Consider the following 930327-nt stretch of genomic DNA (forward strand, 5'->3'; position numbering starts at 1 on the left):
GGATGAATGACTGAATACCTACTTCCTATCGTTAACTATGATAGTTATTTCAGATGGTGTTTGTAGAGCGTCTGATATAATGCCTAAGATACAGTAAAGTCTCGAAGTGTATCCACCACGCAACTTCAGCCACTGAAACACCTACGTGAGTCTCAAAGTTACATGGTGACTCTGAAGCAGTGCTCTGAAACTCAGGGCTACTGAGTTGCTAGATTTTAGAAATTATAGCAAGGATCTTATATTTAGCTACCTTAAACAGCATATACTAGGAAACTCAGGGGTATTTATTTTGTGCTAGAGTAAATCCAACTCAGGGTGGTATTGTTGCAGCCCTGATCGTCTCATGCTGCTCCAACATGCTGATTGGTCTACTTAATTAGAAGTGGGAAATTAATGAATTAGGGATAATCAGTGCTGTTTGTTTAATAAACACAGTCTTTGAAAACTTGGTGAATGAGCCAGGTAGAAGAGAATGAGCAATGTCTGTGGTGGCTGAGGTCAGGTCAGTGCAAAATCACCAAGTCCCACACCAGGTTTGCCTGGAAGGTCCCCGAGTTGCTTGGAAGCGAATGAGCAGGGGCTGTTCTGAGTAAGAAATAGTTTAGGGAGAAAAACTTAGCCAAAGAATTTTTTTGTGCAGTAACCCAGTGAATGGTAAGTGAATCTTCATCTTATGTGAAAATTCCCACTGTGGTCCACGTGTGTCTTTGGGCAGGAGGTCCATGAAAGGAGCGGGTGAGTGTAGCTGCACCTGGCACAGCTGGTTCTTTCCTGTTTCCCAGGAGAAGTTCGAAACTACTCTTGACTCTTTTGTTTTATGGGAAAAAAGTAGACAAGAAGAAAAAATAAAAAAATAATAAAGTAAATGCTGTTAAAACTACAATCGTGTTGGGGCATTATGACTTCAGTTGTGAACATGCATTGCTTCTCAGCGGGAGAGCAGGTAAATTCCCCTTCAGGAAACAAAAAGCTCAGAAATTCATAGCTGGGAAAGTTGAATCTTTTCCTTTCACAGCTGTGGGGGAGTACATAAACCATGGCAAATTGCTTATTTGATGCTGGATTTTCCCTCTGTTACGAAAAGCATAGCTATAATGCCACAGTTAGGAAATTCATATTGCAAAGTTAATCCTTAGGTGGGAATCCACATTAGTGATAATAATTCTCATTTTCCCTATCAAAAACAAACTGTGAAGCATGATCATATTTAAATATAATGCTGTTCAAGGTGCGTTTTGTTTTGTTTTTTGTGTAACATGGTTGGCACTGTTTGATAAGGGCTCAAATATTCCATAATAATCAAAGACACTTAGGCAGTTTTTCTTCCTGTAAGTAATTTTGGCTAAGAAAATCAACCAGAGTTAAGTACGTATTTGGGTAGGAAAATAAGGTACTTTAGGATTTATTTATTATATGCTAATATCCCAGGGAGAAACATACTTTCAGGCAGAGAACAAAGAAACAATAGATGTTCGTGAAAATGTAATTTCTCAGCAGTGTTTTACAATTCAAAAGTTTCAGATTCTTTTCATGTGTTGTTGGTAACAGAAGAATCTTTTTAAAAAATGTGTACAAAAGTACTTGCTTCTTTTAATCTTCAGTTTTAAAAGTAGATATTGAGTGGTACTACAAATGTCCTAAGACAAGATGAAAGATATGATGGCTATGGATCATGACCTCCTCTGTGATTGTACTGTCTTACTGGGCAGACAGGAGGGCTATGAAAGAAGCAAACAGAATAGGAGGAGGCACAGGAATAATACAGTTGACCATATAATTCTTTTCTGAGAGAAGATATACAGGATTAAGTATGTAGGTATAGTTTTTCTGCTGTATGTATAGGGCCTTCTGCCTATAGTTTCTTAGAATATTCTTTGATGGTTCTGATACATCTTTCAGTGTCAGAAATGTGACCTGTGGCCTGAACTCTTTCCCAAACTCTATGTCTCTCTTTCTTTTAATGTTCTCTTTATATCACACAAAATTAATTAAAAGGATCACATCTTACATGAAATATATATTCTCTTGAAAATCTTTGGAAAAGACTTTTTACATGGAAATTGAACAACATGCTCCTGAGCAACCAATGGATCACAGAGGAAATTAAAGAAGAAATCAGACAGTTTCTACAAGTAAATGACAATGCCAATATTATTTTTGTTTTAAAAATGATCTATCTACTTGTTATCCAATCTACTAGTGTTTACAATTATAGTATTTGGCAATTATTGCAAAAACTCTTGAGTGAGTGTTCGTGTGTATACATTGAGAAAAATTTAATCAAAATGGTGTTTTTAAATAGAATGATAAATTCTTAATGAAATTAAATCTACTTATCCAAGAGTTGGCATAATGTTAGATTTTGTAGATATTCAATTAGTCATTAAATTCAACTTTGCAGTTATTTTTCTTGTATCTTTAAGCAATTTTTTCCCCAGCCCTCAAACATTTTATATAGACAATGAAATATTCCTGGTTATAAGGGCCTTGCAGGACTCCAAACACCCTGGAGTAAGTTTAGAGAGAAAAGAAGCTGTCTTCCTTGGTCTGTAATAAATGAGGCCAAAGTAAGAGATGTTTTGTTGCCACCAAAGTAACAAGAAACAGGAAGCTTAGGGGCCTTTACTCTTTGCCCACTTTAGTCTTTGGACTAAGTTCCAAATGACTTACATCTCTCTCTCCTTTCTTGGTAGCAATTGGGTTCATGGTTTCTAGCAAGGAGGAGGTGAATAGCTTCTTTGCTAGTTGAACAGAACATTTTCTTCAGTGGCTAAATGAATATACTTAACTCTTATTACATGTCCTAAAAAGCCATATAGCCAGTGGCCCTCAAGTAGTAATCTAAAATCTATTGCCTACTTACTAAATTCTAGATTTCATACTAGGAAATAGATTATATATATATATATATATATATATATATATATATATATCCCCCACAAATATGTGAGCTCAACATTTTAAAAATTGTTTTACACATAGGGCAAATGGGAATTGAAGATATTAGTGTTGTTTCCAAGGGCCCAGAACTAGGAAAATGGAAAATGGAAAATGGGGCATTGGGTATCACACCCACACATTGTACAGGTATTTATGTGCTTGTAGTTATCTTCCTTCTTTTCTCTTTAGATTTGGTTGTTCTGGTACAAAAGACTGTCCTCAATTCTGATGATTTTTAATTATTTCTCTCTTTGATTTTCTTTGGTGATGGTCATGTTCACAGTAGATTATGATAGTTATGTCAACTTCTTTCCAATCTCTGTACTCTTTTTCCTGTGTTTATTATTTTAGTTAAATTCTATAAAACAATGTGAAATAGAATGCATTATAATGGTTATCCATCTATGTTTCCTAACTTTAATGAGAATACTCTTAAAATTTCACCATTAAGTAATGCTATTTGATATAGGATTTTTGGAGATTAGCTTTGTTACTTCTAAGAAGATTCCATCTATTTCAAGTTAGCTAGGATTCTTTTCTAAATATATGTCAGTGTGGAGTTTTATGAGTGCTTCTTATGATTTCCCCCATGTATCTGTTTTTCAGTGTGTGCTATAGAAATATAGTCTCTAAAGTGTGAAGACACTGATCATCCTCAAGGCCTTTTGCAGTTCTAATTAGAGATGGACAATTGTAATTTGGGGTTCCCAGTGAGGATGCTTATTAACACATAAAACCATTTGTTTAAGTACATGTTTTTTGTTACCTTGTTAGAGTGACATAATGGAGAAAAGGACTCAAAGCTTTTGTGGAACTTCGTTCTGAGTGCTACATGGTGTTACATAACATTTTACCTTCGTGTAAGCAGGCCTTATTTATTTTTATATGTCCACTTGGTAAAAATGAAAGCAGAAAAATAAACTTTTCCCCTCTTTGTTTTAGTAGAAGCAGTATTACACTTAAGATGAAATGAGACCATGTTCTGCTTGTGTTTCCTAGGACACTCCCAGTCTTGCAAAAGCCCCCATGCAGGCTGTAGACCACTGAGCTCAGAAGCCAGTCACAGACTTCACATGTGGAAGTACATGTCTCTGCACCTATCACCTCCAATGCTGGGAGCAGGGTCCACCTGTCTGAAAAATCAGGCTTTTTAGAAGTTTCAAAGAAAAAGGTTTCATTATCCCAGTGTGCCAAAGCACAAATACCTTTTTATGGGAGTTGTTCATATTTCACACTTGAGCTCAGTGGGAAATAATTTCCCCTCCACATGGCTCTGGGTGAAAGATCCTTTAGGTCTGGTCTGGGCTGTGTCACTTCATTCCTCCAGAAAGAACTCTGTAGTAGAAATCAATTGACCCCTGTGAGATACGACACCTGTCCTCTAGTTCCAGGAGTCATAGGGTTCTTAGAGCTTTTGCCTTTCTGCCTGCCTTCTCTATAGGCCTACTTTCATCACTCCAAGCATGTCTAAGTGCAAGCCCAACCTCTTATCTGATGTAAAAGATCAAGGTGTAGCAGTTAAATTGGATTGTCAACTTGATTGTCTTGAGAGCTGCCTACATAGGAGATTAGTAAAGCACACTTCTGGTGTGCCTGGTTGGGTCATGGAACCATGACTTTGAGTACTATATCTGGTCTCTGCCCCCTTCCTGTCTGGTGCTGTTCCCCTCCTCTACATCCTAGCTGTCATCAACCAAGCAGATTTGTTCCACCACACCCTCTACAATTGATGTTTCTGCCTTAGATACAATTGCCCATGGACTGAATTCTCTGATATCATGAGTCAGAAAAAACTCTTCTCAAGTTGTGAATATCAGAAATTTTGTTCCAATGACTGGAAATCTGACTAATATAAGGGTACCCTGTACAGGCTGACCTTTACCATGGATACGAGGACAAGGGATGTCATAGCTAGTTTCTCTGCAAGTAAAGTAATACACTTCAAATTGCTTGGGTGAAAGCAGAGTGATTATTGGCTTCTATAAAATCCAGGGGGTATAAAGTCATCATGCATGAGTGGATCCAGGTGTTCAAAGTATGATGTCAGGAATGTCTCTCTCCTGTCATCCCCGCCTTTTGGGTCAGTTCACATTGGCTGCATTGACAGACAGCTTCCATCATGCTGGCTTCAGAATGCTTTATACCCTCAGTAGAAAGAGAGATTTTTCCAGTAATTATTTCTAAAGTCCAGATAGGTTCTCATTATCTTACTTTGTGTCACTTACTTTGTACCAGTAAGGATCCTAACAGGAAACAGTTCACCCAAAATGAATGATTTGAGGAGGCTTTAATTAGGGGACTATTCTGAAATATGTAGAAATGTGTAGAGAAGCCACAGTGAATGGAGGCACTAGAGGCTGTAACGCTAGCTTCTGTGATTACCTCTAGACCTTGAAACAGAAAGAGCTGCACGGCCAGGACTGTCTGATGAACTGTAATCTTTGGTTGAAGGCTGCCGTGGGCATGGTGAATCCATACCTCAATTTTAACCACCATCCTCCCTTAGTTCTAGAGTCAGTGTTTGGCAACATCAGAATCTAACTACTAGCCAGAAGGCATAGGAGCTTACTGATGGAGTCCATACTGGTCAACTTCTTGGGGCACAGATCAGGAGAGAATGAATATAGAGGTTAGATGTCCATTTCACTCTCATTTCTGAATCAGTTCTGGCCAAGAGAATGTAGCATTTGATTGATTAGAGCAAGATCAAATTCATCTCTGGAGCTGAGGATGAAGTCAGGCATGCCTCACCTAAAGGAATCAAGGGGAGAGGAGGAGGGAAAGTGTGTGTGTGTGTGTGTGTGTGTGTGTGTGCATGTGCGTGTGTATTTATGCATGTGTATGCCTCTATACCAAACATCAAGGTGTGTCACCAGGAAAAGGATCTTGGGCTAGATAAAATAGCAGAGAGGATTTTTCTTGCCATGCTTATTCTAACCAATCTTGAAGACCCACCAATATTTTCCCTGGACCTTTTCCTTGCAGATCTGGAGTGAACCCTGACAGGCAGAGGTGGCCCTGTCTGCCGAAGATCAGCCTTCTCACCTTACATGGATTCAATCTTCATCCAGCCAAAGGTCAGTCCCCCTTGCAAAGGTCCCTGGAAAACATGCTGTACATGCTGACAGCCTGACCCAGTGCAATTGACTTTTGATTCCCCACTGGCTGCCACCCTTTCGAGGGCAGTTTGTACGATTCTTCATCAGCAAAATGCCTGTCATTGTTTACATGATACTCCAAGTGTGTACCTGCAATAGTGTCATAAAATATTCCATCTTGGGAGGAAGTGCAAGCACTCTCTGTACTTGTTGTTATGGCAGCTGCATGGTTTTTAATAACTGGAAATATAAGTCATTGGTTTATTGGGTCTTCTGTTTTCAGGACCAGGAGCAATTTATTTTCTTTTCCTAGGATTTTTTTTTCATCATAAGCCTCTTCTGTGCTGCTCTACCTCTTGGTTTGCCTGAAAATAAGATAATCTATCTTGCTTTGTATCCACGAGGAGTTGATTCATATTTATAACCTTGTGATGCTTGGTGGCCTTGGGGAGGTGACCAAATTATTGGCCTCAGGTGCTTTTTTAATGACATGGAGAGAATAACCTCACGTATAGGACAGGTGTAAAGACTGAGACACTGCAAATAAAGTGCAGAGCACCATGCCTGCCGTCCAGAAATGTGCTTTCTTATTATGGAAGGAAAAGATAAGTTAAGGGATTTTCTAATAGGGAGAAGGACTTTCGGTGGGTTAAGTGAGAAGGTCTTTTGAGCTGGACCTGAGAGCCCAGGTGCGTGTAATTGATGCTCCTCTGCCCCATCACTTCTTTTTCTGTGTCCTGATTTGGCCTGGGCTAACTCTTGCGTTGTTGGCTTTTGTGTGCTCTGCTCCTCCGAGCAGGTTTGCAGCAATAGTACCAGAAGCACTAGGGTAAAAGCCTGTGACTGGATTGTTTCTTTGAATCACCCAAGGCACAATGTTTTGCACATAGGGAGAGTCTGGTGGTTAATACCTACAGGGGGGAGAGAACACTCCAAACTGGGAAAACATGATGAACATCGAGTCATGGGAATTTGCATGGAGAACACTGGTCAAAAATTTTCTTCCAGTCCTCTCTGTCTCCTGTTTTCTATTGAAAAGAGTTGAGTTACCAGGAGGCAACTATTTTCACTGTTAGATTTTGTCAACTTGGTCTTAGCAGCCAGGCATCTGAGTCATGGTGCTGTGCTCCATCCGTTCCCCATCAGCCCAGGGAGGGCACTGACCAGGCTCCGGGACATAGGAAAGGGAACCGAGAGGGCACTCAAGGAGTCCAAGGCTGTTCTTTGTCTTTCCTCTTCTTCTGCTTTTTCTTTTTACAAATACAGGTATATTATTTTTACTTGAGGTAGGTGGTATAAAAAAACCACAGTGAGTGTTTAAGTTAAAACAATTTTTTAAAGTAAAAGACACATTGCCATTAATTCTCTTAAAAGTACTCCCCCTCATTTCAAACACACTTATCCCATCATTCTTGCCACTTTCTGAAGCAGTCCTGGAAGTTCTCTTCTATGAGCATCTTTAATTGCAGTCAGGTTTGCCTCGATGTCCTGAATGGGGTCAAGACATTTACCTTTCTCCATCATTTTGACTTTGGGGAAAAGTCAGCAGTTTTTCAGTGCTTGATCTGGTGAATAATGTGGATGAGGACACACTGTAGTTTTTTACAAGCCTGCCTTACTGTTGGACAACACTTGGCAGCAACATTCACCAAATGTTGGTCACATGTCATAGACATCACAGAAGAGCACTTTCGGAACTGCTTCAGAAAGTGGCAAGAACAATGGGATAAGTGTGTTTGGAGCAAAGGGTGGTATTTTTAAGGGGATTAATGGCAATGTGTCTTTTACTGTAATAAAATTTTAAAAAAATGTAAATATTCACTGTATATTTTGATCATACTCATATGCATATGGTCTGCATGTATATATATTGGAGAACTATTCAAGCAAACAGATAAAAAGTATCATCTCTCTCCCAGAAGGTCATTGATGTTATCAGCTTAGTGTGTATATATCCAGATGCTTATATTCATATAAAGGCACATGCACAGAGAAACATATTCATAAAGAAAAATAAGCCTTGATATTTTGTGGCTATTTTATTTAATGAATGAGAACATTTTGTAATTGTTGTCTTCCAACAAATTTTTCTCCTTTGCTGTAAATCTTACATAATATCATTCCATGTTAGTATTCAATCTTTTTACTTGCTACATACAGGATTTCTTAGTATTATTGTTCCATAGTTTACTTATTTAATCCCTTACAAATGGATATTTGATAATTTTTCCTTATTGCAATGCATATTGTAAAACATGAATTGTTATGCCTAGGTAATTGTTTTTCTCTAAATCAAATATCTTACAATGCAATTTTTGTCTTTTTATTAAGTCATATTTTATGCTCTTTGGCAGTTTTATGATTTTTTAAAGTCTTAGAAATTTTTGTGAACTTTACTTTTTAGCAATATTCATACTTTTATTTTTATTATAAAGAAGAGTATATTATTCTATTATATTTTATAATGAGTTAGCTTTGGTATGTAGGAAAACTATTGATTTTTGAGTTCTGGTCTTACTTTTTTTTTTTTTTTTTAGAGGGGAAGGGGTTTATTTAGCTCATAGTTTGTAGAGGTTTCAGTCCATAATTGCCTGGCTCCAAGGCAGAGTGGCACATGGCAGATGGGCATCACAGAGGAGAAACAGTTCATGGTGCCCACACCATAGCAAAAGCAACAAAGTAGCAAGGGAGGGGCTCTCAACGGAGTTTTTCTGCCCCTTTTATCCTATGCAGACTTCTTAGGGTGGATAGCATTCACACCCTTAATCCTAGTGCCCTTGAGCCTAGCCTTGTACCAAAAATCAATTCCAGAAAAAGTCCCACCTGTGACTGCTGAGACTTTAGGGAGACGTCCAAACTAAAGCCATAACATTCTGCACCTAGTCCCCCAAAGAGTCACGCACATCTCTTTATGCAGAAAAGCGTGCAGTCCATCTCTGAGAGTTCCCAAAGCCCTAAGAGTCTCAGCACTGCTGAAAAGCCCAAGTCCCAAGTCTCCTCTGAGATTTAACCCAAACTCTTAGCTGCAGGCCCCTGTACACATGAAAAGAAGGTTAAACTCTTCCAACATTTAACAGCACAAGGCAGACATCACCATTCCAAAAGGTACAAATAGGGGGTACAAAGGAATGGGACCAGAGCAAGTCCAAAACCCAGCAGGGCAAACATTAAGTCCCAGAAGTGCACTTCCAGCATCCCCGGCAATCTGCGGCAAGTTGTGAACTCCAAGGGCCATGGGTGGCCCTGCCCTATGGCACTGCCAGTGGTTGTAGCTCCTATGGCTTCTCTCTTGGGCCAGCTCTTTTCCTTCCTTGCAGTTTTATTCAGATGATCTACATTCCTAACTTCTCCAAACTTCTGAGGTCGCCACTGCACCTTCAGCTTTAGACTCACAGCTTCACACGCTGCCCTCTCAGGGGCACACTGCCTGGCCTCCAAGGCCTGCTGAAATCTGGGTGGAAGCCTTCCTGACCTTGCAACTCTTGCATTCTGCGTGAGCCTAAAACCAGCACCGTGTGGATGATACCAAGGTCTGCTACAGGCTGAAACAGTAGCCAGGCTTCCTTCTCTCTTGGCTGTAGGAGTCTAGTGCCTGGATCACTGAGCACTCTGAACCCAATCCCAAGGAGAAAATTCTCTAGGCTGCTGCCAATCTGGAGCTTCTTCTCAAAGCAAAGTGTTTCACTTTTGCAATTTTGAGGCTGCAAAGGGTGGAGTCCTGCTGCTTCTTGTGATGCCCTCTGGCCATCTTTTCTATTCTCCTGTTCCTTCTCAGCAATCAAGATCTCCTCAGCTCTATCTTTACAGTCCACAGCTTTACTGGAGCTTCCTTTCTGGCCAAACTCAAAATGTTTTAAATCATTCTTCAGGGCTCTTTGCTCTTGATTCTCAACATAGATCTGGCTAAAAATCCCCAGCAGCAGCCATGCCACTGTCTTAACATGAGACTGTCTTGAAATTTCTCCTGCCAGGGCTGGGGATTTAGCTCAGTGGTTTCGCTGCCTGCTGCACAAGCGCAAGGACCCAAGTTTGATCCTCAGCACCAAAAAAAAAAAAGAAAAGAAATTTCTTCTGCCAGATTAATTAGTCTGCTGCCCTTAATCTCAGTCTCAGGCAAACTCTTCAGACACGAGCAAAATGGAGACAAGCTTTCTGCCAAGCCATAACACACACTGACTGGTCTTCTTCCTAGTAGAAACCTCCCAAGACTGGTCTTTACCAGCTTTCTGGCATTCTGAGCTTTGACCAGAATCTCCCATACAGTACAGCCTAAGGCATCCCAGCTCTACTTTTTCAGCAGCATCTCTGAACTATTCCAAACTCTTCCCACAAGCCAGCTCCAAAAGCTCCTAAACCACATGGTCAGGTACAGTCACAGCAACAACTCCAATCCTGGTACCAAATTTCTTAGTTACTTTTCTCTCATTGCTGAGACAAAATACCCTAAGTTAAAGGGGGAAGGGGTTTATTTAGCTCACTGTTTGTAGCAGTTTCAGTCCATAATTGGCTGGCTCCAAGGCAGAGTGGCACATGGCAGAGGGGTGTCACAGAGGAGAAACAGTTCATGGCATCCACACCTAGCAAAAGCAACAAAGGAGCAAGGGAGGGGCCTACTCATTTTACTTTTGACCACTTTTCTGAAACTGCTTATGAATTCTAAAAACTGCTTAGATTTCCTAAATTATTATGTCATCTTCAAATAATGATAATTCATCTTTTCCTTTCTAGTACTTATTCTGCATTTGACTCTCTTATTTTACCACATTTGAAATACTCTGTATTTAAAGCTTTTTCAAATCTTTATACTCTAACTTCAGAGGTGAGAAAATCTTATGAGTGGTCAGGAGCATAGAGATCTACTGCCATTCCATGTTACTTCTAATAAGTAGTTCATTCTGCCATGAAAAACAGTTTGATGATTAGAGAAATAGATTGGTGATTAGAGAAATAGTTTGATGATTAAATGAAGGGGAGGTTCCAAGTGAGACAATGGAAAATAACGTTGAAATGTGTTGGAAATGAAGAGCTATCCAATGGTTACATCAGTAATAGCCGCTAACAAAAGACTTCAGTGCCCTGTATGGAAGTGAAGTAGGGTTTCTAGGTGTGATTGAAACATACACTGAATATTTGAATTAAAAATGTATTACAGTAAAAGACACATTGCCTATTAATCCCCCTCAAAATATTTCCTCTCACTTCAAACACTTATCCCATCATTCTTGCCACTTTCTGAAGCAGTTCTGGAAGTGCTCTTTTGTGAGTGTCTTTAATCATGCTGCCAAGGCTTCCTTGATGTCCTGAAGTGATGTAAAAGGTTTACCTTTCATGGTCATTTTGACTTCAGAGAAGAGCCAGAAATCACACAGTTGGCACTATGAATAAGGTGGATGAGGACACAGTGTGTTCTACAGTTTTCCTTTCCATTGGATGAGACTTGGCATCCAATTCATTGTATGTTTGATCACACCTTGTAAAGACATTCACAAAGGAGGAAGTCCAGAACTGCTTCAGAAGGTGACAAGGATGATGGGATAAGTGTGAAGCAAGAGCGAATATTTTGAGAGGAATTAATAACAATGTGTTTTTTATTGCATTAAATTTTTTTAAACCCCAAACAAACATTCCTCGTATATTTTGATCACCTCGTACGTTTTGTTCTGTAGCACAAGTTGTCTTAGCCTTGTGGTTGGAGGTTTCCAGATGTAATGACAGGCATTCAAAGAATCACACCAGACAGAACCCCACTCAGCTCTAGCATGCATCCTTGTGCAGGTGACAACCTGTCATGCTCCTGATCTACCATCATAAAACACATATTTCTGTAGTATTTTGGATTGGTTCCTTGGCTCCATCCATTGTCTTGGTCACCTCCTATTGTGACCAACAGCCCATATTGCAAAATAATATCATGGGTTGACAATCTTAACAGTGGAACAAAACAAGCTGATTAGATATGGGGCTACTCATAAACTTGTCCCTTTAGCACAAATCTCTGCATTTTGGATTCAACCAAACTAAGGGTATGGGAGTGAGAGTGATGGAAATCAGTGTAATGAAGATCAGTAATTCTCAAGTGAGATGAGTCTGTTTTCATAACAAGTCCCTGGAACAGTGACTATGATACTTCCTTTTATTTCAGTGGTCACCAGTTGTCTTCTACAGAATGCTTCAAATCACAGTTTCCTTTAGAATGTTGAGGTTGCTGTGCCTCAAGAGAAATTGAGCCCTAACATAGTGCTTTAATTTTCATGTCTTCTTAGAGCCTTCCTGCTACTTAAAAAAATATTATTTCAAAAGAGAAACCTACTCTTGAAACTCAGTGATATGAGGAAGTTACCAAACTTTATCTGAAGACCTTAGACTTTAATAAAGCTTTTTCTCATCTGTCTTTTTTTTTTTCCTCCCAAGCAAACTTTAAAGTTTGGAACTCAGAGTAGAATTAAAGGGCATTGAGTAAATATGCATAAAACTGAAATGACTCCGTAGGCAGCTCAGCTCCAGAACAGACAATCCTAATGATATTGCTTTGTGAGTTTTCTCCTCTCTCCTTCATATTCATTTCTTCCTGAGTAATGTTCCAAGCTCAGAGGGAAAGTGTGTGATATTTTTTGGTAGCTGAAATGAGGTTAAAGTAATGAAATTCTGCCAACTAAAATTTAGGAGGAAAGTGCTTAAAAGTTCCTAGGACACAGCAGTGAGGAGTGTGACCAGAGCGGGAACTCAGGGACTTGTGCAGCTGTGGGTGGTTCTCCAGTGTGGGATCTGCACCTTTGGTAGACACTGAGAATGGTCATTCAAAAATGAATTTTTGTTGAACTCTAAGCTTCATGAGGACAGAGCTGGGTTTCTGTTTTGGCCAATGCATCCTGAGTGCCTGAGTCACAAATCTAAGCTTGGAGGCAGGGTCTGAGTCATGCAGCAGGTGCCTCTGATGCCTGCCTGTGCCCCATCCCTCATCTACCTCTGAATCCGTGGTGGCTGCTGGGTACAACTGTGGACTCAGCCTGTGCTGCCAGGTGCTCCTCATGTCACAGGAGTTTGTGTGGTATGCAGTACAGACTAGAAAAGGGACAATATTAACACCTAAGACAACCCTAAGCAAATAAGGGCTAGGAGCTGGCCAATAAATGTTGGTAGAGAAACTCCTGTGTTTAGGTGGACAACTGTGGGAGGTGTCCTGTATGTGCGGAAGTGATTCCTGGTGGCTCCTAGCAGCAGTCTCAGGAATACACTGGTTCTGGCTTTTCTTCCCTCCCTGTTTCATTTCCTTTCTTCTCTTCTGCCTTCTGTGATCATCTGCCCAATGAAATGCTGCACCCTAGCCATGAGCTCTCGCTCTGCTTTGGAGGAGTCTTGATTATTTTCTTGTTGCTGGGACAAAATATTCGATACCCACAAGTTAAAGGAAGAAAGGCTTATTTTGGCTCACAGTCTGTAGTAGCGATTTCAGTCTATAGTCGGCTGGTTTTAAGGCAGGGTGGCATAGCTGAGGGGCATGACAGAGGAGAAACAGCTCATGACCTGATGGCAAGAAGCAGAGTGGGTTCAAGGAAAGAGGAAGAATATGTATCCTTCCAGGCCATGCCCACAGTGACCCTCTTCCCTCCAGGCTTCACCTCCCAGCCTCATACCCAACTACAAACCTTTCAGCGGAATAATTCAGCATCACACACCCATGATCCAGTCACCTCCCAAAGCTCCACCTCTAGGGCTTTGGAGGGACATCTAGATATAAGCCATAGCAGGAGGGAACCCAGAGCAAGGCAGGTATATATGAGGGGGTGCTAGCTTTTGTCTTTCCAAGTCAGTCCCCTCATGATTTCATACTCATTTGTGTTCAACCACGAGCCACATTATTGCCATCCTATTAGGGGTTTAGCATGTAGACCCTGGCTCTGGCTTTCTTAGGTAATTACTTATGAACTGTGCGATCCTGAGTGTGTTGTGTGTATGTGTCTATAAATGTGTGTGCATGTGTGCGTGTATTTATTTTCAGTATATTATGAGGTTTTCTATGGATTTCATTTATTTTTGTACTGAGTAATGAATCTAGAACCTTCATCTGAACTATATCTGCAGGGCTTTTTTACTTTTTATTTTGGGATAGATGTCTTGCTATGTCAGTAATTGTCCTGGCTGGTTTCAAACTTGTGATTCTCCTGCTTCAGCCTCCCAGAGTGCTGGGATTACATGCATGGCCCACCATACCAGTCTTATGATGAGGTTTTAACAATTTGAGAACAAACTTTGCAAACTATGGAGAGATTGCCTATCCTGGGGTTGATCAGTTCTTAGAGACAGTCAAAGGCTCAGCCAAAGGCACACCTTTCCTATACAGCTAACCAGTCCAGAGTCATACCTGCTGGCTGGTGAATCCAGGAGGCCATATTCCTCTACACAAACCATCCCAGGGCCTGGAAACAGGCAACTAGTGCTCACTCATATTGTTTAGAGGCCCTGAAATGATTCAAACTAGCAAATTCTGAAATGTTCACTCTGCTTTCTTTGCCTTTCCTGTCAAACCCCAATAAAGGCACTGGCCCAACCCCTCAGCTCCTGCTCCCCAATTCCTGCTTCTCCTGCCTTCTGCCTCCTGACTACTCCAGTGATTTTCTGGGTGACCCTGCTTTGTGGTCCTTGACCCGGCCTCTAGGATCTGTGAGGATAAAACTTCATTTCTGAGCCTTTTCTCTGTCCCCACTTGTGACCACACCTGATTAACCATCTTCTGATTGAACTGGCTCACGGTTTTAGAGGATCTAGTCCATGTTTGGCTGGCTCCAAGATTTGGATATCATGGCAGAGTGGCATGGTCTAATAAAGCTGGTCACTTCAAGGCAGTTGGGAAACAGAGCACAGAGGAGAGTGCCAGAGAGGAGAGGGGCCAGAGAGCAGCTAGAGCCCCCAAGGTCACACCTGCCCTCGTCCAGACCCACCCAGAAGTGTGCTTTCCTAACCCTTTAGGTATTTCTCAAGCCAACCTAGTTGACAGTTAAGATTAACCAGCACAGCTCCTCTCTGGACACACCCTGCAGCATCAGCTCTGTGATTCTCACAGATCAGGCGTACTACATGTGTATGAATGAAAATGTCCTTGCTATGACTGGCAGTTATTTGAATAGCAACTGCCTGTTCTCAGAACTTGGATGTCTGGACTCACTGTCCCGCCCTTTAGAAATAAATATTGACCTCCCTGGCCATGATGGACTTTTGAGTATATTTTTCAGAAATGCTGTAACTATCAGATTGCATTTGTAATTAGTTTAGAGTTATTGAAATGGGGAATTAATTTTATCATTTGTACCAGTGCCCAATGTTGCCCACTGGAATGTCCATGATCTTGGAAGTGTCCTCTCTGCTGTCCAACACAGTAGGCAGTAGGCACAGGGAAAGAGCAAACACTTGAAATGTGGCCAGTGTGCATTCTAAATTTCATGTCAAATAATTTAAACGTAAAGAGCAACATGGGACTGGTGTGCATGATACTGGACCATGCAGTGCTCTAATTCTAGCACCCAGTCTAGCACCTGGGGCGTGGATGGTATGAATAAAAGTTCACTGAAAGAAAGTAGTGAGTGACTGTTAAATATTGAATATTTTTCTACATATAATTACTTTTCTGTCTTTCAGAACTACTATCCGAGGAATCATAGCAGAGAAATTACATTATAGATGATGATGGTGTTACAGTGTTACTGTGTCTGCTACTACCGTTACTACTAACAGGAACAATACTCACACATGGCAGTTATAGTTATTGAAAGTGTCTTCAGGCATGTGCTAGGTACTTTGGGCAAACTGTCTTGTTTATTTCTCCTAATAACCTGTAAAGTGGTGACTTTTTTTGAGTTGCCCCTGTATTCCTTTGTGAGGGCTATCATAACAAAATGCACAGAGTGGATAGCTTAAAGCATAGCAATTTGTTTTATCAAGTTCTGGAGGCTGAAGTCCAAGAGCAAGGTGTTGGCAGGTGCGGTTCTTCCTGAAGCCGTTGTCATTGCCAAGTTAGTGGCTGTCTTCTCATTGTGAACTTGATCTTTCCTCAGTGCACAGGCACCACTGGTGTTTCTTTGTGTCCAAATTTCTCCTTCTTATAAGGGTGCTAGGAGGGTGGAAATAGGGCTCATCCTAACAGCCACATGTTAATGTTAATGTAATCACCTGTTTAAATACCTTGTTTCCCAATATAGTCACACTTCAAGTCAGGACTTCAACATATGGATTTGGGGAGGACACAGTTTAAGCTAGAAGACTCTGACACAATTGGGTACAGATAGTTCATTTGAGAAGCACAATTGGGCATAGGTTATTCATTTGGGAAGAAAGACATATAGAAAAGCTAGTCAAGAATGTTCTATGGAGTGGGTTACTGGACCTCAGTCCTACTGGGAAACACACATAAGAACTATGTGGCTAGATCCTGGGGAGACAGGGACATTTGTCCATAGGCTCCCACCTTGGGCAACTCTCCCACCCTTTGGGATTGCATCTGCCCCTGGGTGTTCCTCTGTGATGTTAAAGAAAGCCCTCTCTAGTAGAGAACAAAGAGATCCATGTGTATATGGTGGGAGGCTGTCAGCTTCAGCTGGAAACTCAGCTGTGTTCCAGCAAAGGTGAGCTGGGGAATGGGCCAGTGGGAAACCAGAAATACCTGTTACAGGAAGGCAGTGGCATTACCCTCATTTTGCTGATGAGGAAACTGTGACGTGAAGAAGTTGAGTAGCCCATAGAAAATGATGAACTTGAATTTATTGCATAATCCACAGTACCAGTTACCACAGTCATGAAGCTTTCCATTAGAATTGAGTAAACATTTCTTGAGCATCTTTTACGTGCCAGATGCTGGCTTGGTGCTAGGGATATGGTGATGGGCAAGATCTGCTCTCAAGGAGGCTCTGATTCCATGCTGATCTATCCAAGAACTAACCGATGGCAGAGCTGGGGAGATGACCCAGGTACGGACTTCTTCCCTCTCCTGAAACAGCGGTGCAGGTGCAACACTCTTGGCTCATGTCCCTTTCTTCCAGATGCTGTGACAGTGTCATTCTTGGAAATCAGTCCTTTTGCTAGATGAGACAGCTCAGCGCTTCATCTTTGTTCTTGAAAGATGAGATTCCTGGGAGATAAAATAGAAGGGGCACGTGGAGATGAACACTGGGAAGGGTCTTGTATTCCTTCATGCTGTCTTCCTCTCACCACATTCCCGGCTCAAGCTGACTTTGCTAGGCATGGTAGTCTCTGTGCTCCATGTCCTGTGCCATGGTCAAAGTGAACAAGGTGAAGATGCCTAAGAGATGTCTATGAAGGGACCACATGGGGAGACCTAGAAGGGGTGGACCAAATCCAGCATTCTTCATGAATTACTTGGCAGGAAAAGGAAGCTTCTGTCTCTCCCACTGAACTGCTTTTAATCAACTTTATTTACACTGGGGTATCAGAATGTGAGGTCTGTTTTAGAACGAAACTATTTGTATAGCTACTGACTATGTGCATTTTAAAAGACCAATATATTATGCTTGTGTTGATGTTTCTGTCTCTTTAGCTGACAAATCCTTTTTCAGGCTGTCCAAATGGGTGCTCATTTGTAATATCTCATTTGATTCTCAGAAAACAAAGCCTTATGAAGTCGTTAGAACATTGTCCCTATTTGTTACAGTGTGGAAACTGAGGGTAAAAGAAATGAACACTTGCTCTACTTCACAGGATTTGTGGGGGGGGCGTAGATGAAGTTATGGCTGTAAAAGGAAGTTTTCAGAAGGTAAGGCATTATATGGACATCATTGTTTCTCAAGTTATGTATCAACAGACCTGGAATCAAATGGCTTACTTTTTGACTTCTAGGCAGTCCAGTAATGATATGATTCTGCAGCTGTGGAAAAGCAGGTGGGTTGCAAACTGTTGTGCAAAGTTCTTTTGGAACATTAAGGAATCTAATTATCTATGGTTTAATGCTGAAAATCTGGATATTAAGCAAGTCTATGAGTTCCCATTACAAGGTATTCTAGTTACTACTGCTGAAGAACAAATCACTCCAAATTTAGTGGAGTAAAACAACCACCATTTTTATCCAGCTTACAGATTCTGAATTTCAGGAATTCCAGAAGAACACAGAATGGGAATAACTCAGATCTGTTGCATGGCCTCTGAGGCCTCAGCTGGGAAGACTGGAAGGTTAGGAAGGACTCTGCTGCTGGAGGCTGGGATTATCTGAAGGTTTTTCATTTGGGTGTCCAGTGCTTGGATGGGAAGAAGCTCAGGGACTCTGACTGAAGAACATACATGGGGCTTCTCCCTGGGGTTTGGTTTTCCTCCCAGCCTGGCTGCCTCAGGGTAGTTTTTTACACACCAGTGTTTTACTGGACAAATCAAAGCTGAATTTTCTTTTTGTATCTGCCACACTCTGTGTTTTCATGGGAGCCACAAAACCACCCAAGCAGAGAGAGACAGACCCTGCTTCTTCATAGGAGGGGTGTCAAGGTCACATTGAGAAGAGCTGCTAGAGTGGAAGATATTGCTGCCTCTATGAAATACAATTTACTCCCTGGTTTCATACATTTCCTCCTTTATCCTAAAGTTATACAAGCGTATGTGTTTATGTAAAATGCTTCCAAGTTTATTTGAAAAGATATGGAAATATAAAAGATTAAACAAATATGAGCAAGAGAAGAAATAGAAGCATAACATAACATTTTTTTCTGGCTTCATAGAACCCCTGAAGATAAAGTTAACCACTGAATTAAACAATATAAACCATTTCACTTATTGCTGGTAGCAATATTACAAAGTGATTCTCGATCACCTTGCATGTTTCCAGATTGCAGCTGTGAGGTAGAAATAAGTTCAGCTTTATATATGTTAAATACACAAATGCCAGCCCCTCTGCCTAAATAAATAATAAAAGTCAACAACATGCAAAGGAGGTGGGTTGCAAACTATGCTACTGTAGTAGTGATATATAACTCAGTAAGGCAATTGTAGGGAAGATTCTGTGGGCAATGGATGTCTCAGAGCAAGAGGCTACAAGCAGGCAGTATGTGTTTTCATAGCTGGGTCAAATTCTCATCAAACCTGTATTGCTGACATGTATGTGTGTGGGAACGAGAAGTCAGACTTCCTACAAAATCTTTGGAAAGGGGTTTTATATGGGAAAAATCAAAGTAATATAAGGCAATTTTCCAAAGCGAGTTGCTTCAGAGGGAATGCTGAAATGCTTTTGACCACGGCCTTTATGTTCAAATTTCAGAGACACCAGTGAGGTTTAGATCAGCGTGTGCACAAATACATACACGCGCATGACATGCTCAGTACTTGAGTTAGTCAGATTAGATTTATAAGTATAAATTAGGTATGACAGTTTTGGTTCATAGTGTTGTTAGAATCTGAAGATTAGATTATAAAGAATACTTCACAAATGCTTTCTCACTGAAAAAATCTTTCTTAGCAATTATTGGATAGCTACTGCATCAGAGCTCTGGGAGGGACATAAAGACATTGGCGGCTGAAATGAATGTTCTGGCTGGGGAGACCAGGTGTGAACTGTACAGTGTTGTGCTGCTAGCTGGCTGTGTGTTTAAGAGACAAATTGAGAATTGCAAATGCCATTGTTTCCTTTGGGAATGATCTGTACTCCCTGAGGCCGAGGATGTCAGGCAAGTATTCCCAGAAGAGATAAGGCCTGAGCTAAACTTGGTAGGTAGTGTGCAGGCCTTCTGGGCTCAGGCTGAGGGAACGGGGAATGGGGAGTAGGGGAAGATAGAGGTGTGAAGGAAGGGATGTCAGTGTAGCCCCCCAATCCTGGGGAGTATGACAATTGAATGGAAAAAGCAGGTCACAGCCTTTAACAGAAGGCTTCAATGGCAGGTAGCTGGCTCTTTGGCCAGAGGCAGAGGGATCACTGCAAGATGAGTTCAGAGCTCCACAACAGCAGCAGGCGGATCTAAGAGCAGCCCAAGCCTGCAGTGTCAGCTTGTTTCTAAGGTTTGCCTTTGATGTTATGTCCCTACCAAGTGGCAGCTCTGATAAGGAAATTTGGGCTACCAAAGGAATTTCTCAGATCAAATTAAAGCCACCAGTCTCTAGAGCAAGCCCAGCAGAGGCTGGGCCTTCTTCTGTGGTTGAATCAGAGGAACTGAAGCTTCAGTAATGAGTCTGGCTGCTTGAGGGGCTGCTGTGTTCTAGGGACTCAGTGTTCCAGTGTTCCTCTTGTAGCCCACAGAGGAAGGGGATAAAATCACCTCCACCTCCACTGTCTGCTGCCTGGCTACAAGACATCAAGGGATAGGTGTGGAGGAGTCTTTTCATCTAGTGGAACTGGGATGGGGAATGAATACAGGAAATAGTCAGATTGGAGGCCCAGGAGACATTTTACTTGTGTCTCTCCTGCCTCCCTTCTTACTGTGGATGCTCAGGGATGCATGTTAGCTGGTTAGAAAGGCATGGGGGCATTAGCACGTGCTCAGCACCAGCAACTCAAAGACACTAACTTTTCTTCCTTTGAACAAATAGCACAGAAGTGATGGGGAATGAGAAGTATTTTATTATTTTTTTATTAAATTCTTTTATTGGTACATTGTAGGTATACAACACAATTACATTTCTCATTGGGAATTGTACCTTTACATAATGCATCTTGGTTCTTATTTTTTCCCCATTCCTAGCCCTCCCTTCACCCCTCCACTCTTCCCTATTTACGAAGACTTTATTTCCATTTTTTCCATTTCTCATCATTTTTGCTTTCCCTTCTTTCCTTTCCCCTGCCCCTCCTACTACCCCTACCCCTTTGGACCTTTTCTTCCTATTTTGCATTATCGATTATTCATTTTAATCATTAGTACATTTTAGGTATACAATATAATGACATTCATCATTGGAAATTTGCACCTTTACATAGTCTCTCTTGGTTCTTATTTTTCACCCTTGCCCAGCCCTCCCTTCAACCCCTCCAGTCCTGTTTACAAAGATTTTGTTCCTATTTTTCCATTTTCTCATATTAATCCCATTCCCTTCTATCCTTTCCCCTAGCCCTCCCACTTCCTTCCCCTTTGCCCCTTTTCTTCCTATTTCACATTACTTATTATACATTTAGTCCATATTTACACTTTCAGTTTCTCACACCAGAGAAACTATTTGGTATTTATACATATGTGTCCTATTTATTTCACTTAAGAGTATCACCTCAATGTGCATCCACTTAGCTATAAATGTCTCTAATTTCTCATTTTTTATGGCTGAGTAGTACTCCATTTTATAAAAAACCCCACATTTTCTTTATCCAGTCTCCAGTTGATGGGTATTTGGGCTGCTTCCAAATTTTAGCTATTACAAACTGTGCTGCTATGAACATGGGTGCACATATATCACTGTGGTATGATTCTTTTAATTCTTTGGGGAAGATCCCCAGTAATGGAATAGCGGGGTCAAATGGGATTTCCAGTCCTAGTTCTTTGAGGTATCTCCATACTGATTTCCACAGTGCTTGCACCAGTCTACACTCCCACCAGCAGTGGAGCAGGGTTCCTTTTTCCCCACAGCCTCACCAGCATTTGTTATTGGTTGATTTCATGATAGCAGCCATTCTTTCTGGAGTGAAGTGGAATCTCAGCATTGTTTTCATTTGCATCTCTCGAATGACCAGTGATGTTGAACATTTTTTCATGTATTTATTTGCTATTTCTACTTCTTTGTCTGAGAAATGTCTGTTCATTTCAGATGCCCATTTTCGGATTGGGTCTTTAAATGTGGGAGGTCTGATCTTTTTAAGTTCTTTGTAGATTTGAGATAGTAGACCTTTGTCTGAGTAAGAGCAAGTGAAGATGTTTTCCCACATTGTGGGTTGTCTGTTCACACTGCTGGTGATTTCTCTTGTTGTGCAGAAGCCTTTTAATAAGAAGAGATCCCAGTTGTTGTTTGTTTGTGCTAGTTCGCGGGCAACTGAGGTTTTGTTCATAAAATCTTTTCCTACACCGATGTCTTCAAGGGTTCTACCTAACCTCTGTTCCAACTGGTTCAGAGTTTCTATTTTAATGTTTAGATCTTTAATCCATTTTGATTTTAGTTTAGTGCATGGTGAGAGATATAGGTCTAGTTTTAATCTTTGGCAAGTTGAAGCCCAATTTTTCCAGCACCATTTATTAAAGAGACTATCTTTCCTCCAGTGAGGGTGTTTGGCTCCTTTGTCAAAGATGAGGTGGCTGAGTGTGTCTGGCATTGTTTCTGCATCTTCTAATCTGTTCCACTGGCCCTCAGGTCTGTTTCTTTGCCAGGACCATGCTGTTTTTATCACAGTAGCTTTGTAGTAGAGTTGCAGGTTGGGGATTGTGATACCCCCTGCCATGTTTCTGTTGCCTAGAATTGCTTTTGCTATTCTGGGTCTCTTCTTGTTCCAAATGAATTTTTGGATTGTTTCCTCAAGGTCCATGAAGTATGCTGCTGGGATCTCAATTGGAATTGCATTAAATCTATATAGCAGTTTTGGAAGTATGGCCATTTTCACTATATTAATCCTTCCTACCCAGGAGCAGGGGATGTCTGTCCATTTTCTGATATCATCTTCAATCTCTCTTTTCAGAGTGCCATAGTTTTCAGCGAAGAGGTCTTTGATTTCTTTCGTTACGTTGATTCCTAGGTATTTCAGTTTTTTGGATGCTATTGTGAAAGGAATTGTTTGCCCTATTTCTCTCTCAGTGAGTCTGTCATTTGTGTAGAGGAAAGCTATTGATTTTGTGTGTTGACCTTGTAACCAGCTACTTGACTGAATTTGGTTATTAAGTCTAGAAGACTTTTGGTGGAGTTCTTGGGGTCTTCTATATAGAGTATCATGTCATCTGGAAATAATGACAATTTGACTTCTTCATTTCCTATCTTTATTCCTTTTATTTCTTTCTCTTGTCTAATTGCCGTGGCTAATGTTTCCAGAACTATATTGAACAATTGTGGTGACAGTGGACATCCTTGTCTTGTTCCTGATTTGAGTGTGAAGGATTTCAGTTTTTGACCATTTAGTATGATATTGGCTGTTGGTTTTTCATAGATGGCTTCTATCAGTTTGAGGTAGAGACCATCCATTCCAATTTTTTGTAGGGTTTTTATCATAAATGCATGTTGGATTTTGTCAAATGCTTTTTCTGCATCTATGGAGATAATCATATGGTGTTTGTCCTTGGCTCTATTGATATATAGTGTATTACATGGATTGATTTGCGTATATTGAACCATCCCTGCATCCCTGGGATGAATCCCACTTGATCAGGGTGTATGATCTTCTTGATGATCTTCTGCATTCTGTTTGCCATTATCTTATTAAGGATTTTTGCATCTATGTTCATTAGTGAGATTGGCCTATAGTTCTCTTTTTCAGTTGGGTCTTTCTCTGCTTTGGGGATGAAGGTGATGCTTGCTTCCAGGAATGAATTTGGGAGTATTGCTTCCCTTTCAATTTCATTGAAGAGTTTAAACAGTAGTGGCAGCAGTTCCTCTCTAAATGTTTTGTAGAATTCAGCAGTGAAGCCATCAGGGCCCAGGATTTTCTTAGTTCATAAGTTTTTAATTACATTTTCAATTTCATTGGCTGATATTGGGTTGTTCAGAATTTTTAGGTCTTCTTCGTTCAACTTTGGTAATTCATATGTATCTAGGAATCTGTCCATTTCTTCTGTGTTGTCCATCTTATTGGCGTATAGGTTCTGGAAGTAGGTATTGATGATCCTCTGGATTTCTGCTGGGTCTGTTGTAATTTCACCCTTTTCATTCCTAATTGCATGAATTTGGGCCTTTTCTTTCCTTTTTCTGACAAGGTTGGCTAAAGGTTTGTCAATTTTGTTGATTTTTTCGAAGAACCAACTCTTGGCTTCATTGATTTTTTTTTTGTATCATTCTCTTAGTCTCCATTGCATTGATTTCTCCTCTGATCTTTATAATTTCCTCCCTTGTATGAGCTTTGGGGTTGTCCTGTTCTTCTTTTCCTAGAAGCTTGAGGTGCAACATCAGGTTGTTTAATTGGGCTCGTTCTGTTTTCCTAATATGCATAGTCACTGCTATGAATTTCCCTCGTAAGACTGCTTTCATTGTGTCCTATAGATTCCGATATGTTGTATTGTCATTGTCATTTAATTGAAGGAACTGTCTGATTTCTTCTTTAATTTCCTCTGTGATCCATTGGTTATTCAGAAGTGTGTTGTTCAATTTCCACATGTTTATGAAATTTTTCGACTTTCTTTTGCTATGGATCTCCAATTTCATCATATTATGGTCTGATAATATACAAGGGATAATTTCAATTCCTTTGCACTTACTTAAACATGTTCTATGTGTGAGTATGTGGTCTATTTTGGAGAATGACCCATGGGCAGCTGAGAAGAATATGTATTCTGATGTTGTGGGGTGGAAGACTCTGTAAATATCTGTTAAGTTCATTTGTTCAAGAGTTTGATTGAGTTCTAGTATTTCATTACTTATTTTTAGTCTAGTTGATCTATCTATTTGTGACAGTGGGGTGTTGAGGTCCCCCACTACAATTGTATTATAGCATATATGACTTTTCATGTCCATTAATATTTGTTTGATATAGTTGGGCACACTAGTGTTTGGTGCATAGATATTTATGATTGTTATCTCTTCCTCTTGGATTCTTCCCTTTACAAGGATGTAGTGTCCTTCTTCGTTTCTCTTCATCAGTGTTGGCTTGAAATCTACTTGATCTGCAAAGAGGATAGCTACTCCTGCTTTTTTTCAGGTTCCTGTCACATGGAGTATTGTTTTCCACCCTTTAACTTTCAGTCTATGAGTTTCCTTTTGAATTAAGTGTGTTTCTTGTATGCAGAATATTGTTGGATTTTGCTTCTTGCCCCATTCTGCCAGTCTGTTTCTTTTGATTGGTGAATTGAGACCATTAACATTGATGGTTATAACTGAAATGTATTGACTTGTCATTGCCATGACTTTTTCTTTTTGTTGAGTTCTCCCCCTTTACATTTAATTTCTTGTCATGCCAGATGGGTTCATTCTGCTTTGGTTCCTGGGGTTGTGATCCTCAATGTATGTTCCTAGGGTACTGTGTAAAATTCTTTGGAGTGCTGGTTTGGTATTCACGAAGTTCCTAAGGTGCTCTTTGTCATGAAAGTATCTTATTTCTCCATCCATTTTGAAATATAGTTTTGCAGGGTACATCAATCTGGGTTGGAGGCTGTTTTCTTTCAGGGGTAGGAATATGTCACTCCAAGCTCTTCTTGCCTTGGTGGTTTGTGTTGAGAAGTTTGCTCTGATTCTGATGGGCTTTTCTTTGTATGTGATTTGTTTCTTTTCTCTAACTGCTTGTAGAACTTTGTTCTTCTGTTGAGTTTCTAGAATCTTAACAATTATATGCCTATGTGTAGATTTTTTTTGATCAAGGCTATTTGGAGTCCTATATGCCTCACTTATCTGTATGTCAAGCTCTTTTCCCCTGCTTGGGAAGTTTTCTGCCATTATTTCTGTGAAGAGATCTTTTATGTCATCTCTACTCTCTCCTGTTTCTTCATTGACTCCAATCAGTCTTATGTTGTTCTTCTTTGCATCATCTAGCAGCTGCTGGATTGATTTCTCATGTTCCTTTGTAATTTTGAAGCAATTTTTCTTTTCCTGGTCACTAATTGCAATCTTATCTTCTATATCTGAAATTCTGTCCTCACATTGGCTCATTCTGCTGTGTAGACTTTCAATCGAGTTTTTCATGTCCTGGAAATCTATTTGGATCTGTTTTATGGATTCCATCTGTTTCCTATGTTGGGATTCCATCATGTTCCTCAGCTCCTCTCTAGATTTATTAATCATGTCTTGCACTAGGGGCACAATTTTTCCTGTTATCTGAGAAATTATTTCTGATTTCATTTTTTCCAGATCCCCTTTAGTTGCCAGTTCAGTGGGTCCAGGTGGTTGAGTATCAGAGTGTTCCATCTCATTTCCCTTTGGGGTTGCTGTAGGTGATCTGGGAGTCTGGTTTTGAGACTTATTTACATGTTTTCTCATTTCGACTGGGGCGGGGGGCCGTTGGTGCCTGCGCGGATTATCTCCTCTGAGCTGGGAGAGGTGGGACAGGGGCCAGGGGCAGAGGTAGGGAAGGTGGCCCAAAAGCCTTTTCCTGTGGGCTGGGAGCAGCGGGAGGGATGGTGACCGGGAGGGATGGTGACCGGGAAGCCCCTTCCTCTGGTCCAGGAGCAGTGGGATGGTGGCTCAGAAGCCCCTTCCTCTGGGCCAGGAGCGGTGGGACAGAAGGTGGCCCAAAAGCTCTTTCCTTTGGGCTGGGAGCAGTGGGAGGGATGGTGGCCTGGAAGCCCTTCCTCTGGGTCAGGAGTGGCGGGACAGAAGGTGGCCCAAAAGCCCTTTCCTCTGGGCTGGGAGCAGCGAGAGAGAGATGGTGGCCAGGAACCCCCTTCCTCTGGACCAGAAGCAGTGGGATGGTGGCTCAGAAGCCCCTACCTCTGGGCTGGGAGCAGCAGGACTCAGTACCGTGGTCTGGTGGTCCAGTGTCCTCTGCATCTTTGTAGTGTGGAACCAGGTGGCTGTACAGAGGAGCGGGGAGTGGGGGGTCCAGTGGATTGTTGCCGGGGCGCAGGCTGATTTGGCATCTTCCGTGTGACTTGGGACCTGGGCAGGGCGTGCACAGACCTGCCTGTCTGCAGTGGGCTGATTAGGCATCTTCTGCGCGACTCCAGAAGTATGTTATTTTAAAGCAGCAACTATATATTGGTTCCCTTAAAAGGAAAGGATATTATAATTTCTTCTTTGAGCAAATATTTATTCAGCACATGCTCTGTGCCAGGCTTTGGGCTAGGTACCAAGGACACAGTGGGAAAACAGTCAGGAATTGCATCATGGAGCTTTGGTCAAGGTGGGGAATGGAACCATGGAGGAACTAAGCAGGGAACTCAGACTGGCAGGTGAAAAGTAGGTAGGAAAGAAGCTTTGAAAGAGCTTCCTGGAAGATGTGATGTGTAAGCTAAAACTTGAGTATGAGTTCAAGTTAGTCAAGCAAATGCACCAATGGAGGAAAAGATGTGTCAGTAAAGGGAGAACAGCATGAGCAAAGCTTAGAAGAAGACTTAATAGCTTCATGAAACTAATAAGCAAAAGCAAGACAAACTGTGACTGTTAATCTCTGTCAACCTGACGAGACTAAGAGGTACCTGGGAGTCTAGGAACGTACATTTCCGGGGGTGTCAGTGAGGGTGCTTCCAGAGATGATTGGTATGGATTGGACCAGAATTTGACTAATATAGCCCTAATATAGCCTCTATCCTTGTAGCGGCTCTGTCAGCTTATTTCTTCTTTGAGTTGCAAGTAAAGAGTGGGAGAAAATAGGGGCCATTCACTGTCACCCTAAAAAGTGACAGATAAACATGATAATGAATTTGCCATATCTAAAGAGCTTTGGAAAAAAAAGTTTCACTTGCTACTCTGAGAGGGGAGAGAGCAAAATCCTGCTGCAGGACTGACCCATTCTTTGGGTGGGCCAGACCCATGAGGTGGTGTCAGAGTTCTGCTCAGTGGTTGGTACCAGTGTGAGGCCTCTGCCTATTTTTTACCTCCTGTGATAAGCACGGCTTCTTATGCACAGTAAGTCATGAGGCTGTTGCTCTAGTATGGGCAAATTGGCAATAACAGAAGAGCTTATGCCTGCCAGAGTTTTCAGCAATAGGTCATCTTTTTCAATGGAGTCCAGTGCTGCAGGTGACTTCTCTGCAAACTTATCTCTACTCTCCCAGGAAAGAGCACCACAGGCAGTGGGCCAGTGGGTCCTCAGCCAGCTCCTGGGCCGAGCCACTATCACCCAGGTACATGCCGCGCAGAACTGGGCCTGCAGGATCTGGGGTTTCAGGGCTCCCAACAGACTCCATGGTTCTCTGCAAGCACATGTACAGTGCTCTTCCAGCTTGGACAGGTACTAAATAGCAATGTCAGAATGAGCAAGTGGTGTCTTATATGCTGAATGACTGGGAGACCTGCTGAATCTTCCTGTAGTCATTAGGCTTTAAAAACAATTTCTTTTCCATTTGTTCCTGGGAACTTGGTTGTCTACTTGGCAGCCATTTTGTATGCTTATCTAGATACCTGTTCAAAATTGACCTTGATGTTAATAAATGGAGAGGTTAAAATCAATAGAACAGGACTTTTCAAACTGTTACAGGGAAATTTGTTAAGGTACAGAGTTAATTCATACCCGCTGGAGCAGGGCCTGAGTTTCTGAATTTCTAACAAACTCCTCCATGACAGTGCGACTGTTGATTCAGGGGCCACTATTTCAGTACCAAGACTATAAACCAGCCCTTTCCAGAGTTTTCTGTACTTTTAAATTATCTGCAGTTGCCCAGGCTCCTAGGGCAGTGAAGCTCAGCCGGTCCCAGCACCCAGAAGGAAGCTCCCCTGCTGCCATCCCAAGCTCCTAGGGCAGAGAAGGTGAGCCACGTGGGTGCCAGAAGCACCCCCCCCCACCGGGGAAATGAGAAGACGCATAAACAAGCCTCAAAAACAGACTTCCGGATCACCTCCAGCAACCCCAAAGGGAAACGAGATGGAACACTCTGATACTCAACCACCTGGACTCTGAACTGGCAACAAAAGAGGATCTAGGAAAAATGAAATCAGAAATAATTACTCAGATAACAGCAAAGATTTTGCTCATGATGCAAGACATGATTAATAAATCTAGAAAGGAGACAGATAAAAAAAATAGAGGATCTGAGGAACATGATGGAATCCCAACATAGGAAACAAATGGAATCCATAAAACAGATACAAACATTTCCAAGAGATTAAAAACTCCATCGAAAGTCTGCACAGCAGAATGAACCAATGTGAGGATAGAATTTCATATATAGAAGATAAGATTGTAATTAGTGAGGAGGAAAAGAAAAACTGTGAGGGAACACGAGAAATCAATCCAGCGGCTGCTAGACGATACAAAGAAGAATAACATAAGACTGATTGGAGTCAGTGAGGAAAGAGGAGAGAGTGCAGATGACATAAAAAAACTCTTCACAGAGGTGATGGCAGAAAAATTCCTAAGGAGGGGAAAAGTGACATACAGATAAGTGAGGCATATAGGACTCCAGCTAGCCTTGATCAAAAAAAATCTACATGTAGGCATATAATAGTTAGGATTCCAGAAATCCAACAGAAGAACAAAATTCTACAAGCAGTGAGAGAAAAGAAACAAATCACATACAAAGGAAAGCCCATCAGAATCACAGCAGACTTCTCCATGCAAACCCTCAAGGCAAGAAGAGCTTGGAGTGATGTATTTCAAGCCCTAAAGGAAAACAGCCTCCAACCCAGATTGATGGACCCTGCAAAACTATCTTTAAAAATTGACGGAGAAATAAGATACTTTCATGATAAAGAGCACCTCAGGAACTTCATGAATATCAAACCGACACTCCAAAAATTTTTAGAAAATACCCTAGGAAGAGACAATGAGGATCACAACCCCAGGAAACCCAGCAGAATGAATCCATTGGGTGTGACAAATTAAATGTAAAGGGGGAGAATCCAACAAAAAGAAAAAGTCATGACAAGGCTTTTAAAACTTTTGACTTCATCTCCCTAATGAGCGTATAGTTCAATCTTATTATTGTACTGATTAGTATTTTTCTAATTCTAGATTTGCACACCATTCCTTGTGCTATACTGGCTATTTATCATCTTATGTCTACATTTTAATTGGGTTGTCTATTAATGAGCTCTAAGAATTCTTTATATATTCTGCTCATAGGTTATATGCATTGTAAATATGGTCCGTTTAAGGACTATTTTTTATTTTAATGATGTCATTTAAAGTTCTAAATTTTGATGGAATTTCATTTATCAATTTTTTTCTTTTATACATCATGTTTTTTGTATCCTAGGTAGTTCTTGCCTGCCCTGAATTCATAAATATTTTCCCTTATAATTTCTTCTTAAAGTTTTATACTTTTAGGCTTTCTTATTTAGGTTCATAGATCCCTTCAAGTTATTTTCATGTATGGAAAAAAGTGTTGAGATTAATTTTTTATATACAGATACCAGGTGTTCTGGTGCTGCTTGCTGAAGACACTGTCTCTTCCTCGGCTCTTGAATCGAGTTTATATTCTACAAAATGCTAATGTTAAATAATCTTTCAAAACTCAGTGGACCATATATGTGTGGTTCTATTTCTAGATTCTCTGTTTTATTCAAATGACCTATATGTCTTTCCTTACACCAACACTGCCTTGATTACTGTATCTTTAGAAGAAGTCTTAAAATTTGGTGCTAAACATCTTCCAACACTGTTTTTGTTTTTGTTTTTGGCTTTTCTGGGTCCTTTGTACTCCTACATAACTTTTAAATTTCAATATCCAGTTCTTCATTTATAGCAAGTATACACAGACCTGAATTTTTATATATACCTTGTGTTTTCTAATCCTGCTAAATTCAAGTACAAGTTCTAGGGGCTCCTAGAGATTTCTTAGTATTTTCTCTGTAGATGATCATTTCATCTACATATAAAGATTTTGCTTCTGCTGTGCCAATCCTATCCTAGTTGTGTCATTTTATTGCCAGACTATTTTGGTTTAGACCTATGTTTCAAAGTCTAATGGACAGATGAAGAGTAGGCATATATGCCCTTGTTCCTCACTTTAGGGAGAAAGCATTGTATTGTCTCCATTCATAGAAGGAGTTTTTGTTGGAAGTATGGAGTACATGTCTTTGATCTGTTGAGAAGGTTCTGTTCTCTTTCTAGTCTCCTGATAGCTTTTACCATGAACAGCTGTAGAAATTAGTCCAATACTTTTTCTCTAACTAGTGACAGGATCATATGGCTTTCTCCTTTCCTCTGTTAAAATGATGACTTTTGGGGGTGGATCTTCCAATGCTGAACCAACACTGCCATCCCTATAATAAAACCACTTTATACATCCTGCCAGATCTGACTTCTAAGAGTTTGTTTTGTTAAACAAATTTCTATCTATGTTCATACCTTTTTCTTCTATTATCTTTATCCAGTTTTAGGATTAGCACAATGTTGATTTCCTAAAATGAGGGGAGAAGTGTTCCTTCTTTTTTCTGCTTTAAATGTTTGGTATAATTTTTCAGTTAAAATGTTTACGAGCCTGCTGTTGTCATATAGGTAGGTTTTCAAGCTAGGAATATACTTTCTTTAGTAGGTGCTATTCAAATTTTATATTTCCTCCAGAGTTAGTTTCATTAGTTTGTCTTCTAAGTTACTTCTTAGAAGTTCTCAAATTTATTTCAAAAAAGATTTTTGTAATATGCTTTCTATATCCTTTTAAATTCTGTAAAATCTGTGGTAATGTCTCCTAGATCTTGATATTGTAATTTTAAAAATGTATAATTGATATTGTGTAATAGGAAATAAAGGTCTAAAGGAGCAGGGGAAGTGGGACGGGTAGGGGAAAGGAAAGAAGGGAAAAGAAAAAATATGAGAAAAGGAAAAAAATGGAAACAAAGTCTTTGCAAATAGGGAAGGACAGAGGGGGTGAAGGAAGGGCAGTGGAAAAGGAAAAAAAATAAGAGCCAAGATACTCATGTAATAGTACAAGATCCCAATGATGAATGTAACTGTATTTTATACCTAAAATGTACCAATAAAGTTAATGGGGAAAAAATAAATTATCTGCAGTGCTGAAATATTGACATATGTCTCACTCCTCCCACCACTGTGACTTAATTGGAGTGAAGTGTGGCCTAGATTTGGAAACTTGGGGGAGGCATGGTATTGGGGGTTGAATCTAGGGCTTTCACACTGAGGTACATCTTCGGTTCTTTATTTTATTTTTATTTTTGAGGCAGGTCCTTGCTAAGTCACCAAGTTGCCCAGGTTGTGCTCAAACTTGCGAGCCTCCTGCTTCAATCTCCCCAAATACTGGGATTACAGGTGTATGTCCCACCATACCCAGCTTGGAAACTTTTAGGGGAATTCTCATTGCATATAGATGGTGGCTCAGCATTACGGAGGAGCTGATAAGATCTATCAGAATGGGAGCTTGGGTGAGGGACAGTGGTGGCTCCTGTGTGGGACAAGTGAAAGAGCAGGCTTGGCCTGTTTCCTAAAGCTGGGGGGCTGGTGAATGATGTGGAATTCTAGCGCATCATCCCAGATTCACTGGCATTGAATCTCTGAGTCGGAGCCCTGAAATGTGTGTCTTTAGCAAGCTCCCCAGGTGCTTGGAATCAGCCTGCCTAGCACAAGTGGGACCATCTAAGGGGAGCAGTCACTACCCTCAGGGGCTTTTCACAGGGGCCACTTGTTTGCTCTCCATACCACCTACTGCTCTACTACCCTAGATATGTATTCTTTGAAAAGGGGGGCTGCTTTGTTCTCAGATGTCTAATAGAAATTTCCATGTGCTTCTTTTTCTACTACAGCAACTGGTAGCTGGCCAGGGTAAATAGCCCATAAATGGTTTTGGAGCCTGGGACCACCCTATCTGCCTTGGTCTGGTCTCAGGGCTTCTCAGGAGAGGTCATTGCAATCTTGAGAGATGAAACTGTGCTTGAGTCTTGGCTCTGGACTCTACCGTAGGGCGCAGCTCTTAGGGTCCCGTATTTCCTGAAGAGAAGCTCTCCTTGAGTTTCCTTTCCTGGATTTGAGGGACTAAAGCTCTAATCATTTTCTGGATTTGGAGATAAATTTCTACCTGTTTTCTGTTTCTTTTGCTTTTATGTCCCTTCAGAGGCTATCAAGTATTTATTTAGGGTGAATATTCCTGAGCTATGAGGTAGAATTAAGAAAATTTAGGGCTGGGAATGTAGCTCCATGGTTCCACCACCTGCCTCACAAGTCCAAGGTGCTGAGTTTGATCCCCAGTACGAAAAGAAAAAAGAGAAGAGAAGAGAAGAGAAAGAAAATTTAGAGCAGACAAAGCTTTTTAGGCATCACACTTTTTCCAGCACTTTGTTCCAGGCAAGATGACCTCCTTAACCTTTGAGGTTACGGTGGAAGCATTTCCATGGCTGTGATTCTTCCCATTCCCTCCTTCTATCTCTCATTCCTTCCAGAATATGCTTCTGTTTCTATCATCCTGTTCAAATATTCCCAGTCTTTTCATATTATCCCAACTTGTTCTTCCTCTGTGAAACTTGTCAGAGTGAGGAACTGGCAGGATTTAGTATCAGATATGTAAGACAGACCATCAAGTTACTAAGATGCCTGGATCCTTCCCATTAAGCATGGAGGACCAGAGAGTTGGGAAACCTCCTGGTCAGAGATAAGCATGAGATATATTGATAATAAATGCTAAGAAATTGAGACAGATTGGGAGGTTGTTATAAATCCAAATGATAACTACATTTGGAGACCACCTATTAGGGTAAAGAAAAATTCAGAAAATGGTATAAAAATGAATAAAACAAATAATACATCATAAAAGATAAGTAACTATTAGATACATTTAGTTATTGACTCTCCCAGATTCCAGGGAGACACGCCTGAGAAAATGTTTTCATAAACTGGAAAGTACCAGGTAAAAGGAAGATATTGTAGCTCTGTTGCTCATGAATTTACTCAAATCATATAAAAAGAATTAAACTAATGATTTTTGAAAAAGACAGAGGAACACAAAGGCCATGGTATCTATAAGATGACAACAAAATAGTTCAAAAGAAATGTGTTCAAAATATCAATTTAGTTTCTTAGAAATCCACAATTTAAGTCTGAAAATTCTGCTTTAACATGGAAACAGAATGAAAGTTTCTCAAGTGAGTCATCCGGCAGGACAAGCTGTTCTTTCTGGTTGTTCTAGTCAAGCTACTCTCCCATTGCAGAAGTTTAAAAATATGTGTCTTCTGTATCCCAATGGAGTCATCATCTGTGGCTTAGCACAACACTTCGGAGATTGGATTCAAGAAATAACTTGACTCACCTATTTTTCCTTTGTGTGTTTAAGAAAACATTTCTTAACATAAACTTTCAGATTGGTGTCCACGAGCTGTTTCTAATGCAGCTGAGTACTTACTACAGGTTACCATTAAAATCTAATGGATTTTTTTTCTAATGCTGGTACTATACATGTTTTAAGGGAAGGCAATCATGTCCTCATCTTCCTGGGATCCTTCAAAAATCTTGTTCCTTTAGCTGCCTCAGAGTAAGTGATCAGTACATGTTGGTTAAATGAGATGTAATTGCTGCAGGTTAAAAGTATTAGTTCTTGCTAATGAAAGTAATAAGGCATTCTAATTAACATATACCTAAAATACATATGAAAAATACTGTGGGTTTAAAGTTCAGTTGTGGCATCTGATTGAAACTCACAGAAATCCAACACAGAATGACCTAAACTTTTTAGAATTCATTGCTCTTTATAATGGAAAGACCAGCGATATGTTTTTAAATGTTTTGTCATCTTTTAGGTACTCTGGCCTCTTTGTTGGCTTTATTCTCCTTCAGGGAATCTCTTTGTTACAGAATGATAACATCAACAGCTCCACGTCCGCATTTCATGAACATCAATAATGTAGGAGGAAAAAATATTCCTTTCAATTTTTCTAGCAGTAATAGACTGACTTTCCTAGGCTCTAACTGTCCAGATTTGGCTCATTGGTCCATCCCTGAACTGCTCATTGTTACTAGGTAATAATCTCTTTTTCTGAACCTGAGTTATCCCTGAATTTAAGGGGCAGCACTAACTCCACCAGAACCACCTACACCCAGAGTTGAGGGTCGTAGTTTACAAAACCAATCGAGGTGTTATGTCTGGTTGGCTTGGGTCTGGGGTCCCCACACTCACACTGTCCAGGTCTGTCTCTCTCTGGTGCAGAAAGAGGAAGAGGAATCAGGGAAGAGCAGTGCAAAGCTAAAGTAATTTCATCGCAGGCATTGCAAGAAGCGGTACAAAGCCACTCGGGGGAAGAGTGAGGCTGCTCAGAGTGGACACCACTGAATCTGGGGTGATGGTCCCGTTTTCTGGGGTAGGGGTCCGGTCTCCACCGCTCTGAGGGTTAGCACTTGATTGATTGGATATTGGGCTTGTTGCCAGGGGTCCGGTCTCCTGAGCTAATAGGGGAATCTGGGTAGGCATGGCAACCTGCTAGGAAGGACAGTGCTGCCCGCACAGAGGTGGGCGTCACAACCACAACCTGTCAGCTTCCAACTGCAGAGCTGCTTGAAAACTGCTTGCTGCTCATAGTCACACAGAGCCTGCTATTTCCACCCTGTGAAAAGGCCCTGGTTCTGTCCCTCCAAAGTGGCTGGTACTAGGAGGTAGGATAGATTCTGGACAGGCAAAAATAGAGTAGATACTAATTTCAAAATTTGTTACCAATTGGTTGAAGGATCTTTTGGTCAATTTAGATGGAAATCATGAGTCAGCAAAGTATAGCCCTGCTAGTAGTCCTGATGTCATGAGATACAGGTAAGGCCAGACAGTGTTGGATGTCAGTACCTGATATAGCCAGCTGCTGCTCACTGTTGCTGTTGGCTGCCACTGTTCAGCACTGGCTTGTGCCAGATGCCACCAGGAGACTGCCAGGTGCTGGTCTCTGTTGCCGATTTTCATTGGCTGCTGGTCTATGGATCTCTTAAGGGCTCTTAACCCACTTATGCCAAAGGTTGACATTTTTTGAATTTTTGGATGAAATTTATGTATGTTGCCAAGAAAAATTCAAGGAACAAGAATTTGAAGACAAAATTTTTATTATGTTCCATTATTATGTGCCACTCCAAAAATGGAACACTAGACATAAAAGAGCCCCCAGTATTTATTGCTCTTTCTTTTGAGAAAATTGCTCTGTCCACACAACTCAGCATAAAAATCTAGAGTAGATTTATAGGACCTTATGAGTCCACACTACCTGAGAAATAAATCATGAGCAGATTTACAGGGCCACTGGAGTTAAGTCTTTATTTTAACAAGACTGGTGTGTGAGCACAGGACAGGTTAGTATACTAGAGGCACCCCTCCTATAGACTAACCCCAGAAGTATGAAGATAGTGGAGCTTATATAGCAGCTGCAAGCCTGTAATTGGTCCAAATTAGGCCTGAAATTAGTTCAAATTCAGGCCTGTTGATTGGTCCAAGTGAAGGCCTGTGATTGGTCCAAGTGGGGCAAGGGGGTGAGGGAGAGATGTGTCTAGATAGCTGCAGCTGTCATGGCAGCAATTCAGTGGTGGTGGTGGTGGAGTAACAAATTGTCTCTGAGAAAAATGGCAGTGCTGAAACTGGGGAATGCTTGCAAGAGCTAATCATGTCCATTAGAGCTAACTGGTATTTGGAGAGGTTGGGGATGTTATCTATGGGCTCAGATCCTTTACTCCCTGATCTTAGTGATGATAGGGTGCCTCCTCCTTCTTCAAATAGGTAGAAGCACTATCTGAAGTGGTGGGAGCAGGGAAGGGGCACCACAGCTGACAGCCAAGCCACACTCCTGTCAGCGTGGCTTAGAGGGCTGCTAAATAACCAGGGAAAGCACGAGCCAAATTGTCCCATCCATTGGTCCACTGGGGCGTGGATGCAAAGGGAAGTAAGAGACATGAGTGTGACAGCCATTAGCCAATGGCCCCCTCTGGCCCAGGAAAATGGGCATCCACTTCAGATTGACATATACACCTAGAACATTCTGAATGTTTAAGGGGCTTAAAGTCTTGTGCAATACTTAAGGTACTTACAGATTTAACTACAAAATTAACATACTTGTGTCCTACTCACATTTCTAAGTAGAAGTCAGACCTGGAACTCTGGTGCTCCTTATAGCACCCATGAGTTTTCCTGGAGGGGAGGTAAAGTGTTCAGTCTTCAACACTACATACTGCTAAGTCACTGGCTGCAGGCTTCTTCCTTGCCCCTCTGTAGGGGGCTGTTCCATGAGTAACCTCCAAGGCATTTCTGGGGAAAGTGGTTGCTATGGATGAGGATTATTCTTAGGGGGAAGGTGACAGCTGTGAGTCTTTGGAAGCCAACATGCAATTAGAGACTGGAGAGAGGTGAGTGCACTGACATGAAAAGGGACTTGGATAAGTCACCAACAGCTTCTGCTGTCACAATAGTGAATTATAAATGTGTGGGTGTTGGAATCAGTCTGGTAGACAGTTCTCTTATCTCCAGAGTCACATTGGCAGTAAACAAAATTTGAGCTCACAGACACACACACACACACACACACACACACACACACACACCTGTAGTTACTATAATCCTAAAGTAGGAGATTGTACATCTGCCCATCTCGCTACACTAAGTGATTGGCAGCATTGTGTATAAGATGGTATTTCACCAGCAACAATGAATTTCTGCCATAATGCAACAAAACTGTTCCCCCCACCCCCGGAATGCTAGGAAGACATCCCAGTGATTTTCATAATAGCTATGTCTCTCAAAGGAGCATTAGTTGAAACTTATTGTTTCCTGAGTGTTAAGGTTGATGTGACTATAGGAAATGATGGAGAGTATAATCCAGTCTTAGTTCTTGCTCTGTAGTTTGCCACTAACATATCTGGGTAGACAATGCAAAGGAGAAGGGTGGTACATGGTCACCGTCAAAGAAGAGCTCTGCTAAATTACATCATTGTGTAGAAGGGCAACCCCTAAGGAGAACTGATGAAAACACTGCATTTACATCAAAAGATCAAACTGGACCAAGAAGAAAATGTAGCAAAAAAGTGGAAACAGAATGTTTCCTGACAAGGAATTCTAAAGTGGCTCATGCTGAATTTAGGGGCCTTTTTTTTAGCCTTGTCTTGCTCTGTCAGTGGGAAACCTCTTGTAGATTGGACAGGTTTTCATCGAAGTACTCAGCATCTGATTGAGTGCTGGTAGTAGAGTACTGGTGGCAGGACTTGGGGAGGAAGGACCCACCCTGATCCCCTTGCTTTCATCCTAGATCTTGGTAGATGTCTCACAGGATAAGGTTGCTCTCATTTATAATAACTGTGGGGAGGTGACAGGGGGTGGTCTGGACTTTCTAAGTTAGGAAGAAGGATGAGAGACATGGTGAGGGTTTTTGTTTTTCATTCACCATGAGCTGCACCAGAGGATGCTAGTGGGGGTTTCTATATTAGGTGGCAAGGGCTGTTTTTGGAGCAGCTAGGGCATAATTATCTCGTTTATTTGTGTAGGATGAAAATGAAGTAGATGAAAAGTTTATTTTTGTCAAGGCTAAATGTTCCTACCATTCTGAGCATGTAACCTGATTGCTTCATAAGAAAGTCTTTCATGACTGGATCAAGGGGCAAGTCAGGGCTGAAGCTGCCTGAGTGTGATCCCATTTTTTAGCTAAGACTTTGTTGCTCTCTTCCTTTTATGGTTTATATCTAGATGTCCCCCTAAAGCCTCATAGGTGGGACTTTGGGGGAGGTGATTGGATCATGGAGGCATGATTAGTCCACTGATGAGTTTATAGCTAACTGTGATGTTGGGAAGTGAAGCCTTGTTGGAGGAGGTGCATCACAGGGGCATGGCTTGGGAGGGTCTATCTCCCTCCCTCCTCCCTTGATCTTCTTTCTGCTTCCTGATGCCATGCCATGAGCTCTTTCTCCTCTGCCATGCCCCTCTGCCATACTGCCCTGCCTTGGACCCCACTGATGGTGGACTAAAACCTCTACAAAATAAACTTTTCCTTCTTTAATTTGTGGGTGTCAGGTATTGTATCCCAATAGCAAAAAAGTAACCAAGACAGATTTTGGTAGCAGAAGTCGGGTGTTACTTTGTTGGTACCTGACCATGTGGTTCAGAGCCTTTAAAATTGGCTTGTGAAAGGAGTTTGAAAAGGTTTGGAAATGCTGGCTGGAGAAGCATCCTAAAATGGTGTGAGCAGAGTTTGATGATAGATTTTGGTCAATGCTAAGATGACTAAAATGCTGACAATAATGTAGCCAAAAAGGCCAGGCTCAAGAGGTTTCAATTGGGAAGAAAGACTACTGGCAGTTGGACTCCAGAACATTTGTGTTATGGTCTGGTGGCAGGGCAGAGGGGTATGACAGAAGAGAAAGGGCTCATGGCATGGCAGTGGGAAGCAGAAAGAGGGATCAGGAGAGGAGACAGGGATATATATTCTTTTAGGCCATTCCTTCAGTGACCTACTTCCTTTAAGTAGGCTTTACTTCCCAACATCATAATGAGCTATAATCTAGTGATTTATCCACTGATGAGTATCACATCCCTATGATCCAATCACCTCCCCAAAGTCCCACCTATGAGCACAGGAGACTTGGGGGGTGGGCATCTAAATATAAACCATCACATTCTACTCTGACACCCAGAGGACTTATGTTCATCCCTTTTTGCAAAATGTATTTAGTTTATCTCTGAAAGTTGTCAAAATCTTAATAGTTTCAGCATTGCTAAAAAGTCTAAGTCTGGAGTCTCTTTTGAGATTTAAGGCAAACTTTTATCTGTAGAATCTCCGTAAAAATCAAAAGAAAGTTAGACACTGCTGACATATAAAGGCACAGGGTAAACATTTTCATTCCAAAAGGGAGAAATAAGGGGATAGAAAGGAATGGGATCAGAGCAAAACCTAAACCGAGCAGGGCAGACTTTCAATGTTGTAATCGGATGCCCAACACCCTGGACAATCTGTGACAAGATGTGGACTCTAACGGGCTTGGATAGCCCCACTTTGATGACACTGCTGGTGGTTGTAGCCCTCATGACCTCTCTTTTTGCAGTTTTTTAGCAGAGAGTTCATATTCCTGGCTTAAATAAAAAGCGTTTTTGGGTTTTTACTGAACTTTTGACTCTACCCTTACAGCTTTTGCCTTCACAGGAGCACACTGTCTGGCCTTCCAGGAAGTTTGGAAATCTGGATGGAAGCCTTCCTGATGCCACAGCTCTTGCATCCTTCACACACCTAAAACCAGCACCACGTGGTTGACACCAGGTCAGCTGCCAGCTGGAGCAGTAGCTGAGGTCTTTTGCATCTTGCTGGTGGTTGCAGAGACCTCTGAGTATCTGGATGTCTGAGTGCAGTAAACGAATCCTGGGGAATCAATTTCTATTTTTTAGGCTGTGGTCTCTGGCACTCTTTTTAAGGGAAAGTCTTTTACCTTTGCAAATTTGAACCACAAGGGGTGGATCCTGGTGATTTTTAAAAAATACTTTAAGGCATTTTTTTCTATTGTCATGTTTATTTGGCTTTTAAAATTAAAAACAATTTTCCCTTTTTGTTTATAAAAAAATTTATTAGTACATGTTTGCAGTACAGCTTTTTAAAAATGCTACATTTTAGGAAGAAATTTTTCTCTGCACCACCTTTGCAGGCCCTAACTTTACTGGAGCATTCTTTTTGGTCAAAATCAAAACTTTTGAAATGATTTTGCTAGGCTGTCTGGTCTTGATTTATAAAATAGAGCTGACTAAAAGGCCCCATCACCCAAGCCGTAACCTGAATATTTGACTGCCTTGAAATTTTCTTGGGCACATTAATTAATCCTTTTCCCTTAATCTGTCTCCTGCAAAGACTCTGGATATGACCAAAATATCTATCTTAATAACATAAAAGTAAGCAAGACACCTCCTATGAATGCTGAACAGAGCAAATGTGAGGAGACATTGAAGTCAAGTCCCAGTGAAGAGATGAACCAACTCCAGTCAAGCTAGCCTTCAGTTTGCCTGGCAATGATGTTGGAATCGCATTTTCTTTCTCTCTTGCCTCCACCCTGAGAGAAAGTAACTTTACTAAGCTCACACAATAAGTTAATGGGAGGCAGATCCTGGACTTCACTACTCAGTTCTCAAACCCAGTGTCTTCTCTTGTACATGGTTCATGTGTTCAGAGTTGGGGCTTTTGAAAGGTGATTGAGATCATGGAGCACTAATCTGGTCAATGTGGACGAGTTCATACCTCAACACACTGATGAGAGGTAAGGCTTGGTTGAAGGAAGTAGGTCCCTGGGGTGTATCTGCAAGAGTATATTCTTGTTTCTGGCTCCTTGATCTTTCTTTCTGGCTTTTTTATGCTCTCTACTTCCCAGCTGCCATGGATTGAGCAGCTTTTTTCCACTACACTGTTTCTTCTTGGAGCCAGTCCACCATGGATTGAAACCTCTGAAACCATGAACCAAAATAAACCTTTTCTAAGTTATGTATGTCGGATATTTTGTTCCATTGATGAACAGGTGACTAACACACTCATTTACTATCATCAATTTTATGTCCTATACATAATTGTATGTGCTATACTTTTAAACATCTAGCAGTGAAGCAGGTTTATTTAAACTAGCATCACCATAAACATGTGAGTAAGGCATTACGCTATAACTTTGTGACAGATGGAATGTCATTAGGAGACAGGAATTTTTCAACTCCCATTATAATCTTATGCCATATATGATATATAAGTGTAGTAAGAGTAGAAATTTAATCTGACCATGGTATTTGGAAATGAGATGTATAGGAGTATCTTAGTCACACTTTTTCATCACCAGGACAAAATATCTGACACCCACAACTTAAGAGGAAAAGGTTTATTTTGAATTATGTTTCAGTTTATGGTTCTTTGGCTGGCTCCAAGGAATAGCTTGGCAGAGATGCATGGCGGAGGGTAGCTGCTCACTTCATGCTGGCCAGGAAGCAGAGTCAAGGGTGTGATACACTTCCAGTTCACACCCACAGTGACCAGCCTCTTCTGACCAGACATGCCAAACAGTAAGTTAGCTATAATGCCCCCATAATGCAACACCTCCCCAACACATGAAGCTTTGGGGACCATTTTATATCTAAACTATGACAGGGAGGTAATTAAGGCTAAATGGGTCATGAGAGTAGGGCAGGATGATCACATTAGTGGCATTGTAAGATGAGAGAGACCCAAATTAACAAGATTTCTCTGACTTCCGAGGTGGTGCCCTGTGTTATCAGCGACTCTGCAGCAAATCCCCACCAGCAAGAAAGACTTCACCCAACCTTCAGCATTTCCGCCTTCAGAACCATGAGCTGAATAAATCTTTATTCTTTATAAATTCCTCATTCTGTGGTATTCAGTAATGGCAACAGAAAAGGAACTAAATGGGGATTACTCTAACAGATTAAAGACTTAAATGTCAGATCTGAAACTGTAAAACTCATCAAAGAAAACACTGGGAAAAAGCTTCTTGACATTGGTCTTGGTGTTGATTTTTTTTTTTTATATAACACCAAAAGCATAGGCAGCAAAAGCAAAAATTAACAAGCAGGACTATATCAAAAATCTTTTGCACAGCAATGAAAAAAAATCAATAAAATGAAAACACAAGCTATTATGTGGGAGAAAATATTTGTAAATACTTATAAGGGGATAATACCCCAAATTTATAAGGAACTCATGCTGTTTAATAAAAGCAGAATAAAATTAAAAACCCAAATAACTTGATTAAAAATTGACAAAGAAACTTGTGGTTTAGATCTAAAATGCTCCCCCAAATACTCATGTGTTCAGAGGTGAAGCTTTTGGAAGATAATTGGATCATGGGAGTGCAATACTCATCAGTGGATGAATCCATTGATGACTTTATAGCTGAATGTTCCCTTAGGAGATGGGGCCTGGCTGACTGAAGTGGGTCACTGGTGACATGACCTAGAAAGGTGTGTTCATGTCCTTGGTTCTTCCCTTCTCACTTTATTCTTCCTGGCAGCCATAGATTGAGCAGCTTTCCTCCACCGTGCCCTTTTATCATACCATTTTTACTTTGTAGCAAGACAAGCATAGACTGAACCCTCTGAAACCATGAGCCCAAAGAAACTTTCCTCCTTTAAGTTGTGGGTGTCAGGTATTTTTATCTCCACTATGGGAAAGGTAAATAATATAGAAAGTTGATACTAGAAGAATAAGATCATTTGTGTAACTGTACCTGCCCATGTGGTTAAGAAGTCTTAGGAACTGGTTTGTGGGAGGAGTTTGGAAAGGTTTGTAGATGTAGGCTAGAGAATTCCTAGAGCAGTGGTGGTGAACCTATGGAATACATGCTACCACAGGCATGAAGAGACTTCCCGGTCAGCATATGAGCCATGTCACCCCAGCCAAGGTTTTACAAATTATCAGCATCCATACAACAGCAAAGATCACATTAATTGTGCAAAAGCCTGAAAAATGGAAACATTTACCTTTCACAAACAAGCTATTTGTATAGTTGAAAGCTGTGTTATTGTGTTTTTATTTTAAGACAAAAGATGTTAATGTATGAGTTGTTTTTTCTAAACTAAACCCCCAGTATTCAGGTTTAATTGCAGAGTTGGCACTTTGTGAAAAAATAAGTGGGTTTTGGGTTGCAGTTTGGGCACTCAGTCTCTAAAAGGTTCACCATCACTGACCTAGAATGTTGAAAGTAAAGCTCAATGGGCAGTTCTGGCCAGAGCTGAGAAGACCAGAATGCTAATAGGAATGTGGATGGTAAAGGCTAAGATCATCAGGTTTTAGATCGGAATAAGAAAATGGGCTAGAGACCAAGGCTGTTACATTTTGGCAAAGAATTTCATTTTGCCCATGTCCTAAGACTGTATGAGGCTGAATTTAAAGGTGGCAGACTGATCTGGCCAAGGGAATTTCAGAGCAGCCCAATGGCTGTGGCATGGGTATTGCTGGGTGCTTTTAGCCAGATTTACAATGTGAATCAAGAGGAAAAAGCAGAGGCAAAAGATATAAAAATTATACAGCTTTGACAGGAAGGAAGTACCTGTAAAGTTGGGACTGAGGAAAATATGTTTGCTGGAAAGACTAGAAGCATTAAAAAGAAGCCAAATACTTTGCATCAGAAAAGTAGAAAAAATACCTTGAGGAAATCTGAGGAATTGGTCAAACCTCATGATTGCAAGCTTAAGGATGTAAAATGGTAAACTCCTTTGAAAGATTTTGCTTTGGGAAGACAGCCCCAGAGTGGGCTGCCTAAGGAAGTATTTCCTCTGAGTTCAGCAATGCAGGCATTCAGAGGCTATGGTAGTCATCGTCCAATATGTCCCAGCTTGAGTTGGCTGCTGACCCTGGTATCATCCTTGTGGTGCTAGTTTTACCAGCATGTAGAATGCAAGAGTTGTGTGGTCATGGAGACTTCTACTCAGATTTGAAAGGAAGGCCTGGCGAGGGCAGTACCCGAAGATGGAACAGTAAAGCCAAAGGTGTAGTGGAGACTACAGGAAGTTGGAGATGCCAGGAATGTGTAAGGTCTGCAGAGGAAACCTGAGGAATTGTAAATGGCTAGGCTATGAAGGGCCATTTAGAGTTCATATCCCCAACCTGCCCTGGATGCTGGACATGGAGCTATAGGACTTAATATTTGTCCTGTTGGTTCTCAATCTGGGTTTTGTCTGATTTCTTTCTATCCCTTTACTCCATTTTGAAACAGGAATGTTTGCTCTATGCCATGGTATATTAGAATTATTTAACCTTTATCTTAAACAAAGGCTTGTAGCTAAGAGTTTGCCTTGAGTCTCAGAGGAGACTTTGTACATGGACTTTTCAGCACTGCTGAAACTGTTAAGACTTTGGTGGTCCTTAGAGATAGGCTAAATGCATTTTGTATAATGAGATGGGTGTGTGCTTTTTGGGGGTCAGGGGCAACATGTTATAGTTTAGATCTAAAATGTTCCTCTAGAAATCTCATGTGTTTAGAGATGGGGCTTTTAGAAGGTGATTAGTTCATGGGGGGCACTCTACTTGTCAGTGGATTAATCCACTGATGAGTTTATAAGCTGAATGTGCTATTAGATGGTAGAGCCTGGTTGGAGGAGGCAAGTCACTGGGAACTTGGAAGACTGTATTTTTGTTCCTGTATCTTGTTCCTGTATTTTTGTTTCTTCCCTTCTTTCTCTACTTCCTAGCTGCCTGGTTGAGCAGATTTTCTTTGCTATGCCCTTGCATCATGTCTTTCTTCCTTGAAGGCAGCCAATCAGCAGCAAACTGCTTCTTCTGAAACCATAAGTCAAATAAACCTCTCCTCAAATTGTGAGTATCTGGTACTTTGTTTCAACAGTGGGGAGGGGCTAATACAGACCTGAATGTATATTTTTATCAAAGAAGACATAAATTCCTAACATGTTTATGAGAAGGTTCTCAATATCACTAATTATCAGGGAAATGCAAACCAAAATCATAGTGGTATGTCATCTCACACTTGTAGGATAACTACTATCAACAAGATAAGAGATAAGTGATTTTGGTGAGGGCATACATAAAGGAGAATTCTTGTACGCTATTGTTGGGAATGCAAATTGGTATAGCCATTATGGCAGGTTCTCAGAAAATTAAAAACAAAAAAAAGAGAAAAAAAAGAAAATTAAAAACAGAACTACCATATAATCTAGCAATCTCACTTATGGGTATATATCCAAAAGACATAAATCAGTATCTCAAATGGATATCTGGACTCCTCATGTTTGCTGAGAATTATTCACAATAGCAAGACATTGAAACAACCGTATGGCCATCAATGGATGAATGGATGAAAAATATGTACACATATATACAAACATAATGAAATATTGTTCAGTCATAAAAAAGAAAATCCTGCCATTTGTGGCAATAGGAATGAATCTGGAGGATGTTATATTATGTGAAATAAGACACACAGAGAAAGGCCACTGTCATTAAACTCATCTCATATGTGAAATCTAAAAATTCGTATTCATAGAAGCAGAGGTTATAACGGTGGTTGCCAGTGGCTACAGTGTGGAGCACATGGGAAGATATTTATCACAGGGCACAAACTTTTTGTTGTAACATAAATAATTTCTGGGAATCTAATGCACCACATGGTGACATAATTAATAATACTGCATTATTTACTTGAAAATTAAAAAGAAGATTTTAAGTGTCCTTACTATACACAGGGCATATAAGTATTATGGTCATGATAGATGTGCTAATTAATTTGGCTATGGTAATTAGTAAATAATGTATGTATATATATATATATCAAATCATCACACTGAACATATTGAATATTTAAATTTTGTTTGTCAATTAAATATTTTAAAATAAAAAATGGGCAAAGAGGGATTTTCTTGTTTCTTGAGATGCTTTTCATGTTTCATCTGTGCCTTCACCCTCGCTTTTCTTTCTAGTGTTTTTCTACTAATTTTATTCTATCTTGGGTTTATAATGTATCTTGCTAAGCTGCCATATATCTTGTTTGGAACAATATGAGGTACATATGCAACAGCTTTAAGTTTGGGCTGACCACTCCTCCTTCCTTTTCCAGGCTGATTAGAAGTTCACTAGTGTCTTAGTCACTTTTCTCTTCTCTGGGACAAAATACCTGACACCTGCAACATAAAGGAGGAGAGCATTATTTTGTTTCATGTTTCAGTTCATAGTTGGCTCAAGGTAGGAAGGCATGGTGGATGGATCTGGCAGAGGAATGTTGCTCACCTCATGGTGCTCAGGAAGCAGGTAGAGTGAAGTGAGGAGCCACGGAGGGAGATATAACCTTCAAGGTCATGGCCCCAGTGAGCCACCTCTTCTGATAGAATCCACCTCCTCATGGCAAGTCTGCTACAATGGCCCCATAATCCAATGACATTCCAAAAGCCCTTCTGAGTACGTGAGGCTCTTGAGGGAGCACATAAACATAAACCAAAAAAGGTAGAATCCCTTCAAGTTCTGCGATACAGTGGATTTTATGATGAAATTGGAAAGAAATGATAATGCAGTGAACAGCCTGATAACATCACACTGTAGGAATAAAGAGTGTGAGGTGGATTAAAGGTAAGAGACCAATGTAAGGATAAGACTTAGAGAAGATTGGTACCGGAAGGGAATCTGAAGACCTGAGAGTTATTTTACAGAGGAGGAAACTGAGGCCCAGTAAGAAGTGTCTAAATACACGTCATTAGTAGTGGTAGTTCTGGACCCTAATCTAGGTTTGTGTAGAGGGCAGAACAAGTTACTCCCTTTTATCCTCTCTCTAGCCAAAGGAGACAGAGATCTTAGCATAGGAATACATCTAAGTCACACAATGAGAGGTGATCTCTGTTGTTAAGAGACAGTTAGGACACTAATAGTGTACAGATCCCAGACCAAGCTGCACTTGCCAGTGTAGATTCTTTGGGTATCAGTGTGAAACTGTAGCTTGTTGAGTAAAAGTCAAGAAGCAACTGCCTGAAGAAAGGGAGCCATGGATGGGCCTTCCACACAGGAGAAAGCTCCACAAGACTTTGGGAGGAGACTGGTAGGAAAAGAAGTGGAAGAGAAAAGCAGGAGAAGGTCTTTGGGGTACTCTTATGGGAAGGCTTTCCAGTTCTTACCAAACTGATACCTGAAAGGGGCAGAAAAGGAGTACATGTTCACCTTCATTCTTAGGCTTTGTTCTCTATTAGCTATGAGTTAAGAGTAGAGCTCTGTGAAGATGAACTGAGCCTCTTAGCCTTTTGACCGTTGCAGAGCAGCATGGCTGAGATACCCCGAGTGTGTTCCCTTTCCTTCAGAGACTGCTCTGTGTGTGCCCTTTGGTTGGATTTTGCCAGTGTATCCAATCTGTCAATGCCAAATTGAATTCTAGGTCTATCCCCACAGTATAGTAGACCCCATTAGCCGGGGGTCATAGGAACATTTAATGAGTCTAATTTATATTATATTCTACAAAAATAAAGCTCATTATTAGAAAATACTTCACAAGAAGATGAGACTTTTAAGGGGCTGAGTGGAATTGGCAGAATTGATGGAAACAAAACATTTTTAATATAGTGATTACCACCAACCACCATCCAAAAATGGCTTCCTGTAATTATTATATTTGGAGGCCGATTCCTTGGCTCTAGCGACTTTTCAGTAGAAATGTCAACTTTGTCATTTTCTTCCTGATGAGTAGCATCTCTAATTACTAAGTATTTTGGAGCTGAAAATTATAGATGCTCTTTTAGAAATAGAACTTTAAAGATAATTTTGACTAGATTCTGATGATGCTTATCCTACATGACTGGCCTCTTATTTTATAAGCTTTGAGTGGAAACAGAAGCCAGAGGATACAGAGCAGGTTGTGCCAACCCAAGGTCTTCATCAAGCAGCAGCAGGATTTGATGTTGCCAATGCTGAACTTGTCTAGGAGGTCCCTGGAGAGTTTAAGACATTGCTTGCAAACATTCCTCTTTATTCATATTTTTAACATTTTAAAAGTACAAGAAGGCTACTTTTTGGTATAGTTATTTGTGATGTTTGAATATCCCTTCCTAAACTCACAATTAAAGCTTAATTCCCCTGTAACAGTACTAGGAGGTAGGACTTTTAAGAGATGAATAAATCATGAGTGGATTAATGTCACTACCATGGGATGGGTTAGTTAGGTTCCTGATAAAAGGATGGATTCAGCCCGATTCCTCTCTCAAGTCAAATAAACTTGTATTGTTTCTAAGTTCAACAATACAAATTTGGTATTGTTACAGCAGCAAAAAATGGACTAAGACAGTAGTCAAAGACATAACCCACTAGTATTAAGATAGATTGACTAGCTCCAAATGCTGCCGGCTAGTCCCACTGGAGTTTACAGAATAAATGAATTTTTTAAAATCACACAGAAGGGAAAATCTACCCAATCTCAAATTTTTATTTATATGGAGTATCTCTTGTTTTATTTCTTTTTTAAAAAAGAATGTAGGTTTTGTAATGGTGGGGCTTAAACCCAGGGCCAGCCTTTTGCTTGCTGGACAAGCATTCTACCACTGAGCTACATCCCTAGTCTTTGTTTTACTTAATAGGAAAATGTTACTGACATCAATGATATGATAGATTATGTTGGAAAATAGCTGCCTCTGGTTCAAGAAGAGCTACTAAACTTTTACCCAACTGGGGTCTGACTGGTACCCTCTGCAGTGAACAGGTGACTACAGGGAGTGACAGGCTCCAGAAGAGGTCCAGAGAGCTGCTGCAGGAATGGGAAACCTTTGCCTCAGCACACCTGGACAGGTGTATTTGGAAAGCATCTGGGGGATGCCAACTCCTTATGGTTACTTTTAATCCTTCCTGAGCCAGAGAGAAGATTAATGCCATTGGAAATGGAAATGGTTTCCTATGATGGATTTTTGAAGCTTTGCCTTATTAACATTCTGGGTGAACCTTTTAGATAAAATGCTCTTAGTGGGAAAATAGAAAAGCTGTTATTATGCTACCTTTAAACCTTTCTTCCTTTTCTATTTCAATTTAGAGATTTAAAATGCCCTCTTGTTCCCACCCCCTGGGCTTGTTTCACTTTTATCTTGATGAAAGGAACAGCTGTTTAGAAGGTAAGAAATAAATCAATGGGTGATTTCTTTTTCTTGAGCATCTGACAGTTTCCTTAATGTAGATAAGAAATGAATTTTTAAAAAATCTTGAGTGTGATTTTGCTTTGGGGTTTGAGGTAGAAGTATAAGTTAGCTCTGATTTCAACAATAGAGGAGAAAAGTTTTTAGATTGTAGATTCAGAGATGGTCGTAGAAATAATTTAATCAAATTTACTATTTTTATAGATGAGCAGTGTGGGATTGAGAAAGACAAAATGTCTTTTGCAAGGTCAGACATCCAGACGTTAGTGGTGCTGGGCGTACTCCAGACCTTTTGAACATTGGCCGTCAATGTTCCTGATTGTTTGTGGTCATATTCCTTTTCAATTGTGTCCCTATTTTCTTTTTCTTTTGTGGTACTGAATATTGAACCCAGAGCTTTCACATTGAGCAAGCCTTTTTAATTTTTATATTTTGAGACAGGGTCTTGCTAAGTTGCTCAGTTTCCCAGGCTGGGCTCAGACTTGTAATCCTCCTGCCTCAGTCTCCCAGAGTCTGGAATTATAGGAGTGTGCCACCATGCCCAGCTCCACCTTTTATTTGGTTCTCTGATCTCCCTGCCCAGTCCTACACTGTCTTGGATGTTTTATGCTTACCTTGCCTTGTGACTCTCAGCACCTGTGATGTCTCATGTAGGCCTCTCCCACATCAACCCAGCCAAGCATAACTGAAGTCTAACTTTGACCACCCAGGCACCATCCTGGCTGCAGGATTCCTCTCCAGTCCCCTGTTCCTGACATTACCCCCATTTGCTTTGGTTGCAGTACAGTTAATTGGTAACTTCTGAGACTGTCAGCACACAAAAAGCCATTTCTCCTCTCTCCCTCTCTTGTTCTGACATCTTGCATGACTTGTCATTTCTGCTTTGGAAATTTGATGAAAAGGAGCTGTGAGCAGGCCCATCCTGTGAGAAAATCAAGTTAAGAGTTGCTAATGTGTTCATGTGTTAAAATCCTTCCTGCAAATGTGCAAGTTTAAAGACCTTCTGAAAATTCCTTTATCCCAAAGAGTAATGCGGGTGATGAAAATGATCAGGCATTTAGGGAGGCTAGTAAGTAAATATGTCTGGAGCCATCTGGGGCTCCCTCAAATCACAGAGCTTAGCACAGACTTAGGTGTAGTGTTTGGTTAAAGAGCTTGCAATTTGCAGTGAAAAGACCCGGATGTGAGTCCTGCCTCTGCTCCTGGCTCCCTGTGTAGTCTCAGCTGAGTCTCAAATTTTTCCTCAGTGCCCGCTTTCACATTGGTGAAATGGAGACAAGAGGGCTCAATCTAATCCCATCACTAGTTGACCAGTAGGGTTGTGCTTGCACTGCCTCTCTTTTTTCAGGCACTCCTAGTCATTCCTCTTAAGTCTCTTTTTCTGTCTCACATGTGGCATGTCCCAATAATCAATAATCAGTGATCCTCTCCTTTCAGACGTGATCCATCTTTCAGAAGTTAACTCTAGCAAGTGGCCATCTAATCATATATCCAGCCCAAACTTCTCTCCTGAGTTTTATATCTTGACCTTGTGCATGAAGATGTATTATAGGAAGATCACCTACAACATGTCCATAGATGTGCTTTTTGGGTCTTCTACCACCATTTTTCTCATGCCCTTACATGACTTTAATTTTGTCAATTGACTCATTGGATACTAAATCACCCAAACCAGATTGATTTGATTAATATTTATCCAGTGCCTACCAAGTATCCAGTCATAGAGATCATGTTATTATTTTCCTGTACAGTCAATGGGTGAATTATTCTACTTCCTCTCTGTCCTTCAAATTAGTCTTTTCTTCATTCTTTGCTTTTATCCAGATTTATGGCTACTAACTAGACTCTGCATGTAGTTTCTACCCACCCATTCCCAAATACTCTCAATATTGCAATCAAATTAATTTCCCTGAAACAAGGTTCTTCTTATCATTTCTTTGCTTAAAATAATTATATTTGTTTCCTATTCTCTATATAGCCAAGGTCAAATTTTATAGCACGATATTCAAATACCTTCACAAGTCTGCTTCTCCTTTGTGGGTACTCTCAGCCATTCTTTCTACTTCTCTTTCAATATATCTACCTATCCATGGAACCCTTTTAGAAAATCTCTAAAGTAAAAGATGTGATGTGCAGGTAAGTAAGGAGATGCATGGTGGTCAAAGAGGCCATTTCTAAGGAGATGACATTGAACAGGAGGCTGGATCCAGCTGAATGAAGGTCGGGAGCAGTGGTGTGTTCCAGGGGGAGCAAAGACCGAATGTCACGGTGGTGGTGCAGTAACAGCTCGGTACATCTGAAGAACGTCAAAGGGAGTGGAGAATGAAACACAGGAGCGGTGCAGAAAGCTACGAGCAATGTGATAGGAGAGGCAGGCAGCTTGGTCATGGAGAACTTTGGAGGCCAATTAGAAGATGATAAAACTTGGGTTTTCTCATCAGAGTAATGGAAAGGCGCGAGAGGACTGAAGAAGGAAGCTACATGCTGTGATCGAGGTCCTGTAAAGACACTGCCCTCTGTCCGTGCACAGTGACATCTCCCTGATGTTTCAGGTTGATCTGGGAGGGCACATCACAGCTCTCGCTTCCCTCCACTCGACTGCCTGAGAGTATGTTCAGGCCTCTACTGCAGCCTTCACCATGCTGTCTTTTTGAAGTATGTCTGATATTTTCTTATGTGGACTTTTCATTCCTTGAGAGCAGTGAATTTTCATCTTTTTTACCCAGAGTCAAACAAATAGTAGGGCTCAGGAAGTGTTTTCTAGCTGATGATGTCATTCATCTCATAGTGCTTTTTGTAAATCAGCAAGTCTACCCTTCAGTTGGAGACCAAAGGCTGTCAGAGGTGTTTTGTGAATGCAAGCCAGTGGCAGATCCTTTGATGATTTCTGTGAAGACAAAAATCAAGGGTGTGCGTTTGACCATTATTCATTTATCAAACATTTATTTAGCACATGTTACATGTCAGAGTCTCTTCGTGGCAATACAAAGATGAATGAGTAGCAGCCCTGCAATTTATCACCCACTGAATTTCAGGAGCTCTGTCAGTGAAAGCAGCCACATTACAGGTTGCAAATTAAGTTTAAGCAAAATATAATGAAATATATACCAAAATCCAAGTTCTTTAAAATGCCTTATTCCTGCTTTTGAATAATTTGGGGACAAGGGCAAATAAAAATGTATTATGAAATCATGGACCGGGGGGAATTATGACATACTGATAAAGATTTACAACAATGGGCACAAAAGAGATACTGATGCATTTATTTATTGTCCAAAGCAGAAAGATTCTTCATAGCATTCAGACACTGTTTCTTTATATTCAGGCCTGAAATAATTTCTTGATATTCTTTCCTGTCACATGAATCATTTTGGGCTAATTTCACAACTCATGCTGAGGGAAAAAGGTGGCAACTTTGTTGTTACTCACCGGGCTGTGATTCTTTAGAACCTGTTCATATGGCGTCATTGTGAGCTTCCTGCCTGTTATTTCCTATCGCTACTTATTTATTGCTGGCTGTGTCATTACTCACAGCGCTGTATCATCTATCATGCTGCCTTTGACTCCTGGTTTCCAGTGCCTCTGAGGCTGTTTCTGTGTGTTCTTAATGATGATCACACATGCAAGTCTTACCTGGAACATCTGGGTAAGGGTGAGTGATAATTCATTCTCTAGTCATTTAAAACTCACCACTTGGAATATCATGCTGTAAACACAGAATGGCACATCTTCCAGCTCTCTTCTTTTAAACTCTTCAGCTATCTGCATTCCTAGAGTGTGATCTCTTTCACTGTTTAGGCCATCCACACACCTTCCCCAGTGGGGAGAGTAAGCGAGCGACCCACCGATGGACTTGAAGGAGCGGTCCCATTCATACAAGGAGTATCCTTTCTTTGTCTGGCATAACTTCACACTGGTCCGAAAGAGTATGCTGCTACTCCACTGATCAGAGGCAAGGCGATATCAATTGGTGGGGCCCATAGGATTTGTGGAGCCTCAGAAGGGATAGGCACAGCCACACCCCAAAGATTGCCTGTCATAGTCTTCTGAAGAAGATAATCATAGAGAATGCTAAGGATAAAGGATGCCTGCCATCCTATCCCCAATTATATCCTTAGATGCAGTGAGGCAGAGAGGCAGCATTTTGGGATAAGGTTAGTCACTGGATGCCAGGCTCACATACCAAGCTGCAGCCCAAGAGCTAGCAGTGCACAATGGCATTTCCTCATCTTTTGCTTGATGGGAGGCACTCAAATTCAGCACAGCAGTGCATTTTAGTGACCCAGTTACATATTACCTCATGAAAGAAATACTGTGCCAACCAGTGTGAGCGATGGGCTTACTGGTTCTCTCTCCTGGAATGGGAGCCTGGCCCCTAGATCCTGACATTACCATGTAGATATGAGCTTTTAGATATAAAATAGGGCATCCAGCCAACTTCCCAGGAGGGCAGATAATGCAAAGGGGCCTTGAAGGGGGTTACTGTGGTCTGTATAGTTGGGCCTCCCTGCCTAGCCCTACACCAATTCCAGGTATCTGAATGGGGCTCAGATATTTTTGAGGAAGGAATTCCAAAATGTGAACTCCTGGGTAAAGACCTTGCTTGCTGACCAAAGGTGATACCCCAGGGAGAGCTTTCAGCTCTGCATTATTTTACTTTATGTGCAGACTTGTGTTTCTTATCTCAGTTTTCCCATTACTATCACATGGAAAGGCTATTAAAAATAACCTACCCCTAGAAGATTCTGATTTCAATGATCTGAGATTCATACTGGGCATAGAAGTATTATAAAAGGTCTCCAGGTTATTCTCATGTGCAGCTAGGTTTCAAAATTAGTAATATAGACAAGATCTCATTGATGCTTAGAAGAAAAGTTCCTCTACATGGTGGGTAGCACTCCTTGAAGGTATGTGAGGAAGTCCGCTTTCTAGGGGAGGAAGAAGTGCCTCACTCAAGGAAGTACCTTATAAATACTTACTGAAGAAGAGGACACTGAAATATTCACCCAATCTAGCTACGTTTAATATGTAATTATTGCAAATCTCCTATGGAGCAGACATTTTTGTTAGCTGCCGATGACACAAAGATGACAAAGACAAAGGAAGCAGGTACATGGGCAGGCCACTTGGGTGTGATGTACTGAGTGCCCTAACAGAAGTAAGAGTAGGCAAGAGGAGCCCTTGACTGTTTAGGGGCTTGGAGAATGCTGAAGGAGCAATAGGATGTGGTCAGATAATGAAGTGTTGAGCTCTAGGCACGGATTTCGGTACTGGCAAAAATGGGTACCTAGCAAAATATGGTGTGCATCTAATACCTTGACCAGCTTGTAGGAATGGGAGCCCCCACTGAGAGGAAGCAATGGAGAGATGAGGCTGGAGAGCGCTGTGGAGAGCAGGTTGTGGAGGACAGTGACGTCCTCCACAAAACTTGGGTGACTTCACCAGGGGGATTTCTGACAGGAAGTTACTGAACAGTTTTATTGGCTAAGTGCCAAGGCTGGATTTGCTTTTGGGGTGGGGAGAGAATGGGAAGGAAAGGTAGGGAGAAAGGGGCTTGAGGGGAAGAGCTTGGAAATGAAGACCTATTAAAGGCCCCTAAACAGGAGAGGCTTGATGAGGACTTGAGCCAGGGCTGTGTCTGTGGAGGAGGGAGAACCAGGGGAAGAGCTCTGAGGAATTTCTCGGAGGCAATCTCTTCAGGGCTCAGTGGAGGACAGGCGGGAGAGGGTGGAGGATTGCGAAATGCCCAGTGTTTCACCTGGGTGGTGGGCTTTGGGGCATTGCAGGTAGCGCTGCAAAAACTGCTTCTCCAGGGCCATTAGCCTGTGGTTTTGAGGTGCCTGGAGGAATGTCAGTCCATTTCTAAATGGAATTTCAGTCCATTTCTAAAAATGTAGGCTGTGGCCTGTGGGAAAGGGATGGTATTTGGAATTTTAATCCTTTGTCTTTGGTGCCTCTCTCAAACTCAGTAGATGGTGAGGAAATGAAGCATGAGAAATCCATTCCCTGAGAGGATTATTTTTTCCATTAAGTTCCTCAGCACAAGGGGAAAAAATTGTCTTACAGTTCTTTGTAGGCTGTCATCATGTTATGGTAGCTAATCAAAGCCTAAGATTTTTCTTTTACTTCTATCCACCTGTGTGCATCTCCCACCTCCAAATACTATTTAAGGAGGGAGATGTACCTTGGAGGCCAATTTAGTGTCTTATAAGTCTTTAGTGTTTTCATCAGCAAATGGGAAGTGCCACTTTTTGCCAGAGGTAATCAGTTTAAGTTCCTGAAAGCATGACAATTTTACATATTATACCGAGGATGGAATTCTTGATAAAATGCTATTACCCATGCTCCTCTTCTCCCTGATTAAAATGTTATGCATTCGTTCTCGATAGATCACACACAATTCAGTGTGGGAGAGAAGTGAATCACTTTAGGCTGCAGCCACATATCAGGAGAAAAATCATCTTTAATTTAAAGAGATAAATATAAAACAGAACAGTTTTTACCAAAACACATACACAAAAACTGTTTTTGCTTTTCAATAAAATTCTTGAAAAAAAAAAGAATATTTCCTACTTCAGAAGAAGAGATGGAGAAGGTAGAATTTGTTAGAATTAAAAAATTAAAATTAAAACTCAAATAAATAAATACATACCGCAATCAATTTTAGAACATTTTCATCATCACAAAGAAAAATCCTTTACCCATTAGTGGTCACTTCCCATTTCCATCAACTCCCTAACCCCTAGCTCATGAATCTATTTTCTGTCTCTATAAATTGCCTATTCACTCTAGTTAGTATTTTAATCCATCTGAAACTTATTTTTGTATGCATTGTAAAGTCTTAACTTTTTTCTTTCTTACATGGACAAAACAGTCAGTTGCCAATCACTGTCAAACCAAGTGAGCAAATACATTACCACAAAGCCCACAGACTTATGGGCACTCAGGAGCAGGGCACAGGCAGGCACAGGTTAGGTGCAGCGGATGGAGTTTAAAGTGAGTCTTGGTCACCAGTGAGGTCCAGAAAGATGGAAGCCGGAAGAAGAGCGGCAAAGAGAAAGGTGGAGCAAACCCTTCAGGGCTCAGACAAGGCCAAGGAAGCTTGAAGCAGGCCATGCCTCTAAGAAATAAATCACCTGAAAGGCTGGCATAAAAACTCTGGGCCCAGGCTATGGACATTCCTAAACATTAGCCTGAGAATTTTGCACTTCATCTTCATTAGGATTAAAGAGCCACTTGAACTTTTTTTTTTTTTTTTTTTAACAAAGGAGAGAAATAGAGGAACATTAGAGAATATGAGGAAGGAGGAAGGTTTGAAATTTCTCTGTACAAAAGAAGAATGAAGAGCATTCTCTACAAGTTCCCATGCCTCTCCCTGAGTGACACTACCTGGCTGAGAAAGTTTATTTATTCTACCTTTGTTCTTCATTTGCACTGTGGGGAGAGGACGGACGTGATTTGGGGTTCCTGTAATGGTAGGTAAGGGGCATGTTGAGTAGCAGATGCAGGAGACACTGGTAAGAGCTGAGCTTGGTCAAGACCTGATGCTGTCCCAGGTGCAATTCTGAGCACTTCATGTGACTCTACAAAGTCCTGTCTTTCATCATTTCTAAGAAGTAATTGCTTTTTAATTTTTTTTGTCACCCTTGAGATTGAGCCCAAGCCCTTTGCACTGAGCTACATTCCTTGACCCCTGCTACCCACTCCTATCCCCTTTCGAAAATTTTTATTTTGAGTTGAGGTCTCATGAAGTTGCCAGGCTGGGTTTGAACTTGTGTTCCCTGCTTCAGCCTCTTAGAGTGCAGGGATTACAGGTGTGTCCTGCCACTAATATCAGCCTCTTCCATTAATGAGGTGTCATGGCTTGTGTTTAGATGGCCCCCAAACCCTCATGCTTTTTCAGAGGTAGGTGAATCTAGTGTGGGACTGATTCATGGTGGGGCTAGACACAAGGGCACCAGGATTAAGGGTGTGAGTGCTACCGCCCTAAATAGTCGGAATAAGATAAAAGGGGCAGAAAGATGCTGTTAAGATCCCTTGTTACTTTTGGTGTCTTCTGCTGCTATGAACTATTGTCCCTTTGCCACCCTGCCTTGGAACCAGCCAATTATGGTCTGAATCCTCTATGAACTGTAAGCTAAATAAACCTTTCCCCTTTAACTTTGGGTGTCAAGTATTTTGTCTCAGCAATGAGAAAAGTAACTAAGACATGAGAGAACCAAGGTCCAGCAGTTAAGTGACTTGCTCAGAGTCCCACAGGTAGTTAAGGTAGAGTTTGGAAAGAAATCCAGTGGAATTGGCACGAGGGCTCATTCCTTGTCCCTAGGCTAGACTACCTCTTTCACTCTCCGTATGTAGCAACACACATCCATAGAACACATTCAGTTTCCTAAATCATGTCCCTGATGAAGTATATATGGCACCACATGTAGGTGACAGCAAAAACTCTAATGAGTTTTGGTTTCATTCATCATCTCTGCTCTTTTACTAACAGGCAAGTCTCACTAATACAAGTCATAGCTGATACAAGAGATGCTTTGCCATTGCAACTGGGAATAGTCCAGATGGAGGGTACTCTTTCGGCCCTGGAGCTGAAGGAAGAATGACAGCAACCATGAACAGAATGAAGCCAACCCACAATGGACATGGAATGGGACTTGTTTTAAACCACAAAGCTTTCTTGTTTACTTCTTTGTTATTGTAGCATAACTTTACCTTCCCTGACTGATACACTTTCTGAATATTTTGCCTCAACACTGCATAGAACAAACAACTCTGGTGATGTCTGTCTTTCTATTATTTAAGTCATTCAAAAGAAACCTTCTTTCATTGCTTTTAATCTGTTATCTATTTTTCTTGCCAATTGTTGAGGGACCAAGAGTGGATCTGACTCTCTATGTAAGTCAAATACAAAGACTTAATGGAAATTTTTGTGCTTACGGGTCTATTTGGATTTCTAACTAGATTTTGAATGGCTGGTATTGCTAGGAGTCTACCTCCACTGATGTGGCTGATATCTTAACTGATATATTTTGGTTGCTTGAAACAGATCTCCCTATAGCAGAGTCACCAAGAGGGACCCCAGTGATGCCTCCCTCCTGTCATATAGTCTGGGATTTCCGGGATAATGTTATTAAAGACTCTTCCAGAAGATGGAGCCTGCTAAACCATGTAAGAGTGTATAGAAGCAGATTCCCCAGCTCTAGCCAAGTCCTGTGATGGCTGGAGACGCACCAACGGCCCAGCTTGAGTTCAGCCTTGCAAGAGGCCTTGAGTCACAGCTGCTCACAGATGAAATACATGGAGACAATGACTTCCCTCTGTTGTAAAAGGCAGATGCCTTTTGAGAAGTAAATAGTTGTTCTTAATTTATCTGATTGCTAAGTTTGTTTTCCCTCTCAGCATTCATGAAGCAAGAGCACACCTGCAATTTTATGCAACAATTACTATGCTGGGTAATGCTCTAAGGGGATGGTTTCCTGTGGGAAGAACCCACAGGAAGGAAGCTTTTGTGGAAGCTTAAGTTAGCAGAACATGAAGAAGTTGGTTAGTAGAAATTTCCTGTTTGGAAAGAAAAATGATGCCATCATCAGAGTAATGTTATTAGGGTCAGAGATCTGAGCTTGCCCCCTAATTTGTTAAGGGAATAACTTTAGACCTCTCTGAACTTTAGCCTCCTTTTGGTACAATGGACCTCACAAGATATTTTTTTTTTTGTACTGGGGATTGAACTCGGGTCCTTGCGCTTGCTGGGCAGGCAGCGGAACCACTGAGCTAAATCCCCGGCCTTCACAAGATTTTTGTAAGAATTAAATGCATGTGTATTAAATGAATTAAATATGTAAATATGTGTATTGTACCTAGAACTATACCTGACATGTATTAGGACCTTAGTAAAAGCTAAGTCATAATTAGGTTTGATAAGTATTTTTCAGCCAAAAATATATAGGTCTATTTAATAATTCATTGAACACATGGAGAAATGGTAACCATATTCAATGCCTATTATTTTTGCCTTGAGTATTTAGGGCTGGTTTTGAGAAAAATAAGTGAATCATACATTCTAGCTCCAGTGTAATAATTTTGTGACTGTGAAATGGGGGCTGTGGCAGGAACATCTCCTGCAGGCAGAGCATATCCAGGGTCGGAAAGGCTGGCATCAGCCCTGATAGGACTTCAGGACCGTTCATCCTCCTGCTTGTCTAAATGCTAATTCTACCTATTCTGTATGGGACCCTTAAATACCTCCTCTAGCACAATCCCTCTCAGATTCTTCCCAGTTTCAAGTGTGCCAAAGGGAAGTGTTGTTTGAGCGTCATCTCTGGTTTTCTTTGCAGGCAATTGCACGGCAGCAACTATAAAGGTTTAGAAGGCCGCCTGCTATGGTATGGTGAGAAGGTAGGGGGTTTGAAGAAATTTGAATACAGCCTGAGTACATCATAGCTATTAAAATGTGGGCATCGTAGTGAACCTTTGCAACTCAGTGACCTCATCCTTAGAAGGAGGTGTTAATCCCTGTCTACGTAGGCAATTGAGGTGATTGGAAATCATAGTGCTGGTACCTAGAACATGTTCAGTACCTATAGCTGATAGTTTTCATTTTGTTTTATTTACATAGCACTTTACTAGTCAAATATTTATTGAAAGATGACTTGGTCACATTCTAGGCAACATTCTAGACACTAAAGGACTAGACAATAAAAAAAAGTCACTGGTCAGAGAGGGTTTACACCGTAAGTGCTGTGAGAGAGAGCAACCAACTCCATAGCAGGTGGCAATAAGAACAAAGAAGAAAGATAAGACAGCGATGAAGGAGAGAAGGGAGCAGTGGGCTGCCTGTTTCATAAGGAACTCTCTGGGAAGGCGGAGGCCTCTCTGAGGCCACCATCTGAGCCATCACTGGAGTGAATGCAGGAGCGATCAGGAGGTATAAGTTTATACTAGCAACTTTAGGCACAAGGAAACATGAGTGCAAAAACTCTGGAAGGGAAACATGCTTGGGGCTAGAAGAATAGCAAGGGGGATAGTAAGGGTGGGGTGGAGGGAGAGGGCAGATGAGAGAGAGAAAGCAATAGAGTGAGAGAAGGGCCACATCATCCATAGCCCGTCAAATGAAAAGCAAGTCCTAATTTGGTAAGGGGAGATTTCTCCAAGAACCTTATTGCAAGGGCTTCAAAGGGACAATTGCAACAGGGGCGATGCTCAGACGTTAGGCTCTAAAAGTATCTCAAAACATTAAGGCGAAAGGAATTTTCTTTTACGGAGAGGAGTAAAAAAGGTGAGAAAGCGCAGATATGGGGAAGTGAGTTGAAAATATGGAGTAACCGGGCCATAGAGGACAGAACCTTCCACCCTGTGGCCAGCCTGTTCTCAGGAGGGGCTGTGGGCTGATTCAGGCTGAGGTGGGCCAAAGAGCGGGGGCCTGGAGGAAGGCAAGAGAAGCATAACCAGAGTTTGACAGACTCCTGCTAATCGGCGGCGTCAAGCGGCTCGGCTAATCGTTCGTGAGATAAAGCATTGCCTGTGATTTGGGAGGTTCCCCCTGAAAGTCAACAATTCAGTCTACCCCAAGGATGTAGAGCTGCAGCTCAATCTTCATGTCTCTACCTCCTGGCCACTCCTGAATCCCTGCTGCTTGGCTTTTCTTCTTGCCAGTCCATTGCATTGCTTTGTGAAAGGCCTTATTGGTTGTCTGCTGTCACCCAAGCTAATTATCTTTTAGAAAATTTGCATGGTATTCTAACATCTAGGTTTCTTTTTCTTAAATTTTCTTTATGATTGTAAATGAAAGGTATAGTTTTTAAAGAAAATTTGCAGCACATAGATATTTAAAAGAAAAAAGTGCTATGACCATATTTTGCGATATCTTATTTCCATATTTTAAAAGATATTTTTTTTTAAGTTGGCATCATGAAGATGCCATCATGTAAGTTCTTCTATTTTGGTACTTCCTATATTACTAAATATTTCAGGGAAGTAAATTTTAATGATTATATAAAATCCCATGTTATGCGTATGCTAAAGTATTATTTTTTCTAATAATGACATCAAGGCACCCTCGTATTATAATCAGTAACCCCTTTATGGTAAAATTTATCATAAATCTCAGCCCTCATTGGGGTTATTTCTTTACCATAGCTTCCTGGAAATAAAACTAGATGGTCAAATATAGGAATGCTACCAGAACTCTACATATTTACTGCTATCTGGCTTTCCAGAAAGTATGTTTATTCTCCCTTAACCTTTACTTTTTCTTTATCTCCACAATTAGATTTTTAAAAAGATGTCTGACTTTAATTCACATTGATTCAAACTAGTAACAGTGGACATACATTTGTGTGCTAGGAACTCATGTCTATTGCATTCTCTGTAGTATCTTGACTGTGACTTGTTCCTTGACATTTAAAGTCAAGAGTCCAGGGATTCAGGCCTGGCTGGAACATTTGCCATCTGTGTGAATGCAAAGTAGAGGTCATTTTGTGTTTCCAAGCCTCAGATTCCTTATTAGCAAAATGGGGATGATTCAATGTGTGTCACAGTCCTGTTATGATGACTGAGAGTGTCCAGCACCTCATCTGGCCTAAGAACTCTGGCATGGGGATTGTAGTTGTTGAGATGAAATCTGTGTGATCTTGTACCTAGGATTTCTCATGTCTTTATTTGAATTTGAGTGTGAAATTTTATTTTTACTAAGAATGTGAAAGGAACAGAAGAAAAATAAGAAAATAACCATGATTGCAGGCCATAATGAAAATCCCAATATATAGATATGATGGTGCCTTATATATACACACACACACACAACAGCTGTGCTAGGCTCTAGTCAGAGATGAATGGAGGATGCAGCACCCATGAAACTATGGCTGAGGCTCTGGCTAACTTTGGGTCTAAATGCAAGTCTGTCTACCATTTAACCAACTAGCAACAAACAAGTTTACTTCCCTGGTGTATCCTTCCTGTGCTGTTACGTGCACAGGCTGTTGTACATGGACAGAGCTTCCATCCTTTTCTGAATAAGGGAGATTTCTGCAGGAAGGACAGGTCAGCCTTCCTGCTGCCGCCCTCTCTGTTCTTGTTCAAACATCACTGTTGGTCTCTGCCATCGACTCTTGCCATCCTACCTCTCTGTTCCCTTAGTGAAAGAAGCACCTCCTTTATTCTCCAAAGCATCAGTACCACAAAGCTATTGTGTAACAGACATTTATTTGGGGGAAATGGAAAGAGAGATCTTGGTATTTTTAAGCACATAAACAACTTTCTCCCTGGTTGTCTTTAGATTTAATCCCTGACTTTCCTGAATGTTGACAGGTAGTGCTTTCCATCCCTCCACGGCACTGCTGACCTTTTGGGGGCATAGCTTTTTGCAGTGGTGGTGCCCTGAGCACAGAAGGATGATAGCAGTCTGCCTGCCTCTGCCCACTAGATTCTTGAAGCACCGCTCCCCGCACTGGGATGGCCAAACATTCCTCCGGGAGAACACTGTCCCTAGCTAAGAACCACAGCTATAGGATTATCTTCCTCTTTTTGCATTCTTGAGTCCTCTGGTTTTCTCCTACAGCAAAAGAAGACCCAAATTCTTACTGCACTATGTAGAGCAATTTAATTTCAATCCTGATCTCATATTGGACTCAGAGCTGCCTTTCTAAGTCTAAAGGAACTTCACTGAAATGTTTATTTTGACTAGACACAAAACATCACTTGTTGAGCCTCTATCCTTAGCAATGCACAGAACATGTGGGCTTTGAAATTATCTTTTGGTTTTCACTACTGGAGAATGAACCCAGGGCCTTTGCACTCAGCTACATCCCGTGTGTGTGTGTGTGTGTGTGTGTGTGTGTGTGTGTGTGTGCGTGCATTTGTGTGTTTAAGTTGCTAAGTTGTTCAGGTTGGGCTCAAACTAGTGATTCTCCTGCCTCATCCTCCCAGAGGGCTGGGATTACAAGTATGTGCCACTACACCTGGCTGAAATTATGGTTCTTTCTTTATTTTATTCTGGACCTAATTAATAATGAGAGTACTTTACTTCTCCAGTGCTGGTCATGGGGTGTGTGTGTGTGTGTGTCTGTGTGTGCATGTTTCTATTCTTCCCTTTGCATCTGGGTATTAAAGGAAAGGGCTGGCTGAGAGGTTGCTAATGGTCTTTTTAGCAAATCTGTGCCCTACCTGAAATGAAAACTTTGATTGGAGACTTGGTACTTTCAGGAACATGGAAATGTCTGCAATGCATTTTGAAATCTTGCCATTTCTCTTCTGAAAAGTCTGGCTACGTTTGAAATTCCTCAGCTGTAGGCCTCTGTCAGTCCTCTTTCTATGGACCCTACAGCAGAGAATGGCTTTGGAACCGAGAATCCATTTCTTTGTGCACATTTCTTTATTTTGCTAATATAGATTTACTGGCAGAAATAATGAAAAATTTAGTCATGAACTTTGAAAGGTGCATTTTACAGTCAGCTACTTCACAGAAGGGAGAAAAGGCCGAATCAATGACCAAAGCCGCAGGATGCCTGACAACGGGCGTGTGGCCCTCCCCTTGTCCTGCTGAGCTCCGACAGCTGGAGCCGGGCTGCACCTCCAGTTCCCTTGGGAGACCCTGAAGCAACTGAATCAGTGGCAGGTTTGGGGTGACACTTTCCAGTTCACTTGTATTTGTTCCTTTCCTCCATTTCACACCTTTTTCCCACTCACAAAGCTTTCCCTTGTATTGTTATCATATTATGTCTTAGAAAAGCAAGACTGTACATTTTAGACCCAACCCTGCCATCTCATCTTGTACACACTTAAAAGCAATAGGCCCCTTGACAGTCAGGGCAATGCTACCTAAGAGATGCATGCGACATTCCAGGCATCCTCTGTGCTAAAGCATCCCTCCTCACTCCTCCCACAGCTTCTCCTGGGGCCAGAGACACTTCGTTCCCCTTTTCTTTCCTTAAAAATGCGGATGAATGTACTTCCTTTTCTTTGCTGAGTAGTGAGTAGGAGGAAGGTGTTCTTTGTGAAGTCAGAGTGTTGAGGAAAGATGAAATAGCAATGCTTCTTTCATATTACCTTCTTTCATATTACCTTCTTACCATTAATCATGCAGGCTTTCGGGGCCAGGTGCTGTGCTGAGCCCTTATATGCACTGTTTCATTTATCAGTGTGATGCCCTATCAAGTTGGTTCTCTTCCTGTTACCCTTATTTTACAGGTAAGGAAATCGAGGCTGAAGGTGATGCATCCCATAGCCCTACAACAAACCACTGCTCAACAATAAAACGGAACAAACTTTTGACATTTCCCTCAAAACAAGATGCAGAGCAAAAGAAAGCCAGATGTAGGAGACTTCAAGTTGTTTTATTCCATTGACCCAAATGTCCAGAAAATGCAAATTTGCAGACAGAAAAAAGATGGGTTGTCAGTTGTCTGGAGGTGAGGGTGGGAATGAAGATTAGCTGTAAATGGCATGAGGATTCTTACTGAAGAGATGAAAATGTGATAGAATTGATTGATGGTGATAAGTGCAATTCTTGGCAAAGTTACTAAAAATCAGTGATCAATATATTTGAAATGGCTGAATTTTATGATATGTACCCTAGACCTCAATAAAGTTAAAAAGGAAAAATGTAAGAAAAAGTGAGAAAGAGAAGAAAAAGATGAAAGAAAAGAAAAAAATATGAAAGAGAAGAGAAGATAGAAAAGAGAAGAAAAGAAAAATAGAGAGAAAAAGTCTCTTAGAAAGGAGCAGACACCAAATCTCAGTCCAGGCCTGGGTTTCTGGAAGTGCTGATCCTGACTTTGGACTTTGTGATGTCTCCTGGTCTGGCTTCTTCCCTCTTCTAGTCTCCTTTTCTCTCTCCCCCTGCTTCTTATATTTCCTAACCCTAAACGAGTACCACCTTTTGTCCACCCTGCTGGTCCTGAGCACCAGGCCACTGGGGCCTCCTGCAGGGAGGAGTGAGCATCCAGCCCTGCCCGGCCTCCTTGACTCAGGGCCTGAGCCCGTCTTGCTCTGGTTTCAATGAAGGGCTAATTCCCCAGACCCGGAGAGGTGTATTTTAGCTTCCCAGGTTTGTAACTTGGCAATCTCTTAGGTGTGAGGCGCCCTTGTTTCCTGCCACCATGTGCCCTTGGCTACTCTACATGACCACCTGGCTTTCAGAACACAAGTGTGGCCTCAGTAGTCTTGGCTGGTGCCTTGGTGTGGTCCTCCTAGGCCTCCGAGGTGTGGGGCTCTGCATTTGCTACTGCATCCCTGCAGGTAATTCCCACTCCTCCTGTACATTCTCCTTCCTTCAGTAGAGGCTGAACAGATTTTCCCCTCTGGATTATACACACTAATCCAAACAAGTGCAGATTTCTATGTGAGACTGTGAGCCATGAAGTCCATGAACTCTTTTAAAGATCAAATTTCTGTGGTTGAAGTATATTAAGTCTGGTACCATCCTGAGACAGAGAAATGCTAAAATAATGAGCACTCTTCAGAGGCCTTAAGATTCTCCGTTCTGTCTGCTATTATTTAGGAATAATCACCTTATTTTGAGTGACTGGAAAACATGGCTTACTCATGACTGAGCATAGATATTTATTGGCTCACATTTCTGGAAGGCCCAGAAAGATATCTGCTTCAGGAATGGCTACATCCAGGTGCTTGAATGGCATTACCATAGCTGGCTTCTCTCCTTAGCCTGCTTCTACTGATGTTGCCTCCTCCACTCAAAGACAGGAATTTCCTTCCTGATTAAAAAAGAAGTCAGAAACTTGCTACTTAATGAAGGGCACTTTAAAAGAGTTTCAGAATAGTAAGAGGTTGAATCATAAGTATTTTAATGTATATTTCCCTCTCCCTAGGTGGTTTCTAGGCAAATAAACTGAGAACAGAAAAGTATCTTGGGCAACACGGAGTTGAATGCTCTGGTAGCAGAGGAGCAAATGCAGAGAAGGCATAAATTGCTCAGGTAATGGCTCGCAACAGGCTCCATTCCTTTTGTTGATGCTTGCTTCTGACAGCTAACGCCGGCAGCAGATGCTCACAATATTAAAGCAGGGAGAAAGTGCAGCGAGCTCTGACTGAGTCTGGTTTTAGTTCTTTAATCTGCGCTACCACCAAATCAGTGTGTGGGAATCAGAAAAAGGTGTGTGCAGAGATTGCAGCCTGGTATGTGGAACGGAGCCCACTGGTCTGCCAAGGCTCTGGCCTCTGAGAGAGAATCCAGACGTTTTTGGAGACATGAACCCTGCCAGCCTTCAACACGGGGGCTCAGCCTTACAAAGGCTTCCAATTGTGCTGCTGCTGTCACTGTTGCATCCTCATGTTGGAGAGCTTTGGCGGAAAGCACCTGATGTCCTGAGGACGTGTGACATTCCCCAGTGTGACTGAAATTGCTGACTTTTCCCAGGCAATGGAAAAGTCACACTTAATACAGAGAAGGGCAACCCGGGGAACGTGGCATTCGCTCTTAGCACCAGTGAGTAAGCTGTAGTCACAGCACTGGTTTGACAGTGTGTATTAGTATTTTCCTCCCTGAACAATCCTTTGGCAAAGTGAATGGGTGTCCATCCGCCACATCTTCGTTTGTCAAGCTCTTTCCAGGAAATTTAAAAGTTTTTCCCTTTTTGTTTTGATAGTGGGTGAACCCTCATGAATTTTCAGCACAGTTGGATATAGATCTTCAATTTGATACACTAACTTTAATGTTATTTGTCCTAGCGACAGCGTTTACTTTCTCTAGTACTGATATTGCATCTGGACTTAATGTCGGCCTCTGCTGGACAACCACAAGGTTAAATTGAGGAGAGATGAGATGGAAGAGTCTGCTTTTGTTAGCAGAAGTAATATGTATGATGATGACGGTAATTTCCTGACTGGTAAAAAGCAGTACTGCAGGAATGTATCAGGAATGCCTTTTCAAACTCATTTTCCTCTTACAATGTGTGCTGCTGGGACTTGGGGTAAAAGATTCTCCTTTACTCCTGACCCTTTTTAAATGTTACTGGCTGCATCACAGGCAATATATTTTCCCTAAGAAGTCTGTGCACCGATAAAAGTTGAGTTACATTCTTTTTTTTTTTTTCTTTTTTTCCCCACAGGTCCATTTTAGTTACTCCAACTACTGGTTAAGTGATCTAGTGATGCTAGTTTTTACTAAGGCTAAAATAAGGAAGATTTCTGCTACCAGACCCCAATATGCTCCTTCCCCTCCTACCCAAGTGGATTTTCTTTCCTGTGGAATTGTGGCCACTGTTGGCTGCAGTTCCAGAGGCCGATGCATCTGGAAGGTACTTGGTACACTCTGCTGGTGAAATGGACTGTGACTGGCTCAGTCTGGACTTGGATTTACGGACCCTTTAATCAAGCATAGTGGTCTAAACAGGCTGTGCTGGATAAGTCTCTTCGGCACCTTGTGGTAACACGCCACACATACACACAGCTAGAGGGTTCACAAGTTCAGTGGGCCCAGCTTCCCTCTCATAGCTACTGAGGTGTCTCCTTTTTTTCAAGTAGGGCCAAAAGGTGGAAACACCTGTACTGAAAATGTGTCCTTAAAAAATGAAAAGGAAACGACTTGGCTTCCTTTCCATGGTACTTGGAGAAGGAGCGCATGCGTTTTGCTGATGAGTGGTCTTGGCCTTGGCTTGATCCCTTGCTTGGTGACGAGGGAGCCAGAAGTGCAGCCCAGCTGCTCCCACACACAAGATGCTCTTTGGGGGTCTCAGAACCAAAGGAAATAGCTGTGCATAGCCTGTCAGCATGCTAAGCTTCACACTGTTTAACATTCTGCGCTAAAAGGGTGTTCTTTGAAGCTATAACCTTTTAAAATTAATAGTGCTGGCCCCAAGCAGCAATCATTTTCTTAGAAATGTCACTCTTCACCTTTATTTAAATGATACTGCACTTTTGACAATAAAAGGTAAAAGCTATGAAAAAAAAAGAAACCAGAAGCAAGCAAATCTTAAAAAGAACTGACGAGCTTAAAAATAGACTTCCTCATTGAGGCAAAAGCTTTCCCAGGCCTCTGGGGAAGGTTTGATTGGAAAGAAAGCTGAGTTCCTGGCGGGAGCTCCCCATAGAGCAGAGATGGCAAAACTTCTAGAGCTTTCAGTGATACAAACAGCCCGCTGCAGCACGTGCCGTATGTTCCCCACCACTGCCATAGAGTATCAGCATATGCATGGGTTGCCCAGGGCTCCAGGGTAGGAGAAGCTGCACCTAGGCCTGTAGGTTCATGTCAGCCCCGTGTGACTGGCGCCTAAGGACTGGGACAGGGACAGCACCCTGAAGTGCTGCAGAAGGAATTCCATTTGTGTCAACATTCCTCCTGGGTGTCTGTCTCAGGAGCACGTGTGGCTAAGTGTTGGGAGACTGGCTTCTCTGAGCAGATCACGAATTCATTCATTAGTTCTCTCTAAAACGGGTGAGGGAGAGTTCAGAATTGAAAGGTGGACAGCAGTCAGGAGAGTTTTAAAGCCACATCCTTTTTATTTTCTAATCAAAATATCATGAAATATCAATCAGCTCCTACTCTTGCTGTTTCTCCAGTCCTCAGCTGTAAGTGGGTAACTACTGGCCATTAGTTATTTCCGGCATCAGTGTGGACCTAATGAATGATCCATTGTGTCTTAGGAGGTGACAAAAATAGGTTCATGCAAGATCAAGCTCTGTGGACATGACCCGTTGAGGTGACTAACTGTTCTCTTTTATAGTAGATGAACCACAGAGATGGCATGCAGGACCCCAAGAGTTGGCCTTCCCTTCCCTTCCCTTCCCTTCCCTTCCCTTCCCTTCCCTTCCCTTCCCTTCCCCTCCCCTCCCCTCCCCTCCCCTCCCTCCCCTCCCTCCCTTCCTTCCTTCCTTCCTTCCTTCCTTCCTTTTGGATTTCTTAATGTAAAGATCAAGGAGCATTTCATACTTTGGCTACTTGAATGAATATATATATATATATACACACACAAAATGTACAATATACATATATTCTCTTAGTGTTGGAATTACCCCAGTATTGAGTGGTCATATTCTCTGGGAGAGTTTATAGCTTCTTTCTCCAGTTTAGAAAGGAGTTTTACATAGCAATGAACTATCAACTGCTCTCTTGGCTCAATGTCTCTGATGTGGAAGGAACACTTGAAAACTATATGTTTAAACCTTAAAGAAAACATACATTGCAAATGGAAAATGCTTTTAATCAATGAATCCAGTTCTTTTTACACAGCTTAATCTTATGGCTTCTCTTCTGTCTTCAAACTGTGTGTCTTTACTCCTCAGCAATTGTGAAAGGAAGTGCTTTTTATTCCAACATTCTGGTCCTTGCCTGCATGGACTGGCATTTTCCCCTAATTTGCCTGAGTTTTATCTTTGTTCACTGGAAGTTAACATTTTTTTCCTTTAACTTTTCTCCCCCGCCATTAAGTGTATTGGTACATTTTAGGTATAAAATACAGTTATGTACATCATTGGGATCTTGTACCATTACATGAGTATCTTGTTTCTTATCTTTTTTCCCTTTCCCCTGCCCTCCCTTCACCCGCTCTGTCCTTCCCTATTTGCAAAGAATTTGTTTCCATTTTTTTCCTTTTCTCATATTATTTCTTTTCCCTTCTTTCCTTTCCCCTACCCGTCCCACTTCCCCTGCTCCTTTAGACCTTTATTTCCTATTACACAATATCAATTACACATTTTTAAAATTACAATATCAAGATCTAGGAGACATTACCACAGATTTTACAGAATTTAAAATGATATAGAAAGCAAATTACAAAAATCTTTTTTGAAATAAATTTGACAACTTCTAAGAAGTACCTTGGAAGACAAATTAATGACACTAACTCTGGAGGAAATATAAAATTTGAATAGCACCTAATTAAAGAAAGTATATTCCTAGCTTGAAAACCTACCTATATGACAACAACAGGGTCATATACATTTTAACTGATAAATTATATCAAACATTTAAAGCAGAAAAAAAAGGAGCACTTCTCCCCTCATTTTAGGAAATCAACATTGTGCTAATCCTGAAACTGGATAAAGATAATAGAAGAAAAAAGAATGAACATAGAAATTTATTTAACAAAACAAACTATTAGAAGTCAGATCTGGCAGGATGTAGAAAGTGGTTTTGTTATAGGGATGGCAGTGTTGGTTCAGCATTGGAAGATCCACCCCCAAAAGTTATCATTTTAGTGGTGGAAAGGAAAAAGCCATATGATCCTGTCACTAGTTGGAGAAAAAGTATTGGACTAAATTCTACTGCTGTTTATGGTAAAAGCTATCACGAGACTAGAAGTAGAACAGAACCTTCTCAACAGATTAAAGACATATACTCCATACTTCCAGCAAAAATGCCTTATATGAATGGAGAGGATACAATGCTTTCTCCTTAACATGGGGAACAAGGACAGATATGCCTACTCTTCATCTGTCCATTAAACTTTGAAACATAGGCCTAAACCAAAATAGTCTGGCAATAAAATGACACAATTAGGATAGGATTGGCAAAGTAGAAGCAAAATCTTTGTATTTAGATGAAATGATCATCTACAGAGAAAATACTAAGAAATCTCTAGGAGCCCTTAGAAGTTGTATTTGAATTTAGCAGGATTAGAAAACACAAGGTACATATAAAAATTCAGGTCTATGTATACTTGCTATAAATGAAGAATTGGATATTGAAATTTAAAAGTTGTGTAGGAGTACAAAGGACCTAGAAAAGAAAATGAAAAAGAATAAAAATGTTGGAAGATGTTTAATACCTAATTTTAAGACTTCCTCTAAAGCTACAGTAATCAAGGCAGTGTTGGTGTAAGGAAAAACATATAGATCATTGGAATAAAACAGAGAATCTAGAAATAGAACCACACATATATGGTTCACTGAGTTTTGAAAGATTATTTAACATTAATATTTTATAGAGTATAAACTCAATTGAAGAGCCAAGGAAAAGATAGTGTTTTCAGCAAATGGCACTAGAACACCTGGTATCCATATATAAAAAATTAACCTCAACCCTTTATTTCCATACATAAAAATAATTTGAAAGGATCTATGAACCTAAATATTAAAAATATAAAAGTATAAAACTTTAAGAAGAAATTATAAGGGAAAATGTTTATGAATTTAGGAAAGGCAAGAACTTCCTAGCATACAAAATCATGATTTATAAAAGAAAAAAATTGATAAATGAGATTCCATCAAAATTTAGAACTTTAAATGATATCGTTAAAATGAAAAGTAGTCCTTAAACTGACCATATTTATAATGCATATAACCTATGACCAGAATATATAAAGAACTCTTAGAGCTCATTAATAGATAACTCAATTAAAAAGTAGGCACAAGAAGATGATAAATAGCCAGTACAGTACAAGGAAAGTTTTGCAACACTAGAATCAGAAAAATACTAATCAGTACAATAACATGATTGAATTACACACTCATTAGGGAGATGAAGTTAAGAGTTTTGAAAGCCTTTTCATGACTTTTTCTTTTTGTTGGATTCTCTCCCTTTGCATTTAATTTGTCATGCCCAACTGATTCATTCTGCTGGGCTTCCTGGGGCTGTGATCTTCATTGTCTTTTCCTAGGGTATTGTCTAAAAGTTTTTGGAGTGTTGGTTTGGTATTCATGAAGTTCCTAAGGTTCTCTTTATCATGAAAGTATCTTCTTTCTGCATTAATTTTTTTTTTTTTTTTTGTACTGGGGATCAAACTCAGGTCCTTGCGCTTGCACAGCAGGCGGCGAAACCACTGAGCTAAATCTCCGGCCCCTTTCTCCATTAATTTTGAGAGATAGTTTTGCAGGCTACATCAGTCTGGGTTGGACGCTGTTTTCTTTTAGGGCTTCAAATACATCACACCAAGCTCTTCTTGCCTTGAGGGTTTACAATGAGAAGTCTGCTGTGATTCTGATGGACTTTCATTTGTATGTGACTTGTTTCTTTTCTCTCACTGCTTGTAGAATTTTGTTCCTCTGTTCGGTTTCTGGAATCCTAACAATTACATGCCTATGTGTAGATTTTTTTGATCAAGGCTAGTTGGAAGTTCTATATGCCTCACTTATCTGTATGTCAAGTTCTTTTCCCCTGCTTGGGAAGTTTTCTGCCATTACTTCTGTGAAGAGTTTTTTGTCATCTGCACTCTCTCCTGTTTTTTCGTTGACTCCAATCAGTCTTATGTTATTCTTCTTTGTATCATCTAGCAGCTGCTGGATTGCTTTCTCATGGTCCCTTACAATTTTAAAGCAATTTTTCTTTTCCTGGTTACTAATTGCAATCATATCTTCTATATTTGAACTTCTGTCCTCACATGTGCTCATTCTGCTATGTAGACTTTCAATGGAGTTTTTAATCTCCTGTAAATCTGTTTGCATCTGTTTTATGGATTCCATTTGTTTCTTATGTTGGGATTCCATCATGTTCCTCAGATCCTCTATTTTTTTATCTGTGTCCTCTCTAGTCTTATCAATCATGTCTTGCACTATGAGCACAATCTTCACTGTTATCTGAGATATTATTTCTGATTTCATTTTTTCCAGATCCTCTTTTGTTGCCAGTTCAGAGAGTCCAGGTGGTTGAGTATCAGATTGTTCCATCTCATTTCCCTGTGGGGTTGCAGTAGGTGATCTGAAAGTCTGTTTTTGAGGCTTGTTTGCGTGTCTTCTCATTTCCATGGTGGGGGGTGGTGCTGCTGGCGCCCACGCGGCTCACCTCCTCTGCCCTAAGAGCGAGTGGTGGAATGGCAGCGTGGAGCCTCCTTTAACTTTTCTTAAAATAGAGAGCAATTGTTATTTACTTAAGCTATGTCTTGGTCCATTCAGGCTGTTATAAGAAATACCATAGATTGGATGAATTAAAAAGCAAAAATTTCTCAGTTTTGGAGGTTGAAACTCAAAGATCAAAGTTCCAGCGTATTTAGCTTCTATCTGGTGAGAGCCTTCTTTCTGGTTTAAAAGTGATTTCTATCTGTATCCTCACATGGCAGAAGGAATGAGGGGTGTCTCTTGGCCTTCTTTTATAAAAGATTAATTCCATTCGAGGGACTCCATCTCCATAACCAAAGTCCTATCTTCTAATGGTGTTGGGAGACAAAGATTTCTATTTATTAATTTTTAAAAGTTATTATTGATACATGTTTGCAGTATATAGTGATCACATCCCTTGTGGGGAGTTGGTACATATACACAACACATCTTAATTCTTTTTTTTCATCCCCTTTCCCTCCCTCCTTTACATCCCTCTATCTCTTAATCCCCTTTGCATTTGAGAAAGATCTATCTTCCTACTTCCTATTGTCTATCTTTTATTTTGCTCTTTATTTATATTTCAGGTTTTTCATATAAAAGAAACCATGGGATATTTAAGCTTGTATGTTTGATTTATTTCACTTAACATTATGGTCTCAAAATACATCACATTTCCTACAAATGACCCAAGTTTATCTTTATTTATAGCAGAGTAGTATTCCATTTCTTTTTTTCTTTTAACATTGTTTTTTGAAGAGCTAAAGTCTTAAACTTCATTGAAGTCTAATTTACAATTTTATGATGCTTTTGATGTGTCTGAAACCACTCTTCTTAACTCAAACTCAATCAGACTTTCTCCCATGTTTTCTTGTAGAAATTTTATGCTTTTCACTTGTAAGGTTTATAGTGTTAGTGCTATATTTATTTTGATTCAATATCTGTATATGGTGTGAGGTACAGACATCCAAGTGTTTCAGCATCATTTGTGCAACAAGCGATGGTTTCTCCATTGAATTTGTTTTGCATCTTTATTGAAACTCACTTGTCTCTATATGTGTGGGCTTGTTTATAAATTCTACTCTTGTTCCATTATGGTATTTGCTCACCTTTATGCTAATGCCACACTGTCGTGCATGAGAACTTTATTATAAGACTTGAAATTAGGTAATTTCTTCAATTTCTTTCCTTTTCAAAGCCATGTTACCTCTGTGTGAAGCACAGAACTCAGCAGATTGATTGAGGGAACTTCTGCATGCCCTGGGATGCTCTCACTGTACAGCTCTCTCTCCTGTCTTCTGAACTCTAGCAACCTCTGTCTCCCAAGACTCTCAGCTCTGTCTTCTCAACTCAGTGAATGCAGCAGTCTCCAGGCGATTTCCCTTTTCTGTGCCACAACCTGGAAAGGCAGGATGCTGGGTCAGTCCTGTAACTCACCATTTTTCTTGTCTCTCTACACCCTTTGTTACCTGATGTCCAGCATTTTGCTTACATGTTGTATTTGATTTTTGGTTCAACATGAGGGTTGGGTATAACCTGTTATTCTAAGAAGTGAAGGCCACAAATATGGCTATTTTCATACATAATTGACTAGAGCAAGTATCAGAAAAATTGAAGATTTTAATCACTCATTTTTTTCCATGTTGACTTTAATCATTTGTGTTAATGTCCACAATGCCGTTTGGAAATAGTCTTCAGTGATTTGGCCTAGCAGAGGCTGTGTCAAAGAAGAACAAAATTCAGTTGTTCTAATTTGCATGTAGTTAATGGAAGCACAGTGTTTGGCAACTAGTGGGCATATGGTGAGTTCTGATAGAGCAGACATCACAGGATATAGTTCCTAAAGATACTGCTGGTTGAAGCCAGTTAATTCTAAAAATAGAAAGAGGCAATATTGTCTGCTCTGGGAAACTGCAAGTAGTTCAGCACAAAGAAGTGAACTGTGAATGGCAGGGAGCAGGAAAGAGAGGTGAGGGACAGAGGGCTATTTTTTTTTAAATAAGGCTGGAGAACAGTGAATGGTCTGGACCCTGTAGTTTTGCATTCAGTGCTCTGGGATTTGGATTACACTGAAGACAATGGAAAGTTTGATGCATTTAAGGAGTTTAGTTATATTTACACTATAAAATATTTCTCTGGCAGAAGAGCATGGACAGGGCTGGGGTTTGGGTGTAATCAAGTCACATTCAGGAGATTCTTTTGGAGGGTGTGGAATAACCATACTGAGGATGCACGAAGACTTGCAAGCCCTGACTATGAGGTCGGAAAAAAATGAAGTTCAAGAAATAAATAAGGGGTAGAATCAGTAGGAGTTTGCAATTGGATAAACATATCTGAGTAGTTGAAGGAGATGAAAAAGAGGCAAGAATGGGCTGGGGATTTAGCTCAGTGGTTCTGACGCCTGCCTTGCAAACGCAAGGTCCCGAGTTCGATCCCCAGTACCAAAAAAAAAAAAAAAGAGGCAAGAATGATTTCTGGTTTTCTGACACAAGTCAATGGGCAAAATTATGCATACTGAACAAAAGAATATGCATGCGTGCCTATTCAATAGAGCCTTGATGTGATAATTTGCCCCAAGACATTTCTAACTCAATCAGGCCTATTTTGGTTGCCTGGCACATAAATCTAATTTACACCATCTCAAGAAAAAAAATATATAAGTGTATCAGGTCTCATAATTGAAAAATCCATACTATGTTAGCTTCAGGCACAGCTGAATTCAGGGTTCCAGTAATTTGTAAGTATTTGTAAATTGAAAGGAGTGTGTGTACGTGTGTGTGTGTGTGTGTGCATGTGTGTGTAGATTGTAGTAGTATGGCTAATACGGCTTCCATTCTATCAGTCAAATCAACTAAAAGGAAAGGGAATAAATCTTTATTGAATGATTCCATTACGAATGTTGGAAGAAAGTCTTATTGTATCTATCTGACTTGTGCTCCTAATTCTAAATCTACCCCCATGTACAGGAAGATAGCTTATTCTAATTGTTTCATGAGACCTTCCGGCTAAAAACCAGGTGTGGTGTTAGCCACACCAGAGTCTCACAGAATGAGCACGACTTACCTTCTCTCCACTTCCATGGAGCATTGGCGCTCTGCAGCAAGATGGAGTGGAAGCTCAGTGGGTGAAAACAACTCCTATTTCCTAGAAATTACTCTCCATTCGAGAGCAGCAGCTGGGAGCTTGCCTACTTGAATTACTTAACTCTGGCAACTCTTGAGCTCCTGTCTCACATCTGTTCCTCCATTACAGTAGCCTGTTAGCTCGTCACTGGCCATGGTGGCTTCTGCAAGAAGGAAAGATTGATGGCATGCATCATTACCATGCCTTCCTGTAGTGGAGTCAGCGTCAGCTGATTTTCAGCCAAGGAAGGAATCCATATCCCAGATCTGCTTCTACAGGGTGAACTCCGGGTGACTAATAAATGTCTCCTGAATAGCAATGTCATGTTGGTAATTATGTTTATGTGATGTGCATGGAAATGATAGAATTGCACAGTTTCACTGAAACATGGGCTGTCTGAACTGGCAGGAATCTGTCATCTAACCCACCAGTGCCCATGCTCTCTAGGGCCAGTGATAATGTGAAGTTTTTCCTACCCCATAGGAGGGTATTTTATCCAGATAATAGTGCCTGATGCTTGCTTGAATTCAAGAGTCTTTGATGATGGTTTTCTGACAGTTTGTAAACCATCAACCTAGTCCAGCTACCCTCATCTGGACAACTGAGCACATGAAGGGAATTGAGAACAAAGAAAAGTCTCTTGCAAGGTCACAGGACAGAGGTAAAACAAGAATGAGGGTCACCTGGACCTTTGTCTTAATTTTGAGATTTTTCTGCTGTACTGAACTGAACATATTACATGTTCCACTGATAGAGAAGAATTTGAGCTACTCTAAAGTAATTTTGACATTTTGAAAGGAATGACTAGGGTAATTCTCTAGGCAAATTGGATTTTCATATTTTGTTCTTTTCATTCCACTTGTCAAAAGTGGAATTTATCCTTGTCTTTTATGCCTGGTAAGAAAGGAAGCAGACCTATTCAGCACTGATTATAAAATTCTTTAACCCTCATGACAATTCTGTAAAATAGCAGCTATGATTCGCATAGCAGAGATGGGAATCTACACTTTTGTAGATGCTGACAGAGGCTCGGAGAGATGAAGATGAATGCCTGTGTTTACAAAGCCAGTATGGGTGATGTTTACCAATCGTCACAGCTAATACTCTGTCTTCTCTCTAGCGAGTACTTTCTATATGTAAGCAATGGTGCTTCTCAGATGCTGATGGTTATTTCTTTAACAGATTGATGAAGTAGAATGTTACAAATAACAGCCACACAATCCTCAGCACTAAATTCTTAGGTGATGATGAGCACCTAGCATTCCCCTTTCCAAAGAGCATGTGCTGACTTTCTAGGAGTTCCCCAAGCTTTCTAAGAAGATTCCCTTCCCCTTTCAGACATTAACATCCTGTAGCCTGTGGGACAAATTCAGTCAGTGCAGCACTTGTTTTTATAAGTAAATATGCATTGGATCACTGTCATATCCCTTCATTTATATATTGTTCATGCCTGCTTTTGTGCTACAGTAATGAAGTGGAGTAGTTGTGACAGAGATTGTATGGATCGTGAAGCCTAAAAATATTTACTATCTGGCCCTTTGCAGAAAAAGTTTGATGACTCTCTTGCACTGGAATGGTTTCCAGACTATCTCCTCCTGAGATCTATTGAGATGGAACTTGAAAAACTCTTTTATTGGAGTACACATGTCAGTGAACAAGGTTCTTGGGGTCTTAATTTACTTCAAACAGAGAACTTCTGCCTTCATCTCTATTCTATACTGAGTTTCCACAGTTGAATCTGTGTTAGGTCAGAGTGAGTGGGAGACTGGAGCCATGAGGTCAGATTCCTGGAGGGTCTATAAATGTGTAACTGCCGATCCTTGGAGGAAAATCCAGGTACCTGTGAAAAGTAAATTTGAGCATTTGGTGCTTTATTTTCATATGGGAAACAGAAATACTCATACCTATGGCAAAACTGGATTTACTTGATGAGTCATTGAGAAGCTTACATGCAGAATTGTACTGGATATTTTACTTAAGTATATCCTATCATAACTGTAATTTTTGTGGAAGATAAAATCACTTTAGAAAAATAATCTGCCCCAATTAATATCTTGGTTGTGGAGGGTTTGGGTGATGATGAAAAGAGCCCCTGGGGTGTATTAGCTTCTGCAAGGCAGTCCTACTTGCCAGCAAAATATGAACCGTATTTTTGTGTGAGACAGTTCCCAAGTTATTGAAACAACTAACCTTCCTTGAATAGCTAGTTCAAACATGCCCCTCATATCCAAGGTGAGAAAAAGAGAAGCTATTGTTAGATCATTTTTAAAGCCTGTTTTCAATTAGTAAAAAAAGTAACATCTGGTGTGGTACAGTAGCAAATATCAGCTAATGCTTCTGCAGACAATATGTATAAGCTTTTGGACAAACATAAAACAAAAATATTTGTAGTCACTATAGAGTGCCTAAAGTAGGCAGAAATCAAAAGGATTTAATGCCTGAAAGAGAAGAACTGTTACAGATGAAATACACATACATATGGCTTTTCTCTTTGTATCTCCTAGTCCGTGTGTCATGAATAAATAGAACCAAACCAGAAAGGTGCAGTGTCACTGGCCTGGCAAGTTAAAAGACAGAATTCAGAATTGCTAAAGCAGCTGGGATAAGAAGGAGGATATTCGAGAATGGAGAGGGAGGCCCCTAAATATGTATGTTAACTCTCCCCAAACCCTCCACTGATAGTCAACTGCATGTGCAAATTGGGGGGATCCCAAAGGGACTCAGCAGAAAGCTAGAGCTGAAAGGTAGAAAGGCTTAAGGAGAATCGCCAATTCTGCCTACTGATGAGGAGACGGAGTTAAATGGGTTCGTCCTTCTAACGTGGTAAATACCATGAGCTTTCCATTGAAATTTCACTGTATCATTGATCTAAGGGACTTGCCTTTAAATGAAAGGCAACATCGAAACAGATCCACAGCAAAAAGGTAAAACCTAGCCTCTACAAACTAAAAATATTAGTTAGTGGACTGTCTCCTGAAACAAAAATCAAAACTCTTCAGAATAGTAAGACAAAATCTGGCCTCTACAATGTATCATGTATAATAATGTGCTGAAAGAATTATTGGACATGCAGAGAAGTAGGAAAATTTTATCTATAGTCAGGAGAAAAATCAGTAAATAGAAAAAGATGTGTACTGATTCTGATGAAGAAATTAGACAAGCACTACAAAGAAGTTAGTATAAATATGCCCAAGAATGTAAAAAGAGAGTCATAAGTAGATAGGAGATAAGAGATTAAAAGAAAATGAACCTATAAAAAACAGAATCAATAAATGTGATCATTACGTATGTAAAAAATGTGCCAATAAATATTTTTAAAAGCAGAATCAAAAGAAACACTAGAACTGAAAATTAGAAAATGAAACACCTACTGGATATTTAGGGATTTCTGAAATCATCTAAATCTTCCTCATTGGGCCAAATATAGGTCTATTTGGACAAAAAAGCAACTAGATGCATTTTTACTCTTTATTAAAATACTAAATATATTCTTGGGAGGGGGGTACTGGGGACCGAACTCAGGACCTTGCGCTTGAGAGACAGGTGGTAGAACCACTGAGCTAAATCCCCAGCCCTAAATATATTCTTTAATGTATTCTTTTTTTTTTTTTTTTCTGGTACCAGGGATCAAACTCAGGACCTTGTGTTTTCCAGGCAGGTGTGGTGCTGCTGAGCTACATCACCAGCCCTTTAATATATTCTTGTGCAGGTAGGTAAGAGTACCTCTCTGCTGTATTAAGGGAAAGTGTAAAGAAACATGAGGAAATGCTAAGCATCAAGTTCAGAATGTGGCTACCTCTTGGAGGAAGAAGGGTCACCTGGGAGGGAGGAGTACATTGGGGGCTTTAACTGGTGATAGTTCTGAAGCTGCATGGTGGTAAAAAGTTGGGCCTTAAAAGGGCTCCATGCAGGCTGCAGACCCTGAAGATTAACCTTTCTCAGTAGCAACTGGCTGCTGGGTGTTTTGTTTGGGATCACATAATTTTGCACGTTGTAAGACGTTTATTAATATTTACCTCCTCGCCTAGAAAAGGATTCCATATGTAGACAGAATGTGTGGATTTTGTTCCTTATTTCCTTTTTTTCTTTTTGGTACCAGGGATCAAACTCGGGTCCTTGCTCTTGCGAGGCAGGCGGCGGAACCACTGCCACTGAGCTAAATCCCCGGCCCCTTGTTCCTTATTTCATGGTCACAGAGTAGGCACAGTTTGGTGTTTTAAAATTCTAGGCTGAGCTTTGCCTTTTGTTTTCTGCTAGGAAAAACATCTGTCTCAGATTAAGGATATAGCATTCAGAGTTCAGCAGTGAAACTGAAGACATTGAAGTTGTTAAAAAGAGGAAAGTAAATTGAATTGGTTAGTTGGGTGATAGATTGCTGAAAAGTCAAGCAAAACGATTGAAAGCTATTTCTACTCTTAGGGATGGAAAGATAAGGGATGAAGACAGGTCAGTATCGTTCAGCACTCAGGTATCTTACTGAGGCTATGACTGTGTCAGGGCTTCTCTGTGGGAACGAGGCCCTCGAAGGAGGAGCTTTCTGGTAGTTGCTAGGGCAGTGGAGGGGGATCATCCATTTTTTAGAACAATTGCTCAAGGAACAGGAAGAGATGCACTGGTTTCTCCTCTCCTCTTGCTAGTTCGTATTTCACCAGTCCCTTCTCTCTACCTAGAGCCAATTGGCAAGGAAACCTGGGCATGTAGTTTTCTGCAACACAGACTAAAACAGGTTAAAAATTAGAAACAGAAAAAAATTAGGAATAGATCTGAGAGTGAGGGTTTTCAGCACAAAAGATAACATATTTAGAGAGTTTTATGCTCTGAATTGTGTTCCCTTTCTTGCCTCCAAGTTTGTATGTCGAAATCCTAAGCTTCAATATCTCAGAATGTAATGGTATTTGGACACACCATTTTAAAGAGGTAATTATGCTAAAATGGGGTCATTAAGGAAGGCCTAGAGGAAATTTGGACCTCAACATGTACAGAGGGGAGACCATGTGAAGACACAAAGAGAAGACAGAAATTGATAGACTGTGGAGGAAAGCTGCAGAAGGAATTCTAATGACCCTTTGACCTTGGTCTCCCAGCCTTCAGAATCTCCCTAAAATACATTTTTGTTGTTAGGCCACCCAGCCATCATACTTAATCATGGAAACCCTGATAAACTGCTCCTAGGAGACTGCGCACTTTGTGTTCCGTTGTTGCCTGTGGAAATTTTCTCCAGTGCTCCATGATTAACCTCAAGTCTTCCCAGGTTGCTTCCAGGTTTCCATTGCAGATCTAAGCTGGGTCCCTCCTGCAGGGAAATCAAGTTCCTCCTCACTTGATCTTCTGTTCTTCTTTCTATAATTCCAGAAAATCCTTGCTTTCTTCCCTATACAGAGAGGACATTGATTAGTTGTTTAATTAGTGGGCCAGGAAACAAAGAGGTGGTGAAATTTGCTTCTGAAACTGTCCCGTCTTCTCAAAGCAAAACAAAAAGCTCTTTCCGGAGCTGCCACAAATCCTATGTGGCAATGGTTACATAACAAATCATTCCCTCCAGACCAGATGGCAATTTGATGCTGTAGAGGCAAACTGGTACCCTTTCATTTTCTCTTTGCTGCACCACAATTCATGTGGCTCAGGACAACAGGAGCAGGAGGAAGAACATTCTGCACTTTCTCTCCATCTGTTCCTGGGAGGCCAGCATGATAACAATATGGTATTCACTGCAGGATGACAGCACATCCTGCACTCTAGACTTGGACCAACAGAATCCTATTTCATAATAGGAATTTGTACTGTTAGACCCCAGAGGGAAATGTGGCCAATTCCAGGGGCTAAAAACATGATCACTGTGTCCAGTGATGGGAGTAAATAAAGCATGACATTCAGCTAAAAAACACCAGAGCTCAAGGACGTGGGACTTCCCATCTGTATGACCTTGAATGATTCCCCTTCTCATTGTGGACCAGAGCATCTCATCCGTGAAATAGGCCCAATGCCTGCCTTGCAGATACCAGGCCACTGCGATGGTCAAATGAGGTGGTCTATGAAGGTATATTTAACTCTAAATTAGTGCATGATTACAGGCTATAAAAATAACATTTTTTAGGGTCAGAGGATTCCATTTTCTACTCTTTCTTGTTGAATACAGAGAGAGGCAAACATCACCCTTCACCACCCAAGTCAGTGGCTTATTTGTGACTCAATGCTTTGTCTTTATCTCATAGTGGAGGAATTTGGAGGGGTAAAGATAATCTAGAATAATAATTTCCCCCATTAAAAAAAACACATCTAAGCTATTTCTCCTCTCTGAATATAGTGCTATTCATGTAGCAGGATAATTTTTTTCAGCTTTATTGAGGGATAATTTACATATAATAAAATTCACCAGTTTTAAGGACACCATTTTATGAGATTTGACAAATGTATGCAGTATAAAATCACCACCATGCTTGACAGGGTAATCTTTGCTGATAATGACTTATAATTTTCTTCCTTTCCATTTTCCCCAGTGGGCAGTAGGCTCTAGGTTTCTAGCTTAGGCAAGGTTTGTGGTTGGGCAAAGGGTAAGCATACTCATTTCTTCCTGACTTTCATTTCCAGTATCTTTAGCCATGAAAGAGCTTATGGTATTCTGGTGGGGAAGAACAGAAGTGCCTTAGAAATAAGAACAAAAATGATCAAATATCAGATCTTTATCTGGTGGATATATATATATATATATATTTAATTTTCATAACATCCTGTGGAGCAGGTTCTGCTTTTATTCCCATTTTATGGATAAGGAAACTGGGCACTTATCCAAAAGAGGGAGGTGGAAGTTTTTATTCAAGACAATCTGCTTCAAAATTAATAGAGCCAGGGTTGGAAACCATAATATGTTCTAGGGCCTAGTCTGTGAAGATCAGTAAAGGGGCTGTTAGGGTTTGGGTCTAGCTGTCCCCTCCAAAGCCTCATGCAGTCATAGGTGGCTTTTTCAGAGGTGGCTGAATCTAGAGTGTGCAATGCTGGGATTAAGGGTGTGTGATTGCTAAAACAGTTCACTGATTGGTTTGGTACCACCCTAATCCCAGTAGTCTGGATAAAATAAAAGGGGCAGAAAGTTCCTTGTTCCTTCTGCTGACTTCTGCCACCATGAACTGTTGCCCCTCTCCACGTGCCACCCATCTTGGAGCCAGCCGACTGTGGACTGAAGCCTCTACCAACTGTGAGCTAAAGAAATGCTTTCCCTTTTAATTTGGGGTGTTGGGTATTTTGTGTCAGCAATGAGAGGAAAGTAACTAAAACAAGGATATTCCTGAAACTAGAAAAAAAGTCTAGAGTCTGAAAAAGTGAGAAAGGGACCATGGTTTTTACAAGCCAGGTGAAGCAAATCCTTGCTACTTCAGGGAAAAACTGTCTCATTGCAGAAGCCCAGGCTAAGCAAGGATGTTACACATTAGGATGATGGATTTGAGAGGGCTAAACAATGTTCAGGGACGTTTGTGACATGGTGTTGGGTGGGGACTCTGAGTCCTCTGATGCTTGTGAGAGGGTTCTCAAGATGGATGGAGCTTATATATGTAATTAGCTCACTGGAAGAAGGTCTGTAGATAACACTTAATGGACTTAATTTACATATGTTCTTAAAATTCAGTCACTTATAATCAAAAATATAAACTCTCATTTCACAGCATTTTGGAAAGAGAAACTGGTACTCATAATTCAAATTCCTGTGCTGGATTAGTACACTTAAAAGTGGAACTCAATTGCCCCTGAGACTGTCATTTTCATAAAAACATTTGCAGAAATGTTAAGGGAGAAAGAAAGACACCAGCTGTCTTGCTTACTTTCCTAGTCCCTGAGACACAATACCCATCACCCACACCTTAAAGGAGAAGGGGTTCATTTTGACTCCTGGTTATAGCAATGGTTGGCCAGCTCCAAAGCAGAAATTGCATGGCAGAGGGCACAGTGGACAAAAGGCTGCTCACATCATGGTGGTTAGGAAGTGGAAAGAGAAGGGGAGAGATATAACCTTCCAGATCATGCCCCAGTGACCTGCCTCTAACCAGGCCCAACCTTCCCACAGCACACTCAGCTGCGGAACTCCTCAGTGGGGGGATGCAGTGATGAGTACCGTACCACACAACCCAACCACATTCCAAAAGCTCTGCCTCTGAGCGCACGAGAGTTTGGGGGAACATTCCACATCCAAAGCACAACATCAGCTCACATGAGCTCACAGATACACCTTGAAAAGGAGCATCTTAAAAAAAAATAAAACAGGAACATCAGTAGTCCTAACTTCTCATATCATAGCTTCTGGATTAACACAGGGGTTAAAAAACATAAGAACCATTAAAGATGATGTTACTCAGGGTTCACATAAAAAGTAATACAGTACAATATAATGCTTACATTATAACATTAAGTGAACAAAGAGCAATCCTAAAATATAAGGCTGATTATGTAATTTTCCTGGTTAAGGTTATTCTGCCTCTCTCTCATACTCATTGGTCCAGCCTGGAGAAATTCCTGTCACTCTCTCCAGCAGAACCAACAGGAATCAATGGAGCCCTTGTGACACCAGATAAACCAACTGTTATGGCTATGTCTAGATGTCTCCCCAAGCCTCATGCAGTGCTAAGGGGGGGCTGAATCTGGAGTGTGTGATGCTGGGATTAAGGGCATGTGATTACTAAACCACATGAGTGATTGGTTTGGCACGGCCCTAATCCCAGTAGTCTGGAAGGGATGAAAAGGGCAGAAAGATGCCCTTAAGGTCTTTTGTTGCTTTCGCTGTTTTCTGCCACCATGAACTGTTGCCCCTGCCTTAGAGACAGCTGACAAAGAACTGAAATCTCTGCAAACTATGAGCCAAATAAACCCCTTCCCCTTTAACTTTGGGTGTCAGGTGTTTTGTCTCAGCAAGGAGAGCAAAGTAACTAACCCACCAACCAAACCAAACTGAAACACAAAGGCTTTGAAAGTTAAACTTCTATCAAAACCACAGCCCACAAAAATAAGATGCATAGGGCAAGGGATTTAGCTCAGTGGTTCCACTGCCTGCCTTGCAAGTGCAGGGTCGATCCCAGGTACCAAAAAAAGAAAAAAAACAAACAAAAAAAGAGGCATAAGTGAAACAAAACAGTGGGTCATCCTGCTGAATTCGGAGATTTGAATAGGATGAGAGCCTCTTAATACAGTCAACAAATTATATAGGATGCAAGAAGTCATCCATCTACCCAAGAATGTTACTGAACAATTGAATATTCAATTGAAAAAAAAACCAAAACAAAAAATCTTTGCTCTAAACCTCAGAGATTATATAGTAATTCCAGATCATGCATTTACATGTAAAACATAATATTACCAATGATAAAGCTTTTCAAAAACTAAGAAAAATTTTTTAAGATTTAGGGCAAAGTTGATTTGATAGTAAAAACACAATTTACAAAAAGGAAAACCAGCAAATTAGACCTCATCAAAATTAATAACTTCTACTATGAGACAATCCAAGTGAAGAGGGTAAAAAGATAAGCTACACGGGGAATAATATGTGCAAACTACATATCTGACAAAAGACTTGTATCTAGAGTATATACAGAACTCTCAAAGCTCAGAAGTATTTTTTTTCAAAAAAGCAAATAATACAGTTAGAAAATGGGCAAAAGACATGAAGAGAATTTCATTATAAGAATCAGAGAACCAGATATTTGACATTTCACCATCAAGCCACACTGAAACCACAATGAGCTTTCAGAACACTTAAAATTTAAAAATAAGCAAGCAAACAAAAACTTGTAACAACAAATGCTCGCAAAGTTGCAGACAAGTCAAATCAGTCATACCTTGCAATTGGAAATGTAAAATGTTACCATCATTCTGGAAAATTGTCAGCTTCTCATAAAACTAAACACACTGCTACTATATGATCCACTGATTTCCTTCCTGAGCTTATCCCAGATAAATGAACATGAAAATTCATGTTCATACACAAATCTGTATACAAATCATACACATCTTCATTTGTAATGGCCAAAATTATTGGAGTAAGCCCAGGTATCCTTCAAGAGTGGAAAGGTTAAAAACACTGTGGCATATTGTAAAATTCTCAGCATACTGACCCTACTGCTCAGCAAAAGCAAGGAATCAACTATTAATGTTCCCCACTACTTAGATGAACCTCCAAAGAAATTTAAAGGAAAAAAAGTAATATCCAAAAGTACCCATATTACTATAAAATTCCACTTATTTAACATTCTTGGAATAACAATATTATAAACATAGAGAACATATTAGCAGTTGCTAGAAGTTGAGAACAGAGAGAGGGAGTATAGGTTGAATTATACCTCTCCAACATTTATAGGTGGAATTCCTAAGCCCCAATACCCGAGAATATAGTCTTCTTTGGAAATGGTGTCATTGCAAATATAATTAGTTAAGATGAGTTCAAACTGGAGTAGGGTGATTTACTCATCTGATATGACTGGTACACTTCTAGAAAGAGGAAATTTGGAGGCACACATTTATAGGAAGAATACCACGTGGAATACAGAGATCTACAAGTCAAGGAATACCCAAGATGGACAGCAAGCTATTGGAAGCTAGAAGATGAAAACAGAAGGCTCCCTTCAGAAGGAACCAGCCTTACTGACACATGGATCTTGGACTTCAGCCTCCAGAAATGCATGATAATGAATTTCTATGTTTACGCCACCCGGTCAGTTCTTGGAGCTTTGTTATGGCAGTCCAGGCTACCTACCACAGGCTGAGGGCAGGGAAGGAAGTGCACCTGCCTTTAAAGATAGTGCGAGAGAGGGTCTGTGGTGCTGGAAACACTCTGAGTCTTCATTGCATCAATATCCTGATTGGAGATGGTGTTATAGTTTCACAATGTGTTACCGCTGTAGTGACCTTTAGAGAGTACACAAGATCTCTCTTTTCTCATTGCTTACAACTGCATCTAAATCTGTCATTAATTCATGCCTTTTAATTAAAAAGCACATTTGATGCCAAAAAATCTTGTATGATATCCTTGAAATTATACTTCCTACAGCCTTGAACTTGAGATGAAATATTTTAGGCACCTTTTTAAAAAGTACACATTTTTCCAAAATGTGTTATGGTCTATGCTTGCAATGAAGTTGGAAGACACAGTATGGCACCCAGCATTGGTCTAGGGAGCTGGGAGCTGGAGCATGGTTGAGAAAAGTCCCTTGGGAAGAAAGGCAATGATAACAGAGAATAGAAGCTCAGCTTGGGGAGGAAATGTTTAAAACTGGACCAAGAACAAAGACCTACTTCATACTGATTTTTTCCTCATGTCCATTCTGCTGGTATAGGTTCCGAGGTTTCAAGGCAGTGCTCTTTGGGTCTGCTCTTGCTCCCCTCTGCTTGTCCCTCCCACAATGTTCAGAGATTGTTTTCCTTTTCAGCCAAGCACAGGCTATAGAGTTCTCCCCAATATGGAATTGATCTGCTTGTTCATCTACAAATAAAGAGCCAAACCAAGTTAGATGGGGAGGAAGTCTACGTGTGTGGTTTGAAACCCATCATGGGTAGGAAGAGAATGTAGAATGTAGAATGAGAGAATGTAGAACTGTGTCCTTTTCTCCTTTTAAACAAATTCCTTCTCTGTCTTTTACCTTGTTTCTCAAACATAGGCACAATCTCTCTCTCTTATTGTCTGCTGATCAACTTAAACTAAATGAAATAATGCAGCAAAGCAGCTGCCGTGGAAGTAGGCGGAGAGCAGTTTCATCTTCCAACAATGTGATTACTGCAAAGAGCACTGGCTTTGCAGGCTGAAGGGACTGTGTTCAAATCCTCAGCTGTGACACTTAGAAGTTTTGCGAGGTGAGGGATTTTTAGGCTGAGTGTTGGAAGATAAACATAAAGCTTTGTTGGGAAGATTAAATCTGGTAATAAATCTCTAATGTGGGTGGTTAAAATTTTAGTAAGTACTCAATACATGTTTATTTGCTGGCAGTTGGCCTGAGATCTCCCTCAGTTCCTTGCTACAATGGGCTTCTCCAAAAGGGCTGCTCACAGCACAGAGTGGGTTCCATCAGACTACACAGGCGAGAATGAGCAGGACAGAATGAGCACGACATAAGCCAGAGTCTTCTGTAAGCCTTCTGTCATCTTATTCATCAGAAGCAAGTCAGAGGTCAGCCCACAAGGAGAGGGAATTGTAGGAGGGTGGGATTCCAGGGGGTGGGGATCCCTGGGGGAGGTAAGTAGAGGCTGCCTTCCACTTCTGCCTTTTGACTCCAACAATTTGCATCTCTCTTACTTCCCTGCCAAGGCAGCAAATGCTGAATTCCATCACAGCATCCGTTCAAAATCCTGAATATCTTGATCTATGTCATGCTCAAGTGTGGGTCAGGCTCCTTGACTCTGGTCATTAGCTGCTGCTCCTTGAGTGCAGGTCCCCTCAGTATGAGGCTGTGTGAAATCAAGGATATAGTTATCAGCTGTACACGCAGGACAACTCTGGAAGACATTCCTGCTACACCAAGGGAAACTGTGGGCTCCAGAGGCATTCGAAAATCTCATGGGAAGCACCCCAAATGCCATAATTATGCCTTTTGGGACCACACTTCAACAGCTCCCATTTAGACAGCATTTTTATCCTGCCTCAGAGAAGACTGTGGTGCAATGGGGTCAGCAGATGAGGGTTTAAGTGACTGCATCACTCTTATATCACTCAGTGTCTCCAAGTTGTCTGTAAAGTGGAATCAACCCTCGTGGGTTGCTAGGAGGATAAAAAGGAAAGGAGATGTTATATGCAGCGCCTCTGGCGCCTGACTGGACACAGAGGAAACACTCAATAAATGTTAGTTCCCTTTTGCTTTTAGTTAATTAGTGAATGAGTAAAACCATCTGATAGACCAATTTATAATAAGGTCATTGGGATGTTAGCAATTGGCTTTTATAGGCTTAATATAGCTCCAGTTAATGGCTTATAGATTCTTTCGTGGTCAGGCTCCAGTAGAGAAGTCTATTAAAAGTAGAAAAGAAGGAGCAGATGCCAAGCACCTCTCAGCTAGATGGAGGGCCTTCGTGGGCCAGGCTGGGCAGGGAGCACTTTCAAGGCATCGTAGTTCATGGTGGTCTGAAACTTCGAGAGACAAGGGCCCCTCACACAAGAGGTTTCAAAGCTGAACACTAGTGGGCTCTGAGTGTGAAAATGGATTGTTTCTCCTGGTTCCCAGGCTGTCATGTTGAGAGTTAATATGAAATACAGGTTGGGGAGCAGTTTCTGGTACCAGCCATCCCAGGGTTGAGTTTTGCTGCTGTCACCTACTAGTTCTATGACCGTGGACAAGTGCCTTTTTTGGCCTTGTTTTCAAAGCAAAGAAAATAGTGTCTACCTCCCAGGGCTATGGTGAAGATTAAATGAGTTCATTTAAACAAAGCAATTAGAATCAGGCCTGGCACAGAGTAAGCATTATATAAATGCTGATGGTTATTATTATTTTATATGTTGGAGGGCTGCTCAAACAGATATGTCTGCACTCAGCTATCTTGTCACTGAGTACTCATACACAGGACCACGGCAGGAGGCACCTGGGGAATAAACAGTGGCTAATAATACGTAATTATAATAGTTCTAATATATTGGGTATAAATAGTACTAAGTTCTATACTTGGAGTATTATAATCTAAGACTCTAATTAGCAAAAAGAAAAGAAAGGGAACCACTTAAATGCTTGAGAGAGAGGGAAAATAAACCAGAGAATTGACAGTGGAAGAACAAATGAAGCCACCCAGAGAGGGGATATGCCAGGAGTCCATTTCTACCTTGGGCTGGAAAGTCAGCAGGAGTACATGAGGTAACTGGAGGCCACAGGATGAGAGTTACATGATGAAAGCTAGAATCGTGTTGGAACTATTTTGTGGGAGCAAGAACCACGATAGAGAAGCCACTGCAGGGATGCCATCAAGTCATATGGAAAGAGTGGATGCCATGGCTTCTCCCTTCTCCCAATGTCCAGTCTATAGTGGGGTAACCAGGAGTCAGCTGAGAATCACAGCCTACAGGAATCAGCCCCCCCCCGCCCCCCACTGTACAGAGTAGACCAGTGGAAGCATGAGGATAGACCTGAGGAACAGAAGGTTCAGGACTGGCACAGTACATCATTGCCATAGATAGGAGGGGGGTTTTTCTTCCCAATTCACTGGTGTAAGTATTAGGCTGGGGAAGATGAAGTTAATGATGCTGATATTCCTTGCTGGTAAAGTAGCAGAGGCAAGAACAGACTCCAAACTGGCTGACTTTGAAGCCCACGTTTGTCTGTGGCAGTGAAGTACTTGGACTCAGCTGTGCCCATGCATGCTCCATACCCAGAGTTACCTGAATGGGGCCTGGGGTCCCCCCAAAGAACCTCCTGCTGCAATTGATTGGACTCATGGAGATCCTGGGCCATGGTTGTTTGACTTGAAGGGGGCATTGTTTGATGGACAACTCTTCTGGTGTTGGGTGCAGTTTCCAGTCACACTATAGCCCAAGATCTCTGCCACAATGGGAACCAAATTAGGCACAACGGACGCACACTGTGGGAGCTCTGCAAACTTAAATCTCTTTGTTCCTGGAGATCTTGAATCAGAAGAGCTCTGAGGAGCCAGGAATTTAAGGTACGTGTTCTTACAATGTTCTTAATGATTCTCAGTTCTGGCCCTGGCTGATTTCCTCTGGTTTTACCACCTGCTCTGATGGCCTGCATGGATGGTCAGAAATTGTTCAAATTAAGTGGATCATTAAAGGTAATATTAATGTCCAAGGTGTCTCAGCCTCTGGCTTGAACATAGGGGAAGGTCCTGAGATATTTTTAGACACAGAACTTTACAAAGAGCCTCACCAATAGAGACTAGAAGGACTCAGTACACTGTGAAATTGTGTTGGACATGAAAGCAATCAGCACAAGGCTGTCTTTGGAAGAAGAAATTCTCTGCCCTGTTTACACTTTGCTGCTTCTCCTGAATGTATCACATTTTATATTTTCTTTTAAGAATCTAGGAAGTCTCTCCATCAAGAAGGGCTATTAGCACATGAAGATATTGCATGCTAATTCTAGATACTCAAATTTTTTGGGTCAGCCTGCTACTTTCTCTCAAGGCTGAGAATTCAGCTTGGAAGGTAATTCAATGCATGACTGTCTTTAAATAGGAGCTATACCTAGAGATTGATTTGTAAGATAAAGAAATGAATTCCAGATTGAAATTCTACCAGCTTGCTAAAAGTCTCAATTCTGAGTGCACTTTAGAATAAATGTAGCAAGCTTTAAAATATTGATGCAAATTTTCACCCACAGGCACTCTGATTAAATCAGTCTGTAGGACAGGTTTGGGCATTACTGTTGTTTTTTAAGCTTCCCAAGAGATTCTAATGAATTAATGAATGGGAAAGATTCAAACACAATGCCTTCCTACTTCATACTATAATGCTCTTTGAAACCAGGTGAGCCTCGTTGAACATATAAGATCTAATGCTTAATAGCTATGTAACCTTGGTCGTAGTTTTCTGAGCCAGAGACATGCCAAGTATTTATATGGGCTGGGGCGGGATGGACGAGCAGAGAGAGGGGCCCACATTAGATACTGGTGAAAAAAAAGGGTGCAGTATTTCTAGAAAATTTAAAACAATAACAAAAGGAAAGAGAAATCAATCTGCTTTTTGTTTCTATTGTGTACTAGTGATTTAAACCAATGTTATAATACTCCTTCTATCTGAGGTTTCAACTTTCAGTTACTCATGGTCAACTATGGTTTGAAAATGATACATAGAAAACTCCAGAAAGAATCAATTTATAAATTTTAAATTGAGTTCAATTCTGAGGAGCATTATGAAACTTCTCACTGTCCTACTGGGTCCAGCCAGAGATGTGACTATCCCTTTGTCCAGAGTATCCATGCTGTATACATTACCCAGATATCATCACAGAGTAGCCACCTCTGTAATCAGATTGACTTCAGATATCACAATGGTTGTTTTCAAGTAACATTTATTTTACTCAATGGCCCCGAAGTGCGAGACCATGATGCTGGTAATTTTATTCCAGAATGGTTATTCTGGTTGTTCTATATATTTTTTTGTTAACTTTTTACTGAACCAAATTTGTAAGTTAAACTTTATCATAGGTATGTACAAATAGGAAAAGCATGCTATATAGAGAGGGTTCCATAATATCTGCAGTTTCAGCCATCCACTGGAGGTCTTAGAATGGATCCCTGTGCATAAGGATGGCTGCTTTAGTCACAGGAGTCACAGGATACTCTTCCCCTCAGGGTTATTTCCAACCTTACTTCCCACCTACAACTTTGATGTATTACTGAGCTTAAGTCCCTCACCTATAAAGTTGAGTAAAATGGAGATAAAACACATGATGATTTGTAGGGTTGTATTTATAATTTAGAAATGGTACATCTAAACTGTTGATCACTCTCCCATAGTGGCTCTTTGGCCAGATTGCTTGCCTTAGATATCACTTCCATTACTGTAGCCTTGAGCAAGTTACTTAATCGCTCTCTCTTCACTGTTTCACAGCGCTGCCTCATTAATGAGTTAATATATACAAAGCTCATGTAATCTTGCTTGGCATTTCCTAAGCCCCCAATTAATATTAGTTGTTGGTATTGGCACATAATTATTTGCTAGTAATTATTGTTTTACAGCTGATAAGCATTTTCTAAATACCTATATTTCTAATATGTACCATTTATTTTCTTACAGACCTAAATAGAATTTTACCTCTTCCTGACAACTCCCTGAACTTCCTTGGTGCCAAGTTCCTTGTCTAATCTAAAAATCTCAAGCTTTCATCCCTTTCCTCACATTACTGAATCCCTATGCTGGAAATAGATATGACCTCACTGTCAACATTTCAGACAAGTCATGCTGGCCTCAGTCAGTGTATAATCTCAGGACAGGCAGTTGAAATACACATGCAATTTTGGTTAAAAGTAAAATTTTGGTTTATGAGTTGCTATATCACTTGATCTTATTCACTGTAAAAGTATTATTTATAATAACTTACACTATTTAGCACTATGGTGTGATATGGTATAGTATTCACTCAACAAGCATCATTCCATTTAATTTGAATCACAACTCCCTTCTGTATCTGTTCCTGTTCTACAGGCAAGAACACAAAGGCCAGAGAGGATAAATACTTGTCCGATAAGTGGCAGCCTTGAGTCCAGGTCTCGGTCTGGTCTTTAAAGTCTATGTGCTTGATAACTGCCACTGTCAGCACATGCATATACATGTGTTGGTAGCATATGTTGTCTAAAGAGCTGTTAGTTGGTAAGTTCACATTCTGAAAAGTCACATTTGCAATGTAGATATGCAAAGTCAATCCAAGTCCTCACTCCATTTACTGAATTAGTTCTATAAATATAGAACTCTAAATAGAGTTTATTTTAACCAGAATCAGAACCAATACATCCCACTCATGAGGACAGTATTAGGTATAGTCCTACCAACTTTGTTGGGTAGTTTTCAGGTCGTCATTCCATTAGGAGAAGCCTATTCCTGCTATCCTCATACACGAAGCACCTGGGCATCAGCTGGTACCTAGTACATCACACATTCACTCTTGTCATCTGGATTCATCCCAAGCCCCTGGGTGGGAGAATCCTTTCTGGTTGATGCTTTTGTTGGGATCCATTCTTGTCTGGAACAACGCTCTTGTAATTTTCTGTCTCAGCCATATATCCCCTTTCCTTACAGATGCATTTATTTTCTAACTCATTATCACAGTGGCCAGTGCGGTTACAATTGGCTTACTAATTCTTAGTTGCTCTAATCATCGTGGCAATCATGGTTAATTCACAGCAGCTCTTGTTATCATTATCATTCATTTCTTTAGTTTCATTTTTAATATAATTATGGCTTAAGCCAGGGCATCCCAGGCCTCCATGGGGTAAGGACACTTGGCGCAATGTGGTGTAATCAAAATAGCATGGGCCTCCTTATGGCAAAAACAAGACTGTAATAATAAAACAAGTTGAGAGGGAAATAATCCCTCCCAATTTCATCACTCTTACAAAAACTGTTTTAATTTTCCCCATGTTTCTTTTTAAATTAGTAAAATGCCTTTGTACTGTAGTAATTACAGGTTGACTTTGATTTGTGTTTCTTTCAGTTAACACTATACCAAATAAAGTTGTCCCTGTTGTTTTTCCATCCCTGTACATTTCATTTTGGATTAGAATTTGAGTCTCTTGCTGCCTGACTTTCAGCCTATTAACAGCACGGAAGTAGGAGCTATGGTTGGAAACATAGTAATACTGAAATTCTGAGATATAATTCTGAGCTACTCTGGAAACAGTTTATAATGCTTTCCCAGTCTCATGAGGTCTTTATGAGTGGCCAGTGTGTGGGTGAATATGGAAATCCTTAGCAGAGACCCAGAAAAGAGAGGTTTCAATGGATGTTTTCTCTTCTCTATCAACTCTAAAATTTTGACCCCAATGATCTATTGTTGATTAACAGCTCATTCTTTGGGTCTGAAAAGCATGGTAGTAGAAATTCCTTCTAGAATACAGCTATTTCTTAGGATTAAGAAACATTGTAAATGAGTGCTTGCATTTTGTGTGCTACCCCCCACTGGATAAACAGCCCTGGGAGGCCACACTTGGGCATTTGGGTGGACCAACCCAAGCTACCTTAAAGGCAGCTATTGTTCTTCAATCTTCTTGTTCCCAGGCCAAAAGGCCTGATGTCTATGTACTTGTAAAATGTCCATCTACTAATGTTATTTATTGCCAAGAACAATATTAAACTTGAAGATACATTTAAAACTGTAAACATCCTCCATAACTTCACTACATCCATGTGACTGCCTTATTTTAGATAGTAGTAATTGTGATCTATATGAAATTTGGTATTCTGCTTTTTCATGCTGCTCGCAAGGGCCATGACCTTCATTTCTACTACCTGCAATATCGGGTGTTAAGTTAATATCCGGTAATGTACTAGCTCATCCCCCTGAGGCTGGACATTCAAGTTATTTTTTAGTGTTTTGCTATGAATCACAGTATGGCAACAATCAATTTCATTTAGAAACCAGTTTTTGGTTTTAGAACAACACTTCTCGGAACAAATGCCCAGGAGTAGGGTTAGGGAGTCACAGGGAATAAGCTACTCAATCGTGTCCAAAGCATCCCGATACAGCTTTCTAAAAGATTTGTAACACTTTAACACTCATTTCCTTAATATAGCAGATATTTCACTTACATTCAGGGTAGTCAATATCAATTCTCCAAAATCATAGGGAAGTAGATTGAAGGGAATTTTCTCAAATGAAAAAAAGATCAGCGTACTACTCTTTGAGCAAGTAAATAGTCACCCACTGCTTTTCCTTCCCTTCCCCTCTCCACATCTGCCCCCTCCCCTCCCCTTCCTGTCTCTTTGCTTCCTCCTCAGTAGTGTTAGCCATGCTTTCATTTTGTGTTAGGAATCAGAAGTGAAGAAGCAAGGTGAGAGTGACCTAAAGAGGGAGAATAGGAATAACTGATATATTTGATATAATGCATTAGGGTATAGGATAAATAATCCTGACATGGAATGTCACAAGAACCTTCTAAAGGGTAAAGGGCAAATATTCCCATTTTACAGATGACAGAATTGAGACTCAAGAAGATGTCACTTGACCAGGGTCACCTGGCTGGCCAGCTCTTTGGTGGAAATGCTGGCTCCCACTTCTTGATCTTCTGACCCCTTACTCAGTGTTCGTTAGCTGCATCATTTCTGTTTGTCTAAAGGAGCATACTTATGAAGTCTCTCTAGAACAAATCAGGGAAGCAAATAGTTGTGTGCTGATGTCTATGATAAAAAGACATTTACTCAATGTTTCCTGTGCACCCAGAGAATGCATTATAGGGTAGCTCCTATTATCATTATAAGTGAGCAAATGGAATCATAGAGAGCCTGAATAACTTGACCAAGATCACAGAGCTAAGTGACAGAGCAGAGCTTGAAACAGACAAGCCCAACTGTGGAGCTCCTGTTCTTAACACTAACATGTTAAGGACAGTTGGGGCCATGCATGTGGTTTGAGACCTGGGGCCCATTTCTTAGCTTTGCTTTCAGCTAAGTTCCTTCCTGGCCCTGAGAGGAGACCTTCTTCTACCTGCCACTGGCTGAAGAAGTAGCCTTAGGACTCTGCCTGCCATGTCAAGAGCCTTACTGGCCACGCGGAGGAGCAGACCAGGGCTTCTTTGGCACTTCTGAACTTAGGTTGTCTACAGAGTGGCCTGTGGCAAAAAAAGAGCTTCTGAATTCCCTTTGTTGTGCAAAGAGAAACCAAAGTAAAAATAAATAAATAAATAAAAATAAAAACATGCCCTTTGAAGCTGTTTTCTATCTGAAAAAGTAAACAGAGTCTTTGTAGTGAAAGACTCGCACCTTAGAGCAGGATTTTAGCAAAGCTGCCCTGATTGCCAGTGCCCTGGGGACTGCTGCCTGGTAGAAAGAGGGACACAGAGCTGCCCACCAGACCCACTCACTACATTTCTTTATCCCATTAACCAGTTATTCCTCACAATTTCCATTCTTTTAAGGCACATGAATGAGATGCTTTGAGCATCATTTAAATAATAAAAATTCAATTAATATGCTAACTATTAATGAGCTTGAGTCTTTCCTTCTGTTCAGAATGGCTATGGACATGTTTTGAATTGATGGAAAGCACATGAAAGGAGGAAAGGACCTGATCTAGGAGAATGATTTATGCAGCACCTCCTGAGGTTCTCACAGAACTCTGCTCTTCTTGTCCACCCATCCCGACCCCACTGGCACACATGCAGACACACACAGACACACACACACACACTCACTCCTTTGATGGTAAGAGTGGTTTTGGGTGTTATGATTGTTACTGGTTACTCTAAAACAATGCCTACAAAAATAAAATATTCCCGGCCCCAGGACTGATCTTCCCTCTCACACTATGGTCTTTCGGAACATGCAACACATATTCTTCATTCTAATGTCCCTGACTCCCAAGAAAGGAAATGTCTCCTTTCTCCAGGCTTTGACTTGGAGGTGTATGTTTTCCATTCTACAATGAAAAAGAAGACCTTCTTGCAGTGTTTTGTTTGACATACAAAATATCTATAAAATATTAACCCTCACAAGATTGATTTGAGAATTGATGTGCTAACTTTTCTTGGAAAGCTGGGTGGTCTGACAACTGTCAGTGGACTTCCCACTTGACAATTTGCACTGAGCAGGGGAAGCCACACCACTATAGCTTGGGTTTGCAATGCCTGATTTAAAGGTTTCTTAGAGATCTAAACCAAAATGACCTGTCAGATTCTATTTGGACCATGGGCTTGCTGCCTGCTGTTCCTGCCCAGAGGGTGACCACTAGATGACAAAGGCAGGGGCAATGTTGCTGGTGAAGTGAAGGCAGCCCGTCAACCAGTGGTTAGGGCATACCCATGTACTGACAACTCTATTATTGCCCAGCAGTGAGCCATGCCAGAGGAATGTGTGTGTGTGTGTGGAATCCTGGTCAACCGTCTGGGGACCTAACCCTTTCTTGACAGTCCATAGTTGGTTGCTGAAATGGTTTGCTTTGATGACATTATCGTTATATTAGTTGTTAAGGTAAAATGTTTTATCCAGTGTCAACTATTTATCTCACATTTTTCTTTTTTTGTGTAAAACGAGAGCCCCAAACCTGCAGGAAAGCAGATGTTTCATCCTTTTTTCACGCACAGAGACACTTTGCCTCCTGGCCTCCCAAGCCCCAGCCTTTTGTCCCTAGACACTGGGTTTAATGGGAGGGGGATAGACTGTGCGGGGAGTGGCCCTTCTCCTCCTAACCTTCAGGACCACTCAGCCCTTGCTCAGCGCAATTAGCTGTGTCTTTGGGGGTTTTTTTCTTAACATCTGAAAAAATCCCTCTGTCACTCTGATGCACTGCTTAGAGGCAATTGGTCATTTTAGGAAGGGTCCAAGGCCTCTTTTTGATTTGGCATTCTTGCCCAAGTAATAATCCCTATAGCCAAGTGATTCTCTATCAGTAATATTTAAGTAGTCAGAGGGTAGGAGGTATTTCTAATTTTCCCAGAAAATAGAACATGCTATTCCTTTCCTCTGGCAGTGGTTTCCTCAGCATGTGGTTCATTGAGAATTTAACCTCAAACACTTTGATCCAGCATGATCAATGGCTCTGAACCTGCTTAAATGAAAATGAGTTATCAATAGATGATACTATGTTTTGTTACGTTCTTTTCACTAATTACCCCACAAATATCTCAAGCCAGATCTGAGGTGTGATTAAAAAATACAGTGAATGCTTAAATTTTTAAAAATTGTTATAGTGAAAGACACATTGCCATTAACCACCCCTCTCAAAATACTTCCCCTTGCTCTAAACACACTTATTCAATTTTACTTACCACTTTCTTCAAAAGCTCACATTGGAAGTCCTCTTTTGTGTCTTTAGTCGCTCTGTTGTAGCTGCTTTGATGTTCTGAATTGATTAAAAACATTTACTTTTCATGGTCATTTGACTTTGGGAAAGAGCAGAAGTCACATGGTGCCAGATCCAGTGAATAGGATGGACAAGGACATGCTATAATGTTTTTGACAGAAATTGCTGTAAATGTTTTATCAATTAGATGAGATCAAAAATAAGGTGAAAGCATTTACATTAACAAATTTATTACAGTTAAAGACATATTGCCATTTATCCCCCTTAAAAACTTAAGATACTCTTCCTCACTTGAAACATGCTTATTTCATTGTTCTTGGAAATGTGTCTTTTGCTCTAATAACATTTTTTAATGTAAACATTAGCAGTATTTTTCAATTATCCCTTGTAATATTCACTGGTAGCCAGTGTGCTTTTGGAAGATACTCTGAATCAGTATGCAAACATAAAATATGGCAAATAACTGCCTTGAGAGATCCACTGCTAAGATATGGCTTATTTTCTCTAATTCACTTTACAACTTTGACAAAGGAGAAACTATATGACCAGAAGTAACTCTCTTAGACTCCTGGAAATGTATCAGATTGGAAAGGGCTCCAGCACATTTGTCAAAATTGGATCATACCACTGAGAATTTCCTTCAACCTTCTGAAACCAGGAACAGAAAGAAGGAATTAAGAATGCCAGGAAAATGTATTTTCTTCCTAAGTGGTTTAAGAAGACAAGAGGAGTCAATTGTGTATGGAGAGATTGAAGAAACAATTTTATTGTCAGGGCTGGTACCTTTTCTCTACTCACTACTATTGATTAAAACTTGTCAAAGGGCTTCTCTGTTAATGTGCATGACAGTCATATCACAGGCTGTCAGACAAGTGGCAGTATCTTCTAATTCTTGTCCTTTAGAACACTGGGATGCCAGTGAGTGTGGGAGACTGCCCCCATTGATTATACCCAAAGCAGGCTGTAAGCAGTGCTGTCTATAAAGAGTTAACCACACAGTTTGCTTGTTTAAAGAAGTGAGGCTGGCTGAAGCCTACATGCCTCATCAGAGCATTGCAGATGGTGTGCTGGTACGACCCCTCCCCTGCACCAATGGCCATGGCAGAGGCCAGAGAAACGGCTCATGAAGCTATGGGGCCTAATATGATATAACACACGGCTGAGGTCAGAGTGACTCGTACCCAAATTCCGTTCCAAAATTAAAACCTTCTTAACTAAAAAGACAGTGTTATTTTTTTAACCACAACCTATATCTTGTCTGTCTGTTCATAACACAAGAGTGCTTTGTCTCTTCTTTTACAAGCCATGCCTATATCAGCAATGTATCCTTAGCAACCACACATAGCCCCTTTACCTCAACTTAACAATGATTGTGTCTCCAATAAATATCAGCAATTCTGACTGGCCAGGGTGTTTGCTGCTTGTTCAGCACTGGCCATCCCAGTTCCCCATGTCTAATTTTAACTCTGTTTCTGAGTCTTTCTTCTCGCTTTGCATTGTGGCACCAACCAGGATATCTGGATCTGCTGCAGGGGTCTCTGATAACTGAATATGGTGAATTTGTTATATATTGGCTTAATTTGCAGCTCAAACCAAGCAAGATCTGAAAAATTGGTTAGAGATATCACCTAGCAAATAATATTTCAAATCCTAAAAATGTAAACTGTTTTCCAGTGTGTCTCAATTTTGAGTCATTCTCCATTACTGGATGTCATAGGCACACCTGGATTGCATAGACACACCTGAATTTTGGCAGAGCCTCTGTGTGCAGTACATTTCCCTATTTCAGGTTTCAGACTAGCAAGTGTATGTGATGACTCTCTGGACTGATGTGAGTAGTGAAGTTGACTCAATAGTGTGAGCTTGCTATGTGCAGACCATCTTTATGGGTAAAGAGATTAAATAGCATTACATGTTTCTGTGAATTTCACACAGACTCCGTAAGTATTATCTGTTCAAAATAAAACTCATGTTCCCCCATCCCCGCTTCCTCCTGGTGTGCTCCTTTTGAGTGGCTCCATTTTTCATCTACATTGGAAGTAAACATCCCAGTCACTCCACTAGACCCTCCCCATTCTTCCCACACCTAACCTGGCACATGAAAGTTCATTCTGAAAGTTCTCTATGATTTGATTTTTCTTTTTCAATCCCTTTTGTGGGGGCCTTATTTGGGTATTCATGTTCTAGATGATAGCTTCTTGCAATAAATCTCCATCTTTCTCTCCAGTGCTACCAAGTTTACCCTACCTTTGCCACCAGAGTGCTATTCTGAAACCCAGGCCTCTTTATATCACTGTGCTGCTCAGACAACAAAAACAGTTTTACTGGATTCTTGTTATCTTGGGAGATGAAAGTCCCAATGCATAAGAAGGACTCTGCCTTTTATGATGTTGCTGCGATCAACATTTATGGCCAATTTTTCCGTTCTTCCCTACTCCTGTTGTGGGAGTGCCCCTCAACAGACTGTGCTGCATCTTTGCAACAATCTTTGATAGAGTAAAAAGGGGGAACACTCATTTGAAAATGGGGACTGGTATTCTCATCTAGTTTGCTGGGCTGGGATATACAGTTTATTTCTTCTCTCTTGTCATTAGTCTATATTGTTCTGACATTTTGCCTTGCCCAATTCATAAATTAGGCCATCCAGTTCTTGAAGTGGTAGTACAGTCAAAGTTATTTTCTTTCTCTCATATTTACTGGAGGAAAACTTTTAGGATTCTGAGCAATATTCTGTGACGTCAAGATCGGTTTCACTTTGTGATCTTCAATGTGTAGTAGAGTCCTCTGAAGAGTGTCAAAACATGGATTTACAGTCTCCATTCCAAGAATTTCTCATTCAGGAGATTTGGGATATGTTTGAAGAATTTGTATTGCTCAGAGGTTTCTGAGTGATGTTGACGAAGCTAAGCTGTGGACTGCAAATTGAAAAACTACACTTTTCACTCATGTGTATCTAGAACTGAAGGTGAAAGATGAACTCTGGGAAGACAAATTCTTCCTGGGGTAAAACTGGGGGGAAACGGACATTTTGGGGCCATTTGTCCTGTTTATGCTAGTTGACTGGTACAGAGATAGAAGGGAGAATGGTTCCAATATAGCTATGGAAAAGGACTTGTCCCTGTGAATGACCACGATATGGTTTTTACACTTTACTTTGAGTCTAAGTTCAGGTGTCATTTTCATTGTTCCTTCACCAGTAGGAACCTTGAGACCTGTAAGTGTCCTCTAAGGATGGATGATTTCAGAGCTCTCTGCCATTCTTCTGAAAGCCTGGGCCCCCCAGTAATGCTGTGGTTATGTAAGACAAGTTGGGAAGCGTCCTGACATGGTAAGGATTTTCCTTCTGCCTGGACTGTTCAGCAAATTCCCAGACCCTTTTAGGGCAGGTCCAGTATCTTTTCTGCAAATTCTTTCCAATCTTTCTAGGATTATTACTTGCTCCTGTGTCGAAAAAGATCTGTACCATCTAGAGAACCAATTGGAGAATACTGCAATGATTTTGTCTAACAATTTGTCACCTCTATATTAAATTAGTAAGTCCTTGAAAGACAGCATGGGTGTATGTATACACATACATTTCATCTTCTTTCTCAAAGCCACTGGATGCTGGACAAATGAATGAATGAGGCCCCCCTTCCAAGTACTTGGCAACCCTGCTTCAGGTATACAAATGCTGTTCTCCTCTTTGGGCTTCAGACCCCTCCAGGTGGGCAGTGCACATCTGCTTCTTCTGAGTCTTTCTTGGCTCATTTTGTGGCTCCAAACTAGATACATTGTCAGAATTCTAAAAAATGACGATACATTGATTTTTATTTGCTTCTGAGAAATGGGAGGGGACCATCTAGGGGAGCTTCCACTTTCAAGCACCCCTTGCAGAGGCCAAAAAGAAAGGACTGTGTGTTTGGAAGACTAATGGAAGTGCTTGTCCTTGACTGTAAGAGTCTACTCTAATTGAGATGACTATGGCCTTTGAAAGATCAAAGAGTCATTCTTTCTACTTTCTTCAGCAATCATGACTGCTGTTAATAAGCCACACTGACTTTCTCTTGGGTAAAATCAAGGGCTTTCAACTTTATCCTCATCCAGACTGTGGAGCTCTCCATTTTGTCTCGATTTGATGTAATTATAGGTCTTCTGTGAGGGCCTTCATGGACGGGAGTGGGATTAGGTAGGATGTAAACGTCTCTGTGAAGCTGGCAGTGAGGGTTTATTACCCTCTCCATCAGCGGATCTCGGGCTCCTTCCTGCAAGAGCCCAGATAGTAAATATTCTAGGCTTTGTGAACCATATGACCTCTGCCTCAGCTTCTCCACTGTTCCCTCAAGAGGAAGCAGCCATAGGTAATATGAAACAGAGTAAACATGTTTGTGGTTCAATAAAACCATATATTTACAAATAAGATGGCAGGTAGATTTGGCCTTCAGATTGATTTTGTCAAGCTCTGGCCTGGATCCCTTAAAGCTCCTGGTTTGAGTCTGCTGAGGATCCCAAACTTTAGTTGCTTTCTACAATTATCAGAAAATTTAAGACAACTAGAAAAAATAATTACAAGTTTCTGCTTTTATATTAGTTATAAATATAGCTACCTACATGCAAATAGGGAGGAGCAAGTTGGTCCCTGCTTCTTCTCTCCTGCTGTGGTTTGAGTGTGTCCCCCACAGGTTCACGTGTTGAAATTTAATCCTCCTGTGAGATATTGAGAAGGTACAAAGTTAATCCCACCATAACGTTAAGAGATGGGGCTTTTAGGACATAATTTGGATTAGATAAAGTCATCAGGGTGGGATTTCCATGATTGAAATCTGTTGATTTTATAAGAAGGGAGAGCAATCAGAGGATATATATGTACACTTCCTGTCCATGGCCATGTGATGCTCTCTGCACCAGCTGAGGACTCTGCTGACAAGAAGGCTATCACCAGATCATGGCCTTGTACTTCCACAACTGAGAGCTAAAATAAACCTCTTTTGTTTTATAAAGTAGCTTACCTTGGATATTTTGTAATAGTGATCAATAAATTAAAGAGCAAAATAAAAGAGATAATAGGAACAGGGAGATATCTTGCAAATTGGGAAAGGGATCAAGAGATGCAAAGAGGGGTGAAGAAGAGAAAGGGGAAGTAAAAAGAATTAAGATGTGTTAAGTACATTTACCAGCTCCCTATGATGAATGTAATCATTACGTACTGCAAAAGTACTAATAAAAATAAAAATTTTTTTTAAAGATTTCTTAATAGGTCAAAGAAAAAAATGGACTAAGGCGCCTCTCAACTTCTGGCCTCCCTCTAGAGCCCCATACTGGTAAAATAACAGAAAGCCAGAAAACGAAGGAAAGATGTGCTTTGCAGAGTTCAGCCCCACCACCATAGGCAGAGCATAGAAGCTGAGACAGAATAGCTGGTCAACTGGCCAACACCCCTCCAAGGGTATCAATACTGTGAGCATGACATGAGGTTAACAATGAGACCCAAACTAAAGTGCATATTGCTCTCTGAAAGCTAAACTGATAAAACCTACACATTATCACCTTGATTGTCCAGGTGTAGGAGTAAACTGAAATTCCATTGCAAACTGAAAACTTTGAGACACAGAAAACTCCATATAAATCAATCTGAATATATTCTCAAAGAGACAAGACAGACATGTAATTCATCATGTAGAAACCAAATCATATTGCACAGGGTGGGAAAGAGACTATGAGCAGAAGAGAGATAGATTACCCTAGAAAAAGACATCCACAAAAAGTGAATGTAGTCAGGGATTATCACAGACCTGGTGTTCGCAGGCTTTCTAAAATGATCATAATATTAATTGACTTGGCAGAAATTGATTATGCAAGGTAACAAGTCTAATTAATTATAAGGGGGTGTTCTTTTTAATAAGATGCAGTAACCATGAAAGGAAAGTTGTCTGCTAGAAGTGTGCACCATCAGGAAGGTTTTAAGATTTAAAATAATAAGAATGGTTGCTGGAATAAAATATGTAAATATGATTAACTTTGCTCTGCGGCCTCAGGTTCAGGCTCCATCCCAAGAGGCAAGATAAGTTAATAGCCTTAAAAATTCCCCTAAATATAGTTGCTCTTGCTTGGTTGAGATGGAGTCGTCACTTTAGTAACAGCTTGTCAAAGCCAGTTCCATCTGAAGAACCCTAGCTGGTGGGGCCAGTCCCAGGAATCCAAGAGGACCAAATCTACCCTGTCGCACTGACGGCTTTGTACCCATTCAGCCAACACTGGGGAAGGGGTTGTGTGTGTGAAAGCACCTTGGATTGCTATCGAGCTAAATCCTTCCTCACTAGAAGGCTGGAATTTGAGGAAAATGGACACTGGGCACAAAAAGTGAATATGCTTGGGTACTTCTTTTCTTGTTTCATTTAATATAAGGAATAGTTCCTCAGTTGTTTGTTTGACATTTTATTTAGATTAGTCTACAGACAGAGAATGCATTAGTCATATCTGTTTGAGAGTTCTGGTTGATGTGACATTTCTATTTCTCATCATATTAACTAATTGCTTGGTTTATGGCTTTTAAATCATTCTCTCTTACCCTGGGTTAATGTGAGTCACATTATTGGATCCATGATGGCTGTGCTCACAAAACCAGATTCTGAGACTTTAAAGGCAGGTGCCAGAGGTGAGCCATGGTGAGTCTGGGTAAACAACTTCTTTTGGAGTGTCTAAGCAGCTAGCTATGGGGTCTCTTGGATCTTACTGAGCAGTGTACCAATATATTTTAAAATCCTCTTTCAAATAGCCTTCTCTATAAAATAAAATGATGACCTTTCCTGGAGGTTTAGTTTTAGGCCATAAAACTCAAGTCTTTATGACTTTATTGGTACTTCTTTTGGTATACATCACAAAAAGTCATTTTTCTATTAAAAAACAAAACCACAAAATGATAGCGCTCTTTAAAAAAATGAACTCATATGCAGAACAACTTTACATGAAACAGATAAAAGAAGCTTCTCTTTTGAAGCAGGGCTTAGTCCTGTTACTTTGCCTGGTAGAACTTGGTGGACTTCTATTTCAAAATCACTGCTAATCTACTATAAAAGTTGGGGTGATGAGGAAGTAAGGTTTTTATTCAAAACTTCTACTATTCCTAAGCTTTAGATCTTGGTAGAATATGGAGATAGAGCCAGTCTTGTTGCCTTTATTCTGAATTAATGCCACACATCCTGAAAAGTTCACATAATGTTCTATAGCTGGCATTTTAAAATGAGTGATATTTAAGCAAAATGATGAGAATAGTCATAATTCTGCCTTCCTGTGATTCTCCCCCCTCACTGACTGAGGATCTGATCTCAGAGCCCATCTTATTTTCTCTGACCTGGTCTTTTCATTCCTTTTTATCTTTGCTAATAGTCTTATGACTGAAGGCTGAAATTTTTCTCTAGGCAGCACAATGTCATTTCATCATTGTTTTCTATAATTTATATCAAGTACTATTTTCTATGTTGAATAATTTAGCTTTTAAGAATGACAGGTGACAAGTATTACCTTAAAACTGCTATGCAAAGTAAACTATGAAAATAGCACAGTTTATTTCTTTCCTGCAGAGCCGAGACCAAACCAGAATGAATGTCAGGGCCAGGGATTCCAGGACTGCCGGCCCCAGTCTGCTTTCTCAAATCCTGCTGCATTTAAACATATCCCTCAGGCTCAGGAAAAGAGGGAGATATTACAAGTAACTGGGTGGTTTTGCTTTTTAAAAATTTGCTTTTGGGAAGATACAGCAGGAGTAAACCTTATGGTGAAGAATCAATAATCTGAAGACATGTTCTGGTCCTTAAAATGGACTTGTAAGGTAGCTGTTTTCTTAAATGAACACACGCGTGCTTGATTTTTAACAGCAATGAAACACATGTCGTCACTTCTTGAGAAAGGTGGCTTATCCATACAGTCCCTTATATTAAATACTTCTTTTCTAGTTACTCTAACTTGTGTTAAGTTTCCTAGGGCCGCTGTAACAAAGCACCACAAACTGGCTCAAAAAAAGAAAACTTCATTGTCTGAGCTTTCACAGGGTAGGAGTCTGAGATCAAGATGTCAGTAGGTCTATGTGCCTGCTGTGGCTCTGGGGAAGTCTCCTTCCTGGTCTTTCCCACCCTGGAGGTTGATGGCAATTCTCGGCTGTATTGCTGTAATTTCTGTTTCCATCTTCACACAGCCACCTTCCTTGGTATTTCCGTGTGTTCACCTGACCTTCTTACTCACTGCTCTACAGTGGATTATAGAGGATGAACTTATTTTCTCTTAACCAATTACAGCTTCAAAGACTAGTTTTAAGTAAAATCATGTTTTGAGGTCTTTGATGGACATGCATTTTAGGGGGACACTCCAGTCTACAACATTCCTCATAGCTCATCTTGTCTTTGCAGTATCTGTCACCATCTGGGATTATTTAGGTATTGCATATTTACTTTGTCCACACTTTAAGCTTTTCTACCATTCTCCCTGCTATGACATACTAAAATATATTTCATGAGAACTGGGACTTTTCTAATCGTATTCCATGCTTTAAGCCCATCTTGTAGAAGGAAATTGAAAATATTTGTATTCAACAAATTTTACTGACTTAGGCCCTTATTTTAATAGATTCTTCCTGCTACAGTGTGTTCTCCCCTTTGTTGAAATGGTTTTAGAGTTCTTTTATTTATCTGAAAATTTCTAAAATTCATTTTGGGCAGAGGTGACAAAGAAGTTATGAAGAAATAAAAGACTGTTGTTTGGAACCAGAGTGTATTTTCCCTGATAAATATTGAGAAGAGCAATGATTAGACTCTTAGGCCATCTTTTAAAGTTAAGTCTTAAAGTTAAAAGCTTATAAATTTTAAGTGGAGTAGAAATATTCTGCATGAGCGATGAAAAAGAATAAAAGAGAAGAGTATTTTCAGTCAGCTCTCAAGTAGGACTGTAGAGTGCCTGGCATGTGGTAGGAGACCTGCTAATGTCTGCTAAGTGGATTCGAATATAAAAATAGCAGAGGTCATTGATGTACTTGAACACCATAGACCATCATTTGTCCCTAAAGGGAAGATAATAAGGGTGGAGCTGGAGTAGGTTCTGAATTTTGGACTATTTGCTACTTATGGTCCTCTACTATTTCAGATCACCTGGGAAAACACTTAGCATGTCTGCAGGGAGACTTTTAAGTGTGATTGTTTTAACCAGTGTCCCACTTCCTAGTCATGCTTTTACCTGAGCTCCTTGGCATTGTGCTTAGCATGTATCATACAGTTAAGTACCTGGGAGCCATCCTTAAAGAAATGGGCCTGAAGAGTAATACAAAAGTAGCTGATGTTACAGTTGACACACTTATTTAAAAATGAGTCTGAAAGAAAAAGAACCAGGAAAGTGAGAAGGAGAGTGTGAGACAGGGCAACAGGCAGAACATCTGTTGTCTATGTTCTACCCAGTTAGAGACCACAGGAGGGATGTGCGGTAGAAAATAATCTAGAATGGCTATCAGCTTGGTAGCAGCTTCTTTGCTTAATTCCATTCCACTTACATCTCATCTCATATCTTCTTTTTAATGGATTAGGAGCAGTTAGCTATGGAATAGGTGAACTATGAGAGTTACGTAACACTCCAAGCCCCATTGCAAGAGGGTATGTGATTGGTAGGCAGTGCACTGAGTTCAGTGTAGGAGTTCACAAACACTTTTTAAGGGCTTTTGAAAGTTGTTCTGACAGCCATATCACCCTTGACAGGGAAAAGTCATATTGGAAAGTAGCCTTGGAACTTTTGTCTTTATGACTGCTGGCTGAATGCACTGACGTTTACTCTTCACAGCAAAAAGAGGCATGTCCTGTGGGCCTTGTAGCCAATGAAAACCGGAAGTGCGCCTGAGTGCTAGGATAGGGCCTCATCAGAGGAACATAGCAATCTTCACCTGTATTCTTGTTGTCATGTGCAAACAACCACACAAATCCAGTAATTCACCTCATTGCTCAGAATCCTTGCTGATAGCAAGATATGTGTGTGTGTGGGGGGGGATTAAGTTTCTTTCTCAGCATGGTGGTGGCTTATTAAAAGATATCAGTATTCTTTTTGTTGAAGTTATTACTTAAGAGAACATGAGCTATTTTAATGGATAAAACCCGAATTCTTTAGGAATTTAGGACAAAGCTTATTTTTGGTTCCCATCACTGTCCAGTGCATTTGATGTTGGACAGTTGGCCTCCTACTGGTCATTTAAGGACCCTGGTCTTTCCAGCTTGTGGTTCATTTTGTCCAGGCCCTCAGGACCTCCTCCATTCAGAGGATGGATGGAGAGAAAGAATGAAACATCAAATGTGGTTGGATTTTGTGGACCGAGCCTAGAAGTGGCTTACCTCACTATTGCCCACATTCTCTCAACTAAAACTCAATCCCATGCTCACTCTGGAGTCTAGCCAAGTCCCCAGGGAAGAGAGGCAGTGGGTGAGGGAACACTTGGCTCATCTCTGTCACAAAGGTCAAGTTCAGAGGCATTGACTTTCCCACAGCAGGACGACAGAGGAGGTCTGCAGACTTGGCCCTACACTGGGTTGCTGCTGGGCTCAATGTGGAGGTTTAGAGCTGGTGTACAGGCTTTGGCCCATGTATGTGTGCAACATACACCTCTAGAACAATCCAGGGCAATTCTCAATTCCCTGCACATTACTGAATATAATGCCAGCCATTTCTTAGGAAACTGCAAGCCAGAGGAGCAAAGTCTCTACTCCAGACCACATAGCTAATTGTGGCACAGTTTCTAAAAATAGTACTGGTACAATACTGAATTTGCCTCTCTTTGTGTATGTGTATGCACACACACACACACGAGCATATATAGACACACACCTGTGCATGTACACATATACCCATACTTCTGTAATATACACATATATTAAACTAATTTTAGAACCTAAATATCTTAATTATTAAAATTGTCATTTTATATGTCATTGCTTTTTGACATTATAAGAACAGCTGACTCAGGGCACTAATAACATCAGTCTGTTTGGGGCCAGGGATTTAGCTCAGTGGTGCCACCGCCTGCCTCGCAAGCACAAGGTCCTGAGTTTGATCCTTGGTACCAAAAAAAATAAATAAATAAAAATCAGTCTGTTTAGTTGGCCTTTAGAACCAAATAATACAAACCCAATACCAGACTGTTTTTAAAAAGTATATAAAAAATATACTATATAACATTTTATAAAAAGTATATATAATAATGTAATATTTTATAAAAAGTATATATAAAAATATATTTGAAAAATGTATCTCTAAATTATTTATTAACAAACCATCCTATATCATGTGCTGGAAACAAAGAGCCTTAAAATTATTTACTTACTTAATCCCCGTAACAACCCTCAGGGATTATATATGCCATGTTATAGATGAGAAATTGAGGTCAAGAGGGCATTAGTCAACTCACCTGTGGTCACCTAAGTGATTCTCTGGTAGGGTCAGGATGTGAGCTCTGAAAGTAGCTCGTGAGGCAGATCCCCCAGCTAGTGTCCAATGCAGCCTGGTATCAGATCATATGGAGGCAGAGCATGAATCAGAATGGGCTGATTTTGTCTTAGGTGCAGAGGTTCTTTCTACATTTTGTCTCGTCTCTGCTTTACTCTATGGCGTTAAAACAAAGTTGCTACCAACAAGGCTGGGTTTATCCACTTCTTTCTGTGAATCTGATGTAGGGAGAGATTTTCTTTTCTCATTCCTACTCTGCCTCTCCTGAGTATCTTTGGGCCAAACTTGCCCAACCTGCCTCCAACCCCTGAAAAACTTCTGGCGAGGGAATGGCTTAGGACAACTGGCTCGGCTGTGGGTCAGTCATTTGGTGTGAGTGGATGCTAAGGACTGTTACAAGGTCCAGTGTAGATGCCTACAGTTCTAGGCACAGATCTGACCCTGGTACACTGGTTTATACAAATGATGCTTGCCAGTCCATGCTATTGAACCACAACGAAAGGATATCTTAAGATGTTGGAACATATATGTCGTCTCATTTCCCAGTTACTAGGTAGGATGAGTTCTATGATTCCTATTCTTAAATTAAGAAGTAGAGGGGCAGGAAGGATTAGTGCTTTTCAAAGCCACACAACTAGATAGTTCCATAGGCAGGCAGACACTTACCCCTCTTAACTTGTTGTCTAACCATCTATCAACACATTCCCCCACGTTAAATCGGCGTAAAGACGCACGCTAAAGATGTCCTTAGACAGAGCTGGTATCTGGGTCATTTTAGTCTGATTTTATTTATTTTTAAATCTCTATGGCAGGGCTTAAGCATTTTGTATTTGTCTCAATCCTCCTGGGTAATTCCTAACTAGATTTTTGCCTCTTTAGACTCATCCTGAATGTTCTACTTTTTACTGTCCCTAAGGACTTGGGCTGTTAAAAATTCCTAATGCTAAAAGCCTTTTATGCATAAAGAAAAGTTTCAGAGGAGCAGGACAATCACTAAATCTCCAGGACATGATGCACTTCCTCTACAAGGAACTTCTTTGTTTTATAAAAAGTATAAGAACAAGCATTAATTAACAGGAGAATTATTTTAAAATGTATAAAACATATCCTGCTGGTTTCTTGAATCTGACAGTCTTAATTTTTCTTTTCTTTTGCTCTGTATATTATATAAATAGTGTCTAAAACTTAACTAGCATGCCATAAAATTTATTCATTTGGGGGAACTAGCTGTAGTCATAAATGTGGTCAGAGTATGACTTTTAGAATTGTCAAGTTGGGAAGTGCTACTGTTTGTGACTTAATGAAGCAAAGTATGGTGGTGAAAGTCCAGCGTGCTGGTGGCTCTGTTCTGACCCCTGTTAAGTTCTGGACTTTATAGAAACCATAGAAGCTTAGTCTGGAAGTATCTGATAATGCCTGGTACAGTGTGGATATTGTATGAATTTATTGCATAAGTACTGAATAAATGAATCCACAACTTTTTCAAATGATGAAAGTAAAACCCAGAGAGGGGGAAAAGACTCATTTAAGTTCACATGATTTGTTGTATCAGAGCCAAGATCAAGGGTCAACATTCTTAATTCCAAGTCCAGTGCTCATTCTACAAAGTTATGAGTTCATACCAGGACGCAAAGCAAGTTATTTTAAAATCCATTAAGTATCTACTGAATAGATATGGAGACTAATAAGCAACATGCTTTTCACTTGGTTAGGTCTTTTATGAGGATCACAATATGGCTAATTTTAGGATTGGTGAGAGCAGTAAGGTAAAAGTTTCATAAATCCTAACGAGCAAACTATTTGCTGGTCCTTTCTGTTGAATAGTTCTAGGATTTCTTATAACGAACACATTGTTTGCTTGGAAAAGAGTCTGGTAAAAGTCTATCAATAAAGACAGTGGTTTCGTAAAATCATTTTACTGCAGACAGAGTAAGCTGCATGGAGTAGATGTTTTCAGTTCTCAGAAGAAGAAAGAAAACAAGCTGCAATGTTCAAAGTATGGGCAACTTAGAGAGCAGCTCTGGAAAGAGACAACCAGAGATGAAGTGGCACTGACACATCTGGGTGGCTAAGATTCAGAAAACCTAAAGAGAGGAAGGCCCTGCATTTAGTTACTCCCTACTCATGTTTCTCCCTGACTGAAACTTTCTATGGAATTTCTGAGAATTATTTTCATTGGGGAGTTTGGGGTATGTAGAGTTAAAAAATGGCCTTTCATGCTGAGGAAATATGTAACAATTATCAAAACATAATAGACACTAGGTATCTAAAAGACAAGGCCATGGGCTGAAAAATCATTGAATAGCAAATGAAACAAAACTCAACAACAGCAACTCCCTGTACAGCCAAAACAAGGACAGCAAAACATTCTTTCAATTTGAAAAGCATATTTCATGTACAATCTTTAGAAACAACAATTGGTTGAATGATTACTCTAAAATTGTCTTCCAACAATTGATGTGTAGGGCCTATAGTTATCCTTAAAAATCTGCCATTCATAGGCACAATAGTTATTAATGGCTTAAATTTAGTAAATAATCTTATGTCAAAATGACTAACGAATAGAAATGGGTGTAGTTGTAGTATATTTGAGATGCAATAGGTTGGTTGACCCCTTTGTATTAAATGCTCTTGGACCTCTCTTAGTGTTCCTATTGTCCCTGAGAATTACCAGGCTGAAAGTCATAGTAGGATCAATATGTGAAGGTCTAGCAAGAGTTGTAAAAGATTATATTGCGAGGCTTGTCTATTTATAAGTACACATGATGGCTATTCTTTTCTTCTCTTAGCGTTTGTGTCCTTTACTCTTCAAACACAAAATCAATTGTTTGAGTTCCTATCAGACAAGTTTTCTCTGTTTCCTGACCACCTTTGTTTATCTTCCTTGCCCATGATTCTATTATACAAACAATCTGTGGAATGGGAGCTTTCTTCATCTAATACCCAAGAAACCATGTGTTGATGGCTTAGTCCCCAGCCCCGCTGCTATTGGACCTTTAGGAAGTGGGCCTAGTGGAAAGAAGTTATGTTACTGGGAATGTGTCCTAGAAGGGGATAAGAGACCCTGGCCCTTCTTCTTCCTTTCTTTTCACCATGAGGTGAAAACCTTCCTTCACTGCATGCTTCCTGCCAGGATATGCCGCCCCCATCCAGGCCCAGAAGCAATGGAGCTGACCGACCATACACTGATGCCTCCAAAACCATGAACTAAGTGTTTAAGTTGATTGTCTCAGGTATTTTTTTATAGCAACAGAAAGCTGATGGGAAGCGCTATATTTATCCATGAGAAATTGGTCACATTTTGCTCTTTCTATTTCTCTTCTCTTTCCATCATAATTTTCTGCTCTAACATAGATCTTTGAATATCACAAAGTAGGGAATACTTCAATTTTCATGAATGAATTGGTCTCTCACATCATCCCAGGAGGTCCAAGGTGAAACAATCTCCAACCAGCTACCTGGCATAAGAGCCAAATGCAGATTGTCAAAATGTTTAAGCAGGCAAACCCTCCCAATGATAGCTTTCAATGTCCTCATGGGAAGGTACTGAGGCACTTTGTATAGAAAGAAAAATCAATTTGTTCAAGAAAATATGTTGGTTTCTCATTTTCTCAAACATAAATATTAACATTGGCAAAGAAATTCAGTTTTGAGAATATTTTACTACCATTTTGGCTACTCAAAAAAATTGTCACTAGTATATATACTTATCTTCATGATTCATAGCATCTAAAATAACAGCTTGAGTACAGGCTGTGTCTTTCTTCTGAAAATACCAAAACACTTTCAAGTCTTTTATCTCAGTTGGCAGAACCTGGCTCATAGAATGCTCTTTCTAGTGGATCTTCAGAATTAGTAATCAAATATTAATACATTATATACTTATTCACATATTATTGTAAACATAGGTAGCAATTTTTCTCCTCTCTGATGCAACACTTAATGAATTCAAAGAAAAAACACTTGTGAGTAATTGCTTATGACTATATGAAATATCTGAAGGTAAAGAAGATTTTGTGAAAAGTCTGTCTCTGTAACTGATGCAGCACCACAAACCATTCTTGAGATAATACTTCTGCTGCCTGGAACATTGAAAATAGGGGATACATGCTAAATGCATTACATTACAGGATCTAAAGATTAAGTTCGTAAAACCTAAATTTATAACGTTGTCTTGGAGGTCAAAGAGGTGGCAGATATTTAGACTACTGAACCAATCAAAAGCAGTTCAAAACAAGAGAATCTGAGAAAAGGACAAAGAGAAGCTTCTTATTTACTGTAAGCATATACTTTAGGCACACAAGGAGAACAACAAGAGCACGTATATTAACAACAAATACCCCTTCATTAGCAGTGTTTTTCCTGGGGCAGATTCAGTATGGGGTGGTGACCAAGATGAAGATAGGGAAATCATTGTCATCCACCAGGATGATTCCCCCACATCACAAGGGGCATCCAAGTGCTTTTTCCCCTGACCCTTCATCCTCAAATCCTATTTGGTCCAGAGTGGCAGCATATTGCGCTGTTTCGAGGGCTGGCTTCTAAACAGGATGTGCATTTGACCATGTTGAAAGTCATCAAGGCCCAGCACCAAGAGACATTCCAGAAATTCTAGGATTGAGTGTCCCTCAACATAAATACTTTCTTTCCCAGTGTTATCAATAAATACTTAGAAATAACAAAGTTTTTAATAATCACATTTACTTGACACTTGCTTCCAATATTTGCATGTTAATAGGCAGAATTTTCATGTAGACATTGATAACTTCAGTTGTCTTTTGTTGGAGGAATTATGTGAAACCACCAGCTGAGCCCACGAGAAACCTAACTAAGCATTTCATATGAATAGATGACCCCTTGCTGTTTTGTTCTTTAAAGGTGAAGAAAGCAAGAGCCATAATATTAATTAGTCATTTTTTAAAAAAGATTAAAATAGATATAACAGAGGGTCTCCAGTTTCCCTTGCTTTTGACCCTGACCTTTCTCTAATTTCGTTCTTTCCACCTTTTGTTGTTGTTGTTATCTTCCGTGCCCTGAAATATAATTGACTGAAAAACTATAAGGCTCACTAAAGCTGTTCTGGAGAGTAATGTTCTAAAAGAACAACACTGCACCAGTGAGCTGAACTGAGAGACAGAAGGCCAGAACAGTCTCTTACTGTTACACGTGCAACTTTTGCAGCGGTAAAAGACAAAACTGCTACCTGAGCCCAATTACACAGACACATATCCTTCTGTTGTTCTTTCATTTTAACTCTCCCACCCTGCTTTGACTTGAAGAATATCTGGTCTCCTCAGTCTCTGATGTGCATCAACTGAATAATGCCTTTATCTGAGCTATTTCAATTTTTCTTTTGATACCTTAAAATAGGAACCAGCTTAATAGAAATCACCCTAATATATCCTCTTGGAAATCTTCCCTCACCCTAAGGGTTAGATAGATGTCTGCCCTATATTCTCTTCCAACCCATTCAAAAACTCCTTTATTATGACATTTAGCATGGGATAGCACTGGCCTCTTCATTACTTTGAAAAGAACACAAGTTTCTTGAGGACAAAGACTTGTGTCAATGCAAAGGAAACACTGGTCTATTTCCCAAATGAGTGACTTATTGAACTGAGTCACGTAGATACAAAGTGGTGATACCTTCTTATTAAGGTTGCAGGTTTTGAAGTTTAACTGTGCTTCTTATCCTGGCTAGAGATCATCATTAACTGTGTCAAAAGAACTTGCATATAGAGAAATAAGATACCAGAGGGCATACTGATTAGCACCAATATCCCGGGAAGACTCTCCACGTATTATTTCTAGAATTCAGTTGTCACCAGGGATGAGATGCTATTAAACACATTATTTGCTCTTGATCTATTTTAGCAAATTATTGCTGGACATTAAACTTGGTAGTAACATTCTCATCTTATGGTATCTGTCCCATCTTCTTCCTTACAGATTGTGTTGTAGGTTTAACTTTAATGAGTATTTTAATGTTTCTGTACAGACTCATTAGTAGTGACTTGGTAAGTCATGGCTCCTCTAGATGGATAAATGCTGCCATTTCTTAGAGTAAATGTTTCTTTGAAGACCCACATCTCTGAAATGGAACTCAATATCCTTGGGAATAAAGTCTTTTTAAAATTATTCTGCTTCTTATAAACTTTATTAGTGCTTGTTATTTTTATTAGTACCTGTTTGCAGTACATAATAACATTCACTGTAAGGAATTGGTACATATACTTAATACATTTGAATTCATTTCCCCCCTCCCCCCACTCCCCCTTTATTTTTTCAGCATGAGATTCATGAATTTATCTTATAAGACCTTGTGAAATTAATTATCACATATACAGATTGAAAACCAGACTAGTAGGCCAAAGAACATATAAAACAAGATCTATTTTATTAACCTTGGCTAAGAACATGCTTCTCTTTCTTTACTATATGGCGGATTGGCTTACTGAACTCTATGTAGCCAACCTAGAACATAGTAAATGACCTTTCAGTGTTTGCTGAGTGAGGAAACTGGCAATTAAAAATCACAGTTATTGAAATAAATCTTGGTAAAAATGAGAATAGTTTCCAGAAGAGGTGGTCAGAAGACAAGTAGGGTTAAAGTGCTGTATCTTCTTTTCACCATTTTTCTTCTAAACCCTCAAGCTAACAGTGAAAAGAGATCTCAAGATTATTGTCATCAGAATTTGCCATTCTCTAAATCAGGGTTCTCTGAGTGTGGAGCATGAGATTTTAGTTCCACACTCATCACACACAGCGTAGCTGATGTTGTGAGTGGCCACCCAGCTCTTCCTGGCACTCACTGCTCGGGAAAACGGTTGCTGGGTTCTCCTTACAGTTTCCTGGAACTCCCTATCCAAGGTTCGCTCTAGTGACTTCAAGCAATGTGTGGGACATAATAGAGATGTTAAAGGAGTTGGAGGACTTTTAACAGTTAGCTAAGAATGGAAAGAAGCTTATTAAAAAAATCCCATTTTTTTTTGCCCCTGTAAGTGGACCAACTCTGACCTATGTTTTACAGTCACCATTCTTGTCCTCAGAAGAACCCACAGAGGTAACCTGCTAGTTAACACACTTTATATTGGCCTTCTCTATCTTAATAATCTATTTACATTCAAATTCTTATCCTAAGTTTTCTTCTCAGGAAACCAATGGCAAAACATACTTTAGATGGCTGATTTAGTTAAAGAAATTTGGGGAGTATTGGGTTAAAGTGACACAGGGGTCTGTCTCTTGGAGTCTTTAATTTGCTAATATTTATTGTGAATCTCAAAGGGAAGGGTTTGGTGTATGTTATTCCCAAACTTAATTAGAATTTTCTGCCTGCCCCCCAGCATTTTATAAGATTAATTTGGGAACTTTATGTTTGAGACATCCTAACACCAGCAAAATCTCTTTATAAGAAATATTTTGTTGCAAAATGCTTAGCCCCAAAGGATGAGGAATTGTTGTATTAGACTCATTACTTATGGTTAATTTGCATAACCCATCATGACTTTCAAAAGGTGAGAAACTCTGACCCTTTGTAAGTTCCTGCTTTTGCCTCTACCTTGGATGATCAGCCTTGATAAGCAGTTAAGGCAAATGATGGGCAACCATAGCCCCTAAGAACCTGACAAAGAATAATGGCAGTGATAAAGGGAGGAACATATTAAATCTTTTGGCTCTGAGAGAAATACAATACTATGTGATCTGGAGATGTATTTCTATATCAATTATTTCTATATATTTCCTATTATACAATTGATTCCTGTTATATATAAATATATATTAAGCTCACTTAATATATAAATATATATTGAGCTTTAGCTTTAATATATATATATATCTTAGAATATAGGGCCGGGGATTTAGCTCAGTGGTTCTGCCACCTCGCCCCGCAAGCATAAGGACCTGAGTTTGATCCCCAGTACCAAAAAAAACCCCGAATATGTTAGGAAGCTTATGTGAAGTATTCAAAGTCCCATTGCTAATAAGTGACAAGTCCAGGTTTCAAAGTCACATTTTCTACTTCCTTGTAAATTTTGTAATAATCTCATCTATATTTACAAAAACTCATACTGGAATTATGATGGAAGTTGAGCTAAACCTATGTCAACTTAGAGAAAAATCAACATTTTACAATGTATCCTCTTTCAACTCATGATTGTGGTATTTATTTTATTTTTCTTTGTTTTCTATTGTCAGCATTCTATAGTTTTCAACATAGAAATCCAAGATATGTCTTGTTAGATTTACATATAAATATTTCATTTTTTGAGAAATTTTAAATTATTATATCATAGCTTATGGTGTCTGTGTTCATTGATAATGCACAGCAACACAATTGATTTTGAATATTTATCTTGCATTCTGTAACCTTGATCTTTGGGCGCTCAATTCTGGGAGGTACTTTTTGTAGATTTCTTAGGACTTTTAAGTAGAAATTTATATTATCTCCAAATGGGTTTGGTTTTATTTCTTCCTTTCCAATTTTTATGTTTTCTGTTTCCTTTTCTTATCTTGTTGCACTGGCAGGAATTGCCAGTCCCATGTTGAGTAGGTGTGGTGACAGCAGATATTCTTGTCTTGTTCTCAGTCTTCGGAAGAAATTATTCACTTTTTTCACTGTTGAGTGTAAAGCTGTAGTTTTTTATTAGCCGCTCCTTATTGAGTAGAGAAAGTTTCTCTCTGTTCCTACTTTTCTAAGACTTTTTATATAAAAGATTATTAAGTTTTGTCAAATATTTTCTCTATAAATTCATATTTTTCTTCCTTAGTTTGTTAGTATTGTAGATTATGTTTATTGACTTTGGAATATTTTATCCATGAAGTAAACTCTTCTTGGCAGTAGGATATAATTCTTTTTAGTATACTGATGACTTTGCTAAGGCTTTGTTACTATGTTCATGAGAAATATTTATAATTTTTTCTTTCTATAATGTATTGGATAGTATTCCACCCTCCCTTATTTTCTCAAAGAAATTGTGTAGACTTGATGTCAGTTCTTCTTTAGATGTTGAATAGAATTATCTTCTTAAACCATCCGGTTTGGAGATTTCTTCTTTGACTTTTGAAATTACGAACCCAAATTTCTTTAGTAGTTACAATAGTAAGTTTACCAGTTTGTTTTTAAAAAATTTATTCATCCATTTAATCTGCATTATAAAATTTATGTGTGTAAAGTTCTTGGTAGTATATTTCCTGTTTATACAGTTGTTTTTATGTGTACTTCTTTAAAGTTTTAATTTTTCTCTTATTGTTTCTGTTACCATAGTTATATAGTCTGTTACAATGACAGATAATCCCAATAACCTGCTGCTGGGAGATTCAGCAGCAAGTACCTAGAGCAGAATGAATGACTGAGTTTCAGGGTCCATTTAGAATGATAGTTCTCAATCCACTATAGATTTGGATTGATGAAAGAAACTTCTTCTGGAATTACTCATATGGAAACTGTGATTCACATATTACTAAGCAAAATGAAGACTATCCATACTGTTCTGTGGCAGCACATCCATTGCTGAGAAGGAATGGTGTCTGAACCACCAGGAGTAACTGGTTGGGAACACCAAGGTTACAACCACAGATATAGTTTCCCCAACTGATTCCTCTTCTTGGCTAATTAGTTTTAATGCAACCTAATAAAGAGTTTACATTGGTAGATATTGAAACTTTCATTAGAGTAGATATCTCACTTTTGTTTGCCACCATCTTTTCAGTAAGGTAGGATGTAAGCTTGTCTATAGCAGGAAAGGAAGTGAGGATGGGGTGGAAGACTCAGGAGAGTAGAAATGCTCAGAAGCAATTACTGTGAAGATCAAGGGAAAGGAGAAGGGCATGTGATAGCTGAATATCCTGAGAGCTTCTGGCACAGGTAGCAGCATTTCATCCTCTCTCACTGGGTTATGAGCCCACTGAAGGCAAGATTATACTTGAAAAATTCACAAGGTGCTCAAATTAACACCTGTTATAAGGCTCCAAAAGTCCATTTTAAGGGAAGGAGAACAGGGAGACAAAGTTTTGTTTTGACTAATGGTCCAAATTATCCAATTTCTTAGGGACCTAAGGTATTTTCAAATATCTTCATAATACTCCCAATACTTACCTCCCAAATAATTTTATTCTAAGGCAGTGGTTCTCAGCTTGGGCTGCGCTACAGAATCATATAGTTTAATCATTAGTTATATGTGTCAACTTGGCTGGTGCTCAGTTGCCTTGTCAGATCCAGTCTAGTTGTCGAGAGGGTTTTTATAGATGTGAATAAGAAAAGCACTAAAAAAAAGACAAGAAAGACAGATTACCTTTTACAATGCTCTGTTGATGAGAAAAATTTCCTCCCAAGAATCATTGTTTGCTTGATGCATAGCAAAGTTTCATTGAAAGATTAGAGTAGAGAATTAAAATCAGGTTCTATTTCTTGCGTGAGACTATCTTATTTCTTTATTACTAACAAAGAAGTCCTTAAGCTTCAGGAGAGGTTTGTAAGAGCTCCAATATTTGAAGAGAGCTCTAGGGGTTCTAGGTGGCTTTTGTCCCATAGGCTCAAGTTTCTCTGCTGCTTTCCAGTGATGGCACCCACAGAGCCACATTAAGTTCCAGCTCTGATCAGTTGTCCCCTCAGCAGGAGGATGGATTTCAAAACTACAGAGCAAGTATAGGGATTATGAACAAGAAAGAAAAACTAAGTGCTCCCTGAAGAGAACAACAAGAGGGGAAGAAGAATCGGGGACCATCAACAAGATAAGATACCTCCTATCTAAGGTAGGAAAGACAAGAAGCAAATTTTCATTGTTTTAAACTCTTTTTGTAAATTATGCTTTTCAGACGAAGAAGTGTAAAAAGAACTTAATTTTTGCTCTTGTGGAATTGCAAGAGGCTGTTGGCAGAATTTCTTGTATTCTAATATCTGTGAAGGCCAAAGAAAGAAGTATCAGACATGAAACTCCTAATGAGTGCCAGGCAGTGTGTGGCGTGTGAAGGACAACTTAAGGGCAAGAGAAAGTAAAGGCCTTCTTTTGATTAGTTTATTCATCCTACTGAGAGGGAAATGGAATCCTAAAGAGAGAGAACAGAACTCCAAGAAACGTTTCTGTTTCCAACCACAAATTCAGCATCAAGTCTTACCAGTGTCAGTATTGAAAAAAAAAAAAAAGACCCAGTGTTTCATGAGCCCAAGAAGAAGTTTGCTATGGTCCTGGAAAAGTATATCCTGGGGTGCAAAGGAAAACTCCTCTTTCTGTCCTTAATGTTCAACATTTTCATGCACTTTGTTTGGTCTGACGTTAGGTTGGAGAAGAGAATGTTGCTGATGCTCTCATGCTGTTCCGGAGCTGGTCATCAACTGTCACTGCAAGATCTAATGAGGTTTAATGGAACACATGGGACAACACACCTGGAACACTCATTCTGTGCTTGGGCTCTGGACATAATGGGCACCATCCAGCGATAGAAGAAGGGAAAGAACAAAATCTCTTTTTAAGGAACAAAATCTCTTCCTAAGCATTTTTTGATCAAAGCAATATTAGTTTTCTTACAGGAATATTAAGCAATGGTTTAGCTCTTGGTAATGTCTCTGTTGCTCATTAGAAGACAAACCTTCATGGAAAAGAAATATGAGAGGAAGTATAGGATAACAGTGCACTGGTAAAGTGGGTAGGGAGAAGAGATGGGGAATTGTAGTCTTTGCTGATTTCTTTATGATGTAAGTACTTCCACTATGGCATAGGCACCCAGAAAGTTAGTAGCAAAAGTCAGAAATCAAGCCTGGTGTCTCTTATTTCCAGTAGAGGTTTCCCATGGGCTATGAGGCTAAAGACTGGGACAAGTGTGTACCATCGAGGTGTACAACCACCTGGCTGGTCCTCCTGGATAGGAAGGTAGCATTACAATAAACCAGGCCAGCAAGGCTTGTGTGTTATGAAAAGACAGTGCACAGTGTGTTATGGGTAGCAAGTCCCAGTGTGCTTCCTGTTCCCTCCACAAGTGTGTACGGTGGGCAGAGTGAGGCTCATCTTGCCCCTGTTATATGGGGCTGTGAGAGGCCAGCCATCATACCAAAGATGGCTGCTGAAGAAGTTGGAAAGCACAACGCAAATGAAAATATCATTGTCACCTTCCTAGCAATCTCACAGCAAGAGAGGCTAGATAGAGTTGGACCCATTTTAGTTTGAATCCTAGTTCTGTTGCTCACTGGTGGACTGACTCAAGGTGAGTAACCCTATTAGAAGCTCAGTTCTTTTCCAGCTACCCTGTGATAGGGGTGATGATGCTCCCTACCTTATATGGTGGCCATGAGGTTTGAAGGTAGGCATGGCAGCTAGCATCTTGGAAGTGTTCATCAGCTATTGGTCACTGTTGTCATTATTATTCAGTGTTGTGTTTCATTCTGCATGTGATGCTGGTCTTTACTTGCCGATGGTGATTTTGATACAAAGTAGACCCAAAGAGGCACAGAGAGGACACTGCTAGGGCAAACTTACGTCCCTTCCCAACTGTGCACTGAGGAAGCCTCATGTTGAGTGAATAGGCAAGATGGGGTTTTGTTGTGACTGCTGCTACCTATCCACAGCCACAGGGAGCCTACCAAAGGACCCAGGTTATGTCAGATTTTGGTCCTCTTCTGCACAACAGCACCTGTGTTCTGCTAGTATCCACATTTACAGATGAGCAACCTATCTCTTAGACTGAATATTAATCATACCTCCCTGGACACCACTTAGCTGAGCTGGAAGTTAAGCCCAATCTGGAAGATTCCAGAGCCCACTCTGCCTCCTGCCCTTTGGGGCCAATTGTCTAGAGCTCTAGTGTTAAAGGGCGGTTGGATAGTGGGGCCAATTGTCTAGAACTATCGTGTTAAAGTTACTGGCTGGATACCAGTAACAGCAGCAGTTTCATCTTGAAGTCTGTTAGGACTCAACCATAACCTCTGGGGTAAGGATCAGCAGTGTGGGTGGTAACAAGCCCTCCAGGTCTTCTGAAGTGTTCTGAAAACCACTAAATTGAAGAAGACCCCCGGAGTCTCTTTCAGCCTTTACCTCTGCCCTAGATTTCCCAGAACAGCTCTTCTGGTATGAACTTCCTCCACTGTGAGCAATGACACAGCACTGGAGCTGACTTTTGCCATTCAATTTCTCTTTCTAGGGAATTTCCCTGTAGACCTGGGCATTTCTGTAATTAATTCATTAGAGGAAATTAACAGAACTACTTACATTCTTAGCATGCACCTGGTGCCAATATTATCTTTAATTTTCCAGCAATATTTCTCCAAGATGTTCAGAGTAAACAAAACTCTAACACTTATTCTCAACTCAAGTCCTTGACTTTGCAGGCGGAAAAAGAAACCAGGTTTCTGCCTCGTTGCCGTGCAAAGAACTGCTGTTACCTAAAATTGCTGTCAGGTCTCTTCTCATCTGAGCACTGCGACACAGATGCATCTATCTGATGTTAGATGCATGATTTTCTTTCATGAAAGAGATTTAAAAAAAAATGTTGTCAATTTAAGCAATTTGAAAGTTAGGGCAATATGAAATAAGATATGCTATGGAAGACTGAATTTTGTGTCCTACCATGGGGAAAGGTGGGGACTGGGCAAAATCGCTTCCGAAATACTGCTCAGTCATACAGAATTTCTGAATAATTCATACATAATTATCGCTGAAGGGAAGGGGGCTAGGTTTCTAGCACTTACTTCCAAATTTGTTCATCTGGCAGATGATGAGGTGTGTGTGTGTGTGGGGGGGTGTTATCTGTCAGGCAGGCGGCAGGAAATGGTGTTATTTCAACAAAAAAATCATAGTCATGCAAAATTTAAGCATAAAAGAGTGATATGATATTTAAATTCCCTGGCTAAGATCACAGGAGGTGCCTGGGCTCCAGCTGTAGTAAACATTTGAGAAAATGGGTTCATTTCTTCCTGTACTCATCTCCATGGACTTAAGTCCCGTTTTTCATGTATGGGGTGGCCTTAGATGCCTGGTTCACAGATGCCTCACACTCACACCCTCATTCTCAGGAGTTCCAGACAACTTGCAAGCATCTGCCAAGGCTGAACAAAGGAGGCTGAGGAAGGAGAGGAGAGGTACAGGAACCAGACCTCCAGGCAGCAGGTCCACTTCACTCTCGTGCAGATTGGCAAGCATTATTTATTCAGCTTCTGGTGCAGGCCTTCTGGCAAATGGCATCTAAGTGGTGGGAACATGTTGTCTTAGTTACTTTTCTCATTGGTGAGACAAAATGCCCAATGCTCAAAGTTAAGGGAGGAAAAGTTTATTTAGCTCAGATTTTGTAGAGGTTTCAGTCCATAATCTGCTGGCTCCAAGGCAGGATGGCTTGGCAGAGGAGAAACAGTTCATGGCAGACAGAAGGTAGCAAAGCAACAAGGGACGACCACAGCTCTTTCTGTCCCTTATATCTTACCCAGGCTACTTAGGGCAGGTAGTGCTCACAGCGTTAAACCTAGTGCCCTTGGACCTAGCATTGCACCATGAATCAATTCCAGCATTGCACCATGAATCAATTCCAGCATCACACAGTCTAGCTCCATCCACCTCTGAAAAAGTCCCTCGTGACTGCATGAGGCTTTGGGGACATCTAAACACAAGCCTTAATACGTGTGCAGAACAGATCACATGGTGATTCAGCAACCCAGAGAAATTCAGGAGCCAGGCCTACTCTTTTCTTCTAGCAATTTTCTCTTAAGGGATTCAACTGGGATCCCGTGAGAACTGTATGAGTCTTTTCTGAGAGCAGCGGCCTCAATGACTTAACACCCTTCTTCTAGGCCCCACCTCTGAAAGGCTGCACACTCCGCCACCACCACACTGGGAACCAAACTTCCAGTTTATGAGCCTTTCTGGAACACATTCTAGCCATATCCAAACCATAGCATTCAGTGCATTTTCTCAAGATACTGATATCAGTTCCACTGGTCTCATAGAGGCAATGGTGTGAGGATTATGTGAGAACATAAACAGGAGTGTGTTTTGAAGTTTAAAGCCCCATATATATAGATGGGACAAAATGTAATAAAACGTGCATTTCCCAACCTTGCTGAACTCATCACTGCCAGTGAGGAGAGAACCTCATATCTTCTTATTTAGCTGCTTTCTCTCCCCTTTCTCTTTAGGATGATGGAGCTCAGCTTTTGCAGCTTCTTCACAGACTAAAGAGATGAGGAAGGCACTGCAGATTCTGGGGCTTTGGAAGCTTTGGAGGTAGGAGGGGATAGTATGGGATTAAGTCTGAGATGCTGAGGCAGGTCCTGGGATGTGAGAAAGGTTCCAAACAGGGTCGGAAAAACACTAAGGAAATTAAGGGTGTATTGTGAACTCATTTCCCTTTCATGTTCTTTAAGTAATAACTGGAAATACTTTAAAAATATTTATGGTTGCTTCTTTGATTACAACACCATCTCTAGACAAGGCCAGCTGGGGAATTAGCTTGTATTTGGGCACTATTAAAAGTGACATTACTAATTGGGCATCTAAAGAGTGTTAACTCTGGGAAGTAGTTGAAACTCAGAGAAACAAGAGGAGTATTAAACAGATAAAGTACTCCTATTCTCCCTGACCTACATAATGAAATGTGAATAAATATTTTATGTTTATATAAACAGTTGAAGGCCATTGTTTCAGTACAAATGAGATAACCTGCTTCTAAGGAAAAAAAAAAAAAGCCAATTATCATTTCTTCTCAGATTTAACTAGACCCATTGAAGAGTAATTTATTAAATTTAGCAATGACTTTCTGGGGCTAAATGAATGATCAAGTTTAGCTCACTGTTATCTTTTTACCGACCTCTTTCTGACCTTGTTCTAGGATCCCTGCTTGATCAAGGTGGTGTTTGCCCCAGGGTTCCATCTGTTATTCTTTTATTCTCAGTGGATACTGCCATCCCTCCCTGTGGGTTTCATTAGTGACTTTCTACTCCTTAATTCCCTCCCTGAACTTCTAGAAGTCCAGGCATGTCCTTCCGTAGATCTTCTAAACATCTCCGTCTCCTCTTCCCTAGTGAATGCATGACTCTTTCCAATCATGAAAATTAGAAATTAAGAAGTCATTCATTGGCCTTTGGTCTTTCAACCTTTACGTCCATTTCTAATCTATCATGAGTTCCATGAATTCAATCTATTCAACATCTCTTAACTCAGTTCTGCCTTTCTTTCTCCCTCTAGGAATGCTTTTGTCTCATATTTTTAAAAAATAATAACCATGTTTTGGGTTTTTCTGCCTCTGTTATTACCTAATCCATCCTGTCCACCACCATCAGAGAAATTTTTCTAAAATGCAATTTAAATAATTTCAAACTTCTTCAATGGCAGAAGTTACCCATTGGCTCCCCATTACTTAGAATAATGTTCAAATCTTTTTGTGGCATTCAGGATCCTTCAGGATCTTATCTCTGCATATTACTAGCTCCATTTTATCATCTTTCATTATAGCCACTTCATATAGGGTACAATTCCCCAAATGTACATATTCTTTGTACATATTCCTTTCTGTAGGATGCTATTCTTCCCTGACTTCTCCCTTATCCCCACTTTGAATTTTTGCAGGAATTGTACATCCTTCTCTACTAGGAAATATTTTGGTAAATCATTGCTGAAGAACTGATTTTTGAACCTCCCTCATGAGGACTGTATTGTTAAATGGTAGGGCTCTCCTGACATAAAATAGACTACAGTATCATAAACAAATGTTTGTTCAAATTGCAAGAATGGCCAGCAAGGCTGGAGTAGATCTGCAGGAGAACAGAATTCATTCTGGAGGCACACTTCTTTCCTTCAGGCCCTGAACTCTGGCTGCGCTCCACATTCTGGAGAATACTTGACGGGTAATGTTGCCCAAAGAAAAGGGCCGTAAAAGAGGAGTTAAGAAAATCATCTTCTATCTCACCTTTTGATCGTCATTAATCAAGGTTGTGTTACCTTGAGCTAAAAATACTACTCCACTTTTCTTTCAAAGTTGCTTTTAAACAGGGATACATGTTTCAAAGAAATGCAGTTTTCTTTTGATTACACATTTATCTGTGAATATAAGGTTTTCTTGGTTGACTAGGAAGGAATATTTCCAACTCTTCCAACCTCAAATAAGGGAATTTAGATGTTTGGGACTACATGACAGAGTTTAATTTTTCATTCTCTGCAATAATTCTCTAACAATAATGAAGGTTCATAGTTCCATGGTAGAAAACTGGTAGATAGTTAAATGCCTTTATTTTGGAAATGTGTAACACATGTGTTTGTTGTAGCTCATTTACTTCCCTATTTATGTTGAGTACTGGCCACACAAAATGAATATGTGTTTTTTGGACTTGAAGGCAAGGGGTACATGAAGACTTTCAGGAGTGGAAATAGAGCAGGGTAGCCTCAGCAGGAAAAACCATAATGTTTCAAGAGGCAGAAGGAGGTTAATTGTAAAACCTTTTGAAACTTGTTGATTTCAACACCTGACAATTAGCTTGTCAGGCCGCTAGGGCTTCAGAAAGGGATTTGACAGTTTAATAACATCTGGCAACATCAGCACCGTTCAGCCTTGTAGGGAACACCCAATTGTTGCTTGGTAACTGGGACCTTGAGCAGGGAGGGACCCTGTTGGAGTTTCCATTCTTTTGGGAAAGTTGATAATTGAGTCAGGAGGTTTCTGAATGTTCCCCTGGCAGTGGACCTCTGTGGCCTAACTGAAACTCTCTACGCCAGGTGGTTTTGGAGAAAAGTGGCCAGGGAGTTAAGATGCTATCAAATACTGGCATGGCTCAGTGCTGCCATTCTGAGGAGAGCTTAGGTTGAAAGCAGGGTTTGTACTGGACTCTATTATTGTTCGCTAAAAGCTCATGTGTTGAAGAAAGTCCCCAGTGCAGCAGTGTTCAGGGATGGGGCCTTTGGGATGTGGTTGGACTATGAGTGCTCTTCCCACCTCATCAATGGATTAACCCATTATGAATTCATAGCTTAATGGGCTATTGGGAGGTGGTGGAAACTGGTGAGGTGGAGCCTGAGTGGAGGAAGGTCACTGGGGACATGGATTGAAGGGTATATTTTATCCTTGGACCTTTCCTCTCCCGTTATGCTTCCCAGCCACCAGGAGGTAAGCTGCTTTGTTCTACGACGTGATCCCTGACGTGATGTGCTGCCTTACCTCAGGCCAGAAACAACAGAGCCATGTGACCATGGACTGAAACTTCTGGAACTGTGGGCCTAAATAAATCTTTTTTTCTTGAAGTTGATTTTCTCAGGTATTTTGTTGTGTTATAGTAGTTTTCACATTATTAAGGGCTCAGTGGGTGAGTTTAAAAAATTGCCTGGATAGAAATGGGCGGCTGATTGAGTAACTCCAGACAAAAGAACGAAAGTGGATAGAGTAACGTTCTCTAATCATCCCAGATTCTTGGTATTTCTCACATTAATAGCTGTGGGAAAATGACAGACAAAACTATTTTGCCATTCCTGCTGCCTCATGCTCTGATCTGTCAAAGTTACATCATATATTGGAAAGCTCATAGACTTTGGGCTCTGACTTTGTTGTGATTTTCAACCCTGCAACTACCAGCTATGTATCCTTAGGCAAGTCATTTGCTCTCTCGGTGGCCAGCTCTATTCAGAAGACGGCAGTAACACCTTAGCATGCATTCTGTTTGGGAGAGTTAATGAGAAATTGAATGAGATTGCAACAGTATAGCCTCTGACTTCATCACATCCAGACTGACTTCAGTTTCTTCCCCCTATCCTGGCCCTCACCATGATAAAAGAGTGGGCTTTTCTGTCAGTCTGATGTATGCCTAGGGGCTCATGCCATTCACACAGCTGAGATGAAGAGTAGCAGAACAGTGGAGGTGACTTTGGTCACATGGCTTGTAGAGTCATGATACCAGTCTCGTAGAGTGCCTTTGAGGTCAAGAATCATTTTGACAATTCTGATTGATTAGCTCACATGGCACCAGGAAAGTCACCTCATCAGAATACGAGTAGGACTCTAAGCTTCTTTTGCTCTGAGCAGCCTTTCCCACTCTTAAACAAGAGGGCTGGTTCTCTGCTTATAACCCAAATGAGCTTCAGTGAAGCCTGAGATGGCTTATCTTCATGCTAAGACTGGTACTCTGAAATGAGTTTATTGTAATTCTGCAAACACTACAGATTCAGAAGAACGGGTTTCTTAAAAGAGTTAAGGATTTCATTTTAAAATAACTTATTACTCTTTCCTCCGGTGATCTGCCAATTTAAGGACCTTACCTACCCTCCCCTTGACTATTACATCAAAGTACACATTTACTAGGTATAGGGAAATGGAAGGAAGACACTCATTTCCTGGGTCTCCGAACTCTGGCCCTCCCCACACCCAGCCCACACCTCTTCCCCACCAGGCTGATCTCCTAATGCCCTTCTGTCCCTGCTATGCCCACCAAACTGAAGCAGCCTTGTCTTCTCAGTGTTGCAGTCATTCTCTTCCTGCAGCGTTTACCTCAAATTCCATCTCCTCTGAGAGAAATTTTACTGGAGTTTTACCGAAGACATTGCTTTATTTTTGGCAAGCCTCGGAGTTAGATTAGAACAATAATCCTTAATAATTCTCTGAGAAGCGCATGCAGCAAGGTGCTGAAGAATCCTCGTGGGCACCAAGAATTGTCTCTAGACTGAATAAGTAGATGTCTGGCACTTACTTGAAAGGCTATTGTTCGAGTGTATGCAGTGCCTTTTTGATTAATAATTATCTTAAAGGTGTTGCTGAATCCATGGTAGTTTTTGTCATTGTGTGTTTGTTCAGTTGACAGTGTGTACTTGTACACTATTCAGGTAACCTGATATAAATCTGCTGAAACAAAAACAAACCATTTCCTGCTTCTAGTTTATAATGCTTCCTCTGGCCCTAGTGAGTCAAAAGTCAACTTGATCTGTCTTCAGTTAACTGTATGTGATTTCTAGGTAATTCATAGCCCTTCTCAGTGCTTGCAATAAGCATGTATTTATTTTGTCTCAGTATCTACTCATTCTTCTCCTAAGCTAAGAGTAGCTTTGTTCTTCTTTGGTAACTTTCTCCTTATCTCTGGCTCATGGCTTTGGGATGAGAATGTGGTACAGGTCTCGGATTGATAGCCTGACCAGTTGACTGGGGGATACCTGGTTGCCTAACAAGGGGACAGCAGGTGATGAAAGAATAATATACAAAGAACAAGAAATAAAGAATAAAGAATGAACAATAGTGTATTACTTCTGAGGGGCAGGGAATCGATCTTAAGCTCTCTCCTGGCTAAGACACCACCTGATCTTAGCTCTGTCCTGGCTAAGACCATGAGCTCTGGGTTACTCAGTATTTATAATTACACAATATAGCAAGGGGGCATGAAGGCAGATGTAAGGAATAACAAAACTAATGCACTTAATGAGCTAGGCTTGGAAAAAGAGAAGTAACTCTGAATGCTTGTGAAGGACAGGTCACCGTTAACAAGGCACCTGTGCTACCTTGCAGGTAAGAGCTAACGAACCACTTGAATTATATTACCTAATGTTTGATCTTGGAGAATGATGAACAGAGCCATAATTCCTCAGCTGCCATGTTTCCTTGCTATACAGACATCATGGTCTCATCGGTCATTGAGACCTCATTTGTGACCGTTGGGATAGGGAAGTCTATCTCTGAACACCAGCCAGAAGATCAGTTCAATTCACACTGCAATTCACATTTAGGCCTTAGAGTGACTCATAATCTTAATCAATAGCTGAATTTTTAGCCAAATCAATAATATCTAAAGCCTGCTCAGTGTGGTTTCAAGCTGGTCTCCTACCTCTGACAACCAGCACGTGCCCATCACTTCTATGTAGTGAGCACGTGGTGGTATAACAGGTTGGTGAATGAATGTAAGTCCTAAGGCTTTGGCTGGAACTCACAGGCCCTATTTCTGTTGGAGTTCAAGTCTGTTTGGATGTAAGCTGAGATCACACCAGGCATTTTTATTTCTTCAGAGAGAGAATCTGTCTAAGGCAACACAGACAAATAGAATGGGAAATTGAGACAATACCCACTGGATGATACTGCTTTACCACTTTGATGCAGTCACGTTGGCAGCTACTGCTAAAAGCTTTTCAGACCTTGAATAGAAGTGTCCTATTTTTATTTAAGCCAGTTGAGCTGGGAGTTTCTGTCTCTAACATCCTGAATAATAAGAATTTGGACAGGTTACCAAATTGAGAATGCCTAGGATTCTCAAACTGGTTTTCAAAGTTCATTAACAGGGACCTAAATCTGCAATTATTGGGTGAGAGCTGACTATCAAATTCTAGCAAGATAGTTAACTTATGTATTTGGGATTTGTGATAATAACTTTTCTCTCACTGCTGAGAGACAAAATACCTGACACCCAAAGTTAAAAGGGAAGGGGTTTATTTGGCTTACAGTTCATAGAGGTTTCAGTCTATAATCGGCTGGTTCTGAGGCTGGGATGGCAAACAAGCAGTGCAGAGGAGAAACAACATGGCGTACACAAGGCAGCAAGGGTAACAAGAGGTCTTCAGTTCATGGCAGCGGAAGACAGCAAAAGCAACAAGAGACTTAACAGCATCTCCCTGCCCCTTTTATCTTATTCAGACTACTTAGGGCAGGTAGTACTCACACCCTTAATCCTAGTTTCCTTGAGCCTAGCATTGTATCATGAATCAATTCCAGCTTCACATACTCTAGATCCAGCCTATGACCACATGAGGCTTTGGGGGGGGCATCTAGACCCAAACCATAACAGGATTCCATACAGGAACCTGTTGTTGAAACTCATCAGAATGCTCTTTGATGGAAAACATCTTTGAAGAGGCAATTCATTATTTTTACCTTGAAATACAGATGGAGTGAGAATCATCTCCTTTTACATTTTTTTTTCTCCAGACACCCTTTCACTATCCCATCTGCGTCACCATTTAAAAGCAGCCTCCCCAAGCCCCTAACTCTCATCCTGAGTAGAATTTCAGGTCTGGGTGCTCTAGTCTGCAGGTGTGTGTGTGTGGGCTTGCATCTGTACTAATCAGTGTGTATCCAAGCAAAGGGTCTGAACTTTGTTTTTGAAGATTGCTTTTTTGTTGTACTCACCTCTGGAGCCTGTCTGATTAAAAACATAGACTGTTTTCCAAATAAGCTATCTTTTCAAATAAACTATGCTTTTCTGTTCCCTGTTGCAAAACAGATTCCAGGTGGCACAATGGAAATTTCCAAACTTTATTCCAGATAGAATGCAGAAAAATAAGGCAGGGAACTTACTTTTGGAGGGAACTCTCTGCTCCTTCACTCATGCCTAAACTTTCCATCCACAGATTTTATTTACAAAATCTTCATGTAGGCAGTCCTAAAACCTCTACAAGTCTGGAGGAAAACCTTTGTTTTTAATTTTCACTTAGAGAAGGACCTTGATTATCTGGCAGAGAACATTTTCACTGAGAGACTCCTGACTGCTAATCCTCCACAAGAAGGAGGCCCTATGACTCTCACTGCTATGAAGGGACATAATAAAGAGTCTCTGATTTGGGCTTGCATGGCACACATATGATAATCATGGTGCCGATAGAATTCATATCACTTTTGTGCCAAACACTTTCTATTTATGCTCTCATTAAGTGAATTCTCACATTAATCTTGAGAATGTTTAATGTGATACTAGCATCACAGAAAGGGAAATGGCCTTGGAGAAGTTAAGGTCTGAAGTTTGAAATCAGAGGGCTAACATAGATCCCCAAACCAGGATGTTCAACCCTCGGGCTACTCTGCCTTTAGATGGACCCTTCCAGTCATCACCTGTTAAATTATCAGGCAAGTCTTCTCCCCTTTTCATAGTGTTTTATCTTGCAGGAAGCCACCCTTCTTTCTGCTTTCCCCTGGTCAGGTATTATTGACATTAAATAGCATCACAATCACACTTAGGACATAACACTAAAGTGATTATTTACAGAAAGCCAATAGCCTCATAAAAGTCCTTTATGTGACAATACTCACCTGCCATTGTTAAAAGCATCTTGTTATCAAGAACATCTACAGTGGTTTTCCAATATAGAAATGAACACCATTAACTGGTGACCTCTGGGATGGGTAAAAATAAGTTTTTAAGTGAAAGACTTAATCTTACTAATGAGAGCTTTTCCTTTTCTTTCTTACTGACTGTACAATGTGAATTGTAAGACCTACTAAGTAAAGGACGGATATTAAATGTTACCATTGCACCAGTAGATACTGAATAAGATCAGATAGGTTTTCAGGATTCTTTTTCTGTTACTAAAAGCACTCAGAGGCTGCAAGGTAGTAAGCATCATAAATTAGCATTACTGAAGACCTAGAAAGTGCCAAATTTCTGCAATATCTCTTCTCTCTCTTAGGCATAGTTGCCTAACTGGGCCCAGGTGGGGTTTTGACTCATTTTAAAGTAGGAAATCCCACTGGTTATAAAAGTGACTGGAAGGTTTTCTGGATAGATTGTCCTTTTGTCTGAGTCCTTGGATATTTTTATCCCATGCCATCCCAGCCCCAGGAAAAATTCTGAAAGACATTGAAATGAACAAAAGTTTACTTGGAATCCTTTGGGGTTGTTTTCAGAATCATTCCAGGGTTATTTGATTGTAGAGGGTCTAATGCTTCTTATTGTCTTTGGCTGTTTTGTAAATATTTACTATTCTCTGTTCTGTAGCAATAGAAATAATCCTATAGAGACCTGATGGTGATGCAAATGGTTCCTGATCATAGAAATGCAAAATGGGTTTTGTCCAGCAAAGCTGAGTTTGATTTCCTGTGTATGTAAGAGGTCAGTGTGGCAGGTATTAGAAATTTACTTCAACATTCCTGAATGTTTATTATGTGTATATATCTGTTCTTGAGCTTCTCCTTTGAACCAGTTATCTTACTGATTCTTTCATCATTCACTGGACTGAAAACACAATTTTTGATATGCATTCTTTAAAAATTTGTATGTGAGTTATGATTTCACCTTATTGTAAAAATAATGACCTTTTAACGCTCCCATAACCAATCAGTTGGGAATACTAAAAACATATAATTTAGAGTCCCAATTATCAGTACTGAATCCTTACTTTGTCATTTGCTGGTTTAGTTTCTTAGTATTTATAATGTTATTGTTACCAGGTTTTGGTTTGCTGGAATATCCTTCTGGGAGTGGTTTCTAGATTCTCTCTGTCCTGAGGAAAGAATTGGTCAAGAGAAGTACAAATGGTGGCAAAGTTTTATTAAAGACAGGAAAAGAAACAGCCTCTGCAGAATGAGTTTGGGCCAAGTAAAAGTAGGAAAAGAAGTACACCCTACAGCCTGAGGGTGAGCCACCATGCAAGACAACACAGTGGCTAAAAACTCAATGTGGACTGTACTTTCTGTATCACCCACTCCTCAGGCTGACAGCAGCTCTAGGCCATCCTATCAAGAAGTCCACATGAAGGGCTTTGGGAACTGTTCTGCACATGTGCTCTGGGATCTTGCCATGCCTTCTTTGCCAGTCAGTTGTAGCCATGCCCTACCTTCTTGTCTCCCTCGTGTCTTAGTTACTTTTCTCATTGCTGAGATAAAATAACAGACATCCAAAGTTAAGGGGGGGGAAAGGTTTATTTAGTGCACAGTTTGTAGAGGTTTCAGTCCATCATTGGCTGGCTTGTGTGACATCGGAGAGGAGAAGCATCTCAGGGCCAGCAGAAGACAGCAAAAGCAAGTAACCTTAATAGCTCCCTTTTATCCTGTCCAGACTACCTAGGGTGGGTAGGATTCACACCCTTAATCCTAGTGCCCTTGCTCCGAGTTGCACCATGAATCAATTCCAGCATCACATACACTAGATCCAGCCTTCTCAAAAAATCCCCACCTATGACCGCATGAAGCTTTGGGTAGGGGGGATTTAAACACAAGCCATAATGCTATGGCTGAGAATAAGAAGAGCTTCTATCCTTTCCCTACTCCTCCCACTTCCTAGGGAAAGGAAAAAATATGAGAAAGGGAAAAAATGGAAACAGTCTTTGTAAATAGGGAGGGGTTGAAGGGAAGGCAGGGGAATGGGGAAAAAGTAATAACCAAGATATATCATGTAAAGGTACAAGACCCCAATGATGAATGTCATCATATTGTATGCCAAAAATGTACCAATAAACTTAATAAAACAAAAAGAGCTTCTAGAAGCTTTCTGACTGGAATGAAATACTCTAATACATTTGTTTTAGTTTGGAGTTTACTCCTAGCAGTTTTAGGGTAATCTAGAAGAGACTAAGAAATCTGGTAGGTAAGAACTTCAAGCATTTTATTATGCTCATAATATGCTCCATGGAGAAGAGAAATATAGCCGTGAAATTCGTATTGCAGGAGAATATTTTGACCCAGGTGTAGAAAGATCACCGAAACCTGTTGTCTCCGATGTAGTCTTTTTTGAGAATGTCATATATACCCCCCAATCCCTTGTCAAGATTAGAGGGGTATGCCTGTACGGCTGAGCATCATACCCTCTTTTCACCCTTATGTAGCAAACAACAACTCTGGACATTTTCTGACCATTTAAAATCTTTTTTTTACAGTGAAAATCAATAACTCAAATTCAAAGATCTCATTTGTATATATCATCTCTTCCTGTGTTGGGACAAATACTATCTAGAAACTAAGTATAAAATGGAATGCAGAACAGAGAAAGTAGATTCCTTCTGAATATCGTGTCTAGAGGGATATCTAGAAGTCTACTAAGGCCATAAGAAGTAAACATAAGAAGGAAGACCTTGGAAAAAGAGCTGTGCTGATTAAAGAAATGAAAAGCAAATTTCTACACAGATTTCTAGGTTAATAGGATTAATAGGAAATAGGAAAAATTCTAAATTCTCCTTGCCTGCATTGTTTATTCTTTTCTGCTTTATATTTAGCCTTATACCCTTCATTTATTTTCTAAATTTATTCACATTAAAGCTTATTTATTTATTCAACAGATGAATACTAAGAGCATTTTAACACACCAAACTCTGTACTAGCTGCTGGAAATAAAATGCTGGTTCACAAGGTCTTTGCCCTGGATTGGCTCGGAGTCTGATAGATTTATTTGCTGTGCTACCCAGAGAATTCTGTGGTCTTTTTCTGCTTGCCCCAAAGGAATGAACTGATGACTGTGGAATATTCGGTATCAGTTACAGTCCAGGAATGGAGATGTTTAGCATGTGTGGAGTGACGGTGTATGAAAGAGAGAGGGAGGTGTTCTTCCCAGGGTCCCTAAAACCCCCACAGGCAGCAGGCTCTGTTCTACCTCCCAGCAGGCCTGCCCTGCTTTAGGAGGAGCAAGAATAATGTGGCCTAGCAAAAGGAAGGAGACTTGAGAACATTGCAGATCCAGTACAACTTTCAGTAAATTTGTTGATTTCTTCAAATGTCAGAAGCTTCACCTGTACAATGAGCCTACAAATGTCTACTTCACAAAGTTATTGTGAAAGTTAAATCCAGAGCAAGTTCTGTTCCTTGCTCAGCATTGATTAGGAGTTCTTTAGTTATTTCTTTTTTTCTTCATAATAGTCAAAGTTCAGCCTCCAGCCGAGGCTTGGTGTCTCATGTACAGTAAGTCCTCAGATTATGAACATTCAAGTTGTGAACTTTCAAAGATACCAGATATGAATGGATTTTGCATTACGAACATTCATAGATGGAACAAATCATGGAGTAGCTCATGTATCTGCGGGACATTATTCCAGCTGTGCTGCTGTGTGCTTACTGTACAGTGTGACAGTGTACAGTACAGTCAGGAACTTACTGTATTTTTGTGTGCTTGGGTTTTTTTTATCCTTTATATTGTATATTTGTGTCAAAAGTGTAAAACTCATTTTGTTGGGCTTAATGAACAAATCTGACTTACAAACGTTCTCCTGGAATGGAACTCATTCATAAGTAAGTCGGGGACGTACTGTATTTGCTTCAGTGTGTTCATCTATGTTATTCTTGTGTGAGGTGTTCTTGGAAGGGGACACCAGTTATTACAACAGTGTCTCTGATTGGTGTTGGACCCTTCAGCAAGTGACCAATAAGGTTTCACTCATTCTGAAGTAGAAAATGTCTTTATTGGAGACCTTTGGTTGCTGGTTTTATCCTGTCAGCCTATTGGGGGATCAGCACAGACACCCCATGGCCTCCAAAGATCCCTACCTGAAAGCCTTCTTTGGGTGTGGAGAATAACTTGACTACAGGGTAAACTGGATGCTCCAAGGGAGAAGGCAGTTGGGGAGGATGCTGTAGAAGGAACTCTCAGCCAATAAGGAGAGATGGAAGTTTGTTAATAAAGTCTTTCTCTCCCTCACTCATCCACAGGACAACACTAAGTTATCTCTACACCATCACTTGGACAATGTCTGGTAGGATTGAGTACAAGTTGCCCAGGACCATAACCTCTTTATTAACACATTCTGTCTCATTTGATTTCTTCCTTCCCTTTAAGTGATTTCGGACAAGATCTTGGACCCAAGTATTTGACTCAGGATCTGCTTTAGAGGAGCCCAAACTGAAACCAAGCCTAGGGGAGACTGAACTGGGAAAGTGGGAAGAACAGTCTTGAGCTGTAGTCTTGGGAGGAAGGGCTTCATTTATATCTGGAGCACATTCATCCAGACATCATGTCTAAAGGGCGAGGTTGAGGTTGTACACAGGAGAGGTGGTGGTGAATCTGAACCCAGGCAGAAACGAGATTAGCTTTGGTAAGAGATTTGGCTTTTGGAGATTTGGCCTTTCAAGGTCGCCTTTATGCTTGTTGGGCATATGGGTGTATCAGACAGGGTTGAGACAGGCAGTGAGGGGCACTGGCAGAGGGCTTTGAAAGTTGCAGCTGGGTGGTGTGGCTTCCTACTTGGCAACCTTCCTTTTAAGAAGAATGACTTCCATTTTGTCCCAGTGAGACAGAACAGTTGGTTTTTTGTGGTGGTTGCAGAGACAAAAAGGACTTTAATATTTCATTGGCAGATCCCATCTAGAAATGATGAACCCCTTCCCTGGATGAGATTCCATGCAAAACTTGCTAGCTCATGGGTGCTTAGGGACTGCAGGGGATATTGAGATCTCTACAGATAAATTTTTTAACCTTGATAGAGTCAGTGGGAGTTTAATGAGTAACTGAGATTATAGCAAAGGAGATAAATATGTAGGCAACCAGGAAATATAATTATAACATTTCCTTACTTCACTAGACTTGGGAAACTAGATGAATTCAAGAGTGAAACATACTCTAATTCATGGAAACACATGGATGAGAGTGTAATAGCTCTCCCTTTCTTCTCCATTTTCCCTCCTTCATCAAGAAAATAAAAATGAGCATTTTGTGCCGTGATGCAGGAGGAATTTAATTGGGTGCTGATGATTCAATTTAGCTTGTAAATTAGCTGCCAGAGAGACTACAAGTGCCAAAAGTAGCAGCCTGGCTGTCTTTTTTCTTAACTTGTTGACATATTTGACGCAAATTAGATATTGATTTATGTTGCCACAGATGACTGATTTCACAAGGCCACATGGCACGTACCCTGGAGAATGAGTGACCAAACTGCAAGTCAGAAAAGTTTTCCGCTGGTCTCAATGAAGCTGAAGGTTTCTCTTCATTTCAGCCTTTAAAGAATGAATGAGACTGAAATTTTGTTCTGTCCTAAGGAGTAAATGAACCTTTAAAGAAAGTGTGATTTATTTACCTTTGAAAACAGACCTTGCAATCCAGTCATGGTTCCAACAGATGGGGAATATCACCTGATCTTAGCTGAGCTAATGAGGACTCACTCAGCTAGTAGGTTTATGATAATTATTCAATCTCCATGATAACCCTAGATACGATTTTCATTGCCTTCTATACATGGGGAACAGGATTATAAAGCTAACTTGTCCAAGCTCATACTGCCAGTCATGGGAAGAGCAGAAATTAAAAATCTATGAAGTCCAACTAAATATAAGTCAAATGAATACCACTGATCACCCTTGCCTCTCTGTCTACACTGCTTGACATCTTCTGATTCTGTTTAGACTGGGTATCCTGGGAGACATTGTCAGTCAGACAACTCTCCCTGGCCATATCCAAGCTGTTATTTTCCAAAAGACCTTCAGAAATGCAAGCAGATGATTACTCCCTTCACCTCTAATCCTGCACCAAGCCACATCAGCTGAGCAAGCATTTCTCTAATGGATGTAGATCTCTTTCCTCCTGTATTTGAATTTGTTCACATTGCCTGATATTCTGATAAGCACACTAACACTAGACTCCTGAAGTGAGGAAAGGCTGCTGGAATCCTCTTTCAATCTGGCCTCTGAGCTTGAGATGTTCATGGAAAACCTCACTGCCCACCTGTCCTTGTGACCTTTGTGTCCTTTGTGAAATGACTACATCCACACAGGCATGTGCAGCCTTACATAAGTCTACCCTGCTACACCACACAGCGGGGACATGATAGCCAGAGTCCTTGGCTTCCTTACTGTACTTCTACATTGGTACCTTTTCTTCTTTTCTGGTTCAGCAAATTTGGAAAAGAATCATCTCAGTTGCCAATCTGACTTCAAAAATACCTAAGTGAGTCTCACATTTCATTCATTAATGTGGTGACAGAGATCACTGGAGAAAAGTCTGTCCCACTAATGATGCAACTGATGTCATTCATCATTGCCTTTTGCTTTAAATGCATCCACCTAATCAGCCTGTGATCACTAATTTATTTAAAGAACTCATGCCCCTTCTCCTGGGGGTGGAATTAATTATTTACCACCACTTCAAAACATTTGAAATCTGCTTTCTTTGTTGAAGTGCCCATTTAGCTGTCTTACTCCCGGCATGGAAGATTTTTGGGATTCTTACTGGTGCCTCAAGAAATTTCACCTGGTCTCAGGGTTCATAGTTCCTCAATCCCCTGGAGACAGAGCCCCAAGCCTGTTTGATTTTACAAAATGCCTAGGTAGAACATTTTTTCTCCCCATCTTAGAAATACAAAGTTAGAGGGGCCGGGGATTTAGCTCACTGGCGCTGCACCTGCCTTGCAGGCACAAGGTCCTGAATTCGATCCCGGGTACCAAAAAAAAGAAGAAATACAAAATTAGAATTGGGGAAGGGGTTAATTTAAAAATCATCCCTTTGACTCTTCAATTATAGCTTGTGTTTGACCAAATCTGTCCAGTCCAACGCTTCTTCCCTGAACTAGAGTGGATTCATTCTCCATCAAAACATGTAAAAATGTGTTAGTTTTCTCACCAGATCATTTATTCTTTGGTTTGTCTAGTTAAATATTTGGCTAGCACTAGAGTTAATCATTGTTGGGGCATCAAGTATGGATAAGATGGTGCTCATGCTCAAGGTTCAAACACTTAGAAGATCTGCTGTGAATCTTAAGAATCAATCTCATAAAATATCCAGTGTACTCTTCCAGAGATAGGTGCAAGGTTAATTCAGAATTGGCTTTGTTATTTGTATTTGTATAAAGGGCTAAAGGTAAATGAATCATTATGGTTGACTGAATGGCCAGATCCTCTGTATTTCTGACTTTGTTGCTCTGCTCTGCAAGTCTAGGCTTGGGATTCAATCAGCATGTCTCTGAAGTTATACTTCTTGGTCTGCAACACTACATCTCCATCTCGTTTAAGGATCTCTGCTTATAAAGATGGTATATTCTCAGATCATTTGTCATTAGTAGAACATTCCAAAGACTGCTTAAGACAGCCTGGAGCAGAGTGGATTTAGGCAGCTCCCTGGCACATTGGGAAGCCTATACACAGCTCTGTGCTTGCCTTTTCTTGCCTATTTAGCATTCACAGTCAGTCTATTTAAAACTCAAGGCTGCAGTTCTCCCACCAGGTGTGACTAGGTGGGTGTAAATAGGAAGGTCTATCATTCTCTGATCTTCCACCCCATTCAAGACACTGTGCTAGATGCGCCACCTCCCCTGGTTCACTTAGATTTTACAGCCTGTCTATGAGTAGGTCAGTAGGCGCCCCCTTTCACAGACGTGACTGTTCAGGTTCAGAGTAGCTAAGAGGCCAGTAAGTAAGCGGGAGAACTAAAGTAGGAACTCAGATCTATTTGACTCCAAAGACCATGCACTTTCCCACAAAGTGTCACCTCAAGTTCCTATTTACGTGCAACCATGATGTCTACTGCAGATAACTTTGCATGAATATTTATAACAAGAAAAAGCTGAACAGAATTTAGGGCCAGTATTTCAAGCTACAATTTATAGTCACAAATGCAACCTTTTGTCTGAGATGAAATATCTTTACTTTATTAGAGCACCACCTTAAAATTAGAGAAAAGGTACTTTAAATTTCCAAGGATGAGCAAATTATGAATCTGGAATTTCTGGGGACCTGCCTTACCTAATATTTTCACAAAAGAACAGTTCTCCAACTGGCACAGTAATTGTAAACTGACAATTGACTTCTTTTTGCAACAGAATTACCAAAGACCCCCAGTGAGGAATTCGATAAAAGGTATTTTCTGTTCGCAGACATCATTCGAAATGAGTTTTAATTTATGTCCAGGTGCCCTGGACAGACTCTGCTTCAGATTCTGCGGCTCTCTCCTCTTTTCCCTTTCTCCTTAGCCATTCCTTCCACTTGAAAAATCTGCCTCTGCTCTCACTGCTCATCTTTCAGAACCTGCGATTCAGGCCTTAGTACTTCTGCACTATCTTCTCATGTGGCTCAGCTCATAGTCACCTTACCACCTTTCAACACCTCTGGCCCATTTCTGTCCAGTAGAAATGCAAGACAAGCCCTAGCTCTGCACCTCACATGTAGTTTAATATTTTCCAGTAGCCACACAGAAAAACTAAAAAGAAACAAATATGATGGATTTAAAAAATATATTTTGCCCAACTCAATATATTGAAAATATTGCCATTTCATTAAGTAATATAAAAATTATAATTGAAATAGTCTGCACTCTTCTGTTCATACCAAGTCTGCAAAATGTGAACTATAGTTTACACTAGTGTTACACTTTTCAATTTGGACTAAGTACAAAGTGCTCAGAAGCCACATGTGCCTAGGGACCTTCATACTGGACAATACAGCTTGAGCTTCACCTATGGCATGCCTGTGAAATTTACCTTTTACACTGTTAGACATGTCGTTCTTTATGAGGCCTAGGGATTCAAGGAATGGACCTGGGTCTGAGCCCCAGCCCTTTATCAATTTGTTTCCTAATCAGCAAAATGGAAATGTTTTTATACAACCTCTGCCACACTGGGTTTTTATAAGGATTGAATAAGAGAATACTGGTAGCGTTATGAGCACAGAACTTTGTATATAATAAGGTCTTTAATAAACCAATTGGTTAGTAATGGTTGTAATTATAGCAGTAGTATCTTCTTATTCTTTTTTTTATTAAGTTTATTGGTACATTTTAAGTATACAATACAGTTATATTCATCATTGGGATCTTGTACCTTTACATGATGTATCTTGGTTCTTACTTTTTCCCCTTCTCCTGCCCTCCCTTCACCCCCTCCACCCTTTCCTATTTGCAAAGAGTTTGGTTCCATTTTTTTCCTTTTCTCATATTCTTTCTTTCCCTTCTTTCCTTTCCCCTACCCCTCCCACTTCCCCTACTCCTTTAGACCTTTTCTTCCTATTACACAATATCAATTATACATTGTTTTAATTACAATATCAAAATTTAGAGGACATTACCAAAGATTTTACAGAATTTAAAAGGATATTAGAAAAATCTGTCTTGAAATAAATTTGACAACTTCTAAGAAGTACCTTGGAAGACAAATTAATGAAACTGAATCTGGAGGAAATGTAAAGTTTGAATAGCACCTATTAAAGAAAGTATATTCCTAGCTTGAAGACCTACCTATATAACAACAACAGGTTCATATACATTTTAACTGATGAATTATATCAAACATTTAAAGCAGAAAAAGAAGGAACACTTCTCCCCTCATTTTAGGAAATCAACATTGTGCTAATACTAAAACTGGATAAAGATAATAGAAGAAAAATGTATGAACAAAGATAAAAATTTGTTTAACAAAACAAACTATTAGAAGTCAGATCTGGCAGTATGTAGAAAGCAGTTTTATTATAGGGATGGCAGTGTTGGTTCAGCATTGGAAGATCCACTCCCATAAGTCATCATTTTAACAGAGGAAAGGAACAAGTCATATGATCTTGTCATTAATTGCAGAAAAAGTATTAGGACTGAATTCTACATGGTAGAATTAGGACTGAATTCTACATGGTAAAAGCTATCAGGAGACTAGAAGTAGAACAAAACCTTCTCAACAGATCAAAGACATGTACTCCATACTTCCAGCAAAAACATGTTATATGAATGGAAAAGATACAATGCTTTCTCCCTAAGGTGGGGAACAAGGACAGATATGCCTACTCTTGATCTGTCCATTAAATTTTGAAACAGAGGCCCAAACCAAAATAGTCTGGCAATAAAAAGAAACAATTAGCATAGGATTGGCAAGGTAGAAGTAAAATCTTTATATGTAGATGAAACGATCATCTACAGAGAAAATACTAAGAAATCTCTAGAAGCCCCTAGAACCTGTATTTGAATTTAGCAGGATTAGAAAACACAAGGTATATATAAAAATTCAGGTCTGTGTATACTTGCTATAAATGAAGAATTGGATATTGAAATTTAAAAGTTATGTAGGAATACAGAGGACCTAGAAAAGTAAAAAGAAAAAAAAAACAGTGTTGGAAGACATTTAGTACTCAATTTTAAGACTTCCTCTAAATCTACAGTAATCAAGGCAGTGTTGGCATAAGGAAAGACATATAGGCCATTGGAATAAAACAGAGAATCTAGAAATAGAACCACACATATATGGTCCACTGAGTTTTGAAAAATTATTTAACATTAACATTTTATAAACCATAAACTCAACTCAAGTGCAGAGGAAAAGGTAGTGTTTTCAGGGCCAGGGATTTAGCTCAGTGGTTTCAACACCTGCTGCGCAAGCGCAAGGACCCGAGTTCGATCCCCGGTACCAAAAAAAAAAAAAGTGTTTTCAGCAAATGGTACTAGAACACCTGGTGTCCGTATGTAAAATATTAACTTCAACCCTTTATTTCCATTCATAAAATAACTTGAAAGGATCTATGAACCTAAATATGAAAGACTAAAACTATAAAACTTTAAGTAGAAATTATAAGGGAAAATGTTCATGAATTTAAGGTAAGCAAGAATTTCCAAGGATAAAAAAAATGATGTATAAATGAAAAAAATTGATAAATGAGATTCCATCTAAATTTAGAACTTTAAATGACATCATTAAGAAAATGAAAAGTAGTCCTTAAACAGACCATATTTATAATACATATACTCTATGACCAGAATATATAAAGAACACTTACAGCTCATTAGTAGACAACACAAATAAAAAGTAGACACAAGAAGTTGATAAATAGCCAGTACAGCACAAGGAAAAGTGTGCAACACTAGAATCAGAAAAATACTAATCAGTACAATAACAAGATTGAATTATACACTCATTAGGGAGATGAAGTTAAAAGTTTTAAAAGAATAGATGTCAGCTTAGGTGTGAACCAGTTAGAACTTTCTAATACTGCTAATGTGAATGTAAAATGATGAAACCATTTTGGAAAACAATATAGAAATATCTTGTATTACTGTCAAGAACCAATAGTTCTGTTCTTAAGTTTTTACTTAAGAGGAATGAAAACACATGTTCACAATACATTTGTATATACAAGTTGACTATTCCTTACCTGAAATTCTTGGGACCAGAAGTGTTCCAGATTTTGGGTTGAAACCCACTTGATCTGCAAAGAGGATAGCTACTCCTGCTTTTTTTTGGGTTCCTGTCCCATGGAGTATTGTTTTCCACCCTTTAACTTTGAGTCCGTGAGTTTCTTTTTGAATGAAGTGTGTTTCTTATATTTAGCATATTGTTGGATCTTGCTTCTTGACCCATTCTGCCAGTCTATTTCTTTTGATTGGTGAATTGAGACCATTAATATTGATGGTTATAAGTGATACATATTGACTTATCCTTGTCATGAGTTTGTCTTTTTGTTGGATTCTCCCCCTTTGCATTTAATTTCTTGTCATTCTCCCAATGGATTCATTCTGCTGGGCTTCCTGGGGTTGTGATCCTCATTGTCTTTTCCTAGGATATTGTCTAAAATTTTTTGGAGTGCTGGTTTGGTATTCATGAAGTTCCTAAGGTGCTCATTGTCATGAACGTATCTTATTTCACCATCAATTTTGAAAGATAGTTTTGTAGGGTACATCAATCTGAGTTGGAGGCTGTTTTCCTTTAGGGCTTGAAATGTGTCACTCCAAGCTCTTCTTGCCTTGAGGGTTTGCATTGAGAAGTCTGCTGTAGTTCTGATTGGCTTCCTTTGTATGTGATTTGTTTCTTTTCTCTACCTGCTTGTAGAACTTTATTCTTCTGTTGGGTTTCTGGAATCTTAACAATTATATGACTATTTGTAGATTATTTTTTTTTTTGATCAAGGCTAGTTGGAGTCCTATATGCCTCACTTATCTGTATGTCAAGTTCTTTTCTCCTGCTTGGGAAGTTTTCTGCCATCACTTGTGTGAACAGTTTTTTACGTCATCTGCACACTTTCCTGTTTCTTCATTAACTCCAATCAGTCTTATGTTATTCTTCTTTGGATCATCTAACAGCTGCAGGATTCATTTCTTGTGGTCCCTTACAATTTAAAGAAATTTTTCTTTTCCTGGTCACTAATTGCAATCTTATCTTCTGTATCTGAAGTTCTGTCCTCACATTGGCTCATTCTGCTGTGTAGATTTTCAATGGAGTTTTTAATCTCCTGGAAATCTGTATCTGTTTTATGGATTCCATTTGTTTCCTATGTTGGGTTTCCATCATGTTCCTCAGCTCCTCTCTAGATTTATTAATCATGTTTTGCACTATGGGCACAGTCTCTGCTGTTATCTGAGAAATTATTTCTGATTTTATTTTTTCCAGATCCTCTTTTGTTGTTGCCAGTTCAGGGAGTACAGGTGGTTGAGTATAAGTGTTCCATCTCCTTTCCTTTTGGGGTTGCTTTAGGTGATCTAGAAGTCCGGTTTTGAGACTTATTTACATGTCTTCTTGTTTTGACAGGGCGTGGGAAGGGTGGGGGTTGTTGCTGGTACCTACAGGGCTCACCTCCTTTGTGCTGAGGGGGGTGGTACGGCAGCCCAGAAGTCTCCTCCTGGGTGCTGGGAGTGGCTTACCTCCTCTGTGCTGGGGCTCTTATTCTTTATTTTAGCCTTTATTTCCTGTTTAAATTCTCTCTCCTTATGAGGACTTCTCAAAATGTTGAATATTGAGACTGTATTTTAGCTATCGTAGTCAACTCTGGACTTAGTCACTGACATATGAGTAAGTTCTTCCTTCACTCCTATATTAGTCTATGAACTTCTCACAGAAAGAGTTTCTGTTTTATTTTCCTCTCTATCCAAGGTCCTAGGGCATTGTCTACCAATGAATAAAACTTCAGTACATATTTATTGAATAAGTGAATGAAAACTACCTTTTACTGATATTAATTTTTTACATGTGAGTATCTGGCAAAGAGTAAGTAGACAGATTCTAGACCCATCTGATGAATTAATGAACACAAAAATCAAATTATCAGGCTGTACTTATAACTAGCTATGGGAGAATAAAAGATCATGGACAATTTTTGACTTACATAACTATGTTATTGGAGGGATCTTTCACTAGGATAGAAATTATAAAAATTATTAAACATTTGGGGGAAAATATTGGCTAAGTTTTAGATATGTTAGATTCAGGTTTCAGTGGGAAATCAAGGTATCTGTACCCAAGAGGCATTGGATATGGAGATTTGGAGCTCCCCAGAGGACCTGGGAGTAGAGAATAGATTTGGAATAATTCTAAAAATGGTGTCCTTGAAATCATGGGTGAGGACAAGATGGTGGGTTTATGCCTTCAGCTGTCTTCTCTTCTTTTCAAGAGAACAAAGCATACAACAGGCAGCCAGAGAAGAACATGAGATAAAGACAGAAGGAGACGTCGGATGTCTAAGCATGAATAGCACAGAGCAGCCATGGCAGAGGTTCTGCAGAGCAGAGGGCAAGGCCACAGTGCTAGGTCAAAGAGGCTACTATGCTCCCCTCCTGCAGAGAGTTGAACAACAGAGCGGTGGGTGTGAATTTTTTGCTCAACGGGGGCCTTCTTGATGGAACTGGTTTGTTTCATCCTCACCTCTCTAACATACTCCTCCTATGCTTGTAACCAATCACCTTTATTCGGCTTTGCATGTGCTTTCATCTCATGGTTTGAGTTTTGATCCAAGGAGAAAGTTTTGTTGATCATTTTCTTCACTCAATTACCTGAACCTCCCAGAATCTATTTTTATATCTTATTGAAATAAAGGCTGGAAATTGGCAGGGCTCAGTTAGGGCAGAATTGAGATCCATGATGCTAAAGAGGGGAAAATATTACCAAATATATCTAATACTATATGAGACCTCTTGGTTATTTTTAATCAGATTTCTTGGGGAGAGATGATGCTGGCAGAGCAGGACAGAAGAAAGGAGGTGGGCTGGATAAGAGAGGGAGTGCTGGGAGCCTGGGATTGAGAAAGAAACATTCAGGGACATATTTTTACGAATGCCTGGGAAGATCAAGTTATGGGTAAATGGACCATATTCTATCCCATTTTAAAATTTCCAATTTGTTAGTCTCAATTCTGCCTTCTTGGCTGGCTTTCAGGTTCTCGTTGCTTTTTAGTTTCTGATGTTAGCTCTCCCTAATGTAAATCATGGTAGTCTTTTCAGTTAATGAAGAGCTTAGAAAATTTATAAGGTCCCCAAGAAGTGAAAGTTGGCCTTGATTGGTCTAGGTAACGTCTAATAGGTGTACATTATGGTACCTGAGAGGATTTCAATTAATGATAATAAATCCATTTTATCTCCTGTTTATTTGGAAAAACTTTAAAAAAAGAGATGGAGACACACATCAGTTTGGTGCCTACAACATTTGGATCACTGTGATAAGGGCCTTATGTACATCCTTTTATTTGCTTTTACTAATCAACCTGTAGAACCTATTTTATAGATGAGAAAGTAGCACCTTAGAGAAATGGAATAACTTACCTAACTAGTAAAAAGTATAGGCCAGACTTGAACTTGGATCTCTCTGAGTTAAAACTTTGTGTTTTGTCTACTACCCCTGCCCAAAGATGGTGTCATTTTAACCTTGCTAACTTTTCTATAAAAAATAAATTTTTTAGGCCAGATGTCTTTTGATAGAGTATTCAGCCTCTATATAAATGCAAATTTTGACCCCTCCACTGGGATTAGCATGAGCTCTAAATTAACATGAGACCCAAGTGGATATATCCTGTTCATTAAAAGGTATGATGCATTGTTCTTCCCCGAAAGGCATAATTTTCTCAGGAGCACTTTGGATCTGAGTTTACTTCCTTTGAGCTTCTCTTTCCCAACAGGCAGCAATTTTAGCTGTTCCCTGGGATCGATGATTCAGATTTCTGAGGTTACAGCTAAATAAGTGTCAGACTCACAAACTGCAGTATCTTCATTTTTACTTGTCTAAGGGTTTGGAGGAGGCAACAGGAAACAATAATATGAAGCAAAACTTTTACACTGTGGTCAGGTTGACAAATAAGTGTCTTCAAGTGCCTGAGAGTTTGCTCATAGTGCGCAAAAGCTGGTGGGAAATCCACAGGAACAACTTTGCCATTAGCTTCTGCTAATGGTTTCTGCTGCTTCTATATGGGAGGACAAAACCAGGTAAAATCAGAAACCAGATTTGTGCTGGGCCTGCCCTCCCATACTTCTTAGAGTAGTTCTTAATTGATTATATGCTCAAGTTTTGGGGGAAGGGTTAAAAATTCCTGAAGTTCAGACCATTCTCTAAAAAGTTGAACAAAATCTCTGCGGTTCAGGCACCAGTAATTTTTAATGCTCACTGGTGATTTCAGTTTGCAACTAAAGACTGAGACTCACTCAAGTTTTATGTCTATAAAAATGGTTCCCAATTTTGGTTGCACATTGTAATAATCTAGGCAGATACTAAAAATATACACTTCTGGGCTGCATCTCAGACTTAACTAGGCTGTAGTAGGGTTTGGTCATCAATAGTCTTAAAAAACTTGCCAGATAATTCTAACATTAAGGAAGAATGAGATGCACTGTACTTGAATAGAGCACTGAGTATGAGTTTCAGACCATTTCTCAGACCTGAAGAAAACTGTGACTCCTCTGAAGATCTAACTAAAATGCAGATGGAAAAATCTTACCCCAAGAGATACGGACTCAGTCATTCTAGGGTAGATCCCATGATGCTGTATTTCTCTCAAGTAACAGTGCTCATTTCCAGACACTCTGAACATCATGGGCTAAGCATGAACCTTAACATGCATATCCAGTGGATTAGGTAAGCTAGGAACATACTTTCTCCTGTTCTCATACCTGTCAGGCATCTTATATAATCAAGTACATGGACTTGGATGCTCTTGGATTTGTTCTCCATCTTTTCTTCAACATTTTCCTACTGTGGGATATAGGCCAAGGCAAGAAAGGTTATTACCTTCCTTAACTCTAACATAAGGATGATGTCTTAGTTATTTTTCTCATTGCTAAGAACAATACCCAACACTCAAGGTTAAAGGAGGATAGGTTTACTGTAGCTCACAGTTAGTAGAGATTTCAGTTCATAGTTGTCTGGCTCCAGGGAATGGTGCCATGGCAAAGGGGTATCACAGAGGAGAAACAGTTCATGGAAGGCAGAAGGTAGCAAGGTAGTGAAGCAGCAAGCAGCAAGCAACTATTGCACCCTTTTTCTGTCCCTTATATTCTCTCCAGGCTACACTCCCTTTGGACAAGTAGCACTCACACTCAGGGTAGACCTTCCCTTTATCCACACCCAGAACTATGCCAAACCAATTAGTGGACTAATTGAGTAATCACACATCCTTGATCCTAGCATCACTTAATCCCACTTAATCCCAGCATCACACACTCTAGATCCAGCCACCTCTAAAAAGCCCCACCTATGGACTTCAGGAGGCTTTGGGGGGAATACCTAGGCACAACCTATAACAAATGATAGTGGTAACTAGTGCATGAGTTATTGTAAAGGTTAATTGGATAAAAGCTGAAGATAAAGTCATTAGTCCAATGTTTAACATATCACAAGTACTCAATATGTGAAAACCAATGTTAGATGCATATTTGTGACTTCCATGGAATCTTAAATTTTTCGATATATTTTAGTCTGAGGAACCTTTCTTTAAAACTTATGTGGAAGCTTTATATATGCACACTTAATAAGGATGAATCTACTCTGGTCATAAAGATATGTTCATAGCATCTGCAATCCTTCTGCTTCTCCTCTAGCCTTCTACACCCTTAGCCAAAGTGAGACGTTGCCCTTTCCTTTGAACATCCCAAGTCTAGTCTGACCTATTCATTTATTTAACAAACCTGCAAGGCACTTGTCCAAGGTCATGCAGCTACTATAGTCCACTCTAAACCCTTTGGTGGTCATTTTAGTAATTTCTTATTGGTTATTGGTAACAAAATTGGAACTAAGGCTACCAACACTTAGATTCATGTTCCTCTTAATGAAATGGGAGCTTTTTATTAACTAGATTTTAATTTTGTAATCAATACACGGTTTCAGTAAAAAAAAATTAAGCACAAAGGAAAATGTTAATCCCTCTCCCATTCCAACTTTTCAAAGTAAAGTTTCCTGGCTATTTTTCAAAAATTTTCTATGTATATGTAATAACATATGAAGTCTTTATAAATACATGCTCTTTTCTACAAATAGAAATAAACTATACATATTCTTCTGTTGCTAGCTTTTTTGTCTAGAAAATTATTCCATATAATCTATGATCTATCTTATCATTTTTATGATTATAAGATTTTTTAAAAATTTAGCCAGTCCCCCTGGTGAAGGCCAATAGATTGCTTACTCTTTTACCTTTGGCTATGCTTACCTACTTGAACAAGCATTCCTAGATGCCTAGAGTGGAATTTGTGGGGTCAGCACCTCTGCACCTCCAGAGTGCCTTCTATTTTGCCACGCTCCACTACCACTTTCTTCCCTAGGCCTGTTGGTGGATCACTCTTGGAAAACAGGAAGGTACTTCCAGGGCCCAAGTGCCAGACTTATTCGACATTAGCCTTTTCATCTTGGCCCAGCTTGTAGAGGCAGAAAGTTTCAGCGCCAGCTGTGGGTATTTTGTTCTGAGGACTAAATGAAGCAAATGTTCTCTCCTCGATTCCCAGCAGGAAACTGAACAGATATTTACAGGCCAAACTGCTCACGTCTCATTCGCCTCCTCAGTCCCCGTTTACTCCGCCTCTCTCCACTAACCAGCAATCCCAGTGTCTCTTAATAGGTGAAAATGATCTTGCTTTCCATTAATAATCCTTTCTACTCACTCGGAGGGGTTGTTCTGAAAATGGAGGTGTCTGAAACCTGCACCCTGATCTATGAATTTGCTAGTGGACCAAGTTGTTCGGTGATATTTTCTTCAGATGATTCAACTAGAAAGGGAGAAACGGTTTAAAGCTATGATTAATGCTACTGTGTCCCTGGCTGCCTTACTTCCTCAGCCCATCGCTGTAAGTAATTACCTGCCTGATCCCAGACAAGTCCTTCTATTTGGCTCAAGTCAGCTATTGATCATTTATTTAAGAATTGCCTACTCCAGGGAAGGTAAAAAAACTTCCCTGAATTAATTTTTTAAGCCTACTCTGGTCATGAATAAATATCTTTCATTTCAGGCAATTTACATCAGCAACTGCTTAGCTGTGGGAATTTGTTTACCACTTCTGACCTGCTCCTCTGAAAATTGGTTTCCTAACCATACTGTGAACCCTGGTTTTTAGATCAACATATTACATTTTCAAAATTATATTTGACTTATTCTCTCTTGCTTGCAATAGAGCTCAGTGCTTTGACAGGTGCATGCTGGTATTCTGGTTAGAAGACTAGAATACTCACACTGCTTGGCTATTGGGACTACATACATTTCATAGGTTAGAACTCTGGGTAATAGTTTTCTTAACTGGAGGATGCCAACATGTGGTGATGTTGAACAAACATAGCTTGAAAATTAAATAAACAAAAAATGTCCAAGGAGGCCATTTTAGTAACAGTTTATGTTTACTGAAGCTTCCTAAATGTGAATTTTAATGAACATTTAGTACAGTATTTAAATGCATCTCATAATTTAAAAATCATTCCAAATGTGCACTCTAAGTAGGAGAGGTTGCCTTGAGAAAAAGACTGTGTGCGTGCACGTGTGTGTGTGTGTGTGTGTGCTGAGTGTGTACTTACACTCCTACCTGTTCTGTGTTAATGTTAGTGTTGGCATATTCTGTTAATTTGCAAGCATTTTCTTATTATAATTACTCACTGCTAACAACTCCCTGAGGTTTTAAAACAATCCCTTTTGACAAGGGATTTGCTGCTGCTTAGAAACATAATTCTATTCCTCTATTTGATAAGCAGGCAGGTATTTCCCTGTGTGTGCCCCATTCAGATTAGTTCATGCAGGCAGAACCACCGTACCTGAATGTAGTACTCAAATACAATGAAAGTCGTGTTTAACACCAAACGAGGGTCCAGTCTTCTGTAGTTTCTCCTCCTCAAACTTTGGACTCTCCAAGGCCACAGTCGGAACTCCATTAAGATCTTCTTCTATAAGAAAAAACAATAGGGCCAGGGATTTACTCAGTGGTTCTGGTGCCTGCCTCACAAGCGCAAGGTCCTGAGTTAGATCCCTGGTACCGGAAAAAAAAAAAAAGAAAAAACAATATTGAAAATGCAACTGTGGAACTCCTAAGAGCTTGGTATGTGACAAGTCTTGGCAGCTGAGAGGCATCCTTAGTTATGGTACAGGCATAAGAGAAGACTGAACATATCACCATCGCTGCTTCTTTGGGGGTGTTGGTTACCTGGAAGAATTCAAGTTTGCCAATTGTCAAATCTCAAGGATATGATCAAATCCCAACTCCTCTGTAGCTCTGGGAAAGGAGTTTGTGGGCAAGATGGGAAATGATGAGGGTAGAATTTTACCTTAATGTGGACATTAGAAGGACAATTGGTTTCTAAAGCATTCCCCAATAAAGGGAACAAAGGATTCTAAGAGAAATAGCTGATTTTAGTTCTAGGGCAAGAAATATACCAGGTGATCCTGGAACATTTTATAATTCCACAAAGAAATGTTCACAAAACCTCCAAAACAATCAAGGCATGTTAAAGAAACATAGGAAGATCACCAATTCACCAAGTTAGAAAAATTTAAATAATGGAATCAAAAAGTAATATTGGATTATAATAAAATATATAATAAATATCTATGAGTTCATTCTATGTTAATACATTTTTGAATAAAATAATAAGAAAGGAGAGATAAATCTCCTATGAAGAAAATTCCAAATAACTTAGTATACTCCACCCTAAACAGAAGTAGTATAACTCCCCAGTCTTTAAGTGAGGGATGTATATGGTGACTGTCTTCAAAAGAGTAGAGAATATAAAAGGAGGTAAATATAGAGGAACTGTACAGTGAAGAAGTTTGAAAAATTCTACCTAACCCAAGTGATCAAGGTCAATATCAGTAATGCTGTCCTGTTAATAATCTGTACCTTTGATATGATATGATGAAAGCAGAATTTTCTGTGTTCTACCTTCTCAAAACACTTATTTCCAGCCCAATCACAAGAAAAATACCAGATAAACTCAGAGAGGGGCATCCTATAATATGTCTGATGAGTATTACTTAAAATTACTGAAGTAAAACCATCCAAAAAATTGTCACAATCTTGAAGAGCCTAAAGAAGACGTGACAGCCATATGTAATGTGGTATCCTATATGGGATCATGGAAATGAAAAGAGACATTCAGTGAAAACTAATGAGATATGAATAAAATATGTTAGGTGATAATGATATATAAATATTGGTTTATTAATTGTAATAAATGTACTACACTAATACTAGATGTTTACAATAGTGAAAATAGTGCACAGGGTGGTATATGGAAACTCTGTACTGTCTTCTCAATTTTTGTATAAATCTGTTTTATAAGTAGTCCATTAAAATAAAACTCAAATCTTAATGTCTTCAAATAATCAAGTCTAATTTTCATTTCCGTTCCATGTCCATCTCAGTTCATTTTGAGCAGGCTGTATACTGCCTCATTCAAGGACATTGGTTTTTGGAACCCCAAATCTGACTCTAGTTAGTTACCATGGGTAGAAGACAAGGACAGATTATACACTTGTAAAACTTTGTAGAAAGTGACTATGTTATTTCTGCTCACATTTTCATTGACAAAAGTGAGTCACATCTACCTTCAAGGAGGCTGGTATGTTCAATTCCTCATACTCAGAGAAGAGGGAAAATCAAATATATTTGTGAGCAGTATTAATGACCAGCAAACGATTGCATGCTTTTTTGATGCCATTCTGCAATTCCTACTCATTGAAAACAAAGCGTCATTACCCTACTCTTTTAATTTAATGCCCACTCAATGATTTGTGAGATTGAAAAAGAAGACACAGTTTTTGCCCTTGAGGAAACTGCATTTTAGTTGGAAAAAAATGAGATAATCATGCTATGACTCAGAAAATATTCCAAGTCTATTTAAAAACTACATCAACTGATGAGTATGCCTAAATTCTCAGGGAAGAGAGTTCCCTTAAAGCTGGGAAGTGGTAGCTTCTTAACAGACTTCACAAAAGAGGTGACTGATCCATGCCCAGGGAAAGGGTGATGGCTTGAGAAGATGCCAGGAGGCTTACAGTGGGATTGCCGAGTGCTAGGTAGAAAAAGATAGTGAAACTCTACCACTCAAACAAACTGCTCCACTCTCATGAAAGGCCTTTGAAGAGGTTGAACTACATGTCCTTAACCTGCATTTGGACTGCACCTGGGACAAAGGGTGGATTCTCCAAGGACTTCTTTAGTTCGAATGATGTTTGGAGACAATGAGTAAGCCAGGAAATTTTGATATGTATGGGTAAGTTGAACGAGACTGCAGAGTGCCACGGATGCTGGACCAGAAATGTCAACTCCTATCTAGGAGTAAAGAGGATGCTGGTTTTCTACCAATGGAAGAGACTATCATTGATTGAATCTTTGTATAGGGTACACAGTAATACTTTTTAGATATAATGAATGATGTATTACCCCTATCCCTTTTCCTAGGGCCTCACCAATTAACTTCTTTTAATGGGACATGGAATTTATTGAAGTAAGAGTAATTGAAGAGAACATTTGGTAATGGCACTCAAGGTAAAAGAAGAAATGGGAACTTTGGTAAGCATAGTAAGAACCTCCTGATGATGTCCCTGTTTTAATCTATGTAACCTGGAATACATTAGCTTACATGGGAAAGAGAAGCTGAAGTTGCTACTCACCCGTCTTTAAGATAAAGAGATTAGCCAGGTGGGTGTAATGCTATCACAGAGGTCCCTAAAAGTGGAAAAGGGAAGCAGAAGAAGAGATTCAGGCAGATGTCCCTGAGCAAAAATGGTCTGAGAGCCATAATATTGCTAACTTTGAAAATGGAGTGAAGAACCATGGATCATGTGGGGGGCCCCAGAAGTCAGCACCAGACTGGGACACAGATCTTCACCTAAGGGCCTCCAGAAAGTCTAGAAAGCCCCACAATAACTTACTTTCAACCCAGTGAGGCCCATTTTGAACTGATCTACAAACCATGTGGTAAGAAGCATGGTTTTGGCATAAATAACAGAAATATATTGTAACACATGTTTGGCAGGTAGAGGTCTAAGATGAAGGTCAAAGCAGGTTCATTATTTTCAGAGGCTTCATGGCTTCCAGAATGTCACCTTCTTGCTGTGTCCAGACATGGGGTTTCCTCTGTGCACATGTGTTAGTTACTTTTCTTGTCACTGAGACAAACTATCTGACATCCAAAGTTAAAGGAGGAAAGGTTTATTTAGTTCACAGTTCATAGAGGTTTCAGTCCATACTTGTCTGGCTCTAAGGCAGGGTGACATGGCAAACAGGCATCACAGTGGAGAAACAGGATACGGCAGGCAGAAGGTAGGAAAGCAAGCAAGCAAGGGGCCTTAACAGTGTCTTTCTTCCCCTTTGATATTATTTCTAGGCTCCCAGTATTAGGACAGTGCCAAACCAATCAGTGGACTCATTTAGTAATCACACACCCTTAATCCCAGCATCACACACTCTATATTGAGCCACCTCTGAAAAAGCCCCACCTATGACTACATGAGGCTTTGGGGGGACATCTAGACACAGGCTATAACATTCTGCCATGGGCCCAGCAAAGACTCATGTGCATCACTTTATGCCAAAGGCATATAGTCTATCTCCAAGAGTTGCCAAAGTCCTAAGAGTTTTGGCATTGCTGAAAAGTCCACGTCCAAATTCTTCTCTGAGATTTTAAAGCAAACTCCTCGTTTTGACCACCTGTACAAATGAAAAGGAAGGTAAACACTTGCAACATTCAATGGCATAAAATAAACATTACCATTCCAAAGTGTACAAATAGGGGCATAGAAAGGACTGGGATCAAAATCCAGCAGGACAAACATTAAGTCCTGTAGGTCCATGTCTGGCATCCCCGGCAATCTGTGGCAAGATGTGAGCTCCAAAGGGCTTGGCTGGCTCTGCCCCTATGGCACTGCCAGTTGTTGTAGCTCCCATGGCTGCTCTCTTTGGTGGCTCTGCTCTCTCCTTGCAGTTTGCCTCAGATAATCCATGTTCCTGGATTCTCCAAACTTCTGGGGTCTCCACTGCACCTTTGGCTTCACACATCTTCACACACTGCCCTCTCAGGGACAAACTGCCTGGATTCCTAGGCCTTCTTCTGAAATCTGGGCAGAAGTCTTCCTGATCCCACAACTCCTGCTTTCTGCATCCACCTAAAACCACTACCACGTGGATGATGTCAAGGGCTGCACCAGCTGGAGCAGTAGCCAGGCTTCCTTTTCTCTTGGCTGTAGGAGTTGGGTGCCTGTGAACCAAATCCCAAGAAATAACTTCACTAGGCTGCTGCCATCCTGGAACATGGTGTTCTGGGACTCTCTTCTCAGAGCAAAGTCTTTCATCTTTACAACTCTGAGACTAAAAAGAGTGGAGTCCTTCTGTTTTGTGTGTTGTCCTCAGGCCATCTTTTCTGTTGTCCTCTTCTAAAATACTTGGCTTTTACTTGCTAGTCCTTTCAGTGACCAATTTCTCCTCTGTTCCATCTTTGCAGGCCACAACTTTACTGGAGCTTTGTTTCTGGCTAAACTCAAAATGTTTTAGATCATTCTGCTGTTCTCTTTGCTCTTGATTCTCAACATAAATCTAGCTAAAAGCTCCCAACAGTAGCTGTGCCATGGACTCAATATTAAACTGCCTTGAAATTTCTTCTGCAAGATTAACTAATCTACCACCCTTAATCTCAGTCTCAGGCAAAGTCTCTGGGCATGAGCAAAATGCACACAAACTTTCTGCCAATGTATAACACACATTGTCTCGAGTCCAACAGACAGTGCAGTCATTCTTCCCTCCTGAGGGAAAAAAACCTCCGAGCCTGGCCTTTACCAGCAGAATTTCTATCAGCATTCTGTTCTTCTGAGCTCTGACCAGAATCTCCCATCAAGTACAGCCTCCGATGTTCCAGCTCTACTTTTTAGCCGGCATCTCCAAACCTTTCCTCACTCTTCCCCTTCCCACAAGACAGCTCCAAAGGCTCCTAGACCACGTGGTCAGATACAGTCACAGCAAGGGCCCTACTTCTCTGGTACCAAATTCTGTCTTAGTTAGTTTCCTCATTACTGAGACAAAGTTAAAGGAGGAGAAGTTTATTTAGCTCACAGTTTGTAGAGGTTTCAGTCCATAATCGTCTGGCTCCAAGGCAGGGTGGCACATGGAGAGGGGCACTACAGAGGAGAAACAGTACATGGCAGGCAGAAGGTAGAAGAGCAAGGGGCCTTAACAGTGTCTTTCTGCCCCTTTGATTTGTTTCTAAGCTCCCAGGATTAGCACAGTGCCAAACCAATCAGTGGACTGATTTAGTAATCACACACCCTTAATCCCAGCATCACACATTCTGTTCTGAGCCATCTCTGAAAAAGCCCCACCTATGACTGGATGAGGCTTTGGGGGGGACATCTAGACACAAGCCATAACCGCGATACATCCCTTCTGTCTCTCTGTGTGTCCAAATGTTCTCTTCTTGTAAGTACATCAATCACACTAGATTCTGGCTACCCTAACAACTATGGCTGAACTTAATTACCTACTTAAAATTCCTGTCTCCTTATATAATCATATTTTGGGAACAAATTAGCCCATAACACCTCTCAATCTTTTCTAACTTCATGGCAATTGTTTAACCCAGTTCTTAAAAAAAAAATAGTCAATTTTAACTTCTCACTCACCCCACACACCATTCATTAGCAAATCCAGTTGCTTCTACTTTCAGAATGTATCAAAAGGTGCCCAGTTGCCTAATGTCAAGTCCAAGACTGTGGTTCAGCAAGAATTTTCTCTCTGGGAACTTTATTTTTAAATTAATTTTATTGGTACACTTCCATCACAGGGGAAAAGCACGTATTCATTTGAGCCAACAAGCTTATCTTTATTTGTTGCAGCAATGGGAAAATAATATGGAGAATTTCAGTTTTATAACACAATGGAAATGTGCTAAGAGGAGACTCATCACAGCTGTACATGCTGGCCGAATGTCTTGTCAATGGATGTGAGATCTCTTGAGTATTATTTATTTATTTATTTATTTATTTATACTGGTACCATAGATCAAACTCAGGACTTTGCCCTTGCCAGGCAGGCTCTGTGCCGCTGACCTATATCCTCAGCCCTAGATCTCTCGGTATTTTAAAGGGCATCCTAACCCCTAATATTTCCCTCATCTCCACTAACTACTTAAGTGAGGAGCCATGGACCGGAAAGGAGGTAGCAGAGGAATTAGAGGGACATAGGAGACATGAAAAGAAAGTAGAAAATTGAGAAATATTCTAAGAAGGGTGTTACTTGTTAGCAAATAGCTTTATAAAATGGCCACAAAAGCTAAGATTGTGATGTCCCACTATAGCAAGGAGCTAGTGATAACTTGAAAAAAGAAAAGGAGTAACTCCTAGAGCCTGGTTTTTATTTATGTTTTTCTTTTCAGACACTAAATGTTTGGAGGATCAAATTCTAACCTCAAGTACATAATTGATTTGACTTGGAATTCTCAGATATTATTATGCGTAGTTCTTCTAGCAGCTCCATGAAGTCAGCAGTGTTATTCTCATGCTGCAGGTATGGAGACAGGAGCCCTGAGAAGTGGGGTCACTTGACTATGTTCACAGAACTAGAGAGTGGAGGAGCCTCAGATTCCAATCTAGATCTTTCTTTTTGGCCTAAGATCTCCTGTCCAAAATGGTTACTGTGACAATAAGGTGCCATGGCAGTGTGACAGATGAGGTGCTCAGAGCTTGGGCAGGGTGCTGGGATTGAGATGGACTGGAAGGGGTGGAAGTAGAAGGCTTACAAGCAACACTGATTGCGCTTGATGCTGATTGGTGATGGAAAAATAAGAGACTAGGCTCAACATCTACAGTAAGGTATTGTAACACATTTCCAGAGATCATATTTTCTACTGGACATGCAGAGATATGAGAGATCCTTTTAGGAAATAAGCAGCTTGAAAGATGGTTGAAAGCCACAGCACCAAGACATCTGCCTCTGAGAGAGAGGCATCACCAAACCATAGTGAATATTTTCAGTTCCCTCCTCAGTGACGCTCGTTATAGACATAGATATTGGGGGGGGGCTCCTTCTAGTTTCATCGGCAGTTCACAGGAGGTATCCCTTTAAGTTTCAGTGCTTCTAGAAACAGATATTATGATATTATTATTCTAGGGCCCCAGATTAGAGAATGTTCATTCTCCTCTTTCTTCTGACAGGATAAGACTAGCCCATATTTTCTAATTCTTCACAAATAAGAAAAAGAAAGAAAATAATTAGTTTCAAAATGCACTTCAGTATCAAAAGCTGCCATTTATTCTTTCTCATTTCTGTTGAAGTGATTAATATTCAAATTCGTGTTATGAAAAAGATTAAGCTTACTGTGTGTTCTCCAGCCATTTATGCTAATTGTAGTCTCTCATTTATATTGAAAGATTTGTAAAAGTATTAAGAGAAACTTTATGTTGAATTAAAAACTATTGGATTGGGTGTTTCAGGGCTCAGAAAAAGATAATTATTAAAATAAATTCAATTAAATATAAAATAAAATTAAATATATATGTACCTTCAGCAAAAGTACTACTAGGTAAAATGACAACACTTCATCTTACAGTTGGGGCAGCCTGTATTTTATGTGAAGTCGGCAAGGACAGTACAGAGAGAGAGAAAATATGAAAGAGGTGGCTAAAATTCTAGCTTATTCTCTCTCCCCATTTCTTTGTGGAGAAAAATCACATCTAGTCAGAGAAGAAGCCCCCCAAGTATCTAGTATCATCTTAAGCTGGTCAGAGAACTTTCAGAAAATGTCTATCTTTCATTCAGCTGAACAGCCACCTGCTAATACTTGTTCCAAGAAGAAAACGACAGGCCAAAGAGAGAGCCAGAAAAGGGGCTCCAAAAGAAAAGTTCTCAATGGAAAGCAGATCTCCTTGACTCAAATTTCCCTTCTTCTTGGAAATGTGAACCAATTAAGTCTATTCTCCAAAGAATCAAAACTGACCTTGGCTTAAGCCTCCACCTAACCTATAGCTATTCATCACTACAGTTTGAACTCACCCCTGCCCTTTGTTTTCCTGGAGACTTGTTGAATCAAAGCATCTAGTAAGTCCAGAGTCAACTGGCGTGGAGCTTTAGCCTGTTGGTTTTTGAGCATATTAGCTGTGTTCTGCCTGCTGCTTGCTGCTTCCTGGCATAGCTACAGCCTTGTAGAACACACATTACATAAGAATAGAAAATAGCTAGGAGAAAGGAAAAATAGATGGCATTATTTTTAAAACCTCTAAGCAAAAGTTTTGTTTGGTATCTAAATAAAGCAGCCTCCTCTAAGGCACCTGGAAATTTGGCATTTGGATGCATAATATAGTAGCCAATATCTACTGCCTTGGGAGCCTTTCAACTTCTGAGGAATATTTATGCCCCAAGCCAAAGTATCTGGGATGTAATAGTAGATCTTCAGTTAATACTAAACAAAAGCTAGACACTTATCTCTGGAGGAATTCTACTGGTGGCCAGAAGTGACATTGTCTCAAGAGCGAGTAGTTGTGGCTGAAAAGTCCTTGACATGAGAATTTGTGGGGGTGATGTGGACCCTACTGGTTAATTCTCTCAAGAAGCATTAGATCAGAGCATCTTTCTCTCTTGGTTTGGTTATTAAGTGTTGAGCACCCATATTGCTTCAGTTCTATTTTGAACACTGAGAGACCCCTCAACAATCATCTGACTCTGTCCTCAATGATTTCTGAGTTTGTGACCCAAGTATATTCATGAGTAGCATATTGATTGAGACTTTACTGAGCTCAGTTTTTCTGCACTAGGTGAGAACTCCAGCAAGAGGCAAGTACTTACAGATCACTGAGGTTACAAAACAAACACATGAAAAACCAGGGCCAATTTAACACTGATGTATTTGGTATGTTAAAGGAGATCAGCTGTAGGTGCTAGGGAATTTCAGAGCAGGGACAGATGAGGATGCACAAAGAGGAAGGCGGTGAGTCTGGAAAGGCCTTTGGAAGACTTCCTTCCCACTCTGTAAGACTTCTTTCTACTTTTGATTTGTTTGTCATTACCTCACTTTCTCAGGAACCTCAGGCTGTCAGTCTTCCTACTTTCCTGGGTACTTAATTGCTTCCTTTCACCTAGGATTTTCCTATCAACACTTAAACAGACTTAAACTTACCCCATTTTATGGTTTAGATCTAAAATATCCTTAAGAGTCTCATGTGTTTGGAAGGTGATTGAATCACAGGGACATGATACTCAATTCATAGTTGATTGCTGTTAGGAGGTGGGCCTGGTAAGAGGTGGGTTACTGGGCGTGTGATCTGGAAGGGTGAATTATTTCCTATGATCGCTCTCTCTCTGCTTCCTATCTGCCATGAGGTGAACAGCTGTCCTCCTCATACCATTTCTCCTTTGGAGCCAATGAACCATGGACTGAATCCTCTGAAATGTGAGTTGAAATAAACCTCTCCTTCTTTAAATTGTGGGTGTCTAGTCTTTTGTCCCCACAACAGGAAAGTGACTAATAACTTCACAAAGAGAAAAGAAGAAAGGAAGGAGAGAGGAAGGAAGAAATAAAGAAAAGTATCTTCCAACCCCTTTCCAGCACTGTCCTATGTTTCTTCTCTCATCACCCATATTTCTTGAGCAGTGCTTTAGGGTGTCAGCCCCCATTATCCCACAAAGACTATGTTCTCTTTTTAAGGTAACAGTGGCCCCTAGGAATCCTTTATTTCTTATTGTGCTTTAGCTCCCAGGAGCCATTCATAATAAGCACCATTCTTTTTTTTCTCGTGCTTGAAAGCATGACCCCACCATTTGTTCATACTCCTCCCATTGAGAGGCTTGGTCTGTGTGTCTCCATTTTGAATCTGGATAGTCTGGTAGCTGCTTCAGTTAACAGAACACAGCAGAAGTATTACTGTGTGACTTCTAAGACAGTCTAAAAATGGGCTAAGAAGCCTTTGTTTGGTTCTCTGGGGACATTCAGTCTGGGGGAAACCAGCTATCATTTAAGAAGTTCACTTACCTTGAGATCACCACAGGGAGAGGCCCTACACAAGCGCTCAAGTCTCAACAGCAGCTGAGTTCCCAGCTACAGTAGCATTACTGCTAGCCAAGTAAGTGAGCCATCTTAGATGTCTCACCCAAGGGAGTCTCCAAATAATGCAGCCCCAGCAGACATCTGACTGTGACTGCACAAAAACCCTCAGTTGAGAGTTACTGGGCTTTGCAGTACCCTTTGCAAATTCCCATCTCCAAACTCAGGAGCAAAATAAAATGGTTATTTCAAGGTATGACATTTGGGAGATATTTGTTATGCAGCAGTAGTAACTGAAATACCCTGGTTGTTGTGATAACACATTCTCTTAATTTGCCTCCTGAATTTCACTGCATTTTTAGTGTCCCAGTCCCCTGATTCTTGCCCCCCTGTGGTAGCACAGAGGCATCCTGAGCACACCGGTGCTTTCTTCTGACTTTCAGCTCCATAGTTCCAGTCGCTCACTTACATAACGCTCACCACTGCCCTTCTTTTGGTTCCCCGACCTGACCAACCATGTGCCTCCTTCTACGATGCTTCCATGCATGCTGTTTGCTCTCCTAGAATGCCCACTACTTAGGTGATTAACCCCCTCTTACACTTCAGACTTAAGATCATCTCTTGAGAAACGGCACCTCCTCAAAAAAGTCTTTTCTGGGATAAGATTCCTTTGTTTCGTGCTCTCATAGAACACTGAAATCCATTTTAAAGTGTACATTTTTCAGTGCTGTATTTCTTTTCTTATCTAAGGGCTGGCTCACTAGTATATATATAATCCACGGCAGCAGAAATGAAGTCTGAATTCTGCTCACCATTTCTCCCCCAGTGCCTAGCACATTGCCTGGCCCCAAGTGATCACTCAAATATTTATTCAGTTCCTTTTTCCCTGAGATACAGTCCTGTTCTCATCCACTCATTTATTCCTTCATTTGACAAGTATTAATCATGATAAAAACCACCATGAACACGTTCCAGGGCCAAGCTAAGCACTTTGTAAATGCCATATCACTAATTCCCCAGATAACAGGAAAGGGAAGGAGTAGTTATTCTCAGTTTACAGAAGAGAGAACTGAGGCACAGAGAAAGCAAGTGCATTTTCTAAGACTATGCAGTTATTATGTGATAAAGCAGGAATGTGAGCCCAGGTCTACCTGGATTCACATCTCCTGTTCATGAGCGCTGCTCTAAAAGGAGCAGCAAGGGCAAGATCTCCAGATGGAGAAGCATAAAGCTGAAGTCAGTAGTCACCCTCTTTCCTAAACTTTTTGGCAGAAAGCAATATGTGCATCACACCCCCATCCCCATTGATGAATGTAAAGATAGGGGAGACAGGGGAGCAACAGCACCCCATGCCCCAGCTTCTTTCCCCAGCACTCAGCATCAAACAAATCCCGAACCTCTTTCTCATTGCCACTTTGGGTTCCTAGTGAAGCCTCCAGTTATGTTGGGAAAAGGTGGGGTTTGTGTTAAGGCTCCAGCCTGCCTCTACCAGAATCTGGGGATTAGAGGAAGTCTGGGGAATAACAGAACAACTTTGTTGCCAAATATGCCTGCCTGCCCATTATTTCCTGAGCAAAATGACTCCCGCATCTGACTTGTCGACCTGGCTAAGAGTGGGCTGCAGGAAGAGTGCTACAGCAGCCTTTACTGCCTGGTAACCAAGCCAAGCGGAATGTGGATACTTCATTACCTTTCAGTTTTCACATTCATTCTGAACCTAATTATTGTTATTGCCTCCCACTGCTCAGGGTTGAGCAGGCTGACAACTTATTATGTTTGCATCAGCCTCTTTTGTCACCTAAAGATGTGTGTCAGCTGTGGCCTCCTAGAGCTAAAGGGATTAGTAATGAGCAGGAGATGAGTGAGGCTGAGCAGAGGGATAACCTCTAATTATGAAGCTTGATGTGTTAGAAATGCTGTTTTTTGAGTCCAGACTCTGATGCAGTTTCCTGAGATTCTGGACAGTGGATTCTAAACAAATGCAAGAGAAAGAAGGCTTTCACAGGACCGCAGATATGCAACCTCACTGGGCTCAACCCTTCGTGAAGGGTGTATTACTTTATGGATCAGACCTATGTCCTCTCCTGCGGAAATCAGCTCCTTGTTTACACAGCCACCATGCAAGTAGCCCCAGACTGATCATTTATATGAAATTACATAATTTATCTTCCAAACTGGGACACTTTTGGAGGTTGAAAGGGACCACTAAAATAGTCAATGAGCAGGTATTTATAACAGATATAAACTGGGACTCTCCTGGGCAAACTAGGACATAGGATGCAGAGTCAGGCACCACACCGATACCTCGTCTCAACAGAAGGAAATGGAAAGCCCTGGGTAATAGTGTCTGGAGATCGCAGCATTTACCTAGCACCAGATGAGAAGAGAAGGTAGCAGTAGGTAGGAGCTGGGCAGGAATCTGGGCAGAGCTGCATCCCGTCACTGGCAAAAAAGGCCAAGGCAAAGAGAGAGCTGAATGAGAAAGCAGTCCCCAGGTACAAGGGATTCAGTAACAGTACAGGAGAAATGGCTTAGAATTTTTCCCACAGAGGCCAGTCTGCAGTATAAGTTTCTAGATTGCTGCACTGACAGTACAGTTCATATCACTCAAACCTCCAAGTTAAAATTTGAGTGGAGAATTCTAAAAGAAAATAGGGGTCCAGTGAATAGAATAAAGGCAAATGCTCCCAGCTTGTGTAAGAACAAATACTAAGTTTGAAGAAGCAATAGCAAATGTGAAAACAGAAAGATGGAGAGAATTTCTTTTAAAAGGCATGGGAGTAAAGCAAAAGGATGATAATTGTTGACCATTATCATTTCAAATACATTAAGCAAAAGCTGATGAAACACAAAGAGGAAATAACAGAAAAATAAGAAGATGGGAAGTAACTTGGCCATATTATTTTACATTTGACAAACCAAAGAGATAAAAGTAGAGATAGAAATTCTGCAAAGTAAAAATTTAAGGTTAATTTAAGAAGTATGTACAGAACACTACCACACCAAGAATATACCCTTTTTAATTTCAGCTCTAATGAAACATACACAAAAGGAGCATATATGTCAGGGCATAAAGAAAGTTCCAAATCATTCCCCTAAATCAGAAATCGAATCAATAATATCTTCTACACTCAAGGCAACAATTCTCTACCCAAAAGGCAATAACACAAAAAATTAATGACACATATGTACTTTATAAATCTAATTATTTAGAAAATGTAAATATCCCAAACACCCAAAGATAAATGCAGAAATAAAGCATTATAAGTTAATGATAAGAAAGGTAATATACAGCTAAAGCTAAATCGAGAGACACATCCTTAAATGCTTCTACTCTTGAATAGATCAAAAGAAAAAACAATAAGCTCAATATTAAACATAAGGAATTAGATAGGAAAACAATGACTGATAAGAATCAGAAGTAGAAATTAATGTAAATAATGGAAAAAAATTTTTTGATACTGGGAATCAAATTCAGGGCCTCACACTTGCCAGGCAGGTGCTGTGCCTCTGAGCTACATCCCTGGCCTGGAAAAATAAATTTTTACAAGTAATAATTGTTTCAAGCTTCAAGGAAAATGAAGCTTTCATATTGTGTGTCTTGTTACCAAAAATAAACATTTTCCCTGTTTGTATTATGGGTTAAAATCTGATGCTAAAGCCAAAAGTAAGATATATCAATCTAAATAATATATTGGAGATTTGGATCCTACTGTACATTAAAAGAATACTACTGTGATTTATTTCAGAAGTACAAAAATACCTAGTTAGAGTTGATTTAATAAGGTCACAATCATGGAACAGCTAATTTTATATGTCAGTTCAACTGGGTTAAGGGATAGAGGGAGAGCTGGTAAAACATTATTTCTAGGTGTGCACATAAGAATAGTTCCAAAGGAGATTGGCATAAAAATCAGTAGACTGAGTAAATAAAATCTGCTCTCACTAATATGGAAGGGCATCATCTAATTCTATGAGGGCTTGGATAAAACAAAAAGCCAGAGAAAGATTTGTTCTCACCTCTGAAGATAACTGTCTGCCTTTTCCTGCCCCTGGACATCAGAAATTCTGGTTCTCCAGACTTCAAACCCCAAGACCCTGGATTCTCAGGCCTTCTGCCTTGGACTGAGAGTCACACTCTTGGTGGCCCTGCTTCTCAGGCCTTCAGGGTCAGTCTGAATCACACCACCAGCTTTCCTCATTCTACAGCTCCAGGTTGCACATCACGGGACAATCATCTGAGCTAATTACATATATATATATATATATATATATATATATATATATATATATATTTCTTATTGGTTCTCTGGAGAACCTTGACTAATCCATGCATTAATAGATCAAAGAAAAACATGACGTATTAAAGCCTGTAGTTACTATACCTTTCTGTCAAACACGATTAGTAACCTGAATATTTGAATTCCTATTGCCTTTACTGTGGCAAAACTATTCATTAGAAACCCAGAGCTCCCGTACTATTAATGTTGGAGTAGCAGGGATATCCTCACTGAAGTAGGAATGTGGACTATCACATCTATTTAAAAGGAGATCTGGGGAGGAAAATATTTAGAAAAGGAATATTATCCAAAATATACCAAAGCCCCTCTTAAAATCTCAATAATAAGAAAATTAATGACCCATTTTGAAAATGGACAGACACCCCACCAAAGTGATAGTTTTCACATAAACATTTTAAAAGAAGCTCTTCACCACACATCATTAGGGAAATATAAATTAAGATTAATATTAACATATTAATATATCTGGTATACCTACCAGAATGGCTAAAATCTAAAACACTAACAACAAAATGCTGATGAGGATGTTGAGCAACAGAAATTCCCACTATTACTGATAGGGATCCAAAATAGTACAGCCACTTTGGAAGACACTTTAGCACTTTCTTACAAAACTGAACATAATCTTACCATATATTTCAGTAATTAGTACCTCTGGCATTTACTGAAATGAGTTGAAAACATTTCTATGTAAATCCTGTACACAAATGATTATAGAAGCTTCATTCAAAATTCCCCCAAATTAGAATCAAACAAGATAGCCTTCCATAGTTGAATGGATAAATTGTGGTATATCCATACAATGAAATATTATTCAGTGCTCAAAAGAAATAAGCTAACAAACCATAAAAAGACATGCAAGAATTTTAAAGGCATGTTGCTAAGGGGAAGACACCAATCTGGAAAAGTTATATGCTGGATAATTTAAAGTAAATGACATTCTGGGAAAACAGATCTATGGAGATGGTAAAGAGATCAGTAGAGTCTGGAGCTCAGAGGAAGGAGGGTTATGTATGATTGGAACAGGAATTTTAGAACAGTGAAATTCTCTATTCAGTACTATAATGACGGCCACATGATAATTATATAGTTGCAGAGATGCGTAGAATTTAATCAAAATTTAAACCCTAATGTAAAGTATAAACTTTGTTTAATATGGCTAAGCTAATGTTCATTCATAGATTATATCAAATATGCTCCATGGATGCAGGATGCTGACGGTGAACGTGTGTGTGTATATGTGTATATGTGTGTGTTAGTGGGGAATGGAAGTTCACTGGAATTCTCTAACTTCCACTCCATTTTGCTGTGAATCTAAAACTGCTTTTCAAAGTAAATCTAACTTAAAAATGAAAGTGGTCCTAGAAATTCTACTAATTGTAATAAGAAATGAAAACTTAAAAATTCAACATATCATAAAGGGGATTTAAAATTCTCCCTATTTGTAAATGGTGATGGTGCTCCTAAAAAATGCAAAAAGGATCAAATGCATAAAAAAAGATTCTAATATGAGTAGAGAAAGTTGACTGGGTATAATAAATATAAAAATTACACTAGTAAAAACTAGAAAAATTTAGCAATTTTACCAAATTAAAGATCTTATGAACAATGTTCACTAAAAATAGAAAAATATAACCTTATAAAACATATGCACAACCTACATAAATGAAAAATTTTTTAATTTCTAAAAGTCATAGAAACATATTTCAAGAAATTGCATAACATAGTCACTAGATGAAAAGTTTTAAGATTTTGAAGAGTAATAGTTTACATAACTTTAAATTTAAGATAACTAATATCAAAATTCCAATGAGACTTTCAAATATGAAATATAAAACAAGGATAATAAAATTCTTCTGGAAAAACAAAATTTTAAAAATTATATAGCCAGGCCAAGTACATTTTATAAAAAGAAAGGAAGAGAAAGAAGAAAAAAGCAAAAAGAAAAAGAAAAAGGCAAAAAGGAAAGAAGAAAAAAAAAATAGGCCGTAGAATGCCTTGCTTTACAGAAAATTAAATAAGATTTATCAAGTAACAATAAATTAAACAGACCCAAGAATAAACAGGTATCTAGTATATGATATATGTAGCATTGCCAATCATTATCAATATATGTGGATTTTTCAGTAAATAATTTTCAGACAGCTAGTTGACCATCAGAAAAGTAGAAATAACAATTTCCTTGATTTACATGCTAAGTGAACAAAACCAAACAAACAGAAGCCCCCCAAAACAATATTTTTAAAATTAAAAGTGAAAAATGATAAAGAGCAATAACCACAGTTTAAGTAATGTGTTTAAATAGTTTATTGGAGTTAGAAGGAAACTAAAAAATATTCTGAGAATCAATAAATTCCATGTATGTAACTAAAAGAAAACAAAAAAAATAGGAAAATGTTGAAATGGATAACAAAGGATTAGTAAGTGTATTATATAACTCTTACGCTACATTATATAAAGGCAAATCCTACAAGGAAGTGGATTTTTTTAGTCATAAAAAGCATTTCAAAATGTATTAATACTCAGTGTTGAGGTGGGTGTACTGGGGAAATGTATCTTCCATTTCTGCAAGACAATTTGTTAACATGTGTCAAAAATTCTTTAAAATACAAAGCTTTTGACCAAGTAATTTCATTCTATGCACTTCTTATAAAGACATTCTGATTTATAATAATGAAAAATAGGGGAAACTACCCTGTGTCCAACAAGATGAAATTTATTAAATTAATTATGGTACATCAAATCATGGACTTTTGTCGGCTTCTAAAAATCAAAACTCAGAGAATATTTATATTGGAGTAAGCATGTTCACAATGTACTCTTCATTATTTCTAAGAAGAAAACCAAATTAGAAATATTGCAAACATATGAAAAGTTAAATTTCAGTTTTCTGGAGGGGAAAAGGAGGTATATGTATGTATGTATACTTATGCAGTCATTATTCTAGGGAAGGGGTATAGGTGATTTTAATTTTTTTCTCTATGTTTATGTTTTTTTAAAAAACTCTGTACATTTCATAATTTTAAAAAAACACAATAAATATTGCGTTCGACAGGTAAGCTAAGCCAGCAAAGAGCTAGGAATTTCACAACTACGTGGAGGAAGCAGAAGCCATGCTTGACTCAGGACCCAGAGGCAGGGAACGTGCTAGAGCAGAACCTAAGAAGCCAGGCTGCGATGGTAGCAGAATGCCTCGAGTTCTGGATCCCCTTCAGGCTTGCATGGTAGTTGGCAGGAGAGAAATCTAGGCAGTCTGTGGACCAAAATAGTGGCCAGTACCCGATTTCGGCAAGCTAATGAAGAAAATGCTCCTGAGTAACAGGATCACAATATAAGAAGCCATAAATTTGGTACCTGAAACCTGAAGCGAGCATTGAGTGATGTCTATAAAATAGCACTTACTTTTCTTACCTTCTTAAGATGTTGAGTTCTGGAGCCAAATTGTTTTTGTCTTAAGATGGCTTTTATGGAGGAAACTCTGAGCCACACTTCGATGCGCCTCTTTCACCTCTTCTAGAGCTTTTCCTAAATTTTTCTTCTTATCACTGTATCCCTTTATTAGGTATCACCTCTTTCTTTGTCTTGCTAAGGATTCTAATGCAATGGAATGGAATTGTATTAGAATACAATGGTCTTTCTGATTATGAAATATAAATGGACACACACTTGTGCACACTTGCACACCACTTGTGCCTGCTTAGCTCTGCTTCTTACCATTGTTCCTCATAATAGTGGTAGTGCCTTTTGGTCAGTCATCCATTCACTCAACAAATATTTACTTCACACATACTATGTATCAGGACTGTGCTGGTACTGAAGGGAAAATAATGAGATCATTATAGTCCAGCCTATTGGCAGAGATAAACATTAATCAAATTATTGCACTAATGAATCAAAGTTTGCCCTTATTCATGTACTCATCCCCAAAACATTAAGAATGTTCTGTTTTCCTAACAGCTGAGGGCACACGAGGAGGAGACACGTATGGGCATCACCCTTGAGGAACTGAGGAGGACAGTGCAAACACCTGCAATGTACCTCCTGGGGCCCAGAGCCCAGGCCAGAGGACTCGTAGGGGTTGGGCTGCTGAATCTGTATGGTAGTCTCAGAAGGTAGATATTATTGACCCCATTTTAAAGATGAGAAACATCAAGGCTCAGATTGCAGCTGACATGACCAGGATTTGCATTTAGGCCTATCCAATTCAAAACCATGTGCATGTCAAAATTGCAACACTTTTTTTTTTACTCCTGAAACAGTAATAATATAAATAGCTATAATATGGAACAGGACTTAAAGAGATTAAGTAGCTATAATGGTGGTTAGTCACCATGTGCTGAGAATAATGTGGCCATCATTGGAACCCCTTATTGAGTAAGTAGGGGACACACTGTCCCCTGCAGTTGCTTCCTGTCCTGAGCTGGGCTACGGAAGCAGACGAGGCTCCACTGTGCTCATTCACATGCTTTGTTTTCTTCTCAGTCCACACTCACCTGCTACATCTCCAGGTATGGAGATAGTGCTTGGGCAGAGCACATGTTCCATTAGCTTTGCCTAGGCTTGAATGAGCTGAAAATAAGTCAAATTGGTGATGAAAAAGCCAGAGCACAAATAGCACTCTACTGAAGAAAAACAAGGATGCAAATGTGGCCGCCATATGTCAGCAAGCTTAAAGAGAAGAGGCTGACTGTGGTTGGTATCTGTGCATTCCCCTCAAAGAGTCCCATAAAACTCCTTTGGTTTGCAGAATTAAACTGTGGTTTGCATGCAAACAAGACCTTAATGTTTCCTGGAAAATCCCCACCTTTTGTAATAAGAATCTTGAGAACAGAAACCAAACATCAGTGCCTACAAATGCTGTGAATTGTAATTTATATATCTTTAGACATTAAAAATCACCTAGCTTTGTTAGGGCAAAATGCATCCATTAGCATCACTGAATATGCAAGACTGTGTCAAATCACAGACACTGTGTAGGAGGTGGTGTGAACCTGCTGCTTTGAGCACTGAGTCCACATTTATGGGCCAAAAATGGGTTACCCAGAAATGACTTTGTGGAAATGATAGTGAGACCTGTTCTTGGGAAGATATATTGAGCTATATGAAACTCAGAAAAAAATGTTGACATAAAATTATATTTTATTGTTATCATTTACATATGATAAAATGCACAAAGTCAGGACTGTTTAATTTACAAGTGACCAAACCTGCCAAAACCTTAAGTCAGAGTAGTTTAAACACCGCAAGTTTGATCTTTGTGTAGCTGAAAGTAAAGAACTTTAGAGCTTTCAATGATAACAGCCAGCTGCAGCATGTGTCACCACCACTGTTGTAAAGCTTCGGGCAATGGTGCAGAGATTCAGGTGATGTCAGCCAAACAGCTCTGCTTGTATTTTGTTGGTCTCAGCCATCTTCTCTCCTTGGGCCCCTAGTAATTCCACACTTATGTTTTCCCAAGTTTAAGCCCAGATGAAATGAGAACTCTTTTCTTTTTGCAGAGTTGGTGCTCAAACTCAGAGCCCTGTGCATCCTTGCAAATCCTCTACCACTTGAACTACACCCCCAGCCGTGAGATATTCTTTTTCTAATAGTTTCAGCCACATTAGAACATTGCATCTCTTGGCTTGGATTAGGTCACATGCCTTTCCAAGAACCAATTATTGTGGCCTGTCTATGGAACTAGTAATAGAGTCAGTTTTACCTTCATCATATACTTTGGGAAGAGGAAAATTATGAAGCTGGTACTAGAAAAGGGGGAAATAGATATGGGACAAGAAAATCAACAAACATCCACAAAAACACAGAAGCCTGCTTTGTTCTCTTCCTGTGTGAAATGGCGATGTGTTGATAATGTTAGTGCACCTGATAACAACTGTTCATTAAGCAGTTGCTCTCTTCCAAGGGGTCTACTAACAACCCTATCACAACAGTATGAGTTAGGTATTGCTATGTCTACTTTACCATGGCTAGAGCCAAAGCTTACAAAACTAAATGAGTTGCCAAGACTGCATAGCTACTCAAGGGGAAGACTTAACTCAGTTCTGTCTTAGGTCTTAGCTCCTATTTCTCCTTTCTCTAAGTAAGCATTGCTTACTTCTGACTTGTGAACAAGAAAAGGTGTGTGTGTTAGGGATTGAGAGACTGATGGATGAGAAGACAGATTATAAGGAGAAAGAGGATGCTGTTAGAGTGGGCATCCCCAGCTGGGTCAGGATGCCCTGGCACAGCATGTGTTGTGTCATAGGAATAGCCCAGACCATTTGAGTCTGGGAGATCCCAACTGGGGGGAGTGAAGGACTCTGGGAATCTGGCAGTCAGTTTTCCAATATCACATATTCCTATGGCTTTGTTTTCCTTGTCAAGTTCCCAACAGCTGCGGGACTTATTAAGCCTGAATTGTGTTCCATATTCATCAGATGACTTGTTCGTCATCTGCCAAGCCCCTCTGGAGAAAAGGAGTCCAGGAGCTCAAGCAAAGAATAACAGACAGCGTGTCCTTACCCACTCTCTTGAGCAATGTGTTCTTGACAATTACACAAAAGTAGCTTTAAAGCAGAGGGAAGGTTTGCTTTTTTGTGGATATAGGATGCTTCTTTTTATCATCAATTTGTTATCTTCTTGCATTTCCACTGCATAGGTAAAGTAGGAACACTCTGTAGTTTACAGAAAGGAAAACTCAAGCTAAGAGTTTGAATGCTGGAAAACTTCAATACAGGTAACATTAGAAAGGGCCTCCTCACATTCCAATCTGCACCCCCTGTGGTAGAGCTCTTTCATGTGGGCTTTGCTGCCAAGTTACTAATTAAAAGCACATGTGATTCTCTAGGATGCATGGCTTGGATCTCTTCAGTTCACAACAAACCCTGTGTTCCTAGCACAGTGCGTAGGCCATAGAAGAGATTCATAAAAATTTATCGAATGAATGAACCCAAGTTCTGCAGACCTAGAGCAGACACCTTACTTGAAATTCCAATGGCTACAAGCAGTGGTGCCCTTCAGCCCTCCCTGTGCCCCCACTCAAGGCTCTTAATTCCCAGGAGCACAGGCTAAGTGTGTCCCCTCCCATTGAAAGCGCTGCTCTTGGCTTCTCAGTGTGTCCCACAGCGGCTCCCTTAGAATTGGGTCTCCAGTCTGTAATATTTCCTCTCACCCCCTTAAAGATGGGCCCAGCTGTTGTCTTAATTCCTCTCAAGCACAGGTACTGCTAGATAGAGATCTTTCACAATAATTTTCCTTTTCTGTGGAAGGAGTAGGATGAGAATATCAGCTAGTTCATAGTTGTCATCTGGACTACCTGAAATAATGCCTGTGAACTCTCTGGGAGACGAGAGAAACTATGTACACAGGAAGAGTTGGCTCTTGGCATGATCATGGCAAGATAAAAGCACAGGCTCTGAACCAGACTGCTGGGTTCACGTCCTCTGCTGTCTGATAACTGTGATCCTGGGCAACTTACTGAACTTCTTCCTGCCTCAGTTTCCTCATCTATAAAGTGGAAGTAATAATAGAATTGGCTCCACGGGGGTGCTATGACACTTAAATGAATCAGTATCTGTAAAGAAGTCAGGAGAGCTCCTGCAACACTGTAAGTGCCATGAAGGTAGCAGTAGGAGCCACATACAGGAAAATCAGTACCGGGTAGCGGATGTTGCTGCTCCCAGAGTCCCCAGCTCCCTGGGCTGCCACTGTTCTGCTTTCCTCCTAGTTCTCACTGTGCCACCATTTGAGAATTCCTCATTCCTACCCTACCCAAATTTTGAGTCCCCTCTCTCTGGACCTTGCTAGAAAAAGAACAAAAAAGTGTGAGAACTGAGATGAGATTGGTCCTCCATAAGAAGGGCCTGTTGCACTATTGACTGAAAATCTTCAAATGTCTGAAGCATCCACATTTGGATGGATTCCTGGATTCTGGTGTTCCCCACGGGGGGAGTGGCAGGGGGACTGGGAGGAGCACAAGATAAATCCAGCAAACTAGTTCCTCTGTGCAAGGAGAAAAGATTCCACCCTTTTAGGGAAACAAATTCCTACCCTCGCATGTAGAAACTGCTTCTAACACTTAGAATGTTCTTTACCTTTTCAATAACTTCAAGACCCAAGATCTATTTCCAACTGCCAATAAAGCAATTGCTGGTAACTTTACACAGAAGTTTGTCTTAAGAGAAGTATCTTAAATTAGTCGCTCCTGGACCAGCTGCACTAGCATCACTTGGGGATTTGTTATAGATAAAAATTCTCAGGCCACGCTTAGCAATTGTTTGCAGTGCACTCAGGTAATCTTTAGACAACATGTACATCACCTCCAATAGGATTCCTTTGCTACCAGGCTTTGAGAAATCAGCAACCACTTAGCATGTGTACCTCTTCTTGCTTCAGACCCATAATATATGGGAGTTTCTGATGAGAAACTATGTCTGGCACTTTGCTTTTACTTCAGAACCATGAATTTAAGATCACACATTCACTCCTTTAAACAAGGCCTCTCAGTAGACTAATAACTAATCAACCTATGAACACATATAATTGGTGTGTCATGCATTTGATATTTTTTAATTTGGAAGAGGGTGCTATTATCCAAATGGCCTCCAGGCCTTGACATAGTCAAGTAAATTGTAACTGAGCTTAAATTGTGTGTTGTTGGTTTTTTTTCCACAATGAAACCATAAAGTGTTAATCCACACTTCGTGGAAATAAAGACACCTTGTGTACATGTATACACACTCATAATCCCTTTCACTATGGATAAGTAGCTCCACAAACCCCTCCTACCTCCTGACCTGGGGTCATCCTGATACTTGTATGTGTATAAGACTTTTATTCTCTCATACACCTGAACAGGAAGTATTTTTGAATTATCACTAAGGCTCCATATATATGGAACCTTAGTGTAAGTGATATATCTAAATATAATTATAAATTTGTCTAGAACTAAGTTTTAGCCTAACTCCTAATTAACAGATTGTCTAAAATTCAAAACGTGCATTTTATATTAGGTTTTATTGGCTAAAGCTTTTTTCTGCTTCTTAGTAAGTTTACTAAAAAAGCCTGTAATACTGACATGGCCCTTGAGCTTAGCAGTCCCTGAATCAGGAGCTCTGAGTGTGGGTCTAGGAATCTGTTTAACAAGCTCTCCAGATGATCCTAAATGCCCACTCATAACTGAGAACAACTATTTCACATTAGTCTTGATGCAGAATGTATGTGAATATTGGAAGTAAGACGGTACCTGTGTTAAAATAAATAACCTATGGCGATCCCTCTGGTTTTTTTAGTCTTACTTATGACACAATAAACAATAGCTCAGTCATTCTCATGCCTTACCACACGTTAAAATCACCTGGTAGAGGTTAAGATTGACATTCGTGCAGTACTCTGGCAATTAAATCTAACTTTCTGTGGATGGATATCAATTTTTTGTTAACTCGCCAGGTGCTGCCAAGTTTAGGAACTATCACTCTAGATTTCTTTCTAGTCTCTCTGCAAACAGAGCCCATCGTTTGGATGTGAAACATCCCCTATGCCTTAAAGGCTTGGTCACAACCCCACCTCTCCCCCAGCCTTTGGTGCTGTTGCAAAGTGGTGGAACTTTTAGGTGGAGTCAACTGGAAGGAAGTGAGGTCACTGAGGGGCGTGCCCTTTCTCTTTTCACTTCCTAGCCTCCTTCAGATATGTGGCTTCCTCTGGCTTTCTCTACCATATACTCCAACCATGATCTATTGGCTAGCCACAGGCCCCCAAACAATGAACCAGTCGAGCATAGACTGAAGTCTCCAAAACCGTAAGTAAAATTAACTTGCCTTCCAAGTTGAGTATCTCAGGTATTTTAATGAAAAGGTAACATATGGAGTGAATCATGCAGTTTGGTATTGCAGTGGGAAATAGTTTCCTTGTATCAAAAGTTATCTGTCTGGCAAAGGTTTTTTTGCGCATGTCCTGTCAGCCCAGGAGAGTGGCCCGTGGGTTAGGCCTGATTGTTTTCTCTGTCCTAAAGTCAAGAAAAATACATAGCTTGACTTTAGCAGCTGCTAGTTCATGATGAATTAGATGAAAAAGAAAATAGTCTTCAGCTGGTAGAAAAAGCAGCCTAACAGGCACTTTGGAAAGGCTTAAAGCCAAGAACAAGAACTCTGAAGCCAGAATGCATGGGTTTCTGGTTGAAATCTAACTTGTACTGTAAACTGTAAACTGTAACCATCGACAAGTTATCTGGCTTCTCTTGCCCTCAGTTTCTCCACCTGAAAGGAACCCTGTAAGACTTAACTGAGACTAATTATGAGAATTAAATGTAATGACACATGTGAAATACTTAACACAATAATTGGCATGTCAACAAGTGTTACTTACCTCTTATCGTGATTAACCTAGAAACTTGCCTCAGAGTCTAGCTGTAGCCTTGTGTGTCAAGCTGGTACGAACCTGACTTTTCTTTACATCTCAGTTTCTGTGATTGGGGCCCTAACAGCAGCATTGCTTTATCTCATTCTGTGATGCTTCAGTATCTCCCCCCCACACACACCTTTTAATTTTTAATGCTCAATACAATGCCTGACACATACTGTTAAGACTTAATAAATGTTGGAATAAAATAATGAATGAATGAGCTGAACTGAAATAAACTATGCTTTCCTATTCTCTAGTAGTTGTCCCTGAAAGAGTTAGAGAAGGGAAGGTGTGTACTTTAAAGGTAATTCAGATATAGGCAGGAAACAGGTGTGGAAGAAAGCCGCCCCGCCACTTTATTGTGTAACTCATCACAGCATGCCTCATGAAACTCCTGACACTTGCTTCCCGGCAGCCTGACTCACTGTTTCAGATCAATTTTTTCTGGCTGTTAATTTTAATAAACCTTTCCATTCCAGTCTGTGCTAGGTCCCCGTGTCAGCCTCCCTAATTCACTCAGCTATGAAAGCAACGGGCCTAATTATAAGCTAAAGTGGATTCAATCTCAAAAGGAACTCTGTGGCAAGGTCTCCCACTGTCGAAGCAGAGTCATAAGTCAGAAAGGGGGGTCAGATACTCCCTGCTTCTTCAAATGTTTCAACTCAACTGCAGGGCCTGTGGCTGTGCCCTTAGGCCCTTGTCTCTAGGACTCCACAGGCTCTGCTTGGACTAATGGGCTTGTTCCCCTCCAAAAGCAAATATTTACTTGGTGGAGTATCTTTCTCAGGAGCTTGAAAAATCCAGCTTTGATAGCCTGGAAACTGGGAAAATGGAGGGTGGGAGGAGAATTGAAATTAAGAAGACGGCAGGTCACAGTGGCTTTCAGAGAGAAGGCTCAGAAGCCAGATTTACCTGTGTTTAATGCCAGCTCCACTCCCCCACGCAATTCTGTGCACTAGTTCACAGACCACCGCCAGTCCGCGAACGATGTGCTCCCAGGGAGCAAGAAGGTGAGGAGCTTGCGCCAGGATGTAAATGAGCCACATCACTAAGCACACTATTACTTCTGGTGACTTTTTTTCTATGACAAGGCTCTCCGTGAAAGAAGCACCATGTTGATTGGTATTCTACTGCAGGTTTCTTATTCCCTCACTGAGAGCAGTACTCACAGAGTAGGACTTTGGTAGCACTCAGGTCGTTTAACCAGATGAAGTTTTAGTTTCCTCATCTATAAAATAGGGCTCATCATCCTACTACATTACATACTGCTGTGAGAATGGAGTGGGAGATAGCATGCCAACTGCTTCATATGATGCCTGATAACTAGGAAGTACTCGGTGAGAGCTAGCATCAGTTTACTTAACATCTGAATAGTTCCATAGCATGCTAAAACTTATGTAAAACAACAATAATTACTTGTGTTCAGAAAACAAGGGTTCCAGCCTGGGGGGAGGTGCACACCTGTAATTCCAGCACTCCAGGAGGCTGAGGCAGAAAGAGCATAAATTCAAGCCCATCCTGGGCAGCTTAACAACTTAGTGAGACCCTGTCTCAAAATGAAAAATTAAAAAAGGACTGGGAATGTAGCTTAGTATGAAAGCCCTTGGTCTAATCCCCAGTACCACCAAAAATAAAAATTTAAAAAAAATGTTTTTTTAAAAAAAGAAAACAAGGATTCCATAGTCAGCTTATTAAGTTTAATATACTCTTTGTGTTTTGTTTTGGTTTTTTTTTTTTTGGTACCGGGGATCGAACTCAGGTCCTTGCGCTTGCGCAGCAGGCAGCAAAACCACTGAGCTAAATCCCCAGCCCAAGTTTAATATACTCTTAAGAGACAGGAATTTGTCCTACACATATGCCATGTTTCTGACTCTTTGGGACCTAAGCTAATTTATTTTTGAATCTCCAACACCATCAAACACTGCTCAGTAAGTCTATGGATAGCCTGACGGCAGATTCACCTTGGGGCTAGCTGTCCTGGTATCAGTAGACCCAGGACTGTCCCTCTCTTATTTCTCTCGTGTTGGTTCCTGGCCTGGCTTTCCTGAATTGAGTGGTTACATCTTCTGGGTTAACTCTAGCTAGCTGTGGGGCCTCTCTTATACTCTCTATGCCTTTCTTCTTGTATCACTTTTAAGAATCTGTCTACAAGAACATCTTACCTGAAAATATCCTGAGCATCTGAAAGACCTTTGGGTACCATTACTCCACCAAATAATCTTCTAAGGGCCAACTGACCTGGAATAAGGAGCAAGTTCTTTCCTGGAAGTCACAAATTCGCCTTGGGGACAGAGAGACACAGAATAAAGTTTCCCCATGAAATCTCAAAGGAACCACTGGAATATATCTGTTGGTAGAGCTGTGTTGTAAACCAGCAAGTTTCCAGCATTTTCTTCCTACAACTTTCTAACGTGTTTTCTACTACAAAATTGTACTATTTTTCTTTTAGTTAAATCATGATGTACTTGGTTTAGATTTGATCCATAATAATCAGGACTCTTGATTAAGGATAACAGAACCCAACTCAAAGTAGTTTGAGCAGAAAAGAGAATTTGTTTCCAGAACTGGGAGGGACAGAGTAGTTACTAACTTGTGTGACTGAATCCCCAACCCAGACTATATCCTCAGGGCTCCCATCTCTCAGCTCTGCTATTCTTCCCATTTCTCTTTGTTAATTTTATTTTCTCTTTGTGTGGATATCTTCTCAGTAGTTGTAACTGGACTGCCAGTAGCTCCATGGATCACATTCGTATAGCCTATAATCCAGGTGAAAGAATTTCTGTCTCTGAGCATCCACTTAAGAGTAACCAGCCCATCCTGGGTCATATTTTAGTCTATCTGGGTTGCTCTAACAGAATACTTAGACTGGGTAACATGAATGACAGAAATATATTAGTCATAGTTCTGGATGTTGGGAAGTCCAAGATCAAGGACACCAGCTGTCAGTGTTTGCTGAGGGGTCTCTTCCCCATACATGGTGTCTTTTCGCTGGGTCTTCATATAATGGAGGGGCAAACGAGCTCACTTGGGTCTCTCATGTAAAGGAATTAATCTCATTCATAAGGGCTCTTTTCTTATGGCATAATTACCTCCTGAAGGTCCCTGTTCTTAGTACTATTGCATTATGGATCAGGTTTCAACTTGAATTTTGGGGAAACACAAATATTCAAACAACAATAATCAATTTTAATGATCAATCAGTGCTGGGTCATGTGATGCTTCTGCCTTTCTCATCTTCCCATTCTACCTTATAGCCAGGATACTGGGAATAGTTATCTAAAGCCTAACTAGAACTACCTAGATTTGGGGAATGTGCAATTTCTCAAAGGAGACAAGAAGGTGTTAGGATTTAAGGAGGGAAGAAGTGGGACAATTAGCAAAACAAATGTCCATTACAGAGTATTGCTAAGAGAGGGAAGAGCTTTACAAGAGGACTAATAATGGAACTTAAAATGTCAAATGAGGAAGCAAGTGCAGGGGACAGGACTTACTAAGGTCACTGAAATTATTCAATACTAGTAACACCTCATTTGTCTAAGAAATGGCCATTCATGCTAAAAGTACTAACCTCAATCTTAGAGAAAAGCCATATTCCCCATGTTCTCAATTCAAGTATGCATTTTTGTTACTACTGACTTGGCATTGTTTCGCTTCTCTTTGGCATTTCTCTTGCAATGCCTGCCACATTATTTCTGTCATTTTGATTTATATTATTATACGATATCATTAAGTATTTAAAATAGCCTAATGTTATAATTGCATCTGTTTTCAAGCGTGGAAGCTGAAGCTGAGAGACTTGGTGGCTTGCTTAATTAAGACCACACTCAAGTAATTAGTGGAATTCACATTACCAGGATGACTCAAGAGCTCTTGACTCTACCTAACTTATGCAATCTTGAAAAAAGAGAGGAAAAAATGTCTTTCTTGACATAACTCTAGTGCCAACTCCATAGCAGTAAGTCATACTACCTTGGTTTGTTGGCACTGTCTCATCACAATTACGACACATTCTTTATACAACAATCTCTTCTTTAGTTATTAAGACTTTGAGAAGGTGATGCTGTCTTGATATCCTAACTCAATAACCTAAAACAAAATCTCCCACAGACATTTCTTCTCAATACAGTTTAATTTAAGAGGCAGGCTCAAGATTGGGGGTAGTTTTCAGCAGTTTCATTTGGTTCTTTATTGGCAGTTTTTTATTAATCTCCTCCTGGGTCATGGGTAATTTCAGTATTACTAAAGTTCTCATTTCTCTTGTGGTTGCCTTTGCATGTTCATCTTATACCATCTGCCATGACACTTCTCCTTATTTTATGTGAGAGTTTTGAGAGATGCAAGAAGATTAAGGAGAAAAAATAAATACTAAACTATGTCTGGTTAAAGCAGTGACAGTGCTTGGTGGATTTGAAAAGGGGTTTACCACTTGCATTCACTTTCTCTAGTTCATTGTTTGCTTTGAAACCTTTGGTCAGAAAGTTCCATGGGAGCCAGGAATTTTTGTCCTGGGTCTTTTCTTTGAAACTTCATGGCTCCTTTCCTCCTCTCTTACTCTTCTATTCTCCTTCCCTGGCTCCCCCAGCCTCTGTCATTTCTCAGGTTAACATCTGATATATGAAGATAATCCCGCAACAAGGGACAGCTTAACATGTAAAGATGTTTGCCTCACATAGCAAGAAATTCCCACCTTGGTCAGTTGCAGCTTGGTTTATTCAGCAGCTCAAGTTGTTCACTCTTCGGGCTGCTCTCTTAGCTTGGTCCTTGGGTTCATCCTCTCATAAGGTGGCTTCCAGAGTCCCGTGCATCATGGTCAGCTATCAGAGCACATAGGTTCACTAACTGAGATGGACACTTTGGTGTCTAACACTTTTCACCATGAGGGACACCCTCCCAGAAGGCCCTACTCTTCCATTTCCCAATGGCCTGAATTGTGTTCCAAGCTTGTGCCTAAACCTTGCAGGGGATGTGGAATAACCTTCACAGCATTAGCTTAATCAGCACTTATGCACCATGGCTGGGAGACACTTAACCATATAGAATGTGAAGATGAACAAAAATCTGGGTTTTATCCATAAAAGTAAAAATGGAAAATGGACTGAGTCATATTTGCCTCACTATTTCTTACATAAGTAGAATCCTAGTGCATTTTATGGCCTTTGCTATGACCAATAGGGAAGTACATCCCTGTTATGTATATTTAGAAATTAGTCCAAATTTTTTTGAGAATCAAATGATTCTCAATGCTTGGCCCTTTGGTTTATATGTACGAATCTTCCTTTTGGATAACATAGTCAACCAGCTATCTACCACTTGCACATTGCAGAAGCTCTTTCTAGGCAATACCACATGCCTTGTTCATCTGGCCCTCATTTCCAGCCCATACTCAGGCTTGGGAACCTTCCCCAGAGGTTAACTGAATGAACAGTGAGTGTCTCTAATTCTCTGGTGCATGACACAGCATCTGTTAGAGGCCATTATTTTTGTATCGTGTCTTATGTGAGCAGAATCCTTCAGGACACATACACACAAATCCCTGGTTTTCATGATATTGTGTGACTTTAAAAATGACCATACAAGCTGAAACCACAGAAAAATATTACTAATCAATGGAGATTATTTCCATTAGTACTGTGACCTTTAAATATCTCCATTGAAACATTAAAAGTTTTCTTACTGTCCCTTATAAATGTAGAGGGAAATGTAAAAATTAAAGCTTTCTTACTGTCATTTATAATTGTACTGTATAGGGAAATGTTAAAGGGAAACTAAAATTTATTTAGTACAGTGTTATTGAAAATATTAGAAATATTGAGTATTAAAAGGTTTTATTTCTTGTAAAATGTTACGAAGATGACTGTGTTTGAATCACGCCTGCCTCCTTACGGTTGTATAAGTTATGAATGAATGTCATTTTGGTGCCCTACTGGACTGTCATACTTCTTTCTAAGTTTGGATTAGCTTTCAACATTTTGTCCTTTGTACTTACAATGTTGTGAAATAGTTTCCAGAGTTCTTTTAATGTGAAGTTTTTGGATGGTGCCAATTTTTGTTGGAAATTTTCCTCCTTTTCGTTGCAAGTCCTTTCTTCACTTATGCCCAAAGGTTACTTTCACTGAGTTCTGGCTGGGTCTTGTCCCTTACATAGCACAGGGAGTGTGGGGGTCCCATGGTCAGCTATTGTGCTCTCTTTATCCTGGATTTGAATTTCACTTTCAGAGTTTGTTTTGTTTCCTTGTTACACTTTCCTCTTTGGTGGCCCATTCTCTCTTTTTATTATCCATTTTTATAAAATGTCCGTGAACTTATTCCTGGAGGCAAGGAGACCACACAACCACACATCTGGCTGGCAGTGCATAAACTACATAGCAGATGTGCAGTGACTAACCACAGCAGACTGCAAAAGGTGATTTGGTTGGCCTCTGGTCACAGGGCAAAGCTGTCATTTATGTAGTGTCTGTGGACTTAAGACATGGCGGCAAAATTTATACTTTACTCAGTGACAATTGATATACTGTGATAACTGATACTTGAGCTATGCTGTTGGGAGACTGATGGTACTAAACCAAATCACGGGAGCTGGAGTCTGTGTAGGTGAGATCTTTGCAATGTGAAGGCCGCTTGTATGGTAATAGACCTTGAGATGCTTCAGGTACCTGTGCAGTAGGTGAAGTGCAGATGCTCATCGAATGCCTATCCTGGCCAAGCCTGGGCTCTAGCTAATGTTCTTTTGGCATTGAGTCTGTGTAGCAGCAAACTGGAAACCAATGCTAATTAGGGAGCCAAAGTGTAGAATAGCAATGCTAGAGGCAGCAATGCTATCAGCAAATTTCACAGGCCCAGTGATGACCAAGGATCAACCAATGATGGTAAAGAGCACTAAACAGAACTGCATGTTTTCCTCTCTCATTATTATTAGTCCTGAAAATTCACTGTTTTCTGGGATTTAGCCTTCAGATCTGATCCAGTCTAATCTAATAAATGGAACTCAGGGAAAAGGCCAGCCAGCCTGGCACTGCCCTGCTGTGTGGCCTCACACACAATCTCACTCTGTTTTCCTCCCTTGGCTTTCAATTCCTGCACCGGCTACAGGCCCATTGCTGACCCATTTGATATCCTCAGTGGTAAACTTAGTCTTGACTTCCAGGTGGTTTGAAATATTAAGGAAAGTTATAGACCTATGACTTGGAACTCATTACATTCTCAACTAATTTTTCATTTAATCAAAATAGTATGTGTATTTTCTATTTTTTTTTCTTGTGTCAATTTAATTACATGCTTCCTTTTATCTGACAAAGGGAACTATGAGTTTATGAAAGGAGCACAGATTTTTAGAGTGGGACAGGGCTGAGGTGGAAGCTAGTCTGGCCATGACTGCATGGGCTCTTTCATGTCTGCTTTCTGAGCCTCCACTTTTCTTGTTATAAAATGAGTACAATAAATATTTAAATATTTATATGTGTGATGTATTTAGCCCTGGACCTATATAAATCATCTAATATGTTGTGGCTACTAGCGTATGGTATTTTTCTATGGTTCATTAAACAATGTGAAATGTTTTATATTTATCAGCTTATTTGATCCACGTATCAGTTTAGTTCACATAGTAACTGAGTCAATGTAAGTGCTCAAAATGCTATTTTCTTGGTCTCTTTTTTATTTTAGTTTCTAGGATGCACAGAGCTCAGTTGTAATGGTTAAGAATTCCAAGTATTTAGTTTAGTCAATTCTCTGCTCTGTTTAGCTACATGTGTGTGTGGTTTTGATAACTATTTCTTTTTGAGTAGGCTTTGGTATTAGAAATCCACCCAAAGCATTCACACATGCAGATGGGGATACAAAAACACAAGTGAATACATAATAAAATTTTCACTTTGGTCTCCATGGTATGCATATTATTATGCCCACCTTGCCTTTGCCCTGGTCATCTTCTGTGATATGCAGCAGCATGCTTTAACTTGTGGGGAGCATAGTCTTAGAAATGGTTTAATTTGCCTCGAAGGCATTTGTTGATACCAGACACTTGGCGCACAGTCAAAAGGGTTCGATTCTCCAACCCTCCATAGACAGCTTGGAGCAAATTCTGGTGTAATTCAGGGTGGCAGAAAGCATGCAGTACTCTGCATTTCCTAAAGTCTATTTCCTCTATTCTTCCTGGGCACCCAGGAGGAGGATCTTTCCTTTGCAGTTAGGTTGAGCTCATGACTGGCTTCAGGCCAATAGTGTAGAAGTGGAAGTGATGAACTCTATTTCCAGGCCTAGCCAGGAGTCCTTCTGGGAAATCATGATGCTCTGTTCCTATTTCTCAGTGGTTTCCAAGACCATATTTTTTCAACTGGCAGAATGCTAATACAGAAGAGACCTGAATACCTGAGTTATCATATGAAGGAAAACTACTACCAAAAACTAGCTAGATCTGCATTAGATTTTGAAATAAATAAGAAATCAAACTTTGGCTAAGCTTCCAAGATATCAGGGCTTATTTATTACTATATCATAGTCTGTTTGGCACTGACTAAAACACTTCCCCATTTAACTCATGGGACTTTCATGGGAATCAAGACGATACCGAGTTCATGTTAGCAGTTGGCAAGTTGTATGCCCAAGTAATATGTGACTACATCACATTGATATTTGTGGAAAGCTTGTAGTTTTGAAAATCAAGAGACTCAGCTCTGATAGAAATGTCAAATACTTGCATCTTTCCCATCTACAGCCTTGTCATCTCTAAACTAACAGTCCTAACCCTTGTCATGACTACTTCTCAGGTTGTTACAAGATGCAAATGAAATCATAGATGTGTAAGATCTTGGTAAGCTATAAAGTTATGTCAAGTAGAAGGTGCTGTAATTATTTCTTTGGAAGCTCAGATCACTCCCAGGGATACCCCTTCTACATGGAACGGGGATACCTCACTACTGCCCCAAAGTGTGGCTGTTTTCTAGAATGTCAGCCCAGACTTTTGTTCAGCAAAGCATGAGCTCCAGCCCCCTGACTGCAATCTGGATCATTTGGCAGGCATTTCCTGCCTGGAACAGCTGCTTGAAGCTGAAAATAAAGGTGCCTATGATTCTAAACACAGAATGTCTGGAGGGGAGAAAAAATGGAGCTTGCACAGAGTTTCAATCCCTCCTGTAGAGGAGGGTGAAAGATTAGAGGATGGTGTGTGGTCTACGTCTGCTGCAGGAGGGGGAGGAAGGACAAATTTCACTCTGGGAAGGACAGCTACTGGGCCCCAGAAGGAAGGCTGGGGCACAGTCAACTGCAACACACTCGGCTACTTGCAGAGTGTTTAAAACAACACAGAGGCCGCAGTGTTCTGACCCACTCTCTACTTGGGCTCTGAAACTCCCTAAGTAAAACCTTCTTCTCCATAGCTGACAGCTTTGTGTTCTGTTTAAAACCAACCAGCAGACCATCTCATGGGACAGACGGTGCCAAAAGTTAATATTATCTTAAGGAAGCTCTGGGGGAATGAAGAAACTGAAATGGGAGTCTTGGTAGCACAGTGGAGAACACAGCAAAAAATTCACACGTGAAAATGGAGGGATTGAGGTCAACCATAAGTTCGCTTGACCCAGCCTTATATGCAGCAGCTCTGCTTGAGGAGAAGCCGGGGCTTCTGAACCACAGAATACACATCTATCGCTCTTGCTTTCTGTCAGTCACCCTCTTAAGTGCTTCATAAGTGTTAGCTAATTTATTACTTTTAACCCTATTAAGTAGGTATTAAGTAGTTTTCCCCGTTTTACAAATGGGGAAACTGAGGCCCAAGGAAGTTAAACCCTAGGACATGGAGATAAGAGGCAGAGCTAGGACCCACACCCAAGCAGCAGGCTCTGTGCTCAAGGCTCTAAGCATTAAACTCTTCTGCCTCGTCTGGAGCAGACGAAGAGTATGCATGTTCCCTCAGAGGCCTCCAACACCCTGGGACTCTCTGACTCGAACTCATTAGGCGAGAGCCAGCCAATTACAAACAAAATCAACAAGACAGCGCTTCTTGACTAGCTCATGTCATGTGGATATGTGATCATGGCTAACAGAAATAAAATGCAAATCCTGTTTGCCAATTCTGTTCCTGGAAACGGCTTCACTCCCTGGGCTTCTGCAGCAATTTAAATAGTTCCATTAGGGAGCCCCCAGAGCCCATAGCAAGGAAAGCCAGCCCCGGGTGAACTCATTACCTATCACTTGGTTGTTGGCTAAAATGCATAAATAAAAACGAACTGCTTCTGCAGTTAGGTTCTCAGTTTGAGGTGCTAAGATTCATTAGCATGCCTTCATAGAAATGCATATCTGCAGCATATGTTTATTGCTCATCACAATGCTTACACACACCTCATTAATTACCAGTTGCCTTTAGGCATTTACTTGAAGACAGTCAAGTACTATATAATCAAGCAGAGCTAACAAATTACTTTGTGAGGAATCTGGAAATAAACATATGCTGGCTGCTTATCTTAGAATGCATTGGACATCACAGCACAGCTGGGCCTCAGTGAGGCCTCTCTCTGATCTCAGTGTTTCCTTCCCCGAAATGGGTAGTTTTCTACTGTCTTCTCTTCTTCGTACTTCTAAATCAGCACTGTATGTAAGGTACAGACTACCTACATTTGGTTCACTTTTGACGCTTTCTTTACAAAAGGTGCCCCTGGTTCCAGCATAGTCGGCTGACTTGGAATTTCTGCAAGGGAAACCAGGCTGAGCTGACTGTATAAATAGGCTTGGACTGTATCCTTAACTCAGAGTTTCTTTCTTTCTTTCTCAGAAAAGTTCTGGTTTTAATTACATTGTTACACATGCCCCTGGAGAATTGAACGCATGTTAAAGTTAGAGAACACTGTTCTAAGTGTGGCAAGGGCATTGTGAGAGGTAAGACTGTTAGTAACAGTGAATTTGATAGGAAGGAAATCACTCTGTTGTCACTTACAAAAATCACATTCTTACAAATATTTGTTTAGTATAGGATTCTGCAGAGAGAAAAATCAAACCAAGTATGCTTTCTTAAATATTATTATAATATTAACTTCTCTGGCCTCAAATGGTCAGGAAATCTGGCAAACCCAGGTCAAAGGAGAGAAATCCTAGGAAGGCAGGTGGGCCCACACACAAACCCATGGGCATTTTGGGAACACATCCTAGGGAGATGTCGCCATGAAGGGGCTCCTAGGGCTGTCCACAGGCTGCGAAAGTGCAAGCAGAACTCACACACTGACAGTCTCTGAGCCACAGCATCCAATGGGTATGTCCTGTTCTGCACAAACGAATTCGCACATTTTAGGACCTTTTCAGACTTTTAAAACCCAGATTTCATATGAAAATCTTCTGACTTCACTTGAGAAATCAGAGGAGTTGGCAACACGAGGTGTTTCCAGGGGCAGCGGGAGGTGGTAGCTGCCGAATGGCTGCTCCCTTTGGATGGACCTGTTTTCTAAGTCATCATCCTAGGCAGTTGGCTTCACACATCCCCACTGCTCACCTGGCCCTATGGACACTGGTGCTGCTGCCCCTCCTCTCTTACCTGGCAGCTCTGAAACTTGGCTGCATATTAGGATGATCTTGGGAGGAAGAAACACAGAGAGTGATAAATAAGACAAGACTGAGCTTGCCACAGAATGTGGCCACAGGACCTCAGGAGTGGGGCCCAGCCATCTACAGTGTTTTACACTCTCCAAGTGATCCTATGCCAAGACGGGGTTGAGAACTACCAGCTCAGCTCCACCATGATGATCTTTTCAGAAGCTGCCAAGAGAGCAGATGCCAGCATGGGTGGGCTCTTAGGTGCCTGAGGACTCATCTGCAACAGTCTTGTTTAGAATCTCCTACCAACTTTGACCTTGAGGTGCTACTCTTGGAAGTTCTGTGTAGTGGGAGTCTTTAAGACCCAGCAGGCTACTTAGTCAGAGCTCTCCTCTTTCCCTTCCTTATAACAGGTCAGAAAGGTAAGCCCAGGAAAATCAGCCATCCCATATCACAAACAAGGAGAGTCAAAATAATGAGTCCAGGTTGTCTAAGAAAGATGACTAGATATTTACTGCTGAGAAACTGTGTGGCATTTCAAAAGAGTGCTGCTCAAGGCTTCCCCCTCACTCCCCTGTTCTTTCAACCTGACCTCAGTGAGCAGCTGGTCTCTGTAAGATGAGCTGCCACTGTCTCTGACAGGCAAGTTCAAGGGATGCGTCTTGATCAGAGCTAATTCTCTCCTTCTCTGCCCACTCAGTGCCCCTTGGACTTTCAGAGAAGTTGTCCCTATTGTGCTAAAATAGTACAGATGGAAACTTACCAGTGCGGAGACCGTTCAGGATTTTCCTGACTCTGATTCAGTTTGCTCCAGTTGACATTCAGCCCCAGTGAGCATATTCATTGGACAGTTCCTTTCAAAATCCACAAGAAGGTCCAGAAAATGGAGGGTAATGGGAGGGGTTTCAGATCAAGCCACTCATCTAGAAGAAAATGTGAACAACATTTAGTTTCTCTTCCATGAGCCATCTGACAGCACAGCTTTGGGTCATCCTCTCAAGTTACAAGGCCCATCTGCCTCCACATCCCCATTCCTAGGTCTGGCAAAAGAGGCCTCACTGCGTCATTGGCAAAAGGGTGAAGTGTCCCATTCTTGAAAGCTCAGCTTAAGTCCTAATTCCAGGAAGACTTTGCTAATCCACCCACGCCGTGCAGGTTATTCTTTCCTCTCAAATCCTTTTTGCCTGAGAGCAGTCACATGTAACAGCAATGATGGTGATAATGTCATTCATACCATAGGGAGTACATTCTATGCATCAAACATTATGGTAGGGGTTTTAGGTAAGTCACATTAATTCCTTCTCTCAAACACCATTCTGTCCCTTCTGCTGTTCCTTGAGGTTATGAAACATTTTCATGTCAGGGCCATTGCACATGTTGCACCCTCTGCCTGAAAAATTCTCCCCCAGATTGTAGCAAATCTCTCTTCCTCACTTTACTCAGCTCTCTGCCTCAAATATCACCTCCCATTGAGTGGACTACTCCATAAGATAGCACATTCGGTCATCACGGCCTCACTCCGCTTAAAGCACCAGGGTGTTTGAATCTTGATGTCTCCAACACACCATGCTGTTGGCAAATGTGAGACCTGACCACACGGTGGCCCAGGGCAGAGATTCTGGAGTCAAAGTACCTGGGTTGGATTCCAACTCTGACTCTCTCCCCATTAAAATGAGGGTGTCACCTGGAGTGTCTGCAAGTCTCTTTGCCTTAGCTACCCATCTTTAAGGAGGGGACAGTAATAGGGTTAAGAGGGCTGTTATGTGGGTCAGAGTTAATATATGTAAAGTGTGTATCTCTAGTAGTGACATGTAAGAGCCACTTTTCTAAGAACAGGGACTTTGTTACTTTGTCCACTAATATATTCCCATTTTCCTCAACACCTATAGCTGTAACACATGTTAGTACATAATAACACAGATTAGTAAATTAGTCAATGGATAATAGTCTGTCATAAATCATTATGTCGATGACTTCTAGAAGTTGGCTTCTTGAAATGGAAATAAATGAGATAAATTTTTCCAGATAGATCAAATTGAGAAAGTTAATGTCTTTACACAGGGAAGGTTTTCAAATGTTTGGTCTACTTAAACAAGAAATGTTGATGTCTTATGGTGTTTCTCAAAAATCATGCTATGAGAGACTTGTACTTCTGAACCTTATGAGATAGCAAGGACTTATGAAACAGCTAAAAAAACAAAACAAAACAACTCAGGTAATATGCATGAGACACTGGATTTGAAGACATTGGGTGGCTAACAGGCAGTGAGCAATAGCCATCTTAGAGACATGGAAAACAAGCAAGGTGGGTTCCATAATTGCCCAGCTTTGTGGCGGGAGAGTTTCTAGGCCAAGGTATAGAGAGAGGATCACAGTGGAGTCCAGGAGTGTCCATGAGTGTGGAGACAAGGCTAGCAACCTGAAGATGTCAAAGCCAAGGTGTTAGGGCAGAGTGCTAGAGAGGAGAGAAAGAGAACTCCCCACAGAAAGAGGACTCCGGAGATCTGCAGAGGGTTGTTTCAGCTGATTATTGATCAGGGTATGTGTGTGTAAACTATCTGAGACTGAGGAATGAACTCCCCTGTCCTTAGAGCTCACACAAGGCCAGAAGTAGTTCCTATTCGCATGATCCAAGGAGGAAACCTCATAATTTACAGGATCTTGGATCATGCATTCAGAAGGCCTTTGCCTCATTAATGAGGCAAAATTAACCCTAGAAATTAATTTCAACCAAGGAAACTTAAAACTAAGACTTGAGAGAATTGAGTTGTTTCCAAATTACTTTATTGCATCAAAGAATAAGGCATAAGAATCTTTAATAGTGAACTAAAAAATGCATCACACTGTCAATAGCTTTAAAAGTCCTAAGTTTAAAGCAACTATATAAATAAACTTTCAGAAATAATGCAAGTCAAAGAATAACACAACTGTACATAAAATGTGACATATTATTTAACATAAAGAATATTTTTGTTTGTTTGGGTTTTTTTGGTCAAGCAAGACTGGTGAACTTTATTTGCTGGTGGCAAAAGGCCACAACCCTTCAGTACTTCAACCTGCAATCAACAGTGACATATAGGCAGGGTAAACCAAGGGGAGCTACACACAAAAGTAGGAGACCAGGACAAAGGCACTGTGAGCCCACCCCCTGCAGGCTGCAATGTTCCCCAAATCTCAGCAAGGGCAGATAAGCCGAAATTACTCACTGCTTTCCTTATAGACCTGGAACACTCAGTAAGCTTTTCCTCTGAAAGTCTTGTTAATGGTTGATTTAGTTGTATCTAGTGTAATATAGAAGTCAGCCCTTGTACCAAATCACAATTTCTGGTAAGATATGCTGCAAACAATACATTCAGAATCACTGTTTGCTTTTTCTTCATCTCTTTTTCCCCCTGAAGGAGTGGGTGTGGGAGTCTCTGGTGTGTCCTTTACCCTGGACGCAGGCTGTTTGAAGGCTGTTTCGTCATCTTTATCATCATTCATTTCAGCCACTTCAGATTTTCGTTTCTCCAAAAATACCGGTGTACAAACTGCTGTGGCGCTCTGGCTATCCACAGTCTTATCGGGAGGGACAAGTGAGCCTTTTGAAACCCTTTTCTTCTTCTTCTTAGGTATGTCTGAAGCCTTGTTCTTTTTGGCAGAAATCTCTTTTTTGTCTGAAACCTCTTTCTTCTTAGTAGATAAAACCAATGAAGGAAAATTATAATCAATTCCTTTTCCAATTAATTTCTTCCTTAGTAATTTTTCTTTCTTTTTAAATCGATCTTCCATCCACAACTTTTGTAGAAGTGTCTGCTTATGATTATACCATTTCACTGCTGGGTATACTGGATGATGAAATGGAACTTGCCAGCCTTTAAAAAGATCTTTATGTACCTTTTCGGGTGGCATAAAATGACAGACCAGGAGTCTTTCACCAAAGAGGTAGTTGTGCGTCATTTCAGCCTCTATCTTGGCAACATCCTCAGATGCAAACTCCACAAAGGCATAGCCTCTGCTATTTCCAGTCCTTTTGCTTCTGGACAATCTGAATCTTGTAATATTGCCAAATTGGGAGAAATATTCTTTGATCTGGGATTCAAAAAGTACTGGAGGTAGGAGACCCACAAAAATTACTCCAGGTGTATGTTCTTCTTCTTTGTTTTTTTGCTCTTGCTTTTGTTGCGGGGTCATGCAACACTGAACCTGCTCCACCTCCTGAAACTGAGCATCTTCCTGGGGGTTCAGAGACAGAATTGGTGCAGCAGACCCAGAAAACACCGCCATGCTGAGAGCACCCCATCACCCCGGCTCCACGTGGCACTCCCAGAAATGCTCACCCATAAAGAGGATTTTTACAGAAAAGTCAACTAGAAATCCTTAAAGATATTATAGATCTTAATGTATGCCCCACACTATCAAACTACTAGAAAAAAATATAGGAGCAATTCTTTATGACCTTTTAGGTTAGGCAAAGATAACCTAGATATACCACCAACATAAATCTATAAAAGAAAAATCATAACTTGGACTTTTTCCAAATTCAGAATCTCTTCTCTTTGAAAGGCAAGGGGAAATGTTTGAAAATATCACATTTATAAATAACTTACATCCAGAATATGTAAGGATTTCTCTAATCTCATTAAGACAACAAGCAATCTAATTTTTAAAAATAGAAAAGATTTCAGTAAGTATTCTATTTTGAGAGATTAAAAGGTGAAAATAGGCACATATAAATGATTTCAAGATGATTAGGCATTAAGGAATACAAATTAAAATTATGTTGTTTCACCATTATATATGTCTTAGATTGTCCAAAATTAAAAAGACAATATCAAATGTTGGCAAGGTTGTGGAGGAACTGGAACTCTCATACCCAGCAGATGGAAGTTAAAATTGTACGACCACCTCAGCAAAGTTTAGTACTTTTTTTTTTTTTTTTTGGTACCGGGGATGGAACTTGGATCCTTCTGCTTGCAAGGCAGGTGGCGGAACCACTGAGCTAAATCCCCAACCCTCCTTTTAAAAAAAGTACTTTTTAAAAAAAGATTATTCCTACACTATAGGATCCAGCCATGTCACTTTTAGTTATTTAGCCAGGAGGAACAAGAGTATTTGTTCCTAAGAAGGCTTATTTGGGAATGTTTATAGCAGTTTTATTTGTAATAGCTCCAGTCTGGAAACAATCCAAGTATCCATTAACAAATTGACAGAGATTTCAGGCAGGTAATTTGAGGGTTTACACACCCTCCATGATCCAGTGTTCCAATGTCTCCAATTCTTGGTGTTAATTCCTCTGTATTAAATAAATTCCCAGACAGATTTTCTCCTCATAGAATCTGATATGGTGGCAGAACCTTCAGGCTCATATCTAGTTAGGCTTAAGCCCAGAAGGAAGGAATTTTAGTCCTAGCAACATTTAAATCTCGTTGTCTCTGTTGAGTCACTTGCCATATCTTAAATTAATTATGACAGCAGAAACAATTATTTTTCTGGCTTAGTGTGCTTCTTTCCTCTAGAGGTATAGGTAAAGTAAACTCTACCTAAAATACAGCCACTGCATAATTGGAGACAATGAGACTCAGAGGAAAATTGGGGTATGGGGCCAAAAACAAAGCAAGACAAACCAGGAGTTAATTATTCTAATGCAAAATCACTACATATGTATCTTGCTCCCCAGTAATACCCATGAAATATTACCCAACCTAAAAAAAATAAATAAGGTGCCTGGAATTATAGCTACATGGGGAACTTTTAGATAATTCATGTCCCTATATAGAACAATATAAAATATATACTGGATAGTAATCTTTTCATATAATTCACATATATATATATATTTTGTATAGGCAAAAAGAAAGTAAAATTAGGTTTGCTCTTATTACTTCAAACTACTTTTGGAATTCATTTTGACATTTAGCTTACTGAAAGAGAGTAGGAGGAAGTGTGCATAAGAGTGCACACAAATAAGAAAAATGATATTGTGATTTTTTTAAAATGAATTGCTTTCAATAGGCTTGAACACCTATGTTCATTTTTTTCTGCTGGATGGCCTCTCCGATGTGAAGAAAACCTCCCATTCGACTATGACCTGTAACTTGAACAACTTCCATTACTCACAAATCATGTCTGAATATATGTGGTGGTCCACATACATTCACACACCTGCACAGATGGTTATAGATCAATATAAAGTGAATCTAAATCTTCTTGAAGGTGTTGATCTCATTAGAAGGAATAAAAGTGAAATTAAGGCAGCTAAAGATTAAAAAATTGTTTTCAACTCTCCCTTTCCATTTGGCATGGTTAGCAATAAATAGGCTTAACTTATTTTCACATTTGCTTTCTAAAAGTATTTTCTCCTCAAAGCTAAAAAGAAGAAAGCTCTTGGCTGGGCATAAGATTCTATTTCCTGTAGCAGGAGGGTACAACTGTGAAGCCAAGAAATGTTGTTTTTTTTTCCTTCTCCCTTTCCTTAGAGCCTTGGATAAGCTTTTTTCTGTGCTCTTCCTTTTGCAAAGGGAAAGGTGCAAGTCTATTACTTAGAAGCAAGTCACACTGAAGAGTTGGAAATTATAAAGAAACCAAGGTTCTATGAGGACAAAAATTCACATGGCTCAAGTACAAGGATACAATCCACATGCAGAAGGTTGAGTCTAAACCCATTTCTCTCACCATGTGCTAAACTAAAATCAAAATGGATCAAATAGCAAAATGAACACACTTAAGCTATTGGAAGGTAAAATAGGTAAAAATCTTGACATAGGCATAGGCAAGAACTTTTTGAACACAACTCAAATTGCACAAGAAATAACATTAAGAATCAAATGGAATTACATAAAATTAAAAAGCTTCTTCACAGCAAAGGAAACAACCAAAAGAGTGAAGAGACAACCTACAGAATGGGAAAATGTTTTGCCAGCTGTTTCTTGGAGAGAGAACTAATATCTAAGAACTCAAAAATAAATTAGACCCCCCCCATCAAAGACCTCCCAGAAAATGGACAAAAGAAATGAACAGGTACTTCTCAGAAGAAATAAATACGTGAAAAACTGTTCAACATCTCTGGCTATTAGAGAAATGCAAATTAAAACAACTCTGAGATTTCATCTCCAGAAAAAATGGCCATCAGCAAGAAATCAAATAATAAATATTGCCTGGGCTGTGGGGAAAGAGGACACATTCCACATTGTTGGTGGGAATGTAAACTAGTATACCCTTGTGAACATCAGTAGGGAGACTCCTCAAAAGACTAAAAGACTGAAAGGAGGGGCTGGGGATTTAGCTCAGTGGTTTTGCCGCCTGCTGCGCGAGCACAAGGACCCGAGTTCGATCCCCAGTACCAAAAAAAAAAAAAAAATGAAAAGGAGAAATTCCAGTCAACCCAGCTCTTCCCCTTTTAGGTATCTTTCTCAAAGTGTCAGAGGCATCATATTAGAGTGATGTAGGCATACCCATGTTTATAGCAGCACAACTCATAATAGTTAAATCTTGGAAGTATCCTATATGTCCATCAACAGATGAATGGATAAAGAAAATGTGGTATTTATAGGCAATGGAGTACTATTCTGGCATAAAGAAGAAGAAACTTGAGTCATTTGTAGGAAAATTAATCCACTTTGAAACCATAATATTGAGTGAAATAAATCAGACACACAAGCGTAAATATCACATGAGAAATCCTAAATATAGATAAAGAGCAAATTTTAAAGATAATAGGAAATTGGTAGAGCTTTGCAAATGGGAAAGGGTCAAAGAGATGTCAGATGGGAAGGGAATGTACATGTACCAACTCACAAGGAATGTGATCTTATGAACTACAAACATGTACTAATAAAAAATAAAAATTAAAAAAAATTCATATGGCTCTGGGTGGCAGAGAGTGGTGAAAAGATGCCATGTCCTTTTATACCTATCAGTGTCCCACTTTTCATTTGTGTTATGAAAGATAAGGGACAGTGTGACAGTAATGACTATATAACCAGTATATTATAATGTGATAAGCAAAGGCATGCTAACTGCTAAGAAAATGAGTTTTCATCTTTGTTGATCATTGGAAACTTATATTGTAAGACTCATTACACTGGTAAAAAAGTGGACTATTGGGAGAACTCAAAAATTTTTGCAAATAAAGCTTCAACTTCTAGGCATTTGTTTATACCCTTTCTCCTGCCAAGAATACTCAATACCATCTTTATTGTTTTCCTTATTGTGTACCAAGAGGAACACTGGCTACCCCTCCAATTATCCCTGTGGAGAACATAACCCACCAACCTCCTGGGAAGATTTGCCCTCCCTACCACATGACTGTGCAGCTGGGCCGGGGATTTAGCTCAGTGGTTCCACCGCCTGCCTTGCAAGCAGAAGGACCCGAGTTCGATCCCCGGTACCAAAAAAAAAAAAGAACGACTGTGCAGCCCTTGCCACAGCTGATGGTATCCACAGATTGGGTCTTCTGAGAGGAATCTGGTCTAAGGCCCAAAGACCACGGTCAGATGGAAAATACCAAAGCTAAAGGGTCACAACGTGTTGATAAAGCTGGAACGGTAGAGCTCATCCGGTCCCCAGTGAAAAGGAATGTGCTTTTGTCGCTGTTTTTCCTGATTTGGTCCTCCCAAAAGCCCAGTTGCCCTTTGTTGCCCCTTGTTGCCCCTTCATGGATGTCCTAGTCTACTCAGGCTACCGTAATTGAATACCATAAACCGGGTGGATTAAACAATAGACATTTATTTTCTCTTAATTCTTGAGCCTGGAAGTTGACATCAGAGTGCCATTAGAGTTGGTTTTTGGTGAAGACTGTCTTCTGGCCTGTAAGTGGCCACCTTCTCTCCATGTGTTCACATGAAAGGGAGAGAGTAAGCAAGCTCTTTCTTTGTGTGTCCTCCACTTAAAAAGATACTAATTCCATTGCGAGGCCCTCATCTAAACCTGCTTATCACTCACACATCCCTCTCCAAATATCACTTCACTGGGGGCTAGGATTTCAACATATGGCCTTAGGGAGACACAGTCAGGCCATGGCTCTGTCTTCTGGCCTCTTGTGTCCTTTCAGTAAGCTTCTGTTAGTGGGTTCCTGGGCCTTGTAACCCAGAGAGCCCTGACTGACATTGACTACTTCCATAGAGCTGCATTGTGCCTTAGAGTATACAAAGCACTTTCATAAGCATTGAATTTGTTTCTCACAATAAGTCTGAGATATTATTTTGGTGAGAACACCAAACAAAGGATTTACCTTCTTAACACATTTTTAAGTGCACAAGACAGTTTTGTCAACTGCAGGTACAATGTTGTACAGCAGATCTTTAGAACTTACTGATATTGTTATAACTGAAACTCATACTTGTTGAACAGGGGCCTGGGGAAAATAAGTTTTAGGGAGGGGATACAAATTGCCCAAGGTCACACAGGTAGAGAATGGTGGGTCTGGCATTTAAATGGAAGAATTCTGAGAGGATATTGCCATTTCTGGTATACCTGATATTTTGCCTTCATTTTTAACTACACTGAAAGTTTGACTTAAAAGTTAAAAAGAGGATATGGCTTAAATAACGTTTTTTTCCTTATATGTAGCTCCTGAGTAGGAATCTCACTGCTGGCTTGGTTTTGTTCCCTGTGGTTATGCGGAAACTCAGGTTCCTCAGTGTTATTGCTGTACCACCCTAGGGTGTTGGCCTTGCCTCCTGATCCAAAATATCTCACTCCCATGACCATGTTCCAAGAAGCAGGAGGGGAAAATGGGATTGGGGGAAAGCAGCACTACTCTTGTTTTTAAGAGATGTTTCCTTTAAATTGTACATATAATTTCCTACCACTTTGCATTAGCCACAAGATATTTACCTGCACACATGTAACAGCAAGAGAGGCCGGCAGATGGAAACTTCATTCTAAGCTGCCTTGTCCTCAGCTGACGATCAGTGTTATATTGATAGGGGTTCATCATTTCTTAGCACGTAATGGATTGGGGTTGACAGCTAGAAGTCTCTGCCTACCCAACTCAAGTTCTTTCCACTCTGACTTTGGAGGATCTTGTGGGCCACAGTGAGGTTTCCTATTTTTGTCTTTCTTAATGCGTGAAATCCAGAGAAACCCTAGATGTCTTGCCTCTTCTCTTTCCGCAGTGTCAGAATTTCAGGTCATAGCCTAAGGGTGAGGATGACTGACTAAGTTCATCCTCTGTGTGTCACTTCCTCCTTGGGCCAAGCTTAGCATCAAGACCATCATATCCTCCCAGTTTTCTCCTGTAAGTCTCATAATGGAGTGAAGGAATTAGATGATATCACTCCTCAGCTCAAGTACTGGCAGAGGCTGAGACACCACCAGATTAGCCCATCTGAAAGGCCTGTGAACAGACCATTTCAGAGAGAGGTAACAGTAGAACTAGATCTCCTCCTTCCTATGTCCATGCTCTCATTTACACCAGGAATCTTTGTGTTTCCAGCCTCCACCTTACTGTAAGAGTGCTCTTTTCCTGCTTTATAGAGCCAAACCCAAGATAACCAGCAAGCACCTACAAGGCTCCCATGATAAGGTCTTCCCTGAACCATGAAGGGAAGGCTCAGAGGGCACTAGCCTCCTCACCTAGGCTACGGATATGTGTGTGTTTCCTCTGCCACATTTGCTCCAAGGGGGGCCTGATCCTGTTGACCAAGGCAGTAGGGAAACTACATGACACATGAGTCAGGAGTCTGCCTTCAGGCTGCTTCCTGAGGCAGCAAATCTTCCACAGATCTATGACCCTGGAGTAGATTTGAACTAATTGATTAGCTTGGAGGGGCCCCTGCACTGAATTGTACAATTACCAGAAATAAATACCATATGAACTGACATGATTAATGTGGATGCAAATACCAAAGAAAGTAATAAAGATTTGACACTTATTAAAAAGTGTTGCCAGAAAAATATGAGTGATTATTTTAATATAAGCGTGGTATGCGGCTTATCCTCCTGCTTCTCCTTAATTTCCCCACAGGCAGGCCACTGTGCATGCCATACCCTTGTGAGGCAAATGAGAAATTATATTTGGAATTAAATTTTAAAGACCGAATTGCAATCATTTTAATTATAAGTCACCCAATGTGGGTCTCAAGCTAGACAGCCCCCCCCAGGCCCTGATGAATAGTGCCAGCCTTGGCATGGGCCTAAGATCTGAGGCAGGGAACTTGGTTTTGTGACAGACATTGGTGTCTATGCTCGGCTCCCATGGAGAAGAGAATTTTGTTATTATTCATTATTATTAAATGCAAAATCAGATTGAGAGCTTTTTCATGCTGATATCCCCAGGCCCTCTAGCTACACAAATCCTATTAAACCTAATGGGACTCCTCTGCTTAAGGCTCCATCCTCTAAATCCAGAAGACGCACCTTAGTGCACATATTGAAGGAGCCCCTGAAGTCTATTTGGTAAATAATCTATACATTAAATTCCCATTTAGTTATCATTAGAACTCTGAAGGATTCCTCCAGCACATGTACTGAATTTATACCAGGTACTAGGAATTCTGCAATAACTGGTAACCCTTTCTGATTGAGGATAGTAAAAACAACACACTTGTCCTTCCTATCCAACACCTGTTCCTCCTCCTGTGTTTTTAATTTCAGTTATGAGTATCACCCTTCTCGCTGATATTCTTCCCTTCTCCCCATTTTCAGCCAAAGGAGGCAACATTAATCATCCACACTCAATTTCCAGGAATGTGACCTTAGATCACCCCAGCCCACCATTGTCCATACACAGGACTGGTTCTGACAGTGAAACATTCTCCAATTCATCCTATTATCTAGCTCTATCCTCCACATCTCTGGTCACTGAGCTTGTTGAATTCTACTTTCTGTACATCTTCCTCATTGGTTTACTCTCTTCCTATCCTAATTATTGCCAACTACTTAGAGATGCTTCAAAGTTTCCTTATCATCATTTAAATGAGGCCCAAGCTCCTTGTCCTGGAAATATAGATCCCCGCTGATCTGATCTCTCCTAACTGCAACCTCACCTGTCATCAACCCCTGGTCTACACTATCCTTGAAGCCTTTCCCAATTCACTGCAGTTCTTTATTAAATTCAGCAGCTATTTCAAGCCATTATGCTTTTGCTTAGAACATCTTCCCCAGCAACCAGGCTCCTTCCTCCTCAATATTCCAAACTCAGCTCTTCTATGAAGCCTTTCCTGTCCCCGGCCTGGATGGACTTACTCTCTCTCCTGAGTTACTAATGAGTTCAGACTTTAATCATAGCATTGTGGCCCTTAGCCAAGCCCCTCCTTATTGGAGATAGAAGTTTGATTCTCTATTTAAGATGATGGCTGCAGATCTCACCATTGTCCCCTTCCCCCTTTGTAATAGTAACAGATCTTTGGGGAAGCACTTTGCAACTGTGTGACTGTCCTGTTACCAATATTTTACACAGAGGTTTAACAGATATTAATAGTCCTTCCTTAAATCGTTACATTGGAAGTTGAAAAATGCTAATTTTCTATCTTTGTTTTTTCTCACATTTATTAGCCTTTATTGTTCTAAAAAGTACGACTTTTCTATTGCCTGTTTCTATTTCTAAATAACCCAGAAATATTTTCAAAAGCATCCAGCATATTATAATTTTCTATCCTTATATGTATTTCTGATGTTTAAATTGTTTCAAATTTTGCCAATAGAACTGTTCAAGTCAGCTCCTGTGTCCCAATGTGACCCCATTATACTTGAGCATTATCTGACACTATAAGAACTACCAAGATCACCCCACAGGTCTCTGCTACAGACCTGAATCACGTTTCTCTGGTTGCTTTTTGAGTGAATAGCATTTAGGATTCAAGACATGAGGCTACTGGAAACCATTGATTTTAACGCCCTTTCCGTAGGGATCAGGAAATGCATGTTTTAAAAAGATGAGTTTCTATTCAAATTTTCTACTCAAATTTAAGAGCATTGACCCTACATATTTTTATCTTCTTTCATGTTGTTTATGTATACCTTTTCTATTTTAGTAACCATCTTTGTTCTAATGTTAATATATTTACTTTATACTACCTAGTTCATAAAAGAGTTTCTGGAGCACTTTAACCCTTCTATATAAGGTTCCAGGATTGTTTGCAGGGCTTTTTTTTTTATAAGAAATTATTTTGAAGTAATTATAGATTCACAAGAAGTTGAAAAAAATGGTCAGGATACCCTTTGGTATCCTGCATACCAAATGGTCCTGCATACCCTTTACCATAGTTTCCCTGGTTACATATTGCTTAACTTATAGTCCAAAATTAAGACGAGGATATTCACATCAGCGTAATTCACAAATCTAATTCAGATTTCACTAATTCCATATCCACACAGCAGCATGTGGATGTGTGCATTTGTAGCTCTGTACAATTTTATTGCAGGTGCAGACCCTTGTAATCTTCCCCACAATCAAGATTCAGAACTGCTTTCTGGCCACAAGGCTCCCTCCTTTGTAGTTCTTTCTGTCTTAGGATTTATCCCTCCAAATACTCATGATCAGAGCATTGTATGAGTTACTTGAACGAAGTCTTTGTATGCTCATGCCATTGATTTAACACAGTTTCATTTGTTTCTGTTTGTCCTCAGTTTTAAGGTTTGCTTTTTTCTCATTCCTTTGATCAATCTTTCAGAAGCAAAAGCATAGAAAGGAATGTTTGGAGAGTTTCTGCTGCCACCCCTGCCTCCCCCCTGAGCCCATTGCCACCTATCTAGTAGAGGTAACAGCTTTCGATGGTTTATGGTGGATTTTTTTCCTGTAGTTCCTTTTTCAAACATTCTGTGTGTATTTTTCTTATTTTTTTTTCTTGCATGAAAAACACCACAGTGTATATACTTTTTGCTGTAGCAGTGGCTCTCAGACCACCTTCGGTCAGGCCCCAGGTTCCATGTGCTCTCCGGCCTCCTCGACAGAAGTGTTCATATGTGAGAGGGAAAGAGGGGAGGCTAGGAAGGCTGCAGCTTGACCACCTCCCACACCTCCCTTCCACCTGATTTACATGTAGAAATTGTGTGGGATATTTTGTTTGGAATAAAAGATTAAAAGCCACTCATTTAGATTGAAGAAGGAAGAATGATACACAAGTTCCACAAATCCAGGTCAAAACATGACTCTTTCTGCCCTGAGGATACCCCACTCTAACACAGAGGCCATTTACAGTGACGAGGAGCTGGACGGTGGTTATTTTTGGCTCTTCTCCATGTGCCACCCCACCCCTAGCTCTTGTCTTTCTTCTCTGCCTCACCTGTGTCCTGGCCAAGGCTGACCTCCATGGATTGCACCAGAAGGATTTCCTTCCTCTAATTTGTAGCTGGGTCTGGCCAGTAGAAGGCATTGATAGCAGAAGGTGAGAACAGAGAGGTTTAGGGTTGCCACATTGAATTTAATTTAAAATTTAGATATACTGTGAAACAATTTGTAATGCAACTACGTCCCACGAAGTATTTAGGACACACTGATACTACAGAATTATTTGTTATCTATCTGAAATTGCCGCCTTCCCGTGTGCTGTATTTTTGTGGCAATCCTGGAGAGGCTAGGCTAATTCCTCCTTCTCCTGCTGCACCCTTATCAGGGTTTAGATCACGGCTGCATCTCTTTGGCAACAGCTTCTATCAGGGTCCCTTCCATAGCTCCAGCTTTCTCTGGGCTCTGAAAACTGGTTCCATCAAGGCTCCCACAGTTCCCAGTCACTGAGAGCTCCACCCTCTCTAGTTGGTTCACCTAAGCCTGCCTTGGCCTTAGGAAAGAGTCCCTTTATAAAATTTGACTCCAATTTGAAGCCCTTTGGAGTAGGCTCTGCTTCCTGTCCAACACAAGGGTCAGGCCTCAGGATGGGACACCCCAGCTTGGGACCTCATGCTGTGCCCATTCTTCACTCAGGGAGCTTGGTCAAGTGGCCAGTCATCAGCATATCATTGTCCACAGAGACACCTGGCATCAGAATATGCCATGGGTGGAGATGATTTCCTGTGCAGATAATTTAGGCTGGATCCCAACTTGGGTTCCAGAAACATACAAAATGTTAGTATTGCTGTCCATTTGTGTGTGTGTGTGTGTGTGCATGGGTATACATATATTTTCTAATTCTATTCTGAAAGTTCACTTCTTAGAAGAATTTCTGAAGGGGAAATTCTAAGAAAAATTTCTTTTTTTTTTTTTTTTAAAAAGCATAACCCTGGTTTTCTTATGAGATAATGTGCCATATCTGCCATAAAACAATGGTGATACAGTTTAAGGGGGCTGGGTGTGATCCCCAGGGGGAGGAAGAGCCGTGTTTCTATTAGCTTGTGATGTTCAGGGCACTGAAGTACTGTGTGCCATCTATTCAGTGAGCAGTGATTTTTGTTGACTCCCGATTTATAATTTAAGTGTATATTTATTACTATATATTTATATGTATTTATGCATTCATATATATTTATATGCATTTCATATATTTACATATTCTTATATACATGATTTATAATTTCAGCATATCTAGGAGGTAATGTTTTTTCTATTTTTAATAAAATAAAAAGTAGTTGATTTCTTCAAGTTTTTGTTTAATCACAAACTTTTAAATTCACACATGAATCGAAGATAATTTCCATAATTCCTTGCAGCAATTCATTTGCAAGATTGTTTTTTGATGTCTACTTTAATCTAAGCATACATTATCTCTCAAGAGGCCCATGGGTATCCCATCAACATACAATATTGTATAAAGCATAGAACAGACTAGAAAAAGTCCCGACCAAGTGCAGTCTCACTGTCTTAACTATCCAGATGATCTCTGAACTTCGGCCAGTGTTTTCACTGTTTCACTGTTTGAGTGTTTCATCCTAGGCCTCTGGGTTCTTCTTTCTGAGACTGACAGGGATGTATCAGGGAACGTGGATACCTTTTCTACCCTTCCCAATGGCACACATCCTATTCCTCAGGAGTCTGGAGTCCTGGGTGATGCCCTAGCTCACTCTTTTCTAGGTGTTCACTTCAGATAAACTTAGCTTTCCTAATCCTCAGTTCTCCTACATGAAATAGGCATAGTTATACCAGTTCCACTCCTTCAGGGGACTTTGGATGATTCTCAAAGAACTGAAAGACTTGAAGGTCCTTCGAAGTGTTAAAAGCCAATACAAGTCCACTGTAAGGTTAGAGCAAATGGATCACTTTGACAAAACTGAATGGAAACATCAAGGAAATGGGGTTTTTTTTTCATATTTTTCCCCTATGAACAAGTAACAATTTGACCCTACTTGTTATTTTATACTTCTGGGAGAGATTTTCTTTCATTTTAACAAATTTGATCTAAGTACCTGCCATGGATCAGACACAGTGGCAGAAAGGATAAATGAGAGCTTAGTTCATAACCCCTGTGGTTGGGAGCTCATAATCTTAATTTGGAAACTACTAACTAGGAGACAATATGGCAAGAACAATCAATGTATCTTCAAAGAACCCTGGGAGCAGTAGAAGGAACAGTGGATTCTGCCTGGGGAACCAGAATAGTTGTGGGGAGGTTTTGGACTAGATGTTCTTTTGTTCATTCATTAAAAAAAAATCACTTTTAAAGAAGGGAATGGAATATGAGAAAATGGAAAAATAGGAACAAAATCTTTGTAAATAGGGAGGAATGGAGGGGTTGAAGGGAGGGCTGGGCAAGGGTGAAAAATAAGAACCAAGAGAGACTATGTAAAGGTGCAAATTTCCAATGATGAATGTCATTATATTGTATACCTAAAATGTACCAATGATTAGAATGAATAATCGATAATGCAAAATAGGAAGAAAAGGTCCAAAGGGGTAGGGGTAGCGGGAGGGACAGGAGAAAGGAAAGAAGGAAAAGGAAAAATGATGAGAAATGGAAAAAATGGAAATAAAGTCCTTGTAAATAGGAAGGGTGGAGCGGGTAAAGAGAGGGCTAGGAATGGGGAAAAAATAAGAACCAAGATGCATTATATAAAGGTACAATTCCCAATGAGAAATGTAATTGTGTTGTATATCTACAATGTACCAATAAAAGAATTTAAGAAAATAAATAAAATTTTAAAAATCACTTTTGAATCTTAGTTTTGTCATAGGAACTGTGCTCAGTCCTGGGAACATAGCAATGAGCAAGTCAGATGGTTTATGTTTTCCAGGGCTTAACGGGACATGCAAATATTACCTAAGTATTTTATTTGCTATATAAAGCAAATATATCATTATAATCTATGATAAGTGTACACTAAGAGAAGTTCAGGGCACTCTGGCAGAGTCCAACTGACCTGGCATAGTGGTTCAGGAAAGGAAATTAACTTATCATAGTGGATTAGAGAAGGATTTTCCAGGAAATAATAACAAGGTGAGACTCTGAGGATGTTTAGAAATGGAATGAATAGAAGAAAGATGAGCATTGTAAAAACACCAAGGCATGGTAGGAAGATACATTGAGACACAAGATACATGGAGACAAGGAAACATCCTGAAGGTTTACCAATCTTTCTAAAGTTTCAGCTTATTTTCTGCCCTCTTTCTATTATTTCTTCTCAAGTCACCAAGTAAGACAGCAGTGATCACTAGTTTTGAGACATCTTGCATCCTTTCGGCTATGTCTCCTTTTATTGCATTTATCCTGAGTTATTCCCCAGAAAAGGAGAAATGAGTAGAAAGGTTGGGAAGAGCAGGAAGTATGCCTCTCAGGAATAAAAGTTCAAAGACATTTCTATCTTTAAGTTTTCATACAAACATAACTCTGTTTCAGCACTCTGTTTCACAATTACAAAAAGCCTTACAAGTAGAAAGTGTTTGTTTCCTGATTTTACAATTACTATATGAGCAGAAAGGATCAGTTTCTATGGCAGAAGGTAATAATACATAGAGGAAGTGTGCATCATTGGCCAGGCATTGCTCAGAGGGCTTTGGGAATGTTTCTAATTTAATCTCAGAGTAACTCCAAAGTAGATACTAGTATAATCCTCATTCTACATAGGAAAGAGTGGGACATAAAGCAGGTGAGCAGCCTGCCACAATAATAATAGTAAGGGAAAAAGCCAGGCTTTGAACTCAAAAAGTCTGATTATAGATGCTAGCAGCATCAATTCTTGGCCTTTTGGCTAAGATCAAGTGTACAGATGCTAGGATCTTAATCACTATGTTACTTAGGAGTCACCCAGTACAGACATGGTAATGAATCAGTTTCTAGAAAAGAACAGGTTATTATGAGCAAGTTAGACACCTGTAGATGTGTTTACTATATATACCAGCTCTGGTGTTATGGTTGTGTCTAGATGTCCCCCCAGGCTCATGCAGTCATAAGTGGGCTTTTTCATGTGTGGCTGAATCTAGAGTGTGTGATTGATTCATGATGCAATGCTAGGACTAAGGGTAGGTGATTACTAAATTAGCCCACTGCTTAGTTTGGTACCATCCTAATCCCAGTAACCTGAATACAATATAAGGGACAAAAAGAGGTTTGTCTTGCCCCTTGCTTGCTTTGCTACCTTCTACCCACCATGAACTGTTTCTCCTCGGTGATGCCTATCTGCTATGCGCCACCCTGCCTTGGAGCCAGCTGACTATAGATTGAAACCTCTACAATCTGTGAGATAAATAAACCTTTCCTCCTTTAATTTTGGGTGCTGGATATTTTGTCTCAGCAATGATAAAGTAACTAAGACATCTGGCTGAGAAACTTCTTTCTAGTACTTCTACTCAGGTCTTCCTCAGATGTCAGGACCACAGGCCAGAATACATTGCAGAGTTCTAATTGACTGAATTGTGTGCTACCAAAATGCATACAGAGAAATATGCAGAAACTATTACAGGCATACTTTCCTAATTAGGTGTAGATAATTCTCTTGCCACTGAATTTGTAAAATTACAACCAGGAAGGTGCAGGAATTTCAGATGCTTTTCATTTTCCATTCTATAACATCCTCTAGAAGTTGGTGTTTGGCTCCTTCTTCGCAGAATGTAGTTATGTCTTCACTACTTCCCTGTACATTCACCTGCAGAGAACTTTCTTCATTTTGCCTTTAAGTCATGGTGCAGAGAATTTATTACCTCATTAGTTGGAAAGATTTGAGCAGGTCATTTAGGGATAACACCATTTCTAATTATTTTTCTCTCAGAGAAAGACAAGGAAGCAAATAGAATTGCCTACAGTAAAAGAAGGTTCTGAAAGTACTGGAACCTCCTTAGTTTCAAGGGATGTTTCTTCATAGCCAGCAAGAAAGGTTGATAAATGGATGTCACTACCTAGCTCAGAAAATGAAACAACAATACCTTTTCCCTTGGTAACTTGCATTCTCAAGAGGACTTTTGGCCACATAGGAGTAAGCGGGTCCAGCTTATAACCATATTCTACCATCAGAATATTATAATATTGGGAGCAACAGCAGACATGACCTCAGGAGAGAAGAAAAAATAGTCACTGCACGGTAGCAATTCACCATTAGGGAGGCATCCACAAGTCCTTGGAAGAACTTTTATGGGATTGTAAAGTTCACATAATTATAAATGTGGAAGAAGTCAGAGAAACAGACTCCAAACTATTATTTTCACTGTTTTCAAGGGTTACAGAAGCAGCAACTATAACTATCACAATAGAGTTTTGATATAAACAGCATCATGTATGCTAGAAATTCTAGCCACTGCTATCAGGAAAGAAAAAAAACATGGAAGATGTGTAAATTGGACAGGAAGAAGTAAAACTCACTCTTCATAAACAACATAATTGCCCATGTAAAGAAACCCAAGAAATCTAAAAAACAAAACAAGTAAAAAACCTCCAGAATCTAGATGTAAGTTTAACAACATCCTAGCTTACAATGTCAATATACAAAATTGTGTTTCTGTATATGCCAATGAAATGCTGAAAAGCAAATAACAATAAATATTTACATTTATGAGAAAATGCAGATGAAAGAAAATCAGTAATACATGGAAAGATACTGTGTTCATGGACCAAAAAACTCAAAATATATATCAATAGGATTCCTGGTAGATGTAGACAACTGATTTTAAAATTCATATGGAAAGATAAATGAGGTAAAACAAAATTGAAAACAAAAAGTGGGAAAAATCTCATGTGTTTTCAGTGTTTACTATTAAACTATAATAAAGTGTAGGGATAATACATAAATTTGGAAAAATGGAATAAAGACCCCAGAAACCATACAAATATTGCCAATTGATTGTTAATTTTATTTTATTGTCAATTGACACTAATTGTACAAAATTATGGAGTAAATGTGACATTTCAATACATATATACAGAGTCAATTGATTTTTTTCGAAGATGCAAAGTAATAGAGGAAGGATATTCTTTACAACAAATTTCATTAGGACAATTACTTCCAATAAAAATTACCTACACCTTACCTTTTTTACAAATGTTTCTCAAAATGAATAAGATCTAAATGGAAAGTCATAAAATATTTGTGAGAAGTTAGGGAAAGCAGTCTTTAATATGATACCAAAAACATGATGTAGAAAAGAACATAAGAGTAAATTGGACTTTATCAAATTTAAGCTGTCTCCTTGACAGAAATTGTAAAGAGAATGAAATAACCTGGGATAAAATATTTCAAAATCACTTATCTACAAAGGACTTACACCCAAACAATATTAAAACTTATAAACATCAATAATAAGAAAACTCAATTAAAATAGACAAACTACTTGAGCAAACACTTCATCAAAGAGGACACACTGAAAGCCACCAAACAGCTGAATGGATGCTTACCTTCATTAGGTGTTAGGGAAGTGGCAGGTAAACTCATGACATCAACACACTCCTATTAGAATGGGTAAAGTAAAAAGTACTGACACTACCAAGTATTGGAAAACAACTGGGTTTTCTTATAAATTGCTCCTTGGGAGGCAAAATCATATTGCTACTCTACAAAACAGTTTGTCAGTTTTTCATAAAATAAAATATGTACTAAGCATATGATCCCGAAATCCTACTCCTTGGTATTTACTGGAGAGATATGAACAGTGGTATTCCCATAAGAACCTGTACTCAACCCTTCTATAATAGCCAAACCTAGAAACAACCTAAATGTCCTTCGGTAGGTAGATGGTTGAATATAATGTGGTCTATCCTTCAATGGAATACTATTCAGCCATGAAATGGAATGAACGATTCATAGATAAACCAACTTGGGTGAATCCTGGAGTCATTTCAGTGGGAGAAAGCAGCTGGTGTGAAATTTTACACGCAACATTTTTCCATTTATATGGCATTCTCCAAAAGGCAAAATTGTAGAAGTGGAGAACTTCTGAATGGTTGCTGGGGTTTGAGGGTGGGCAGGGTATAACTATAAGGGATAATATGAGGGTGTTTTATTATGTGACAACTGTTTTGTATCCTGATTGCAGTGGGTGTCAAAATGATTCTTAGTCACCTGGATTGTGCTGTCATTTATCAACACTGGCAATATAGAGAAAGAGCTTTCAACTTGGGAAGAAAACTGTTACTCTTGTTTATTTCGTTAACTTATTTATACTGACACAGTTGCTCGATGGCCTTTCTCAGTATTATTGCAAAGTATGCTTTTTCCTACACTGTGCTTGACAAATATACTCAACCTAGATTACGTGTGTAGCTCAAGGATAGAGCGCTTGTCCAGCATGTGTGAGCCCTGGGTTTGATCCCCAGCACAACAAAATAAACAACCATGAAAAGACAAAACACACCCCACTTGTCACTGAGGAATAGCCTTTCTCACTCTGTTCACAGAGCCTCTCTGCTCAGCTTGTGAGTATTCTGAGTCATCTGAGCAGAAGTGACTTTCTCGTATCAGTGCTTGCTGCAGAGTTACAGTAAATTTATACAAGGTTCCAATGATTTGTTAACTAAAGAAGTAATTTTCCAATTTCAGTCTGAAACATAGTCCCTTGTGGGAAACAAAATCATCAATGTGCACTCCAGTAGTGCCAGTACGAAGCGTTCCTTCCTTAATCCATACCATCTTTGCATCATTTTTGTTCACAGTTTTATGTCTGGCATTCTTAAGGCTACAAGTGCAAGCATTCTAAAGGTTTTTCTTCTGGACCAGCAATCTTTGGGGCTTGGGTTTGTTCTTTGCTACCTTCAGTCTGGACTTTTACCATCTTCCAGTACATTTAGGGATCTCCGCCTTAGTTAAAGACAGAATCCCAGTACCCAAATCTCATCCTAGGCTGCATATTTAATTTTGTGTCTACTTCTTGGATTATGTTGTACACTGCAACTCTTTAAGGGACATATATAGTCCTACTAAGAAAATGGGAGGACGTGAAGTCTAGCATAGTTTTAGCAAACCTGTTGAGGATAATTTAAAAGAATCTTGTTTGGCTTTTCTTTCTAAATTCTTCCCTTCCTTTCTTTTCTTTCTCTTGCTTTCCATTCCTTTTTCTCCTTTTTTTACCTTCCTTTCAAAAATGCATCAAAAATGAATACTTCTTTGAATCAACAGTGTTTCTGAGAAATAAGTGTTTTTAACAGAGAGTGCAGTTTCAGGAGTCCTCTTCTCAGTAAGGTAAGCATTTAGGTACATCTAATTTTTTGGTATGTGCTTGGTCTTGGTGCTTTGGAGAACAATTTGAAAACATGGGAGATGGAGAACTCTGCTTTTCTAAGTCTTGGAACTTCAAAAATCTCCAGTGCAAATTTTATCTAGGAAATCTTTATTACAAATTGAAGATTAATATCACTTTGTAAGATGTGAAAGATGAAGGGTAACCCAACCTTGAAAAATGCCCAGGTTACATGGTAGAGTGGTGCTGTGTTCATGCTTTTGGAAGTAGAGAAAGTCTATTTACTCACTTTAATAACTACGGCCACAGTGATGGCATAAATTGTATTCCATGGCCAGAGAACAATTTGGAAGCAATTCCTGAAGGAGGGTGGTGCGTTTCCTTTGGTTGGTGGCCATGCTGAGTCTATGCCCATGTGGGAGGACCGATTTCTCTTTTTTACTTAATGCTTCAGTGTTTAATTGGACTCTAAAGCCATTTTTTTAAGATTTTACTTTCTATTGACTATTAAGTTATTTTATAATCATAAAGGATGTAACCTATGTTATAATAAAAAGATATAATGAACATAGAACTCTATTGAACACAGAAATTTTTTGAAGTATACACTTCCCCTAGATTCTTATTGAACAGATAGCTTTTATAAACACTACAAATATTATGCATTATCAGGTACATATTGTCTTTGTTTATTTCTTTTAAAATGAAAGTCCATTCTTAACTGCAAAAATGTTGTCTACTATTGTGAAAGTATACACAATGCTAAAATGTAGAAAGAAATTACAAAATATAGAAAACTATATTCCACCTTTTCATGAATAGTGTTTCAAAGGTGTGTGTGTGTGTGGCGGGGGGAGACCATCTAGACAGGCTTTGTGAGAACAACTATGCTGTTTATTCACTCAGATGTGAGTGAGCTGAGTTCCAGAAGGGAGTCAGCACAGGGTGGAGGAGAGCAAAGATTTTTTAAGGGGGAGGTGGTTGCTAGGCATCAGCCAAGAGAGTTGCTGCCTTAAGGAGTCTGGGGGCAGAGATAGTGTGGCCTGTGCTCCTTGGACTATGTGGCAATGCAGATGTTTCCTTGCACCCAGGGCAGTGTAACTGTATTTGGACTTCTGGGAACCAAGGGCTAGGGCATGGTACGCTACAATGGCCTTTCCTGCTGAGCGCAACAAATAGTAGACTGCATTAAAAATGCCATCCTTGATTAGGTGTAAGTAAGGGGTGATAGAAGTACTGGAGGCAGAAGAGGAAGAACCAGCAAGAACTACTCATTAAAATTTTCCCCAGTTAAGCCACATGTTTAGAGGAGAAGAGGAGGTAATAGTTTGGGGTGTATGTGTTTGAAGATAGGAGGTACCTTGGAGAAGTTCTGGAAATGGACAAAGGTAGTTAAATCTAGACAGCAAGGTTGATTGGCACACAAGAAGGATGAGCTTGTGAAGAAAGCGTTTCTCTTTGGGGAGGTTCTTAGGCCAGATGCAGTCATTAATGTCCATGTGGCTAATCTCTCAGCAACAATTTGAGCAGTTTTGGACTAAGCTTCCCAATTAATTTTTGTTAAAGTCTTATTTGTTGAAAATTTCAATTCAATGAAAAAGTTCAAAATGGATTTGTCTATGCATCCATACGTGTTGGTATTTGTTTGTGTGTGTGTGTGTGTGTGTGACCCACACATGTCTGAACCAATTGATAGTAATATAGAACTGGTGCTTTGGTCTCAATTATGGAAATGACAAGAGTTCACAAAGTCTGTCAGCTTCAGGCTAGTGTGTGGGATTCACAGAGCCTTCAGTCTCAGCCAAGACTCAGGCATTTCTATTTGGAGTCCAGAGAGAACCCACAGCCTCCTTTCCTGCTAAGCACTGCTCCTGGGTGCAAAACTCATTGGTCAGTGATGGTTTATTGCAATCCATGGAGGCCAAGAAGCTGAAAAGAGTATATCAACTTGGAATAGCAAGTAGGTTTTGTTTGTTTAGCTTCTTTTTTCCCCTCACTTCTCCTGAGGAGGCCTTGGCTGCTAAGTCACAAGAAGCATAATAAACACATCCACATCCTAGATTTAATCAATTTCAGAGTCTCTATTCTGTTTGCTGACTAGTTTGATTGTATTGAATTTCCTCAGGAGGTTGGGAAGAGTAACGGTGGCTTATATCCCAGAATGAATCTAGGGCCCTTGCATGAATGTCTCATCTTTTGTTTGTGACAAATCTAGTAAAGATTAGTTTTGTAACTACAAGAATGGCTCCTTGCCTGCTAGCTGCCCCTAGACAATAGAGTTTTATCACACCAAATTGCCATTATAAGGAACATTGCCAATGTTTTCCCTGGACAAATAGCTGCTGTTTTTTGTTAACTAAGCTTGCCTTTTGGGGTAAATAGTTAAAGGCCTATTTATCTTCAGTCATTAACAAGTTAGTAGATGAATAGTTCTATTCAACATTTTTCTTTGGCTGATATAGACAATGTCTTAGTTACTTTTCCCTTTGCTGAGACAAAATACCTGACACCCAAAGTTAAAAGAGGAAAGGTTTATTTAGCTCACAGTATGTAGAGGCTTCAGTCCATAATTGGCTGGATCCAAGGCAGGGTGGCATGGCAGACAGGCATCCCAGAGGAGAAACAGTCCATGGCATGGCAAGCAGAAGATAGCAAAACATCAAGGAGTCAACCATACCTCCTTCCATCCCTTATATTTTATCCAGGCTACTTTTTATCCATTTTATCCAGGTGGCACTCACACTCTTAATCCTACTGCCCTTGATCCTAGCATCACACACTCTTGATCCAGTCACCTCTGAAAAAGCCCCACCTATGGCTGCATGAGGCACTGGGAGAACATCTAGTCACAGATGTAAGAGGCAGTTATAAATTAACATAAAGGAGGCAGTGTGCATTTGGAGCCCCACTTAATATTTTGTGTTGTTGATGATTGTCAAAATAAAGTCTCTTCTTCCCCTTGGCAAACAGCTGGGCTTGTTAGGCACTCAGAAGGTCAGGTGTTCTTTCCTAGTTACTCTGAAGCCAGGGCTTTAAACTCAGGAGGAAGCAGACTTCATAGGATTGCCTGAGTCCAGAACGAATTCTAACAAAGTCCAGTGTTTAGCTGACTGTGTGTGATGCGTGACTCTCAAAACCAATAACTAAATTTCAATTAGGAAAGAATAAAAATGGTAGAATGTCAGGAGACGAGAAGCTCATAAAAAGGGTGCGGCCTTCCCACGGTGCAATGTGACCAAGTTACGCTGGTAAGTTCGAGAAAAGAGCTATGACCCAGGGTCACTGTGTTGCTGGCCAGAGCGCCACTATAAAGATAGTATGGTAGTTAGGGGCTCTGGGACTACTCTCTCCACTCTTCTGAACCTGGGTGAGGCTTCACAGCCAACTTCCCTGACGTTTGTTCTCAGGCCTACTACCTAGATGCAGAGATAAAAATAACAAAGACTTCTGAAAATTCTAAAATTCCAGGCAGGATGCAGGCATATGTGCTAGCCCTGCTGGCATGACCTACAATGACCTTTCTTCACTTGGAGCTTGGTAAAGGTTTATACCTATGGACTGCATCTCATGCATCCAATTAGAACAGAGTGAATTATGGGAAAGAACATGTACAGGAGGTATAACTAATATGACTCAGCACCCTGTCAATTAAACTGTCAGTCATGCCCTGGGAGACCCAATGGGTGGCGCCCTCGGCCCAGCACACATTTCAAATCCTTATGCCCAACCAGTCCCATGCCTGTGCCATTTTCCTTTCTGCTCATGCCATTTTTCTTTCAGCTCATGCCTTCTCCCTTTAAACTTCACCCTTTAAACTTCATTATACTTAGGTGCTTTTTTCCTTCCCACTGCTTGCAATGTCCAAGTCTTTGTTGCACACAAATACTTGAAAACTTGTCCCCACATTTGACACAGTAACACCATCAGGGCTGAATCTGGGCTCCAGTCTTCTGAGTTTTGGGGTTGTTCACCTGCCCTCAACCAAATATGAGAAGAGCTCATAAAAATAGAAAAATTAGTTTACTCTCAATTTGAGCTAGTTCATCTCTCCTTCAAATGCATAGAAGTACTCCAATTTAAAGAAAGAGTAAAACAAAAGCCAGGAGTTCACCAGATGTAGAGTTAGCCAAGTGTTGATGAAAAAGCTGCACGTGTTGAATCTTTCAGGCCTAGAGATTACAGTTTACATGCTGAGCATTAGGAAGCTTGGGGGAAAGAGTTCATCTTGAAAAACAAAATCTAGTTTTTAAAGATACTTTTACCCTTCAGTTACAGCTTGATTAATCTACGTAGGGGCAAACAAGGGTCTACCCACTAGCTTTCTAGAGCATGTGACCCCCCTCCACCCTCCTATCCTTTTTTTTTTTTTTTGGTACTGGGGATAGAACTCAGGACCTTGCACTTTCAAGGCAGGTGGCAGAACCACTGAGCTAAATCCCCAGCCCAACCCTCCTATCCTTTATGTGTATGAGTTCATTTAAGTTAATCTCCACAAAGAACCTGTTAAAAAGTGAAGTTTCTTTGAGAAAGAGTGAACTGGAATAGCTTGTCCTTCCTCTTAAGCAATTAATTAGGGTTCTTTTACCGGGGGAGTTATCAATGAGAGCTTAGCCAAAATCATAATGTGGAACTTCCATAACTTCTGTTGAAACTAGATGCATCCCAAACCAAAGACCAAGGTTAAGAGAAAGAATCAAACCCTGGGAGCTGTGCCCTGTGGAGAACTCACTTTGCTACAGCAGGTGGTACTTCTGACCTACCCCGTCCTTTTGGGTTGTTTTCCCCTGTGGAACAAAAGCCTCGCTACTTTCCTATTTTTGATTTTTTTTTTTCCTCTTCAAATCAAGGCTTCCTACCGTGGGATCAGTTCTGTTCTAGAAGAGGGACATTCGGCATCTAGCCAGCCTGGTTGACTTTGTCTGGCTTTAATGACTTTCACAGGATGAAGTCCCTCAACCTGTGGATAAAGACAATGAGATAGCTGCACTTCCCCTTTTAAAGTATTCAGTAGGTCCCTAGCGACTAAGGGCTTCCCCTCACTCAGGATTTCCCTCTGTAGGGAATCCTAGGGCTGCAGATCAGGGCAGGCCTGTCCGCTTGGCCCAGTCTGACCACAGCCTGAAAGACAGATGGCTGAGGTGGATAGAGCCAGAAGAGACAAGCAGCTGAGCAGCCAGAAAGTCCCATGCAGGGAGTGAGAAGACAAATTTTAAAATGAAATGTCCTTGGATCTCCATGTCTAGGAAACCCAGAGCACACTCAGCAAATACCAAAGAGAAATGCATCTTTGAAGTCTCTGGTGCACATGGACCCAGAGGTGGTCCTTAACCGAGAGATTCTAGCCATTCTCTCAACTTAGAGGCCAATGACTTACCATGCAGGGAGGGGGGCAGTAGAAAGACCAAGAATGTCTCAAATTAGAGCCACTGGATTGTAGTTTAGCCTTTTTGTATAAATGTCTTTTTTTTTTTTCCTTTGGCACTCCTTGTTTCCAGCTAAGACTTTGAGGCTTCTTGAGATCAGAAAGGCCATCTGTTTGGGGAGGTTATCATTACTATTTGTTTAATGATGAGAACTAAATAGCTCACATTGGCAGAATCCAGAAGTTTGAGTAATTCAAGTGACAATTTCAACTTAGAATGGGCCACCTGAGGACTTTGAAACAAAACAAGCAAAATTGCAGTTACTTCTCAATGACTGCCTGTCAAGGTAGCCTTTTGTATTTGGTGAACGGATAAAACAAATACAAAAAAGGGTTGGAGACTTTGACTCCTAAAAGGCATGAGGATGTGGGGCACAGAGCAGCATTTGGAAACTGTATGTTTTTCCCAGGAGATTTCCCAGGAGATTTTAGTTCTGATGTGGCCTAATTAAAAAAATCAATTTGTTTCCCACATATCAAGAGAAAATAAGTACCTCTGTATTGATGATCTTTTGGCACAATAATGCAATACTGAAAACCATTCCAAGACACAGTGGCTTAAGTAACCATCTATGGGAGAACAATATGACTTTGTAGGACCTCCATGGCAGGCTGTGTGTGGTTGGGTATTTTTTCGTGTTCCAGATAGGCCCACCCCCAAGATAACTCTTGGTTGACTGTATCTGTTGCAGGTTAGTTTCAGCATGGATGGCTAGAGTCACATCACAGGGGCTTCTCCTTATGAGACTCTCATATGCCTACTCTAGACTGCTCAAACATGTTCTCACAATGCTGTAGAGAAGCAAGGGTGAAAAAAAAAGACAGAAATGTGCAAGGGCTTCCACAAATTTCTGCTTGTGTTAAGTTTGCTGCTGTCTCATTGGTTAAAATGATTGACTGGGTCCCACTGAGAGTCCGGTATCAGAAGGCACACCCAAAGTCCCAATACAGGGAAGCTAATTGTGGCCATACGTGCAGTCCTTCTAAAACGCCCTAGGAAAATTCAGTTTGATCAGTGTTATTGCAGATAGGTAAGCTAATTAGATATCTTGTGTGCAGTTAGACAAGACTGCCCTCCAGGAGCCAAAACAGTAAGGAGCTACCATGGAGAACAATTGAGGCACATTCACTGGTTAGCATTATAAAAAGGAAGAGAAGTACTACCTCCCCTAGAGATAGATAGCAGTGATTGATATTCGAAATGGGAAATTCCTTGTATGTGATTTGTCTTCCCATTTGATCCCCATTTAATCAATATTACCTGGGTGACTGTACTTGTAATCTTATTGGTTGGTCATGGTTTTGTCCCACCTCATGCCCACCTTGTAAATTTCCATTGGGTCTTTTAGTTTTGTCTCACTTTGTACCCGCCTCACCACATGGCTTTGCTGTATAAAACATCTTTGAACTGTGGGGTGGGTGGGGAACCCACTTTCCTGTCCCCCTTCTGTCTTACTTAGAAGCCTTTTTTCTCTCAATAAATTTTTCCTACTCTTAACTTCCATTGTTCCTAGAATTCATTCTTTGATTGTAGAGAACAGGAACTCACATTTCAGATATCTAGTAGGTTTGGGAGTTACATCTCCTCCCCCATATCAGTGTCATTGCCAAATTCTTGCTAGCTTTAGGATACTGATGATATTTAGGCAAATTACACGAGTGGGAATCTGGTCTCTACTGCCCTGAGCATTGAGAAGCTGGGTTTCCCAAGGCAGCCTGCTCTTGCCCACTCTATCTTCCGGATCTGACTCTAATTGGCTTTCAGTCCTAACAGCACCCTCTGACTAATGCAGCAGCCACATATAGTCAGAGTTGAAATCCAGAGTCCATCCTCACATTGTTCATCTTTACTGTTCTTTCATGTAGTGTTTGCAGGAGAAGATGAGTATGAATAGAAACCCAGAGGAGGAAGAGAACAATAAATGTATACTGAAATAGTAAGGATAGGATTGCCTTTAAGTTCTCTAGAGATTGAAATGTTTACGGTACAGATTCCAGAGAAGGAGAGAACTGGAGGTCAGACCTGCACTGGTGGTGATCTCTACACCATAACGTATTCGAGGAATCTCACGTTATAGATTTTAGCCATTTAGAGTCTGCTGCTTTTACTTTAGCCCAAATAATATATAAAAGCAAAGCTGAGTGTCCTGAAAAAGAGATGACATTAACAGACTGAATGCATTTATATTTCTCCACAGTGTCAAAATTTATTGAATAACAAATTCATAAACTGTCAATTTCATCAGCCTCGTCTCTCCCAAGTACTCAAGATTTCACTTGATAGCTGTGAATGACTCAGGCAATCACAGGCTCTGTCATTCCAGTCTTAACTACTAGTATCTATAACAGCCAAGCCACAATCACACTGCAGAATGACTAAGAAAGGGTTAAACTAAAGACAAAGGCAGAGGACCCACAGAGGTGAAAAGTCATCACAGGGCCCAAAGAAGCCTACAGACCAGGCAGAGCTGATGGTGATGAGGGGCTTGTGGAGGGCACATTGCTGCTTCAGAGCCCACGTCCTGAAGGCAGGGAGTTCCGGTTGGCCATGCCAGGTAGGAGAGAAACAGTTAACTGGCAGAGGTGGGGTCAGGGTGGGAGGGTATTTGGAGTTCTCCACCTATGGACCCTGTGACACATTCATCTGGTGGTCAGACCAGGGTGCATCACCCCTACACCCCAGTACTGGGTACACCTTCCTTCATATGATCCCAGTAAGGGCTTTCATGGTTTTCAGTCTGGTGTGTCCATTAAGCTCATGGGTCTGGCTTTCTCTTATTAACTTGCATATGTCATGTCCCCATAAGACCCTGATTTAATCTGATAAGTTTATAGTTGGTAAGTTTTTATTAGCATGATTAATTTGCCTGTCAGTTTATGCCTTATGATTGTGCTGTGCAGCTATGAGGAGGAAATTTTTGTTTGTTTTTGTTTTTTGTTTTGTTTTGTTTTGCATTAAGTCTGGTGTGTCCAGCATCTGGTAGTTCACTATTCACATAGCCAAGTTGCTGAGTCATTCTGCCTCAGCATTTGTACCCAAAATGGAGTAAACTGCTGTTATGTAAGATGGAATCACTCAGGGCAAGGCACAGCCTGAACGCTACCATTCTATCCAACAGGGAATGACTCACAGCAGAGGTCACCCTGCTTTACACACTGGGGAAAACCAGCTGGGCAGAGAGTTGCTTATGTAATTTGACTTCTTATCTCTCCTTCCCTTACTCCTAAGGTGCTCGGCACCCTCCTCACAGGGGCAGTTCCTGAAGACCTTTCCCATTCTCTCTTTTCTAGTGCGGATACTGAGTTGGCTCTGTCCCCTTGCCCTAACTTGCTGCTGTACTCTCCTTCCTGCAAAGGCAGAGTATATTCCATCTTTGTTCACCTTCCTCTGTCCTCCTTTTCTGCTCCTTTCTTTCAAGGCATAGACTTCACTTCTTTATTCCCAGAAAATGCACCTCTTGGCTGTTCCCCCCTTAAGGAAGAGTGATACAGTAGTTATATTCTTTGATGAAGTCCTAAGGTAAGAGGATAGAGTAAGAGACAAAAAGAAGGAACAGTATCTGAATAAAGCTACTGAGATTTATGTATTCTATTCCTTTTTGCCTTATGGAAAAGGAACTTTAAATGCAGTAAGGTAAAGGATTCTACACATAGACACATGTCAATTTGTTAGGGACCCCAACTCAAGTCTCCTGACTCCCAACTCTGAGCTGGGAATGGATATCATTATTCAATATGATGATGAATCGTGCCATTTTGCTTCAAAAATGACATGCAGAGGTCATAAAGTTGTCCCAGCTCTGGAAATGTCCAAACAATAATGGAAACACTGCATGAGGGAGAGGTTGGACTAAATGGTTTCTGAGGTCATTTCTAACCCTGAGATTCATATATACTGAGTCTAACTCCTCAATTTAGATAAGGGAGCCAAGTGAAGTTGAAACAATCCCGCATACTCTGGTGGCCTCAGAGCTGGGATTTAAATTCAGGTCTTCCATCCCTAGGCTGGGTTCTGCACTTCCTGTCTTGCAGTGTCTCACCTGATAGCAACTACTGTCTTGGGTGTTTCTTGTCTAAACTAGCTTCTCATTTCCTGGATCTAAGTGCTACAAGACAGGGAAACAAAGTTCTTACCCATTTCATTTGCATTTTCTGGAATCATTTAATTTGATCTAGGGTCTAGGAACTCATTTTTAAATACGTGCTCTGAAGTTGCCCAGAAATATTAAACACCAGTGTTTGGATCATTTCAACTAATTGATTTGTTTTTCATTTTTTTCTTTTGCTCTTTCTTAATTGCCTTTGAACAAATACCAAGAGAAAAATTTTGAAAGGGTCAAACACCTTGCATTCATTCCTCAGGTAATGGCTTTTTCATCTCTAAAGGCCTCATTTCTACCCTAAATCAGTGGTACTGAATTGTCCACAAAATACCCTTAAAAGTTAAGGAGATCAAGTTTATAACCCTGGGGGTCTGTGGACACAACTGGAGGATGTCTTGGTTACCTTGAAATTTCTTTGAGGCCTTTGTCCTAAGAGGAAGTAGGAATTTTACATTTTACTCTCCAACCTATGCATGTTTCTTGTTTGTTTTTTTTTTAATTAAATGTCATTAATTATATTGTGGGAAGAACAAATCTGCTGTCAACTTCTAGAGGGAAGGAATGTAGAGTTAATAAATAATTTTTAAAAATGAAAATTTAAACTTGGCCAGGCATGTATTGTCCCAGCTACTCAGGAGGATGAGGCAGGAGGATCACAAGTTAGAGATAATTTAGTGAGCGCCCCCCCCCTCTTTCTTTAAAGTGTTGGGAATGCAGTGGTAGAGTGCTTTGGGTTCAAACACTAGTGCTGCAAATACATTACAGACGTAAATAAATACAAAGTCCAATTCTATAAGTGCTCTGAAGGAGTATTACAGTATTTAAGCAGTGAACCAAGGGCTGAGGATCCATGAAATCAGAGTTCTGGCCTGAAAGTATTTTCCTGGCCTCAATATGTGGACAGTGGATTAAGAAAAAGGGCAGAAAATAATGGGGAAATTGGTTAAGCAGCTAGTAAAGATGTTTAGGCAAAGTAGTTTACATTAGAATATTAGGCACAGAGATAGACAAATGGGGCTGATTAGACATATACTAGGAAATAAATGTAATATGAATAGATAGATTGATAAGGAAAATAAAGACTGGTTATAGTTTCTGATTTGCATAACTGATTGAATTACAAGCCATTCACTGATATAAGGAACATGATGAAAAGGCCAGGTTGGATAATAAAAATTGTATGTAGAGCATTTTCTAATTTTAAGCATTTTTGAGTCAAAATAAAGGAACTAGCTAGGCAGTCAGATATGTGGACCATCATTTTATAAGAGAAGATGAAATTAGAACCATAAATTTGAATGTTATTGGCATAAAAAAGATAGTTAAAGCCACAGATTGGGAGATTACCTGGGGAGAAAATGGAAAGTAAGGGAAAAGGGTCTAGAATTGAAACTTGAAAACCTCAAATATTTAATAGCCATGCAGATGGGAGACTCACAGGCAGTCAGAAAGTCAGAGATAACTGAGAACACCAGAGTGTATGGAGAACAGCAGAAGAAAATCCTTTAGGAAGGAGGAGTGGTCAGTTGTGAGGGATATTGTTATATGGTCAAGGAAAATAGAGACTGAAAAATAGAAATTAGTGGCACATGTGCAATGGCGACCTTATCAAGAGCTATTGTTTAGGAATAATGGGTATGCATGCCAGACTGGAGAGGATTGAGGAGTATCTGGAAAATGATAAATTAAAGTCTGCAAATATAAACAATTTTTTTTAGAAGCTTGGCTGTAAAGGGCAGATGGGAGACAGCATGGTAGCTGTGAGAACGTTTTCCAGCTTGTCTTAAGCTCCCATTTTTTACCTCTTAGTTCAGACACCTCTTTGCTTTCTCAGCCCAAACTCTTGAGTCTTAGGGGTGGGGGTGTGTGTGAGTGATGATTTTTTTTACTCTTCCTCTGACCCTCAGTGTCCCCATGGTCCCAGGTGACTGCCCATCATGGCCCCTTGCTCACGACCCCTCTCCCCTTGGCCTGGTTACTGAAACATCTCCCAGGCCTGCTGGGACAATAGGGTTGTCTTTATTGCCCTTCACAAACAAAAGTGAAGGTAACCTATCTTGGTACTGGATAGACAGGCTTTATTAAAACAATAATTGTGTGTGTTTGCCTTGAGTGGAGGAAAGGGGTGAGTTAGGTTAATCCCAAACCAAACTTTTGGTCTGTCTCTAATGAGTTGAGTTCATTACCATTCCCCTTGCACAGGTGGAATATATTGGAAATCACAGCTTTGATGGAGAGTAGCATTTACTGAGTGATTCCTACATACCAGGTACTGTGCTAAGTGTTTTACATAGACTTTATCACAATACTAAATTGTATGCTATTATTATCACCCATCTTTTACATAAAAACATCTAAAGGACTTAGAGATGTTAGCAGTCTGCTTGAGGTCCTATAGAACTGAATAGTGGAGCCCATGAGTCCATTCAGTCAAACTCTTAAAATGTACTTGACCTGGTTGTGGTGGACTTGCTCTTGTGTCCTCCCATCTGAGAGCATTTGGATGGACCATCTTCCAGAGAACTGGGGAACTTTAAATGGTTACATTCCTCTGTCCACTCATAAAAGAAAACTAGCACTGCTAAGATTTCTGATTTCTCCTGTTTTCAGTAGACAGAGGGAGCAAACTTTAGTGAGAAAAGTGCTATGCTTAGGAATAAAAGATGTGTTTTCTACTTGGACACCCACTTGCTAGTGTGTGACCCTGGAAAATTCAATTCACCTTTCTGAGCCTGTTTGCCATTGGTAAATTAAAAATAATATCCGATGAGTGCTGAAGATATGCAAGACATTTTTGTAGCCATTACCTGAGCACCTGAGACTCTGAAGGACTCAGAGTGGGAGGTCATCAGGACCTTTGGAAGCTGATGTAATGGACAACTTCCAAGGGCTGGGCAGAGATTCTGTCTTTGCAGGGAAATCCTGTCCCTTCTGCTAATTCCAGGCCATCTCAGTGTGGCCCATGGTTTTATTTGCATCTCTGCTAGGACTCCTATAGAAGGGAAGTGGGGAGGATTCTTAGCACATGCTGATGCTTTCTGCACAGAAAGAGCTCCACACTGCTCCAGAGGCTGGGGGTCTCTAGTGCTCACACAGGGCATCCAGCTGGGGCACTGGCTCCACTCCATGGGCAGAATGAGCCTGAAGGGCACAGTTGTAAGATGCTAACAGCAAATGTGCTGATTAAAAACTCAGTCCCAAGCAAGCATGACTCCCCAGTGACAAGAAAACAGGAGGCTATCTTATTGTGCAGCAATATTTTGACCTGGAAATGCACTATCATGACTATAGGCACCCATCACACTTGAAAAAGTCTACTTGTTTTTCGATATTTGTGTGTTGGTTTTCTTCCTTTTTTTCTTCCAGGCTGAGTGCCTGGATTAGAGCGCTGTCTGGCTCGTGGCGGTGCGGGCCCTTTAGGGAAAGGTCTCAAAATCCAGGAAGGAGGCCTACATTTGTAGCAGCTTCACTGCTCAGCTGCTGTCGACCTCCAGCTACTTCTGCACTGATCGTAGTAACAACTGAGATTGCTCCCCAAGTCCTTTCTAAGATCCTCCAAAACCAACACCAGGAAGAAACATGTTTTGTTTTTTCTCACGTTTTTAATTACATGAATTCTACTTGATAGCATATCTTACCTAAAACCCTAAGGCAACTTTTAAGATTTCTTAGTAAGATTAGAATATGTGTGTGCCTGGTTTGTATCTCTATTCTTATGCTGACAGCAGTGACTTTGAAAAAACCTTCTTTAGGGAGGACTTTCTATATAACTACAAAGAATGTTAAAGTTCACATCAGTGCAAACTATAATATTAGCTTTTTAAAATAATGCAATTTTAACTTTTAAAACGTAAAAATAACCTAAAAGTAGTGATGAGGGTGAAGTGCTATGTTGATTTTTTTATTGTCTAGGACAACTTTCTAGGCATGTACAACTTAATAGGAATCATTATCAAAGATGATATCAGCATTCAAAAAAAAGCACAATCCCACCAACTCATGCACCTCTTGTTGCAGAAGTAATGGTTTGCTTCGAAAGACTTTGTGTGCAGAAATCCAGAAAGTCTCCCAGCCCAGAGGTGGGCACTATAGTCTACTTCCTACAGTACTTTCAGGTATGCTTGCAGGTGGCTTTCTTAGTTTTTGTTTTGTTTTATTTTAGTTTTCAATGTTTTTTTTTTTTTTTTTTTTTTTTTTGGTACCAGGGATCGAACTTGGGTCCTTACGCTTGCGCAGCAGGCAGTGAAACCACTGAGCTAAATCCCCGGCCCTTCAATGTATTTTAGTATATACTTACTTTAACCTTAATTTAGTAGCTTTTCCCCCTTACCTTCCCATTTCTTCTTTTCCTTCCTTGTTTTTTCCTTCCCTCCTTCTTTCCTCCCCTCAATTATTTCTTTCAGAGTCTGAAAAGTTTTACTTTCAATTCGTTTTATAGTACAGGAAATGTCTTAAAAAACTGATGGTTGATTCTGCTAGAAGTTGTTCATTCTGTGTGTGTGCATCTATACTGTACTTAATGTCGTTTTTCCAGTATTTTCCACCACTATTCATGATTCCATCTTTTATCAGTAACACACAGTGTTCTATACAATGACCACAGTATAGTCTGGAATTCTACCCTGATGTTGGCGTAATTCCTTTCAGTAACTATTATTCTTGTTCTTCAGAGCATGTTTCCTGACTTTCTTTCTTGACGTGGAGATATATGGTAAGCTCCCCCACGTTCCTTCTACTGCTCTCCAGTTTTTTATTTTTGCATATTTTTCTTTTCATCTTCTCCCTTCAGTCTGTGGATGCAGACTGAATATGGTAGACTGGGCCACTATGATTGAAGTGATAGAGTATTCATGGACAATTGGTTGAAATCCTCTATGTTGCTAGAAGTAAACCATTTTGTCAACCTAGTGTTCTGTGAACATTTATGCTGACCCATGGAATCCTACAGTCTCCATATCCATCTTGCTGTCCTTTCTGAGCAGTTTTGGGCCCTCGTCATATACACATTTGAAATTTATTCCATAGACAAGAAAAACTTGTCAAGTGGAAAATTCCCCAGGTGCCAGCTGCAAATGTTCACGCTTTGAACAGAGATCTTGGGGACTCCTTTTGCAAACTATGCCTTGTAATTCACAGGAATGATGCCCTTCCTCCTCCTCTCCTCTCTTGTTCTAGTAAAGTGATGGCACTGTACATTTGCACACTGAAAACTCTGAAATTTGGCAGGAAGCCATTGTCTTGTATCCCCCTAGAAGTCATCCCAAGTTTTTCTTGTCCCTCTCTAATGCCACTACTCAAGCAATCCAGCCAGGAAGACACTGATCTGTAGTCTGCCTGGCTCTTTTGTGAAATTCAGATCTCGATTTAAGTATTATTTCTTCAGAGGAGTTTTTCATGCCCTTCCTCTCTTAGGCAGTTTTGCAGGCATTTAGCCATCATGTTGCCCCACTTCGGTTTCCTGTCATGTCATATCTGCTATTTTCTTATTTGCTTGCTACTTTACAATTGTTCTTAGCCAAAAAGAATGATGATGATTCTACAACAGCAGGGACATTTTCTGCCTCATTTGCATTGACTTTCCAGCACTGGCACAGTTAGCTCTCTCTGTGTAACAAACCATTTCTGAAACTTAGTGACTTAGAACAACAAACCACTTGTATATTTGCTCCTGATTCTGTGGGTCAGCTATCTGGAGGATACTCTGCTGAGACAGTTTATCTCTGCTCAGTATGGTATCAGTTGTCTTCACTCATGCATTTGCAGTCAGCCAACAGTTAATGGTCCTACTCAACATGCCTGGGAGTTGGCTAGCTGTCAGCAAGGGTAAGGTAGATAATTGTGTAGATAAAGTAGGTAATTGTGCACTTGTGTTCACTGTTCATCTGGCAGGCTGGCTTAGACTCTGCTGTGATGATGGTCACTCAGTTCCCAAGAGAAACAAGAAAGGGCAAACCCCAATGACATGTCCTTTTTCATGCTTGCTCCTGCTGGCATCACATTTACTAATATCTTCATTAGCAAATCAGGTTGATGAAGTCAAGTCACATGCATGATCAAGCAGGATTAAAGAGATAAAGAAATACAGTTGTGATGGGAGAAACTTCAACACCACATTGCAAAGGAGCAAAAAGTGAATACAGAGATGGTAAGAATTTATGACTATTCCTGCAATGTATGATAAGCATCGAGCACAGCCTCCAATGCACAGTAGGCAATTAATAAATACTTATTGAATGAGAGGAAGGAAGGAAAGAAGGAAGGAGAAAGACAGACGAGTGGGGAGAGAAGAGAAAAGGAAAGAGAAAGAGTTAACTAGGTAGAGTCCTAGGTTCTTCACACCAGTTGTAATGCGTGACACTCTGTATTATGTTTATTAGTTCATGGTTTCTGTCCTAAAAGACTCTGTGTTCTAAAGCAGGGTACAGTTCCACAGAGACTAATAACAACGTCACTCATCCTCTGGGTGGGCGCTGGCTAGAGCTCCTGTACCCACCCTGGTGGATACCCTTCAGTGAGACGCTGTACATGTGACCTGAGGGCCACAACTCTACCAACCTGGTAAATAAAAATGACAGTGAATTTAAAGTCATTTACTAAAGAGGTGGGGTTTTGCAATCAGCTATAAAACTCTGTGTACGTGTGCACACATGTGCACGCATGTGTAAGTACCCACAAAATAGAGATTCAGAGGCAGCAAATCTTCCTATAACAACCTGATGATGTAAGTCATCTCATATTTTACAGATGAAGTTAAGTCAGGTCAGGTTTTAAAACATGCCATACTACCACAGTACAAAGTTTTCAGAAAAGTGAAGAGACAGGGCTTTCACTACTTAGGATTTCAAAAATTTCTGCCTATTCTAATCTTATTTGCCTTTATATACTGAGACTATAATGATACTTGCATCTTCTCCAAGTTCTGATAATAATCCTTAGACCAGCCACATTTATTATTATTTTTTCAGTAGTGAGGATTGAACCCCAAGCCTTCTCACTGAGCTACTTCCCAAACTCTTTTTATTTTGATACAGGGTCTCTCTCTAAGTTGCTAAGTTCCCCAAGGTGGGCTTGAATGTGTGGTCCTCCTGCTTCCGCCTCCAATGGCCCTGAAATGATAAGAACGTGCCACCATGCCTGGCCATGTTTACTTCTTAATTCCACAGATGCATTTTATTTGGAGATTTTAGAGACTCTCTTTCCCTGTCGAATTGAAAGAGAACAAAGGCAAATAGTGCAGAGAAAATAATAATCTCTATTGCTAATAAAGCTATTTTGAAAGCTAAGACTTAGATCTGTAGCAACACAAGCTGACCAACACTGGAACCTCAGGGTTAGACTCCCACCTAATCACAGGCTACACTGCCCAACCACCCTCCTCTCATGGTGACCTATTCCAAAAGTTACACCTTGAAAGAAGCAAACCAGAATTCTGTGTTCCAAGGGGGAAAAAAAGAGAGGCTGACCCAAGAATCCATTGCTGCTTTTCTGCAAATCGTTGCTTCTCTGTTAAGAGAGGAGTCAGGGTCTAGGTGGAAAATCCTGAAAAACAAGCAACAGAGGTGTTTTCATTCCAACATTTTGAACCCACCATCAGTTTTTAAGATTTGCTTTGAAATATTCATGTTTCTTATTCCTGGCTCCCCTGCCCCCCCCCCCCCATATCTGTCCTGCTTGAGTATCCATAGCTACTCCAAACATCCATAGTTTGGCTGAGTATGACTTTCTAGGTTTGGATTTACAAAAAGGTTTAAGGCTCCCTTGTATCATATCTTCTGAATTGCTGCTTTTTATGTTGAGTGAGTCTCCCTTGTGTCAGAATTCAATACAGAATGAAGACATGAACTCCTTGGGTGGTTAACATAATTTTTGGTTGCAGCCATTGAGTATTGCAATTGCTTATTGAGTTAAGAACTGCGTCTCTCTGAAGTCCTTGGCAAGACTGATCAATCAATCCAGGTTTTATTGAGAAGCTCCTTTGGAAAAAGAGCTCATAGAGTGTCACCTAATATGTGTGGACGGCTGGTATCAATGCTGTCTGACTTACAATGGAAGGAGACAGGTACGCCTACTCCTATTTCACTCACTAAACTGTCAAGGAGATAATTTCTAATGTGTGATCAATATTAATATTTTCAAATTCAACTATTATTTTAACTGCATTAGAGAAATCAAAATACTTAAGCAATTTGATAGCCACTATACTTAGTGTAAAGACACACACACAAATTTCTTTAACACTTGGAAATTTTGTGTCAGTTCTTTTTTCTCTTTAAATGTAAATTTCCATTCTACTTCCCACACATAATTTTATTCTAATGTAATGTATTTTATGCATGAAACTATTTGATAGAAAGCTCTATTATGCTTTATGTGCATCAAAATATTATGCATAAATTGATATGTGGCTTTTTATTGCCTGTGAGCTTAAGGCTCTAAGCATTAGCTTTCTTCTGTTAGTTATCATTAATATGTTTACCTTGTATAGTGATCAAAACAAGAAATATGTAGACAACTTTGAAAAATATTTACTAACTAAAAAATAAAATTTTATGGTAAACATATTTCTTAATGAGATGAATAGGCTCTTATTCCACTTAGATTATGTACTTTCTAGTGACTATGACTCTAGGATTCAACATCAATTCTGATTCTGCCTGTTTTTATCTTTAAAATGTTAGGAACCATTTACCACATTAAAGACTTGTTACAACAATGACCCCCACTTCTTGGAATTACTTTTAAGTGACATGCAAAAAGTCATAGTGATGTATCATAAAAAAAATTACTGTTGATGATCTCTTTATTGACAGAAACTGAGTTGCCCTTCAGTTTTTTTGAAAACAAACCAAAAACTGCCTGTCATACAAAAAATTGATTTCTAAGTCATTAGTCTGTCACTTTCTCAGTGTCAATATTGGGCCTTCAAAATGGGCCTTTAGTTAGTCCCCTGGTGGTCTCCATACCCCGGGAAAGTGATTTAAATCAATCTATCCATTTATATATAGATATAAATCTATATAGGTTCATAGGCTTCCGGGAAGGTTGCACGGGGTATGGGAAAAGAGGAATGACTTCTAATGGGTACAGAATTTTTTTCTCAAGTGCTGAAAACATTATAAAAACTAGACGATGATCATTATACAATTCTGTGAATATGATAAAAGGTACAAAATTGTACATGGGTAAGTAGGCAAATTATATAGTATGTAAATTATATCTCAACAAAACTGTTTAAAGGAAGTTGAAGGATAAGAAAATAAAAATTATAAAAGACACAATAAAGGATGCAGCAGTTAGTAGCCCTGGCTCACCAAGGGTCATGATTTGAGAACCCTAGGTAGAAGCCATGCATTGTAACACTAGAACAGTCTGCAGGCTGATCTGAAGCTCTTGAGAAAGGCTTTCTGCCTCTCCCGTGGTGTTGTTTCTGGAGAATTCCATGAGATGCTCAGATGAAACCTGTCTTTGGCATGGAAGTCCAGGAAGTAGATGTGTGAGTTCTTTTTAAATGATAGATAGGACTCTGAAAGTCAGTTTCCTCGAGTTTTACTGCAACATTTGTCATAAGCATAGCTTTAGAACAGTGCTTGCAAAGAAGTTCAAGGAAAGTTTTACACTGGTACCATTCCATGTGTACCTGCGCCCCAGCTGAAAGTGAAGCAGGGATTTTGATGGCTTAAAATTGGGAAATGCCCTGCACCTGCTGTATGTAAATTTGGTTAAATTGTACTAAATTGTATTTGGTCTTATTTAGGCTTTAAATGGCAAGAGTCAATAACAGGATGTAAGCCATTGAAATGCATGGAACTCCCAGTGACCAGCTTGTATGGGAATAGTCTAGGAGCTACTGCTTCAAGGGTACCTAACACCCATGAAAGTCAAGACCAGAGTCATCGGGCATGACAATATACATTCCTGCAATACTTTTATGAGTTTCAGTTTCGTTTGCCATTTATTCTATTTTCACTAGAAACTGAAGACATCAAAAATTTGGTATGGAAAAGCCTTAAAAATTCCTTAATTTACTGCTCCAGCAAAATGGATACCCCTCTCACAAAATCAATATGAGAATATTCAGTAAATGGAAAACAAACCCAAGTTTCTTTGCTGTTGTCAGAGTAGCTGATTTACAGAAAAGAAGAGGCCCTTAGCTAAACAGAAAATAGACATCGGTAAGAACATATTTATAATCATATACAGGGGATGTTAAAAGCCATGTTACCTCAAAATCATATCAAAGCCATTTATCACTTCAAAAAGCACCCTCATATCTGTAGTTAACTAGAAGCCCTGGGAAGTGCTACAACTTCATCAGCTGTACAGGGAAAGGATTGGATTTGAGTCAGCAAGAATAGCTTGTGATTGCATATCTGGTGTGAGAGATTACTGATTGAGTTCCTAAATAGAATTCTTTACAACCAGTTATAAATTCTGGTTTTGTAAATGGGTTTCAAGGAGTTCAAACAAGGTAAGGGAAAACTTCTGAGTAATAGAGTAGCAGTCATGGGCTTCTCTCTCTGGGAGTGGAAGGGATGGGGTGTCGAGTGTGACAATGATTGAAAGAAATATGCATGGGTTAAGAAAGAATTTTATAGGAAGTCGTTCTAGAAGCAGAAAAAGTTCCAGGTATTTTTTAGACATGAGTGATGCCTAAACATGGGCAATCAGGAGGCTACGTGGAAACCCTGAGTTACCTTAGGTCTCTGTTAACTTTGTAGCTGATGCTACTGCACACAAATGAAGTTGGAAAGCATTTGGTACAAGGCAAACTGAGAGGCTTTAAGAAAAGGCAGGTCTTTGTCATCTGTGGTATTGTTGTATTAGAACCCCAAAATTTGCCTCGATGGCTAATGCACAAATAGAAAGATTGATTACAATGAGGAGTCCAGAGCTAGCGTGTTTTCCAGAGACAAAAGGCAGTTTTCAATGGGACTTTCAGGCCAAGAATTCACATGGTTAGCCTTCACTGAATCATTTAGACAGGAAGTCAATTCAGAAACTTAGATAAATGTCTGCTATATTTGATAAAAAACAATATGAATATTTACAGTTTTAAAGATTTGTTATAACGAAAGACACGCTGCATTGATCTCCCTCAAAATATTCCCCTTCACTTCTAACACACTTATCCCATTGCTCTTTCCATTTTCTGAAGGAGTTCTGGAAGTTCTCCTTCATGAGTGTCATTTATTTTGCTATCGTGGCTGCCTCCATGTCCTGAATTGATTCAAGACATGTACATTTCATGGTCATTTTGACTTTGGGAAAGCACCAGAGATTGAGCAGTGCCAGATACAGTGAATAAGGTGGACAAGGGCATACTGTGATGTTTTTATGAGCCTGCCTTTTGGATGACACTTGGTAGCAACATTCATTGTGTTTATCATGCCTCATAAAGACATTCAAGAAAAGATTTCCAGAATTGCTTCTGAAAGTGGCAAGAACAGTGGGATACGTGTGTTCAAAAAGGGTATTGTAAGGGAGATTAATGGCAACATATCTTTTACTGTAATAAATTTTAAAAATTTAAACATTCACCTTGTGTTGATCATTCCTTGTCTGTGACATCAAGGAAACTTTTAAGTTGTATGCTGATGATTTGCTCTGGGATTGCAAAGATATCTTCTAATCTTTGAAAGAGTCTTTCCGTTTTGCATTGTGTCATGGCCTAGTTAGTGTATGTGAATATGACAAAATTGAAAATAACCATTTGAGACTTGTGCCCCTCATATGTAATGCTTTTGGCAAATAGAATTATTTCTGCAAGACTCTTGATTTGTATAATGTAACAGATCATATTATTTAAAAGCAGAGTCCTGTGTGATTTGGATACTTCTAAATCTATGATTAACTAATTTTAAAAAGAAGACAGTATTTTCACTTTTTTTTTTTTGATACCGGGAATCAAACTCGGGTCCTTGCGCTTTCGAGGCAAGTGACAGAACCACTGAGCTAAATCCCTGGCCCGGTAAGACAGTATTTTGTAAACTGTTGGGACAAACTTCTTATAGATTGTTGATTTCCCCAAGTAAATGCAAATAGGTACTGTGAGTTTGCATGGAAGATCTATGCATCTGTGCCGTGAGAAGTATACAGGTGTCCTGGGGATTGACAACATGGCGGCATTAGGGTCTGAGGTTGTAGGAAAGCAAACAGTGCCATCTTGTTAATGACACATATCTCATAAAAGCAGCAACTCACTGGGCTGAATCTGAGGGTCCCCTGACAGAAGGCACCTGTCCCACTCTTGCAGAATAAGTTTGCAGGTTTGCTGACTTCCTCCGTGGAAAAAATAATTTTCAGGATGTGTCAATAAGACACACAGGAAGGGTTTATTAGGCAGAGATTTTAGAATGCACTCAAGAGTGGAGTGCGGATGCTCAGAGAAAAGAGATGCACTGTGCATCCGAGCTGGGTACATTTAATGGAGTGTCTTCAAGATGGGTGACCTAGGATGTGTTTTCCTACTGTCTGTCAGCTTGCAATGCAAGCCATCTACCTGTGTTTCCAGTTGAGGTATGCTACCCACTAACGCTGCTGCTTCCTTGGGGTTGGAGGAAGTGCAATTTACAGGTGGAAAGGACAGGTCCAGAGCTAGGATTTGGATTTACAGGTTTATTGTCTTTAAGGCCTTTAGAAATTTTTTTTTTTTGTAAGTTTCCTGGAAGGGAAAGAGGCTTGAGTAGCTTTTGTGTCCTGAAGCTGCAGTTGAGTACAACTTTAAAAACTTGATTTCCTTGTCTCCTTTCTACCTAGTGTTTATTTCTTCTGTTCTCCCTAATAACTGAGCTCATTTGTTTTTCTGATAGGACATGAGAATTACAAAAGTAGGTATGTAGGATAAGTCCTTTCTGGGGGTCTGAAGTCATGATAGGAGGCAGTCTGTCTGAAGCCCCCCTGTCTCAGTGGGCATGTGGACAGTTTTGCTAAGAGCATTACTGAGTTACTTCAGACCAGAAGGGCTCAGACTCTAGACATGGCTCAAGTCTGGCCTTTCTGATCCTGTGACTCAGAGGCTTTCTGGAACAGATGTAAGATGCTGTTCGTGGGCAATCAGTCTGTGTAATCGTTAAATTACAGGCTAAGGATATTCTCCTGAATGATCCAGAAAGAGGTCATTCATTCATATTTAGTAGTGATACTGCATTTAGAAAGTAGGTCTTGTTCCAGTTGACTCACTAGAGTGGCATCATTAGCCACTTAAGAGTTTATCCCAGCGTCACTCAGGCAGCGCATTTGTTTGTGTACTGACTCTCAGAAGTGTTTGCTCGGGCAGGTGTCATTTCAACCAATCAATTCTTGTATTGAATGAATTTGATAAAATTGTCATTTTTATATTTCCTGCTATCTTATAAAAATTAATGAAAACATGCAATTTTTGGTTAACCTATATTTAAATAATTGGTCTGGTAAGCAACAAACCACCCTGACTGCTGAAAGAGGGCAAAGAAAGAAGACGGGATGAGACACAAGTAGTCTAAGTGACCCTTGAGATACCAACTGTTGGAACGTTTTTGTTATTTTGACTAAAAAGCTGATGGAAAAGTTAGAGAGTTTGTGGTAGAGTCACCTAGAAATGGAAGTTTTTGTTTCTGAAACTGCATAGGAAGTTCCCCTTTTTGTTGTGAAGGGTAATTTGTGGCAGAGTTGTGAGGCTATCTTCTCAGAAGGTTGTCCTTCTGTCAGTTTCGAGATTTTTTTATCCTTCAAGGTAATGCAGGGTAACCGCCGTCCTGGTGTCTCTTTTCCTCATGGTATTGACCAATGTCTTGGTCTGTATCAGACACCGAGATGTCCTAGTTGTAGGACTTTATCTAATAACTTAATGTGAAGAGATATTACTTTAGTATGTGATTTTCTTTCTTCGGAGCCAAAATATTGTAGGCAGCTCTCTTTGGATCCTTGTTCGGAGGCTGCACAGAGGGACAGGAGAAAACAGCAACCAGTGGGGAACCACCAAGTGTATGGTTTATTAGAAAGAACAAAAGCGAAAGCTCCCGCTGTTCCGAGGTGCTCCGAAAGTCAAATACTCCAGGGACTTTTATAGAGTCTTTGGTGCAGGGGAAGTGCAAGAATGCAAGGGCACAATTGTCACTGTTTGTGGCAGTCAGGCTTGGAAAGCAGATTGTCTTGTTTCTTTGTTCTTTGCGTTTCAGCCCTCAGAGGCTTTTTCTAGTTTATTTAGAGACTTGTCCTTTGCATTCTAATTTTCTAGGGCTTATCTCCACTCCCTTAAGGCCTGGCCTTTAGTTTACTTACTTTACTCAGTTAGTTTATTTAGGCCCTTGCCCTGTCTACCTGTCTCCTTCTGTCTCCTGGCCTCTGTATTATGAAAGTGTGGCAATCCCTATTCACTGGGGAGGGGAGCAAAGTTTGCCATCTTATCTTGTTTCCTAATTAAATATGCAATCTTTGGTTTAAGAAAATCAACAGTGATTGTAGATAGAGCAATTGGGAGATTTTTGTCCATATCAAGATGGTAGTAATCCCTTAAGATGATCTTTAAGCAGTTTCTGAAATCAGAGAGTGACTTATTCCTATTCTATTTGTAAGACTGAAATTGTTGACCAATCAATTTTGTGGAAGAGACTTTAAGGAGAGCTGCTAATCATTCTAATATCAATACATCGTGCAGTTTCTTACCAAGTTTCAGTATCTTTGGGTCATACAAGGTAATGAAAAGTGTCTAGTATAGTATGACTTATGACAATTTTAAACTGTCTTCGATCCATGGGTTTGGAGAGCCTTAACTATTATATGAAAGTCTGATCTTGATCAATGTTAAGATGTATAAGAGCAATAAAATTGGTCTTCATCTTCCCGTCCCTTTTTTGAACATCATAAGTGTAGATTTCCCAGTGGGAATGGTGTGAAGAAAAGCAAAGAGTGTCTGGTAAAGGCTCAAGAGTAATGCAAGGGGAGAGCAGAGGCAAGGAGAGGGTTAATGGATACAGAATGACAGGAGGAAGGCAAGCTGGGGTTGGGCCAGGAGAAAAACAAGAGAGTTTGAGTTTAGGTTTTTAGATTCTGTATATTTTTATTATTTTTATCTGAGGAGTCCTTAAGGATAGTAATTTTAGAGCTTTTCTGTCTTTTGCATGCCTCTTTGTACCAACAAAAAAAATATTCATCATCAATTACTCGGAAACTTTGAGCCATTTGAGTCTCAAGTATCATGAAACTGGGTTTTTGTGTACACATCCCAACTTCAGAGGGATCTATAAGGTTACAATTGTCCAAAGTTTGATCCTACCAGAGGTCAGAGAAAGGCTGAACATAAAGATTTGTTTGAAGAAAACAAGCAAAATACAGATAATTAGTCCCTTAGAATCCAACCTCCACTTTTCCAGGAAAGCTTTGAATAGTGAGATAAATCAAGTTAAGACTGAGCCAAAGAAGATACAAAGGAAAAAATGAAGTTAGGTGGGACTTTATTGCACAGAACTAGAGTGCATGGTCATCTGGAGTAGGACTTTTCCAGCTATGGTATTCTGGAGAGGGAAAACATCAAGGGTTTTTTCTACCTGTTTTTGTCAGAGTGGCCCAGGCTGAGCTGCAGAAATGTCAGTCCCGATCTAATTGATGGCACCAAAAGCCTGGAGGAAAAATCAAGCAGAACCCACATGGATACTTTTGTTCAAACCAGTTGAGCATGAAAATGCTCCAGAAAAGCATTGTAACTTAAGAAAAGAGCACATAAGCTTTATTTCCGTTTTTTCATTCTTTTCTCTTATCTTTTTCTTTCCCTTCTCCCCCCCCCCCACTTCCCCTTCCCCTTTGATGTAGAGGGGTGGAAGGAAAGGAAGGAGAATGGGGAAAAACAAGAACTAGCATATATCATGTACTGGTACAAATGCTCAATGGTGGATGTGATCATAATGTGTACCTAAAATGTACCAGTAAAGTTAATTTAAAAGAAAATAGGAAATAGAAGAAAAGAAAAGAGCACACAGATTTTCAAGAGCTTTAGCAAGAGGGATCAGCAAAGTTTAACCTCTTGGGGGAGCAGTTGGTTGAAAAATGGTTCCCAGAAGACATGTAAATAATTGATGTATATTATCCTCAGGCAGTTGAAGTTCATCAAGAGGATTGGAATGTCACTGTTAGGGTTAAAGTCAATGGCAGGATGGAGCAAGGGGAAGCAGCTATGAGCAGTAAGGACCACAGTAACAACCTTTAGGGTCTTTTACACACCGAGCACAGATACCCTGTAATTTGGGATATAAATTTGGTAAAGTGATTCAACCCCCAAATTCAACATTGGATCGTATGATCTCTTAGCCCCAAATTGTACTTAACTCTTTGTTGTAGAGGAAAGCGTAGTTACTCCCATTTCCTTTGGCTTTTCTCCCTTTGTGGTTCTCTACTGGCATGAGTTTGTTTTTCTCTGTGAATCTTCAGTCCTTGAAGAACTCCAAAGTCATCTTTGCCACAGAATAGAGGTCATCCTAACCCACATGAGATTTAAGACCTTTCAGCACAGCATCACCATATAATTGACTGTGGCAGACACCTCTGGTGCCCCAAGACCACCTTTTGGACCACCTTTGATTTTAGCTGCTGCTATGGTGAAGTTCCCTGGGAACTAATTTTCACCTCATGATGACTGTGTCTTGCCTCAAGCCCAAGACATTTGTGTCTTGTCTGTTTGTCTGTGTTTGTCTATCTCTTTCCGTCTCTGTCTCTGTCTCTCTCACCCTCATTCCCTCCCTCCCTCCCTCCCTCCCTCCCTCCCTTTCTCTCACCCTCCACCTCCACCTCCATCTCCCTTTCCTTCCCCCTTTCTTCTTCTATCTTCTCTCCCTCATTGTCAGAGGAGAAATCAGTGCTCCTAGGGACAAACCTCAATCAATGAATGGTTGGAGCCCATCAACAAGTGCCCTAGCCTCCTGTCATTCAGACCTAAGTTTCTGTATGTTTCTTAGTGCACACTGAGTGAATTGGGTGGGAAGTGCATCTCTATACCTTGCAGGTGCAATTTAGAGAATGTATCCTTAGATTGATTGTTCCCTCTATATCCAAGTCATTGACTCAGCTTCTGTTTGGGATGAGGGTGAGGAATCCAAACTAAGGCATCAGCCATGTCTAATATATTCATTCAATAGTCATCACACATTTATTGAGTATATATTAAAAAACAGAGATTGACTAGATTTTAGAGATAGGACCATGAACAAAAAGGAAAATACATCCACATCCCTATGGAACTATGGGAAGAGACATTTACATCTTCATACTTAAAAGTTTAACAAGAAGTTAGACTGCTCCTCTTTTCTGTCTGCATTCTGTATGTACTTTAAAAAATAATATTAAATTTTATTATGATAATAGGAATACATGTGGACTATTAAAAATTTATAAACTATGAAGCACAGAGAAGAAAATAAAAGTAGCTACTTCCACCCAGAGGCATCCATAATTATCATGTTAGTTTAATATCTTTCCAGATATTTAAAACATATTCTAGCTTTAAAATAGTGTATATTTAAATACTAATTTAATACAATTTAAATATCCACATATAAAATCAATCAACCAAGTCCCACTTTGTCATTTGTCTTTTTCAAAGTTTTCATGCTTATTTTAGTATTTTTTCTCTTTCAAATGAACTATAATTATGTTGATAATTCAAAAATAATCACAGGGATTTTGATGAATACGCACTAAAATTCATACATTATTTTGATATATTTGACATAATAATGTGCAATATTTTTTATCAAGGAATGAAGGTACAATTTTCCATGTATGAAATCACCCTTCTATGTCCTTTAGAAAAGATTAATAGTTTCTTTTACATAGGTGCCATGTACGCTGATGAAGTTTATCCCCAGGTATTTTACATTTTATTAAGAACATTTTATGTAATATTTAAAAATTGGTTAAAAAAGCTAGTAGTTTTGTATGTCTGGGTTTTATTAATCAGTTTACTAGGCTCTCTTACTAATACTTCTTCAGTTATTCTCTTGAGTCTTCCAATTAGATAATGGAAGTATAAGAAAGTGAGGTTCCTAGCCTGCTTCTCATACTATAAAAGCTTCTTTCTTCTTGGTCTATGTCCATCTCTTATTTTACTTCTTCCAGAAATTGTGCTAGGCCAATCTGACTGGTCAGAATCCAGGAAAGCTGAATAGGCTATATTTATTACCAAACACAAGAGTCATGGAAATAGACTTTTCTTTTTTTGTGTTACATTTATCAGATTTTAGTTATCATGGCTAGGCTAGTTTCAAAAGGCAAATTGGAAATTTTACAAATTCATGGGAGAGTGAAAACAACATGGGTATTTTCTACTCCTTAAAGGATTCATGTGTTAACGACATCGAACATCATGGGGTTGTTTTAGAAATTAGGGGAGGAAAAAGCTTTCTTGATTTTTGCCCAATTCTTATTTTCTACTTCTTAAGTCAATTTTAATCATTTATAACTTTCAAAGTATTCTAAATTTAATTCAAGTTGTTTAATGGCGTTTAAAAGTAATTTTAATTTTTTTCTGCTTTGTTACTCCTTTTCATTTGTAATGGACGATAATCTTAGCCATCCAATGGCACATTCTCTATTACTCCCTCTTTGCTCCGTAAAATGAATACGTTTCTCTTAGATGTATAGTTATTTTATAGAATTGTCTTTTTGCTTTGTTAACATTTCTTAGTTGCGTTCTAATTCATTTATTTCTGCTTTTATCTTTACTCATCCTTTTCTCCTTCTTAGGCATATTTTGTTAATTTACTAACTTCTTAAATTTAATGATTATTTCTTTTGTATTTATTCCTTACTCTTTAATGAAAGCATTTATGACAGTGCAATTTAATTTGAGCAGTGCTTTCACCACATCTCATACATTTGATATGTAGAATTTTTATAGTAGCTATTCTTTCAAAGTCTATAACTACAGCATTCATTGTTTCTATAATGTAAAGTTTATTTAGAATGACATTTTAGAATTTCTAAAGTTTTAAAATTGCAATGTTCATTATTAAACTTCCATTTTCATTGCTTTGTTCCCCTGTCGTACACTGTAAGAACATATTAGAAAGGTGAAATTGAAGTGTACTTTCTATGATATCTCCAATTATTCAACCTTTGAGGAGTCTTTGCTTCCTCTAACCCCCATTATACTTAACTTTGATCACTTGGTACCATAAATTTTCTTTCTTTTTTTCTTTTTTTGTCTTAAATTCTTTTATTGGTACATTTTAGGTATACAATACATTTACATTTATCATTGGGTGTTTGCACCTGTACATGATGTATCTTGGTTCTTATTTTTTCCCCATTACCTGTGCGCCCTTCACCACCTCCACCCTGCCCTATTTACATAGACTTTGTTTCCATTTTTTTCTTTTCTCATAATTTTCCCTTTCCTTCTTTCCATTCCCCTTCCCCTCCCACTTCCCCTACCCCTTTGGACCTTTTCTTCCAATTTCAAATTATCAATTATTCATTTTAATCATTTCAATCTTTATTTACACTTTCAGTTTCTCACACTAGAGAAACTATTCGTTATTTATACATGTGTGTCCTATTTATTTCACTTGAGTATAGCCTCAATATGTGTCCATTTAGCTATAAATATCTCTAGTTTCTCATTTTTTATGGCTGAGTAGTACTGAATTTTATTAAAAAACCACATCTTCTTTATCCAGTTTCCAGTCGATGGGCACTTGAGCTGTTTCCAAAATTTAGCTATTACAAATTGTGATGCTATGAACATGGGTGCACATATACTGTGGTATGATGCTTTTAATTCTTTGGGGAAGATACTCAGCAGGGAAATAGCTGGGTCAAATGGGACCTCTAGTCCTAGTTCTTTGAGGTATCTCCATACTGATTTCCACAGTGGTTGCACCAGTCTGCACTCCCACCAGCAGTGGAGAAGGGTTTCTGTCTTCCCACACCCCCACCAGCATTTGTTATTGGTTGATTTCTTGACACTAGCCATTCTTTTTGGAGAAACCACCAATAGAGCTAAGAGACAACCTACAATGTGGGGGAAAATTTTCAGCAACTGTACCCCAGACAAAGGACTACTACCTAGAACATATAAAGAACTGAAAAAAATCAGATGCCCCAAATTCAAGACCCAATTCAAAAATAGGCATCTGAAATGAACCAACATTTCTCAGACAAAGAAGTAAAAGCAGCAAATGAACATATAAAAAAATGTTCAACATCACTAGTCATTCGCGAGATGTAGATGAAATTTTCTTTTTTTTATGTCTATCACTACTTCTCTAAATACATAGTAATGTCAACTTGAAGTTGTTACAATGATGTAATTATAATTTTATAATTCTTTGTGTGTCCCTGAAAATTTTAATACCTTACACAAATGAAATGATCAATAAACATATCTGTATTGCTTTCAGCAGGCTCGGAGCTCACAGCCCTTGCTAAGTAATGATGGGACTGGCCATTTGATTGAAATAATTACTCTGCTTCTTCTTTATCCCATTAGGGCACCCTATCCAGACAAGGATCATGGGTATGAGAAATAATATGATTATTAATAGTGGCCATTTGTTGAGCAGACCTCCATTCTAAGCACTGCTTATAACTTTATAAGCCACATGTTACTTCGTAATCCTCCCAGTTGCTCCCTCAGGCAGGTATGACCGTTAGCCTAGATGTGGATCCTGCAGGTTCCTTTCCATTCTGCTCCACATCAGTGTCTGTTTATTTTTCCACTCACTGATTCTCTCTTTTATTTTGTCCCAAATTCATACAACTAAATATTTGCTGATTTATTTGCCAAATACAGTGCTAAAGGACAAGGGAAATAAATGTGAATAAAACACGGTCCCTGGAAAGCTTGTGGTGGCCTTCCAGAGCCCACTGGGGCCTTTTCTTCTGCCTGTGCCAAATGTTACAATGTTAGCAGAATGTGCTAATTGTACCCGGGCTTCCTTGCTGTCCCTTTGCGTCTTTTTCTCTGTTCCCAGTATGTTCAGGTATTCACCTCAGGGTTTGCCCAAACTGATTTGGATGCCAGCTGCCAAATCTGGGGTGAGTGAAGCCCCTGCACGCTCTTTGTTTGTGCAGAAAGAACCCAGGGCTTTAATGACCTTTCTCCACTCACCCTCAACTTTTTCTCCTTCAGGACAAAAGCACAACTTTAAAGCCAAAGTCAATTACAGCAATGTTATTAATTCTTAGGGGGGATAATTGATGTTGCTAACCAGAAATATGTGCCAGAATCTAGAAAAGTACATAGAAATCATCCTTGGAGACAGGGAACACAAACATCAGAAAACCTTTTTACATAAAAGAAAAAATAAAACAATGCTTTTGTTTGCCAAGACTGCTTGGTTATTTAGGCTCAAAGTGATCTTTATCTCGCGATAAGATCATTTCTTTAGCACTCTGGCTCTGAAGCACCCAGCTCAGTCCCACACAAATGGCACAACAACACATGTCTGCCACCAAACAGTACCCACGGTGACAAAAACAACTAAAGAACTCAGGTGTGGCGCCCGCTGGAACCTAGCTCCCTGACTTGAAATCTGTAGATTCCCAAATTAGCTAAAAGATTTCATCTGGTAACAGAATCATCGGCACTTTTGTCATTGTCACTTCCCATGACTCTCAATCCTTCCCCTCTCCTTGCTACCTTAAACTCGGATAATGTAACCAGTTTTCTCTCTGGGCTCTTGTCCTGAGGATAATGAAGGATGAAGTCAATGGACAACAGTGGGGAATTAACTGAGTATAGTTTATTAGAATGAAGAAAAGCTCTCGCTAGCCTAGAGTAACCCCAAGGGAAGACTCCAAGGAGGCGCCAAAGTTCTGGGCTTTATATGCACTCCTGGGCTATTTTGATGGGTGCGAAAATGAAACAATAAAACAAGTCGCTACTTTTAGCTGGGCTTCTGATGTCAGCAGGAGCAGGCTTCTCCTCACCCTTGCCCTCCAGATTCCCTCAGCTTACCTAAGTGAGCCGCTTTCCTTTGTGTTCCAGTTTCCCCAAGGCTTATCTTGCTGTACTCAGGTCCCTATCCTGTTTATTGTTTGTTTATCTTCTGGTTTCAGTAATTATATGAACATCTATTTATACTTTTTCTGTCAACTGAAAACAAGGCAGGTACTTTCTTTTGTGTATCCATAGTACTAAATCCATGTCCAACATTTAGCCAGTCCTTGACATGTTTGTCAAATGATTGAATGAATCATGATAAATCATCATAATGATCCTTATTGTTTTTGTTTTATTTTCCATGTCTACTGTCATCTTCTCCAGCTTCTTTATCATCATAACCAGTGTCTTCACCATTTCTATGCTGGTATCAGCTTTGTCCTCAGTTCGTCAGATTCTTAGATGTCGGTGCTCCTTTACAATTCCCATGGTGCCTTCTCATCATCTCTGCAGTTATTCTCAGCTCCCCTCACCGTTCTGTTCTCAAGTGAGGTGGGCATGTGAGATTATTGTTCTCAATCAATAGATAAGGAAACTGAGCCCTAAAGAAGGTAATAGTACAAGTGAACACATTCAGTTTTTCCATATACAAATGTCCTTGAATCTTTAACACCTAGCCAGGAATGTAAAAACCTTTAAATAAATGTGACTTATTAAATAATAAGAAAAATTACCTGAAAGGATTTCTAATCTCTAACTTAGGGTGCTTAGTGCTTGCTTAGATTCAGACCATTATCTGAGTACTCTTTTTGCTGGATGATATATGTTCCTTAAGTAGAATTCTCTTTCACATGCAGGACATTTCTTCTTTTGTATTTACAAATAAAGGGGCAGTGGCTTCATTGTTCTTCACAACTTTTGCCGGTACCCTTTCTGGTGGGATGATGTGGTGGGTGGTGCTCTCAGCAACATAACATATCAATATGATTTTCTTTTCTCAACTTCTTGTCTAACAAAAGATGACCCAGCACCAAGCCCCAATTTCAGGGATTATGGGCCATTTCCTGGCCCCTCCCCAGGCCAACGTCACATAAATATAATGTGACTAAGGAGGCGGTATTACCCACACAGGATGCCTATTCCAAGACACTTAACCAACTCTCAATACCTCTCACCAATTTTCTCCTAGAGTGTTGCCTAACAAATATTGCTTCTTGCTAAACTCCTAACAACACATAATAACAACAGTTTCCTTGTGTCCATGACACTGCTTGAAAAGCTACAGAATTTAAAACAATGCGTATAGGGTTAATTCCTTTCTGGTTATTCCTGGGAAAATAAAAAAGGCAGAAGAACTTGAATTGAAGAGAATGAATTTACCAGCCTTTGACTTTGCCAATTCCAAATGTGGTCCTGGTCAAAACGTAGGTACAGTGCAAGCAAGATTTCAAACTAAGTATCTGTGGCTTGCAGAGGAAGGTTATTCCTCAGATTGTTCCTTGCCTTTCTCTTCTCTTGTCTCCTTCTGCCACCTATGAGTAAGTGTATCCCTGAGCTACTGAAATGACTTTCTAAATGGATGCCATTACTGAACATCCTGTACCTGATTGCCTAGAACAAACCTAATCAAAAAATATTGTAGGTTACCAACTGTCTGTGAGAAAAAATATCCTAACATTCCTATTTTTTCCTAGACTCACTAATTCCTCAAAACCTCTCTCCCACAGTGCTTTTATCACAAACTGTAACTAGGAGACTGGACCAGCCCTTGTGTCCGAGGGTCCTGTCTCTTTGTATCCATCTATCATTCCTGCCACCCTAATCTCAGTACCCTTTTTCAGAGCCAGTCCCACCCAATGAAACATCCCCTGAACATTCTAACTCTATTGCGTTTTTCTTCTTGTGAATTTGGCCACATTTCTTGTGGCCTTTCATTTGAGAACATATTGATTTATAACCAAATTTTCATGCTATATATATTACTGATTTTCGAACAACGGTGCCTTATTATTCCCTGGAGAGGCACATGCTGGAGTTAGCTGTAACATTGCATTTAAGCAACCCATTACTCTGAATCTCCATTTCCTCAGCTATAAGATGAGAGTAATAATAAAAGAGCTATACTTCTGGGTTATGAAAGTGAGAACCATAACTATATTGTACTCAATAAAATGCTTTGCACATAAAGTGTGATCCATATCATAAGCTATTATAATTGTTAAATAATGTTTGTTTGCTAAATTTGAGTAAGAGTATATTCTAAGAATATCAAGTAAATTGGTTCTTCTGTTTATAAAACCAGTCCTATGGTCTTTATTTTTGCCCTCTTTAGAAGAGTCCAGTTCCCTACATAACAGGTGCCCATAAATTAATAATGACTCCAGTTTTATGGAAAGGACCCAGAGGAACCACGGTGGCTTAGCTTTCATTACTACTCAGCTTTCACCCCTCGCTAGATCACCTCCTTATTTCTGTGTAATTCCACCAAAGTCCAGTGCATGCAGGAAGTGATTAGACATTGCTTCAGGGCTTGGCAACCCATAGGCACTTTTGCTACAGACAGGACCTCTAAGGAGAGCCCAGCAAAAGCTCTGTGAAAGGGCCCCAGGGCCGTTAACCTGCTGAAGACTCCTCACCTCACCTCACCTCACCTCACCTCACAACCTGCCCTGCTCAGAGTGCCTTGCAGAAGGTATCTCCAGGCCACCTCGTTCTTTTCAGTTGTGCCTGTTTTGTTTAGATTAGTCTTTATGCCCAGCCTGGCAGAGGAAGGAATGCGACAATATCAGGAGGGGCTGGCCCTTGTGCAGTTTCCTATTGTTACTAGCAATGACCCACTGAAATCTCCCCAGTGGGTCTGTTCTGTTGAGATTTCTGGCTTCTAAAGGTCAAGAAGGGAGGACTGCAGGGGTAGGGATGAGATTCTGACAAAATTCTGTTAAAGAAATCACAGCCTCTCCAGCTTGGACCCAACCCCCCAGAGTTCCTCCTGTAGGGCAGAGTAAAACTTGTGGACCTTGCAGGATGAAGAGTCTACTACCACATAGTTGGTGCAGAGCACTGACTTGCATAATTAACTCCTCAGGAGTTTTACAGCTTCCACTGCTATGGTCAACAGCAGGTGCTGTATCACCTGAACACCATTGCTCTCCTTGCTAGACAGCTCTAAACAGTGTCTACAACCTCCATTGGGCTATAAGGGGAAGAATAGTTTGCAGTTGCTAAGCACAGTTAGATTATACTTTTACAAGCAGACACCAGAGTTTGGGGTTGTAGGATTTGAGTTATACATTTTTTCTGTTTTCTTCTGGTGGACAGTTGGGTTTTAGGGCAGTTATCATCTTGTGCCCCTGGAATCCTCTGTCTGAACTGAGAAACTTGCTTAAAATATAGCTTTCTGGGACCCCATGACAGAACTCAGAGTGGGCTCTCTAACAGGCTGGTTTCAGAAACTGAATTTGACAAAATCCTCAAAAGTAAAGTGTGAGACCAGCTTAGGCTGGCAGGTGGAGAGAGAGGTCCCTGGCCACCTGGAGCCCTGTTCTGTCCAACCCACGCCATGTGCAATGGCGACCAGCAGGACAGTGAGGACCCCTCACCCCTTGCCACACCCACAGTGGCGACCAGCTTAGCAGCACAGGTGCCTGCAACCCCTGGCTCTATGCCTCTTGCTTCCTGGCTGTGCTGCTACCTGGTTCCACGCTACAAAGGCACAGAGGGGACATAAAAGCCATTATCCTGAGCTCCAGAAGATAAAGCAGAAATGAACAACAGAAAGAGGGCCTCTCTCAGGCTCCTTGATGAAAACTAAAGCCCACTGGAAAAGTGAAGAGAATCTCTTCAATAAAGGCACACCACACCACCATACTTGGTAAGTTGGAGGGATCATCACCTCCCATCGGAACCTGGACTATCATCAGAGGAAGGACAGCTGGAACCTGCAGTAGAACCTTACAGAGTTCAACCCTGCAGGAGGACAGGGAGCTCAACTTGGGAGTTGCAATCAGAAATCTGCCTGAATCTCACGGGTCTGTGACTGGCTTCCTGAGACTTACTGACTTATATCTGCACACTGCTGCCCACGCGCCTATTGTGACATCAGAGACATACCATAAAGGAGGCCTTTCATTTTTATTTTTTATTTGTTATTTTCAAAATTATTACTTTTTTTGCTCTTATTTTTAATTTTTTTCCCTACTCTTTACAAATTTTTATTTTTCTCTTTTTTTTCTTTCTTTTCTCTCTTCTTTCTGTCTCATACTCACTGTCTTGCTGTCCCACATTGTTCTTCATCTCCCTTTTTGTTCCTGTTCTGGCCCTAATTCAGATTTCTTCTTTATTTTTCTTTTCTTCTCTTTTTCCTTCTCTCACCCGTGTCCTCTGGTCTCACTGCTAACCTTTCCCTATCCTTCTACCTGTCTATCCCTCCCTCACCAACTCCTTCTAACACCCCATCCCAAAGGGTAAAGTGGCTGTCTTGAAGAGTTTATTCACTATAAACATATGTTGGGTTGGTCCTTGATTTTAATTTAATTCACACAGTTAAAGGTGATAGATTAATAACTACCACAAATTGTCATTTTCTAAGCTGTGCTTGATGCTATGGTGTTGCTGATTGTATCATTTGGGCTAAGATGTTGTGATTGCCTTCCTGGTATAATGAAAATGAGATAGCCTCAGAGTCATTAGAGACTCAAAACCTAAAGACCAGCTATATCTGGAAGTCACCTCTGAAAAGCAATCATTCCACAAGGGTTCTAAATACAAGCAACAAAGATACTTACAATAAGCAATTTCAAAGTATCAACCTAGGAATTAAACCAAGGACAGTACCAAAAACAAAAATGAGAAGACATTTAAGCAAGGCACAAATTCAGACTTTTACCCCACAAAAGGCAGATTCTGGGGAAAATGAGGTGGAAAAGTCTGATAATCAACCACCTGGACACCCTGAACTGATAGCACAGGAAGTAATAAAACAGATGAATGAGGCCCTAGAAAAATTCAAAGCAGAAATAATTTCCCAGATAACTACAGAGATGGTGAGCAGAGTGAAAGACATGACTAGAGGCTGTAGCAGAGAAACAGATAAAAAATAGATGAGCTCAGAACCATGCTGGAAGCCATGAATGCCTAGCATAAGAAAGAAATGGAAATCATGATTGCCCAACATAAGAAATAGAATCCATGAAACAGATTCAAACAGATATCCAGGAGATTAAAAATATCATTGAAAGTATGCACAGCAGATTAAGGGAATGTGAAGATAGAATATCAGATATAGAAGAAAGGATTGTGGTTAATGACCATGGAAACAGATATTTCCTAAAAATAGTAAGAGAACAGGAGAAATCAATCCAGCAGATGCTAGATGATGCAAAGAGGAATAACATAAGACTGATAGGAGTCCATGAAAAAACAGGAGAAAGTACAATTGACATAAAAATGTTCATAGAAGTAATAGAAAACTTCCCAGACAGAGGTAGAGAATTGGACATACAGATAAGTGAGGCATATAGCCATGATCAAAAAAAATCTACACCTAGACATATAACAATCAAGATCCCAGAAACCCAACAGAAGAACAAAATCCTACAAGCAGATAGAGAAAAGAAACAAATCACCTACAAAGGAAAGCCCATCAGAATCACAGCAGACTTTTCAACACAAATCCTCAAGTCAAGGAGAGCCTGGAGTGAAGTATTTCAAACCCTAAAAGAAAATAATTCCAACCTAGACTGTTGTATCCTGCAAAATTATTTTTCAAAATCGATGGGGAAATTAGTTATTTCCATGGCAAAGAACACCCGAGAAATTTCATGAACACCAAACCAGCACTCCAAACAATTCTAAACAATGTCCTAGAAAAAGACAATTCTAAACAATATTCTAGAAAAAGACAATGAAGGTCATAACTCCATGAGGCCCAACAGAGGGAAGCCACCAGGGAAGGCAAGAAACTAAAGGGAAAGGGGGAAAAATAAAAAATAAAAGAGCCAACAACAGTAAAACATCATGACAAGGATGAGTCAATATTTGTCAATTATAACCATCAATATTAATGGCCTCAATTCACCAATCAAAAGAAATAGATTGGCAGAATGGATTAAGAAACAAAATTCTACAATATGCTTTATACAAGAAACACAAATAACTCAAAAATTCATAGACTGAAAGTAAAAGGATGGAAAACAGTTCTCCACATGACAGTAACCCAGAAAAAAGCAGGGGTAGCAATCTCATTTGCAGACAAAGTAGATTTTAAACCAAAACTAAATAAGAGAGACAAAGATAGTCACTACATCCTTGTGAAGGGAACAATCCAAGAGGAGGAGATGACAATCATAAATATATATGCACTAAATACGAATGCTCCCAACTGTATAAAACAAATATTAATGAACATGAAAAACCAAATGAGCGCTAATATAATCATAGTGGGGGACCTCAATACCCTACTATCACAAATAAACAGATCATCTAGACAAAAAGTCAACAACGAAATTCTAGAACTGAACCAAGCTATTGAACAAATGGACTTAATAGATGTTTACAGTGTTCCACCCCACAAAATTAGAATACACATTCTTTTCAGCTGCGCACAGGTCATTCTCCAAAATAGACCCCATGCTAGCTCATAGGACATGTCTAAGTAAATGTAAAAGAATTGAAGTTATCCCCTGTACATTATCAGACCATAGTGCAATAAAATTGGAGATCAATGACATAAGAAACTGCAAAACTCCCACAAACACATGGAAATTGAATAACACCCTCCTGAACAACCAATGGGTCACAGAGGAAATTAAATAAATTAGACAGTTTCTACAATTTAATGATAATGCCAGTACAACATACAGGAAGGAATCTGTGGGACACGATGAAAGCAGTTCTATGAGGGAAATTCATAGCAGTGAATGCTCATATTAGGAAAGCAGAGAGAACTGAAATTATCAACCATATGCAGAACCTCAAGGTCCTAGAAAAAGGAGAGCATAACAAACCCAAAGCTCATACAAGAGAGGAAATTATAAAGATCAGAGCAGAAATCAATGCAATGGAGACTTAAGAGAATGATACAAAAAAATCAGTGAATCAAAGAGTTGTTTTTTTGAAAGAATAAAATTGATAAACCTTTAGCCAACCTTATCAAAAAAAGGAAAGAAAAGGCTTAAATCCATGCAACTAAGAACAAAAACAGTGAAGTCACAACAGATCCAACAGAAATACAGAGGATCATCAACACCTACTTCGATGACCTGTACTCTAATAAAATGGAAAACACAGAAGAAATGGACAGATTCCTAGATACATATGAATTGCCAAAGTTAAATGAAGAAGATATAGAAATTCTAAACACCCCAATTACAATGAGTAAAATTGAAAATGTAGTAAAAAATTTACCAACAAAGAAAAGCCCAGGTCCTAATGGCTTCACTGCTGAATTCTACAAGATGTCTAAAGAACTATTGCCATTACTCTTTAAACTCATCAATGAAATTGAAAGGGAAACAATACTTTCAAATTCATTCCTGGAAGCAAGTGTTACTTTGATTCCAAAACCAGGCAAAGTCCCAACCCCAAAGGAGAACTATAGGCCAATCTCCCTAATGAACATAGATGCAAAAATTCTCAACAAGATACTGGCAAACAGAATACAGAGGGTCATCAAGAAAATCATACACACTGACCAAGTTGGATTTATCCCAGGGATGCAAGGATGGTTCAACATTCATAAATCAATAAATGTAATGCACCATATTAACAGAGCCAAGGACAAAAACCATATGATCATCTCAATAGATGCACAAAAAGCATTTGACAAAATCCAACACCCATTCATGACAAAAAACCCTACAGAAAATTGAAATAGAAGGACTTTATCTCAACCTGACTAAGGCTATCTATGAAAAACCAACACCCAACATCATACTAAATGGTCAAAAACTGAAAACTTTCATGCTAAAATCAGGAACAAGACAAGGATACCCACTATCACCACTGCTGTTCAATATAGTTCTGGAAACATTAGCCACAGCAATTAGAAAAGAGAAAGAAAGAAAAGGAATAAAGATAGGAAAGGAAGAAATTAAACTGTCATTATTTGCTAACAATATGATACTTAACATAGAAGACCCAAAAAACTCCACCAAAGGACTTCTAGACTTAATTAATAGATTCAGTAGAGTAGCTGGATACAAGGTCAACACTCAAAAAACAGTAGCCTTCTTATACACAAATAGACTCACTGAGAGAGAAATTAGGGAAGTAATTCCTTTTGTAATAGCACCCCAAAACATGAAATATCTAGGAATCAATCTAACAAAGGAAGCAAAAACCTCTACACTGAAAACTACAGCACTATAAAAAAAAGAGATCGAGGAGGCTATAAGAAAATGGAAAGACATCCCTTGCTCCTGGGTAGGAAGAACCAATACAGTGAAAATGGCCATACTTGCAAAACTGCTATATAGATTTAATGCAATGCCAATTGAAATTCCAACAATATACTTCACAGAACTAGAGAAAACAATCCAAAAATTCATTTGGAACAAGAAGAGACCTAGAATATCAAAAGCAATTCTGGGCAACAGCAACATGGCAGGGGGTTATCACAATCCCCAACTTGAAACTATACTACAAAGCTACTGTGATAAAAACAGGATGATACTGGCAAAGAAACAGACCCAAGGATCAGTAGAATAGATTAGATGATGCAGAAACAACTCCAGATATACTCAGCCACCTCATCTTTGACAAAGGAGCCAACCACCCTGATTGGAGGAAAGATAGCCTATTTAATAAATGGTGTTGGAAAAACTGGATTTCAACATGCCAAAGATTAAAACTAGACCCATATCTATCACCATGCACTAAACTAAGATTGAAGTGGATTAAAGATCAAAATATTAAAATGGAAACACTACACTTGCTGGTAGATAAGTTAGGTAGAACTCTTGAAGACATTGACATAGGAAAAGATGTTATGAACAGAACTTCAGTACCATGAGAACTAGCACAAAGAATCAACAACTGGGATGTCATCTTACTTTTTTGTTTGTTTTTTGGAACAGGATATCAAACTTGGGACCTTGTGCTTGCAAGGCAGGTGCTGAAACCACTGAGCTAAATCCCTGGCCCTGGGAACTCATCTTATTAAAAAGCTTCTGCACTGCAAGAGAAACCACCAAAAGAGCTAAGAGACCACCTACAATGTGGGAAAAAAATTTTAGCAGCTGTTCCTCAAAGGACTACTATCTAGAATATATGAAGAGCTGAAAAAAGTCAGACCCCGCCCCCCCAAAATTTAAAGACCCAATCCAAAAATGGGCATCTGAAATGAACAGACATTTCTCAGACGAGGTAAAAGCAGCAAATAAACATATGAAAAAATGTTCAACATTACTGGTCATTTGAGAGATGCAGATGAAAACAGCACTGAGATTCCACGTCACCCCAGGAAGAATGGCTGCTATTAAGAAATCAACCAATAACAAATGCTGGTGGTGCTGTGGGGAGAAAGGAACCCTTCTCCATTGTTGGTGGGAGTGCAGACTGGTGCAACCACTGTGGAAATCAGTATGGAGATACCTCAAAGAACTAGGGCTAGAGGTCCCATTTGACCTAGCTATTCCCCTGCTGGGTAGCTTCCTAAAAGAATTAAAAGAATCATACCACAGTGATATATGTGCACCCATGTTTATAGCAGCATAGTTAATAATAGCTAAAGCTTGGAAACAGCCCAAGTGCCCATCAACTGGAAATTGCATAAAGAAGATGTGTTTTTTTAATAAAATGGAGTACTACTCAGCCATAAAGAATGAGAAATTAGAGACATTTCAGCTAAATGGATGCATGTTGAGGATATACTCTTAAGTGAAATAAATAGGACAAACGTGTAAATACTGAATAGTTTCTCTAGTGTGAGAAACTGAAAGTGTAAATAAGGATTAAAATGATTAAAACAAATAATTGATGATTTGAAATAGGAAAAAAGGGTCCAAAGGGGTAATGGAAGTGGGAGGGAAAGGGAAAAGGAAAGAAGGGAAAGGAAAAATTATGAGAAAGGGAAACAAATGGAAACAAAGTCTTTGTAAATAGGTTAGGGTGGAGGGGGTGAAGGGAGGGCAGGGAATGGGGTAAAAATAAGAACCAAGATACATCATGTACAGATAGAAGCACCCCATGATAAATGTAAATGTATTGTGCACCTAAAATGTATCAATAAAAGAATTTAAGGGGAAAAAAAGTAAAATATGGCTGTAACTGAGGGGCTCCAAGCAGCTGAGGACTGAGTTTTTAAGACTTTCCATGTTGGAAAACTGGATTTGTTTTTCTTCATTATTCAGTAGTTTTAATCTGATTTGAAAGAATATACAAATTTACTAAATTCTCTCACATTTGTATTTATTCTTCAACACATGCATTTATTGAGCAGTTTCTGTATGCCAGGAACAATTCCAGATGCATGGCTATGCCAAGGGCTAGATGTGGTCTCTGAATTCAAGGAACTTCCAATCTCAAGAAAACAAATGTGCACAATTAGATGTTATAAGTGCTCTGAAAGAGCTGTCTAAGGATAAAATGAAAATGAGAGGAGAGCAGCAGATTCTACCCAGGGAAGATGTTGGCATCATGAATATTTTCACATACAGAAAGATGTATAGGTGTTCACCAAGCAGATAGTTTAGAAGAAAGATTTCATTGTAAAATTATGAAGCAAAGACATAAATTCTGAACCCCAATCCAGGTTCTAGGAGCTGAAGGTAGTACAGCATGGCTGGAAGACAAGATGATGGGTAGCAGAGGGAGATAGAATAACAGAATGAGAAGGAGCAAGAGATGTGGACAACAGAAATCATAGATACCCATGGTAAGGAGTTTAACTTTTAGTCTCTAAAATAATTTTTTAAAAATGTAGGCCTCAGAATGTCCACATTAGAATCATCCAACTGAATCAAAATTTCTAGAGTTGAGAAATATAGGCTGTACAATTTTTAAACATCCCTCAAAGATTAGTACACCAAGCTCAGTATCCACTGTTCCATAATGTGGAGCCACTGGAGAGTTTTGTACAGAGGAGAGAAGTGATTAAAAAGACTACTCATCTTGGTGGATGACAGATTAATTGAATTGAGATTGACAGGAAGGACAAGGAGATTATCAAGCCATAGCAATCCTCCGGGGAAATGATGACGAGGGATTCAGCTAAGGTAGTCATGAAGTAGCAAGCACCAAGCGACCACACTAGCCCTATTTCTGTCTCTGTTCCTGTCACATCCAGGGTGGGGCACCCTTAATCCTACCCAGAACTATGCTAAGCCAATCACTGGACAGCTTCAGTAATCACACACCCTGAGCCCCCATCACACACTGTAGATCCAGCCACCTCTGAAAAGCCCCACCTATGAGCACATTAGGTTTTGTGGGGATGTTTGGACACAAATGATAACAGAAGTCATTGTTCTTCTGCTTTGGCAGGCAATTAGCTATCAAATAGCTGGGGAAAGAACCTTGAAGACAGAACAGAGCTCATGGAGGTTCTGAGGTTGGAGGGGTTTGGCAAGCTTAAGGAGAAGAAAGGATCCAGGTGGCTGGCATGAATCCACCAAAGTATAAGCATGTAGGAGATGAGATCAGAGAGCTAAGAAGGCCGGCTTGCATAGGACATCTGAGGCCAGGCAAGAACTTTGAGCCTATTTCTGAGAAAAAGAGATCACTGCAGTGCATGGAGCAGAAGAATGACACTCTCAGATTTATGCTGTAATGGAATCATTTTGGTTTCAAAAGGAACAATATTTTCCATGACAACTGAGAGACCAATAAGAAGCCAGAAGCAGTAATCCTGGAAAGAGGTGGAGGTGGGCCCTCTTCAGGTGACAGCAGAAAAGACGAGGATGGTGAAAACTGGTCATATAGCAAATATATTTCAAAATTAGAACTGATGCACTTTGCTGATGGATCAGATGGGAGGGGCCAGGTTGGGTGGTGGGTAGTTCTCAGTGGGCCCAACCTTTAGTTACAAAGTGTTTTCTCCTAGTGCATTGTGTCATGGAAATTCTGAATGTTGTTCAGCTAGCAAGGAAATGATGAAGGGAGATTTGAGAAGAGGATCCAGATTCTAGAATCTGAGGTCTGTCACTACAGTGTTGACTATGAGCCATGTGGATGTTCTTGACCCAAAGGGCAGTGGACTCCCTGTCTTCAGGAGAAAATAGAAATCTCATTGGCCTTCCCACATGACCATCTATCTGTCATATCTCAGTTATCTCTCTCTCTTTTTCCAGTGCCTCAGATTGAACCCAGAACCTTGAGCTATACCCTATTTAACTTTTTGTTTTTGATTTTGAGAGAGGATCTTGCTATGTCACCTAGACTGGGCTCAAACTTGCCATCCTCCTGCCTCAGCCTCCCAGGGTACTGGGATGACAAGAATGTGCCATCATTTTGCCTTTCTCTTAGACCTAATTCAAACCAAACCTTGTCTAGCAAACTGAAGAAGATTTTTCATCTTCTTACACTGTTGGGGAAGACTGCAGAGAAGAGAAATGAGCCAGAGGTCTTTCCTGATGATGCAAAGCATGATAAACAGGTGTTCCTGTAGCCAGGGTTCTGCAGCAGGAATCCCCATGAGGAAAGTTCTCTGGCAGCTACCTCAGCTGCGATAACTGAAAACTGCCCAGCCTGGAGAATTCGCTTTTTCCGGATGACACTTTGTTCACGGTTCTTTTACCTTTTCCCATCTGTGTCTGCTTTCTGCACCCCAAACTTCATTTTTCTAACAAAAAAGGTTGGGATGTAGGTTGTCTACCCCGAAATGGGGAGAAGCAGTTCTAGATAATGTCCCAGGTTGCATGAGGTTTCCCGTAAGGCCAGGCTCTGCTGAGATTTATTGTAAACTGGGTCTCTGTTCACTCCCTTCTGTCCTAGCTCTGCAGCTGTTGGCTCTTAGACACAATCTCAAGGCTGGTCTCTTTCTGGATGAGTTGTTCTTTCCCCCGCTTATTGAAAGTGCTGCTGCTGCTGCTTTTTTAAACTGAGCAATAATAACTAGTGTTCCTAGAGAACTTTTTGTTCTAACAATAGAAACAAGCAAAAGGATAACTGTTCTAACATGAATGTTCTCCAGACTTAAGTATTATTGTTGCAAACACACAGGATGTCCTTACAGACCCACACTTTGTTGAGTTATGAGTGTTGCCTTCATAAAGGCTGGAAACAGGAATGAAAAGTAAATGAGCTAAGACAAATTCAGTCATCTCTCAGGTGCCTGTGGGGTACTGGTTCTAGGACCACTTTGGATCCCAAAATCTGCTTAAGTTCCTTATATAAAATACTTAACATTTGCATATAGCTGTTGTACACCCTCCTGTGTGCTATACATCATTTCTAGATTACCTAAAATTCCTAATACAATGTAAATGCAATATAAACAGCTGTTATAATGTATTGTTTAGAGAATAATGACAAGAAAACAGTCTATATATGTTCAATACAGACTCATTTGGGGGAGGGTATGTTTGATCTGTGACTGATTGAATCTGCTAAAGCAGAACCTGGAGATATGGACAGGCAGCTGTGTATGTAATTGAGCTAATGCCGGTCCTACCATCCTGAAAAAGTCTGGATCCATCTCTTGGATCAAATTCTCTGTTATTTTTTCCAGCTTCCAGCAGGATTCCTGGCACAGATTCAGTCTTCAATAAGTATATGTAGGTTAAGTGTAGAGTAGGTGGTACTAGAATTGTGAGTGGAATAAAACCTGGCCCAAATTCAAGAGTAATAGTCTCTTCTTTAATTTTTCACTTTGACTGTGGCTGAGATAAGGGTATTGACTGTAGGAGATGAAACTTGAAAGAATCTCTCAGAGATACAGTCCAAGCCCCAAGAAAGCCAGGTCAAATCTCATCTGTGAAGACAATGTCACAGCAGAGTGGCGAAGTGAACCATTTATCTCTTACTGTCTTAGATACAGACCAACCCTATTGACTATTCATAGGTTGTATATTTTTCAATTTTCCAGTTTATAATCGTATGCTTTTGGTGGAAAGACGGACTAGGATATTGGCAGGTGGTTCAGTTAAAATATCATTACTATTACTGGGGAAAAGATGTCAAAGCAGCCATCCCATGATGGTAAAATAAGTTAAAATGGCCATTATTTGGAAATTTTTATGGACTGTCTGACACAAAGAAGTTCTAGGGTAACTGCTCCAAAACTGCACATGTTCATCTCCCCTTTTTTATCTAGAGAAATGGGCTGTCTTGAGAAAAAAGCCTCAGTACTTGGTCCTACCAAACTTGGGACCTCATCCTCGGTGTGGATCCACAAGGCTACACCTCAAAAGCTGTGCCAGGAAGTGATCGGAAATTTTTCTATTTAGGCAAAGTACAACTTTGATTGCGCTCCCCCCTTCTGTCCCAGTAGTGCTGGTTTGAACAAGGAGATTAAGCATCTGATAATAAGTCTTAAATCTCTATTTATTTCATTTCAATTTTACTGCTTATACTTGAACTCTTTATAGGATAAGAACATTAAAGCTGAGAGAGAAGGATAATTTGATATTGATTTTGAATCAGTGGGAAACTATCCTTGAGATTATAATATATATTCTCGACAAGAGCAAAACTCGAGGTAAAATAAAAATAGAGTATTCTTGTTGGACAGAAAAATGCACATTATTTTCTTGTTGCATGTTTTTCATGTCTCAGTTTTTATCAGAGAAAGTTTCAGACTTTTTCACTACTTCTCTGATGTATGCCACCTAATCCCTTCTGAAGATGTAGCCAGATTTATCTTCAGAAATTTATTTACTTTCCTTTAGCAGTTCCCTATCACATGTAGAACAAAATTCCAACTCCTTGTTCCTTAGCTGGGCATTGATGACCCAGTGTCGGGCCCTATTATCATCATTATCTCTAATACCACCACCATCATTATTATCATACATTGAGAATTTAAAACGTACTAAGCACTTTTATGTGTCATTTCACCCTTAATATAGCCCTGGGAAGCATAATTGTTATTACCATTTCATTAGAGAAGTCAAAACTGAGGCTTAGCAAAGTTAGATCCTTTGTTACAGTCGTGCACTTAATAATAATCAAGCTGGAACCAGCACAATCCTTTCTTCCCGTTTCCAGACCTATAGGCCAGATCTATTTCTTCATTGTTCCCTGAATGGGCCACAGCAGCCCTATGACTTTACTTTTGCTATTATCCTTTTCAAAGCTGAATACCTGCACTTTCCTTTTTATTTATATAAATCCTGTTTCTAAAATTACATTTATTAATGCTTCAAATCTAAAAATGTAAAATCATTTTATGACATCATAACTACCTTTATACCAAAAATAGACCAAGAAATTATAAGTAAGAAATATGCAGACTAATAGTCTTCATGAATAGCTATACAAAAGCACTTAGCAGTACAGTCAGAAATCAAACATAACAACTGAAAGGAGATAGTATATCATGAGCCAATATGGCTCACTTGAGGAATGCAAGTTTCACACTTTAAAGTTAATATTAATTTCCATGTCAGCAAACTCAAGAAAAACATTTGATCATCTTAATTAATGTTGAAGAAAAAAACTTTAGTGATGATAACATTTCTGAAAGAGAAGAAAATTTTTAAGATGATGAAAGATGTCTTCAAATTGTGTAATGATGAAATATTGAATACTTTCTCCCTAAGATCTAAAAGAGTCAAAGATGTCCACTTTTCTCATTCCTATTCAACATTGTACTGGAGGTTCCAACACCAGGTAGGCAAGAAAGAAGAGATTTTAGAATACAGAGAGGAAGAAAGAAATCTGTCTCCTCTCATAGAGGACATGATTATGTAGAAAATTCAAGGAAATCTACAAAAGACAATGAACTCATTTGGTAATTCTAATTAAGTTTGAAGACTACAAGGTCAATTGTATGTATATAACAATGAAACATTGAACATTGAAATTTAAAAAGCAGTATTATGTAGCACATCACATACCCATGAACTAAACAGCAAATAAACACAAACTACTCAAGTATAGATTTAACAACATATTTGCAGGAAATGTTGGGTAAAAACATTAAATATTGCTGAAAGTAAAGCAAATATAAACTATGGAGATATATTCTACTGATGGATCCAAATACTAAATTCTGTTAAAACATTAATTTCTTCCCAATTGATCTATAGATTCAATTTAATCATAATCAAAAGTTATATAATTTTTCTAGAAATCAGGCTTATTAAAAACGTATATCAAAAAGCAAAAAATCTGTGATAATCTAAGCAGTTTGCAAATAAAGAACAAAACTGTATATCTTGTAGAACTCAGTATCCGTACATACCATAAAGCTATAATTATCATGACAGTATGGTGTTGACATAAAAATACAAATATATTGGTAAGAAAATTGTAGAGTTGCAGAAACACACCTATACATTCAGGGTTGATTGGTTTTTGCAAAGGAGTCATGATAATTCAATAGGGACAAGGTTAATCTTTTATACGAGTGGTGCTAGAAAACACTGGATAACCAGTATACAAAAACATGAATTTTACAGTTATCTTATACCATATAAAATTACCCTAAAATAGATCATAGATCCAGGTATATTTACTAAAGCTAGAAAACTTAGAAAAATCCCAGGAGAAGATAATTATTAGAGACATTTGGCTTGGTAGAGGTTTCTAAAATAGGACACACACACACACACACACACACACACACACATGCGTGCACACACATACTCCCACAGACTCTTAAGATTTTAAAAAAATCCACAACTTAGAATTAAATACTTCTGCTTTGTGAAAGATACTTATAAGAAAATGGAAAGGTCACATACTGGAACAAAATATTTGAAAATCACATATATGGTAATGTGTTTCTAGAATATATATAAAGAGTACTTGAAATGCAATATGAAGACATAAGATTCAGTGAAAAACTGTGTGAAAATGTTGAAAAGATACTTCCACAAAAATATACTATTGACAGCAAGTTGAGACATGAGAATATGCTCAATATTTGTCAATTAGGAAATGCAAACTAAATCCACAATGTAATAAAACTACACAATAAAGTGGTTAAAATTAAATTGATTGACCATCTTATATGTTGGTAAGATGTGGTAAAAAAATAATATAGAAAGGTATGTGTACTTTGAAAGACATTTGATTATTTCTTAAAACATTAAACATGTTCTAGAAAATGACACTACCATGCCACAACTGCTATCTACCAAAGTGAAATAAAAGCATATGTCTACACAAATACTTATGCATGAATGCATATAGCAATTTTAACTATACTTGCCAAGAAATGGAAACAACTCAACTGTCTATGAGCAGATAAATAGGTAAACAAACCGTGGTGTACATATATAATGAAATCCCATTGGGCTGTTAAACTATTATCAATCTTGAAACAATCATACTAAATATGTGACTTATTCATATATGAGGAGTGATCAAAAATACAGAAAACATTTAAATTTTAAAAATGAATTATAGCAAAAGATACATTGTCATTAATCATGCTCAAAATACCCCTTCACTTTTACCTCATTCTTCTTGCCACTTTCAGAATCAATGTCCTAAATCAATTAAAAATATTTACTTCTCATGGTCATTTTGACTTTGGGGAAGAGCCAGACATTGCACAGTGCCAGATCACAAGAATAAGGTAGATGAGGACACACCGCAATGTTTTTATAAGCCTGCCTTTCCATTGAATGGCACTTGGCAGCAGCGTCCATGTATTTTTGATCACCCTTGTAAATATGTGAGAGTAGACTTATTCAATATTCAAAATTGTAGTTAATATTCAAAATTGAAGTAGAAAATTACAGAAGCTCTGAATGAATAACATAGATCAGAATTATCAAAATTTAGAAAAGATGTAACTAGAGCAAAGGAAATTGGATGGATTATAAAATGCAGAAAATTAAAGGGAAAATTACAATGAAAACAAAGCTAGAAGGAACACATGAATAATGTAAAATATAATTCCTTAAGAAAACTAGAAGATGGAAAAACATTTAAAAAATTTAAAAACAAATAGAAAAAATACATTAAAAGGATTTGTAAAAGTGATAGAAAAAATATGAAGTGGATAAAATATACATATTATTGGAGACATTAAAGGATGAATTCAAAGTTATCAAACCAAATAAATACTAATAAGCATAATTTAAGAAAACTCTAAATTTAAAAAATATATTTCAAATCTCTATATTGAAAGAGTTTAGTGTATTCCTGGGAAAAAGTACTTAGCACTAGATTTACGATAAAAGAGGAGGATGGAGGGAGGAAGACAAAAGAGGGACAAGAAGATAAGCACTAGAAATGAGCACCCCATGTGTCCAAACTGTGGTTTCTACAAATTTTGCGTTCAAGGACCCAGAAGCCTTGGGAGAAGTGACTGTTTCTAGGTTCATGACAAAAGGTGTATTATGTGATCCTGGAATATTATATCATGGAGCAAACAGGGAGGGTATCAAAGTCAACAAGGATCATGACAAAAATCCAGTAGCCAGTTTGAATAAGCTCCTACTGACCAAATAGAAGGAAAATTGTCATCATTCAGAACAATAAGGGTAATGGACTAAAAGGCATTAAATGCTGTATATCTAAATTTATGACATCATTATATTATGACAACAAAATAAGCAAGTTTTTACTTTTATGAGATGTTAGGAAACCATTATTGTGAAAATATTAATTAAAGAATAAGTCAAGATTTATCTTGTATTTCCAGTGACATTTATAAAAGTAACAAAATAGTTAAAAGGAAATTTTCTTGTTTGAAGTATTTCCACTAACAAATGAAGAAATAATGTTAAGATTGTAATATCGTCCTTCTGCACCCCCTATTAAATAAAGGCTCCAGCCATTGAACATCAATGGTTGCTACTGTCCCAAAAGGAAAAATAAATATGTGATGTACTTCCTGATGAAATTTCACATGTAAAGTAATGTTACATCTGCAGACGTAATAAAATCAAATCTTGATTTGGCCTTACTTCAAAATTTAACTACCAATACATAGGAAGCTGTTAATGTTGAAATATATATTATTATTAACTATTATCACCATGCTGTGCTTGTATCTCTGAAACTTATTCTTGTCTAACTGAAAGTTTGTATCTTTGGATAACATCTCCCATTCACGATTCACACCCTTCAACCTTAGCATCTGGGAACCACCACCTGTCATGGTTCAGATTTAAAATGTCCCCAGAAGTCTCATTATGTTCAGAGGTGGGGCTGTTAGGTGATTGGATCACAGGGGCACAATACTCAACAGTGGATACATCCATTGATGACTACATAGCTGAGTGTGCTGTTCGTTGGGTTACTGCGGGTATGACTTGCAAGGGTATATTCTGTCCCAGCTCCTCCTCGCTCTGTTTCCTAACTATTAAGGATTAAGCACCTTTGCTCCATTGTACTATTTCTGCCATAATACCAGCTGACCAGGGACGGACCTCTCTGAAACAAATAAACTTCTCCTTTGATTTGAGGTGTCAAATTCCAGTGACAAGAAGGTGACTGATACATCATTTTACTCTCTAATTCTATGAGTTCAAATTTAATAGATAATATAATTGTTAAAAGAATATAAATGTTCTCCCCACAAAAACAGGCAGTGATAAATATGTTAATTAGCTTGATTTAATTATCACACAATATAAACAGGCATCAAAACTTCACATTGTACTTTATGAATATATGCAATAATTGTCAGTTAAAAATAAAGACAAAACTATTAACAAAAGTAGAATTTTCATATAGTGGACTTTAGTAAAAATTTTTCAGTAAATATTTCTGTAACTGTCAGTGTATTAAAAGGTATATAAGTATGTAAAGAGTAAATTGGTATTTAAATAAACTCGATTTATACCCTCTCTTTAAAAAGGCAGCCTAGAGCAGTGATGGTGAACCTTTTTGAGCCTTCAATCATACACACAGGCTACTTCAGCACACGTGCCATAGGTTCACCACCACTGGCCTAGAGTATTACTACTCAGTGTTGTAATTATATAACTGGTGAATAGCAGAAACCACAGATCTTCTTGTCCTCAAATTTTCCAAAGCATTGCTTCCATCATCTGTGTGTGTGAGTTTGTGTGAGTGTGTGTGTGTGTGTGTGTTTCTGAAGGACAGATATTATTAAATGAGTATACTTTTCTGGTCACTTCAATAAATACTTCATAGATGTTCTATCATTTAATTCTCACAAGAACCTTATAAATTACCTGGTTTTTAATAGCTGGTGCTCTGAGAAGTTAATGGATTAGGGTTAGGTTATGGCTTCCTAAGTCCAAAACCCATGCTCTTACCTGTTACAAGAGGATTATTTCCTTGTCTAAAAGGCTATAGACAGAGTTTGAAAACTGAGATCTCTGGGGTCAACGTGGCAAACAAATATGTTTCACTAGCTTATACATTGTATACTCATATAGGGTTATTATTTTGACATTTAATGTACAAAAATTCAGATTATTGGATTCCTCTAAAAAATTAGATTAGCAAAAGGAGAGGCTGCCTCTTTCAGTAGTATAAGTACTGCATATTTTGGTACAACTTGCACCAATAACAGCCAGCTTTACAATTTCTTTATTTTGTACCAAATTTCCTTGCTATTTATGTTTTAACTCTTGATCTGCCACATAGTGTTTAATAAATTAAAATCACTCAAGTGTCCTGTATGTTGTTTTGTGTCATAGTTATTGATCTACATGTATATATAATTAGACTGTAAGTTTCTAGAAATAGAAATTACATCTCATTACGATTATTTCCCATGCATACGTATTTTAAATGCATTGATTTCTTAAATTTCATGAGTTGATTAATGAAAGTATAGTGACTAATTGTTACTTTAGTTGATTTAAAATTTCTCAACACGAAACAAAATGTCAAGTCTCCCACAGAGAAAAGCAAGTTGCTAAAAATATGATTGAGATTAATTCTATTTAGCTGCAGAATGGTAAAAGTAGACCGAAAATATAGAGTTTTTATCTTTGAAAACTCTTATTCTCAAAATCATCACTCTCTGTGGAATTCAAACTTTACAGCTCAACTATTTGGTTTTGTGGGGTTATTACTCACACTGTCTTTTCTATTGAGAGAAAATCTTTTTTCAGAACACAGGTTCCCAATCTTTCAAAATAAGTTATCTTGGTAGGAAATGAAAATGTGGCTTTAATACATCCAGATGTTACTTTGTAAAAGGAAACTTTGCCAACTGCAGCTACCTACAGGGAGCTTTCATGGTTATTTCTGTAGACTTGCTGCCTACAGGGATGTATAGAACAGACAGAAAATTTGAATGGTCAAGCCTTAAGAAATGATGTCACAAAAGCAAACCAAAACCGCAAACATAGTAAAGAAATCTTCTCACTTTCCTATCTTTCGTCTTTACTTCTTTGTGACATGTGGAAAACATAATTTGTTTTCCTTTTCTAAAAAAATATAAACATTTGAATTCTTTGTAATATACCATGGCTAGAAAAAGATTGGGATTAAAAGCTCAAGGTATCTTCTGCAGAACAATAGTTTAAGGCCTCCTGTAGCAGGGAGTTTGCTAGGTTTGACTTCCGTGGTCAAACTCTGAGATCCAAGTAAAGTAGGAGGCTGAGGGTTACTGTAAATGTCCTTCCACACAGTCAGAAGTATTTTGAAGGGTAGGAAGGGACAGATGAGAGCCATGTCCCTGGGCCAGGATGGAAATGTCATAGTAATGAAACACAGGACTAAGAACCAAGCTCTATATTAGAGTGGCCACAGCTTTGATATAAGCAAGGAGGATCTAATGATTATATCTCCAAATATTTTAGCCTCCTCCATTAGAATCATCTTTATTGGAAGATGGGATCATGATGCCAGGGTACATCAGAAATCGATGAGAAATTTCCCAGGGGGCAGGGGATAACCAGGACATTTGCATATCAAGAGATCTAAAAGGACTTGGCCAATTTTGAGCAGATTTCTTGACTTTTCCTTTCTTCTCCTAATGGATCACACTTTACATGACATTCAGGGCCCTTCATGATCTAATACCTTTCTTCTCCCTGACTTCATGTCACCATCTTCACACCATAAGGCCATACTGCCTCGTAGTTGCTTATTCATGTTTTTGTTTATGCTTCTTCTTTGGGAAGATCCTTCATTTCCATCAAGCACTCCTGGGATTCATCTTTATCCTCTGCATTCATTTTACGTCCAGCTTTGAGAAGCCCAAGATGAGACTGATTTTATGACCTCTATAAAGCCATGCATGTATTTTAAACACAATAAACACTCAAGCAAAGAAGAAAGTTCAGTCAAAACTAGGCTAACTCCATGGAGCACCTTGATTTATGGTCCAAATGGGCTTGCAATGATAATTTTCCCCTTTAATATACTCAGTTCTGAATTTCCTTCTATACTAAATAGGTTCAATCCTTTTACCTTCACACTTTTCTTCAGTTTCTAGTTTCTATGCCCAAAGAGGTTGTTCTTGGTACCACGTCTATCTTGTCACCGATGTATTATCAGGACTTCTCCCATATCCAGTGTTAAAAAATCTGACAAACAGTATGTGAATTCTGCTTCTTCATTCAAATAATGGTTTACAACCTCTTTTCTAAATTTGTGGAACACCTTATTAAAATAATATATATGAAACCAGTATATGTAATAGGCAAAGATGGGGCCTCCATATAAGATTTGCAAAGTATTCTTTTGTAGGACAATGGTAAAACTCAGGTCTCGGTTATTCATGAATTGTAGCTGCTTATCATGAGATTTGAGATATTTTTTTAAAATTTTATTTTAATGACCTAATATAATGACATTCATCAATGGAAATTTTCACTATTGCATAATCTCTCTTGGTTCTTACTTTTTTTCCACTTCCCCTGCCCTCCCTTCAACCACTCCATCCCTCCCTATTTACAAAAACTTTGTTTCCATTTTTTAATTTTCTCATATTAATTCCATTCCCTTCTTTCCTTGCCCCTACCCCTCCCACTTCTCTTTACCCTTTGCCCCTTTAATTCCTATTTCACATTATCTATTATACCTTTTAGTCCTTATTTACACTTTCAGTTTCTCACACTAGAGAAACTATTTGATATTTACACATGTGTGCCCTATTTATTTCACTTAAGAGTATCGCCTCAATGTGCATCCATTTAGCAATAAGTCTCTCTAATTTTTCATTTTGTGGCTGAGTAGTACTCCATTTTATTAAAAACCCCACACTTTCTTTATCCAGTCTCCAGTTGATGGGCATTTGGGCTGTTTCCAAGTTTTAGCTATCACAAACTGTGCTGCTATGAACATGGGTGCACATATATCACTGTCCAATGATTCTTTTAATTCTTTGGGGAAGATACCCAGCAGAGGAAAGCTGGGTCAAATGGGATTTCCAGTCCTAGCACTTTGAGGTATCTCCATACTGATTTCCACAGTAGTTGCACCAGTATACACTCCCACCAGCAGTGGAGCAGGGTTCCTCTTTCCCCACAGCCCCACCAGCATTTGTTATTGGTTGATTTCATGACAGCAGCCATACTTTCTGGAGTGAGGTAGAATCTCAGCCTGGTTTTCATTTGCATCTCTCGAAGGACCAGTGATATTGAACATTTTTTCATATGTTTATTTGCTATTTCTACTTCTTTGTGTGAGAAATGTCTGTTCATTTCAGATGCTTATTTTTGGATTGGGTCTTTAAATTTGGGAGGTCTGACTTTTTTTAAGTTCTTTATAGATTCTAGATAGTAGACCTTCGTCTGAGGGACAACAGCTGAAAATTTTTTCCCACATTATGGGTTGTCTCTTCACACTGTTGTTGGTTTCTCTTGCTGTACAGAAGCTTTTCAATAAGAAGAGATCCCACTTATTGTTTATACTAGTTCATAGGCAACTGAGGTTTTGTTCATAAAATCTTTTCCTACACCAATGTCTTCAAGAGTTCTACCTAACCTCTGTTCCAACTGGTTCAGCGATTCTGTTTTAATTTTTAGGTCTTTAATTCATTTCAATTTGAGTTTAGTGCATGGTGAGAGATATAGGTCTAGTTTTAATCTTTGGCAAATTGAAACCCAATTTTTCCAGCACCATTTATTAAAGAGGCTATCTTACCTCCAGTGAAGGTGTTTGGCTTCTTTGTCAAAGATGAGATGGCTGAGTGTGTCTGGCGTTGTTTCTGCATCTTCTAATCTGTTGCACTGGTCCATGGGTCTGTTTCTTTGCCAGTGCCATGCTGTTTTTATCACAGTAGCTTTGTAGTATAGTTTCAAGTTGGGGGTTGTGATACCCCCTGCCATGTCTCTATTGCCTAGAATTACTTTTGCTATTCTAGGTCTCTTCTTGTTCCAAATGAATTTTTGGATTGTTTTCTCCAGGCCCGTGAAGTATACTGCTGGGATTTTAATTGGGATTGCATTGAATCTATATAGCAGTTTTGGAAGTATGGCCATTTTCACTATGTTTGTTCTTCCTACCCAGGAGCAGGGGATGTCTTTCCATTTTCTGATACCATCTTCAATCTTTCTTTGTAGAGTGCTGTAGTTTTCAGAGAAGAGGTCTTTGTTTTCTTTTGTTAGGTTGATTCCTAGGTATTTCAATTCTTTGGGTGCTATTGTGAAAGAAATTGTTTGCACTATTTCTATCTCAATGAGTCTATTGTTCGTGCACAGAAAAGCTGTTGATTTTTGTGTGTTGACCTTGTAACCAGCTACTTGACTGAATTTGGTTATTAAATCTAGAAGTCTTTTGGTGGCATTCTTGGGGTCTTCTACATAGAGTACCATGTCATCTGCATATAATGACAATTTGACTTCTTCATTTCCTATCTTTATTTCTATTATTTCTTTCTCTTGTCTAATTGCTGTGGCTAATGTTTCTAAGACTGTATTGAACAGGAGTGGTGATAATGGACGTCCTTGTCTTGTTCCTGATTTTAGTGTAAAGGATTTCAGTTTTTGATCATTTAGTATGATGTTGGCTGTTGGTTTTTCATAAATGGCTTTTATGAGATTGAGGTAGAGACCATTTATTTCAATTTTTGTAGAGTTTTTGTCATAAATGCATGCTGGATTTTGTCAAATGCTTTTTCTACATCTATTGAGATGATCATATGGTTTTTGTCCTTGGCTCTATTGATATAGTGTATTATTGATTGATTTGAGTTTGTTGAACCATCCCTGCATCCCTGTGATGAATCCCACTTGATCACAGTGTATGATTTTCTTGATGATCTTCTGCATTCTATTTGCCAATATCTTATTAAGGATTTTTGCATCTATGTTCATCAGTTAGCTTCACCTATAGTTCTCTTTTTTGGTTGGGTCATTCTCTGCTTTGAGGATTAAGGTGATGCTTGCAGGAATGAATTTGGGAGTATTGCTTTCCTTTCATTTTCATTGAAGAGTTTGAACAGTAGTGGCAGGAGTTCCTCTCTAATTATCTTCTAGAGTTCAGTGGTGAAGCCATCAGGACCCAGGATTTTCCTAGTTGGTAAGTTTTTAATTATGTTTTCAGTTTCATTGATTGATATTGGATTGTTCAGAATTTTTAGGTCTTCTTCATTCAACTTTGGTAATTCATATCTATCTAGGAATCTGTCCATTTCTTCTGTGTTTTCCATCTTATTGGCATATAAGTTCTGGAAGTAGGTATTGATGATCCTCTGGATTTCTGCTGGGTCTGTTGTAATTTCACCCTTTTCATTCCTAATTGCATGGATTTGGGCCTTTTCTTTCTTTTTTCGGACAAGGTTGGCTAAGGGTTTGTCAATTTTGTTGATTCTTTCAAAGAACCAACTCTTGGCTTCACTGATTTCTTTGTATCATTCTCTTAGTCTCCATTGCATTGATTTCTCCTCTGATCTTTATAATTTCCTCCATTGTATGAGCTTTGGGGTTGTCCTGCTCTTCTTTTTCTAGAAGCTTGAGGTTCAGCATCAGGTTATTTAATTGGGCTCGTTTTGTTTTCCTAATATGCATATTCACTGCTATGAATTTCCCGCATAAGACTGCTTTCATTGTGTCTCATAGATTCCAATATGTTGTATTGTCATTGTCATTTAATTGAAGGAATTGTCTGATTTCTTCTTTAATTTCCTCTGTGACCCATGGTTATTCAGAAGTGTGTTGTTCAATTTCCACGTGTTTAAGAAATTTTTCCAGTTTCTTTTGCTATGGATCTCTAATTTCATCGCACTATGGTCTGATAATATACAGGAGATAACTTCAATTCCTTTTCACTTACTTAAACATGTTCTATGTGTGAGTATGTGGTCTATTTTAGAGAATGACCCATGTGCAGCTGAGAAGAATGTGTATTCTGATTTTGTGGGGTGGAACACTCTGTAAACATCTGTTAAGTTCATTTGTTCAAGAGTTTGAGTTCTAGTATTTCATTACTTATTTTTTGTCTAGTTGATCTACCTATTTGTGACAGTGGGGTGTTGAGGTCCCCCACTACAATTGTATTAGTGCATATTTGACTTTTCATGTCCATTAGTATTTGTTTTATATAGTTGGGCGCACTAGTGTTTGGTGCATAGATATTTATGATGGTCATCTCTTCCTCTTGGATTGTTCCCTTTACAAGGATGTAGTGTCCTTCTTCGTCTCTCTTAATCAGTGTTGGTTTGAAACCCACTTGATGTGCAAAGAGGATAGCTCTTCTTGCTTTTTTGTGGGTTCCTGTCGCATGGAGTTTTGTTTTCCACCCTTTAACTTTCAGTCTATGGGTTTTTTTTTTAATTAAGTGTGTTTCTTGTATGCAGCATATTCTTGGGTTTTGCTTCTTGACCCATTCTGCCAGTCTATTTCTTTTGATTGGTGAGTTGAGACCATTAACATTGATGGTTATAACTGAAATGTATTGACTTAGCATTGTCATGACTTTTTCTTTTTGTTGGATTCTTCCCCTTTGCATTTGATTTCTTATTGTGCCTGATGGATTCATTCTGCTTTGCTTCCTGGGGTTGTGATCCTTGTTGTCTTTTCTTAGGATATTGTGTAAAATTTTTTGGAGTGCTGGTTTGGTATTCATGAAGTTCCTAAGGTGCTCTTTGTCATGAAAGTATCTTTTTTCTCCATCAATTTTGAAAGATAATTTTGCAGGGTACATCAATCTGGGTTGCAGGATATTTACCTTTAGGGCTTGAAATACATTACTCCAAGCTTTTCTTGCCTTTAGGGTTTGCATTGAGATGTCTGCTGTGATCCTGATGGCCTTTCCTTTGTATGGGTTTTGTTTCTTTTCTTGTAGAACTTTGTTCTTTTGTTGGGCTTCTGGAACCTTAATAATTATATGCCTATTTGTAGATGTTTTATGATCAAGGCTAGTTGGATTCCTATATGCCTTACTTCTCTGTATGTCAAGTTCTTTTCCCCTCTTTGGGACGTTTTCTGGCATTACTTCTGTGAACAGTTTTTTTATGCCATCTGCACTCTCCTGTTTCTTCATTGACTCCAATCAGTCTTATGTTATTCTTCTTTGCATCATCTAGCAGCTGCTGGATTGATTTTTTGTGGTCCCTAACAATTTTAAAGGAATTTTTCTTTTCCTGGTCACTAATTGCAATCTCATCTTCTATATCTGAAATTCTGTCCTCACATTGGCTCATTCTGCTGTGTAGACTTTCTTTGGAGTTTTTATGTCCTGGAAATCTATTTGCATCTGTTTAATGGATTCCATTTGTTTCCTATGTTGGGATTCCATCATGTTCCTCAGCTCCTCTCTAGATTTATTAATCATGTCTTGCACTATGGGCACATTCTCTGCTGTTATCTGAGAAATTATTTCTGATTTCATTTTTTCCAGATCCTCTTTTGTTGCCAGTTCAGGGAGTACAAGTGGTTGAGTATCAGAGTGTTGTATTTCGTTTCCCTTTGGTGTTTCTTTAGGTGATCTGCAAGTCTGGTTTTGAGGCTTGTTTACATGTTTCTCATTTCAATTGGGGTGGGGGGTGGGTGCTGCTGGTGCCTGTGCAGCTCACCTCCTCTGAGCTGGGAGCAGTGGTACATTGGCCCAGAAGCCTCTTCCTCTACACTGGGAGTGGTTTAATGTTGGCCTGGAAGCCTCCTCCTCTGCACTGTGAGTGGTGGCACATCAACCTGGAAGCCTCCTCCTTTGTGCTGGGGGTGGTACATTGGCCCAGAAGACTCCTCCTCTGCTGAGACTTGAGATATTAAGGTGATGGGAGACAACCACAAGATGAGAGAATATACTTAAAAACAACATAGTAAGTACATAGTAAGGGGTTAATGTATAAAGTATACATGGAGCTAAAAACTCAGTAACAAAACAAAAACAAAAAATAACCAGATTTTTAAAATAGGCAAAAGACCTGAATAGATATTTGTCAAAAGAAGACATACAAGCAGAAAATATGTACATTACATAATGTTCAGCATTACTAATCATCAGAGAAATACAAATCAAAATCACAATTAGATGGCATTTCACTTCAGAATACTATTCTCAAAGAGATAAATAACAATAAGTATTAGGATATGGAAAATAGCCAACTCATGTTCTGTTTAAGGATTGTAAGTTAGTGCACCAATTATAGAAAAAAATAAGGAGATTCCTCAAAAACATTAAAAATAAAACTATTACATGTGTCTAAAACCCCACTCATGGTTATACATTTGAAGGAAAGGAAATCAGTATGTTGAAGAGACACCTGCATTCCTATATAGCTAGAAGATGTTGAATGCCTCAGACAAGTAATAAATGTTTAAAGTGACATGCCGATTTCCTTCATTTGATTGTTAGTGTTTATATGTATCAAAATATCACATTGTACTCAGTGATAATGCACCATTATTATGTGCTATTAAAAATCTCTTTAAAAATTGACAGAACAAGCTAATCAGTTTGAATTGCACAAGAAGTTGTTCAACATCAAAGGGAAAATAAACCTTTGTAAAAGTGTGCATCATAACATTGGCACCAGACTTTTCACAGGCTGCTTTTACTTTAGACAAATACTCAGTTTCCTCAACAAATTTCATTTTGCTTAAGTAAGGCAAAGATGTCTTGTGTTTTTGTGGATTGCATCTTAAAAACAATCAAGATGTCCAAGACCCTTGACTGTACATGAATTTTTGCCTGGATCCACTTGGAAATAAATAGAAACAATGAAGAAGGAAGTAATGAAATAAAGAAAACACAGACTTCAGACCTCTATGGATCTGTGTATTGCCTGTAGATTTACCTTTTGAGATATGTGAGTTTAGGCAGTTTAACTTCACTGACCCACAGTTTTAATGAATAGTGTTACCTATTATTCAATAATTATTCAATAATGTGTTACCTATCTTTAAAGAGTGTTTTAGGATTAAAGTGTATAGATTGTATGTGGTGTATGTAAAGAAGTTGTTATTCAGTGAATGTCTCACCTCCCTCTCTCCATATTTTTGATAGGGAATATCAAGAGGACCTGCTAAATCAAAAGCAATATGAGAACTTCTCATTGTGTCTATAGATGTTGACTACAGAATATAAAACTTTACCTTCATATCATGTCATAAACTTAGTTTTTATTGTGGCATATGTTTCAGTTGGTTCAGGCTGCTGTGAAATTCTGAGTACTGGAAAAATCTCAGCAGGGTGTGCTCTATGCAGAGCCTGCGTAGAAGCTTAGAGATCTTCAGGATTGAAATGTTGTAGAGTCTAGGGAAAGCTCAGCCCCAGAACTGTAAGCCTACAGGTAACACAAGACTATTTCTGGTATCTTCATTCCTCATAAGCTAAAGCAAAATTAAGCAACTGGGTGAGACATCTCTGCCACTGAGGCCCAGAGAGATTAAGGAAATACAGGATGCAGGAGCCAGCAGGCACAAAATGTGTTACTTTCCATCTCTAGCTGAATTGTTACCTCAACTTGAGTTATGGAAACCAACAATAAAATAATAACTCAACTATGGGGACTCAGGGGCCAGAAAGGAGGCCAGGTAGAGTAGGTGTCCAGCACTTCAGAGCCACTGGATGACAATGACAACCAAAATGGATTCATTAAGCTACGGATTTCAACAGATAAACTGATGTGCCAAAAATGAATGAAGAAGTAGAAAAATTATATAGACCAATTTCCACAGAGATCAGTAAGGCATGCAAGACTACCACTGAAAACTCACCAAGACCAGATGAATTCAAAAATGTTTTCTAAATTAATTGAGGTAATTCTAAAGAGATTTAAGAGAATGACATTACTTTTTAGAAAAATGTAGACTGTGTCTGCTTCATTTTATGAAATCAACATTATATTCATACCCAGCAAAGGAGCAAACTATGACCAATCTTTTTTTATTCTTAATTTTTTTGGGGGGTTTCAGGAATTGAACTCAGGGCCTCATGCTTGCCAGGCAGGGGCCAACCTGCTGAGGTACATCCCTGGCCCACTGTGGCTAATCTTAATGATGAATTTCAATACTATGATTCTAAATAGGCCATTAGCAAATCCAACTCAGTAATATTACAAAAGAATATTACGAGATGACTAAGAAGATTTAGTTAGGGAACGAGTGAGTAGTTCAGAAAAGTTTCTCAATATAATTCATTACTTCAATTAATAAATGGAAGGCTGGGGATTTAGCTCAGTGGTTTTGCCACCTGCTGTGCAAGCGCAAGGACCTGAGTTCGATCCCCGGTACCAAAAAAAAAATTTTGAATCAATTAATGGGGAATTTATATACATTTATATATATATAAACATATATCCAGATACAGATAAGGCATTTGATAAAATATAAAATATGCATCATTTCTAGAAATTAACAAGTAAAGTAGAAACAATTTAATGAAGCAACTTAAATATAATTTTTACCAAAACCTAATAGTATATAATAGCCTTAGAGTAAATGAGTAAGTCCATAATTATTTCCATGAATAAGTCCATATTTAATAATAGGAAGCAAATAGAATCCCTGCTATCAGGATTTTTTAGTCAACGTTGTCTTGGAAATTTGAGCAAATGCAATAAGATAAGAAAATAATGTAATTGGTATAAACATTGAAAGAGATGGAGCAATCTCTTTTCTTGCTGATAATATGATTGTATATCCAAAAACCTGCAGTGACTGTACAAGATAAAAATGAGAAGTAAAATTAATAAGTACATTTTGTAGATGCTTGGATATAATTAATAATAATAACATAATTTATCTTCCTACACACATCATTATCATCATGTTAATGTCCGTGATGTATCCTACAGAGCAACACTAAGCGACAAACCTTGGAAACTCAGTGGCCTAGTGTAGTTCATTCAATGTTTCCCTCAAATAAAGTTCCATAGGTGGGTGGCATGGAACAAACTTCATTTCATGAAGTCATTCAAAGAAGCTCAAAGTGACAGAGGTTTTACCATCTTTAATTCAAGACTCCCAAGAGATTAATATGGAATGGGTGAATAGATGAGAAAACTTGGCATATTTTTGAGTAAGCCTAACCCTAGTAAACAGTACTGCCACTTCCTGTTGTCCTAAACTCAGTTGCTTGGAGCCATGGAGATGGAAGGGAATCTGAGGAACATAGTTCTTAGGGCTACTGGACAGCCAGTTCCCAGAAGTTGCTCTTCACTGTGGAGAGGTAGAGGGCTCTTGGGTGGATGCTAGTCATCTCTTCCTAAATGCACATTATTAGGGTTACCCATATGACACATAAGAAAACTAAGGAAGAGGAAAGTTAATAACATGACCAAGACCAACTAGATGGTAGTGGTAGTCAGGATTTGAACTGAAGCAATCTTAACCCTAAATCCACGGTCTCAATCATTATGCTATATTACCTCCAAACTCTGCTATATGAATTTCGTTTGTTCTAGAAATAAGCTCCAAAGATGAGGATTTAAAATTATCTGCACTATTGAAATTATTAAGTTAGTAGGCATAGATTTAATAAGAAAGACACAGGACCTATGTGAAGAAAAGTACAAAAGGCTATTAAGGGGTATAAAAATATGAACAAATGAAAATGCACTGCATATTCTCAGATAAGACAACTGCATAAAATGTCAAATTTTCAGGAATTAGTGGCGCAAAAGTTTTTTTAGTTAGAAGTTTATGTGAAATAAAAATTGCTCCATATTACTCCGTAGAAACACAACCGTGGGAGGATTGGCTTAGCAGATATTAGAGCCTACCATAATCAAATCAAAATGAAAATGTCAGAGAAACAGATAGAATGAGGAACCCAGAAAGAAATCCCAGAATAGATTAAAATGGAGTAGATGTTAAAGATGCTATTTTGATTCAACGGGAAAAGGATGAATCATTAAACAAGTGGTGATAGCGTGACTGGTTATTCACAATGAAGAAAATAACATTGGGCCCTCCTAAATCCTCTATAAAGCTAAATCTCAGATGGATGAAAGACTTCAATGTAAATAACAAAAATATAAAATTCTTAGTTAAGAAACAAGGGTATTATATACATATGTGTAATGTAAAGCCAGGAGAAACCTTGTAACACATATAAGGGTTAATAAAAAACATTTAAAAACAAATAAACATACTTGCTTATGTAGACATAATTTTTAAAATGCCTTCTACATAGCAAAAAATTAAACTAAGTTGGGAGGAAATTGCAATTCAGTCAATGAAAAATTATCAACTTTATATATAAAAAGTTCTTGCAGTGGACAAAAAAAAAAAAGAAACCACTGGCCAGAAAAATGGACCAAAATTATAAATAAATAATTCAAAGAAAATTAATTCCAAATGGCTGGTGTAAGTATTTAAAATGTTTCAATCACATTGGTGGTGAAAGAAATGCAAATTAAAATAATAATGAAATGTCACATACTTATCAAACTGACAGCAACTGTAAAAGCCTGCATTACCCTTTCCTGATGGAAAATTTAAGCAAACATTCCTAGATTGCCAGTAGAAATGTGAATTGTCGCACCTTTGGGGGAAAGGAATCTGGCAATATCTGTCTAAAAACACATCTATCATTTGCAAACCAGTAGAAATAAGCAAACCATGTCTTGGGATATAAGCGGTTCAATCCATCAGAAAAACAAAGTGGACTTAGGATCTGTAATACTTTTGAAGAGTACGAATGATCTGTTTGTGTGTCAGGTCTTCTTTCCTCAGTGCATGTGATTTGAGACACCACTGGTTTGGGTTTGAAATGTCAGAACTCATGTACTATCTCTGTGATCCTGTGATTAGTGACCAGTTAAGGATACTTTAGGAAGATCTCTCACGTTTGATCCAATTTCAAGGTGCCTAGATCCCTGGGATCAGGCTGAGATGATAAGAAATGAAGATTTTGACCAGAATGGAAGACTATATATAAGGACTTCCTCTGAAAACTCTCTAGGAAAGGAACATGCGGGAAAGGAATCCGTTCAGAAGGAGAGAACAACGTAAGGATGTAGCATTTGCTGCCTGTGGTACGGGGCTCTAGTCATGCCCCCCAACCCCAACCCCCAGTTTATTCACTTCTCCCTTTGGTTCCCTCTCACACTGGCTCTGCGTTTGGTCATGTGACTGGCTGTAGTCAAGCAGGGAGAGATGGGAAAGTGTACATGTATTGGGCTTCCATTTGCTGGCTGCCCTCGACACCCTGAGACCATTAAGTGTGAGCCAGCTTGGTTTAGCCTACAGAAGGATAAGGACATTTGCCTCAGTTATCCTCATAGCAAGCCAGTTAATTATCAAACTCATTAACCATATCAGTTGACCATTAGCTGATGGGCGATGTCCTAACAAGCTTGGCTAAGATCATAAGAACTTCCCAGTTTGGCCCAGCCCAAGTTGTCCACTCCAAAATCTTGAGCTAATAAATGGCTGTTTATTTAAAGGTGTGATTTGTTACAGAGGTAAAGCCATTAAAGGGTCAAGGGGGAAAAAGTCATAAAACTTTAGAGTCTTTTGAGCACACATACTTTAAAGTAGAAAACTTACATAAATATAATCAAATAGAAATTCATAAAAATGAATATGAATGGAAGTATGGTTTACCAGGAAAGAAAATAAAGAGAAAGACTTACACTGAACATTAGGGATAACTGATAAAGTTAATTCAACCCTTAAAAGAAAACAAATCACTATAAAATATGAGCATTGAAAATTATGGATGCTTAGATTGAATGAATAATGAAGTTTAATTATAAGCAAATCTAGTTTCTCTAATATTAAAGTAGTTATTTCCAGAAACGAAAACAGGAGATTCATGAAAGTGAATCATTTGTAAAAAAAATTCCAAGTAATTCCCAATTAGTTCGGACTAGTGCTTATGACGTACAGCTCAGAAAGAGCTGTTTTAGATATGAGGCACATAGTGAGGAGCAGGAGGATTATGATTAGTGTAGGTCAGTTCGAATAAAATCCACTGTCCTATAAAGCAGAAATTACTACAATATTATGAATTTCTCCCAAGGTTTGTTTTTCATTATCGTCATTAATGAGAAATAATTTCCTTCTCTACCCAACCCCTTGTCTTGCTCCCAAACAATCACTGCAAGGGCTTTGAGTAAATTCAGGCACAGAATTGCAGGTGAGATGATGGTGCAGATGTAGATGTCAGTATATTTTTGTCTCCAAACTATTTCTCAGAGGAAATATCAATGTACATTTTTACATATTAGGCATTTCAAAGCTCTTACAATACATCATCTACTGAAACATCATTACTGTCTTTTTAACAATGAGAAAGTTTAGACGAGGAAGCTTGGCTAGTACCTAAGCTCTTATCCCCGGATGTTAGAGATTCCAGATATAACCAACTGCTTCAGCTAATGTCATGACTAGAAATCTCCTAGTTCACTTTGATTCTCCACTAAAGGATTGCTTTGAAAAGCACAGTGACATCCTTGTAGTGCTGGCAGAAGTCACTCATTGCAGATAGCAGCTTCCAAGTCCCCGAGGAGGGAGGTTTCCCTGTGGCCAGTGCCTTCTCCACAGTGGGTTGCCCTGGCTGCTCCCACTGTGAATTAATGCTGTCTTCCCTTTTCATGAGCTCTTCTGCTCTTGCTCTCTGGTGCTGTACTTCCTAAAGAATCCCATGATAGCTAAGTCATACATGTAATTTCATAAATGTGGAAACAACTATTTTGCCAAATTAATTTGTTCTGCATTTACAAACCTAAAAGTTTCTTTGAAGGCAAACAAAAGAACACAGAGAGTTGGATTTTAACTTTCAGAAACATACACTATGTTCCCCCAGAAACTAATTTTCTAGATTAATGAATCATATCAAATATTGTAAATTAGAAATTAGTTCTACAGCATGGAAAACAATGTGAATAAATTGAAGCCACTTACTGAAAAAGACATCATGGCAGTCCCAAGTCATACACACTTGAACACAGCTTGGTGTTCTCTAGGCTCAGCTGAACTGGCGCTCTGTGGTTAGAAATTTCCCCTCGGGCTTTTACTCAGATCTGTCTCTGAAAGAACTAGAGGTTTCCCCTTTCTCCTGTGTTTCTTTGAACTTGAGGAAGGATCTGAACTTTGAGGAGATGCTGAGCATTCAGTCCAACAACCCATTGAAATGATAACAATGTGAGTTCATATTACAGCATTTCATTGTGTAACAGCATCATTATTACCAAACCACATACACATGTGATTTCACTGGATCCTCACAGATTTCAAAAACAATAATGGTTACTGCTGTGGAACAGGTAGAATCTTGAAATATTTTATGAATATGAGCATTCAGGTGGCTTAGGGGATCTGCCGTGAGGGAATTATGGAGAGAACCCTGTTCTTTCTAATTCAGCTCTCTTCCACAGCCTACGAGTGAAGCGTATCAGAGCAACACTGCAGAAAGATGCCTTTCCTTTGGCACTTGGCAAATTATCGTGGAGAGCTGGGGGCAGGGGAATCAAGGGCAGGATATCGGGCAATCAGATCCCTCCCTTACTCTGCCATGAAGCACTTCTACTCATTTCTTGGACCCGGGAATCTTAAAATGGGAAAAAGAATATTTCCTCCATTCAGTGACTGGCTAAGAAGAAAAAATGAAATAATGGATGGAAAAGCTTTTTGTAAACCATAAATCACTACATAAGTATAAAGATGGGGTCAGGAATTTGAGAGGAAGGGAGCCTATTTTCTCTGAGCCTAATGCCAAATACTGTGCAAGATAATTGAACTATAGTATTTCATTTAAACCTTGCTTAACTCAGAGAGACCTGGATATTATGTTCCCCTTAATTTCTTAATCATTGGAACTTATTTTAATATTTTATAGCATGAAAAAAACACATTCAGAAAATAATACAAGCGTCTCCCTCACGTGAATTTGCCATGGTTTACACTGTAAATTCTCTTCAGATGTCTCTTTTCCTTCAGAAATGAAATGTTACAGACATAGTTAAAGCGCTACTCTGAACTCTCCTCACATTCTTCATGTCCTTGTACTTCATGAGTATTCCTCCTATGAGTAGTTTTGCGGTTTTACTGTGTGTATGTATGTATCCATAAAAATCTATACAGAATGTTTTAAAAATTTGCACAAAGTTGAGCCAATACTTTATGCCTTCTTTCCCATTTTTCATAATTGTTTTTAATTAGCCCCATTGATAAATGGGTTCATGTTTACTCATTTTAACAGGTACATATTATTCTAGTGTTAACACCTGATTAATAGACAAGTGGCTTGTTTCCATTACTTTGCTTTTATATAGGTTGGTACCCACTGGACCCTTGCCATTCATCTGCTCTTCTTAAATAGTAAACAATGTATCCCTGACTCTAAATATAAGATAAGGGAGGTTGGGAAATACACAGAACACATGGATGTTTTTTAGCACTAAATGTCCTCATAATATGGAAACTTTCAAACCAGATAGAATTAGGGTCAAATTCATATTCTATGTCCTACTAGTTTATGACTTTAAACAAATTGTTTAACCTCTCCTCGCCTTAACATTCCACCTGTAATAATTTTCAGCCTGTGTGATTGTAGTGTTTTTCAATTGAGTCGATGGTTGTGATGATGGTGAGGATAATGAAGATGAAGATGATGGAACAGGTAATGTTTGAGAATGCTTGCCATACGCAGGTGGATGCTGTACTGAGATGCTTACCTGACTCATTTAATCCTAAAATCATTCCTGTAATGAATTAAAATCTTCCTATTTTGCAAAGGAGAAACAAAGGCACAGAGTAATGTGCCTAATAGCATATAGCTAGAGCAGCCAGTATTTGAAATCATGACCCTCTGACTTCAAAGACCATGTCTCTTCCACTATGCTTAAAGCGTGATCTCTGAGAGCAAACTCTCATGAACTCTTAAGGATACTAAAGCGTGGCCAACCCTGGACTTTGCAGCAATAATCAGAATATTTTGAAAATAAAGAATGTGGTGAAGTAACTTATCTAAGATCACACAACTAGTAAGTGACCCTTATCAAGGAGTTAGCAAGACAATCCAAACCCTTAATCTGAATATTTTTCATTAATTGAGTTTTTTGGTGTAATAGCTCTTAAAGTATACTCCATGGAAAATTACTTCTGAAAGACATTCATAGGAATCATATAGGAAAAGCAATTCTATGTCAATTATGTTTGAGAATCATCATTAGTTTTGTTCCCCTCCTTACCACCACCTTCTTGGAGAATCATCATTTATAAATATATGCTTTTGGCTTTCAAAAACATTTTACTAGCCAGGTGTAATGGTTCGCACCTGTAATCCCAGAACTCAGGAGGCTGAGGCAGGAGGATTGCCATGAGTTCAAAGTCAGCTTGGGCTGCATAGTCAATTCAAGACCGACCTGAACTACATAGTGAGACCCTGTCTCAAAAACCATATGCAAAAAAATAGTTTTATTGTTGAAACAATTATTTCTTGAATGTATTGCTCATGGAACACTTTGTCTTTCCCTCTGGCACCTGGAGGAGTGAGTTCTTTGAGCTATTGCTGGGGAAATCCCAAGCTAGATTGTCCAAGCCAACCAGTCTTCCCAATACTAAAGGAAAGGACCTGGGGTTTGCTCATCCAAAAGACAACCATACTGTGTGGATCCGTGGGCAGCAAACTGGCTGACACTTTATTCAGGCTGTCTTTCTCACTCTCTGAGCTCAGAGCATTACCTTCCCCTCTTCCTGGATGGCCATATCCAGCCATTCACAGAAAATTCAGTCCATTTTCCTATTTGGCCAAATCCATGAAAGGATGCTGCCTGCCACAGGATGCTGCTAGGAAGAGCTTCCTTGGTCAAATGGAGATGTGGGGCAGATCCTGGCAGGGTGCATCATCTTTCTATGTGGCCTGTGGGGTACACGGAGTACATGGGGCCCTCAGATTCTGTTCTGCAGGAGGATGGGCCCGAGCCACAGTTATTTCCTACTGGGATCGTCAGCTGGGGACAGTAAGCACAAGGAAGAAAAGTCTGCTTAGGGCTTTGATTGACTGGGAGGGGAGGGACTGTGAAATAATAAATGTCCATGCATAATTTATCACTATTACGGCTTGGCACAAACAGTATCATTCCATTGACTTCTCACTTTTAAATGAGCTGGGAAAAGGGCCAGGGTGGTTTTTCAGATTCCCCCCAGGGAATGTGGTGAATCTGTGGCTTTCGTATTTTATTAACTCATAGAGTTTCTCTCTTGTTTCTTCTGGATAACCCACGAGGAAGTTGACCTCTGACTATCTTATTACTGGCAAATCATTAATCATACACTTTCTTTTCGTATAAGAGTTTAAATGCTCCTGAAATAAAAACAATAACAACAACAACAACAACAAAAATCAGAGCAAGAGGAGGACAGAAAACAAAAATGCCACCTTCCCAATATCCCTCGGAAACCAGATCCAATTCCCTTGTTTCTTGGCATAATTTGAGAACAGATAACACTGAGCTCTTCATTTGCAGAACTTCAAGATTATCACTTGACTATATTATGAATAGATAAGATATAGGTTTTGAATAGACACCAGAGATTTTTAGAATATTCACTCTGAGTTCTGATAGCCAGGCTGAAATACTAAAGGAGATCAGTGTAATCCCACTTCACACACACACAGAGACTGGATGCTGACCAGCTACAGGGGACAGGAAAAGCCACAGAGGCAGTGGTCTGTTAGTCTCTGGCTTTCTGACCTGACACAGTGGTCTCCAATCAGTGTGATCAGAATGGCTGTCTCACAGTGCTCCCGGCAGAAGGCCAGAAATAATGTAAGAAATAAATAGCGGGAAGGAATTGGAGGGAGGGTTGCCTGGAAAGAGTGATAATAGATAGAAATGACATGATTCTTTCTTCAAAAAGCTCTATGGTGTTTTTGATTGCTCACCAGTCTCAGGGCATCCTAATTCTCGATAGACTCAGAAGAAATTTTGTGCTCTCACCTTGCTTTTCCACTCCTCACTCTCTGCTTTCAGCAAAGGTGCTAGTGAGAATGTATGAATCCCTCCCACACTGAGGCAGAAGCTGTCTTGGGGGTCTCAAGTGAGGACTGGGCCCCCTAAAGCTCATGCTCCAGCATCTCAGATGGGGTTGCACACTGACCTCCAGCCTTTGCTCTATTCTGACCTCAGTGACAAGTTGGAAATGTGAAGGAAGGTCCAGAAGTGACAACTGGGGAGTGAAAGGAGAGGAGTTTGTTGGAAAGAATAAATGCCCTGATGTTGGCACGATCTTGGTCAAATTCCAGCTTCATCACTTAGGACTAGCAAGCCACCACCTCACCTGAAAATGAGGAGTAACACGAAGTTCTTCACAGGAGGACTGTAAATTCTGAAAAAACCTTCAAGTGTTCAGCACAGTGGGACACTTGTGTTAATTTTTCTCTCCTCTAAAGAGCACATGGCTGAGCCTACAGCCTGGGTCCAGGCATGAGGGCAATTTCCCATCCAGTACCCACAGCATAGCTATAGCCCAGGCCAGGTGCAGGTTGACAGCATGAGCAAAATGCACATTCGTGGTTCTTAGGGAGCCTATGTTCTGGTGAGATAAGCAGGTGATACAGTGCCACCTTCCCAATGTTCCTTGGAAACCAGATCCAATTCCCTTGTTTCTCAGTTTAATTTGAGAACAGAAATATCAATGAGCTCTTTATATCACTCCAAGATTACCATTTGACTATATTATGAATATATACGATGTAGGTTTGGAATATACATAGAGAAAGACACTGTCACCAACAGTGATAAGCACAATGGAGTGGAGTTGGAAGTGAGTATAAAGTGCTCTCATGTCCCAAAGGAATGGCTTCTAGGTGGCCAACGAATGGATATGTAGGCACAGGTGAGGGTCTTGTGCCATGTCTCCTCACCCCAAATTTATTTATTTGTTTTTTAATCAACTCATACTATTAAGATTCCCTTCACAGGAGTGGAGGTCTCTCCTTCCTCAGTCAGCTTGCAAATGCAATTTCTTCCAGGAGAAATGAGACACTGTTTTATAATCTCAACTGACAGAGTTTCCACCTTGTGATCCATAGCAAAGGGACCACATGGGTCGGAGTGCTGGAGAAGAGCGCAAAAAGAAAAAAATCCATTAGAAAGAAACATTGTAACGATTACAAAATACTGTGATGTTTCTTGATAGTCTTTCATTTCAAACATTTATAGGCTGTGTGAAGTCCCATCAGCATGTCAACCAAAGTTCATCCTAGACTAGCTCCAGAGGTCAGCACTGACTGTACGGAGCACATGGAAGGACACACAGGGTGTAAATTGCAATGAGCCCAGTAAGTGTTATAATAGAGGTATATGGGTTACACTCTGGGTTCTGCAGCCTATCTTGAGAAAATATCTAAGTGAAACTAGATTCTGGCCACATTCTCTCATTTTCACTGGAAAGCTTTGGTGAGATAGGTAAGTAAGTCATTCAGAAACTCAGGGTCTTTCAATGTTGTGGTGCCTCCATGCTAAAGTTTATTTTCCAAAGTCACAATGAAAGAAGAAGCGTGAATGGAAGATTGACCTGAAAATAGAAGTAGCTGTCATTCTGAACTCATCTAAGACTTAATCTTATAGTTCCAGCTATCTCAAGAAATCTGGAAAGATCAAGTTAAGCTCTATAATCAGAAGGAAAACACAGTGAATTTTACAAAACCAAAGCAGTATCTGTGACAGTACATTCTCACGTGGGCCTTCAGGGACTGGCTCCCACAATACGGGTGCAGTGCACTGTCCACTTTTGAGAATCCACTTGGTCAGAACCAGCCCGAGCTGGGTTGGAGTCAGAGTCCCACTCTTACTATTTTTTTGTCTTTTTTATTTTTTGGTACCGGGGATCAAACTCTGGTCCTTGTGCTTGTGGGGCAGGCAGCAGAACCACTGAGCTAAATCCCCAGTCCTTCACTCTTACTATTTTTATAAATCCAGACCATGTCCTTGTCAATAAAACAGAAGCAGTAACAATGACTGATTCATAGGACTATTCGGAAGACTGTGCTGATATTTTCTTGACATTGTAGCTCATGTCAATACCTTGAGGTTATGATTTCAAAGTGCAGAAGTTTTGGTATGCCCCCTACCCCATCTACAGCAAATGCTTTCTGAAGGCATGGATCATCACTTTGTGATTTTTATATAATAATGTGGCTTCAAGGTACAGGCTATTTCCTTTCTCATGTGGTTAAGCTCCATTTCCACCCAGAAGCACCTCAAGGCTGTGTTCAAGTGGGCGATCTCCTTTCTTCTGACAGAACCTCTGAAAACTCCATTAAACGTTGGAAATGACAGCTCATTTTTTAAAATTGGAATCTGAATCGCCATCCTGTTAAGCGTATAAAGAAAATCTTGCAAGAGCAATTAGTCAAGAATTAGAGCAGCAAATTTTCTGCTGGCAGAGGACCCTTTGGCTCTCAGAAGATCATGCCATAGAAGAAGACAAGCAGTGGTTGCATCTGCCTCTTCCTTTCTCAGAGAGAAGAGGAGCATCACTGAGTCAACAGTGATCTAGGACCAATTTTGCTGCATGCCTTTCTGTGTTCAGGGAATATAGGTGCAACCAGTGATGACCTGGAGTAGTGTGTGAAGGCTTTCAAGTGTCAACTATAAACAAATCATCTCAAATATCCCTGCAGTGACATAGAACATTTTCTGTTTATGTCATAAATAACTTCTCTTGTAAGCTTCTTATGAAGTTTCTTTTTTTCATTTAATAGTCTGGAATTCCTAATTATGGTACATGAGGCACCATGTTCAGCGACTTGACTTTAGTATCTTGAACTTAGACATGGAGGGAAGTTTTAAATCATAAAAATTGGCGAACACTAAAAATTAAGGCTTCTTCCCATGTGTGTATGTGTTGGAGTTGTTGGGAGAACTAGTTGTTAAATATTCATTTGCACATCGCTGATGCAGCCTCCTCCCAAAGCTGCACACATGCAAAATGGAATGGAGGTGAATCTAACGCTGTCAAAGGGATTTCAAGTCTTTCTGTGAGAACAGGATGATATATCTTTGGGTAATTGGATTTGTTATGTTTGCAAGATCATTTTTATTGTTTTTCTTATTGAAAAATGACATGCTACTTTTATAAAAGGAAAAGAATCAATGTATCCACTACCCAGTGGTAACCTCTGTTAATATTTTAGTTTTCTGCATTTACATATAAATAATAGTATCAAGAAATAACATCATACCCCCTTGTTGCTTTGCTACCATTGGTTCACCATGAACTGTTGCCACTGTGCCACCCTGCATTGGAGCCAGCCTATTATGGACTGAACTGAAACCTCTAGGAACTTGTTTGAACATGGACTTGCTGATGCTATCTCTTGGCATAGTCCTTAACAGTTTGCATACAGTTTTAACAGACCAGCATCAGAATACTTCCCATCGTGATGAGCACAGCAGTCTGCATGTATTTCAGCAACATAATCCTCAGATATTCTGCCATTGAATGTTTTCCTTGCCAGTTTCCCACCTGCGTGGGTATTTAGGGGACTTGAGATCTATCACATCTGATCTTCAACAATGGGTCCAAAAACATACGTTGGAGAAAAGATAACCCCTTTAACAAATGATCCTGGGAAAACTGGTTTTCCACACACAGAAAAATGAATATAGACTCATATCTCTCATCTTGTACTAAAATCAAATCAAAATGAATCAAAGGCCTAGATATAAAAGCATAAACACTGAATCTGCTGGAAGATAAAATAGGCAAACTCTTGAAGACTTAGGCATAGGGAAGAACAGAACAGAACCCCAACTTCACAAGAAACAACACCAAAAATCAAATGGGATTATATCAAATTAAAAACCTTCTGCCCAGTAAGGGAAAACCAAAAGAGTAAAAAGACAACCTAGAGAGTGGAGAAAAAAAAAAAACTTTTGCCAGCTACTTTTGGGCCAGAGAACTAATATCTACAATATTTAAAGAACTCAAAAAATTAGACCTTCCCAAAATAAAAGAACTACTAAAAAAGCAATTGTCTCAGCGGCACAGGCACCCTGCCTTGCTAGCACAAGGTCATGAGTTCAATCCCCGGTACAAAAAAAAAAAAAGGGGGGGGGGATTGGAATGAGTAGATATTTCTCAAAAGAGGTGCAAATGGCTCGTAGGTACATGAAAAAAGTGTTCAGTATTTTTAGCCATTGGAGAGATGCAAATCAAAACAACATTGAGATTCCATCTTCAGAAAAAATGGCTATCATCAAGAACTCAAAACACAAATGCTGGAGAAGTTGTAGGGGAAAAGGAACCCTTCTACACTGTTGGTGGGAAAGTAAACTAGTGTAGCCATTATGGAAATCAATGTAGAGATTCCTCAAAAAACTAAAAATAGAAATTCTATTTGACCCTGCTCTACCTGTTCTCACTGTATTTCTAAAAGAGTTAAAGATATCATATTACAGTGTACAGGTATATTCATGTTTATAGCCACACAGCTCATAACAGCTAAATGTCAGAAGTAACTCACCAACAGATGATTAGATTTTAGAAAATGTGGCCTATGTACACAGTGGAATACTACTCAGCCAAAAAGAATATAATTTTGAGTCACATGTGTAGAAATGTGAAAAAATCAGATACCAAGGTTTAAATACTACATAGTTTCACTTATATGAGGAAACTCAAGGTATAAACAATTTAAAGAGCAAAATAGAAGATAGAAGATAGGAAATAGGGAGATAAACTTTGTAGAAATGGGAAAAGGGGTCTGGTGATAGGGAGAGATGGGGCAGGAGGGGAAGTGAAAGTATAGGATCAAGATGCGATATGTCATGATGTAGCAATTCCCCACAATGAATTTATTTGTTATGTACTTCAAGTATATAATAATAAAACTTTTTAAAATAATGTGAAGCACAAAGGGAATAAGCTTAAGGCATAGCTGCTATTCATTTCTTATAAACTTCTTGAATTGGTCCATCCCTGATGGGTATATGTTTTGTTTAGTGACACGTACTTATCTATACTTATGTTCATATGCTTGTATGCATGCACATTAAAGATTTTTATTTGTCTGAAAAAAAAAGAACATCATACATCATACAGTTTCCCCACTGTACAGTATGTTCTAATCATCTTTCTGGGTAACTAAATATCTTGTCACATCCATTTTAATGATTTCAATATCATCAGGCCATGAATTGATTGCAAAACATTGTACATAATATCATTTATTTCATTAGAAAGTGAGATCTCTCCATTACTATTGAACAGTGGACTTTTGTCATGAGCTTCTTCTTTCTGCATATGGACATGTCAGAGCTACAAGGACAAAGGTGCTATTTCTAGCCAACTAGCCAAGCTCTCTAGTCTTTAGCTGATGATTTCAAGTTTTCTCACTGATTCTTTCGATGTTTTCTGCTCATCACAAGAGAACAAAGGAGAGCACATGGTCCTCTGGGAGGGTTACCTCTGGTCAGAAAAGAGACTTGAATGGCAAATGCATTGAAATAAAGTTGAGCATCCCTGATCACAAATATGTATTATTCCACCAATGAGCTCCCTGCATCTCCGATATGCAACATCAGTTAAAATAATTATTCTTAAATTATCATTTCAATCCACTTTTCACAGAAAACAGCATAAAGCATCTGCACATTTAGCTCAGAGCTAGTATCTCTGAGGTGATATTAATTATGTTGCCAGTTGGGTAAAATTCCCTGGAAACCAAATTAGAACTGTGTTATGACTTATGTCTTGATGTCCCCCTAAAGCCTCTTGCAGTCTTAGGTGGAGCTTTTCTGGAATTTACTCTGGTGCAATGCTAGGCTCAAGGCACTAGGATTAAGGGTGTGAATCCTGCCTGCCCTAAATGATCTGCATAAAATAAAAGGGGCAGAAAGATGCTCTTCAGGGCTCCTCCCCTTTCCCTTGTTCCTTTTGCTGTCTTCTGCCACCATGAACTGTTGCCCCTCTGCCATGTGCTACTGTGCCTTGGAGCCGGCCAATTATGGACTGAAACTTCTTCAAAATGTGAGCTAAATAAACCCTTTCCCCGTTAACTTTGGATGTCAGGTAGTTTGTCTCAGCAATGAGAGAAAAGTAACTAACACACGCTGTCACAGTCTACTCCACCCCTCAGGCTCCCAGTCCCTACACTCTCCCCCCGCCCCCTTTTTATAGCACTTTGATTATTCTTTTGCCTACTATGTAATTTGCTTATCCATACTATTTATTGCGTGTATGACTTTATCTTCTGGATTGCAAGCTCCCTGAATGTCAGGATCTTAGTCTATCTTGTTTCCAAATATAACTCCATATATAAAAGAGTGATTAGCGTATTGTAGATGTTCATTAAATATGCTCTTTAATGAATGAATCTCATGGCCCTGATAAACCTGGAGGCCTTGCATTGTGGCTATTTTTTCCATCTGCACTCCTGTGAACAGCTAGGAATTAGACCTTGACATCAACCAGTAAACACAGAAAGGTAGGAGAATTGGGTTCAAGGCTGTTTTTGCTTCTGTGTGACCAACCATTCCTTTGTGTTCCAGAAACTACTACAGAACCTATCTGCTTTGAAGATTAAAGTCAAGGGAATAGGAGATGATATCAAGGACTTCAAAGAAGTCTGGCTGGGCCTATATATCCCCCTGAAATGGTGTTTAGGTTTGGAAATTTCCCACATACCCTAGCCATCCACTGCATTTTGACATCAAATCAGGACTTGATTATCCTCATAGCTAATGAGCATCAACTGTGAGCCAGGAATTAAACTGGACATTTAATGCATAATAATTATTTCACTTGATTATTGACAAGCCCAAAATACATGTGTTGGTAAGCCCAGTTTGCTGATGAGAACATTGAGGCCAAAAAGTGCTGAGTTGCTCATTCAAAGTGGAACTTGTGAGGATATCTTTGAGCTAAGCCTGAGTTTGTAATCTTCTCACAGGGTCACTCAGGTTTGCTGTAAGACTGTGGCACCTGCTTTCATTCTCCTCAGTTGCCTCATCTGTAAAGTAGAGACAGAACTTTTGTTTGAATGGTTATAGTAAGAAATATATGAGAGGGTGTGTGTAGAATTGCTTATCATAATACCTGACAATCAGCAAGAGAAATTTTCTTTCTGTTTTTCTACTCTGGCAAGTGGAAAAACTAAAATTGAAGAGTGACCAAGGAGCTTAGTAGTGTGTTCTTTACGATGATGAGTGACAACTTAGATCCAGGGTCTCCACACCCTTCATCTGTGTGGCTTCCTGTGCAGTGTATCAGGATCCTCAGAAACCAGAGCTGCCCTTCTCAGCCAGAGGTACTCTGAATTCATCTGGGGCTGTAGACACATTTTCAATGGAAATAAGCTGTCAGATTCATGTTGGGGAGAAAAACACAAAGCACAGTAACAAAACACCTGGAGGAGAAGGAAGGGTGGGGAGAAAAATATAAAACACCCAGTTCATTTTCTAGTGAGGGTTGAAATTAGAAAAGGTAATAGTTACTATCTTTTGAATGCCTGTTCTTGGCAAGGCCTTGTGATAAAGCCTTATAGAAATACAGGTTTTTCATCCTCTTTTATAGGCTTAGAAATAGAGGCATAAGGAGGTTGAGGCAATTGCTTAAGATTACACAACTCGGGAGTGAAAAGTGGGAAACACCCCACATCTGTCTGATTCCGAACACCTTATTTTTAATCTGGTGGCTGAGTTGCTGGTGGGATTTCTTAAATCCTCAAGATATTGATCCTCAGTGACACACTGCCCTCTTACAAGTCTGGCCGTCTCAGTGGGGGAGATAAATATGAGGATCGTCACCTCAACTAAAGTATCAGCTTTGGGAAGACAAGAACTGAGACATATTATCACACAGAGTGCTCATCACACTTAGTGCTAACTTTCATTGTTAGAGTATTGAATTAATGTTTTTGGTTGATCCATCAATAAAAGACCTTGTCTTGAATTCATTGAGAAACATTGACTTGCCAGGACTAACTCCGTAGTTGAAAGACTGCATACTATGAGATGAGTAGAGATGCAAAGCTCTTGGATCACAGGTAAACTATGTTGCCTTTTGGAGTTGATTCTCCCAGCGGAGAATGACAGCCTCTGATTTAGTTCTAGCGCTTCCCCGCTTACTTGCCTTCACTCCTACCAGGGCAACTCCACCACACAGGGAAAGACCCAAACTTTGGTCTTTTGAGTACTTTGGGCTCCAGCCTTCCCAGGAATGTGCTGTGATTCCATTTGTTTCCATGACGTATGTTCCTCTGTTTAGAAAATGACCTGCAGCTTCCACTAGAGATGCATGTATCTTTGTTCTGGACCTTTATCTCATGGCCAATTCTTCTTAATCAAGTTAGGGGAGATAGATGGGGTTTAATCACACTCTTCATCAAAATCAAAACACAATATGCTGAGAAGGATGTGTTATTGCATTGTTGAAAGCAAGTATTCATTCAAATATCTTTAACAACTAGGAGATGCTATTATTTATCCAGTTAAGACATTACTACAAGTATAAATATGCTCTAAATTCTGAATTGAGAATAACAAAATGAGTTCTATTTAGGCTCGAGCCTTTGAAAATGTTCCCAGTTTTGACAGCCAGGGCTTGTATTTTGAGCTCAACCCAGATGGAGAAGTGGACTTACAGCTAGCTGTACATATACCTTCACCCAGTGGCCACTTGTGGTAGGAAATACTGTTTTTCTATAACAACTCATCTTTTTCTTACCTTTGCTATCTTACACAAGATAGAGATTATTAAGGAAATCCTTCTCCTCCACCCCAACCCTGGGTTCTCAATTTCAGTGATTCAATCTTTGGAGGGCCAAGTATTTGCTCTCTTTACTCTTTCCCCAAATCATCAGGCATTATGAAAAAGGAATCTTATACATGTATCCCCCTTAACATGGCTACAGGGGCTTGAGGTCCTACTGAATTCTATAATCATTTCCAGATTATATAGATTTTAAGTAAAGGAACAATTCTAAACAGACTAGTTCTGGAATAACAACCTGGCAGGAAGCCTAGTAATTTCTTGATTATTTTTTTGGTCAGCTTTCTAATTGCTGGGCACAATACTTAACACCCTCAATTTAAAGGAGAAGAGGTTTAATTTGGCTCATGTTTTAAGGGAATTTAGTCCATGGTCAGCTGGCTCCAGGGCAGAAACATGGTGGTAGGGTATGTATGGAATAAAATGTTTAGTTCATGGTTTCCAGGAAGCAGAGCAGTGGAAGACTGTCAAGAGGCAAAGGACCAGACATAGGTCCCAAGGCCATGCCTCCATGACCCACCCAGACACACCAAGAAGTCCACTCCACTAATCACCCAGGCAGATCCCAAAGCCAGTCAAGTTGATGTTCCACCCCAACTGCCACAGATTTTGTGTGGGGGCGAGAGGAGGAGGAGGAAGAGGAGGAGGAGGAGGAGGAGGAGGAGGAGATGACCATTTATAACATTGAAATGTATTAAAGAATTATGATGTCAAAGTTCAAATACTATACAGTATTCCCTGTGTATCCATAGGGGATTGGTTCCAGGATGCCCTCAGATATGGAAGTCTACAAATGCTCCAGTTGCTTAATAAAATGCCATGGTATTTGTAATAACCTGTGTACATCCTCTCATGTACTTTAAATCATCTCTAGATTATTTATGATACCTATGGGTGAAATCTCCTTTCTGGAAACAGATGCCTGAGAGGACTTTTATCCAAAGAGGGGGTCAATTAAATACCAGTTTCAAGACTTTTAAGGACAGGATTGCAGCCTTGCTTGGCAGTAATGTTGTAGTACACAAATTGAAACCTTTTGTCACCTGACACAGTGAGAATGGCAGAGTATTTGAGCATATCAACAAGTGAACACTGTCTATACATTATTGAGCAAGAACAAGTCATGACCCACCGCCTCTGTAAGATGTCCTGTTCAATTGCTATGTCAGCAATATAAAATTACCTTTCAAGATTTTGCACATTGTTGATAATGCTTACATATATCTTTCCTTTACTGATGATCTTCATCCTAATATTGAAATGTTATTTCTTCTTCCAAATGCTGCCTGTCTGATCCAACCAGTGGATCAAGGAGTTACACCAGGCTTTAAGTTTCACTCTCTGAGAAGGACCTTTGGGCAGCCAAGAAAGACAGTGAGAAGACAATGATGCAATTCTGGAAGAACTGCAACATCTGAATGCATCAAGAACCTGCCTTGGCATGGGGAGATGTCACCTTGGGTGCTATGAATGTTATGCAGAAGAAGACATTCAAAGGGTTTGCCCATGACTTCAAAGGATTTGCTAACAATGAAGAGGTTAAAAATTTCAGCAAAGCTGCAGTTGAAATGGCAAATGACTTTAAGATGCATGTAGATCATATTGACATTGAAGAGCTCCTACTGTGGTTCCTGAGGATCTGACTAATAAAGAGATGTTGGAAAAGGAACACAGCTGAAGAAGAGGCGAGACAAAAGGAAACTGCAGAAGGAAAGAACTCCCGAGAAAATACAGAGTAAAGGTTTTAGGAGAAGATTCTTCAAAACAATTTTATTAATGTGTATTAGTTATGGATTAATGATTATTTTGGCAGATTTGTACATGCTTATAACATAGTTGGATCTTTTTCATACCCATATCCATTTGTTCTCCCTTCATAACCCCTTGCCTTTCTCTCTTCCCTCCTTGTTTCTAATAGTCCTACTTCTACTTTCATGTCATCTCTCTCTCATTCCTTTATTTCAATTCCACATATGAAAGAAAACATACAGTACTTTCAGAGTCTGGCTTATTTCACTCACCAATGGATCTCCTTTGCCATCCATTTCCCTGCAAATGACATGATTTTGTTCCTTTTATTGGCTGAATAATATTCCATTGTGTATATATACTACATTTTCTTTATCCATAGTTCTGCTAATCGGGCACCTAGGCTGGCTCCATAGCCAGTATCATCAGTAAAGTCTCTCCCTCCCTTCAAACACACTTATCTAATCATTCTTTCCACTTTCTGAAGCAGTTCTGGAAGCCCACTTTTGTGCCTTTAGTTGTGTTTTTTGTGGCTACCTTGATGTCCTAAATTAATTCAAAATGTTTACCTTTCATAGTCAATTTGAATTTTGAGAAGGACTAATGAAAATTTGTCTTTTATGGTAATAAATTTTTTTAAATTTAAGAATTCACTGTATCTTTATTACATGTTATATATTTTAAGGTGTAAGAATACTTAGAATAATTACATAAATATACCTATACTATAAGCTTTACTTCTGTTTTAATTTTTCATATTTATTTATCATTTATTAGGACATATTTGCAGTTCATAATGTTTACTCGCATTGTGTAGGGAGTAGATATATGCACTTACTATACCCTAATTCTTTTTATACCCCTTCCCCTCCCTTCTCTACCCTCTCCCTCCATCTGTAGATCCCCTTCCCATTTGCAAAAGCTCTGTCTCCATAGTTCCTATTGTCTGACTTTTCTTTTCTTTTAAAAATTATTTATACTTTCTTTCTCTCCATATTTACATACACATAAATACACACATATATATGAGCAGAATTGTACTGGTATAAACATGGATATGATATTATCAACCTAATACAATACCTTTAACTCTTTGGGGAAGATATCTAGAAGGGGAATAGATCGATCAACTGGAATTTGTAGGCTTAGTTTTTTGAGGACTCTCCATAGTGGTTTCCATGTGGTTGTACTAGTTTATACTCCCAACAATGTAGAGGAGGTCTTTTACCCTGCAGACTCACCAGCATTAGTTATTGTTTGATTTTTTGATTACAGCATTATCTCTGGAGTAAGGTGAAATCTCATGTTGTTTTCATTTGCATTTCTCTGATTCCCAGAGATGTTAAGTACCTCATGTATTTATTAGCCATTTGAATTTCTTCTGAGAAGTATCTATGTATTTCAGTTGTCAATTATATAATTGGGTCTTTTATTTTGGAGCACCTGATGTTTTTCAGTTTTTTATATATTTTAGATATTAGTCCTCTGTCAGAGGAGTAGCTGGTAAAAATATTTTTCCCATTCTGAATGTTTTCACTCTATTGATTTTTTCCTTTCCTCTGTGGAAGCTTTCTAATTTAATATAATCCAGTGTGTTGATTCTTACATATTTTAATTTTTTACTCATAAATATTGGTAGTACGTAGTGATTACAGTCCTTGTAGAGAGTTGATCCATAACATGACACATGTTAATTCTTCTTCTCAAGCCCTCTCTTCCCTTCTCTTCCCCTTCCCTCCATGTTTTAGTCCCCTTGTCTTTTGCAAAAGACTTAGCCCCCTATTTTCTATTACCTTTAATTTCGTTTTACTTTAGTTATTTACATTTTGAGTTTCCCATATAAGAGAAACTATGTGATATTTAAGCTTATGCATCTGCTTTATTTCATCTAACATAATGGTTCAAGGTATATCAGTCAATTGTCCTAAAAATGACACAAACTTATCCTTTTTATGACAAAGTAGTACTCCATTGTGTATAAATGCCACATTTTCTTTATTCTTCTGTTGATGGGCATACAGGCTGCTTCCAAGATTTAACTTAAATATGTTGCATTGTTATAAGCATGAATATGCATACTTCACTGTAACACAGTGTCTTTGACTCTTTGGGGAAGATATCTAGAAGAGGAATAGCTGGGTCAAAAGGAATTTCTAGTTTTAGTTCTTTGAGAAATCTCCATACTGATTTTCATAACAGTTGTACTAATGTACATTCCCACTAACAGTGTAAAAGGGTTCCTTTTCCCCCACAGCCTCTGCATTTGCTGTTACTTGATTTCTTGATGATAGCTATTCTTCCTGGCATGAGGCACAATCTCAGTGTTGATTTTATTTGCATTTCTCTAATGGCCAGTGATGTTAAACATTTTTCATGTATTTATTAGACATTTGTACTTCTGAGAGGTGTCTTTATTTCAGTTGCCTAATTTTTAATTGAGTCGTTTATTGGGGGGAAGCTATTTTACTTTTAGTTCTTTATATATTCTAGATATTAGTCCTAAGGCAGAGGAGCAGCTAGTAAAATTTTGTTTTTCATTCTGATGGTTGTTTCTTCACTCTATTGATTGTTTCCTCTTTAGAAGCTTTTCAATTTGATATAATCCTATTTTTGACTTCTGATGGTATGTCTTATGCATTTGGGGTTCTGTTTGAAAAGTCCTTTGCTGTGCCTATGTAATGAAAATTTTACCTACTTTATCTTCCAGCAGATTGCTTCTGTTTCGATCCATTTTCATTTTAGTTTGGTGCCTAATGATAGATACGGGTCTAGATTCAATCTTCTGAATGTGTGTGACCAGTTTTCCAAACACTATTTATTAAAGAGGCTTTTTTACCCCCAGCATATGCTTTTGACCCATTTGTCAAAGATAAAATGACTTAATGTGCCTGGGGTTGTTTCTTCATTTTCTATTCTGTTCCAGTGATCAGTATGTCTGTTTTTGTGCCAGGACCATGCTGTTTTTATCACTGCAGTGCTGTAATAAATTTGAAATCTGGGATTGTGATGCCTTCCTTGTTTTTGTTGCCCAGGATTGCTTTTGCTATTCTGGATCTCTTCTGGTTCTATATAAACTGTAAGATAGTTTTTTTCTATTTTTGTTAGAAATGCTGTTGGTATTTTGACTGGGATTGCTCTATATTAGTTTTGGTAGAATATGCATTTTGACAATACTGGTTCTGCATATCCAGAAACAAGGTATATCTTTCTGTTTCCTGATGTTCTCTTTGCTTTCTTTTTTTTAGAGTACTGTAGTTTTCATCACAGAGGTCTTTTACTTCTTTGGCTAGGTTAACTCCTAAATATTTAATTTTTCTTGTTGCTATTGTGAATGTTACTGTTTTTCTAATTTCTTTCTTGGTGACTTCATTATTATTGAATAGGAACACTGGTGATTTTTTTTATCCTGTTTGCTGAATTTAGTTAATAACTTGAGGAATCTTTTTAGTGGATTTTTTTGGTCTTCTATGTAAAGGATCATGTCACATTCCAATAATGATAATAAGACTTCTTCCTTTCCTATATTTATTCCCTTTATTTCTTTCTTTTGCTCAAATACTATGGCTAATATTTCCAGTACTATATTGAACAGGAGTGGTGATAGTGAACATCCTTGTCTTGTTTCTGATTTTAGAAGGAATGCTTTCAGCTTTTCCCCATTTAGTGTGATTGTGGCAGTGGGTTTGTCAGTAGCTTTGATCAGATTAACATAAGGTCCTTCTATACCCATTTCCTTGAGGGTTTTTTTTAAAATTATGAATAGATGTTGAATTTCGTCAAAGGCTTTTTTCTGCATCTATTAAGACAATCACATGGTTTTTGTCCTTGTTTCTGCCATGCGTTGTATTACGTTTATTGTTTTGTATATGTTAAACCATCCTTGCATCCCTAGGATGAAGCCTACTTGGTCATAATATGTAATATTTTTGATGATTTGTTGCACTCTGTTGGCCAGTGTCTTTTTTAGGATTTTTATGTTTACGTTCATTAAAGAAATTTGTCTTTCATTTTCTCTTTTAACTGGGTCTTTATCTGGCATTGCAATCAGGGTAATGCTAGCTTCCAGGAATGAGTTTAGAAATACTCCTTTCCTTTCAATTTCATTAATGAATATGAGGAATAATTGCATTATATCTTCTCAGATTTTGTTGTAGAATTCAGCAGGGAATCCTTCAGCCCCTAAGACTTTCTCGCTAGGTTTTCCATTGTTACCCCAACTTTATTGTCTGTTATTGGATTGTTCAGGGTTTTTATGCCTGCTTGGTTCAGTTTTGGTAATTCATCTATGTCTAGGAGTCTTTGCATTTCTTCTAGGTTTGCCAGTTTGTTGGAGTAAAAGTTTTCACAGTAGTTACTCATTATCTGGATTTTGGCAATGTTCATTATTTTACCTTTTTCTTTTCTAATTGCTTTTGATGTTAGTCTTTCCTTTTGTTCTTTTGGTAAGTTTGGTTAAGGGTTTTTCTACTTTTTTTATTCTTTGGAAGAAGAAACTCTTTGATTTATTGATTCTCTGTTGTTGTTTGTTTTGTTTATTTTTTGATACCAAGTTCATTAGTTTCCTCTCTGATCCTTAGACTTTGAAGTGCATCACTAGGTTATTTATTTGATCCTCTTCTGTTTTTCTAATGTAAGCATTCACATCAGTAAACATCCCTCTTAGGACTACATTCATTGTGTTCCATAAGTTCTGGTATATTGTACTGGCATTGTTGTTTGATTCTAGAAATTAAGTTCTTTCTTGGTGTCTCTGTAACCCTTTGAGTATTCAGGAGTGTGTTATTTAATGCTCTGGTGTTTATAAAAATTCTGTGGTTTTATTTTTTTTACCATTGATTTCTAGTTTCAGTGCATTGTCATTTAATAGTGTATATGGGATAATTTTGATTCTTTTGTATTTATTTAAGCACCCTATATGGGCTAGTGGGTGGTCTGTCTGGGGAAATATTCCATGTGCTTTTGAGTAGAATGTGTAATCTGTTGTAATAGAGTAGAATGCTCTGTAGATATCTATTAAGTCCATTTATTTGAAAGTGTGGTTCAGCTCTGATATTTCTGTGTTGATTTTTTGTCCAGTTAACCTGTATATTTGTGAAAGTGGGGTATTGTGGTTCCCCACTATGAATGTTTTAATGTTTGTTTTTATTTTCTATCTAGTAGTGTTTGTTGTGAAGTTGAGTTCACTGGTATTTGGTGTGTATATGTTTATGATTGTTATTTTTTCCTGTTGAATTGTTCCATTAACTAATATATAGAGACTTCTTTGCCTCTTATGATCAATTTTAGCTTCAAGTCCATTTTGTCTGAAATTAGACTGCTACCCTTGTTTGCTTTGGGGATTCTGATGCATGGAATATTGTATTTCATCCCTTGTTTTTAATCTATGAATTTCTTTTTAGATAAAATGTGTCTTTTGTATCCAGCAAAACATTAAGATTTGTTTTTTTGATCCAGCTTGCAATCTGTGCCTTTTAATTGGGGGAGTTGAGGCCATTCCACACTGAGAGTTATTACTGAAAGATATTAATTTATTCCTGTATTTGTATTATTTTTTGGTTGTTGATTCCCTTTTTCCTTTTTGTGTAACTGCTCAGCCTTCTTGATGTATTCATCCCATTAGACTTTGTGGCAATGTTGGCTTCATTGTTTCTGTCTATATAGGATATACTTGAGAACTTTTTGGAGTGCTAGATTGGTGGTCATAAATTTCTTAAGATATTCTTTGTCATGTCCATTTTTGCAGAACATATTAGTCTGAGTTGAAAGTTGTTTCCTTTTAGGATTTGATACATTTCATTCCAAGCTCTCTCAGCCTTTAAAGTTTGTGTTGAAAAGTTTACTGTAATCTTAATGGGTTTATCTTTTTTTTTTTTTTTTTCTTTTGGCTGGCAGCCTTTAAGTTTCTGTTCTTGTGCTACACTTCTGGGATTTGCCTTTGATGTGTTATGGATAGTTGCTTCCCTTTTTGTAATTATTTAGAGTTCTGTATGTTTCACTTACCTGCACATTGAGTTCTTTCCCCTTGCTTGGAAAGTTTTCTGCTATGATTTCTGTAAACAGATTTTTTATTTCATGCAGGCTGCCCTCTAATATTTCTCTAACTGCAGTTACTCTTAGGTTAGTCTTCTTAGTGTCATCTACTAGTTATTGGGTCAGTTTTCCTTCTCTCTTGTTTTTAATATATATTTGAGTATATAGTTTAAAGTTTTTGATTTTTCCTTGAGGTCTGACACTCTGCTCATATTGGTGACCTGCTGTTCATATATTCAGAAGTCTTTATCTATAGGATTTCAGCTGGCACCTTTTCATGGACTCCAAATCCTTGGTAAGTTTGTCATTCATGGTGAATGGTTTTGGTTTGCTTTTATAATTTCTTATTTGACTCACCTTTAAACATATTTACCTGTTTGTTCATTCCACTGTTTGGTTACATCATCTTTGAGCTAGCTGAGTTTCTTTACTTTTTCCTTGATCATTTCATGCTAGTCTGCCATTTTGATGTTTGATTTCATCTGTATCAGTGACCCTTGGACCTGCTTTGGATGCATTCATTGCCCTGTTTTGTCATGTTCTTCCTTTGCGGGGGGGGGGGGGTGCACACATGTGTGTATGTGTGCATGTGCACATGCATGCCAGCTCTGAGTGTTGAAGTAAAATAAAGAGATTTTGTTGGTATGAAGATCTCTTTAGTTAGTTCTGTTTTCCAGTGTTGTACTCTTGGCTTTGTTTGTCAAGAGGCAGTGTCTACCACTTCAACCTATTCGGCTTAATTGGGTTAGACCTCATACATGAGTTGTAAGAACAATATTCCTGCTTATTATAACAGCATCCACAGACCCAACTAGACAGAGATCATGAACATTAAAACCTATTTTGAGATTTTTGCCCCATTATTAGTGCCCTTTACAGACTATACTATTCTGCTATTAGCATAATATGAGATATGGAGGGAGAGGGGAAGGAAAAATGAGGAGGATCAGAAAGTCAGTAAGATGTTAAGAAAAGGGGGAGATAAGAGAAATGTTAATAGGTTAAAAAAATAGATAGGCTGTCTGGCTCTGTTGGAATTCCTTAAGAGCTGCAATAAAGTGCTAGTGTTGAGATTTGAGAGAATATTTCTGGAGGTAAAAGGAGGGATAGAGGGAGGGAAGTATCATTAGAGATTGAGGGAAGCTGTGAGGTTGTCGGGGCCTGCTAATATATTTACTTAGTTTTGTTTGAATCTTCTAAGCACAATTCTGTTAAGGGTTATCCCAACCAGGCTATGAATGGTACCATTCAATTTAAAGCAGTGGTACATTTTTATTCCCTTTGTACATATACAGGCACTTACTTTATATATGCCATATAAAAAGTGGAGAAAAAGAGAGGGGGAAAAAAGGGGTAGGGAAAACAAGGGAAAGTAAAAAAAATAGGGAGGAAAGAAAGTAAAAAGAGAAAGAGAGGAAAGAATAAGAGAGTAGAAAAAAACCTAAAAAGTAAAAAAAAAAAAAAAAAAAAAAAATTAATAAAGAAGCAAGAACTGGAGAGGAAAAGGAAAAAGGAAACCCAAAACAAAGAAGCAAGGTATCAAACAAAACCCCCTCACAGTTGTTTTACCATACAACAGAATGTCCACACATCTCCCTGTACGCTGGTAGTCTGTAGTGTGATTGCAGGCAGCCAAGCCAGTTTCCCCTCCATGGAATGCTAATTGCCCATCAGGATGCAGAGAGGGCTGTGTATCTCTGGGCCCGCTTTGTGGCTGAAAGTGTGTTTTGAGAGAGGTTAATTGTAGACCTTTGTCTCTGTCCCAAGATCTGACCACCTCAATTTGGGAAGAAGAGGATAGGGTGTAGTTTGCTGTTTTCATAATTTATTTTATTTATTCAGATGATATAATCATCCAATGTATTTTAATTATTTTCAGCACTAATTATATTTTAGATTTACTAAGAATGAAAAAAATAAAATGTACTTTTTATTTATCCTTTTTCCAAGGCTCCTCTTTTTTATGTAGATTTGATGTTTTGATCTATATTATCTTCCTCCTCCATGAAGGCATTCTCTTCACACGCGTTATAGGACAGAACTGCTGGTAATTAATTTCTTCAATTTCTATTTATCTGATAAAGCCTTTATTTCACCTTTACTTTTTTTTTAAGATAAAATAAGTGATTTTTTAATTGATTATGTTACAAAGGAAATCCAAACATATGATAGTATTAGACTAGAACACTAAGCCACCCAAACTTAGCTTCTTTTTATTTTTTTTATTAAATTCTTTTATTGGTACATTGTAGGTATACAACACAATTACATTTCTCATTGGGAATTGTACCTTTACATAATGCATCTTGGTTCTTATTTTTTCCCCATTCCTAGCCCTCCCTTCACCCCCTCCACCCTTCCCTATTTACAAAGACTTTATTTCCATTTTTTCCATTTCTCATCATTTTTCCTTTCCCTTCTTTCCTTTCCCCTCACCTTTACTTTTGAAGGATAATTTCCCTTGATGCAGAATTCTAGGTTGGTGGAGGATTTTTTTCTTTTTCTTTCAATTCTTTAAATATTTCTTTCTACTTTCCTTTGTTTATATGATTTCTAAAGAAAAGTTTGGTATCATTTATATCCTTGCTCTTCTATAGGTAAGACTTTTCTTTATGATTTTATCTTTGCCTGTGGTTTTCTGCAGTTCAGGTACAATATACTTAGATGCAAATTTCTTTCTTTTCTTTTACTTTTTCTTGGGATTTGTTCTTCTTTTTGTTATCTAGAATTCCTGATCTGTGCTTTGGTGTTTATTAATAACAGTGGAAAAACTTTAGCCATTATTATTTTAAATATTTGTTTTTCCTTTCTCTTTCTCCTGTTTTGATATTCCAATTATGCCCATGTTACAGCTTTTGAAGCTGTTCCAAAGAAAATATAGATTCTGCATTTATTCTCATTTTTTTTCTGTTTTTATTCCAGTGATTAAAACATTCACAATGAGGCTGTAATTTTTGTGTTTTGTTACTGGACAACTCTGATTTGAATTCAATTGTGTGATGTTATATGTTAACCTTGTTACTAATAAGACACTAAAATAAAAAATCATTATTATTTCATGGGTGGATTATTATTAATTGTGGGGATAGTACCATTACCAGATATCAGATTGTATTGGTCTGAAAATAACACTGCATATTATATGCAAATAGTTATTTGAATATACCCCCAGCACAAGAACTTTTACAAAAAGAAATGTATTTTTGCAGCACAGTACAGCCAAATCAAAAATTTTACCAGCAAAGACAAATTTTACAAGCAGACAAATCAAAAATGTGGCAAAAATCATAAACTTTGAAAATGATTCTGGTGTAAAATGTGTTAAATGGAGTGATAAAAGAACCATTTGTATGTTAATGACTTATAAAATCATACATATGCACTGATCAAAGGAAAATCTGGAAACATAAAACCTGGTCTTTTCTTTGATTACAACAAAGCAAAGCAAAGTGTTGACTTAGCAGACCAGATGTCATTATATTACAATTCCTTAAGGAAAGAAGTGTATAAAAGAAGGTAATACAGCTAACTGTGGCACAGCAGTTATAAGTGCATTTTATATACACCAGCAATGGGTACTCATAAGATTTCTGTATTAAAATTTAGAGAATTAATTATTAATAAGCCATTAACCCATGAAGAAATGTGGGTGCAAATTACTTGAAAAGGCATTTGCTTTATAAAAGCTTATTTGGGATCACCAAGAAAGGCATACAAGTGATGTAGAGAATGTTACTAAAAACTATGAAAAAATGGGTGCTGCTGTGGTTGCAAAAAGGAAACATGTTATGATGTTTTGTGCACTTTGCACAAATCAGCTGCCTTAATGCAAAACATGTTTTGAAGAAATTCATGAATATAAGTAAATTTCTTTTAATTCAATGAAATAAAATTTTTGATTATTTTAATAATTTTTTCATTGGTATAATTAAGATTTATATTTGGGCAGTAATTATTCAAATTCAAGCAACTACATTCAGTGCATTTACAGATGTTTTATTTTTATTAGTAAAAAGACCAATAAAAGTGACTAGATCCATAGCATCAGTGGTATAAGCCTCTCCATGACATAGTCATGCATGTACCCCCAGTAGTTTTAGCTGGCAGGGACATATTAAAGTTTGTACTGACATATTGTCATGCTCATTGATTCTTTCTCAAGTATGTCCTGTCAAGTGATGATGCCCTCCAAAGTATTCTTTATTTCTGATACAGTGTTTTTTATATCTGGTATTTCCTTTGATTCTTTCCATCTGCCTACTTACATGATTCATCTGTTCTTGGATATTTACTTTTCACTTTAGAACCCTTAGTATATTAATCATGATTGTCTTAAATTTCCTTTCTGAAGATTCCAAGATGCGTGCTATGTTTGTGTTTGTTTCTGATGCTGCTTTGTATATTCACATTGTTTTCTTGCATCAGCATGCCTTGGGATTTCTTGGTTGAATATGTATTGAATGTAATGTTTTAGGTACTAGGAACTGAGGTAAAGAGACCTTTAGTGTGAGGATTTATATGAAGTTAGAAGTAGTTGTCCTGTGTTTAATGTTGGCTGTTGCTATAGGTGCCAGAGATTTCTGGTTTCTCCGGTGCTCTAGGTTCTAGGCTATGTAGCTCTTTTGCCTGAAATTTACTGTTCTTATATTGAAGTCCTGATGATACTGGTTAAGGAAACATCCTATAATCTCATGCATTTCATAGCTTCCTTCTTCCCTCTTATGTGACTCAGGAAGGTTGGATGGCAGTGGTGTCAGAGGGTAGTAGAAGGTTATCCATCACTCTTCGAACTAAGAAAGGACTTCATTACATAGAATGCTGTGGGTATTTTTCATAATCTTTACTTTCCCTCCCCCTTCTAGGGCATGAGAGAATATATTTTGGCTTCTTCACTATTAGAAGGTTTTCCTGTAGATAATACCCACAAAAAATGTCACCTCATACTTAGGACTTCAACCACAAAAGCTTTTCCTTCTTTTTCTTCTTTTCCTTTTTTTGTGGAACTAAGGATTGAATCCAGGGCCTTTGCACTGAACTACATGTCCACTCTTTTTGAACTGTTTTTATTTTAAGACAGGGTCTTACCAAGTCACTAAATTGCCCTAGGCTGGGCTTAAATTTGAGATCCTCCTGCCTGAGGCTCCCAGAGAACTGGGATTACAGGTGCTTACTACCCGGCCTAGGCCAGAGCTTCTCATTCTTAAACTAATTCACATTTAGCCTCCAGCATTCATCAAGATTACCTTGAAGTGTCCCTACCTGTTTAGTATCTTAGCTGCTTCTGTTTTAAGTAAGCAAATCTCAGTGGTGAGTTTCTGAATTCACCTCTCTCTCCAGATTACAGGATGGCAGTTTGTCCTCTGAATTTACTCCTTTGATACATTGAAAATATAGTTGATTTTCAGTTTGTTTAGCTTTTACTTATTGTCAAGATGGGAACAATGTCTACCAAGGTCATTATATGTGGACGCTAAAGCTGGATATCATTTGTTTTTTCAGCTAATATATACTTTCAAACAGATACACAAAGGAAAAGAATAGTGTAATTATCTTATAAATTCCAGCAGCCATCTTGTCAGTCTGAGGAAAAGGGCCATGTTTCAACAATGGCAGAATGGAAATTTAGAAGGACCTTGGGTCCTTGATAACTTTGTCTAATCACCATAAACCTAGATTTTGTGAGAAAAATTTTAAAACTTTATTTTGTTTAGGTCATATTTTTCAAGTAGATAAAATTGATCTTTAATTGATACCATATCCCTTCTTCAACTCACCTTATTTCTCTTTTGTTCTCATATCATCTATCCTAAAGTTTAAGAATAAACTAAATAACTGTGACTTCCTCTTTCCCTCCCTCCCTCCTTCCCTCTTTCTCCTCCTCCTTCACACCACACTCCTTTATTTGTCCTACCAATTAATTCTACCAATTTCTGATTTTACCTGGCTGATACTAGACAAATATTAGTTGAGTGATTAAATTATTTTAATTATAACTCTAACTATGAGAAGGCTAGGGGTTCACTCACAATCCATTTTCTGCATCTATACCATAACTCAACATGCATATCCTTACCTTACCTCAAAAACAGAAAATTCCAAAGCAAAATCAAGGCTTGAATAATTATCAAAATCATTTGTCAAACTAAGTACTTTAGCCAAATATCCATGCCTCAGCAGGAAATATTTCTGCCCAAATTATGTGGATAATTTATTCAGTCTCCCACTTGGCTTTCTCTGTGGCCTCCTATGGTGTTCATAAGCTCCTGCAGCTGTAGATATGCCAGTGCTTGGCTTCAGGGTAGAATACAGGAAGTGGAGGAGGTAAACATTGAAAATCCAATGCTAAGGGAAACAGATATTTTCTCTGGGCTATTCCTTACCTAGGAATGCCGGGGGAGTGTTGAAAGGGAAGAGAAAAATTGAACTATATATCACATTTTTCTTCTTAGCACTTTTCATAGTCTGAAATTATATCTGTTTTTTCTTAATGTGCTGATTTTCTGTCTTTATTCCTTTCAAATGTGAGCTCTAAATGGAAAAATCTTGTATTGTCTTGTTATTCTCCTAACAGGAAACTTAGCATATAGTGGATACTTAGTAAATAATTCTTGAATGAATGAATGAACACATCAAGGAATGAATGAAGACCCTCTTAGAGCCAGCAAAACTCTCTCCTTCGGCTTAGTGCTAAGATAATTGCCTAAAATCAGATTGCCCAGGTTAGTAGTCTGGAACTGCCCTTTAAGAGCTGTTATGAGTGAGCTTATTTTCTTAGTCACAGTGAAACTTATTCCCATATCCTCAAAATGGGAGTAATAATTATACTCTCCAGTTCACTCAATACACTAATTGTTGTGAGGATTAAGAAGATGGCTAGAGCTTCTCATACAGTATTTTAAATATTAATTATAATTTATTATTTTTGTTTTTCAACTCTAAATTCTATACTCATATAATTTCAAATGTTTCCTTCCATCTCTGATATTCTTTTAAACTATATGTCATAGTTACTTTTTTATTGCTGAGGCAAAATACTGACATGCAAAGTTAAAGGAGGAACGGTTTATGTAGCTCACAAATTACAGAGGCTTCAGTTCATATTCAGCTGGCTCCAAGGAAGGGTGGAATGCCAGACAGGCATCCCACAGGGGAAATAGTTCATGGTGGGCAGAAGGTAGCAAAGCAAGCAAGGGCCAACTACAGCTTTTTCTATCCCTTATATCTTATCCAGGCTACTTAGGATAGGTAGCACTCACACCCTTAATCCTAGTACCCTTGATCCTAGCATTTTACCATGAATTAATCCCAGGGCAACACACTCTCGCCACCTATGACTGCATGAGGCTTTGGGAGGACATTTAGACCTAAGGCATAAGCTTCTGTGCCTGGTCCCAAAAGACTCATGCACATCCCTTTCTACAAAAGGCATTTAGTCCATCTCTAAGAGTTGACAAATTCCTAACGATTTCAGCACTGCTGAAAAGTTGAAGTCCAAAGTCTCCTCTGATAATTAAGGGAAACTCTTAGCTACAAGTCCTTGTACAAATGAAAAGAAAATTAAACACTTCCAATGGTCAATGGCACAAGACAGACATTTCCACTCCAAAAATTACAAATAAGGAGATAGCAAGAAATGAGAACAAAGCTAGATCAAAATCCAGCAGAACAAACATTGAATCACACAGTTCCACTTCCAGCATCTGCACCTATCTGTCACAAGTTTTGAACTCCAAAGGGCTTCCTTGGGTGGCTCAGCCCCTATAGCACTTCTGGTGGTTGTAGCTCCCATGGCTTCTCTCTAGAGTAGGCTCTGCTCTCTCCTTGCAGTTTTCCTCAGTTGATTCATATTTGTGGCTTCTCCAAACTTCTGGGGTCGCCACTCCACCTTCGGCTTCACACTCACAGCTTCACACCCTGCCCTCTCAGGGGCTCCCTGCCTGGCCTCCCAGGCCTTCTTCTGAACTCTGGGTGGAAGCCTTCCTGACCCCTCAACTCTTCCATTCTGCCTGTGCCTAAAACCAGCACCACATGGATAAGGTGGTGGTCTGCTGTCAGCCGGAGCAGTAGCCAGGCTTCCTCCTCTTTTGGGTGTTGAGGTCAAGGGCCTGGGTTGCTGAGAACTCTGAACCCAATCCCGAGGAACAAATTTTCTAGACCACTGCCAGTCTGGACTATGGTGCTCTGGGGCTTTCTTTTAAAATAAAAACTTTCAGTTTTGTAGCTCTCAAGCTGCAGAGGCTGGAGTCCTGCTGGTTCAGGCCATCTTTTTTGTTGTTTTCTTCTAAAATACTTGACTTTTTCTTTCTAGTCTTTTCAGTAACCAATTTCTCCTCTGTTACATCTTTCTAGGCTGCAACTTTACTGGAGCTTCCTTTCTGGCCCAACTCATATTTTGAATCATTCTGCTAGGCTCTTTGCTCTTGATTCTTAACATAAATCTGGCTAAAAGTTTCCAGCACTAGCCATGCCACCACCTCAACGTTAGACTGCCTTGACATTTCTTCTGCAGGATTAATTAGTCTGATGCCCTTAATCTTATCCTGAGGCAGTCTCTGGATGCAAGAAAAATGCACACAAAACTTTCTGCCAAGGAACAGCACATATGGTCTGGAGCCCAACAGCCAATGCAGTCCTCCTTCCCAGCTGAAACCTCCTGAGCCTTCTCTTTTCCAGCAGAATTTCTATCAGCATTCTTTTCTTGTGAACTCTGACCACCTCTTAAAACTTCCAACCTCAACACTGCCATCCTGCAGGCCACGCTTTCAGCATATGAACCTTCAGGAGATACACTCAAACATCCAAACCATCACACCTCCTTTTTAGAATTTTCTCAACAGAATTTTAGAGCAAAAATGTATCAGTATATGGGATTAAATTTTACTTGCCATATCTAGACTAAATGATCTCTTAAAATCATTTAGCTTCAGCATTTCATGACTAGGTCACAAAGTATACAGTTTCAATGGACTTTCATTTTCTCCCCTTGTCCCTTGGGTGGTGTCCTGCTATCCCATTTATTCTGAAAGTAGGGGGTACACATGCAGAGTGCATGGGTTCTCTTTGGGCTAACTTTGAGCAGACTGGGTATAGTGTATCCAAGTAGTCCCTTCAGGGAAAGGCAACAACCCCCCAAAATGTTTACCTCTCTAAGTCAGTATGTGATAGGACTTGAAAGAAGGTCATGCCTCCAGTTTTGTTTTAGGAGAGATGAGGCCTTGCAAGGAGAGTCTGAGAGATTTAATACAGAACAGTCCCAGATTAGCCATCAAGCTTCTCAGAACAAGTTATTGTGTCTGTCTGGCTGGAGACACAGACTAAGAATTTTTCCACAAAAGAAGAGTAAGCAGAAATTTCTCAGAGCACAGTTGTTTTTGCTAGAAGGTGTTCTTTTTAAAATTATTAACACATATTGTTATGACTTGTATCTAGAAGTCCGCCCAAAGCCTAATGGGGTCAGAAGTGGGGCTTTTTCAGAAGTGGCTGGATCTAGAGTGTGTGGCTGATTCATAATGCAATGCTAGGATTCAGTGCTATGCACACCAGATAAAATATAAGGGACAGAAAGAGGTTTGCTGCTAGTCATTCTTGTCAGTTGCTTGCTTGCTTTTGCTGTCTTCTGCCTGCCATGAACTGTTTCTCCTCTGCAGTGCCCCTCTGCCGTGCCACTCTGCCATGTGCCATCCTGCCTTAGAACCTGCCAACTATGAACTGAAACCTCTACAAACTAAGCCAAATAAACCTTTCCTCTTTTAAATTTGGATGTTGAGTATTTTGTCTCAGCAACAAGAAAAAGTAACAAAGATACATATTAATTATAATAATTAATGGATTCCACTGTGGCATTTCCATGCATGCATGTCTTGTGCTTTGATCATATCCCCTCCCTCCCTTCTAGGAGATGTTTAACAGCAGACAATATTCTGCTAAAGCCAAAACAGTGAAATTCAAATGTTTCTTACTCATGTTCACCTAGTAATTACCATAGCAAATGGAAAGACTGTACCCAAAATTACGTGTCTAATATTATTCTTTGAAACATAACTAGCATATTATGAGATATTATTTAGGTGGCCACTCATATTTCTATGCTTCTAGAAAGGGCTCCAGAATCTTAGTTCTATTACTAGCTGTGTGATTTTGGTACCTCATTAAACGAGTGACCCTCTTATAAATCATAATTCCCACCCATAATTCCCATTTTATCTCTCTACCTTATATTAAATTCTACTTTGGCCACTGGGACATAGGCAAATGTGACTCAAGCAGATATTTGATAAGCATTTGTACACTTGAACTAATGTTGCCTTTACCAGTGATGGAGCACTTGAGATCAAAAAACCATAAAGGGAGAAATAAGACCAACTGACCCCCGTTTTCAGTCCATATTTTAGTAACATTCAGCCACATGAGAGAACCATTCTGAGTCCTATTCCAAGTCCATCCTCCAGGGGAATTAGAAAAAAACAAAAACAAAAACAAAAACAACCCATAGAACTGTTAGAAGTAAAACATTGCTTTCAATTACTAGGTCTTGAAACTGTTGGCTCTATATACATAGGTAACTGGTACCATGACCTGGGCTAGTTCTGTAAGTCTTAGAAACCAGGGCTATTCTGTAAAATAGGAATAATGTTTATGTTGTTGGAATAGTCTAAGGAAGGGCTACATGTAATGATGAATTTGATTAGGCCTACATTGTCCATAGTAGCCACTAGGCTTTTAAAAATTCCATCTTTGGTATTATTTTTCCTGCTACTTTATCTGCAGAAGAAAAGGGTATAAATATTTTTTTCTATCATGAAAGTTAGCTGCAAATTTCCCACAAGAACTGCTTTATAGGTCCATCAAGAATGACTAGTAAACATAAACAAAGTTTTCCTTCTCATAGATACTTTTGGAAGTTGTTTCATGTAAAGAAAACATGATTTGTCAGAACAATAACTTTTGCCTCACTAATGTTGATTTGTTTTTAAACAATTCAATAGACCATGCATTTTGACTAACTAGTTACTTTAGGAAGAGAGTCTGTGATGGTACTAGCCTAAAAAGCCATATAAACTCAGAATATAATTGAGAAAAACAGTTTATTCATTTTTAAGGCAGAAACATCACCCACCATATAATGATGCTGACTCAAGGTAGAATATGGCACAAATGATTTGCTGCAAGAGTATATATTTGTAGGAAATGAAATCTAATGGTGTAATTATGGAGAAAATCACAGTCCTGTTTACCAGGCATTCTAAACAAAATTTTTCTAAAGATGTGCAATGGTAAATCAGTATATTTGAAAAGATGATGTGCTTTGAAGTAGCTGAAGGATTGAGTGGTTCAGTCCATTGAAAATAGATTTACTGCTGTGGTGAATATCATTATGCCCAATGGACATTCAAGCTGAAATAAAACAGGAAGAATATAGAATGATGAAATTACTTTAGCCCACTTCAATATATTGTGTAATGGAACTTTCAGGCTGTTGTCAACTAAGTAGATGAAAGCTAGAAAATATATGCAACATTACAAGAGAAATTATCAATACAATATAAAGATACAAAGCAATCCAGAAGCTATTTTGGGTCAGACTTCCAGAGACATGAGGAATGATTTAAACTGTTTTTTATTTGAGATTATTTTGGCTTGTTATGAAAAAATATATAACTTTATATATAACTTTATATTCTAATAGGAAATACTGATGATACTTGGATTATGGATTACACAATAAAATTCAATAGGGACATGACAGACTAGCAAGGATACAGGTATGCCTTGGCCTATAAGACCTTATTTCTAGGTATCATTATGTTACATTGAATAAGTTACCTCTTTGGATCTTGGCTTCTACATTTTTTAAATAAGGGTACTAGATGTTATCTGTAAGATATTTCTATAAGAAATCTTTTAAAATACATTATTTTTATTAATTTTATTATTAAAGTTGGGCAAATATGGTAAACCTAGTTCTCAAAGATAGCAAGGTCCTACTGATGGGAACCTGTAATGTTAATTCATGTGGCAAAGGACACTGCAAATGTGATTGGATTAAGGATCTTGAGAAGGAATGACTATCCTGAATTACCTAAGAAGGCGCTAAATGTAATCAGGAGCATCCTTATAAAAGGCAGTCTGAGGGAGATTTGACAAAAGAAGGAGGAGGAAATGTCCAACAGAAAGAGGAGATTAAAGTGATACAAAGAAAGGGCCATAAGCCAAGGAAGGCAGGCAGCCTGCAGAAGCTGGCAAGGCAAGGAAACAGGTTCTCCTCCAGAATCTCCAGAAGGAACCAGTCCTGTTAATCCCTTGAGTTTAGCTCAGTGAAACCAATTACAGATATCTAGCCCCCTGAATGGTAAGAGTATAAATATTTGGTTTTTTCAACCCACTAAATTCATAGTAAATTGTTACAGTCATCACAGTGAGACCAGAAAATAAAGTAACAAAGCGCAAGGGCCTGACTAAACCAAGTGAGTAAACTGAAGGAACCAAGTAAACTGAAGGCCAGGACCTGGATGAACTAAAGGTAAGCCTCAAAAAACATGGAATACAAAGAACAAAGAAATAAAATCTATAGTTGACAAGCCTACCAAGCAGCTGCATATCTGCATTTTCCCACATCTTCTGCCCCTTTCTCTGCTAAAAAGCTGTATGTAAGTTTCTAGATTCAAGTATATCCTTAGGATCCACCTTGCCTATTTGTTTAGTGAGAGCTTTCTTTGTTCTAAAAACCACGTGTAATTCTGTGCCCCACTGCTTGCTGTTCTGTCTCCCTCATTCTTCTATTGCCCCAAGGACAATAACTCAGGGGTAGAAAATTGGTTACAACAGGAAACAAATACAACAGTCAAACACCGTAGGATCATCTTAGAGATTTAAATACTTAATTCATGGAATAGTATATATGGAGTCAGTCACTTATTAAATCCCCTTTTTTGGACTATGGGATGCATATGAAACCTGATGCTGAGACTGACATACAAGTCAGAGTTGTGTTAGTTAAAATGCATTTGGCCTTGAGTAACAGAAAACCCAGCCACACAAGTTGAAACATTAAAGGGATTTACTAGCTCATGTAACTAAAAAAGGCCCAATCAGGCAGAAGTCAGAAATTTTTACCAGAGTTGCAGATCTATTTCTCTACAGCATGCTCGACTCTGCTCTCATCCACATATTCCTTTCTACTACCTCAAGAGAAAGATGACTGGACAAGAACATCCATGCACACAAGAGATCATCTCTTCTGGGAATTTCTTTCAAGAGTTAGAACATCTCTTTTCCAGCCAATGATCTCTTCTTGTCTCAGTAGCCCAAGATGGATTATGTGACACCTCAACCTGATCCCTATTACCAAGGATTGCCATATTCTAGTCATTTGGGGCCTTAATGTAATTATGAAGATGACCCACACGGGGAAGAATCTGATTATTTTTAGACCTTTTATACCACCTGCAGAATTGGAGTTGGGGTCAGATTCCCCTGAAGCTGTGTGCAGGAGGGATGCATATCTGAATGAAAATCATGTTGTTATTCAAAATAGGGAAATGGATTAAAGAATAGCATCTAGAACTTTACACTGCAGTAGTCTGCACACACATCATGAATGAGTGAGATGGGAAAGTTTCAAAGGTGGCTAAATTAGGGTTTGTGAATGTGAATTAAGGGTGTGATACTTGGATTAAGGGGGTATAAAATGGAAGCTACATCCTGGGTATGGGTGTACCAATCAATAGGCTTGTAGCCTGGATGGAATATAAAGGGACAGGAAGAAGGCAGGCTTGCTGCTGCTGCTCACTGTTTATCCTGCTTCTGCTGTTGCTTGCTGGCTGCTTTCTGCTATTGCCTTCTGCCTGCCATGCCATGAACTATTTCTCCTCTGTGAAGCCCCTCTGCTGTGCCACCTTGTCTTGGAGCCAGAAGACTTCAGACTGAAACCTCTACAAACTGTAAACTGAAATAAACTTTTCCTCCTCTAACTTGAGGGTGTTGAGTACTTTATCTCAGCAATGAGAAAAGTAACTAAGACAATACTGTACTTAAAAATGTGTTCTTTTCAAACATCCAAATAAATCTGAATGTACAGATAGAAGCTTTTCTTTGGATTATTATGCTGGATGTTTAATTCTGTTTGGCAAACAGGATACTTACTCTCTAATAATGCATTTGTTTTCTAAGTAAAGAACAAAATATAGGTTACCATGGTATCTTAGTTACTTTCTCATTGCTGAGACACAATACCCAACACAACTTAAAAGAGAAAAGGTTTATTTTGGTTTACAGTTTGTAGATGTTCAATACATAGTCCGCTGGCTTCAAGGCAGCACAGCATGGCAGAGGGGCATGGCAGAGGAGGTTCATGACATGGTGGTAAAAAGCAGGCCCTTCCAGGCCATGCCCCCAGTGACCCACCTCTTCCATTCAGGCTTCACGTTTAGCTATAAACTCATCCATAGATGAATCCACTGATGAATGTCATGCCCTTATGATCCAATCACCTCCCAAAAGGCCAACCTATGAGTGCATGTGGCTTTAGAGGAATACCTACCATAGATATAAACCATAACATCTGGTACGAGCTTCTTACATCTAAGAGTTTGGCAATGTCAGTGATGATGTATTTGAGGTAATGTACATTTGGGAAGGAGGGGAAGACATTTAGTACTTTACAATATGAAGTAGTGGGTGAGTTTAGCTTTCCTATGTGGTATGTGAATTAGACCACTAGCTTTTCTTGATAGAAACTGGTAGTGTCGTGTAACATTATGGAAAGAAAATTTGAATTCATAAACAAAGATTGGAGTCTCAATTGCCAAGTCAAATGTAAAGTTTTATCATAGCTCTGGGCCTCAGTTACATATTTATGAAAGGAGGATACTGGATTAGATTGTCTCTAATGTTACTCTGGCATTGCTGTCCTAAAAGAAATCAATAATGATGATCAAAGTCATGCTGAACATTTCTTCTCTGTCACTGCTATCATCTTATCATTTTAAATAAATGCCCCTGGAGGATGATGGGACACAATTTAGGAGGAAACTTTCTAGGAAATATTTTAGTTTGCTCCTGAAAGTCAAGCTATGGCCTTAGTGACACCATACCTAGAGGAAAATTGTGTTCTTTCCGGTTGCTGACAAGTGATTTAGACAGCAGTTCCAAAGGATGCATAAATAATCAGATTAGCACCTTACCCAGAGGCAGGGTTAGTGAAGGGTTCTGGCCTTATTTCCATTTTTCTTTCTTCCCTGTCTGTCTACCATAGAGTCATGCTCCCTGCTGCTGTTCCCCTAAGGAAACTTTCCTTGCAACTGAAGTATTTCCTGTGAGCTCTGAAAAAACATAACTTTATCTGTGCCTTTGTAAATTCTTTCTCCTCTTCTAAGTGGTTTCTTTTTAAAATCTGAATTAACAAAATTATACATGCTCATTTTCAAAATTATCAAAATAGTAAGAGTAAAGAAGCAGAAAATGATTAAATCTGTATAACGGTTTTGGGAATGTGGCCATTTTGATAATATTGCTTCTGCCTATTCAGGAGCAGGGAACATCTTTCTCCTTCAGTCTCCCTTTTCAGAATACTGTCTTTTCTTTGTAGAGGTCTTTCACTTCTTTGGTTAGGTTAATTCCTAGGTATTTGATTTTTCTTAAAGCTACTATGAATGGTATTGTTTTCATAATTTCCTTCTCATCCCATTAATTGTTGATGTACACAAATGCTAAAGATTTTTGTGCATTAATCTTGTATCCTGTTACATTGCTAAAGTTTGTTATTCTAAGAGTTTTTTGGTGGAGTTCTTTGGATCTTTTATGTAGAGTATCATGACATCTGCAATTAATGATAATTTGAGTTATTCCTTTCCTATATGTATCAATTTTTCTTTCTCTTTCATGATAGCTCTGGCTAATATTTCAAGTATTATTTTGAATAGAAGAGATGACATAGACATCTTTGTCTTATTCCTCATTTTAGGGGGAAAGTTTTTAGTTTTTCCCCATTTAGTATGATGATGACTATTGATTTGTCACATATAGCTCTTATCATGCTCAGGTATGGTCCTTCTATAACTGTTTTCTTCAGGGTTTCTATCATGAAGGAGTATTGGATTTTATCAAAAGATTTTTCTACATCTATTAAAATAATCATATGGTTTTTAACCTTACTTCTGTCTTTGTGTTGTATTACATTTATTGAGGTACATATGTTGAACCATCCTTGAATCTTTGGGTGAAACTTTACTTGATCATGATGAATTATCTTTTTGATGATAATCAAAAAGATTCTATTTTTAATATTTTATTGAGGATTTTTGGATCTATGTTCATTATGGAGATTGGTTTATAGTTTGCTTTTTAGTTGGGTCTTTATCTGGTTTGGGGATCAGGGTCATATTGTCTTCCATAAGTGAGTTTAGAAACACTCTCTCCCTTTCCATTTCTTGAAGAACTTCATATTTTGTAGAATTCAGCAGCGAATCCATCAGGTCCAGGTTTTTTTTTACTTTGTAAATTCTTTAGTACTGTGTCAATTCCATTGCTTATAATTTGGTTGTTAAGCATATTTATATCTTCATGGATTAGTTTTGGTAGTTTGCATGTGTCTAAGAATCTGTCTATTTCTTCAAAATTTGCTAATTTGTTGTAATATAATTTTTCCAAGTAGTTACTATATTCTGGATTTTCACTGTATCTGTTGTGGTTTCACCTTTTTCATTTCTAGTTACACTGATGTGAGCCTTCTGTCACTTTCTCTTAGTAAGTCTGGCTAGGAGCTTATCTGTTCTTTCAAAGAATCAGCTTTTTGACTCACTGACTTTTGTTTACAGTTGTTTTACTCTCAATTTCACTGATTTATGTTCTCATCTTTACAATTTCCTTTCTTAATTTTGATTTGGGACAGGTTTGTTTTTGTTTCTCAATTATCCTAAAATTCCTCATAAGGCTGTCTCTATTTGAGCTTGCTCATTTTTTTCAAATGTGAGCATTGATAACAATAAATTTTCTTGTTTGAACAGCTTTAATAGTGTTCAAGAGGTTTCAACAAGTTGTACTGGCGCTGTCATTAACTTCCAGAAAATTTTAATTTTTTTCTTTGATTTCTTCTATGACTCATTGGTTATTTAGCAGAATACTGTTTATTTTCCAGGAGGTTTTGCCTCTTCCAAATTTCTTCTGTCATTGATTTTTATTTTCATTGCACAGTGGTCTGATAGCATGCATGAGGTAATTTCAATTCTTTTATATGTATTTAAGCATGCTTTTTGGACTAGTATGTGATCTATTTTGGAAAAAGTACCATATGCTGCTGAAAAGAATGTATACTCTGTTGTAGAGAGGTAGAATACTCTGTGTATATCCATTAAGTCCATATGTTTAAGGCTCTGGGTCAGCTCTGAAATTTTTTTACCAGTTTTTGTTTAATTGATCTATCTCTCAGTGAAAGTGGGGTGTTAAAATCCCCTACTATGGTTGTCTTGGTGTTTATTTGATCTTATAATTTCAGTAGTTTTTGTTTTAGGAAGACAGGTGCTCCAGTATGTGGTGCATATGTGTTTATCAATGTTATCTCTTCTTGTTGGATTGTTCCATTAACTAGAATGTAGTGACCTTCTTTGTCTCTTCTCATCAGTTTTACCTTGAAGTTTACCATGTCTGATACTAGAATTGCTAACCCTGCTTGTTTTGGGATCCTGGTGCATGAAATGTTGTTTTCCATCATTTAACTTTTAGCCTATGAATCCCTTTTTGGATTAGATGAGTCTCTTGAATAAAACAGATTGTTGAATTCTGTTTTTTGATTCAGTGTGCCAGTCAGTGTCTTTTATTTGGAAGGTTGAGGCCAACAACATTGAGATATTACTGAGATGTATTGGTTATATACTATCATTTTCTTTTTTTTTCTGTTGTGTATCCTTTGTTTCTCTTTTCCTGATGTTTTTTGTTGCTGTTTATCCATTGACCTAGTTGCCTCTGTATTTTTATCTCTGTCCAATTCATTGTTTCAAAAATATGCTTAAATATTTTCCTTAGAGCAAGTTTAACACTCATATATCTTCTAAGCTGGACTTTTGCATAGAAATAACTTATTTCTCCATCTATTTTGAAAGATAGCTTTGCTGAGTAAGTTAATCTGGGTTGGAAATTATTTGCTTTTAGGTCTTAAAATATTTCACTCCAACCTCTTCTGGCCTTTAGGGTTTGTGTTGAAAAATCTGCTGTGATTCTAATTGGTTTAGCTTTTTATGTGATTTTTTTTGTTTTTCTCTGGCTGCTTTTAAAATTCTGTATTTTTTTCTGGATATCTGATAATTTAATAAGGATATACCTTGTGAGCTTCTTTTTTTGTCATAATTGGTATCCTATAAGCATCACTTACTTATAAACTCTTTTCTTATATTGGGAAATTTTCTTCCATGATTTCTGTAAGTATGTTAATGAATCTATCTGTGCTATCTTTTAGTTTTTCTCTAACTCTGATTACCCTTAGATCTGGTTGTCATCTAGTAGCTGCTGGAGAGTTTTCTCTTGTTCTCTTCTCTTTTTTTTCTGTCTTTGAACTCTTTATTGTAATTCACTATTTTGTCCTCAATATCAGACATTTGTCTTCATGTTGGTCATTTCTGCAATGTATAAATTCTGTAAGTTTTTTATTTCAGATATTCCTGTCTAGCATCTTTTTGAGGATTCTATATTCTTGTTGAATCTGTCAAATTTTGAGTGGTTATAGTTAACTTTTTTTTCCCCATTTCCCTGAAATTCACTGTGGGTATATTGAGTGAAATTGCTGTGAATTTTTGGTTCATTTCCTCTTTGAATTCATCTAATTTCTTCATCACTTTTTATGAATTTTTCATAGTTGTTTGCTACCTGGTATTTGTCTTATTCTCCCCATTGTGACCGCTTGCTCTGCCTTGGTAGGGGAGGGGCTTGGAGATATACTATTTCCTTGCTTTTCCTTTCTCCTATGTGTATTTGTGTTTGTGTGTGTGTGTGTGTATTTTTAAATTATATATGATTCCCCTCTTTTTCCTTCTCCTTCTTTTGAGGAGTTACTGTAGGTTGTGGACTAGAGAAGTGAGGAGAGTTTGTGGTTTATATGGAGATTTTTAGTAGAATGTTGCCTCCCCATGAATAATTTTCAGCTTTGTATGTCCAGTGATAGTATTTACTCCATTATTTAAGTGTTTTTGACTCTGTCCCCATGTTTTGCCAAGAGAATTATTTCTGGTTATAACAGCATCCACAGGTTCAGTCTCACAACACTTCTATATGGTAGTCCTTGCATTTCACTTCCCCCTTTGTCTATTCTCTATGCACATTATGACAGTTAATTATTTGTGGTTGTTTTGTAATGAGGTAGATGAAGTGGGGTAAGAAGAATGGGAGGAGGTTGAATGAGGAGTGTTAGAGATTAATGGGGAGGTTTGAAATGGGAAATAGTGGTAGATGAGAAGGAAAGTTTGATGTGGAGTCTGATTTTACTGAAGTACTTTTAGTTGAATTAAGGGGCTTGTATTTAGTTTTCAGGGGCAGCAAAAGGTATTGGAGAAAAGGGGTTTACTTTGTGACTGAGGAAAGCTATGTGGTTTTCAGAACTTGCTGATAGAGAGGACAACAAGCTAGGTAAGACATGGAGGAACCAAAGGATTAGGATGGGAAAGATTGAAGAGTAATACTAGAGAAGATAAGAGTGACTGTGAGTATGGGGAATTTAAAAACTTAGGGGAGGAATTTATGTGTTTGGAAAAAGAATAAAGAAATATATTAATAATATTTTCTCAGGGGGTTGAGGTGAAGAAGCTAGATAAAGAGAAGAGCTGAGAGAAGGGAGAGAATCTAGACACCTATTAAGTCAGAGCCCATGAAAGAAGTATTAATTAGCTTTTAATTTGTATGTATTCTGTGTCACTCAATCCTGTTTTCTCCTCTGTCAGTTCCCTCACGGTTCCCAGGTAATTTCATTTGCTTTGATTCCTCTCCCAGCTATTGTTTTCTAGACCCTTTATACTTTGTCCTTGAGAAGCTTAGTTGCTGGCACTCACTGCTCCACCGTTTTGGGGGAAAATGTTATTATCTGCCTCTTCTGATACTTTTGTTTAGTGAGGAACTTTAGCATGAAGTTCGCCATTTTGGTTTGTGTCAGGAGCAATGCTACATAATTTTAGGGAAAAATCATTTGATTAGCCTAGTTCTCCTGCCTACAACCCAGCTATGGAATTCCGAGACATAATTGCATTTTGGCCTCCTGTCACAACTGAGACCTCAATGATCCAGTGATGTTGTCTGTGATTCTCCAGGACAAGAAACATCCTGGGAGTTGAAAACATCCTGAGAGGAACAAACTTCTACTCAGTTCCTCCTTGTTCTTGGATTGTTACATCTTATTTACACAGGATGTACTGAACTCTCTGCAAGTCATTTGTTACACGTTGTTTCTCCTGGTGTACTGAATAAAAGGTACAGTAAACTGGGTGCTTTTGTCTTTGCCACCCAGAGCAGCACTGATCAGACCCAAAGCTCAGCTTCTTCTCAGTCTCATTTTTCTACCTTTCCTGTAATTCACCTTGTGCTGCCTTGGCTCGCAGGAGACTAGGACTTACTGCAGAGGTTCTAGTAACATCCCCTTTCCCTGTTCCCTACAGGTTTGGCTTTTTTAGGCCTCCCAGAGGAGCTCTATCTAAATCAATGACTTCCCATTAATTTTCTTTAACAGAGTTTGACACTGTTTTATCTCTTTTTAGATATGGGTGACTGAAAATGTCTTGGCTTCAAAGTTTTATATCTTTTCAATTTTGTTTTAGCATCATGTAAGCATTTCCTAATCTCATTAAAAATTCCTTAATCAGTTACTCTAATATTGCCACATTGAAGAAGCATAGGATCGCTAAATAGAATGATCTATTCTAGATTGCAGTAATTATTCTAAAGCTAATCTATCCTGAAGCCAATCCAGTGTAGATTATTCCATTAAGGGTCATGTTTTCTTTATCTCCACTGTTCCATTGTTTGACATTTTAATTTTTTTCTTTCTTATTATAAGTAGACCTACCATGAATTCCATTGGAAATAAATCTTTACCTATTTTGCTGATTTTTTACTTTTAGGATATACATCTAGAAAGGCTCAAACTGGATCAAAGAACATGACTTTAAGGTTGATGAAATTGCATTCTAAATTGTATTAATTTTTAAGCCTACCAATATGAGAATGCTTAGTTTCCATAAAGTTGCCTCAATCAGAAGAAATAGCCTCTCTAAAGAAATACCCAAGCATAATATAGTGGCATGTACCCAAGTTTTAAAATTTGAGAACAGAGTTCTAGAAAAAGAATCCTTAAGAAACACATCATTAGTAACCAGCTTGGAGAAGTTCACAGCAGATGTCTACCTCTCTATTTTTATTACACAAATTAAGAGGCAATCATTTTCCCTCATCAGTCTACCAGCTCTATATCAGAAAATATTTGTTGATTTCACTTTAGAAGTTCATTTTCACAAGGTGGAATTTTCCAAAAGCTATCCTATTACCATCTAGCTCTTCATGCTAGGTCAGGAGCAAGTTAAATCCATGAGCAGAATTAGTCAGATGAAACCAAAGGCAGTAAGTGATGGAACTCATAATTCATAAAGCAGGTATTATTCTGATTGGTGGTATCTATAAATTATTCTACCTTCAGTGTCTTTCAGTAATGGGCTTATTGCAAATGAAGGACAGTCCCTTAAGGCTATAGAAGTGCTTAATAAACTTGAAAGAATCTCTGATGATTGCTAAATAGAAACCAGCAAAATGATTCAACCTCAATTTTGCATCAGAGAGGGAGATGGAGACAATTGCCATGGAAAAAAGGAGGTGGAAATCAGCCTTCAGTGATGGTGAGCCTGGGAAATTTGACCAGCTTTTGAATTAAAAAAAAATAGGAGACTTGCATATATTAGGAGAGTTGAAGGGTGATCCATGGAGGACTGGCCCGACGAGGCCCAAAGAAACAAAGGAAGAGATTTGAACTCTGTTGTTTTTGTTGTTTCTAAAACAACCAGCTTTTTCCCCCTTGCTTTTAAGATGGATAACTACTCTGCCATAAAGAGGGAAAGACTAGGGGCATTTTTAGGTAAGTGGGAGCAGAGTCAAGACCATAATCTTAAGTGAAATAAGTCAGATATGCAAGATAAATGCCACATTGTATCCCTTGTGTGAGAAACCTAAAGTATAAATAAGGAGCAAAATAAAGGAAAGATATTAGGAAATAGGAAGAACTTTGTCAAGTGGGAGGCAGAATAATAAATGAGGAGAAGGGAGAAGGCAGGAAAGGGAATTTAAAAAAAAAAGAGTTGAGGAAAAAATGGAATAGAGATTTTGCAAATGAAGGGAAGAAGGGTTGGAAAGAAGGGAGAGGAAGGGATCAAAAAAGAATTAAGATGTGTTATATACAGGTACAAATTTATGATGAATGCCATCACTATTTACTGCAAACATATACTAATAAAATAAGAAATTTTAAAAGTTTTACATTATTCTGTTTATTTGCCCAGGTTTGTAGTACATAATGATTGCCTTCATCTTGGGAAGTCGGTACATGCATACAACACATTTTGATACTGTTTTGTCCCCGACCCTTCCCATCCCTCCCTGTGCCACCTCTCGGTCTCTTTCCCATTTACAAAAGCTCTTTTCACATTTTTTTCTTCGATTCTCTTTTTCCCAATCCCAACTTCTTCCCTTCCCTCACCCCTGCCTCCAGTTATAGCACCCAGTTTTTGTGCAAACTGAGGTCCTGAGCAAACTGCATTAATCCCGCTGAAAGTAGCATTGCCAATGACCACATTGCCTTCCACTAAGTCCTATTTCTCACTATTGCCACACTGGACAAAGCTTCCAGTGTGTTATGGCTTGTGTGTAGATGTCCCCCCCACAGCCTCATGCAGTTATGAGGGAGACATTTTCAGAGGTGGCTGGATCTAGAATGTGGGACACTGGGATTGATTCATGGGGCAATGCTAGGCTCAAGAGCACTAAAATCAAGCGTGTGAATGCTACCTGCCCTAAGTAGCCTGGACAAGACATAGGGGACAGAAAGAGCTGTGGTTGTCCCTTATTGCTTTGCTACCTTCTGGCTACCATGAACTAGTTTTCCTCTTCCGTGCCTATCTGTTCTGCCACCCTGCCTTGGAGCCAGCTGATTATGGACTGCAACCTCTGCAAACTGTGAGCTAAATAAACTTTTCTCTCTTAACTTGTGGGAGTTGGGTATTTTGTCTGAACAACAAGTAACTGAGACACAGTACATGAACCACAGTTGGACAAACCATGTCTAAACCATAGAGTATGCTTGTTAGTTATTATCCACTAATGCAAATAAAAGTTAACAAATATCAAGAGATTAAAAGCAAAATGTTTTAAGAAATAAAGAAATATTTTCTACAATCATGTACAAGATTATAGCCAGAGTAGGGAAAGAACTTTTTTTTTAGCAGTATATGTTTGCAATACATGAAAGGGAATTTTTAGTTGAAAGCTAAAGAACATTTTGTACAGTGGTTAGAAAACTGATGCAAAAGATGGGACTTGGATTGTAACAGGCAGGGCAGAATGAAATTTTAAAATTTGGGTCTTTTTCTTTGGAGACAGCTCCTCCAGATTTCCTCAGACCTAGGGCATAACCTACATGCCCATTCCTCAGCCCAGATGAATGGACAGGATATGCAGAGACAGAATATGCAGATTTTAGCCCCAGGAGGCTTTCATCTCCCCCCCTCCATGGAAGACAGGGAGTGGGAAAGGACAGAGAGGGAATAAGCAATCTTGGAGATGTGAATTATCTCATTGAATTTCTCCTTCCCTCTATTCCTTCCTACAAAAAACCCTTGCACACCTGGACACAGCAAGATGGTAATTTCTAGTAAAATGAGCCCACTCCGTCTCCTCAGAGCTAGCTTCGCAAACAGCCTTTTTCCTGTACACACACACACACACACACATACACACACACACACACAGGCCTCCTGTGGTTTGTTGGGGAGCAGCAAGCACAAGGACCTGACCTATGGACCTAAGTGGCTGGTACCAGCTTGGCTGATGAAGGAGCTGAGATGGATTTAGTAGATGATGAGAGGTGAAGCTTTCTGAGCAAAGGGATGGGGTGATCGATACTATGCTTTCAGAAGAGAATCTGTTTATACCCACATTCCCCCACAACTCCTGTGGGGTGGAATAAATTCACTATTTTCTGTGCTTTCTGGTGCTTTGATAATGGGGAGGCAGCCAGAAAGTAATTCACCATCTTGAAGGAGCTCACAGGCAGAACGATACTGCATAGCTGAAGCTTCTCAGGTTGCGTGTATGCCTGCAAAGAGATGAATTAGGGCAATTATCCCAAAAAATTTGACTAGGTACTCACATTAGATTGAGAAAGTCTAATTGTCAGTGACGTGTGTGTGGTTTTTCATTCTTGAAATTGGTTTGATTTGACATTGTTTGCTTAGGTCATGTTGATAATTGGGGCTTTTCACCCCAACTCTCCCAGTCCCTGTAGTCACAACTGTTATGTGTCGGAGCTCTTAGGGAGCAGGAAATAGCTTCCCTCCCTGGACATGTTAGATGCTCCTTCTCCTCAAGATAGACTCATTTCTCTCTCCTCTCTCCTCTGCCCTATCTCCTCTTCTCTCTGTCCTTTCCCTTCTAACCCTCAACCCTTTCCTTGGGGCGACAGCTCTATTTAGATTGACATTCATCACCTTCTTTTTCACCTCTTTTAGAGAAGTTTTGGAATTATTTTCCTTGGGAGGAGGTAAAAGCTAGCAGAACCCATCTGACTCATAGACAAGGAAGTTACCTCGATAACATGAATATTGTCCTTTTAAAAGATACTTACTGACTAGAATTTAGACACTCAGGATTATTCCTTGAAAAGTCTCTAGGTTTGCTTTCAGGGAAAAAACAGAGGTACTAGGGCATTAGTGACTTCTGCCTTTTCATATGGGTTAGATGCACCATTTATTTATAAAGTGAGTGTGAATTCTCTTCTCAACACTTGCATTTAAAACCCACCATATTATTTCATTTTTCTTAATGAAGTGAAACATAGTTTTGAGCTCCCATGAGTAAAGTATTCAACAGTCTCTCTCTCTCTATTTTGTGTTAGGAAGTTTGTTCTCATTTCCCAGGAGCCACGACAATCCCAGAGAGTGAGATGGTAAGCAGACAGATGCCCTCTTTGTGCCCAAATACCCGTTGTGAGGTCTTCACCCCCTAAGAGTCTGCTCTTGCATTGTTTTTAAGATCTCCCAGTTAAAACTTATTGTCCAGGGCCAGGGATTTAGCTCAGTGGTTCTGTCGCTTGCCACAAGGACCCGAGTTCGATCCCTGGTACCAAAAAAAAAACAAAACGTATTGTCCAAACCATTCCACATTTATCTGGGAAACTGCTGGCCAGGCCTGGTCTCTGCCCTCTGCAGAGGCATTCCAAATTGTCATCGCCTTCAACTCTCTTCCCTGTATGACCCAACACACCTCATGGCAAATTTTCCTCAACACTGGATTTAGTAGGAAGGATGATCAGTCCTTTAGAAATATCATTGTTAATGCTCATGCCTGTGGATGAACAGTAGGATATAGATACAAAAGAGGTTATGTTGTTTATTGGTGAATTCAAAGTAGTTTCCTCTAAATCCCCATAACATTTCTAGTAGGTTTTTGTTGCAAAGGGTTGGGGCAGATGTTTTCACTGGTTCTCCTTAATGCTTACATGTCTTCATTAAAATTACATGTCTTGGGCCGGGGATTTAGCTTAGTGGTTCAGGCACCTGCCTTGTAAGTGCAGGTCTCGAGTTCAATCCCCAATACCAAAAAAATGAAAAATAAAAAATAAAATTACATGTCTTCATTAAAAACAGCAATAAGTAAATAACCAGGGCAAGTGTAAGTGTAGGCACTTAAAGATTCACTTTCTTTTGATTTCTTCCTTGGCTAAATAACCAGTTACTATTTGTTTTGCTATATTCAAGATTTCCAAGTGTTTTGAAGGTATGTCTATTATGGGAAATTTTTTATTACAGATTCAATTTCTTTAAGCAATAAAGGACTATTCAGATTTTGGTTTGTTTTTGCTATTCAGATTTTTAAGTCAGTTTTTCTGAATTATGTCTTTCAAGAATTTTTCCATTTCACAAGTCATTGAATTTATTAGCATATAATTATTCATAACTTCCCATTATTGTTTTTTAATACCTCAAGAATTTTAGTGATATCCTCTTTTTTACTTCTGATATTGGGAATTTGTGTTTTTCTTTTTCTTAACTATTATTACTAGAGGTTCTCAAGTTTTTCAGTTTTAAGGATGAAAGTTTTACTTTGTTAATTGCCTCTACTGTTCACCTATTTTCAACTTTATCAATTGCTGCTCTTATTTTAATTCTTTCTACTTATTTTGCTTTTATTTTACTTTTTTCTAGTTCCTTAATGTAGAAACTTGTATAGTTGATTTAAGCCAGTCTTCTCTTTTAGTTTAGACATTTAAAACTAGAAATATCCCTCAAAGTATTGTGCAATACCATATATACCCTGGTATTTCATTAATCATTCAGTTCGATATATTTTCTAATCTTCTTCCTTTTTGTGTTACTTAGATATATGTAATTCGATTGCTAGACATTTGAGGGTTTTCTTGATAACTGGGACTGGGTCACATTGAAATCTGGGGCCAGGCTGTCTGGGTATCTGAGGTGATTCACCTTCCTGTGATAAAGATGAAAAAAGCCCATAAAAATGGAAAAATGAATTTATTTATAATTTCTCCAAATTGGGAAGGCAACTAATCTGTCCCCCTTCAAATGCACAGAAGCACTGCAAATTATTGAAGGTTAAAACAAAAGCCCGGAAATACCCTCATGTAGATTTAGCCGAGTGTCTCTCCCCAGGACTCAAGTGTTGCAGCCTGGTCAAGCCTGGGAGGGGCGGTGGGATGGGTGGGGTGAGGGGCTCCCTAGTTTACTCTCTTAGCATGAAGACGCTTGAATAAACAGTTATCAGTGACAAAAATCTAGTTTCTAAAGATCCATCGTAACCTCTCAGTTAAAATTGTTGCTTGTTTCCAATTTAATTCTGTTGCAATCAAAGGATCCACAGTCATTTCTAAGTTTTCAATCTTTCAAAATTTAGGGCTTATTTTATTACCCAGACCATGGTCTTGTTACAGTAAATGTTCCATATCCATCTGAAAACATTTTGTGCATATTTATAATTATTTCCTTAGGGTAAATTTCTAAATTTACAATTGTTGGATGATATGTATGAAATAATCTAAGGTTTTTGCGTCTTCTTGAGAAATAGTTCTCTAGAAAGCTATCAGCTATTCCTATTCAAAGAGTATAGGTGTTCATGCTTAGCAATAATGAATATATTAATTTAAAAAGTTGCCACTCTGAAGGATTCAAAATATCTCTGCTACATTAGAAGTTTTTATTACTAATGAGTTTGAATATTTTATATGTATTATCCATTAATATTTTTCTTTAGTAAATTTTATCTCTCACTCATTTTATATTTAGGCATTTCTACTTTTATTAATTTATTTTTATGTTAACATTTTAAAACCATTTATCATATACAATGCAGATATTTCTTTTTAAATATTTTTCTGGCATTTGTTTGGAAAATAGAAAATTTTTTGCTTTAAGTGATCCAATCTATTCCTCTGCTGTGATTTTTATTTTAGTGGTTTTATGCTTGGAAAATTTATTCATGTCTCAAAAGTAGGTTTGATTTATAAATATTTTCTTCAATCTAATTCAGGTAGACAGCTTTTTCTTTTTTGATATACAGGTCTAATTTTGGAAAAATTTGTTAACTCATTTCACCACTACTGAATAATACTTGTTTTCTCCATCATCTTCTGATGCTGTCTTCATAATTTACTAAATCTGATACATTACGAAATATATTCAATTTTCTTTCATTGATTTTTGTCAGTATGTTTTTGTACCAATACAACATGTTTTAATTATTATAAATTTTATTTGAAAGACTTTTTAATATCTATTGAGATTTTCTTCCTTAATTTTTTTCCATTTTCAAAGAAGAATTTGACATTTTTTTCTCAGTTTATATATATTTCATACATATATGTATATATATTCTTAATTGATAAACATTTTATTGAAGAGATCTATAATTATAGCCATGTCTTTTTTAAATACTAAAATTTTAAAGCAAGACTTTACTTGAGTTTCTAGCTTCAATTATATTCCAATGGTCTTTACTCCAGAGGCAATAACTTTTATGAGCTAAATATATGCACATTTATTGCATTTTCAAAGTAATTTGATATACTTGCATATAAGTGTATTACTGGACAGATGTTCTCTGTCTCACCAGATTCCAGGCTGTTGGTATGGACGATAAAGAACTGAGCAGGACACCAGAGTGGTAAGAAGGGCAGAGGTTTTGTTAAAGAGATAGTACACTCTAGTATACTCTGTGGAATGGGCGCTCACCACAGAAAAAGCTCAAGAGCAGGGTTGACTCAGGGTAGGCCCCTCTGCTTTTGGTTTGATGTTTTTACTGGGGCCTTTTCCAGGTCTTGAGGTTTGAGGTGGCATCTAGTGGGACTTTGCCAGTTAATTGTGAGTCTCTACCCTCGTGTTGGGAAGGAAAGTGTCTGAACTTATATGGGCCAAGATGAAATCAGCATGGCAGCCTAAAGCCCATGGGGATAGGGGGAATCAAAATTGCAATTCTGATGATATTGTAATTATTGTGGGGTTATCCTAGATTACTCTAAAGCACTTAGAGCACATGTGCCTTGGGCTCATGCTGGATGTCAAGGAAGTGTGGTTAGAGCCCTGCCATACTTTAAACATCTATTCATTAACACATATCTAAGTCTAAGTCATCTTGATAGCTATACAGTTTTCTGATTAAAAAACATTATTTTTTTCACTCTTTCCATTATTTGCATGCATTTAGGTTTCAATGTGTTTATACTTGCAAACATTGCAGTGAAAGTCCACCTAATCATGCTCAGTTGTTTTTTAAGATATATATCTAGATGTGCATGGTAGAACATAGAGAATTGCATTCTGAATATCATAGACATTGCCAAGTTATCTCCAATGAAATTCTACATACAGAGGACCATTACTCAAATCTTCACAGAATTAACAATAAATATTACCAATCTGATGACTGAAAAATGATATTATTTCTGTAGTTTTCATTTCCCTGGTTAATAGTAAAGCTGAATACTTTTTTAATATGGTTATTGGCTACTCATACTTCCAATACTATGAATTGTCTAGTCCTACTCCTTGCCCACATTTATTTTGTGTTATTTAATTCTTGTTAATTTCTCAGATTTCTCTAGCTAGTTTGAATGTTTTTTTTCTATTTCCTATATACATTAAAAGTTTTTCTACTGCTCTGTTCCTTGACATTTAGCCTGGTTAGAGGTGTACTTTTTATCCTGAGAATTTTAATTTTGAAGTAGTTAATTTTATCATCTTTTATGGCAAATGCTTGGTGTGCTTTCAGAAATATATAACTAATATAAATTCTATACAGTCTATATTGTGTACTATGAGAATTTTAAAGACCTCTTTTTCATGTTATTTAAAAATTACATCCATAAATTTTTTGTGTGATCTAATATAGGACTCTTATTTTTCCTAATAGCCATTTTAGTCTGTCCATTTATTATTAATCTCATTGACTATGACAGTATCTCTCTTATATACTAGTTCCCATAATTTATGTTTATTCCTGAGTTCTCAGTTCTGTTCTGTTCATCTCTCATTTATTTTTGCATCAGAATCACATACTTTTAATTATTATGGACTTTTCTCATATGGCAAAGTCCTCCTCTTCTATATTTTTTCAAGTCAGCCATGGTGACACATACCCATAATCCCAGCACCCTGGGAGGTCCAAGCAGAATGATGGCAAGTTTGACCCCAGCTTGAGCAATTTATCAATTTAATGGGACACTATCTCAAAATACGAAATTTAAAAAAGGGATAGGGCTGTAGCTCAGTGTGAATGCCCTGTGTTCAATCCCTAGCACCCCAAAATTGCTTTAGCTGATTTATTTCTCTAGTCATACCAAGGCTAAAAAATGTCTATCATATTTTATATTATGCATACTTCAAAGACTAAGAATAAAAGATATCATTCAAAAACTGTAAGATTACTAGAGATAAGTTATATAAAAATTTAGAAACTTTATGGAGAATTTATTAAACTTTTAGAAGGACAGGGAAACATCCTGAATAAAATGGGAGATACAATTTATAATCTTTCTAAACTTTTATTTAACTTATCCCTAGTAATCTTATAGTTTTTGAATGATATATTTTCTTATATCACATATTATTAAATTTGGCTACTCCTAGTACAGTGGAATATTGGTAACTTTGGTTCGCTCCATTGTTTTGCATATTAAGATACACTGTCAAAATTATTACATAAATAATAACTCTCTTACTTTCATTAGGATCTTGGACTTTCCAAATTGCGTCTATATCTATTTTAACTAATATACTTGACCCACAAGTCAATTATGGCCAAAAATAACTAAATATTTACTAATATTGTCCTCCAGTCCATGTACCTGGCTGCTTATTTGAAGTAGCATTAACCATTCTGGCTGACAGTGTAGGTGAATTGGTGCAATTGATGTAAGTCATTCTCAGGCCTGACTGCAAAACCACCAACAAGATCCTCCACATTCACTTTATTCTTATTGTGTGAATATAAAGAAGGCCTAAGGGGATGGCAGAGCCACAAGAAGGAAGGAACTTGGTTTCTTTTTTATTTTTTGGAGGAAATTCAACCAAGGAGAGTTGCCTGATTTGACTGAGGTTATAACAACTTTCTCCTATTGAGCTATTCAGATTGGAGCTTGTTTCAGTGACTGGTTAAAAACTATCCTAATTAATATTCTAATCTTTGGCATATAACAACTACTTGAAAGGATTCGGATCCCAGCTCTGTGATTAATAACCCAGACCTGAAGAAGACCCATGAGGCTGAGCATTGAACTTGAGTCTGGACTTTTAGATGAGAATTAGATATGGGGGGATGCTAAGAACAGGAAAGCACTCCAAGCTGTCCAGTCTAGTGGGTTATTATAACAGGGAGAGAAGGAAAATGATCTCTTTTTAAGTAGATCTTTCTCCAACCTTGAGAAACATGATGTGCTCTCTGACCTATCAGAAACCTCTATGCCAAGGAGAAGGAGTACTCTTTACCTATATGTTAATTTATTTATATTACATTCAATGTTTCAGTCAATTTTCTGTTGCTATGAGACAACACTTGAGACTAGGTAATTGATGAAGAAAAGATATTTATTTAGCCCATAGTTTGGGGGCTGAAAGTCCAAGATTGGGTGGCCACTTCTGGTGAGGGCCTCAGGCTGCATCACAACATAGCAGATGGCATCATGTAGCGGGAGTATGTATGAGAACAAGAGGTCATATAGCAATAGAGGGAACAAGAAAATAAGCTTGCTTTGTAACAGCATGCTCCTGCAACAGCCAATCCTACAAGGACTAATGTACTCTCATGAGATGGATATTAGCACTAGTAACAGTGGTATTTCTGTGGCTTAATTGCTTCCTTAAAAGCCCTGAGACTTTGGTACTGTTACATTGGGGAATTAAGCCACCATGTGAGTTTGACGGGGACAAATCACATGTAAACCATATCATTCAGCAAGCACACACTGAGGATCTCTTTTGTATTATGTTCTCTGTACCTTCACACACACACACACCAGAATCACTTTTTCAGAGTCTTAGTTCCTCTTTCTGAAACCTCAGGTAAGATATTCCTAGTGTATGACTTACTCTGAAATTGATTTTCTAGACTCTAAGTTGTATAATAAAGGACACGTCAGGCCCTGGAGATACTTTTGCCTATATCAGTGAGTACCAAAGCTAATTAAAACCCAGAAGAGCCTTTCGTCTTTAGGAAAATATCAACCCATCGGTGCAGATAAGAATAGTGATCTCAGTTAATTGTGTGTGTAAATTCTAGTCACATAAATTCAAGTCGCACATGGAAGTATTTAGCCTTTCATGGTCAAAATTGTTACAGAAACATTAGGAGGATTGTGTTTTTCTCTAACTAAATTCTGTAAATTTAGATTTTGGTAGAAGAAAAATCGAGACTAAAATGCTGCCTTAGCTAAGCAGTTAAGTCATTTCTCTCAAGGTGGTGGAAATGTGCTTTTTCATACTAATTAAACTGCCTTTGAAATTATTACATCACAAAATAAAGACCAAATGAATGTGGTGTCTCACAATATTCTAGGTTGGCGGAAAAGCATAATTTTGGCTCTCAGAACCTTTGAGTGCTTTGGAGTCATCAGGGAACACTGGAGATGTGCATGTTCCTCAGAAGAGAAAGGATACAAGTTGTTAACCATTGGTAAAAGTTTAGATTAAATTTACCACACATACTCACCTATTAGCATATGCTATGTATTGAGCATCTTCTCTGGAAAGTTCTATAGCAGTACATATAGTAAGAGACATTAAACTGTTCAGACCTTGAACATAGCCACATTTTCCTATAGAACAATCCTGAAGAACTTATCTGGAAGCAGAAAAATGTGGATACAATATTATAAACATTAATTCATTTATTTTACACATTTTTGTATGGTGTCTACTTCGTATTAGGCACTGTGCTGATTACTAAGATTCAGTTGTGAACAAGAAAGTGGTTGCCGGCTCTCATCCTGGAAATATGACAGTTACAGAGGATCAAAAACTCATCCTGCAAAGCCCATAGTGATGCCAGATAAAATGAGATTTTAAAAAGACCATTTAAATAAATGGTGAGTTTGGCAGATCAAAAAAATGAATGGAACCATAACTCAGCAGAGATGAGCAAGGCAGTGAGGCTGCAGGCTTCCCTAGGGGTGTGAACCAGCCTACTTGGGGTTTCAATAATGTCATCAGCACGAGGAGGTGAGATTGGGAATTAGTCCAGTGACACTGGGCTTTAGGCCTGGATTCCCTCCTCTGTGAAACTGCCAAAGACATGTGGAGAAAACTAGTTCTAAAATCATGCTCCAGAGAAATAGAAAAAAAAGAGAGAGAGGTCTGTTAGTTTCAGCACTGGCTTTGATTGAAAGTGGAGAAAAAACCTCCCCCATGAGACCCTATGGGCCATTGGAAACTGAATTCCCATGCTTTGATACTGATGAGCCATTACAGAGGCTTCTACTTTAAAATGGACAGAAGTCGTACTATCTCCTAGCATCTGTTGATGAGTATATAGGGTGTTTCCAAGATTTAGCTATTATAAAGTATGTTGCTATAAATATAGGTATGTATGAATCACTGTAATATGATGACTTTAACTCTTCAAGGAATATACATAGAAGAGAAAGAGCTGAGTCAAATGGAACCAGAAGAGACCCAGAAAAGTAAAAGCAATTCTGGATGACAACAGCAAAGCAGGAGGCATCACAATCCCAGATTTGAAGTTATATTACAAAGCTACAGTGATAACAGCAGTATGGTACCAGCACTAAAACAGAAATGAAACAGTAAAAGAAGCAGAAAGAACTACAAACACATTGGACTATTTGATCTTTGACAAAGGGGCCAAAAAATACACTTAAGGAAGGATAGCCTTTTAAAAATAAATGATTCTGGGAAAACTGGCTATCCACATACAGAACATTGAGTCTAGACCCATATATCTCACCAAGTACTAAACTAAAATCAAAATGGATTAAAGCTCTATATGTTAAAACAGAAATACTTAATCTACTAGAAGACAAAACACATAAAACTCTTGAAGACATAGACATAGGCAAGGACTCTCTGAACAGAATCTTGATGCCACAAGAAATAATACTGAAAACCAACAAATGGCGTCATATTAAATTAAAAAGTTTCTGTATATTAAAAGCAACGACCAACAGAGTGAGAGACGACCTGCAGAATGGAAATAAATTTGCCAGCTATTCCTCAGTGTACTGACAACTAGAATATATAAAGAACTCATAAAATTTAGACCCCTCCAAATAAAAGACCGAATCAAAAAGTAGGCAACTGAAATGAATAGACATTTCATTAGAGAAGAAATACAGATGCCCAATAAATACATGAAAAAATGTTCAACATCACTGGCCATTAGAGAAATGCAAATTTAAACAACACTGAGATAGCATCTTACTCCAGAAAGAATGGCTATCATTAAAAAAATCAAATAATAACAAATGCTGGTGAGGCTGTGGGGAAAAAGGAACTCTTCTACATTGTTGATGTGAATGTAAACTAGTACAACTGCCATGGAAATCAGTATGGAGATTCTGTAAAGAACTAAAAATAAAAATTATTTTTAAATGATGGAAGTATGTTGAACAATAGGAAAAAAAGAACTAAATTGAATTTCTAGAAATATATGTCAAATAAAATGTCATTGCCAAGCATCAGATTATACAAAGCTGAAAAGAAAATTAGTCAACTGTAAAGAGATGTGAACATCTCCTAGAACATCCACACATGGAAGAAGACAGAAGGGAAAAGACGAAAGGGAAAAGACAGAGCTCTGTGCCCTCAAATGGCAGAGGAGATGGAAGGCAAAAAGCACCTAGTTAGATTCCGCCTGCCCTTTCATAAGGCGCTGATCCCGCCCATGAGGGAGAAGGCCTTAGGGCCTAACCACCTCCTAAAGGCCCAACCTTTCAAGAAGTTTGTTTTGAGGATTACATTTCACTGTCAACTGTGGGGGGCACACAAACATTTAAAATATTATTCCCAATGATGAATGTATCTGTATTGTATACCTAATATGTACCAATAAAATCAATGGAAAAAAAAATATTCCTGATGAGGATTGAGAAATAAAGTATGGTGAAAGTACTAAAAGGCAGGGTTTAGAATACTGTGTGTGCAAAGGGCTAGAGGTTGAACATTGCATCAGATAGTTTGGGTTCTCCAAGTATTAGCATAGCCTAAGCATAGAATTTCAGGTCAGGAGAGGCAAGCAATGGCTGAGCTGCAACAAATCAGATTGCATCCGTCCATCCGTCCTTCCTTCCTTCCTTCCATCCATCCTCTTTCTGGAACTTTTATCAGTATTATAAAATAAGCAGTAGAAAAAAATCTGAAAATAAATACCCAGACCTTGGAGGATAAAAACAAAATAAGATGTATGGTTGACTATAGAAAAATATCTTTTATATGATCATTATGAAAACTTTGGAGAAAATTGAAAAATCTTCGTGATTTTGGTGAAAATATTTGAATATAGAATCATACTTTACAACTTCCATGGTAATTACGTTTATAAAATATGTATGCATGAAGACAAAGACAGGAGGGCAATATAACAAAGAACATTGTGTTAGGATGTGGAATATGGCTGAGTTTTCTTTTTTTCAGTAATGTTAAATATATCCTCATTTAAAATTTTAAGAAGTATCTGACAGTATGAGAAACTTCTGCAAACACAGAGAATGAGTTTTTGCTCATTATTGAATTTCCAGAGCCTGACAGAAAGTAACTATTGAATAATTATTTATTAAATGAACAGGATTGAGGAGGTAGTTCAGTGGCACCACGCCCACCTGGCAAGTGTGAGGTCCTGAGTTTGATCCCCGGTATGAAAAAAAAAGAACAAAAGTAGGAACACTCTGAAGTGTTCTGGAAGAATGGCTGTGATATCCTACACAGTCTAGTCCTTCAGTGCCAAGGCAGGGACAGATATTACAAGGTGTTTGAACCTGCAGAAGTATTCTCCCTGAGAATTTTCAGGAAGGACTGAGCTTTATTACTTTGTCTCTCCAAGGCAGATCTGCCAGAAAGTGAAGACAACGTTATGCCAAAAGAGAACTAGAAATAAAAGAAGAGTTGGAAATAAGGGTTGTTATCTTTCTTTTGGGACAACGGAAGGGAACGGTGTTATTTAAGTTGTTCATTTTTGAAAAATTTAAACTATCTCATATAAATACAAAATATTTTAAAGAAAATCTCCCCCAAGTCTACAATGGATTTTACTTTTGTGTTCTTGTCCAATTTTTTCCTCAAGTATAATCATAAACTTTGTGTATATACTCTGTTGTATTTTGCTTTCCCCATTTAATATTTCATTTTTAGTATTTTTAAATATAATTTTTATTTATTACATTGAATAATATTCCATCATTCTGATATCCTGCAATTTACTTAACTCTCAGCTCTTTTCTGTTCATGGAAGTTTTACTTATTACTTTGATTTTTCTCTTTGTTAAACAATAAGAATAAATGCCTTCCCTCTCTCTATGCATGTATGTGTATGTGTGTATGTAGGTATGTATGTATATCTTTTTTCTTCTTTGATTTTTTTCATGAGGAAGATTTTTAGGAAAGGAGAATATTTTGGGTCAAAAATTAGAACTGTTGTAATGTGGATAGGTATGATATCCAGATTTCCCTGCAAAATAAATAATAGAAAACATTTTTCCTTATATATCATACTAGGATGGAATGGGCTTCATCATTCAATCAAGATTCTAGGATGAAGTTATCATTCTTAGTTTGAGCTGTATATTTTATAGATAGACTGTAATGAAACTTTAAAAAATGGGCAAAGATAGGCAAAATAATACAAGTAAGAATTCCTCATATTGTTATTTCATTTGATTTTCATGACATGTTTTGATTATATTGTGCTCATTTACTTATGACTCAAAGATGAAAGTCACTCACTTAATGGCAAGCTTCATCTAGCATTTTGGTTCATTTCTAGACCACTATTCCAGGGTAACCATCGGTACAGTTTCTAATAACTATGGTTTTTTATCAGCAGGAAATTAGTGGTTGAGAGAGGAGGTATAAGAACAAATAGAGCCTTACTAATTTCAAGCTGTTTAAGCTTCTTCAAGTCCCAGAAACTTTCTGACCTTCAATTTCTTGAGCTAGAAAATGGGAGTGATAATAGTATTCACTTTATTAGGTTTCTGAGAAGGGCAAATGACATGATGCATGAGAAGGATGATGAACACAGTGCCAGCACAAGAAGCAGCAGCATTTAGTAAGTACTATTAGCAAAACATCTAAGGCCCAGATTCTTTGAAGTTTGGCAAGAAAGTTGAGCCATCATTGATCCTTACTTTCAAGGCAACTGTAGAACCTGAAAAAGAGCTTGGACACTTTGGCACTGTAGCTTTTACATCTAGAGCTTATACATTTCTCATCTCCAACACTGCTCTTCCTTTTGGCAAATTTATTAGAGAGCATGGTTTCTCTTGTGCGGAGCAGTAGTTTTTATGAACTACGTGGGTTTTGCTGTGTTCTTTACCATGCTTTAGCTATTTATTTTAAATCCTGACCGGATTTCATTGCTGCTCCTACTCTTTCATTGTGTCTTGTCTATGTCCTCCAGGACATTTGAGCTGTGAAGTCATTCTGTGACTTGGACTAGGTATGAATCACGAAAGCAAAATTGTATTGGAGCATTCTTTAGCTCTCAGATCTATTGTCCAGTTTTAGACAATGGTATACTTACTTTGTTTAATAGAATTCCAATGAATTATTGTCTAAATGGTTAACATTGCCAAAGTAAACATAATAACAATTATAGCTACATTGTGTCCTTGGGGAGAGCAGTGATTTTAAAATGAAAAGCAACAAACTATTTCTGTGTATGATCTATCTTTGTGTGGCTTTGTACTCAGGATTCAGGAAAATGTTCTAAATAGAAAAGGAATGATTATTTATTAAGCAATATTTTTGTTAACTTTTAAAATATTCAGGAACAGAATGAACTAGATACTAGAGATACTTTCTCTTTTGAGTTTAAAGATTTAGTGTTAAAGCTGTCTTTTTAAAATCACCCACATCATTATTATTGTAATTATTTTATTTTTTAAAAAATTTTTTTGCAGAGTTGGGAATCAAACCCAAGGCCTGGGACCCACACTGAACTATGGCCAGACCTACATTTTCTTCTGCCTTTAGTTGACTGACTACTTTCAAATATCTCATGTTAATTTAGGAATGTGGAAAGAATAAATAACAATTTATTCAACCATTCAACCCTTCTTATTTTCTTCTGACGCACACCAAGTACTTTGTGTTCCAACCACTCTACTTAAGCATGTCAAGATCCAGATCAACAACTTTCTACAGCTTGACGAATTCATAGTCAAGGCTTTGACCTCATCTTTCTAGACCTCTCAGAAATATTTCCCATGGCTAGCTCCTCCCACCATTTGTAAACAATGTTCTCCCTAGATTTCCGGGCACCACTTTACCTGATTTTCTCTCCTTACAATGCCAGTTTTCAGTCTGCTTTGCTGATTACACTGTCTTTCCTGGTACTAGACTTCAAACACTGGTGCTCAGGACCTTGTAGGAACCATCCTCACTGCCTAAAGGATCTTGCCTTGTCTTACAGTTTTAAATGTCATGTGTGTTGTTAATTAAAACCCTATCTCCAATCCAGATCTCTTCTTGTGAGCTCAAGTCTCTCAGATGCACGAGCTTACAGACTTTCTCTATTAAGTACACGCAAATAAAATTTTTGTTGTCTCCTTATCAAATTCATTCCTCTTCCCTACTCAACAAGATTCCTGTGTTGCTGAATGAGTCCACCATGCCTTCGCTCACACACAAACCAGGAACTCAACCTTAATTTATCTCCTTCACTCCCTAGGCCTACATTTATATTTTTGTGATTATTAATATAGTTATCATCTTGCTATTCATTTTCTTTTTGTCACATCCATTTTTGTTCTTTTTGCTTCTCATGTTCTACATATTTTAGGGTAATTGAGTATTTTTATGATTCTGTTTTACCTCTTTGATTGACTTTTCGGCTTATTTCTGTGTTTGATCTGTGTATTTCTTTTTTTATGGTAATGTTTTCATTTGTGTTTATAGTATACATCTTTACCTTCTCATAGTCTACATCCAAGTATTATAAAATTTTATGAATAAAAATTTTACAATACCTTACTTCCATTCCCTTCTTCCTTGCTTTTGCTGGAGTATTGCTACACATTTAAATTCTAATACATTATAAACCTCATGTAATATTTTATGAATTTTAAATAAACTTTATTTTTAAAGAAATTTAATAAGAAAAAAATCTTGGGCCAGGGATTTAGCTCAGTGGTTCTGCCACCTGCCTCGCAAGCATAAGGTCCCGAGTTTGATGCCTGGTACCAAAAAATAAAGAAAAAAATCTTTTATTTACCCATGTAGTTACCATTTCTGGTAGTTTTGTGTTCTTGATTTAAATCCAAATTTTCATCTAGTATTATTTTCTCTCAGCCTAAAGACTTCCCTTAACTTTCTGACAGAGAATATTTGGTGGTAGTGAAGTTTTCCGTCTTTTATGTCTTAAGAAAACTTTACTTTGTCTTTGTTTGTCATAAAAAATTTTACTTTTAATATCAGTTTTGAGTCATAGCAAACTGAACAGAAGGTACCGAGGTTCTCCGTGTACTCCTGCACTTACATATGCACAGCCTCACACATTATCAGCATCCTCCCCAGAGAGTACATTTCTTAAAATTGATGAGCCTACATCAACAGATCATTATCAACCAAATCCAGAGTTTACAGTGGGATCAATCTTCCTGTTGTACACTCTGTGGGTTTGCACATATATATATATAATGGTATGTATCTACCAATATAACATCATATGGAGTTTTTTCATTGCTTCATGCTCTACCTAGAGATTCCTTCTCCTGATCCTCCAGCCCAGTCAACCACTTTTTTTACTCTTTTCTTATTTTACTTTTTCCAGAATGTCATATGGTATATGACCTAAGTTTTCCAGATCAGCTTTCTTCATTTAGTAATATGCATGTAAGTTTCCTCATGTCTGTTCATGACTTGACTGCTCATTCCTTTTGAGCACTAGATAATACTCTACTGTCTGGAAATTCCACGGTTTTATTTATCTATTTGACTATTGAAGGACATCTTGGTTGCATCCAAGTTATGGAAAATAAAGCTTTTTAAAATGTCCACATTTAGATTTTTCTGTAGACATGTCTCCAATTTTTCCTCATTTTTAAATTCCACTCCTAAGTCTACTGTACTTGTTACTTATTCCTTCTTTGATGCTTTTCCTTTGTTTAGGAAGATCTACATTTCTGATCTATATTATCGTTCCCTCTAAAGACCTTCTGTTAACATTTCTTACAAAGAATATCTTTTGGCCAAAAAAAAAATCTCTTCAGATTTTGTTAGTTTGAAAATCATTATTTCTCTTTACCCTTTGAAGGAACTTGTGCAGGGTATAAAATTCTCGGTTCAAGGAATTTATTTTTCTCTCCACACTTTATTTCCTCTCTCTTCTTACATAAATGGTGTTTGAATTTCCTTGAAAATGATATGCCTATATGAAGGATTTCTGTTTGTTTTGCATTTATACGGTGTGATATCTTAGTTTCCTGAAATTGCTTGTTTCAAAAATTATTTTGTTCCTTTTTCTCTTCTCCTCATTTCTCATTGTATTTTTTTTTATATAATTTTGTAGCTTTCTCACAGTCCTTTGGTATTCTTTCCTTTTCTCTGCTTTTTAATAATATGGACAGGGCTTTTGGAAGGTGATTGGGTCATGTAGTCAGTAGAGTATAGTGCCCCCCTGACCCGATCACCTTCCAAAAGCCCTGTCCATGAGAACAGGAGAGTTTGAAGGGAACAGTCTAGATAAAACTATAACATTTCATTCCTGGTCACCAAAAGACTAATGTGAGTTTCTTTATGCAAAATGCATTTAGTCCATCTCTAAAAGTCACCAAACTCTTAACAGTACCAGCAATGCTGAAATGTCTAAGTCCAAAGTCTCCTCTGAGACTGAAGTCAAATTCTTAGCTATGAACCCCTATGAAAATAAAAAAAAGTTAAATATGTCCAGCATACAAAGGCACAGGGTAAACACTGCCATTTTAAAATGAAGACATAAAGGGATAGGAAGGAGTGGGACCAAATTAAGTCTGAAACCCAGCAGGACAAAACATTAAATCCCTTAGCTGCATCTCCAGCACTCAGGGCAAGTTGTGAGATATGAGCTCTAAACAGCTTAGGTGGCCTTGCCCCTATGAGATTACTGATTGGCCCCCATGGCCCCCATGGCCCCCATGGCCTTTCTCTTGTGGTAACTCCACTCACTGTAACTCACTGCTTACCTCAGCAGATGATTCACTTTTCTGTTATTTCCAGCTTTCTGGTGTCTCTGCTGCACTTTCAGCTTCATTCTCACAGCATCACAATCTGCCCTTTCAAGGACATGCTGCTTAGTCTTCCAAGCTTTCAAAACTCTAGGTTGACATCTCCCTGACCCCACAGATCTTGCATTCTGCACACCTATGAAACCTACACCAGAAAAGGACACCAAGGCCTTCTGCCAGCTGATACAGTGGACAGTCCCACTTTCATTATGGCTGCAGATGCCCATGAGTGCCTGAATTAGACTGCTAAACTCTGTGAAACTCTTTTCTAATATGCCCTGGAAGAGCTTAGCTCCCTGGGGCTCACTTCTCAAAGCAGAATTTTTTACTTTTGCATCTTTAAGCCTATAAAGGGTGGGGTCTTGCTGATTCCTGAGGCATCTTTCTTATTGTTCTGATGTAAAATACCTGGCTGTTTTTTAATGTTAGTCTTTTTAGGAATCAAAATCTCCTGAGTATCAAATTTACAGGCCTTGACTTTACAGGAGCTTCCTTTTTGGCTACCAGCAAATTTTTTCAAATTATTCAGCTCTGCTTTTCAGTCCTAATTCTCTTTGTAGATGTGGCCACATCAAGTAGTACCTATACGACAGCCTGAATGTTGGGCCACCTTGAAATTTCCGCTGCCAGATTAATTAATCTACTGTTGTTTCAAAATATCTCTGTCTCATATGGTGCCTTGTTTACTACTTTTCTTTTTCTGGTGCCAGCGATCAAACTCAGGACCATGTGTTTTCCAGGCAGGTATGGTGCCACTGAGCTAAATACCTGGCCCAAATCATATGTTGTCATATGATGCTTAGCTTCCTTGGTCTTTCTGCAGTTATCAGGTCTGTCATCTCCATTTATAGTCTACCAGGTTTTGCCTTTATCTATGCTGCATCTTGGAAATTCTGTTAAAGCAATAAACAGAGGCAGTCATAAACTTACCTGATTTCCTATCTCTTGGAAATTATGCCCTTAATTACCTGATATACAATGTTTTAATGATGCTTATTTTACTACTTTATGGAACAATAAAACAAAATTTCATAAAAGGAATACACTGTATTGTTATCTTCAAAGTGGTTACTCAGACATCAACAGAAAAGATTCTTACAAAGAAGAAATAAACAGATATTAGCAAAAAATTTTCCTGTCAATAAAATGAGAGAAACTAGTAATATACTTACTTTATATATTTTGTCCAGATTGTAAATATTTTTAGGAAGAAATCTGATTTGTGTTATACTGTCTTGGCCAGAAGCAGATATCTATTGATTATCTTCCTTATTTTTAATAGGTCTAAGCATTTTTAAAACCTATATATTTTAATTAGTGTTTTATAATATTTACATTTATGTTGTTTATTAATATTGTCAGGTCTAGGTCTGGCATGTACTTATTTCTTTTTCCTTTTTTTGTAATTCCTCAGTTTATGTTTTCTTGCCTGCCTTTGATTACTTAAACATATTTTAGGATTTCATTATAATTTACTCAAATGCATTAAAATATATTGGTTTGTATGTTTTTTTCAGTTATTGATCTAGGTATTGAAATATTCATACATAGTTTACAGTATCACTGAAAATACAGTGAAGAAATCTCATTTGTACATGTCTCTTTACCATTCTAATTTTATTTTATTTTATTTTTTTCCTAAATTCTTTGATTGGTACATTTTAGGTATACAACACATTTACATTTTTCATTGGGAACTTCTACCTTTACATGATGCATCTTGGTTCTAATTTTTTCCCCATTCCTAGCCCTCCCTTCACCCCCTCCACCCTTCCCTATTTACAAAGACTTTATTTCCATTTTGTCCATTTCTCATCATTTTTCCTTTCCCTTCTTTCCTTTCCCCTGCCCCTCCCACTATCCCTACCCCTTTGGAACTTTTCTTCCTATTTTGCATTATTGATTGTTCATTCTAATCATTGGTACATTTTAGGTATACAATATAATGACATTCATCATTGGAAATTTGCACCTTTACAGAATCTCTCTTGATTCTTATTTTTCACCCTTGCCCAACCCTCCCTTCAACCTCTCCATTCCTCCCTATTTATAAAGATTTTGTTCCTATTTTTCCATTTTCTCATATTAATTCCATTCCCTTCTTTCCTTTCCCCTAGCCCTCCCACTTCCTTCCCCTTTGCCCCTTTTCTTCCTATTTCACATTACCTATTATACATTTTAGTCCTTATTTACACTTTCAGTTTCTCACACCAGAGAAACTATTTGGTATTTGTACATGTGTGTCCTATTTATTTCACTTAAGAGTATTGCCTCAATGTGCATCCACTTAGCTATAAATGTCTCTAATTTCTCATTTTTTATGGCTGAGTAGTACTCCATTTTATTTTAAAAAACCACATTTTCTTGATCTAGTCTCCAGTTGATGGGCATTTGGGCTGTTTCCAAGTTTTAGCTATCACAAGCTGTGCTGCTATGAACATGGGTGCACATATATCACTGTGGTATGATTCTTTTAATTCTTTGGGGAAGATCCCCAGCAGTGGAATAACAGGGTCAAATGGGAGGTCCAGTCCTACTTCTCTGAGGTATCTCCATACTGATTTCCATAGTGGTTGCACCAGTCTGCACTCCCACCAGCAGTGAAACAGGGTTCCTCTTTCCTCACAGCCCTGCCAGCATTTGTTATTGATTGATTTCATGATAGCAGCCATTCTTTCTGGAGTGAGGTAGAATCTCAGCACTGTTTTCATTTGCATATCTTGAATTACCAGTGATGTTGAACATTTTTCCATGTATCTATTTGCTATTTCTACTTCTTTGTCTGAAAAAGAATCATTTCAGATGCCCATTTTTGGATTGGGTCTTTCAATTTGGGAGGTCCGATCTTTTTAAGTTCTTTATAGATTCAAGATAGTAGACCTTTGTCTGAGGAAAAGCAGGTGAAGATTTTTTCTCACATTGTGTGTTATCTCTTCATACTGCTGGTGATTTCTCTTGCTGTGTAGAAGCCTTTTAATAAGAAGAGATCCCACTTGATTGCTTGTGCTAGTTCATGGGCAACTGAAGTTTTGTTCATAAAATCTTTTCCTACACCGATGTCTTCAAGAGTTCTACCTAACTTCCGTTCCAACTGGTTCAGCGTTTCTATTTTAATATTTAGATCTTTAATCCATTTTGATTTTAGTTTAGTGCATGGTGAGAGATATAGGTCTAGTTTTAATCTTTGGCAAGTTGAAACCCAATTTTTCCAGCACCATTTATTAAAGAGGCTATCTTTCCTCCAGTGAGTGTGTTTGGCTTCTTTATTGAAGATGAGATGGCTGAGTGTGTCTGGCATTGTTTCTGCATCTTCTAATCTGTTCCACTGGTCCTCAGGTCTGTTTCTTTGCCAGTACCATGCTGCTTTTATCAAAGTAGCTTTGTAGTATAGTTTCAAGTTGAGGGTCGTGATACCCCCTGCCATGTCTCTGTTACCTAGAATTGCTTTTGGCATTCTGAGTCTCTTCTTCCAAATGAATTTTTGGATTGTTTTCTCAAGGTCCACGAAGTATGCTGCTGGGGTCTCAATTGGAATTGCATTGAATCTATATAGCAGTTTTGGAAGTATGGCCATTTTCACTGTATTAATCTTACTACCCAGGAGCAGGGGATGGCTGTCCATTTTCTGATATCATCTTCAATCTCTCTTTTCAGAGTGCCATAGTTTTCAGAGAAGAGGTCTTTGATTTCTTTCATTAGGTTGATTCCTAGGTATTTCAGTTTTTTGGATGCTATTGTGAAAGGAATTATTTGCCCTATTTCTCTCTCAGTCTGTCATTCGTGTAAAGGAAAGCTATTGATTTTTGTATGTTGACCTTGTAACCAGCTACTTGACTGAATTTGATTATTAAGTGTAGAAGACTTTTGTTGGAGTTCTTGGGGTCTTCTATATAGAGTATCATGTCATCTTCAAATAATGACAATTTGGCTTCTTCATTTCCTATCTTTATTCCTTTTATTTCTTTCTCTTGCCTAATTGCCTTGGCTAATGTTTCCCAAAACTATATTGAACAAGAGTGGTGATAGTGGACATCCTTGTCTTGTTCCTAATTTTAGTGTGAAGGATTTCAGTTTTTGACCATTTAGTATGATACTGGCTATTGGTTTTTCATAGATGGCTTTTAATCAGTTTGAGGTAGAGACCATCTATTCCAATTTTTTGTAGGATTTTTATCCTAAATGCATGTTGGATTTTGTCAAATGCTTTTTCTGCATCTATGGAGATAATCATATGGTTTTTGTCCTTGGCTCTATTGATATAGTGTATTACATTGATTAATTTGTGTATGTTGAACCATCCCTGCATCCCTGGGATGAATCCCACTTGATCAGGGTATATGATCTTCTTGATGATCTTCTGCATTCTATTTGTCAGTATCTTATTAAGGATTTTTGCATCTATGTTCATTAGTGAGGTTGGCCTATAGTTCTGCTTTTTAGTTGGGCCTTTCTCTGCTTTGGGGATCAAGGTGATGCTTGCTTCCAGGAATGAATTTGGGAGTATTGCTTCCCTTTCAATTTCATTGAAGAGTTTAAACAGTAGTGGCAGTAGTTCCTCTCTAAATGTCTTGTAGAATTCAGCAGTGAAGCCATCAGGGCCTGGGCTTTTCTTAGTTGATAAGTTTTTAATTACATTTTCAATTTCATTGATTAATATTGGATTGTTTAGAATTTTTATGCCTTTTTTGTTCAACTTTGGTAATTCATATGTATCTAGGAATGTGTCCATTTCTTCTCTGTTGTCCATCTTATTGGTGTATAGGTTCTGGAAGTAGGTATTGATGATCCTCTGGATTTCTACTGGGTCTATTGTAATTTCACCCTTTTCATTCCTAATTGGATGAATTTGGGCCTTTTCTTTCCTTTTTCTGATAAGGTTGGCTAAGGGTTTGTCAATTTCGTTGATTCTTTCGAAGAACCAACTCTTGGTTTCCTTAATTTTTTGTTTTGTTCTCTGAGTCTCCATTGCATTTATTTCTCCTCTGATCTTTATAATTTCCTCCCTTGTATGAGCTTTGGAATTGTCCTGCTCTTCTTTTTCTAGAAGCTTGAGGTTCAGCATCAGGTTGTTTAATTGGGTTTGTTCTGTTTTCCTAATATGCATATTCACTGCTATGAATTTCTCTCGTTAGACTGCTTTCATTGTGTCCCATAGATTCCGATATGTTGTATTGTCATTGTCGTTTAATTGAAGGAACTGTCTGATTTCTTCTTTAATTTCCTCTGTGATCCATTGGTTATTCAGAAGTGTGTTGTTCAATTTCCACGTGTTTATGAAATTTTTTGAGTTTCTTTTGCTATGGATCTCCAATTTCATCACACTGTGGTCTGATAATATACAGGGGATAACTTCAATTCCTTTTCACTTACTTGAACATGTTCTATGTGTGAGTATGTGGTCTATTTTGGAAAATGACCCATGTGCAGCTGAAAATGTGTATTCTGATTTTGTGGGGTGGAACACTCTGTAAACATGTTAAGTTCATTTGTTCAAGAGTTTGATTGAGTTCTAGTATTTCATTACTTATTTTTTGTCTAGTTGATCTACCTATTTGTGACAGTGGAGTGTTGTGGTCCCCCACTACAATTGTATTAGTGCATATATGACTTTTCATGTCCGTTAGTATTTGTTTTATATAGTTGGGCACACTAGTGTTTGGTGCATAGATATTTATGATTGTCATCTCTTCCTCTTGGATTCTTCCCTTTGCAAGGATGTAGTGTCCTTCTTCATCTCTCTTAATCAGTGTTGGTTTGAAATCTACTTGATCTGCAAAGAAGATAGCTATTCTTGCTTTTTGGGGGGTTCCTATCACATGGAGTATTGTTTTCCACCCTTTAACTTTCAGTCTATGAGTTTCCTTTTGAATTAAGTGTGTTTCTTGTATGCAGAATATTGTTGGATTTTGCTTCTTGACCCATTCTGCCAGTCTGTTTCTTTTGATTGGTGAATTGAGACCATTAACGTTGATGGTTATAACTAAAACATATTGACTTGCCATTGCCATGACTTTTTCTTTTTGTTGGGTTCTCCCCCTTTACATTTAATTTCTTGTCATGCCAGATGAGTTCATTCTGCTTTGGTTCCTGGGGTTGTGATCCTCAATGTCTGTTCCTAGGATATTGTGTAAAATTTTTTGGAGTGCTGGTTTGGTATTCACGAAGTTCCTAAGGTGCTCTTTGTCATGAAAGTATCTTATTTCTCCATCCATTTTGAAAGGTAGTTTTGCAGGGTACATCAATCTGGGTTGGAGGCTGTTTTCTTTTAGGGCTTGGAATATGTCAGTCCAAGCTCTTCTTGCCTTGATGGTTTGTGTTGAGAAGTCTGCTGTGATTTTGATGGGTTTTCCTTTGTATGTGATTTGTTTCTTTTCTCTAACTGCTTGTAGAACTTTGTTCTTCTGTTGAGTTTCTGGAATCTTAACAATTATATGCCTATGTGTAGATTTTTTTGATCAAGGCTATTTGGAGTCCTATCTGCCTCACTTATGCCTCACTTATCTGTATGTCAAGTTCTTTTCCCCTGCTTGGGAAGTTTTCTGCCATTATTTCTGTGAAGAGTTTTTTAATGTCATCTGCATTCTCTCCTGTTTCTTCGTTGACTCCAATCAGTCTTATGTTATTCTTCTTTGCATCGTCTAACAGCTGCTGGATTGATTTCTCATGTTCCCTTATAATTTTGAAGCAGTTTTTCTTTTCCTGGTCATTAATTGCAATCTTATCTTCTATATCTGAAATTCTGTCCTCACATTGGCTCATTCTTCTGTGTAGACTTTCAATGGATTTTTTTCATCTCCTGGAACTCTATTTGCATCTGTTTTATGGATTCCATTTGTTTCCTACATTGGGATTCCATCATGTTCCTCAGCTCCTCTCTAGATTTATCAATCATGTCTTGCACTAGGAGCACAATTTCTCCTGTTATCTGAGAAATTATTTCTGATTTCATTTTTTCCAGATCCCCTTTTGTTGCCAGTTCAGTGGGTCCAGGTGGTTGAATATCAGAGTGTTCCATCTCATTTCCCTTTGGGGTTGCTGTAGGTGATCTGGAAGTCTGGTTTGGGGACTTATTTACTTGTTTCCTCATTTCAACTGGGGGTGGCAGGCGGGGTGCTGTTGGTGCCCACATGGCTCACCTCCTCTGAGCTGGGAGCGGTGGGAGGGATGGTGGCCAGGCAGCCCCTTACTCTGGACCAGGAGCAGTGGGACAGTGGCTCAGAATCCCCTACCTCTTGGCCGGGAGCGGCAGGATGGATGGTGGCTGGGAAGCCCCTTCCTCTGGCCCAGGAGCAGAGGGACAGAAGGCAGCCCAAAAGCCCTTTCCTACCATTCTAATTTTAAAAATGAAATTTATTTGAGTATTTCCTTTACACTTACAGTTCATCATGAGGTAATATTATAATTTTCATTTCAACTTTCAATACAATTTAGAAATCTCATATTAGTAATAAAGAATTTACCCTTATTTATACCTACTCCATTATTTCCCCTTCAATTTTGTACTTCCCAAACTTCTTTTGTTATTATTCCTTCTTATTGGAGAATTTTCTTTAAATATTCTTTGAGTGTAGGTCTGCTGGTGACAAATTACCTTTCTTTCCTTTTTTCAGAATGTCTTCATTTCCCTTTCATTCTTGAAGAATATTTCTCTCTGACATAGAATTAAAGATTGGAAGCTCTTTTGCAGCACTTGAGAAGCACTGTGTCACCCCTTTCTGGTCTCCATCATTGCAGATGCTGGTGTCATTTGAATCGGTTTTCCTCTAGAGATAATGTGCCACTTCTCTTGAGGTGTTTTTCTGTCTAGTTTTCAAGATTTTAACTGCAACATGTATTGGTGTGGACTTCTTTGGATTTATTCTCTTGCATGGTCACTCAACTTCTTAAGCCTGTGGGTTTACATTTCTCATAAAATTTGAGAAATACTAGCCATTAATTCTTCAAATACATTTTCAGTCCAATATTCTGCTCTTTTTTTCTGGAACTCCAATGTCATAAATGTTATGACCGTTGTCTTCTTGGCTTCTTGAGGCAATTTTTCTTCCTTTACTCTTTGCTCGCTCTTTCTTTCTTTCTTTCTTTCTTTCTTTCTTTCTTTCTTTCTTTCTTTCTTTCTTTCTTTCTTTCTTTCCTTCCTTGCTTCCTTTTTGGTACCAGGATCAAACTGGCCAGGCAGGTGCTGTGCCATTGAGCTAAATTCCTGGCCCTACTCTTTGCTATTTTGATTGAATAATGTCTATTATTCTGTTGTATTAGTTTAAAAAGGATTCCATAACAAAATACTATACCACGGGTGGTTTAAACAAGAGAAAAATTGCTTCACAATTCTGGAGCCAGAAGTATTAAATCAAGATATTGGTAGGACTAGCTTCTACTGAGGTCATCGAAGGAAGAATATGTTCTAGGCCCCTCTCTTTGGCTTGGGTATGACCATCTTTATGTACACATGGTATTCTCTTAGTTGATTTCTGTGTCCACATGTTCCCTTTTCATGAAAATATCAGTCATGGAATTTGAATCCACCCTAATAAACTCATTTTTACAATTAATCAATTTAATTATTTCTTGAGAAACATAGACTGATTTATTAGAGTGAAAAATAAGTGAACATAGGGGAAGGACTTTCACTTGAGAAGCTGTAGTAGTCAGAGCTCTGATGGAGAGATTTATTAAACTGGCCCCAAATAAATGCACTACAATTGATAATCTTTATAAAGAAACTATTTTCAAATAATAATCCCATTCTAAGGTGCCAGACACTAGGATTTCAAAATGCAAATTTTAAAAAGACATAATTCAATCTAGAATATCTACCATCAAGTCACTGAATATTTCCTTTGTCATATTCTACTACTGAGCTCTCCAGTGAGTTTTTAGCCTTGGTTCTTATAGTTTCTCGGGTATGTAATTTTCTTCTTTCTTATATCTTCTTTGGTAAGATTTTATATGTTTTATATGTTTTTGTTTCCAAGGGATTTATCTTTCCTTGTTGAATATTTGTTTTGGCTTCTTTAGAATCTTTGTCGGATAATTCCATCACCCAAGCCACCTTAGTGGAGGCATTTTTTGTCCTTTCTCATTTGTGTTGTGATTTTTGTTTTTGGCTGTTGATAAAATAAAACAATTTATATTCTTTTTTTTTGGAAACTTGTGTTTTATTTTCTATCAACCTCATTTCCATACCAATTTATATTCTTTTCTAGAATTGTGTTAGAAGATTCTGGCTCCTACTTAAATATTTTTCTCTTCCAGACCATCACCCTGATCAGAGCAGGACCTACTTTTTGTGCTCTTGGTTCCAGTGAAGGTTTAGTTTTCAGAGATTTTCCAGTCCTATTATGGTTTGCTTTGTATAATTCCATAGGATTTCATAGTAATCCCTGATGGCTACCCCTGCAGGCATGGATAGCACCTGTCTTGTTTCTTTAGATGAAGGAAGATGTCTCCAGCCTTCAGAGAGAGAAAACTTTTTCCTCACGCTTAGCTGTTTGTTTGCTGCAGATTCCTCTCTGATCCAGGGATGAAATATGACTAGTACATCTTTTGCCACTTCATGGTGGGCTGGGAGAGTGTAGACTTAGATCACCTTATGCCACTGGATGGTTTTGTCATGCCTTGGTACAGGGTAGTTGCGTGGTTCTGGTCTTGCTAGGAGTTGCTTGAAAACAAGTATTTGTATCCTTGCATGGTTTTAATTGATATTCCATGCTGTTGTAGGGCACAAGATAGGGGGTGGCTTTCTGATTATTCAGTTGTAAACTATTGAGAAGCTGAAGTGTAGGAAATCATAGATAATGGTCAAAGTTTTTGCAGTTAAATGAATTAAGGATTTCCTGAGAATGAGTAAGATTACAGTACGTCTTCTTTAAATGGGTTTTATTTTCTGCATCTCTTGATGGATCCAGTCAAATAAATTTGCTATTTCACTAATAAAAATGTAAGTTAATATATCTTTTTATTCCCTAGGCATGAAATGCATTAAACATTTTATTAAAATCTTATAGAAATTTTTCTTGATTATTAAGTGTTGGTGGCAAGGCTATTTCTTCTTAGAAATGTTCGATTTTGTTAAACCAACCAGAATTGTTAACAAGCTTCTGTTCACAATAATCAGTGTGAAAAATTTTTTAAAGTCAGCCCTAATTAGGTAAAAATGTCTCACTTGACAGCCACCAATACAAATGACTCTCATTTTTAATTTCAACATCATGAGATTGACTCATCTGTCACTGCTTGGGCTCTCATCATGAAAAAAAGGAACTTCAAGAGTACTTATTAACATCATGCATGAGTTTATAATACTTAGCATAGGTTTCATTTGGAAAATCAGCATATCACTTTCAGACAGGAAACTTTAGCACAAATAAAATTTTATAGAGATCAATTATAAATATGTAAGAGCCTTGTATGTATCATTCTTTCTGACAGTTTGTGGGAAATGTGCATAAGGCAACGTTACATTCCATTGCTCACAGTGTGGTTTTAAAGATTACAAATGCACATGTAAAATGATTGGCTAAACGTTGGGGACCCTGGACATCAGTGAAGAGTGGGTCTAAGGTGGCCAACCTATGGCATGCGTGCCACAGTGGGCAAGCAGAGCCCTCCCTGTAGGTACCTGAGCCCAACTGCCCCAGCAGCCAAGCTGGTTATTCAGGTTAAACTGCAGTGTTGGCACTTTGTAATAAATAAATAGGTTTGGGTTACAGTTTGGGCACTCAGTCTCTAAAAGGTTGACTGTCACTGATGTAAGGATGTGACATCAAGTAAATGTAGATTGGACAAGCTAAGAGGACAAGCTCTTATTTTTAAAAATAGGAGAAATGTGAGCTGGTATTCAAAGAAGATGAGTTTTGGGTTAGCATAAGGGAGGCAAGAACACCTCAAGACAAAGATGACAGACAGACCAGACCCAGGTGGGAGGAAATTTGTGTGGTGTTTCCTATAAAGGAGCATGCTTAGGAAAGTAGAGGAAGTTTAGGCAAGAGAAGTAGGTAGGAAGACAGGTGGAAAACCTCTTCATGTCCTAAAAGAAAGCAATGACCATGTTCATCAGTATGTAAATTTCTTGGAGATGAGAATTTTTTGTCTCTCTGTCCCCAGTGTCTAGCCCTCAAAACTTTTACTAATGAGATGAATAAAAAGCAGTGGAGAAACTAAGCGTAATTACTTCCAGTTTCCTAGAGAGAACTATTACTATTCTCTTCCTCTCCCTTTTTCTTCTCCAAATGTTCTAATTCCTGTTACCTTGAGCCCAGCCTTCCATGCATTTCCCTTGCACTGAATATGCAAATCTACTTTGAACTGAGGGGAGCCTAGTCAAAAATAGCATTTGTTAGGATTATGAGACAGAAACTCCCTTCTGCAATTCTAAAATGTGTTTCTATTTTTCTTTATGACCCATTTCCATAAGGATTTTTACTTAATCTCTCTCTTTTTGTTCAGCAAACATTTGCTCTGAAACCCCAGTCTTACAATAGATTGTTTTTATGGTAAAGTTTTTACTTAGATTTTTAGTGATAGGTAAGTGACATACGGTACCTCCTGAAATATCCTTTCTGAATATCCTTTGTTTTGTATATATATAACAGAAAGTATAAAAAGTTCCCATGTAGCCCCATCTTCTCAGAGTGGCACATTTCTTACAAATGTTGAGCCTACACTAACGTATCATTATTACCCAAAGTCTATATCTTAACGCAAGCTTTTACTCTTGGGATTACGTGTTCTATGCCTTTGGGTAAATGTGTGACATGTAGTATACAAAATGGCTCCACTGCCCTAAAAATCCCTTCCATCCTTCCTTCCCTGCAAATGCAGCACATGTCGAACACTGATATTTTTAGTCAGTTTAAATTGTCTTTTGTATAACGTTACATTTTATGTTGGGACTACACATTATGTAACCTTTTCGGATTAGCTTTTTTGACTTCATGATATGCATTTAATTTCCTTCTATGTCTTTTTTAATTTTTATTTATTTGTTTATTTATTTTTGGTACCTGGAATTGAACTCAGGGCCCTGCACTTGCCAGGCAGGCGCTGTACCGCTCCATGTCTTTTTTTTTTTTTTGGTACCAGGGATTGAACTCAGGTCCTTGCGCTTGCAAGGCAAGCGACGGAACCACTGAGCTAAATCCCCTGCCCTCTCCATGTCCTTTTATGTCTTGATAGTCATTTCTTTTTAGTGCTGGATAATGTTTCATTTTCTAGAAGTAACACAGTTTATCCATTCACCTGAAGAACATCTTTTTTGCCGCCACCTTTTGGTAAATGTGAATAAACCTGCTTTAAATGTCCTCACTGAGGCTTTTTTGTATGGACTTGAGTATCACTTCAGTTGGTAAATGTCAAGGAGCGTGACTACGAAATCATATAGGGAGAATATGTTTACTTTTATAAGAAACTGCCTACCTACCCTCCCAAGTGAATTCTAACGAAAATTGTGGATTTGGGGTGGTACAACGTGTCAACACAAGTTCACAAAATGTTCATGTGATTGAGCTTCTGTACATGCAAGGGCAGGAGTATTATGGGAACTAACTTTCTGTACCTTCCACTCAATTTTGACGTGAACCTAAAACTGCTCTTTAAAAACTAAAATCTATGAAAAAATAAGCCAATCAGAGGTGAGAAAAGAAGGCTTTTCCAAAATAAGCTGTAAAACCCCTACAGCACCTTTAAGACAGGAACATGATTTGTCTTCTGACCCTCCAGCCTGTCAACTGCCAGGTGGCTGTTTGGGGACTGAAGTTCATGCCTTTGATTCTTTTCATTCTGTTTGTATCTTTGCCTCTCTTTCTTCCTTTTTGGTTAGTGCTACGGTACGACTTGATTGACTCAGAATCCAGTGTTCATAAGTCTTGTGGTAGAGGAGCGATTTTTCCCTTTTAAGCTGTTAGCTCATTGCTAATTCTATCTCAAGAAATAATAGATTCACTTAGTTCAGTCAAATACCAATCAAATTAGTCATTCGGATGTTATATGAACAAAACATTGTTTAGATAGCAACAGTTTGATCCAGTTATGTACAGAAACTTAAGTCTAAAAAAAGCACTGAGGCCCCTCCTAGTTGTGAAAATAGCAAAACACTGTGGAATATGTAAGCCACCATCAAACCATTATTATTCCTTACCATTCTTTTGAGGATACACCCTTAGGTTAATTTAGTTTTAATTTGAAATAACTGCTTTAAGCAAGTTTATTTTATACCTAACCACATAGGCTCATCTTGTTTCATCTTCTGTTGCCATAGGAACAAATGAATAAGTTAATGCTATTATTTGGGCATGATGCAAGTAATTAATGTACTGTTTTCCATTTTTCAATGGAACATATTTCAAACTAAAGGGCTAGAATTCTCCTACCAACTTTAAATATCATAATTTTATATCATGTCGAACATTATTTGTAGAAATATCTGGAAATTTTAACTTTGTTTCACTATCATAATGTTAAAACTGAATAGAACATTTATATTTTATTTTCTTTCTCTTGGATCTCATAATAACCAAATTACTGTTCTGTGGTGTCCATTTTTGAAAATTACATGTACAAAAAAAGTGGGGACTTTTTCTCAACAAAATCATGGAAAATCCCCACCACATAACAAATCTTTTCAAATGGCCTTATTAGCATAAATAAATCCCCCTCTAAGGTTTAAGTAAAATTTCAAAATAAAAGCCTGGAAGGATTACTGATACATGTGTTCTGAGAAGGAAAATAGTTTCAAACTGTGATTCCTGCTTTGTGAATCTTGCATTCAAATTCAGTTCCTTTAAGGGAAAACTGACCTAAGGGTATGAAAATCCCAGGTAGCCTTATCCTATCTTTAAAGGCATCGAGTTTGAGAGAGGGGAGGAGGTGCAATGTTAGGGCTATTTTTAATAATTTTTAAAAATCGAAAGGGCTTGTGCTTACTTATAATAACAGTGCATGACCAGCAGCTACAAGTATGCTGGTTAAGAGTGCAGGGTCTGAGGTCACACTGCCTGGGGGGTTTGCAGCCCAATTGCCCCTTTTTAGCAGTGGTATTTTGAATTTAACATTTCCAAATCTCAGTCGAGAGATCTTTAGAAAAGAGGATGTTTCCAAGAGTTTTCGGAGGATTGGATGGTAGTGAAATTCATAGAAAATGTTCGCCATAGTGCCTAGCATATAATGAGAATTCAACTAATATCGGAAATCACGACTGTTATTAAACAGACTGTTAAACTGTGTGCTGTTCACTGGAATTCCATAAGCTTGGGTGAGAAGAATGTTTTTGTCATGATGAGACTCTGACTAGTAATTAAAGATGACTTTAATTAAAATGAGGTCATTAATTCATGTCATTGTGTTTGATGATATATCTAAAAGTAAAATATTCAAAACTAAAAATGAACCCAGCCAGGTGTGATGGCGCAGGCCTATAATCCCAGCACTAGAGGCTGAGGCAGGAGGATCACTGCAAGTTCAAGGCCAGCCTGGGCTCCATAGAGAATTCAAGGCCAATCTGAATTACATAGGGAGACCCTGTCTAAAAAGAAAAAACAAACACCTAAAAATGACAGCAGCAAATTGAAAAAGGGGTGGTCCTGAGTTATGCTAAGGGTAGGGGTTTTCACGCCAAGCCTGAGTGCAGGAGGTGGTCTGAGACCAGGGGAGAGCATTTGGGTAGGCACAGTGGGGCCCCACCACGGCTCCACCCTTCCTTCAGCAGCCTCTGTCCCCCGGTCTCTGCCCTTCAGCCACGCTGGCCTCCTTTAAGTTCTTCTAAAACATTATTTTTATCCACTTTGGGTCTTTGCACTTGCTGTTCGTTCAGCCTGGGACATTCTCAGCAGTCTCTTTATTGGGTTAAACTTTTCACTATCCATTAAAATACTTCTTCCGGAAGTCTTCCTGACATACTGGACTGGGTCAGGCCCCACCGACAAACTCTCTTATAGCCCTGGCACTGGCTCTGTCATCCCATGTCCTTTGATCCACTTGTTCGACATTTGCCTTCTTTGTCAGTTTGGAGGCCGGCTCTGATACCTCTCACTCCGCCACAGATGTATTATCACATTGGTGGAGCTCAGTAACCCCAGGCTGGCTCATTGGGGAGCAAAAGGAGGTCCTTAAGTGTTCTTCACGTCCACTTCTCCCCAGCTCCCTGCGACAACAGTGGTCAGAACAATGCTTCAACAATGTTTGGGAGAAAAGGACAGTTTCTACTTAGCAGATAATGGACAAGATTTTCCTTTCTATTGATCCTCATAGTTCTCAATCCTACTCCTACTACATGCCTATCAATGGCCCCTTGATGACCTATTTTTGGTGCTCAGGATCATAGCACCACAATCCCTTTTGGGTTCCACCAGCTCTGGAAGCTATGGCAGAAAGCAGCTACTGAGGACTTTGGGTTAACCCTTAACGGCAAGAAAGCAGAAACTTGGGGAATCTCTAAGGACATTTACTCATTCAATAACAACAACAACAACAACAACAACAACAACAACTGGAACCTATATGGTGCTTGTGTCATCCCATTCTCATCCCCTTCTCACTGTGAGCCTACAGACCTTACGAAATGGGTATTATTAATATAGTACCCTCTTCTACCAATAAGGAAACAGAGGCACAGTGCACTGAAGCAACTTTGTCTAAGCCACAGGTACAAGAAGTTGTGAGGGCAGGATTTGAACCTGAACTCTTACTAGGGAAGCACTTTTGCATGTCGTGGGTCCTAGTATTGGCAGCTATATGCCAAGCATTGAGATTAGATGCTGAGAATTTCAAAACTACCGAGCCTCAGGCCTTGATCTTGGGGGAGCTTGCAGTTGTGTGGAGAATTCAGGCAAAACCCTAAATAGGCTGTGCTCGTGATTGCACTGGTGGGACAAACAACACGGCAGGGTGCGTGACAAACCACCTGGAAGGACCCGCCACTGGGTAGACATTTTAATCCAGTTTGTACCTGCAGAGCTACAGGCATTCAAATAAGGATTTGTGGTACTTGGACGATTTCTGTTCCTGAGTTAGCAGGAGGAAAATTAATCCTCAGACTCCCTACGGATTTTTTCCTTGGTGTGTGGTCAGGGGTTTTTTGGTTTTTGTTTTTATGACAAAGGGTATGTTGCTTGAACTTAAACGGGGAGAAAATGAAATTGAGCCTTTGAAAGCATGTGGTATAGTTTTAAGTTGTTAGACCATTGTTAATGTGCAGGGGAACACTTCCAAGATGTTCTTCTAGGGCTTTGATTCAAAGAAAAACCATTTTATTAACTTGTTTAGTATTTTCTCTCTAAAAAGTGGCTAATTTGCACTTTTTATGTTTTAACATTTTCATAGACTCTAGAAAAGAGAATACTCATTACCCACTTTGCTAAATACATTTTATGTTTCCTTTTTTATTCCTTGTTTTAGTTCCAGAAATGTTTTCTACATAACCTGGTGGCATGTTTTGGTGGTACTAACAGAAAAACTGTGATAATTTTTCCCTCTTTTAGGACTTAGTAAACACATGTAGGTTGACAGAGCTCTGTGATGTCAGTAGATTTTCTAACTGAAGATACTTAAAAACTTAAAATTGATTGGTTGTTTGTTAACCAAGCAATACAGAATAATTAACAGAGCATGGAAGATACGGTTTTGACCTTTTGACTATTTATTAAGCGGGTAATACGTACCGGACACTGTTCTAAACTCTGGATATACAAACTCTTACAAAACAACATCACCCCTGGCTTTATGGAATTTACATTCCATGATATGGGGAAGAGCTTAACTTTTTGAGGAGCTAAAAATAATCCTTCGAGTGAAAATGTTGGGGAATGGTTCACAATGAAGTCATAGTGAAGCCTGCACTGCAGAATGCATTCAATGTGGCAAAAATGTGCTGTATTTTATACACAGTAGGAAAAAGCCTAAAAAGGATTGTTCCAATTCAGATGTTACTGGTTGTAAGCAACATTCATCCACAGGAAGTAGCTCAAGTAGAGAGGACTTATTATCCGGTAAAAGAAGTACCTTATGGAAATCAAGTTAGAAAAAAATAAAGACTGGATAGGCCTTACTGGAACTGAAACTGGGAAGTCAGAAGAAAGCCATTTCTACTAGGATGTTTTCTTTTCTTATATGCTTCTCCAGCCTTTACAAATTGCCTTTTTCTATTTATCCTTATTGTACCAGTCTTATCATGGGAGCCTCAGTCCAGAGTCTAGGTGACCTATCAGCTCAGCTACTCAGAGCTTAGTGTCTTAGCTCCCAAATCTCATTTCCCTGAAGTGAAACTGAGTGCACTTCAGCTCATCTTCTTTTGGGTAGAGTCCTTTATATAAATCATTGTTATAGGACTTCTAAAATGTTTCCCAGATCAGTTGTCTATCCATTCTTAACCCGGGCTACTGTAGGAGGCATCCCACAATCTCAATATTTGCCCCTCAGTTATTGGGGAAAATAACCCATGGAAGGTTAACTTATTAGAAAGTTTTGTAGATACATAAAACTTTGCCTTGCCATCTTCACGTAATTTAATAAGGATCAAATAACAGAGGTATGAAAATCCATCCAATAGACCTTTTTTGACTCACTGTAAGACCACTCTAAGCAAGAAAATATATCATGTACACAAAAAGTCTTAGAAATAATACATAGAGAAAATTATGCTAACCAGTATCAACTATATTGCCAAATACCAGCTCTCAAGAAAATATATCATAATACACAAAAAGTCTGAAAGATAATAGAGAGAGAGAAAATCACCCCAGCCATTTATTACCCATATCTCTCAAAACCATCTCTCTTGATGGCATAAATACGGATCATTAAAGGGATAATTAATTTTCCAAATTCTAGTTGAAGATAATTTTCAACTGTACAGTATGATCCTTTTAAAACTTGTAACATCAATATGATAAAAGCGTAATAGCTAAAAAACAGCTTAGTATGTAGGATTTGCTCTTTTAAAAGGGAAGAGAAAAAGTTGATATTGTTGAAGGGATGATAAACTTTTTCTTGATGAAAGATCTCACTCCTGACAAGTAGGTGGCTATAGCAATTTTTCTGTCAAGGAAGTTGTTCTACAGGCTGAACTACCTGCTCAATGTGGGGCATCATCACAGGAAAACATCTGGTACAAGAGCATTTCAGTGAGTATTTTTAATGATTTCATAAAAGCAGAGAAATTGGGAGCAGAGTTAGTGCAACATAGAGCTACCCAGATGTTAAGCATTCTTTGGGGAAAATTAATATACAACAAGCCACAGTTTGATTAGGTTACTCATCAAATAGTCTTCTTTGTTCCGTCTATTTCTTTGAGTCACATCTTTTTAATATCCCAACATGATGTGATAGAAGAAACCATGTCCTCAAAAACTGGTTTCAAATCCCTATAGCTTCTTATCTATGGAACCTGGATCAAGTGATTAAACCTTAATCTGTTTCACGTATCTGGCAGAAAGTTAGGTGGCAGTTCCCATTGTCTAGAATTTTGACTGAAGTCGATTAGCTCAGAAACAATATGAAATGCTTATTATATTTTAAAATGAAGCACACACTATGTATATACAACTTGCCAAGGAGTGATTTTAAAAAATGTCATTGTTCCTCAGCTACTTTAAGAAATAAAGTTTCTTTGAAAAAGAAGGTAATGAAGGAGCCTCCCACACACGCACACAGACACACAGGCACACAGCCGCACACACACATGCACACACGCACACGCACACACACACACACTGCCCACACCCCTCTTGTAAAAAGGAATGAGCAAAGCCCTCACCCGACCGAGGGTTTTGGAGCCAGGCTATTAAGATTACTAAGGGACTACTGTTGAATGTGGGGAGAGAGTTTAGATTCAATGTCTGTATCTTCTCCAAGACCTCTTCTCAATACAACCTTTCCTATTACCTAATTACAATGCCCTTTCAGCCAGTTTCATGTCCCTTCCCAGCTTCGTGTTTCTCTAGCATCTATCACTAAGTGATTATTTAGTAAATGTTTCCTCCCAAGAATGTAAATTCTTTCAAAGCAGGCTCCTTGTTTTCTTCATCACTGTAACCCAAGCACTTTGAATAGTACCTGGCAAGTGGTAGGGTTCAGTACCTTCGCAAAGTGAGTTAATTGTAAGGAACTGAATATGTCTTTTTGATCTGGAGAATACAGGGTACCAGACTCTCGGAAAGGGGCAAGCTTGCTAGAGAGGCTTTAAGGACAGGCCCTGAGAATGGGGTGCAGGGACAATCAGATCAAGAATATGGGCCAAGTGTGTAGAAAGAGCCACCTTGCAGTCAGAACAGGGCCCAGGAGGTGCAGCCAGCAGCCTGGAGAAGGGGGATCTAGAACCAGAAAAAATACCACCTGGAGGCAGCAGGGAAGGGCCTCTGAGCCAGTGCTAGACATCTGCCAGTCAGTGGACCCAAAGCCAGGCTAAAATTGCCCCCATCTGGTAAGACTTTCCCACTCTCCCCCTCTTCTGTCTTGCTGCAGTCTCAGAGGAAAGAGCACTAGATTAGTGAGCAGGACGGAGAGGTAGAAGGAGGAGTGAGGGAGCAGTGAGGATGCTGAGCTTGTCCCCACCTTCCTCCCCCTGCAGCTTCCCAAGGCTGAGGCCTGCCAAGCCCAGAGTGGGTTATTTTAAATCTATGAAGAGAGTAAGGTATGATATTAGAAGACATTGGACTTGTAAAAAGCCTCCCCCAGAGAAGACACATATGTAAAAATTACAGGAAACTCCAGGAAATGGATTGGAAGTTTTACTGAAGTTTAATTCTAAAGAACAGGTTTCCAGGGTGTTGCTGGGAAAGGATTCATTTTCTTCCTTCTTGCACCTGAGCAAGTTATCTTTTCCAGTAAGCCCTGTATGTGTAAAATAAGTAAGATAAGTTGTCTAAATGGCCCAGCATCCACTCAGCGCTTGGTAGGCCCTCAGTACATGTTTGTGGTTGATGGTACTGTCAGGCCCTGTGGCCTTGTAGAAACTCCCCAACTGGACCTTCAGTCCTGCCACATGTCCCTACTGGGTTTGAGTATTTCTGTGTTTACCTGTCTCTTCCGCTGGCATTTTCATTAATTTACACAAAGCAGTAACTACAGATTTTTCTACCTTCATATTTTTATGATTTCTAGTGACAATAATGATGATTTACAAGAAAGCCATAATTATCAATGATTTATTAAAATTCTAGGCAACTCCTAAGCACTTTGCATGAGTGCTTTTATTAATCCTCACCACAGTCCTAAGAGGTCATTAAGAGGATGACAATGAGGCTTTCCAGGGTCCCCTCCCTGAGCTGATGTCAGATGTCATGCTGGAATGCAAAGTAAAACACTAAGCCAAAGAAACTAGCTGGGGCTGTCCTTATGTCCTAAGAGGTGAATCACACACACAGTTGGGACTTGCATTCACCCTCTACTGCATGTCTTGCCTGCAGATTCTTTTTCTTTGTGAAATCAGAATAGTTAATGCAGTTCCCCTCACTGTGTTCCTTGCATGGAAGGCAAGGTTTACTCTCATCATATATCTGCAGCCTTTGTGGTTCAGCTGACAAAATTAATGCTTCAAATAAAAAGCCTTGAATCTCAATTATTGAATGTAAAAGTCCAAACACAAACTCTGGTTGTCCAGGCAAAAATATCATCAAGAATCCTTTTGTCCATTTTTAATTAAACCTATCCCCAGATCCTCTGTCTAATTCAGCCCACTTGATTAAATGTTTATGAAATGAACCAGCAGGCAAGATGTGCTTGCTTTTTGTCTTGATTGAAAGGCTCCACCATCAGACCCAGGCCCTGGAACTCCTATAAGTAAACAGATCACAGGGCTTATTCACCTCTGTGTACCTCACGTATTTTGTTATGTGAATCCCTCTTCCTACAACCTCATTGCTGCACCTTCCCAATTAGTACAAGCTGAATTAATGAGGTGCTCTTCAGGTGCATATACTCTCTCAGAGGATGAGAAAGTTATGGGAGAAATATTTCCATGGCTCTAACTATGGTACCAACTTTTTCTTACTGTCAGTGCTGCTTACTACCTAGCTGATAAAAGGATTTCCATTATGATTTGGCCATATGTGGGTATATGGAATTTTATTAGCTTTTCATTTGTAAGTAAACTGCTTCCTTGGAACACAGGTGCACTAATAAATATAGCAGGTACATCCTCGGGGAGAACATGAATTAACAATTCCAATTGTTTTATTTGCTTATTATTTACAGATTCATTGCTCACATTGTTAGGGAGATCCTGGATTACACTCTGATTTGAAACTGCTGTGCCAGTGAATGGGGATTTATATCTCTTCTAATTCTTCCTTCGGCCCAGGGTATGGAATTAGATTTGGTTTCATGAACTACAGAGTCTCATCCCTTCCTGCCTGAAATCAGAATGCTTGTAAGGCAACACAGAGAGGCCTGGCAGTGTATGTCAATAAAAGGGCATGCAAATCTGGGGATGATGTAGACTTGGCCTTCCCTTGGCTTTTGCATACACTGCCATGGTGATTAGGAACAAGATAATTGCTAATCCCCTGGACATGTCCTGTACTATGTTTCCTATCACCCACGTAATTGTGTTCAGAATTCATTTCAGGGAAAATACATGGGGAATTGTTTTCTGGATTTCAGCATACATCATGTCCAGGTCTCTTTGAGAACTCCTTTCAAATCTAGCTGTTCTGAATATTTCATGGTTGTATATATTTAATTAATTTACACTGCCTTTCTGTTATCCTTCTCAGTGTGTTCACGATACTTATTCTGTTAGGCAACCACCAGCTGGTGACATCAGAGGTAGACTCCAGGCATGCTGGAAGGCCCCGGGGGACTTGACTGATAAGGAGAACTATTGTGAGCTGAGCCCCTTCTCCGTGGGAGGCAGAGGTGATCCTCAGGGCTGTTACATCTGTTCCTTCTCACAGCCAGCGCAGGAGTGTGATTGTCCACAATTTGTTCAGAGAGAAACTGTGACTCAGTTTGTACCAATTGCTTTAGCCAACTCACAAACTGGGTTATGGGCAGAGCTAGGACTCTGACCCCAATTTGTGCCCCCCAAAACCCTCCATGGAATTTTCACCTGTTAGAACCTACTAAGAATTCTGAATTTCTGAGCCTCGCTGCTTTTTTCTTCTGTACAATTGGGAACGTAATGGTTGTGCTGTTTATTTTCCTGGGACAATACAGAAAGCAACTGAGACAATACTTGAGAAAATGCTTTGTAAGATTTTTAGTGCTACAAATATAAGACCAAAACAGTGATAAAAACAGACTGAGCACACATAATCTTCAAAGCACAATTTCTGAGGATGGAGAATCTGGAATCTCCGTGGCTCACCAGGGTAGGTAGACTGAAAGGGAGATAAACCTGGCAACTAAACATAATGTCTTCTTCTACATGTAGCCCTGCCTGTATCCTGGCTTGAAATAAATCATTTTCCTTGGGATTAAAAATTTTATGGTTAATGTTGCCAATTACATTCATGACCTTCTAAATGATTCTGTTTAGGTCTCTCTTTCCATATATGTAAACAAAAAGTCTTTTAATAATCCATTTGTACAAAAGGACTACTCTTTGAAACTTTTGTAATAAAAGACTGAAAGTATTATGCAGATCAGAGCTAGTGGCACTTTAAGCCTCCCTCATAAAAAATTAAATCATAGGCAGTGTATGATTTTTGGACTATTATCATTTGGAAGAGCACTGTTCCTGTCCACCCCCCTCTTCTACTCCATCAGAATCTATAAAACATGAGCAAGCTGCATAATTCCCTGCTTAACGACATCACTTCTCTAATCACATTTCTTTTTAACACATTCATCGAGACACAGAGCCAAACTCTAGATATATCTTTTGGCCTTTGATTTGTGCATTAAACTGTCCAGCTTTTGAATTTTTGAAATAAATGGTAGTGCTGGGAAAATGACCAAGAAGGGGAGAAGCAGCATGGCTTCACACAGAGATGACTTGGGTTTCTGTGTCTGTTTGCCGCTATCTACAACCTTCAGAACTGGAAATGCTTTTGAAGAGAACCTAATTTGAGCATGGGCTGGGGTATTTTAGAGAACAGCTTATTCCTTGACAGTGAATAGGACTCACCACTGGAACCACTTCCTTGCTGTAGCAGTCCTGCTACCCCACTTCCTGTGTTGACTGTTGCCACATGGTCACCACAGGGCTCAGTGTGAGGAAACTAAAAGGAACAAATGAGCAAAATGTACCGTGAAGAGAAAGGCTTGATTCTAATATAGGAGAATTTATAGAATACTATTATTGGAGCTATCATGCCAATACATATGAAAACTAAAATTAAGTGAATAATTTCCAAAAAGAAATAGAACACCTGAGTAGACCTTTAAATACTAATCAAATTTTTATGGAGGGTGTCTCCAAAGCTCAACTCAAGAATTTGTATGCACTTTATTCAAAGAGCTTGGGTACAAAAAAACATAAAAGGCTTACCTCCTGTTTCCTAAAACATACTGAAGACATTTGGAGAGAGAGTGGATAGCATAAATATCTTGATATGAGAAGGCAGACATTATTTGGAATAATCTCCATGTGAACCAGGATCAGAGCTTCAGCCTCAGTAATAATTAGAGCAGTACCAACTAGTATGATTGTAATAGGTATCAGTTAATGAGTACTTATTGTCATTCAGACACTATATGCGTTAGTTCATTTATTACAGGCACTAAATAAGCACCAAGAAATAGATAGCATTACTCCTGTTTTATAGATGGGAAACTGATGATGAAAGACATGCTGGAATTTTCCGGAAGTTGTCTTGCTAATGATCAGTACATCTGGGCTTAGGTTTAACCCAACTTAGATTTTTGGGCTGGATGATCTGATTAAGGGCAGTGTTCACTTATAATCATAGGAAAGCAGAATGAATACACCGAATAAAAGCTTCGGGGTGAGGCCACTGAAGAAAAATGCATTTAATCACTTTTTATGACTGAGGTATTTTCTATTTCACTGAGGAGTGTTATGTACTATTGCTATTATATCCCGAATGCAACATCGCTTAAATGTGATTACCTTGACGTTGTGCAGAGGGTACTGAGTAAAACTGTTTCCCCCTCCGGTGTGCACAGACCTTACTGCTTTCTTTTACATTTTTGCCACGAGGCTCTTACAGTACCTCATCGCTTGGATTATAAATTTGAAGGGCTTGAGATGGCTTTTTATCTATTTTGACTGAAAATATTTAATTGATGAATTATTACTGTGTTCAGAGATGCAAGGTCTGTGAACTGTCCATTACTGCTTCTCCAATGCCTGCTGTAAGACCGAGGGCCTTACCAAACGCTCCGAGGAGCTGACTGCAGTGAAGAACACCCGGGAAGGAACACACCGGACAAGTTGGAAAGTAAAACAGACCTTTATTAGTCTGGCCAGATGGCACTCCCAAGGCAAAATAGCTTAGAGAGGCAACTGGCTCAGAGTCCGAGGCTGTTTCTATAGGGGGTTGAGGGGGAAGTTAACATATAGAATTAAAGAAAAGGGGACAAAGGTTAGTGGTCGACTGTCACGTATTGATGGTCAGCAGACATTTGCAGCTTGTTCTATAGATTGTGGTGTCTGGAACATCAGTTCCGGGCAAACAAGGAGTTGAGTAGTTTACTTTGGGACTTTAGGTCTGTTACAGATTTTTATCTAGTGTCCCAAAACTAACAAGCATCTTTATCCATTAACTCATATTTAATCACAATGGGGCTGGAGAAAAGGAACAAAGGTTATGTAGTCCCACACTGCCTCCCAGGACAGCACACGACAACAGGTCACACCAAATATGGACTGATGACTCTAAAAGCCTGCCATTATGCTGAGCTCAATAAGTTTCAGTTGACCTGTCTTCTCAAGACTGAAAAAGACTAAGTCCCAAGCACAAGAGAAACCTGGTTTTTCCCCAAGAGAGAGGGCCATCTGTCTCTCTGTCCATCACCTAGTTTGGTTTCTTCAAATATACAACCACCTACAGAGAGCGAAGACAAGCTCCAGTATGTCTTCGGGAACTTGGGGAATTGGCTGAGAGCATCTCAAAGAGGAAGCGAGGTTCAATGTTGCCTGCAGCATGAATAAAAAGAAAGTGCATAAAGTGTTGTTTTAAGCATTTTAAAAAACATTTCTTTATGTTTTTACATCCCAGTAGAATTCAGAATCCTTAAAGATAGGGATTCTGCAGCTAATTCAACATTTTGCCTTAAAGATGAACTGAATAAATGGATATTCAAATGAAGTGGAAATATTCAACCAATATTTACTGGGCACCCTTGTTGGGCTGGACTGGTTCTCTGACATGTCATTGCTTAGTAAGAAGCTAATTAGCTAAAGTGTATGGGAAATTATTGCAAATATAGAAAGAAATTTTGGATGGAAAGGGAATTTGAACTAAAGTTTTATAAACCAAAGGTGATATGGAAGTTGGCAAATAGGTCAAAGAAGGACTCCAAGTTGACAAACCTCTGGCATTCTGGAATGTAAATCTACCATGCTGAATTTTATGCCCCTACCCCCCTCCAGCTCCTCTCTGATCGTCTTTTGTGTTTTTCCTCCAGGGCTCAATGGGGCCTAATGAGTTGTTAAACATTTTGATTTCTTTAGAAGAAGAATGCTTGCATTTTTAAATGCCTTTCTTTTTAATTCAAAGAGGATGACCAAATTATACACGAGACCATGCAAGCATAAAAATGAGATGGAAAAGTAAAATAAGAATGAGGGATGGAAGGTAGCAGAAATGTAAGACCAAGGGCCTTACCAAATGCTCCGAGGAGCTGACTTTAGTGAAGCACACCCAGGGATCCCAGCGGTGCCTCCAGAATGTAAGGCCAAGGGCCTTACCAAATGCTCCAAGGAGCTGAAGTGGAGCACACCCGGGGATCCCAGCGGTGCCTCCAGAATGTAAGACCAAGGCCTTACCAAATGCTCCAAGGAGCTTACTACAGCGAGGACCACCCGGGAAGGAACACACCGGCCATGTTGGGAAAACAGACCTTTATTAGTCTGGCCAGACGGCACTCCCGAAGCAAAATAGCTCAGAGAGGCAACTGGCTCAGAGTCCGAGGCTGTTTTATGGGGGGGGGGGTTAACATGTAGATTTACAGAAAGAAAAGAACAAAGGTTAGTGGCTCACTGTCACATGCTGATGGTCAGCAGACATCCTGACTAATAGTCACGACCACCCTGTGTGGATAGTCAGCACATTTACAGATTGTCCTATAGATACTGGGCCCCAGGACATTTGGTTTTAGGGCAAACAGATGGCTGAGTAATCTCGCCCTATTACTGATTGTCCATTGTCCCGAGGCAAACACACTCCAACCATCAAATTTACAACAGAACCTAGGGGAGTAATTAACTTTTGAATCACACAGTCCCACAGAAACAAAGTTAGAAGCCATCTGTTTAAGGAAAGGGACATTTTTTTTAGAAAAAAACTGGGGGGATGTAATGAGTATGAAAGACCATATTTTGGTGGGGCTGAGTTACTTCTAGATGAGGAAGTTTATTCTTTTTTCATTCTGAAAAGTACTTGTCCCAAGGCTTTCCTCTTCCTTCTTGAGCTGGTATACACATAAACACACACAAACACACACACACACGCACACACACATACCCCCCCCCACCCAAATCAGGATTAGGTGAAGATCCTTGATGACTCCAAGTACTACAAAAATATTTGTTCATGACCATGTGTTATAGAAAATGAAAACAATAATAATTGACATTATGAAATATAACTTCTCAAAATTTCACTAAATATAAATGCAAGCCATTATTAAAATATCTTTCTAGCCTTCACTAACATTTTCTGCTTCTTATACTCTTACTTTTCTAGTTCTCTGTATTCAGCTTGCCTATTGGATATTCCCCAACTAATGTATTTTGTTCTGCTTTTTTTTAACCCCACTTCTCTACTTTACTTACAGGGTCATTCGTGCAAATTACTCCCTACTTTTATTTACTAAGACATTCATCTCTTTATCCTACATTTTATTTTCCTCTCATGTTTAAAGCAAATTGAACATTACCTTTATTTCAAAAGATTTTGTCCCCTAAGAGTTGGGTCATTCTTTTCATTTAAAGAAAACATCTTATGTCTTTGGGATAAAAACCTTCCAAAATACAAAGATGAATCCTTCTCTTTCAGTCAAAATTTTTTCTCCTTGAATCATCCTTGGAGCACACAAAGAACGAATTTTGTTTTAATTAAGTTGATGTGCATATACGTGCCTGAAACAGATTGGTTTTTGTTAAGCACCATCTTATGAAGCTCTACGTCATCACAAGTAAAAGATAAGCGAGGGCTGTTTCTATGTTAGATTGTCAGATGTAGGAAAAAGCCAAATCCTGTCAGTTGCAGCTAGGTAGGGTTGAAGGAAAACTGTCCAATACTGAGTGAAGGAGATTCTGTTCAGGCAGAGAAATAGCCTTTGTTCTATTGCACCTTCACTGCCCACAAGAGTGCTGGCCTTCTCTGGCCTAAGAGGATAGCTTTTTTGAAGCAAAGTGAAGTAGTTGGTCATTTTCTAAAAGTACCCTTAATTCCTCAATGTACTCAAGGAGTTTATGTGAAGCCAATTGTCTGTCTGCTGAGATGAAAGCTCTTTATTACTTTCCTATTGAAAATGAAAGAATGCTATTATCATTCAGGTCCTCCAAAAAGCAGACCTCAAGGTGGAATTAAATGGGCAAGAATTTTTTAGGAGAAATGTTTGTGTAGAAGTGAGTGACTAAGGAGCTAGAGAAGGTTGAAGAGGCATCAAGGTTGACTCCAACTGAGAGACAGGGGAGAGAGAGGGTTAGATGGAAGGGTATACAACTGCTCTGTATTCTAAGCTATCAAGGAGTCCTTGAACCAAAGTTGATCAACAAAGTCTCCCTTTCTTGCAAGAATGGGTCAGCCACATGTCCACACTGCAATCAGCCTTCAGGATGACCTCAACACAAATGCTGCAATGGATCCCAAAGTATCTGTGGCACTCAGAAATCATATGCCCTGTAGTAAGAGGTCCTTGAGACATATGCACATGACCGCACACCTTGTGCTTCTCCACAGGGGCTCAGGGAGCAATTCCTCCAGGGTTCCATGGGGCTTTCTCTTAAAGGGACTCTCAGATGAAGGAGCTTATTGGAACGATATTGTTGACCTGGGAGCCACAACTGATACTCTTCCCTCTTCTACAATATTCATTCTGAATTTCTCTCCTGTGAACTGCTACTGAGAGGGTCATAGTGGCTTATCTGGTGGCATTATCTAGACCCTTATTCCCGATCTATCTGGAAACTGGATATCCATAACTTCTTAATCTAAGGATGCTGCACATATCTGTACTCAGTTAACAGGCAATGGCAGGAGGTTACCTGTGGATCGCTTGGATTCCTATATATCCTCCCGTCCTTGCCACCATTATGTAAAAGCAGCCCTCCCTCCTTCTGATCAGGCAATTGCTCCTCAATATGAGGATTCCTTTTTCACTTTCTGGTCCCTGGATGTAGGATTAAAAGTGCCCAGGTGGCAGCCATTACTTGTAGTTCAGTGATACCTTTTCTGTGTTCCCTTTGCAGTTTGTCCCCTACAGGACCAGGGCTTCCAGTCCTGAAGAGGCCAGGGTGGCAGAGATAGGAGCTCACTGGGGATAAGATATGGGGACACTCCTGCTTCCATCCCTCATTTCCTGGACCTGTGCAACCTTCTTATTAGAGACAGGGCCATTCTGATTTAGCAATGTACTGCAAACTGAAGGACGTATCCCGCCCTTTCCAAATATTTCTTCAAAGTTGACATTTAGTTGCAAAATTGCCTCATTGAAGGGAAAGGAGCCTAGGACACTTGCCCTCCCTATTCTGAACATTGCTGCTTGTGAATGGCCCCTGAAAGCTTTAACTCCCTCCCATGGCCTTCTATAGGCATAAAGAGCCTCCAAGCAGATTAACACCTGTCCTTGAGATCAGAGGCTATCGATCTCTGGAGTTGTTCACCAAAGATATGGTTGACCTTTAGGGAACTAACAGGTATTGTAGTGGCTTTTGGCATTGCTACTTAGTTTCATGAGAATCTCTGCCAAATTCCCAGAACTTCCCTCCCCGCCCCCCAAAAAATCATGATACGTCTTCAAATGACTTTTAAAAACATTCTTTACTTTCCAGTTGGCAGTCCTCTTGTAGTCAGCTTCCAAATCATTCTAAGCCTCTTCCTCTCTCATCACAACTCTAGAATTGTAGCCCCACAGAACTTTAAGCCCTTTGCAGCGATATTCTCTTTTGTTAGCAAATGTAGCTGACCTAAAATTCCATAACTTGTCCTTTGTCACGGACACCTCCCGTACAAAGGGAAATTAATTTAAATTTTAAAACACACATCTGTAGAGTACAGTCTACTTTTGAAAGAGAACAGCAGAAGGACCATGCAGTGTAGGTTATAGATCATATTGTCTGCCTTGCTCTGGGCATCGAGCTGTAAGTCATTCGGTGTTGATGTCTGATCACAAGAAAATGAAAGAGAGAAAATGAACAGCAGATCAGATCTCCAGTAATTGTAATGCCAGGCGATAAACACTTCTTGCTTAATACACTGTTTAATCCCTGGGATTTCCTCAAATAAGGCAAGGGATGGGCTGTCCCGTGACGCTCAGTGATGTGTCAGGCATAGTAGTCAGGGCTCAGGATTTGGAAGAAAGCACATATCCCTTCAGTGGATTGGAGACAGCGTATATCCTGTGTAAACACAGATACCTCATTGGCTTGGTTTAGCTCTCAGAGGAGTAAAGGGGTAATTTATGTGGTATGGACTTTTTTGTCTTTACATGCACCTGTATTATCAGTGACTTTAGATCCCAAGAGAATTACTATGGAGGGTAGGCTCTGAAGGACCTGTGTTTCAATTTTGTCTCCTTCAAGAAGTCCAGGGACTATTTACTAGATGAAGGCAATAAAAGGAAGGTGCTGTCAGTGTTCAAGTTTAAAGGAATTTGGGGATAAGATTCCCCGTTCTGTTTTTAGGAGTTTTCTTTGTATGTGAAGTGAAGGGGAAAAAATGGACCCTTTTTTCCTAGTCTCTAAAAATTGGATCCACTTTCCTTTAGAAAAATAATTTAGACAAATTATTTCTTAGTCTTTTTTCTTGCTTGAATTAGCAAGCAGAGCTACATGCGTTCAACTCCTAGGTCACCCAGTGACTTAAGAATTGCCATGTAAGATGGGAAATGAAAGAAATGAAGACTCACTGCACTTGTTTTTTATGGTCTAGTCTGCTATTCACATTTTTGCAAGTTAAATGCAGTCTATTGATAGTAATAACAGATTGCATTTATATTGCTTAATAAGAGATAGGTACTCATTTAATTCTCATAGAATCCTATGGGATACTGTTTTGCTATAGTTATTGATGAAAAGCTGAGGCATGGAGTAGTTCAGTAATTTGCCCCAGGTCATAGGACAATTAGGGTGTGCAGCTGGAACCTGATAGTTGAATCCAAGTAATCTGATGTCAGAATCTGTGCTCTTAACCATGCACCACACTGCCTTTTCTCTATTAGAAGACACAAAGCTATATTGCCTATGAGCATCATTTATAATCTACCTATTATCTAGTCAGAGCAGAAATTATCACATCAGATCAGTAAGTCAGAACCAAAATGGCCAAGAGGCTTCATTCTGCTGGTTCACTCCAGCTGAGGGGTAGGGGTGGCCTGCAGGGGCAGGAGAGAACTACTTCTGTACGTGGCAGGAAACAGCATGTGGCTGCTGCAGCAGCACCTTGAGCATGTCCCCTTAGCACTCAGAGGTGCTACGCTCAGCCTCCAGGAGTTCCAACTGCAAACACTTTGCTTAGGTTGCTGAATGCTGGGACATAGTGGTTAGGATGGGTAGAGCAGACAGAAACTCCCCTTCATGCCCCTCAGAATGGGGAAGAACTGACAGAACTGAAGAAGAAACACCTTTGGTCTCATTTCCTATGGAGAAGACCTGCATCATGGCCTGTGTGTTCTTGCAGAGGTCCCAAGGGGGATTTAAGCCACCCTGCCTATAGAGCTAGTCTGCTTATTAATACATGTTTGCTGGCTTCCTGCAACTCCTTAGTTCCTTGCCTTGCTTCCTCATGCCCTTACCATGGTTTACTGGAAGCCAGATCAATTTCTTATACTTGAATTTTCATCTCAAGGTCTAGTCCTGGGGAAACACAACCTAAGACAAATATCATATGTGATTAGTGATGCCTGCTATGGGCACAAGACAGAGAAATAGCAATTTGCCTACCAGGCATTTCATGACTTAGATGCGTGGCTATGGAACATCATGTTGTTATCTGTGAAATTAGGTAAAATAGCTACCTCACATGTTGTAGAAAAGATTTACATGATTCTCATGCATGCTCTTCTCCTTCAACATCAGATTTGTAAGGAAAGTGGCTGATAAATCCGATTGGTACATCTGCCTAAGGATTTGCCTATAGAAAATGATAGCCCCAATTCCTTGATTATTCTGGAAGGATCCAGCCAATCCTGACAGATCCCATTCCTCAGGCTCCCAGGGACAATTCTCCCCATCACAGATGTTTAGAACAAATGGAGATAGGTGAAATTATACCACGAGTGCCAAGTCATTCTGAATGTAAAAGTACTTTTTAAAACTGCAAGCATTTAGTTAGCAAATTATTGGCAAAATATGAAATCCTCTTGCTATTATAGTCCAGTGACGTGTAGTGGGAAAAATGGCTCTGGGAGAGGCAGAGAGGCTTAGAATGAAAAAAAGGGGGAGCTGAGAAAATACCTGGTTATTTAGCCTCACTAAACCTCAGTTTGTCTAACCATAAAAATAGAAAATAATGGGACTCTCAAGTTTGTGATACAGAGTATCAATTCAGTGGCAGACTCACAGTATTCATTCAATGTGTGCACTAGGATTTGAATATGTCTCCCCAAAACTCATGTGTTGGAAATTTGTCCATTGTTTTGCAGTGCTGGGGAATGAACTCGGGGCCTTGTGCATGCTAGCTAGACAAGCTACTCTATCACTGAGCTACACCCCAGCCCTGGCCATGTGTTGGAAATTTAATCTCCAAATTCTTATCCTAATGCTCTTTGGAGATGAGGCTTTGGGGACAGGTGGTTAGGATTACATGAGGTCATAAGGCTAGGACCCTCATGATGGCATTAGTAGCTTTATAAGGACGAGAGTGACCCACACCAGCACACTTGCTGTTTATCCCTATGTGATGCCCTCTGCCATATTAGGATGCAGAAAGACAGCCTTTGCCAGACGCTGAATGTTCTCTTGGACTTCCCAGCCTCCAGAGCCATGAAACAAACTTGTATTCTTTATTATCCAGGGTCAGATATTGTGTTATAGTAACAGAAAATGGACTCAGACATCATGTAAGCTTTAATGTTATTAGTGTTTAGGCTGAACTATGTAAATTAGCCTTATATCATCCTTAAGATTGTACTGTGGCTTACATAATTACATTGTTTTGTTGTTATTGTTGTTGTTCATGGCTTGCTCTTGTGGTTTTACTTATGCCCAGGGGTTCCAGAGCTCAACACGTGGGGTTTGTTGCTCTACAGTACTATTAGTTGTGGTGCAGGATTTGCTGCATAGTAATCCAGTCATGTTTTCCCCAATAAAGGACTGTTGTTAAGTTTATTCATTCCTTAGTCTAGCTACACGACATCTCTGTATGAGGGATATGTGGGGTTCTGTTTTAAAAGAACTTAGCAGCACAATCTCAACCATAAGAGCTCCTGGAAGTCAATGAAATTTGGTGTTCACTGCGGATTTGAAGAATGCCTGTGGTTAAATGGTTGCTTTGGGAAGAAGAAAGAGGTTAATGTTTGTCCCACTGTTTCTTGGAACTTACTGGCTGAGAGTAGTTTTCTTGAAGCAAATAATGTGAAAGAGCCCTGGGAGGAGCCTGGAGTTCTGTGGTCTGTGAAGGTCAACACGGTCACCTTCTCTTTGGGTTGAGGACAGCAGAAGTCAGGAAGTCAAGAAGGAAACGCCTTGCTGCAGGACTATCTGTCACTTGCAGAATCAGCTGCCTCCTGAGAGCCTGGTGTTTGTGTCACAGAGCTGTGACATTGCTCATTATATGGCAATAAGGGGAGCTTCTTGCAGGAAATATTTTGGATGATTTTCAGTTAGTTTCATTTTTATGATATTCCTACAAATATATTCATATTTGTTATGTTTTAAAATACAGTATATTTTTGTCTCTACACAGTCTTCCTATGAAATATAAATGTTTGGAAAATAAGTAAAAACAGTTTATTTTTGCATATTCAGCAGCTATATGAATTATACAAAGTTGCAGTCCTAATTTAACCATCTTTACCCTTTCACAGAACATTTCGTCATAGGAAATTTTCATACATTAACACATGGTCTACTTCTTAGTTTTATTAGCAGCATAATATTCTATGAAGTGGATGTCATTACAGTTTTGTGTACCACTGTACTTGTGTGGGATATTTAAGTTGCTTCCACATTGTTGGTAACTGGCATAGCAGTGGATATTTGTTTCTATGTGACTTTTTCTACCCTTGAGCAAAATCATATCAGATTATAAGAGCAGCATGTATGAGTGTTTGGAGGATACATACAAAGCTGAAAAAGCTATAAAAATGAAACAAACTGTGAAGAAGCAGCCATGAGGGAGGAGGCAGCCTGGGAATGTGGAAGCGCAAGGCTGAGTCATGAACGTTTCAAGGAAGGAGTGGTGATTTGTGTCAACTGTTGCCACAAGATGAAGGAGATGAAGGTAGGGAATGGACCATTGGGAATTCCAGGACTTGTAGTAGGCAGTGACCAATGGAGGCCCCACATAGTCGCGCTTCCTACTGTCCTGGAACTGACTCTCCAGTAGGAGAACCATGGTCCTGTAACCATGCAGTGAGTGTTTCGTTACAATAGGAGACACTGGCTATGATGCAAAGAAAGACAGTTCCGTGAGAACTTATATGATGAAGAGCCTGACCTAGAAAAAGTGACAGCTTTATGGTACACTGGAGACCTGCTGATCAGCAGGCCGAGAGCCAAAGCCATGAGGGTAGAACGGTAGGAGGTGAGATTGGCAGAGCCGGACTGCACATGGCCTCAACAACCATGTTAAGGAGTTCAGCCTTTGGCCTGGGAAGGGACACAATCACACAAGTATTTTGTGTATTTTGAAAAGTCCACAATGGTCAAAGTGTAGAAGGTGAAGTAAAGCTGTGCTTGGGACTCTGGTATTTCAGTAGCAATCTCAGAAGACGAGGTGTTAAGTTGGTGCTCACTGAAACTGCTGTAATGTCTTCCAAAATAGCCCATCACAAAGACCCAGGCTAAGTTGCTGGGATCCAATAATCAACATACAATTAACGTTACTGGGAAGCATGTGAGAAATGTGATTCCTTCATGGAGAAAGTATCACATACACTTAGAATATTACTAGTTTCATCTCAGACTCTGAACTAACAGTTCCAGCTCTTTACCAGCCCTTTGTAGCGTTTAGATTTGAAGACAGACTTTTGTCTTCATCTTAGCTTCCATTTAAGAAATTTGTGAACAGAAACCTTATCTAAACTTTCTCATTGCTGATTTGCTGATTACAAGGAAGTGGTCAGGTTGAAACAACGATGAACCAATGTGAGGAGCAGCTGAGGACATTGGCAGCGATGGTTGACAGCCGTGACGTCACGTTTTCTTATCGCAGTACCTCAGCTAGTGCTTGGTATAAGGAAAGCCCAGCTGAAGTGTTAGTACTTGAGGTGGAATAATGGTCAGAACTGTTGCAAGTGACTCAAATTGACTTAAAAGTGCAAATGAATTTTATTATTGCATAGCAGTGTCCATAAGCAGGTAGACTCTACTTTCAGGTAAATTCAAAATAACAAGTAAATCTATTTGAAGTCCAGGATTCTCACTCCTCTCGGGTTTGTTCTCAGTTGCTCTTGCCATGTAGTGTTTATTATCTGTGTCACACTTGAGTCGTACCAGTTTAGCAACCTGAGTAGAAAGGATGCTTCTTTCCCGGAACTACACCTGAAGTCCTAGAGTGACTCTTGTGCCCCCATGCTATAAACCCATTCATGAGGCACAGAGGCCAGAGAAGAATAAAGTGCTCTTGTGCTGGACCAAGTTCCCAGCAACTGAAAGTGGAGTCAATTTCCTCCAAAACCACAAAATCTGTGAGTGATAAGTATCTCTGAGGACAAAAAGGATGCATTGATGGTAAACATTTAAAACAGACAGACAGATGTTCACTATAGGAGACAACAAAGATCTAATTCCCGCAGACTTATGATTCATAATCAGCAAGAATGTGCTTGAAAGCTTGTCCACATGCTCCTCTTCATCTTTTTTAAAGGAATTCACTCATTAATTTATTAATGCATTCATTCTTTTACACTCTATTTTCCCTTCAGTAAATAATACAGATAGTGTAGAAGCGCATACACTACATGTAAAGTGGTATAAATTTAAAACGGAGCAAAGAATAAAAAAGTTAAGAGAATATCTAATGATACATAAATGTCTTAGAGCTACAAATTTCACTGTGGCTCTTTGGAAGTCTAAGAGGTATAATTTGTCAGTTACCCAATTCACAGAGATCATAATTTTTAAATGATCCCTATGCTGTATGCCATTCCTGGATATTAGGTCAGTGGTGGTGACCAGCCTTCTCAAGGGCAAATGGCAAAGAAGTGACAGGTTTCACGAGACATGTTCGTATAATAACCTTTGGTGCCAATACGCTCATTTGCAAGCGTGATTCAGTTGAAACAATTCTAGAGGGACCGATTTTCTAAGAAAAGTAGATTGTAAGAAAAAGATTGTGCTGGAATAAAGGAGAATTTGACACTTGTTGAAATGATGAAGGCTGCTGGAAGTCAAGATTTAGGGCACTGATAATATTAATGATAATAATGTCAAATAATAGCTGCTATAGTAATACCAATGATAGTAACAGTATATTATAGCCACAATGATAATTCAATGAGCCTTTGCTAAGTGCTTATATATATGGATGATCTCACTGATTTCTCAGGAAAGTGCCATAAGGGCATAGTACTTATTATATCAACAAAGTTTTGCTTTTATGCAAATTTTAAATGGAAAAATATAAAGACTTACTCTATGCATATGATTTGAAATAATGCAAATCTCACTTTACACTGTCCCATGAGAAAATTAGTCAGAAATTATGCAAATTTTAAGTTGTGATAAACCTCCTGAAATTCATCCCTAGCCTAAAATGCTACCCACATATTCTCTTATCATAACTGTGCTTACTTTGGTTTAACAAGCTCTAAGAACTGTCAATTTAAAAAACCCTGGGCTGAAATTTCACCCTAGGCCTCCAGGGCTGCTTTCTTCAGGGTATAAATATGTTTGGGAAGGCCACTGACTAAATTTCTTTTTCATAAACCTAGAGCATCCTAACATTTACTACACAACTGATGAATTTTTAAACAGGGCTGTAAAACAAGTTGCATTGAGATACGCATGTCTCTTTCTTAGAGTCGCTTTCTCATTTCATATGTGACGACAGGTGGAACATGTAAACGTTACTGCATTCCCATAGAAACATTGATCCAGAATTATTTCCAAAGAACAGAGGAGGCTCACTCAGTGAACCCACATCAGATGAGTAAAAGAGATTAGGACCGAGTTTCACCAGCAGCTGACCAACCATGTCTCCCTCAGTGATGATGTAACAGCTTCAGAATGCCTTCTCCCTTTGGAACGGCGTGGAAGGAAAACAAAGCAAAGCCCTCTCTGTTCACTCCAGAAAAAGGGAAATGTCTGCATTGATTGAGAATCTGAACAAAAGAAAAAATTAATCTCTAAAAGAGCAAAAACCAACAAATTCTGTTTTAGATTGAAGAGAAAGAGGCAATGGAATAATTCACTGAATATTCTTAGTTTCTTAGGTGAAACTTTCTCCTTCGTTGCTCATCGTAGATTGCTAATTTTAGGCAAGGGCCTAAAGTAGTGTAGTTTTTGTGTGCTGATTATGAGTGGAATATTTCTTTAGAGCCTTCCAACCCTCACTAAGATGTTAAAATTTCTTAGCTACTTTTCCCAGAAAAATCACAGAGATCTCAAAAAGGAAGTTGATTCTTTCACTGCTCACCACATTAGCCGAGACAGCATTTCTCTAGTTACTACTTAGAGCCTAACAGAAGGAGGTAGAAAATGTCACTGAAATGGGCAGGCCATTTCTTTCTGGGCGTATGTTGCTATTTTGCTTCTTTTGCATGCCTTTGTGACCAGCACAATCATTTTGATCCAATATAGCTCTGCAGCTAACACAATTCATGTTCTGGCAAGTTTGCTGCTCTCCAGCAAGAGAAAAGCATTGAAGGTAATGGAAGAGCTGAGGAATAATGGTGCTTTTGTCATTCCAGGTTGTGTCTGACTTTTCGTGGTAATTTCCTTGGCTGAGCATTTTGCAGTGGGTTGGGGATAAAATTATGCCCCAGCTTCTTCTCATCCATCTTCAGGAACATCTGAAAGAAAGGCCCAGTCGAGGCTTCGGTCAAGAGGTGATTCTGCCATTCTAATACTGTGCATCCTTGCAAGCCAGTTACTTTTTTTTTTTTGGTACTAGGGATTGAACTCGGAACCTTGCGCTGGCGAGGCAGGCAGCAGAACCACTGAGCTAAATCCCCAGCCCCAAGCCAGTTACTTTAGATAAAGTAAGAACTGCTCAAAGCTGGAATAGAAAAGCTGCTCAAAGCTGGAATTGGTCCAAAATTGTCTTTGTGGCCAAACAAATGTGGTCATTGAAGAGCAACAGTTTTGCACCCAATTTCTCTTTTCTTTTGGATCCTTGCCCATTAAACTGATTTAATTAGTGACTGGTCTCCAAATTCCAAGTCTTTTCATTCTGGCAGACCCAAGTCCAAATGCTGAATTGTGTTGTTCCAGAGAGTAGAAGGAAACAACCTCATCCTTTAAAACCAATCTTTACCCAAGATCACAGGTAAGCATGTGTGCAACATTATGAATTTCTTCTTGCAAGCACATATTAGAGAAAAATAGCACTGACTGAATTTTATGGAAAGTAGGATGCTGTGTTTCTAAATTCGTGAGCGTTTTGGCCAGACTGCTCTGGATTCAAATCTCTGGTTTTAGGGGGCTGGCAAGATGACTAAAGATGTCCAATATTTGCCTTCTCCTCCTCAAAGAAAGATCAGATGAACAAACCATAGCTGAATTTCAAGATGAACAGTCAAGGGAAAGTACTGGAACCCAGAAAGGGAGAGTCAGGACATCTGCAAAGCACAGAGAACTGGAGTGGTAGCATAGAGTGGAATTAAAGTATGCCGGCAAGCTTAGCCCCAGTTGTCTGGCTGGAAGGACATCCTATGGCAGGAGAGGTAAATATGAGAGTTCAAGTGTGAAAAGGAGACATCACAACTGACACCACAGAAACTCAAAAGATCATTAGAGATTATTATGAACAACCTAGAAAAGAATAAATTTTTGAATACATAGAAACTACAAAACTGAATCACAAAGACATAGGAAATGGGGACAGACCAATAATGAATAATGAGATTGAATTAATAAAAAAAGTCTCAAAAAAAGACCAACCCATGTCAGAACAGGATTACTGATGAATACTACTAAACTTTTAAAGAAAAACTGACACTAATTCATGAGACTGTTCCAACACAGTGGAAGGGAAAGGCCTCTTCCAAACTTATTCTGTGATGCTAGCATCACTGATACCAAAACCAGACAAGTTCACCACCACCACCACCACCACCACACATACACACAAAAAAACTATAGACCAATACCCGGATGAATATCAGTCCTAACATTATTAACAAAATACTACCAAATAAAATCTAACAGTGCATTGCAAAGACGACTTGCCATGATCGAGTAGAATATATACTAGGGATGTAAGAATGGATCAATACGTACAACTCAATAAACATAAAGCATCATGCCAATAAAGCAAAGAAAGTCATAATCATGTCTATGGATATATGAAGTGCAAGGAGCATTCAGGAAAAGTCAACATTCCTTAATAATAAAACCTAAACAAATTAGATACAGGATTAATATATCTGACCATAATAAAGGCTATCTAAGACAGCCCCCTAGTTACCATCATACTGAGTAGGAACAAGCTTAAAGCATTTACCAAAGATCTGGAACAAGACAGGAATCTCCACTCTCATGACTGTTATTTAATATAGTGCTTGAGTTTTAACTGTAGTAATTGGGCATGGAAATAAATAAAAGGCTTACAAATAGAGAAGAAATCAAACCATGGCTATTTTCAGATGGTATGATTCTACATATAGAGAAGCCCATAGACTCTACCAAAAGACTATTTGAACTTATAAACTAATTCACTTAAGCAGCAGGATACAAAATAAACCTACAAAAATCTTTAATAAATGATGCTAGGCAAACTAAATATCCATAGATAGAAGATTGAAGCCAGAATCCTATCTCACACCCCATGGAAAAATCAACTAAAAATAAAACAAAGACTTAAATGTAAGACCTCAGACTATGAAATTACTAGAAGAAAACAGGGAAAACACTTCAGGGTATTAGTATAGGCAATAAACTTTTAGATATGTTTCTAAAAACATAGACAACAAAAGTAAAAATAGACAAATGAGATTACATCCCACCAAAAGTCTTCTGCACAGCAGAGGAAATAATCAACACAGTGAAAAGACAACCTAGAGAATTGGAAAAATATTTTCAAACTATTCTACTTACAATTAATATCCAGAATATTAATGAACCAAAAAACAACAACAATGACAAAATTTCACAACTAATCCAGTTAAAAATAGGCAAATAATCAATATACATTTCTTCAGAAATGCAAAAGACTGACAAATATACAAAAATTGTTCAATATCACTATCCATCCAGGAAATACAAATCAAATCCACAAGGAGATATTATCTCACCAAATTAGAATGGCTAGAGAAATAAAAATATTGCCATTTGTAGCCAAATGGATGGAACTAAAGGACATTATGTTAAGTAAAAGAAATCAAATACTTAAAGATGAATTCTACATGTTCTCTCTCTGTAATGGAAGCTGAAAACACTTATGTGAATATAGAATAGTAATTGCTAGAGACTGAGGCGCCTAAGGGCCACGGTAGAGGTAGATCGGGTGACAAGTACCCAAACACATTTAGAGAGAAAGAATAAGATATAACATTCCACCACATAGTAGGGTGAACGTAGTTTAAAATAACCTACAATGTATTTTATAAACAACTAGAAAAGAGGAACATGACAGCTCCAAACATAAATAAATAAGATAGAAATGTTCAATACCCTGATTTTTGATCACTACATGCCATATAAATGTATCAAAATACGTTTTTGCCCCATAAATACATACTCTTATTATGTGTTAATAAAAATCAAATGAAATCAGTTCTTAAATGTTTATCAAAATAAAATAATTTTTAAAATTAATGGTTTCCACTCAATATCCAACACTGACGAAGCTACTTGTACAGCTAATGCAAAATCTTGTCGCTATTGCCACTGTTTTTGTTAGACTCCTTGGCACACAAGAGCTGCTTAACAAATGCTAGTTGTTTTTATAGCTCTTATCATTTTATTCATAGAATGCAACTGACTGATGATGCAGTGAAAAATTGTCAAATGGCCCAAGGTAACAGGCACTCTTTTAATAAAGAGAATTTTCTCGGATTATCCCATAGATCTCCCTCAGCTGGAATTTAGAATCTTGGGAATTGACTGACTTCCTCCTTGTGCCTCCAAAGAGCAGGCATAGAAATGGCAATCTGTTCTGCTAGTTTGCCTGGAGCTGTGCTTGCTTTTTTATTTCCTGGAAATTTCTTGACCAATTTAAGAACTTGGCATTCCATCATGCATGCAAGAGAACTCTGAGGAGTCATTGGATTCCCTGGATTCTTCTTTTGATCATTAGACTTAACCCTTCTCAGAATTGCCAGCATCATGTTTTTCCATGTCTCCCTTGGAAACAGAATGGTAGTTTGGATGCTGTTACCTATTGGTTTTTGTTTAAACTGAGAGATAATTGGTTGGATTCTCAGCTCCACAATCCTCAGTTACCAAAACCTAATGATAAATATTGACTAGCGCAATAAGTCATCTGTGATGTGAAGGTGTCTGGCTACATTTTAATCTGCCCAACTGAGAGGACGATGTGGAATGAGAGGTAGAAGACTATGGGTAGCTCTATTTTCTTATTGGTCCCTGACTTTGAGTCTACTTTTGTTTTCATGGAGACTCGATTTTCATATCTCAGAGTCGATGATGATAGTTTCTGGCTCTGTCCTGTCTGATGACTTTGAAATAATTATAAATGCATTAATCTCCTTAAAAACTGTATGATTCTAGCCATTGATGTCTTTCTTGGTAGCTTTTCAGATTCAAATGAAATGCACATAGCATATTTTGGGTTTTCTAAATGCCTCTGTGATTGTCAGTAAATACATGTTGAGTTGAGTTGAAGTCAAATTATGATTCATCAAAACTCAGCCTTCTCATGCATTGTCTTTGATCTACTTCAAACATTTCTTAAAAGTCGTTTTTAACGCATGAACATTTCCTTCTTCTGGGATCCTTTCGGCATTAGGTGCTGGAAGAGAGATTTTTGTGCAATAATGAAAGATAGTGCTCATTGCAGTGGTAATTTCTGTTCATTTCTTTTACATTGCCAATTAGCTGTTGTGCCAAAAGAGTGCTTTTTAGAAATAGCATTAAGTGCTCCTGGCTAGGTTTATAGAGGGCTAAGAACTTCCATGACGTAAAATTTTCTCCAGGGGCCCCATTTAAATGGTGCTTTATTTTTCCCCCCTTTTAGTTTCTTCCTCCCATAGCCTAAAATAATGTAATGAAAGTTTATATTTTCATGCTGTACATTTTGTACATTTTACATTAAGCCAACTCAACGATAGTCAATGAAAATTATTTTGAAGGCTCACAGTGTTTAGAAGCAATCAGTGTGATAAGATACTATCTCTGCCATTTCCTTCCTTTGAAATATTGAGCAAGTGACTCAGTCTCCCTGAAACTAATAATTCTTTCATCTATGCACTCTTGTCAAAAGTAGAAAGCATCAGGCATAGAGTACACAGCATCTTTTAAGTGATCAACTCATGTTAGTTTCTTGAGAAACATTTCTTGGAAAATGTTGAAGGTATTGACTGAATTGATATCTGTAGCTTTGGAGGAGACAGTTAAGGCATGAAGATTAAATGATTGCATTTTTAGGATCAGAATTCTTTCATTCTTTAATTTCATTTTAGCAAGTTTATTTTTTCACTTTTTAAAATTCATCCTTTTTTATTTTGGTTTAGTAAATGCTAGAGCAAGACAGAATTAAGATAGTTGGAAATGATTTGCTCATTTACTTCATAATCTGCTATTGACATGTGTGATATTAAAATAAGTCATCTTGAATTATCCTTGTGGTATTGAAATAGATGAGGAATATTGGAATTATCCAAGTCTAGGTAATAGTAATGTTCATGGCAATATTCTTTTTTTACAGTTTTTATTTTTTATTAGTACATGTTTGCATTATATAATGATTACATTCCTTGTGAGAAGTTGGTATATGTACATAACCCATATTAATTTTTATTTTCACCCCTTATTTCTCCCCTCCCTTGAGCTTCCCTCCATCTGTTGATCCCCCTTAACATTTGAATAAAATCTGTCTTCCTACTTCCTATTATCTATCTTTTATTTTGCTCTTTATTTACATTTTAGGTATCTTATAAGAGAAACCATGTGATATTTAAGCTTGTGTGTCTGATTTATTTCAGTTAACATTATCTCAAGGTGCATCCATTTTCTTGCAAATGACTCAATTTTATTCTCTTCAAGCTCATATATCCTTAGTAATGACTCTGAAAACTTTGTATTGAATTTCCCTTTAAATATAGAAGGGCTTAAACTTTGAAAACAAGAGAATATTATTAAATAACCAATGCACTTAGAAAGTTAGTCAAAACCCCAAATGTTTTGAAACCTAACACAAACCATACCTAGATTTTCTGATATATTTTTAGCTCCAGAAAGAATAGTTTTTTAATCTCTTAATCAAATTTCTTGAAATTTCCATTTCTAAATAAATGAAATGATAATAAATAATGTGCCAAAAATAGAATAGATCCATTTAAGGGGAAAACTGGAAATTTAATAAAAAACAAATGTGAATTTGAATAAAATGGAAATATCACTTATCTTCTTTGATTTTCAGCTCCAAATAAATGAAGCACTGAAGTAGGCACCAATCAAAGTGCCCTTGGTTGATTTAGATCATTGAGCTCTTCATCCATGGTAAGCAGACCACATTCATTGGGGGATTAAGTGAGCTCTGGGGAATTTAAAGTCTGTTAACCAGACCATGACTGCCTATGCTGGCATAGAATTTCCTCCCGAGATCATCTTAATTTATTTCATGCTGCCATTCTTTCTTCCTTACATGGTCTGAGAATGTGTAATTCTGGATAATATATGGAATAATTGATTATGGCCAATTAGTTAGCAGTTGACCAAGAAAAAGCTTAGTGTGTGTCATACCCTGAGTCATATCCAACATGATCTTCAATCTGAAAATAATTGTAATATTGATGCAAAAGAAGTAATTTTTTAATAAGCAGTTCACAGCAGATCACAAAATTTAAATAATGACCACTACAAGGTCATTGAGAAGTTCAGTCCAATGGGCAGAGCATAGAATATCAATAGTAAGAATTAGGCTTTAGTCTGAATTCCACCACTACTTTGCTTTCTAGCTCTGGATAAATTATTCCATTTTGATCCTTAGTCACCTCACCTTAAAAATGGATGGCCAGAGGAAAAAAAGGTCAAGTAAATCCCTAAGATATTGTTATATATATTTACTTATCTATCACTTGTGTAGTTTTTTTTTCTTGATGGAAAAAATCTGTAGTACCCTGAAAGAGTCATTAAAATGGGATTAAGACTCATCAAAGATAGGCTGATAAAAAGGGGAAATTGTGCAAATGCATCTTGCTAAGATAGAGAACAGGTCTTCTAACTTGTCAATTTTGATCCCATTTATGGCAATCAGTAGGCTCATACACGTGGTACAAATGAATTCGAACTGACAGAGTTATGCTTTACTAAGAGGAATACAGTGTGCTCCATTCCGTTTCTCTCAAGGAACTATTAATTGACTCACAAATCTATGAACTTAGAAGGAGCCAGACCCTTTACAGAGAGGTGATGCTATACACACTCTGCGTACCTCAACAGTCTTCACCTTTCTGAGGCAAACAGAACTTTATTCAGAAGGGTCACATGTTACTTTTTAATTACCTATGTATTGAAGTATTACAAATATGTTTAAAGTAAGATGAATACTATGTGTGTATACTTTAATGGGTTTTCATAAAGCAGAAATCCATGCAACCAGCATCTAGATAAAAAAGTAGAACATTACTAGCATGCTGGTCCCACCCAGTCACTAACCTCTACCTACTATCCTAACTACTAAGATCATATTAATTTTGTCTGTTTGGAATATTTGTATTAATAGAATCATAAAGTATGTGCTATCTGTATTTGCTGTCTTACTCTCATTATGCTTGTGAAATTCATGTTGTACTTTTCTTGCTGTGGACATATGTACAAGTTTCTTCTAGGTATATACATTGAAGTAAAATTGATGTGCCATAGGATTAAGCTTTAGTGCCTACTAATCATGACCAGTTTCTCAAAGATGAGTGTTAATACATACATGGAGCAATTAGAAATTTCATATACTAATGATGGGCAGTAAACTAGTCACTTCACATAGATACCAATACTTGTCTTCTTCATTTAAAAAAAATTTTTTTTAATTTTTGGTACAGGGGATCAAACTCAGGACCTTGCACTTGTGAGGCAGGCAGTGGAGCCACTGAGCTAAATCCCCAGCCCTTGTCTTCTTAATTTTAGCCATTCATGGATTTCTGGAAATATTATTTTGTGATGTTAATTTCCATTTCTCTGACAACTAAACAGCTGAGCAATTTTCATGTTTGATTTTTATTATTATCTTTTAGGAGGTATCTACATAATATCTTCTGGACATTTTACCCCATCACACATATTACAGTGTTTTACTGATTTGTGGAGAGTTTTACACGCTCTCCTTTGCTACAGAAAATGCATTGCAGATCTCTTCTCCCACTTCTGTCACTTGCTTCTTTGTACTTTATATGACATCTTTTAGTGAAGAGAACTTCTAAATTTTAATATAATCTAATAGAATTTTCTTCCTTTATGATTAATGTTATTTATGTCCAGTTTAAAAATTCTTTGCCCCATCTATGATTATGACGATATTCTTTCATGATATTTTAAACCTTTCTGTTTAGATTTTCAGTATATCTGAGACTGATTTTTCTTACTGTGCAATACATAACTAAGGGCAGACTGTTTTTTCCTCATGTATATATAATTGATCTATAATTTTAAAAGACCATTCTTCCCCCAGCATAATAGTTTCCCCTCTGCCACAATAGAGTGACTATATATGCATGAGTCTATTCCTAGATTCTCATTCTGATCTTTTGATCTATTTGTCTTTCTTTGCCAATGATACACTCTATTAATTAATGCCATTTTATTATAAACTTGATTTCTGGTCATGTAAGTCTTCTAGATTTGTCATTGGTTGTGATTTTCTTGATTCTCTCCTTTTCCCATGAATTCTAAAATCTCTTTGTTGATATCCTTTAAAAAATGATGTTTTGTTTGGTTTGCATTTTGTTTGCATAGATAAGTTTGAGGGAAATTGACATTTGAATGTAAATCTTCCAATCAATGAACATAGTATATCTATTAGTTTAGTCCTTCTTTTAACTCTCTCAATATACTTTAAATGATTAATATAAGTATAGGAATCTTTCACATGTTTCATTAAATTCAGACCTACTTATATTTGGGGGGGGGGTTGGTACCAGGGATCAAACTCAGGTCCTTGCACTTGGGGGCAGGCAGTGGCACCACTGAGCTAAATCCCCAGCCCTGACCTACTTACATTGATGGTATTATAAATAACAATTTTATCTTTTGTTATTGCTAGTATTCAGAAATTAAATTTTTTTGTATCCACAATATTGCTAAATTTACTATTAATTTAATGTTTAATATAAACTGACAAATGAAGGTGATTCATGTTACTCAAGGAATTCAAAGAAGCTGTATAAAGAGATGCTGATAGTTCAAAAGTGATGTTTTTAAGGGCAGTCAGATTTGATTTTAAACTGTCTTCTGTCTTCTGCGAGGTGGGCAAGTCATCCAATTTTCTCTTCTGAAAAGCAGAGATAAAATGGTACCAACTCTGGCTGTTATTGGAACATACTAAAATAATGTTAAATGTTCAGTACAGGGCCTTGTAGGCTGGACTGTTGACTCTATTAATGTAAGCAATTACATTATTATTTGACTTATTAATGTAGGCAATTGTAATTATTAAAGGTTTTGATATCTAATAATTTTAAGCCTATGCTTCCTGTAGGTCATATTGATTTCCTTAAAACATTTCTGATGTTGTAGAGGCAGTCGAAAAGTAAAATGCTCCTAGGTGATAGAAATGTTGCGCACATCCATTTTCAGACTAGTGTATTTGTATGGGAGACAGGGAAGCCACCCACAGAGCACTATCACCTTCTCCTCTTTATTTCTTGTCCTTTAAGTCTGTGGAGAGAACAGCAAGGTGTTTTTAAATTTGACTTCTGTCTCCTTAGATCTCAGTCCTTGTCTTACCTTGGTTCTATTTCCTGGAGTACAGAACTGATTCTTGACTCTTAATTTCTTGCCTCACTTTTCTAGTTAACTATTCCTAGGATCAAGAGCATTCATCCTTCAATCTTTACTAATCTAGACCTTATAAATGCATAATAAGCAGATCTGAAATTTAAAATATGAGAGCTAAATTGTTTCTGTTACCAAGTACAAGTTTATTGCAAGTTCAGACCTAACATGGGTGTGAAGTGAAGGTGCTGTGTACCCTGTGTGTGTACGTGTGTGTGTGTTGACAAATCAACCTCATTGATTTGAAAATAAACTGTAGTGATGTCATATAATCACTCTCTTTGTCTGCTCAACTCTATTTGGAAAGGTCCAATTTAGTCATGTTTTCTGGGCATTTGCCTAAAGTACAGAGGCATACCCAAGAAGAAATCACAGTATTCACTACTTGAAAAAAATTTTAAGAGGTTTCATAGATTTCTCTTAGCCCTAATGCCTTTATTTTATATGAATATAAAAAGCAATTGTATGGATTATGTAGACAATTCTGTAGTGAAAAGAAGTGACAACCCAAGGTAAATTTCTTTAAGAGACCATTTCCTTTGTATATAGTGAACACAAGGTCTGTTACAGCCTTAACTCATTTTTTACTAAGTTGTAAATGAACTTGATTAACTATAAAGAACTTTATACATAGCACAGAATTAGTGCAGCCATAACTAAAATTTTATTTTTGAAATCTAGGTAAGTGAAAGGGTCATAAATTAATTCTGCTAATGACCAGCCTCTGCTGAGGTTGAGAGAATAAGAAGATTTACTCTTAGAAATAAAGCTTTACTGTTATAAAATTAACCTACCATACAGTTCACTATTTAAAATACACAAATCAGTAGTTTTTAGTATAGTCATAGATATGTGCAACCATCACAACTTTAAAACATTTTCCTCATCAGAAAAGGAAACTCTCTATATCCCCATTTTCCATCTCCTCCCCTCTCCTCCACAGCTACTAATATTTCTGTCTTTATAGATCTCTGTATTCTGGACTTTCGCATGAATAGAATCACACAATATGTGGACTTTGGTAACTGATTTTATTCACATGGCAAAATGTTTTGAAGGTTCATCCATCTTGTAGCATATATCAGTACTTAATTCCTTTTTATTGCCAAACAATAGTCCATTGTATGGATATACCATATTTTGTTTATCCATTTGTCCTTTAATAGACATTTGGGTTGATTCTACCTTTGGTTATTATGAATAAGGCTGCTATAAACAAATGTTTATATTTTGAGTATATTTCTACGAATGGAATTGCTGACTGATATGGTAACTTCATGTTTAATCATTTGAGGACTTTCCAGACTGTTTTCAAAAGCAGCTGCACCATTTTAGACTCCTGACAGGCCTATGTTTTTAAAAAAAGATCTCAGAAAGTACTTGTTTTAAAAACCAAAAAAAAACACATAACCTATATTATAGCTGAAATATGTTTACCATCAGCCAATCATTATAGGGAAAAATAAACTGGGAGATAGTTGATACATGAGCTCCTGAAACACAATGTGTCTCTTAACTGGGGTCTCTTTGGATGTGAGAGAGATTCCCCTAACAGATTCCTCCCCCACCAAAAAATGCTTCTGAGAAAAGCACTCATGGCTTAAATTAGGTTAGAATGTTCCAGAACTAATGAATTAGGACATGAACTCCCCATTTCACATGGGCCTTAAGGGGAAGCTAACATCTTTTTTCAGAGAAATAAACTTTCAAGATGAACTGAGGAAACTTCGGGCAAAATGTTAGCCTGATGTTAAGATTCCACTTAAGCTCAAAGTTTTTTGAACTGTGGTTTGGAAGAATTATTTCTTTTGTGTATAAGGGAAGTAATTAAATTTGTAAAGTGTGCAGTGGAAAGAGGATCTGATAGAGAACATTTACAGCTGGAGGGAACATTTCAGCTCAAACTGAGGCTCCAACCCTTTCAAGAATCCAAGTTCATTATGTTTGACTGGGATGGGAACAGTGTCTTACATTTTTTAAGACATAAAGAAAAGGATTGTTTTGAGATCAAAAGCATTTGCATTGTGCTTGTTTTTCTTACTGCATTTAGAAAAATTAAAATGGTTTGTTCTTGGATACATTCATGTCCTACAAGATGATAAATTAATTATATTCTGTTTTCTTCTATAAATTGCCATCTCATATGGTAAGAAAATTGGTTTCCCTCTTGTTTTATGTTTGGGTGAGAGATGTAAATGCAGCAAATTATTCTAGAGTTTTTTCTTTTGAGTGAAGAGTAAATTATGTTCCCAATGAATGTCTCTTCACTATTAGTTAAAATTGATTAGAAGTGAAATGTGGCAGGAGAGGTACTCTCATTGGTATACAGCATGGACTATAATTTCACTGATCTCTAAAGCAATTGTTCCTGTCATATTTTTTTAAAAAGTATGTTGGAAAATGATGTTATAAAAAAGACGGAAGCCTTTTCAGATGTTTAAAATCAATTTTTTATATGTCTTCTAAAAGACATATTTTAAAAGAATTATTTTCCGGGCCGGAGATTTAGCTCAGTGGTTCTGCCGCCTGCCTCGCCAGTGCAAGGTTCCGAGTTCGATCCCTAGTACCAAAAAAAGAAATATTTTCCTAGCAACTAACACCATTAAGCCATTCAATGCAGAAATCTGCATCTTCATACAGTGCTGTGTTAGCTAAAACTAAATGTTTTTTCTTCTTTGACATTCAAATCTTGTGTTAGTATGATCAGAGTTCTACAAGAGTAAAAGGAAAGTATATTTATTGTTCTCATGCTGCTCAAAGTCAACAGGAAAATTTTGAGGACAATATGAAAATCGACCAGCCTCCCCTTAGGCTTCCTTCCCATTGGGCTGATATAAAGGTTCATGCAGTGGCAAAATCAGGGACCAGAGGGACAGATTCTAAGTGGCATGGGGTAGTCAGAACAAATCCACCTTTTTATTTTAGGTCCTGGGGATTGAACACAGGGGCTTGCCCATGGAAGGCAAGTGCTTGACCATTGAGCTACACTCCAGCCCAACATTCGTTTTCTTTTCTAATTACACATACCTTTTAGAAAGGGTCATATTTACGAAAGAGTTCTTTGATTTTGATGTGATATTTTACTTGAATATTTGCATGTTTATATTTCTTTTTTTCTCTTTTCTTTTCTGGTACCAAGGATCAATCTCAGGACCTTGCACTTGTGAGGCAGGTGCAGTGCTGCTGAGTTAAATCCCTGGCCTGTATGTTTATATTTCTGTACTAAACAATTTGACTTGTTTAAGGAGAGAAAGGGAGAGAGAGAGAGAGTGTGAGTGCATAAAGATGCTTACCTGACCCCGTCTCTGGTGTGCACTTATGTTAGGCTTTGTGTTTTTAAGTAGTGTTGGAAGCATATCGAACAATGAGGCTTCTGGCCTTCAAAGAACTTAGCTTTCATCATATCTTTGGGAACTTTTATAGAATTATAAGTTAATGATAACGATTGCTGAAATTTGTTTAATTTCAGATGTGAGTTAAGCTCTATGTGTATAATCCTATTTATTCATTAAAACACAACTAAGGTGTAAATATCTTTATTCCACTTGTTTGATCCTCATACAGATGACTAGACAGGTCAGGATCTTTGGATAAGGTAAATGGATTTTTCCAGTGATTCTCTCATACTATTATTAGCCACTAAAAAACAAATAATCCAGCTCATTTACTCTATCAAAAAAAGATCATAATCCAAAGTGAGCAAGGAGGTATTTGATGCTCTAGACCGATGTCTTTCCAACTCCCAAATCACTTTATCTTTATTATTTTACAGAGATACTTCCTGTTGAGTTTCTCATTTTAAATCTATAATTACTATGAAGAAAACCATGTCAAAACTTTGAAGGTCTCTTCTTGTTGAGCAGTCAATTCTTATTGCTAAAAATGTTCCTTGGATTTAATCAGGTGAAAGCGGCAGACTGATCTTGAGGGTACCTTGGTATAGGTCCTGGAAGGGAGAGGGTTGAGGCACCTCATCCCCAGCAGGTCCTCAAGCCTGATGATTACTGAGTTCAAGCATCAGAAGGTCTGCCACCTCTTTGCCCAAATTTCCTTAACTGCCTGGTTCTCTTTATTGTCACTTACCAATCTGAGGCTTTCTTTCAGTCTCTGTTACAAAATTTTCTTCACTTGCTTATACTTTAATGTTGCTATTCTTCAGGCTGCTGTACTAGACCTTTCCATCCCAATATCTCACTGTCCCCTATATAATTATACTCATTATGCTTTCTTCCTAACCACACCAACCTGGTTATCTTCATCCAGAGTTCCCTACGTTAGCAAATGTATCCATCATCCAATTGGCCAAGTAATAAAACCAAGAATTCATCCTTTTTTCTTCTCTCTATGCTACATCTCATCAGTACCATATTTTGTGAATCCTCTCTCTTATTTCTCTCCTATAGGTGTGCACGTTTATCTTCTGATGATCTACATTACTCCAGAACCATCTTCTCTTACCTGTAGCTCTTCAGAACCTATCCGTTGGTCTCTCTCAGCATTTCCCCCTTCTTCTGTTTCCTCACCTGTTCTCTTTCCTGCTCCATTATGGAGTTTTCACTATTGTGCTGGAAGAAATGTGGAACTTTTCTTGCCCCTGTTTAAAAATCACCAGTGGGGGCCTGTTGTTGTTCGCATAAAAACTTACATTCTTCAAAGAGTCCTGCAGGGTTATACCCCATCTTCCTCACTCATATTGTCTTTTACAACCCATTCTTGCTTTCACTGCCAGCTCTAGTCAGCAAATGCAGGCACAATTTTGTAAATAAATAGAATGGACCCGTTCCCAATTTAAACACACCAAATGGGTTGAGGAAATATTTTACCTTTTTTTATTAAAACTAATTGTATATTTAAAAAATCATATTCTAATAAAATTTTATTAAAGTATAGAATTTTAAGGGCTAGTTTCCTCAGGCAATGAGATTATGGCAAAGTCATCCTTAACTTGACAATGATTCTCAAAGTTTGGAGTGTGAAAGAATCTACTAAAAATAAATCCTTCTAGTACCCAGCCATTAATATTTTTATTCGATAGAGTTTTAGGTGGGACCGAGGATTCTGCTTTTTGATAAGCCTCCAAAGATCACAGTTTGAGGCAGTGACAAAGGTTGCAATATTGTCCCGTTTTTTTCTGGGGGGTTGTCCAATCCTGACAGCATGGAGATCACTGAAAAATACATTTGCTTTAAGCTTCTTTTTATCCAACCCCTTTCATCTTTCATGTGTGCTGTAACTAGTTTTCCTGGATAAGAGCTACATTCCTTACTGGTTCAGCTCTATTCCTGGCACAGGATGGGCTTAGTTAAGGTTTGCTATTCCTGGAATCGTAGCCTCCTTGTACTGGCACAGAGCCTCTTCCTCATCTTTCCTCAGGACAAAGGTGGTTTTGTGAAATGCACAATACATGTATATGATAATAAACTTACTTTTCAATCATATCTTCAGCATATTCTGAAGTGAGACTTTCCCTTTGTTTCTCTCCCTCTTGGTCATTTATCTCACAAATATTAAAAAAGTCTTTTCTGTGCTCCCAGCTCTGTGATGGACACAGGTGACTCTAATAATAAGTCAAACTGGATCCACTGGTAGAAGAAACCAGGAAATAAAACCATTGCATGACACATTTTTAATTACACTTACGGAAATGCTACAAATAGAAAAACATAGTGTGTTGAGAACAGCAAACACCGTAAATGTAACACACACACAAACACACCCACGCACTGTAAGATTTCTCCTCTTCTTTAGTTTCAGCAGCTTTGTAGGGAAAAAAGGACTGCTTTGACTGAGACACTGCATGATGTTAGATTTGGCAGTTGATCAAGAATAGCATTGGTTTCATGAGGTGTCCTGAGTCTTCAAATGTTCTTTAGTGGTTAAAGAGAAGTTCTAGATGGTGACACTTTCCTCACATTTAATTTAAAAGAAATAACACCAAACACAACTCCTTTTCTGTTATAATAATATTCTGTAAGACAAAATATCTTTGAGGGAGGTTTAAATCTATACTAGCCACCATATGTGCTGTTTTACCAGCTTAGAAAAGAGCATTTGTTATCTGCTATGCTGTGACATCTTCCCCTTCTACTACACAAAGCTGCAAAAAGGCAGATGGACTGTGTGTGTGGTTACACATTCAGGGAAATGTGGCGGATGTTCTGCTCTTATTCCTCTGGCATGGTACCATTTTCAGCCTTCATAGTTCACCATGAGGTCTGCTGGTGTTGACCCCTCTCCCTTCCAAAGAAAAGAGTTGTATTTTGGGGGTGCAGTGACTCAGTATTGTTGGAAACAAATCTGCACAACTAAATAATAATAATAATAATAATAATAATGAGGTAACGTGTCATGTCTAAATACTTCCTTTCATGGACATTTTCACTTTGCTGAGGACTCTGTGTCCTGTACAGGTGTGTGCCTGGCTGAGTGGAGTGGTTGCAGTGGGAGCTGCTGAGACAGCAGGCCAGCACCTGTGCTTGGGACCTTAGTCCACAGCAATGGCTTCCTTGGAAGCTGGCTGGCTGCCAGTCTCAGTGAGTGAGCATGCTGATTTCTAAATTCAATGCTTTGCTGAGCTGGAATCAAAGGTCTCAGAAGCAAAGAGCTCTTTTATCTTTCTTTCTTTCTTTGTATATATTCAGTGAGGAGTCCGCTGGGAATACATGAGCAACAAAAGGCAGATTTAAAACACATACAGAGAGTTTCTGATCTTAATTGTCTAAAGCTGATATGCACTGTTGATTTAAATATTAGTGTTGGGCTGCACATTAGTTTGAATAACTTTCTACCTTACCTGTTGAGTGTATTGTTCTCTTTCTACAGAATTACAAAATTCATATCTGAAACATGATTTGGGGAACTAGAGAAGTCAGATTTTTCTGGGAAATTTGCTAATAATTTATCATAATTATGTGTTAACTATCACAGTGAGGTAGTTCCCTAAAAAATGCAAAGGATTTTTAAAATGGAAGCAGCAATATTTTACTGTTCAAGAATCTGTTGGTCAAAAGAGGTAACAAGCCAAATAATGTGGGCTAAATCAAAAGATACATTTATTCGAAAGTCCAGGAACTGAAAAGTCCATGAGGTATGGCTCAGTCCAAGAGTCCAGGGCCCCGTCTTTCTCTTTTCATATCCTCACTTCCCTTTGTTCTCTGTTGTCTCATTACTGGACACATGGGGACTCCTGCCAGCTGAGGTTGCCATGTCCTTACAGCTATCAGATGCAGCTTTCTGAGTAGCCCTAGGGCTTGACTCTGATTGGCCTGATGTAGGTAACATCACTAGTCTTTTTACCAATTACTGTGGTCAAGCAGATGGAATATGCACATTGTCCAGGCCTGAATGACATGAGGTGAGTGGATCAGTGCCACCTAAATCACATGGACAGCAACTTCAGGATGCATCATTTCCCAAAGGAAAACCATCTTGCCATTTTCAGAGAACAGCAAAATGGATGCTATCTAGACAATAACAGTTAATGTCTGTTAATCATAGAGCACCCAAGAACCTCTTGCAGGGTGTCTTTCCAAGTCTTTCCTTGGCCAACTAGGCCTGAGTCACCATGTCTTCTTTTAGATCCTTGGGTACACTGAGCTTTATCTCACCCAACATCTCCTCACTGGCCCTACATTAGGTAACTCCATATTTCCTGAACTCCCTTTCTTGCCTCTATTCTCTTATTATTTCTCTTCCCTCTTTCTAGTCTATCTTGGGTGTGGATTTCTTCACCCTTCTAAGCTCAACCCATTTGTTACGTCTCTCTCTGCAACCCACACTGATTTCATTGCTCCCTTTTCTGTTTCTCATAGCTCTATTGGAATAGCTGTGAAGTTGTACTCCAGTTAACGATATATAAAGTACATTGGTTTCCCCAGCTAGTCCGCCTGTTCCTTTGAGAGTCTGAGCTGTGTCTTTTGTATTTGTATATAATTAACTGGCAAAATCATACCAAAACAGTTCTTGAAGATATTTTCTTATGGAGATAACTATTTTCAAAATTATCTTAAGAAGTCTTCTTAGAGTAGGTAAGTGAGCAAGTGCTTTACATACATTATTTCATCTGTATCTCACAAAATCCTGTCAAAACTAGTATTTATCATCTTTCCACTCTATATATGAGGAAACTAAGGCTCAGAGATGTTATGCAGCTTTCCCAGGGCTACCCAGTGACAAGTTCCAAAACTGTAATTAGAATCTAGATCTCCTTGACTCCAGAGTCTGAAACGTTAACCACTGTACAAACCGTGTCCTAGCCTGAAACCAAGTTTCTAAGTGGGTAGTTAGTTGTTCACATATCAAAGGATGCCCTTAAAACACTGCTGTTTCCTCACTGTGCTCAATCCCATTCTATCCCCGTCAGGAATAAATCCTGATTTCCGGATATAGAATTTTCCAAAGCAGTAGATTAAGTACAGAAGTATCTACGGTCCCAATTTTTAAAGCACCTTTATTCCTTACGTGTTGTTGATTGGTTCCAGGTCAGCTGATGCATTCATGAGCACCCTGCTCAAACGATAGAGAATTTTTTTCTGTACAAGCCTTCCCTAGAGACTATATTTGCTTTCTTAGGTAAACAAGGCACTTTGACTTGCATCCAGTAGGTGGCACTACACTTTCCCCTCCTGGCTAAGGCTCTCATTGGATATGGATCTGTTTTGTTGCTTAAACTGAGGAAAGGAACTCACAGAACGTTGTTATATGGCTTCCTACAAGCCAAATCATTCTAGATGAAGAAGAGATCCTCCCTAACTTGCACTCAACCTTTTCTCATCTGAGAGCAGAGCCTTATGAATCACATACTGGTGTGGAGGTGCAACCAGACCCAAAGTGGCAGTCTCCATAGACCATGCTCCCAGCTGCTGGCTCTTTGACACTGTGAATTGCTTGAGCCAATGAGAGTGGTGGACAGTAGACCTATACAGATGCATTGCAAGGGCTTAGAAGGAGAAATGCCTCACACTCAAATCTGGATTTGAGTGGTAAACTGGGCTGGGAAATTCTCTTCTCTGCATATTCAGAGCAGCTCTTTGCCTGGATGGAGTACAATAGCAAGCTCTTCCACTAACATTTTATAAATCTCTTCCAATAATCCAAATCATTCCAGAAGCTAAAAAGGATACAAAGATGGAAATAGCATAGTTCTTATATTTCAGGAGTTTACTAGCTACAAATAAGGAACCCATTGATTCAGCCAGTACTGGTTGGGCACCTACTGAGACACTGGGAATAGGGTGCTGGTTCACAAAGGAATGTTTTCTGCCCTGATGGAGCTTGTGGCTTGGTGGAGCACTAAACAAGCAATGAGACGTGACTAGTATGATGCCAATTGTCAGAATAAAATAACATAAATAAATAAAATACCGTGGGACTACGTGGTAAGATGGTTTGCGAGAAGGTGAATTGTATAAAGCCTTCTGAAAGAAATTATTTTAAGAGGAGAGTCAAAGGTGAGTTGTAATTAAGTGGGTACCATGGAGAAAGAGGAGAAGAAAAACATGTAGAGCATGTGATGACCCAGAGGCAGGTTGAGATTAGGTACCTTCGTAGAACTGAAGGAAAAATCTGTGAGGCTGGACCTGGGGCGTATGGGGGCTGACAAGGAGAAAAATGACAGAAGATGGGCTGAAGAGATTGATAGGCAGGGGCAAACAGTCCAGAGCCTTGTACAATTCCTGCAAGGGATTTAAAATGTATTCAAGTGCAAAGAGTACCATGGAGAGAGAGATTTGGGGAAAAATGACATCATAACATCGTGGGCTCATTTGTTTATTCACTATTTTTTGGATGCCTGCTATGTACTAGTGTGTAGGGTGATAGAAACTGTAACAGAGATATAAACTACAAGGAAAAATTTTAAAGTAATTCTGATTTAAAACGGAGGGAGTCAGGAAAGTGGTCTTAGAATGAACAAACAAAAAGTTGTCTGAGGATCTGTTCTAGGCTCCAGAGGTTCATTGGTGGCTTAGACACAGTTGTCATCTCAAGGACTGTTAGGTGTGTTGCTATTGGAGCAAGGCTGAGAGCATTTGGAGATGAGAGGAAGAGGAGTCACAGTCAACTGAAAGACCTGCTCTGGCAGACACGAAAACTGTGGTCCGTGGAAGCAAACATGGACAGATATCCATGTTCTTTATTTTTTTCTTTATTATTATTATTTTTTTTTTTGGTACCGGGATGGAACTCGGGACCTTGCACCTGTGCGGCAGGTGCCAGAACCACTGAGCTAAATCCCCAGCCCCTATCCATGTTCTTTAGTATTTTATTTTCATGTTCATGATCCCATTTAAAAAAAAATCCTGTACCCCAATAAAAGGAACCAAGAGTCCAAGGAGGAATTGCTGATTCCAGGTCTGAGGAGAAAATGTACAAAATGAACATGGGCAAATTTTTCATAGCAGATAGCAAAGACACAGTCAGAGACTGACAGTTTCCTATCCAAAGGACACAGAATCAAGCTGGAAGAGGTTCTCAATGACAGCAGATGGGAAAATTTGAACATCAAAACAAATAAGCTTGGATTAATACAGAAAGCTCAGTGAGTTTATAAATATCTGCAGGTTTATAATAATAATGAAAAAAGATAGCCCTTCCCATTCCCCAGAAAAATCCAAAAAACACACTGATCAATATTGGAAGTAATTTCTCTCTGAAAAAATTAAAGTTAAATAATTAAACCTTTCTTCTTTCTTTCTTGGATTAAACAATATCTCAATGTGACCAAGTAGCTGTAGCTACTAAAGTGTTTATAAAAGAATTTCAGTTAATAAATGAGAAAGAATTGAAGAAATGACAGAACTGAAAAATCACCATTTTTGCAATTTCTAATGAAATAATTTAAGCAAAGATTATTGATGAATAAAGGTACGTTAATAATGTACGGAAAATTTTTCAATGGAGGGATCAGGCTCCTTGTATCTGAATCCTCTGATCAATTTAAGCCAGAATTTTTTCCACTTGAAGCAAAGTGAAATATGTAACACCACCTGTGAGGTATCCTTGATAGAAAGGTCAAACAAGCTTGGACATAATTGAACCCTTAGAGCTAAAACTTTGTTCACAGGGAATATGCATTGTCGAGAAATCAATTAAATTCCATCATGAATAAACAGGCAGAAAAATGTGAAAGAATGTGAAATTTTCTAAACCATTTTCTTCAGCTAGACAATAGATTGAAAAAATAAAATGATGGCAGATCATTGCTCTGTATTCAAGGATTTTAAGGGAGATCACCACACGTGTTGTATAGATCTTGTTTGGATACTGTTTTTAACAAGTCAACCATCAAAAGACACTTTTAATACAATCAGAAAATGTGGATATAATGGATTAAAAAATCAAAGAATCATTGTTACTTTGTTAGGGTTGATAATTGCACTATGATTATAGAAGAAAATATCTACATTTTATAGAAATGCATACAGAAGGATAGAGAAATGGAATGGCATGAAGTCTGAGATTTGCTTGAGAGTAATTAGCCCAACAAGAGAAGAGTTGGTAGTAAACGTAGTGTGGCAATATCCAGTCAACTGCTGAATCTGCGTGCAGGGTACAGGCACTTGTTACATAGTTCTACATTATTTTGTATTTGAAATTCTGCAAGAAAATCCATGCCTTTGAGGTAGAGAAGGCATGAACACACAGGCAATAGAGCTGTTGCTTTATAAGCTCGACTTTTGGTATGAGATCACATAGCTAATAATAATCACAAAGCTATGATTAGAACCCTCAGTCCAAGTCTAGTGCTCTTTCCATAACATCTCCCACTTTGCTTTTCAGGAATGCATTCAGAGCCCACCCTCTTTGTCCCAGAAGGTGGCTCTACTCTTGGGAGTAAGCAGCCACCATTTTTCTTCTTAAATCATGACGATTTCCCTAGAACCAGAAGAGTGCTGTGGTTTAACAATTGGCTCCTAGAAAGAGGCAGTTTCCTACCACTGGTTAGATGAATAATCAAACATTAGCAAGTGATTTGTTCACTGACTAAAAGTTAGACAAGGCCCTGGCTTCTGGCCTTTTTAAAGCCCCCGGCAAGTCCCAGGTGTGCTGGTCACACGCAGCATGTTCCCGCCTCCTCTTGACTCTGCTTTGAGCACAAGTATGAGAATAGGAAATGCTTTAATGAGGGGATTTCAAATGCATACCTGGTCACTTACAAGCAATGCTGTGGACAAAAGTTCCCATTTAGCTGATGTCTATAATTTTCTTTTCCCACACAGTTCTGGGAGGCTTTCTCTGGATCCGCAAAAGGTGGGAGTGCTAACACAGCTGAAACCTAACTAGCTCTGTTTTCAGTAGAATAACACTAACTGGCATTGTTGCCCACTGTGTGGCAGGCACTCAATGGCTTTCCAAAAGTTAACTCATTCAATTCAAAGAAAATTTTAGTTGAATACAAGAGTCTGGAGCACTGATTTCAGAAAACCTAAGGCCTAAGAGAGCATTGAACACCCACTCTTCACTTTTTCTTCTCCAGGACCCCAGGGAGGATGGTTGTAAAGCTACAAGGCACTTGAGATTCTGTAACCATGGATGCAACTGCAAGGCTGGTACTCAATAGAGTTTGCGCATTATGGAGCACAAAAGCGAAATCTGTTTTCTTTGGTTATAAATGTGCCTGTGCCTAAATGGTAATGAAATTTGTTAGATTGTGGCTTTGTAGGCAGTGGATGTTACCAAGAAGAAAAATCACAGGCTGTTTGAAGAAGTTAAAATATGATCACTATAATGTAAGTTCCAGGGGAACTAGGTCTCTCGCTTACCATGGTATGCACAGCACCTTTCCTAGCTCAGAGCAAGTACTTGACAAGTCCTTATACAGTGAACAAAGGAAAGAATGAATGAGAATTAATATGCTTTCCTTAAAAGTGGCCCAAACATTTGCTTATTCTATGCCAACTAAACCAGAATCAGGCAAGCAGTAATATGGAATTCTGTTATTTATGAATTATAAATCATAAAAGGCATAGATTCTTCTGTATGTTATGAATTAATTAGTATTCCTCAAAATTTTGCCAAGTGGCTAAAATGTGAGCATCGTCCCTCTCATTCACCCTGTGAATTCAGTTATTGCTGTAAGATCACCCTTTCCTAGCCCAGAAGCTTACCTGCTAGGTCTGGCCTTTTGAGGTTTATTCCAGTCTTATCACCTTCAAACTTATAGAGTACTCCACACATTACTCTGTATACAGTTGATCTTTTCCCACACAGGCCCACATTTCTTTAAACTCCTTACTAGCTACAGATGACTCAGAAACGCTCAGCCTGGCAGTTTCCGTGAATGGAATCCACTCCCCAAAACCCATCAGTCTTTCTAGTCTGCCCTAAACTGGAATTTCTGCTCTAGCCAGAGAAGGTTTGGTCCTTAGCTCCAGTCCTGGCAGGCTCAGTTAGGAATTAGGCACTCAGTTCCTTCATTTCTCCAAAAGCTTAGGAATCGTGTGTTGCCAGAAACTCCCCTGTGATGAATCATACTTGCACATAGGTTATATATACACGGTTGACAAGTGACATTTCTTTGTGAGTATTTCTATGTGAATTCCAACTATCTGATACGGTATGTGCCTATAAGGAGGATCTGGCTCCTTAGCCTCCTCCTGTCCTCTCCTTGCTCTGCACTTGTATTAGCTGGTACCATGAGGAAATACCACCGACTGGGCGGCCTACACAACAGAAATTTATTCCATATAGTTCTGGAGGCTGCAAGTCTGAGATCAGGGTTGTCGAGAGGCCTTTTTTCCTGGTGGATAGATGGGCACCTTCTCGCTGCATCTGCACATGGCAGAGCTCTTGTCTCTTCCTCTTGGACTAGGGCCCCAGCCTTATGACCTCAGTTAATCTAAATTATCTTCTAAAGGGTCTGTCTCCAAATACAGCCACCTTGGTGGTACAAAGTTCTATTCAAAATATAAATTCTAGGGGACATGCTGTTCCACCCTTAGCACCTCCCAATGGCCACCGATCATTCTGGTTTCTTCTGCCATATTTAAGCCAAAGTTTAAGCTATGAAAATCCCCATGTTTTATTGTAATTGGTCTGAAACCAGAAAACTCAATATTGCAAATTTCTAATGAGTTTGATTTTCAGACAATTTTTATTTGTGCTGTAGCGGGATCAGAGAGATCGGACACTTTATCCAGTTTATAGTAATAATGTCCTACCAGAGCAGCAGCTGAGCCGTGCACTAGGTGCGCCCACCGTGGCATCAGACATGAGCCTGGTCAAAACGTCCAGCCTTAGTCCTCTCGCCAGCATTCCCAGTCTTCCACCGATTTCCTATTGTGCCAAGGGTCTCAAACATACTTTATAATTTATATATACAATAAATCTGTTTTCTTTTTCCTCCTTAGAATGTAACCCAGCAGTGCAAAGATTTTTAACTGTTCTGTTCATTGACATATTCCTCATTATTAAAATAGTGCCTGGCACCCAGTAGGTAAATTTTGATTGAGTGAAAAAAATATTTGCATGAGGGATTTTATGATGCTTAATTTTATACATCAACTTGTCTAGGCCACATGGTGCCCAGACATTGGAGTCAACAAAGTAATTAAAGCAGATTATCCTTTCTATACCATCAGCTGAAAGCCTAACAAAAGAAAGAAAGGAAGATGCTGACCTCTTAAAGGAGAGGGAATTTCCCATCCCTGAATGCCATTACAATAGGATATTCTTTTTTCCCTCCTTTTGGACTTAAACTAAAACTTCAGCTCTCCTGAATCTTAAACCTACCAGCTTTACAACGGAGCCACACCCCCAGCTCTCCTGGTTCTCAGGCCTTTGTAGTTGAGCTGGAACTGTACCATCAGCTCTCCTGGGTCTCTAGGGTGATAACTGCAGATCTTGGGGGATGTTCGTTTCTATAATCATATGAGCCAATACCTTAAATTAAATCAATCAACCAACCTTTCTGTCTCTCTCTCTCTCTCTCTCTCTCTCTCTCTCTCAAACAGTATCATGGGATGAATTCTGTAACCAGAATCATGAAAAGAATTAATTTTATACATATATACTCTTATATATACTCTCATATATGCATGCATGCATGCTCACATATACATATATATGCATGCTCTCATATATACTACATAAATACTCTCATATACACTCATATACATACATACTCATATATACATATATACTCATATATACTACATACTCTCATGTATACTAATATACTCTCATACTATATATATACATATATACTCTCATATATATACTCTCGTATATACTAATACTCTCATATATATTAATGAGTGATTTTTCAGACAATTTTTTATTTGTGTTGAAGCAGGACTCAGAGAGATCTGACACTTGATGCAGTTTATAGTGATAATATTCTACCAGAGCAGCAGCTGAGCTGTCCACTAGGTGTGCCCACTGTAACATAAGATACAAGCCCAGATATATATATATATATACACATTTCACATATATTCTTTTATTGGTTCAGTTTCCCTTGAAAACTCTGACTACTACAGATTTTGGGACTAAGGGTAGTTTTTAGAGAAACAAGTTTTTAAGGATGTTTTGTGAATTGGTTCTAAGGTTCCAAGCATTAGCTCTCTAATCTCATAAGGTTTAAAGATGCTAATGATATTTCCAGTAGTCATGAAAAAGTATACTGATAGTCTTTTATATGATCTAGCAATGGATATATCCAAAGTATCACCATTAGATACTCCTAATCAGCTACTAATAAGACTCAAGAAGCTGGTCCACCGTGTATATGATACTTCTGGATATTTTTCTCAAACTAATGAATATAATGAGATTGGTTTATTGCTCCTAATGTAACTGAACAAAGTGAGGAAAGAAATATATGAGCTCAGAGATTTAAATTCCCAGCTCAAGCACTGTATAAATGACCTGAAAGCATATATGTGTACCTTGAATGAGACTCTATGTCCCAAACCGCAGGTCTGAGAGTGCTGAAAATCAAACACAGAATCTCCCCCCACAGCTGGTCCAATTATAATGCAAGCTGAAGTCTCCATGTCAAAGAATATTTACTATTAAAATGAGGGCACTGATTGGGAACAAATGGAATTCTGAAGGTTGGGATGGGCATGGATGTGAAGATCATGATGAAGCTTGGGACACTGAGCTTGAAGTTTGAATGGCTTCTTTGTCAGCAGAAGAGGCCTCTCCTAGTTGTAGCACACTCCCCACTTCCAGTCCAAGTAGCTTCTCCACTCCCAGCAGAAAGGCTTAACCCTGCATTGCCTGAGGAAAATGTGATGGCCCTCCTGCCTTAGGAGGACAATTCTGAGTCTGCTCATGATGAGCCCGTGCCACCTCTCTTCACTCAAAACTTATAAGAAATTCAAGTGACAGCAGGCTTCTAAAGGTGAGGTGCAACAAAGATGTAGCCTATAAGCAGATATGCTACACTTTAAAATAATTTCTTGAGATAGGTAGATACATACATACATTCATACATACATACATACCTACGAAATTCTAGAAAATAATTGTGGGAGTGAATCTTAAGAGTGTGAGATAATGGTAGAAGGAATATAAAGTTGGAACAGATCAAGTTTATTGATATAAGCCTACTAAGCAGAAATTCTCTATTTCATGTTCAGCTCATGAAGTTAAAAATGGCTGACTGGTTGATTGACTGAAATACGGACCAATTGGTGGCCCACAGTGAGTAAATTAAAAACGCTGATCCTGCCATGGTTTAACAGAGAGGAAACAATTTAAAGGCCTCAGAGCAGTTGGAATGTTAGAAGAGATTTTGTTTTTTTAAGACCTAGGAAGGACCCAAATGACGGCTTTCACCAATATTATGAGAAATGTATTTGTGATCCCCAGCATCTTTGAAGAACTCTGATTGCTCTTCTTTGTAGGCAAGACCTAACAGTGGGAACTGTGGTCACTGAACTGAGAAACCTACATGCAGAAGGGTTCTTTAGATCCCAGGTTAGCAGGGACTAAATGGTGACCCTCAATTCCCAAAGGCAAGATGGGGGTCAGTTCCAGGGTAGCCAGCCAGAGTCAGAATTCAACAGCAATCAGTCAGTCAGACTGGTCCAGGCCCATCTGTTAGCTAGTTGACCATGGTGTTCCTAGAAATAGGTAGAAAGCCATTAAATTCTTAGTTTACATGAATAAGCAAAAATTTTCTAGGTCTAGTGAACAAAATCTAACCCAAATCATAAAAATAAGACAGGCACAGGCTCACAAGCAGTTCCCAACCTGAATCCAGTTTTCAGACCCAAAAATCTTGATGAAGCATAGTGCAAAAATTATACTGTTAATATTTTCCCAGCCTTCTCCATGATAAATATGAATTGAGAAAAAGGAAATAATCAGAACTTTGGGAAACTAATAGGTACTGGCTTAGAACTCTTGTTAGTTTCAAAAGGCCTGAAATTTTTCTTACACTAAGGGCTTGTAGAAGTCAGAAGATCGATGTAGTTTTAGCCCAGATCCATCTCACAGAGGCCCTGGGATACTCATCACTATGCCCTGTGGTTATTTTACCAGTTCTACAATTTGTATTTATAACAGACATACACAGTCACTGGCAGAATCCTCACATTGGTTCCCTAACCGGCAGAGTAAAGGCTATTATGGGAAAAGCCAAATGTAAGCTACTAGAATTGTCCCTACCTAAGAAAATAGTAAACCAAAAGAAACTATTACCACCATTTAAAACTTGTGGAATGCAGTGGTATGATTCCTACCACGTCGTCATTCAGTTCACTTATTTGTCCTATGCAGAAGACAGGTTGATCTAAGAGAATGGCAGTAGATTATCACAAGCTTAGCTAGATGTAAACTCCAACTGTAGCTGCTATACCAGATGTGCTTTTGTTGCTTGAGAAAATTAACGTATCCTCTAGAACCTGATACACCACTATTTATCTGCCAAATGCTTTTTTTCCCCATACTTGTCAATAAGAACAACCAGAATTAGTTTTCTTTCAGGTGGTAAGGCCAGCAATTCACTTTTACTGTCCTACTTCAGTGGTATATCAACTTTCCAACCCCACGTAATAATTTGGTTTACAGGATCTTGATCACATCTCCTGTCCACACCACATCCCACTGGTCCATAGGGTTGATGACATTATGCTGAGTGGTCCTGGGGAGTAAGAAATGGAAACTCCTATAGACTTCTTGGTAAGACATTTTCATGCTAGAAGATGGGAAGTGAATCTGATAAAAGCACAAGAACTACTTAAGTGAGATTTCTAGGGGTCCAGTAGTATACAGCAAGGCCAGGTATCTCTTATGAAATGAAAGGTAAGTGGTTGCATCCAACCCTTCCTACAACCAAGGAAAAGGCACAATGCCTAGTAGGTCTCTTTGAATTTTGGGGGCAAGATGTTTCTCATTCGGGTATGTTACTTGAGCCTATTTAATGAGTGACCCAAAGAACAAGTAGGTTTTTAAAGATTTTTTCCATTTTTAGTTTTTATTGGTTCAGTTCTGCTCTTGTTTGACCCTCTCTCCCGGAGCTGGCTCACTGCATAGGCCAAACAGGCCGCAGGAGCCCTGTGCTTCCCCAGAGCTGCAGCTCCTCAAGGCATCTGTACATGTTTGCTCTCCCGCGCTGCAAGCCCCTCTTTTCTCTCTGTCTGACAGGGGAGGTTTTTAAATAAAGCATAATAGGTGTAGTTTATGCATGCTTGAAGTGTGCAGGTATTAAAAAGCGATGCTCCCTCTGGTTAACTGTCAGATGCTATCTATGACTTTGCAGGAGAATATTTTTGACTGTGCCTTCTTAGAGGAACAGTACAGCACCTTTCTACAATTACCTTGAAATACTGAAGACATTTCTCCTTTACCCATTTGAGAAGCTGGAACAAATGAGCGCCTTTATTTATCTCCATCCAGCACTGAATGGGCTCTGTAAACATTGTATTGGTTTGTGCTCAGGAACTAGTAAAGTGACGAGCAAAATGGGAAAAAACAGTTCCTTGCATACACTTCCTATTTCTCACTGCTTTTTTTAGAACATGCAATACACTCCTCTGCCTTGGGATGTACTCCCTTTGTTCCACATTATTGCTTGGCCACCTGCCTTGAAATGGTCCTTCAAGGATTTTGATAAATCAGTTGCAAAAGTGCCAGGTTTCATTGGAACATCTGTAAGTGCCTTTGCTACCTAGAGAAATTCACCTCAGTGAGTCTTAAGAGAACCTTAAAATCGGCTACAATGTATCAGAAGGAGAGAGAGGAATGATTTTTCTCTCCTAACTTTATTTTCTTTTCGGAAGGGAGCATTTTTTTGTTTGTTTAGTACCGGGGATCGAACTCAGGACCTTGTGCTTGCGAGGCAGGCAGCAGAACCACGGAGCTAAATCCCTGGCCCAGGAAGGGAGCATTTTAACAGTGAGGAAAGCAAGTAATGAGAGGAAAATGGTCATTCTGAGAGTCTCTTCTGTAACTGCCTTTTCCCCCAGGATACTGTGTTGCTAAGTAGTTTAAATATGGCCTTAGGGACCTTGCTTGGCCTTCTTGAGGAGCTGGTCACCTACCAAGACCTTTTTCTTTCCAATTAGACAGGGGAGTGAAGAGGTACTGATGCAGGAACTTACAGATATAGATTCCCCATCCTGCATGGGGATGTGGCATCTGTAAGGTCACCAGTACAACCGGTGGCCACTGGTGAATATGAAAGGAATGAAGGGTGATATCTTAAATTCCTGAGGTCTCGGGGAATAAAAATATGTACGCAGTCTCTAGCCCATCCCAGGCAACCCACAGTGATATGCAACCTTGCAGTGACATGCAAGAGAGATCCATAGAACTTTAGGTGACCGTATTATGTTAAATTGTTGAGAACTTCAGAAATCATACAATCCCCAACTACCCTGTGATTGCCCATTTGAAAATCCATGCGCTATGACTATCTAAATAGGTGGAAGTGCAATTTTCCCAGAAGGTAATAGAAGTCAACTACACTGGGAAGATAGGGACTTGGGGTCACTGAGGTAGGTGATAGGAGACAGATGAAGGAGGGATTCCTTTTTGCTCAGGCAAGGACTTTGAGGTTGGAAGAAGCTTGGCAACACAGACCCAAGCTGAGATTAGAAGTCACCATATCCATTCTGTGTTCAAAACCTTCACTAACTCTTTTTCTTACCAAGTTAAATCTCAACACAGTCACTTCTCAGTAGGTACAGTAGTTATGATCTCTAAAATCACTGTTTTGCTGGCGTAAGAATACTGAAACTTTGCTCCTAGGAGAAATAGAAGGTAAGGTTCCTGAAAGTCTCTGGTCACAGCATTTTTAGTAAGCAATCAGTGTGTACCCTTTTTATGCATTTCTGTGTAAAGACAGCTTATTTAACATATCTTATTGATTTATTAGCAGGAAACTTATAGCCAGCAACACTGTAACTCAGGCCTATGAAGTAGATCTAACCATATATATTTTCCACTTAAGGCTCACCTGAGCCTCTTATACTGAGAACAGTACATGGCGCTTAAGCACTACATTTGGAAATCGCTTTTCAAACTGAAATCTTCAATCAAAGCATGAAATTACAAAATGTGTGGCACTAAATATATCGGGAAAAGGACACTTAATACAGAATGAAAGGCAAAACAAGACCTGTTAATTTGATGTGATAAGGTAGAAATAATTAGAGTAAGCTTTTGAAAAGAAGGCAAAAAAACTGAACTTGTTTGACCTTTGACCTGAGCTGGAAATTTGTACATGAAGGAACTCAAAATGTCATTCTGTACATGTCTGTGAAAATAAGATGAAATTAGAAATATGTTTTAATGGGTACAAGGATTGATTTGTGAATACAGAATCTGTGAATACATATCTCCTGGACTTCATCTTGGATATCAAAGCCTCCAATAAGCTTACTTCCTCATTTTCCAGTGTTTTATCCCCTATTTCCTTATACTTTAACCCTGCTGAAATACTCAGTCTTTCTGAATTCATTTCATATTATCTTGCCTCTGTGCCTTTGCCTATTAGCTGTACAATTAATAGTTTGGTTGCAAGCAACAGAGGCTGACTTAAGAAAAACAAAAGGGTTGGAGGGTATTAGCTAAAGGGTAGCTCACGGGCTCAGAGGAAGAACTGGGTGCCTAGAAGTCATAAAGTTTATGTATCAAGGGAGCTCAGAAATGTAAGAGAAGGAGCTCATGGGCCTTCTTTTTAGTCTGTCTTCAAGATGACTTCACCCCAATTGCCCTCCCATTATCCTCTCCACCCGTGTCTGTCTGTATGTTTCAAATTCTTAGGACACAGTGTGATAGTCCTTGCTTGAACAAGGCACCTTAGAGCCCCAAGGTGCTTAATCCTGGTTACTAAGGTAAGAATGATGATTGACCTGGCCTGGCTCATTTGACAACTATATCTGCTAGTGTGGCAGAGCCTGTTACCAGTGTAAGGCTGCGGCTCATGCTGCCAAGATAAAGATAGTAATCACACCAGGCAAGGTCGTGCATGCCTGTATCTCTAACATTTGGGAGGCTGAGGCAGGAGGATTGTTGCAAGTTCAAAGCCAGCCTGCAGTGCAAAGCAAGACCCTGTCTCAAAAAAAAAAAAAAGAAAGAAAGAAAGAAAAGATAGTAATCGTTGCATTTATTTTCCTTTCTATCTGTGTAGTCCTAGAGTTCTACTCATCTTTTATGTCTCATCTAAGTAGGATTCTTGCTATAGCACCTTTGGGGATTTATCCAGCTAAATGTGGCTTTCCCTTTCTTTAAAAACAAGAGTGGCTAGTATTTATCTTCTCTGACTTTTGAATTCAGCTCTCTGTTATGGTCAATACCTTCCTTATTATTCACTCTTTTATTTAGTAAATGTGCATGGATTACATAGTACATGTAGAGATTGTGGTAAGCCTTTTCTCCACTGAGACTCTTGAAGGCAGGGACAATGGCTCATCCATCAGTTGTAGAGATTAATAATGGACCAGTGGATTCTACATGTAAAACACCCACATTGAAGCAAGTTGTATTTATCCAGGAATAGGTCCACTTGCAAGGGCCACATAGCTGGGTGCAGCTGACTTCCTGGTCAATGTTATAATCAGTGTCCTCAATAAATACATTGATAGTGTTTGTTTTCCTTGAGAATGACCTAGCTAGGACTAAATAAAGCTGAATAAAAATTTTACACACACACATACACACATCAAGTTGTGAACAAGAATTAATATTTAATCTTGGGCTGGGGATTTAGCTTAGTGGTTCCGCCACCTGCCTCAATCCCTGAGTTCAACCCTGGTAAAAAAAAAAAAATTAATCTTAGTTTTAATAGTAAATACTTCCATTTAAAAGAAGAAATAGACATAATATAGCCAGTTGAATGTAGTGAAGCCACAAAAACAAATTAGAACACAATAGATAAAGTGTATAAAATGCAAAGCTGTATTTTGCAGATTTGACTTCAACTGTAATAGAAGTTCTGAATGCGGACAAACACCTCCATGAAATGATGTCCTCCGGTCACATTCTCCTTTGTATCTCTCTGCCCACATTCTCCATTTCTTCATGAACTAGAAGAAAAATGGCCTGGGCTCACAATAAACCTTCTACAAGTTGTCCAGAATACTCAAGTTCTTTTGTCAGAAAAGGAGCCTTCTTTCTCTGGCGAGCCCATGAGGAGGCAGGATGTACTCTGGATGAGGTAGACCTTGACCTCCAGTCCAGCAGCACAACTCGGCCTCTTTCATCACTGGCCATTTACAGCCCACTTTGACTGATAGTCCTGGCCACCGACCACCCTGAGATTTGTTCTTTCTGAAATGGACTGCAACTCAGAACCTCTCAAAGACTTGCTGGAAACAGCTGTAATTTGTGAGAAAGGATCTAATGGACATGTTAAGAAATGACCCTTTTCTTCTAGATTCTGTAAGTGCAGACCCTGTCATAAAGCAAAGTACCGAGATCACAATTCCTTGGCTTCCTACAAAATGCCTTTGTGAGTTTATACTGCTCTTAACTTTTACAGACACTAGCCCAAGAAGCTTTTATTCTTAGCTACATTGCTATCTTCTTCCTTCAAAATTTTACTTGAATGTGATGGCCAGTAGATTCCTGATGCCCTCTTTATAAACATCTATAAGGTAAATTTCTTCCTCTCTTCGTGGAGTTAAAGAAAAGTTTGTCTCTGCAGAGTGATTCTGATGTTCATTTCATTTTTTATCACATAATATACATCATGCAACCACCGTTTCCTTTCCTGCCTTTGTTTCCAGAAAATTCATGAGCAGAATTTAGTTACTGAGTTCATCTACTACACAGTCATTTCCTTCTGAGGGATGAAGAGATTTGTACGCTTTCTCCTTCTTTCTATTGCTCTGTGTTTTGCAGTGTTTAATTTTTGAAGCTATTGCAAATGCTTTTGCAATAATTGAAGGATAAACTTTAAACCAACACCAATCAAATCTGTGATCCTTGCTGCATTAATTCAAACTCCTGTCAAGATCCAAAGTCAGAGGTAATATCTCCATGATTCTTTAACTCCATGAAGAGAGGAAGGAATTTACCTCATAGATGTTTATAAGGAGGGCATTAGGAATCCCGAGGCCATCACATTCAAATGCCACGTAATGCTACAAAAAAACCTGGTGGTGACTGTGATTTACTTTCTTGGAGACTAAGTCAACAAAGATATTTGTCCAAACATCAATAACAATTAGATCTTAATTATAAGAATTTGTTCTAAGTAACATTTTTTGCTCCCAAAGGGTAGGATTGGATAATTCAAGCCACAGATTCATTTTATCATTTGCCATGAAAACCATGTTGAAGTGAATACTAATCTTCAAAGTGATGAGGTGGAGTTATTGATGGCCCTTCATCAATAACTCTTCTTGATTAATGTGAAGCTTATGGAACAGGTTATGTGCTTAATGCTATATTATATTACTCTTACATGTGATTATGTGATCGATCAGTGTAAAATAATAATTTAGTAAGGTTTATCAGCTCTTATAAATCTGATATGTTTGCAAATCCTTTAGGAGCCTCCCTTGGCACCCAGGATAAACCCTGAGCTTCATACAGATATAGGGGGAATACATGTAACTCCAAATCCTGCTAGATATCTGAAACGTGAGTTCCTGTTCTCTAAAATCAAAGAATGAATTCTAGGAACAATGGAGGTTAAGAATAGGAAAATTTTATTGCGAGAAAAATAGTGTCTAAGAGAGAGACAAAAGGGGGACTAGAAAGTGGGTTACCGAAGGACGCTATTTCCCAGGGAGGTTTTATGGGCCAAAGCCACAAGGTGTGGCAGGTTCAAGGTGAGACAAGACTATAGTCAACCAGTAAGATTATAAGAATAATCACTTAGGTAGTATCGGTTCAATAGGAAATCACAAGGTGGACATGAGATGGGACAAAACTATGATGAGCCAATAAGATTACAACAAGTATAGTTGCTTAGGTAGTATTGATTAAAGGGGGATCCAATTGGAAGCCAGTCACATAGCAAGTGTACAAAGAGCGAAGAAGGATTTTCAGGGTTTTGGTAAGGGATGAGTTAAGATCTTGGTCTCCAACTCAGGTGACTGATACCCATTTAGAATATCAATCACCGCTTTTTATCCCAAGGGGAAGTACATGAGTGTAGTAGCTTCTCCCTTTTTAGAATGCTAACCAGTGAATGTGCCTCAAATGTTTTTCTATGCTGAGGTCCCAGCTTTGTCTAACTGTCTTATAATAATTTCTAATTAACTTAGCTATCTGCAGCACTACAGTGGCCAATGTACTAGACATTATGTGGGCCCTGACTACTTCTCCAGCCTCATCTCTTGCCCCTGTCTTCCCTTTCGCTCTGCTCCATTCATTCTGTAGGCCTTTCTGATCCTTTAACTTCATGACCTCTTTCCCACTGTAGGCTCTAATGTATTTGTTCTTCCCTACACCTTTCTGTTTTCTCATGTTTGGCTCATCCAATCTCAGCCAAAACACTACTCCTTCTCAGAAGAAGATGGATCACCATATATTATGACAGTTCCTTATTTTCTCCTCAGCACTTGTCACATCTGCTCTGGCTGATCACCCTACTCCCAGTAGCCTAAGCTTCGTAAAGGCAATACCTTCAGTGCCGTTATATACTTACACTAGCTCAGAGCCTTGTTCTTCTTAGATTATGTTGTGTATTGGTGCAAGAAGATGTCTCCAATTCTCAAATGATGGAATAACCCACAAGTTCACAGCTATAACATTATAACTAGAATATCCCTTTGAGCTAATCTAGTCCTTCATTTCTGTGGGAGAAAACTATAACCCTAGAGTAGTAAAGTAACTGATTTAAGTTCATATAATGGTAATAGTAGACCAAGGATCTAGTCCAGGGTTCTAATCACCTGTCAATAAAAGCCTCATTGCTACATTCTAGTAGTCCTTCAGCAAGTGGTAGGTATTTAACCCTTTTACAATAATTAACTTGTTGTGGTTTGCCCAGAACTCTTCCTGTGTTGGCACTGCAAGGCCTGTGTCCCATCAGACCCCTTAGTCCTGAGCATACCAGATGGTTGGCCACCCTGAGTGCATTAGTGCTCATGTTGACACATCCTCCTCGGCCCAGCATGTGTTTATGCACATAAAAAGAAAGAGTGTGTGCATATTCAGTGGGTGCTGCCTACTGCCACAGGTGAAGCTGGCCTGCCTGTCGCCTTGGAGGGGAAGAGCTGAGTCTGAGACAGGCTCACATTCATTTCTGCTCCCAAGGTCCTTTCCCCTCGGCTCCCTTCTCCGTGATGGGGATGAAGCCTGAGGCACACTCATGCCCGGACAGTGTTGCAGTGCTTTGTCACACTCATCTGGCTGAGACATGCTTTAGAGAAGTGCACCCCAAAATTTCTAGGAATAAAAGTCTTGTGAAGATCTTGTCAGATTGCAGATTCTGATCAGGTCATCTGAAGGTCTGCATTTCTAATGAGCTCCTAAGGTTTACTGATGATCTGACACCATGCTGAGTAGCAAGATTTCAAAAGATACCAACAAACCAGGTGTGGTGGTGCATGGCTGTGATCCCAGCACTTGGAAGGTTTAGCCAGAAGGATCTCGAGTTCAAGGCCATCCTGGGATACATATTGAGTTTAAGGCTATCCTGGCTACATAGGAAGACTTTGCCTTCAAAAGAGGGAGGAGGGCAGAGAGAGAGAGAGACACACACAGAGACAGAAGAGAGACAAACATACTAATAAATTGCCTCAGAAACTCCCCCGTTTGGTTTGTGGAGGCTGAAGGAACCTAATGCTTCAGCACACAGATTTATCTCCAGTAGAGCTGCGAGTGTGGATGCTCTTTGCTCTTTTGCTCCCTCCTGAGATCACCCTGTCAGTGAAGCCTGCTTCTCTTCTGCAGATAACTTCTTCACCCTTTGCCTGCCCCAAACCCTCCCTTCCCAATTCTCCAGGGGAAAGTGCTTTGTGGCATTTACTAGTGATTTACAGGACTTGGACAGGTCTACAGGGGAAAATGTGAAACAGTTAATCCCAAGCAGATCTTGAATTGCTGTTAAGACCCTGTGAGTACCCAAGGGCAAAGCCAACTGCGGAATATCAATTTACTTCTTAAAACTGCTCTGCCCCAAAGAAACCTCACAGCAGCTCTCAGGATCCCTAAACCCTGAAGGCTTATCTGAGCATCATGGGTGTATTTGGACTTAATTTTTAGCTTATTTATTAAAGTAATATATTCATAATTATACTGACACAGAACTCTTGTCTGCTGATCAGTCAAAAATAGTAAGATTAAGGAAAAATATCAAAATTACACTATTTTAATAACTTTCTATGCAAAGCGGTTTCTATGCAAAGAGGTTTATAGAAAAAAAAATACCAAAAAGTAGTCTGCAGACCTTGTTCTATATTTTGATATTGGACTTCAAAAAATCTCTTCTCTGAAGAAGGGGTTAAAATCCCAACCATGATTCTAGCCAGGCTAACATGGAAAATTTGTAAGTTGGGAAGATTTTATCATCTGCACCCTCTATTCCCTCTTCACACCAAAAACCTCTTTAGAATTCCTTCATTCTGCATTTCTCAGCACTATTTACCACTTGCTCACAAGATCATTTATATCTGCACATGAATTTGAGTCCTTGCTATTGTTTTCCATGGGTATGTGTCTAAGGCTTATTTCTAACTATGAAAAGAGCCTGGACACTTGGTAAATTATTTCAGGGAATCCTGAAATCAACTTTGGAAGTAGGAAGGAGCATCGACTTTTATTGGGCATGTGTGCTTAGTGCCTCATGTTAATCTGCTCAGGTTACCATAACAAAATGACACAGACTGGGTGACTTCAACAACAGAAAGGTATTTCTAACAGTTCCAGAGGCTAGAAGTACAAACTCAAGGTGTCAGCAGGTTAGGTTTCCCTGAGGTCCATCTCCTCGGCAGGAAGATGGTCTCCTGCTGTGTTCTCACTTGACTTTGCCTCTGTGCATATCATTCCTGGTTTCACTTCCTCTTCTTAAAAGAACCCTGGTCATATTGAATTAGGTCCTACACTTACGACCTCAGTTGAAATTAATTACCTCCATAAAAGCCCTGTCTGAATTTAATTACAGCCACATTAGGGGTTACAGTTTCCCCCTATGGATGTGGAGGATGGGGATGACTTAATCCTCGCCACTCACATGACTGGCCCAGCTTTCCTGGAGAAAATACCTGAGCCTGATCCCCATGGTACCCTGTAACTCTTTAACGTGTTGGCTGGTGGATTTCTGAACATGTTAGCTGGTAGTTTCTAACCAAGAAAAGTCATCATTGCATAAGCCCCAGCTTCTTTCTGTTTCCTTAGTACAGATCTCTTCTCTTTAGAATAAAGGGAAGGAAACCTAAAAAGAGCAACTTAGACTCTTACGGAGTCAACCTCTGAGTGGTCACTTTTTGAAAGGATCTGATGATGTATCAGCCACTGAGACAGTCTAAGAAGTTGCTAAAACGAGGGTAATTGTGTAGGTCAATGCCTGTTGCCCTCCAATCCATTCCCTGAACTTTTAAAAATGTTTATTTTTGTTATTACATAATTATTACATTATTCCATATTATTACATTATTGTGCTTATAGTGTGTATTACATTCCTCATGGAGAGTTGATACATGTACACAATATGTCTTAATTTTCTTGTGTCACCTTCTTCTCCCCTCCCCGCTCCCTCTATCTCTTGGTCTTCTTCACATTTGCAAAACATGTATCTCTTTATTTCCTGTTATCTCTCTTTAATTTACTCTTTATTTATACTTTCGGTTTCTCATATAAGAGAAACCATCCAATATTTAAGCTTGTGTCTGATTTATTTCACTTAATATTATTGTCTATGTACATCCATTTTCCTACAAATGACTCAAGTTTATCCTTCTTTAAGGTAAAGTATACCCCATTGTATATAAATACCACATTTTTCTTCATCCGTTCATGTGCTGATAGACAGACAAGCCACTTCCAAGATTTAGCTATTATGAGTCGTGCTGCTATAAACATGGATATGCAGGGATCCATGTAATATGATGTCTTTAACTCTTTTGGGAAGATACTTAGGAGGGGAATATCTGGGTCAAATGGAATTTCTATTTTTAGTTTTTTAAGAAATCTCCATACTGATTTCCATAGTAGTTGCACTAGTAGTTTATATTCTTACTAACAATATAGAAGAGTCCTTTATCCTCCTGAAGCCTCACCAGCATTTGTTATTTGATTTCTTTGATGATAGCCATTCTTTCTAGAGTAAGATGGAATCTCAGTGTGGTTTTATTAGCACTTCTTTAATGGTCGGATATTGAACATTTTTTCATGTATTAGCCATGTCAACTTTTTCTGAGAAGTATCTATTCATTTGAGTTGCTCTTTTTTTGATTGAGTCTTTTATGGGGGGCGCTAATTGTTTTGAGTTCTTTCTATATTCTAGATATTAGTCCTTTTTCTGAGGAGTAGCTGGCAAAAATATATCCCATTCTGTAGGTTGTTTCTTCACTCATTTGGCTGTTTCCTTTCCTATGAAGAAGCTTTTTAATTTGATATGATCTCATTTGTTGATTCTTGATATTATTTCTTGTGAAATTGGAGTTCTGTTCAGAAAGTCCTTGCCTATGCCTGTGTCTTTAAGAGTTTTACCTATTTTATCTTCCAACAGCTTGCTTTTTGTTTCTTTAGATCTTCGATCCATGTTTATTTTGGTTTAGTACATGGTAAGAGTTACAGGTCTAGATTGAATGTTCTGTTACGTGTATAGCCAGTTTTCCCAGCACCATTTGTTAAAGCCCTACCTTTCCTCCACTGTATGTTTTTGGCCTCTCTATCAAGGTTCAGATAGCTGAATGTACCTGGCGTTGTTTCTGCATCTTCTATTCTATTCCATTGATTCACCTGTTTTGTTTTGCTTTGTTTTTGTCAGTACTGTGCTATTTTTATCACTGTAGCTTTGTGATATAACTTGAAATCTGGGATTCTCAGATGTATTGGAGTATACAAATTTCAAGTAGTTATTACTAATAATTTTCTGGATTTCAGTAGTGTCTGTTGTGATTTTTTTCTTTTCCATTTCTAATTATATTGATATGGATCTTTTCTTTTCTTTCTTTTTTCTTTTTTTTATCAAAATTGCCTAAGGACGTCTCTATTTGGTTTATTCTTTCAAACAACCAGTTCTTCCAGGCATCGATTTCTTGTGTTTTTTTAAGTTTCCATTTCATTAATTCTCTGATCTTCAGTAATTTCCATCCTCGTACTAGCTTTGGATTTGGATTGTTCATGGTTTTCTAGGACCCTGAGGCACATCGTGAGGTTGTTGACTTGAGCTCACTCCGTTTTTCTGCTGTGGGCATTTAGCTGTGCACTTCCCTCTTAGGACTGCTTTCATTAGGCCCCATGAGTTCTGGTATGTTGGACTGATATTATCCTTTGATTCAAGTAACTGTTTAATTTCTTTCTTGATTTCTTCTGTGGCTCATTGCTTATCCAAGAGTACAATATCTAATCCCCATGTGATTCTATAATTTCTGTGGTTTCCCTTGACATTGATTTCTGCATCCCTTGCACTGTGATCTGATATTATGTATGGGATAATTTCAGTTTTTTTTATATTTAAGCATGTTTTATGGGGTAGTATGTAGTTTATTTTGGAGAAAGTTCCATGTGCTTCTGAGAAGAATGTGCATTCCGTTGTGTTGTCTGAAACATCCTGTAGATACCTATTAAGTTCATTTGTTCAGTGGTGAGGTTCAAGGCTGATATTTCTTTGCTACTTTTTTGTCTAGTTGATCTGCCTATTTGTGATAGTTAGGTATTGACATTCCCCACTATAACTGTGTTGAAGTTTATGTGATCTTTTATATCCAGTAATGTTTGTTTTATTTTGTTGGATGCACTGGTGTTTGGAGCATCTCTATTAAATCATTATCTCTTCCTACTGAATTGTTTCCTTAACTAATACATAATGAACATCTTTGCTTCTTCTAATCAGCTTTGGCTTGAAGTGCACTTTGCCTGAATATAAGACAGCTACTCTAGTCATACTTGTTTTTCAGCTCCCATTTCATGGAATATTGTTTCTATTCTTTAATTTTTAGTCTGTGAATTTCTTTTTAAATTAAATGTGTTTCTTTTATGAAGCATATTGTTCGGTTTTATTTTTTGATCCACCAATCTCTGTCTTTTGATTACAGAGCTGAGACTCTTCACACCGAGAGTCATTAGTGAATGGAATTGATTTATTTCTGCCATTGCATTATTTTTCTGTTGCTGATTAATTTTTTTCCCTTCTGCTTAACTTCTTGCCCTACCTGGCATATTCATTCTATTAGACATTTGGGCAGTGTTGGCTTCGTCATCTCTTTCTAGGATATCCTTGAGAAATATTTGGAGTGCTGGTTTGGTGGTCATGAACTTCTTACAGTGCTCTTTGTCATAGAAAGGTCTTATTTCTCCATCAATTTCAAAGGACAGTTTTTCAGGATATATTAGTCTGGGTTGGACATTGTTTTCTTTTAGGACTTGAAACACTTACTTCAAGATCTCCTTTAAAGTTTGTGTTGAGAAGTCTGCTTTAATTCTAATGTTTACATTTAGAAGTGATTTGTTGCTTTTTCTGAAACAGCTTTTAAGATTCTGTCCTTGTGTTGGACTTCTGGGATTTTGACTGTGATGTGTTTGGGAATTGTTGTGGTTTTTTTTTTCTGATCATGGCTATTTGGGCTTCTACATCCCTCACTTCTCTCTTTGTTAAATTCTTTCCCCATACTTGGAAACTTTTCTCCTGTTATTTCTATAAACAAATTTTTATCCCACTCATGCTGTCTTGTGATTTTTCACGAACTCCAAATAATCTCAAATTAGCCTCCTTTGTCTCATCTAGCAGCTTTTGAATACATGTCCACGTTCTCTTGTTTCTAAGGTACCTTTGAGTATGTGGTCACCCGCGTCAGCCTTACCTTCTAGTTCTGACACTCGGTCCTCAGACTGGTCGTTTCTACCACCTATTCTTTCAATATATTTTAATCTGCTAGATTTCTGTTTGGTACCTTTTCATGGATTCTAATTCTTTGCTAAACTGGTAATTCTCATTTTGTGTCGTTTTGTTTAGATCACTTAGCTTTTTATTAGTGTCCTCTGTAATCACACTGATCATTTTGCTTATTAAGTCTATTACCTGTTTAGTTGTTCATCTCTGAGCTCACCAAGAACCTTATTGATCTGGGGTTCGTTTTGTTTTGTTTTATCTTTTATCATTACGTGTAAATCAGCTATTTGGCTTTTGATTTCCTCCCCACCAATGCCCCACAGATCATCTTTGGGGAAGGTAGGAGTTTTTGGAGGCAATTTGTTGACTTGTCTTCTCACGTTTCTATTTTTCTGTGTGTGTGTGTGTGTGTGTGTGTGTGTGTGTGTGTGTGCGCGCTGAGGTTTGTGAGTCAATTATAGTGGGGAGACTTTGATAGAACGGAGATCACTTAACTTAGTGTTTGCTGTCCAGAGATGTCCTCTAGGCATGGCTACTATAGGCCTTAGCCTCTGTTCCAAAATCTGACCACCTCTTTTAAATGGGGAAGTAGCATCCATTATCCCCTGCTCTGCTCTGTGCTACAGGGCTCCCCGCCCCCTTGCGCCCAGGCTCTGGGAGGTCTGGCCAATGGGATGTGCTGGTGGGAGGCTGCAGGGTGGAAGCTGGAGAGATGCCAGGGTATCTCTCTCACTGTGCCCGCCTTCTCCCCGCATTCTTGGCAATAGAAATATGTATTCCAGGGCTCCACTCGCAAAGGGTAGCCCTCTTCTTGGAGAGACATCACCTCCTTATACCCCATGTGCCTCCCATCCCAAAGGTCACAGCAGCTCCCTGCAGTCATTGGCTTCTGGGTTGCCTCACTGAACCCTTCCTTGCCTTTTCAGATCTCCTACTCTGGTATAACAAATTTCCTAAAATTCCTTATGTTTGATAGTCTCAAGGGTTTTTTATTTCCCAGCCAATACAATAATCATTGTACTACTTCAAACTGTAAGACAGGCAGACAGAGAGAAAGAGAGAGGGAGAGAGAGAGATCAGCATAAAGCCACAAAATATAAACAGTAAAAGAAATTATATAAATAACGAATTGTATCTATAATATGTATTTAGAAATGGAATTATTAGATATACTTCAAAACGTATTCAACAGCATTTCAAACCACCTTTGAAAACTAGCTTCACAGTTCTGACTTCGGCAGTCCTTTCTAGAATGAGAAGACAGCATGGACAGAGCACCAAAGTGAGAGTCCAAATGTATCCCCCGCCCTTCCACCAGGCACTTGCCTCCACTCAGTTCCCACCTCTGTTTCCTGAAGTGGGTCAGCAAGGTACTTTCTAACGCCCCCCTGCTGTTCTAGTAATTTATGGCCCAATAACTGTTGAAACTTAGTTTTCGTTTTTGGAGGATGATGGGAAATAGAATATCCTTTCTCCTTTAAAATAAAACTGCAGTGCCTCTGAACTCTCATATGTCTAGCCTGGGAAAATATTCAGGACTTTTCATTTTTCTGAATTTTCACAACCCCAAAATTTCCAAGGATAGCTGCTGCTCGTGCAAACTTGGTTAAACCGGTTCATGAATTAACCCTAGATAGTACTGGTAGGTACTGGTGAATCAGTAGCAAGGGAAAGAGTGAAAGAGGGGATACTCCATGCAATGGAGAATGCAGAGGTGAGAGTGCAGTACCTTCCCTTCAGATGGGAAGAGCTCAGTTGCTCAACCCAGTGACATAGATGGGTAGAGCAGAAGTTAGGTCCAAATAGGCACCAAAGCATAATAGTTAAGAGTTCTCAAAATAGGTACACTTAGGTTGGTATCTTGGTCCTGTTTCTTATGAGCAGAGAATATTTGGGCTATTAGTTCACTGATTTTATATAAAATCGGCCTAATGCCATGGTTCTCAAATGAGTGGAATAATGAAGCCCCTGCTCTCCAAAGGCGCATGGCATATCTGAAGACATTTTTACTTGTCAAGACTAGGGGAGAGGAAGGCTGCTGGCATCTGTGGCTAGAGGCTCGGGCTGCCACCAAACATCTTACAACACCTAAGCCAGCCCCCACGAATCATCCAAACCCCATAGTGTCAACAGTGCTGAGGCTGAGAATAGAAACTACTCTTTCACGTAGTTTGAAGATCAAATAAAATGCTATACATAACTGCAATATACTCCGGCCCCTGTAGGCCATTTGGTCATATTTGTCTGGATGATGGTTAGTGGTGAAATTTTATCAAGTTTAAGATTGTGAAGAAATGATCAAACATTGAGGATACATGGCAAAGGTGATGATTTGGGAAAATAACCAGAGAGAATGGAATAGAAGCAGGTAGGGGAAGTAAAGAAACAGTTACTGCTCTCTTGGTCTTTCTGCATTTGAGTTTTGGGCATCACGTATAGAGAATTAAAACACTGGAGTATTTAACAATAACTACAGTGTCCCTTGATTTCTCTAAAAGTCTTCTCAGAATTAATTCCCTTAGATGCCCTCAGAATTGAGTTAGAGTGGACTAGGTTCACTAGTGGACCAGGTTTATGTCCTTCTCTAGTGTTGATCAGATACCTATGAATCAGTGTGCTCATGTGCCCATCAACTGTACCATGTTCTCTAGTGTTGGTTTACCCTCCTCTTCTCCTGCTTTCCTCTTACTCAGAAGCAGGCATACAACATTCTACTTCCTGTTATGGGACCTGTTAGTACAACCTGACGGATAGATGTTGCTATTGTATGTGTATTGAAACTAAAAATTGATTTTATGCCCTGGCATGTATTGTTTGAGGAAGGATGCTTTGGGCTCTGTAAACAAAATAGCAAAGGGATTGGCTTTGCTATTGTATAATTATTGTCATTGTGGGGGGTTTTTCTCCTTCTACTCTTCTGTCTACTTTTTCTTCTTTGTCTTCTCCTCCTCCTCCCTTTCTTCTTCTTCCTCTTCCTTCTACAACTCTTTATAAACATAAAAAGTGTCTTAGCTTGTGGGTCATACAAAAACAGATACCCTATAGGCTATCATTGAATCATCTCCAGAATAGCCACTTAAAAATACCTTATAAAACAAAACATTTAATACCCACAAAACAAGAAGGCTAGAAACAAAGTAGATCTTGGGTGCATCTCCAGCTGCACAATAATAATAGCAGTCATAGTGATAACTACAATTGAAAATGAGTAAAGCCTTTAACTTTGTTTACCAGATGTAAGGCACTGTTCCAACATATTTTACATGTAGTTTTTTTTCATTCGTTTGACAAGCATTTATTAAGGACTTACTGATACCCAGCATTGTTCCTGGTGCTTGGGATACACGATTAAATAAAAGTTGAAAGGAAGGGAAGGAGGATGGAAGGAAGGAGAAAGAAGGAAAGAAAAGAAGGAAGAGGGAGGGAGGAGAAAAGATGGGTTGATTCTGTCATGTGGAATTCACATACTAACCAATTCAATCCTTCTCAAAACCTTGGAGATGGGTGGTATTATTTTTAGCCTCATTTTATAGATGAGAAAACCTAGGGACAAAGAGGAGAATGGGCTTCCCAAGGTCATGCACATAATAGCACATAGAAAGAAGGCATTGACCCGGGGAATTTCCTCCAGGGCCTATGTTCTCATAAGCATCCTGCACTGCCTTCTCATCAAGGACCCAGCACATGCATTTTCTACTGCATATATACTGGTTTTGTTGTAGGCTGATCTCCTTTTGATTCCAAGGTGGTTCCACAGTTTCAAGCATTCCAGATACAGCATCTAGCTGAAGATGAATCATTCCTCTTTTTATGCCTTGTTTTAAAATAAACTTTAAATAAAGTTTATAGGCAATAAAATATATATTTGTTCTATGTATATAGCCAAGTAATATACAAACCCATGTAACCACACCACAACCAAGATAAAAAACAGTTCCATTGTCCCATAAAGTTCTCTTGTGACCACATACAGTTAATGCTTTCTTCTATCAGCTGCAGAAAACCAAATTTGTTTCCTGTCGCCATAAATTATATTTCCCTTTTGTATAATTTCATATCTATTCAACCATACACTATGTATTTTCTGTGTATCTACTTTCTTTCATTCAGTATTGTATTCCCTTCTATTAATGCCTGGTATTCTATTTTATGGATGTGATTAGCCATTTTTACTGTCTTTGAAAGAACATGAAATCAAAACAGACCCAGTTTTGAGCTTGGATTACTAGAGGTAGGTGATGTTGGTGGGAAAAGCCAGGTTTTGTTCACGCATTGTTTGTGGACCCTGTCCTTTTTACCCCACTACTCATTGAGTGGTACCTGGAATTTTAAGTACAGTTGAGTCTTTCAAGAACACTCCAAGTTTTCTGGAGGAGACAAAATAGGGCTATCCTGGAGAAATTGGAGAGAATGCGTGGATCATCATTGGTTTTGATCACAGTAAAAGTTCAAACAAGAAATACTATGTAGCAAGAGCCTGTTTATTTATTTTCCCTTGGAGTGCTGATGAACTCTCTAGCCTCTTTCCTTTGTAGTATTTGAATGAAATCTTCATGAAAAGCTAGGAAGAGACTCTTCAACAGTATACAGTATATTCCCCAAGTTTTAAGCCAATTATTTTCAGGGAAAAACAGTTTCTATTTTGCTAGTATATTCTGTATCAATTATCTGATGTCTTCTCCGGTGTAGTTCAGATGACAGTGACAATGTAATAGTATAAAGCAACCATTCCAATCCATGTCACGACATTAAAAATATGAACATAACAGCAAATGATCTCTATTAACCAGAAATTGATCTCAATGTTTATTTATGCAGGTACAAAGGGCTATTTGGATTAGTAATTACATTTTTTTGGCATATCTCAGGGTTTCAATTTACTTACTGAAAATGGCTTGATGAATTCAAATACTGAATTCTAAATTCCTTACTCATCTATAAACCATTGCTCAACATGGTTAATGGAAATGTTGTACCAGTAAGTAACAGCTTGGAATAAAAAGCAGACCATTGGAATTCAGAGTGGTTTTTAGGAGTTTGGTATCAGCTTCTTAAGAAAACGGCAGTGGACTTTCCATGTAACTAAGATGGACATACAAGTTTTAGTTTATTTTTTATGACCATTATTATGGAACTGTTCATTTCTGGGAAATATCTAGCTTGTTTTTCCAAATCTTGCCAAGGATATTTGCCTTATTTAATTTATTGCAGTATGCTACAGTTAAATTTTCTTTTTTGTGTGTGTGTAAATTCTTTTATTGGTATATATTAGATATACAATATGTTTACATTTATCATTGGGTGCTTCTACCTGTACATGATGTATCTTGGTTCTTATTTTTTCCCCATTCCCTGTCCTCCCTTTACCTTGTCCACCCTTCCCTATTTACAAACACTTTATTTCCATTTTTTCCTTTTCTCATAATTTTTCTTTTCCTTCTTACCTTTCCCCTTCCCTTCCCACTGCTCCTACCCCTTGGTACCTTTTCTTCCTATTTTAAATTATCAATTATTCATTTTAATGCTTATTTGCACTTTCAGTTTCTCACACCAGAGAAACTATTCGGTATTTACACACGTGTGCCCTTTTTATTTCACTTAAGAGTATGTCCTCAATATGCATCCATTTAGCTATAAATGTCTCTAGTTTCTTGTTCTTTATGGCTGAGTAGCACTCCATTTTATAAAAGAACCATATCTTCTTTATCCAGTCTCCAGTTGATGGGCCTTTGGGCTGTTTCCAACTTTTAGCTATTACAAACTGTGCCCCTATAAACATGTGTGCACATATATCGCTGTTTTATGATTCTTTTAATTCTTTTGGGACAATACCCAGCAGGGGAATAGCTGGGTCAAATGGGACCTCTAGTCCTAGTTCTTTGAGGTATCCCTATACTGATTTCCACAGTGGTTGCACCAGTCTACACTCCCACCAGCAGTGAAGCAGTGTTCCTGTTTCCCCACAGGCCCACCAACATTTATTATTGGTTGATTTCTTGATAGCAACCATTCTTTCTGGGGTGAAATGGAATCTCAGTGTCGTTTTCATCTGCAGCTCTCAAATGACCAGTGATGTTGAACATTTTTTCATGTTTATTTGCTGCTTTTACTTCTTTGTCTGAGAATTGTCTGTTTATTTCACATGCCCATTTTTGAATTGGGTCTTTGAATTTGGGGGGGTCTGATTTTCTTCAGTTCTTTATATATTCTAGATAGTAGACCTTTGTCTGAGGTACAGTTGCTAAAATTTTTTTCCCACATTGTAGGTTGTCTCTTAGTTCTGTGGGTGGTTTCTCTTGCAGTGCAGAAGCTTTTCTATAAGATGAGATTCCAGTTGTTGATTCTTTGTGCTAGTTCCTGTGCTATTGAGGTTCTTATCTTCCATCAAGCTTAGTGTTTCCATTATATTATTTAGATCTTTAATCCACTTCAATCTTAAATTTAGTGCATGGTGATAGATATGGGTCTAGTTTTAATCTTTAGCAGGTTGAAATCCAGTTTTTCCAATACCATTTATTAAAGAGGCTGTTTTTCCTACAGTGAGGGTGGTTGGCTCATTTGTCAAAAATGAGGTGGCTGAGTATGTCTGGAGTTGTTTCTGCAATTTCTAATCTATTCCAGTGATCCTCAGGTCTTTTTCTTTGCCAGTACCATGCTGTTTTTATCACAGTAGCTTTGTAGTATAGTTTCAAGTTGGGGAATGTGATAACCCCTGTTATGTCTCTATTGCCTAGAATTGCTTTTGGTATTCTAGGTCTCTTCTGGTTCCAAATGAATTTGTAGATTGTTTTCTCTAGTTCTGTGAAATATATTGTTGGAATTTCAATTGCCGTTGCATTAAATCTATATAGCAGTTTTGGAAGTATGGCCATTTTCACTATATTGGTTCTTCCTACCCAGGAACAAGGGATGTGTTTCCATTTTCTGATATCCTCTTCAATCTCTTTTTTCAGAGTGCTATAGTTTTCAATGTAGAGGTTTTTGCTTCTTTTGTTAGATTGATTCCTATATATTTCATTTTTGGGGATGCTATTGTAAAAGGAATTATTTCTCTAATTTCTCAGGAAGTCTATTATTTGTGTACAAGAAGGCTATTATTTTTTGAGTGTATCCAGCTACTCTACTGAATCTATCAATTAAGTCTACAAGTCTTTTGGCAGAGTTTTTTGAGTCTTCTATGTAAAGTATCATATCATCAGCAAATAATGACTGCTTAACTTCTTCCTTTCCTATCTTTATTCCTTTTATTTCTTTCTCTTGTCTATTTCCTGTGGCTAATGTTTCCAGAATTATATTGGACAGGAGTGGTGATAGTGGGCATCCTTATCTTGTTCCTGAGTTTAGCATGAAAGTTTTCAGTTTTTTACCATTTAGTACAATGTTGGCTGTTGGTTTTTCATAGATAGCCTTAATCAGGTTGAGATAAAGTCCTTCTATTTCAATATTCTGTAGGGTTTTTTTCATGAATGGGTGTTGGATTTTGTCAAATGCTTTTTCTGCATCTATTGAGATGATCATATGGTTTTTGTCCTTGGCTCTGTTAATGTAGTGTGTTACATATACTGATTTAGGTATGTTGAACCATCCTTGCATCCCTGGGATAAATCCAACTTGGTCAGTGTGTATGATCTTCTTGTTGACTCTCTGTATTCTGTTTGCCAGTATCTTGTTGAGGATTTTTGCATCTATGTTCATCAGGGAGATTGGCCTGTAGTTCTCCTTTTTGGGTGGGTCTTTCCCTAGTTTTGGAATCAAAGTCACACTTGCTTCCAGGAATGAATTTGGAAGTATTGCTTCCCTTTCAATTTCATTGATGAGTTTAAAGAGTAATGGTGATAGTTCTTCTTTAAATGTCTAGTAAAATTCAGCAGTGAAGCTATCAGGACCTGGGCTTTTCTTTGTTGGTAAATATTTTATTATGTTTTCAATTTCACTCATTGTAATTGGTGTGTTTAGAATTTCTATATCTTCTTCATTTAACTTTGGCAGTTCTAGGAATCTGTCCATTTCTTCTGTGTTTTCCATTTTATTAGAGTACAGGTTCCCTTTTTTTCCCATTAAGTTTATTGGTACATTTTAGGTATAAAATACAGTTACATTCATCATTGGGATCTTGTACCATTACACGAGTATCTTGGTTCTTGTTATTTTCCCCCTTCCCTTGTCCTACCTTCACCCCCTCCACCCTTCCCTATTTGCAAAGACTTTGTTTCCATTTTTTTCTTTTCTCATATTTTTTCTTTTCCCTTTTTTCCTTTCCTCTACCACTCCCACTTCCGCTGCCCCTTTAGACCTTTACTTCCTGTTACACTGTATCAATTATACATCTTATAATTATAATATCAAGATCTAGGAGACATTACCACAGATTTTACAGAATTTAAAAGGATATAGAAAGCATATTACAATAATCTGTTTTGAAATAAATTTGACAACTTCTAAGAAGTACCTTGGAAGACAAATTAATGAAACTAACTCTGGAGGAAATATAAAATTTGAATAGCACCTATTAAAGAAAGTATATTCCTAGCTTGAAAACCTACCTATATGACAACAGCAGGCTCATATACATTTTAACTGATAAATTATATCAAACTATTAAAGCAGAAAAAAGGAACACTTCTCCCCTCATTTTAGGAAATCAACATTGTGCTAATCCTAAAACTGGATAAAGATAATAAAAGAAAAAAGTATGAACAAAGACAGAAATTTGTTTAACAAAACAAACTCTTAGAAGTCAGAGGTGGCAGTATGTAGAAAGTGGTTTTGTTATAGGGATGGCAGTGTTGGTTTGGTTTAGCATTGGAAGATCCACCCCTAAAAGTCATCATTTTAACAGAGGAAAGGAAAAATCCATATGATCCTGTCACTAGTTGGAGAAAAAGAATTGAACTAAATTCTACAGCTGTTCATGGTAAAAGCTAGCAGGAGCCTAGAAGTAGAATAGAAACTTCTCAACAGATTAAAAACATGTACTCCATACTTCCAGCGAGAATGCCTTATATGAATGGAGAAGATGCGATGCTTTTTCCTTAAGGTGGGGAACAAGGGCAGATATGCTTACTCTTTCTCTGTCCATTAAACTTTGAAACGTAGGCCCCACCAAAATAGTCTGGCAATAAAATGAAACAATTAGGATAGGATTGGCAAGGTAGAAGCAAAATCTTTACATGTAGATGAAATGATCATCTACAGAGAAAATACTACGAAATCTCTAGGAGCCCCTAGAACTTGTATTTAAATTTAGCAGGATTAGAAAACACAAGGTATATATAAAAATTCAGGTCTGGTATACTTGCTATAAATGAAGAATTGGATATTGAAATTTAAAAGTTATGTAGGAGTACAAAGGACCTAGAAAAGTTAAAAACAAAAACAAAAACAGTGTTGGAAGACATTTAATACCTAATTTTAAGACTTGTTCTAAAGCTACAGTAATCAAGGCAGTGTTGGTGTAAGGAAAGATACATAGATCATTGGAATAAAACAGAGAATCTAGAAATAGAACCACACATATATGGTCCACTGAGTTTTGAAAGATTATTTAACATTAGCATTTTATAGAATATAAACTCAATTCAAGAGCTGAGGAAGAGATAGTGTGTTCAGCAAATGGCACTAGAACACCTGGTATCTGTATATAAAAAATTAACCTCAACTCTTTATTTCCATACATGAAAATAACTTGAAGGGATCTATGAACCTAAATATGAAAGCCTAAAAGTATAAAACTTTAAGAAGAAATTATAAGGGAAAATGTGTATGAATTCAGGGTAGGTAAGAACTACCTAGGATACAAAAGACATGATGTATAAAAGAAAAAATTGATAAATGAGATTCCATCAAAATTTAGAACTTTAAATGACATTATTAAAATGAAAAGTAGTCCTTAAACAGACCATATTTACAATGCATATAACCTATGACCAGAATGTATAAAGAATTCTAGAGCTCATTAATAGACAATCCAATTAAAAAGTAGACATAAGAAGATGATAAATAGCCAGTACAGCACAAGCAAAGGTGTGCAAATCTAGAATCAGAAAAATACTAATCAATACAATAAAAAGATTGAATTATACACTCATTAGGGAGATGAAGTTCAAAGTTTTAAAAGCCTTGTCATGACTTTTTCTTTTTGTTGGATTCTCCCCCTTTGTGTTTAATTTGTCATGCCCAATGGATTCATTCTGCTGCGTTTCCTGGGGTTGTGATCCTCATTGTCTTTTACTAGGGTATTATCTAAAATTTTCTGGAGTGCCAGTTTGATATTCATGAAGTTCCTGAGGTGCTCTTTATCATGAAAGTATCTTATTTCTCCATCAATTTTGAAAGATAGTTTTGCAGGGTACATCAATCTGGGTTGGAGGCTGTTTTCCTTTAGGGCTTGAAATACATCACTCCAAGCTCTTCTTGCCTTGAGGGTTTGCTTGGAGAAGTCTGCTGTGATTCTGATGGGCTTTCCTTTGTATGTGATTTGTTTCTTTTCTCTCACTGCTTGTAGAATTTTATTCTTCTGTTGGATTTCTGGAATCCTATTATATGCCTATGTGTAGATTTTTTTTTTATTAAGACAAGCTGGAGTCCTATATGCCTCACTTATCTGTATGTCAAGTTCTTTTCTCCTCCTTGGGAAGTTTTCTGGCATCACTTCTGTGAACAGTTTTTTTATGTCATCTGCACCCTCTCCTCTTTCTTCATTGACTCCAATCAGTCTTATGTTATTCTTCTTTGCATCGTCTAGCAGCTGCTGAATTGATTTCTTGTGTTCTTTTAAAATTTTAAAGCAATTTTTCTTTTCCTGGTCATTAATTGCAATCTTTTCTTCTATATGTGAAATTCTATCCTCACATTGGTTCATTCTGCTGTGCAGACTTTCGATGGAGTTTTTAATCTCCTGGAAATCTGTTTGCATCTGTTTTATGGATTGCATTTGTTTCCTATGTTGGGATTCTATCATGTTCCTCAGATCCTCTATTTTTTTATCTGTGTCCTCTCTAGATTTATTAATCATGTCTTGCATCATGAGCAAAATCTTTGCTGTTATCTGAGTAGTTATTTCTGATTTCATTTTTCCCAGATCCTCTTTTGTTGCCAGTTCAGAGGGTCCAGGTTGTTGAGTATCAGATTGTTCCATCTCGTTTCCCTTTTTGGTTGCTGTAGGTGATCCAGAAGTCTGTTTTTGAGGCTTGTTTAAGTGTCTTCTCATTTCCATGGAGGGAGGGTGCTTCTGGTGCCCCGCCCGCATGGCTCAGCTTCTCTGCCCTAGGAGCTTGGGATGTTGACCAGAGTACAGGTTCTCAAAGTAGGTATTGATGATCCACTGAATTTCTGCTGGATCTGTTGTGACTTCACCTTTTTCATTCTTAATTGCATGGATTTGAGCCTTTTCTTTCCCTTTTTTTATAAGGTTGGCTAAAGGTTTATCGATTTTATTTATTCTTTTGAAAAACCAACTCCTTGATTCATTGATTTTTTTTTATCGTTCTCTTAGTCTCCATTGCATTGGCTTCTGCTCTGATCTTTATAATTTCCTCTCTTGTATGAGCTTTGGGTTTGTCTTGCTCTTCTTTTTCTAGGAGCTTAAGGTTCAGCATTAGGTTGTTTATTTGAGCTCTCTCGGATTTCCTAATATGTGCATTCACTGCTATGAATTTCCCTCATAGACCTGCTTTTATTGTGTCCCATAGATTCCTGTATGTTGTACTGGCCTTATCATTTAGTTGTAGAAACTGTCTAATTTTTTCTTTAATTTCCTCTGTGACCCATTGGTTGTTCAGGACAGTGTTATTCAATTTCCATATGTTTGTGGGAGTTTTGCGGTTTCTTATGGTATTGATCTCCAATTTGATTGCAGTTTAGTCTGATAATATACAGGGGGTAACTTCAATTCTTTTACATTTACTAAGACATGTCCTATGAGCTAGCATGTGGTCTATTTTGGAGAATGGCCCTTGTGCAGTCAAAAGAATGTATATTCTGATTTTGTGGGGTGGAACACTCTGTAAACATCTATTAAGTCCATTTGTTCAACAGCTTGGTTCAGTTCTAGAATTCTATTGTTGACTTTTTGTCTAGATGATCTGTCTATTTGTGATAGTGGGGTACAGAGGTCCCCCACTATGATTGTATTAGTGCTTATTTAGTTTTTCATGTCCATCAATTTTTGTTTTGTATGGTTGGGGGCATTTGTATTTGTTGCATATATATTTAGGATTGTCAACTCTTCCTCTTGGATTGTTTCGTTCACAAGGATGTAATGACCATCTTTGTCTCTCTTAATTAGTTTTGGTTTGAAATCTACTTGTCTGCAAATAAGATTGCTACCCTTGCTTTTTTCTGGGTTACTGTCATGTGGAGAACTGTTTTCCATCCTTTTACTTTCAGTGTTTCTTATATACAGTGTATTGTTGAATTTTGCTTCTTAGTCCATTCTGCCAGTCTATTTCTTTTGATTGGTGAATTGAGGACATTAACATTGATGGTTATAATTGACAGATATTGACTCATCCTTTTCATGATGTTTTACTGTTATTGGCTCTTTTATTTTTTATTTTTCCCCCTTTCCCTTTAGTTTCTTGCCTTGCTTAGTGGCTTCCCTCTTTTGGGCCTCATGGAGTTGTGACCTTCATTGTCTTTTTCTAGGATATCGTTTAGAATTGTTTGTAGTGCTGGTTTGGTGTTCATGAAATTTCTCAGGTGTTCTTTGTCGTGGAAGTATCTAATTTCCCCATCGATTTTGAAAGATAATTTTGCAGGATACAATAGTCTAGGTTGGAAGTTATTTTCTTTTAGGTCTTGGAATACTTCACTCCAGGCTTTCCTTGACTTGTGGGTTTGTGTTGAGAAGTCTGCTGTGATCCTGATGGGCTTTCCTTTGTAGGTGATTTGTTTCTTTTCTCTAACTGCTTGTAGGATTTTGTTCTTCTGTTGGGTTTCTGGAATCTTGACTATTATATTTCTTGGTGTAGATTTTTTTTTTTTTTTGACTGTGGCTGGCTGGAGTTCTATATGCCTCACTTATGTGTATACCCAATTCTCTACCTGTCTGGGAAGTTTTGTACTATTACTTCTGTGAACAATTTTTTTATGTCAATTGTACTTTCTCCTGTTTTTTCGTGGACTCCTATCAGTCTTATGTTATTTTTCTTTGCATCATGTAGCAGCTGCTGGATTGATTTCTTGTGGTCACTTGCTATTTTTAAGAAATCTCTGTTTTCATGGTCATTAACCACAATCCTGTCTTCTATATCTGATATTCTATCTTCACATTCCCTTAATCTATTGCGCATACTTTCAATGGAGTTTTTAATCTCCTGGATATCTGTTTGAATCTGTTTCATGGATTCCATTTCTTTCTTATGTTGGGTGATCATGGTTTCCATTTCTTTCTTATGCTGGGCATTCATGGCTTCCAGCGTGGTTCTGAGCTCATCTTTTTTTTTTTTTTTTCTGTTTCTGTTTTAGAGCCTGTAATCATGTCTTTCACTCTGCTCACCATCTCTGTAGTAATCTGGGAAATTATTTCTGTTTTGAATTTTTCTAGAGCCTCATTCATCTGTTTTGTTACTTTCTGTGCTATCAGTTCAGGGTGTCCACATGGTTGATTATTATAATTTTCTACCTCATTTCCCCCAGAATTTGCCTTTTGTGGGGTGGAAGTCTGAGTTTGTGGCTTGCTTAATTGTCCTCTCATTTTTGTTTTTGGTACTGTCCTTGTTTTAATTCCTGAGTTGATACTTAGAAGTTGCTTATTCTAAGTATCTTTTTTGCTTATAATTAGAACCCTTATGGAATGATTGCTTCTCAGAGGTGTCTTCCAGATATAGCTGGTCTTTAGGTTTTGAGTCTCTAATGACTCTGAGGCTATTTAATTTTCATTATATCAAGAAGGCAATCACAACACCTTAGCCCAAGTGATGAAATCAGCAACACCATAGCATTAAGTACATCTTAGAAAATGACAATTTGTGGTGGTTGTTAATCTATCACCTTTAACTGTGTGAGTTAAATCAAAATCGAGGACCAGCCCAACATATGTTTATAGTGAACAATCTCTTCAATATAGCAACTTTACCCTTTGGGATGGGGAGTTAGAAGGCACTGGGGATGGATGGATAGATAGGTGGAAGATTAGGGAAAGGTTAGCAGTGAGGCCAGAGGACACAGGAAGATCACACAGTCTCTAAGAAACTGTTAAAAACAAGAGGAAAAGACAGAATGAAAGAACAAAGACCAGAACAGAATGACCTAACACCAATAGAGAGGCTAGAAACTGTGTTTACTTTCCTTTAAAGCTAATGACAATCAAGAGAAGGAAAAAGAGAAGAAAAGAAAAATAAAGAAGAAATCCAAATTAGGTCCAGAACAGGAATAAAAGGGGAGATGAAGAACAATGTGGGACAGCAAGACAGTGAGTATGAGAGAAAGAGAAAGAAAAGAGAAAAGAACGGAAAAAAAGAAGAAAAAATAAACATTTGAAAAGAGTAGAAAAATAATAAAAGTTAAAAAGAGAAAAAAATTTTTACAAATAATAAAAAATAAAAGTGAAGAGCCTCCTTCAGTGTATGTCTCTGCTGTCACAATAGACAATGCAGAGAGCAGTGTGCAGATATAAGTCAATGAGTCTCAGCAAGCCAGTAGCAGACCTGTGAGATTCTGGCAGATTTCTGCCTGCAAGTCCCAAGTTAAGCTCCCTGTCCTCCTGCAGGGTTGAACTCTATAAGATTCTACTGCAGGTTGCAGCTGCCCTTCCCCTGAAAATAGTTCAGTTTCCAATGGGAGGTGATGATCCCTCTAACTTACCAAGTATGGTGGTCTGGTGTGCCTTTATTGCAGAGATTCTCTTCACCCTTCCAGTGGGCTTCAGTTTTCATCAAGAAGCCTAAGAGAGGCCCTCTTTCTGTTGTTCACTTCTGCTCTATCTTCTGGAGCTCAGGACAATGGCTTTTATGACCCCCTGTGCCTCTGTAGTGTGGAACCAGGTAGCAGTGCAGCCAGGAGGCCTGAGGCGGCGGAGAGGGGTTTGCAGGCACCCTCATGGCTAAGCTGGTCACTGTGGATGGGGCATGGGGATGGAGCAAGGGTTCTATACTGCCATGGTTCTCACCATGCTCTGGCTGGTCACTGTGGATGGGCAAAATTTTCAAGTTTTATTACACATACTACTGAGTGTATGTCTATGTGTGTGTGCAGAGAGAGTTTTTAAATTGCCTCAAGAAGATACTTAACATGCAGCTAGTAATAACATATAAAAACCAATTTCTTAATAAGGGATTAGATAATTATGAGCATAAAAACAGAAATTGAGCTTTCTTTTGTAAAACCTCTTGGGAAATATATGTTCTCAGAGCCAGTGGGAGATTTTACTATCCCTCCTCCTGCATGATTTGCCATAACAGGCTGAGTTGGAGTTGTGGGAGATACTTGGTCCCCAGTTAAGCCCCTATCCTTACCTTTCACTGATGATGATGGGCAGCTTGGGCTCATCACTGTCCTGCTTTTAAAATCTCCTCTGAGGTGTGTGTGTGTGTGTGTGTGTGTGTGTGTGTGTGTGTGTGTGTGTTCAACTGTCTCCTGTCTGTAGCCCATGCCACTTGTTTCTTCCAGTGACAACTGCTTTTATGTTCCTGGGTAAGGTAGTGAAGAGGCTTTTTAACCATAAGAGGGACAGATACAGGCAAAATCTTCACAATGTTGCATTTTTAAATTTTGTCTCTGCCTTCTGCTCCTTCCCTTTTCCAATGATGTGATCACACACACTCCCTGCTTCTCTACTCTACCTTCCTCTTCCATTACTAGTGGCTCAGTCACACAACTGGGAAGTAATTTGATCATCTTCCAAATCCCATTTGAGGCTCCCTGGTTGACTCTAGCAGTAATGCTCCACCCCCTCCCCCACAAAGCACATAGAATGGATGCCACTCACATTAAACACTCTCTAATGAGGATATGAAGGGTTATGGGTAACCCCAAGCTCACCAGGTACACCACCCTTTTCTCTCATATGCATAAAAGAACATCTCAATGGAGGCAAGTAAGAGAAATCTATTTCAAGGATAATGTTGACTCTGCTTTACTTTACAAAAAAAAAAATCTAAGTTTTGTTATGTTAAAATGCATTCAGTGACAAATTAGTTCTATCTGCTTACCACTGCAAGTCCTTGCACTAGCCATTCCCCATCAGTCTTCCCAGAGACTCTCTCTACCCTTCCCCATCCTGCTTTGTCCCCTGGGAGGGGACCCTTTTATCTTTTTCTGCCATCCAGCTTCCTGTTAAATCTGACCAGTAAGAGAGGGTGTGGCTGACAGAAGGAAAGAAACATTGATGTATTTGTTCTCATCTCTTTTTGTGCTGAGTTGGATTCCTTTACCAGAGACTACCAAACCCCAAGTAGGCATCCTTCTTCCATATCAGCAATGTGAATTGCAGCTACCACTCTCTAGAGTATCCATGATGGGGAAAGAGGAATGGAGCAACCTCCCTACTGCTACTGCTAACCTTGGGATACTTAACCAAATCATGTTAGTTCCTCTTCACATTGCCCACACCTTTGAAATAGTCTGAGATTGTGTGTGTCAATGTGTCAACTCTTTCCTCCCAGGACTCTGAGGCTGTTAAGTACATTTTCTAGGAGTTCTGATATTTAATAGGAGACTCTCACTGTTGACATTGAATAAAGGGGAAAATAGCTGAGCAGGCACGCAGGCCCCAGCCAAAGGCCCTCCCAGACACCAGCAGCTTGAGCAGCACAGATCCCAGCCAGAAGGCCGCCTGGACAACAGCCCAGTGTGGGGATTCAGAAGGCCATCTTTCTGAACCCAGGTATTGGTACAGTGGTGAGCAGCAACGAGAAGACCTCTCTGAGGCTTGTTGAGAATTGAAGCCCACTGGGAGAGCAGTCACCTCGATAAAGGTGCAGTAGACTGCAGCAGTTGAAATGAGAAGACATTTAAACAAGCCTCAAAACCAGACTTCCAGATCACCAAAGGCAACCTCAAAGGGCAACAAGATGGAACAGTCTGAAACTCCACCACCTGAATTCCCTGAACTGGCAATGAAAGAGGCTCTGGAAAAAATAAAACTAGAAATAATTTCTCAGATTACAGAGATTTTGTCCATGGTGAAAAACATGATTAATAACTCTACAGCAGACACAGATTAAAAAAGTAGAGGAGCTGAGGAACATGATGGAATTCCAGCATAGGAAACAAATGGAATCCATAAAACAGGTGCAGGAAATTAATCCAGGAGATTAAAAACTCCATTGAAAGTTTACGCAGCAGAATGAGCCAATGTGAGGACAGAATATCAGATATAGAAGACAGGATTGTAATTAGTGACCAGGAAAAGAAAGATGTTTTAAAAATAGCAAGGGACCATGAGAGATTGATCCAGCAGCTGCTAGCTGATGCAAGGAAGAATAACATAAGACTGATTAGAGTTAATGAGGAAATAGGAGATAGTTCAAGTGACATAAAAAAAACTGTTCACAGAAGTAATGGCAGAAAACTTCCCAAGCAGGGGAGAAGAATTTGACATACAGATAAGTGAGGCATATAGGACTCCAACTAGCCATGATGCTGAATAAAGAAAAATATCCTTGATGTCAAGAGGAATTGCTCTCCAAGTTGGACATTTAGGCTTTTGCCATTTGAAGAGGAGCTCTTTAGGTACAAGACACATTCTTCAAGGATGTTGTCTGTGTGACTCTCTTCTTCATGGACTTGCTGGATACACTTTCTGTATTGTTGCTTATTCTCTGTTCTTTACCAGATACTCAGTACATTTTCTTAAGGATCAGACTTACTACCAAGAATTCTTAAAGATACTTTTTTCTTTTTCTTCCTTAAACTCTTCTCCTAGAGTTTACTGTAATCCTCCAGAAAATAGACATACAACAATTACAATTTTCACATTCTAAATATATCACTATTTGCAAGACACTGGACTATGTTGTGGTTCAAGTTCTGATTTTGTGTCTTGCTTAAATGGACATGATACAAAAGTACTTAAAAGCATGCCATTTCCTTTGGTCAGATGGGAACAGGAGGTAGGAGGATTAAATCTGCCATAGGAGCTCATTGCATGTGTATACATTATATGAACTCAGTTTTCTGAAAGATAAGTGATTATAACAATATCACATTATATGAACTCATTTTTCTGAAAGATATGTGGTGATAGCAATATCACATTCCTATGCAATAATTGTGAACTGAATGGGATGTATGTCCTGCTTTTTAAGCATAGTAAATGCTTAATAAGTATTAGCTAAAAAATTACAAAGAACAATTTATATTGTTTCCATTAAGCTCTTTGAAGGGAAAGCCTGTCTTCACATCTTTGCGTTCTTGTTAGAATCCAGTATATATTAAAGATGGGTGTCCACTGCCTGCCCCACAAGTGCAAAGACCCGAGTTTGATTCCTGGTACCCCCCCCCAAAAAAAGGATGGATGGATGAATTCATGGATGGGCCCGGACTCAAATAGAAATTTACTCAGGCTACTTAGAGGCTACTAGGTAATAACCTGGAAAAGATAACATTTTATAAGAACCCACCCAGTGTTTTGGGTCTTACATGTGATTTTTCTTTCTGCTTAATTGATTCAAATCATGGATACACTTTCTTATGTCTATAGGTTCTTTTGAGGGGGGTTCATATTTTACAAAGAATTGAAATACTCTCTTCCATGTTGTTCCAGGTCACACACATTCTAGTACTTTGTGAACTTCACACAGGCATGTATAAATTCTTCTCAAGAATTATTTTCTCATGTTTTTTTAAAAACAAGGGGTACAGTTCCTGCCAAAACTAACAGCAGGGGAGACATCATTTGCTGACTAAATATTTCCGCAACAAAAGTTGGGAAACTTAACCCCAGGGTATTGATATTTCTAACCATTCTCTATGGATCAACAATTAGGCCAAGTTCATCTATCAGTTATGAAACAGCCCATAAAGAATTTAGACTTTCATTTCTGCCAAGCAGCAAAACAAAGTGAACATACCATGCAAAAGCCTAGATTATATATTTTTGTATCTGTTTCTATTTTCCCTTTAGCCAGTAACTAATTATCTAATTCAATTCAGTAGTTCTTTCTTATTACCTGCTATGTGATGGACAGTCTGTACCCAATAAAGAAATTCTTTGAAGTGAGATGTAGTACAATTAAAATGACTGTATGGTATATTTGGAGTGTTTGGGAAAAGCAGATTCATTCCTTTCTGGCCAGAGAGTTCTCACCCATCACTGAGTTTACCAGGAACAATGGCTTCCATCCTTCTGAAGCTGGGAGAGAGTAAAGTCCATGGATTTTGGAGTCACTTTTAATGTTGGCTGCATAGTCACCAGGTAGCTCTGTTGCTGAGCACATTCTTTCATCTGTGTGAGCCTCTTTCCTCCACGAAGAAGTGAGTGAAATGATCTCCACCTCACCATATATTGGAGGGATGAATGCAATGGTACAAGTGCCTGGTAGCACTGGTTTCTCTCTTCACTTTGTGATGAAGCTAGAACTAAGGTACCTAGGACAGAGAAGAACGGGAGTAAATGCTATTAGCTGGGTTTTAGCTTATTTGATGAATACAAGAACAGAACATTGACCTGATTCATTTTGTGAATCACTCATTCTTATTCAAGACACAACTGGGGCATTGATATGAGACAACTGAAAATTATCTTTTGATGGCAGAAAAAAGTCCTTGTCTGGGCTCTTGTATTTATACTTGCCTTGGATCAATAAGCTTGGTGCTGAGGTTCCAAATAATAAAATTCCTAGGCCTTTGTCTTTTCCTCTGACTGAGTAGAAACACTGGTGGCCTCCTGAGGGGAATCCTTTCAGTAAGATGGTAATATGTGCACTAGCCCTGGCCTTATAGGTAAACAATGAGAAGTAGTAGCACATTGCTCAGGGTACTCTGTTGACAAGTGTAAAAACAAAACCAGCATGGTTTAAATGCAACAAGAATTTCTTAGAAAACCATTGGATACCTCAGAATATGGGCATGAGCCTGGAGAACAAAGCTCAGAAAATGGGCACAAACCAAGGGAAATTCGACATCATGATGATTTGTAACAAGAACAATCTCTCTGAACTATTACCACCAGTCTTAGCACCACTGAATATTTGCCAGGGATGGTGACACATACCTGTAATCTCAGTACTCTGGAGGCTGAGGCAGGAGGATCACACATTTGAAACCGGACTGGGCAACTTAGCAACTTTGAGAGACCCCATCTCAAAAAATTAAAAAGGGCTGAAGACATAGCTCAGTGCAAAGGTGCTGGATTCAAACAGAAATATCACACAAAAAAGATGCTATAATACCAAAAGCCATCAACCAAGGTCAGTATCCTGTGCAGGAAGTTCATTTCATTTTTCCCTGTCTTGTCACTTCTCTAGGTTGCTGCAATGGTTAGCCCTCCCCAGTATGAGGCATGAGCCTCCTGTGAGTAGACATACAGACCTGTTCTGTTCAAGAACTGAGGCTGCATTTTGATGGACCTACGCCATCTGGAATGATCTGGATACATCCTGCTTTTACCTAATACTGGCCTTGAATTCTTGTCAGCTCAGAGCAGAGAGTTCTCTGGAGCCTGGCTGCCCCTGAACACTCTAAGAATATAACTTTGGACTCGTAACTTAGCCCCACAAAGCCTCAGTGTCCTCATCTCTAAAAGATGAATATTGGTTGTGAGGATTAAAAAAGATCTATTGAAAGCCCCAGGATGGCTCCATTAATGTTTCATCCTTTCCATTCCCTTGGGCATTTTGTTCACTGAAGCAAGAGCAATCAGCATACTCACCCAATTATACACAGTTGTACACAAAGTCACTAGAAACAATTTGAAGAAAAGTCAGAGGTTAGACATAAATGCTGAAATAAAAGATGAGCATGGAGGAGAAAGGACCCTGAAACCAAGCAAAGAGAAAGCAGAGCTGTGGCATCAGCATAATTCTTATGTCAGCACTAAAGCCATTTAGCATTAAAGTCACCTGAGATGAAGACAAGAGATGAATCCTAAAGAAAAAGAGAAGAAATATTTACAGTGCACTTACTGGGCAACAAAGCTGGTTACTGTGCACACAGTATCACATTTAAACTACGTAACAATCCATGATGGAGGCACAGTACTTCCTTCACTACATACCAGTAGATAATGAAACTGAGGCACTGGGAGCCAGTGGCTGGTGACCAGGGCAGCTTCTTACCTCAGTCCCCATTCTTCCTAGGACAGTAGAAGAAAATCAGCCCCAGAGTTTACATCTCTTCCATGTAAGAAAGAAAAAAGCCTGGGGCAGGAATGGCTTAGTACCGTTCCAAATGTGGCAATCAGGACAAATGTCAAGTGTGAACCCATCAACTGTAAGGAGGGTGGGCAAGGAGATAATGTAGTCCACTTGAGTAAACATAAAAGTTCCACTGTATCCATACAGATGAGCACTGTCTTAGCGAATCCCTAGTCACCTTGAGTGTCATTAAGAAAAATGAAGCAACGATTAGAAATATAGCAGGAGGATAGGTACACGTCCCTTCAATGTCACCCGTAGGCATTCTTTAACTGGCCTACCCAATATTAGTGAATCATCTAGAACAGGACTAGACAAACTCTTGGCAGCCATACGGTTTTGCAAATAAAGTTTTATTGGAACACAATCATGTCCATCCATTTATATATATATTTAAAACTCTTCATGCTACAATGTCAGAGTTGAATCGTTTCAAAAAAGATCACAGGACTTGTAAAGCCATATATATTTACTAAATTGCTCTTGATCCTGACCTAGGAGGATGTGCCTGTGTTTAAATTTTCTACTTACTACTTTGTTAGAGCCCATATACTCTAAAATTATATGTCTTCTGGTAAATTTCTATAAGGTGGAAAACATAGCCAGAAGGCTACAGCTTTATTCCTGATGAGTTATCCAGCTTTATATCCATTAGTAAATTCATTTCAATGCCCCTTTGAGTGAATGATATATAAATTTCTATCGTCTAATCTTCTTTGAATCGCTTTCTTATCCTACTGGTCCCTACATAATTAATAAGTTGAATGGATTTTTAAATTGATATCCTATTTTGTCTGAATCCTACTTTTAGCTTTGGAAAGTTATACTCTGACATCTTCAAGGGAGACTGTAGTAGTTAACTTTGAGTACCAACTTGTTGGACTAATGGATACTTAGAGAACTGGTAAAGTATTATCTCTGGCCATGCTTGCAAGGGTGGTTTCAGGGGAAATGAACTTGTGAATCAGTGAACTCAGTGGAAGGGAGGGATCTGCTCATGTGGCTGAGCCCCTCCAATTGGCCAGGGGGGATAGATGGAATAAAAAGGCAGAGAAAACGTGATGTTTATTCTCTGTTTCCTGGAGCAGCAGCACTTCTCCTGCCATTGGACATCAGAAATCAGGCTCGATGGTCTTTGGATTCTAGGACTTAAATCAGCAGGCTCTCTGGGTCATAGGGGTTTTGGCCTTGGATTGAGAATTGCATGATTGGCTTTCCTGATTCTAGGTCTTCAGAACTCGGGCTGAGCTACACTACCCGCATCCCAGGGTCTCCAGTTTGCAGTCTGCTATGGGACGTCCTGGCTTTCATGATTGCATGATCCAGCTCTCCTAATAAATTCTCTCCCTATTGGTTCTGCATCTCTGGAGAACCATGAGTAATCCAGGCACCACTGAATACAATATGAGTGAGCATGGTGGCAGTTTTCAGGGTAGGTGGAGACCTATGGACCAGCCAATTCCATTGGAGCCAACTATGATATTTCTTTAAGCCAAATAGCCCTGTAGAGTATGTTAACATATAAAATGGGGAAATTACGATAATAGACATACCCACTCATAGAGTGGGCTTGGTGACCAATGAAAGATAAGTGAAATTTTTAGGACAGGAAGCAATGCTCACTAGTAAAATCTAGCTTTCATTATTATTAATGGTGCTATCCTATGAATTAGTTGTTTCTTTGGTTATCAGTAACTGACATTTGACTCCTACCAGCTTTAGCAAAGCAAAGGGAAAAAGAAGGTGGGGGGGATAGTCAGAAAAAGCATCTGAGTCCACAGAAGCAAAGGAAAACCCAAATATTTAATCTAAAAGATCTCTTTTCTCCACATAGGTTAAGATTCAGAGGTGTGAAGGACCCTAAGGTGTCTAAAAATACACGTGACTTGGTTTTGCACCCATACACACTGACTAGGTCAGAGGTTGGGCTCATCTCTTCTATGCAGTGAATCAAAGCAGAGACTATAACTTCCTCCCCACATGCCCAGCATAATGCCTGACACATGCATGCTCATAAAAGTTTATTGACCTCAATTATCAGCCTGTTCATAGGGATAAGTAAATAGGGGGAGCAAAGAAGTCACAATCACCCACAGAGATAATAAGGTATCTTATAGGGTTGCACATCTAGAGGCCGAGTCAAGGCAGGGACCTTGATTGGTAACCTAAAGCGACTTTTCCTCTTCACAGTTATAAAAGAAATAAAGATGGCATTCCAAACACAACTCCAGTGTGCAGAAGTCACTGAAAGTATCCTGTCCTTTTAGTCACTGGAATCTTCCTCTGCTTCTAGGGGAAGCTGGGAGATAAGACCTGTCCCCCTTTACCACCTGGGGGCAGAAAGTAGGCCTGTTTTATTGCATTATAGGAGCTGCCACCTCAATTGCATTGACAAGACGTGGCTGGCTTGTGCATACTTCCTGCTCCCTCTAATCGCTTTACCTCCGTCACCTGGACATTTTATTTGAAATTGATTTTTAAATGTCTGAGTAATTGAGGCACTTGTGTGTGGTTGTCTTTTTGCAACAGAGGTAAGCTGAGGCTGCTTACACCCTCGTTAAAGGTGGATTAGACGTGATTGCATTACTACAGGCCTCAATTTATGCCTAGGGCTCCCAGCACAGAGCAGCTTCTGCCCTTGGCAGACCTGCTCATCTGAAGAACAGGACAGTGGCAGGTTTGCATCTCTTGTGCTGCACCTTCTGTAGATGACCAGCTCTAGCAAGAGGCATTTTCCAGGGCTCCCCATCAGATCCATCTTTGGACATGTATATTTGGACATACAGAAGCCACTAGGCTCTGGTGAAGGAAAAAAAAATGCTTTTCCAGATAGGGGACTCTCGTATGAGTTAATCTTGAAAACGAAGTTTTCAGGTAGGACGTTCTGATGTCTTTCGGTGTGGTTTTATTAACTTGGGCAAGTTCTAGAGCTTCCCTTTTCCTTTTCTTTCCCCCAACATCCCACTCAAGTATGAACCTCAGGACTTGCTCTTTACCAAAACTTCTGGCCTTTAGATTTGATATAGATAAGGCCCACCAGGGGACAAAAGAAACCAAGAGGAAAAGTTGTGATCTGAAAAACATCCTCTGTCCTTCCTGTTCTTAAAAGTAGCTTTACCACTGCCCATGCAGAAAGAATATGCTTTGGAACTTGGAAGTAATGTGGGAACAAAAGCTCTTGTTTTGAAGTCCGAAAGAACTTGGCTTGAATCTCTGCTCAAGTTAGTCAAGGCTGCAGAGTGATAGATAAAATCCTTACTCTCACTTAGGTTTAGTGCCTTCATCTATGAAATGGAGATAACAAAGCCTGCTTCCTAGGATTACATGAAGCTGAGTGGAATAAGGTTTATAAACAGCTGGGCATAAATAAAATAAAAACTCTAGCCTTTTGTTTTGTTTTATTTTGTGCCCTCCACTATGGATCATAACCTCTGAGTTCCATGACAGGAAATAAGCAATATTCTGGAATAAAAAAGAAAGCCAATAAAAGCAGGAATCTGAGAATCAACTTCCTTGCAGTGAATCTACCTGGAGCAGTTCAGTTTTGTCTGTTTTATATATTGTTCTATTTTATATGTCCATTGGAAAAATTTATACTGATTTGAGAAGAAAGATAGCCATTATTACTCTATTAAAAAATTTGCAGGATCCTGAGGTAAAGTAGAACTCTCGTTTCTTATCACACTGCAGTCCCCTCTCAGTACACCAGGTGGCAGAAATTCCTTAACAGGTATATGAATACATTTTACAGACTCTCTGGACTAGTGCATCACTGAAGCTTTTACTACAGAGAAAGCAAGAAGCATATAGATTCAGAAAAGGGCTAAGCCTCTAGGATGTGCCCTAAGTTGTCTCTGACACTGGATTAGTCTCTATTCTAGCACCTTGAGCTTGGCATTGGGTAGGAGTTCAACAAGCACTGGCCATTGACTGGGTCTCCATTCCAAGTAGCTCAGGGTCTGTCCTGATGGCCCATGCCACTTTGCCCAGTCAAGCCTTGACGGTGTATGCCCTGTGTTAAATGTGTGCCCAAAGAACTAGTAGTCAGGAGAAGCTGCTGCAGGACTGAGGTTGCTGGAAGATCCTTGCAGGGGATAGGAACATTGAAATGAGAACCTGGGACAAGCAGAGAAAAAGTGAGGCATTCTTGAGAGAATCCAGAGTAAGAGCAAAAGTGACAGGTAAGAATGTGCAGCGTATGTAAGATGAGAAGAGATGTCCAAGCTGAAGTGAATGAGGTTCAAGGAAATGGTAAAAGCACATCTCCCTGGATGATCCTAGAAAATGCTGAGTCTCTGTCCTTACTTTTCATCAGAGAAATCACGACCACCATTAGGTGCTGCAGAGTCCTCCTCTCCCAGCATTTAACCAGGGATCTTTTCCCCTCTCCCAAAACATAACAGATAAATAGAGCCAAATGGTTGGACCATTGTTTATTGGAACTTAGAATACACCAGAGACATTAATAAACAGTTTGTGAAAACTGGGCTTATTTAGCATAGGTAGCAACTCTATTGACAGATTCACTGTTCTTCATTCAACATGAATTTATTCAGTATTCATTTGTTCTGCACTCTGGAAATATAGCAGAGCATAAAACAACCCAAGTCCCCACACTTGGGGAATTTGTATTTTCAGGGAAGAGGAAGAACAATAAATGAAATAATTAACATTTAATAGGCATTAAGAAATCTGAGATTAAAAAAAAAATCTGAGATAGACTTGTTTGTTTCTTGGAGAAGAAGAGACCTGGATATGGAGCACTTGTGCAAAACGTTCAAGGTTACCAAGAGTCAACAGCAAACCCAGATATGAGTGTCTTCGAATCTTATGATTTTAACTGCTAAGGCTCTGCCCTTCTCATTCTCTTGATAGCCCTGGAAATTTCCCAGCCTTTCCTTTGACTTGTTCCTATTTTTTAATCCACATAACCAGCCAATACCCACTGCACACCTGTGAGGAAAGCCCCAGGCCCTGTGCCTGCCTACAGGATGGCTCTGAGCTGGGCAGATCACACCTCTCCCTGCAGCCCTGAACACCACTTCCCATTTCCTCTTCAGATCAAACCCCGTCACTGCTCCTCCATCTCAGCTCAGCTCCAGGCATTAATTTACAGATTGCTGCTTCTGGGCCAGTATGGTGACTCTGCGACTTAGTGACCCAATTTCATGCAATTTTTTATGCTTCAGTCTCTTATCAGAGCCTTTGAGTATTTCCTCTCTTCTTGCACTTCTTAAAGAAGCATGCCCATATCCCAAAGCAGAAACAAGTGCAGTAGAGCTCACATCTACACAGTGAGGGGCAAAGAGTTCCCACAAAGCAGGCTCAGTCCCAGGAGCTGCTTTCCCAGTTAAGCATCTTTAACAAAAATTCCCCTTGCGGACTTCAGCAGGCAGGAACTAGGGCATGATTCCTCTGAAAGTGAAGAGCCTCCAACCCTGTGATAAAATAAGTGGGGTGTGGTCTGCCTCAAAATTATTCCAAATCATTTATGTAAAGTTTCACTTAGAGAAAAAAGAATTTCATCTCTCTCTTCCTTTCATCTGTAGAAATGCCTCTGAAATAAAATTATTTGGGGGCATACAGGCAGGTGCACATGTATCTATGTGTAGGAAGCAGAGAGTACTTTGTGGTTCCTCTCACTGGTTATCTTCCATTGCTCATTGAAATACGATGTGCATATGGAGGCATCTTCTTCCGCAAGAGAGCCTTCAAAGTGAACAAGAAAGAAAACTCTCTCTCCTCCCTAGCACTCTTCTATGAGGATGGAAGTGGGCTAAGATAGGCAATATTTTTTGGGAAAAAGACTTAGTATGGCCCAATGTACAATAGTCCAAAATCAAATCTCTGCTTTCAAAGACTGATCTCCTGGTAGTAAGAAGCAAGCCTGCAAATTCTGTGGAAAATAACAAAGGCGAGAATTGGGTGAAAAATCTGAAGACAAAAGGGTGTTCACAGGATCTCCCAGAGGACCAGACACACCTGCCTCAGTGTCTGAAGGTGCTCCAAAGATGGACCCAAACTGAACAAATGGTCCCTCAATCCCCTACACACACTTTCAGAGCCATGAAAGTCACCAATTCTGTTTCCTTCAATGACTCTCTGCTACAGATAGAATAAAAGTTCAACTCTGTCTCCCAATCTTCAAAGCTCCCAGGGCAGGATCTGACCTTCCTTCTTCCTTTCTTGACTTCCTTTGCTGAAATGCATCCATTCTCTGTCAGGTAACATGGTCTAAAACTATTTCATGGAGGTCCCAATTCTGTATTCTGTATTACTCACATTTTTATGATTCCTGATATATCTTCTCTCTTCAACTGTCCCCCTTTCCACCTGTGAAAGTTGCACAGGTACACCCTAATCCAACCTCTTCACACCAGCTAGAACCGAAGATGAAATCCTTCCTAATCTACCCTAGTCTGAGGACCCCTGGTTGTGACTCTGCAGCATTTAGCAAAGTCTGCCCTCTGTGGCTGTGGTTGTGTCTGGGTCTCACCTCCAAACTGCTAACTCCCAAAGGACAAGCACATATTTTACTCATCTTAGCATCTCCTGTACTCATAGCTCATTTCTCACTTTAGGGATGCTCAACTGACATTCACTTACATGAATTCCATAGGTCAAGGACAACCCCAAATTGGTAGCAATGCAAGGGAAATAGTGACCAAATGTCCAACAATGAGAGGGTGGATGATAAATAGCCCTATAGTAATGCAGTGGTGAAAATAACAGCTAAAGTTGTATGTAGTGATTTAGATGAATCATATATTAATTTTTTTAAAGCCCCAAAAGATTATGTACAGCCTAGCATCCTTTAATAAATTTAAAATGAATTAAATAAAAGACGTGTTAATGTTTGCATACAGTTTTAATAGAACAAGAAAGAAAGGAAAACAAAATTTAGATTGGAGAAAGCAGGGTTGGTAGGAGACACTGTATGCTTAGATGTCAGTTATTGATGAGGTTCAAGCTTTTATTTTTCACAATAGATTTGTGCGTAATTATTAAAATTTTAAATTAAATACTAAAATAAAGTGAGCCAGGCATTAACCAGTGATGTGAATCTGTCATGATCCACAGATCTAATTAATCTAATTATGTGCACTGGAAATCTATCTAAACAAGAATAATGAAGAAAAAATAAACTCTTGGCATTTACTACACTGTGATCATTTGGAGTGGAAACCCTCCTAGCCATCTGTGGAATATCTTTTCATTTTGTTCTTAGGGACAAGGGAAGAACTGGTGTGGTTCTTTCAAATTTTTCTCCAAAATAATCTTTACTGATACCCCTCATCTTGCATACACATATATCATTCCTTTACTCCAGATGTGCACACTCAATGAGCTGTGTGAGTGAGCACAGGATTCCCAATAAGAGCCATGATATTACCTGAACTATCCAGAACTACACTAATGCATTTATTCATTCAGCAGTCATTTGTACATCAAACATTGTGCTACATACTGCATAGACAGTCATCTTCGAAACTAACATGAATCCTTTCCTTCTAGAGCTCAGAGATCAGTAGAAAAGACAATGCATGTAGAAACACATGTCGTGACTATATAATCATATTCTATGAAAAGCTTAGTGGAGAAGAACAGAGTTGAGTGCCAAGGGTAAACAGCAAGAACACCATCTTTTTTGCTTATCTGAAGTAGTGCTGTTAAGAGGTCTTGTTGCTTGTCTGAAGCAATGCTTTTAAGAGAGGATAAGCATTGCAATGCCAATCTGACATTGCTGGAGAGGCTGCAATTCACCATCCATGCCTGGAATGGATGTACCTGTAGTTTAAGGAGTGTACATCAGTAAAAACTTAGCTGAGGTGTTGTTTGTGATGAGCAGGTAGAGCTCTCTCTCCCTTCAGTCTGGCTCGTGAGCCTGACGTTCTCGATCTCCAACATTCTTATTCTGCTCCATGTAGTTAGGGGCAAGAGAGGAAGGAAGGATAAGATTCTGGGTACAGGGGTGTGTCAGAGGAAGGAGTCTAGATTTATTACTCATTTGGTGGAGGAATTATAACAGGGTTTTAAAGAAGAAAGTTAGGTGTTCTTTACATTCTTAAAATGGTCACCTTGGCTATTGTATGAAAAATAAAGTGAACAGGGGCAGAAGTAAAAGTAGAAAGACCAATTAGGAGCACAGACTCCTTATCAAGGATGAGGACATCTGAGACTACAGTGGAATATGTACTGGGGGAAAGGATGAGGTTGCGGTAGATTTTAGGGACAGAATTAGTAAGACCTTCTGAAAGACTGAAGCTAAGGCTTGAGGGGGAAAAGAGGAATTAAAGGTGTTCCTAATTTATCACCTTAAGAAGCTGGACGATTTATGGTACCATTTACTAAAACTTAAAAGACTTCAATAAAAGCAAGATCATATGGAGAAGGGAAATGGAAAAGTTTTGTTGTACTTTTGAAAAAGTTGAGAGAATCATTAGACATTTAAGTGGAAATTCAGGGAAAAGATAAAAAATTTTACTTGGGAATTTTGGAAGAAACCAGGGATAGAGACACAGATTTGGGAGTTAACTACGCAGGTGGCACTTAAAGTCATGCACCTAAATAAGATTAGCTAAGGAGACAGAGCAGACAGGAAGCCTAAGACAGACATCTCAGGAACACCAGTATTTGGAGGAGAAGGCAGAAAATAATGGAGAAGGAGCCATCCTTGAGGTAAAAGAAAGTATAGGAAAACATAGATCCCAGAAACCCAATGAATAGACAATTTCAAGTAGAGTAGACAATTGTCAAACAATGCTGAGAAATGAGGTGAGGTGAAGAAGGAAATATGCCAATTGGTTGTATTACCACAAACATCATGGGATTGTGTTGTCTTACTTACTTTTCTCATTGCTGAGACAAAATACCGGACAACCAAAGTTAAAGGAAAAAAGTTTTATTTGGCTCACAGTTTGTAGAGGTTTCAGTCCACAGTCAGCTGGCTCAAAGTCAGGGTAGCATGGCAGAGAAGCATCACAGAGGTGAAATAGTCCATGCAAGCAAGCAGGCAGGAGCACATTAGCTCTCTTTCTGTCCCTTATGTTTGTCACTTACCCCCTTAATCCTAGCCAGAATTATGCCAAACCAATCAGTGGACTGATTTAGTAATCACACAGCCTTGATCCCAGGACCACACATTCTACACATTCTAGATCCAGCCACCTGTGAAAAAGCCACCTATGACTGCATGAAGTTTTGGGGGGACATCTAGACACAAGCCATAACATTCCATCCCTGGCCCCTCCCAAAGATTCATGCACACCCCTTTATGCAAAAGGCATTTAGTCCATCTCCAAGAGTTGCCAGAGTCCAGCAGTTTCACCATTGCTGAAAAGTCTGCTCTGAGATTTAAGGCAAACTCTTAGCTGCAAGCCCCTGTACAAACGAAAAGAAAGTTAAACACTTCCAACATTGAATGGCACAAGATAGGCATTTCCATTCCAAAAGGTCCAAACAGGGGGATAGAAAGGAATAGGAACAAAGCAAGTCCAAAATCCAGCAGGACAAACATTAAGTCCTGTAGTTGCATGTCCAGCCATCCCAGGCAATCTGGCAAGATGTGAGCTCCAAAGGGCTTGGGTGGCTCTGCCACTGGGTCACTGCCAGTGGTTGTGGCTCCCATGGCTTCTCTCTGGGGCTGGGGCTGCTCCCTCCTTGTGGTTTTCCTCAGACAGTCCACATTCCTGGCTTATGTAGTGTTCCAGGGTCTCCACTGCACCTTCAGCTTCACACTCACAGCTTCACACACTGGCCTCTCAGGGGCACCTAAAGCCAGCACCGTGTGGATGATGCCAAGTTCTGCTGTTAGCTGGACCAGTAGCCAGGCTTCCTTCTCTTTTGGCACTAGAGGTTGAGTGTCTGGATCACTGAGCACTCTGAACCAAATTGCAAGGAACAAAATCTCTAGGACAATGCCATTTTGGAACATGGTTCTCTGGGGTTCTCTTCTCAAAGCAAAACCTTTGCTGGTCTTATAGTGTCCTCAGGCCATCTCTTCTGTTGTCTTCTTCTGAAATATTTGGCTTTTTCTTAGTAGTCTTTTCAGTGACCAATTTCTTCTCTGTTCCATCTTTGCAAGGAGGAACTTTACTGGAGCTTCTTTTCTGGCCAAACTCCAGCATTTTGAATCTTTGCTCTTGATTCTAACATAAATCTGGCTAAAAGCCCCAACAGTAGCCATCCCACCACCTCAACATTAGGCTGTCTTGAAATTTCTTCTGCAAGATTAGTCTGCTTCCCTTAATCTTAGTCTCAGGAAAAGTCTCTAGACACAAGAAAAATACAGACAAACTTTCTGCCAAGCCATAAAACACATCAATGAGTCTTCTGAGCTCTGAACCAGAACCTCCCATCAAATACAGCCTAAGGCATTCCAGGGCTGCTTTTTCAGCTGGCATCCCTGAACCTTTCCAAAATTTCCCATAAGCCAGTTCCAAAGGCTCCTGAACCACATGGTCAGGCATAGTCACAGCAACAACCCCACTCCTTGTACCAAATTCTGTCTTAATTACTTTTTCCATTGCTGAAGTAAAATACCTGACACCCAAAGTTAAAGAAGGAAAAGTTTATTTGGCTCAGTTTGTAGAGATTTTAGTCCATAGTCAGCTGACTCCAAGGCAGGGTGGCATAGCAGAGCAGCATCACAGAGGAAAAATAATCTGCAGCAAGCAGGCAGGTGAGAGCACATTAGTCCTCTTTCTGTCCCTTATATTTTATACAGGTTACCTGCACGAGGGTAAGTGTAGCATTCACACCCTTAATGCTAGCCAGAACTATGTGAAACCAATCAGTGAACTGATTTAGTAATCACACACCCTTGATCCCAGCACCATACACTTTAGATCAAGCACTTCTGAAAAGCACCCCCCCCATGGCTGCATGAGGCTTTAGGGGACATCTAGACACAAGCCATAACATGTGTTAACATGGGCATCATGGAGTTGTCTACCTGGGATGGGAGCCCCAAGCTGAGGGGATTCAGGATAGAAGAGCCATTGGGAGAGTGGAGCTCTCTTAGGAATTATATAAGGTGGGCCATTTTACAAACTTGTATCTTTAACAAATCCATGACAAAGAAAAACACATAACATGTTCCAGATTAAAAGACACATAAGTTATATAAGCAAGTGCTATATATATGAACATTATATGGATTGTTGATCAACTAACCAATATAAAAAGAAATTTTGGGGATAACTGAATAAATGTGAATCTAAACCAGATAATGATATTAAGGAATTTTTGTTAATTTTGTTAGGTGTGAAAACATTATATGATTATGTAAGAAAATGCACTTATTTTTAAGAGATGAACTAAATATTAGGGAGTAAAATGTCCTAACTAATATTTACATTAAAGTGATAAAGCAAAACCTTTCAAATGATAGAAATATGACCCAAATTAATAATTTTTAAATCTATATGATGAGTCCATGGAGACCCATTGTGCAGTTTCACTTTTACGTGAGTTTGGAAATTTTCATAATAAAAGTTATGAAACAGGTGTACTGTGCAAACGGACAGAGAAATAGGGTAGAAGCTGGAGGAAAATTTAGATTAAAGGAAATTTTAAGTGGGTTTTTAAAAAGAAACTCTAGAACATGTCTATATGACAATGATCCAGGCAAGAGGGAGAAATTATTGACATAGGAAATACAGGGAACAGATATGACTGAAAGCTCCAAAGGAAACCCCAAAGAACTTGATGAAGCCCAAGGCATGAGCTGACGTCTGAGCTTTCGGGGCGGGGTGGGGGGAGAGGGAGAGAGGGAGAGAGGGAGAGGAGAAGAGAGAGAGAGAACACAGGTCAATGAATCAGCAACTGGGTGGTGGGAAAGAAGGTGCAGTCCAGTCCTTCAGGTTGATTCTGCTTTCTTGGTGAAAAGTTACTAGATGAGTGATGGCCTATGATGACTTGGAAAGTGGAAGAGGAAGGCTGTTGTGTGAAACAGGTAACTTAGAAAGGGGGAATGTATGGTTGGATCACCAGGTGGTGTTAAGGGTCTTTTGGGGATGCTGGTTGTGATTTCAAGGGAGATGAGTCAGCACTCTTGGTGGTTTTCTCCAGTAGCATCCCGTTGCTCAGGTAAAAGCATGACACTGGTTGTCGGTTCTAACTAGATTGGAGTTGTGATACATATGTACATGCATATAGAATTGAAATGCTTGAAGGAATAGATTATACCCTATCGTTATTGTTTGTGAAAGGATCAATGAACTGAGAGAGGCTAAGGAACTTGTACACTTCTTCACTGGCTTAGTGCTGACATCTGAAGCCTGGCCATCCGTGTTCAAGCCCACTAAAAATGCAGCCTCATTTCCAGTTCTTGAAGCAAGTATTAAGAGGTGGGTGAGCTATAATGCCAGGAGATGTTGGTCAGAAAATAACATGCTTGGAATAGGGAGAGTAAGAATTTGAACATGAGAAGATGAGGTGGACTAGAGAAACCATCACTTGAGATGATCAGACCAAGTGAATTAGAGGTACAGGAGTTGAATGAAAGATCATGACAGATACTGAGGCCTTCAGGGTGGTGACTAGAATAGGGGAACAGATTTCTTTACTGTAGGATTTCTGAAAGAGCATTACACATGCGAACTTATTTTATAACATGGTAAAAAGGAAACGCATGTGGTGTATTTCCCGTATTTATTCACCACGATATCTCTTCTCAGAATACATATATTCTCAGAATACTATATATATATATATTCATTCTGAGACTCCTAATATATCCCCAGGAATCTGGTCCAAGAAACATTGCAGAGAAACAAGCTCCAGAGCAAAGCCCAAGTCCTGTTCCCTCCCACTCCATTCCTAACACTCATACAATCAACCCTGGCCTCCCTCAAAACTAACCAACAAACACTAATGAAAATATTTGTGCCCCACTGAAGCACAAGCATATGCCATTACAAACACTGAAAGTTTCCATCTTCCTTCAGCCAAACAGCTCCAAATGCACAAATGAACCACCTTTCTGATTGCCAGAAACTTCTCAGCTGCAGACTGCTCTCTCCAAACAAAGAGGTCTGCTTTTGGGGCTTCAGAGTTTGAGATGAGATGAATAATTTTCTAGCTAAATATCTGACCTTTCCTCTTGCTGAAACCAAAATGAATACTTGATTTTTGAAGATTCAGCCACCATCAGTCATTTACAGTTATGGAACTCTGTGCTTCCTTGTGCATAGAGATCTGGGCCCAGTTCAAATAAACAAAAAGGTGACCCTCACTTTCCCCCCTGTAGCCTCTGCTAATGGAAACCTTTTAAGCTGAACTTTTTATTGGCTATTTGTTACTGTCACTTGCCATTGTCTGTCCCTAAGATGATAGGTTTGTCACTAAATCCACTTCTCCTTAAGCCTTGCTGGGAATTGAATTGACATTCAAGTACACAGTATAATTCCAGCCGTGATCCCATGCCCAGATTAACTTCATCATTTCAAAACAATATATGAGTGGTAAAAGTCAAATCCAAAGAAGAGAGGATGAAAATTTGCATTGCTAGGAATCAGAGCATCCCCAACTTGCCTTCCCATTGTCATCCCATCACTTCACCAAGTACGATGTTACCACTTCCACAGTTTCTTGAGACATCAGGTTGGCTATCTTTATATTATATGAATTATATGTTACATTGAAATTTCTACAATATAATTGTTTCTCTCTTATGTTTCCACCAAAAGAGGAGCCATGGAAAAATTCCAATAAAAAACCATTATACTGCATTTCACAGCTTATTGCTACAAATGCTCATTAATAATTTACAGTAACTAAACTCAAAACCACTGATTTCTTCACACTTTTTCTAATGCTATAGAAGAAAATCAGCATTTAAAACATGTAAAAGAAAATCTATGTATCCATCTACCTATCTTGTTAACAGTTACTAAGAGTGTATCCAGAAACTATACTGAACACAGAATTAAGCTCAGTGCTCTTAATGAATTCTGTTATGGTTGTGTTTAGATGTGGCCCCAAAGGTTTGGGAGATTATAGGAAGGGCTTTTTCAGAAGTGGCTGGATCTAGAGTGTGTGACTCTGGGATTGATTCGTGGTGCATTAGGCTCAAGGGCACTAGGATTAAGGCTGTGAGTGCTGCCCGCCTTAAGTAACATGGATAAGATATAAGGGATAGAAAGAGCTGTGGTCATCCCTTATGCTTTTACTATCTTTACTGGCAGTGAACTCTTTTTCTGCTTTGCGATGCCCCTCTACCATGTGCCACTCTGCCTTGGAGCCAATCAACTATGTATGTATGTATGCTTAAACCTCTACAAACTGTAAGGCACATAAACCTTTCCTCCCTTAACTTGTGGTTGTCGGGTATTTTGTCTCAGCAAGGAGAAAAATAACTGAGACAAATTCTGATGTCATTGTGAGATGGACTTAGAATTGTCAAAAAAGATGTGTGGAATGAAGATCTATTTCTGTTCCTCACTAGGGAATTTTCAATTCAGTGAGCTTTGACCATGATTAAGATATAAAACATCTCCGTCATCTTAGAACATTCTTTAGGATTTCTTTCCGGTCAATGCCCACCCTCATTTAAAAGTTCTGCTCTGAATTCTATTATTGTTTTTTTGGCCTGCTATTTTTCCTGTTATTTGCTTTATGAAAAGGAAAGAATACATACTTTCTCTTAGTGTCTTCAGCTCATCATGATTTTTTGGAACTTCATCTGTTTTGTTGTTTAGCTTTTATATTTAAGCCCATCATCCATTTTGAGTTAATCTCTTTATAAACTGCTCTGAATGATTGAAGTTCAACCCTGACACACACACACACACACACACACACACACACACACAAATAAAATCTTCTTTCTATATAGAAATATGGTAGTGCCTTTGTTGAAGGTCGACTGACCGTATGTATTGATTAGTTCTGGACTCTCTTCTATGTCCCACTCATCTTAATGCGTATATTTGCCCAATTATTTATTATTATATTTGGTGTCACACTGCTTTGATTACTATAGATATGTAGCAAGTCTTGAAATCAGGGAATGGAGGCCCTCCAACTTGTTCTTTCTGGAAATCATTTTGGCTTCTCTAGATCTTTTGTAACACCTAACAATTTTTAGAATCAGCTTGCCACTTTACCAAAAAGAGTGAATGAAATTGTTATTGTGATTTTGTTGAATCTAGACGTCAATTTGTAAAGAATTTACAGCTAAACAATATTTTATCACACAATTCATGGACATGATGCATCTCTCCTTTTATTGAGATCTTCTTGAATTTCTCTCAGCAATGTTTAAGTGTTTAATATTTTTATATATATTTGTATATTTTATTATAAATACAATTTTAAAAGTTTTTACTCTTTTGTCAATACATACAATGCAGCTGACTTTTGTGTTTTCTTGTGACTGTATCAAATTCTCTTTTTTACTCACATAGCTGTTTTATCAGATTACTGAGTATTCCCTACTTACACATTTACTTTATCTGTCAGTTAGGGCAGTTTTACTTCTTTCTAATCTCTGCTTTGAGCCATCTAAGATCCCCAATCTAATGTTGAATAGAGGTGGTAAAAGTGAACACCTTTCTCTTATTTCCAGGCTTAGGAAGAAATCATTCAATATTTCACCATTTTTGTATAGTGTTTGTAAACTTTTCATAGATGACCTAAATCAAGTTGATTTTGACCTTTTTTTCTTTTTTCTTCTGTACCAGGGATTGAACTTGGGACCTTGTGCTGATTTTGATCTCTTGATACATTGTATTTTCATTACTATTAAATTTAAAATATTTTCTTCTTAGGACTTTAACACATGGGTTAGTTAGAAGTGGGTCATTTACTTTGCAGGTATTTTTCTAAATATTACATTGTTATAAGTTAACTCTGTTGAGGCGAGATACCATATTTTAAAGGATTTTTATCTTTCAAAAATTATGGAGGCTTAATTTATGCCTGAGTATACGGTCAGTGTGAACATTATATGTGCATTATAAAGATTATGTTTTCTACAGTTGTTGAGTGTAACTATGTAAATCTCTTGAATCAAGTCAGTTTATGCAATTATTTAGAATTCTCTAAATAAATGTACCCTTTATTTTACTTGTTTTATTAACTATGGGAACACTTGTAAGAGGACAGTGTTTAAAATCTCCAAGTGTATATGCTCAGCATGGTGGTGCAAACCTGTAGTTTCAGCAACCCAGTAGGCTGAGGCAGGAGGATGGCAAGTTATCCACATCCTGGACAAATTATCAACCTAGTGAGACCCTATCTCAAATTTTAAAAAATAAAAAAGCCTGGGAATATAGCTTAATGTTAAGGCCCTGGGCTCAATCTCCAGTACTTCAAAGAGAAAAAAAATCTCCAACTATAATATTAAATTCATTTATTTCTCCTTTGAGTTTTACGTCCATGAATTTTGTTGTTCTGTTATTTAAAAATTATTATGTCTTCCTGGTGAATTGGACCTTTAATTATTATGAAGTGTACAGTTTCATCTATTGTTCTATAGTAACTTACTGTCTTGACAGCTACTTGATCAAACCATCATCTAGCCTTGCCTACTGTCTTATATTTACTTTTGGCCCAGTATAGATTTTCTCATTAATTATCTTTCAATTTACCTGTGTATTTATATTTAAAATATGTTTAGAATAACTAGACCTTATTCCGAAAATGTGGTTTGCTAATGTACACTGTAGATCTGGGGTTTGTTTTTTATTTAGCCTACCAATCTCTATGTTTTAATTAAAATCATTACCCCACATGCAATAAGTGCAGTGCTGGATATCATTCTATTAAAATCTTTTAACTAGGTTTTTATCCAATGTGTTTGTTGTTCCTCTGAGTTTATCCTACCATTTTTTTCCTTTATCTAGTATTTTTAATGATCCATTTGGTAGCTATAGTTTTCAAAAACTATTGTATTACCCTTACTACATTGGGGTTTATTTTCATGTTTATTTAGAATTTATACTTTGCCTCCTTATACATCAGACCAGACAGTTCTCATTTTTTTCTTCCCAATTTTCATTTTATATTATAAAATAATATAATCATATTTTTCCCAACTCCACAGTCTTTTTGCTATTTTTATATTATTTTTATTTGTGAATACGTTATGAATCTCAAGTTAGTATCTTCCTTAAAAGAGTCAGACATTTTTTGAGAAAATTCTAAGGAAACTACAGCCATACATTTATCTAATTATTTAATAATTCTAGTGTTCTTTCCTTCTTGCATATCTAAGCGGTATCAAATCCCTTCATCCTGAAGAATATCTTTTAGCATTTCTCACGATTCAGGTCTGGTAGTGATAAATTCTCTCAGCTTTAATTTTTGCCAAAAAAAATTTCATTGTGTTATCTTAGATTATAAGGGATATTTTTACTGAACACAGAATCTAAGATGTCAAGATTTTTTTTCAGTATTTAAAAGTGTAATTTTTCATACATTAGTTTTTCTTATATTAATTTTTTCATTCCTCCTTGGTGCCTTATCCTATAGAACTAGCTTTTAGTTGATCCAATGCTGATCCCTGCCTTCTTTGCCCGGTGGAAAGCTGTGCTGTGCTGGACTCCACCTCTTTAGGTTGAGCTCAGAAAATTGTACCCAGGCAGAAAACTGGATGGCCATGGGGATCAACCTGTAGGGGTCCCTTATCTCAGGGATTATAGTGTTCCCTGCTTGTTGTTCAAGGCCTGAAAATGGTTACCTTATAACTTTGTTCTATTTGGTTCACTTGTTTTTGTAGGAAGACTTATCTGGTATCATAGCCAAGTGGAAGTTCCATCCATCGTGTGTGTGTGTCTGTGTGCGTGTGTGTGTGTGCATGTGTATTAAAGCAGAGTGAGTCTGGAGAAAGTATTCTGAACAAACATAGCTAGGCATTTGCTATCTCCTTCAAATTATTTTGGTATAAATTTAACAAGGCATAAGACAAAAAGGTGAAAGTGTTCTTATCATGGGAATAAATGGAAAATTAAGCATTTTGGGCTTGAACTTTCAGTGAGACATTGTTTCTATATTCATATGCCTCATCATCTGGGGCAAGATTGTCTATAAGTGACTCATTTTCTTCATTATTCAGTCTTCCCTAGAAATTCTAGCATTCTGTCCTTCTAAGCAGGCCAGACACTTGCCATTTCTATAATTTTTCTTCTAGGTTTTCAGTAGCATTTTCTTTCTTTGGTGATTCAGGCTTCTCTTTCTTGAGGTCAGTGTTCCTTCCCAAACTTTAAACCCAGAATGCCGTGGAAGAAAGGATGAGTTCCATTTTTTTTGAACATTTAGTTTGAATAGGAAACAACCAATGTTCTTGAAATGTCTTTTCAGAACATAAGAGAACAGCCAACATTCTTGACTGACAGGAGTTTCTTCTACTGGGTGTGCATGTGTGTGTGTGTGTGCGCGTGCATGCGTGCACAGACTCCCAGAGCATTGTTGCAAATATCTCAGGTCCTTTAGGAAGATTTCAGGTAGGAGCTAACTACACTGACAGCCAACTACTCATCAGCACCCAGTAGAGGGAAAGCCAGCAAAAGACAAGAGGCGCTGGATACATCCATCAGGCCAGATGGTCAAACTGGAACGCTAAGCCACTTGAACACTCTGTGTTATTTTATTGGCCATTAAGCAAAGTGAAATTTTGCAGTAATATTTAACAACATGTTTTTTCTCCCTCATTTGAAACCACCAGGCCTGAAATCTGTCAAGTGAAATTTCAATTCAGAGTGAAGTCTGGGCTCCAGGAAATGTCACTAAGGGTTTTGAGGCAGCTGTCACTGTCACTGCAGTTTTAAGAGAGCAAGATTAGAGAATTCAAGGAGGGTTCCTGGCCTGATCAGATGAGTTAAAATACATGTGAAAGGACTTTTAGTAATTGACTTTTTCTTTTACTTTATCTCCAAAAATGAGACCATGGAAGTTTTCTCGCAACCAGCCGTACCAAAGTTATTTAAATAGAATTCAGTATAAGCCTTCCTACAGCTTAGGACCGAATCAAAGGTAAGAACTCACTCCCACCTCTTGGAGCTGCAACAGCTCACTGCATGCACCAGACTCACAATCCTGGGACCTGAGTTCTATTTCCTGGATCCCCCTAAAGTCTCTCACTTCTCAGCATAGAGAGCACTCGTGGTCTTGTGTTCTTTTCATGTTAATGTTCTCAAAAGGACTGTTCCCAGGAGGATGCCATGAACTGGCTACAAAAGTGCTGGGGAAGGCCAAGAGGCCTCCTAGGATCTGAATATCATTAATACTTTCCATTGCTCCCTGTGCAGCATGTTTTGATCTTTCTTTCCTCCAGCACTGCTGTTTCTCTGCTGCTGCTTCTCCTCTCCAGAAGTGCAGGGGTCTTTAGCTTGCATCTCAGTTGCTTTCTTCATCAAAGCGAATCCTTCATCATCTGTAAGTGGCTTGGGGTCCTAACTTGGGGTGGTTTTCTACTCAGTATGAAAAACTGGTAAATTTTATTTTTCACACTTCTAATGTATTGAGTTGGCAATTTGAAGCTCTACCCTGAGACCAAGAGACTCCAAGTGTCAAATTGTCAAATGAAAGAACTTTTCTTGAAGCTTCGCCTAGTTCTTTCTCAAAAACCATGCAGCATGACTCAGTCAGAATTTGGAGTCTGGCTGGCATCCTACATGGGCACATCACTCTCAGCCTATTCTCTGCCACCTCGTTTTTATCAATAGAATTCTGGATTGAAGAGAGGGTTCAAAAATGAATACCTAACTATAAATTTTAGGTGCCATATTCAAATGAGAAACCTGATTATTCATGCTGTTGCCACTTTCTCTGGCTGCATTAAAGTTTGGGTTAAGTAAGCATTCTAAGGCCAGCTAGCCAGGGACACGAGCCAGGGTCATCAAGCTGGGTGAGATGAGCCACTGCCCGCTGGGAGTCCACACAGAATTCAATGGGGTGGTCCAGTTAGAATCCTCATCTGTTTTTATAGGTCCTTTTGCCTCTGTAAGAATCAAGACTCTTCAGGCAGGAAAGCCCTCTGCTAGACCACGTTCTGTTCATGCTGCCAGGTGCTTCAGACCACCCCAGCTTCTTCCCAGGAGCTCCATGCCTAAACACATCTGCCACATCAGTCTCTCAGGTCTGGGATCATTTGTTCTAATTCCATTTTCAGTACAAAGCAAAATGGAACTTGTCCTTGCCAGCCAATATTCTCCTGGCATGATGCCAAGGGATCACACTATGCGAAAGCAGGAAATTATCTGTGTTCTGTGGACAGAGAAGCCAGCAAAGAATGCTTTGAGTTATCTGAGGATGTTGCAGGCCCTTTGACTAAGGAACAAGATGTATCTTAAGAACTATAGTCTTAGCCAAAAACTAGTGCTAGACATGGATGAATGTGGAAGTGAATTTCTCATGAAGTTCATGAGCCTTAAGCCTCGAGGCTCTCACATCCTGGCTCTGGAAGGGGTCCTAGCAATGTCCCTTGGTCACTCGGTATTCTTCCCTGTCAAATGGGCTACCCAAATTACATGTGAAGAATATTCTTCTGCTTCTACAAACCTAAACTTATATATGTTTAAAAAGAAATCAATAAGAGATAGTCTCTTTCCTTTAGTAGCTTAATTTTGGCAACTGAAAAAAAACCCTCAAAATTCAACAAAACAAAGGGGACCCCAAATATAAGGCATTTTTCCCACTGATACCAATTTTTGGTGAATTTTAATTTATAAATGCTTAGAGATATAGTTAAATTGACAGTATTTGATTTCTTAAGTTAAGCAGACTTTTTAAATTAAATGTTATTTAATAAATTGATCTGGAGGACTGGGGATTTAGTTCATTGGCACTGAGCCTGCCTGGCAAGTGCAAGGTCCTGAGTTCGATCCCCAGTACCCTCCCAAAAAATTGATCTGGAAATATTACTTTTTATACAGTCACATTTCGTGGAACAATTTCATTCAAACTTTTCATATGCAAGTTTGACATCAGTGACTCAGTCATCACTGAACACTTTTTTGAATCTAACAAACTTTCCTTGCACAACGGATTCACTGCTGACTAACTTGTTTCACCTAGAGAAGTTTTTGATTCCGTGCATAATTTTATCAGTGGAAATTTTATTTCCTGCCACCAGAATCTGCTAGCATAATATAAGAATATGGTTTTCAGGCCTAGGATTTAGCTCAGTGGTTCAGCTGCCTGCCTCGCAAATGCAAGGTCCCGAGTTCGATCCCCGGTACCAAAAAATAAAAAAATAAAAAATAAAGAATATGTTTTTCATTTATCCTATAGATCTATATTTGAGATTTTGACAACTTATAATAACTATGTATCTTTTAAAGATGACTTTTTAAAATGTTTATAATGATATCCACCATCTGTAATTTTGAGGTCTTTCCTTTTAGGAATATTCACTAAATCTGTGTTGGATTTCTACCTCTATCAGATGAATTTTATAAATATCTAGCATTGATTAAGAGAGACTTCACAGTATCATCAAGCCTAAGTTCACCCCTCAGAGATTCTAACAGTCTGGTAATACAGCCTGGGCAGTGGAATTTTTTAAAGTTCTTCTCTAGGTGATCCTATGGTGCAGCAAGGTTGAGATCCATTGTCTTTTCCAGTTAATCTTTTATCATTCAAAATAAGACAAGTAGGAGAAGGGTATATATCTTAACACACAAGACGTATGTACATGCATTAAAGATATTACATATATTTAACAAGTATTACTATATGCGTATTATTTATACAACCACTTATTTAATACAAAGAATGTTCCCCACTTTAAAATCTATACTTGCTCATTAGATAAGCTTTAGAAAAGATCAGATTTTCTGTCATATTTGAGAAGTCAAAGGAAAAAGGGACTCCAGTATGACTTCAGGGGAGACCAATATTAGTGAATTCATCTGGATACAGACTAAAGATTCTTACAAGGAGAGGTGTCAGGAGAGGTAGGCGTTCCAGTTGAAGGAAATTATAATGTAACACCCAAAGTCCTTCATAGTGTGGTCCATTTAAGATGCCACTGAGAAGTCCTTTAAAACAATAAATGTTTTCTTATAAATATCGTTATATGTCTGAGTACTGGAGATGATCAGCTCTTCACAATCTTATCTCATGAGATTAGCATAGAAGTTTAAACCAATGGCAAGAATTGATCATAGAATCACCAAGTATGCTATTTACTGCTTTACCCATGACATAAATGCAATTTTCTGTCTGAACAGATCTGAGCTCATGTGTCATGTCTTCCTTCAGCTGTTGGGGTATTTGATATTCTTCTCTTTTTTTCTGCCCTGTTGTTTTGACTTGTAAGACCAGTTGGTAGAAAGTTGATAAAAGCAAGTATTGCTTCTAAATATCTTAGCAGAAAAAAATTACATCAAGCATAGTCACTCCTAATCTGACAGCAGATGTTCCTGGTTGAAATTCATTTTTTTAAAAAGAAAAAAGAAAGAAAACAAATGCTACATAAATGTCCATGTATTGATTTTCTTGATAAGGGGTAGAGACAAGATATGAAATAAGGATAAAAGTGGATATTGGTCATGATGAATCTTGAGTTCCAATCCAGTTGGCTTCATTAGTGAAAAACACAATAAAAGGATCAGGATTCAAACTTCCAAGAGGTGAGAGAAAGCCTGTAACAGAAAAATAATATCTGTAAAGCATTTTTCATTTTTTAAACTCTTTATTCAATCTTACATGATATTTTTGTTTGTGAAACAATCACTCACGTATTATTGTCATTTCTGGGGAAACGTGGAGGTCATAGAAGTTGAATGGCTTTCCCAAAATCATGAAGCAGGAAAAGACCTAATTCTCTCAGTTCTGAATTCTGTGCTTTTCTACTACCCAAAGTAGATCCCTAAAGTTCACATTTTGTATGTACCAGTAGTGCTAATTTAATGGATATCCAGAAAGGTCACCTGTCAGAACAATGAGAAAATGTAGGAAAAGATTATTGTCAATAAAGAGTGGGGGTTTTTTTTCTTTATTTTAAAAAGTATGTATAGTTATAAAAGAAATTTCAAAAATTTTGGAAGACAAAAACTCAAATCACTATGGTTCTATTAACAATATATTCTCCCTCAACTTTTTTGTATATCCATTAATCTTTTATTTTTGATTTACAATTGTTATTCTCTAATGTGGAATGATGAGTGATTTCACTTTTATGATACCTTAAGCCTTTCTCTTTGTTTTTACATAGACTTCATGAGTATTTCATAGATCTCTAATAGCTTTCTTTATGACATGTCCCTCATATTCCAGATATGGTGCTATAGTCTTCACTAGATAACACAAAGACCTTATTAACTGAGAGATTTTATCTGCGTTTTATCATAAAAAAATAAACAGAAGAGAAATGTTCCTGCTGGCCATGTAAATTAGAAGTATAGAGATGTGGAATTCACTCTATGGGGTCTATTAACCAACCTTTTCTTTGCTACATAATTTATATAATCAAGTAGATGTCTCCTACTCTATTCAAACATTCACATAGTTGGCTATTTGTTTTTGATATTGCCTATTACAAATAACAATAAGAAAAAATATTTTAGGACTGTTCATATTTTCCCAGTGTTTTTCTAGTTTAAGTCTCATAAATGTAATTCAAATTCAAACAATTTGGTATGACTTAAATGCTGGTCTCTATCTTCAACCCCCAAAGCATCGTTTTCTTGAAAAAATAATATCCACTTATCTTTTCAGCTGAGTCAGAATACCTACCCCACAGTGCTTTTACCCACAGTAAAGCTTAGGTTAATATTTCCTTACTTTTCACCTTCTGTTAAACTACAAGTGGAAAATACTAAAATTTATTTTAAAAGAAAATAGTCAACCACAGTTTGGAAGATCTAAGTTGTCAGTGCTTGACTTTCCCTCCCACATTAACTTTCATTTCTTATGCTTCAGATTTTTTTTTCTGTGTTTCTCAACACAGCAGACAAAAGTTGTTTACTAGTCTACTATCTGCAAGGCTTTATGATTGATACAATTTGGGGGCAATCAGACATGCTGAGCACCCTCCTAGTCTGTAAAAGCTTCAGGTTTACTTGACACAGAAGAAGAAAACTAACAAAACAATTTTCTGGTGAATTTTTAGTGTTCAGAAAGTGGGGAGATCTGATGATCCTCATTCCCATATTGCTCTCCGCTCTCCTTCTCAAGGACAAATGTTCTCTCCTTCCCTTCCTCCTTCCAAAACACCTCAGATGTTATTTAATAATGAGAAAGCAGGTGTCAAATTTTAACATATACACACATTTTCTTTAATTAGGGGAGGCAGACATCCTTGGAAATTTCTATTCATCATATATGTAAAGATCCTGGAAAACTCTTTAGTATAATAGATGCTATTCACCGTAAGAGGTTATTACAGTAAGTTCAGAAGATTTCCTTAGCGGAATGTAGCCTTTAAGAAGTACAGATTATGCCAAATTCCACTGCAAAGTGTCTATTAGACCACAGGAGAAAAGAGGTTGCTTGCGGGAGGGTTTTCTGACTGTGGTCATTACCAAAAGCAAAGACACTAAGTGGGGCCATTATGGTGATTTAGCAACCCAGGACAGCCTCGGAAAAATAAGCACCTGTGCTTTTGTAAAGGGAAGGTTTCCTGCACCTGAAATGGCAGCTGAAAAAAAGAGGAATTACTTGAATGCAAACTGCTATGCGTGATTTTGCCACCATTTGAATGGTGCTAGGATTGAGAGGAGGCGCAAGCCGCTGAATAAAACAGGGAAGCCAAGGAGAGAGCCCAGGATCTGCAGCTGTACCGCGGGAAGACTGTGTAGAACAGGTTTCAGAGTCAGAGCTGGCGGCGAGACCCGGGGAGGGAAGATGCCTGGGGTTCCAGACCTGGAGAGGAGGAGATGGAGACCAGAGCTGAGAACCGAGAACAGCGGTGCCCAGCACTGTCTGCAAAAGGCTTCTCTCCACCTCATTCCCTAGTCTGCAAGTTTTTACTTATCCTTCAAGCATCACAAACCTTACATCTCTCTTTCTCAAAGAAGCATTTGCTGACCACCACCATGCATGTGGACACGCGGGAGCACACACACACACACACACACACACACACACACACACACACACAAGACAGATTTGCTTCCCTGTGTGTTACTCGGAGGATGCTCTACTTTGACAGCAATCTCAGTACATATTTTTGTTTGTCTGACATCCCCTCTAGACTGCAAGGCCGTGAGGGCCAGAATGTCAGGGGCTGCTTTAGCTCTGGGTTTAACCCCGGGCCTCTCACACAAAGCCCAAAGCCTTCAGAAACTTTAGATAAAAAGCACTTCATTGATGCAGCTCAGTAATTTCCTTTTAACCTGTCTTTGTCATCCCCAGAGTGTGAGCAGCCCGAGGAGAGAGTGCTGGACTCATTCCCACCCCTTCCCCAGGTCTTGGTATTGTACCCAGGGCCTGCCACGTGCTCCATGAAATTTGCTGAACCAAAGTGAACTTGTGGAATCCAGCTTTAGGTACAGGCACAGGGTGGACGATAAAGTCCTGGAGACTTAGGGCTGCACTAGTTCTGGTGAAGCCACAGAAGTGGAATTGGGCAGCAGCCCACCAAGGTGTTTTAGAATAGGCATCTATGTAAGAATAACATGTCCTTCAGCAGCGCTTTGTCATGACTGACTTTGCACAACTTTTTTAGCAGAAAAAAATTGTAATGATGAGCAAAAATAAGTTTTTTGTATATGTCCATTCTAGCTTATTTGTTTTATAAGTCCAATTATTATTCATCATTTCTGGCTAACACCTAGACTTTAGTCAGTGATATGATCAATATTACATAGAAAACACAAGATAATCTGGAGGAAAAACTTGGGTAGGCCAATCAGTTCAGATCAATGCAAAGCCAAAATGTTTAGCACTTTACTTAACAAAGAGGGACCTTCGCATCTTCAAAAAAGTTAATGAGTCAGACCTGAGTTAATGATCTACACATTACCCAAGGGTTAGATGTGAAACACAACATCTGTTATCTCTTAATGTAATTGTATACTTAGAAATGTGCCTAATTAGCTAAAGGATGTGTACTCGGGCATTGATATTTCCAAGGATAAATCACAAAAGAGAAATAAGTTTGCTAGGAAAGAAGAATGTACAATTATATAATAAAGACACTTAGTTCAAACTCCTTTAGGTATAAATCATAATTCTGTGAGCTTGGATTTTTGCTTCAGTTTAATTATTGCTAATAATAAAATTAATCCTTATGTATATTCTTACAGAAATTCAAACAAATAATACTACAAAATGATTCCTTTGTCACATGAATCTCACAGCCTTCCCCAGATATATCAACTCCATGTATTTTGATGTATACACAAAGGGTGATCAAAGAAATAAGCAAATGATTAAATTAGAAAACTTATTACCATAAAAGACACATTGCCAAAAATGATGACATAAGTAGGTTCAAAGCAAGAGGGAGTATTTTGAGTATTATGAAGGAGATTAATGGCAATATGTCTTTTACTGTAATAAATTTTTTAAAATTTATACATCTTTATCACCCCTTGGTGATCAATTGTTTACATCAAATTCTGTCAAATAAAAACATTTCGCTGTGTCCCCTATACCATGTGACTTCTGGCTCTTCCCCAAAAGTCAAAATGACCATGAAAGGTAAATGTTTTGAATTGATGCAGGACATTGAGGCAGCCATGACAGCACAGCTACAGACACTCAGTTGCATTGTCTAGGACCTAAATAATAATGTTGAAAAGTAGCAACAATAATAGCCATATTTCTCTTTTTCCCAATTTTAATAGGAATGCTTCTCGAACTTCAACATTAAGTGATATACAGTGGTACCTCGGTTCACAAACTTAATTCATTCCACAATTCTGGAAAAGATGGCCACATTTATGTTTAGCACCCTTGCAGAGTTCACAAGCAAAAACAAAATTTTGCTGGATGCTTCTGCTTGTGAACCAAGGTATGCTAGATGTAAATTTAATGTAGTTTGTATCCCACAAGTGACAGTAAACTTTTGTGTGTGTATGAAGCAGCTTCAGTCTCACAGTGTTACAAAACAATTTTAGAATGTTTCCCAATCTTAAATTGCATCCTTTGAAGGAGTCCCTGACAGTAATATGTGAAGATAGCCCTAAGTTTAACATATCCTATCACTCTTTAATGTCCCAAACTGTTTTTCTATTAACCCACAAAGACATAAAAATCCTTCACCCTTGATTAAACTAATCCAGAATTGACCTTCCTTGAGTCATTCCATGTATTATTAGTTTAGTTTATTGTTACATGTACATAGTACATAATGTTTACATTCCTTGTGTGGGGTTGGTACATATACATAAAATATCCTGATTCCTTTTTATTTCATCTCCAGCCCCCGCCCTCCCTCCCCTTCCTGATTTCCCTTCTCTTTGAAAAAGATCTCTCTCCCCACTTCCTATTATCTTTTATTTTGCTCTTTACTTTTACTCTGGGTTTCTCATATAACAGAAACCATGTGATATTTAAGGTTGCATGTCTGATTTATTTCACTTAATGTTATGGTCACAAGGTGCATCCATTTTCCTACAAATGACTCAAATTAATCCTTCTTTCTGGCAGAGTAGTTCTCCAGGGTATGTGAATTTTCTGTATCCATTCATCCATTGATAGACATACAGGTTGCTTCCAAGATTTGGTTGTTATCAATTGTGCTGCTATGTGCATGGGTATCTATGTACAGTATCACTGTGATATGATATCTTTAACCTAGAAGGGAAATAGCTGGGTCAAATGGAATATCTAGTTTCAGCTTTTTAAGGTATCTTTATACTGATCTTTACAGTGGCTGTATTAATTTATATACCCACCAACAGTTACCTAACTCAGGAAGGGAAAGAACTCCACAACACGAAGTACAGTACTCTGAAATAGGAAATTGAAGAGGACATTAGAAAATGGAAAACTGTTCCCTGTTCCTCAATAGACAGCACCAATATAATCAAAATGGCCACACTTTCAAAACAGATACATGGATTTAACACAATCTCAATCAAAATTCCAATGGCACTCTTCACAGAATAGAAGCAATCAATCCTAAAATTCATATGGAACCAGGAGAGACCTAGAACAGCAAAAGCAATGCTGGGTAGCAAGAGCAAAGTGGGAAGCATCACAATCCTGGACCTGAAGTTAGGTTATAAAACTACTGTGATAAAAACAGTATGGCACTGGTACAAAAATATGAGGATCAATGGAACAGCCTAGAAGATGCAAAAACAACCCTAGCTACATTCAACTATTTGCTCTTTGACAAAGGGGTCAAAAACATACACTGGAGGAAAGAAAGCCTCTTTAATAAATGGTATCAGGAAAACTGGCTGTCCATATGGAGAAAATAGAATCTAGACTCATATCTCTCACCATGTGCTAAAATAAAAATGTATCAAAGAACTAAATGTTAAAGCAGAAACCTTTAACCTGATGGAGTCATTCCATTTTCTGTTTCAATTCTGTCACCATTCAGCTCTGCTCAACCTGCTCAAAATGTGTGGGGTCTCCAGAGTGTAAGCACCTCTTGCTCCATCACCCCTTGTTACCTTATTGACTTGAGTTTGGACCCTTTTCAAGAATTCTCTTGAAATATGTCCAGGTGGACCTGGTGGCTCTCTCCTTGAGCCTATAGACTTCTACTCTCCATAACTCACTTCTTTGATATGGCTTTGATAGGACCTGTTGTTTCAGAGGTTGTCTCAAGATAATTCACCCTGTGTGCATAGGTGTCAGTCACTTTCCTTGTCACTGGGACAAAATACCCAATACCCACAACAGAAAGGAGGAGAGGTTTATTTTTGCTCCTGTTTCTGAAGTTTTCATCCTTGCATGGTAGAATGTCCTGGGTAGATGAAAGCTTCTCATGCCAGGCACCCAGAAAGCAGAGAAAGGAGGAGCTAGGGAAGTTGATACACCCTTTAGGGTCATAACCCCAGTGACCCACCTCTTTCAACTGGACCCCACCTCTTAACAGCAAGTCAGCCAATCACCCTCCAAGAGCCCTGCCTGTGAGTGCATGAAGCTCTTGGGGGATGTCTAGATATAAACCAAAGCACCATATGGAATCATGTACCATATGCTTGGCACTGTACTAGAATTTTCTGGGCAATAAACACACAAAAGATACTGCCCTATTTCAAAAATTATTCAGGGCTGGGGATTTAGTTCAGTGGCACCGTGCCTGCCTTGCAAGCACAAGGTCCTGTGTTCAATCCCCGGTACCAAAAAATAATTTATAATAATTTCCTTCACAAATATAAGCAAACCTTGTTTCTGTGACTACAAAATTTCCTGGAGGAGGGGCTTTTGTGAATCAAGTCTAAAGGAGACAGATTAGTATAGAAGATGTGGAAATACGTTTCATTTTGGACTAATTCATCAACATTAGTATCTCCATCTCGACTGCAGTCAGAATTGGATATATATACATTACTACATATCATCTCTTGATTTTGAAGCATTCTCTAGAGGCTAGTTCCACATCATCAGATACTAAGTCACTTACCTTCATCTCTTTTGTTCATATTTTGACAGATGCATCTCCACAGAAAGTCCGTAATTACCAACTAAGTGGCATCCACACCTCTAATTTCTTATCTTTACAAATGCTCATACACACAGTTGTGTCTCAATCACATTAAGAAGTTTCAAGCATGCCGACCCAGTCCTTGGAACTTTAATTGTCAACAAATTCAATTCCAAACTTTGACACTGATGTTTAAGATTCTAGGTACCTTTTCCTACTTCTTTACCTAGCAGATGGCTTTCAATAATCCCATCATATGTAGCTATGTATCTAGTAAAATCCTGAGGTTTGCCTACACTGTTTGATCTATGAGATGTATTAGAACAGCCTTCTCCCTTCTTGTTACTCCAATGCCTAACTCCAAAAATTGTCTGCATTATTTCTGTCTCTCATTAATTCTGCCTTATACTGGAGTTTATAGTTCATTTAAACTATGCATGGCAAATAGATTTTATTGTCTTACTTATATGTAGCCATTTTTCTACCCTTCCCAGATAAGACTGTAAACCCTCTGAGGAAGACAGTGTGAACTGCATCACTAGGATACTTTGTTATGGTGACCATAGTGCCTAAACAGAGAAGGGTCTTTGGGAATTCCTTCTTGATTGTGTTGATCACGCAAATAAACTGAAGTCATTCAAGGTCATAAGTGTACATTGGAGAAATTTCTAATAACAGTTTGTGTCTGTGATCCAGAAGAGAACGTATAAGCCCAGATTTAGTAAACCACAATAGCAATCAGGTTTTCCTACAGATATGCCTAGACCTGTCCTTGCCTATTTTCTCTTTCCTAGAATACATATATAACAGTGCCCTACCTGTATCTTTAGGAAATTACACAACTTCCTTCCTTAGAATTCTCATGTTAATTTTACAAAGAAAAGTACTCATTGGGGGAATCCGTTGTATGTCTTTTCCTCTTAAATTTCAACAATATCAGTAAGAGTTTCTAAAAGAAGGTAAGCTTCTTAAACTTACGATGACTACAAAGACCAGGAGTCAGAAAGGCAGCTTGCACCACCTTTCTTTAAATGTTACTCTGGGTGTTCTCCAGAGATAGTAGACAGAGGATGGACAGTGCCTGACCATTACAGGGCTTTTGTTTTCTTTGTTCTAACTTTTCTTCAGCTCTAGTTCCCACAGCCAAAAATCTGTGCTTTTAGATACCAACAAGAGGGAAATGGTTAAAACGGACTTCTGAGTTTATTGCTTTACTTCAAGTATTTATGAACAGAAAGAAAGAAATTCACAGCAGAAGTGCATTTGGAGAAGGCTAAGAGCAGCAGAAAGGCAGATGACACATTCTGGAATGAGAGCAATCAAGGTTCTATTCAGTCCTTTCCCTCTACCCTGTGTATGTGAATATTTTCCCCTTTGAAACTTCTACACAGTTGCACAGGTGTATTGAATTCACACTGATCCACCAAAAAAAAGCAAGAAAAGTATTCATCTGTCAACAACATCCAGAGATTTCAGCAAATTCTTTAAGAAACAAGGATTAAAAATAATCTGCTAAGGATTATCTCCCACTAACAGGAAAATGGTGATGCTTTTCAGCTGCGAACATCTGTTGATTTATCTATAAAATACTTGAGAAAAAAATTATGCCCAGATCTGTGCCACATAATGGGAAGATGTATGCTGAAGCCAAGAGTCAGTAAAATTTCTGTCAAGGGATAGTAAATATTGCAGGTTTTGTAAGAAATATAATCTCTGTTAGAGCTACTCAATTCTGCCTTGTAGCTAGAAAGCAACCATAGACATTACATAAACAAATGGGCAAGTCTGTGTTCCAATAAAACTTTATTAATCAACAGGCAGTCAAGCTGCAGCCATATTCAGACCCTATCAGCAAAGCTGCAGTCAGGTTCCTAAGCAAGCTGAAATAAGAGGGATATGGTGAAAAGGGCACACATCCAGAAAGTCAGGGATGTTTGCTATGGAATTCTCTCTCTAACCAATATAGGACACCTTGTGGGGAACTGTAGCTGGATCATAGGTTGGGACAAGATGAAGACCAATGTATCATTTAGAGTCCCCAAATAAAGCAAATGGACACTGAGAATAATTCAAGAATAGTTTATTTACAAAGGAATTGTTTACAGAGTTGTGGACAGGCTGAAGGAAAATCATAAGGGGACAGCACAATACCCCAAGGAGGGTTAATAAGAATAGAGACATCCCTACGCCAAGAATGGACGGGGAGATGGGTGATATGTGAATGTTGAAAGAGTCAGTTGAAGCAGACCACCCTGTGAGCCACAGTGACTCTGTGTGAAAGACTATCAGTAGCTGGAGGGGACCTCACAAGGGAGGGAAGCGGAGGAAGTAACTCCCCATTATCTTATGCCTCGCTCCCTCTGATTTCCTGCCAGGATCCTCGCTGGCTGAACCAAACCAGAAGGCAGAGACACAGAAAGCCTGTTGGGGCGCTCCTCACGAGTCAGCCCTCAAGGGTAGAGTGCCAGTGGAGATGGTTGGGAGCAGCCTGAATGGACAGACAGAACTGCAGCCCAAAGGACCTCGAAGCTCATTACAGTAAGTCCATCCTCTGTGAGGAATGCTCTGGTACATCACAGTGGCATCAGATTGATCATCCGCACACTCCCGTTTTTCTCCTGAATGAGATTTCACCACTGTCTACAAGGAAATGAATTGAGCAATTTTCTCTTTCCTGCAGTGTAAGGAGGGCTCTTGCCAACCACTCTCATTTAGCAGATGGTAGGTGACATCAGGAGGTCTGTTTGACTCCTCCTACGGTAAACAGCCCGGGACAAAGGTCACTGGGAGTCAGGAGTTCCCAGCCCTGGCTCTGTGCCTGAGAGAAGTTGCTTCTTTGGGGTCTGAGTTTCACTTTTCTCATCTAAAGAATAAAGTCCTTAGTCCTGATGATGTGTGGTCAGGATTTTTAACCTAGAATTATACTGAAATTAGTTAAAACCTTTGAGAAATTTATGTTTGTGCTCAGGTGCATTTTCTAGTCCGAATAATAAGGGCTCCCTCTCATCAAATACTTACTGCCCCAAAGTACTTAGATGCTGTACTTGGCTTGTCCTCTTTCTCCTCTCTTCCCTCTTTCATCCCCTCCTCCTCCTCCTCTCCTCTCATTTTCTCCCTAGAAAAGCTCACTGAATCCTCTCAACAACAGAACCACCAGGAGTCTTCCGCTTTACCACTGAGTGACTTCCCTGAGACACATGGTCAGGAAGTGACAGAGCTGGGATTCTACCCACTCTCATGGGACAGGCCTTAGAGCAGCATAGGAAGGCCATTTCCTGAAAGGAGGGGGTCTAGGAATTTGGGCACTGAGGCCCTCAACGTTGGCTCATAGAGTGGGGCAGTTTAGGGAAGGATAATTCTGGACTGGGGGAGTCAAGTCTACGAGCCCTGGGGACACAGGAGATACCTCATGGAGGAGAACTGAAGACCAAAAATGTTGAAGCAAAGCATTAGCGCATCCTCTCTCACTGAACACATTTTTCCTGTTAGTCTTCTGTAAGCTTAATTGAACCGTCCGATAAAGGAAGCATTCCCCCATCTTTCTGCAGTAGCTGCAGAAAGCTCTGAAGGAGAAGCTCCTCATGCTAAGCAGAGCACCTGTCCAATAGAAGCAACGGGAAGCTGGGGTTTGGATCCCTGTGACCGGGCTCCATACTGGGGCTGTCACTGTTGCTCAGCCACCCTCCAGAGAGCCTTCGCTGTGAGGCCTTCGCTGCTCTTTGAAAGCTGAGCTGCTCTGTTGCTTATTCCAAATTGGGCAAACCTCTAAAGAGCAACTGTATTTATCCATGAAGCTTCCAAAATATTATAAGACCAAGAGTGGCTTTTCTGACTCAGCCTCTGAGCTTTGGGGGGTGAGGGTAGAACGCTCTGAGCTAACTTGTCTCTTGACCACTAACCTGGTCAGTGATTATCACCTACTATGAGACTCCAGGAACACAATTCCAATAAAAGGAAAGGATTTTGGACATCTCCCTGCAAGGACAATGGGGACTTCAGAGCTCCTCAACCCTGCACCTCAGCTAGGATGTATTGCTGCACAGAGCACAGGCAACAAGGCAGCCAGGCTTATTTCTCATTGTTGGCAAGAACCTTACCAACAGGAAACCTTTGCAGCTCTGTTTGAATCAGATCATGGCTGCAAAATGTTCCATATGGCCTGCCAAGCCCCCAAGATCCCACTTTGTTCTGCCAGAGGATCTCTCTCTGTAGCCCATCAATTGGTGTGAACTCTTTCCTAATGCCCGGCTACAGGAATGAGTTTAGCTTAAGTTGTCTCAGAGCTGTCTGAACCCTGCAGCTGGCTACCACTGCTGAACCAGAAATCTCTGCCTCAGATGTGGGGAATGATGGATTCTGGGGTCTGCCATTTAGGCATTGGGTTGGAACCTTGACTTTGTCCGTCTTGGTCTGGAGCCCCACAGTGAGGAATCAGGTTGATGCAGTATATAAATCTGCTCCTGATTGGGCCTCACAGCCTGTACTGACATCAGCCAGAAATACATTCTTCTTTTGCCCCCACCCCCTGTTCACCCTGCTTCCTCCCAATGATCATCACTTTGAGATGCCTACGAGCTTCATTTCCTCTGTAAACTTTGGCACCAGCTCTTTGCTGTGCTTCTATGGATGGGATTCCACAGATGAGGCTGCCATATAGGCACACCAATAAGGCATTCAAGGTTCTGGGACTTGGCAGTGGCAGAGCCGGGAACAGGCAGGACTCTGAGCCTGTTTTACAGTGACTGGTATGAGGCAAGGTGCTGTGTGTCCCCCTAACTCACACCTGAGGGGGACATTGCTCTTCCTTATCACTGCTGCCACTTGGAAGTTCACTTGGTCTCAGCTTTGAAGAGATTTGTAGCCCAATGTTCTTTCACGACACCGCGCTGACTTAGATTCCTTCCATCCGCTTTGAAGAATGACTTCTTTCAGAATCCATCCTCAGAAAGCTTTCTTCTTATTCAGGAATGAAATTTGTGGATGGCTTACCCTTCTATTTTAATTCTTCCTGCCAAGGCCAGTTTTAATAGAAACTTACAAAATTCAACATCAACAAAGTTCCTTCCAGGTTGTCCATTAAACCAACTTCGTTCATCCACTCTGAGAAGCAGCAGCAATTAGCCTCTCAGAGAAGAGGTCTCATCCTGTAGAGAGTCAGAAAATAGGGGAAAAACAACCCAGAAATTCCATTCCTACAAGAACTCTTGCATATGGGAACCTGGAGAGAGACAGTTTCAAGATTGGTCAACTTAAAGTGTGACTGTGATTTTTTAAAATGAAGCGATTCAATATATATCAACAGTAGTATGGACACATAGGACAGGATGGTCCTACGAAGAATCCTATTCAGTAGTGACAACTGGTGAACTCCAAGTCCAGGCATAAGTGGAGCTGAGCCTCCAAACTTAATAGAGAATGAAAGTCACACACAAATGCAGATAATATGTCCATTAATAATGACACTGAAATATGAAAAACTAGATAAAACAGTATGACCCATTAAATTCATAGGTTGTAAAACTATAAGGCAAAACAAGGGCATGATACATACACTCATCAGGATGGTTGTTCCCATGGGTTTAGGGTGTGACTGAGAAGGGACACACAGGGTCCTTCTTGGGGAAAATGCTCTGTCTTCACTTGGGAGCTGGTGCCAGGTGGTCTGTCTTCTTTAAACTCTATGCCTGTTTTGGCAGGTGCTTTTATATGTGTGTATCTGTTTCATCCTCTACAATGTAAGCCTCATGAAGGCAGACTTTGCCTATTTTGTGTATTGCTGGGCTGTCAATATCAGCAAGTGTGTATCGTATACAGCTAACATTCAATACATAGTTTGAATAATTTAATGAATTAATTAGTTGATGGCTACTTTCTAGTAAAATTGTAATAAGTTAGTGTGTAAAATATTGAAACCATAGGCAGGCATCCATTTGCAATGGAGTCAACGTGACGCTAATGAAAGGCATAATCAGAATGTAGTGAAGTCAGAAGGAAGGGTGTTCACTGTGATCGGGGCCAGCTGGGGAGATGTGAGCTAAGCATTGAGAATAGGAAGGACTGTCTGATTTTCACTCTAACTCATTAAGGTAACTGTCATTTTTACTTCCATCTCACAAATGAGCTCGATACCCCACACTTCGGAGTGAGGTCTTTGATTAGTACATCCATGAGTGAGGAGAGGATGTGCAAGGGGCATTCCACGGAGAGTGTGGGAAGTGGCCCCTGCTGGACTGGGCTTCCCAAGTTCAGTTCTGATGCTACTGAAATCACCCAGGCTCCATTGCTGTATGCTTCTAGCTGAAGCCTTCACATCAGCTGAGGTTAATGGGACCACAAACTCAGGTCTCTGTGTAGACACAGCTGTAGAAACACATAATCTTCAAAGAGAACTCTATTGTGTGTTCCAGAGGGAAATCATCATCATCACCACCAATAGTGGCAACAGTTTTCTCAGACTGGACTCTGTGCTAAGTGCTTTGCATGCACTATTGGATTGCCATAAGAGGAGTGTGAGGTACTGGTCTAAGACTCTGAGGGACTTGCCAAAGATGATACAAACTATAGTGGTTATGGAGGATTCAAGTCCAGGTTAATGAGCTATGGAATCCTCATTCTTCACTACTGTTCCCTACTGCCTCTGGGGCAAGACAATGAAATGAAAGGGTCAGGAATTACCTGGGAAAGTATCCAGTTAAGAACTCTGGATATGGACCTAGTTCTGTGTCCTTGGGCCACCTCCCCAAAATCTATCTCTGTGCCTTCATCCTTTCTATCTGTCCCACATCTGTCCCACATGCTTTCCAGAGAATTCAGGAAAATTTGAGTAGAGCCTCTGAAAGTTTATCACATTAGCAGGTACTAGACTTAGGGCTGCGCTTCTCTTTGTAAGATTAACAGAGATGTGTATTAAATTCTCCTTTGTGAATCCACTGTTTCTCTTCTGCATTGAGTTAAAAATCAGTCACACTTTCATCTTTATTTCTCCTTGAGCTTCTGTTGGCAGTGATTCCCACAGCCTTAGATTTCAGTTTCTTGGTTCCCTTTTCTTCCCACCCCTGGAAGACTAGAGCAGGGAGTTAATGCTCTGTACAGACACACGAGGCACCCTGAAGGTGAATTCATGAGTTTAAAAGATCTGTTTTTATATTTGGGATAAAATTAAGAAGGAAACCAATGCTTTCTAATTTTATTTTATTTTGTAAGTTTGGGTTTTCTTAAAACAGGACTCTTCCTTTCTCAGTCAGAAATTCAAGGCTCATTATACAAATCCTAGCCCCTTCCTTGACCATATCTTTTAAGTCTGAAATGCTTCCTTCCATTAAATTGCTTCCAATTTATACATTGGAAATAGAGCCTGGATAGACTCAGTTATAGCCCTTTCCAAATCGAAATTCATCTGACCTCTACCCTGAACTCGGAACACAACGGGTTCCTTAGCACTGTTTCCTTGTCCTCTGGTGGCTTCCCTGATGTGGCTGGAGGCCAGGGCTATGTAGTTTTCACTATAGTTGAGCTCTTTGGGAACCTCGTGCTCCTTGGAGCAGGGGCTACCATTACTCCAGGCACTCTCCATCTGTGCTCATCATTGTTCTCCTGTGCTGTATCTTGGACTCGCTCTGGCTGCAAGAGCACAAGAGAGTCCTGCATAGAGCAGGCCAAGAGCAGTGGCTGTCCACACCAGCTTCCTTGCTTCCTGGGATGAGACAACTCTGAACTGTGCTCTCTGCTACCTGCCAGAGTTCCCCAGTGGTCCGCACAGCTTTCTGCTCATTGACACATCCTTTACTGGCATCTTTCCCTGTCTGTGCCACATCCCTGCTTTCCCATTTGTGTTTCCTGAGATGCCCCAAATCCTAGCATCAGGACCGTCTTCAAAGGGACCCAGCTATAGATAGCTGAGCTCACAAGAGCTCTCCTGCCCAGCACACAATTAGGCCACCTCTTCACCCCATCTTCGTTCCTCGTTACCCAGGAATCACAAGGATGGCCTTCTTGCTTCTGCACAGAGCTTATTACCAAAATACCCAGACTTCCTGTAGCAGGGGCTGGAACTAAATCACCGTCACCAGGCAGCTTACCGGATGTGTGTAAGTACCTTCTACTCTGCCCCTACAGTTCCCACCACCACCACCCTGCCCCCTGCTCAGGGTGGGCTCACACCCTCAGTAACCTTGATGTGCTTCTAAGGAGTCCATTTCCATCCTGTCTCTGAGATAAAGATTGCTAACTTGGAGTTAAAAAAAAAAAAAAAAGCAGATTTCCTGACACAGCAAGGATTTAAGCTAACCAACCTGTTTATGAAATGGCCCACTGACAAGGAGGGCCACCACTGTAGTTTAAAGGTTTTTTGATGGAAGAGAGAGGAGTTGTATTTTCCCCACAAATAGACAATAAGGACGTGGGGAAAGTCTCCCACGCAGCCAGCTGGACTTTTAGCAAAGTATAAAGCAACTCTTTGTGAAGCTGTCAGATATTTCATTGATCCAGTTAGAAATTTTTTGTTGAGCGCCTGCCACATACTCTGGTAAGCATTAATCTAGGTAATGTGGCTAGAGTAGCAAAAACAAATAATTTTTAAAAACCCAAGTGCATGCCCTTGTGAAGCTTATATTCTGTACCACTTATTACTATATGACAAGTGGCACTAAAACTTAATAAATAGAGGGTCTTCCACAGAAGTATAGTTACTCTCCCATCCCCCTGCCCCAACTCGGTGCTTCATTTACTGCCTAGGCTGTGGATACCCTGGAAGAATCCGGCCTGGAATAGAATTTTTAGTTCACACCACACCACCTGTGTCCTTACAAGAGGCAACAGTGTCTGTCACTTGTGGAAGCATCTTAGAAGGTAACAAGGATATGATGTGGCCCAATTCCCAGGGATGGCGAGAAAGAATGGTTCTGGAGTAGACAAATTAAGATTCAGACTGGGAACTCCAAACTCACCAGGGGCTGGCCAAGAAATGAATAAAGGTCCATGTCCCATCTCCAGAAACTATCACTACCGATGCTACTTGCCTCTACTGTTCATGGTAGAAACAAAATCAGCAAGAAGAAAGGTATCATTCCTTTAGAGCTGCCAGCCCCCAACCTCCCCTGCCAGGCTCCCCCATCAGGATCATGAGACCCTGCCTCAGAAGGAAGCAGGAGAGGGAATGTTATTAAAAGGCAGAATACCAGGACCCTCTTCACATCCTCTGATTCTGAATCTATGGGTTTGGGGCCTAAGATTGCTTATTTTCAGTAGGTTTCTCCAGGCAAGGTTGCAAGTTAAAAATCACATTTAGATGAAAACTTAAATGTAATTCTCATCCTTATCAGCCAAGTAAATTTCTCTCTCATCGGACTGGTAGGAAATCCCAGATTCAAAATTATTGTCTAGGACAGTGATGGCAAAACCTTTAGAGCAACAAACAGCCTGCTGCAGCACACATGCCATAGGTTCACCACCACTGGTCTAGGACATGTCACCAAACAACCTCACTTGCCCCAGAGTAGACTGAAAGCGGGCATTTCTCGGAGGAAGCACTTTTAATAAGCTCTGGAAAACAGCTCACTCTGCAGTCTGTAAGGCCTGCAGCAGCCTCCTGGCTCTCCATATAGAACAGGTTCTGACTAAATTGACTGGGGAGACCCACACATACACTCACCACACACATGCACATGAGGCCACTTGCCAGACTTGGGCCTTTCACAGTGACTGAAATCTCAGAGCATAGGTCTGGGAGAGGAGAGAAAGGAGCCCTGACTTGCTGTATTTCTCACAGCTGAGCAGGTTTTACACAAGCTAGTCTTGTTGAAGGCCCGGACTTGGGCCAAATGGTGTGTGATGCTCAGATGGTGACAGGAGGAGGAGGGGCAGGATGGTGGCAGTGCTGTCCGAAGCCCCACTCCATCTCCTGAGCGGTAGACTTACTTCATTTTTTTCTCCCTCTCTTTTTCTGGCCATTTTTCTTTTCTTTCTCTCCTTTCCTTCCCACTCTTCCTTTTGATTCTGTTTCTTTCTTCTGTGATCTCTCTTCCCTTCCACTATATCTCTCCTTTCTTTTCTCTTCCTCTCTCCTTTTCTGTCTTCCCCTTTTTCCTATTTTTTCTTCTCTCTTCTTCCCCTCACTCTTCCCTTTATTGTTGCAACACAGATTTACCAGATGTCCACTCTGTGCCCAGCCAAGAATTGTGGACAACCCAGTGTTGTAGACCACACTGAAAAGAAAGAAAGACAAGCAAGTGGCCTCCAGGAGCTCTCAACTCATGGGGGAAGGCCAGAGAACAGAGAATTGCAGATCAGTCAGGAGTGGTCAGGCAGAGACACCTAGACTCCATTCATGCTGTGGTTCCAGGAAGTAATGTCTAAGCAGACAGCTGAGACAAGTGGGCAGCTGGAGGACGGATCTCAGCCTGTTCTCTAATGTTAATATAAGTGGCAGCCTGAGTAATTTATGAAGAATAAAGGTTAATCTATCTCACCACTTTGGAGGCTGAGAAGTCCCAGACCATCACACTAGATACGCTTGGCATCTAGTGAGGGTCTTCCTGCTGCATCACAACATGGCAGGGGGCATCACATGGTGAGACAGAGCCACACTGGCTTTTATAACCCATGAGCCTATTCATAATAAGTGGATTAATCCATTAATGATGGCAGAAGATCTTTCACAACCGATTGTTTCTTAAAGGTTCTACCTCCAAATAGTATTAGCATGGGAATTTGGGGATTAAGTTTCTCACACAAGAAATTTGGGGGACACATTCAAACATAGCAAAGAGGTCGTGTATTCAGACTGGGATAATTTAAGAGAAAACCTGGTACCCCTGAGGATACCAGAAAATATGCATGTAAAAAATAATGTGGATTTGATATCAGATACTGACTCTGGCAGTTATAGTGTGCTCTTGACCAAAGGTATAACTTCTCCCAGTCTCGCATTCTTCCTGTCTGACATGAGGTAACAAGCTAATAATCTTTGATACGGAGTATCGGTGCATAAATTGAGCAGAGCAGGGAGTGTGCCCAAAAGATAAAAGAGGCTGTTTTCTCTTTTAGGGTACAATTGTTATTAGGGAAAGTGAGCAAAGGAGACTTACACTTCCTGTTTTTCCATCTTCTTTAAACTCTCTAGAATTAAGCTGTTTCCGTTATGAGGCAGAAGGAAGATTGGAAGGAGACTATATTAAGGATGAAAAATGGCCACAATTTTGATTTTTAAAGCAGGCTCGCTAACAGAATGTGAGTGTGTCCTCAGGATAATTACATAAAAAGTGGCTCTGCAGCTACGTCAGCTGTGTCCTACAAGGGCATGAGCCAGCAGCCACCCTGGACATGGCCCTGCCTTCCTTGCACACAGCAAGTCTCCTATATGGACAGGAATATTGCCCTGAAGTCTTCTACTGTAATTTTTATTTCTGGTATGTTGGGACAAGAATAGTAGAGCAGGAACTTAGGTACCAACTATGTTATTATTGTTATTTTGTTGTTCTTTTTCTTCTTCCTCCTCCCTCCCCTTCTTCATTTTTCCTCATTCACAGATCCAATCATATCCTCAGCTTCTGTTCAGACTCAGGCTCACCAGGTCTGGCATCTGGGATCTCTTCCCTAACCCTTTATCCCTACTGGGTGTATCCAGTACCTCTGCCTTTGATTAGCTTCTTTTCCCTGCCCATGCCCATGAATTGGATTAGATTGCATGGAAATGTTTTGTTTCCCAAATTTCCAGCCAACATTTACCTAGTGATGCCTCATTAGTGTTTAGGGAACAGACTTCAGGATGAGTATTGAGCATCATCATTTATCCTCCATTTCAGACAGAGGCAGTCTGATATATTGCATTCTTTTTCAGTTTTTTCCTTGTAGAATCCAAAGGCTCTTTAAAAACATTTGCATACTTTCCTAAGTAATTCAACTCATTTACCTAGTCAGTGGGGTGATTCACAACCATGACAAAGGTGGTTTCAAGATTTCAGCAGACCCATCAGAACTAAAACCACAGGAAAGTGAGGGATTACTCATTGTCTCTTTCTGCCATGGTTGATGCCAACTATTCCTGATTGGAATAGTTGACTGAACCCCTTGCCCATAGAGCTCTTCAAAGGAAAACAGTAGAAATAGGATTCTGAAATATTTAGAAAAATTAATATATATTGTTATCGTTGACATTTTGAAATGAGTGGATTTCATCTTATTTGCATGGAATAGTCTTGTTTGCAAACAGAGTTGATGAGAAAAAGGCTCTCCCAAACTTTAAGATTGGCGCTATCAGCAAAGGGAGGAATGAAAGTGCTTTTACCCTCCAATGATGACAACTGGTGAGCGAAACACAAGCTAATGATTTGTGCTGGCCTGTCTCCAAGTATGGAGCTATGGCTGGAGACTAATATTAAGTCCCAAAGGCTTGGATGAGCTCCATGAGCACAGAGATGAAGTGGTCTGAAGGATTGTCCTGCTCAACCTCTTCTACTAGAGATGATCAAACCACCTCAGCAAAGTGTCTTTCCCGAATGTCACAGCACACAGTGGTGCTGAGATGAGTCCCCAAGAGATGAGGTCTTTGGCAAAGAACTTCCTTCCACACATAATTGACCGAGTCTTTTATTTCACCGATTCTGCTCTCCTTGAATCCAGAAGATGTGGGTGATATAAGTAGGACCCCACCCACAAAGCCTGAAGTAATGTCCTTACTGTATTTGAGCTAGTCCATGGATCTGAGGAAAACCCCTTGGCTGTGTCTAACAAAACACCTTCCTTGTCTACAAAGAAATAAGCTTAATTCACAGCTCCTGTTTCCTGGGCATTCAGTGCGAGCAGCGAGAGACCATGACTTTCAACATAACCGAAGGGAGCTGACTGAGGAGGAAGGTGCTTTCTTCTATCACAGGTCAGAAATAGGAAGCAGTAAACTGCATAGGTGAGCGAAGTGGGGTGTGGGCCTGTGTGTGTACATGTATGTAAATGTTTAGGCAGAAATAGCACATATCTGATACATGCATGTAGAAAACGCATTAATTTTTATATCGGATAGACTTAGAACCAAATATTGACTTTAGTATTTGCAGTGTGAACAAAGAAGTTAACCTCTCTTAGCCTCACTTTATTTGTGTCTAAAATGAGGACAACCAGCTGCCAATCCCTGTCATAGACCCTTGGTGTGTAGGTTGAGCATGAATGTAAAGTCCTGATGCTCAGTGGATAAAAGAGAGGCCATATTCCCTTTGAAGGGAATGATCATTAAAATCTATACTTCCTGTTTTCACATTTTCTTTAAATTCTCTAGAATTAAGATGTCTTCAATTATGCAATAGAAGAGACTTTACTAAGGATGAAAAATGGCTACAGTTTTGATTTTGAAATTAGGCTTGCAGACAGACTATGAGCATGTTCACAGAATAATTAACAGGAAAGCCAGGAGTGGGGAAATTAATTGCTATGGGTGCAACTACTTTCCAGTGACAATCTTGAGGCTGATGCACAATGAAGTCTTGTTTTCTCAATGAGGTCAGGCAAGGCCTGTGTGAACAAGCTGCCTCCTGCCCTGGGAGAGTGACAGCAAATTCTTGAGATGAGAGTGGCCATTTTAAAACTCCTACCCTGTGCTCAACCTGTCCTGGGTGTTTATGCTTATACCTTTATCAATCTTATCAATTTAAATACTTTATCCATCTTAAAATTAGGTCTAACTAATTCTATTTTGCAGAGGATTTGGAAGCTCAGGCCTGAGAATTTCACTTGCCCAAAGAGGCACATTTGGAAGCCGAGAGCATCCATTAGAGCTGGTGCTCTGCCCTTGTCTGTCTCTGTCTGTCTCTCTCTCTCTGAAAACACCTGCCATGGTGTGGTGGGGTTGGCAGAGGGAGACTTGGGACACTAGGGACCAGGGTCTCACTTTGTGCACACTCATCCCATCTATCCTAGGTTTTACAGCCACCCCGCAGTACTGAGTGACTTTGACAAGTTGCTTGTGTGATGTTCAATTTCCACAAGCAAAATCCACCTTCTGGCAGAATGCTGCTAATGCCTAACTTATTAAGTGGGTAGGAGAGAGTGAGTCAGGAGAGAGAATGAGAGTCAGGAAAGAGAGCATAAAACACAAGTACCAAACTATTTACCCCTCAGAGTCAACTAATCCACCTACCTGGATAAGCTCCCATTTCAGTGGCTTAAAGTGGGTGTATAGTCCTGGCTGGCTTCTCTGAGCATGGAAGGAAGGAGTGGAGCTAAAGGGCCCCATGTAGAGAGATGTGAATGGACATAGGTGCCCAAGGAAATCTGTGGGTCACGTTAATGCCCACCAGGCAGTGCCCATCCTGGAAAAGATTGCAACAGCAAAGAAGACAGCATGTTATCAGTTATTCATTTTAATCAGTTTAACCCTTGTTTACACTTTCAGTTTCTCACAGTAGAGAAACTATTCGGTATTTACACATGTGTGTCCTATTTATTTCACTTAAGAGTATGGCCTCAATATGCATCCATTTAGCTATAAATGACTCTAGTTTTTCATTCTTTATGGCTGAGTAGTACTCCATTTTATTAAAAAAACCCACATTTTCTTTATCCAGTCTCCAGTTGATGGGCACCTGGGCTGTTTCCAAGCTTTAGCTATAACAAATTGTGCTGCTATGAACACGGGAGCACATATATCACTGTGGTATGATTCTTTTAATTCTTTTGGGGAAGATAGCCAGCAGGGGAATAGCTGGGTCAAATGGGACTTCCAGTCCTAGTTCTTTGAGGTATCTCCATACTGATTTCCACAGTGGCTGCACGAGTCTACACTCCCACCAACAATGGAGAAGGGTTCCTTTCTCCCCACACCCCCACCAGCATTTGTTATTTGTTGATTTCTTGATAGCAGCCATTCTTTCTGGGGTGAGGTGGAATCTCAGGGTTGTTTTCATCTGCATCTCTCAAATTAAAATGAATAATTGATAATTTGAAATAGGAAAAAAGGTCCAAAGACAAAGGAGTGAAGGGAGGGGAAGGGGAAAGGAAAAGAAGGAAAGGAAAAACTATGAGAAAAGAAAAAAAAAATGGAAACAAAATCTATGTAAATAGGGAAGGGAGGAGGGGCTGAAGGGTACACAGGTAATGGGAAAAAAACAAGAACCAAGATAGATCATGTACAGGTACAAGCACCCAATGATAAATGTAAATGAATTGTATACCTAAAATGTACCAATAAAATGTACCGATAAAATTAATTAAAAAAGAAAGACAGCATGTCTCAGCCTTTGTCTTCAACTGCTAGAAAACTGTCAGGTCAAGCTCATGAACAGAGAAGAGACTGCAAATGGGGTACAGGTCACCCCGTAACTCACTCTCGTGGTGCTTCCTGTGTCTCCTGTACTGCACGTGCCATGACTGTCATTAAACTTCATCCATGTCCCCAGATGGAGTCTGGGGTGGAAGGTTCTTTCCAGAATGATCATTACTTAGTTTTTCTTTATGTAATAGAGAACCTTCATGAAGGGCAACACAATTGCTTTCCAATTCCAATGGGTCCTAAAAGTCTCAGTCTGAAAGTAAAAACAAATATTAATTAGATTCACGATCTTTGTTTAAAAAGTACAGTTTTGCAGCTCGTAGGCGCTGGAATAGTGAATATTCTCCTTCTTATGACTTCAGAATGCTCTGCCTCTAAGAACTAATGATGTCTTCAGAGATGTGGGTATATGCATGCACCCACAAGTACCGTGCTAATTAAGTAGCTGTATCTGCAAATCAGGCTGCCAGGAACACCACGCAGAAAATGTAACCTGCTCCCCCAAACCTGTAAGATCTGCAACCCCAGATTCCTTTCCCCAACACTGCAGTACCAATGAGTATCTCCACTTGTTCTGATAAATTTCTAGGAAACCAGTCCTGGCACAAGGATAGTGATTTGGAAGAGTGTATGATAAAAGGACAAAAGACAAGGAATTGGGCTGCTGATTGCCTCATACTAAGAAAAGTCTGAATCAACTGGAGAGACTGAGAGAAGGGCTCAAGCCCCTTTATAGTAGCATCGCCTTGAAAGCTACTTTTCCAATGAGTTTTTAGAAGTTATATTTAGTACACAGCTTTATGTTTTTTCTTTCCTGTATTATCTTCCTTTTTCTTTAAAGAACACATTTTATTGGAAATAGAGTATATGTATATACATGCTGAAACATGTATACTTAAGTGTAAAACCCAATAGATTTATTTTTTTGAGACAAAATCTCACTGTATAGCCCAGGTTGGCCTCATAATCCCCCTGCCTCAGCCTTTCCAGTGCTGGGATTACAAGCATATGCTACCACACCTGGCTTCCTAAAAGAACGCAGCTCTAACTCCAAAAGATTAAGTCAGAAATCCTCTCTGTCCTAACTGCCAATCTCTTCCTACTACCCATCTTTTCCTTAAAGGTAACCTCTGACCTGGTTCCCTATTAGAATAGAGAAATCTTGTGAGCCAATCTTTCCATGGAAAACAAGAAAAACTTAATGGGCTTCAAAAATCATTTAAAGCATCAGGGAGCTTCAGGAATAAGGAGGGTTAGTAGCTGTGAAATTTCATGAAGGAAGATATTGCGGGGAGCTAGGATTTAACTTCCTCTTGGAGATTTGCTGATTCTGGGCAGGCCAGAGGTTGAGAATTTGGGCTTGGTCCAGACAGGGCATTGATACTGGGGCAAGTGCAAAGAATAGGATGGGACAGAGCTTGTAGCAGACACAGGAACCTAACTCCTTATTGCCCTTGAGGCAGTATTTCAGTACTCAGTATTTTAGTATTCATAGGAACTCACTGGGATGGAAAGACTTAAGTAGGATGGCTTCAAACTAATGATATTTTTCTCTGAAGATGTTTACTGAATTTTGAAGCTGCATAGAGCAGAAGGAAAAAGGGCTGAACGTGAACTCAGAAAAGCACAGTGAGATTTCTCACAGCTTCTCTGTGCTTTGGAGACAAAGAGCCATTAAGAGAAAGCACCCTAAGAACTAGAGATGGGACTCTTCAATATTTGATGGTTTTAATATTAGAAATTCTACTTTAAATTGTATTTTCATACTCACGTCAGCAGCACATATACTAAATCTTATTTTCCATTGCTCTAATGTTACTATGTAAAAGTACTGTAGATTTTTTATATTAACTTTATACCTACTGAATTTGCCAACTTCACTTCCCTATAGATTTTTCTGACATCTCTACTTTGACTTCCAGTTCAATGTTTGATAGACAAGGTACTAGTATCCATTCTTGTCTCATTTCTGATCACAATGTTTGATATTAAAATTTTGGTACTGGTATTTTGATATTTATTTCATAATTAAATATATTTAACATAAGGCCTTTATAAATATATTATCAAATTATAGAACTCCTTTTCCATTCTTTGTATTAATAATCTTTATTATGAACAGGGGTTGATTTTATAAGTGTCTTTATGGAGATTGTGTTTTTTATTCCCCTATTCTGATAATACGGTAAATTACATTGATTGATAAACTTCATTTGCAAACTTTAGTCTTGAAATAAAAGCAATCACCTGTCTGTACACATAACTGTATGCACACATATATATCACTAGTGTTGATTTGCTAATTTTTAGTTCAGATGTTTCATTTATGCTCCTGGGATTTTCTTGTAGCTTTCTTTTCTACTCCTATTTATGTCAGGTTTTGGAAATCAGCTTTATGTTATTCTCATAAAATAAATTTGGAAATATCATTGTTCTTTTCAATGTTTTATAAGCCTTTATGTAGAATTTCTATTTGTTCTCCTTAGAGATTCAAGAGAATGTACAAAAAAAGATACTTGTACCCAGAAGTTTCTTTGTAGAAGAACTCATTGTAGATTCAGTTCCTTTAAATGATATGGGACCATTCTAATTCTCTATTATTTTTCCGGTTTGGGGGATCAAACTCAGGACCTTGGGCTTGTCAGGCAGGTGCAGCACCACTGAGCAATTTTTTAAAATGTATTTTCAAGGAATTGTCTACTATATGTACATTTTCAAATTTGTAGGCATAGAATTCAAAACATTCTCTGTTCTTTTTAAATGTCTATGTGATCCGCAGTGACTCTCCTTTTTGATATATTTTATTCCCTTCCCTTTTTTTCTAAAGTCTTGCTAGAGACTTGGCAAATTTATTAGCCTTTTCAAGGATTCAATTTTTCTCTTTTGAAATTTCATGTTTGCATTTCATCGATTTTTTCCTTTTTTCCCTTCATCTTCTTTTTGGAATCTATTGACTGTTATCCCTTCTTGAGGTTGATGTTGAGATTTTTCAGCCTTTCTTATTAGCATAAGGGTCTTGGACCTAAAAGTGTTCCTTTAGTCACAGATTTCTCACCATCCTCCAAAGGTTCCTCTGATATATTTTCATTTTTATTTTGAAATATTTTATAACTTTGTGATTTCATTTTCAACACAAGGGTTATTTAAAAATATGGGGCTCAATTTTCAAGTTGTTGGATTTTCTAATATTGTTTTGTTATTGATACTTGGCTTGATCCCAGCATAGTCAGAATGACATTGTTCATTTAAAATATATGAACATTTGCTTTATGTTTCTTCTTGACATCAAATTTTGTTTTCTGAAATCTAACAGAGTGTGTTTTCTGGCAAAGCTGCCAGTGCTGTGCCTGTATCAGTTGGATCAGGTCTTTTGAATTATATTTCAGACCATCTATGTCATTATTGAATATTTTCCACCTCTTACTCTAAGTTACTGAATGCTACTTTAATGTGCCCTGCTCTTATTACACTTTTGTCTATTTCTTCTTTTTTCTTGAAAATTGCCTGTCAATTAGTCCTTTTCAATGTACAGAAAATTGAACAGATAATATGGAGAATTCCTATGTAACTCCTCTACTTTTAACGTCTTGATTTAGTATGATACAATTGATGAAGCAATATTATTATTAAAGAAAGTTCATCATTTAGTGTGCACATAGTTATGTAGGTTCCCACAAATGAATGATATCATATGTACACCTCTTCACATGGAATAACTGCACTGCCACATAAATCTCCTGTGCTCCATCACCTCATCTCTCCCCTCCCTCAAAATCCCTGGCAATCACTGTTCATTTTACTATCTCTATACTTTTGTCTTTTCCAGAGCATCATCTATTTGGACTCATACAGTATGTAGATTTTTCAAATTGGCTTCTTTCCACTAGCAGTATGCATTTACGGTGACTCAATGGGTTGTTTTGTTTGTTAACTCATTTTAGCATAGCTAAATATATTCCATTGTACATTTGTTTCTCCATTCATCTACTCAAGAAAATCTTGGTTGCTTCCAGCTTGGGGCAATTATGAATACAAATAATATTGTATGAATAAAGCTGCTATCATGTACAGGTTCTTATGTAGAAGTAAGTTTTCATCTTCTTTGGGTAAATACCTATTAGCACAAATACTGGATTGTATAGTAAACCTATGTTTAGCTTATTTAAAAAATACCAAACTATATTCCAAAATGATTGTATCATTTTTCATTCTCACCAAAAGTGAATGAGAGTTACTTTTGTCCTACATCCTTCCTGGCATTTTGTATCAGTGCTTTGGATTTTAGTCATTCTAATAGGCATGTGGTAGTATCTTGATTTAATTTGCAATTTCCCAGTGAAATATAATATTGAGCATCTTTTTGTATGCTTATTTACAATCTGTATATCCTCTTCAGAAAAGTAATGTGCTCAGATTTTTGCCTATTTTTTAAAATTTAGGTTGTCTTTTGAGTTTCAGCATTATTTATACTTTTCAATGCAAGTCTTATCAGATATGTCCTTTGCAAATATTTTCTCCCAGTCAGTGACTTGCCTTTTAATTCTATAATCTTCTCACACTTTTACCATTTTTGTTTTATATATTTCAAAGTTATACTTTGGGGTGGCTACAAATTTAGAAATTATATATCTTACCTATGGATAGGCCTTTCTATGTATGCCTTATACATATATTTATATGTATATAATTTCTATACTTTTATTTTCATTCTGACTTTATACTCTAGATGTATCTAATCAGCAGCATATAGTTACATCGTATTTTTATCAATCTAACAGTTTTTGTTTTTTCATTGGCCTATTTGTCATTTATATAATGCATTATATCCTATGACATGCATCATTAACATTATACAGTGTAAATACATAATCATATAATTACCGATGCACTTAGATTTATATTTATCATATTTCCTATCAATTTTTTTCTGCTTGTCTTTTTTACATTCTTTATGGTTAACCGAATCTTTGTTTCATAATTTCATTTCCCCCTATATAAGCTTCTGGGTTACGCATTCTTTCATTATTTTTTCCATGGTTATTGTAGAGATTCAAATCACTCTTGGCTTAGTACATTCTAACATAATTACTTTTACCACTTTCTAGATAATGATAGGCCTTTAGAACATTTCTAAATCTCCATGTACTCCCTCCTACTTAATAAGTTACAGTTTTCATCCATATATATGTGTGTGTGTGTATCTATCCACAATATCACTATTGTCAGTCAGCATGTATTTAGATTTGCTTGAGTATTTCTTCTAGAATTTTTAAAAATGATGGAAACAAATATTTATGTTGCTTTTGTTTGTTGAGGTAATGTCCTATTTTCCTGTTCAGTATCTAATCATTTCTTTCCTGGATGTTGAATTCTGGATTGGCAATTTTTTCCCACAATACTTCAGAAAGGTTAGCTTGGTATTCCTAGTTTTTACTGTTTCTATTGAGATGTCAAATGTCATTCTTATTAGTGCTTCTTTAAAGTAACTTTTTTCATAGGCTTTTACTATTTTCACTTTCCTTTAGTTTTCAGCAGTTTTATTGTTTTGTTCCTATATATGTTTTTTATTTAGAGTTAGTGAAGATTCTTGGGCTTATGGTTGGATGTCTTTCATTACTTTCATAAATTCCTTGCCATTCTCTCTTTAAATGTTGCTTTTCTCCCATTTTCTTTTTCCTGCCTTTTTGTGAATCAAATTGTATGAACGTTAGACTCTACAATATGCCCTGTATGTCTTACTCTATTTTTTATACCTTATACTTCATTCTCTCTGCACTTCTGAGTAGAATTTTATTGAAATTCCTTCCAGTTCAGTAATAGAGAATATATTCACCTTAACTTCTTCTCAGATAGCTACAATAGCACCATAATACTTCCAACCAATAAAGGGATTCACTTCAGTAAGGCTCATTTTCAGTCTTTGTAATGCTTGATCGACCTTTGGTTCAACCTCAGTTTTATACTAGAACCCTTGAAGGGTCCCTTGTGAAAATTTTAGGTGCTTTCCAAATCCCTCATCCTTAGACTTGAATTTCAGTTTTTTCTGTCTCTAGAATTAGAACACTGAACGTGCCACTTAAGTGTTCAACCACAATTCTGCTCTGTTCCTTAAGCATAGTTTCAGATTCTCCTCTCCTGTCTTCCTCCCACTCCTTCCCCCTTCCCATTCCTTTTCCCTCCTCTTTCTCCTCTCTCTCTTCCCCATCTCCATTTCCCTTCCCAATCCTAGTTTAAAAATGATAAGTGCCTCAAAGGACTAAGTATCCTAATTTCTGTAAGCTCATCCCTTTAAGTTTTGATAACCTGAGAATCTTCAAATAGACCATATTTTAATAGAATGTGTAATTCTTTCTTGATGTCCACATTGTTTGGCAAAAGTATTATTTCCCAGAGGGCCAGGACAAACTTGTCTTTTGTAGCACCATAATCTGGTGCATGGCATTTGGTTGTACTCAGTAAAAACTGTTATTTAGAAAGAATAAACAAAGGAAAGAAGATAAAACTTTAAAAGTCTCCCCTAGAGAAGCAATAATATAAAAAGAAACTCCAATTATCAAAGATTCTTGAAGCTGAATGTACCTGAGTTGTACATGATTGCCAGACCACCCTGGAGTGGGATCAAGAGTTTCTGAAACTTAACAGTTGCCTCATTTTCCATCCTCCACCTCCTGTATTCCTCTGTCCCCGTGGAAATGTAAATTTTGTATTAGAGGCTCCTGGTCTTATTGGATTCCATGTGGTATTGAGTGAATTGTTAACACAATAATCTAAAGAGGGACTAGGGTGGTGGTTTATGTAAAACAACTATAATATTCAAATTAAAGCTACAAATCAACCATGCAAATGAGCCTGTGCCCAGGGCAGAAATGCAATCAAACAGGCTGCCGAAGGAAACTTAATAAACCCTGCTTTCCTTCTATTACCTTGTGGGTAAGTTTCCTGGGAGTCGGGTCTTATGGGGCACCAAGATAGACAGAAGCTCTAGGCATCCCAGGGCCCTCACAGCAACCACACCAGGACCTGGCAGCATTGTGAAATGCCAGGAAGGGCTGAGCAGTTTGCATCTGTGTATCCATCAGAGGGCATTAAATATGCATCTGATCAAGATAGCAGTTGGGGTTATGAAGCTTCTGTGCAGCTTCTAAATTTGTTTCTATGTACATGCTTTCTGAAATGGCTTCGAGTCTGAAGTCCTCACAAGTGTATTTGTTAGCGAATGGAGACGGCCCAAACAATGACTGTCAACAGCTTAGGTGGAGAATGGGTGCACAGACCAAAGTCAGGATTAGTTACCAGGCAGAACGCAATCCTCCCCAAGAAATTTGATTTATACAATTTGTTAGTGGCCATGGAATCATAGACATCAAGAGACCGTGTGTTGTGATTTGTCCAAGATGGTCTCATTTTAAATCTGTGGTTCCAATATAATTGTTCCTAGCACTCACTTTTATTTTTACAAGTGCCCTGGCTGTGATAACTAATTAATTATATAACCATCCTGCAAAGTAAGCATCATCCAAGTCATTCACCCTTCAGGAAAGTCAAGCACACACTGTGCGGTGCTACAGGATGACTCAGGTCCTCCCCAGATCTATGTTCATTAGTGAGGTCAGTGAGTTTCCTGTATCCGGAATTATTCTGGCAAAGCCCAGATAAGGAGATGAGGTAAAAGAATATTTGGATAGCAGACAGGGGCCCCACTTCATGACTTTGTGGAGTTTCTTCTGTGAGCCTGAAGAAAAACACCCAGAGGGAGAATCACTTCTCAAGTTTCTGCAAGCAGGTGGGCGCTTAGGAAGAACCCAGAGCCCAAGTGGCCTCACTTTCTTTACCGGAGACTAATCAAGGAGAAGCAGCAAGACAGGGGTGAGAACTGGTGCTATGTGCCCATCTCAGCTGAGCCCAGGACCTGGCTTGGGCTCTCATCTGGCCTCCGAGAAGTGGGGGGATTCTTGGCCAATGCAAGAACTCAGGTATATGTCAGCACCTAGAAATTTGTCTTGGGCATGATGGGGTAGGTTTTGATATATTTTCTTTTAAAAGTCAGTGGCTTAAAATAGCAAAGTTTGATCTTCCTGTCTGCCACACGTTCTGACTTTCATCAGCTGGGAGTTCCAGCCCTTGTCATACTGACTCGGGAACTCTATATTTCTTTGGTTATTGAAGCAGCAAAAGTGGAATGTGGTGAATCATGCACTAGTTCTGAAAGTTTCTGCTGGCTATGACACAGGTTATTTCTCTTCACCTTTCACTAGCCACAGAAAGCCACATGGATATGTGTAATTTCTTATAGAAGGAAAGTCATTCCATTGCCATGGAAGGCAGAAGGTGGAAACTATTTGAAAAGTAACACAAATTGTAAGCTTAGGGTAAAGAATATACAAAGCAATCCCAAGGGCCTGGCACACGGAGGACTTCACAGGCAAGAACTTCCTTATCATAGTCTGACCTTGGGCACCTTAGCACGGCAGCAGTGCCCACACAGTTCACATTTATGGGGCACTCACCATGTGCTGGACACTATTCTACATGTCTTGTTATGTGTTCAATCCTTGAAACAAGTATATAAGATCTTGTTATTGGCATCACCTTTTACAGAGGAGAAAACAGAGCCAGAAGTAGTAGAGTGACTTCTCTCTGGTAGATGGTTCATAATTGCCAGAGCTGGGATACACAAGCCAGTAGCTTGCTCTAGGGTGCTGCTCCACTGTTATATGCTGGGCACATTGCTGAAGAATTGAGCTGCCAGCATCCCTTTCAATAGCAGCTAATGCCATAGCATGTTCTTGAATTTTTACCCTCAATTAATGGAAAGCGAAGGGACATTTACATTTATGGCAGGGATATGATTTCATTTTAAAGCACATTTGCTTAAGTAAAATGTGAGCTGATAGGTTAAAACAGAAAATAAGCAGTGTGGGTTGTAGGCAGACAGCCCCAAAACAGTGCCCCTGGTAGGGCAAAGACTGGAATTTGGAAAAGTATTCAGGAAGGGTGAGTTTGTAGGGCAGCGAGCTGGACACACAGTAGATGGTAAGAAGTTCTCCTCTTGTGAACATGCACAACAAGAATACCCTCATCCTCGCCACGACACAGTACCATCTTCCTGGAACCTGAGAAGCTATAAATGTCAGATAAAATGAACCTGGGAGGAAGAGGTGAGGTGAAATAAAGAAGATGTTTGATTAGAGGAGAAGGAAGCTCCGATCAGCGTGCCAAGCTGTGTGACCTGGGTGAATTTTCTAGTGGCCCATTGCCTCTGGGTCATGATCCACAGCGGGAGGCCAGAAGACTTATCTCACAAGCTCTCCAGGTCATTAAGTCATATAAGGGGAAGTATTGCTTGACTCACTTTGCCTTTAAGAAGATCAAGCTTTCTCCCCAAAGATTTTTAAGGAAACTACCATGAGCTGGGTGTTTGGAGGGTGGCCTCAGCTTTTGCCTTGAAACCCTCAATCAAGGAAGAAATTACACCAAGAACAAAACATGCAGCTTGCATTTACTGCCAACTCACCAGAGAGCGGGTGACTCGATTAAGTGTCCTACGTGTAGAATTCCATTTCTTCCACAGTTCTGAGATGATTGTTCATTGTTATTCCCATTTTCCAGGTGAGAATCTTGAGACTTGGATAACAATTTTACATAAGGTTATGGAAAGCATGAATGGCAAAACCAAGACTCAAACTCACACCTGTTTTCTTCTTAGACGTTGTCCAGGTAAATAGAGGTGAGACGGATTTCAGCAAGGAATCTAGAACTGCAATAAAAGCACTTTGGCAGTCAGTCCCATGTCCACCAGGGCACTCTGTGAGCGCTCTCGATTGTGGGCAAAAAGGGAAACTTGTTGAAGCTTATCATTCCTGCTGCCTTATTTCCAAGGTTAAATTTTTCCCATGGGCACTAGAAGTTCTTCAGTACAAGCATAATTAGCACCTTTGGTTGTTTTAGCAAGGCTTCCCAAAGTGTTAATGTGTATAAGAATTACCACAGCAGTCTTGTGAAAATGCAGTTTCCACCTCAGTAAGTCTGAGTGGGGCCCAAGCTGCATTTCTAGTCAGCCTTCATTCTCTCTGCTGCTGTCCACAGACCGAGTTTGAATAACATGGCATTAAAGCCCCTAGGCCCTGCAAGGGTTGAGGGCTTTTCCCCACATCCCTTGCAAAGTGCAGCCTCCTGCAGGAGGAGCAAGCAGGGCTGGAGGCCTCAGGTCAGAGATGAAGAGCCAAATGGGAGCCTGCTGGTTCTTCGGTCTGCACCAGCAATCAGCCACAGGAGAGCTGGTCAAAGGTGCCATTAACATTTACAAGTCACTGCCATAGCCCTCCTTGGGCAATCAAGGCCACAGAAAAGTGGTTGCTATTGAGGCTAATGAAAAGCATGTAAAATGTGCATTTAAACAGCACTTAGTCAGAGGGTGAAAGCTCTTTTAGGGATGGGCAGTCTCTGTTCTTTGGTGGTAGACTTTTTGCTTATTTAGTTGTTTCCTTATCTAGCTGTCCAGGTGCTGGGCTGGGGCACACTGTGCAGGGAAGGGGCATCAGCCCTTCCTTGGGTTATCTCATTTAACCCCTACTCAGACACATAGATGAGGATGCTGAACCTGATCCTCAGACCAGTCAACCAAGGAATGACTCAGATTCAGTTTGGGCCTGTGACTCAAATTCCCATCTGAAAATAAATTTTAGGATCCAGATGGGGCATCTGTGTATTACCTGAAGTTGCATACAAAGCTGTGTTTGTAGATGCCTTTTGGGGAGTCAAGAGAACAATTATCTTTTGTCATTTTCTCAAAGACCCCTGTGATTCTCCCAAAAGATATCAGCTCCTTGGCCAGGTAGCACACGTGAGAGAGAAGTCCCTGAGCCTGTGATTCTCAGTCTGAGGCACAGCAACCAGATTTTAATGTCAAAGTCCCCAAGAGAGTGAGATTTCAGGGTCCACCACCGAAGAAAACAGATAATAATGAAAAGGACTCTTTATTCGGGTCTACTTTCAAATAACCTTGTTTTCTATTCATCATAGCAGCATCTGCTTGCACTTGGTAGATAGGAATGTCTCTGCCGAATATTCATTAGTCTATAGAATGTCTGATATGAAAAAGATTTGAAGAGCCTCTTGCAATAATTAGGAGGGAGAATTCAGGGGTGGATCTAAGTTTGGACAAGTGGAATTGAATAGGACACTTACCTTCTCAGATGTAACAAAAATGGGAAGCAAAGTGAACTGGCCTCAGAGGGGACACGGCTCTCAGCAGGAAGCCACAGTGGATTAGAAACTGTATACTTTCTGCTGGTGTGGAATAAACAAAGCCACGTGCTCCGGGCTTCTGGGACATCCTTAACTTTACATCAGGGGTCCCTCAGTCTCCCTGTATTTTGGTCTGATCTGGACAAAAGCCGGCTATCTCAGCAAAGGCTAAGTTGGAGCAGCAAGACCTACGTCGGGATCAGTGGCATATACTCATGTGTCCAGATAGGACTGGGTTGGCAGAGTTCTCCAGAATCCCAACAGGAGAAACAGTGATGCAGGGTGGACCTTCTACCTCCCACACTTAGAGCATGAAGTGTCCCTGTGATGCGCCTCAATGGCCCTTCCAGGACATGAATTCCGTGGTGAGAGAGGCCTAAAAAGCATCAATCCCTGACCGTCATGACGTCCTCCAAAGCCCCCTTCAAATGTTACCTTCTCCGTGAAGAATGTCTCCACTCTCCCCCATTTTATTCATCCCCTTCAAACATTTACAGAAAGCATAGAGTTCATACCAGCTTTGTATGAAAAATGAGGAAAATAGTCCCATTTCTCCCCAGAAAGTCCCGGGGGCCAAATTAGTGCAGGATAAGACCTTATAGACAACTAGACCTCTCCTTCTGCAATACAGGAAATGGAGGTTGTGACTTTCTAGGAGGCATAGGCAGTGTGTGGCAAGGCTGAGCTCCCAGCCCTTAATCCAAAGCTCAAGCCACAGTGTAGCTTCAGTAAGCAGCTGGAGGACAGAGTTCCTGTCTCCATTATAAAAAATAACTTATGGTTATGATCTAGAACATAAGATCTATGTGGAGCCAGAGACCTGGGTGCAGACTGCAGTAGTGTAACTGTTAGCCAGTCAACTCAGCTTGCCAATCTATATGTGCCTCAGTTTACCAAACTATAACATGGAGACAAGATTACTACTTAGCTCATAAAGAATGCTAATAGATTGTAGAAATGATGGACACTCTATCACTAATTTAGCATTTTCAAGGTGCTGACCTCTTCACATTATCTCATTTAATCTTGAGGTTTTGAATATTTAGGTAGGAGCAGCTGTGATTTGAATGAAGTTAGTCTAGACCTAAACCCCCAGGAAGGTATGCCTGCCACACTGCTTCATTCTGTCCATCTGTGGAAATATACAGGAGAGCCACATAAGTACTTGTTCATTTAAATTGGCCCAAGTCCTAACCCCATACACATATTTGGAAATGAAACAAGATCAGCTGGAGGTCTTCTCTGGGCCTTGGCTTGATGCACACACTGGGGCTGTGGAATAACTTTGTGCTGTTGACAGAAGCAGGGAATAGCGCCTGATCATACAAATGCTGACCCTTGGCAGGTAGATGGCATGGCCATGTTTTCCCTTCTCTATGCTCAGCTGTAAGAGCAGCGATAGCTGCCTTGTCAACCTTTCAGAGCTGACAGTGAGTATCAAGTGACATCACTTATACAACAGTGCCAGGTGCTGCAGTTAAGTGTTTTTCATCATTGATATTACAATCATAGTAACAGGTAGAAAAGCCTCCAAGGTACTCCAAAGCAATTTTATTTTCGAGAAGATGGTACATTTAAAGAGCCAGGGGGAAGGAGGAGCCAGGGCTATGGGACGATTTATTTTCTCCAGTGGAAATTTAAAAGTAACTGACTCCCGGCCTTAAGGCCACTGAGGGGGAAAAAAGCATGGCAGATAAACTTGATGCATTCCTAGGTAAATGGGTACAGCTTGACAACATAATGTTAAGTGAAGTCAGACAAACTCAAATATCACATGGTTTCTCTTTTATGAGAAACTCAAAGAGTGTAAATGCAAGTGAGAAGCAAAATGGAAGATAGATAAATAGGAAGTAGGGAGAAGTTCAGATGGTTCCCCAAATTACCTATTCCATTGTTTAAAAAAATTTTAATCTATATGCTAGTTCATTTATACTACTAGTTTCTCTTAGTTCACTGAAGGGAAAGTTTTGTGCCATTATCTGTTTGTTTCTTTTTGTAAGTCCTTTTTTGTCTATGTTTTGTACTCCATATAACTACTTTTAAGATTATCATACAGTGCATTAACTATTGTTATTCTCTTATTATTTTGCTATAAAATTTTGTTTTATCTTCCCAATAAAATATTTTTAAAAGGCAACCCCCCAAAAAATCACGGCTGGCCCAAAGTCATCTTGTAAAATGATGCAAAGGGGATTTAAAGATGCTGTTTAATAACATTTAACCCCCTCCCCCTGAAAAAAAAAAGTGACCCAGTTTCACAATACAATTTGTAGCCTAGCAGCAGAGGGAAGAGAGAAGCCTCGTTAAACAAATGCAGAAAACCTGTCAAAGGATCTGCATGAACTAGGAAGGCTCCATCAGAAGCCCATTCAGATGCTCTGAATTGGATTTGTACAGCTCGAGGGGTGGAAGAGGTCAGTGAATGATTTACACAATCTATACAACGTGCAGGTCTGCTTTTTCAGGCCAACTGAGCAAGTTGCTCCAAACAGGTCCATCTTTCAAGCTACAAGGATGGGAAGCTGAGTCCACGCCAGCACTGACCTCCCAGGGCACCCCTACGTTCCCTAGATTGGGCAAGCCACCCAGCTTCGGGAAATCATGCTGCAGAGATTGTTAGTCACCCCCTCCCTTGAAAGTCTTCCCCTAAGAATCAAACCACAGTGTCCTTTTGGGGGCTCATTGAGTAAGCAATGACCCATTCTTGATCACTCATTTTCCAAGCCGCACCTATGGATCAGAGCAAGCCAATCTGTATCTTTCTCACATCTCTGTTTCCAAGTGGAGCTCTCACTGGAATTAAAGAAGCTGTAATTAAAGTACCTTGTCTGAGAATGCTGAGATCACTTCCAAGTTGAGTATGCCATCAAATGCAATCCAAATGGAAACACCCAGCCTTTAGGTGCTAATCCCCTGGTGGGTTCTAGGAGCTGAGACCTTCCTGCCTTTCGTAGGACCCTGTCACCCCTGGTGACTCCTGGTGAGGCAGACACTGGCTCCACCCCATGAGGGTAAGCCAGAAGCAATGACACAGACTTCAAGAGACTAAGATAGGTTTCTCCAAGTGGCTATAAGACACTAACAAAGAGGGCAGGAAAACCGTACTGAGAGGGCAAAGGACAGTGTCTTCATCAGCCTGTTGCACAAAAAGCTTCCTTGATTTTGGTAAAATGAATTTCTTCTGCTAGTGGACACTTCATAGTGGTTCTGATCACAAACTCTTTACTACTTGCTTACTGGTGACTTACTGGGTAACTTACTTAACCTCTCTGTGCCTCAGTTTCCCTATCTGTCAAGTGAATGTCATAATAGAACCTACCTACAGGACTATTGAGATTACAGACATACATACAGATATACATACAGACAGAGAGATAATATAGTCCCTGAGTAGTGTCTGACAGAACAGGTCCTATACAGAATATTTTCTCTTTGTTATTACTACATATTTAAAAAGCACTTTATTCTCAACATGAAAAGGTATTAAAGAGATTTTCCCTGATAATTCTGCTTTTTATTGCCCTCATCCATGACTCCTTAGGTTATCAGATGAAATACAAGATGCTCAGTTAAACTTGAAGTTCAGATTAAAAATGAATCATTTTTAGTACAAGTATAGCCCATGGACTTTTGAAGACATACTTATACTAAAAATGTGATTTCTCTGAAATTCAAATATAACTGGTCAGCTTATGTTTTCATTTGCTTGCTAAATCTGGCAACTCAGCCCCTTCATTACCCTGCTAGCAATTCCAGTTAGTGAAAAATGCCTTTGCTACCAACTTGCCTTGACGAATTTTCTAGCAATCACATATTCCTTACTGGAATGTAAGTTCCTGAGAGCTGGGATCATGTTCCTCTTCTTTCTAGCTATATTCCCAGGGGCTAGCAGAGGACCTGGCCCATGGTGGTTGCTTAACACAAAGGAGTTGCTACAAAGTTAGGACAAAGGAGCCTTTGCCTTCCTTTCTCAAAGGCGACTTTGTAAAACCCCTTTCAGCCTTGAAGTCTAGGCAGGTCTGGGTACTCTGCATTTGCATGTTGGGGACCTTGGCCCTCCTCAAAGTTCAGATTTCTCTACCAGAGTAGGGGTGTCAGGGTAGGTTTAGGAAATGTGTGATATTTTTTCTCTGAACTGTGAACAATCAGTTCTCTGCATTCTAATTCTGTCATAACCCTAGGCTTCACCAGCTACAAGAATCGAGCTTGCCTTATGCTAACACTATTTCATTTACCATTATGGAGCTGAATGAGGGGAGACCATTACACTGAGCATTATGTTTTATTAGCTTTTTTTTTTTCCTGAGGTCTATGACTCTGCATAACATGATGAATAAAAATGACCTAAATTTCACTTCCTGAGACATTTTCAGGCTGTACTTGCTCAGCTGCCTGATCCTGGTTGTGACTGTGGTAAAGCACGTCAGACTCCAAGTTTTCCCTTCTAAAGCATCTGTACAGGGATGGCTTTAATTTAATTTCATCTGAATCTCTCCGCAATTGGTAATAAACTCCAATCTCTTATAAAATGAAAAATCAATCAATTCATGATTTGGGGGCTAAAATAACGTAGATATTGAGACCTTGAACCAGAGCCTGCCCTATGGCTGAAATCTTCAGTATTTGCCACAGTGTTAAAAAGTGATGCTCTTCAGCATGGTTGAGATTGTTCATAGTCCCTTCTGATTGGGAGCATCATCTTTAATATGTCAGATGTACCACACTTAGAGAGAAATAGCTCTCTCTCTCTCTCTCTGCTGTGGAATTGATTTTGAAATTGAATGGGTGGTTATCCAAGCAGCACTGTCAAATGGAACCTGGCTTGTGAGGGACAGGAGGCTTGTGTGGCAGAGGAGGTCCTGCTGTCTTGCCTGTTACATTTGGCAATTCAAGTACTTCATTTTCCACATAAATGTTAGCTGTTTAGCCCGCAGGCTTCTACAATATTTTAAAAGAGAAGGAAATAGAACAATAAAAGAAACGGACTTGCCTAGGTGCCACTGGATGAGTTTTCACCAGTTTCTTCAAAGGGGACAGCTGATGTGAACTGTGCCCCATGCCCCCTTGTCTTTGTGTCACAGGAAGGAATTCTGCAGTCCACTTGCAGCCATGTTTAGGAGATGCGAATACTGCTTTGGAGCTCCCAGCAGTTTATTTCAAACTACCCATGGGCTTTTTCCCTTTAAGATTAAATATCTCATCAGGAAGGAAAAAAAAAAGCTATGCACATAAGTATGTTAATTAACATTAGCAATATTAGCAAGAAGATACAGGAAGCAACCCCCCCCCATGTGCAACACTGTGGAAACTATTAAGTAAATTATGGTGAAAGAACTATGATTAAAGATAATATATTCACTAAAATGATAGTTAGGAAGAGTTTGTGGACACATGGAAAGTGAAAAAATTGACATATCAAGTGAGAGAACACTTACCAAATGATGTGTGCATTTTGACCACAACTATATCAGTTTAACTGTGTGGATGGATACAAGCTAGAAGAGGGAAACAAAAGATTAAAATAATAGTTAGAGTTAATTACATTAAAGGCAATTATTATTTAAAATTCGTTTTGAAAAGCTAAAAACTTTTTCTTAAATAATAGTATAAGCTTACATTACAACTTGTAGATTCACTTAAATAGCTCCTTAGAAGCATCAAGTTGAAACTATTCAGAGAGCAACTGCCAAAAGGGAAAAAGAACGTCACCCTATTTGGGGATGAGCAGGCCTCAGATATGACCTGTGATAAGCTCCTTGCCTAGTGACAGGGAGCCAAAGCCCAGAAAAACTGGGGGCACAGGGAGAGCAGCAGGGTTCCCAGTAGGTAAGTCATGGAGATGTCTCTCAGGGATGGGGAATTACCAGGCTCCCTTGTCAGGGCTCATATAGCCAATGAAGAAACCATATAAGGACCTGATCACCACTGGGCTCAGCAGTCCCTTCTTGGAATCATGTGCCTAGATGAGGTCGCATTGCCCTTCCTTTGACTGTGGAGTGGTCCTTTCTCTGCACCATTCCAGGCCAGGTTGCCTATTTGTCAGCCTTCTCTCCACTCAACCTTGACCCATAGCTGAATCCCTGCAACTGTATGATCTGCTCTGTTCCTAGAAAGCCTTCTCTCTTCTCCTTTGTCAGTGCACTGTGCTCATGCCCTGGGCCCCTGATGATACACAATTCCTCTGGGACCACTACATTTTGCTCTCAACGAGGTCTAACCATAATCATACTGGCTACTACACCACCATGAACAGAGCCCAGCGACTACAACAATCCAGACCCAAGGGGCTGTGATACCCTGGAATGGAGCTGACAGATTCCAGCCTCTTTGTGCACAGTGAGCAAAGAATTACAAAGTGTACATACAGTGGTAAAAGAAAAAGGAACTATATTTATTGAAGAATGCAGAAGATGTGTTCAGGGAAAGCCTATGCCAACAAAAATGTGGCATGAAAAGAAAAGTGGTGTCAGGATGACAGGAAAGTAAAAGGCACTGCACACAGATAAACCAGGCTTTCAGATTTTAGAAAACATGCATCCCAGCCTGGGAGCTTCTCACTGGGTCTCTGGGTAAGATTGACAGGGCACTGAGTCATCTCTCAGGCTTTCTAGTGGTGCACAGGACTTTCCCAAGTTTCCTTCTGATTAAATTACATGTATGAGATGTAGTTCATATTCATGAACCTTTAGTAGTTTTTTTTTCTTTCTTTCTTTCTTTTTTTTTTTTTTTTTGGTACCAGGGATCAAACTCAGGACCTTGCACTTGTGAGGCAGGTGCCCGAACCACTGAGCTAAATCCCCAGCCCTCATGAACCTTTAATAAGGTAAGAGTAGGGGAAAGGTTACTGAAGGTCAGGCCAAAAGATCTAATATTCTTGGGCAGGGGATTTAGCTCAGTGGTTTTGCCACCTGCTGTGCAAGCGCAAGGACCTGAGTTCGATCCCTGATACCAAAATTTAAAATATTATAATAATAATAATAATAATAATAATTTTAGGGCTGGAGGTTTGTCTTAGTGGCACCAGCACCTGCCTGGCAAGTGCAAGTCCCCAGTTCCACAAAAAAAAAAAGGTCTGGTCTGGAGTTAGAGATTTTTAAGCTCCTCAGTATTTTATTTGTTTTTCTTAGAACAGTGATGGAAGGAGAAATTACCTAGGGGTGTTGTCCAAATTCAAGTGGATGTAAGGAATTGGTCTTGCAGCCTCCATTGTGCTACCTGTGCTATCATTCCCTGGGAGAACAGATTCCCAAAATCTTTAAGAGTTGCAGAAGGAGGAAGGATTCCATGGCCACTTCTTGCTGGATGGGTGCTCTGGGCCTGCCTATGTGGAGACCAAGGAACCCTCACTCTGTCTGATCTCATGGTTTCGGATGAGCCTTAGTTGTGTAGGCAGGTTTTGATCTTGGGCTTGGGCCATCATTAGTAGCTTAACATCTGTTAAACAAGAAGAAGCAAATTTGACTAGAAGATTAAGTATGTAAGAGCTAAATAGTAAGGTTGTGACAAGCATTAATAAAGGCCATGTCTAAGACAGTAACTAAGATTTCCAATTTTAGATATTTCCCCAGGACATTCATGGCTCAGGTAGCTTTTTGTGGATCTTAGAAGCATGGTCAGCCAGTTTTTGTGCTATATGTCTCACTATTTCAGACTGATTTACATAAGGAGTACATTTTTCTTTTAGAGACAAACATAATCCCCTCTGTTTTAGTGGTTAGGAGAACTAGGCTCCTACAATATTGGATGGCCAGCTCTGTTAATGAACCTATTTGATCTTGAAGGACAGCAATACTCTGGGCAACTTCTTCTAGGCTATTTGTCAAGTTCTTAGGTAGTTATTAATGCTAGGAGAAAGATGTGATTAGCTTTAAGGTTTTATATAAGGAATTAACTGCTCATTATCTCTATTAGAGGTAGTTTTTGAATCATCTAGGAGGATCCCAAAAGAAACAGGAAAAAAACCAAAAGAGGTCATATTGTAACTTGGGGAAAGGACTTCAGGTGTATCAAACAAGACAGCAGTAAGACTAGCCACACAATTTACTTAGAGGGAACAAAGCATTTTACTTACCTGGTTCAACAGGTTGGTTGTTGTTTTCCTTTCCCAAAAGAAACTTGTGGTTGTCCACTGTTTAACGGTTTATGAGATTTGTGGTCTCTTTGCTTTCTGGTGTCTTGGGTAGCTTGGGTTTCATCTTGGAGAGGTGAATATTAACAATTTCCTGTACCTTAATGACTGAAAGAGTGTTTAGAAGGGTTGTATGAGGGTCTTTTCATTTGGGCCATCCTCTTTTGAGATGGCTGTATGCACATGTAAGACCAGAAAGGCATATTTAGAGTCAGTACATATGTCAACACTCTTGCCCAAGGCAAGTTGAAGATCCCAAGTAAAGACAATATATTCTACCTTTTGGGTAGAAGTCCCAGAAGGGAAGATGTCTTCTTGCTTCAGTGACCTGGGTAAGGCTATGGAATAATCTGTCTTCTTAACTCCATCTTTTATGAAATGGTTGCCATCAGTGAAACATGTGCTAGCCATCCCTGTCAATGGTTGATCCTTCAGGTCAGGGCAGGTGCCATAATTTTGTGTAATGGTTTGTTTACATTCTTGTTCTACCTGTTGGTTAGTTGGGCAGGGGGGATGCTGGATTTACAATGGTTTGAAGACTGAAGAGAGATGTCTGGGTTTTTAATAAGGATGGCCTGATATTTAGTGAGCTTTTCTCTAGTCATCTACTAATGTCCCTTGAGTTCTGACCTGATGTTGGGTTAGAACAAAGAGCTTTTGTCCCGGGATTATTTTAGAAGCTTCCTGGACTAAGACTGTCATCGTGTCTAAGACCGTCATAGTGTCATTGCAACAGTTCAGTTTTCCTGGCCTGGACACTGAGTTAGCACTTCCAGGGATACCCCATGTTTTTCAGCTATGGAGAGAGAAAAGGGCTTAGTTAGGTCAGAGATTCTTAAAGCTGGGGACTGCATGAGAGCCCATTTAAAGGTGGCAAAGTCTTCTTGAGTGGCTGCTGTTCATTTCAAGGATTCAGTTTTTGGTCCTCAGGTTGTCTCATATAGGCGTCTGACTGTTACTCTAAAATGGAGTTTCTACTTATACAGCAGAAGCCCACCATTTCCAAGAAAGCTCTTGGCTACTATTTAGATTCTAGAGGACACAGATAGAGTTGCCTGTTCTCCTTGAGAACAGTTGTCTTTGTCCTGGTGTTAAAATGTATTCCAGATATGTCACATTTTGTTGAAAACTCTGGGCCTTATAACCCCTTTTTGTAGGATACCTTGTAACCCCCCCCTTTTTTTAATAAAATTGAGAGTCTTGATAGAGTTTTTATCAGATAACTCCTTAGTGGGGCTATAAATGAAGAGGTAATCTGAATACTGTAGTGGGCTTCTCCTTCTGAACTTTAAACCTCTCTGATCTTGAGCTAAAGCCTGTGCAAACAAGACGGATTATCTCTAAAACTCTGAGGCAAGATAGTCCAAATATACTGTTGGTGAAGTCTTGTTCAGGGATCTTCTCATTCAAAAGCAAACTAGTATTGGGAGTTAGCATCCCCAGGGATAAAAACAGAAGGCAAACTTGAGATCAAGAACAGAGAACCATTTAGTGTCTCCTGGGATCTGTGCTAAAAGGGTGTATGGGTCTGCTACTAATGAGAGAATAGGTGCCAGTGTCTCTTTGATGGCTCTGAGATCTTGCACGAGGTGATACTGTCCTAATGGCTTGACTACTAGTAAAATGGGTGATTTGCATGGAGACTGTCATAGCGCCAGCAACCCTGTAGCCAAAACTTTATCAATAATAGGCTTTAGCTCTTTTCCTTAAATCTGTCTTCTGTGAGGAAATAAATTAGGTCCTTCAGCTAAATGACTACTAGAATGTCCATCACAGCCCTCCCCAAGGTGCCATCATACTATGCTTAGGGTTTAGCTCAATGCAGAGAAATTGGGTTCCATGGGGTTAGGTTGGCTGGGTCCCTAACAACTAGGTCACAGATTCCCAGAGGTTTGAATGACAGAGTGGCTCTGAGCATAAAGAGTATATCTCTTCTAATTATTGGTATAGGGCACTCCAGTATCACCATAAAGGCATCTTGGAAAAGGAAATCTTCCAAATGGCAGTTTAGAGTGGGGTTAAAGAAAGCTGACAAGCTAATTCCTTCAAGGCCCAAACAACTTTGAAATGGGATGAAAGCTCACCCCAGTAAGAAATTAGAATCAAGTAAGATGCCCCAGTATCACAGTGGCTTGCCTGCTACATCTAGGGTCACCCAAGGCTCCTGAAGGTGATGAGGATATCTTTGTGCGGGGGCCATGCAAGCCTCTTCAGGAACCATCATTTGCTATTTGAGCACTTTTCCCTGGCGACTATGGTGATGGCTGATCTCATCCCTCTCTGGGAACAAGGGTAGTCTCTCCTCTAATACCAAGGATCTTTCGTATCCTGATAGGCCCAACAAGGGTTGGACAGCCATAGAGGGCATTCTTTTGTTCAGTGCCCCTGTACCTTGTGTTTAAAGCCCTCTGATTTGCTTTTATCAATCTTTGGATCACTTCAGTTTTCCTTAGGGCTGTGGGCTTTATACTCATTAAGGAGAGCATGGCTTAAGCCTGCTTTTTAAAAAAATTTAACTTTAGTTTCTTAGAATTACTGCAGACCAAATAAGCCAATTGGGCCAGCTGTGGGCCCTCTTGGAGTTTCTGGAGCCTTCTCTTAATATCTGGAACTGACTAATAAAATACTGTCCTAGATAATCTGATCTTCCTTGGACTCTGGATCTATTTACAGAGTGCTTTTTAACCAAAGTTGGAAAGCAGCTGGATTCTTATTGGAGCCTTCACTCATAAACCTGAGCTTATTTTACTGATGTGCAGCAAGCAACCAGGATGAACAGGACATCTCTCCAGGTCAGATCAAAAGCCATTGTGAGGGTACAGAAAACATCAGCAAACTTTTCCAAATCCTCAGAAAATCTACCCAATTTTTTTGTACCACTGAATATCCATCTGAGAAGGCATTTAAACAGGGAGACAGGGCCAGGGATTTAGCTCAGTGGTGCTGCCACCTGCCTCACAAGCACAGGGTCCCAAGTTCGATTCCCAGTACCAAAAAAAAAAGTTTGGAAACAGGGAGACAGATGGGATGGATGGCGTATCCCTCAAAATAGGTTTCCTACACCTCTTCCTGCCCACAAAACCCAACAGGCCTAGCCCTAGGTTCATCCCTGACCCATTTGAGGGGACACTACAGGGAACCTCCTGGTAGGGCACCTCAAGACTTTCAGCCCCAGGGCTGTGACCTGGTGGGGCTGAATTCCCTGTCCAGTTCCAGTTCAGAGTGTCCCCTGATAAAGCTAAACTCCTCGCAGACCAGAAGTATCTGGTCTTATGTGGGTGGCAGCACCACTTTTTTTTTTTTAACTTTATCTCCTTCTATGAACATAACCCATCTTCTGGACATGGAGTCCAGAGCTGGGGTGCTCTCCTGGCTGGGCATCTCAAGCCAATGATAAAGAGACTTGGGATGTCTGTCTAAAGAGAGATAATAGTCCCTCGCCCCTGAGAGACCCCAAAGACACTGACAATTTTTTACATTTCTGCTAGATCAAGCCACAAAATGATATGCATGGGGTGACAAAACTTTACAATGAAAAGCTAGGCACAGTGAAAATTCAGTCATCAAACACAGGTTACAATCCTATCACAACAAAAGCAAAACTGAGTATAATGGAGAGAGAAAACCAGCATTAGAGAAGGAATCCCAGGAGACAGCTATAAATCAGCTGTAAGACCCAGAAGAATTACAGTCTCCACTGCTGTTTTTCACAGCTGCCACTGTAGCCTCTGTTGGTGTGAACACTTAAAACACACAGGTTTTTCTTTTTGTTCCCCACACAAGGAACCATTAGGGTAGTGCTATACTTTTCAACTCTGTTTCCCCTCAGTTGACCAGCATCAAAAAGCCAAAGAATTTGAATTCTCTAATAAACAAAAGCATCAGAAACAAGAAGGGGACTGGAGTTTCCTCATGAGAGAGAAGAAAGGAAAGCAAGCCATAGGAGGGCACCCCACAAAGTTGGTGTTACCAAAGTAGTCACTCAAATCTACATGATCCAGGGCATGCTGCCTACTGTAATCCCTGAAGCAAACTGATAATATCAGGTGGACCCAGACCCATGGGAAACTTCAAGGAAGCCACTGAGAGGACTCTGTTCAGGTTAAAGCATCACAACCCCAGTTCCCCACTGCCCACAAGAGCCATGAACCTTGCCAGCTCCCTCAAGACATGGGAAATCATGGCTACTAGAAGGGAATCTCCATGCTACAAAGACCAACAGCAAAACACAACCCCAATTGATCAGAAGGAATGCTCTTGCCCCCGCAAAGGTCAAAGCCCTTCACTCCACAGTTTAGTCATCTTGTATCCCCGTGTTGACAATAAACACCATTGATCACTTATGAAAAGGAGAAGAAAATCTCCCCAGACAGGGAGTTACCTTCCTTTCTAGCTGGGATTCTGGCTGGGCTTCTGGCTGTTGATGTCTGGTGTTGTCTGTTGTCTCCAAGCTCGCTCAACAAATGATACCATGGAATGGATCCAACAGATAAATTCCAAGCTCTTGTGTACAAAGAATTGTAAAGCATACTCCTAAGAGTAACATACAAAACAGCTACACTTATTGACCATCATGGGAAGCTGTGCTTGGGGAAGTTCTGTGCCAACAAAAATGTGGCATGATGGTTCCACTGCCTGCCTCGCAAGCGCAAGGTCCCAAGTCCCAAGTTCAATCCCCGGCACCAAAAATAAAATTGTGGCACGAAAAGACAAGTGGTGTCAGGATGACCACAAAGGAAAAGGCACTGCACACAGATAAACCAGGCTTTCAGATTTAAAAAGATGTGTACCCCAGCCTGGAGGCTCTAAGACTCTGGGTAGGATTGACAGGGATGATTGACAGGGTGCTGAGTCATCTCAAGGGTTTCCTAGTGGTGCACTGGACTTTCCTAGAGTTCATTGTGATTAAATTCCATGTATGAGATGTGGTCCATATTTATGACTCTTTAATATGCTAGAGACGCTTGCAGTGAGTCTCTAGTCCCCACCCGCCCAGTGTGTGATGCAGGCCCGGGGAAAAAATATACTAAGAGACAGAACTAAGAAAGAGAAAGTGGGATGCCAGGACAACCAATGCCAGTATAACCGACAAAGGTGCTGGTCAGTCCCAGGCACTGACTGTTCTTGGCAATCAACTGGGGTAAAGGCGAGCTACATGCAGTTTCTATGTGAATGAATGTAAACAAGGCTCATAAAGGACAAGACAAAGCATTCTCCAATTAGGAACAGAATAGACAAAATATATGGTTGTAATTAGAACACTGCCCTTCTAGTCAGAAAGTTTTAGATGTGGGAACGGAATTTGGGTGCAAGTTACTCTGACCTTGGCAAGTAGGCTTCAGCCAGACTCACTTCTCAAAATAACCCAATTGAGAGGTTAACTCTTCACAGCCTGCTTAGGGCATAATCAGTATTAGAGTCCTCTGCATTAATAAGGTCAGAGTGGGGGAAAGCTTAAATTTGGCCATGGGATCTAATACATTTGTGCTCTGGCCTGGAGCTGTAGAGATTGCTAGGGTTTTTGCTATTTTATTTCTGTTTTTCTTAGAACAGTGGAAGGAGGAATGACCCTGGGATGTTGTCCAGATTCAGGTGGATGGAAGGGAATGGTCTCCTAGCCCCACTGTGCTATCTGTACTAGTTATGCTTTATTCCATGGAGGCTAGATATCATCACTGATACCTGGTTCCATGCCAAGGCCTAGAACCTCCAGAGCCTAGAAGACCTGGCCTCACTTACCTTTCTGCCTAGCTCTAAACCCAAAGTGTCACTTCTTACACACTGTGCTTGATTCTCTACAGCCCTTAACATGCCATGAAGCCTGCTCAGCTTGACTCTGTAGAAAAGAGAAATTTAGGTTAGCTTAAAGTTTTATATTGTGGTTTACACAGAATGGGGCAACACTGTTACTTATCTGCCCTTGGACAAGAGCAGTTAAGTCACTTAACCTTTAAGCCTCAGCTGTAGCGTCTATAGAGAGAGAGAAAAGTCATAGTAGCCACCTTGCCAGGTCACAGTGACAATGTGATAAGGGACAAAGCCTGGCTCATAGGGCATACTTGTTATCCCTAGCAATCACTATCCATCCTAATTCCATTGTCTGCAAAATAGGAATTCTAGCACCTGCTTTTGCCAACCACCCGTATGGCCATGCTAAGTTGTGTTGTCACTGTGTGACAGCCCTGCCTCGGTGGCATTAGCATCACAGTCTTCTTGTGCTTGTTACCCAGCCACTCATGTCAGCTTCATCAAACCTGTGCAGGGACCCTCGTCCTGCCTGAGGGATGAGGGTAGTGGGCCGGAACGTGAGAGTTACTTGGCCAAGAGGACCAAGATAACGAGGGCTAGAACATAGCTTAAAGCTAGGCTTGCCCAACTCTAACGCTCATATTCTTAATCACTCTTTTGTAGCATCACATTGCTACTAATAAAAAATCAGTTTTGCTACGTATTACATGAAAAAACAGGTCAATTATACTAAATGTACTAAGTGTATTTTAAATTGAGGGTATCTAACAATTCTGTGCAGGGTTTTCATTTTTGTTTTGATTTAATACAGCATAAATGTGTATATACAAGGGGTGATCAAAATATACGGTGAATGTTTAGATTTTTTTTTTTTTTTAAACTTTATTAGAAAGAAAAGACACATTTCTACTAATCCCTCTCGCAATCCCTCACCCCTAGATTTGAACACAGTTATCCCATCATTCTTGCCACTTTCTGAAGCAGTTCTAGAAGTCCTCTTTTGTCAGTGTCTTTATGAGGTTTGATCAAAAATGTAGTGAATGCTGTTGCCAAGTGCCAGCCAGTGGAAAGACAGGCTCGTAACAATATTTCAGTGTGTCCTCATTCACCAGATCTGGCCCCATGCGATTTCTGACTCTTCTTCAGAGTCAAAATAATCATGAAAGGTAGGTGTTTTGAATTGACTTTGGACATCCAGAAAGCCACAAGAGCTCAACTAAGGAAACTCCTGAAAGAGGACCTCTGGAACTTCTTCAGAAAGTGGCAAGAACAACAGGATAAGTGCATTCAAAGTATTTTGAGGGGGGTTAATTGCTATGTGTCTTTTACTGTAATTGTTTTAAAAAGCTTAAATGCATTATATTTTTCAATCATACCTCAATATGACCAGGAAGGGATCTGGGCAGGGTGGAATCACTCCAGATTGCAGAAAACCTTGGTCATTCAGACATTCTGTGGGGCATGATTACTTGCTATAGTCCAGAGTCCAGGGAGGCTATGCCTCTGTGCAACCTAAGAGGAGGGTTTGGTACTAAAACACCTGCTGGACTTCATCATCCTGCCCTTCTCAGGTAGATACCACGATTGACTTTAGACCTTTCTTTTCCTTCTTCCCTTTAGGTTGTTGGAGTGAATTTTTGATCATTCTAAATTGCATTCAGAACCTGTCAGTCATTCCAGAATCATATTTAAACACCCTATTGATGTGATTTTTATTTTAAAAATTGGAATAGAGGGAATAACGTATCCTTGCATTAACAGGAAAGAACATTAGTAATTTTATCTACATGTTATAGCTGGGTCCCAGATTCAGTGAACTCTGAATGACACGGAAAATGTAATAAGCATTACACATGGTTCTAGTTGTAGTGGATGGAAAAACATAAACAAAATAAGGATTGTTATTAAACTTTTCTGAGACTGTTACCTTAAAAATGGCTTATATCTAAAAAAAAAAAACCTGCCAATTGAAATAGGGAATGAACACAGCTTCTAAATTTGAAATTATCAAATTTTAAATCCAATTTTGAAAAAACAAATCCAGATGCTTTAAAATTTATGGGATTAATCTTCTGTCTTACCTCCAATAACAAGTAAATTGAATCTGCAAAATTATGCTCACTATATGATTTTCAACTGTGTAATTATCGTTTAAAGATACATGTGTTCAATTTCTTCTGTTTCCCTTTGAAACTCAAATCCATTTCAAATCTTTTGTTAATATGCAATTTAGTACTTAGAGAATGGTTTCTTAGTGTTGGTAATTAAGTGTTATATTTACACAAAAGAAATAATGAAATACAATCTCATCCAAAAAGAACATTCTAAAACGTTCTGCTGAGCATGAAAACATGACCTTGCCCTATCAACATTTCTTTTGGCAAGACCTACAAAAACTCCTTGAACTATTTTGTAAGAAATAAAAAAGAAAGTTTGGTTCCTCTGAACAATCTGTCCCTTCTAGAAAATACTGAAGCAGCACAATAGTCAACGTGAAGGTAAATCTGTGGTCCCACAGGCTTATTACAGGGCATGTGACAGTAGGTCTTGCCAATAGGACATGAGGTTTCTGCCTAGGCAGCAAATATCTGCAGGGTGAGGTGTTTCCTGCACACTTAATGTAGTTATAGATGTGACTTTTATCTAAGTGAAAGATAAACATTAATCAACAAAAATGGATGGGGTTCCTTGCAATCACATGCCAGGCACTATGTCCAGAGCTGCGGGGATACAAATCTTGAGTAGATGGAGCCCACCCTCAAGAATGCTCAGTTTGTTCAAGGAAATAAGATGAATTAGAATTGTAATAAGCAAAGGAAAGAGGGTAAGCAATTCCAGTGGTAAGCAATGGGGTGACAGGAGAGGGAGGGTATAAAGGGAGAGGGGAAAGGTAAAGCATGTTTAGGAAGGAGGGAGTAATGTAGTATTTGTTATGCAGAGCACAGTGCTAAATGTTTTGCTTGCAATATGTCCCATAGAATAAGCAACTCATCCCAGTTTGCATGGAGCTTTCCGGCTTTAGCACTGAAAGTCCTACATTCCAGGATGTGTCTCAGTCGTGGACAAACTGGGATGGTTGTTCACCCCACATGCATTCCTTACAAATGATTTGAAAGCGCTCATTTTATAGATTAGGAGAGGGACAGTCAGTGCCACAAGGGGACTTGACCTGAGGCTGCGTGGCTACTCATGCATTGAGAGCTGAGATGTGAAATGAAGCGCTCTGACCTACTAGTGCAAGAGATGAATTTTTACATTGAAACAGAGTTTGTATGCCACCGTCCCAAGTGACAACATCATCTAAAAAGGGGGCGGGCACAAAATTATGGTGCAATAAAATGGATACTGGGGGCCACTGAAGATTCCTGAGTAGCAGGACACGGTGGAAGATTTCCTGGTTGACTTGATGATGATGACGCCAATACAGAATTCACCCCTCTCTGGAAATCTGCAGCCTCACCCCTTAAAGGCTACTCTTCTACACCATAAGCAAATGAAGGAAAGCATTTTGAAGATCAAAAAAAGAGCCTCCTATCCCCAATCAATTTCTAGTTCTTATTAGTACTTTCCCCATATTTCTCTCCATAGCAATATTTGAAAGATTGTAATCACATTTACTTAAGTACAGTTCTTACGTAGTCCTGTCATGATTTAGAAAAAATATATAAATTAGAAATATAAAATATATAAAATATAAAAAATATAAATTTAGAAATTTTATATTTCTAAAGCAACAAAAGGTAGAAGAGTCACTGTTCTCAACTTCTCTTTGAGAAACAAGAGCCGAAGTGCACATAACTTGTCATGTGTCATGATTTAGACTGTGCACATGCGTGCATCTTGTGATTTTACCAGTGTGCTGTTTGTCTGCTCACTCTTGTTCATCATCTTTCACTTTGAACTGTTTGTTACATGCCTCATTTGGGGGGAGGTGATGGGAATCTACCCCTCCTTTCCATTGAGCAGTGCACCACTGGAGATCAGTGTAATCCTGTAGTCTGACAGGAGACATCCAGGCAGAGCAGTCTGTTCAGGGAGAAGATGGTCATTTCCATGAAGAGCCTCTCCCTATCTGATTCAAGGGGATACATTATGCAGAAAGTGAATCAGGGAGTCTCTGAGCTGGGAACATTCATTTAATTGCATCCCATAATGTTCTAGCAAAGTCACTGGGCCCATACATTCCCAAACACCTGCTTGTTCAAAATAGAAATCATTTGCGTTGCAGAAACCAACCATCCTTCTCCTTCAAGTCCCATCCGGTTGGTCAGAACTTCCTTCTGGGAGTTTATTTGATGACAAATTATATTAAGAAATTAAACAGAAACTCTATTTGTAATGTTGACAGTATTCTCCACCCACATGAAACATTTAATGAAAATCAGGAGCCAGAGAGCTAAATTTGCACATAAAGAACCTGTGTAAGATGAATGTTTTCTAAATGTAAATTTCTTTTCTAAAGACCTTAGTAAACACCCCAGTGCTGTTCTTTGTTTTGCTTTACTGACAGGCAAACATTTAGTAATCCTGCCTTCTTTGAGCCCACCTGTAATACTGTACCTCATGATACCTACAGGTATTTAAGGAGTCCAAGGACATTCTGAATATGGAAGCAAAATGCTGAAAGCAGCCTCACAGGTTGATACCATCTGCTATGGAGTCAAATATGAATAGCCGGAAGAACACTTACACTTCAATGGATGAGTAGACCTGGTCAAGTTTCAGAATTCTTTCTCCTAAGCAGTAGTATAGGTAGCTGAGGGAATTTGTGAAAATTGGGACAGCTCAGGATCTTACTTGAGATTAAATCAGTTGGACCATCCATATAGGTAAACAAAGGCATTCTAGTTCAGGAAATTCTACCCTAGGTGGGCATCAAAATGAGCTCTTCAATGCCCTGTGTCTCTCCAGAGCAGACCATCAAAATCAACCTTTGGTGGGAGAAGCCAGGCAGCTGTATCATCTGGATACAGTTCCTTTTCAGTGCCTACAGATTCCTATTGAGATATCAATATCAGAAATGGAGAATTTAATTAGAATAACTTTTCTTCTTTCTTTCTCTTCGTGTGTGTGTGTGTGTGGTACTGGACACTGCACTTTTCCTTTGCTTTGCACTGAGCCCTTTTTTATTTTGGGCTAAGGGGTCTCACTAAACTGCCCAGGCTAGCTTCAAATTTTCAGTCCTCCTGACTCAGCCTCCTGAGTAGCTGGGATTACATATATATATATACATATATATTATATATATACATATATATTATATATATACATATATATTACATATGTATGCCATCACACCAAGTTTAAAGTAATTTTTAACCTATTATTGAAGGATGCAGGAAAAAGTTACTACCTCTAACACTAGAGCAAAACAAAAAGAAAGTAGGGCTTATAAATGTCAGACCCCCACCCAGGCAGAAGAGAAAAACTTCCCAGGCAATGCAGTTACACATTCTGCAAGGGGCAAAGGATAACAGGAAGCTAAGGCCTGGGTTCAAGATAAGCAGCCTGCCCCATGCAGCAACATCTGTGGGTCCAGATACCCCTGGAGACCACCAGACTTCCTCCACTTCAGGACAGAGTTTTCCACTCCTCCTGGCACTACCCCTTCCCTACCCAAACTCCCCTATAAAGTTTCCCCTCACCCAAGCCCCCAGAGTCAATGGCTTCGTTGCCCTTGACTAGCCTGCACCCAGGCTGAAAATAAAACCTCACTTGTTGCTTCATTCTTGCCTGCTCTGGTGGTCTTGGTCATGCCTCGGTTTACCCTACCAGTAAACTTAAGCTGGGAAGAGGGCCCTGCAGACTTGAGGTCCAATCTTCTAGGGAAGTGCCACCTGCTCTTGCTAGTTTTGCGATCAGAGGAGGAACTGCACAGGGCTGTAGAGGTCCAGGCTCTAGAGGAGGAGACACACACGGGATAGCTTTTGTATTTCAGATACAGCTGATTCTGGGATTGTAACAAAACCAAGAACTAGAACCAGCTGCTACTATCGGATCCCTAAGGTGAAAAGCCACTGCCAGCCTAACAGTGACAGGAGCAGAAAGAAAATAGAATGAAACAAGGACTCTTTTTCACATCTTTTATGTCTTTTCTAGCGCCCACTATTGGCAGAGCTGGTTTAGAAGGGATGTTGTTGACAGAATCCCAGGGCTAACTGTTCAAAGCCAAACAGAGGGGGAGATTTGAAGTATACACACAACTGCAATAACCAGCTCTGCCCCGTACAACATGGTTCTGTTGGGTAGGCAGGACTGAAATCAGTGGCCATGAAAAGCTACAATCCAGGACACTTAGGCATTTGGCTTTCTTTTGTTTTGTCCCCAACCCAGTTAGTTCAGTCTTCTCATTGTCTGCGGGCTTCTTTGGTCTCTGTGTTTGCTTTGTCCCTACCCTCTGCTGAGTCTCATGGGGTTATGGTGTTAGCTGTAGAGTATACCACTTAAGAAATTCCCAACCAGTTAGATAAGAAGAGAAAAAAGGATAGTCCTTTCTGTCCCGAGGATTTCCCACATACGATGAAACACTGGGACTCTACATTCAAACCATTACAGTAAATCTCCACAGACTTACTGAGCACCTACCAGAATCCAGGCAGATTTCCAGGCACTAGAGAGACAGCAGTGAACACAGAAAAGTAACCTTCTACAAGAGCATAATACCCAAAATGGCAATTAACTATTACTATGGGACACATTACCTCAAAATTTAGCATAGCACCTATAAACCACAAAGATTTATGACTTCATACTGCTGGGAGCAGGAAGTCCAGGAGCAGTGCAGGCCGGCGTTCCTTCCTTACAGTCCTTCTTGAGGCTGTGGGCACGTTACCACCCAGGATTGCAGTCTCATCTGAAGGTCTGTTGGGGCCTGGAGGTCTGCTTCCTAGTTAATCCAGCTGGCATTGTCACAAAGCTTTGTTCATCACCATGTGGTCCTCTCCAGAGAACTGCTTACAGTTTGGCAATTGGCTTTCCACCCTGAATGAATGATCCAAGAGAAAGAAAGAGCAGTCAAGATGGCGGCCACAGTGTGGTTCAGAACCTCCTGTTGGAAATGACATACCATCACTTCTGTCCTAGCCTATGGGTCGTATCACTGACAGCATGTGGAAGAGGGCTACCTGAGGGTCTGGATAGAGAATGAAGGAGCATCAAGCTTTTCTGGCCACTACTGCGGAGGAAACAAACAGGGTGAAGTGATGGGAACAGCAGAGGTTTGGGTAAAGATTTCTCCTGAAACACATGGCCAGGGAAGACTTTGCAGGTACAGACAAAGCTGAAGAAAGTAAGACAGTAGCTTTGTGACCTGCTTTCTAAAGGATTCCACGTACAGATTGCCTTTTCCAGCAGAGTCCCTCAGCTCCGGCCACATCCATCAGCCTAAGGAGCCCTATTGCGCTCTCTCAGGGGCCCTGCACCCCTCAGTGCACCTCTCATCGCTGTCTTTTTTCTCCCTTTTCCACTAGAGGGGGAGTTCTTCAGTAGCACAGCTATTATTGCTTATCTCTGTATCCCCATCAAAAGCATTAGTAACTAATGAAGTAATGAATAAATGAAGTTACTCATTTGCTCTCTCTACAGTCTTTCTAAAGAACGTAGCTTGAACTGCTGTTAAACATTACATTTTAAAAAAGAAGTAAGCATCAATTATCTTTTTCTCATTTACAGAGCTCATTCAAACGCATAAATCTACCTCTTTCTGTGTCAATTGCCTACAAACACTGTTGGTTTATGAAGCACCATATGGAACAAAAATATGTGGCAACTTATTGAATGGGAACATTTTGTGAGAAAAATATTTTTGTTCCCATGCAACAATGTTTCCATTAAATTGTTTCTAAATATGTTTAAAAAAAATTTTCAGGACGGCAATAGAATACCCTAAGGAATCTAGGAAGCATGCAAAACAGCAATATTATTTTGATAATAAAAAACAGATATGAATGATATTTCTTCATACCCTCCTTTTGTGCAATTGTTTTCTTTCTAAATTTACATCCCATGTTCTGATTTAGCCACAGCTCTGTATTAGAGGCAGCCATTCATACAGAAGGACAGTCACTCACTGTCTCCCATTTATCTGGGAAATACACCACCAAAGACCCTCACCATCCCTCTTTCATTTGACTCCAGAGGTCCCATTTGGTACCCAGTTTATTACTGCTTCCAAGGTCATTCCTGAGAACTCAAGATCCACAAGCTCTGGAAATTATAAGGTGAGTAAAAATTATTCACTACATATTTTGTGAAATGTAGGCTCTGGTTCAGGAGGTATAGGCTGGGGCTAAGATTCACTGATTCAGACAAAATCCTGGGTAATTTGTAGAGAGTGGTCCTCATGTCACATGTTGTATACCAAGGTTCAAAGCATCCAGACTGCCTACCTGCCTATATCCACAGGCTGCTTTGATATCTGTTTTCTTTTTAATTAGCCTAACAAGGAGCCCTCCAATAATCAAGAAAAAAGCTTATCCTATTAATTTTAAACTGGTTCAACCATTGATTCTTCCACAAGATAATGTGAACTTCACGTCTCTGATCGTGAAATCTGATCAGTTTGGAAAACATGTTCAGCTATGTGTTTTCATTTGCACCATTACTGGTGCCAAGGAATCTACAATGTAGATTCCAAACCAAACTAAATCCTTGCCTCTTACCTTCACAAAGAATGTTCTGTGCTTGCAGGATTTCCAAGGAAATCCTGGGAAGGAATCCAAGGAAGTGAAAAAAGAGAAATGTATAGTCATTTAAAATAGAATTAAAAAGTTACATTGATCACCCCACACAAAATTATAGGTAGATACCTTCCTTCTGCACTAGCTACATATGAAAAATGAGAGTTTTAACTATGATTTTTATTTTAAAATTTTTGGATACAACCCTGATCTAATTTTAAAGTAGCACAGAGTCAGTGCAGGGTTAATCACTGAGTCTTTGCCTGCGTCTATTCTAATTGTTTTACCAAGATAAGTCAGTATAGCATTGTATCAGCTGGGAGTTCTTGGTTTTCTTCCCCTTTTTTTGAATTAGCACAGTATAAATATGCATCAAAGTAAATAGAAGGTGAGTTGTTTCAGCCCCAACTCCACTTGTCTTGCAGCTCTCAAAGTTCTCACCTTTCACAGATCACAATTCTTGAGTGAATATATAGATGCTTTAAGCTCCCTATACCCTAGTAATCACAGAGTACCACATTACTTCAGTGTGTGCTACATTGCTTGCTGCCTCATTGGGATACTGAGACTCATTTTCTGACTTCTACATAACCAAAAAGGAAATCACAATGGAAACCCAACAGATTCTTTTCTTTCAGTGTTATTATTCCTGTTTTCCTTTTCTACTCACTTTTGGTTATTTTTAGTATTTTTCTTTTTTGTTTTTGGATAGTGTAACCTAGATTTCCAAACACATCAGCACCCCCCTGATCCACAGGAGGTCCTTAATAGATTGACTAATTAGGTACATGAATGAAGACGGCTTCTGTACACATCTTTGACCCAGCCACCTGGAAGCCGGAAGTGGCCACACAATGACAAGTAGCACATACTTGTGAACAGTATCTGTGTACAAAGCTTTCATGAATGCTGGCTCAAATCATCTCCATGGTGACTTTGCCAGGTTGCCAGGGAATAAACCCATTTCACTAACGAGGCTGTTGTGCTTCAGAGATTAAGTGAGTCAAGGCCACATGGGAAGTAAATGGCAGAACTGTGGTTTGTACTTGAGCGCTGTGACTCAAACTCCCATGCTTTTCACACTGTACCACTTTGCCTCAAGTCAAGGTAGGTAGCAGAGTTTTAATTCTCGAATTAATGGGACAGGTCTAAATACATTTCTATATACCACAATTCTGAATCTTAGACTCTTCTTGGTCCAAACATGCAGATTTTAAAATTGGAAAACATACTATCAGGATCTAATCTTGGAACAGAGTACACTACAGTGAAGGTTTCTGGGGACACTAGAAGAGGTACAGAGGAAGGTGAATATGAAAAGCTCCTAACTGCCACTCTTCCCAAGTTACCTCTACCTCTTTTCTATTTTATATGTTGGGAGTCTTAAAAATATACCCAGTCTTGGGCCGAGGATTTAGCTCAGTGGTTCCACTGCCTGCCTTGCAAGCATAAGGTCCTGAGTTCCATCTCTGGTACCAGAAAAAAAAAAAAAAAAATATATATATATATATATATATATATATAGTCTTACAGTGTAAAAAGCATGAAGCTGGGAGTCTCACACTCAAGTCTCACACTAGCTCAGTTACCTCCTGCGCCCTGCTACCCCCAGACCCCGCTCACGTCAGTTTTCTCACTCAGGAAAATGGGGCAGCAGAGCTACAGTGGGGAGCAATCGTGTGAGAGTCAGGGCTCTCTCCAAGTGCGCGGTGTTCTCACACACAGGCCAGGCCCCTGCTGGGGTGGGGGCCAGGGAGTCGGTTCTGGGTGGAGGTTAGGATGGATAAACCAAGGGGAAATGTCAGAAAGATTCCCACGACATTCCTCAGGACCACCCTGCCCTGGGAACGAGTTTGTGTTCCCGCAAACAAGCTGGACTTTTTCCTGTTGGCATCGACAAAGAATCAGACTCTTTGGGGAAGGGAAGTGTGCTTGCTATGTTAATGTTCAGTCCTCCCGCAGCAGGTCCCAGGAGGGGACAATCTCAGGCTCTACCTCATGGGAGATAACGCAGGAACACACAACACATCCACAGTGGCTTACGTGAGTCTACGCCCCGTGGTAAGTGAACCCACAGACTGAGCCTTTTTTTCTTATTGTCAGTGTAATCCCAACCTGAGGAGGCAGCGTGGTGGAGGAGAAAGAAGACACAGTCTGGATATGCACTCTGCTTTATCCCTGCTCTATCATTTACACACGGAGTGACTCAGTTTCCCCAGATGTAACGAGCATTCAGGGAAGGTTGAGCCCATCCACACATCACAACACATCACATCATGCTTTTCTCTACTTTCAAATCAGCAGCAAATTAGAAACAGACATGAGTCAAATCAATGGGGAGGGAGTGCCAGCACCAGTTTAATAGCTGCTATCTGGATTTGGGAATGCAGTTGGATCTACAGGCAAATGTTTTACTATTTTACCTTTCCAAAGACTGAACCAAACTCAAGCGAAATAACTGGAGAATCATGGCTACCTTCCTTCCTGGAAAAGTCATTCTTAGCAACAAAGAAGAGAATAACGCAGATCAGACAGCAGGTCCCTAACCTAGAATGGGGAGCCAAAAGACAACGGAGACTCTGATGCCTTTAGCCACCTAGGGAAAAGCAGTGGGCCGATGCATGTGCAGACCCTCAGCCTCCCACCATCAGACCCAGCAAGCACCTCCTCTCTGGGGAGAGAAGCAAGGGTCAGTGACAGAACCTCTCCTGGAAACAAGGGAATAGAGGAGATGGTCCTACAGTCAGGTACGACTCCCTCTGGTAGAGCTGATGAATAAATTAGATGATCAAGGAAACAGCATCAATCAGCAAGCCAGTGAACATTATCGTCAGTCTGTCTGTCTGCCTGCCTTCCTTCCTTCTCCCCCCCTCCCCCCCACTTTAAGCCAAGTTCCTTGGCAGCTATCCTGAGACTTTCCTGGGGATGACACTGTCTGCTCCATCTGGTATTGCCAGGCTAGGTGGACCGCACATTCTGCTTTGCTGGGGATGGGGTTATTGCTGACTTCTCTCTATCCTGACCAGGTTAGCACTGGCCTAGACAAGAGTCCATCTGGGTAGTGACTTACTCAGGCACCCCTTTTCTAACAGGAAAATTCTAGCCAGGCAGTATAACGACTTCTCTTCCCTTTCCTTCTAAGTCATCATGGTTACTTCTCTCTTTCCATCTGCAGCTTCTTTACTGGATCCTCTGTAATAAAGGCCAGCATTTTCCAGGTGTGATTTCTTTTTTCTCTCATTTCCTTCTGCCTCTGCCCCCTGGAGGATCCCACCTTTCCGTGTCTTCAACTACACAAGCTACATTTGAGCTATGTTCCAACTCGCCCTGTCCTTCCCTGACTTCTCCACTCCCATTCCCAACTGCTCCATCTCTACCTGGATGTCCTGTAAACATCAAAAACAAATTTGCTCCAAATAGTACTCCCTTTCTTGCCCTTCTTTCCTCAAATTGTTTGCCATATTTTCTGGTACTATTTTTTTTACCCACTTTCCCTAACTGAAATTCTTTATTATAAATTTTGGTTTATATTAGTGCATGCATGAAGTACATAATGATTACAGTTATCATGGGCAGTCGAGGATGTTTCTAATCATAGCACCTCTTCATTCTTTTTATGTTCCCTACCTGCTCTCCCCCACCTCTTCCATCTTTAGGTTCCTTTCCAATTTGCAAAAGATCTAGCTCCTTTTCGTTTTTCTTTTTGTCAATTCTTTGATTCCCCTTTTCCTCTTCTATATCCCCTTGCTTCTATCTCTTGCTACCCTTCCCATTTACAAAAGGTCTCCCTACTTCCTACTATCTTTTATTTTGCATTTTATTTTACTTAATATTATAGTCTCGAGGTGCCTCCATTTACCTGTGAATGACTCAAATTGACTCCTTTATAGCAGAGTAGCACACCACTGTATATAAATACATTTTCTTTATTCATCTGTTTATTATCTATAAGCCATTTCCAAGATTTAGCTATTATGAACTGTGCTGCTACACAGTGGGTATGCATTTATCACTGTACTAGGATGTCTTTAATTCTTTTGGGAAGATACCTAGAAGGGGAATAGCTAGTTCAAAATGGGATTACTAGTTACAGATTTTTGAGGAATCTCCATATGGTTTTCCACAGTGGTTGTACTAGTTTACATTCCAACCAACAATGGAGAAATGTTCCTTTTTCCTCACAGCCTTGTCAGCACTTGTTATTATTTGATTCCTTCATGACAGGCATTCTTTATAGAGTAAGATGGATCTCAGTATTGTTTTAATTCACATAATGGCCAGCAATATTGAACATTTTTCATATAATTATTAGCCATTTGTACTTCTCCTGAGAAGTAGCTACTCATTTCACTTACCAACTTTTTTATTGAATCTTCTATTTAGGGGTGGTCTAATTTTTTTTGAGTTCTTTATATGTTCTAGATCTTAGTTTTCTGTCTGAGGAATAGTGGCAAAAACTTTTTCCCATTCTGTAGGTTGTCTCTTCACTCTGTTGGTTGTTTCCACCAAAATTCTTACTCATGCTCCATTTCTGTTTCTTTCTTACTCCCACATTTAGTAGAAGCTCAGTTCTGTTAATGGCTGTCCAGTCTGTCTTCTTCCCTCCATCCTGGCTTTCTAAGATTAGATTTTCATCTTTCACCCAACTCCTTGCAATGCCTCTGAAATGATTCCCCAGCTACATTGTTCACCCTCATCCAAAATCAAGGCTATTTGCAGAATCTATTCCCCTCCTTCTGTGGGTCTGTTTGTTTTAGTCTGGTCAGGCTGCTCTGACAAACTAGTACAACAGTAAACTTACTTCTCACGGTTATGAAGGCTGAGAAGACCAAGATCAAGACACTAGTAGACTCTGCGTCTAATGAGAGCCCATTCCTGGTTCATGGAACACTATATTTTTGCTATCTCCTCACATGACAAAAAATAGAGCCACAGGTGAAGCAAGGTAGCTCTCTAGGTCCTCTTTTATAAGGACGCTGGTCCCTTATCAGGGCTCCATCTTTATAATCTAACCACCTTACATGGGGCCCATCTGTAAATACAGGTTAGGATTTCAATGTGTGTATTTAGGGTGACACAAATATTCAGTCTGTGGTATGTCCCCCCATACACACACAAACATACTCTACAACTTGTAAGCCTATCTTGGTCCCCTTCATCCAGCAGTCGGATTCACACTTCTTAGAATCACCCCGAAGCCCACTCAGGTCTGCCCCACCTTGTCTCCTGTTCATCTGCCCTCCAAGACTTAGCAGCACTGAATTTATATCACCATTTTCAAAAAAGCTCATGCCCTCTGTTTCTGTTTATACCTCAGGCCTCCACTTCAAATGCCCTGCCCCAGAGCACACACCTATTCTTGGCTCATAAAGCCAAGGAATACCTTTCCTGCATGAGCTATCTCAAATGCCTCTGCCCTGGTAAATCCTTCCCTGACATCCCCTTATGTCCTCAATATTGAACTGCAGAAATCAAGATACACATCATCAAAGCGAGTCCATCTGTATTTATGATTCTCCCTTTGCAATGGTAACCACAACTGAGAATGATGTTTCTGCTTCTCTACTTTCAGCAGCGAGTTTTTTACCTCCTTCCAAGTGGAATCTCTATGCCATTTATTCCACACAGATATGAAGGGAGAATGGAGACTAGGTTGTTTGTGGTAGTGAAGTACTCCCATTCACCACAGACCTGAGAATCGGGAAACCATGGTCCCACGCATGACAGCTGCCTCTACTTGGCCTTGTAGATTTAGACAAGTTCCTCTCTCCTCAGGGCTGTGCTTTGGTCCTTCTGTCTGAATAATGAAGAAATCAATAACTAAACAACTTTCTTAGTAGGTAGCAATGGCAACACGGTAACACAATAAATCGTTTGTTTCCAAATACTTTCATACTTAATGTAAAGTTGATATATTTATCACTGTTACTACTGTGAATTTGACTTGCTAAACATTCAAGTGACAATTTGATCTGAAATACTTTCTCATAGATAATTGAAAAAAATGATTCATATGCAGAGTATTTAAAGATTTGCGTATGCAGAACCTAATTTATGGCTTTAAAAAGTTAAGCCATAATTATTGTCAATTAGTTTTTCATAGCATTCTGATTTTATATCTAGACTTGCTTTTTGTTCTTTTCCTAAGTCTTCAGTACTTTGAAATCAAGCCCTTCCCAGGATGTGACTTGAGATCATCGTGGCATCAAAGCATCTTACTAATATTTTGAGAAAATAAAGAAAAATTAAAGATTGTTTACATTGTTATTCTGTTAGCATTCGATCTAAATTAGTCTCTGTCCTAAGAAAATGGTTCTAAATCAGGAACAGCTTAATGTAATGAGAGCTCATCACATATTTTTTTCCACAAGAAGAAAACAATGCAAACAACCAAAATGCCTAACCAGAGAGTAAAGGATAAGTGAATTATAATGTACAGTATTTACGTGATGAGAAACAATGCAGCCATTATGTATACATTATGTTACAAGATTTGGAGCCACTTGAGAAAGTGCTTGTATCATAATGTTATGTAAAATGCCAGGTAAAAATATGCACACAGGATAAATACAAGGATCTATAAAATAAGCCCAGGAAACTGTGAACCATAGTTCTGATGCCCTTTGCTGGTTTCCATTACTCCTCCCTTTGGGAGCTATAAAAAGCACTGTAGGAGAACTATCTTGATGTCAGGAGTGGGAAACTCTACAAAGAACTTTCCATAGTTAGAACTGGCTCTGCCAGTTTCCCTGGTGGGAAAGGATTTCAATACGCTCATGGCCTCAGTCCTACTTCATTTCCCTGAATTTTTAAAAATAAATTAATTTTTTGATTACCAAAGTCACTTATGTTCACTTGAAAATATTCCATGATTTGAAATTTCCCTAACCATGTCTAGCCTGAAGTAAAATTGGAAAACAATAGATCTCTCAGCCACCAAAACTTGGCAGCTTGCCTCCAAATACACCTTAGAATTATGTAACTCTGTCCAGCAAAAAACTCTTCTACAAGAGCCAACTGTTTTCTAGAATCCAACATTTTGAAATAGCATTTAAGCAGATTGTAGGGGATTTGAACACTGAGGTGTCCTGCCGCCAGTTCAGACTGGGGAGGTTCACCTGAGGTTGGGGCAGTCCGGATAAGAGACACAGAGCTGTGGACTGGGTAGACCTCTTGGATTCTCAGCCACCACCATATCTGTCCAGTTGCTCCCAGCCACTTAGCCACGGTTCATCTCTGTGGCTAGCTGCCCAGCAGTTGTCAGCCCCCAAGCCAGCTGTACTCTTCCAACAATCCAGATCCAATAGACCTGTTTGTCAATATCAAATCTTAGAAGGAACGAGTGGTTGCATAAGTTTTGCCCACATACAGAGGTGCGTCTGCCCAGGAGTCTTGCTGTCCCAGTGTCCCCCTGAAATCTCCCTTTCACAGCCTAAACTATAGTGTGGCTACTTGGGCTTTGTAGGTAACTAAAGGACTTCTGCTGTTCTCCCCAAGAGCTGTATTAGTGAATGACTACCAACTAGAGGCGAATAGAAAGAATAGAGCCCATTTAGGAAGAATCTGTGGGCGAAAGAATGGCCATTGTCTCAGGGAGGCAGGCTGATTGTGTGCACCTGTGATCACCAGGCATGCAAGGCTGAGTTCATCCACTTGCACATGTCCAGAGGCCTCGCTGTAGTCCTCACTGGCTCTAAGCAGTCCTCTCTGGGACTAGGTACAGTGAGGCTTTCCGAACAAAATCACCTGGTGTGGGATCTCACCCTAAACCTATGGAACCTATGGAGATGCACTCTCTGGGGAGGGGACTCAGGAATCTGCATCTTAATGAGGTGCTGATAAGCCCCTCCCTCCTGATACGCATGGCTGCTGTGAAGACTGACTGAGCTAGGAATGGGCTGTGTAAGCTGTAGGGCAAGAATGGACCCTGGGAATCATTCTTCCTCACCCTTCTTTCAGAGGGCATCTTTCTGAGGTCTTTAAGGGAAGTAAAGCTATGTGCAAAGTAGAGCAGAGTCTCTGCCAAGTGTATTTCCTGTAAAACTAAGCAAACCATGGTGGTGCACACCTGAAGGGGTGAGGCGGGAGGCGGAAGCGTTCAAGGCTGGTATGCACAACTTAGTGACTCAGTAAGACCCTGTCTCGGAGTTAAAAAGCGCTGCATATATAACTCAATCCAAAGACCCTGGGTCCAATCCCCAGTACCATAAGAAAAATGAAAAGGAAGTGAATACCTATATACTCGTCCATGGGTAAAGAATTCTATAGTCAAAAAGGCCACTGGACCCTCTCTCCCCATCTTAAATTGTCAGAGGACCTTTGTTCCATGAGCCTGCTGAAGGCATCGAGAAATGGCAGCAACAAAACCTACTTAACTCTTCCCATGCCAGAAGTTCTCTGACTTGACAGAAATGCCTTTTCCTCCATGTGTGTGCACGTGTATGCATGTGTGATGCCTTATGCTGAGGAGCTGCTGTTCTAGAAAAGCCACCAGGAAGTTTCTTTAGTTCAGTCCATGTCACAATCAGTAAGCTGTCTGGAAAGACACTGAGCTCGTAGGTGTTAGACTCCTAACACTGGGCAGTATAAGACCTTGGGAAAATCTCTTGTCCTATTTTACCAAAGAGAAAACAAGCCAAGAGGCCTCCTGCCCACTCCAATGGGTTATTTGGAGGGCCACAAATAAAAACCTCTTACAGAATAAACACACCAGTGAAGTCACAGCATCAGTCTCCCGCTCCTCACCCTTACACACTCATCATGTGGGAGGTCATGTCCATCCCCAAACCTAACACTGTCCTTGCCAGAGGGCCCTTGACACATTGATGGCAGGAGCTGGCTGGGATGGAAATATTGCATCTGATGGCAAACTGGCCAGCCCTGGAACCTCTGCAACAGCAGTGTTCCCTGCCGTGTGGGGCAGGCCCTCATAGCATCTTCTGCAGAAGATATCGAAGCAGGGATGGCACCTTCCTCATTAAATTGCATAAATCGTTCGTGTAATTGATTTCCTTCTCTAGAGACATTGGTACTGCTAATATTCTTATTATTAGCATTCCCAGCCTGATGGCAGAGGACAGAAAGTTCCCTTGAGTTTTCCTTGGTCTGCGTTCCAATGGAGTGGCCCTCTGTAGAAATACTCTCCCATTACGACCAGCCCTTCCCTTCTCTAAGGGAGACTTCACTGTAGAAAAAAAAGGGGATGAAGACCAGAAATGGGGGAGGAGCCTCACAGTGGCCACAGGGAAATAACTATTGGTGTGTGTTCTGGCTCTGAAGTGTGACCAGGGACTGCACCCCCTATGAATAAATGAATGGCATCTGTCTTACAACACCCCAGCATAGCTTCTCTGATTGCGTAGGGCTTCCACGAGCCATGAGACCTCTTTCTGCCCTATCACAGGGTTGAAAAGTTAATGCATAAAACTCATTACCACACTCATCAAACCAGAAAGTGGAGACCGAGTGTTGTATAGAGCAACCTTTGTACGCTGGAGGAACTCGAAGTACAACAGAAGTATAGCAGACAACACATATTCCAAGCCATGGCAGTATGGGGATGCATTTTATTTCCCCCAATAGATATTGACCTCCCAGAGGCAGGGGGCGAAATTATCATTGTCGTTGTCATCATCATCATCATCATCATCATCATCATCATCATCATCATCATTTTTTAATCTTATATAAAATACTTGAGGATGAGGAATTTGCTTTCAGTGCCTGATGTATTTCAACTCTATAAAACAGTACTTGACACACAGTAGGTGCTTTATAGGTTTCAGTGAACACTGGATAATCGTTATCAGTGCTAAAACCGCAGGCTTCCTTCTTCCCAGGCATGATGCCGAGCACTTTGCAGTTGTTATTTCAACAATATAAGGAAACTGGGAACCAGAAAGGCAGGTGCAGAAATGTTCTAAGTCAATGGAGCCGGCTTCAGACCTAGGCTCTCTGACTGGAGCAAACCCACTCCTGCCCACTCCTCTCCCCATTACCCACCCCTATCCATTTCTAATGCTTCTCCACGTCCCTCATGGCTCCTTGCCAAACTAACAAGAGCACAGATCCCAGGCCAAATCAATAGCACTAGACTTCTGACCGCACCTGATGCCTCTGAACAAGAAAGATTTAGCGCGTCAACTCTCCAACACTAACCCAGGGTTAATGAAGGCACAGAGACGGGACTGCCAACCTTAAACCCTGCCCAGCCAGGCAGCTAACAAGGTTTTTATTGACAGGAAAATAAAGACATCAGAGAGAAATATGACCCTTTCTGCCCTGTCTTTAAATGAGAAATGAACTGGGTCAGAGACATGGAGGGTAACTTGCCCTTTCCCAGATGCCCCCTCTCGTTTCTCTCCAGTGAGACTAAGGCAGGCACGTGAACAGCAAGGACTCCTGTGCAACTGCCGAGGAGTGAGGACCGGAGATGGGGGCTGCCCTGAGCCACTAGGAGACATCCCCCTGTGTGCCAGAAGCATGCAGAGCACTTTCCACATGAAAAGCAAAGGCACATGGTCACAGGGGAGGGGCAGGGCCATCATGATGCTGCACAATTAGAAAAATATCCTGTTTAATGTTTGTACTTAACTCATTACAACACATACCAACTAGTCACCTACTCCTGCCTAAGCTGGCATTATTATGGTTTTGTATCTGCATTGCCTAGCAAGACTATGTAATAAACACTAACTACTGTGCAGCACTTTTCAGTTTACAATGCACTTCTACCTTCTGTTCATTTTGATTTGGTTCCAAATGACACCATGGAACAGGCATGGCAAGATTCATTATTTACTATGCTTGGTTTACAGTTGAGGAAACCAAGGTTCTCAGAACGGCCACCAACAATGAACACTTATTAAATATTCAAGCCTTTCCCGGCCCATTAATATCCACAACAACCTCACACATACGTACAGTATTATCTGCATGGTACCAATGAGATGAAGGCTTCCAGGGAAGCTGTTTAGTTCCCACACTGGTACATACAGAGGTGAAGTAGTTGACATTTCAACTAAAGAACTTCTGTGGCTTTGTTTTGGAGTTCAAGGCTGTACTGGCACCAGAGGTTAAATAGTCCAAGATCACATGGCTTTCCAGAGACAAAGCTCCACTCACACCCAGGGCTTTCCTCTATCACTGCTGCTTGAGGAAGTTATATTAGAAAAGTCCCTGTTTTAAGGGCATTTGTCATCTGTCACAGGACACAAAACAAATATAATACAGAGCTAATATCAAAGAAAGGCCAAACTTTGGCCTTCAACCTATTAATAAGATCTCCAGTCATGAAATGCTATGTTTGAAATAGAAAACATTTTGGTCCCACATGCCCCTAGGAGCAGATTCTGGAATTAAGTACTGTATGCAGCACTGGTTTGGCTTGCTTTGGGACAGGTAGTTCCTGGCTATGGCTATCTGGATGCTGCTAGTGTCTCCTGGCTCCTTTGCATTTAGGCAGAGCCACGAGATTAGTTTTGGACAATAGCTGTGAGTGGAGGTGACTTGTACTACTTATGAACCAGAACAAGAAAAGTACATGTGAACTTTCTAAGTGCTCTTTTCCTTAGAAATATTCCAGCTAGTAGAACCATTCTCAGTCTGGGCTGCTAACTTTTTCTGAAGAGAAAAGCCTCCTGTGGATCTAGTGTTGATTTATTGTGGGAAAAGCAAACATTTATTTATTGTGTATCAAGCCACTGAAATTTGAAGTACAACGAAGCCTGTCCTCACACAGGGGTGTGATAGCATTCGCAGGCAGAACATACAGCTGGAGGCTGGGATTTAAGTTATGCTTTGATGTGCCTGACAGTGAGGGCTGAGCATGGAACGTTGGAGAGCTAGAAGAGGGAAAAGACTCCCCAGGTGGGCAGGTGTGTGTGGGAAATCAAAGGTGGCCACCACTGGATTGAAGAAGTGGGACTAAGCCCAAAAGAACCCGTAACGCTGCAGATAGAGGTCTGTCGGAGCATAAGGAAGTTGGATATTTAGGGATAAGGATAGTTTGCTCTGTCTCTGTCATACCACCTACACTCACTCCACCTTCAGGTAGAGCCATCGCTGTTGGATGATGTGCAAGACAGTGACAGATCGAAGATCTGCTTTAGGGAAGGCAAGCGGCAGTGGTGTCAGATGGATGACATTTGGAGAAACCAAAGCCAGACTAACAAGATGGGAGAAAATATCTGTGCAGCTCCTAACACTACAAGCTGGGCCTCAGTCACATAGTTAACCAGTAGATACTGGCAGGATTTCTGAGGTGAGAGATGAGTTTGATGCAGGCCACAGGAAATCTATTTCCTAATGCCAGGGAGGGGCTCGTTCCCAAAGGATGGATCCCATCCCTTTTCCATGTATATTGCAGTCAGTCACACCCTGCTGGCCTGGGAAGATGTAGAGAACAGGAAACAAGATTAAAGGGCAGCCCAGTGACTGTTAGCCTTAGAAAGAAGTCATCGCCTAGGGCATACCTGCCTGTCTTCCTTAGGTAGAGTAATGTGGTTCATTTATTTATTAATTTACCAACTATTCAATTTGTGCATCATAGCCAGAAACTATGCTATCTCCCAGGAAAACAATAATGAGAATTCAGACATGATACCTTACACTCCCAACAGATTTTCAGTCTAGTAGAAAGGTACAAAACACATATTTTGTCATTTCTTAATGTCTGACGACAAACTGTCAGAGTGCTGAATAAACCACTCAGGTTCTCTTACAGTCTGTAGGAAGGGGACAAGATCTAATTGTTGGATACAGAAAGGTGTCAGTTCTGAAGAAGTGACATGGAAGATGAAAAGTAAAAGATGATTTGGGGAGTGAGGAGATACGTGCAGTGCAGAAAGACCATGCCATCTTAAACCCTCGAACAGAAAGGCACACATTTGGAGCTCCAAAGGAGAGAATCAGGGAAGACAGAGCTAAAGAAGTGAGTTTCAAATTTCTTGCCATGACTTACCAGGCCACCCAAGAGTACCAGCAAGCCCCTGGATGACTGTGAGTATGGCTTAACGAATGGTCTGTAGATTTAATATCCATCCAGCTGAAGTCTGGGGAACGGTAATCATCCAGCGAATGGATGACAATGGTTTGGTTAGGACAGTGGAAGAAAAAGGGGAAAGAGTAGGATCAATTTGAATGATGAACCTAAAATTCAGAAGACTTGATGGCAGACTGGGATTGGAGAGATGGGACAAGATGCCACTTAGTTTTCTGAGTTGCAGCACTGTGTGGGTAGTGTTAATGTGGAGGGAAGCAGCTGACATAGGGTGGAAGAGCTGGGTGAGGGGAGAGGGGTGGCAAGCAGTGGGATGACCCCAGGATGCTTCTGCCTCCCAGCCCATGGGTAAGGGGACTTGAGGACGCCTTGTTTCTCAGGAGGCGATGGGTCCTGCCCTTGATACCTCCCTGGAGGACTCAGAGTTTTGGAAACGAGTAGTTCCTTCCACTCCCTTCATTGGTGGCGCTGGAACAACTGTGTCACACTCCTCTGTCAGCCCTACTTGCAACACAGCTGATTCCACGCTCAGCACTATAGTACCCAACCCTTCAATCTTCTGTGTTTTACACATTCTAGGCTTATTAAACCCTACTTTAGCAGTTGACCTAAGATCCATAATAAGAACTTTTGTTACAGGAAAATACACAGAGACCGAACAAAATTGGGAACCAGGGCACAGCTAATAGTTTGGAGTTGTCCACTGTTTATGGGAGAATCCCACCAACATCCCAGAGGAACACAGAATTTGAAGGTTCCAGAAAAGGAATAGTTGCTTCTGACAGGACAACAAGGAAGAATTTCCTGGGAAACTTGTAGTTGAGTTGCCTCTTGAAAGATGAGTGGAAAAAGGATGAAGAGTCTGGCCAAAGGAGGCAGCAGCAGTGGGTGCAGTAGGTAGGAAGGTAAGGGGCATGCTTCCTCCACAGGCCTCCTCCAGGATGCCACCTGTCCCGAGCCTGGACCCCTTACCATCCTTACCTGGTGAGAGTGATTCTACTCGAGAAAAGGCTGTCAGCTCAGCAGTCTGGGAAGTGAGCAAACTGGACTCAACTGAAAGGAACCTAAGATAAAGAGGAAAGGGAACTTAGAAAATACATTTTATTCACCAACTACTTTCCTCTCTTCCACATTCACACGTTTTCCATGGCCTAGAATAGCCCACTAGTTATCCCCTAAACACATCCCTGACTTTCCTCTCTCCCTAGCAGTAATTGCGATGTTCCCTCCTCCAACACTTTCTGTCCAAATCTGACATAGCCTCCGTGGTGTGGTTCGAACACAACATCCATCGTTCCCTTCCCTCGTTCCCCAGCCCTTACAGCATCTTTCCTGTGTGCCTCCCTTTTAGTACCCTTCCTGTGTAAGCTGATATTCTCCCTCCTTGGGATCACGCTCCCAGTGCTCCTTGAACCACAGTTATGGCTGATTCCCCCTCAGAGACCCAGAATAGCCTAGCACATAAGCAAAAGCTTCATAAACGGTAACAAATGGGGGACTGAGTCTGAATCTAGAACTCCTGGCTCCTTTTTCAGTTTGGCCTCTAAACTACAAAGCACATAAGAGTAATATAAGGCCAAACATACCCACAAATAATTTCTGTTCCATAGCCTGAAACCACAATGGTGAAACTCTGAACACCTAGCGGGTTTATAGCCACATTTACTTAAGCTTTGCCCGAATTTTACAGCTGTATCTTGGGGGACAAATTGTTTCCTGACAGCATGTTGTTAGTTCCTTTAGGGTACAATGTGCTCTACTGGGTGGTAAAGGATAGAGGATTGTGCAGGCTAAGTCTCGTTTCCCTGTCCACTGGGTTGCTTACAGTGAAGTCCAAATGACACTGTACACTGTGCCTATATACACCCTGTGTAACACATGCGTGGGTGTATGAAGATGTATATGCAACTATAAACATATGCAAACACAAGCATGGGGCCATGGGCCTAAGGCACAGCCTTAGCAGCTCAGTCTCCTACTTAGAAAAATTTTGTTTTTGGCTCATTCACAATCTGAGAGAGCAGAGAGCAGGAGGCACAGAAAGGGAGGAGAGATCTATTCCCCAGTGATAATCATGTTACCAAAAGCCACCAGGAGTCATTGTGTTTATCTTTCTCATTTATCCAAACCCCAAACAGCCCTCTGCAGCAAATCGCATTTCAGCAGGGAAGATTATTCTGTCTGTAGCATAAACTTCTAGCTGTATCTCTCTCAAAAGCATCCTCTCTAGGTAAATAGAAATCTCATTATAATAGTAACATTTGGAGAAGTAATGCTATTTGCCCTGATTTAGACAAAACAACATAGGCTCTGGCAAAGCTGATCTTTTCCTTAGAAATTCATCAAAGGCACATAATTCAGAGGCAAGATGAACTCTCTTCTCACAGTAGAGCACCGGTGTATGGGAGAGGGGGAGAGAGGGGGAGAGAGAGAGAGAGAGAGAGAGAGAGAGAGAGAGAGAGAGAGAGAGAGAGAGAGAGAGAGAGGAGAGATCTGAGAGGGGAGGGAAGGGAAGGGAAATGTGTGTGTTGGTATGTACGTGTATGGAGCAGGCACGGGTCTTGATGAATTACGCCAGCATTTCTAACTCATCCTCCAGGGAGGAGAAGTGGGCTTCCTCTTTTTTATTTCCAGTCATGCAGTTAGTTTCTAGAGACTATTTCACAGGATTCGTATAGAGTTGAGGAAGATCAAATAGCTATTTTTCGCTACACAACTGAGAATCCACCAGTTTTACCCCACAGGCATATGAAAACTCTAATCACTGTTGAGCACTGATCTCTGCAATTAGAGTCTTGGAAGCCAGAACCTGAGAGTGCAGAGAAGGGGCAGGCAGTCCCTGCCCGAAGGAGGAGGGTTTCATGCCTACAGTACTTCAGGAGAAGTAGGGGAGGGCACATGAACGCCCTGCCTGCCTTTCTGAGCCTCCTCCACCTTTGGCCCTGGAGAAAGGGTGGGAGAGGTTGTAATGAATAAATAACACCGCACCCCTGTTCTAAAGCACTACTCAAATCTGGGCAGTAAGGCATCGTATCAAGATCACAAGCTCAGGAATCAGACTTGCTAAATTCAAATCCCTATTCTGTTTCTTACAAACTGAATGATTCCACACTAGTTACTTAGCTCAGTTTTCTCTATGGCTCAGTTTCCTCATTTAAAACCTGAATTGCTAGGATTATTGTGAGAATTAAGTGAGTTACTCCATGAAGAGAACCTAGAGCAGCAGCTGGCCCACTGAGTATTGGTAAATGTGAACTACGATGTTACTGTTATTCTGTGTTGTCAGTGAAGCCCTCCGATGGCCTTTTTCTGGCCCAGAGTCTTATGAAATCACATCACAAGAGAGGCCCAAATGTACAGGTTTATAAACTTCAAGGTCTACTAAAAGCTGCAAAGAGTTCAGGGTAAGAGGGTAGCCAACTAATCCATCTTGCCAGCCATGTTCTCGAATCTCTCTGGATTCAGACAAATGACATGCTGACACATCCTGTTTTCCTTGGGTTGGTTGTATGTCATCAGGTTTTACTTTCTGTTTTCCAGAGCAAAAGTGGGCTTCCAACTACATTTCATATTAAAAGGAGAAAAAGATGGAGAATCAGGTCCAAATCTAACATCAATGAGCTATGTGACTTGCACAAGTCGCTTCTCCTCTGTGGCCTTCGTTTCCCCATCTATACAATGAGAAGTGTTGCACCAATGGCCTCTCAATATTAATCATCCACCTGCAATAGTCCATTTGCCACTATGCTCTTTATGTAGTCTATGTGATAATTAGACTTCAGCGTAAGTAGTTCCTTGGGGATTGCCTCTGGCCCAGGACTCAGGCTGGAGAGGTAAGCAAAGAGTCAATGACATGTTTGGTCATTTGTTTGTATTTCAGTGGAGCCAGCAGAATTATCAAAGCAGGACTCTTCTGCCTGATCCTTTCTGTTGCAGTAGGATATTGAGACTAGATCGATAAAAGACCAACCAAAGAGAAGGAATTAGCTTCCGTGAGTCAGATAGTTCCCCTCAAAAGTCTGACGGTTCTCAGCCTCACTTTCACACACCCTCTCAGAGCTCCTTGGTATCTTGTGTCTCAATTCCACTAACATCTCCTTCCAAAGAACACTAATCATAATGCAAGCCTTACCATCTCCAGCAGCCTTTGCAACTCTGCACTTGGCCTCCTTCTTGTCCCACGGCCATTGTCAAGCCACTCAGAGACAACAGACTCTGGCCCAGCTTCTTCCTGGTTTTCCATCTCGCTAAAAATTCTAGTTTCTACTCCCTAACAAATGCACACCACCACTTGAGAAACTCCATGTTTCAAGTGTAGCAGAATCACTGCTGTCTCATAAGGCAAGAGCCGAGTTTGTTCTCAGCTATACACGAACAGATATTTAATAACTTCTCAAGCAAAGACCAAGCACCGTTATCAGTCACTGTTCCATGGTGCAGGCAAAATATCTGACAGTCACAGCTTAGAGGAGGAGAGGTTTATTCCAGCTCACGTTTTCAGAGATCTCAGTTCATGGTCAGCTGCTCCAAGCTAAAAGCATCATGGCAAAAAGGTGTGGCAGAGGCAACCGGTCAACTCATAGCTTCTGGGAAGCAGAGCATGGAAGAGCCTGAGAGGAAGCGGCCAGGGACAAAATACTGTCCCCAAGGTATTGCTGTGTGGCCCACCCAGACACTCCTAAACGTGTGTCTTTCTAATCTTCTAAGTGTCTCTTCAGTCAATCAAGCTGACAACCAAGATGAAATCAAGATGGCCATCAAGTCGGTTATTAAGATTAACCATCACAAACACCTACCATGTGCTAGTAACAGTGAACTAACCTTCTAGTACTAGTAGAAGACCAGTACTATATTTTGTAGGTGACATTTTACATTTTTAATCCCTTTAATATCTACAATAATGCTATAAGAAATTACTAATACAGTCCACTAGTTTTATTACTGGCGAAACTGAGCCTCAGAGAACTTTAAGAATATGTTAGTAAGTCAGTCACACAACCAGGACTTGACCCAGATATTAGAAGTACAATAGGAAATAGGGAAAAGCAAAAGGATTACTCCCAGCTTCTTAGAGTGAACTTCCTGTTGGAAAAACAGGCTGTGGGCTCCATCTGGCCTTGTCCTGTACTGCTCTTTGATAGAGATTGGGTATTTGTTTTAATACTCAATAATAGCTAAGAAAATACACCATGCAGATGATGGGATGTGAGAATTAGCTCACTGTGGCCCAAAGAAGTGAGAAAAACTTGAATGGGCTTCCATCCAGGCTTTGGAAGATGGGGAGAATCCTACCAATCCAGAGAAGCTAGATTACATGAGAAAAATAACATCAGCAAAGGCCAACCAACTGGAGCATTCAAGATTCTATTTCCTAATAGATATTGGGAAGTGGGAACAAAATGTTCAAATGAGAAGGGGAACAAGAGGAGGGGATAGAAAAGAAGGGGCATGAAAAAAAAAGAATAGAAGGAAAAAGAGAAACGAAGCTTTTGTAAATAAGTAGGAAAAGAAGGGTTAAAGGGAGGGGAGGGGAATGGAAAAAAAGAAGCAAGATATATATCATGTACAGGCACAAATTCCCTATGATGAATGTTATCATTATGTATATCTAAAATGTACCAGTTAATGTTTTGCTTCAAAAAAAGATTCCATTTCCTTCTGATTATCCTGGACTAAAGATGTCAAATTTGAACCATGAAAAAGAACTAATGAAAGTATTGCTTGGGTATTTGGTCACATTGCAGCTGCACTGGTCTGAAGACCTGGAGACTGTCTGCCTGGGAACATGTCCCGGGGATAGGGGACCATGCAATTGTCTTAATGGTCTGTGATGAGGCTGCAGTTGAAGTCCAGTTGGATATTCCTAAGAGACAGCTTCTTAAATATTTGCACCAATTACCCTTAGTAGCAGAAAATACGAAGACATACTCCCACTATGTTTACCTGTTAGATTTTAAAATTTTATCCAGTGATTGTGTCATTCTCAAAAAACACCTGTGTTTGTTTCAGTCCACTTCTTTATTAACCCCACAGCTGTTTTGGGCCCCTGCTCTGTACTGGGAACCATTCTGGGCACTGTGGGAAAAGCAGTGACTAAAATCTGTACATTCCCTATCAGCGAAGTTGCCCTCCAGCGTTTCTTCCCATGGTTCATTGAACCTGGCTCCTTGAAGACGTACAGCCTCCACCCAAGGCTTCTCAGCACACTGCTTGTGGGATTTCCATAGGCCATTGGAGGAGCAAATGCCTATATCTGAGGAGCAGAGTTCTGGGAGAGAATCTATCAGTCAGTACATGGGAACAGGAAAGATCACGACATGAAGGATTTTTCTGCCCAATATGGGGGTGATCTTCCACAGCTGCACATCAATAAGGGTCTTTTTCTCTTCCTTTCCCAATATCAATAGCCACAGTAAGAACCAAACCCTGTCCCTGTAGTGTCTCACTGTTCCTATTTTATGCCTCTACTGATTGGGAAGTGAGGCTGAAAATAATAGGAAGTTCATCCTCATAGGACTCGAACATGAGTTCCACATTCTTGATCTCATCTAGCATAGATTATAGTAGATGGTCTCTACCATACAAGGTAGGTGATCAAGGTCCCTCCCTACCTCCACTAATTGAGTGTCCAAAGAAGCGTCATAAGCCTATACTCTCTCCACATTTCTTGTCCTACTCAGCACAGTAGCTCTTCCTCCAGACCTCTCCTTCAGGCCCTAAGAAGACTACTGCACTCTTAACCGTCACATGGCAAGCCTCAGCGGGAGAGAGGAGGGCCTGCCTTCCTGTAGTGTGAGGCAAACACGATAACCACTATGTCTTCCAGTAGTGTATTTGTTTGGCTGATTTTAGAGCAAGAAACCATTACCCAGAAGTCTCCTCGGTAGACTTCCGTCACATCTCTTTTGTCAGGACCAACTTAAGTGATTTCCTCCAAACCAGTCCTTGTCAAGGCGAATGGGACCATGATTGAGAGCTGTGTGCTTCAAAAGAAGCTGGGACCTTTCTTGTGCTGGAAGATAAATCTTCACCCAAGAAGGATTTGTAAACAATGAAGAAAGGAGAAATGGACAAGGAAGAGTTGGATGGATGAGGAAGAGTATCTGTCACCATGGTTTCCACCCTTGTGACGAGAATCTCCAATGGCACAACTTGATACGGGAAAGAAAAGCCACATATGTTGGCTGCTTCCTTAAAGAAGACACTGCCCTAGGCTCTATTAACTCCAACCCTGAGTTTTAGTCAGAAGCCCTCCCATAACTTGAAATCATTTTGTCTGTTTGTTCTTTCGCCTCCCCAGTGGGAATGAAAGTCCCAAGAGGACAAAAATGGCTTCACATTCCAACCCCTAGCATGGTCCGTGTCACACCATCATACTTGAGGAATATTTTTAAGGAAATAAATAAATGAATTCCTTACAAAGTTCAAGAGTCCCCCTGTTCATCTACAACCATTCTTCCTATTTTATGTTTAGCCAAACTGATTAATAGAGGTTGGGTAACCTGCTGAATGTTGCTCGAGAAGCAGGTGGCAAATTTAAACCTTAAACCTGTCTGCCAGTGTCCAAGTCCTTGCTCTGTCCTCAGTGCTGATTTCTGTCCATGTGTGAAGACAGTCTTTGAATGAGTGAGTGCTTTTCCCCGAGCAGGTCAAGCCTTTTATCCACCACTGTAGCCATGAACCCGGTCACTGCTCCTCCTCGTGTCCTCCCTTGGAACCTCCTCTAACGCTCTGGGCAGAGCCTTCCCTCACGTAACTTTACAAATCCACACCCTGAGTTCAGACCAGTCTTGCTTTCTGACATCATCACCTTCTATTTCTTGCCTCCTTTTTCTGTCCTGTACTCTAACATAACTGCTCTTCTCAGGGAGAGTGAAGCCTCTGCTGTCCTAATACCTTGGGGAACAACATGGAATAAATAGGGTCTAAAGCCTCAGATTCTAGGGCCAGATGATCTGTGTGCAAGCCCCGGTTCTTACGCTTCCTGTGCAATTTGGGCCAAGGTTCTTTACTCCATTGGGCCTCGATTTCCTCATCAGCAAAATGGGAATAACTGTGGTATGTATCTCCTAGGACTGTTACAAAGACAGAGTCAGTACTGTAGAAGATTTAATTCAAAGCACATAGCAAGAGCCATGTTAATGCCCACTATCATTTTTCATTTTCATTCTTTCCTTTCTCCAATAGTACCAGGCACCCAGAGGACAATGAAGAAAGTGCTGATAATTTAAATTCACTGATTCTCTCCCTGCTCCTCAGTAAATGCTTCTCTCCTTCTAGACTGCAAATTCCAAGGACAGGCATTGCTGGTTCTCTTTCCTCTGTACCCTTTCAGGAGCCACCATAATAATAAGAATTAGACAGTTACTTAATAAATACTTACAGAAATAGAGCAAATCTAAAATGCCTTGGGCTTTGGGGAAAATTCTTCTCTGAATTTCTGTGCTTCTTTTTCTCTCTTCTTTAATTGTGCTCCCCTGAAATTACATTAAGTGCCCTCTGAGACTAAGCTGATAGTATTTCAAGTCATTTTGTTAATGGGTGCAAATTGACCACAATCCTTTTGTTTTGTGGCTACTGTCAGTGGGTCAGATAGGTAACCGAGATGAAGGTTTTAATCACACCGAAAATGTGGAATCAGCTTACAAAATGTCAGCCCTTCACCTCACTGCAGTCACTGCTGATGCCATTGCAGCCAACAGAAAAAGCCCCAAGAAATCTTAATTGGCCTTTAGCTAATTTCAGGAAGCAGAACTTCCTTGTAATTTGCTGCAAAACTGGTACAATTCTCCAAAATAAGATCCGTCATGGGGCACTGCAGTGAGACTGTTGGAGAAAATGGCTCCAGGCCAAATCTATGCAGCATGGATTTGTTAAGAATCCCAAGGTCAGAAACAGCCCCCAACATGCTTATTCTTGACAGGACTGACTTCTTATTAGGCACTGACCCTTAAAGGCCACAGAAAAAGGCATTGCCAATAAGATTTCCCAGCAGCCCTTTGATCCTCTTCCCTGTGACCACAGAGAGAAACACTAGTGATAGAGGAAAAACAGGAAAGTGAATTCACTTGGGCAGGAAGCTGTGTCTCAGAAAGGTGGGTCTGAAATTGAAATAAAAGACATGAGAGCATTTTAGCTAAGGCCATCCCAGCTGGCACCTGGGTTTACAGTAGTCTCATTAACTTAGAAGAGGGATGGCAAATGGGTTTTATTTTTTATGAAGCTCCTGATTGATGACAGTGGCTCCTGAGAACCCTGTTCAGAAGGATTCTACTGCATCTCACTGAGGAGGCGTGCTGTGATCATGCAGCAATGCCTGCTGTGGCTGTCCTATAGGAAGTGAAACCGCGTAGCAAATTGTTGGCCACTTGGAATAAAGGGGCCAGGAGGGGAATTTCTGTCTGACATGCTGAGAAATCTATAAATCTCCATTGTATCATTACTTTCATTTCTATTTTCCATTGCAAACAGTAACATAATCATAAGTATACATGTCCAAAGTTTGAGCCCAGCTGCAAAGTTTCCAATTCATAGACTCTTCCATTCGGTTCTCTTGTAGTGAGAACCCACTGGCAGGTTTGTCATGAGGGAGGTGGATCTATATTGAGGATCATTCTAAGGTAATAAAGAAGAAAATCCTAAATTCTCAGTGTCACACATGGCAAACTCCTCCCTGAGTGAAAGTACCTTGAAGTACACCCTACATAGGCACTTCCTTTCTCCACGAGTGAGTTGAAGCAGGGCCTAAAAAAGAGAGATCTTGCTCATTTTCACTATTCACTGGAGGAATCAGCTACTGAGTAACTTACTTGGCTTGCAGAGTTTGAGACCTGTGTCACTGGAGGAGCACGGGAGTTGAGCGGAAATCTCTCACAAAGGCAGCTGGGGCCGCTCTCCTTGTGAGGTGCACTTGGGAAATCCACCCCTCTACCATCCACAATGACAGCTTGAAAGGGGGCTAAAGATATTCTCTGCACAGGAAGAGATAGCCTCTTTGCGTATCTTGTGGGGCTCTGCAGTCTAATGGAAAAGGCACCTTCGATTTGGAAAAAGCTGAACATTTCTGTGCATGTCTGAGCATGGAGTGCCAGAGCCTGGCAGAAGCTCAAGAATGAGAACAGTGCAAAGATTTCTAAAGACAGGCTCTTTTCAAAGCCTGGCCCTAAAGTTTCTATGGAAATCAAGGAATGGTAGAGGAGTTTTCTGTAAAGCAGCTGCCAGGTATTCCAGATTCTGGCAGATTAACTTCCCCTTCTAGCTGACTAAAGCAAGAAGACTTCTTCAGCATCAGCAGGAAAGACATTTGGAAAACGTCAGTTCAGTTGAGTTAGATACTGGATCTGAAAAATCATTGTTCTCTCTCCCTTCACTTTCAGGTATCAACAGCTGCAGAGACATCTTTGATTTCTAATAAACTTCCTGATGAGAATCTAGACAAGTTTCTGTTCTCACAAAGTGGAAAATTCCCACAGTGGGGAAGAAAGGGGACTATAGTCTAGTTGGAAATTAAGTCAAACTCAATTAATTTACTTAAATATATTGGGTTGCTGCTTTGGTATTATAATTAATTCTCAGTTTGTACCATGGAGTTTGTCCCTAAAGACTGTGTCACAGAATGTGCTATGTGAAGTTGCTCTATTCTTGCAGGAAGCACGTCTTCGAGGATACCAGTAGACTAACTGTGAATGCTGAGATCATAGGTAGCTGAGATCAGAGGATCTGTTGGACACACATGTTTTAACTAATAGATATTTATTGACTTATCGAGCATCTACATTGGCTCTCACAAGCATACACAAGGTGCTTGAAAGTGAACACAACAGACAGATGCTTCCCTTTAAACATCTTAGGATCTACCTGGGGAAGACCAATTATAAACAAGTAATCCAGTCAATAAACAACATCTGCTTAGGTAGTGACAAATCTATATTTTACTGAAAAACAAACAACAAACCCCATGGGATAAGAGAGATTCCTTTAGAGTGGAGGATCAGGGAAGAGCTGAGAGCCAAATGACAAGGACTCCACTTTCATTCCTAGCAGAGGGAATGGTGAGCCCAAGGTGGCATAGGTGAGCAGTCTTGGCATGAATTGCATACTCAGAACAGAGGGCCAACTCAACTGGAGCCTGATTCGTGACAGGGAGACAGAAATGAGAGCAGTCTGATGGAGTAGAGAAGGGTATATCATGGCATAGAGCTGGGTTTTATTCTAAGTCCAGTGAGAAGCCGTTAGAAGGTTTTAAGTAAGAGAGTGAGAAGATTTAATTGATATTTTAATAGTTCACTCTGGCTTCTATTTGTAAGATAGATTACAGAGAGTAATAACTATTACATCTCCTACATGTCATCCCATACTGAATCTGGTGGAGAATGCATTGGGTAAGAGTAAAAAAAAAAAAAAAAAAAACAAGAGCTGAATGTATTCATTAGATTCATTAGGTACAAGATAAGCTCCTGTAACAGAGGAGCTCAAGCAAGATAGAGGTTTAGGTCCACAGGTGAGCCAACTAGGATTTGCAGAATTCCCCTGCCCTACCAAGTCAGTAAGCACACAGGCTACCGAGCTGACCCAGTCAGGCTCCAGTGATAACCCTCTCTCTGGATCCCAGCCACGTGTTCTCATTTTGCCATCTCACAGCCATGAAGAAGGGGACAAGGAGAATACTGCAGGATGTGTCTGATCGGTGTCTAATGACTGGCTCTCTGGAGAGAAAAAAACTCTGATTTGTAACATTTGCTAATTTTCATGGTATAAGTGCTTCAATCACAGCTGATTTCAAATCACCAACTTGACCTTGCTGAATTCAGAGGTGGAAGGAGATATTCACAGTGGGAACTGACAGGTCGGTATGAACTGGCTCCAGCCCACTCCTGGCTCCAGGGCAAGACAATCCTTATTGCTATGAGAGCTCCTACTCTGAGCTCTGACCAGGCACAGCACACTCAAGAACACTAAGCCATAGAGTTTTGTGGAATCCACATACTGATTACAGCAACAAAAGAGTCCAAAACATTACTGACAATTTACAGGAAAAAAGTTTTAAATGATAAGGGTAGAGCACAGGGAATATTTGAGTCTGTCAAGGTATTCTGTATGATACTGTGTGGTACTTGCATGTCATTATATATTGGTCAAACCTCCATAGAATGTACAAGACAAAGAGGGCACCTACCCTAATGCAAACTGCAGAATTTATTTAGTAATAATATGCCAGTATTGGCTCATTGAACATAATAAATGCTAGATGTAAATTATGGAGAAAATTGACAGAGACAAGGGAATATATTTGAACTCTGTACTTTTTCAATTTTCTGTAAGCTTAACATTGCTAAAAATAAAAGTATATATATACATATATATGGAAGCACGAGTATGTATGCAAATGTGAATGTGTCTGTGTTTATTTGGGTGTGTGCATGCTTGTGTTTGCGGGGTAGAAGCGATAGGAGGTATTTCATAGATCTGATGGCAAGAGACCTACATGACTGACTGTCTACCCCTGAATCTCAGGTTTAACAGAAGCAGCCCAGAAAGCAATCCTGTGCCCATCTCACTCAGCCAACAATTCACCGATTTGGGGTTTATTCATGTGGCCTGCCTGAAACTGTACTTTCATTGATCAGAGACATGTCCAAATGGAAGTACTTTTTGGGGGGGTTTTGTTGTTGTTTTTTGGTACCGGGGATCAAACTCTGGATCTTGTGGTTGTGAGGCAGGTGGTGGAACCATTGAGCTAAATCCCCAGCCCAGGAAGTACTGTTGATCAGGGCTCCTGTCAGCCTTTCAAGCTTACTTGTAATTCTCCTTTCTGCAATCCTATAGGAAACAATCATCTATGTGTGTTCTAAACTTGGAAGAGAAAGGGCACCACCTAGGAGTGTGAAGAGCCACTCTCTGCTTCTCTCCTTGTCTCTACCCCAAAGACAGATAACCGTAATGGAAAGATCCAATTTCCTTGCCATTGGACTGTGGTGGATGAAATGATGGCTCTCCAAAGACACCCACGGTACAGTCCCAGACCTGTGAACATGCTCTTTATATGGCAGAAAGGACCTTGCAGATGTGATTAAGGACCTTGAGAAGGGATATTATCTTGAGTTATCTAGATAAACTCTATGTAATCATAAGGATCTTTGAGATCCGTAAAAGGCAGTAAAGTTACGGAAGGCTAGAGACAGACTGGAAGATCCTGCTGGCTTTGAAGATTGAGGGTAAGCCAAAGCAGGTTATAGATGCCAGAAAGGGTGAGGAAGCCAATTCTCCCCTAGAATCTCCAGAAACATGTAGTCCCGCCGGCCCATTTTAGGACTTCTGACTTTCAAAGCCATAGAGAAAAAAATTGTGAATAATTTTGGCAGTAATTTGTGACACAATGTTTCCATTGTCTCTTCAGATTGAAATCTCCTCCGAGTGTCCCTTCCCCTGCTTATCTCTTTCTCTTTTGTTTCTTAGTATTCTGTTTGTCACTTATCTATCTTCTACCTCTCATGGAACCACCCAGTCACATAATTTTGGTGGCTCCCAGCTGTAAGTACACAGGGATTCCTGTCTTGCTCTTGACCTGCCCTCCTGATCTAAGCTCCTTATGGAGCTCCTGTTCCCAGGGCTTCCTGCTGGTAACTGGACATCTCTTCTTTTTATGTAGGGAATCGATCTAAACTAAGATCAGATAGGGCGTCCCACACAGCCCTGAAAGATACCGTTCAGTGCTGGGCTCAAAAGAGACTGGCTGTTTCTGGGACACTTAGCACATGGACCTAATAAAGAAAACCTGGGAGCTGGTCTTCGTACAGCCCTGATGGGTTCATGAAGAGGATAACTGCTCCCGAGTCACAGACTGTGCCCCTGCCCCACTCATCCACCTCAAACATACAATGCCCTGGGTCATAAGGGGACTAGGCAGTAAATTACAAGCAGATGAGATCCTAAGATGGAAAAATCTCTCAAAGGTTGTCTTCTCCTGAGGGTGGGTCATAAAGTCTAAAAGCATCACTCCCTCAAAAAACGAGTTGCAAAAAAATTTAGAGACCAACAATTCAACTTCTACTTAGAAGTGGGCAAATTACTTCTCAGGCCTCAACGTTCTTAAAACACATAGACAGTAAATGGCTGCTCCAAGTCTTCGTAGTATGGTACAAGAAGGTGGCACATTTGGGCTTGACTCAGGACACTTCAGAATGCAATGAGTTGACGACATAACCACATCAACTTTCTGAATTTTCATGTTGAATCATTTCACTGTTTGTTCCTTTGCAAATTAGTTGACCTAATTCACTAAGAACACAGAGACACACACACACACAAACTGGGATGAGTACAGCTCCACTGAGATCATAAAAGCTGAGGCAAAAACCCCACTCACATCTCTGACTCTCTTCCATGAAGAGAATACCAGGAAAATAACCAGGTGTCAGATATTTCCATCTATTTAAGGCCCACAAGATGGATCTCGTATTTCTCAGAGAGAGAGAGAGAACACTGAGCCAGAGACTTTGAAAGAAGCTCCATTCATAGGTCCCAGGCTGATTTCCTTCTTTGGGAGCAGAAGGAAGAGGAGGAGGCTGAAGAGGAGGCCAACTAAACTGAACCCCAAGGCCGTGTCCTCTCAGTACAGGCATCTGATGCTCAGGGCCCTCCCCTGTGCTCCTGGCAGAGTGACAGTCCACCTCTCAGAATGACCTCCAGGCTGATGACTCAACAATATGCCAGTCATTCCAAATGAGCCCTCCTTGCCTGCAAACCAACATTTGACATTTCTGTAGGGCTTCATTTAAGACCCTCTGCCACAATCATAAAGAAAATACTTACATCCACTTCAGTAGAAGGAAATGTCCTAAGCTCGAGCATCCTTAATGATGAGTGCAAAGAAAAGGCAGGCGTTTCATGGCTCATTCTACCAGCTTCTGGAAGATAAGCTGCCTACAGCGGCATGCTCACAGCACTCCGCGTTAGTCCTAAACTACAGCCCACAAGAGCACTCGAGAGATAGTGCCCAGGAAAATAAACAACAGCCTTTTAAAAGCCATATGGAAATAATATTGCTTTTTCTTGTAATCAAAGATGTTTAAAGCCAGGCACGATAGCATATGCCTATAATCCCAACTGCTCAAGAGGCTGAGACAAGAGGATTGCAAGTTTGGAGCCAAACAGGACAACTTTGTGAGACCCTGTTGAATGAATGAATGAATGAATCAACCAATCAATCAATGAGGCTGGGATGTAGCTCAATGGTAGAGGACTTGCTTAGCATGTATCAGGCCCTGGACCAACTTCCAAAGGCTCAATCCACAGTACCAATTTGTGTAAAAAGTTCAAGTTTACATAAAAATTAAAAAAAAATTATTTTCTGTGAAATTTGAGGAGAAATGTGTGTTTGTGTGTGGGTGTGTGAAGTATCTATATCCATATACACTCACACATATGCACATACACACACAAATCTCTATTCTGAAGCTAGAAAATAAACACTCTCACAGTGTGCTAGTGACACTCAATTTGTTCAACGATTTTAAGAAGAAAACCAGTCACTTGCCTCAAGAACTTCAAAAGACAACCATTTGAACTAACCGTACCACTTCTGAGAAGATATCTGAGGATGACTACCCACACTAACGGCACAAAATCATCCAACCACTATGTTTACAGTAAAATTATAGAAATAATAAAAGGACACAGCTTAGCTGCTAGATAGCTAAGGTGTACCCTTTAAGTGGTATATAAACAGCATCTTAAAAACACTGCAAAATGCAAATATTGTTATATTAAAGAAAAAGTTAAAAAATATATACAGTATGCTGGCAACTTGCAGAGGGGGGTAGACTTGAGGTAACTCATAATGCAATCAGGCAATAAGATTGTGTATGATGTTATTTTCATTTTCCATTTTTCACAATGAGTATATATACTGATAATCATAAAAATGTGAAATTGAGCTATGTTTTAAAACATAAGTAACACTGAAAGTTAAAAGAAAAGGTAAGTCGTTTATTCTCTACTTTGGGGAATACAAACACATCATGTTTTAATCCATGCACAAATAAAACGCTAATTTTTATATGCAGATATTCGTGAATATGAAGAGTATGGCAGCTGAAACACCTGCTTTGATGTTTGCCAGTGCCTGCAGAGCTATTAAAGAGAGGATTTGTGATAATCTTGTTGACACAACCTGGAGAACCTTACCTATTCCAGAGCTCAACTTGAACACAAAAATGTCATAGAAAGGCAAACAGCATGGGGTAATTTAGCAATTAAAGGAATTGTAGTAAATGGGATGGGAGAAAGACTCATTTATCTCTGATCCCAAAGTTTCAATAGCATATTTCTTTAGAGAAAGAATGGGAATAAAGCTTCGCAAGCTAATATTTGTGTTGAAAAACACAAGCACCTGGAAGGAAGCTCCCCTGCTACCATCCCAGGCTCCTAGGGCCAAGAAGGTGAGCTGGTCCCAGAACCTGGAAGGAAGCTCCCCCACCTCCATCCCGGGCTCCTGGGGCAATGAAGCTCAGCCGGTCCCAGCATCCGGAGGGAGGCTCCCCATCTCCATCCCAGGCTCCTAGGGCAGTGAAGCTCAGCCAGTCCCAGCACCCGGAAGCAAGCTCCCTTGCTGCCATCCCAAGCTCCTAGGGCACAGAAGGTGAGCCACGTGGGCTCCAGAAGCAACCCCCCCCCACCCCGTGGAAATGAGAAGACACATAAACAAGCCTCAAAAACAGACTTCCAGATCACCTACAGCAACCCCAAAGGGAAACAGATGGAACAGTCTGATACTCAACCACCTGGACTCTCTGAACTGGCAAAAAAAGAGGATCTGGGAAAAATGAAATCAGAAATAATTACTCAGAGAACAGCAAAGATTGTGCTCATGGTGCAAGACATGATTAATAAATCTAAAGAGGACACAGATAAAAAAAATAGAGGATCTGAGGAACATGATGGAATCCCAACATAGGAAACAAATGGAATCCATAAAACAGATACAAACAGATTTCCAAGAGATCAAAAATGCCATTGAAAGTCTGTGCAGCAGAATGAACCAATGTGAGGATAGAATTTCACATATAGAAGATAAGATTGCAATTAGTGAGGAGGAAAAGAAAAATTGCTTTAAAATTGTAAGGGAACATGAGAAATCAATCCAGCAGCTGCTAGACGATGCAAAGAAGAATAACATAAGACTGATTGGAGTCAATGAGGAAAGAGGAGAGAGTGCAGATGACATAAAAAAAACTCTTCACAGAAGTGATGGCAGAAAACTTCCCAAGGAGGGGAAAAGAACTTGACATACAGATAAATGAGGCATATAGGACTCCAGCTAACCTTGATCAAAAAAAATCTACACATAGGCATATAATAGTTAGGATTCCCGAAATCCAACAGAAGAATAAAATTCTACAAGCAGTGAGAGAAAAGAAACAAATCACATACAAAGAAAAGGCCATCAGAATCACAGCAGACTTCTCCATGCAAACCCTCAAGGCAAGAAGAGCTTGGAGTGATGTATTTCAAGCCCTAAAGGAAAACAGCCTCCAACCCAGATTGATGTACCCTGCAAAACTATCTTTCAAAATTGATGGAGAAATAAGATACTTTCATGATAAAGAGCACCTCAGGAACTTCATGAATACCAAACTGGCACTCCAAAAAATTTTAGACAATACCCTAGTAAAAGACAATAAGGATCACAACCCCAGGAAACCCAGCAGAATGAATCCATTGGGCGTGACAAATTAAACGCAAAGGGGGAGAATCCAACAAAAAGAAAAAGTCACGACAAGGCTTTTAAAACTTTTGACTTCATCTCCCTGAGTGTGTAATTCAATCTTATTATTGTACTGATTAGTATTTTTCTGATTCTAGATTTGCACACCATTCCTTGTGCTGTACTGGCTATCATCTTATGTCTACATTTTAATTGGGTTGTCTATTAATGAGCTCTAAGAATTCTTTATATATTCTGGTCATAGGTTATATGCATTGTAAATATGGTCTGTTTAAGGACTTTTCATTTTAATGATGTCATTTAAAGTGCTAAATTTTGATGGAATCTCATCAATTTTTTTTTCTTTTATACATCATGGTTTTTGTACCCTAGGTAGTTCTTGCCTACCCTGAATTCATAAATATTTTCCCTTATAATTTCTTCTTAAAGTTTTATACTTTTAGGCTTTCTTATTTAGGTTCATAGATCCCTTCAAGTTATTTTCATGTATGGAAAAAAAGGGTTGAGGTTAATTTTTTATATACGGATACCAGGTGTTCTAGTGCGGTTTGCTGAAGACACTATCTCTTCCTCAGCTCTTGAATCGAGTTTATATTCTATAAAATGCTAATGTTAAATAATCTTTCAAAACTCAGAGGACCATATATGTGTAGTTCTATTTCTAGATTCTCTTTTTTATTCAAATGATCTATATGTCTTTCCTTACACCAACACTGCCTTGATTACTGTAGCTTTAGAAGAAGTCTTAAAATTGGGTGCTAAACGTTTTCCAACACTGTTTTTGTTTTTGGCTTTTCTGGGTCCTTTATACTCCTACATAACTTTAAAATTTCAATATCCAGTTCTTCATTTATAGCAAGTATACACAGACCTGAATTTTTATATATACCTTGTGTTTTCTAATCCTGCTAAATTCAAGTACAAGTTCTAGGGGCTCCTAGAGATTTCTTAGTATTTTCTCTGTAGATGATCATCTCATCTACATATAAAGATTTTGCTTCTGCCGTGCCAATCCTATCCTAATTGTTTCATTTTATTGCCAGACTATTTTGGTGGGGCCTAGGTTTCAGTCTAATGGACAGAGAAAGAGTAAGCATATCTGCCCTTGTTCCTCACTTTAGGGAGAAAGCATTGTATCGTCTCCATTCATAGAAGGGGTTTTTGTTGGAAGTATGGAGTACATGTCTTTGATCTGTTGAGAAGGTTCTGTTCTACTTCTAGTCTCCTGATAGCTTTTACCATGAACAGCTGTAGAATTTAGTCCAATACTCTTTCTCTAACTAGTGACAGGATCATATGGCTTTCTCCTCTCCTCTGTTAAAATGATGACTTTTGGGGGTGGATCTTCCAATGCTGAACCATCCCTATAACAAAACCACTTTCTACATCCTGCCAGATATGACTTCTAAGAGTTTGTTTTGTTAAACAAATTTCTATCTATGTTCATACTTTTTTCTTCTATTATCTTTATCCAGTTTGAGGATTAGCACAATGTTGATTTCCTAAAATGAGGGGAGAAGTGTTCCTTTTTTCTGCTTTAATTGTTTGATATAATTTATCAGTTAAAATGTTTATGAGCCTGCTGTTGTCATGTAGGTAGGTTTTCAAGCTAGGAATATATTTTCTTTACTAGGTGCTATTCAAATTTTATATTTCCTCCAGAGTTAGTTTCATTAATTTGTCTTCTAAGTTACTTCTTAGAAGTTGTCAAATTTATTTCAAAAAAGATTTTTGTAATTTGCTTTCTATATCCTTTTAAATTCTGTAAAATCTCTGGTAATGTCTCCTAGATCTTAATATTATAATTTTAAAAATGTATAACTGATATTGTGTAACAGGAAGAAAAGGTCTAAAAGAGCAGGGGAATTGGGAGGGGTAGGGGAAGGGAAAAAAGGGAAAGGAAAAAATATGAGAAGAGGAAAAAAATGGAAACAAGGTCTTTGCAAATAGGGAAGGGTGGAGGGGGTGAAGGGAAGGCAAGGGAAGGGGAAAAAAAATAAGAACCAAGAGACTCATGTAATGGTACAAGATCCCAATGATGAATGTAACTGTATTGTACACCTAAAATGTACCAATAAAGTTAATGGGGGGAAAAAAAGAAATATGTTCATTTTGAGCCTAAAGTTTATGAAATCATCTGAACCTAACTAAGAAAAAGGAAGAGATGATATAGAGGGGGTTGAAATATGAACTATCAAGGGATTAGTGGAAGGAAACAACCAAGATGATAGTATGGTTATATCAAAGGCACAGTAGAACCAATAAATGTTTCCTACTGTTTTTAAATTTAGAAGCAATTTACTAGTTTGGTAACATCTTGGGATTTGAATGCTACTTTATGGAAGGACTTAATAAGCCACTGCTCTTCAGGTAATTAATTGAACTTTTTTCTACTTTTCAACCTTAACATATGTGAAAAACTCTTGTAAATTGTAAATTACTGTACGCATTTACATGGAAATATGAAAATCACTTTACATACCTTTTGATATCATTCATTTCTCTCGTGAATTTTTGTATCATTTCCCTATCATGTCCTATTATAAATTCAGATTGCTAAATTTTCACATCTTCCCAACTGTGGCTCTTGTTTTTGTTTTTGGTGCCACTGCGGATCAAATCCAGGGTCTTGCATGTACTGGCAAACACTCTACCATTGTGCAACACCCATCCCCTGCATACAATTTTTTCTTATTTTATTTGTCTCTTCCCCTCTATGGTGGTTTTGCTATATTGCCCAGGCTGGTCGCAAACTCCTAAGCTAACATGATCTTCTCACCTCACCCTCCCAAGGGAGATAAGTGCCACCTTCCTGGCACAATACATTTTAAAATCTCCTTTGTTGTTTTAGTAAAACCAATATTGTTTTGTTTTTCTCAGGCTATTTTTCCCTTTGGACCAAGTGTCTTTAAATTCCATGTTCATGAAATAGATTTCTAACTTCCTACACTGAGCTATTTTCTTCTCTTGAAAATTCACCTTCTCTAAGACTACCTTTCTGTATAATTAGTACTATGCAACTGATGGATATTCAGTATATACTTGTTAACTAACAAAATTAAAAGAATTACTGTTTATTATCTGAAGTTCTTACTGAAAAAAACAAAAAAAGAAAAACACTAGAGTGCAGGAAGTGTCTCCCTTGCCATTTTGGAAAGGTTAGGGCAATAAAACGCTACAGAAAAATGCTGCTAAACCTCTTAAATCTCTCCCTGGACAGATTATGATCCTAGCCATAGATGGTCCCGGCATCACTTCTGAGATAAGACTGCCTGCCAAAGGACTTGGTTGTCACATCTAAGCCCCCCCCCCAATTTTTCCCCATAAAAAAATTTAAAATTTGAGAGGGTGTGTTTTTAGGAGGCTGGGTTGACTTCATTGCAAAGTTACTGCCAAATTGAATCTGTTTGGACTTAAGACTTCCAATAATATTTTCCTATTAAGTGCACAGAGCATAGGTACAGTCGCTCCTCAGTATCTGCAGGAGCTTATTTCCAGGACCTCTCTGGACACCAAAATCCAAGGATGCTCAAGTCCTTCGGATAAAATATTTTTTATATTTAATTTTATTGGTACATCTTAGGTTACAGTATAATGACATTCATCAGTGGAAATTTACACCTTCACATAATCTCTCCTCCTTCTTATTTTTTCCCCCTTCCCCTGCCCTCCCTTCAACCCCTCCATCCCTATTTAAAAAGACTGCTTCCATTTTTTCATTTTCTCATTTCTCATTTTCTCATTTCTCATTTCTCATTTCATTTCCCTTCTTCCCTTTCCGCTACCCCTCCTACTTCCCCTTCCCCCCTTTTCTTCCTATTTTACATTATCTATTAATCTTTTAGTCCTTCTTTACACTTTCAGTTTCTCACATTAGAGAAACTATTCAGTATTCAGTTCCATAACTGTAAACGAGAAGCCGAGGGGGCAGAAAGCCAGGGCAGAGGGGACTGGGTTTCTATCTATCAAATGATTCCTAGGCCCAACCCAGGGTTCATGCCCATTGTCAGTAAGAGGAAGGATATCTTGCTGGGGAAGCTCATCTTGCAAAGAGAGACTGTGGAGAGGACAGCAGAGAGTGTGCCTGAGTCCTCACATGGCTGTATCTTTAGGGTGAAGGTGCTACATAGTGCCCTCTAGAGACTGTGGTGTAAACCACACCCAAAGTTCATTCCTTTAATCTGAAGCACTTGCCTAGGAAACCAGAATCAATTGCTCTGTCTTCTGGCAAACCTCAACCTCCACTTTACTCAAAGGATCCTCAGCGTGCTCCCAATTGTTGGTGGTCCTGTCGCCTGAGTGGACCTGGGTGCACACTTAGTCTTGAGTGCTGTCTCCTTCAGCGGGCAAAAACCAAAGCAGCTGACTTGAGCAATTTATGTCCCTGGTTGGTTGCTGTGGCCATGCTTAGAAACCCCTCCCTCACGGTTAAGCCTTCTCTAGTTCTGAGGCCTTTTCCTAGCTCAAGGAACACATGCCTTCTAGCAAGGGACCTGGTGACAGAATCAGTTTTTATCAGATGAGCTGTGTTCCAGAACTATGGTGGCTGGCCAATATTTTCAGTATAAATCCCTGGCTCTGGGTCACACACAAAAATATCACCAATATTTAGAAAAAGCAATATCATTAATTGTAACTCTAGGCTCAGCTCTATTGCTCACTGAAATGGACCACATTTCTTTGGAGCTTAGTTTTCTAGAGTGTTTGTGTCTATTCAGAAGGATTTTTGCTATTTTACTTTGCTTTGCTTTAATCTGACTTCAAGGGCTGTATAGACCTCATGAAAATTTGGACAGAAACATGGGTGTAGTTGCATTTTTTTTCTTGCAGAGGAAAATTTTATCAGCATCTTAAAGGGATCCCCAATCCAAAACAATTAAAAGCTACTGCTTTAAAGAGATCCAGTTTGCACACAAGAGGGTCTTAGTGGCAGCGTGCTGTTTCAGATGATCAACTCAAAGCTGTGTTCACACAGCTAGAAGACTCATTTTATTTACACAATATGATAAAGATCAATAGGAACAGCAAAATGTTCTAAACATGGTGTTTCCCACTAAGAAAATTCTGTTTGTCCATCTTGCAAGCTGTTTTTCCGGTTATTTTCTCACTAAGGGTATTATTAGGCTCATTTCTGGCTCCCAGGTCTCTAAATGTTCTGCAACTTCTATTTAGGGTTATAACACATGGGGAAGACCCAAAGAAGAGGGAAAGCAAGCCCAGGAGGCTGGAGGGACCTGTGCAGAAGGAGCAGAGGCTTGCGGCCAGCAAGGCCAAGGGGCCAGGTGCGTGGGCCAGGTGCACCTTTCATAGCTGTCTCCTTCAACATCCCCTTCTCATCTCTTACCATGTCTCAATTTCATTTTTCAAAAATATAACAACCTACTCCCATCCCACTGGGGCATGAGGATTTGAATGAGGCACTGTATGAATTAAGAAGAATGGTAACAAACTTGGCCGGAGAGGAAAGTTTGATTACAGTTACATGATCGTGATGTTTTAAATGACAGCTTCCATTTCAGGCTTGAATTTCAACTCTCCTGAAGGTGTTAACATCATTATTTCCCAGGCATAATGAACAGGAAAACACATAAACAAGAGAATATTTTTACTAAACTTCAGCTGGGTGATATGGAAGCCAGTATTAAGGAAGCAATGGCAAATCATTAAACAAGAAATCTTGCTTCCTCATGGACCTCCCAGGAGAACTGCATTAATTCAGAAAACTTAGTTGGTGGAAAGCATTTCTTTCCTTGAAAGCATAAATATGCCAAAGACTATGTTTAAAATCCTCATGGACAATTGTTGAGCTATAATGACTTCCCAGGAGAGTTTCCCAAGAGCTCACATGGTATCGTTATATGACAAGTATGTGGAAACTCAGAAAGTCATTGGACAATGACTACATAAGTTGACAGTGGAATGATTAACATGTGAGTAACCTCCTGGTGGGACCACCATAAAAAGAAAACAACCCCCATCACAACCACTACGCACTCAGTGAGGCATATTACCTTAAACAATTTAATTGTCCAATGTTAGAAAAATGATATTAAATTATAATATGCCATAAAGTAATTACGATGCTGCCAGTGAAAGTTATGTTCATGAAGACTATTTAAAGACATGAGAAGAAAGCTTATGATGTGTTAAATAAAGCAAGATTTAAAGCTGTACACAAATAAAGCATGTTCCCAGGTAAGTTTAGAAATTAATAACCTCTTTAATGAAAAATAGTAACATTGGTTGTATCTAACTTCTTTCTACATAAGTAGTTTTGTTTTCTTTATAATTCTGAATTTAAAAATAAATCACTTAAAATTACTCTATTATGGTTTTCCAGAGAAAAAGAACCAGTAGTAAGCATATGTATTTATAGAAAATATGGTTTATATATTACTAAATTTATATCTATATTCATACATGTTATAAATAATATACTGCATTAATATATTTTCCTATATTATAAATATACATACATATATATATATATATATATCAATTCAAGTCCAAAAGCTTGAAAACCAGAGAAACTGATGCGTAATTCTCAGTTCCAGTCCAAAGTCTAAAGAACAAGAAGCAACGACGCTCAAGGGCAGGAGCTAGTGAAGATCTCAGCTCAAGAAGAGAGAAAGAAATCACCCTTCCTTTTTACTCTTCAGGTCCTGCTCAGGCCTCCAGCAGACTGGAGGATGTCCACTGGCAGTGACAACTGTGGGTCATCTTTATTCACCCTACCAATTTAAATGTCAGTCTTTTCCAGGAATGCCCTCAAAGACACCCAGTCATCTGGGCTCCATTTAGCTCAGTCGAGTTGACATACACAATTACCCATCACAAATATCATGATGTTCTGTCTGAGCCAGAAAGTTTTACATGTAAATATTTAGAAATAAATAGTTCTTCCTAAAATAAGGAAAACACATGCCCTTTTTACTGCAGCCCACTAATCTGAAACATTCCATGAACTCTGCTTCTGTGGGCGGGAACCAGATTCTTTACTAACCTTTTTTCCCCGTGTTTCCCTTGGCCACTCTGAGTCCAAGATAAAGCACAGCAGAGCACAAAAGTCCTTGTCTGGTTCCTAGCCAGCAAAATTGGTGAGTTTTCTCATTCATGACAGCCCCTGAGGCAGAGCACCATCTGTTTCTGGCACTTACAAGCCAACTAGAAGTAGACTGTGTGTGTGGGTTCAAGAACAGGAACAGTTTCTGAAGCAGGATTCCAGGTCCACTATCAATGGCCAGTGAGCCTGGCTGTGAATATCCATCCTCCCTGAGCATGTTCTCCAAGTCAGGCTACAGGAAAGAGCATAGGCTGAACTCTGGTAGAGTTCTAGTTGTGCTTGCTATGTGCTATGTGGCCTTAGATGATTCAACCTCCCTGATTCTCAATATCCTCACCTATAAATATACCTATTCCCAGAGGGTTGTTCAAAGAATTAAATACAAAGAGCAGTGTGGCCAGGGTCATTTGTGTGCTTAGGCATCAGTCAGTCATCAAATCAAGTGCTCAGCCCAGTGCTATCTGCTGAAAGAATGTATTGAAATATGAGGCAGAGCATCTGTCCACAATGAGCAAACAGTCTACTGCAGAGATATGAGGCAAATGGCACTAATTCAAGATAGCCTTCAATTAAGGGCTCAACTTTGGTATTCAGACTCCAAAAAGCACAATAAAGGCTGGTATTTCTCACCATGTACTAAATTAAAATCAAAATGGATCAAAGATCTAAACATTGAAACAGAAATATTAAACCTATTGAAAGATAAAGTAGGTTAAAAAGTTGAAGACTTAGGTAAAGGAAAGGATTTTCTAAACAGAACCTCAATTGCACAAGTGATAACAGCAAGAATCAACAAATGGGGTTATATCAAACTAGAAAGCTTCGGTATAGCAAAAGAATCAATCAGACTGAAGAGAGAACCTACAGAATGGAAAAAATAATTTGCCAGCTACTCTTCAGACAGAGGACAAATATCTAGAATATACAAAGAACTCAAAAAAATTAAACCATCTAAAAGATCCAGCCAAGAAATGGGCAAGAGTAGTGAACAGACACTTCATAGAGGAAGAAATACAAATGGTCAAAAATATATTTTAAAAAATGCTCACCATTTCTGGCCATTAGAGAAATGCCAATAAAAACAATGCTAAGATTCCATTTTACTCCAGAAAGAATAGCAATCATTAAGAAATCAAACAAAAACAAATGATGGCATGGCTGTGGGAGAAAGGAACCCTCCTTCATTGTTGGTGGGAATGTAAACTAGTACAACCATTATGGAATCAGTAAGGTGATTTCTCAAAGAACTAAAATTAGAAATTCTGTATGATGCAGCAATCCTACTGCTAGGTATCTTCCCCAAAAAGCTTAAGACATCATACTACTGCAATACATTCATACTTGTGTTTATAGCAGCACAACTCTTAGTATCTAAATCCTAGAAGTAGCCTGTATACCCATCAACAGACAATTGGATAAAGAAAATGGTATCTATATATACTAGAATACTAGTGTGCTATAAAAATGACAGATTGAGACATTTTTAGGAAAATGGATGCACCTGGAAAATACAATGTTGAGTGAAATAAACCAGACACACAAGTTTAAATACTGTATGATATCTCTCATTTGAGTGAGGCAAATTACAGATAATAATAAAGGATGGATAGAAGGGGAAAAGAGATGGATCTCTTGCAACAGGGAAGTGGTCCAAGAAAAAGAGAGGTGAGGAGGGGAAAGGGAAATAAGGAGAATAAAGACATGCCATGTACAGGAGCCTAATAACTTCAGTTAATGGAAACATGATATGTCATTACATGAGCCAAGATTAATATCAACAAGAATATAAAATGGAATAGAGGAATTGGAGGAAGAGGGAGGGAAGGGGGAGAATGGTGTTACAAAAAAGAAAGAAACATGCTATGGTATGTACACGTAACCACTCCCCAAGATAAGTGTAAACTGCATGAACTGCAAACATGTACTAATAAAATTTTTAAAATTTAAAGAGAAGTAAACAATTCATAAGTTAAAAATACAAAACCTGGTGTGGTCAGAGATGACCATGGAGGAGATGACAGCTGAGCTGGGTCTTGATGACTGGGTGTGTTAGTTACTTTTCTCTCCTTGCTGAGACAAAATACCCAACACCAAAAGTTGGAACTGTTCGTAGAGGTCTCAGTCAATAATCAGCCAACTTCAAGGCAGGGAGGACAAACAGGTATGGCAGAGCAGAAACAACATGGCGCACAGAAGGCAGCAAAGGTAAGGAGAAGTTAACAGTGTCTCCCTGCCCCTTTTATCTTACTCAGACTACTTAGGGCAGGTAGCACTCACACCCTTAATCCTAGTGCCCTTGAGCCTAGCATTTCATCATGAATAAATTCCAGCTTTTAGATCAAGCCTATGACTACATAAGGCTTTAGGGGGACATCTAGACCCAAACCATAACACTGCGTAAGAACAGTAGGCTTTATCTCACTAAGCAAATGCATTGATTCTGGTAAAATGAACCCCACACAACCGTCCTTCACCCCCAAATCTAAGGTCATAAAAAGAAGGAGCAGATTTGTCTTAAAGATCTAGCTTTCCCTTTCTCCCTTCTCTGCTCTCCATCTTACTTCTCTTTTTCACTTTAAGGTGTTTAGGGTTACCACTTTGGAGGAGTTTTGTTTTTTAAGAAATAGACAAAAATAAGGACATTCACAGAAATCTGTGACAAATGCACAAGGGTTATTATAGTGGGTCTTTTCCTATTTCAGGTGAAAGGGGTCCTTGGCATTCAGCTTGTTGGGCACTAGACCAAGCACCCCAGGTTTTACCCTGAGATACATTTGGTTTGCTAGAGAAGTTAGCCCACCTGGGGTCCTGTGCAGAGCCTCACTTCCCACGTTCATCCCCAAGAGGGAAGCCACTGCTCCAGTGATTCCTCATTGACTATTTGCCATCCAAGAAATAGTTGCCTCTTGGCAAATATTGGAGCTCACAGCATGCATTACTCCTATGATGGGACAGGGTGCTGAAGAAGAGAAACTAACTCTTTGCCTTCACAGAGAACCACATTCTTCAAAGAAAAGAGATGATGCTCACATAAACATTCAAATGTAGAAGATGGTTTCATATGGTGTGATGAGCCACAAAGGCACAAGGCAGGACAATGAGCGAGTGTAGACAGGATGGTCACCAAAGGCTTCTTGGAAGTGACACCCTGTGGAAAGAGGCCAAGGAGACTTTTCTCTTATCTTGAAGCTATGTGCCCCATTTTCCTGGAGGAATAAGAAACACTACAACACAACACACTAGCGTGTTCCCTTTACTTGCCACTGTTTTTCCAAAGCATGGACTGAGAATTCATCACAGACCATCTGTAGGGAAGGGGTACTGCAGAGGGATAAATCACAGGACAGGCAAAGCATCACTTCTAACACTGCGGAATTGCCCATTTAAAGTTTTTTGTCTCCCTAGTTATACTGTGATCAACGAGACAGACTCCTATGGCTGCACAGGAAAGCAACTCCAGAGCTCTCTGAAGAAACCTACAGAGGCTTATCAGAGGTACACTTGCACTGGATCCTGAAGAAAATGTTGATATTCTCTAGGCAGACCGGAAGAGCAGAGCATTTTGGCAAAGGAAGCAGCTTATTACATGTGACTGGAGTCCAGAGATTATTTCTGGGAGAATGGACAGCATGTTGATTCATTTTATGTGTCAATTTGACCGGCCACCGGGTGACACAGAATGCCCAAATTGAAAGTGCCTTCCGGCTGTGTCTGTGAGAATGTTTGCAGATGAGATTAGCATTGGAGTAGTACACTAAGCGAAGGAGGTTGTCCTCCCCAGTGCGGTGGCATCATCCAATCCATTGGACCCTGAATGGAACAAAAGGGAAAGAGGAATTCACCCTTTTGGCTTCCTGCCTACCTATTCAAGCTGGAATATCACATCTCATTTTCCCCAACCCTTGTTCTCAGTTTAAATGCTCAGCCCTCATGGCTCTCAGGGAGTAAGACAACATAATTCTATCATTGGCTCACCTATGCCTGCATACAAATAGCAGATCACAGCACTTCGCAACCTCTCCAGTCTCATAAGCCAACTACTGACAATAAATCTCTGGTTATGCTTCTCAAGGAAAATATGAATAACGCAAATAATCTTGGCACAAAAGGGGGCTTGTAAAACTTCCTTGTTTCCAGCCATAAGGAGCCTTCGGTGCATTACTAAAGCATGGAGACCTGAACCAAATGACATGGAGGACCCAAAGGTAGGATGTAACATGATGGATGACTGTGTTGGAAAGGTCATTATGTGAGACAGTTGGAAGCAGGGAGATTGGTGATCCTTCCAGTTTGAGTGGGAAGTGAGATCTGACTGGGCCATCTCTGCCTGACAACACTGACCACCCACAGTGTGGTAGACATAGCTAATAGAGTCACTTGATAAATTGCATAAATAACAACAGATAGGCAGGGTTCAAGGAGGGTGGCTAAACATACCCATCGGGAGGGCATCCAGGCGAGCTTATTTTTTCAATTAACATATACCCATTCTTCTCACCATTCATGTTTTATTCAGTAAATATGAACTATGTCCTGGCATTCAGGTGCAGAATATGACTGGTGATTTAAACAAGGAGGCTGCAGTCTTGAGAAGGTGGGGATACCAATGAGATAATTATCTGACTGTGCTGTAACACTGCAGAAGAAGCCCAGAGGAAGGACAGCCAACCAGGTCCAAGGAGGACATCGTCCCAGAACAGGTTGTGTCTGAGGAGAAACCTTAAAGGAAGAGAGGAGATTTGCCAGTGGGAAGTAGAGAAAGGTACTCCAAGAAGAGGGGAGAGCAGGAATAAAGTCCTAGAAGTAAGCCAGGAGTCAACATGGCCAAAATACAGGCTTCAGTGCAAGGAAGGATGGGAGAGAAGCCCAACAGAGTAGATAAAGTACATTTTCTGAATTTGTGTGAAGGAAGAAATGAGTGGGGAAGATGAAAAAGAAAATTGATTTGATGATGGAAAAATCATTTGTTTTCCCAAATTCAGCATTCCTTGCCCCTTACCATTTGGGAGTCGAGTGTGGGAGTCAACATGTGCAAAGGAAGGCAACTGGAGTGTATAATTTTTTTCTTTCCCTCTTTATCATGCTACCTTGATGAATCAGTGTGTCAGGCTCCCAGTGGACATTCTATTTCCTTTGCAGCACATTGTTTTATGGCTCATAATGTATGGCTGGGGATCTTACTCTGCCCAAATTTGAGTCCACCCTCTTAAACCTAGTTGCTGCTCACCCAAGCAGGATGCTTTGTCCATGGAAATCACATTGATAGTCTCTCCCGTGTCATGCACCCTCACCTGCCACAAACGCTAAGCACCAGAGAGAAATTCCATTATCACCAACCAGAGGAGCTTTATTGCAGGCATGTTCTGGCTTTGCAGAGTACACAAAAGTGGGGACAGCTAAGCAACCCAGTGCTCCTAGAACTAGCACCTGGTGGCAAATATGCCAAGTATTGATTATGTGCCTTTCTCTAGATACTAACAGTGTGTTGAGATGACAATGTATCCCTTTTTCTGAAACCACTTATTGATGCATAGCTAGAACAAGAAGCTAGGGCCATCTGGATAACTAGAAATATCCCTGCTCGCTCCCTACCTCTCAGCAGCACACACTGTGCAGATCAAAGTGTCAATGGCAGGGAGTGAAATCAATGAACTGCACCAGGCATTTTTATAATCTTCTGTTTCTGGATTTCCTCTCCAACTGTGAGCAGTCTGAGCAGGGGAAAGAGAAAATTCACAAAAACCTGCTCATTGTGCTTTCTTCATCTTGGTCCAGAGTTTAACATAGAGCCTGACCTAGAGGAATTATGTTTTTCATTAAGGTTCTTTCTAAATGATGAAAGCTACATGGAGAAGTACATAGGTACATAGTATCAGAGAGAAGTTAAGCCAATGCATTCTAATTACGCTTAGTAACAAAACTGTTTTGTTTTGCTTTGTTTTTAAAAAAAGGAGGTAAATACTTGTAGTCTCTGATTAAAGAAAGTATGGAGCCCAAAGCCACACAAACCTACACACCCTACCATGCTAGTGCTGCAGCCCTTAAAGATGATCCAGGGCAGCTTGGAAGAGAGTTTGCAAATATCAGGACCTTGAAGATGTCTTTTCCTTCAGTGCCCTCCCTGCTAAATAGTCCCCAGTTGTGCTCTCAGCACATCGTCATCACAGCCCCTCTCCTGTGGTAACGGAACCCAGCACAACTCCACTCTCAGCTCCTGAGGAAAGAAGAGTGGCAAGGAAAGAAGCTTAGCATCATTGCCCCCTGATTAATGTCGTCAGTGTCATACATTCAGGACATGTGTGCTGAATTCTAAAATTGTCCTGTTGTCCCCCGTGTATATTGTGAACTTTCCACACTCAACTTAAATCTTTAATCTCATCTCCAATCTAATGTCCATTTCACCTCCCTCGCTTCCCTAAATTCAGACCTACCCATGACCAGAAGGACCTGTAAAAGGAGGGAGTATATGTTCTGCCTTTTAAATCCTCCTCCTTTTTTAGGATTCTTGCTTCTCTGGTGTGCTCAAACCAGAAGTGCTAAGGAGGAGAAAGCAGAGACTTGTTCACTTCACTGGGACCACTGTTGCCTGTCTGGACTGTCATTACCCTCATTGGGAAAGTTTGTCAAATGCAGATTGTCTTAGGAGGACATAGGCTTCCTGAAGCTCTGAAAGAAATCTGTCTTCCACACAGGGTAAATCTACCCTGGCTTGCCATCTTCCTACACCTCCAGATGGTTTCGTATCCAGTCTCTTATGCCAGGTGTCACAATGCCCATCAGCCAGTATGGGATACCAACAAGATGGCTCAAACCCACAACCTTCCATATGTGGTTGACTTTATACAAAACCCACATATTCTTGGCCATGCCAGTTGCTCCACTAGTGAGGTCAATCTCCTTTTGCTCCTCTTTCTACTTTTCTCCTCTCTTTCAATAGGCACAAAGAGTAGATCATGAATGGCAATAACCAAGCAGACCTCCTGCCAGGAAATGTGATACCTGTGCCTCCCTCTTCGTAAAGGATCACAATAATCTAAGGAAGCTTCCTTTGGAACCCAGCCTCTCCTTTACTCGGCGTGACTTTGGATGTGACTACAGTCCTCCTTACTCCCACTCAGGGGAGAAAGGCTCACAATTCACCACCCCAACAATTTTTCTTCAGTGCCTCTCCTTATCCCATACCACACACCCAATTGTCAGATTTACAAAAATGCATATAAATTGGAAGGGGGTGATAAGAAGGTATGTGTGTAGCAGAGCTGTTTAAAACCCTGAGAGGCATTTTCCTTCCAAATAACTTTTGGCTCATCATAGAACTTAGCGTACAGAAGTTTACCCTTATTTATAAGTCTTAATAGTCAATTTCTAAAAGATGAGAAAGTCTCATTTGGCTTCATTTTATACAGAGAAATACTGTTAGTGACTTAAATGAGAGAGGAAACACATTCCCTGACCTCTGAGGGCTTGGAATGAGTTGGGCATCAGGACACACAGGCACACATATGCACACTCACCCATGAAACATGAGCAAGACAAGGGAGTAGGCTGTGGGTTCTTCAGGAGCTCTAGGAGCATGGAAAGGACTGTTGATGGTGTGGTTCAAAGGACAAATGAATGACTCTGGGTTGGGTGGCCTGGGAATGGTGGGAATGAAGCCATACTTTGAAGGTCCACTGCCATCGTGAAGTGCAGTGCCATATGTCTGTTAACAAGACATATTTGAGTGACAGACCTGCTCTCTGGCCTGCAGGAATCATACAAGAAATCATAGGTGGTCAGGATGAGAAAGTCTCAGGTGGGCCCTGGGCTCTATCCCAACAGCAGCTGGGAAGCCACATGGGTTCCTGAGCTGAAAGGTCAAGATGAAGTTACAAGCCAGGGGGGTGATAGAAAGATGCAAGTCTAAGTCTTTCCTTCAGGTCTGCCTACACCAGAGCTGCAGGAGTAGTTTCATCACTTCAGTAGTCATCCAGAGACCTGCTGTGATGGAGTCAGGATGGAACAGTCTCATGGGCCCAGCATGCACCTGTGAGAGGGGTGGCCCAACCAAAATGGTAGGGTTGCCCAGACTCCAACCCTCTGTTCCTGTCCTTTTTGCAACTAAATCTATACGTTCTTCTTCCCTCAAAACAGGCTGAATGTTTCTGCTCAGCACTGCAGGGATGTTGCCTTCCTGAGCCATTCAGCTTTTCCAGGGTGACGTCATGCCAGAAGAGTGACTGAACCCTGGCAGAGGGGGGTGAGGATATTCCTGCCATGTCCAGGAACCTGCTCCATACAGCTGCCACTTGAGACCACCAAAACACACAGTTCTTTGTTATGTATCTGAGGTACTTTTAACCCCATGTGATTCTGACTTCCTTCTCCTTGGAGGATCAGGTGACCCACGGCTGTGCCCAGTTCTTGGACTCCAGGATCTGACGCTCTGGAGCAAAGCTATCTGAAGATGGACAGAAGGAACCAGAGCTTCACTTGGAACTGCCCGTCCACTCAATGGATGAGGCTGTTTCTAAATTCTGACTCCACAAGTTGGGTCTGGGCTATGGGAATAAAATAGACCCCAGCTGAGTGTGACACAGGCACTTGTTTTCGGACTACAGATTCTCTCTTTCCAAGGGTAGATTTGCTGTACACTAACTGATGAAGAGATAATATCCCTGCCTCACGTTTTGATATAAGAACTACCTTAATTCCTTGAGTTGGGTTTCTGTTGTTAGCTCAAGACAGAGAGTCACACCGCAGAAACAAAATTTCTGTTTTGGTGGGGTACATAATTTCCTCCTACCACAAGTTCCTGGATCAGAAGAAAACCCAGGTGCCTGGTACAAGGCACATCCCTAGTGGGATAAACCCTAAAAAGAAATGTAAAAACCAAAAATCTAAACCTAAAGCTATGTACAATAATTATATTGTTGGTGACCATGTTGATGTTCTTTCTTATTTTACAATAACTGTATATTATGGGATAAAACAAGCAATTATGTGTTGCTCTGTTTCCTATCATCTTTGGTGTCCTTGAGAACTGGGACTGTGTGCAAAAGGAGATACAGCTGTAATACAGAAAACAGTGCTGGATTTTAGGCATGTGTAATAAAAAGCTTTAGAAAGGTTGAGCACCTCTAATGTCTAGATTTCAGTTTTGAGATTCTCTTTCTCAATAAAGGAAATGAGGTTTCTTGAAGCTAATTCAAGAGCAGGGGAGGAAGTGTACAAGATGAGCCTGCAGCATCTTTTCAAACCACATAGTTTCTCTATAATCAGAGACCATTAGAATCATGAAGAAATGATTCAGCACCCAACTGAAAGCCAACTGACCACAGACAGGGTAATGTAAGGCACAACCTGGACTTATAATAGATTTAAATATATCAAATATGTTTAAGTTCATGAATTCATGATGACAATAAAAAACTGAAAAGCACAACTGAACTCCACTGAAGAACGCATTGGCCTAACTCTTTATTTTGAAAACTAATAAATAGAATCAAGCACATCTCTTGTCTTTCCTTTGTAAACTATATCATAGTCAGTACGGGGAAGTTTCTCTTCATCAAAGTGTCCCAGGCTAATTTATGAAAGAAACCTGATAAAATATCACTGCTTGTCATCCCTCCTTAATTCATGATCCAGACACCAATCCTCAGTGGCCGCCAACATAATGAAAATCCTTCTGGGCACTCTGCAACTGTGGATTGGATGCAGAACACCGAATCTCTGTTGATTCAGAATTGCCAAAGAAAAAGAGGACATCTCTAGGTCCAGTAGCAGAAAAGATTGAGGACAGAGAAACACAAAACGTGGGACTACAAGCAGCAAATTATCCACAATGGTAAAAAACAACAATATTCTTCAACATTTTAAGGGTTTTTTAAAAGATAGTGAGTGAAGCTATAAATTAAAAGTTACCTAAAAGACACATATACTAATTAAATACTGGATTCTACTTCAAAAACATGTTTTCCAAAAAATGTTTATAAGATTTTTAAATTTATGAATAAAAGATAGCTGAGTGCTGACTTGATATCTGATATTAAAAAATTATTACTGGAGATTTAGCTCAGTGATGCCACCGCCTGCTCACAAGCTCAAGGTCCTGAGTTCAATCCCTGGTACCAAAAAAATTAAATTATTGGTATTTTTTTCCATAATCATAATATTGACTGGAATGACGTTAAGCTCTTAATTTTTAGAGATAAACATGTTAGCTTGGTTGTCTCTAAAGGCAGAACGTGAGACAAGAACCTGCATTCAAGTTAGTTCATCAGAGGAAGCAGGAATGAAGAATCAGGGCAAGACAGAGAAAGAGTTCGAGCCAATCAACGGGTGCATTACCAAGGTCACAGCAGTGGACAGTGGGGGTTGATGTGATGCAGATTTCTCAGCAGCCTCTACTGTCCCCCAGAATTGTCCATCTGGCAGGACAGGAAGCTGGGACCTTAGCTCCCAGCTACCATCTCCATTGGATGAGTTGATGACCACAGTGCTGATAATGCTCCACATTTCAGAGAAGCCCCTGAGGCAGAAACGGAAATGCCCTCAGTACAAGCTTTAGAAGCCACCTCAGTGACTCGGACCACAGCTGCAGCTAAAATCAGAGGTGGACAGGCAGGTGTGACACATGACTGCCACTAAAGATTCATGTTGTAACGTTTGCAGATTACACACCACGCCTGGGACTGGCTTTTGGGTAATATGGAGGCTAAGTGCATGAGGGCATAGGTGAAGTAAATGTGGCCAGGAACACACACCTACTTAAGCCGGGTGAAGAGTCACTTTTCTCTCTGCTTTGTAAATGTTCAACATTTGCCAAACTAAAAGTTAGAAAGGAGGAAGGAAAGAAGAAGGGCGAAAAGAGAGGGGAGGGAGGGAAGGGAGAGAATGAAAGCAGAAGAAAAAAAAAAAACCGCAAAGTCCTAGAATCAGAAATCGTGGTTCCACTAAATTGGGCAAGCCAATTAACCCCTTCAAATCTTAATTGTTTTTTTCTTTAAAAACATGAAACTGGAAAAGAATCTGCTTCCTAAAGGAACACATTCACTGTATTGGGAAGTGTCATGTGCACCGTAAGGGATAAATAAGTGTTGGCTTTCACATTATTATCGTGGAAGCATCACGTCCAGAGAGGGCAAAAAAGGGTAAGAAAGGGTCAGTGACCTAATCTAGTTGATCTGGGAGAGCGTCAGGGCAAAGCGACCTCACTTAGAGATCCTTAGGGTCTCTGTTCATCTGACAACTTAAAATGCTCAGAAGGAAAAAATATGGCCACCTTCATGCTGTACAAGTGCATCTGAGGGAGGCACTGGTTCCCGGAATGAGAGGACCAATTGCCCAGCACATGTCTGGTGTCCCCTACTTTAGCAAATTGGGGGATGACACCCACTGCTCCCCTGTCTGTCAGAGAGGAGTGTGACTGTCTCTACCTCGTGTGGGGGCCGAAGGAGAAGGGCATAGCCAGGGGTCTGGCTTGGAGCCGGTGCCCGGAGGTGGCAGATGTGTTGAAATGTTACTGTTGAACCACCACGCACCGCTGCTGCTTGTAGGAACCATTTCCCCTCTGGGCATTGAGATCTCCATGAACTGAACTCTATTTTCTTGTCTCACTTCATTTTTAATTGGCACATAATAATTGTGCAGGTTTTAGGAGGCACAGTGTCATGTTTCGGTGCATAAAATGATCAAATCAGAGTAATTAACATATCCATCCCTTCATATAGTTATCATTTCTTTGTGATAAAATACTCAAAATCCTCCCTTCTGGCCATTTTAAATGCATAGATATATTTTATACACATTATTATTGACTATAGTTACCTCTGTTAGCAGAACACAAGAGCTGATCTCTCCCACCTCACCGTAGCTTTGCCCCTGTTGACTGTCCCCTGGCCCTCTCTCCCTTGCCCTCTCCAGCCTCTGAGAATGATTCTGCTCTCTGCTCCTGCAAAATGGACTTTTTCAGATTCCACATACAAGTCTTAAATGAGTCCAGCCCTTCCTTCCCTGAAAGATGAGAAAAAAGTCAACCAAGGGCCTGCGAGCTACTGGGCGCTGAACACACAGACCTCTTATGTAAGCGACCTTCTCATGCTACTCAGGAAGTAAAACACAGCCTGCTTTGGAAGCTAACTAGAAAATCCTTTTCACTTTCCTTGTTACAATCCTTCTCATGTGCGTGAGCTCAGCTTGCTGCTTCAGAAACAAGCTTAATCTCGGAAGACTTTGACCACCCTGCACTCAGAGTCACCTCTCTGACCCTCCACAGGTCTGCAAAAGAGGAACCAGGAACTCGGAAGTCACCAGACCTCTTAGCACTCCCAAGGAGTGGTTTCAACTAATCAATAATCATTTTCCTTCTTGTCACTTTCCTCCAACACATGAAAAATGAAGTGCTGGGAAAAGTTTAGCTATGTGAATATTCTAATTAATTAAATTTTTATTCCATTTCACTTGCTTATATGAATCTGGTGTTACCTTAATCTAAAAATCTCTACCAGTCAAACACAAGTTCATATTCAATCATTTTAGCATTCCGAATGGGTGTTAGAAATGGTGACTAAATTAGATTTATTGGCTAAATCTTGTCACCTTTACTAAACAATTTTGTATATTTTCTGTATAACTGGAGAGAATGTTTCTTCATACAGGAGTTCCTAATCTCTATTGAGCTCCCTTTACAATCTGATGAAAACATGGGCTTTTGTCCTGGGAAAATGTACGTAAACATCGGCACCGTTTGTTTCCCTGCAGATGTTCTAACATCCATAAACTCTGAGGGGTTCGAGAGATTTGAGCTTAATAATAACCAGTGGTTTCGATTTTCTCTCTCTGCTGAATGGTTAAACTCTCATAAAAGCTGTGGCCCTGTAGGCTTTAGTGACATAGGTATAGAACAGTGTAATCTAAGTTCCTTGGTATGCCTCTCCTAGAAGCCAGTCTTAACTGAATTAAGCCCAAATTCCCCATGAGTACATATGTAAGCTAGCCAAAGATAAGCACTTCCTGTCTGTAAGTGGGCCGCACTGAACTGTCCCTTCCACCCTCCCTGCAGAACACAGACCACTGGTATCTGTCACCTCTGCCCACTCCCAGCTACTTTTCCAGCCACCCATGGGAGCTTCCTGGTGTTGTCTGGGGAACTACATCTCACATTACAATCAGATTGAAGCATCAGAATAGAGGAAAAAACTGACTCCTGGGTAAGGAAGCATCAAAACAGAAAGGAAGGAAGGAAGGAAGGAAGGGAGGGAGGGAGAGAAAGAAAGAGAGGGAGGGAGAGGGAATGAGAGAGAATGGAGAGAATGAGAATGAATTAGATCTTTCAGGGAGAGGACATCACAGGCAGCACAAATGATCCTATCCTTTCATTTTCCAAAAGCATTTGTGTCTAGCTACATCTCTGCAGCCGGGACACTTCATCCCTAATTTGAAAAGTAGATTAAAAGCATAATTCACTAACTCTTTCAGATGGCTCCTGAACATTTGAGATCTATGAAACAGAGGTACAGCTTTATAGCCATGTCTTCTTGGCTAGCATGCTTATTACAATAGCAATTTTTCTCTTTACTAGCATATAAACCTATCAAGGAAAAAATAATAGTGACAGCATCCCATTCTCTTAAAACTTTAATTCTAGTGACATGTCAAACTGGTTGTTTGATCTTGAGAAAACTATGTAATTCTTCTGTGCTTTAATTTCTTCACTGTTAGAATGAAGACTCTAATATCTGACTAGCATATAGTTTGTGGGCAATTAGATTACATATATAAAGTACCCAGCACTCTATTAACACAAAGTAATGATATGTTACCAGTCGGAGGTGGAGACTTATTAAAGTTATTAAAACCTAAAATATCTACCACAATGACAACAAAAGTTATAGATACTCAAACAATAAAGGAATTTAAAAAGGAACAACAAAAATATTTAATTAGTCAAAAAAGGGTAAAAAAAAAAGACAAAAAGTCAAGCAAGAGATAGAAAACAAATGGTAACATGATACATTTAAACACAGCCACAATCACCAAATAAAATGAAATTTTCTAAAGACCACAATTAAAATACAAATATTATCATACTGGATTTTAAAAGTAATCAAAAATCAAATACAATTGCCTATATGAAATGTACTTTGAATATAAATACACAAATTATATGAAATAGTAAAAAGAAGACAATGATCAGACTAATCAAAAGAGAGCTAGTTTATTGATGTTAATATAAGATAGTAAATTTTAGACCAAGATTATTAAAAGATGTTAATAAACTCATTTCATAGTAATAAAACGGATCAACTTATCAAGATCACAGTTATCATAAAATGCAGTAAATGTTTGTTTAAATTTTTTTAATTCTTTTTTTTTTTTGCACCAGGGATCAAACTCAGGACCTTGCGCTTGCCAGGCAGGTGGCGGAACCACTGAGCTAAATCCCTGGCCCAGATTTTTTCAGTTCATTAAGGTAAAAGACATGCTGCCATTAATCCCCACAAAATACCACACACACACACACACACACACACACACTCACACTTCAAACCCACTTATCCCATCTTTCTTGCCACTTTCTGAAGCAGTTCTGGAAATCCTCTTTTTTAAGTTTCTTTAGTTGCACTGCGTCACTGTCCTAAATCAATTCAAAACTCTTGCCTTTCATGGTCATTTTGACTTTGGAAAAGGGTCAGAAGTTGCACGGTGCCAGATCCAGTGGACAAGGTCAATGAGGCTACACAATCATGTTTGTCCACTGGATAGCACTCAGCAGCAGAGTTTTGGAACATACCTTGTAGAAGTTCCCAAAAGAGAACTTCCGGAACTGCTTTAGAGCATGGCAAGTTCAATGAGTAAGTGTGTTCAAAGTGAGGAATATTTTCAGGGGATTTAATAGCAATTTGTCTTTCAACATAATAAATTTTTTAAAAATTTAAACACAACGTATTTTTGATCACCCGTTGTACACAACCATTCTGAGCACTGGTGTACCTATCAAAACACATAAAGCAAAACCTGACAGAACTGAAAGGTAAAATAGACAAATTTTCAATTTTAATTAATACTGTTCAATATACAGATAGTTTACTATCCCTTTCTCAATAACAGATAAAATAAGTAGAATTAGAACGTAAACGATTTAACAACTATCAATTAACTTGGCTTCACTGACATTTATAAAATTTTCCACTCAGCAACAGCATTATACACAGTCTTTTTAAGTCTTCATAGAACATTTATTGAGATAAGACTATATTCTGGGTGAGAGAAAAAAATCTTAAGAACAAAGAAAAAAAGTATGAATTGGAGTTCCTGAAAGGAGAACACCCCCAGGATTATACAAAAATTGTCTTCTAGGGCCAGGGATTTAGCTCAATGATTCCGCTGCCTGCCTTGCAAGCACAAGGTCCCAAGTTCGATCCCTGGTACCAAAAAAACCCAAAAAAAACCAGAAAACAAAGAAAAAGAAACAAAAATTATCTTCTGAATTAACTAAGAGATAAATAACAGAAAGACCTCTGAAATCAATCTCCAAATACTCAGAAAATAAATAACACACTTCAGAAAAACTCATAGGCCAAAAATGTAATTAAAGGGGAAATTAAAAAGCATTTTTAACCTAATGAAAGTAAATATAGCATATAAAACTATATTGCTAAATAGTACTCATGGATAAATTTATAGCTATAAATTACCATATTAGAAAAGAAGACATTTCAAACTTGTGATATCAGTTTACCCCTTAATAAAATACTTAAAAGAAACAATAAGGGATATAGATGCAAGGAATGTTAATGATCAGAAGAGAAAACAAAATAAAACACAAAATGTAGAAAAATTAGCTTATAAATTCAAGGCCATTTTAATCAGAACCCCAGCACAAATAAAAATTGGTAAGTTGAATCTAAAATTAATATATAAATTCAAAGGACCTAAAATACACAAAAACATTGGAAAAGAATAAAATAAGAAAATTAAAATCACCTAATTTCAACACTGAATATAAAGAGATAGTAATCAAGACATTGTGGTATTGGTGTAAAGATAAACTGTGGGTTTTCATTTTTCATGGATTCCATATTTGCAAATTCATTTACTTGCTAAAATTTCCAAAGGGCATGAGGAAGCTTTCCAGATAAATAATATAGTCACTATCTCGACTGTGGTGATAATCTCACAGATAGATGTGTGTGTCAAAACTCATTCAATTTCACACTTCAAATATGTGCAGTTTGTTGTATGGAAATAAAGCTGCTTTTAAAAATTTGAGGATGATAAAGAAAGATAAAGTTGAGTCATTTGTAGGAAAATGGATGCACCTTGATGCCATAATAAGTGAGTAAATCAGTCACACAAGCTTAAATATCACATAGTTTCTCTTATATGAGAAACCCAAAGTACAAATAAAGAGCAAAAATAAAAGTCAGATAATAAAAAGTAGGGAGATAGACTTTTCTCAAAGAGGAAGAGGATCAGAAGTTGAAGGGAGAGGAAGGAGGGACAGGAAGGATGAAAAGGATGAAGAAAGGAATTAAGATGCGTTATGTACATGTACCAACTTCCCACAAGGAGTGTAACCATTAGGTACTGCACACATGTACCAAACAATAAAACAGAAATGAAATCATGAGTTGAATGAGGGCAAAGTAAATGAAAAAAGGAATTAAGATATATTATGTGTATGCACCAATTCCCCACAAGAAATGTAAACATTATGTCCTACAAACGTGCTAATAAGATACATTTTTTAAAAATTAGAGGATCAGTGAATATTTACACTTGCTTTCTGCCATATGAACTGAGATTTTCACATATCCCCTGTCAGTTTACTCACTGGGTAGAGAGCCTGAAAACAATAAAATAATGCTACCCATGGCACTGAACAGAATATCAACTTCCCTATGATGTTTCGAGGACACGTTGGACTCCATTAGCATACGTGCGGATATGGATCGTCATTTTCTTATGGAGCCAGCAGCTTGGGATGAACAAAAAAAGGACTTATCTTGGGTTTTCTTGTTGATTCTCAAAAAAAATTCGGAAAAATCAATTCTTTTTATATACAAATAATTAAAACTATGTGAGTATCCAACTCTTTCATCTCCTGAGACATGTCCATGAGAGAAAAAAAAGTTACAAATCAGCAAGAGAGAAAGGTGAAAATAAACTTTCTCGTATTTTAATGCTCACTATGAACTCCCACGGAGCTTGTGCATGTGCATTGAGAGAGATGCAGAAGTCTTCTCAGATGGTTTTGAGAGAGCCTTGAAGCAGTGACAGCCAATAGCAGCAAGTTCACAGGTGCCCAGATCTTGCTTTCTAACACCTTCTCCAGGAAAAGGAGCCAGTTCCTTGAGAAATCTCAGATTCTAGCCCTGAGACAAAGAAACTGGAACATGAGCTTGGAACACGTTATATAGTGCCAGAAAGCAAGAAAGTGTTCAAAAAACAGAAGGGTGGGGCCTTGTCAAAGGGACCCAGTAGGCGATAGGAAAAACATTCCCCTAGCTAAAGTTGGAAACTATGAGCAGCACAATAGCACCATACTGGATCATAGCCCAAAATATAAAATACGTATACACTAGTCCATAATTATATAAATGTATGATAGAATAAAAGGGAGGACATCCCTTTACAGAATTCAAAGAGTATGTGTAAATACTCCCCCAGCCAGAAGTGAAGTTTAATTCTTTTCCCAACCTTGAACATGGATGGACCCAGTAACCCATTCTGGAAATACAAATATAAAACAAGCAAAAATAGCAACTTCACAAGGGAGAGTCCCATCAGAGTCCATCCTAACAAAAAGATCATGGTTACTGTCACCAGGGCGTGTTGTTAGCGCAGGTCTTCTGATATGATGGGATGGGATGCTGCTTTGCCAACAGTGACCCAATCGTAAGGACAAGGGGAGACTGAGGCACTGGTGTCGATGGCGGAGATCAGGGAGACGTGAGGCAAATGCAGTGTGCAAGCTGGGTAGATATTACTGGAAAAGCAGATGAAATCTACACAATGCCTGGAGCTTCAATAACTGTAACATCCTGATGTTAATCTCTAAGTTTCCACCAGGAAGCAACGGCTATGGAAGTTCCATTAGGAAAATCTGGTTGACTAGTAAGACAGATCTCCCTGTGCTCTCTGCAACTTTTCCATAAATCTAAAATTATTCCAAAATAAAGGTTTATTTTTAAAAATGACATCTCCCAAAATTGGTTCTACTAAAATCTTCACAGGAGTAACAGAAGGCTGTCCTCAGCAAACTGCTCAATGGGACAATGAACTCTGAATGCACCTTTGGCCCCTGGCACTGAGAATGTTATTCTGCGTGGGAGGTGATAATGCACTTGGCTCTTCTCTTTCCCTTAGCCTCAGGAGCATCTGCCCCTGAAATGGTGCTGGCCACCTCTCGCCCTTCAGAGGAGAGATGATCTGGAACAACCACAGAGCACGTGAGTCTCGATGTCTCCTGGCTACTGGGCAGCCAGCAGCAGGGCCCGCCTGCTGGGTCACACCACAGGGTCTCACAGCCCGAGGGGTGGCTGAGCTGGCTGCTCTGCAGATCGAATACTGTCTGCTCTGCAGATCGAATCCTGTCTGCTCAAGTCATGTGAGCAGCCCTGCCAGCTGGACATTTTAAATACACCAAGGATTTCTCAAAACTAGCCTTAGATATACCCAAATGTATGCCATCCTTCCCAAGAGGCAGAATCAAACACTTGTACAATTTGCCAACTGACAATGCAGCCACCTCACTGTCTGCATCTCAAAACCAACTAAAATAGACACTTTGCTCATCATGGGTAGCTCAAGGTGCACATGTCAGCAGCCTTTTCCCTCACTGGTATGTTCCTCCATTTTATTTCTTAATGTCTTAGGAGAAGGGTCCACTTTCAAATGACCCAAGTTGCTCATTGAACTTTAAATTGTGTCCTCTTGAAGTGTCACTAATAGCATACCAGCTCCAAGGGTTAATTTGTGACAAGCTTTACAGTGTGACCCTGTAATTCATCACTACGCATCAGCTAATTTCCTCCACGGCTCCCTTCAGTGCCTTCCCTCCTCACAGCACCCCATTCTCTACTGAAAAGACCTCAGTCATGCTGGAAACATCATTTGCTCACATGAGCTCTGCATATGTTCTTCAGATAAAAGCAGTCCCACACAAGGAACGGAAATATTGTACCTGTGAACCACAAACATGTACCAAAACAAAAAAAGCAAGTAGATCAAAAAATGGTTAAGATATTTGCCTGTAACTCAAGTTGGCTTATAGATAAATGTAATTAAAGACATGGTTCCCCCAGGTTGCCAGATTATCCAAATAATGTCAACTGGTTTTATAAATACAGTACATATTGTTGTCTATGTATAACTCGGGAATCTTTCATTGGTCAAAATAAGGTGTTGTTATGATCTGGCTAAAAATTTGTTAAGACAATTAAATAAAGACTCTTGGGCTTGGAAAACTACAGGACAGGACTCCTAGTAAATAAAGGAGTGGCTGCCTGGAAAAAATTTATTCCAGCCTTTGTTCACAAAGGGACCCCAATAATTTCCATAGCCTCATAGGAAATACATTGCAAAACATATTATTGTGATATGTATACATTGGTCATGGTCTAAGCTTTTTGTGGGAAAATAAGGTTTTATTTACAATGTTCTTGGTACAAAACAAAATTAAATGACAAGGGGTTTCATGTAACTGATATTCATTGTTGTTTCATGGTGTACTAAATATCCTTCATGCCTTCCGGGTGTGCACGTCTTCTAAGATATTGCTTATGGTAATGATCTTTTTTGACTCAGGTATTTGCCTTTCTCTTACACTCCAGCTACTTGTGATAAGAGGTACATGTCAAGCCAGCATGAGACAACCAGTCAAATAATAGTTATCTTAAAAACTTATATGATGTATGTTATATGTGTCACCACACTTAGGGATCTGACACTTGAAACAATGTCACACTAAAATTAGAGGCTAGACATTATGAACTCCTAAGGTACATTTGTAGGCCAATATGTTCTTTTTAGATGGCATCCTACTAAAGGATAACAAATAAGAGTTTTCTTTATGTCATTTAATGTCTTGTGATCAGATGAAGGTGTTTGACTGAAAGACTATTCCATACTAAGATAGACATGCAAGGATTACAAAGACAATGTCATCATGATTGTCATGCTAAAATACGATGTGTGGCTCTTGATCTTAAGTTTTTCTATAATATATAATTGTTGTCTGTTAACATTCTACAGGGATTCAACTACTAAAATAACCATGGTTGGTAAAAAAATAACAGCCCTCTAACTGTGCTTTATACTTCAAAAGTGCTTGATGTCTTAACTATTATAATAGTTAAGCTCACTGCTCAGACTGAAATACTTATATCACTGATCTTCTCTTCTGGGTGTTCAACAACTAAAGGTTGGAGACCAAAACGAGAAAGGTAACTGGGTTATGAGGACAGCCAATATTTTGGCGCTGGCCCCTCAAGGTCAACCAAGAATACAGGACATGAGGGAACCTTTTCTATAGGATCCTACATTTTTGGTAAGTCACTCAACTTCCTGAGCAGGGAGATTGCTGGGCACCAGAGGACAAAGGTACCGTGTGCCAAAGGAGGGTCACCAAGAAGGAAAAACCTCCCACGCTTTTACTGAAAGCAACATGGTCAAGCAAGACCATGACCCATCCTGACAGCTGACACTGACAGAGGAGCTGAGAGGCTCTATGCATGGTTCCAAAGTAATGCCTGAGGAGACTTAACTGACCTTGACAGATAGCAAGTGGTTCATCCTGATTGACAGGTCTCACTTTAACTTGGTCTTAAACACTGAGCAAAAGGAATAACCAAAAGAGGTATAAAATAATGCCATAGTAATAAAGCTAGATGTAAAAAGGGGCTCCAGTCACTGACCCCCTCTGGCAGCTTCCAGCTCTACCAGTAGCTGACCATGATTATGGATCATTAGAAAAAAACTGTGGCAAAATCTATAAGAGCTCAGCTAGAGTTTTATATTTCTTAGTGAAATTTGTTCTTCAAATTATCTCATCTTCTTACAGCTAAAACTAGAGACTTATGACAAAGTATCAGACTTATAGATAACCTCTTATCAATGAAAGAATCTAAGAGTCAGCAGGTTACAATCACTTTTCAATTTCTAAGTGTGACTTTCTCCCCAACCTGCCCTTCCATTCTAGTGTGCTCATGCTTAGATTGTACATGCTCTAATTTCTTTAAAGTTTTGTTTATTCTTGGCTAGAGGCTGCCAAACTCCACGCAGTCATACAAATGGAACCAATGACAAATGTGCTAGACTTCTTTCACTGGGATCCACCAGATCGACCTTGTAAACAGCTCATGACTGCTAAACTATACAAGACGACTTCTATGTTGGATTCTGAAGTCCCCTGGACCTTCTTCTTATCCTCTTTGTGGGAGGCTATTACTAGTTCCTCCCGATGGAGACCCTTGTTAGCTATATTCATAGCAATCCTGCTGACCGTATAATTTGGCCCATGTATTAACTGTTTCTTTGGCTTTGTCTCCTCCAGACTCAAAGCTATACAGCTACCAAGATGACAATGCCTGGCACCTATGGAGGGTCTTTAGATAGACTCTCTGTAGAGTAACTCTAACTACTGATCACAACTACAACCCTCTCCAGCCGGAATTAGCCAGACCTGTCTTCGCCCTTTGCCCCCTCACAGCAGTTAGGGGTCCTTCTTCAGAGGGGGGAATATTGCAGATAGGTAAGTTAATTAGATAGCTTGTAAGCAGTTAGACAGGGCCAGCCCAGGAGGAGCCAACATGGAGGACAGAGAAGACACGTTCACTGAAGGCCAGCACTGTAAAAGGAGAGAAACTACCACACCCATTAGGAAGAAGAGCAGTGACTGATATTCTAATAGGTATCCATCACCTGGGTGGAGGGCCAAAGTCTTAACCCAGCCCCTCCAGGAAATATCCCTGACCCACCCTTACTGAAAATCCTTGTACCTTGTACGCTTGCTATGGGACTTGCTCCCCCATTTGACCGCCATTTAATCACTATTACCTGGTGACTGTACTTGTAATCCTATTGGTCATGGTTTTGTCCCACCTCATGCCCACCTTGTAAATTTCCACTGGGTCGTACAGTTTTGTCCCACTTTGTACCCGCCTCACCACATGGTTCTGCTGTGTAAAACATCCTTGAAAAGTGGGATAGACGGGCAACCCACTTTCCGGTCCCCCTTCTGTCTCTCTCAGGCAGAAGCTTTCTTTCTCCCAATAAATTTTTCCTACTGTTAAAAAAAAATGGGTGGATAGAGGAGGGGAGGGAGGGAAAGGGGATGAAAAAAGGAATTCACTTGTGTTATGACAGGCATCAACTCCTCACAAGGAATGCAGACGTTGTGTAGTGCACACAGGCACTAATAAAATCAGGAATAAAACCAGTCCTTCAGAGAACAAAGTCCAATTTCAAGCACCTCTAGCTGACGTTTTGAGTGCTTCTGCCTAGCAGGGCAGGTTTTACCAAATGCCCTCAGAGAATATGCACCTCCTGTACCCCTCCCGACTGTCACCTGACTGCCTGGATGTGAGTGTAGCCCCAGCATGACCCTTGCTGCCTTGCCCTCCTCTGCCCCACCACTACCATGAATTCACCATGCTTGATTAACCTGGCCCCAAACCAATCCGGTCTCCCACACCCTGTGCTCGCCTTGCAGACCCTTGGCTTGGATTGGTGGAGGTATCCTCAGAAGTACGTATAGGGTGATGCTCAGCCCTGGCATTTGTGTGGATTTGCTTTTGTTTTACACAAAACAAATTCTATTTATTTACCATGACACTGTGTGCCTTCAGATTTATTTAATGTAAAACAGCCTTTCCCTCAGCTGGCATTAACCTGATTTAAAAGAAGCTCATGTCCTTGGCAGACAAGGCTACCGTCTCTCCAGCCTGGGGATGAGGAGGGAGGACTGAGACACTGGTGGAGACTAGCCCAGAGGACCATGGGAAGGAGAGAGCAGCCTTGCCCTGGAGCCCCACGCAGGGGATGAGAAGCTGCTGCACAGCAGAGGTGCTGCCAGGGACATTCATCTCACAGCAATCTGGGCAGTCACCATACAAGGCAGTGAGCCATCTACTGCTAAGTGCTGGGGTATCTGTGAAGGGGTGGAGGGGCCGGTAGGCAGGCTGTCCTGGCCCAGCTGCACAGACACTGAGGAAGGCAGCTGACACTGGAGGGCACAGCCCACGGGCAGTGGGCAGCACACAGCCTCTGAAACCTTTGTTCTCCAGACAGGCTGAGGAGCATCGTTCATTGTGATGACTCAGTTGGCTGACATTACGTCATTGCACTTTTGGTCTTTCTCTCGTGATTATACTCCATGGATACCAAGGAATTTTAGCCTAGAGCTCACATCCCTTCAGTAACAATTACTGTGTCTAATGATGTGCAAAATTGAAGACCTAGAGCCCAAGCCCTAGACTAAAAAGTCAAAAGAAAGAGAGGATAAAGAGAGTCCCAAGCACTCAGAAGCCACTGCTGCTTCTTCATTAAGAAAATCCTCTGGTCATACGTTCACTTTTTTTTTTTTTTGCTTAAATTCTTTTTTTGGTACATTTTTGGTATACAGTATGTTTACATTTATCACTGGAAACTTGTACCTGTACATGATGCATCTTGGTTCTTATTTTTTCCCCATTCCCCTGCCCTCCCTTCACCCCCTCCATCCTTCCCTATTTACAAAGACTTTGTTTCCATTTTTTCCTTTTCTCATTTTTCCTTTCCCTTCTTTCCTTTTAAAATCCATACAGACCAGCAGTTCTGGGAAGAGGAACCTCCTTAGATATTAAGCCATCAGCCGCTGAGCCAAGAGGAAGAGGAGGTGAGGAAGAGGCTGCGCAACTCACAATAGCTAAGTCATGGAACCAGCCTATATGCCCATGAACAGATGAATGGGAAAAGAAAATGTGGTATGTACACAGACACAATGGAATACTACTCAGCTGTAAAGAAGAATAAATTTGAGTCATACATAAGAAATTAGACGGATAGTAAGACCATAATAAGCAAAATAAATCGGATACAGAAGGTTAAGCAACACCTGGATTTTCTGAGAAGCCCCAAATGGAAATGATTTAAAGGGCAAAATAATAGAGAGATGGTACAGAAACCAGGAAGGTAGACCTTGTGGAGATGGAAAGGCGATGTGGGGAAAGATGGAGAAGGGAGCGCCGCAGGTGGGAAGGGGGAGTAAAGAGGATCATGATGCAGTACGGACAGGCACCGCTGCCCCAGGATGAGCAGCATTGCTGTGCATCACAAACATACACCAATAAAAAGTTTAACTGAAAAGATGGTCAGATCTTCTCTGTCTCCTCACCGCAGCAGAACACTTCCGTTGCCCTGGCAATTCCCCACCGTCATCAAGAGTGGCTGCGGAGGCTGTGACCAGGTGACTGTCAGGTCTGGGCAGGATGCAGCTGCCCCTCAAGGTCATGGGAGGCAAGCGCCAACTCAAGCCTCACTGCCCCTCCGGCTGGCGTCCGTCCCCCCCTCAGGCGTCGCCCACCCTCCAGCGCCAGCACCACTAGGCAGCCACCATGCTGTCTGCTCTTAGCGTCCCTTGTCCCTTCCCTCCTGCCTCTGCAATCTCACCAGAGCTGTGCTCCTTCAGGGTTTGTCCTAACATCATGTAAATTCAAGTTTTATTTCAGGGAAGTTTTCTTGAATTGCATCTTCCGAAATTTGCTTGAGGCAATCATTTCCCATTTACTCCTTGGAAGAATGCAGCGTTGCATATGTTGGGCTTCATTTGCCTGTCCACAAGCTATCATTTTTTTCTGTAATGTGATTTAACTCTTTCTTTATTGCAACTTAATGTTTTTTATCTTTCTCATTTCTGCTATATATGTCTTTTATTGTGTTTTCAGTAGGATCTATTTTCCCTTGTGTTTAAAATTTCTTCTTTATTTCTGTAATGACTGGTATGGTCCCCACCCCCAATCACACACATACTTTCTGTCCTGAGTTTTGACAGTAGATATTAAATTTTTTCCTTTCTTTTAAAAAATATGATTAAAATCTGGTCATAATTTTCACAGACTCTATAATAATGTTTTTCTGGTTTCTGCCAATTTTGTCCTATTTCCGCCCCCCCATGGCAGTATCTTGTGCTTGTTTCTTTTTTACTACTCATCCCTAAAGGAGGAAAGATTTTTCTAGACCAGCTATTACGTGGAGGTTCACCTTAGGGCAGGGCTAGGACCATGCTCCTGGCTCAGCACAATCCTTTCTGTCCTCAAGTTCAAACTCAAGCTTACATAGGCTTAACTTCTCAGCAAGCAGATAAAGGGAGCTGCAAAGTTTCTAGGAATGCAAGGTTTTAGCTATCACCAAAAATAAAATTGGCATTTCCCTACTCTCCTTGTGTCTTCCATTGCTTTCCCAGAAGGAAGGGGGTAAGGGACTGACTTTACTCTACCATCTGTAAATCAGAAGGTTCCATAACTTCTCTGAATGCCAGTCTTCCTCTCCATAAAGTAGGGATGACATGAGCAGATTAAGGTGTGCAAACAACTTAGACCTGGCACATCACTCCAGCTGTTAGATCCTGACTCTCACAACTATTGCAGGAGGGTTACAGCAACAAGGCCTCAGATTCAAGACAGACTGGGGTCTCAGAGGCAGGGATTATCAAGAAGAAAACAGAAGTCTAGGCCTGGCTGAGGAGCACATCCCAGTGCAAACGTCAAATCTCACTTTCCAGACTCTGGCACCTCGGGCATGCATGTGGCATCACAATAGATAATGACACTCACAGCTTAGAGTTGGAGGCCACTGGCATGACACAGCTGGAACCACTCAGAGTTCGATTTGCTGATGCACAGGCAGTGACAGCCTCTGTGGCAGCCTAGATGCAGCCCAAATATCCACTCTAGGATCACCATCCAGCATCCTGCCAGTGGTGTTGGCTGTACAAGCCGTGGGGGCACAGTCCAGCATTGGTGGGGACACAGCCACTAAAATATGGTTCTGAAGTATAATTTGGGACATGACTGTGTGGCATATAAACCAACCCACCACCATCCTTTCTGGGTGCTTTATTGTTCTTTGGATTTACTCTTTAATGATCCTTTCTAATGATAAAATATAAGCTTCCTCTCCTCATAATGATGAATAGGAGGAAGTGTCCAATCCAAATTCATTTGCCTTGTGATGGTTTTCTTTAATAAAAAAAATTGTATATATTTATGGTGTACAGCATATTTTGATATATGTGTGTATATAGTGGAATAGCTAAATCAGCTAATATATCCCTTTCTCTGCTTACACATTTACTGAGAACACTCAAAACTCTTCTCAGCAATTTTCAAGTACACATACATGGCTAATAACTATAGTCAGCATGTTGTACAATATATCTTTTGAATTTATTCTATCTGAAATTTTGTATCATTCAACCAGCATCCCCTCAGCCCCATTCCTCTCCCTCAGTTTTCACTAACTACCAATCTACTGTCTGCTTCTAGGAGGTCAATACTTTTAGCTTCTATATATGTCAGGTCATGAGCTACTTGTCTTTTTGTGCACTGTGCTTAATCCATATCCTTTCAAGATATTCCTTTCTCCTTAAATCATCCGAATTCAGTTTCTGAGTCTTGTAAATAAGGCACCCAACTGTTACAAAGTAGATTCGCGTACAAGGGAAATAAACGGGCTAATTGTGCATTTACTATGCACTAAATTTTGGGCTAAGCATTTTACTTGCAATATCTCAGTCTTTCCAACAACCTTAGGAGTTAGATACTACAGTGTCTATTTTACAAAGGACATAATCTTTTGCTCCTGGGTGTGAAGCCAAACTCTACAATCTCCATCTCAGGTTGCAGGGTCTGTGGGGTTGAGCTTGGGCCATAAAATATGAGGGAATAAATCTGTAAATGTATAAGATCCATAGTAAAGTGCTCAACCTACATGTATAGACAAATAAAAATGTTGATGTTCCATTAGCATGAAGATATTGGATTAACCAACCACAGTTTACATCTCTGCAAATATGTGTAACTGATGAGAATGCTAATTCAAATTCACCTAATTCTAATGTTAATTCATCCCTCTTCTAGGTTTGACATCTAAAATCCCTTCCATGAGGGATGCCCTTTCACTTCTTTCCCCTGAAAGCAGAGTCCATGAGGACACGGAACCATAGACAGATGGAGTTTGGGTCTCTAATGTGCCACACTAAACCAAGTTATCAGAGGGTCCCACTGAGGAATTCTTGGTTGGGTTAGTGTATAAGTAAGGAATGAGCTTTATTGTGTCAAACCACAGATAGTAGGCGTCTGTTTGTCATGGCGGTCAGCCTTCCTTTCCTGAAGAAAATACCTTGTGTCCACCTTACCCTGAAAAGCAAAGTTTAGCAACAATTTAAAGACCAAAGAGAAGTTCCACCCCACAGAATATAAAAAATATTAAAATGTACCATCTTGTATTAAATATAATTTTGCATAAAAAGTATACAAATAGACAAATGTGGTAGAATTTAGAGTTGAAGTTATAATACTCAGTCATGAGAGTGGTTATTATTATGAGTTTTGTAGGTCTATTTTTTCTTATTTTGTAGACAATAATTTTCCAAAGTTTCAAGTATTCCTTAGGCCCTGTAAAGGTTCTTGGTCCACTGACACTGTGCCTATGATGTCTAATAGATACAGCAGCCCTGAATGGATCACCAGGGCTCTTAACGGCAACAAAGTGACAATGCTACATGAAATGACGAAGAACAACAGGCACCTAAATTCTGTCTCCATATGTTACCACAATCATTCCCAACTGCAATGCTAAGCCCCAGAAAATGCGATAAGTCTGAATGTTTTCCCAATGCTTATGAAAGTCTCAAACTGTATGCAGCACACCAGACCTGTCAAGTGCTGTCCCCGTGTTTTCTGAGCAGAAACTTTCACCTGAGAGGAAAATCTCTGCCTCTATCCTATTCTTTTATGCTTCCTTCAGCATAAAATTATCCCATGTGGTATTTGAGATACTATAAACCCAAAGATCAGAATTTCCCTGGGAAGTGTGAGGTTGGTGTACTGGGTCCCCTGAATGGTTGGCCACTGAAGATGATTGGGTAGAGAGAACATAATCTGCCTCCTGAACAAGATCATCTCCACTGACTTTAAGTCTCCACACCATCCTAGCTTTGCCGAAACCAGGGGGAAACAATTCTCAAGTAAGAAGAGCAGCACTCAGCGGTTCTCGACATGCCCTCCTTTTCTAAGGCCTGTACTCATTTCCAGGTGTGATGGTTGATTGATTATATCAGTTTGAGTAAATTAGCTCAGCATAGTTCTGGGTGTGGAAGACCCAGCCTGGGGAGGATTATCACCAGAATGATACAAAAGGGAAACAAAGAAGGAAGGCTTACTTCTGTTTCTTTGGGGGATCTCCAGTCTTCAGCTTCACCTTGGACTTTGCCTCCTGGCTTCCAACACAGACTCTTCAGCCTCCATTGCAGAGGCTTTGGCCTCCTGATACAGACTTGCATGGGACACTACAGTGAGCTCCGGGGTTTCAACTGGAACCTTCAGATCCCCAGTGCACAGACAGACCTTTTGTGCTCTTCCCCACCTGACTCTGTGAGCAGCCACTGTAACCCAATCTTATAAAGTCTTATATATTTGCATATCTTGTATTAAATCTGTTTCTCTAGTAAGCACTGACTGATAGCCCAAGAACCCACAAGGAACCCAAGGCACTGAATGGACCTGAAGTCCCTCAGTGGCTGGAAGGACATGGTCTTCAAGAAAATGCACCAGGTCTGTGAGCAAAGGGTGCTCTTCATTAGGCCTTGTAGTATAGAGACCTTCAGACAGGGAGGGGGAAAGGTTAATCTCCTTACCCAGGGGACCAAAGGCAGTCGTCACAAAGAGCAGCAACTCACCTCGGCACAGAAGCTGGGACACAGGCTGCAGAGCCCACCAGCGTGGAGGGAGAGGATCAGAGTCTGGCAGCTGCACCAGATCAATCTTGGAACCAGTAAAGTGCAGCCCTCTGCCTGGCACCCTATCTTCCGCTCCACTACACTCTGCTGTGTGCTTGGCAAGCTCAGCGAGCAGGCAAGGTGGTTACTGGGTGACAGACCGCACTGAGGAGAATTTTACATTCTCTAAACCTGTCCCTCTCCATAGTTTAGAAATCCTGTTTTTCTCTGTGGTAGACAGCTGTCTATGTCAGAAGAAAGGTGAAGAGGGGGAAGAAAGAGGCAGCCAGGGATAGGGGCAAGACCACAAGTTTTGAACTACACAAATAGAGTCAAATTCCGGCTTTTCCATTCACTGCCAGCTGCAATCACTTCAGCAGATGCGCCCAATACCCACCCCATAGTATTTTTCTGAGCATTCTCAGACCTTTTCCACCTGTGAGGAAACTAAGGTTTGACACATACTGGTATTACATATTTCAGTATCAGTATTACATATTTCATCTTCCACCCATAACACCTTAGAGTTCCTTTTGTTAATAGCAAATTTTTCTTGACAGAAATAATAGAATTCATATACTATTGGTGATTTACAGACAATGATAATGTTGCAGTTCAGAGGATGAGCTGTTGTATCAGACAGATCACACTAAATCCTAGTCCCGCGACTTACTAGCTCTGTGACTTTTAACAAAGTGCTTACCCTCTTCATGCTTCCATGATTTCCCCCTGGTAAGATGGAGATAAAATGAAATAATGTACACAATGCACTTATTAGAGCTTATATACAAGTCAATATTTATCACCATTATTTGCTATTTAAATTTTGCTCTACCCCTTCCCATTCTTATTTTCTTCTGGATCTAAACACCAAGTTCACAACAAAAGACCATGAAAGACTTGCGGAGGAAATTCTAGTGTATTGAGAACTGAAGTAATGGAGTCTTCCTGCCAAACCCGATGGCTTTCATTGCCTTTTGGCAACACCATCTCTGCCCTGGAAAAGAAAGCAGTTCCCAAACTGAGCTCCTTGTCAGGAACACCATGAGGTGCTCCTGGAATGTTGACTCCTGCTGACTTCTTCAGAGTTTTGACTAGAAATTCTCAGACATGGTCAATCCATTTGGGCTATTACAAAAATACCAGGGACTGGGTGATTTATAAATGCAGGAGATTATTTCTGACAGTCCTGGAGCTCAGGAAGTCCGAGATCAAGACATTGGCCTATTGATGTTGGTACAAGCCTTATCCTTGGCTCCTAGATAGCTATCTTTCCACTCTTTCATGGGGCCCTATATTCGTATTCTCCAGAGAAATGGGCCAAGAGTATGTCTAGAAAGGTAGTTGTTTGTATAAGAGGGGATTTGTTATGGGAATTGGCTCGCATGACTATGGTGCTGAGGAGTCCCCTGCCCAAGAATGACAGGACTCCGTCTCAGCACAGAACCAGGGGAACTGTCGGTGAATCTCAGCTGAAAGCCAAAAGGCCTGAGAACCTGATGTCTGAGGACAGGGAAAGATGGATATGTATCTCCGAAAAAGAAAGCAAAATCACTTTTCCTTTGGCTTTTGTTCCACCCAGGCCTGCCTTCCACAGGCTGGATTATCCCACCCACATGGCTAGGTCAGACCTTCCTTACTGTCCACTGATTCAAATGTCACTTTCTGTTCCAGGAATACTCCCACAGACACACCGAAAGCAACACTTTACCACACAGCTGGACATCCTTTACCCAATGAAACTGATACCTGATATTAAGATCAAGGCATTAACCCCATTCCCAAGAGCTGCTCCTTCATGACCTAATCACTCTCCAGAGGCCCCATCCCTTAACACTCTCTCACTGAGGAGTAGTTTTCAACATAAATTTGGAGGGACTCAAATATTCCATCCATAGGAGAGGTTTATATACCAATAAACATTTAGATAACCCCAAATGAGGATACAGTTTGCTAATTCCCTTTGGCCAAAGGACTATTTTTTAAAAATAAAAACTACTTGGAAACATTTTATAGGGTACTTAGTATACATCAAGATAAGAAATACTGTAGTGTGTTAGTATATGTTCTGGGTTTGTCCTACTCTCTTGACTTAACACATATTCTAGGTAGGCTCAGTTCCCATTCAACTCAGTAAAATGACTCTGCACTGTTGTCATAATCCTACCCCATTATCTCTCTCACCAACTATCCCCACAGCCTTCACACAGACATGCCTCAGAAACCTCAGATTTTCTACACATTTTTCTGTAAATTCTTCATAAAAATAATGTATGAAGGGATGCATGTAGTGCGTCTAGCTTACCTGGCGAGACAGAAATTATTCCTTCATCTCTGAGCACTTTCTACTTTATATCTTGTGGTTTGCCTTTGTTCATTATATAAATAATGCATATTTGTTGAAGGAAAGCAAAACAATACAAACAAAAAGTATATAAAACAGAACATAAAACTATACAAAAATATAATCTAAACCCCAGTGGATACATTAAAGTTAAATACTAAAAAAAAATTTTAAATAATCTAAAAATAAAGCAGGAACCTGAAAAGAAAGGAACAAAACCAAAAAGAGTGAATCCTAAACAAATATTAAATTGTAAAATAAATATAAATTTAGTGATCATTACCTTAAATGAAAATGCCCTCCACACACAAATTCTTGAATTGAAAAAAAGCAAAACTTGCTATCTCTATAAGGCTACTTTTAATATAAAGACGTAGATAGGATACATATAAAAGCACAAAAAAGCAACATCTATGCAAACAAAACCTGGACTAGTTATATTAGTATCTGAAAAAGTAGACTTCAGAGCAAGAAAACATAACCAGAAATAAAGAGAGAAATTAAAAGTTCAATTAACCTAGAAGACATAATAATCCTAAATAAGTATGCACCTAAAAACAAACTTCAAATAAAGGACCAAAAACTAATAAACTAAAAGGAGAAATGGACAAATCCATTGTGTCTGCTAATCTTAATTGTCAACTTGACCGGATTAGGAGACTTCTAGGGAGGTGATTGTATTTTGGGGCTGCCACGGTCATCAGTGGTCTGTGACGTTCACAGCTGAATGTGTTGTTAGGCGGTGGGCCCAGGGGAGGAGTGGATCACCCAGGGCACGACTCTGAAGGGTGTATCTCTGGCTGATTCGCTTCCCTGGTGCTCTGCTTCTCAGTGGCCATAAGCTAAGCACCTTTGCTCCCCTACACCCTTCCACCATCTTTCTGCCTAGGAGCTAAGCAACAAAGGACTGAGACATCAAACACTTGAGCCAAAATTCAACCTCTCCTCCCATAAGCTGTGAGTGTCAGCTATTTTGTCTCAATGATTGGAAAGCTAATTAATATACCCACAAATAGAGACTTCTTCAACACCTCTCCCAGTGAGCAATAGAACAAATGGAAGGAATATTGTCAAGGATGTAAAACTCAATACTATCAACCAACTGGATCCAATTGATGTTTATAAAGAATCTAACCTCCAACAACAAAATAGTCTTTTCAAGTGCTTATGGAAGGTTCACTTGGATAGACTGTATCCTGAAATCCTAAAACAAACTGCAATAAACTTAAAACAATTGAAATCATACAAAGTATATTCTCTAATCATAATGGAAATAAACAAGACATCAAAAACAAAATATCTGAAAAATCCCCAATGCACAAATTAAACAACACACTATTAAACAATCTGGTTCAAAGAGGACATCTCAAAGAAAATTTTTAAAAAATATTCTGAGCTAAATGAACATATATTAAAATTTGTGGAATACAAGTAAAATAGTATTTGGAGAATATTTATGGTATTAAATATTCATGTTAGAAATGAGGATTAGGTTATTAATAATGCTTTCATCTTAAGAAAAGAGAACAAATTAAGAAAACAGAAGGGAAAAAATAATAAAAACAGGAGCAGAAATCAATAAAGTGGAAAAAAGAAAAGAAAAATCTGTGTTTTCAAAAGATCAATAAAATTTAATGAACTTCTAGGCACACTGACAAAAAAAAGACAGAAGACACAAATAACCAATATAAGGTATGAAAGTACGTATGTTATCAGTACAGACATCACAGACAGGGAATGATAACAAGGGAATATTACAAACAGTTATATGAACTTGCCTTTGAGAACTTTAATGAAATAGGCCATTCCTTAGAAACCACAAACTTATCAACATCACCCAAGGGGAGAATATAACCAGAATAGTCCTATAGCTATTAAATAAATTAAATTCATAGTTAAAAACAAAACTCCAGATGGTCTCAGTGGTAAATTACACTGAATCCTTATGGAAGCATTAACATCTATTCTACATAATCTTATACAGAAAATAGAAGGGAAAGAAATACTCCCTAACTCATTTTATGATGCCACATTACTCTGATACTGAAGCCAGAGAGGCATAGCACAAAATATAAAGCTATAGGCCAACAAAACTCATGAACACAGATCCAAGAATCCCCCCCAAAATTCTGTGAATTTAATCCAGCAATATATTAAAGGCAAAATACATCATATCCACGAATACTGAGTTTATTCCAAGAATGCATAGCTCATTTTAAATTTGGAAATTAAATTAAGTAATTCACCATATTAACAGACAAAAGCAGCAAACTACATGATCATTCTTGGGTAATTAAGAAACAAAAAGCATTGAAAAACTTCAACATTCATGATTAAAATTCTCAGCAAACTAGGAACAGAGGAAAATGTCCTTAACCTCATAAAAGGCATTTATAAAAATATATAGCTGGCATCACGCTATGGGGTGAGACTGAATGCTCTCCCCCGCTAGGACGAGGGAAGGGTTTGGTTCTCACTTTACCTGTTCAACAACAAGCTGGAAGTTCTAGCCGATGATAGAAGGCAAGAAAAAGAAAATACATGAAGATTCAAACAGAAGAAATAAATGTGTTCCTATTTGCAAATCATAAAACTTTTTAAATGTAAAAATTTCAAGGAAATGAAAAAAAAAGCCTGGAATTAATAAATGAGTCCAGCAAGGTTGCAGAAGCCAAGAAATTTACAAACAGTAATTAGGAAGGAATAAGTAGAAGAAATTTTAAATTCTAATAAAATAAATAAACAAAATTCATCAAAATCATAATTCAAAAACTGAAATTCTTAATTATAAATTGACAAAACATGCAGAGTCTGTATTCTGAAAATACAAAATACTGATGAAAGAAACAGGAAACTTGAAGAGATACATATCAAATTTGAAGATTAGCACAGTCAAAATAATTGTCAATTCTTTCTAAATTTATGTGTAAACATATGCAATTGCAATTAAAATCCCAGAAGAATTGTTTGCAGATATAGATAAACTGAGTCTTTGTTTATATGTAAAGGAAAAGGAATTAGAATAAATGACTTTGGTGAGGAAGAATAAAATTGAAGGATAATACAATCTGATTTATGAATTTACTACAAAGCCACAGCTATCAAGACAGTGTGGTCTTTCATGGGAGGGAAGATAGTCCAGAAATAAACCCACAAAGATATTTGGATTCTCACAAAGGTGTAAAGACTATTCAATGGAGAAAAGACAATGTTTTAAAAGTACGGTGTTGGAATAATTGGACATCTCCAAGAAAAAAGTGAACTTCAGCTTATAATTTATACCTTACACAACAATCAACTTCAAAATAAATCGTGGGTCTCAATGTATCTAAAACCTTTAGAAGAAAACAGGAGAAAATTTTCATGACTTTGGGTAAGGCAAAGAGTTTTTACATGTGATACCAAAAACATAATCCCTAAAAGTTAAAATTGATAAATTGGGCTTCATCAAATTTAACAGTTAAGCCATAAAAAGACACTGTTAAGAAAATACAAAGATAAGCCAGACTGGAAGAAAATATTTGGCAAATCACCCTTCAGACAAACAATTTATATCCAGAGTATATAAAGAACTCATAATTTAACAATATGAAAACCACAACCTCTTCTAAAAATGGGTAAACAAATTGAATAGACACTTCTCCAAAAATGTGGGTGACACACAAGCACATGGAAAGATGTTCCTTATCATTAACCACTAGAGAAATACAAATTTACCATATTAAAATCACCTATGAGAGGGATTAAAGTTTTTAAAAATTAAAAAAATTTTAAACCTCCCAAACTGACACCACCAAGTTATAAACAGGGTGTGGAACAACTGACTCTCCCATACTCTCATTGCTCTACCAAAAAGCACACGGGTGTTCTGAAGCATCATTTGGCGGGGTCTTGTAAAGTTAACACACGCTTACTATGGAACGAGGAAACCTGATCATAGGAATATCTCCTAAATAAAAGAATATTTATGTTCACACACAAAATACTTGTGCATGAATGATAACAGCCGTGGTATTCATAATTCCCCAAACCTGGAAACAATACAAATGTCCTTCAATGGATGAATAGATTAACTCTACTACATTTGTAAAATAAATATTACTCAGCAACAAGAAAAAACAACATACATACAACATGGATGAATATTCAAAATCCTCTGTTGAGCGAAAAGGCAGTTTCAAAAAGGTGATATACCACATAATTCTACTTATGGGACATGAGAATAAAGCAAAACTATAGAAATGCAGATGAGAGAGAGAGAGAGAGAGAGAGAGAGAGAGAGAGGGAGAGGTTTGCCAGGGTGAGGACAGGTGAAACAGGAAGTCTACAAATGGGCAGCAGAGGGAATTGGGAGGGCTGTTCTGTATCTTGATTGTGGTGGTCATAGATGAGTCCATACACATGTTAACTAACATTCATAAAATGCACATCAAAATTAATTTTACAGTAGTTTCATAGGAAAAAAAATAAGAGCTAGTCAGAGAAAACTAGAGCCAATAATCTCCTTTGAGATTATTATACATACATAGCTACAACCTCAAACACATGAACGTCTTCTTTCGTTTTTTAAAACTGAACAGCAATGTTATATTTTGGGATCTTTATAGCAACTCATTCTCTCAGAACTAGAAGTTCTTATGTACATTGGGCCAAGATGTTTTTCTTAAAAGTTCTTTTTTGGAATACACACTGCATTCTGCCTGAGATGGGTGACTACACTGAAACGAGACGCAGAGCCAAAAGGCCCACTAGGCAAAAACAGTGTGAGACCTTCACAATGATGTCATGAGGCTCTCTGAGCAACACGGTGCACACCTGACTGTTTGCCCAGAATCATTTCCTCACTTACTTCCATCAGAATCTCAATTGCAGCCAGGCATAGTGGGTGAAAGCCCAGCTCTCTGGGAGGCTGATGCAGGAGGATCACAAGTTTGAGCCCAGCCGGGGCAATTTAGCAACTTAGTGAGACCCTGTTTCAAAATAAAATAAAATAAAATAAAATAAAGGGGGTAGGGTTGGGATGTGGTTCAGTGTAAAAGCCCTGAATTTAACCCCTCTCACTGCAAAAAAGAATCCCAATTTTGTCCAGGCTAGTGTTCAAAACTCTTGCAAAATTACAAGGTTCCATAAGCAAACAAAACCTCCACAAATTTAAGATGACTTCTAAAATTTATCATATATTTAAATAGTAACACAAAATGAATTTTCCAATATGTTGTAAATATTGACATTTTATGATAAATTCATTAGATCTCTTTTTAAAATCCATTTGCTGGGATTGTAATATCATGGTGATGTAGGCTCCATCAGCATCTATTTTCAAAATAAGTGAAAGATCTTTTTTTAAAAATGCACAGAGATTCTATTATTGATTTCTCTCCATAGCAATCATATGTCCATTCCACCTCTTCCACAGAACTTTATCTTAACATACTGTCTTGAAGTTCTTTTTTAATGATCATAATATTGACATTTTTCTGCAAATGTACACTTATAAATGGTTCCAACTCTTCCAGATTTTTAATTCAGGACTGTAGCCATCATTATCAATTTATAGCAGAAGCAAAACAAAGTATTTTCTGGTAGTCTTCTCATCATTCAAGATGGCATCTATGAGAACACAGCGTGTAGGGCCAGCAGCAGGCCTGGTCAATCAGTGAGGGGTTATTTAGGTGACCAGCCTGAAAGACACGGCTAATATTTCTCTCTGACCCCTGGGATCTTCTCCCTTCCATTTTCCCTGGTGATCAGGCCTCCTAGTTCCTGTTTGCTTCTGAAATGGAACAGAAAAAAAACTTCCTAATAGAAGCCTAGGGAAAGGCAGACCTGACATTCGCACCTCATAGACAGCCCCAAGGCACCCCCTCACCCATGTTCCACAGAGAAACCCCTTCCCTTCCCCAGCCAAGTGACTTTGTTTTTCATTCTCCAAAGGGGGAGACAATTCAAAAGAAGAGCATTGGACCTCTGGAAGGTTTTCTCTGAGTTTCTCACACTGGCTAGTTCACTCTGCAATTGTCCTCTTTGTTCTTGGTGAAATTAGGACACAGTGGTAATAGTCCCAGCACTGATCAAGAGCATGACCTAAGGCAGGGGCATTTCCTTTCCTGGATCTCAATCCCTCAATTATAAATAACGCGTTGATCAGGTGGCCCTTACTCTCTGCCAACTCTGAAAATAGGCAGGATCAGGGTTGTTTCATACCATTACTTTTTCTCAACTGAAGAGTACTTAGGAGCAAGATCTGGGTTAATTCTCTTCTTAAGCCCAAGGCACTTACTGCCATTCTGAATCCACAGTAAACATTTCCTTCCTCCCTCCACTCTCTACCCACTTAGGTCCTCTTTTCTTCCACGTTATGCCCTTTCCTCTTTTTCTCCCATTCAACCACCCTTCTTCCTATTTTCCCTCTCTACATCCCTTCCTCTTCCCTCTCCCTATCCTTGCCTTAGTTTATGGTTCGTTAATCATTTAACACCATTTTAACCCGTTGTAGATCCCTAAAACTCTATTCATAGGAGCCTGCACAATGCAGAGTCAGAGGCCTGACTAACCTGGGCCCTGTGAAGAGGAGAAAGTGTGATACACTGAGCAGATTCCTGGTGAGTACCAAGGCAAGGAGGAGATAAGCAAGGCAGCTGGAGGAGACCACACTATGAGACTAGGAGACTAGGAGATTCCTCACAGCAGGGCAGTCTCCGATCCCTGCAGGTTTGGCAGTGGCTCCGTTTCACCAGCCAGGCATCCTGAGCTCTGAAGAGAGCTGCTATCAACCCCCAACTCCAGAAATCATCTGCTGGTTGACTCCAGGCAAGTAACAAAAGTCTCTGCGGGTCCATTTCCTCATTTCTAAAACAGGGGCAATGATACTCTTTGTACTGTGGTAAGAGTCAGTCTTTCTAAAAGCGACAAGCACAGTACCTGGCACACCTAAAGCTAGCTAGTGGCATCAAAGCCCTCAAGGGACATATCACCCAACTGAGGACACAAGATGCACGTCCATCACACAAGCCCATTTGTGACTACTTGTAAGTTTGATGATAAAGCTGATGTGCACCAGAGACTCAGGACGAGAGAGTTCAGAGTGAGGTGGCTGATGGGAAGAAACTTCTAGGAAGAGCCCCAAAGGAAAACAAATCCTAGTTATGACCACCATCACGTGACTATTGAAATTCTATCCACTGATGCTCTGAGTCACTGACTGTACTTCCTTAAATTTGTTTAAAAAACCTAGGAAAATGGAAAATGGATGGTTTATTATCCTGATTCTGAGCTCTGTTCATTATTCAGTAGATACATCTTGAGCACAGAATATACATAATACATTATTCTGGGTTTTGTAGTTTATTAAAAGTCAATGTATACAAATCTGTCATCAGGTATATTACAGTTGAGAAAAAAGATGAAACACTCATGCAGCAAGCGTGGGGGGGGGGAGAGAAAAAAATTGAGGAGGAAAGGCAGGGAAAGAGATGGGGAAGAACTGTTATAATAAAAGGAAAAAGACCCCCAATAAGGAAGAAAACAAAACAGTTTTCAAAGGGAGAAGTTACTTCTAGTTGATACAACATGAGATGGAGAAGTATCATTTGAACTGGAGTTTGAAGGACAAAAATGTAAATCTAGACCCTATATCCAAGAGAAAAAGTTGTCTATATAAAAGAAATGAGGTCTAGAATGAAATGAATGAATACGGGAAAGAACAAATAGCTCAGCTGGGTCAGAACCAAAATATATCCTAGGCAGCAAGATAAACAACACGTGGCAGGGGACTAGGCCATTGTGGATGGGGCTCGTAACTCCCAAGCTTGAATTAAATAACACTTCTTCGATGTTTGTATCTCTAGACAATAAAACTGATGAGTTTCAAACTGTTCCAAATCTGCTCTTACATTTGTAGGGGGGAAAAGGTTACAAAGTCTCTAATAGAAGTATTTTAAATAAGTATATACAATGTCCATCAGCAAAAACTAACCGATCAGCGCTGAACACAAAGCAGGTATCAAGCAGACCTAAAGGAAGGATAGGGCTGCGGATGTAGCCCAGTGGTGGAGCTCATGCAAGGCCTTGGGTTTAATCCCCAACATTACGAAAACAAACAAAAGGTAAAGTAAGTATATTTAAGCATCTCATCAGCAATGAGAAAACAACTCCTGGGCAGTGAACTGGAGACAGGACAAAAGAAGTATCTCTTACAATATGGAAACTCTCAAGGATTTTATGGTAAGAAAAATGTAAATCCAGGTATTTACAAAAGAAACAATAACAATTACATACCAACTTTCAAAACACGAGGAACTCTTTCCAATTGGTTTTCTGAGATCAGAGAAGCCCTGATGACTGAACCTAAGACACTACATTAAAGGAAAAATTATATGCAAATATTTCTCATAAGCACAGGAATAAAAATTCTAAACAAAATATGAGCAAATTGAATCTAGAAATATATAAAAGTATATTATATCATAATGTGGAGAATTCATCACAAGAATATGAGATTACTTTAATAATTGAATATCAATCAACATAAATCATCATATCACCAGAATAAAGGAGAAAAACCACACAATTCTCAAAAGGCAAAAAAAAGCACTTGATAAAAACCAAATCTCTTCATTATGAAGGAAAAAGACTGTCAGTAAATAGGAATAGGAAGAAAATTTTTTAATCTTTCAAATTACATCTACAAAAAAATCTATAATCAACATCATACTTAGGGGTAAAATACACAATTTTCCCCTGACATTAAGAACAAAAAGGTGTCCACTACGATCATGGTTTTGACATAGCAGGATAGGCTCCTAGCAGTACTATAAAACAAGAAAAACAAAATAAAGATACAAAAATTAGCAAGTTAGAAGAAATACTATTTCCATACAGTGCGATTGTGCACATCAAAACTTCAAAACAATATACAAGCTATTATTATTAAATGGATTTTGTAAGGCTACTGGGTTCAAGGTTAATAACAAAAAGCAACTGTACCTATATATTAGCTTGGAAAGTAAAAATTCAAAGTATCTTTTATAATAATAAATATATCAAATATATAAAGAAATATAATTATAGATGTGAAAGCTGTCTAGAGTGAAAATTAAGTCATAAGAGAAATTTAAAAGGACCTAAATAAGTAGGAAAATATTACATATTAATGCATTTAATTTTTTTCAATTTTTACTTTTTATGACTACATTTGCAGTACATGGTGATTACATTCTTCATTTGACTTGGTACATGTACATAGCACATCTTAATTATTTCATCTCCTCCCTTGCCTCTCCCCATTCCCTCCATGTCTTCACTTGATCTTAGCCAAAAGGCCAAGAAGCGATTTTTCCCTCCATGTCTTCATCCCCTTCCCATGTGAGAAAAATCTATCTCCCCACGTCCTATTATCTTTTATTTTGTACTTTATTTATATATTGAGTTTCTCATATAAGAGAATCCATGTGACATGTACGCTTGTATGTCTGGTTTACTTCACTAATGGATTTAAATTTTAATATAGATTGGACAATGTTGGGGTTTGTTTTGTTTAGTTTTGTTTTTGGTACTGGGGATCGAACTCAGGACCTTGTGCTTGCGAAGCAGGTGGTGGCACCACTGAGCTAAATCCCTGGTGGGAAATGTTAATTCTTCCCATATTGATCTATAGATTTACTCCAATCCCAAAGATCATGAGGATGCTTGTGTGCATGTGTAAACAGGGGCACCAATTCTAAAATGTTTAGAAAAACCATCTTGAAGAACAAAGTTGGAGGATTTCCATCACCCACTATTGAGACTACCATAAGTTGCAGGGGTTAAGACAGTGGCATATCGGTGCAAAGATAGAATAAAAAGTCCAGACCCACATTCGCATACACACATGTACATACTATGATTCCATTTATAAAAACTGCAAGAACAGGACAAATTAATCAATGCTAGAAGTCAGAACAGCAGTTACTTCTTCAGTGGGAAAGAATTCACTGAAATAGCACACGGGAACCATCTGCATGGCGGAATTATTCTCTCTCTCTTCTGGACTAGGCTCACATGGACCTACACATATTTAAAAATTCATACTCTGTGTGCCTGGGATCTGTGTGCTCACTGTGCATGTATTATACTACAATAAAAATATTAAAAGACTATATGCCAGAGTCTAACTGCATTTTTTTTTTTTGGTACCGGGGATCGAACTCAGGTCCTTCCGCTTGCGAGGCAGGCGCCGGAACCACTGAGCTACATCCCCAGCCCCTAACTGCATTTTTAATGTTCAATTACTGACAGCTTTTAAGCCTCACCTCTTCCTCCTCCCCTTCTAAGGCTCCATGTCTGGCCAAGCTAATGACAAAGCCTGGAAGCTTCCCGCCTCGATGCTCATGGGAGCATCAAACTGCACGAGCGCCAGACCCTCCACTGCACCTTCACCCATATCCACCAGAAGAGACCAACTCAATCTTCTTTCCCAGTTCTCTTAAGTGATTTGTGAATCTCTTGGGGGCTTCCCTTCTCTTCTCAGAAAGTGACTTACACGAGTAACGACGCTTTCATACCCCTCTGTGGTGCACACGGTGCCATCAGTCTCAGCACAAAAGCTGCCTTTCCAGGGGGATGGACTCCATCTCCTGCAAACCCCAGGCAGAAGGAAATTGTTCTTTATCATTCTCTTTTCACCGGCATCCTCGGCACTTAAGCAGTGCCTTGCATAGAACAGGTAATAAATATGTGTTGACTAAATAGAAAGCTATTTACGAAGTGCAGGGTTAGAAAATAGAGCATTTGGATCGGCAAAAGAACAGACAGGAGGATGCAGGTAGAAAGCTCAATGTACATATCTGAACCAAAAAAATAATGCCCCCCCCCAAAAAAAGCAACTACCATGGAACTATACTCAAGGTAAAATAAATCTATTTAGAAGCATGAAAAAAAAGAAGCCATGTGGTAAAAGAATACAAATTGCACAAATTCTAGGGTAAAAATCTTGGGAATTTTTGTTCTTGCCTATGCATAGGGTGTTTTACTCTGGATTGGCGTAGTGACGTCTGTCATAAGGGACACTGGAATCCAAGGGGTAGCAGAGGGCAGGAACAAGGCCACCAAGGCTGAATGGGTAGGCAAACACATCTTTAGGCGGGAACAGCTTCTGTCAGAACTGGGGGCCTCCTGTGGGCTCTCCATTGAACCAACAATAATCTAGAGTAAAGCTTCTCTGTAGAAGATTCTTCCCTAGCAGCTCCAGGATTCAGCAGCCCAGCCTTCCATGTTTTCTCTGCTTTCTCACCAATGAATGGCACCCCCAGTGCAAGTCCTGTGTCTTGGAAGATCTCAGTCTCGCCAAGCTAACAAACAGCACCTCTGTACTTTCACGAGTACACCTCATCTGTTCTGCTGTGCATGGGGAATGTCTATAACCCTTGGGGTCTGGCTGGCTGTGAGCAGAAAGCCCGGGGTCTCTATTCCACTGGCTTGGTGTCTCAGTCTCCATCTTTCTACAGTGAAGTCTGTGCCTTTGGGATTAAACTGCTCAAACTCACTGAGAGTTGCTCTCAGGATGCTCCTGAATGAGGCTGTAGGAGACAGTCACAAACAACGTTACTTGACCAGTAATTTGACCAGATGAGTAAGTATGGACTCTTTTTATCAGGCAAGATATTAGGACAAGAACCTCAGAAAAATAAGAAGAAAGAGGATGCACATTTTCTTCTCTGGTTGTGGTCCCTACCTTAGAGAGGAAAGGAGAACTGCATCAGAACAACGGAGGATCATATGGGCAGGATCCCAAAATGCAAGTCACCCTTCTTGCAGTTTTAAATGTTCACCATTTTGTGTTTCATGATGGGGTAAAAATTTAAAGATGTTAGCCTTGAATGTAAATAAGATGTAAGATGTGGAAGGAGGAATTATATAAATTAGCACAGCCTCCACAAAAGTTTGCCTTACAAAATTAAAATGAGAGCATTACCTAGGTTCCCATTAATCTCCTGCCACTAAGGAGAAAGCTCTGAGAGGTGTGAGAACCACTTTTACAACTGGGCTTCTGGGATGCAAGGTTTTTGGCAGTGCTAGAGCTTTGTGGAAGGAGCTGCAAGGATCTGAGCTAAACTTGCTTCATTAACTCTTAGCTGTCCCACCAGAAAAGAAAAGTTGGTGTTAATAATGAGCATTAACCAAGCACTTCAAAGGCTCAGTCGCTGTGTGATTTGCATCCCTTACCTTAGATAAATTTCATGACCATCCTCTAAGCTAGAAGCAGAGGCACAGAGAAATTGAATGACTCCACCAGTAAGATATGAAGCTGAGATTTGAACACAGAACCACTCTCTTTACCACTACTGCACTTCACAGAATCCTCTTTTTCCCAGTTGCCCATGGGTACAACTGCATAATGCACACTTATATCAGACTGTGGCTGACCTGGGGACAGAAGAAAAGTTGTTCTGAGGCTAAGTATGAAAATGTCCTCTAACCAGTTTGCAATACCTCCAAGGATGCAGGGTGAGGTGGGGGTAGCATCCTTCTTAAGAATGTGTCAGTCAAAAAAAAAAAAAAAAAAAAAGAATGTGTCAGTCACATACAACACATCGGAATCTATGGGGCACAATGAAAGCAGTCTTACAAGGGAAATTCATATCAGTGAATACTCATATTAAGAAAACAGAGCAAGGCCAATTAAACAACCTGATGCTGAACCTCAAGCTTCTAGAAAAAGAAGAGCAGGACAAACCCAAAGCTCATACAAGGGAGGAAATTATAAAGATCAGAGGAGAAATCAATGCCATGGAGACTAAGAGAATGATACAAAAAATCAATGAAGCCAAGAGTTGGTTCTTCGAACAGAGTAAACAAAATTGACAAACCCTTAGCCAACCTTATCAGAAAAAGGAAAGAAAAGGCCCAAATCCATGCAATTAGGAATGAAAAGGGTGAAATTACAACAGACCTAGCAGAAATCCAGAGGATCATCAATACCGACTTCCAGAACCTATACACCAATAAGATGGACAACACAGAAGAAATAGGCAGATTTCTAGATACATATGAATTACCAAAGTTGAATGAAGAAGACCTAAAAATTCTAAACAACCCAATATCAATCAATGAAATTGAAAACTTAATTAAAAACTTATCAACTAAGAAAAGCCTGGGCCCTGATGGCTTCACTGCTGAATTCTACAAGACATTTAGAGAGGAACTGCTGCCACTACTGTTTAAACTCTGCAATGAAATTGAAAGGGAAGCAATACTCCCAAATTCATTCCTGGAAGCAAGCATCACCTTGATCCCCAAAGCAGAAAAAGACCCAACTGAAAAAGAGAACTATAGGCCAATCTCACTAATGAACATAGATGCAAAAATCCTCAATAATATACTGGCAAACAGAATGCAGAAGATCATCAAGATCATACACCCTGATCAAGTGGGATTCATCCCAGGGATGCAGGGATGGTTCAATATATGCAAATCAATCAATGTAATACACTATATCAATAGAGCCAAGGACAAAAGCCATATGATCATCTCAATAGATGCAGAAAAAGCATTTGACAAAATCCAACATGCATTTATGATAAAAACCTTACAAAACATTGGAATAGACAGTCTCTACCTCAATCCGATCTATGAAAAACCAACAGCCAATATCATACTAAATAGTCAAAAACTGAAATCCCTCACACTAAAATCAGGAACAAGACAAAGATGTCCATTATCACCACTCCTGTTCAATATAGTGTGGAAATATTAGCCATGGCAATTAGACAAGAGAAAGAAATAAAAAGAATAAAGATAGGAAATGAAGGAGTCAAAATGTCATTATTTGCACATGACATGATACTCTATGTAGAAGACCCCAAGAATTCCACCAAAAGTCTTCTAGACTTAATATCCAAATTCAGTAAAGTAGCTGGATACAAGGTCAACACACAAAAATCAACAGCTTTCCTCTACACGACTCACTGAGACAGAAATAGGGCAAACAATTCCTTTCACAATAGCATCCAAAAAATGGAAAAACCTAGGAATCAAAACAACAAAAGAAATCAAAAGCTTCTACTCTGAAAGCTATAGCACTCTGAAAAGAGAGATTGAAGATGATATCAGAAAATGGAAAGACATCGCCTGCTCCTGGCTAGGAAGGATCAACATAGTGAAAACGGCCATACTTCCAAAACTGCTATATAGATTCAATGCAATCCCAATTGAAATTCCAGAGGCATACTTCACGCACCTTGAGAAAACAATCCAAAAATTCATTTGGAACAAGAAGAAACTCAGAATAGCACAAGCAATTCTAGGCAACAGACACATGGCAGGGGGTAAGGGATGGTTTGGGGATGGTGTTAGGACCCATCAACTTGAAACTATACTACAAAGCTACTCTCATAAAACAGCATGGTACTGGCAAAGAAACAGACCTGAGGACCAGTGAAACAGATTAGAAGATGCAGAAACAACTCCAGGCACACTCAGACACCTCATCTTTGACAAAGGAGCCAAACACCCTCACTGGAGGAAAGATGGCCTCTTTAATAAATGGTGCTGGAAAAATTGGGTTTCAACTTGCCAAAGATTAAAACTAGACCTATATCTCTCACCATTCACTAAACTAAAATTGAAATGGATTAAAGATCTAAATATTAAAACAGAAACACTGAACCGGCTGGAACAGAGGTTAGGTAGAACTCTTAAAGACATTGGTGTAGGAAAAGATTTTATGAACAAAACTTCAGTTGCCCATGAACTAGCACAATCAACAAGTGGGATCTCTTCTTATTATAAAGCTTCTGCACAGCAAGAGAAACCACCAGCAGTGTGAAGAGACAACCCACAATGTGGGATAAAATTTTCACCTGGTGTTCCTCAGACAAAGGTCTACTATCTCGAATCTATAAAGAACTTTAAAAAATCAGACCTCCCAAATTTAAAGACCCAATCCAAAAATGGGCATCTGAAATGAACAGATATTTCTCACATAAAGAAGTAGAAATAGCAAATAAACATTTGACAAAATGTTTAACATCACTCGTACTTCAAGAGATGCAAATGAAAACAACGCTGAGATTCCACCTCATCTCAGAAAGAAAGGCTGCTATCATGAAATCAACCAGTAACAAATCCTGGCAGGGCTGTGGGGAAAGAGAAACACTGCTCCACTGCTGGTTGGAATGTCGACTGATGCAAGCACTGTGGAAATCAGTATGGAGATACCTCAAAGAACTAGGACTGGAAGTCCCATTTGATGGAGCTACTCCCCTGCTGAGTATCTTCCCCAAAGAATTAAAAGAATCCTACCACAGTGATATATGTGTACCCATGTACATAGCAGCACAATTTGTAATAGCTAAAACTTGGAAGCAGCCCAATTGTCCATCAACTGGAGACTGGATAAAAAAAAATCTTTTTTTAAAATAAAATGGAGTACTACTCAGCCATAAAAAAGGAGAAATTACAGACATTTATAGATAAATGGATCCACATTGAGACCATACTCTTAAGTGAAATAAATTGGACATGCATGTGTAAATATCACATTGTTTCTCTAGTGTGAGAAACTGAAAGTATAAATAAGGACTAAAAAGTATAATAGATAATGTGAAATAGGAAGAAAAGAGGCAAAGGGGAGGGGGAAGTGGGAGGGGTAGGGGAAAGGAAAGACGGGAATGGAATTAATATGAGAAAATGAAAAAATGGAAACAAAGTCTTTGTAAATAGGGAGGGGTGGAGGGGCTGAAGGGAGGGCAGGGGAATGGGGAAAAAATAAGAACCAAGAGAGATTATGTAAAGGTGCAAATTTGCAATGATGAATGTCATTATATTGTTTACCTAAAATGTACCAATAAAATTTTAAAAAAGAATGTGTTAGTCATTCCCACTTTCTCAAGCAATAAAACTGAGTCCCAAGAGAGAAATGAGCTGCTTAAAGCCATATAAGTAGGAAGTAGCCAAGTCCAACTAATGCTCAGATTTTCTTGATTATAAACTCAACAAGCTTCCCACAAAGCTTTGCTGATTTCCCCTCGTAAAGCAATATCCTACGCTGCCCACCACTACCCCAAGTTTACAAAGTTGTTAGGAGCAATCAGTGTGCTGATACTTACAATTCATCTCTGAAAGCTACAAAGCCTGATTTTCTAGCAGGGAATTTTAAAACTGAGTAACACCATCCCCAAACCATCCCTTACCTACAAGTTTTATCTTTTCAGAAGGTTCATTTTCAAGAGAATTATACAGTCAGAACATTTCTTCCAGAAAAACTTCCCTGCCTTCCTTACCACAGAGATCTTTGCTAATTATTCTTATCAAGGCACCACTTTACAGTCATATGAACACTTTAGTGACTACTTAGCAAAGGCTGCTTAGTGGCCAAAAGTAGATAATGCAGTTTCTCAAGATATTTAAAATTACCCCCAGGGAACACTTTTAAACTGAGGAAAATCATCCTCACTCAGGCAACTCTGGCAATTTGAGGGAGGAAATCCATCAACTGTTCAGGGTACCCTGTCATTTTCTGTAATTTACCATTTGGGACAGCAGCTAGCCCTTGCATGCACCAAAAAAACCAAAATGAGCCTTATTTTGTTTTGTGTCCCATTTTGCACTCCATCATTATTACAAGTCCAATTTTGAAAAAAGTATCATCTTAATGCAAGCATCGCTAAGAAGAGAACAGACGGGCACAAAGAAGAGGGAGACAGATGTACCTTTGGAAGGGAGCTACGTTTAGAGCTTCACCGCACCAGAAATAAATAGTAATTGGACACCAAAATGAGTCCTTCGGAAGGACACCCAAGGAATATGCAACAAACTCAAAACTTTCACAGATGTGAAGAAACTGCTCACATAGAACTAATGCTCTTCCTTCACAAATTTAGCTTGAATCTGTTGCAAATATTAAAAGATTTTTGCATGGTTTCCAGCTTCACTAACTGAACAAGTCAATAGTAGCAACAAAAGCCTTATATTTTTTTCAAAATAGGTTTTGAGACCACATTAGAAGCTACTTTCGTACTTGACACCTTATATTCATTAGGCATTCACTTACTTAATATAAATTGACATTGGTTCTCTATGCAAACATGGAGCTAATTGCTTACCACACTCTCTTATCAACAGTGTCTGTTCTATAAGTGGCCATGAGGATTGTATTCATTTTACAGAAAACATAAGGTTACACCCCAGATCACAGAGCTTGTCAGTGGCAAAGTCACAACACCAAATGGGTCCTCTCTGTTACTAAAGTATCAGAAGTCCCACATTGTCTTTCTGAAGTTGATAAAATCAAGCATTCCAGTCACTGAGTATTTGGAGAAGATTGCATGTGAATTGTGCTCAATGAGATACGAAGGTTTGTATAACATGGCTGGTGTACAAGGGGTTTTACTTTTGACCTCTGAAGCCAGCTTTACAAAAGGTTACATGTTCTTGAAATGCCATTTCTGATCAGTTAATTGTCACATGAGGACTTGTGTCTCTCAACATTAGTGTGTGCTTTTTGATTGTTTGCCATTCAGTTTACAAAGTTCAAAACAATCAGGAGGAGGGGAGGATGAAATGAGAGAAGACTGAATATAGGAATTTGGAAAAATAGCATCACTGCTATGTCCCTACCTAACTATAACCTGTTATATTATATGGAGAAAATACAGATCTCCCTGGCCCACCCCCCCATCATTAAAATGAAAAAAGTACTTAGGGGAAATACTTAGGGAATCTTCCTTTTGAAAATTTGTTCCTTGGGCAACCTCAGCTCATCTCCCACCCTTTGATCTACCTATAAATCCTTAGTGCAATCTGCTACCAGCATCAGAATTCAGCCCCATCCTGTTACGCACACATTAAAGCCTCCCTGAAAAATAAGCAAAGAGAAGAGGAAATTTCCTTGGTTTTTCAGCCAGCTTTCTATTTCCCTCATAGGTTCTGCCATGATAGAAAATCAAAAAGGTGCTATCCTGGCTAGAGAATGTAGCGTCTTTGAAAAGAGAAGTTTCCTATGTGTGCTGCGCTCCCCTCTCTTCCTGTGTGTGTTCTTCTGCTGTGATAATCCAACAATTTGATCAGGCTGGCTCAAAGTCACCACAGCATCATGTTAGGGTGGCCAGCTACTGCTCAATCCATTACTCCCTTCTGAGGAACAGGCTTGTTTCTATTTCATCAGAGGTCAGCAGACAAATTTAATATTTTTCTTGGTTAGCGACAGTGAAGGAAAAGCTCAGATTGGGTCAACCAGTAATATATTCACAAGGGACAGGGAAAGGTACTTTCAATTCCCCAGTGGCCAATTTGTGCTAACAAGATGTTTACATTCTTCAAATTAATAAGTGCCAAGGATATTTGCCCCAGCATTTTAGCCAAAAATCAAGGAACTCCATGATCAACTCAATACCAGAGGCACCAACTCCAAGATGTTTAAGAGGATGTTAACAATATCATATCCTCCAAATACTCCTGAGTAGCAGAGGTCTTGAGGAACAGATGGACAGTGTTTTTCCAGGGACAGTGAAGAGCTGGTTTTATCTCCAGAGTACTTGGAGATGACTCTGCCCAGCATTTGAAGAAAAATCAAAACAGAACAAAAAATTTGGCTTGTAAGGTTGGGTTCCTAACCCACTAAGTTCTACCATAGCATAAAGGCATAAATATCACTTCTTGGTCAATCTAAAGAAGATTGACTCACAAGTTAGCCCTGAAGTTCTTCAACTTCTCTTACCAAGTTGGGTGTGTCTGGTTAAGATGGGCTTTAACGTGGTTGGAAATGGATATATCTTAAAGGTGATAATGAACCCAAGCAGATGATGTTGAGTCTCATACCTGTGACACGTTCTAAAAAATTACTCAAGCTTCAAAGACACTCATAAATACAGTAATCATTCCAGAATCAAGTGCTGTTTTAGCTCTAGACAGGAAGTCTTAATGTGGCAGGCCATATGATTTCCACCACCTTTGGAAACGAATCACTTCCCTCGGCCTCTCTCCAACCTCTTGCTTATCAAGCCAGGAACTGGCCACAAAACCTATGAGCGAATAGATGGATTCTCAAATGATGCTTATCACTCAGACTAACTAGTCACATGGGTGATAGGAACCCTAGAGATACAATACAAGGGAATGGCTGCCACTGGTGATCACTCAACTTGCCCAAAGTAAGCAAATACATTTGAAAAAGTACCACTTCAGAGTGAATTAAAGCAGCTGTTGAAGAGAAGATCTCTGATCCATATAACCAGACAAAAACAATGCACTCTTTCAGACACGAGAGATTCCCATAATATAAAATCCTATGAAGTTTGTTGTTAGATTTAGTCCACTTACACAGGCCAGGACTCCCTTTCAAGTTCCTGAGAAGTCAGTGAGCTTTCTGCTCTGAGTCTTAAAGCAGCTGGGTCTCCTTCATGCTATTTCACCAGAACTGGGGGAAATCAGCATATATGACTCAATTTTTACAAATCTCCTTTTTTGTTTATTATGCACAATACCTATATAGAATATGAAGAAAAGCCCTAGAAACTTCTTCCCTCAGAGCTGACTCTTTGCCTTCTGCCTTGCTCTGCTAAAACACTTCCAAGCAAAATTTCCACCTTTCAACTCTTAGCTGAAAATCAGCAGCTGAATGTCATCGGGGGATATCAGATGCTGGTGTTTGGCAAAACCCTGGGCACATCCAGTCAATTTGTTTTGTGTCAGGAGGACATGAAATCGATATTTGTCTGATTCACTTACACATGTATCATCCAAAAGTCATTCTGAAAGAACCATTTCACTCCCAGGAAACCTTTATACATCTGTTTCTAGAGATACATAAGAGACATTGTAAATCTTTTTGTACCAAGATAAGGACCATGCAAATTCCCCACACATCAAAAGCTTTGGGAAATGCAAGATTTAGGACTTGTCTAAACACATAACATCATAAAGAGCTTCTCATTGCCTCTAAGGGCATAAATAATGACTCACCTTTTTATTTTTATATAGAACCAAGGGCAGCTATTAGCAGGAGAAAGTGAAAAAACAGTGGCCAATTCCTAACCAAACAGCTTCAGAAATCCCCTAAACATGAAACTTCACACGTTCCCCCTCACATCCCCAACAAGGAACCAGTTCAGATTATAAATGGATAAATGGACAGGAATAATTTCACTTCTTCACCTTTTTTTTTTTTTTTTTTTTGGTTCTGGGGATTGAATTCAGGACCCTGTGCTTGCAGGGCAGGTGGCAGAACCACTGAGCTAAATCCCTGGCCCTACACCTAATTTTTAAAACTACAATTTTGGCACAAAACCTTGGCTGCCTATTAATCTATAAACAAATCTCTGTCATGAAAAACCTACTTAAATACCAAGCTTAAAATGAGAAGCATTGAATCTTAGAATAAAACAGGCCCTTAAATGTCATTCAGTTCCTTTCTTTTGTTTTGCTTTTAGTCATTAGTATCCAGCAAAGCATTCAAATTCCTTATAAATATAGTCCTCCTTTATGTTGTGGGTCTAGATGTCCCCTCAAAGCCTCATGTGGTCAGACGTGGCTGAATCTAGACTGTGTGATGCTAGAGACTAAGGGTGTGTGACTACTAAACCCCTATGTGTGAGTGCTTTGGCTCCACCCTAATCCTGGTAGTCTGAATAAGATAAAAGAGGCAGAAAGACACTGTTAAGGCCACTTGTTGCTTTTTGCTGCTTCCACCACCATGAACTGTTGCCCCTCTGCCACGCTGCCTTGGAGCCAGCTGATTATGGACTAAAACCTTTAGGAACTGTGAGCTAAATAAACCCCTTCCCCTCTAACTTTGAGTGTTCGGTAATTTGTCTCAGCAACAAGAGAAAAGTAACTAATGCATATCCGTTAACATATTTCAACCAATCAGCCTCTGGAGGACCACTCGCCATGCAGTACCTTCTCTTATCTGCACAGTCACTTTATGAACTATAAGAAGTCATCACACTCATTTTACACCGGAGGACACAGTGAAACCACACTGCTCTTAAGTGGCAAAGTGGTTCTAATCTGTTCTAATCTGGGCAGTCTTGGAAGTCTGATGCCACGATCTGGCTCTTCACACTATTTTACCGCCAAGGAAAATAGCAACGTAAACATATTTCAGAAACTTCCGAAAGTACCAAATTAAAACCAACCTACTAATCCATCTGACAACAATACTCCTAAGTATTTGATTCTTGTCTTCCATGAAGCTCTCTCCTCATGTGTAGGATATCATTTTCTTTTTAAAATTAACATTACATCAAACATTTTCCATGTCACTACAGAAACAGCAAGGCAGTCAGTTTCTTCATTAACGCCATAACATTTTGTCTGTATGAATGGACCATAATTTAACTACTATCTATTTGATTTAGCAGTCAGGAGGTTTCCATGTTTCACCTAATATTCAAAGTAACATTGAGTGACTTGGAGTACATAAATTCTTTCTTAGCATTTACTTACTTGGAGCCGATTCACAGAGGTGGATCAATGGGTCAAGGAGCAAAGATCTTTTTATAGTTCTTACCTATTGGATTCCCTTCTCCAATTATACACCAATATTTATTTGAAACTGCCTTTTCAACACATTCTCATTGGCATTAGGCACTATCTCTAACACACAGAAGTGTTAAACACTGAGAAAAAAAATGTAAGGGAGGAAAAGGTATTTTGGCTTATGGTTCTAGGGATTTCAGATCATGGCCAGATTACTTTATTTTTTTAAGGTTGTGGTGAGGCAGAAACATCATGTTGGAAGGGCATGGTGGAGAAAAGCTGCTCACCTCATTGCAGCCAGAAAGCAGGGAGAGTGAGGGCCAGAGAGGAAGGGCCCAGGGAGAAGATACACCTTTCAGAGCCGTCCCCTCCATGGCCTACTTCCTCCAACTAGGCTCTACCTCCTAACAGAACATTCAGCTATGAACTCGGGGATGGCTGAACCCATCAATGAGGTTCATGCCCTCATGTTCCAGTCACCTCTCTAAGCCCCATGTCTGAACACTGCATCCTTGGGAATCAAGCTTTCAACACATAAGCCCTCAAGGGGTGGGGGAGACTTTTTACATCCAAACCATAACAAGAAGCAAAAACAGTGACTCAGTAGTGTGTAAAATTGCCTTTCTATGATTACTAATGATATCAAAAGTTGTTCCATATTTAAATTATCCAATGTGTTTCAATGCTCAAAATACAATATTTTTCCATATGTAAGTTATTAGATGTATTTGAGACAAAATGTCAACAAAAGAAGCATAACACTAGAACTTGTGCTATAATCAATATATCCACTTAGTGTTCCTTACAGTAATAAAAAAGTGAAAGAATGAAGAGCTGTCATTCTGAATTTCCTCCCACTAACCACATTGCCTATACCCCATTAGTTTTCCTAATTTTAAGTTTTTTCCAAGTATGCCACAGTATGTAATTCTGTGAGTGCCCTTTCCACTGCAGAGAATCAGTGCACCTGGCATTGTAAAAAGAATATTTGAACAATGTAAACAGACCAGACTGTGTCTCATTCGAATTTTGCTCATATTGAGCTATATCACCTCAGACAAGGCAGGTACTGCAGTTTCCTCAAGGATGGGAAATGACCACTTCAGTAAATGATTTCTTGTATCTTTTCCACTTCTGACTGTCTTTATACAGACAGCCCCAACAGCTATCAACCCTGCTTATAATTCCTCTTTCCTGAGTGACACAAAGCCGTGCCATAGAACACTGGGACACAAAAACATGCTGCAAGCCCCCAGAACGCTTCTCCCATGTCCATGTGGTGAACTGGAATGCGTCTGTCACTCGCCAATACAAAAGGCAAGGTTTTTAACCATGTCAAGGCCCAGTTACACCACTTCCTGCGACTTTACATGGATGCATTAATTCTCACTTGTCTAAAAGGAAAAATATGCGATCCAGCAATTGAAAGTCAGAACTAGAGTCAAGTGACCAGACTTTGAATCCTTCCTTCCTACCTTCCCAGCTGAAGGCCCTGAGCAAGTTATCACCTTACCTGAGCCTCACTTCAGGCTCTTCATGTCCCAAACATCTGCAAAAATGGATAAAAATTGTGCCTCTTCCCTTGAGCGTTTTTGAGGATTCAAGAAGTCATGTGTATAAATCCTTGCCACATGCCAAGCGCTGTGTAATATGCTCCATAATGGTAAGCAATAATCATCTTCATCATCTATTTCATTAATACACAAGACGATAATTCCCAGAATCACAAAAGGGAGAGCCATACGGGAACCATGCAGGTGTGAGGCAGGTGTTCCACTCACCTCACACTCCAGGTGTATCTAGGAATGGCCTGCTTTCCCCTCGCTTGGCAGAGGACTATCTCTGCAGAGTCCAGAAGTTCTATAGATGTCACTCCTTGGGACATATTTTCTGGGGCTAAGGTGACTGCCTTCTTTCCATGCAACAGATGCTTTAAGGTGCTAATGGAAAATTAATCTATGTGACCCGTGGTACTTAAACTGACCCCAAAGCCCTGGACCCCTTCTCAGCTTATTATCCCCAGCTCTTATCAGCTTTTTAAACTATTACTTCCCTGATCCATTCACCTGACTCCGCCAACTGATTGAAGGGGGTTTTTTTTCAAGAGAAAACTATTAGAGCTTTATTCTGGAAACCCTTGGCATAATTAAACACCAGAGATTCATTGAGCACCTGAGGGCCTGCAGGTCACACACTGCCACAGTGGCTCTTTGTACATTTCACAGAATATTCGTTTCTGTTCCACAGAGGCAGAAGTATCTGTTGTTAGCAAACATGTACGCCTTCATCATTTGGCCAAATTATTTCTTTGGTTAATTGGGAGACAGAGAATTGGAGAGAAGAAGCTTGAAGGTGCATGCTGATTAACGATTAGCTATGGAGAACAGAAGGTCTTCCACTCAGTGGCAGGGGCCAAAGGAGGATGGGAGCAGAGAAAGTCCACACCAGTCACAGGATAACAACAGGTGCCTGCAAAGGGAGTGGGCTCAAGGATTTGTTGTTGCTTGTTTGGGTTTGTTTTAGTTTAGTTCAGATTGACAGAGTTTAGATTGATGTTCTATGTTTGCCCATATGTAAGTGCAGTGTCTACTTCAATGTGTCTCCTCCCCACCTGCTTCCCTCTAAACATAGATTGGGCACCAACATTTGAGGCCCTATGTCAGGATCATTTGCTTACGTTAGCTCTCAACTTCTCCTTTTCCACTTGTGTTAAATTTAATCACAGTACCTACCACGTGAGGTTGAGACGAGGATAAATTAACTTGCCAAGGATCTGGAACAGATGGCACAGGACCAGGATTCATATCGCTATCTTTCCTCTGAACTGCCAGAGGCCAGATGCCCACACACGAATAGGAAAGGATCCAGAGGAACACCTCACCAAACTGCATCCCTCCGAGTCACAGGACTTACGCACCTGAACGTGGTTAAGCAGAAAGTTCAGCAGATGTGAGAGGAGAATTATGCACTAGAAGTCTAAAAGATGAGAGGCAAGTCATCTGCTTCCAAGTCCTTCACAGCGGCTGGCACAGACGAGGAGCATGGCAGCTCATGCGTCAGGCCACACTGCCGGGCTGTGGCCGCCTGAACCCTGTCCTGACAAGGCCCCAGGAGTGCTGAGAGAGGCCAGTTCTCTGCTGTCTCTAATCACAAAGGCAGCTCTTCAGCCAGACCCCTTTTCTCCTTCTGAGCACATCGCTCACTGGCTTCTCCCTTCAGCCACTCTCTGCCTCTCTGGCACTTCTGGCAAATTCTTCAGAATTTCATACAGTAATCCTTTCTTTGAGCCAAACTTTTAGAAAATGACTTTGAAAATGGAGAACAACCTGGAGAAATGATAAGACGGAGAGAGTTTTTTTCACCTAGCTGGGATACACATAAATATGACATAACTTTCAGTCCACTGTTAAAATAGTTTTGGACTATAGAACTCAGAGATTTGGCCCCTCATACCAAATCAAACAGATTGCATCACTTGTCATTCTGTAGACAAGATAGAGGCATTCATGAGTTCATTCCACGAACATCTACTGAGCCCCTGTATATTGATCTAGGAACTAAGGACGCAAAGATGTATACTGACAGTCCCTTTTCTCAAGGAGCTCATGTCTTGTGAGAAGGCAGGCAGCAAACAGCAAAACAAACGCAGCCAGGTAAATGTTATGATCAATCCAGTCCAACATATTAAAGAGAATATTGAGAAGACTGGGCCCTACTCTGAGGAATGGGGCCAGGGCAGGTTTCAGAGAGGGAGAGATCATAGATCACAAGATCCATGGAACCAGGGTTTTAAAGATCACAGGAATTTTCCAGATGAACACTGTAAGAGGAAGAACCAAGGTATACAGAGGAATGGAAGGCTGAAAGGACATGGTGAAGAAAATATCTGGTGCAGCATGGTACCATCAGGAGGGGATGTAGAAGGGAATCAAATTGGACCCACTTTGAGGGGTACTTAAGGAGCAATGGGTGAGAACAGACCACTCTCCATCAGAGTTCTGATAAGTCCTGCACTTGTAGACAATCATTTTACCCTCTGTAGCTATTTAAGAGATGAGAAAATAAAATTCATCAGAATTTCTTCCAGACAGGAACAGTAACATATTTGTTCAGAAATTCCTTGACAAATCACTTTCAGTTGAAGCAGAGACCTAACCCCAAAGCATCTCAAGAGAGTGGAGAATGTTGTGGTCAGTAGAATGGAGAGGTATTGCATGAAAGAAGGAACAGTGTGTATGTGTGGGGGGTGCTAATACAGATGGCCGTGTTCTCCTTGAGACTCCTTCTATGACCCATTAGTAAAGTCTAGAACAGACAGATAGGTAAATCCTTACATCACAGCAGATTCTGTGGAGAAGGGATTGAGTTTAGTGTTCTGGCAGTAGAAATTGAAACAAACAGTCCAAAATTGGAGACAGAGAGAAGTATGAGGAAGCAGGAAGGTGCTAGATCCCCTTCAAAGATGTGGAATTTCACCAGCCCTAAGAGTGGCAAAAGGTGTCATCTGAAATCTGAGTTACACAGGTTTTAAGCTCTGAAGCATGGAAAATACCAGAAAGCAGCAGCACATTAATTCTGCAGCATTCCTGCTTCAGTCTGAAACCTCAGCAAAGGTCAGCTTCTGTAATGGGCAGATGTCTGCAGCGTTGGAAACGGCATTGACAAGTGTCTTACACAGTGGAGCGACGTAGTTCCACTGTGGACATTCGGTAAATGAGGGGTGTCAGAAATAGTGAACACGCAGTCAGCGTCACCAAAGATGTGCATTTGACCCAATTTATAAGGGCATGATGATGTGGAGACTGATGCCAGACTTCTACAAACGGAGCCACCGCAGGCCCAGCCTCAGAGATACGGCTTTCTGTCCTCAAGAACTGGAACGATACACTCAGTCCCATTTGCCAGCATCAACTGTAAGGACAAGTTCATTAAAAACCAATAAAACAAACAACCACAAGGGCTGTCGTGGTTTAGAGGTCTGCTGGGTTCTCACGGTTGGCACCGGTACATGCCAAGCAGCAGATGTGATCCAGAGGTAATGAGTATTTTCAAAGCCCTTTGCAAATTGCATCTGATCACAATACATTATCTGAATCACCCCCACTGCCAATTTGGAAACCTGGAATGACAAAGTGCCCTTTAAATGTTTTACAAAAACTAAAAGGAAGAAGTACTTAGAATTATGTACGGCTTAAAGCCCTAAGCCTATTTGCCTTTGCTTTCTGGACCATCCCTTAGATGTTTGGTTTCATCTTTCATTTAGAAGATGTTTTTCATTCTATCATCTTTCTTCCTTCTTACAGCATTTCTGTAGGGCTGCTTTTCCCAAGCTCAGAGGCTCTGCTCAGTCACTCGCTCATTTTCAAATATCTAACTTGGCTGTAAGGACGCGGTGTGTCCTACCCCAAGCACAGGTGAGATAGGACTGGCTGTGACGCACTTCATCTCTACGTTCCTTGGGCCCAGGGCCATCCCTTGTCACTGCTGCAGTTTCAGGGCTCAGCCTCATGTCAGGCACCGAGTGACAGTGACGGTCCTCCTGTCCTCGAATGTTCATTCTGCAACTCCAAAGTCCAGACACTACCCCCTTCCGGCTCCAACCTGACAGCATCATCTTCTTCCTTCCCTACTTGTTCCCTCCCTGATATCCCTGCCTCCTGCAGCCTGACGGGCACAGCCAGACTTATCTTGACACGCACTATTCTCTGCTCGGAAACTTCTGGTGGTCTCATCCAGGGAAACCAACAAGGGAACACAGAAGGAAAGAATTCCTCCCTACAAACAGCCTTTATGGGATGAGGATTCTTACAAGGTGATTGGACTTGGGCCATGAAGTCCTCCAAACAGCATACTTGAGACAAAAATGGACAATTTCTTTTTACTTTGGATTTGTTAGATAGGTCATGATCACAGACAAGATCTGATTATTTGGGGCTGTATCTGGGTCTTACAGAGGCTTGCAAGGGAAAAGAAAGAAGGAAAATAAGATGGCTGCTAGACACGAGAATTATAGAGCAGGAAGAACTAATGAGAAAATCAAAAGGGAATTAAGTAAGAGTCTGCTTTGTGGAGACAACGTGGTTCCTCTTTGAGATCCCTCCAAAGTTCTTGGGAATAACCTCTATGTCAAATTAGCACTCTGAGGTACCAGAGAGATCTGCTTCAACAAAGGAATAAGTAGAGAAGAAAATTATTGAGGGAGGGTCTGATATACTTGGGTCATGTATGCTACAGACGTATCATTGAGATAGAGCCCACATCTCTCAGCAGGGAGCAGAGATCAGAGCTCTTACCAGCAATGAATTCACATCCATGAGCAAAATCCCAGGCCTCCATGAAAAGAAGCCCCAGGTTGACATCACAGCCTCAGAGACGTCCCTGGCCTCTGCCGCCCACTGATCCTTCCAAGTGGATTCCCCCTCTACTTCCCCACCTTAGCTATTTCCCCTCACCTTTCTTTCTTTCACATCACAACCAGGCTTACTCCTCCCCCTGGAGATGAGAGGCCTCTTTGCATTATTGCTGTGGATGGAGCCTATGCTAGAGAAGTTCATTTGACTGCATCCTTCATCCAGACCACCTCTTTGGTCCTCTGCTTTCTCCTGTTCAGGACACAGCTTGGGTTGCTCCTTCCTATATGCGGCCATCATGAACTATCCCTAGTTCAGTCCCCATCAAGCCCCAATCCTGACTCCCAGTCCTCCACTTACTAGGAAGGGAAGGAACAACCCCTTAATGACCCCTCCAACTGTACCTGGAGTTCTCATTATCACATGGGTCTGCTCCAACCACGCAGTTTTCTTCTAATAAATCACAACCTTCTCCATTTCCAAGCCTTTGCTCTATCTATCCTACATCACCAGCTAAAAACAGTCTTCTGCCTCCCCTTTATCTATCAAAATCCTATTTGCCCTCAACAGTAAAGCTCAATCCCAACCTCGATCACAAATCATTTCACAGTTGCTCCATGTTCAGCCTACTGATACGAACTTCCCAGGAAATGCATCCAAAACATGCCACTTCCTATTAAGAAGCCAATGGCTCCTAGATGTAACACTGAAAACAAGGTTCGATTCTACTCTGCGGCAAGTCCTGCCTCTTTCTTGAGCAGCGATTTACCAGGAGGTAGAAAACATGCAATATAGCAGACACTTGTGTACCTAAAAGAAAGAAAAGTTTAAATAGCCACTGCTACAGAATTGTCTCAAGCTTCTGTGTGTTTCCCAGGAAGGAGAAATACCTGGTCAGAATAAGAGGAAGGCATCAAGTGGAGTATCAGGGTAATGGTTGCTCCTGGCATGCTCTGAGCAGAAACTAAGGGGCAGGAGTTACTGGGACATGAAGGTATTAAAAGCTGGGAAAAGTAACTCTAGGTCCCAAGCCCTACCTTACTACTCCACTCTTTTCTTTTCTTTTTGGATATCCTTTATTGGTACATTGTAGGTGGCCAGTATACTGACATTCATCATCATTGGGAATTTGCACCTTTACATAATCTCTCGTGGTTCTTATTTTTCCCCTTCCCCTGCCCTCCCTTCAACCCCTCCACCCCTCTGTATTTACAAAGACTTTGTTTCCATTTTTTCCTTTTCTCATATTAATCCCATTCCCTTCTTCCTTTCCCCCACCCCTCTCACTGCCCCCTCCCCTTTGCCCCTTTTCTTCCTATTTCCCACTTGCTTCCCATTCTGTTCCATAAGATTCTTTTTTCAGTACCAGGGATCAAACTCAGGACTTGGGAGGCAGGTCCAGCGCCACTGAGCTAAATCCCTGGCCCACTGTTCCAGAAGAATTTAAGCTCACTTGTTTGGAAACAGCTATACATTGAGTTGGTGTGGCCTCTTTGTTACTCCCTGATCCTTTGTTCTCCTGATCAGTTGGAAATGAGCAGAGAGAGGTAATCCTAAATAGACACCATACTCACACACAGAGGAATTTAAAAACGTGGCACATACTTGTAACTCTAGCTACTTGGGAAGCTGAGACAAAAGGATCATAATTCAAGACCAGGCTGGGCAACTTAGCAAGACCCTGTCTCAAAGTTTAAAAAGAGATAGATACAGCTCAGTGGCAGACAGCTTGCCTTAACAGCACAAGGCCCTGGGTTCAATCCCTAGCACAGGAAAAAAAAATTTTAAATGAAGGACCATAGAGTAAAATGGTGTTGCTGCACAGTAAGTCAAAATCTCTATTAATTGTACCATTCCCAGTGGCAATGATTAGATTCATTGCACTGCACAGTAGTTTTTATTTAGTAATACCTTCTGAATATTACAGGGGTCTTTTTGTTTTTGTTCTGTGGTACTGGGTATTGAACTCAGCATCATCACACTGAGTTATAGCCTCAGCCCTTTACTTTGAGACAGGGTCTCCTAAGTTGCCAAGTTACCCAGGCTGGGCTCTAAGTTACTATCTTCCTACTGCAGCCTCCCAGAGTGCTTAGATTACAGCCATGTGCAACCACATGCAGCATCTTCTGAATCTTTCAAAACAATTCCTTCTCCACTCACTCTGTTCCAGCCATATCAGCGTCCTGGGAGCTCCTCAATCCTCCAGACTCACTCAGATCTCCAAACAATTGAATGTGTTGTCTTCTCTGCCTGAATGGAGCTAGCTCACTCATGTATTGGGTATTAATTTGTAATAATGTATTAATTTCCTCTTTTCTTTGTCCATCCAGATCCACTCTGCACCATGGAGTCCCAAGAGGACCTCTATGGACAAACAGTCTCTTTTGCCTTCTAGTTGGGCTCAAATTATAGGAAGCCTTGGCAGGAAATAGAGCTTGGGGATGAAGAAGCTTAGGACATTTCTTCCCCTAGAGCCTGTCCTTCCAGCCACAGTTTTCCAGTAGCAGTGATCTTTCTAGAAGGACACAGTTCATACCAAGAAAAGTCTCTTTCATGGCTACAACTGTCATTCAGTACCTCCAAGTCTTGGGATGTACAGCAATTGTTTCCCACCGGTTATAATCTTTGAGGGCTTTATGATTCCTTCTAGCTTCCTTAAATTGTATCCTCAACTTTGCCAAAAGACTTTTATTAAACTTTCTCCAGATATTCCTTTGAGCTAGCCTGTGTACCCTGACTAATATACTGTATGCAAATCTTGGTACTAGTGTGATTTGATCATAAGAGTTTCCCTTACCATTCTACTAAAAACTATAGTTTGAGCACTGTACTTCTGTACACTATTTCACTGTACAGTAAGCACCGAGCAGCACAACGTGACAATGTCCAGCAAACCTGTGAGCTACTTTCACGATTTGTTTGCAACTACAAATGTTTGTAATGTAAGGTCCATTGGAATGTTCATAAGTCAGGGCTGTACTATAATAGCTTTTTGAACCTGAAGATCTTAAAGCAAAGAAAGATTTTGAAATGCTAGTAGCAGCTGATAGGTGGAGTAAGACTATTAGGTCATCTCCATTTCCAACAGGAATACAGGATATGCGGTCCACAGACAGCAAAAAGATTAGAAAAGACACTGGGAAGATCTTGAGGACATGAGGACTGGCAGACTATTAAGAATCTAAGCAGAAAGGATGTGGCGCTTCTGGGAAGTAACTCCCAAACTACAACCATTTTTTTCTATGTGAGGAGAACTCAGTGGGAAAATGTCACCCAGGTGGGGACATCGCAGATATGCATATGCCCCCTTTCTGTAAGAAGGCAACCAGCAAGCCATCTTCACGGAGATTTTAGAATGCGAACTCCTCTGAGAGGAAGAATCTGAAGGAAGAGATGAATTTACGTGCTTGCCTGGAGAAGCCACTTCCTGTGTACTGAACTCACTTGGATTCCCACGTACCTTCTCAAAAACTAAAAAGTGAAGACCGGAGACCACATGTCCAAAGCATCATAAAGGCTCTGGACTCTAAAGTTCAATGTTGCTACACCTAAGTTTGTTTCCTACACTAATAAGAAAGAGTATATGGACTTCTTTCTGGGGGCAAAAGAGGGTACTGTGTTAGATGTCCTTCTCTCTAGGCCTCTGTGCTGCAAAGGGCAGAATTCCCAGAGACAGCTAACAGGAGGTGACAGAGCAGGTCGAGCAAGATGCATAAGCAGCCCTGGCACTCTAACTCAGAGATAGTTAGAGATGAAAATGAAGGCCAATGTCTCCTATTTTTCAGCCAGAATCTTGTATTGAAGAACCTAAGAATGCTCCAGTCCTCTAAACATGTAAGGAGACAGTCAGACTTTAAAATTACAAAAGAATTTTGAAAGAAGTGACCAAATCAGTTAATCTTTATCTTCCTCCTCTTCACTCTGAATTCATCATCATGCTCATCTGAGATGAGGGAAATCAAATACTCCAGCATCCACTCATTCATTCATCCACTTATTCAGCTGATATTTACTGAATGTCTACCATGTGTCATCCACTGTGATAGACAGCAGCAATATAGTGAGATACAAAACAGACATACTCCCTACCCTCATGCAATTTACATGCTTATTAGGGAGTCACAGACATTTTTTAATATAAAATGACAGGCTGTGGAAAAATGGCAATAAAAGTTTACTGCTTAGTCTACCTGAAATCTCTTTAATAATAATATTCAATAATAACTGCAATTTCTCTTGCATTCTTAGTCTTTGTTAGTTGGGGTGTTTCCATTCTCAGATCCCAGGTGTAGGCAGGCAGCCAGCGCCGGCCAATGAGCTTTTAACTTCACCTGGCCAGTGATTGGTTCTGGTTCAAGGTGTATACATGACTCAAGTCAGGGTCTTCAGAGTCAAGGGTACCAGGTGTATGTGTTGTGAAATGGAAGACGGGGATGCTTTCTGCTAGGATTGCTGAGCTGGTGGGATATAAATGTGGAGCTAGCCTAAATCCCAAAAACATCCAACCCTAGTCTGCCTAGTTATAGCAGTTATGTTCCCTTTACTGAGCTGTTTAGGTTCTGCTGGATTCTATCGTAACGGCCAATTATGCTGGTTTCCAGAGCAGGAGACTAAGAGGGGAAAACAGGTGGGAAGACTACAGAGGCAGGTCTCTGCGAGTGAGTTGAGTCAAGCTAAGAATTCGAGGGAAGGCAGAAGAAGGCCCCCAAAATCAATTAGTTGCCAAGTAAAAGCTGGGACATATCCAACAATTGCAGTTAAATCAACAGTTCTGCTTTGTCTTCTAATTCAGGCTCTCTTCCTTGTACCTGAAAACCTGCTTTCACTCTTGGACCAGTCATTCCTTTTCTTCTGCCATCTTTTCAATTCACTGAGAAGCAATACTCTCCCTAGATCACAGAGCTTATTCTTTCAAGGGACCAGCAAAATGGACCTGCAGCTATCCTCATGCCTGAGTGCTTGCTTCAGCTGGCCCTTGGCAGGAAAACATTTTCAGAATCTGGGGAAAGAATAAAAGTAAGAATGGCAGGGCTCTTTCATATGGAGCCATTGGCAGCTCTTCATCACACACGTCTCCATTTAAAGGTAACAACACCTAATAACAGGGCAGACAGGAGGCTTATGGATGTTTGGTTTGTATCTACCCCAGACAGATGGACAATTCCTTCTGCACATTCACAACTCGCTCTCACACACACAGTGACTTTTTAGTTCTCACGCATGAGGTTGTCTTCCAGAAAACAAGGAAACTTCAGTTTCAGATTCCTGCCTTGAAGACCACTTGTCGTGGAGTTGAAAAGCAACCCAAGTTGATACAAAGTCAAAAATGCCAACCCTAGACCTGTGAGACTGGGTGTCTCATCTCTTTTTTCATCATCAGATGCAGATCTGAGCAGAGTTAGGTCTTTCCTGCTCAAAGAAACATGGCCTTGCTTTTCTTCCACCAAGAAGCTGAATTCAGTCCCAGGCCAAGTGCTCAAGGCCCAAGTTCAGCATTGACTGAAAATGCTCATGTTGCTCAACTCAGGGGGAATTATTCCTAGGATTCCTTCAGGGCTCTCCTACCTGACAGACACCTCTTTTCCAGAGTGTATCAGACGCCTGAGACAATGAACAGTTAATTTGATCTGCTCAGGGGAAATTTCTGCCTTGTGTTTGCTTCCTGGCCAATCAGGTGTCAGTTGTGGTACATTAATCTGCATGTTCCCAGCACAGAACTTCGCACCTCAGAGAAATAAATACTTTATTGGTACAAGTAGCAAAAGAACTCTAGCCAGGGTCAGAGGCCTGCTGGCACCCGAGGGTGTTTCCAAACTGCTATGGTCTCAGCGACCCCAAGCTCTGTTCTCGTATGGGGCTGTGACAGCTGGCTTCAGGATTTCTGAAGTTTCTATTTTACTGTGCTCACTCAGGGTACTAATGAGATAGACCTGGGAGCAAATCCCACTCTGCTCTTCCTGATGGAGACCATGGTGGGCAGGGTATCTAATGTGTCCAAGCTTCAGAGTCTTCCTTCCTAGGTCTAACAGGTTTGAAAGCATTTGCCCCATGGGTAGGTGTGTGATTTAAATGACATGCGCAGGAAACACATCTAACAGAACCCAGCATGCAGTACGAGGCCAATGAACGTTAGTCCTGCCTCTCCACCTCTCTTCCCCACTATAGGAAATTGACAGATCTTCCAAGCCTGAGAGGGCCCTGGCTGTGTAACCGTCCCGTGTGCCCCTGGAAGCCTGGCACTGAGATCCTGAGGTGGTAGCTAGGGGTTATCTTGTTTCTTGCCCACTGACTGGTTAACAGTTCCCTCAAACTTTGAAACAGCAAAAGAAATTGAGATGAGCAATGACTGCATTTGAGATGCCAGTTGACTTAACAATTAGCTTAGGTACACCAACAGCTAGTCACTCTCCGCAGAACCAGATGTGGTATATTTACTCACCAAATCCCTCCCTAGCAGGAGATTCAGCAACTCTGCTGGTCTCAGACAGCTTAGTGCTTAACATAAGCTCCCAGCCCCAATCCGGGAGATGCATATGGTGATGCCACCTGAGCCCTGCTAAAGTGGCATCTGAAATCCAGCCCAGGCTGTGTGTGCTAAGCCAAGAAGCCTCCTCAGGCCGAGCTTTGTCTGCACAACGGCATCATGTGGATCAGCGGCAGCCCCAGTCCTTAACACAATCCCGATCTCTCTTCCTGAGGACTGTCCCTTCTGTTGGACCCCTATGTCCACTTTCTGTCTTTTATGGGCCTATACCATCTGGCTTCAGGATTTTCGGAGTGCCTCAATATTTTGGCTTGAAGCCAGTGATTTTTTTCCATTAAAAACTTAATCACTGTTGCAAAAGAATAAAATTCCTTGCTGCTGTCCCATCTCTGCCCTACCTTAGGACCTTCACACACACAGTTCCAGGAGCTGAATCCATTTCACCTTCAGATATTCACTGCAATAGAAATTCCTGAGAAGCCTGATGAGGCACCCCCATTTAGAGTTCAAGTCTCCCTACACAATCCTCTACAATCCAGTGAGTGTGGTAAAATATTGCATAATAAACAAAAATAATTTATAATCATGTTTATGACCTGTTAATGTTCTTTCATCTCCCTTAAGCTCTAAATTCTGAGGAAAGTAACTGTTTTATTCACCAATTAACACTATTTCTGGCACAGTCCTCTGATTTCTAATTGTGAGGAGGGAAGGGGGGGAGGTTAAATAAATAAATATTGGGCCCCCGGCTACTGCAGAACTCTGCATAGGCTGCTAAGGCAGTTATTTAAGGTTCATCTCATCCCTGTGGCTTGGAAAGCAAAGTGCTTCCGGAGCTTTTGAAGCAAAGCCACAGACTGGCTCAGGGGAGATCCGGTCTTTCTCCACTTGCATTCCACAGCTGCCCCTGAGCTTTATCCGGTGAGCAAGGATTAAAACTGCATGTGCATCAATCAAAGGCTTTCCTGAGCTGCACGAAAACCCTGCTCCTTCGGAAGTCTCCATCTCCCGCTTTAGGGGCCTCTCTTCACAAAGCCTGGCAGGGTCCCCGCAGGAGGGGCTGGATGGACCAACCCGCCGGTGTCCGCTGCCCCCACCCCTGTCTGCACAGTACCTTGAGCCCGTGGGTGGGAAGGGATTTTGTTGTCTACAGTCCCACTGCTGGGTACGGGTCTCTGCTCAACCCACGTGGTTTCCCCTAGGGCAAGTGACAGGATCGCCGCTGCTCTGGAGCAAGTGAGGACTTGGGAGGCAGCAGAGCACCGCCCCCACCATGTCCCAGGCAGCTGTCCTGTCCCCACGAATCTTCTCTGGAGGTGATGAGCTGTCTGGCTCAGCTCTCGTCCCACTCCACAATGTAAATCGCAGGAGGTCTCCTGCCTGAGAAAAACAATTAACACAAAATACCAGGATTACCGTCTGCCACATTTACAAATCTCTCCAGCTCACATTTGTCTCTCCCAAAGATTTATGCCTTCACGGTGTCAAGCTGTTCAAATGCTCGCTTTTTCCCCACCGGACTGACTCAGAGTTCTTGGCACAGCTTGGGCCAATTGTTTTAAAAACTCCAAAGCTATCAGTAGCAACCCCCCTTAAAAGAAGTCACCCCTAGAGAGGGTCGGCACACAGCATGTCTGCTTTCCTATCCCACTACCATGAAGGTGCATGACCTCTTTCCAGGAAAAGGAAATACAATTTCTAAACCTTTTTGTTCCACCATAAGCAGTACATGGTTTGCTCATCTCCTCTGAGATGTCAGACGTGATTAACTGACCCCAGTCCAACTCACAAAGATAAACTACTGTCACGAGGATGTGTAACCCACTGGTTCATAACCAGAGGAACATTTAGCAAAGTCTGAAGACATCCTTGTTTGTCACAGCTATGGGCTGGGCAGCACTTCTAGTGGCATTTAGTGGGAAGAGGCAGGGGATGTGTCGAAACATTTAGCAACATTTGAAATGCATAGGCCTCCTTTTTTATTACTTCGTGTGTGTTGTGCATAATGTTTAGACTCCCTGTGTGGAGTTGGTGCATGTACGCAACGCATCTTCACGCGCTTTTCATCCCCTTTCCCTTCCCCTCCCTCTCCTTCTATCTCTTGATCCCCTTCCTCGCTACTTCACATCTTTATTTTGCTCTTCATTCATCCTCTGAGGTTCTTGTAGAAGAGAAACCATGTGATATTTAAGCTTGTGTGTCTGATTTATTTCTCTTAACATTATAGTCTCAAGGTGCATGCATCTTCCTACAAATAACTCAAGTTTATCTTTCTTTATGGCAGAGTAATATTCCATTGTATACAAACACCACATTCTCTTTATCCAGTCATCTGTTGATGAACATGTAGGCCACTTCCAAGATTTAACTTAGTAAAGAAATATCTGGCATAAAATTTCCATAGTGCTGAGAAAAATTGCAAATGACCCAATACAGGTTGGCTCCTCTCACATTGCTTCACCTATGAGAGTATTGCCTTAAAGCAAGACAGCATTGGGAAGACAGCAAGGGGGAGGGAGGGCCAAGTGAGGTGGGTTCTGATGTTCTGATCTCTCACACACCTCCGCAAAGCAGAAAGAAGACTTGTAAGGACCAGGTCTGCCCATCTGTGTATTGGTTATCTCAAGGCTCAGTTTCCTTCTCTGTAAAATGTGGCCATAAACTAGGGCCATGCTGCCTGGCTCAGAATGCCATTGCAACTCCCAGTGGGACCTGGGGAAGCTCACTGAGGACCCAGAGACTGGAAGTAGTAGGATGCATTGTGAGTATCATGAAGTGAAAAGAACTGCAGTCCTAGCAAATGGTGAGAATCCCTGCTAAAGAGAGAATTCTCTCTTGCCTCATCTTCTTGGTCTTCTGGGGAAAAAAATTTGTGTGCTCTTGAAGCAGAGAATTCCCAAGCTTTCACAGAAGAATTATTAAATTTCTTTGCAAAGGATAAAGAGAGATATGTGTTTTCCCTCCCAAGGTAGACTCAATGAGAATGGATGGGTGAAGAATCCCCTGTAGTGAGGAGCTTGAAGGGCAGCTTAAGAAAGGGATGCCAGCTCTTCCACTTGACCTTGTTTAGGGTAATGTGATAAAAAGCTAACCCTGGGCTGAGGATTTAGCTCAGTGGTTCTGCACCCTGCCCTGCAAACACAAGGACCCGAGTTCAATCCCTAGTACCAAAAAAAAAAAAATGGCGGACAAAAAGCTAACCCTTCCCCCAATTCTCCTTCTCATGAATGCTTGGGGAGTATTCATGTGTGTGCACATACGTGTTGATGTGTACAAATCAAAGAAAGTGCCAAGTGTCACACTAAATCAATAACAGGGTAAAGACAAGATTCATGGACATAGGAACCCAAAGTCATGAGCGCTTAAGTTGCTCCTATACACACACACACAAGGGTGGGAAGTGGAGATCCACAGACATCTTGAGAAAAGTCATAGGAGTTTAAGAGACAGAATATGTGAGTCAATGTAATTTTTAAGGGAGAAGAATGTACACGGCTCAGCTGTGTGTGTACTGCTTTTGTCAGAGCAAAGGTGTTACTCATTTGCAGTGGCTGCCTTCCTAGCCTTGTTCTCGCACACATCTCTAGTATACCAGCTCCACTATTAGCAGCTGCTAAGACTAGCGACAAAAACCTCCAAAGCTTATCCAACTACAAGTGCCCCATGGCTTATTGCCAGTCCAAACAGCTTTTCCCTTCCTAGAGGAAGAATGAAGATATTCTTGAACTGAAGCTTTTTTTCTTTCCACCAGCTTTGGGCAGATTTGCTACCCACAATTTTGTCTACAGAGCCACTGTTGGTATTAATTGGATGGCAGCCAAGATGGCTTTTAGAAAAAAATGTTCTTAAAAGATCAACATTCATTAGTTTGGTTCTTCATTAAGTGAAGCACATGTGGTGAAGGGAATAATTAGTGAAGTTAATTGTGGCTTTATGGAGAACCAAAGGGAATCCAGTGAAATGCCCTGACATTCACCAAGAGCCATATGTTCATTGCTCCGGCAACTAATCGCAATTAGCAAGCAAGGGAACATACATACGGTCTCCGTGTGTAATTAATCACATCCCTTTATCACAGTAGACATAGGCTGCTGAGTGACAGCAGACATCCACTTCCTCCGTGCCTCTGCATGGCTGTTTAACTCCTGCTGGTTCCTGCTAAGCAGTCACGCTCAGGATCCATGGGGCATTGGTCCGAGGGCCCCCTGAACACCAAAATCTTCAGTGCTTATAAAAATGGCATAGCTGGGAATTTAGCTCAGTGGTTCCACCACTTGCCTCGAGTTTGATCCCCAGTACCAAAGAAAAAAAAACTGGCATAGCGTTTTCATATAACCTACACATATCTCCTATGTACATTAAATCATCTCTAGATTACTTATGCATAATACAATATACATGCTATATAAATATCTGTATTGGTTTTTAAATGTGTTTCTTTATTGTTATAAAAATTGCTATTGTTGGCTTCGTGGAGTCAACAATGGCTAAGACTGAGGATATATGGAGAATTGATGATATCTTCCTGGGCTAAAATACCTACTTAGTAACTATTTGTAAATGAGAAAATAAATGGTGCATGAGTGGGAAGGGTCTTCTCCCATTTGTGTAGATTATACATCCATTGGTCTTTTGACAGCCACAGCAATGCCAACACTGAATTGGGTTCAGACAGGGAGACTTTTGCCTAATGAGCCAGGATGATGCTGCACGTCTAGAGGTGGTAGCTCCTGGACTGCTTGTATTGAATAAGATGACCTCTGAAGAGAGACCCCCCCCTTTTCTGCACCATCTTCTCAAGCATGACTTTGAACAGTCATCAGCTTTCCTGTGTTGTCTGATGTTGTATCTCTGACATTCTCTCTACCACCACCAAGAGAAAAGTACTCCACTCTTATGTAAAATATAGACAAGGATCTGTTTCTTCATTGATTTTGCAAATTTTAGACTAGCACAGGAGATTAGATCCTGGGAAAAGACTGGTTCTTCATCCCTTTCTACCCTGGAAACTTGAGAAGTTTTGATTTTGGAGTACATACAATCTTAGCTCTAGGAATATTCCATAGTTGAGTTTGGACCCAAAATTGGACCCAGGAATCTCACGGGACCAACAAAATCTTCTAAGTCTCTGCTGGTCAAATGACAATGAACCACATGCCTTCTCAAGCCAGTGGAGAATAAAGGGTGGAAATACATAGCCAGCGATTTTCTTTTATATAAGTGACACAGAAGTCACACCCATCATTTTGCTCAAATTTCCAGTAGGGGGATCCCAGAAATCCTAAGATGTGAGTGAGTCTAGAGTATAAAATCTCTCTTAAGGTATTTTATTTCATCCAGGAGAAAAGAGGAATGAATTCCAGTGGTGGACTGGTAATAATAAGAAAGGTCTGCTTTTAGAGATAGAAGATATGCAAGTAAAGAAAGAAGCTTTGTCTCTACCATTTTATTTAAGTAGAGACAACTGCCACATGCATTATAATTGCCTTCTACCACTCTTATCATGAACTCTTTGAAGCAATAACTGATACAATACCTAGCACACAAAACATGCTAAGTAAATGGGGCATGAATTACTGAATGGCTTAATGAATTAACGCAGTATCACTTAGATCCTAATTTGGCTTGGGTAAAGTCTTATTTGAAGGACTTCATTCTAAGGTACTCTTTCCCTTACTACATTTCACCTTCCCTGAAATAAATGAGATCCTGAGTTTAATAACCTGGCAATTCCATAAAGATCCCCTTTGTCTGAAGGCTTCTGAACTGCACCCACTTCCCCATCCAATGGGTCTCTGCATCTTGCTGTCATTAAGGCCTCACTCTCTCCTTAGCTCTGTTCACCTTTGGTTCCTACCTAGAAATGCCAATGGTAACATTACCATACTTGGGAATACTCTAACTATTAAGATCAAAAGAAAATACAATAAAAATAAAACCCCCATTAAACACAAGGGAAAGGAAAAAGACTTCACGATAGAACCTGAGTACCCCAAATATTCATACCACTCCCAAAGAGGTCATTATTATCTCCGATTTACTGAAGGCCAGAGAGGCCAATTACTTTTCGAAAATCACCAATGAGAGACAAAGCAAAATTCAGAACCATGACTCTCCAAGTGAACCAGTATGATTCCCATTAAGCAAAACCACTGAAGACCAGCAAAAACAGAGTTCATTTCTTAGTTAACTTGTATCATTTGCTAAGGATCCAACACATGGCTTGTCACTTTCTTAAGACTAAATTAAAAAATGACCATGCAAAAACGGTTCAAGCAGAGTGTAATTAGATACCTTAGCTTCAAGGTCGAATGAGGATTTTATTGAAAGGTTAGAGAAATCCTTGTAAACTTTCTTCACCTGTCAACAGAGCCTCTACACTGGGGGAGTTAGGATCACATCACAATTTACAGCATAAGTAAGACAAGGTGTTCTGTAGTGACTGACCCAAGAGCAACAGGTGACAGCTCCCCAGCTAGGAAGATACTCTTTAGGGAACAGACAACCTGATTATGTCAAAGGGAAGCTAGGCATGCAGACTAACAAATGCTGTTCTTATTTAGTCGGAGAACTATTGACTTTTTAGAAATGCCCACTGCATATGATAGATAATAACAAGAAGACATCAAACAAAATCATATCTGACTGGGTTATTACTGATAACTCTTAAGGCTGAGACTCCTAAGGCTGAAACTTGCACATTATCCTCAAATTCCAGCCCAGTGGCACTGAGGAAAAGAAGGAAGAAGAAAAGAGCATGTGGGGTTAATTGTAGTGGGTGTAGGGCTTAGCGGTAATAAACCAATGCCCCACCCACCAGGGTTTCAAGGACTTCTGCCAACCAAGCAGAGATGGAAAACCCTTAACCCATGTGCTCTCTTGGCTAACCCTTAGCAGACATGATTCATGAATCACAAACAAAACTTAGAATTCCCCTCAACATAGCAAACCCTTAGCTATTAGCAGTCAGTATTGACAAAAAAAAAAAAATTACCTGAGTATTATCCTTTAAGTCAACGCCTAGAAAGAACATTTGATGAAGGGAAGACAGAATCACCTTAGATATGGAAGAGCCAGAGAGAGCGTAAATAAAGCGAAGACCTATCCTTATGTACACTGGACAATAGTTGCAAATTGGTAATTCCTGTAATTTGTATCCTGTACCCTCTAAGCCAAGTCCAATGAGATGGCCACAGTTTTGCTCCCAACTTTTTCTAGAAGATAAAAAACACCAGGAGTATGTCCTACAGCACTTGAAGCATTAATTATCAAACTGTGGTGATTAGTTGTTTCTGACTCACCTGGGGCAACTGAAGGTGAGTTCAGTCCCTTTTCCTTATTCAAAGGATTCCCTTTCATCCTCATATTTTTCTTCTGTATGTGTTTGTTTCATTCACAAAGCTTTTGTTTTTAAATGGTAACCGGATCAATATCTTGCTTAGGTCCTTCTAATCATTTTCTTCTATTGTCTAGAAATCAAGACTTTTTGCAGAGTGCTATGCATATTAGCATTTTTTAAAATTAACATGTCTTCTGAAACTAATAGCAAAATTTGTGATAATTCCCAACAGTTTAACCTTATACTTAAAGTGCATAAATGAGTAGCAGTAAGTATCACTGGGAACTTGTCAGAAATGTAGAATTTTAAGTCCCATCTGAGGCCAGCTAAATCAGCATACACATTTTACAAGATCTAGTGATTCCAGTGCACACTAAAATTTGAGAAGCTAGAACACAGAGAACATTTTGTCTCAAAAATCTAATTCTTCTCTCTCCAGGCTTCTTGCCTCATTTAGTGGTAGCTGGTTTAACTGCTTGTCCATCCCTTAAAATACTAAAAAAGACAAATTTGAAAGAAAAGATACAAATAATTAAAAAAGAACCTCATATAGTCTAGGAATTCCACTTGGAGGTACAGGTATATACCCACAGGAAATAAATATCTGTATCTTGAAGAGACAAGCACATCCATGCTCACTATATAGTCACTATATATAGTCACTATAGCCAAGTTGTGACAATAATCTCAGTGTTCACTAATGGATGAGCAGGTAATTGAAATACACGCAATCTTTCCGAGCTACAAAAAGGAAGAAAATCCTACCATCTGTAATGACCCTAGAGGACATTATGCTAAATTAAGTCAGATACAGAAAGAAAAATATTGTAAGAGCTTACTCACCTGTGAAATCGAAATGGTCAAACCCAGAAACAGAAAGATAAAACAGCAGTTTCCTGGAACAGGCAAGAGGGAAGTGATGGAGATGTTGTTCAAAGGGTACAAATTTTCAATCATCAGCTGAACAAGTTCTGGGGACCTGATGCACAGCATGCGTGGTGAGAGATATGTTCCTCCCGGTATATATATAAAACTATGACGAAGGTTTAAATTTTAAAATTTGTTACACTAAAAGACACATTGCCATAAATCCCCCTCAAAACACTTCCACTCAGTTTAAACACACTTGTTCAATCATCTTTGCCACTTCCCGAAGAAGTTCTGAAAGTCTTCTTTCATAAAAATGTATGGTCACGAACATAGTGAATGTTAATGCCAACTGCTATTCCATGGGAAGGTGGGCTCATAAAAACAATACAGTATGTCCTCATCTGGTGCTGGTTTTGGCACCATGACACTGGCTCCAGCTCTTCCTCAAAGTCAAATGACCATGAAAAGGAATCATTTTGAATGAATTCAGGACATCGAAGCAGCCACTGCAGCACAACTAATAATATTCACATAGAGGACTTTCAGAACTGCTTCAGAAAGCAATAAGAACAGTGGAAAAAATGTGTTCAAGGCAAGAGGGAGTATTTTAAGAGGAATTAATGGCAACTTTTTTACTGTAATTTCTTAATTTAAACACACTGTGTTTTATAATCACACTTCATATTTCTATTCACTATGAACAATTAAAATCTGAAATAATTAACACTATATTCATCCTTTAGAACATAAAATACATATAAATTTAACAAAATACTGTATGCTATATGTAATGATAAAACAAAACACAACTTGATGGGAGAAATCAGAACCAAAACAAATCTAGAGAAATGCCATATTTGTAGACTGGAGGACTCACTACCATCAAGTTATCAGCCCTCTACAAATTGAATACAGGTTTATCAAAATTGCAGTAAGTTTGTTCTAAAATGTACACAGCTATGTGAAAGTTTTCGAAGTACTTTCAGAAAAGATTACAAAGTTGGAGGAATTATTCTACCTGATTTTAAAATGAAGCTACAATAATCATGACAGTAGGACACTCGGGAAAAGGTGGAAAATAGATTAATGGAACAGAATAATGCCTCCACAGATGGACCTGCACATAAACATCAACTCATTTTTAACCAAGATGCCAGGATAATGCAATGGAGAAAATATAAGATTTTCTTTCAAAAATGGTGCTGCAAAAACTGAACCTTCATATGCAACAGGAGGAGGGAAGTAGAGGAGAAAGGGAAAGAGGAAGAAAAAGGAAAAAAGATAGCCTCAAACCATATCTCACAACATATACAAAAATTGTCTCAGAAGTCAGATCCTAGGTTAAATCTACAACTAGAGAAGAAGAAGACTGCGAAAGAACATAGTAAGGAAAATCTGTCAGTTTTAGTTTGGTAAGGATTTCTAGATAGGAGATAAAATTGGCAGTGAATAAAAGAAAAACCTGATAAATTGAACTTGATAAAAATTAAAACTTTTTTTTTTTCAAAAACTGCTATTAAGAATGTGAAGCTGAGCCCAGGCATGGTGGCACATACCTGTAATCCCAAGACTTGGGAGGCTGAGGCAGGAGCATCACCATGAGTTTGAGGCCAGCCTGGGCTAGCCATAGCGAGTTCAAGGGCAATGTGAACTACATAGCAAGACCCTGTCTCAAAAAAAAAAACAAAAAAAAAACAGTGAAGCTGAGTTTGGTGGTGCACAAGGATCACAAATTCAAGCCAAGCCTGGACAAGTTAGTGGCAAGACCCTGACTTAAAATTTAAAAATACAAAAAGGGCCGGGGATGTAGCTCAGTAGGAAAGCCCTGGGTTCAATTCCCAATATTAGAAAAAAATATATGAAAAGACAAATCAGGACTTCTGGGAAAACGGCAGAATGGTTAGCAACAACTCAGCTGCTCCAAGATTTGGAATCCAGACACTGGAAAATAACAACTTGGGGGAAAAAAAGATGGAAGTAGATCCCAGGAACCAGAAAGGATCTGATGGGGGAAAAAAAATGAAAACCTCAGAGACACTGAAGACACAGAAGACAATACAGAAAAGGGGAGGCACTACCTGTACTTTCTCCCCAGATCCCAGCTTGTGGCTCCCGAGAAAGGGAGGCCAAATCTACAAGACAAAGTGAAAGCAGGGGACTCCAGAGGGCTTCAGGGAGAAATGCAGAGGTGGAACAGCAGGTAGATGCTGTGAGCTGCAACAGCTGGCGAATGACACCAGTCCAAGCGCCCACCTCTCCCTGCAGAGTGTGCTTGGGCAGAGAGGGCTTGATTGTTTGAACCCAGGACTTAAAGTAGCCTTGGGACAACTTCAATGCAGGGCTGGCTCCCAGTGTTATATTCTCACAGTGTCTGGCTAGGGACAGCCATGGTGGGTCCAGGAGTCATGGTCAGGGGGCGCCATCCACACCCCCCACCCCCACCAGAGGCCAGGCCCAGACTGAATTGCTGTGCCTTTGAAAGTTGCAAAACTGGAGACTGCCCTAATCCTACTGCCTGTGGCACCTGCATCCAGCACAGATCTGGGGTCTGCCTGCCTTCCCTATCTACCAGTGTGACCAGGGACAGGTCTAGACTTGGACACTGCCCACGTATTGCAGATCCTGGAGGAAAAACACACACTTGACATCACAGAGAAATTGTTTGGGGTTTTTGATTTTTTTTTGTTTTAGTTTTCCTTTCATTTTGTTTGCTATATTTTTGTTTCATGTGAGTATATGCATTGTTTTTAAGGTTTTTTCCTTTCCTCCTTTCTTCTTCACCAGTTTATTGGGGTTTGGGGAATTTTCCTTTGTCCTTCTTGCTTGTATCTCCTTTGCTTTTTTTTAAACATTTTTCCTCTTTTCCTTTATAAGTTCTCTCCCTTTAATTGATTTTTCTTACTTTTACTGTCCATATAAATTTTTCTTCTCCTTCTCCTTTTATCTTCTATTTTTGTCACTTTTTCCTTTTACCTTTACCTAATTCTATAAACCCCCTTCTACTCCCTAACAAGATCCTTAGTACATGCTCTCTCCTCCCTCTCATATCATAGAGTTTAAGATTTCAAAGTTTTCCTCTTGCATTCCCCCATTCCCAAACCCTTTATTTTTAACAGTATGCCCATAAAGCTTTGTTAATCTTTTGACACTTAACTCTATAAAATTACTGTTGAATTATTTTCTACCATTAGCAGACACATAGCTGTTGCACTTAGCATAAATTAGCTATAAGCCAATATCTGAGTTATCTTAATGTTTACACTATAATTCTGGGGTTGTAAGGTAGTATGTAACTGGTTTTTAGGGTGTGTTAGCATCCAATTTGTCTTGGGTGATACTACTGTTCTTTTTTTTTTTGTATTAAATTCTTTTATTGGTACATTGTAGGTATACAACACAATTACATTTCTCATTGGGAATTGTACCTTTACATAATGCATCTTGGTTCTTCTTTTTTCCCCATTCCTAGCCCTCCCTTCACCCCCTCCACCCTTCCCTATTTACTAAGACTTTATTTTCATTTTTTCCATTTCTCAGCATTTTTCCTTTCCCTTCTTTCCTTTCCCCTGCCCCTCCTACTACCTCTACTGTTTTGGACCTTTTCTTCCTATTTTGCATTATCGATTATTCATTCTAATCATTGGTACATTTTAGGTATACAATATAATGACATTCATCATTGGAAATTTGCACCTTCACATAGTCTCTCTTGGTTCTTATTTTTCACCCTTGCCCAGCCCTCCCTTCAACCCCTCCAGTCCTCCCTATTTACAAAGATTTTGTTCCTATTTTTCCATTTTCATATTAATCCTGTTCCTTTCTATCCTTTCCCCTAGCCCTCCCACTTCCTTCCCCTTTGCCCCTTTTCTTCCTATTTCACATTACCTATTATACATTTCGTCCTTATTTACACTTTCAGTTTCTCACACCAGAGAAACTATTTGGTATTTGTACATGTGTGTCCTATTTATTTCACTTAAGAGTATCCCCTCAATGTGCATCCACTTAGCTATAAATGTCTCTAATTTCTCATTTTTTATGGGTGAATAGTACTCCATTTTATTAAAAAAAACCACATTTTCTTTATCCAGTCTCCAGTTGATGGGCATTTGGGCTGTTTCCAAGTTTTAGCTATTACAAACTGCGCTGCTATGAACATGGGTGCACATATATCACTGTGGTATGATTCTTTTAATTCTTTGGGGAAGATCCCCAGCAGTGGAATAGCGGGGTCAAATGGGACTTCCAGTCCTAGTTCTTTGAGGTATCTCCATGCTGATTTTCACAGTGGCACCAGTCTACACTCCCACCAGCAGTGGAGCAGGGTTCCTCCTTCCCCACAGCCCCACCAGCATTTGTTATTGGTTGATTTCATGATAGCAGCCATTCTTTCTGGAGTGAAGTGGAATCTCAGCATTGTTTTCATTTGCATCTCTTGAATGACCAGTGATGTTAAACATTTTTTCATGTATTTATTTGCTATTTCTACTTCTTTATCTGAGAAATGTCTGTTCATTTCAGCTGCCCATTACTGTTCTTCTTGATAGCTGTTTTTCTTAATATTAACATGATTGCATAATCATTGTTATTTCTTTGTAAACCAACACTCAAATTACCTTTGTGACATTAACAATACTAGAATACATTCCCAGAGAACTTAGTTGTGGGCTAATTATATGGCATCCTCCCCTCCCAAATAAACCAATGTAGTCAGATCTTGGGTCTGTGGCAAAGGATTATAGTTAGCCACACCCAAAGAACATCACTGAAAAGCAACTAAAGAGATCTCTGTTCTAGTGACAAAGTCTTAACACTACAAGTATCCACAAATCTCAGCACAAAAAAACCCCAAATAAAACCGTATAAACATGAGATGACAAGGCAGCAAAATGCCTCTCAAAACTCCAAAGCTGATCCAGGGTGCACTCAGGGGCAGAATAGTATAAGGCACATACCCAAATTACTTGAAAGGATAACAGAAGAGGTTAGAAAACAGATCAAAAGAGGTACTCAGCAGGATAAGGAAAGATATAACTGAACAGATAATGGAAGCAATAACAAAAAATGCAGCAGCTTTCAGAAGATACTAATAAAAGTTATATGAGCTAAACAAAATGATATAAAACATGAATGACCAGTTTACCAAAGAGTTAGAGTCCATGAAAAGGTTTCAATCAGAAATCCAGGAGATTAAAAAGCAGATTGAAAGTATGGACAGAGAAGCAACCAATGTGAGGACAATTTCAGAACTAGAGACAATAATGCCTTCAAACATCAACTACTCAAGACACACATAAAACAATTAAGAGAAAGTAAAAATGAATCCAGCAGCTGCTAGATGATGCAAAGAAGACTAAACTAAGAATAATTAGAATAAGTGAAAAAAAATCAGAAGATAGCACAAATGGATTAAAAACCTGTTCGCAGAAATAATGGCAGAAAACTTCCCAAATATAGGGAAATAAATGAACAAATAAGTGAAGCATGCAGAACACTAAATAGTTACAACCAAAAGAGAATTTCTCCACACCACATTATACTCAAAGTACCAAAAGTCCATCAAGGGACAAAATCTTAAAAGTTATTAGAAAAAGTAACAAATCATATACAAATATAAACTTATTAGAATTACATTAGATTTCACTACACAAACCTTAAAGGCCAGGAGGGTATGGAGTAAAATGTTTCAAGCCCTAAAAAAATAATAACTTTAAACCCCAATTTATATATCCCGCAAACCTTTCCTTCAAATGTGATGGAGAAATAAGGTATTTCCGTAACAAGAAGCACCTCAAGAAATTCATGACCAGCAAACAACCACGCAGAAAATTCTCATGCATATCTTAGAAAGAGACAATGAAGCCAACAAGTCCAATAAGTCAAAAAGAATGAATACATCTGGCAGATGGGCAGCTAAATAAAAGAAAAAAATAAGGAAGTCAGCAACAAGAAAATAACGCAATAACAGGAATAAGTTAATACTTGTCAGTAATAACTCTTAACATGAATGATCTCAATTCCCCGTCAAAAGACAGAATGGATCAAAAAATATAACCCAATGATACAAGAAACACATTTAATTCAAAAAGAAACTCACAGATTAAAAATCAAAGGATGGAAAGCAACATACCATGCAAACAGGAACTCAGAAAAAAAGCAGAAGTAACCATCCTAACTTCAGACAAAGTGGATTTCAAGCCAAGACTGATCAGATGAGACAGAAAGTCACTGCATATTGGGTAAGTGAACAATTCAACAGGAAGAGATAATTATAAAAATATATGCACCAAATCTCTTTTCAGAGATGTCTCCTGTGGCCATTGGTCACCCAGTTGCTGTGGGATTTCAACAGTGGGAGCCCTGAGTTGAAGCCAACCCACATCTGCTCCTAGTCCCAGCTTGAGTGGGCCTCTCCCTGAAAAGATGTTCAACCAAACAGGTTCTCGCCTGTCCTGGATTCTCTCACTGGCTCTCGTTGTGCATAGCATCCACTGCTCTGCTCCCCTGGCGTGTCTCTCCCTGGAGGCCTCTGGACTTCCATCCTCACTGTGCCCGCTCTGTAGACTGGATACCCCTTTCTTACTCCATGAGCTGGGGGGAGAGGAGGTGCAGTTTGTCCCTTCCTTCTTCACTGCGGTTCATCTCCTCACTTTCTCTGCAGGTTCCAATCTTTCCTTCAGCTCTTTCCTGGGTCCTGGGAATCTATCTCCTTCTTCCTCTCTTCTCCAAGTTGTTATTCTCCAGTGTCTGAATTCTGAATCTTGGGGAGGTTGATTTGTTGCTGGTTACTGCTCTCCCATCTTCCCGGAAGTCTTGTTTTATTCTTTCAAAGAATTAACTCTTCAATTCATTGATTCTTTACATATTTTTTTAGTCTCAATGCCATTAATTTCTGCTCTGATCTTTATAATTTTCCTCTTATTAGCTTTGTGTTTGTTCTTGCTTTTCTAGAACCTTTAAGTGCATCATCAAGTTATTTATTTGAGCTCACTCTATTTTTCTAATGTGGGAATTCACCACTATAAATTTCCCTCTTAGGAGTCCTTTCATTATGTTGCATAGATTCTGGTCTATTGTACTGGCATTATCATTTGATTGTAGGAACTGTCCAATTTCTTCTGTGACCTATTTATTATTCAAGACGGTATTATTTAATTTCCACGTGTTTGCTGTCTTTGGTATGTTTGGGGATTGGTTTCTAATTTCACTGCATCTATACTCTGATAACATGCATGGGATAATTTCAGTTCTTTTGCATTTACTTATCCTTTTATGCCTAGCATTCCATGTTTGGAACATCCACAACGATGGAAAAATAAAATTTTTCTTTCAAATTCTTGTTCCTTGAAGTTTTCTGGGTAACATATATGAATTTCATGCAAAAACAAAAATTGAAATTTTTGGCATAAATTGATTAAGCGTGCTTTATGGGCTAGTATGTTGTCTACTTTGGAGAAAGTTCCAGGTGCTACTGGGAAGAATGTGTATTCTGTTGTTGTTGGATGAAACACTCTGTAGATAGCTATTAAGTCCATTTGTTTGAAAGTTTGGTTCCACTCTGATATTTCTTTGTTAATTTTCTTTTTTTTCCCATTTAGTTTATTGGTACATTTTAGGTATACAATACAGCTACATTCATCATTGGGAACGTGTACCTTTACATGATGTATCTTGGTTCTTATTTTTTCCCCATTCCCCTGCCCTCCCCTCACCCCCTCTACCCTTCCCTATCCACAAGACTTTGTTCCAACTTTTTTCCTTTTCTCATATTCTTTTCTTTTCCCTTCTTTCCTTTCATGTACCTGTCCCACTTCCCCTACTCCAGCACAAAGAATCAACAACTGAGATCTCATCTTATTAAAAAGCTTCTGCACTGCAAGAGAAACCAACAACAGAGCTAAGAGACAACCTACAATGTGGAAAAATATTTTTCCCAGCTGTTCCTCAGACAAAGGTCCAATATCTAGAATATATAAAGAACTCAAAAAAATCAGACCCCTCCAAATATAAAGACTCAATTCAAAAATGGGCATCTGAAATGAACAGACAAAATCTCTGAAAAGTAGTCATTTCCTAAAGAGATCTCAGTACTAGTAACAAAGCTATCTACCATAAGCAATTTACAAATATCAACACACAAATAAATTTTAAAAATAGAAAATGAGAAAACATGTAAGCAAGATGCAACCCTAGACCTCCAGCTTACCCAAAGTAAACTCAGGGGCAATGAAGTGGAAGAAATCAAAAGCCACCCAGCTGGACTCTCAAAAATGTTACCAGCAAAAGCACCAAAGCAGATGAATGAGGCTCTAAGAAAAAAAAAATTGAAAATAATCACACAGTTTACTAAAAAAATGACCATAATGAAGGACCTGATTAATGTCCTACTCTAGATACAGATTAAGAGAGGGAGGGAGAGAAAGAGAGAGAGGAGGGGGCTTAGAAAAGTAATAGAAATCATGAATGCCCAACAAAGGAAAGAAGTGTAATCTATAAAACAAATTTCTACACATATCTAGGAGATTAAAAATTATATTCAAAGTATACACAGCAGAATCAACCGATGCAAAGAGCAAATATCAGCTCTAGAAGACAGGTCTTTGGTTAACAACCACCAAATTAAAGACTTCTTTAAAATAGCAAGGGATCACAAAAAAATTCAATCCAATAGCTGCTGGATGATGCAAAGAAAAATAACATAAGATTTATTGGAATCAATGAAAAATCAGAAGAAAGCACACACACACACACCCTGTTTACAGAAGTAATAGCAGAAAACTTCTGAAGCATGGAAAAAGAATTTGACTTGTAGATAATTGAGGCATATAAAACTCCAATTACCCATGATCAGGAAAATACTACACCATGGCATATAATAGTCAAGATTCCAGAAATTTAACACAAGAACAAAATAGTAAAAGCTGTTCAAGAAAAGAAACAAATCACCTATAAAGGAAAACCCATCAGAATCACAGCAGACTTCTTAAACCCTCAAGTCAAAGAGAGCTCAGAATGAATTATTTCAAATCCTAAAAGAAAACAACCTCCAACCCAGATTGATGAACCCTGTAAAATTATCTTTCAAACTTGATGGAGAAAGAAGATACTTCCATGATAAAGAACACCTGAAGAAATTCATGACCATTAAACCAGCATTCCAAAAAGTTCTGAGCGATATTCTAGAAAAAGACAACAAGGACAACAATTCCACAAGTCCCAGTAGAACGAATCTACCAGGCAAGGCAAGCAATTAAACAGAAGGGAAAGAAAGGGAACCAACAACAGTAAATTAATATGACAAAGATAAGCCAATACATATTAGTTATAACCATCAATGTAAATGGTCTCAGTTCACCAATCAAAAGAAATAGATTGGCAAAATGGATCAAGAAGCAAGATCCAACAGTGTACTGCATACAATAAATACATTTAACTGGCTGCTAATCCATAAGTATTACAGATGAAAAAAGGATAAACCACAGAGAAATAAAAATGACTGCAAAACACATATCTGATATAGGAATGACAACCACAAAGCATAAGGAACTGGAACTGTCAAAGTTCATCTGTCTCTCCCACAAGCCTGCCTGAAATTCCCATGGACAGAGAGGGTAACCACAGATTTATTCTCAATCTCTCCTATGTAATAAAGGAAGAACTCACAAACCGGGAGATGTCCATCAAGGAGAGCTTGAGGAAAGCCAGTGAGTAAGTAGAGAGACCTAAGAGTGGGGAAGCCAAAGTTGAGGCTGCATAGGAGGGGAGCCAGAGACACAAGGGAGGCCAGGCACCTGAAAGTTAACAGAGAAGGCGATCCCTCTGTCCCTCTCCACCCCCCAGGACAGCACAGAGTGCTGAGAGGAGGTGTGGGGTAAGGGTGGGAGGCTCAGTTGGAGGACAGGGAGTATCTAGAGAGGCCCACTGTGCCACACACACCCTCATTTCTCTCCCAGCCACCCAGGATGGCACCTGTCTGCACACCGGTTCTGAGTCCCAGCTGGGTGTCAACATGCTCAGTCTATATTGCATGTTCCTGGGGTCCTCCCTCTTTTTCCCAGACGAGAAAGGTCTAGCAACTTCCATCCTGTCACAAGAGAGAAGCCTTCCTTGAGACATCCAGTTCCCCCTGTAGTCAGTGCCTCTGTCAGCATGAGCCTCTTGTCATCTGCTCTGGGCTAAGAAACCAGAGTAGGAAAACCACAGAGGCTATGGTTGAGGAGAGGCGCACTGTGGTATTTTCCAGCCAACACAGCGAGAGCCTTCAGACCAGTGGACACCAGCTAGGACACATAAGTGCCACTCACCCACCCACAACCAGCCACATGCTTATTTTCCTCCTCACAGTCTCAATGAAGGATGACACTGAGCAGAAAGGAGGTCTTTGTTCAGGCCTCTGGGAGCAAGAAATACACATCCTTCCTCATTTCCTACTCATGTGGAGGAGTGGGCTAGTTCTGCCCAGCCCAAATCCACCCACGGCCTGGTCACCTTATGGTGACCCCTTTTGCAGCTGAGCCAAAGGCCAGTGATCACCCCCAAGGAAGGCCATGGGGAACTTACAGAGGGTGTCACTCCTAGCCATGGCAAGCAGTCCAGTTCTCTATTGTTCCTTATGTTTCCATATAGGAGAGATTTTTTAATATTAATACTCTGTGAAGCACACTTACTTGTTGCTGGGAGATACAGAGATAAATAAACATGCTCATATTGCAGGTACAGAAAGCTAGGAAAGTTAATAAACATTTATTGACCATTTGCTAGCCAATTTATTATGTTTATTTTGTATCTTTCAGGTATCTTTGTGTGAGAGTGGTACCTCGATTTACAATTTTGGGGAAGACAGCTGTGTTTGTGTGGGGAAGATAGCCACAGTCATGTTTGTTACCTGACGCAGAGATTGCAAACAGAAGCAAAATTTTTCTCAACGCTTTTGTTTGCAAACCGAATTGTTCCAACAGAAGCATTCATGAACCGAAGTATTACTGTGTATGTTTATACATATATATGTAGTTATACAAGTATATTTTAAAATATATAAGCATATATAATTTCCAGATATAAGTATATTTATATCTTTATATATCATATATAGCAGGATGTATTTATGGGTAAATCTTCATGTACATGAGATATGTGGTTGTGTTTTGAAAATGACAGTGACTTTATTTACCTAACAACAAAAGTATTAAAGGAGTGGTTTAAGAGCACAGAAATTCAGAATCAAACTGACTCTGATGTGGAGCAAGTTATTTATTCTCCTTGAGTCTGTTTTCCCATCTGGCAAAATAAAAACAGAGACAAGAGAATGTGAGGACTAAGTGAGACGAAGCATGATACAGAAACACATACCTGACACATGAATCAAAGTTAGCGACTATCGTAATCATGCACTAATTATGTAATTAATTTAAAATGTCAGGTGATTCCCAAAAGGGATGGAGATGAAATTAAGAATATCTTGTAATGCCACTATCCAGAAGTAGAACAGGTAATATTTTGTGAGATGTAATTCATGAGTTTTTTTCATGTATTGTATTCCTCCCCATACATGCTCAGGCCCTCTGCTTTTGTGAAAATGATTTTATATTCCTCTTGTTGCTTGCATCCTACTTTTTCCCCCAATATAGGGTGGACGTTCTTATGGATCGGTACAGAGAGAACTCTGTTGTCTTTTCAATGGCTTCACAGTCTGTAAATCATGACAGTTATCTTCTTTGTTCACCTTTTTCTAATAGAATTGGCACATCTATGAAAAAGCACTACCAGAAAATAGTTATGACAATGAACATTCTTTTCATCTTTCTGACTTTAAGGGGAGTTTTACCACTGAGCACATGGCTGGTCAGGGATTATAAATGTACATTTTATAATGCCATAACCATATCCATTTATTGATATTTGATTGCTTTTGTTTCAAGAATGGATGTTTACTTTTATTTAATGTTTTGATAGCATCTATAAAGATGATCAACTATATTGTTTTTCCTTTGCTGTTAATTGATTTCCTAATGTTAAATAATTCATGCAGTCCTAGAATTAAATCTATCATATCATGGTGATTTCTCTGTTAATATAATGCTGGACTCTATTGCTGCGATGATTATAGATGCCTAAATAGAATAGCTATAATATAGATAATCTTTTTGTGTGCTTTTTGGACTTGTGTTAGAGTTGATGCTAATTTTTAGTAAAAATAATTGCAAATATTTTATTTTATCATTTTGCTTAAAAGCTGTATAGATTTGTTCCCTGTAGGTTGAGAATATTTGCAAAGAAAATGATCCTGTGGTAAATTTCTCAATTTTCAACTTCAGATTCCATTTTAGTTGGCCTCTCCTAGTCATTTCTGGTGGAGTCTCTGAATGTTACTCCACATAGTCCCCACACAGTCTAACAATGCTCCACATTCTTTCCTGCTATTTGCTAGAAAACTCCAGTTCAAGGAATTATCCTCCTATAACACTGGAAGAAAACTGTACAACTGCTGAGAGTCTGGATCAAAACAAAACAGAGTCCACAGTAAAGAGATCAATGCTTTGTTGTGCACTCCATCCTTACAGCTGCTGTTTTCACAGTGCAGGAAGAGGACTGGGCATTGCCCACCTCCCCAGCCTTCACTGGCCTCCATTCCTTAATTCTTTAGCCCCAGAAATCTTTTATTCATTGAATACTGACCTTATGTGAACATACTTGTGACCTCCAATTTACACAGGGTACATGTCTTCACCAAGCTGAGCTCATTCAGGTAGTGATGCAGGTCCAAAATTTGAACCCCAGCTGTTTCAAAACTCATGGCCCTTCCACTGCTCCTACTAGCACATTTGAGATCAAAGCTTCAGGTATCCTTAGAGTATTGTTGTACTCTGTGAAAGTCAGCTTTCTGTAACTATGACAAATACTTGAGGTAATGAACTTATAAAAAGAAAAGGTTTATTTTGGCTCACAGTTTTAGAGACTTTAGTCCACACTGCTTTGATCTCATTGTTTTAGGTAAGGCAACACACATCATGGTGTGTTTCCTCTATTACGAATAGAGAAAAACCATCTACTTTAGGGCCAAATCACAAAAAGAAAGAAAGAAGAAGGGCCAGGGTCTCATTATTCGCTTCAAGAGCACATCCCCAATGACCTAAAAATCTCCCACTAGGACCCACCTCTTAAAGTTTCCATAGCCTCCCAGCAGCACCACACTGGGACAAGGGCTTTATCATATAAGCCTTTGAGCTATGGACTTAAGTCCAAACTATAGCACACTCTGCTCTCCCAGGTTGAAGAAACATGGTTGTAAGTGATAGGGTCAGGATTCTATCCTCCACAAGCTAAAAGAACCCTACTAACAAAGCTGCTAAAGTGTATTCCTCCAATTCTGCCTGACTATAAATCCATTGACTGGTCCCTGTGCTTCCTTTTGGAGTCTACTTCAAGTAGAGAGACCAATGGAGCAGAAGCTCAGCCTCCATTAAAGAAAATCAAGTCCCAAGTAAGTACTGAACCGTTGGATTGAGTCTGTCTCTGGGTTCTAACAATAAATCATAGGAAAACTAATCTAAAATTTACAACATAATTAAACATTAATAATCAGGATATGAAAATAGAGAAAAATAGCAAGCTGGAGAGGGTTGACTCTTATCATCCTACAGACACTACATGGTCAATCCTGCTAATTTAGTTGTCTCTACATTTTAATTTCTGTGGCTGTATATCAATCACTGAGCTTATAAGAAATAATATATGTGACTCCTTAAAAATTAAGTGTTGAGTCTAAGCAACAATTAGAAAAGTCCTCCAAAGACAAAAGGACCTCAAATCTCAGATTCCCGCAATGACAACAGAAACATGATTACTAACCTATTGTCTCTGTTTCATGGGTGAGGAATCTGACCTTGGGCAAGTTTCTTTGCCAAATTGTTCTACCTGAAAAAGGACACCACTCATAGATTCAACAATTCCTAAATTCTACAGAGTAATACATCTTGAACCTTCTAGAAAAGTCCCCCTTCTTCTGGTTTTACTGGTCTGGATTGGTCTAGATGTCATGAGTATGAAAAATCAATGCTGAGGGAAAACAGATATCTTCCTAGGGTTCTCTCTCCCGCAATGTAGATATTTTTATGTTTAGACCTCTCCATCTTCTTTCTGGAAGGGAAAACTTTGTCAGGCAGAGGCATGCTGCATTTTTCTGCAGTTCTCATACTGCTGTTGCTGCTAAATACTGCTATTTCCTTTAATGATATTATTCATAACAGCAGCAATTGCTTCTAAAATGGCAAAATGTCCTCTTTTCCCTTCTGAGATAACAGCAGTGCTACTGAAATGTACCCACCTTCAGTGGAAGGGGACCCTTTATTCCTACATGAGGCTCATTTCAAGGACATTCAAAACCATGAGCTTACTGCTACCTAAAAATGTTCTCAATGAATCATGTAACAGTTCTGTTTTGGGGAGCTTACTCTTTATGTGTAAGATCCACTTAAAAATTGAACAGCTATTTCTACTTCTTTCTATCTTTAAGTATGAAAAAAATTATTCCCTTGAAACTAAGCTTTCCCCATCCCTTGATATAGTGGAAATTAATTATGTAGCAATGATTTTTGCTGTTTCAGGACTTTCTACAATCCTGAGATATAGATGTTGTCTATAACCATATTTTTTAAAGATTAGATGATGAGCTCAGCTTTATTTTGCCAGTACATGCAAAGGAAAGAGAAAAAAAGCTTTTTAAAAATATAATTAGTCTTCAAAGGATAACACTGTATTCTGTATGCTAAAAATAACAAAGAGGATGTTGCTGGTCAAATTATGAGGACGTCTTTCCCTAAAAAAAAAAAAAAAAAAAAAAGAGCTTCACAAACATAGATCCTAAGCTTTAAGAGAAGCTAAAATGTAGCCAATTAGTGGGAATTTCAAGTTAAACAGATTATGCTGCATATTCCTGCCAGTGCTTCTGCCCTAGGTGATAGGAAATTCCATCCCTCCTCTTCAAATCTCTGGTCTTCTTCCTGGAATAACCCACCATGGAGAACTGTCTATATGCCAAGTGCCAGCTCCTTTGTCTGTGTGACATCTAATCTTTGCCAAGGTTTACATACAGATAGGGAAACTGCTCAGCCCTTTACCCAAACCACTCAAAAGTGAGAAGGAAAAGCAGGCAGCCTCTTACCTGGGGGGATTCATAGCACAGCCTTGTTGATACAAACATTGATCTGATATCTGCAGTGAAATCCTATTATTCTCCTGCAGGTCACAATCTCACAGAACATTCACTCAGACAAGGTCATTGCACAGCACATAACACCAGGCACCACCTATGAATGACTACTACCTGCAACTTTATCTCAGTCTAATCTACCATGCTTATAGATAAAATTTATTTAAATGATCAATCACAGAGTTGCAGAATCAATTGAGAACCTCCACTTCCCTCCACTTGCCCATCAAGATCCCAAAGCCTGGAGGAAGTTGTTTCTAAGAGCATCTTTCTGAGACACACCCCGACTCTCCCAGTTGCACCATCTGCAATTCAATGTAACAGACTCAACTGGTTAACCCCAGTGTACTCATGATCTGAAGTCTGGGGCTCCTGGTCAGTCCCCTACATTCTCCTTTGTTCCTTGCAGTAGTCTAAGCTTCTGTTTCTCATTTCTAAAACAGAAATAATCAAACGTATTGAAGTCCTAAGGTGTTATGAGAATTGAATAAATGTGCTTAATAGCCCTGAGCTGCTCTTATCATCTTCCCCCGCCCACAACCAAGTTCCTATTTTTATCATGATAACCATGGTGCCTAAGGCCATGCCTCACCAGGACCTCTTCTGAGAGCCCAGTGGTGCAGGGGCCTCGCTCTCCTTCTAAACCTTACAGAGCTTCTGCTGTGTACAAAACACGTCTCTATACCTCTCAGAACTCTTCTCCACTGAAAACCTGCACAATTTCAAGAAGTGGAAAGCCTTTGCTTGCTGTTCAAACATCTTCACACCAGCTAGTGTACTGTTCCTTTTTTTATGCTCTTTGCCTCCAGGATGGTGGTTTCCAGCACTAAAGAGTTTATTGCATCTGGATGTTGTAACCCCGCAGTCCTTGGTGTATAGTAAGCGGTCAATATAATATATGTTTATTGATAGATTGAAGCAGAAGGCCAGTAGGACAGAAATGTACCACTGAGTGTTTAAGGAGCCCTAAGCAACCCAGGGTACCTGGGCCTCAGACCACTGTCTCTGTTTTCTTCCTTCTGGGGTTCCTGGTTTTTTGTCTTCAGGTTACTAAGATCACATTTTAATCATCTGCCTCCTTTTTCCTTAGTAAAGTCTTACAATTACAATGGCTTGCAAAGCATTCTCTTTTAGAAAGTTTTTTTTTTAAGTACATATCCTTTCCACTCTACCATTAACTATTTTTCTCTTGGCACTAGATAAGTTTTTCTTAGTAATGAAGACATTCCTTTCCAACAACTGTTTGATATACAACTTTCAGAGTTTTTAAATGATGGGGAGGGCTTTCCATGGACTCCGAATATTTAATTTGCTGTAGGGGCAAGGACTCCTTTAATATCCTAAAACTACTGTGATAAATTTTCAGTATTTCTCAAAATACAGGGTAGATTGACTCCTTTTCCCACTAGCAAACATATATTTTTTGAAAAACACTTGGCTTTTGTTAATAAAGAAATGATTATTTTCTTTAAAACTAAGGAGTAGTGGACCCTGTTCACATCTTGACTGATCCTGAGACCCCACCATGACTGGAGGACACTGGTGTACATTCCAGCTGGGTAGAGATGTTGAACTCTGCTTCGACTATGATCCGGTTGCCATAGCAAGAGGGATCCTTCTTCCCCACCCCACTGCCTACTGCGAGAAGGACAACTCCTCTCCCTTTACACAGCTGTTGGTATGTCTTCCTCACTCAGTTCTAGGACTAAGGCTGGGAGAATAGCCCCCATACTGTGGCATATCCTGTGGCTGTTTATGTGAATGTGTTTAATCTATAGCTTTGCATCTGAGATCACCTTGATGTATTCTTTTACAAGAGAAAAGCAAGACACATACATACATATATATATGAGAGACCTGAGTGTATATTCATATGGAGATATCACTAGATATATACATATATGTCATTATATTCCCCGATCATGTAATCTCACAACTAAAATTCCTATACGTGAGATGTGATTGAAACATGCAGTGCATAAATTTTTTAAAAAGTCATTTATGATGGTAAAAGACATATTGCCATTAATTCCCCTCCAAACATTCTGCCTGACTTTGAACACATTTATCTCATCTTGCTTGCTACTTCCCGAAGCAGTTCTGAAAGTCCTTTTTCATGTCTACAGTTGACCTGTTGTGGCTGCCCTGACGTTCTGAAGTGACTCAAAACATTTATCTTTCGTCATCATTTTGAGTTTAGGGAGAGCCAGAAGTCACATGTCCCACATCCAGTGAAGAAGGTGCATAGTAACACGCTGTAATGTTTTTCTGAGCCTGCCTTTCTGGTGGACGGAGCTCAGTAGCAAGATTGACGGTATTTTTTTATCACATCTCACAGAGACATCAAAGAGGACTTCCAGAACAGCTTCAGAAAGCGCTAAGAATCATGGGGTAACAAAGAGGGGGTTGCGGGAGAACAATGGCAATGTGTCTATTACTGTAATAATTTTTTAAACATTCACCATAATTTTTAATCACACTTGTGTGAGTTTAGAGCTTCTCGTGGGATTGCTGAGACGCACCATGGGTAACAGGTGCAGTTGTGATAAACTGTACTTGTTTCCTCCAGGGCTGGCAGACATGGGAGGAGCAAGAGGAGTGGGGCAAAAGTTATTCTCTTGCTTATGAATTTTTAGATGTTTCCCCGTTTCTTAGAATAACGAATATGACTTTTTAAAAAATATACTGCAAAAAACGAGCAAGGCACAATGATATATATCTCTTAGTGCTTTGCCAGTTTTGAAGTGGCGCCTGCAGGGCACAGAAACTCCTTCCGGCAAGAACCCTCCCTCGGAAGACACCGGTGTGAGGTAAGAAAGGGCCCCGTGGGCTTGCAATAGGAACATCTGGGTGTAAGGACATTTAAATTAAGCGAATCATTACCGAACGCGTCCACAGGAAAATTATACATTCCCTTGCTCATACGCTGCAGGTTATCTGATTCTCTTCTTTCTTTGCCTTTGAGGAATTTTATAACTCTGTAGGCTGTAGACAAATGAGCGCGCTGAGAAATAATTTATTCTCTATACCACATGCAAGTGAATTTGTTCCCATAGGGGGGTATCTCACTCTTTCTCCCACTTGCCTAATCTTTAAATGTCCGTGTTCTTTGGATTTCCCTTTGAACTGGTTAACATCTTACCAGTTCTCCCATCAATGGTGAGGTAAATAAAATCTTCAATGCATGTTTATTTTCCATCTGAATTAATTTCATGATTTTACTTCTTAAAAAATTAACCCTTCTTTTTGGATTGATTCCCACTGTAGCCAGGGCCAGACCAAGTGTGCCCCGTGGGACAGCTCCCTCCCCTTCTTTCTTGCTATCCACTCCTCTCTACTTTTCCTGCTTTCACTTTCTGTCTCTCTCTCCCAATCCACTTTTTACATAGAATTGGAAGGCAACACCTATACCAACCTTTAGTGGCCATTTCTGGGTGGTGAGATTTGAAGGATTCATAGATTTTCACTTGTCTGTGTTGCTTTAATCTTTTATAATGGGCATTCACTCTTTTTGCAAATCAAAGGTATATGGAAGTAGAATTCTGATACTTTTCAGGGTTTGTTGAGTGCTACTTTCTCTCCTAACTTTTTATATCTTTGATCATGGAAGTACCAGGGCAGTGAAGAATATAGTAGTAGGGTTCTGTTAATTTTACCAAAGAAGAGATTAAAAGATGCCCAGAGTTCAAGGAGCACTACTTCTGAAATGCCACCCCAGATGCATGGATGTCTCAGGCACCGTGTGGTCATTTCCAAGGGACGCCCAGGGCTCAGCACTCTTGGAGCTCAGCACATTGGTGTCCCTGCGATGACAGGAATTCCCAGGTGGCCAACCTTTATTTGTGGCAGGTTTAAGCACCTGATATATCCCTAACTTCACCATAGAAACCAGCATATTCATCCCATAAGAACATGTACCAAAGGCATTTGGGGGAAACAAACCATTCTGACAGGTATGTGCAACACATGGAGACTTATAGAGGACATTTGTGGATTCTCAGCTCACTCAAATGAGGGAGACAAAACAGATGGGGAAACACTCCTCTTTATAGATCGCAAAACAGGTGCATGAGGTTCAGAGCCAGAAATCTCCGGGGCAAGTGTGACCTTGACATCCTAGAATAACCTAGTATATGCTCAGCACTATAATTATACAGTACTTAGTTTACAGCAGGTTGTGGGAAATGTGTTGCACAGAAACATTTTAACATCTTGGTCACCAACATCTTGAAACCTTCTGCTTAAAATTATAATTAATGCTATGAAATTAAATTGTGATGGTTCAGAGAAATATTCATGTAAATGCTAAGCACAGGGCCTTCCATTAGAAAGCATTCACTACATTAGCTATTGATAATGATCGAGTAGGACATAAAATATGAAACCGAGCTCTGGCCATGCTAACATTACATTAAAAACAAATGTCTGCATCTTTCTAGGCCTCCAGGATGCTCCCATTGTTTGAGGAATAACATTAGGCTTCATTCCCATTGTGATCATTCTCATTCACCTACACAAAGGGAGATAAACAGACATGGTTGTTAGCTCCATATATAATTGAAAACCATTTCCCCAACTTTAGGATACATTCCCTTTTCCATGATTCCCTAGGCTGCCCTCTGCTCACCTCATTTCTCTCCAGCTTTGGATGGATCTACAGAGTGAACCCCGCTTTGTTGGAGACTCACTAATGACCAATGAAATAGTCAATTTAACACTTTTATGAGCTTCCAGAAGAGCAGATTGAAATAACTACATTTAATAGTCTAGCACAGTGTTTCATCATCAGCAACTGCTGATATTCTGGATAATACTTGGTTGTAGAGAGGCATCCTGCAGATTATAAGCAATTTATCAGTATCCCTGCCTCTACCCACTAGATACCAGTAGCACATTCCCACACACCCTTCCCCATTCCCCAGCTGTGACAATCTGAAATGACTCCAGATCACTGGAGAATAGAATTATCCCTAGTTGACAATGACTAGCATTGAGCTGCTATTCTAACCCAGCATTGTGCCTGTTTTGTTCTATTCAAGTCTTCAATAGGATGGGATGATACCCGTGCATAATTCAAATGCTAATTTCTTATGGACACACTCTCACTGAAATGTTTACTTAGAAATATTTAGCCATCATGTGACACAAAGCTTAACCATCACAGGTACTGCAGATAAGATGGGAGTTCAGAAGGGGAACATGGGAGAGGATTGCCCAGGTCAAAAGGCAGAGGTCACTGCAGCCAGTTCGCAGGGCCATCACTCCCAGTAATGCTCCTTCTGACCTCTCCCTCTGTCCTCCTGCTTTATATTAGGGGAAAGGGTGGAAATTAAAAAAGACAGTGAGGAAGGTCAGCTGAGAAAATCAATTTCAATATTGTGCAAGTTCAAGTCTGAACATATATACATGGGCTTTCAGAGTTAACCCAAATAGCACTTTTTAGATGATTTGCCAGTTCTCTCCATCTTAAGTTATTCCAGAACCTAAAAATAGTTGCAATTACTTGGAAGACAGGACATACATACCAGATGCCTTTGAAGTTAAAGATCGAAAGCAGCATAGATTTTTACAGTCTTCTTCCCTTCACCTCTGAATACTTTTGTACCAATATAGGAACTAACCCTTAAGTGCAAGAGCTGGTGTTGATATAAGGCCAATGACTGAAAAACGCCAGGTCAAGACTGAGAAAGAGCCAGCCGTATCCTGCCAGCTCCTGTGCTCCCAGAGGGGATGCTCCTGCCTTTACAGGCAGGCACAACTGACCTTCTGAAGCTGGCTTCTCTGCCTCACACACACTGTGAGCCCATCTCCTGTGGTCTCCTGAGTGATAATCTACAACTTTCTCACAGGTAACTGCAGCAGGTTTTATGAAACAAATAAAACTCTATAGTCTAGGATGGGTGTGGGGATCTGAGTTCAGGAATAAAGGAGAGATGGTGATTTAAGTGCAAAGCTTTAGTTTAATATAGAGATGAGTTTTCTCCCCCTATAAGCCTTTGACTCCATGTACACTAATCTGTCTTCATTTCCAGCCCAGAACCTGCTACAGACTTAAAAGTTGCCATCAGGGACAGGAACTAAAGTGGAACACAAATCAGAAACTAGAATGAATATACTCATTTGCTAAATCCCACAGCAAATCCAAATATTAACTTTCTAATTGAATTCAAAGTTTTTTAAAACCAATGAACTAGCTCAAACTGGAACTGAACCTATATATTTTCTTAAACTACTAAATGGAAAAAACTACTAAAAGAGGAAAATGGAGAAGTTAAGAAGTCTCAGAGGCATTTTACCCAAAAGAAATAAAACCATATGCCTACAGAAAGACTTATAAACAAAAGTTCATAGCAGCATTATTCAGAATAGTAAAAAACTATTAAAAATTCATCTATTGCTGAAGGGGTAAACAAAATGCAGTCTATCAATAAAGTGGAATAGTTCAACAATGAAGAGAAACATAATACTGGTACATGCTACATCTGTGAACTCCAAAATCATACTAAATGCAAGAAACAAGACAAAAAATATCATGTGTTGCATAGTTTCAGCTATATGCAATGTCTAGAAAGGACAAATCCATGGAGAAAGAAATTTGTCATTACATAGTGCTGGGGGTAAAGAAATAAAAATGGGCACAGAGAGTCTTTTTAGGTGATAGAAATATTCTAGAAATGCACTGTGGTGATGCATGCATGACTCTAAATTTATTAAAAATCAACTAATTATTCACTTTTAAAAGTTTCAGAATCAGTAGATATTGTTTTAAGTTGCTGATTCCTTCATCTGTCTGTTTGAAAGTAAACTGCAAGAAATGCTTTGATCCACTGGAACCCGTTTAACAATTCCATGAATACACACTGAAGAGGAAGCTAAGTTTCCCCAAAGGTCACATCTTCTAGTCAGATGTCTGTTCCTCACACCCCCGAGGTGAGCACATGAGCAATGTCAAGCCAACTACACAGTGCCTCTCATGCCTGGCCTCAGTAATTGCTCCAGAGTGGAGAAGCACAGAACCCAAACCCAGCCAATCAGAGCCCTGCCCTTGAGATTTCTTTTTTTAAATTGGAAGCTAGATGGGTCTCTTTTTCCTCTCATCCCAAAGTAAGAAGATGCGCATTCAACCAGACGCTGTTTCCTCTGCCTCATAGTGAAAGTCTATCGGCAATAGAAAAATGAAACAATCCAGAAAGAAGAGTAGATGTGGAAACCAGAAAGAGGCTGAGGGCTTTTAACTCCGGGAAACAAATCATCTCTCCAGCCCGTTCTGCCTCTGCTTTCTCTGAATTGTGGTTACATTTGCCAATACACTCTTCCCATTAATTTTCTTCATCTACTATGGTTTGGGATTTTGTTACTAGAAGGTAACATCAGAAACAGAAATCCAGACTCAAGCTGACTTCTCTTAGGGAAACTTTCTAGAGTAACCCCTCCTGCCAGAAGCCCCTCTTCAATCCAAAGCACGCAGGGTCAGTGTGCCAATTCCATGGCTGGGAACCATTGCTCACCACACTCACACACTGGGCCTCACATCATCAAACTTCTCGGTAAAGAGCCGGAGAGCAAATAGTTTAGGTTGTATCAGCCTTATAAGCTCTATTTCAATTACTGCACTCTGCAATGTTAGTGTACAAATACCAAGACAAGATGAGAACCAATGAGGTAGAGCTGTGTTCTAATAAAACTATGGAAGAGATGGTAGGCCAAATTTGGCCCCCAGAAATTAGTTTGCTTGTCGCTGCTCTATAGAATTCTATTTTCATTTATTTGACCTCATGTTCCCAGAATTAGATTAATTATAATCTTTAGTTCAATGCATATCATCACCACTGATGGGTGACAGACGTTTTAAGTATTAATTTTAATAATACAATGAATACTAGGAAATTACCACCCAAGACCTAAAATATTATGAACAAAAGTGACCTAGACCTGGTGAGCATGAGTTTATCAGGAGGGTGATGGCTGGGCAGAGGGAAGAGCAGGGGCAGTGATGTGAACACGTGTGACAGCATAGCTCAGTTCTGGGCGTGGCTTGACCTAAGTGTGCACTGAGGTGTGGGAAACTGTAGAAAATAAACAAGAACAGGAAGTCTGGGGCTGGATTATAAAAAGCCTTGCTTAAACATTGCTTCAACAGATCTCTGTGTGTGGATGTGGGTGTGGGTCTCGATGTCTACACACACAAACACACACACACACCCCAGATTATTCATTATTGAAAGCCCAGCCCAGCCAAAATTTCTCTTGTCCTCTATCATTCCTAGGAGCCTGGGACTTTCACTAGGAGGCACCTTTAAGAAACCCGGAAGTGAAGTTAATCCATTCAGTTGTAGGAGAATTCATCTTCTGCTTCTAGTGGGCTTTGGGAATTGAGAATCCCCTGCGAGCTTTGGCGTGGGCCTAAGCAAAGCAGCACCGTAAGCTTTAGGAAAGCAGTGGGATGTTGTGGAAATATCGAGTCAGGCCAGGCTGGGGAGACAAGCTGACTTAAAGACGTGGAGGGAAGGAAAGGCAGGAGGAAACAATTGCCCTTTAATTCTGTATGCAAGAGCAGTCCTGGGAGTGAGTGACAGGGGTCCTTCAAAATCCCACCACTCTACTTCCAAAGCAGGTGCAATGCGTTCAATTCTCTAACAACTTCCATCACCCAGCATATAGCATGGAGTAAACCAGGGAGACTTCAGAGGGCCCCCTAAATAGATAGTACCAATCCAGTATAATAGAGTATGAGGAATTTACATCTAGACAATTTAAGTTCACACACAGTTCTAACTTGGAGATCTGTCGTATAAGATCTTATCAAGAACCAATAAACAAAACTCCTTAGCCTTCTCCATTCATTTATGTTATATTCATTCTTTCATCCCACCACGTATTTATTCATTGACTCCTGAATTTTACAGGGCCACTTAATACTTATGGGACACCTCACAATGTATTTGAGCCAGCTTTTCCAGGAAACACAGAGATAAGAGAGGCTGTGCTCCTTTCCCCTAGGGAATGACAATCCCCTGGGAATGGAGGGTGGCCCGAACTCTCCAGCTCTGGGCCTTGGGGCAGACAGTGCCCCTAGGATAACACTCCTGGCCCCCTGACAAGCCTCAAAGCCCAGCATACAAATGACACTCAGTTCATTCCTTATACTCTAACCTGGGAACAAAGGTGACTAACTCATTTGAGAAACATTTTTAAGCCAAACAGGCAAATCATTTCAAATCTTAGAACCCCAGCACTCAGGAGGCTGAGGCAGAAGGACTGTTGCAAGTTCAAGCCCAGCCTGGACTACATAGTGAGCTCAAGAGCAGCCTGAACTACAGAATAAATAAATCATTTCAAGTCCTGGTGTTGAAAAGAGTAAGAGCTCATTTGAAAACTCTGGCCAAAGAACTCTAAATCCCCAAGGAGACTGCGCCCATGTGCTCACCAGCCTTCCTCGGAGCCCGGATGCCCCATCAACCTGTTTGTGCTCACAGAAGCCCCATCCCCGGACACCTCTCCCTTGCCTGCTGCCTGCCTGGCCACTATTGCTAAGCAGAGCACTCTTCAGCCTAGGCAGAAGAGCTTTGACCCAGGTGGGAAATGAATGGTGAGAACACATTTTCTCCAAATCAAATATCTGGTTTCATGCAAATATTGTCGGAAATAGACAATAAGAGAACCACAGAGGAAGTGCAATTGACACATAAACCTTGTTTCTAAAACAAATCTCTAAGCCACCCACAGGCCTGAAATGAGCCTCCAGCAGTGTGATTCAGAGACAGCCTGGCATGCAAGCAAAACATTCGACTGCCTAAATCACACCCTTTTGGGGATACCAGGAAGCTTTCCTCCTCCCGAATGGCTTGATTATCCCAAGGCTAAGGCCCTGGGAATTTCACAATTAGAAATTTACTCCCAGTGATGTGTTTTCTCAATATTTAAAAGATGGGGAGTGGCAGGGGATTTAGCTCAGTGTTTTCGCCACCTGCTGCGCAAGCACAAGGACCCAAGTTCAATCCCCGGTACCAAAAAAAAAAATAAAGATGGGGAGAAACTAATGTCATTCCTGAGCAAGATAAAACATAACATTAAAATCATACAAAGTATTAGGTAACAGTAATAAAAACGTTTCATGTTAATACCACATACTGCAGCTTTGACATTCCCTGGGAAGTTGGTAGAATAAATACCATTCATACACATTTTACGGATAGCTAGGGAAACTATCTGTAGATAGATAGGTATTCAGCTCTCGTCAGACTTGACAGGCACAGAACAAGCTAGGGCTGAGACTGGGAAGAAGTGGGTGCCCTGAAGCCCAAAAGGCCTCTTGGAGAGAGCAGCTATGGCAAAGCAGTGGGGAGCAATGGCAGGGCTGAGGAGGGGGTCTTTGGTGCACCAAGTAATGCTCAGTGACACTTGTTTCATCTACACAAATGTTTTCTTAGTTGTAGACGAAGTACTTTGAACACTGTGGGGTCTTGAAGATCGCAAACGCCTGCCTGCAGCCTTTCTACGCACATCGCACCTGCAGAGGTCTCAGCACAGAAGGACTAAGAGCCATGCCCACAGAGCCGGGTGAGAGGAGAGCCAGGCACAGAGGACAGTGGACCGAGCAAGGAAAAAGGGAAGGGACAGATGCCAGGCAGGTGCAGCACCAGTTTCCCAGGGGCTTTACTAGTTGTGCCCCCTCTGCCTTCTTGGAATGCTCACAATCATCCTTCAAGTAAACCTCCTGTAATTCCAGAATTCGAGGGGAGAAACCAGACCCGAAGTGATTTTCCCAAGACTGCACAGTATGGAAGCAGTGTGTGAACTCAGATATTATAATTTCCAGCCAGGCTTCAGCCACGGATTTCCCTAAAAAGCTAAGAAAATGCTCAGTTCCACCCCTTCTAGTCAAGTCTATAATAAAAATCATAAAAAACACAGGAGGGACAAAAAAGGATGATAAGCATGAGGTGAGCATGAATGCAAACTTGACTTGTTTCTTCAAAAACACAACACCCCCATCAGCCACTCCACATTCATAATCCTCACCAATGGAAAAACTCTCTCTCCTACCCTGTAGGACCAAGGAGCCTGAGAGTTGGCAGAGGAGACGTGACAATGCACCTACTGACTCATTCTTCCTACTCCTATTCTGTGTGTATACAGCATCGCCATGCACCATGAGCACAGGTCTCCAGTGGGCGCAGGATGTGCTAGCAAAACTCAAACAGGAGAGGTAAGCATGTTAGCCTACCATGGATGAGCAGGGCACTGGGGTCCCAGGGAGGCCACACTCTGTTTGAACCAAAGCTTCCTTCTAACACAGAAGGAGGGCAGTGGTGTGGTGAGAAATACCAGTGGCCAAGGAACCTTCCATTGTTTTCCTCACTTGCAGATTAGCCTACACCTACAATAAGCAGCCCTGTGCTCTCTAACTGGGGAGACTCCTAGCAAACTCTCCAGCAGGTCCCGCTGAAGCCCTGCTCTTTGTGACTCTGGTTAATGAAAAACTCAACAAGGAACTCTCCAAAGAAATCAGCTTCATGTGGACGACCAGCTTTCCCAGCACCACTTATTAAAGAGCCTTTCCTCCAGTTTATGTTTTTGGCCCCTTTGGCAAAGACCAAATAGTTGAATGTGCTTGGGGTTGTTTCTGCATCCTGTATCCCATTCCACTGATCCCTATGTCTCTTTTTGTGTCTGGCCTATGTTAGTTTTTTAATCACTGCAGCTTTGTAATAACATAACTTCAAGCCCAGGAATGTGATGCCTCCTGCTTTACTCTTGTTATCCAGGATTGTTTTTGCTATTCTGGGTCTCTTCTAGTTAATTGAAGAACAATTCATAATAGCTAAATCTTGGAAACAGCCTATATGTCCATAAACAGATGCACGGATAAAGAAAACATGGTATTTACGTACAATGGGGTGCTACTCTGCCATAAAGAAAAACTTGAGTCATTTGTAGAAAAAATGGATGCACCTTGAGACCATAATGTTAAGTGAGATAAATCAGACACGCAAGCTTAAATAGCACATGGCTTCTCACATAAGAGCAAAATAAATAAATTATAAATAAAGGGTAAAATAAAAGATAATAGGAGGTAGAGAGAGCTTCCTCAAATGGAAAGGAGATCAAGAGGTGAAGGGAATTGGATAAAAGCAGAGGAAAGGGGATGAAAAAAGGAATGAAGATGAGCTATGTACATGCATCAACTCCACACAAGGCATGTAAATGTTATGTACTGTAAACATGTACTAATAAAAAATGAAATCATCTTTGTAAGTGCTCATCAAGAATGTTGCTCTCCACTGTCCACAATGGCCAAGATATGGAATGAACCTAGATGTCTATCGATGAATGAATGAAGGAGAAAATTTGGTATGTATACACAATGGAATATGAATCAGCCATTGAAAAAGAATGGAATCCTGTCATTTTCAGCAACATGGATAAGCCTGGATGACATAATATTAAATGAAACAACCCAGGCACAGAAAGACAAGTATCATATAATCTCACTTATACATAGAGGCTAAAAAGAGTTGAGTTTATGAAAGTAAAGAGCAAAAACAGCAGTTTTCAGTGCCTAGGAAGGGTGTGTGGAGGGAATAAAAGGAGGGAGGTTGGCCAGTGTCCAGTTGGGTAAAAGGAATATATTCTCTTTTCTTTTTGTTGATGCTCATCAACTTTACAAAATCCTGTGTTTCAATGTGCATGATATATTTTGATCATACCTGCCCCCCACTGCCCTCCTTTACCCCTGCTCTACCTCTCTCTTATTTTCTTTCTCTTGTCCAATACAGTCTCCCTTCTGTTTTCATATCATCTCTTTCAGACTCCACATTTTAGAGAGGACATGTGATATTTGTCCTTCTGGGGCTGGCTTATTTCACTTAACATGATGATCTCCAGTTCCATTAGAAGGAATAACTTCTCATGTTCCGTAGCACAGTAGGGTTACTACAGGTGACAATAATTAATGGTATATTTCAAAAGAGCTAGTTGAGAGGTTTGAATGGTCCTGACACAGAGAAATGATGTTTGAGATGACAGATGTGTCAATTGTACTGATCTGATCATTACACATTACATACAGGTATTGAAATATTATATTATGCCTCATGAATAGGTACAATTATTGTGTGTCACTTAACTATATAAACATATATGTGTATGTATATAGAAAGACTGTCTTGCTCTCAAAAAAGTAAAATTCACACAAAAATCATTACACAAATAATTATGGCAAATATTTAACCACAAAAATGAAATAATCCAAGTATATCCAATTGTTGAATTTAAAAATGCACTACATTATATTATATCCTTAGTATGAGATGCCACCTCACAGTAAAAAGAACTACAAATATCCACAACATGGGTGAGTGTCAGTACATAACACTAAGTGAACGAAGCCATATTAGAAAGCACTGTGGAAATCTAAGATGGCAACATCTAGCCACCAGGGGCTCAGCAAGATTAACTGCTCCTGGGAGAGCTCAAGGCTCAACCTTCAGGGAACCCAGAGGCAGACTTTACAGCTGGCAGGAAAAGCCAGTATTGAAAATCAGCTAAAGGCTGGGGTAAAATAAGGCCCTGTGCCCCTTCTCTCTGGGCCACAAGGGACAGAACCGGGTGAAAGGATGGGGCAGCAGCGAACCGGAGCTACCCAGAGCACCTCTCTGCACCGTCAACTGCGTATCGCTCCAGCTGACAAGCCCAGAACTCCAGCTCTGCTTCCACTACAAACAGTGACTCATGGTCAGCAACTAACACTGAGAAAATTGGCTGAACAAAGAGATTTCCTTTTCCGTCTCAAGGTAACAGAAGCTGTTTTAATTACAAACCATTTGAATTCCAAGTTGGTATAGAAAATGGCGAAAGAGACACTAATTTCAAATTATTTCTAAAAACATATCTGAAATTATAAGAATACAACTATTTTGCCAAAATTAAGGCTCAGCTAGACCTTGGCCACAGCCCAGTGTGCCTGCTGCCCTTAATCTGTTTTTAGAAAATCCCCTTTCCAAAGGAAATTGCATCATTAAGTTCTATCAATCCCTCTACCTAGCCTTAGTCCAGGACTTTCCAAACATAGGCCCCAAAATGCAAACTGGACCAACCATGATTTTTTCCTGAGCTACAACTGTAGTCCATCCATTAAGCATCTTTCATGGGTTGGTGCTGTGCTACAAGCCCTCAACTCCATATACTTCTTGCCTCATGAATGGATTACCTTTCTCCCCCCAAAATAATGAATGATTATATAAGCCCCACAGCTAAAATTTATCACCAAAATCAGAATGTTGTGTTTAAGTGGGGTAGTTCCCAAGTTTGGAGCACTTTAGAATGCTGGGAGGAAATTCAGACTGTGGGACCCCACCCACAGAAGTTCTGCATCTTGTAAGTTGGATGTCTACCCTGAGAATCTCCTGCAGTGCCAGTAATTCTGATGCTAATGGTCCCTAGGCCTGCACTTCTGGCCTTTGTGAGCTAGTGTTTCCACAAGCAAGAGGACCACTGCCAAGAAAGATCAGGAAAGGTCACACAAAAGGCCAAGGACCATTAGGATAAGTTGGAAGTGTTTCTTTCATGAAATCAAATAAAAACAAACCAGAGGACCTGCCATAAGGAAAATAAGCAAACATCCTCTCCTTTCTCATTTCCACCAATTTCCAACATCCAAATCCCTGCACTCATCTCTTTGATGGAGATGTCCTGTGATATGGGAAAGGTCAGCCTCTGGGCTGCAGTTAAGAAAATATTTGCATGAGGAACATGATGGCTAAAAGAGAGGCCAAGTGGGAGCCCCAAAGGGCAGGTCTGTGGTTAGCAGATGCCCCCATTGGTGCACTGCTATATGGAGAGCGCCCCTTGGGTTTTGGTTTTGAATGAGGGAAGTCCCCAGGAGGCCCATGTAATTGTGGGAACAATTGTGGAAGGTTCTCCCATCTCTGGGAGAGGCAAAGAACGCAAATGAGAAGGATGCCAAGATGGCTGCTGAGAACACCAGCTGCCATCTTCTAAGTCTGCAGCTTACTAGATCAGATAGCTCCCTCTGCTTCGGCTTTGAGATTTCCCTGGTAACTAACCATAAAACATGGCTGAAAAATGGTTTCTCCTTGAGCATTGTTCTATCAGATTACCAGACAGAGAAGAAGGGAGAAACCAAGGCAAAAACTCTCATGATAATTCAAACCAAAAGAACCATGGCAACCGGGTAGTTTCTCTTTAGGGAAAGAAAATGTGAGCATATGTAGTTTCTGTTATGGATGTCTTAGGAGCATTTTGGTTTCAAGCTATGTGAATTTCCATCAAAATAAATTATATATATAACATATATAGACACATGTACATATACATACATACCATATATACACACATATACACATACATCACATATTTATACATATCTCTTTCATACACACACACACACACACACAGATATCTCACAATGTCTGTCATGAAGTCCCCTTTGGACCAGAAGGTCGTAACCTTGACCACATAAGGGAATTACCTGAGAACTTTGAAAACACCAACATCTGAATTCCACCTCCAGAGTCTGATTCAATTACCCAGGGTATGGGCTTGGCATCAGGAAAAAAGTTCATTATCTCATTCGATTCACATAACTTTGCAAGCTAAGTACCTTAAACAGTATCTAAGTAGTTAAAAGATCTGTTGGAAGTATCCATCTTCTACATGAGTAACATAAAAATGACACGAACCTGGGTTTTTCTGATCCTCAAATATGTATCCATTTTGGAAACATTTAGTGTTTGTCCACTATGGACACATCTAAATATCACTGTTGAAGATATTCAGAAAAAGGCACAATTGGAAGCCAGGAATAGGACATGAAATGCAGTAGGTATAGTTTTGGCAATAAACACTACAGAGAAAAGAACTAAGGTGGGGAGAGTGAACGGGGTTCTAAACCAGCCTTCCCACACCTTTCTTAGGGAAGGAGCACAGGTAGAGTATCCTGCAAAGATGTGAATTTTGTCTCCCAAGAGGTACTTGTATATCTTTGCTTCTCCCCATCTCTACTACGACCATCTTACTCCAGCTACCATTTTTTCTTTCACCTAAATTACCTTAGCCTGACTTGCATATGGTCTCTTGCCAAAGAAATCCAACTACATGGCTTAATCAAACAGAAACTCTCTCAATAAACAAGGAGCCTGAGGTAGGTTGTGTAGGTTGGGGCAGCACCTACAAAGCCGTCAGTGTACCAGCTGCTCTCTGGAGCCTGAATGTGGCACGTTTTCCTCATTCTTGTCCCACCATGAATGACAAATGGTTGCCTACTTCCAGTCTTAGGTTCATATTTCTCACAGAAAGAACCAGTGACATCTACCTCAGGAGAGCCAAACTTGACCATAAACCTTTAGCACATTTCAGCTTATGTCTCACTGATCATATCCGTGTCATAGTCTCATTCTCAGCTACAAGAGAGCATGCGCAGATACATTAGCAGACGCTCTTTCACTCTGAAAAGAACCCTGTGGTTTTGCTGATGGACTATGCAAAGGCTGGTTCTCTTGTTTCTATTTCTGCCTTACCTCATTTTGATCATTGCTTCACATGGTAATGAATGAAAATGATATGCCTAAAAAGCAAAAGTGAACCCAAAACCATCTTAGTTAAAATCCTTAAAGACTTTCATTGCTTTAAAGTCAGTGTACCATACCATAGTCTACAAGGCACTGCATGATTCAGCCCCTACATCCCTTTTCCCTAAGCTCCCTGCACCCCATTCAAGACTGGTCTTTGAGTCCTTCAAATTCACCAAGTTCTTCCCAGCCTTCAGGCCTATGAACCGGCTGTTCCTGGAATACTGAAAAGTGCTCTTTAATCCAACTAGAATTCCAACTTTATATCTCACATAGAAATGCTCCAGCTGTGGCTCATGGCATCCTCAGAGTTGTCAAGTTCCCTGTTGCATGATCACAAAGCACACTGTACAACCTTTTCTCATTCTTGCTAAGTTTCATTAATTGTGTAGTCATTTAAAGCCTGTTTTCCCTCTTACAGTGCAATTTCCATGTAGTTATGATGGGTATCTGCTTCACTTACCCTTGTGGTTCTAGCTGAGTACATGGCACAGGGTAGGAACATGAGATGTTTGGAAGAAGAATAAAAGAAAAGATGGATAAATGAATGGGAAAACAAAGACAAAATAACCTCAAGTTTTAAGCAGCAGTTACACTTCCCTAGTAGAGCTGATATAAGTAGCCAAAGCTTCTTGTCTGAAGATTTCACGTCACTCTGTCCTGATAGGACTTTGTTGAACTCTAGGAGGGAACTCCTAAGAAGTAGAAATTAAAGACTCCAAATCATAAAATGCAAACTCCAGTGGAGAATTACACTCCTAAAACTCATATACTTTACATGCTTTCTGCAACAATGCAAAATAAACTTGCCAGTAAATATCTTGCCACAACTACAAGAGAAAAGAACTACAAGAGTTCTTCATAAGCAAGAGATAATAAAAGGAAATTAATTATTCAGAGTATGTGAAATGTCACTGATATACTCTAATGTGCAGTTGTTATCACTTGACTTTAATAAACATTTAAAATAAAGTATGAGAATATTCTTAAATGCATTTGGGACTTTGTTCTAATATTTCCTAACTCCTTACTTCCAATCCCCAGGATCTGTACTTCTAAGCGTATTCTCCACACCACAGAGGCCTCCATGGGTGTAAGCCTAAGGGGTGGAAGCTACCTATAGGATGCCTCCCATATAACTGAAATGAAGAGGGGTCAGGTGGCAATGCCTACAAGGCAGGATCCCGAACAGAAAGGACGCAAGCAACATCCATGATTTTTTTTGAAGTAATAGGAACTTTGCTCATAATAAAATTCTCAGTTTTAATTGTATAGTTTTATGCATTTTGATAATTATTTCTTGAGTGGCAAAACTACCACTATAGTCAAGAACAAGACCTCAAGAAGCTCCCTCATACCTAGAGTCTATTCCCTCTGCCCAGGTAACCATCTGCTTCCTATTGCTGTACTTATGTCTTTTATTGATATTCACATAAGGAGAATCATATGTTATATGTCTTTTTGTCTGGATTTTCACACAGAGTTAGCTAGATGCTTTTAAGCTAGATGGAGTAATACATACCTGTAATTCCAGCTGCTCAGGAGACTGAAGCAGGAAATTGCAAGTTTGAAGCCAAACTAAGCAACTGAGTAAGACTGTGTCTCAAAGTAAAATTTCAAGAAAGGGATGGGAATATAGATCAGAGGTAGAATGCTTGTCTAGCATGGGTGAGCTCCTGAGTTATATCCCTAGCACCGCAAAAGAAAAAAGAACATGCCTTTAGAAATACCCTCATTGTTGAACATATGAACAGTTTTGTCTTTTTAGTTGCTAAATAATATTTTACTGTATAGATATACCGTATCTGCTTACTCTCTCACTACTGATGGGTATTTGGGATTCTCCAGGGGGTGTGTGTATGTATGTATGGGTGGGTGGTTGAATAAAGCAGCTATGAACATCTGAGTAAAGGTTTCTCTGTGAGCATATGTTACCACCTCTCTTGGATAAACCACAGGCATAAGATGGTATGAGTCATATGACAAATGTAAATGCTTAATGTTGTTAAGAACTACCAAATTCTTACTCAAGGTGGCTGTTCCATTTTGCATAAGCATCAGCAATTTATGAGCATGCCAGTTGCTTCAAATCATAGCCAACACTTGGTATTGCTTGTCTTTTTAAATGTTAGCTCTCCTGGTGAGTGTAAAATAGACCTTACCATAAATTTATCTTTCCCTGTTGACTAATGGTGTTAAATGTCTGTGTTATTAGACATTCACATACATAGTCTTTGGAGAAAGTATATGTTCAAGTATATTTTCCATTTTAATAGAGTTGTTTTTCATTTTATTATTCAATTGTCAAAATTCTTTATATAGTCTAGGTAGAAGTGCTTTCTCAGATATATGTTTTGTAAATACCTTCAGTTTGTGGCTTCAGTTTTCATACTTTAAATGACCATCTAAAAATCTTCAACATTTAGTTTTGATGTCAAACTTAGCAATTAATTTATGAATTAAACTTCTCATATCTAAGAAATCTTTACAAACCAAAGCATGAATGGATTATACTCTTGAAGTTTCATGATTTTTTTAAGTTCTACTATCTGATGTTTGATATGGCTTATGTTAAATTTTATATATAATTGAGGTAAAGGATGATGCTTATTTTTCCATATGAATATTCAATTGTTTCAACCACTTATTGAAAACCTATCCTTTCCTCTGGTGAATATGTGTTAGCATCTTTCTCAAAAACTCACTGGCCCTGTGTGGTGTGGGGTCATTCTCTTCTGGGTTGCTGAGCTATGTGTCTGTCTGTTCATCTGACAGTGCAGCTTTATCACAAGTCTTACAATCTCATATTCCACATCTTACATCACTGTTCTTCCTCAAAATTATTTTATTTTTTCCAAGTCCTTTGAGTTTCCATTTAACTTTAGAATAGTCTTATTCATTTCTACACAGAAAAAAATTCGGCTGGAATTTTGATTATGCTTGTGTTGAGTCAATATATTGATTTGACAGAGGTGTCTATTAACAATATTAAGACTCAGAAAAAAAAGACTCAGTATGTGAGCATGGTATATAACCCTATTCCTGTAAGTCTTAATTTCTCTCTTATAGTTTATCATTGTTAGCAAACATACTTATGCACATAATATTTCTAAATTTTTCCTATTTCATGGCTTTGATAATATTGCAAGTGGTATTTTAAAATTTCAGTATCTGGTTGGGGGATGTGGCTCGATGGTAGAGCACGTGTCTAGTATACACAAGACCCTGGCTTTGATCCCCAGCGTAATAATAATAAATATAAAGAAATAAAATTTTAATGCTCAGGTGTTCATTGTTAGAACATAGAAATTTATTCCATTTTTTCATATTGTCCTTCTCTCTGTGACCTGGGCAAACTCATTATTTTTCTTCTTTTTTGTAAATATCTTTGAATTTTCTACACAACCACAGGAGGAAAAAAGCAGTTTTGCTTTTTTCTTTTTAACAGATATGACTTCATAGTTTCTTTATTTTCTGGCTAGGACCTCCAGTATCATGCTGAGTAGTAACTGCAAGAGTTGACAGTATTCTGTCCCTTTCAGAGAGAAGGCATTCAGTCTTTAGCCCCTGGGTATGACGGCATAGACTAGACATTCTTTACCACACCTTAGTCAAGGAGCCAAATTAATCCTGAAGACTGCTCGCAGTCTACTTTAAGAAAGCTCAAAAGCAAGCCTTGTAAACAGCCAACGGATCTACAAGTGTATTGGCAGCACTCCAGAGCAAATTCCAGCACTCACAGGTTTTAACTTAGGATTGAAGTTATCGCTCTCTCTCTCTAACTTCAATTATTTGATAAGTGCATATAGGTGGGTGTCTAACAGATGAGTTATTGTTTGTTCTTACATTCTCCTACATGCTCCACTCCACATCTCATGCCACTTACCTAGTCATCTTCCAGTTTTTCTAGACAGTTTGCACTCTCACGCTGTAAGGAAAAAGTATTAGCTGCTTAAAGTCGATTAGTCTTAGCTTTCACAAAGTCCACTCAAGAAGAGTCAGTACATGAAGAGTTTGGAGAGAGAGAAGCCTAGCGAGGAGAGATGAGGGGTGTTCTCCTCAGACCAGGAAGTGGGCAGGGAACATGGCCCCTCATGCTTTCCCTTGATGGATCTGTTGAGACTTTAGATGTTGGAATGGCAATGTGGAACCTGGATTCCTAGGCTGCAGGACTTCTGTACATTTGGCTTGGCCTCCAAGTAAAAAATTAGGGCGCTTTGGGGAATCAGGAAAGCTACGACCTTAATCAACAGTGAAACTAATGAGCTAGTTTTAGGAGCTCCTCCCTCATCTAGAACACCGCTAAATCTCTTTGCTTCTTTTAAAACCCCAGGAAAGGACAGGGATTTGATGAATAAATACATCTGTACTCTAGAAGAGATGGATTGAAGCCACTTTAGAAAAACATATCTTAACATAGTTCTCAGCTCATTCTGGGACCTGTGGCAAACAAACTGTGCGTGTTTAAATATATTGAGCATATTTATACCAAAAAGGTATACAGGGAATGTTTAAATGTTCAAAAATTACAGTAAAAATCACATTGCCACTAGCCTCCTCAAAATACTCCCCTTCTCTTTGAACACATTTATTTCATTATTCTTGCTACTTTTTGAAGCAGTTCCGGAAGTCCACTTTTGTGTCTTTGTAAGGTGTGATGAAAAATACAGCTGAAAGCTGCTGCTGAATGTTATCCAGCAGAAAGGCAGGCTCCTGCAAACGATACAGTGTGTGCTCATCCAGCTTACTCACTGGATCTGGCACCCTGTGACTTCTAACTCTTCCCCAAGATCAAAATGACTGTGAAAGGTGAGTGCTTTGAATCAGTTCAGAACATCAGGCCAGCCACAACAGCACAACTGAAGACACTCTGGAAAGAGGACTTCCAGAACTGTGTATTTGAAGTGAGAAAAGTATTCAAGAGGCATAAATGACAATGCATCTTTTACTATAATAATTTCAAATGTAGAAATTCACCATACCTTTAAACCATACCTCACATATGGGTTGTCTTGGTATGGAAGATCTAGAAATGAGACAGTTGGTCTTTAGGGTCTAGCCCAGTTCAAAGCTATACTTAGTCATTCTTATAAACATCTCTCCTTCCTCTGTGTGCATCTGAACTTTTCCTCTTTTCTTCAGATCAATTGCCTATGTGCGGAGAATACAGTGTAGGCCACAGCATCCAATTGCTTTATCGTAGTTTCAAGCGCCAAAGACCACCCCACTTTGTTGATCTTCTGATCTGGATACCAAACTCCCAAATAATTTATTGGTCCAACCACAGGTCAGTATACTGCACAGAAGGTGCAGCCAGCTAAGAAAACAGCAAGCCCTCTCAAAATCACCCAGGATGGTAGAAGGTGAGGTGCATGGGGGCAGAGGTCAGAAGAAATGGAGGACAGGAGTACTAGGCAGATGAAACAGCAGTATTCCCTACCTAGGGTCTCTGTAACAACAACATTTGGGGTGCTTGTTATGTAAACGACATCCATACTCTGAAATACCTTCCAACACACAGGAAATGAAGGTGGAAAACTACAGCAAGTTAATAACCTTTTGGTTACTTCCTTAAGACAAATCAAGCTGAAGACCAGCATTGTTCAGGAGTCTTCTCAGAAAATATGAAATTCTGCTCCCATTTTGCCATATTAAGGAAGTTACAATGGCTGACCTCAAAAGTCTTTTCAGCTCTAGGCCTCTCTCTCCTTGTTTATCTGTTAGCTTGTTTGTTTTGGCAGTGCTGGAGATTAAGCCCGGGGCTTTGTCCCGTCCCACTGGGCAGTACTTTGTGCTGTAGGTTAGTGCTGTGGCACTGAGCTACATCCCCGGTCCTCTAACCCTCTATTTCTTTCAGAAAGTCTCCTCTGTGGAATCCAGACCCAAGTTAGAATTTTCCTTCTGTATGAGCACATTCCTAAATCCAACATTTGGGGCCTTTTATAGAGGAGTCATGCATTTTTGAGGTCTTCCTCTACCAAGGGAATCACCAAATGATGGAATAAAAACATCTCCTAATTAAACAGCTCTTAAGCAAATTCATTTCCATATGATTTGACTTTGTTAATAAAAATGGATTAAATTACTTTCCTTCTGGGGCTGCAGCACATCACTGTAATCAGCACCAGAAGACAAAACAAAATGAAATGTGATTCCAAGCATTCAATCACCATGAAGTGGGTACTAAGAATAGGGTGGGGAGCACTAGCCAGACAAAGTGGCAAAAGGGGTGGGCAAAAGCTCAGTAACAAAATTAAGTTCAAGGAATGGAAGTTCAAGTCACTTCCTCCAGTTCACAAGTCCCATGCTAATTCCTTCCTAATCTTATTCTCATTCATAACAGCTGCCTCGATGTGGGGATTACAGTAACTAACTCGTTTTGTTCCAAAATTCCTTTTCAAAATGATAGCTCACTAGAATAAGCAGAGCTACTTTACCTGTTCAAAAGTTCAAGTTCAACCTTAGAGAACTGATGATCATTAAATATGTTTGAACAATCTAGCCTTAACAATACCAGTGCACATTTAGCTTGTACCAAATGCCAAAAAATGCCACTCACTTTATAGACATAGTTTCATTAACTCTTCTCAACAGCTCAGTGAAGTATATTATTATTGCAATGATCATCAGTGTCGTGGGGTGTAGAGCTGAGAGCACAGCTGTGGGGTTTAGGCTGTGGTCCCACAGCTTCCAGTTCTATGGTATAGACAAGTGAGTTAGCTTCTTTGTGCCCTGGTCTTTCTGTCTGGGAGATGGGATGGACATAATTACATCGACCTCAAGTGCTGCTGGGAGAATTCAGTTACTAAATATAAAGAGCGTGAAGCATGCTTGATACCCAGTGAAAAGCCCAATAAACACGAGGCATTGTTACTAGCTTCACACGCTACACCAGGCCTAAGGCAGGCCGAGGACTTCGCCCAAGGTCATTTAGCCAGTTAAGTAGTCGAGCAAGGCTGACCTCACTCACCACCCTGCACAGCCTCTTATCATATTTACCCCAAAACAAAAGCTGCCTTGGTTGTTGACTAACATTTTATTAAGTGCAAATGCAGAAATGCATTTGGATTTTGTGTGTGCTCCGACTTTTTATTTGCATGCCAACTTTTCCCTTATTAATGATTATCATGACTGAGGATGCTTTCCAAGAAGCCTGGAATTGACAGCAGATGTTCAAATAGTGGAGAATTTTTTTCTTTTTTTGAGACAGGGTCTCACTATGTATTCCAGGCTGGGCTTGAACTCACTATGTAGCCCAGGCTGGCCTCAAACTTGCAGCAATCCTTCTGCCTCAGCCTCCCGAGTGCTGGGATTACAGGCCTGTACCACCACACCCAGGCTTGCAGAAATGTTTCTTTAAGAAACCCGATATTGGGCATAGATATCCACGGTTCTAATTGAGTACTAAAGAGCAGCTTTTCCAATGTTCAATTTAGGCCTCAGTGGATGAATTCAGAAGGATTTTGCGATGCCATTAAAAGAACATGACAATGCTTCAGCTTGGGAAAAACCAAGGTAAAAGAAATGTTCTGCTGAGCATGTGATTGATGTCAGTGGAAAGCGTATAACAGCAAAACAAAGCAAGTCTGCTGCTGCTTCCAGCTCAGAAGGAAAATAAGGGAAACTAATGCAGCTGAGGACGGAAAGTAAACTTGCTGGGGAACAGGGAAGAGCTGGGTCAGTCCTGCCTTTACTGAATCTTAAATGATGCAAATAAACAACAATCATCCCCCAATTACATTTTTCTCCCAGAGAACTTTTCCCCTGCATCTCTATTTCCTGGCAAGTGAAACAAGAAGCAAAAATCTGAAATGTCCTCTAGGGTATCTCTCTGTTTCATTAAAAATAAATTAATTAATAAAAATGCAGGGAAGGTATCTGTTTTGAACTGCTCTGCAATGGGACGCTTCTGGCCTGAAAACCAGGTTGCAGCTTTGTGCAGTTTCCACTCCTCTTGCAAAGCACCCTAAGTGATCCACTGTCACCCCAGCTTGCATTGCACTCTGTCTCCTAACTCAATAAGCAGTTCCCACCACTGTAATTCCAAGTGCAAACCAGCCCAGCAAGGCTGGGCTCCCTAACCAAGGCCACTTGGATCTACGTGACCCCCATTCTGAACTTAGCAGACCCTAAATCAGAACACAGGTTTTGTGCCTGACCCTAGCTTCCTCGTTTCCCCCACCAGTGTCCAATCCACACCATACTCTAAGACCATGCTCTGTCCTTGCCCCTCTGTCCCATCCACACTGAGGATGACAGTGAAAACAAGTGAAACTGCTGCACGCAGCAGAGAGATGTCACAGATCCCTCATTTTTAGAATAGTTTGGTCTCTTGATTTGTAACAGGAAATTAGGTATGTCTTCCCCTCTTAAGACTCCTGAGGTTTCCACAGACTAAAGATAATTTTTCTAGAGTTTTGATCTAAAATGGAAACCACTCAAGTTTCCACCACTGAGCCACCACTGCCATGGCTAACTGTGGCCACAAGGTGTCGCTGTTGGAAATAGGCACAGTGCAGTCTGGTGTTTGCCAATGCCTCTGAGATAGCTCACTGTGGCACACATTCCCAGAGGGGCTGCTATGGTTCTTTACACACCTTCCTGTGGTATGTAAATGTGGCCAAGAACAAAACTCTTACTGCTCATTTCTGCTGATTATCCACACAGAATGAACTGTCCCAGGAACGCAGTCAGAAATATGGCCAGAAAATGACCTCATGCTGTATTATTTGTGACCCTACAGAAGAGGGGCCTTTGGCACCCACGAGGATGCCTTGTGTTTAGTTAATTCAGCCTTGTTTACTAATATGAATGTTCACAAGGCTTTGAATACTGGCCTGGTTACTTCCCTTGTTGCTGGGACAAGATACCAGACACCTTAAGGAAGGAGAGGTTTATTTTAACTCATGTTTCTGTCAGTGGTTGGCTGGCTGAGAAGCAGGAAGGCATGGCAGAAGGGAGGAGCCAGGAAAGGAGAGGAACCCTTCCAGACCAGTCCCCAGTGACCCATCTCTTCCAGCCCGACTCTGCTTCCTAACAGAAAGTCAGCTATGAGTCCCTATAATCCAGTCACCTCCCAAAAGCCCCACCTATGAGCACATGAAGCCTTGGGGGGCATTTTCGACCTAAACCATAACAAACACTAAGACTAAAATGTTGAGGACCTCTTTCATTTTTGTATCCATTTATGGATGACTCAAAATAAGCCATAGAAAAACAATCTCAAAGACAATAAAAACTAAGACAAGAACCAAATAACAAAGGCAGGAAAGGGGTTAATTGCATTAGAAATCCTTGGCTGTGGAAGGTCCTAAACTAGACTTCAAATTAGCATTGAGCTTCCAGAAAGGCAAGGAAAAATGGGAAATACAATGACTCATATATTTCCTACTGTCTTCAAGTATCATAACATGACAAATGCCACTTCATCATGATAAATGAGCATTTTCCTATCTCTAAGGGTTAAAAATATTAATGTGACAATAATTTGGTTTATTAAAAATAACTATTTTTTTCTTTTTTTATGGTACTAGGGATCAAAGCCAGGGCCTCCCTCATGCTAGGCAAGCACTATACCATTGAACTACATCTCCAGTACAATTTGTGTGTGTGTGTATTGTGTGGTACTGGAGATTGAACCCAGGACCTTTATACTGAGCTACATCCTCCCCTCTTTTTCTATTTTTTATTTTGATACAGGAATTTGTTAAGTCACTAAATTGCCCAACTTGGACTCAAACTTGCAATCCTCCTGCCTTAGCCTTCCAGGATGCTGGGATTATAGACGTGCACCACTGTGCCCAGCTTGCTTTTTTATTTTGAGACAGAGTCTTATTACATCACTCAGGTGGGCCTTGAACTTTCAGTCCTCCTCCCTGAGCCTCCCAAGTGCTAGAATTACAGATGTGAGCCACCATCCTCAACTTTAAAATTTTAAAGGAAGATAGGGTAACCACATAATTTGTCTCCTAAACCAGCACACTTTTGAAAGTGAAATGGGGTACTATTAGTAATGATGTGGGGAAAATAGTGACACCTGAACTGCTCCATGTAAACGAGGATGTATGTTCACCCCAGCTCTAGGACATGTGAAAATGTTGGCTTCAATATCTTTCTTGATCATATGCCATTTCTTTTTAAGGACATTCACAGAAGTTAGGTGCAAACCCAGAGAAAGAAACAGCAATATTCCTCATAAAAATCCATTCAGTACTTGCCTCAGAAGCTGACAGTTTTATTTTCTCTTCAATCATTTAAAAAATATGGACATTTATCCAGCATCATGACCAATTCAGGTGACTCTATGTACCTACCCAAGAACTTGTAAATGCGCCCCGCCCCCATTTTAATCCAAAAGCAGACATTACCAGACCTTTCTTGTCATTAGCTCTTGAGGAAATGTGGGCAAACTTTTCTCCCTATTTAAAGCCCAGCATTAGGGCACTTGTCTTCAATTTCTCAGTGTACTTGGCCTGCTAATAAATCATTTCTGAAAGTCATAGTGCAGCTCACTCTGGTAAAATAAAGACTGCCTTAAGATTTTTGAATCACATTAAAAATCCCAACTGATTCTTGTGCCCCAGCAACTGCAATGAACTGAATGTATCCACCAGAAAAGTAAATGCCAAAATCCAAACTCCCAACATGAGAGGGGTAGGGACTTTGGGAAGTAGTTAGATCCTCGGCTGGAGGCTTCATGGATGAGATTATTATCTTTATGGAAGGACAGCCAGAGAGCTGTTCTGCCCTCTCTGCCTCATGTGAGGAGTCCAGAAATTCTCACTCTGCTGCCCAGAAGGGGGCGCTCCCTGAAACCCCACTGTGCTGGCTCTCTGATCTCAACTTTGCCTCTCTAGAACTGTGAGAAGTAAGTTTCTATTGTTTCTAAGCCACCCAGGGCCGGGCACTTTGTTATACCGGCCCAAACTGCCTAGGACACAGCAGCACCCCAACCTCCTTACATAAATTAAATTGTACTGTATTATATTAGATAAATACAGCAATACTAATAAATAGCATTGATGGTTATTTAGCATGTTCCAGGTCCAAATACTTGCCCCATATTTTCTCAGTTCTTTCTCACTACAATCCAAGGGAGTGTTGCTAGCCCCTCGTTACAGAGGAGGAGCCTACAAGCCAGAGAAGACAGACAACTGCCCATTGCTGTATGGATGGTAAATGCCAAGGTTAGGATTCAAACCCAAAGCTGTCTGGTTCCAGAGTGCAAGCTCTTAACAATTATATTTGTTCCCATGTTATCTTCTATCCCATCTGATCTAGTAGAAAGTGGTTTAGGAAAAAAGTGTTCAATAGAAATATAAACTCTCCTCCCCTAACACCTTCCTGTCTTCCGAAGAGAAAGTTCCCAGAAAAGGGATTCTCCAAGGCCAACCCAGTTTTGGCATCACACAGAAGTGCCTGGTGACCCCAGTCTAGGCAAATTCCCCCTTTCCTTCCAGCAACAGGAGCACAAGCCAAGGTTGAGGGTAAGATTTTATCCTTTGAAATATTTATTGTTTATGAGTTAGACCAAAGAAACGCTTTGGGAAGGTAATTTGGATAGAGAATTAAATTACAGAATACTGAAAAGGTCAAGTTCTTAAGAAGAGGTTTGCTAAGATAATTGAATAATGACATGCTACATAAAGCAAAAGAAGGCTGAAGATGAAAAGGTATGTGTGATTGTCTGAGCGGCTAACTGCAGAAATGATCAGCATCTCCTCCTGGGAATAGTGAAGACTGCAGAGTTTGCATTTCATTTCTGAGGCACAGGGTTTCAAGGTTTTAAAGTCTATACTCTCCGAAGAACATGACCTCTCTTGTTCTCATTTATCCCCAAAAGATGACCAGGGAGGGATGTAGGGGTGGAATTGATTTGCAAAGAGCCCTTTGAGATCAAGTCTGATTTATTCATTGTCATAGAAAATTAGTTCAAAATGGTAACCAGAGTGTGGATTCTGGCATACTGCGGACCTGGAGGTTTCAGGAGCTCCTCCAGCTACAAACTTTAAACATTGTTGTTTAGAGGAGACGAAGGAAACTGCGTGTGTGTGTTCTTATCCTGCTCCCAGGTCCTCTTGATGGTGTTGTTCAAAGCCTGATCTTCACATGCTGCTGCATGCAGGGAGCCAAGTTCTTTTCCTACCCAGAATAAGAGTGAATCACGGTACACGGAAGTTTCCAGGGTCTTTAGTACTGAGCTGGCTGGGGACAGGGTGAAGAGAGAAGGCTCCAGCCTCTGTGCTCATGATTAATTTCAACCTCACAGCTCACCATTCCCCCACCCTCCATGCATTCTCCATTAGTAGCAAACAGAGGGAAAGTAATCTCCATCTATTGAGCTGGGGTCCTAGAGAGCACAGGACAGAAATCCAGCCTTAACCGGATTAGAGGAAAAGGGGCACGATTCGCTTGCAGGAAGAGCAGGCAGAGAGCTGGTTTCAGGACTCAGAGCCTTTCGGAGCCCTGAGTTCTCAAGTCTGCTTCTCTCCAGGAGTCAGTTCTGTTCTCATCACTGCACACTGATTCTTTCCACACTGCTGAGGCCATGGCTGCTAACGTTTCCCAGCTTCAGTAATGTGGCAGTTATTTAGTCGCCTACCTTCTATCCCACGCATGTGACCTTTTGCAGTGTGATTTTGGTCCTCCCTCCAATCAAGAGGTGGGGTATATTCAACTTTGCCTGAAATTTGGGCTGGTCCCCGATTTATTTTGATTACAATACAATAGAAGTAATATTGTCTGACATCAACCCTAAGTGAGCACACAAGGCCTTGAGCTTCCATTCTTTTCCTCAGCTAACATTCCCATTTAAGAACATTCCTAGAGAGAGGCCCAGACAACAGCCAATGTCAAGGCCCTGAATATGACAGTGCGCCCATCCTAGACGCTCTGCCCCACCCCCAGCCACCAGCTGGCTGCAGTAACATAAGGGGACACAGCTGAGAACAGCACAGGTACTGCTCAGATAACCTGTGGAATCCAAAAAAGAATGCCATTGCTGTATGAAGTCATTACGTTTTGAGATGGTTGGTTATACAGCAATAGGTTACTGATATAGGTGAAATGCCAGTCTTTAGAAAAACAATGCCCAGAGGCAGGACTGTCATCCAAGATGTCAAGTCCCATTGAGACACAGGGAAAAGTGAATGGCAAAGACAAGAAATTCTTCCCAAAGAAATAGGGATGCTTGTTCCAAAGGGGGAGGTGGGTTTTGGAGAACAAATGCACCCTGTAGCAATTTGAAGTTCGCATCTTAGTTGAATTTTCACAACACTCTTAGAGACAAGATCAAATATTATTCTGCTCATAGAGGGTGCAAGTCTTTCTCAATGCCACAGAGCTAGTACACATCCAAGCCAGAGCTCTAAGGCAGCATTTCTGAATCTAGGTACAGAGCTCTTCCTGTTGAAGGGAGCCCTGGGGGAAGAGGCACTTATTCAGTCTACAAGCAGTTATTCTCTGAGAGTGCTGGCTGGTCCACCTCTTAGCCCATGGGGAGGTGCACAAGGACCAGCATCCTGCTCTACCCCAGTCCCCGAGCCAACAGATGGGGCCCATCTGCTCCCCACTGGCCACACTGAGGAGAAACCAAGCAGCAGGAGGACAGAAACGATCGATCACAAAGGTGGGGAGCTCCTTTAGATTAAGGTTCAAAGCTGCTGCTGTGCTTAAAAGAAAAATGCTTTCAATTTAGACGGAAAAGTCGAAGATCCTTCAGGAAGAGCCACTGAGGGGGAATCCATTCTGCGAGATGCCCGGAGGCAGAGCAAATGTCTGCATTCCCAGTCTCCCCACTTCAGCGAGCCCCTTCCACTCATTTCCCTTCAGGAACTCCAGGCTCCAAGAGTCGAGATTTCCAGACATACACCAATTGTTAATTAACAATTTATTTCCTGGGTCTTTACACAGAAAAGAGATTTCTGACTTCAAATTAAACAATCTAATCAGCATGAAATAAAGTGTTAGCACACTGAGCTGCTATAATTTCAGTCAAAAGCAAGGAAAAATTGCAGCTTGCGTATTTTTCAGCTAGATTTCACAAGCGATTTCTGTTATGCTTCTATAAAATACTGAAGAGAATTGAAGGACTCTCATTAATACCTTCTATGACTTGTAAAGGGCCTAAGCTATTAAAAAGAAAAAAGTTGAGTAATAAAAAACACAGCTGTCAACACTTTTGGATTGCCTAAAATTCATAGGTATTTAAAGAACTTTTGTATAAAATCATATATGGATTTATTTATATATGGGTTCAAAAGTTTCACTCACCACTTCCTTCACTGTTCTAACTTGTGGAAGAAAAGACTGACACTTCCCAAGATTATTTCAAATTATTATAATAGTCCTATAAAGTTATTTTTTAAATTATGATCATTAAATACAAAGTTTAAAAATGTAAGAAAGAAATTAATCAAAACCCATGGTTAATATAATTGCTTGGGTCAAAGAATTAACTAACCTTAAAGCATCCTAACAGCCAACCCAAGAAGGTATGGTAGGGAATAAAGCATATCACATTAGGGAGAAAAAGGATAATTCTATAATCATGGAGTTATATTATGTATTAATATTAGTGATTAATTTATTATGTATTAATATTAAGGTGACTTAATGGCAGATTTCATTTTAAGTATTACAAACTCATTAAAGAAAATCTAGAAAGGCCCCCCCAAAAAAAAGTTTTAAAAAATTGTTAGTTACCCAAGGAGCTAACCATAAACCCTATTATCTTACATTTGGCATTTTTCTCAGCTTCTTTCCTATGCATTTGGTGTCTTTAAGCTCAAATTTCATGGCTATGCAATTTTATATTTTATTTTCTAACTTTATATTATAATCATTATCAGAAACAGTGATTGGAAAATATTCCATTGCATTAATTTTCCACATTTTACTCAAATATTGTCCAATTATCGGACATTACCAATTTCTTACAACCAGAAATAAAAGCATGAGACTGTGTCATCAAGCTCTTCCTATAATTTAGATTATCAACTTAGAATACATTCCCAAGAAGAGTATAACTATGAGTGAGCATTTTTGCTTATTTTTTCTGTTGCAAAAGGAACACATTTCTCATGGACACCTTGGCACATTTAAAGAAGCACAAAAAACAGAGTCAGGTTGCTCTAGCTTTTGTCTACTTGTCTATGGCTTATAGTTAGAGTTTTGTGTGGCTGGGATCAAAGCAGATCAAAAATATCCCATCCATTTTGATTGACTAGTTATGCCTTGTTTTCCCATAGTAGTAAACTGGCCTTAAATAATGGCATCGCAGCCTTCCATCAAATGGCTGATCAAAATGTACTCCAGCAAAGATTTCTTTAAGCCAAACCTCTGAAGGGTTAAGACCAAAACTCAATGAATCCTTAAACCAGAGATTGCTTATTGGAGACAAGTTGCCAAATCTGATGCCTGATATGTTTTGTTTTAGCTTTTAATAGTTTGTGTGTTTTAATTTTTTTTTGTTTGCCAGAATTTTCAAATGGAATCCCATTTAAATTCTGGACTTCCTATTTCCCCTGAACAATCAGAAGATCTCTGACCACAGCATATACATTGCCACTCGGCAGCCATAGGTGAGAGCAGAAGAGAGGATAGTTTAGACAGGCCTGTGTCTGGTCACCGTCCGCCCTCTGCCTGCCTGGACTCCAGGGAAGTTGCGTCTTTTGGTTTTGGATGTGTTGGGTGGAAAGTATGGCAGTGGCCATACCTGGAAACTAAACACACACCTGCAGAAAGCTGCCTTGTGGGTCTGAAATGCAGAAGGTTTAAATATAAGGGACATTTTTTAAAAGCCAGGAAACCAACCAACTTTTTGCTGGGTAACTTTAGACCATGCACAGCCTCTCTAAACTGGCTTCTTATGGACAGAGATTAAATAGAATGTATGGTCCCCAGTGCCCATCTTGGACATCAAGACATTAGCCAATTAAAACAAGTCCCTGGACAATGGTGTCTCAGATTAATTCCTGACTTCCATGCTAGGCCAGTAGGTCAAGGGGCAGAGCAGTCCCTCCATCTGTGGAACTTTCCTATAGGGCCAACAACCTGTGTAGAAGCCTCTTCCACATGGCAAAGAGAGACAGCTGGAAGCCTGTGGGCCACTACTGCAACACTGCTTTCTGATCACCAAGAACATTCCAGACTGGGCAAACACAAATGTACAACAGACTCCATTTTCTGCAGCATCCCTGTGTGACCCTGGATTTCTATAAATACCCACATCAGCTGGCCTTCAAAATCCACTTGCCTAAGGCACCAACCAACATAGACACTCACAGATACACCTATATCAAATACATGCCCTGTGAGATCAAAGAATTAAGAAACAATAGCATTATTTTCAAATACAGAAAAACCAAACATACTTTACTTTAATGTCTCTAAAATTATAATCTTCAGTTGGTTTGGTGAGTAATCTAATGAAAGGAAGAAATGAATGCCTTTCCTGCAGGGCTAGAGAAAGAATTCCTCCGAGGGGTTTGAGGCGATTGTCATTCAATGGCATACTTTTTCTTAACTTTACTGTTGATCACATTCATCATTGGGAATTTGTACCTGTACATAACACATCTCCATTCCTCTTTTTTCCCCATTCTCCTCCCTCCTTTCAACCCTTCTTCCCCTCCCCATTGATGGCATACTTTGTAATATAGCACCTTAGTCCTGAGGAAATACTAAATATCATTTCTTTTTAAATGCCAATATAAAGTTGTCAACTGTCTTTAAGAAAAACTCTTCTTTATCCTGAATCTTGATCCCCTCTAATTTTTTAAATGTTAAGATTCCTTATGTTTAAGAAATGCTGGTGTTAGTAAATGGATGCTTTGTAGAAATATCCTTACAACAAAATAAAATGTTGTCAACTCACTCAGCCCAGATAGTTCTATTCTGGCCTGAGAATAAAACATCTGGGAAGCACTGAATTGGATGCTCTCTACCACCCCACCCCCCCAAACACACACACACAACATCCTTTCTGTGATCTGATTTTTTTTGTTTGGTTTTGTTTTTTGGTACCGGGGATCGAACTCGGGTCTTTGTGCTTGTGAGGCAGGCAACAGAACCACTGAGCTAAATCCCCGGCCCTGATCTGATTTTTTTATTGGATGAATCCTCTCAAATTCTCACTCATCTATTTTACTCAAGAATTTCCTTTTATTTTACTGAAGAGTTCTATCCTAGAAGCTTCACTGTGATTTGAACTCTACTTACTAAATTCAGTGAATAAACAAGGACTCTCCAGACCCTCAGAAGGCCCAAGACCACAGACCACAGACCACATAGCAAACCTCTGTTCTACTCGCTGGCCTGCTTTTCCAGATGGGACCGTCATCTGTGCAGGCTTTGTGAGACCTAAGAGCTCTTTCCAACACAGCTGGAGATGTGGTGAATGTGCTGGTTCAAGTCTCATCTGTGCCAGTTATAAAACCTGTCAGCTGGGCCACATCTCTCAGCCTCATCTGTCGACCGACAGTTACGTTAGACCCTGCCTCATAAAAACGCCAGAAGTATTGTATTTGTCAGTTTTTCTCTTGCTGGGACAAAACACCCAACACCATAATTGCAAGGAGCTGAAACTTGTTTTGGCTCATGATTTCAGAGGACTCAGTCATGCGTGGGTGGCTGGCTGCAAAGCAGAAATGGAGTGGCAGAAGGGCAGGGTGGAGCAAAGCTGCTCAACCCATGACAGCCAAAAAACAGACAGAGAGAGAAGAGCCAGGGATAAGAATACACCCTTCCAGGTCATACCTCCTCCAGCCAGGCCTCCCCTCCTAACAGCACATTCAACTATCAGCTCATCCATGGATGAATCCACTGATCAGTATAGCACCCTCATGATCCAATCACATTCCAGATGCCCCACCTCGGGACATGAGACTTTTGAGGGACACTTTAGATCCCAAGCATAACAAGGATTAAATAAGCAACTGTGACCACAGTGTTAGAGGTATACTTGGTACGTAGTAAACTCTCAAATGTTCGGCAGAAACAAATTAACATCTGAGATGTTCTGGGGAGAGCTAGAAATATTCATGACTAATGGAGCCATCGGTTCCACGCTTCAAAGGAAACACAGTGCTTATCATTCACTATTATGTCCCGGGCTGGCTGACTGACACCATTGGTCACACACAGCCCTACATCCACTGAACAAGCACAAAACTAGATCAAGTAGCATCTGGTTTGACTAGAATGACCCCCTGGAGGAATTCTTTCTCCAGCCCTATGGGGAAGGCATTCATTTCTTCTTCCTTCCATCAGATTACTCAGTGAACCACAAATATAGAGTATTTACCAAACTCTGGGAGCTGTACAAGGTGCTGGGAATAACAAATTAGACATAGTCACTGGCCCCAGGGAACCCTTAGTACACTGGGGAAGAAGTCTGAGCAGTGCCAGCTCCCACTGGGAAGGGATCAGTGCCATAGTGCACTCCAGTCCCGACCAGCATATGGTGGAAGGAAAGGCAATCCCAGTAGGAACTTCTACCCTCTCTCCTTTAAAGAAACTTAGACATGACTTCCTTTTTCAACTTTCCCTTTTGGCATCACCCACAGGGATGCACTGCTGGTAGAAAGCCTTTTTTTCTCCTGGGGGAACATTAATGATGGGGTGACATGGGACTGCCTCTGCCGGACAGTATTTATTACAGCTGTACCTCTGTCAATGTGCAATCTTTCAGGGTTTTATTTATTTCTACTCTGGTCACACTGAGAGGACCAGATCATTTACCATTCTGCCACTTCCATCGGGCATTTTTTAATTTGCAGCTACAAGGCCAAGAGTGTAAATGGTGGGTTTATGCAGCTTGCAAAACTTGGCAGGGGATCAAAGAAGCAAGGTTGTAGACTGGGCATGTGAAGCAGAAATTGCAGCAGCAACAGGACCACGGGCCATGACAACAAAAACAAGAAGGTCTGGGGGCTGGGGATTTAGCTCAGTGGTTCTGACGCCTGCCTCACAAGTAGAAGGTCCTGAGTTCGATCCCTGGTACCAAAAAAAAAAAAAAAAACAAGAAGGTCTGGGTGGAATTGCCATTAAAGGGCAGTCACTTCTCAGTTCTCGAGCCAGGTCCAGGCAGCATGAGCTGACCCCTTCCCCCCCACATTCTCCCGCTTGGTTCTCATTTCTAGCAGTCTCTAACTGCACTGCCATGCGGAGAGCCCAAAATCACACTGAAGTATCCACAGGCCTCATTTTAGCTTTTGTGCCACCTCTCTGCTCCTTACAGACTGGCCTCATTTTGGAATTCTAGGTTTGCCTTTGCTATTGCTGCAGCTACAGACACGACCACTAACCAGGCTCCTCAAGCCTCTGAACATAAAGAGACTGCCACTTTACCATTCATACTATACATTCTAAGACTGGTGCTTCTGCTTTTGCAGGGGAAAATGCCAATCTTTACTGTAATAAGTAATGTATCATAATTAAAAATGATTTATTTGGAGTTTTTCTCCTGACAGTTTCTGAATTCTGGCAGTGTTTAGGATCAGTTAAATGAGTAAATCCAGCTGATTATGGAATAATTTTCCATTGACAACAGTGTCTCAAGTGTGGTCAATGGGCCCCATTCTTAGACATTTTTTTACTGGGCCAGATTTTACATTATTCAAATGGGAAAGAACCATCCCTGACACAATTTAAATTAGATAACTGCTAGAAATAGAATTAATATATTTGACTTTGCCTTTGTTAGTACTTTATAGTATGAAATACATTTGCTTTATGATTTCATTTAATCCTCACAATCACCCCATGTAAATATTACAAGTATGGCTTTATTTCATAGATGAGAAAAATGAAGCCAAGATGGAGTGAACAACATGCCTGATCCTACACAACTAGAAAAAGGCAGCATCAAAACCAAATTTAGATATGATGACCCCAAACGTTTCCAAGATGCCACAGCTGTCATGTGATCTTTGGATACCAAGGCCTTTGAGAGGTCATGAAGTCTTGGGCAACTGCCTATGTTTCAACAAATGCAGAAAGGCCAAAATAGGGTTACAAGAACTGCTATGTTTTAAATGTTTATTTTTTAAGAATGCACACTTTTTAAATACACAATGACATAGTAACTTATTTGTAATCTGATTTGTAAATAATTAATGTAGAAGGCCTGGATTGCAGGCCCTTTATAAATGAAGCCTGAACCAAGTGTCTTTCCTTCCACTCTCACCTCCAGACCCAAGACCCATTCAGAAGACCTGAGGGCCATGATTTACAAGGAGCATGTGGAATTAAGGGTAGAAATCACCACAGAAAGGAAGATGATGAGCTCAACAGTCTCCTTGCCAACTTTAAAGCCAACCCGAGCAACTTTGTCTTATATGAGCAGCAATCAATTGAAACAAATCTTTCTAGTCTTGAAAGTGAACTTTTAATTCACTATGTAATTTCAACAGAAATCAGAAAAAAAAAAAAAAAAAAAAAAATATATATATATATATATATATATATATATATATAAAACCAAAATTCATCCATTGCTTCCAAAATGGATGTCACTTGTCCGTTTCCAAAGCTAGGCCTTAAAATATTTACTAGGGCCAAATAAAGTAAATTATATTTCTACCAATTTCAGGTCTCTATAGCAATTCAATTCTGTTGGAAATTTAGAACATGAAAAAGCTTTGAATGCTTTGACCCTCTTCAGAGAACAAGGTTTTAAACAATAACAGCAATGGGGAATTCAGTTATTGGCAGTGGATGTGAGGGGTGATCATAATGCTTTAGGAGGCTGGATCACCAATAAGGCTTCTAAAGTTTGATCGGTTCTATTGGTACCACATCAGCTTTTTAAGAATCCAAGCAGAAATATTTTCCTATTGGAAGCCTTAGCTATAAGTTAGTATGTCAGTGTTGTTATCTTTGTACCCTGCTAAACCTGGTCTGAATACAGGAGTTGTAAATTCTTCAAAAAGCCAGGATGTAACCTGGAATCAGAGTGAGGTCACTTTTAAAATTTAAACATCATGGATCCAAGATTGCTCGATTAATGATTCTATCATGAAGAAAGCCAGGGAAAAAAGGAAGATGCATGTGAATAAGGCAAAAGCCAGCTAAAAAACAAAACCTTTAACCATGATCCTATTACTAAGAATAATGAAAAGTACATTTGACAAAAAATATATATGCATATATATTTGCATATATATATATATATATATATATATATATATATATATATATATATATATATATGGCAGGCAAACATATCTTTCTGATAAAGACATCCTTTTTATTCTACTTCCTTGGGGCCCAGGTCAGTATAAACTGATCAACCTGAAAATTTCAGTAGTCTCTGTTTGCATGGCAGAAATTCTGCACATGTTTTATCTGATTCCTAAGGTAATTTAAAAGGCTCTTTTATGTTAAAAGAGAGGTGAACCTTCTTTGACAGACTTTGTCCACTCTACTTCTAACTGGGCCTCTCTTCTCAGGATATAGCTAGTCAAGTATCTCAGTTACATTTATCATAGAGTTTCCTTTGTGAAAGAGCAGTAGAGAGGGAAATAATTCTCTCCTTTGTATTGTATTTTTCAAATAAAATTTTAAAAATTAAATTAAAAAAAAAAGAGAGACTGCCACTTCCCGGGACCCTTGGAATACCAGAGAGGGCAAAGCCAGATCTATTTGTTTTCATTAGTGTTTTCTGTTTGCTTTGTGGCTTCTGGAATGTTGAAAATGTAAGAAATGCTTCACCATAGTTGAGGAGTCACCACAGGTTTTAAATGCTTACAAACTGCCATGTGAAACCACGAGAGATTATGTAAAGGTGCAAATTCCCAACGATGAATGTCATTCCATTGTATACCTAAAATGTACCAATAAACTTCATTTTTAAAAATTGCCATGTGATAAAGGGGCATTGCCTTAATATTATATACTGGGTGCCATCTTATGAGATGATTTAGGAGAGCAGCTCAGGGACTACATACGTAAACATGTGGCAAAAGCATCACAGTCTACCTGAGGCCCCTGATGAGCAGGAGGCCCTCCTGGCCCCATCTGGACACAGCCTTATCCTTGTCTGCCCGGTGAAGAGAGGGCAACTGCTCAGGAAAAGGAATGAGCGGAGATTCTGGGGCTGGTTCCTTAGGCCTTCAGCAACCCTGATGGGGCCTTGGGGTCTGCACTATAGTTATATGGACCACATTCCACCTCCCCACTCAGGCACCTTGCCGTCTACGTGTCCCAGGAGCCTGGCCTAGACTAGGAAGTTTAAGTGAAATCATAGGGCTGTGATGGGGAACCTTTTAGAGCCTTTAATGACACAAACAGTCCACTGTGGCACACATGCCATAGTTCGCCACCACTGCCAACATGCGTAGGGTGGGGCGGCTTTGCATTTCCGGGGGGCTATTTACTTTTTAAGGCAGAGACCAGCAAGATGCCTGGCATAGAGCAAAAGCTTCTCAGTGAAATATTGGCCAAGTCATTTAAATAGAACTTTGTTATGTACATTTGTCAAATCAAATGCTGCCCAAACCATAGCAGCAAATGATTCAAGAAACAATCCCTGCTCTGAAAGCCAGAGAGAATATAGTTTTGTTTTCAAAGATTCTAGAACTTGCATCAGTGGGGAAAATCCTCCCACTGCCAGGTCCCCTGTAGGACTGGTGTTTGTCACGAAGCCTGTGGGTTGGGACACGCAGTGCATGTGTCAAGGAATTCCAAAGAGGACAGTTTCAACCTGAGAACCACAGACTTTCAATAGTAATGCTCAAAGTCATTGTCCTTAAGAACTGTATTCAATGGCCGGGGATTTAACTCAGTGGTTCCACCGCCTGCCTGGAAAGCTCAAGGTCCCGAGTTCGATCCCCAGTACAAAAAAAAAAAAAGAACTGTATTGAAGCCATGGGAAAATAAATAAATTAAAAACAAAGACACACATGGTGAAAGGTCAAACCACCAAATGTCCCAGATTCCTTCTAAGGGAAGTGTTGGATTATTTTCCCCATAAACTCTTTTCTGTTCTGGATAAAGCCTTTGTCCACACCACTCAGTGCTCCTGGGAAATTTTAGTGTCAGGCATTTCACCATAAACTGCCCTCAGTTTATTCTCCGCTAAGCCCACCATTCACTCACAGACCCATCTTGCTGCTCCCCAGCACCACACTGAATCCTGAGTGCAGGTGCATTTGCCCACAACAGGGCCACCATCTACTCTCCCTGCATACTTCACAAACCCCTCGAACGGCAACGTCTCTGTGTACTCATGGCCCAAGCAAGGGGCTGTCCTAACTTCCTCCAGGGAATCCCTTCAGTCCAGACCTCTTATTCTCAAGTGAAACCCTGGGGCTGTTATACCAGCTGACAGGTTTCAGGGACAGCAAATTAGCAATTAAATGATACAGCTTTTTCCAGATATCCACTGCTGTATAACAACCCACCCTAAAGTTTAGTGACGTACAAAAGTAATCATAGGATGCTCACAGATTCTCCAAGTCAGGAATCAAAAAGGGAATGGAGGAAATTTTCTCCTCCTCCATGAGGTTTGGGCCTTCAGCTGGGATGATGTGAATAACCAAAAATCCTGGAATGACTCAGGGGAGGACAGTAGGAACCAGAGTTCTCCCTCCATGGTCACTTTTTCTTCCACTTCTGGGACCTGGGCTGGAGGGGTGGAAGGATCGGCTCTGATGGAATTAAATTACTGACCAGAACATCTTTATGTGACCTTGCCAGCATGGCCAAGCCTCTCATGGTAATTGGAACTTTCATATGGAAGCTGGTGATTCCAAGAGCACGTGTTTCCATGGTACAAGGAGGAAACTGCATGGATACTTAAGACCCGGCCTCAGAAGCCTTTGCACTCCACCTGTCAAAGCTGTTTCAAGTCTACCCAGATTCAGAGGAAGGGACAAAGACATTGCTTCTGACTTGTGACAAAGAATTTGCAGGAGTGACAAAGAGTCTGTAGTCATTTTAAAACCACAGCTCTTTTGGGCCACAAATCATTTACACTTTTCCTACAGGCAAAATCTACTCGGCTCCCTCTCAAGACCCGCTAAGAGTTTTGTTCCATTGTAGCATCAGGCTTAGGTTCAAGGTTCTGAATATCGTCTTCTAAGTCAGGCTAGGTACAAATAAGGTTCTTTAGATTTGGTGCCTTGGCTATGATGTCTATTGATCTTAAAAGTTGGTAACAACAACCACAACAACAAAAAGACTACACCTACACATATTCAATATACACAAAGAGCTCATAACAGTGGAGGAGTCAAAGACAGTGGATGCAGACACTCCTATTCAGAGAGTGGAAACTAGAGACAGACAGAAGTCCCTAGCCCATGGAAATCTTGAAATGCAGCTTGCCAGTATTGCTAACTCCCTGTGTAGGACTCCATCTTACTTCTTGGGTGTGATTTTTCCAGAGCTCTTGCCTCTGGCCTCTGGGCCATCCTGATTTCCATTAAAGCAGCCCTTGTCTATAGCTGAGCAGTTTCTCTACCTGCCTCCTGCCCACAGAGCTGGGAGTCCAAAGACTTCTTTTCATTTTGTACTTTCCCTTTCCAGTTCAGTCTAATCTGGTACAATCCTTTTAAGTCCAAGTGGGTCCCTTAGGGTCGATCTATTCCTTTGGATAGAGCACACACCTGCAAATCTCTTCTCTTTCTTACGCTCCCTGGGAGGATACTGTAGAACAAAACCACTGAAGTTTGTAGGCTTTTTGAGATACATTCTTAAGGATTTTTCTCTGAAAGTTACCATGAGGCAAGGTCTCACACCATTCTGAGGTCTAACCCAAAACGGGGAGAGGGAATGTGTCACAATCACATCTCTGCCTTCCTCTTACCTTGGTTTTCCTAACGGTAGCCAGGATTAAAATTTTCTCCTCAGGCTTTCTAAATTAAGAATATTTTTAGGTCTGTTGCTCCAGATTCCATCTAAAAACTTGAACTATACATTCTTCAATGCATCTTTCTCTACCCACATTTATCAAAGATATGATAAAAGAGCTGATTGGCCCTTTCAACTCTGCCTGGAATTCTCTTTAGTGATATCATTGATTCTATTAAGTACATTCTCAATTTCCATCTTACCACAAGTCACTTATTGGCCAACGTCCGAGCACTATAAAACAAAGCTACTAATATATTGTCCTCATTTTCCTTACAAGTCTCCTCAAGGCCTGTCCAGTATCCAAAATCCATGCTACTTATTTTGGGTTTTCGTTATGGTGACATTCTACTGGCAAGTATGACATTATGTACTCATCTGTGCTGTGTGACAAACCACAACACCCAACCTGGTGGTGTGACACTACTATTTTCATGCTCATGGAAACTGTGGGTCAGGAATCGGGAAATGGCTTAGTGCTTGGTCCTGCTCTGCAGCACAGCATCTAAGTCTTTAGCTGACATGACTCCTATGACTAGGGCAGCAGAAGGCTAAAAGTTAATTTGGACAACACAGTACCAAGACAGTTCCTTCACTACACTAGCCCAGGCTAGAATGATGGACCGAGGCCTGGGAAGTGCCCAGTAAAAAATCCTACCTATGACCTCTGTGGTATGATAGTCTCAGGGCCTTGGACCTTTCCTATGCAAATGTAGGGTTCAAAAAGCAATGGTTTCCACAGCTTGGAGACTTTTAGGACCTAAACTTGAAGCCTCAGCATTGCACTTCCAATGTATTCCATGGTCAAAGCAGTCAGAAGCATGCCCAGATGTGAGGGGAGGTGTAGACCCAGTTCTCAATGAGAGCCCTGCTGGAGGGTGCACACCATGCATATCCAGCAGCATTTATTGCCAAATGTGTAGCTAACAACAAAGACGAAGAAATTGGAATAAAAAGACCCCTTGAGTAGTTTATGAAAACTGAAAAGTTCATTGTCATCCATCTGAAAATGCATTATACAAAATCCAAGAAACCTAAAGCAGAAAATAAATCTTCATCCCACAGAGGCAGAAATCAAAAAGGAGAAAAGATCACAAGAAATTTTTCCAAAAAATTAAGACCACCCCTTAGCAAAAGATGTGCCACCTACAGAGAGAGATATGTGCCTCAAGTCTTCATCTTTAAAGAGAAAAAAAATTCACCCAAAAGGTCTTGTTTGTTTGTGTTTATGTGCAAAAAAGGTTTTATCCTACAATCCTAGAGGTACACATAAGAAAATCTTTGCTAACAATGTTTAACTGAGAGAAGTAAGAATCTTCTTACCAGGAAGGATGATGGAGGAGCATCCTCTCAGGTCAGACACCTGGCACCTGGACCACAGGCACTGTGCTGGGGGTTGGAGAACCTGAGTCTTTATCCCACTGCACTGATACAGGTGAGAACATCAGAGCCCAGGAGGAGGCACTGAGTTGCCCACGGTGCTCCCAGGAATCAGACTTTCTCAAACCTACGGGACACCAATATTCCATGAATTCATGGCAGTATTCCCTCCTAAAACCCAATGGTAGTCTTCCAGATAGAGTCAATATATGATCTTTTCTCCATTAATACACTGTCTCCCATGTGCACATTTTACCACTTTTAGATAGCACACTTATTATGCTCATTATATTGCAAAATCATGTATTTCATGATGTTCCAAAGAGCTCCATGAATTCCAAAGACTTCACTTCTGGTCTAAGCTCAAGAATAATTTCAGCACCGACATTGTGTCTTAGGGAGTAGGTCATGTTCTTATTTTTTTATGGTTCCAGAAGTGCAACCTGCTACAACCCCTCACAAACTGGCCCTGGAGAGAGAATAATAAACAGGGCAGATTCTCTATGTGAAGGCGGGGAAGGGCCTGGCTGACCTCGCAGAGGGCATATTAGATACTTTACTTAGAAAAAAGCATCAGGATGATATTGACTAAGAAATTCATAGCAGAGATTCTGGATGGAAAAATTTCCAAAACAAAATTCTTTTGGCTTACCTATGCTTTCAAATTTTTCTGCAATGAACATTTACTTCTTGTTTTTCAAAGACAGAGAAAAAATATGATGGACAGCTCTTTCCCCTTTTCACCCTTTTTCAATCACTTTTATAGTCACAGAGGGAATAGCAGCAAATGGACATAAGCAGTAGAGGTAGCAGCCACGTAGGTGAGCAGTAGGTTCCCAGGCCCTCAGGAGGGGGCCACAGACCAATGAGAACAGACCTCTCCAGGCTTGACCAGCTGGAGAGATTTTCTGTTTTCCCCAGTGTCTTCAAAGCACCTTGCTGCCATTTTGACAAGACCCATGTTATTGTCTTGCTTTATTGAATAACCACACAAAATCTCAGGGATTTTAATGTGCCAGCAATCTAGCACTACTTCAGCAAGACCTCACTGCCCACCTTGTATATTTTTGACTAAAATAGCTGTAATATGTTCCCAAACTCAGAGGCCAGTTCCCTACTTGCTGGCTTTAATATACACATTACAATTATGTGCTTATATATGGTGCTTTCTGACCCAAAGTAAGAAAATCATTTCTACTCTGGTGAAAACTCTCCAAATGACCTCCTACTCATTGGTTCATGGCTGATGCCAAGACCGAGCACGACCAAAGCATATCAGCGTGTAGGGACTTTGGAAACACAGTCCTGACTGCTGAAGTACAGGAATGTACAGTGATACCCCAGCTGTCAAACTCAATTTATCCCAAATTCATGTTCAAACACCAAAAAGTTTGAAAACTGAATATATATTTCCCATAAGAAATAATGAAAACCCAAATAATTGGTTCTGAGATTCAAAAATTACACTTATAAATTCCTTTTTCCTGGACTTTAACCAATTTTGTAATTCTTTCTTTAACTCTGTTATGGTTCTCACAGTTTTCCTCTTAGCATTACAGCTACTATCACTTTCTTTGGAGCCATAGTTATGCTATTTTACACAAATGAAGCACGAATAAAAGCCCAATGGTGAATGTTCTCATGCTCTAACACAAGCACTATGTGTTGTGTCTGTGGTGGAACTCACTCAGCCCACACAGGTTTTCTCAAGTAGGGTTTTCGTTTGGACTATTGAGTACAGTTACAAACCCAAGCAGATTTTCTTTGAACTTTGCTGTTCAAGTAGCGGAAAGTTCAAGTTTGGAGACATTCAACAACCATGAATTTTGAACCCTGAGACTTGGATTGGGGTTAGCACTCTTATTTACTGGTTGTTGGTGCTGGGGTAAATCAATAAATGACCTATGAAGTAGGGATCACGACATTCTTTACTTCACATAATTTCAAAGATGAAGAAAATGTTTGATGTACCCTAAAGAGCATTTCAAATTTCATCAGGCCAAAGCACTTTCATTTCTGAAAGACCTCCCCAAAATGGGATCAAACATATGAAGTCAAAGATACATCCCATGATGAATACGGGTGTTTACCATAAACATGATCTGAACCATTTTTATAATTTTGACTTGAAATCTAGGAACAAGTCATTTTACAATTGACTGGGGTTTTATAATGGTTATCATATGTACTCAGGAATTTTTATGAAGGTGGAAAAAAATCTAGCCTTCAGATTGTTTTCAAATATAATGAAAATTTCTGAATACCAAATTTAATAATGAATAGAGTTGGTATGTTATGTTTGATAGACAATTTTAATTTTGTAATTGTCTACTCATCTTCGGGAGCCAACACAAATTTTCAAAACTAATATTTGTGATGGCCCCAGAAAAGCATTTAGATCCCAGTTACAGTGCTTAGCAAGCCTAATAGATAAGTTAATAGGTATCCCAAGAGTACTCCCAGAAATGCGGTAGAGCAATGCCCACCAGAGATGTTGGTTAAAGTCCACATTTTGAAGCCTCATCCCACACCTAGTGAACAGAAACTTCTGGCAGGGAAGCTGGGGAATCCATATTTTTAACAAGCTTTCCGGTCTCAAGGGAACTGTTTGCATACCAGCATTTCAGAAAAATGAAAAAAATGATCTGGAGGCCATGTCAGGGAAGGTGAAAAGGGCTGAAAGAAGTCTGAGGGAATTTCAACAACCTGTCCAACCCCACATCCCAAGCTCTCTGCAGGGAGGTCAAGGTGCAGGGAGGGCTCCCTGCAAGATGCAGGCCATGGTAGCAGCACATGAGACTTGGTGGAATCTGAATTTCATTTCTGTAGAAACAGCATCAGTGATCTGCATGCTACATTCAGTTCCCAGATGTTGAGTTCCCTTTTTCAACTGGGAATGAATAATTTATCATTCCATTGTGTTAAATCCAAAATAATAAGCCTGTCTGTGGAAGTGATGCTGAAGTCCATGCTTTGAGGACATACTCATAAATCCTTAAGCGCTTCTCTAACTAGTGGAAGACAATTTATGAAGTGGGTTTTGAGAAACACTGAGCTGGAGTTATGCAAAATTGTGATGTGGAAAGCATCTGCAGGAGTTACCCAGTACGAGCTAAGATGCAGATTACTGAACGCCACCTCCAGCCTACAAATAATGGGTAAAGAAAGCTGCATTTCTGAAAAGGCGACTCTTACGCACCTGCTAGTTTGAGACCTGCTGCTTCCAACTGACTTGACAGTTCTGCCTTACTGACCTCCACTAGGAGGTCCAGCCTATTCCCAGGGCTATGAGCATACCTGCAGGGAAAGGCTTTCTGAAGATTTAGAAACTGGGAATTGAGGCCCCCCACTGAGGAGGAAAATGCCCCCATGTACCTGTGGGATAGCCCACCCTACTCCCAGGAGACATTTTCCAGGTCTCTCCAAAGATGCAGCCACTTTTTATTCTTTGACTTGGACAGCCTAGAATTTTGTCCCCAGTGGAGTCAGCTTCACCTCATTTGTCTTAGGTCATCTCACTATAAGGGAAGCAATTTTCACCTCACTAGTCAAGATTGTGGCTTCTCAAATGTGACTGGCCAGAAAATTACCCCAAGGGCTTATACCCACCCAAGAGGGAGCTAAATGGCCCCAGAAAAATGATTTATTTGGAAAAACTAGTTGCCACGTTTACAGGGTAGGTACCATGGGAACAAAGTGCAATTGTCAGAGCAGAAGTATTTTGCTGCAGAATCCAAAAGACATTCTATGGTCCATTAGCATCACTTCCATCCTAAAGCCCCAGCCCGGGGCCAGGATGCAGATGGGCTGAGGAGCCCGAGGAGGGACGAGAGAGGAGAGCCAGCCTGACACTGGGTCATCAGCAACAATAATGAAGTGCCTCTGTCTACAGGTCATTTGTTACAGCTGAGCAATGATTAAGAGGGAGAGAATAGCATTCCTTCTAAGAAGTTCCTCCCAAAGATGAAGGAAAGGAAAAGGCTTTTTTAGAAAGGGGCTGTCTCTTCACAAACCCATTTGCACATACAAAACATCAAGCTCTCCTCTCTGAGCCAGGAAAGTTGCCAGTGAGACCCCATTAGCAAGTGACAGACAGCCAGGTCCCCTTGCGACTGAACGCCAGGCAGAAATACTCTTCACTCCCACCCTGAACAATGCTCCTTCCTACATTTCATGAAACAAGTGCCCCTTCTCCTAATTAGTTTCTCATTTTGATAGAAAGATGGAGGCAGAGAAATATTCCTCTGCTATCAAAAGGGATGATGACAGTGGCAGCATCGATGGTCCTGCCTGAATGGGCCCTCGTGGGCCCTAGATGACTATTGGCTACAAGAATGTGAGCTGCATTTTGTTAGATCTTTCCAATTGCAAAAGAAGCTAAATATTCAGATTTGGAAGTGAATGTTCCCAATGTTTATTTGCTCTACTTTAAATTTTAAACATTGTAAATAAAGTAAGTGCAACCTCTGCTTTAAAGATTGGGGGCTGAAATTGGAGCCCCAAGTGCTCCCAGGCCTAAGGAAGAAAGGATCCCTCATTGTTCATCTATCTCAGGAGACATGGAAGGACTGGGAGCCCTGTCCTGTCGGGGCACCATGGCTGGAGTTGGATTTGAACCATCTGACATCTTGCAGGATTAGGGCTCAAGCAGCTAATTTAGACACATGCCCAGGCTCCTGCCTCAGATTCCACTGTGGGACGTCCTGAGTCCCTTTCAACCCCATTCAGATGAGCTATAATACCCAGAGCAATGCTCCAAGAGGTTGTCTTTCCTTCTTCCTTCTTAGTGAGGGCCTAGTCACATTATGAGACAAGCTCAAATGTCACTTTCTCTGAGGCACCCTGTGCCAGGTTTTCAGCTCATAATCCCTCCCACCCATCCACCTTTGTCCTGCCTAAAGTCCAGATGAAGTCACCAACCACGGAGCAAGGTACCAGATGCTGCAGCACACTGGGGAGCCTAGGAGCACTGGAGGTTGATCTTGGGGGTGCTCCTCCTGGACAATCAGCACAGGCCCAGTGCTTCGAAAACACGCATCTTATTTGTATCTTATGTGAGGTCAGTGGGCTTCACTGTCTCCCTTTTTCTAGAGAGGAAAGTAAAGCTCAGGAGGCCTCAGTAACCTGTCCAAAGTCATGTGGTTGGAATGAGGCACCACTGAACTTGGTGCCAGCTCCCTCAAAGCCATGTTTTTCTGTACCACAGACCCCAGTTCAGTACTACAAGACATTCTAATTCAAAAAGCTAACAAAAAATCTGCAAGCCTTGTTTCGAAAATGGATCATAGATTCTGCAGAGATTTAAGACTGTGTGCACCCTGTGATAGTCTAAATAAACACACACACACACACACACACACACACACACACGCCAACTTCCATGATGTTTCATTAATTATGGAAAGGGAGGTATAGAGAAAAAGAAGGCCAGGTGGGCTACACTCTGTGGGCAAACCTGCAGGTTTAAGCTTGTGTTCCTCCCAAAGTAGCTTCCAAGACAAGGATTTGGAAGGAAATTCCAGGAAACCTCAACAAAGGGGTGGGGAAGTGAGACGAGAGAGAGAAGAATGCTAATGCAGGCGTATTCACGAACAGGGTTCCACTGTGGACAGCAGAGCCGGCTCTCCCAGCACCTGCGGCAGAAGAACACAAACCCTAGAAACTGTTCAAGCTAAACTTTCACTTCAGAGCAAATGACATGAGCTGGCTGAGGATATAGTTAGATGCATGCTGCTGATACCATGGAAGGAAAGCTCAGACAGCTCAAAGAGCTCACGTCTGTTACTAAGCCCCGGCTTCTGTGCTCTGAGGGCCCTGGCCCCAAGACTCCAAGGCCACGCAGGGGAAAGGCTCACATTCCCACACAGCAAGCTGTGCCAAAACGGAGGTCAAAAGCCATGGGAAGCCAGTGCCTGGCAGCAAGTAAGTCTCAACCAAGAAGCTAAGACAGCAGCAGATCCCTCCTATTCTACTTTCTTGGACACTGAAAGAGTGTATTTATCAAAGTGGGTTAAGTGCTGGAGATAACTTTGCCTGACTGTGTGTTTGCTTGTTTCTTTTCAAGGAATCCCTGTATTAATGTAATATCAGAAGCTACACCCCATCTCTTCCCTCTGCCTGAACCTTTCTCTCTCATGTCAGTAAATCTTCCCTCCTTCCAAGAACGCTTTACAAAAGATTCTATCAAGCTTGCTTAGAAAAAAAAAATCTAAAGTTCTGCAGAGGTTTAAGAATGTGCATATTCCCCTGCTTCCTTCTTTCGAAATCTTTTAATTCATAGTGAAATGGTGAATTCCGTAATTCTATCATTTTGGTTCCCCAGGAAATATGGTCATGGACAGAAACAATACTAGAAATTAAAAACTAGAAGATCACAAAATGGGAAGGCTTATAGCAGCCCTGTAAGAAGCCTACACAGAGCTGAGGTCTTGTTTCATCAACCAGTGCAAGCCAGATGGCCGCTGGAACATAGCAGGCCTCACACACGTTTGTTGCATGAGAAACCTCAAGCAACAGCACACCCTGTCCCCAGATAAACTCGCAATCTATGTAAAAAGAGTGAACCAGCTCTGCAAAAGCAGCTTGCACTCAACAACCTTCCCACTCCCGATCAGAACCCCCAGCCCCGTATAGACCTCTGGGCCCTTCCTCAGAGCCACACGCCCATCCTCCAGCTGGAGGACAAGTGTGAACTGAATAGGTGAAGTAGCTAGAAGTTTCTTCCTGCACCTGTCTGACCTCTTGTCCACCTTAAAGATAAAAGATGTACACTTGTGTGCTCACCAGCCCTGCATTGACACTAGGCAAAATTAGGTATGAAACCAAGAAAGCACGCTGCCTCCAGAAACGTGCAAAGTTCCAAAGACTTGACTTTTAGAAAAAAATTATAGCCCTAAAATATTACCTTAAAAAACAGTTTCAACTAAAAGTTAAAAATGAGGGGTGACTTGAGATTTGCTGTCTTTATGCCTTCCAAACCTGAGGCACCACAGGATGCACCTGGGAAGGGATTTCTTCCAATTCCTGGGTCAAAACAAAGACAAAATTGAGAGAAAAAGCCACTGACTTAAGAGGAAGCTAAGTTAACCTTTAAATTGTACCTTGCTGCTTCAGAAAGCAGGCTCCCCACTGGGCCAAACTGGAAAGGTAGAATTCTCACTGTATCTTTTAGTTAAAGAGTTGATTTTATCTGCCACTGTACCACCATGCTACAAGACTCTGGAGGACAAAGACCACAACTTATTTGTTGTTGTAACCCCAGGGCCCCACTTACTGCCTACCATACAGTAGATACTCAATAATTGAGGGATCAATTATGATTGTGTAACTGAACCAAAGAAAGGACTAGCCGGAGGCCTGCTAGTTACCAGGTACGGAGTGACATGATTGATGGATGTTATTTCGCCCAGTCTTTTTATCAGCTCTCTCATGAGCATCAGTCACCTTTTGCAGAAGTGGAAACATTCAACAGAATTGATAAGTGGTGAAGACAGGTCTCAAACCCAGATGTGACTGACAGCAAAGACAATTGTTTCTTCCAAATATTCATTGCCAATGTAAGATGTTGACTTCAAGGCCAATGACATCCTACAAGGTGCTCATAGTCCCCAACGCACTTGGGGCTTTATGTAACTCAGACTGTTAAAGAAATAGAAGTTTTGGTGGTTCATCAAAACATGGGGGCACCTAGACCAAAGAGTGAGGGAGAGAGAGTTTAGCTGGGTCTCGCTGGGGAGATGGACGGGTGGATCACCCAGTGACGCCTGAGTTTGCATGCAGACTTGCACTTTGAATAAGGATCCTAGCACAATGCTAGATGCCCCTGCACATGAATTATGGCTCAAGCAAGAAACACAACAAAGCAATTTGCCTCTGTAACTAATTCCTCTTGTCTGCAATGCTGAAGGAGCAATACTTTAGCAGGCAGTGAGTTGGATAATTGGAAATAAGGGCAACTCTCTGAGCAAGCTGAGGAAGGCAGAGGGAGGCTGGTTTTTATCAACGTGAGAGCAATTTTTTATAATCAGTGTCTATGTGCAAATAAATAAATAAATATAGCAGGAGAAATAAGCAAGCCTCCTCCATCCAGCAGCATAGGAAAATTCTCTTTACTTTTTGATACTACCTTGAAGCTCTATTTAATAATATGGAGACTCTGACTCCTTGGCTTTGGAAGGAATCTTGGAGGTAGATTATTGAAGTAGCGTTTCTGCAGATTGAGCAAAACTTTTCCTGAATCAATTTTCTTTCCAATACAGAGAGAGAGGCAACAAGACCAGGACATTTTTTGTAAGGATTTTTATTGCCTTCTGATTACTAAGCAAGACCCAAAGTTCTCCTTGTTTTTGTAGTCACTTGCAAATTGGAAATGCTGGTGGATCTGTACCTAGAGATACATACACACACACATGGATGCACACACACACACACACCTGCCAAACTCAGCCCCCTCTCCATGTGCTGGCTCACACTTTTGAAATATCAACCACTCACACCTCAAACTAGCATCCTACCCCTGGTTTAAAAATCACCATGGAGCCCCACAGTAAGAATCGGCACGTATACCTAAAGCAATTTCTCATATCCCATTCTACAAACTCATTTCTGATTTCTCTGCCCAAAGATTTTCCAGTACTACATGTTTAATGGCAAAATTACAGGCTGGAGTCTTCCCTTGGGTGAGTGATGAAGGAAAAACAGTCTCAGGATAAGGATCTTTTTTCCTATTTGAGATTTTACAACCTGCACAGCTTAGGCACAATGTTGGGTGCTGAATATAACAGAGAGAAAGAGACCATTTCATTCACCAACTCTTTGCTCAGTGAACACGGCATTTACGCTCTAGAAATCCCACAGAGGGTGAAAGGAGGAAGACTCCAAGAGCAAACTCAAGACACAGACGTGATCAGAAAATCACTGCATAATAAAGGAGGGACAAATTCGCACTTCCTGGGGGAAATGCTGAAGAGGGCGAGGTGAGAAGTTTAGCTTGCTGGGCAGCAAAGAAGGTGGGAAACAAAAATTCTCAGACGTAGAGTAAACACACAGTGGGTTTGAAGAGAAACTATTGAAGAACTTCAACACTGAATTCTTAATACAGCATCAATACCGTAATATTAGAAGCTCAGGAACCCCCAGTGGCTTCCTGTTGTTTCCAGGATACAATTCTGAAGCCACGGCCTGCTGGAAAGCCTGGCTCCAAACACACCCCAGATCTTAGCTGGTACCCTGTGGGAGAGGGGCCGTGGGCTGCGGCATCAGGGCACGGGGCTCCAGCCATGGCGCTACCCCTCACCGTGCAGCCTGCTGGAGCTTCACCCGCTTCTGGGTCAATGAGCACGTCAGACCACATGACCTCTGGAGCCCCCGCTTCTCCAGGCGCCCAGCTGAAAGTGACTTTCAGTGATCTTCTCCCACCAGCCTCTATGCTTAACCCTTGGATCCTGCCTCACTACTAAGTCTGCACTTCTGCTCTCTCAACTGGATTTTTTCTGCTTGCTCTTCCTCTCCTGAGACCTACCCATCCTGAGTCCCTGCAAGTGTAATGCCAACTCAAAACCCCTAATTCCAGCATGCACTGCACTCCGCCGCCCTCTAAGAACCATGGTGGCCCTCGCCATCTGTCTGATTTCTCCTCTGCTTGCTGCTCAGCACCATGGTGCAGCCCCTTCACATGGGAATGTCCTGCTCCTCCCCTGGGTCATAAATCCCCTGAAGCTTAAAACAAGTTTTATTTTTATTATTAGTGCTACTTTGATATCACCAACAAACTCTGGTATGATTCTGAGCACCAAATAACTACTGAATAAACAAATGAACAAAGTCAGTTAGCTGCTCTCTCCTCACCAGCTTGAGAGTTTTGGGCTCAGAGCCGTGAGCTCCCTTCAGCTCAGAAACCAAAAGTTTTTCAGAACTCCCCCTGCTAAAGAAGCACTGTGTTGCTTTTCACTGCCTGTCTATCCCCTACAGGGCAGCATGGCCCTGTCCTAGTCCAGAGCACATATTTATATTTGTGCGTGCAAAGTGACAGAGCGCCCGTGCACACAAGTGACTGAATAGACAGCTCCACCGAAGGAAAACATTCCCACCACTGCCAGACCCGGATGCGGTGGCTACTTGGAGGGGCAGAGTGAACACTGGGTAGCCTATCTTTGCAGCAGCTCACGGGGAAGGCCAAGTCTGCCACTAGAATGTGAGCTCCTTGGGAACACAGCCTGTCTGCCATGGTGTCCCCTGCACCAGCGAGAGCTCTGTGTGCACACTGCCACCCCATGTATGAGGTGAAAGATAGAATGAATGAACAAATGCAAGGACAGTGAGAACCCAGGCGTGTCCACAGCCCCCTCACTGACAGCCTCAAGCTCTCCTCAGATGGCAGCTCCCATAGGGGCCTAGAACAGTGTGCAGGGCAGAAAGAATGGAGTCCTGGCGGAGCCTCACATGCCGCCTTTCCATTTCCACACTATCAGAGAGGCACTAATAATTCCTACTCCACAGGACGGGGAAGACATAGGCTCTGCCTCCTACGAGCCCCACGATGGCTCTGAGCCCCCAGTATTCAGAACGTTCCAGTAAATCCCACGGATCCCAGGTGACAACGCTCCTTCCCTGCAGGCTGAGGGCTGAGGGGACCCCATGCGTATGCACGAGACGCAGCTTCCCCAGAGCTGCAGGAATGCATGGCCCTGCAGTGGTAAGGACACATCCTGCCAGACGCTGTTTCCAGATGATCCGTCCCACGGTAGCAACACTCACACTGGTACCGGCAGGACGAGTGGCCCAAGTGAGCAGGCAAACTATGGCCGTGGTTCAGGCCCAAACTAACCAACACCATGAGTCAAACTCAGAACCATGGCTACGGTTCTGCTAAGGACACAGAAGGTACAGAGACACTTGAAGCACTCAGGAGACCCGGGTCATGCAGCACAGTGGTCACAAACTGGGACACTGGGACACTGGCACCTGACCACCACCACCAGACATGCGGCTTCAGACAAGCAACCTAGCCCTGTGTGTTAATTTCTGCATCTCTGATGTCCTCAGCTTCCTGACTGGCCCAGTTCATACATGTTCAAAGTGAAGGGTAAGTTAGCCTTCCACTCAGCCAGTGGTACTAGGGGCTAAAAGAGCTGTCATGAGAATTAAGCTAATATTTAGATGTTCACCTCGGTTACCTCCTGCTATCTCACAAAGCACACCAAACGTCTGTGGCTTAAAGCAACAGTCATTTATCTGCTCATGATTTTACCAGCTAGACAGGGCATGGCGTGCATGGTGCACCTTTGCCGTGTCCTGTCGTGTGACTGGGCTCTACTGGACCAGGGATTCAAAGACAGCTTCCCCTGCAAGCCTCGTACGCAAGCCGGGAAAGCCTGGAACAAGCCGGGAAAGGTGAAGGAAGACAGAGAAACACAGTCGGCCCCAGACTCTCCCCTTCCCAAGTAGTCAGACTCCTTCCAGTGGCTTCCAAGAAGGCAGACACGGACACTGCCCGGTCTCTTCAGGACAGGGGTCCAAGCCACAGCTTCTGGTGCATCACATTCTATCAGTCAAACCTATCCAAGGTCAGCCCAGAGTCCAGGGAGGAGTGGCTTCTGCTGGGGTTGTTAGGCAGTACACGTGCGGACAGACAGTCCACCATAGGGCTACGTAGCCACACGAGCCAGGAAAGCCTCAGCCTAAACCTCTTGACGAGACAGCAGAGAAACAGGGCTCTTGACCTGAACCATCTCAAGTGATTATGAGCAAAGCATACAATATCAAGCTACAGAAAGCTGAATTGCAAACCCCAAAACCATTGTTTATTGGCTACATCATGTTCTGTAAGTCACCTGACACTTAAAATACTCCAGCGGCCCCCTGCTGTCCTATAGAAAAAAACTTCATGCTAGAGACAGCACACAGTAGACACCTTGCCCTTAGTAGGTACACAATTAATATTTCTAACAGGATTTGTTGAATGAAGAAAGGACTTAGATAAGTGGATTGGTTAATGAGTGGGGGGAAAGTAACTAGCTCTTCTCTAGAACTAATGAACTCCATCCCGAGATGAACAATTTACACCACGGACTCTAGTGGATAAAGCTAAATGCTTCTGAGTCCCAAGACCCCTTCAGCAGCTGTATAGCCTTGAGCAAGGTACCTTGTGCACAGTAGATTTTCAATAAATACTTTGAAACTCAGGAATTTTAAAATGTGTTTTAAACAGCTGAAAAAATAAATTGTGAATGAATACACACACACACTCACTCTCTCTCTCTCTCTCTCTCTCTCTCTCTCCCAGGACAGGGAACTCTGCCCCTACAGGTTCCTCCTTGTTGAGAACACCATCTAGTGGAAATCGACCCCACTTCTCTCTTGGTCCTTCTCTAATGTGGAAGACACTGTCAACCCCATCAGGTTAAGCTCAGGTTTTCCTTCTTTGCAGGTGCAGAACACACCCTAACTGATAATTTGATTTTTAGTATGCATGTCCTGGCCCCCTCTTCAGAAAACTGAAGTTCTGAGCCTTGCACTAGGGCATGCTGGGTCCGTGTGGAGCCTGTTAGGCCGAGCGTCAGTTCTGCTGCTACCCAGCTAAGCAGCCCTGCCCTGAGTGGCCTCCACCAGGACAGGAGCAACCTCTGAAACACCAGCGTGCACCCTAACACTCAATGGGATGGCCAGCTCCCTGACAGGTGCTCTGTGAACTTGGGGTAATACTTGCCTAACACAATCACATCTACTACTACCACTACCGCTACTGAAACTTCTACTAGCAGTATTTTCTTATTCATATTATTACAATGGTTCCTATGTATCAACATGTGTATCCATTATCTTCTTCAATGCTTTCACAAGCTTTATGAAAGAGGCAAAGTTCTAAGGTTTGGAAGCCTACAGAGGTTAGATGACCTGCCCAAGTCCATACCTTCTAAGTGACCACACTGGGGTCTTTAGCCTAGGCAGTCCAACCTTGGGGCTATGCTGCCACATCACAGCCATTACTACACTGCCCTGTGCTCATTTCTTTGTTTCTCCCACTATATCAGGACCTCCTTGAAGGCTGACACAGTTCCTACACATTCCTGGGGCCTCAGAGCTCGTCATGAGGCCTGTCATGGAGCAGGTGTCCAGTGGAAGGTATTAGCTGCATGGATGAGGGCTGTGGAATGTCACACATGGGGACATTCATCCAACAGCATGAGCCAGTTGAGAGAACAGCTAATCTGTCGGTCAAGCCTCATTGCTTTGGTGAAAAAGACATTTAAACCCTGGCCCAGAGACAAAATTACCCCATGGCTTAAGAAGAAATTCAGTTTGTCATTGCTGACCATCATGGTGGCAGAGATGCAATCAGATAGATTAAAAATTCCTCAAAGATACCTTTATTTTTTTAAAGGCCCCTTCCCTTTCTCTGAGCACGTGTGCCAAATGCTGAAGCGTGCCTCTTTGGAGTAAACGATGGTTGCTTTCATTTCTATGCCTCCAGCACTCCTGCAGGGAAGCTTTTAGCAGAAGGCAGTCTCCCAGCTGCCTCTCCCCCTTCCTCATGCATGGCAGCCTAAACAAGGCTAGGAGGACCCCCTTACAGCCCAGGCCCCTTTTCCTCAATGACCCTCAGCCCCAGGTGACAGCAGCATCTGCTAGGTCACAGGACAGTGGGGGAGCCCACACACAGTGTGCCCCAGTGTGCACAGATTTCCCCACACGTCATTACACGCAAGCCCACAATAGCTCAGGGGATTGTTAACTATTTGTTTACAAGTGTGCAAGCTTCGGCCAAGGACTCACAAAGTAGAAGCTGGCACTTCAGCTCTAAGGAGCTGCCTCCCATCCCAGTTTCTTTCTTCCTCAACTTGGAGAGTGTAAGACTAAGGGGAAGTCATTTCTGTGGATGTGGAAATAAAGATAGAACTAGGCCAAAGTAATAAAGAATGCAAGCAAGTTAGTTACCTTGGGAAATCAACCTTATTTCTGATCTTATTTCTGGCACAACTAGTTCCTAAGAAGAAAGAAGGAATTTTTTTCAATAATAGGAAATCTTCCAAGAAGCTGGTGGAAATACTGATTGGCCGGATCTCACGCCACATCAAGTGAATCAGAATCACTGGTGGGGGGGGGGGTGGCAATCTGCATTGCTACAAGACTTTCCCACCGCCAAAGATTCTGATGAACTTTCAGGGTTAAGGGTCTGTGTGCTAGAGGCAAACAGAATGAGGTTCATCCCCCCCAAAGAGAAGACGCCTTGGGATAAGGTGGGGAAGGGACCACCACACACTTGGCCAGGTGGGCAGATGCTCTCCTCCTCCTCCTTCTCAGGAAGACCTAGTGATGGCCTACAGCACTTTTCCCCATCCACACATCCACACTGGGCCTCCGTCTGCAGGGGAACCTGACCTGATCTTTCCTCAACGCCAGCATCATGAAATGAGCAGACATACCTACCACTTTCAGAACCCCTAGAAAACTCATTTGTCTTGAATTAGAAGGCTCTTGTAGATAGAATTTTCTAGCACTGATTCTTCTCTCCTTCGTCTGCTTGCTCCCGTGGGGGCCTAAGCAAAGGGAAATGCCAATACGTGACTTATTTAAGGCTTCAAGCATACACACCCTTATTCCCTCCACTAGAGATGTTTCTTAGTCTCAGTACCTGTTTTTCAGCACAGAGTGACAGACAGAATAGATTTCCACTAGATTGGTGTCAATGCACTGCTGTAATTCTACCAAACCATGGCACAATAGCCTAAGGAGTCAGTTTCTCTTTAACTCAAACATTCAATTCTCTACTTGGCCCTAATCTACTACTTGTTTAAATTCTCTCAGTTCCTGCCATCTGGGCCCGCCATCTGCCCACTTGATATCAAACCTGAACGGAAAGCATATTGGTTGAAAGTGGCTCTTTTTTCTTCTATTGTCAGGAGGATGTAGAGGTTCAGCTTTTAAAATGTTCCCAAAGTTGAAAAATGGGATACATAAACTCAGTACCCAGGGAAATGAAATTTGCCTTTGTGTAGATTTAGCCATCTCTTACAATTTGTAGGAAGGGTGAAAAAAAAAAACCTATTGAGTTTCATACAATTTTTATCATGTCATAAAGTGAAAAGCCAGTTTCCATTTATAAGAGGGATGCTGACAGCTTCTGAGTCCCCTGGAAGAAGGCAGAAGCCAAAGAGCCAAGAGCAGCTAGCTGTCCCCAGCATCATCGGCTTCCTGAGATGCTTTACCACTTCTTAGAAAAAGAGCACTCTAAGAAAATGCTGTTCCTCCCAGAGCAGACCACCACATTGTATTTAAAAGGTCATCCCTCTGCCTCCTATGACAATCATATCTTACATGTTGCCAGCTGATCGGCAATGGCCATGTCCAACTTCTCTTCCGTTATGCAGTGATCACTTAGGTACGTGACTTGAACCATGACAAGCTTTCTTTGCCAAGTCTTTCAGCGGGGTCAGGGATTGTACAGCTTCACAAATTGAGCTGATTTCACCTCTTTGCCAGATGCCAGGACCTCCATGAGGAGATAAATACTAGTTCTCTCAGTGCTGAGCCACAATACATTGGCATGGGGTGGAAACTTTGAAAAAATGCACTCACATTGTGCATACATGTTAGTTGCTATGGCATTGGTAATTAAGGTTTGGGCCATGGTTATTAGACATAGTGAGTCCCTACAGGGACTGAAGAAACCTTCTCCTTAGTGATTTCCAAGAACTACTTTCTCTCTTACCCTGACATAGCTTCTGATAGTCACTAACTTATTGTAAAACCCACACTTCTGCTCCTCAAGGATATCTCACAAATTTTAGTCTCTATCAAGCAAGGACTGCATCACAAGGTCACAGGTTGCAAAGACAGCTCATGGCTTTCTTCCAACCAAAGGTTATTTCCTTCTGTTATTGGCAGGTACTACCATTTACTAAATGCTTAAGACAGGCCAAGCACTACTGTAGACATTCAACATATACAATTTTATTCTTCAAAACACTCCCCTTAAACACTGTTATCATTCCCATTTTATAGAAGAGGAAACTGAGAGCCAAAGACGCTAAGGAGCAGACCAGATGTTCCTGAATTAGAGGGGGTAGATCCAAGACTGTTTTTGTCTTTCCATCATACACTGCCACCCACCTTGCCCCCTTCTTTCTGCTCACCAGACTTAATAACTTTTCAAAAGTTGTATGTTATTTCAAAGCTTCTCCTCGATGCCATAAATAACCATAACTCCTTTAAACATTTCTATTTAATTCTGTTTTAGTTCTTTCCCTACTATTTCTTTCTGAATTGTTTTAACTTTTCCACCTTTCTCAGAGCCTAAATGAGAAATATTGTCTTAATAAAAGCAACAGCAGTTTTCAAATTTATACCTTTCAAAGCCACAACATTCCAACGTTATGGTCATTGAGATACCTCATACAGATTGCTTGGATTATGCCTATTCTAGATAATTTTCTTTGGGCTTTCAATATCCTCACGAAAGCAGCAATGAGGGAAAAGTGAAGAAATATGGCCAAAAGAACAGAGAGAAAACTGTCTAGATTAATTACACAATCAGATGCATCAAAACGTTGTGGAAATAACAGTACTCTATCATAAAATTTTTAAAGCAATAGAATGTTTCCTGAATATTATAATTCAATGCTAATCTATTATTTGGCATAAAAGCTGACATCTTTGTCCACTTGCAAAAGTTTCTCAAGGGCTAAGCTACCAATCACAGCAATAGGCTGCCTCCTAAGGAGATTTCACATCTGCAAACTCAATTACGGCCTTTCCCAGGCATTAATGTGAGGAGGAGCTGAGAGATATTGCAGCCATCTCTCAGCAGAGGTTAAAGTGACAGAGCTGGAGCTAGTTTCAAGGTTTTCTCGATCTTTAAATGCTTTTATAAAGTTTGCCTTTCTCTGGGCTATGGGTTTATTTATTGGCCCATCCTCTTTCATTGGCCTTTTCGGGTTTTGCTTTTGCTCATAGCATGGGCTCCATTTACTGGGCTTCACCAAATGTCCCCCCACATTTAGCAGCGATTCCAGCCCCCAAGAGAAACAACACAACTCTGGACACAAAAGCAGGAACACGGACATTATCTGACAACTTGTGTGCTTCATGCGAGGGGCCAAATTTTCAATTCACAGAATCCAAGAAATGAGACAAAATCAGAAGCAATTTAATCCTGAGAACAATTATTATCTTGTCAGAGGCATTAAATGTTAAAGAATTCAGAATCCTCACTCTTCTTTCAAGGCACAGAGTATTTCTGATTGCATCCCATCTTTCCAACCCTACCTCCACTCCACATAAAAAAGTGCTTTGCTTTGATGCAATGTCAATTAATTTTTATGAATGCTGCACTGCATAAAAGTCCTTTACATGGATTACCTTGAATTACACTCAGTGGTAAATGAGAAAGGTAAGGCTTGAAGAGGCTGGCCCAGAGCACACAGCTTCCCCGTGAACCCCGGAAAGTCTGGACCACAGCTCTTCACTGTGACATCACCCTGCCTCTCACCCCACCCAGGCCACCTGGGCCACCCTGACCTGCCCCCTCCATCATCCAAATATTAACCAACTTTCAAGGCTCTGCTCAAATCCCACTGTTTCAGGACACCATTTCTGACCAGCACAAGGCCAATACAAGTTCTCTCTTTGATCTCCTGCACTATTTGCCATCACCATTTGATTTTGGCAATTGCCCCCTGCTGCCTTCTGACATTATGACCACACAGGGTAGTGGAAAACTTGTTCTTGGTTCACACTGACTCAGATTCCAAACCCATCCAGGGCACTTTCCAACTATCTGATGTCTGTTCACTCATCTGTTAAAGCTACTAAGCCCCTAACATGTGATGGACCCTGGGGTCTCAGGGTTGAACCCATCACAGCTCCCCACACCCCTAGAACTTACTCTGGATCTTAGACCAGGTATCTCCCCTCTTTGGGCTATAGTTTCCCACTGTAGAATGAGAATATTAGTAATGGTATGGGCTCAGCTCATACTAGCCAAAAAGTATAAAAGTGCATTGTAGGGGACTAGCACATCACAACAGATAGGGCTGTTGTGACTACTATTTTAACTGCTAAGTTTTCTTAGTGTCAGTCTTATTTCCCTAACCAAGTTATAAACATCCCAACATTGAGTACGCACTATTCACAGCAACTAGAAATGATGAGAACTTAACCAGGCAACAAATCATCAAAAAGATCACACATCATGCCCAAGTAGGCTTCATTTCAGGAACACAAGGATGGTTCAACATATGCTGATCAATAAATGTGACACAGCACAAACAGAAGGACAAAAATCTCATGATCATCTCAATAGATGTAAAAAATGGCTTCCACAAAATCCAACATCTATTCATGATAAAAACCCTGAAGTAGGTATAGAAGGTAGTAGGTAGAGAAGACAGTAGGTATAGAAGGACCTTATCTCAATCTGACAGAAGCCATTTATGACAAACCTACTGCCAATATCATATTAAATGGATAAAAACATTTCTTTTCAAATCAGGAACAAGACAAGGATGTTCACTATTGCCACTCCTGTTCAACATAGTATTTGAAATGTCATGGCAAACAGGCAAGAGAAAGAAAAAGGAAAGGAAGAAATCAACTTATCATTATTTGCAGAAGACATGATCCTCTTCATAGAAGACCCAAAAAGTTTCCCAGAATTAATACCCAAATTTAGCAAGGCAGCAGGATTCAAAAATCAGCACACAGAAGCCAATAGCATTTCTGTACATCAATAACGAACTCACTGGGAAAGAAATTAGGAAAACAATATCATTCACAATAGCATTAAAAAAACAAATACTTAGGAATTAACCTAACCATGGAACTGAAACAATTTTACAATGAAAACTGCCAAACTCTGAAAAAGAAGATCAAAGAGATTTCCAGAAAATGGTAAGATAGTTTTCTTGATAATAGTCATTCTTTCTGGAGATGGAATCTCAACATTGTTTTAATTTGCATCTCTCAAATGACCAGTGATGTTGAACATTTTTTTCATACATTTATTTGCTGTTTGTACTTCATCTGAGAATATTTATTTGCATATGTTGAATCATCTCTTCAGCCCTGGGATGAATCTGGTGGGGCTGGGAGGAAAAAGGAACCCTTCTCCACTGCTAGTGGGCGTGTAGACTGGTGCAAGCACTATGGAAATCAGTGTGGAGATTTCTCACAAAACTAAAACTAGAAGTTCTATTTGACCCAGCTATTCCCCTTCTTGGTCTTTTGGAATGAGTTAAAAAATCATACCACATCAATATATGTACACCCATGTTTATAGTGGCACAGTTTATAATAGCTAAAGCTTGGAAACAGCCTAAATGCCCATCAACCAAAGATCGGATAAAGAAGATATAGGGGTTTTTTAATACAAAATAGTGCTATTCATCTGTAAACTTGAGACATTTCTAGGTAAATGGAATCACTTTGAGACCATACTCTGAAGTGAAATAAATTGGACACACATGTATAAATATCACATTGTTCCTCTAGTGTGAGAAACTGAAAGTGTAAATAAGGACCAAAATGTATAATAGATAATGTGAAATAGGAAGAAAATGTTCAAATCCGAAGAGAAACTAGGGAGGGGAGAGGGAGAAAGCAAGGAAGGGAAAAGAAAAGAATGAGAAAAGAAGGGAAAAAATGGAAACAAAGCTTTTGTAAATAAGGAAGGGAAGAGGGTTGAAGGGAGGGCAGCAGAATGAGAAAAAGAAGAATCAAGATATATCATGTCCAGGTACAAATTTCCTATGATGAATGTGAGAAATATACATATATACATATATACATATCCAATAAACTTAATTAACTTAAAAAAAAGAAAAGAAAATGGAAAGATAGCCCCTGTTCCTGGTTAGATAGAAGCAATATTGTCAAAATGGCCATACTTCCAAAATTGATTCAGATTTAATGCAATTCCAATCAAAACAACAGTAGCACTCCTCACAGAACTAGAGGAGACAATCCTATAACTGAAATGAATCCAGAAAAGACCTAAAATGCCAAAAGCAATCATGGGTAAAAAGAACACAGCAGGAGGCATCACAATCCCAGATTTGAAGTTATAGCACAGAGCAGCAGTGGCAGGATGGTACCGCGACAAAAATGGACATGTGGATCAATGGAACAGAACTGGAAATGCAGAAGGAAAACCCCGAGCATATTCAGCTATTTGATCTTTGACAAAGGGGCCAAAAACATACACTGGAGGAAAGATAGCCTCTTTAACAAATAGTGCTGGGGAAACTTGCTATTTACATGGAGAAGACTGAATCTAGATCCATATGTTTCACCATGTACTAAAATCAAAATGGATCAAAGATTCACATGTTAAAACAGAAACACTTCATCTACTGGGGAAAAATAGATAAAACTCTTTAAACATAGGCATAAGCAAGAACTTTCTGAACAGAACCCCAATAGCACAAGAAATAATACCAAGAATCAACAAATAGAATAATCTCAAACTAAAAAGCAAAGGAAACAACCAATACAGTGAAGAGACAACCTACAAAATGGCAAAAAAAAATTGCCAGCTACTCCTCAAACAGGGGACTAATATCTAGAATTTTTTAAAAACTCAAGAAAACTAGACCCACCAAAATAAAAGATCCAATCAAAAAATGGGCAACTGAAATTAATACACACATCTCAGAAGTACAAATGACAATACATAAAACAAGTTCAACATCACTGACCATTGGAGAAATGCAAATTTAAAAAATACTGATGTTCTATCTTACTTCAGAAAGAATGGCAATCATCAAAAAAATCAAATAATAACAAATACTGGTAATGCTTCAGAGAAAAAGGAACCCTCCTACATTGTGAGTGGGAAGGTAAACTAGTACAACCACTTTGGAAATCAGTCAAAACACTAAAACTAGAAATCCCATTTGACCCAATTACTCTCCTTCTAGGTATCTTCCTGAAAGAGTTAAAGACATCATATCACAGAAATACATGTATACTCATGTTTATAGCAGCACAATTTATAACAGCTAAATCTTGGAAATGGCCTATATGTCCTTCAACAGAACAATGGGTAAAGAAAATGTGGTATTTATACACAATGGAGTGCTGCTCTGCCATAAAGGTAAACTTGAGTCATTTGTAGGAAAATGGATGCACCTTGAAACCATAATATTATGTAAAATAATACAGACACAGAAGCTTAAATGTTGCATGGTTTCTCTTATGAGTAACCAAAAATATAAATAAAGAGCAAAAAAAGAGATTGAAAATAAGAAGTAGGAAGGTAGATCTTTTTCAAATGGGAACGGGATCAAGAAATGGAGGGAGTGAGAGAGAAGGGGTGGAAAACAGAGCACTGAGATGTGTTATGTACATATACCAACTTCCCACGAGAAATATAACCATTATGTAGTGCAAACATGTACTAATAAAAAGGTAAAGCTAGGGGCCGGGGATTTAGCTCAGTGGTTCCGGCGCCTGCCTTGCAAGCGCGAAGTCCCGAGTTCGATTCCCGGTACCAAAAAAAAAAAAAAAAACCACAAGGAAAAGCTGAGGAAAACGTCCATGATATCTCACAAAATTTCTGCTCAGAAGAATAAAATAAAGATAAGTGAAGGCAAGAATATCTTCTCTTTGCATCACAGCATCAGTAGTTCTGGAAATTTGTGGTGCTCAAGACCAGTTTATAAAACTAAATCCAACTTACAACAGTTGACAACTGAAAGACCAATGACAGCCATAGACGTGTTCACGTATTTAAGGCTTCACATAGTCAAACCAGCAAGAGAGGTTTCTATGGCATCATCATTCACTGCAGCCCAGCAGGACCACTTTTCAGGTCATCTTTCAGGGCTATAACAAGAATAAGAAGAAGAAGGAAGAGAAGTTGGAGATGATGATCTCGCTTGCTGAAGTAAACAAACATGAACTGCAAAAAGAAAACAAGAGATAAGAAAGGAATATTAAGATTCAGTGATATCCTGGAGAACTCTATCCAAGCAAACTGGCTGCTGTGGCCTCCTGGCTGGACAGGCAGAGATATCATTTATGTGCCCAGACTTCACCACCCTAAATGGTTTTAAAGGTGATGAGTTGTTTTAATCAGCCTAGTGTATAATTTTTCCCTCATGTCTGAGACAGTCATAAAATAGAATGGAGCTCAATTCCTCCATTTGGTTGATATATTATGCTCTCTTCCAAGTTTTTCTCCCGAGAACATCCCTCCATTATTACTTTTCCTCTCAGTCCTTATAATGAAAGTTTTGCAAACCATGACTACTGTTTTGTTTGGTTTGGGTTTTTTTTGGTACCAGGGATCGAACTCGGGTCCTTGCGCTTGCAAGACAAGCGACGAAACCACTGAGCTAAATCCCCGGCCCCATGACTACTGTTTTTATTCCTGATCTAAGAGATGCTACCAAATAGAAAGACATGAGAACAGCTGATTTTTTAAACAAAATATCATGCTCTTACAGGAAAAAAAATAATGCAAAATACAGAATTTAGAGATCTTTGCAATTATGGTAAGGGCCTTTATCAAAAACCATAAAAGCCTCTATCTATTGGGAAAAGGTCCTAAAGGAAAATAAAAAGAAATCAGGAGGCAGCTCGCCCTTCCTCACCTAGGTAATCTATCTTCTGCTGCTTTATGGATCTCTTACCATGCTTCTTTATAAAGGCCGTATCCATATCTATCTTTGGCACTATGCTAGCTACTATATCAGCATGCAATAAACATTTTATCATGATCAATAGTAATAATAATCACCCAAGGTGAGAAAGTTTCAATCAGCTTTCCACAACTTTATTAATCAGCTTCTTTGCACCTTCTTGACGGGAAGAGCCCAGACAGTTTGGAAAGAATGACTCGAGGTCAGCCAGAGCTGAGCCTCGGAAAAAGCCACCACCTCCCACCCTGAGCCACCGTGTACAAAGCCTTGCACCAGAGAGCCCAGCTAAGCCCAGCTATGCCCAGCTGCTCAGTCATCCCTGAAAGGCACCAGGTGTGTGAGTAGTCTCACCGCATCCTGGCCAGCACAAGCACACGAAGCCACCACATAAATGTAACCCACACTACATTGAGTAAATATGGATATTGATAATTTTCAATTATTGTGCTTCATAGCAAATGACTAATCTGATGTCATTAAGAACCAGATGTTGAATTTAAAGGCATATACATCAAAGAAGTTAAAGAAAGACACTATAAAGTGAAGTCTGAATGGCAAGTATGAGTATGCTCACCTATTCTTATTGTTTCTAAACATATGTATTTCCTACTTCAGGCCATGAAAAGGTCTAAAAGCGATGGCAGTCCTAAGTATTGAGCCACCCAATCCCAATCTGTGCTCTCTGAAGATCATTTCCCACAGAAAGACACCAGGCTTTACCTGGAAATGGCTGAGTCAAGATACACAAGATGAGCCTGAACTATCTTGTGGAAAGAAGGCAAGTAACACTAAGACAAACGGGGCCCTGCTATAAAGTCACAAGATCTAAATCAAAGAAAGGTACATACTGGCTAAGATGACATAATGGGAGGGAAAATACGACTGATGTGGATGAACGGATACCAAATACAATCATGTACTGCATACTGATGTTCCAGTCTACAACGAACTGTGTTTGAAATGGGTATCCCATAATATTAAAGTGGAGCTGAAAAATTTCTATTGCCTAATGACGTCATAACAATCACAGCATTATAGTTTAAGGCATTCCTCACATGGTTGTGATGATGCTGATGTAAACAAACCTACTGCACCGGCAGTCATAATACAATCATGTACAGTACATTAGACTGGATAACGATAATAAACAACTCTAGGACTGGTCTATGTACTTACTGTGCAATACTTTTATCACTATTGTAAAGTGAACTCCTACTGATTAAAAATTTTACTGCAGGTCAGGCTATATGTCACACCCACAGCAGCCTCATACATCTTGTGTGCACTACAACCCTTGATTGCATCAATAGGCCAAAAGGAGTGGTTACCTGTACCATCAGTGAGTGTCACTGCATTCTGTTATGCACCATTATCCTTATGACAACAAAATCACCTATCGTGCATTTCTCAGAATGTGCACCTGTTAAGTGATGTGTGGCCAGATATACAAATTCATGACTTAATCATACAAAAAAAAAAATCTCATTCATCACCACTGGAGGTTGCTAAGGCACCAACTTATTACTCCAAAATTTGATATGCAAAACCCAAACATTGATCCTGCCTTTCCTGTTTAGATTCTATTTCAGAGTAATGGAAAGACTATTCGGAGTGCGTTTTTCTTTACAGAAAAATCCCAGTTAATAAGGACAAGAAAAAAAGAGAGAGGTGGAATTATAATATTGCCATTCGCCAATGCTAGTGAAATCATCAGTTTAATCAATAATACTAAAACTTAGTGACTAAAAGATTGATGGAAATATTTTAATGGTGAGATCGGGCTGACACCACTAACAACACAAATCCACTTTCGCAACACTGAAAATGCAAGAACCTCACATTATGTGACTCATGAATATTACATTACAAATACATGTTTCCACATAAAGCTCTGAAGTGTTCCTGACTTTAAAAACTCGAACCCGAATCTTCTCAATCTCTAGATATAGCTACAATAACAGAAAATACTGAGACTAGAATAAAAAGCTAAATGAAATAATAAAATTGTCACCAGTCATATCCAGAATGTAAAATATTCTGCTGGCAAAATGTACTAGTACTTCAAGCAGATAAAATAAAATGAAATAAAAAGGGAATGGACAATACAGCGGTTCTATTTTTAGGTTTTCATGGTGGCTATACTAGTTCACATTCCTACAAAAGTTCGTAAGGGCTTCTTTTCTCTGTTCTCATCAATGCTTTTCATCTTTTTGATAAAAGTCATTCTAATAGGTATGAAATGATATTTCACTGTGGTTTTCTACTGTGTTCTCTAAAGATCAGTGTTGCTGAGCATTTTTCCATGAACCTATAATGCAGTATTTATTCACAATGGAATACCATTCAGCCTTCAAAAAGAAACATTGTCATTTGGGACCATGTGGATGAATCTAGAGTAAAATATGCTAAGTGAAATAGGTCAAACACAGTAAGACAAATACTCTGTGATCTCACTTATATGTGAAATGTTTGAAAAGTTGAATTTGTAGGAGTAGAAAGTAGAGTGATGGCTACCAGAGGCTGGAGGAGGGGGAAGGAGTGAGGAAATGAATTACTGGTCAAAGGCCAGAGTTCCAGCTAAACAGGAGCGATTGACATCAGGGTAATAGTCGTCAGTAACGTGAATTTCAAGGTAAGAGTAAATTTCAGAGGTATGACTCCAAAACGTCAAGTAATTAAGATGATTGATGTTAATTGGCTTGGTTAAATCACTCCACATTGTTTAAAGGTATCAGAACATTATACTGTGCTCCATAAACATAATATATTTATATTTTGTCAAAAAAAATTCCTAAAAATTTAAGGAATGAAACAGATATGAAAACCATTTGCAATATGTGGACCATGTAAAAATCCTATAAAACTAAGTGTTAAAATCACCTGAATTTTTTTCAAAGTCTTTGAGTTTATCAGTTTCTCTTCTAACAAAGTAAAAGTTAAACATTTACCTATCCCGTGACCCAGAAATTCTACCTCTAGTTATTTACACAAAAGAAATGAAAACATACCCACAGAAAGACCTGTATAGGAAGTCAGTCATTTTATTCCTAAGAGCCAAAAAGTAGACAGAGGGGGATTTCTATCAAAGGAAAATGGATAAACAAATTATAGAATGCTTCTACAATGGAATAAAAGTTCTATTGTAATAAAAATGAATAAACTACTATATACTGATATGGATTGACCTCATAAAAAATGTGACAAGGGAAAGAATCCAAACACAAAATGATCGTGTATGATTCAATTTACATGAAGTTCTAGAATTGGCAAAACTATACTGAAAAAAATCAGTAATCAGCTCTGGAAGGGAGGCTGACGGACAGGGAATAAGAGGATTATCAGAGGTGATGCCAATGTTCTGTGTGTGAAGAGGGTTGTGGATTACAAACCTGTGTACATTTGTCAGAACTAATTGAAATGTACACTTGGAACTTGCCCATGTTACTCTAAGCAAATTTTACCTTAAAAGAATACAAACCAATACTGAACTCTAGTCAACAGATTCTCTTTACATAGTGATATGGGTTAACAATTCTGAAAGCACTTTCCAAAAAGTGTAGGCTTCAGCAATTAAGTAAATATATTAAAAATGACAGTGGTGGGCCAGGGATTTAGCTCAGTGGTTCCGCTGTCTGCCCTGCAAGCACAAGGACCTGAGTTTGATCCCTGGTACCCCCCCAGCCCACCCCACCCCCCAAAAAAATGACAGTGGCCAAGTTTCTTGATATTAGAGTATGGACATACAATCATGGTTTGGGGAACAGGTAGAAGGTATCAGGACTTGTGAGTCAGGAGCAGTAGGTATGCTATTCTCTACTAAAAAGAATAAGAGCCCCTTGAAAAGGCAAATTCCAGAACTGGAACGGGAAAAGCAAGAAATCCTGGAACACCTGGTTGAACCAGGAATAAAGGAAGTCCTCAAAGAACAATGGAGCACAGAAAAAGATCCCAGAAGCTGGCTCAACAAGACTCCCACCGGCCAGATCTGGGAGAACCTGAACATCAAAAATAAATAATAATTGATGAAAACACATAAGTAAAATAAAAAGTTCACAAGTCCATACTGATAAAAATTGATGAGTAAACAATATTGAGACTCCGCCTCACCCCACAAAGAATGGCTGCTATCAAAAAATCAACCAATAACAAATGCTGGTGGGGTTGTGGGGAGAAAGGAACCCTTCTCCATTGTTAGTGGGACTGCAGACTGGTGCAGTCACTGTGGAAATCAGTATGGAGATACTTCAAAGAGCTAGGGCTAAAGGTCCCATTTGACCCAGCTATTCCCCTGCTGGGTATCTTCCCCCAAAGAATTAAAAGAATCATACCACAGCAATATATGTGCACCCATGTATATAGTGGCATGGTTTATAACAGCAAAAGCTTGGAAACAGCCCAAGTACCCATCAACTGGAAACTGGATAAAGAAGATGTGGATTTTTTATAAAATGGAGTACTACCCAGCCATAAAGAATGAGAAACTAGAGACATTCATAGCTAAATGGATGCATATTGAGGCCATACTCTTAAGTGAAATAAATAGAACATACATGTGTAAATACCAAATAGTTTCTCTGGTGTGAGAAGCTGAAAGTGTAAATAAGGATTAAAATTATTAAAATGAATAATTGACAATTTGAAATAGGAAGAAAAGGTCCAAAGGGTTAGGGGAAGTGGGAGGGGAAGGGAAAAGAAAAATTATGAGAAAAGGAAAAAATGGAAACCAAGTCTGTGTAAATAGGGAAGGGTGGAGGGGGTGAAGGGCACACAGGTAATGGGGAAAAAAATAAGAACCAAAATACATCATATACAGGTACAAACACCCAATGATAAGTCTAAATGTATTGTATACCTAAAATGTACCAATAAAAGAATTTAAGCAAAAAAAAGATTGATGAGTAAATAAACAATAAAAGACTCTTGTTTACAGTAAAATGCCAACTACTAAACATACACCACAAAGTTCAAAAATAACAACCTGAAGCAGGAAGGCCTCAAGCCCAACCTGAGCAATTTAGTAACTTACTGAGAACTTGTCTCAAAATAAATAAAAGCTCTGTCCCAAGGTCCTGGATTCAATTCCCAGTAACACACACACACACACACACACACACACACACACACACACACGCAGAATAGAAAAAAAAACAATGGATGCTGAAACACGTGGGTGCAATTTTGATGAGAACCAGGATATGTATCAACACACTTACAGTCTCCAAGACCTCCTCATTAATGAGTTACACTTAATGATATGAGGGGGAAACGTAGAGGCACCACTGAGACCAAAAGATCCAAGTCACTAATCTCACCTCTGGATAGGACACACGGAGAACAACACGACATCATAACTTTAGTATTTCTGTCAAAAAAGTATAACTTAAATTGAAATATAAGGAAACCAGACAGACTGGATTAAGAGACTTTCCACAAAATAGCTTCCCTGTACCTGTAAAAATAACAAGGTGAAGACAGACAAAGTTTGAGAAAGTGTTCGGCATAAAGAAGAATGAAGAGACTTGACAAGTTTCATGTATGATCCCATATTAGATCTGGACTGGGAAAATGCGTCACTATAGAAAGAATTGTTGAGGAAATGACCAAGGGTTGAATGTGGGTTAGGATGGAGAAGAGACGGTCTTTGCCTTCAGGAAACATACACTGAAATGTTACATGCAAATGGATATGAGGTCTCCAGAACTCAAGAAAAATACATAAAAATATCAAACACAGAAAAATGTATGCACTTGACAAATTTAGGCAGACTATGTATGAGATTTCATCACACTACTCTAGCAACTTTCAAAGCTTTAAATTAAAATTTTAAAGTAGCAAGCCAAAAATAATTCCTTAATAATTTGGGGATACAAACACAGATGGGGTTAGATAATACTAAGCAATTCCTGATAATGGCCTATTAAGATGTTTGTTAAATCTTTGCTACCTTACTGAATTATCTGTGGTTGAAGACAATGTGATGACTGGAACTTGCTTTGAAATAGTCCAGTGTTATGGTTTGAGTCTTAAATGTCCCCTAAAAGGTTTGGTCACCAGCTTGTGGCTCTGTTGCGAAGTGCTAGAAGAGTCAGGCAGTGAGATCCAGCAGGAGGAAGTTAGGTCACTGGGTTAGGTACCCTTGAAGTTACCCTTAGGTGCCCTTGAAGATGACATTGGGACTCCAACCCTGTCTCCTCTTTCTCTCCTTCCTTCCTGACCACCATGAGGCAAGCAGTTTCCTCCACCACATGCTTTTACCACGATATTCTGCCTTGCTATGGGCCCAAAGGCAACAGAGCCAGCCAACCATGTACTTAACCCTCTGAAATGATGAGCCCAAATAAATCCTCCCTCCTTTCAAGTTGTGTGTCTCAGGCATTTTTGACACAGTGACAGAAAATTAACATATCCAGTAAGAACAAAAAGGGAGGAGTTAATAGGAGAAGAAAGGTCGAATGCCTGCAGGTGATAGATCTGGGAGATTAATGCAGGGGACTTCAATATACTATTCCCTTCCTTTCTGCATATAATTGAAGTTTTCCATTTAAAACCAAAAGATTGCTAGACACATGAGAAAAGAATTCTCCACAGTCATGGAGAAGGAAACTTGCAGCTTAGCTCTCAGGTCCCGCTCCACGGAGGTCTCAGCACAAGCCCTACACAGGGGACATCGACTGGACTTGGCCTGGCCTTCTGTAACATGGGCAAGGACGCTGCCTCTGTCTCATGGTGAGAGCCATTGGGAGGTGCAGCAGCCACACAGGGGATGGTAGAGCTCTTGTTCACTGAACAAGCAGGGCCTGGCTGCACCCAGTCAAGCCTCACAGCAGGTAGTTCATGGCCAGCTGGCCACTGGTCTTCACAGCCCCCTGAGGGGCTGCATCCTGCTTACACACCTTTTCCCTTTCCAAGTTCTTTGGCTTCAGCAAGCACAGTCCTAAGAAGCAAGAGAAGATTGGGCTGAACCTGCATCACTGCAGAGGAAATAAATACAACAGAGATTTTTCCCTCTCAGGAAGAAATTACTTTCCAAATGCAATCATCAGTTTCCTGAGAGTCATTTGCAAGGCTCAGGATCAGAGCTGGTCCCTCTCTCCCCCTCCCTGCCCATCCCTACACACGCTGATTAACTCTTTCTCCTGTGTCTGAAGCTTCGTGCCTCTGTCCTCAGCAGAGCTCACCCTGGTGATTCCCAGGCCCTCAGTCCTCAGAATGAGATAATGAGATGTCTAATCAAAGTGAGCCTTGGCAAGCACAGCTCAAGCAGATACCACCCAGCTGGCAGGGAGGCTTTTCTGACTGGCTTGGGAAAGGGATCGATCACCTAAAGGACCAAGAGCCTCTTGTGTGGCTGAGCACCCATTCGCATGCGCTCTGGACATGCGCAGCTTTGAGGCAGCAGCTGTGAGGCTGCTGGCAGGCAAAGGAGAGGATCTGGAGGGCCCTTCGGGAAGCGGAGGACTAAACAGCTGTGTATCGGTGTCACTACTGACCTTTCAGACTGCAGCTGGCCAAGCCAAGGAGGCCAGATAGGGTGGGAGGTGGTGCTCACCCAGGGCAAAAAGAATCCCCACCCCATCCTCCCAACAACTATAAAAACACAAGACTTGGTGATACCTGAAAAAAGAAAAAAAGAAAAAGAAAAATAGTGGTGATACTTGAGCAAAAAGAACAATGCTGGAGAAATTGCAATATCTGATGTCAAGCTATACTACAAAGCCATAGTAACTGAAACAGCTTGGTACTAACACAAAAATAACCATTTAGATAAATGAGTAGAAGTCACAGAAACAAACCAATGCAACTATAGCCATCTCATTTTTGACAAATGAGCCAAAAGCATACCTTGGAGAAAAGACAAATCCTTTAACAAATGGTGCTAAGAAAACTGGATATCCATGTGTAGAAGATCGAAACTAGATTCCTATCTCTCACTGTCTTAACTACTTTTCTTGTTTCTGAGACAAAATATCCAACACTCAAAGTTGAAGGAGGAAAGGTGTGTTTGGCTCAAAGTTTGTAGAAGTTTCAGTCCATAGTAAGCTAGTTCCAAAGCAGGGCTCCATGGCAGACCAGGCAGGAGGCAGCAGCAGCCTCTCTCCCATTTTATTCCTTTTAGACCACACACCTTTCAGGTGTCACCACCCAACCCCGGGGCACGCCTTCCCACTATCCCGCATGCACAAGTATGTATGCTAAACCAATCAGTGAGCTAATTTAGTAATCATTCACCCTAAATCCCAGTATCACACACCCTAGATGCAGCCACCTCCAAAAAGGCCACACCTATACCCACATGAGGCTTTGGGGGAACCTCTAGACACAGCTATAACACTCACCATGCACAAAACTTGGTTCAAAATGGACCACAGACTTAAGTATAAGAGCTGAAACTGCCAAAAGAAAACCTAAGGGAAACACTTATAGTCATAAACAGAGACATACACTTCCCAAATGGGACTCTAAAAGCACAGGAAATAATAGCAAGAGTCAACAAATGTAATTAAATCAAATTTAAAAGTTTCTGCACAGCAAACCAAAACACCAATGCAGTAGAAAGACAATATACAGAATGGGAGAAAATCTTTCCTAGCTACTCTTCCAACAGAGGATTAATATCAAGAATATGGGGTTTTTTAATCTCAAAAACCTTAACACCAAAAAACTCCTGAAATACCTTAATCAATAAATGGGCAAATGAATTGAGCTGACGCTTCTCAGAAGTAGTACAAATCGCCAATAATACGAAAAAATATTAAACAGCTTTAACTACCTGGGAACTGCAAATTAAAACTACACTGAGAGTCCATCTCAGCCCATTTAGAATGGCTATCCTCAAGAATACAAAAAAACCAATAGACGCTGGCAAGGATGTGGGGCAGGGGACTCTTTTGCACTACTGTTGGGAGTGTAAATTAATACAACCACTATGGAAACCAGTACAGAAGTTCCTGAAAACATAAAAATAGCACTACCATTTGACCTATCTATACCACGTCTCAATATGTGACTGAAAGAAGTGAAGTCAGCATGCTAAGGTGATACCCACATTTATTATTGCATCACAATTTACAAAGCTAAGCTAAGGAAACAGCACAGGTACAGGTGAAAAGGTGAATGAATAAAGAAAATGTGGCATATACACACAAGGAAATCCTGCTTAGCCATAAAGAAGAATGAAGTCATGTCATTTGCCAAAAAAAAAAAAGAAGAATGGAATTAGAGATGGTTATGTTATGCAAAATAAGCCAGACTCAAAAAGTCAAATATCACGTCTTCTCTCATATGTGAAATCTTTTAAAAAATGTAAAGAGATGACAAGAAAGTAAAAGGCTATTATAGAAGAAGAAGGAAGTCAAGGGACGAGCAGTCAAGGTAATATGAAGGACTGAAATAACCAAGTATGTTATATACATGTACACATATACCAAATGAAATGATTCTGTACAACTAATATGCACATTTTTTAAAAGATGTTTTAAATGTTTTTAAAAGGATAGTGATGATCATCTATCATACCTTAAGAGCTAAGAGTTCAGAGCTCATTGTTCATTTAATTCCTCCCAAAATGCAGTGTTGTGTGCTTTTATTATCTCTGCTTTTATAATATGCTATTATTGTATATATTATATTGTATGTTACAGATGACATTATAAATGCATTCAGATACTTTTAGTATCTATATGAGAAACCTAAAACTAAAGATCAAGTGACTTCTGAAGCTGCAAACTAGCAGGTGTGCAGTGGAATTTGAAGCTAGAACAGGGTAGAGTCTTCACTTCAGCACTAGGATACCACTAACTCACAGGAATCAGGCCCAACGTGAATGGCGTTTGCCCAGGGAAACTTCAGCTCTGGGAATGGAAGACTCTGTCCAGGAAAGTCTGGTACTCAGAAGAAAAATTGCAGACCTGGGACCTGGGTACAAGGCTGACATGCAGTCACTTGGAAGGCCACCAGGCAAAGACCCAGGGAGGTGGAGGAAAGGGAATATAGAAGTCTGGGGCTGCCTTTGAATCTGAAAGTAGTTTTTGCTGAAGCTGGGGAGAAAAAACAACTTGGTGAAAAGTCCACTAACGATTGCTTAGGATAAGAGAACTAGCTTCTAATATTGTCCAGCACAGTAGGGTAATTATGGTTAGCGATTGATTGCACATTGCAATATAGCTAGTAGAGAGGATTTTGAATGTTCCCAGCACAAAGAAATGATGAGTGTCTGAGGTGATGGATATGCTAGTTTCTTTGATCTAACCATTATCCAGTGTATACATATATTGAAATGTCATAGTGTACCCCATAAATATATATTACTCTGCCTTGATTAAAAATAAAATACATTTTTTAAAAAAGGTTAATCAGAAGCCACTCTGGGTGGGGCTGCCTGAATTCAGTGGACAGTCAGGTGAGGAGCAAGCTCTGGGGCTGAGGTGGTGGCAGCAGGCTTCCTGGGGGAGGGGGCACCCCACTGACCCCTGATGGTAGGTAGGATCTGAACAGAAGAGGAGGAAACATCTTCAATGGGTCATTAGGAGGAAGAGCTCCAAGAACGCACTATATTCTCCTCAGTAACCGCTTGAGTTCTGCTTTTCCTTCTGTCCTGAGATCAATGGAACAGTCACCCCTCTCACGTAGGCGCTATCACTGCTCCATGAGGACAGACTGGTACTATCGCCACTTCACAGAGGAGGGGTCTTAAACTCACAGAGAGTCTCTGTAAGGTGACAGCTTTGCTTCAGACAGACAAAATCAGTTTCAAAGACAGGTGATCAGAGACCCCAACCTCTGCCTTTGTGGGTGCAGGGAGAGGAAAGCCACTGGTGGATTTGAAGAGGATTGTTGTGGCTGCTGCTGCAGAGAAAAGTGAGTTCCCAAACGCGCTTCATCTCATTTGCTGATGTCATCACGCCTAATGACTGGTGGGAAGTCATTATCCACTCTGGGTAATGGGTAGGAGCCAGGTTCGAGGGAAAGAGGAAGAGTCCATTCATTTGCTATTCATCCAGCCCACTTCTGTGAGCTTCTACTACTTGCCAGGGATTGCACTGGACTCACTCTGCACCCTAGTTCTTAGGAAGAAGGTCCCGCGATTATGAAGGGTGAAACATTGGTCAATAATAGCACAGATATAGAATTACCTTTCAGGTTAAGTGCCATGAAGGAAAGGTGCAATGGCTGGAAGGTGCCCCCTCCAAAATTCAAGTATTGCTAATGTGAGAGAATTGTGTTCTTCATAAATTACCCAGTGAAAGGTACTCTGTAGCAGCATAGAACAGGCTAAGATCAGAGTTATAAGAGTTGCAACAAAGATAGTAGCAAAAGGCTTTGCTGGGAAGGGACACGTAAGCTAAAAGATCCAAATGACTTGGAAGAAACAGGAAAAAGAGTGGCTTGAAGAACATTTCCAAAAGAGGAGCCCCCGAGGTCACAGCCTGAGGCAGGAGGAAGCTGTGAGGAACAGTGGAGCAGGAAGCAGCAGAGAGAGGACAAGGAGGGACCCCTGAAAAGAAGAGAGGGTCTGGTCCGAATGGGGCCAGCTTTATCCCAGGGGCTTGGGTGTTAACGTTTTAAGCCTGGGGATGCTTAATCAGAACTGTGTTTCAAGTGTCAATGTGTCTACTTTGTAGACAGGAAGTCCTATGGGAATAAAAGTGAAAACAGAATAGTTACAGAATTCGTGTAGTAAAATTGGTGGGAAGGAAAAGCGGGTTTCTACTTGGACAGGGCCACAGATGCAGCTGGAGATGGGTTTGAGAAACTCAAAGGAGTCATTACCAACAGAGGGCCATTTCAGGGCAATGAAGACACATCCCACATGGCTCTCCTGGCCACCCAGCCCTGAAGAGGTGGTTTCTCTTAAAGTTTCTGGGGTCCATGAAGGAGAAAACCATCAACTTGGAAGTGACCTGAATGACCCAAGATTATCCAGCTGGCCTCTTCCCGGGAGACCACCGAGGGATGGCACCTCTGCCACATGCTTCTCAGCTCACTACAGCCTTTCCATAAAGCAAAACCCATTCTAGTGTTGTATTTTATACTCTTTCTTCAAAACTAATCTTAAACACAGCCTATTTACCAGCAGCCCTTGTGCTCCTGGCCTCCTGAGTCCCCATGGATGACAGTTCAGTAAGCCACTGTATCTGTTTCTTATTGCTGCCATGCCAAATTGCCATAAGCTTGGTGGTTTAGAACAACACAATCCAATGCTCTTGCATTTCCCAAGGTCTAAAGTCTGGGATCAGTTTCACTAGGCTCATGCCAAGGTATTGGCAGGGTTGGCTCCTTCCAAAGGCTCTGGGGAAGACTCCATGTCTTTGCTTTTTCCTGCTTCTACAGGCAGCCTTCACTCATTGACTCATGGATCCTTCCTCCATCTTCAAAGATAGCAGCACAGCTTCTTACTGCCGCTGTCTCACTGCCTCTTTCATAGTCAAATCTGCCTTTGCCTCCCCCTTATAAAGACACTTGTGGTTACATTTTAGTACAACCTGCATAATCTCTCCATCCCAAGATCTTTAGCTACAAAATTCTTCCCTTCAAAATTTCTTTTGCCACAGCAGGTGGCATTCACAGGTTCTAGTGATTAGGACCTGGATACCTCTGTGGGCCATTTTCAGTCCAGCATAACCTCTGCTTTCTACAGTGAGAGGCAGCCAGGGATCCAGTCCTTCCAGACAACAAGGACAATTACCCACTCACTTTTCTTGAGGCAACCGGGTTAACATCAAAATGACTCTCCTTGACTCAAATAAAGACAAGCACAAGAGGAAACAAGAAGCAGGAGTTCACCAAGGGCGCTCTATGAAGACTGGATTTGTGTTGAACCAAGGATGCTTATCTGCCTTTTAGAGACCACAGAACCCTCTGAGGATGCCATGCTATCTTTGGATCCTCCCACCCACCGGATGCATAGAGCCCCAACATACCATTCTGTATACAATTTTAGGTGTTTCACAGACCAATTGAAACCTTCCAAGGATAAATACGTATTGTGTATGATCAAAGTCAATCCGATAGAGCTGACCAGGTGTTCTGATCATTCAGTGTCTCCATCTCCAACTGCCTGTTGCTTAGATCAACAGAGGTGAGTCTCACACTGATTCTTATCCTAGATACCTGGATTTGGCATATTAATCAGAAATAACCTCTGTTGATAAAAGCTCCAGATAGACACCCCCCCCAAACAAAAAAGATTCTGGAAAATCTAGTTTCACTCATATAACTTAAATTTTTATAAACCATACACCAAAATATATATGGTTGGGAATTTTATTTTCAGAATCCATAGTATTGATGTAATACTATGTAATACTAAACTGATGTCCTTCAATAGAATCACTTTGAAAAACAGGACAGTATCAACTAAGGATGAATATATGCACACTGTAACCCAGTAAATCCAGCTGAAATATGTACATATGTTCCTCAAAAGATATATATTAGAATGCTCATTAAGGCATTAATTTTTACTTTGTAAAAAATCATGGTAAAGATACATAATGAAATGTGCTATTTAAAACACTTAGGTGCATGACTCAGTACAATTAAGCACATCTACATTATGCAACCATTATCACTATTCTCCTCTAGGATATTTGTAATTTTCACAAATTGAACCATCATACCCACTAAACAAAAATCCATTCCTTCCTCCCCTGCCACTGTCAACTACCATTCCACTTCCCGTTTCTGTGAGTAGGACTGCTCTCACCACGCCTTGTCCACGCTGGATCATGTACTATTTACCTTTTTGATACTGGCTTATCTTACTTAGTAGTAACTTCAAAGGCCATCCATGTTATAAGGTGTGTCAGAAATTCCTTCCTTTTTAAGGTTAAAAAGTAATCGATTGGCCAGGAATTTAGCCCAGTGGTACTGCACCTGCCTCACAAGCGCAAGGCACTGAGTTTGATCCCCAGTACTGTAAAAAAAAAAAAAAAAAAAAGGAAAGAAAGAAAAAGAATCCATTGTATGTATATATCACACTCTGTTATCCATTCACCCATTGATGGACAGTTGAGCTGCTTCTGCCTTTTGCTATTTGTGAATAATGCTGCTATAAACATGGATATATCAACATCTGTTCAGATCCCTACTTTCAATTGTTTAGGGTATGTTCTCAGAAGTCGATTTGATAATTCTGTTTTTAATTTTTTAAGAATCTCATACTTTTAATCCATAGAAGCTGCCCCATTTTATACCCTAAATGTTCCACTTTCACCAAATCCTGAACACCATTTGTCACTTTCTGACAATGCAGACGAACACACATATAATCCCATCTAAGGTCTGAAGCGCATTGAGACATTATGGTTTTGATTTGCATCTCTCTGATTAGAGATACTGATCATCTTTTATGTGTTTATTTGTTACTTGCATATCTTCTTTGGTGAACTGTCTTTACCTTTTGTTTATTGGCTTGTAAGAGTTTTGGTGTTGAGTTGTAGGAACTCCTTATTTATTCTTAATGTTAACCCCTTACTAAATGATTTGAAAAATTTTCTCCCATTCCATATGTTGCCTTTTCACTCTATTAATAATGATCCTTGATTCTCCAAATTTGTTCCTTTTCATGTAGTTCAGTGTACTCCGTTATCCCTTTGGTGCCTTTTCTTTTGGTGTCATAGCCAAGTAATATCATTGCAAAATCCAATGCCACCAAGTCTTACCCTATTGTTCCTTCTAAGAGTTTTATATTTTTAGCTTTTATATCTAGATCTTTGTCTATTATAAGTAATTTTTATACATAATGTATAGTAAAGGCCTAACTTCACTTTTTTGCATGTGGATATCTAGTTTTCTGAACATCAAATTCTTGGAAAGACTGGCCTTACCAATTGGATGGTCATGGCATCTACGTCAAAAGCTCATTTGGCCTTATACATTGTTTTACTTCTGGGTACTCTATTCTATTTCATTATGCCGTGTCTTAGTCACTTTCCCATCCCTGGGACAAAATACCCAACATCCACAAATTAGAGGAGAGGTTTTTTTGGATCTCAATTTCAGTGCATGGCTGGCCAGCTTCAGAGCAAAAATAGCATGGCAGAGAGGCGGGACAGAGGAAAGACATTCAGCCCATGGAAGCCAGGAGGCAGCAAGAGAGGGGAGTGGCCAGGGACAAAAATATACCCTTCTTCGGGGTCACTCACCCCTTTTACTCATCTTCAACCAGGCTCTACTTCCTAATAGCACATTCAGCTGCTGATCTCATCCAAGGATGCATCCATTGGTGATTACAGAGCCCCATGATCTGATCATCTTCTGAACACTGAGCCTTTTGAGGGACACGTTAGATCTACCCATAATGCATCATACATATCTGCCAAGAACACCAAATAGAAACTACCCAAATATCAATTGATAGCAGAATGTATACATAAATAGGAGATATCATTGTGGAATATTGTACAGCACTGAGAGTAAAAGATTTACAACAAATAATTTGGGGGAACCGAATAAGCACATATTGAACAGAAGATGCCAGACCACAAAAAGGTGTTATTTACATGCACCATGAAAGAAGGCAAATTTAATTTGAGTTTCTAGAAGTCAGAATAGAGGAGGAAAGCAGTAGCAACAGGAAGGTGGTCTAACAGGGGCAAGAGGGTTTCTGAGATGACAATGTTCCATTTCTTGATCCGAGTCTTAGCATACTAAGTATAGATCTTCAAATAGATCCACCAAACTATACACTTATAATTTGTGCACGTATTTTCTGAATGTATTTTGTGTGGCAATAAAAAGCTTCTTTTAAAAAAAAAGTATTATACCTATAAAGCATTGGAAACTATTTCACGGCGAGAGTGAGGTTGTCATGGTCAGCTGACCGGTTGGGGAGTTCAGCCAGCTGGGACTCAGCAGTGCTCAGACTGCACCACTCACATACCCACTGTGGCAGAAGCTAGAAATAGCTTGTGAGGGTCTCAGCAGCAACAACTACTGCTCATGCTTTGAGTTCATAAAGCTGATATAAACCAAGTGCATTATCCGTGGTCAGTGTCTAATAATAAAATAATAAGGTTATACCTGTTGCTAATATGTCTCTGACTGGGAGACAGCATGACAAGGGCAGACAATTAAATCAGGATGTGCAATAAGATAATCCTGGGGGACTGTGGAAAAGCAAAACTTGGCCTCATCTATGACAGTCACCAGGAGCCACATGAATTACTGCAAAGCACCTCTGGCTGTAGGAGCCGGAGGAAAGATACCTTCCCACTGTTTCGCATTTTGTACTCCCTCTCAGGACCTCTGTCCCCTTTGCTGCCCTCACGCTTTGCAAGTGATTGTGCCTGGCACTGGTAAGCCCACACCATGTGCCAAATACTTTGCTGACCTCTCTCTGCATCAACCTATGCATGTCTGCATTGTGAACCTCAATGTGGTCACTGTGCCCACCTTCATTCAAAGGTGAGAAAATCTGGGCTTAGAATGTGCAATCATCTTGCTTAAATATAACCAATAAGTGACGAATACGGAATTCAAAATTAGACTTTCAGAATCCACAAATGGACCCCTTAAGCACTATCCCATGGGGGTATCACTCAGGGTGCTCCAGAGAAACAGAGCGCAAAGACTATCCCTAGATATATGGAAGGTTTCTCATGGAATCTGCCTCACAATAAAGTCATGGAAGCCAAGAAATCCTATGATCTACTGTCTATAAGCAGAAAAGGAGGGAAAACTGAGGTCTAATTATACCTGAGGTCTACTTCAGTTCTCAAGGAATGAGAACCAGAGGAAACGATGGTGTAAGCCCCGAAATCCTAAGGGGAGGAGCAGATAGATGGCCCAGTTCAAGGTGAGGGAGGAGAGAAGTTCTGCTGTTCTTCTACCTTTTTGTTCTGTTCCAGCCTTCAACAAGTTGGATGCTACCTACCCACATTGGTGAGAGCAGACCTTCCCTCGGTCCACTACTTTAAAAGCCAATTTCTTCCAAAAACATCTTAATAGATATGTCCAGAGGTAATATTATACCAGCTTTCTGGGTATCTCTTAGCCCCATCATAGAATTGAACATACGACACATAGAATTGAACATCACACTGAAAATACTAATTTGTCCCTAGCCACGAAGAACTTGGGGCCCTGTAGGGGAAGAAAATGAGGCCTAAGAAGAAAAAGGAAGAATCTTCAGAGCCCTTACTTCGCACATATGTGGCTTCCCTGCAGCTCAACAAACACTGGGTCACCTGTCACTCAGCTAAGCAGGGGCCACATCCTGTTTGTCTTGGAGTCCTCAGTGCAGAGCACCAGGGCTGAGAGTAAGCACCACAGAATGAGTGCCCCATAAATATTGCTTGGCCGGGGGGGGGGGGGGGAAGGTTCCCTTGACAGGAGACTGCAGAACAACCCAGAAGCTATGGCTCCTGTCTGAACACCACAGGCTTAGAAAATCAGGTTCCCCCCACTTAGCTACAGGAACTTCAGGCAGAGTTTAGAGGGGGCTTAGCGCTATTCAAATTCTGTCTTTAAACTTTTGATATTTTGTTCATCATGGATTTGTCATTAATTTTGGTTTTTTTAAGATACTGTTAAGACTGTATTTATCTCGATGACAGTCTTTGGTGTACCTTAAATTCTCCTCCTGAAGCGGTTCTTCACTCTCCTCACCTAGGCCGGCCTAGCCCAGTTTTTACACCTGCAGCGCCGTTCCACTCAGAGCACACGCTCCCCGCTCAGGAGCCAAGTCCGTGCCCAGAACACGCAGTCCTGACGTCCCAAGCAGTGGAGATGCATTTGTTGGCAACTCCTCACCAGGCTCGCATAATGTTTTGGTGCTTAATTAAATTCCAAGAACACCTGTTTCATCGGCTTATAAATTCCGACTGGATTTTAAGCGGCTTGTTTGACACGCAGAATCTTTATTCTCTCGACTGTAACCACAGCAACATTTCCCCCCGAATACCCATCCCCTGCACCTGTCACACACACCTCCCCAAGCCCTGGCCTTTGCGGGTGCAGAGAGCTCCGCATCCTGGCTTCCAGACTCCCCCTCCAGCTCTCTGGCTGTCGAAGTCAAGGCGCAGCATGCTGTTGTTCATGCTCGTCTCCGGGACTCACCTACATACAGTATGGACGTTTGCTGAGAGCACAATGAAGCAAACTCTCCACTACCTCACACCTGGAAACTCCAACAGCTGCCCCTTCTTATGCATCTCTGGCCTCATGCCCTGCCCCAGGCTGGAGGCCTCACACATTTGCTCTGAGCTCCAGCACCTCGCTCTGTGAATCAATCGGCTCAGCCTCCCCGCACCATGCTGCTGGAATAACGCAGCCACGGTTCCTGAGGCCTCACAGCTGGGGAGAGTGCAGCAGATTCTAGGAGTCAGGCCAGGCTGGTCAGAGGCTAAGATCCTGATGCCACACGGACTTCAGGTTCTAGGAGCCCAAAATGACCCAATACTCGTCACCTGGGGATATGGCAATGAATAAATGTCAAAAACGAGAGAGGTGGGGATGAATAAAGACCATCACCTGTGTGAAGGCTCAGGCGGAAGGCGCGTTGCTAAATGGTCCTCCCCTAGACCAAGCTTAAGCCCAGAGGTGAGGGAGGAATGGAGCACCAGGACATTGTGTGACAGCAGTGACTCCAGGTCTGGAGTCAGTCACACCCTACACTGGCTCACTTGATTCCACTGAACCTCATTTAGAAAGTGAAGATAATAGTTTCTAACTCATCTTTCTGATGACGGAGTTTGAGTTCATGCAAAACCTTCACCGTATGGCCTGATGAATATTTGTTGAGTTCTCCCTATACAAGTGTTACGGTGCACATTTCAAGTGGTTCTACCATGCCATCCCAAATAACCTTCCGCCTCGGCCATGATTAGTGGCAGACTCCAGGGGGGCTGGGCAGGCACCACACGCACCTGTGCACTTCTCTCGTGGGCTTCAGCTTGTTCCTCCTGCCATCGGGTCCCCCGGTGTGCCCTGCCCTAGTCCTGGTCTAAGGGCATCCTCAAGCTGCCCTCCTCTGACCATACTGGTCCTCAGCAACCTCCCTTTCTGCCCCTCACCCCTTGCCCACTGCCTCATTTTTCCCATTCATGGAACACATCTGAAGGCCAGCTTGCCTTGGCTATCCTGTGGACAGAGACAGACTGGGGACCATCCCACGGCCCGTGCTCAAAATCCACCCCAGCTCTGGCCATTGCCAGTGCACATATGCTCCTTCTCTACCGTGTGCTGTGTACTAGAGAGGGGCAGGGAGGCAGGGTGGCAGGGCGTGAGAAAAACAAATACAGAATCTGTCCTGGTGGAGTTTAGAGTCCAGAGAAGATAACACACGTTATTAGAGAAATAACTATACAACTGCAAACTGTAATAATGCAATAAGAGTAAAAGCATAAACCTCAGCTCAAAGCGTACAACCCACCCCTCTAATAATCACTTTACTTGGAACCTCATAAACTACCGTCTAAATACAAACACCTCCTTCACATCAAGGTAAGAAAAGAGCAAATGAGCCTGCCTCATTTTTCTCTTATTTGGCAAAGGAACAGCTTCCTGCGTGGCCCAGAAGTTCCTGGGCCCAGCTCCGAGCACTGTGGGGTTGGCACTTGCCTCAGGCCTGCCTCTGGCCTGGAGAGGGAGAACTCATTTGAAATTCCAGCTAGGACTCCAATGGACAGCAAGCAGCCTTCGGGTTCTCTTAGCCTAATTTTTTCCAAACAAAAACAGTGGTGAGGTTTTTGAAAACCACAAAACTAAGGGAGTCATGAAAACTCAGATACTGCAAAGCTGAAAATGATTTCTAGGCCCATACCTGGAGTCCCACTCGGCAAGCGTCCTGTGAATTTTCAGCCCTGACTCTGAAGGGAGCTTTCCCAGTGCTTGCAGGAGATGGTGAGGTTTTGCTTTTTTGCTCTAATCAGAGAGCTCTCTGGAGGGAGCTGGGTTAGGCTGCCAGCTCCCCTTTTCTTTCTCAGGATGGCAGGCAGCCCACTTCCTCTCACCTCCACTCTTCACTCTAACTTGCTCTCCACTTGCTCATTCTAGTGGCTCTGCTCAGGACTGTCACTTCTTTGTGTGCGGAGACCATGGCTGGCCCTCCTCTCCCAGGCCAGTCCTGCTGACTCTGGAGAGAAATTGTTTCCCAAACAGCCTGTCACCCTGTAGTGGGTCCAGCTGGGTCAGGCCCCAGCTGTTGACCGGAGAGGCACAAGAAGCCCCTCCCAGGAAGCCCGGGGCCCCAGCGCACGCTCTACCTCCCAGCTACCAGCTGAAGCTCGATTCTGGTCAAAGCTGCCACCCTGAAACTCCAGAACTGTTTCCTTCATCTGTTCCATCTGCAGCTTCCCTGTCTTGGCCACGTCCTATGGACTTCATGTCATCTGTCCCTCTTTGTGACGTGCTATGCTGTCTGCCAGACAAACCAACTCCAGGTCCTGGCTGTGGGGTGTCCCACTCTGAAAGCACACGGGCTTGCCTCCCAATCCCCAGAAACCCTCATACAAGTCAAACTTTACCTTGTCCAGCTGCAAACAAAGGGCCGCATAAAACTAGAAAATACAGGAAACAAATTTTTTGACACATTGAAGACATCCTCACCAGGACTTCCGGATTTGATGGACATCCTGCAGCAACGACATCAGGCCCGTAGATTATCCTGAGGATTAAAGGGGTTAATATAAGCTAAGTGCCTACATTCCTGCTGGCCCTACACTGGTCCTTGCCCACTATTATAAGGTGTGACGTCATGATTACATATTTCATACCCTCCTGACTCTACGCTGGATCATCTCGATTGTCACATTCTCTCTCTGCCTTTCTTGTATAACTTTTTTTTTTCGGTACCAGGGATCGAACTCAGGACCTTGCACTTGCAAAGCAGGCGCTGTGCCACTGAGCTAAATCCCTGGCCCTCTCTCTCTGCCTTTCTATGCAAAGATCCATCAGAAATATCCATTTGCTTCAGGGTGAGCAAAATCAGGGCTGGCTGTTGTCATTTCACTCTGTCTTTTGGATTCCTGTGGAGCTTAGGATTTTTACAAAAGCATATCCTGGCATTTGCAACTATCTCCTGTTAAAATTAGGAAGTCAAGATGCTTATTTTATAGGAGCTCAAATTTCTGGCAACAACCTGTCTGTTAGGAGAACTGAGTGGGCCGGTACATGGCTCGCAGCCTCTGCAGAGGTCTGGTTGAGACTGTCTTCAGCCAGAAGGCATATTTTCCAAGCCTGGGAATCTATCAGCATTGCCTACATCTGCAAACCTGTCATTTATGTATGCTGTACATTATTTAAAAGAAAATAATAACTCTGCTTTGTAACTAGAATTTTCCTTTTCCTTGCTTGAGGACTATGGTCCGAATTAATGTGACAAAGGGGGTTGCTGGAGAAAGTCTATTATAAAAATGTGGTAATAACTGCATTCCAGAGGAAGTAACTAAATACATTCCAATCTTGTTAAAGAGTACACATCTGATGAAATATACATGTGATTTCAGTGGGAGAACAGCTCAAACTTCCTTAGGCTTTTAAACAATTTAGTGTCTCCCCCATCCTAAAAAGTTCATAAACTATTTCAGTGTTTTGCTTTCCTAAGGCAAGATGCATATCCACCTGCACATAAGTTTTTCTATGTGTACACATGCTGCCCACATTATTCTGCTTTAAATCTCTACTTTTCTCTACTGGAGATCAAGATAAACCACCAGGTGATAGCTTCTAGACTCAAGAATGGGAACTCAGCACTTCCTTCCTAGAGATCAGCAAGATCTCTAGGAAGGTACCTTGCAGATTAAATACCAGAAACACTTCCCTCCGCCCCTTGTGAGACTAAATCTCTTAGGCCCAGGGAAGACACAGCAAAATAATAAAGGGCCCACAGCTCTGCTGTAGCCCACCAATACTCTACAACTATTTTCCACAAATGAGAATAGACATATCAGCATTATCCAAATGAGTTCATCTCAGGTCTCTTTTTGATTAATCATTTCATAAGATCAACTCAATGTATTCTTAACATTCATCCTTTGGCAACCCTGACGGGCTCCAGTTTTTTGACCAGACAGCAGGCATACAGAATTTATTAGGATTTAAACAAGTTGTCTTCTGGATCTCCAGAAAATAATTCCAGGAACAAATGATTTCCCAGTGTTTGAGGTTGGGACCCACCCTCATCAGGGGTCGCCATAGCTGGAACCCACTACTAGATGGCCATGCGTGTATCACATTCCTTTGGAGCAGATGACTCATTTGTATAACAGGAAACTCATCAGCGATTTTGCTTCTCCACCAGGGCTCACACAAGCACCTATAGCTAGGCCTGGAAGAGATGGATGAGCTTCCCTTCTGTTGTCAAAATGCAACCCAGGGCAGGCCAAGGGGATCACTAAAACTTTGCTCCTGGTCGTTCAGGAAGTGGCAAGTTTGGCACTAGGAGAAGCATCTGGATGCCTGTGACAAAAACTCAACACTTTTCTGACCCTTATGGATTCAATAGTAAAGTGCCAAATGGGAGCTTGGCTTCTTTCAAAAAGGTCTCCTAGACTAACTACCCTGGGCTCTAAATCCTCTGGCTTTTTCACCAGTTCTCAGTTCAACTTAAATTCTACTTCCACACTTCCCTGAGTCAAAAGGGACATTTCCAAGAACAGTAAGTAAAGACTAGGACTGCCAACACTGATACCAGTTGAATCCATTTTTCTTTTTCTTGTCCCTTCAGGTACAGGTTCAGGGCTTGTATTAGTCAGCTTTCCTGTTGCTGGCACCAAATATCCAGCACCCATAACTTAAAGCAGAAAATGGTTTATTTGGCTCATGGGTTCAGAGGGTTCAGTCCAAGATTGGTTGGCTTCAAGGCAGAAACATCATGGCAGAAGGGTATGGCCAAGCAACACTGTTCAGGTCATGGTGGCTGAGAAGCAGAGGACAGGAATAGCACCAGACAGGAAGGAGCAAGGGACCATATATAGACCCCAAGGTCACACCTTTGTGAACCCAGACACACCCAGAAGTGTGCTTTACTAAGCCCCTAGGCAGCTCACAATCCAATCAAGTTAACAAATAAGCATACCTGCCACAGGGCTACATGTAGCAATCAGGACTGCCATCCCACTAGAAGCTATACTAATTGATAAAACCAGCTTGTCTACTCAGATAAAACCACCTTGTTCACCCAGATAAAACTATCTGGGTTAGCAAAAGAATGTAACAGAAGAAAAGTTTGCCAAATCCAAAACCTAGAAAATGCCTCTGTTAAATTGGTAGTGAGATTTAAAGTAGAAGATAAAACATCAACCAGGAGAGGGAAATCCTGATAGTGAATATATTCAATCACTATATCATAGATTCCTTCCTTACAGTATGCTAAAGCCAACCCAGGAGATAGAAATTTAAGTAGTAGTTCCAAAATAACAATATTTAAAATTTAAATTTGAGAGGTTTTTCTTTGGGCAAAGCACTCTGCAAACCCTCCTATATAGACTATTGTATTTCCAGTGGTACCTCAGTTCACAAACTTAATTTTTTGGGCGATTCTGGTATCAAACTGAATTGGATGAAAACTGAATCCAATTCGATGGTTAGGTTCAATGTTGACATTATGGGCAAATTGGATATGATTCTCATCCTACTAAGTTTGAGACCAGAATTGTGGAAAGAATTAGGTTCGTGAACAAAGGTACCACTGTAATTCTTACAATAATTCAGTGATGTCCATGGTGTCTTATCCTAGTCTACAAATGAAAATCTGAAATGTAAAGAAATTAGAAGATTCACCCAAACTACCTAGTAACTAAGTGGTGAATCTGAGACTTGACCTCAAATATGTTTGAGTTCAGAGCCAACATTCCCAACTAGTATATTCAAGGCATGGCTTATAAATTCCACCTGGGACTGCTGCATTTAAGGGGGGGGTCTAAATCAAAATTCCAATCTCATTTTCATGTAGCTAGTGATTATTATGCGCCTGCCATGTTCCAAGCACCATCTTGGATGTCCTTCCTTCATTATTGCTGAGTCTATAATCCTTTGATGTGGGTCATATCTCCATTTGATAAACAGAGAAGTTAAATGCTCCATATCACTCTATCAGGAAGTAGCAAAGCCTGTACTCAACCCCTGACTTTGTGTGATTACAAAGTCCACACCTTCACCTGGAAGCTACCTACCAGCAAATCCAGAATTCCTATTTATACTTTCAGAAAAATTTGAGATAGGTGGAACTGTCAGAACATGCTGAGAATCATGATCAACTTCCTTCTGCAAATTTCCAGCTTAATCTCTCCATCTCCTCAAATTTTGAAAACCAGGCAGCTGTCCTCAGGCAATCAGCATTGGCTCAATATGTAGACTGTTATGCTGAAACTTTTCAAGAAAACAGTGGTAGCAGCATCATGGAACATAGAGGTTTTATGTGAGGCTGGGCCTCTCTCCAATTCTTGCAAGAGCTGCTCCTTGGGCTCCTTTGGTTGTGGACCATTAGCTTTTACAGCAGGGTTCGGGGATCCCTGCAGGAATCTGTAATATGAGGTGACAGTTGCCTTAGCAACTAACAGATGAGTGCCCTCTCCTCTCCCCAGCTTTTCCTCTTCCCAACAGCCAAGGCACCATGCGTTTGAAAGTCTTTCCAGCTCTCCATTTTAATAGCACAGGGTAACTCAGAATCCAGGATTGGGGCCCAAATGGATGCCCTGTAAAGATTTTGGATAGCTTTCCAAGAATTTCTCCTCCTCTGCAAGGCTGGCTTCACTTGCCTGCTGGAGAAGTACCCACAGCTCTCATCATAGCATATTCCCAAGGCTTTCATCTCAGAGGACTTTGAGATAAAATTGACCCACCCCACCTTTCATCCTGTGCTTTTGCCATTATCAAGTATCTGAGTGGAACTAATGAATGCCTTTTATTTCCCTTGAACAGAAGGAATCTTGAAGAAATTGAACCACAAGAGCCTGCCGACTGCAGGGAATGAGCCTAGTTTTTAAGAAAATGAGAATGAGCCATTCCCATGCCCCAGTTTCTCATGCCCACTAGAAGAATGATAATATCTTCACTATTACCTTGCCAGAAAGAAAAAAATGCTTTTCCCCAGGAGGCAGAGACACATTTTCTGTTTGGTCCTGGGAGACAAAATGCCAAATTGGAATATGTTTCCCTTAGAATATCTTTAAAATACCTGGGATCTGTCCCTGTGTCCCCTGTTCTGTGTAATCAGCAATTTCCCCAATAAGATCAATTTATTTTTCTTACTGGCTAGGACTAAAGTTGGATTCTCCAGCCCCATTCCCATCTCCCTTGAAATTTTCAGAGCAAGGAACCTGATATCTAGAAGAGTAGATTGAAAGAAAAGTATGGAAATCCTGACCACTGAACAGTGCCCACAGTGGTTTCCTGTATAAAACAACATCAGAGAGCACATCTCAGTGGGGTTTTTTCTCCATTTCTTTCCTGAAGCTCCCAGACAGAACAAACCTCTGAGGTGCTTTGGGGGAGGGAGGTGCAAGATGCTTGTAACATCAGCACTGCTTCACAACTGTTCCTGGAAGGGAACCTAGTGAGGTGCAGGATAGAGCTGACATCATTCCAGAGTCAGGATGAGGGAATCTGCCACCCAGGGCAATACAAACAGAGACACATCAAGACACTTAGCATATGCACAACCTTCAAAACAATGAAAGTGCTAAGTCCTAACCCTAAAAGATTCTGGTGAGCCGAACCCTAAGGACCAGAAGGAATTCCCTACATTCCCTTACCTAAGCTCAAAACCACCAACCTAGAACAGTGGACTGTCTTAAATAATGTATCAGAATTTACTCAACCAGTCAGCCCATCTTTCCATCTGCTCCAGCATTAAAGAGCCCAAATAAGTAAATAAAGTCTGAGATTGCTCACAGCTCAAAGGGGCAGTTGCTGCAAGTTGACCAAGAATCTGGCGCTGTCTCTGGTGCTACCCTGACACCCAAAGAATCTTTCTCATCAAGCTGGTCATGGCTTCTGCCCATATCCAACTGGCATCATTGCTCTTCCGGTTTTATAATCCCAGCCTATCCCTTTACAACCACACCCATCCCAACCCTGCATGTTCTACAACAATCCTCAACCTCAGTGGAACAAACTCCACCTCTTGGGTGAGATCTCCTGCCCAAAGTCCAGCCTATCAGTATCTCAGATCATGGAACACGCACTGCATCCCAGTAGAAATGTGAGAGTGTGAAAGGTTTGGGTAAGGAGGAATGGCAACACACTTGACATTTAGAGAGACCATGGTGCCCTCGGTGCAAGGAAGGGAAGAGAGAGCTCGGTAGACGCTGATTAATTACCTCAAGCAAAATATGAGGTGTGATTGAAAACTACGATGAATGTTTATATTTTTAAAATATTATTACAGTAAAAGATACATTTCCATCAATCTCCATCAAAGTACTCCTCCTCCACACACACTTAGCCCATCATTCTTGCCACTTTCTCAAACAGTTATGAAAGTCCTCCTTTATGAGTGTGTTTATGAGTATGATCAAAAATACGGTGAATGCTGTTGTCATGCCCCATCCAAATGAAAGGCAGGCTCCTGTGAAAACATTACACCGCAGCCTCATTCACCTTCTTCACTAGGTCTGGCACCACGTGACTTCTGGCTCTTCCCCAAAGTCAAAATGATGGCGAAAGGTAAACATTTTGAATCAACTCAGGATGTGAACGCACCCATGACAGCCACTCAAGGCACTCACCAAAGAGGACCTCCAGAGGTGCTTCAGAAAGTGGTGGGAACAATGCAACAGGTGTGTTCAAAGCGAGGGAGTCTTCTGATGGGAAGTCGTGGCAGTATGTCTTTCACTGTAAGACTTTTTAAAAATTTAAACATTCACCCTAATTCCACTTATACCAAACATGACAGACTAAAGATAGGGACAGAGAAACTAGAGGAAAAATGGTCGTTTCAAGAAATATTTAGACTCTGAAACAGGCTTAAAAGAAAGATGTGGGTTATATCCAGATAAAAGGAGAATCAAGGGTCAGAGATAATCCCATTTCTGCTTCAGCAATAGATAGGGTGCTGCTGCCAAATATTGAGTTGGAAACAGCAGATGGCAAGCAAATTTGAAGGGAAAGGGTGTCAAATTCAATTTTGTATGCTCAAAGGTTGGAGAATTTGTAGGAATCCATCTGGAGGTGCTAAGTGGACAGCTGAATACAGATCTGCATCTCAAGATACATCTGCATTCAGTACGGAGACTTGGGTCATCAGACACAGGTGGGGATCACAGGCATGTGGCTGAATGGGGGTTCTCCAAGTCAGAAGATACCCACGGAAAGAAGCCCATGAGCCCAATACTTGATACATTAGAATGTGACTCTTCAAAGTGATCAAGGGGAGTAGGGAGTCAGAAGATACAAACAAGAGACTGCGAGCCAGGGAAAGCCAAATGAAGGGACTGTGGTGGTTGATGGTGCTGCACACCTCCACCATCCCATAAGAACAGATTTGAGAATTGTCCACAGAATTTAAAGACAAAAAGACCTTTGGCAACCTTCACCCAGCCAGCTCCAGTGTGGAGAGACGGTGAGAGAAGCCAGTTTGGGGTAGACAAGGAAAGGCTAGAAGGTGAAGAATTGGAGAATGAACAGATTCAAGTCTTTTCGAAGCTTGACTGTGAAGAGGAAGGAAGAGCCAGGGGAGTGGGCTGAGGACACTGTGGAGAATTTTATTTTTGTTGTGAGGATGGAAATACTTCAAATGTATTTAAATGCTAAATGCATGGAGCCGACTGAGGAGGAGATGTGAGGGATGAGACAGGATGTGTGTCTGGTAGATAGAGATCCTGAGGAAGCTGGAATGGAGCTGGAATCTAGGCTGAGCACCTTTTCCCTACAGAGCGAAGTACAGAGGTCGGACTGGGACAGGCCTGTGAGGGCCTGAAGGACGGGTGAGAAGTCAGGGAGTTTCTGCTCACCCTGCATCAGACGCCACAATAGCACATCTCCCTCAACCACTTTATCGTCCAAAAACAGAAATAAATTTGTTCTATCAGGAAAACTGGAACATGTTGGTGGGTGTTAGAAGGAGGCAGATTTTTACTCAAGAGAAGAACTCGTCTACAACTGGAGCTGCCCAACTGCAGAACAGCAGCTGTACAAAGCCCTGCCGAGTCCCCGAGCATGTGAAGATCAGAATGTCTCAGCCTTCCCGGCCAGCACCAGTGACTCTCACACTGGAAAGCAGCTGCAGCAGAGGAGCCTACAGTGCCTCTCCCCTCCTCGCTTTCAAGGCCCTTCCACAGGAATCCTCAAATTGACTACTCTTCTCCTCCGACAAGGGACCTTGGGAGTTCCTGGACCACCAGTGTGAAAGCCGCCACTTACACCTTAGGAGGAAACAGACCCTAAGAAACAACTGCACATCCTGTCATCCCACTGTTGGAACTTTCTGGCTGGGGTCTTGCTTTCCCTCAATGTTCCCAGTGGAAATAAGAACGTGTGTAGGACGGCTTCCCGGGTGACGATACATCAGTCAGCACCGGGGCAGAGCTTCATGAGAAGGAGCAAGGCACTGTCATGGCTGAAACTTGGGCTCTGGTATCACGCTGCTGGGTAGGATCCAGCTTCGTCAGTGCCGGATGAGTTGGCCATTAGCCATTGGAGGGTTATTTAACCCTTCTGTGCCTGTTGTGGAAAACCAAATATAAATTCTTATACAAGGCTCTAGTACATAAAAAGTGCTCAGTAAATACTCAGAAAGTACACAAACAAGGCAACAATGCCAGGAACTTGGGACAGAGTGCAGACCTGATTAGTAGCTAAAGAAATGGCACTTACATCAATGCCTCTATCAAAATGTACAATTTGAGATTTTCCAAATCCAAGCCTTTTAGAAGACAAATCTTCTTTCAGTGTTATAATTCTTAGCTGACAAGAAAACAGGGAGACAAGAAAAATAAATTCTCTGGGTTGTGAAGGATGACCAAGAAGTATGCTCAGGTTCTTCTTCACTATGCTCCAGGCAGGGATGGGGAAACTTCTAGAGCTTTCGATGATACAAACAAGCCACAGGTTCACCACTGCTCCAGGGAGCCCATTTCAGCTCAGCTGAGGATGCTACACCGATTTCCACCTGAATTACACCAGTGATCAATTAGTACACATTGTGACCGGAAGCTTAATTGCATGTTATTGGTAATCCTTACAAAAGCCCTGCAGGCGGAGGCTTAGTCCCGTTTTACAAATGGAAAATCTTAGTTTAGGGATGTTTCTATAGCTCATCCAAGTCACGCAGCTTGTCATTAGTAAGGCCACGCCAGATACTTGCTACCATCAAGATGTTTGCTACTGGGCCCGCTTCTCCACTGAAGACTCTACTAGTGGGAAAGCTTCTTGCAAAGTGGGTGATAGCTTTGTTTCCACTGTACTGCCTGGTAAGTGCTTTAAAAACTCCTAAGTACACTAAGTAACTAGGAGTTTGACACATTGTAGCCTGTCAATCATTGTCCCTATGTCCTGTACCTCCCCTAACTATAAATAAGGTCTGCTAAAAGATTTAAGTCCCCAAACCTCTTGAGTTCTGTCCCTAAGAAATAAGCCCTGATCATCTCAGAGATCTAGATGGGAAACCTCTTCTTTAGCCTCACAGACACCTATCCATTCCTTACTATGCAGTAACCAGCACTAGAAATGTACCTAGGATTTGGTACAAATGGCATCAAGGAGAGCTAAGATCGGAGGGATGCGGAACGTGGCAAATCCTCCAATGAGGCTAAATCAGGAAGGCAATTCTGCTCTTTGCACCAAGGCTTCCTTCTCCATGCGTCTTACCCTCCCGCCAGGATACTTTCCAGCCTGGCCCCAACACACATCCATTTCCTCCTCCATGCTGTTATATATTATAGCACTTCCTGCAGCTGCCACAATTCTCCCCACTACTTTGTCAATTCCTACTCACACTTTAAGACCACCTCCCTGCCTGGCTGCTCTCGCCCTCTGATCTTTGTCTCTTCATTTCTAACCCAAAACATGGCTGAGACATAAAAATGTGTAGCCTCTAATTGTTCCCCGATGCAGTGCGTCTGCATCTGCAGCATCTTCAAGTAGACTGAGCCGTTCTGCAAGCAAGAATGACGCTTTCTGCTCCTCCCTTTCCTGCCCTGTGCCTGGATCCTCGTCCAGCAAGCCCAGACACAGGACATCCACGACGCGTTTCTCACGCTTCAAAAGGAAGAATGCTGCATCCTTTAGGGAGGGGAAGTGCCCTTTTCAGCAAACCCAAGAGCCATCCTCACCCCATTGGTTTTCCTAAATTATCTCTAAGCAGATTATCCCGCTCTACAGAACACAGAATCCTCCACGGAGCCCCGGATGGACGCTGAGCCCAGGTCCTCAGCTAATTGCTCACATCCTCTTCCGATCCAGTAAGGAATTATCCCTCCGCAGCAGTGGAGTCTTGGAAAGATGCGAGTGGTGAGTCATGCAGGGCTGGGAGTGAGGCAGGAGTGGCAAGGACAGAGGACGGAGAGCACACACGCTACTTATGGAGCCACAGAATGAGGCTCATCAGCCAATTCAGCCAATTATACCGCTGCAACAATTAAGTGACCTCACAGTAGTAGGAGGAAGTGTAAACAGAGTTCACAACACCACCACGCTCCAGGCCAAGAAAAAGCAAGCTTGGCCCTTGTGGTGGAAAGGCATTGCTCTCATCTGCCCAACACCCTCTCCCCTTTCCATCTGCTCACTGAACGCCTTCCCGTGGGAAACCTGTTCATGCACTGGGGTAAGGCTCTCTTCTTAGAGAGGTGGGCATAGTGCCAGGAACAGATGAATGTACCATCCCTCAGCCTTAGCGGTTGACTCCGGGATGGGTATGCCTCTCTAACACAGCTGAGCATCTTGCATGAGAAGGCAAATATTGGTACTGAAAGACATCATCCCTCCTCCTCCTCCTTCTGCATTATGAACTTGAAGATCCTGGCTTGGGCCTCCCAAGGGCGATCTTTTCTTCCAAATAAAAAAAAAGTCTGTGAATGAAGGCAACATGCTAAGCGGACAGAGCCAAGAGGTAGAGAAAAAGTAGAGCTTTGATCCATCATTTGAGTCCTGGATCCAGCCATGCCTGAAGCCTGTGGACTTACCACTTACAAAAGACAAAAACTTCTCCCTTTTCTCTCAAATTAAAGATGAGTTTCTAGTATTTTGTTTTGTGAGATAAAGATGAGAATACAACCACTAAGACTGGGAACTCATATTCAGTGGGGGTAAGATGCTAAACATGAGGAAGAAATCTGTAAAACAGAATTATCACTAACTTTTATTGAAGCATTAATTGAGCAGAACTTTCAGCCCTCTGCATAGAAGAAGCAACCTAACCTACAAAATTGTACTTGAGAGAGAGACAGACAGTCAAAGACAGAGAAAGAGACAGAGACAGACAGACCTAAGTATAAGGCTCACAGAGAAGTGCTAGAGAAGAAACCCTCAGTCTTCCCCCAAAATCTAATCAAGATTTCAACATGGCTGAAAGCAGTCCTATTTCTGCAAGTTTCTATTCACTCCAACCCTGAACTCAAAGATTTTCTGAAAAGACCTCACGTGATCTCTGAATCAGCTTTCCTGAATCCCCACCTGGGACTCTAATTGCCATGTTGAATTCCCATGACAGCCTCCCAAACAGAGAGGTGGGGGCTGAGCCATAGGCATCACTGAGTCACTGTCCCTGCGGCCTCCTGATACATCTCTCTCCTCTTGTATCCCAGGCAGAGAGCCAAGAAGGCATCCGCCACTCTCGGGAGAGCAAGGAAGCCAGCTACTAATCAGGGAGAAAAGAGCTATACCTGCCAGGTGATTTATGCAGAGCCCTCCATGTCCCCGTGCTGGCAACTCACACACTGCCCTAGCAGGGTTGCCTGGCAGAGAGGGCACCACTGCAGAGCAGCCCCAGTGCACACTCCCCGTTAGATCCCTGAAGGGCTGGAGGAGCACAGCTCCTTCCCTGGACCCAGTGGTAGTGGGGACCCAATCGTGGGACTTGGCCGAGTCGGCACAAGAGTGTCTGGGAAGGATGAGCCACTTTCCTGGGGGCTGATCCTCGAAGGCTGTGCATTCTCTTTCAGAACCACATACTGGAGCCAAGGCCAGGGTCCCAGCCCTAGCTAACTGTTGGACTCATCAGGGTGGTTCCGATTCGATGCCTAAGCCTCACCTGCACACATACACATATGCACACACACACATGAAGAAACAAACCAACAAACAGGATTTACAGTTAAATCATTCCAGGCAGGACTGAGAACTACCGAGTCAAGAGCATCCCATTCTTCCACACACTTCCTGTCACTCCAAGGACTTCAGTGCAAGGGGCCCAGAGGAGGAGATGACATCTGAGTTCCCCTTTCACAATCCTTTCTTTTCTTCCACTGACATGGGAGATGGGGCGCAGCAAAGCTGGCTGGGGAAACAAACGAGGGGAACTGTCAATTACAAGACCCCAGGACAGCGCCACATAATTCTCGGGACCCAGTGTGTGCAACTTCCTGCAGCCTCCCACAAGACGTGGACTGTACAAGAGACGGACACCACGGTGAGCCCACTATCGAGACTTCCCACAATAGCCCATGCTGCGTTTCCCAGGTGCAGAATGTACTTGTATTTTTGCTTTTCTCTTCTTCTGTCCAAGTTCATTCTGCAGAGCTGGTTTCTCCCATACCCATTTACCCTTCACTTTTCAAATAAGCTTTTGACACCATTTCTGGCTTGTCTCATCCAATTCTTTGTTGAGGCGAGAAGGACCTGGGATACTTTTGATGGGTATCCCAGTAGCACTACTAGGCACCCAAGTTTCCAACTCACATTAAGCAGGTTGTTAGCAAAGTTTAAGGGCCCCAGAAATTCGAGAGAAGCAGCAGGGCAAAGAAAATGGAATGGAACTCAGCTGGGCAGGGACTCTTCCAGAGCCTTCTTTGGGACAATGATTGCTGAGTGGCATCCTAGAGGGGCCCGCAGTGGGACAGCACACTGAGTGCAGAGCGGCTGGCACACTGTCCCTGCCCCAGCTGTGGTAGACAGCTGAGGTAGAACACCAGCCTGTCTCCCCCTGTGGCCTATCCCAGCCGTTGGTGAAACTGGAAAGACACATTGACCTCTATGCAGAGGACCAAACTGCTGAGTGAGAAGAGAGAAGCAGACACCATGGGCACAGCAGGAATGAGCCACGAAGGTGGAGCCTTGCTCGAGCCACTTGGGGAGCCCAGTGTGGTCCCTGCCTGGGCCCATGAGGACCCTCCGTGGCTTGTGAGCCTTTCTGCAGGTGGACACATGAGAAGAGTCACGTCTCCCAACTAAGCCTGCCCCTCATTCTCCTGCCGTCCTCTCCTTGGGAACCATGTAGCCCGGTGGAAAGAGAATATGGATCCAGAATCCAGATCAGGAGAGACCTCGGGCAAGGTTCTCATATGCTCTGTGCCTTGGTTTTCTCATCTACAAAATGGGTGACTAATGGAGTTAATACATGGCACGGTCTCCCAATCATGGTTGGAATGTAAACTCTTCAATAGATTCCAGCAAAATTCCACTTTTATTTTTTTTCTGAGAAAGGGTCTTGCTGCATAGTTGTAGCTTGACCTCATTATGTAGTCCAGGCTGGCCTCAAACTCACAGTGATCCTCCTGCCTCAGCCTCCTGAGTTCTGGGATTATAGGTGTGCACCACACCTGGCCAAAATTCCTATTTTAATTCTCTCTAGAATCAAGTCTCCCCGACTTCCGGTCCTAGGAAGGACCACTGCCCTGACTCCCCTGCGTGTCTGTGGCAGTGTTTACTGTGTTTAACTCATGGGGATCTCGCTGCTATGGTCCAAAGGGCTCAGTGTCCACAGGAGAGCTGTTTAAGCCTGGGCCTTTGAGAGCCTGCCTCCTACCTGGGGAGGCCAGGTGTGAACAAGCAGAAAAAGTTCAAATGAGAAATGCCCATCGAGGTGGTAAGGTGGTAAGTACCACAGGGGTGGTCACAGGAAACATCAGGCCTGGCCAGGCAGGCTTCACAGAGGAGCTGGGATTTGAATCCCAGGCTGCATTTTGATGCCAGGCCCAGGAAACCATGCACCACATCCCCCGTCACACACCACACTGCTCCTCCTTGGAAGAGCTCACCAAGCTGGAGTAGAGATTACCACTGAAGGGTGTTTTCCACTGGCTGAAGATTTCTGACGTCGTATTTCTCCTGAAGACCCATCAGACCCTAGTTTTAGATGGGAGGTCCGGGTATGCGGTAGCAAGAAAACAGTATCCGTTCTGCACTCGAAGTGAAGTCGACTCAGCCAGTGCGTGCACCTATGCCAGGGCTGTGCACAGACGGTTGCCATAGCTGCTGTCCTCCATCCCTGCCTCCACTGGAGGCATGAGCACCACCATGTTGAAGGAAGCTGCAAGCGGCAGGGCAGTCATGACCCAGGAGCCACTCTCACCCAGTGAAGGACAGGGGTTCATGAAATGTCCCAGCTCCTTCTCCCCACAGTGTGAAGGGCTGGGCAGCGCTGAGCTGTGTTCCACCACTTTCTCAGGTCTCTCACAGTGATCTCGCTCATTTCCTCACCCTTCTTTGGATCTCCCCACTTCCACAAGTCACTTCTCCATCTCCTTCATGGTGGTTCATGACTTCACCCCCTAAATGAACTGCTTGTGCCAAATCCTCTCTCAAGTTCTGTTTTTAGAGGAAACCAAGCTGAGCCAAGAGGGGAGCAGACCCGACGTCCTGGTGGGCTGTGGGTCACTGAGAAAGCGTCCCCAAGCTGCTCCTCCTGGCACAGTCCGGAACATTAGTCCCTGCCTTTCTCCTGGGTTGTTTTAAACCACGTCTGCTTCTGTTTTCTGCTAATCAACACCATTTGGTGCTGCTCCATAAGTTTCTGCTCCTGCAAGTGGGTCAGTAATAAGTCCTGGATATTTTTCTAATAAGCATCTTTATGGAGGTTTTATGGCACTTGGCAGCTATGCTGGAACCAAAGGACCTGATAGATGAGGGGAAGGGAAGTCAGCTGAATCCTGGCCCAGCCCCTGCTGTTCCTGCTCACTATTCATTGGGGTGAAAGCAGATCCCACCTTAGACACTTGCATGGGCTGAATCTCCTTACACGTGCATAAACTAGCCGGTTTCTCTACTTGGCACGTGAGCTGAGTGTCAGAAGCCAGAGCAGGCTGTTAGCCTGACCACCACAACACCCAGCTCCTTTCTAAGCTGCAACACCCACAGGCCAGGCTGCCAAGGCGGTGTAGCTTAGGATGTCAGTTCACAGGAGAGACCCATGAGAACATCATGGGCTTCCTGGGACTTTCTGTGACTGATCCCAGCCCTGTTTCAGGATATATCATCCTCCTCTGAAGATAAGCATGAGATAGTCTCAGAAGGGGCCACATGGAAATTAAAAATAAATTGTGCCTCCTCCATGTTCTGAGGGCTCGATCACTCTACAGTGTTCAAGGGTAGGATCATCGAGCAGGAGAATTTTGGCTTGCAGAACACGGAAAGAGAAGAACATGATCAACCTGGGAATATTGGCTCCACAGGTGGCCCAGGAATTCGGACCATAAAACTGGACCGTTTTCTTTACTCCTGCTGATTCCAAGCATGGGAAGAAGGTAGTTGAACCCAGGAGGGATTGAAGTGGGAAGGAAGGACCCTTCCCAGTCACATAGGACTCTCCAAGTTTGCCATGCTGGAGAAGGAAGTTGGAAAGAGGAAGGGAAAGGAAGAGTGGAAGGCAGCCAGAGGAGACAGTGAGACTAAAGGCACCCAAAGAACACAATCCATTCTGAGCACAGGCTTATCAGAATTTCCCACACTGGCTCCTTCCTTCAACACACACTTACCAACCATCTGCTCTGTACCAGCCACTAATCCTGCTGCTGGGAACTTGAGGCAGATGTGGTGCATGCCCTAGAGTTTCCCACCAAGCAAAAAGAATTTGAAACAAGAATGTTGGTGAGGTTAGGGTAATGCTGCCTGAGCAGAATCACTAGAGATATGAAACCAACATGGCAAGGAAGAAACATCATCTAGCAATGAAACAAGATCCCCTGGAGTCTTAGAGCAAGGTCTAAGCAGAAAGGGAGGAACCATCAGGCATCTACCAGAAGAAAGAGGTTGTGGGAGAGGAATTTGCCAGATAGAAGAAACTGTGAATGTGAAGGACTCAAGGCCTAGAAGTGTGGCCTATTTGAAGGAGCTAGAAAAGAACACAAACAAGAGATGGTGGGAGGAAGAGCTGGAGAGAGGAGAGCCAGGGCTCACTGGTCATCACCCTGAGGAAAGTTCGAAGCTGCAGAAGGAGCACATAAATTCTGCATCTTAGAAAGATGGCTGAGGCAGCAGATGAGGCATGGGTTTGGGACGGTACCGACACAGAAGGAGCAGACCCAGAGGGGATCACTGTGGTTTTCAGAAGAGAGGTAACTGTGGGCCATTCAAGGCAGTGTTCATGGGAATGGGGACAAATGGATACATTGAGGACCTGCTTTAGCAGTAGGATGGAAGCAGTTTGGTGGTTTGAAAGACTGTCTGGCCCCACAACATAGTCTTGGCAATGTCTATCCAATCCACATAAAATGCCTCTTTACAGGCCCTTAGGCCTGATTGAGAGGCAATCCATGAGAACCAGGCATGGAGTTTTCCTCCCAAACCTGCTTCAGGGAGCCTTCCGTCACCCTGAGGCAGACTATTGTCTTCTGAGTCAGCCTCCAGAAGCCTCAGCTCTGATGTGATTAGGATGACCCAACTTACGTAGGCTGGGGACACAGGTAAGACTGGAAGTGGAACCACCAAGGCCTCACCCCAAGCTCCTCCTGGACCTCGTTGGGGTCTGTTGTTGTGGGTTGACCACAGCTGGTCCTTTCCCCACTGTGATCAGAGTGTTCAAACAGGCTCACTTCTAAGAGAAGACCCTGCCTCTTTCCCTGCACTTGAACAAATCAGACCAGGCTATGTTCTGTTCACCCAGCTGACTTCAGCCCACATCCCTTCCCCTCTGCATCCACTTATGAGGGACCACCATGATTGCATCTGTTCTTAGTGACCTCCCTGCACTGCCCTCCTCTTCCAGGTGTGGATAGCCTGATTACTTCTGCACGGGAAGCAACCAGTTCTCATCTCTTCTTTGCCCTCTTTCACTCCCTAGATCAATGGTGGCAAACCTATGGCATGCTTGCCACAGTAGGCTGTTCATATCATTGAAAGCCCTAAAGGGTTCGCCATCGCTGCCCTAGACCCCAAGCACCTCTCTACCATCCTAACCTAATGTCTCACCCTACAGCTCCTGACAAGATTACAAAGGAATGACTTGTACCAGTGTTCAGACAATCCTAACCTCAGATATCATCTAATCCATCTCTTGTGAATGATACTGTGTTAGTTACTTTTCTCTCATTGCTGAGACGAAATGCCCGACATTCAAAGTTTAAGAAGAAAGGGTTCATTTAGCTCACAGTTTGTAGAGGTTTCAGTCCCTAATCAGTGGGCTTCAAGGCAGAGTGGCACATGGTAGGGGGCATCACAAAGGAGAAATAGTTCATGGTGCCCACCTGGTAGCACAAACAACAAGGGAAGCTTAGCAGCGTCTTTCTGCCCCTTTTATCTTACCCAGACTACTGGGATTAGGGCGGTCCCAAAGCAATCAGTGCACTGGTTTAGTAATCACACACTCTAGATTCAGCCACCTCCCAAAAGCCACCTATGACTCCCTGAGGCTTTGGGGGCATCTAGACCCAAAGCATAACAGGAACAGAGTCATCTAGAAGGCAGCATGGTGGTGAGACTCTCAGACTCAAGGACTTGATAGTCACATTCAAATTTGAGTTCCCTACCTTCTAGCTAGGCATTGTAGGCAACTGACCTGAACTCTCACAGCCTTACTTTTATTTGTAAAATGGAGTTAATAACAAACTTTAATCTATTCTAAATAAAATAATGTATGTGAATAATTTAGTACGTGATCAATGGAAGCTATTATAATGTATAACCCTCTGCCGTAGTCACTTTCTCATCAACGGGACACAATACCTGACACCCACAGCATAAGAAGGAGAGGTTGCCTTTGGCTCATGTTTTTGGTCCTCGGTCAGCTGGTCCAAAGCAGAAGTGGCATGGTGTTAGGGCCTGCCACAGAGGAAAGTGGCTCATGTCATAGCAGTTCGGAAGCAGAGAAGAAGGGAGGAGCCAGGGAGGTAGATAGACGTCATGCCTCCTCTAGCCCACTTCTTCCCACCAGGCCCACCTCCTAACAGCACATTAAGCTATAATACCTTCATAATGCAAGCACCTTCCAACGGCCCTGCCTCTAAGAACATAAAAGTTTCAAGGGTCATTCTTAATCTAAACCATAACACCTTCTTTTCTAATTGTTTATTTTTATTTTACTCATGAGGCCAAAAGAACCAAACGAGGTGATCCAAAATGGTTCCCCTTGATGCTTTCTATTCCTAGAGTACACTGTGGAAAGAAGTTCTACCAGCTCCCCAGGGAAGCCAATGGTTGGTATTTTTTCTTGAGTGCCTGTGTCAGTCAGCTTTAAGTGACCATCAAAAAAACCTAAAATAAATAAACTTAAAAAGAAAAAGGGCTCATTTTGGCTCAGTTTTGAAGGCTTTGTTCCATGGCTTGAGGTGTACCCTATTGCTTTTGGGCCTGCAGTGAGGCTTTATGTCATGGTGGGAGCAGGTAGACAGAAAGCTGCTCACCTCATGGCCACTGGGAAGCTCAACAGAGAGAGAAAGAAGGGCGGGGTTTCACCACCCTCTTCAAAGGCGCATCCAAATGACCTAAGAACTCTTCTTAGACTCCACTTCTCAAGGGTTTCCACCATCCCCCAATAACACCAATGGCCCCTTGAGGGACATTCATACTCAAGATCCAAACTATGGCAGTGGCTACCAGCTTATTAAGAAGATATAGCGGGCCAGGGATGTGGCTCAGCAGCACTGTGCCTGCCTGGCAAGTGCAAGATCCTGAGTTTGATCCTCGGTACAGGAGAAAAATCAAAAGAAGAAGACATAGCGGGAAGCAGTCAAGATGACAGAAAGTCTACAGCACAATTGCCTGGGCCAACAGAAGGACCTCACTTCCATGAGAGCTGCAGAGAAAGTATAAGCTTCAGGCTCTGAGAGTTGTGCACTGCGTCAAAATACTCTAATCATATGTATTGACAAATGAAGCCTAAGATGGCCACACTTTGGTTCAGGTGGTGAGGGGCGGGGGGGGGGGGGTTCTGGTGGACATTAAGTCCAAGTCAGCAAGATTTCAGTGCAAGCACACCTTGTCAGTATCAGTATAAATAACTCACATAACCACGGTCGTTACTGCACATGGCCACTATTGTGTATTTTGGTATAAATGTAGACTGTCACTGGGGCTGGGGGGGACTAAGTGGACAAGGACTGCAGGGGCTAGGGGCCTGATGGACAGCCACACAGCTGAATGACATCCGAGAAGAAAGACATTCCCACCACTGTATCTCTCTTTTGCAGGTTCCCCAAGTCCCAAGTGAACCTCCCCAGCCTGAACTGGGACAATACATCATCGCAAAGAAGTAACAAGGAGATCATTCTATGGAACTCACTTGAAAACACACAAACACCCCAAAACAAACCCAATATTCCAGGACACGCAGTCAAGAGAAGGCTGTTTCTTAAAAGGCCCTCACATAAGAATGGAAGAGTCATTTAACCCAACAGAAGTGTAAATCTCAATATAGAAATGCAAAAAACCTAAGGGAGAAAGACAATATATGCCTCCAAAAGTTAATACCTCCAGAATAACTGATTCCAATGACATCACTGGACAAAATACCAGACAAAAATTTAAAAGTCTGACTATAAGAATAATGAAATATCAAATAATTCAAAAGTATAATTATGAAAATGATCAGTGAACTCAAGGGGATATCAATAAACATCAGAATGAAACAAGAAAGGTAACCTGAGTTATGAAAGAATACTTTGAAAGAATTAGAGTTTGGAAGAAAACAAACAGAAACCTTGGAAATGAAAGCCACAATAAGCCAAATAAAAAATTCAGCAGAAAGCTTTACCAGCAGGCATGACCATGCAGAAGACAGAATCTCAGGTCCTGAAGACAAATTTGATGAATTATTACAATTATACAGCAATAAAGAAAAAATAAAAATCATAAGAAATCATGCAATACCTGTGCAATGTGATTAAACACCTCTGCAATATGATTAAAAACTAAATGTAAGAGTCTTTGGAATACAAGAGGGGCTCAAAATGCAAACTAAAATCATAGAAAATCTATTCAGTGAAATAATAACTTAAAATTTCCACATCTTGAGAAAAATACAGACACCCAGGTAAAGGAAGCATTTAGAACTCTAGACATGACCAGGAAAGAAACTCCACATGTCCTATCATAGTTAAAATATCAGGAGTACAGAGCAAAGAAACAATATGGAAAGCTACAAGAGAAAAAAAAATGCTGAACCACTCATAAAGGCAAACCCATCTGAATGGTAGCAGATTTCTTGGTAGAAACTTTAAGGGCCAGGAAGGCATGAAATAATGTATTTCAAACTCTGAAATAAAATAAATGTCGACCATAAGTACTACCTCCAGCAAAGATACCCTTCAAAATTAAAAGAGAAATGAAGACTTTCCAAGAAAAGCATAAAGAAATTCAGGACTACTACACCAGCACTTTAGAAGAGACTTAAAGTAAAACTACAAACAGATAAAGACTCGAATATCTAGTATTAGGGAAGAACCAAAATCACAAAAATTTTTAAATGGCAAGAAGTAATATATAACTTTGAAAAATAATGTAGATGATCTTCATTTTCCAATTAAAAGACAGAGTATGACACATTGGTCTAAAAAACAAGATCCAACTTATAGTGCCTGTAAGAAACATGCTTCACCTGCAAAGACATACACAGACTTAAAGTATAAGGGTGGAAAATGATATGCTATGCAAATAATCTGAAAACAAGTAGAAGCAGCTGTACTCACATCTAACAAAGCAAACTTCAAGTAAAAACTAGTCAGAAGAGACAAAAAAAGGTTACTACATATTAGTAAAGGAAAAAATATCTACCAAGAATACATAATGATTGTAAACATATATACACTGAGTATCAGCACACCCCATTATATAAAACACTGCTCCACATAAAGAGACAGATGTATCCTAATACAGTTATAATGGATGACTTCAATACCCCATTTTCACAAATAGATAGGGCTCCAGACAAAAAAAATCAACAAAGAAACACCAGACTTAAACGACACTATAGGATGAGTAGGCTTCACCAACATCTGCAGAATGTTTCATCAAATAGTGGAATACACATTGTTTTCAGTAGTTTATGAAACTTGCTCCAAACCAGGCTATATTATAGTCCACAAAGCAAGTCTTAACAAATACAAAAAAGCTAAAGTAATCTCATGCATCCTATCAGATTGCAACTAAATGAAATTAGAAGTCAACAAGAGAAATCATAGAAACTACTCAAACACATGGGTGTTGAATAACACACTTTTGAACATTTCAGGGGGAGGGTCACTTACATCATAGGGGAAATTTTTTAATTCTTAGAAGCTAATGCAAGTGGAAATAAAACACACCAGAATCTGTGGGATACACTGAAGATAGTTCCAAGAGGGGAGTTTATAAGTGCCTACATTTAAAAAAAGCTGAGTGAGGGCCGGGGATTTAGCCCAGTGGTGCCACCACCTGCCTCGCAAACACAAGGTCCTAAGTTCAATCCCTGGTACCCCTCCCCCCAAAAAACTGAGTGATACCAAATAAGTAACCTAATAATACATCTCCAGGTCTTAGAAAAACAATAAACCAAGCCCCAACCCAAAGGAGGGAAAAAAATAATAAATACCAAAGATGAAATTAATGAAGTGGTGACTAGAAGAATAATACAAAGAATCAATGAAACAAGAGTTGATAGCTTGAAAGGATAAACAAGATTGATAAATCTTTAACCAAACTAACCAAAAGAAAAAGGAGGAAATCCCAAATTAATACAATTAGAGACACGGAAGGCAGTACTACAACAGATATCACTGAAATTCGGAGAATAGTTAGAAACTATTTTTGAAAACTTATATTACAGTAAATTGGAAAACCTAGAAGAAATAGATTAGTTCCTGGACACATATGATCTACCAAAATTGCATCATGAGCATATTAAAAACCTAAACAGATCAATAACAATGAAATTAAAATGTAGTAAGAAATCTCCCAGAAAGAAAAGCCCAGAACCTGATGGACTTACTGCTGAATTTTATCAGATCTTTACAGAAAAACTATGCCTATTCTCCTCAAAGTATTCCATGAAATAATAAGGGAAGGAACACTTCCAAATTCACTGTATGAAGCCAGTATCGCCCTGATACCAAAACTGGACAATAACTCAATAAAAAAGAAAAATATAGACCAATCTCCTTGCTGAAACAAATGCAAAAATCTTCAATAAGATTCTTGCAAACAAAACCCAACAATACATTAAAGAGATCATACACCATGATCAAGCTGGCTTCATCCCAGGGATACAAGGATAGTTCCACATACGTAAATCCATAAACATGATATACTGCATGAATGGAGTCAAACATAAAAACACATGATCATCTCAATAGATATAGAAAAAGGCTTCAACAAAATTCAACACCCCATCATGATAAAAGCCCTGGAAAAAAAACTAAAGATAGAAGGATCTTACTCCAATATAATTAAAGCTATGTATAACAAATTCACAGCCAACATTGTATTGAATGAGGAAAAACTGAAAGCATTTTCTCTAAAATGAGGAACAAGACAAGGGCATCCACTCACCACTTCTGTTCAATATAGTATTTGAAGTATTATGCAGAGCAATTTGGCAAGAAAGAGAAATAAAAAAGAATACAAATAGGAAAGGAGACATCAAATTATCCTTACTTACAGATGACATTATCCCTTACCTAGAACCTAAAAATTCCCTCAGAAGTCTTTTATATCTGATAAACTCAGTGAAGTGACAGGACATAAAATCAACAAACAAAAATCAATAGCTGTTCTCTACATCAATAATAACCTGTTAATAAAGAAATCAAGAAAATAAATCCATTCACAGAAGCCTTTAAAAAATATAAAATATTTAGAAATAAACCTAACCAAGGAGGTGAAACACTTCTACAATGAAAACTATAGAATTAAGAAATTGAAGAAGATACTAGAAGATGGAAACCGTTCCCACGCTTATGGATCAGCCAAATTAATATTGTAAAAATGGCCACATTCCTAAAAGTGAGCTATAGATTTACTGCAATCTCAAGATAGATACCAATGATATTCTTCACAGAACTAGAAGTGACACTAACATGGATATGGATACACAAAAGACCTAGAATGACAAAGCAATCCTGAGCACAAAGAACATCCCAGAAGTATTATAATTCCCAACTTTAAAATACACTACGAAGCTTCAGTAACAAAAGCACCGTGGTAGCGGCACAAAGCAGATATGTAGGCCAATAGAACAGACTAGCGGGCAGAGAAACAAACCCACACAACTGCAATTATCTGGCTCCTGACAAGGGGGCCAGAAGAATAAGTTGGGAAAAAACATAGCCTCTTTAATAAGTGATTCTGGGAAAACTGGATATCCATATGTAGAAGATTGAAACTAGATCCTTATCTTTCATGTTGTACAAAATCAATTCAAAATGGATTAATGACTTATAAAACCTGAAACTATAGTTTCATAGTTTCATAGTGTAGAATAAAACATAGAGGAGACAACCGAACTCATAGGGACAGGCAAAGACTTTCTGAAGAGGACTCCAATAGCGCAGGAAGTCATGGCATGAATCCACAAATGGGATGACATCAAATTAAAAAGCTTCTGCCCAGAAAAGGAAACAATCAACCTTGTGTAGAGTCAGCCTACGGAATGGGAGAAAATCTTTGCTAGCTAGTTTTCTGACAGATAAAATATATAAAGAACTCAAAAAATTTAACACAAGAAAAACGTATAGTTCAATCAATAAATGGACAAATGAATTAAACAGACACTTCTCAGAAGTACAAATGACCAGTAAGTATATGAAGAAATGTTCAACATTTTTAGCCATTAGGGAAGTGCAAATCAAAACGACAGTGAGATTCCATCTCAACCCAGTCAGAATCAAATGCTGGAGGGGATGTAAGGGAAAAAGGAATCCTTCTATACTGTTAGTGGGAATGTAAATTACTATAGTTACTATGAAATCAGTATGGATGTTACTCAAAAAACTAAAAGAAGAAAGAACTACCATTTTATCCAGATACACCACTCCTTGATATATTTCAGAAAGAATTAAAATCAGTAAATCCATTTTCATCACAGTGCAAATCGCAACAGCTAAGCTTTAGAAAATTTTGGCTTAGGTGTCCATCAAAATTGAATGCATACCTAAAATGTGGTGTATTAACATAATGGAATATATTATTTAGCCATAGAGAAGTGGGAAATCATGTCATTTGCAGGAAAAGAGGTGGATCTGAACACCATCATAGCTGAAATAAGCCAGACTTGGGAAGTCAAATACTACATGGTTCCTCACATATGAGGAATCTAGGGAAAGAGCAAGAGAGGCAGAGAAAGAGAAGGGAGACCATTAAAGAAGAGGAAGGAACTGGGGGACAGAAGGGAGAAAGAGAACATCCAAAGTATGCTATATGCATGTACAAATATGCTAAAATGAACCCCACTAGTCACTGTAAGTAATATGCACTAACAAAAAAGGAATATAAGAAAACTTGGGCTGAAAAAGCAGCTACATAGTTAAATTGTGAATGCTAGTGGGAAATCCTTTTGTTGGGCACTGTCTGTTGGTGCTCAGCGCCATGCCTTATCATATCTCTGCACTGCATCATAGGAGCCAGAAGCCTAGACACCACATTCCCCAAAGTCTATTGTCAGCAAGATTCTGATATAGAATGTAGTAAAAGACACTCACGTGAGATTTGGAAAGTGGAAGAGAAAAAAGTGCCATTGTTTGCTCGCAACAGTGCCAAGTAGACTCAGGGCATTTAGCACCCAAGAGGTTTGTAGTAGCTTCTGGGAAAGTTCCCACTGAGCACCTGCTTCAGCACTGCAGGCAGCTGGATCACCCAGCTAGCATCCTAAGATTCTAGATTCCCCAACTTCCTAAAAGATAGCCATGGCTCTCCTGGGCTGCCATGTCCCAAGCTTTCCAAAGACTTTGGAAGCAACAGATTACCTCTACTGAGTCCTTTCCCGATAAAAATAACTAGCGTGGCTTCTGTTTTTCTGACTGATATGGTTCCTTTACCTTGGAGTTTCTCAGTATCAAACACAAAAGCAGAAAATAGAAAGGACAGATTTCAGGCCTAATAGGGGCCCAGCTAGGAGATGGCCTTTATTACACTGATAGCTGGCTGAGGCCAGATGGCAACAAAGAAGAGAAATCATTCCAGCTCTCTGTTCCATTTAAGAAAATTTTATTTTATTTCTGTTCACGGAACATAGCACAGAAAAACCTTGTTATATATTCTGTTGAGGAAAGGCAAAGGATGATCAAGCCTGAGTGTACTTCTGGTGCCATGATGAAGACATACTTTGTGTAATTAATCACTTCAAATAAACACATTCCTTTACAGCTCAACTTTCTCAAAACTGACATAACTTGATGAATGAGGGAATTTTCTGCCAAGCACACAGGACTAAAATGAATTGAGAAGGAAATGCAGCATCTGAGTCCCTTTCCTTCCACAACATGGACTTCTTCTTCAATTGTCCTTTCATTTTAGGGTTGCTTTCCTCATTTTCTCCTTCCTTGCCTGGCTCCACCTCTCTATCCCCTCCCCTTTCACTCCTCTGTTAACCAAATGTCGCATGTTGCACTTAACACAGCTTCTCGTTTCTGCCCGGTATATCCAACTGCAGAAGCTTTTCTTCATAGAGTCAGCAATGGCTCACTGGGTGCCCAGCCCCATGCCAGTAGCTGGGCACATACAGGGCTGGATGAAAGAACGGATTACTTCAAGAGTACAAGACACTGTCCACCTATATGGCGTGATCATCTAGAAACTGTCACCTCCCTGAGTCTAAGAAGAGTAATAGTAAGGAACATTCCAAGGGAGCGGGAGCAGACACCAAGCAAGGGCTTATGAGGGCATCTATATCCCAGTTCTCCATAGGCAAAGAGGGCAGTTCGCAGAGGAAGTGGATCTTCAATTTAATAAACCCTCTTGAGACAGCAGATAGGATGAAATAGCATATAGTTCTTATTTCCACTCTATGTATACCTAGCTGGTATTTCAGAACAAGTCACTAAACCTCTGAGGTCTTCACATTTAATGCATTAGGATACAGAAAACAAGCTGAAACTCAAAGACTTTGAAAACAGCAAACTCAGGGCCAAGTTCCATGGGAACGTGGCTTTGAAACTTGTTAAAAATTAACTTCTTTGTTTTTAAACTGATTGATTAGACTCAATCTTTGATTCTTTGATTTAAATGAATAATTAAGTGAATTGACCTCTGATCAATATACAAAAATGAATTACTGCAAGAATTCCCCTTCTCATTCTAGACACATATAATAATTGGTAACAAAAACAAAAAACAACGGGTTTAAACATATTGATGAGAATGAAAGCAAAAATGAAAATCCCCTGATGCCAAGAAGAAAAGAGAAGAGTCAAATCTGAAGATGCAAGCAGGGGTTGAAGGGGAGACACACCCAGTACTGATCAAACTGGACAAACACAAAAGAATGTATTATAGGTGATAGGAACATACGTTCAGACCAAGGCCCGGGTTTACACAAAAAAAGGAAGAGTGATGGAGTGGGATGAATGAAAGAGAAGACAATGCATAGTTTTTCATTTTTCAGTTTAAAACAAAAATAACTGTACTATACTGTTACTTTACACTGTATCTACAAGTAAAATGTATAACAATAACAACAAAAAATTAGAGGGAAGAAATATAATATTATAAATAGAACATGCATGAAGCAGCATAATAGTATTTGAAGGAAGACTCTAGCAAATTATGAATGTATATTGTGAAACCTAGGGCAACTACTCAATAAAACCCTCTGATAAAATAATAATCAATATAGGGTATAAAATAGAATTGTAAAAACAGTCAAGTAATCCAAAAAAGGCACAAACTGTCAGGTGGGATGGGGCAAAGTAGAAATGGAGAAAAGAATAAACAGATGACAAGGTGATGGATTTTGATCTAACTTTACCATTGATCATATTTTAACATGAGTACACTAGAGAAGCTCAGCCGGTCCCAGCACCCGGAAGGAAGCTCCCCACCTCCATCCCAGGCTCCTAGGGCAGAGAAGCTCAGCCAGTCCCAGAACGAAGAAGGAAGCTCCCCCGCTGCCATCCCAATCTCCTAGGGCAGAGAAGGTGAGCCACATGGGCGCCAGAAGCACCCCACCCCATGGAAATAAGAAAACACATAAACAAGCCTCAAAAACAGACTTCTGGATCACCTACAGCAACCCCAAAGGGAAACAGATGGAACAATCTGATACTCAACCACCTGGACTCTCTGAACTGGCAAAAAAAAGAGGATCTGGGAAAAATGAAATCCAAAGTAATTACTCAGATAACAGCAAAGATTTTGCTCATGGTGCAAGACATGATTAATAAATCTAGAGAGGACACAGATAAAAAAATAGAGGATCTGAGGAACATGATGGAATCCCAACATAGGAAACAAATGGAATCCATAAAACAGATGCAAACAGATTTCCAGGAGATTAAAAACTCCATCGAAAGTCTGCACAGCAGAATGAACCAATGTGAGGACAGAATTTCACATATAGAAGAAAAGATTGCAATTAGTGAGGAGGAAAAGAAAAATTGCTTTAAAATTGTAAAGGAACACGAGAAATCAATCCAGCAGCTGCTAGATGATGCAAAGAAGAATAACATAAGACTGATTGGAGTTAATGAAGAAAGAGGAGAGAGTGCAAAGGACATAAAAAAACTGTTCACAGAAGTGATGGCAGAAAACTTCCCAAGGAGGGGAAAAGAACTTGACATACAGATCAGTGAGGCATATAGGATTCCAAATAGCCTTGATCAAAAAAAATCTACACATAGGCATATAATAGGATTCCAGAAATCCAACAGAAGAACAAAATTCTACAAGCAGTGAGAGAAAAGAAACAAATCACATACAAAGGAAAGCCCATCAGAATCACAGCAGACTTCTCAATGCAAACCCTCAAGGAAAGACAAGCTTGGAGTGATGTATTTCAAGCCCTAAAGGAAAACAGCCTCCAACCCAGATTGATGTACCCTGCAAAACTATCTTTCAAAATTGATGGAGAAATAAGATACTTTCATGATAAAGAGCACCTCAGGAACTTCATGAATACCAAACCAGCACTCCAAAAAATTTTAGACAATACCCTAGGAAAAGTCAATGAGGATCACAACCCCAGGAAACTCAGCAGAATGAATCCATTGGGTGTGACAAATTAAATGCAAAGGGGGAGAATCCAACAAAAAGAAAAAGTCATGACAAGGCTTTTAAAACTTTGAACTTCATGTCCCTAATGAGTGTATAATTCAATCTTATTATTGTACTGATTAGTATTTTTCTGATTCTAGAATTGCACACCTTTCCTTGTGCTGTACTGGGTATTTATCATCTTCTTATGTCTACTTTCTAATTGGATTGTCTATTAATGAGCTCTAAGAATTCTTTATATATTCTGGTCATAGGTTATATGCCTTGTAAATATGGTCTGGTTAAGGACTACTTTTCATTTAATGATGTCATTTAAAGTTCTAAATTTTGATGGTATCTCATTTATCAATTTTTTCCTTTTATACATCATGTCTTTCATATCCTAGGTAGTTCTTGCCTACCCTGAATTCATAAACATTTTCCCTTATAATTTCATCTTAAAGTTTTATACATTTAGGCTTTCATATTTAGGTTCATAGATCCTTTCAAGTTATTTTCATGTATGGAAAAAAAGGGTTGAGGTTAATTTTTTATACACAGATACCAGGTGTTCTAGTGCCATTTGCCGAAAACACTATCTCTTCCTTGGCTCTTGAATTGAGTTTATATTCTATAAAATGCTAATGTTAAATAATCTTTCAAAACTCAGTGGACCACATATGTGTGGTTCTATTTCTAGATTCTCTGTTTTATTCCAATGATCTACATGTCTTTCCTTACACCAACACTGCCTTGATTACTGTAGCTTTAGAAGAAGTCTTAAAATTAGGTACTAAACGTCTTCCAGCACTGTTTTGTTTTGTTTAACTTTTCTAGGTCCTTTGTACGCCTACATAACTTTTAAATTTCAATATCCAATTCTTCATTTGTAGCAAGTATACACAGACCTGAATTTTTATATATACCTTGTGTTTTCTAATCCTGCTAAATTTAAATACAAGTTCTAGGGGCTCCTAGAGATTTCGTAGTATTTTCTCTGTAGATGATCATTTCATCTACATATAAAGATTTTACTTCTACCTTGCCAATCCTATCCTAATTGTTTCATTTTATTGCCAGACTATTTTGGTGGGGACTAGGTTTCAAAGTTTAATGGACAGATAAAGAGTAAGCATATCTGCCCTTGTTCCCCACCTTAAGGAGAAAGCATTGTATCTTCTCCATTTATATAAGGCATTCTCGCTGGAAGTATGGAATACATGTCTTTAATCTGTTGAGAAGTTTCTGTTCTACTTCTAGGCTCCTGATAGCTTTTACCATGAACAGCGGTAGAATTTAGTCCAATACTTTTTCTCCAACTAGTGACAGGATCATATGGCTTTTTCCTTTCCTCTGTTAAAATGATGACTTTTGGGGGTGGATCTTCCAATGCTGAACCAACACTGCCATCCCTATAACAAAACCACTTTCTACATCCTGCCAGATCTGACTTCTAATAGTTCATTTTGTTAAATAAATTTCAATCTATGTTCATACTTGTTTCTTCTATTATCTTTATCCAGTTTTAGGATTAGCACAATGTTGAGTTCCTAAAATGAGGGGAGAAGTGTTCCTTCTTTTTTCTGCTTTAACTGTTTGATATAATTTATCAGTTAAAATGTTTATGAGCCTGCTCTTGTCATATAGGTAAGTTTTCAAGCTAGGAATATATTTTCTTTAATAGATGCTATTCAAATTTTATATTTCCTCCAGAGTTAGTCTCATTAATTTATCTTCCAAGGTACTTCTTAGAAGTTGTCAAATTTATTTCAAAACAGATTTTTGAAATATGCTTTCTATATCCTTTTAAATTCTGTAAAATCTGTGGTAATGTCTCGTAGATCTTGATATTATAATTTTAAAAGTGTATAATTGATGTTGTGTAACAGGAAGAAAAGGTCTAAAGGTGCAGGGGAAGTGAGAGCGGTAGGGGAAAGAAAAAAAGGGAAAAGAAAAAATATGAGAAAAGGAAAAAATGGAAACAAGGTCTTTGCAAATAGGGAAGGGTGGAGGGGGTGTAGGGAGGGCAGGGGAAGGGGAAAAATGAAAGAACCAAGATGCTCATGTAATGGTACAAGATCCCAATGATGAGTGTAACTGTATTTTATACTGAAAATGTACCAATAAACTTAATGGGAAAAAAGAAAAGAAAAACAGAGTGAGCTGAAATAACTTAATGATGCACCTCAAGGGAGTAGAAGAACAAGAATTGTCCACACCCAAACCTAGAACAAAAAAGTAAAATCAGAGCAGACATAAATGAAATTAAAACTCCAACAAATATAGAGAGAATCAATGAACTGAAGAGCTGGTTCTTTGAAAAAATAAGCAAAATAAATAAATCCTTAGGCAAACTTACCAATAGAAGGAAAGAAAAGATCCATATCAATGCAATTAGAAATAAAAAAGACAAAATCACAATGGACACTCCCAAAATCCAGATCACTAGTAACTACCCTTGTACTCCAATTAGTTGGATTATATTAAAGAAGTGGACAGATCCCTACACACTTGTGAATTACTAAAACTGGACCAAGAAGACAAAAAAATCTGAACAATCCAGTGAGTAATGAAACTGAAGCAATAATGAAAAGTTCACCACTAAGAAAAGACAGGACCTGATGAATTTATCACTATATTCGACCAGAATGTCAGAGAGGATGTAATGCCCCTACTCCTGAAACTCTTCAGTAAATTGAAAGGAAAGAGTGCTAGCAAACCATTCATAGAAACTAGCATTACTCTGATTCCAAAGCCGACAAAGACCCAACTAAAAAAGAAAACTACAGGTGAATCCTTTCATAAACATAGATGCAAAAATCCTCAAGAAGATACTGACAAATGGAATGCAATAAACATAAAAATGAATATGTATCATGACCAAGTAAGTTTCATTCTAGAGATGCAAAAATAGTTTAATACACACAAATCAATAAATGTACTATGTCACATAAACAGAAACAAGGACAAAAATCATATATTCATATTAATAGATGTGGGAAAAGCTTTTGACATACTACAGCCAGTCATCTTAAAAAACCTGAAGAAAATAGGTATAGAAGGAATTTATCTCAATCTGATAAAAGCCACTTATGACAAACCAACTGCCAACGTTATAGTAAATGAGGAAAAGCTGAAAGTTTTGCCACTAAAATTAGGAATAAGACAAAGTCATCATCCGGAAAAAAAAAAAAAAAAAGGATGCCCACTATCACCATTCCTGTTCAGTAGAGTTCTAGAAACATTAGCCAAAGCAATTAGACAACAGAAAGAAATAAAAAGAATATAGGAAAGTTAGAAGCTAAATTATCATAATTTGCAAATGACATGATACTCTACATAGAAGACCCCAAAAAACTCCACCAAAAGACTCCTAGAATAACCAAATTCAGTAGCATAGCATGATATAAAGTTAACACTCAAAAATCTATAGCATTCCTGTACACCAATAACAAACTCAACAAGACAGAAATTAGGAAAATACCACCCTTCACCACAGCATCAAGAAAAATTAAAAACTTATAAATTACACTAACCAAGGAAGTGAAAGACCTCTACAATGAAAACTACAGTACTCTGAAAAAAGGAGATCGAAAAGGACCTCAGAAAATGGAAAGACGTCCTCTGTTCATGGATAGGCAGAACCAATATTATCGAAATTGATATAATTCCAATATTAATATATAGACTTAATGAAATCCCATTCAAAATACCAACAACATTCCTCACAGGACTAGAGAAAACAATCCTGAAATTCACGTGGAACCAGAAGAGACCTAGAATAGCAAAGAAATTCTCTACAACAAGAGCAAATCAGGAAGCATCACAATCCCGGATTTTAAGTTATGTTACAATGCTACTGTGATAAAAAAAAAAAAAAAGCATGGTAGTAGCAAAAAAACCAAATGAACAAAAGCAGACATGTAGATCAACGGAACAGAAGAGAGGAAACAGAAACAACCCCAGGTACTTTCAGCCGTTTAATCTTTGACAAAGGGGCCAAAACATACACTGAAGGAAAGAGAGCCGCTTTAATAAATTGTGCTGGGAAAACTGGCTGTCCACCTACCAAATATTGAATCTAGACTCGTATTTCTCTCCATGTACTAAAATAAAATCAAAATGGATCAACGATCTAAATATTAAAACAGTAACAATCTCTTGGATGATAAGATAGGTGAAACCCTTGAAGACACAGGCATAGGCAAGGACTCTGAACAGAACCGCAATTGCACAAGAAATAACATCAAGAATTAATAAGTGGGATTATATCAAATTTAAAAGCCTCTGCACAACAAAAGAAACAATCAACAAAATGAACAGACAAACTACAGAATGGGAAAAAATTTTTCCAAGCTATACCTCAGACAGAGGATTAATATCTAGAATATATGAATAACTCAAAAAAATTAGACCTCCCAATATAAAAGACTCAATTGAAAAATAGGCAACTGAAATTAATAAATATTTCTCAGGAGATGTACAAATACCAATAAATATATGAAAAAAAGTTTAACATTTCTGGTCATTAGAGAATTGCAAATTTTAAAAAATTGAGATTCCATTTTACTCCAGGAAGAATGGCTATCGTCAAGAAATCAAATAATAACAAATGCTGGTGAGGCTGCGGGGGAACCCTTCTACATTGATGATGGGAATGTAAACTAGTACAACTACTATGGAAATCAGCATTGAGATCACTCAACAAACTAAAACTAGAAATTCCATTCAACCCAGCTATTTCCCTTCTAAGTGTCTTCCCCCAAAAAGTTAAGGACATCATATTACAGTGATACATGCATACCCATGTTTATTGCAGCACAGTTCATAATCACTAAGACTTTGAAGTAGCCTACATGTCCATCAACAGTTAAATGGATAAAGAAAATGTAGTATTTATACACAATGGAGTACTATTCTGCTATAAAGATAAATTTGAGTCATTTGTAGGGAAGTGGATCCACCTGGAATCCATAATATTAAGAGAAATAAATCAGACATACAAGGTTAAATATCATATGGTTTCTCTTATACAAGAAACCCAGAGTATAAATAAATTAAAGAACTAACTAAAAGATAGACAATAGCAAACATGGAAATAGATCTTTGCCAAATAGGAAGGGGACCAAAAGATGTTGGGAAGGGAAAAAGGGAGGCAAGGGGATATAAAAAGAGTCATGTACTAACTCTCCATGAGGAATGTATTCATTAGGTATCATTATGTATTCATTAGGTATCATTATGTATTCATTAGGTATTATGTATGTATGTATTTTTAAAAAATGAGAAGGTAAGCAATCAACTGGGGAAATTATTCATAAATAATATTCCTGACAAAAGACTTACATCCAATACCTATAAAGAATTCTCAAAATTCAACAACATCAAAACAAATATCCAAATAGAAAAATGGGCCATATGAACACACATTTCACTAAAAAGATAAGTGGATGACAAATAAATGTGTAAAATGTCATTAATAAATGTGTTCAACATCAGTAATAATTATAGAAATCCAAATAAAGTCACAGTAAAATAGTACTATCTATTAGAAGATCTAAAATCAGAAAATATTTAGTAATTCTGGAAAATGTAGAGCAACTGGAATGCTCATAAAGTCTTGGTCAAATGCAAAATGGTATAGCCATTTTGGAAGCAGTTTGTAGACCCTATAAATCTAAGCATACACCTATGACCCAGCAGTCTTACCTGGATGAATTAGCTATCGAACTAAAAATCTCCTGCTCAGGATAAGGGAAAATGTATTGCCTCAGAATAAATGAAAATGTATGTTCACATAAAGAAGCCTATATCTGACTATTTATTACAGTTTTAGTCCTAGTCTTTCAAAGCTAGAGCACTCCAAATGTCCTTCAGTGGATGAATCCACAAACTATGGTACATTCATATGATGGGATACTACTCAGCAATAAAGGTACAGACTATTGATATATGGTACACCCACCATGTAATGCATTAAATGAAATCTGATACAAAAGGAGTCATGCCCCAAAAGCTAAATATTAGACAATCCTATTATGTAATTCTCTGGAAAAGGCAGAGTATAGATCAGTGGTTGTCAGAGCTTGCTGGTAGAGTGAGGACTGAATACAAAAAGACAGAGCAGGGACACTTGGGATGATGACTTCGTCTGTACAGAACGATGGCAGTGGGTACTGACTGAGCCTTTGTTAAGATCTATAGTATTAACCCTAGAAGAATTAACTTTATTATATGTATACTGTTAGAAGTCAATCTGGAATTAGACACGGGCGGTAGACAAGAAATCTAACTATATTTTAAATTAATCTCATGCTTATCACTGAAGGATCAAGGAGGAAAGAAGCCGAAGTAAGTAACTAGAATGCAAAGAATGTTTGCGGTACACTAGGGTTAAACAAGTAAGTAAATAGGTAATAGATCATGAAAGCCAGATTTTTCACTCTAGGAAAAGAAAATTAGAAATAAGGAAAGGAAAGGAAGGTCAGAGTGAACCTGAAGTGCTGGATTAGAGTGAGACAGACTAACACGAATGCAACGTGTTTTTAAATTTATTTTATTTTTATAAGTATGTATGTGCAGTACATTCATCATGCATTACATTCATCGTGGGGAGCTGGCACATGTACATAGCACATTTTAATTCTTTTTACATCCACTTCCCTTCTTATCCCCTCCCTCCATTTTATGGTGCTCTTTCTATTTACAAAAGATCTATCTCCCTGTTTCCTATTATTTGTCCTGTCTTTTGTTTTTTAAAACATGTTTTGAGGTAGAGAGAGGAAGAGAGGAGGGAGAAGAACAAAAACGGGGGAAATTGGGTGTAAATGCATGTGTGCATATTTGATAGAACACACACACATATAATACATTATATGTATATATTTATCATGTAATTCCCTAGCTCTGTCCACAGAAACAATGATAACCCAGTTGCAGTGGAAACACTTATCACCCAGAACTTACTTTCTAAACTCAATAGTATTTAGAAACATTTTTGAAGAGCACAGTGAGTTGCTTTGTGGACCTTCTCTCAGAGCTCCTTGGAGAACAGGTTGACTAAATTGGGGCAGGATAAACATCAGATAAATCTAGATCATGATGTCAGAAAGTAAGGAAATGTTTAAGCCACCAACCAAACACAATTTTTTTTAAAGATGGAGCAGAAGAATTGACTTTAAAGAGTTCCTAGTTGCCAAAATCAAAATAACTTGAGCAAAGTAAATAAGGGTAGAATTGAATTGTATCTCCAGTAATAAAATAAATCTTTATGGGTCCACATTGAGACAGGTAGGTGAGAGAAAGGGAAATATCTTCCTTACAGAAGAATTTTAATGTGCAAATGTAGAAAGAATGAGAGAAATAGGAAAAATCACACAAGTAGGACACCACAATAGTAATTGATACAGGCAAGGTCCGTGAAACAATACTAAAATTAATGTGGGACCTTTAAGCAGAAAGCAGATATTTACATAGTCGCAAAATGACTCCCCCTAAATATTTAGCAATTACACCATAGAACAATAATCAACATCGGAAATTATCCTTGTACAGTACCATTAACAAGACAACAGAACTTCTTTAGGCTTCATCAGTTTTCCTCCAATGTCCCTTTTCTAATCTAAGATCCCATCTGAGACACCACATGGCATTTTGTTTCGTTTTCTCCTCTCTTCCAATGTGTGACAGTTTCTCTGACTTTTCTTGTCCTTGGCGGCCCCAATAGTGCTTTTCAGTATTAGGGATTGAGGTCAGGGCCTTTGCACTGTGCTAAATCCCCAGTCATTTTTTTTTAGTTTGAAACAGAGTCTTTCTAAATCACTAAGTTGCCCAGCTTGGGTTCAAACTTGCAGTCCTCCTGCCTCAGCCTCTCAGAGTGCTGGGATTACAGGTGTGCACCACCACACCTACCTTTGACTGTAACATTTCTGAAAAGCACTTGTCAGTTATTTTGTAGACCCTCCCTCAGCTTGGGTTTGTCTGAGGTCTTCTCATGATTAAACTGATGTTACATGTCACCGGGAAGGATCTGTAAAGCTGATACACCTTTGTCAGTGCATTGTATCAGGCCATGCACGGTGTTAATACAAAGTTAACATGATATTGATGATCTTAACCTTGATCTCTTGGTCAAAGTGGTCTGCCAGGATTCTTCGTTGTAATTAGTGGAAGCGCTGGTGAAGTGTGACTAAAGTCTATGTTCTAGTTAATGATATTGTTAAGGTAATTTCTGAGGTTACCTATTGTTCTGTGATTATGTAAAATGTGAATAATATAAGAGGAGTCTGGGTGAAGGATTTACAGGCCCTCAGTAGTATGTTTTTAACTCTTTTGTAAGCCTAAAATTATCTAAAAGTAAAAAGTTAAAATATATTAAGCAGAATATTTGACATAGCTATTATAGTATTTTTCAAGAAGATAGAGGTAAGTGTAGAAGCTTTAAATCAAGAAAAAAATAATCTAGAAAAATAGCGTATTTTAGATATTTAAATTGAATGTTATGAAATAAAAATCACTGAAATTTAAGGAAAAGGGGCAAAGAAACAGAAGTGACTATTTAAACTACAGACAGATCTACTCAAAGAAAGAATTGGTGAGTGTGGACCTTCAGTCTATAAAACTGTCCTAAAATGTTGCATACAGAAATAGTAGGTGGGGAATACAAAGGCGAAGTTAAGGAACATGCAACAAAGAGCAAAAAGTAAGGAAAATATATAACAGAGGAAAGGCTGTACCCAATGATACAATAGCAGCAACTTTTGCAGGATAAAAGAGAGATTCTTTAGATCAAAACACCAGTAGTCATAAGCTGATAAATTTAAACACTTTCAGAATTGCTAACCTATATCCTGTGAGAGTCAAATTTACCCTTTAGAGTCCTATGTGTGTAATCCTTTTGCCTTTTTTACTAGCTATTTTAAGAATACATTGTTTTCAAATGTTACTTCAGTTAATTCTTTCCAAATCCTTCAGTGCCCTGCAATTCATTTTAAATATAATTGGATTCATTTGCCCTGATCTGCAGTCCATGACCTACCTCCCAAGTCCTGATTGACTTTAAAAATTTATATGCAATAACATATGCTCTTTGTGATTTTTAGTTGCACATAGTTTCAATGTACAGTCATATTCTCACCACCACATTCCCATGCAGAACAAATCTACCCAACATTTAGAGACTATTATAACCCCAGGAAAGAGAGGGACAGATTGGGCAGTAACCTGGCCTGAGGTTATCTAACTAGTAAGTAAAGAGCTGGACTTCTGCTCTCTCGGTGCTGGCTCTAGAATACAAACTGCATAACTCTGTGCTGTTCTGTCTTGGATTTCTTCATCGCATCCAAGTCTACATACACATTTGATTGCCAGAAACCACAAAAACAAGTGACCCAAAATCTGCATGTGCTGGAATCCTCGGCCATGGGTACCTCTATGAGCATGTTGAAAACCTAAGGACCGTGTTGAGCATGATGAAAACCTAACCCAACTCTCTGGGAAGAGTCACAGGACAAAAACAGCACCTTTTTCTAATTGTCAAATAGGTTGGGTGTTGGGAAGCATTCTACAGACTTGTATCCCAAGATCTACTGAGGATTAACTTTATCCTCCAGCCTGAAAGCCTTTGAAGTCATGTAACATCATATTCATCTCTATATCCCTAGTTCTTAGCACATGGCAGGTGTTTAAGTGGCATTTATTGGATGAATTCATGCGTCATAAAATGAGAGATGGTACATTTAACTATCAGGAGGTACCAGGGAAGACTCATGGACCACAGAACACGCTCCCTCTTTTAAGTGATATTCCACATCCTTCCCATCCTATGGGGAACCTTACACCGCAGCTCCCAGTCCTGAGTCCCAGGCTCTCAGGCATCCTGGTCCCCACACCGACTGGTGTGTCCACAGGCTGTAGACAGGTGGCAAAGTGTAGATAATGACCCAAGGCTTAGTGTCTCCCTGTTCCCCTTCCAGACACAGGGAATTATGTGGAGATGCAAAGCAGTATAAAACAGCACACAGTCAGGTGATGGATGAAGGATGGATGGATGGATGGATGGATGATGCACCAAAAGCCTGAACTAAATTTAGGTTAAGAGCTATACTTACACAAGAATTTTTTGTCCTCCTCTATAGCCGCATCCCTGTGCCTAACACATTACCTTACACATTATAGTTTCCAAATAAATATTTATTGAATGAAGATGAAGTAGCTGACAAGCAATGTCCCTATGCAGGGAGGGCAGTCACCTCTCTGGGGCTGTCCTGTAGTTTGACCTATATCTTGGCTTCTCTGACACATCTACTTAGGCCTGCGCGGAAAATTCTAACACCACCTCCTACGTGTGATTTTGTTCACAAAGAGCCCCTATAAACTAGGAGTACTAGAAGTTGAACAGGCTTCCTAAAAGGGTGCAGGACAGGAGGGACAGACTTCCCACAGCTCCCTAAAATGAGCATCTTGGATGCCATCGACTTTCTACGCTGCATCCACAGAACGTGCAGGTGATGAAGTTCAGAGGCACAGCACTCTGGACACAATCGGAAGAGAAACAAAGTTGGGCTGGGCTGGCATGGAAAGGCAGGCGGCCGGCAGGCTGCAAGGACAGGACTCTGGGCGTGGCCACAGAGACACGGGCTGTATCTTCCCGGCATCGCTAGCTGGCTTCCAGGGGGAGCAAGCTCTCTGGCCCCCCTCGCAGCACAGTCTTCCATGCAGTCATTGCTTATGCAGCATGCAGCGTGTGTTTATTCAGTCAACAAGAGCATCATGCCGCCCTTGAATCAGTGTGAATGCACTTGGCTTAAAAATAGCTGGAGTGTTGCTTGGTCCCCTGGGCATTCCCTGAAGAACTCCTGCCAAGGCGAAGCTCTGCTCCGCAGAGGCAAGAATGCATATGAGGAGGCTGTTTTTTCATACATCATAAAATTATTTCTAGAGAACAGACACACGAGATCAGAACAAGAGATGAACTTTGAGTGAAGTTGGTCGTAGGGACAGCGGACAAAGCTGAGCCTCAGGAGGCACCTGCCTGTCATGCTGGAATAGTGGCTGCTCGGCGGGGACTGAGGGTCCAGGGAGGAGCCCCTGACAGCTAAGTGGCCCAAGCAGGAGGGCAGCGGGGGAAGAAGCTCCTCCTCCTGTCACCCTCCAGTCTCCTGGGAGTCCCTCACAGGGGAAGAGCCCACTGCAAGGCCAGCAGCAAGAGCCCGAGAGGGGTAGTGCTTCCTAGAGCCGACTTCCCCAGGCAGAGGAGGGGAGGCGATGTAGTAGCGAAGCCCATTTGCAGCATGGCTTTCACTCGTGTTATTCCTTCTCCCACTTCCAGCACTGGCTCAGAGCTCCACTTGTGTTTGTTGAATGACTGAAAGACTTCGAGGGGACAAAAGCAACACTAGACTGGAGCGCTCCCGGTGGCTTCTTGATCCTCCCACTCCTCTCCCCTTTGCCAGAGTAGTGTTTCCCCGCCCGGTCCCGAGAGAAAGGACCCCCTCTTCGGACCACAGGCAGCTCTAAGGCCAAGGCCCACGAGTCACGCTTCCGAGTGTGGAATTCACTGCCAAGCACACAGAGGGGCTGTGGTCTCGCCCGGTCCCGGTCCGTGCCCCGAGTAGGCAGACGGCTGTGTGGTGAAGCCATGCTGGTCATTCCCCATCTGCCTCCTTGGCATATTCCCTGCCCTCCTCCTCCCTGGGAGGGAAAATGCATCTTCAGAGCTCCTTTGTAGCCAGAGGTGCTGCCAGGAGATAGGAGGAGGAGGAGGAGGAGGAGGAGGAGGAGGAGGAGGAGGAGGAGGAGGAGGAGGAGGAGGAGGAGGAGGAGGAGGAGGAGGGGAGGGGCAGGGGGAGGGGGAGCAGGAGCAGGAGCATCTTTCTCCCACTGCCTTCCTGCTCAGCCACTTCCACTTCGCAGGCAGGGGCTCCTCCCCACACCCTCCAGCCCCTTGGAGCAGCCACTTCTCCACACTCAGCTGCCCTGGGCCCGTCATGTGGGTCCCTCCCCCAGGTCTCCAGCCTAGAGACAGGCAAGGCTACGCCCTCATCCGCAGCTGCCTCAGTACCCTTGTTAGTGCTCATCTGCCTGCCGCTGCTCTGTGTGGCCTTCCTCACCCCACCAGGGGAGCAGAGTTGGCTTTCCTGGCAGGCTTGGGCTGGAGAGGGACAGTGGCAAGGGCACTGGTCCTGGTTCAAGGAAACCCAGGTTCTTGATGCTGCTCCGCCTCTGCCTAACGGTGTGACCTTCATGATCACCGCTTCGCCAGGCCTCAGCCACCTTATCCTCAAAATGAGGAGGCCGAGTCATCCAGGGAGGGTCCTGGTCTGCCTCCCCTGCACACACGCACGCGAGCGCACACACACACACCAGGCCCAGCATCTCTCTGGAAAGCCATGTTGAGAGGTAGACATATTAATCACCTTTGTGCTTTCAGTGACTGGTATTTGACATACAAAGATGAGATTCTGTCTGGAGAATTAACACAAAGACCGTGACGGTAAATCCCGTGAGGAGGCTGCTCAGGGCTCCCCAGGCACTCTGGACGGAGCCTGGACACCAACTGCACCCAGACTCCAGTGTACCCCTGAGGCAAGGAGCTCTCAGCCTTTCTTCTGTGCTTGGGTGACACTGGCCAAGCCCATGGGCTGCCAGGGACAGGAAGGCAGTCCCTGCTCTAGGACCAACCTCAAGAGGAGGCCAAGCCATACATCCTGGAGGCCAGCACTCACAGTAACCAGGCTGGGGCTCTAGGGGACATGGCCAGGGCCCACTCTGCCCCTCCTGCTTGTAAAGCTCCCCATCAAGCAGCTCCTGTGATCCCTCCCCTGTGAAGGGGGGGGGGCGGTTACATGTGACACGTACAGGTGAGTTGGGGGGGGTCTGGGAATCAGAGAGCTGCTTCCCAAAGTCACACAGCCGACCAGGGAGGGCTGGGACCAAAATCCAGGCCTTGTGTGTCTTTTCCAGAACCATCCATCCCATTCATGTAAATGATTAAACTAAATGACTGGCTTTAAGGACTTCCACTTTGGAACGAGGCCAACCCTTGTGTGTTTCCAATTGTGATTAAAAGCATCCCCTGAATGTTGTGCCTCCCGGGACAGGCCTTCCCCGAAAGGCTGACTGCTCGCCAGGGAACCATGGACTCTTATCTGTACTTTCCCACATGCTCCGGGAGCACAGTCTCACCCAGGTGCAGCTGCGTGGGCCAAGGTCACACATGCCTGCCGCCATCCCCACCAGGCCTGCTCCAGAGCTCCTATCCCTTGGTCTCAGCCTGGTGCTGTTTCTGCTCCCTCGAAATCCTTCAGTCCCTGAACAAACAAACACAAACAGGGCTCTGGGACAGTGTTAAAAGCAGGCAAGGACCATGTGAACAAGGCCCAGTCCCTGCCATAGAGTACAGAGGCTGGGGGGAGACAGAAGCACCAGTGGAGAAATCCCTTGAGCTTCCATGCGCGGGGCGGGGGAACGCGGGGGGTGGGGGAGCTGTGCAGGCTCTGAGGATGGCCAGGACCCCGGGCCAGAGCTCGAAGCAGGAAACAACAGTCTCCAGATCAGAAGGAAGTACTGGGCAGAGGGAGGGGCAGCCTGGCACACCCACCTACCTCGGTGTGGCAGAAGCATGGAGAATACAAGGGGTGTGTTTAGCATGAGCCAGGACAGGGTGGCAGGGGCACAGGGACAGAGGACTCTCTTTTAGTCCACAGGCAGAGCAGCAGTTTCCAGGGGAGGGACCATAGTGGCGTTTGGATTCCAGGGCCATCAAAGGATCTGAGAGTGAGTCACAGTGGTTCATTCTCAAGCAGGCCTCCTGTGGCGTCCGCCCCCTGGCAGCACACATCTGAGTCTCACACCAAAAGGGCTGGAAAACAGCAACAATAATAATAGCACGAATGTTTAGGTAGCAGCTGCCAGACACGCAGCCCTTGGCATGCCCTGCACCGAGCAGCCCTCACTCGTGTTCTGCATAGAGCCTGGGCTTTACTGCAACATCTGTTCAACCTATCTGGCTCCATGAGACAAAGATGCATGCGCGCTTTAAAAAGCAGAAGCTCCTCATCATGACAGGCAGCCAGGCCCAGGCCCAGCCCCAGCAGAAAGCTACTCTGAGAGGATAGGATGAGTTCCTCCTGGCTGGGACTGACCCTGCCCCAGGCCTGGAGTTGCTGGGTCCACCAGGCCCCATGTTCTGCAGTTGCCTCCTTGGCAAGGCTGGGGACCCTGGGGAGGGAGCAGGTCTGGACCCTTCATGACACCTAGAGCTGCGTTCCAGGCAGGATATTATTGAATAGACAAAGATAGATGAGATGGGGTGGCTCCTTCCAGCCCCGACTCTCAGCAGCAAGGGGCAGGCTGCGCCCCTTCCTGACAGCCTGTCCATCCACGGTGCTTCTGGCAGGAGAGGGACTGATTCCCCGGCATCCTACATTCCTTCCTTGTGATCAGTTTCCCCTGACTGTTGTCATCTCTCAGACCTCTCTGCTGCCCTTCACGGAACAGGCTCTTTCCCCGCCACTGTGAACACAGCCCATTGGAAGGGAGTTGACACCTCTTCCTCCACTTTCCCTCCACTTTTAAGGGCAGAAAAGTCAAGGCAAAAAAAAACAGAAAGACAGAATGGTGTTCAACTACAACGGAGACCCAGGAAGGGAAGGAGCAGGGTGTCAAGTGCTGGGGCACCCCAAGGATCAGAAGTTAACCAGCAAGGGGGAAGTTAGTACTCCCTATGTGTGACTTTGATAAAAAGCTGTAATTTTCCCCTTGGCCCCTGCCTGGTAAGCCTAGAATTTCATGGCAGGGAACCACACTTAGAGATTCTGAATGTTTTTTCACCCCTGAGAATCCCCTTTCTTTGGCTAATAGCCCAGGCAAAGAAGGAGGGTATAAAACCATAAATGCTTAGTAACCAAGATCTCAGAAATAAATGAATTTAGCAGATTCTGTTGTTTATTTGGCCCCATGAAAGTGGAGCCATGGTATGGCCCATGAGGAGGTAAAAGCAGAAGATGGCAGGGATGTGCAGCTAACCTACCGGGTACCTCTCTGCAGTCTACTGTGCCCCTTCATGCCCCAGCCTTTCACTGCAGTCCTTCACAGAGGCTCAATCCACTTGGTCAAAATGTCATAGTTAGGACAGAACAAGTTTAGATCTGTCCCCTTGCTAGAAAGAACATGTCACACAGCGAGCTTGTTGCAGTGGATTTCCTGGCCCCATCTTCGAGACTGTGATGCAGTTGGTGTGAGTTGAAATCCAGGAATCTGCCTTTTTAATCAGTACCCCAAAGTGACTCCAGTGCTCCTGGACGTCAAGGTGGAAGTTGATAGCACGAGTTTTGCAAGGTTACCTAATTTGGAAGCTCTGCCCTTTAACCTGGAACAAGTCCCTTAAGCTGTCCAAGCCTCAGCTTCTCCATCTGTAGGATGACAGAGTGCACACCACTCGGGTTTACTGTGAGGTTTAAAGGAATGATGTGGTAACTGTGACCGACATGGGCCACCCCCCAACATTTTGAGACAGGAGTAGAGAACAAGCAGAGAACATTGGCCTGCAGCCCACTCCCCTTCTCCCCGCCCCTCTCAGAGTCCCTTCTGCACCAGCAGGACCTTGCTCTATGCAGTGCAGAAATCCATCCAGACCAACCCCTGAAAGCAGCCCCTCTGCCATGGCCGCCACTAAATTGTCTAACCTTGAACACATGAACTCAGGGAAGACTTCACAGGAGCCCATCCGGGCAGGGAAATCAAGGGTTTCTTACTAGAAGGGGATGAAGGCTTTAGCTTGGCACATTCCAGTGGACCAGACTCCTCTTTGGGGAAGGCAGAGCAGGAGAGCCAGGGCAGGTCCTGCAAGCCTCACAGGCCAAGGAAGGAGCCCCAGCAGCCCAGGGCCAAAGATAATGCTGAATGGCAAAGGCCTAGCACACACAAAGTGCCCAGAGGACACCTCCAGTATCAGCCAGCCCTGGCACTTGCATTGACATCGGTACCACTGAGGCTGAGCTCATGCACTTCTGCACCTCTCGATGAAGCTTGAGCTCACTTTCTTCTCTTTTGAGCCTCTAATTGGAGACTAACCAAAAAATAAACACCAGCCATCGGACTCAGGGGGCTCTTACGACCCTCTTAAGACTTTCTTACTCTCTCAATCGCCTCAGTGAGAAGAAGGCAGGGCACCCATCCCTGTTTTATGAACGAAACTGAGAAATGAGAAAAGTATTATTAGGGCACTGATCACTTTTTATACTCTAAAGTTTAGAGTTGGATGGAGTGGGGGGTCAAATCCTCACTCTAGTGCTAGCATGTGGAGTAAGCGATTCACTTCACACAATTTCAGTTTTCTCATTTGTAAGATGAGGAAATACATGGTGCAAGTATTACAAAATTTAAAGCCAAGAGAAACACCCAGTCAGCCAGGACGTCAGGTGAAACCCTAATTCCACGCCCTGAATTGCTTCCAACACGGAGTTTTACCTGTCAGCCCTGATTCAGGGCTTGCTAGACAGATGGTGGGAAAAAAGATTAAGAAGGATCTAGAAACAAGGTTGATGTTAAATGAAACACTTTCCAAATGTGTGAAACTAAATTCAAACCATATAGTAGGTCATACAAATAAATTATATTTTTGATGTTGAATATGTAGTTTCCTTGGGCAGCATGATGGACCCCTAAGGACGCCCTTTGTGACAGGAAAGCTATTTTCAGACACGCTAAGAAGCCCAGTGTCTGCTGAGGACCTTGGCATGTGCCTCGGTGCCCGGAAGCCTGGGCGGGCCTTCCCCTGGGCACCCAAGTGTACTGGGCATCGCCTCGCCTTTCCCTCATTCAGAGCAGAGCTGGGACTCTGAGCCAGGAAAAAGTCCCAGGAAAGAGATGGGTCATGCAGGATGAGGGCCAGAAAACAGAGGGAAGATTAAGGATTTGAAGGAATCTGGGGAATGAAAGGACTTTGTTTCCACAACAAATTAACTTAGAGAGCACACACATGGGTCCTCCTTTAAGCCTGCCTTACAAAAAGGTCCATGTTCATCCTGGCAAAGAATAACCAGAATGACACACCAGTGGTCACATTTGGAGCCACGCTGACAAAGACAAGGAGGACATCAAAACAGGCGTGGTGGCATCCACCTGTAACCCCAGCCCGCAGGAGGCCGAGGCTACAGTGAGACTTTGGCTCAAAACACACACAAAACAACAACAAAACCTGAAGGCCTAGCAAGGGACAAGGGACGTTTCTTCCACCCGTGTAAGTTCAACAAGTTGATCCCGGAGAAGTAATGTGCGAAACAGAGGTTCACAAACACAGTGAGGTAAGGGGAATCTTGTCTGGAGTTCTCTAGCACAGCATAGTGACTTTAGTCAACAACAGTTAAATGGGAGTTTAAACATTTCCAACACAGAGAAACAATGTTTGTGGTGGCAGATAAGCTAATTCCCCAGATGTGATCATTACAATTCTACATATGTATCAAAATGTCAGGTTGCACCCATAATTATGTACATTTATTATATGTGTCAATTTTTTTTAAATCAATGTAAGAAAAAAGAACACTGGGCATGTCGGCACACACCTGTAATCCCAGGACTCTGGGAGGCTGAGACAGGAGGATCACAAGTTTGAGCCCAGTCTGGGCAATTTAGTGGCTTAGCAAAACCATGTCTCAAAACAAAAATTTAAAAAGGGCTGGGGATATATCTGGGTAGGAAATGCCCTAGATTTAATCTCTAGTAGTGAAAGAGAAAGGAAGGAAAGGAAGGGAAGGAAGGAGGGAAAAAGCTTGACCCTCCCCACCCTGCCCCCAGGGCAGGAGGGCTCTGTTCCCTCAAAACTCTCCGAAGTCCCTGTGGGGTCTCACCGTGGACTCCAGCCCTCCACATACCACACCAGCTCTGTCTCTGACTGCGCGATCTCCTCGAGAAGGCCTGTCCTTCACTAGCAAGAAGAGGGGACTTGAGCTGCAGGGTCCGACCCTTCCCACCTGGACAGCTCTGTCGGGGGGGCCCTTGGTGCACAGCACGCACCCCACCCTGTGCCACTCATCGCCAACCGTGAGCTTCCCAGCAGAGCTGTCAGAGCCTCCCGCCCTTCGGTGTAACAGTGAAGATCGAGGACAAGGAAAGCAGGAGGAACACAGAGAGGGAAGGAGAGGAGAGAAAGGGGCACGGGACACCGCCTGAGATCCTGAGCTAACCAAGTCCCTGAGTGGACCACCCTACCCTGCACTTCACAGACCAGGAGGCTAAAGCCCAGAGAGATGGTGGATCATGATCGCCTCTGAGCGGTGCGAGGGTTGGCAACGTTACCCATGAGCCCCTGGCTCATATTCTATTCCAGCAGTGGTGAACCTTTCAGAGCCTTCAATGACAACAAACAGCAGGCTGCAGCATGGGTGCCATAGGTTCGTCATCACTGTTCTGTTTTTTCTGGAAAGTTGAAAGTGAACATATATCCAGAATTATTAGAAATGAACCAAGTGTCTAGGGTTGCATAAATCATTAAACCCCACAGTGATTCCAAGCTCACCACGCTTACTGTCATACTTGCACCCTGCTGGTCCCAAATTGAGGAGATTTGGCAGACCAGTGTCACAGCAAGAGCAGGCTGACAGGGAAGTCCTGAGCTGTGTGTCACTCCACCCTGGGACTTTGGGACATCCAGGAAAGACCAGACCTGCCCAGAAAGATTTCTTTTCCTCTCCTTAGTGATTCCAGGGAAACAGCTGTTATGGGTGGCCCCAGTACACTGTCCACCCCAGGATTTCAGTTTCACAAGGCACTCAACCAAGTCAACTAAGTATGACCCTGAGGCCTCAGCGTTACCTTCATGTCAGTAAATGATGTATGTTGGGATAAAATGATGTATGGAGACATTCACATATCTTGTTTTGGTTTAAGATTTACCTATATTATATATGTATGTACATATTACATCTACCCATGTATCATACGAGCCACTAAATATAAATATTAAAATAAAACAAATTTCTCACTGGGGTGTCTCTGTCTTGTTGATGGCTCAAGTATGAATTGGGTTTGTCTGTGGACTAAGTCAACATGGTTCCACCTGAAAGCTTCTTCCAGGACAATTCGAAGAGGAGACAGGGAGATGGGTGGGAGGAAACTGCTTCATCTCCAAGAATATGTGGTCGGGAAAAGCCCTTTCATCCCTCTTGTCCCTTCTGGTGCCCTGGAAACCATGTTGGTATTGAAATGAAGGCACGCTACCTTGAGTCCCCTCTCAGAAACCAGCATATCTTCCCTCACTTCTGAGCCCAAGGCCCCTGGCCTTGGTGGAAAAGACCCAGTCAGAAACACCAGCATGGACAAGAACAGGAGGTCACCTAGGGTGCAGCCACCTCCTCCCCCAGGGGACCGTGGAGCTCACACATTGCCCTCGGACTTGCTGGGCATTGCTTTTATGATTGAAAAACATTTCATATGTAATATCCCAGAGCTCCTTATTGACACATACTTTATTTGTGAACTAATGTCTTCTGTATGCTAAGACTCTTACGTTATGATTTTGACATGAACTTAAAAGAAATCATTAGGATAATCAAGATGCCTTTCTGGACCTTAATGAGCTTGAGATTTGTCTTCACAGGATTTGCATTTCTCATTCCAAGTACAGGACTTGAGCTTGATACGCCTCCCAACAAGACTGTTTGCTTGGGTGGATCCAAAGCCCATAAACTCAGCTTCTTCAATGAACTTCTTAGGAAACACTTCCCAAGAGGCTCCTTCTACCCGGGACCTTCACTCCACAGGCCCGTGTGGATGTTACGTGGGGCCAATGAGAAAAGGCAGGAGTGCGGCAGTGCACCTGTGGATGGGAGAGAATGCTTGACATGGTCTAGATAAAGAGGAATCTGAGGGAGCAGAGTTGGGAAGCCATCTCCACCCAAGCCAGGTGGTGAGTGGGGATAAAAATGTGAAAAATCAATAGGCTTTGAGAAGCAAACTGAGGAAGAGTGGCTGATCTAAGGCCAGCAGATTTCAGAGGATGCAGGTCGAGGCATTTGCTGTAGGCTTCAGCACCTCTGTAGGCAAACAAACCAACAGGCAGCAGAGAGTGACACGGAAGACACAATTCATGGCTGTACATTCAGTAATGTAGGACTGGACCCACAGTGCTCCTGAATTTACACAGTGCCCACCCTCAGGATTCTCAGAACTGAGTTGGGTTGCACATCAAGTGCATTGCCTTAGTGCTGCTAAGGTGTGGCTGCTGCCTCTGAGGCCATGACCATGTTCTGGGGGAGCACACAGGGTCAGTTTAGTCTAAATCACTGCCAAACACTCAACTTCTTCAAGCGTGACAACTATCCTGTGCCATCTGGATGATCTGGAATTCTGAATTGTTGCCCTACTTGAAACCATACATTTTTGTGTGTGCATGTGTATATTTTCTGTAATGTAGACAATAGTAAAATCAAGAATTATGGACTAAGTGGCCCCCACATTCATATGCTGAAGCCTAATCCTCAGTGGGACTGTACCTGGAGATATGGCATCGAAGCAGGAATTAAGGTTAAATAAGGTCAGAAGAATGGGACCCTAGCACTGGGTGAGGTGTCGCACACCTGGAATCCCAGCACTTGGGAGGCTGAGGCAGGAGGATCACCATGAGTTCCAGGTCAGTCTGGGCTACATAGTGAGTTCAAGGGCAGCCTGAACTACATAGCAAGACCCTTCTCAAAAAAACCAAAACAAAACAAAACCAAAAAAAAAGAATGGGACCCTAAGCTAAGACAATTGGTGACTTTATAAGAGGAGAGGGAGAGAGAGAGAGGACACAGACTAAGGCTGTGTGAGAACACTGTGAGAGGTGGCCATCTTCAAGCCAAGGAGAAAAGCCTCAGAGGAAACCAGACCTGCCAACACCTTGATCTTGAACTCCTGGCCTTAGAATGGCGCGAAGTCTGTGTTGTTTGAGCCGCTCCACCTGTGGAGTTGCTGCCCTAACAACCAGACCTCACAGCAAGGCTGCTAGGAGAGTGGGCTCCCCAGAGAAGGAAAAGGGGCAGGGAGTGGAGGCCCTTGAGAGCAGCCATGGGGAGCTGGCACAAGGGGAAGAGCGCCTCCCCACTTATTCCTTCAAACTATGCCATCTGCAGGGCAATGAGATCCCCGGGGCAGAGTCTCCTTCCCTCACCAGCTGGAAATTTCAAACCACCCCTGGTCCAACCTACCCCAGATAATATGCACTCCCAGTTGAGCCCAGGGAAGAAAGAGCCACCAGGCAGATGCCCACAGTCCACATCATGTGTTCTTCCTCATGAGAGGCTCCCAGGGAGAGGAAGCCTGCATGAAAATGAGGCTCGCAATTTTCCAGAACCACTGAAACGGGTGACAGGTGTGAGTAATGAGCCATTAGGATGAATAGGAAAGGCCAGAACAGGTCATTCTGTGAAGGAACAGACAGAATGAAGGTGCCTCTTTGAAGGAATTGAAACAAGTGAGGTCCCCATGGGAATCAGCGGTGGAGGGAACAGATTTCTCCTGGCTTCCTGTGATCCCATAAGATGTGCTGGAGTTTGGAGCAAGAACCATGTGGCAGCTCAGCCTTCATCCAACCCAGAAAGGCCACTCCAAGACCTTCAATAAAGAAAACCGGTAAACCGGTTAAGCACTTTATATGAAAACAGGCACTTAGAATGTTCTATTACCTGGAAGGGCCCCAAACAACATGGCCTGTCAAACAAAGTGGAAGTGAATTAGTAATAGTGGGTTGTATTTGCACCGTAAACTACTGTACAGACATAAAATGACAATTATAAAGATTGCATAGAAATGATGTTTATGGTAAAATTTTAAGTAAAAAAGCTAATTCCTCTATATTGAGCATTCACTATGAGGTAGGTGCTGCTACTAATTTACATGCATTATTTCTGTCCATTCCTACAGGAACCTGTGGGTAGGAAGAATGTTACTATCAAAAGAAAAAAAAAGAATGTTACTATCTACATTATACAGATGAGAATATTCAGATGAAGTTCTTTAGTAATTTTCCCTAGCTTCCACAATTAATAGGGCCAAGCTTCAAACCAAAGATAACTAATATCAAAGTCATTTTTCTGTATCCAACGTGCTATAAAAATCCTAGATCCCAAAGAATAATAAACAAAGATAAAAATTATGCATATGGAGTCAGAGTGGATTAATGATGGAGGTAGTCTTACAATGGTTGGCTTAGTTTCTTCTCAATTATAATGGCAAGTGTAAATAAATAAATAACAAATAGACTAAACTTGGTTTGATCTACTTCTCATCTCCTGCATACTTAAAGATTTTTCCCTTCAGGGTTCCCATTCTACAAGTAGCAAAGTTGAGGCACAGAGATTAAAAGTTTAATTAAGGAATTAGCTGGTGGAAGATCCAGGATTAAATGCAAGTTTCCTGTTTCCAAGTTCAAGGACACTTTTTGGTATATTCTACTGCCCTCCACTGTTCCAAGGATTTCTCAGCTCTCAACAAAATAACTCAAAATAATGGTGGGAGAGAATAAATGAATAGGCACAAAGGGTATAAAAATTATCTAAAGTTTGAATGAATCAGCCACCATAACCGTAGACTCTTTCCTGTTCAGATTTACCAAGATCCTTCTTCTCAAATTGAGAAGCTGAATTAAAGATTGTGTGTACATATGTGTGTGTGTGTGTGTGTGTGTGTAAACTAAAAATCTCTTTTTGTGGAGTATTCGTACCACAGCCTTCATATTCCCAAAGTGACCTATTAAAATTTAAGCACCTAATATACAATCAATTGAATCTGTGAGTAATCATGTAAAAATCTTTTTCTTTTACCTTTCAAAAGTCAGAGTAGGCTTGAAAAGGGTTCATACACATTTTAATATGGATAGAGTGTTTCACATAAGATGTAGAAAATCACAAATGAACATCATTCACACAACAAAAAAAACCAAATAACCTCAAGTGAATAAATTTTAAGTCCAGCAGAGAGCCACAAATGCAAGGTGAAGCAAATGACAAAGAGTAGGGAAGCCCTACTGAGAGGGGAGAGGGGCTGCACAACCAGAACCTGAAAGGGAACAATGGCAAACATACAAGCTAGTAATAAAGATATAAATTCTTAAAGGTTATGTGTGGGTTCGCGTGACAGTTTCGTGTCCCTAAGAGCCCCAAACACAAGGAAGTTCACATCAACTAAACAGCTCTTTTACACGGGCCTCTACAAGGTATCTAGGAGAAAGACTGAGTAAAAGAACAAATGAAAAGCCCTTTCTCACTGGCAGCTCTCTAACCTCTCTGTCCCACAAAGGTCAACTGTCACTGGAGCCAGAATAGAAAACCTGCTCTGACGTGCTACATTGACAATAGGCAAAAGTTACCAGCCGCAGAGGGAAAAGCAAGAAATACACTGAAGCCATGAATCTTATACTGATACAAAAAGAGATTTATTCCCCCTGGGGGAGGGATAGGGATTCTAAGAAGTTCTCGAATACAAAACCGAAGACTGAGTCGAACACAGGGGCACTGAGTTTTCTCCCTACTCCCACCATGAAACAACAGCAATCTCCCTAAGAAGAGCAAGAGCATGCTCACTTCAGCAGCACATATACTAAAATTAGAAGAGCAAGAGCATGGAGAGGAATACTGTGCCTCCATTGTGTCCTGATGGGGGAAGCTGAACATGTAGTAGAAATTCTGAGAAAAACCCCTAGCACTGCAACCTTATGGTAAACTGAAGATGTCACCAGTCCAGGATGGGGGAAATTTAAAGTGTGCATTGCACTAGCAGCAACAATAACAACAAAACTCAAAGTACCTCAACTCCTAATTAGATGGACTAAACTCACAACATAAATGCACTGGGAATAGAAGAGGCATGCCCACTGCTGGATATAAATACTATTTACCACAGTTTTACTGTTCTTTCATGCAAAATGCCTAGAAAAATTTCCAAGATTCAAACAAGACCAGATAATACCTGCCCAACATAATCCATTCTCAAGGGCTAAAACAACCAATAGAATCAGACAAAGAGATGGCTTAGACTTTTTAGAAGAGACTTTAAAATAGCTATTATTCATTAAAGGATCTAGTGAAAAAAGCACAACATAAACACACATTATGAAAATTTCCAAAGAAAGCCAGAAGCCATTATAAAATAAAAATGGTTCATCTGCATGGAGCATACCTGTAATCTTAGCATTCTGGGAGACTAAAGCAGGAAGATCACAAGTTCAAGGCCAGCCTGGGCCATTTAGCAACTTAGTAAAACCTTGTCTCAAAATAAAACAATAAAAAAGAGCCAGAGATGTAGCTCACTGCAAAGGTCCCCAGTTCAATCCCCAGTAACAAAAGAAAGTGTAATTGCACAACTAGAAATGAAAAACATAATATCAAATGTGAAGAATCTTTTACAGGAGCATCACAAGACTGGAAGGAATAGAAGAAAGAGTACAGAAAGTTAAACGTAGGTCAATAGAAAATAAAACAGAAAAATAGAAAGGAGAAAATAGAATATTGGAAGGCTGTAGAACAATATCAAATGATATAAAAAACAGCATTAGAACTTCAAAAGCAGAAGATGTAACAGGGCAGAAAAAGTGTTTAAAGCGATCAACATCAAGAATTCACAAAGATTCATGAAAGACAATAAACCATAAGTCCAATACATTCAAAGAAACCCAAGCAAAAATAATACCCTAAAAAGAAAATGAAACTAGATACATTATGGTCAAACTGATTTTTACAAAAAAGAAAACTTCTTACAGAATAAAGAATAAGAATGACAGCTGACTTCTCATATAAACTCTGAAAAGGATGGCATCTGTGATGTACTGAAAGAGTGAGGAGAAAACAAACAATTCTACACTTGAAGGCAAAAATCTTCACAGATAAACAAAATCTGAAAGAATTCAGTACAAGCAGGCCTAGACAATAAAAAAGGTTAAATAAAGTTTTTTAGGTAGATAAAAATGATACTGTCATACATATGATTAAAGAGTTTAATAGAAGAAAAAGGGAAAAGAGTAGGAAAAGGACATTTGAAAAACTAAGAAAAACTAAACAAAAAATGTGGAAATATGAGAACTATTATTTTGATTCCTCAAAAGATAACTTTAAAAAAAACCATCAGTTTATATTAACATTATATGCTTATATCAAATACAGTGGTACCTCAGTTCACAAACCTGATTTTTTCCATAATTCTGGTCACAAACTGAGTTGGACAAGAACCGAGTCAATTTCAATGGTTAGGTTCAATGTTGACCTTACAGGGAAAATTCAATCAGTTCTCATCCAGTTCAGTTTATGACCAGAATTGTGGAGAGAACTGAGTTCCTAAACTGAAGTACCACTGTATAGAAAAAAATATATGACAACAGTATCACAAAAGATACAAAGAAAATGAAATTACATTATTATAAAGTTCTTATACTACATGTGAAGTGACATAAATGTATTTGAAAGTTGACCAGGAAAAGTTAAGAGTGTATGTTGTGAATCCTAAAGCAAGCACTAAAAAATAAAACAGAAAGATATAACATCCACCTGTATGGGAAAACATAGAACCATGAAAATAATCAAGTAGAAGGTAGACAACATTGAAAATGGGGGAAATACAGGTGAGACGAATAGGGAGAAAATGATAGATTTAGCCACACTCATATTAGCAACAACATCAAAAATACTCTAAAAGACCCCATAGAGAAAGAGACTGTTAAAATGAATAAAAATAAAATCAAACTATACACTAAAACCTCATTTTAAAAACAAAGATATACATAGATTAAAGGAAAGATGACAAAAAGATAAACCACACAAGTACTAATCAGAAGAAAACTCATTGTATTAGTATCAAAGTTAACTTCAAAATGAGAAACATTATCAGGGATAAAAAAGGCCATCACACAGTAATAAAGGCTTGTTTCATCAAGAAAATACAACAGGCCCGGGGACTTAGCTCAGTGGTTTCGCCACCTGCTGCGCAAGTGCAAGGACCTGAGTTTGATCCCTAGTACCAAAAAAAAAAAAAGAAAATACAACAATCCTAAATATATATTTTTAATAATGGAGTTTTAAATTATATGAAACAAGAATAATAAAAAGAATAAAAGAAAAAGTAAAATGAAAAAGGGAAACAGACAAATCTACAATTACAATTGAAGATGTCAACATTTCCCTATTGGTAATTTATAAAACAAGTAGAGGAAAATAAATAAAGATATACATGGTTTGAGCAACAATTTCAATGAATTTGACCTAACTGGCATCTATAGAACTCTACACTCAGCAGCAGTAGACAAAAAAAAATCTTAAGTGCAATGAAACATTCACCATGATCCTGTGGACCATGAAAAAAATATAAACAAATATGAAAGGATTTCATGTATACTAAATATGTTTCAGACAACATGGTGATACTAAAAAATATGAAGATGCCTGAAAAGTACTAAAATATATAAAAATTAAGCAACATACTCCTAAATAACCCATAGATCAAAGAGTAAATTATAAGAATTGGAAACAGAAAATATTTTGTTGTAAATGTATAAAAACAGAACATAAACAGACGTGGTGAACCACTCCCAGTGCACAAGAGGAGGCTTCTGGGCCACCGTACCACCCCTGCGAGCACAGAGGAGGTGAGCTGCTCGCAGCGCACAAGAGGAGGCTTCCGGGCTGCTGTACCACCTCCACTACCACACAGGAGGTGAGCCACACGGGTCCCAGCAGCACCGCCCCCACCCCGCCGTTGAAATGAGAAGACACATAAACAAGTCTGAAAACCAGACTTCCAGATCAACTACAGCAACCTCAAAGGGAAATGAGATGGAACACTCTGATACTCAACCACCTGGACTCCCTGAACTGGCAACAAAAGAGGATCTAGAAAAAATGAAATCAGAAATAATTTCTCAGATAACAGCAGAGATTGTGCTCCTAGTACAAGACACGATTAATAAATCTAGACAGGAGCTCAGGAACATGATGGAATCCCAACATAGGAAACAAATGGAATCCATACAACAGATGCAAACAGATATCCAGGACATTAAGAACTCCATTGAAAGTCTATGCACCAGAATGACCCAATGTGAGGACAGAATTTCAGATATAGAAGATAAGATTGCCATTAGTGACCAGGAAAAGAAAAATCACTTTAAAATTTTAAGGGACCATGAGAAATCAATCCAGCAGCTGCTAGATGATGCAAAGAACAACCTAAGACTGATTGGAGTCAATGAAGAAAGAGGAGAGAGTGCAGATGACATAAAAAAAACTGTTCACAGAAGTGATGGCAGAAAACTTCCCAAGCAGGAGAAAAGAACTTGACATATAGATGAGTGAGGCATATAGGACTCCAACTAGCCTTGATCAAAAAAAATCTACACATAGGCATATAATAGTCAAGATTCCAGAAACCTAACAGAAGAAGAAAGTTCTATAAGCAGATAGAGTAAAGAAACAAATCACATACAAAGGAAAGTCCATCAGAATCACAGCAGACACGTCAATGTAAACCCTCAAGACAAGAAGAGGTCGGAGTGATGTATTTCAAGCCCTAAAAGAAAACACCCTCCAGGAGCCAGGATTTAGCTCAGTAGTTTTGCCACCTGCTGCGCAAGTGCAAGGACCTGAGTTCGATCCCCAGTACCACAAAAAAAAAAAAAAAAAGAATGAAAACACCCTCCGACCCAGATTGATGTAGCCTGCAAAATTGTCTTTCAAAATTAATGGAGAAATAAGATACTTTCATGACAAAGAGCACCTTAGGAACTTCATGAATACCAAACCAGCACTCCAAAAAATTTTAGACAATATCCTAGGAAAAGACAATGAGGATTACAACCCCAGGAAGCCCAGCAGAATGAATCCATCAGACATGACAAAAAATTAAACGCAAAGGGGGAGAATCCAACAAAAAGAAAAAGTCATGACAATGGTAAGTCAATATATATCAGGTATAACCATCAATGTTAATGGTCTCAGTTCACCAATCAAAAGAAATAGACTGGCAGAATGGGTCAAGAAGCAAGAGCCAACAATATGCTCCATACAAGAACCACATTTAATTCAAAAAGAAACTCACAGTCTGAAAGTTAAAGGGTGGAAAACAATACCCCACCACCACCCCAAAAAAAAAGCAGGAGTAGCTATCCTCTTTGCAGATCAAGTGGATTTCAAACCAACATCTGAAACACTCTGGTCCCAATAATTTCAGATAAGGGATACTCAACTTGTATGTACAAATCTATTGTGAACATGTGTTTTCATTCCTCTCAAGGAAAAACTTAAGAACAGGACTGTTGGTTCTTAACAGATATACAAGAAATTTCTATATTGTTTTCCAAAATGATTTTATCATTTTACAGTCACATTAGCAGTATTAGAAAGTTCTAACTGGTTCACACCTAAGCTGACATTTGTTCTTTTAAAACTTTTAATCTCCCTAATGAGTGTATAATTCAATCTTGTTATTGTACTGATTAGTATTTTTCTGATTCTACTGTTGCACACCTTTCCTTGTGCTGTACTGGTTATTTATCATCTTCTTGTGTCTACTTTTTAATTGGGTTGTCTATTAATGAGCTGTAAGAGTTCTTTTTGTATTCTATTCACAGGTTATATGCATTATAAATATGGTCTGTTTAAGGACTACTTTTCATTTTCTTAACGAGATCATTTAAAGTTCTAAATTTTGATGGAATCTCATTTATCAATTTTTTTCTTGTATACTTCATGTTTTTTGTATCCTAGGAAATTCTTGCCTATCCTAAATTCACACACATTTTCCCTTATAATTTCTTCTTGAAGTTTTATAGTTTTAGTCTTTCATATTCAGGTTCATAGATCCTTTCAAGTTATTTTTATATTTGGAAATAAAGGGTTGAGGTTAATTTTTTTATATACAGATACCAGGTGTTCTAGTGCCATTTTCTAAAAACACTATCTTTTCCTATGCTCTTGAATTGAGTTTATGTTCCATAAAATGTTAATGTTAAATAATCTTTCAAAACTCAGTGGAACTATGTGTGGTTCTATTTCTAGATTCTCTGTTTTATTCCAGTGATCTATATGTCTTTCCTTACACCAACACTGCCTTGATTACTGTAGCTTTAGAGGAAGTCTTAAAATTAGGTACTAAATGTCTTACAACATTGATTTTTTTTCTTTTTACTTTTCTAGGTCCTTTGTACTCCTACATAACTTTTAAATTTCAATATCCAATTCTTCATTTATAGCAAGTATACACAGACCTGAATTTTTATATATACCTTGTGTTTTCCAATCATGCTAAATTCAAATACGAGTTCTAGGGGCTCCTAGAGGTTTTCAGTATTTTCTCTGTAGATGATCATTTCATCTACATATAAAGATTTCGCTTCTACCTTGCCAATCCTATCCTAATTGTGTCATTTTATTGCCAGACTATTTTGGTTTGGGCCTGTGTTTCAAAGTTTAATGGACAGATAAAGAGTAAGCATATCTGCCCTTGTTCCCCACCTTAGGGAGAAAGCATTCTATCTTCTCCATTCATCTAAGGTGTTCTTGCTGGAAGTATGGAGTATATGTCTTTAATCTGTTAAGAAGGTTCTGTTCTACTTCTAGTCTCCTGATAGCTTTTACCATGAACAGCTGTAGAATTTAGTCCAATACTTTTCTCCAACTAGTGACAGGATCATATGGCTTTTTCCTTTCCTCTGTTAAAATGATGACTTTTGGGGGTGGATCTTCCAATCCTGAACCAACTCTGCAATCCCTATAATAAAACCACTTTCTACATACTGCCAGATCTCACTTCTGTTTGTTTTGTTAAACAAATTTCTATCTATGTTCATACTTTCTTCTTCTATTATCTTTATCCAGTTTTAGGATTAGCACAATCTTGATTTCCTAAAATGAGGGGAGAAGTGTTCCTTCTTTTTTCTGCTTTAATTGTTTGATATAATTTATCAGTTAAAATGTATATGAGCCTGCTGTTGTCATATAGGTAGGCTTTCAAGCTAGGAATATACTTTCTTTAATAGGTGCTATTCAAATTTTATATTTCCTCCAGAGTCAGTTTCATTAATTTGTCTTCCAAGGTACTTCTTAGAAGTTGCCAAATTTATTTCAAAAAAAGATTTTTGTAATTTGCTTTCTATATTCTTTTAAATTCTGTAAAATCTGTGGTAATGTCTTCTAGATCTTGATATTGTAATTTTTAAAATGTATAATTGATATTGTGTAATAGGAAGAAAAGGTCTAAAGGAGTAGGGGAAGTAGGAGGGGTAGGGGAAAGGAAAGAAGGGAAAAGAAAAAATATGAGAAAAGGAAAAAAATGGATACAAGGTCTTTGCAAATAGGGAAGGGTGGAGGGAGTGAAGGGAGGGCAGGGGGAAGGGGAAAAAAATAAGAACGAAGATACTCATGTAATGGTACAAGGTCCCAATGATGAGTGTAACTGTATTTTATACCTGAAATGTACCAATAAACTTAATGGAAAAAAAATAAAGTATTCACAGTATGAAGTAAGAAAAAAAAAAAGCCAATATAAAAATTTATGAGACAACTTTAAAGCATAAAGGAAATTAATTGCATTAATTTAAAAAGAATATCTAAGCTTCTATTTTAGTAAATTAGAAAATTAACATGAAATTAAATACAAAGCAGGCAGAAGGAAAGAACTGATACGGAAGTGAAGCAGACACTATACAAAAAATAGAGAATATCACTGAAAAAGTTATTTCTTTGAAAAGTTCAATGAACTTGATAAATACTTAACTAAGAAAGAAGATATAAACTAACAATTTCAAGAATTAAAGAGGAAACATCACAGATAGTATAAATTTTTTTAAAATAAGAGAATATAATCGATAACTTTATTCAATAAATTCAATAACTTAGATGAAATGGACAAAGTTATGAAAGACATGAACTTCCAAAGCACACTCAGGATAAAATATAAATACTTCAAGAAATTGAATCTGTAGTTGAAAACTCCAACAAAGAACACTCCAGGTCCAGATGGCTTTACTAGTGAATTTTACCATTTAGAAAGCAAATACAATCAATATAGACAAACACTTACAGAAAATATAATGGATTTTTTGTTGTTGTTGTCTTTTTGGTACCGGGGATCAAACTCAGGACCTTGTGCTCCTGAGGCAGGCGCCAGAATCACTGAGCTAAATCCCCAGCCCTATAATGGTAAATAATATTTTTCCAAGTCATTCTATGAAACCACCATCACCCTGATACCAAAATCTGACAAAGATCAGATCAATATTTCATATCAAGATAGGCACAAAATCCCAACCAACATATTGGTAAATATATTATAACCATATGGGTGGTGTCTCAGAAATACAAGATCAACTGGTTCAAATTTTAAAAATAAATCAATGTAATTCACTACATTAGAAGAATAAAAAGATCAGCTCAAAAGGTGAAAAGATAAAAAGCTCTAAATTCAACTTCTGTGCATGATAAAAGCACTCAAAACTAGGAAAAAAAGGGAACTTCTTCAAAGTGATAAAGACAATCCATGAAAAGCTGCAAAAGACAATGTTTTTCACAATGTTGCTAGTGATAAAACAAATCTCAACAAATATAAAAGGATTTCATTTAGACTGAATACATTTCAGGCAACATCAAATTACCAGAAATCAATAACAAGAAGATACCTGAAAAGTACTCAAATATATAAAAATTAAGAAACATCTAATAAACCATGGATCAAAGAACAAATTATAAGGATTGGAAATAGAAAATATATCGCTTCTTGGCCTTTTGGCTAAGATCAAGTGTGGAAATAGAAAATATTTTGGTGTAAATGTAAGTAAAAACATAATGTATAAATATTTATGAGAGACCATTAAAGCATTTCTCAAAGGAAAAATTATAATATTTAGTTTTATAATTATGGCTAGCAACAAGGAAGAATTTCTGCTTTCACTAATTCTACCCCAACACTAAACTAAAGGTCCCATCCCGTGCAGTAAGGCAAAAAGAGTGAGGGAAAATGGGGAAAACCCACAACACTTACTTTATATCACATAGTCCTAAATGCAAAAGCTTAAAGTATATAACTTCTTGAAGACAATAAATCAAAATTCTATGACTTTGAGTTACTCAAGATTTCCCAGAGAGGACACCAAAATAGAAAAGAAAAATATGTGATAAATTGAATTTCTTAAAAATTAAAAAATTATATTTTTCAAGACTGCTGTGAATATTAAAAGAAAAGCAATGTACTGGGAGAAAAAAATGTTTGAAAAACTCATATCTGACAAAAGCCATAAATGTAGAGTCTATTTTAAAACTCTTAAAATCCAATAACAAGAAACAAACAATCAAAAGTGAGAAAAAGATGTGGAAAGACAATTCACTGGAAAATGTAAAAAAATAGCTGAACTGTGACCAGAGATTCAGGTCACCAACTTGTTTTGCTAAAATTCAAAGAACTGACAACACCAAGTATTGGTGCAGGGGAGGGTGGCAAGTGTAATATTCCCACATGCCACTGGTGGAAATGAAAAAGGGACCTTCGCCACTTTAGAAAACGACTTGGTAATTTTCTTATAAAGTTAGATATAGACTTATTATACAGCCCAGTAATCTATCCAGTGGTTTCTTGTTTTTAATCCAAGAGAAATGAAAACCTATGTCTACACAAAACCCTGTATGCAGATATTCAGAGCAGTTCATTCATAACTGGTGAAAACTACAAACAACCAAATCTTCTTCATAACAAATTATAACACAGGACACCAACACAATGAGACATTACTCAGGAAGTGCTTTAAAAGAACCTCTGATACACGCAACAGCACTGATGAATCTCAGAAGGATTTTGTTAAATAACAGAGGCCAGACACAAAAGCTTCAGTCCTGTACAGTTCCATTTATATTAAGGTCCACAAAGGGAAAACCACAGGGACAGAAAACAAATCAGTGGCTTTGGGGACAGAGCTGGCAGAGATGGGAATGGCTGCAAAGGAACACAGGGAGGTTTGGGAGGGCAATGAAAACCTTCAATGTGTTTATTGTTGTGGCTATATGACTATATTCATCATCAGGCTGTAAATGTTAAAGTGATGAATTTTATTCTAGATAGATTATGCCTCAATAAAATTGACATTTTACAGTGTGATAATTTGTTGGGGATAGTAAATATGTTACTTTACTCAGCAAATAGAGCAGGAGTGGGAAGTCTGCCCCACTTCTTGGAACTTTCTTGAATACTAAATTGTGAGCCTCACCTCTGGGGTCCCAGAGTCCTTAAGTTGGGTGAAATAGCCCACTACATGCAAAAACCCCTCCTCTCTGCCCTGCTTAAAGAGGCACAGAAGATTCATATTTCTTCAAATGCCACTTACTGACCTACTGTGCAGTGTCTAACTGTAAATAAAGAACAAGCATGTAGAATGAACTGCTCCTTCAAACAAAGACTGGCATTTGAAAGGGAGAAGAAAAATTGAAAAGAAATGTATCAACTGACCCATGGAATATTAGTACAGAAGAGAACCAGAGTCTGCTGCAGACCTGCCTCCCGCCTCTCCTGATTCATCCCGGCTAAGAGGAGACTGAACAGCAGCAAAATTTTCTCTGGGGATGACAATGACGATGATGACACTACCACACCATGGGGATGGCAGCCCTGGGGCACCCGAAGCATTCCATGGACTGTAGCTATAGTTTGATAAGTATTGCCAGTCAGATCCAAGATAACCCTCGGAATAAACACCTTCATTATCACACTTTGATAAACAGGAAAATGAAGCATAAAGATGCTGGATAACTTGCTCAAATTCACATAGCTTGTAAGTGGCAGCGCTGGACCTTGAATCCATGTGTCTCTGACCCCAGGGCAAGAATACTTAACAAAGGCAATGAAAAATAATGTTTTCCTAAAAGTTGAATGTCTTTTCCAAACTCTAGAATGTCTACAGCTAGATGTTTTAGTTCCGTTGTTTTTTTTTTTAATGGGGTTTTTGTCTTGTTTTTTTGTTGGCGGTGGTGATGTTTGTTTTTTGTTTTGTTTCTTCTCTCTTACTCTCCACTGCTTCTGAAACACGACCAAAAATGTTTTGATAATAATAATAATGTTTGATAATAAAGGCTGTGCTGAGTCTTATGCAGGGACTCAAGGTCTCTCGTTGATTTGCAGTAACTTCTCAATTTCCAAGTCAAGACAACTTCAGGGCCTCCAGGTTTATTTGAGCTTAGAATCTATATAATACTGAGACAAGGATGCAAGATGCCTACAGGATAAGTGATTAAAGATCTCAGATGACATAACTCTAGGAGACAAGTAGAAATCCTACTATCATGCAACCACCTTTAGATCCTAAGACCTATAATTATATCCACCAACCTCTACCTTCACCATTAAGATTTATAAGGAAAGAGGCTAGAAACTAGGAAAAGTGACCAGAAAAGGAATGAGGAAAATAACCTAGTTCACTCCTGGGTCTAAATACAATAAATTACAGACATCACTTAAGATTTTTCAATGTTGCAATGGTGTGAACTAATATGCATTTAGTAGAACCTTGATTGAATTTGGAATTTGAATTTTGGACTTGTTCTCCAAGCTAGCCAAATGAAGTAGGTTATTCTTTTCTTGATTTAGGGCAGCTGCAACAAGCCACAGTTCCCAGTCAGGCCCCACTCACAAGGGGAAACAACCAGTATCTACAGTGTACCTGTGTTGCTAAGCTATGATGTTCGGTAGGTTGGTGTATTACAGACACTTTGAGCTTACAACATTTTCAACTTACAGGGGCTTATCATGACATCATCAGTCAAGGGGTATCTATACATTAAAACATTTTTGTATTAGCCAGACACCCCCAAAAGGATTCCTCGAGCTAAGGAGCTTCAATGACAGGAGTCTACTCTTCATGAATATATGTAGTCCTTCTAAAAAGGCCCCTCTTCTTAGGTTGTGCATTTACTATCCCCTGGATAATGTTGCGCCATCTTTAAGATACTTCACAAAAGCAAGTGAACTTGTAGAGTGGTTGACAGCTGACAAGCCATTTTAGCATGATCGCACTGTATCTTTCCTAAGACCTATGTCACCAGCTCTGGCCAATGAGTTTGGTAGAAATGATGTCTCATTGCTGGGCCACAGTAGAGCATTGCTCTGTAGGATGACACAGCAACTTTTTTCCCTCGACTAGGAAAACTGCAATGTTTGGGACAGCTATTTAACCAGCTAAGACTCTCAGAAAGAACAGACAGAGAAACAAATCTTCAGTAGATGTGCAACATATATGTAATGTGAGTTGTTAAAACCACTGAAATTTTGTGTTATTATCACAAAACAGAGCCTATTCTAAATGATACGAGTAGCTACAACTATTTATTTTTTGCCTCAAGAGGTATAATTATGCATTAGATGAGCTAATCCATCCTGAGTTTTAAGTCTTCATCAAATCCCTCATCAGGTTTGTTATTTACAGTCCAAAGTACTCTAGCATTTAGAGTCCACCAGGATGTACTTCCTCCATCATTACCACTGCTGGGCCTGCCAAAGTGCATGTGCACGCACACACACACACACACACACACACACACAGATAGACGGAGACACACATTCACACATGTCCTGCTCCACTTAACGGTGCCAGCTTAGCAAGGACATGGCGATCTGGTCACTTTGCAGAGATGTGGAAGAGATTTCAGTAGTATCCAGTGAGAATAGCCTCTTCAATATAACCGTGTGGCTGATAAGGGGACCGTGCAGTAGATGGGACTTGGACTATTGAATCAGATAAAGCAGGACAAAGAGTGGGGAAAGTGAGACAAGCTCTGGACTCAGGTCAGAGAAGGAAATAACAACTGTCCAGCCTTGAGCAAATTCCGAATCAGGAAAACTACCAGACTTTCCCCAGCCAGGCTGTATATCAGAATTCCCAGTTACATCTGTTTAAAAGCTGATTCTTGCACTCTGTCTCAGACCACCTGACTCCAAATCCAATCTGCAGGTGTGAACAGGACTATAGCTGTTACAAAATCCTTAGGATACTCAGGTAACCAGCTAGATCAGGGACCTATGGATCAGAGGATCTATGAGCCCCTTCTAGTTTTGAAATCTTGTGGTCTCTAAGTGAAGCCAAAAATATCAGGAATTTGTATCAATAGATATGACATCTATTTCTAGGCTGTGTTCCAGTGAACCTATGCTCACTGCATGAATGAGAGGCTTTGATACAGGTGAATAGCAAAATCTTAGAGGAAGAACAGGTAACGTCAAGGCCTGGGTTAGACATGAGGATAAAATTTCTGGCAATATAGATGCTCTACTAAAAACAGAGCCAGTCTACATATGGCATAAAACCTGCATTCCTTCAACTAGCTATCTTCTGTGTCTCAACAGAAGGAGATAGATATATATGAATGACACAGGGACACACTTTCAGAAGGGCCTCCATGCTTGGTTTAATGTCCTATGGTTGCTACCTTGAAATTGTCCATAATTTTCTCTTTGAATGTGAATTTTATAAATGAAACTTCATGAAAGCCAGGAAGACCCACCAGGTAATAATACTCACAGGCTTGGGCCTCCGGCACCACAGGGAGGGACTACAGACATGCCAAGCAATTGCTCCAGCACACTGGGGTGCAGCCAGGACTGGGACCTCAGTCTACACAGCTGGTGGCAGTGGCAGCAATGACAGCAAACTGGCAGGATGCCCTCTGCAGTGGGAAGCTGGCTGCCCTGCGGCCCTTGAGCCCCTCCCTGACACATCTGCATAAATGTCGACTTTCCCTGTGAAGCACCAGGCCAGAAACTGCTGGTGCTCTGGGAACAGACAGCATAGTAAATGATTACAAAATAAAATGTACATGTGGACCTTGTGATAGAGTACAGTATACCCAAGAGTTATTAGAATGCTTCAAAGAGTTTAGAATTCTGTCTTGAAAACTGACGTTACACGGCAAAGCAAATATCCACAGGCTTAGAGATAAAAATTAGATTAAAATATTGTCACATTCAACAGAAAAGAAAACCACTGCCATATAAAACTTTTGATGGAGACCAATTATTAACAAGAAAAATAAATTTTGAATTCATTTTTCTTTGTATCAAATATAAAAGACTTATACACAGGTATTCTAGATTATATATCCGTTGTAAAGACAATTTTAGTTGCTTGTATGATCTCTACAAGTTACTGGAAAAACCTGAGAAAACAAAAAATGCCACTATTTAAATTTATATTTAAAATTAAACTCAGGCTTGTATGAAACCAATTTGTATGAAGAGTTAAATCTCTTTAGAAAGTCATTTGACAAAAATCATCAGCTCTAACTAGTACGTTTTTTCAAAATAATTTTTTAGAAATTTATCCCAATGCTGCTACAGGCAATAAATATTCACCCGACTCCAGCAACTGCTTCCTCAGCAGAAAAATTCTTTTCACATTTTAAAATTGTCAAAAATTATTTGGAATCCTATAGTTGCAAAGACCAATGGTTGTTGCTTTCAATTATTTCAGTTGAAAATGAAATCGCTAATAGTTTGATAAATTTTGATAACCTAATAAATGAATGTGCAGAAAGAAGAGCCAGAAAAACATTGGAATACACAAGATATCACATTAATGAAGTGTCGTTTTTATGGTATAATACAAAATTATATCACCAAAAATTTTTATTATTTATAACTTTCTGTTGTCAGTCATGCATCACTGTTACACCATTGTAAGTAATATTATTTAAAAATATTAGTTATATATCTTATATGTTGCTATGCCTTGTATCAAGATATCCCCCAAAGCCTTATGTGCTCATAGGTGGGGCTTTTGGGAGTAACGAGATCATGAGTGTGTGATACTGGATTGTGAATGTGTGATACCTGGATTAGTCCCCTAAATAGATTAACAGGGCTCTGGGTGTTGCTGAAGGGTGTTATTGAAGACAGAAGACCCACCTGGGATGTGAGTGGTATCAGCCAGTAGGCTTGTAGCCTGGATGGAATAAAAAGGGAATGAAAGAAGGAAGGCTACTATTTGCTGCTTGCTGCCTCCCATGCCATGGACTGTTTCTCCTCTGCCATGTTGCCCTTCCTTGGAGCCAGCTAATCATGGACTGAAACCTCTACAAACTGTGAGCTAAAATAAACCTTTCCTTCTCTAACTTGTGGTTACTTTGTCCCAGCAAAAAGAAAGTAATCAAGACATATGTAATAAAATATTTTTGATGAGAAACTATAATTTATCATGCTTTTGGAACAAGGGGCTTTAAATTTTTTTTTCCCATTACCTTTATTGGTACATTTTAGGTATACAATACAGTTACATTCATCATTGGGATCTTGTACCATTACATGAGTATCTTCGTTCTTATTTTTTTTCCCCTTCCCTTGCCCTCCCTTCACCCCCTCCACCCTTCCCTATTTGCAAAGACCTTGTTTCCATTTTTTTCCTCTTCTCATATTTTTTCCTTTCCCTTTTTTCCCTTCCCCTACCCCTCCCAATTCCCCTACTCTTTTAGACCTTTTCTTCCTGTTATACAATATCAGTTATACATTTGTAAAATTATAATATTAAGATCTAGGAGACATTACCAGAGATTTTACAGAATTTAAAAGGATATAGAAAGCAAATTACAAAAATCTTTTTTGAAATAAATTTGACAACTTCTAAGAAGTAAATTAGAAGACAAATTAATGAAACCAACTCTGGAGGAAATATAAAATTTGAATAGCACCTATTAAAGAAAGTATATTCCTAGCTTGAAAACCTACCTATATGACAACAGCAGGCTCATAAACATTTTAACTGAAAAATTATATCAAACAATTAAAGCAGAAAAAAGAAGGAACACTTCTCCCCTCATTTTAGGAAATCAAGATTGTGCTAATCCTAAAACTGGATAAAGATAATAGAAGAAAAAAGTATGAACATAGATAGAAATTTGTTTAATAAAACAAACTCTTGGAAGTCAGATCTGGCAGGATGTAGAAAGTGGTTTTGTTATAGGGATGGCAGTGTTGGTTCAGCATTGGAAAATCCACCCCCAAAAGTTATCATTTTAACAGAGGAAAGGAGAAAGCCATATGATCCTGTCACTAGTTGGAGAAAAGTATTGGACTAAATTCTACAGCTGTTCATGATAAAAGCTATCAGGAGACTAGAAGTAGAACAGAACCTTCTCAATAGATCAAAGACATGTACTCTATACTTCCAACAAAAACCCCTTCTATGAATGGAAACGATACAATGCTTTCTCCCTAAAGTGGGGAACAAGGGCATATGTGCTTACTCTTCATCTGTCCATTAGACTTTGAAACATAGGTCTAAACCAAAATAGTCTGGCAATAAAATGACACAACTAGGATAGGATTGACAAGGTAGAAGCGAAATCTTTATATGTAGATGAAATGATCATCTACAGAGAAAATACTAAGAAATCTCTAGGAGCCCCTAGAACTTGTACTTGAATTTAGCAGGATTAGAAAACACAAGGTGTATATATAAAAATTCAGGTCTGTGTATACTTGCTATAAATGAAGAATTGGATATTGAAATTTAAAAGTTATGTAGGAGTACAAAGGACCTAGAAAAGTAAAAAGAAAAAAAATCAATGTTGTAAGACATTTAGTACCTAATTTTAAGACTTCCTCTAAAGCTACAGTAATCAAGGCAGTGTTGGTGTAAGGAAAGACATATAGATCACTGGAATAAAACAGAGAATCTAGAAATAGAACCACACATATATGGTCCACTGAGTTTTGAAAGATTATTTAACATTAGCATTTTATAGAATATAAACTCGATTCAAGAGCCAAGGAAGAGAGAGTGTCTTCAGCAAACCACACTAGAACACCTGGTATCTGTATATAAAAAATTAACCTCAACCCTTTTTTTCCATACATGAAAATAACCTGAAGGGATCCATGAACCTAAATAAGAAAGCCTAAAATTATAAAACTTTAAGAAGAAATTATAAGGGAAAATATTTATGAATTCAGGGTAGGCAAGAACTACATAGGATAAAAAACCACGATGTATAAAAGAAAAAAATTGATGAGATTCCATCAAAATTTAGAACTTTAAATGACATCATTAAATGAAAAGTAGTCCTTAAACAGACCATATTTACAATACATATCACCTATGACCAGAAAATATAAAGAATTCTTAGAGCTCATGAATAGACAACCCGATTAAAATCTAGACATAAGAAGATGATAAATAGCCAGTATAGCACAAGGAATGGTGTGCAATTCTAGAATCAGAAAAATACTAATCAGTACAATAATAAGATTGAATTATACACTCATTAGGGAGATGAAGTTCAAAGTTTTAAAAGCCTTGTCATGACTTTTTCTTTTTGTTGGATTCTCCCCCTTTGCGTTTAATTTGTCATGCCCAATGGATTCATTCTGCTGGGTTTCCTGGGGTTGTGATCCTCATTGTCTTTTCCTAGGGTATTGTCTAAAATTTTTTGGAGGGCCAGTTTGGTATTCATGAAGTTCCTCAGGTGCTCTTTATCATGAAAGCATCTTATTTCTCCATCAATTTTGAAAGATAGTTTTGCAGGGTCTATCAGTCTGGGTTGGAGGCTGTTTTCCTTTAGGGCTTGAAATACATCACTCCAAGCTCTTCTTGCCTTGAGGGTTTGTGTTGAGAAGTTTGCTGTGATTCTGACGGGCTTTCCTTTGTATGTGATTTGTTTCTTTTCTCTCACTGCTTGTAGAATTGTATTCTTCTGTTGGATTTCGGGAATCCTAACTATTATATGCCTATGTGTAGATTTTTTTTTATTAAGGTTAGCTGGAGTCCTAGATGCCTCACTTATCTGTATGTCAAGTTCTTTTCCCCTCCTTGGGAAGTTTTCAGCCATCACTTCTGTGAAGAGACTTTTTTATGTCATCTGCACTCTCTCTTTCTTCATTGACTCCAATCAGTCTTATGTTATTCTTCTTCGCATCATCTAGCAGCTGCTGGATTGATTTCTCATGTTCCCTTACAATTTTAAAGCAATTTTTCTTTTCCTCCTCACTAATTGCAATCTTATCTTCTATATGCGAAATTCTATCCTCACATTGGTTCATTCTGCTGCGCAGACTTTCGATGGAGTTTTTAATCTCCTGGAAATCTGTTTGCATCTGTTTTATGGATTCCATTTGTTTCCTATGTTGGGATTCCATCATATTCCTCAGATCCTCTATTTTTTTTATCTGTGTCCTCTTTAGATTTATTAATCATGTCTTGCACCATGAGCAAAATCTTTGCTGTTCTCTGAGTAATTATTTCTGATTTCATTTTTTCCAGATCCTCTTTTTTTGCCAGTTCAGAGAGTCCAGGTGGTTGAGTATCAGATTGTTCCATCTGTTTCCCTTTGGGGTTGCTGTAGGTGATCTGGAAGTCTGTTTTTGAGGCTTGTTTATGTGTCTTCTCATTTCCAAGGGGTGGGGGGAGTGCTTCTGGAGCCCACACGGCTCACCTTCTGTGCCCTAGGAGCTTGGGATGGCAGCAGGGGAGCTTGCTTCTGGGTGCTGGGACCAGCTGAGCTTCTCTGCCCTAGGAGCCTGGGATGGAGGTGGGGAGCCTCCTTCCGGGTGCTGGAACCCACTGAGCTTCTCTGCCCTAGGAGCCTGGGATGGAGGCAGAGAGCTTCCTTCCAGGTGCTGGTACCGGCTGAGCTTCACTGGGGGCTTTAAATTTTTATTTTTCATTTCATTGGGCATTTTTAATTTTTTTAATTTTATTTTAATATAATACAAGCAGATATTAATAAACAAAATAAAAAAGCCATTCTATGAAAAAATATATTTTTCAAAACAAAAATCATTAGAGAATAACAATGGCAAATACACTGTGTACCATGATCATAAAAGAATATATATTCAAAGGCTAATCTATCAGCTCATTTCCTACAAATACTATACCTTCTTTTTTTGCATAAAACATTTTAATTATTAACAAAGTATCCCACACTCGGTATAATTTTGAAAAATTTCTTCCTATTTCACAACATCTATTATTCATTTTGGTCCTTCGACTTTCAGTTTCTCACACCAGAGAGACAATGCAATATTTACACACATGTGTTTATTTCACTTAGGAGTATGGTCTGAAGGTGCATCCATTTACCTAGAAATGTTTAAGTTTATCCTTCTTTATGGCTGAATAATATTCCATTATATTTAAAAAACACATCCTTTTTATCCATTCATCAGTTGATGGGCATTTGGGTTGTTTCCAAGATTTAGCTATTATAAACTGTGCTCCTATAAACATGGATGTGCATATATCCCTGTGGTATGATGCTTTTAATTCTTTGGGGAAGATACCCAGCAGGGGAATAGCTGGGTCAAATGGGACCTCTTATCCTAGTTTTTTGAGAAATCTCCTGATTTGTACAGCAGTTGCATCAATCTGCACTCCCACCAACAGTGGAGAAGGGTTCTTTTTTCCCCATAGTCCCAGCATTTGTTGTTGGTTGATTTCTTGATAGCACCCATTCTTTCTGAAGTGAGATAGAATCTCAGCATGGTTTTAATTTGCATCTGTTGAAAAATCAGTGATGTTGAATATTTTTCATATATTTATTTGCTGTTTCTACTTCTTCATGTGAGAAATGTCTGTTCATCTCAGATGCTCATTTTTGGACTGGGTGTTTAAATTTGGGTGGACTGATTTTTTTTCTATTCTTTATGTTTTAGATATTAGGCTTTTCTCTGAGGAACTGCTGGCTAAAATTTTTTCCCACTCTGTGGGTTGTCTTTTCACTCAGTTGGTGATTTCTTTTGCTGTGCAAAAGCTTATTAATAAGATGAGGTCCCGGTTATTGATTTTTTATAGTATTTCCCATGCAGTCTGGGTTTTGTTCATGAAGTCTTTGCCTACTTGTATGTTCTCAAGCATTCTACCTGTTCTCTCTTCCAGCAGATTTAGTGTTTCTGTTTTAATATTTAGATGTTTGATCCATTTTGATTTTAGTTTAGTGCATGGTGAGGGACATGGGTCTAGTTTTAGTCTTCACCATGTGGACATCCAGTTTTTCCAGCACCATTTATTAAAGCCCAGGTTCTGACGGTTTCACTGCTGAATTCTACAAGAAATTTAGAGAGGATCTAAGGCCACTACTCTTCAGACTCTTCCATGAAATTGAAAAGGAAGCAAACTCCCAAAATCATTCTAGGAGCAAGTATTGCCCTGATACCAAAACCAGAGAAAGACCCAACCAAAAAGGAGAACTACAGGCCAGTCTCCATAATGAACATAGATGCAAAAATCCTCAATAAGAAACTGGCAAATAGGATGCAGCAAATCATCAAAAAGATTATACACCATGAAGTAGGTTTCATCCCAGCGATGCAGGGATGGTTCAGCATACCCAAATCAATAAATGTAGTACAGCATCAGAGGTCCCGAGTCAGGAGGCAGATGCCGAATCACCCTGCTCCAGACACCCAGGTCTGCCCACGCCCTACCGAGGTCCCGAGTCACGCGGAAGACGCTGATTCACCCCGTTGCAGACAGGCAGGTCTGCCCCTGCACTACCGAGATCCCAAGTGGCATGGAACACGCCAAATCACCCCGCTGCAGACAGGCAGGTCTGTGCATGCCCTACAGAGGTCCTGACTCACGCGGAAGAAGCCGAATCAACTCACTACAGACAGGCAGGTCTCCCCATGCCCTATCAAGGTCCCGAGTGGCATGGAACATGCCGAATCAGCCCGCTGCAGACAGGCAGCCACCTGGTTCCACACTACAAAGACGCAGAGGACACCAGACCACCAGACCAAGGTATTGAGTCCTGCTGCTCCCGGCCCAGAGGTAGGGGCTTCTGAGCCACCATCCCACTGCTCCTGGTCCAGAGGAAGGGGCTTCCCGGTCACCATCCTGCCCACTGCTCCCAGCCCAGAGGAAAGGGCTTTTGGGCCACCTTCTGTCCCACTGCTCCTGGCCCAGAGGAAGGGGCTTCCGGGCCACCATCCCTCCCACCGCTCCCGGCCCAGAGGTAGGGGCTTCTGAGCTGCCATCCCACCTCTCCTCGTCCAGAGGAAGGGCCTTCCTGGCCACCATCCCTCCCGCTGCTCCCAGCCACAGGAAAGGGCTTTTGGGTCACCATCCCTACCACTGCTCGCGGCCCCTGTCCCACCTCTCCCAGCTCAGAGGAAGTAATCCGTGCAGGCGCTAATAGCCCCATGGCCCAGTCGAAATGAGAAAACACGTAAATAAGTCTCAAAACCAGACTTCCAGATCACCTACAGCAACCCCAAAGGGAAATGAGAAGGAACACTCTGATACTCAACCACCTGGACCCACTGAACTGGCAACAAAAAGGGATCTGGAAAAAATGAAATCAGAAATAATTTCTCAGATAACAGGAGAAATTGTGCCCCTAGTGAAAGACATGATGAATAAATCTAGAGAGGAGCTCGGGAACATGATGGAATCCCAACATAAGAAACAAATGGAATCCATAAAACAGATGCAAATAGATTTCCAGGACATGAAAAATTCCATTGAAAGTCTACACAGCAGAATGAGCCGATGTGAGGACAGAATTTCAGATATAGAAGATAAGATTGGAATAAGTGACCAGGAAAAGAAAAATTGCTTCAAAATTATAAGGGAACATGAGAAATCAATCCAGCAGCTGCTAGATGATGCAAAGAAGAATAACATAAGACTGATTGGGCTCAATGAAGAAACAAGAGAGAGTGGAGATGACATAAAAAATCTCTTCACAGAAATAATGGCAGAAAACTTCCCAACCAGGGGAAAACAGCTTGACATACAGATAAGTGAGGCATATAGGACTCCAAATAGCCTTGATCAAAAAAAATCTACACATAGGCATATAATTTTTAAGATTCCAGAAACACAACAGAAGAACAAAGTTCTCCAAGCAGTGAGAGAAAAGAAACAAATCACATACAAAGGAAAGCCATCAGAATCACAGCAAACTTCTCAACACAAACCATCAAGGCAAGAAGATCTTGGAGTGACATATTCCAGGCCCTAAAAGAAAACAGCCTCCAACCCAGACTGATGTACCCTGCAAAACTATCTTTCAAAATGGTTAGAGAAATAAGATACTTTCATGACAAAGAGCACCTTAGGAACTTCGTGAATACCAAACCAGCACTCCAAAAAATTTTACACAATATCCTAGGAACAGACATTGAGGATCACAACCCCAGGAAGCAAAGCAGAATGAACCCATCTGGCATGACAAGAAATTAAATGTAAAGGGGGAGAACCCAACAAAAAGAAAAAGTCATGGCAATGACAAGTCAATACGTTTCAGTTATAACCATCAATGTTAATGGTCTCAATTCACCAATCAAAAGAAACAGACTGGCAGAATGGGTCAAGAAGCAAAATCCAACAATATGCTGCATACAAGAAACACATTTAATTCAACAGAAAACTCATAGACTGAAAGTTAAAGAGTGGAAAACAATACTCCATGCGACAGGAACCCAAAAAAAAAGCAGGAGTAGCTATCCTCTTGGCAGATCAAGTAGATTTCAAACCAACACTGATTAAGAGAGATGAAGAAGGACACTACATCCTTGTAAAGGGAAGAATCCAAGAGGAAGAGATGACAATCATAAATATCTATGCACCAAACACTAGTGCACCCAACTATATAAAACAAATACTAATGGACATGAAAAGTCATATATGCACTAATACAATTGTAGTGGGGGACCTCAACACCCCACTGTCACAAATAGATAGATCAACTAGACTAAAAATAAGTAATGAAATAATAGAACTCAATCCAACTCTTGAACAAATGAACTTAACAGATGTTTACAGAGTCTTCCATCCCACAAAATCAGAATACACATTCTTCTCAGCTGCACATGGGTCATTCTCAAAAATAGACCACATATTCACACATAGAACATGTTTAAGTAAGTGCAAAGGAACTGAAGTTATCCCCTGTATATTATCAGACCATAGTGTGATGAAATTGGAGATCCATAGCAAAAGAAATTCAAAAAATTTCATAAACACGTGGAAATTGAACAACACACTTCTGAATAACCAATGGGTCACAGATGAAATTAAAGAAGAAATCAGACAGTTCCTGCAATTAAATGACAATGACAATACAACATATCGGAATCTATGGGACACAATGAAAGCAGTCTTACGAGGGAAATACATAGCAGTGAATACGCATATTAGGAAAACAGAAAAAGCCCAATTAAACAACCTGATGCTGAACCTCAAGCTTCTAGAAAAAGAAGAGCAGGACAACCCCAAAGCTCATACAAGGGAGGAAATTATAAAGACCAGAGGAGAAATCAATGCAATGGAGACTAAGAGAATGATACAAAAAAATCAATGAAGCCAAGAGTTGGTTCTTCTAAAGAATCAATAAAATTGACAAACCTTTGGCCAACCTTGTCAGAAAAAGGAAAGAAAAGGCCCAAATCCATGCAATTAGGAATGAAAAGGGTGAAATTATAACAGACCGAGCAGAAATCCAGAGGATCATCAATACCTACTTACAGAAACTATACGCCAATAAGATGGACAACACAGAAGAAATGGACAGATTCCTAGATACATATGAATTACCAAAGTTGAATGAAGAAGACCTAAAAATTCTGAAGAACCCAATATCAACCAATGAAATTGAAAATGTAATTAAAAACTTATCAACTATGAAAAGCCCGGGCCCTTATGGCTTCACTGCTGAATTCTACAAGACGTTTAGAGAGGAACTGCTGCCACTACTGTTTAAACTCTTCAATGAAATTGAAAGGGAAGCAATACTCCCAAATTCATTCCTGGAAGCAAGCGTCACCTTGACCCCCAAACCAGAGAAAGACCCAACTGAAAAAGAGAACTATAGCCCAATCTCACTAATGAACATAGATGCAAAAATCCTTAATAAGATAATGGCAAACAGAATGCAGAAGATCATCAAGAAGATCATACACCCTGATCAAGTGGGATTCATCCCAGGGATGCAGGGATGGTTCAATATACAAAAATCAATCAATGGAATACACTATATCAATAGAGCCAAGGACAAAAACCATATGATTATCTCCATAGATGCAGAAAAAGCATTTGACAAAATCCAACATGCATTTATGATAAAAACCCTACAAAAAACTGGAATAGATGGTCTCTACCTCAAACTGATAGAAGCCATCTATGAAAAACCAATAGCCAATATCATACTAAATGGTCAAAAACTGAAATCCTTCACACTAAAATGAGGAAGAAGACAAGGATGTCCACTATCACCACTCTTGTTCAATATAGTTCTGGAAACATTAGCCATGGCAATTAGACAAGAGAAAGAAATAAAAGGAATAAAGATAGGTAATGAAGAAGTCAAATTGTCATTATTTGCAGATGACATGATACTCTATATAGAAGACCCCAAGAACTCCACCAAAAGTCTTCTAGACTTAATAACCAAATTCAGTCAAGTAGCTGGTTACAAGGTCAACACACAAAAATCAATAGCTTTCCTCTACACAAATGACAGACTCACTGAGAGAGAAATAGGGCAAATAATTCCTTTCACAATAGCATCGAAAAAACTGAAATACCTAGGAATCATCCCAATGAAAGAAATCAAAGACCTCTTCTCTGAAAACTATGGCACTCTGAAAAGAGAGATTGAAGATGATATCAGAAAATGCACAGACATCCCCTGCTCCTGGGTAGGAAGGATTAATATAGTGAAAATGGCCATACTTCCAAAACTGCTATATAGATTTAATGCAATTCCAATTGAGATCCCAGCAGCATACTTCATAGACCTCGAGAAAACAATCCAAAAATTCATTTGGAACAAGAAGAGACCCAGAATAGCAAAAGCAATTTTAGGTAACAGAGACATGGCAGGGGGTATCACAATCCCCAACCTGCAACTATACTACAAAGCTACTGTGATAAAAACAGCATAGTACTGGCAAAGAAACAGACCTGAGGACCAGTGAAACAGATTAGAAGATGCAGAAACAATGCCAGACACACTCAGCCATCTCATCTTCGACAAAGGAGCCAAACACCCTCACTGGAGGAAAGATAGCCTCTTTAATAAATGGTGCTGGATAAATTGGGCTTCAACTTGACAAAGATTAAAACTTGAGCTGTATCTCTCACCATGCACTCAACTAAAATCAAAATGGATTAAAGATCTAAATATTAAAATAGAAACTCTGAACCAGTTGGAAGAGAGGTTAGGTAGAACCCTTGAAGACATCGGTGTAGGAAAAGATTTTATGAACAAAACCTCAGTTGCCCGTGAACTAGCACAAACAATCAACAAATGGGATCTCTTCTTATTAAAAGGCTTCTGCACAGCAAGAGAAACCACCAGCAGTGTGAAGAGACAACCCACAATGTGGGAAAAAATCTTCACCTGCTCTTCCTCAGACAAAGGTCTACACTATCTGGAATCTATAAAGAACTTAAAAAGATCAGACCTCCCAAATTGAAAGACCCAATCCAAAAATGGGCATCTGAAATAGACATTTCTCAGACAAAGAAGTAGAAATCGCAAATAAATACATGAAAAAATGTTCAACATCATTGGTCATTCGAGAGATGCAAATGAAAACAACGCTGAGATACCACCGCACTCCAGAAAGAATGGCTGCTATCATGAAATCAACCAATAACAAATGCTGGCGGGGCTGTGGGGAAAGAGGAACCCTGCTCCACTGCTGGTGGGAGTGTAGACTGATGCAACCACTGTGGAAATCAGTATGGAGATACCTCAAAGAACTAGGACTGGAAGTCCCATTTGACCCTGCTATTCCACTGCTGGGGATCTCCCCCAAAGAATTAAAAGAATCATACCACAGTGATATATGTGCGCCCATGTTCATAGCAGCACAGTTTTTAATAGCTAAAACTTGCAAACAGCTCAAATGTCCATCAACTGGAGACTGGATAAAGTGAATGTGGTTTTTTTATAAAGCGGAGTACTACTCAGCCATAAAAAATGAGAAATTAGAGACATTTATAGCTAAGTGGATGCACATTGAGGCAATACTCTTAAGTGAAATAAATAGGACACACATGAATAAATACCGAATAGTTTCCCTGGTGTGAGAAACTGAAAGTGTAAATAAGGACTAAATGTATAATAGGTAATGTGAAATAGGAAGAAAAGGGGCAAAGGGGAAAGAAGTGGGAGGGCTAGGGGAAACGATAGAAGGGAATAGGATTAATATGAGAAAATGGAAAAATAGGAAAAAAATCTTTGTAAATAGGGAGGACTGGAGGGGTTGAAGGGAGGGCTGGGCAAGGGTGAAAAATAAGAACCAAGAGAGACTATGTAAAGGTGCAAATTTCCAATGATGAATGTCATTATATTGTATACCTAAAATGTACCAATGATTAGAATGGATAATCGATAATGTAAAATAGGAAGAAAAGGTCCAAAGCGGTAGGGGTAGTGGGAGGGGCAGGGGAAAGGGAAGAAGGGAAAGGAAAAATGCTGAGAAATGGAAAAAATGGAAATAAAGTCTTTGTAAATAGGGAAGGGTGGAGGGGGTGAAGGGAGGGCTAGGAATGGGGAAAAAAGAAGAACCAAGATGCATTATGTAAAGGTACAATTCCCAATGAGAAATGTAATTGTGTTGTATACCTACAATGTACCAATAAAAGAATTTAATAAAAATAAATAAATTTTAAAAAATAAATGTAGTACACCATCCCAACAGAGACAAAAACAAAAATCACATGATCATCTCAACCGACACAGAAAAAGCATTTGACAAAGTTCAACACCCATTCATGATTGAAAAAAAAAACCCTACAAAAAATTGGAATAGATGGTTTTTATCTCAGTCTAATAAAAGCCATCTATGACAAACCAACAGCCAATATCTGTACTAACTGGTCAAAAACTGAAAGCTTTCACTCTAAAATCAGGAACAAGACAAGGATGTCCACTATCACTCCTCTTATTCAATATAGTTCTGGAAACATTAGCCAAAGCAATTACACAAGAGAAAGAAATAAAGGGAATAAAGATAGGAGAGGAAGAGGTTAAATTATCATTAAACACATTAAACAACACCTTTCACAATAGCATCCAAGAAATGAAATACTTACAAATCAATCTAACAAAGGAAGTAAGAGATCTTCACATTGAAAATTACAGTACTCTGATGAAGGAAATCAAAGAGGATATTAGAAAATGGAAAGATATTCCTTGCTATTGGGTAGGAAGAACAATGGCCATACTCCCAAAATGTATATAAATTTAATGAAATCCTGACCAAATTTCCATTAGCATACCTCATGGAATTAGAGAAATTATTCCTAAAATTCATTTGGAACCAGAAGAGACTAGAATAGCAAAAGCAATTTGGGCAACAAAAGCAAAGCAGGAGATATCACAATCCCTGACTTGAAATTATACTATACAGCTTCTGTGATAAAAACAACATGATAGTGACAAAAAAAAACAAAACAAAACAAAAAACAGACCGAAAGATCAATGGAACAGAATAGAAGATGCAGAAAGAACTCAGCCACCTTATCTTTGACAAAGGGATTAGGCATGTTTTGTCTCCACCCTGATATGAGGGTAACTATACTGAGACTGGCTGGAAATCTCTGAATGAGTCTGAGAGCCGCATGTTGCCAAAGGTTTTTGGTAGTTTCATCAAGTACAAGAGTCCAGTGTCCTGGAACCCAGAGCCCAGGGGCATCACAGCAGCTATGAGGTAGGATGAATAATTAAATTTTTTAAATATTGTAACAATGAAAGACACATTGCCATTAATCTCCCTTAAACTACCCCTCCTCACTTTGCACACACTTATCCCATCACCATCCACTTTCAGTTCAGGAACTCTTCTTTTGTGTCTTTACTAGCTCTGTTGTGGCTGTCTCATTGTCCTGAATCAATTCAAAGCAATTACCTTTCGTGGTCATTTTGACTTTGGGAAAGAGCCAAAAGTTGCAGATCCAGTGAGTATGGTGGATGAGGACACAGAATAATGTTTTTATGAGCCTGCCTTTCCGTTGGTCGTTGGATGGCACTCAGCAACAGCATTCACTATATTTAAAAGTCACAGCTCATAAAGACACTGAGGAAAGAGGTTTTCCAGAGCTACTTCAGAAAGCAGCAAGAATAATGGGATAGGTAGTTTGCAGCAAAAGTGAGTATTTTGAGGGGTTTAATGGCAATATGTCTTTTGCTGCAGTAATTTTTTTTTTTTTTAAACACACACCATATGTTTAGATCAGCTCTTCTATGTTCTAAGTATCTATATTCATCACAGGTCTGAGGTAGCCTTGACTTTAGGTTTCTCCTTTTGGATCAATGCCCTGTTCTTCTGAAACCGAAGGAACTGTACTTCAAGCTTTCATCCAATGATTCATGAAGTCAACATCTTTAAATAAAAACAAGACCGGGAGTAGAGCGAGCATCAGCCTTCTTTGAATTTGGGCCAGCACTTCCAATTGCAAAATATACCACAGCTCAGGCTCTTCTGCCTTTGCAGATAAACAACAACATGAACTCTTCATGTCAGAAAAGAGCAGTGAAAATTCCCTATCTTTGTGGAATGTTGCATTTGGAACCAAGTTTTTCTTTTTCTTTTTTTCCTCAAGACAACAACCCAGAAAATGTCCCACTAAATGCAAATTACAAGAGTCCTGTGGCCAATTCAGATATTCAAATAAGTGATCTTGCCTCTTCTTAGAGCAAAATACTGCAAATACATGCCCAGACACTGCCCCCACCCACCTGAGTACAATGGAAATCTCCCTTTCCCTGTAAGGTTGCATTCAAGCTCCTGGGGTTCTATCTCTGTCCAGTGACTGGATACTATGAAAGGAGCTTTGTCCTCACTCCCCCCAGCTGTTTCCCTGAATCCCTTCCCAGGAGAGACATTTATTTCCCTCAATGTGTAAATATACAGAATGGTCCATTCTCTTTGAAACTTTCAATCCACTTTCTTTTCTTTCACTATTCTCAAACTTCCCTAAGGAAAAAAATCATATTTCCCAGGCCCCACCAACCTGGGGATAAAACCATGCTGGCTTTAAGAGTCATGTTCCCACCCTCCTTAAAAAATATCTGCTTCCCCCGCCCATCCTCACATGGTGGGGCAGTGGCTGATGACTCTTCTTTTTACAAGATTGCTTTAAATAACAACTCTTCAGGGTGAGTTAAAAATAGAACTTAAGTTGCAAAATTTTGGTTTACATGCAACCTTCCAAGAATAGGTCAAGTACACGCAATAAAGTTCGCTCCATGATCACTTTGCTTTTAATCTCTCCTGAGAAATTTAGTTCAACAACAAATAACTGAGGGGAAAAACACTTTAAAAGCTTTGTTAGTTTTAATTTGCTTTTAAAATAACCCTGATATAAAAGCTCTTTATCTGAGTTGAAAACATCACAGAGCTTTCTGCTTAACCACCCAATGGAAAAGGAGAGATAGAGCCAGAGTGAAATGACCTTGACTTTGATTTTGTGGACTTGAGAAGAAATGGGTAAAAGTAGATTAAAAGACTGTGTGTCCTTTGATTCCACAATGCAGTCATGACCCTGGACACCAATCCTATCCACATCTCCACCACCAGCAGCAGCCTTCACTGCGGGCCAATGGGGCAAAGAAACAGTCAGCACTCCTGCCCGCACTCACGTGAGCGAGGGTCCTGCAAATGCTGACAGTACAGCTCCCACCTATAAAATTTCCAGGGCAGGTGGACTACAGACTGGGGTGAGTACAGCCATGACCATGCAGCACCCGGAGTAGCCACTGTACCTACCACTGAGTGAATGAGTGAGAAGTGGCATTTCTAAGGAGCTTCCCAGCTAGTTGAAGATATCACAAACCTGAACTACACTCACAATTTTAACGTGAAAAGCAACAAATGAGTGGGCCAGACAACAGCCAGATTGGCCCAGGGGAAAGGTGGTTCAGGATGGAGAAACTAAGCACTTCGCCCATGGGCGTTTTCAGACCAATCTTCACTTGTTCCCCATCAGACTGAGGGTGGGAAGGAAGACGCCACCTGACAAATTTCACCGAAGTTGATCTTAGGAATGACCCCAAGCAAATGGCTCTGGTGACAGACGTTACCCTTAGGGTTACAATTCCCTGATCACTCTCAGTGCCAAAGGGTGGCACTGGCCTCCCAAAGCCCAGAAGGCACAATGAAATCCTGACAAAACTGTCCACTGTGTAAAGAGCTGGGAAACACACCGGACGTAGGAAACTGCCCTTGGAAGTAGCACTCCTACTGACTCAGCACTGATAAGAAACAGAGCCCTAAAGAAAAGAACCTTCTCTTCCCACCCAGTCTTGGGCAAAGGAGGCTGCAAATGGGGTACAGCTGGTACCAGTGACCTGGTGGGTGATGGCGGCAGAGCGATCCATGAATGGCTAGAGGCCTAACCGTCCTAACTGGCTCTTTTGAGGACTGCCTCCTTGTTCTAACCAGAAAATTACTCTCTGCCTCAGCAATACAGTCACCCCCCCATATGCCAAATCCACGGGCTCTCAAGTCCTTTATATAAAATGACATAGTATTTGCATATAAACTATACCCACCTCCTATTTCCTTTAATCATATCTACGTTACTTATACTGAGCAAATGCTCGGTAAATAATCATTATACTGAATTGTTTAGAGGAAAATGAGCCCCCAAAAGTCTGTACATATACATTACAGATGCAATTTTTCTCCAAATATTTTCAACCTGCAGTTGGTTGAATCCATAGATCTAGAACCCACAGGCGTATAGGCCAACTCTACTTGTGTGTTTGTGCTTTTTCTTTATTTGTGCTTTTTCTTTATTTTCCCCTTTTTTTATTTAGTAGCTACAAAGTAGAAATTTTTGGGCTGGGGATTTAGCTCAGTGGTTTTGCCACCTGCTGTGCAAGAGCAAGGACCCAAGTTCAATCCCTGGGTACCAAAAAAACAAAGTAAACATTTTAAATAAATAGCTGAAAAGGTATATTAAGTTGTTGTGTTATATACTAGCAGAGCATCAAAGCAAACAGCTCATTCACAAGAAATACGTCAAGTAGGAGCCATGTTACCCAGCACCATCCCAGTAACTTCCATGTCACAAGAACATGTAAAATGGTCTCATGTGGAATCCTCACACATGCATCCAAAACCAGCACCAATTGTGTTACATCCTGCTGACTCTGTGCATCTGTTTGCCATAACCAAGAAAATATTAGGAAACTGTACTGTCCTTACCTCCTTACGTCATCAGCCAGCCCATGAAAATAGAAATTTAAAAGGCGGGAAGATACTTCCATTTAGAGAAGGAACTTCGGCTTGAATAAAGATTTAGAAAACTGCTACTTTATACTCTTGTTTTTCCTAGTCATCGGGCTTTTTGTTTCTATTTTCTTTATGCTAAGCTTCGTCATCTTTGCATAATGTAGGCGCAGGCTGAGAAGTAATATAGAGGATTGATCGGCCTTACATTTCACTTGCTTTTTTTTGTTTTCATTTTGATTCTGTTTTGAGATAGGATCTTGCTAAACTGTCCAAATTGGTCTCAAACTTACAACCCTCCTGCCTCAACCTCCCTAGTAGCTGGGACTCCCGGTATGTGTCACTGTGCCCAGCCGCCCTTATATTCCAGAGAAAGGAATCAATCTCTTCCAATGAAATTTTACTGCTGACTCCCATCTATATGCATTAAATGTAGTGTTTTATCTACCTTTGAGCTAGAAATACATACTCAGCTCCTGTAGAGACGTAAATCCACAGGGTCATAGAATGAGAAGAAACTGAGGATCCTCTAATGCTAACTGCTCTCTCCTTAAAAGAATTAGCCATGGGGTCCTTTAAGATGACAAGTTCCTTGTGTCCCTTTAAATGGAATTCAATTACAAAAATTAAATTCATATAGACATGCTCACATTTCCAGGAACATGCCCACTATATATAATAAGATGAAGTTGTAACATTATTTGGCTTATCTTTTGAGAGCTATAATGCAAAAGGATAAAATACAAAATGGTCACTTTTCCATTAAGAAAAATAAACTCATTATTAGAGTCAAGCCTGCTTTCACCACAGGACCTTGGCACTTTCTCTTCCTTCTGCCTAGAACAATTCTTTTAACCAGATATGGGAATGGCTCACCCCTCCCCTCACCCAGGTCTCTTTCCAAAAGCAGCTTCTCAGAGAAAATTCCCCTGATCATCCCAGCTAATGGGCTCCCCCTACCTCACCCACCCCTGATGCTCCCTGTGTCTCGTCACCACGCCCACCGCCACGCGGCTTATCCACTCTACTCTCGCATCATTACGTACCCTAACCCAAGAGCAGGCTCTGTGACAACGTGGATTGGCACTGCAGTCTCTTTTCTTCACTAGTCATGTTGCTAGCACCTAGAACAGCACTGAATGAATGAGTGAACGTGGGACCAAGCAACCAAAGAAGCTCTGGTCACCCCTCAGCATTGGGAACACCTTCAGAGTCACACACAGCCACACGCAGGTGACCATCTGCAGTGAGCTGCCTTGTTCCTGTAACGTGAACGAGCTCCCCCCTCGGAGGAGCTCTCTCCTCCATGGCCTGAGTGCTGAGCCACCTGTGCAATGTCTCTGATCTCTATTGTTTCACTTCTCAAATTAAATGATTAACCATCTTCCCTCCCTATTTCCTCAGTTATTCATGAAATACCTGCCCAGTGCCAGACCCTGTGTACAAACAAACAGGAAATGACTGACTAGCACAGTAAGAACTTGGGTGTGGGTGGGTGGAGAGGAGGAGAAGACCCAACCAGAGGCTGGCGTTCCGAGGAGGAATCGGGTAGCCAGATGGGGATGGAGACACAGGCCCTCTCAGAGGAGGAAGTAAACCCGCAGAGGCGTCAAAGGGCAGAAATGAGACACGGCAGGAAAGAACTGGCCAGAGAGAGGGAGGAAGAGGGGGGCAATAAAATGCAATTGGAGCTACTTGCACAGGCCAGAAACAAAGGAGACCAAATGCATGTGCACTGTTTACCCCTCAGCACTAACGCTGCTGGCACCTCCTCTAAGGGAAATAATTATTAGAACAATGAGCAGAGCCAGGCAGGGGGGCACACCTACAAGCCCAGCACCCACGGAGGCTGAGGCAGGAGGATCACAAGGCCCTGGGTAATCAAGCGAGACGACCACAGAAGAAAAAATACAAAATAATGAAAGGGTTCGATCCTCCAGTATGGGGGGGGGGGGGGTTAGGAACTCAGGCATAGGAATTTCCGGTCCATGTGAAGCTGAGCATACTCTCTCACAGAAAGACTTGAATCTTTTAAAAAAGAACTCATTTGGATGACAGTCAGTGCCTCCCTTCGACAGATGAAGAAACCCGGGGACCCCAGCTCCAGGGGTCCTTTCCCACAGGGCAGCTCCCTGGTGTGACCTGAGGGAGCAGAGCCCAGACAGCCTGCACCACCCCTGCAGCCCCCACCTCTGCCTCTCCCTCCCTCTGCACGCTGATGTGGGGCACCCACCCACCTCGCTGGGGCAGTAATGGAAAGCAGGCACCCACCGAGGGGAATAATGCACAGGGAATAAGACACGCAAAGAGCTCAGCACGGGACTCAGGCAGAGTGGGCCCTGGACATGTGAGCTGCTTAAAAAGAAAATGAGGAGAGGAAAGAGAAATCATTTTCTGGTCTGGGAACAAGGAGCTAGGAGAGGCAAGGGACTGACCCACCCAGCCACTGCTGGTACAAATCCCGGCAGCATGGCTCAGGCCTGGATAGCTCCGGCCCCTAGTTCCCCTGACTGTGTGGAGAACCTTGCAGTCAACCAGAGAGAAGCCAACGCTGCTGGGGCCCTGGAGGCAGCAGTTCCAAGGACAGCCCACCCGAAGACAGCTCTTGAGCTAAGGGCAGGCTTCCCAGCAGCAGGCGAGTGGGGAAAGCAGTGCAGAAGTGACATCTCTGTGCCATGAGCCCAGAGCTAGCCAGTGAACTCCCGCCCTGCCTTTCCCACGCAGCCGTTTGGACAGCAAGGTAGCAGCCACAGGTAGAAGTCATTCCACAAAACAGAAAGAGTCAGAGAAGCAATGAAACTGCGCTCATCCTGGAAGATGCCACCTGGTTCTCGTGGCCCAGAGCTCCATGTCCCTCAGATCAGTGTCCCCAGAATTCTCCCTGTCTGCGATGCCTCTGAACACCTTGGCCCCAGCCCTGAATCTATTCCTGGCCATGCTCTTCAGTCACAACGTACAGGCTTTTACAATAGATTAACGGGCGACCATGTAAAACAATGTCCTTAATACATAACTTTTAATGACGAGGAAAATGAAGGGCTGCATTCAAAGGCCAACAGTATTAAAGAAAAAAGGTGATCTAACCAAAAAAGAGAAGGAAAGTAAAACAAACCAGATCCAAAATATAGGTCATAAACAGGTATAATAAATAAGTGTGCTGGGATAGAGTAACCAGGACTGCACATGGCCTTTCTCTGTGAGCAACCAGAAAGCAGAAACTACTCAGTGGTTTCTAGATATCTGCACAACAGTCATTATAGGAATGTGATCTCTGGGAAAAAAAAAAAAAAAAAAAGAAAGAAATTAGGTAAAGCCCTGCTTCTGCTGTACCTCTTGACTAAAAGGTGCTTCACAGACCACAGATAAGGAAGCACATCCTGAGCAGGCCTTGGCCGACCTGCTGGGCTGCGATGTAGAGATTTGCAACAGAAGGCTCTGTGGGGCAGAATCCCCAGGGCGACACAGCCATGCGGAGAAAGAGCTTCAGAAAACCCACAGGGTCCCTTCACTCCGCTGCCAAACGCTAAGCTATACGTTAGTTGGGGAAAGGCCACCCAACCAGGAAGACTGTGGTCTGTAAGCTTAACACGCCCCAGCACTAAAACAGCGGAGCGAAACTTACATTCTGACCAGACAGACTGGAGACACATTGATCTCTAGACCACTCAGCAGGGTCAAGAAGGACCACGCCCCGCCCATACTGCTGAGCCTGAACCAGTGAGGCTACTATGGATTCCCTTGGTGAAATGACAAAAGCCTCAGAAGGGTCCCGGGACTGCCAGGAAGCAGGTTACCCACTGCAACAAAGCCTGTTGCTCAAAGAAGAACAACAAACAACAACATTATTATAGCCTGAATCATCTGCCCCTGGACTCGTATACAGAAACCCAAAACCTAATGTGATTGTGTCTGGAGATAGGCCTTTAAAAGGGTAATCACAGTTCAAGAAGGCCATAAGCACAAGGTCCTAGAGGATTCTCAACAGGGTCCTTAGGAGACAAGAAAGAGACACTGGGGAAATGCACACACAGAGAGAAACCACGTGAGGACTCGGCAGAAAGCAGCTAACTACCTGTAAGCCCAGCAGAAAGGCTTCTTTAGGGAAACCAAACCTGCCACGCCTTGATTTCAGACTTCCAGCCTCCAGAGCTGGGATAAAACACATTTCTGTTGTGTGAGTCACGGAGGCTGTTGTGTACTGGCTGTATTGTCAACCCGAGCCAACTCACACGACCATAATAAAAACCCACCATTCAACAATGTGACGTGAAATGTCCAGCACAAGATCAGAAAACCACTAGAATCAGAGAACCAGAGAAATGTGACCTATGCCAGGAGAAAATAGATTTGAAAAACAGTCACCAAAATTTTTCTAAATTTGATTTTTTTAAAAAACTATGAATCTACAGACACCAAAGCCTTAATAATTCTCAAGCAATATGAACACAAAGAAAAACACACCATGATAATATAATAAAATTGTCGAAAAACAGTGATAAGAAAATATTAAAAGCAATAGGACCAGGGGAGGCATAACACACAGATGCGCAAGATAAGAGCCCTGCATACTCCCAGACAGGAGCAATACCAGGCAGAAAGATAAAAGTAAATAAACACTTGCCACACTGGAATTACCCTTGAGGCCCATTGAAAAGTCAAAGCAAAATAATGACTTCTGCAGACAGACTTAAGCTGTGTGATTTTCTCCACAGAAGTACAAGAAAACTTATAGAAAGTCTCCTAGGCAGAGAGTACAGTATATAAAATATGAAATTGGGAAATTAGATAGCAGAATTTTAGTCTAACCCAAAGGAATGAAGAGCTCCAGAAATAGTAAATGTATTAGTAAATATGAAATAATTTTCCTTACTTAAAAATATATTTAAAAGATATTTGACTTTTTAAAACTAAACTAATATAAAGTATCATGGGGTTTCTAATACAAGGAGACCAAAGAATAGGGTAGAGTGGGAAATAATAATATATAATAATATATAATGATAAAATAATGTATACTATAGTAGTATAATATTTTATATTACATGATATAGTATAACAATAATGACATTTCCAAGGGGAAATAATAATTAGGATGTGTTATATACCAATTCCCCACAATGAATGTAATTATTATGTATTGCAAACCTGTGCCAATAAACTTTTTAATTAACAAGAAAAGAAGTAAAATTCATGAAGACAGTAGAATAAGGGAGGGAAGAGCAGTATACTTTGTAAGTTTCTTATATACAAATTTATAAATTTAAGAACAACCACTAAAAATATATGCCTATAAAAAAGCTGATTTTAACACAGAGACACGAGTAGGTTAAAAGTATGGGGAAAGCATGCATCACTAACCAAAGGAAAGTTGGGGTGGCTGCCTCATTCTCAGTATTTTATCAAGAGGTGATCTGAAATGCCATGTACCCAATAAGAAAGCTTCAAAATGTATAGAGCAAAACCTAATGGGCCAAAGAGAAAATGGAAAAAAGGTAGAACTATACTTAGAGATATCAATACTCTGCTCTCATTTGCTGGAGTAACTAAAAGAAATCTGCAAGGATGCGAAAGAGGGAATCAGTGACACAGGACATAACCTGGATGCTCAGCAAGACTCACCTGGTCCATGACGGCTCTGCTGAATGCGTCCTGGGCAGCGGGGAAAGCGTGTGTGGGCTCTTCTCTAAGGCACTGATTCAATCGCTCTCCATTAAGAGAAAGAATTAGTCTTGACCTCCGTCACACAATGCCCAAACACATTTCAGATGAGTGAGGAGTGTAGCTCGAAATACTAACATAGGAAATATTTTATTACATTAGGCTTGGCAAAGATTTCTAAGCAGGTCACAAAATATAAGAGCCATGAAAGAAAAATCTGATAAACTAGGCTACATTAAACTCATATCCATCAAAAGACATCAAGGGATTTTTTTCCCAAAAAAACAAAAGAAACCCTACAAAGAAACTACAGAACCAATAAGTAAAGAACAATACCATAAAAGAATTGGCAAAGGACTTGAACGGGTGCTTCATAAAAAAAGGATATCCAACTTGGCTAATACACAGATGACGAAGTGCTTGGCTTCATTTGTCATCAGGGAAATACAAAATTAAAACACTAGCATTAAATATCTCTGCGCCCCCACCAGAATGGTTACAATGCAAACATCGCCAGGTAGTGGAGAGATTGGGCAGCTCTCAAACACTGCCGCTGGTCGGGGTGGAAGTTAATGCAACCGAACTGAAAACCACTCGGCTGTCGCTACTAAAATTGAGGCACCGCATACCTGTAACCCAGCAATTCACTCTCGAAAAATACCCAGTAGGGATGTGTCCACATGTGCACCCATATACACGCACAAAAATCTCCACAGCAGCAAACCTATAAGACTCATAAAATTCAAATCATCCAAACAAGCAACAGTAGGATGAATATTCACAAAAATCCACACAACGGGAAGAATATTCAAACTGCAAAGCAAGGAAACAGCCCGGTGACCTTCATGGACAGAATACTGAACCTGAGAGGCCAGTCCCACACGGAGGTCTGATCACCCTATTTATCATGTACACGCAGATAAAGCTGCACCGAGGCATTAGAAGTCGGGATAGCGGGGGTTTGGGGTAAAACAGGAGGGCCGCTTCTGAGGCGCTGAACAGACAGGTGTGCTGTTTCTGACTCCTCCGAGAAAGGCAGCTACGATTGGTGCCGTTTTCTGAAAAACCTTTTCTGGTCTGTTTTGGTTTTTGTTTTGTGGGGGGGGGGGGGGGGGCGTTGTTCTTTTGTTTTGTGTTTTGTTTTGTTTTGTTTTGTTTTCCCTGCCACGGTTATCAAACCCCTTGTTTGTTCACATGAACTGCAGAGAATTTTTAAAATCTTAGATTTGTCCTCATGGTCCCTCTCCTCGGCTCCCCAGGGCCTCCGTAAACTGTCCCCGTGACTCAGGGGCTGGGCGGCAGGTTCAGTGGCGGAGACTCGGCGGGCCCAGGCTCTCGATGAGGCCGCCCCCGCCCACGAGGGGCTGCAGACGGGAGTGGGCGCTGCGGCCCAGCAGCCGGACTCACCTCGGCGGGGAGGACGGACCCCTGGGCCCGGGCGCCCGCTCGTCCTCTTGTCGGAGCGGAGGGCGCTGTGCACGGCCTTGGCCCCGCGGAAGCCCCGGGTGCCCCTGGCGCTGCCCAGCACCGAGGCGAACTCGCTGAGGCGGGCGGGCCACGGCTTCCGCGCCATACCTGGAGCTCCGGCCTCCCGCGGCACCCCCGCCCGCCCACCTGCCGCATGGGGGGCCGGGGCGATGACCGCGCGCTGGGAGGGGTCCCGTGCCGCGGCTCACCGACAGTGGCGTGGCGGGTCCGTCCCTGAGCATACGCTGGGGTGCTCGTCCCGGGGACGGCCGAGGCCCCGCTCCGTGCCCGCGTCTTTGATGAAGATCCCGGAGGGGCTTTCCCCCACGCACACGAACTGCACGTCCCCAAACTTGGCGGGGAAGTCGCGCGTGCTGGGCTGAGGCTGAAATGGCAGGGAACGTCCTCCTTCAAGGTCGCCACGTTGGGATTTGGCGCCTCAGCCTCTCAGGGGGCCCAGCCGAGGGCAAGAGAGGTCCTCAGCATCGGACACCTCCCTACAAAGCTCCGGAGCGCCAATTTTTTTTGCGGGGGGTTGCGCGGGGTACCGGGGATCGAACTCGGGACCTTGCGCTTGCGAGGCAGGCGGCACCAGAACCACTGAGCTAAATGTATGTGTGCGCTGAATGTATGTATTTGATGTATTGGTAATTTGACGGAAGGTCCTTCGGGAGCAATGGGGGAGAAGGGAGTGTAGAGCAGAGGCCATGGGTGGGACCAGCTCATGGGACCAGAAGGGACAGGTCCCCAGTGAGCGTGGATGAAGATCTCGCAGCACCACAGCTCCTGGTAGACAAGTTGTCCCTGCCCACCCTGCGGTCTCTGCTGAAAGATTTCCCATCTCAGCCTCCCTGTCCCTGGTCCCACCTCTCCCACCTTCCAAAGAGTGGGGGTGGAGACACTGCTCACACTACACTCCCTCCGCTCCAGACTCGGGGACACTACGGTCTCTCTGGAGCTTTGCAGAGAGAGGCAGCAGCAGAGTCCAGCTCCAAGGGCCAGAGAAAATGGAGGCAGGACAGCCTCGTGTCCCCAGGAGCCCTTGATGGGATGAAAGGAAGTCAGGACACTGTGCAAACACAAAGTTCTTGTCATGGAGAAACCTGAGGCTCTGCCCTTCGCCCTGCTACCAATCCAGATCTCTCAGTGACCTCATCCCTAAAGATAAATATCTGCTCCGATGACATGTGTGTCTTGCCACCAGGCCATAAAGCCAAGATTTAAGATTTCTGTGAGGCAGAAAGCCTGGGGCTAGTTAGAATCGTCTGGAAGTACCCCTTGGATCACCAACCCAGCTCTGATTTAATGACAAGTGCTTTTGAGAGGAGGAACACGCAGTGCCATGGGACCGGTCGGCAGAAGACTTGAGCTGACCTTCTATGCCTCCCTGGACCATCTGTCTTGTAATGTCCCCTGCACCGTCTGGCCTCCCATGGCATTTCATGAGTCAAAATGTCACAGAGACTGAGCTGCTTCCTCAGCTGCCAACACATTGGTGACTGCTTTGAATTCTCTCTTGCCACCTACTGATACCGCTGACTCGTCCCAGCCACTCTGTCCCCTTCCAGGCCAAGCCCAGGCTCCGCCTTGCTACAGCCCGCCTTCCCTCAGCACAGTGCCTTTCTGTGCAGCCCTGTTATTGCAGGGATCGCATGGAAGTGTGACTTGTTTATATGGTTTCTGCTTGACTTTGACCTAAAACCTTGTAAACAAGGGCGGGGGCTGCATTACATTCCCCAGCTCCCCACACAGTGCTTAGCATCTTTATTACTTTTTCTGATAACAGATATAATGTGGAGCGATATAAAATTCAACTCTTATGAACATACGAAGTTTAGGCTGTGAAACTACCCCAAATCCTCACTGTCACTACCCCCAAACCTCAGTCACTACTATCAATCAGGTATATATTTTGCCTACATTTTATACATTACAAATATATAAATTATTAATGTCAAATTCTTCCCTGAAGATGGAATGATTGTCTACATGTTATTTTGCAACTTGCTTTTATTACTAAACAGTGTAAGACAGAAGCATGATGTCTTGATGATGTACTTGATTCTCTACCTTGTTCTTTTTAACAGCTGTATAATATTCCATTGTGAGGAGGTACCAGTTTATGTAACTATTCCCCTGTGCAGCATGGATTTGGGGTTATATACATTTTCCTTGCCATAGAATTCCACTGTGAACTTTTTTTCATATGTTTCTCTGTGCCCATAAAGGATGTTTTTCTGGGATAAATTCTAGAAACTGCAACAGTAGGTTCCTCGCCTTCCTTTCCTGCACCAGAGACCTGGTACAGTGTCTGTGACCCATGGTGGCCTTGACGCTATTGTCAGCAGATCACACAATGGAATTCTATAAAAACAAATGATCCTAAAAAGACAGTGCCTGGTTTTTGGTAAAGTAGCTCCTGGAGAGTGGCTCGTGTTTCACTCCATCTCTTACATCAGGATTCACATAATAAACTCCTCCACGAGGCTAAAAGCTAGGATCTCGAGTTATTCGTGTTTGGTCAATCCACCAAATATTTGCTGAGCCCATCCTAAGTTATTAATTGAGAATGCAGTCATTGCTGGTAAAAATTATTGCTGGATGTAGGAATTGCAGTAGTCTTTGCTGTTAAAAAGTTAATAGTTCCTGAGGAAATACTAAGGATCTTTCATTAGTGGATTTCTCTCCACAGTACACCTGGAATGCTGGGATGTTCAGCACTCAGTGGCACAGAGGAATTCACTCTGGCCTAAGATTTCTGCGCTACACAGTTATTCTTAAGATCCTGTTGTACTGCGTTACTACTTTTTTACCTATATTTTCATGGTTCTGCTGTATATGTGTCTCATTGAAAACTAACTCAGACTCATATGAAGAGTAGTAGCAGTGACTAATTCTAATAAAGATTTTAAATACGTTGTTTTATTTTGTCTTTTTGGTTTGAGTTATAATGACGGCGGAACAGGGATTATCACTGTCATCTCAGATTTATGGCAAAGTCAAAGGAGGCTCTGGAAGGTCACATACCCCCCAGCCCCCCAACACAGTGCATCCGGGAGAGACAGAGCTACAAGTCCAAGTAGGCTTCACGACATTTTTGTTTTGTTTTGCAGTTGTGGAGATTGAACCCAAACCCTTCACATTGAATTACATCCCAGCCCTTTTTCTTTTTCTTTTTTATTTTGAGACTGAGTCTCCTTAGGTCACTCAGCTCCACGGGTTGGCCTTGTGATCCTCCTGCCTCAGCCTCCCTGAGTGCCAGGATTGCAGGCATGCACCACCACGCCCAGCTTCATGATTGTACAACCTTGAAAAATGAAATGAACTCCTGCACTGAATCATAAGAATGCCTATCTCCTCCCTATTTTATAGCGAAGTGGAGCCACCTTTTCTCACTTGAGCCCCACATTCCCCAAGTAAACCGTAAAGAAGTTCTCGGAGAGAAGTGGGGAGGCCGGACAGCCTCCGTCTCAGCCGAGTGCGAATTCGGCACTAGCGTCCTTGGCCACTGCACTGTATCCTCCCCGGCTTCTCACTTTGCACCACGACACAGCTAATTCTCTTATGTCTGAGGACTTGTGCTTAATTCTTTCATAAATGTCAAACCATGAGACAGGAGGGAGAAAGGAGAGGCAGGCGGAGGGCTGAGCGGAGGGGAAAGGGGAGGAGATGACGAAGAGGAGAGAGGGAGAGAAGAAAGGAAGGAGGGGAGAAAGACTGGCATGGAGGAGCCCGTGAAGGAGTCTTTCCAACCTCCAGCAAATGCCCTTCCTTTTCTCGCTGGTTTTCCTCCACTTTTCTTTTTCTACTTTAATGGGGCGGAGGAGAGGGCTGTAATTTTTTTATCCCGCTGCTAACGAAACAGGGCTGTGAGCTTCACTGCACAGTTTGCGCTGCGATTTCCTGTGATTTTGACTCCCTAGCTGAGCTCCAGCAGCTGCCAGTTCTTCCTCCCTGGAGAGCTTGGGCGGCAGGCACCTGCGGCCTCCCCAGCTCGGCTCCTGCTCCAGGTCCACACCCTGAGCTCTTCATGGGCCGCTTCCTGTGGACTTTCCCACTGGCCTCTCTGAGCACCTGGCGCAGGGCTTCCCGACCCCTGGTGCCCTTGTCCCGATGCCCGGGGCCTGCTGACCTGATTCCCCAGGGGCACTGTCACCCGCCTTCAGACATGCTGCCCCTTCCACTCACCCGCTGATGACCAGCCTGGGGCCACTGTGCCTGGGGACTGCTGCCTGCTTCCCAGCCTCTCTGGACCTGAGGATCCCAAATAACTAACAGAAGGTGCGGACAGAGCTCCACGGTAAAAGGGTTTCAGACAGGACCGTCCAGAGTCCCAGCTGGTAGAACAGATGCCAGGCACTTTGAGAATCTTGCATACCAGCTGAAGTGCAAATGTGTTCCACACGAGGGACATTCAGAGTCAATAAAATATGTACTACCAAGTGGTGAAGCTTCTAAATGTTTCACTCTCTCTCTCTCCCTCTCTCTCTGTCTCCCTCTCTCTCCCTCTCTCTCAGGCAGCCCCAGCCTCTGAGTGCCAATCCCTGTTGCCTGCCTTCTTGATGCCCCCACTGGGACCACTCATGGGCTGCTCTGGTTTTACAAATGCAAAACTGACTGGGTCATTTCCCCGCCCCAGCTGCTCTAGCTTCTGCAAATCAGAAAACAAACCACACTTCTGATCGTCCCAAGAAGTGCTGGGACCATCCTGACACTGCCTTCCCCTCATCCACCAACGATTTTACCTCCTGGATATTTATCCAATAAATTTCTTACTTTCCAACCTTATCACATGGCTCCCTTCCAACCACGTGATCTTGTTACTAGGCTGTTCTTAATGGCCCTGGTGGTCTTCTTGTCTACGTTCTCACCTCCTTTCAATTGGTCTCAACACTAGATGAGCCTTTAAGAACATGAACTGTAGCATAAACACTCCAGTGGCTTCCCGCTGCTTTTGAAATTCAGAGCAGTACACAACCTTGCCCTTGGCTTACAGCAGCCTTCATTTCTCTTCGATCTCATCTCTCACCATTCTACAGATGCTCTTTTAGCTTTCTTTCAGCTGCTCAGATGCACTATGTGCTCCCCTGCCTTAAACACTCTGCACCTGCTGCCCACCTGCATTCACCCAGAACGCTCGGTCCCTGCTCAAGTTCACCCAGCAGACTCTTCCTCACCCCTCCATCCGTTCGCCCCTGCACTTACCCGCTGTGCTGGTGCATTAACGAATGGTCAACTTGGAATGCCCAGGTGAACTGAGTCGTCGTGTTCTTAGCATAGAAGACCCACCTGAGGATTGTTGCCAATGGCATAAAGGGAGAACTGGAGGGGAAGATCAGGGGCTGCTGATTTCCTTGGAGAAGCTTCTCATGGCTGGTTTTCCTGGTGTGAACTCGGCTGTTCTCGTCAGAGGAGGAGCTCAGCTCGGGTCCTCGCTGTCACCAGAGATGGCTGCTGTTCTCGTCCGGGCAGTTCTGGTCTTCACCTTGAACATCACACTTCCTGACTCTGGTGCAGAGCCCTCAGCCTGGTGGCACAGATCCTTCACCCCCTGGCCCAGGCTTTCTGGCTTCCACCACTGGCCTTTGGGCCTCCAGGTGCAGAGCCTCGATATTGACAAGCATGAAACATTGCCGTGGGCTCTGGGCCTCTGGCTGGACTCACTCAGGACATTGCTGTGGGATCCAGGCCCTCAGCTGGATTCTTTGGGTCTCTAGCGTGTGGACAGATCTCTTGCAGTCCTCTGCATGTGACGTTTTGGGTGACTATTATAAAGTATCCCTGTAAATTATGTGCCCTGTATTAAATCTATTCCCCTGCAAACCCTGACTACCATACCTGCCACCTTCTCAGGAATGCTGGTGCCCGAGCCACTACAGTAAGCTCCCATGGGATCCTGGATGGTTTTCGCTGTATTGAGGACAACAGTAATTAATTTTGCTTTGTTTATTGAATGTCTCTCTCCCTCTGTGTCACTGAGTTGGGAAACTGCAGACGTGGTGAGAGTGGAGACTGCGCCAGGTGCGATTCTACGTCCTGGGTCTGCAAACAAGACAGGCCGAGCACGTAAATGCTCAGCACAGTGCAGAGGGAGGACAGGGGGGCAGTGAGGGGAGAGGAAGGGCTACAAGACTTTCCCAGACCGTCTTTGAAATAATTTCTCCTGGTGCTTAGAATAAAGGAAATTACAGATTCCTAGATGGCTTGAAGAAAGCTGTTTATGGAAAAGAAGAAAAGTATGTATTTTTCCCATTACTTTAGTAAGAGAAGCCCCTCCCCATGCAAAAAAATCCAATCTTAGGCTAGCACACAAAACTTGGTAACAATTCAGCCACTGGAAGAAGTGCCAATTTTCATAATAACCTTATAATAATAACCTCACAGTAACCCTTCTATGTGCAAGAAACTCAGCAAACCCTATTTTCCTGGATCCCAAGTAACTGGAACAAGCAAAAAACTGAAGGCTTCCCCTGATGGTTATTTCACTTCCTGTGTGTTAATCTTTTTATAACCATTTTTCCCCTCTTTCCAAACATTGCACGTGTCCCTTGGGACAGTAAAGATTTTTCAGAATCTTTGGCAGCTCTGGAGTCCTTTGCTTTGATGTATCAAGTCTCTCCCATGAAAACTGAAAATGTCCCTAAGCCTAATGTCTACTGGCACCAGCATGGGCACCGCCACACTGGTTCAAGGCTTCCCGGGGCTGCTGTGGGGTACCACGGTAAGCACACCCAGATACATCCATCCCTCTGACACCCCAGTCACAGGGGTCACTGCAGGAGACCAACCACATTCCTAACACATAGCCACTGCTCAGGCTAGTTTTGCAACTATCTTTTTCAGATCCTCAGTGGTGGCCACTTTACCTACTGAGCTTAAGGAGTGAGGGTTTTGGAAGCATCTGAAAGACAACTGGGGCCATCTGTGGATGAACCACACTGAGTAAAAACCACTGTCTGGTGTCCAAAACACCCATGCTTCGAATGGTGGTCATAGGCAGTCTCACATCTCCTTTGCCCTTTCTGCAGGCACTTCCCAAAGAGCTGTCCTGAGCTGTTCCAACACACAAGGAAACTGACCTGTATGTGTTCAGTGAGAGTGTGAGCTATGGCTACCTCATGAGACTCTCAGGAGCTGCTTAAAATGCAGATGCCTGAGCCCTGCCCAAAGCCCATCAGGAAATTTAACCAAATCCATAGATGAGGAATCAAGAGGAGTCTGACAAGGTTTGGGACAAGAAGGATGAGAAGGAATAGCCACAGGAGAAACAGGACACCTCTAGTAGAGGACAGAAAAGGCCTATGGGACAGGATGACCCACAAGACAACAGGAAGAAGAGGCCAGGGATGGGACATCACTGCAGAACTCCAGCTAGGCCAGCACCCTAGTGAGTCATGTTGTGTAGAAACTGCTCTGATGCTATTTGGAGGAGATATTTGGAGGGGTGAGAAAGGAAATCAGAAGAACATTCCTGTTTGGATTAGGCTGGTGAGAGTGGAAAGAGAGAGATGGACAAGCTTGAGATATGAGGTAGAAATAGCACAAGACCATGGGCTGAAGGCTGGGTGAGAGAGAGAGGAGGAATCTGGTGCCAGGCAAGTTTACAGCTTCTACAGGGTGGGGGTGGTCCTGTTTCCTCTAGGGAACAAGCATGAGGAAGAACAGTGAATCAAGAATTTAGGGGCTGAGGAGCAGAGTCCCCTGCAGTGCTGAGGAGATGAGACTCATGGACACAAGCACCTCCCCTCCCCTGTGCAGTGATGAGCCATTACCTGGATACACACCACAGAGTTGCAGGGGTCATAAAGGACATTGTTCTGAGCTCAAGAAGATAGAGCAGAAGTGAACAATAGACAGAGAGCCTCTATGAGGCTCACTGATGAAAACTGAAGCCCACTGGATGAAGAAAATCTCTGCAATAAAGGCACACCAGACCACCTTAGTTGGGGGAGCAGTGGTGTGGACCAGAGCAGTGCAGCTGCAAGCAGATCCCAGCCAAGGCTCTGGCCCAACCCCAGAAGCTGGGGCACACTGGCCCAAGCCAAGCACCTGCCTGGAAAAGAGCTGTACAGGCACACAAGCAACAGCCAGAGCTTCACCCCAATACCATCAGTAATTGTGTGAGACCCCAGCCAGATGCTTGCTTACAAAACAGGAACTGGGGCACACAGTCCCCAGCCAAAGACCCTCCCATACAACAGCTACATAGGGGCCCTGGCCAGTGGCACACCTACATACCATCCCAGGTGTGCCCAGGCCCCAGCTAGAAGCCCACCCAGACAGCAGACCAGCTCAGGGATCCAGAAGGCCACCACTCTGAACCCAGGAATTGGTGTACTGGTGAGCACCAGAGAAAAGGCTGCTCAGTGGCTTGCTGAGAATTGAAGACCACTGGGTGAGCAAACAGTTGCCTCAACAAAGGCACAGCAGGCTGCATGTGTTGAAATGAGAAGACATGTAAATAAGTCTAAAAACCAGATTTCCAGATCACCTAAAGCAACCCCAAAGGGAAACAAGATGGAACAATCTGATACTCAACCACCTAGACTTCCTGAACTGGCAACAAAGGAGGATCTGGAAAAAATGAAATCAGAAATAATTTCTCAGATAACAGCAGAGATTGCACACATAGTGCAAGATATGATTAATAAATCTAGAATGAACACAGATTTAAAAAATAGAGGAGCTGAAGAACATGATGGTATCCCAACATAGGAAACAAATGGAATCCATAAAACAGATCCAAATAGATTTCCAGGACATTAAGAACTCCATTGAAACTTTATGCAACAGAATGAGCCAACGTGAGGACAGAATTTCAGATATAGAAGATAAGATTGCAATCAGTGACCAGGAAAAGAAAAATTGCTTTAAAATTGTAAGGGACCATGAGAAATCAATCCAGCAGCTGCTAGATGACGCAAAGAAGAATAACATAAGACTGATCAGAGTCAATGAAACAGGAGAGAGTGCAGACAACATAAAAAAACTGTTCACAGAAGTAATGGCAGAAAACTTTACAAGAAGGGGGAAAGAATTTGACATACAGATAAGGGAGGCATACAGGACTCCAACTATCCTTGATCAAAAAAAATCTACACATAGGTATATAATTGTTAAGATTCCAGAAACCCAACAGAAGAACAAAATTCTACAAGCAATTAGAGAAAAGAAACAAACCACATACAAAGGAAAGCTCATCAGAATCACAGCAGCAGACTTCTCAATGCAAAAACCTCAAGGCAAGAAGAACTTGGAATGACATATTTCAAGCCCTAAAGGAAAACAGCCTCCAACCCAGATTGATGTACCCTGCAAAACTATCTTTCAAAATTGACGGAGAAATAAGATGCTTTCATGACAAAGAGCACCTTAGGAACTTCATGAATACCAAACCAGCACTCCAAAAAATTTTAGACAATATCCTAGGAAAAGACAACAAGGACCACAACCCCAGGAAGCCCAGCAGAATGAATCCATCAGACATGACAAGAAATTAAATGCAAAGGGGGAGAATCCAACAAAAAGAAAAAGTCATGACAATGATAAGTCAATATATATCAGGTATAACCATCAATGTTAATGGTCTCAATTCACCAATCAAAAGAAATAGACTGGCAGAATGGGTCAAGAAGCAAGAGCCAACAATATGCTTCATACAAGAAACACACTTAATTCAAAAAGAAACTCATACTGAAAGTTAAAGGGTGGAAAACAATACTCCATGGGAGAGGAACCTGAAAAAAAGCAGGAGTAGCTATCCTCTTTGCAGATCAAGTGGATTTCAAACCAAAATCTGAAACACTCTGGTCCCAAGAATTTCAGATAAGGGACAGTTAAACTGTATGTACAAATCCATTTTGAACATGGGTTTTCATTTCTCTTAAGTAAAAATTTAAGAACAGAACTGTTGGTTCTTAACAGTAATACAAGAAATTTCTTTATTGTTTTCCAAAATGGTTTTCTCATTTTACATTCACATTAGCAATATTAGAAAGTTCTAACTGGTTCACACCTAAGCTGACATTTGTTCTTTCAAACTTTTAACTTCATCTCCCTAATGAGTGTATAATACGATCTTGTTATTGTACTGATTAGTATTTTTCTGATTCTACTGTTGCACACCTTTTCTTGGCTGTCCTGGCTATTTATCATCTTCTCATGTCTACTTTTTAATTGGATTATCTATTAATGAGCTGTAAGAGTTCTTTATATATTCTGGTCATAGGTTATATGTATTATAAAAATGTTCTGTTTAAGGACTACTTTTCATTTTCTTAACGATGTCTTTTAAAGTTCTGAATTTTGATGGGATCTCAAATATCAATTTTTTTCTTTTATACATCATGTTTTTTGTATCCTAGGAAATTCTTGCCTACCCTAAATTCATACACATTTTCCCTTATAATTTCTTCTTAAAGTTTTATAGTTTTAGTCTTTCACATTTAGGTTCATAGATCCTTTCAAGTTATTTTTATATTTGGAAATAAAGGGTTGAGGTTAATTTTTTACATACAGGTACCAGGTGTTCTAGTGTCATTTGTTGAAAACACTATCTTTTCCTATGCTCTCGAGTTGAGTTTATGTTCTGTAAAATGTTAATGTTAAATAATCTTTCAAAACTCAGTGGACCATATATATATGGTTCTATTTCTAGATTCTCTGTTTTATTCCATTGATCTATATGTCTTTCCTTACACCAACACTGCCTTGATTACTGTAGCTTTAGAAGAAGTCTTAAAATTAGGTCTAAATATCTTCCAACCCTGTTATTTTTTTTCTTTTTATTTTTCTGGGTCCTTTGTACTCCAACATAACTTTTAAGTTTCAATAAACAATTCTTCATTTATAGCAAGTGTACATAGACCTGAATTTTTATATATACCTTGTGTTTTCCAATCATGCTAAATTCAAATACAAGTTCTAGGGGCTCCTAGAGATTTCTTAGTATTTTCTCTGTAGATGATCATTTCATCTACATATAAAGATTTTACTTCTACCTTGCCAATCCTATGCTATTTGTTTCTTTTTATTGCCAGACTATTTTGGTTTGGACCTATGTTTCAAAATTAAATGGACAGATAAAGAGTAGGCATATCTGTCCTTGTTCCCCACCTTAGGGAGAAAGCATTGTATCGTCTCCATTCATAGAAGGAGTTTTTGCTGGAAGTATGGAGTGCATGTCTTTGATCTGTTGAGAAGGTTCTGTTCTACTTCTAGTCTCCTGATAGCTTTTACCATGAACAGCTGTAGAATTTAGTCCAATACTTTTTCTCCAACTAGTGACAGGATCATATGGCTTTTTCCTTTCCTCTGTTAAAATGATGACTTTTGGGGGTGGATCTTCCAATGCCGAACCTACACTGCCATCCCTATAACAAAACCACTTTCTACATACTGCCAGATCTGACTTCTAATAGTTTGTTTTGTTAAATTTCTATCTATGTTCATACTTTTTTCTTCCATTATCTTTATCCAGTTTTAGGATTAGCACAATGTTGAGTTCCTAAAATGAGGGGAGAAGTGTTCCTTCCTTTTTCTGCTTTAAATGTTTGATATAATTTATCAGTTAAAATGTATATGAGCCTGCTATTGTCATATAGGTAGGTTTTCAAGCTGGGAATATACTTTAATAGGTGCTATTCAAATTTTATATTTCTTCCAGAGTTAGTCTCATTAATTTGTCTCCAAGGTACTTCATAGAAGTTCTCAAATTTACTTCAAAAAAGATTTTTGTAATATGCTTTCTATATCCTTTTAAATTCTGTAAAATCTGTGGTAATGTCTCCTAGATCTTGATATTGTAATTTTAAAAATGTATAATTGATATTGTGTAATAGCAAGAAAAGGTCTAAAGGAGTAGGGGAAGTGGGAGGGGTGGGGAAAAGGAAAAAAGGGAAAAAATATGAGAAAAGGAAAAAAATGGAAGCAAAGTCTTTGTAAATAGGGAAGGGTGGAGGGGGTGAAGGGAGGGCAGGAGAATGGGGAAAAAAATAAGAATCAAGATACGTCATGTAAAGGTATAAGATCCCAATGATGAATGTAACTCTATTTTATACCTAAAATGTACCAATGAACTTAATGGAAAAAAAAAAGAATTTAGGGACATGTTTGGAAATACTTCCACCTGTTTGCACAGCTTCTGTAATGAGTGGAGATAATACATGCAAAACACTTCAAAAAACATAGTAGGAACTCAGTGAGTGCTATCTACTTTCTTACTACTATTATCATCATTCAAGATAGAATGTCAAAATAGCTTTTAGTATTCTGAACATGCTTAGGCCAGCATTACTTTCTTACTATTTCCTTCTGAAATACCATTTGTTGAAGCTGGATAAAGGAAGCCCACCACCAGCTCGACCTCAGAAACATCTCCCCAAAACTCTCCTTTGAGACATCCTCTTAAATCCCATGCAAGGTATCTGACCCCACACACATGATCCGTTTTGCTCTACTTGTTCACAGAAAACACCCTGAACTATGAGAATCATGGCGCAAGCACTGGTAGATGACAATTTGCAAATTCTCAATCCTGCATGCCATTCCCCTTCATGCTCATCTTGGCATCGCCAAGCCCATGGGTCTTCTTGAGCTTTCCCAGGACTCCCCCGACCACACAGTTCCACCACTCCATCTGAGAGTCACTGGCACTGCAAGGTAAATCCAAGTCACTCTCAAATCAGCCAGTGCAGGAGCCCCCACTGGGAGATGAGAGGAGGTGGACGGTGGCCAGGAAATCAGATCCCTTCCGTGTATCGCAAATGCTTTAATGTCATCAGGAATCTCCCTCTGGGCACCAAGAGAATTCTGATGGGCTCTGAGGGATTAAGTGATTCCAAAAATGCTGGAAGAATTTAAAACATCACCGAGGAGCAAGCAAGATGTCATTTTGGGTCAACCATCCCTGACAGCAGGGAACAGCTCAGTCTGCAGCTGCTCGCCCATCATGTTTGGGGAGGGCCCTCTAAAGTGACAATGAGTCAAGCTGGAAAAGACCAAGGAGCCCACATGAATGGGGATAGAGACTGGGATGGATAACCAAGACTGATGACACCAGGACCACAAGGAGAGGAGCCAAGGGGGCAGAGCAAAAGCCCTTGGAAATCTCAGGAGCTAAAGGCGCCCGGGGAAGGGTGGCCTGTCCTCCTGAGGGACTATGAAGAAAACAGATGGATGCAAGGGAGGAGGGGGTGAGGGGCAGAGAGCAGGCCAGGTGAGAGCATGCAAGCAGCTGCCAGCCCACCCACCCCGCTTCCTAGGTAGATCGCCTGCCTGCCAGGCTCTCCCACTGGGGAGAAGGTAAGTGTGGGTACAGAAGCCCCCTGCCCTACTGGGACGGGTTCAGGTGTCCATCTACATCCGGTAGAAGGTGCCACAACCCATCACTCTTTCTCCTAAAGTTTCTCCGAAGGGCATTTCACCCAGGCCCTGCCCACCAGGCCTGCATCACTGGCATCAGGCTAGACCAAAGCTTATCAATCCCATTTACAAATTACCTGCTACCCACAGGCCGTTCAGACACTGGTAACCTTGATCATCCCTTGACTGCAAATCAGAGAGATCGGCACCAAGCAGAGTAACAGGAGAAACCAGTCTTTTTATCACACGGTTATTACAAAGGATGGGGACTTGAAAGAGACAGGGGTTGACAAACTTTTAATTTATTTTTCATTTTATGCCTTTAAAAAGCAGCGGCAGTAATCAGCTTGTGAGTTAGAGACATCTGTCTGGTTCTACCTGAGACTTCCCAGCTTGCCATACGTGGCCCGGATTGCTTTTAATAAAGCCATAGGAGGGGCTGGAGTGTAGCTCAGTGATCACACGTGTTCTCAGCAAGTACAAGGGCCTGGGTTCAATCTCTAGCACTGAAAAAAATCTAAAGTAGGGCCGGAGTTCTGGCCCTACTTTAGCTCAGTGGTTCCGGTGCCTGCCTTGCAAGCGCAAGGTCCCGAATTCGATCCCCAGTATCAAAAAACAAAACAAAACAAAAAAATGTAAAGTAAAATAAGCAGTAAGGTAAAGACATATGCAGACACACGTGAGGAAGCACTGAGCCAGCGCTTGCCATTCCTGTCTGCCCCTCCCTCCATCCTTGATTTCCCGGAGTAGAGGTGCTGCTCACCCACAGGTAAGCACTGTGGGCTTCCTGAAGCCGTACCTCCTCTAAATGTTGGCAGCTGAAGGGGCAGGAACGGCAGTTTCTACGCAAAGAAAAACTCTCAGGATTGGAGTCTTCCCTGCACACCCCTTCCCTGTATCACCCCTATAGTCATGATATGCTGCCACTGTTAGACACCAAGTCCCTGGGAAAAGCATACAAGTGGTCCTTCAATGGGTCTTTACTGAACTCCTATTTTATGCCAAGCCCTCTGCTAGACTCCAAGGGACCCAATGTGATAGACATGCAAGTCTCCTACTTGTGAGAGGGTAAAGTGATAACAAACACCTAAAGAAGAAAGCAAGGTACTACGGAAAAGATAAGCAGTGGTGGGTAGAGCCCCAGGGCTGCTCTAACAGTCAGTGGCCCTGCTGGGTCACCTGGGTCAGCACCTGCAGGATGTGAGGAAGGCAGCTTCTGGTGGGAGCATGCACTGTGTGAGGAAGACATTGCAACTCATGCCAGGTGCTCAGAGAGAGCCCACAGTTGTGACACACCCTGCCTTATCCATGTGCCTCACACATGCACACCTGCATATGTAGTTCTCTAGATGTCCCATGCGCCTTCCACACCTGGAGCTGCCCATCTGGCTGTATTTAGCAAGTGCCAGGCAGACCCAGAACATGGAAATTACTGACCGGATGTGCCACCCCTGGGCTCACTGGCCATGCATGACCATTCTGCACTGGCCTAGGGAGAGTATAGCATCCCAGCTCTCCTGTGTTACTGGGAAAGTGTCAGTCACCCTCAGTGCAACCACCTTTCCCCCTCAAACGGTCTGGAGCAGACGCAGCTCACGTTTCCCAGTGAGCTCGGGTCTGGATTTATGCTGGGTCATTGTGCCACATGAAGGCTGCCGTGGTTACATCAGGTCTGCACTACCTGGACTTCTCATGTAACAGATGCAAGGGCAACAGTTGCTTTGCTGCTTCTGTAATTTACCAAAGAAGTGGCAGAGAAATGCAGAAAGTAGTGATGGGCAGGACAAGTGCCCCAGAGTTTAGGGAGACATCAGGTGGGGAGAGAACATCATCCAACAGTGAAAATTTAAGGTTCTTTCATAAACCCACTAGCCTGTGAGCTCCACCAAACCAGAGACACAGACTGATAAATCTCAGTATTCCTCAGAGCTAGGCTAGAACGGGGTCTGGCATGTAACAAATGCTCAGTAAATGTGACCGAGCCTTTGCGTGGCGAGGGAAAAATTAGTATAAGAATTCAAAGACTCCATCTTGGACTCTTCCCTTTTGAAACCAAGGGATAACTTAGAGATTGTGAAACTATGCCCCTCCTTGCTCACTGGAAACCATCGCGGGTTGCGATTTCTCTAGATGAAGGAAAGGAAATGAACACACGGGAATGGAAGTGTGTCAGTTTCACTCATCCAAGAAATAGAGATTTATCTGAGGGAAGGTCTGTGAAGGCCAAGTGGAGAAGCAGCGGGGCGGGGGGCTTTTGGAGCACAAGATGAGTCCAACAGCGATGAGAGGAGAAAGCAGGGAAGCACTGGGCCTGAAGAGCAGCTGAGTCCAGAGCAGCTCCGGGAAAGCCCTGGCCAGATGGATGGGGAAGCTCTGGGAAGCTCCTCACAGGAGTCCCACACTGAGCAGAAAGGGACAACTAGAGTCTCCACTGTGTTCAGTCATCAGCGAGGTAGGGCCCAGGGGAAGCCTGGTCCTGGCGTGAATATTACAGGGGACCCAAAGGTGGACAACTGAGGCTCTCCATCAACTGTGTTCCCACAGCAGAGCTGTCTGAGCAGCTGTCTCTGCCTCTCCATGGGATGGGGTGAATGAAGCTGGGGAGGAAGCCAGGAGACACCTGGAGGCTGAAGGCCAGAACCAATGTGGCTGGGGTGTGGGGCTAGAGGCAAGACGCTGAGGGGCTGAGAGGCCATTGCCTGTCACTGCTGGTTGCCTAGCAAATGTTTGTTCCATCCTTGTTGGTTAAGTACAGAAGCTTCGTAAATTCCCTTTCAGACAGAAGTAGCGAGGGAGATGTAAAAGTGTAGCCAGAGAGATGTAAAACCAGAAGCAGAAATCTGGTGGATGGAGAGAGAGAGAGAGAGAGAGAGAGAGAGAGAGAGAGAGAGAGGCGCCTAATGCCCACTTCTTCTTGCTCTTCCCCCGGCATGTGGACCTACGGCCAGAAGAGGAAGCCACGATCTTGCTACCTTGTCATAACAAAGCTCAAAGATGAAAACCACCTGCTGAAGATAGTGGAGTAGCTCCAGCAAAGACAGGTGAAGCCTAAAAGCTGAAGACTTGGTGGAGCTGCCGCATGTGGAAACCCCGCCTCCAGAATTCTTGTTACTTGTTATGTGGGAAAAATAGCTTCCACAGGGTAAGCTCTGAGGCAACCTGGATCCTAGGAAACTAGATGGACAGTGGCTTGAGGGGAGCCATGGGAGTTCCTCCTCCAACTGCACAAGACAGTCCGCAAAGTCGGCCGACTCACAGCGCTCCTGGATACCCTTGGGCTGGGGCCTGGGAGGGAAGAGTGAGTGTGATCAGGTGACTCAGTCTTTAAAGTGCAAGTAGCACAAGAGAAAAGGCTGCCCAACAATCCAGTGTTCTGCATGACAAATGGACAAGTGATTGGCAGTCCAACTGAGGAATCAAGGCAGAGAAAGTCTGTGTTGTCCTAAGGAATCTCCCTTGTGTCCTACACTCAGATGGCGAGCAGCTTGTCATGTCATTCCCACACCTCTCTCTTACACACTCATACACACCCCAGGACAGACCTCAGCAGCAAGTGTGTCTCTTTTTCCCCATTTCCACCGAGAAAGTCTCAGCGTCCGCCCTGCTCTCCAGCCAGGCGCTGCCACTCAGCTGAATTTGGCACCTGAAATGAGACCTGTTTACTTGGCTTAACATCATCTGAAAGCTTGACAATTTAGACCACAAAAAAGAACATTAAGTAATTTTTCGTTTTCTTCTCCTAGAGAGGCCCAGAAAATGGTCTGCTTCCCTGACACCAAGGAGCATGAATCTCACACTCCCAGACCCATCTACCTCATCCTCACCAACACCAGAAGGCAGCCGTGTTAGTCAGCTTTTCATCACTGTAACAAAATACCCAAGAAAGTCAACCCAAAGGAGGAAAAGCTTATTTTTGACTCAGTTTCAGAGGTTTCAGTCCAAGGCTCAGTTGTTCTGGCCCTGAGGCAAAGCAGAACATCAAGGTAATGCAAGCATGTGGAGGGGAGCCCACGCACCTCATGGTAACCAGGAAGCAGAGAGAAACAGAGCCTGAGAGGAAGGGCCTGGGGAGAAGACACGCCTTCCTCAAACCCATGTCCCGGTGACCTGCTTCCTCCAACTAGCGGACCTACCTCCTAACAGACCATTCTTCTACAGACGCATCAGCGGCTTCATCCTGAGCTTGGCACCTTCATGGTCCAAGCACCTCTCTATGCCCCACCTCTAAACACTGCTGTACTGGGAGTCGAGCCTTCAACACATGAGACTTTGGGGGTACACTTAAAATCCAAACCACAGCAATGACCCACCCTTCAAGTGGTCTACCAGGAGGAAAGTCTGCTTCCAAACCTCTGGGCCAGGAAGAACACAGGGCAATTACACCAGCAAACAACTCTGCAGTCTGCAGCAACAGACAAGCAATCTCCAGCCACAGTTCAATTGTCAGCGTGTCAATCTCAGAATGTCAGTGCAAACGTTGACTTGCCACCATGACTCCGCAAGTCGGGCATCAGAAATCTGATCAGCCCTCTGTGTTCCCTGAAGGCACAGCTCATGGTCCGGAAAATTAATTAAGGCTTCCATAGAAAACAGAAAATTCTGGTGTTTGAAAAAGCAAACCCAACTCCTCTCCCCACCTCTGTCTCCCCAGAAGACTTGGGCAGTGTCAATCTCCTCGACTGAGGACAAGTTCCATACCTTTTTCTAACTGCTTGAGGGAAGAAGTTCCCTCTGGACCTTCTCAGTTTCTTCTATCTGGAAAAGATACATTTGATTAATAACCAGGTGATTCCATTTCCAATTGAGGGACCATTATTATTGGATGAGGTGACTTCGGAGCTGCTGGGATGAAATCGACCAGTACCTCTGACAGCTAAGTCTTTGTTATCAAAGGTGTCATTACGGATGAGGGGTAGAGATTTGGTAAATATTGGAATCACCATGTGATGAAATGATTGGAATTAAACTCTTTTGGAGACTTGCAGAATAAATTCAGCTGTATGAAGTAAAACATACAAAACTGGGGCAACAAAGGCAAGCAATAACTAGTTCCTTTGAAAAGGTGCCAGGTGGGAGAAAGAAAGGTAGATTACTGTGTTCTACTCTCCTCGCTCCACATCCCACCTCATACTACCAGCCCCAAATTGCTAACATTCTTATCACCAGGCAGAGAAAACCTCATTCCCAAATCATGAACTTCCACTTCCTCCATTTGGGGTCCAATATCCTAGCTGTTCACGCCACCTGCTTGGCTCAGGTTTGCCAACTGACCATCATTTTATGTCCTTCACAACCTCAGCCAGATTCTGTGTCACCTGCTATGATTTAATGGGATGTCTTACATGTCAACCTGGGCTTAGCTAAAACCCAGGTATTCTATCAAACATCAATATAGTTGTTACTCTGATTAAAGTCCATGATCATCTGATTGTCCTGGATAACCTAAGTGGCCAGTTTCAATCAGCTAGCAGCATGAAGAATAGAACTGAGGCTTCCCTGATGAAGAAGAAATTCTACTTGCAGGCTCCAGCTTCCACTCAGGCCTGAGGCTTTCACTGGCCTGCTCTTCCAGAAGGCCTGCACTCTGGATTTTGGACTTCCATAGCCAGACCAGATCTACAGTCACAGAAGCCAGTTCCTTGCAATAAATCTCATACTTTATATCTCCTACTGCTCCCATTTTTTCTGGTCAAAGTTTAACAGAGACATATAATTAGAATGTTTTCTTTCAACCCACTTGCCTTTTACTAAAATAAATTTATTGTATACACACAATTTATATACTGACGATGAGTAGAAAACTACTGCTCCCTCTGTAATGGAAGGAAACCATCAAGACAAAACAAAATCAATGCCATGGAATTCCAGCTGAGTGCTATTGCCTGCCAAGGCTCCAAGCCTGTCCTGCCGGTTTAGAAAAGCAAACGGGAGAGTTGTTCTTGTCCTGGGATATGTGTCCATCAAAAAGGAAGTCTCAGGTAGAAGCTGGCCAGAAAAATGATGGATAACTGAGAAGACAATACATTTTTCAGGGGTGTTTCCTATTATTTGATGCTATGTCTGTGTATGTCTGAAATAGTCTTACGTGCAATCAGAAATTTCTCTCCAACACTTGGCCATACAAAACTCCAGATTGTGACCAGAGGGCCTGGGAGCATGCAGAAGGATTTTCTTTTCAGTGGTTACTCAGTGTCTGAAGCAATGACCTTGGTTTTACTGCAGGGGAGTTGCTAGTCTCGGAGGACGGTGGAATAAATTCACTTCTCCTGGCCTTACTCTGTACCCCAAGGACATGGCCCAGCAGAAGTCTCCCTGGCAACAAATTATGGTGGCAAGTTCATATCCATCCCTCAGTAATAGAAGCCACAGTGATCCATTCCCCAGCAGCTGGAGGAGCCATCCTCTCAAAGCTCTCTAGCTATGGTTGCTTGTGCTCCCTGTACCCAAAGGAAAAGGGTCCCAGACCCCAGGAAAGAGCACTATTAGGAAGAGGCCTTGGTGATACACCTGCTTCCTAAACAACCCTAGGTCTATGCTACTTGTGAGGCCATTTCTCTCATGGCCTTGTCCTCTATCCCTAGTAACTGAACCCATGGCATGCCCTTCAGAGCTCTTTTCCAATGCCCTGCCCATGTCACTGGGTTGCATCTTGCCTGATCAATTAGACTTGTGGGATTCTAAGCCAGCAGAAAGATACAAGAGGTCCAATTTAAGCAGGGACTGTAATATTTTTGGGCAGTCCAAAAATAAACTAAATAATGGAAAGATGGACTTTAGGACCCAAAGATGAAGGTTCAAATCTCAGTCTGGCATTTCCCAGAGGTGAGATCTTGGAGCAAATTATGTAAATTCTGTGACTTTTAGTCTATGCATCTACGATATGAATCCAAGAATAGCACTGGTAGATGCCTGATATCTTGTCGTCTTTGGGCCAAATGGCCCTCATTTTCTTTGGGAGCACCATGCCCACCTACTCTCAGTCCTTGTGCTATGGATGGGGTGGGCCTTGCTCCTTCCCCCAAGCATTTAGGGAATACAACCTTGACAGCCTCACCCAGGCCTGTGCCACCTGCTGTGATGTCATGGGATATCTTCTGTGTCTACTTGGACAACCAGCCCAGTCCTCCTCCCTGGTTCAGCTACAAGCACATGACCAACACATCCATTGGAAGGGGATAAGGAGCCTGTGGGCAAAAAGGCCTTTCTTTCTCCTTGGATTTTCAGGATAGAAGAGTGTAAGCTAGAGCTGCCTGTAGCCATCTTTCCCACTGCACAGAGTTTCTATGGAGAAGAAAGTCAATATAAAGGAAAGCCAAGCAGTATGAAGAGAGTCCTGATCATATCATGTGAGCACCTGAATCCAGCCAAGCTGAAAGCCATCAAAATCAAGCCCAAGAAGTTTTGTTAGTGTCATAACATATGATAAGATAATATGAACAGCAAATGAAAAAGCCATGAAATCACTGAGCACAACCTAGCACACAAAGACCCTCCAACATGTACCGATTGTTATTTTGAGGGTGGATTACTCAGCTTTCTGTTGCTTCCACTCACAATTTACAGGAGAAGAGGCTTATTTTGGCTCATGGTTTCAGAGGTTTCAGTCCATGGTCTGCTGGCCCCAAAGCAGAAATCTGATGGAAGAGAGGCATGGTAGAACAAAGCAGCTCACTTCATGATATCCAGGAAGCAGAGCACAGGGAACAGCATCAGAGAAAAAGGGGCTAGGGACCAAATATAGCAGGCGAGGTCCTGCTTCTGTGACTCACCCAGCCACACCTGGAAGTGTGCTTTACCAACCTCTTAGACATCTTTCAAATTGATCAAGTTGACAATCAAGAGTAATGTCACAGGGGGGCTTAAATGAGCTCCTGAACTTAGACTACTCCTCCAGTTGCTTACACAGGCTAAGTTCTGCATGAGACCTGTCATTACTGCCCATTGCCACCCTGAGCACCAGCTCATTCATCCTGCATCCCAGCCAGCCAGCAGGCTTCAATGAGCGTATATATCACAGAAGTTGCACATTTCAGGGTCTGGAGATGAAAAGTTAATAAACCAAAAAATCTGTTTCAAAAGTAGCAAAGCTTATTGTAGAAACTACTCAGTGCTATGTGGTTTGGTGACACTAAGTAGGATTCTTCAAGTGGGAAAGTCATTTTGTTACTGGTTAAGTCAAGGCACATTCTGAAGGGTCAGCATTAGGTGGGTGCAGAAGCTGAGTTTTTTCAAAAGGGAGAAAAAGGGAAAGGTAAAGGGAAAAAAATTCAGCACATTTCTAAAAATTCAGATTTAGATGCTGCCAAGAGTTATATATGACACACAACCTCCCTACATCTTTATGACAGGAGAGATTTAATCATTATTTTTTAAAAGGTTCTTAACCATTCCTCCAGAAATACCAATTTGGGGGAGAAGGGGAGAGCAGATGGAATGTGACAAAATGTGTCAGCTGTTCAATAGTTTCACAGCACCAGCAGTCAGAAGTAGAAGTCAGCCACCACATGACTGAGCTGCCATTTTTGCCTTCAGCTGCCATTAGCGGATTTCAGGAGAATCTGCTGCCAATGAGCCCCATCCTTTAAAAGACACACACACACACACACTCACACTCACACACCTGGCTTCTGGATTCTTTCATATCTGTGCCATGGACAAGCAATTTATGGTTTCATTTTGTTGGGGGAAGAAGAAGAGGAAGGTAAGAAACCAATTCCTATTGAGTACCTACCATACAGTTATCTCCTTTAATCCTTACCTCCACCCCATAAAATGGGTAATTCATAAGTTTGTTTACAGAACTTCAACTCAAAGTGATAAAACAACTTAATGACGATCACACTAGAAATGATAAGGACAGCTCTGTCAGACTCCAAAGCTTGTGTTTTTTCCAATATTCCACACTCAACATCACCCTCTACCAAAGGAATCCTTTCTCTCCTCCCTCTCGGGACTTTGTTTTAACTGTTAGACCTGGAGCTCTGGAAGCATATGGGCCAGGTCAGGTCTCTCTTGTTCAAAAGCTGTTTGAGAAAGGACCCAGGTAAGAAGGAATGAACGAATGAACGTTGGTCCCGGGAAGCCATTGCTCTTTCATGACTTGGAGATCTGAGGGCCCCTGAAGACTAATGAAGGAGCTCAAACCTGGATAAAGACCGTACTATTTCCTGTGTGAATGGTTTTTCCTTTCTTTTCTTCTTTCAGCCCTTTGGACTCCATGAGGATTCTACGCAGATTAGAATTTTCCACTCAAACAAAATCTACTTGAAGTCCCGATAATACTTGCTAACATTTTTGATCTGTGGCTTCCTATCTGCCTGGCACTCTTAGAATCATTTCATGTAAATTAGCTCAGAGAGCCTCCACAGCAGTGGCTGTGAGGTAGGCACTGTTCTCATCTTCACCCTACAAGTGAGCGCTAACCCTCAAAGAGGTGAAGTCACATGAGCCGAGCGCCAGCTGATCGATGGTATACAGAAAAGCAGTTGGCTGTAGAGCCCATGCTTAAATCTACCACATTAGGCCTCAGCCAGTAAGCATGTCCCAGCAGCTGTGTTCATCCTAGGCTTCGGGCACAGCTGGATGAGGGAGTTTACCTGAAGAAACAGAGTGCAGGAAGAAAAAGGAGAAGTGGAGCAGCCCAGATCCTCTCCAAACATGACCAGCCAGTCTCAGGATGGGATAAACTTTGCATACAAAGATAGCCATCAAGCTATCTTCAGCCCAGCCTCCCAAAGCTCCGTGTGAACCCTGTCAATGGAGGGGAAAATAATAATAATATTGGGTGATTTCGCTTGCCAGAGGAGGCAGCACCTTGATGCCCATGCTGTCCCCTGTCCTGGGCTTGGCCAGGCAGGCACAGAGAGCAGACGGCAGTCACAGCTGCATACTCAGAGGCAGGTGCTGCTGTGTGCATCTGCTGAGTCAAGCTGGGAAGGCTGGAGCTGGAGCACAAGGAGGAGGATGCCTTGGATCCCTGAGAAGAGAGACTCGGGCTCACAGGACCCAAAGGGGGACTGGGGTCCCACAGGACGCATGGGCAGATGGAGCCAGAGACACCTTTATTCTTCCTTACGTCAAGGACCTACCTTTACCCCTGACTAACACCACCGGGAAAGTGCTGTGACTTTGATCTAGAAAAATGGAACAAATGGAACACGAGGCAGGCGTGCCTGTACACGCACACAGGGTTTGCAGGCGGGTGTGTGCAGACCACGTGTATTCACGTTTCCTTCATTCAGGAATCCGGCCGGTGTGTGTGCTACTCCCCCAAATCCCTGAGTCATCTGAGAAAGTCCAGACTCAACCCTTCCGGGGCTTCTTCAGTTTACCCAAGTGGAAAACCTCTTAGAAGAGCCCTTCAGAAAAGAAGCTCTTGGAACAAAGCCTCGCCTGCAGCAGCCCCTCCCCTTCCTCCAACCCTGCCACCTGCCTCACCTGCGGCCTGACTGTGCGTCCCTCTGGTGGGGGACCAGTGCTCTACTTGCTTCCAGCCCATCCCAGTGCAGCAAGCAGCGACGAATGCAGCACACCTTGACTCCACATTTGAAGCTGAGAGCTGAGAAGCGGATTCTGTGTTGCATCCTGCCTGCCCCACCACCTGCTTCACCTCTGGGAACTTCAAACTCTGGAAGGACCTGTGGTGATGGAGTGAGCTGACTGAGAGTCAAGGTCCGGGAATGGATGTTGAAAGACCCCCTGGAGGTCTCCTCCACTCCCTCCCTTCTTTCCACAAATGTTAATTGAGCACTTAGAGAAGGAGGAGCAGTTCCTACCCTGGTGGAAGATTAAGTAATGACATCAGTTTACCTCCTCAGTGGTCAATCTTTTTGCTAAAGCACTAACTCAACTGGACATTTCATTCACGTATTGAGTCAAAATTTTCTTCCCTAGACATGTATGGTGTCACATACCTGAAATCCCTGCACTCTGGGAGGCAGAAGCAGGAGGATCGCAAGTTTGAGCTCAGTCTGGGCAACTTAGTGGCTTAGCAGACCCTGTCTCAAAATAAAAAAGGGCTGGGGTGAAGGCCCTGGGTTCAATCCACAGTAACTAGAAAAAAAATTGCTCCTCATAATTTATCTCCTTTGATTTGGATATTGGTTTAAACTGAGTTGTAATTAAAGTAAGACTAATCTAAGTATAAAAACAAAACCTAAGGCAATCATAAAATCTTAAAACAGGGAGGATTTTCTAGGTATTACACTCAACAAAAATTGAATAAAATTTTGATAGATTTGCCAATATACTTCAATATATTTCAAAATCTGAAATACACTAAATCATAAGCAAGGAGTAAACTGAAAAGAAATGTTTGCAACCTAGAGTGCAAAGGACAATTAATATTAAAGTACTAATATCAAAAGTTCATAAAGTCAATAAGAAAAAGATATTGCCTCCAAAAAATGGACAGCAGACACTAATTCGTAAGAGATTAAAATTGTCAAATATGAATGAAAAATATTATGTAATTCAAAACCTGAACATGAGACCACTTTGTACTTACAAATCTGGCAAGATATTCTAAAATCAGAACTCCAAGCATGGGAGGAAATGTCAGAAAACACTGCGACTCTCACACGTAGGGCACAATCTGGCCAAAAACATCAACAGCAACACAAAACCTCAAAATGTCCACAATCCTTGGAATTCTATAAATTTGATGTCTAAGGGTTTAAGGAAGTACTCAAGAATGTGCACAAAAGATATTTATTTCCAAGGCTGTTCATCTCAAGATTCATTACTTTAGAGAAAAATTGGAGGAAATTATATACATAACAGAAGTTTGTAAAGAAACTATGGTAAATCTCTAAAAGAATATTTTGCGACACTTAAAAATGGTGTTGCGATTTCACATTACCTATTATACATTTAGTCCTTATTTACACTTTCAGTTTCTCACACCAGAGAAACTATTCGATATTTACACATGTGTGTCCTATTTATTTCACTTAAGAGTATCCCCTCAATGTGCATCCACTTAGCTATAAATGTCTCTAATTTCTCATTTTTTATGGCTGAGTAGTACTCCTTTTATTAAAAAAACCCCACATTTTCTTTATCCAGTGTCCAGCTGATGGGCATTTGGGCTGTTTCCAAGTTTTAGCTATTACAAACTGCGCTGCTATGAACATGGGCACACATATATCACTGTGGTATGATTCTTTTAATTCTTTGGGGAAGATCCCCAGCAGTGGAACAGCGGGGTCAAATGGGACTTCCAGTCCTAGTTCTTTGAGGTATCTCCATACTGATTTCCACAGTGGTTGCACCAGTCTACACTCCCACCAGCAGTGGAGCAGGGTTCCTCTTTCCCCACAGCCCCGCCAGCATTTGTTATTGGTTGATTTCATGATAGCAGCCATTCTTTCTGGAGTGAGGTGGAATCTCAGCATTATTTTCATTTGCATCTCTCGAATGACCAGTGATGTTGAACATTTTTTCATGTATTTATTTGCTATTTCTACTTCTTTGTCTGAGAAATATCTGTTCATTTCAGATGCCCATTTTTGGATTGGGTCTTTCAATTTGGGAGGTCTGATCTTTTTAAGTTCTTTATAGATTCAAGATAGTAGACCTTTGTCTGAGGAAGAACAGGTGAAGATTTTTTCCCACATTGTGGGTTGTCTGTTCACACTGCTGGTGGTTTCTCTTGCTGTGCAGAAGCCTTTTAATAAGAAGAGATCCCATTTGTTGATTGTTTGTGCTAGTTCATGGGCAACTGAGGTTTTGTTCATAAACTCTTTTCCTACACCGATGTCTTCAAGGGTTCTACCTAACCTCTGTTCCAACTGGTTCAGAGTTTCTATTTTAATATTTAGCTCTTTCATCCAGTTTGATTTTAGTTTAGTGCATGGTGAGAGATACAGGTCAAGTTTTAATCTTTGGCAAGTTGAAGCCCAATTTTTCCAGCACCATTTATTAAAGAGGCTATCTTTCCTCCAGTGAGGGTGTTTGACTCCTTTGTCGAAGATGAGATGGCTGAGTGTGTCTGGCATTGTTTCTGCATCTTCTAATCTGTTCCACTGGTCCTCAAGTCTGTTTCTTTGCCAGTACCATGCTGTTTTTATCACAGTAGCTTTGTAGTATAGTTGCAGGTTGGGGATTATGATACCCCCTGCCATGTTTCTGTTGCCTAGAATTGCTTTTGCTATTCTGGGTCTCTTCTTGTTCCAAATGAATTTTTGGATTGTTTTCTCGAGGTCTATGAAATATGCTGCTGGGATCTCAATTGGAATTGCATTAAATCTATATAGCAGTTTTGGAAGTATGGCATAAGGACTAAATGTATAATAGGTAATATGAAATAGGAAGAAAAGGGGCAAAGGGGAAGGAAGTGGGAGGGCTAGGGGAAAGGATAGAAGGGAATGGGATTAATATGAGAAAATGGAAAAATAGGAACAAAATCTTTGTAAATAGGGAGGAATGGAGGGGTTGAAGGGAGGGCTGGGCAAAGGTGAAAAACAAGAACCAAGAGAGACTATGTAAAGGTGCAAATTTCCAATGATGAATGTCATTATATTGTATACCTAAAATGTACCAATGATTAGAATGAATAATCGATAATGCAAAATAGGAAGAAAAGGTCCAAAGGGGTAGGGGTAGTGGGAGGGGCAGGGGAAAGGGAAGAAGGGAAAGGAAAAATGATGAGAAATGGAAAAAATGGAAATAAAGTCTTTGTAAATAGGGAAGGGTGGAGGGGGTGAAGGGAGGGCTAGGAATGGGGAAAAAAGAAGAACCAAGATGCATTATGTAAAGGTACAATTCCCAATGAGAAATGTAATTGTGTTGTATACCTACAATGTACCAATAAAAGAATTTAATACAAAAAAAATGGTGTTGCGGGAAACATAGTTTATTATACTTAGTGACATTTTAAAATAAACTGCAAAATATGTCCTTTCAGGATCCCATTCATGCACCTTGGGTATTATCTTCTTAGAGGAAAAAACAAGAAGGTTATAACCAAATGGGTTAGCAGAAAATTATGTGAGATGAAATTACCTAATCCCCCTTCTCTCTGTATGTGTGTTTTTCAAACTTCTTCATAAATTTCTAACTCTTTTACAATGAGTTTGAGTTTCTTTTCTCACAACAGCATTTTGTATGGTAAACTGGGTTTCCAGTGGCTTCCCATGTTAACTCTTTCATAAAAAATAAACCCCACGGGACATTTCCTTTCTGGTCTAGCATAGTTGATGTCTTGAACTCAAACGCAGCCTTTGTCTCTCTGAGGTCCTCCCTGCTGGGTCCTCTGCCCATCTCTTTCACGGGACTCCCTTACCTTCCCCTTCTCCTCCCTCCCCCACCCGGAGCACAGAGCTGGGTATGGTCCACTGTGGGGTCTCTCCCACCTGTTCTCAGGGGCATGGACCTGGGGATGCAGGCAGAGCAGTTACCATGTCAACCACAGGACCTCGCCGACATGGAGCAGAAGGGTGGAGAAGGGGAATGGTACCATCAGAGATTAGACAGAGGAGACACATACAAACATTCTGCCTCCAATCTGATTACAGAGCCAAAGAAATGAAGCCTCTGGGGCCCGCTGTCCTGGCCGCCTGCCATGCTGCAGACCCAGGCATGGTGGCCGGCACACTTGGCATCACTCACTTAAATGGCAACAATATCTGACAGAGCAAGCCTAGCCACAGCCCTGCGGGTGCCTAATGTGGTTAGGGCTGGAGCAGTTGTTCAGGGGAGAACAGACTGGAGCATCTAATGTCCCCTGATGCATTAGGGAAGGTTCTGTGGGCTCATCCTGAAAACCTCAGCTCTGGACCCACATGGAAGCCCTCACTCCTCCATTCACACCACCACCCGCCCTGTGCCCCACAGCCACATGGCCTCTCTAAAACCCCTTCTCTCTCTCCTCAGGGCCACTTGCCCCCCGCACCCCTGGAGCCACCAAAACCAAGTGCACATGTTCATCATACACTGGCTTGAGCTTCCTATGTTCTGATTTTCTATGAAAAGAAAAAAAAAGTTTTACCATATTCCCAACAACCGTCATTACATAAACACCCAGCACTCTGAAGTCTGAAGTTAGGAAGAGATTTCTACTTGGTAAAACAAACTCCTTATAACTACTACTACTATTGTTACAAATTACCTCTGCTGATGACCAGCTGCTGTGACCCAGGCCCCATCCCATGGGCCCTGCATGGACTGTCCTTAACCTTCACAGTCACACCACAACGGAAGTCCCAGCTCTGCCATAGAAATCCGGGAAATCCGGGCATCAGGAAGCTCAGTGATTCGTGCCAAAGGCCTGATCACTCGTATTTGTGAAGTTAGGATTCAAGCCCAGGCGCCAGCTCAGTATTCATAGTCCCTCCACTCCCCCACGTTTCCAGTAAACTTCCAGACTCTCCCTGTGGACGGTGACCACCTGGCTGTGTTCAAGTGTCCTGGCTGAGGAAACAGCTCCATGGTTAAGAACAGGATTCTGCAGCCAAGCAAGCGGAGTTCAAATCCTCTCTGCCCTGGGCCAGCTGTGGAACCTCGTTCAAGCCACTCTTCATCTCCGCACAGCTGGGTCTCCTCGTCTGTGACATGGCAAAGTGGCTCCGTGAAATCCCAGCTCTGCCAGCCCTGCGTGCCAGGCACCTCATGGCAGCGAGCTCATTAAAGGCTCAGCACAGCCCTGAGAGGAAGCCATAATCGCTTTGGCAGGGAGGCTGGTGGGGTGAAAGGCTCGAAAGTGTTTTGAAACCACTGCGAGTTGGAAGCTCTCCCAGAAATTTTTTAAAAATCTAAAAGTATTTCATAGGTAATTTGAAGTTAATTCATGCTTTATAGAATGCTTATACAAGCACCTTTCCAGAAACGTGGAGTTTACCAATCGTCCTGTCATTGATCGCCTGATGGCAAAGGCTTATCAAGGCCCTGTGTTTTCAGTAGGCCATTGAAACCCCTGCCTTCAGCAGGCCTTCGGTGTCGCTCCATCAAAGTCCAAAGGCTTGAGCGAATCTGAATCTCATCCAGCTAAGCTACCTCCCGCACTCATCTTCCATTTCTACATCCTGCCAGCCTCTCTTCTTCCTGCCGTTCCTCTCGCTAATGCTCCCGGCTCTGTAGGGCCCTCACCGATCTTTGTGAGGAGAGGTCCTCGTTACCCCACCCCTCCTGTCACAGTAGTTTTGCACAGGTCTGTACCGCTGTGCTGCGTGCTGAGGGATTCTGTGTCTGCCCGCACTCTCGGTCACACACCGAGGCAGGACTCGGAGGGCCTCCTTCCAGGTCTGGAATAGAACTCTTTCCCTCACGCATTCATTCTTCTCACTACAAAATGATCACAGTGCACGAGCCCTTTGGAGGTCTTCCCATTGTTCTTGCAGGGACACTGCAGCCCGTGCTCACAGTGGGCTCCTGGTAAGTATTTGCAGCAGGATGAGCCTATAAGGTGTGATCTGCTGATCCAATCACCTGCTTAGGAAGGACCCGGTGCTGCTGCATCTGAGGAAGCTTTCTCAGATGGTCCAGGTTTAAGTCCTGTCCCTGACACTTACCAGCTGGGTGACTTTGGGAAACCACTTTCCTCTCTGGGCAACAATTTCCTGGTGGATAAAAGAGCAGTAATTTCCATTGCTTGGTCGTGGAGATCTCACAAAACCAGCATATGAACAAATCCGTAGCACAGGCCTGCATGGGGGTCAGGGCACATCTGTGGGCCTGAACTTGGTTTCGTGGCTTTGCTGGGCTTCTTTCCTGACCCTCAGTCTCTGGATCCAGAACTGGGCTGCATTTGTCTCAGCAGCATCCAAAACAAGCAGATGGAGAAAGACTGGCGAGCAGAACTGGAGGTCTGACTGGGTGGCCAACAGGCTGCGTGTGCAGCGGGACTAGAGGCGGGGCAAGGGGAGCATGGGGAGAACCATCACCCTGCACATGCACACACGCACGATGCTGTGCGTGACAACGTGGGCAAACTTAATAAACTCAAGAACCCGGGTGTTTTTTTCATTATAAAAAAGTAACAAAGCGCTGTCCTCTATGGGAAGCACTTGCTGCTGGTGCCCAGTCCTATGCCCCTGCACATTACTAAGTACCTGCTGGCATCTCACAGCTCCATGTCATCTCGGGAGCTGAATCTTCATGTGTTGTCTGTTGAAGTCAGACAGTTGTTATCTTTTAAAATTCAAGGACAGGTATGTATGTATTTATACTCACTGGTATTTATAACTAAGGAAAGAGTAACTTTTTAAAATATATGAACACACCCCACCTGGGATGGCTCATAGCAACAACAAAAAGTAGAAAATAACAAGTATTGGTGAGCGTGTGGAGAATCTGGGCCCTGTGCATCGCTCGCAGAATGTAAAATGGTGCAGCCCCTGCAGAAGGTAACATAGCGATATCTCAAAATTTAAACATAGAAACACCATACAGTCCACCAATTCTCCTACTGGATATAGACTCAAAAGAATTACATGCAGGGACTGAAATAGTTCCTTGTGTGCTATTGTGCATAGAAGCATTTTTCACAAAAACCAAAGGTGGAAACAACCCCAATATAAATGAGGCGTCTTCATACAAAAAAGTGTTATTCAGTCTTACGAAGAAAAGAAAGTCTGACACAAACTACAACACAGAGGGACCCTGAAGGAGTTGTACTAAGTGACATAAACCAGTCACTAAAAGAAAAGTATTATTTACTGCATGATTCCACAGCAATGGTTATAAGGGGCCAGAGAAATGGGGCTATAGGGACTTATTGCTTATTGGGTATGGAATTTCTACCAGGAATGACTGAAAAGTTCTGTCAGTGGCAGCACATATGTGTACTCCTGGGACTCAGAAGGCAGAGGACCAGGACTGCAAGTTAAAGCCAGCCTGGACTACACAGCAAGACCGAGTTTCAAAAAAATAACTAAAATGGTGTATTTTATTTCACATAATTTCACTATGTGTATTTTAACAGCATTTTAAAATTAATTTTATGTTATATTTTTGACATACATAATGATCACATTCATCGTACGGAATTTGTACCAGTACATGATGTGTCTTGATTCTCTTTTTCTCATTCCCCTCCCTTCCCTTCAAGGCTTCCTCCCCCTCTCCATTTATAAAACTTTGTTTCTATTATTTTTCTTCCCTTCTTTTTTACATTTTTTTATCCCCATTCCCTTCCTTCCCTTTCCTCTCCCTCCTCCATTGTTCCTCTTCTCACTTAAACATTTTCTTCCTACTCCCCAATATCTATCCACCATTTTGGTCCCTATCATAATTTTTTTTAAACCTTAAAACATACATAGAATACATTTCAGTGACAAAGCAGTGATGGAAATGTTTCTCGGTGCTCCCTCATTTCAACATAACCGCTGACAAGCTGGCAATAGGAGGAGCATTCCAAGCTGGCCAACTCCAGTTCCTTGCTGGAGACCTGCATTTGGAAGGATTCTGAAGAGACACAAGTTTCAATTCCTCCTCTGAAGCACCCGAAACCCTGTCAACAGGGCTGGCAAAGTTTGGAACATGCCCATTCCTCTTCCAGAGCCTGGGACTCCCTGGCAGCCCTTACCTGAAACCGACTCCACTCTCCCATCCTCCCCTGAGCTTCTACACTGGTCACCAAGGTGACCTGCTCCAGCTCCCCAGGAGTGTGTTAGGTAACCAAGCTAAAGCAACAAACGGCTGTTGTGAACTTCATAGCTTAACAGGCAACCTCTCCCAGAAAACATATTTGTACTTCACTAGGCTTTCTGGAGACAACAGTCCAAATCAAAGAAGCAAACCTAAATCCATTCTCTCAGCAAATATTTGTGCTTCTGGTACTGACAGCCACAGAATGCTTTGCTTTTCAAGGATGCACAGGTCATGAGTTGCAAAGACGGACTTAAGGTCTGAGTTCATCTGCCTGGCAGAAAGAATAGACTGCTAGGTGGCCTCTGAGAACCAGGTGTCCCTCTCTGAGCCCTGGACACTGCTTACAGAGACTCTCAGGCTTTGTTCTCTCTGTCCAAGTCTTTCCAATTCTAAATGGCAAAGGTTGTGCTCTGCATTGAAATTCACCATGCTCATGCATGTCTGGTCGCCTGCCTGAACACATTTCAAACTGAGGCCTTGATAGGCGGATAACATTGCCTTGCTACCCTGTTAATCCATGGGTTCCCTGAACAAGCATAAAGCATCTGCCGCTGTCCTCCTTAGCAACTTTCAGTTATTGGGTTACCACCTCCCTCTCCCCCAACCCCCAGGTTCCCAGCTAAACTCTCTTAACTCAAAACCTAAACTTGGAAACCAACTGAAATTCATCTCCAATGAACTGGGCCAGAGCCCAAGAGGCACATGTTTTTGCCAGCTGAAAGCAAGCAGGATACTCACCCCATAACAGCTCTTGGTCCAAGGCAATCAGAGGTTCAGGAACGAGGCTTAGCAACCTGTCCAAGGCAGGAAAGACTGGGGCCCCCCAAGCATTTCTCTCCAGCCCTCTGTGCGAGGACCATACTGTGCTCACCAGCAGCACCAGGAGTCTCTGGTGGAAGCACAGAAGAGTGGATTGAAGGGGAGCCTTGGGCTCATGGCAAAAGTCCTGCCACCCACCTGGCTGACCAAATAATCCCACCCAGGAGCTCCCCACCTGTAAGCACTAGAACAGGTCACACACTTTCTATATGCTGTGTGGGCATTCTTTTGTTTAATTTCCAGATGAAGCAGAACCTAGCATCTTCTCATTGCAAATGATGAAACTTGAGACACAAGGAAAGAAACTGCCTGTACCAATGTGAGAGAATAGCTTTCTTGCTGCCCTTGATTCTAAATAAGAGGCTGAGACTGACTCTTCCAAAGGCTCAGTTCAAGGAACAACTTCTGCCCACTCATCTATGAAGGGTTTCTCGTTCTCCCAAATAGAACTGCTCACAGCTCTGCAGCTCCCAAGCTAGGAGAGCATCCTCGTGAACCTGTGCCCTTTGAAGGGCAGAGGGGACCACACCTGACACCTCTCTGGACTGGGAGCACAGGAGTGATTGCCCTCCGAGCCCAACCCGGCTGGGAGCCAGACCCCCATGATGACATGTGGGATGGCACAAGAGCAAGCCACAAGGACACAGGTGTTCCCTCCCAGAGACTGCAGCATGGAGAACCAACGGACACCTGTCCCCACCTTCAGGCCCGAAGTTCAGCAGGGCTGGCCCTTGCCTGCTGTCTGTAATCAACACCGGGGCCAGACCTTGCATTGCATAGAGCATTTATTTTCTTACTCTTAAGGAGTCATTTGCCTTGAAAATACCCAACAGCTGTGCATCCCACAGGCAACTGCACAGTAACCATACATCGTAGGGGAAGCACCGTCATTCCTTCCAACTCTCCCATTAACACACAGATAGGCACCCAGCTCCGGATCTGCAAGGGAATCAAGACAGGTCTCCAGATTCCAGCTGGCCCCTTCTGCTGGCCAACACCTGGGTAGGAAGACTGGCAACTGTGCGGGACTTTGACGTGGCGTGCAGGGTTACAGGCGCATTTCGGCACCATCTGACAAAGCCAGACTCAACTCTCTGGACCCCTTCTCTTTTTTCTTTCAGTCTCTGCTCCACTTTCACCTCTAGCTGTCTCATCGTTTCTCCCTCTCTCCACTGTCCCCCCACCCTCTTATGCCAGCAACTCAAAGCAATCTATGTTGAAAAGTTACACAGCAAATATTAATTTTTTAAAAAAGCAACAATGGGTATTTGCTAAAATCCTACTCCGTGCCAGGGACGTCATGCACTGGCTAAGCCATATCAGTAGCTGCCTGCTGAGCAGTATTCTCCCCACTTGTGCATGGTGAAACTGAGCAAATAGCAGCTCCAGGACTTTCCTGGTCACACGGCTGGGAAGCAGCAGAGCCTGGATCAAATCCTGATCCCACCAGTGTCCTCCTCACACTTTCCTCTCCAACCACAGGTCAGCAAGCTGCTCCTGAACATGCTGTCGTCCGGGTCATTGTCCTTAAGCCCAGAACTGGGAAAAGACTCACCGGCCAGGCCAGACCAAACCAGGGAGGAGCAAGGATGGGGCAGATGCAGGGCTATCAGAGCAAGAGAGACGCGGGAGAGAGGCTGTGTGGAGGGAAACTGTTGTGAGGCATTCAATTAATGCACTTGGGGGTAATTTATTACCAGGGAAATTAAGTGAGTCCATTAGCCTCCTGTCGCTTTCCAAAATAAATCTGTCAGGGCGGGGCTGGGGGAGGAGGGGGAGGGGAGGGGAGGAGGGGAGGGGAGGGGAGGAGGGGAGGGGAGGGAAGGGAAAAGGGGAGGGGAGGGGGGAGGGGAGGGGGGGAGAGCCTCCGTTTTCCTACGCATTGCCAGGAGGAGGTTGGGCTCCATCTATCCACAGGAAGGGAGTTGGCCACCACCCTGCCGAGCCTTCCTGCCACCCTTGGCCCCTCTGCAGCCATGCTTCCAAATTGGAACAAAAATGAAGCTCAGCTTGGGGAAATGGGGCGAGTGCCCAGTGCACGCGGAAGGAAGGGAGGCCCGGAGCTGCAGCCGCTCTGCCACCAACTAGCTGCAGTGTCTTGGACGGCAAGGCCCTGGCCCCTCCCCCAAGCCCAGCTGACTCAGCCTTGCAACATCCACGTGTCTCGTGACACGTGACACCGCAGTGGCCTTAGAACAAGAGCTCAATCCACACACTGCTCCCCTTCTTCGCCTTCCCACTTGGTGCTCGGGCCATCTCTGCCTCTCGGGTGTGGTTCTGAGGGAGCCAATGAGGGTGCCAGAGCAGGAGTTCAGATCCGTGTGTTCAGCCAAAGCTCTAAGCCGCTGTCTGCACTTCTTGCATGTGTGCCAGGGACCGTGCCCTGTGCAGCTCAGCTACCACAGCAACTGCAGACAGGCGCTGTTACTTTATGCTTTATAGCTGACCTGCCTGAGCCCACACAAACCCAAAATGTTTCATGACTTTTTCTGTCACTAGTGCTTGGTTCTCCATAAATACCCAACATATATTTGTTGAACTGATTGATGGCTCTCTAATACGAGATATTCTCTCTTAGCAGAATGGATAACCAAATCTTAGCCTGTTTCATGGAAAATCTAAACATCTGGAGAAAGCAGAGCTGAAAAGAGTCTGGCGATTCCAGTGAGGAGAGGACAAATGATGCTTCTCTGCTCAAGAGCTCCAATTTCCTCAGCAACTCTGCTGTGGCTCCATGGAGATGAACGCACCCAACTGATAAGGGCGCCGAAAGCCTTGGAATCACCTGCCCCCAGACGCTCAGCCCTGGCCACGTCTGCAGCTTCCCGGTCATTTCCTGTCTATAGCCTGATAACAGAGTAGCATCACTCAGCCCTAGCAGCAGAGCCAGGCACCTACAGGGCACCCAGATCTGGGCTCAGGCCACTGGCAGAGCCAAGCACTGTGTGGATCGGGAGGGTTCAGCGCCAGGGCACTTCAAGGTCCAAGCAGACCTCAAGCTTAATGCCAAGAGGGCCGCATTTCACCATCACAGAGGCCCCAAGCCACATGTTTGCCATCATCAAGAAATGAGAACCAAGATGCATCACGTAAAGGTACAAGATCCCAATGATGAATGTAACTGTACTGTATACCTAAAATGTACCAATAAACTAAATGGAAAAAAAAATCCATTAAATTAAAAAGTAAAAGAGAAAATAAAAGAAATTAAAAAGAAATTACCCCAGCTCCGCAGTCACTGCAGCTATCCCAGGAGTGAGGCTTTCCTGCTGTTGCCACCATGTTAGACTCCAGCTCTGCCCACGAGTAGTGTTTGCCCAAAAGATCCACAGCTGATGGGCTGGGGATTTAGCTCAGTGGTTCTGCTGCCTGCCTTTCAAGCACAAAGACCCGAGTTCGAACCCTGGTACCAAAAAAAAAAAAAAAAAAGCTCAGAGGTGATAGATCCACAGCTGAAAGGAAAACACATTCTGTTCTGGGTGCTTCTCTGAGTCAGTAATTAGCTTTGGTTACCACTAACCATTCAGGCTGGTTGAAGATATACCTGCCGGGGAAGCCAGTAAATACAGGCTGGGAGGGAGATGAGGTGCCCAGCCAGAGTCCTGCTCATCCCGGTTCCCGCTCTCTGGCCAGGGATGGGGTGGAGGTGCAGGATGGGGAAGTATTCCTATCTCTTGGATGATGGCTGCCCTGGTCCCCTGTCCATGCATTAGTGAGCCAACATCAGCTGACTTCTCCAAGTCATGTGTTCAAACATTGATGTGCACAGAAACCTGGGGAGTTTGCCAAAATGCAGATTTAGATGTTGTAGGATTGCCAAGGAGCCCAAGATTCTGCATTTCTAACAAGTTCTCAGGTGACACCAGTGCTGCTGGTCTGCAGACCACACTTTGAGTAACAAAGCCTCAGCTTCGTCTATAAAATGAGACTCATACTAGCTGCCTTGCAGGGTTGCTAACTTCATATAATAACATATAGTAAGCTCTCAACTTCACCCAAGGGCATCCTATGAGTCAGCCACTAAACATTAGTTTCACCTTCTCTGCACATCTACTCCACTCCAGAGGACACCTGTGCCTGTGGTTTCTGACCTCGTTTGTCTAATAGACTCCTCTGAGAATATAATGAAAACGTAGGATTCTCCACCAGTCAGGATGGGATGGGCTGTATGTAGTAACAAACAAGTACAAAATCTCCATGGATTAACACAACCAAAGTTTACTTCTGTCTCCTGCTGCATATCTGGCATGGGTCACGGGAGCTGTGCTCACTGAAGTCACTCAGAGATACAAACTGATAATGATCCCATCTCAGCCTCCAAGTCCATGATCATCATGGAGGGAAGGAATCTCCTAAATCACACAATGGCTCTTACAGCTTCTGCTCCTAAAAGATACACATCATTTCCATTCAGAGGCCAAAAGGGTCCTGGGACAATCCTAATTTTCAAAAGACCATAGACGTTCAATTCCACACTTTTCCAGGAAGATCTGAGCCAGAAGTATTTGGTGAAGAACACTAATGATTATCACCAACCTATGCCCTAGGGAAACGAACACAAATATAGAAATTTGCCTCTGATTTCAGGAGGCCTACAAACCTTCCAAGCTGCATTGGTCAACTTCCTTGTCACTGAGACACAATACCTGACACCCACAATTTAAAGGAGAGGTTTACTTTGGCTCACAGTTTGGGAGATTCAGTCCATCATCAGGAACATCACGGCAGAAGGAAAGCTGCTCACCTATGGCAGCTGCGAAGCAATGAGAAAAAGGAGGAACCAGAGAAGGAAATACACTTCCAAAAGCACATCCCCGGTGACACACCTCTTCCAATCAGGGCCCAAGCCCTAACATCACATTTAGCTATGAACTCATCAATAGATCAATCCACTGATGAATATAGTGCTCCCATGTCTAAAAGCCCATCTCTAAACACATGAGACTTTTAGAGTCATTCTAGATATAAACTAGATTTGGGGAGAAATACTGTTTATTCATCAGTTCAGCAAATGTTGACTATGAGGATCTACTATGTCCTGTACATGCTCAGGGGACAATGAGAAACACTGATCCATCCTCTCATGTGGCTTATATTCTACAAGGGATTCACAGACAGTGGGGTCAGGAAATCACAGTAGATTAAGTACTCTCGAGGTAGGAGACAACAGTATGATGTAACCGAGAGAAGCTAGGCGGTAAGAAGGGACCTACTTCAGAAGGACGGCTCATAGAAGGCCACTGTGGGATGAAACTGAAGGAGAAAGAAACATGCTGAGCTAGAAGAAAAGCATTCTGGGCAGGCAGAACAGCCACTGTGAAGGCCACACACAGGAGGGGATGGGTGTGCTACACAGACTGGCAGGAGACCAGTGTAATGGGTGCTTAGCAAGTGAGAGGAGCAGTGGGAAGTACAGGGGAGTGTGGTCAGAGGTCAGCAGGAGCCTGACTATGCAGTCCTGGGTATGCATTTATGCTGCTTGACCTAGATCCTGGCGTCTCCTTCCCATTGCAGAGGGACCCAGAGATACTCCTGAAGGACACGGGCCGGTGTCAGCTGGACTCTCAGAAAACTATAGCCTGAAGCTGGGGATGAGCCCTTGAGGCAGGGAAGGCAGTGTGAAACCCTAAGGAACAGGACCCCCGTAGACATTCACCTTTCTAGTCCTCTCTGCCCACACAGGCCGCAGCTCAAATCCCTCCATAACTCAACACACCTCTTGCCAAAGACCCACTCTGCCCTGTCTTCTCCCCTAGGCCCCGCCAGACTGGTCCCCCTCTCCAAATGTTCCCTCTCCTTAAAATTGTGTTCCACGCCCTGCCTACATGAGCACAGGCTGCTCTTCTTGTAGAAAACAGCATGAGTCCTACCTGCTTCTAACAAGCTGGCTTCTTCTTAAGGTTTTACCTCCCCCCTCCAGCAAAACCGATTGGGCCTAATGGTGTGGGCTGCCATTTCACACAGAATTAATTCCTCCTCGCGGAGGAAACTGTAAGCCTTGAGGAAAGCGAATGATGTAGCTGAGCAGATGCCCGCTGTGCACCCATCGAGTGCCTGGCCCTTAATCAGGTCTCCGGAAATGGTTTGACTCAGTCAACAGGAGCAGCAGACTGGAAGACGTGCTGACTCTGCCATCTGTGTGCAGGCCCACATCTGTCCAGGTGCTTACCTCCCTCCCTCCGCATCCCAGGCCCCTAACACAGGCCCTGGAACTGACAAAGGTTCGGTGAATGCTTGCAGACAAACCACCTTCCCCACCTGTACCTGGTGCTTTGGGGTGGGTGACCGGACAGCGCTGAGCCTCAGTTTTCTCATCCGTAAGTGAGGATTGATCCAAGCTCCTCCTACAGCAGGTTATGGAGAAGATCAAAGGAAACATAAACGTGAAGAACTGTGGAGATCTCATGCATTGCGAGTGGCTGAATGAATCCCTGGTCAATAGACCTTATCATACCCAGTGGACACCACTCCCAGTGGAGAAGGATGTGAACCAGAGAGTGGCCTGAAACACACCCTGCTTCCTACTAGCACAGCCCAGACCAAAGCCAAGAACAGCAACTCGGTTGTGTTTAGGGGAGGGTGTCTGCTTTGAAGCATGAACCTCTTCCCGCCCACCATGTTTGATATCAACTCTGCTTCCCTCGGAGAGGCCTGGTCTCATAGGGAAAAGGGAAGGCAAGCTGCGGCAGCCAAGGGCAGAAGGGGAATTTGAGAATTTCTCTCTCCTCCCTTCTAGCTCTCAAGTTAAAGATAGGTACATTAATTTGATACTACCCTACTAGTCTTTGAGGCTCTGGTCATTGTTCTTTAATTTCTTTTCTTTCTTCAGATGAATACTTTCTATGGACCTTTTAGTTTACTGTTTCCCCCTGCTGTCCCCTTCTGACATTAACCTCATCTAGAGAAATTTTCCTTTCAGCAATTGTGCTTTTCAGTTTTGTAATTTATATCTGTGTTTTTGTTTTTGTTTTTGTTTTTGCCCGGGGGGGGGGGGGGTTGGTACTGGGAATCGAACTCAGGTCCTGGTGCTTGCGCAGCAGGTGGTAGAACCACTGAGCTAAATCCCCGGCCCTATATCTGTTTTTAAAAAATAGTTTTTGGGGGCCGGGGACTTAGCTCAGTGGTTCTGCCACCTGACTCGAAAGCGCAAGGTCCTGAATTTGATCCCCAGTACCAAAAAAAAAAATAGTTTTTATGTTTCTTCCTTTTGAGATCTCTATCTGTTCATTTATTATGACCATGTTTTTCTTTACTCCTGTGAACTCTACTATCTCATCTGATGCGTAGCATGTTAATGAGGCACTAGGGGACCTCCACACTATGGATGGGTCAAAGCTCCTACATCTCCTCATCAACCTCCCTATCTCTGCTAGGCTTTCAAGGCTTTGTTGAAGGCACATTCTGGAAGGACCTAGATACCCCTGCCCTGTGTCTATGTCTATCCAGTCCTGCTCTCAGTTTTTGACATTTATGGTGTAAGACATTTGGACTTCTGCCCCCAACTTTTCGGTGTGGTGCTATTGAACACATGGCCTCATGCGTGCTAGACCAACGCTGCACCACGGAACTATGCTTGCACCCATTCTCTCTCTACAATATCCTGTTCTACAGGCTTCAGATGCCTTGAGGTCTATTTTTGGTCACCTCAGTTCGTTGTCACCACCATGCTTTGCTTAGACTTGGATTCACTGCACCAAAGTTGGGGAACTATCCCAAAAAAAATAGTAGGAATGATTACTGAGGGGTTTTTTTCTTGTTTCCTCTGACATAATGCATAAAAATGAAAGCTTAGATGTTTTCTTAGTTACTTTCTTCTTTGCTGTGACAAAATACCCAACATCCACAACTTAAAGGTGGAAAGGTTTATTTGGCTCACAGTTTGTAGAAGTTTCAGTCCATGGTTGGCTGGTTCCAAAGCAGGGTGGCATGGCAGTGGGGCAGGGTAAAGGAGAAACAGCTCATGGTATGGTGGCAGGAAGCAGAGATCGAGGGCAGAGAGAGGGAGACAAACTTTTAGTCCATCAGTGGACTAATCCTCTGATGAGTGTCATGGCCCCATGATCCTATCACCTCCCAAAAGCCCCACCTATGAGCACATTAGGCTTTAGGAGAACACTTAGATATAAGATGGTTTATATCTAGCAAAATACAATGCAAGCTGTAGATCACATCTTTCTTTTTTTTTTTTTTTTTGGTACCGGGGATCAAACTCAGGACCTTGTGCCTGTAAGGAGGCGGCAGAACCACTGAGCTGCATCCCTGGCCCTAGATTACATCTTTGTAGACTATAACAGACGTCCTTCATCTACTCCTATCTGGAGCCATAAGATTAAGTGGTGTCTGGCTTTCCTGGTTTTCTCACCATGGTACCTTGCCTTCCGGGCCAGCTGATTGGTCACAAAAACATTTTTTTTTTAATTGTGGCAGGTAGTATTTACCTAGCACTTACTGTAGGCCATGCATATATTTCCAACAAATTCTCATATTAGCCCCGTGAGAGATTTTAAAGAATCGCATGCATGATTGTAGAGGTTGGTAAGTGCCAAATCCGCAGGGTAAGCCAGCAGGCTGGAGACCTAAAGAATGGCTACAGTTCAGCCCCAAAGCCCATCAGCTGGCAGAATCCCTTCTTATTCAGGGGAAGTCAGTCTGTCCTCCATTAAGGTCTTAACCGATTGGATGAGGCCCACTCACAATATAGAGGATAACCTGCCTTACTCAGTCCACCGATTCAAATGTAAATCTCATCCAAAAGGCACCTTCATGGAAAGCCCTGAATAATGGTGGACCAGTTATATGGGCACTATGGCCCAACCAAACTGACACATAAAATTAACCACTGCAGAAGCTAAGAGTAGGATACAGCTACCCAACAGCCCTAAGCATTTATGGCTTGGGACCCTCTGACCCCTAGCACCAAAGTAAGCAACAGAGCTCACAATCCTCAGGAACACTCCTGTCCAGAGCACCGACTGGGGTCTTGAGGGGACCCTGTGTCACCTACTTCTCAGAGCAGCAAACTGGAATGTATCAAGTTTAGAATCAAAGTTCTTAAGCAAAGTCACCTGGTTTAGGACTTGTGTCCAGGCAGACCAGCAGCTCAGTGGTTCCCAAGCTTCCAGAGAAGGGGATTCCATACCTCTGTCCCCTCCTGCCACTTCCTCGTGCCCCCATATCACAAGGGGGGAGGCAGGGCTGAGTGTGCCTGAAGTGAGAACCAGAGAACAGACCCAATTAGCCCAAGCAGCGTAAGCCTGGCCAGTGGCTGGTTTGAAATTTCTATATAGGTGAGGCTCAGGACAATCAAAACTGAGGGTGGGGAGCACACTAAGGCCTATGAAGTACCTTATCCTTGCAAACCTGTCAGTTGTCCTTGTCAGAGATGGGGAGGTGATGGGGACTTGGCACTGCCAACGACCCCAGAAACTGCAGCCATAAGAGGGAAAGTGTGGGATCCTTTCCCTCAGACATTGTTAAACAAGAATACTAGACCTTACCCAAGTTCGATCCCCGGTACCAAAAAAAAAGAATACTAAACCTCAAAAATTAGTGGTAGCATTTCAAGAATAAGTAGAGAGAATATTGGTGGGAAGGAGGACTCTCACACCCTTAACTCACTGTCCATTGCATCCAGTGAAGTAGCAGCCTCAGTTAGGGGCCCAGCTGGATGACTGACTAGGTAGTGTAATAGTAAAATTACTTGGCTGGTGCTTGCCTATCTGTAACAATCAAGAGTTCTCCAGAGAAAAAGAACTAATAGGGAGTGTGTGTGTGTGTGTGTGTGTGTGTGTGTGTGTGGAGGGAGAGAAAATCTGCAGGCCCCCCAGCAAGTAGAGACCAGGAGAGCTGCAGCTCCAGTCTGAAGACCACCTTCTAGCAGGAACTCCTCTTCAACTGACTGGATGAAGCCCACCCACATTATGGAGAAGAATCTGCTTTACTTGGATTCTACTCACATAAATGTTAATGCCATCTAAAAACTACCCTCATGGAAAAATCTGGAATGGTATTTGGCCAAATGTCTTAGGACCGTGTCCCATGCAAGTTGATGCATGAAAGTCACCACCATGACATCAGTCTGACACATGTGCCTCCTGGTGGAGCAGCTCACTCAGGATGGATGAGGCTAGGGACGAGGGCCAGGAGGGCAGGGCGGGGGTTATGACCTCCAGACTCCAATGGGCCTTAAGGCAGTGTCAGCAGAAAGAGAGGGTCGCAGGCCATGGCATCTCCGGCATGGATGTCCCTGTGCATCACCCGGTTCCTGATTCAGCAGGCATAGGTGGGAACCTAAAGTCAAGTCTCAAAGGCCCCAGTACCTGCTCATGCTGCTGTTCTAAGGGCCACAGTCTGAGTAGCAGGACAGAGGGCTGAAGAGTCTGGGTTCCATCACTTGCCGTGCAGCTGAGAGGGAGGAAAGTACTTACCTTCCAGAGTCCCAGTGTCCTTGTCTATTAAATGGATGGTAATGAGCATATCAACATCAAAAAGTCACTGTGCGAATCAAAGAGACTCAAAGAACATGAAATATGGGACACAGAGTCTGAGCTCAAAAAAAGCTCTTAGCTGCTGCCTTACTCTGGGTGGCAGATTTTAAGAGAATGCCTGTCAGAAGACATACAGTAAAATTTTGTATTCACTGATCAGCCAGGTACAATTCTCTAGACCTGGAGTCAGAGGAAGAGCTGTTGCTCCAATTGAGAGCCTCTCCCTTAGGAAAAAGAGAACCAGGAAGGAGACAGAGGGAGTAGAGGCAGGGCACCAGAAAGATGAGTGGTTCCCTGAACACGCTTGACATGGATGTGAAACTCTGGAAATGAAACAAAAATGCCCTGTAACACTCCATGATGTTAAACAAAGACTAAGATATGGAGCTTCATGGGAAGTCAAAATAGAATCAGTGACAGAACTTGAGAGTAACCAAAGCTAAATGCAAGGGCAGTGGGGTTGTGGGGCCCGGTTGTCACCCAGCACTAAGGCAGACCAGCAGACTCTACCACCACCCTCGGCCAGAAAGCCAAGAGGCTTATGCCAGAGATTCATGGCACAACCCCCATGAGCACCTCCAGGACTCAGAGACAGTAAGTGGCAGATCTCCCTGGGCCTGGCCTCCACACACAAAGTCCTGCCCTCTAGCCCTGCACCCAAGGGCCATCCCTGGGGGACAATGGCACATTGCAAGCTTAGTCACGATGCATCAGATAATTCATTCAGATTTCTCCAATTCCATTACCAAACCCCTTGGGACCCAAATGAGGAAAAGAATCAGCACGCGTGTCAGCCAAAGAAACAACAGTGTGCAAACAGCCTGCCCCCCGTGGAAACTGTGACCTGTCGCTCCTTGCAGCCTCCTAGACCAGGCCTACCATGTGGCCAGGACACTCACCGCCACACAGCGTGGTCACATGTTGAATACCACACAGTGCTCTCTGACCCAGCCCCTACCCCGGACCTCTGGACCAGCCCCCTTCAGGCTAGCAACCGAAGGGTCAATACCTAACACCAGAGAGGCTGGGCCCACCCAACTTCCTGTCACCAGCTGTGGGAAATGAGGACATCACCTTCTACCTTCTGGATTTGTCCCTCATGTGCACACATGGCTGAGCTCCCTCTTGACCCTGGGACTTGTGAGGTAACAGAACCTCCTGGAACCTAGGTCTCTTCACCTGCAAAATGAGACTGAGAAGGAGAATAACACCTGCCTCCTGGGACTGTCATGAGGTTAAAAGAAATGAGTGCAGGACCGGGGATGTGGCTAAGTGGTACTGCTGCCTGCCTCACAAGCAAAGGGTCCTGGGTTCAATCCCTGGTGAAAGAAAGAGGAAGGAAGGAAGGAAGGAAGGAAGGAAGGAAGGAAGGAAGGAAGGAAGGAAGGAAGGAAAAGAAAGAGAGAGAAGAAGAAGGAGGAGGAAGAGAAGAAGGAGAAGAAAAGAAGGAAGGAAGGAAGGAAGGAAGGAAGGAAGGAAGGAAGGAAGGAAGGAAGGAAGGAAGGAGCGTGCACTGAACACCTGGCTTGATCCTCAGCTTCAGGTAATGAGTAAAGGTGGCCTCTGCACCTCATGAGCTATCCTGACTGAGGGGGCTGGCACAGAGCAGGCTCGGAGGCCATGCTCACCAACATGGAGTCTGGCGGGCACACTCACCGCTCCCAGGTCTCCTAAAGTGGATCCAAGTGGTGGGAGCAGCCCTCTCCCTGAACCGCCACACCCATGTCAGCTGGAGCCAAAAAGACCGTTGGAGGGGAGACTTTGCCTTCTGAGCCGGACCAGGGGGACCAGAGCTCTGAGGAGTTCTGGGGGCCCTGGGTTTGCGCCACTGAAACCACTTCCCTTTACAGCTCCTTCAGCCCAGGAAGCGAGGGACACAGGCCCAGCAGGCATTGCTCCATCTCTACCGGGCCTACAAAGCTGGAGCCGGAGCGCACTGGCCTCTCTGCTGATGCCCTCTGCTGCCTTCCATTAACAGGCCTCCTCTGAGGGGCCTCTGGCAGGGAACCCACAGCCAGTGAAGCCCCCTGCCTGGCCAACCCAAGACAAGCTGACCAGAGCCGCAGCATGGGCCCCTCTAGCCCCCAACTCATTCGGGCTCCTGCTGTTGGGAGTTTTCAGGACATGCAGCTGTTTGGAAAACCAAAGAAGGAGGAAGCTCTTGTGGACAGACCCAGAAAGATCTCGTTAGTCTACAGTGCTCAGGGGGAAGATGTACCCCAGTCTTTATAATGTCCTACTTTTGATATTTAAAAGATTGGAGAAAGTGGGGGGAGGGGATTTTTATTTACTTACATTTTCAAAAGAAACTAAAACTTATTAAATGAACGTGGTTGCTGGGTAAGCAGGGAAGATGGTAGCCACATGAGGGCACTGGGAGAGAGATGTTTTACTATAATTTTTCTTTTAACCATGTGAACATAGCACCCATTCCAAAATTTAAAATTGTAATATATTTTCTACTTTTTCACATTTACCAACGACTATATAAAAATAGACGTGCTCCAGGACCCCCTCAGCACCCCCCTAACCCACTCTCTCTGCTGGGGCCCTTGGGGAGCACGGGTGAAGCCCTGGGGTCCATCTCCAGCACCACAAGAACAAATCATTGTAATGTTGATTGTATGTTGCAGTGATACACTATTGGATATATTTGATTAAATAAAATGTAGTGTTAAAATTTACTTCACTGGTTTCTTTTGCTTTTTCTTCTTTTGGTTTCTTTTTGAGACAGGGTCACACTATGTAGTCCAGGCAGCCTTGAACTTGCTCAGAGCCCAGTCTGCCCTCCAAGTGGCAACCTCCCTGACTCAGCCACCTGAATGCTGGTGATAGGTATGCACCACCCCCATAGGAAACCAACTTATACCCTAATCAAGTCCCTGTCTGGCGCCACTTGTAGGAAACTGACCGTATACATCTGTTCTCGACCAGAGGGTGAATGGAGATGAAAGACACAGATGCAGACTCGCAGAGCACCTGGAATGTGGGGGCCAGGCGGCTCTTTGCCTCTAGGGTCAAAGGCCGGAGTGACCGGCACACCTGGGCTTTATTCACTCAGACATGAGCTCAAGCACTGAGAACTGCACAGGGCTCCTCTGCTCCTCCAGCTGTGCTGCCTGTCCGGGAAGACAGCAGGATCTCGGTGGTTTTTACTTCTCTTCCTGAGCATGCAGGCCACTTTTCTTCTTGGAGCCCCCGAAGGGCCAATTAGGCCTCCGGCTTCCTATCCGGTCTCCCACACAGCACCGCACCTGGCTTTTTACTTTTGTAAATGTGGCTACTAGAAATGTTTAAATTATATACTTGGCTCACATTACGGTTCTACTGAGCAGTGATGCTTTGAGGAATAACACAGGGAACTGAGCCTGCCAAACCTCTTAGTCAGGCCAAACTACTTCTGACTGAATTTTTTGACATGGGATCTTGCTGAGTCACTATGCTGCCCGTGCTGAGTTCAAATCTGTGACCTCCACGCTTCAGCCTCCCAGACTGCTGGGGTTTCAAGTGTGCGGCACCGTGCCTGGCCTTGTGACTGAAGTTAGCTTTGCACAGCTTTCCAAGGACAGATTTTCCATTTCCCAAACAGCCTGAGATTATACACAAATTGTGCATTTTTTGACCCTCACTCCTGGTCTCATCTCTCCACTGAAATCTGAGTGCACGGACTACATAAATGCCAGGGTGTGGTGCAGGGCACCCTGGGTGGCCTTAGAGCCCGCAGAGGAGGAGGATGGCAAAGATGCAAAGAAAACCCCTCCTGCCACTGTGGGGGCCCTGCTTCAGGCCACACTTCCTTAGCCCTGTAAGGCAGCCTCCAGCAGGTCAGTCTTACAAGGAGAGGTAGAGGAAGGGCTCTGGGAACACTTGGGGTGTTCTTCCTGCTAGATCTGGGGACCCATGAAGCTCCTTCTACCCCGAATGCGCTTCTCAAGGTCTACCCTTCCTGTTATGAGATGGGAAGGATGTGGCTACTAGGGTACTTTGAAAGAGGTCACTCACTCTCTGCTGTGGTCTGAATGTGTAGGAAGGTTGGAGCAGCAGTGTTGAGAAATGGAACCTTCATGGGTGACTGGGTCATGGGCAGATTAATCCATTCATGAGTGAGTGGATTAACAGGTTATCACAGGGGTGGCTTTGTTATGAAAGGGAGCTCTCGGGCATTCACCCTGTCTCTCCATGTGACACACTCGGCCGTGTTACGAAGCAGAGAGGAGGTCCTCAGATGGTGAGCAGATGAGGCGCCATGCTTCTGGGCTTCCCCGACTCCAGATCCAGGAGCCAAACAAACTTCTATTCTCTATAAATTACCTGCTCTCCGATGTTTTTATAGCAACAGAAAATGTACTGAGATCCCTTTTCCTTCCCTATCCTTTCCGTGGGAGGATGAGACAGGGCCACGGCCACTCTATAAGGAAACTTACAGTCTCAGTCACTTCAGAAGATGCAACATGGCGCACAAGTCAACAAGCCACTGAGGGAAAGTAAGACCAACAGGCCAATGGATGCTTCATGTTGTTGCGTTCAAGCCACACAGCTGGGGATCTGGCCGAGGAAGAGGCAGAGGACATTCTCCTGCAGCTTATGCATGACTCCTGCCCTACTGTGCTACTCCCATTCAACCAACTCCCAGCCTTCCTCCAAAGCTTGGCTCAGGCTGGCTCCTCTGAAACCATCATCCTCTGCCCCAGGAGCAAGGGCCCCTCTGACCTTGGTCTTTCTGCCACCCCAACACTGCCCTCTGTGACAGCACCAGCTCAGGGCCACCAGCACCCCCAGCCCTGGGCTCCCGCAGGGAGGATTAGTGATGAGGCCCCACTGGAGAAGCCAGCTCAGGTCTGAAACAAGCTCTATGTTATATCAGCTTTCCCTTTTTCATTCCAAACATGAAATAGAGAAGTTTTATCAGGCATATTTAATCACCACTCTCCCTCCTCTTCTCTCATTACAAGGGTGATTTAAGTCATGTCCTTGGCAGGCGAGAACAAATGAAAATCAAAATTCAAGTCGCTTTACAGCACATCCTGAGTGCATTCATTCTCACAGTGATTTGCTCAGCAAGCCTTCGTGGAGCCCCTTCCAAGGGCCTGGGCCAGTCCTGGGCACAGCATCACGAGGTGGTCCCTGCCTTGCACAGCTGAGTCTGGTGAGAAAGGCTTGCAGTGCCTTTGGACATCAGTCTGTGTGTCCACAGCTGTGATGGAGAAATGATCACAGTGCTCTGGGAGAAGACGACAGTGGCACATTTGATGGCCTGCAGATAGATACCACTGAAAAAGCAATGGAGGAAGCGACATGTGAACTGGGTCTTAAAGGGTGAGACGCAGGGAGAGATGTTGCAGGCAAAGGGAAGAGTACAGGCAAATGTAAGGAGGCAGAAAAGAGCACTGCGTGGAGGACACAGCAAGAGCTGCCATGCCCAGACTGTGAGGTCCCTGGCAGGAGGGTCACTGATGAGGCCAGGGAGGAAAATGAGGTCCACACTTGGAAGGGCTTCATGTGCTGCTGGTGCAGCAGGGAGCTGCTGCTCATGTCTGTTTGTGGGAAGTGTGCTCTGGAAGCTGGAGACAGGTGAGACCATTCTGGATGGAGCACTATGCTGGACACAGTGTAATAGAGCCCTGCAGACAAGGTCTAGCCTTTCACTGTAAAGCTCTGGGGACCACAGACTGGACAGAGAGAAATGGGGAAATTTAATTTAATCTTCCAGCTAGGCCATGGCACAGATACCCCCACTTCTTTCTCCCATGCTCATGGCAGGCATTGCTAATCAATCATAGCACGATTTTCTGCTGAGTCTGGTCTTGGCCACAGATTTCTTCCCAACTTGGAGCTCCAGGTAGCCACCACCATCTGGCTGAGGTGGTACATGAAATGAAGCACGTTTTCCATTCTTGCCCAAGGGAAATAAAGCCTGACATTGATGTTAGTCCAAAGCAGGTAACATCAGCTAAGTAAGCTTAATGTAAAAGTCTGAGAGAAGTAGCATTCTAAATAAATACCAGGAGTTGCAGCGGACAAATCAAGTTCACGGCCTTAAGAAAGGGGGCGGGCGGAAGGACTTAGGCCACAGGATGAATTTTCCCACAGCACCACAGAATCAGAGAGAAATCATTATAAACCTGTCACTCTCTCCACCTCACTTGGAAATTATAAGCAATTTTCAAGTCTCGCCACTGCAGGTTTTGCCTTCCAATTTCTGCTCCCACCTACAGAAAGAGAAGGGCGTTGTGAAGTCTGAGGTAAAGAAGAAGTCAAGTTGGGGTCAGAAACAGAGTAGGACACCACATTCCTCATGTGTCCCGGCAAGGCAGGATGCGCTCCTGGCTGGGAAAGAGGTGAGGATGCCTTTGACCTTGTCCCCCGTGCCTCGCCCCGGCCGGGAACTGCAGGATGACAGCAAGGATCTAGCTGTGGCTTCGGGCCCTGGCTACCTCCCACTGCCTTTGGCAGGCAAGTGGGACTAGCAAATACCATAATGGTCTTTGATCTTCCTTCTGTACTCAGCCTCTGCCAGGCCCTCATATCCTGCCGGACCTCCCCGCCCTGTCACAGAGGGCAGGAGGAAAGAGACTCTGGCCTCTGCAGCCCCCTCTGCCAGATCCCTGCTCTAGGACATCCTGCGTGGTGCTGGGAGAAGGTGTCGTACTTACTCAAGCCTGGAATAAAATACCCGACTCCCACAAGTTAAAGGAGGAGAACTTTGTTGTAGCTCACAGTTTGTCGAGATTTCAGCCCATGGTTAGCTGGCTCCGAAGCAGGAAGCATGGCAGAGGAGAACCAGCTCGCAGCATGGCAGCGACGCACAGAGAGATCAAAGAGGAGGGAGGGAGGGAGACAGACCCTGCCAGCGGACACCCCGTACCTCCTCCCAATGGGCTTCACCTGCCAGTATCACATTTAGCTACACACCCCCACGAGCACATGGGGCTTTGGGCAACCTCTAGATACAAACCACAAAGGAAAGGCTTGCCGCTCCAGCATGCTCCCCTTCCCCTGGCAGGACACCAGTCTGCCTGTTCGCTCCCTTTCACTGCAGTGCACAGAGCTCCAGGCCACTATGACTGCTCCCTAACAGGCTGAGAGCCCAGCACCTGTTTCTTCAATGGGAGGATGAACTCGGCTCCTGCACCTGACACCGCCCTGGCATGTCCGAGCCTGACGTGCCCTGACCCATGGAGTAAACCCCACCGGACTCTGGGTGCAGTAGAGACTTCAGGGAATGTGGCTGCTAGAGCTGGAAGAGACTCACGGAAGGGAAGGTCTCTAGACCAGGGAAAGGTCTCCAGCCAACTCGGGGCGGAGCCCTTCACCCCAGCCTTCATTTATTGCTCTGTAACATGGGCACTGTGACGCTGACTGCAGGCTTCGCTTCTTGGGAGAACTGAAGAGAGTGTATACTGCGACCCACCTGACAGGGTAGCTGGGACACCGCAGGCATCAGCGCATACTGGCTGTCTTCGCAAGTTTGGGTCCCTGTCGCCAACAGGCGTCCACAGGAGCGGAGCCAGCCCTCCCGCCGAACGTCCTCTGAGTCTGTGGGAGGGCAAGGAGCCCAGAGCCATCACCATGCCTGTTGGGTGGCAGCCAGGCAACCATGCACAAAGACAAGCTTCTGACTCAACGGAGCAGTCTACCCCTCCGTCCACGGTCACCCACAGGCCTCGCAGATTGTAAGCAACTCCCACAGGGTTAGGGCTGCCAGGAACTGGGCCGGCCTCCCTACAGCCTTTGCCTCCAGGTCTGTGGCCATCATGAAATTCACTCACTGGCCAGCATCCACCTCCTGGGCTACCTGAATCAATCCCTGCCGGGTGTGTTTTCCTCTTGGTAAGACCGGGTCAGCCCCAGAGCTGCGCACTGACTTGGAGTACACACACACACACACACACACACACACACACACACACGCACACACGACTTCCCCCTCCCCAGTCACTGGCAACCCCAGGCTTGGGTAGGGCAGCCAGCGAGTGACAGAAAGGAGAGGAATCTCAGCCTCACACTCCACGCGCCCTTCCTCGGTTGCCAGCTTTCTGCCTCCTGCTGGACTCATGACAGAAAGACCCACATAGGCCCCAGGAAAGCGGCTCCTGGGTGCATCCCGGAGACCCCCGTGGTGCTCATACCGCCACCTACCAGGCAGGCTGGTACCTAAGCTGGCAAACAATTAGACGCCCCTTACACAGTGACATCCCTGACTTCAGAGGTCAGAGAGGGCCTGAGGCGGTCGTCCACAACCATGGCCTCACAGCATTTCGTTCTGGGCCCAGGGGTACCCAGCAAACCAAAAGCTCGTCAGCTATTTGCCTGTACCCTGTTTCGGGAGTCCTTGGACTCCTGGCACCCTCCCCGAGAGAGCACACCCCACCCCGGCCAGCTTAGCCAAGAAAGACCTCCCAACCCCAGGAAACTTCCCCAGAATGCAACATGGAAAAATATCCCCATCCTAGCAAGTTTCCTGTGGGGATCTTGTGTCCCTACAGATGGGGCTTCAGGGAGCTGCCCAGCCACCCTCTGCTGTATACGGCTGGGGCAGCAGGACAGCTCCTAGAAGTCCAGGGCCACGAACACCCGCCAAGGGCCCAGCGGATCACCGGCCAGTCGCCAGCACTGCAGGCGCCTCTCCTGATGACCTTCCACTGCTGGAGAAAAAGGGGTCCTTGGCAGATCCAGGACCAGTGGAGACCCCAAAGCAGGGATGCACCCGTCTGTGTCCTGAGATATGTGTCTATAAAGACACCCCGCCACTTAATGAGAGCACCAAACGCACACCCTGTCCACCCCCACCCATGCTGGGATGTGGACTCCGACCCAGTTCTGCCACTTCCTGCCTCTGTGGGGCCTGGGGCCCTCTTTCTGCCCCTACCTGTCTCTTCCACTGTAGGATGAGGTTAGGCCTTCTGCCTGAGCCCGCCTTCCAGAACTGCACAAGCATCAAAGGAAACCAAGGTTGGAAACCATTTTGGAAACTCCAAGGGACAGTGATGGGCCGCACCTCCTGCCATTGCTGCTGAGTTCGAGTGAATCCCCCAGTGGAGAATGTTGCCCTGCTTGGCTCCAGCTGCTCTACACGGAACTGGCTCCTCTCTCCTCCTTGGAAACGCTTTCTGAAGTAAGCAAAGCCTCGCTGAGCCCATCCTGCGAACCTCAGGCACCCCTAGCCCAGGCCCTCATCAGGCTCTGCCCATGTGGCCCAAGACAATCACATGTCTAAGACACGAAGCCAGGTTACCCAGGGTCCCCGCGTGGGGAAATGCGATGATTTTCCCATGAGAACGGTCGTACAAGGTATGGAAATAGAAAGGGGCAGGGGGCTCAGCCCCACCACTGATTGGTCCCCCAAGCTAAAAAGGAGTACAGTGTGTTCGGGCCCAGCAAGGTTAACAACGGATTGGCTTGTGGAGAGGAAAAGAGCTGCCGCTTTCTTTAGTTATAGTGTGAGGTTTTCCAGGAGGCTGGAGGGTGCTCCTGGGTGTGGCTGCCAAGTGTTTGTTACAATAGTGATTGGCATGCTCAGAACTATCCACGAGACGGCCAGTGGCTCACCGGCTGGAGGAACAAGGGCACCAGAGGCTCCGCTCATCCCCAGCTCTGCTCCTCTGCTCATGCAATGCCTGCCCTGGACCCCACGCTGGGTTGAGTCTCCTATGACCTGAGTTCTAGCCACTTCTCCAAGGGGAATTTCTCAGACCTTTTCTCTAAAGTGCCCCCAACTGCAGAGGAGAATTTGCAGCCGGTAGGAGGTGTAAAACCTGAGGCTGAGCATATAGACACCACCGCAGGAATGGAATTTCCTCCAAATCTCAGTTTAGCCTAAGAATTTGTGAACATGTCCCACTGCACTCCCAGAAGAATTCAAGTTTGTTCTGATGCCTAAAAATAGGTTTGTTCTCCAGTGTCACAGTTACACTGTTACCCCAGAAAAGAGGGCTATGTTTGTCCTGGGCCATCAAGAGACCCTTAGCTCAACTCTCCCAGTGCAGGGGTCTCTACAGCAACAGCAGGCGGCTTCTCCGAGGACCTCAGCCTCAGAGCTCTTAAGGCCACTGATTCATTCATTCACCCACCAACCAATCCATTTATTCATTCAATAAGTATTAACTGATCTCCTTCCAAATGCCTAGAGTCAGGGGCACGTGAGAGGAGAGCCCTGCCCGCTGGGGCTCAGTTCTGTGGAGGGAACAGGCTGGACATCACATGGGGGACTGTGGTGAGTACTCCAACAGGAACCTCTGGGGTCAGGGAGCAAGGACTAGAAGAGCCTTCCTGTCACGCTTCAGGCAGGCTAACCTGAAGAGCCTGCGTCCTTGGACAAGCCAGTGAGTCAGATAACTCAACTGTAAGATGGGTCTAACTGAGTCAGACAGCTTTCACGGGGATTAAGTGAGTTCTACTTAAAGCAGTGCAGAGTGCTTAAAATAGGGCCTTCCCCAACCTAAGTTTCAATAAATATTATACATTAAACTAGGACCTGAGGAGTGGATGGATTTGTGATGTGGTAGTGAAAAGAGACAAAGGACAGCAGAGAAGAATATGTTCCAAGCAGAGGGAATAATGTGTTCAAGGACAAAGAGCCAACAGATCAGTCCATAAATATTTCTTGGACAAATACGCTCCCCGTGAGAAGTGAGAATAATGCTAGCCTGATAAGCTGCACCTTTGCCTGTTGCTCCCTGGCACATGTGAGCAGAGCACAGACGGGCTCCTGAGCCCTGCACACATTCCTAAGCAGAGGCCAAATCTTAGGGACAGAGAGGCTCTTTCCCCTCACAGGATCCTCCAGCCCCAAGGCAGTGTGAGCTACAGGGTCTTCTTCTCTCTGATCCTCCCAGAATGACCGCTTCTCTCCCCTCCTCCTTTCTGCTATTTCAGCATCACTTCCAAGCTGAGGAAAGGTCTTGGTCAAGATCATTGCAGAGACCCAATGTCCCACGTCATGGAATGACTGAGAGATTCCTGGACTTGGATCCAAGCCCTCACTCTGCCAGCTGGCAGCTCTGTACCCATAGGTGTGTCACCTGGTACCCGGTCCAGACCGCTCAGCCGGCTCCCATGAGGAGCAGGTATCAGGAGGGCTGATGAGGAGCGAAATCCACTCATCCTGGTTCTCACTACACAAGAAGATCCCTGGGATTTGGGGATTTCACCATCAAAACCAGGAAAGTCCAAGGCAAACAGAGGTGAGCCCTCCATGAGGTGGCCCTGAGGAGTCCATCCTCACTCTCCACCTTGTTTTTCCTCTCCCCTGTTCTGCTCGCTGCACCTCCCGACCTGAATGAGCAGTCGGCATGGAGCAGCCTCTCAGTCTTTGGTCATGTTGGCCGACTCTGGCTGAGTCCCTGCAGGAAGAGAATAGGTTTCAGGGTTGCTGCCCTGACATGGCCTCACTGGAGGTTAGTACCTGTCCACTGCCTGACATAGGAGCGCTGGACCTGAGGCCCTGGGGGATGCCCTGGGAGATTCCATGTAGGACCCAAACCAGTAAAGCCAGGATGTTCACAGGGCCAGGGCAGGGGAAGCTGGTCTACTCTGCTCGCTAAAAGGTCAGGGTGGAGGAATTTATGACCCTGGTGATGACGAGCCTATTCTTCCATCCAAGTGCTCACTGAGCTTGTCAACCCGATGTTGGCCCGCCTGCCAGGCAGAATGGACAGGAGGCTCACCCAGAGTAGGAAATCCAAGAAAGTCGCCTGCAGACCTCTGTCCAGCTCCCCAGGTGTGCCCTGCCTTTGCAATTGCAGCAGGCTCCCTGCCATCCCATCAGAGAGAGATTTTGTGTTTTCAGTTACCAGTCCCCACTTACGTTGTGATCTGAGCTTGAATGCCAGGCTATATTAGGTCCTGCTGAGCCAGGCCTGTTTTCCTTTCTCACTAGCCACATCATATCGTATTGTTAGGGGCGGCCGAGATGGTGACAATGCCAGAGAGCAAGTTTTCTCCCCGAGTGCCCACATGTCACCTCCATAAGAACACCTCACTCAGAGGTCCATGAGCCTCCACAGTTCCTGCCACAGTCTGAAAAGGAACCAGCTTGAAACCAGGACCAAGGACAAGTGACTGTTTATGCCTGAGGAGGGGCTTGAGGCTGGAGCCCTGCCCAGCACCTGGGGTCTTGTGGCCCCGGCAACAGGACAAAGCTCCAGTACGCCGGAGGACCAAGCTGTCCCCCTTGGAGCAGCCTTTCCTGTCCCCTGTCCCTCCCTGAACCTCTGCAGGCCCACAGACTTCAGTACGTGGTCTGGTGCACACTCCTCATCACCACGGTGAGGAGCACAGCAGTCTGCACAGAGCTGGCTCCCCTAGCTTTCACTGCATTCACCTGGGGAGGTGAGTGTGTGTGGGAGTGGGAGTGGGAGTGAGAGGGGTGATAGCGTACCCATAGGTGGGAAAGTTGAGACAGTGAAAGGAGAAGTGATGTGTTCAGATCCGATAGTAGATAGTAACGTGGGAGGATCCAAGCCTCTTGATGGCCCCGGGCCTTGGCTTAGAGCCCAGGCTCCGCTGCCCTGTGGTCTGCATACTTCATAGCCAAGGAGGAACTGCTGGGCCTTGGTTTCCTTTCCCCTCCGAAGTGCTCTCCTGGGCTGGAGGAGTCCTGGAAGCCTCGCTGTACGCCCTTCCCTGCCACCACAGCCTCTCCTGACCAGGACAGGCAGTGTCCCCGAGCAAGGGGATGGGCAGTGCTGCTGTGACTTCCCATTTGTTTGCTCCACTTTTTCCTGTCCAGTCTGCCTCTGCCCCTCTCTCTCTCTCTCTCTCTCACACACACACACACACACAAATACACACACACACACACACATCTGGGATCCAGCATACAGGAGACAGGCCACCTCAGGAGTGGGTGGAGGCAGGGCCGCTCCCCTGGGGAGCCCCGAGTCTCCTTCCTAAGCTTGATACCAACGCACTGGGGCTTAGGGCTGAGCGCGGCTCTCAGTGAGGGGGACCAGACTGGCTAAGGCCAGGATAGGAACAAGGTCCATGTCAATGCAGCTGCTGTGGGAGCTGAGTCTTCAAGATTCCTATACCACGAGAGCCCGGGACAAGGCTGTGCAGAGTGGGGGTGAGAGACCAGCCCTCGTGTCCTCCTTGCTCACCTCCCAGTTAGGCCAGGGGCAAGTTCTCTGGCCATCAACCCCTCCGTGTCCTCCATACCCCAAGGGACAGGACACAGAATGCCTAACAGGCTGGCCTGGGGAAGGATCCCAGGTCGGCAGGGCAGGACAACTCTCCTTGTCTAAGTAACTATCATCACTTCTGCTTCCAAGTCTCCAACTCCGTCTCAGGCCATGCATGAAGCCAGGTTCACTTCACTGAGCCCACACTCCCATGATGGTACCGCCCCAGGGCCTACAAGACCACACCAAACACACTTTATTTGCAGGCCATTGCGCTAGACCCAGGCGGAACAGGAAGGGTTGGTTCATACAGAAGTAAGGCACAGTCCTGATCTGCCCGCATTCTTTTGTGCTGAGTTTTAATGATAATCTTTGATCTAGTTGACCAAGTGAAACTCCATGAACTGAGAGCATTGGCCAGTGGGGCTGCCAGCTTCCTGCACTCACAGTTCTGCCCCGCGAAGAGCACCACGTGTCAACTGTCTCCTTCCATTTGGCTCCCATGCTCCTACCCCCAACTACAAGAACTGCCCAAGTTTCATCTGTAAAGCCTTAACCAACAAAACATGAATCATCCCTGCCCTCTCACCAGAGTTCCTCAGGGACTGGGTCAACAATGGTATGGTGGACTCTTGCATTAAGAACTCAATTTATCCCGAAGGCTGGTTGTAACTCAAGTTGGTCAACTGAAAGCTCGGGCTCTACTACACAGCCTTCAAAGTCTCTCCCCTATACACAGGCAGATCTCAGTGTCCTTAGAGAGCTGTTTGCCCGGAATGTCTCAACTAACCCCACACAGGAAAGGATGTTGTCATGTTCCTTCCAGAACCCTTTAAGGGTTAAATCTATCTGAGACCATCTGGAAACACAAGTGGCCGGCATTCAGGTTGTAACTCCAGACTTTGGTAATAAGTTAAAACTAAAATTGCAGTTGTAACCCAAGTTGTTCATATGTCAGGCCGGTTGTAACTCAAGGGTCCACTGTACACACAAGATTTTCTCCACCATTGCTAGGACAGAACAGGGCATGCCACCATCACTGGCAGCAAGCATCATCATCATCAAGAGGAGCCGAGACTCAAAAGATAACAGGATGTATCAAATCGAAAGGCAAAAGCTAAAACATGAAAGGACAAGCAACCACGGGACAACCAAGAAGGCAGTGTGAGTGTGGGGGAAGCGGATTGTGGTCAGTGGCTCCGGACCCACACTGAGAATGAGGAGCACACAGCACAGTGCCCGCAGGGGAGCCAGGCCGCGATAAGGCCCAGCCTGGCCAGACTCAGGCCACACAGCAGACCACACAGAAGCGGCTACTGACCGGGCCCACAGCAACCCTGACTTTGAAGTTCTCCTTGACCATCTCCTTTAGCACGGCGTCTACTGCTGTGCACAAATACGGTACCAGGAATGTGACTGTGAAGCACTGAGCCATGTGACCAGGCTCACGCTGACCTCTTTCTGGTCCTCCCTACTGAGTCGGGGCCCTTAGTGAGTAGAGACCACCTTCGGTCTATGGCCTAATAGTCCTGTACTGCCCCCCCACACACACACACACAGAGGTGTGTGTGTACATCTCCATATATCCACACACAATCAGTCCTCCATCTCCACAGGCTCCACATCCATGAATCCAACCAACTGTGGATCAAATATTCAGGAATATTGTTGCTGGATGCACTGAACATGTAGATATTTTTCCTGTCATTATGGCCTAAACAATACAACCACCACAGAATCTGCCCCCAAAAAGTATACATCAGAAAAAGAATAATGTGTCTAAATATTTTAATACTAAATGTATTGACACATCATGAGATTAATACAAGTTACCTTTGGTCTCTACAATAACAAGAGGCACTCAAAGTGGTGGCCATTTGCTTCCAGACACTTATTAGTGCGGAGAGCTGCTGAAGTGTGCATGCATGTTTTTGGGGGACTGTGTATTTGTGTAGGTATAGGCAAGCTGAGATCATTGAAAGTACAGGGGAGGGTTGTGTGGGTTATATGCAAAAATTTGAGCATTTTATATAAGGGACTTGAGCGTCCTTGGAGCTTGGTATCCATTCTGGAGCCCCTCCTTGTAAAGGTTGAGGGGTGATTTTACAAATACACACAATATATGTCATATATAACGTGTGTTCAGGCACACTTATCCCACTTACACACATGAGCACACACATCTCTTCCACATGCTCATGCTCCTGCACTAAGGCTGTCCCCTCGGAAGACCGCCCCATGATCCTCCGGGCTGTGCTCCTCTGTGGCACCGCGGGGCCTCAGCGGCCTGTGGGTTTGTCCTTGCACATCTTTGCACACTGTCTTCATTGTCCAGCCGTTTCAGACTTAAAAGCACATCAGAATCACAGCCCTGGAGGTCAAAAGACCTCTGGGTGCAAGCATCCACCTCTCACCAAATCAACCTCCAGCAAATAGGTGTAGGAGTGGGGGTGTGCCCACCTGAAGACCGGTCTTCCCTGCAGCTGCAGCGCAGAGAGGCGCTGTGAAGGACCTTGTTTCCTGCAGACATGAGCCTCTGCAGAGTGTGCACACTGGGTGTGTGCGTCTCCAGCTTTCCATTTACCTGTGGACACCAACACCACACGCTCACTGTGCACGCACCTCTCCGCGTGTGGACGCGATTCTCAGCCTGATGACCCGTGTGTGTCCCATCACACTGACACTGCTCACTTACTGGTCCAGTAAATGTTTGTCATGCGCCTTCTAAGGGTTGTAGGTGCCTGAGATTCAGCAGGAAACAAAGTCGCTCCCTTTGTGGAACTTTACACTCTCAAGGATAAACATGATAAAACACCCGGATGTGAGATGATACCGTGCAGCCAGGACACTGGAGAAAGCAATAGACTGATTCTGAAGGACAGAGAGGAGCTGAGTGACCTTAGGCAAGTCGCCTAGGCTCCCCTGCAAAGTCAGAGCAGTAGGTATCCAGCTCAGGGACCTGCGAACGCGAAGCTTGCACGAGAGATCGGCTATGAACAGGCCTTTGCCACGGCCCCAGCGCATGCACTGTCCTTAAGAGGAGACATTCAGTTCACTTTCAGTGTTTTGCTAATATAAGCAACATTACTATGTGCATCTTTGAACAAATCTCCCTTTTTATTTTAATATTACTTTAGTATTTTTATAAGAGCATGACAGTGAAGATAAATGATACAAGCAATATTGTAGCTCTTCTTACATACTGCCAAATTTCTCTGCAGAAGCAAGGCCCAATTTATGTATCATAGGAGCTGTCTATGAGCACAGGTATTTCCAGGGCTGATACCTAAAATATTGGCAACCAACAAGACATGCACACACAGCAATCTAAACCAGCCCCAGCTCTGAATACCAAGTACTGCCACATCCTTCCTGGGGATTGGATTTTATAATTTCTTTTCTTACTGTGATTTCATTTCCATCAATTTTTACTGTGATATGATACCTCACAATTGTTCTCAGACTTTTTTTTCATTGCTTGCTAGAAAGTCACTCAATTAACCAGATGGAAATGCGTCCATTGATTTTCTCATGGGTCAACCACTAGCCTGATAGCAAATTCCTTTCATAATTAGTCAGTCTCTGTTATGCTTTCTACCTAATGCCTTTTCTCATTGTTTTGATTTCATTTTTTTCAGTTGTGAACATTTTTTTAAATTTCTATAAATTTTTTATGTCTGTCTTCACTCATCATAATCTTCATTTTTCCAATAGACAAAAACAGGTCTTCTCTCTAGCTTGGAAACTGCTTCTTGTTTCAAGAAATGTCTCACTTTTACTGCCACGGTTATCCACGATCATTGTAGAAAAATGTATTCAAGAAAATTTTAGGGAAAAAATTGCCCACAAACTCCCCATCCAGGGATAACCATCAGCAGTTTGGTTTGTCCAGGTTTGTTGTGTTGTTTGATTTACACACTACTTGTTTTTCTCTTAAAAATACTGAGAGAAACATCCTATGTTATCGTCAGATTTGTTTTCCCCTTAAATATGCAAATATTCTACTATATAAAAGTTGCAGGATTTATGTCCTATTGTTGGTGAGAATTACTACTTGCAACTTCTCACCATTATCTTCACTACACAGTGAGTTACCACAGGGTATTTATTAACCTTGAATATTAATTTGTTAATCAATAGCTAACAGTCAACAGTCATTGAACAACTACTTTGCACCAAACATTCTCTAAACACCTGATCTACACCAATGCATTTTATCCTCACAAAAACAAAAACAAAAAACAAAACCATTTTGCAGATGAGTAAAGCAAAGCATAGAGCGGTTAAGAAATTCATCACAATTAATTCCCTTTGCTGCCTCCCATTTTGTCTGTCCTCTCAGAACTTACACTTGGAGAAGGACAAAGACCTAAGGTGGATCCAAAGGCCTCACTCCACTAAGCGGGGGGTGGGGTGGAGGGCCAGGGACCGGAGCAGTGCGTTCCAAGATGGTGCGGTGGAAGCCCCTGCCCAGGCCACAGCTGTCAGACAGGGAGTCTTCACTGCAAAATCACCCTCCCTAGCTCCACAACAGCCCCAGGAGTAAGTGATCACCTGCCCAGTCTTCAGATTAGGACACCAGTGCTGTGGAAAAGGAAGCAACGTGTCCAATGCCACAGAGACAGCCGGAGAAGCAGCCAGAAAGTGAACCCCCAAATCTAAGCCCTTCTCACCTGCCGAGGAGCTTGGGAGGACGCATGGGCTAGAAGTGGCTTAAAGGGGAGAAGTCTCTTCAAGAGCAATACATCGGTGCTTCCCATGTTTTCCTTTGGTTTACGTCTGTAACTTCTGGCTGAGAGTACCCCACACTGCGGACACAGCAGGTTGGTGGAGACCCCAGTCCCTGGCCTCGAACCATTTAAACAAGAAGAGCAAGGTGCAAAGCTTCTTCCTCCGAGCCCTGGAGGATGAGAGGGCAGAGGACTGGGCCCGAGCAGAGGCTCTCGGCTGGACGGCAGCACGGTGCCCTCCCTGGGCACCCCCGGGGGCTCTTGCCACCTTTGGGATGGGCATGGAAGGCAACAGACAGGAAGACAGACCCAAGGTTCAAGCCCTGTACAACTAGTGCCAAAGCCCGGGCTCTTCCCCCGTTACAATAGCATGGCGGGGCTTCTAAAGCTGGGTGTTACTGCGAGGCAGCGAAGGCAGAGTGGATGGGGTCACAGAGCGATCCAGAGCCAGAAGGAAGAGTAGTGTGTTCGAGACTGCACAACCAGCCCAGCAGACAAGCAGTGGGGCCCTGACCTGTGTCTGGAGGCCGCAGCTCGGAGCTGCCTTGCTAAAAACCACCATGGGCACCGCTGTCTCACGCCCCTGAAGAACACGGGCATTTCACAGGCTGGAAAGACAGGTAGGAGCCAAGGGGTCAAATCCTGTTACAAATCAGCTGGAAACACTAGCTCTGGGGGCATGATGCTGGCCCACCCCAGCCCACTCAGCCCGGAATAGCCTAGAGGGCCAAAAGAAAATAAACCTGAAAAGCCTCACAGCTGGGTGTGATGCCCACACCTCTAATCCCAGCACTCCGGAAGCTGGGGTAGGAGGAGGTCAAATTTGAGCCCAGCCTGGCCAATTTAGCAATTTAACAAAACCCCACCTAAAATTTTAAAAAAATATATAAATGCGGGTAAAGGCTGGGGATGTATTCCAGTGCAAAGGCCCTGGGTTCAATCCAAATGAAAACCAAAAACAATTTTTGAAGCCTCCCGGCTTGGTTAGTGGTATCCAGCCCTTGAGAGGCCAAGCACAGGCCTGGGCAATGCACCGAACACTGGCAAGCTCTCACAGCTGGGCCAACAGGCTCAGCCATTTGTTCAAAATTAAAACCGACGATCCATGGTAGGACTGGGATTTTTAGGTCAGGTCTTCCTGATTCCTACACTTAGCTTTAAAGTGGCCCTCACAGGAACACAGGCTGGGCACCTCTCTGGGATCCTGGGAGAGAGAGTGCCATTGTTAGAAAGCAAGTGTTGAAAGGATTATGTTTTGGGCAAATTTTAAACAAGTAGGGCGAGTCACAGGGAAAGGCCTGGCTGGCCCAGAGCAGCGGACTCACCTCCAGCAGCACCTCGTGCAGGCCAAGCAGACAGAATGTGCCAAGGCACAGGTCCCTGAGCCCTTGGAGACAGACAGCCTTCTCCTCGGGGGAACTGGAAGCACCTGGTACAGCAGTCGGCAGGGCAAGTTCCAGATGTGGGCCTCCTCCTCAGATCTCCTGATCCCAAACAGAACCCGCTGATCGGGTGGAGCTGGCAAAGGCTCCTTCGCCCTGCTCCCCAGCAGCGCTGCAGCTCCGTGTAGCACAGGGCCTGCGGGGCTCTAGGGTTTCCTCAGAGACCCCGGCCTGTTGAGTAGACGAGGCAACGAGGTGGGGAATGGGAAGTGAGGGAGATGTGTCCGGTCAGCATCACACACCATGGGGCAGAGTGAAGTTACTCTCAAGAGGATGTTTGCACCCAACCACAAACAGGAAGCTGAGCCCAGGAGCCACCCTGCAGGAATGGATATTCCCAAGGGCAGGCAGGGCAGGTTACATGGTATTAGACAAGGAGGGACAGCTCTGAAATTCTAGCATCTGGGTCGGTAAAGAGATGGGCACTGCCACCGGGGAACACGGTGGGGAAGAAGGGCCCTGGCTTCCTTGAGAGTCAGGAGGCCCTGAGTCGGGTCATTAAGCAGCTGGCAGTATCTAAGCCAAGTGACTGCTGCCAACACATTCTACCCCTCCACCCAGCGCCCACAAAGATTGTTCCAAACAAGAATCCGATCCTGCCCCTCCCTCAGTGGCTCCCCACTGGCCTCGAGATAAATTCCTTTCTGAGCAGCCGTGTGATTTGGGCATACCACCTGGCCCTGCACGAGGCGCTTCCTCAAGTTGCTCAAACGTACAGCGCTGCCCCTCCCACCTCCATACTCCATGCCACCTTGTCCTTTTGCCTGTCGCATTCCTGCTGTCTCTCAGCTCAGCCCATGTCCCACAGGGAGCCCTGCTGCCCTCCCCACATCACTAGGCTTGCCACTCCTGGTGCCCATTTACCGTTCGGCTCCCTCGTGAAATAAGCTGACTCCTGGTACCAATGGAGTGGTATTAGTGGTGTTAATTTAGACATAGCATCAAAAACTGGTTTCAGATGAGTGCAGGAGTAAAGATGTGGATCCACCATTCATTCATTACATGTCCTAGTGCCTCCTCCAGGGCTACAGAATAAGAAACAATCCTTAAAGTGTGTCCAGGGAGTGTACTAAGAAGAAGGCTGCGGAGGACCTGGAAATGCCGAGGAAGGAGCAGCAGAATTCCTAGTGTATGCAAAGGACAGGTGAGGACACGGACCTGGCCCCCAGCCTCGGTCAGCTCAGTCTGCTTCCTGATCCCCCAAGCTCAGCCTGAGCCACAGACAAGGGGTAAGGATAGCCCAGAAACTGGGGTTCTCTGGGGCTCACTCTCACCTGGCTCACCAGGTGGCAAGGAAGATGGGAAAGCTGTGTGCCTGTGCGTGCGTGCGTGCCCATGCACGCACACAGGTCCGGCCGTACTCATAACCCCAACACCGACCCCATGTCCATAGTCAGAAGAGGAAGGAGGGCCCGTGTTTTCCCTCTTCGCTTCCCAGTGTCCCACAGGCTGGCCCTTGGACAGGCTACAGGAATTGGTCAGCTGGCTCCCCTACCCTGACCCCTTCGCCCTGCCTTTCCCAGGCTTTGGGCCCTCCACGGGCTATTCTCTGGTTGCCCCGTTCCCTGACCTGCATATTGTCGGGAAGGCTGAGCCAAGGAGCTGCTGCCTTACTCGCCTTTGTGCTGAGTCCCAGCTGAGGACGGACACCAGGCAATGCAGGTTGAGACTGACAGTGGTGACCGTGGTTCCCTGGTTCTCTCCCTGCCCAGACTCAGGCTGCAGTGACTGTGGGGTCATCCAAGCAGTGGTGCCAGGCGCCTTTCACGCAGCTTACCCTCTCCCTTGGTGCTCCAAGGAGTTTCCCTTGAACGGCCCTTTGGTCCCAATGCACACCCACCCTGACTCCCCGAGATGCCTTCATTCCAGGTCCAGGTGAGCAAGGGTCTTCAGTGTCCATTTTAACAGGTGTGCCAGTGTACACAAGGCACACACATGCACATTCACACACATGCACACATACACAGATTTCCCCACACACATCCACCCACACTTGCATGAGCATGCGCATACAAAAGGCTTAGCTTGCCACCCTCTCACTTCGACCCCAGGCCTCAGTGAAGCCAGTGGCCCTTAGTGCCAGCTGTCCCCAAAGAGAATATACAGTTTGGCCCACGTCCATGCATCACCTACGGCAAAGACAGAGGAAACAGCAGATTCTGTGTTTAATAGAATCTTAAAATAGATCAACAAAAAAGCCCCATGAGATTCTTTAACCCAAGATTTCCCAACAAGTGTTCCAGTAAACATGATTCACTGAGATGCTTATAAAAAATGAAATTCCATAGTCCAGGGAGTTGGGAGCAAAGCATACCATGTCATACACACTTGAAGAATCACAAACCACACTGGCATATTAAAGTCTCTGTGAATCCTGAAGAAAAGACACCTCTTACCAGAATAAGGATAAATAATAGATGATAAGTAGGTTATGGATGGATAGATAGATGGATGCTAGAGTCTGTAATTAACTCCATGGGACACATTTCTAAGTAACGCTAGACCCACTACTTTTATTTGACAAATGAAGTTGCTCAAGGTCACACAGCTGGCAAAACTGGGATTAGACTCCAGCCTCCTAATGCCCTGATGCAGGCTCTTTCCAAAAGACCCTGTTCCCTTTTTTGTATTCAACTCTAAACCCTAGGATTTCTAGGGATCAAAGAGATCTGTGCTGGATCCAAACAACCATGGTGTTTGGACTGCACTCGGGAACTTCCCCTGACTCCCCACCCTGCGGACGTGGGTGCCCTGCCCTCCACATCAGACTTGAAGTGCGCTTCAGAGGTGGCAGGGCCCAGGGAGACAACAAGCCTGACACTGGATCTGGGAACTCGGATCCACCTGTGCTACTGGAGCTGGGGAGGAACGCTCCCAACTGGTGTCCCAGATGGGGATGAGACCTGTCATGCCACCTGCAAGGATTAGGTTGGAAAACTGAAAACTGAGGAAGGCTCGGATGGACTGGTCACGCAGGACTCGCTGAGCTGCCTTCCCTGCCCTACGACCCCAGACCAGGTGGCCACTCCAGCCCTGCCACAGTCACCTCCTCCCCACTGCATACTGCCAGGGCACCCATGGCCTTCAGAGGGCATCCACTTCCTCCCGTCACTGTTGCCTGGCTAATGCGTGGCCCGGGCTCATCCTGTCTCCTCGTGCAAAGCTCAGGTTTCTAGAGGGCCGAGCAGGCCCCAGGCTCTGCCAACCCCCACAGGCAGCAGAGGTGGGCTGTGCATGGTCTGAATGGAAGAGCCTGCCTCACAGTGCCCGGCACAGTGCTCTGCATGGAGCAGGCTCAGAGGGATCCTATATGGGGCTTGTGAGCAGCTCGCCTCATCCAACAGCAGAGCAGTTACGGTGAGGACACATGGCATCAGACAGAGAGCCCTGGGGGAAGAGTCTGAGTGACCCTGGGATGGGACAGAACCTGACAGCTCTTTGGGTTGTCATGTCCCTCATCGGAGCTTATGGTGGCTGAGGCAACCTCAACCTCAGGCTTGGATTCAATTATAGAATCAGGAGGAGGGGAAGCCTAAGGCTCATTTTCATCTTCCTCACTCCCCTCCAGCATAGAAGCAGCTGAACAAAGCCTTGAGGGGCAGGGCTGTCTCTTACACCCAGGCTGAAATAAGGGCTCTGCCCTTCCCAAACCTGATGTGCTCTCAGAAGTGAACGTGTCGAGGCACACTGCAGACCCAAAGGCCAGCCGATGGCTTCCATCCTCCAGCCAAAGCTACCAGACGTAGGAAGCTCAGCCACAGACAGAGAGCTCTTTGGCCTGGGGAATGGGGACCAGGTAGTATGGATGGCAGGCCATGGGCTGGTGTCTCATCTCCTGCTCTTTGTGCTCAGATTCCCCTGGGAGCCACTCCTCCTCCATCCCACTCCCCTCTGCAGACTGCTGCTTGGGCCCTTAGAACAATGGCTTTCACTGCAAACTCTGAAACCCAGCATCACACCCGGGCCCCAGCGCCCACTCCCCCACTTCCTCCAGGCTTCTACGGGCCAAGAGGGAGAGGCCCCCTCAGGTGGCTCCAATGCCCACCCTTCCCTCTTTCCCAGGTGGTGGCCTCTGCGGGTGAGTGCCAGGCAAACACTTCCCAGCAGACAGGGCAGAACAGAGAGTCAACAAGGCTGTTTTCATCTGCCCTGGTGGCTGGGACACACAGCCCAAGTCCTGGAGGCCTGCCAGGCCGGCCTATTACTTGGCATTCTGGGGCATGGGCGCCCCGAGTGCAGAGGGACAGCTGACCTGCACGCACGTCATGGATAGCTGGGCTTCCGAAGTCTGGCCTCCCAGAACCACCTGTCCTTTGTGTTTGCCCGCAAACCCAGCTGCTTGACAAGTGGCTCTTCACCAGCTCTTCATCCTCCACACTGGCAGTGTCACCCAGGACTGTGGGATCCTCCGAAAGCCAATTCCTCTCCACCACCTCCTCCTCCATCAGATGAGGGGCAGGATTCCTGGAGCTCTGAGATGCTTCCAGCTCCACAGTGCCACAACCACAGTGTGAGGCTCTTCCATCCAAAAAGGCAGCAGGGCTGACTGACTTTATGAAGAGGGAAACAGAAGGGGGCGTGGCTTTGGCCAGAGACAATTTGAGCCATCAACTAATACACTGGTGTTTATATCATGTTGTAGGGGATATAACCACACGTGCAGGCGTGACACACACCCTGGAACATATTGTAGTTTCCTACACACATACTGCACTTTCGGGTAGATAGTTCATTGAGGTATATATATAGGATTGGGACACACAGACACCTTGGGGCGTCACACACAGTGTGTCCACACCCTTGGAATACAGCCACTCCGAGCACACAGGGATCTCAGGGCAGCTTCTGAGCAGCGTTAACACTGTGACTCCAGAAAGCCTCAGGGTTTAAGACCACAGACCCTGCACCAGCACAGAGCTGTGTACAATGCATTGCCACATCTGGTAAACCTGGAGCACATCGCCAAAGCTCTGTGAGAAGCAGTTTCTTCACTTGCCAGTTGGGGCCAATACAGAATTTACCTCCTGGGGTTCTTGGGAAGATTAAACAAGGAGTGGCTGGCCCATCAGGAACACTGGTAAATAATAGCTTTGTTATTGGTTGTGCATTTAAAGGTATTTTGTAATGTACGCATAATCAGATGTTCCCAGTACTAAAGCTTTTGAAAACTCAGATAACAGACAGGAGGAACACTTAATTCGTATTTATTTCACATTTGATCTGTAAACTTATTTTTAAAAATCCACTGTCATTAGCAACATGTGCTGACATTAGTTTGTCTTTAGTGAAGAAGAGCGCAGGCCTTCAACTGTCCCCGTCTGAAACATGCAGAACCCGGGCTGTAAACACGAGGGCTCTGCCTCCTCCCGACTTGGCAGTTCATCAGTGACAGGATCCCCAAGAAGCCGGGGAAGGACAACACTTTGATACCTAAGAGCTCTAGGGGCAGGAACTGTACAGTCCGGCAGGCCCATTTGTGTTTTCAAATTGTTTACCTTGGGCAAATTGTATCGGGTTTGCTTCTTGCACATAATTTCCAGGCCTCTGTGTCTAAAAACAGCAGCTAAAAGATTTCCCCTCCGTCAGCGCTTGGGGAGGCGGGGTGCACACACATCAGAGATAGAAACTTACAGATTCTTCAAGCACAGCCCCAGAGGGAGGCGAGGCCACCGGAAAGTGCGCTTTAAAGTGAGTTACTGGGGCAAACGGGGCCTCAGAGGATAATGGCTTTATACACAGGGCTGATGCAAAGCAGAAAAGTTCATTTACTTCTGTCTTGGTCCATCACTGTAATATTTACATAGGAAAAGGCAATTATGCTGTCAGGCACAGGGGGGAAAGGACAGAAATCTTTTCTCTGCCAGGAAATCTCAAAGCAGGTCCCGTCCAAGGGACAGTCACCAGTTGCTGGTGAAAAGGACACAGAGAGACAAAACACCACCAGAAAAGGGCTTGCACTGCAAAGGGGCTTGGCCTGGAAAAGACGCTGGGCCTGCCTGAAGGGCACCCCACAGCCAGGATCCCAACATCACACCCGAGGCCCCACGACACTGGGGACCCCCAGGTTTGCTATCAAAAATAGTGTGTTTGGGGAGGGCGGGCAGGAGCTGCCCTGAGTGTGTATTTTAGAATTAGAGAGTTCAGGGCTGGAAAGGAGCAGTGAGCCAGGGTGGGGGATCCCCTTCCCATTTACCCTGTGTGAGCCATGCCCTCTGGAGTCCTCTGCTCTGAACAGCTGGGCGAGCTGGGCTGGGGGAAGAGGGCAAATACCCTTGGAAAACAATACTGATTAGGGGCGGCCCAACAGGAAACCCCTCTGGGTCAGGAGCAGCCCTAACAAGAGTGGGGGTGGCCCTCCCAGCCAGAACTTCGCCCCAGTACAACAGCAGATGCCCCGCAGAGCACCCTCCAGGCCGGGAAGCACGGAGCGGGCGGGTGGGCAGGTCCTAGGCTACAGCGGACGCGCCCTCCACGCCCCAGGCCACAGTCCGCTGCGGGGGCCTGCGGTCACACGACCCGCTTTCTGTCCCCCCGGCACAGGATCTTCTTGAAGGCGCGGCGGAAGTCGTGGTTGAAAATGGTGTAGATGACCGGGTTCAGGGAGCTGTTGCAGTAGCCAAACCAGAAGAAGAACTTGAAGAGCGTGCGCGGCACCGAGCAGCCAACAGCCGTGAGCGTGTAGGTGAAGAAGAAGGGGAACCAGCACACCACGAACACCCCGATGACCACGGCCAGCACGAACGTGAAGCGCTTCTCGCGGTTCTGCCGCCCGCGCCAGCGCGACGCCTTGGCGCCCCCGCCGCGCTCCTCCCCGGGCCCCGCGGTCCCGGGCCCGGTGGCCCCCGGTGCGCGGCGGGGCAGGCTGTCGCCGGGCTTCACCTGGCTGGCGCGCGCCTTGCCCTTGGCTCGGAGGCCGCGCTCGGGTCTGCGGGCCCCTGGGGGCCGCTCGGCCTGCTCCGACGACGAGCTCTCCTCCAGGTCCAGAGCGTCGGCGTCTCGCGGCCCGGCTGGCGCGGGCTCCCCGGGCGCGCCGTTGACCTGCGTGGGCAGCGGCTCGGCCTCGGCGCCCCCCGGGCCGGCGCCGCGCTCCGGGCCCAGCCCATTGGGCCTGCGCTCGGCGCCCCCAGGCGGCGCGGCGGCGTGGGCGTCCGGACCCCGGCGGCTGGGCGGCACGCGAGTGCGGCGCTTGGCGATCTGGTAGATGCGCACGTAGACCAAGATCATGATGAGGCAGGGCGCGAAGAAGGAGCCGATGCACGACGAGATGACGTACCACTTCTGGTCGTTGATTTCACAGCGCTGCTCTGCCGGCTGCTGCCCGCCGCCGCCAGCCTTCTCGAAGGAGATGAGCGGCGGGAAAGAGATGACGGCCGAGATGACCCACACGGTGACGATGATGGCCTTGATGCGGCGCGGGGTGCGCTTCAGGTTGTACTCGATGGCCTGCGTGATGGACCAGTAGCGGTCCAGGCTGATGGCGCACAGGTGCACGATGGACGACGTGCAGAAGAACACGTCGAGCGCCAGGTAGATCTCGCACCACGCCTTGCCGAAGTACCAGAAGCCCATGACCTCGTTGGCCAGGGAGAAGGGGATGACGAGCGTGGCCACCAGAATGTCCGCCGAGGCCAGCGACACCAGGAAGAGGTTCTGCGGCGCCCTGAGCGCGCGGCTGGTGAACACGGCGATGACGACCAGCACGTTGCCGAACACGGTGAGCAGCATGAGCAAGCCGGCCAGGCACACCAGCGCCAGCGTCACCTGCAGGGAGTAGGGGGTGGCCCGGGAGCCGCCTCCCGGCGCCTCGGTCCCGTTCCAGCTCGCGTTGCCGGCGTCCGGCTGGAGGGAGCCCATGGGCGCGGAGCCGCCCTCGGCCAGCGGCTGCTCCTGGCGGAACATGAACGCGGCGCCGCTCGCCCGCCCGCCGGGGCCTGCTGCCCTCCGCGTCCCCGCCCGGCGCCCGTGGGTCCTCCTCGTCCTCCGGCGCCCGTTCACCCCGCCGCGCCGCGCATAGGGAAGGAGTCGCTGGAGGCCGGGCCCGAGCGAGGGGCGGCTAGTGACCCATGGGCCTGGCCCCGCGAGTCGCGGCCGCCGGTGCTGCAGACGTGGGAGGGGGTCCTCGCTCCGAGCTCCTCCACACGGCCAAGTTTTATCTCTAAGCGGCAGGAAAAGTAGGGCAAGCTGATGGTTAGAGATTTATTCAAGAAAAGAGAACAAAAATCTCTGGTGACCTGGTGATTTGGAAGGATGGCAGGAAATTACACATATACTGTATCTAACACCGCGTATAACATCAGTATCATTCACACACAGTCCTGACTCGAGCCCGAGCAAAGCAAGAGATCTTACCGTGCGCGGGGGCCGGCCCCCAACCCGGAGGCAGCCGAGGGGAGCGGATGCGGGCTCGGAGCCCTAAGTCTGCCTCCTCATATCCCTGAAGCCGCTCCGGACTCTCGCTTCCCCCAGACGCGGCGGGGCGAGCTGGGCCCGACCTGGGGCCGCCTCTCGGAGCGGAGCGCCACGGGACTTCCAAAGTTGCGCGCCCTGCTGGGCCCGGGGCGCAGCGCGCGGAGCTCGGCAGAGGCGGCGGGGTGAGGAGTGTAGGGCCGCATGAAGGCACCCCGACCTCAAGCGGGCCGGGCCGGGCCAGGGGAGCGGTCGGGCCTCCCGGAGCCACGGCCGAGGCAGTGTCTTCTAGGCGTCGGTTCGGGGGGCGCCAAGTGCAGCAGGGCGGCCCGGGGTCGGAGGGCAGCGTGAGTTGGAGCAGGGGTGCAGGAGCGGGGAAAAAGGGGCCAGGCGGCGGCGCGCCGGCTGCTGGGCTGCTGAGCCGGAGCCGCGGCTGCTCCGCGGCGCTACGGTGGACTCGTTTTATAGCCCCAGGATCGAGCTGGCGTTGCCGAGCAGCCGGCGTCAGCCCCCACGTGGGAAGCCGACCCTCCTCCGCCCCTCGCGCCTCCCCTCGGCGGGTCCGGCGCCCGTGCCCAACGCCGGACCCCAGGGAAGGCTGCCGCAGGCTGGACGGGCCTTCTGGAGAGGCAGGCACCTGGAGGAAGGGGATTACAGAGAGAACCTGGGTGTGGGGTGCGGCCCGTGCTGGGAGTTGGCCGTGCAGCTCCTGCCTCCGCGGGCACCAGGGCTGTACCCCAGCCGAGTCCGGGGAGGGCGGGGAGCTGGGGACCCCCACCCCGGGTCCCGAGAAGCAGCTTCCGGTAGGGGGTCGCATCCGGAGCAGCCGAGCCTCCGCCCGGGCCGTAGTCCTGGAGGAGGAGGAAGGTGCGAGTTCCGGGGGAACTCCTAGGGTGGAGTGCGCAGCACCCACAAGGGAGTGAGTCTGACCGAAGTTCAGACTTCTGCTTGGGGAAGGAGCGACCGCTTGTCCTCCAGCCCGGGGGCGCTCAGCCTTACTCCGAGGTCGGAGGTCCAGCCGGCGCATACCCCACCCCCAAGACTGCGGTGGGGAGGGGTCCTGGAAGCCCAAGCCCAGAGCCGCCAGAACGAGGGCGCACTGACACCTGCTGGCCGCTCATCGTCACGGCCGGGAAGCCACCCGCTGGGGCGGGCACCTCTTCCAGTTTGTGGTCCTCTGCCTACACTTTCCTGTTTCGGGAGAGCTTGGGTCTAAGCTCAGGGAAGGAGAGCCCAGATTTTAAATTGTACTTTGTCATGTTGCAGAAGTATTCCCAAACAGGTACTCCACCTCCAGAGGGAGTGGAACTCTGATAAAATCACATCAGGAAGGAAGGGCTGGCAGACCAGGCCTGGCATCCCACCCTGGACCCACGGCCGTGGACCCGTGTGTCCAGTTGCCCAGCTCTGAACTCCTGGGAAGCGCTGTGTCTTTGTGGAGCCACAAACATCCTATGAATGCCTCCCAGAAGGAGCTCCAAGGCTCCAAACACAAAGTAATGGTAAGTGGAAATGTTAACTGCCCTGATTTGATCGTTAAGCACTGTATAAAATTTGTACAATTAAAATATTTTTTACAAAGTTAAACTCTAAACTAAGCCCACCTCCACTCATATGCACACCCCTTCTTCAGTAAGGGGAGGTGCCCAAGGAAGAGAATATTCTCTTTGATACGAAATGGAGGTAGGAATAGCAAGTTTTTCCTTGCATGCTAGATATCCCGTGATAGATTTTCAACCATCACGAGGGCACGCTTGCACTGTACATCTGCACTTCTCAGACGAGCAGCAGGTAGTTTAAGGAGAAAGCCCAGGAGGTTAGGAAATGTCAACAGGAGAGACATTAGACCTAAAGAAAAGTTGTGTTATTTAAGGAACCGCTAAACCCAAACGCCTTATGTCGTCATCTAAGCCGGGTGCCAAAGACTGAACAGACCGCCTCTCTGGGCAGCGAGGTGCATGCTGAAGTCTGCCGGGGCTGAGGACTACATGAATAACCTCGTGGCCACCTTCAACTCCAGCCAGGCCTGTTGCCCCCTCGTGATTGTTATCGATGCTGCTGCTCTTGATGCAGATGGTCGGGAAGTTTATGCCTTTCAAAGTTCAGTGGACCCTCAGTTTACCACCGGCCTGCCATACAAACAATTGGGTTAATTAAGTTAATGGATGATTCATCTGCCTCTTGTTATGTATAGCGTGTACCCAGGTAAACATCCAGATCTCAGCTGTATTGATTACAACCAACTTGAGTTACAACCAGCCCTCAGGGACCAATTGAATTTGTAAATCAAGGGTCCACTGTACTTCACAGATACCTCGTTTGGCACCAGTGTCTTTAAAACCTCTCATTCTTTACCTTCTCCACTCTGTCCCAAGGAACTTTTCTAATCCCTCTTTCTAGACAGTCTCAAGAAAGCTGAAAAGGCAGAATTTCCTCCCTCTGTCGTGTCCATCATTTCACACCTTCTACTCCGCTCTCCGCTTTGAGTGTTGTAGCAGAGGCAGGGACATTACCAGTGGGATCATTTGGAAATGTGACAACACTCAATTCTGCCCAGCACCAGAAGCTCCATACTTCAGGTACAAATGTTAAGAGAGACAAAAGTTGAAGCTTGTGGCCATTTAGGGTTCACCATGTTCTCAGAAGGAGGGACTGAAGCCAGGTGTGGTGGCGCACACCTATAATCCCAGCATTTGGTAGGCTGAGGCAGGAGGATTGCCTCAAGTTAGAGGCCAGCCTGAATGACATAGCAAGACCCTGTCTCAAAAAAAAAAAAAAAAAAGTACATCTTAGTCACTATCACTTCCCATGTCTACACTAACTTCCAGCACTGATCGCCTTCCTATTTTCATTTCAGAAGCAAAGGGGAAAATAAAAGCAAAGTCTGCAGTGCTTCCCTTCTTGGAATTTTGCTGCTGGTTTGTGTATGACACCTCTTGTCACATTTCCTGACTGCTCCCAAGCAGCCAATTGGTTTCTTCATTCCTGGATTTGGAATCTTTTCTCTTAATCTGGAAACACGCCTCTCAAGGAGCTAGGGACCCTGGGCCCAGTGCAGTGGCACGAATGTTAATAAGAACTGGAGCACCCTTTTGTTACTGTGCTATGCGTCCTGTCCAGGGTTCTCTACAGAGCCTCTGCTCCATACAGAGCTCGTCCTCCTGTCAGAGCTTCCTTATCACCAAGGGCTCTGCCTCCGTAGTCTGTCACAGAGTTGGTATCTCTGAGCTTTGAAAATCTACACAGACACCATTAATCTTTGCTAGAAGGGTTCATGCTGTGCTAGCTGAGTGAGCCAGAGCCGAGCAGAGACATCCACAAGGACAGTACCAGACCTGTATACCAGCCCTGCCTGGGAAGATAATCCACTTACCAGTGCCCCACCAGAGATTATGACTCAAGTCCAAAGTGGGACACAGCTGGTGGATTCTAACAAACCCCTCCAGGAGATACGGGTGTGCACTCTTCTGAAGACCCTAGCGGAAGCAGTCTGTCTCAGTGAGGCTGTGGAGATGGGCATGCACTCTTTCCTGGCACCCCAATTACCTGCCGACTTGCATGAAGTCAACCTGCATTGGAAAGAATGGGTCCAGGCTGAGAATCACTGCCCCAAGGCTCAGGCCAGCAGGTCCACAGCAGTGCCACAGAGCTCGGGGAGCTGAGATGGAGCAAACAGTGGAGAGCAACCTCCGATACAGGCTGGCTTTGGTGGCCTGAGGAGGAACCACCTCTGGGCACACAAATGGGGGTCCCTTATTTTTGTTATTAATTTTAAAATACCATTTGTGAGCACTGGCCTCATGCCAGGCACAGTGCTCAGTAGTTTACGTACCCTATATTATGTACTATATATGTTTTGTGTATGTGTTATATCTATGTACCAGTGCTGGCGAATTTTTTACAGCTTTCAGTAATGAAAGCTGGCCATGCCACGCATGCTATAGGTTTGCCACCACTACTATATACCATCTACTCTATAGGTAATTCTAAAAATAACTTTGAACATAGTTACTTTCATTTGTCTGTGTAAGTAAGTGAGGGAAATAAGGCCCAGAGAGGGTAAGTAAATGGCCCAGCTAATAAGTGGCAGGATCAGCCCCAACCCTATGTGTCCTGATTATGAGCCCAACAAGCTTTCTAGGCCCCCTACTGTGAAGCTGTCCCCTCCACATTCTGCCAGGGGGAACTTGCAAGATCCCTGGATTATCAGAAAAGAGAGCATTGACAAGTGGCTAAATCTCGGCCAATCTCTGCCCTCCTGATCCAGTCCTGGCTACTACAGCAGGTCAGTGTGAGGCAAAATGTATCTCTTCATTCCAAGAGGTCCTGGAGGTAGCAACAGGCAATGCTGCCTGAGACTGGACATTTGCCAAGGACCAGTCTGGTGCAGGGTGAAGGCAGCACCAACTGCTTGGGCAGCACCTGAACCGCAGAGCCAGGTCTCCCTGTCATGGCACCTGCACGTCCTTACTGCAGCTTGGATGCATTCTCTTCCCTTGAGCTGACCTTCTCACCTGTAGGGCAGGGTGACAAGGGAAAGGACTAAGAAATCATGCTTCCGAGCTGGGTGTGGTGGCACGTGCCTGTAACTCAGAACTCTGGGAGGCTAAGGCAGAAGGAGTACAGGTTCAGGCCCAGTCTGGGCAATTTAACTATCTCAAAAAAAAAAAAATTTTAAGGCTGGGGATATAGCTCAGTGAGAAGGCCCTGAGTTCAATCCCCACTACCATAAAAAAAAATCTGGAGTAGACTTCTTAGAGGTTCTGATTCAGTAAAATTATGCTGCCTTGGCACTTGCATTTTTAACAAAGGTCTAAGTAATTCAATAAATACCAAAATACAAGACACACTAGCAAAGAAACTTGAAAAGTGCTTCTGTAATGAATGAGTGAGTGAATGGATAGATTTTACTTATGAGCAAAGTAGCACAGAAGTAACAGGCCCAGGAGTAGGTGGCCAAGGTGGCTAGCATCTCACTCCTAAGTAAGGATTTAGTTATAGCTATAGGATCCTCTCATTCTATTTTTTTCCCCTAAAGGAACATGTTAGTAGAGGGAAATGTTCTAATTATAACTACAGCTAGGCGATTTACCAATAAATGAAAGCTGCTTAAGCAAAATAATTTGTCTTGGAGTCATATCTGAAATTAAACTGTCAGGCAACACCCAAATGTGTCTTGGCATCTCTGTCTGTCTTTGATGGTGACTTCATCTAATAAGAATGGAGGAGCTGGGTGGACAGGCACATTAATTGTTTACTCTGGGGCGGAGATTGACTAAGAAAAAACCATATGCCCCATTAGCCTGGATGAGGCTGTGTCAAACAAACCCTCACAGAAAATTCACATGCACACGAGCACAGGCCACACACACCCCACACACTGTACGTAAACACACCCATCTGAGCATGATGAGCAGGTGAGGAACACAATGTTCCCTCTACTTCCTAGGCCATGTGCACAGCTGGACCCAAATGTGCAGTAAGCCACAAACATCTGCCAACTCACTGTGATCCTGACAACATGGACGGAGGAGTCACTGGGGGAAAAGTCTACTGATCTTTCTGAGCTATTAATTCCTGCACCTCCTTGTTCCTGTGCCAGAGCCCTTTGCCATCTCAGTGTCATCAAAGGTTAATGAAGCTGAGAGGAAGCACCCACTGCAAGAGCTGCTGGATGCTCCACTTGTAGCTGTTTTACCACCAAGGCCAGAGCAGCACTGCTCTGCTCACAAAAGCAGTGTGAAGTCCCGCCACTGCCTTCGTCCCTTTCCAAAGTTCCAGCCCTCCATGCCCTGGCCTGGGGAATTAACCCAGGTCCTCTCTGTCTCTGCAGAGGCCTCTGCAAGACCAAAAGGAAAGCTGTTGTTGCCAGGATCCTCTATCCCTTCAGGATGCCATGAAAGAGGAGGCACCCAGCTGGCTCTCTGCAGCAGCCTCAGTGCACAGCATGCTTTGTTTCCACTAAAATACGGCTCCTGCCCGGGGACTGCTGGGCATGCATGAAATCCCTGATACTCAGGAGGCTGAGGCGGGAGGATTGCTGATTGAGGCCAGCCTAGACAGCTTGGTAAAGCCCTGACTCAAAATGAAAAAGAGCTGGGGATGTAACTCAGTCATAGAGCCTGAGGCCCTGAGTTCCATCCCCAGGGAAAGGAAGAAAGGAAGGAAGGAAGGAAGGAAGGAACAAAGGAGGAAAGGAGGGAGGGGAGGGCAGCTGCGGGTGGGTGGGCGGGCGCATCCCAGTTTTCATCTGCTGCAGATTTTAGCAATCACACTATATGAGGCCCTGGGTTCAATTTTAGCAGTTGTAGAACATGAGGCTCCCTGTCCACTGAAGTTCAGAGAAGGGAGAATGTTGGACTTAAGACAGAAAGCCTCCCAGCAGTGCCACTAAGTGATGAAATTTGTAACATGAAAACGGGGAGTTCCTTCTTTCCTTCCTCCCTTCTTCCTTCTCTGGGGAGTGAACCCAGGGCCTCATGCTCTATAACTTTCTCACTTTGCACTTAAGAGAGAAAGCCTCTCAAGAAGGTCAATAATTGCTAAAATTTTAACAGATGAAAACAGAATTGCTTTTTTGAGAGGCAGTTGAAAAGCAAGATTGATGTCTTGATTTTGAGTCAGATGCAGACTAGATTGCGAGTATAGATGCTGGAGAAAGCGAAGGGTCTAAGTCACAAAGCTGATGGAACTTAAATTAAGTAGGAAAACCTGCCTGGTGCTGTTCAGGGTGCTTTCTTTTGCAGTTGGAGCCAATACTAGTGAAAACAGAACAGAAAATGGATTGATTCACATAACTGAAATTCAGTTCATGTCAGGGGCCGAATTTGCTTTAAACAAGGTTGACACCGTGGTCAATACCGTCCCTAAAATGCTGATCCTTTCTCTCTCATTTCCTCCTTGGGTTCTCACACTGACACACACACAGTGGAGAAAGGGAAGAAAATTAAGCAAATACATGGAGAGTAACAGGCATGAGAAACTGTGTAGCCTCACAAAACAAACATGGGGAAGGAGCTGCCTTGTTCTCTTCCAGCGCTCCCGATACGAGGTTTCTTTTTCTTTTCTTTCATTTTTTCCCTGGTATCAAGATCAACTCAGGACCTTCCACTTGCCAGGTAGGAACGGCACCCCTGAGCTATGGCCCCAGCCCAGTTCCAGGTTTCATTGCTGTGAAGCTGACACAGACTTCTAGTTTCTCGTTCTTGGATTCCATGAGATTCTAGAGCCCACACAACTATTTCCTCTTTTACTCTGAGTTTCCTTCCATCCTGTACAACCAGAATACTTGATTGGGATGAATATGAGAGCTTTAATTTAACAAACATATTTGTTGAGTATCCTCAATGACCCAGATCCAATACTACACACTGATAATACAACCACTACCAAGATATAATTCCCACGTTTGTGCACTGGAAGTTTTCAAGAGGAATCTTTTCTGTTGACCTTATAGCTATTCAAAATATTTGAAGAAACCAACAGATTTTTAAAGCATCAAATGTTTCTAATGATGATGGCCCCTCAAGGCCACACTTTGAAGCACCCCTTTGTCCAGTCATGTAGAAATAAAAGATAAAACAGACATTTTTGAAGATTTACCCACTTCTAGTGCCAGACAAGACAAAGTAAACCAGGGACGGGGGGTGCGACCCAGGGTACAGCTCTTGTGTAGCCTGCCCTGGCCCTGGGTTCCACCCTCAGCACCAAAGGAAAAAAAGAAGTTAGAGAAGTATTCAGAGAAAAAAAAAAGATAACAGAAATGTGAAACCTAATGGAAAATAAATATGAAGTTTTCCCCCAAAGTAAATTAAAAAGATAAACAGATGGAAACTAGGAGAATGAACATAAGACAATTAGAGTACCAGACAAGGAGTCCAGAATCTGAACATTAACAGTTCTGCTAAGAATAGAGAATATACAGGGGGAGGGAATCAAATTTTTTAATCTCTACATAGAAACAAAAAATATGTCTTTCCAGATTGAAAAGGTTGAGTATCCAGCACAATAACTGAAAAGAGACCTGCAACAGAGCACTGGAAACAAAAGATCTTAAAGGTCCATAAGAATGGGGGGGGGGCCCGCATACCTGTGATCCCAGTTACTTGGGAGGCCGAGGCAGGAAAGAGGGAGGGAAGGGAAAAGGTGGGGTGTTGTATCCTCACTCTGTTCCCAGGCTCCAAACTAGAACAAATAAACATCACCATAAGATGTCTGGAAAATACAAAAAGCAACTGTTTAAAAAATAAACAGTAGCAAGCAGATTAGGAAAGGAAAACAAAACTTGAAGAAGAAACCCAAAGGAGACCGTTTCTTGTTTAGTTTTTCTTTATCTTTCAAATTTGCCCCACTGGAGATCACAGTTGGTTTTGAGCAGCAGGTTCCTGAGCAATGAAGTCAGTGAGAAAAATCCCACCTTTCTGGCCAAAGAACTGGGAAAAGGTCCCCTGTCTCATGCCTCAGCCACTAGAGCTCTTCCAATGGGGGAAGTGCAGCCTCTTCTAGCAGAAAGAAGGGGGAAAGGCACCCCCTGTGCAGGGCTGGGGGACAGCACTGGCCCCTCTTCTCTCTACTGTGCCTGAGGAGGTGGGGCTTAGAACCGGGTGGGAGGATTCTGGGTAACTCAAACTGTTCCTGGTTAGCTCCCTCTAAAAGTGACTCACGATTAAGCATGACCGGGTCCTGGGTTGCTTCTCTCTCCTTCTGGAGTTAGATTCTAGGTTCTTCTCGTCTTGAACAAAGAATTGAAAAAAACAACCAAAAAGCAGTGGCAAAGTTTATCTGAAAAAGTAAAAGTGCAGAGTGAGCTTCGGTGGAGTAAAAGAGAAAAAAGCAAGGCCATTGTGAGGAAAACCATGATAGCAAACTCTTCTTGGCGTCTGTGTCTTTTTATACTGTCCAAATCTCGAGGAAACCCACAAGAATTTCTACACAGGTCCTGAGAGGTGGTGCTGGAACCACACCTCAGGCCACAGTCAGGTCTCGGCCGTGCTACTGGAAAACTGCTGGAGTTCTCCAGAGAAGTCCACGTGCAGGGCTTTGGGAACCATCCTGCGCATGTGTTCTGGGATCTTGTAATTAACAGGTCACGTCTACCTCCCCAGCTAGCTTTGCCACGCCTTCATCTCCTATGTCAAGACTGCAAAGGAAATCTTTCCAGTCAGATAAATGGGAATTGGGGTCCCTGGCAAGACGAGAGTGCGTTGGGGCAATCCACAGAGCAAGAGCTAGAGACGGGAATCCACTGGCCTTGAGTGTGTGACTCGCGCATCTGGGACTGCACACAAAATACAGCAAGTGCACACACTGCACTGCAGGAACCAGGCCACGGAAGGAGAGGCAAAGCTTGAGATCTGAAACCAATTAGGTTGATTTCTTGTGAAAATAAGCCAAACAGGTTTTTGCAGAACCCAGGGTAATATTCATAATGTCCAGGATAAATAATCAACATACAACATACACCAGGTAAGTGGAAAGAGGGGAGATAGATCCCTAACCTGAGATGCTAGAAGTAAAATCTAACAGAATTTAAACAGCTATTATAATAACTAGGTTTCAGAGGCAGATGTAAGCCAGGGATTTAGCAAGCGCAAGGACCCAAGTTCGATCCCCGGTACCAAAAAAAAGCAAATGAAAATAGTTATGAAATAAAAGGTAGAAGTTCTCAGCAGACAACTGGGAACTATAAAGACAAAATGAATACAAATCTCAGAATGAAAAAATACTTTAATAAAAATGTACTAGAACAGCTCTGTATTAGCTTCCTAGGGTTGTTATAACAAATTGGCACAAACTGGTTGGCCCAAAAGGACGGAATATCTGCCCACAGCCTTGCAGGCCAGAGTGTGCCCTCAAGGCGTGGTGGGCCACTCCCTCTGGAAGCACAGGAGAGAGGTCCCCCTTACTCCCTCAGCCCAGAGGTCCTGGCGTCCTTGGCTGCTGGCAGCACTGCTCCAACCTCTGCCTCCACTTCCACACGACTGTCTTTCTTTTTTTTTTTTTTTTTGTATTAAACTCTTTTATTGGTACATTGTAGGTATACAACACAGTTACATTTCTCATTGGGAATTGTACCTTTACATAATGCATCTTGGTTCTTCTTTTTTCCCCATTCCTAGCCCTCCCTTCACCCCCTCCACCCTTCCCTATTTACAAAGACTTTATTTCCATTTTTTCCATTTCTCATCATGTTTTCCTTTCCCTTCTTTCCTTTCCCCTGTGCCTCCCACTACCCCTACCCCTTTGGACCTTTTCTTCCTATTTTGCATTATCGATTATTCATTCTAATCATTGGTACATTTTAGGTATACAATATAATGACATTCATCATTGGAAATTTGCACCTTTACATAGTCTCTCTTGGTTCTTGTTTTTCACCTTTGCCCAGCCCTCCCTTCAACCCCTCCAGCCCTCCCTATTTACAAAAATTTTGTTCCTATTTTTCCATTTTCTCATATTAATCTCATTCCCTTCTATCCTTTTCCTTAGCCCTCCCACTCCCTTCCCCTTTGCCCCTTTTCTTCCTATTTCACATAACCTATTATACATTTAGTCCTTATTTACACTTTCAGTTTCTCACATCAGAGAAACTATTTGGTATTTACACATCTGTGTCCTATTTATTTCACTTAAGAGTATTGCCTCAATGTGCATCCACTTAGCTATAAATGTCTCTAATTTCTAAAAATCTTCACCTGCTCTTCCTCAGACAAAGGTCTACTATCTCAAATCTATAAAGAACTTAAAAAGATCAGACCTCCCAAATTTAAAGACCCAATCCAAAAATGGGCATCTGAAATAGACATTTCTCAGACAAAGAAGTAGAAACTGCAAATAAATACATGAAAAAATGTTCAACGTCACTGGTCATTCAAGAGATGCAAATGAAAACAATGCTGAGATTCCACTTCACTCCAGAAAGAATGGCTGCTATCATGAAATCAACCAATAACAAATGCTGGCGGGGCTGTGGGGAGAGGAACACTGCTCCACTGCTGGTGGGAGTGTACACTGGTGCAAGCACTGTGGAAATCAGTATGGAGATACCTCAAAGAACTAGGACTGGAAATCCCATTTGACCCCGCTATTCCACTGCTGGGGATCTTCCCCAAAGAATTAAAAGAATCATACCACAGTGATATATGTGCGACCATGTTCATAGCAGCGCAGTTTGTAATAGCTAAAACTTGGAAACAGCCCAAATGCCCATCAACTGGAGACTGGATAAAGAAAATGTGGTTTTTTTATAAAATGGAGTACTACTCAGCCATAAAAAACGACTGTCTTTCCTGTGTGCATCTCCCTTTCCTTTCTGATAGAGACACAAGTCACTGGATTTAGGACCCACCCTAAACCTGGGGGGATTTTCTCTTGCATTCCTTAACTGATTAGACTCTCTTTCCAAACAGGGTTACATTCTAAGGCTCTGAGTGAACAAGAATTTTGAGGAAACAGGGTAGACTCCTTCAAGTCACAAAAAGAATACAAATAACAAAGGAAAAATTCAGTGAAAATAGATCAATAGAAACACTAAAGAAGTTGTTCGGTCTGAAGGGAAAGAATAGGAGAGAGAATCTAGACCACTGGGATGAAGGAAAAGTAACAGAAATGAGAAATACTGGGTTATTAGATTTTTAGGGCTACCATAATAAAGTACCACACATTAGGTGGCTTAAGCAATGGAAATCTTTTTTTGTGTGGATCTGGAGGCCCCTACTCCATACCATATTCAAAAATAAGTCAAAATGGATCAAGAACCTAAACACAGGAGTTAAAACTGTAACACTATTAGAAGAAAACATAGGTGTAGATCTTTGCACCCTTTGATTCATTTATGGCTTCTTATATATGACACCTAAAACACAAACAATCAAAGAAATAAATATACTGCTATTTATAAAAATGTAAAACTTTTGTGTCCCATGAATAAAGTATAAAGACCACCTGCAGAATAGGAGAAAATATTTGCAAATTATATAAAGTATCTGATGAGGGTCTAGCATCTAGAATACCTAAAGAACCTTTATAACTCAATAGTAAAAAGACAAGCAACTAACTTTTAAAATAGGTAAAGGATTAGAATAGCCATTTCTCCAAAAAAGATATGCAAGTGACTAATAAGTACATGAAAAGATTCTCAACACAGAAATGCAAATCATAAACACAATGAGATACCACTCCAAATCTACTAGCATGGCTCAAATAAAAAGACAGTAATGTGTTATAAAAAAAGGTGAAGAAATTAGGACCCTCACATCTTTCTTGTGAGATTATAAAAAGATGCATCTACTTTGGGAAGTAGTTTTGCAGTTCCTAAAAAAATGTTAAACACATAGTTAGCTTATGACTCACTTATTCTATATACCCAAGAGAAATAAAAACATGTCCACATAAAAATTTGTACATGAGTGTTTATAGTTTATTATTCATAAATATATAAAAAGTGAGGGGAAAAGCTAATCTCCCTTAACTGATGAATAGATAAACACAACATGGAATAAACTCACCATGGAATATTATTCAGTCTTAAAAGGTAATGAAGAACATACTACACCATGGATGAAGTGTGAAAATGGGCTGAGTGAAAGGTCCCAGACACATATCACTATGTGATTGTATTTGTTTGAAATGTCCAAACTATGCACATTTATAAAGACAAAATAGACGTCATGGGGTTTTGTCCTGATTAACCCATTGTAATTTGAAAATACTATAAATCAAAATGGACCTAGTAACACTTAACTACCAAATATCACATCTCACCAACTCAACGTACTACTGTATAGATATCCGTTGTTTATTCTGGTGATCCTGTGGCTTTCTCAGAGCTGTGGCTCACTGCTGCCGCCGGCATTATAAGAGAGTGCCGTACCATTTATCATTAGCCTGAGAAAGACAAAAATTCAAAGAATTTCCATTAACTGTGTGTAGTTCACACCATTGTACAGTCAAAAAATCTTAAATTGAACCATCATCATAAGTGGGACCATTATAAGCAGAACACCATCTGTACTTGTAAGGGCCTGGAAGGAGAGAAAATGGAACATCTGCTACAGTTACAGGGTTTTTGGACAGTGATAAAAAATGATCTGGAATTAGAGGTGATGGTTACATAACATTGTGAGTGTGGTAAAAACCACTGCACATTACACTTTTAAGTAATTTAATGGTATATGAGTTATCTCTCAATAAAAATTTAAAAGATGGATCCAGGCATGGTAGCATATCCCTGTAATCCCAGCATATTGGAGGCTGAGGCAGAAGGATCAAAAGTTTGAGCTCATCTTGGGCAACTTAGTAAGACCCAGTCTCAAAATAAAATATTTAAAAAGGTCTGGGATGTAGCATAGTGTGAACACCCTGAGTTCAAACCCAGAACCACTAAATAAGTAAATGGACCATACTGTGGTTCATAAACAAATTTTCCCAAATTTAAAAGAACTGAAGTTACAGAAGGTATATTATCTGATGGTAACATGACAAACTAGAATCAATAGCAGAAGGTTATATGGAAAACTCTTCTAAATATGTGGAAACTAATACATTTCTAAGTATCGCATGTCAAAGATGGAATCTCCAGGGAAATTAGAAAACATTTTGAAGGGAATCGAAAAGCAATATAACATACAAAATTTGTCAGATGCAACTAATGTGTTTAGAGGGAAATTAATAGCATTAGATGTGTATATTAGAAAAGAAGAAAAGTCTCAGATTGATAACATTTTTTAAAAAGTAAATTTAACCCAATGAAATAATAAAGAGCAGTTATCAATTTCAAACAGAAAAACTATAGACAAATATCCACAAAACTAAAACTGGTTCCTTGAAGAGGTCAATAAATTGGCCAACCTCCAGTCACAGGACCAGTGATACTTAACAGGATTGATAGCTCTAGGCTGCAAGATGCCTAGGCCAATGCATTCTTAATGGCTGCTTTTCCACGTCCCAGGCTATTCCTAAAATTTAAACTGAGCCTGAATGAAGCATAAAGACAGAAAAATTTTAGTGCAGCATTTCTGAGCTAATGGAAATTATTATGAGAAACATCACTTTTAACATGATAAAGGAGAGAGAAGAGTTTCTTGGCTATGTCTTAAAGATATTTCTGTCAAATATTCAAAGCTTTTTATTTATTAGACTTTAAATATTTTGGTTTCTAGTCAAGAAATCAGTGAAAATTACTTATTTTCATCTAGAAAACTAGTTCTTTGTGTATGTCTTGGATCACAAACTTTTTTAACTTTTAATTTAAAATAACTTCACATGTACAAAAAAAGTTTCAATAAGAGAGCAAAGAATAGTCATGTGCCTTTACCTAGATTTACTATTGTTAGGCTTTTACTCCATTTGCTTTGTCTCTCTCTCCCTTTCTCCTTCTGCACACGTGCACACACAGAGAATAGTAATTTTCAGAGCCATTTGAAAGTCACAAATATCACGACATTTTGACCAAAAATACTTCCATGTTCATTTCCTAAAAATAGAAATGTCCTCCTTACGGACCTACAGAAGAGTTATCAACTTCAGCAAATTTAACATGGGCGCGTTATTTTTACCAGCATACAAGACACATACTTAGATATATACACATAGGCATCCATACACATATGCACACATACATAAATATATTTTAGAAATTCTGAGTTTGTGTTGTTACGCCAGTGCTAGTCCATTACAACAAGGTTCTTCCTTTCCATCCCCTACCCTAAATTTGTGACTCTCCTTTCAGAGTAAGAACTATGTCCCCCAATAACCTTAACAGTTACTAATTTGCTCAATCTTATAATACATATGAAATAACAAGAATCGCTTCACCTGTACTAGAAAGAAAAATAAATGGCCACTCTAAAAAGATTTCAGAGATGTTAAGTATGCTAAAATAAAGAAGTCAGGCCAAAAGTCACACATTGCATGATTTCATTTATATGAAATATCCAGAATTGTTAAATCCATAAAACATCAGATTTGCCAGGGGATCGGAGTAGAGGAGCATAGGGTGTGACTGCTTTGTAGATACAGTGTTTACTTTGGGGGTGATAAGAATGTTTTACAACTCAGTGTAGAGAGTGGTTGCACAACATTATGGATGTATTAAATGCTGTTGAATTGTGCACTTTAACAGTTAATTTCATGTCGTGTAATTTTCACCATTTAAAAAAAGTATTTGTGTGTCAGTATCCCCTATCCTGTAGCCTCCCAAGACTTGAGGGGAAACAGTCAAATAAAAGTTGAGTCACATTATTTGTTTCCAATTTTTATTTTTTCTTTCCCCTTCCCATCTTCAATTATTTAATTAGTTTGATTTTTGTTTTCTACATTTATTTGGTTATAAATGAAAAAAATTGTGTATGTGTAAGGGGTGCAATGTAATGTCTTAATATACACTGTGAAACGATTTTCGCAATCAAGCTAGTAACACATCTATCATTACAGTTATCTTTTTATGATGAGAATATGTAAGATATACTCTCCAAGCGATTCTGAGTATATAATTAACTACAGTCTCCATGCTGTGCATTAGATACTTACACTTCATTCATCTTATAACTGTAAGTTTGTACCCCATGTACAAGATGTCCCTGTCTTCAGCTTCCAGCCCATGGAAGTCACTCTACTCTGCTTCTATGAATTATGAGTTTGACTTTTTTTTTGGTGGCACTGGGAATTGAACCCATGACCTTCACATTGATCTAACCCCACGTCCTTTTTATTTTTCACTTTGAGACAGAGTCTCACTAAGTTGCCCAGACTGGACTAGAACTTCCAGTCCTCTTGCCTCAGCCTCCCAGAATGCCTCACTGCAACCAGCCAGTTCAGCCTTTTTTGATTCTGCTAGAGTTCATGCCGCATTTGTCTTTCTATGTCTGGCGTACTTCAATTGGCATTATGCCCTCCAGTTTCATCCATATTTTCACAAATGGCAGAATTTCTCTCTTTATTAAGACTGAAGAGATATTTCTTCAGGAAAGGGAGTCAGGGGCACCAGGAATAGTGAGTACTTCTGACTTAGTGCTGAAGAAAAGCACTATGAGGTGGGGGTAATGAAAAATCTGATACAGAATAATAAATGAAAAAGACAAGGTGGGTGAGGGAGCAAGGTTGCTCCTCAGAGACAGTCTGGATTATTAAATAAACCCACAGTCAAGCTATCCTCTCCACTGGACAAGGCAAAGTCAGACAACTCCAACCCAGGAACTATGGAAAAGAGAATGAGATAAAATTTCATAGCCCTGCACCTGCACTCCTGTCCCAGAGCCATGTGCACCAAGTCAGCAGGAAAGAGAAGCTTCCCCCAACACAATGCTTAATAACAGTAGTAAGGCGCCCATTTCTCCTACCTACCATGGGAAACATTCAGCACCCTACCCACAACTGTTAGTGTCCTCCCATATGGAAAAGGGCAGAAGGAAGTGAATCTCAGTTCTGCAACAGAAACAGAAAACAACAGTGATAGCACTACTCTTGTACAGCAGACAGGAGAAAGATCGCCCTCTGTTGCTTCTGTGGGTGGAGCTGAAACAGATAACAATAATCAGAACCTGAGAGAGCAGCCTGTAGGCCGCATAATAAGCAAGAAAACCTGTAAAGGGAAGGCATAGAGAAGCCCACAGCACTTACCTTCTACACTGATCGAGATCATCAGACCCACAGGGCGGCATGCCCACAGTTCAAGACCAGAACCCAAGTTAGGAGGGAGCACAGTCCCCAAGGCTTCAGACAGGCAATTATCTCCATCAGAGGAACCTGCATGACTAATCCAAACCGGATGCGACACCAGTGAAGAGGGAGCTGCATGAAAGAACTGGGTTGCTGCTATAACTATGCGATGGTTTTTATTTTTATTTCTATGGTTACTTTGGCAATTGTAGTTATTGTAACCTTGCTAATTTCTTGAATTGGGACTATTCTGGTTAGCTCTCGGCATTATTTCTCTTCCTTTTTATTGTCTTTTTCTTTCTATTCTCTCTATTCATTTTTTTTATTCTTCTTTCTTTTGGTTCTTCTTTATTGGTATTGAATTATTATAATACTTTCAGTTTCAAGGGTTTCCCTCACTTCTCTCCTATCCTTCAACTCTCTCCCTGTCTTACTATTAAAGAAACCAAACAAAACTACCAACAAACATATTAATGGATACCAGCAATCTCACAATCTCCCCCATTCTCTAAATACATTGCCACCCATTTGCATACATCCTCTTGACTATACAAATACTGCCCCCAAACCCTCTCTAGGCCAGCCCTTCGCCACAGCTATAAAGTAATTCCAACAGAGTCTGACTTCCTATTTACCTATTGACACATCTCATCTTTTTTTCTTCCCATTAACATATTCCCTTCCCCTTACCCTTCCTCTCCATACCCCACACTTCAGACATCTCCGTACAATGTAGTCTGTAAGGGATACTGACAAAAGGGTGAAGTTATCAAAACAAGTTGTAATGCTGTTTTACACTCAATTCTGTTAACTTTGTTATAACCAACAGAAATTCTGTCCTTATGACATAGTGACAGAGTCCAACCTAATTAAATTCAAAAGCTTGTAAGAGTTAACAATATACCTAGACAAATAAAGCACAAACACATCACTGGAAAACAAATTCTAACTAAAGAGATCTTTATATCAACCACAATCTCTCCACATTCTATATGACCACAATTCCTAACACCAAAAAAAAAAAAGTACATAGAAACATGAGACAACAAGGTAACAATAGGCCCAATTGCAACTCTCCTAAAGCAGATTCAAGATGCACCAATGGAAGGGAAAGTAAATGGCAGGTAGTGGGGCTATACAAACTGATTAAGAAAGAGGTAAAGAAACTTAGCAAGGTCAAAGATGACATAACCCAAAAAATAATAGAACATACAAAATGACCAGTGTGGACATGGGAGGAACAAAAAATTGGAACTGACCAAAACAGTTCAAAACATGAATGACAAATTAGCAAAAGACATAAATTTTATGAAGGGGTGTCAGAAAGATAAACCAAAGATAAAAATACTGTGTAGAATTTATAAATTGCAAAAATGACTAATGTGAAGACAAGGTTTCTGAAATTAAGGACAAAATGGAAAATCACAATAAATTATTCAGAGAAGCCTTAAAAATAATAAGATACATTGAAAAGTTCATTCAACAGCTACTTGACAGTGAGAAGACAACCAAAGGCTAATTAGAGTTAGAGAGAAATTAGAAAACAGTATACATGGAATTTTTAAAACTGTTTACAGAAATCATAACGGAAAACTTTTCAAAGATAAGGAAATATTTCAACAGATCTGTAAGTGAGGTTTACGGATCACTAACTAATTATAGTGAATAGAAGAAGCTCCCCAAGACATATTTTAGTCAAAATCCCAGATGTCCAACAAAAAGGCAGAATTGTAAAAGCTCTCAGAGAAAAAGCAAAAATGCACTTATAAAGGTAAACCCATCAGGATTACAGCAGACTTATCTATACAAAATTTGAAGGCCAGGAGATCTTGAAGTGAAGTGTTTCAAGCCCTAAAAGAAAATAACTTCTAACACATACTAACATATTCTGCAAAACTGTCTTTCAAAATTGATGGAGAAATTAGAACACTCCACAATAAAGAACATCTTCAGAGATACATGAACTCCAACCAGCACTGAAAAAATCCTAAAGAATATCCTAATGAAACAAAAGATATCCTAAAAATAACAAGAGACAGTGAAAAATCAATCCAACAGCTGCAAGATGATGCAAAGAATAACATAAGATTAAGCAGAGTCAATGAGAGGGCCAGAGACAGCACAAATGCCATACAAAACCTGTTCACAGAAGTAATGGCAGAAAACTTCCCAAACATGGAAAATAAACTGGACATACAAATAAGTGAGGCATGTATGTAGAACTCCAATTAGCCGTGACCAAAATAAATCTACACCAAGGCATTTAATTATCAAGATTGCATAAATTCAGCACAAGAACAGAATATTAAAAGCTGTTAGAGAAGAAAAAACAAATCACCTATAAAGGAAAGCCCATCAGAATCACAGCAGACTTCGAAGTGTAAACCCTTAAGTCAAGGAGAGATTGGAGTTAAATATTTTAGGTCCTGAAAGAAAACAACCTCCAATCCAGATTAATGTACCCGGCAAAACTATCTTTCAAAAATCAATGGAGAAATAAGATACTTCCATGACAAAGAACAACTGAAGAAATTCATGACCACCAAACCAGCTCTACAAAATGTTCTGAAGAATATTTTAGAAAGAGATAATGAAGACCACAGTTCAAAGAACATCACTAGAAAGAAGCCAACAAGCAGGGCAAGCAATTAAACAGAGGGAAAAGACAGGGAACCCACAGTAAGAAAATAATATGACAAGGATAAGCCAATACATATCAGTTATAACCATCAATGTAAATAGTCTCAATTCACCAATCAAAAGAAACAGACTGGCAGGGCCGGGGATTTAGCTCAGTGGTTCCACCGCCTGCCCCACGAGCACAAGGATCCAAGTCCGATCCCCGGTACCAAAAAAAAAAGAGAAAGAGGAGGACCCGAGTCACACGGAACACGCGGAATCAACCTGCTGCAGACAGGCAGGTCTGCCCACACCCTACCGAGGTGCCCAGTCACACAGAACACACCAAATGAGCCCACTGCAGACAGGCAGGTCTGTGCATGCCCTATGGAGGTCCCGAGTCACACAGAAGATGCCGAATCACCCCACTGCAGACAGGCAGCCACCTGGTTCCACACTACAAAGGCGGAGAGGACACCAGACCACTAGACCAAGGTACTGAGTCCCACTGCTCCCGGCCCAGGGGTAGGGGCTTCTGAGCCACCATCCCACTGCTCCTGGTCCAGAGGAAGGGGCTTCCCAGTCACCATCCCTCCTGCTGCTCCCAGCCCAGAGGAAAGGGCTTTTGGGCCACCTTCTGTCCCACTGCTCCTGGCCCAGAGGAGGGGGCTTCCGGGCCACCATCCCTCCCACTGCTCCCAGCCCAGAGGTAGGGGCTTCTGAGTCACCATCCCACTGCTCCTGGTCCAGAGGAAGGGGCTTCCCAGCCACCATCGCTCCCGCTGCTCCCAGCCCACAAGAAAGGGCTTCTGGGTCACCATCCCTATCGCTCCTCCCGACCCCTGTCCCACCTCTCCCAGCTCAGAGGAGGTAATCTGTGCAGGCGCTAACAGCCCCCCACCCCAGTCGAAATGAGAAAACACGTAAATAAGTCTCAAAACCAGACTTCCAGATCACCTACAGCAACCCCAAAGGGAAATGAGATGGAACACTCTGATACTCAATCACCTGGACCCACTGAACTGGCAACAAAAAGGGATCTGGAAAAAATGAAATCAGAAATAATTTCTCAGATAGCAGGAGAAATTGTGCCCCTACTGCAAGACATGATTAATAAATCTGGAGAGGAGCTAAGGAACATGATGGAATCCCAACATAAGAAACAAATGGAATCCATAAAACAGATGCAAATAGATGTCCAGGACATGAAAAATCCATTGAAAGTCTACACAGCAGAATGAGCCAATGTGAGGACAGAATTTCAGATATAGAAGATAAGATTGCAATTAGTGACCAGGAAAAGAAAAATTGTTTCAAAATTATAAGGGAACATGAGAAATCAATCCAGCAGCTGCTAGATGATGCACAAAAGAATAACATAGGACTGATTGGGCTCAATGAAGAAACAGAAGAGAGTGCAGATGACATAAAAAATCTCTTCACAGAAATAATGGCAGAAAACTTCCCAACCAGGGGAAAACAGCTTGACATACAGATAAGTGAGGCATATAGGACTCCAAATAGCCTTGATCAAAAAAAATCTACACATAGGCATATAATTTTTAAGATTCCAGAAACACAACAGAAGAACAAAGTTCTCCAAGCAGTGAGAGAAAAGAAACAAATCACATACAAAGGAAAGCCCATCAGAATCACAGCAGACTTCTCAACACAAACCATCAAGGCAAGAAGAACTTGGAGTGACATATTCCAAGCCCTAAAAGAAAACAGCCTCCAACCTAGATTGATGTACCCTGCAAAACTATCTTTCAAAATGGATGGAGGAATAAGATACTTTCATGACAAAGAGCACCTTAGGAACTTTGTGAATACCAAACCAGCACTCCAAAGAAATTTATACAATATCCTAGGAACAGACATTGAGGATCACAACCCCAGGAAGCAAAGCAGAATGAACCCATCTGGCATGACAAGAAATTAAATGTAAAGGGGGAGAACCCAACAAAAAGAAAAAGTCATGGCAATGACAAGTCAATACGTTTCAGTTATAACCATCAATGTTAATGGTCTCAATTCACCAATCAAAAGAAATAGGCTGGCAGAATGGGTCAAGAAGCAAAATCCAACAATATGCTGCATACAAGAAACACACTTAATTCAAAAGGAAACTCATAGACTGAAAGTTAAAGGGTGGAAAACAATACTCCATGTGACAGGAACCTGAAAAAAAAGCAGGAGTAGCTATCCTCTTGGCAGATCAAGTAGATTTCAAACCAACACTGATTAAGAGAGATGAAGAAGGACACTACATCCTTGTAAAGGGAACAATCCAAGAGGAAGAGATGACAATCATGAATATCTATGCATCAAACATCAGTGCACCCAACTATATAAAACAAATACTAATGGACATGAAAAGTCATATATGCACTAATACAATTGTAGTGGGGGACCTCAACACCCCACTGTCACAAATAGATAGATCAACTAGACTAAAAATAAGTAATGAAATACTAGAACTCAATCCAACTCTTGAACAAATGAACTTAACAGATGTTTACAGAGTCTTCCATCCCACAAAATCAGAATACACATTCTTCTCAGCTGCACGTGGGTCATTCTCAAAAATAGACCACATATTCACACATAGAACATGTTTAAGTAAGTGCAAAGGAACTGAAGTTATCCCCTGTATATTACAAGACCATAGTGTGATGAAATTGGAGATCCATAGCAAAAGAAATTCAAAAAATTTCATAAACACATGGAAATTGAACAACACACTTCTGAATAACCAATGGGTCACAGATGAAATTAAAGAAGAAATCAGACAGTTCCTGCAATTAAATGACAATGACAATACAACATATCGGAATCTATGGGACACAATGAAAGCAGTCTTACGAGGGAAATACATAGCAGTGAATACGCATATTAGGAAAACAGAATGAGCCCAATTAAACAACCTGATGCTGAACCTCAAGCTTCTAGAAAAAGAAGAGCAGGACAACCCCAAAGCTCATACAAGGGAGGAAATTATAAAGACCAGAGGAGAAATCAATGCAATGGAGACTAAGAGAATGATACAAAAAAATCAATGAAGCCAAGAGTTGGTTCTTTGAAAGAATCAACAAAATTGACAAACCTTTGGCCAACCTTGTCAGAAAAAGGAAAGAAAAGGCCCAAATCCATGCAATTAGGAATGAAAAGGGTGAAATTACAACAGACCCAGCAGAAATACAGAGGATCATCAATACCTACCTCCAGAAGCTATACACCAATAAGATGGACAACACAGAAGAAATGGACAGATTCCTAGATATATATGAATTACCAAAGTTGAACGAAGAAGACCTAAAAATTCTGAAGAACCCAATATCAACCAATGAAATTGAAAATGTAATAAAAACTTATCAACTAAGAAAAGCCCAGGCCCTGATGGCTTCACTGCTGAATTCTACAAGACATTTAGAGAGGAACTGCTGCCACTACTGTTAAACTCTTCAATGAAATTGAAAGGGAAGCAATACTCCCAAATTCATTCCTGGAAGCAAGCATCACCTTGACCCCCAAACCAGAGAAAGACCCAACTGAAAAAGAGAACTATAGGCCAATCTCACTAATGAACATAGATGCAAAAATCCTTAATAAGATAATGGCAAACAGAATGCAGAAGATCATCAAGAAGATCATACACCCTGATCAAGTGGGATTCATCCCAGGGATGCAGGGATGGTTCAATATACAAAAATCAATCAATGGAATACACTATATCAATAGAGACAAGGACAAAAACCATATGATTATCTCCATACATGCAGAAAAAGCATTTGACAAAATCCAACATGCATTTATGATAAAAACCCTACAAAAAACTGGAATAGATGGTCTCTACCTCAAACTGATAGAAGCCATCTATGAAAAACCAACAGCCAATATCATACTAAATGGTCAAAAATTGAAATCCTTCACACTCAAATCAGGAACAAGACAAGGATGTCCACTATCACCACTCTTGTTCAATATAGTTCTGGAAACATTAGCCATGGCAATTAGACAAGAGAAAGAAATAAAAGGAATAAAGATAGGTAATGAAGAAGTCAAATTGTCATTATTTGCAGATGACATGATACTCTATATAGAAGACCCCAAGAACTCCACCAAAAGTCTTCTAGACTTAATAACCAAATTCAGTCAAGTAGCTGGTTACAAGGTCAACACACAAAAATCAATAGCTTTCCTCCACACAAATGACAGACTCACTGAGAGAGAAATAGGGCAAATAATTCCTTTCACAATAGCACCCAAAAAACTGAAATACCTAGGAATCAACCTAATGAAAGAAATCAAAGACCTCTTCTCTGAAACCTATGGCACTCTGAAAAGAGAGATTGAAGATGATATCAGAAAATGCACAGACATCCTCTACTCCTGGGTAGGAAGGATTAATATAGTGAAAATGGCCATACTTCCAAAACTGCTATATAGATTTAATGCAATTCCAATTGAGATCCCAGCAGCATACTTCATGGACCTTGAGAAAACAATCCAAAAATTCATTTGGAACAAGAAGAGACCCAGAATAGCAAAAGCAATTCTAGGCAACAGAAACATGGCAGGGGGTATCACAATCCCCAACCTGCAACTATACTACAAAGCTACTGTGATAAAAACAGCATGGTACTGGCAAAGAAGCAGACCTGAGGGCCAGTGGAACAGATTAGAAGATGCAGAAACAACGCCAGACACACTCAGCCACCTCATCTTTGACAAAGGAGCCAAACACCCTCACTGGAGGAAAGATAGCCTCTTTAATAAATGGTGCTGGAAAAATTGGGCTTCAACTTGCCAAAGATTAAAACTAGACCTATATCTCTCACCATGCACTAAACTAAAATCAAAATGGATTAAAGATCTAAACATTAAAATAGAAACTCTGAACCAGTTGGAACAGAGGTTAGGTAGAACCCTTGAAGACATCGGTGTAGGAAAAGATTTTATGAACAAAACCTCAGTTGCCCGCGAACTAGCACAAACAAACAACAACTGGGATCTCTTCTTATTAAAAGGCTTCTGCACAACAAGAGAAATCACCAGCAGTGTGAAGAGACAACCCACAATGTGGGAAAACATCTTCACCTGCTCTTACTCAGACAAAGGTCTACTATCTCAAATCTACAAAGAACTTAAAAAGATCAGACCTCCCACATTTAAAGACCCAATCCGAAAATGGGCATCTGAAATGAACAGACATTTCTCAGACAAAGAAGTAGAAATAGCAAAGAAATACATGAAAAAATGTTCAACATCACTGGTCATTCGAGAGATGCAAATGAAAACAATGCTGAGATTCCACTTCACTCCAGAAAGAATGGCTGCTATCATGAAATCAACCAATAACAAATGCTGGTGAGGCTGTGGGGAAAAAGGAACCCTGCTCCACTGCTGGTGGGAGTGTAGACTGGTGCAAGCACTGTGGAAATCAGTATGGAGATACCTCAAAGAACTAGGACTGGAAATCCCATTTGACCCCGCTATTCCATTACTGGGGATCTTCCCCAAAGAATTAAAAGAATCATACCACAGTGATATATGTGTGCCCATGTTCATAGCAGCGCAGTTTGTAATAGCTAAAACTTGGAAACAGCCCAAATGCCCATCAGCTGGACACTGGATAAAGAAAATGTGGGGTTTTTTTAATAAAAGGAGTACTACTCAGCCATAAAAAATGAGAAATTAGAGACATTTATAGCTAAGTGGATGCACATTGAGGGGATACTCTTAAGTGAAATAAATAGGACACATATGTATAAATACCAAATAGTTTCTCTGGTGTGAGAAACTGAAAGTGTAAATATGGACTAAATGTATAATAAGTAATGTGAAATAGGAAGAAAAGGGGCAAAGGGGAAGGAAGTGGGAGGGCTAGGGGAAAGGATAGAAGGGAATGGGATTAATATGAGAAAATGGAAAAATAGGAACAAAATCTTTGTAAACAGGACTGGAGGGGTTGAAGGGAGGGCTGGGCAAGGGTGAAAAATAAGAACCAAGAGAGACTATGTAAACGTGCAAATTTCCAATGATGAATGTCATTATATTGTATACCTAAAATGTACTAATGATTAAAATGAATAATCGATAATGCAAAATAGGAAGAAAAGGTCCAAAGGGGTAGGGGTAGTGGGAGGCACAGGGGAAAGGAAAGAAGGGAAAGGAAAAATGATGAGAAATGGAAAAAATGGAAATAAAGTCTTTGTAAATAGGGAAGGGTGGAGGGGGTGAAGGGAGGGCTAGGAATGGGGAAAAAATAAGAACCAAGATGCATTATGTAAAGGTACAATTCCCAATGAGAAATGTAACTGTGTTGTATACCTACAATGTACCAATACAAGAATTAAAAAAAAGAAGAATTAGGATATCCCCAGAAATAGTTTTTTGGAAGGAAATCCAGGGACATGGTTCATCTCAGAGGTTCAAAAGTTGTGAATCAGATATGTCTGTGATTGTGAAGAGGGAACAGCACGAAAAAGGGACAGGAGTGTTTCATGTAGATAGTCTGAGGCAGGCTGATTTTACTGTGGGTGGGGCCTAGCCATAGAGCTGAAGGTCATGATTGGAGCTCTAGTAGGATAGCAGTAAGTTCAGGAAAGACATGGAGATCATAGATGAGAGTTTTCTGAGTTGAGGAAAGACTGGAATGTTTCGATTTAAACAGCATATGCAGTTCTGGGTGAGATAAGTAAGAATCAAGGAAACAAGATAACTGGGAATTATCAGAGGGCTAGAAATAGAAGAAATATACATCAAAATGTGAAGGGGGACCACTTGCTTCGGAATCACATAGGTTGCTTATTTAAAATGCAGATTCCTATGCCCTATCTCAGTTTTGAGTTAGAATGAATAGTTTGAAGTCTGAGGCTACTATGGTGGCTCCATAATAAGAATTATTTGACAACCATTTGATATAAAAATGACCAAAAGGGGATGCACAGAAGATTTAACTATGCATTAAAAGATTGTGATCAGAAAGTTTGGAATATGATATATCCTATGGGCCTTCTTCAAGCTGAAGATGTTTAGAAGGTTTATTGATTCTGCAGTAAGAGCCACATTTAATTTTATTGGGGGCATCATTGTATTTTTTCATTTCTGGTTATGGCTGTGGAAGAATTTCTAACACACATTCATATATACAGTGGTTCATGAACACTTTTGTTTGAGAACAATTTGGTTTGCAAACAGAAGCATTTGGCAAAATTTTGTTTTTGTTTGCAAACTCTGCATCGGATGATGAACATGACTGTGGCCATCTTTCCTGCATGAACATGAACATGACCATCTTTTCCAAAATCATGGAACAAATTAAATTTCATGAACTGTGGTACCAGTGTATATATATGTATATATCTTTGCATGTATGCATACATATCTTATTCTTCATGTGAAATACATTCTTTGTGTGGAAAAAAAAAAAGAGAAAGAAATAGACTGCCAGAATGGATCAAGAAACAAGATCCAACAATATGCTGCATATAAGAAACACATTTTATTTTTTGGTACTGGAGATCGAATTTGGGGCCTTGTGCTTGCAAGGCAGGCACCAGAACCACTGAGCTAAATCCCTGGTCCAGAAACACATTTTAAAAATTCACAAAAAGAAATTCATAGACTGAAAGTCAAAGATGAAAACAATACTCCATGCCACAGGAACCCAGAAAAAATAGGGGTAGCTATTCTATTTGCAGACAATGTGAACTTCAAGCCAAGACTGATCAAAAAAGACAAAGAAGGTCACTACATACTTGTTAAGAGAAAACTCCAAGAAGAAGAGATAACAATCATAAGTATACATGCACCAAATACCAGTGCACCCAACTACATAAAACAAATATTAATGGACATCAAAAGTCTAATAAGAACTAATACAATTGTGATGGGGGACCTTAATACCCCACTGTCACAAATAGATCAACTAGACAAAAAATCAACAAAGAAATATCAGAACTGAACCAAACCTATGAACAAATGGAGTGTTCCACCCCACAAAATCAGAATACACATTATTCTCAGATGCACATGGGATGTTCTCCAAAACAGATCATATACTAGCTCATAGAATATGCTTAAGTAAATGCAAAGGAGTTGAAATTATCTCGTGCATATTATCTGACCATCGTGCAATGAAATGGGAAATCAACAGCAAAAGAAACCCCAGAAACCCCATAAACACATAGAAAGTAAATAACATCCTCCTGAACATTGAGTGGGTCTCAGAGGAAATTAGAGAAGAAATTAAACAGTATCTACAATTAAATGATAATGCCAATACAACATACCGGAACTTATGGATGCAATAAAGGCAGGCCTAAGAGGGAAATTTATAGCAATGAACTCTCACATCAGGAAAACAAAAAGGGCTCAAACAAACAACCTCATGTTGAACCTCAAATAACTAGAAAAAGAAGAATATCCTAAATAAAGACAACCAAGCCAATGAAGCCAAAAAATCAGATGGAAGGAAGACTTCAAGCACGTCAAGTGGGTAAACAAAAAAGGAAAAATCAAGGATTCATCAACAGAAAAAGAATGCAACGACAAGAGTGAATTAGTGCCTTTCAGTAACAATTCTCAATGTAAATTACTTCAATTCTCCAACTAAAAGACACAGATTGGCAGAGTGGGTCAAAAAACAGAAACCAACAGTCTGTTCCATTCAAGAAACTCCAAAAAGAAATCCATAGACTAAAAATCAAATAATGTAAAACAATATTTCATGTACCAGGACCCCAAAAGCAATCAGGGTTAGCAATCTTATTCCCAGACAAAGTAAATTTCAACATAAAACTGATCAGAAGAGGCAAAGAAGGTCACAACATATTAGTTAAGGAAACACTCTGACAGGAAAAGATAACAATTGTAATATGTGCCAACTATTGGAATACTTAACTTCACAAAACAAATACTGCTGGACATAAAAGATCAAATAAACACCAACATAATCATAGTGGATGACCTCAATGCCTCCCTTTCACAAAAAGACAGATGAACTAAATAGAAAGTCAACAAAGAAATATCAAAGCTGAACCATGATCTCAAACAAATGAACTTCATAGCAATCTACAAAGTGTCCTACTCTACTACATCAGGTTACACTCTTCTCAGCACCACACAGAAACTTCTTCAAAACAGATCACACACTAGTCCACAGAGCCTGCTTAAATCAATATGAAAGAATCAAGCTCGTACACCCAACATGTACTATCAAATCATTGTGCACTGAGATTAGAAATCAGTAATAAAAGAAACCCCTGAAAGTGTGCGAACACCCTAAACTTAACACATTCTATGAACCACAGAAGAAATTAAACAACTTCTGGAATCAAATGTCAGTGCAAATACAGCACACCAGAACCAATGGGACACAATGAAAGCAGTCCTAGGAGGGAAGTTTGTTGCAGTTAGTGCTCACATTAGAAAAACAGTGAGCTCAAAACAAAACAAACAAAAAACAACAACAACTGAATGATGAACCACAGATATTTGAAAACAACAACAGTCCAAACCCAAACTTAGTTTAAGAAGAGAAATCATAAAGATCAGAACAGAAATTAATGAAATTGAGACTTAAAAAACAATACAAAGAATCAAAGAAACAGAGAGCTGGTTCTTTGAAAGAATAAATAAAATAGATAAACACTTAGCCAAACTTACCAAAAGAAGGAGAGAAAAGAGTCACATCAATGCAATTATGAATGAAAAGACAAAGTCACAACAGACACCACCAAAATCCAGAAGATTGTTAGTAAATAGTATGAAAAATTATACTCTGACAAATTGGAAAATCTTGAAGAAATTGACAGTTTCCTAGACATATATGAACTACAAAAGCTGAACACATATGAATTCCATAAAAATATGAACAATCCAATAAAAAGCAATGAAATTAAGGCAGAAATAAAAACCTACCTACCAACTAAGAAAAGTCCAGGATCTGAATGATTTACCACTAAATTCTACAAGACCTTTGGGGACAATATAACACCAATATTCCTCAAAATCTGCAAAGAAATTGAAAGGGAAATAGTACTTCTAAACACAATGCTAGCATTTCTCTGATCCCCAAAATAGACAGGAACACAACTGAAAAAGAAATCTACAGGTGAATCTGCTTATTAAACACAGATGCAAAAATCTTCAAAAAGATACTGGCCAAAAGAATGCAACAAATCATCAAAAAGAGCATACATCATGACCTGATGGGCTTTATCCCAAGGATGCAAGGAGTATAACATACACAAATCACTAAATGTGAACACCACATTAAACAGAAGCAAGAACAAGAACCACATGAATATATCAATAGATGCAGAAAAAGCTTTTGACAAAATCCAGCACCAATTTCTTCATGAAAAAAACCGCAAAGGAAATAGATATACAATGGTGATACCTCAATCTGATAAAAGCCATTTATGACAAATCAATGGTCAAAATAATATTAAATAAAGAAAAGCTGAAAGTATCTCTAAAATCAGGTACAACACAAGGAAATCCACTATCATTACTCTTCCTCAATATAGTACTTGAAACATTAGCCACAGCAATCAGATAAAAGAGAAAGATAAAAGGGATAAATACAGGAAAGGAAGAAATAAAATTATCATTATTTGCAGATGACATGAACTTTTACATAATGACCCAAAAAATTCCACCAATTGAATTAATAATCAAATTCAGCAATGTAGCAGGATACAAAACCAACATGCAAAAATACACACAATATGCACCAAATAGGAATGCCCCTAACTATACAAAACAAATATTAATGGACATGAAAAACCAAATAAGCACTAATACAGTTGTGATGGGGGAGCTCAATACTCCACTATAACAGTCAGATCATCTAGACAAAAAATTAATAATGAAATTCTAGAACTGAACCAAGCTATTGAACAAATGGACTTAACAGATATTTACAGAGTGTTCCACCCCACAAAATCAGAATACACATTCTTTTCAGTTGCACACGGGTCATTCTCCAAAACAGACCACATGCTAGCTCACAGGACATGTCTAAGTCAATGTAAAAGAATTGAAATTACCCCCTGTATATTATCAGACCACAGTGCAATAAAATTGGAGATCAATAACGTGAGAAACTGCAAAACTCCCACAAACACTTGGAAATTGAATAACACCCTCTTGAACAACCAATGGGTCACAGAGGAAATTAAAGAAGAAATTAGACAATTTCTACAAGGAAATGATGATGTCAGTACAACATTTAGGAATCTATGGGACAAAATGAAAGCCATTCTACCCGGGAAATTCATAGCAGTGAATGCCCTTATTAGGAAAACAGAGAGAACTCAGATAAATAATCTAATGCAGAACCTCAAACTCCTAGAAAAAGAAGAGAATAACAAATCCAAAGCCCAAACAAGAGAGAGGAAATTATAAAGATCAGAGGAAATTATAAAGATCAGAGCAGAAATCAATGCAATGGAGACTAAGAATGATACAAAAAATTAATGAATCAAAGAGTTGGTTTTTTGAAAGAATAAATAAAATCGATAAACCTTTAGCCAACCTTATCAAAAAAAGGAAAGACTCAAATCCATACAATTAAGAATGAAAAAGGGGAAGTCACAACAGAACCAGTAGAAATCCAGAGGATCATCAATACCTACTTCAAGAACCTGTACTATAATAAAATGGAAAACACAGAAGAAATGGACAGATTCCTAGATACATATGAATTGCCAAAGTTAAATGAAGAAGATATAGAAATTCTAAACACCCCAATTACAATGAGTGAAATTGAAAATGTAATAAAAAATTTACCAACAAAGAAAAGCCCAGGTCCTGATGGCTTCACTGCTGAATTCTACAAGACACTTAAAGAAGAACTAATGCCATTACTCTTTAAAGTCATCAAGGAAATTGAAAGGGAAGCAAGGCTTCCATACTCATTCCTGGAAGCAAGTGTGACTTTGATTCCAAAACCAGGGAAAGGCCCACCCCAAACAGAGAACTACAGGCCAATCTCCCTAATGAACATAGATGTAAAAATCCTCAACAAGATACTGGCAAACAGAATACAGAGGGTCATCAAGAAGATCAAACACCCTGACCAAGGATGTTTGGATTTATCCCAGGTATGGTTCAACATACGTAAATCAATAAATGTAATACACTATATTAACAGATTTAAGGACAAAACCATATGATCATCTCAATAGATGCAGAAAAGGCATTCGACAAAATTCAACACCCATTCATGATAATAACCGTACAGAAAATTGGAATAGATGATCTTTATCTCAACCTGATTAAGGCTATCTATAATAAACCAATAGCCAACATCATACTAAATGGTCAAAAACTGAAAACTTTCACGCTAAAATCAGGAACAAGACAAGGATGCCCACTATCACCACTCCTGTTCAATATAGTTCTGGAAACATTAGCCACAGCAATTAGATAAGAGAAAGAAAGAAAAAGAATAAAGATAGGAAAGGAAGAATGATATGATACTTTACATAGAAGATCCAAAAAACTCTACCAAAAGACTTCTGGACTTAATTGACAGATTCAGTAGAGTAGCTGGATATAAGGTCAACACTCAAAAAACAATAGCCTCCTTATACACAAATAACAGACTCATTGAGAGAGAAATTAGGGAAACAATTCCTTTTACAATAGCATCCAAAAAAAATGAAATATCTAGGAATCAATCTAACAAAGGAAGCAAAAGACCTCTATGCTGAAAACTACAGCATCCTGAAAAAGGAGATCGAGGAGGATATAAGAAAATGGAAAGACATCCCTTGTTCCTGGGTAGGAAGAATGAATATAGTGAAAATGGCCATACTTCCAAAACTGCTATATAGATTTAATGCAATGCTAATTGAAATTCCAACAATATACTTCACAAAACTAGAGAAAACAATCCAAAAATTCATATGGAACCAGAAGAGACCTAGAATAGCAAAAGCAATTCTAAGCAACAGAGACATGGCTAGGGGTATCACAATCCCCAACTTGAAACTATACTACAAAGCTACTGTGATAAAATCAGCATGGTATTGGCAAAGAAACAGACCCGAGGATCAGTGGAATAGATTAGAAGATGCAAAAATAACTTCAGACATACTCAGCCACCTCATCTTTGACAAAGGAACCAACCACCCTCATTGGAGGAAAGATAGCCTATTTAATAAATGGTGTGGGAAAAACTGGATTTCAACATGCCAAAGATTAAAACTAGACCCATATCTATCACCATGCACTAAACTGAGATCTAAGTGGATTAACGATCTAAATATTAAGAAAGAAACACTAAACTTGCTGGAAGATAAGGTAGATAGAGCTCTTGAAGATATTGGCATAGGAAAAGACTTTATGAACAAAACCTCACTAGCACGGGAACTAGCAGAAAGAATCAACAACTGGGATTTCATCTTATTGAAAAGCTTCTGCACTGGAAGAGAAACCACCAACAGAGCTAAAAGACAACCTACAATGTGGGAAAAAGTTTTTAGTAGCTGTAACTCAGACAAAGGGCTACTATCTATCGAGAATATATAAAGAACTGAAAACAATCAGACCCCCCAAATTCAAAGACCCAATTCAAAAATGGGCATCTGAAATGAATAGACATTTCTCAGACAAAGAAGTAGAAACAGCAAATAAATACATGAAAAAATGTTCAACGTCACTGGTCATTCAAGAGATGCAGATGAAAACAACACTGAGATTCCGCCTCACCCCACAAAGAATGGCTGCTATCAAGAAATCAACCAATAACAAATGCTGGCAGGGTTGTGGAGAGAAAGGAACCCTTCTCCATTGTTGGTGGGAGTGCAGACTGGTGCAACCACTAAGGAAATCAGTGTGGAGATACCTCAAAGAGCTAGGGCTGGAGGTCCCATTTGACCCAGCTATTTCCCTGCTCGGTATTTTCCCAAAAGAATTAAAAGAATCATACCACAGCGATATATGTGCACCATGTTTATTGTGGCACAATTTGTAATAGCTAAAGCTTGGAAACAGCCCAAGTGCCCATCAACTGAAAACTGGATAAAGAAGATGTGGTTTTTTTATAAAATGGAGTACCACTCAGCCATAAAGAACAAGAAACTAGAGTCATTTATAGCTAAATGGATGCACATTGAGGCCATACTCTTAAGTGAAATAAATAAGACACACATGTGTAAATATCAAAGTTTCTCTACTGTGAGAAACTGAGAGTGTAAATAAGGACTAAAAGGATTAATAACTAATAAATGATACCTTGAAACTGGAAAAGGTCCAAAGGGGTAGGGGTGGTGGGAGGGGAAGGGGAAAGGAAAGAATGGAAAGGAAAAATTATGAGAAAAGAAAAAAAAAAGGGAAACGAAGTATGTAAATAGGGAAGGGTTTAGGGGTGAAGGGCGCACAGGTAATGGGGAAAAAATAAGAACCAAGATAAATCATGTACACGTACAAGCACCCAAAGATAAATGTAAATGTATTGTATACCTAAAATGTACCAATAAATGAATTTAAGAAAAAAAAATATTGCAATGAATGTAGGAATGCAGATACTTCTTTAACATACTGATTTATTTTCCTTCTGGTACATGCCTACAAGTGGGCTTGTTAGGTCATATAGTATTTCTATTTTTAATTTCTGAAGAAGCTCCATATTGTTTTTCATAATAGCTATACCAATTCCCTCTTCCACCCATGGTGTATAAGAGTTGCCTTTCCTCCACTCTAATACTTGTTGTCTCTCATCTTTTTGAGAATAACCACTCTAGCAGATGTAAAATAATACCTTATTGTGCTTTTGATTTGCATTTCTTTGATGATTAATATTGTTGAGCATCTTTTCCTATTTGTATGTCTTCTTTGGGAAAATTCATATTCAGGTCCTTTGTCTATTAATTAGTCAAGTTATTTTATTTAGCTGTTGAGCTGTCTGGCTGTGTGTTCTTTATATATTTTGATATTAACTCATCAGATTTATGATTTGCAAATATTTTCTCATTCCATAGGTTGTCTCTTCACTATACCAATTGTTTCTTTTGCTGTGGAAGATTTTTTTTTTTATGCAGTCCCACTTGTTTATTTTTGTTTTTGTGACTGAGCTTTTGGAGTCATATTTAAGAAATCATTGTCAAGGCCAATACCAAGAAGATTAACCCATTTGTTTTCTTCTATGAGTTTTATCATTTCAGGCCTTATATTTAAGTCTTTAATCTATTTCCAGTTCATTTTCATGTACTGTGTAAGACAAATGGTCCAATTCATTCTTCTTAACATTCTTTTTAAAGGAAGGGAGGGCGGGAGGGAAAATACAACTCCAAGCCCACCCACACACTGTTTTTGAGATGGGCTTTTGCTAAATTGCTCAAGCTGGCCTTGAACTTGGGATCCTCCTGCCTCAGCTTCCCAGAGTGCTGGGATTACATGTTTGCAACACCATGATCAGTTTAGGAGTGAACTTCTTAAAAATGGAATTTATATCTCATCACCACGTTTGGAACACTCTAGGCTTTAGGGCTATTCAGGAAAATCTGAGCCCTTGCTGGGCCCTGCAGAGCACTGTATGGTCCAGCTTGCCTACCTATTGGTCTGTTAGCTGCACCCCAGGGCCCATGACTACACCCAATTCACTTTTCTATATAGATATCTCCTTTTCCAACACCATTTATTGAGATCATCCTTTCTCGGCTTTGGGTTCTTAGTCAAAAAACAACAACAACAGAGGGCCAGGGATTCAGCTCAGTGGTTCCAGCGCCTGCCTCTTAAGTACCAGGGTTCCGAGTTTGATCCCTGGTACCAAAACAAAAAAACAACAACAAACTAGATGACAGTGTCTGAGTGGGCTTATTTCTGAGCTCTTTAGTCTGTTCCATTGATATATGTGTCTGCTAAACTGGCACCATACTGTTTTGATTACAATAGCTTTGTAATAGAGTGTCATGTCTCCAGCTTTGTTCTTCTGACTCAAGATTGCTTTGGTTATTCAGATTCTTTTATGGTTCCATATGAATTTAAGAGTCCTTTTTCTACTTCTGTGAAAGGTGCCATTGGAGTTTTGGTAGGAGTTGCATTGAATCTGAAGTTAACTTTGAATAGTATGGACACTTTACCAATATTAATTCTTCCATTGGATGTCTATTTATTTGTATCTTTAATTTATTTCATTATGCCTCACTTTCAACTTTTCACTAGAGTTTCTGATATAAAAATCTTTCTTGTCTTTGGCAAAATTTATCCCTAACCATTTTATTCTTTTTGATACTTTTGTAAATAAGATTTTTTCCCCGAATTTTTTCAGATAGTTTGTGGTTAGGATATAGAAACATAAATGATTTTTGTGTTTATTTTCCATCCTGTAACATTACCAAATTTACTTATTAGAATATTAGAACTAATAAATGAATTCAATAAAGTACTAATAGATGAATTTTTGGTGATATCTTTAGGGCTTTCTGTATATAGAAGACCACACCATCTGCAGAGACAATTTAACATCTTTCTTACTAGTTTTCTTGCCTTTTTTTCTTAATTATCTAATTTCTTTGAGATAGGACTTCCAGTATTATGTTGTATAAAAGTAATAGTAAGCACTCGTCTTATTACTGATCATAGAAGAAAAGCTTTCAACTTTTCACTGTGAAGTATATTAGATGTGAGGTTGTCATTTACAGCCTTCATTGTGCTGAGATATATTTATTCTATATCCAATTTAATTTTTATTATGAAAAATGTTGATTTTAGGCAAATGCTTATGTATCTACTATGATCATATTATTTTTAGCCCTCATTTTATTACTATGGCATGTCATAGTCATTTGTTTGCTATAGTGAACCATCTTTGTATTGTAGGATAAATTCCATTTGATCATGGTGTATAATCCACTTGATATGGTGCTGAATTTGGTTTGCTAATATTTTGTTGAGAATTTTTGCAGCTATGTTTATCATGGATGATGGCCTATGGTTTTTATTTCCTTCAGTCTCTGGAAATAATTCCAAATCAGCTTGGAAAGATGTTCTGTTCATATACTTTTTTTAGTTGCATAGTATTCCATTGTACATATATCATAGCATATTTAACCAATTCCCTGTAGTTGAACATCTGGTTTCTAAAATTATAAATAATGGCGCAATGAATAAACTTATGCATTATGTACTTTCATACTGCCAAAGATGTATCTTCAGGGTAAATTATTAGAAGTAGGACTCTGAGTTGAAAATGTGCGTAACTGTATTATATATTCTGAATTTTCCTGAGTGGCAGTTCTATGATTTTGCATTCCCACTAGTAAGGAACTCTGGAGCTTATTCCCCTAAAGCCTTACAAATTGAACATACAGTCAAACTTAAATTTTACCAATCCAATGAGAGAAAAACAGTATGTCATCATAGCGTTACTTTCCTTTTCTCTTATAAATAAAACTGGCATCCTTTTCATATGTTTATAGATCAATTTCACATCCATTGCCACAAACCTCCTCCACTCTTCACCAGTGCACCTGTATATTTTCAACATAGCAAACAATAACTTAAATAGATAATCAAATAATGATGATAAAAATATAAATACTAGCTTATTCTGGGACCTTTACATATAGGAACTCATTTAGCCCTCATAAACACTATTAGTTCAATACTCTTATCATCTCCATCTTAGACATGAGTAGATTTAAAGCACAGAGAAGTGAAATAACATGCTCAGAACACTGTCTTAGTTACTTTTCTTATTACTCGGACAAAATACCCAACCCAAAGTTAAAGGGGGAAAGGTTTATTTTAGCTCAGTTTGTAGAGGTTTCAGTCCATAGTTAGCTGGCTCCGAAGCAGGGTGGCATGGCAGAGGGGGATCACAGAGGAGAAATCGTTCATGGCAAGCAGGCAGGAGACAGCCTGCCTTCTCTCTCTCCCTTTATATTCCATCCAGGCCATAAGCCTTTTGATTGGTCCCATTATCCACACCCAGAACTAAGCTAATTCCAGTAATTGGACTAATTTAGTACCACATACCCTTAATCCCAGTATCACACACTTAATCCACATTGATACACTGATGATCCAGTCATCTCTGAAAAGCCCCTATGATCACGTGTGGCTTTGGGGGGATGGATATCTTGATACAATCCATAACAGGCACATAGATGATAGTGGCAGAGCCATATTTCCACAGGTATTCATTCAAGTCCTGGGCTGGAGTTGGAGCTCAGTGGTAGAGTGCTTACCTAGCATGTGTGAGGGTCTTGTGGTCCCTAGGACCGTAAGAAAATAACAAAAAACTAAAGTCCTTAAAATTACTCACAAAGCCCTATAATGTGCTCTTCTCCCTTCCCCAGCTCTCACCTCTTTTCTGTCTTGCTTCCTCAGCTCCAGCCACACAAGCCTCATTTTTCCTCAAATATCAATTGTTCTGACTATAATGCCCTTCTCCTAGATATGGCTAAATTTAATCTGTAAGCCTTGACTCAAATGGCACCTTTTTTTTTTAGCAAGGCTTACCTAGATTACATCACCCTATTGTGACATTTGTTTCCTTTTTTTATTACTAGACTGTTTTTAACAACAGTTTTAGATTAACAGCACAATTGAGCAGAAAGTACAGATTCCCGTTCCCCCACACACACACCCACAGCCTTCCTGACCATCCACATCCTGTACCAGAATGATGCATTTATTACAACTGATGAAACAACATTGAAGGATGATTAAGATCCAAAGGCCAGAGTTTGCATTAGTGTTCACTTGGTGATGTACATTTTTCGGGCTTTGACAGAAGATAATGACATATATCCACTATTACATTCTTGTATAGAATAGTTCCACCTCCCTAAAAATCCTCCACCCTGCCCCATTCATCCCTCTCTCCTCAATCATCTGGTAGGCTCTGATCTTTTTACTGTCTCCATCGATTTGTTTTTTTCCAGAATGGCAGATAGCTGGAATCATACAGTATGTGGCCTTTTCAGATTGGTTTCTTCACTTCGAAGCAGTTATTGCACATCTTTTGATGCTTGATAGTACACGCTTAGAGACTTTCCCGACACTTCCCTACAGGCAATCAGGATGCATGAAAATAGGAAAAGACTGTATTAATTAGGGCTCTCTAGAGAAACAGAATCAATAGAAAAAAATACACATGTGAGAGGATTTATTAGGTAGATTTGCAAAATCAGAGGTGGGAGAGTCCAGGAGCTGCTTTGCCGAGATGGAAGCCATAGAATGAGAAGGATCAAAGCTGCAGTACCAGTCCAACATGGAAGACCTAGAAGCTCATGGGAGAGTCACCAGAGCATGTCTGTGTTGGAAGGCTGAAGAAATGAAATGTGGAGACCAATGTCCAAAGGCAATGGCAGCAAAGATGGACCTGCTCAAGAAGACTGGAGCTCTTCATAATGAACACACTTCTACTCTTTTTATTTCACAACTGAGGAAGGTCTTCCCCTCCGCTCAGTGTGCTGGCCTGCATGGCAGTCATCTATAGAATACCCAGAACTTTGCTTCACTAATTTGCTAGGCATTTCATAATCCATTTGGCAAATCATGATTAATGGTCACAAGGACTCAAGATCTGGATGGAGCCCTTTCAGTGTTTGCCACTCTTCCTGCCATTTATTTTTGGTGCTGAATAGTAATCCATTGTTTGGATGCACCACAGTTATCCATTCACCTGTTGAAATACATGTTTCTTGTTTGCAAGCTAGGCAATTATGAATAAAACTGCTAAAGCATTTAAGTGCAGGTTTTTGTGGGACATTACCTTTCAGATCATTTGGAAAAATACTAAAGAGCATCATCACATGGTAAGAATGTGTTTAGTTTTGAAGAAGTCCTTAGATTCAACATCAGTAAATGAGCCTTTCTGTTGCTTCACATTTTCATAAGCATTTGGTGTCATCAATATTTTGGAATTTGGCTATTTTAATGGGTGTGCAGTGATATCTCGTTATTTTAATTTGCAGTTCCCTAATGAGGGATGATGCTGACCATCTTTTCAGATGCTTATTTACCATCATCTGTATATCTTCTTGTGAGGTATCTATAAATCTTTTGGCTATTTTAAATCAGGTAATTCTTAGTCTTTTTAAAGACTTTTGTATACTTTGAATAAATCAGATATCAGAAAATATTTCCTGTGTGGTTTGTCTTCTTAGTCTCTTGATAGTGTTTTTTGCATAGCAGAAATTTTGAATTCTTAAAAAATCAAATCCATTATATCTTTCAGGTATTGTGCTTTTGGTTTTTTTATCTAAAAATTCTCTGCCAGACTTTAAGGAATCTAGATTTTTTTCCCCTAGGTTGCCTTTTGGTTGTTACATAGTTTTGCATTTTACATTTAGATATATAGTCCATTTAAGAACTTAAGGTCCTTTTTTTCTTTCTTTTTGCATAGGTATCCAGTTGTTCCAACACTATTTGTTGAAAAG

At 40.7% G+C, this 930327-nt stretch overlaps 2 protein-coding genes, 3 long non-coding RNA genes and 1 pseudogene across 17 annotated transcripts; 1 reads left to right on the forward strand and 5 right to left on the reverse strand.

The window, feature by feature from the left end:
• Positions 1-77675: 77675 nt before the first annotated feature.
• LOC110347866 (uncharacterized) lies at positions 77676-87734 on the reverse strand. Its single transcript, XR_002392735.2, has 3 exons — positions 87293-87734; positions 81206-81392; positions 77676-77861 (listed from the first exon to the last, which is right to left on the reverse strand). It is a non-coding gene; the product is annotated as an uncharacterized LOC110347866 (long non-coding RNA).
• Positions 87735-176421: 88687 nt separating this feature from the next.
• LOC147825750 (uncharacterized) lies at positions 176422-523405 on the forward strand. The gene is made up of 5 exons (XR_015440485.1): positions 176422-176672; positions 382881-382960; positions 471029-471191; positions 517169-517251; positions 519814-523405. It is a non-coding gene; the product is annotated as an uncharacterized LOC147825750 (long non-coding RNA).
• On the reverse strand, positions 192087-193057 carry LOC101713640 (MKI67 FHA domain-interacting nucleolar phosphoprotein pseudogene; annotated as a pseudogene).
• On the reverse strand, positions 456611-730856 carry LOC106008861 (uncharacterized). 13 transcript variants are annotated; one of them, XR_015440480.1, is made up of 13 exons: positions 729745-730855; positions 687283-687466; positions 531692-531774; positions 523402-523507; positions 515734-516013; positions 509024-509120; positions 503228-507817; positions 502308-502590; positions 500592-500651; positions 493424-500336; positions 483965-484162; positions 482779-482950; positions 461821-462030 (listed from the first exon to the last, which is right to left on the reverse strand). It is a non-coding gene; the product is annotated as an uncharacterized LOC106008861 (long non-coding RNA). The 13 variants fall into 13 exon arrangements; XR_015440477.1 differs by having other exon boundaries at positions 509024-516013; positions 729745-730856; XR_015440484.1 differs by having other exon boundaries at positions 503228-503392; positions 507666-516013; positions 729745-730856.
• A 155994-nt stretch (positions 730857-886850) lies between these two features.
• Positions 886851-890220, reverse strand: Adra2a (adrenoceptor alpha 2A). Its single transcript, XM_004838943.3, has one exon. The coding sequence runs from the start codon at positions 890135-890137 to the stop codon at positions 888746-888748; it is 1392 nt and encodes a 463-aa protein (XP_004839000.1). The 5' UTR covers positions 890138-890220; the 3' UTR covers positions 886851-888745.
• Positions 890148-893050, reverse strand: LOC101723656 (uncharacterized). The gene is made up of 2 exons (XM_004838944.4): positions 890588-893050; positions 890148-890393 (listed from the first exon to the last, which is right to left on the reverse strand). Exons 1-2 carry the CDS (start codon positions 891669-891671, stop codon positions 890230-890232), a joined length of 1248 nt encoding a protein of 415 aa, XP_004839001.2. The 5' UTR covers positions 891672-893050; the 3' UTR covers positions 890148-890229.
• Between the last annotated feature and the right edge of the window lie 37277 nt (positions 893051-930327).

Source organism: Heterocephalus glaber, unplaced genomic scaffold (assembly GCF_053883595.1).
Source record: "Heterocephalus glaber isolate CG9 unplaced genomic scaffold, H.glaber_assembly_v1.0 deba00001497, whole genome shotgun sequence".
Taxonomy (NCBI): Eukaryota; Metazoa; Chordata; class Mammalia; order Rodentia; family Bathyergidae; genus Heterocephalus; species Heterocephalus glaber.

What these genes read in the sequence shown, in the direction of transcription:
- Adra2a (XM_004838943.3), bottom strand. Translation starts at nt 890,137, where the DNA reads ATGTTCCGCCAGGAGCAGCCGCTGGCCGAGGGCGGCTCCGCGCCCATG.
- LOC101723656 (XM_004838944.4), bottom strand. Translation starts at nt 891,671, where the DNA reads ATGCGCCGGCTGGACCTCCGACCTCGGAGTAAGGCTGAGCGCCCCCGG. An exon ending in GGGGCCGGCCCCCGCGCACG is followed by an intron (nt 890,394 to 890,587) that starts GTAAGATCTCTT and finishes CCTGCCGCTTAG; the next exon opens with AGATAAAACTTGGCCGTGTG.